This window comes from Triturus cristatus, chromosome 5_2, assembly GCF_964204655.1.
Source record: "Triturus cristatus chromosome 5_2, aTriCri1.1, whole genome shotgun sequence".
In the NCBI taxonomy this organism is placed as follows: domain Eukaryota; kingdom Metazoa; phylum Chordata; class Amphibia; order Caudata; family Salamandridae; genus Triturus; species Triturus cristatus.
The window spans coordinates 553,298,902-554,186,134 of record NC_140588.1 but is presented as its reverse complement, the minus strand read 5'-3'; the positions used below and the strand labels follow the sequence as shown (position 1 = coordinate 554,186,134).

Here is an 887,233-nt window from a genome sequence, read left to right as displayed (position 1 = left end):
ACAGCTCTGGTCGGCATTCTATTTTCCTCTAACTTGTTATAACAGTATTTACAAATACGCTGATCTTCACCCAATTCAAAACAATTTTCTAGAAATATATATGTGGCAAAATCCTTCCACTTATAATTATCTTCATTTTCACTCTTTCTGTAGAGATCAACATTCCTAGTTTGTTTTCTATAATGAGTTCTGCGGCAACAAATACAAGTAAAATTTGGTCTTTCATTAGAGACTATTGCAAATTTTGTTATGTGATCATTAAATGTGTTACTTACAGAGGGTTCTACATTCTCTTCCACTTCTTCCTCATTTACTGTGTCCTTCTCTGCACTGTTTTGTTCAGGACCAAAGTAACAAAACTGAATTTCATCAACAACCTTCTCTACATCTGATACCGTTCCTCGGAACAGAGCCCTATTCAATTCATTTAACTTTATTGCTGGACTTTTGGCAAAATACAACCGTCTCACAAACTTTCTCATTTCAGTATGATGAACAGCCAGCATCCTAAAATGATGGAAAACACTATTGCACACTTTTCTAGATAGACAAGCAAGAGAATGACCCTGCAAACCAGTATTCTCTCTCACTCTGCATGGATCCAGACTTTGAAGCACCTTAATCTTTTGTTTTACACTTTTTTTACTATATTCTCTTAGAAACTCTCGAAATCTGTCAATAGATTCCTGACGCACAGTGCAAATACTACTACAATTCCAAGTGTACACTGGGGCTTTAGGACGTCTCCCCATTGCCTCATCTGCCATCACTTGTACCTCATCTCTTGGAACCATTATCTCCTTCTCCATTATGCAACCATTTTTTACTTCGTATGAACGACCTCTGGTGTCAACTGCATGCAGCAAACTATTACTTTGAAAATAGCTTTCTTCATTAAAAAAAGGTTCACTACTTGAACTATGCATCCACTTGCCTAAAAACACTTTACAAAAGTTTGTTCTGTTCACTACTCTTTTCCTTTTGCTATGTGATTTCAGTACATTAACCATTTTGTCTAATGTACGCATCCTATTCAAAATTAATATGAATAGTTTCCTTTTTAATTCTAATGCTTTTGCTGCAATGGCTTCAATTTCTTTTTTTCTCTTGTAATATTTAGCCTTTTGCTTATATTTCTTTATATCCTTTATCAAATTGGACATAACTCTTCTCTGAAACATTTTTCTACGTATCTCTTTAAATGCTGTTTTTCTGTTTATGTTAAACTTTTCAATTGCAGAAGGTATATTTGCATTAACTAAATTCTCAATTTTTTGCTGTTCTCTATGTTTTGTTAAATTTTTCCGAGAACAGACATTTTGTACATTTTTCTTTGTTTTAAATATTTTGTTTAGGAATTGTTTTTTTTGCTTACCAGAAGATTTTTTCTTTTTCCCAACATCAGCATCTTCTACTAACTTTGGTCCTCCAGTTGTCTTCAAATATAGTTTTTTTTTTAGCGTTTTTTGAACTCGAGATTTTGTAGGCATCTTAAATTTTGTTCACTGTTCTTCAGCAATACCTGAAAAAAACTAAAAAAAAAATCTGTTATTGTATTTAAATATATTACTACATTTCTTTTCACAATAGTCACAAAACGAAATTTCTTTGCCAATTTGAATGCACACAAACTGCTCTTTTTTTTGGGCAAGTGAAAATCTCTTTTACAAACTGTCACATTATGAAACCACTTTTCAGATTTTTTAAAAAGCCCATGTCCACAGTGCTACACTCCACCAAGGGCAACCAGCCTTAGTGATGCTGAATGTATTTGCATTACAGACTTAAACCTGAAAACCCCACTGGCTTGTAAATACTGTGCATGACAATACACGGCAAGGACATGGGTGTGTGCTAAGCCTCTGCTTCTTCCCCCAATAATTCGCTCCCCCTTTCCATCTAATGCAACTGTGAAATCACCAGAGCAAGACGCAATAAATCTCTGCCTATAATTCTTCTATGCACACAGAGTCATGTTTTCACATTAGTCCCAAAACGAAATTTCTTTGCCAATTTGAAAGCACACTTACTGCTCTTTTTTTTTCGGGCCAAGTGAAAATCTCTTTTTACAATTTGAAATCACTTTTACAGATTGACACATTATGAAACCACTATTTTTGATTTATTTAATTGCACGTGTCCAAGCTGTTTTTTCAGACCACCACCATGTGTATTCTCTGTGACTGCCTACACTCCAGCAAGGGCAACCAGCCTTAGTGATGCTGAATGTATTTGCATTACAGACTTAAACCTGAAAACCCCACTGGCTTGTAAATACTGTGCATGACTATACACGGCAAGGACATGGGTGTGTGCTAAGCCTCTGCTTCTTCCCCCAAAAATTCGCTCCCCCTTTCCATCTAATGCAACTGTGAAATCACCAGAGCAAGACGCAATAAATCTCTGCCTATAATTCTTCTATGCACACAGAGTCATGTTTTCACATTAGTGCCAAAACAAAATTTCTTTGCCAATTTCAAAGCACACTTACTGCTCTTTTTTTTTCGGGCCAAGTGAAAATCTCTTTTTACAATTTGAAATCACTTTTACAGACTGACACATTATGAAACCACTATTTTTGATTTATTTAATTGGACGTGTCCAAGCTGTTTTTTTTTCAGACCAACACCATGTGCATTCTCTGTGACTGCCTACACTCCACCAAGGGCAACCAGCCTTAGTGATGCTGAATGTATTTGCATTACAGACTTAAACCTGAAAACCCCACTGGCTTGTAAATACTGTGCATGACTACACACGGCAAGGACATGGGTGTGTGCTAAGCCTCTGCTTCTTCCCCCAATAATTCGCTCCCCCTTTCCATCTAATGCAACTGTGAAATCACCAGAGCAAGACGCAATAAATCTCTGCCTATAATTCTTCTATGCACACAGAGTCATGTTTTCACATTAGTCCCACAACGAAATTTCTTTGCCAATTTGAAAGCACACTTACTGCTCTTTTTTTTTTCGGGCCAAGTGAAAATCTCTTTTTACAATTTGAAATCACTTTTACAGACTGACACATTATGAAACCACTATTTTTGATTTATTTAATTGCACGTGTCCAAGCTGTTTTTTTTTCAGACCACCACCATGTGCATTCTCTGTGACTGCCTACACTCCACCAAGGGCAACCAGCCTTAGTGATGCTGAATGTATTTGCATTACAGACTTAAACCTGAAAACCCCACTGGCTTGTAAATACTGTGCATGACTATACACGGCAAGGACATGGGTGTGTGCTAAGCCTCTGCTTCTTCCCCCAAAAATTCGCTCCCCCTTTCCATCTAATGCAACTGTGAAATCACCAGAGCAAGACGCAATAAATCTCTGCCTATAATTCTTCTATGCACACAGAGTCATGTTTTCACATTAGTGCCAAAACGAAATTTCTTTGCCATTTTTAAAGCACACTTACTGCTCTTTTTTTTTTCGGGGCAAGTGAAAATCACTTTTTACAATTGGAAATCACTTTTACAGACTGACACATTATGAAACCACTATTTTTGATTTATTTAATTGGACGTGTCCAAGCTGTTTTTTTTTCAGACCAACACCATGTGCATTCTCTGTGACTGCCTACACTCCAGCAAGGGCAACCAGCCTTAGTGATGCTGAATGTATTTGCATTACAGACTTAAACCTGAAAACCCCACTGGCTTCTAAATACTGTGCATGACTATACACGGCAAGCACATGGGTGTGTGCTAAGACTCTGCTTCTTCCCCCAAAAATTCGCTCCCCCTTTCCATCTAATGCAACTGTGAAATCACCAGAGCAAGACGCAATAAATCTCTGCCTATAATTCTTCTATGCACACAGAGTCATGTTTTCACATTAGTGCCAAAACGAAATTTCTTTGCCAATTTGAAAGCACACTTACTGCTCTTTTTTTTTCGGGCCAAGTGAAAATCTCTTTTTACAATTTGAAATCACTTTTACAGACTGACACATTATGAAACCACTATTTTTGATTTATTTAATTGCACGTGTCCAAGCTGTTTTTTTTTCAGACCACCACCATGTGCATTCTCTGTGACTGCCTACACTCCACCAAGGGCAACCAGCCTTAGTGATGCTGAATGTATTTGCATTACAGACTGAAACCTGAAAACCCCACTCGCTTGTAAATACTGTGCATGACTATACACGGCAAGGACATGGGTGTGTGCTAAGCCTCTGCTTCTTCCCCCAAAAATTCGCTCCCCCTTTCCATCTAATGCAACTGTGAAATCACCAGAGCAAGACGCAATAAATCTCTGCCTATAATTCTTCTATGCACACAGAGTCATGTTTTCACATTAGTGCCAAAACGAAATTTCTTTGCCAATTTGAAAGCACACTTACTGCTCTTTTTTTTTTTCGGGGCAAGTGTAAATCACTTTTACACACTGACACATTATGAAACCACCATGTGTAACTACAACAAAAACAATTCCCATTTCTATTATTCATTTCTTAAGTTACCACATACATCCCCTCTCAAACTGTAAACTCACCTTTAAAATTAGTTAGTTGTGAAAGAAATGTGACACTCAAACAGCAGATTATCAGAGCCAGGATCTCTGTTCTGTTCACCTCTCTCCTCTCAGCAGAACCAGATAATGGCAAACTTTCCCTCTATTTTTCCACACATATACATGTAAGTTTCAAATCTCAGTGCTTCCCCCTTTTTTTCACATGTATTCACACATTTCTATTGGTTGAAAACCAACCCTTTTCCAAAAGTACCCTGCCCCCAACTTGACTTCTGCCTAGTACCCTTCCCCCAACTTGACTTCTGCCTGCTACCATAGCAACAGCTCATGGAACACTGCTGTGTGCAGTTAGGTCAGAAGTTCGACACACAATGTTTCAATTCCACAGAGCAAGAGTGCTTGACTTTTCAAACCTTACAGCAAATCCATAGTACTGTTCTTTGGTTACACATTTTTTTGTACCAATACAAAACATGCTTCTATTAATTTTCACATACAGCCTAGTTTTTATTCTAGAATGGTATGAAACAGCCAATCAGTTCTTTTTGTTTTAAAAAAATATGTATGCCTCCATTTCCAAACTGTCTTTCTTTTCTTATTGCCATTCTACTGAAAGACACCTCCTGAGTGCATCCAGTTCTCCTTTGAAGATGTTCACAGTGTGGATTGTAGGGCACAGCTATGTCTTCTGGAGTGAAAAGTTTGCAGAGAAAACAGATATGGTGAGAGACCTTGCTTTGCCAAATGTAGACATTAAATGGATTGGTCAGAGAGGGTTAAAGTGGCACCAATTGATGCCATTGGTGAAATCCTTCATTCAAATCCAACACCCTGACCTCATAATAGTGCACTGTGGTGGCAATGACCTAGGCACTTTGACTGGGGTAGGTCTGGAAATGCTTATGAAGGACACCTTTGCACAACTGTTTACACTTTTCCCTAAAACTGCCTTTGTGTTTTCCAACATATGCCAAAGGCAAAAATGGAACTGATCCAATCATTTCTGTCCACAGATTGACAAAGCAAGAAAGCACGTCAACAAATCTGTTTCTGCTTTCCTCCGTGACTATGGTATGGGTGCCATTTACCACAACAACTTGCGTTATGACATGCAAGACATTTATAGAGGAGATGGTGTGCACTTCAATGATGAAGGGAACAGAGTCTTCCTCTTGAACCTTAGACTCTGCATCGGTACTTACTTGTAGGTACCACTAAAAAAATGACTTCATAAACACAACAGCTCTTTTTAGAGCTCCCTAATTTCTAAACTCTTAAATCTGCTTTTCATTTATCTTTTTTTTTTTTTTTTTACCGTACGCTTACCGTAAGCTTACCGTACGCGTACCCCGTGATTTTTTTTTAAATCAATAAATGTTTTTTTTGTACTTTTCTGTCCTTCTTTGACCCCCTTACAAATGTTAGGGGGTCTGTAACTCTCCTCATTGCCCCCTTTCCTTGTTTTCACTCTTTTTTTTCAGAGTGAAATACACAAAATGGCGGCCGCCGCTTCCTGGTTTCGACCGATTCGAATGTTTACTAAGATCTAAGAGCCAATCAGAATCGCGCTCGCGCACGCCGCCGTACGCTTACCGTAAGCGTACGGTAAGCGTACCGTAAGCGGGCTCAGATATATATATTGATTTAAAGGCTATTTTCTCAGAATCTACTGAACAGATTTACACCAAACCTACAAAAGGCACTTCCTTGACCTGAGGACTACCTCTCTGCCAAATTTCAAGTAATTCTGTTCAGCCGTTCGGGCTGTAGCTCGTTCTAAAGGTCCTATGGAAAAATGCATGGGAAAAACGCGTTTTGGGACCCCCCTTTTATCTCAGCCCCCGCTTGACGAATCCCCCCGAGACTTTCAGGGTAGGAGCGGAGCGTAGCGCCCCACCTATTTTGAGAAATTCGCGAGGATTCGTCGACCGGCGCCAAAGTTATTCAAAATAGAATGTTGAGGTTTTCCTATGGAAACGTGGTCCTAACTATAACTACCTACTGGCGACCGCCAGTAGGTAATATGTCTCTGTATATTTATAGGAACATATAAACATATAGATTATAAAAATAAATATAATTAGTGGAGGTGAAAATCATGAACAGTTGTTGCCTCTCAGCATTTGAAACATGAGTTTCTACTTCTTTCTCTTTTATATGTCCTGAAATTGAGATAGTCACTTTTTACTCATTATTGATCCAACAATACAGTTGATGTATACAAAGCATATCATATGATTTGTGAATAAAGTTCAAAAATGACAATTTGATCAGTACCTGTCATGCCTCCGACCAAAAGCTTATATTTTACGATTGGAGATCAACTGTTGTAAATCAGCATGAAAAACATTTTCTTTTCACGATTTCCATACTAATATAAAACAACATTTTTACTAGCTGAATGAGATCATCATTTGGGTTCCTCTATGTTTGATTGAAGAAAACTTCTCATTCAAAATGTGCTATTTTCGCCTTATCAATAGCGGGAAAGCTTAAAAAAGTGAGGCTGTGAATCACCCGTCTGAAATGCGTTTGAGAAAATCAGGATATGATTTTATAATGGCTAACTACTTTGTGAAGAAATTTGATGTCAAAGTATTGTAAAGTTTGTATTGATGTAAGTTGTTCAAGCTGATGGACATTTTGAAAGCATTCAATAATTGACTCTTTCAACCTACTGGTGTTGGATTTGAGCTATCAATGAACAAAGATGAAGAAATGGAAAAGCTCAAGAGTAATAAAAAAAGTCCCTCCAAGGTTTCAAATCGGATCATTGGATGCAAAGTCCAAATTGCCAACCATTGCTCTATCGAGCCACCCATGCAGGAGACAGAGACATTGCTTCAGTAGTCTGGAAATGTAGACTGTTTTATTATGCTACAGGCAAAGATGAACATTGTGATATAACTTTTATATTCAGATAAACATTTGAATATTTAACACTTTTATAGAGAATATAGCTGAAAAGAATCAAATCACATTAAATCTCTATCCACTATGACCATTCAAATGAGATATCTTTTTATCAATATAAGAGAAGGACATCACTGATGCGCTCTCTTTTGTCTCAATGGAAAAGGCACTCTTGTGTGAGAGGGTTCCATGGTGTAATGGTTAGCACTCTGGACTCTGAATCCAGCGATCCGAGTTCAAATCTCGGTGGGACCTACTACAATTATGAGATTCACTGTTTAACTCATTTTTTAGAATTTGGTCTAGAAAAAACCTAATATCAATGTTTTATACTGATGCGTATGAACGCATAAGTATGTATAGATGCATACATAGCTTTATCCATCTAGATAGCTGCTAGACAATATGAACATATCAATTATTCATAAACTTAAATATTGAAGCTGAACCTAGAAACTGTTCTTTCACATCCACATTGTAAACATGAGTTTATTTTCCTTTCTCATCTATATGGCCAGTAATGAGATAGTTCATTTTTGCTGATTTCTTAGCTGACAACATGCTGGACTTACACAGTGCATTTCATTGTGAATTTCTTTGAAAGTGAATTTCAGATTCACACCTTTGACATGTCTTTCAAAAGATTCAACTTTATTGGTTGTGGATTTACTGTTGAAAATCAGTGTGTAAAATCTTTGTACGTCTGAATTTCAAGATTATTATTCAAACTGCACATCTTCGGTCCCCGTAATACAAAGTTTGACTCCTCAAGTTTTGTTTTAATGAATGCTTTGCAATTAAAAAGTTCCTTGTTCCCCTTATCAATAACAGTAAGATTTTAAAAAGTAATGTCGTGCATCAGGCCCCTGTGATGAGTTTGAGAAACCAGAGTGAGTTTGTAAAATCTCTCATTATTTTGAGCCATTTAGTTTCCAGGTATTGTAAAAATTCTATTATTTGCTCACATCTAGTAAACTTTTAGAGTATAATCAATAAATTAATTTTTCACCCTACCGGTATTAGATATGTGATATTAATGAATACACTTGAAAGAAAATGATTTGGTCAAGAGTCATAAAATGGACCCACCGAGATTTGAACTCGGATCATTGGATTCAAAGTCCAAAGTGCTAACCATTACACCATGGAACCTCCCATGTGAAAGGAGTGCAAACTGCTGCAGCAATGTGGAAATGTCAAAGTTTTTAATATTCTACTGTCAAAGAGAAACTGAATTGGATTGCTTTCCTATTCTGGTAAACTTTTGCATATTGAACTATGTTGGGGAAGGATGTTGCCCAAAAGACTCAAATAACGTTATAACTCTGTTGAACAGTGGTTTTTATGTGAGATAATATTTTTCAATGAAAGATAAGTTGCCCCCTGAGGCAAATCTCTTCTGTCAAAATGGAAAGCTCACCCTGGTACGGGAGGGTGGATGGTGTCGTGGTTAGCACTCTGGACTCTGAAAACAGGGATCTGAGTACAAATTTCAGTGGGACTTATCTGAACATTACAATTTTCTTTTCCATTCAGTTCTTAGAAGTTTTATTTGGAACAATATCACATTTACTTATAAACATGTAAAAATCAACCTGTACATATGTATCTCTGTATATATAGCTATATGTCTCTGTATATTTATAGGAACATATAAACATATAGATTATAAAAATAAATATAATTAGTGGAGGTGAAAATCATGAACAGTTGTTGCCTCTCAGCATTTGAAACATGAGTTTCTACTTCTTTCTCTTTTATATGTCCTGAAATTGAGATAGTCACTTTTTACTCATTATTGATCCAACAATACAGTTGATGTATACAAAGCATATCATATGATTTGTGAATAAAGTTCAAAAATGAGAATTTGATCAGTACCTGTCATGCCTCCGACCAAAAGCTTATATTTTACGATTGGAGATCAACTGTTGTAAATCAGCATGAAAAACATTTTCTTTTCACGATTTCCATACTAATATAAAACAACATTTTTACTAGCTGAATGAGATCATCATTTGGGTTCCTCTATGTTTGATTGAAGAAAACTTCTCATTCAAAATGTGCTATTTTCGCCTTATCAATAGCGGGAAAGCTTAAAAAAGTGAGGCTGTGAATCACCCGTCTGAAATGCGTTTGAGAAAATCAGGATATGATTTTATAATGGCTAACTACTTTGTGAAGAAATTTGATGTCAAAGTATTGTAAAGTTTGTATTGATGTAAGTTGTTCAAGCTGATGGACATTTTGAAAGCATTCAATAATTGACTCTTTCAACCTACTGGTGTTGGATTTGAGCTATCAATGAACAAAGATGAAGAAATGGAAAAGCTCAAGAGTAATAAAAAAAGTCCCTCCAAGGTTTCAAATCGGATCATTGGATGCAAAGTCCAAATTGCCAACCATTGCTCTATCGAGCCACCCATGCAGGAGACAGAGACATTGCTTCAGTAGTCTGGAAATGTAGACTGTTTTATTATGCTACAGGCAAAGATGAACATTGTGATATAACTTTTATATTCAGATAAACATTTGAATATTTAACACTTTTATAGAGAATATAGCTGAAAAGAATCAAATCACATTAAATCTATATCCACTATGACCATTCAAATGAGATATCTTTTTATCAATATAAGAGAAGGACATCACTGATGCGCTCTCTTTTGTCTCAATGGAAAAGGCACTGTTGTGTGAGAGGGTTCCATGGTGTAATGGTTAGCACTCTGGACTCTGAATCCAGCGATCCGAGTTCAAATCTCGGTGGGACCTACTACAATTATGAGATTCACTGTTTAACTCATTTTTTAGGATTTGGTCTAGAAAAAACCTAATATCAATGTTTTATACTGATGCGTATGAACGCATAAGTATGTATAGATGCATACATAGCTTTATCCATCTAGATAGCTGTTAGACAATATGAACATATCAATTATTCATAAACATAAATATTGAAGCTGAACCTAGAAACTGTTCTTTCACATCCACATTGTAAACATGAGTTTATTTTCCTTTCTCATCTATATGGCCAGTAATGAGATAGTTCATTTTTGCTGATTTCTTAGCTGACAACATGCTGGACTTACACAGTGCATTTCATTGTGAATTTCTTTGAAAGTGAATTTCAGATTCACACCTTTGACATGTCTTTCAAAAGATTCAACTTTATTGGTTGTGGATTTACTGTTGAAAATCAGTGTGTAAAATCTTTGTACGTCTGAATTTCAAGATTATTATTCAAACTGCACATCTTCGGTCCCCGTAATACAAAGTTTGACTCCTCAAGTTTTGTTTTAATGAATGCTTTGCAATTAAAAAGTTCCTTGTTCCCCTTATCAATAACAGTAAGATTTTAAAAAGTAATGTCGTGCATCAGGCCCCTGTGATGAGTTTGAGAAACCAGAGTGAGTTTGTAAAATCTCTCATTATTTTGAGCCATTTAGTTTCCAGGTATTGTAAAAATTCTATTATTTGCTCACATCTAGTAAACTTTTAGAGTATAATCAATAAATTAATTTTTCACCCTAACGGTATTAGATATGTGATATTAATGAATACACTTGAAAGAAAATGATTTGGTCAAGAGTCATAAAATGGTCCCACCGAGATTTGAACTCGGATCATTGGATTCAAAGTCCAAAGTGCTAACCATTACACCATGGAACCTCCCATGTGAAAGGAGTGCAAACTGCTGCAGCAATGTGGAAATGTCAAAGTTTTTAATATTCTACTGTCAAAGAGAAACTGAATTGGATTGCTTTCCTATTCTGGTAAACTTTTGCATATTGAACTATGTTGGGGAAGGATGTTGCCCAAAAGACTCAAATAACGTTATAACTCTGTTGAACAGTGGTTTTTATGTGAGATAATATTTTTCAATGAAAGATAAGTTGCCCCCTGAGGCAAATCTCTTCTGTCAAAATGGAAAGCTCACCCTGGTACGGGAGGGTGGATGGTGTCGTGGTTAGCACTCTGGACTCTGAAAACAGGGATCTGAGTACAAATTTCAGTGGGACTTATCTGAACATTACAATTTTCTTTTCCATTCAGTTCTTAGAAGTTTTATTTGGAACAATATCACATTTACTTATAAACATGTAAAAATCAACCTGTACATATGTATCTCTGTATATATAGCTATATGTCTCTGTATATTTATAGGAACATATAAACATATAGATTATAAAAATAAATATAATTAGTGGAGGTGAAAATCATGAACAGTTGTTGCCTCTCAGCATTTGAAACATGAGTTTCTACTTCTTTCTCTTTTATATGTCCTGAAATTGAGATAGTCACTTTTTACTCATTATTGATCCAACAATACAGTTGATGTATACAAAGCATATCATATGATTTGTGAATAAAGTTCAAAAATGAGAATTTGATCAGTACCTGTCATGCCTCCGACCAAAAGCTTATATTTTACGATTGGAGATCAACTGTTGTAAATCAGCATGAAAAACATTTTCTTTTCACGATTTCCATACTAATATAAAACAACATTTTTACTAGCTGAATGAGATCATCATTTGGGTTCCTCTATGTTTGATTGAAGAAAACTTCTTATTCAAAATGTGCTATTTTCGCCTTATCAATAGCGGGAAAGCTTAAAAAAGTGAGGCTGTGAATCACCCGTCTGAAATGCGTTTGAGAAAATCAGGATATGATTTTATAATGGCTAACTACTTTGTGAAGAAATTTGATGTCAAAGTATTGTAAAGTTTGTATTGATGTAAGTTGTTCAAGCTGATGGACATTTTGAAAGCATTCAATAATTGACTCTTTCAACCTACTGGTGTTGGATTTGAGCTATCAATGAACAAAGATGAAGAAATGGAAAAGCTCAAGAGTAATGAAAAAAGTCCCTCCAAGGTTTCAAATCGGATCATTGGATGCAAAGTCCAAATTGCCAACCATTGCTCTATCGAGCCACCCATGCAGGAGACAGAGACATTGCTTCAGTAGTCTGGAAATGTAGACTGTTTTATTATGCTACAGGCAAAGATGAACATTGTGATATAACTTTTATATTCAGATAAACATTTGAATATTTAACACTTTTATAGAGAATATAGCTGAAAAGAATCAAATCACATTAAATCTATATCCACTATGACCATTCAAATGAGATATCTTTTTATCAATATAAGAGAAGGACATCACTGATGCGCTCTCTTTTGTCTCAATGGAAAAGGCACTCTTGTGTGAGAGGGTTCCATGGTGTAATGGTTAGCACTCTGGACTCTGAATCCAGCGATCCGAGTTCAAATCTCGGTGGGACCTACTACAATTATGAGATTCACTGTTTAACTCATTTTTTAGGATTTGGTCTAGAAAAAACCTAATATCAATGTTTTATACTGATGCGTATGAACGCATAAGTATGTATAGATGCATACATAGCTTTATCCATCTAGATAGCTGTTAGACAATATGAACATATCAATTATTCATAAACATAAATATTGAAGCTGAACCTAGAAACTGTTCTTTCACATCCACATTGTAAACATGAGTTTATTTTCCTTTCTCATCTATATGGCCAGTAATGAGATAGTTCATTTTTGCTGATTTCTTAGCTGACAACATGCTGGACTTACACAGTGCATTTCATTGTGAATTTCTTTGAAAGTGAATTTCAGATTCACACCTTTGACATGTCTTTCAAAAGATTCAACTTTATTGGTTGTGGATTTACTGTTGAAAATCAGTGTGTAAAATCTTTGTACGTCTGAATTTCAAGATTATTATTCAAACTGCACATCTTCGGTCCCCGTAATACAAAGTTTGACTCCTCAAGTTTTGTTTTAATGAATGCTTTGCAATTAAAAAGTTCCTTGTTCCCCTTATCAATAACAGTAAGATTTTAAAAAGTAATGTCGTGCATCAGGCCCCTGTGATGAGTTTGAGAAACCAGAGTGAGTTTGTAAAATCTCTCATTATTTTGAGCCATTTAGTTTCCAGGTATTGTAAAAATTCTATTATTTGCTCAAATCTAGTAAACTTTTAGAGTATAATCAATAAATTAATTTTTCACCCTACCGGTATTAGATATGTGATATTAATGAATACACTTGAAAGAAAATGATTTGGTCAAGAGTCATAAAATGGTCCCACCGAGATTTGAACTCGGATCATTGGATTCAAAGTCCAAAGTGCTAACCATTACACCATGGAACCTCCCATGTGAAAGGAGTGCAAACTGCTGCAGCAATGTGGAAATGTCAAAGTTTTTAATATTCTACTGTCAAAGAGAAACTGAATTGGATTGCTTTCCTATTCTGGTAAACTTTTGCATATTGAACTATGTTGGGGAAGGATGTTGCCCAAAAGACTCAAATAACGTTATAACTCTGTTGAACAGTGGTTTTTATGTGAGATAATATTTTTCAATGAAAGATAAGTTGCCCCCTGAGGCAAATCTCTTCTGTCAAAATGGAAAGCTCACCCTGGTACGGGAGGGTGGATGGTGTCGTGGTTAGCACTCTGGACTCTGAAAACAGGGATCTGAGTACAAATTTCAGTGGGACTTATCTGAACATTACAATTTTCTTTTCCATTCAGTTCTTAGAAGTTTTATTTGGAACAATATCACATTTACTTATAAACATGTAAAAATCAACCTGTACATATGTATCTCTGTATATATAGCTATATGTCTCTGTATATTTATAGGAACATATAAACATATAGATTATAAAAATAAATATAATTAGTGGAGGTGAAAATCATGAACAGTTGTTGCCTCTCAGCATTTGAAACATGAGTTTCTACTTCTTTCTCTTTTATATGTCCTGAAATTGAGATAGTCACTTTTTACTCATTATTGATCCAACAATACAGTTGATGTATACAAAGCATATCATATGATTTGTGAATAAAGTTCAAAAATGAGAATTTGATCAGTACCTGTCATGCCTCCGACCAAAAGCTTATATTTTACGATTGGAGATCAACTGTTGTAAATCAGCATGAAAAACATTTTCTTTTCACGATTTCCATACTAATATAAAACAACATTTTTACTAGCTGAATGAGATCATCATTTGGGTTCCTCTATGTTTGATTGAAGAAAACTTCTCATTCAAAATGTGCTATTTTCGCCTTATCAATAGCGGGAAAGCTTAAAAAAGTGAGGCTGTGAATCACCCGTCTGAAATGCGTTTGAGAAAATCAGGATATGATTTTATAATGGCTAACTACTTTGTGAAGAAATTTGATGTCAAAGTATTGTAAAGTTTGTATTGATGTAAGTTGTTCAAGCTGATGGACATTTTGAAAGCATTCAATAATTGTCTCTTTCAACCTACTGGTGTTGGATTTGAGCTATCAATGAACAAAGATGAAGAAATGGAAAAGCTCAAGAGTAATGAAAAAAGTCCCTCCAAGGTTTCAAATCGGATCATTGGATGCAAAGTCCAAATTGCCAACCATTGCTCTATCGAGCCACCCATGCAGGAGACAGAGACATTGCTTCAGTAGTCTGGAAATGTAGACTGTTTTATTATGCTACAGGCAAAGATGAACATTGTGATATAACTTTTATATTCAGATAAACATTTGAATATTTAACACTTTTATAGAGAATATAGCTGAAAAGAATCAAATCACATTAAATCTATATCCACTATGACCATTCAAATGAGATATCTTTTTATCAATATAAGAGAAGGACATCACTGATGCGCTCTCTTTTGTCTCAATGGAAAAGGCACTCTTGTGTGAGAGGGTTCCATGGTGTAATGGTTAGCACTCTGGACTCTGAATCCAGCGATCCGAGTTCAAATCTCGGTGGGACCTACTACAATTATGAGATTCACTGTTTAACTCATTTTTTAGGATTTGGTCTAGAAAAAACCTAATATCAATGTTTTATACTGATGCGTATGAACGCATAAGTATGTATAGATGCATACATAGCTTTATCCATCTAGATAGCTGTTAGACAATATGAACATATCAATTATTCATAAACATAAATATTGAAGCTGAACCTAGAAACTGTTCTTTCACATCCACATTGTAAACATGAGTTTATTTTCCTTTCTCATCTATATGGCCAGTAATGAGATAGTTCATTTTTGCTGATTTCTTAGCTGACAACATGCTGGACTTACACAGTGCATTTCATTGTGAATTTCTTTGAAAGTGAATTTCAGATTCACACCTTTGACATGTCTTTCAAAAGATTCAACTTTATTGGTTGTGGATTTACTGTTGAAAATCAGTGTGTAAAATCTTTGTACGTCTGAATTTCAAGATTATTATTCAAACTGCACATCTTCGGTCCCCGTAATACAAAGTTTGACTCCTCAAGTTTTGTTTTAATGAATGCTTTGCAATTAAAAAGTTCCTTGTTCCCCTTATCAATAACAGTAAGATTTTAAAAAGTAATGTCGTGCATCAGGCCCCTGTGATGAGTTTGAGAAACCAGAGTGAGTTTGTAAAATCTCTCATTATTTTGAGCCATTTAGTTTCCAGGTATTGTAAAAATTCTATTATTTGCTCAAATCTAGTAAACTTTTAGAGTATAATCAATAAATTAATTTTTCACCCTACCGGTATTAGATATGTGATATTAATGAATACACTTGAAAGAAAATGATTTGGTCAAGAGTCATAAAATGGTCCCACCGAGATTTGAACTCGGATCATTGGATTCAAAGTCCAAAGTGCTAACCATTACACCATGGAACCTCCCATGTGAAAGGAGTGCAAACTGCTGCAGCAATGTGGAAATGTCAAAGTTTTTAATATTCTACTGTCAAAGAGAAACTGAATTGGATTGCTTTCCTATTCTGGTAAACTTTTGCATATTGAACTATGTTGGGGAAGGATGTTGCCCAAAAGACTCAAATAACGTTATAACTCTGTTGAACAGTGGTTTTTATGTGAGATAATATTTTTCAATGAAAGATAAGTTGCCCCCTGAGGCAAATCTCTTCTGTCAAAATGGAAAGCTCACCCTGGTACGGGAGGGTGGATGGTGTCGTGGTTAGCACTCTGGACTCTGAAAACAGGGATCTGAGTACAAATTTCAGTGGGACTTATCTGAACATTACAATTTTCTTTTCCATTCAGTTCTTAGAAGTTTTATTTGGAACAATATCACATTTACTTATAAACATGTAAAAATCAACCTGTACATATGTATCTCTGTATATATAGCTATATGTCTCTGTATATTTATAGGAACATATAAACATATAGATTATAAAAATAAATATAATTAGTGGAGGTGAAAATCATGAACAGTTGTTGCCTCTCAGCATTTGAAACATGAGTTTCTACTTCTTTCTCTTTTATATGTCCTGAAATTGAGATAGTCACTTTTTACTCATTATTGATCCAACAATACAGTTGATGTATACAAAGCATATCATATGATTTGTGAATAAAGTTCAAAAATGAGAATTTGATCAGTACCTGTCATGCCTCCGACCAAAAGCTTATATTTTACGATTGGAGATCAACTGTTGTAAATCAGCATGAAAAACATTTTCTTTTCACGATTTCCATACTAATATAAAACAACATTTTTACTAGCTGAATGAGATCATCATTTGGGTTCCTCTATGTTTGATTGAAGAAAACTCCTCATTCAAAATGTGCTATTTTCGCCTTATCAATAGCGGGAAAGCTTAAAAAAGTGAGGCTGTGAATCACCCGTCTGAAATGCGTTTGAGAAAATCAGGATATGATTTTATAATGGCTAACTACTTTGTGAAGAAATTTGATGTCAAAGTATTGTAAAGTTTGTATTGATGTAAGTTGTTCAAGCTGATGGGCATTTTGAAAGCATTTAATAATTGACTCTTTCAACCTACTGGTGTTGGATTTGAGCTATCAATGAACAAAGATGAAGAAATGGAAAAGCTCAAGAGTAATAAAAAAAGTCCCTCCAAGGTTTCAAATCGGATCATTGGATGCAAAGTCCAAATTGCCAACCATTGCTCTATCGAGCCACCCATGCAGGAGACAGAGACATTGCTTCAGTAGTCTGGAAATGTAGACTGTTTTATTATGCTACAGGCAAAGATGAACATTGTGATATAACTTTTATATTCAGATAAACATTTGAATATTTAACACTTTTATAGAGAATATAGCTGAAAAGAATCAAATCACATTAAATCTATATCCACTATGACCATTCAAATGAGATATCTTTTTATCAATATAAGAGAAGGACATCACTGATGCGCTCTCTTTTGTCTCAATGGAAAAGGCACTCTTGTGTGAGAGGGTTCCATGGTGTAATGGTTAGCACTCTGGACTCTGAATCCAGCGATCCGAGTTCAAATCTCGGTGGGACCTACTACAATTATGAGATTCACTGTTTAACTCATTTTTTAGGATTTGGTCTAGAAAAAACCTAATATCAATGTTTTATACTGATGCGTATGAACGCATAAGTATGTATAGATGCATACATAGCTTTATCCATCTAGATAGCTGTTAGACAATATGAACATATCAATTATTCATAAACATAAATATTGAAGCTGAACCTAGAAACTGTTCTTTCACATCCACATTGTAAACATGAGTTTATTTTCCTTTCTCATCTATATGGCCAGTAATGAGATAGTTCATTTTTGCTGATTTCTTAGCTGACAACATGCTGGACTTACACAGTGCATTTCATTGTGAATTTCTTTGAAAGTGAATTTCAGATTCACACCTTTGACATGTCTTTCAAAAGATTCAACTTTATTGGTTGTGGATTTACTGTTGAAAATCAGTGTGTAAAATCTTTGTACGTCTGAATTTCAAGATTATTATTCAAACTGCACATCTTCGGTCCCCGTAATACAAAGTTTGACTCCTCAAGTTTTGTTTTAATGAATGCTTTGCAATTAAAAAGTTCCTTGTTCCCCTTATCAATAACAGTAAGATTTTAAAAAGTAATGTCGTGCATCAGGCCCCTGTGATGAGTTTGAGAAACCAGAGTGAGTTTGTAAAATCTCTCATTATTTTGAGCCATTTAGTTTCCAGGTATTGTAAAAATTCTATTATTTGCTCAAATCTAGTAAACTTTTAGAGTATAATCAATAAATTAATTTTTCACCCTACCGGTATTAGATATGTGATATTAATGAATACACTTGAAAGAAAATGATTTGGTCAAGAGTCATAAAATGGTCCCACCGAGATTTGAACTCGGATCATTGGATTCAAAGTCCAAAGTGCTAACCATTACACCATGGAACCTCCCATGTGAAAGGAGTGCAAACTGCTGCAGCAATGTGGAAATGTCAAAGTTTTTAATATTCTACTGTCAAAGAGAAACTGAATTGGATTGCTTTCCTATTCTGGTAAACTTTTGCATATTGAACTATGTTGGGGAAGGATGTTGCCCAAAAGACTCAAATAACGTTATAACTCTGTTGAACAGTGGTTTTTATGTGAGATAATATTTTTCAATGAAAGATAAGTTGCCCCCTGAGGCAAATCTCTTCTGTCAAAATGGAAAGCTCACCCTGGTACGGGAGGGTGGATGGTGTCGTGGTTAGCACTCTGGACTCTGAAAACAGGGATCTGAGTACAAATTTCAGTGGGACTTATCTGAACATTACAATTTTCTTTTCCATTCAGTTCTTAGAAGTTTTATTTGGAACAATATCACATTTACTTATAAACATGTAAAAATCAACCTGTACATATGTATCTCTGTATATATAGCTATATGTCTCTGTATATTTATAGGAACATATAAACATATAGATTATAAAAATAAATATAATTAGTGGAGGTGAAAATCATGAACAGTTGTTGCCTCTCAGCATTTGAAACATGAGTTTCTACTTCTTTCTCTTTTATATGTCCTGAAATTGAGATAGTCACTTTTTACTCAGTATTGATCCAACAATACAGTTGATGTATACAAAGCATATCATATGATTTGTGAATAAAGTTCAAAAATGAGAATTTGATCAGTACCTGTCATGCCTCCGACCAAAAGCTTATATTTTACGATTGGAGATCAACTGTTGTAAATCAGCATGAAAAACATTTTCTTTTCACGATTTCCATACTAATATAAAACAACATTTTTACTAGCTGAATGAGATCATCATTTGGGTTCCTCTATGTTTGATTGAAGAAAACTCCTCATTCAAAATGTGCTATTTTCGCCTTATCAATAGCGGGAAAGCTTAAAAAAGTGAGGCTGTGAATCACCCGTCTGAAATGCGTTTGAGAAAATCAGGATATGATTTTATAATGGCTAACTACTTTGTGAAGAAATTTGATGTCAAAGTATTGTAAACTTTGTATTGATGTAAGTTGTTCAAGCTGATGGACATTTTGAAAGCATTCAATAATTGACTCTTTCAACCTACTGGTGTTGGATTTGAGCTATCAATGAACAAAGATGAAGAAATGGAAAAGCTCAAGAGTAATAAAAAAAGTCCCTCCAAGGTTTCAAATCGGATCATTGGATGCAAAGTCCAAATTGCCAACCATTGCTCTATCGAGCCACCCATGCAGGAGACAGAGACATTGCTTCAGTAGTCTGGAAATGTAGACTGTTTTATTATGCTACAGGCAAAGATGAACATTGTGATATAACTTTTATATTCAGATAAACATTTGAATATTTAACACTTTTATAGAGAATATAGCTGAAAAGAATCAAATCACATTAAATCTATATCCACTATGACCATTCAAATGAGATATCTTTTTATCAATATAAGAGAAGGACATCACTGATGCGCTCTCTTTTGTCTCAATGGAAAAGGCACTCTTGTGTGAGAGGGTTCCATGGTGTAATGGTTAGCACTCTGGACTCTGAATCCAGCGATCCGAGTTCAAATCTCGGTGGGACCTACTACAATTATGAGATTCACTGTTTAACTCATTTTTTAGGATTTGGTCTAGAAAAAACCTAATATCAATGTTTTATACTGATGCGTATGAACGCATAAGTATGTATAGATGCATACATAGCTTTATCCATCTAGATAGCTGTTAGACAATATGAACATATCAATTATTCATAAACATAAATATTGAAGCTGAACCTAGAAACTGTTCTTTCACATCCACATTGTAAACATGAGTTTATTTTCCTTTCTCATCTATATGGCCAGTAATGAGATAGTTCATTTTTGCTGATTTCTTAGCTGACAACATGCTGGACTTACACAGTGCATTTCATTGTGAATTTCTTTGAAAGTGAATTTCAGATTCACACCTTTGACATGTCTTTCAAAAGATTCAACTTTATTGGTTGTGGATTTACTGTTGAAAATCAGTGTGTAAAATCTTTGTACGTCTGAATTTCAAGATTATTATTCAAACTGCACATCTTCGGTCCCCTTAATACAAAGTTTGACTCCTCAAGTTTTGTTTTAATGAATGCTTTGCAATTAAAAAGTTCCTTGTTCCCCTTATCAATAACAGTAAGATTTTAAAAAGTAATGTCGTGCATCAGGCCCCTGTGATGAGTTTGAGAAACCAGAGTGAGTTTGTAAAATCTCTCATTATTTTGAGCCATTTAGTTTCCAGGTATTGTAAAAATTCTATTATTTGCTCACATCTAGTAAACTTTTAGAGTATAATCAATAAATTAATTTTTCACCCTACCGGTATTAGATATGTGATATTAATGAATACACTTGAAAGAAAATGATTTGGTCAAGAGTCATAAAATGGTCCCACCGAGATTTGAACTCGGATCATTGGATTCAAAGTCCAAAGTGCTAACCATTAAGAATTGGAACCTCCCATGTGAAAGGAGTGCAAACTGCTGCAGCAATGTGGAAATGTCAAAGTTTTTAATATTCTACTGTCAAAGAGAAACTGAATTGGATTGCTTTCCTATTCTGGTAAACTTTTGCATATTGAACTATGTTGGGGAAGGATGTTGCCCAAAAGACTCAAATAACGTTATAACTCTGTTGAACAGTGGTTTTTATGTGAGATAATATTTTTCAATGAAAGATAAGTTGCCCCCTGAGGCAAATCTCTTCTGTCAAAATGGAAAGCTCACCCTGGTACGGGAGGGTGGATGGTGTCGTGGTTAGCACTCTGGACTCTGAAAACAGGGATCTGAGTACAAATTTCAGTGGGACTTATCTGAACATTACAATTTTCTTTTCCATTCAGTTCTTAGAAGTTTTATTTGGAACAATATCACATTTACTTATAAACATGTAAAAATCAACCTGTACATATGTATCTCTGTATATATAGCTATATGTCTCTGTATATTTATAGGAACATATAAACATATAGATTATAAAAATAAATATAATTAGTGGAGGTGAAAATCATGAACAGTTGTTGCCTCTCAGCATTTGAAACATGAGTTTCTACTTCTTTCTCTTTTATATGTCCTGAAATTGAGATAGTCACTTTTTACTCAGTATTGATCCAACAATACAGTTGATGTATACAAAGCATATCATATGATTTGTGAATAAAGTTCAAAAATGAGAATTTGATCAGTACCTGTCATGCCTCCGACCAAAAGCTTATATTTTACGATTGGAGATCAACTGTTGTAAATCAGCATGAAAAACATTTTCTTTTCACGATTTCCATACTAATATAAAACAACATTTTTACTAGCTGAATGAGATCATCATTTGGGTTCCTCTATGTTTGATTGAAGAAAACTCCTCATTCAAAATGTGCTATTTTCGCCTTATCAATAGCGGGAAAGCTTAAAAAAGTGAGGCTGTGAATCACCCGTCTGAAATGCGTTTGAGAAAATCAGGATATGATTTTATAATGGCTAACTACTTTGTGAAGAAATTTGATGTCAAAGTATTGTAAACTTTGTATTGATGTAAGTTGTTCAAGCTGATGGACATTTTGAAAGCATTCAATAATTGACTCTTTCAACCTACTGGTGTTGGATTTGAGCTATCAATGAACAAAGATGAAGAAATGGAAAAGCTCAAGAGTAATAAAAAAAGTCCCTCCAAGGTTTCAAATCGGATCATTGGATGCAAAGTCCAAATTGCCAACCATTGCTCTATCGAGCCACCCATGCAGGAGACAGAGACATTGCTTCAGTAGTCTGGAAATGTAGACTGTTTTATTATGCTACAGGCAAAGATGAACATTGTGATATAACTTTTATATTCAGATAAACATTTGAATATTTAACACTTTTATAGAGAATATAGCTGAAAAGAATCAAATCACATTAAATCTATATCCACTATGACCATTCAAATGAGATATCTTTTTATCAATATAAGAGAAGGACATCACTGATGCGCTCTCTTTTGTCTCAATGGAAAAGGCACTCTTGTGTGAGAGGGTTCCATGGTGTAATGGTTAGCACTCTGGACTCTGAATCCAGCGATCCGAGTTCAAATCTCGGTGGGACCTACTACAATTATGAGATTCACTGTTTAACTCATTTTTTAGGATTTGGTCTAGAAAAAACCTAATATCAATGTTTTATACTGATGCGTATGAACGCATAAGTATGTATAGATGCATACATAGCTTTATCCATCTAGATAGCTGTTAGACAATATGAACATATCAATTATTCATAAACATAAATATTGAAGCTGAACCTAGAAACTGTTCTTTCACATCCACATTGTAAACATGAGTTTATTTTCCTTTCTCATCTATATGGCCAGTAATGAGATAGTTCATTTTTGCTGATTTCTTAGCTGACAACATGCTGGACTTACACAGTGCATTTCATTGTGAATTTCTTTGAAAGTGAATTTCAGATTCACACCTTTGACATGTCTTTCAAAAGATTCAACTTTATTGGTTGTGGATTTACTGTTGAAAATCAGTGTGTAAAATCTTTGTACGTCTGAATTTCAAGATTATTATTCAAACTGCACATCTTCGGTCCCCTTAATACAAAGTTTGACTCCTCAAGTTTTGTTTTAATGAATGCTTTGCAATTAAAAAGTTCCTTGTTCCCCTTATCAATAACAGTAAGATTTTAAAAAGTAATGTCGTGCATCAGGCCCCTGTGATGAGTTTGAGAAACCAGAGTGAGTTTGTAAAATCTCTCATTATTTTGAGCCATTTAGTTTCCAGGTATTGTAAAAATTCTATTATTTGCTCACATCTAGTAAACTTTTAGAGTATAATCAATAAATTAATTTTTCACCCTACCGGTATTAGATATGTGATATTAATGAATACACTTGAAAGAAAATGATTTGGTCAAGAGTCATAAAATGGTCCCACCGAGATTTGAACTCGGATCATTGGATTCAAAGTCCAAAGTGCTAACCATTACACCATGGAACCTCCCATGTGAAAGGAGTGCAAACTGCTGCAGCAATGTGGAAATGTCAAAGTTTTTAATATTCTACTGTCAAAGAGAAACTGAATTGGATTGCTTTCCTATTCTGGTAAACTTTTGCATATTGAACTATGTTGGGGAAGGATGTTGCCCAAAAGACTCAAATAACGTTATAACTCTGTTGAACAGTGGTTTTTATGTGAGATAATATTTTTCAATGAAAGATAAGTTGCCCCCTGAGGCAAATCTCTTCTGTCAAAATGGAAAGCTCACCCTGGTACGGGAGGGTGGATGGTGTCGTGGTTAGCACTCTGGACTCTGAAAACAGGGATCTGAGTACAAATTTCAGTGGGACTTATCTGAACATTACAATTTTCTTTTCCATTCAGTTCTTAGAAGTTTTATTTGGAACAATATCACATTTACTTATAAACATGTAAAAATCAACCTGTACATATGTATCTCTGTATATATAGCTATATGTCTCTGTATATTTATAGGAACATATAAACATATAGATTATAAAAATAAATATAATTAGTGGAGGTGAAAATCATGAACAGTTGTTGCCTCTCAGCATTTGAAACATGAGTTTCTACTTCTTTCTCTTTTATATGTCCTGAAATTGAGATAGTCACTTTTTACTCATTATTGATCCAACAATACAGTTGATGTATACAAAGCATATCATATGATTTGTGAATAAAGTTCAAAAATGAGAATTTGATCAGTACCTGTCATGCCTCCGACCAAAAGCTTATATTTTACGATTGGAGATCAACTGTTGTAAATCAGCATGAAAAACATTTTCTTTTCACGATTTCCATACTAATATAAAACAACATTTTTACTAGCTGAATGAGATCATCATTTGGGTTCCTCTATGTTTGATTGAAGAAAACTCCTCATTCAAAATGTGCTATTTTCGCCTTATCAATAGCGGGAAAGCTTAAAAAAGTGAGGCTGTGAATCACCCGTCTGAAATGCGTTTGAGAAAATCAGGATATGATTTTATAATGGCTAACTACTTTGTGAAGAAATTTGATGTCAAAGTATTGTAAAGTTTGTATTGATGTAAGTTGTTCAAGCTGATGGGCATTTTGAAAGCATTTAATAATTGACTCTTTCAACCTACTGGTGTTGGATTTGAGCTATCAATGAACAAAGATGAAGAAATGGAAAAGCTCAAGAGTAATAAAAAAAGTCCCTCCAAGGTTTCAAATCGGATCATTGGATGCAAAGTCCAAATTGCCAACCATTGCTCTATCGAGCCACCCATGCAGGAGACAGAGACATTGCTTCAGTAGTCTGGAAATGTAGACTGTTTTATTATGCTACAGGCAAAGATGAACATTGTGATATAACTTTTATATTCAAATAAACATTTGAATATTTAACACTTTTATAGAGAATATAGCTGAAAAGAATCAAATCACATTAAATCTATATCCACTATGACCATTCAAATGAGATATCTTTTTATCAATATAAGAGAAGGACATCACTGATGCGCTCTCTTTTGTCTCAATGGAAAAGGCACTCTTGTGTGAGAGGGTTCCATGGTGTAATGGTTAGCACTCTGGACTCTGAATCCAGCGATCCGAGTTCAAATCTCGGTGGGACCTACTACAATTATGAGATTCACTGTTTAACTCATTTTTTAGGATTTGGTCTAGAAAAAACCTAATATCAATGTTTTATACTGATGCGTATGAACGCATAAGTATGTATAGATGCATACATAGCTTTATCCATCTAGATAGCTGTTAGACAATATGAACATATCAATTATTCATAAACATAAATATTGAAGCTGAACCTAGAAACTGTTCTTTCACATCCACATTGTAAACATGAGTTTATTTTCCTTTCTCATCTATATGGCCAGTAATGAGATAGTTCATTTTTGCTGATTTCTTAGCTGACAACATGCTGGACTTACACAGTGCATTTCATTGTGAATTTCTTTGAAAGTGAATTTCAGATTCACACCTTTGACATGTCTTTCAAAAGATTCAACTTTATTGGTTGTGGATTTACTGTTGAAAATCAGTGTGTAAAATCTTTGTACGTCTGAATTTCAAGATTATTATTCAAACTGCACATCTTCGGTCCCCGTAATACAAAGTTTGACTCCTCAAGTTTTGTTTTAATGAATGCTTTGCAATTAAAAAGTTCCTTGTTCCCCTTATCAATAACAGTAAGATTTTAAAAAGTAATGTCGTGCATCAGGCCCCTGTGATGAGTTTGAGAAACCAGAGTGAGTTTGTAAAATCTCTCATTATTTTGAGCCATTTAGTTTCCAGGTATTGTAAAAATTCTATTATTTGCTCACATCTAGTAAACTTTTAGAGTATAATCAATAAATTAATTTTTCACCCTACCGGTATTAGATATGTGATATTAATGAATACACTTGAAAGAAAATGATTTGGTCAAGAGTCATAAAATGGACCCACCGAGATTTGAACTCGGATCATTGGATTCAAAGTCCAAAGTGCTAACCATTACACCATGGAACCTCCCATGTGAAAGGAGTGCAAACTGCTGCAGCAATGTGGAAATGTCAAAGTTTTTAATATTCTACTGTCAAAGAGAAACTGAATTGGATTGCTTTCCTATTCTGGTAAACTTTTGCATATTGAACTATGTTGGGGAAGGATGTTGCCCAAAAGACTCAAATAACGTTATAACTCTGTTGAACAGTGGTTTTTATGTGAGATAATATTTTTCAATGAAAGATAAGTTGCCCCCTGAGGCAAATCTCTTCTGTCAAAATGGAAAGCTCACCCTGGTACGGGAGGGTGGATGGTGTCGTGGTTAGCACTCTGGACTCTGAAAACAGGGATCTGAGTACAAATTTCAGTGGGACTTATCTGAACATTACAATTTTCTTTTCCATTCAGTTCTTAGAAGTTTTATTTGGAACAATATCACATTTACTTATAAACATGTAAAAATCAACCTGTACATATGTATCTCTGTATATATAGCTATATGTCTCTGTATATTTATAGGAACATATAAACATATAGATTATAAAAATAAATATAATTAGTGGAGGTGAAAATCATGAACAGTTGTTGCCTCTCAGCATTTGAAACATGAGTTTCTACTTCTTTCTCTTTTATATGTCCTGAAATTGAGATAGTCACTTTTTACTCAGTATTGATCCAACAATACAGTTGATGTATACAAAGCATATCATATGATTTGTGAATAAAGTTCAAAAATGAGAATTTGATCAGTACCTGTCATGCCTCCGACCAAAAGCTTATATTTTACGATTGGAGATCAACTGTTGTAAATCAGCATGAAAAACATTTTCTTTTCACGATTTCCATACTAATATAAAACAACATTTTTACTAGCTGAATGAGATCATCATTTGGGTTCCTCTATGTTTGATTGAAGAAAACTCCTCATTCAAAATGTGCTATTTTCGCCTTATCAATAGCGGGAAAGCTTAAAAAAGTGAGGCTGTGAATCACCCGTCTGAAATGCGTTTGAGAAAATCAGGATATGATTTTATAATGGCTAACTACTTTGTGAAGAAATTTGATGTCAAAGTATTGTAAAGTTTGTATTGATGTAAGTTGTTCAAGCTGATGGGCATTTTGAAAGCATTTAATAATTGACTCTTTCAACCTACTGGTGTTGGATTTGAGCTATCAATGAACAAAGATGAAGAAATGGAAAAGCTCAAGAGTAATAAAAAAAGTCCCTCCAAGGTTTCAAATCGGATCATTGGATGCAAAGTCCAAATTGCCAACCATTGCTCTATCGAGCCACCCATGCAGGAGACAGAGACATTGCTTCAGTAGTCTGGAAATGTAGACTGTTTTATTATGCTACAGGCAAAGATGAACATTGTGATATAACTTTTATATTCAGATAAACATTTGAATATTTAACACTTTTATAGAGAATATAGCTGAAAAGAATCAAATCACATTAAATCTATATCCACTATGACCATTCAAATGAGATATCTTTTTATCAATATAAGAGAAGGACATCACTGATGCGCTCTCTTTTGTCTCAATGGAAAAGGCACTCTTGTGTGAGAGGGTTCCATGGTGTAATGGTTAGCACTCTGGACTCTGAATCCAGCGATCCGAGTTCAAATCTCGGTGGGACCTACTACAATTATGAGATTCACTGTTTAACTCATTTTTTAGGATTTGGTCTAGAAAAAACCTAATATCAATGTTTTATACTGATGCGTATGAACGCATAAGTATGTATAGATGCATACATAGCTTTATCCATCTAGATAGCTGTTAGACAATATGAACATATCAATTATTCATAAACATAAATATTGAAGCTGAACCTAGAAACTGTTCTTTCACATCCACATTGTAAACATGAGTTTATTTTCCTTTCTCATCTATATGGCCAGTAATGAGATAGTTCATTTTTGCTGATTTCTTAGCTGACAACATGCTGGACTTACACAGTGCATTTCATTGTGAATTTCTTTGAAAGTGAATTTCAGATTCACACCTTTGACATGTCTTTCAAAAGATTCAACTTTATTGGTTGTGGATTTACTGTTGAAAATCAGTGTGTAAAATCTTTGTACGTCTGAATTTCAAGATTATTATTCAAACTGCACATCTTCGGTCCCCGTAATACAAAGTTTGACTCCTCAAGTTTTGTTTTAATGAATGCTTTGCAATTAAAAAGTTCCTTGTTCCCCTTATCAATAACAGTAAGATTTTAAAAAGTAATGTCGTGCATCAGGCCCCTGTGATGAGTTTGAGAAACCAGAGTGAGTTTGTAAAATCTCTCATTATTTTGAGCCATTTAGTTTCCAGGTATTGTAAAAATTCTATTATTTGCTCACATCTAGTAAACTTTTAGAGTATAATCAATAAATTAATTTTTCACCCTACCGGTATTAGATATGTGATATTAATGAATACACTTGAAAGAAAATGATTTGGTCAAGAGTCATAAAATGGACCCACCGAGATTTGAACTCGGATCATTGGATTCAAAGTCCAAAGTGCTAACCATTACACCATGGAACCTCCCATGTGAAAGGAGTGCAAACTGCTGCAGCAATGTGGAAATGTCAAAGTTTTTAATATTCTACTGTCAAAGAGAAACTGAATTGGATTGCTTTCCTATTCTGGTAAACTTTTGCATATTGAACTATGTTGGGGAAGGATGTTGCCCAAAAGACTCAAATAACGTTATAACTCTGTTGAACAGTGGTTTTTATGTGAGATAATATTTTTCAATGAAAGATAAGTTGCCCCCTGAGGCAAATCTCTTCTGTCAAAATGGAAAGCTCACCCTGGTACGGGAGGGTGGATGGTGTCGTGGTTAGCACTCTGGACTCTGAAAACAGGGATCTGAGTACAAATTTCAGTGGGACTTATCTGAACATTACAATTTTCTTTTCCATTCAGTTCTTAGAAGTTTTATTTGGAACAATATCACATTTACTTATAAACATGTAAAAATCAACCTGTACATATGTATCTCTGTATATATAGCTATATGTCTCTGTATATTTATAGGAACATATAAACATATAGATTATAAAAATAAATATAATTAGTGGAGGTGAAAATCATGAACAGTTGTTGCCTCTCAGCATTTGAAACATGAGTTTCTACTTCTTTCTCTTTTATATGTCCTGAAATTGAGATAGTCACTTTTTACTCATTATTGATCCAACAATACAGTTGATGTATACAAAGCATATCATATGATTTGTGAATAAAGTTCAAAAATGAGAATTTGATCAGTACCTGTCATGCCTCCGACCAAAAGCTTATATTTTACGATTGGAGATCAACTGTTGTAAATCAGCATGAAAAACATTTTCTTTTCACGATTTCCATACTAATATAAAACAACATTTTTACTAGCTGAATGAGATCATCATTTGGGTTCCTCTATGTTTGATTGAAGAAAACTTCTCATTCAAAATGTGCTATTTTCGCCTTATCAATAGCGGGAAAGCTTAAAAAAGTGAGGCTGTGAATCACCCGTCTGAAATGCGTTTGAGAAAATCAGGATATGATTTTATAATGGCTAACTACTTTGTGAAGAAATTTGATGTCAAAGTATTGTAAAGTTTGTATTGATGTAAGTTGTTCAAGCTGATGGACATTTTGAAAGCATTCAATAATTGACTCTTTCAACCTACTGGTGTTGGATTTGAGCTATCAATGAACAAAGATGAAGAAATGGAAAAGCTCAAGAGTAATAAAAAAAGTCCCTCCAAGGTTTCAAATCGGATCATTGGATGCAAAGTCCAAATTGCCAACCATTGCTCTATCGAGCCACCCATGCAGGAGACAGAGACATTGCTTCAGTAGTCTGGAAATGTAGACTGTTTTATTATGCTACAGGCAAAGATGAACATTGTGATATAACTTTTATATTCAGATAAACATTTGAATATTTAACACTTTTATAGAGAATATAGCTGAAAAGAATCAAATCACATTAAATCTATATCCACTATGACCATTCAAATGAGATATCTTTTTATCAATATAAGAGAAGGACATCACTGATGCGCTCTCTTTTGTCTCAATGGAAAAGGCACTCTTGTGTGAGAGGGTTCCATGGTGTAATGGTTAGCACTCTGGACTCTGAATCCAGCGATCCAAGTTCAAATCTCGGTGGGACCTACTACAATTATGAGATTCACTGTTTAACTCATTTTTTAGGATTTGGTCTAGAAAAAACCTAATATCAATGTTTTATACTGATGCGTATGAACGCATAAGTATGTATAGATGCATACATAGCTTTATCCATCTAGATAGCTGTTAGACAATATGAACATATCAATTATTCATAAACATAAATATTGAAGCTGAACCTAGAAACTGTTCTTTCAGATCCACATTGTAAACATGAGTTTATTTTCCTTTCTCATCTATATGGCCAGTAATGAGATAGTTCATTTTTGCTGATTTCTTAGCTGACAACATGCTGGACTTACACAGTGCATTTCATTGTGAATTTCTTTGAAAGTGAATTTCAGATTCACACCTTTGACATGTCTTTCAAAAGATTCAACTTTATTGGTTGTGGATTTACTGTTGAAAATCAGTGTGTAAAATCTTTGTACGTCTGAATTTCAAGATTATTATTCAAACTGCACATCTTCGGTCCCCGTAATACAAAGTTTGACTCCTCAAGTTTTGTTTTAATGAATGCTTTGCAATTAAAAAGTTCCTTGTTCCCCTTATCAATAACAGTAAGATTTTAAAAAGTAATGTCGTGCATCAGGCCCCTGTGATGAGTTTGAGAAACCAGAGTGAGTTTGTAAAATCTCTCATTATTTTGAGCCATTTAGTTTCCAGGTATTGTAAAAATTCTATTATTTGCTCACATCTAGTAAACTTTTAGAGTATAATCAATAAATTAATTTTTCACCCTACCGGTATTAGATATGTGATATTAATGAATACACTTGAAAGAAAATGATTTGGTCAAGAGTCATAAAATGGACCCACCGAGATTTGAACTCGGATCATTGGATTCAAAGTCCAAAGTGCTAACCATTACACCATGGAACCTCCCATGTGAAAGGAGTGCAAACTGCTGCAGCAATGTGGAAATGTCAAAGTTTTTAATATTCTACTGTCAAAGAGAAACTGAATTGGATTGCTTTCCTATTCTGGTAAACTTTTGCATATTGAACTATGTTGGGGAAGGATGTTGCCCAAAAGACTCAAATAACGTTATAACTCTGTTGAACAGTGGTTTTTATGTGAGATAATATTTTTCAATGAAAGATAAGTTGCCCCCTGAGGCAAATCTCTTCTGTCAAAATGGAAAGCTCACCCTGGTACGGGAGGGTGGATGGTGTCGTGGTTAGCACTCTGGACTCTGAAAACAGGGATCTGAGTACAAATTTCAGTGGGACTTATCTGAACATTACAATTTTCTTTTCCATTCAGTTCTTAGAAGTTTTATTTGGAACAATATCACATTTACTTATAAACATGTAAAAATCAACCTGTACATATGTATCTCTGTATATATAGCTATATGTCTCTGTATATTTATAGGAACATATAAACATATAGATTATAAAAATAAATATAATTAGTGGAGGTGAAAATCATGAACAGTTGTTGCCTCTCAGCATTTGAAACATGAGTTTCTACTTCTTTCTCTTTTATATGTCCTGAAATTGAGATAGTCACTTTTTACTCATTATTGATCCAACAATACAGTTGATGTATACAAAGCATATCATATGATTTGTGAATAAAGTTCAAAAATGAGAATTTGATCAGTACCTGTCATGCCTCCGACCAAAAGCTTATATTTTACGATTGGAGATCAACTGTTGTAAATCAGCATGAAAAACATTTTCTTTTCACGATTTCCATACTAATATAAAACAACATTTTTACTAGCTGAATGAGATCATCATTTGGGTTCCTCTATGTTTGATTGAAGAAAACTTCTCATTCAAAATGTGCTATTTTCGCCTTATCAATAGCGGGAAAGCTTAAAAAAGTGAGGCTGTGAATCACCCGTCTGAAATGCGTTTGAGAAAATCAGGATATGATTTTATAATGGCTAACTACTTTGTGAAGAAATTTGATGTCAAAGTATTGTAAAGTTTGTATTGATGTAAGTTGTTCAAGCTGATGGACATTTTGAAAGCATTCAATAATTGACTCTTTCAACCTACTGGTGTTGGATTTGAGCTATCAATGAACAAAGATGAAGAAATGGAAAAGCTCAAGAGTAATAAAAAAAGTCCCTCCAAGGTTTCAAATCGGATCATTGGATGCAAAGTCCAAATTGCCAACCATTGCTCTATCGAGCCACCCATGCAGGAGACAGAGACATTGCTTCAGTAGTCTGGAAATGTAGACTGTTTTATTATGCTACAGGCAAAGATGAACATTGTGATATAACTTTTATATTCAGATAAACATTTGAATATTTAACACTTTTATAGAGAATATAGCTGAAAAGAATCAAATCACATTAAATCTATATCCACTATGACCATTCAAATGAGATATCTTTTTATCAATATAAGAGAAGGACATCACTGATGCGCTCTCTTTTGTCTCAATGGAAAAGGCACTCTTGTGTGAGAGGGTTCCATGGTGTAATGGTTAGCACTCTGGACTCTGAATCCAGCGATCCGAGTTCAAATCTCGGTGGGACCTACTACAATTATGAGATTCACTGTTTAACTCATTTTTTAGGATTTGGTCTAGAAAAAACCTAATATCAATGTTTTATACTGATGCGTATGAACGCATAAGTATGTATAGATGCATACATAGCTTTATCCATCTAGATAGCTGTTAGACAATATGAACATATCAATTATTCATAAACATAAATATTGAAGCTGAACCTAGAAACTGTTCTTTCAGATCCACATTGTAAACATGAGTTTATTTTCCTTTCTCATCTATATGGCCAGTAATGAGATAGTTCATTTTTGCTGATTTCTTAGCTGACAACATGCTGGACTTACACAGTGCATTTCATTGTGAATTTCTTTGAAAGTGAATTTCAGATTCACACCTTTGACATGTCTTTCAAAAGATTCAACTTTATTGGTTGTGGATTTACTGTTGAAAATCAGTGTGTAAAATCTTTGTACGTCTGAATTTCAAGATTATTATTCAAACTGCACATCTTCGGTCCCCGTAATACAAAGTTTGACTCCTCAAGTTTTGTTTTAATGAATGCTTTGCAATTAAAAAGTTCCTTGTTCCCCTTATCAATAACAGTAAGATTTTAAAAAGTAATGTCGTGCATCAGGCCCCTGTGATGAGTTTGAGAAACCAGAGTGAGTTTGTAAAATCTCTCATTATTTTGAGCCATTTAGTTTCCAGGTATTGTAAAAATTCTATTATTTGCTCACATCTAGTAAACTTTTAGAGTATAATCAATAAATTAATTTTTCACCCTACCGGTATTAGATATGTGATATTAATGAATACACTTGAAAGAAAATGATTTGGTCAAGAGTCATAAAATGGACCCACCGAGATTTGAACTCGGATCATTGGATTCAAAGTCCAAAGTGCTAACCATTACACCATGGAACCTCCCATGTGAAAGGAGTGCAAACTGCTGCAGCAATGTGGAAATGTCAAAGTTTTTAATATTCTACTGTCAAAGAGAAACTGAATTGGATTGCTTTCCTATTCTGGTAAACTTTTGCATATTGAACTATGTTGGGGAAGGATGTTGCCCAAAAGACTCAAATAACGTTATAACTCTGTTGAACAGTGGTTTTTATGTGAGATAATATTTTTCAATGAAAGATAAGTTGCCCCCTGAGGCAAATCTCTTCTGTCAAAATGGAAAGCTCACCCTGGTACGGGAGGGTGGATGGTGTCGTGGTTAGCACTCTGGACTCTGAAAACAGGGATCTGAGTACAAATTTCAGTGGGACTTATCTGAACATTACAATTTTCTTTTCCATTCAGTTCTTAGAAGTTTTATTTGGAACAATATCACATTTACTTATAAACATGTAAAAATCAACCTGTACATATGTATCTCTGTATATATAGCTATATGTCTCTGTATATTTATAGGAACATATAAACATATAGATTATAAAAATAAATATAATTAGTGGAGGTGAAAATCATGAACAGTTGTTGCCTCTCAGCATTTGAAACATGAGTTTCTACTTCTTTCTCTTTTATATGTCCTGAAATTGAGATAGTCACTTTTTACTCATTATTGATCCAACAATACAGTTGATGTATACAAAGCATATCATATGATTTGTGAATAAAGTTCAAAAATGAGAATTTGATCAGTACCTGTCATGCCTCCGACCAAAAGCTTATATTTTACGATTGGAGATCAACTGTTGTAAATCAGCATGAAAAACATTTTCTTTTCACGATTTCCATACTAATATAAAACAACATTTTTACTAGCTGAATGAGATCATCATTTGGGTTCCTCTATGTTTGATTGAAGAAAACTTCTCATTCAAAATGTGCTATTTTCGCCTTATCAATAGCGGGAAAGCTTAAAAAAGTGAGGCTGTGAATCACCCGTCTGAAATGCGTTTGAGAAAATCAGGATATGATTTTATAATGGCTAACTACTTTGTGAAGAAATTTGATGTCAAAGTATTGTAAAGTTTGTATTGATGTAAGTTGTTCAAGCTGATGGACATTTTGAAAGCATTCAATAATTGACTCTTTCAACCTACTGGTGTTGGATTTGAGCTATCAATGAACAAAGATGAAGAAATGGAAAAGCTCAAGAGTAATAAAAAAAGTCCCTCCAAGGTTTCAAATCGGATCATTGGATGCAAAGTCCAAATTGCCAACCATTGCTCTATCGAGCCACCCATGCAGGAGACAGAGACATTGCTTCAGTAGTCTGGAAATGTAGACTGTTTTATTATGCTACAGGCAAAGATGAACATTGTGATATAACTTTTATATTCAGATAAACATTTGAATATTTAACACTTTTATAGAGAATATAGCTGAAAAGAATCAAATCACATTAAATCTATATCCACTATGACCATTCAAATGAGATATCTTTTTATCAATATAAGAGAAGGACATCACTGATGCGCTCTCTTTTGTCTCAATGGAAAAGGCACTCTTGTGTGAGAGGGTTCCATGGTGTAATGGTTAGCACTCTGGACTCTGAATCCAGCGATCCGAGTTCAAATCTCGGTGGGACCTACTACAATTATGAGATTCACTGTTTAACTCATTTTTTAGGATTTGGTCTAGAAAAAACCTAATATCAATGTTTTATACTGATGCGTATGAACGCATAAGTATGTATAGATGCATACATAGCTTTATCCATCTAGATAGCTGTTAGACAATATGAACATATCAATTATTCATAAACATAAATATTGAAGCTGAACCTAGAAACTGTTCTTTCACATCCACATTGTAAACATGAGTTTATTTTCCTTTCTCATCTATATGGCCAGTAATGAGATAGTTCATTTTTGCTGATTTCTTAGCTGACAACATGCTGGACTTACACAGTGCATTTCATTGTGAATTTCTTTGAAAGTGAATTTCAGATTCACACCTTTGACATGTCTTTCAAAAGATTCAACTTTATTGGTTGTGGATTTACTGTTGAAAATCAGTGTGTAAAATCTTTGTACGTCTGAATTTCAAGATTATTATTCAAACTGCACATCTTCGGTCCCCGTAATACAAAGTTTGACTCCTCAAGTTTTGTTTTAATGAATGCTTTGCAATTAAAAAGTTCCTTGTTCCCCTTATCAATAACAGTAAGATTTTAAAAAGTAATGTCGTGCATCAGGCCCCTGTGATGAGTTTGAGAAACCAGAGTGAGTTTGTAAAATCTCTCATTATTTTGAGCCATTTAGTTTCCAGGTATTGTAAAAATTCTATTATTTGCTCACATCTAGTAAACTTTTAGAGTATAATCAATAAATTAATTTTTCACCCTACCGGTATTAGATATGTGATATTAATGAATACACTTGAAAGAAAATGATTTGGTCAAGAGTCATAAAATGGACCCACCGAGATTTGAACTCGGATCATTGGATTCAAAGTCCAAAGTGCTAACCATTACACCATGGAACCTCCCATGTGAAAGGAGTGCAAACTGCTGCAGCAATGTGGAAATGTCAAAGTTTTTAATATTCTACTGTCAAAGAGAAACTGAATTGGATTGCTTTCCTATTCTGGTAAACTTTTGCATATTGAACTATGTTGGGGAAGGATGTTGCCCAAAAGACTCAAATAACGTTATAACTCTGTTGAACAGTGGTTTTTATGTGAGATAATATTTTTCAATGAAAGATAAGTTGCCCCCTGAGGCAAATCTCTTCTGTCAAAATGGAAAGCTCACCCTGGTACGGGAGGGTGGATGGTGTCGTGGTTAGCACTCTGGACTCTGAAAACAGGGATCTGAGTACAAATTTCAGTGGGACTTATCTGAACATTACAATTTTCTTTTCCATTCAGTTCTTAGAAGTTTTATTTGGAACAATATCACATTTACTTATAAACATGTAAAAATCAACCTGTACATATGTATCTCTGTATATATAGCTATATGTCTCTGTATATTTATAGGAACATATAAACATATAGATTATAAAAATAAATATAATTAGTGGAGGTGAAAATCATGAACAGTTGTTGCCTCTCAGCATTTGAAACATGAGTTTCTACTTCTTTCTCTTTTATATGTCCTGAAATTGAGATAGTCACTTTTTACTCATTATTGATCCAACAATACAGTTGATGTATACAAAGCATATCATATGATTTGTGAATAAAGTTCAAAAATGAGAATTTGATCAGTACCTGTCATGCCTCCGACCAAAAGCTTATATTTTACGATTGGAGATCAACTGTTGTAAATCAGCATGAAAAACATTTTCTTTTCACGATTTCCATACTAATATAAAACAACATTTTTACTAGCTGAATGAGATCATCATTTGGGTTCCTCTATGTTTGATTGAAGAAAACTTCTCATTCAAAATGTGCTATTTTCGCCTTATCAATAGCGGGAAAGCTTAAAAAAGTGAGGCTGTGAATCACCCGTCTGAAATGCGTTTGAGAAAATCAGGATATGATTTTATAATGGCTAACTACTTTGTGAAGAAATTTGATGTCAAAGTATTGTAAAGTTTGTATTGATGTAAGTTGTTCAAGCTGATGGACATTTTGAAAGCATTCAATAATTGACTCTTTCAACCTACTGGTGTTGGATTTGAGCTATCAATGAACAAAGATGAAGAAATGGAAAAGCTCAAGAGTAATAAAAAAAGTCCCTCCAAGGTTTCAAATCGGATCATTGGATGCAAAGTCCAAATTGCCAACCATTGCTCTATCGAGCCACCCATGCAGGAGACAGAGACATTGCTTCAGTAGTCTGGAAATGTAGACTGTTTTATTATGCTACAGGCAAAGATGAACATTGTGATATAACTTTTATATTCAGATAAACATTTGAATATTTAACACTTTTATAGAGAATATAGCTGAAAAGAATCAAATCACATTAAATCTATATCCACTATGACCATTCAAATGAGATATCTTTTTATCAATATAAGAGAAGGACATCACTGATGCGCTCTCTTTTGTCTCAATGGAAAAGGCACTCTTGTGTGAGAGGGTTCCATGGTGTAATGGTTAGCACTCTGGACTCTGAATCCAGCGATCCGAGTTCAAATCTCGGTGGGACCTACTACAATTATGAGATTCACTGTTTAACTCATTTTTTAGGATTTGGTCTAGAAAAAACCTAATATCAATGTTTTATACTGATGCGTATGAACGCATAAGTATGTATAGATGCATACATAGCTTTATCCATCTAGATAGCTGTTAGACAATATGAACATATCAATTATTCATAAACATAAATATTGAAGCTGAACCTAGAAACTGTTCTTTCACATCCACATTGTAAACATGAGTTTATTTTCCTTTCTCATCTATATGGCCAGTAATGAGATAGTTCATTTTTGCTGATTTCTTAGCTGACAACATGCTGGACTTACACAGTGCATTTCATTGTGAATTTCTTTGAAAGTGAATTTCAGATTCACACCTTTGACATGTCTTTCAAAAGATTCAACTTTATTGGTTGTGGATTTACTGTTGAAAATCAGTGTGTAAAATCTTTGTACGTCTGAATTTCAAGATTATTATTCAAACTGCACATCTTCGGTCCCCGTAATACAAGTTTGACTCCTCAAGTTTTGTTTTAATGAATGCTTTGCAATTAAAAAGTTCCTTGTTCCCCTTATCAATAACAGTAAGATTTTAAAAAGTAATGTCGTGCATCAGGCCCCTGTGATGAGTTTGAGAAACCAGAGTGAGTTTGTAAAATCTCTCATTATTTTGAGCCATTTAGTTTCCAGGTATTGTAAAAATTCTATTATTTGCTCACATCTAGTAAACTTTTAGAGTATAATCAATAAATTAATTTTTCACCCTACCGGTATTAGATATGTGATATTAATGAATACACTTGAAAGAAAATGATTTGGTCAAGAGTCATAAAATGGTCCCACCGAGATTTGAACTCGGATCATTGGATTCAAAGTCCAAAGTGCTAACCATTACACCATGGAACCTCCCATGTGAAAGGAGTGCAAACTGCTGCAGCAATGTGGAAATGTCAAAGTTTTTAATATTCTACTGTCAAAGAGAAACTGAATTGGATTGCTTTCCTATTCTGGTAAACTTTTGCATATTGAACTATGTTGGGGAAGGATGTTGCCCAAAAGACTCAAATAACGTTATAACTCTGTTGAACAGTGGTTTTTATGTGAGATAATATTTTTCAATGAAAGATAAGTTGCCCCCTGAGGCAAATCTCTTCTGTCAAAATGGAAAGCTCACCCTGGTACGGGAGGGTGGATGGTGTCGTGGTTAGCACTCTGGACTCTGAAAACAGGGATCTGAGTACAAATTTCAGTGGGACTTATCTGAACATTACAATTTTCTTTTCCATTCAGTTCTTAGAAGTTTTATTTGGAACAATATCACATTTACTTATAAACATGTAAAAATCAACCTGTACATATGTATCTCTGTATATATAGCTATATGTCTCTGTATATTTATAGGAACATATAAACATATAGATTATAAAAATAAATATAATTAGTGGAGGTGAAAATCATGAACAGTTGTTGCCTCTCAGCATTTGAAACATGAGTTTCTACTTCTTTCTCTTTTATATGTCCTGAAATTGAGATAGTCACTTTTTACTCATTATTGATCCAACAATACAGTTGATGTATACAAAGCATATCATATGATTTGTGAATAAAGTTCAAAAATGAGAATTTGATCAGTACCTGTCATGCCTCCGACCAAAAGCTTATATTTTACGATTGGAGATCAACTGTTGTAAATCAGCATGAAAAACATTTTCTTTTCACGATTTCCATACTAATATAAAACAACATTTTTACTAGCTGAATGAGATCATCATTTGGGTTCCTCTATGTTTGATTGAAGAAAACTTCTCATTCAAAATGTGCTATTTTCGCCTTATCAATAGCGGGAAAGCTTAAAAAAGTGAGGCTGTGAATCACCCGTCTGAAATGCGTTTGAGAAAATCAGGATATGATTTTATAATGGCTAACTACTTTGTGAAGAAATTTGATGTCAAAGTATTGTAAAGTTTGTATTGATGTAAGTTGTTCAAGCTGATGGACATTTTGAAAGCATTCAATAATTGACTCTTTCAACCTACTGGTGTTGGATTTGAGCTATCAATGAACAAAGATGAAGAAATGGAAAAGCTCAAGAGTAATAAAAAAAGTCCCTCCAAGGTTTCAAATCGGATCATTGGATGCAAAGTCCAAATTGCCAACCATTGCTCTATCGAGCCACCCATGCAGGAGACAGAGACATTGCTTCAGTAGTCTGGAAATGTAGACTGTTTTATTATGCTACAGGCAAAGATGAACATTGTGATATAACTTTTATATTCAGATAAACATTTGAATATTTAACACTTTTATAGAGAATATAGCTGAAAAGAATCAAATCACATTAAATCTATATCCACTATGACCATTCAAATGAGATATCTTTTTATCAATATAAGAGAAGGACATCACTGATGCGCTCTCTTTTGTCTCAATGGAAAAGGCACTCTTGTGTGAGAGGGTTCCATGGTGTAATGGTTAGCACTCTGGACTCTGAATCCAGCGATCCGAGTTCAAATCTCGGTGGGACCTACTACAATTATGAGATTCACTGTTTAACTCATTTTTTAGGATTTGGTCTAGAAAAAACCTAATATCAATGTTTTATACTGATGCGTATGAACGCATAAGTATGTATAGATGCATACATAGCTTTATCCATCTAGATAGCTGTTAGACAATATGAACATATCAATTATTCATAAACATAAATATTGAAGCTGAACCTAGAAACTGTTCTTTCACATCCACATTGTAAACATGAGTTTATTTTCCTTTCTCATCTATATGGCCAGTAATGAGATAGTTCATTTTTGCTGATTTCTTAGCTGACAACATGCTGGACTTACACAGTGCATTTCATTGTGAATTTCTTTGAAAGTGAATTTCAGATTCACACCTTTGACATGTCTTTCAAAAGATTCAACTTTATTGGTTGTGGATTTACTGTTGAAAATCAGTGTGTAAAATCTTTGTACGTCTGAATTTCAAGATTATTATTCAAACTGCACATCTTCGGTCCCCGTAATACAAAGTTTGACTCCTCAAGTTTTGTTTTAATGAATGCTTTGCAATTAAAAAGTTCCTTGTTCCCCTTATCAATAACAGTAAGATTTTAAAAAGTAATGTCGTGCATCAGGCCCCTGTGATGAGTTTGAGAAACCAGAGTGAGTTTGTAAAATCTCTCATTATTTTGAGCCATTTAGTTTCCAGGTATTGTAAAAATTCTATTATTTGCTCACATCTAGTAAACTTTTAGAGTATAATCAATAAATTAATTTTTCACCCTACCGGTATTAGATATGTGATATTAATGAATACACTTGAAAGAAAATGATTTGGTCAAGAGTCATAAAATGGACCCACCGAGATTTGAACTCGGATCATTGGATTCAAAGTCCAAAGTGCTAACCATTACACCATGGAACCTCCCATGTGAAAGGAGTGCAAACTGCTGCAGCAATGTGGAAATGTCAAAGTTTTTAATATTCTACTGTCAAAGAGAAACTGAATTGGATTGCTTTCCTATTCTGGTAAACTTTTGCATATTGAACTATGTTGGGGAAGGATGTTGCCCAAAAGACTCAAATAACGTTATAACTCTGTTGAACAGTGGTTTTTATGTGAGATAATATTTTTCAATGAAAGATAAGTTGGCCCCTGAGGCAAATCTCTTCTGTCAAAATGGAAAGCTCACCCTGGTACGGGAGGGTGGATGGTGTCGTGGTTAGCACTCTGGACTCTGAAAACAGGGATCTGAGTACAAATTTCAGTGGGACTTATCTGAACATTACAATTTTCTTTTCCATTCAGTTCTTAGAAGTTTTATTTGGAACAATATCACATTTACTTATAAACATGTAAAAATCAACCTGTACATATGTATCTCTGTATATATAGCTATATGTCTCTGTATATTTATAGGAACATATAAACATATAGATTATAAAAATAAATATAATTAGTGGAGGTGAAAATCATGAACAGTTGTTGCCTCTCAGCATTTGAAACATGAGTTTCTACTTCTTTCTCTTTTATATGTCCTGAAATTGAGATAGTCACTTTTTACTCATTATTGATCCAACAATACAGTTGATGTATACAAAGCATATCATATGATTTGTGAATAAAGTTCAAAAATGAGAATTTGATCAGTACCTGTCATGCCTCCGACCAAAAGCTTATATTTTACGATTGGAGATCAACTGTTGTAAATCAGCATGAAAAACATTTTCTTTTCACGATTTCCATACTAATATAAAACAACATTTTTACTAGCTGAATGAGATCATCATTTGGGTTCCTCTATGTTTGATTGAAGAAAACTTCTCATTCAAAATGTGCTATTTTCGCCTTATCAATAGCGGGAAAGCTTAAAAAAGTGAGGCTGTGAATCACCCGTCTGAAATGCGTTTGAGAAAATCAGGATATGATTTTATAATGGCTAACTACTTTGTGAAGAAATTTGATGTCAAAGTATTGTAAAGTTTGTATTGATGTAAGTTGTTCAAGCTGATGGACATTTTGAAAGCATTCAATAATTGACTCTTTCAACCTACTGGTGTTGGATTTGAGCTATCAATGAACAAAGATGAAGAAATGGAAAAGCTCAAGAGTAATAAAAAAAGTCCCTCCAAGGTTTCAAATCGGATCATTGGATGCAAAGTCCAAATTGCCAACCATTGCTCTATCGAGCCACCCATGCAGGAGACAGAGACATTGCTTCAGTAGTCTGGAAATGTAGACTGTTTTATTATGCTACAGGCAAAGATGAACATTGTGATATAACTTTTATATTCAGATAAACATTTGAATATTTAACACTTTTATAGAGAATATAGCTGAAAAGAATCAAATCACATTAAATCTATATCCACTATGACCATTCAAATGAGATATCTTTTTATCAATATAAGAGAAGGACATCACTGATGCGCTCTCTTTTGTCTCAATGGAAAAGGCACTCTTGTGTGAGAGGGTTCCATGGTGTAATGGTTAGCACTCTGGACTCTGAATCCAGCGATCCGAGTTCAAATCTCGGTGGGACCTACTACAATTATGAGATTCACTGTTTAACTCATTTTTTAGGATTTGGTCTAGAAAAAACCTAATATCAATGTTTTATACTGATGCGTATGAACGCATAAGTATGTATAGATGCATACATAGCTTTATCCATCTAGATAGCTGTTAGACAATATGAACATATCAATTATTCATAAACATAAATATTGAAGCTGAACCTAGAAACTGTTCTTTCAGATCCACATTGTAAACATGAGTTTATTTTCCTTTCTCATCTATATGGCCAGTAATGAGATAGTTCATTTTTGCTGATTTCTTAGCTGACAACATGCTGGACTTACACAGTGCATTTCATTGTGAATTTCTTTGAAAGTGAATTTCAGATTCACACCTTTGACATGTCTTTCAAAAGATTCAACTTTATTGGTTGTGGATTTACTGTTGAAAATCAGTGTGTAAAATCTTTGTACGTCTGAATTTCAAGATTATTATTCAAACTGCACATCTTCGGTCCCCGTAATACAAAGTTTGACTCCTCAAGTTTTGTTTTAATGAATGCTTTGCAATTAAAAAGTTCCTTGTTCCCCTTATCAATAACAGTAAGATTTTAAAAAGTAATGTCGTGCATCAGGCCCCTGTGATGAGTTTGAGAAACCAGAGTGAGTTTGTAAAATCTCTCATTATTTTGAGCCATTTAGTTTCCAGGTATTGTAAAAATTCTATTATTTGCTCACATCTAGTAAACTTTTAGAGTATAATCAATAAATTAATTTTTCACCCTACCGGTATTAGATATGTGATATTAATGAATACACTTGAAAGAAAATGATTTGGTCAAGAGTCATAAAATGGACCCACCGAGATTTGAACTCGGATCATTGGATTCAAAGTCCAAAGTGCTAACCATTACACCATGGAACCTCCCATGTGAAAGGAGTGCAAACTGCTGCAGCAATGTGGAAATGTCAAAGTTTTTAATATTCTACTGTCAAAGAGAAACTGAATTGGATTGCTTTCCTATTCTGGTAAACTTTTGCATATTGAACTATGTTGGGGAAGGATGTTGCCCAAAAGACTCAAATAACGTTATAACTCTGTTGAACAGTGGTTTTTATGTGAGATAATATTTTTCAATGAAAGATAAGTTGCCCCCTGAGGCAAATCTCTTCTGTCAAAATGGAAAGCTCACCCTGGTACGGGAGGGTGGATGGTGTCGTGGTTGGCACTCTGGACTCTGAAAACAGGGATCTGAGTACAAATTTCAGTGGGACTTATCTGAACATTACAATTTTCTTTTCCATTCAGTTCTTAGAAGTTTTATTTGGAACAATATCACATTTACTTATAAACATGTAAAAATCAACCTGTACATATGTATCTCTGTATATATAGCTATATGTCTCTGTATATTTATAGGAACATATAAACATATAGATTATAAAAATAAATATAATTAGTGGAGGTGAAAATCATGAACAGTTGTTGCCTCTCAGCATTTGAAACATGAGTTTCTACTTCTTTCTCTTTTATATGTCCTGAAATTGAGATAGTCACTTTTTACTCATTATTGATCCAACAATACAGTTGATGTATACAAAGCATATCATATGATTTGTGAATAAAGTTCAAAAATGAGAATTTGATCAGTACCTGTCATGCCTCCGACCAAAAGCTTATATTTTACGATTGGAGATCAACTGTTGTAAATCAGCATGAAAAACATTTTCTTTTCACGATTTCCATACTAATATAAAACAACATTTTTACTAGCTGAATGAGATCATCATTTGGGTTCCTCTATGTTTGATTGAAGAAAACTTCTCATTCAAAATGTGCTATTTTCGCCTTATCAATAGCGGGAAAGCTTAAAAAAGTGAGGCTGTGAATCACCCGTCTGAAATGCGTTTGAGAAAATCAGGATATGATTTTATAATGGCTAACTACTTTGTGAAGAAATTTGATGTCAAAGTATTGTAAAGTTTGTATTGATGTAAGTTGTTCAAGCTGATGGACATTTTGAAAGCATTCAATAATTGACTCTTTCAACCTACTGGTGTTGGATTTGAGCTATCAATGAACAAAGATGAAGAAATGAAAAAGCTCAAGAGTAATAAAAAAAGTCCCTCCAAGGTTTCAAATCGGATCATTGGATGCAAAGTCCAAATTGCCAACCATTGCTCTATCGAGCCACCCATGCAGGAGACAGAGACATTGCTTCAGTAGTCTGGAAATGTAGACTGTTTTATTATGCTACAGGCAAAGATGAACATTGTGATATAACTTTTATATTCAGATAAACATTTGAATATTTAACACTTTTATAGAGAATATAGCTGAAAAGAATCAAATCACATTAAATCTATATCCACTATGACCATTCAAATGAGATATCTTTTTATCAATATAAGAGAAGGACATCACTGATGCGCTCTCTTTTGTCTCAATGGAAAAGGCACTCTTGTGTGAGAGGGTTCCATGGTGTAATGGTTAGCACTCTGGACTCTGAATCCAGCGATCCGAGTTCAAATCTCGGTGGGACCTACTACAATTATGAGATTCACTGTTTAACTCATTTTTTAGGATTTGGTCTAGAAAAAACCTAATATCAATGTTTTATTCTGATGCGTATGAACGCATAAGTATGTATAGATGCATACATAGCTTTATCCATCTAGATAGCTGTTAGACAATATGAACATATCAATTATTCATAAACATAAATATTGAAGCTGAACCTAGAAACTGTTCTTTCAGATCCACATTGTAAACATGAGTTTATTTTCCTTTCTCATCTATATGGCCAGTAATGAGATAGTTCATTTTTGCTGATTTCTTAGCTGACAACATGCTGGACTTACACAGTGCATTTCATTGTGAATTTCTTTGAAAGTGAATTTCAGATTCACACCTTTGACATGTCTTTCAAAAGATTCAACTTTATTGGTTGTGGATTTACTGTTGAAAATCAGTGTGTAAAATCTTTGTACGTCTGAATTTCAAGATTATTATTCAAACTGCACATCTTCGGTCCCCGTAATACAAAGTTTGACTCCTCAAGTTTTGTTTTAATGAATGCTTTGCAATTAAAAAGTTCCTTGTTCCCCTTATCAATAACAGTAAGATTTTAAAAAGTAATGTCGTGCATCAGGCCCCTGTGATGAGTTTGAGAAACCAGAGTGAGTTTGTAAAATCTCTCATTATTTTGAGCCATTTAGTTTCCAGGTATTGTAAAAATTCTATTATTTGCTCACATCTAGTAAACTTTTAGAGTATAATCAATAAATTAATTTTTCACCCTACCGGTATTAGATATGTGATATTAATGAATACACTTGAAAGAAAATGATTTGGTCAAGAGTCATAAAATGGACCCACCGAGATTTGAACTCGGATCATTGGATTCAAAGTCCAAAGTGCTAACCATTACACCATGGAACCTCCCATGTGAAAGGAGTGCAAACTGCTGCAGCAATGTGGAAATGTCAAAGTTTTTAATATTCTACTGTCAAAGAGAAACTGAATTGGATTGCTTTCCTATTCTGGTAAACTTTTGCATATTGAACTATGTTGGGGAAGGATGTTGCCCAAAAGACTCAAATAACGTTATAACTCTGTTGAACAGTGGTTTTTATGTGAGATAATATTTTTCAATGAAAGATAAGTTGCCCCCTGAGGCAAATCTCTTCTGTCAAAATGGAAAGCTCACCCTGGTACGGGAGGGTGGATGGTGTCGTGGTTAGCACTCTGGACTCTGAAAACAGGGATCTGAGTACAAATTTCAGTGGGACTTATCTGAACATTACAATTTTCTTTTCCATTCAGTTCTTAGAAGTTTTATTTGGAACAATATCACATTTACTTATAAACATGTAAAAATCAACCTGTACATATGTATCTCTGTATATATAGCTATATGTCTCTGAATATTTATAGGAACATATAAACATATAGATTATAAAAATAAATATAATTAGTGGAGGTGAAAATCATGAACAGTTGTTGCCTCTCAGCATTTGAAACATGAGTTTCTACTTCTTTCTCTTTTATATGTCCTGAAATTGAGATAGTCACTTTTTACTCATTATTGATCCAACAATACAGTTGATGTATACAAAGCATATCATATGATTTGTGAATAAAGTTCAAAAATGAGAATTTGATCAGTACCTGTCATGCCTCCGACCAAAAGCTTATATTTTACGATTGGAGATCAACTGTTGTAAATCAGCATGAAAAACATTTTCTTTTCACGATTTCCATACTAATATAAAACAACATTTTTACTAGCTGAATGAGATCATCATTTGGGTTCCTCTATGTTTGATTGAAGAAAACTTCTCATTCAAAATGTGCTATTTTCGCCTTATCAATAGCGGGAAAGCTTAAAAAAGTGAGGCTGTGAATCACCCGTCTGAAATGCGTTTGAGAAAATCAGGATATGATTTTATAATGGCTAACTACTTTGTGAAGAAATTTGATGTCAAAGTATTGTAAAGTTTGTATTGATGTAAGTTGTTCAAGCTGATGGACATTTTGAAAGCATTCAATAATTGACTCTTTCAACCTACTGGTGTTGGATTTGAGCTATCAATGAACAAAGATGAAGAAATGGAAAAGCTCAAGAGTAATAAAAAAAGTCCCTCCAAGGTTTCAAATCGGATCATTGGATGCAAAGTCCAAATTGCCAACCATTGCTCTATCGAGCCACCCATGCAGGAGACAGAGACATTGCTTCAGTAGTCTGGAAATGTAGACTGTTTTATTATGCTACAGGCAAAGATGAACATTGTGATATAACTTTTATATTCAGATAAACATTTGAATATTTAACACTTTTATAGAGAATATAGCTGAAAAGAATCAAATCACATTAAATCTCTATCCACTATGACCATTCAAATGAGATATCTTTTTATCAATATAAGAGAAGGACATCACTGATGCGCTCTCTTTTGTCTCAATGGAAAAGACACTCTTGTGTGAGAGGGTTCCATGGTGTAATGGTTAGCACTAGGCCTGGGCGGAAAATTTCGTTCCGTTCGCGGAATTTGCGGAATTTGGGTAATTTCGCGTTCCGCGGAGAACGCGAAATTGCCCAAAAATCTGCGTTCCGCGACTTCGCGAAATTTTTTGCTTGTTCGCGTTCTCAATATGCGTGTTCGCGAGATATTTCACCCCGAGCACGCAAACAGCGATCGCGAACAGGAAAAAAGTATCGCGAACAAGTAATTCCGCGTGTTCGCGGAATTTCTGCTTGTTCGCGTAGATTTTTTACCGTTTCGCGAAGATTTGCGTAACGCGATTACGCAAATTCCGCCCACCCCTAGTTAGCACTCTGGACTCTGAATCCAGCGATCCGAGTTCAAATCTCGGTGGGACCTACTACAATTATGAGATTCACTGTTTAACTCATTTTTTAGAATTTGGTCTAGAAAAAACCTAATATCAATGTTTTATACTGATGCGTATGAACGCATAAGTATGTATAGATGCATACATAGCTTTATCCATCTAGATAGCTGTTAGACAATATGAACATATCAATTATTCATAAACATAAATATTGAAGCTGAACCTAGAAACTGTTCTTTCACATCCACATTGTAAACATGAGTTTATTTTCCTTTCTCATCTATATGGCCAGTAATGAGATAGTTCATTTTTGCTGATTTCTTAGCTGACAACATGCTGGACTTACACAGTGCATTTCATTGTGAATTTCTTTGAAAGTGAATTTCAGATTCACACCTTTGACATGTCTTTCAAAAGATTCAACTTTATTGGTTGTGGATTTACTGTTGAAAATCAGTGTGTAAAATCTTTGTACGTCTGAATTTCAAGATTATTATTCAAACTGCACATCTTCGGTCCCCGTAATACAAAGTTTGACTCCTCAAGTTTTGTTTTAATGAATGCTTTGCAATTAAAAAGTTCCTTGTTCCCCTTATCAATAACAGTAAGATTTTATAAAGTAATGTCGTGCATCAGGCCCCTGTGATGAGTTTGAGAAACCAGAGTGAGTTTGTAAAATCTCTCAATATTTTGAGCCATTTAGTTTCCAGGTATTGTAAAAATTCTATTATTTGCTCATATCTAGTAAACTTTTAGAGTATAATCAATAAATTAATTTTTCACCCTACCGGTATTAGATATGTGATATTAATGAATACACTTGAAAGAAAATGATTTGGTCAAGAGTCATAAAATGGTCCCACCGAGATTTGAACTCGGATCATTGGATTCAAAGTCCAAAGTGCTAACCATTACACCATGGAACCTCCCATGTGAAAGGAGTGCAAACTGCTGCAGCAATGTGGAAATGTCAAAGTTTTTAATATTCTACTGTCAAAGAGAAACTGAATTGGATTGCTTTCCTATTCTGGTAAACTTTTGCATATTGAACTATGTTGGGGAAGGATGTTGCCCAAAAGACTCAAATAACGTTATAACTCTGTTGAACAGTGGTTTTTATGTGAGATAATATTTTTCAATGAAAGATAAGTTGCCCCCTGAGGCAAATCTCTTCTGTCAAAATGGAAAGCTCACCCTGGTACGGGAGGGTGGATGGTGTCGTGGTTAGCACTCTGGACTCTGAAAACAGGGATCTGAGTACAAATTTCAGTGGGACTTATCTGAACATTACAATTTTCTTTTCCATTCAGTTCTTAGAAGTTTTATTTGGAACAATATCACATTTACTTATAAACATGTAAAAATCAACCTGTACATATGTATCTCTGTATATATAGCTATATGTCTCTGTATATTTATAGGAACATATAAACATATAGATTATAAAAATAAATATAATTAGTGGAGGTGAAAATCATGAACAGTTGTTGCCTCTCAGCATTTGAAACATGAGTTTCTACTTCTTTCTCTTTTATATGTCCTGAAATTGAGATAGTCACTTTTTACTCATTATTGATCCAACAATACAGTTGATGTATACAAAGCATATCATATGATTTGTGAATAAAGTTCAAAAATGAGAATTTGATCAGTACCTGTCATGCCTCCGACCAAAAGCTAATATTTTACGATTGGAGATCAACTGTTGTAAATCAGCATGAAAAACATTTTCTTTTCACGATTTCCATACTAATATAAAACAACATTTTTACTAGCTGAATGAGATCATCATTTGGGTTCCTCTATGTTTGATTGAAGAAAACTTCTCATTCAAAATGTGCTATTTTCGCCTTATCAATAGCGGGAAAGCTTAAAAAAGTGAGGCTGTGAATCACCCGTCTGAAATGCGTTTGAGAAAATCAGGATATGATTTTATAATGGCTAACTACTTTGTGAAGAAATTTGATGTCAAAGTATTGTAAAGTTTGTATTGATGTAAGTTGTTCAAGCTGATGGACATTTTGAAAGCATTCAATAATTGACTCTTTCAACCTACTGGTGTTGGATTTGAGCTATCAATGAACAAAGATGAAGAAATGGAAAAGCTCAAGAGTAATAAAAAAAGTCCCTCCAAGGTTTCAAATCGGATCATTGGATGCAAAGTCCAAATTGCCAACCATTGCTCTATCGAGCCACCCATGCAGGAGACAGAGACATTGCTTCAGTAGTCTGGAAATGTAGACTGTTTTATTATGCTACAGGCAAAGATGAACATTGTGATATAACTTTTATATTCAGATAAACATTTGAATATTTAACACTTTTATAGAGAATATAGCTGAAAAGAATCAAATCACATTAAATCTATATCCACTATGACCATTCAAATGAGATATCTTTTTATCAATATAAGAGAAGGACATCACTGATGCGCTCTCTTTTGTCTCAATGGAAAAGGCACTCTTGTGTGAGAGGGTTCCATGGTGTAATGGTTAGCACTCTGGACTCTGAATCCAGCGATCCGAGTTCAAATCTCGGTGGGACCTACTACAATTATGAGATTCACTGTTTAACTCATTTTTTAGGATTTGGTCTAGAAAAAACCTAATATCAATGTTTTATACTGATGCGTATGAACGCATAAGTATGTATAGATGCATACATAGCTTTATCCATCTAGATAGCTGTTAGACAATATGAACATATCAATTATTCATAAACATAAATATTGAAGCTGAACCTAGAAACTGTTCTTTCAGATCCACATTGTAAACATGAGTTTATTTTCCTTTCTCATCTATATGGCCAGTAATGAGATAGTTCATTTTTGCTGATTTCTTAGCTGACAACATGCTGGACTTACACAGTGCATTTCATTGTGAATTTCTTTGAAAGTGAATTTCAGATTCACACCTTTGACATGTCTTTCAAAAGATTCAACTTTATTGGTTGTGGATTTACTGTTGAAAATCAGTGTGTAAAATCTTTGTACGTCTGAATTTCAAGATTATTATTCAAACTGCACATCTTCGGTCCCCGTAATACAAAGTTTGACTCCTCAAGTTTTGTTTTAATGAATGCTTTGCAATTAAAAAGTTCCTTGTTCCCCTTATCAATAACAGTAAGATTTTAAAAAGTAATGTCGTGCATCAAGCCCCTGTGATGAGTTTGAGAAACCAGAGTGAGTTTGTAAAATCTCTCATTATTTTGAGCCATTTAGTTTCCAGGTATTGTAAAAATTCTATTATTTGCTCACATCTAGTAAACTTTTAGAGTATAATCAATAAATTAATTTTTCACCCTACCGGTTAGGGGTGGGCGGAATTTGCGGAATTAACCTTCGCAAATTATCGCGAGAATGTTTAAAATTATCGCAAACAAGCAGAAATATCGCGAAGATGCGGAAGTTTTTTTCCGGCACGTTCGCGAGATTTTCTGCATGGTTGCGGGTCGCCAACTTACCCATGTGGTTGCTTGCGGGCGCGGCCATCTTGTTTTGAGTTGTTCTCGCGGTGCATGATCGCGAGAAGAAAGACGTGATCGCGCGACGCATGACGTCACTGCGGGCGCGAACTGTCGCGAGACAGCGCAAATGGCTAAAAACAATACAACATCTCATGGAGAACGCGACCGGATCAAAAAAACTTGTCAGCGAACGCAGGGATTCAGGTAAGGCGATCGCGCGCGCGCGAGAATGTATCATTTTACAGCGCGAGCAAGAAACAAATTATCGCCAAGCTGCGGAAACCGGAATTTTTGACATTTTCGCGCTCTCCGCGGAACGCAAAAATGTCAAATTATCGCAATTTCCGCGAACGGAACGAAATTTTTGCCCAGGCCTACTACCGGTATTAGACATGTGATATTAATGAATACACTTGAAAGAAAATGATTTGGTCAAGAGTCATAAAATGGTCCCACCGAGATTTGAACTCGGATCATTGGATTCAAAGTCCAAAGTGCTAACCATTACACCATGGAACCTCCCATGTGAAAGGAGTGCAAACTGCTGCAGCAATGTGGAAATGTCAAAGTTTTTAATATTCTACTGTCAAAGAGAAACTGAATTGGATTGCTTTCCTATTCTGGTAAACTTTTGCATATTGAACTATGTTGGGGAAGGATGTTGCCCAAAAGAATCAAATAACGTTATAACTCTGTTGAACAGTGGTTTTTATGTGAGATAATATTTTTCAATGAAAGATAAGTTGCCCCCTGAGGCAAATCTCTTCTGTCAAAATGGAAAGCTCACCCTGGTACGGGAGGGTGGATGGTGTCGTGGTTAGCACTCTGGACTCTGAAAACAGGGATCTGAGTACAAATTTCAGTGGGACTTATCTGAACATTACAATTTTCTTTTCCATTCAGTTCTTAGAAGTTTTATTTGGAACAATATCACATTTACTTATAAACATGTAAAAATCAACCTGTACATATGTATCTCTGTATATATAGCTATATGTCTCTGAATATTTATAGGAACATATAAACATATAGATTATAAAAATAAATATAATTAGTGGAGGTGAAAATCATGAACAGTTGTTGCCTCTCAGCATTTGAAACATGAGTTTCTACTTCTTTCTCTTTTATATGTCCTGAAATTGAGATAGTCACTTTTTACTCATTATTGATCCAACAATACAGTTGATGTATACAAAGCATATCATATGATTTGTGAATAAAGTTCAAAAATGAGAATTTGATCAGTACCTGTCATGCCTCCGACCAAAAGCTTATATTTTACGATTGGAGATCAACTGTTGTAAATCAGCATGAAAAACATTTTCTTTTCACGATTTCCATACTAATATAAAACAACATTTTTACTAGCTGAATGAGATCATCATTTGGGTTCCTCTATGTTTGATTGAAGAAAACTTCTCATTCAAAATGTGCTATTTTCGCCTTATCAATAGCGGGAAAGCTTAAAAAAGTGAGGCTGTGAATCACCCGTCTGAAATGCGTTTGAGAAAATCAGGATATGATTTTATAATGGCTAACTACTTTGTGAAGAAATTTGATGTCAAAGTATTGTAAAGTTTGTATTGATGTAAGTTGTTCAAGCTGATGGACATTTTGAAAGCATTCAATAATTGACTCTTTCAACCTACTGGTGTTGGATTTGAGCTATCAATGAACAAAGATGAAGAAATGGAAAAGCTCAAGAGTAATAAAAAAAGTCCCTCCAAGGTTTCAAATCGGATCATTGGATGCAAAGTCCAAATTGCCAACCATTGCTCTATCGAGCCACCCATGCAGGAGACAGAGACATTGCTTCAGTAGTCTGGAAATGTAGACTGTTTTATTATGCTACAGGCAAAGATGAACATTGTGATATAACTTTTATATTCAGATAAACATTTGAATATTTAACACTTTTATAGAGAATATAGCTGAAAAGAATCAAATCACATTAAATCTATATCCACTATGACCATTCAAATGAGATATCTTTTTATCAATATAAGAGAAGGACATCACTGATGCGCTCTCTTTTGTCTCAATGGAAAAGGCACTCTTGTGTGAGAGGGTTCCATGGTGTAATGGTTAGCACTCTGGACTCTGAATCCAGCGATCCATGTTCAAATCTCGGTGGGACCTACTACAATTATGAGATTCACTGTTTAACTCATTTTTTAGGATTTGGTCTAGAAAAAACCTAATATCAATGTTTTATACTGATGCGTATGAACGCATAAGTATGTATAGATGCATACATAGCTTTATCCATCTAGATAGCTGTTAGACAATATGAACATATCAATTATTCATAAACATAAATATTGAAGCTGAACCTAGAAACTGTTCTTTCACATCCACATTGTAAACATGAGTTTATTTTCCTTTCTCATCTATATGGCCAGTAATGAGATAGTTCATTTTTGCTGATTTCTTAGCTGACAACATGCTGGACTTACACAGTGCATTTCATTGTGAATTTCTTTGAAAGTGAATTTCAGATTCACACCTTTGACATGTCTTTCAAAAGATTCAACTTTATTGGTTGTGGATTTACTGTTGAAAATCAGTGTGTAAAATCTTTGTACGTCTGAATTTCAAGATTATTATTCAAACTGCACATCTTCGGTCCCCGTAATACAAAGTTTGACTCCTCAAGTTTTGATTTAATGAATGCTTTGCAATTAAAAAGTTCCTTGTTCCCCTTATCAATAACAGTAAGATTTTAAAAAGTAATGTCGTGCATCAAGCCCCTGTGATGAGTTTGAGAAACCAGAGTGAGTTTGTAAAATCTCTCATTATTTTGAGCCATTTAGTTTCCAGGTATTGTAAAAATTCTATTATTTGCTCAAATCTAGTAAACTTTTAGAGTATAATCAATAAATTAATTTTTCACCCTACCGGTATTAGATATGTGATATTAATGAATACACTTGAAAGAAAATGATTTGGTCAAGAGTCATAAAATGGTCCCACCGAGATTTGAACTCGGATCATTGGATTCAAAGTCCAAAGTGCTAACCATTACACCATGGAACCTCCCATGTGAAAGGAGTGCAAACTGCTGCAGCAATGTGGAAATGTCAAAGTTTTTAATATTCTACTGTCAAAGAGAAACTGAATTGGATTGCTTTCCTATTCTGGTAAACTTTTGCATATTGAACTATGTTGGGGAAGGATGTTGCCCAAAAGACTCAAATAACGTTATAACTCTGTTGAACAGTGGTTTTTATGTGAGATAATATTTTTCAATGAAAGATAAGTTGCCCCCTGAGGCAAATCTCTTCTGTCAAAATGGAAAGCTCACCCTGGTACGGGAGGGTGGATGGTGTCGTGGTTAGCACTCTGGACTCTGAAAACAGGGATCTGAGTACAAATTTCAGTGGGACTTATCTGAACATTACAATTTTCTTTTCCATTCAGTTCTTAGAAGTTTTATTTGGAACAATATCACATTTACTTATAAACATGTAAAAATCAACCTGTACATATGTATCTCTGTATATATAGCTATATGTCTCTGAATATTTATAGGAACATATAAACATATAGATTATAAAAATAAATATAATTAGTGGAGGTGAAAATCATGAACAGTTGTTGCCTCTCAGCATTTGAAACATGAGTTTCTACTTCTTTCTCTTTTATATGTCCTGAAATTGAGATAGTCACTTTTTACTCATTATTGATCCAACAATACAGTTGATGTATACAAAGCATATCATATGATTTGTGAATAAAGTTCAAAAATGAGAATTTGATCAGTACCTGTCATGCCTCCGACCAAAAGCTTATATTTTACGATTGGAGATCAACTGTTGTAAATCAGCATGAAAAACATTTTCTTTTCACGATTTCCATACTAATATAAAACAACATTTTTACTAGCTGAATGAGATCATCATTTGGGTTCCTCTATGTTTGATTGAAGAAAACTTCTCATTCAAAATGTGCTATTTTCGCCTTATCAATAGCGGGAAAGCTTAAAAAAGTGAGGCTGTGAATCACCCGTCTGAAATGCGTTTGAGAAAATCAGGATATGATTTTATAATGGCTAACTACTTTGTGAAGAAATTTGATGTCAAAGTATTGTAAAGTTTGTATTGATGTAAGTTGTTCAAGCTGATGGACATTTTGAAAGCATTCAATAATTGACTCTTTCAACCTACTGGTGTTGGATTTGAGCTATCAATGAACAAAGATGAAGAAATGGAAAAGCTCAAGAGTAATAAAAAAAGTCCCTCCAAGGTTTCAAATCGGATCATTGGATGCAAAGTCCAAATTGCCAACCATTGCTCTATCGAGCCACCCATGCAGGAGACAGAGACATTGCTTCAGTAGTCTGGAAATGTAGACTGTTTTATTATGCTACAGGCAAAGATGAACATTGTGATATAACTTTTATATTCAGATAAACATTTGAATATTTAACACTTTTATAGAGAATATAGCTGAAAAGAATCAAATCACATTAAATCTCTATCCACTATGACCATTCAAATGAGATATCTTTTTATCAATATAAGAGAAGGACATCACTGATGCGCTCTCTTTTGTCTCAATGGAAAAGACACTCTTGTGTGAGAGGGTTCCATGGTGTAATGGTTAGCACTAGGCCTGGGCGGAAAATTTCGTTCCGTTCGCGGAATTTGCGGAATTTGGGTAATTTCGCGTTCCGCGGAGAACGCGAAATTGCCCAAAAATCTGCGTTCCGCGACTTCGCGAAATTTTTTGCTTGTTCGCGTTCTCAATATGCGTGTTCGCGAGATATTTCACCCCGAGCACGCAAACAGCGATCGCGAACAGGAAAAAAGTATCGCGAACAAGTAATTCCGCGTGTTCGCGGAATTTCTGCTTGTTCGCGTAGATTTTTTACCGTTTCGCGAAGATTTGCGTAACGCGATTACGCAAATTCCGCCCACCCCTAGTTAGCACTCTGGACTCTGAATCCAGCGATCCGAGTTCAAATCTCGGTGGGACCTACTACAATTATGAGATTCACTGTTTAACTCATTTTTTAGAATTTGGTCTAGAAAAAACCTAATATCAATGTTTTATACTGATGCGTATGAACGCATAAGTATGTATAGATGCATACATAGCTTTATCCATCTAGATAGCTGTTAGACAATATGAACATATCAATTATTCATAAACATAAATATTGAAGCTGAACCTAGAAACTGTTCTTTCACATCCACATTGTAAACATGAGTTTATTTTCCTTTCTCATCTATATGGCCAGTAATGAGATAGTTCATTTTTGCTGATTTCTTAGCTGACAACATGCTGGACTTACACAGTGCATTTCATTGTGAATTTCTTTGAAAGTGAATTTCAGATTCACACCTTTGACATGTCTTTCAAAAGATTCAACTTTATTGGTTGTGGATTTACTGTTGAAAATCAGTGTGTAAAATCTTTGTACGTCTGAATTTCAAGATTATTATTCAAACTGCACATCTTCGGTCCCCGTAATACAAAGTTTGACTCCTCAAGTTTTGTTTTAATGAATGCTTTGCAATTAAAAAGTTCCTTGTTCCCCTTATCAATAACAGTAAGATTTTATAAAGTAATGTCGTGCATCAGGCCCCTGTGATGAGTTTGAGAAACCAGAGTGAGTTTGTAAAATCTCTCAATATTTTGAGCCATTTAGTTTCCAGGTATTGTAAAAATTCTATTATTTGCTCATATCTAGTAAACTTTTAGAGTATAATCAATAAATTAATTTTTCACCCTACCGGTATTAGATATGTGATATTAATGAATACACTTGAAAGAAAATGATTTGGTCAAGAGTCATAAAATGGTCCCACCGAGATTTGAACTCGGATCATTGGATTCAAAGTCCAAAGTGCTAACCATTACACCATGGAACCTCCCATGTGAAAGGAGTGCAAACTGCTGCAGCAATGTGGAAATGTCAAAGTTTTTAATATTCTACTGTCAAAGAGAAACTGAATTGGATTGCTTTCCTATTCTGGTAAACTTTTGCATATTGAACTATGTTGGGGAAGGATGTTGCCCAAAAGACTCAAATAACGTTATAACTCTGTTGAACAGTGGTTTTTATGTGAGATAATATTTTTCAATGAAAGATAAGTTGCCCCCTGAGGCAAATCTCTTCTGTCAAAATGGAAAGCTCACCCTGGTACGGGAGGGTGGATGGTGTCGTGGTTAGCACTCTGGACTCTGAAAACAGGGATCTGAGTACAAATTTCAGTGGGACTTATCTGAACATTACAATTTTCTTTTCCATTCAGTTCTTAGAAGTTTTATTTGGAACAATATCACATTTACTTATAAACATGTAAAAATCAACCTGTACATATGTATCTCTGTATATATAGCTATATGTCTCTGTATATTTATAGGAACATATAAACATATAGATTATAAAAATAAATATAATTAGTGGAGGTGAAAATCATGAACAGTTGTTGCCTCTCAGCATTTGAAACATGAGTTTCTACTTCTTTCTCTTTTATATGTCCTGAAATTGAGATAGTCACTTTTTACTCATTATTGATCCAACAATACAGTTGATGTATACAAAGCATATCATATGATTTGTGAATAAAGTTCAAAAATGAGAATTTGATCAGTACCTGTCATGCCTCCGACCAAAAGCTAATATTTTACGATTGGAGATCAACTGTTGTAAATCAGCATGAAAAACATTTTCTTTTCACGATTTCCATACTAATATAAAACAACATTTTTACTAGCTGAATGAGATCATCATTTGGGTTCCTCTATGTTTGATTGAAGAAAACTTCTCATTCAAAATGTGCTATTTTCGCCTTATCAATAGCGGGAAAGCTTAAAAAAGTGAGGCTGTGAATCACCCGTCTGAAATGCGTTTGAGAAAATCAGGATATGATTTTATAATGGCTAACTACTTTGTGAAGAAATTTGATGTCAAAGTATTGTAAAGTTTGTATTGATGTAAGTTGTTCAAGCTGATGGACATTTTGAAAGCATTCAATAATTGACTCTTTCAACCTACTGGTGTTGGATTTGAGCTATCAATGAACAAAGATGAAGAAATGGAAAAGCTCAAGAGTAATAAAAAAAGTCCCTCCAAGGTTTCAAATCGGATCATTGGATGCAAAGTCCAAATTGCCAACCATTGCTCTATCGAGCCACCCATGCAGGAGACAGAGACATTGCTTCAGTAGTCTGGAAATGTAGACTGTTTTATTATGCTACAGGCAAAGATGAACATTGTGATATAACTTTTATATTCAGATAAACATTTGAATATTTAACACTTTTATAGAGAATATAGCTGAAAAGAATCAAATCACATTAAATCTATATCCACTATGACCATTCAAATGAGATATCTTTTTATCAATATAAGAGAAGGACATCACTGATGCGCTCTCTTTTGTCTCAATGGAAAAGGCACTCTTGTGTGAGAGGGTTCCATGGTGTAATGGTTAGCACTCTGGACTCTGAATCCAGCGATCCAAGTTCAAATCTCGGTGGGACCTACTACAATTATGAGATTCACTGTTTAACTCATTTTTTAGAATTTGGTCTAGAAAAAACCTAATATCAATGTTTTATACTGATGCGTATGAACGCATAAGTATGTATAGATGCATACATAGCTTTATCCATCTAGATAGCTGTTAGACAATATGAACATATCAATTATTCATAAACATAAATATTGAAGCTGAACCTAGAAACTGTTCTTTCACATCCACATTGTAAACATGAGTTTATTTTCCTTTCTCATCTATATGGCCAGTAATGAGATAGTTCATTTTTGCTGATTTCTTAGCTGACAACATGCTGGACTTACACAGTGCATTTCATTGTGAATTTCTTTGAAAGTGAATTTCAGATTCACACCTTTGACATGTCTTTCAAAAGATTCAACTTTATTGGTTGTGGATTTACTGTTGAAAATCAGTGTGTAAAATCTTTGTACGTCTGAATTTCAAGATTATTATTCAAACTGCACATCTTCGGTCCCCGTAATACAAAGTTTGACTCCTCAAGTTTTGTTTTAATGAATGCTTTGCAATTAAAAAGTTCCTTGTTCCCCTTATCAATAACAGTAAGATTTTAAAAAGTAATGTCGTGCATCAAGCCCCTGTGATGAGTTTGAGAAACCAGAGTGAGTTTGTAAAATCTCTCATTATTTTGAGCCATTTAGTTTCCAGGTATTGTAAAAATTCTATTATTTGCTCACATCTAGTAAACTTTTAGAGTATAATCAATAAATTAATTTTTCACCCTACCGGTTAGGGGTGGGCGGAATTTGCGGAATTAACCTTCGCAAATTATCGCGAGAATGTTTAAAATTATCGCAAACAAGCAGAAATATCGCGAAGATGCGGAAGTTTTTTTCCGGCACGTTCGCGAGATTTTCTGCATGGTTGCGGGTCGCCAACTTACCCATGTGGTTGCTTGCGGGCGCGGCCATCTTGTTTTGAGTTGTTCTCGCGGTGCATGATCGCGAGAAGAAAGACGTGATCGCGCGACGCATGACGTCACTGCGGGCGCGAACTGTCGCGAGACAGCGCAAATGGCTAAAAACAATACAACATCTCATGGAGAACGCGACCGGATCAAGAAAACTTGTCAGCGAACGCAGGGATTCAGGTAAGGCGATCGCGCGCGCGCGAGAATGTATCATTTTACAGCGCGAGCAAGAAACAAATTATCGCCAAGCTGCGGAAACCGGAATTTTTGACATTTTCGCGCTCTCCGCGGAACGCAAAAATGTCAAATTATCGCAATTTCCGCGAACGGAACGAAATTTTTGCCCAGGCCTACTACCGGTATTAGACATGTGATATTAATGAATACACTTGAAAGAAAATGATTTGGTCAAGAGTCATAAAATGGTCCCACCGAGATTTGAACTCGGATCATTGGATTCAAAGTCCAAAGTGCTAACCATTACACCATGGAACCTCCCATGTGAAAGGAGTGCAAACTGCTGCAGCAATGTGGAAATGTCAAAGTTTTTAATATTCTACTGTCAAAGAGAAACTGAATTGGATTGCTTTCCTATTCTGGTAAACTTTTGCATATTGAACTATGTTGGGGAAGGATGTTGCCCAAAAGACTCAAATAACGTTATAACTCTGTTGAACAGTGGTTTTTATGTGAGATAATATTTTTCAATGAAAGATAAGTTGCCCCCTGAGGCAAATCTCTTCTGTCAAAATGGAAAGCTCACCCTGGTACGGGAGGGTGGATGGTGTCGTGGTTAGCACTCTGGACTCTGAAAACAGGGATCTGAGTACAAATTTCAGTAGGACTTATCTGAACATTACAATTTTCTTTTCCATTCAGTTCTTAGAAGTTTTATTTGGAACAATATCACATTTACTTATAAACATGTAAAAATCAACCTGTACATATGTATCTCTGTATATATAGCTATATGTCTCTGTATATTTATAGGAACATATAAACATATAGATTATAAAAATAAATATAATTAGTGGAGGTGAAAATCATGAACAGTTGTTGCCTCTCAGCATTTGAAACATGAGTTTCTACTTCTTTCTCTTTTATATGTCCTGAAATTGAGATAGTCACTTTTTACTCATTATTGATCCAACAATACAGTTGATGTATACAAAGCATATCATATGATTTGTGAATAAAGTTCAAAAATGAGAATTTGATCAGTACCTGTCATGCCTCCGACCAAAAGCTTATATTTTACGATTGGAGATCAACTGTTGTAAATCAGCATGAAAAACATTTTCTTTTCACGATTTCCATACTAATATAAAACAACATTTTTACTAGCTGAATGAGATCATCATTTGGGTTCCTCTATGTTTGATTGAAGAAAACTTCTCATTCAAAATGTGCTATTTTCGCCTTATCAATAGCGGGAAAGCTTAAAAAAGTGAGGCTGTGAATCACCCGTCTGAAATGCGTTTGAGAAAATCAGGATATGATTTTATAATGGCTAACTACTTTGTGAAGAAATTTGATGTCAAAGTATTGTAAAGTTTGTATTGATGTAAGTTGTTCAAGCTGATGGACATTTTGAAAGCATTCAATAATTGACTCTTTCAACCTACTGGTGTTGGATTTGAGCTATCAATGAACAAAGATGAAGAAATGGAAAAGCTCAAGAGTAATAAAAAAAGTCCCTCCAAGGTTTCAAATCGGATCATTGGATGCAAAGTCCAAATTGCCAACCATTGCTCTATCGAGCCACCCATGCAGGAGACAGAGACATTGCTTCAGTAGTCTGGAAATGTAGACTGTTTTATTATGCTACAGGCAAAGATGAACATTGTGATATAACTTTTATATTCAGATAAACATTTGAATATTTAACACTTTTATAGAGAATATAGCTGAAAAGAATCAAATCACATTAAATCTATATCCACTATGACCATTCAAATGAGATATCTTTTTATCAATATAAGAGAAGGACATCACTGATGCGCTCTCTTTTGTCTCAATGGAAAAGGCACTCTTGTGTGAGAGGGTTCCATGGTGTAATGGTTAGCACTCTGGACTCTGAATCCAGCGATCCGAGTTCAAATCTCGGTGGGACCTACTACAATTATGAGATTCACTGTTTAACTCATTTTTTAGGATTTGGTCTAGAAAAAACCTAATATCAATGTTTTATACTGATGCGTATGAACGCATAAGTATGTATAGATGCATACATAGCTTTATCCATCTAGATAGCTGTTAGACAATATGAACATATCAATTATTCATAAACATAAATATTGAAGCTGAACCTAGAAACTGTTCTTTCACATCCACATTGTAAACATGAGTTTATTTTCCTTTCTCATCTATATGGCCAGTAATGAGATAGTTCATTTTTGCTGATTTCTTAGCTGACAACATGCTGGACTTACACAGTGCATTTCATTGTGAATTTCTTTGAAAGTGAATTTCAGATTCACACCTTTGACATGTCTTTCAAAAGATTCAACTTTATTGGTTGTGGATTTACTGTTGAAAATCAGTGTGTAAAATCTTTGTACGTCTGAATTTCAAGATTATTATTCAAACTGCACATCTTCGGTCCCCGTAATACAAAGTTTGACTCCTCAAGTTTTGTTTTAATGAATGCTTTGCAATTAAAAAGTTCCTTGTTCCCCTTATCAATAACAGTAAGATTTTAAAAAGTAATGTCGTGCATCAAGCCCCTGTGATGAGTTTGAGAAACCAGAGTGAGTTTGTAAAATCTCTCATTATTTTGAGCCATTTAGTTTCCAGGTATTGTAAAAATTCTATTATTTGCTCAAATCTAGTAAACTTTTAGAGTATAATCAATAAATTAATTTTTCACCCTACCGGTATTAGATATGTGATATTAATGAATACACTTGAAAGAAAATGATTTGGTCAAGAGTCATAAAATGGTCCCACCGAGATTTGAACTCGGATCATTGGATTCAAAGTCCAAAGTGCTAACCATTACACCATGGAACCTCCCATGTGAAAGGAGTGCAAACTGCTGCAGCAATGTGGAAATGTCAAAGTTTTTAATATTCTACTGTCAAAGAGAAACTGAATTGGATTGCTTTCCTATTCTGGTAAACTTTTGCATATTGAACTATGTTGGGGAAGGATGTTGCCCAAAAGACTCAAATAACGTTATAACTCTGTTGAACAGTGGTTTTTATGTGAGATAATATTTTTCAATGAAAGATAAGTTGCCCCCTGAGGCAAATCTCTTCTGTCAAAATGGAAAGCTCACCCTGGTACGGGAGGGTGGATGGTGTCGTGGTTAGCACTCTGGACTCTGAAAACAGGGATCTGAGTACAAATTTCAGTGGGACTTATCTGAACATTACAATTTTCTTTTCCATTCAGTTCTTAGAAGTTTTATTTGGAACAATATCACATTTACTTATAAACATGTAAAAATCAACCTGTACATATGTATCTCTGTATATATAGCTATATGTCTCTGAATATTTATAGGAACATATAAACATATAGATTATAAAAATAAATATAATTAGTGGAGGTGAAAATCATGAACAGTTGTTGCCTCTCAGCATTTGAAACATGAGTTTCTACTTCTTTCTCTTTTATATGTCCTGAAATTGAGATAGTCACTTTTTACTCATTATTGATCCAACAATACAGTTGATGTATACAAAGCATATCATATGATTTGTGAATAAAGTTCAAAAATGAGAATTTGATCAGTACCTGTCATGCCTCCGACCAAAAGCTTATATTTTACGATTGGAGATCAACTGTTGTAAATCAGCATGAAAAACATTTTCTTTTCACGATTTCCATACTAATATAAAACAACATTTTTACTAGCTGAATGAGATCATCATTTGGGTTCCTCTATGTTTGATTGAAGAAAACTTCTCATTCAAAATGTGCTATTTTCGCCTTATCAATAGCGGGAAAGCTTAAAAAAGTGAGGCTGTGAATCACCCGTCTGAAATGCGTTTGAGAAAATCAGGATATGATTTTATAATGGCTAACTACTTTGTGAAGAAATTTGATGTCAAAGTATTGTAAAGTTTGTATTGATGTAAGTTGTTCAAGCTGATGGACATTTTGAAAGCATTCAATAATTGACTCTTTCAACCTACTGGTGTTGGATTTGAGCTATCAATGAACAAAGATGAAGAAATGGAAAAGCTCAAGAGTAATAAAAAAAGTCCCTCCAAGGTTTCAAATCGGATCATTGGATGCAAAGTCCAAATTGCCAACCATTGCTCTATCGAGCCACCCATGCAGGAGACAGAGACATTGCTTCAGTAGTCTGGAAATGTAGACTGTTTTATTATGCTACAGGCAAAGATGAACATTGTGATATAACTTTTATATTCAGATAAACATTTGAATATTTAACACTTTTATAGAGAATATAGCTGAAAAGAATCAAATCACATTAAATCTCTATCCACTATGACCATTCAAATGAGATATCTTTTTATCAATATAAGAGAAGGACATCACTGATGCGCTCTCTTTTGTCTCAATGGAAAAGACACTCTTGTGTGAGAGGGTTCCATGGTGTAATGGTTAGCACTAGGCCTGGGCGGAAAATTTCGTTCCGTTCGCGGAATTTGCGGAATTTGGGTAATTTCGCGTTCCGCGGAGAACGCGAAATTGCCCAAAAATCTGCGTTCCGCGACTTCGCGAAATTTTTTGCTTGTTCGCGTTCTCAATATGCGTGTTCGCGAGATATTTCACCCCGAGCACGCAAACAGCGATCGCGAACAGGAAAAAAGTATCGCGAACAAGTAATTCCGCGTGTTCGCGGAATTTCTGCTTGTTCGCGTAGATTTTTTACCGTTTCGCGAAGATTTGCGTAACGCGATTACGCAAATTCCGCCCACCCCTAGTTAGCACTCTGGACTCTGAATCCAGCGATCCGAGTTCAAATCTCGGTGGGACCTACTACAATTATGAGATTCACTGTTTAACTCATTTTTTAGAATTTGGTCTAGAAAAAACCTAATATCAATGTTTTATACTGATGCGTATGAACGCATAAGTATGTATAGATGCATACATAGCTTTATCCATCTAGATAGCTGTTAGACAATATGAACATATCAATTATTCATAAACATAAATATTGAAGCTGAACCTAGAAACTGTTCTTTCACATCCACATTGTAAACATGAGTTTATTTTCCTTTCTCATCTATATGGCCAGTAATGAGATAGTTCATTTTTGCTGATTTCTTAGCTGACAACATGCTGGACTTACACAGTGCATTTCATTGTGAATTTCTTTGAAAGTGAATTTCAGATTCACACCTTTGACATGTCTTTCAAAAGATTCAACTTTATTGGTTGTGGATTTACTGTTGAAAATCAGTGTGTAAAATCTTTGTACGTCTGAATTTCAAGATTATTATTCAAACTGCACATCTTCGGTCCCCGTAATACAAAGTTTGACTCCTCAAGTTTTGTTTTAATGAATGCTTTGCAATTAAAAAGTTCCTTGTTCCCCTTATCAATAACAGTAAGATTTTATAAAGTAATGTCGTGCATCAGGCCCCTGTGATGAGTTTGAGAAACCAGAGTGAGTTTGTAAAATCTCTCAATATTTTGAGCCATTTAGTTTCCAGGTATTGTAAAAATTCTATTATTTGCTCATATCTAGTAAACTTTTAGAGTATAATCAATAAATTAATTTTTCACCCTACCGGTATTAGATATGTGATATTAATGAATACACTTGAAAGAAAATGATTTGGTCAAGAGTCATAAAATGGTCCCACCGAGATTTGAACTCGGATCATTGGATTCAAAGTCCAAAGTGCTAACCATTACACCATGGAACCTCCCATGTGAAAGGAGTGCAAACTGCTGCAGCAATGTGGAAATGTCAAAGTTTTTAATATTCTACTGTCAAAGAGAAACTGAATTGGATTGCTTTCCTATTCTGGTAAACTTTTGCATATTGAACTATGTTGGGGAAGGATGTTGCCCAAAAGACTCAAATAACGTTATAACTCTGTTGAACAGTGGTTTTTATGTGAGATAATATTTTTCAATGAAAGATAAGTTGCCCCCTGAGGCAAATCTCTTCTGTCAAAATGGAAAGCTCACCCTGGTACGGGAGGGTGGATGGTGTCGTGGTTAGCACTCTGGACTCTGAAAACAGGGATCTGAGTACAAATTTCAGTGGGACTTATCTGAACATTACAATTTTCTTTTCCATTCAGTTCTTAGAAGTTTTATTTGGAACAATATCACATTTACTTATAAACATGTAAAAATCAACCTGTACATATGTATCTCTGTATATATAGCTATATGTCTCTGTATATTTATAGGAACATATAAACATATAGATTATAAAAATAAATATAATTAGTGGAGGTGAAAATCATGAACAGTTGTTGCCTCTCAGCATTTGAAACATGAGTTTCTACTTCTTTCTCTTTTATATGTCCTGAAATTGAGATAGTCACTTTTTACTCATTATTGATCCAACAATACAGTTGATGTATACAAAGCATATCATATGATTTGTGAATAAAGTTCAAAAATGAGAATTTGATCAGTACCTGTCATGCCTCCGACCAAAAGCTAATATTTTACGATTGGAGATCAACTGTTGTAAATCAGCATGAAAAACATTTTCTTTTCACGATTTCCATACTAATATAAAACAACATTTTTACTAGCTGAATGAGATCATCATTTGGGTTCCTCTATGTTTGATTGAAGAAAACTTCTCATTCAAAATGTGCTATTTTCGCCTTATCAATAGCGGGAAAGCTTAAAAAAGTGAGGCTGTGAATCACCCGTCTGAAATGCGTTTGAGAAAATCAGGATATGATTTTATAATGGCTAACTACTTTGTGAAGAAATTTGATGTCAAAGTATTGTAAAGTTTGTATTGATGTAAGTTGTTCAAGCTGATGGACATTTTGAAAGCATTCAATAATTGACTCTTTCAACCTACTGGTGTTGGATTTGAGCTATCAATGAACAAAGATGAAGAAATGGAAAAGCTCAAGAGTAATAAAAAAAGTCCCTCCAAGGTTTCAAATCGGATCATTGGATGCAAAGTCCAAATTGCCAACCATTGCTCTATCGAGCCACCCATGCAGGAGACAGAGACATTGCTTCAGTAGTCTGGAAATGTAGACTGTTTTATTATGCTACAGGCAAAGATGAACATTGTGATATAACTTTTATATTCAGATAAACATTTGAATATTTAACACTTTTATAGAGAATATAGCTGAAAAGAATCAAATCACATTAAATCTATATCCACTATGACCATTCAAATGAGATATCTTTTTATCAATATAAGAGAAGGACATCACTGATGCGCTCTCTTTTGTCTCAATGGAAAAGGCACTCTTGTGTGAGAGGGTTCCATGGTGTAATGGTTAGCACTCTGGACTCTGAATCCAGCGATCCAAGTTCAAATCTCGGTGGGACCTACTACAATTATGAGATTCACTGTTTAACTCATTTTTTAGAATTTGGTCTAGAAAAAACCTAATATCAATGTTTTATACTGATGCGTATGAACGCATAAGTATGTATAGATGCATACATAGCTTTATCCATCTAGATAGCTGTTAGACAATATAAACATATCAATTATTCATAAACATAAATATTGAAGCTGAACCTAGAAACTGTTCTTTCACATCCACATTGTAAACATGAGTTTATTTTCCTTTCTCATCTATATGGCCAGTAATGAGATAGTTCATTTTTGCTGATTTCTTAGCTGACAACATGCTGGACTTACACAGTGCATTTCATTGTGAATTTCTTTGAAAGTGAATTTCAGATTCACACCTTTGACATGTCTTTCAAAAGATTCAACTTTATTGGTTGTGGATTTACTGTTGAAAATCAGTGTGTAAAATCTTTGTACGTCTGAATTTCAAGATTATTATTCAAACTGCACATCTTCGGTCCCCGTAATACAAAGTTTGACTCCTCAAGTTTTGTTTTAATGAATGCTTTGCAATTAAAAAGTTCCTTGTTCCCCTTATCAATAACAGTAAGATTTTAAAAAGTAATGTCGTGCATCAAGCCCCTGTGATGAGTTTGAGAAACCAGAGTGAGTTTGTAAAATCTCTCATTATTTTGAGCCATTTAGTTTCCAGGTATTGTAAAAATTCTATTATTTGCTCACATCTAGTAAACTTTTAGAGTATAATCAATAAATTAATTTTTCACCCTACCGGTTAGGGGTGGGCGGAATTTGCGGAATTAACCTTCGCAAATTATCGCGAGAATGTTTAAAATTATCGCAAACAAGCAGAAATATCGCGAAGATGCGGAAGTTTTTTTCCGGCACGTTCGCGAGATTTTCTGCATGGTTGCGGGTCGCCAACTTACCCATGTGGTTGCTTGCGGGCGCGGCCATCTTGTTTTGAGTTGTTCTCGCGGTGCATGATCGCGAGAAGAAAGACGTGATCGCGCGACGCATGACGTCACTGCGGGCGCGAACTGTCGCGAGACAGCGCAAATGGCTAAAAACAATACAACATCTCATGGAGAACGCGACCGGATCAAAAAAACTTGTCAGCGAACGCAGGGATTCAGGTAAGGCGATCGCGCGCGCGCGAGAATGTATCATTTTACAGCGCGAGCAAGAAACAAATTATCGCCAAGCTGCGGAAACCGGAATTTTTGACATTTTCGCGCTCTCCGCGGAACGCAAAAATGTCAAATTATCGCAATTTCCGCGAACGGAACGAAATTTTTGCCCAGGCCTACTACCGGTATTAGACATGTGATATTAATGAATACACTTGAAAGAAAATGATTTGGTCAAGAGTCATAAAATGGTCCCACCGAGATTTGAACTCGGATCATTGGATTCAAAGTCCAAAGTGCTAACCATTACACCATGGAACCTCCCATGTGAAAGGAGTGCAAACTGCTGCAGCAATGTGGAAATGTCAAAGTTTTTAATATTCTACTGTCAAAGAGAAACTGAATTGGATTGCTTTCCTATTCTGGTAAACTTTTGCATATTGAACTATGTTGGGGAAGGATGTTGCCCAAAAGAATCAAATAACGTTATAACTCTGTTGAACAGTGGTTTTTATGTGAGATAATATTTTTCAATGAAAGATAAGTTGCCCCCTGAGGCAAATCTCTTCTGTCAAAATGGAAAGCTCACCCTGGTACGGGAGGGTGGATGGTGTCGTGGTTAGCACTCTGGACTCTGAAAACAGGGATCTGAGTACAAATTTCAGTGGGACTTATCTGAACATTACAATTTTCTTTTCCATTCAGTTCTTAGAAGTTTTATTTGGAACAATATCACATTTACTTATAAACATGTAAAAATCAACCTGTACATATGTATCTCTGTATATATAGCTATATGTCTCTGAATATTTATAGGAACATATAAACATATAGATTATAAAAATAAATATAATTAGTGGAGGTGAAAATCATGAACAGTTGTTGCCTCTCAGCATTTGAAACATGAGTTTCTACTTCTTTCTCTTTTATATGTCCTGAAATTGAGATAGTCACTTTTTACTCATTATTGATCCAACAATACAGTTGATGTATACAAAGCATATCATATGATTTGTGAATAAAGTTCAAAAATGAGAATTTGATCAGTACCTGTCATGCCTCCGACCAAAAGCTTATATTTTACGATTGGAGATCAACTGTTGTAAATCAGCATGAAAAACATTTTCTTTTCACGATTTCCATACTAATATAAAACAACATTTTTACTAGCTGAATGAGATCATCATTTGGGTTCCTCTATGTTTGATTGAAGAAAACTTCTCATTCAAAATGTGCTATTTTCGCCTTATCAATAGCGGGAAAGCTTAAAAAAGTGAGGCTGTGAATCACCCGTCTGAAATGCGTTTGAGAAAATCAGGATATGATTTTATAATGGCTAACTACTTTGTGAAGAAATTTGATGTCAAAGTATTGTAAAGTTTGTATTGATGTAAGTTGTTCAAGCTGATGGACATTTTGAAAGCATTCAATAATTGACTCTTTCAACCTACTGGTGTTGGATTTGAGCTATCAATGAACAAAGATGAAGAAATGGAAAAGCTCAAGAGTAATAAAAAAAGTCCCTCCAAGGTTTCAAATCGGATCATTGGATGCAAAGTCCAAATTGCCAACCATTGCTCTATCGAGCCACCCATGCAGGAGACAGAGACATTGCTTCAGTAGTCTGGAAATGTAGACTGTTTTATTATGCTACAGGCAAAGATGAACATTGTGATATAACTTTTATATTCAGATAAACATTTGAATATTTAACACTTTTATAGAGAATATAGCTGAAAAGAATCAAATCACATTAAATCTATATCCACTATGACCATTCAAATGAGATATCTTTTTATCAATATAAGAGAAGGACATCACTGATGCGCTCTCTTTTGTCTCAATGGAAAAGGCACTCTTGTGTGAGAGGGTTCCATGGTGTAATGGTTAGCACTCTGGACTCTGAATCCAGCGATCCGAGTTCAAATCTCGGTGGGACCTACTACAATTATGAGATTCACTGTTTAACTCATTTTTTAGGATTTGGTCTAGAAAAAACCTAATATCAATGTTTTATACTGATGCGTATGAACGCATAAGTATGTATAGATGCATACATAGCTTTATCCATCTAGATAGCTGTTAGACAATATGAACATATCAATTATTCATAAACATAAATATTGAAGCTGAACCTAGAAACTGTTCTTTCAGATCCACATTGTAAACATGAGTTTATTTTCCTTTCTCATCTATATGGCCAGTAATGAGATAGTTCATTTTTGCTGATTTCTTAGCTGACAACATGCTGGACTTACACAGTGCATTTCATTGTGAATTTCTTTGAAAGTGAATTTCAGATTCACACCTTTGACATGTCTTTCAAAAGATTCAACTTTATTGGTTGTGGATTTACTGTTGAAAATCAGTGTGTAAAATCTTTGTACGTCTGAATTTCAAGATTATTATTCAAACTGCACATCTTCGGTCCCCGTAATACAAAGTTTGACTCCTCAAGTTTTGTTTTAATGAATGCTTTGCAATTAAAAAGTTCCTTGTTCCCCTTATCAATAACAGTAAGATTTTAAAAAGTAATGTCGTGCATCAGGCCCCTGTGATGAGTTTGAGAAACCAGAGTGAGTTTGTAAAATCTCTCATTATTTTGAGCCATTTAGTTTCCAGGTATTGTAAAAATTCTATTATTTGCTCACATCTAGTAAACTTTTAGAGTATAATCAATAAATTAATTTTTCACCCTACCGGTATTAGATATGTGATACTAATGAATACACTTGAAAGAAAATGATTTGGTCAAGAGTCATAAAATGGTCCCACCGAGATTTGAACTCGGATCATTGGATTCAAAGTCCAAAGTGCTAACCATTACACCATGGAACCTCCCATGTGAAAGGAGTGCAAACTGCTGCAGCAATGTGGAAATGTCAAAGTTTTTAATATTCTACTGTCAAAGAGAAACTGAATTGGATTGCTTTCCTATTCTGGTAAACTTTTGCATATTGAACTATGTTGGGGAAGGATGTTGCCCAAAAGACTCAAATAACGTTATAACTCTGTTGAACAGTGGTTTTTATGAGATAATATTTTTCAATGAAAGATAAGTTGCCCCCTGAGGAAAATCTCTTCTGTCAAAATGGAAAGCTCATCCTGGTACGGGAGGGTGGATGGTGTCGTGGTTAGCACTCTGGACTCTGAAAACAGGGATCTGAGTACAAATTTCAGTGGGACTTATCTGAACATTACAATTTTCTTTTCCATTCAGTTCTTAGAAGTTTTATTTGGAACAATATCACATTTACTTATAAACATGTAAAAATCAACCTGTACATATGTATCTCTGTATATATAGCTATATGTCTCTGTATATTTATAGGAACATATAAACATATAGATTATAAAAATAAATATAATTAGTGGAGGTGAAAATCATGAACAGTTGTTGCCTCTCAGCATTTGAAACATGAGTTTCTACTTCTTTCTCTTTTATATGTCCTGAAATTGAGATAGTCACTTTTTACTCATTATTGATCCAACAATACAGTTGATGTATAGAAAGCATATCATATGATTTGTGAATAAAGTTCAAAAATGAGAATTTGATCAGTACCTGTCATGCCTCCGACCAAAAGCTTATATTTTACGATTGGAGATCAACTGTTGTAAATCAGCATGAAAAACATTTTCTTTTCACGATTTCCATACTAATATAAAACAACATTTTTACTAGCTGAATGAGATCATCATTTGGGTTCCTCTATGTTTGATTGAAGAAAACTTCTCATTCAAAATGTGCTATTTTCGCCTTATCAATAGCGGGAAAGCTTAAAAAAGTGAGGCTGTGAATCACCCGTCTGAAATGCGTTTGAGAAAATCAGGATATGATTTTATAATGGCTAACTACTTTGTGAAGAAATTTGATGTCAAAGTATTGTAAAGTTTGTATTGATGTAAGTTGTTCAAGCTGATGGACATTTTGAAAGCATTCAATAATTGACTCTTTCAACCTACTGGTGTTGGATTTGAGCTATCAATGAACAAAGATGAAGAAATGGAAAAGCTCAAGAGTAATAAAAAAAGTCCCTCCAAGGTTTCAAATCGGATCATTGGATGCAAAGTCCAAATTGCCAACCATTGCTCTATCGAGCCACCCATGCAGGAGACAGAGACATTGCTTCAGTAGTCTGGAAATGTAGACTGTTTTATTATGCTACAGGCAAAGATGAACATTGTGATATAACTTTTATATTCAGATAAACATTTGAATATTTAACACTTTTATAGAGAATATAGCTGAAAAGAATCAAATCACATTAAATCTATATCCACTATGACCATTCAAATGAGATATCTTTTTATCAATATAAGAGAAGGACATCACTGATGCGCTCTCTTTTGTCTCAATGGAAAAGGCACTCTTGTGTGAGAGGGTTCCATGGTGTAATGGTTAGCACTCTGGACTCTGAATCCAGCGATCCGAGTTCAAATCTCGGTGGGACCTACTACAATTATGAGATTCACTGTTTAACTCATTTTTTAGGATTTGGTCTAGAAAAAACCTAATATCAATGTTTTATACTGATGCGTATGAACGCATAAGTATGTATAGATGCATACATAGCTTTATCCATCTAGATAGCTGTTAGACAATATGAACATATCAATTATTCATAAACATAAATATTGAAGCTGAACCTAGAAACTGTTCTTTCAGATCCACATTGTAAACATGAGTTTATTTTCCTTTCTCATCTATATGGCCAGTAATGAGATAGTTCATTTTTGCTGATTTCTTAGCTGACAACATGCTGGACTTACACAGTGCATTTCATTGTGAATTTCTTTGAAAGTGAATTTCAGATTCACACCTTTGACATGTCTTTCAAAAGATTCAACTTTATTGGTTGTGGATTTACTGTTGAAAATCAGTGTGTAAAATCTTTGTACGTCTGAATTTCAAGATTATTATTCAAACTGCACATCTTCGGTCCCCGTAATACAAAGTTTGACTCCTCAAGTTTTGTTTTAATGAATGCTTTGCAATTAAAAAGTTCCTTGTTCCCCTTATCAATAACAGTAAGATTTTAAAAAGTAATGTCGTGCATCAGGCCCCTGTGATGAGTTTGAGAAACCAGAGTGAGTTTGTAAAATCTCTCATTATTTTGAGCCATTTAGTTTCCAGGTATTGTAAAAATTCTATTATTTGCTCACATCTAGTAAACTTTTAGAGTATAATCAATAAATTAATTTTTCACCCTACCGGTATTAGATATGTGATACTAATGAATACACTTGAAAGAAAATGATTTGGTCAAGAGTCATAAAATGGTCCCACCGAGATTTGAACTCGGATCATTGGATTCAAAGTCCAAAGTGCTAACCATTACACCATGGAACCTCCCATGTGAAAGGAGTGCAAACTGCTGCAGCAATGTGGAAATGTCAAAGTTTTTAATATTCTACTGTCAAAGAGAAACTGAATTGGATTGCTTTCCTATTCTGGTAAACTTTTGCATATTGAACTATGTTGGGGAAGGATGTTGCCCAAAAGACTCAAATAACGTTATAACTCTGTTGAACAGTGGTTTTTATGAGATAATATTTTTCAATGAAAGATAAGTTGCCCCCTGAGGAAAATCTCTTCTGTCAAAATGGAAAGCTCATCCTGGTACGGGAGGGTGGATGGTGTCGTGGTTAGCACTCTGGACTCTGAAAACAGGGATCTGAGTACAAATTTCAGTGGGACTTATCTGAACATTACAATTTTCTTTTCCATTCAGTTCTTAGAAGTTTTATTTGGAACAATATCACATTTACTTATAAACATGTAAAAATCAACCTGTACATATGTATCTCTGTATATATAGCTATATGTCTCTGTATATTTATAGGAACATATAAACATATAGATTATAAAAATAAATATAATTAGTGGAGGTGAAAATCATGAACAGTTGTTGCCTCTCAGCATTTGAAACATGAGTTTCTACTTCTTTCTCTTTTATATGTCCTGAAATTGAGATAGTCACTTTTTACTCATTATTGATCCAACAATACAGTTGATGTATACAAAGCATATCATATGATTTGTGAATAAAGTTCAAAAATGAGAATTTGATCAGTACCTGTCATGCCTCCGACCAAAAGCTTATATTTTACGATTGGAGATCAACTGTTGTAAATCAGCATGAAAAACATTTTCTTTTCACGATTTCCATACTAATATAAAACAACATTTTTACTAGCTGAATGAGATCATCATTTGGGTTCCTCTATGTTTGATTGAAGAAAACTTCTCATTCAAAATGTGCTATTTTCGCCTTATCAATAGCGGGAAAGCTTAAAAAAGTGAGGCTGTGAATCACCCGTCTGAAATGCGTTTGAGAAAATCAGGATATGATTTTATAATGGCTAACTACTTTGTGAAGAAATTTGATGTCAAAGTATTGTAAAGTTTGTATTGATGTAAGTTGTTCAAGCTGATGGACATTTTGAAAGCATTCAATAATTGACTCTTTCAACCTACTGGTGTTGGATTTGAGCTATCAATGAACAAAGATGAAGAAATGGAAAAGCTCAAGAGTAATAAAAAAAGTCCCTCCAAGGTTTCAAATCGGATCATTGGATGCAAAGTCCAAATTGCCAACCATTGCTCTATCGAGCCACCCATGCAGGAGACAGAGACATTGCTTCAGTAGTCTGGAAATGTAGACTGTTTTATTATGCTACAGGCAAAGATGAACATTGTGATATAACTTTTATATTCAGATAAACATTTGAATATTTAACACTTTTATAGAGAATATAGCTGAAAAGAATCAAATCACATTAAATCTATATCCACTATGACCATTCAAATGAGATATCTTTTTATCAATATAAGAGAAGGACATCACTGATGCGCTCTCTTTTGTCTCAATGGAAAAGGCACTCTTGTGTGAGAGGGTTCCATGGTGTAATGGTTAGCACTCTGGACTCTGAATCCAGCGATCCGAGTTCAAATCTCGGTGGGACCTACTACAATTATGAGATTCACTGTTTAACTCATTTTTTAGGATTTGGTCTAGAAAAAACCTAATATCAATGTTTTATACTGATGCGTATGAACGCATAAGTATGTATAGATGCATACATAGCTTTATCCATCTAGATAGCTGTTAGACAATATGAACATATCAATTATTCATAAACATAAATATTGAAGCTGAACCTAGAAACTGTTCTTTCACATCCACATTGTAAACATGAGTTTATTTTCCTTTCTCATCTATATGGCCAGTAATGAGATAGTTCATTTTTGCTGATTTCTTAGCTGACAACATGCTGGACTTACACAGTGCATTTCATTGTGAATTTCTTTGAAAGTGAATTTCAGATTCACACCTTTGACATGTCTTTCAAAAGATTCAACTTTATTGGTTGTGGATTTACTGTTGAAAATCAGTGTGTAAAATCTTTGTACGTCTGAATTTCAAGATTATTATTCAAACTGCACATCTTCGGTCCCCGTAATACAAAGTTTGACTCCTCAAGTTTTGTTTTAATGAATGCTTTGCAATTAAAAAGTTCCTTGTTCCCCTTATCAATAACAGTAAGATTTTAAAAAGTAATGTCGTGCATCAAGCCCCTGTGATGAGTTTGAGAAACCAGAGTGAGTTTGTAAAATCTCTCATTATTTTGAGCCATTTAGTTTCCAGGTATTGTAAAAATTCTATTATTTGCTCAAATCTAGTAAACTTTTAGAGTATAATCAATAAATTAATTTTTCACCCTACCGGTATTAGATATGTGATATTAATGAATACACTTGAAAGAAAATGATTTGGTCAAGAGTCATAAAATGGTCCCACCGAGATTTGAACTCGGATCATTGGATTCAAAGTCCAAAGTGCTAACCATTACACCATGGAACCTCCCATGTGAAAGGAGTGCAAACTGCTGCAGCAATGTGGAAATGTCAAAGTTTTTAATATTCTACTGTCAAAGAGAAACTGAATTGGATTGCTTTCCTATTCTGGTAAACTTTTGCATATTGAACTATGTTGGGGAAGGATGTTGCCCAAAAGACTCAAATAACGTTATAACTCTGTTGAACAGTGGTTTTTATGTGAGATAATATTTTTCAATGAAAGATAAGTTGCCCCCTGAGGCAAATCTCTTCTGTCAAAATGGAAAGCTCACCCTGGTACGGGAGGGTGGATGGTGTCGTGGTTAGCACTCTGGACTCTGAAAACAGGGATCTGAGTACAAATTTCAGTGGGACTTATCTGAACATTACAATTTTCTTTTCCATTCAGTTCTTAGAAGTTTTATTTGGAACAATATCACATTTACTTATAAACATGTAAAAATCAACCTGTACATATGTATCTCTGTATATATAGCTATATGTCTCTGAATATTTATAGGAACATATAAACATATAGATTATAAAAATAAATATAATTAGTGGAGGTGAAAATCATGAACAGTTGTTGCCTCTCAGCATTTGAAACATGAGTTTCTACTTCTTTCTCTTTTATATGTCCTGAAATTGAGATAGTCACTTTTTACTCATTATTGATCCAACAATACAGTTGATGTATACAAAGCATATCATATGATTTGTGAATAAAGTTCAAAAATGAGAATTTGATCAGTACCTGTCATGCCTCCGACCAAAAGCTTATATTTTACGATTGGAGATCAACTGTTGTAAATCAGCATGAAAAACATTTTCTTTTCACGATTTCCATACTAATATAAAACAACATTTTTACTAGCTGAATGAGATCATCATTTGGGTTCCTCTATGTTTGATTGAAGAAAACTTCTCATTCAAAATGTGCTATTTTCGCCTTATCAATAGCGGGAAAGCTTAAAAAAGTGAGGCTGTGAATCACCCGTCTGAAATGCGTTTGAGAAAATCAGGATATGATTTTATAATGGCTAACTACTTTGTGAAGAAATTTGATGTCAAAGTATTGTAAAGTTTGTATTGATGTAAGTTGTTCAAGCTGATGGACATTTTGAAAGCATTCAATAATTGACTCTTTCAACCTACTGGTGTTGGATTTGAGCTATCAATGAACAAAGATGAAGAAATGGAAAAGCTCAAGAGTAATAAAAAAAGTCCCTCCAAGGTTTCAAATCGGATCATTGGATGCAAAGTCCAAATTGCCAACCATTGCTCTATCGAGCCACCCATGCAGGAGACAGAGACATTGCTTCAGTAGTCTGGAAATGTAGACTGTTTTATTATGCTACAGGCAAAGATGAACATTGTGATATAACTTTTATATTCAGATAAACATTTGAATATTTAACACTTTTATAGAGAATATAGCTGAAAAGAATCAAATCACATTAAATCTATATCCACTATGACCATTCAAATGAGATATCTTTTTATCAATATAAGAGAAGGACATCACTGATGCGCTCTCTTTTGTCTCAATGGAAAAGGCACTCTTGTGTGAGAGGGTTCCATGGTGTAATGGTTAGCACTCTGGACTCTGAATCCAGCGATCCGAGTTCAAATCTCGGTGGGACCTACTACAATTATGAGATTCACTGTTTAACTCATTTTTTAGGATTTGGTCTAGAAAAAACCTAATATCAATGTTTTATACTGATGCGTATGAACGCATAAGTATGTATAGATGCATACATAGCTTTATCCATCTAGATAGCTGTTAGACAATATGAACATATCAATTATTCATAAACATAAATATTGAAGCTGAACCTAGAAACTGTTCTTTCACATCCACATTGTAAACATGAGTTTATTTTCCTTTCTCATCTATATGGCCAGTAATGAGATAGTTCATTTTTGCTGATTTCTTAGCTGACAACATGCTGGACTTACACAGTGCATTTCATTGTGAATTTCTTTGAAAGTGAATTTCAGATTCACACCTTTGACATGTCTTTCAAAAGATTCAACTTTATTGGTTGTGGATTTACTGTTGAAAATCAGTGTGTAAAATCTTTGTACGTCTGAATTTCAAGATTATTATTCAAACTGCACATCTTCGGTCCCCGTAATACAAAGTTTGACTCCTCAAGTTTTGTTTTAATGAATGCTTTGCAATTAAAAAGTTCCTTGTTCCCCTTATCAATAACAGTAAGATTTTAAAAAGTAATGTCGTGCATCAGGCCCCTGTGATGAGTTTGAGAAACCAGAGTGAGTTTGTAAAATCTCTCATTATTTTGAGCCATTTAGTTTCCAGGTATTGTAAAAATTCTATTATTTGCTCACATCTAGTAAACTTTTAGAGTATAATCAATAAATTAATTTTTCACCCTACCGGTATTAGATATGTGATATTAATGAATACACTTGAAAGAAAATGATTTGGTCAAGAGTCATAAAATGGTCCCACCGAGATTTGAACTCGGATCATTGGATTCAAAGTCCAAAGTGCTAACCATTACACCATGGAACCTCCCATGTGAAAGGAGTGCAAACTGCTGCAGCAATGTGGAAATGTCAAAGTTTTTAATATTCTACTGTCAAAGAGAAACTGAATTGGATTGCTTTCCTATTCTGGTAAACTTTTGCATATTGAACTATGTTGGGGAAGGATGTTGCCCAAAAGACTCAAATAACGTTATAACTCTGTTGAACAGTGGTTTTTATGTGAGATAATATTTTTCAATGAAAGATAAGTTGCCCCCTGAGGCAAATCTCTTCTGTCAAAATGGAAAGCTCATCCTGGTACGGGAGGGTGGATGGTGTCGTGGTTAGCACTCTGGACTCTGAAAACAGGGATCTGAGTACAAATTTCAGTGGGACTTATCTGAACATTACAATTTTCTTTTCCATTCAGTTCTTAGAAGTTTTATTTGGAACAATATCACATTTACTTATAAACATGTAAAAATCAACCTGTACATATGTATCTCTGTATATATAGCTATATGTCTCTGTATATTTATAGGAACATATAAACATATAGATTATAAAAATAAATATAATTAGTGGAGGTGAAAATCATGAACAGTTGTTGCCTCTCAGCATTTGAAACATGAGTTTCTACTTCTTTCTCTTTTATATGTCCTGAAATTGAGATAGTCACTTTTTACTCATTATTGATCCAACAATACAGTTGATGTATACAAAGCATATCATATGATTTGTGAATAAAGTTCAAAAATGAGAATTTGATCAGTACCTGTCATGCCTCCGACCAAAAGCTTATATTTTACGATTGGAGATCAACTGTTGTAAATCAGCATGAAAAACATTTTCTTTTCACGATTTCCATACTAATATAAAACAACATTTTTACTAGCTGAATGAGATCATCATTTGGGTTCCTCTATGTTTGATTGAAGAAAACTTCTCATTCAAAATGTGCTATTTTCGCCTTATCAATAGCGGGAAAGCTTAAAAAAGTGAGGCTGTGAATCACCCGTCTGAAATGCGTTTGAGAAAATCAGGATATGATTTTATAATGGCTAACTACTTTGTGAAGAAATTTGATGTCAAAGTATTGTAAAGTTTGTATTGATGTAAGTTGTTCAAGCTGATGGACATTTTGAAAGCATTCAATAATTGACTCTTTCAACCTACTGGTGTTGGATTTGAGCTATCAATGAACAAAGATGAAGAAATGGAAAAGCTCAAGAGTAATAAAAAAAGTCCCTCCAAGGTTTCAAATCGGATCATTGGATGCAAAGTCCAAATTGCCAACCATTGCTCTATCGAGCCACCCATGCAGGAGACAGAGACATTGCTTCAGTAGTCTGGAAATGTAGACTGTTTTATTATGCTACAGGCAAAGATGAACATTGTGATATAACTTTTATATTCAGATAAACATTTGAATATTTAACACTTTTATAGAGAATATAGCTGAAAAGAATCAAATCACATTAAATCTATATCCACTATGACCATTCAAATGAGATATCTTTTTATCAATATAAGAGAAGGACATCACTGATGCGCTCTCTTTTGTCTCAATGGAAAAGGCACTCTTGTGTGAGAGGGTTCCATGGTGTAATGGTTAGCACTCTGGACTCTGAATCCAGCGATCCGAGTTCAAATCTCGGTGGGACCTACTACAATTATGAGATTCACTGTTTAACTCATTTTTTAGGATTTGGTCTAGAAAAAACCTAATATCAATGTTTTATACTGATGCGTATGAACGCATAAGTATGTATAGATGCATACATAGCTTTATCCATCTAGATAGCTGTTAGACAATATGAACATATCAATTATTCATAAACATAAATATTGAAGCTGAACCTAGAAACTGTTCTTTCAGATCCACATTGTAAACATGAGTTTATTTTCCTTTCTCATCTATATGGCCAGTAATGAGATAGTTCATTTTTGCTGATTTCTTAGCTGACAACATGCTGGACTTACACAGTGCATTTCATTGTGAATTTCTTTGAAAGTGAATTTCAGATTCACACCTTTGACATGTCTTTCAAAAGATTCAACTTTATTGGTTGTGGATTTACTGTTGAAAATCAGTGTGTAAAATCTTTGTACGTCTGAATTTCAAGATTATTATTCAAACTGCACATCTTCGGTCCCCGTAATACAAAGTTTGACTCCTCAAGTTTTGTTTTAATGAATGCTTTGCAATTAAAAAGTTCCTTGTTCCCCTTATCAATAACAGTAAGATTTTAAAAAGTAATGTCGTGCATCAGGCCCCTGTGATGAGTTTGAGAAACCAGAGTGAGTTTGTAAAATCTCTCATTATTTTGAGCCATTTAGTTTCCAGGTATTGTAAAAATTCTATTATTTGCTCACATCTAGTAAACTTTTAGAGTATAATCAATAAATTAATTTTTCACCCTACCGGTATTAGATATGTGATATTAATGAATACACTTGAAAGAAAATGATTTGGTCAAGAGTCATAAAATGGTCCCACCGAGATTTGAACTCGGATCATTGGATTCAAAGTCCAAAGTGCTAACCATTACACCATGGAACCTCCCATGTGAAAGGAGTGCAAACTGCTGCAGCAATGTGGAAATGTCAAAGTTTTTAATATTCTACTGTCAAAGAGAAACTGAATTGGATTGCTTTCCTATTCTGGTAAACTTTTGCATATTGAACTATGTTGGGGAAGGATGTTGCCCAAAAGACTCAAATAACGTTATAACTCTGTTGAACAGTGGTTTTTATGAGATAATATTTTTCAATGAAAGATAAGTTGCCCCCTGAGGAAAATCTCTTCTGTCAAAATGGAAAGCTCATCCTGGTACGGGAGGGTGGATGGTGTCGTGGTTAGCACTCTGGACTCTGAAAACAGGGATCTGAGTACAAATTTCAGTGGGACTTATCTGAACATTACAATTTTCTTTTCCATTCAGTTCTTAGAAGTTTTATTTGGAACAATATCACATTTACTTATAAACATGTAAAAATCAACCTGTACATATGTATCTCTGTATATATAGCTATATGTCTCTGTATATTTATAGGAACATATAAACATATAGATTATAAAAATAAATATAATTAGTGGAGGTGAAAATCATGAACAGTTGTTGCCTCTCAGCATTTGAAACATGAGTTTCTACTTCTTTCTCTTTTATATGTCCTGAAATTGAGATAGTCACTTTTTACTCATTATTGATCCAACAATACAGTTGATGTATACAAAGCATATCATATGATTTGTGAATAAAGTTCAAAAATGAGAATTTGATCAGTACCTGTCATGCCTCCGACCAAAAGCTTATATTTTACGATTGGAGATCAACTGTTGTAAATCAGCATGAAAAACATTTTCTTTTCACGATTTCCATACTAATATAAAACAACATTTTTACTAGCTGAATGAGATCATCATTTGGGTTCCTCTATGTTTGATTGAAGAAAACTTCTCATTCAAAATGTGCTATTTTCGCCTTATCAATAGCGGGAAAGCTTAAAAAAGTGAGGCTGTGAATCACCCGTCTGAAATGCGTTTGAGAAAATCAGGATATGATTTTATAATGGCTAACTACTTTGTGAAGAAATTTGATGTCAAAGTATTGTAAAGTTTGTATTGATGTAAGTTGTTCAAGCTGATGGACATTTTGAAAGCATTCAATAATTGACTCTTTCAACCTACTGGTGTTGGATTTGAGCTATCAATGAACAAAGATGAAGAAATGGAAAAGCTCAAGAGTAATAAAAAAAGTCCCTCCAAGGTTTCAAATCGGATCATTGGATGCAAAGTCCAAATTGCCAACCATTGCTCTATCGAGCCACCCATGCAGGAGACAGAGACATTGCTTCAGTAGTCTGGAAATGTAGACTGTTTTATTATGCTACAGGCAAAGATGAACATTGTGATATAACTTTTATATTCAGATAAACATTTGAATATTTAACACTTTTATAGAGAATATAGCTGAAAAGAATCAAATCACATTAAATCTATATCCACTATGACCATTCAAATGAGATATCTTTTTATCAATATAAGAGAAGGACATCACTGATGCGCTCTCTTTTGTCTCAATGGAAAAGGCACTCTTGTGTGAGAGGGTTCCATGGTGTAATGGTTAGCACTCTGGACTCTGAATCAAGCGATCCGAGTTCAAATCTCGGTGGGACCTACTACAATTATGAGATTCACTGTTTAACTCATTTTTTAGGATTTGGTCTAGAAAAAACCTAATATCAATGTTTTATACTGATGCGTATGAACGCATAAGTATGTATAGATGCATACATAGCTTTATCCATCTAGATAGCTGTTAGACAATATGAACATATCAATTATTCATAAACATAAATATTGAAGCTGAACCTAGGAACTGTTCTTTCACATCCACATTGTAAACATGAGTTTATTTTCCTTTCTCATCTATATGGCCAGTAATGAGATAGTTCATTTTTGCTGATTTCTTAGCTGACAACATGCTGGACTTACACAGTGCATTTCATTGTGAATTTCTTTGAAAGTGAATTTCAGATTCACACCTTTGACATGTCTTTCAAAAGATTCAACTTTATTGGTTGTGGATTTACTGTTGAAAATCAGTGTGTAAAATCTTTGTACGTCTGAATTTCAAGATTATTATTCAAACTGCACATCTTCGGTCCCCGTAATACAAAGTTTGACTCCTCAAGTTTTGTTTTAATGAATGCTTTGCAATTAAAAAGTTCCTTGTTCCCCTTATCAATAACAGTAAGATTTTAAAAAGTAATGTCGTGCATCAAGCCCCTGTGATGAGTTTGAGAAACCAGAGTGAGTTTGTAAAATCTCTCATTATTTTGAGCCATTTAGTTTCCAGGTATTGTAAAAATTGTATTATTTGCTCAAATCTAGTAAACTTTTAGAGTATAATCAATAAATTAATTTTTCACCCTACCGGTATTAGATATGTGATATTAATGAATACACTTGAAAGAAAATGATTTGGTCAAGAGTCATAAAATGGTCCCACCGAGATTTGAACTCGGATCATTGGATTCAAAGTCCAAAGTGCTAACCATTACACCATGGAACCTCCCATGTGAAAGGAGTGCAAACTGCTGCAGCAATGTGGAAATGTCAAAGTTTTTAATATTCTACTGTCAAAGAGAAACTGAATTGGATTGCTTTCCTATTCTGGTAAACTTTTGCATATTGAACTATGTTGGGGAAGGATGTTGCCCAAAAGACTCAAATAACGTTATAACTCTGTTGAACAGTGGTTTTTATGTGAGATAATATTTTTCAATGAAAGATAAGTTGCCCCCTGAGGCAAATCTCTTCTGTCAAAATGGAAAGCTCACCCTGGTACGGGAGGGTGGATGGTGTCGTGGTTAGCACTCTGGACTCTGAAAACAGGGATCTGAGTACAAATTTCAGTGGGACTTATCTGAACATTACAATTTTCTTTTCCATTCAGTTCTTAGAAGTTTTATTTGGAACAATATCACATTTACTTATAAACATGTAAAAATCAACCTGTACATATGTATCTCTGTATATATAGCTATATGTCTCTGAATATTTATAGGAACATATAAACATATAGATTATAAAAATAAATATAATTAGTGGAGGTGAAAATCATGAACAGTTGTTGCCTCTCAGCATTTGAAACATGAGTTTCTACTTCTTTCTCTTTTATATGTCCTGAAATTGAGATAGTCACTTTTTACTCATTATTGATCCAACAATACAGTTGATGTATACAAAGCATATCATATGATTTGTGAATAAAGTTCAAAAATGAGAATTTGATCAGTACCTGTCATGCCTCCGACCAAAAGCTTATATTTTACGATTGGAGATCAACTGTTGTAAATCAGCATGAAAAACATTTTCTTTTCACGATTTCCATACTAATATAAAACAACATTTTTACTAGCTGAATGAGATCATCATTTGGGTTCCTCTATGTTTGATTGAAGAAAACTTCTCATTCAAAATGTGCTATTTTCGCCTTATCAATAGCGGGAAAGCTTAAAAAAGTGAGGCTGTGAATCACCCGTCTGAAATGCGTTTGAGAAAATCAGGATATGATTTTATAATGGCTAACTACTTTGTGAAGAAATTTGATGTCAAAGTATTGTAAAGTTTGTATTGATGTAAGTTGTTCAAGCTGATGGACATTTTGAAAGCATTCAATAATTGACTCTTTCAACCTACTGGTGTTGGATTTGAGCTATCAATGAACAAAGATGAAGAAATGGAAAAGCTCAAGAGTAATAAAAAAAGTCCCTCCAAGGTTTCAAATCGGATCATTGGATGCAAAGTCCAAATTGCCAACCATTGCTCTATCGAGCCACCCATGCAGGAGACAGAGACATTGCTTCAGTAGTCTGGAAATGTAGACTGTTTTATTATGCTACAGGCAAAGATGAACATTGTGATATAACTTTTATATTCAGATAAACATTTGAATATTTAACACTTTTATAGAGAATATAGCTGAAAAGAATCAAATCACATTAAATCTCTATCCACTATGACCATTCAAATGAGATATCTTTTTATCAATATAAGAGAAGGACATCACTGATGCGCTCTCTTTTGTCTCAATGGAAAAGACACTCTTGTGTGAGAGGGTTCCATGGTGTAATGGTTAGCACTAGGCCTGGGCGGAAAATTTCGTTCCGTTCGCGGAATTTGCGGAATTTGGGTAATTTCGCGTTCCGCGGAGAACGCGAAATTGCCCAAAAATCTGCGTTCCGCGACTTCGCGAAATTTTTTGCTTGTTCGCGTTCTCAATATGCGTGTTCGCGAGATATTTCACCCCGAGCACGCAAACAGCGATCGCGAACAGGAAAAAAGTATCGCGAACAAGTAATTCCGCGTGTTCGCGGAATTTCTGCTTGTTCGCGGAGATTTTTTACCGTTTCGCGAAGATTTGCGTAACGCGATTACGCAAATTCCGCCCACCCCTAGTTAGCACTCTGGACTCTGAATCCAGCGATCCGAGTTCAAATCTCGGTGGGACCTACTACAATTATGAGATTCACTGTTTAACTCATTTTTTAGAATTTGGTCTAGAAAAAACCTAATATCAATGTTTTATACTGATGCGTATGAACGCATAAGTATGTATAGATGCATACATAGCTTTATCCATCTAGATAGCTGTTAGACAATATGAACATATCAATTATTCATAAACATAAATATTGAAGCTGAACCTAGAAACTGTTCTTTCACATCCACATTGTAAACATGAGTTTATTTTCCTTTCTCATCTATATGGCCAGTAATGAGATAGTTCATTTTTGCTGATTTCTTAGCTGACAACATGCTGGACTTACACAGTGCATTTCATTGTGAATTTCTTTGAAAGTGAATTTCAGATTCACACCTTTGACATGTCTTTCAAAAGATTCAACTTTATTGGTTGTGGATTTACTGTTGAAAATCAGTGTGTAAAATCTTTGTACGTCTGAATTTCAAGATTATTATTCAAACTGCACATCTTCGGTCCCCGTAATACAAAGTTTGACTCCTCAAGTTTTGTTTTAATGAATGCTTTGCAATTAAAAAGTTCCTTGTTCCCCTTATCAATAACAGTAAGATTTTATAAAGTAATGTCGTGCATCAGGCCCCTGTGATGAGTTTGAGAAACCAGAGTGAGTTTGTAAAATCTCTCAATATTTTGAGCCATTTAGTTTCCAGGTATTGTAAAAATTCTATTATTTGCTCATATCTAGTAAACTTTTAGAGTATAATCAATAAATTAATTTTTCACCCTACCGGTATTAGATATGTGATATTAATGAATACACTTGAAAGAAAATGATTTGGTCAAGAGTCATAAAATGGTCCCACCGAGATTTGAACTCGGATCATTGGATTCAAAGTCCAAAGTGCTAACCATTACACCATGGAACCTCCCATGTGAAAGGAGTGCAAACTGCTGCAGCAATGTGGAAATGTCAAAGTTTTTAATATTCTACTGTCAAAGAGAAACTGAATTGGATTGCTTTCCTATTCTGGTAAACTTTTGCATATTGAACTATGTTGGGGAAGGATGTTGCCCAAAAGACTCAAATAACGTTATAACTCTGTTGAACAGTGGTTTTTATGTGAGATAATATTTTTCAATGAAAGATAAGTTGCCCCCTGAGGCAAATCTCTTCTGTCAAAATGGAAAGCTCACCCTGGTACGGGAGGGTGGATGGTGTCGTGGTTAGCACTCTGGACTCTGAAAACAGGGATCTGAGTACAAATTTCAGTGGGACTTATCTGAACATTACAATTTTCTTTTCCATTCAGTTCTTAGAAGTTTTATTTGGAACAATATCACATTTACTTATAAACATGTAAAAATCAACCTGTACATATGTATCTCTGTATATATAGCTATATGTCTCTGTATATTTATAGGAACATATAAACATATAGATTATAAAAATAAATATAATTAGTGGAGGTGAAAATCATGAACAGTTGTTGCCTCTCAGCATTTGAAACATGAGTTTCTACTTCTTTCTCTTTTATATGTCCTGAAATTGAGATAGTCACTTTTTACTCATTATTGATCCAACAATACAGTTGATGTATACAAAGCATATCATATGATTTGTGAATAAAGTTCAAAAATGAGAATTTGATCAGTACCTGTCATGCCTCCGACCAAAAGCTAATATTTTACGATTGGAGATCAACTGTTGTAAATCAGCATGAAAAACATTTTCTTTTCACGATTTCCATACTAATATAAAACAACATTTTTACTAGCTGAATGAGATCATCATTTGGGTTCCTCTATGTTTGATTGAAGAAAACTTCTCATTCAAAATGTGCTATTTTCGCCTTATCAATAGCGGGAAAGCTTAAAAAAGTGAGGCTGTGAATCACCCGTCTGAAATGCGTTTGAGAAAATCAGGATATGATTTTATAATGGCTAACTACTTTGTGAAGAAATTTGATGTCAAAGTATTGTAAAGTTTGTATTGATGTAAGTTGTTCAAGCTGATGGACATTTTGAAAGCATTCAATAATTGACTCTTTCAACCTACTGGTGTTGGATTTGAGCTATCAATGAACAAAGATGAAGAAATGGAAAAGCTCAAGAGTAATAAAAAAAGTCCCTCCAAGGTTTCAAATCGGATCATTGGATGCAAAGTCCAAATTGCCAACCATTGCTCTATCGAGCCACCCATGCAGGAGACAGAGACATTGCTTCAGTAGTCTGGAAATGTAGACTGTTTTATTATGCTACAGGCAAAGATGAACATTGTGATATAACTTTTATATTCAGATAAACATTTGAATATTTAACACTTTTATAGAGAATATAGCTGAAAAGAATCAAATCACATTAAATCTATATCCACTATGACCATTCAAATGAGATATCTTTTTATCAATATAAGAGAAGGACATCACTGATGCGCTCTCTTTTGTCTCAATGGAAAAGGCACTCTTGTGTGAGAGGGTTCCATGGTGTAATGGTTAGCACTCTGGACTCTGAATCCAGCGATCCAAGTTCAAATCTCGGTGGGACCTACTACAATTATGAGATTCACTGTTTAACTCATTTTTTAGAATTTGGTCTAGAAAAAACCTAATATCAATGTTTTATACTGATGCGTATGAACGCATAAGTATGTATAGATGCATACATAGCTTTATCCATCTAGATAGCTGTTAGACAATATGAACATATCAATTATTCATAAACATAAATATTGAAGCTGAACCTAGAAACTGTTCTTTCACATCCACATTGTAAACATGAGTTTATTTTCCTTTCTCATCTATATGGCCAGTAATGAGATAGTTCATTTTTGCTGATTTCTTAGCTGACAACATGCTGGACTTACACAGTGCATTTCATTGTGAATTTCTTTGAAAGTGAATTTCAGATTCACACCTTTGACATGTCTTTCAAAAGATTCAACTTTATTGGTTGTGGATTTACTGTTGAAAATCAGTGTGTAAAATCTTTGTACGTCTGAATTTAAAGATTATTATTCAAACTGCACATCTTCGGTCCCCGTAATACAAAGTTTGACTCCTCAAGTTTTGTTTTAATGAATGCTTTGCAATTAAAAAGTTCCTTGTTCCCCTTATCAATAACAGTAAGATTTTAAAAAGTAATGTCGTGCATCAAGCCCCTGTGATGAGTTTGAGAAACCAGAGTGAGTTTGTAAAATCTCTCATTATTTTGAGCCATTTAGTTTCCAGGTATTGTAAAAATTCTATTATTTGCTCACATCTAGTAAACTTTTAGAGTATAATCAATAAATTAATTTTTCACCCTACCGGTTAGGGGTGGGCGGAATTTGCGGAATTAACCTTCGCAAATTATCGCGAGAATGTTTAAAATTATCGCAAACAAGCAGAAATATCGCGAAGATGCGGAAGTTTTTTTCCGGCACGTTCGCGAGATTTTCTGCATGGTTGCGGGTCGCCAACTTACCCATGTGGTTGCTTGCGGGCGCGGCCATCTTGTTTTGAGTTGTTCTCGCGGTGCATGATCGCGAGAAGAAAGACGTGATCGCGCGACGCATGACGTCACTGCGGGCGCGAACTGTCGCGAGACAGCGCAAATGGCTAAAAACAATACAACATCTCATGGAGAACGCGACCGGATCAAGAAAACTTGTCAGCGAACGCAGGGATTCAGGTAAGGCGATCGCGCGCGCGCGAGAATGTATCATTTTACAGCGCGAGCAAGAAACAAATTATCGCCAAGCTGCGGAAACCGGAATTTTTGACATTTTCGCGCTCTCCGCGGAACGCAAAAATGTCAAATTATCGCAATTTCCGCGAACGGAACGAAATTTTTGCCTAGGCCTACTACCGGTATTAGACATGTGATATTAATGAATACACTTGAAAGAAAATGATTTGGTCAAGAGTCATAAAATGGTCCCACCGAGATTTGAACTCGGATCATTGGATTCAAAGTCCAAAGTGCTAACCATTACACCATGGAACCTCCCATGTGAAAGGAGTGCAAACTGCTGCAGCAATGTGGAAATGTCAAAGTTTTTAATATTCTACTGTCAAAGAGAAACTGAATTGGATTGCTTTCCTATTCTGGTAAACTTTTGCATATTGAACTATGTTGGGGAAGGATGTTGCCCAAAAGACTCAAATAACGTTATAACTCTGTTGAACAGTGGTTTTTATGTGAGATAATATTTTTCAATGAAAGATAAGTTGCCCCCTGAGGCAAATCTCTTCTGTCAAAATGGAAAGCTCACCCTGGTACGGGAGGGTGGATGGTGTCGTGGTTAGCACTCTGGACTCTGAAAACAGGGATCTGAGTACAAATTTCAGTGGGACTTATCTGAACATTACAATTTTCTTTTCCATTCAGTTCTTAGAAGTTTTATTTGGAACAATATCACATTTACTTATAAACATGTAAAAATCAACCTGTACATATGTATCTCTGTATATATAGCTATATGTCTCTGAATATTTATAGGAACATATAAACATATAGATTATAAAAATAAATATAATTAGTGGAGGTGAAAATCATGAACAGTTGTTGCCTCTCAGCATTTGAAACATGAGTTTCTACTTCTTTCTCTTTTATATGTCCTGAAATTGAGATAGTCACTTTTTACTCATTATTGATCCAACAATACAGTTGATGTATACAAAGCATATCATATGATTTGTGAATAAAGTTCAAAAATGAGAATTTGATCAGTACCTGTCATGCCTCCGACCAAAAGCTTATATTTTACGATTGGAGATCAACTGTTGTAAATCAGCATGAAAAACATTTTCTTTTCACGATTTCCATACTAATATAAAACAACATTTTTACTAGCTGAATGAGATCATCATTTGGGTTCCTCTATGTTTGATTGAAGAAAACTTCTCATTCAAAATGTGCTATTTTCGCCTTATCAATAGCGGGAAAGCTTAAAAAAGTGAGGCTGTGAATCACCCGTCTGAAATGCGTTTGAGAAAATCAGGATATGATTTTATAATGGCTAACTACTTTGTGAAGAAATTTGATGTCAAAGTATTGTAAAGTTTGTATTGATGTAAGTTGTTCAAGCTGATGGACATTTTGAAAGCATTCAATAATTGACTCTTTCAACCTACTGGTGTTGGATTTGAGCTATCAATGAACAAAGATGAAGAAATGGAAAAGCTCAAGAGTAATAAAAAAAGTCCCTCCAAGGTTTCAAATCGGATCATTGGATGCAAAGTCCAAATTGCCAACCATTGCTCTATCGAGCCACCCATGCAGGAGACAGAGACATTGCTTCAGTAGTCTGGAAATGTAGACTGTTTTATTATGCTACAGGCAAAGATGAACATTGTGATATAACTTTTATATTCAGATAAACATTTGAATATTTAACACTTTTATAGAGAATATAGCTGAAAAGAATCAAATCACATTAAATCTCTATCCACTATGACCATTCAAATGAGATATCTTTTTATCAATATAAGAGAAGGACATCACTGATGCGCTCTCTTTTGTCTCAATGGAAAAGACACTCTTGTGTGAGAGGGTTCCATGGTGTAATGGTTAGCACTAGGCCTGGGCGGAAAATTTCGTTCCGTTCGCGGAATTTGCGGAATTTGGGTAATTTCGCGTTCCGCGGAGAACGCAAAATTGCCCAAAAATCTGCGTTCCGCGACTTCGCGAAATTTTTTGCTTGTTCGCGTTCTCAATATGCGTGTTCGCGAGATATTTCACCCCGAGCACGCAAACAGCGATCGCGAACAGGAAAAAAGTATCGCGAACAAGTAATTCCGCGTGTTCGCGGAATTTCTGCTTGTTCGCGGAGATTTTTTACCGTTTCGCGAAGATTTGCGTAACGCGATTACGCAAATTCCGCCCACCCCTAGTTAGCACTCTGGACTCTGAATCCAGCGATCCGAGTTCAAATCTCGGTGGGACCTACTACAATTATGAGATTCACTGTTTAACTCATTTTTTAGAATTTGGTCTAGAAAAAACCTAATATCAATGTTTTATACTGATGCGTATGAACGCATAAGTATGTATAGATGCATACATAGCTTTATCCATCTAGATAGCTGTTAGACAATATGAACATATCAATTATTCATAAACATAAATATTGAAGCTGAACCTAGAAACTGTTCTTTCACATCCACATTGTAAACATGAGTTTATTTTCCTTTCTCATCTATATGGCCAGTAATGAGATAGTTCATTTTTGCTGATTTCTTAGCTGACAACATGCTGGACTTACACAGTGCATTTCATTGTGAATTTCTTTGAAAGTGAATTTCAGATTCACACCTTTGACATGTCTTTCAAAAGATTCAACTTTATTGGTTGTGGATTTACTGTTGAAAATCAGTGTGTAAAATCTTTGTACGTCTGAATTTCAAGATTATTATTCAAACTGCACATCTTCGGTCCCCGTAATACAAAGTTTGACTCCTCAAGTTTTGTTTTAATGAATGCTTTGCAATTAAAAAGTTCCTTGTTCCCCTTATCAATAACAGTAAGATTTTATAAAGTAATGTCGTGCATCAGGCCCCTGTGATGAGTTTGAGAAACCAGAGTGAGTTTGTAAAATCTCTCAATATTTTGAGCCATTTAGTTTCCAGGTATTGTAAAAATTCTATTATTTGCTCATATCTAGTAAACTTTTAGAGTATAATCAATAAATTAATTTTTCACCCTACCGGTATTAGATATGTGATATTAATGAATACACTTGAAAGAAAATGATTTGGTCAAGAGTCATAAAATGGTCCCACCGAGATTTGAACTCGGATCATTGGATTCAAAGTCCAAAGTGCTAACCATTACACCATGGAACCTCCCATGTGAAAGGAGTGCAAACTGCTGCAGCAATGTGGAAATGTCAAAGTTTTTAATATTCTACTGTCAAAGAGAAACTGAATTGGATTGCTTTCCTATTCTGGTAAACTTTTGCATATTGAACTATGTTGGGGAAGGATGTTGCCCAAAAGACTCAAATAACGTTATAACTCTGTTGAACAGTGGTTTTTATGTGAGATAATATTTTTCAATGAAAGATAAGTTGCCCCCTGAGGCAAATCTCTTCTGTCAAAATGGAAAGCTCACCCTGGTACGGGAGGGTGGATGGTGTCGTGGTTAGCACTCTGGACTCTGAAAACAGGGATCTGAGTACAAATTTCAGTGGGACTTATCTGAACATTACAATTTTCTTTTCCATTCAGTTCTTAGAAGTTTTATTTGGAACAATATCACATTTACTTATAAACATGTAAAAATCAACCTGTACATATGTATCTCTGTATATATAGCTATATGTCTCTGTATATTTATAGGAACATATAAACATATAGATTATAAAAATAAATATAATTAGTGGAGGTGAAAATCATGAACAGTTGTTGCCTCTCAGCATTTGAAACATGAGTTTCTACTTCTTTCTCTTTTATATGTCCTGAAATTGAGATAGTCACTTTTTACTCATTATTGATCCAACAATACAGTTGATGTATACAAAGCATATCATATGATTTGTGAATAAAGTTCAAAAATGAGAATTTGATCAGTACCTGTCATGCCTCCGACCAAAAGCTAATATTTTACGATTGGAGATCAACTGTTGTAAATCAGCATGAAAAACATTTTCTTTTCACGATTTCCATACTAATATAAAACAACATTTTTACTAGCTGAATGAGATCATCATTTGGGTTCCTCTATGTTTGATTGAAGAAAACTTCTCATTCAAAATGTGCTATTTTCGCCTTATCAATAGCGGGAAAGCTTAAAAAAGTGAGGCTGTGAATCACCCGTCTGAAATGCGTTTGAGAAAATCAGGATATGATTTTATAATGGCTAACTACTTTGTGAAGAAATTTGATGTCAAAGTATTGTAAAGTTTGTATTGATGTAAGTTGTTCAAGCTGATGGACATTTTGAAAGCATTCAATAATTGACTCTTTCAACCTACTGGTGTTGGATTTGAGCTATCAATGAACAAAGATGAAGAAATGGAAAAGCTCAAGAGTAATAAAAAAAGTCCCTCCAAGGTTTCAAATCGGATCATTGGATGCAAAGTCCAAATTGCCAACCATTGCTCTATCGAGCCACCCATGCAGGAGACAGAGACATTGCTTCAGTAGTCTGGAAATGTAGACTGTTTTATTATGCTACAGGCAAAGATGAACATTGTGATATAACTTTTATATTCAGATAAACATTTGAATATTTAACACTTTTATAGAGAATATAGCTGAAAAGAATCAAATCACATTAAATCTATATCCACTATGACCATTCAAATGAGATATCTTTTTATCAATATAAGAGAAGGACATCACTGATGCGCTCTCTTTTGTCTCAATGGAAAAGGCACTCTTGTGTGAGAGGGTTCCATGGTGTAATGGTTAGCACTCTGGACTCTGAATCCAGCGATCCAAGTTCAAATCTCGGTGGGACCTACTACAATTATGAGATTCACTGTTTAACTCATTTTTTAGAATTTGGTCTAGAAAAAACCTAATATCAATGTTTTATACTGATGCGTATGAACGCATAAGTATGTATAGATGCATACATAGCTTTATCCATCTAGATAGCTGTTAGACAATATGAACATATCAATTATTCATAAACATAAATATTGAAGCTGAACCTAGAAACTGTTCTTTCACATCCACATTGTAAACATGAGTTTATTTTCCTTTCTCATCTATATGGCCAGTAATGAGATAGTTCATTTTTGCTGATTTCTTAGCTGACAACATGCTGGACTTACACAGTGCATTTCATTGTGAATTTCTTTGAAAGTGAATTTCAGATTCACACCTTTGACATGTCTTTCAAAAGATTCAACTTTATTGGTTGTGGATTTACTGTTGAAAATCAGTGTGTAAAATCTTTGTACGTCTGAATTTCAAGATTATTATTCAAACTGCACATCTTCGGTCCCCGTAATACAAAGTTTGACTCCTCAAGTTTTGTTTTAATGAATGCTTTGCAATTAAAAAGTTCCTTGTTCCCCTTATCAATAACAGTAAGATTTTAAAAAGTAATGTCGTGCATCAAGCCCCTGTGATGAGTTTGAGAAACCAGAGTGAGTTTGTAAAATCTCTCATTATTTTGAGCCATTTAGTTTCCAGGTATTGTAAAAATTCTATTATTTGCTCACATCTAGTAAACTTTTAGAGTATAATCAATAAATTAATTTTTCACCCTACCGGTTAGGGGTGGGCGGAATTTGCGGAATTAACCTTCGCAAATTATCGCGAGAATGTTTAAAATTATCGCAAACAAGCAGAAATATCGCGAAGATGCGGAAGTTTTTTTCCGGCACGTTCGCGAGATTTTCTGCATGGTTGCGGGTCACCAACTTACCCATGTGGTTGCTTGCGGGCGCGGCCATCTTGTTTTGAGTTGTTCTCGCGGTGCATGATCGCGAGAAGAAAGACGTGATCGCGCGACGCATGACGTCACTGCGGGCGCGAACTGTCGCGAGACAGCGCAAATGGCTAAAAACAATACAACATCTCATGGAGAACGCGACCGGATCAAGAAAACTTGTCAGCGAACGCAGGGATTCAGGTAAGGCGATCGCGCGCGCGCGAGAATGTATCATTTTACAGCGCGAGCAAGAAACAAATTATCGCCAAGCTGCGGAAACCGGAATTTTTGACATTTTCGCGCTCTCCGCGGAACGCAAAAATGTCAAATTATCGCAATTTCCGCGAACGGAACGAAATTTTTGCCCAGGCCTACTACCGGTATTAGACATGTGATATTAATGAATACACTTGAAAGAAAATGATTTGGTCAAGAGTCATAAAATGGTCCCACCGAGATTTGAACTCGGATCATTGGATTCAAAGTCCAAAGTGCTAACCATTACACCATGGAACCTCCCATGTGAAAGGAGTGCAAACTGCTGCAGCAATGTGGAAATGTCAAAGTTTTTAATATTCTACTGTCAAAGAGAAACTGAATTGGATTGCTTTCCTATTCTGGTAAACTTTTGCATATTGAACTATGTTGGGGAAGGATGTTGCCCAAAAGAATCAAATAACGTTATAACTCTGTTGAACAGTGGTTTTTATGTGAGATAATATTTTTCAATGAAAGATAAGTTGCCCCCTGAGGCAAATCTCTTCTGTCAAAATGGAAAGCTCACCCTGGTACGGGAGGGTGGATGGTGTCGTGGTTAGCACTCTGGACTCTGAAAACAGGGATCTGAGTACAAATTTCAGTGGGACTTATCTGAACATTACAATTTTCTTTTCCATTCAGTTCTTAGAAGTTTTATTTGGAACAATATCACATTTACTTATAAACATGTAAAAATCAACCTGTACATATGTATCTCTGTATATATAGCTATATGTCTCTGAATATTTATAGGAACATATAAACATATAGATTATAAAAATAAATATAATTAGTGGAGGTGAAAATCATGAACAGTTGTTGCCTCTCAGCATTTGAAACATGAGTTTCTACTTCTTTCTCTTTTATATGTCCTGAAATTGAGATAGTCACTTTTTACTCATTATTGATCCAACAATACAGTTGATGTATACAAAGCATATCATATGATTTGTGAATAAAGTTCAAAAATGAGAATTTGATCAGTACCTGTCATGCCTCCGACCAAAAGCTTATATTTTACGATTGGAGATCAACTGTTGTAAATCAGCATGAAAAACATTTTCTTTTCACGATTTCCATACTAATATAAAACAACATTTTTACTAGCTGAATGAGATCATCATTTGGGTTCCTCTATGTTTGATTGAAGAAAACTTCTCATTCAAAATGTGCTATTTTCGCCTTATCAATAGCGGGAAAGCTTAAAAAAGTGAGGCTGTGAATCACCCGTCTGAAATGCGTTTGAGAAAATCAGGATATGATTTTATAATGGCTAACTACTTTGTGAAGAAATTTGATGTCAAAGTATTGTAAAGTTTGTATTGATGTAAGTTGTTCAAGCTGATGGACATTTTGAAAGCATTCAATAATTGACTCTTTCAACCTACTGGTGTTGGATTTGAGCTATCAATGAACAAAGATGAAGAAATGGAAAAGCTCAAGAGTAATAAAAAAAGTCCCTCCAAGGTTTCAAATCGGATCATTGGATGCAAAGTCCAAATTGCCAACCATTGCTCTATCGAGCCACCCATGCAGGAGACAGAGACATTGCTTCAGTAGTCTGGAAATGTCGACTGTTTTATTATGCTACAGGCAAAGATGAACATTGTGATATAACTTTTATATTCAGATAAACATTTGAATATTTAACACTTTTATAGAGAATATAGCTGAAAAGAATCAAATCACATTAAATCTCTATCCACTATGACCATTCAAATGAGATATCTTTTTATCAATATAAGAGAAGGACATCACTGATGCGCTCTCTTTTGTCTCAATGGAAAAGACACTCTTGTGTGAGAGGGTTCCATGGTGTAATGGTTAGCACTCTGGACTCTGAATCCAGCGATCCGAGTTCAAATCTCGGTGGGACCTACTACAATTATGAGATTCACTGTTTAACTCATTTTTTAGAATTTGGTCTAGAAAAAACCTAATATCAATGTTTTATACTGATGCGTATGAACGCATAAGTATGTATAGATGCATACATAGCTTTATCCATCTAGATAGCTGTTAGACAATATGAACATATCAATTATTCATAAACATAAATATTGAAGCTGAACCTAGAAACTGTTCTTTCACATCCACATTGTAAACATGAGTTTATTTTCCTTTCTCATCTATATGGCCAGTAATGAGATAGTTCATTTTTGCTGATTTCTTAGCTGACAACATGCTGGACTTACACAGTGCATTTCATTGTGAATTTCTTTGAAAGTGAATTTCAGATTCACACCTTTGACATGTCTTTCAAAAGATTCAACTTTATTGGTTGTGGATTTACTGTTGAAAATCAGTGTGTAAAATCTTTGTACGTCTGAATTTCAAGATTATTATTCAAACTGCACATCTTCGGTCCCCGTAATACAAAATTTAACTCCTCAAGTTTTGTTTTAATGAATGCTTTGCAATTAAAAAGTTCCTTGTTCCCCTTATCAATAACAGTAAGATTTTAAAAGGTAATGTCGTGCATCAAGCCCCTGTGATGAGTTTGAGAAACCAGAGTGAGTTTGTAAAATCTCTCATTATTTTGAGCCATTTAGTTTCCAGGTATTGTAAAAATTCTATTATTTGCTCACATCTAGTAAACTTTTAGAGTATAATCAATAAATTAATTTTTCACCCTACCGGTATTAGATATGTGATATTAATGAATACACTTGAAAGAAAATGATTTGGTCAAGAGTCATAAAATGGTCCCACCGAGATTTGAACTCGGATCATTGGATTCAAAGTCCAAAGTGCTAACCATTACACCATGGAACCTCCCATGTGAAAGGAGTGCAAACTGCTGCAGCAATGTGGAAATGTCAAAGTTTTTAATATTCTACTGTCAAAGAGAAACTGAATTGGATTGCTTTCCTATTCTGGTAAACTTTTGCATATTGAACTATGTTGGGGAAGGATGTTGCCCAAAAGACTCAAATAACGTTATAACTCTGTTGAACAGTGGTTTTTATGTGAGATAATATTTTTCAATGAAAGATAAGTTGCCCCCTGAGGCAAATCTCTTCTGTCAAAATGGAAAGCTCACCCTGGTACGGGAGGGTGGATGGTGTCGTGGTTAGCACTCTGGACTCTGAAAACAGGGATCTGAGTACAAATTTCAGTGGGACTTATCTGAACATTACAATTTTCTTTTCCATTCAGTTCTTAGAAGTTTTATTTGGAACAATATCACATTTACTTATAAACATGTAAAAATCAACCTGTACATATGTATCTCTGTATATATAGCTATATGTCTCTGAATATTTATAGGAACATATAAACATATAGATTATAAAAATAAATATAATTAGTGGAGGTGAAAATCATGAACAGTTGTTGCCTCTCAGCATTTGAAACATGAGTTTCTACTTCTTTCTCTTTTATATGTCCTGAAATTGAGATAGTCACTTTTTACTCATTATTGATCCAACAATACAGTTGATGTATACAAAGCATATCATATGATTTGTGAATAAAGTTCAAAAATGAGAATTTGATCAGTACCTGTCATGCCTCCGACCAAAAGCTTATATTTTACGATTGGAGATCAACTGTTGTAAATCAGCATGAAAAACATTTTCTTTTCACGATTTCCATACTAATATAAAACAACATTTTTACTAGCTGAATGAGATCATCATTTGGGTTCCTCTATGTTTGATTGAAGAAAACTTCTCATTCAAAATGTGCTATTTTCGCCTTATCAATAGCGGGAAAGCTTAAAAAAGTGAGGCTGTGAATCACCCGTCTGAAATGCGTTTGAGAAAATCAGGATATGATTTTATAATGGCTAACTACTTTGTGAAGAAATTTGATGTCAAAGTATTGTAAAGTTTGTATTGATGTAAGTTGTTCAAGCTGATGGACATTTTGAAAGCATTCAATAATTGACTCTTTCAACCTACTGGTGTTGGATTTGAGCTATCAATGAACAAAGATGAAGAAATGGAAAAGCTCAAGAGTAATAAAAAAAGTCCCTCCAAGGTTTCAAATCGGATCATTGGATGCAAAGTCCAAATTGCCAACCATTGCTCTATCGAGCCACCCATGCAGGAGACAAAGACATTGCTTCAGTAGTCTGGAAATGTAGACTGTTTTATTATGCTACAGGCAAAGATGAACATTGTGATATAACTTTTATATTCAGATAAACATTTGAATATTTAACACTTTTATAGAGAATATAGCTGAAAAGAATCAAATCACATTAAATCTCTATCCACTATGACCATTCAAATGAGATATCTTTTTATCAATATAAGAGAAGGACATCACTGATGCGCTCTCTTTTGTCTCAATGGAAAAGACACTCTTGTGTGAGAGGGTTCCATGGTGTAATGGTTAGCACTCTGGACTCTGAATCCAGCGATCCGAGTTCAAATCTCAGTGGGACCTACTACAATTATGAGATTCACTGTTTAACTCATTTTTTAGAATTTGGTCTAGAAAAAACCTAATATCAATGTTTTATACTGATGCGTATGAACGCATAAGTATGTATAGATGCATACATAGCTTTATCCATCTAGATAGCTGTTAGACAATATGAACATATCAATTATTCATAAACATAAATATTGAAGCTGAACCTAGAAACTGTTCTTTCACATCCACATTGTAAACATGAGTTTATTTTCCTTTCTCATCTATATGGCCAGTAATGAGATAGTTCATTTTTGCTGATTTCTTAGCTGACAACATGCTGGACTTACACAGTGCATTTCATTGTGAATTTCTTTGAAAGTGAATTTCAGATTCACACCTTTGACATGTCTTTCAAAAGATTCAACTTTATTGGTTGTGGATTTACTGTTGAAAATCAGTGTGTAAAATCTTTGTACGTCTGAATTTCAAGATTATTATTCAAACTGCACATCTTCGGTCCCCGTAATACAAAGTTTGACTCCTCAAGTTTTGTTTCAATGAATGCTTTGCAATTAAAAAGTTCCTTGTTCCCCTTATCAATAACAGTAAGATTTTAAAAAGTAATGTCGTGCATCAAGCCCCTGTGATGAGTTTGAGAAACCAGAGTGAGTTTGTAAAATCTCTCATTATTTTGAGCCATTTAGTTTCCAGGTATTGTAAAAATTCTATTATTTGCTCACATCTAGTAAACTTTTAGAGTATAATCAATAAATTAATTTTTCACCCTACCGGTTAGGGGTGGGCGGAATTTGCGGAATTAACCTTCGCAAATTATCGCGAGAATGTTTAAAATTATCGCAAACAAGCAGAAATATCGCGAAGATGCGGAAGTTTTTTTCCGGCACGTTCGCGAGATTTTCTGCATGGTTGCGGGTCACCAACTTACCCATGTGGTTGCTTGCGGGCGCGGCCATCTTGTTTTGAGTTGTTCTCGCGGTGCATGATCGCGAGAAGAAAGACGTGATCGCGCGACGCATGACGTCACTGCGGGCGCGAACTGTCGCGAGACAGCGCAAATGGCTAAAAACAATACAACATCTCATGGAGAACGCGACCGGATCAAGAAAACTTGTCAGCGAACGCAGGGATTCAGGTAAGGCGATCGCGCGCGCGCGAGAATGTATCATTTTACAGCGCGAGCAAGAAACAAATTATCGCCAAGCTGCGGAAACCGGAATTTTTGACATTTTCGCGCTCTCCGCGGAACGCAAAAATGTCAAATTATCGCAATTTCCGCGAACGGAACGAAATTTTTGCCCAGGCCTACTACCGGTATTAGACATGTGATATTAATGAATACACTTGAAAGAAAATGATTTGGTCAAGAGTCATAAAATGGTCCCACCGAGATTTGAACTCGGATCATTGGATTCAAAGTCCAAAGTGCTAACCATTACACCATGGAACCTCCCATGTGAAAGGAGTGCAAACTGCTGCAGCAATGTGGAAATGTCAAAGTTTTTAATATTCTACTGTCAAAGAGAAACTGAATTGGATTGCTTTCCTATTCTGGTAAACTTTTGCATATTGAACTATGTTGGGGAAGGATGTTGCCCAAAAGAATCAAATAACGTTATAACTCTGTTGAACAGTGGTTTTTATGTGAGATAATATTTTTCAATGAAAGATAAGTTGCCCCCTGAGGCAAATCTCTTCTGTCAAAATGGAAAGCTCACCCTGGTACGGGAGGGTGGATGGTGTCGTGGTTAGCACTCTGGACTCTGAAAACAGGGATCTGAGTACAAATTTCAGTGGGACTTATCTGAACATTACAATTTTCTTTTCCATTCAGTTCTTAGAAGTTTTATTTGGAACAATATCACATTTACTTATAAACATGTAAAAATCAACCTGTACATATGTATCTCTGTATATATAGCTATATGTCTCTGAATATTTATAGGAACATATAAACATATAGATTATAAAAATAAATATAATTAGTGGAGGTGAAAATCATGAACAGTTGTTGCCTCTCAGCATTTGAAACATGAGTTTCTACTTCTTTCTCTTTTATATGTCCTGAAATTGAGATAGTCACTTTTTACTCATTATTGATCCAACAATACAGTTGATGTATACAAAGCATATCATATGATTTGTGAATAAAGTTCAAAAATGAGAATTTGATCAGTACCTGTCATGCCTCCGACCAAAAGCTTATATTTTACGATTGGAGATCAACTGTTGTAAATCAGCATGAAAAACATTTTCTTTTCACGATTTCCATACTAATATAAAACAACATTTTTACTAGCTGAATGAGATCATCATTTGGGTTCCTCTATGTTTGATTGAAGAAAACTTCTCATTCAAAATGTGCTATTTTCGCCTTATCAATAGCGGGAAAGCTTAAAAAAGTGAGGCTGTGAATCACCCGTCTGAAATGCGTTTGAGAAAATCAGGATATGATTTTATAATGGCTAACTACTTTGTGAAGAAATTTGATGTCAAAGTATTGTAAAGTTTGTATTGATGTAAGTTGTTCAAGCTGATGGACATTTTGAAAGCATTCAATAATTGACTCTTTCAACCTACTGGTGTTGGATTTGAGCTATCAATGAACAAAGATGAAGAAATGGAAAAGCTCAAGAGTAATAAAAAAAGTCCCTCCAAGGTTTCAAATCGGATCATTGGATGCAAAGTCCAAATTGCCAACCATTGCTCTATCGAGCCACCCATGCAGGAGACAGAGACATTGCTTCAGTAGTCTGGAAATGTCGACTGTTTTATTATGCTACAGGCAAAGATGAACATTGTGATATAACTTTTATATTCAGATAAACATTTGAATATTTAACACTTTTATAGAGAATATAGCTGAAAAGAATCAAATCACATTAAATCTCTATCCACTATGACCATTCAAATGAGATATCTTTTTATCAATATAAGAGAAGGACATCACTGATGCGCTCTCTTTTGTCTCAATGGAAAAGACACTCTTGTGTGAGAGGGTTCCATGGTGTAATGGTTAGCACTCTGGACTCTGAATCCAGCGATCCGAGTTCAAATCTCGGTGGGACCTACTACAATTATGAGATTCACTGTTTAACTCATTTTTTAGAATTTGGTCTAGAAAAAACCTAATATCAATGTTTTATACTGATGCGTATGAACGCATAAGTATGTATAGATGCATACATAGCTTTATCCATCTAGATAGCTGTTAGACAATATGAACATATCAATTATTCATAAACATAAATATTGAAGCTGAACCTAGAAACTGTTCTTTCACATCCACATTGTAAACATGAGTTTATTTTCCTTTCTCATCTATATGGCCAGTAATGAGATAGTTCATTTTTGCTGATTTCTTAGCTGACAACATGCTGGACTTACACAGTGCATTTCATTGTGAATTTCTTTGAAAGTGAATTTCAGATTCACACCTTTGACATGTGTTTCAAAAGATTCAACTTTATTGGTTGTGGATTTACTGTTGAAAATCAGTGTGTAAAATCTTTGTACGTCTGAATTTCAAGATTATTATTCAAACTGCACATCTTCGGTCCCCGTAATACAAAATTTAACTCCTCAAGTTTTGTTTTAATGAATGCTTTGCAATTAAAAAGTTCCTTGTTCCCCTTATCAATAACAGTAAGATTTTAAAAGGTAATGTCGTGCATCAAGCCCCTGTGATGAGTTTGAGAAACCAGAGTGAGTTTGTAAAATCTCTCATTATTTTGAGCCATTTAGTTTCCAGGTATTGTAAAAATTCTATTATTTGCTCACATCTAGTAAACTTTTAGAGTATAATCAATAAATTAATTTTTCACCCTACCGGTATTAGATATGTGATATTAATGAATACACTTGAAAGAAAATGATTTGGTCAAGAGTCATAAAATGGTCCCACCGAGATTTGAACTCGGATCATTGGATTCAAAGTCCAAAGTGCTAACCATTACACCATGGAACCTCCCATGTGAAAGGAGTGCAAACTGCTGCAGCAATGTGGAAATGTCAAAGTTTTTAATATTCTACTGTCAAAGAGAAACTGAATTGGATTGCTTTCCTATTCTGGTAAACTTTTGCATATTGAACTATGTTGGGGAAGGATGTTGCCCAAAAGACTCAAATAACGTTATAACTCTGTTGAACAGTGGTTTTTATGTGAGATAATATTTTTCAATGAAAGATAAGTTGCCCCCTGAGGCAAATCTCTTCTGTCAAAATGGAAAGCTCACCCTGGTACGGGAGGGTGGATGGTGTCGTGGTTAGCACTCTGGACTCTGAAAACAGGGATCTGAGTACAAATTTCAGTGGGACTTATCTGAACATTACAATTTTCTTTTCCATTCAGTTCTTAGAAGTTTTATTTGGAACAATATCACATTTACTTATAAACATGTAAAAATCAACCTGTACATATGTATCTCTGTATATATAGCTATATGTCTCTGAATATTTATAGGAACATATAAACATATAGATTATAAAAATAAATATAATTAGTGGAGGTGAAAATCATGAACAGTTGTTGCCTCTCAGCATTTGAAACATGAGTTTCTACTTCTTTCTCTTTTATATGTCCTGAAATTGAGATAGTCACTTTTTACTCATTATTGATCCAACAATACAGTTGATGTATACAAAGCATATCATATGATTTGTGAATAAAGTTCAAAAATGAGAATTTGATCAGTACCTGTCATGCCTCCGACCAAAAGCTTATATTTTACGATTGGAGATCAACTGTTGTAAATCAGCATGAAAAACATTTTCTTTTCACGATTTCCATACTAATATAAAACAACATTTTTACTAGCTGAATGAGATCATCATTTGGGTTCCTCTATGTTTGATTGAAGAAAACTTCTCATTCAAAATGTGCTATTTTCGCCTTATCAATAGCGGGAAAGCTTAAAAAAGTGAGGCTGTGAATCACCCGTCTGAAATGCGTTTGAGAAAATCAGGATATGATTTTATAATGGCTAACTACTTTGTGAAGAAATTTGATGTCAAAGTATTGTAAAGTTTGTATTGATGTAAGTTGTTCAAGCTGATGGACATTTTGAAAGCATTCAATAATTGACTCTTTCAACCTACTGGTGTTGGATTTGAGCTATCAATGAACAAAGATGAAGAAATGGAAAAGCTCAAGAGTAATAAAAAAAGTCCCTCCAAGGTTTCAAATCGGATCATTGGATGCAAAGTCCAAATTGCCAACCATTGCTCTATCGAGCCACCCATGCAGGAGACAAAGACATTGCTTCAGTAGTCTGGAAATGTAGACTGTTTTATTATGCTACAGGCAAAGATGAACATTGTGATATAACTTTTATATTCAGATAAACATTTGAATATTTAACACTTTTATAGAGAATATAGCTGAAAAGAATCAAATCACATTAAATCTCTATCCACTATGACCATTCAAATGAGATATCTTTTTATCAATATAAGAGAAGGACATCACTGATGCGCTCTCTTTTGTCTCAATGGAAAAGACACTCTTGTGTGAGAGGGTTCCATGGTGTAATGGTTAGCACTCTGGACTCTGAATCCAGCGATCCGAGTTCAAATCTCAGTGGGACCTACTACAATTATGAGATTCACTGTTTAACTCATTTTTTAGAATTTGGTCTAGAAAAAACCTAATATCAATGTTTTATACTGATGCGTATGAACGCATAAGTATGTATAGATGCATACATAGCTTTATCCATCTAGATAGCTGTTAGACAATATGAACATATCAATTATTCATAAACATAAATATTGAAGCTGAACCTAGAAACTGTTCTTTCACATCCACATTGTAAACATGAGTTTATTTTCCTTTCTCATCTATATGGCCAGTAATGAGATAGTTCATTTTTGCTGATTTCTTAGCTGACAACATGCTGGACTTACACAGTGCATTTCATTGTGAATTTCTTTGAAAGTGAATTTCAGATTCACACCTTTGACATGTCTTTCAAAAGATTCAACTTTATTGGTTGTGGATTTACTGTTGAAAATCAGTGTGTAAAATCTTTGTACGTCTGAATTTCAAGATTATTATTCAAACTGCACATCTTCGGTCCCCGTAATACAAAGTTTAACTCCTCAAGTTTTGTTTTAATGAATGCTTTGCAATTAAAAAGTTCCTTGTTCCCCTTATCAATAACAGTAAGATTTTAAAAGGTAATGTCGTGCATCAAGCCCCTGTGATGAGTTTGAGAAACCAGAGTGAGTTTGTAAAATCTCTCATTATTTTGAGCCATTTAGTTTCCAGGTATTGTAAAAATTCTATTATTTGCTCACATCTAGTAAACTTTTAGAGTATAATCAATAAATTAATTTTTCACCCTACCGGTATTAGATATGTGATATTAATGAATACACTTGAAAGAAAATGATTTGGTCAAGAGTCATAAAATGGTCCCACCGAGATTTGAACTCGGATCATTGGATTCAAAGTCCAAAGTGCTAACCATTACACCATGGAACCTCCCATGTGAAAGGAGTGCAAACTGCTGCAGCAATGTGGAAATGTCAAAGTTTTTAATATTCTACTGTCAAAGAGAAACTGAATTGGATTGCTTTCCTATTCTGGTAAACTTTTGCATATTGAACTATGTTGGGGAAGGATGTTGCCCAAAAGACTCAAATAACGTTATAACTCTGTTGAACAGTGGTTTTTATGTGAGATAATATTTTTCAATGAAAGATAAGTTGCCCCCTGAGGCAAATCTCTTCTGTCAAAATGGAAAGCTCACCCTGGTACGGGAGGGTGGATGGTGTCGTGGTTAGCACTCTGGACTCTGAAAACAGGGATCTGAGTACAAATTTCAGTGGGACTTATCTGAACATTACAATTTTCTTTTCCATTCAGTTCTTAGAAGTTTTATTTGGAACAATATCACATTTACTTATAAACATGTAAAAATCAACCTGTACATATGTATCTCTGTATATATAGCTATATGTCTCTGAATATTTATAGGAACATATAAACATATAGATTATAAAAATAAATATAATTAGTGGAGGTGAAAATCATGAACAGTTGTTGCCTCTCAGCATTTGAAACATGAGTTTCTACTTCTTTCTCTTTTATATGTCCTGAAATTGAGATAGTCACTTTTTACTCATTATTGATCCAACAATACAGTTGATGTATACAAAGCATATCATATGATTTGTGAATAAAGTTCAAAAATGAGAATTTGATCAGTACCTGTCATGCCTCCGACCAAAAGCTTATATTTTACGATTGGAGATCAACTGTTGTAAATCAGCATGAAAAACATTTTCTTTTCACGATTTCCATACTAATATAAAACAACATTTTTACTAGCTGAATGAGATCATCATTTGGGTTCCTCTATGTTTGATTGAAGAAAACTTCTCATTCAAAATGTGCTATTTTCGCCTTATCAATAGCGGGAAAGCTTAAAAAAGTGAGGCTGTGAATCACCCGTCTGAAATGCGTTTGAGAAAATCAGGATATGATTTTATAATGGCTAACTACTTTGTGAAGAAATTTGATGTCAAAGTATTGTAAAGTTTGTATTGATGTAAGTTGTTCAAGCTGATGGACATTTTGAAAGCATTCAATAATTGACTCTTTCAACCTACTGGTGTTGGATTTGAGCTATCAATGAACAAAGATGAAGAAATGGAAAAGCTCAAGAGTAATAAAAAAAGTCCCTCCAAGGTTTCAAATCGGATCATTGGATGCAAAGTCCAAATTGCCAACCATTGCTCTATCGAGCCACCCATGCAGGAGACAAAGACATTGCTTCAGTAGTCTGGAAATGTAGACTGTTTTATTATGCTACAGGCAAAGATGAACATTGTGATATAACTTTTATATTCAGATAAACATTTGAATATTTAACACTTTTATAGAGAATATAGCTGAAAAGAATCAAATCACATTAAATCTCTATCCACTATGACCATTCAAATGAGATATCTTTTTATCAATATAAGAGAAGGACATCACTGATGCGCTCTCTTTTGTCTCAATGGAAAAGACACTCTTGTGTGAGAGGGTTCCATGGTGTAATGGTTAGCACTCTGGACTCTGAATCCAGCGATCCGAGTTCAAATCTCAGTGGGACCTACTACAATTATGAGATTCACTGTTTAACTCATTTTTTAGAATTTGGTCTAGAAAAAACCTAATATCAATGTTTTATACTGATGCGTATGAACGCATAAGTATGTATAGATGCATACATAGCTTTATCCATCTAGATAGCTGTTAGACAATATGAACATATCAATTATTCATAAACATAAATATTGAAGCTGAACCTAGAAACTGTTCTTTCACATCCACATTGTAAACATGAGTTTATTTTCCTTTCTCATCTATATGGCCAGTAATGAGATAGTTCATTTTTGCTGATTTCTTAGCTGACAACATGCTGGACTTACACAGTGCATTTCATTGTGAATTTCTTTGAAAGTGAATTTCAGATTCACACCTTTGACATGTCTTTCAAAAGATTCAACTTTATTGGTTGTGGATTTACTGTTGAAAATCAGTGTGTAAAATCTTTGTACGTCTGAATTTCAAGATTATTATTCAAACTGCACATCTTCGGTCCCCGTAATACAAAGTTTAACTCCTCAAGTTTTGTTTTAATGAATGCTTTGCAATTAAAAAGTTCCTTGTTCCCCTTATCAATAACAGTAAGATTTTAAAAGGTAATGTCGTGCATCAAGCCCCTGTGATGAGTTTGAGAAACCAGAGTGAGTTTGTAAAATCTCTCATTATTTTGAGCCATTTAGTTTCCAGGTATTGTAAAAATTCTATTATTTGCTCACATCTAGTAAACTTTTAGAGTATAATCAATAAATTAATTTTTCACCCTACCGGTATTAGATATGTGATATTAATGAATACACTTGAAAGAAAATGATTTGGTCAAGAGTCATAAAATGGTCCCACCGAGATTTGAACTCGGATCATTGGATTCAAAGTCCAAAGTGCTAACCATTACACCATGGAACCTCCCATGTGAAAGGAGTGCAAACTGCTGCAGCAATGTGGAAATGTCAAAGTTTTTAATATTCTACTGTCAAAGAGAAACTGAATTGGATTGCTTTCCTATTCTGGTAAACTTTTGCATATTGAACTATGTTGGGGAAGGATGTTGCCCAAAAGACTCAAATAACGTTATAACTCTGTTGAACAGTGGTTTTTATGTGAGATAATATTTTTCAATGAAAGATAAGTTGCCCCCTGAGGCAAATCTCTTCTGTCAAAATGGAAAGCTCACCCTGGTACGGGAGGGTGGATGGTGTCGTGGTTAGCACTCTGGACTCTGAAAACAGGGATCTGAGTACAAATTTCAGTGGGACTTATCTGAACATTACAATTTTCTTTTCCATTCAGTTCTTAGAAGTTTTATTTGGAACAATATCACATTTACTTATAAACATGTAAAAATCAACCTGTACATATGTATCTCTGTATATATAGCTATATGTCTCTGAATATTTATAGGAACATATAAACATATAGATTATAAAAATAAATATAATTAGTGGAGGTGAAAATCATGAACAGTTGTTGCCTCTCAGCATTTGAAACATGAGTTTCTACTTCTTTCTCTTTTATATGTCCTGAAATTGAGATAGTCACTTTTTACTCATTATTGATCCAACAATACAGTTGATGTATACAAAGCATATCATATGATTTGTGAATAAAGTTCAAAAATGAGAATTTGATCAGTACCTGTCATGCCTCCGACCAAAAGCTTATATTTTACGATTGGAGATCAACTGTTGTAAATCAGCATGAAAAACATTTTCTTTTCACGATTTCCATACTAATATAAAACAACATTTTTACTAGCTGAATGAGATCATCATTTGGGTTCCTCTATGTTTGATTGAAGAAAACTTCTCATTCAAAATGTGCTATTTTCGCCTTATCAATAGCGGGAAAGCTTAAAAAAGTGAGGTTGTGAATCACCCGTCTGAAATGCGTTTGAGAAAATCAGGATATGATTTTATAATGGCTAACTACTTTGTGAAGAAATTTGATGTCAAAGTATTGTAAAGTTTGTATTGATGTAAGTTGTTCAAGCTGATGGACATTTTGAAAGCATTCAATAATTGACTCTTTCAACCTACTGGTGTTGGATTTGAGCTATCAATGAACAAAGATGAAGAAATGGAAAAGCTCAAGAGTAATAAAAAAAGTCCCTCCAAGGTTTCAAATCGGATCATTGGATGCAAAGTCCAAATTGCCAACCATTGCTCTATCGAGCCACCCATGCAGGAGACAGAGACATTGCTTCAGTAGTCTGGAAATGTAGACTGTTTTATTATGCTACAGGCAAAGATGAACATTGTGATATAACTTTTATATTCAGATAAACATTTGAATATTTAACACTTTTATAGAGAATATAGCTGAAAAGAATCAAATCACATTAAATCTCTATCCACTATGACCATTCAAATGAGATATCTTTTTATCAATATAAGAGAAGGACATCACTGATGCGCTCTCTTTTGTCTCAATGGAAAAGACACTCTTGTGTGAGAGGGTTCCATGGTGTAATGGTTAGCACTCTGGACTCTGAATCCAGCGATCCGAGTTCAAATCTCAGTGGGACCTACTACAATTATGAGATTCACTGTTTAACTCATTTTTTAGAATTTGGTCTAGAAAAAACCTAATATCAATGTTTTATACTGATGCGTATGAACGCATAAGTATGTATAGATGCATACATAGCTTTATCCATCTAGATAGCTGTTAGACAATATGAACATATCAATTATTCATAAACATAAATATTGAAGCTGAACCTAGAAACTGTTCTTTCACATCCACATTGTAAACATGAGTTTATTTTCCTTTCTCATCTATATGGCCAGTAATGAGATAGTTCATTTTTGCTGATTTCTTAGCTGACAACATGCTGGACTTACACAGTGCATTTCATTGTGAATTTCTTTGAAAGTGAATTTCAGATTCACACCTTTGACATGTCTTTCAAAAGATTCAACTTTATTGGTTGTGGATTTACTGTTGAAAATCAGTGTGTAAAATCTTTGTACGTCTGAATTTCAAGATTATTATTCAAACTGCACATCTTCGGTCCCCGTAATACAAAGTTTAACTCCTCAAGTTTTGTTTTAATGAATGCTTTGCAATTAAAAAGTTCCTTGTTCCCCTTATCAATAACAGTAAGATTTTAAAAGGTAATGTCGTGCATCAAGCCCCTGTGATGAGTTTGAGAAACCAGAGTGAGTTTGTAAAATCTCTCATTATTTTGAGCCATTTAGTTTCCAGGTATTGTAAAAATTCTATTATTTGCTCACATCTAGTAAACTTTTAGAGTATAATCAATAAATTAATTTTTCACCCTACCGGTATTAGATATGTGATATTAATGAATACACTTGAAAGAAAATGATTTGGTCAAGAGTCATAAAATGGTCCCACCGAGATTTGAACTCGGATCATTGGATTCAAAGTCCAAAGTGCTAACCATTACACCATGGAACCTCCCATGTGAAAGGAGTGCAAACTGCTGCAGCAATGTGGAAATGTCAAAGTTTTTAATATTCTACTGTCAAAGAGAAACTGAATTGGATTGCTTTCCTATTCTGGTAAACTTTTGCATATTGAACTATGTTGGGGAAGGATGTTGCCCAAAAGACTCAAATAACGTTATAACTCTGTTGAACAGTGGTTTTTATGTGAGATAATATTTTTCAATGAAAGATAAGTTGCCCCCTGAGGCAAATCTCTTCTGTCAAAATGGAAAGCTCACCCTGGTACGGGAGGGTGGATGGTGTCGTGGTTAGCACTCTGGACTCTGAAAACAGGGATCTGAGTACAAATTTCAGTGGGACTTATCTGAACATTACAATTTTCTTTTCCATTCAGTTCTTAGAAGTTTTATTTGGAACAATATCACATTTACTTATAAACATGTAAAAATCAACCTGTACATATGTATCTCTGTATATATAGCTATATGTCTCTGAATATTTATAGGAACATATAAACATATAGATTATAAAAATAAATATAATTAGTGGAGGTGAAAATCATGAACAGTTGTTGCCTCTCAGCATTTGAAACATGAGTTTCTACTTCTTTCTCTTTTATATGTCCTGAAATTGAGATAGTCACTTTTTACTCATTATTGATCCAACAATACAGTTGATGTATACAAAGCATATCATATGATTTGTGAATAAAGTTCAAAAATGAGAATTTGATCAGTACCTGTCATGCCTCCGACCAAAAGCTTATATTTTGCGATTGGAGATCAACTGTTGTAAATCAGCATGAAAAACATTTTCTTTTCACGATTTCCATACTAATATAAAACAACATTTTTACTAGCTGAATGAGATCATCATTTGGGTTCCTCTATGTTTGATTGAAGAAAACTTCTCATTCAAAATGTGCTATTTTCGCCTTATCAATAGCGGGAAAGCTTAAAAAAGTGAGGCTGTGAATCACCCGTCTGAAATGCGTTTGAGAAAATCAGGATATGATTTTATAATGGCTAACTACTTTGTGAAGAAATTTGATGTCAAAGTATTGTAAAGTTTGTATTGATGTAAGTTGTTCAAGCTGATGGACATTTTGAAAGCATTCAATAATTGACTCTTTCAACCTACTGGTGTTGGATTTGAGCTATCAATGAACAAAGATGAAGAAATGGAAAAGCTCAAGAGTAATAAAAAAAGTCCCTCCAAGGTTTCAAATCGGATCATTGGATGCAAAGTCCAAATTGCCAACCATTGCTCTATCGAGCCACCCATGCAGGAGACAAAGACATTGCTTCAGTAGTCTGGAAATGTAGACTGTTTTATTATGCTACAGGCAAAGATGAACATTGTGATATAACTTTTATATTCAGATAACATTTGAATATTTAACACTTTTATAGAGAATATAGCTGAAAAGAATCAAATCACATTAAATCTCTATCCACTATGACCATTCAAATGAGATATCTTTTTATCAATATAAGAGAAGGACATCACTGATGCGCTCTCTTTTGTCTCAATGGAAAAGACACTCTTGTGTGAGAGGGTTCCATGGTGTAATGGTTAGCACTCTGGACTCTGAATCCAGCGATCCGAGTTCAAATCTCAGTGGGACCTACTACAATTATGAGATTCACTGTTTAACTCATTTTTTAGAATTTGGTCTAGAAAAAACCTAATATCAATGTTTTATACTGATGCGTATGAACGCATAAGTATGTATAGATGCATACATAGCTTTATCCATCTAGATAGCTGTTAGACAATATGAACATATCAATTATTCATAAACATAAATATTGAAGCTGAACCTAGAAACTGTTCTTTCACATCCACATTGTAAACATGAGTTTATTTTCCTTTCTCATCTATATGGCCAGTAATGAGATAGTTCATTTTTGCTGATTTCTTAGCTGACAACATGCTGGACTTACACAGTGCATTTCATTGTGAATTTCTTTGAAAGTGAATTTCAGATTCACACCTTTGACATGTCTTTCAAAAGATTCAACTTTATTGGTTGTGGATTTACTGTTGAAAATCAGTGTGTAAAATCTTTGTACGTCTGAATTTCAAGATTATTATTCAAACTGCACATCTTCGGTCCCCGTAATACAAAGTTTAACTCCTCAAGTTTTGTTTTAATGAATGCTTTGCAATTAAAAAGTTCCTTGTTCCCCTTATCAATAACAGTAAGATTTTAAAAGGTAATGTCGTGCATCAAGCCCCTGTGATGAGTTTGAGAAACCAGAGTGAGTTTGTAAAATCTCTCATTATTTTGAGCCATTTAGTTTCCAGGTATTGTAAAAATTCTATTATTTGCTCAAATCTAGTAAACTTTTAGAGTATAATCAATAAATTAATTTTTCACCCTACCGGTATTAGATATGTGATATTAATGAATACACTTGAAAGAAAATGATTTGGTCAAGAGTCATAAAATGGTCCCACCGAGATTTGAACTCGGATCATTGGATTCAAAGTCCAAAGTGCTAACCATTACACCATGGAACCTCCCATGTGAAAGGAGTGCAAACTGCTGCAGCAATGTGGAAATGTCAAAGTTTTTAATATTCTACTGTCAAAGAGAAACTGAATTGGATTGCTTTCCTATTCTGGTAAACTTTTGCATATTGAACTATGTTGGGGAAGGATGTTGCCCAAAAGACTCAAATAACGTTATAACTCTGTTGAACAGTGGTTTTTATGTGAGATAATATTTTTCAATGAAAGATAAGTTGCCCCCTGAGGCAAATCTCTTCTGTCAAAATGGAAAGCTCACCCTGGTACGGGAGGGTGGATGGTGTCGTGGTTAGCACTCTGGACTCTGAAAACAGGGATCTGAGTACAAATTTCAGTGGGACTTATCTGAACATTACAATTTTCTTTTCCATTCAGTTCTTAGAAGTTTTATTTGGAACAATATCACATTTACTTATAAACATGTAAAAATCAACCTGTACATATGTATCTCTGTATATATAGCTATATGTCTCTGAATATTTATAGGAACATATAAACATATAGATTATAAAAATAAATATAATTAGTGGAGGTGAAAATCATGAACAGTTGTTGCCTCTCAGCATTTGAAACATGAGTTTCTACTTCTTTCTCTTTTATATGTCCTGAAATTGAGATAGTCACTTTTTACTCATTATTGATCCAACAATACAGTTGATGTATACAAAGCATATCATATGATTTGTGAATAAAGTTCAAAAATGAGAATTTGATCAGTACCTGTCATGCCTCCGACCAAAAGCTTATATTTTACGATTGGAGATCAACTGTTGTAAATCAGCATGAAAAACATTTTCTTTTCACGATTTCCATACTAATATAAAACAACATTTTTACTAGCTGAATGAGATCATCATTTGGGTTCCTCTATGTTTGATTGAAGAAAACTTCTCATTCAAAATGTGCTATTTTCGCCTTATCAATAGCGGGAAAGCTTAAAAAAGTGAGGCTGTGAATCACCCGTCTGAAATGCGTTTGAGAAAATCAGGATATGATTTTATAATGGCTAACTACTTTGTGAAGAAATTTGATGTCAAAGTATTGTAAAGTTTGTATTGATGTAAGTTGTTCAAGCTGATGGACATTTTGAAAGCATTCAATAATTGACTCTTTCAACCTACTGGTGTTGGATTTGAGCTATCAATGAACAAAGATGAAGAAATGGAAAAGCTCAAGAGTAATAAAAAAAGTCCCTCCAAGGTTTCAAATCGGATCATTGGATGCAAAGTCCAAATTGCCAACCATTGCTCTATCGAGCCACCCATGCAGGAGACAGAGACATTGCTTCAGTAGTCTGGAAATGTAGACTGTTTTATTATGCTAGAGGCAAAGATGAACATTGTGATATAACTTTTATATTCAGATAAACATTTGAATATTTAACACTTTTATAGAGAATATAGCTGAAAAGAATCAAATCACATTAAATCTCTATCCACTATGACCATTCAAATGAGATATCTTTTTATCAATATAAGAGAAGGACATCACTGATGCGCTCTCTTTTGTCTCAATGGAAAAGACACTCTTGTGTGAGAGGGTTCCATGGTGTAATGGTTAGCACTCTGGACTCTGAATCCAGCGATCCGAGTTCAAATCTCGGTGGGACCTACTACAATTATGAGATTCACTGTTTAACTCATTTTTTAGAATTTGGTCTAGAAAAAACCTAATATCAATGTTTTATACTGATGCGTATGAACGCATAAGTATGTATAGATGCATACATAGCTTTATCCATCTAGATAGCTGTTAGACAATATGAACATATCAATTATTCATAAACATAAATATTGAAGCTGAACCTAGAAACTGTTCTTTCACATCCACATTGTAAACATGAGTTTATTTTCCTTTCTCATCTATATGGCCAGTAATGAGATAGTTCATTTTTGCTGATTTCTTAGCTGACAACATGCTGGACTTACACAGTGCATTTCATTGTGAATTTCTTTGAAAGTGAATTTCAGATTCACACCTTTGACATGTCTTTCAAAAGATTCAACTTTATTGGTTGTGGATTTACTGTTGAAAATCAGTGTGTAAAATCTTTGTACGTCTGAATTTCAAGATTATTATTCAAACTGCACATCTTCGGTCCCCGTAATACAAAATTTAACTCCTCAAGTTTTGTTTTAATGAATGCTTTGCAATTAAAAAGTTCCTTGTTCCCCTTATCAATAACAGTAAGATTTTAAAAGGTAATGTCGTGCATCAAGCCCCTGTGATGAGTTTGAGAAACCAGAGTGAGTTTGTAAAATCTCTCATTATTTTGAGCCATTTAGTTTCCAGGTATTGTAAAAATTCTATTATTTGCTCACATCTAGTAAACTTTTAGAGTATAATCAATAAATTAATTTTTCACCCTACCGGTATTAGATATGTGATATTAATGAATACACTTGAAAGAAAATGATTTGGTCAAGAGTCATAAAATGGTCCCACCGAGATTTGAACTCGGATCATTGGATTCAAAGTCCAAAGTGCTAACCATTACACCATGGAACCTCCCATGTGAAAGGAGTGCAAACTGCTGCAGCAATGTGGAAATGTCAAAGTTTTTAATATTCTACTGTCAAAGAGAAACTGAATTGGATTGCTTTCCTATTCTGGTAAACTTTTGCATATTGAACTATGTTGGGGAAGGATGTTGCCCAAAAGACTCAAATAACGTTATAACTCTGTTGAACAGTGGTTTTTATGTGAGATAATATTTTTCAATGAAAGATAAGTTGCCCCCTGAGGCAAATCTCTTCTGTCAAAATGGAAAGCTCACCCTGGTACGGGAGGGTGGATGGTGTCGTGGTTAGCACTCTGGACTCTGAAAACAGGGATCTGAGTACAAATTTCAGTGGGACTTATCTGAACATTACAATTTTCTTTTCCATTCAGTTCTTAGAAGTTTTATTTGGAACAATATCACATTTACTTATAAACATGTAAAAATCAACCTGTACATATGTATCTCTGTATATATAGCTATATGTCTCTGAATATTTATAGGAACATATAAACATATAGATTATAAAAATAAATATAATTAGTGGAGGTGAAAATCATGAACAGTTGTTGCCTCTCAGCATTTGAAACATGAGTTTCTACTTCTTTCTCTTTTATATGTCCTGAAATTGAGATAGTCACTTTTTACTCATTATTGATCCAACAATACAGTTGATGTATACAAAGCATATCATATGATTTGTGAATAAAGTTCAAAAATGAGAATTTGATCAGTACCTGTCATGCCTCCGACCAAAAGCTTATATTTTACGATTGGAGATCAACTGTTGTAAATCAGCATGAAAAACATTTTCTTTTCACGATTTCCATACTAATATAAAACAACATTTTTACTAGCTGAATGAGATCATCATTTGGGTTCCTCTATGTTTGATTGAAGAAAACTTCTCATTCAAAATGTGCTATTTTCGCCTTATCAATAGCGGGAAAGCTTAAAAAAGTGAGGCTGTGAATCACCCGTCTGAAATGCGTTTGAGAAAATCAGGATATGATTTTATAATGGCTAACTACTTTGTGAAGAAATTTGATGTCAAAGTATTGTAAAGTTTGTATTGATGTAAGTTGTTCAAGCTGATGGACATTTTGAAAGCATTCAATAATTGACTCTTTCAACCTACTGGTGTTGGATTTGAGCTATCAATGAACAAAGATGAAGAAATGGAAAAGCTCAAGAGTAATAAAAAAAGTCCCTCCAAGGTTTCAAATCGGATCATTGGATGCAAAGTCCAAATTGCCAACCATTGCTCTATCGAGCCACCCATGCAGGAGACAGAGACATTGCTTCAGTAGTCTGGAAATGTCGACTGTTTTATTATGCTACAGGCAAAGATGAACATTGTGATATAACTTTTATATTCAGATAAACATTTGAATATTTAACACTTTTATAGAGAATATAGCTGAAAAGAATCAAATCACATTAAATCTCTATCCACTATGACCATTCAAATGAGATATCTTTTTATCAATATAAGAGAAGGACATCACTGATGCGCTCTCTTTTGTCTCAATGGAAAAGACACTCTTGTGTGAGAGGGTTCCATGGTGTAATGGTTAGCACTCTGGACTCTGAATCCAGCGATCCGAGTTCAAATCTCGGTGGGACCTACTACAATTATGAGATTCACTGTTTAACTCATTTTTTAGAATTTGGTCTAGAAAAAACCTAATATCAATGTTTTATACTGATGCGTATGAACGCATAAGTATGTATAGATGCATACATAGCTTTATCCATCTAGATAGCTGTTAGACAATATGAACATATCAATTATTCATAAACATAAATATTGAAGCTGAACCTAGAAACTGTTCTTTCACATCCACATTGTAAACATGAGTTTATTTTCCTTTCTCATCTATATGGCCAGTAATGAGATAGTTCATTTTTGCTGATTTCTTAGCTGACAACATGCTGGACTTACACAGTGCATTTCATTGTGAATTTCTTTGAAAGTGAATTTCAGATTCACACCTTTGACATGTCTTTCAAAAGATTCAACTTTATTGGTTGTGGATTTACTGTTGAAAATCAGTGTGTAAAATCTTTGTACGTCTGAATTTCAAGATTATTATTCAAACTGCACATCTTCGGTCCCCGTAATACAAAATTTAACTCCTCAAGTTTTGTTTTAATGAATGCTTTGCAATTAAAAAGTTCCTTGTTCCCCTTATCAATAACAGTAAGATTTTAAAAGGTAATGTCGTGCATCAAGCCCCTGTGATGAGTTTGAGAAACCAGAGTGAGTTTGTAAAATCTCTCATTATTTTGAGCCATTTAGTTTCCAGGTATTGTAAAAATTCTATTATTTGCTCACATCTAGTAAACTTTTAGAGTATAATCAATAAATTAATTTTTCACCCTACCGGTATTAGATATGTGATATTAATGAATACACTTGAAAGAAAATGATTTGGTCAAGAGTCATAAAATGGTCCCACCGAGATTTGAACTCGGATCATTGGATTCAAAGTCCAAAGTGCTAACCATTACACCATGGAACCTCCCATGTGAAAGGAGTGCAAACTGCTGCAGCAATGTGGAAATGTCAAAGTTTTTAATATTCTACTGTCAAAGAGAAACTGAATTGGATTGCTTTCCTATTCTGGTAAACTTTTGCATATTGAACTATGTTGGGGAAGGATGTTGCCCAAAAGACTCAAATAACGTTATAACTCTGTTGAACAGTGGTTTTTATGTGAGATAATATTTTTCAATGAAAGATAAGTTGCCCCCTGAGGCAAATCTCTTCTGTCAAAATGGAAAGCTCACCCTGGTACGGGAGGGTGGATGGTGTCGTGGTTAGCACTCTGGACTCTGAAAACAGGGATCTGAGTACAAATTTCAGTGGGACTTATCTGAACATTACAATTTTCTTTTCCATTCAGTTCTTAGAAGTTTTATTTGGAACAATATCACATTTACTTATAAACATGTAAAAATCAACCTGTACATATGTATCTCTGTATATATAGCTATATGTCTCTGAATATTTATAGGAACATATAAACATATAGATTATAAAAATAAATATAATTAGTGGAGGTGAAAATCATGAACAGTTGTTGCCTCTCAGCATTTGAAACATGAGTTTCTACTTCTTTCTCTTTTATATGTCCTGAAATTGAGATAGTCACTTTTTACTCATTATTGATCCAACAATACAGTTGATGTATACAAAGCATATCATATGATTTGTGAATAAAGTTCAAAAATGAGAATTTGATCAGTACCTGTCATGCCTCCGACCAAAAGCTTATATTTTACGATTGGAGATCAACTGTTGTAAATCAGCATGAAAAACATTTTCTTTTCACGATTTCCATACTAATATAAAACAACATTTTTACTAGCTGAATGAGATCATCATTTGGGTTCCTCTATGTTTGATTGAAGAAAACTTCTCATTCAAAATGTGCTATTTTCGCCTTATCAATAGCGGGAAAGCTTAAAAAAGTGAGGCTGTGAATCACCCGTCTGAAATGCGTTTGAGAAAATCAGGACATGATTTTATAATGGCTAACTACTTTGTGAAGAAATTTGATGTCAAAGTATTGTAAAGTTTGTATTGATGTAAGTTGTTCAAGCTGATGGACATTTTGAAAGCATTCAATAATTGACTCTTTCAACCTACTGGTGTTGGATTTGAGCTATCAATGAACAAAGATGAAGAAATGGAAAAGCTCAAGAGTAATAAAAAAAGTCCCTCCAAGGTTTCAAATCGGATCATTGGATGCAAAGTCCAAATTGCCAACCATTGCTCTATCGAGCCACCCATGCAGGAGACAGAGACATTGCTTCAGTAGTCTGGAAATGTCGACTGTTTTATTATGCTACAGGCAAAGATGAACATTGTGATATAACTTTTATATTCAGATAAACATTTGAATATTTAACACTTTTATAGAGAATATAGCTGAAAAGAATCAAATCACATTAAATCTCTATCCACTATGACCATTCAAATGAGATATCTTTTTATCAATATAAGAGAAGGACATCACTGATGCGCTCTCTTTTGTCTCAATGGAAAAGACACTCTTGTGTGAGAGGGTTCCATGGTGTAATGGTTAGCACTCTGGACTCTGAATCCAGCGATCCGAGTTCAAATCTCGGTGGGACCTACTACAATTATGAGATTCACTGTTTAACTCATTTTTTAGAATTTGGTCTAGAAAAAACCTAATATCAATGTTTTATACTGATGCGTATGAACGCATAAGTATGTATAGATGCATACATAGCTTTATCCATCTAGATAGCTGTTAGACAATATGAACATATCAATTATTCATAAACATAAATATTGAAGCTGAACCTAGAAACTGTTCTTTCACATCCACATTGTAAACATGAGTTTATTTTCCTTTCTCATCTATATGGCCAGTAATGAGATAGTTCATTTTTGCTGATTTCTTAGCTGACAACATGCTGGACTTACACAGTGCATTTCATTGTGAATTTCTTTGAAAGTGAATTTCAGATTCACACCTTTGACATGTCTTTCAAAAGATTCAACTTTATTGGTTGTGGATTTACTGTTGAAAATCAGTGTGTAAAATCTTTGTACGTCTGAATTTCAAGATTATTATTCAAACTGCACATCTTCGGTCCCCGTAATACAAAATTTAACTCCTCAAGTTTTGTTTTAATGAATGCTTTGCAATTAAAAAGTTCCTTGTTCCCCTTATCAATAACAGTAAGATTTTAAAAGGTAATGTCGTGCATCAAGCCCCTGTGATGAGTTTGAGAAACCAGAGTGAGTTTGTAAAATCTCTCATTATTTTGAGCCATTTAGTTTCCAGGTATTGTAAAAATTCTATTATTTGCTCACATCTAGTAAACTTTTAGAGTATAATCAATAAATTAATTTTTCACCCTACCGGTATTAGATATGTGATATTAATGAATACACTTGAAAGAAAATGATTTGGTCAAGAGTCATAAAATGGTCCCACCGAGATTTGAACTCGGATCATTGGATTCAAAGTCCAAAGTGCTAACCATTACACCATGGAACCTCCCATGTGAAAGGAGTGCAAACTGCTGCAGCAATGTGGAAATGTCAAAGTTTTTAATATTCTACTGTCAAAGAGAAACTGAATTGGATTGCTTTCCTATTCTGGTAAACTTTTGCATATTGAACTATGTTGGGGAAGGATGTTGCCCAAAAGACTCAAATAACGTTATAACTCTGTTGAACAGTGGTTTTTATGTGAGATAATATTTTTCAATGAAAGATAAGTTGCCCCCTGAGGCAAATCTCTTCTGTCAAAATGGAAAGCTCACCCTGGTACGGGAGGGTGGATGGTGTCGTGGTTAGCACTCTGGACTCTGAAAACAGGGATCTGAGTACAAATTTCAGTGGGACTTATCTGAACATTACAATTTTCTTTTCCATTCAGTTCTTAGAAGTTTTATTTGGAACAATATCACATTTACTTATAAACATGTAAAAATCAACCTGTACATATGTATCTCTGTATATATAGCTATATGTCTCTGTATATTTATAGGAACATATAAACATATAGATTATAAAAATAAATATAATTAGTGGAGGTGAAAATCATGAACAGTTGTTGCCTCTCAGCATTTGAAACATGAGTTTCTACTTCTTTCTCTTTTATATGTCCTGAAATTGAGATAGTCACTTTTTACTCATTATTGATCCAACAATACAGTTGATGTATACAAAGCATATCATATGATTTGTGAATAAAGTTCAAAAATGAGAATTTGATCAGTACCTGTCATGCCTCCGACCAAAAGCTTATATTTTACGATTGGAGATCAACTGTTGTAAATCAGCATGAAAAACATTTTCTTTTCACGATTTCCATACTAATATAAAACAACATTTTTACTAGCTGAATGAGATCATCATTTGGGTTCCTCTATGTTTGATTGAAGAAAACTTCTCATTCAAAATGTGCTATTTTCGCCTTATCAATAGCGGGAAAGCTTAAAAAAGTGAGGCTGTGAATCACCCGTCTGAAATGCGTTTGAGAAAATCAGGACATGATTTTATAATGGCTAACTACTTTGTGAAGAAATTTGATGTCAAAGTATTGTAAAGTTTGTATTGATGTAAGTTGTTCAAGCTGATGGACATTTTGAAAGCATTCAATAATTGACTCTTTCAACCTACTGGTGTTGGATTTGAGCTATCAATGAACAAAAATGAAGAAATGGAAAAGCTCAAGAGTAATAAAAAAAGTCCCTCCAAGGTTTCAAATCGGATCATTGGATGCAAAGTCCAAATTGCCAACCATTGCTCTATCGAGCCACCCATGCAGGAGACAGAGACATTGCTTCAGTAGTCTGGAAATGTAGACTGTTTTATTATGCTACAGGCAAAGATGAACATTGTGATATAACTTTTATATTCAGATAAACATTTGAATATTTAACACTTTTATAGAGAATATAGCTGAAAAGAATCAAATCACATTAAATCTATATCCACTATGACCATTCAAATGAGATATCTTTTTATCAATATAAGAGAAGGACATCACTGATGCGCTCTCTTTTGTCTCAATGGAAAAGGCACTCTTGTGTGAGAGGGTTCCATGGTGTAATGGTTAGCACTCTGGACTCTGAATCCAGCGATCCAAGTTCAAATCTCGGTGGGACCTACTACAATTATGAGATTCACTGTTTAACTCATTTTTTAGAATTTGGTCTAGAAAAAACCTAATATCAATGTTTTATACTGATGCGTATGAACGCATAAGTATGTATAGATGCATACATAGCTTTATCCATCTAGATAGCTGTTAGACAATATGAACATATCAATTATTCATAAACATAAATATTGAAGCTGAACCTAGAAACTGTTCTTTCACATCCACATTGTAAACATGAGTTTATTTTCCTTTCTCATCTATATGGCCAGTAATGAGATAGTTCATTTTTGCTGATTTCTTAGCTGACAACATGCTGGACTTACACAGTGCATTTCATTGTGAATTTCTTTGAAAGTGAATTTCAGATTCACACCTTTGACATGTCTTTCAAAAGATTCAACTTTATTGGTTGTGGATTTACTGTTGAAAATCAGTGTGTAAAATCTTTGTACGTCTGAATTTCAAGATTATTATTCAAACTGCACATCTTCGGTCCCCGTAATACAAAGTTTGACTCCTCAAGTTTTGTTTTAATGAATGCTTTGCAATTAAAAAGTTCCTTGTTCCCCTTATCAATAACAGTAAGATTTTAAAAAGTAATGTCGTGCATCAAGCCCCTGTGATGAGTTTGAGAAACCAGAGTGAGTTTGTAAAATCTCTCATTATTTTGAGCCATTTAGTTTCCAGGTATTGTAAAAATTCTATTATTTGCTCAGATCTAGTAAACTTTTAGAGTATAATCAATAAATTAATTTTTCACCCTACCGGTATTAGATATGTGATATTAATGAATACACTTGAAAGAAAATGATTTGGTCAAGAGTCATAAAATGGTCCCACCGAGATTTGAACTCGGATCATTGGATTCAAAGTCCAAAGTGCTAACCATTACACCATGGAACCTCCCATGTGAAAGGAGTGCAAACTGCTGCAGCAATGTGGAAATGTCAAAGTTTTTAATATTCTACTGTCAAAGAGAAACTGAATTGGATTGCTTTCCTATTCTGGTAAACTTTTGCATATTGAACTATGTTGGGGAAGGATGTTGCCCAAAAGACTCAAATAACGTTATAACTCTGTTGAACAGTGGTTTTTATGTGAGATAATATTTTTCAATGAAAGATAAGTTGCCCCCTGAGGCAAATCTCTTCTGTCAAAATGGAAAGCTCACCCTGGTACGGGAGGGTGGATGGTGTCGTGGTTAGCACTCTGGACTCTGAAAACAGGGATCTGAGTACAAATTTCAGTGGGACTTATCTGAACATTACAATTTTCTTTTCCATTCAGTTCTTAGAAGTTTTATTTGGAACAATATCACATTTACTTATAAACATGTAAAAATCAACCTGTACATATGTATCTCTGTATATATAGCTATATGTCTCTGTATATTTATAGGAACATATAAACATATAGATTATAAAAATAAATATAATTAGTGGAGGTGAAAATCATGAACAGTTGTTGCCTCTCAGCATTTGAAACATGAGTTTCTACTTCTTTCTCTTTTATATGTCCTGAAATTGAGATAGTCACTTTTTACTCATTATTGATCCAACAATACAGTTGATGTATACAAAGCATATCATATGATTTGTGAATAAAGTTCAAAAATGAGAATTTGATCAGTACCTGTCATGCCTCCGACCAAAAGCTTATATTTTACGATTGGAGATCAACTGTTGTAAATCAGCATGAAAAACATTTTCTTTTCACGATTTCCATACTAATATAAAACAACATTTTTACTAGCTGAATGAGATCATCATTTGGGTTCCTCTATGTTTGATTGAAGAAAACTTCTCATTCAAAATGTGCTATTTTCGCCTTATCAATAGCGGGAAAGCTTAAAAAAGTGAGGCTGTGAATCACCCGTCTGAAATGCGTTTGAGAAAATCAGGATATGATTTTATAATGGCTAACTACTTTGTGAAGAAATTTGATGTCAAAGTATTGTAAAGTTTGTATTGATGTAAGTTGTTCAAGCTGATGGACATTTTGAAAGCATTCAATAATTGACTCTTTCAACCTACTGGTGTTGGATTTGAGCTATCAATGAACAAAGATGAAGAAATGGAAAAGCTCAAGAGTAATAAAAAAAGTCCCTCCAAGGTTTCAAATCGGATCATTGGATGCAAAGTCCAAATTGCCAACCATTGCTCTATCGAGCCACCCATGCAGGAGACAGAGACATTGCTTCAGTAGTCTGGAAATGTAGACTGTTTTATTATGCTACAGGCAAAGATGAACATTGTGATATAACTTTTATATTCAGATAAACATTTGAATATTTAACACTTTTATAGAGAATATAGCTGAAAAGAATCAAATCACATTAAATCTCTATCCACTATGACCATTCAAATGAGATATCTTTTTATCAATATAAGAGAAGGACATCACTGATGCGCTCTCTTTTGTCTCAATGGAAAAGACACTCTTGTGTGAGAGGGTTCCATGGTGTAATGGTTAGCACTCTGGACTCTGAATCCAGCGCTCCGAGTTCAAATCTCGGTGGGACCTACTACAATTATGAGATTCACTGTTTAACTCATTTTTTAGAATTTGGTCTAGAAAAAACCTAATATCAATGTTTTATACTGATGCGTATGAACGCATAAGTATGTATAGATGCATACATAGCTTTATCCATCTAGATAGCTGTTAGACAATATGAACATATCAATTATTCATAAACATAAATATTGAAGCTGAACCTAGAAACTGTTCTTTCACATCCACATTGTAAACATGAGTTTATTTTCCTTTCTCATCTATATGGCCAGTAATGAGATAGTTCATTTTTGCTGATTTCTTAGCTGACAACATGCTGGACTTACACAGTGCATTTCATTGTGAATTTCTTTGAAAGTGAATTTCAGATTCACACCTTTGACATGTCTTTCAAAAGATTCAACTTTATTGGTTGTGGATTTACTGTTGAAAATCAGTGTGTAAAATCTTTGTACGTCTGAATTTCAAGATTATTATTCAAACTGCACATCTTCGGTCCCCGTAATACAAAGTTTGACTCCTCAAGTTTTGTTTTAATGAATGCTTTGCAATTAAAAAGTTCCTTGTTCCCCTTATCAATAACAGTAAGATTTTAAAAAGTAATGTCGTGCATCAAGCCCCTGTGATGAGTTTGAGAAACCAGAGTGAGTTTGTAAAATCTCTCATTATTTTGAGCCATTTAGTTTCCAGGTATTGTAAAAATTCTATTATTTGCTCAGATCTAGTAAACTTTTAGAGTATAATCAATAAATTAATTTTTCACCCTACCGGTATTAGATATGTGATATTAATGAATACACTTGAAAGAAAATGATTTGGTCAAGAGTCATAAAATGGTCCCACCGAGATTTGAACTCGGATCATTGGATTCAAAGTCCAAAGTGCTAACCATTACACCATGGAACCTCCCATGTGAAAGGAGTGCAAACTGCTGCAGCAATGTGGAAATGTCAAAGTTTTTAATATTCTACTGTCAAAGAGAAACTGAATTGGATTGCTTTCCTATTCTGGTAAACTTTTGCATATTGAACTATGTTGGGGAAGGATGTTGCCCAAAAGACTCAAATAACGTTATAACTCTGTTGAACAGTGGTTTTTATGTGAGATAATATTTTTCAATGAAAGATAAGTTGCCCCCTGAGGCAAATCTCTTCTGTCAAAATGGAAAGCTCACCCTGGTACGGGAGGGTGGATGGTGTCGTGGTTAGCACTCTGGACTCTGAAAACAGGGATCTGAGTACAAATTTCAGTGGGACTTATCTGAACATTACAATTTTCTTTTCCATTCAGTTCTTAGAAGTTTTATTTGGAACAATATCACATTTACTTATAAACATGTAAAAATCAACCTGTACATATGTATCTCTGTATATATAGCTATATGTCTCTGTATATTTATAGGAACATATAAACATATAGATTATAAAAATAAATATAATTAGTGGAGGTGAAAATCATGAACAGTTGTTGCCTCTCAGCATTTGAAACATGAGTTTCTACTTCTTTCTCTTTTATATGTCCTGAAATTGAGATAGTCACTTTTTACTCATTATTGATCCAACAATACAGTTGATGTATACAAAGCATATCATATGATTTGTGAATAAAGTTCAAAAATGAGAATTTGATCAGTACCTGTCATGCCTCCGACCAAAAGCTTATATTTTACGATTGGAGATCAACTGTTGTAAATCAGCATGAAAAACATTTTCTTTTCACGATTTCCATACTAATATAAAACAACATTTTTACTAGCTGAATGAGATCATCATTTGGGTTCCTCTATGTTTGATTGAAGAAAACTTCTCATTCAAAATGTGCTATTTTCGCCTTATCAATAGCGGGAAAGCTTAAAAAAGTGAGGCTGTGAATCACCCGTCTGAAATGCGTTTGAGAAAATCAGGATATGATTTTATAATGGCTAACTACTTTGTGAAGAAATTTGATGTCAAAGTATTGTAAAGTTTGTATTGATGTAAGTTGTTCAAGCTGATGGACATTTTGAAAGCATTCAATAATTGACTCTTTCAACCTACTGGTGTTGGATTTGAGCTATCAATGAACAAAGATGAAGAAATGGAAAAGCTCAAGAGTAATAAAAAAAGTCCCTCCAAGGTTTCAAATCGGATCATTGGATGCAAAGTCCAAATTGCCAACCATTGCTCTATCGAGCCACCCATGCAGGAGACAGAGACATTGCTTCAGTAGTCTGGAAATGTAGACTGTTTTATTATGCTACAGGCAAAGATGAACATTGTGATATAACTTTTATATTCAGATAAACATTTGAATATTTAACACTTTTATAGAGAATATAGCTGAAAAGAATCAAATCACATTAAATCTCTATCCACTATGACCATTCAAATGAGATATCTTTTTATCAATATAAGAGAAGGACATCACTGATGCGCTCTCTTTTGTCTCAATGGAAAAGACACTCTTGTGTGAGAGGGTTCCATGGTGTAATGGTTAGCACTCTGGACTCTGAATCCAGCGCTCCGAGTTCAAATCTCGGTGGGACCTACTACAATTATGAGATTCACTGTTTAACTCATTTTTTAGAATTTGGTCTAGAAAAAACCTAATATCAATGTTTTATACTGATGCGTATGAACGCATAAGTATGTATAGATGCATACATAGCTTTATCCATCTAGATAGCTGTTAGACAATATGAACATATCAATTATTCATAAACATAAATATTGAAGCTGAACCTAGAAACTGTTCTTTCACATCCACATTGTAAACATGAGTTTATTTTCCTTTCTCATCTATATGGCCAGTAATGAGATAGTTCATTTTTGCTGATTTCTTAGCTGACAACATGCTGGACTTACACAGTGCATTTCATTGTGAATTTCTTTGAAAGTGAATTTCAGATTCACACCTTTGACATGTCTTTCAAAAGATTCAACTTTATTGGTTGTGGATTTACTGTTGAAAATCAGTGTGTAAAATCTTTGTACGTCTGAATTTCAAGATTATTATTCAAACTGCACATCTTCGGTCCCCGTAATACAAAGTTTGACTCCTCAAGTTTTGTTTTAATGAATGCTTTGCAATTAAAAAGTTCCTTGTTCCCCTTATCAATAACAGTAAGATTTTAAAAAGTAATGTCGTGCATCAAGCCCCTGTGATGAGTTTGAGAAACCAGAGTGAGTTTGTAAAATCTCTCATTATTTTGAGCCATTTAGTTTCCAGGTATTGTAAAAATTCTATTATTTGCTCACATCTAGTAAACTTTTAGAGTATAATCAATAAATTAATTTTTCACCCTACCGGTATTAGATATGTGATATTAATGAATACACTTGAAAGAAAATGATTTGGTCAAGAGTCATAAAATGGTCCCACCGAGATTTGAACTCGGATCATTGGATTCAAAGTCCAAAGTGCTAACCATTACACCATGGAACCTCCCATGTGAAAGGAGTGCAAACTGCTGCAGCAATGTGGAAATGTCAAAGTTTTTAATATTCTACTGTCAAAGAGAAACTGAATTGGATTGCTTTCCTATTCTGGTAAACTTTTGCATATTGAACTATGTTGGGGAAGGATGTTGCCCAAAAGACTCAAATAACGTTATAACTCTGTTGAACAGTGGTTTTTATGTGAGATAATATTTTTCAATGAAAGATAAGTTGCCCCCTGAGGCAAATCTCTTCTGTCAAAATGGAAAGCTCACCCTGGTACGGGAGGGTGGATGGTGTCGTGGTTAGCACTCTGGACTCTGAAAACAGGGATCTGAGTACAAATTTCAGTGGGACTTATCTGAACATTACAATTTTCTTTTCCATTCAGTTCTTAGAAGTTTTATTTGGAACAATATCACATTTACTTATAAACATGTAAAAATCAACCTGTACATATGTATCTCTGTATATATAGCTATATGTCTCTGTATATTTATAGGAACATATAAACATATAGATTATAAAAATAAATATAATTAGTGGAGGTGAAAATCATGAACAGTTGTTGCCTCTCAGCATTTGAAACATGAGTTTCTACTTCTTTCTCTTTTATATGTCCTGAAATTGAGATAGTCACTTTTTACTCATTATTGATCCAACAATACAGTTGATGTATACAAAGCATATCATATGATTTGTGAATAAAGTTCAAAAATGAGAATTTGATCAGTACCTGTCATGCCTCCGACCAAAAGCTTATATTTTACGATTGGAGATCAACTGTTGTAAATCAGCATGAAAAACATTTTCTTTTCACGATTTCCATACTAATATAAAACAACATTTTTACTAGCTGAATGAGATCATCATTTGGGTTCCTCTATGTTTGATTGAAGAAAACTTCTCATTCAAAATGTGCTATTTTCGCCTTATCAATAGCGGGAAAGCTTAAAAAAGTGAGGCTGTGAATCACCCGTCTGAAATGCGTTTGAGAAAATCAGGATATGATTTTATAATGGCTAACTACTTTGTGAAGAAATTTGATGTCAAAGTATTGTAAAGTTTGTATTGATGTAAGTTGTTCAAGCTGATGGACATTTTGAAAGCATTCAATAATTGACTCTTTCAACCTACTGGTGTTGGATTTGAGCTATCAATGAACAAAGATGAAGAAATGGAAAAGCTCAAGAGTAATAAAAAAAGTCCCTCCAAGGTTTCAAATCGGATCATTGGATGCAAAGTCCAAATTGCCAACCATTGCTCTATCGAGCCACCCATGCAGGAGACAGAGACATTGCTTCAGTAGTCTGGAAATGTAGACTGTTTTATTATGCTACAGGCAAAGATGAACATTGTGATATAACTTTTATATTCAGATAAACATTTGAATATTTAACACTTTTATAGAGAATATAGCTGAAAAGAATCAAATCACATTAAATCTCTATCCACTATGACCATTCAAATGAGATATCTTTTTATCAATATAAGAGAAGGACATCACTGATGCGCTCTCTTTTGTCTCAATGGAAAAGACACTCTTGTGTGAGAGGGTTCCATGGTGTAATGGTTAGCACTCTGGACTCTGAATCCAGCGCTCCGAGTTCAAATCTCGGTGGGACCTACTACAATTATGAGATTCACTGTTTAACTCATTTTTTAGAATTTGGTCTAGAAAAAACCTAATATCAATGTTTTATACTGATGCGTATGAACGCATAAGTATGTATAGATGCATACATAGCTTTATCCATCTAGATAGCTGTTAGACAATATGAACATATCAATTATTCATAAACATAAATATTGAAGCTGAACCTAGAAACTGTTCTTTCACATCCACATTGTAAACATGAGTTTATTTTCCTTTCTCATCTATATGGCCAGTAATGAGATAGTTCATTTTTGCTGATTTCTTAGCTGACAACATGCTGGACTTACACAGTGCATTTCATTGTGAATTTCTTTGAAAGTGAATTTCAGATTCACACCTTTGACATGTCTTTCAAAAGATTCAACTTTATTGGTTGTGGATTTACTGTTGAAAATCAGTGTGTAAAATCTTTGTACGTCTGAATTTCAAGATTATTATTCAAACTGCACATCTTCGGTCCCCGTAATACAAAGTTTGACTCCTCAAGTTTTGTTTTAATGAATGCTTTGCAATTAAAAAGTTCCTTGTTCCCCTTATCAATAACAGTAAGATTTTAAAAAGTAATGTCGTGCATCAAGCCCCTGTGATGAGTTTGAGAAACCAGAGTGAGTTTGTAAAATCTCTCATTATTTTGAGCCATTTAGTTTCCAGGTATTGTAAAAATTCTATTATTTGCTCACATCTAGTAAACTTTTAGAGTATAATCAATAAATTAATTTTTCACCCTACCGGTATTAGATATGTGATATTAATGAATACACTTGAAAGAAAATGATTTGGTCAAGAGTCATAAAATGGTCCCACCGAGATTTGAACTCGGATCATTGGATTCAAAGTCCAAAGTGCTAACCATTACACCATGGAACCTCCCATGTGAAAGGAGTGCAAACTGCTGCAGCAATGTGGAAATGTCAAAGTTTTTAATATTCTACTGTCAAAGAGAAACTGAATTGGATTGCTTTCCTATTCTGGTAAACTTTTGCATATTGAACTATGTTGGGGAAGGATGTTGCCCAAAAGACTCAAATAACGTTATAACTCTGTTGAACAGTGGTTTTTATGTGAGATAATATTTTTCAATGAAAGATAAGTTGCCCCCTGAGGCAAATCTCTTCTGTCAAAATGGAAAGCTCACCCTGGTACGGGAGGGTGGATGGTGTCGTGGTTAGCACTCTGGACTCTGAAAACAGGGATCTGAGTACAAATTTCAGTGGGACTTATCTGAACATTACAATTTTCTTTTCCATTCAGTTCTTAGAAGTTTTATTTGGAACAATATCACATTTACTTATAAACATGTAAAAATCAACCTGTACATATGTATCTCTGTATATATAGCTATATGTCTCTGTATATTTATAGGAACATATAAACATATAGATTATAAAAATAAATATAATTAGTGGAGGTGAAAATCATGAACAGTTGTTGCCTCTCAGCATTTGAAACATGAGTTTCTACTTCTTTCTCTTTTATATGTCCTGAAATTGAGATAGTCACTTTTTACTCATTATTGATCCAACAATACAGTTGATGTATACAAAGCATATCATATGATTTGTGAATAAAGTTCAAAAATGAGAATTTGATCAGTACCTGTCATGCCTCCGACCAAAAGCTTATATTTTACGATTGGAGATCAACTGTTGTAAATCAGCATGAAAAACATTTTCTTTTCACGATTTCCATACTAATATAAAACAACATTTTTACTAGCTGAATGAGATCATCATTTGGGTTCCTCTATGTTTGATTGAAGAAAACTTCTCATTCAAAATGTGCTATTTTCGCCTTATCAATAGCGGGAAAGCTTAAAAAAGTGAGGCTGTGAATCACCCGTCTGAAATGCGTTTGAGAAAATCAGGATATGATTTTATAATGGCTAACTACTTTGTGAAGAAATTTGATGTCAAAGTATTGTAAAGTTTGTATTGATGTAAGTTGTTCAAGCTGATGGACATTTTGAAAGCATTCAGTAATTGACTCTTTCAACCTACTGGTGTTGGATTTGAGCTATCAATGAACAAAGATGAAGAAATGGAAAAGCTCAAGAGTAATAAAAAAAGTCCCTCCAAGGTTTCAAATCGGATCATTGGATGCAAAGTCCAAATTGCCAACCATTGCTCTATCGAGCCACCCATGCAGGAGACAGAGACATTGCTTCAGTAGTCTGGAAATGTAGACTGTTTTATTATGCTACAGGCAAAGATGAACATTGTGATATAACTTTTATATTCAGATAAACATTTGAATATTTAACACTTTTATAGAGAATATAGCTGAAAAGAATCAAATCACATTAAATCTATATCCACTATGACCATTCAAATGAGATATCTTTTTATCAATATAAGAGAAGGACATCACTGATGCGCTCTCTTTTGTCTCAATGGAAAAGGCACTCTTGTGTGAGAGGGTTCCATGGTGTAATGGTTAGCACTCTGGACTCTGAATCCAGCGCTCCGAGTTCAAATCTCGGTGGGACCTACTACAATTATGAGATTCACTGTTTAACTCATTTTTTAGAATTTGGTCTAGAAAAAACCTAATATCAATGTTTTATACTGATGCGTATGAACGCATAAGTATGTATAGATGCATACATAGCTTTATCCATCTAGATAGCTGTTAGACAATATGAACATATCAATTATTCATAAACATAAATATTGAAGCTGAACCTAGAAACTGTTCTTTCACATCCACATTGTAAACATGAGTTTATTTTCCTTTCTCATCTATATGGCCAGTAATGAGATAGTTCATTTTTGCTGATTTCTTAGCTGACAACATGCTGGACTTACACAGTGCATTTCATTGTGAATTTCTTTGAAAGTGAATTTCAGATTCACACCTTTGACATGTCTTTCAAAAGATTCAACTTTATTGGTTGTGGATTTACTGTTGAAAATCAGTGTGTAAAATCTTTGTACGTCTGAATTTCAAGATTATTATTCAAACTGCACATCTTCGGTCCCCGTAATACAAAGTTTGACTCCTCAAGTTTTGTTTTAATGAATGCTTTGCAATTAAAAAGTTCCTTGTTCCCCTTATCAATAACAGTAAGATTTTAAAAAGTAATGTCGTGCATCAAGCCCCTGTGATGAGTTTGAGAAACCAGAGTGAGTTTGTAAAATCTCTCATTATTTTGAGCCATTTAGTTTCCAGGTATTGTAAAAATTCTATTATTTGCTCACATCTAGTAAACTTTTAGAGTATAATCAATAAATTAATTTTTCACCCTACCGGTATTAGATATGTGATATTAATGAATACACTTGAAAGAAAATGATTTGGTCAAGAGTCATAAAATGGTCCCACCGAGATTTGAACTCGGATCATTGGATTCAAAGTCCAAAGTGCTAACCATTACACCATGGAACCTCCCATGTGAAAGGAGTGCAAACTGCTGCAGCAATGTGGAAATGTCAAAGTTTTTAATATTCTACTGTCAAAGAGAAACTGAATTGGATTGCTTTCCTATTCTGGTAAACTTTTGCATATTGAACTATGTTGGGGAAGGATGTTGCCCAAAAGACTCAAATAACGTTATAACTCTGTTGAACAGTGGTTTTTATGTGAGATAATATTTTTCAATGAAAGATAAGTTGCCCCCTGAGGCAAATCTCTTCTGTCAAAATGGAAAGCTCACCCTGGTACGGGAGGGTGGATGGTGTCGTGGTTAGCACTCTGGACTCTGAAAACAGGGATCTGAGTACAAATTTCAGTGGGACTTATCTGAACATTACAATTTTCTTTTCCATTCAGTTCTTAGAAGTTTTATTTGGAACAATATCACATTTACTTATAAACATGTAAAAATCAACCTGTACATATGTATCTCTGTATATATAGCTATATGTCTCTGTATATTTATAGGAACATATAAACATATAGATTATAAAAATAAATATAATTAGTGGAGGTGAAAATCATGAACAGTTGTTGCCTCTCAGCATTTGAAACATGAGTTTCTACTTCTTTCTCTTTTATATGTCCTGAAATTGAGATAGTCACTTTTTACTCATTATTGATCCAACAATACAGTTGATGTATACAAAGCATATCATATGATTTGTGAATAAAGTTCAAAAATGAGAATTTGATCAGTACCTGTCATGCCTCCGACCAAAAGCTTATATTTTACGATTGGAGATCAACTGTTGTAAATCAGCATGAAAAACATTTTCTTTTCACGATTTCCATACTAATATAAAACAACATTTTTACTAGCTGAATGAGATCATCATTTGGGTTCCTCTATGTTTGATTGAAGAAAACTTCTCATTCAAAATGTGCTATTTTCGCCTTATCAATAGCGGGAAAGCTTAAAAAAGTGAGGCTGTGAATCACCCGTCTGAAATGCGTTTGAGAAAATCAGGATATGATTTTATAATGGCTAACTACTTTGTGAAGAAATTTGATGTCAAAGTATTGTAAAGTTTGTATTGATGTAAGTTGTTCAAGCTGATGGACATTTTGAAAGCATTCAGTAATTGACTCTTTCAACCTACTGGTGTTGGATTTGAGCTATCAATGAACAAAGATGAAGAAATGGAAAAGCTCAAGAGTAATAAAAAAAGTCCCTCCAAGGTTTCAAATCGGATCATTGGATGCAAAGTCCAAATTGCCAACCATTGCTCTATCGAGCCACCCATGCAGGAGACAGAGACATTGCTTCAGTAGTCTGGAAATGTAGACTGTTTTATTATGCTACAGGCAAAGATGAACATTGTGATATAACTTTTATATTCAGATAAACATTTGAATATTTAACACTTTTATAGAGAATATAGCTGAAAAGAATCAAATCACATTAAATCTATATCCACTATGACCATTCAAATGAGATATCTTTTTATCAATATAAGAGAAGGACATCACTGATGCGCTCTCTTTTGTCTCAATGGAAAAGGCACTCTTGTGTGAGAGGGTTCCATGGTGTAATGGTTAGCACTCTGGACTCTGAATCCAGCGATCCGAGTTCAAATCTCCGTGGGACCTACTACAATTATGAGATTCACTGTTTAACTCATTTTTTAGAATTTGGTCTAGAAAAAACCTAATATCAATGTTTTATACTGATGCGTATGAACGCATAAGTATGTATAGATGCATACATAGCTTTATCCATCTAGATAGCTGTTAGACAATATGAACATATCAATTATTCATAAACATAAATATTGAAGCTGAACCTAGAAACTGTTCTTTCACATCCACATTGTAAACATGAGTTTATTTTCCTTTCTCATCTATATGGCCAGTAATGAGATAGTTCATTTTTGCTGATTTCTTAGCTGACAACATGCTGGACTTACACAGTGCATTTCATTGTGAATTTCTTTGAAAGTGAATTTCAGATTCACACCTTTGACATGTCTTTCAAAAGATTCAACTTTATTGGTTGTGGATTTACTGTTGAAAATCAGTGTGTAAAATCTTTGTACGTCTGAATTTCAAGATTATTATTCAAACTGCACATCTTCGGTCCCCGTAATACAAAGTTTGACTCCTCAAGTTTTGTTTTAATGAATGCTTTGCAATTAAAAAGTTCCTTGTTCCCCTTATCAATAACAGTAAGATTTTAAAAAGTAATGTCGTGCATCAAGCCCCTGTGATGAGTTTGAGAAACCAGAGTGAGTTTGTAAAATCTCTCATTATTTTGAGCCATTTAGTTTCCAGGTATTGTAAAAATTCTATTATTTGCTCACATCTAGTAAACTTTTAGAGTATAATCAATAAATTAATTTTTCACCCTACCGGTATTAGATATGTGATATTAATGAATACACTTGAAAGAAAATGATTTGGTCAAGAGTCATAAAATGGTCCCACCGAGATTTGAACTCGGATCATTGGATTCAAAGTCCAAAGTGCTAACCATTACACCATGGAACCTCCCATGTGAAAGGAGTGCAAACTGCTGCAGCAATGTGGAAATGTCAAAGTTTTTAATATTCTACTGTCAAAGAGAAACTGAATTGGATTGCTTTCCTATTCTGGTAAACTTTTGCATATTGAACTATGTTGGGGAAGGATGTTGCCCAAAAGACTCAAATAACGTTATAACTCTGTTGAACAGTGGTTTTTATGTGAGATAATATTTTTCAATGAAAGATAAGTTGCCCCCTGAGGCAAATCTCTTCTGTCAAAATGGAAAGCTCACCCTGGTACGGGAGGGTGGATGGTGTCGTGGTTAGCACTCTGGACTCTGAAAACAGGGATCTGAGTACAAATTTCAGTGGGACTTATCTGAACATTACAATTTTCTTTTCCATTCAGTTCTTAGAAGTTTTATTTGGAACAATATCACATTTACTTATAAACATGTAAAAATCAACCTGTACATATGTATCTCTGTATATATAGCTATATGTCTCTGTATATTTATAGGAACATATAAACATATAGATTATAAAAATAAATATAATTAGTGGAGGTGAAAATCATGAACAGTTGTTGCCTCTCAGCATTTGAAACATGAGTTTCTACTTCTTTCTCTTTTATATGTCCTGAAATTGAGATAGTCACTTTTTACTCATTATTGATCCAACAATACAGTTGATGTATACAAAGCATATCATATGATTTGTGAATAAAGTTCAAAAATGAGAATTTGATCAGTACCTGTCATGCCTCCGACCAAAAGCTTATATTTTACGATTGGAGATCAACTGTTGTAAATCAGCATGAAAAACATTTTCTTTTCACGATTTCCATACTAATATAAAACAACATTTTTACTAGCTGAATGAGATCATCATTTGGGTTCCTCTATGTTTGATTGAAGAAAACTTCTCATTCAAAATGTGCTATTTTCGCCTTATCAATAGCGGGAAAGCTTAAAAAAGTGAGGCTGTGAATCACCCGTCTGAAATGCGTTTGAGAAAATCAGGATATGATTTTATAATGGCTAACTACTTTGTGAAGAAATTTGATGTCAAAGTATTGTAAAGTTTGTATTGATGTAAGTTGTTCAAGCTGATGGACATTTTGAAAGCATTCAGTAATTGACTCTTTCAACCTACTGGTGTTGGATTTGAGCTATCAATGAACAAAGATGAAGAAATGGAAAAGCTCAAGAGTAATAAAAAAAGTCCCTCCAAGGTTTCAAATCGGATCATTGGATGCAAAGTCCAAATTGCCAACCATTGCTCTATCGAGCCACCCATGCAGGAGACAGAGACATTGCTTCAGTAGTCTGGAAATGTAGACTGTTTTATTATGCTACAGGCAAAGATGAACATTGTGATATAACTTTTATATTCAGATAAACATTTGAATATTTAACACTTTTATAGAGAATATAGCTGAAAAGAATCAAATCACATTAAATCTATATCCACTATGACCATTCAAATGAGATATCTTTTTATCAATATAAGAGAAGGACATCACTGATGCGCTCTCTTTTGTCTCAATGGAAAAGGCACTCTTGTGTGAGAGGGTTCCATGGTGTAATGGTTAGCACTCTGGACTCTGAATCCAGCGATCCGAGTTCAAATCTCCGTGGGACCTACTACAATTATGAGATTCACTGTTTAACTCATTTTTTAGAATTTGGTCTAGAAAAAACCTAATATCAATGTTTTATACTGATGCGTATGAACGCATAAGTATGTATAGATGCATACATAGCTTTATCCATCTAGATAGCTGTTAGACAATATGAACATATCAATTATTCATAAACATAAATATTGAAGCTGAACCTAGAAACTGTTCTTTCACATCCACATTGTAAACATGAGTTTATTTTCCTTTCTCATCTATATGGCCAGTAATGAGATAGTTCATTTTTGCTGATTTCTTAGCTGACAACATGCTGGACTTACACAGTGCATTTCATTGTGAATTTCTTTGAAAGTGAATTTCAGATTCACACCTTTGACATGTCTTTCAAAAGATTCAACTTTATTGGTTGTGGATTTACTGTTGAAAATCAGTGTGTAAAATCTTTGTACGTCTGAATTTCAAGATTATTATTCAAACTGCACATCTTCGGTCCCCGTAATACAAAGTTTGACTCCTCAAGTTTTGTTTTAATGAATGCTTTGCAATTAAAAAGTTCCTTGTTCCCCTTATCAATAACAGTAAGATTTTAAAAAGTAATGTCGTGCATCAAGCCCCTGTGATGAGTTTGAGAAACCAGAGTGAGTTTGTAAAATCTCTCATTATTTTGAGCCATTTAGTTTCCAGGTATTGTAAAAATTCTATTATTTGCTCACATCTAGTAAACTTTTAGAGTATAATCAATAAATTAATTTTTCACCCTACCGGTATTAGATATGTGATATTAATGAATACACTTGAAAGAAAATGATTTGGTCAAGAGTCATAAAATGGTCCCACCGAGATTTGAACTCGGATCATTGGATTCAAAGTCCAAAGTGCTAACCATTACACCATGGAACCTCCCATGTGAAAGGAGTGCAAACTGCTGCAGCAATGTGGAAATGTCAAAGTTTTTAATATTCTACTGTCAAAGAGAAACTGAATTGGATTGCTTTCCTATTCTGGTAAACTTTTGCATATTGAACTATGTTGGGGAAGGATGTTGCCCAAAAGACTCAAATAACGTTATAACTCTGTTGAACAGTGGTTTTTATGTGAGATAATATTTTTCAATGAAAGATAAGTTGCCCCCTGAGGCAAATCTCTTCTGTCAAAATGGAAAGCTCACCCTGGTACGGGAGGGTGGATGGTGTCGTGGTTAGCACTCTGGACTCTGAAAACAGGGATCTGAGTACAAATTTCAGTGGGACTTATCTGAACATTACAATTTTCTTTTCCATTCAGTTCTTAGAAGTTTTATTTGGAACAATATCACATTTACTTATAAACATGTAAAAATCAACCTGTACATATGTATCTCTGTATATATAGCTATATGTCTCTGAATATTTATAGGAACATATAAACATATAGATTATAAAAATAAATATAATTAGTGGAGGTGAAAATCATGAACAGTTGTTGCCTCTCAGCATTTGAAACATGAGTTTCTACTTCTTTCTCTTTTATATGTCCTGAAATTGAGATAGTCACTTTTTACTCATTATTGATCCAACAATACAGTTGATGTATACAAAGCATATCATATGATTTGTGAATAAAGTTCAAAAATGAGAATTTGATCAGTACCTGTCATGCCTCCGACCAAAAGCTTATATTTTACGATTGGAGATCAACTGTTGTAAATCAGCATGAAAAACATTTTCTTTTCACGATTTCCATACTAATATAAAACAACATTTTTACTAGCTGAATGAGATCATCATTTGGGTTCCTCTATGTTTGATTGAAGAAAACTTCTCATTCAAAATGTGCTATTTTCGCCTTATCAATAGCGGGAAAGCTTAAAAAAGTGAGGCTGTGAATCACCCGTCTGAAATGCGTTTGAGAAAATCAGGATATGATTTTATAATGGCTAACTACTTTGTGAAGAAATTTGATGTCAAAGTATTGTAAAGTTTGTATTGATGTAAGTTGTTCAAGCTGATGGACATTTTGAAAGCATTCAATAATTGACTCTTTCAACCTACTGGTGTTGGATTTGAGCTATCAATGAACAAAGATGAAGAAATGGAAAAGCTCAAGAGTAATAAAAAAAGTCCCTCCAAGGTTTCAAATCGGATCATTGGATGCAAAGTCCAAATTGCCAACCATTGCTCTATCGAGCCACCCATGCAGGAGACAGAGACATTGCTTCAGTAGTCTGGAAATGTAGACTGTTTTATTATGCTACAGGCAAAGATGAACATTGTGATATAACTTTTATATTCAGATAAACATTTGAATATTTAACACTTTTATAGAGAATATAGCTGAAAAGAATCAAATCACATTAAATCTCTATCCACTATGACCATTCAAATGAGATATCTTTTTATCAATATAAGAGAAGGACATCACTGATGCGCTCTCTTTTGTATCAATGGAAAAGACACTCTTGTGTGAGAGGGTTCCATGGTGTAATGGTTAGCACTCTGAATCCAGCGATCCGAGTTCAAATCTCAGTGGGACCTACTACAATTATGAGATTCACTGTTTAACTCATTTTTTAGAATTTGGTCTAGAAAAAACCTAATATCAATGTTTTATACTGATGCGTATGAACGCATAAGTATGTATAGATGCATACATAGCTTTATCCATCTAGATAGCTGTTAGACAATATGAACATATCAATTATTCATAAACATAAATATTGAAGCTGAACCTAGAAACTGTTCTTTCACATCCACATTGTAAACATGAGTTTATTTTCCTTTCTCATCTATATGGCCAGTAATGAGATAGTTCATTTTTGCTGATTTCTTAGCTGACAACATGCTGGACTTACACAGTGCATTTCATTGTGAATTTCTTTGAAAGTGAATTTCAGATTCACACCTTTGACATGTCTTTCAAAAGATTCAACTTTATTGGTTGTGGATTTACTGTTGAAAATCAGTGTGTAAAATCTTTGTACGTCTGAATTTCAAGATTATTATTCAAACTGCACATCTTCGGTCCCCGTAATACAAAGTTTAACTCCTCAAGTTTTGTTTTAATGAATGCTTTGCAATTAAAAAGTTCCTTGTTCCCCTTATCAATAACAGTAAGATTTTAAAAGGTAATGTCGTGCATCAAGCCCCTGTGATGAGTTTGAGAAACCAGAGTGAGTTTGTAAAATCTCTCATTATTTTGAGCCATTTAGTTTCCAGGTATTGTAAAAATTCTATTATTTGCTCACATCTAGTAAACTTTTAGAGTATAATCAATAAATTAATTTTTCACCCTACCGGTATTAGATATGTGATATTAATGAATACACTTGAAAGAAAATGATTTGGTCAAGAGTCATAAAATGGTCCCACCGAGATTTGAACTCGGATCATTGGATTCAAAGTCCAAAGTGCTAACCATTACACCATGGAACCTCCCATGTGAAAGGAGTGCAAACTGCTGCAGCAATGTGGAAATGTCAAAGTTTTTAATATTCTACTGTCAAAGAGAAACTGAATTGGATTGCTTTCCTATTCTGGTAAACTTTTGCATATTGAACTATGTTGGGGAAGGATGTTGCCCAAAAGACTCAAATAACGTTATAACTCTGTTGAACAGTGGTTTTTATGTGAGATAATATTTTTCAATGAAAGATAAGTTGCCCCCTGAGGCAAATCTCTTCTGTCAAAATGGAAAGCTCACCCTGGTACGGGAGGGTGGATGGTGTCGTGGTTAGCACTCTGGACTCTGAAAACAGGGATCTGAGTACAAATTTCAGTGGGACTTATCTGAACATTACAATTTTCTTTTCCATTCAGTTCTTAGAAGTTTTATTTGGAACAATATCACATTTACTTATAAACATGTAAAAATCAACCTGTACATATGTATCTCTGTATATATAGCTATATGTCTCTGAATATTTATAGGAACATATAAACATATAGATTATAAAAATAAATATAATTAGTGGAGGTGAAAATCATGAACAGTTGTTGCCTCTCAGCATTTGAAACATGAGTTTCTACTTCTTTCTCTTTTATATGTCCTGAAATTGAGATAGTCACTTTTTACTCATTATTGATCCAACAATACAGTTGATGTATACAAAGCATATCATATGATTTGTGAATAAAGTTCAAAAATGAGAATTTGATCAGTACCTGTCATGCCTCCGACCAAAAGCTTATATTTTACGATTGGAGATCAACTGTTGTAAATCAGCATGAAAAACATTTTCTTTTCACGATTTCCATACTAATATAAAACAACATTTTTACTAGCTGAATGAGATCATCATTTGGGTTCCTCTATGTTTGATTGAAGAAAACTTCTCATTCAAAATGTGCTATTTTCGCCTTATCAATAGCGGGAAAGCTTAAAAAAGTGAGGCTGTGAATCACCCGTCTGAAATGCGTTTGAGAAAATCAGGATATGATTTTATAATGGCTAACTACTTTGTGAAGAAATTTGATGTCAAAGTATTGTAAAGTTTGTATTGATGTAAGTTGTTCAAGCTGATGGACATTTTGAAAGCATTCAATAATTGACTCTTTCAACCTACTGGTGTTGGATTTGAGCTATCAATGAACAAAGATGAAGAAATGGAAAAGCTCAAGAGTAATAAAAAAAGTCCCTCCAAGGTTTCAAATCGGATCATTGGATGCAAAGTCCAAATTGCCAACCATTGCTCTATCGAGCCACCCATGCAGGAGACAGAGACATTGCTTCAGTAGTCTGGAAATGTAGACTGTTTTATTATGCTACAGGCAAAGATGAACATTGTGATATAACTTTTATATTCAGATAAACATTTGAATATTTAACACTTTTATAGAGAATATAGCTGAAAAGAATCAAATCACATTAAATCTCTATCCACTATGACCATTCAAATGAGATATCTTTTTATCAATATAAGAGAAGGACATCACTGATGCGCTCTCTTTTGTCTCAATGGAAAAGACACTCTTGTGTGAGAGGGTTCCATGGTGTAATGGTTAGCACTCTGAATCCAGCGATCCGAGTTCAAATCTCAGTGGGACCTACTACAATTATGAGATTCACTGTTTAACTCATTTTTTAGAATTTGGTCTAGAAAAAACCTAATATCAATGTTTTATACTGATGCGTATGAACGCATAAGTATGTATAGATGCATACATAGCTTTATCCATCTAGATAGCTGTTAGACAATATGAACATATCAATTATTCATAAACATAAATATTGAAGCTGAACCTAGAAACTGTTCTTTCACATCCACATTGTAAACATGAGTTTATTTTCCTTTCTCATCTATATGGCCAGTAATGAGATAGTTCATTTTTGCTGATTTCTTAGCTGACAACATGCTGGACTTACACAGTGCATTTCATTGTGAATTTCTTTGAAAGTGAATTTCAGATTCACACCTTTGACATGTCTTTCAAAAGATTCAACTTTATTGGTTGTGGATTTACTGTTGAAAATCAGTGTGTAAAATCTTTGTACGTCTGAATTTCAAGATTATTATTCAAACTGCACATCTTCGGTCCCCGTAATACAAAGTTTAACTCCTCAAGTTTTGTTTTAATGAATGCTTTGCAATTAAAAAGTTCCTTGTTCCCCTTATCAATAACAGTAAGATTTTAAAAGGTAATGTCGTGCATCAAGCCCCTGTGATGAGTTTGAGAAACCAGAGTGAGTTTGTAAAATCTCTCATTATTTTGAGCCATTTAGTTTCCAGGTATTGTAAAAATTCTATTATTTGCTCACATCTAGTAAACTTTTAGAGTATAATCAATAAATTAATTTTTCACCCTACCGGTATTAGATATGTGATATTAATGAATACACTTGAAAGAAAATGATTTGGTCAAGAGTCATAAAATGGTCCCACCGAGATTTGAACTCGGATCATTGGATTCAAAGTCCAAAGTGCTAACCATTACACCATGGAACCTCCCATGTGAAAGGAGTGCAAACTGCTGCAGCAATGTGGAAATGTCAAAGTTTTTAATATTCTACTGTCAAAGAGAAACTGAATTGGATTGCTTTCCTATTCTGGTAAACTTTTGCATATTGAACTATGTTGGGGAAGGATGTTGCCCAAAAGACTCAAATAACGTTATAACTCTGTTGAACAGTGGTTTTTATGTGAGATAATATTTTTCAATGAAAGATAAGTTGCCCCCTGAGGCAAATCTCTTCTGTCAAAATGGAAAGCTCACCCTGGTACGGGAGGGTGGATGGTGTCGTGGTTAGCACTCTGGACTCTGAAAACAGGGATCTGAGTACAAATTTCAGTGGGACTTATCTGAACATTACAATTTTCTTTTCCATTCAGTTCTTAGAAGTTTTATTTGGAACAATATCACATTTACTTATAAACATGTAAAAATCAACCTGTACATATGTATCTCTGTATATATAGCTATATGTCTCTGTATATTTATAGGAACATATAAACATATAGATTATAAAAATAAATATAATTAGTGGAGGTGAAAATCATGAACAGTTGTTGCCTCTCAGCATTTGAAACATGAGTTTCTACTTCTTTCTCTTTTATATGTCCTGAAATTGAGATAGTCACTTTTTACTCATTATTGATCCAACAATACAGTTGATGTATACAAAGCATATCATATGATTTGTGAATAAAGTTCAAAAATGAGAATTTGATCAGTACCTGTCATGCCTCCGACCAAAAGCTTATATTTTACGATTGGAGATCAACTGTTGTAAATCAGCATGAAAAACATTTTCTTTTCACGATTTCCATACTAATATAAAACAACATTTTTACTAGCTGAATGAGATCATCATTTGGGTTCCTCTATGTTTGATTGAAGAAAACTTCTCATTCAAAATGTGCTATTTTCGCCTTATCAATAGCGGGAAAGCTTAAAAAAGTGAGGCTGTGAATCACCCGTCTGAAATGCGTTTGAGAAAATCAGGATATGATTTTATAATGGCTAACTACTTTGTGAAGAAATTTGATGTCAAAGTATTGTAAAGTTTGTATTGATGTAAGTTGTTCAAGCTGATGGACATTTTGAAAGCATTCAATAATTGACTCTTTCAACCTACTGGTGTTGGATTTGAGCTATCAATGAACAAAGATGAAGAAATGGAAAAGCTCAAGAGTAATAAAAAAAGTCCCTCCAAGGTTTCAAATCGGATCATTGGATGCAAAGTCCAAATTGCCAACCATTGCTCTATCGAGCCACCCATGCAGGAGACAGAGACATTGCTTCAGTAGTCTGGAAATGTAGACTGTTTTATTATGCTACAGGCAAAGATGAACATTGTGATATAACTTTTATATTCAGATAAACATTTGAATATTTAACACTTTTATAGAGAATATAGCTGAAAAGAATCAAATCACATTAAATCTATATCCACTATGACCATTCAAATGAGATATCTTTTTATCAATATAAGAGAAGGACATCACTGATGCGCTCTCTTTTGTCTCAATGGAAAAGGCACTCTTGTGTGAGAGGGTTCCATGGTGTAATGGTTAGCACTCTGGACTCTGAATCCAGCGATCCGAGTTCAAATCTCGGTGGGACCTACTACAATTATGAGATTCACTGTTTAACTCATTTTTTAGAATTTGGTCTAGAAAAAACCTAATATCAATGTTTTATACTGATGCGTATGAACGCATAAGTATGTATAGATGCATACATAGCTTTATCCATCTAGATAGCTGTTAGACAATATGAACATATCAATTATTCATAAACATAAATATTGAAGCTGAACCTAGAAACTGTTCTTTCACATCCACATTGTAAACATGAGTTTATTTTCCTTTCTCATCTATATGGCCAGTAATGAGATAGTTCATTTTTGCTGATTTCTTAGCTGACAACATGCTGGACTTACACAGTGCATTTCATTGTGAATTTCTTTGAAAGTGAATTTCAGATTCACACCTTTGACATGTCTTTCAAAAGATTCAACTTTATTGGTTGTGGATTTACTGTTGAAAATCAGTGTGTAAAATCTTTGTACGTCTGAATTTCAAGATTATTATTCAAACTGCACATCTTCGGTCCCCGTAATACAAAGTTTGACTCCTCAAGTTTTGTTTTAATGAATGCTTTGCAATTAAAAAGTTCCTTGTTCCCCTTATCAATAACAGTAAGATTTTAAAAAGTAATGTCGTGCATCAAGCCCCTGTGATGAGTTTGAGAAACCAGAGTGAGTTTGTAAAATCTCTCATTATTTTGAGCCATTTAGTTTCCAGGTATTGTAAAAATTCTATTATTTGCTCACATCTAGTAAACTTTTAGAGTATAATCAATAAATTAATTTTTCACCCTACCGGTATTAGATATGTGATATTAATGAATACACTTGAAAGAAAATGATTTGGTCAAGAGTCATAAAATGGTCCCACCGAGATTTGAACTCGGATCATTGGATTCAAAGTCCAAAGTGCTAACCATTACACCATGGAACCTCCCATGTGAAAGGAGTGCAAACTGCTGCAGCAATGTGGAAATGTCAAAGTTTTTAATATTCTACTGTCAAAGAGAAACTGAATTGGATTGCTTTCCTATTCTGGTAAACTTTTGCATATTGAACTATGTTGGGGAAGGATGTTGCCCAAAAGACTCAAATAACGTTATAACTCTGTTGAACAGTGGTTTTTATGTGAGATAATATTTTTCAATGAAAGATAAGTTGCCCCCTGAGGCAAATCTCTTCTGTCAAAATGGAAAGCTCACCCTGGTACGGGAGGGTGGATGGTGTCGTGGTTAGCACTCTGGACTCTGAAAACAGGGATCTGAGTACAAATTTCAGTGGGACTTATCTGAACATTACAATTTTCTTTTCCATTCAGTTCTTAGAAGTTTTATTTGGAACAATATCACATTTACTTATAAACATGTAAAAATCAACCTGTACATATGTATCTCTGTATATATAGCTATATGTCTCTGTATATTTATAGGAACATATAAACATATAGATTATAAAAATAAATATAATTAGTGGAGGTGAAAATCATGAACAGTTGTTGCCTCTCAGCATTTGAAACATGAGTTTCTACTTCTTTCTCTTTTATATGTCCTGAAATTGAGATAGTCACTTTTTACTCATTATTGATCCAACAATACAGTTGATGTATACAAAGCATATCATATGATTTGTGAATAAAGTTCAAAAATGAGAATTTGATCAGTACCTGTCATGCCTCCGACCAAAAGCTTATATTTTACGATTGGAGATCAACTGTTGTAAATCAGCATGAAAAACATTTTCTTTTCACGATTTCCATACTAATATAAAACAACATTTTTACTAGCTGAATGAGATCATCATTTGGGTTCCTCTATGTTTGATTGAAGAAAACTTCTCATTCAAAATGTGCTATTTTCGCCTTATCAATAGCGGGAAAGCTTAAAAAAGTGAGGCTGTGAATCACCCGTCTGAAATGCGTTTGAGAAAATCAGGATATGATTTTATAATGGCTAACTACTTTGTGAAGAAATTTGATGTCAAAGTATTGTAAAGTTTGTATTGATGTAAGTTGTTCAAGCTGATGGACATTTTGAAAGCATTCAATAATTGACTCTTTCAACCTACTGGTGTTGGATTTGAGCTATCAATGAACAAAGATGAAGAAATGGAAAAGCTCAAGAGTAATAAAAAAAGTCCCTCCAAGGTTTCAAATCGGATCATTGGATGCAAAGTCCAAATTGCCAACCATTGCTCTATCGAGCCACCCATGCAGGAGACAGAGACATTGCTTCAGTAGTCTGGAAATGTAGACTGTTTTATTATGCTACAGGCAAAGATGAACATTGTGATATAACTTTTATATTCAGATAAACATTTGAATATTTAACACTTTTATAGAGAATATAGCTGAAAAGAATCAAATCACATTAAATCTCTATCCACTATGACCATTCAAATGAGATATCTTTTTATCAATATAAGAGAAGGACATCACTGATGCGCTCTCTTTTGTCTCAATGGAAAAGGCACTCTTGTGTGAGAGGGTTCCATGGTGTAATGGTTAGCACTCTGGACTCTGAATCCAGCGATCCGAGTTCAAATCTCAGTGGGACCTACTACAATTATGAGATTCACTGTTTAACTCATTTTTTAGAATTTGGTCTAGAAAAAACCTAATATCAATGTTTTATACTGATGCGTATGAACGCATAAGTATGTATAGATGCATACATAGCTTTATCCATCTAGATAGCTGTTAGACAATATGAACATATCAATTATTCATAAACATAAATATTGAAGCTGAACCTAGAAACTGTTCTTTCACATCCACATTGTAAACATGAGTTTATTTTCCTTTCTCATCTATATGGCCAGTAATGAGATAGTTCATTTTTGCTGATTTCTCAGCTGACAACATGCTGGACTTACACAGTGCATTTCATTGTGAATTTCTTTGAAAGTGAATTTCAGATTCACACCTTTGACATGTCTTTCAAAAGATTCAACTTTATTGGTTGTGGATTTACTGTTGAAAATCAGTGTGTAAAATCTTTGTACGTCTGAATTTCAAGATTATTATTCAAACTGCACATCTTCGGTCCCCGTAATACAAAGTTTGACTCCTCAAGTTTTGTTTTAATGAATGCTTTGCAATTAAAAAGTTCCTTGTTCCCCTTATCAATAACAGTAAGATTTTAAAAAGTAATGTCGTGCATCAAGCCCCTGTGATGAGTTTGAGAAACCAGAGTGAGTTTGTAAAATCTCTCATTATTTTGAGCCATTTAGTTTCCAGGTATTGTAAAAATTCTATTATTTGCTCACATCTAGTAAACTTTTAGAGTATAATCAATAAATTAATTTTTCACCCTACCGGTATTAGATATGTGATATTAATGAATACACTTGAAAGAAAATGATTTGGTCAAGAGTCATAAAATGGTCCCACCGAGATTTGAACTCGGATCATTGGATTCAAAGTCCAAAGTGCTAACCATTACACCATGGAACCTCCCATGTGAAAGGAGTGCAAACTGCTGCAGCAATGTGGAAATGTCAAAGTTTTTAATATTCTACTGTCAAAGAGAAACTGAATTGGATTGCTTTCCTATTCTGGTAAACTTTTGCATATTGAACTATGTTGGGGAAGGATGTTGCCCAAAAGACTCAAATAACGTTATAACTCTGTTGAACAGTGGTTTTTATGTGAGATAATATTTTTCAATGAAAGATAAGTTGCCCCCTGAGGCAAATCTCTTCTGTCAAAATGGAAAGCTCACCCTGGTACGGGAGGGTGGATGGTGTCGTGGTTAGCACTCTGGACTCTGAAAACAGGGATCTGAGTACAAATTTCAGTGGGACTTATCTGAACATTACAATTTTCTTTTCCATTCAGTTCTTAGAAGTTTTATTTGGAACAATATCACATTTACTTATAAACATGTAAAAATCAACCTGTACATATGTATCTCTGTATATATAGCTATATGTCTCTGTATATTTATAGGAACATATAAACATATAGATTATAAAAATAAATATAATTAGTGGAGGTGAAAATCATGAACAGTTGTTGCCTCTCAGCATTTGAAACATGAGTTTCTACTTCTTTCTCTTTTATATGTCCTGAAATTGAGATAGTCACTTTTTACTCATTATTGATCCAACAATACAGTTGATGTATACAAAGCATATCATATGATTTGTGAATAAAGTTCAAAAATGAGAATTTGATCAGTACCTGTCATGCCTCCGACCAAAAGCTTAAATTTTACGATTGGAGATCAACTGTTGTAAATCAGCATGAAAAACATTTTCTTTTCACGATTTCCATACTAATATAAAACAACATTTTTACTAGCTGAATGAGATCATCATTTGGGTTCCTCTATGTTTGATTGAAGAAAACTTCTCATTCAAAATGTGCTATTTTCGCCTTATCAATAGCGGGAAAGCTTAAAAAAGTGAGGCTGTGAATCACCCGTCTGAAATGCGTTTGAGAAAATCAGGATATGATTTTATAATGGCTAACTACTTTGTGAAGAAATTTGATGTCAAAGTATTGTAAAGTTTGTATTGATGTAAGTTGTTCAAGCTGATGGACATTTTGAAAGCATTCAATAATTGACTCTTTCAACCTACTGGTGTTGGATTTGAGCTATCAATGAACAAAGATGAAGAAATGGAAAAGCTCAAGAGTAATAAAAAAAGTCCCTCCAAGGTTTCAAATCGGATCATTGGATGCAAAGTCCAAATTGCCAACCATTGCTCTATCGAGCCACCCATGCAGGAGACAGAGACATTGCTTCAGTAGTCTGGAAATGTAGACTGTTTTATTATGCTACAGGCAAAGATGAACATTGTGATATAACTTTTATATTCAGATAAACATTTGAATATTTAACACTTTTATAGAGAATATAGCTGAAAAGAATCAAATCACATTAAATCTATATCCACTATGACCATTCAAATGAGATATCTTTTTATCAATATAAGAGAAGGACATCACTGATGCGCTCTCTTTTGTCTCAATGGAAAAGGCACTCTTGTGTGAGAGGGTTCCATGGTGTAATGGTTAGCACTCTGGACTCTGAATCCAGCGATCCGAGTTCAAATCTCGGTGGGACCTACTACAATTATGAGATTCACTGTTTAACTCATTTTTTAGAATTTGGTCTAGAAAAAACCTAATATCAATGTTTTATACTGATGCGTATGAACGCATAAGTATGTATAGATGCATACATAGCTTTATCCATCTAGATAGCTGTTAGACAATATGAACATATCAATTATTCATAAACATAAATATTGAAGCTGAACCTAGAAACTGTTCTTTCACATCCACATTGTAAACATGAGTTTATTTTCCTTTCTCATCTATATGGCCAGTAATGAGATAGTTCATTTTTGCTGATTTCTTAGCTGACAACATGCTGGACTTACACAGTGCATTTCATTGTGAATTTCTTTGAAAGTGAATTTCAGATTCACACCTTTGACATGTCTTTCAAAAGATTCAACTTTATTGGTTGTGGATTTACTGTTGAAAATCAGTGTGTAAAATCTTTGTACGTCTGAATTTCAAGATTATTATTCAAACTGCACATCTTCGGTCCCCGTAATACAAAGTTTGACTCCTCAAGTTTTGTTTTAATGAATGCTTTGCAATTAAAAAGTTCCTTGTTCCCCTTATCAATAACAGTAAGATTTTAAAAAGTAATGTCGTGCATCAAGCCCCTGTGATGAGTTTGAGAAACCAGAGTGAGTTTGTAAAATCTCTCATTATTTTGAGCCATTTAGTTTCCAGGTATTGTAAAAATTCTATTATTTGCTCACATCTAGTAAACTTTTAGAGTATAATCAATAAATTAATTTTTCACCCTACCGGTATTAGATATGTGATATTAATGAATGCACTTGAAAGAAAATGATTTGGTCAAGAGTCATAAAATGGTCCCACCGAGATTTGAACTCGGATCATTGGATTCAAAGTCCAAAGTGCTAACCATTACACCATGGAACCTCCCATGTGAAAGGAGTGCAAACTGCTGCAGCAATGTGGAAATGTCAAAGTTTTTAATATTCTACTGTCAAAGAGAAACTGAATTGGATTGCTTTCCTATTCTGGTAAACTTTTGCATATTGAACTATGTTGGGGAAGGATGTTGCCCAAAAGACTCAAATAACGTTATAACTCTGTTGAACAGTGGTTTTTATGTGAGATAATATTTTTCAATGAAAGATAAGTTGCCCCCTGAGGCAAATCTCTTCTGTCAAAATGGAAAGCTCACCCTGGTACGGGAGGGTGGATGGTGTCGTGGTTAGCACTCTGGACTCTGAAAACAGGGATCTGAGTACAAATTTCAGTGGGACTTATCTGAACATTACAATTTTCTTTTCCATTCAGTTCTTAGAAGTTTTATTTGGAACAATATCACATTTACTTATAAACATGTAAAAATCAACCTGTACATATGTATCTCTGTATATATAGCTATATGTCTCTGTATATTTATAGGAACATATAAACATATAGATTATAAAAATAAATATAATTAGTGGAGGTGAAAATCATGAACAGTTGTTGCCTCTCAGCATTTGAAACATGAGTTTCTACTTCTTTCTCTTTTATATGTCCTGAAATTGAGATAGTCACTTTTTACTCATTATTGATCCAACAATACAGTTGATGTATACAAAGCATATCATATGATTTGTGAATAAAGTTCAAAAATGAGAATTTGATCAGTACCTGTCATGCCTCCGACCAAAAGCTTATATTTTACGATTGGAGATCAACTGTTGTAAATCAGCATGAAAAACATTTTCTTTTCACGATTTCCATACTAATATAAAACAACATTTTTACTAGCTGAATGAGATCATCATTTGGGTTCCTCTATGTTTGATTGAAGAAAACTTCTCATTCAAAATGTGCTATTTTCGCCTTATCAATAGCGGGAAAGCTTAAAAAAGTGAGGCTGTGAATCACCCGTCTGAAATGCGTTTGAGAAAATCAGGATATGATTTTATAATGGCTAACTACTTTGTGAAGAAATTTGATGTCAAAGTATTGTAAAGTTTGTATTGATGTAAGTTGTTCAAGCTGATGGACATTTTGAAAGCATTCAATAATTGACTCTTTCAACCTACTGGTGTTGGATTTGAGCTATCAATGAACAAAGATGAAGAAATGGAAAAGCTCAAGAGTAATAAAAAAAGTCCCTCCAAGGTTTCAAATCGGATCATTGGATGCAAAGTCCAAATTGCCAACCATTGCTCTATCGAGCCACCCATGCAGGAGACAGAGACATTGCTTCAGTAGTCTGGAAATGTAGACTGTTTTATTATGCTACAGGCAAAGATGAACATTGTGATATAACTTTTATATTCAGATAAACATTTGAATATTTAACACTTTTATAGAGAATATAGCTGAAAAGAATCAAATCACATTAAATCTATATCCACTATGACCATTCAAATGAGATATCTTTTTATCAATATAAGAGAAGGACATCACTGATGCGCTCTCTTTTGTCTCAATGGAAAAGGCACTCTTGTGTGAGAGGGTTCCATGGTGTAATGGTTAGCACTCTGGACTCTGAATCCAGCGATCCGAGTTCAAATCTCGGTGGGACCTACTACAATTATGAGATTCACTGTTTAACTCATTTTTTAGAATTTGGTCTAGAAAAAACCTAATATCAATGTTTTATACTGATGCGTATGAACGCATAAGTATGTATAGATGCATACATAGCTTTATCCATCTAGATAGCTGTTAGACAATATGAACATATCAATTATTCATAAACATAAATATTGAAGCTGAACCTAGAAACTGTTCTTTCACATCCACATTGTAAACATGAGTTTATTTTCCTTTCTCATCTATATGGCCAGTAATGAGATAGTTCATTTTTGCTGATTTCTTAGCTGACGACATGCTGGACTTACACAGTGCATTTCATTGTGAATTTCTTTGAAAGTGAATTTCAGATTCACACCTTTGACATGTCTTTCAAAAGATTCAACTTTATTGGTTGTGGATTTACTGTTGAAAATCAGTGTGTAAAATCTTTGTACGTCTGAATTTCAAGATTATTATTCAAACTGCACATCTTCGGTCCCCGTAATACAAAGTTTGACTCCTCAAGTTTTGTTTTAATGAATGCTTTGCAATTAAAAAGTTCCTTGTTCCCCTTATCAATAACAGTAAGATTTTAAAAAGTAATGTCGTGCATCAAGCCCCTGTGATGAGTTTGAGAAACCAGAGTGAGTTTGTAAAATCTCTCATTATTTTGAGCCATTTAGTTTCCAGGTATTGTAAAAATTCTATTATTTGCTCACATCTAGTAAACTTTTAGAGTATAATCAATAAATTAATTTTTCACCCTACCGGTGTTAGAGTCGGGGATCTCTGGTTGGCGCAAGGTTGCCCTTGTGTCAAGCAGGAACCCTCTCCTCCACGTCAGGGCGCAGGATAACCCCTCGCGAATGACCCTTGCTCACCCTCTAGGTGCGTGGCGTGAGCAGCCAAGGCGATTCCTCAGGCGTTGTTGGTTAGGCACTTACAATCGTACACACAGTAAATACATCAATCCCCCCAGAAACGGACACCAGACTTGGATATATATAAAAATACGATTCTTTATGTCAAAATAAGGTATATATATCTCAACAGACTTATCACAAGACCAATAACGTTTTCGCTAGGCCACCAGGTTATACAGCAGGCAAATGATCTTGTTTGTAGCTTCAAATGGATGGTTCGTAGTCTCTTTACTTGTAGTTCCAGTACTCACAGAGATCGGTTCCTGCGAACGGGGAAATAAGGCGTTGCGGGCCCCGAGCCCGATACTGGAACTTCCTTAGTGATGTGGAGAGTCGGCACAGGTCGGTGCGACTCTCGGCTTGGGAAGTGTTCTTGGGTCCTCAATCAGCAGGTGTGGGCACGTAGGCAGGCGCGGCCAGCGACCCTTTAGCACGGCGGTGCAGGAGGGTCTCCACAGCGGAGGCGGCGCGGCCTGAGATGTCCGGGGATAGCGAAGCGGGGTCGCAGGGCACGGTCAGTGCAGCTGGATGACCCGGCGTAGATCACAGTCGTCGGACGGCTTCCGGCGGGAGGGGTGATAGCGCGGTCAGCGCGCTCCAGTAGCAGGCGGTGACAGGGATGCAGGCGGCCTGGCCCGGGGACAGAGAGCGGCTCGGGACGGAGCGGGGCTCTCACGGGTTTGAGGCAGGCGAGCTTCTGAGTGTCACGGCCCTAGGAGGGGCGATGAGGGGCGCAGTCTCTTTTCCAGCGGGATGCACACACGGCTCGAATTGGAGGACGAGCAAGAAGCACAAAGAACCCACTGTTCCTGGGGTTCAGTTCAGGGGGCAAGCTCAGATCAAGCCCTTGGAGAGTGTTCAAGCACAAAGTAGCAAAGTCTTTTCAGTAAGTCTCTTCCTCTCCTCTCTCAGCAAGGCAAGCAGCAGGCCAGCTCCTCCGGCGTCTTCTTCTCCTTCTAGTCGGGCAGAGGTTCTTTGTGGTAAACAGGATTCTGATTTCTGAGGAGCCAGGCTCCTACTTTTATACACCAATTCTTTTGTTCTTTAGCGCCAGGGGGCCTAGGCCTGGCTCAGTCCAGTTCTGGAGCACTTTGTTATGGTGACTCTGCTCTTTCCTTTCAGCAGCAGGGCAGAGACATCAGCCGCCCCACAGGGGGTGGCGCCGGCTTTGTGGTGGCAGAGCACAGGTCTATTCAAGAGTCAAGGTGTACTCCTCCCACCCATCCAGGTGTAATCTCTCTACCCACCACCTGGCAGCCAACCTGTCTCTGGGGATCCCCCCACCCTGCTCCTTACTGTTGCCAGGCAGAACACATACACACAGCAGAGGCGGACTGAGATGGTCAGGTCAGTAAATACTAACTTTCTAAAAGTAGTATTTACAAACCCAGGATATTAAAATAAACTTGACTACAAGAAGTATTTTATCATCCTGAGTTCAGGCATACTAAACTTGACACTTCTACCATGCTCTCTGAGTCCACTGGGGTCACAGCGTTGGCGGGATCCCGGCAGCCCATTCTGGCCTATGGAGAGCAGGTAGCCTTCAATAGTGAAAAATGACAAGGGCTGTAATTCACTACTAAGACATGCCACACACACCAGGGCATGTCTTACCTTATGCCTACAATGCACCCTGCCCTTGGGCCTACCAGAGGGGTGGCTAATATGTAGGTAAGGGAAGGTTTAGGGACTGGCAAGTGGGGGCACTTGCGCAGTCAGCGCGACGGTCCGGGACCGCGCACAGGGTCTGCGGTGGCAGACCCTAGACACACTTTACAAGGCCGCTTCCGTGGGTGGCGCAACCAGCGCTGCAAGCCCACCAGCAGCATTGGCATTCACAAGCCCTGGCACCCCTGGTGCACTTTACTGGGGACTGACAGTGAATCCAATAAACCAATCAGGAACATCAATTACAGGTACACTTTACCTAGGGAGCACTTGCACTGCGGCACGGATTAGCCGTGGCGCAGTGCCCTGAGCGGACAACACCAGCAAAACAGTCGAGGCACACCATCAAAAAGTGGAAGGGAAACTCACGCCAAGGTGCCAGGTCTAACACGTGTCCCCTCCAGCTGAAATGTGGGGAGAACTACCCTTGCCCAGGGGGTTCCTCGTCACTAAGGCGGAAATACCTGGACAGACCGTCAGCGTTGGCGTGATCTGTACCAGGACGGTGTTCCACCGTAAAGTCCATACCCTGTAGGGAGATGGACCACCTCAACAGCTTCGGGTTTTCACCCCTCATTTGCATCAACCATCTGAGGGGCCTGTGGTCCGTCTGAACCCGGAAGTGAGACCCAAACAAGTAGGGTCTTAGCTTCTTCAGCGCCCAGACCACAGCAAACGCTTCTCGCTCAATTGCACTCCACCTACTTTCCCGTGGAAGTAACCTCCTACTGATGAAGGCTACGGGTTGGTCCCAGCCCTCCTCAGTCATCTGTGAGAGAACAGCCCCTACACCATGCTCTGAAGCGTCTGTCTGGACTAGGAATTCCTTGGAGAAGTCAGGGGCCAAGAGCACGGGCGCCGTGCACATGGCAGTCTTCAGGGTGTCGAAAGCTTTCTGACAGGTGTCAGTCCAAATCACGTTCCTGGGCTGCTTCTTCGAAGTCAGCTCTGTCAAGGGGGCAACGATCGTTCCATAGCCCTTGACAAACCTCCTGTAGTACCCAGTGAGCCCCAGGAAGGCCCTCACTGCGGTCTGCGTCTTGGGGGGTTCCCAAGCCAGGATGGTCTCAATTTTGGGTTGCAAGGGTGCCACCTTGCCACTCCCCACTTGGTGTCCCAAGTACACCACGGAACCCTGCCCGATCTGGCACTTGCTTGCCTTGATCGTGAGGCCTGCTCGGCGCAGCGCCATCAACACTTCCCAGAGGTGGCGCAGGTGTTCAGGCCAGGTGGCACTGAACACTGCGATGTCATCCAGGTAGGCGGCACTGAACGCATCCAGCCCAACCAGTACCTGGTTGACCAACCTCTGAAAGGTGGCAGGGGCATTCTTCATCCCAAATGGCATGACTCGGAACTGGAAGTGCCCATCTGGTGTAGAGAATGCTGACCTCTCTTTGGCCCCATCGGTCAAGGCGATCTGCCAGTACCCAGACGTTAAATCAAACGTACTGAGGAACCGGGCAGCCCCCAGCCGATCTATGAGCTCATCAGCTCTGGGGATGGGGTGCGCGTCAGTCTTCGTGACTGAATTGAGTCCTCTGTAGTCCACACAGAACCGGAGTTCAGGTGTGGCTCCCGGCGCAGCAGCCTTTGGGACCAAGACCACGGGGCTGGACCAAGGACTGCTGGAGGACTCAATCACCCCTAGCGCAAGCATTTTGGAGACCTCCTCCTTAATGCAAGCTCTGACCCTGTCAGTTACCCTGTAAGCCTTGTGCTTCACAGGTAAGCTGTCTCCTGTGTCCACATCATGGACGCACCAATCTGTGACACCAGGAACCAGGGAGAATCGGTCGGAAAATTGTCCCAGCAAGTGGCGGCAGTCTTCCTGTTGTTCGGGCGTCAGGGTGGGTGAGAGGTTAACTCCATCCACTGACCCATCTTTCTCAGAGGCCACTAAGAGGTCAGGAAGAGGCTCGGTCTCCTCTTCCATTCCATCATCAGTGGCCAGCAGCATGCCCACTTCGGTCCTCTCTAAGTGGGGCTTAAGGCGGTTAACATGTAGGACCCTTAAAGGGTTCCTGGGAGTCTGCATGTCCACCAAGTAGGTGATAGGACTTTTGCGCTCCACAACCTCAAATGGACCTGTCCACTTATCCTGAAGTGCACAAGGCTCCACTGGGGCCAAGACCCACACCTTTTGTCCAGGTTGAAGCTCTACCAGAGTGGCATTCCGGTCGTACCACCGCTTCATCTCCTCCTGGCTGGCTTCCAGATTTGCCTCAGCAAGTTGCCTGAAACGCCGAGTCTGGTTTCGGAAGGCCAGCATGTAACTATATACATTCTGGGGAGGTTTCCTGGGAGATTGCTCCCAGCCTTCCTTTACCAAACTCAGAGGTCCTCTTACCGGGTGACCATACAGAAGCTCAAAGGGGCTGAATCCTAGAGACTTCTGTGGCACCTCTCGGTAAGCGAAGAGCAGGCATGGCAAGAGGACGTCCCACTTACGCCTCATCGGACCGTCCCGGCCCATGATCATGCCTTTGAGGGTTCGGTTGAATCTCTCAACCAACCCATTTCCTTGGGGATGGGAAGGAGTGGTGAACTTGTACGTTACCCCACACTCCTTCCACAGGGATTTCATATATGTGGATATGAAATTGGTCCCCCTGTCGCTCACCACCTCTAGAGGGAATCCCACTCGGGAGAAAATTCCCATCAGTGCCCGTCCCACCACGGGGGCCGTCACTGTCCTCAGAGGGATGGCTTCAGGGTACCGGGTGGCATGGTCCACCAAGACCAGGATGAACCTGTTGCCCAGGGCTGTCTTGGGGTCCAGAGGCCCCACAATGTCAATACCCACTCGTTGGAATGGCGTACCGACCACAGGGAAAGGTTGCAGAGGAGCCTTGTGCTTCCCTCCGCTCTTACCACTTGCCTGGCAAGTCTGACAGGTTCTGCAGTAGGAATCTGAATTCTTATGCATTTGGGGCCAGTAAAAGTGGGTGACAAGCCTGTCATAGGTCTTGTCCATCCCCAAATGTCCTGCTAACGGCACATCATGAGCCAGCCCCAGTAGGAAGGTTCTGAACTTCTGGGGTACCACCAGCACACGGGCTGACCCAGGTTCAGCAGCCTTAGGCTCGGAATACAGGAGGTCACTCTCCCAGTACACGTAGTGTGTTTTGGCCTGAACACCGTTGGCCTGGTCTGCAGCCTGTTGCCGCATACCAATGAGAGAAGGGCATTCTTTCTGCTCCCTGCAGAATTCCTCCCTGGAGGGACCTCCTTCTTGCTGCCAATGGGTCAGCTCAGGCAGATCTCCCAGTTCGGCAATCTGTTCCCCGGTAGGCTCCAGAGCATCCCCCTCAGGGTCTACTTCCTCCTGGGCCGTGGGAACTTCGGGGGCCGGTTTCCCGCGCCTCCTGCGCCTTCTCCCTAAGGCCGGTTCCTGGACCTCTCCCTCAGGCTCCAGGACCCTCTCAACACCCCTACTGGCTGCCATGGACCGGGTGGTCACGCACGCCCAGTCGGGTAGACCCACCATCCTCAGATGCGTGGTCTTCTCCACCTTTTCCCAAGGGGAGCTCTCCAGGTCGTTCCCTAGCAGACAGTCTACAGGCATGTCAGTTCTCACAGCGACTTGTAGAGTACCAGAGACCTCCCCCCACTCAAAGGGAACTTGAGCCATTGGACAACGACTCTCTACGTTGTCAGCATTGACAACCCTACAGTAGGCATTGGGTACAATTTGCTCTTGAGACACCAGGTGTTGCCTCACCGAGGTCACGCTGGCTCCTGTATCTCTAAGAGCCTCAACCTTCTTTCCATTGATGGTCACCACTTGCCCATATTTCTTAGTGTTAGAGGGCAGGTAGGTTACAGGGACCATCTCACTGTCTCCTAGCGAGACTAGGGTCATCTGCCCGGGACCCCCACCCTCCTGGACTGCTACTTCCTCCCCAAAGTTAACACTAGCTACTTGCCGGGGTGGAGCACCAGTGGGTGCGGTCTTACCAAACAGGCGACACTTCGGATCAGAGGCAATGTGACCCGGGTCACCACACTTGTAACAATTGAAGGGCCCCTTTGGAACAGGTCTACCTGTCGGGGCCCCGTTCTGCTGCGGGGGTGGGGGAGGCTGAGAACCCTTCTGCTGGTTCCCTTGGGAATTACTTTGGGGGCCTTTTTGGAACCCCTTCTGTTTACCCTTGTCCCCCCCACTCTTCTGCTGGGGACCCTGCCCACCTTTGGCGGAGTCTCCCACTTGACCCTTGTGGACCCTGGTGCTGAGCCAGCGGTCCGCCTCCTCAGCAAGCTTCCTCGGGTTGGACAGCTTGCTATCGATCAGGTGCTGGCGTAGCTCAGGAAAACATTGACTGGACAAGTGCTCCCATGCAATTAAATCAAGCAGCCCTTGATAATCATTCACTTTGCTACCCTTCACCCAACCATCCAGCGCTCTGCAGAAAAAGGTCACATATTCCACATACGTACTCTCAGGGATCTTCTTGGTCTCCCTGAACCTCTGTCTATATAGCTCAGGAGTTAACCCATACCTGGTCATTAAAGCTTCCTTCATATGGGGGTATGAGGTTTGGACTTCTAAGGGCAAATCTAACAGTGTGTCCCGCCCTTCAGCAAGGAACCTTCCCCACAACCCCGCTCCCCAGTCTTTCTCAGGGACCCGGTGTGAGGACATGGCCACCTCGTAGGCCCTAAACCACTGCCCTATGTCATCCTTTCTGAAATACTCCTTTACTACATCTTTGGGGATGTACACCTTGGACTCTACCTGCGCTGGTGGAGTGCTGCCACCAGAAGGAGCGGTGTCCAAACTTTTCGCCTTCAGCTCCAACTCCTTCAATCTGATATCGTGATCCATTTGGCGTTGTTGTGCCTCCAGGGCCAACTTCTGCTTTTCCATTTCCATTTGTCCTGCCAACTTTGCCATCTCCATTGCATGCGCCCTGTCTGCTGCCCTGTCTGCCAGCTCCTCTGGCGACCGGACTCTGCTGGGCTCCTCAAGGTTGTCGGGTGGAACGATGTCCCCCGCATTCCGTGGGTCTCGTGACTCCCTCCAGGCTCTTAGCGCCTTGGCGTACTGGGTTCTCCTCTTGAATCCAGCATGGGGAACTCGGAATTTTACACTGTAGCCTTTCAATTGCTCCATCGTGTAGCCTTCCAGTCTCTCCCAATCTACCTCATCTATTCCAGAAATCACAGAGAGTGCTCTTCCAGCGGAGTGCGAGCCAGGCATGGTTGCAGTAATGGCAGATGTCTCAACAAAGTTCAGAAAATGAAAACCTGTGGCTGCGTTACTTGGTCTGCTCTCACTATCTGGTGATTAATAATTCACTGTATGCAAATTACAAGTGCAAATCCGAAATCCCAACCGCTGCCAACAATGTTAGAGTCGGGGATCTCTGGTTGGCGCAAGGTTGCCCTTGTGTCAAGCAGGAACCCTCTCCTCCACGTCAGGGCGCAGGATAACCCCTCGCGAATGACCCTTGCTCACCCTCTAGGTGCGTGGCGTGAGCAGCCAAGGCGATTCCTCAGGCGTTGTTGGTTAGGCACTTACAATCGTACACACAGTAAATACATCAATCCCCCCAGAAACGGACACCAGACTTGGATATATATAAAAATACGATTCTTTATGTCAAAATAAGGTATATATATCTCAACAGACTTATCACAAGACCAATAACGTTTTCGCTAGGCCACCAGGTTATACAGCAGGCAAATGATCTTGTTTGTAGCTTCAAATGGATGGTTCGTAGTCTCTTTACTTGTAGTTCCAGTACTCACAGAGATCGGTTCCTGCGAACGGGGAAATAAGGCGTTGCGGGCCCCGAGCCCGATACTGGAACTTCCTTAGTGATGTGGAGAGTCGGCACAGGTCGGTGCGACTCTCGGCTTGGGAAGTGTTCTTGGGTCCTCAATCAGCAGGTGTGGGCACGTAGGCAGGCGCGGCCAGCGACCCTTTAGCACGGCGGTGCAGGAGGGTCTCCACAGCGGAGGCGGCGCGGCCTGAGATGTCCGGGGATAGCGAAGCGGGGTCGCAGGGCACGGTCAGTGCAGCTGGATGACCCGGCGTAGATCACAGTCGTCGGACGGCTTCCGGTGGGAGGGGTGATAGCGCGGTCAGCGCGCTCCAGTAGCAGGCGGTGACAGGGATGCAGGCGGCCTGGCCCGGGGACAGAGAGCGGCTCGGGACGGAGCGGGGCTCTCACGGGTTTGAGGCAGGCGAGCTTCTGAGTGTCACGGCCCTAGGAGGGGCGATGAGGGGCGCAGTCTCTTTTCCAGCGGGATGCACACACGGCTCGAATTGGAGGACGAGCAAGAAGCACAAAGAACCCACTGTTCCTGGGGTTCAGTTCAGGGGGCAAGCTCAGATCAAGCCCTTGGAGAGTGTTCAAGCACAAAGTAGCAAAGTCTTTTCAGTAAGTCTCTTCCTCTCCTCTCTCAGCAAGGCAAGCAGCAGGCCAGCTCCTCCGGCGTCTTCTTCTCCTTCTAGTCGGGCAGAGGTTCTTTGTGGTAAACAGGATTCTGATTTCTGAGGAGCCAGGCTCCTACTTTTATACACCAATTCTTTTGTTCTTTAGCGCCAGGGGGCCTAGGCCTGGCTCAGTCCAGTTCTGGAGCACTTTGTTATGGTGACTCTGCTCTTTCCTTTCAGCAGCAGGGCAGAGACATCAGCTGCCCCACAGGGGGTGGCGCCGGCTTTGTGGTGGCAGAGCACAGGTCTATTCAAGAGTCAAGGTGTACTCCTCCCACCCATCCAGGTGTAATCTCTCTACCCACCACCTGGCAGCCAACCTGTCTCTGGGGATCCCCCCACCCTGCTCCTTACTGTTGCCAGGCAGAACACATACACACAGCAGAGGCGGACTGAGATGGTCAGGTCAGTAAATACTAACTTTCTAAAAGTAGTATTTACAAACCCAGGATATTAAAATAAACTTGACTACAAGAAGTATTTTATCATCCTGAGTTCAGGCATACTAAACTTGACACTTCTACCATGCTCTCTGAGTCCACTGGGGTCACAGCGTTGGCGGGATCCCGGCAGCCCATTCTGGCCTATGGAGAGCAGGTAGCCTTCAATAGTGAAAAATGACAAGGGCTGTAATTCACTACTAAGACATGCCACACACACCAGGGCATGTCTTACCTTATGCCTACAATGCACCCTGCCCTTGGGCCTACCAGAGGGGTGGCTAATATGTAGGTAAGGGAAGGTTTAGGGACTGGCAAGTGGGGGCACTTGCGCAGTCAGCGCGACGGTCCGGGACCGCGCACAGGGTCTGCGGTGGCAGACCCTAGACACACTTTACAAGGCCGCTTCCGTGGGTGGCGCAACCAGCGCTGCAAGCCCACCAGCAGCATTGGCATTCACAAGCCCTGGCACCCCTGGTGCACTTTACTGGGGACTGACAGTGAATCCAATAAACCAATCAGGAACATCAATTACAGGTACACTTTACCTAGGGAGCACTTGCACTGCGGCACGGATTAGCCGTGGCGCAGTGCCCTGAGCGGACAACACCAGCAAAACAGTCGAGGCACACCATCAAAAAGTGGAAGGGAAACTCACGCCAAGGTGCCAGGTCTAACAACCGGTATTAGATATGTGATATTAATGAATACACTTGAAAGAAAATGATTTGGTCAAGAGTCATAAAATGGTCCCACCGAGATTTGAACTCGGATCATTGGATTCAAAGTCCAAAGTGCTAACCATTACACCATGGAACCTCCCATGTGAAAGGAGTGCAAACTGCTGCAGCAATGTGGAAATGTCAAAGTTTTTAATATTCTACTGTCAAAGAGAAACTGAATTGGATTGCTTTCCTATTCTGGTAAACTTTTGCATATTGAACTATGTTGGGGAAGGATGTTGCCCAAAAGACTCAAATAACGTTATAACTCTGTTGAACAGTGGTTTTTATGTGAGATAATATTTTTCAATGAAAGATAAGTTGCCCCCTGAGGCAAATCTCTTCTGTCGAAATGGAAAGCTCACCCTGGTACGGGAGGGTGGATGGTGTCGTGGTTAGCACTCTGGACTCTGAAAACAGGGATCTGAGTACAAATTTCAGTGGGACTTATCTGAACATTACAATTTTCTTTTCCATTCAGTTCTTAGAAGTTTTATTTGGAACAATATCACATTTACTTATAAACATGTAAAAATCAACCTGTACATATGTATCTCTGTATATATAGCTATATGTCTCTGAATATTTATAGGAACATATAAACATATAGATTATAAAAATAAATATAATTAGTGGAGGTGAAAATCATGAACAGTTGTTGCCTCTCAGCATTTGAAACATGAGTTTCTACTTCTTTCTCTTTTATATGTCCTGAAATTGAGATAGTCACTTTTTACTCATTATTGATCCAACAATACAGTTGATGTATACAAAGCATATCATATGATTTGTGAATAAAGTTCAAAAATGAGAATTTGATCAGTACCTGTCATGCCTCCGACCAAAAGCTTATATTTTACGATTGGAGATCAACTGTTGTAAATCAGCATGAAAAACATTTTCTTTTCACGATTTCCATACTAATATAAAACAACATTTTTACTAGCTGAATGAGATCATCATTTGGGTTCCTCTATGTTTGATTGAAGAAAACTTCTCATTCAAAATGTGCTATTTTCGCCTTATCAATAGCGGGAAAGCTTAAAAAAGTGAGGCTGTGAATCACCCGTCTGAAATGCGTTTGAGAAAATCAGGATATGATTTTATAATGGCTAACTACTTTGTGAAGAAATTTGATGTCAAAGTATTGTAAAGTTTGTATTGATGTAAGTTGTTCAAGCTGATGGACATTTTGAAAGCATTCAATAATTGACTCTTTCAACCTACTGGTGTTGGATTTGAGCTATCAATGAACAAAGATGAAGAAATGGAAAAGCTCAAGAGTAATAAAAAAAGTCCCTCCAAGGTTTCAAATCGGATCATTGGATGCAAAGTCCAAATTGCCAACCATTGCTCTATCGAGCCACCCATGCAGGAGACAGAGACATTGCTTCAGTAGTCTGGAAATGTAGACTGTTTTATTATGCTAGAGGCAAAGATGAACATTGTGATATAACTTTTATATTCAGATAAACATTTGAATATTTAACACTTTTATAGAGAATATAGCTGAAAAGAATCAAATCACATTAAATCTCTATCCACTATGACCATTCAAATGAGATATCTTTTTATCAATATAAGAGAAGGACATCACTGATGCGCTCTCTTTTGTCTCAATGGAAAAGACACTCTTGTGTGAGAGGGTTCCATGGTGTAATGGTTAGCACTCTGGACTCTGAATCCAGCGATCCGAGTTCAAATCTCGGTGGGACCTACTACAATTATGAGATTCACTGTTTAACTCATTTTTTAGAATTTGGTCTAGAAAAAACCTAATATCAATGTTTTATACTGATGCGTATGAACGCATAAGTATGTATAGATGCATACATAGCTTTATCCATCTAGATAGCTGTTAGACAATATGAACATATCAATTATTCATAAACATAAATATTGAAGCTGAACCTAGAAACTGTTCTTTCACATCCACATTGTAAACATGAGTTTATTTTCCTTTCTCATCTATATGGCCAGTAATGAGATAGTTCATTTTTGCTGATTTCTTAGCTGACAACATGCTGGACTTACACAGTGCATTTCATTGTGAATTTCTTTGAAAGTGAATTTCAGATTCACACCTTTGACATGTCTTTCAAAAGATTCAACTTTATTGGTTGTGGATTTACTGTTGAAAATCAGTGTGTAAAATCTTTGTACGTCTGAATTTCAAGATTATTATTCAAACTGCACATCTTCGGTCCCCGTAATACAAAGTTTGACTCCTCAAGTTTTGTTTTAATGAATGCTTTGCAATTAAAAAGTTCCTTGTTCCCCTTATCAATAACAGTAAGATTTTAAAAAGTAATGTCGTGCATCAAGCCCCTGTGATGAGTTTGAGAAACCAGAGTGAGTTTGTAAAATCTCTCATTATTTTGAGCCATTTAGTTTCCAGGTATTGTAAAAATTCTATTATTTGCTCACATCTAGTAAACTTTTAGAGTATAATCAATAAATTAATTTTTCACCCTACCGGTATTAGATATGTGATATTAATGAATACACTTGAAAGAAAATGATTTGGTCAAGAGTCATAAAATGGTCCCACCGAGATTTGAACTCGGATCATTGGATTCAAAGTCCAAAGTGCTAACCATTACACCATGGAACCTCCCATGTGAAAGGAGTGCAAACTGCTGCAGCAATGTGGAAATGTCAAAGTTTTTAATATTCTACTGTCAAAGAGAAACTGAATTGGATTGCTTTCCTATTCTGGTAAACTTTTGCATATTGAACTATGTTGGGGAAGGATGTTGCCCAAAAGACTCAAATAACGTTATAACTCTGTTGAACAGTGGTTTTTATGTGAGATAATATTTTTCAATGAAAGATAAGTTGCCCCCTGAGGCAAATCTCTTCTGTCAAAATGGAAAGCTCACCCTGGTACGGGAGGGTGGATGGTGTCGTGGTTAGCACTCTGGACTCTGAAAACAGGGATCTGAGTACAAATTTCAGTGGGACTTATCTGAACATTACAATTTTCTTTTCCATTCAGTTCTTAGAAGTTTTATTTGGAACAATATCACATTTACTTATAAACATGTAAAAATCAACCTGTACATATGTATCTCTGTATATATAGCTATATGTCTCTGTATATTTATAGGAACATATAAACATATAGATTATAAAAATAAATATAATTAGTGGAGGTGAAAATCATGAACAGTTGTTGCCTCTCAGCATTTGAAACATGAGTTTCTACTTCTTTCTCTTTTATATGTCCTGAAATTGAGATAGTCACTTTTTACTCATTATTGATCCAACAATACAGTTGATGTATACAAAGCATATCATATGATTTGTGAATAAAGTTCAAAAATGAGAATTTGATCAGTACCTGTCATGCCTCCGACCAAAAGCTTATATTTTACGATTGGAGATCAACTGTTGTAAATCAGCATGAAAAACATTTTCTTTTCACGATTTCCATACTAATATAAAACAACATTTTTACTAGCTGAATGAGATCATCATTTGGGTTCCTCTATGTTTGATTGAAGAAAACTTCTCATTCAAAATGTGCTATTTTCGCCTTATCAATAGCGGGAAAGCTTAAAAAAGTGAGGCTGTGAATCACCCGTCTGAAATGCGTTTGAGAAAATCAGGATATGATTTTATAATGGCTAACTACTTTGTGAAGAAATTTGATGTCAAAGTATTGTAAAGTTTGTATTGATGTAAGTTGTTCAAGCTGATGGACATTTTGAAAGCATTCAATAATTGACTCTTTCAACCTACTGGTGTTGGATTTGAGCTATCAATGAACAAAGATGAAGAAATGGAAAAGCTCAAGAGTAATAAAAAAAGTCCCTCCAAGGTTTCAAATCGGATCATTGGATGCAAAGTCCAAATTGCCAACCATTGCTCTATCGAGCCACCCATGCAGGAGACAGAGACATTGCTTCAGTAGTCTGGAAATGTAGACTGTTTTATTATGCTACAGGCAAAGATGAACATTGTGATATAACTTTTATATTCAGATAAACATTTGAATATTTAACACTTTTATAGAGAATATAGCTGAAAAGAATCAAATCACATTAAATCTATATCCACTATGACCATTCAAATGAGATATCTTTTTATCAATATAAGAGAAGGACATCACTGATGCGCTCTCTTTTGTCTCAATGGAAAAGGCACTCTTGTGTGAGAGGGTTCCATGGTGTAATGGTTAGCACTCTGGACTCTGAATCCAGCGATCCGAGTTCAAATCTCGGTGGGACCTACTACAATTATGAGATTCACTGTTTAACTCATTTTTTAGAATTTGGTCTAGAAAAAACCTAATATCAATGTTTTATACTGATGCGTATGAACGCATAAGTATGTATAGATGCATACATAGCTTTATCCATCTAGATAGCTGTTAGACAATATGAACATATCAATTATTCATAAACATAAATATTGAAGCTGAACCTAGAAACTGTTCTTTCACATCCACATTGTAAACATGAGTTTATTTTCCTTTCTCATCTATATGGCCAGTAATGAGATAGTTCATTTTTGCTGATTTCTTAGCTGACGACATGCTGGACTTACACAGTGCATTTCATTGTGAATTTCTTTGAAAGTGAATTTCAGATTCACACCTTTGACATGTCTTTCAAAAGATTCAACTTTATTGGTTGTGGATTTACTGTTGAAAATCAGTGTGTAAAATCTTTGTACGTCTGAATTTCAAGATTATTATTCAAACTGCACATCTTCGGTCCCCGTAATACAAAGTTTGACTCCTCAAGTTTTGTTTTAATGAATGCTTTGCAATTAAAAAGTTCCTTGTTCCCCTTATCAATAACAGTAAGATTTTAAAAAGTAATGTCGTGCATCAAGCCCCTGTGATGAGTTTGAGAAACCAGAGTGAGTTTGTAAAATCTCTCATTATTTTGAGCCATTTAGTTTCCAGGTATTGTAAAAATTCTATTATTTGCTCACATCTAGTAAACTTTTAGAGTATAATCAATAAATTAATTTTTCACCCTACCGGTATTAGATATGTGATATTAATGAATACACTTGAAAGAAAATGATTTGGTCAAGAGTCATAAAATGGTCCCACCGAGATTTGAACTCGGATCATTGGATTCAAAGTCCAAAGTGCTAACCATTACACCATGGAACCTCCCATGTGAAAGGAGTGCAAACTGCTGCAGCAATGTGGAAATGTCAAAGTTTTTAATATTCTACTGTCAAAGAGAAACTGAATTGGATTGCTTTCCTATTCTGGTAAACTTTTGCATATTGAACTATGTTGGGGAAGGATGTTGCCCAAAAGACTCAAATAACGTTATAACTCTGTTGAACAGTGGTTTTTATGTGAGATAATATTTTTCAATGAAAGATAAGTTGCCCCCTGAGGCAAATCTCTTCTGTCGAAATGGAAAGCTCACCCTGGTACGGGAGGGTGGATGGTGTCGTGGTTAGCACTCTGGACTCTGAAAACAGGGATCTGAGTACAAATTTCAGTGGGACTTATCTGAACATTACAATTTTCTTTTCCATTCAGTTCTTAGAAGTTTTATTTGGAACAATATCACATTTACTTATAAACATGTAAAAATCAACCTGTACATATGTATCTCTGTATATATAGCTATATGTCTCTGAATATTTATAGGAACATATAAACATATAGATTATAAAAATAAATATAATTAGTGGAGGTGAAAATCATGAACAGTTGTTGCCTCTCAGCATTTGAAACATGAGTTTCTACTTCTTTCTCTTTTATATGTCCTGAAATTGAGATAGTCACTTTTTACTCATTATTGATCCAACAATACAGTTGATGTATACAAAGCATATCATATGATTTGTGAATAAAGTTCAAAAATGAGAATTTGATCAGTACCTGTCATGCCTCCGACCAAAAGCTTATATTTTACGATTGGAGATCAACTGTTGTAAATCAGCATGAAAAACATTTTCTTTTCACGATTTCCATACTAATATAAAACAACATTTTTACTAGCTGAATGAGATCATCATTTGGGTTCCTCTATGTTTGATTGAAGAAAACTTCTCATTCAAAATGTGCTATTTTCGCCTTATCAATAGCGGGAAAGCTTAAAAAAGTGAGGCTGTGAATCACCCGTCTGAAATGCGTTTGAGAAAATCAGGATATGATTTTATAATGGCTAACTACTTTGTGAAGAAATTTGATGTCAAAGTATTGTAAAGTTTGTATTGATGTAAGTTGTTCAAGCTGATGGACATTTTGAAAGCATTCAATAATTGACTCTTTCAACCTACTGGTGTTGGATTTGAGCTATCAATGAACAAAGATGAAGAAATGGAAAAGCTCAAGAGTAATAAAAAAAGTCCCTCCAAGGTTTCAAATCGGATCATTGGATGCAAAGTCCAAATTGCCAACCATTGCTCTATCGAGCCACCCATGCAGGAGACAGAGACATTGCTTCAGTAGTCTGGAAATGTAGACTGTTTTATTATGCTAGAGGCAAAGATGAACATTGTGATATAACTTTTATATTCAGATAAACATTTGAATATTTAACACTTTTATAGAGAATATAGCTGAAAAGAATCAAATCACATTAAATCTCTATCCACTATGACCATTCAAATGAGATATCTTTTTATCAATATAAGAGAAGGACATCACTGATGCGCTCTCTTTTGTCTCAATGGAAAAGACACTCTTGTGTGAGAGGGTTCCATGGTGTAATGGTTAGCACTCTGGACTCTGAATCCAGCGATCCGAGTTCAAATCTCGGTGGGACCTACTACAATTATGAGATTCACTGTTTAACTCATTTTTTAGAATTTGGTCTAGAAAAAACCTAATATCAATGTTTTATACTGATGCGTATGAACGCATAAGTATGTATAGATGCATACATAGCTTTATCCATCTAGATAGCTGTTAGACAATATGAACATATCAATTATTCATAAACATAAATATTGAAGCTGAACCTAGAAACTGTTCTTTCACATCCACATTGTAAACATGAGTTTATTTTCCTTTCTCATCTATATGGCCAGTAATGAGATAGTTCATTTTTGCTGATTTCTTAGCTGACAACATGCTGGACTTACACAGTGCATTTCATTGTGAATTTCTTTGAAAGTGAATTTCAGATTCACACCTTTGACATGTCTTTCAAAAGATTCAACTTTATTGGTTGTGGATTTACTGTTGAAAATCAGTGTGTAAAATCTTTGTCGTCTGAATTTCAAGATTATTATTCAAACTGCACATCTTCGGTCCCCGTAATACAAAGTTTGACTCCTCAAGTTTTGTTTTAATGAATGCTTTGCAATTAAAAAGTTCCTTGTTCCCCTTATCAATAACAGTAAGATTTTAAAAAGTAATGTCGTGCATCAAGCCCCTGTGATGAGTTTGAGAAACCAGAGTGAGTTTGTAAAATCTCTCATTATTTTGAGCCATTTAGTTTCCAGGTATTGTAAAAATTCTATTATTTGCTCACATCTAGTAAACTTTTAGAGTATAATCAATAAATTAATTTTTCACCCTACCGGTATTAGATATGTGATATTAATGAATACACTTGAAAGAAAATGATTTGGTCAAGAGTCATAAAATGGTCCCACCGAGATTTGAACTCGGATCATTGGATTCAAAGTCCAAAGTGCTAACCATTACACCATGGAACCTCCCATGTGAAAGGAGTGCAAACTGCTGCAGCAATGTGGAAATGTCAAAGTTTTTAATATTCTACTGTCAAAGAGAAACTGAATTGGATTGCTTTCCTATTCTGGTAAACTTTTGCATATTGAACTATGTTGGGGAAGGATGTTGCCCAAAAGACTCAAATAACGTTATAACTCTGTTGAACAGTGGTTTTTATGTGAGATAATATTTTTCAATGAAAGATAAGTTGCCCCCTGAGGCAAATCTCTTCTGTCAAAATGGAAAGCTCACCCTGGTACGGGAGGGTGGATGGTGTCGTGGTTAGCACTCTGGACTCTGAAAACAGGGATCTGAGTACAAATTTCAGTGGGACTTATCTGAACATTACAATTTTCTTTTCCATTCAGTTCTTAGAAGTTTTATTTAGAACAATATCACATTTACTTATAAACATGTAAAAATCAACCTGTACATATGTATCTCTGTATATATAGCTATATGTCTCTGAATATTTATAGGAACATATAAACATATAGATTATAAAAATAAATATAATTAGTGGAGGTGAAAATCATGAACAGTTGTTGCCTCTCAGCATTTGAAACATGAGTTTCTACTTCTTTCTCTTTTATATGTCCTGAAATTGAGATAGTCACTTTTTACTCATTATTGATCCAACAATACAGTTGATGTATACAAAGCATATCATATGATTTGTGAATAAAGTTCAAAAATGAGAATTTGATCAGTACCTGTCATGCCTCCGACCAAAAGCTTATATTTTACGATTGGAGATCAACTGTTGTAAATCAGCATGAAAAACATTTTCTTTTCACGATTTCCATACTAATATAAAACAACATTTTTACTAGCTGAATGAGATCATCATTTGGGTTCCTCTATGTTTGATTGAAGAAAACTTCTCATTCAAAATGTGCTATTTTCGCCTTATCAATAGCGGGAAAGCTTAAAAAAGTGAGGCTGTGAATCACCCGTCTGAAATGCGTTTGAGAAAATCAGGATATGATTTTATAATGGCTAACTACTTTGTGAAGAAATTTGATGTCAAAGTATTGTAAAGTTTGTATTGATGTAAGTTGTTCAAGCTGATGGACATTTTGAAAGCATTCAATAATTGACTCTTTCAACCTACTGGTGTTGGATTTGAGCTATCAATGAACAAAGATGAAGAAATGGAAAAGCTCAAGAGTAATAAAAAAAGTCCCTCCAAGGTTTCAAATCGGATCATTGGATGCAAAGTCCAAATTGCCAACCATTGCTCTATCGAGCCACCCATGCAGGAGACAGAGACATTGCTTCAGTAGTCTGGAAATGTAGACTGTTTTATTATGCTACAGGCAAAGATGAACATTGTGATATAACTTTTATATTCAGATAAACATTTGAATATTTAACACTTTTATAGAGAATATAGCTGAAAAGAATCAAATCACATTAAATCTCTATCCACTATGACCATTCAAATGAGATATCTTTTTATCAATATAAGAGAAGGACATCACTGATGCGCTCTCTTTTGTCTCAATGGAAAAGACACTCTTGTGTGAGAGGGTTCCATGGTGTAATGGTTAGCACTCTGGACTCTGAATCCAGCGATCCGAGTTCAAATCTCGGTGGGACCTACTACAATTATGAGATTCACTGTTTAACTCATTTTTTAGAATTTGGTCTAGAAAAAACCTAATATCAATGTTTTATACTGATGCGTATGAACGCATAAGTATGTATAGATGCATACATAGCTTTATCCATCTAGATAGCTGTTAGACAATATGAACATATCAATTATTCATAAACATAAATATTGAAGCTGAACCTAGAAACTGTTCTTTCACATCCACATTGTAAACATGAGTTTATTTTCCTTTCTCATCTATATGGCCAGTAATGAGATAGTTCATTTTTGCTGATTTCTTAGCTGACAACATGCTGGACTTACACAGTGCATTTCATTGTGAATTTCTTTGAAAGTGAATTTCAGATTCACACCTTTGACATGTCTTTCAAAAGATTCAACTTTATTGGTTGTGGATTTACTGTTGAAAATCAGTGTGTAAAATCTTTGTACGTCTGAATTTCAAGATTATTATTCAAACTGCACATCTTCGGTCCCCGTAATACAAAGTTTGACTCCTTAAGTTTTGTTTTAATGAATGCTTTGCAATTAAAAAGTTCCTTGTTCCCCTTATCAATAACAGTAAGATTTTAAAAAGTAATGTCGTGCATCAAGCCCCTGTGATGAGTTTGAGAAACCAGAGTGAGTTTGTAAAATCTCTCATTATTTTGAGCCATTTAGTTTCCAGGTATTGTAAAAATTCTATTATTTGCTCACATCTAGTAAACTTTTAGAGTATAATCAATAAATTAATTTTTCACCCTACCGGTATTAGATATGTGATATTAATGAATACACTTGAAAGAAAATGATTTGGTCAAGAGTCATAAAATGGTCCCACCGAGATTTGAACTCGGATCATTGGATTCAAAGTCCAAAGTGCTAACCATTACACCATGGAACCTCCCATGTGAAAGGAGTGCAAACTGCTGCAGCAATGTGGAAATGTCAAAGTTTTTAATATTCTACTGTCAAAGAGAAACTGAATTGGATTGCTTTCCTATTCTGGTAAACTTTTGCATATTGAACTATGTTGGGGAAGGATGTTGCCCAAAAGACTCAAATAACGTTATAACTCTGTTGAACAGTGGTTTTTATGTGAGATAATATTTTTCAATGAAAGATAAGTTGCCCCCTGAGGCAAATCTCTTCTGTCAAAATGGAAAGCTCACCCTGGTACGGGAGGGTGGATGGTGTCGTGGTTAGCACTCTGGACTCTGAAAACAGGGATCTGAGTACAAATTTCAGTGGGACTTATCTGAACATTACAATTTTCTTTTCCATTCAGTTCTTAGAAGTTTTATTTGGAACAATATCACATTTACTTATAAACATGTAAAAATCAACCTGTACATATGTATCTCTGTATATATAGCTATATGTCTCTGAATATTTATAGGAACATATAAACATATAGATTATAAAAATAAATATAATTAGTGGAGGTGAAAATCATGAACAGTTGTTGCCTCTCAGCATTTGAAACATGAGTTTCTACTTCTTTCTCTTTTATATGTCCTGAAATTGAGATAGTCACTTTTTACTCATTATTGATCCAACAATACAGTTGATGTATACAAAGCATATCATATGATTTGTGAATAAAGTTCAAAAATGAGAATTTGATCAGTACCTGTCATGCCTCCGACCAAAAGCTTATATTTTACGATTGGAGATCAACTGTTGTAAATCAGCATGAAAAACATTTTCTTTTCACGATTTCCATACTAATATAAAACAACATTTTTACTAGCTGAATGAGATCATCATTTGGGTTCCTCTATGTTTGATTGAAGAAAACTTCTCATTCAAAATGTGCTATTTTCGCCTTATCAATAGCGGGAAAGCTTAAAAAAGTGAGGCTGTGAATCACCCGTCTGAAATGCGTTTGAGAAAATCAGGATATGATTTTATAATGGCTAACTACTTTGTGAAGAAATTTGATGTCAAAGTATTGTAAAGTTTGTATTGATGTAAGTTGTTCAAGCTGATGGACATTTTGAAAGCATTCAATAATTGACTCTTTCAACCTACTGGTGTTGGATTTGAGCTATCAATGAACAAAGATGAAGAAATGGAAAAGCTCAAGAGTAATAAAAAAAGTCCCTCCAAGGTTTCAAATCGGATCATTGGATGCAAAGTCAAAATTGCCAACCATTGCTCTATCGAGCCACCCATGCAGGAGACAGAGACATTGCTTCAGTAGTCTGGAAATGTAGACTGTTTTATTATGCTACAGGCAAAGATGAACATTGTGATATAACTTTTATATTCAGATAAACATTTGAATATTTAACACTTTTATAGAGAATATAGCTGAAAAGAATCAAATCACATTAAATCTCTATCCACTATGACCATTCAAATGAGATATCTTTTTATCAATATAAGAGAAGGACATCACTGATGCGCTCTCTTTTGTCTCAATGGAAAAGACACTCTTGTGTGAGAGGGTTCCATGGTGTAATGGTTAGCACTCTGGACTCTGAATCCAGCGATCCGAGTTCAAATCTCGGTGGGACCTACTACAATTATGAGATTCACTGTTTAACTCATTTTTTAGAATTTGGTCTAGAAAAAACCTAATATCAATGTTTTATACTGATGCGTATGAACGCATAAGTATGTATAGATGCATACATAGCTTTATCCATCTAGATAGCTGTTAGACAATATGAACATATCAATTATTCATAAACATAAATATTGAAGCTGAACCTAGAAACTGTTCTTTCACATCCACATTGTAAACATGAGTTTATTTTCCTTTCTCATCTATATGGCCAGTAATGAGATAGTTCATTTTTGCTGATTTCTTAGCTGACAACATGCTGGACTTACACAGTGCATTTCATTGTGAATTTCTTTGAAAGTGAATTTCAGATTCACACCTTTGACATGTCTTTCAAAAGATTCAACTTTATTGGTTGTGGATTTACTGTTGAAAATCAGTGTGTAAAATCTTTGTACGTCTGAATTTCAAGATTATTATTCAAACTGCACATCTTCGGTCCCCGTAATACAAAGTTTGACTCCTCAAGTTTTGTTTTAATGAATGCTTTGCAATTAAAAAGTTCCTTGTTCCCCTTATCAATAACAGTAAGATTTTAAAAAGTAATGTTGTGCATCAAGCCCCTGTGATGAGTTTGAGAAACCAGAGTGAGTTTGTAAAATCTCTCATTATTTTGAGCCATTTAGTTTCCAGGTATTGTAAAAATTCTATTATTTGCTCACATCTAGTAAACTTTTAGAGTATAATCAATAAATTAATTTTTCACCCTACCGGTATTAGATATGTGATATTAATGAATACACTTGAAAGAAAATGATTTGGTCAAGAGTCATAAAATGGTCCCACCGAGATTTGAACTCGGATCATTGGATTCAAAGTCCAAAGTGCTAACCATTACACCATGGAACCTCCCATGTGAAAGGAGTGCAAACTGCTGCAGCAATGTGGAAATGTCAAAGTTTTTAATATTCTACTGTCAAAGAGAAACTGAATTGGATTGCTTTCCTATTCTGGTAAACTTTTGCATATTGAACTATGTTGGGGAAGGATGTTGCCCAAAAGACTCAAATAACGTTATAACTCTGTTGAACAGTGGTTTTTATGTGAGATAATATTTTTCAATGAAAGATAAGTTGCCCCCTGAGGCAAATCTCTTCTGTCAAAATGGAAAGCTCACCCTGGTACGGGAGGGTGGATGGTGTCGTGGTTAGCACTCTGGACTCTGAAAACAGGGATCTGAGTACAAATTTCAGTGGGACTTATCTGAACATTACAATTTTCTTTTCCATTCAGTTCTTAGAAGTTTTATTTGGAACAATATCACATTTACTTATAAACATGTAAAAATCAACCTGTACATATGTATCTCTGTATATATAGCTATATGTCTCTGAATATTTATAGGAACATATAAACATATAGATTATAAAAATAAATATAATTAGTGGAGGTGAAAATCATGAACAGTTGTTGCCTCTCAGCATTTGAAACATGAGTTTCTACTTCTTTCTCTTTTATATGTCCTGAAATTGAGATAGTCACTTTTTACTCATTATTGATCCAACAATACAGTTGATGTATACAAAGCATATCTTATGATTTGTGAATAAAGTTCAAAAATGAGAATTTGATCAGTACCTGTCATGCCTCCGACCAAAAGCTTATATTTTACGATTGGAGATCAACTGTTGTAAATCAGCCTGAAAAACATTTTCTTTTCACGATTTCCATACTAATATAAAACAACATTTTTACTAGCTGAATGAGATCATCATTTGGGTTCCTCTATGTTTGATTGAAGAAAACTTCTCATTCAAAATGTGCTATTTTCGCCTTATCAATAGCGGGAAAGCTTAAAAAAGTGAGGCTGTGAATCACCCGTCTGAAATGCGTTTGAGAAAATCAGGATATGATTTTATAATGGCTAACTACTTTGTGAAGAAATTTGATGTCAAAGTATTGTAAAGTTTGTATTGATGTAAGTTGTTCAAGCTGATGGACATTTTGAAAGCATTCAATAATTGACTCTTTCAACCTACTGGTGTTGGATTTGAGCTATCAATGAACAAAGATGAAGAAATGGAAAAGCTCAAGAGTAATAAAAAAAGTCCCTCCAAGGTTTCAAATCGGATCATTGGATGCAAAGTCCAAATTGCCAACCATTGCTCTATCGAGCCACCCATGCAGGAGACAGAGACATTGCTTCAGTAGTCTGGAAATGTAGACTGTTTTATTATGCTACAGGCAAAGATGAACATTGTGATATAACTTTTATATTCAGATAAACATTTGAATATTTAACACTTTTATAGAGAATATAGCTGAAAAGAATCAAATCACATTAAATCTCTATCCACTATGACCATTCAAATGAGATATCTTTTTATCAATATAAGAGAAGGACATCACTGATGCGCTCTCTTTTGTCTCAATGGAAAAGACACTCTTGTGTGAGAGGGTTCCATGGTGTAATGGTTAGCACTCTGGACTCTGAATCCAGCGATCCGAGTTCAAATCTCGGTGGGACCTACTACAATTATGAGATTCACTGTTTAACTCATTTTTTAGAATTTGGTCTAGAAAAAACCTAATATCAATGTTTTATACTGATGCGTATGAACGCATAAGTATGTATAGATGCATACATAGCTTTATCCATCTAGATAGCTGTTAGACAATATGAACATATCAATTATTCATAAACATAAATATTGAAGCTGAACCTAGAAACTGTTCTTTCACATCCACATTGTAAACATGAGTTTATTTTCCTTTCTCATCTATATGGCCAGTAATGAGATAGTTCATTTTTGCTGATTTCTTAGCTGACAACATGCTGGACTTACACAGTGCATTTCATTGTGAATTTCTTTGAAAGTGAATTTCAGATTCACACCTTTGACATGTCTTTCAAAAGATTCAACTTTATTGGTTGTGGATTTACTGTTGAAAATCAGTGTGTAAAATCTTTGTACGTCTGAATTTCAAGATTATTATTCAAACTGCACATCTTCGGTCCCCGTAATACAAAGTTTGACTCCTCAAGTTTTGTTTTAATGAATGCTTTGCAATTAAAAAGTTCCTTGTTCCCCTTATCAATAACAGTAAGATTTTAAAAAGTAATGTCGTGCATCAAGCCCCTGTGATGAGTTTGAGAAACCAGAGTGAGTTTGTAAAATCTCTCATTATTTTGAGCCATTTAGTTTCCAGGTATTGTAAAAATTCTATTATTTGCTCACATCTAGTAAACTTTTAGAGTATAATCAATAAATTAATTTTTCACCCTACCGGTATTAGATATGTGATATTAATGAATACACTTGAAAGAAAATGATTTGGTCAAGAGTCATAAAATGGTCCCACCGAGATTTGAACTCGGATCATTGGATTCAAAGTCCAAAGTGCTAACCATTACACCATGGAACCTCCCATGTGAAAGGAGTGCAAACTGCTGCAGCAATGTGGAAATGTCAAAGTTTTTAATATTCTACTGTCAAAGAGAAACTGAATTGGATTGCTTTCCTATTCTGGTAAACTTTTGCATATTGAACTATGTTGGGGAAGGATGTTGCCCAAAAGACTCAAATAACGTTATAACTCTGTTGAACAGTGGTTTTTATGTGAGATAATATTTTTCAATGAAAGATAAGTTGCCCCCTGAGGCAAATCTCTTCTGTCAAAATGGAAAGCTCACCCTGGTACGGGAGGGTGGATGGTGTCGTGGTTAGCACTCTGGACTCTGAAAACAGGGATCTGAGTACAAATTTCAGTGGGACTTATCTGAACATTACAATTTTCTTTTCCATTCAGTTCTTAGAAGTTTTATTTGGAACAATATCACATTTACTTATAAACATGTAAAAATCAACCTGTACATATGTATCTCTGTATATATAGCTATATGTCTCTGTATATTTATAGGAACATATAAACATATAGATTATAAAAATAAATATAATTAGTGGAGGTGAAAATCATGAACAGTTGTTGCCTCTCAGCATTTGAAACATGAGTTTCTACTTCTTTCTCTTTTATATGTCCTGAAATTGAGATAGTCACTTTTTACTCATTATTGATCCAACAATAAAGTTGATGTATACAAAGCATATCATATGATTTGTGAATAGAGTTCAAAAATGAGAATTTGATCAGTACCTGTCATGCCTCCGACCAAAAGCTTATATTTTACGATTGGAGATCAACTGTTGTAAATCAGCATGAAAAACATTTTCTTTTCACGATTTCCATACTAATATAAAACAACATTTTTACTAGCTGAATGAGATCATCATTTGGGTTCCTCTATGTTTGATTGAAGAAAACTTCTCATTCAAAATGTGCTATTTTCGCCTTATCAATAGCGGGAAAGCTTAAAAAAGTGAGGCTGTGAATCACCCGTCTGAAATGCGTTTGAGAAAATCAGGATATGATTTTATAATGGCTAACTACTTTGTGAAGAAATTTGATGTCAAAGTATTGTAAAGTTTGTATTGATGTAAGTTGTTCAGGCTGATGGACATTTTGAAAGCATTCAATAATTGACTCTTTCAACCTACTGGTGTTGGATTTGAGCTATCAATGAACAAAGATGAAGAAATGGAAAAGCTCAAGAGTAATAAAAAAAGTCCCTCCAAGGTTTCAAATCGGATCATTGGATGCAAAGTCCAAATTGCCAACCATTGCTCTATCGAGCCACCCATGCAGGAGACAGAGACATTGCTTCAGTAGTCTGGAAATGTAGACTGTTTTATTATGCTACAGGCAAAGATGAACATTGTGATATAACTTTTATATTCAGATAAACATTTGAATATTTAATACTTTTATAGAGAATATAGCTGAAAAGAATCAAATCACATTAAATCTCTATCCACTATGACCATTCAGATGAGATATCTTTTTATCAATATAAGAGAAGGACATCACTGATGCGCTCTCTTTTGTCTCAATGGAAAAGGCACTCTTGTGTGAGAGGGTTCCATGGTGTAATGGTTAGCACTCTGGACTCTGAATCCAGCAATCCGAGTTCAAATCTCGGTGGGACCTACTACAATTATGAGATTCACTGTTTAACTCATTTTTTAGAATTTGGTCTAGAAAAAACCTAATATCAATGTTTTATACTGATGCGTATGAACGCATAAGTATGTATAGATGCATACATAGCTTTATCCATCTAGATAGCTGTTAGACAATATGAACATATCAATTATTCATAAACATAAATATTGAAGCTGAACCTAGAAACTGTTCTTTCACATCCACATTGTAAACATGAGTTTATTTTCCTTTCTCATCTATATGGCCAGTAATGAGATAGTTCATTTTTGCTGATTTCTTAGCTGACAACATGCTGGACTTATACAGTGCATTTCATTGTGAATTTCTTTGAAAGTGAATTTCAGATTCACACCTTTGACATGTCTTTCAAAAGATTCAACTTTATTGGTTGTGGATTTACTGTTGAAAATCAGTGTGTAAAATCTTTGTACGTCTGAATTTCAAGATTATTATTCAAACTGCACATCTTCGGTCCCCGTAATACAAAGTTTGACTCCTCAAGTTTTGTTTTAATGAATGCTTTGCAATTAAAAAGTTCCTTGTTCCCCTTATCAATAACAGTAAGATTTTAAAAAGTAATGTCGTGCATCAAGCCCCTGTGATGAGTTTGAGAAACCAGAGTGAGTTTGTAAAATCTCTCATTATTTTGAGCCATTTAGTTTCCAGGTATTGTAAAAATTCTATTATTTGCTCACATCTAGTAAACTTTTAGAGTATAATCAATAAATTATTTTTTCACCCTACCGGTATTAGATATGTGATATTAATGAATACACTTGAAAGAAAATGATTTGGTCAAGAGTCATAAAATGGTCCCACCGAGATTTGAACTCGGATCATTGGATTCAAAGTGCAAAGTGCTAACCATTACACCATGGAACCTCCCATGTGAAAGGAGTGCAAACTGCTGCAGCAATGTGGAAATGTCAAAGTTTTTAATATTCTACTGTCAAAGAGAAACTGAATTGGATTGCTTTCCTATTCTGGTAAACTTTTGCATATTGAACTATGTTGGGGAAGGATGTTGCCCAAAAGACTCAAATAACGTTATAACTCTGTTGAACAGTGGTTTTTATGTGAGATAATATTTTTCAATGAAAGATAAGTTGCCCCCTGAGGCAAATCTCTTCTGTCAAAATGGAAAGCTCACCCTGGTACGGGAGGGTGGATGGTGTCGTGGTTAGCACTCTGGACTCTGAAAACAGGGATCTGAGTACAAATTTCAGTGGGACTTATCTGAACATTACAATTTTCTTTTCCATTCAGTTCTTAGAAGTTTTATTTGGAACAATATCACATTTACTTATAAACATGTAAAAATCAACCTGTACATATGTATCTCTGTATATATAGCTATATGTCTCTGTATATTTATAGGAACATATAAACATATAGATTATAAAAATAAATATAATTAGTGGAGGTGAAAATCATGAACAGTTGTTGCCTCTCAGCATTTGAAACATGAGTTTCTACTTCTTTCTCTTTTATATGTCCTGAAATTGAGATAGTCACTTTTTACTCATTATTGATCCAACAATACAGTTGATGTATACAAAGCATATCATATGATTTGTGAATAAAGTTCAAAAATGAGAATTTGATCAGTACCTGTCATGCCTCCGACCAAAAGCTTATATTTTACGATTGGAGATCAACTGTTGTAAATCAGCATGAAAAACATTTTCTTTTCACGATTTCCATACTAATATAAAACAACATTTTTACTAGCTGAATGAGATCATCATTTGGGTTCCTCTATGTTTGATTGAAGAAAACTTCTCATTCAAAATGTGCTATTTTCGCCTTATCAATAGCGGGAAAGCTTAAAAAAGTGAGGCTGTGAATCACCCGTCTGAAATGCGTTTGAGAAAATCAGGATATGATTTTATAATGGCTAACTACTTTGTGAAGAAATTTGATGTCAAAGTATTGTAAAGTTTGTATTGATGTAAGTTGTTCAAGCTGATGGACATTTTGAAAGCATTCAATAATTGACTCTTTCAACCTACTGGTGTTGGATTTGAGCTATCAATGAACAAAGATGAAGAAATGGAAAAGCTCAAGAGTAATACAAAAAGTCCCTCCAAGGTTTCAAATCGGATCATTGGATGCAAAGTCCAAATTGCCAACCATTGCTCTATCGAGCCACCCATGCAGGAGACAGAGACATTGCTTCAGTAGTCTGGAAATGTAGACTGTTTTATTATGCTACAGGCAAAGATGAACATTGTGATATAACTTTTATATTCAGATAAACATTTGAATATTTAACACTTTTATAGAGAATATAGCTGAAAAGAATCAAATCACATAAAATCTCTATCCACTATGACCATTCAAATGAGATATCTTTTTATCAATATAAGAGAAGGACATCACTGATGCGCTCTCTTTTGTATCAATGGAAAAGGCACTCTTGTGTGAGAGGGTTCCATGGTGTAATGGTTAGCACTCTGGACTCTGAATCCAGCGATCCGAGTTCAAATCTCGGTGGGACCTACTCCAATTATGAGATTCACTGTTTAACTCATTTTTTAGAATTTGGTCTAGAAAAAACCTAATATCAATGTTTTATACTGATGCGTATGAACGCATAAGTATGTATAGATGCATACATAGCTTTATCCATCTAGATAGCTGTTAGACAATATGAACATATCAATTATTCATAAACATAAATATTGAAGCTGAACCTAGAAACTGTTCTTTCACATCCACATTGTAAACATGAGTTTATTTTCCTTTCTCATCTATATGGCCAGTAATGAGATAGTTCATTTTTGCTGATTTCTTAGCTGACAACATGCTGGACTTACACAGTACATTTCATTGTGAATTTCTTTGAAAGTGAATTTCAGATTCACACCTTTGACATGTCTTTCAAAAGATTCAACTTTATTGGTTGTGGATTTACTGTTGAAAATCAGTGTGTAAAATCTTTGTACGTCTGAATTTCAAGATTATTATTCAAACTGCACATCTTCGGTCCCCGTAATACAAAGTTTGACTCCTCAAGTTTTGTTTTAATGAATGCTTTGCAATTAAAAAGTTCCTTGTTCCCCTTATCAATAACAGTAAGATTTTTTTTTTTTTATTTTTTTATTTTTTTTTTTTAAATTTTTATTGAACAATAATTCGATTACAAGCACGGGCCTACAACCACCAGGGCCGGCCGCTAAATACAGAATGAAATATACATTTATCAAAACTGCAGTCGGTTCCCGGGGGTCGGCCCCGTAGTGAGTCCGGATAGTTCTAGAGGCACAGGAGACTTGGATCCAAAAAACACAGAAAACTAAAAGAAAAACAAAAGGCGAGGCATAAAGACAAACGGCGCAGGTCAGGCTTCCTCCGGGGAACTCCAGGTCAGACCATTAAGCAGCACACGAAAGGAAGGAGTACCGGGAGGCTGGGGGCGGGGGAGGGGGCCAAGGGAACTGAACGTCCATATGTAGTCATTCCGAAAGGTGCCAGGAACCGTCAAGGGTCAGGGGGACATGGCGATATCGGTGTCCACCAGGGGGGGCGTACAGATACCCCCGCGATATGCATTCCATTGCCCCCAGATTCTGCCCCATGTCCCCGGCCTACCACGGGCAACATACACAGTCTTCTCCCTGAACATACACCAGTCCATATTCTCCTTCCATACTGACACGGTGGGCGGCCGCTGGGCACCCCAAAGCTGCGCTATATCTCTCTTGGCAATCATGTTCCCCAGGGCCGCCCACCGAGTCTGAGCCGCGCTATAATCATTGGGCTCCCACACATTCAGGACACAGCGACGCACCTCCGGCAGCAGCACAACCCCAGTGACCTGTCCCATAACCGTATGTACCCGGCGCCAGTAGTCCGCCACCTCGCAGCACTCCCACAGGATATGGAGAAAGGTGGCACTGAGCCCACAACCCCGCTTACAGAGCCCATCGTCGGAATATCCCATCGAGACCAAGCGAGGACCTGTTACATACACCCGGTGAAGAATCTTAAGCTGTACCAACCGGAGACGGGCTGGAATGGCGACCTCTTTGGGGGACGACAGTGCAGACTGCCAGTCCTCGTCGTCCAATTCCACCCCATCCCCTGTCCAAGCCTCCCGAAGGCGCACCAAGAGGTCAGCCCGATGATTAATCAGTTTCTTATAAATTAAAGAAATAGTGCTGTCCGGGACATGTCCGTCAAGTATGCGGTCCTCGAGGGGCGAGGAAACCGGGATCGTGGTCCCCTCTCCAAAGACCGAGAGCAGGGCGTGTCGAACCTGGGCATAGCGGAAGAACTCCCTATCCGTAAGCTCATATTCGGCCTGAAGAGCCGCGAAAGTCTTAACCGCGCCCTTATGCCACAGGTCTCCCACTTTGCTGATACCAATCGTGTCCCACTGGTCAAACCCCTTCGTAGTCCAGAGGCTCCCCAGGCGGTCGGAGGCAAACAAAGGAGTAGCACATGTCAGTCGCTCACCCCAGCCCGTGGCCGCAGTGGCGGCCCTCCAGGTCCGCACAGCAATCTTAGTAGGACCCGTAAGGGTCCGGCCAGCCGAGCGGGAGTACAGCGCCCTGTTATAGTCCCCGCCGGGAAGCAGGAACTTGTCCATCTCGTACGCCGGGTTCAGGCCAGGCGCATACGTGGCATGGTTGATGGCCGAAAGCTGCGCGGCCCAATAATACCTGCGAATGTCGGGAAGCGCGATGCCCCCGTCATACCAGGGGAGAGTAAGCTTAGCAAGAGCAATACGCGCCCGCCCGTCCCACACCAGTCTCCTCTGCAGGCTCTCTACCTCCCGAAAGTAGGCCACTGGGATGACGTCGAAGGAATTCTGGAGTGCATAGAGGAACCTGGGAAGGGACATCATTTTGAACAGTGCGGCCCGACCCAGCGGGGACAGGGGCAGCCTGCACCACCGGGCCGTATCCTCTCGCAATCGCCGAAGCGGACGCAGGAGATTCAGCTCATAGCGAGCCACCGGGTCCAGCGAAACGTGTATCCCCAGATACTTAAAGCCGCTCAGTGATACCTGGATCGGAAGCCGAGGCGGTAGGAGTGGAGGACCACCGGAGATCGGATAGACGCAGGATTTAGACCAATTGATCGTGAGACCGGAATTATTCCCAAAGGAAGTCAGAACGTCAAAGAGGACGTTGAGCGACTGCCGCGGTGAGGTGAGATATAGGAGAATATCGTCCGCATACAGCGAAACCCGATCTTCAAAGCCCGGGGCCCACCGGATCCCTCGAAGCGAGGGCTCCCAGCGGAGCCAAGCCGCGAGTGGCTCCAGGGCGAGCGCGAAGAGCAAAGGGGACAACGGGCATCCCTGCCTCGTGCCCCTGCCGAGGGCAAAGGGCCGAGAGACCCGCCCGTTCACCACCACCTGAGCCATGGGTCCCGTGTACAGAAGCTTCACCCAGCCAATAAATCCTTCCCCAAAGCCAAATTTAGCCAAGACAGCCCAGAGGAATGGCCACTCGATGGTGTCAAAAGCCATCGTGGCATCCAAAGAAACCAGCACGGCCGGTTCGGAGAGGAGCTCCGCCCTGGCGAGGGCGCCATGAAGACGCCGCAAGTTAAGAGCGGTGTTACGATGCGGGATGAATCCGCATTGGTCCGGATGAATCAGATCGCACACGACGCTCAACAGACGATTGGCAAGAACTTTTGCCAGGATCTTAGGCTCCGCATTTAGCAGTGAAATAGGCCGGTAAGAAGTACAGCGATCTCGCGGCTTGTCCTCCTTGGGGATAACGACTATCGTGGCCAAACGCTGATCGGCCGGGAGGGAACCCGCCGCCAGAGACTCACGGAACATGCGACTGAGGAAGGGCGCAAGCTTGTCAGGGCGCAATTTATATAGCTCAATGGGCAGACCGTTGGGACCCATAGCCTTGCCCGAGCGAAGGGAGCGGATCGCGGTCGCTATTTCATCCACCGACAAGGGGGCGTCCAGCCGCTCACGGTCCTCAACAGACAGGCAGGGCAAGGCGATATCCCTCAGTAGAAGGCGAGAGTCGTCCTCATCCCTGTCAGTCACTGGGGAGTACACAGCCCGGAGGTGGTCGGCAAAACATTCCACAATCTCGTCAGGCTCCGTCACACACACACCATCCGCAGCACGCAACTCCGGGACCACACGATTCACTCTCTCCTTCCTGTCCAGCCACGCGATCAACTTTCCCGCCTTGTCCCCGGCATCGTACAGTCGACCCTGCTGCTCCCTATACATAGTTTTGGCCGCGTCAGTGACCAGGGACCTATATTCAAACTGTTTCAGGCTGAGGGCATGGAGCCCGTCCGGAGTAACATTCGCCTCCAAGGCCGACTCCAGCCCCAAGATGTCAGTCTCCAGCCTCACCACTGCCTCACTCTTGACCCTCTTAGCCACCACTATCTGGGAAAGGGCGTGTCCGCGGATCACGGTTTTAAAGGCTTCCCACAGGGACATTGCAGAAGACACCGACCCCTCGTTATCCAGGAAGTATTGGTCCATAGCCTTAACCAGGCTGTCACGAGTCGTAGGGTCTCGCAGGTACCATGGGTTAATGGGAGCGATCCGCCCTGCAGACCGCGGCCCGGTGTCAAAAACAAGCCACAGCGGAGAATGGTCGGAGATACCCCGCGCCAGGTGCCTGACCTCTTGAATCCGACCAGTCTGCGCCGCGGGCATAAGGAAGTAGTCTAACCTAGAGAGACTCCCATGGGCCCCCGAGTGAAAGGTGAATTGGCATTGGGTCGGATGCATTAATCTCCAACTATCCACCAGGCCGAAGGTCTCCAGCATCCCACCCAGCCATGCCTGGGCAGCGGGGAGGGTCCTTGGTGGGTGACGATCCAGTTCACCCGAAACCACAGAATTAAAGTCCCCGCCCATGAGCAGGAGGCTGTCCGGAAGGTCAAGCAGCATTCGACCCAAGTCAGTGAAGGTGGAGTTCTGGAGGCCCGGGGGGACGTAAACTGAAACCAGGGCAAGGGGCTGCCCCTCCCACCTCCCAATCAAACACACATAGCGCCCTCTGTCATCCGAGACCATCTTAGTGATCTCCACCGGAAGTGAGGTTCGCAGCAGAATGCCCACCCCCCTGGAACCAGTTGTGAAACCAGAATGGGCCACGAGGCGGTATCCCCCCCTGTTCATTGCATGACAAACATTGCCAACCAGATGCGTCTCCTGGAGAAACACCACATCAGGAGTCAAACGACGCAAATATTGCAGTACTACACCCCGCTTGATACGGTCCCCCAACCCATTAACGTTCCATGACATAAGCCTCAACCCATCCCCCCCCATCCCCCCCAATAGATCAAGGGTCCCCCAGCCTGCAGCACAGTTCCCAAATGTGGACAAAAATCAGTACCTCGCCCTGTAAACAAAAAACACACAGCAAAACAAACCCTCCTCCCCCCCATCCCCACCCCAGGACCAACTCCCCCCACCCTGCACCCCTGCGGGCCAAAAAACCCCCCCAACTTGCAGTGTGCCTGTCGCCCCACTAACCCCATTCTACGAAAAGAACCCAGAGGAGGTAAGGGACCCGTCCCCGCCCGCCCCCCTCACTGGTCCTGGTAAAACACAATATGCAAATGAAATAAGACCCGACTGTACAGTGCAAAAAGGCAAAATCAAGGACCAAAAGTCATTCTAAAGGGGACCCATCACCAGCGGTGCCCGCAGAGGGTCCGGGACGGCCACCTCCGTCCGGCAGAGAGTCCAGCCAGTCACTTACAGCCACAGGAGAGTCAAAAAAGGCTGTCCGATCCCCATGTTCCACTCGGAGTTTTGCAGGGTAGAGCATCGAATACTTTAGGCCCAGCTCACGGAGACGACGCTTCACCCCTTGGAATCCCATCCGTTGTTTCTGGACCAGTTGCGTGAAGTCCGGGTAAAAATTGATGGTCGAGTTCTCATGACGAACCGGGCCGTGGGTCCGTGAGGCCTGCAGAATAGCGTCGCGGTCCCTGTAGTAGAACAGTTTGGCCACGATAGGCCTCGGGGGGGCCCCCGGCCGTGGCCGACCGCCCGAAACTCGGTGGGCCCGCTCCACGGCAAAGAACTTACTTAGGCCAGCCGAGGACAACTGTTTCAGGATAAGTTCCTCGACCACAAGGTCAACCGGGCGGCCGTCAGAGGACTCCGGTACACCTACGACGCGGATGTTGTTGCGTCGGGCCCGTCCCTCGAAGTCCTCAAGCCGCCGGGCCATATGGTCGTTAACCACCCTGATGTCTCCAAGCGCGGCCCGCAGATCCGACACCTCCGCACCGAGGGTAGAGGTCCGTGCGTCGAGAGCCTGGACCTTCTCGTTAGTTTTGGAGAGGTCGGCCCGGATCAGGGTGACATCGATCGCGACAGTGTCAATCTTACGGGCCAGGGCCTCATATTGCGTCGCGATGGTTTCCCTGATGCCATCAATGGCGCCCATAATGTCCTGCAAGGATAGTTCCGTAGTGGCGGTCGCGCCTCCTTCCGCAGTATCCGAGGGGAGGCCAGCAGCGCCAGAGGGCCCCCTGCCCTGGGTGTAGCGGTCCATGTTATTGCTCTGGACTGCCCCCCCGCGGAGGGAAGCCTTGGTCTTGCGGCCCTCGGGACCCCCTTTGCCCCCCATGTGAACACGGTCACCCGAGGGGACCTCCAATCAAGAGGTGTAAGGCACCAGCAAGACGACCACAAAATGTCGGTATAGGGGGTCCGAGGCGATAGGCGCTCTAGTGGCAGATGAAAGAAAACCTCATGCAGAGGCCCAGGAAGCACCTTTCCACCCCGAGCGCACCTCCCTGCCGGTCTCCTGAAGTGCAAAACCGAAACCGAAAGTGGTGGATCGGCAGCTGGCACCGCGCTGAAGCCGCTGTTGTTCAATTGCAGCCCGGTCCCTCGGGTCACCTTCACCCCGGTCACCTCCGTCGGGTGGGTCCCAAAAGTTCCGACGACGACAACTCAGGATTCCCAGGTCCGATTTGAGTTTTGAAAAGAGATATACGCTCAGCTGGTCTTTATCTCTCAGATTCCATAAGCCACGTCAGGATATTCTCAGGATAAATTCCGAGGAGCAGAGAGGGTCCGGGGAGCCCTGTGCTCACGCGACCATCTTGGATGCGCGCTAGGCTCCTCCCCAACAGTAAGATTTTAAAAAGTAATGTCGTGCATCAAGCCCCTGTGATGAGTTTGAGAAACCAGACTGAGTTTGTAAAATCTCTCATTATTTTGAGCCATTTAGTTTCCAGGTATTGTAAAAATTCTATTATTTGCTCACATCTAGTAAACTTTTAGAGTATAATCAATAAATTATTTTTTCACCCTACCGGTATTAGATATGTGATATTAATGAATACACTTGAAAGAAAATGATTTGGTCAAGAGTCATAAAAAGGTCCCACCGAGATTTGAACTCGGATCATTGGATTCAAAGTCCAAAGTGCTAACCATTACACCATGGAACCTCCCATGTGAAAGGAGTGCAAACTGCTGCAGCAATGTGGAAATGTCAAAGTTTTTAATATTCTACTGTCAAAGAGAAACTGAATTGGATTGCTTTCCTATTCTGGTAAACTTTTGCATATTGAACTATGTTGGGGAAGGATGTTGCCCAAAAGACTCAAATAACGTTATAACTCTGTTGAACAGTGGTTTTTATGTGAGATAATATTTTTCAATGAAAGATAAGTTGCCCCCTGAGGCAAATCTCTTCTGTCAAAATGGAAAGCTCACCCTGGTACGGGAGGGTGGATGGTGTCGTGGTTAGCACTCTGGACTCTGAAAACAGGGATCTGAGTACAAATTTCAGTGGGACTTATCTGAACATTACAATTTTCTTTTCCATTCAGTTCTTAGAAGTTTTATTTGGAACAATATCACATTTACTTATAAACATGTAAAAATCAACCTGTACATATGTATCTCTGTATATATAGCTATATGTCTCTGTATATTTATAGGAACATATAAACATATAGATTATAAAAATAAATATAATTAGTGGAGGTGAAAATCATGAACAGTTGTTGCCTCTCAGCATTTGAAACATGAGTTTCTACTTCTTTCTCTTTTATATGTCCTGAAATTGAGATAGTCACTTTTTACTCATTATTGATCCAACAATACAGTTGATGTATACAAAGCATATCATATGATTTGTGAATAAAGTTCAAAAATGAGAATTTGATCAGTACCTGTCATGCCTCCGACCAAAAGCTTATATTTTACGATTGGAGATCAACTGTTGTAAATCAGCATGAAAAACATTTTCTTTTCACGATTTCCATACTAATATAAAACAACATTTTTACTAGCTGAATGAGATCATCATTTGGGTTCCTCTATGTTTGATTGAAGAAAACTTCTCATTCAAAATGTGCTATTTTCGCCTTATCAATAGCGGGAAAGCTTAAAAAAGTGAGGCTGTGAATCACCCGTCTGAAATGCGTTTGAGAAAATCAGGATATGATTTTATAATGGCTAACTACTTTGTGAAGAAATTTGATGTCAAAGTATTGTAAAGTTTGTATTGATGTAAGTTGTTCAAGCTGATGGACATTTTGAAAGCATTCAATAATTGACTCTTTCAACCTACTGGTGTTGGATTTGAGCTATCAATGAACAAAGATGAAGAAATGGAAAAGCTCAAGAGTAATAAAAAAAGTCCCTCCAAGGTTTCAAATCGGATCATTGGATGCAAAGTCCAAATTGCCAACCATTGCTCTATCGAGCCACCCATGCAGGAGACAGAGACATTGCTTCAGTAGTCTGGAAATGTAGACTGTTTTATTATGCTACAGGCAAAGATGAACATTGTGATATAACTTTTATATTCAGATAAACATTTGAATATTTAACACTTTTATAGAGAATATAGCTGAAAAGAATCAAATCACATTAAATCTCTATCCACTATGACCATTCAAATGAGATATCTTTTTATCAATATAAGAGAAGGACATCACTGATGCGCTCTCTTTTGTCTCAATGGAAAAGGCACTCTTGTGTGAGAGGGTTCCATGGTGTAATGGTTAGCACTCTGGACTCTGAATCCAGCGATCCGAGTTCAAATCTCGGTGGGACCTACTACAATTATGAGATTCACTGTTTAACTCATTTTTTAGAATTTGGTCTAGAAAAAACCTAATATCAATGTTTTATACTGATGCGTATGAACGCATAAGTATGTATAGATGCATACATAGCTTTATCCATCTAGATAGCTGCTAGACAATATGAACATATCAATTATTCATAAACATAAATATTGAAGCTGAACCTAGAAACTGTTCTTTCACATCCACATTGTAAACATGAGTTTATTTTCCTTTCTCATCTATATGGCCAGTAATGAGATAGTTCATTTTTGCTGATTTCTTAGCTGACAACATGCTGGACTTACACAGTGCATTTCATTGTGAATTTCTTTGAAAGTGAATTTCAGATTCACACCTTTGACATGTCTTTCAAAAGATTCAACTTTATTGGTTGTGGATTTACTGTTGAAAATCAGTGTGTAAAATCTTTGTACGTCTGAATTTCAAGATTATTATTCAAACTGCACATCTTCGGTCCCCGTAATACAAAGTTTGACTCCTCAAGTTTTGTTTTAATGAATGCTTTGCAATTAAAAAGTTCCTTGTTCCCCTTATCAATAACAGTAAGATTTTAAAAAGTAATGTCGTGCATCAAGCCCCTGTGATGAGTTTGAGAAACCAGAGTGAGTTTGTAAAATCTCTCATTATTTTGAGCCATTTAGTTTCCAGGTATTGTAAAAATTCTATTATTTGCTCACATCTAGTAAACTTTTAGAGTATAATCAATAAATTAATTTTTCACCCTACCGGTATTAGATATGTGATATTAATGAATACACTTGAAAGAAAATGATTTGGTCAAGAGTCATAAAATGGTCCCACCGAGATTTGAACTCGGATCATTGGATTCAAAGTCCAAAGTGCTAACCATTACACCATGGAACCTCCCATGTGAAAGGAGTGCAAACTGCTGCAGCAATGTGGAAATGTCAAAGTTTTTAACATTCTACTGTCAAAGAGAAACTGAATTGGATTGCTTTCCTATTCTGGTAAACTTTTGCATATTGAACTATGTTGGGGAAGGATGTTGCCCAAAAGACTCAAATAACGTTATAACTCTGTTGAACAGTGGTTTTTATGTGAGATAATATTTTTCAATGAAAGATAAGTTGCCCCCTGAGGCAAATCTCTTCTGTCAAAATGGAAAGCTCACCCTGGTACGGGAGGGTGGATGGTGTCGTGGTTAGCACTCTGGACTCTGAAAACAGGGATCTGAGTACAAATTTCAGTGGGACTTATCTGAACATTACAATTTTCTTTTCCATTCAGTTCTTAGAAGTTTTATTTGGAACAATATCACATTTACTTATAAACATGTAAAAATCAACCTGTACATATGTATCTCTGTATATATAGCTATATGTCTCTGTATATTTATAGGAACATATAAACATATAGATTATAAAAATAAATATAATTAGTGGAGGTGAAAATCATGAACAGTTGTTGCCTCTCAGCATTTGAAACATGAGTTTCTACTTCTTTCTCTTTTATATGTCCTGAAATTGAGATAGTCACTTTTTACTCATTATTGATCCAACAATACAGTTGATGTATACAAAGCATATCATATGATTTGTGAATAAAGTTCAAAAATGAGAATTTGATCAGTACCTGTCATGCCTCCGACCAAAAGCTTACATTTTACGATTGGAGATCAACTGTTGTAAATCAGCATGAAAAACATTTTCTTTTCACGATTTCCATACTAATATAAAACAACATTTTTACTAGCTGAATGAGATCATCATTTGGGTTCCTCTATGTTTGATTGAAGAAAACTTCTCATTCAAAATGTGCTATTTTCGCCTTATCAATAGCGGGAAAGCTTAAAAAAGTGAGGCTGTGAATCACCCGTCTGAAATGCGTTTGAGAAAATCAGGATATGATTTTATAATGGCTAACTACTTTGTGAAGAAATTTGATGTCAAAGTATTGTAAAGTTTGTATTGATGTAAGTTGTTCAAGCTGATGGACATTTTGAAAGCATTCAATAATTGACTCTTTCAACCTACTGGTGTTGGATTTGAGCTATCAATGAACAAAGATGAAGAAATGGAAAAGATCAAGAGTAATAAAAAAAGTCCCTCCAAGGTTTCAAATCGGATCATTGGATGCAAAGTCCAAATTGCCAACCATTGCTCTATCGAGCCACCCTTGCAGGAGACAGAGACATTGCTTCAGTAGTCTGGAAATGTAGACTGTTTTATTATGCTACAGGCAAAGATGAACATTGTGATATAACTTTTATATTCAGATAAACATTTGAATATTTAACACTTTTATAGAGAATATAGCTGAAAAGAATCAAATCACATTAAATCTCTATCCACTATGACCATTCAAATGAGATATCTTTTTATCAATATAAGAGAAGGACATCACTGATGCGCTCTCTTTTGTCTCAATGGAAAAGGCACTCTTGTGTGAGAGGGTTCCATGGTGTAATGGGTAGCACTCTGGACTCTGAATCCAGCGATCCGAGTTCAAATCTCGGTGGGACCTACTACAATTATGAGATTCACTGTTTAACTCATTTTTTAGAATTTGGTCTAGAAAAAACCTAATATCAATGTTTTATACTGATGCGTATGAACGCATAAGTATGTATAGATGCATACATAGCTTTATCCATCTAGATAGCTGTTAGACAATATGAACATATCAATTATTCATAAACATAAATATTGAAGCTGAACCTAGAAACTGTTCTTTCACATCCACATTGTAAACATGAGTTTATTTTCCTTTCTCATCTCTATGGCCAGTAATGAGATAGTTCATTTTTGCTGATTTCTTAGCTGACAACATGCTGGACTTACACAGTGCATTTCATTGTGAATTTCTTTAAAAGTGAATTTCAGATTCACACCTTTGACATGTCTTTCAAAAGATTCAACTTTATTGGTTGTGGATTTACTGTTGAAAATCAGTGTGTAAAATCTTTGTACGTCTGAATTTCAAGATTATTATTCAAACTGCACATCTTCGGTCCCCGTAATACAAAGTTTGACTCCTCAAGTTTTGTTTTAATGAATGCTTTGCAATTAAAAAGTTCCTTGTTCCCCTTATCAATAACAGTAAGATTTTAAAAAGTAATGTCGTGCATCAAGCCCCTGTGATGAGTTTGAGAAACCAGAGTGAGTTTGTAAAATCTCTCATTATTTTGAGCCATTTAGTTTCCAGGTATTGTAAAAATTCTATTATTTGCTCACATCTAGTAAACTTTTAGAGTATAATCAATAAATTAATTTTTCACCCTACCGGTATTAGATATGTGATATTAATGAATACACTTGAAAGAAAATGATTTGGTCAAGAGTCATAAAATGGTCCCACCGAGATTTGAACTCGGATCATTGGATTCAAAGTCCAAAGTGCTAACCATTACACCATGGAACCTCCCATGTGAAAGGAGTGCAAACTGCTGCAGCAATGTGGAAATGTCAAAGTTTTTAACATTCTACTGTCAAAGAGAAACTGAATTGGATTGCTTTCCTATTCTGGTAAACTTTTGCATATTGAACTATGTTGGGGAAGGATGTTGCCCAAAAGACTCAAATAACGTTATAACTCTGTTGAACAGTGGTTTTTATGTGAGATAATATTTTTCAATGAAAGATAAGTTGCCCCCTGAGGCAAATCTCTTCTGTCAAAATGGAAAGCTCACCCTGGTACGGGAGGGTGGATGGTGTCGTGGTTAGCACTCTGGACTCTGAAAACAGGGATCTGAGTACAAATTTCAGTGGGACTTATCTGAACATTACAATTTTCTTTTCCATTCAGTTCTTAGAAGTTTTATTTGGAACAATATCACATTTACTTATAAACATGTAAAAATCAACCTGTACATATGTATCTCTGTATATATAGCTATATGTCTCTGTATATTTATAGGAACATATAAACATATAGATTATAAAAATAAATATAATTAGTGGAGGTGAAAATCATGAACAGTTGTTGCCTCTCAGCATTTGAAACATGAGTTTCTACTTCTTTCTCTTTTATATGTCCTGAAATTGAGATAGTCACTTTTTACTCATTATTGATCCAACAATACAGTTGATGTATACAAAGCATATCATATGATTTGTGAATAAAGTTCAAAAATGAGAATTTGATCAGTACCTGTCATGCCTCCGACCAAAAGCTTACATTTTACGATTGGAGATCAACTGTTGTAAATCAGCATGAAAAACATTTTCTTTTCACGATTTCCATACTAATATAAAACAACATTTTTACTAGCTGAATGAGATCATCATTTGGGTTCCTCTATGTTTGATTGAAGAAAACTTCTCATTCAAAATGTGCTATTTTCGCCTTATCAATAGCGGGAAAGCTTAAAAAAGTGAGGCTGTGAATCACCCGTCTGAAATGCGTTTGAGAAAATCAGGATATGATTTTATAATGGCTAACTACTTTGTGAAGAAATTTGATGTCAAAGTATTGTAAAGTTTGTATTGATGTAAGTTGTTCAAGCTGATGGACATTTTGAAAGCATTCAATAATTGACTCTTTCAACCTACTGGTGTTGGATTTGAGCTATCAATGAACAAAGATGAAGAAATGGAAAAGATCAAGAGTAATAAAAAAAGTCCCTCCAAGGTTTCAAATCGGATCATTGGATGCAAAGTCCAAATTGCCAACCATTGCTCTATCGAGCCACCCTTGCAGGAGACAGAGACATTGCTTCAGTAGTCTGGAAATGTAGACTGTTTTATTATGCTACAGGCAAAGATGAACATTGTGATATAACTTTTATATTCAGATAAACATTTGAATATTTAACACTTTTATAGAGAATATAGCTGAAAAGAATCAAATCACATTAAATCTCTATCCACTATGACCATTCAAATGAGATATCTTTTTATCAATATAAGAGAAGGACATCACTGATGCGCTCTCTTTTGTCTCAATGGAAAAGGCACTCTTGTGTGAGAGGGTTCCATGGTGTAATGGGTAGCACTCTGGACTCTGAATCCAGCGATCCGAGTTCAAATCTCGGTGGGACCTACTACAATTATGAGATTCACTGTTTAACTCATTTTTTAGAATTTGGTCTAGAAAAAACCTAATATCAATGTTTTATACTGATGCGTATGAACGCATAAGTATGTATAGATGCATACATAGCTTTATCCATCTAGATAGCTGTTAGACAATATGAACATATCAATTATTCATAAACATAAATATTGAAGCTGAACCTAGAAACTGTTCTTTCACATCCACATTGTAAACATGAGTTTATTTTCCTTTCTCATCTATATGGCCAGTAATGAGATAGTTCATTTTTGCTGATTTCTTAGCTGACAACATGCTGGACTTACACAGTGCATTTCATTGTGAATTTCTTTAAAAGTGAATTTCAGATTCACACCTTTGACATGTCTTTCAAAAGATTCAACTTTATTGGTTGTGGATTTACTGTTGAAAATCAGTGTGTAAAATCTTTGTACGTCTGAATTTCAAGATTATTATTCAAACTGCACATCTTCGGTCCCCGTAATACAAAGTTTGACTCCTCAAGTTTTGTTTTAATGAATGCTTTGCAATTAAAAAGTTCCTTGTTCCCCTTATCAATAACAGTAAGATTTTAAAAAGTAATGTCGTGCATCAAGCCCCTGTGATGAGTTTGAGAAACCAGACTGAGTTTGTAAAATCTCTCATTATTTTGAGCCATTTAGTTTCCAGGTATTGTAAAAATTCTATTATTTGCTCACATCTAGTAAACTTTTAGAGTATAATCAATAAATTAATTTTTCACCCTACCGGTATTAGATATGTGATATTAATGAATACACTTGAAAGAAAATGATTTGGTCAAGAGTCATAAAATGGTCCCACCTAGATTTGAACTCGGATCATTGGATTCAAAGTCCAAAGTGCTAACCATTACACCATGGAACCTCCCATGTGAAAGGAGTGCAAACTGCTGCAGCAATGTGGAAATGTCAAAGTTTTTAATATTCTACTGTCAAAGAGAAACTGAATTGGATTGCTTTCCTATTCTGGTAAACTTTTGCATATTGAACTATGTTGGGGAAGGATGTTGCCCAAAAGACTCAAATAACGTTATAACTCTGTTGAACAGTGGTTTTTATGTGAGATAATATTTTTCAATGAAAGATAAGTTGCCCCCTGAGGCAAATCTCTTCTGCAAAATGGAAAGCTCACCCTGGTACGGGAGGGTGGATGGTGTCGTGGTTAGCACTCTGGACTCTGAAAACAGGGATCTGAGTACAAATTTCAGTGGGACTTATCTGAACATTACAATTTTCTTTTCCATTCAGTTCTTAGAAGTTTTATTTGGAACAATATCACATTTACTTATAAACATGTAAAAATCAACCTGTACATATGTATCTCTGTATATATAGCTATATGTCTCTGTATATTTATAGGAACATATAAACATATAGATTATAAAAATAAATATAATTAGTGGAGGTGAAAATCATGAACAGTTGTTGCCTCTCAGCATTTGAAACATGAGTTTCTACTTCTTTCTCTTTTATATGTCCTGAAATTGAGATAGTCACTTTTTACTCATTATTGATCCAACAATACAGTTGATGTATACAAAGCATATTATATGATTTGTGAATAAAGTTCAAAAATGAGAATTTGATCAGTACCTGTCATGCCTCCGACCAAAAGCTTACATTTTACGATTGGAGATCAACTGTTGTAAATCAGCATGAAAAACATTTTCTTTTCACGATTTCCATACTAATATAAAACAACATTTTTACTAGCTGAATGAGATCATCATTTGGGTTCCTCTATGTTTGATTGAAGAAAACTTCTCATTCAAAATGTGCTATTTTCGCCTTATCAATAGCGGGAAAGCTTAAAAAAGTGAGGCTGTGAATCACCCGTCTGAAATGCGTTTGAGAAAATCAGGATATGATTTTATAATGGCTAACTACTTTGTGAAGAAATTTGATGTCAAAGTATTGTAAAGTTTGTATTGATGTAAGTTGTTCAAGCTGATGGACATTTTGAAAGCATTCAATAATTGACTCTTTCAACCTACTGGTGTTGGATTTGAGCTATCAATGAACAAAGATGAAGAAATGGAAAAGATCAAGAGTAATAAAAAAAGTCCCTCCAAGGTTTCAAATCGGATCATTGGATGCAAAGTCCAAATTGCCAACCATTGCTCTATCGAGCCACCCTTGCAGGAGACAGAGACATTGCTTCAGTAGTCTGGAAATGTAGACTGTTTTATTATGCTACAGGCAAAGATGAACATTGTGATATAACTTTTATATTCAGATAAACATTTGAATATTTAACACTTTTATAGAGAATATAGCTGAAAAGAATCAAATCACATTAAATCTCTATCCACTATGACCATTCAAATGAGATATCTTTTTATCAATATAAGAGAAGGACATCACTGATGCGCTCTCTTTTGTCTCAATGGAAAAGGCACTCTTGTGTGAGAGGGTTCCATGGTGTAATGGGTAGCACTCTGGACTCTGAATCCAGCGATCCGAGTTCAAATCTCGGTGGGACCTACTACAATTATGAGATTCACTGTTTAACTCATTTTTTAGAATTTGGTCTAGAAAAAACCTAATATCAATGTTTTATACTGATGCGTATGAACGCATAAGTATGTATAGATGCATACATAGCTTTATCCATCTAGATAGCTGTTAGACAATATGAACATATCAATTATTCATAAACATAAATATTGAAGCTGAACCTAGAAACTGTTCTTTCACATCCACATTGTAAACATGAGTTTATTTTCCTTTCTCATCTATATGGCCAGTAATGAGATAGTTCATTTTTGCTGATTTCTTAGCTGACAACATGCTGGACTTACACAGTGCATTTCATTGTGAATTTCTTTAAAAGTGAATTTCAGATTCACACCTTTGACATGTCTTTCAAAAGATTCAACTTTATTGGTTGTGGATTTACTGTTGAAAATCAGTGTGTAAAATCTTTGTACGTCTGAATTTCAAGATTATTATTCAAACTGCACATCTTCGGTCCCCGTAATACAAAGTTTGACTCCTCAAGTTTTGTTTTAATGAATGCTTTGCAATTAAAAAGTTCCTTGTTCCCCTTATCAATAACAGTAAGATTTTAAAAAGTAATGTCGTGCATCAAGCCCCTGTGATGAGTTTGAGAAACCAGACTGAGTTTGTAAAATCTCTCATTATTTTGAGCCATTTAGTTTCCAGGTATTGTAAAAATTCTATTATTTGCTCACATCTAGTAAACTTTTAGAGTATAATCAATAAATTAATTTTTCACCCTACCGGTATTAGATATGTGATATTAATGAATACACTTGAAAGAAAATGATTTGGTCAAGAGTCATAAAATGGTCCCACCGAGATTTGAACTCGGATCATTGGATTCAAAGTCCAAAGTGCTAACCATTACACCATGGAACCTCCCATGTGAAAGGAGTGCAAACTGCTGCAGCAATGTGGAAATGTCAAAGTTTTTAATATTCTACTGTCAAAGAGAAACTGAATTGGATTGCTTTCCTATTCTGGTAAACTTTTGCATATTGAACTATGTTGGGGAAGGATGTTGCCCAAAAGACTCAAATAACGTTATAACTCTGTTGAACAGTGGTTTTTATGTGAGATAATATTTTTCAATGAAAGATAAGTTGCCCCCTGAGGCAAATCTCTTCTGCAAAATGGAAAGCTCACCCTGGTACGGGAGGGTGGATGGTGTCGTGGTTAGCACTCTGGACTCTGAAAACAGGGATCTGAGTACAAATTTCAGTGGGACTTATCTGAACATTACAATTTTCTTTTCCATTCAGTTCTTAGAAGTTTTATTTGGAACAATATCACATTTACTTATAAACATGTAAAAATCAACCTGTACATATGTATCTCTGTATATATAGCTATATGTCTCTGTATATTTATAGGAACATATAAACATATAGATTATAAAAATAAATATAATTAGTGGAGGTGAAAATCATGAACAGTTGTTGCCTCTCAGCATTTGAAACATGAGTTTCTACTTCTTTCTCTTTTATATGTCCTGAAATTGAGATAGTCACTTTTTACTCATTATTGATCCAACAATACAGTTGATGTATACAAAGCATATCATATGATTTGTGAATAAAGTTCAAAAATGAGAATTTGATCAGTACCTGTCATGCCTCCGACCAAAAGCTTATATTTTACGATTGGAGATCAACTGTTGTAAATCAGCATGAAAAACATTTTCTTTTCACGATTTCCATACTAATATAAAACAACATTTTTACTAGCTGAATGAGATCATCATTTAGGTTCCTCTATGTTTGATTGAAGAAAACTTCTCATTCAAAATGTGCTATTTTCGCCTTATCAATAGCGGGAAAGCTTAAAAAAGTGAGGCTGTGAATCACCCGTCTGAAATGCGTTTGAGAAAATCAGGATATGATTTTATAATGGCTAACTACTTTGTGAAGAAATTTGATGTCAAAGTATTGTAAAGTTTGTATTGATGTAAGTTGTTCAAGCTGATGGACATTTTGAAAGCATTCAATAATTGACTCTTTCAACCTACTGGTGTTGGATTTGAGCTATCAATGAACAAAGATGAAGAAATGGAAAAGCTCAAGAGTAATAAAAAAAGTCCCTCCAAGGTTTCAAATCGGATCATTGGATGCAAAGTCCAAATTGCCAACCATTGCTCTATCGAGCCACCCATGCAGGAGACAGAGACATTGCTTCAGTAGTCTGGAAATGTAGACTGTTTTATTATGCTACAGGCAAAGATGAACATTGTGATATAACTTTTATATTCAGATAAACATTTGAATATTTAACACTTTTATAGAGAATATAGCTGAAAAGAATCAAATCACATTAAATCTCTATCCACTATGACCATTCAAATGAGATATCTTTTTATCAATATAAGAGAAGGACATCACTGATGCGCTCTCTTTTGTCTCAATGGAAAAGGCACTCTTGTGTGAGAGGGTTCCATGGTGTAATGGTTAGCACTCTGGACTCTGAATCCAGCGATCCGAGTTCAAATCTCGGTGGGACCTACTACAATTATGAGATTCACTGTTTAACTCATTTTTTAGAATTTGGTCTAGAAAAAACCTAATATCAATGTTTTATACTGATGCGTATGAACGCATAAGTATGTATAGATGCATACATAGCTTTATCCATCTAGATAGCTGCTAGACAATATGAACTTATCAATTATTCATAAACATAAATATTGAAGCTGAACCTAGAAACTGTTCTTTCACATCCACATTGTAAACATGAGTTTATTTTCCTTTCTCATCTATATGGCCAGTAATGAGATAGTTCATTTTTGCTGATTTCTTAGCTGACAACATGCTGGACTTACACAGTGCATTTCATTGTGAATTTCTTTGAAAGTGAATTTCAGATTCACACCTTTGACATGTCTTTCAAAAGATTCAACTTTATTGGTTGTGGATTTACTGTTGAAAATCAGTGTGTAAAATCTTTGTACGTCTGAATTTCAAGATTATTATTCAAACTGCACATCTTCGGTCCCCGTAATACAAAGTTTGACTCCTCAAGTTTTGTTTTAATGAATGCTTTGCAATTAAAAAGTTCCTTGTTCCCCTTATCAATAACAGTAAGATTTTAAAAAGTAATGTCGTGCATCAAGCCCCTGTGATGAGTTTGAGAAACCAGAGTGAGTTTGTAAAATCTCTCATTATTTTGAGCCATTTAGTTTCCAGGTATTGTAAAAATTCTATTATTTGCTCACATCTAGTAAACTTTTAGAGTATAATCAATAAATTAATTTTTCACCCTACCGGTATTAGATATGTGATATTAATGAATACACTTGAAAGAAAATGATTTGGTCAAGAGTCATAAAATGGTCCCACCAAGATTTGAACTCGGATCATTGGATTCAAAGTCCAAAGTGCTAACCATTACACCATGGAACCTCCCATGTGAAAGGAGTGCAAACTGCTGCAGCAATGTGGAAATGTCAAAGTTTTTAACATTCTACTGTCAAAGAGAAACTGAATTGGATTGCTTTCCTATTCTGGTAAACTTTTGCATATTGAACTATGTTGGGGAAGGATGTTGCCCAAAAGACTCAAATAACGTTATAACTCTGTTGAACAGTGGTTTTTATGTGAGATAATATTTTTCAATGAAAGATAAGTTGCCCCCTGAGGCAAATCTCTTCTGTCAAAATGGAAAGCTCACCCTGGTACGGGAGGGTGGATGGTGTCGTGGTTAGCACTCTGGACTCTGAAAACAGGGATCTGAGTACAAATTTCAGTGGGACTTATCTGAACATTACAATTTTCTTTTCCATTCAGTTCTTAGAAGTTTTATTTGGAACAATATCACATTTACTTATAAACATGTAAAAATCAACCTGTACATATGTATCTCTGTATATATAGCTATATGTCTCTGTATATTTATAGGAACATATAAACATATAGATTATAAAAATAAATATAATTAGTGGAGGTGAAAATCATGAACAGTTGTTTCCTCTCAGCATTTGAAACATGAGTTTCTACTTCTTTCTCTTTTATATGTCCTGAAATTGAGATAGTCACTTTTTACTCATTATTGATCCAACAATACAGTTGATGTATACAAAGCATATCATATGATTTGTGAATAAAGTTCAAAAATGAGAATTTGATCAGTACCTGTCATGCCTCCGACCAAAAGCTTACATTTTACGATTGGAGATCAACTGTTGTAAATCAGCATGAAAAACATTTTCTTTTCACGATTTCCATACTAATATAAAACAACATTTTTACTAGCTGAATGAGATCATCATTTGGGTTCCTCTATGTTTGATTGAAGAAAACTTCTCATTCAAAATGTGCTATTTTCGCCTTATCAATAGCGGGAAAGCTTAAAAAAGTGAGGCTGTGAATCACCCGTCTGAAATGCGTTTGAGAAAATCAGGATATGATTTTATAATGGCTAACTACTTTGTGAAGAAATTTGATGTCAAAGTATTGTAAAGTTTGTATTGATGTAAGTTGTTCAAGCTGATGGACATTTTGAAAGCATTCAATAATTGACTCTTTCAACCTACTGGTGTTGGATTTGAGCTATCAATGAACAAAGATGAAGAAATGGAAAAGATCAAGAGTAATAAAAAAAGTCCCTCCAAGGTTTCAAATCGGATCATTGGATGCAAAGTCCAAATTGCCAACCATTGCTCTATCGAGCCACCCTTGCAGGAGACAGAGACATTGCTTCAGTAGTCTGGAAATGTAGACTGTTTTATTATGCTACAGGCAAAGATGAACATTGTGATATAACTTTTATATTCAGATAAACATTTGAATATTTAACACTTTTATAGAGAATATAGCTGAAAAGAATCAAATCACATTAAATCTCTATCCACTATGACCATTCAAATGAGATATCTTTTTATCAATATAAGAGAAGGACATCACTGATGCGCTCTCTTTTGTCTCAATGGAAAAGGCACTCTTGTGTGAGAGGGTTCCATGGTGTAATGGGTAGCACTCTGGACTCTGAATCCAGCGATCCGAGTTCAAATCTCGGTGGGACCTACTACAATTATGAGATTCACTGTTTAACTCATTTTTTAGAATTTGGTCTAGAAAAAACCTAATATCAATGTTTTATACTGATGCGTATGAACGCATAAGTATGTATAGATGCATACATAGCTTTATCCATCTAGATAGCTGTTAGACAATATGAACATATCAATTATTCATAAACATAAATATTGAAGCTGAACCTAGAAACTGTTCTTTCACATCCACATTGTAAACATGAGTTTATTTTCCTTTCTCATCTATATGGCCAGTAATGAGATAGTTCATTTTTGCTGATTTCTTAGCTGACAACATGCTGGACTTACACAGTGCATTTCATTGTGAATTTCTTTAAAAGTGAATTTCAGATTCACACCTTTGACATGTCTTTCAAAAGATTCAACTTTATTGGTTGTGGATTTACTGTTGAAAATCAGTGTGTAAAATCTGTGTACGTCTGAATTTCAAGATTATTATTCAAACTGCACATCTTCGGTCCCCGTAATACAAAGTTTGACTCCTCAAGTTTTGTTTTAATGAATGCTTTGCAATTAAAAAGTTCCTTGTTCCCCTTATCAATAACAGTAAGATTTTAAAAAGTAATGTCGTGCATCAAGCCCCTGGGATGAGTTTGAGAAACCAGACTGAGTTTGTAAAATCTCTCATTATTTTGAGCCATTTAGTTTCCAGGTATTGTAAAAATTCTATTATTTGCTCACATCTAGTAAACTTTTAGAGTATAATCAATAAATTAATTTTTCACCCTACCGGTATTAGATATGTGATATTAATGAATACACTTGAAAGAAAATGATTTGGTCAAGAGTCATAAAATGGTCCCACCGAGATTTGAACTCGGATCATTGGATTCAAAGTCCAAAGTGCTAACCATTACACCATGGAACCTCCCATGTGAAAGGAGTGCAAACTGCTGCAGCAATGTGGAAATGTCAAAGTTTTTAATATTCTACTGTCAAAGAGAAACTGAATTGGATTGCTTTCCTATTCTGGTAAACTTTTGCATATTGAACTATGTTGGGGAAGGATGTTGCCCAAAAGACTCAAATAACGTTATAACTCTGTTGAACAGTGGTTTTTATGTGAGATAATATTTTTCAATGAAAGATAAGTTGCCCCCTGAGGCAAATCTCTTCTGCAAAATGGAAAGCTCACCCTGGTACGGGAGGGTGGATGGTGTCGTGGTTAGCACTCTGGACTCTGAAAACAGGGATCTGAGTACAAATTTCAGTGGGACTTATCTGAACATTACAATTTTCTTTTCCATTCAGTTCTTAGAAGTTTTATTTGGAACAATATCACATTTACTTATAAACATGTAAAAATCAACCTGTACATATGTATCTCTGTATATATAGCTATATGTCTCTGTATATTTATAGGAACATATAAACATATAGATTATAAAAATAAATATAATTAGTGGAGGTGAAAATCATGAACAGTTGTTGCCTCTCAGCATTTGAAACATGAGTTTCTACTTCTTTCTCTTTTATATGTCCTGAAATTGAGATAGTCACTTTTTACTCATTATTGATCCAACAATACAGTTGATGTATACAAAGCATATCATATGATTTGTGAATAAAGTTCAAAAATGAGAATTTGATCAGTACCTGTCATGCCTCCGACCAAAAGCTTACATTTTACGATTGGAGATCAACTGTTGTAAATCAGCATGAAAAACATTTTCTTTTCACGATTTCCATACTAATATAAAACAACATTTTTACTAGCTGAATGAGATCATCATTTGGGTTCCTCTATGTTTGATTGAAGAAAACTTCTCATTCAAAATGTGCTATTTTCGCCTTATCAATAGCGGGAAAGCTTAAAAAAGTGAGGCTGTGAATCACCCGTCTGAAATGCGTTTGAGAAAATCAGGATATGATTTTATAATGGCTAACTACTTTGTGAAGAAATTTGATGTCAAAGTATTGTAAAGTTTGTATTGATGTAAGTTGTTCAAGCTGATGGACATTTTGAAAGCATTCAATAATTGACTCTTTCAACCTACTGGTGTTGGATTTGAGCTATCAATGAACAAAGATGAAGAAATGGAAAAGATCAAGAGTAATAAAAAAAGTCCCTCCAAGGTTTCAAATCGGATCATTGGATGCAAAGTCCAAATTGCCAACCATTGCTCTATCGAGCCACCCTTGCAGGAGACAGAGACATTGCTTCAGTAGTCTGGAAATGTAGACTGTTTTATTATGCTACAGGCAAAGATGAACATTGTGATATAACTTTTATATTCAGATAAACATTTGAATATTTAACACTTTTATAGAGAATATAGCTGAAAAGAATCAAATCACATTAAATCTCTATCCACTATGACCATTCAAATGAGATATCTTTTTATCAATATAAGAGAAGGACATCACTGATGCGCTCTCTTTTGTCTCAATGGAAAAGGCACTCTTGTGTGAGAGGGTTCCATGGTGTAATGGGTAGCACTCTGGACTCTGAATCCAGCGATCCGAGTTCAAATCTCGGTGGGACCTACTACAATTATGAGATTCACTGTTTAACTCATTTTTTAGAATTTGGTCTAGAAAAAACCTAATATCAATGTTTTATACTGATGCGTATGAACGCATAAGTATGTATAGATGCATACATAGCTTTATCCATCTAGATAGCTGTTAGACAATATGAACATATCAATTATTCATAAACATAAATATTGAAGCTGAACCTAGAAACTGTTCTTTCACATCCACATTGTAAACATGAGTTTATTTTCCTTTCTCATCTATATGGCCAGTAATGAGATAGTTCATTTTTGCTGATTTCTTAGCTGACAACATGCTGGACTTACACAGTGCATTTCATTGTGAATTTCTTTAAAAGTGAATTTCAGATTCACACCTTTGACATGTCTTTCAAAAGATTCAACTTTATTGGTTGTGGATTTACTGTTGAAAATCAGTGTGTAAAATCTTTGTACGTCTGAATTTCAAGATTATTATTCAAACTGCACATCTTCGGTCCCCGTAATACAAAGTTTGACTCCTCAAGTTTTGTTTTAATGAATGCTTTGCAATTAAAAAGTTCCTTGTTCCCCTTATCAATAACAGTAAGATTTTAAAAAGTAATGTCGTGCATCAAGCCCCTGGGATGAGTTTGAGAAACCAGACTGAGTTTGTAAAATCTCTCATTATTTTGAGCCATTTAGTTTCCAGGTATTGTAAAAATTCTATTATTTGCTCACATCTAGTAAACTTTTAGAGTATAATCAATAAATTAATTTTTCACCCTACCGGTATTAGATATGTGATATTAATGAATACACTTGAAAGAAAATGATTTGGTCAAGAGTCATAAAATGGTCCCACCGAGATTTGAACTCGGATCATTGGATTCAAAGTCCAAAGTGCTAACCATTACACCATGGAACCTCCCATGTGAAAGGAGTGCAAACTGCTGCAGCAATGTGGAAATGTCAAAGTTTTTAACATTCTACTGTCAAAGAGAAACTGAATTGGATTGCTTTCCTATTCTGGTAAACTTTTGCATATTGAACTATGTTGGGGAAGGATGTTGCCCAAAAGACTCAAATAACGTTATAACTCTGTTGAACAGTGGTTTTTATGTGAGATAATATTTTTCAATGAAAGATAAGTTGCCCCCTGAGGCAAATCTCTTCTGTCAAAATGGAAAGCTCACCCTGGTACGGGAGGGTGGATGGTGTCGTGGTTAGCACTCTGGACTCTGAAAACAGGGATCTGAGTACAAATTTCAGTGGGACTTATCTGAACATTACAATTTTCTTTTCCATTCAGTTCTTAGAAGTTTTATTTGGAACAATATCACATTTACTTATAAACATGTAAAAATGAACCTGTACATATGTATCTCTGTATATATAGCTATATGTCTCTGTATATTTATAGGAACATATAAACATATAGATTATAAAAATAAATATAATTAGTGGAGGTGAAAATCATGAACAGTTGTTGCCTCTCAGCATTTGAAACATGAGTTTCTACTTATTTCTCTTTTATATGTCCTGAAATTGAGATAGTCACTTTTTACTCATTATTGATCCAACAATACAGTTGATGTATACAAAGCATATCATATGATTTGTGAATAAAGTTCAAAAATGAGAATTTGATCAGTACCTGTCATGCCTCCGACCAAAAGCTTACATTTTACGATTGGAGATCAACTGTTGTAAATCAGCATGAAAAACATTTTCTTTTCACGATTTCCATACTAATATAAAACAACATTTTTACTAGCTGAATGAGATCATCATTTGGGTTCCTCTATGTTTGATTGAAGAAAACTTCTCATTCAAAATGTGCTATTTTCGCCTTATCAATAGCGGGAAAGCTTAAAAAAGTGAGGCTGTGAATCACCCGTCTGAAATGCGTTTGAGAAAATCAGGATATGATTTTATAATGGCTAACTACTTTGTGAAGAAATTTGATGTCAAAGTATTGTAAAGTTTGTATTGATGTAAGTTGTTCAAGCTGATGGACATTTTGAAAGCATTCAATAATTGACTCTTTCAACCTACTGGTGTTGGATTTGAGCTATCAATGAACAAAGATGAAGAAATGGAAAAGATCAAGAGTAATAAAAAAAGTCCCTCCAAGGTTTCAAATCGGATCATTGGATGCAAAGTCCAAATTGCCAACCATTGCTCTATCGAGCCACCCTTGCAGGAGACAGAGACATTGCTTCAGTAGTCTGGAAATGTAGACTGTTTTATTATGCTACAGGCAAAGATGAACATTGTGATATAACTTTTATATTCAGATAAACATTTGAATATTTAACACTTTTATAGAGAATATAGCTGAAAAGAATCAAATCACATTAAATCTCTATCCACTATGACCATTCAAATGAGATATCTTTTTATCAATATAAGAGAAGGACATCACTGATGCGCTCTCTTTTGTCTCAATGGAAAAGGCACTCTTGTGTGAGAGGGTTCCATGGTGTAATGGGTAGCACTCTGGACTCTGAATCCAGCGATCCGAGTTCAAATCTCGGTGGGACCTACTACAATTATGAGATTCACTGTTTAACTCATTTTTTAGAATTTGGTCTAGAAAAAACCTAATATCAATGTTTTATACTGATGCGTATGAACGCATAAGTATGTATAGATGCATACATAGCTTTATCCATCTAGATAGCTGTTAGACAATATGAACATATCAATTATTCATAAACATAAATATTGAAGCTGAACCTAGAAACTGTTCTTTCACATCCACATTGTAAACATGAGTTTATTTTCCTTTCTCATCTATATGGCCAGTAATGAGATAGTTCATTTTTGCTGATTTCTTAGCTGACAACATGCTGGACTTACACAGTGCATTTCATTGTGAATTTCTTTAAAAGTGAATTTCAGATTCACACCTTTGACATGTCTTTCAAAAGATTCAACTTTATTGGTTGTGGATTTACTGTTGAAAATCAGTGTGTAAAATCTTTGTACGTCTGAATTTCAAGATTATTATTCAAACTGCACATCTTCGGTCCCCGTAATACAAAGTTTGACTCCTCAAGTTTTGTTTTAATGAATGCTTTGCAATTAAAAAGTTCCTTGTTCCCCTTATCAATAACAGTAAGATTTTAAAAAGTAATGTCGTGCATCAAGCCCCTGGGATGAGTTTGAGAAACCAGACTGAGTTTGTAAAATCTCTCATTATTTTGAGCCATTTAGTTTCCAGGTATTGTAAAAATTCTATTATTTGCTCACATCTAGTAAACTTTTAGAGTATAATCAATAAATTAATTTTTCACCCTACCGGTATTAGATATGTGATATTAATGAATACACTTGAAAGAAAATGATTTGGTCAAGAGTCATAAAATGGTCCCACCGAGATTTGAACTCGGATCATTGGATTCAAAGTCCAAAGTGCTAACCATTACACCATGGAACCTCCCATGTGAAAGGAGTGCAAACTGCTGCAGCAATGTGGAAATGTCAAAGTTTTTAATATTCTACTGTCAAAGAGAAACTGAATTGGATTGCTTTCCTATTCTGGTAAACTTTTGCATATTGAACTATGTTGGGGAAGGATGTTGCCCAAAAGACTCAAATAACGTTATAACTCTGTTGAACAGTGGTTTTTATGTGAGATAATATTTTTCAATGAAAGATAAGTTGCCCCCTGAGGCAAATCTCTTCTGCAAAATGGAAAGCTCACCCTGGTACGGGAGGGTGGATGGTGTCGTGGTTAGCACTCTGGACTCTGAAAACAGGGATCTGAGTACAAATTTCAGTGGGACTTATCTGAACATTACAATTTTCTTTTCCATTCAGTTCTTAGAAGTTTTATTTGGAACAATATCACATTTACTTATAAACATGTAAAAATCAACCTGTACATATGTATCTCTGTATATATAGCTATATGTCTCTGTATATTTATAGGAACATATAAACATATAGATTATAAAAATAAATATAATTAGTGGAGGTGAAAATCATGAACAGTTGTTGCCTCTCAGCATTTGAAACATGAGTTTCTACTTCTTTCTCTTTTATATGTCCTGAAATTGAGATAGTCACTTTTTACTCATTATTGATCCAACAATACAGTTGATGTATACAAAGCATATCATATGATTTGTGAATAAAGTTCAAAAATGAGAATTTGATCAGTACCTGTCATGCCTCCGACCAAAAGCTTATATTTTACGATTGGAGATCAACTGTTGTAAATCAGCATGAAAAACATTTTCTTTTCACGATTTCCATACTAATATAAAACAACATTTTTACTAGCTGAATGAGATCATCATTTGGGTTCCTCTATGTTTGATTGAAGAAAACTTCTCATTCAAAATGTGCTATTTTCGCCTTATCAATAGCGGGAAAGCTTAAAAAAGTGAGGCTGTGAATCACCCGTCTGAAATGCGTTTGAGAAAATCAGGATATGATTTTATAATGGCTAACTACTTTGTGAAGAAATTTGATGTCAAAGTATTGTAAAGTTTGTATTGATGTAAGTTGTTCAAGCTGATGGACATTTTGAAAGCATTCAATAATTGACTCTTTCAACCTACTGGTGTTGGATTTGAGCTATCAATGAACAAAGATGAAGAAATGGAAAAGATCAAGAGTAATAAAAAAAGTCCCTCCAAGGTTTCAAATCGGATCATTGGATGCAAAGTCCAAATTGCCAACCATTGCTCTATCGAGCCACCCTTGCAGGAGACAGAGACATTGCTTCAGTAGTCTGGAAATGTAGACTGTTTTATTATGCTACAGGCAAAGATGAACATTGTGATATAACTTTTATATTCAGATAAACATTTGAATATTTAACACTTTTATAGAGAATATAGCTGAAAAGAATCAAATCACATTAAATCTCTATCCACTATGACCATTCAAATGAGATATCTTTTTATCAATATAAGAGAAGGACATCACTGATGCGCTCTCTTTTGTCTCAATGGAAAAGGCACTCTTGTGTGAGAGGGTTCCATGGTGTAATGGGTAGCACTCTGGACTCTGAATCCAGCGATCCGAGTTCAAATCTCGGTGGGACCTACTACAATTATGAGATTCACTGTTTAACTCATTTTTTAGAATTTGGTCTAGAAAAAACCTAATATCAATGTTTTATACTGATGCGTATGAACGCATAAGTATGTATAGATGCATACATAGCTTTATCCATCTAGATAGCTGTTAGACAATATGAACATATCAATTATTCATAAACATAAATATTGAAGCTGAACCTAGAAACTGTTCTTTCACATCCACATTGTAAACATGAGTTTATTTTCCTTTCTCATCTATATGGCCAGTAATGAGATAGTTCATTTTTGCTGATTTCTTAGCTGACAACATGCTGGACTTACACAGTGCATTTCATTGTGAATTTCTTTAAAAGTGAATTTCAGATTCACACCTTTGACATGTCTTTCAAAAGATTCAACTTTATTGGTTGTGGATTTACTGTTGAAAATCAGTGTGTAAAATCTTTGTACGTCTGAATTTCAAGATTATTATTCAAACTGCACATCTTCGGTCCCCGTAATACAAAGTTTGACTCCTCAAGTTTTGTTTTAATGAATGCTTTGCAATTAAAAAGTTCCTTGTTCCCCTTATCAATAACAGTAAGATTTTAAAAAGTAATGTCGTGCATCAAGCCCCTGGGATGAGTTTGAGAAACCAGACTGAGTTTGTAAAATCTCTCATTATTTTGAGCCATTTAGTTTCCAGGTATTGTAAAAATTCTATTATTTGCTCACATCTAGTAAACTTTTAGAGTATAATCAATAAATTAATTTTTCACCCTACCGGTATTAGATATGTGATATTAATGAATACACTTGAAAGAAAATGATTTGGTCAAGAGTCATAAAATGGTCCCACCGAGATTTGAACTCGGATCATTGGATTCAAAGTCCAAAGTGCTAACCATTACACCATGGAACCTCCCATGTGAAAGGAGTGCAAACTGCTGCAGCAATGTGGAAATGTCAAAGTTTTTAACATTCTACTGTCAAAGAGAAACTGAATTGGATTGCTTTCCTATTCTGGTAAACTTTTGCATATTGAACTATGTTGGGGAAGGATGTTGCCCAAAAGACTCAAATAACGTTATAACTCTGTTGAACAGTGGTTTTTATGTGAGATAATATTTTTCAATGAAAGATAAGTTGCCCCCTGAGGCAAATCTCTTCTGTCAAAATGGAAAGCTCACCCTGGTACGGGAGGGTGGATGGTGTCGTGGTTAGCACTCTGGACTCTGAAAACAGGGATCTGAGTACAAATTTCAGTGGGACTTATCTGAACATTACAATTTTCTTTTCCATTCAGTTCTTAGAAGTTTTATTTGGAACAATATCACATTTACTTATAAACATGTAAAAATGAACCTGTACATATGTATCTCTGTATATATAGCTATATGTCTCTGTATATTTATAGGAACATATAAACATATAGATTATAAAAATAAATATAATTAGTGGAGGTGAAAATCATGAACAGTTGTTGCCTCTCAGCATTTGAAACATGAGTTTCTACTTCTTTCTCTTTTATATGTCCTGAAATTGAGATAGTCACTTTTTACTCATTATTGATCCAACAATACAGTTGATGTATACAAAGCATATCATATGATTTGTGAATAAAGTTCAAAAATGAGAATTTGATCAGTACCTGTCATGCCTCCGACCAAAAGCTTATATTTTACGATTGGAGATCAACTGTTGTAAATCAGCATGAAAAACATTTTCTTTTCACGATTTCCATACTAATATAAAACAACATTTTTACTAGCTGAATGAGATCATCATTTGGGTTCCTCTATGTTTGATTGAAGAAAACTTCTCATTCAAAATGTGCTATTTTCGCCTTATCAATAGCGGGAAAGCTTAAAAAAGTGAGGCTGTGAATCACCCGTCTGAAATGCGTTTGAGAAAATCAGGATATGATTTTATAATGGCTAACTACTTTGTGAAGAAATTTGATGTCAAAGTATTGTAAAGTTTGTATTGATGTAAGTTGTTCAAGCTGATGGACATTTTGAAAGCATTCAATAATTGACTCTTTCAACCTACTGGTGTTGGATTTGAGCTATCAATGAACAAAGATGAAGAAATGGAAAAGCTCAAGAGTAATAAAAAAAGTCCCTCCAAGGTTTCAAATCGGATCATTGGATGCAAAGTCCAAATTGCCAACCATTGCTCTATCGATCCACCCATGCAGGAGACAGAGACATTGCTTCAGTAGTCTGGAAATGTAGACTGTTTTATTATGCTACAGGCAAAGATGAACATTGTGATATAACTTTTATATTCAGATAAACATTTGAATATTTAACACTTTTATAGAGAATATAGCTGAAAAGAATCAAATCACATTAAATCTCTATCCACTATGACCATTCAAATGAGATATCTTTTTATCAATATAAGAGAAGGACATCACTGATGCGCTCTCTTTTGTCTCAATGGAAAAGGCACTCTTGTGTGAGAGGGTTCCATGGTGTAATGGTTAGCACTCTGGACTCTGAATCCAGCGATCCGAGTTCAAATCTCGGTGGGACCTACTACAATTATGAGATTCACTGTTTAACTCATTTTTTAGAATTTGGTCTAGAAAAAACCTAATATCAATGTTTTATACTGATGCGTATGAACGCATAAGTATGTATAGATGCATACATAGCTTTATCCATCTAGATAGCTGTTAGACAATATGAACATATCAATTATTCATAAACATAAATATTGATGCTGAACCTAGAAACTGTTCTTTCACATCCACATTGTAAACATGAGTTTATTTTCCTTTCTCATCTATATGGCCAGTAATGAGATAGTTCATTTTTGCTGATTTCTTAGCTGACAACATGCTGGACTTACACAGTGCATTTCATTGTGAATTTCTTTGAAAGTGAATTTCAGATTCACACCTTTGACATGTCTTTCAAAAGATTCAACTTTATTGGTTGTGGATTTACTGTTGAAAATCAGTGTGTAAAATCTTTGTACGTCTGAATTTCAAGATTATTATTCAAACTGCACATCTTCGGTCCCCGTAATACAAAGTTTGACTCCTCAAGTTTTGTTTTAATGAATGCTTTGCAATTAAAAAGTTCCTTGTTCCCCTTATCAATAACAGTAAGATTTTAAAAAGTAATGTCGTGCATCAAGCCCCTGTGATGAGTTTGAGAAACCAGAGTGAGTTTGTAAAATCTCTCATTATTTTGAGCCATTTAGTTTCCAGGTATTGTAAAAATTCTATTATTTGCTCACATCTAGTAAACTTTTAGAGTATAATCAATAAATTAATGTTTCACCCTACCGGTATTAGATATGTGATATTAATGAATACACTTGAAAGAAAATGATTTGGTCAAGAGTCATAAAATGGTCCCACCGAGATTTGAACTCGGATCATTGGATTCAAAGTCCAAAGTGCTAACCATTACACCATGGAACCTCCCATGTGAAAGGAGTGCAAACTGCTGCAGCAATGTGGAAATGTCAAAGTTTTTAACATTCTACTGTCAAAGAGAAACTGAATTGGATTGCTTTCCTATTCTGGTAAACTTTTGCATATTGAACTATGTTGGGGAAGGATGTTGCCCAAAAGACTCAAATAACGTTATAACTCTGTTGAACAGTGGTTTTTATGTGAGATAATATTTTTCAATGAAAGATAAGTTGCCCCCTGAGGCAAATCTCTTCTGCAAAATGGAAAGCTCACCCTGGTACGGGAGGGTGGATGGTGTCGTGGTTAGCACTCTGGACTCTGAAAACAGGGATCTGAGTACAAATTTCAGTGGGACTTATCTGAACATTACAATTTTCTTTTCCATTCAGTTCTTAGAAGTTTTATTTGGAACAATATCACATTTACTTATAAACATGTAAAAATCAACCTGTACATATGTATCTCTGTATATATAGCTATATGTCTCTGTATATTTATAGGAACATATAAACATATAGATTATAAAAATAAATATAATTAGTGGAGGTGAAAATCATGAACAGTTGTTGCCTCTCAGCATTTGAAACATGAGTTTCTACTTCTTTCTCTTTTATATGTCCTGAAATTGAGATAGTCACTTTTTACTCATTATTGATCCAACAATACAGTTGATGTATACAAAGCATATCATATGATTTGTGAATAAAGTTCAAAAATGAGAATTTGATCAGTACCTGTCATGCCTCCGACCAAAAGCTTATATTTTACGATTGGAGATCAACTGTTGTAAATCAGCATGAAAAACATTTTCTTTTCACGATTTCCATACTAATATAAAACAACATTTTTACTAGCTGAATGAGATCATCATTTGGGTTCCTCTATGTTTGATTGAAGAAAACTTCTCATTCAAAATGTGCTATTTTCGCCTTATCAATAGCGGGAAAGCTTAAAAAAGTGAGGCTGTGAATCACCCGTCTGAAATGCGTTTGAGAAAATCAGGATATGATTTTATAATGGCTAACTACTTTGTGAAGAAATTTGATGTCAAAGTATTGTAAAGTTTGTATTGATGTAAGTTGTTCAAGCTGATGGACATTTTGAAAGCATTCAATAATTGACTCTTTCAACCTACTGGTGTTGGATTTGAGCTATCAATGAACAAAGATGAAGAAATGGAAAAGATCAAGAGTAATAAAAAAAGTCCCTCCAAGGTTTCAAATCGGATCATTGGATGCAAAGTCCAAATTGCCAACCATTGCTCTATCGAGCCACCCTTGCAGGAGACAGAGACATTGCTTCAGTAGTCTGGAAATGTAGACTGTTTTATTATGCTACAGGCAAAGATGAACATTGTGATATAACTTTTATATTCAGATAAACATTTGAATATTTAACACTTTTATAGAGAATATAGCTGAAAAGAATCAAATCACATTAAATCTCTATCCACTATGACCATTCAAATGAGATATCTTTTTATCAATATAAGAGAAGGACATCACTGATGCGCTCTCTTTTGTCTCAATGGAAAAGGCACTCTTGTGTGAGAGGGTTCCATGGTGTAATGGGTAGCACTCTGGACTCTGAATCCAGCGATCCGAGTTCAAATCTCGGTGGGACCTACTACAATTATGAGATTCACTGTTTAACTCATTTTTTAGAATTTGGTCTAGAAAAAACCTAATATCAATGTTTTATACTGATGCGTATGAACGCATAAGTATGTATAGATGCATACATAGCTTTATCCATCTAGATAGCTGTTAGACAATATGAACATATCAATTATTCATAAACATAAATATTGAAGCTGAACCTAGAAACTGTTCTTTCACATCCACATTGTAAACATGAGTTTATTTTCCTTTCTCATCTATATGGCCAGTAATGAGATAGTTCATTTTTGCTGATTTCTTAGCTGACAACATGCTGGACTTACACAGTGCATTTCATTGTGAATTTCTTTAAAAGTGAATTTCAGATTCACACCTTTGACATGTCTTTCAAAAGATTCAACTTTATTGGTTGTGGATTTACTGTTGAAAATCAGTGTGTAAAATCTTTGTACGTCTGAATTTCAAGATTATTATTCAAACTGCACATCTTCGGTCCCCGTAATACAAAGTTTGACTCCTCAAGTTTTGTTTTAATGAATGCTTTGCAATTAAAAAGTTCCTTGTTCCCCTTATCAATAACAGTAAGATTTTAAAAAGTAATGTCGTGCATCAAGCCCCTGGGATGAGTTTGAGAAACCAGACTGAGTTTGTAAAATCTCTCATTATTTTGAGCCATTTAGTTTCCAGGTATTGTAAAAATTCTATTATTTGCTCACATCTAGTAAACTTTTAGAGTATAATCAATAAATTAATTTTTCACCCTACCGGTATTAGATATGTGATATTAATGAATACACTTGAAAGAAAATGATTTGGTCAAGAGTCATAAAATGGTCCCACCGAGATTTGAACTCGGATCATTGGATTCAAAGTCCAAAGTGCTAACCATTACACCATGGAACCTCCCATGTGAAAGGAGTGCAAACTGCTGCAGCAATGTGGAAATGTCAAAGTTTTTAACATTCTACTGTCAAAGAGAAACTGAATTGGATTGCTTTCCTATTCTGGTAAACTTTTGCATATTGAACTATGTTGGGGAAGGATGTTGCCCAAAAGACTCAAATAACGTTATAACTCTGTTGAACAGTGGTTTTTATGTGAGATAATATTTTTCAATGAAAGATAAGTTGCCCCCTGAGGCAAATCTCTTCTGTCAAAATGGAAAGCTCACCCTGGTACGGGAGGGTGGATGGTGTCGTGGTTAGCACTCTGGACTCTGAAAACAGGGATCTGAGTACAAATTTCAGTGGGACTTATCTGAACATTACAATTTTCTTTTCCATTCAGTTCTTAGAAGTTTTATTTGGAACAATATCACATTTACTTATAAACATGTAAAAATGAACCTGTACATATGTATCTCTGTATATATAGCTATATGTCTCTGTATATTTATAGGAACATATAAACATATAGATTATAAAAATAAATATAATTAGTGGAGGTGAAAATCATGAACAGTTGTTGCCTCTCAGCATTTGAAACATGAGTTTCTACTTCTTTCTCTTTTATATGTCCTGAAATTGAGATAGTCACTTTTTACTCATTATTGATCCAACAATACAGTTGATGTATACAAAGCATATCATATGATTTGTGAATAAAGTTCAAAAATGAGAATTTGATCAGTACCTGTCATGCCTCCGACCAAAAGCTTATATTTTACGATTGGAGATCAACTGTTGTAAATCAGCATGAAAAACATTTTCTTTTCACGATTTCCATACTAATATAAAACAACATTTTTACTAGCTGAATGAGATCATCATTTGGGTTCCTCTATGTTTGATTGAAGAAAACTTCTCATTCAAAATGTGCTATTTTCGCCTTATCAATAGCGGGAAAGCTTAAAAAAGTGAGGCTGTGAATCACCCGTCTGAAATGCGTTTGAGAAAATCAGGATATGATTTTATAATGGCTAACTACTTTGTGAAGAAATTTGATGTCAAAGTATTGTAAAGTTTGTATTGATGTAAGTTGTTCAAGCTGATGGACATTTTGAAAGCATTCAATAATTGACTCTTTCAACCTACTGGTGTTGGATTTGAGCTATCAATGAACAAAGATGAAGAAATGGAAAAGATCAAGAGTAATAAAAAAAGTCCCTCCAAGGTTTCAAATCGGATCATTGGATGCAAAGTCCAAATTGCCAACCATTGCTCTATCGAGCCACCCTTGCAGGAGACAGAGACATTGCTTCAGTAGTCTGGAAATGTAGACTGTTTTATTATGCTACAGGCAAAGATGAACATTGTGATATAACTTTTATATTCAGATAAACATTTGAATATTTAACACTTTTATAGAGAATATAGCTGAAAAGAATCAAATCACATTAAATCTCTATCCACTATGACCATTCAAATGAGATATCTTTTTATCAATATAAGAGAAGGACATCACTGATGAGCTCTCTTTTGTCTCAATGGAAAAGGCACTCTTGTGTGAGAGGGTTCCATGGTGTAATGGGTAGCACTCTGGACTCTGAATCCAGCGATCCGAGTTCAAATCTCGGTGGGACCTACTACAATTATGAGATTCACTGTTTAACTCATTTTTTAGAATTTGGTCTAGAAAAAACCTAATATCAATGTTTTATACTGATGCGTATGAACGCATAAGTATGTATAGATGCATACATAGCTTTATCCATCTAGATAGCTGTTAGACAATATGAACATATCAATTATTCATAAACATAAATATTGAAGCTGAACCTAGAAACTGTTCTTTCACATCCACATTGTAAACATGAGTTTATTTTCCTTTCTCATCTATATGGCCAGTAATGAGATAGTTCATTTTTGCTGATTTCTTAGCTGACAACATGCTGGACTTACACAGTGCATTTCATTGTGAATTTCTTTAAAAGTGAATTTCAGATTCACACCTTTGACATGTCTTTCAAAAGATTCAACTTTATTGGTTGTGGATTTACTGTTGAAAATCAGTGTGTAAAATCTTTGTACGTCTGAATTTCAAGATTATTATTCAAACTGCACATCTTCGGTCCCCGTAATACAAAGTTTGACTCCTCAAGTTTTGTTTTAATGAATGCTTTGCAATTAAAAAGTTCCTTGTTCCCCTTATCAATAACAGTAAGATTTTAAAAAGTAATGTCGTGCATCAAGCCCCTGGGATGAGTTTGAGAAACCAGACTGAGTTTGTAAAATCTCTCATTATTTTGAGCCATTTAGTTTCCAGGTATTGTAAAAATTCTATTATTTGCTCACATCTAGTAAACTTTTAGAGTATAATCAATAAATTAATTTTTCACCCTACCGGTATTAGATATGTGATATTAATGAATACACTTGAAAGAAAATGATTTGGTCAAGAGTCATAAAATGGTCCCACCGAGATTTGAACTCGGATCATTGGATTCAAAGTCCAAAGTGCTAACCATTACACCATGGAACCTCCCATGTGAAAGGAGTGCAAACTGCTGCAGCAATGTGGAAATGTCAAAGTTTTTAACATTCTACTGTCAAAGAGAAACTGAATTGGATTGCTTTCCTATTCTGGTAAACTTTTGCATATTGAACTATGTTGGGGAAGGATGTTGCCCAAAAGACTCAAATAACGTTATAACTCTGTTGAACAGTGGTTTTTATGTGAGATAATATTTTTCAATGAAAGATAAGTTGCCCCCTGAGGCAAATCTCTTCTGTCAAAATGGAAAGCTCACCCTGGTACGGGAGGGTGGATGGTGTCGTGGTTAGCACTCTGGACTCTGAAAACAGGGATCTGAGTACAAATTTCAGTGGGACTTATCTGAACATTACAATTTTCTTTTCCATTCAGTTCTTAGAAGTTTTATTTGGAACAATATCACATTTACTTATAAACATGTAAAAATGAACCTGTACATATGTATCTCTGTATATATAGCTATATGTCTCTGTATATTTATAGGAACATATAAACATATAGATTATAAAAATAAATATAATTAGTGGAGGTGAAAATCATGAACAGTTGTTGCCTCTCAGCATTTGAAACATGAGTTTCTACTTCTTTCTCTTTTATATGTCCTGAAATTGAGATAGTCACTTTTTACTCATTATTGATCCAACAATACAGTTGATGTATACAAAGCATATCATATGATTTGTGAATAAAGTTCAAAAATGAGAATTTGATCAGTACCTGTCATGCCTCCGACCAAAAGCTTATATTTTACGATTGGAGATCAACTGTTGTAAATCAGCATGAAAAACATTTTCTTTTCACGATTTCCATACTAATATAAAACAACATTTTTACTAGCTGAATGAGATCATCATTTGGGTTCCTCTATGTTTGATTGAAGAAAACTTCTAATTCAAAATGTGCTATTTTCGCCTTATCAATAGCGGGAAAGCTTAAAAAAGTGAGGCTGTGAATCACCCGTCTGAAATGCGTTTGAGAAAATCAGGATATGATTTTATAATGGCTAACTACTTTGTGAAGAAATTTGATGTCAAAGTATTGTAAAGTTTGTATTGATGTAAGTTGTTCAAGCTGATGGACATTTTGAAAGCATTCAATAATTGACTCTTTCAACCTACTGGTGTTGGATTTGAGCTATCAATGAACAAAGATAAAGAAATGGAAAAGCTCAAGAGTAATAAAAAAAGTCCCTCCAAGGTTTCAAATCGGATCATTGGATGCAAAGTCCAAATTGCCAACCATTGCTCTATCGAGCCACCCATGCAGGAGACAGAGACATTGCTTCAGTAGTCTGGAAATGTAGACTGTTTTATTATGCTACAGGCAAAGATGAACATTGTGATATAACTTTTATATTCAGATAAACATTTGAAGATTTAACACTTTTATAGAGAATATAGCTGAAAAGAATCAAATCACATTAAATCTCTATCCACTATGACCATTCAAATGAGATATCTTTTTATCAATATAAGAGAAGGACATCACTGATGCGCTCTCTTTTGTCTCAATGGAAAAGGCACTCTTGTGTGAGAGGGTTCCATGGTGTAATGGTTAGCACTCTGGACTCTGAATCCAGCGATCCGAGTTCAAATCTCGGTGGGACCTACTACAATTATGAGATTCACTGTTTAACTCATTTTTTAGAATTTGGTCTAGAAAAAACCTAATATCAATGTTTTATACTGATGCGTATGAACGCATAAGTATGTATAGATGCATACATAGCTTTATCCATCTAGATAGCTGCTAGACAATATGAACATATCAATTATTCATAAACATAAATATTGAAGCTGAACCTAGAAACTGTTCTTTCACATCCACATTGTAAACATGAGTTTATTTTCCTTTCTCATCTATATGGCCAGTAATGAGATAGTTCATTTTTGCTGATTTCTTAGCTGACAACATGCTGGACTTACACAGTGCATTTCATTGTGAATTTCTTTGAAATTGAATTTCAGATTCACACCTTTGACATGTCTTTCAAAAGATTCAACTTTATTGGTTGTGGATTTACTGTTGAAAATCAGTGTGTAAAATCTTTGTACGTCTGAATTTCAAGATTATTATTCAAACTGCACATCTTCGGTCCCCGTAATACAAAGTTTGACTCCTCAAGTTTTGTTTTAATGAATGCTTTGCAATTAAAAAGTTCCTTGTTCCCCTTATCAATAACAGTAAGATTTTAAAAAGTAATGTCGTGCATCAAGCCCCTGTGATGAGTTTGAGAGACCAGAGTGAGTTTGTAAAATCTCTCATTATTTTGAGCCATTTAGTTTCCAGGTATTGTAAAAATTCTATTATTTGCTCACATCTAGTAAACTTTTAGAGTATAATCAATAAATTAATTTTTCACCCTACCGGTATTAGATATGTGATATTAATGAATACACTTGAAAGAAAATGATTTGGTCAAGAGTCATAAAATGGTCCCACCGAGATTTGAACTCGGATCATTGGATTCAAAGTCCAAAGTGCTAACCATTACACCATGGAACCTCCCATGTGAAAGGAGTGCAAACTGCTGCAGCAATGTGGAAATGTCAAAGTTTTTAACATTCTACTGTCAAAGAGAAACTGAATTGGATTGCTTTCCTATTCTGGTAAACTTTTGCATATTGAACTATGTTGGGGAAGGATGTTGCCCAAAAGACTCAAATAACGTTATAACTCTGTTGAACAGTGGTTTTTATGTGAGATAATATTTTTCAATGAAAGATAAGTTGCCCCCTGAGGCAAATCTCTTCTGTCAAAATGGAAAGCTCACCCTGGTACGGGAGGGTGGATGGTGTCGTGGTTAGCACTCTGGACTCTGAAAACAGGGATCTGAGTACAAATTTCAGTGGGACTTATCTGAACATTACAATTTTCTTTTCCATTCAGTTCTTAGAAGTTTTATTTGGAACAATATCACATTTACTTATAAACATGTAAAAATCAACCTGTACATATGTATCTCTGTATATATAGCTATATGTCTCTGTATATTTATAGGAACATATAAACATATAGATTATAAAAATAAATATAATTAGTGGAGGTGAAAATCATGAACAGTTGTTGCCTCTCAGCATTTGAAACATGAGTTTCTACTTCTTTCTCTTTTATATGTCCTGAAATTGAGATAGTCACTTTTTACTCATTATTGATCCAACAATACAGTTGATGTATACAAAGCATATCATATGATTTGTGAATAAAGTTCAAAAATGAGAATTTGATCAGTACCTGTCATGCCTCCGACCAAAAGCTTATATTTTACGATTGGAGATCAACTGTTGTAAATCAGCATGAAAAACATTTTCTTTTCACGATTTCCATACTAATATAAAACAACATTTTTACTAGCTGAATGAGATCATCATTTGGGTTCCTCTATGTTTGATTGAAGAAAACTTCTCATTCAAAATGTGCTATTTTCGCCTTATCAATAGCGGGAAAGCTTAAAAAAGTGAGGCTGTGAATCACCCGTCTGAAATGCGTTTGAGAAAATCAGGATATGATTTTATAATGGCTAACTACTTTGTGAAGAAATTTGATGTCAAAGTATTGTAAAGTTTGTATTGATGTAAGTTGTTCAAGCTGATGGACATTTTGAAAGCATTCAATAATTGACTCTTTCAACCTACTGGTGTTGGATTTGAGCTATCAATGAACAAAGATGAAGAAATGGAAAAGCTCAAGAGTAATAAAAAAAGTCCCTCCAAGGTTTCAAATCGGATCATTGGATGCAAAGTCCAAATTGCCAACCATTGCTCTATCGATCCACCCATGCAGGAGACAGAGACATTGCTTCAGTAGTCTGGAAATGTAGACTGTTTTATTATGCTACAGGCAAAGATGAACATTGTGATATAACTTTTATATTCAGATAAACATTTGAATATTTAACACTTTTATAGAGAATATAGCTGAAAAGAATCAAATCACATTAAATCTCTATCCACTATGACCATTCAAATGAGATATCTTTTTATCAATATAAGAGAAGGACATCACTGATGCGCTCTCTTTTGTCTCAATGGAAAAGGCACTCTTGTGTGAGAGGGTTCCATGGTGTAATGGTTAGCACTCTGGACTCTGAATCCAGCGATCCGAGTTCAAATCTCGGTGGGACCTACTACAATTATGAGATTCACTGTTTAACTCATTTTTTAGAATTTGGTCTAGAAAAAACCTAATATCAATGTTTTATACTGATGCGTATGAACGCATAAGTATGTATAGATGCATACATAGCTTTATCCATCTAGATAGCTGTTAGACAATATGAACATATCAATTATTCATAAACATAAATATTGATGCTGAACCTAGAAACTGTTCTTTCACATCCACATTGTAAACATGAGTTTATTTTCCTTTCTCATCTATATGGCCAGTAATGAGATAGTTCATTTTTGCTGATTTCTTAGCTGACAACATGCTGGACTTACACAGTGCATTTCATTGTGAATTTCTTTGAAAGTGAATTTCAGATTCACACCTTTGACATGTCTTTCAAAAGATTCAACTTTATTGGTTGTGGATTTACTGTTGAAAATCAGTGTGTAAAATCTTTGTACGTCTGAATTTCAAGATTATTATTCAAACTGCACATCTTCGGTCCCCGTAATACAAAGTTTGACTCCTCAAGTTTTGTTTTAATGAATGCTTTGCAATTAAAAAGTTCCTTGTTCCCCTTATCAATAACAGTAAGATTTTAAAAAGTAATGTCGTGCATCAAGCCCCTGTGATGAGTTTGAGAAACCAGAGTGAGTTTGTAAAATCTCTCATTATTTTGAGCCATTTAGTTTCCAGGTATTGTAAAAATTCTATTATTTGCTCACATCTAGTAAACTTTTAGAGTATAATCAATAAATTAATGTTTCACCCTACCGGTATTAGATATGTGATATTAATGAATACACTTGAAAGAAAATGATTTGGTCAAGAGTCATAAAATGGTCCCACCGAGATTTGAACTCGGATCATTGGATTCAAAGTCCAAAGTGCTAACCATTACACCATGGAACCTCCCATGTGAAAGGAGTGCAAACTGCTGCAGCAATGTGGAAATGTCAAAGTTTTTAACATTCTACTGTCAAAGAGAAACTGAATTGGATTGCTTTCCTATTCTGGTAAACTTTTGCATATTGAACTATGTTGGGGAAGGATGTTGCCCAAAAGACTCAAATAACGTTATAACTCTGTTGAACAGTGGTTTTTATGTGAGATAATATTTTTCAATGAAAGATAAGTTGCCCCCTGAGGCAAATCTCTTCTGTCAAAATGGAAAGCTCACCCTGGTACGGGAGGGTGGATGGTGTCGTGGTTAGCACTCTGGACTCTGAAAACAGGGATCTGAGTACAAATTTCAGTGGGACTTATCTGAACATTACAATTTTCTTTTCCATTCAGTTCTTAGAAGTTTTATTTGGAACAATATCACATTTACTTATAAACATGTAAAAATCAACCTGTACATATGTATCTCTGTATATATAGCTATATGTCTCTGTATATTTATAGGAACATATAAACATATAGATTATAAAAATAAATATAATTAGTGGAGGTGAAAATCATGAACAGTTGTTGCCTCTCAGCATTTGAAACATGAGTTTCTACTTCTTTCTCTTTTATATGTCCTGAAATTGAGATAGTCACTTTTTACTCATTATTGATCCAACAATACAGTTGATGTATACAAAGCATATCATATGATTTGTGAATAAAGTTCAAAAATGAGAATTTGATCAGTACCTGTCATGCCTCCGACCAAAAGCTTATATTTTACGATTGGAGATCAACTGTTGTAAATCAGCATGAAAAACATTTTCTTTTCACGATTTCCATACTAATATAAAACAACATTTTTACTAGCTGAATGAGATCATCATTTGGGTTCCTCTATGTTTGATTGAAGAAAACTTCTCATTCAAAATGTGCTATTTTCGCCTTATCAATAGCGGGAAAGCTTAAAAAAGTGAGGCTGTGAATCACCCGTCTGAAATGCGTTTGAGAAAATCAGGATATGATTTTATAATGGCTAACTACTTTGTGAAGAAATTTGATGTCAAAGTATTGTAAAGTTTGTATTGATGTAAGTTGTTCAAGCTGATGGACATTTTGAAAGCATTCAATAATTGACTCTTTCAACCTACTGGTGTTGGATTTGAGCTATCAATGAACAAAGATGAAGAAATGGAAAAGCTCAAGAGTAATAAAAAAAGTCCCTCCAAGGTTTCAAATCGGATCATTTGATGCAAAGTCCAAATTGCCAACCATTGCTCTATCGAGCCACCCATGCAGGAGACAGAGACATTGCTTCAGTAGTCTGGAAATGTAGACTGTTTTATTATGCTACAGGCAAAGATGAACATTGTGATATAACTTTTATATTCAGATAAACATTTGAATATTTAACACTTTTATAGAGAATATAGCTGAAAAGAATCAAATCACATTAAATCTCTATCCACTATGACCATTCAAATGAGATATCTTTTTATCAATATAAGAGAAGGACATCACTGATGCGCTCTCTTTTGTCTCAATGGAAAAGGCACTCTTGTGTGAGAGGGTTCCATGGTGTAATGGTTAGCACTCTGGACTCTGAATCCAGCGATCCGAGTTCAAATCTCGGTGGGACCTACTACAATTATGAGATTCACTGTTTAACTCATTTTTTAGAATTTGGTCTAGAAACAACCTAATATCAATGTTTTATACTGATGCGTATGAACGCATAAGTATGTATAGATGCATACATAGCTTTATCCATCTAGATAGCTGCTAGACAATATGAACATATCAATTATTCATAAACATAAATATTGAAGCTGAACCTAGAAACTGTTCTTTCACATCCACATTGTAAACATGAGTTTATTTTCCTTTCTCATCTATATGGCCAGTAATGAGATAGTTCATTTTTGCTGATTTCTTAGCTGACAACATGCTGGACTTACACAGTGCATTTCATTGTGAATTTCTTTGAAAGTGAATTTCAGATTCACACCTTTGACATGTCTTTCAAAAGATTCAACTTTATTGGTTGTGGATTTACTGCTGAAAATCAGTGTGTAAAATCTTTGTACGTCTGAATTTCAAGATTATTATTCAAACTGCACATCTTCGGTCCCCGTAATACAAAGTTTGACTCCTCAAGTTTTGTTTTAATGAATGCTTTGCAATTAAAAAGTTCCTTGTTCCCCTTATTAATAACAGTAAGATTTTAAAAAGTAATGTCGTGCATCAAGCCCCTGTGATGAGTTTGAGAAACCAGAGTGAGTTTGTAAAATCTCTCATTATTTTGAGCCATTTAGTTTCCAGGTATTGTAAAAATTCTATTATTTGCTCACATCTAGTAAACTTTTAGAGTATAATCAATAAATTAATTTTTCACCCTACCGGTATTAGATATGTGATATTAATGAATACACTTGAAAGAAAATGATTTGGTCAAGAGTCATAAAATGGTCCCACCGAGATTTGAACTCGGATCATTGGATTCAAAGTCCAAAGTGCTAACCATTACACCATGGAACCTCCCATGTGAAAGGAGTGCAAACTGCTGCAGCAATGTGGAAATGTCAAAGTTTTTAACATTCTACTGTCAAAGAGAAACTGAATTGGATTGCTTTCCTATTCTGGTAAACTTTTGCATATTGAACTATGTTGGGGAAGGATGTTGCCCAAAAGACTCAAATAACGTTATAACTCTGTTGAACAGTGGTTTTTATGTGAGATAATATTTTTCAATGAAAGATAAGTTGCCCCCTGAGGCAAATCTCTTCTGTCAAAATGGAAAGCTCACCCTGGTACGGGAGGGTGGATGGTGTCGTGGTTAGCACTCTGGACTCTGAAAACAGGGATCTGAGTACAAATTTCAGTGGGACTTATCTGAACATTACAATTTTCTTTTCCATTCAGTTCTTAGAAGTTTTATTTGGAACAATATCACATTTACTTATAAACATGTAAAAATCAACCTGTACATATGTATCTCTGTATATATAGCTATATGTCTCTGTATATTTATAGGAACATATAAACATATAGATTATAAAAATAAATATAATTAGTGGAGGTGAAAATCATGAACAGTTGTTGCCTCTCAGCATTTGAAACATGAGTTTCTACTTCTTTCTCTTTTATATGTCCTGAAATTGAGATAGTCACTTTTAACTCATTATTGATCCAACAATACAGTTGATGTATACAAAGCATATCATATGATTTGTGAATAAAGTTCAAAAATGAGAATTTGATCAGTACCTGTCATGCCTCCGACCAAAAGCTTATATTTTACGATTGGAGATCAACTGTTGTAAATCAGCATGAAAAACATTTTCTTTTCACGATTTCCATACTAATATAAAACAACATTTTTACTAGCTGAATGAGATCATCATTTGGGTTCCTCTATGTTTGATTGAAGAAAACTTCTCATTCAAAATGTGCTATTTTCGCCTTATCAATAGCGGGAAAGCTTAAAAAAGTGAGGCTGTGAATCACCCGTCTGAAATGCGTTTGAGAAAATCAGGATATGATTTTATAATGGCTAACTACTTTGTGAAGAAATTTGATGTCAAAGTATTGTAAAGTTTGTATTGATGTAAGTTGTTCAAGCTGATGGACATTTTGAAAGCATTCAATAATTGACTCTTTCAACCTACTGGTGTTGGATTTGAGCTATCAATGAACAAAGATGAAGAAATGGAAAAGCTCAAGAGTAATAAAAAAAGTCCCTCCAAGGTTTCAAATCGGATCATTGGATGCAAAGTCCAAATTGCCAACCATTGCTCTATCGAGCCACCCATGCAGGAGACAGAGACATTGCTTCAGTAGTCTGGAAATGTAGACTGTTTTATTATGCTACAGGCAAAGATGAACATTGTGATATAACTTTTATATTCAGATAAACATTTGAATATTTAACACTTTTATAGAGAATATAGCTGAAAAGAATCAAATCACATTAAATCTCTATCCACTATGACCATTCAAATGAGATATCTTTTTATCAATATAAGAGAAGGACATCACTGATGCGCTCTCTTTTGTCTCAATGGAAAAGGCACTCTTGTGTGAGAGGGTTCCATGGTGTAATGGTTAGCACTCTGGACTCTGAATCCAGCGATCCGAGTTCAAATCTCGGTGGGACCTACTACAATTATGAGATTCACTGTTTAACTCATTTTTTAGAATTTGGTCTAGAAAAAACCTAATATCAATGTTTTATACTGATGCGTATGAACGCATAAGTATGTATAGATGCATACATAGCTTTATCCATCTAGATAGCTGCTAGACAATATGAACATATCAATTATTCATAAACATAAATATTGAAGCTGAACCTAGAAACTGTTCTTTCACATCCACATTGTAAACATGAGTTTATTTTCCTTTCTCATCTATATGGCCAGTAATGAGATAGTTCATTTTTGCTGATTTCTTAGCTGACAACATGCTGGACTTACACAGTGCATTTCATTGTGAATTTCTTTGAAAGTGAATTTCAGATTCACACCTTTGACATGTCTTTCAAAAGATTCAACTTTATTGGTTGTGGATTTACTGTTGAAAATCAGTGTGTAAAATCTTTGTACGTCTGAATTTCAAGATTATTATTCAAACTGCACATCTTCGGTCCCCGTAATACAAAGTTTGACTCCTCAAGTTTTGTTTTAATGAATGCTTTGCAATTAAAAAGTTCCTTGTTCCCCTTATCAATAACAGTAAGATTTTAAAAAGTAATGTTGTGCATCAAGCCCCTGTGATGAGTTTGAGAAACCAGAGTGAGTTTGTAAAATCTCTCATTATTTTGAGCCATTTAGTTTCCAGGTATTGTAAAAATTCTATTATTTGCTCACATCTAGTAAACTTTTAGAGTATAATCAATAAATAAATTTTTCACCCTACCGGTATTAGATATGTGATATTAATGAATACACTTGAAAGAAAATGATTTGGTCAAGAGTCATAAAATGGTCCCACCGAGATTTGAACTCGGATCATTGGATTCAAAGTCCAAAGTGCTAACCATTACACCATGGAACCTCCCATGTGAAAGGAGTGCAAACTGCTGCAGCAATGTGGAAATGTCAAAGTTTTTAACATTCTACTGTCAAAGAGAAACTGAATTGGATTGCTTTCCTATTCTGGTAAACTTTTGCATATTGAACTATGTTGGGGAAGGATGTTGCCCAAAAGACTCAAATAACGTTATAACTCTGTTGAACAGTGGTTTTTATGTGAGATAATATTTTTCAATGAAAGATAAGTTGCCCCCTGAGGCAAATCTCTTCTGTCAAAATGGAAAGCTCACCCTGGTACGGGAGGGTGGATGGTGTCGTGGTTAGCACTCTGGACTCTGAAAACAGGGATCTGAGTACAAATTTCAGTGGGACTTATCTGAACATTACAATTTTCTTTTCCATTCAGTTCTTAGAAGTTTTATTTGGAACAATATCACATTTACTTATAAACATGTAAAAATCAACCTGTACATATGTATCTCTGTATATATAGCTATATGTCTCTGTATATTTATAGGAACATATAAACATATAGATTATAAAAATAAATATAATTAGTGGAGGTGAAAATCATGAACAGTTGTTGCCTCTCAGCATTTGAAACATGAGTTTCTACTTCTTTCTCTTTTATATGTCCTGAAATTGAGATAGTCACTTTTTACTCATTATTGATCCAACAATACAGTTGATGTATACAAAGCATATCATATGATTTGTGAATAAAGTTCAAAAATGAGAATTTGATCAGTACCTGTCATGCCTCCGACCAAAAGCTTATATTTTACGATTGGAGATCAACTGTTGTAAATCAGCATGAAAAACATTTTCTTTTCACGATTTCCATACTAATATAAAACAACATTTTTACTAGCTGAATGAGATCATCATTTGGGTTCCTCTATGTTTGATTGAAGAAAACTTCTCATTCAAAATGTGCTATTTTCGCCTTATCAATAGCGGGAAAGCTTAAAAAAGTGAGGCTGTGAATCACCCGTCTGAAATGCGTTTGAGAAAATCAGGATATGATTTTATAATGGCTAACTACTTTGTGAAGAAATTTGATGTCAAAGTATTGTAAAGTTTGTATTGATGTAAGTTGTTCAAGCTGATGGACATTTTGAAAGCATTCAATAATTGACTCTTTCAACCTACTGGTGTTGGATTTGAGCTATCAATGAACAAAGATGAAGAAATGGAAAAGCTCAAGAGTAATAAAAAAAGTCCCTCCAAGGTTTCAAATCGGATCATTGGATGCAAAGTCCAAATTGCCAACCATTGCTCTATCGAGCCACCCATGCAGGAGACAGAGACATTGCTTCAGTAGTCTGGAAATGTAGACTGTTTTATTATGCTACAGGCAAAGATGAACATTGTGATATAACTTTTATATTCAGATAAACATTTGAATATTTAACACTTTTATAGAGAATATAGCTGAAAAGAATCAAATCACATTAAATCTCTATCCACTATGACCATTCAAATGAGATATCTTTTTATCAATATAAGAGAAGGACATCACTGATGCGCTCTCTTTTGTCTCAATGGAAAAGGCACTCTTGTGTGAGAGGGTTCCATGGTGTAATGGTTAGCACTCTGGACTCTGAATCCAGCGATCCGAGTTCAAATCTCGGTGGGACCTACTACAATTATGAGATTCACTGTTTAACTCAATTTTTAGAATTTGGTCTAGAAAAAACCTAATATCAATGTTTTATACTGATGCGTATGAACGCATAAGTATGTATAGATGCATACATAGCTTTATCCATCTAGATAGCTGCTAGACAATATGAACATATCAATTATTCATAAACATAAATATTGAAGCTGAACCTAGAAACTGTTCTTTCACATCCACATTGTAAACATGAGTTTATTTTCCTTTCTCATCTATATGGCCAGTAATGAGATAGTTCATTTTTGCTGATTTCTTAGCTGACAACATGCTGGACTTACACAGTGCATTTCATTGTGAATTTCTTTGAAAGTGAATTTCAGATTCACACCTTTGACATGTCTTTCAAAAGATTCAACTTTATTGGTTGTGGATTTACTGTTGAAAATCAGTGTGTAAAATCTTTGTACGTCTGAATTTCAAGATTATTATTCAAACTGCACATCTTCGGTCCCCGTAATACAAAGTTTGACTCCTCAAGTTTTGTTTTAATGAATGCTTTGCAATTAAAAAGTTCCTTGTTCCCCTTATCAATAACAGTAAGATTTTAAAAAGTAATGTTGTGCATCAAGCCCCTGTGATGAGTTTGAGAAACCAGAGTGAGTTTGTAAAATCTCTCATTATTTTGAGCCATTTAGTTTCCAGGTATTGTAAAAATTCTATTATTTGCTCACATCTAGTAAACTTTTAGAGTATAATCAATAAATAAATGTTTCACCCTACCGGTATTAGATATGTGATATTAATGAATACACTTGAAAGAAAATGATTTGGTCAAGAGTCATAAAATGGTCCCACCGAGATTTGAACTCGGATCATTGGATTCAAAGTCCAAAGTGCTAACCATTACACCATGGAACCTCCCATGTGAAAGGAGTGCAAACTGCTGCAGCAATGTGGAAATGTCAAAGTTTTTAACATTCTACTGTCAAAGAGAAACTGAATTGGATTGCTTTCCTATTCTGGTAAACTTTTGCATATTGAACTATGTTGGGGAAGGATGTTGCCCAAAAGACTCAAATAACGTTATAACTCTGTTGAACAGTGGTTTTTATGTGAGATAATATTTTTCAATGAAAGATAAGTTGCCCCCTGAGGCAAATCTCTTCTGTCAAAATGGAAAGCTCACCCTGGTACGGGAGGGTGGATGGTGTCGTGGTTAGCACTCTGGACTCTGAAAACAGGGATCTGAGTACAAATTTCAGTGGGACTTATCTGAACATTACAATTTTCTTTTCCATTCAGTTCTTAGAAGTTTTATTTGGAACAATATCACATTTACTTATAAACATGTAAAAATCAACCTGTACATATGTATCTCTGTATATATAGCTATATGTCTCTGTATATTTATAGGAACATATAAACATATAGATTATAAAAATAAATATAATTAGTGGAGGTGAAAATCATGAACAGTTGTTGCCTCTCAGCATTTGAAACATGAGTTTCTACTTCTTTCTCTTTTATATGTCCTGAAATTGAGATAGTCACTTTTAACTCATTATTGATCCAACAATACAGTTGATGTATACAAAGCATATCATATGATTTGTGAATAAAGTTCAAAAATGAGAATTTGATCAGTACCTGTCATGCCTCCGACCAAAAGCTTATATTTTACGATTGGAGATCAACTGTTGTAAATCAGCATGAAAAACATTTTCTTTTCACGATTTCCATACTAATATAAAACAACATTTTTACTAGCTGAATGAGATCATCATTTGGGTTCCTCTATGTTTGATTGAAGAAAACTTCTCATTCAAAATGTGCTATTTTCGCCTTATCAATAGCGGGAAAGCTTAAAAAAGTGAGGCTGTGAATCACCCGTCTGAAATGCGTTTGAGAAAATCAGGATATGATTTTATAATGGCTAACTACTTTGTGAAGAAATTTGATGTCAAAGTATTGTAAAGTTTGTATTGATGTAAGTTGTTCAAGCTGATGGACATTTTGAAAGCATTCAATAATTGACTCTTTCAACCTACTGGTGTTGGATTTGAGCTATCAATGAACAAAGATGAAGAAATGGAAAAGCTCAAGAGTAATAAAAAAAGTCCCTCCAAGGTTTCAAATCGGATCATTGGATGCAAAGTCCAAATTGCCAACCATTGCTCTATCGAGCCACCCATGCAGGAGACAGAGACATTGCTTCAGTAGTCTGGAAATGTAGACTGTTTTATTATGCTACAGGCAAAGATGAACATTGTGATATAACTTTTATATTCAGATAAACATTTGAATATTTAACACTTTTATAGAGAATATAGCTGAAAAGAATCAAATCACATTAAATCTCTATCCACTATGACCATTCAAATGAGATATCTTTTTATCAATATAAGAGAAGGACATCACTGATGCGCTCTCTTTTGTCTCAATGGAAAAGGCACTCTTGTGTGAGAGGGTTCCATGGTGTAATGGTTAGCACTCTGGACTCTGAATCCAGCGATCCGAGTTCAAATCTCGGTGGGACCTACTACAATTATGAGATTCACTGTTTAACTCATTTTTTAGAATTTGGTCTAGAAAAAACCTAATATCAATGTTTTATACTGATGCGTATGAACGCATAAGTATGTATAGATGCATACATAGCTTTATCCATCTAGATAGCTGCTAGACAATATGAACATATCAATTATTCATAAACATAAATATTGAAGCTGAACCTAGAAACTGTTCTTTCACATCCACATTGTAAACATGAGTTTATTTTCCTTTCTCATCTATATGGCCAGTAATGAGATAGTTCATTTTTGCTGATTTCTTAGCTGACAACATGCTGGACTTACACAGTGCATTTCATTGTGAATTTCTTTGAAAGTGAATTTCAGATTCACACCTTTGACATGTCTTTCAAAAGATTCAACTTTATTGGTTGTGGATTTACTGTTGAAAATCAGTGTGTAAAATCTTTGTACGTCTGAATTTCAAGATTATTATTCAAACTGCACATCTTCGGTCCCCGTAATACAAAGTTTGACTCCTCAAGTTTTGTTTTAATGAATGCTTTGCAATTAAAAAGTTCCTTGTTCCCCTTATCAATAACAGTAAGATTTTAAAAAGTAATGTTGTGCATCAAGCCCCTGTGATGAGTTTGAGAAACCAGAGTGAGTTTGTAAAATCTCTCATTATTTTGAGCCATTTAGTTTCCAGGTATTGTAAAAATTCTATTATTTGCTCACATCTAGTAAACTTTTAGAGTATAATCAATAAATAAATTTTTCACCCTACCGGTATTAGATATGTGATATTAATGAATACACTTGAAAGAAAATGATTTGGTCAAGAGTCATAAAATGGTCCCACCGAGATTTGAACTCGGATCATTGGATTCAAAGTCCAAAGTGCTAACCATTACACCATGGAACCTCCCATGTGAAAGGAGTGCAAACTGCTGCAGCAATGTGGAAATGTCAAAGTTTTTAACATTCTACTGTCAAAGAGAAACTGAATTGGATTGCTTTCCTATTCTGGTAAACTTTTGCATATTGAACTATGTTGGGGAAGGATGTTGCCCAAAAGACTCAAATAACGTTATAACTCTGTTGAACAGTGGTTTTTATGTGAGATAATATTTTTCAATGAAAGATAAGTTGCCCCCTGAGGCAAATCTCTTCTGTCAAAATGGAAAGCTCACCCTGGTACGGGAGGGTGGATGGTGTCGTGGTTAGCACTCTGGACTCTGAAAACAGGGATCTGAGTACAAATTTCAGTGGGACTTATCTGAACATTACAATTTTCTTTTCCATTCAGTTCTTAGAAGTTTTATTTGGAACAATATCACATTTACTTATAAACATGTAAAAATCAACCTGTACATATGTATCTCTGTATATATAGCTATATGTCTCTGTATATTTATAGGAACATATAAACATATAGATTATAAAAATAAATATAATTAGTGGAGGTGAAAATCATGAACAGTTGTTGCCTCTCAGCATTTGAAACATGAGTTTCTACTTCTTTCTCTTTTATATGTCCTGAAATTGAGATAGTCACTTTTTACTCATTATTGATCCAACAATACAGTTGATGTATACAAAGCATATCATATGATTTGTGAATAAAGTTCAAAAATGAGAATTTGATCAGTACCTGTCATGCCTCCGACCAAAAGCTTATATTTTACGATTGGAGATCAACTGTTGTAAATCAGCATGAAAAACATTTTCTTTTCACGATTTCCATACTAATATAAAACAACATTTTTACTAGCTGAATGAGATCATCATTTGGGTTCCTCTATGTTTGATTGAAGAAAACTTCTCATTCAAAATGTGCTATTTTCGCCTTATCAATAGCGGGAAAGCTTAAAAAAGTGAGGCTGTGAATCACCCGTCTGAAATGCGTTTGAGAAAATCAGGATATGATTTTATAATGGCTAACTACTTTGTGAAGAAATTTGATGTCAAAGTATTGTAAAGTTTGTATTGATGTAAGTTGTTCAAGCTGATGGACATTTTGAAAGCATTCAATAATTGACTCTTTCAACCTACTGGTGTTGGATTTGAGCTATCAATGAACAAAGATGAAGAAATGGAAAAGCTCAAGAGTAATAAAAAAAGTCCCTCCAAGGTTTCAAATCGGATCATTGGATGCAAAGTCCAAATTGCCAACCATTGCTCTATCGAGCCACCCATGCAGGAGACAGAGACATTGCTTCAGTAGTCTGGAAATGTAGACTGTTTTATTATGCTACAGGCAAAGATGAACATTGTGATATAACTTTTATATTCAGATAAACATTTGAATATTTAACACTTTTATAGAGAATATAGCTGAAAAGAATCAAATCACATTAAATCTCTATCCACTATGACCATTCAAATGAGATATCTTTTTATCAATATAAGAGAAGGACATCACTGATGCGCTCTCTTTTGTCTCAATGGAAAAGGCACTCTTGTGTGAGAGGGTTCCATGGTGTAATGGTTAGCACTCTGGACTCTGAATCCAGCGATCCGAGTTCAAATCTCGGTGGGACCTACTACAATTATGAGATTCACTGTTTAACTCAATTTTTAGAATTTGGTCTAGAAAAAACCTAATATCAATGTTTTATACTGATGCGTATGAACGCATAAGTATGTATAGATGCATACATAGCTTTATCCATCTAGATAGCTGCTAGACAATATGAACATATCAATTATTCATAAACATAAATATTGAAGCTGAACCTAGAAACTGTTCTTTCACATCCACATTGTAAACATGAGTTTATTTTCCTTTCTCATCTATATGGCCAGTAATGAGATAGTTCATTTTTGCTGATTTCTTAGCTGACAACATGCTGGACTTACACAGTGCATTTCATTGTGAATTTCTTTGAAAGTGAATTTCAGATTCACACCTTTGACATGTCTTTCAAAAGATTCAACTTTATTGGTTGTGGATTTACTGTTGAAAATCAGTGTGTAAAATCTTTGTACGTCTGAATTTCAAGATTATTATTCAAACTGCACATCTTCGGTCCCCGTAATACAAAGTTTGACTCCTCAAGTTTTGTTTTAATGAATGCTTTGCAATTAAAAAGTTCCTTGTTCCCCTTATCAATAACAGTAAGATTTTAAAAAGTAATGTTGTGCATCAAGCCCCTGTGATGAGTTTGAGAAACCAGAGTGAGTTTGTAAAATCTCTCATTATTTTGAGCCATTTAGTTTCCAGGTATTGTAAAAATTCTATTATTTGCTCACATCTAGTAAACTTTTAGAGTATAATCAATAAATAAATGTTTCACCCTACCGGTATTAGATATGTGATATTAATGAATACACTTGAAAGAAAATGATTTGGTCAAGAGTCATAAAATGGTCCCACCGAGATTTGAACTCGGATCATTGGATTCAAAGTCCAAAGTGCTAACCATTACACCATGGAACCTCCCATGTGAAAGGAGTGCAAACTGCTGCAGCAATGTGGAAATGTCAAAGTTTTTAACATTCTACTGTCAAAGAGAAACTGAATTGGATTGCTTTCCTATTCTGGTAAACTTTTGCATATTGAACTATGTTGGGGAAGGATGTTGCCCAAAAGACTCAAATAACGTTATAACTCTGTTGAACAGTGGTTTTTATGTGAGATAATATTTTTCAATGAAAGATAAGTTGCCCCCTGAGGCAAATCTCTTCTGTCAAAATGGAAAGCTCACCCTGGTACGGGAGGGTGGATGGTGTCGTGGTTAGCACTCTGGACTCTGAAAACAGGGATCTGAGTACAAATTTCAGTGGGACTTATCTGAACATTACAATTTTCTTTTCCATTCAGTTCTTAGAAGTTTTATTTGGAACAATATCACATTTACTTATAAACATGTAAAAATCAACCTGTACATATGTATCTCTGTATATATAGCTATATGTCTCTGTATATTTATAGGAACATATAAACATATAGATTATAAAAATAAATATAATTAGTGGAGGTGAAAATCATGAACAGTTGTTGCCTCTCAGCATTTGAAACATGAGTTTCTACTTCTTTCTCTTTTATATGTCCTGAAATTGAGATAGTCACTTTTTACTCATTATTGATCCAACAATACAGTTGATGTATACAAAGCATATCATATGATTTGTGAATAAAGTTCAAAAATGAGAATTTGATCAGTACCTGTCATGCCTCCGACCAAAAGCTTATATTTTACGATTGGAGATCAACTGTTGTAAATCAGCATGAAAAACATTTTCTTTTCACGATTTCCATACTAATATAAAACAACATTTTTACTAGCTGAATGAGATCATCATTTGGGTTCCTCTATGTTTGATTGAAGAAAACTTCTCATTCAAAATGTGCTATTTTCGCCTTATCAATAGCGGGAAAGCTTAAAAAAGTGAGGCTGTGAATCACCCGTCTGAAATGCGTTTGAGAAAATCAGGATATGATTTTATAATGGCTAACTACTTTGTGAAGAAATTTGATGTCAAAGTATTGTAAAGTTTGTATTGATGTAAGTTGTTCAAGCTGATGGACATTTTGAAAGCATTCAATAATTGACTCTTTCAACCTACTGGTGTTGGATTTGAGCTATCAATGAACAAAGATGAAGAAATGGAAAAGCTCAAGAGTAATAAAAAAAGTCCCTCCAAGGTTTCAAATCGGATCATTGGATGCAAAGTCCAAATTGCCAACCATTGCTCTATCGAGCCACCCATGCAGGAGACAGAGACATTGCTTCAGTAGTCTGGAAATGTAGACTGTTTTATTATGCTACAGGCAAAGATGAACATTGTGATATAACTTTTATATTCAGATAAACATTTGAATATTTAACACTTTTATAGAGAATATAGCTGAAAAGAATCAAATCACATTAAATCTCTATCCACTATGACCATTCAAATGAGATATCTTTTTATCAATATAAGAGAAGGACATCACTGATGCGCTCTCTTTTGTCTCAATGGAAAAGGCACTCTTGTGTGAGAGGGTTCCATGGTGTAATGGTTAGCACTCTGGACTCTGAATCCAGCGATCCGAGTTCAAATCTCGGTGGGACCTACTACAATTATGAGATTCACTGTTTAACTCATTTTTTAGAATTTGGTCTAGAAAAAACCTAATATCAATGTTTTATACTGATGCGTATGAACGCATAAGTATGTATAGATGCATACATAGCTTTATCCATCTAGATAGCTGCTAGACAATATGAACATATCAATTATTCATAAACATAAATATTGAAGCTGAACCTAGAAACTGTTCTTTCACATCCACATTGTAAACATGAGTTTATTTTCCTTTCTCATCTATATGGCCAGTAATGAGATAGTTCATTTTTGCTGATTTCTTAGCTGACAACATGCTGGACTTACACAGTGCATTTCATTGTGAATTTCTTTGAAAGTGAATTTCAGATTCACACCTTTGACATGTCTTTCAAAAGATTCAACTTTATTGGTTGTGGATTTACTGTTGAAAATCAGTGTGTAAAATCTTTGTACGTCTGAATTTCAAGATTATTATTCAAACTGCACATCTTCGGTCCCCGTAATACAAAGTTTGACTCCTCAAGTTTTGTTTTAATGAATGCTTTGCAATTAAAAAGTTCCTTGTTCCCCTTATCAATAACAGTAAGATTTTAAAAAGTAATGTTGTGCATCAAGCCCCTGTGATGAGTTTGAGAAACCAGAGTGAGTTTGTAAAATCTCTCATTATTTTGAGCCATTTAGTTTCCAGGTATTGTAAAAATTCTATTATTTGCTCACATCTAGTAAACTTTTAGAGTATAATCAATAAATACATTTTTCACCCTACCGGTATTAGATATGTGATATTAATGAATACACTTGAAAGAAAATGATTTGGTCAAGAGTCATAAAATGGTCCCACCGAGCTTTGAACTCGGATCATTGGATTCAAAGTCCAAAGTGCTAACCATTACACCATGGAACCTCCCATGTGAAAGGAGTGCAAACTGCTGCAGCAATGTGGAAATGTCAAAGTTTTTAACATTCTACTGTCAAAGAGAAACTGAATTGGATTGCTTTCCTATTCTGGTAAACTTTTGCATATTGAACTATGTTGGGGAAGGATGTTGCCCAAAAGACTCAAATAACGTTATAACTCTGTTGAACAGTGGTTTTTATGTGAGATAATATTTTTCAATGAAAGATAAGTTGCCCCCTGAGGCAAATCTCTTCTGTCAAAATTGAAAGCTCACCCTGGTACGGGAGGGTGGATGGTGTCGTGGTTAGCACTCTGGACTCTGAAAACAGGGATCTGAGTACAAATTTCAGTGGGACTTATCTGAACATTACAATTTTCTTTTCCATTCAGTTCTTAGAAGTTTTATTTGGAACAATATCACATTTACTTATAAACATGTAAAAATCAACCTGTACATATGTATCTCTGTATATATAGCTATATGTCTCTGTATATTTATAGGAACATATAAACATATAGATTATAAAAATAAATATAATTAGTGGAGGTGAAAATCATGAACAGTTGTTGCCTCTCAGCATTTGAAACATGAGTTTCTACTTCTTTCTCTTTTATATGTCCTGAAATTGAGATAGTCACTTTTTACTCATTATTGATCCAACAATACAGTTGATGTATACAAAGCATATCATATGATTTGTGAATAAAGTTCAAAAATGAGAATTTGATCAGTACCTGTCATGCCTCCGACCAAAAGCTTATATTTTACGATTGGAGATCAACTGTTGTAAATCAGCATGAAAAACATTTTCTTTTCACGATTTCCATACTAATATAAAACAACATTTTTACTAGCTGAATGAGATCATCATTTGGGTTCCTCTATGTTTGATTGAAGAAAACTTCTCATTCAAAATGTGCTATTTTCGCCTTATCAATAGCGGGAAAGCTTAAAAAAGTGAGGCTGTGAATCACCCGTCTGAAATGCGTTTGAGAAAATCAGGATATGATTTTATAATGGCTAACTACTTTGTGAAGAAATTTGATGTCAAAGTATTGTAAAGTTTGTATTGATGTAAGTTGTTCAAGCTGATGGACATTTTGAAAGCATTCAATAATTGACTCTTTCAACCTACTGGTGTTGGATTTGAGCTATCAATGAACAAAGATGAAGAAATGGAAAAGCTCAAGAGTAATAAAAAAAGTCCCTCCAAGGTTTCAAATCGGATCATTGGATGCAAAGTCCAAATTGCCAACCATTGCTCTATCGAGCCACCCATGCAGGAGACAGAGACATTGCTTCAGTAGTCTGGAAATGTAGACTGTTTTATTATGCTACAGGCAAAGATGAACATTGTGATATAACTTTTATATTCAGATAAACATTTGAATATTTAACACTTTTATAGAGAATATAGCTGAAAAGAATCAAATCACATTAAATCTCTATCCACTATGACCATTCAAATGAGATATCTTTTTATCAATATAAGAGAAGGACATCACTGATGCGCTCTCTTTTGTCTCAATGGAAAAGGCACTCTTGTGTGAGAGGGTTCCATGGTGTAATGGTTAGCACTCTGGACTCTGAATCCAGCGATCCGAGTTCAAATCTCGGTGGGACCTACTACAATTATGAGATTCACTGTTTAACTCATTTTTTAGAATTTGGTCTAGAAAAAACCTAATATCAATGTTTTATACTGATGCGTATGAACGCATAAGTATGTATAGATGCATACATAGCTTTATCCATCTAGATAGCTGCTAGACAATATGAACATATCAATTATTCATAAACATAAATATTGAAGCTGAACCTAGAAACTGTTCTTTCACATCCACATTGTAAACATGAGTTTATTTTCCTTTCTCATCTATATGGCCAGTAATGAGATAGTTCATTTTTGCTGATTTCTTAGCTGACAACATGCTGGACTTACACAGTGCATTTCATTGTGAATTTCTTTGAAAGTGAATTTCAGATTCACACCTTTGACATGTCTTTCAAAAGATTCAACTTTATTGGTTGTGGATTTACTGTTGAAAATCAGTGTGTAAAATCTTTGTACGTCTGAATTTCAAGATTATTATTCAAACTGCACATCTTCGGTCCCCGTAATACAAAGTTTGACTCCTCAAGTTTTGTTTTAATGAATGCTTTGCAATTAAAAAGTTCCTTGTTCCCCTTATCAATAACAGTAAGATTTTAAAAAGTAATGTTGTGCATCAAGCCCCTGTGATGAGTTTGAGAAACCAGAGTGAGTTTGTAAAATCTCTCATTATTTTGAGCCATTTAGTTTCCAGGTATTGTAAAAATTCTATTATTTGCTCACATCTAGTAAACTTTTAGAGTATAATCAATAAATAAATTTTTCACCCTACCGGTATTAGATATGTGATATTAATGAATACACTTGAAAGAAAATGATTTGGTCAAGAGTCATAAAATGGTCCCACCGAGATTTGAACTCGGATCATTGGATTCAAAGTCCAAAGTGCTAACCATTACACCATGGAACCTCCCATGTGAAAGGAGTGCAAACTGCTGCAGCAATGTGGAAATGTCAAAGTTTTTAACATTCTACTGTCAAAGAGAAACTGAATTGGATTGCTTTCCTATTCTGGTAAACTTTTGCATATTGAACTATGTTGGGGAAGGATGTTGCCCAAAAGACTCAAATAACGTTATAACTCTGTTGAACAGTGGTTTTTATGTGAGATAATATTTTTCAATGAAAGATAAGTTGCCCCCTGAGGCAAATCTCTTCTGTCAAAATGGAAAGCTCACCCTGGTACGGGAGGGTGGATGGTGTCGTGGTTAGCACTCTGGACTCTGAAAACAGGGATCTGAGTACAAATTTCAGTGGGACTTATCTGAACATTACAATTTTCTTTTCCATTCAGTTCTTAGAAGTTTTATTTGGAACAATATCACATTTACTTATAAACATGTAAAAATCAACCTGTACATATGTATCTCTGTATATATAGCTATATGTCTCTGTATATTTATAGGAACATATAAACATATAGATTATAAAAATAAATATAATTAGTGGAGGTGAAAATCATGAACAGTTGTTGCCTCTCAGCATTTGAAACATGAGTTTCTACTTCTTTCTCTTTTATATGTCCTGAAATTGAGATAGTCACTTTTTACTCATTATTGATCCAACAATACAGTTGATGTATACAAAGCATATCATATGATTTGTGAATAAAGTTCAAAAATGAGAATTTGATCAGTACCTGTCATGCCTCCGACCAAAAGCTTATATTTTACGATTGGAGATCAACTGTTGTAAATCAGCATGAAAAACATTTTCTTTTCACGATTTCCATACTAATATAAAACAACATTTTTACTAGCTGAATGAGATCATCATTTGGGTTCCTCTATGTTTGATTGAAGAAAACTTCTCATTCAAAATGTGCTATTTTCGCCTTATCAATAGCGGGAAAGCTTAAAAAAGTGAGGCTGTGAATCACCCGTCTGAAATGCGTTTGAGAAAATCAGGATATGATTTTATAATGGCTAACTACTTTGTGAAGAAATTTGATGTCAAAGTATTGTAAAGTTTGTATTGATGTAAGTTGTTCAAGCTGATGGACATTTTGAAAGCATTCAATAATTGACTCTTTCAACCTACTGGTGTTGGATTTGAGCTATCAATGAACAAAGATGAAGAAATGGAAAAGCTCAAGAGTAATAAAAAAAGTCCCTCCAAGGTTTCAAATCGGATCATTGGATGCAAAGTCCAAATTGCCAACCATTGCTCTATCGAGCCACCCATGCAGGAGACAGAGACATTGCTTCAGTAGTCTGGAAATGTAGACTGTTTTATTATGCTACAGGCAAAGATGAACATTGTGATATAACTTTTATATTCAGATAAACATTTGAATATTTAACACTTTTATAGAGAATATAGCTGAAAAGAATCAAATCACATTAAATCTCTATCCACTATGACCATTCAAATGAGATATCTTTTTATCAATATAAGAGAAGGACATCACTGATGCGCTCTCTTTTGTCTCAATGGAAAAGGCACTCTTGTGTGAGAGGGTTCCATGGTGTAATGGTTAGCACTCTGGACTCTGAATCCAGCGATCCGAGTTCAAATCTCGGTGGGACCTACTACAATTATGAGATTCACTGTTTAACTCAATTTTTAGAATTTGGTCTAGAAAAAACCTAATATCAATGTTTTATACTGATGCGTATGAACGCATAAGTATGTATAGATGCATACATAGCTTTATCCATCTAGATAGCTGCTAGACAATATGAACATATCAATTATTCATAAACATAAATATTGAAGCTGAACCTAGAAACTGTTCTTTCACATCCACATTGTAAACATGAGTTTATTTTCCTTTCTCATCTATATGGCCAGTAATGAGATAGTTCATTTTTGCTGATTTCTTAGCTGACAACATGCTGGACTTACACAGTGCATTTCATTGTGAATTTCTTTGAAAGTGAATTTCAGATTCACACCTTTGACATGTCTTTCAAAAGATTCAACTTTATTGGTTGTGGATTTACTGTTGAAAATCAGTGTGTAAAATCTTTGTACGTCTGAATTTCAAGATTATTATTCAAACTGCACATCTTCGGTCCCCGTAATACAAAGTTTGACTCCTCAAGTTTTGTTTTAATGAATGCTTTGCAATTAAAAAGTTCCTTGTTCCCCTTATCAATAACAGTAAGATTTTAAAAAGTAATGTTGTGCATCAAGCCCCTGTGATGAGTTTGAGAAACCAGAGTGAGTTTGTAAAATCTCTCATTATTTTGAGCCATTTAGTTTCCAGGTATTGTAAAAATTCTATTATTTGCTCACATCTAGTAAACTTTTAGAGTATAATCAATAAATAAATTTTTCACCCTACCGGTATTAGATATGTGATATTAATGAATACACTTGAAAGAAAATGATTTGGTCAAGAGTCATAAAATGGTCCCACCGAGATTTGAACTCGGATCATTGGATTCAAAGTCCAAAGTGCTAACCATTACACCATGGAACCTCCCATGTGAAAGGAGTGCAAACTGCTGCAGCAATGTGGAAATGTCAAAGTTTTTAACATTCTACTGTCAAAGAGAAACTGAATTGGATTGCTTTCCTATTCTGGTAAACTTTTGCATATTGAACTATGTTGGGGAAGGATGTTGCCCAAAAGACTCAAATAACGTTATAACTCTGTTGAACAGTGGTTTTTATGTGAGATAATATTTTTCAATGAAAGATAAGTTGCCCCCTGAGGCAAATCTCTTCTGTCAAAATGGAAAGCTCACCCTGGTACGGGAGGGTGGATGGTGTCGTGGTTAGCACTCTGGACTCTGAAAACAGGGATCTGAGTACAAATTTCAGTGGGACTTATCTGAACATTACAATTTTCTTTTCCATTCAGTTCTTAGAAGTTTTATTTGGAACAATATCACATTTACTTATAAACATGTAAAAATCAACCTGTACATATGTATCTCTGTATATATAGCTATATGTCTCTGTATATTTATAGGAACATATAAACATATAGATTATAAAAATAAATATAATTAGTGGAGGTGAAAATCATGAACAGTTGTTGCCTCTCAGCATTTGAAACATGAGTTTCTACTTCTTTCTCTTTTATATGTCCTGAAATTGAGATAGTCACTTTTTACTCATTATTGATCCAACAATACAGTTGATGTATACAAAGCATATCATATGATTTGTGAATAAAGTTCAAAAATGAGAATTTGATCAGTACCTGTCATGCCTCCGACCAAAAGCTTATATTTTACGATTGGAGATCAACTGTTGTAAATCAGCATGAAAAACATTTTCTTTTCACGATTTCCATACTAATATAAAACAACATTTTTACTAGCTGAATGAGATCATCATTTGGGTTCCTCTATGTTTGATTGAAGAAAACTTCTCATTCAAAATGTGCTATTTTCGCCTTATCAATAGCGGGAAAGCTTAAAAAAGTGAGGCTGTGAATCACCCGTCTGAAATGCGTTTGAGAAAATCAGGATATGATTTTATAATGGCTAACTACTTTGTGAAGAAATTTGATGTCAAAGTATTGTAAAGTTTGTATTGATGTAAGTTGTTCAAGCTGATGGACATTTTGAAAGCATTCAATAATTGACTCTTTCAACCTACTGGTGTTGGATTTGAGCTATCAATGAACAAAGATGAAGAAATGGAAAAGCTCAAGAGTAATAAAAAAAGTCCCTCCAAGGTTTCAAATCGGATCATTGGATGCAAAGTCCAAATTGCCAACCATTGCTCTATCGATCCACCCATGCAGGAGACAGAGACATTGCTTCAGTAGTCTGGAAATGTAGACTGTTTTATTATGCTACAGGCAAAGATGAACATTGTGATATAACTTTTATATTCAGATAAACATTTGAATATTTAACACTTTTATAGAGAATATAGCTGAAAAGAATCAAATCACATTAAATCTCTATCCACTATGACCATTCAAATGAGATATCTTTTTATCAATATAAGAGAAGGACATCACTGATGCGCTCTCTTTTGTCTCAATGGAAAAGGCACTCTTGTGTGAGAGGGTTCCATGGTGTAATGGTTAGCACTCTGGACTCTGAATCCAGCGATCCGAGTTCAAATCTCGGTGGGACCTACTACAATTATGAGATTCACTGTTTAACTCATTTTTTAGAATTTGGTCTAGAAACAACCTAATATCAATGTTTTATACTGATGCGTATGAACGCATAAGTATGTATAGATGCATACATAGCTTTATCCATCTAGATAGCTGCTAGACAATATGAACATATCAATTATTCATAAACATAAATATTGAAGCTGAACCTAGAAACTGTTCTTTCACATCCACATTGTAAACATGAGTTTATTTTCCTTTCTCATCTATATGGCCAGTAATGAGATAGTTCATTTTTGCTGATTTCTTAGCTGACAACATGCTGGACTTACACAGTGCATTTCATTGTGAATTTCTTTGAAAGTGAATTTCAGATTCACACCTTTGACATGTCTTTCAAAAGATTCAACTTTATTGGTTGTGGATTTACTGTTGAAAATCAGTGTGTAAAATCTTTGTACGTCTGAATTTCAAGATTATTATTCAAACTGCACATCTTCGGTCCCCGTAATACAAAGTTTGACTCCTCAAGTTTTGTTTTAATGAATGCTTTGCAATTAAAAAGTTCCTTGTTCCCCTTATCAATAACAGTAAGATTTTAAAAAGTAATGTCGTGCATCAAGCCCCTGTGATGAGTTTGAGAAACCAGAGTGAGTTTGTAAAATCTCTCATTATTTTGAGCCATTTAGTTTCCAGGTATTGTAAAAATTCTATTATTTGCTCACATCTAGTAAACTTTTAGAGTATAATCAATAAATTAATTTTTCACCCTACCGGTATTAGATATGTGATATTAATGAATACACTTGAAAGAAAATGATTTGGTCAAGAGTCATAAAATGGTCCCACCGAGATTTGAACTCGGATCATTGGATTCAAAGTCCAAAGTGCTAACCATTACACCATGGAACCTCCCATGTGAAAGGAGTGCAAACTGCTGCAGCAATGTGGAAATGTCAAAGTTTTTAACATTCTACTGTCAAAGAGAAACTGAATTGGATTGCTTTCCTATTCTGGTAAACTTTTGCATATTGAACTATGTTGGGGAAGGATGTTGCCCAAAAGACTCAAATAACGTTATAACTCTGTTGAACAGTGGTTTTTATGTGAGATAATATTTTTCAATGAAAGATAAGTTGCCCCCTGAGGCAAATCTCTTCTGTCAAAATGGAAAGCTCACCCTGGTACGGGAGGGTGGATGGTGTCGTGGTTAGCACTCTGGACTCTGAAAACAGGGATCTGAGTACAAATTTCAGTGGGACTTATCTGAACATTACAATTTTCTTTTCCATTCAGTTCTTAGAAGTTTTATTTGGAACAATATCACATTTACTTATAAACATGTAAAAATCAACCTGTACATATGTATCTCTGTATATATAGCTATATGTCTCTGTATATTTATAGGAACATATAAACATATAGATTATAAAAATAAATATAATTAGTGGAGGTGAAAATCATGAACAGTTGTTGCCTCTCAGCATTTGAAACATGAGTTTCTACTTCTTTCTCTTTTATATGTCCTGAAATTGAGATAGTCACTTTTTACTCATTATTGATCCAACAATACAGTTGATGTATACAAAGCATATCATATGATTTGTGAATAAAGTTCAAAAATGAGAATTTGATCAGTACCTGTCATGCCTCCGACCAAAAGCTTATATTTTACGATTGGAGATCAACTGTTGTAAATCAGCATGAAAAACATTTTCTTTTCACGATTTCCATACTAATATAAAACAACATTTTTACTAGCTGAATGAGATCATCATTTGGGTTCCTCTATGTTTGATTGAAGAAAACTTCTCATTCAAAATGTGCTATTTTCGCCTTATCAATAGCGGGAAAGCTTAAAAAAGTGAGGCTGTGAATCACCCGTCTGAAATGCGTTTGAGAAAATCAGGATATGATTTTATAATGGCTAACTATTTTGTGAAGAAATTTGATGTCAAAGTATTGTAAAGTTTGTATTGATGTAAGTTGTTCAAGCTGATGGACATTTTGAAAGCATTCAATAATTGACTCTTTCAACCTACTGGTGTTGGATTTGAGCTATCAATGAACAAAGATGAAGAAATGGAAAAGCTCAAGAGTAATAAAAAAAGTCCCTCCAAGGTTTCAAATCGGATCATTGGATGCAAAGTCCAAATTGCCAACCATTGCTCTATCGAGCCACCCTTGCAGGAGACAGAGACATTGCTTCAGTAGTCTGGAAATGTAGACTGTTTTATTATGCTACAGGCAAAGATGAACATTGTGATATAACTTTTATATTCAGATAAACATTTGAATATTTAACACTTTTATTGAGAATATAGCTGAAAAGAATCAAATCACATTAAATCTCTATCCACTATGACCATTCAAATGAGATATCTTTTTATCAATATAAGAGAAGGACATCACTGATGCGCTCTCTTTTGTCTCAATGGAAAAGGCACTCTTGTGTGAGAGGGTTCCATGGTGTAATGGTTAGCACTCTGGACTCTGAATCCAGCGATCCGAGTTCAAATCTCGGTGGGACCTACTACAATTATGAGATTCACTGTTTAACTCATTTTTTAGAATTTGGTCTAGAAAAAACCTAATATCAATGTTTTATACTGATGCGTATGAACGCATAAGTATGTATAGATGCATACATAGCTTTATCCATCTAGATAGCTGTTAGACAATATGAACATATCAATTATTCATAAACATAAATATTGAAGCTGAACCTAGAAACTGTTCTTTCACATCCACATTGTAAACATGAGTTTATTTTCCTTTCTCATCTATATGGCCAGTAATGAGATAGTTCATTTTTGCTGATTTCTTAGCTGACAACATGCTGGACTTACACAGTGCATTTCATTGTGAATTTCTTTGAAAGTGAATTTCAGATTCACACCTTTGACATGTCTTTCAAAAGATTCAACTTTATTGGTTGTGGATTTACTGTTGAAAATCAGTGTGTAAAATCTTTGTACGTCTGAATTTCAAGATTATTATTCAAACTGCACATCTTCGGTCCCCGTAATACAAAGTTTGACTCCTCAAGTTTTGTTTTAATGAATGCTTTGCAATTAAAAAGTTCCTTGTTCCCCTTATCAATAACAGTAAGATTTTAAAAAGTAATGTCGTGCATCAAGCCCCTGTGATGAGTTTGAGAAACCAGACTGAGTTTGTAAAATCTCTCATTATTTTGAGCCATTTAGTTTCCAGGTATTGTAAAAATTCTATTATTTGCTCACATCTAGTAAACTTTTAGAGTATAATCAATAAATTAATTTTTCACCCTACCGGTATTAGATATGTGATATTAATGAATACACTTGAAAGAAAATGATTTGGTCAAGAGTCATAAAATGGTCCCACCGAGATTTGAACTCGGATCATTGGATTCAAAGTCCAAAGTGCTAACCATTACACCATGGAACCTCCCATGTGAAAGGAGTGCAAACTGCTGCAGCAATGTGGAAATGTCAAAGTTTTTAACATTCTACTGTCAAAGAGAAACTGAATTGGATTGCTTTACTATTCTGGTAAACTTTTGCATATTGAACTATGTTGGGGAAGGATGTTGCCCAAAAGACTCAAATAACGTTATAACTCTGTTGAACAGTGGTTTTTATGTGAGATAATATTTTTCAATGAAAGATAAGTTGCCCCCTGAGGCAAATCTCTTCTGTCAAAATGGAAAGCTCACCCTGGTACGGGAGGGTGGATGGTGTCGTGGTTAGCACTCTGGACTCTGAAAACAGGGATCTGAGTACAAATTTCAGTGGGACTTATCTGAACATTACAATTTTCTTTTCCATTCAGTTCTTAGAAGTTTTATTTGGAACAATATCACATTTACTTATAAACATGTAAAAATCAACCTGTACATATGTATCTCTGTATATATAGCTATATGTCTCTGTATATTTATAGGAACATATAAACATATAGATTATAAAAATAAATATAATTAGTGGAGGTGAAAATCATGAACAGTTGTTGCCTCTCAGCATTTGAAACATGAGTTTCTACTTCTTTCTCTTTTATATGTCCTGAAATTGAGATAGTCACTTTTTACTCATTATTGATCCAACAATACAGTTGATGTATACAAAGCATATCATATGATTTGTGAATAAAGTTCAAAAATGAGAATTTGATCAGTACCTGTCATGCCTCCGACCAAAAGCTTATATTTTACGATTGGAGATCAACTGTTGTAAATCAGCATGAAAAACATTTTCTTTTCACGATTTCCATACTAATATAAAACAACATTTTTACTAGCTGAATGAGATCATCATTTGGGTTCCTCTATGTTTGATTGAAGAAAACTTCTCATTCAAAATGTGCTATTTTCGCCTTATCAATAGCGGGAAAGCTTAAAAAAGTGAGGCTGTGAATCACCCGTCTGAAATGCGTTTGAGAAAATCAGGATATGATTTTATAATGGCTAACTACTTTGTGAAGAAATTTGATGTCAAAGTATTGTAAAGTTTGTATTGATGTAAGTTGTTCAAGCTGATGGACATTTTGAAAGCATTCAATAATTGACTCTTTCAACCTACTGGTGTTGGATTTGAGCTATCAATGAACAAAGATGAAGAAATGGAAAAGCTCAAGAGTAATAAAAAAAGTCCCTCCAAGGTTTCAAATCGGATCATTGGATGCAAAGTCCAAATTGCCAACCATTGCTCTATCGAGCCACCCATGCAGGAGACAGAGACATTGCTTCAGTAGTCTGGAAATGTAGACTGTTTTATTATGCTACAGGCAAAGATGAACATTGTGATATAACTTTTATATTCAGATAAACATTTGAATATTTAACACTTTTATAGAGAATATAGCTGAAAAGAATCAAATCACATTAAATCTCTATCCACTATGACCATTCAAATGAGATATCTTTTTATCAATATAAGAGAAGGACATCACTGATGCGCTCTCTTTTGTCTCAATGGAAAAGGCACTCTTGTGTGAGAGGGTTCCATGGTGTAATGGTTAGCACTCTGGACTCTGAATCCAGCGATCCGAGTTCAAATCTCGGTGGGACCTACTACAATTATGAGATTCACTGTTTAACTCATTTTTTAGAATTTGGTCTAGAAACAACCTAATATCAATGTTTTATACTGATGCGTATGAACGCATAAGTATGTATAGATGCATACATAGCTTTATCCATCTAGATAGCTGCTAGACAATATGAACATATCAATTATTCATAAACATAAATATTGAAGCTGAACCTAGAAACTGTTCTTTCACATCCACATTGTAAACATGAGTTTATTTTCCTTTCTCATCTATATGGCCAGTAATGAGATAGTTCATTTTTGCTGATTTCTTAGCTGACAACATGCTGGACTTACACAGTGCATTTCATTGTGAATTTCTTTGAAAGTGAATTTCAGATTCACACCTTTGACATGTCTTTCAAAAGATTCAACTTTATTGGTTGTGGATTTACTGTTGAAAATCAGTGTGTAAAATCTTTGTACGTCTGAATTTCAAGATTATTATTCAAACTGCACATCTTCGGTCCCCGTAATACAAAGTTTGACTCCTCAAGTTTTGTTTTAATGAATGCTTTGCAATTAAAAAGTTCCTTGTTCCCCTTATCAATAACAGTAAGATTTTAAAAAGTAATGTCGTGCATCAAGCCCCTGTGATGAGTTTGAGAAACCAGAGTGAGTTTGTAAAAACTCTCATTATTTTGAGCCATTTAGTTTCCAGGTATTGTAAAAATTCTATTATTTGCTCACATCTAGTAAACTTTTAGAGTATAATCAATAAATTAATTTTTCACCCTACCGGTATTAGATATGTGATATTAATGAATACACTTGAAAGAAAATGATTTGGTCAAGAGTCATAAAATGGTCCCACCGAGATTTGAACTCGGATCATTGGATTCAAAGTCCAAAGTGCTAACCATTACACCATGGAACCTCCCATGTGAAAGGAGTGCAAACTGCTGCAGCAATGTGGAAATGTCAAAGTTTTTAACATTCTACTGTCAAAGAGAAACTGAATTGGATTGCTTTCCTATTCTGGTAAACTTTTGCATATTGAACTATGTTGGGGAAGGATGTTGCCCAAAAGACTCAAATAACGTTATAACTCTGTTGAACAGTGGTTTTTATGTGAGATAATATTTTTCAATGAAAGATAAGTTGCCCCCTGAGGCAAATCTCTTCTGTCAAAATGGAAAGCTCACCCTGGTACGGGAGGGTGGATGGTGTCGTGGTTAGCACTCTGGACTCTGAAAACAGGGATCTGAGTACAAATTTCAGTGGGACTTATCTGAACATTACAATTTTCTTTTCCATTCAGTTCTTAGAAGTTTTATTTGGAACAATATCACATTTACTTATAAACATGTAAAAATCAACCTGTACATATGTATCTCTGTATATATAGCTATATGTCTCTGTATATTTATAGGAACATATAAACATATAGATTATAAAAATAAATATAATTAGTGGAGGTGAAAATCATGAACAGTTGTTGCCTCTCAGCATTTGAAACATGAGTTTCTACTTCTTTCTCTTTTATATGTCCTGAAATTGAGATAGTCACTTTTTACTCATTATTGATCCAACAATACAGTTGATGTATACAAAGCATATCATATGATTTGTGAATAAAGTTCAAAAATGAGAATTTGATCAGTACCTGTCATGCCTCCGACCAAAAGCTTATATTTTACGATTGGAGATCAACTGTTGTAAATCAGCATGAAAAACATTTTCTTTTCACGATTTCCATACTAATATAAAACAACATTTTTACTAGCTGAATGAGATCATCATTTGGGTTCCTCTATGTTTGATTGAAGAAAACTTCTCATTCAAAATGTGCTATTTTCGCCTTATCAATAGCGGGAAAGCTTAAAAAAGTGAGGCTGTGAATCACCCGTCTGAAATGCGTTTGAGAAAATCAGGATATGATTTTATAATGGCTAACTACTTTGTGAAGAAATTTGATGTCAAAGTATTGTAAAGTTTGTATTGATGTAAGTTGTTCAAGCTGATGGACATTTTGAAAGCATTCAATAATTGACTCTTTCAACCTACTGGTGTTGGATTTGAGCTATCAATGAACAAAGATGAAGAAATGGAAAAGCTCAAGAGTAATAAAAAAAGTCCCTCCAAGGTTTCAAATCGGATCATTGGATGCAAAGTCCAAATTGCCAACCATTGCTCTATCGAGCCACCCTTGCAGGAGACAGAGACATTGCTTCAGTAGTCTGGAAATGTAGACTGTTTTATTATGCTACAGGCAAAGATGAACATTGTGATATAACTTTTATATTCAGATAAACATTTGAATATTTAACACTTTTATAGAGAATATAGCTGAAAAGAATCAAATCACATTAAATCTCTATCCACTATGACCATTCAAATGAGATATCTTTTTATCAATATAAGAGAAGGACATCACTGATGCGCTCTCTTTTGTCTCAATGGAAAAGGCACTCTTGTGTGAGAGGGTTCCATGGTGTAATGGTTAGCACTCTGGACTCTGAATCCAGCGATCCGAGTTCAAATCTCGGTGGGACCTACTACAATTATGAGATTCACTGTTTAACTCATTTTTTAGAATTTGGTCTAGAAAAAACCTAATATCAATGTTTTATACTGATGCGTATGAACGCATAAGTATGTATAGATGCATACATAGCTTTATCCATCTAGATAGCTGCTAGACAATATGAACATATCAATTATTCATAAACATAAATATTGAAGCTGAACCTAGAAACTGTTCTTTCACATCCACATTGTAAACATGAGTTTATTTTCCTTTCTCATCTATATGGCCAGTAATGAGATAGTTCATTTTTGCTGATTTCTTAGCTGACAACATGCTGGACTTACACAGTGCATTTCATTGTGAATTTCTTTGAAAGTGAATTTCAGATTCACACCTTTGACATGTCTTTCAAAAGATTCAACTTTATTGGTTGTGGATTTACTGTTGAAAATCAGTGTGTAAAATCTTTGTACGTCTGAATTTCAAGATTATTATTCAAACTGCACATCTTCGGTCCCCGTAATACAAAGTTTGACTCCTCAAGTTTTGTTTTAATGAATGCTTTGCAATTAAAAAGTTCCTTGTTCCCCTTATCAATAACAGTAAGATTTTAAAAAGTAATGTCGTGCATCAAGCCCCTGTGATGAGTTTGAGAAACCAGAGTGAGTTTGTAAAAACTCTCATTATTTTGAGCCATTTAGTTTCCAGGTATTGTAAAAATTCTATTATTTGCTCACATCTAGTAAACTTTTAGAGTATAATCAATAAATTAATTTTTCACCCTACCGGTATTAGATATGTGATATTAATGAATACACTTGAAAGAAAATGATTTGGTCAAGAGTCATAAAATGGTCCCACCGAGATTTGAACTCGGATCATTGGATTCAAAGTCCAAAGTGCTAACCATTACACCATGGAACCTCCCATGTGAAAGGAGTGCAAACTGCTGCAGCAATGTGGAAATGTCAAAGTTTTTAACATTCTACTGTCAAAGAGAAACTGAATTGGATTGCTTTCCTATTCTGGTAAACTTTTGCATATTGAACTATGTTGGGGAAGGATGTTGCCCAAAAGACTCAAATAACGTTATAACTCTGTTGAACAGTGGTTTTTATGTGAGATAATATTTTTCAATGAAAGATAAGTTGCCCCCTGAGGCAAATCTCTTCTGTCAAAATGGAAAGCTCACCCTGGTACGGGAGGGTGGATGGTGTCGTGGTTAGCACTCTGGACTCTGAAAACAGGGATCTGAGTACAAATTTCAGTGGGACTTATCTGAACATTACAATTTTCTTTTCCATTCAGTTCTTAGAAGTTTTATTTGGAACAATATCACATTTACTTATAAACATGTAAAAATCAACCTGTACATATGTATCTCTGTATATATAGCTATATGTCTCTGTATATTTATAGGAACATATAAACATATAGATTATAAAAATAAATATAATTAGTGGAGGTGAAAATCATGAACAGTTGTTGCCTCTCAGCATTTGAAACATGAGTTTCTACTTCTTTCTCTTTTATATGTCCTGAAATTGAGATAGTCACTTTTTACTCATTATTGATCCAACAATACAGTTGATGTATACAAAGCATATCATATGATTTGTGAATAAAGTTCAAAAATGAGAATTTGATCAGTACCTGTCATGCCTCCGACCAAAAGCTTATATTTTACGATTGGAGATCAACTGTTGTAAATCAGCATGAAAAACATTTTCTTTTCACGATTTCCATACTAATATAAAACAACATTTTTACTAGCTGAATGAGATCATCATTTGGGTTCCTCTATGTTTGATTGAAGAAAACTTCTCATTCAAAATGTGCTATTTTCGCCTTATCAATAGCGGGAAAGCTTAAAAAAGTGAGGCTGTGAATCACCCGTCTGAAATGCGTTTGAGAAAATCAGGATATGATTTTATAATGGCTAACTACTTTGTGAAGAAATTTGATGTCAAAGTATTGTAAAGTTTGTATTGATGTAAGTTGTTCAAGCTGATGGACATTTTGAAAGCATTCAATAATTGACTCTTTCAACCTACTGGTGTTGGATTTGAGCTATCAATGAACAAAGATGAAGAAATGGAAAAGCTCAAGAGTAATAAAAAAAGTCCCTCCAAGGTTTCAAATCGGATCATTGGATGCAAAGTCCAAATTGCCAACCATTGCTCTATCGAGCCACCCTTGCAGGAGACAGAGACATTGCTTCAGTAGTCTGGAAATGTAGACTGTTTTATTATGCTACAGGCAAAGATGAACATTGTGATATAACTTTTATATTCAGATAAACATTTGAATATTTAACACTTTTATAGAGAATATAGCTGAAAAGAATCAAATCACATTAAATCTCTATCCACTATGACCATTCAAATGAGATATCTTTTTATCAATATAAGAGAAGGACATCACTGATGCGCTCTCTTTTGTCTCAATGGAAAAGGCACTCTTGTGTGAGAGGGTTCCATGGTGTAATGGTTAGCACTCTGGACTCTGAATCCAGCGATCCGAGTTCAAATCTCGGTGGGACCTACTACAATTATGAGATTCACTGTTTAACTCATTTTTTAGAATTTGGTCTAGAAAAAACCTAATATCAATGTTTTATACTGATGCGTATGAACGCATAAGTATGTATAGATGCATACATAGCTTTATCCATCTAGATAGCTGCTAGACAATATGAACATATCAATTATTCATAAACATAAATATTGAAGCTGAACCTAGAAACTGTTCTTTCACATCCACATTGTAAACATGAGTTTATTTTCCTTTCTCATCTATATGGCCAGTAATGAGATAGTTCATTTTTGCTGATTTCTTAGCTGACAACATGCTGGACTTACACAGTGCATTTCATTGTGAATTTCTTTGAAAGTGAATTTCAGATTCACACCTTTGACATGTCTTTCAAAAGATTCAACTTTATTGGTTGTGGATTTACTGTTGAAAATCAGTGTGTAAAATCTTTGTACGTCTGAATTTCAAGATTATTATTCAAACTGCACATCTTCGGTCCCCGTAATACAAAGTTTGACTCCTCAAGTTTTGTTTTAATGAATGCTTTGCAATTAAAAAGTTCCTTGTTCCCCTTATCAATAACAGTAAGATTTTAAAAAGTAATGTCGTGCATCAAGCCCCTGTGATGAGTTTGAGAAACTAGAGTGAGTTTGTAAAATCTCTCATTATTTTGAGCCATTTAGTTTCCAGGTATTGTAAAAATTCTATTATTTGCTCACATCTAGTAAACTTTTAGAGTATAATCAATAAATTAATTTTTCACCCTACCGGTATTAGATATGTGATATTAATGAATACACTTGAAAGAAAATGATTTGGTCAAGAGTCATAAAATGGTCCCACCGAGATTTGAACTCGGATCATTGGATTCAAAGTCCAAAGTGCTAACCATTACACCATGGAACCTCCCATGTGAAAGGAGTGCAAACTGCTGCAGCAATGTGGAAATGTCAAAGTTTTTAACATTCTACTGTCAAAGAGAAACTGAATTGGATTGCTTTCCTATTCTGGTAAACTTTTGCATATTGAACTATGTTGGGGAAGGATGTTGCCCAAAAGACTCAAATAACGTTATAACTCTGTTGAACAGTGGTTTTTATGTGAGATAATATTTTTCAATGAAAGATAAGTTGCCCCCTGAGGCAAATCTCTTCTGTCAAAATGGAAAGCTCACCCTGGTACGGGAGGGTGGATGGTGTCGTGGTTAGCACTCTGGACTCTGAAAACAGGGATCTGAGTACAAATTTCAGTGGGACTTATCTGAACATTACAATTTTCTTTTCCATTCAGTTCTTAGAAGTTTTATTTGGAACAATATCACATTTACTTATAAACATGTAAAAATCAACCTGTACATATGTATCTCTGTATATATAGCTATATGTCTCTGTATATTTATAGGAACATATAAACATATAGATTATAAAAATAAATATAATTAGTGGAGGTGAAAATCATGAACAGTTGTTGCCTCTCAGCATTTGAAACATGAGTTTCTACTTCTTTCTCTTTTATATGTCCTGAAATTGAGATAGTCACTTTTTACTCATTATTGATCCAACAATACAGTTGATGTATACAAAGCATATCATATGATTTGTGAATAAAGTTCAAAAATGAGAATTTGATCAGTACCTGTCATGCCTCCGACCAAAAGCTTATATTTTACGATTGGAGATCAACTGTTGTAAATCAGCATGAAAAACATTTTCTTTTCACGATTTCCATACTAATATAAAACAACATTTTTACTAGCTGAATGAGATCATCATTTGGGTTCCTCTATGTTTGATTGAAGAAAACTTCTCATTCAAAATGTGCTATTTTCGCCTTATCAATAGCGGGAAAGCTTAAAAAAGTGAGGCTGTGAATCACCCGTCTGAAATGCGTTTGAGAAAATCAGGATATGATTTTATAATGGCTAACTACTTTGTGAAGAAATTTGATGTCAAAGTATTGTAAAGTTTGTATTGATGTAAGTTGTTCAAGCTGATGGACATTTTGAAAGCATTCAATAATTGACTCTTTCAACCTACTGGTGTTGGATTTGAGCTATCAATGAACAAAGATGAAGAAATGGAAAAGCTCAAGAGTAATAAAAAAAGTCCCTCCAAGGTTTCAAATCGGATCATTGGATGCAAAGTCCAAATTGCCAACCATTGCTCTATCGAGCCACCCATGCAGGAGACAGAGACATTGCTTCAGTAGTCTGGAAATGTAGACTGTTTTATTATGCTACAGGCAAAGATGAACATTGTGATATAACTTTTATATTCAGATAAACATTTGAATATTTAACACTTTTATAGAGAATATAGCTGAAAAGAATCAAATCACATTAAATCTCTATCCACTATGACCATTCAAATGAGATATCTTTTTATCAATATAAGAGAAGGACATCACTGATGCGCTCTCTTTTGTCTCAATGGAAAAGGCACTCTTGTGTGAGAGGGTTCCATGGTGTAATGGTTAGCACTCTGGACTCTGAATCCAGCGATCCGAGTTCAAATCTCGGTGGGACCTACTACAATTATGAGATTCACTGTTTAACTCATTTTTTAGAATTTGGTCTAGAAAAAACCTAATATCAATGTTTTATACTGATGCGTATGAACGCATAAGTATGTATAGATGCATACATAGCTTTATCCATCTAGATAGCTGCTAGACAATATGAACATATCAATTATTCATAAACATAAATATTGAAGCTGAACCTAGAAACTGTTCTTTCACATCCACATTGTAAACATGAGTTTATTTTCCTTTCTCATCTATATGGCCAGTAATGAGATAGTTCATTTTTGCTGATTTCTTAGCTGACAACATGCTGGACTTACACAGTGCATTTCATTGTGAATTTCTTTGAAAGTGAATTTCAGATTCACACCTTTGACATGTCTTTCAAAAGATTCAACTTTATTGGTTGTGGATTTACTGTTGAAAATCAGTGTGTAAAATCTTTGTACGTCTGAATTTCAAGATTATTATTCAAACTGCACATCTTCGGTCCCCGTAATACAAAGTTTGACTCCTCAAGTTTTGTTTTAATGAATGCTTTGCAATTAAAAAGTTCCTTGTTCCCCTTATCAATAACAGTAAGATTTTAAAAAGTAATGTCGTGCATCAAGCCCCTGTGATGAGTTTGAGAAACTAGAGTGAGTTTGTAAAATCTCTCATTATTTTGAGCCATTTAGTTTCCAGGTATTGTAAAAATTCTATTATTTGCTCACATCTAGTAAACTTTTAGAGTATAATCAATAAATTAATTTTTCACCCTACCGGTATTAGATATGTGATATTAATGAATACACTTGAAAGAAAATGATTTGGTCAAGAGTCATAAAATGGTCCCACCGAGATTTGAACTCGGATCATTGGATTCAAAGTCCAAAGTGCTAACCATTACACCATGGAACCTCCCATGTGAAAGGAGTGCAAACTGCTGCAGCAATGTGGAAATGTCAAAGTTTTTAACATTCTACTGTCAAAGAGAAACTGAATTGGATTGCTTTCCTATTCTGGTAAACTTTTGCATATTGAACTATGTTGGGGAAGGATGTTGCCCAAAAGACTCAAATAACGTTATAACTCTGTTGAACAGTGGTTTTTATGTGAGATAATATTTTTCAATGAAAGATAAGTTGCCCCCTGAGGCAAATCTCTTCTGTCAAAATGGAAAGCTCACCCTGGTACGGGAGGGTGGATGGTGTCGTGGTTAGCACTCTGGACTCTGAAAACAGGGATCTGAGTACAAATTTCAGTGGGACTTATCTGAACATTACAATTTTCTTTTCCATTCAGTTCTTAGAAGTTTTATTTGGAACAATATCACATTTACTTATAAACATGTAAAAATCAACCTGTACATATGTATCTCTGTATATATAGCTATATGTCTCTGTATATTTATAGGAACATATAAACATATAGATTATAAAAATAAATATAATTAGTGGAGGTGAAAATCATGAACAGTTGTTGACTCTCAGCATTTGAAACATGAGTTTCTACTTCTTTCTCTTTTATATGTCCTGAAATTGAGATAGTCACTTTTTACTCATTATTGATCCAACAATACAGTTGATGTATACAAAGCATATCATATGATTTGTGAATAAAGTTCAAAAATGAGAATTTGATCAGTACCTGTCATGCCTCCGACCAAAAGCTTATATTTTACGATTGGAGATCAACTGTTGTAAATCAGCATGAAAAACATTTTCTTTTCACGATTTCCATACTAATATAAAACAACATTTTTACTAGCTGAATGAGATCATCATTTGGGTTCCTCTATGTTTGATTGAAGAAAACTTCTCATTCAAAATGTGCTATTTTCGCCTTATCAATAGCGGGAAAGCTTAAAAAAGTGAGGCTGTGAATCACCCGTCTGAAATGCGTTTGAGAAAATCAGGATATGATTTTATAATGGCTAACTACTTTGTGAAGAAATTTGATGTCAAAGTATTGTAAAGTTTGTATTGATGTAAGTTGTTCAAGCTGATGGACATTTTGAAAGCATTCAATAATTGACTCTTTCAACCTACTGGTGTTGGATTTGAGCTATCAATGAACAAAGATGAAGAAATGGAAAAGCTCAAGAGTAATAAAAAAAGTCCCTCCAAGGTTTCAAATCGGATCATTGGATGCAAAGTCCAAATTGCCAACCATTGCTCTATCGAGCCACCCATGCAGGAGACAGAGACATTGCTTCAGTAGTCTGGAAATGTAGACTGTTTTATTATGCTACAGGCAAAGATGAACATTGTGATATAACTTTTATATTCAGATAAACATTTGAATATTTAACACTTTTATAGAGAATATAGCTGAAAAGAATCAAATCACATTAAATCTCTATCCACTATGACCATTCAAATGAGATATCTTTTTATCAATATAAGAGAAGGACATCACTGATGCGCTCTCTTTTGTCTCAATGGAAAAGGCACTCTTGTGTGAGAGGGTTCCATGGTGTAATGGTTAGCACTCTGGACTCTGAATCCAGCGATCCGAGTTCAAATCTCGGTGGGACCTACTACAATTATGAGATTCACTGTTTAACTCATTTTTTAGAATTTGGTCTAGAAAAAACCTAATATCAATGTTTTATACTGATGCGTATGAACGCATAAGTATGTATAGATGCATACATAGCTTTATCCATCTAGATAGCTGCTAGACAATATGAACATATCAATTATTCATAAACATAAATATTGAAGCTGAACCTAGAAACTGTTCTTTCACATCCACATTGTAAACATGAGTTTATTTTCCTTTCTCATCTATATGGCCAGTAATGAGATTGTTCATTTTTGCTGATTTCTTAGCTGACAACATGCTGGACTTACACAGTGCATTTCATTGTGAATTTCTTTGAAAGTGAATTTCAGATTCACACCTTTGACATGTCTTTCAAAAGATTCAACTTTATTGGTTGTGGATTTACTGTTGAAAATCAGTGTGTAAAATCTTTGTACGTCTGAATTTCAAGATTATTATTCAAACTGCACATCTTCGGTCCCCGTAATACAAAGTTTGACTCCTCAAGTTTTGTTTTAATGAATGCTTTGCAATTAAAAAGTTCCTTGTTCCCCTTATCAATAACAGTAAGATTTTAAAAAGTAATGTCGTGCATCAAGCCCCTGTGATGAGTTTGAGAAACCAGAGTGAGTTTGTAAAATCTCTCATTATTTTGAGCCATTTAGTTTCCAGGTATTGTAAAAATTCTATTATTTGCTCACATCTAGTAAACTTTTAGAGTATAATCAATAAATTAATTTTTCACCCTACCGGTATTAGATATGTGATATTAATGAATACACTTGAAAGAAAATGATTTGGTCAAGAGTCATAAAATGGTCCCACCGAGATTTGAACTCGGATCATTGGATTCAAAGTCCAAAGTGCTAACCATTACACCATGGAACCTCCCATGTGAAAGGAGTGCAAACTGCTGCAGCAATGTGGAAATGTCAAAGTTTTTAACATTCTACTGTCAAAGAGAAACTGAATTGGATTGCTTTCCTATTCTGGTAAACTTTTGCATATTGAACTATGTTGGGGAAGGATGTTGCCCAAAAGACTCAAATAACGTTATAACTCTGTTGAACAGTGGTTTTTATGTGAGATAATATTTTTCAATGAAAGATAAGTTGCCCCCTGAGGCAAATCTCTTCTGTCAAAATGGAAAGCTCACCCTGGTACGGGAGGGTGGATGGTGTCGTGGTTAGCACTCTGGACTCTGAAAACAGGGATCTGAGTACAAATTTCAGTGGGACTTATCTGAACATTACAATTTTCTTTTCCATTCAGTTCTTAGAAGTTTTATTTGGAACAATATCACATTTACTTATAAACATGTAAAAATCAACCTGTACATATGTATCTCTGTATATATAGCTATATGTCTCTGTATATTTATAGGAACATATAAACATATAGATTATAAAAATAAATATAATTAGTGGAGGTGAAAATCATGAACAGTTGTTGCCTCTCAGCATTTGAAACATGAGTTTCTACTTCTTTCTCTTTTATATGTCCTGAAATTGAGATAGTCACTTTTTACTCATTATTGATCCAACAATACAGTTGATGTATACAAAGCATATCATATGATTTGTGAATAAAGTTCAAAAATGAGAATTTGATCAGTACCTGTCATGCCTCCGACCAAAAGCTTATATTTTACGATTGGAGATCAACTGTTGTAAATCAGCATGAAAAACATTTTCTTTTCACGATTTCCATACTAATATAAAACAACATTTTTACTAGCTGAATGAGATCATCATTTGGGTTCCTCTATGTTTGATTGAAGAAAACTTCTCATTCAAAATGTGCTATTTTCGCCTTATCAATAGCGGGAAAGCTTAAAAAAGTGAGGCTGTGAATCACCCGTCTGAAATGCGTTTGAGAAAATCAGGATATGATTTTATAATGGCTAACTATTTTGTGAAGAAATTTGATGTCAAAGTATTGTAAAGTTTGTATTGATGTAAGTTGTTCAAGCTGATGGACATTTTGAAAGCATTCAATAATTGACTCTTTCAACCTACTGGTGTTGGATTTGAGCTATCAATGAACAAAGATGAAGAAATGGAAAAGCTCAAGAGTAATAAAAAAAGTCCCTCCAAGGTTTCAAATCGGATCATTGGATGCAAAGTCCAAATTGCCAACCATTGCTCTATCGAGCCACCCTTGCAGGAGACAGAGACATTGCTTCAGTAGTCTGGAAATGTAGACTGTTTTATTATGCTACAGGCAAAGATGAACATTGTGATATAACTTTTATATTCAGATAAACATTTGAATATTTAACACTTTTATAGAGAATATAGCTGAAAAGAATCAAATCACATTAAATCTCTATCCACTATGACCATTCAAATGAGATATCTTTTTATCAATATAAGAGAAGGACATCACTGATGCGCTCTCTTTTGTCTCAATGGAAAAGGCACTCTTGTGTGAGAGGGTTCCATGGTGTAATGGTTAGCACTCTGGACTCTGAATCCAGCGATCCGAGTTCAAATCTCGGTGGGACCTACTACAATTATGAGATTCACTGTTTAACTCATTTTTTAGAATTTGGTCTAGAAAAAACCTAATATCAATGTTTTATACTGATGCGTATGAACGCATAAGTATGTATAGATGCATACATAGCTTTATCCATCTAGATAGCTGTTAGACAATATGAACATATCAATTATTCATAAACATAAATATTGAAGCTGAACCTAGAAACTGTTCTTTCACATCCACATTGTAAACATGAGTTTATTTTCCTTTCTCATCTATATGGCCAGTAATGAGATAGTTCATTTTTGCTGATTTCTTAGCTGACAACATGCTGGACTTACACAGTGCATTTCATTGTGAATTTCTTTGAAAGTGAATTTCAGATTCACACCTTTGACATGTCTTTCAAAAGATTCAACTTTATTGGTTGTGGATTTACTGTTGAAAATCAGTGTGTAAAATCTTTGTACGTCTGAATTTCAAGATTATTATTCAAACTGCACATCTTCGGTCCCCGTAATACAAAGTTTGACTCCTCAAGTTTTGTTTTAATGAATGCTTTGCAATTAAAAAGTTCCTTGTTCCCCTTATCAATAACAGTAAGATTTTAAAAAGTAATGTCGTGCATCAAGCCCCTGTGATGAGTTTGAGAAACCAGACTGAGTTTGTAAAATCTCTCATTATTTTGAGCCATTTAGTTTCCAGGTATTGTAAAAATTCTATTATTTGCTCACATCTAGTAAACTTTTAGAGTATAATCAATAAATTAATTTTTCACCCTACCGGTATTAGATATGTGATATTAATGAATACACTTGAAAGAAAATGATTTGGTCAAGAGTCATAAAATGGTCCCACCGAGATTTGAACTCGGATCATTGGATTCAAAGTCCAAAGTGCTAACCATTACACCATGGAACCTCCCATGTGAAAGGAGTGCAAACTGCTGCAGCAATGTGGAAATGTCAAAGTTTTTAACATTCTACTGTCAAAGAGAAACTGAATTGGATTGCTTTCCTATTCTGGTAAACTTTTGCATATTGAACTATGTTGGGGAAGGATGTTGCCCAAAAGACTCAAATAACGTTATAACTCTGTTGAACAGTGGTTTTTATGTGAGATAATATTTTTCAATGAAAGATAAGTTGCCCCCTGAGGCAAATCTCTTCTGTCAAAATGGAAAGCTCACCCTGGTACGGGAGGGTGGATGGTGTCGTGGTTAGCACTCTGGACTCTGAAAACAGGGATCTGAGTACAAATTTCAGTGGGACTTATCTGAACATTACAATTTTCTTTTCCATTCAGTTCTTAGAAGTTTTATTTGGAACAATATCACATTTACTTATAAACATGTAAAAATCAACCTGTACATATGTATCTCTGTATATATAGCTATATGTCTCTGTATATTTATAGGAACATATAAACATATAGATTATAAAAATAAATATAATTAGTGGAGGTGAAAATCATGAACAGTTGTTGCCTCTCAGCATTTGAAACATGAGTTTCTACTTCTTTCTCTTTTATATGTCCTGAAATTGAGATAGTCACTTTTTACTCATTATTGATCCAACAATACAGTTGATGTTTACAAAGCATATCATATGATTTGTGAATAAAGTTCAAAAATGAGAATTTGATCAGTACCTGTCATGCCTCCGACCAAAAGCTTATATTTTACGATTGGAGATCAACTGTTGTAAATCAGCATGAAAAACATTTTCTTTTCACGATTTCCATACTAATATAAAACAACATTTTTACTAGCTGAATGAGATCATCATTTGGGTTCCTCTATGTTTGATTGAAGAAAACTTCTCATTCAAAATGTGCTATTTTCGCCTTATCAATAGCGGGAAAGCTTAAAAAAGTGAGGCTGTGAATCACCCGTCTGAAATGCGTTTGAGAAAATCAGGATATGATTTTATAATGGCTAACTACTTTGTGAAGAAATTTGATGTCAAAGTATTGTAAAGTTTGTATTGATGTAAGTTGTTCAAGCTGATGGACATTTTGAAAGCATTCAATAATTGACTCTTTCAACCTACTGGTGTTGGATTTGAGCTATCAATGAACAAAGATGAAGAAATGGAAAAGCTCAAGAGTAATAAAAAAAGTCCCTCCAAGGTTTCAAATCGGATCATTGGATGCAAAGTCCAAATTGCCAACCATTGCTCTATCGAGCCACCCATGCAGGAGACAGAGACATTGCTTCAGTAGTCTGGAAATGTAGACTGTTTTATTATGCTACAGGCAAAGATGAACATTGTGATATAACTTTTATATTCAGATAAACATTTGAATATTTAACACTTTTATAGAGAATATAGCTGAAAAGAATCAAATCACATTAAATCTCTATCCACTATGACCATTCAAATGAGATATCTTTTTATCAATATAAGAGAAGGACATCACTGATGCGCTCTCTTTTGTCTCAATGGAAAAGGCACTCTTGTGTGAGAGGGTTCCATGGTGTAATGGTTAGCACTCTGGACTCTGAATCCAGCGATCCGAGTTCAAATCTCGGTGGGACCTACTACAATTATGAGATTCACTGTTTAACTCATTTTTTAGAATTTGGTCTAGAAACAACCTAATATCAATGTTTTATACTGATGCGTATGAACGCATAAGTATGTATAGATGCATACATAGCTTTATCCATCTAGATAGCTGCTAGACAATATGAACATATCAATTATTCATAAACATAAATATTGAAGCTGAACCTAGAAACTGTTCTTTCACATCCACATTGTAAACATGAGTTTATTTTCCTTTCTCATCTATATGGCCAGTAATGAGATAGTTCATTTTTGCTGATTTCTTAGCTGACAACATGCTGGACTTACACAGTGCATTTCATTGTGAATTTCTTTGAAAGTGAATTTCAGATTCACACCTTTGACATGTCTTTCAAAAGATTCAACTTTATTGGTTGTGGATTTACTGTTGAAAATCAGTGTGTAAAATCTTTGTACGTCTGAATTTCAAGATTATTATTCAAACTGCACATCTTCGGTCCCCGTAATACAAAGTTTGACTCCTCAAGTTTTGTTTTAATGAATGCTTTGCAATTAAAAAGTTCCTTGTTCCCCTTATCAATAACAGTAAGATTTTAAAAAGTAATGTCGTGCATCAAGCCCCTGTGATGAGTTTGAGAAACCAGAGTGAGTTTGTAAAATCTCTCATTATTTTGAGCCATTTAGTTTCCAGGTATTGTAAAAATTCTATTATTTGCTCACATCTAGTAAACTTTTAGAGTATAATCAATAAATTAATTTTTCACCCTACCGGTATTAGATATGTGATATTAATGAATACACTTGAAAGAAAATGATTTGGTCAAGAGTCATAAAATGGTCCCACCGAGATTTGAACTCGGATCATTGGATTCAAAGTCCAAAGTGCTAACCATTACACCATGGAACCTCCCATGTGAAAGGAGTGCAAACTGCTGCAGCAATGTGGAAATGTCAAAGTTTTTAACATTCTACTGTCAAAGAGAAACTGAATTGGATTGCTTTCCTATTCTGGTAAACTTTTGCATATTGAACTATGTTGGGGAAGGATGTTGCCCAAAAGACTCAAATAACGTTATAACTCTGTTGAACAGTGGTTTTTATGTGAGATAATATTTTTCAATGAAAGATAAGTTGCCCCCTGAGGCAAATCTCTTCTGTCAAAATGGAAAGCTCACCCTGGTACGGGAGGGTGGATGGTGTCGTGGTTAGCACTCTGGACTCTGAAAACAGGGATCTGAGTACAAATTTCAGTGGGACTTATCTGAACATTACAATCTTCTTTTCCATTCAGTTCTTAGAAGTTTTATTTGGAACAATATCACATTTACTTATAAACATGTAAAAATCAACCTGTACATATGTATCTCTGTATATATAGCTATATGTCTCTGTATATTTATAGGAACATATAAACATATAGATTATAAAAATAAATATAATTAGTGGAGGTGAAAATCATGAACAGTTGTTGCCTCTCAGCATTTGAAACATGAGTTTCTACTTCTTTCTCTTTTATATGTCCTGAAATTGAGATAGTCACTTTTTACTCATTATTGATCCAACAATACAGTTGATGTATACAAAGCATATCATATGATTTGTGAATAAAGTTCAAAAATGAGAATTTGATCAGTACCTGTCATGCCTCCGACCAAAAGCTTATATTTTACGATTGGAGATCAACTGTTGTAAATCAGCATGAAAAACATTTTCTTTTCACGATTTCCATACTAATATAAAACAACATTTTTACTAGCTGAATGAGATCATCATTTGGGTTCCTCTATGTTTGATTGAAGAAAACTTCTCATTCAAAATGTGCTATTTTCGCCTTATCAATAGCGGGAAAGCTTAAAAAAGTGAGGCTGTGAATCACCCGTCTGAAATGCGTTTGAGAAAATCAGGATATGATTTTATAATGGCTAACTACTTTGTGAAGAAATTTGATGTCAAAGTATTGTAAAGTTTGTATTGATGTAAGTTGTTCAAGCTGATGGACATTTTGAAAGCATTCAATAATTGACTCTTTCAACCTACTGGTGTTGGATTTGAGCTATCAATGAACAAAGATGAAGAAATGGAAAAGCTCAAGAGTAATAAAAAAAGTCCCTCCAAGGTTTCAAATCGGATCATTGGATGCAAAGTCCAAATTGCCAACCATTGCTCTATCGAGCCACCCTTGCAGGAGACAGAGACATTGCTTCAGTAGTCTGGAAATGTAGACTGTTTTATTATGCTACAGGCAAAGATGAACATTGTGATATAACTTTTATATTCAGATAAACATTTGAATATTTAACACTTTTATAGAGAATATAGCTGAAAAGAATCAAATCACATTAAATCTCTATCCACTATGACCATTCAAATGAGATATCTTTTTATCAATATAAGAGAAGGACATCACTGATGCGCTCTCTTTTGTCTCAATGGAAAAGGCACTCTTGTGTGAGAGGGTTCCATGGTGTAATGGTTAGCACTCTGGACTCTGAATCCAGCGATCCGAGTTCAAATCTCGGTGGGACCTACTACAATTATGAGATTCACTGTTTAACTCATTTTTTAGAATTTGGTCTAGAAAAAACCTAATATCAATGTTTTATACTGATGCGTATGAACGCATAAGTATGTATAGATGCATACATAGCTTTATCCATCTAGATAGCTGCTAGACAATATGAACATATCAATTATTCATAAACATAAATATTGAAGCTGAACCTAGAAACTGTTCTTTCACATCCACATTGTAAACATGAGTTTATTTTCCTTTCTCATCTATATGGCCAGTAATGAGATAGTTCATTTTTGCTGATTTCTTAGCTGACAACATGCTGGACTTACACAGTGCATTTCATTGTGAATTTCTTTGAAAGTGAATTTCAGATTCACACCTTTGACATGTCTTTCAAAAGATTCAACTTTATTGGTTGTGGATTTACTGTTGAAAATCAGTGTGTAAAATCTTTGTACGTCTGAATTTCAAGATTATTATTCAAACTGCACATCTTCGGTCCCCGTAATACAAAGTTTGACTCCTCAAGTTTTGTTTTAATGAATGCTTTGCAATTAAAAAGTTCCTTGTTCCCCTTATCAATAACAGTAAGATTTTAAAAAGTAATGTCGTGCATCAAGCCCCTGTGATGAGTTTGAGAAACCAGAGTGAGTTTGTAAAATCTCTCATTATTTTGAGCCATTTAGTTTCCAGGTATTGTAAAAATTCTATTATTTGCTCACATCTAGTAAACTTTTAGAGTATAATCAATAAATTAATTTTTCACCCTACCGGTATTAGATATGTGATATTAATGAATACACTTGAAAGAAAATGATTTGGTCAAGAGTCATAAAATGGTCCCACCGAGATTTGAACTCGGATCATTGGATTCAAAGTCCAAAGTGCTAACCATTACACCATGGAACCTCCCATGTGAAAGGAGTGCAAACTGCTGCAGCAATGTGGAAATGTCAAAGTTTTTAACATTCTACTGTCAAAGAGAAACTGAATTGGATTGCTTTCCTATTCTGGTAAACTTTTGCATATTGAACTATGTTGGGGAAGGATGTTGCCCAAAAGACTCAAATAACGTTATAACTCTGTTGAACAGTGGTTTTTATGTGAGATAATATTTTTCAATGAAAGATAAGTTGCCCCCTGAGGCAAATCTCTTCTGTCAAAATGGAAAGCTCACCCTGGTACGGGAGGGTGGATGGTGTCGTGGTTAGCACTCTGGACTCTGAAAACAGGGATCTGAGTACAAATTTCAGTGGGACTTATCTGAACATTACAATTTTCTTTTCCATTCAGTTCTTAGAAGTTTTATTTGGAACAATATCACATTTACTTATAAACATGTAAAAATCAACCTGTACATATGTATCTCTGTATATATAGCTATATGTCTCTGTATATTTATAGGAACATATAAACATATAGATTATAAAAATAAATATAATTAGTGGAGGTGAAAATCATGAACAGTTGTTGCCTCTCAGCATTTGAAACATGAGTTTCTACTTCTTTCTCTTTTATATGTCCTGAAATTGAGATAGTCACTTTTTACTCATTATTGATCCAACAATACAGTTGATGTATACAAAGCATATCATATGATTTGTGAATAAAGTTCAAAAATGAGAATTTGATCAGTACCTGTCATGCCTCCGACCAAAAGCTTATATTTTACGATTGGAGATCAACTGTTGTAAATCAGCATGAAAAACATTTTCTTTTCACGATTTCCATACTAATATAAAACAACATTTTTACTAGCTGAATGAGATCATCATTTGGGTTCCTCTATGTTTGATTGAAGAAAACTTCTCATTCAAAATGTGCTATTTTCGCCTTATCAATAGCGGGAAAGCTTAAAAAAGTGAGGCTGTGAATCACCCGTCTGAAATGCGTTTGAGAAAATCAGGATATGATTTTATAATGGCTAACTACTTTGTGAAGAAATTTGATGTCAAAGTATTGTAAAGTTTGTATTGATGTAAGTTGTTCAAGCTGATGGACATTTTGAAAGCATTCAATAATTGACTCTTTCAACCTACTGGTGTTGGATTTGAGCTATCAATGAACAAAGATGAAGAAATGGAAAAGCTCAAGAGTAATAAAAAAAGTCCCTCCAAGGTTTCAAATCGGATCATTGGATGCAAAGTCCAAATTGCCAACCATTGCTCTATCGAGCCACCCTTGCAGGAGACAGAGACATTGCTTCAGTAGTCTGGAAATGTAGACTGTTTTATTATGCTACAGGCAAAGATGAACATTGTGATATAACTTTTATATTCAGATAAACATTTGAATATTTAACACTTTTATAGAGAATATAGCTGAAAAGAATCAAATCACATTAAATCTCTATCCACTATGACCATTCAAATGAGATATCTTTTTATCAATATAAGAGAAGGACATCACTGATGCGCTCTCTTTTGTCTCAATGGAAAAGGCACTCTTGTGTGAGAGGGTTCCATGGTGTAATGGTTAGCACTCTGGACTCTGAATCCAGCGATCCGAGTTCAAATCTTGGTGGGACCTACTACAATTATGAGATTCACTGTTTAACTCATTTTTTAGAATTTGGTCTAGAAAAAACCTAATATCAATGTTTTATACTGATGCGTATGAACGCATAAGTATGTATAGATGCATACATAGCTTTATCCATCTAGATAGCTGTTAGACAATATGAACATATCAATTATTCATAAACATAAATATTGAAGCTGAACCTAGAAACTGTTCTTTCACATCCACATTGTAAACATGAGTTTATTTTCCTTTCTCATCTATATGGCCAGTAATGAGATAGTTCATTTTTGCTGATTTCTTAGCTGACAACATGCTGGACTTACACAGTGCATTTCATTGTGAATTTCTTTGAAAGTGAATTTCAGATTCACACCTTTGACATGTCTTTCAAAAGATTCAACTTTATTGGTTGTGGATTTACTGTTGAAAATCCGTGTGTAAAATCTTTGTACGTCTGAATTTCAAGATTATTATTCAAACTGCACATCTTCGGTCCCCGTAATACAAAGTTTGACTCCTCAAGGTTTGTTTTAATGAATGCTTTGCAATTAAAAAGTTCCTTGTTCCCCTTATCAATAACAGTAAGATTTTAAAAAGTAATGTCGTGCATCAAGCCCCTGTGATGAGTTTGAGAAACCAGAGTGAGTTTGTAAAATCTCTCATTATTTTGAGCCATTTAGTTTCCAGGTATTGTAAAAATTCTATTATTTGCTCACATCTAGTAAACTTTTAGAGTATAATCAATAAATTAATTTTTCACCCTACCGGTATTAGATATGTGATATTAATGAATACACTTGAAAGAAAATGATTTGGTCAAGAGTCATAAAATGGTCCCACCGAGATTTGAACTCGGATCATTGGATTCAAAGTCCAAAGTGCTAACCATTACACCATGGAACCTCCCATGTGAAAGGAGTGCAAACTGCTGCAGCAATGTGGAAATGTCAAAGTTTTTAACATTCTACTGTCAAAGAGAAACTGAATTGGATTGCTTTCCTATTCTGGTAAACTTTTGCATATTGAACTATGTTGGGGAAGGATGTTGCCCAAAAGACTCAAATAACGTTATAACTCTGTTGAACAGTGGTTTTTATGTGAGATAATATTTTTCAATGAAAGATAAGTTGCCCCCTGAGGCAAATCTCTTCTGTCAAAATGGAAAGCTCACCCTGGTACGGGAGGGTGGATGGTGTCGTGGTTAGCACTCTGGACTCTGAAAACAGGGATCTGAGTACAAATTTCAGTGGGACTTATCTGAACATTACAATTTTCTTTTCCATTCAGTTCTTAGAAGTTTTATTTGGAACAATATCACATTTACTTATAAACATGTAAAAATCAACCTGTACATATGTATCTCTGTATATATAGCTATATGTCTCTGTATATTTATAGGAACATATAAACATATAGATTATAAAAATAAATATAATTAGTGGAGGTGAAAATCATGAACAGTTGTTGCCTCTCAGCATTTGAAACATGAGTTTCTACTTCTTTCTCTTTTATATGTCCTGAAATTGAGATAGTCACTTTTTACTCATTATTGATCCAACAATACAGTTGATGTATACAAAGCATATCATATGATTTGTGAATAAAGTTCAAAAATGAGAATTTGATCAGTACCTGTCATGCCTCCGACCAAAAGCTTATATTTTACGATTGGAGATCAACTGTTGTAAATCAGCATGAAAAACATTTTCTTTTCACGATTTCCATACTAATATAAAACAACATTTTTACTAGCTGAATGAGATCATCATTTGGGTTCCTCTATGTTTGATTGAAGAAAACTTCTCATTCAAAATGTGCTATTTTCGCCTTATCAATAGCGGGAAAGCTTAAAAAAGTGAGGCTGTGAATCACCCGTCTGAAATGCGTTTGAGAAAATCAGGATATGATTTTATAATGGCTAACTACTTTGTGAAGAAATTTGATGTCAAAGTATTGTAAAGTTTGTATTGATGTAAGTTGTTCAAGCTGATGGACATTTTGAAAGCATTCAATAATTGACTCTTTCAACCTACTGGTGTTGGATTTGAGCTATCAATGAACAAAGATGAAGAAATGGAAAAGCTCAAGAGTAATAAAAAAAGTCCCTCCAAGGTTTCAAATCGGATCATTGGATGCAAAGTCCAAATTGCCAACCATTGCTCTATCGAGCCACCCATGCAGGAGACAGAGACATTGCTTCAGTAGTCTGGAAATGTAGACTGTTTTATTATGCTACAGGCAAAGATGAACATTGTGATATAACTTTTATATTCAGATAAACATTTGAATATTTAACACTTTTATAGAGAATATAGCTGAAAAGAATCAAATCACATTAAATCTCTATCCACTATGACCATTCAAATGAGATATCTTTTTATCAATATAAGAGAAGGACATCACTGATGCGCTCTCTTTTGTCTCAATGGAAAAGGCACTCTTGTGTGAGAGGGTTCCATGGTGTAATGGTTAGCACTCTGGACTCTGAATCCAGCGATCCGAGTTCAAATCTCGGTGGGACCTACTACAATTATGAGATTCACTGTTTAACTCATTTTTTAGAATTTGGTCTAGAAAAAACCTAATATCAATGTTTTATACTGATGCGTATGAACGCATAAGTATGTATAGATGCATACATAGCTTTATCCATCTAGATAGCTGCTAGACAATATGAACATATCAATTATTCATAAACATAAATATTGAAGCTGAACCTAGAAACTGTTCTTTCACATCCACATTGTAAACATGAGTTTATTTTCCTTTCTCATCTATATGGCCAGTAATGAGATAGTTCATTTTTGCTGATTTCTTAGCTGACAACATGCTGGACTTACACAGTGCATTTCATTGTGAATTTCTTTGAAAGTGAATTTCAGATTCACACCTTTGACATGTCTTTCAAAAGATTCAACTTTATTGGTTGTGGATTTACTGTTGAAAATCAGTGTGTAAAATCTTTGTACGTCTGAATTTCAAGATTATTATTCAAACTGCACATCTTCGGTCCCCGTAATACAAAGTTTGACTCCTCAAGTTTTGTTTTAATGAATGCTTTGCAATTAAAAAGTTCCTTGTTCCCCTTATCAATAACAGTAAGATTTTAAAAAGTAATGTCGTGCATCAAGCCCCTGTGATGAGTTTGAGAAACCAGACTGAGTTTGTAAAATCTCTCATTATTTTGAGCCATTTAGTTTCCAGGTATTGTAAAAATTCTATTATTTGCTCACATCTAGTAAACTTTTAGAGTATAATCAATAAATTAATTTTTCACCCTACCGGTATTAGATATGTGATATTAATGAATACACTTGAAAGAAAATGATTTGGTCAAGAGTCATAAAATGGTCCCACCGAGATTTGAACTCGGATCATTGGATTCAAAGTCCAAAGTGCTAACCATTACACCATGGAACCTCCCATGTGAAAGGAGTGCAAACTGCTGCAGCAATGTGGAAATGTCAAAGTTTTTAACATTCTACTGTCAAAGAGAAACTGAATTGGATTGCTTTCCTATTCTGGTAAACTTTTGCATATTGAACTATGTTGGGGAAGGATGTTGCCCAAAAGACTCAAATAACGTTATAACTCTGTTGAACAGTGGTTTTTATGTGAGATAATATTTTTCAATGAAAGATAAGTTGCCCCCTGAGGCAAATCTCTTCTGTCAAAATGGAAAGCTCACCCTGGTACGGGAGGGTGGATGGTGTCGTGGTTAGCACTCTGGACTCTGAAAACAGGGATCTGAGTACAAATTTCAGTGGGAATTATCTGAACATTACAATTTTCTTTTCCATTCAGTTCTTAGAAGTTTTATTTGGAACAATATCACATTTACTTATAAACATGTAAAAATCAACCTGTACATATGTATCTCTGTATATATAGCTATATGTCTCTGTATATTTATAGGAACATATAAACATATAGATTATAAAAATAAATATAATTAGTGGAGGTGAAAATCATGAACAGTTGTTGCCTCTCAGCATTTGAAACATGAGTTTCTACTTCTTTCTCTTTTATATGTCTTGAAATTGAGATAGTCACTTTTTACTCATTATTGATCCAACAATACAGTTGATGTATACAAAGCATATCATATGATTTGTGAATAAAGTTCAAAAATGAGAATTTGATCAGTACCTGTCATGCCTCCGACCAAAAGCTTATATTTTACGATTGGAGATCAACTGTTGTAAATCAGCATGAAAAACATTTTCTTTTCACGATTTCCATACTAATATAAAACAACATTTTTACTAGCTGAATGAGATCATCATTTGGGTTCCTCTATGTTTGATTGAAGAAAACTTCTCATTCAAAATGTGCTATTTTCGCCTTATCAATAGCGGGAAAGCTTAAAAAAGTGAGGCTGTGAATCACCCGTCTGAAATGCGTTTGAGAAAATCAGGATATGATTTTATAATGGCTAACTACTTTGTGAAGAAATTTGATGTCAAAGTATTGTAAAGTTTGTATTGATGTAAGTTGTTCAAGCTGATGGACATTTTGAAAGCATTCAATAATTGACTCTTTCAACCTACTGGTGTTGGATTTGAGCTATCAATGAACAAAGATGAAGAAATGGAAAAGCTCAAGAGTAATAAAAAAAGTCCCTCCAAGGTTTCAAATCGGATCATTGGATGCAAAGTCCAAATTGCCAACCATTGCTCTATCGAGCCACCCATGCAGGAGACAGAGACATTGCTTCAGTAGTCTGGAAATGTAGACTGTTTTATTATGCTACAGGCAAAGATGAACATTGTGATATAACTTTTATATTCAGATAAACATTTGAATATTTAACACTTTTATAGAGAATATAGCTGAAAAGAATCAAATCACATTAAATCTCTATCCACTATGACCATTCAAATGAGATATCTTTTTATCAATATAAGAGAAGGACATCACTGATGCGCTCTCTTTTGTCTCAATGGAAAAGGCACTCTTGTGTGAGAGGGTTCCATGGTGTAATGGTTAGCACTCTGGACTCTGAATCCAGCGATCCGAGTTCAAATCTCGGTGGGACCTACTACAATTATGAGATTCACTGTTTAACTCATTTTTTAGAATTTGGTCTAGAAAAAACCTAATATCAATGTTTTATACTGATGCGTATGAACGCATAAGTATGTATAGATGCATACATAGCTTTATCCATCTAGATAGCTGCTAGACAATATGAACATATCAATTATTCATAAACATAAATATTGAAGCTGAACCTAGAAACTGTTCTTTCACATCCACATTGTAAACATGAGTTTATTTTCCTTTCTCATCTATATGGCCAGTAATGAGATAGTTCATTTTTGCTGATTTCTTAGCTGACAACATGCTGGACTTACACAGTGCATTTCATTGTGAATTTCTTTGAAAGTGAATTTCAGATTCACACCTTTGACATGTCTTTCAAAAGATTCAACTTTATTGGTTGTGGATTTACTGTTGAAAATCAGTGTGTAAAATCTTTGTACGTCTGAATTTCAAGATTATTATTCAAACTGCACATCTTCGGTCCCCGTAATACAAAGTTTGACTCCTCAAGTTTTGTTTTAATGAATGCTTTGCAATTAAAAAGTTCCTTGTTCCCCTTATCAATAACAGTAAGATTTTAAAAAGTAATGTTGTGCATCAAGCCCCTGTGATGAGTTTGAGAAACCAGAGTGAGTTTGTAAAATCTCTCATTATTTTGAGCCATTTAGTTTCCAGGTATTGTAAAAATTCTATTATTTGCTCACATCTAGTAAACTTTTAGAGTATAATCAATAAATAAATTTTTCACCCTACCGGTATTAGATATGTGATATTAATGAATACACTTGAAAGAAAATGATTTGGTCAAGAGTCATAAAATGGTCCCACCGAGATTTGAACTCGGATCATTGGATTCAAAGTCCAAAGTGCTAACCATTACACCATGGAACCTCCCATGTGAAAGGAGTGCAAACTGCTGCAGCAATGTGGAAATGTCAAAGTTTTTAACATTCTACTGTCAAAGAGAAACTGAATTGGATTGCTTTCCTATTCTGGTAAACTTTTGCATATTGAACTATGTTGGGGAAGGATGTTGCCCAAAAGACTCAAATAACGTTATAACTCTGTTGAACAGTGGTTTTTATGTGAGATAATATTTTTCAATGAAAGATAAGTTGCCCCCTGAGGCAAATCTCTTCTGTCAAAATGGAAAGCTCACCCTGGTACGGGAGGGTGGATGGTGTCGTGGTTAGCACTCTGGACTCTGAAAACAGGGATCTGAGTACAAATTTCAGTGGGACTTATCTGAACATTACAATTTTCTTTTCCATTCAGTTCTTAGAAGTTTTATTTGGAACAATATCACATTTACTTATAAACATGTAAAAATGAACCTGTACATATGTATCTCTGTATATATAGCTATATGTCTCTGTATATTTATAGGAACATATAAACATATAGATTATAAAAATAAATATAATTAGTGGAGGTGAAAATCATGAACAGTTGTTGCCTCTCAGCATTTGAAACATGAGTTTCTACTTCTTTCTCTTTTATATGTCCTGAAATTGAGATAGTCACTTTTTACTCATTATTGATCCAACAATACAGTTGATGTATACAAAGCATATCATATGATTTGTGAATAAAGTTCAAAAATGAGAATTTGATCAGTACCTGTCATGCCTCCGACCAAAAGCTTATATTTTACGATTGGAGATCAACTGTTGTAAATCAGCATGAAAAACATTTTCTTTTCACGATTTCCATACTAATATAAAACAACATTTTTACTAGCTGAATGAGATCATCATTTGGGTTCCTCTATGTTTGATTGAAGAAAACTTCTCATTCAAAATGTGCTATTTTCGCCTTATCAATAGCGGGAAAGCTTAAAAAAGTGAGGCTGTGAATCACCCGTCTGAAATGCGTTTGAGAAAATCAGGATATGATTTTATAATGGCTAACTACTTTGTGAAGAAATTTGATGTCAAAGTATTGTAAAGTTTGTATTGATGTAAGTTGTTCAAGCTGATGGACATTTTGAAAGCATTCAATAATTGACTCTTTCAACCTACTGGTGTTGGATTTGAGCTATCAATGAACAAAGATGAAGAAATGGAAAAGCTCAAGAGTAATAAAAAAAGTCCCTCCAAGGTTTCAAATCGGATTATTGGATGCAAAGTCCAAATTGCCAACCATTGCTCTATCGATCCACCCATGCAGGAGACAGAGACATTGCTTCAGTAGTCTGGAAATGTAGACTGTTTTATTATGCTACAGGCAAAGATGAACATTGTGATATAACTTTTATATTCAGATAAACATTTGAATATTTAACACTTTTATAGAGAATATAGCTGAAAAGAATCAAATCACATTAAATCTCTATCCACTATGACCATTCAAATGAGATATCTTTTTATCAATATAAGAGAAGGACATCACTGATGCGCTCTCTTTTGTCTCAATGGAAAAGGCACTCTTGTGTGAGAGGGTTCCATGGTGTAATGGTTAGCACTCTGGACTCTGAATCCAGCGATCCGAGTTCAAATCTCGGTGGGACCTACTACAATTATGAGATTCACTGTTTAACTCATTTTTTAGAATTTGGTCTAGAAAAAACCTAATATCAATGTTTTATACTGATGCGTATGAACGCATAAGTATGTATAGATGCATACATAGCTTTATCCATCTAGATAGCTGCTAGACAATATGAACATATCAATTATTCATAAACATAAATATTGAAGCTGAACCTAGAAACTGTTCTTTCACATCCACATTGTAAACATGAGTTTATTTTCCTTTCTCATCTATATGGCCAGTAATGAGATAGTTCATTTTTGCTGATTTCTTAGCTGACAACATGCTGGACTTACACAGTGCATTTCATTGTGAATTTCTTTGAAAGTGAATTTCAGATTCACACCTTTGACATGTCTTTCAAAAGATTCAACTTTATTGGTTGTGGATTTACTGTTGAAAATCAGTGTGTAAAATCTTTGTACGTCTGAATTTCAAGATTATTATTCAAACTGCACATCTTCGGTCCCCGTAATACAAAGTTTGACTCCTCAAGTTTTGTTTTAATGAATGCTTTGCAATTAAAAAGTTCCTTGTTCCCCTTATCAATAACAGTAAGATTTTAAAAAGTAATGTCGTGCATCAAGCCCCTGTGATGAGTTTGAGAGACCAGAGTGAGTTTGTAAAATCTCTCATTATTTTGAGCCATTTAGTTTCCAGGTATTGTAAAAATTCTATTATTTGCTCACATCTAGTAAACTTTTAGAGTATAATCAATAAATTAATTTTTCACCCTACCGGTATTAGATATGTGATATTAATGAATACACTTGAAAGAAAATGATTTGGTCAAGAGTCATAAAATGGTCCCACCGAGATTTGAACTCGGATCATTGGATTCAAAGTCCAAAGTGCTAACCATTACACCATGGAACCTCCCATGTGAAAGCAGTGCAAACTGCTGCAGCAATGTGGAAATGTCAAAGTTTTTAACATTCTACTGTCAAAGAGAAACTGAATTGGATTGCTTTCCTATTCTGGTAAACTTTTGCATATTGAACTATGTTGGGGAAGGATGTTGCCCAAAAGACTCAAATAACGTTATAACTCTGTTGAACAGTGGTTTTTATGTGAGATAATATTTTTCAATGAAAGATAAGTTGCCCCCTGAGGCAAATCTCTTCTGTCAAAATGGAAAGCTCACCCTGGTACGGGAGGGTGGATGGTGTCGTGGTTAGCACTCTGGACTCTGAAAACAGGGATCTGAGTACAAATTTCAGTGGGACTTATCTGAACATTACAATTTTCTTTTCCATTCAGTTCTTAGAAGTTTTATTTGGAACAATATCACATTTACTTATAAACATGTAAAAATGAACCTGTACATATGTATCTCTGTATATATAGCTATATGTCTCTGTATATTTATAGGAACATATAAACATATAGATTATAAAAATAAATATAATTAGTGGAGGTGAAAATCATGAACAGTTGTTGCCTCTCAGCATTTGAAACATGAGTTTCTACTTCTTTCTCTTTTATATGTCCTGAAATTGAGATAGTCACTTTTTACTCATTATTGATCCAACAATACAGTTGATGTATACAAAGCATATCATATGATTTGTGAATAAAGTTCAAAAATGAGAATTTGATCAGTACCTGTCATGCCTCCGACCAAAAGCTTATATTTTACGATTGGAGATCAACTGTTGTAAATCAGCATGAAAAACATTTTCTTTTCACGATTCCCATACTAATATAAAACAACATTTTTACTAGCTGAATGAGATCATCATTTGGGTTCCTCTATGTTTGATTGAAGAAAACTTCTCATTCAAAATGTGCTATTTTCGCCTTATCAATAGCGGGAAAGCTTAAAAAAGTGAGGCTGTGAATCACCCGTCGGAAATGCGTTTGAGAAAATCAGGATATGATTTTATAATGGCTAACTACTTTGTGAAGAAATTTGATGTCAAAGTATTGTAAAGTTTGTATTGATGTAAGTTGTTCAAGCTGATGGACATTTTGAAAGCATTCAATAATTGACTCTTTCAACCTACTGGTGTTGGATTTGAGCTATCAATGAACAAAGATGAAGAAATGGAAAAGCTCAAGAGTAATAAAAAAAGTCCCTCCAAGGTTTCAAATCGGATTATTGGATGCAAAGTCCAAATTGCCAACCATTGCTCTATCGATCCACCCATGCAGGAGACAGAGACATTGCTTCAGTAGTCTGGAAATGTAGACTGTTTTATTATGCTACAGGCAAAGATGAACATTGTGATATAACTTTTATATTCAGATAAACATTTGAATATTTAACACTTTTATAGAGAATATAGCTGAAAAGAATCAAATCACATTAAATCTCTATCCACTATGACCATTCAAATGAGATATCTTTTTATCAATATAAGAGAAGGACATCACTGATGCGCTCTCTTTTGTCTCAATGGAAAAGGCACTCTTGTGTGAGAGGGTTCCATGGTGTAATGGTTAGCACTCTGGACTCTGAATCCAGCGATCCGAGTTCAAATCTCGGTGGGACCTACTACAATTATGAGATTCACTGTTTAACTCATTTTTTAGAATTTGGTCTAGAAAAAACCTAATATCAATGTTTTATACTGATGCGTATGAACGCATAAGTATGTATAGATGCATACATAGCTTTATCCATCTAGATAGCTGCTAGACAATATGAACATATCAATTATTCATAAACATAAATATTGAAGCTGAACCTAGAAACTGTTCTTTCACATCCACATTGTAAACATGAGTTTATTTTCCTTTCTCATCTATATGGCCAGTAATGAGATAGTTCATTTTTGCTGATTTCTTAGCTGACAACATGCTGGACTTACACAGTGCATTTCATTGTGAATTTCTTTGAAAGTGAATTTCAGATTCACACCTTTGACATGTCTTTCAAAAGATTCAACTTTATTGGTTGTGGATTTACTGTTGAAAATCAGTGTGTAAAATCTTTGTACGTCTGAATTTCAAGATTATTATTCAAACTGCACATCTTCGGTCCCCGTAATACAAAGTTTGACTCCTCAAGTTTTGTTTTAATGAATGCTTTGCAATTAAAAAGTTCCTTGTTCCCCTTATCAATAACAGTAAGATTTTAAAAAGTAATGTTGTGCATCAAGCCCCTGTGATGAGTTTGAGAAACCAGAGTGAGTTTGTAAAATCTCTCATTATTTTGAGCCATTTAGTTTCCAGGTATTGTAAAAATTCTATTATTTGCTCACATCTAGTAAACTTTTAGAGTATAATCAATAAATAAATTTTTCACCCTACCGGTATTAGATATGTGATATTAATGAATACACTTGAAAGAAAATGATTTGGTCAAGAGTCATAAAATGGTCCCACCGAGATTTGAACTCGGATCATTGGATTCAAAGTCCAAAGTGCTAACCATTACACCATGGAACCTCCCATGTGAAAGGAGTGCAAACTGCTGCAGCAATGTGGAAATGTCAAAGTTTTTAACATTCTACTGTCAAAGAGAAACTGAATTGGATTGCTTTCCTATTCTGGTAAACTTTTGCATATTGAACTATGTTGGGGAAGGATGTTGCCCAAAAGACTCAAATAACGTTATAACTCTGTTGAACAGTGGTTTTTATGTGAGATAATATTTTTCAATGAAAGATAAGTTGCCCCCTGAGGCAAATCTCTTCTGTCAAAATGGAAAGCTCACCCTGGTACGGGAGGGTGGATGGTGTCGTGGTTAGCACTCTGGACTCTGAAAACAGGGATCTGAGTACAAATTTCAGTGGGACTTATCTGAACATTACAATTTTCTTTTCCATTCAGTTCTTAGAAGTTTTATTTGGAACAATATCACATTTACTTATAAACATGTAAAAATGAACCTGTACATATGTATCTCTGTATATATAGCTATATGTCTCTGTATATTTATAGGAACATATAAACATATAGATTATAAAAATAAATATAATTAGTGGAGGTGAAAATCATGAACAGTTGTAGCCTCTCAGCATTTGAAACATGAGTTTCTACTTCTTTCTCTTTTATATGTCCTGAAATTGAGATAGTCACTTTTTACTCATTATTGATCCAACAATACAGTTGATGTATACAAAGCATATCATATGATTTGTGAATAAAGTTCAAAAATGAGAATTTGATCAGTACCTGTCATGCCTCCGACCAAAAGCTTATATTTTACGATTGGAGATCAACTGTTGTAAATCAGCATGAAAAACATTTTCTTTTCACGATTTCCATACTAATATAAAACAACATTTTTACTAGCTGAATGAGATCATCATTTGGGTTCCTCTATGTTTGATTGAAGAAAACTTCTCATTCAAAATGTGCTATTTTCGCCTTATCAATAGCGGGAAAGCTTAAAAAAGTGAGGCTGTGAATCACCCGTCTGAAATGCGTTTGAGAAAATCAGGATATGATTTTATAATGGCTAACTACTTTGTGAAGAAATTTGATGTCAAAGTATTGTAAAGTTTGTATTGATGTAAGTTGTTCAAGCTGATGGACATTTTGAAAGCATTCAATAATTGACTCTTTCAACCTACTGGTGTTGGATTTGAGCTATCAATGAACAAAGATGAAGAAATGGAAAAGCTCAAGAGTAATAAAAAAAGTCCCTCCAAGGTTTCAAATCGGATCATTGGATGCAAAGTCCAAATTGCCAACCATTGCTCTATCGAGCCACCCATGCAGGAGACAGAGACATTGCTTCAGTAGTCTGGAAATGTAGACTGTTTTATTATGCTACAGGCAAAGATGAACATTGTGATATAACTTTTATATTCAGATAAACATTTGAATATTTAACACTTTTATAGAGAATATAGCTGAAAAGAATCAAATCACATTAAATCTCTATCCACTATGACCATTCAAATGAGATATCTTTTTATCAATATAAGAGAAGGACATCACTGATGCGCTCTCTTTTGTCTCAATGGAAAAGGCACTCTTGTGTGAGAGGGTTCCATGGTGTAATGGTTAGCACTCTGGACTCTGAATCCAGCGATCCGAGTTCAAATCTCGGTGGGACCTACTACAATTATGAGATTCACTGTTTAACTCATTTTTTAGAATTTGGTCTAGAAAAAACCTAATATCAATGTTTTATACTGATGCGTATGAACGCATAAGTATGTATAGATGCATACATAGCTTTATCCATCTAGATAGCTGCTAGACAATATGAACATATCAATTATTCATAAACATAAATATTGAAGCTGAACCTAGAAACTGTTCTTTCACATCCACATTGTAAACATGAGTTTATTTTCCTTTCTCATCTATATGGCCAGTAATGAGATAGTTCATTTTTGCTGATTTCTTAGCTGACAACATGCTGGACTTACACAGTGCATTTCATTGTGAATTTCTTTGAAAGTGAATTTCAGATTCACACCTTTGACATGTCTTTCAAAAGATTCAACTTTATTGGTTGTGGATTTACTGTTGAAAATCAGTGTGTAAAATCTTTGTACGTCTGAATTTCAAGATTATTATTCAAACTGCACATCTTCGGTCCCCGTAATACAAAGTTTGACTCCTCAAGTTTTGTTTTAATGAATGCTTTGCAATTAAAAAGTTCCTTGTTCCCCTTATCAATAACAGTAAGATTTTAAAAAGTAATGTCGTGCATCAAGCCCCTGTGATGAGTTTGAGAGACCAGAGTGAGTTTGTAAAATCTCTCATTATTTTGAGCCATTTAGTTTCCAGGTATTGTAAAAATTCTATTATTTGCTCACATCTAGTAAACTTTTAGAGTATAATCAATAAATTAATTTTTCACCCTACCGGTATTAGATATGTGATATTAATGAATACACTTGAAAGAAAATGATTTGGTCAAGAGTCATAAAATGGTCCCACCGAGATTTGAACTCGGATCATTGGATTCAAAGTCCAAAGTGCTAACCATTACACCATGGAACCTCCCATGTGAAAGCAGTGCAAACTGCTGCAGCAATGTGGAAATGTCAAAGTTTTTAACATTCTACTGTCAAAGAGAAACTGAATTGGATTGCTTTCCTATTCTGGTAAACTTTTGCATATTGAACTATGTTGGGGAAGGATGTTGCCCAAAAGACTCAAATAACGTTATAACTCTGTTGAACAGTGGTTTTTATGTGAGATAATATTTTTCAATGAAAGATAAGTTGCCCCTGAGGCAAATCTCTTCTGTCAAAATGGAAAGCTCACCCTGGTACGGGAGGGTGGATGGTGTCGTGGTTAGCACTCTGGACTCTGAAAACAGGGATCTGAGTACAAATTTCAGTGGGACTTATCTGAACATTACAATTTTCTTTTCCATTCAGTTCTTAGAAGTTTTATTTGGAACAATATCACATTTACTTATAAACATGTAAAAATGAACCTGTACATATGTATCTCTGTATATATAGCTATATGTCTCTGTATATTTATAGGAACATATAAACATATAGATTATAAAAATAAATATAATTAGTGGAGGTGAAAATCATGAACAGTTGTTGCCTCTCAGCATTTGAAACATGAGTTTCTACTTCTTTCTCTTTTATATGTCCTGAAATTGAGATAGTCACTTTTTACTCATTATTGATCCAACAATACAGTTGATGTATACAAAGCATATCATATGATTTGTGAATAAAGTTCAAAAATGAGAATTTGATCAGTACCTGTCATGCCTCCGACCAAAAGCTTATATTTTACGATTGGAGATCAACTGTTGTAAATCAGCATGAAAAACATTTTCTTTTCACGATTCCCATACTAATATAAAACAACATTTTTACTAGCTGAATGAGATCATCATTTGGGTTCCTCTATGTTTGATTGAAGAAAACTTCTCATTCAAAATGTGCTATTTTCGCCTTATCAATAGCGGGAAAGCTTAAAAAAGTGAGGCTGTGAATCACCCGTCTGAAATGCGTTTGAGAAAATCAGGATATGATTTTATAATGGCTAACTACTTTGTGAAGAAATTTGATGTCAAAGTATTGTAAAGTTTGTATTGATGTAAGTTGTTCAAGCTGATGGACATTTTGAAAGCATTCAATAATTGACTCTTTCAACCTACTGGTGTTGGATTTGAGCTATCAATGAACAAAGATGAAGAAATGGAAAAGCTCAAGAGTAATAAAAAAAGTCCCTCCAAGGTTTCAAATCGGATTATTGGATGCAAAGTCCAAATTGCCAACCATTGCTCTATCGATCCACCCATGCAGGAGACAGAGACATTGCTTCAGTAGTCTGGAAATGTAGACTGTTTTATTATGCTACAGGCAAAGATGAACATTGTGATATAACTTTTATATTCAGATAAACATTTGAATATTTAACACTTTTATAGAGAATATAGCTGAAAAGAATCAAATCACATTAAATCTCTATCCACTATGACCATTCAAATGAGATATCTTTTTATCAATATAAGAGAAGGACATCACTGATGCGCTCTCTTTTGTCTCAATGGAAAAGGCACTCTTGTGTGAGAGGGTTCCATGGTGTAATGGTTAGCACTCTGGACTCTGAATCCAGCGATCCGAGTTCAAATCTCGGTGGGACCTACTACAATTATGAGATTCACTGTTTAACTCATTTTTTAGAATTTGGTCTAGAAAAAACCTAATATCAATGTTTTATACTGATGCGTATGAACGCATAAGTATGTATAGATGCATACATAGCTTTATCCATCTAGATAGCTGCTAGACAATATGAACATATCAATTATTCATAAACATAAATATTGAAGCTGAACCTAGAAACTGTTCTTTCACATCCACATTGTAAACATGAGTTTATTTTCCTTTCTCATCTATATGGCCAGTAATGAGATAGTTCATTTTTGCTGATTTCTTAGCTGACAACATGCTGGACTTACACAGTGCATTTCATTGTGAATTTCTTTGAAAGTGAATTTCAGATTCACACCTTTGACATGTCTTTCAAAAGATTCAACTTTATTGGTTGTGGATTTACTGTTGAAAATCAGTGTGTAAAATCTTTGTACGTCTGAATTTCAAGATTATTATTCAAACTGCACATCTTCGGTCCCCGTAATACAAAGTTTGACTCCTCAAGTTTTGTTTTAATGAATGCTTTGCAATTAAAAAGTTCCTTGTTCCCCTTATCAATAACAGTAAGATTTTAAAAAGTAATGTTGTGCATCAAGCCCCTGTGATGAGTTTGAGAAACCAGAGTGAGTTTGTAAAATCTCTCATTATTTTGAGCCATTTAGTTTCCAGGTATTGTAAAAATTCTATTATTTGCTCACATCTAGTAAACTTTTAGAGTATAATCAATAAATAAATTTTTCACCCTACCGGTATTAGATATGTGATATTAATGAATACACTTGAAAGAAAATGATTTGGTCAAGAGTCATAAAATGGTCCCACCGAGATTTGAACTCGGATCATTGGATTCAAAGTCCAAAGTGCTAACCATTACACCATGGAACCTCCCATGTGAAAGGAGTGCAAACTGCTGCAGCAATGTGGAAATGTCAAAGTTTTTAACATTCTACTGTCAAAGAGAAACTGAATTGGATTGCTTTCCTATTCTGGTAAACTTTTGCATATTGAACTATGTTGGGGAAGGATGTTGCCCAAAAGACTCAAATAACGTTATAACTCTGTTGAACAGTGGTTTTTATGTGAGATAATATTTTTCAATGAAAGATAAGTTGCCCCCTGAGGCAAATCTCTTCTGTCAAAATGGAAAGCTCACCCTGGTACGGGAGGGTGGATGGTGTCGTGGTTAGCACTCTGGACTCTGAAAACAGGGATCTGAGTACAAATTTCAGTGGGACTTATCTGAACATTACAATTTTCTTTTCCATTCAGTTCTTAGAAGTTTTATTTGGAACAATATCACATTTACTTATAAACATGTAAAAATGAACCTGTACATATGTATCTCTGTATATATAGCTATATGTCTCTGTATATTTATAGGAACATATAAACATATAGATTATAAAAATAAATATAATTAGTGGAGGTGAAAATCATGAACAGTTGTTGCCTCTCAGCATTTGAAACATGAGTTTCTACTTCTTTCTCTTTTATATGTCCTGAAATTGAGATAGTCACTTTTTACTCATTATTGATCCAACAATACAGTTGATGTATACAAAGCATATCATATGATTTGTGAATAAAGTTCAAAAATGAGAATTTGATCAGTACCTGTCATGCCTCCGACCAAAAGCTTATATTTTACGATTGGAGATCAACTGTTGTAAATCAGCATGAAAAACATTTTCTTTTCACGATTTCCATACTAATATAAAACAACATTTTTACTAGCTGAATGAGATCATCATTTGGGTTCCTCTATGTTTGATTGAAGAAAACTTCTCATTCAAAATGTGCTATTTTCGCCTTATCAATAGCGGGAAAGCTTAAAAAAGTGAGGCTGTGAATCACCCGTCTGAAATGCGTTTGAGAAAATCAGGATATGATTTTATAATGGCTAACTACTTTGTGAAGAAATTTGATGTCAAAGTATTGTAAAGTTTGTATTGATGTAAGTTGTTCAAGCTGATGGACATTTTGAAAGCATTCAATAATTGACTCTTTCAACCTACTGGTGTTGGATTTGAGCTATCAATGAACAAAGATGAAGAAATGGAAAAGCTCAAGAGTAATAAAAAAAGTCCCTCCAAGGTTTCAAATCGGATCATTGGATGCAAAGTCCAAATTGCCAACCATTGCTCTATCGAGCCACCCATGCAGGAGACAGAGACATTGCTTCAGTAGTCTGGAAATGTAGACTGTTTTATTATGCTACAGGCAAAGATGAACATTGTGATATAACTTTTATATTCAGATAAACATTTGAATATTTAACACTTTTATAGAGAATATAGCTGAAAAGAATCAAATCACATTAAATCTCTATCCACTATGACCATTCAAATGAGATATCTTTTTATCAATATAAGAGAAGGACATCACTGATGCGCTCTCTTTTGTCTCAATGGAAAAGGCACTCTTGTGTGAGAGGGTTCCATGGTGTAATGGTTAGCACTCTGGACTCTGAATCCAGCGATCCGAGTTCAAATCTCGGTGGGACCTACTACAATTATGAGATTCACTGTTTAACTCATTTTTTAGAATTTGGTCTAGAAAAAACCTAATATCAATGTTTTATACTGATGCGTATGAACGCATAAGTATGTATAGATGCATACATAGCTTTATCCATCTAGATAGCTGTTAGACAATATGAACATATCAATTATTCATAAACATAAATATTGATGCTGAACCTAGAAACTGTTCTTTCACATCCACATTGTAAACATGAGTTTATTTTCCTTTCTCATCTATATGGCCAGTAATGAGATAGTTCATTTTTGCTGATTTCTTAGCTGACAACATGCTGGACTTACACAGTGCATTTCATTGTGAATTTCTTTGAAAGTGAATTTCAGATTCACACCTTTGACATGTCTTTCAAAAGATTCAACTTTATTGGTTGTGGATTTACTGTTGAAAATCAGTGTGTAAAATCTTTGTACGTCTGAATTTCAAGATTATTATTCAAACTGCACATCTTCGGTCCCCGTAATACAAAGTTTGACTCCTCAAGTTTTGTTTTAATGAATGCTTTGCAATTAAAAAGTTCCTTGTTCCCCTTATCAATAACAGTAAGATTTTAAAAAGTAATGTCGTGCATCAAGCCCCTGTGATGAGTTTGAGAAACCAGAGTGAGTTTGTAAAATCTCTCATTATTTTGAGCCATTTAGTTTCCAGGTATTGTAAAAATTCTATTATTTGCTCACATCTAGTAAACTTTTAGAGTATAATCAATAAATTAATGTTTCACCCTACCGGTATTAGATATGTGATATTAATGAATACACTTGAAAGAAAATGATTTGGTCAAGAGTCATAAAATGGTCCCACCGAGATTTGAACTCGGATCATTGGATTCAAAGTCCAAAGTGCTAACCATTACACCATGGAACCTCCCATGTGAAAGGAGTGCAAACTGCTGCAGCAATGTGGAAATGTCAAAGTTTTTAATATTCTACTGTCAAAGAGAAACTGAATTGGATTGCTTTCCTATTCTGGTAAACTTTTGCATATTGAACTATGTTGGGGAAGGATGTTGCCCAAAAGACTCAAATAACGTTATAACTCTGTTGAACAGTGGTTTTTATGTGAGATAATATTTTTCAATGAAAGATAAGTTGCCCCCTGAGGCAAATCTCTTCTGTCAAAATGGAAAGCTCACCCTGGTACGGGAGGGTGGATGGTGTCGTGGTTAGCACTCTGGACTCTGAAAACAGGGATCTGAGTACAAATTTCAGTGGGACTTATCTGAACATTACAATTTTCTTTTCCATTCAGTTCTTAGAAGTTTTATTTGGATCCATATCACATTTACTTATAAACATGTAAAAATCAACCTGTACATATGTATCTCTGTATATATAGCTATATGTCTCTGTATATTTATAGGAACATATAAACATATAGATTATAAAAATAAATATAATTAGTGGAGGTGAAAATCATGAACAGTTGTTGCCTCTCAGCATTTGAAACATGAGTTTCTACTTCTTTCTCTTTTATATGTCCTGAAATTGAGATAGTCACTTTTTACTCATTATTGATCCAACAATACAGTTGATGTATACAAAGCATATCATATGATTTGTGAATAAAGTTCAAAAATGAGAATTTGATCAGTACCTGTCATGCCTCCGACCAAAAGCTTATATTTTACGATTGGAGATCAACTGTTGTAAATCAGCATGAAAAACATTTTCTTTTCACGATTTCCATACTAATATAAAACAACATTTTTACTAGCTGAATGAGATCATCATTTGGGTTCCTCTATGTTTGATTGAAGAAAACTTCTCATTCAAAATGTGCTATTTTCGCCTTATCAATAGCGGGAAAGCTTAAAAAAGTGAGGCTGTGAATCACCCGTCTGAAATGCGTTTGAGAAAATCAGGATATGATTTTATAATGGCTAACTACTTTGTGAAGAAATTTGATGTCAAAGTATTGTAAAGTTTGTATTGATGTAAGTTGTTCAAGCTGATGGACATTTTGAAAGCATTCAATAATTGACTCTTTCAACCTACTGGTGTTGGATTTGAGCTATCAATGAACAAAGATGAAGAAATGGAAAAGCTCAAGAGTAATAAAAAAAGTCCCTCCAAGGTTTCAAATCGGATCATTGGATGCAAAGTCCAAATTGCCAACCATTGCTCTATCGAGCCACCCATGCAGGAGACAGAGACATTGCTTCAGTAGTCTGGAAATGTAGACTGTTTTATTATGCTACAGGCAAAGATGAACATTGTGATATAACTTTTATATTCAGATAAACATTTGAATATTTAACACTTTTATAGAGAATATAGCTGAAAAGAATCAAATCACATTAAATCTCTATCCACTATGACCATTCAAATGAGATATCTTTTTATCAATATAAGAGAAGGACATCACTGATGCGCTCTCTTTTGTCTCAATGGAAAAGGCACTCTTGTGTGAGAGGGTTCCATGGTGTAATGGTTAGCACTCTGGACTCTGAATCCAGTGATCCGAGTTCAAATCTCGGTGGGACCTACTACAATTAAGAGATTCACTGTTTAACTCATTTTTTAGAATTTGGTCTAGAAAAAACCTAATATCAATGTTTTATACTGATGCGTATGAACGCATAAGTATGTATAGATGCATACATAGCTTTATCCATCTAGATAGCTGCTAGACAATATGAACATATCAATTATTCATAAACATAAATATTGAAGCTGAACCTAGAAACTGTTCTTTCACATCCACATTGTAAACATGAGTTTATTTTCCTTTCTCATCTATATGGCCAGTAATGAGATAGTTCATTTTTGCTGATTTCTTAGCTGACAACATGCTGGACTTACACAGTGCATTTCATTGTGAATTTCTTTGAAAGTGAATTTCAGATTCACACCTTTGACATGTCTTTCAAAAGATTCAACTTTATTGGTTGTGGATTTACTGTTGAAAATCAGTGTGTAAAATCTTTGTACGTCTGAATTTCAAGATTATTATTCAAACTGCACATCTTCGGTCCCCGTAATACAAAGTTTGACTCCTCAAGTTTTGTTTTAATGAATGCTTTGCAATTAAAAAGTTCCTTGTTCCCCTTATCAATAACAGTAAGATTTTAAAAAGTAATGTTGTGCATCAAGCCCCTGTGATGAGTTTGAGAAACCAGAGTGAGTTTGTAAAATCTCTCATTATTTTGAGCCATTTAGTTTCCAGGTATTGTAAAAATTCTATTATTTGCTCACATCTAGTAAACTTTTAGAGTATAATCAATAAATAAATTTTTCACCCTACCGGTATTAGATATGTGATATTAATGAATACACTTGAAAGAAAATGATTTGGTCAAGAGTCATAAAATGGTCCCACCGAGATTTGAACTCGGATCATTGGATTCAAAGTCCAAAGTGCTAACCATTACACCATGGAATCTCCCATGTGAAAGGAGTGCAAACTGCTGCAGCAATGTGGAAATGTCAAAGTTTTTAATATTCTACTGTCAAAGAGAAACTAAATTGGATTGCTTTCCTATTCTGGTAAACTTTTGCATATTGAACTATGTTGGGGAAGGATGTTGCCCAAAAGACTCCAATAACGTTATAACTCTGTTGAACAGTGGTTTTTATGCGAGATAATATTTTTCAATGAAAGATAAGTTGCCCCCTGAGGCAAATCTCTTCTGTCAAAATGGAAAGCTCACCCTGGTACGGGAGGGTGGATGGTGTCGTGGTTAGCACTCTGGACTCTGAAAACAGGGATCTGAGTACAAATTTCAGTGGGACTTATCTGAACATTACAATTTTCTTTTCCATTCAGTTCTTAGAAGTTTTATTTGGAACAATATCACATTTACTTATAAACATGTAAAAATCAACCTGTACATATGTATCTCTGTATATATAGCTATATGTCTCTGTATATTTATAGGAACATATAAACATATAGATTATAAAAATAAATATAATTAGTGGAGGTGAAAATCATGAACAGTTGTTGCCTCTCAGCATTTGAAACATGAGTTTCTACTTCTTTCTCTTTTATATGTCCTGAAATTGAGATAGTCACTTTTTACTCATTATTGATCCAACAATACAGTTGATGTATACAAAGCATATCATATGATTTGTGAATAAAGTTCAAAAATGAGAATTTGATCAGTACCTGTCATGCCTCCGACCAAAAGCTTATATTTTACGATTGGAGATCAACTGTTGTAAATCAGCATGAAAAACATTTTCTTTTCACGATTTCCATACTAATATAAAACAACATTTTTACTAGCTGAATGACATCATCATTTGGGTTCCTCTATGTTTGATTGAAGAAAACTTCTCATTCAAAATGTGCTATTTTCGCCTTATCAATAGTGGGAAAGCTTAAAAAAGTGAGGCTGTGAATCACCCGTCTGAAATGCGTTTGAGAAAATCAGGATATGATTTTATAATGGCTAACTACTTTGTAAAGAAATTTGATGTCAAAGTATTGTAAAGTTTGTATTGATGTAAGTTGTTCAAGCTGATGGACATTTTGAAAGCATTCAATAATTGACTCTTTCAACCTACTGGTGTTGGATTTGAGCTATCAATGAACAAAGATGAAGAAATGGAAAAGATCAAGAGTAATAAAAAAAGTCCCTCCAAGGTTTCAAATCGGATCATTGGATGCAAAGTCCAAATTGCCAACCATTGCTCTATCGAGCCACCCATGCAGGAGACAGAGACATTGCTTCAGTAGTCTGGAAATGTAGACTGTTTTATTATGCTACAGGCAAAGATGAACATTGTGATATAACTTTTATATTCAGATAAACATTTGAATATTTAACACTTTTATAGAGAATATAGCTGAAAAGAATCAAATCACATTAAATCTCTATCCACTATGACCATTCAAATGAGATATCTTTTTATCAATATAAGAGAAGGACATCACTGATGCGCTCTCTTTTGTCTCAATGGAAAAGGCACTCTTGTGTGAGAGGGTTCCATGGTGTAATGGTTAGCACTCTGGACTCTGAATCCAGCGATCCGAGTTCAAATCTGGGTGGGACCTACTACAATTATGAGATTCACTGTTTAACTCATTTTTTAGAATTTGGTCTAGAAAAAACCTAATATCAATGTTTTATACTGATGCGTATGAACGCATAAGTATGTATAGATGCATACATAGCTTTATCCATCTAGATAGCTGTTAGACAATATGAACATATCAATTATTCATAAACATAAATATTGAAGCTGAACCTAGAAACTGTTCTTTCACATCCACATTGTAAACATGAGTTTATTTTCCTTTCTCATCTATATGGCCAGTAATGAGATAGTTAATTTTTGCTGATTTCTTAGCTGACAACATGCTGGACTTACACAGTGCATTTCATTGTGAATTTCTTTGAAAGTGAATTTCAGATTCACACCTTTGACATGTCTTTCAAAAGATTCAACTTTATTGGTTGTGGATTTACTGTTGAAAATCAGTGTGTAAAATCTTTGTACGTCTGAATTTCAAGATTATTATTCAAACTGCACATCTTCGGTCCCCGTAATACAAAGTTTGACTCCTCAAGTTTTGTTTTAATGAATGCTTTGCAATTAAAAAGTTCCTTGTTCCCCTTATCAATAACAGTAAGATTTTAAAAAGTAATGTCGTGCATCAAGCCCCTGTGATGAGTTTGAGAAACCAGATTGAGTTTGTAAAATCTCTCATTATTTTGAGCCATTTAGTTTCCAGGTATTGTAAAAATTCTATTATTTGCTCACATCTAGTAAACTTTTAGAGTATAATCAATAAATTAATTTTTCACCCTACCGGTATTAGATATGTGATATTAATGAATACACTTGAAAGAAAATGATTTGGTCAAGAGTCATAAAATGGTCCCACCGAGATTTGAACTCGGATCATTGGATTCAAAGTCCAAAGTGCTAACCATTACACCATGGAATCTCCCATGTGAAAGGAGTGCAAACTGCTGCAGCAATGTGGAAATGTCAAAGTTTTTAATATTCTACTGTCAAAGAGAAACTAAATTGGATTGCTTTCCTATTCTGGTAAACTTTTGCATATTGAACTATGTTGGGGAAGGATGTTGCCCAAAAGACTCCAATAACGTTATAACTCTGTTGAACAGTGGTTTTTATGCGAGATAATATTTTTCAATGAAAGATAAGTTGCCCCCTGAGGCAAATCTCTTCTGTCAAAATGGAAAGCTCACCCTGGTACGGGAGGGTGGATGGTGTCGTGGTTAGCACTCTGGACTCTGAAAACAGGGATCTGAGTACAAATTTCAGTGGGACTTATCTGAACATTACAATTTTCTTTTCCATTCAGTTCTTAGAAGTTTTATTTGGAACAATATCACATTTACTTATAAACATGTAAAAATCAACCTGTACATATGTATCTCTGTATATATAGCTATATGTCTCTGTATATTTATAGGAACATATAAACATATAGATTATAAAAATAAATATAATTAGTGGAGGTGAAAATCATGAACAGTTGTTGCCTCTCAGCATTTGAAACATGAGTTTCTACTTCTTTCTCTTTTATATGTCCTGAAATTGAGATAGTCACTTTTTACTCATTATTGATCCAACAATACAGTTGATGTATACAAAGCATATCATATGATTTGTGAATAAAGTTCAAAAATGAGAATTTGATCAGTACCTGTCATGCCTCCGACCAAAAGCTTATATTTTACGATTGGAGATCAACTGTTGTAAATCAGCATGAAAAACATTTTCTTTTCACGATTTCCATACTAATATAAAACAACATTTTTACTAGCTGAATGACATCATCATTTGGGTTCCTCTATGTTTGATTGAAGAAAACTTCTCATTCAAAATGTGCTATTTTCGCCTTATCAATAGTGGGAAAGCTTAAAAAAGTGAGGCTGTGAATCACCCGTCTGAAATGCGTTTGAGAAAATCAGGATATGATTTTATAATGGCTAACTACTTTGTAAAGAAATTTGATGTCAAAGTATTGTAAAGTTTGTATTGATGTAAGTTGTTCAAGCTGATGGACATTTTGAAAGCATTCAATAATTGACTCTTTCAACCTACTGGTGTTGGATTTGAGCTATCAATGAACAAAGATGAAGAAATGGAAAAGATCAAGAGTAATAAAAAAAGTCCCTCCAAGGTTTCAAATCGGATCATTGGATGCAAAGTCCAAATTGCCAACCATTGCTCTATCGAGCCACCCATGCAGGAGACAGAGACATTGCTTCAGTAGTCTGGAAATGTAGACTGTTTTATTATGCTACAGGCAAAGATGAACATTGTGATATAACTTTTATATTCAGATAAACATTTGAATATTTAACACTTTTATAGAGAATATAGCTGAAAAGAATCAAATCACATTAAATCTCTATCCACTATGACCATTCAAATGAGATATCTTTTTATCAATATAAGAGAAGGACATCACTGATGCGCTCTCTTTTGTCTCAATGGAAAAGGCACTCTTGTGTGAGAGGGTTCCATGGTGTAATGGTTAGCACTCTGGACTCTGAATCCAGCGATCCGAGTTCAAATCTCGGTGGGACCTACTACAATTATGAGATTCACTGTTTAACTCATTTTTTAGAATTTGGTCTAGAAAAAACCTAATATCAATGTTTTATACTGATGCGTATGAACGCATAAGTATGTATAGATGCATACATAGCTTTATCCATCTAGATAGCTGTTAGACAATATGAACATATCAATTATTCATAAACATAAATATTGAAGCTGAACCTAGAAACTGTTCTTTCACATCCACATTGTAAACATGAGTTTATTTTCCTTTCTCATCTATATGGCCAGTAATGAGATAGTTAATTTTTGCTGATTTCTTAGCTGACAACATGCTGGACTTACACAGTGCATTTCATTGTGAATTTCTTTGAAAGTGAATTTCAGATTCACACCTTTGACATGTCTTTCAAAAGATTCAACTTTATTGGTTGTGGATTTACTGTTGAAAATCAGTGTGTAAAATCTTTGTACGTCTGAATTTCAAGATTATTATTCAAACTGCACATCTTCGGTCCCCGTAATACAAAGTTTGACTCCTCAAGTTTTGTTTTAATGAATGCTTTGCAATTAAAAAGTTCCTTGTTCCCCTTATCAATAACAGTAAGATTTTAAAAAGTAATGTCGTGCATCAAGCCCCTGTGATGAGTTTGAGAAACCAGAGTGAGTTTGTAAAATCTCTCATTATTTTGAGCCATTTAGTTTCCAGGTATTGTAAAAATTCTATTATTTGCTCACATCTAGTAAACTTTTAGAGTATAATCAATAAATTAATTTTTCACCCTACCGGTATTAGATATGTGATATTAATGAATACACTTGAAAGAAAATGATTTGGTCAAGAGTCATAAAATGGTCCCACCGAGATTTGAACTCGGATCATTGGATTCAAAGTCCAAAGTGCTAACCATTACACCATGGAATCTCCCATGTGAAAGGAGTGCAAACTGCTGCAGCAATGTGGAAATGTCAAAGTTTTTAATATTCTACTGTCAAAGAGAAACTAAATTGGATTGCTTTCCTATTCTGGTAAACTTTTGCATATTGAACTATGTTGGGGAAGGATGTTGCCCAAAAGACTCCAATAACGTTATAACTCTGTTGAACAGTGGTTTTTATGCGAGATAATATTTTTCAATGAAAGATAAGTTGCCCCCTGAGGCAAATCTCTTCTGTCAAAATGGAAAGCTCACCCTGGTACGGGAGGGTGGATGGTGTCGTGGTTAGCACTCTGGACTCTGAAAACAGGGATCTGAGTACAAATTTCAGTGGGACTTATCTGAACATTACAATTTTCTTTTCCATTCAGTTCTTAGAAGTTTTATTTGGAACAATATCACATTTACTTATAAACATGTAAAAATCAACCTGTACATATGTATCTCTGTATATATAGCTATATGTCTCTGTATATTTATAGGAACATATAAACATATAGATTATAAAAATAAATATAATTAGTGGAGGTGAAAATCATGAACAGTTGTTGCCTCTCAGCATTTGAAACATGAGTTTCTACTTCTTTCTCTTTTATATGTCCTGAAATTGAGATAGTCACTTTTTACTCATTATTGATCCAACAATACAGTTGATGTATACAAAGCATATCATATGATTTGTGAATAAAGTTCAAAAATGAGAATTTGATCAGTACCTGTCATGCCTCCGACCAAAAGCTTATATTTTACGATTGGAGATCAACTGTTGTAAATCAGCATGAAAAACATTTTCTTTTCACGATTTCCATACTAATATAAAACAACATTTTTACTAGCTGAATGACATCATCATTTGGGTTCCTCTATGTTTGATTGAAGAAAACTTCTCATTCAAAATGTGCTATTTTCGCCTTATCAATAGTGGGAAAGCTTAAAAAAGTGAGGCTGTGAATCACCCGTCTGAAATGCGTTTGAGAAAATCAGGATATGATTTTATAATGGCTAACTACTTTGTAAAGAAATTTGATGTCAAAGTATTGTAAAGTTTGTATTGATGTAAGTTGTTCAAGCTGATGGACATTTTGAAAGCATTCAATAATTGACTCTTTCAACCTACTGGTGTTGGATTTGAGCTATCAATGAACAAAGATGAAGAAATGGAAAAGATCAAGAGTAATAAAAAAAGTCCCTCCAAGGTTTCAAATCGGATCATTGGATGCAAAGTCCAAATTGCCAACCATTGCTCTATCGAGCCACCCATGCAGGAGACAGAGACATTGCTTCAGTAGTCTGGAAATGTAGACTGTTTTATTATGCTACAGGCAAAGATGAACATTGTGATATAACTTTTATATTCAGATAAACATTTGAATATTTAACACTTTTATAGAGAATATAGCTGAAAAGAATCAAATCACATTAAATCTCTATCCACTATGACCATTCAAATGAGATATCTTTTTATCAATATAAGAGAAGGACATCACTGATGCGCTCTCTTTTGTCTCAATGGAAAAGGCACTCTTGTGTGAGAGGGTTCCATGGTGTAATGGTTAGCACTCTGGACTCTGAATCCAGCGATCCGAGTTCAAATCTCGGTGGGACCTACTACAATTATGAGATTCACTGTTTAACTCATTTTTTAGAATTTGGTCTAGAAAAAACCTAATATCAATGTTTTATACTGATGCGTATGAACGCATAAGTATGTATAGATGCATACATAGCTTTATCCATCTAGATAGCTGTTAGACAATATGAACATATCAATTATTCATAAACATAAATATTGAAGCTGAACCTAGAAACTGTTCTTTCACATCCACATTGTAAACATGAGTTTATTTTCCTTTCTCATCTATATGGCCAGTAATGAGATAGTTAATTTTTGCTGATTTCTTAGCTGACAACATGCTGGACTTACACAGTGCATTTCATTGTGAATTTCTTTGAAAGTGAATTTCAGATTCACACCTTTGACATGTCTTTCAAAAGATTCAACTTTATTGGTTGTGGAATTACTGTTGAAAATCAGTGTGTAAAATCTTTGTACGTCTGAATTTCAAGATTATTATTCAAACTGCACATCTTCGGTCCCCGTAATACAAAGTTTGACTCCTCAAGTTTTGTTTTAATGAATGCTTTGCAATTAAAAAGTTCCTTGTTCCCCTTATCAATAACAGTAAGATTTTAAAAAGTAATGTCGTGCATCAAGCCCCTGTGATGAGTTTGAGAAACCAGAGTGAGTTTGTAAAATCTCTCATTATTTTGAGCCATTTAGTTTCCAGGTATTGTAAAAATTCTATTATTTGCTCACATCTAGTAAACTTTTAGAGTATAATCAATAAATTAATTTTTCACCCTACCGGTATTAGATATGTGATATTAATGAATACACTTGAAAGAAAATGATTTGGTCAAGAGTCATAAAATGGTCCCACCGAGATTTGAACTCGGATCATTGGATTCAAAGTCCAAAGTGCTAACCATTACACCATGGAATCTCCCATGTGAAAGGAGTGCAAACTGCTGCAGCAATGTGGAAATGTCAAAGTTTTTAATATTCTACTGTCAAAGAGAAACTAAATTGGATTGCTTTCCTATTCTGGTAAACTTTTGCATATTGAACTATGTTGGGGAAGGATGTTGCCCAAAAGACTCCAATAACGTTATAACTCTGTTGAACAGTGGTTTTTATGCGAGATAATATTTTTCAATGAAAGATAAGTTGCCCCCTGAGGCAAATCTCTTCTGTCAAAATGGAAAGCTCACCCTGGTACGGGAGGGTGGATGGTGTCGTGGTTAGCACTCTGGACTCTGAAAACAGGGATCTGAGTACAAATTTCAGTGGGACTTATCTGAACATTACAATTTTCTTTTCCATTCAGTTCTTAGAAGTTTTATTTGGAACAATATCACATTTACTTATAAACATGTAAAAATCAACCTGTACATATGTATCTCTGTATATATAGCTATATGTCTCTGTATATTTATAGGAACATATAAACATATAGATTATAAAAATAAATATAATTAGTGGAGGTGAAAATCATGAACAGTTGTTGCCTCTCAGCATTTGAAACATGAGTTTCTACTTCTTTCTCTTTTATATGTCCTGAAATTGAGATAGTCACTTTTTACTCATTATTGATCCAACAATACAGTTGATGTATACAAAGCATATCATATGATTTGTGAATAAAGTTCAAAAATGAGAATTTGATCAGTACCTGTCATGCCTCCGACCAAAAGCTTATATTTTACGATTGGAGATCAACTGTTGTAAATCAGCATGAAAAACATTTTCTTTTCATGATTTCCATACTAATATAAAACAACATTTTTACTAGCTGAATGAGATCATCATTTGGGTTCCTCTATGTTTGATTGAAGAAAACTTCTCATTCAAAATGTGCTATTTTCGCCTTATCAATAGTGGGAAAGCTTAAAAAAGTGAGGCTGTGAATCACCCGTCTGAAATGCGTTTGAGAAAATCAGGATATGATTTTATAATGGCTAACTACTTTGTAAAGAAATTTGATGTCAAAGTATTGTAAAGTTTGTATTGATGTAAGTTGTTCAAGCTGATGGACATTTTGAAAGCATTCAATAATTGACTCTTTCAACCTACTGGTGTTGGATTTGAGCTATCAATGAACAAAGATGAAGAAATGGAAAAGATCAAGAGTAATAAAAAAAGTCCCTCCAAGGTTTCAAATCGGATCATTGGATGCAAAGTCCAAATTGCCAACCATTGCTCTATCGAGCCACCCATGCAGGAGACAGAGACATTGCTTCAGTAGTCTGGAAATGTAGACTGTTTTATTATGCTACAGGCAAAGATGAACATTGTGATATAACTTTTATATTCAGATAAACATTTGAATATTTAACACTTTTATAGAGAATATAGCTGAAAAGAATCAAATCACATTAAATCTCTATCCACTATGACCATTCAAATGAGATATCTTTTTATCAATATAAGAGAAGGACATCACTGATGCGCTCTCTTTTGTCTCAATGGAAAAGGCACTCTTGTGTGAGAGGGTCCCATGGTGTAATGGTTAGCACTCTGGACTCTGAATCCAGCGATCCGAGTTCAAATCTCGGTGGGACCTACTATAATTATGAGATTCACTGTTTAACTCATTTTTTAGAATTTGGTCTAGAAAAAACCTAATATCAATGTTTTATACTGATGCGTATGAACGCAGAAGTATGTATAGATGCATACATAGCTTTATCCATCTAGATAGCTGTTAGACAATATGAACATATCAATTATTCATAAACATAAATATTGAAGCTGAACCTAGAAACTGTTCTTTCACATCCACATTGTAAACATGAGTTTATTTTCCTTTCTCATCTATATGGCCAGTAATGAGATAGTTCATTTTTGCTGATTTCTTAGCTGACAACATGCTGGACTTACACAGTGCATTTCATTGTGAATTTCTTTGAAAGTGAATTTCAGATTCACACCTTTGACATGTCTTTCAAAAGATTCAACTTTATTGGTTGTGGATTTACTGTTGAAAATCAGTGTGTAAAATCTTTGTACGTCTGAATTTCAAGATTATTATTCAAACTGCACATCTTCGGTCCCCGTAATACAAAGTTTGACTCCTCAAGTTTTGTTTTAATGAATGCTTTGCAATTAAAAAGTTCCTTGTTCCCCTTATCAATAACAGTAAGATTTTAAAAAGTAATGTCGTGCATCAAGCCCCTGTGATGAGTTTGAGAAACCAGAGTGAGTTTGTAAAATCTCTCATTATTTTGAGCCATTTAGTTTCCAGGTATTGTAAAAATTCTAATATTTGCTCACATCTAGTAAACTTTTAGAGTATAATCAATAAATTAATTTTTCACCCTACCGGTATTAGATATGTGATATTAATGAATACACTTGAAAGAAAATGATTTGGTCAAGAGTCATAAAATGGTCCCACCGAGATTTGAACTCGGATCATTGGATTCAAAGTCCAAAGTGCTAACCATTACACCATGGAATCTCCCATGTGAAAGGAGTGCAAACTGCTGCAGCAATGTGGAAATGTCAAAGTTTTTAATATTCTACTGTCAAAGAGAAACTAAATTGGATTGCTTTCCTATTCTGGTAAACTTTTGCATATTGAACTATGTTGGGGAAGGATGTTGCCCAAAAGACTCCAATAACGTTATAACTCTGTTGAACAGTGGTTTTTATGCGAGATAATATTTTTCAATGAAAGATAAGTTGCCCCCTGAGGCAAATCTCTTCTGTCAAAATGGAAAGCTCACCCTGGTACGGGAGGGTGGATGGTGTCGTGGTTAGCACTCTGGACTCTGAAAACAGGGATCTGAGTACAAATTTCAGTGGGACTTATCTGAACATTACAATTTTCTTTTCCATTCAGTTCTTAGAAGTTTTATTTGGAACAATATCACATTTACTTATAAACATGTAAAAATCAACCTGTACATATGTATCTCTGTATATATAGCTATATGTCTCTGTATATTTATAGGAACATATAAACATATAGATTATAAAAATAAATATAATTAGTGGAGGTGAAAATCATGAACAGTTGTTGCCTCTCAGCATTTGAAACATGAGTTTCTACTTCTTTCTCTTTTATATGTCCTGAAATTGAGATAGTCACTTTTTACTCATTATTGATCCAACAATACAGTTGATGTATACAAAGCATATCATATGATTTGTGAATAAAGTTCAAAAATGAGAATTTGATCAGTACCTGTCATGCCTCCGACCAAAAGCTTATATTTTACGATTGGAGATCAACTGTTGTAAATCAGCATGAAAAACATTTTCTTTTCACGATTTCCATACTAATATAAAACAACATTTTTACTAGCTGAATGACATCATCATTTGGGTTCCTCTATGTTTGATTGAAGAAAACTTCTCATTCAAAATGTGCTATTTTCGCCTTATCAATAGTGGGAAAGCTTAAAAAAGTGAGGCTGTGAATCACCCGTCTGAAATGCGTTTGAGAAAATCAGGATATGATTTTATAATGGCTAACTACTTTGTAAAGAAATTTGATGTCAAAGTATTGTAAAGTTTGTATTGATGTAAGTTGTTCAAGCTGATGGACATTTTGAAAGCATTCAATAATTGACTCTTTCAACCTACTGGTGTTGGATTTGAGCTATCAATGAACAAAGATGAAGAAATGGAAAAGATCAAGAGTAATAAAAAAAGTCCCTCCAAGGTTTCAAATCGGATCATTGGATGCAAAGTCCAAATTGCCAACCATTGCTCTATCGAGCCACCCATGCAGGAGACAGAGACATTGCTTCAGTAGTCTGGAAATGTAGACTGTTTTATTATGCTACAGGCAAAGATGAACATTGTGATATAACTTTTATATTCAGATAAACATTTGAATATTTAACACTTTTATAGAGAATATAGCTGAAAAGAATCAAATCACATTAAATCTCTATCCACTATGACCATTCAAATGAGATATCTTTTTATCAATATAAGAGAAGGACATCACTGATGCGCTCTCTTTTGTCTCAATGGAAAAGGCACTCTTGTGTGAGAGGGTTCCATGGTGTAATGGTTAGCACTCTGGACTCTGAATCCAGCGATCCGAGTTCAAATCTCGGTGGGACCTACTACAATTATGAGATTCACTGTTTAACTCATTTTTTAGAATTTGGTCTAGAAAAAACCTAATATCAATGTTTTATACTGATGCGTATGAACGCATAAGTATGTATAGATGCATACATAGCTTTATCCATCTAGATAGCTGTTAGACAATATGAACATATCAATTATTCATAAACATAAATATTGAAGCTGAACCTAGAAACTGTTCTTTCACATCCACATTGTAAACATGAGTTTATTTTCCTTTCTCATCTATATGGCCAGTAATGAGATAGTTAATTTTTGCTGATTTCTTAGCTGACAACATGCTGGACTTACACAGTGCATTTCATTGTGAATTTCTTTGAAAGTGAATTTCAGATTCACACCTTTGACATGTCTTTCAAAAGATTCAACTTTATTGGTTGTGGAATTACTGTTGAAAATCAGTGTGTAAAATCTTTGTACGTCTGAATTTCAAGATTATTATTCAAACTGCACATCTTCGGTCCCCGTAATACAAAGTTTGACTCCTCAAGTTTTGTTTTAATGAATGCTTTGCAATTAAAAAGTTCCTTGTTCCCCTTATCAATAACAGTAAGATTTTAAAAAGTAATGTCGTGCATCAAGCCCCTGTGATGAGTTTGAGAAACCAGAGTGAGTTTGTAAAATCTCTCATTATTTTGAGCCATTTAGTTTCCAGGTATTGTAAAAATTCTATTATTTGCTCACATCTAGTAAACTTTTAGAGTATAATCAATAAATTAATTTTTCACCCTACCGGTATTAGATATGTGATATTAATGAATACACTTGAAAGAAAATGATTTGGTCAAGAGTCATAAAATGGTCCCACCGAGATTTGAACTCGGATCATTGGATTCAAAGTCCAAAGTGCTAACCATTACACCATGGAATCTCCCATGTGAAAGGAGTGCAAACTGCTGCAGCAATGTGGAAATGTCAAAGTTTTTAATATTCTACTGTCAAAGAGAAACTAAATTGGATTGCTTTCCTATTCTGGTAAACTTTTGCATATTGAACTATGTTGGGGAAGGATGTTGCCCAAAAGACTCCAATAACGTTATAACTCTGTTGAACAGTGGTTTTTATGCGAGATAATATTTTTCAATGAAAGATAAGTTGCCCCCTGAGGCAAATCTCTTCTGTCAAAATGGAAAGCTCACCCTGGTACGGGAGGGTGGATGGTGTCGTGGTTAGCACTCTGGACTCTGAAAACAGGGATCTGAGTACAAATTTCAGTGGGACTTATCTGAACATTACAATTTTCTTTTCCATTCAGTTCTTAGAAGTTTTATTTGGAACAATATCACATTTACTTATAAACATGTAAAAATCAACCTGTACATATGTATCTCTGTATATATAGCTATATGTCTCTGTATATTTATAGGAACATATAAACATATAGATTATAAAAATAAATATAATTAGTGGAGGTGAAAATCATGAACAGTTGTTGCCTCTCAGCATTTGAAACATGAGTTTCTACTTCTTTCTCTTTTATATGTCCTGAAATTGAGATAGTCACTTTTTACTCATTATTGATCCAACAATACAGTTGATGTATACAAAGCATATCATATGATTTGTGAATAAAGTTCAAAAATGAGAATTTGATCAGTACCTGTCATGCCTCCGACCAAAAGCTTATATTTTACGATTGGAGATCAACTGTTGTAAATCAGCATGAAAAACATTTTCTTTTCATGATTTCCATACTAATATAAAACAACATTTTTACTAGCTGAATGAGATCATCATTTGGGTTCCTCTATGTTTGATTGAAGAAAACTTCTCATTCAAAATGTGCTATTTTCGCCTTATCAATAGTGGGAAAGCTTAAAAAAGTGAGGCTGTGAATCACCCGTCTGAAATGCGTTTGAGAAAATCAGGATATGATTTTATAATGGCTAACTACTTTGTAAAGAAATTTGATGTCAAAGTATTGTAAAGTTTGTATTGATGTAAGTTGTTCAAGCTGATGGACATTTTGAAAGCATTCAATAATTGACTCTTTCAACCTACTGGTGTTGGATTTGAGCTATCAATGAACAAAGATGAAGAAATGGAAAAGATCAAGAGTAATAAAAAAAGTCCCTCCAAGGTTTCAAATCGGATCATTGGATGCAAAGTCCAAATTGCCAACCATTGCTCTATCGAGCCACCCATGCAGGAGACAGAGACATTGCTTCAGTAGTCTGGAAATGTAGACTGTTTTATTATGCTACAGGCAAAGATGAACATTGTGATATAACTTTTATATTCAGATAAACATTTGAATATTTAACACTTTTATAGAGAATATAGCTGAAAAGAATCAAATCACATTAAATCTCTATCCACTATGACCATTCAAATGAGATATCTTTTTATCAATATAAGAGAAGGACATCACTGATGCGCTCTCTTTTGTCTCAATGGAAAAGGCACTCTTGTGTGAGAGGGTCCCATGGTGTAATGGTTAGCACTCTGGACTCTGAATCCAGCGATCCGAGTTCAAATCTCGGTGGGACCTACTATAATTATGAGATTCACTGTTTAACTCATTTTTTAGAATTTGGTCTAGAAAAAACCTAATATCAATGTTTTATACTGATGCGTATGAACGCAGAAGTATGTATAGATGCATACATAGCTTTATCCATCTAGATAGCTGTTAGACAATATGAACATATCAATTATTCATAAACATAAATATTGAAGCTGAACCTAGAAACTGTTCTTTCACATCCACATTGTAAACATGAGTTTATTTTCCTTTCTCATCTATATGGCCAGTAATGAGATAGTTCATTTTTGCTGATTTCTTAGCTGACAACATGCTGGACTTACACAGTGCATTTCATTGTGAATTTCTTTGAAAGTGAATTTCAGATTCCCACCTTTGACATGTCTTTCAAAAGATTCAACTTTATTGGTTGTGGATTTACTGTTGAAAATCAGTGTGTAAAATCTTTGTACGTCTGAATTTCAAGATTATTATTCAAACTGCACATCTTCGGTCCCCGTAATACAAAGTTTGACTCCTCAAGTTTTGTTTTAATGAATGCTTTGCAATTAAAAAGTTCCTTGTTCCCCTTATCAATAACAGTAAGATTTTAAAAAGTAATGTCGTGCATCAAGCCCCTGTGATGAGTTTGAGAAACCAGAGTGAGTTTGTAAAATCTCTCATTATTTTGAGCCATTTAGTTTCCAGGTATTGTAAAAATTCTATTATTTGCTCACATCTAGTAAACTTTTAGAGTATAATCAATAAATTAATTTTTCACCCTACCGGTATTAGATATGTGATATAAATGAATACACTTGAAAGAAAATGATTTGGTCAAGAGTCATAAAATGGTCCCACCGAGATTTGAACTCGGATCATTGGATTCAAAGTCCAAAGTGCTAACCATTACACCATGGAACCTCCCATGTGAAAGGAGTGCAAACTGCTGCAGCAATGTGGAAATGTCAAAGTTTTTAATATTCTACTGTCAAAGAGAAACTAAATTGGATTGCTTTCCTATTCTGGTAAACTTTTGCATATTGAACTATGTTGGGGAAGGATGTTGCCCAAAAGACTCCAATAACGTTATAACTCTGTTGAACAGTGGTTTTTATGTGAGATAATATTTTTCAATGAAAGATAAGTTGCCCCCTGAGGCAAATCTCTTCTGTCAAAATGGAAAGCTCACCCTGGTACGGGAGGGTGGATGGTGTCGTGGTTAGCACTCTGGACTCTGAAAACAGGGATCTGAGTACAAATTTCAGTGGGACTTATCTGAACATTACAATTTTCTTTTCCATTCAGTGCTTAGAAGTTTTATTTGGAACAATATCACATTTACTTATAAACATGTAAAAATCAACCTGTACATATGTATCTCTGTATATATAGCTATATGTCTCTGTATATTTATAGGAACATATAAACATATAGATTATAAAAATAAATATAATTAGTGGAGGTGAAAATCATGAACAGTTGTTGCCTCTCAGCATTTGAAACATGAGTTTCTACTTCTTTCTCTTTTATATGTCCTGAAATTGAGATAGTCACTTTTTACTCATTATTGATCCAACAATACAGTTGATGTATACAAAGCATATCATATGATTTGTGAATAAAGTTCAAAAATGAGAATTTGATCAGTACCTGTCATGCCTCCGACCAAAAGCTTATATTTTACGATTGAGATCAACTGTTGTAAATCAGCATGAAAAACATTTTCTTTTCACGATTTCCATACTAATATAAAACAACATTTTTACTAGCTGAATGAGATCATCATTTGGGTTCCTCTATGTTTGATTGAAGAAAACTTCTCATTCAAAATGTGCTATTTTCGCCTTATCAATAGTGGGAAAGCTTAAAAAAGTGAGGCTGTGAATCACCCGTCTGAAATGCGTTTGAGAAAATCAGGATATGATTTTATAATGGCTAACTACTTTGTGAAGAAATTTGATGTCAAAGTATTGTAAAGTTTGTATTGATGTAAGTTGTTCAAGCTGATGGACATTTTGAAAGCATTCAATAATTGACTCTTTCAACCTACTGGTGTTGGATTTGAGCTATCAATGAACAAAGATGAAGAAATGGAAAAGATCAAGAGTAATAAAAAAAGTCCCTCCAAGGTTTCAAATCGGATCATTGGATGCAAAGTCCAAATTGCCAACCATTGCTCTATCGAGCCACCCATGCAGGAGACAGAGACATTGCTTCAGTAGTCTGGAAATGTAGACTGTTTTATTATGCTACAGGCAAAGATGAACATTGTGATATAACTTTTATATTCAGATAAACATTTGAATATTTAACACTTTTATAGAGAATATAGCTGAAAAGAATCAAATCACATTAAATCTCTATCCACTATGACCATTCAAATGAGATATCTTTTTATCAATATAAGAGAAGGACATCACTGATGCGCTCTCTTTTGTCTCAATGGAAAAGGCACTCTTGTGTGAGAGGGTTCCATGGTGTAATGGTTAGCACTCTGGACTCTGAATCCAGCGATCTGAGTTCAAATCTCGGTGGGACCTACTACAATTATGAGATTCACTGTTTAACTCATTTTTTAGAATTTGGTCTAGAAAAAACCTAATATCAATGTTTTATACTGATGCGTATGAACGCATAAGTATGTATAGATGCATACATAGCTTTATCCATCTAGATAGCTGTTAGACAATATGAACATATCAATTATTCATAAACATAAATATTGAAGCTGAACCTAGAAACTGTTCTTTCACATCCACATTGTAAACATGAGTTTATTTTCCTTTCTCATCTATATGGCCAGTAATGAGATAGTTCATTTTTGCTGATTTCTTAGCTGACAACATGCTGGACTTACACAGTGCATTTCATTGTGAATTTCTTTGAAAGTGAATTTCAGATTCACACCTTTGACATGTCTTTCAAAAGATTCAACTTTATTGGTTGTGGATTTACTGTTGAAAATCAGTGTGTAAAATCTTTGTACGTCTGAATTTCAAGATTATTATTCAAACTGCACATCTTCGGTCCCCGTAATACAAAGTTTGACTCCTCAAGTTTTGTTTTAATGAATGCTTTGCAATTAAAAAGTTCCTTGTTCCCCTTATCAATAACAGTAAGATTTTAAAAAGTAATGTCGTGCATCAAGCCCCTGTGATGAGTTTGAGAAACCAGAGTGAGTTTGTAAAATCTCTCATTATTTTGAGCCATTTAGTTTCCAGGTATTGTAAAAATTCTATTATTTGCTCACATCTAGTAAACTTTTAGAGTATAATCAATAAATTAATTTTTCACCCTACCGGTATTAGATATGTGATATTAATGAATACACTTGAAAGAAAATGATTTGGTCAAGAGTCATAAAATGGTCCCACCGAGATTTGAACTCGGATCATTGGATTCAAAGTCCAAAGTGCTAACCATTACACCATGGAACCTCCCATGTGAAAGGAGTGCAAACTGCTGCAGCAATGTGGAAATGTCAAAGTTTTTAACATTCTACTGTCAAAGAGAAACTGAATTGGATTGCTTTCCTATTCTGGTAAACTTTTGCATATTGAACTATGTTGGGGAAGGATGTTGCCCAAAAGACTCACATAACGTTATAACTCTGTTGAACAGTGGTTTTTATGTGAGATAATATTTTTCAATGAAAGATAAGTTGCCCCCTGAGGCAAATCTCTTCTGTCAAAATGGAAAGCTCACCCTGGTACGGGAGGGTGGATGGTGTCGTGGTTAGCACTCTGGACTCTGAAAACAGGGATCTGAGTACAAATTTCAGTGGGACTTATCTGAACATTACAATTTTCTTTTCCATTCAGTTCTTAGAAGTTTTATTTGGAACAATATCACATTTACTTATAAACATGTAAAAATCAACCTGTACATATGTATCTCTGTATATATAGCTATATGTCTCTGTATATTTATAGGAACATATAAACATATAGATTATAAAAATAAATATAATTAGTGGAGGTGAAAATCATGAACAGTTGTTGCCTCTCAGCATTTGAAACATGAGTTTCTACTTCTTTCTCTTTTATATGTCCTGAAATTGAGATAGTCACTTTTTACTCATTATTGATCCAACAATACAGTTGATGTATACAAAGCATATCATATGATTTGTGAATGAAGTTCAAAAATGAGAATTTGATCAGTACCTGTCATGCCTCCGACCAAAAGCTTATATTTTACTATTGGAGATCAACTGTTGTAAATCAGCATGAAAAACATTTTCTTTTCACGATTTCCATACTAATATAAAACAACATTTTTACTAGCTGAATGAGATCATCATTTGGGTTCCTCTATGTCTGATTGAAGAAAACTTCTCATTCAAAATGTGCTATTTTCGCCTTATCAATAGCGGGAAAGATTAAAAAAGTGATGCTGTGAATCACCCGTCTGAAATGCGTTTGAGAAAATCAGGATATGATTTTATAATGGCTAACTACTTTGTGAAGAAATTTGATGTCAAAGTATTGTAAAGTTTGTATTGATGTAACTTGTTCAAGCTGATGGACATTTTGAAAGCATTCAATAATTGACTCTTTCAACCTACTGGTGTTGGATTTGAGCTATCAATGAACAAAGATGAAGAAATGGAAAAGCTCAAGAGTAATAAAAAAAGTCCCTCCAAGGTTTCAAATCGGATCATTCGATGCAAAGTCCAAATTGCCAACCATTGCTCTATCGAGCCACCCATGCAGGAGACAGAGACATTGCTTCAGTAGTCTGGAAATGTAGACTGTTTTATTATGCTACAGGCAAAGATGAACATTGTGATATAACTTTTATATTCAGATAAACATTTGAATATTTAACACTTTTATAGAGAATATAGCTGAAAAGAATCAAATCACATTAAAGCTCTATCCACTATGACCATTCAAATGAGATATCTTTTTATCAATATAAGAGAAGGACATCACTGATGCGCTCTCTTTTGTCTCAATGGAAAAGGCACTCTTGTGTGAGAGGGTTCCATGGTGTAATGGTTAGCACTCTGGACTCTGAATCCAGCGATCCGAGTTCAAATCTCGGTGGGACCTACTACAATTATGAGATTCACTGTTTAACTCATTTTTTAGAATTTGGTCTAGAAAAAACATAATATCAATGTTTTATACTGATGCGTATGAACGCATAAGTATGTATAGATGCATACATAGCTTTATCCATCTAGATAGCTGCTAGACAATATGAACATATCAATTATTCATAAACATAAATATTGAAGCTGAACCTAGAAACTGTTCTTTCACATCCACATTGTAAACATGAGTTTATTTTCCTTTCTCATCTATATGGCCAGTAATGAGATAGTTCATTTTTGCTGATTTCTTAGCTGACAACATGCTGGACTTACACAGTGCATTTCATTGTGAATTTCTTTGAAAGTGAATTTCAGATTCACACCTTTGACATGTCTTTCAAAAGATTCAACTTTATTGGTTGTGGATTTACTGTTGAAAATCAGTGTGTAAAATCTTTGTACGTCTGAATTTCAAGGTTATTATTCAAACTGCACATCTTCGGTCCCCGTAATACAAAGTTTGACTCCTCAAGTTTTGTTTTAATGAATGCTTTGCAATTAAAAAGTTCCTTGTTCCCCTTATCAATAACAGTAAGATTTTAAAAAGTAATGTCGTGCATCAAGCCCCTGTGATGAGTTTGAGAAACCAGAGTGAGTTTGTAAAATCTCTCATTATTTTGAGCCATTTAGTTTCCAGGTATTGTAAAAATTCTATTATTTGCTCACATCTAGTAAACTTTTAGAGTATAATCAATAAATTAATTTTTCACCCTACCGGTATTAGATATGTGATATTAATGAATACACTTGAAAGAAAATGATTTGGTCAAGAGTCATAAAATGGTCCCACCGAGATTTGAACTCGGATCATTGGATTCAAAGTCCAAAGTGCTAACCATTACACCATGGAACCTCCCATGTGAAAGGAGTGCAAACTGCTGCAGCAATGTGGAAATGTCAAAGTTTTTAACATTCTACTGTCAAAGAGAAACTGAATTGGATTGCTTTCCTATTCTGGTAAACTTTTGCATATTGAACTATGTTGGGGAAGGATGTTGCCCAAAAGACTCACATAACGTTATAACTCTGTTGAACAGTGGTTTTTATGTGAGATAATATTTTTCAATGAAAGATAAGTTGCCCCCTGAGGCAAATCTCTTCTGTCAAAATGGAAAGCTCACCCTGGTACGGGAGGGTGGATGGTGTCGTGGTTAGCACTCTGGACTCTGAAAACAGGGATCTGAGTACAAATTTCAGTGGGACTTATCTGAACATTACAATTTTCTTTTCCATTCAGTTCTTAGAAGTTTTATTTGGAACAATATCACATTTACTTATAAACATGTAAAAATCAACCTGTACATATGTATCTCTGTATATATAGCTATATGTCTCTGTATATTTATAGGAACATATAAACATATAGATTATAAAAATAAATATAATTAGTGGAGGTGAAAATCATGAACAGTTGTTGCCTCTCAGCATTTGAAACATGAGTTTCTACTTCTTTCTCTTTTATATGTCCTGAAATTGAGATAGTCACTTTTTACTCATTATTGATCCAACAATACAGTTGATGTATACAAAGCATATCATATGATTTGTGAATAAAGTTCAAAAATGAGAATTTGATCAGTACCTGTCATGCCTCCGACCAAAAGCTTATATTTTACGATTGGAGATCAACTGTTGTAAATCAGCATGAAAAACATTTTCTTTTCACGATTTCCATACTAATATAAAACAACATTTTTACTAGCTGAATGACATCATCATTTGGGTTCCTCTATGTTTGATTGAAGAAAACTTCTCATTCAAAATGTGCTATTTTCGCCTTATCAATAGTGGGAAAGCTTAAAAAAGTGAGGCTGTGAATCACCCGTCTGAAATGCGTTTGAGAAAATCAGGATATGATTTTATAATGGCTAACTACTTTGTAAAGAAATTTGATGTCAAAGTATTGTAAAGTTTGTATTGATGTAAGTTGTTCAAGCTGATGGACATTTTGAAAGCATTCAATAATTGACTCTTTCAACCTACTGGTGTTGGATTTGAGCTATCAATGAACAAAGATGAAGAAATGGAAAAGATCAAGAGTAATAAAAAAAGTCCCTCCAAGGTTTCAAATCGGATCATTGGATGCAAAGTCCAAATTGCCAACCATTGCTCTATCGAGCCACCCATGCAGGAGACAGAGACATTGCTTCAGTAGTCTGGAAATGTAGACTGTTTTATTATGCTACAGGCAAAGATGAACATTGTGATATAACTTTTATATTCAGATAAACATTTGAATATTTAACACTTTTATAGAGAATATAGCTGAAAAGAATCAAATCACATTAAATCTCTATCCACTATGACCATTCAAATGAGATATCTTTTTATCAATATAAGAGAAGGACATCACTGATGCGCTCTCTTTTGTCTCAATGGAAAAGGCACTCTTGTGTGAGAGGGTTCCATGGTGTAATGGTTAGCACTCTGGACTCTGAATCCAGCGATCCGAGTTCAAATCTCGGTGGGACCTACTACAATTATGAGATTCACTGTTTAACTCATTTTTTAGAATTTGGTCTAGAAAAAACCTAATATCAATGTTTTATACTGATGCGTATGAACGCATAAGTATGTATAGATGCATACATAGCTTTATCCATCTAGATAGCTGTTAGACAATATGAACATATCAATTATTCATAAACATAAATATTGAAGCTGAACCTAGAAACTGTTCTTTCACATCCACATTGTAAACATGAGTTTATTTTCCTTTCTCATCTATATGGCCAGTAATGAGATAGTTAATTTTTGCTGATTTCTTAGCTGACAACATGCTGGACTTACACAGTGCATTTCATTGTGAATTTCTTTGAAAGTGAATTTCAGATTCACACCTTTGACATGTCTTTCAAAAGATTCAACTTTATTGGTTGTGGAATTACTGTTGAAAATCAGTGTGTAAAATCTTTGTACGTCTGAATTTCAAGATTATTATTCAAACTGCACATCTTCGGTCCCCGTAATACAAAGTTTGACTCCTCAAGTTTTGTTTTAATGAATGCTTTGCAATTAAAAAGTTCCTTGTTCCCCTTATCAATAACAGTAAGATTTTAAAAAGTAATGTCGTGCATCAAGCCCCTGTGATGAGTTTGAGAAACCAGAGTGAGTTTGTAAAATCTCTCATTATTTTGAGCCATTTAGTTTCCAGGTATTGTAAAAATTCTATTATTTGCTCACATCTAGTAAACTTTTAGAGTATAATCAATAAATTAATTTTTCACCCTACCGGTATTAGATATGTGATATTAATGAATACACTTGAAAGAAAATGATTTGGTCAAGAGTCATAAAATGGTCCCACCGAGATTTGAACTCGGATCATTGGATTCAAAGTCCAAAGTGCTAACCATTACACCATGGAATCTCCCATGTGAAAGGAGTGCAAACTGCTGCAGCAATGTGGAAATGTCAAAGTTTTTAATATTCTACTGTCAAAGAGAAACTAAATTGGATTGCTTTCCTATTCTGGTAAACTTTTGCATATTGAACTATGTTGGGGAAGGATGTTGCCCAAAAGACTCCAATAACGTTATAACTCTGTTGAACAGTGGTTTTTATGCGAGATAATATTTTTCAATGAAAGATAAGTTGCCCCCTGAGGCAAATCTCTTCTGTCAAAATGGAAAGCTCACCCTGGTACGGGAGGGTGGATGGTGTCGTGGTTAGCACTCTGGACTCTGAAAACAGGGATCTGAGTACAAATTTCAGTGGGACTTATCTGAACATTACAATTTTCTTTTCCATTCAGTTCTTAGAAGTTTTATTTGGAACAATATCACATTTACTTATAAACATGTAAAAATCAACCTGTACATATGTATCTCTGTATATATAGCTATATGTCTCTGTATATTTATAGGAACATATAAACATATAGATTATAAAAATAAATATAATTAGTGGAGGTGAAAATCATGAACAGTTGTTGCCTCTCAGCATTTGAAACATGAGTTTCTACTTCTTTCTCTTTTATATGTCCTGAAATTGAGATAGTCACTTTTTACTCATTATTGATCCAACAATACAGTTGATGTATACAAAGCATATCATATGATTTGTGAATAAAGTTCAAAAATGAGAATTTGATCAGTACCTGTCATGCCTCCGACCAAAAGCTTATATTTTACGATTGGAGATCAACTGTTGTAAATCAGCATGAAAAACATTTTCTTTTCATGATTTCCATACTAATATAAAACAACATTTTTACTAGCTGAATGAGATCATCATTTGGGTTCCTCTATGTTTGATTGAAGAAAACTTCTCATTCAAAATGTGCTATTTTCGCCTTATCAATAGTGGGAAAGCTTAAAAAAGTGAGGCTGTGAATCACCCGTCTGAAATGCGTTTGAGAAAATCAGGATATGATTTTATAATGGCTAACTACTTTGTAAAGAAATTTGATGTCAAAGTATTGTAAAGTTTGTATTGATGTAAGTTGTTCAAGCTGATGGACATTTTGAAAGCATTCAATAATTGACTCTTTCAACCTACTGGTGTTGGATTTGAGCTATCAATGAACAAAGATGAAGAAATGGAAAAGATCAAGAGTAATAAAAAAAGTCCCTCCAAGGTTTCAAATCGGATCATTGGATGCAAAGTCCAAATTGCCAACCATTGCTCTATCGAGCCACCCATGCAGGAGACAGAGACATTGCTTCAGTAGTCTGGAAATGTAGACTGTTTTATTATGCTACAGGCAAAGATGAACATTGTGATATAACTTTTATATTCAGATAAACATTTGAATATTTAACACTTTTATAGAGAATATAGCTGAAAAGAATCAAATCACATTAAATCTCTATCCACTATGACCATTCAAATGAGATATCTTTTTATCAATATAAGAGAAGGACATCACTGATGCGCTCTCTTTTGTCTCAATGGAAAAGGCACTCTTGTGTGAGAGGGTCCCATGGTGTAATGGTTAGCACTCTGGACTCTGAATCCAGCGATCCGAGTTCAAATCTCGGTGGGACCTACTATAATTATGAGATTCACTGTTTAACTCATTTTTTAGAATTTGGTCTAGAAAAAACCTAATATCAATGTTTTATACTGATGCGTATGAACGCAGAAGTATGTATAGATGCATACATAGCTTTATCCATCTAGATAGCTGTTAGACAATATGAACATATCAATTATTCATAAACATAAATATTGAAGCTGAACCTAGAAACTGTTCTTTCACATCCACATTGTAAACATGAGTTTATTTTCCTTTCTCATCTATATGGCCAGTAATGAGATAGTTCATTTTTGCTGATTTCTTAGCTGACAACATGCTGGACTTACACAGTGCATTTCATTGTGAATTTCTTTGAAAGTGAATTTCAGATTCACACCTTTGACATGTCTTTCAAAAGATTCAACTTTATTGGTTGTGGATTTACTGTTGAAAATCAGTGTGTAAAATCTTTGTACGTCTGAATTTCAAGATTATTATTCAAACTGCACATCTTCGGTCCCCGTAATACAAAGTTTGACTCCTCAAGTTTTGTTTTAATGAATGCTTTGCAATTAAAAAGTTCCTTGTTCCCCTTATCAATAACAGTAAGATTTTAAAAAGTAATGTCGTGCATCAAGCCCCTGTGATGAGTTTGAGAAACCAGAGTGAGTTTGTAAAATCTCTCATTATTTTGAGCCATTTAGTTTCCAGGTATTGTAAAAATTCTAATATTTGCTCACATCTAGTAAACTTTTAGAGTATAATCAATAAGTTAATTTTTCACCCTACCGGTATTAGATATGTGATATTAATGAATACACTTGAAAGAAAATGATTTGGTCAAGAGTCATAAAATGGTCCCACCGAGATTTGAACTCGGATCATTGGATTCAAAGTCCAAAGTGCTAACCATTACACCATGGAATCTCCCATGTGAAAGGAGTGCAAACTGCTGCAGCAATGTGGAAATGTCAAAGTTTTTAATATTCTACTGTCAAAGAGAAACTAAATTGGATTGCTTTCCTATTCTGGTAAACTTTTGCATATTGAACTATGTTGGGGAAGGATGTTGCCCAAAAGACTCCAATAACGTTATAACTCTGTTGAACAGTGGTTTTTATGCGAGATAATATTTTTCAATGAAAGATAAGTTGCCCCCTGAGGCAAATCTCTTCTGTCAAAATGGAAAGCTCACCCTGGTACGGGAGGGTGGATGGTGTCGTGGTTAGCACTCTGGACTCTGAAAACAGGGATCTGAGTACAAATTTCAGTGGGACTTATCTGAACATTACAATTTTCTTTTCCATTCAGTTCTTAGAAGTTTTATTTGGAACAATATCACATTTACTTATAAACATGTAAAAATCAACCTGTACATATGTATCTCTGTATATATAGCTATATGTCTCTGTATATTTATAGGAACATATAAACATATAGATTATAAAAATAAATATAATTAGTGGAGGTGAAAATCATGAACAGTTGTTGCCTCTCAGCATTTGAAACATGAGTTTCTACTTCTTTCTCTTTTATATGTCCTGAAATTGAGATAGTCACTTTTTACTCATTATTGATCCAACAATACAGTTGATGTATACAAAGCATATCATATGATTTGTGAATAAAGTTCAAAAATGAGAATTTGATCAGTACCTGTCATGCCTCCGACCAAAAGCTTATATTTTACGATTGGAGATCAACTGTTGTAAATCAGCATGAAAAACATTTTCTTTTCACGATTTCCATACTAATATAAAACAACATTTTTACTAGCTGAATGACATCATCATTTGGGTTCCTCTATGTTTGATTGAAGAAAACTTCTCATTCAAAATGTGCTATTTTCGCCTTATCAATAGTGGGAAAGCTTAAAAAAGTGAGGCTGTGAATCACCCGTCTGAAATGCGTTTGAGAAAATCAGGATATGATTTTATAATGGCTAACTACTTTGTAAAGAAATTTGATGTCAAAGTATTGTAAAGTTTGTATTGATGTAAGTTGTTCAAGCTGATGGACATTTTGAAAGCATTCAATAATTGACTCTTTCAACCTACTGGTGTTGGATTTGAGCTATCAATGAACAAAGATGAAGAAATGGAAAAGATCAAGAGTAATAAAAAAAGTCCCTCCAAGGTTTCAAATCGGATCATTGGATGCAAAGTCCAAATTGCCAACCATTGCTCTATCGAGCCACCCATGCAGGAGACAGAGACATTGCTTCAGTAGTCTGGAAATGTAGACTGTTTTATTATGCTACAGGCAAAGATGAACATTGTGATATAACTTTTATATTCAGATAAACATTTGAATATTTAACACTTTTATAGAGAATATAGCTGAAAAGAATCAAATCACATTAAATCTCTATCCACTATGACCATTCAAATGAGATATCTTTTTATCAATATAAGAGAAGGACATCACTGATGCGCTCTCTTTTGTCTCAATGGAAAAGGCACTCTTGTGTGAGAGGGTTCCATGGTGTAATGGTTAGCACTCTGGACTCTGAATCCAGCGATCCGAGTTCAAATCTCGGTGGGACCTACTACAATTATGAGATTCACTGTTTAACTCATTTTTTAGAATTTGGTCTAGAAAAAACCTAATATCAATGTTTTATACTGATGCGTATGAACGCATAAGTATGTATAGATGCATACATAGCTTTATCCATCTAGATAGCTGTTAGACAATATGAACATATCAATTATTCATAAACATAAATATTGAAGCTGAACCTAGAAACTGTTCTTTCACATCCACATTGTAAACATGAGTTTATTTTCCTTTCTCATCTATATGGCCAGTAATGAGATAGTTCATTTTTGCTGATTTCTTAGCTGACAACATGCTGGACTTACACAGTGCATTTCATTGTGAATTTCTTTGAAAGTGAATTTCAGATTCACACCTTTGACATGTCTTTCAAAAGATTCAACTTTATTGGTTGTGGAATTACTGTTGAAAATCAGTGTGTAAAATCTTTGTACGTCTGAATTTCAAGATTATTATTCAAACTGCACATCTTCGGTCCCCGTAATACAAAGTTTGACTCCTCAAGTTTTGTTTTAATGAATGCTTTGCAATTAAAAAGTTCCTTGTTCCCCTTATCAATAACAGTAAGATTTTAAAAAGTAATGTCGTGCATCAAGCCCCTGTGATGAGTTTGAGAAACCAGAGTGAGTTTGTAAAATCTCTCATTATTTTGAGCCATTTAGTTTCCAGGTATTGTAAAAATTCTATTATTTGCTCACATCTAGTAAACTTTTAGAGTATAATCAATAAATTAATTTTTCACCCTACCGGTATTAGATATGTGATATTAATGAATACACTTGAAAGAAAATGATTTGGTCAAGAGTCATAAAATGGTCCCACCGAGATTTGAACTCGGATCATTGGATTCAAAGTCCAAAGTGCTAACCATTACACCATGGAATCTCCCATGTGAAAGGAGTGCAAACTGCTGCAGCAATGTGGAAATGTCAAAGTTTTTAATATTCTACTGTCAAAGAGAAACTAAATTGGATTGCTTTCCTATTCTGGTAAACTTTTGCATATTGAACTATGTTGGGGAAGGATGTTGCCCAAAAGACTCCAATAACGTTATAACTCTGTTGAACAGTGGTTTTTATGCGAGATAATATTTTTCAATGAAAGATAAGTTGCCCCCTGAGGCAAATCTCTTCTGTCAAAATGGAAAGCTCACCCTGGTACGGGAGGGTGGATGGTGTCGTGGTTAGCACTCTGGACTCTGAAAACAGGGATCTGAGTACAAATTTCAGTGGGACTTATCTGAACATTACAATTTTCTTTTCCATTCAGTTCTTAGAAGTTTTATTTGGAACAATATCACATTTACTTATAAACATGTAAAAATCAACCTGTACATATGTATCTCTGTATATATAGCTATATGTCTCTGTATATTTATAGGAACATATAAACATATAGATTATAAAAATAAATATAATTAGTGGAGGTGAAAATCATGAACAGTTGTTGCCTCTCAGCATTTGAAACATGAGTTTCTACTTCTTTCTCTTTTATATGTCCTGAAATTGAGATAGTCACTTTTTACTCATTATTGATCCAACAATACAGTTGATGTATACAAAGCATATCATATGATTTGTGAATAAAGTTCAAAAATGAGAATTTGATCAGTACCTGTCATGCCTCCGACCAAAAGCTTATATTTTACGATTGGAGATCAACTGTTGTAAATCAGCATGAAAAACATTTTCTTTTCATGATTTCCATACTAATATAAAACAACATTTTTACTAGCTGAATGAGATCATCATTTGGGTTCCTCTATGTTTGATTGAAGAAAACTTCTCATTCAAAATGTGCTATTTTCGCCTTATCAATAGTGGGAAAGCTTAAAAAAGTGAGGCTGTGAATCACCCGTCTGAAATGCGTTTGAGAAAATCAGGATATGATTTTATAATGGCTAACTACTTTGTAAAGAAATTTGATGTCAAAGTATTGTAAAGTTTGTATTGATGTAAGTTGTTCAAGCTGATGGACATTTTGAAAGCATTCAATAATTGACTCTTTCAACCTACTGGTGTTGGATTTGAGCTATCAATGAACAAAGATGAAGAAATGGAAAAGATCAAGAGTAATAAAAAAAGTCCCTCCAAGGTTTCAAATCGGATCATTGGATGCAAAGTCCAAATTGCCAACCATTGCTCTATCGAGCCACCCATGCAGGAGACAGAGACATTGCTTCAGTAGTCTGGAAATGTAGACTGTTTTATTATGCTACAGGCAAAGATGAACATTGTGATATAACTTTTATATTCAGATAAACATTTGAATATTTAACACTTTTATAGAGAATATAGCTGAAAAGAATCAAATCACATTAAATCTCTATCCACTATGACCATTCAAATGAGATATCTTTTTATCAATATAAGAGAAGGACATCACTGATGCGCTCTCTTTTGTCTCAATGGAAAAGGCACTCTTGTGTGAGAGGGTCCCATGGTGTAATGGTTAGCACTCTGGACTCTGAATCCAGCGATCCGAGTTCAAATCTCGGTGGGACCTACTATAATTATGAGATTCACTGTTTAACTCATTTTTTAGAATTTGGTCTAGAAAAAACCTAATATCAATGTTTTATACTGATGCGTATGAACGCAGAAGTATGTATAGATGCATACATAGCTTTATCCATCTAGATAGCTGTTAGACAATATGAACATATCAATTATTCATAAACATAAATATTGAAGCTGAACCTAGAAACTGTTCTTTCACATCCACATTGTAAACATGAGTTTATTTTCCTTTCTCATCTATATGGCCAGTAATGAGATAGTTCATTTTTGCTGATTTCTTAGCTGACAACATGCTGGACTTACACAGTGCATTTCATTGTGAATTTCTTTGAAAGTGAATTTCAGATTCCCACCTTTGACATGTCTTTCAAAAGATTCAACTTTATTGGTTGTGGATTTACTGTTGAAAATCAGTGTGTAAAATCTTTGTACGTCTGAATTTCAAGATTATTATTCAAACTGCACATCTTCGGTCCCCGTAATACAAAGTTTGACTCCTCAAGTTTTGTTTTAATGAATGCTTTGCAATTAAAAAGTTCCTTGTTCCCCTTATCAATAACAGTAAGATTTTAAAAAGTAATGTCGTGCATCAAGCCCCTGTGATGAGTTTGAGAAACCAGAGTGAGTTTGTAAAATCTCTCATTATTTTGAGCCATTTAGTTTCCAGGTATTGTAAAAATTCTATTATTTGCTCACATCTAGTAAACTTTTAGAGTATAATCAATAAATTAATTTTTCACCCTACCGGTATTAGATATGTGATATAAATGAATACACTTGAAAGAAAATGATTTGGTCAAGAGTCATAAAATGGTCCCACCGAGATTTGAACTCGGATCATTGGATTCAAAGTCCAAAGTGCTAACCATTACACCATGGAACCTCCCATGTGAAAGGAGTGCAAACTGCTGCAGCAATGTGGAAATGTCAAAGTTTTTAATATTCTACTGTCAAAGAGAAACTAAATTGGATTGCTTTCCTATTCTGGTAAACTTTTGCATATTGAACTATGTTGGGGAAGGATGTTGCCCAAAAGACTCCAATAACGTTATAACTCTGTTGAACAGTGGTTTTTATGTGAGATAATATTTTTCAATGAAAGATAAGTTGCCCCCTGAGGCAAATCTCTTCTGTCAAAATGGAAAGCTCACCCTGGTACGGGAGGGTGGATGGTGTCGTGGTTAGCACTCTGGACTCTGAAAACAGGGATCTGAGTACAAATTTCAGTGGGACTTATCTGAACATTACAATTTTCTTTTCCATTCAGTGCTTAGAAGTTTTATTTGGAACAATATCACATTTACTTATAAACATGTAAAAATCAACCTGTACATATGTATCTCTGTATATATAGCTATATGTCTCTGTATATTTATAGGAACATATAAACATATAGATTATAAAAATAAATATAATTAGTGGAGGTGAAAATCATGAACAGTTGTTGCCTCTCAGCATTTGAAACATGAGTTTCTACTTCTTTCTCTTTTATATGTCCTGAAATTGAGATAGTCACTTTTTACTCATTATTGATCCAACAATACAGTTGATGTATACAAAGCATATCATATGATTTGTGAATAAAGTTCAAAAATGAGAATTTGATCAGTACCTGTCATGCCTCCGACCAAAAGCTTATATTTTACGATTGAGATCAACTGTTGTAAATCAGCATGAAAAACATTTTCTTTTCACGATTTCCATACTAATATAAAACAACATTTTTACTAGCTGAATGAGATCATCATTTGGGTTCCTCTATGTTTGATTGAAGAAAACTTCTCATTCAAAATGTGCTATTTTCGCCTTATCAATAGTGGGAAAGCTTAAAAAAGTGAGGCTGTGAATCACCCGTCTGAAATGCGTTTGAGAAAATCAGGATATGATTTTATAATGGCTAACTACTTTGTGAAGAAATTTGATGTCAAAGTATTGTAAAGTTTGTATTGATGTAAGTTGTTCAAGCTGATGGACATTTTGAAAGCATTCAATAATTGACTCTTTCAACCTACTGGTGTTGGATTTGAGCTATCAATGAACAAAGATGAAGAAATGGAAAAGATCAAGAGTAATAAAAAAAGTCCCTCCAAGGTTTCAAATCGGATCATTGGATGCAAAGTCCAAATTGCCAACCATTGCTCTATCGAGCCACCCATGCAGGAGACAGAGACATTGCTTCAGTAGTCTGGAAATGTAGACTGTTTTATTATGCTACAGGCAAAGATGAACATTGTGATATAACTTTTATATTCAGATAAACATTTGAATATTTAACACTTTTATAGAGAATATAGCTGAAAAGAATCAAATCACATTAAATCTCTATCCACTATGACCATTCAAATGAGATATCTTTTTATCAATATAAGAGAAGGACATCACTGATGCGCTCTCTTTTGTCTCAATGGAAAAGGCACTCTTGTGTGAGAGGGTCCCATGGTGTAATGGTTAGCACTCTGGACTCTGAATCCAGCGATCCGAGTTCAAATCTCGGTGGGACCTACTATAATTATGAGATTCACTGTTTAACTCATTTTTTAGAATTTGGTCTAGAAAAAACCTAATATCAATGTTTTATACTGATGCGTATGAACGCAGAAGTATGTATAGATGCATACATAGCTTTATCCATCTAGATAGCTGTTAGACAATATGAACATATCAATTATTCATAAACATAAATATTGAAGCTGAACCTAGAAACTGTTCTTTCACATCCACATTGTAAACATGAGTTTATTTTCCTTTCTCATCTATATGGCCAGTAATGAGATAGTTCATTTTTGCTGATTTCTTAGCTGACAACATGCTGGACTTACACAGTGCATTTCATTGTGAATTTCTTTGAAAGTGAATTTCAGATTCACACCTTTGACATGTCTTTCAAAAGATTCAACTTTATTGGTTGTGGATTTACTGTTGAAAATCAGTGTGTAAAATCTTTGTACGTCTGAATTTCAAGATTATTATTCAAACTGCACATCTTCGGTCCCCGTAATACAAAGTTTGACTCCTCAAGTTTTGTTTTAATGAATGCTTTGCAATTAAAAAGTTCCTTGTTCCCCTTATCAATAACAGTAAGATTTTAAAAAGTAATGTCGTGCATCAAGCCCCTGTGATGAGTTTGAGAAACCAGAGTGAGTTTGTAAAATCTCTCATTATTTTGAGCCATTTAGTTTCCAGGTATTGTAAAAATTCTAATATTTGCTCACATCTAGTAAACTTTTAGAGTATAATCAATAAATTAATTTTTCACCCTACCGGTATTAGATATGTGATATTAATGAATACACTTGAAAGAAAATGATTTGGTCAAGAGTCATAAAATGGTCCCACCGAGATTTGAACTCGGATCATTGGATTCAAAGTCCAAAGTGCTAACCATTACACCATGGAATCTCCCATGTGAAAGGAGTGCAAACTGCTGCAGCAATGTGGAAATGTCAAAGTTTTTAATATTCTACTGTCAAAGAGAAACTAAATTGGATTGCTTTCCTATTCTGGTAAACTTTTGCATATTGAACTATGTTGGGGAAGGATGTTGCCCAAAAGACTCCAATAACGTTATAACTCTGTTGAACAGTGGTTTTTATGCGAGATAATATTTTTCAATGAAAGATAAGTTGCCCCCTGAGGCAAATCTCTTCTGTCAAAATGGAAAGCTCACCCTGGTACGGGAGGGTGGATGGTGTCGTGGTTAGCACTCTGGACTCTGAAAACAGGGATCTGAGTACAAATTTCAGTGGGACTTATCTGAACATTACAATTTTCTTTTCCATTCAGTTCTTAGAAGTTTTATTTGGAACAATATCACATTTACTTATAAACATGTAAAAATCAACCTGTACATATGTATCTCTGTATATATAGCTATATGTCTCTGTATATTTATAGGAACATATAAACATATAGATTATAAAAATAAATATAATTAGTGGAGGTGAAAATCATGAACAGTTGTTGCCTCTCAGCATTTGAAACATGAGTTTCTACTTCTTTCTCTTTTATATGTCCTGAAATTGAGATAGTCACTTTTTACTCATTATTGATCCAACAATACAGTTGATGTATACAAAGCATATCATATGATTTGTGAATAAAGTTCAAAAATGAGAATTTGATCAGTACCTGTCATGCCTCCGACCAAAAGCTTATATTTTACGATTGGAGATCAACTGTTGTAAATCAGCATGAAAAACATTTTCTTTTCACGATTTCCATACTAATATAAAACAACATTTTTACTAGCTGAATGACATCATCATTTGGGTTCCTCTATGTTTGATTGAAGAAAACTTCTCATTCAAAATGTGCTATTTTCGCCTTATCAATAGTGGGAAAGCTTAAAAAAGTGAGGCTGTGAATCACCCGTCTGAAATGCGTTTGAGAAAATCAGGATATGATTTTATAATGGCTAACTACTTTGTAAAGAAATTTGATGTCAAAGTATTGTAAAGTTTGTATTGATGTAAGTTGTTCAAGCTGATGGACATTTTGAAAGCATTCAATAATTGACTCTTTCAACCTACTGGTGTTGGATTTGAGCTATCAATGAACAAAGATGAAGAAATGGAAAAGATCAAGAGTAATAAAAAAAGTCCCTCCAAGGTTTCAAATCGGATCATTGGATGCAAAGTCCAAATTGCCAACCATTGCTCTATCGAGCCACCCATGCAGGAGACAGAGACATTGCTTCAGTAGTCTGGAAATGTAGACTGTTTTATTATGCTACAGGCAAAGATGAACATTGTGATATAACTTTTATATTCAGATAAACATTTGAATATTTAACACTTTTATAGAGAATATAGCTGAAAAGAATCAAATCACATTAAATCTCTATCCACTATGACCATTCAAATGAGATATCTTTTTATCAATATAAGAGAAGGACATCACTGATGCGCTCTCTTTTGTCTCAATGGAAAAGGCACTCTTGTGTGAGAGGGTTCCATGGTGTAATGGTTAGCACTCTGGACTCTGAATCCAGCGATCCGAGTTCAAATCTCGGTGGGACCTACTACAATTATGAGATTCACTGTTTAACTCATTTTTTAGAATTTGGTCTAGAAAAAACCTAATATCAATGTTTTATACTGATGCGTATGAACGCATAAGTATGTATAGATGCATACATAGCTTTATCCATCTAGATAGCTGTTAGACAATATGAACATATCAATTATTCATAAACATAAATATTGAAGCTGAACCTAGAAACTGTTCTTTCACATCCACATTGTAAACATGAGTTTATTTTCCTTTCTCATCTATATGGCCAGTAATGAGATAGTTCATTTTTGCTGATTTCTTAGCTGACAACATGCTGGACTTACACAGTGCATTTCATTGTGAATTTCTTTGAAAGTGAATTTCAGATTCACACCTTTGACATGTCTTTCAAAAGATTCAACTTTATTGGTTGTGGAATTACTGTTGAAAATCAGTGTGTAAAATCTTTGTACGTCTGAATTTCAAGATTATTATTCAAACTGCACATCTTCGGTCCCCGTAATACAAAGTTTGACTCCTCAAGTTTTGTTTTAATGAATGCTTTGCAATTAAAAAGTTCCTTGTTCCCCTTATCAATAACAGTAAGATTTTAAAAAGTAATGTCGTGCATCAAGCCCCTGTGATGAGTTTGAGAAACCAGAGTGAGTTTGTAAAATCTCTCATTATTTTGAGCCATTTAGTTTCCAGGTATTGTAAAAATTCTATTATTTGCTCACATCTAGTAAACTTTTAGAGTATAATCAATAAATTAATTTTTCACCCTACCGGTATTAGATATGTGATATTAATGAATACACTTGAAAGAAAATGATTTGGTCAAGAGTCATAAAATGGTCCCACCGAGATTTGAACTCGGATCATTGGATTCAAAGTCCAAAGTGCTAACCATTACACCATGGAATCTCCCATGTGAAAGGAGTGCAAACTGCTGCAGCAATGTGGAAATGTCAAAGTTTTTAATATTCTACTGTCAAAGAGAAACTAAATTGGATTGCTTTCCTATTCTGGTAAACTTTTGCATATTGAACTATGTTGGGGAAGGATGTTGCCCAAAAGACTCCAATAACGTTATAACTCTGTTGAACAGTGGTTTTTATGCGAGATAATATTTTTCAATGAAAGATAAGTTGCCCCCTGAGGCAAATCTCTTCTGTCAAAATGGAAAGCTCACCCTGGTACGGGAGGGTGGATGGTGTCGTGGTTAGCACTCTGGACTCTGAAAACAGGGATCTGAGTACAAATTTCAGTGGGACTTATCTGAACATTACAATTTTCTTTTCCATTCAGTTCTTAGAAGTTTTATTTGGAACAATATCACATTTACTTATAAACATGTAAAAATCAACCTGTACATATGTATCTCTGTATATATAGCTATATGTCTCTGTATATTTATAGGAACATATAAACATATAGATTATAAAAATAAATATAATTAGTGGAGGTGAAAATCATGAACAGTTGTTGCCTCTCAGCATTTGAAACATGAGTTTCTACTTCTTTCTCTTTTATATGTCCTGAAATTGAGATAGTCACTTTTTACTCATTATTGATCCAACAATACAGTTGATGTATACAAAGCATATCATATGATTTGTGAATAAAGTTCAAAAATGAGAATTTGATCAGTACCTGTCATGCCTCCGACCAAAAGCTTATATTTTACGATTGGAGATCAACTGTTGTAAATCAGCATGAAAAACATTTTCTTTTCATGATTTCCATACTAATATAAAACAACATTTTTACTAGCTGAATGAGATCATCATTTGGGTTCCTCTATGTTTGATTGAAGAAAACTTCTCATTCAAAATGTGCTATTTTCGCCTTATCAATAGTGGGAAAGCTTAAAAAAGTGAGGCTGTGAATCACCCGTCTGAAATGCGTTTGAGAAAATCAGGATATGATTTTATAATGGCTAACTACTTTGTAAAGAAATTTGATGTCAAAGTATTGTAAAGTTTGTATTGATGTAAGTTGTTCAAGCTGATGGACATTTTGAAAGCATTCAATAATTGACTCTTTCAACCTACTGGTGTTGGATTTGAGCTATCAATGAACAAAGATGAAGAAATGGAAAAGATCAAGAGTAATAAAAAAAGTCCCTCCAAGGTTTCAAATCGGATCATTGGATGCAAAGTCCAAATTGCCAACCATTGCTCTATCGAGCCACCCATGCAGGAGACAGAGACATTGCTTCAGTAGTCTGGAAATGTAGACTGTTTTATTATGCTACAGGCAAAGATGAACATTGTGATATAACTTTTATATTCAGATAAACATTTGAATATTTAACACTTTTATAGAGAATATAGCTGAAAAGAATCAAATCACATTAAATCTCTATCCACTATGACCATTCAAATGAGATATCTTTTTATCAATATAAGAGAAGGACATCACTGATGCGCTCTCTTTTGTCTCAATGGAAAAGGCACTCTTGTGTGAGAGGGTCCCATGGTGTAATGGTTAGCACTCTGGACTCTGAATCCAGCGATCCGAGTTCAAATCTCGGTGGGACCTACTATAATTATGAGATTCACTGTTTAACTCATTTTTTAGAATTTGGTCTAGAAAAAACCTAATATCAATGTTTTATACTGATGCGTATGAACGCAGAAGTATGTATAGATGCATACATAGCTTTATCCATCTAGATAGCTGTTAGACAATATGAACATATCAATTATTCATAAACATAAATATTGAAGCTGAACCTAGAAACTGTTCTTTCACATCCACATTGTAAACATGAGTTTATTTTCCTTTCTCATCTATATGGCCAGTAATGAGATAGTTCATTTTTGCTGATTTCTTAGCTGACAACATGCTGGACTTACACAGTGCATTTCATTGTGAATTTCTTTGAAAGTGAATTTCAGATTCCCACCTTTGACATGTCTTTCAAAAGATTCAACTTTATTGGTTGTGGATTTACTGTTGAAAATCAGTGTGTAAAATCTTTGTACGTCTGAATTTCAAGATTATTATTCAAACTGCACATCTTCGGTCCCCGTAATACAAAGTTTGACTCCTCAAGTTTTGTTTTAATGAATGCTTTGCAATTAAAAAGTTCCTTGTTCCCCTTATCAATAACAGTAAGATTTTAAAAAGTAATGTCGTGCATCAAGCCCCTGTGATGAGTTTGAGAAACCAGAGTGAGTTTGTAAAATCTCTCATTATTTTGAGCCATTTAGTTTCCAGGTATTGTAAAAATTCTATTATTTGCTCACATCTAGTAAACTTTTAGAGTATAATCAATAAATTAATTTTTCACCCTACCGGTATTAGATATGTGATATAAATGAATACACTTGAAAGAAAATGATTTGGTCAAGAGTCATAAAATGGTCCCACCGAGATTTGAACTCGGATCATTGGATTCAAAGTCCAAAGTGCTAACCATTACACCATGGAACCTCCCATGTGAAAGGAGTGCAAACTGCTGCAGCAATGTGGAAATGTCAAAGTTTTTAATATTCTACTGTCAAAGAGAAACTAAATTGGATTGCTTTCCTATTCTGGTAAACTTTTGCATATTGAACTATGTTGGGGAAGGATGTTGCCCAAAAGACTCCAATAACGTTATAACTCTGTTGAACAGTGGTTTTTATGTGAGATAATATTTTTCAATGAAAGATAAGTTGCCCCCTGAGGCAAATCTCTTCTGTCAAAATGGAAAGCTCACCCTGGTACGGGAGGGTGGATGGTGTCGTGGTTAGCACTCTGGACTCTGAAAACAGGGATCTGAGTACAAATTTCAGTGGGACTTATCTGAACATTACAATTTTCTTTTCCATTCAGTGCTTAGAAGTTTTATTTGGAACAATATCACATTTACTTATAAACATGTAAAAATCAACCTGTACATATGTATCTCTGTATATATAGCTATATGTCTCTGTATATTTATAGGAACATATAAACATATAGATTATAAAAATAAATATAATTAGTGGAGGTGAAAATCATGAACAGTTGTTGCCTCTCAGCATTTGAAACATGAGTTTCTACTTCTTTCTCTTTTATATGTCCTGAAATTGAGATAGTCACTTTTTACTCATTATTGATCCAACAATACAGTTGATGTATACAAAGCATATCATATGATTTGTGAATAAAGTTCAAAAATGAGAATTTGATCAGTACCTGTCATGCCTCCGACCAAAAGCTTATATTTTACGATTGAGATCAACTGTTGTAAATCAGCATGAAAAACATTTTCTTTTCACGATTTCCATACTAATATAAAACAACATTTTTACTAGCTGAATGAGATCATCATTTGGGTTCCTCTATGTTTGATTGAAGAAAACTTCTCATTCAAAATGTGCTATTTTCGCCTTATCAATAGTGGGAAAGCTTAAAAAAGTGAGGCTGTGAATCACCCGTCTGAAATGCGTTTGAGAAAATCAGGATATGATTTTATAATGGCTAACTACTTTGTGAAGAAATTTGATGTCAAAGTATTGTAAAGTTTGTATTGATGTAAGTTGTTCAAGCTGATGGACATTTTGAAAGCATTCAATAATTGACTCTTTCAACCTACTGGTGTTGGATTTGAGCTATCAATGAACAAAGATGAAGAAATGGAAAAGATCAAGAGTAATAAAAAAAGTCCCTCCAAGGTTTCAAATCGGATCATTGGATGCAAAGTCCAAATTGCCAACCATTGCTCTATCGAGCCACCCATGCAGGAGACAGAGACATTGCTTCAGTAGTCTGGAAATGTAGACTGTTTTATTATGCTACAGGCAAAGATGAACATTGTGATATAACTTTTATATTCAGATAAACATTTGAATATTTAACACTTTTATAGAGAATATAGCTGAAAAGAATCAAATCACATTAAATCTCTATCCACTATGACCATTCAAATGAGATATCTTTTTATCAATATAAGAGAAGGACATCACTGATGCGCTCTCTTTTGTCTCAATGGAAAAGGCACTCTTGTGTGAGAGGGTTCCATGGTGTAATGGTTAGCACTCTGGACTCTGAATCCAGCGATCTGAGTTCAAATCTCGGTGGGACCTACTACAATTATGAGATTCACTGTTTAACTCATTTTTTAGAATTTGGTCTAGAAAAAACCTAATATCAATGTTTTATACTGATGCGTATGAACGCATAAGTATGTATAGATGCATACATAGCTTTATCCATCTAGATAGCTGTTAGACAATATGAACATATCAATTATTCATAAACATAAATATTGAAGCTGAACCTAGAAACTGTTCTTTCACATCCACATTGTAAACATGAGTTTATTTTCCTTTCTCATCTATATGGCCAGTAATGAGATAGTTCATTTTTGCTGATTTCTTAGCTGACAACATGCTGGACTTACACAGTGCATTTCATTGTGAATTTCTTTGAAAGTGAATTTCAGATTCACACCTTTGACATGTCTTTCAAAAGATTCAACTTTATTGGTTGTGGATTTACTGTTGAAAATCAGTGTGTAAAATCTTTGTACGTCTGAATTTCAAGATTATTATTCAAACTGCACATCTTCGGTCCCCGTAATACAAAGTTTGACTCCTCAAGTTTTGTTTTAATGAATGCTTTGCAATTAAAAAGTTCCTTGTTCCCCTTATCAATAACAGTAAGATTTTAAAAAGTAATGTCGTGCATCAAGCCCCTGTGATGAGTTTGAGAAACCAGAGTGAGTTTGTAAAATCTCTCATTATTTTGAGCCATTTAGTTTCCAGGTATTGTAAAAATTCTATTATTTGCTCACATCTAGTAAACTTTTAGAGTATAATCAATAAATTAATTTTTCACCCTACCGGTATTAGATATGTGATATTAATGAATACACTTGAAAGAAAATGATTTGGTCAAGAGTCATAAAATGGTCCCACCGAGATTTGAACTCGGATCATTGGATTCAAAGTCCAAAGTGCTAACCATTACACCATGGAACCTCCCATGTGAAAGGAGTGCAAACTGCTGCAGCAATGTGGAAATGTCAAAGTTTTTAACATTCTACTGTCAAAGAGAAACTGAATTGGATTGCTTTCCTATTCTGGTAAACTTTTGCATATTGAACTATGTTGGGGAAGGATGTTGCCCAAAAGACTCACATAACGTTATAACTCTGTTGAACAGTGGTTTTTATGTGAGATAATATTTTTCAATGAAAGATAAGTTGCCCCCTGAGGCAAATCTCTTCTGTCAAAATGGAAAGCTCACCCTGGTACGGGAGGGTGGATGGTGTCGTGGTTAGCACTCTGGACTCTGAAAACAGGGATCTGAGTACAAATTTCAGTGGGACTTATCTGAACATTACAATTTTCTTTTCCATTCAGTTCTTAGAAGTTTTATTTGGAACAATATCACATTTACTTATAAACATGTAAAAATCAACCTGTACATATGTATCTCTGTATATATAGCTATATGTCTCTGTATATTTATAGGAACATATAAACATATAGATTATAAAAATAAATATAATTAGTGGAGGTGAAAATCATGAACAGTTGTTGCCTCTCAGCATTTGAAACATGAGTTTCTACTTCTTTCTCTTTTATATGTCCTGAAATTGAGATAGTCACTTTTTACTCATTATTGATCCAACAATACAGTTGATGTATACAAAGCATATCATATGATTTGTGAATGAAGTTCAAAAATGAGAATTTGATCAGTACCTGTCATGCCTCCGACCAAAAGCTTATATTTTACTATTGGAGATCAACTGTTGTAAATCAGCATGAAAAACATTTTCTTTTCACGATTTCCATACTAATATAAAACAACATTTTTACTAGCTGAATGAGATCATCATTTGGGTTCCTCTATGTCTGATTGAAGAAAACTTCTCATTCAAAATGTGCTATTTTCGCCTTATCAATAGCGGGAAAGATTAAAAAAGTGATGCTGTGAATCACCCGTCTGAAATGCGTTTGAGAAAATCAGGATATGATTTTATAATGGCTAACTACTTTGTGAAGAAATTTGATGTCAAAGTATTGTAAAGTTTGTATTGATGTAACTTGTTCAAGCTGATGGACATTTTGAAAGCATTCAATAATTGACTCTTTCAACCTACTGGTGTTGGATTTGAGCTATCAATGAACAAAGATGAAGAAATGGAAAAGCTCAAGAGTAATAAAAAAAGTCCCTCCAAGGTTTCAAATCGGATCATTCGATGCAAAGTCCAAATTGCCAACCATTGCTCTATCGAGCCACCCATGCAGGAGACAGAGACATTGCTTCAGTAGTCTGGAAATGTAGACTGTTTTATTATGCTACAGGCAAAGATGAACATTGTGATATAACTTTTATATTCAGATAAACATTTGAATATTTAACACTTTTATAGAGAATATAGCTGAAAAGAATCAAATCACATTAAAGCTCTATCCACTATGACCATTCAAATGAGATATCTTTTTATCAATATAAGAGAAGGACATCACTGATGCGCTCTCTTTTGTCTCAATGGAAAAGGCACTCTTGTGTGAGAGGGTTCCATGGTGTAATGGTTAGCACTCTGGACTCTGAATCCAGCGATCCGAGTTCAAATCTCGGTGGGACCTACTACAATTATGAGATTCACTGTTTAACTCATTTTTTAGAATTTGGTCTAGAAAAAACATAATATCAATGTTTTATACTGATGCGTATGAACGCATAAGTATGTATAGATGCATACATAGCTTTATCCATCTAGATAGCTGCTAGACAATATGAACATATCAATTATTCATAAACATAAATATTGAAGCTGAACCTAGAAACTGTTCTTTCACATCCACATTGTAAACATGAGTTTATTTTCCTTTCTCATCTATATGGCCAGTAATGAGATAGTTCATTTTTGCTGATTTCTTAGCTGACAACATGCTGGACTTACACAGTGCATTTCATTGTGAATTTCTTTGAAAGTGAATTTCAGATTCACACCTTTGACATGTCTTTCAAAAGATTCAACTTTATTGGTTGTGGATTTACTGTTGAAAATCAGTGTGTAAAATCTTTGTACGTCTGAATTTCAAGATTATTATTCAAACTGCACATCTTCGGTCCCCGTAATACAAAGTTTGACTCCTCAAGTTTTGTTTTAATGAATGCTTTGCAATTAAAAAGTTCCTTGTTCCCCTTATCAATAACAGTAAGATTTTAAAAAGTAATGTCGTGCATCAAGCCCCTGTGATGAGTTTGAGAAACCAGAGTGAGTTTGTAAAATCTCTCATTATTTTGAGCCATTTAGTTTCCAGGTATTGTAAAAATTCTATTATTTGCTCACATCTAGTAAACTTTTAGAGTATAATCAATAAATTAATTTTTCACCCTACCGGTATTAGATATGTGATATTAATGAATACACTTGAAAGAAAATGATTTGGTCAAGAGTCATAAAATGGTCCCACCGAGATTTGAACTCGGATCATTGGATTCAAAGTCCAAAGTGCTAACCATTACACCATGGAACCTCCCATGTGAAAGGAGTGCAAACTGCTGCAGCAATGTGGAAATGTCAAAGTTTTTAACATTCTACTGTCAAAGAGAAACTGAATTGGATTGCTTTCCTATTCTGGTAAACTTTTGCATATTGAACTATGTTGGGGAAGGATGTTGCCCAAAAGACTCACATAACGTTATAACTCTGTTGAACAGTGGTTTTTATGTGAGATAATATTTTTCAATGAAAGATAAGTTGCCCCCTGAGGCAAATCTCTTCTGTCAAAATGGAAAGCTCACCCTGGTACGGGAGGGTGGATGGTGTCGTGGTTAGCACTCTGGACTCTGAAAACAGGGATCTGAGTACAAATTTCAGTGGGACTTATCTGAACATTACAATTTTCTTTTCCATTCAGTTCTTAGAAGTTTTATTTGGAACAATATCACATTTACTTATAAACATGTAAAAATCAACCTGTACATATGTATCTCTGTATATATAGCTATATGTCTCTGTATATTTATAGGAACATATAAACATATAGATTATAAAAATAAATATAATTAGTGGAGGTGAAAATCATGAACAGTTGTTGCCTCTCAGCATTTGAAACATGAGTTTCTACTTCTTTCTCTTTTATATGTCCTGAAATTGAGATAGTCACTTTTTACTCATTATTGATCCAACAATACAGTTGATGTATACAAAGCATATCATATGATTTGTGAATAAAGTTCAAAAATGACAATTTGATCAGTACCTGTCATGCCTCCGACCAAAAGCTTATATTTTACGATTGGAGATCAACTGTTGTAAATCAGCATGAAAAACATTTTCTTTTCACGATTTCCATACTAATATAAAACAACATTTTTACTAGCTGAATGAGATCATCATTTGGGTTCCTCTATGTTTGATTGAAGAAAACTTCTCATTCAAAATGTGCTATTTTCGCCTTATCAATAGTGGGAAAGCTTAAAAAAGTGAGGCTGTGAATCACCCGTCTGAAATGCGTTTGAGAAAATCAGGATATGATTTTATAATGGCTAACTACTTTGTGAAGAAATTTGATGTCAAAGTATTGTAAAGTTTGTATTGATGTAAGTTGTTCAAGCTGATGGACATTTTGAAAGCATTCAATAATTGACTCTTTCAACCTACTGGTGTTGGATTTGAGCTATCAATGAACAAAGATGAAGAAATGGAAAAGCTCAAGAGTAATAAAAAAAGTCCCTCCAAGGTTTCAAATCGGATCAGTGGATGCAAAGTCCAAATTGCCAACCATTGCTCTATCGAGCCACCCATGCAGGAGACAGAGACATTGCTTCAGTAGTCTGGAAATGTAGACTGTTTTATTATGCTACAGGCAAAGATGAACATTGTGATATAACTTTTATATTCAGATAAACATTTGAATATTTAACACTTTTATAGAGAATATAGCTGAAAAGAATCAAATCACATTAAATCTCTATCCACTATGACCATTCAAATGAGATATCTTTTTATCAATATAAGAGAAGGACATCACTGATGCGCTCTCTTTTGTCTCAATGGAAAAGGCACTCTTGTGTGAGAGGGTTCCATGGTGTAATGGTTAGCACTCTGGACTCTGAATCCAGCGATCCGAGTTCAAATCTCGGTGGGACCTACTACAATTATGAGATTCACTGTTTAACTCATTTTTTAGAATTTGGTCTAGAAAAAACCTAATATCAATGTTTTATACTGATGCGTATGAACGCATAAGTATGTATAGATGCATACATAGCTTTATCCATCTAGATAGCTGTTAGACAATATGAACATATCAATTATTCATAAACATAAATATTGAAGCTGAACCTAGAAACTGTTCTTTCACATCCACATTGTAAACATGAGTTTATTTTCCTTTCTCATCTATATGGCCAGTAATGAGATAGTTCATTTTTGCTGATTTCTTAGCTGACAACATGCTGGACTTACACAGTGCATTTCATTGTGAATTTCTTTGAAAGTGAATTTCAGATTCACACCTTTGACATGTCTTTCAAAAGATTCAACTTTATTGGTTGTGGATTTACTGTTGAAAATCAGTGTGTAAAATCTTTGTACGTCTGAATTTCAAGATTATTATTCAAACTGCACATCTTCGGTCCCCGTAATACAAAGTTTGACTCCTCAAGTTTTGTTTTAATGAATGCTTTGCAATTAAAAAGTTCCTTGTTCCCCTTATCAATAACAGTAAGATTTTAAAAAGTAATGTCGTGCATCAAGCCCCTGTGATGAGTTTGAGAAACCAGAGTGAGTTTGTAAAATCTCTCATTATTTTGAGCCATTTAGTTTCCAGGTATTGTAAAAATTCTATTATTTGCTCACATCTAGTAAACTTTTAGAGTATAATCAATAAATTAATTTTTCACCCTACCGGTATTAGATATGTGATATTAATGAATACACTTAAAAGAAAATGATTTGGTCAAGAGTCATAAAATGGTCCCACCGAGATTTGAACTCGGATCATTGGATTCAAAGTCCAAAGTGCTAACCATTACACCATGGAACCTCCCATGTGAAAGGAGTGCAAACTGCTGCAGCAATGTGGAAATGTCAAAGTTTTTAACATTCTACTGTCAAAGAGAAACTGAATTGGATTGCTTTCCTATTCTGGTAAACTTTTGCATATTGAACTATGTTGGGGAAGGATGTTGCCCAAAAGACTCACATAACGTTATAACTCTGTTGAACAGTGGTTTTTATGTGAGATAATATTTTTCAATGAAAGATAAGTTGCCCCCTGAGGCAAATCTCTTCTGTCAAAATGGAAAGCTCACCCTGGTACGGGAGGGTGGATGGTGTCGTGGTTAGCACTCTGGACTCTGAAAACAGGGATCTGAGTACAAATTTCAGTGGGACTTATCTGAACATTACAATTTTCTTTTCCATTCAGTTCTTAGAAGTTTTATTTGGAACAATATCACATTTACTTATAAACATGTAAAAATCAACCTGTACATATGTATCTCTGTATATATAGCTATATGTCTCTGTATATTTATAGGAACATATAAACATATAGATTATAAAAATAAATATAATTAGTGGAGGTGAAAATCATGAACAGTTGTTGCCTCTCAGCATTTGAAACATGAGTTTCTACTTCTTTCTCTTTTATATGTCCTGAAATTGAGATAGTCACTTTTTACTCATTATTGATCCAACAATACAGTTGATGTATACAAAGCATATCATATGATTTGTGAATAAAGTTCAAAAATGAGAATTTGATCAGTACCTGTCATGCCTCCGACCAAAAGCTTATATTTTACGATTGGAGATCAACTGTTGTAAATCAGCATGAAAAACATTTTCTTTTCACGATTTCCATACTAATATAAAACAACATTTTTACTAGCTGAATGAGATCATCATTTGGGTTCCTCTATGTTTGATTGAAGAAAACTTCTCATTCAAAATGTTCTATTTTCGCCTTATCAATAGCGGGAAAGCTTAAAAAAGTGAGGCTGTGAATCACCCGTCTGAAATGCGTTTGAGAAAATCAGGATATGATTTTATAATGGCTAACTACTTTGTGAAGAAATTTGATGTCAAAGTATTGTAAAGTTTGTATTGATGTAAGTTGTTCAAGCTGATGGACATTTTGAAAGCATTCAATAATTGACTCTTTCAACCTACTGGTGTTGGATTTGAGCTATCAATGAACAAAGATGAAGAAATGGAAAAGCTCAAGAGTAATAAAAAAAGTCCCTCCAAGGTTTCAAATCGGATCATTGGATGCAAAGTCCAAATTGCCAACCATTGCTCTATCGAGCCACCCATGCAGGAGACAGAGACATTGCTTCAGTAGTCTGGAAATGTAGACTGTTTTATTATGCTACAGGCAAAGATGAACATTGTGATATAACTTTTATATTCAGATAAACATTTGAATATTTAACACTTTTATAGAGAATATAGCTGAAAAGAATCAAATCACATTAAATCTCTATCCACTATGACCATTCAAATGAGATATCTTTTTATCAATATAAGAGAAGGACATCACTGATGCGCTCTCTTTTGTCTCAATGGAAAAGGCACTCTTGTGTGAGAGGGTTCCATGGTGTAATGGTTAGCACTCTGGACTCTGAATCCAGCGATCCGAGTTCAAATCTCGGTGGGACCTACTACAATTATGAGATTCACTGTTTAACTCATTTTTTAGAATTTGGTCTAGAAAAAACCTAATATCAATGTTTTATACTGATGCGTATGAACGCATAAGTATGTATAGATGCATACATAGCTTTATCCATCTAGATAGCTGCTAGACAATATGAACATATCAATTATTCATAAACATAAATATTGAAGCTGAACCTAGAAACTGTTCTTTCACATCCACATTGTAAACATGAGTTTATTTTCCTTTCTCATCTATATGGCCAGTAATGAGATAGTTCATTTTTGCTGATTTCTTAGCTGACAACATGCTGGACTTACACAGTGCATTTCATTGTGAATTTCTTTGAAAGTGAATTTCAGATTCACACCTTTGACATGTCTTTCAAAAGATTCAACTTTATTGGTTGTGGATTTACTGTTGAAAATCAGTGTGTAAAATCTTTGTACGTCTGAATTTCAAGATTATTATTCAAACTGCACATCTTCGGTCCCCGTAATACAAAGTTTGACTCCTCAAGTTTTGTTTTAATGAATGCTTTGCAATTAAAAAGTTCCTTGTTCCCCTTATCAATAACAGTAAGATTTTAAAAAGTAAGGTCGTGCATCAAGCCCCTGTGATGAGTTTGAGAAACCAGAGTGAGTTTGTAAAATCTCTCATTATTTTGAGCCATTTAGTTTCCAGGTATTGTAAAAATTCTATTATTTGCTCACATCTAGTAAACTTTTAGAGTATAATCAATAAATTAATTTTTCACCCTACCGGTATTAGATATGTGATATTAATGAATACACTTGAAAGAAAATGATTTGGTCAAGAGTCATAAAATGGTCCCACCGAGATTTGAACTCGGATCATTGGATTCAAAGTCCAAAGTGCTAACCATTACACCATGGAACCTCCCATGTGAAAGGAGTGCAAACTGCTGCAGCAATGTGGAAATGTCAAAGTTTTTAACATTCTACTGTCAAAGAGAAACTGAATTGGATTGCTTTCCTATTCTGGTAAACTTTTGCATATTGAACTATGTTGGGGAAGGATGTTGCCCAAAAGACTCACATAACGTTATAACTCTGTTGAACAGTGGTTTTTATGTGAGATAATATTTTTCAATGAAAGATAAGTTGCCCCCTGAGGCAAATCTCTTCTGTCAAAATGGAAAGCTCACCCTGGTACGGGAGGGTGGATGGTGTCGTGGTTAGCACTCTGGACTCTGAAAACAGGGATCTGAGTACAAATTTCAGTGGGACTTATCTGAACATTACAATTTTCTTTTCCATTCAGTTCTTAGAAGTTTTATTTGGAACAATATCACATTTACTTATAAACATGTAAAAATCAACCTGTACATATGTATCTCTGTATATATAGCTATATGTCTCTGTATATTTATAGGAACATATAAACATATAGATTATAAAAATAAATATAATTAGTGGAGGTGAAAATCATGAACAGTTGTTGCCTCTCAGCATTTGAAACATGAGTTTCTACTTCTTTCTCTTTTATATGTCCTGAAATTGAGATAGTCACTTTTTACTCATTATTGATCCAACAATACAGTTGATGTATACAAAGCATATCATATGATTTGTGAATAAAGTTCAAAAATGACAATTTGATCAGTACCTGTCATGCCTCCGACCAAAAGCTTATATTTTACGATTGGAGATCAACTGTTGTAAATCAGCATGAAAAACATTTTCTTTTCACGATTTCCATACTAATATAAAACAACATTTTTACTAGCTGAATGAGATCATCATTTGGGTTCCTCTATGTTTGATTGAAGAAAACTTCTCATTCAAAATGTTCTATTTTCGCCTTATCAATAGCGGGAAAGCTTAAAAAAGTGAGGCTGTGAATCACCCGTCTGAAATGCGTTTGAGAAAATCAGGATATGATTTTATAATGGCTAACTACTTTGTGAAGAAATTTGATGTCAAAGTATTGTAAAGTTTGTATTGATGTAAGTTGTTCAAGCTGATGGACATTTTGAAAGCATTCAATAATTGACTCTTTCAACCTACTGGTGTTGGATTTGAGCTATCAATGAACAAAGATGAAGAAATGGAAAAGCTCAAGAGTAATAAAAAAAGTCCCTCCAAGGTTTCAAATCGGATCATTGGATGCAAAGTCCAAATTGCCAACCATTGCTCTATCGAGCCACCCATGCAGGAGACAGAGACATTGCTTCAGTAGTCTGGAAATGTAGACTGTTTTATTATGCTACAGGCAAAGATGAACATTGTGATATAACTTTTATATTCAGATAAACATTTGAATATTTAACACTTTTATAGAGAATATAGCTGAAAAGAATCAAATCACATTAAATCTCTATCCACTATGACCATTCAAATGAGATATCTTTTTATCAATATAAGAGAAGGACATCACTGATGCGCTCTCTTTTGTCTCAATGGAAAAGGCACTCTTGTGTGAGAGGGTTCCATGGTGTAATGGTTAGCACTCTGGACTCTGAATCCAGCGATCCGAGTTCAAATCTCGGTGGGACCTACTACAATTATGAGATTCACTGTTTAACTCATTTTTTAGAATTTGGTCTAGAAAAAACCTAATATCAATGTTTTATACTGATGCGTATGAACGCATAAGTATGTATAGATGCATACATAGCTTTATCCATCTAGATAGCTGCTAGACAATATGAACATATCAATTATTCATAAACATAAATATTGAAGCTGAACCTAGAAACTGTTCTTTCACATCCACATTGTAAACATGAGTTTATTTTCCTTTCTCATCTATATGGCCAGTAATGAGATAGTTCATTTTTGCTGATTTCTTAGCTGACAACATGCTGGACTTACACAGTGCATTTCATTGTGAATTTCTTTGAAAGTGAATTTCAGATTCACACCTTTGACATGTCTTTCAAAAGATTCAACTTTATTGGTTGTGGATTTACTGTTGAAAATCAGTGTGTAAAATCTTTGTACGTCTGAATTTCAAGATTATTATTCAAACTGCACATCTTCGGTCCCCGTAATACAAAGTTTGACTCCTCAAGTTTTGTTTTAATGAATGCTTTGCAATTAAAAAGTTCCTTGTTCCCCTTATCAATAACAGTAAGATTTTAAAAAGTAAGGTCGTGCATCAAGCCCCTGTGATGAGTTTGAGAAACCAGAGTGAGTTTGTAAAATCTCTCATTATTTTGAGCCATTTAGTTTCCAGGTATTGTAAAAATTCTATTATTTGCTCACATCTAGTAAACTTTTAGAGTATAATCAATAAATTAATTTTTCACCCTACCGGTATTAGATATGTGATATTAATGAATACACTTGAAAGAAAATGATTTGGTCAAGAGTCATAAAATGGTCCCACCGAGATTTGAACTCGGATCATTGGATTCAAAGTCCAAAGTGCTAACCATTACACCATGGAACCTCCCATGTGAAAGGAGTGCAAACTGCTGCAGCAATGTGGAAATGTCAAAGTTTTTAACATTCTACTGTCAAAGAGAAACTGAATTGGATTGCTTTCCTATTCTGGTAAACTTTTGCATATTGAACTATGTTGGGGAAGGATGTTGCCCAAAAGACTCACATAACGTTATAACTCTGTTGAACAGTGGTTTTTATGTGAGATAATATTTTTCAATGAAAGATAAGTTGCCCCCTGAGGCAAATCTCTTCTGTCAAAATGGAAAGCTCACCCTGGTACGGGAGGGTGGATGGTGTCGTGGTTAGCACTCTGGACTCTGAAAACAGGGATCTGAGTACAAATTTCAGTGGGACTTATCTGAACATTACAATTTTCTTTTCCATTCAGTTCTTAGAAGTTTTATTTGGAACAATATCACATTTACTTATAAACATGTAAAAATCAACCTGTACATATGTATCTCTGTATATATAGCTATATGTCTCTGTATATTTATAGGAACATATAAACATATAGATTATAAAAATAAATATAATTAGTGGAGGTGAAAATCATGAACAGTTGTTGCCTCTCAGCATTTGAAACATGAGTTTCTACTTCTTTCTCTTTTATATGTCCTGAAATTGAGATAGTCACTTTTTACTCATTATTGATCCAACAATACAGTTGATGTATACAAAGCATATCATATGATTTGTGAATAAAGTTCAAAAATGACAATTTGATCAGTACCTGTCATGCCTCCGACCAAAAGCTTATATTTTACGATTGGAGATCAACTGTTGTAAATCAGCATGAAAAACATTTTCTTTTCACGATTTCCATACTAATATAAAACAACATTTTTACTAGCTGAATGAGATCATCATTTGGGTTCCTCTATGTTTGATTGAAGAAAACTTCTCATTCAAAATGTTCTATTTTCGCCTTATCAATAGCGGGAAAGCTTAAAAAAGTGAGGCTGTGAATCACCCGTCTGAAATGCGTTTGAGAAAATCAGGATATGATTTTATAATGGCTAACTACTTTGTGAAGAAATTTGATGTCAAAGTATTGTAAAGTTTGTATTGATGTAAGTTGTTCAAGCTGATGGACATTTTGAAAGCATTCAATAATTGACTCTTTCAACCTACTGGTGTTGGATTTGAGCTATCAATGAACAAAGATGAAGAAATGGAAAAGCTCAAGAGTAATAAAAAAAGTCCCTCCAAGGTTTCAAATCGGATCATTGGATGCAAAGTCCAAATTGCCAACCATTGCTCTATCGAGCCACCCTTGCAGGAGACAGAGACATTGCTTCAGTAGTCTGGAAATGTAGACTGTTTTATTATGCTACAGGCAAAGATGAACATTGTGATATAACTTTTATATTCAGATAAACATTTGAATATTTAACACTTTTATAGAGAATATAGCTGAAAAGAATCAAATCACATTAAATCTCTATCCACTATGACCATTCAAATGAGATATCTTTTTATCAATATAAGAGAAGGACATCACTGATGCGCTCTCTTTTGTCTCAATGGAAAAGGCACTTTTGTGTGAGAGGGTTCCATGGTGTAATGGTTAGCACTCTGGACTCTGAATCCAGCGATCCGAGTTCAAATCTCGGTGGGACCTACTACAATTATGAGATTCACTGTTTAACTCATTTTTTAGAATTTGGTCTAGAAAAAACCTAATATCAATGTTTTATACTGATGCGTATGAACGCATAAGTATGTATAGATGCATACATAGCTTTATCCATCTAGATAGCTGCTAGACAATATGAACATATCAATTATTCATAAACATAAATATTGAAGCTGAACCTAGAAACTGTTCTTTCACATCCACATTGTAAACATGAGTTTATTTTCCTTTCTCATCTATATGGCCAGTAATGAGATAGTTCATTTTTGCTGATTTCTTAGCTGACAACATGCTGGACTTACACAGTGCATTTCATTGTGAATTTCTTTGAAAGTGAATTTCAGATTCACACCTTTGACATGTCTTTCAAAAGATTCAACTTTATTGGTTGTGGATTTACTGTTGAAAATCAGTGTGTAAAATCTTTGTACGTCTGAATTTCAAGATTATTATTCAAACTGCACATCTTCGGTCCCCGTAATACAAAGTTTGACTCCTCAAGTTTTGTTTTAATGAATGCTTTGCAATTAAAAAGTTCCTTGTTCCCCTTATCAATAACAGTAAGATTTTAAAAAGTAATGTCGTGCATCAAGCCCCTGTGATGAGTTTGAGAAACCAGAGTGAGTTTGTAAAATCTCTCATTATTTTGAGCCATTTAGTTTCCAGGTATTGTAAAAATTCTATTATTTGCTCACATCTAGTAAACTTTTAGAGTATAATCAATAAATTAATTTTTCACCCTACCGGTATTAGATATGTGATATTAATGAATACACTTGAAAGAAAATGATTTGGTCAAGAGTCATAAAATGGTCCCACCGAGATTTGAACTCGGACCATTGGATTCAAAGTCCAAAGTGCTAACCATTACACCATGGAACCTCCCATGTGAAAGGAGTGCAAACTGCTGCAGCAATGTGGAAATGTCAAAGTTTTTAACATTCTACTGTCAAAGAGAAACTGAATTGGATTGCTTTCCTATTCTGGTAAACTTTTGCATATTGAACTATGTTGGGGAAGGATGTTGCCCAAAAGACTCACATAACGTTATAACTCTGTTGAACAGTGGTTTTTATGTGAGATAATATTTTTCAATGAAAGATAAGTTGCCCCCTGAGGCAAATCTCTTCTGTCAAAATGGAAAGCTCACCCTGGTACGGGAGGGTGGATGGTGTCGTGGTTAGCACTCTGGACTCTGAAAACAGGGATCTGAGTACAAATTTCAGTGGGACTTATCTGAACATTACAATTTTCTTTTCCATTCAGTTCTTAGAAGTTTTATTTGGAACAATATCACATTTACTTATAAACATGTAAAAATCAACCTGTACATATGTATCTCTGTATATATAGCTATATGTCTCTGTATATTTATAGGAACATATAAACATATAGATTATAAAAATAAATATAATTAGTGGAGGTGAAAATCATGAACAGTTGTTGCCTCTCAGCATTTGAAACATGAGTTTCTACTTCTTTCTCTTTTATATGTCCTGAAATTGAGATAGTCACTTTTTACTCATTATTGATCCAACAATACAGTTGATGTATACAAAGCATATCATATGATTTGTGAATAAAGTTCAAAAATGAGAATTTGATCAGTACCTGTCATGCCTCCGACCAAAAGCTTATATTTTACGATTGGAGATCAACTGTTGTAAATCAGCATGAAAAACATTTTCTTTTCACGATTTCCATACTAATATAAAACAACATTTTTACTAGCTGAATGAGATCATCATTTGGGTTCCTCTATGTTTGATTGAAGAAAACTTCTCATTCAAAATGTTCTATTTTCGCCTTATCAATAGCGGGAAAGCTTAAAAAAGTGAGGCTGTGAATCACCCGTCTGAAATGCGTTTGAGAAAATCAGGATATGATTTTATAATGGCTAACTACTTTGTGAAGAAATTTGATGTCAAAGTATTGTAAAGTTTGTATTGATGTAAGTTGTTCAAGCTGATGGACATTTTGAAAGCATTCAATAATTGACTCTTTCAACCTACTGGTGTTGGATTTGAGCTATCAATGAACAAAGATGAAGAAATGGAAAAGCTCAAGAGTAATAAAAAAAGTCCCTCCAAGGTTTCAAATCGGATCATTGGATGCAAAGTCCAAATTGCCAACCATTGCTCTATCGAGCCACCCATGCAGGAGACAGAGACATTGCTTCAGTAGTCTGGAAATGTAGACTGTTTTATTATGCTACAGGCAAAGATGAACATTGTGATATAACTTTTATATTCAGATAAACATTTGAATATTTAACACTTTTATAGAGAATATAGCTGAAAAGAATCAAATCACATTAAATCTCTATCCACTATGACCATTCAAATGAGATATCTTTTTATCAATATAAGAGAAGGACATCACTGATGCGCTCTCTTTTGTCTCAATGGAAAAGGCACTCTTGTGTGAGAGGGTTCCATGGTGTAATGGTTAGCACTCTGGACTCTGAATCCAGGGATCCGAGTTCAAATCTCGGTGGGACCTACTACAATTATGAGATTCACTGTTTAACTCATTTTTTAGAATTTGGTCTAGAAAAAACCTAATATCAATGTTTTATACTGATGCGTATGAACGCATAAGTATGTATAGATGCATACATAGCTTTATCCATCTAGATAGCTGCTAGACAATATGAACATATCAATTATTCATAAACATAAATATTGAAGCTGAACCTAGAAACTGTTCTTTCACATCCACATTGTAAACATGAGTTTATTTTCCTTTCTCATCTATATGGCCAGTAATGAGATAGTTCATTTTTGCTGATTTCTTAGCTGACAACATGCTGGACTTACACAGTGCATTTCATTGTGAATTTCTTTGAAAGTGAATTTCAGATTCACACCTTTGACATGTCTTTCAAAAGATTCAACTTTATTGGTTGTGGATTTACTGTTGAAAATCAGTGTGTAAAATCTTTGTACGTCTGAATTTCAAGATTATTATTCAAACTGCACATCTTCGGTCCCCGTAATACAAAGTTTGACTCCTCAAGTTTTGTTTTAATGAATGCTTTGCAATTAAAAAGTTCCTTGTTCCCCTTATCAATAACAGTAAGATTTTAAAAAGTAATGTCGTGCATCAAGCCCCTGTGATGAGTTTGAGAAACCAGAGTGAGTTTGTAAAATCTCTCATTATTTTGAGCCATTTAGTTTCCAGGTATTGTAAAAATTCTATTATTTGCTCACATCTAGTAAACTTTTAGAGTATAATCAATAAATTAATTTTTCACCCTACCGGTATTAGATATGTGATATTAATGAATACACTTGAAAGAAAATGATTTGGTCAAGAGTCATAAAATGGTCCCACCGAGATTTGAACTCGGATCATTGGATTCAAAGTCCAAAGTGCTAACCATTACACCATGGAACCTCCCATGTGAAAGGAGTGCAAACTGCTGCAGCAATGTGGAAATGTCAAAGTTTTTAACATTCTACTGTCAAAGAGAAACTGAATTGGATTGCTTTCCTATTCTGGTAAACTTTTGCATATTGAACTATGTTGGGGAAGGATGTTGCCCAAAAGACTCACATAACGTTATAACTCTGTTGAACAGTGGTTTTTATGTGAGATAATATTTTTCAATGAAAGATAAGTTGCCCCCTGAGGCAAATCTCTTCTGTCAAAATGGAAAGCTCACCCTGGTACGGGAGGGTGGATGGTGTCGTGGTTAGCACTCTGGACTCTGAAAACAGGGATCTGAGTACAAATTTCAGTGGGACTTATCTGAACATTACAATTTTCTTTTCCATTCAGTTCTTAGAAGTTTTATTTGGAACAATATCACATTTACTTATAAACATGTAAAAATCAACCTGTACATATGTATCTCTGTATATATAGCTATATGTCTCTGTATATTTATAGGAACATATAAACATATAGATTATAAAAATAAATATAATTAGTGGAGGTGAAAATCATGAACAGTTGTTGCCTCTCAGCATTTGAAACATGAGTTTCTACTTCTTTCTCTTTTATATGTCCTGAAATTGAGATAGTCACTTTTTACTCATTATTGATCCAACAATACAGTTGATGTATACAAAGCATATCATATGATTTGTGAATAAAGTTCAAAAATGAGAATTTGATCAGTACCTGTCATGCCTCCGACCAAAAGCTTATATTTTACGATTGGAGATCAACTGTTGTAAATCAGCATGAAAAACATTTTCTTTTCACGATTTCCATACTAATATAAAACAACATTTTTACTAGCTGAATGAGATCATCATTTGGGTTCCTCTATGTTTGATTGAAGAAAACTTCTCATTCAAAATGTTCTATTTTCGCCTTATCAATAGCGGGAAAGCTTAAAAAAGTGAGGCTGTGAATCACCCGTCTGAAATGCGTTTGAGAAAATCAGGATATGATTTTATAATGGCTAACTACTTTGTGAAGAAATTTGATGTCAAAGTATTGTAAAGTTTGTATTGATGTAAGTTGTTCAAGCTGATGGACATTTTGAAAGCATTCAATAATTGACTCTTTCAACCTACTGGTGTTGGATTTGAGCTATCAATGAACAAAGATGAAGAAATGGAAAAGCTCAAGAGTAATAAAAAAAGTCCCTCCAAGGTTTCAAATCGGATCAGTGGATGCAAAGTCCAAATTGCCAACCATTGCTCTATCGAGCCACCCATGCAGGAGACAGAGACATTGCTTCAGTAGTCTGGAAATGTAGACTGTTTTATTATGCTACAGGCAAAGATGAACATTGTGATATAACTTTTATATTCAGATAAACATTTGAATATTTAACACTTTTATAGAGAATATAGCTGAAAAGAATCAAATCACATTAAATCTCTATCCACTATGACCATTCAAATGAGATATCTTTTTATCAATATAAGAGAAGGACATCACTGATGCGCTCTCTTTTGTCTCAATGGAAAAGGCACTCTTGTGTGAGAGGGTTCCATGGTGTAATGGTTAGCACTCTGGACTCTGAATCCAGCGATCCGAGTTCAAATCTCGGTGGGACCTACTACAATTATGAGATTCACTGTTTAACTCATTTTTTAGAATTTGGTCTAGAAAAAACCTAATATCAATGTTTTATACTGATGCGTATGAACGCATAAGTATGTATAGATGCATACATAGCTTTATCCATCTAGATAGCTGCTAGACAATATGAACATATCAATTATTCATAAACATAAATATTGAAGCTGAACCTAGAAACTGTTCTTTCACATCCACATTGTAAACATGAGTTTATTTTCCTTTCTCATCTATATGGCCAGTAATGAGATAGTTCATTTTTGCTGATTTCTTAGCTGACAACATGCTGGACTTACACAGTGCATTTCATTGTGAATTTCTTTGAAAGTGAATTTCAGATTCACACCTTTGACATGTCTTTCAAAAGATTCAACTTTATTGGTTGTGGATTTACTGTTGAAAATCAGTGTGTAAAATCTTTGTACGTCTGAATTTCAAGATTATTATTCAAACTGCACATCTTCGGTCCCCGTAATACAAAGTTTGACTCCTCAAGTTTTGTTTTAATGAATGCTTTGCAATTAAAAAGTTCCTTGTTCCCCTTATCAATAACAGTAAGATTTTAAAAAGTAATGTCGTGCATCAAGCCCCTGTGATGAGTTTGAGAAACCAGAGTGAGTTTGTAAAATCTCTCATTATTTTGAGCCATTTAGTTTCCAGGTATTGTAAAAATTCTATTATTTGCTCACATCTAGTAAACTTTTAGAGTATAATCAATAAATTAATTTTTCACCCTACCGGTATTAGATATGTGATATTAATGAATACACTTGAAAGAAAATGATTTGGTCAAGAGTCATAAAATGGTCCCACCGAGATTTGAACTCGGATCATTGGATTCAAAGTCCAAAGTGCTAACCATTACACCATGGAACCTCCCATGTGAAAGGAGTGCAAACTGCTGCAGCAATGTGGAAATGTCAAAGTTTTTAACATTCTACTGTCAAAGAGAAACTGAATTGGATTGCTTTCCTATTCTGGTAAACTTTTGCATATTGAACTATGTTGGGGAAGGATGTTGCCCAAAAGACTCACATAACGTTATAACTCTGTTGAACAGTGGTTTTTATGTGAGATAATATTTTTCAATGAAAGATAAGTTGCCCCCTGAGGCAAATCTCTTCTGTCAAAATGGAAAGCTCACCCTGGTACGGGAGGGTGGATGGTGTCGTGGTTAGCACTCTGGACTCTGAAAACAGGGATCTGAGTACAAATTTCAGTGGGACTTATCTGAACAGTACAATTTTCTTTTCCATTCAGTTCTTAGAAGTTTTATTTGGAACAATATCACATTTACTTATAAACATGTAAAAATCAACCTGTACATATGTATCTCTGTATATATAGCTATATGTCTCTGTATATTTATAGGAACATATAAACATATAGATTATAAAAATAAATATAATTAGTGGAGGTGAAAATCATGAACAGTTGTTGCCTCTCAGCATTTGAAACATGAGTTTCTACTTCTTTCTCTTTTATATGTCCTGAAATTGAGATAGTCACTTTTTACTCATTATTGATCCAACAATACAGTTGATGTATACAAAGCATATCATATGATTTGTGAATAAAGTTCAAAAATGAGAATTTGATCAGTACCTGTCATGCCTCCGACCAAAAGCTTATATTTTACGATTGGAGATCAACTGTTGTAAATCAGCATGAAAAACATTTTCTTTTCACGATTTCCATACTAATATAAAACAACATTTTTACTAGCTGAATGAGATCATCATTTGGGTTCCTCTATGTTTGATTGAAGAAAACTTCTCATTCAAAATGTTCTATTTTCGCCTTATCAATAGCGGGAAAGCTTAAAAAAGTGAGGCTGTGAATCACCCGTCTGAAATGCGTTTGAGAAAATCAGGATATGATTTTATAATGGCTAACTACTTTGTGAAGAAATTTGATGTCAAAGTATTGTAAAGTTTGTATTGATGTAAGTTGTTCAAGCTGATGGACATTTTGAAAGCATTCAATAATTGACTCTTTCAACCTACTGGTGTTGGATTTGAGCTATCAATGAACAAAGATGAAGAAATGGAAAAGCTCAAGAGTAATAAAAAAAGTCCCTCCAAGGTTTCAAATCGGATCAGTGGATGCAAAGTCCAAATTGCCAACCATTGCTCTATCGAGCCACCCATGCAGGAGACAGAGACATTGCTTCAGTAGTCTGGAAATGTAGACTGTTTTATTATGCTACAGGCAAAGATGAACATTGTGATATAACTTTTATATTCAGATAAACATTTGAATATTTAACACTTTTATAGAGAATATAGCTGAAAAGAATCAAATCACATTAAATCTCTATCCACTATGACCATTCAAATGAGATATCTTTTTATCAATATAAGAGAAGGACATCACTGATGCGCTCTCTTTTGTCTCAATGGAAAAGGCACTCTTGTGTGAGAGGGTTCCATGGTGTAATGGTTAGCACTCTGGACTCTGAATCCAGCGATCCGAGTTCAAATCTCGGTGGGACCTACTACAATTATGAGATTCACTGTTTAACTCATTTTTTAGAATTTGGTCTAGAAAAAACCTAATATCAATGTTTTATACTGATGCGTATGAACGCATAAGTATGTATAGATGCATACATAGCTTTATCCATCTAGATAGCTGCTAGACAATATGAACATATCAATTATTCATAAACATAAATATTGAAGCTGAACCTAGAAACTGTTCTTTCACATCCACATTGTAAACATGAGTTTATTTTCCTTTCTCATCTATATGGCCAGTAATGAGATAGTTCATTTTTGCTGATTTCTTAGCTGACAACATGCTGGACTTACACAGTGCATTTCATTGTGAATTTCTTTGAAAGTGAATTTCAGATTCACACCTTTGACATGTCTTTCAAAAGATTCAACTTTATTGGTTGTGGATTTACTGTTGAAAATCAGTGTGTAAAATCTTTGTACGTCTGAATTTCAAGATTATTATTCAAACTGCACATCTTCGGTCCCCGTAATACAAAGTTTGACTCCTCAAGTTTTGTTTTAATGAATGCTTTGCAATTAAAAAGTTCCTTGTTCCCCTTATCAATAACAGTAAGATTTTAAAAAGTAATGTCGTGCATCAAGCCCCTGTGATGAGTTTGAGAAACCAGAGTGAGTTTGTAAAATCTCTCATTATTTTGAGCCATTTAGTTTCCAGGTATTGTAAAAATTCTATTATTTGCTCACATCTAGTAAACTTTTAGAGTATAATCAATAAATTAATTTTTCACCCTACCGGTATTAGATATGTGATATTAATGAATACACTTGAAAGAAAATGATTTGGTCAAGAGTCATAAAATGGTCCCACCGAGATTTGAACTCGGATCATTGGATTCAAAGTCCAAAGTGCTAACCATTACACCATGGAACCTCCCATGTGAAAGGAGTGCAAACTGCTGCAGCAATGTGGAAATGTCAAAGTTTTTAACATTCTACTGTCAAAGAGAAACTGAATTGGATTGCTTTCCTATTCTGGTAAACTTTTGCATATTGAACTATGTTGGGGAAGGATGTTGCCCAAAAGACTCACATAACGTTATAACTCTGTTGAACAGTGGTTTTTATGTGAGATAATATTTTTCAATGAAAGATAAGTTGCCCCCTGAGGCAAATCTCTTCTGTCAAAATGGAAAGCTCACCCTGGTACGGGAGGGTGGATGGTGTCGTGGTTAGCACTCTGGACTCTGAAAACAGGGATCTGAGTACAAATTTCAGTGGGACTTATCTGAACATTACAATTTTCTTTTCCATTCAGTTCTTAGAAGTTTTATTTGGAACAATATCACATTTACTTATAAACATGTAAAAATCAACCTGTACATATGTATCTCTGTATATATAGCTATATGTCTCTGTATATTTATAGGAACATATAAACATATAGATTATAAAAATAAATATAATTAGTGGAGGTGAAAATCATGAACAGTTGTTGCCTCTCAGCATTTGAAACATGAGTTTCTACTTCTTTCTCTTTTATATGTCCTGAAATTGAGATAGTCACTTTTTACTCATTATTGATCCAACAATACAGTTGATGTATACAAAGCATATCATATGATTTGTGAATAAAGTTCAAAAATGAGAATTTGATCAGTACCTGTCATGCCTCCGACCAAAAGCTTATATTTTACGATTGGAGATCAACTGTTGTAAATCAGCATGAAAAACATTTTCTTTTCACGATTTCCATACTAATATAAAACAACATTTTTACTAGCTGAATGAGATCATCATTTGGGTTCCTCTATGTTTGATTGAAGAAAACTTCTCATTCAAAATGTTCTATTTTCGCCTTATCAATAGCGGGAAAGCTTAAAAAAGTGAGGCTGTGAATCACCCGTCTGAAATGCGTTTGAGAAAATCAGGATATGATTTTATAATGGCTAACTACTTTGTGAAGAAATTTGATGTCAAAGTATTGTAAAGTTTGTATTGATGTAAGTTGTTCAAGCTGATGGACATTTTGAAAGCATTCAATAATTGACTCTTTCAACCTACTGGTGTTGGATTTGAGCTATCAATGAACAAAGATGAAGAAATGGAAAAGCTCAAGAGTAATAAAAAAAGTCCCTCCAAGGTTTCAAATCGGATCAGTGGATGCAAAGTCCAAATTGCCAACCATTGCTCTATCGAGCCACCCATGCAGGAGACAGAGACATTGCTTCAGTAGTCTGGAAATGTAGACTGTTTTATTATGCTACAGGCAAAGATGAACATTGTGATATAACTTTTATATTCAGATAAACATTTGAATATTTAACACTTTTATAGAGAATATAGCTGAAAAGAATCAAATCACATTAAATCTCTATCCACTATGACCATTCAAATGAGATATCTTTTTATCAATATAAGAGAAGGACATCACTGATGCGCTCTCTTTTGTCTCAATGGAAAAGGCACTCTTGTGTGAGAGGGTTCCATGGTGTAATGGTTAGCACTCTGGACTCTGAATCCAGCGATCCGAGTTCAAATCTCGGTGGGACCTACTACAATTATGAGATTCACTGTTTAACTCATTTTTTAGAATTTGGTCTAGAAAAAACCTAATATCAATGTTTTATACTGATGCGTATGAACGCATAAGTATGTATAGATGCATACATAGCTTTATCCATCTAGATAGCTGCTAGACAATATGAACATATCAATTATTCATAAACATAAATATTGAAGCTGAACCTAGAAACTGTTCTTTCACATCCACATTGTAAACATGAGTTTATTTTCCTTTCTCATCTATATGGCCAGTAATGAGATAGTTCATTTTTGCTGATTTCTTAGCTGACAACATGCTGGACTTACACAGTGCATTTCATTGTGAATTTCTTTGAAAGTGAATTTCAGATTCACACCTTTGACATGTCTTTCAAAAGATTCAACTTTATTGGTTGTGGATTTACTGTTGAAAATCAGTGTGTAAAATCTTTGTACGTCTGAATTTCAAGATTATTATTCAAACTGCACATCTTCGGTCCCCGTAATACAAAGTTTGACTCCTCAAGTTTTGTTTTAATGAATGCTTTGCAATTAAAAAGTTCCTTGTTCCCCTTATCAATAACAGTAAGATTTTAAAAAGTAATGTCGTGCATCAAGCCCCTGTGATGAGTTTGAGAAACCAGAGTGAGTTTGTAAAATCTCTCATTATTTTGAGCCATTTAGTTTCCAGGTATTGTAAAAATTCTATTATTTGCTCACATCTAGTAAACTTTTAGAGTATAATCAATAAATTAATTTTTCACCCTACCGGTATTAGATATGTGATATTAATGAATACACTTGAAAGAAAATGATTTGGTCAAGAGTCATAAAATGGTCCCACCGAGATTTGAACTCGGACCATTGGATTCAAAGTCCAAAGTGCTAACCATTACACCATGGAACCTCCCATGTGAAAGGAGTGCAAACTGCTGCAGCAATGTGGAAATGTCAAAGTTTTTAACATTCTACTGTCAAAGAGAAACTGAATTGGATTGCTTTCCTATTCTGGTAAACTTTTGCATATTGAACTATGTTGGGGAAGGATGTTGCCCAAAAGACTCACATAACGTTATAACTCTGTTGAACAGTGGTTTTTATGTGAGATAATATTTTTCAATGAAAGATAAGTTGCCCCCTGAGGCAAATCTCTTCTGTCAAAATGGAAAGCTCACCCTGGTACGGGAGGGTGGATGGTGTCGTGGTTAGCACTCTGGACTCTGAAAACAGGGATCTGAGTACAAATTTCAGTGGGACTTATCTGAACATTACAATTTTCTTTTCCATTCAGTTCTTAGAAGTTTTATTTGGAACAATATCACATTTACTTATAAACATGTAAAAATCAACCTGTACATATGTATCTCTGTATATATAGCTATATGTCTCTGTATATTTATAGGAACATATAAACATATAGATTATAAAAATAAATATAATTAGTGGAGGTGAAAATCATGAACAGTTGTTGCCTCTCAGCATTTGAAACATGAGTTTCTACTTCTTTCTCTTTTATATGTCCTGAAATTGAGATAGTCACTTTTTACTCATTATTGATCCAACAATACAGTTGATGTATACAAAGCATATCATATGATTTGTGAATAAAGTTCAAAAATGAGAATTTGATCAGTACCTGTCATGCCTCCGACCAAAAGCTTATATTTTACGATTGGAGATCAACTGTTGTAAATCAGCATGAAAAACATTTTCTTTTCACGATTTCCATACTAATATAAAACAACATTTTTACTAGCTGAATGAGATCATCATTTGGGTTCCTCTATGTTTGATTGAAGAAAACTTCTCATTCAAAATGTTCTATTTTCGCCTTATCAATAGCGGGAAAGCTTAAAAAAGTGAGGCTGTGAATCACCCGTCTGAAATGCGTTTGAGAAAATCAGGATATGATTTTATAATGGCTAACTACTTTGTGAAGAAATTTGATGTCAAAGTATTGTAAAGTTTGTATTGATGTAAGTTGTTCAAGCTGATGGACATTTTGAAAGCATTCAATAATTGACTCTTTCAACCTACTGGTGTTGGATTTGAGCTATCAATGAACAAAGATGAAGAAATGGAAAAGCTCAAGAGTAATAAAAAAAGTCCCTCCAAGGTTTCAAATCGGATCAGTGGATGCAAAGTCCAAATTGCCAACCATTGCTCTATCGAGCCACCCATGCAGGAGACAGAGACATTGCTTCAGTAGTCTGGAAATGTAGACTGTTTTATTATGCTACAGGCAAAGATGAACATTGTGATATAACTTTTATATTCAGATAAACATTTGAATATTTAACACTTTTATAGAGAATATAGCTGAAAAGAATCAAATCACATTAAATCTCTATCCACTATGACCATTCAAATGAGATATCTTTTTATCAATATAAGAGAAGGACATCACTGATGCGCTCTCTTTTGTCTCAATGGAAAAGGCACTCTTGTGTGAGAGGGTTCCATGGTGTAATGGTTAGCACTCTGGACTCTGAATCCAGCGATCCGAGTTCAAATCTCGGTGGGACCTACTACAATTATGAGATTCACTGTTTAACTCATTTTTTAGAATTTGGTCTAGAAAAAACCTAATATCAATGTTTTATACTGATGCGTATGAACGCATAAGTATGTATAGATGCATACATAGCTTTATCCATCTAGATAGCTGCTAGACAATATGAACATATCAATTATTCATAAACATAAATATTGAAGCTGAACCTAGAAACTGTTCTTTCACATCCACATTGTAAACATGAGTTTATTTTCCTTTCTCATCTATATGGCCAGTAATGAGATAGTTCATTTTTGCTGATTTCTTAGCTGACAACATGCTGGACTTACACAGTGCATTTCATTGTGAATTTCTTTGAAAGTGAATTTCAGATTCACACCTTTGACATGTCTTTCAAAAGATTCAACTTTATTGGTTGTGGATTTACTGTTGAAAATCAGTGTGTAAAATCTTTGTACGTCTGAATTTCAAGATTATTATTCAAACTGCACATCTTCGGTCCCCGTAATACAAAGTTTGACTCCTCAAGTTTTGTTTTAATGAATGCTTTGCAATTAAAAAGTTCCTTGTTCCCCTTATCAATAACAGTAAGATTTTAAAAAGTAATGTCGTGCATCAAGCCCCTGTGATGAGTTTGAGAAACCAGAGTGAGTTTGTAAAATCTCTCATTATTTTGAGCCATTTAGTTTCCAGGTATTGTAAAAATTCTATTATTTGCTCACATCTAGTAAACTTTTAGAGTATAATCAATAAATTAATTTTTCACCCTACCGGTATTAGATATGTGATATTAATGAATACACTTGAAAGAAAATGATTTGGTCAAGAGTCATAAAATGGTCCCACCGAGATTTGAACTCGGATCATTGGATTCAAAGTCCAAAGTGCTAACCATTACACCATGGAACCTCCCATGTGAAAGGAGTGCAAACTGCTGCAGCAATGTGGAAATGTCAAAGTTTTTAACATTCTACTGTCAAAGAGAAACTGAATTGGATTGCTTTCCTATTCTGGTAAACTTTTGCATATTGAACTATGTTGGGGAAGGATGTTGCCCAAAAGACTCACATAACGTTATAACTCTGTTGAACAGTGGTTTTTATGTGAGATAATATTTTTCAATGAAAGATAAGTTGCCCCCTGAGGCAAATCTCTTCTGTCAAAATGGAAAGCTCACCCTGGTACGGGAGGGTGGATGGTGTCGTGGTTAGCACTCTGGACTCTGAAAACAGGGATCTGAGTACAAATTTCAGTGGGACTTATCTGAACATTACAATTTTCTTTTCCATTCAGTTCTTAGAAGTTTTATTTGGAACAATATCACATTTACTTATAAACATGTAAAAATCAACCTGTACATATGTATCTCTGTATATATAGCTATATGTCTCTGTATATTTATAGGAACATATAAACATATAGATTATAAAAATAAATATAATTAGTGGAGGTGAAAATCATGAACAGTTGTTGCCTCTCAGCATTTGAAACATGAGTTTCTACTTCTTTCTCTTTTATATGTCCTGAAATTGAGATAGTCACTTTTTACTCATTATTGATCCAACAATACAGTTGATGTATACAAAGCATATCATATGATTTGTGAATAAAGTTCAAAAATGAGAATTTGATCAGTACCTGTCATGCCTCCGACCAAAAGCTTATATTTTACGATTGGAGATCAACTGTTGTAAATCAGCATGAAAAACATTTTCTTTTCACGATTTCCATACTAATATAAAACAACATTTTTACTAGCTGAATGAGATCATCATTTGGGTTCCTCTATGTTTGATTGAAGAAAACTTCTCATTCAAAATGTTCTATTTTCGCCTTATCAATAGCGGGAAAGCTTAAAAAAGTGAGGCTGTGAATCACCCGTCTGAAATGCGTTTGAGAAAATCAGGATATGATTTTATAATGGCTAACTACTTTGTGAAGAAATTTGATGTCAAAGTATTGTAAAGTTTGTATTGATGTAAGTTGTTCAAGCTGATGGACATTTTGAAAGCATTCAATAATTGACTCTTTCAACCTACTGGTGTTGGATTTGAGCTATCAATGAACAAAGATGAAGAAATGGAAAAGCTCAAGAGTAATAAAAAAAGTCCCTCCAAGGTTTCAAATCGGATCATTGGATGCAAAGTCCAAATTGCCAACCATTGCTCTATCGAGCCACCCATGCAGGAGACAGAGACATTGCTTCAGTAGTCTGGAAATGTAGACTGTTTTATTATGCTACAGGCAAAGATGAACATTGTGATATAACTTTTATATTCAGATAAACATTTGAATATTTAACACTTTTATAGAGAATATAGCTGAAAAGAATCAAATCACATTAAATCTCTATCCACTATGACCATTCAAATGAGATATCTTTTTATCAATATAAGAGAAGGACATCACTGATGCGCTCTCTTTTGTCTCAATGGAAAAGGCACTCTTGTGTGAGAGGGTTCCATGGTGTAATGGTTAGCACTCTGGACTCTGAATCCAGCGATCCGAGTTCAAATCTCGGTGGGACCTACTACAATTATGAGATTCACTGTTTAACTCATTTTTTAGAATTTGGTCTAGAAAAAACCTAATATCAATGTTTTATACTGATGCGTATGAACGCATAAGTATGTATAGATGCATACATAGCTTTATCCATCTAGATAGCTGCTAGACAATATGAACATATCAATTATTCATAAACATAAATATTGAAGCTGAACCTAGAAACTGTTCTTTCACATCCACATTGTAAACATGAGTTTATTTTCCTTTCTCATCTATATGGCCAGTAATGAGATAGTTCATTTTTGCTGATTTCTTAGCTGACAACATGCTGGACTTACACAGTGCATTTCATTGTGAATTTCTTTGAAAGTGAATTTCAGATTCACACCTTTGACATGTCTTTCAAAAGATTCAACTTTATTGGTTGTGGATTTACTGTTGAAAATCAGTGTGTAAAATCTTTGTACGTCTGAATTTCAAGATTATTATTCAAACTGCACATCTTCGGTCCCCGTAATACAAAGTTTGACTCCTCAAGTTTTGTTTTAATGAATGCTTTGCAATTAAAAAGTTCCTTGTTCCCCTTATCAATAACAGTAAGATTTTAAAAAGTAATGTCGTGCATCAAGCCCCTGTGATGAGTTTGAGAAACCAGAGTGAGTTTGTAAAATCTCTCATTATTTTGAGCCATTTAGTTTCCAGGTATTGTAAAAATTCTATTATTTGCTCACATCTAGTAAACTTTTAGAGTATAATCAATAAATTAATTTTTCACCCTACCGGTATTAGATATGTGATATTAATGAATACACTTGAAAGAAAATGATTTGGTCAAGAGTCATAAAATGGTCCCACCGAGATTTGAACTCGGATCATTGGATTCAAAGTGCAAAGTGCTAACCATTACACCATGGAACCTCCCATGTGAAAGGAGTGCAAACTGCTGCAGCAATGTGGAAATGTCAAAGTTTTTAACATTCTACTGTCAAAGAGAAACTGAATTGGATTGCTTTCCTATTCTGGTAAACTTTTGCATATTGAACTATGTTGGGGAAGGATGTTGCCCAAAAGACTCACATAACGTTATAACTCTGTTGAACAGTGGTTTTTATGTGAGATAATATTTTTCAATGAAAGATAAGTTGCCCCCTGAGGCAAATCTCTTCTGTCAAAATGGAAAGCTCACCCTGGTACGGGAGGGTGGATGGTGTCGTGGTTAGCACTCTGGACTCTGAAAACAGGGATCTGAGTACAAATTTCAGTGGGACTTATCTGAACATTACAATTTTCTTTTCCATTCAGTTCTTAGAAGTTTTATTTGGAACAATATCACATTTACTTATAAACATGTAAAAATCAACCTGTACATATGTATCTCTGTATATATAGCTATATGTCTCTGTATATTTATAGGAACATATAAACATATAGATTATAAAAATAAATATAATTAGTGGAGGTGAAAATCATGAACAGTTGTTGCCTCTCAGCATTTGAAACATGAGTTTCTACTTCTTTCTCTTTTATATGTCCTGAAATTGAGATAGTCACTTTTTACTCATTATTGATCCAACAATACAGTTGATGTATACAAAGCATATCATATGATTTGTGAATAAAGTTCAAAAATGAGAATTTGATCAGTACCTGTCATGCCTCCGACCAAAAGCTTATATTTTACGATTGGAGATCAACTGTTGTAAATCAGCATGAAAAACATTTTCTTTTCACGATTTCCATACTAATATAAAACAACATTTTTACTAGCTGAATGAGATCATCATTTGGGTTCCTCTATGTTTGATTGAAGAAAACTTCTCATTCAAAATGTTCTATTTTCGCCTTATCAATAGCGGGAAAGCTTAAAAAAGTGAGGCTGTGAATCACCCGTCTGAAATGCGTTTGAGAAAATCAGGATATGATTTTATAATGGCTAACTACTTTGTGAAGAAATTTGATGTCAAAGTATTGTAAAGTTTGTATTGATGTAAGTTGTTCAAGCTGATGGACATTTTGAAAGCATTCAATAATTGACTCTTTCAACCTACTGGTGTTGGATTTGAGCTATCAATGAACAAAGATGAAGAAATGGAAAAGCTCAAGAGTAATAAAAAAAGTCCCTCCAAGGTTTCAAATCGGATCATTGGATGCAAAGTCCAAATTGCCAACCATTGCTCTATCGAGCCACCCATGCAGGAGACAGAGACATTGCTTCAGTAGTCTGGAAATGTAGACTGTTTTATTATGCTACAGGCAAAGATGAACATTGTGATATAACTTTTATATTCAGATAAACATTTGAATATTTAACACTTTTATAGAGAATATAGCTGAAAAGAATCAAATCACATTAAATCTCTATCCACTATGACCATTCAAATGAGATATCTTTTTATCAATATAAGAGAAGGACATCACTGATGCGCTCTCTTTTGTCTCAATGGAAAAGGCACTCTTGTGTGAGAGGGTTCCATGGTGTAATGGTTAGCACTCTGGACTCTGAATCCAGCGATCCGAGTTCAAATCTCGGTGGGACCTACTACAATTATGAGATTCACTGTTTAACTCATTTTTTAGAATTTGGTCTAGAAAAAACCTAATATCAATGTTTTATACTGATGTGTATGAACGCATAAGTATGTATAGATGCATACATAGCTTTATCCATCTAGATAGCTGCTAGACAATATGAACATATCAATTATTCATAAACATAAATATTGAAGCTGAACCTAGAAACTGTTCTTTCACATCCACATTGTAAACATGAGTTTATTTTCCTTTCTCATCTATATGGCCAGTAATGAGATAGTTCATTTTTGCTGATTTCTTAGCTGACAACATGCTGGACTTACACAGTGCATTTCATTGTGAATTTCTTTGAAAGTGAATTTCAGATTCACACCTTTGACATGTCTTTCAAAAGATTCAACTTTATTGGTTGTGGATTTACTGTTGAAAATCAGTGTGTAAAATCTTTGTACGTCTGAATTTCAAGATTATTATTCAAACTGCACATCTTCGGTCCCCGTAATACAAAGTTTGACTCCTCAAGTTTTGTTTTAATGAATGCTTTGCAATTAAAAAGTTCCTTGTTCCCCTTATCAATAACAGTAAGATTTTAAAAAGTAATGTCGTGCATCAAGCCCCTGTGATGAGTTTGAGAAACCAGAGTGAGTTTGTAAAATCTCTCATTATTTTGAGCCATTTAGTTTCCAGGTATTGTAAAAATTCTATTATTTGCTCACATCTAGTAAACTTTTAGAGTATAATCAATAAATTAATTTTTCACCCTACCGGTATTAGATATGTGATATTAATGAATACACTTGAAAGAAAATGATTTGGTCAAGAGTCATAAAATGGTCCCACCGAGATTTGAACTCGGATCATTGGATTCAAAGTCCAAAGTGCTAACCATTACACCATGGAACCTCCCATGTGAAAGGAGTGCAAACTGCTGCAGCAATGTGGAAATGTCAAAGTTTTTAACATTCTACTGTCAAAGAGAAACTGAATTGGATTGCTTTCCTATTCTGGTAAACTTTTGCATATTGAACTATGTTGGGGAAGGATGTTGCCCAAAAGACTCACATAACGTTATAACTCTGTTGAACAGTGGTTTTTATGTGAGATAATATTTTTCAATGAAAGATAAGTTGCCCCCTGAGGCAAATCTCTTCTGTCAAAATGGAAAGCTCACCCTGGTACGGGAGGGTGGATGGTGTCGTGGTTAGCACTCTGGACTCTGAAAACAGGGATCTGAGTACAAATTTCAGTGGGACTTATCTGAACATTACAATTTTCTTTTCCATTCAGTTCTTAGAAGTTTTATTTGGAACAATATCACATTTACTTATAAACATGTAAAAATCAACCTGTACATATGTATCTCTGTATATATAGCTATATGTCTCTGTATATTTATAGGAACATATAAACATATAGATTATAAAAATAAATATAATTAGTGGAGGTGAAAATCATGAACAGTTGTTGCCTCTCAGCATTTGAAACATGAGTTTCTACTTCTTTCTCTTTTATATGTCCTGAAATTGAGATAGTCACTTTTTACTCATTATTGATCCAACAATACAGTTGATGTATACAAAGCATATCATATGATTTGTGAATAAAGTTCAAAAATGAGAATTTGATCAGTACCTGTCATGCCTCCGACCAAAAGCTTATATTTTACGATTGGAGATCAACTGTTGTAAATCAGCATGAAAAACATTTTCTTTTCACGATTTCCATACTAATATAAAACAACATTTTTACTAGCTGAATGAGATCATCATTTGGGTTCCTCTATGTTTGATTGAAGAAAACTTCTCATTCAAAATGTTCTATTTTCGCCTTATCAATAGCGGGAAAGCTTAAAAAAGTGAGGCTGTGAATCACCCGTCTGAAATGCGTTTGAGAAAATCAGGATATGATTTTATAATGGCTAACTACTTTGTGAAGAAATTTGATGTCAAAGTATTGTAAAGTTTGTATTGATGTAAGTTGTTCAAGCTGATGGACATTTTGAAAGCATTCAATAATTGACTCTTTCAACCTACTGGTGTTGGATTTGAGCTATCAATGAACAAAGATGAAGAAATGGAAAAGCTCAAGAGTAATAAAAAAAGTCCCTCCAAGGTTTCAAATCGGATCATTGGATGCAAAGTCCAAATTGCCAACCATTGCTCTATCGAGCCACCCATGCAGGAGACAGAGACATTGCTTCAGTAGTCTGGAAATGTAGACTGTTTTATTATGCTACAGGCAAAGATGAACATTGTGATATAACTTTTATATTCAGATAAACATTTGAATATTTAACACTTTTATAGAGAATATAGCTGAAAAGAATCAAATCACATTAAATCTCTATCCACTATGACCATTCAAATGAGATATCTTTTTATCAATATAAGAGAAGGACATCACTGATGCGCTCTCTTTTGTCTCAATGGAAAAGGCACTCTTGTGTGAGAGGGTTCCATGGTGTAATGGTTAGCACTCTGGACTCTGAATCCAGCGATCCGAGTTCAAATCTCGGTGGGACCTACTACAATTATGAGATTCACTGTTTAACTCATTTTTTAGAATTTGGTCTAGAAAAAACCTAATATCAATGTTTTATACTGATGCGTATGAACGCATAAGTATGTATAGATGCATACATAGCTTTATCCATCTAGATAGCTGCTAGACAATATGAACATATCAATTATTCATAAACATAAATATTGAAGCTGAACCTAGAAACTGTTCTTTCACATCCACATTGTAAACATGAGTTTATTTTCCTTTCTCATCTATATGGCCAGTAATGAGATAGTTCATTTTTGCTGATTTCTTAGCTGACAACATGCTGGACTTACACAGTGCATTTCATTGTGAATTTCTTTGAAAGTGAATTTCAGATTCACACCTTTGACATGTCTTTCAAAAGATTCAACTTTATTGGTTGTGGATTTACTGTTGAAAATCAGTGTGTAAAATCTTTGTACGTCTGAATTTCAAGATTATTATTCAAACTGCACATCTTCGGTCCCCGTAATACAAAGTTTGACTCCTCAAGTTTTGTTTTAATGAATGCTTTGCAATTAAAAAGTTCCTTGTTCCCCTTATCAATAACAGTAAGATTTTAAAAAGTAATGTCGTGCATCAAGCCCCTGTGATGAGTTTGAGAAACCAGAGTGAGTTTGTAAAATCTCTCATTATTTTGAGCCATTTAGTTTCCAGGTATTGTAAAAATTCTATTATTTGCTCACATCTAGTAAACTTTTAGAGTATAATCAATAAATTAATTTTTCACCCTACCGGTATTAGATATGTGATATTAATGAATACACTTGAAAGAAAATGATTTGGTCAAGAGTCATAAAATGGTCCCACCCAGATTTGAACTCGGATCATTGGATTCAAAGTCCAAAGTGCTAACCATTACACCATGGAACCTCCCATGTGAAAGGAGTGCAAACTGCTGCAGCAATGTGGAAATGTCAAAGTTTTTAACATTCTACTGTCAAAGAGAAACTGAATTGGATTGCTTTCCTATTCTGGTAAACTTTTGCATATTGAACTATGTTGGGGAAGGATGTTGCCCAAAAGACTCACATAACGTTATAACTCTGTTGAACAGTGGTTTTTATGTGAGATAATATTTTTCAATGAAAGATAAGTTGCCCCCTGAGGCAAATCTCTTCTGTCAAAATGGAAAGCTCACCCTGGTACGGGAGGGTGGATGGTGTCGTGGTTAGCACTCTGGACTCTGAAAACAGGGATCTGAGTACAAATTTCAGTGGGACTTATCTGAACATTACAATTTTCTTTTCCATTCAGTTCTTAGAAGTTTTATTTGGAACAATATCACATTTACTTATAAACATGTAAAAATCAACCTGTACATATGTATCTCTGTATATATAGCTATATGTCTCTGTATATTTATAGGAACATATAAACATATAGATTATAAAAATAAATATAATTAGTGGAGGTGAAAATCATGAACAGTTGTTGCCTCTCAGCATTTGAAACATGAGTTTCTACTTCTTTCTCTTTTATATGTCCTGAAATTGAGATAGTCACTTTTTACTCATTATTGATCCAACAATACAGTTGATGTATACAAAGCATATCATATGATTTGTGAATAAAGTTCAAAAATGAGAATTTGATCAGTACCTGTCATGCCTCCGACCAAAAGCTTATATTTTACGATTGGAGATCAACTGTTGTAAATCAGCATGAAAAACATTTTCTTTTCACGATTTCCATACTAATATAAAACAACATTTTTACTAGCTGAATGAGATCATCATTTGGGTTCCTCTATGTTTGATTGAAGAAAACTTCTCATTCAAAATGTTCTATTTTCGCCTTATCAATAGCGGGAAAGCTTAAAAAAGTGAGGCTGTGAATCACCCGTCTGAAATGCGTTTGAGAAAATCAGGATATGATTTTATAATGGCTAACTACTTTGTGAAGAAATTTGATGTCAAAGTATTGTAAAGTTTGTATTGATGTAAGTTGTTCAAGCTGATGGACATTTTGAAAGCATTCAATAATTGACTCTTTCAACCTACTGGTGTTGGATTTGAGCTATCAATGAACAAAGATGAAGAAATGGAAAAGCTCAAGAGTAATAAAAAAAGTCCCTCCAAGGTTTCAAATCGGATCATTGGATGCAAAGTCCAAATTGCCAACCATTGCTCTATCGAGCCACCCATGCAGGAGACAGAGACATTGCTTCAGTAGTCTGGAAATGTAGACTGTTTTATTATGCTACAGGCAAAGATGAACATTGTGATATAACTTTTATATTCAGATAAACATTTGAATATTTAACACTTTTATAGAGAATATAGCTGAAAAGAATCAAATCACATTAAATCTCTATCCACTATGACCATTCAAATGAGATATCTTTTTATCAATATAAGAGAAGGACATCACTGATGCGCTCTCTTTTGTCTCAATGGAAAAGGCACTCTTGTGTGAGAGGGTTCCATGGTGTAATGGTTAGCACTCTGGACTCTGAATCCAGCGATCCGAGTTCAAATCTCGGTGGGACCTACTACAATTATGAGATTCACTGTTTAACTCATTTTTTAGAATTTGGTCTAGAAAAAACCTAATATCAATGTTTTATACTGATGCGTATGAACGCATAAGTATGTATAGATGCATACATAGCTTTATCCATCTAGATAGCTGCTAGACAATATGAACATATCAATTATTCATAAACATAAATATTGAAGCTGAACCTAGAAACTGTTCTTTCACATCCACATTGTAAACATGAGTTTATTTTCCTTTCTCATCTATATGGCCAGTAATGAGATAGTTCATTTTTGCTGATTTCTTAGCTGACAACATGCTGGACTTACACAGTGCATTTCATTGTGAATTTCTTTGAAAGTGAATTTCAGATTCACACCTTTGACATGTCTTTCAAAAGATTCAACTTTATTGGTTGTGGATTTACTGTTGAAAATCAGTGTGTAAAATCTTTGTACGTCTGAATTTCAAGATTATTATTCAAACTGCACATCTTCGGTCCCCGTAATACAAAGTTTGACTCCTCAAGTTTTGTTTTAATGAATGCTTTGCAATTAAAAAGTTCCTTGTTCCCCTTATCAATAACAGTAAGATTTTAAAAAGTAATGTCGTGCATCAAGCCCCTGTGATGAGTTTGAGAAACCAGAGTGAGTTTGTAAAATCTCTCATTATTTTGAGCCATTTAGTTTCCAGGTATTGTAAAAATTCTATTATTTGCTCACATCTAGTAAACTTTTAGAGTATAATCAATAAATTAATTTTTCACCCTACCGGTATTAGATATGTGATATTAATGAATACACTTGAAAGAAAATGATTTGGTCAAGAGTCATAAAATGGTCCCACCGAGATTTGAACTCGGATCATTGGATTCAAAGTGCAAAGTGCTAACCATTACACCATGGAACCTCCCATGTGAAAGGAGTGCAAACTGCTGCAGCAATGTGGAAATGTCAAAGTTTTTAACATTCTACTGTCAAAGAGAAACTGAATTGGATTGCTTTCCTATTCTGGTAAACTTTTGCATATTGAACTATGTTGGGGAAGGATGTTGCCCAAAAGACTCACATAACGTTATAACTCTGTTGAACAGTGGTTTTTATGTGAGATAATATTTTTCAATGAAAGATAAGTTGCCCCCTGAGGCAAATCTTTTCTGTCAAAATGGAAAGCTCACCCTGGTACGGGAGGGTGGATGGTGTCGTGGTTAGCACTCTGGACTCTGAAAACAGGGATCTGAGTACAAATTTCAGTGGGACTTATCTGAACATTACAATTTTCTTTTCCATTCAGTTCTTAGAAGTTTTATTTGGAACAATATCACATTTACTTATAAACATGTAAAAATCAACCTGTACATATGTATCTCTGTATATATAGCTATATGTCTCTGTATATTTATAGGAACATATAAACATATAGATTATAAAAATAAATATAATTAGTGGAGGTGAAAATCATGAACAGTTGTTGCCTCTCAGCATTTGAAACATGAGTTTCTACTTCTTTCTCTTTTATATGTCCTGAAATTGAGATAGTCACTTTTTACTCATTATTGATCCAACAATACAGTTGATGTATACAAAGCATATCATATGATTTGTGAATAAAGTTCAAAAATGAGAATTTGATCAGTACCTGTCATGCCTCCGACCAAAAGCTTATATTTTACGATTGGAGATCAACTGTTGTAAATCAGCATGAAAAACATTTTCTTTTCACGATTTCCATACTAATATAAAACAACATTTTTACTAGCTGAATGAGATCATCATTTGGGTTCCTCTATGTTTGATTGAAGAAAACTTCTCATTCAAAATGTTCTATTTTCGCCTTATCAATAGCGGGAAAGCTTAAAAAAGTGAGGCTGTGAATCACCCGTCTGAAATGCGTTTGAGAAAATCAGGATATGATTTTATAATGGCTAACTACTTTGTGAAGAAATTTGATGTCAAAGTATTGTAAAGTTTGTATTGATGTAAGTTGTTCAAGCTGATGGACATTTTGAAAGCATTCAATAATTGACTCTTTCAACCTACTGGTGTTGGATTTGAGCTATCAATGAACAAAGATGAAGAAATGGAAAAGCTCAAGAGTAATAAAAAAAGTCCCTCCAAGGTTTCAAATCGGATCATTGGATGCAAAGTCCAAATTGCCAACCATTGCTCTATCGAGCCACCCATGCAGGAGACAGAGACATTGCTTCAGTAGTCTGGAAATGTAGACTGTTTTATTATGCTACAGGCAAAGATGAACATTGTGATATAACTTTTATATTCAGATAAACATTTGAATATTTAACACTTTTATAGAGAATATAGCTGAAAAGAATCAAATCACATTAAATCTCTATCCACTATGACCATTCAAATGAGATATCTTTTTATCAATATAAGAGAAGGACATCACTGATGCGCTCTCTTTTGTCTCAATGGAAAAGGCACTCTTGTGTGAGAGGGTTCCATGGTGTAATGGTTAGCACTCTGGACTCTGAATCCAGCGATCCGAGTTCAAATCTCGGTGGGACCTACTACAATTATGAGATTCACTGTTTAACTCATTTTTTAGAATTTGGTCTAGAAAAAACCTAATATCAATGTTTTATACTGATGTGTATGAACGCATAAGTATGTATAGATGCATACATAGCTTTATCCATCTAGATAGCTGCTAGACAATATGAACATATCAATTATTCATAAACATAAATATTGAAGCTGAACCTAGAAACTGTTCTTTCACATCCACATTGTAAACATGAGTTTATTTTCCTTTCTCATCTATATGGCCAGTAATGAGATAGTTCATTTTTGCTGATTTCTTAGCTGACAACATGCTGGACTTACACAGTGCATTTCATTGTGAATTTCTTTGAAAGTGAATTTCAGATTCACACCTTTGACATGTCTTTCAAAAGATTCAACTTTATTGGTTGTGGATTTACTGTTGAAAATCAGTGTGTAAAATCTTTGTACGTCTGAATTTCAAGATTATTATTCAAACTGCACATCTTCGGTCCCCGTAATACAAAGTTTGACTCCTCAAGTTTTGTTTTAATGAATGCTTTGCAATTAAAAAGTTCCTTGTTCCCCTTATCAATAACAGTAAGATTTTAAAAAGTAATGTCGTGCATCAAGCCCCTGTGATGAGTTTGAGAAACCAGAGTGAGTTTGTAAAATCTCTCATTATTTTGAGCCATTTAGTTTCCAGGTATTGTAAAAATTCTATTATTTGCTCACATCTAGTAAACTTTTAGAGTATAATCAATAAATTAATTTTTCACCCTACCGGTATTAGATATGTGATATTAATGAATACACTTGAAAGAAAATGATTTGGTCAAGAGTCATAAAATGGTCCCACCGAGATTTGAACTCGGATCATTGGATTCAAAGTCCAAAGTGCTAACCATTACACCATGGAACCTCCCATGTGAAAGGAGTGCAAACTGCTGCAGCAATGTGGAAATGTCAAAGTTTTTAACATTCTACTGTCAAAGAGAAACTGAATTGGATTGCTTTCCTATTCTGGTAAACTTTTGCATATTGAACTATGTTGGGGAAGGATGTTGCCCAAAAGACTCACATAACGTTATAACTCTGTTGAACAGTGGTTTTTATGTGAGATAATATTTTTCAATGAAAGATAAGTTGCCCCCTGAGGCAAATCTCTTCTGTCAAAATGGAAAGCTCACCCTGGTACGGGAGGGTGGATGGTGTCGTGGTTAGCACTCTGGACTCTGAAAACAGGGATCTGAGTACAAATTTCAGTGGGACTTATCTGAACATTACAATTTTCTTTTCCATTCAGTTCTTAGAAGTTTTATTTGGAACAATATCACATTTACTTATAAACATGTAAAAATCAACCTGTACATATGTATCTCTGTATATATAGCTATATGTCTCTGTATATTTATAGGAACATATAAACATATAGATTATAAAAATAAATATAATTAGTGGAGGTGAAAATCATGAACAGTTGTTGCCTCTCAGCATTTGAAACATGAGTTTCTACTTCTTTCTCTTTTATATGTCCTGAAATTGAGATAGTCACTTTTTACTCATTATTGATCCAACAATACAGTTGATGTATACAAAGCATATCATATGATTTGTGAATAAAGTTCAAAAATGACAATTTGATCAGTACCTGTCATGCCTCCGACCAAAAGCTTATATTTTACGATTGGAGATCAACTGTTGTAAATCAGCATGAAAAACATTTTCTTTTCACGATTTCCATACTAATATAAAACAACATTTTTACTAGCTGAATGAGATCATCATTTGGGTTCCTCTATGTTTGATTGAAGAAAACTTCTCATTCAAAATGTTCTATTTTCGCCTTATCAATAGCGGGAAAGCTTAAAAAAGTGAGGCTGTGAATCACCCGTCTGAAATGCGTTTGAGAAAATCAGGATATGATTTTATAATGGCTAACTACTTTGTGAAGAAATTTGATGTCAAAGTATTGTAAAGTTTGTATTGATGTAAGTTGTTCAAGCTGATGGACATTTTGAAAGCATTCAATAATTGACTCTTTCAACCTACTGGTGTTGGATTTGAGCTATCAATGAACAAAGATGAAGAAATGGAAAAGCTCAAGAGTAATAAAAAAAGTCCCTCCAAGGTTTCAAATCGGATCAGTGGATGCAAAGTCCAAATTGCCAACCATTGCTCTATCGAGCCACCCATGCAGGAGACAGAGACATTGCTTCAGTAGTCTGGAAATGTAGACTGTTTTATTATGCTACAGGCAAAGATGAACATTGTGATATAACTTTTATATTCAGATAAACATTTGAATATTTAACACTTTTATAGAGAATATAGCTGAAAAGAATCAAATCACATTAAATCTCTATCCACTATGACCATTCAAATGAGATATCTTTTTATCAATATAAGAGAAGGACATCACTGATGCGCTCTCTTTTGTCTCAATGGAAAAGGCACTCTTGTGTGAGAGGGTTCCATGGTGTAATGGTTAGCACTCTGGACTCTGAATCCAGCGATCCGAGTTCAAATCTCGGTGGGACCTACTACAATTATGAGATTCACTGTTTAACTCATTTTTTAGAATTTGGTCTAGAAAAAACCTAATATCAATGTTTTATACTGATGCGTATGAACGCATAAGTATGTATAGATGCATACATAGCTTTATCCATCTAGATAGCTGCTAGACAATATGAACATATCAATTATTCATAAACATAAATATTGAAGCTGAACCTAGAAACTGTTCTTTCACATCCACATTGTAAACATGAGTTTATTTTCCTTTCTCATCTATATGGCCAGTAATGAGATAGTTCATTTTTGCTGATTTCTTAGCTGACAACATGCTGGACTTACACAGTGCATTTCATTGTGAATTTCTTTGAAAGTGAATTTCAGATTCACACCTTTGACATGTCTTTCAAAAGATTCAACTTTATTGGTTGTGGATTTACTGTTGAAAATCAGTGTGTAAAATCTTTGTACGTCTGAATTTCAAGATTATTATTCAAACTGCACATCTTCGGTCCCCGTAATACAAAGTTTGACTCCTCAAGTTTTGTTTTAATGAATGCTTTGCAATTAAAAAGTTCCTTGTTCCCCTTATCAATAACAGTAAGATTTTAAAAAGTAATGTCGTGCATCAAGCCCCTGTGATGAGTTTGAGAAACCAGAGTGAGTTTGTAAAATCTCTCATTATTTTGAGCCATTTAGTTTCCAGGTATTGTAAAAATTCTATTATTTGCTCACATCTAGTAAACTTTTAGAGTATAATCAATAAATTAATTTTTCACCCTACCGGTATTAGATATGTGATATTAATGAATACACTTGAAAGAAAATGATTTGGTCAAGAGTCATAAAATGGTCCCACCCAGATTTGAACTCGGATCATTGGATTCAAAGTCCAAAGTGCTAACCATTACACCATGGAACCTCCCATGTGAAAGGAGTGCAAACTGCTGCAGCAATGTGGAAATGTCAAAGTTTTTAACATTCTACTGTCAAAGAGAAACTGAATTGGATTGCTTTCCTATTCTGGTAAACTTTTGCATATTGAACTATGTTGGGGAAGGATGTTGCCCAAAAGACTCACATAACGTTATAACTCTGTTGAACAGTGGTTTTTATGTGAGATAATATTTTTCAATGAAAGATAAGTTGCCCCCTGAGGCAAATCTCTTCTGTCAAAATGGAAAGCTCACCCTGGTACGGGAGGGTGGATGGTGTCGTGGTTAGCACTCTGGACTCTGAAAACAGGGATCTGAGTACAAATTTCAGTGGGACTTATCTGAACATTACAATTTTCTTTTCCATTCAGTTCTTAGAAGTTTTATTTGGAACAATATCACATTTACTTATAAACATGTAAAAATCAACCTGTACATATGTATCTCTGTATATATAGCTATATGTCTCTGTATATTTATAGGAACATATAAACATATAGATTATAAAAATAAATATAATTAGTGGAGGTGAAAATCATGAACAGTTGTTGCCTCTCAGCATTTGAAACATGAGTTTCTACTTCTTTCTCTTTTATATGTCCTGAAATTGAGATAGTCACTTTTTACTCATTATTGATCCAACAATACAGTTGATGTATACAAAGCATATCATATGATTTGTGAATAAAGTTCAAAAATGAGAATTTGATCAGTACCTGTCATGCCTCCGACCAAAAGCTTATATTTTACGATTGGAGATCAACTGTTGTAAATCAGCATGAAAAACATTTTCTTTTCACGATTTCCATACTAATATAAAACAACATTTTTACTAGCTGAATGAGATCATCATTTGGGTTCCTCTATGTTTGATTGAAGAAAACTTCTCATTCAAAATGTTCTATTTTCGCCTTATCAATAGCGGGAAAGCTTAAAAAAGTGAGGCTGTGAATCACCCGTCTGAAATGCGTTTGAGAAAATCAGGATATGATTTTATAATGGCTAACTACTTTGTGAAGAAATTTGATGTCAAAGTATTGTAAAGTTTGTATTGATGTAAGTTGTTCAAGCTGATGGACATTTTGAAAGCATTCAATAATTGACTCTTTCAACCTACTGGTGTTGGATTTGAGCTATCAATGAACAAAGATGAAGAAATGGAAAAGCTCAAGAGTAATAAAAAAAGTCCCTCCAAGGTTTCAAATCGGATCATTGGATGCAAAGTCCAAATTGCCAACCATTGCTCTATCGAGCCACCCATGCAGGAGACAGAGACATTGCTTCAGTAGTCTGGAAATGTAGACTGTTTTATTATGCTACAGGCAAAGATGAACATTGTGATATAACTTTTATATTCAGATAAACATTTGAATATTTAACACTTTTATAGAGAATATAGCTGAAAAGAATCAAATCACATTAAATCTCTATCCACTATGACCATTCAAATGAGATATCTTTTTATCAATATAAGAGAAGGACATCACTGATGCGCTCTCTTTTGTCTCAATGGAAAAGGCACTCTTGTGTGAGAGGGTTCCATGGTGTAATGGTTAGCACTCTGGACTCTGAATCCAGCGATCCGAGTTCAAATCTCGGTGGGACCTACTACAATTATGAGATTCACTGTTTAACTCATTTTTTAGAATTTGGTCTAGAAAAAACCTAATATCAATGTTTTATACTGATGCGTATGAACGCATAAGTATGTATAGATGCATACATAGCTTTATCCATCTAGATAGCTGCTAGACAATATGAACATATCAATTATTCATAAACATAAATATTGAAGCTGAACCTAGAAACTGTTCTTTCACATCCACATTGTAAACATGAGTTTATTTTCCTTTCTCATCTATATGGCCAGTAATGAGATAGTTCATTTTTGCTGATTTCTTAGCTGACAACATGCTGGACTTACACAGTGCATTTCATTGTGAATTTCTTTGAAAGTGAATTTCAGATTCACACCTTTGACATGTCTTTCAAAAGATTCAACTTTATTGGTTGTGGATTTACTGTTGAAAATCAGTGTGTAAAATCTTTGTACGTCTGAATTTCAAGATTATTATTCAAACTGCACATCTTCGGTCCCCGTAATACAAAGTTTGACTCCTCAAGTTTTGTTTTAATGAATGCTTTGCAATTAAAAAGTTCCTTGTTCCCCTTATCAATAACAGTAAGATATTAAAAAGTAATGTCGTGCATCAAGCCCCTGTGATGAGTTTGAGAAACCAGAGTGAGTTTGTAAAATCTCTCATTATTTTGAGCCATTTAGTTTCCAGGTATTGTAAAAATTCTATTATTTGCTCACATCTAGTAAACTTTTAGAGTATAATCAATAAATTAATTTTTCACCCTACCGGTATTAGATATGTGATATTAATGAATACACTTGAAAGAAAATGATTTGGTCAAGAGTCATAAAATGGTCCCACCGAGATTTGAACTCGGATCATTGGATTCAAAGTCCAAAGTGCTAACCATTACACCATGGAACCTCCCATGTGAAAGGAGTGCAAACTGCTGCAGCAATGTGGAAATGTCAAAGTTTTTAACATTCTACTGTCAAAGAGAAACTGAATTGGATTGCTTTCCTATTCTGGTAAACTTTTGCATATTGAACTATGTTGGGGAAGGATGTTGCCCAAAAGACTCACATAACGTTATAACTCTGTTGAACAGTGGTTTTTATGTGAGATAATATTTTTCAATGAAAGATAAGTTGCCCCCTGAGGCAAATCTCTTCTGTCAAAATGGAAAGCTCACCCTGGTACGGGAGGGTGGATGGTGTCGTGGTTAGCACTCTGGACTCTGAAAACAGGGATCTGAGTACAAATTTCAGTGGGACTTATCTGAACATTACAATTTTCTTTTCCATTCAGTTCTTAGAAGTTTTATTTGGAACAATATCACATTTACTTATAAACATGTAAAAATCAACCTGTACATATGTATCTCTGTATATATAGCTATATGTCTCTGTATATTTATAGGAACATATAAACATATAGATTATAAAAATAAATATAATTAGTGGAGGTGAAAATCATGAACAGTTGTTGCCTCTCAGCATTTGAAACATGAGTTTCTACTTCTTTCTCTTTTATATGTCCTGAAATTGAGATAGTCACTTTTTACTCATTATTGATCCAACAATACAGTTGATGTATACAAAGCATATCATATGATTTGTGAATAAAGTTCAAAAATGAGAATTTGATCAGTACCTGTCATGCCTCCGACCAAAAGCTTATATTTTACGATTGGAGATCAACTGTTGTAAATCAGCATGAAAAACATTTTCTTTTCACGATTTCCATACTAATATAAAACAACATTTTTACTAGCTGAATGAGATCATCATTTGGGTTCCTCTATGTTTGATTGAAGAAAACTTCTCATTCAAAATGTTCTATTTTCGCCTTATCAATAGCGGGAAAGCTTAAAAAAGTGAGGCTGTGAATCACCCGTCTGAAATGCGTTTGAGAAAATCAGGATATGATTTTATAATGGCTAACTACTTTGTGAAGAAATTTGATGTCAAAGTATTGTAAAGTTTGTATTGATGTAAGTTGTTCAAGCTGATGGACATTTTGAAAGCATTCAATAATTGACTCTTTCAACCTACTGGTGTTGGATTTGAGCTATCAATGAACAAAGATGAAGAAATGGAAAAGCTCAAGAGTAATAAAAAAAGTCCCTCCAAGGTTTCAAATCGGATCAGTGGATGCAAAGTCCAAATTGCCAACCATTGCTCTATCGAGCCACCCATGCAGGAGACAGAGACATTGCTTCAGTAGTCTGGAAATGTAGACTGTTTTATTATGCTACAGGCAAAGATGAACATTGTGATATAACTTTTATATTCAGATAAACATTTGAATATTTAACACTTTTATAGAGAATATAGCTGAAAAGAATCAAATCACATTAAATCTCTATCCACTATGACCATTCAAATGAGATATCTTTTTATCAATATAAGAGAAGGACATCACTGATGCGCTCTCTTTTGTCTCAATGGAAAAGGCACTCTTGTGTGAGAGGGTTCCATGGTGTAATGGTTAGCACTCTGGACTCTGAATCCAGCGATCCGAGTTCAAATCTCGGTGGGACCTACTACAATTATGAGATTCACTGTTTAACTCATTTTTTAGAATTTGGTCTAGAAAAAACCTAATATCAATGTTTTATACTGATGCGTATGAACGCATAGGTATGTATAGATGCATACATAGCTTTATCCATCTAGATAGCTGCTAGACAATATGAACATATCAATTATTCATAAACATAAATATTGAAGCTGAACCTAGAAACTGTTCTTTCACATCCACATTGTAAACATGAGTTTATTTTCCTTTCTCATCTATATGGCCAGTAATGAGATAGTTCATTTTTGCTGATTTCTTAGCTGACAACATGCTGGACTTACACAGTGCATTTCATTGTGAATTTCTTTGAAAGTGAATTTCAGATTCACACCTTTGACATGTCTTTCAAAAGATTCAACTTTATTGGTTGTGGATTTACTGTTGAAAATCAGTGTGTAAAATCTTTGTACGTCTGAATTTCAAGATTATTATTCAAACTGCACATCTTCGGTCCCCGTAATACAAAGTTTGACTCCTCAAGTTTTGTTTTAATGAATGCTTTGCAATTAAAAAGTTCCTTGTTCCCCTTATCAATAACAGTAAGATTTTAAAAAGTAATGTCGTGCATCAAGCCCCTGTGATGAGTTTGAGAAACCAGAGTGAGTTTGTAAAATCTCTCATTATTTTGAGCCATTTAGTTTCCAGGTATTGTAAAAATTCTATTATTTGCTCACATCTAGTAAACTTTTAGAGTATAATCAATAAATTAATTTTTCACCCTACCGGTATTAGATATGTGATATTAATGAATACACTTGAAAGAAAATGATTTGGTCAAGAGTCATAAAATGGTCCCACCGAGATTTGAACTCGGATCATTGGATTCAAAGTCCAAAGTGCTAACCATTACACCATGGAACCTCCCATGTGAAAGGAGTGCAAACTGCTGCAGCAATGTGGAAATGTCAAAGTTTTTAACATTCTACTGTCAAAGAGAAACTGAATTGGATTGCTTTCCTATTCTGGTAAACTTTTGCATATTGAACTATGTTGGGGAAGGATGTTGCCCAAAAGACTCACATAACGTTATAACTCTGTTGAACAGTGGTTTTTATGTGAGATAATATTTTTCAATGAAAGATAAGTTGCCCCCTGAGGCAAATCTCTTCTGTCAAAATGGAAAGCTCACCCTGGTACGGGAGGGTGGATGGTGTCGTGGTTAGCACTCTGGACTCTGAAAACAGGGATCTGAGTACAAATTTCAGTGGGACTTATCTGAACATTACAATTTTCTTTTCCATTCAGTTCTTAGAAGTTTTATTTGGAACAATATCACATTTACTTATAAACATGTAAAAATCAACCTGTACATATGTATCTCTGTATATATAGCTATATGTCTCTGTATATTTATAGGAACATATAAACATATAGATTATAAAAATAAATATAATTAGTGGAGGTGAAAATCATGAACAGTTGTTGCCTCTCAGCATTTGAAACATGAGTTTCTACTTCTTTCTCTTTTATATGTCCTGAAATTGAGATAGTCACTTTTTACTCATTATTGATCCAACAATACAGTTGATGTATACAAAGCATATCATATGATTTGTGAATAAAGTTCAAAAATGAGAATTTGATCAGTACCTGTCATGCCTCCGACCAAAAGCTTATATTTTACGATTGGAGATCAACTGTTGTAAATCAGCATGAAAAACATTTTCTTTTCACGATTTCCATACTAATATAAAACAACATTTTTACTAGCTGAATGAGATCATCATTTGGGTTCCTCTATGTTTGATTGAAGAAAACTTCTCATTCAAAATGTTCTATTTTCGCCTTATCAATAGCGGGAAAGCTTAAAAAAGTGAGGCTGTGAATCACCCGTCTGAAATGCGTTTGAGAAAATCAGGATATGATTTTATAATGGCTAACTACTTTGTGAAGAAATTTGATGTCAAAGTATTGTAAAGTTTGTATTGATGTAAGTTGTTCAAGCTGATGGACATTTTGAAAGCATTCAATAATTGACTCTTTCAACCTACTGGTGTTGGATTTGAGCTATCAATGAACAAAGATGAAGAAATGGAAAAGCTCAAGAGTAATAAAAAAAGTCCCTCCAAGGTTTCAAATCGGATCAGTGGATGCAAAGTCCAAATTGCCAACCATTGCTCTATCGAGCCACCCATGCAGGAGACAGAGACATTGCTTCAGTAGTCTGGAAATGTAGACTGTTTTATTATGCTACAGGCAAAGATGAACATTGTGATATAACTTTTATATTCAGATAAACATTTGAATATTTAACACTTTTATAGAGAATATAGCTGAAAAGAATCAAATCACATTAAATCTCTATCCACTATGACCATTCAAATGAGATATCTTTTTATCAATATAAGAGAAGGACATCACTGATGCGCTCTCTTTTGTCTCAATGGAAAAGGCACTCTTGTGTGAGAGGGTTCCATGGTGTAATGGTTAGCACTCTGGACTCTGAATCCAGCGATCCGAGTTCAAATCTCGGTGGGACCTACTACAATTATGAGATTCACTGTTTAACTCATTTTTTAGAATTTGGTCTAGAAAAAACCTAATATCAATGTTTTATACTGATGCGTATGAACGCATAAGTATGTATAGATGCATACATAGCTTTATCCATCTAGATAGCTGCTAGACAATATGAACATATCAATTATTCATAAACATAAATATTGAAGCTGAACCTAGAAACTGTTCTTTCACATCCACATTGTAAACATGAGTTTATTTTCCTTTCTCATCTATATGGCCAGTAATGAGATAGTTCATTTTTGCTGATTTCTTAGCTGACAACATGCTGGACTTACACAGTGCATTTCATTGTGAATTTCTTTGAAAGTGAATTTCAGATTCACACCTTTGACATGTCTTTCAAAAGATTCAACTTTATTGGTTGTGGATTTACTGTTGAAAATCAGTGTGTAAAATCTTTGTACGTCTGAATTTCAAGATTATTATTCAAACTGCACATCTTCGGTCCCCGTAATACAAAGTTTGACTCCTCAAGTTTTGTTTTAATGAATGCTTTGCAATTAAAAAGTTCCTTGTTCCCCTTATCAATAACAGTAAGATTTTAAAAAGTAATGTCGTGCATCAAGCCCCTGTGATGAGTTTGAGAAACCAGAGTGAGTTTGTAAAATCTCTCATTATTTTGAGCCATTTAGTTTCCAGGTATTGTAAAAATTCTATTATTTGCTCACATCTAGTAAACTTTTAGAGTATAATCAATAAATTAATTTTTCACCCTACCGGTATTAGATATGTGATATTAATGAATACACTTGAAAGAAAATGATTTGGTCAAGAGTCATAAAATGGTCCCACCGAGATTTGAACTCGGATCATTGGATTCAAAGTCCAAAGTGCTAACCATTACACCATGGAACCTCCCATGTGAAAGGAGTGCAAACTGCTGCAGCAATGTGGAAATGTCAAAGTTTTTAACATTCTACTGTCAAAGAGAAACTGAATTGGATTGCTTTCCTATTCTGGTAAACTTTTGCATATTGAACTATGTTGGGGAAGGATGTTGCCCAAAAGACTCACATAACGTTATAACTCTGTTGAACAGTGGTTTTTATGTGAGATAATATTTTTCAATGAAAGATAAGTTGCCCCCTGAGGCAAATCTCTTCTGTCAAAATGGAAAGCTCACCCTGGTACGGGAGGGTGGATGGTGTCGTGGTTAGCACTCTGGACTCTGAAAACAGGGATCTGAGTACAAATTTCAGTGGGACCTATCTGAACATTACAATTTTCTTTTCCATTCAGTTCTTAGAAGTTTTATTTGGAACAATATCACATTTACTTATAAACATGTAAAAATCAACCTGTACATATGTATCTCTGTATATATAGCTATATGTCTCTGTATATTTATAGGAACATATAAACATATAGATTATAAAAATAAATATAATTAGTGGAGGTGAAAATCATGAACAGTTGTTGCCTCTCAGCATTTGAAACATGAGTTTCTACTTCTTTCTCTTTTATATGTCCTGAAATTGAGATAGTCACTTTTTACTCATTATTGATCCAACAATACAGTTGATGTATACAAAGCATATCATATGATTTGTGAATAAAGTTCAAAAATGAGAATTTGATCAGTACCTGTCATGCCTCCGACCAAAAGCTTATATTTTACGATTGGAGATCAACTGTTGTAAATCAGCATGAAAAACATTTTCTTTTCACGATTTCCATACTAATATAAAACAACATTTTTACTAGCTGAATGAGATCATCATTTGGGTTCCTCTATGTTTGATTGAAGAAAACTTCTCATTCAAAATGTGCTATTTTCGCCTTATCAATAGCGGGAAAGCTTAAAAAAGTGAGGCTGTGAATCACCCGTCTGAAATGCGTTTGAGAAAATCAGGATATGATTTTATAATGGCTAACTACTTTGTGAAGAAATTTGATGTCAAAGTATTGTAAAGTTTGTATTGATGTAAGTTGTTCAAGCTGATGGACATTTTGAAAGCATTCAATAATTGACTCTTTCAACCTACTGGTGTTGGATTTGAGCTATCAATGAACAAAGATGAAGAAATGGAAAAGCTCAAGAGTAATAAAAAAAGTCCCTCCAAGGTTTCAAATCGGATCATTGGATGCAAAGTCCAAATTGCCAACCATTGCTCTATCGAGCCACCCTTGCAGGAGACAGAGACATTGCTTCAGTAGTCTGGAAATGTAGACTGTTTTATTATGCTACAGGCAAAGATGAACATTGTGATATAACTTTTATATTCAGATAAACATTTGAATATTTAACACTTTTATAGAGAATATAGCTGAAAAGAATCAAATCACATTAAATCTCTATCCACTATGACCATTCAAATGAGATATCTTTTTATCAATATAAGAGAAGGACATCACTGATGCGCTCTCTTTTGTCTCAATGGAAAAGGCACTCTTGTGTGAGAGGGTTCCATGGTGTAATGGTTAGCACTCTGGACTCTGAATCCAGCGATCCGAGTTCAAATCTCGGTGGGACCTACTACAATTATGAGATTCACTGTTTAACTCATTTTTTAGAATTTGGTCTAGAAAAAACCTAATATCAATGTTTTATACTGATGCGTATGAACGCATAAGTATGTATAGATGCATACATAGCTTTATCCATCTAGATAGCTGTTAGACAATATGAACATATCAATTATTCATAAACATAAATATTGAAGCTGAACCTAGAAACTGTTCTTTCACATCCACATTGTAAACATGAGTTTATTTTCCTTTCTCATCTATATGGCCAGTAATGAGATAGTTCATTTTTGCTGATTTCTTAGCTGACAACATGCTGGACTTACACAGTGCATTTCATTGTGAATTTCTTTGAAAGTGAATTTCAGATTCACACCTTTGACATGTCTTTCAAAAGATTCAACTTTATTGGTTGTGGATTTACTGTTGAAAATCAGTGTGTAAAATCTTTGTACATCTGAATTTCAAGATTATTATTCAAACTGCACATCTTCGGTCCCCGTAATACAAAGTTTGACTCCTCAAGTTTTGTTTTAATGAATGCTTTGCAATTAAAAAGTTCCTTGTTCCCCTTATCAATAACAGTAAGATTTTAAAAAGTAATGTCGTGCATCAAGCCCCTGTGATGAGTTTGAGAAACCAGAGTGAGTTTGTAAAATCTCTCATTATTTTGAGCCATTTAGTTTCCAGGTATTGTAAAAATTCTATTATTTGCTCACATCTAGTAAACTTTTAGAGTATAATCAATAAATTAATTTTTCACCCTACCGGTATTAGATATGTGATATTAATGAATACACTTGAAAGAAAATGATTTGGTCAAGAGTCATAAAATGGTCCCACCGAGATTTGAACTCGGATCATTGGATTCAAAGTCCAAAGTGCTAACCATTACACCATGGAACCTCCAATGTGAAAGGAGTGCAAACTGCTGCAGCAATGTGGAAATGTCAAAGTTTTTAATATTCTACTGTCAAAGAGAAACTGAATTGGATTGCTTTCCTATTCTGGTAAACTTTTGCATATTGAACTATGTTGGGGAAGGATGTTGCCCAAAAGACTCAAATAACGTTATAACTCTGTTGAACAGTGGTTTTTATGTGAGATAATATTTTTCAATGAAAGATAAGTTGCCCCCTGAGGCAAATCTCTTCTGTCAAAATGGAAAGCTCACCCTGGTACGGGAGGGTGGATGGTGTCGTGGTTAGCACTCTGGACTCTGAAAACAGGGATCTGAGTACAAATTTCAGTGGGACTTATCTGAACATTACAATTTTCTTTTCCATTCAGTTCTTAGAAGTTTTATTTGGAACAATATCACATTTACTTATAAACATGTAAAAATCAACCTGTACATATGTATCTCTGTATATATAGCTATATGTCTCTGTATATTTATAGGAACATATAAACATATAGATTATAAAAATAAATATAATTAGTGGAGGTGAAAATCATGAACAGTTGTTGCCTCTCAGCATTTGAAACATGAGTTTCTACTTCTTTCTCTTTTATATGTCCTGAAATTGAGATAGTCACTTTTTACTCATTATTGATCCAACAATACAGTTGATGTATACAAAGCATATCATATGATTTGTGAATAAAGTTCAAAAATGAGAATTTGATCAGTACCTGTCATGCCTCCGACCAAAAGCTTATATTTTACGATTGGAGATCAACTGTTGTAAATCAGCATGAAAAACATTTTCTTTTCACGATTTCCATACTAATATAAAACAACATTTTTACTAGCTGAATGAGATCATCATTTGGGTTCCTCTATGTTTGATTGAAGAAAACTTCTCATTCAAAATGTGCTATTTTCGCCTTATCAATAGCGGGAAAGCTTAAAAAAGTGAGGCTGTGAATCACCCGTCTGAAATGCGTTTGAGAAAATCAGGATATGATTTTATAATGGCTAACTACTTTGTGAAGAAATTTGATGTCAAAGTATTGTAAAGTTTGTATTGATGTAAGTTGTTCAAGCTGATGGACATTTTGAAAGCATTCAATAATTGACTCTTTCAACCTACTGGTGTTGGATTTGAGCTATCAATGAACAAAGATGAAGAAATGGAAAAGCTCAAGAGTAATAAAAAAAGTCCCTCCAAGGTTTCAAATCGGATCATTGGATGCAAAGTCCAAATTGCCAACCATTGCTCTATCGAGCCACCCATGCAGGAGACAGAGACATTGCTTCAGTAGTCTGGAAATGTAGACTGTTTTATTATGCTACAGGCAAAGATGAACATTGTGATATAACTTTTATATTCAGATAAACATTTGAATATTTAACACTTTTATAGAGAATATAGCTGAAAAGAATCAAATCACATTAAATCTCTATCCACTATGACCATTCAAATGAGATATCTTTTTATCAATATAAGAGAAGGACATCACTGATGCGCTCTCTTTTGTCTCAATGGAAAAGGCACTCTTGTGTGAGAGGGTTCCATGGTGTAATGGTTAGCACTCTGGACTCTGAATCCAGCGATCCGAGATCAGATCTCGGTGGGACCTACTACAATTATGAGATTCATTGTTTAACTCATTTTTTAGAATTTGGTCTAGAAAAAACCTAATATCAATGTTTTATACTGATGCGTATGAACGCATAAGTATGTATAGATGCATACATAGCTTTATCAATCTAGATAGCTGTTAGACAATATGAACATATCAATTATTCATTAACATAAATATTGAAGCTGAACCTAGAAACTGTTCTTTCACATCCACATTGTAAACATGAGTTTATTTTCCTTTTTCATCTATATGGCCAGTAATGAGATAGTTCATTTTTGCTGATTTCTTAGCTGACAACATGCTGGACTTACACAGTGCATTTCATTGTGAATTTCTTTGAAAGTGAATTTCAGATTCACACCTTTGACATGTCTTTCAAAAGATTCAACTTTATTGGTTGTGGATTTACTGTTGAAAATCAGTGTGTAAAATCTTTGTACGTCTGAATTTCAAGATTATTATTCAAACTGCACATCTTCGGTCCCCGTAATACAAAGTTTGACTCCTCAAGTTTTGTTTTAATGAATGCTTTGCAATTAAAAAGTTCCTTGTTCCCCTTATCAATAACAGTAAGATTTTAAAAAGTAATGTCGTGCATCAAGCCCCTGTGATGAGTTTGAGAAACCAGAGTGAGTTTGTAAAATCTCTCATTATTTTGTACCATTTAGTTTCCAGGTATTGTAAAAATTCTATTATTTGCTCACATCTAGTAAACTTTTAGAGTGTAATCAATAAATTAATTTTTCACCCTACCGGTATTAGATATGTGATATTAATGAATACACTTGAAAGAAAATGATTTGGTCAAGAGTCATAAAATGGTCCCACCGAGATTTGAACTCGGATCATTGGATTCAAAGTCCAAAGTGCTAACCATTACACCATGGAACCTCCCATGTGAAAGGAGTGCAAACTGCTGCAGCAATGTGGAAATGTCAAAGTTTTTAATATTCTACTGTCAAAGAGAAACTGAATTGGATTGCTTTCCTATTCTGGTAAACTTTTGCATATTGAACTATGTTGGGGAAGGATGTTGCCCAAAAGACTCAAATAACGTTATAACTCTGTTGAACAGTGGTATTTATGTGAGATAATATTTTTCAATGAAAGATAAGTTGCCCCCTGAGGCAAATCTCTTCTGTCAAAATGGAAAGCTCACCCTGGTACGGGAGGGTGGATGGTGTCGTGGTTAGCACCCTGGACTCTGAAAACAGGGATCTGAGTACAAATTTCAGTGGGACTTATCTGAACATTACAATTTTCTTTTCCATTCAGTTCTTAGAAGTTTTATTTGGAACAATATCACATTTACTTATAAACATGTAAAAATCAACCTGTACATATGTATCTCTGTATATATAGCTATATGTCTCTGTATATTTATAGGAACATATAAACATATAGATTATAAAAATAAATATAATTAGTGGAGGTGAAAATCATGAACAGTTGTTGCCTCTCAGCATTTGAAACATGAGTTTCTACTTCTTTCTCTTTTATATGTCCTGAAATTGAGATAGTCAATTTTTACTCATTATTGATCCAACAATACAGTTGATGTATACAAAGCATATCATATGATTTGTGAATAAAGTTCAAAAATGAGAATTTGATCAGTACCTGTCATGCCTCCGAACAAAAGCTTATATTTTACGATTGGAGATCAACTGTTGTAAATCAGCATGAAAAACATTTTCTTTTCACGATTTCCATACTAATATAAAACAACATTTTTACTAGCTGAATGAGATCATCATTTGGGTTCCTCTATGTTTGATTGAAGAAAACTTCTCATTCAAAATGTGCTATTTTCGCCTTATCAATAGCGGGAAAGCTTAAAAAAGTGAGGCTGTGAATCACCCGTCTGAAATGCGTTTGAGAAAATCAGGATATGATTTTATAATGGCTAACTACTTTGTGAAGAAATTTGATGTCAAAGTATTGTAAAGTTTGTATTGATGTAAGTTGTTCAAGCTGATGGACATTTTGAAAGCATTCAATAATTGACTCTTACAACCTACTGGTGTTGGATTTGAGCTATCAATGAACAAAGATGAAGAAATGGAAAAGCTCAAGAGTAATAAAAAAAGTCCCTCCAAGGTTTCAAATCGGATCATTGGATGCAAAGTCCAAATTGCCAACCATTGCTCTATCGAGCCACCCATGCAGGAGACAGAGACATTGCTTCAGTAGTCTGGAAATGTAGACTGTTTTATTATGCTACAGGCAAAGATGAACATTGTGATATAACTTTTATATTCAGATAAACATTTGAATATTTAACACTTTTATAGAGAATATAGCTGAAAAGAATCAAATCACATTAAATCTCTATCCACTATGACCATTCAAATGAGATATCTTTTTATCAATATAAGAGAAGGACATCACTGATGCGCTCTCTTTTGTCTCAATGGAAAAGGCACTCTTGTGTGAGAGGGTTCCATGGTGTAATGGTTAGCACTCTGGACTCTGAATCCAGCGATCCGAGATCAAATCTCGGTGGGACCTACTACAATTATGAGATTCACTGTTTAACTCATTTTTTAGAATTTGGTCTAGAAAAAACCTAATATCAATGTTTTATACTGATGCGTATGAACGCATAAGTATGTATAGATGCATACATAGCTTTATCCATCTAGATAGCTGTTAGACAATATGAACATATCAATTATTCATTAACATAAATATTGAAGCTGAACCTAGAAACTGTTCTTTCACATCCACATTGTAAACATGAGTTTATTTTCCTTTCTCATCTATATGGCCAGTAATGAGATAGTTCATTTTTGCTGATTTCTTAGCTGACAACATGCTGGACTTACACAGTGCATTTCATTGTGAATTTCTTTGAAAGTGAATTTCAGATTCACACCTTTGACATGTCTTTCAAAAGATTCAACTTTATTGGTTGTGGATTTACTGTTGAAAATCAGTGTGTAAAATCTTTGTACGTCTGAATTTCAAGATTATTATTCAAACTGCACATCTTCGGTCCCCGTAATACAAAGTTTGACTCCTCAAGTTTTGTTTTAATGAATGCTTTGCAATTAAAAAGTTCCTTGTTCCCCTTATCAATAACAGTAAGATTTTAAAAAGTAATGTCGTGCATCAAGCCCCTGTGATGAGTTTGAGAAACCAGAGTGAGTTTGTAAAATCTCTCATTATTTTGTACCATTTAGTTTCCAGGTATTGTAAAAATTCTATTATTTGCTCACATCTAGTAAACTTTTAGAGTGTAATCAATAAATTAATTTTTCACCCTACCGGTATTAGATATGTGATATTAATGAATACACTTGAAAGAAAATGATTTGGTCAAGAGTCATAAAATGGTCCCACCGAGATTTGAACTCGGATCATTGGATTCAAAGTCCAAAGTGCTAACCATTACACCATGGAACCTCCCATGTGAAAGGAGTGCAAACTGCTGCAGCAATGTGGAAATGTCAAAGTTTTTAATATTCTACTGTCAAAGAGAAACTGAATTGGATTGCTTTCCTATTCTGGTAAACTTTTGCATATTGAACTATGTTGGGGAAGGATGTTGCCCAAAAGACTCAAATAACGTTATAACTCTGTTGAACAGTGGTATTTATGTGAGATAATATTTTTCAATGAAAGATAAGTTGCCCCCTGAGGCAAATCTCTTCTGTCAAAATGGAAAGCTCACCCTGGTACGGGAGGGTGGATGGTGTCGTGGTTAGCACCCTGGACTCTGAAAACAGGGATCTGAGTACAAATTTCAGTGGGACTTATCTGAACATTACAATTTTCTTTTCCATTCAGTTCTTAGAAGTTTTATTTGGAACAATATCACATTTACTTATAAACATGTAAAAATCAACCTGTACATATGTATCTCTGTATATATAGCTATATGTCTCTGTATATTTATAGGAACATATAAACATATAGATTATAAAAATAAATATAATTAGTGGAGGTGAAAATCATGAACAGTTGTTGCCTCTCAGCATTTGAAACATGAGTTTCTACTTCTTTCTCTTTTATATGTCCTGAAATTGAGATAGTCAATTTTTACTCATTATTGATCCAACAATACAGTTGATGTATACAAAGCATATCATATGATTTGTGAATAAAGTTCAAAAATGAGAATTTGATCAGTACCTGTCATGCCTCCGAACAAAAGCTTATATTTTACGATTGGAGATCAACTGTTGTAAATCAGCATGAAAAACATTTTCTTTTCACGATTTCCATACTAATATAAAACAACATTTTTACTAGCTGAATGAGATCATCATTTGGGTTCCTCTATGTTTGATTGAAGAAAACTTCTCATTCAAAATGTGCTATTTTCGCCTTATCAATAGCGGGAAAGCTTAAAAAAGTGAGGCTGTGAATCACCCGTCTGAAATGCGTTTGAGAAAATCAGGATATGATTTTATAATGGCTAACTACTTTGTGAAGAAATTTGATGTCAAAGTATTGTAAAGTTTGTATTGATGTAAGTTGTTCAAGCTGATGGACATTTTGAAAGCATTCAATAATTGACTCTTTCAACCTACTGGTGTTGGATTTGAGCTATCAATGAACAAAGATGAAGAAATGGAAAAGCTCAAGAGTAATAAAAAAAGTCCCTCCAAGGTTTCAAATCGGATCATTGGATGCAAAGTCCAAACTGCCAACCATTGCTCTATCGAGCCACCCATGCAGGAGACAGAGACATTGCTTCAGTAGTCTGGAAATGTAGACTGTTTTATTATGCTACAGGCAAAGATGAACATTGTGATATAACTTTTATATTCAGATAAACATTTGAATATTTAACACTTTTATAGAGAATATAGCTGAAAAGAATCAAATCACATTAAATCTCTATCCACTATGACCATTCAAATGAGATAACTTTTTATCAATATAAGAGAAGGACATCACTGATGCGCTCTCTTTTGTCTCAATGGAAAAGGCACTCTTGTGTGAGAGGGTTCCATGGTGTAATGGTTAGCACTCTGGACTCTGAATCCAGCGATCCGAGATCAAATCTCGGTGGGACCTACTACAATTATGAGATTCACTGTTTAACTCATTTTTTAGAATTTGGTCTAGAAAAAACCTAATATCAATGTTTTATACTGATGCTTATGAACGCATAAGTATGTATAGATGCATACATAGCTTTATCCATCTAGATAGCTGTTAGACAATATGAACATATCAATTATTCATTAACATAAATATTGAAGCTGAACCTAGAAACTGTTCTTTCACATCCACATTGTAAACATGAGTTTATTTTCCTTTCTCATCTATATGGCCAGTAATGAGATAATTCATTTTTGCTGATTTCTTAGCTGACAACATGCTGGACTTACACAGTGCATTTCATTGTGAATTTCTTTGAAAGTGAATTTCAGATTCACACCTTTGACATGTCTTTCAAAAGATTCAACTTTATTGGTTGTGGATTTACTGTTGAAAATCAGTGTGTAAAATCTTTGTACGTCTGAATTTCAAGATTATTATTCAAACTGCACATCTTCGGTCCCCGTAATACAAAGTTTGACTCCTCAAGTTTTGTTTTAATGAATGCTTTGCAATTAAAAAGTTCCTTGTTCCCCTTATCAATAACAGTAAGATTTTAAAAAGTAATGTCGTGCATCAAGCCCCTGTGATGAGTTTGAGAAACCAGAGTGAGTTTGTAAAATCTCTCATTATTTTGTACCATTTAGTTTCCAGGTATTGTAAAAATTCTATTATTTGCTCACATCTAGTAAACTTTTAGAGTATAATCAATAAATTAATTTTTCACCCTACCGGTATTAGATATGTGATATTAATGAATACACTTGAAAGAAAATGATTTGGTCAAGAGTCATAAAATGGTCCCACCGAGATTTGAACTCGGATCATTGGATTCAAAGTCCAAAGTGCTAACCATTACACCATGGAACCTCCCATGTGAAAGGAGTGCAAACTGCTGCAGCAATGTGGAAATGTCAAAGTTTTTAATATTCTACTGTCAAAGAGAAACTGAATTGGATTGCTTTCCTATTCTGGTAAACTTTTGCATATTGAACTATGTTGGGGAAGGATGTTGCCCAAAAGACTCAAATAACGTTATAACTCTGTTGAACAGTGGTATTTATGTGAGATAATATTTTTCAATGAAAGATAAGTTGCCCCCTGAGGCAAATCTCTTCTGTCAAAATGGAAAGCTCACCCTGGTACGGGAGGGTGGATGGTGTCGTGGTTAGCACCCTGGACTCTGAAAACAGGGATCTGAGTACAAATTTCAGTGGGACTTATCTGAACATTACAATTTTCTTTTCCATTCAGTTCTTAGAAGTTTTATTTGGAACAATATCACATTTACTTATAAACATGTAAAAATCAACCTGTACATATGTATCTCTGTATATATAGCTATATGTCTCTGTATATTTATAGGAACATATAAACATATAGATTATAAAAATAAATATAATTAGTGGAGGTGAAAATCATGAACAGTTGTTGCCTCTCAGCATTTGAAACATGAGTTTCTACTTCTTTCTCTTTTATATGTCCTGAAATTGAGATAGTCAATTTTTACTCATTATTGATCCAACAATACAGTTGATGTATACAAAGCATATCATATGATTTGTGAATAAAGTTCAAAAATGAGAATTTGATCAGTACCTGTCATGCCTCCGAACAAAAGCTTATATTTTACGATTGGAGATCAACTGTTGTAAATCAGCATGAAAAACATTTTCTTTTCACGATTTCCATACTAATATAAAACAACATTTTTACTAGCTGAATGAGATCATCATTTGGGTTCCTCTATGTTTGATTGAAGAAAACTTCTCATTCAAAATGTGCTATTTTCGCCTTATCAATAGCGGGAAAGCTTAAAAAAGTGAGGCTGTGAATCACCCGTCTGAAATGCGTTTGAGAAAATCAGGATATGATTTTATAATGGCTAACTACTTTGTGAAGAAATTTGATGTCAAAGTATTGTAAAGTTTGTATTGATGTAAGTTGTTCAAGCTGATGGACATTTTGAAAGCATTCAATAATTGACTCTTTCAACCTACTGGTGTTGGATTTGAGCTATCAATGAACAAAGATGAAGAAATGGAAAAGCTCAAGAGTAATAAAAAAAGTCCCTCCAAGGTTTCAAATCGGATCATTGGATGCAAAGTCCAAATTGCCAACCATTGCTCTATCGAGCCACCCATGCAGGAGACAGAGACATTGCTTCAGTAGTCTGGAAATGTAGACTGTTTTATTATGCTACAGGCAAAGATGAACATTGTGATATAACTTTTATATTCAGATAAACATTTGAATATTTAACACTTTTATAGAGAATATAGCTGAAAAGAATCAAATCACATTAAATCTCTATCCACTATGACCATTCAAATGAGATATCTTTTTATCAATATAAGAGAAGGACATCACTGATGCGCTCTCTTTTGTCTCAATGGAAAAGGCACTCTTGTGTGAGAGGGTTCCATGGTGTAATGGTTAGCACTCTGGACTCTGAATCCAGCGATCCGAGATCAAATCTCGGTGGGACCTACTACAATTATGAGATTCACTGTTTAACTCATTTTTTAGAATTTGGTCTAGAAAAAACCTAATATCAATGTTTTATACTGATGCGTATGAACGCATAAGTATGTATAGATGCATACATAGCTTTATCCATCTAGATAGCTGTTAGACAATATGAACATATCAATTATTCATTAACATAAATATTGAAGCTGAACCTAGAAACTGTTCTTTCACATCCACATTGTAAACATGAGTTTATTTTCCTTTCTCATCTATATGGCCAGTAATGAGATAGTTCATTTTTGCTGATTTCTTAGCTGACAACATGCTGGACTTACACAGTGCATTTCATTGTGAATTTCTTTGAAAGTGAATTTCAGATTCACACCTTTGACATGTCTTTCAAAAGATTCAACTTTATTGGTTGTGGATTTACTGTTGAAAATCAGTGTGTAAAATCTTTGTACGTCTGAATTTCAAGATTATTATTCAAACTGCACATCTTCGGTCCCCGTAATACAAAGTTTGACTCCTCAAGTTTTGTTTTAATGAATGCTTTGCAATTAAAAAGTTCCTTGTTCCCCTTATCAATAACAGTAAGATTTTAAAAAGTAATGTCGTGCATCAAGCCCCTGTGATGAGTTTGAGAAACCAGAGTGAGTTTGTAAAATCTCTCATTATTTTGTACCATTTAGTTTCCAGGTATTGTAAAAATTCTATTATTTGCTCACATCTAGTAAACTTTTAGAGTGTAATCAATAAATTAATTTTTCACCCTACCGGTATTAGATATGTGATATTAATGAATACACTTGAAAGAAAATGATTTGGTCAAGAGTCATAAAATGGTCCCACCGAGATTTGAACTCGGATCATTGGATTCAAAGTCCAAAGTGCTAACCATTACACCATGGAACCTCCCATGTGAAAGGAGTGCAAACTGCTGCAGCAATGTGGAAATGTCAAAGTTTTTAATATTCTACTGTCAAAGAGAAACTGAATTGGATTGCTTTCCTATTCTGGTAAACTTTTGCATATTGAACTATGTTGGGGAAGGATGTTGCCCAAAAGACTCAAATAACGTTATAACTCTGTTGAACAGTGGTATTTATGTGAGATAATATTTTTCAATGAAAGATAAGTTGCCCCCTGAGGCAAATCTCTTCTGTCAAAATGGAAAGCTCACCCTGGTACGGGAGGGTGGATGGTGTCGTGGTTAGCACCCTGGACTCTGAAAACAGGGATCTGAGTACAAATTTCAGTGGGACTTATCTGAACATTACAATTTTCTTTTCCATTCAGTTCTTAGAAGTTTTATTTGGAACAATATCACATTTACTTATAAACATGTAAAAATCAACCTGTACATATGTATCTCTGTATATATAGCTATATGTCTCTGTATATTTATAGGAACATATAAACATATAGATTATAAAAATAAATATAATTAGTGGAGGTGAAAATCATGAACAGTTGTTGCCTCTCAGCATTTGAAACATGAGTTTCTACTTCTTTCTCTTTTATATGTCCTGAAATTGAGATAGTCAATTTTTACTCATTATTGATCCAACAATACAGTTGATGTATACAAAGCATATCATATGATTTGTGAATAAAGTTCAAAAATGAGAATTTGATCAGTACCTGTCATGCCTCCGAACAAAAGCTTATATTTTACGATTGGAGATCAACTGTTGTAAATCAGCATGAAAAACATTTTCTTTTCACGATTTCCATACTAATATAAAACAACATTTTTACTAGCTGAATGAGATCATCATTTGGGTTCCTCTATGTTTGATTGAAGAAAACTTCTCATTCAAAATGTGCTATTTTCGCCTTATCAATAGCGGGAAAGCTTAAAAAAGTGAGGCTGTGAATCACCCGTCTGAAATGCGTTTGAGAAAATCAGGATATGATTTTATAATGGCTAACTACTTTGTGAAGAAATTTGATGTCAAAGTATTGTAAAGTTTGTATTGATGTAAGTTGTTCAAGCTGATGGACATTTTGAAAGCATTCAATAATTGACTCTTTCAACCTACTGGTGTTGGATTTGAGCTATCAATGAACAAAGATGAAGAAATGGAAAAGCTCAAGAGTAATAAAAAAAGTCCCTCCAAGGTTTCAAATCGGATCATTGGATGCAAAGTCCAAATTGCCAACCATTGCTCTATCGAGCCACCCATGCAGGAGACAGAGACATTGCTTCAGTAGTCTGGAAATGTAGACTGTTTTATTATGCTACAGGCAAAGATGAACATTGTGATATAACTTTTATATTCAGATAAACATTTGAATATTTAACACTTTTATAGAGAATATAGCTGAAAAGAATCAAATCACATTAAATCTCTATCCACTATGACCATTCAAATGAGATAACTTTTTATCAATATAAGAGAAGGACATCACTGATGCGCTCTCTTTTGTCTCAATGGAAAAGGCACTCTTGTGTGAGAGGGTTCCATGGTGTAATGGTTAGCACTCTGGACTCTGAATCCAGCGATCCGAGATCAAATCTCGGTGGGACCTACTACAATTATGAGATTCACTGTTTAACTCATTTTTTAGAATTTGGTCTAGAAAAAACCTAATATCAATGTTTTATACTGATGCTTATGAACGCATAAGTATGTATAGATGCATACATAGCTTTATCCATCTAGATAGCTGTTAGACAATATGAACATATCAATTATTCATTAACATAAATATTGAAGCTGAACCTAGAAACTGTTCTTTCACATCCACATTGTAAACATGAGTTTATTTTCCTTTCTCATCTATATGGCCAGTAATGAGATAATTCATTTTTGCTGATTTCTTAGCTGACAACATGCTGGACTTACACAGTGCATTTCATTGTGAATTTCTTTGAAAGTGAATTTCAGATTCACACCTTTGACATGTCTTTCAAAAGATTCAACTTTATTGGTTGTGGATTTACTGTTGAAAATCAGTGTGTAAAATCTTTGTACGTCTGAATTTCAAGATTATTATTCAAACTGCACATCTTCGGTCCCCGTAATACAAAGTTTGACTCCTCAAGTTTTGTTTTAATGAATGCTTTGCAATTAAAAAGTTCCTTGTTCCCCTTATCAATAACAGTAAGATTTTAAAAAGTAATGTCGTGCATCAAGCCCCTGTGATGAGTTTGAGAAACCAGAGTGAGTTTGTAAAATCTCTCATTATTTTGTACCATTTAGTTTCCAGGTATTGTAAAAATTCTATTATTTGCTCACATCTAGTAAACTTTTAGAGTATAATCAATAAATTAATTTTTCACCCTACCGGTATTAGATATGTGATATTAATGAATACACTTGAAAGAAAATGATTTGGTCAAGAGTCATAAAATGGTCCCACCGAGATTTGAACTCGGATCATTGGATTCAAAGTCCAAAGTGCTAACCATTACACCATGGAACCTCCCATGTGAAAGGAGTGCAAACTGCTGCAGCAATGTGGAAATGTCAAAGTTTTTAATATTCTACTGTCAAAGAGAAACTGAATTGGATTGCTTTCCTATTCTGGTAAACTTTTGCATATTGAACTATGTTGGGGAAGGATGTTGCCCAAAAGACTCAAATAACGTTATAACTCTGTTGAACAGCGGTATTTATGTGAGATAATATTTTTCAATGAAAGATAAGTTGCCCCCTGAGGCAAATCTCTTCTGTCAAAATGGAAAGCTCACCCTGGTACGGGAGGGTGGATGGTGTCGTGGTTAGCACTCTGGACTCTGAAAACAGGGATCTGAGTACAAATTTCAGTGGGACTTATCTGAACATTACAATTTTCTTTTCCATTCAGTTCTTAGAAGTTTTATTTGGAACAATATCACATTTACTTATAAACATGTAAAAATCAACCTGTACATATGTATCTCTGTATATATAGCTATATGTCTCTGTATATTTATAGGAACATATAAACATATAGATTATAAAAATAAATATAATTAGTGGAGGTGAAAATCATGAACAGTTGTTGCCTCTCAGCATTTGAAACATGAGTTTCTACTTCTTTCTCTTTTATATGTCCTGAAATTGAGATAGTCACTTTTTACTCATTATTGATCCAACAATACAGTTGATGTATACAAAGCATATCATATGATTTGTGAATAAAGTTCAAAAATGAGAATTTGATCAGTACCTGTCATGCCTCCGACCAAAAGCTTATATTTTACGATTGGAGATCAACTGTTGTAAATCAGCATGAAAAACATTTTCTTTTCACGATTTCCATACTAATATAAAACAACATTTTTACTAGCTGAATGAGATCATCATTTGGGTTCCTCTATGTTTGATTGAAGAAAACTTCTCATTCAAAATGTGCTATTTTCGCCTTATCAATAGCGGGAAAGCTTAAAAAAGTGAGGCTGTGAATCACCCGTCTGAAATGCGTTTGAGAAAATCAGGATATGATTTTATAATGGCTAACTACTTTGTGAAGAAATTTGATGTCAAAGTATTGTAAAGTTTGTATTGATGTAAGTTGTTCAAGCTGATGGACATTTTGAAAGCATTCAATAATTGACTCTTTCAACCTACTGGTGTTGGATTTGAGCTATCAATGAACAAAGATGAAGAAATGGAAAAGCTCAAGAGTAATAAAAAAAGTCCCTCCAAGGTTTCAAATCGGATCATTGGATGCAAAGTCCAAATTGCCAACCATTGCTCTATCGAGCCACCCATGCAGGAGACAGAGACATTGCTTCAGTAGTCTGGAAATGTAGACTGTTTTATTATGCTACAGGCAAAGATGAACATTGTGATATAACTTTTATATTCAGATAAACATTTGAATATTTAACACTTTTATAGAGAATATAGCTGAAAAGAATCAAATCACATTAAATCTCTATCCACTATGACCATTCAAATGAGATATCTTTTTATCAATATAAGAGAAGGACATCACTGATGCGCTCTCTTTTGTCTCAATGGAAAAGGCACTCTTGTGTGAGAGGGTTCCATGGTGTAATGGTTAGCACTCTGGACTCTGAATCCAGCGATCCGAGATCAAATCTCGGTGGGACCTACTACAATTATGAGATTCACTGTTTAACTCATTTTTTAGAATTTGGTCTAGAAAAAACCTAATATCAATGTTTTATACTGATGCGTATGAACGCATAAGTATGTATAGATGCATACATAGCTTTATCCATCTAGATAGCTGTTAGACAATATGAACATATCAATTATTCATTAACATAAATATTGAAGCTGAACCTAGAAACTGTTCTTTCACATCCACATTGTAAACATGAGTTTATTTTCCTTTCTCATCTATATGGCCAGTAATGAGATAGTTCATTTTTGCTGATTTCTTAGCTGACAACATGCTGGACTTACACAGTGCATTTCATTGTGAATTTCTTTGAAAGTGAATTTCAGATTCACACCTTTGACATGTCTTTCAAAAGATTCAACTTTATTGGTTGTGGATTTACTGTTGAAAATCAGTGTGTAAAATCTTTGTACATCTGAATTTCAAGATTATTATTCAAACTGCACATCTTCGGTCCCCGTAATACAAAGTTTGACTCCTCAAGTTTTGTTTTAATGAATGCTTTGCAATTAAAAAGTTCCTTGTTCCCCTTATCAATAACAGTAAGATTTTAAAAAGTAATGTCGTGCATCAAGCCCCTGTGATGAGTTTGAGAAACCAGAGTGAGTTTGTAAAATCTCTCATTATTTTGTACCATTTAGTTTCCAGGTATTGTAAAAATTCTATTATTTGCTCACATCTAGTAAACTTTTAGAGTATAATCAATAAATTAATTTTTCACCCTACCGGTATTAGATATGTGATATTAATGAATACACTTGAAAGAAAATGATTTGGTCAAGAGTCATAAAATGGTCCCACCGAGATTTGAACTCGGATCATTGGATTCAAAGTCCAAAGTGCTAACCATTACACCATGGAACCTCCCATGTGAAAGGAGTGCAAACTGCTGCAGCAATGTGGAAATGTCAAAGTTTTTAATATTCTACTGTCAAAGAGAAACTGAATTGGATTGCTTTCCTATTCTGGTAAACTTTTGCATATTGAACTATGTTGGGGAAGGATGTTGCCCAAAAGACTCAAATAACGTTATAACTCTGTTGAACAGTGGTTTTTATGTGAGATAATATTTTTCAATGAAAGATAAGTTGCCCCCTGAGGCAAATCTCTTCTGTCAAAATGGAAAGCTCACCCTGGTACGGGAGGGTGGATGGTGTCGTGGTTAGCACTCTGGACTCTGAAAACAGGGATCTGAGTACAAATTTCAGTGGGACTTATCTGAACATTACAATTTTCTTTTCCATTCAGTTCTTAGAAGTTTTATTTGGAACAATATCACATTTACTTATAAACATGTAAAAATCAACCTGTACATATGTATCTCTGTATATATAGCTATATGTCTCTGTATATTTATAGGAACATATAAACATATAGATTATAAAAATAAATATAATTAGTGGAGGTGAAAATCATGAACAGTTGTTGCCTCTCAGCATTTGAAACATGAGTTTCTACTTCTTTCTCTTTTATATGTCCTGAAATTGAGATAGTCACTTTTTACTCAGTATTGATCCAACAATACAGTTGATGTATACAAAGCATATCATATGATTTGTGAATGAAGTTCAAAAATGAGAATTTGATCAGTACCTGTCATGCCTCCGACCAAAAGCTTATATTTTACGATTGGAGATCAACTGTTGTAAATCAGCATGAAAAACATTTTCTTTTCACGATTTCCATACTAATATAAAACAACATTTTTACTAGCTGAATGAGATCATCATTTGGGTTCCTCTATGTTTGATTGAAGAAAACTTCTCATTCAAAATGTGCTATTTTCGCCTTATCAATAGCGGGAAAGCTTAAAAAAGTGAGGCTGTGAATCACCCGTCTGAAATGCGTTTGAGAAAATCAGGATATGATTTTATAATGGCTAACTACTTTGTGAAGAAATTTGATGTCAAAGTATTGTAAAGTTTGTATTGATGTAAGTTGTTCAAGCTGATGGACATTTTGAAAGCATTCAATAATTGACTCTTTCAACCTACTGGTGTTGGATTTGAGCTATCAATGAACAAAGATGAAGAAATGGAAAAGCTCAAGAGTAATAAAAAAAGTCCCTCCAAGGTTTCAAATCGGATCATTGGATGCAAAGTCCAAATTGCCAACCATTGCTCTATCGAGCCACCCATGCAGGAGACAGAGACATTGCTTCAGTAGTCTGGAAATGTAGACTGTTTTATTATGCTACAGGCAAAGATGAACATTGTGATATAACTTTTATATTCAGATAAACATTTGAATATTTAACACTTTTATAGAGAATATAGCTGAAAAGAATCAAATCACATTAAATCTCTATCCACTATGACCATTCAAATGAGATATCTTTTTATCAATATAAGAGAAGGACATCACTGATGCGCTCTCTTTTGTCTCAATGGAAAAGGCACTCTTGTGTGAGAGGGTTCCATGGTGTAATGGTTAGCACTCTGGACTCTGAATCCAGCGATCCGAGATCAAATCTCGGTGGGACCTACTACAATTATGAGATTCACTGTTTAACTCATTTTTTAGAATTTGGTCTAGAAAAAACCTAATATCAATGTTTTATACTGATGCCTATGAACGCATAAGTATGTATAGATGCATACATAGCTTTATCCATCTAGATAGCTGTTAGACAATATGAACATATCAATTATTCATTAACATAAATATTGAAGCTGAACCTAGAAACTGTTCTTTCACATCCACATTGTAAACATGAGTTTATTTTCCTTTCTCATCTATATGGCCAGTAATGAGATAGTTAATTTTTGCTGATTTCTTAGCTGACAACATGCTGGACTTACACAGTGCATTTCATTGTGAATTTCTTTGAAAGTGAATTTCAGATTCACACCTTTGACATGTCTTTCAAAAGATTCAACTTTATTGGTTGTGGATTTACTGTTGAAAATCAGTGTGTAAAATCTTTGTACGTCTGAATTTCAAGATTATTATTCAAACTGCACATCTTCGGTCCCCGTAATACAAAGTTTGACTCCTCAAGTTTTGTTTTAATGAATGCTTTGCAATTAAAAAGTTCCTTGTTCCCCTTATCAATAACAGTAAGATTTTAAAAAGTAATGTCGTGCATCAAGCCCCTGTGATGAGTTTGAGAAACCAGAGTGAGTTTGTAAAATCTCTCATTATTTTGTACCATTTAGTTTCCAGGTATTGTAAAAATTCTATTATTTGCTCACATCTAGTAAACTTTTAGAGTATAATCAATAAATTAATTTTTCACCCTACCGGTATTAGATATGTGATATTAATGAATACACTTGAAAGAAAATGATTTGGTCAAGAGTCATAAAATGGTCCCACCGAGATTTGAACTCGGATCATTGGATTCAAAGTCCAAAGTGCTAACCATTACACCATGGAACCTCCCATGTGAAAGGAGTGCAAACTGCTGCAGCAATGTGGAAATGTCAAAGTTTTTAATATTCTACTGTCAAAGAGAAACTGAATTGGATTGCTTTCCTATTCTGGTAAACTTTTGCATATTGAACTATGTTGGGGAAGGATGTTGCCCAAAAGACTCAAATAACGTTATAACTCTGTTGAACAGCGGTATTTATGTGAGATAATATTTTTCAATGAAAGATAAGTTGCCCCCTGAGGCAAATCTCTTCTGTCAAAATGGAAAGCTCACCCTGGTACGGGAGGGTGGATGGTGTCGTGGTTAGCACTCTGGACTCTGAAAACAGGGATCTGAGTACAAATTTCAGTGGGACTTATCTGAACATTACAATTTTCTTTTCCATTCAGTTCTTAGAAGTTTTATTTGGAACAATATCACATTTACTTATAAACATGTAAAAATCAACCTGTACATATGTATCTCTGTATATATAGCTATATGTCTCTGTATATTTATAGGAACATATAAACATATAGATTATAAAAATAAATATAATTAGTGGAGGTGAAAATCATGAACAGTTGTTGCCTCTCAGCATTTGAAACATGAGTTTCTACTTCTTTCTCTTTTATATGTCCTGAAATTGAGATAGTCACTTTTTACTCATTATTGATCCAACAATACAGTTGATGTATACAAAGCATATCATATGATTTGTGAATAAAGTTCAAAAATGAGAATTTGATCAGTACCTGTCATGCCTCCGACCAAAAGCTAATATTTTACGATTGGAGATCAACTGTTGTAAATCAGCATGAAAAACATTTTCTTTTCACGATTTCCATACTAATATAAAACAACATTTTTACTAGCTGAATGAGATCATCATTTGGGTTCCTCTATGTTTGATTGAAGAAAACTTCTCATTCAAAATGTGCTATTTTCGCCTTATCAATAGCGGGAAAGCTTAAAAAAGTGAGGCTGTGAATCACCCGTCTGAAATGCGTTTGAGAAAATCAGGATATGATTTTATAATGGCTAACTACTTTGTGAAGAAATTTGATGTCAAAGTATTGTAAAGTTTGTATTGATGTAAGTTGTTCAAGCTGATGGACATTTTGAAAGCATTCAATAATTGACTCTTACAACCTACTGGTGTTGGATTTGAGCTATCAATGAACAAAGATGAAGAAATGGAAAAGCTCAAGAGTAATAAAAAAAGTCCCTCCAAGGTTTCAAATCGGATCATTGGATGCAAAGTCCAAATTGCCAACCATTGCTCTATCGAGCCACCCATGCAGGAGACAGAGACATTGCTTCAGTAGTCTGGAAATGTAGACTGTTTTATTATGCTACAGGCAAAGATGAACATTGTGATATAACTTTTATATTCAGATAAACATTTGAATATTTAACACTTTTATAGAGAATATAGCTGAAAAGAATCAAATCACATTAAATCTCTATCCACTATGACCATTCAAATGAGATATCTTTTTATCAATATAAGAGAAGGACATCACTGATGCGCTCTCTTTTGTCTCAATGGAAAAGGCACTCTTGTGTGAGAGGGTTCCATGGTGTAATGGTTAGCACTCTGGACTCTGAATCCAGCGATCCGAGATCAAATCTCGGTGGGACCTACTACAATTATGAGATTCACTGTTTAACTCATTTTTTAGAATTTGGTCTAGAAAAAACCTAATATCAATGTTTTATACTGATGCGTATGAACGCATAAGTATGTATAGATGCATACATAGCTTTATCCATCTAGATAGCTGTTAGACAATATGAACATATCAATTATTCATTAACATAAATATTGAAGCTGAACCTAGAAACTGTTCTTTCACATCCACATTGTAAACATGAGTTTATTTTCCTTTCTCATCTATATGGCCAGTAATGAGATAGTTCATTTTTGCTGATTTCTTAGCTGACAACATGCTGGACTTACACAGTGCATTTCATTGTGAATTTCTTTGAAAGTGAATTTCAGATTCACACCTTTGACATGTCTTTCAAAAGATTCAACTTTATTGGTTGTGGATTTACTGTTGAAAATCAGTGTGTAAAATCTTTGTACGTCTGAATTTCAAGATTATTATTCAAACTGCACATCTTCGGTCCCCGTAATACAAAGTTTGACTCCTCAAGTTTTGTTTTAATGAATGCTTTGCAATTAAAAAGTTCCTTGTTCCCCTTATCAATAACAGTAAGATTTTAAAAAGTAATGTCGTGCATCAAGCCCCTGTGATGAGTTTGAGAAACCAGAGTGAGTTTGTAAAATCTCTCATTATTTTGTACCATTTAGTTTCCAGGTATTGTAAAAATTCTATTATTTGCTCACATCTAGTAAACTTTTAGAGTGTAATCAATAAATTAATTTTTCACCCTACCGGTATTAGATATGTGATATTAATGAATACACTTGAAAGAAAATGATTTGGTCAAGAGTCATAAAATGGTCCCACCGAGATTTGAACTCGGATCATTGGATTCAAAGTCCAAAGTGCTAACCATTACACCATGGAACCTCCCATGTGAAAGGAGTGCAAACTGCTGCAGCAATGTGGAAATGTCAAAGTTTTTAATATTCTACTGTCAAAGAGAAACTGAATTGGATTGCTTTCCTATTCTGGTAAACTTTTGCATATTGAACTATGTTGGGGAAGGATGTTGCCCAAAAGACTCAAATAACGTTATAACTCTGTTGAACAGTGGTATTTATGTGAGATAATATTTTTCAATGAAAGATAAGTTGCCCCCTGAGGCAAATCTCTTCTGTCAAAATGGAAAGCTCACCCTGGTACGGGAGGGTGGATGGTGTCGTGGTTAGCACCCTGGACTCTGAAAACAGGGATCTGAGTACAAATTTCAGTGGGACTTATCTGAACATTACAATTTTCTTTTCCATTCAGTTCTTAGAAGTTTTATTTGGAACAATATCACATTTACTTATAAACATGTAAAAATCAACCTGTACATATGTATCTCTGTATATATAGCTATATGTCTCTGTATATTTATAGGAACATATAAACATATAGATTATAAAAATAAATATAATTAGTGGAGGTGAAAATCATGAACAGTTGTTGCCTCTCAGCATTTGAAACATGAGTTTCTACTTCTTTCTCTTTTATATGTCCTGAAATTGAGATAGTCAATTTTTACTCATTATTGATCCAACAATACAGTTGATGTATACAAAGCATATCATATGATTTGTGAATAAAGTTCAAAAATGAGAATTTGATCAGTACCTGTCATGCCTCCGAACAAAAGCTTATATTTTACGATTGGAGATCAACTGTTGTAAATCAGCATGAAAAACATTTTCTTTTCACGATTTCCATACTAATATAAAACAACATTTTTACTAGCTGAATGAGATCATCATTTGGGTTCCTCTATGTTTGATTGAAGAAAACTTCTCATTCAAAATGTGCTATTTTCGCCTTATCAATAGCGGGAAAGCTTAAAAAAGTGAGGCTGTGAATCACCCGTCTGAAATGCGTTTGAGAAAATCAGGATATGATTTTATAATGGCTAACTACTTTGTGAAGAAATTTGATGTCAAAGTATTGTAAAGTTTGTATTGATGTAAGTTGTTCAAGCTGATGGACATTTTGAAAGCATTCAATAATTGACTCTTTCAACCTACTGGTGTTGGATTTGAGCTATCAATGAACAAAGATGAAGAAATGGAAAAGCTCAAGAGTAATAAAAAAAGTCCCTCCAAGGTTTCAAATCGGATCATTGGATGCAAAGTCCAAATTGCCAACCATTGCTCTATCGAGCCACCCATGCAGGAGACAGAGACATTGCTTCAGTAGTCTGGAAATGTAGACTGTTTTATTATGCTACAGGCAAAGATGAACATTGTGATATAACTTTTATATTCAGATAAACATTTGAATATTTAACACTTTTATAGAGAATATAGCTGAAAAGAATCAAATCACATTAAATCTCTATCCACTATGACCATTCAAATGAGATAACTTTTTATCAATATAAGAGAAGGACATCACTGATGCGCTCTCTTTTGTCTCAATGGAAAAGGCACTCTTGTGTGAGAGGGTTCCATGGTGTAATGGTTAGCACTCTGGACTCTGAATCCAGCGATCCGAGATCAAATCTCGGTGGGACCTACTACAATTATGAGATTCACTGTTTAACTCATTTTTTAGAATTTGGTCTAGAAAAAACCTAATATCAATGTTTTATACTGATGCTTATGAACGCATAAGTATGTATAGATGCATACATAGCTTTATCCATCTAGATAGCTGTTAGACAATATGAACATATCAATTATTCATTAACATAAATATTGAAGCTGAACCTAGAAACTGTTCTTTCACATCCACATTGTAAACATGAGTTTATTTTCCTTTCTCATCTATATGGCCAGTAATGAGATAATTCATTTTTGCTGATTTCTTAGCTGACAACATGCTGGACTTACACAGTGCATTTCATTGTGAATTTCTTTGAAAGTGAATTTCAGATTCACACCTTTGACATGTCTTTCAAAAGATTCAACTTTATTGGTTGTGGATTTACTGTTGAAAATCAGTGTGTAAAATCTTTGTACGTCTGAATTTCAAGATTATTATTCAAACTGCACATCTTCGGTCCCCGTAATACAAAGTTTGACTCCTCAAGTTTTGTTTTAATGAATGCTTTGCAATTAAAAAGTTCCTTGTTCCCCTTATCAATAACAGTAAGATTTTAAAAAGTAATGTCGTGCATCAAGCCCCTGTGATGAGTTTGAGAAACCAGAGTGAGTTTGTAAAATCTCTCATTATTTTGTACCATTTAGTTTCCAGGTATTGTAAAAATTCTATTATTTGCTCACATCTAGTAAACTTTTAGAGTATAATCAATAAATTAATTTTTCACCCTACCGGTATTAGATATGTGATATTAATGAATACACTTGAAAGAAAATGATTTGGTCAAGAGTCATAAAATGGTCCCACCGAGATTTGAACTCGGATCATTGGATTCAAAGTCCAAAGTGCTAACCATTACACCATGGAACCTCCCATGTGAAAGGAGTGCAAACTGCTGCAGCAATGTGGAAATGTCAAAGTTTTTAATATTCTACTGTCAAAGAGAAACTGAATTGGATTGCTTTCCTATTCTGGTAAACTTTTGCATATTGAACTATGTTGGGGAAGGATGTTGCCCAAAAGACTCAAATAACGTTATAACTCTGTTGAACAGCGGTATTTATGTGAGATAATATTTTTCAATGAAAGATAAGTTGCCCCCTGAGGCAAATCTCTTCTGTCAAAATGGAAAGCTCACCCTGGTACGGGAGGGTGGATGGTGTCGTGGTTAGCACTCTGGACTCTGAAAACAGGGATCTGAGTACAAATTTCAGTGGGACTTATCTGAACATTACAATTTTCTTTTCCATTCAGTTCTTAGAAGTTTTATTTGGAACAATATCACATTTACTTATAAACATGTAAAAATCAACCTGTACATATGTATCTCTGTATATATAGCTATATGTCTCTGTATATTTATAGGAACATATAAACATATAGATTATAAAAATAAATATAATTAGTGGAGGTGAAAATCATGAACAGTTGTTGCCTCTCAGCATTTGAAACATGAGTTTCTACTTCTTTCTCTTTTATATGTCCTGAAATTGAGATAGTCACTTTTTACTCATTATTGATCCAACAATACAGTTGATGTATACAAAGCATATCATATGATTTGTGAATAAAGTTCAAAAATGAGAATTTGATCAGTACCTGTCATGCCTCCGACCAAAAGCTTATATTTTACGATTGGAGATCAACTGTTGTAAATCAGCATGAAAAACATTTTCTTTTCACGATTTCCATACTAATATAAAACAACATTTTTACTAGCTGAATGAGATCATCATTTGGGTTCCTCTATGTTTGATTGAAGAAAACTTCTCATTCAAAATGTGCTATTTTCGCCTTATCAATAGCGGGAAAGCTTAAAAAAGTGAGGCTGTGAATCACCCGTCTGAAATGCGTTTGAGAAAATCAGGATATGATTTTATAATGGCTAACTACTTTGTGAAGAAATTTGATGTCAAAGTATTGTAAAGTTTGTATTGATGTAAGTTGTTCAAGCTGATGGACATTTTGAAAGCATTCAATAATTGACTCTTTCAACCTACTGGTGTTGGATTTGAGCTATCAATGAACAAAGATGAAGAAATGGAAAAGCTCAAGAGTAATAAAAAAAGTCCCTCCAAGGTTTCAAATCGGATCATTGGATGCAAAGTCCAAATTGCCAACCATTGCTCTATCGAGCCACCCATGCAGGAGACAGAGACATTGCTTCAGTAGTCTGGAAATGTAGACTGTTTTATTATGCTACAGGCAAAGATGAACATTGTGATATAACTTTTATATTCAGATAAACATTTGAATATTTAACACTTTTATAGAGAATATAGCTGAAAAGAATCAAATCACATTAAATCTCTATCCACTATGACCATTCAAATGAGATATCTTTTTATCAATATAAGAGAAGGACATCACTGATGCGCTCTCTTTTGTCTCAATGGAAAAGGCACTCTTGTGTGAGAGGGTTCCATGGTGTAATGGTTAGCACTCTGGACTCTGAATCCAGCGATCCGAGATCAAATCTCGGTGGGACCTACTACAATTATGAGATTCACTGTTTAACTCATTTTTTAGAATTTGGTCTAGAAAAAACCTAATATCAATGTTTTATACTGATGCGTATGAACGCATAAGTATGTATAGATGCATACATAGCTTTATCCATCTAGATAGCTGTTAGACAATATGAACATATCAATTATTCATTAACATAAATATTGAAGCTGAACCTAGAAACTGTTCTTTCACATCCACATTGTAAACATGAGTTTATTTTCCTTTCTCATCTATATGGCCAGTAATGAGATAGTTCATTTTTGCTGATTTCTTAGCTGACAACATGCTGGACTTACACAGTGCATTTCATTGTGAATTTCTTTGAAAGTGAATTTCAGATTCACACCTTTGACATGTCTTTCAAAAGATTCAACTTTATTGGTTGTGGATTTACTGTTGAAAATCAGTGTGTAAAATCTTTGTACGTCTGAATTTCAAGATTATTATTCAAACTGCACATCTTCGGTCCCCGTAATACAAAGTTTGACTCCTCAAGTTTTGTTTTAATGAATGCTTTGCAATTAAAAAGTTCCTTGTTCCCCTTATCAATAACAGTAAGATTTTAAAAAGTAATGTCGTGCATCAAGCCCCTGTGATGAGTTTGAGAAACCAGAGTGAGTTTGTAAAATCTCTCATTATTTTGTACCATTTAGTTTCCAGGTATTGTAAAAATTCTATTATTTGCTCACATCTAGTAAACTTTTAGAGTATAATCAATAAATTAATTTTTCACCCTACCGGTATTAGATATGTGATATTAATGAATACACTTGAAAGAAAATGATTTGGTCAAGAGTCATAAAATGGTCCCACCGAGATTTGAACTCGGATCATTGGATTCAAAGTCCAAAGTGCTAACCATTACACCATGGAACCTCCCATGTGAAAGGAGTGCAAACTGCTGCAGCAATGTGGAAATGTCAAAGTTTTTAATATTCTACTGTCAAAGAGAAACTGAATTGGATTGCTTTCCTATTCTGGTAAACTTTTGCATATTGAACTATGTTGGGGAAGGATGTTGCCCAAAAGACTCAAATAACGTTATAACTCTGTTGAACAGTGGTTTTTATGTGAGATAATATTTTTCAATGAAAGATAAGTTGCCCCCTGAGGCAAATCTCTTCTGTCAAAATGGAAAGCTCACCCTGGTACGGGAGGGTGGATGGTGTCGTGGTTAGCACTCTGGACTCTGAAAACAGGGATCTGAGTACAAATTTCAGTGGGACTTATCTGAACATTACAATTTTCTTTTCCATTCAGTTCTTAGAAGTTTTATTTGGAACAATATCACATTTACTTATAAACATGTAAAAATCAACCTGTACATATGTATCTCTGTATATATAGCTATATGTCTCTGTATATTTATAGGAACATATAAACATATAGATTATAAAAATAAATATAATTAGTGGAGGTGAAAATCATGAACAGTTGTTGCCTCTCAGCATTTGAAACATGAGTTTCTACTTCTTTCTCTTTTATATGTCCTGAAATTGAGATAGTCACTTTTTACTCAGTATTGATCCAACAATACAGTTGATGTATACAAAGCATATCATATGATTTGTGAATGAAGTTCAAAAATGAGAATTTGATCAGTACCTGTCATGCCTCCGACCAAAAGCTTATATTTTACGATTGGAGATCAACTGTTGTAAATCAGCATGAAAAACATTTTCTTTTCACGATTTCCATACTAATATAAAACAACATTTTTACTAGCTGAATGAGATCATCATTTGGGTTCCTCTATGTTTGATTGAAGAAAACTTCTCATTCAAAATGTGCTATTTTCGCCTTATCAATAGCGGGAAAGCTTAAAAAAGTGAGGCTGTGAATCACCCGTCTGAAATGCGTTTGAGAAAATCAGGATATGATTTTATAATGGCTAACTACTTTGTGAAGAAATTTGATGTCAAAGTATTGTAAAGTTTGTATTGATGTAAGTTGTTCTAGCTGATGGACATTTTGAAAGCATTCAATAATTGACTCTTTCAACCTACTGGTGTTGGATTTGAGCTATCAATGAACAAAGATGAAGAAATGGAAAAGCTCAAGAGTAATAAAAAAAGTCCCTCCAAGGTTTCAAATCGGATCATTGGATGCAAAGTCCAAATTGCCAACCATTGCTCTATCGAGCCACCCATGCAGGAGACAGAGACATTGCTTCAGTAGTCTGGAAATGTAGACTGTTTTATTATGCTACAGGCAAAGATGAACATTGTGATATAACTTTTATATTCAGATAAACATTTGAATATTTAACACTTTTATAGAGAATATAGCTGAAAAGAATCAAATCACATTAAATCTCTATCCACTATGACCATTCAAATGAGATATCTTTTTATCAATATAAGAGAAGGACATCACTGATGCGCTCTCTTTTGTCTCAATGGAAAAGGCACTCTTGTGTGAGAGGGTTCCATGGTGTAATGGTTAGCACTCTGGACTCTGAATCCAGCGATCCGAGATCAAATCTCGGTGGGACCTACTACAATTATGAGATTCACTGTTTAACTCATTTTTTAGAATTTGGTCTAGAAAAAACCTAATATCAATGTTTTATACTGATGCGTATGAACGCATAAGTATGTATAGATGCATACATAGCTTTATCCATCTAGATAGCTGTTAGACAATATGAACATATCAATTATTCATTAACATAAATATTGAAGCTGAACCTAGAAACTGTTCTTTCACATCCACATTGTAAACATGAGTTTATTTTCCTTTCTCATCTATATGGCCAGTAATGAGATAGTTAATTTTTGCTGATTTCTTAGCTGACAACATGCTGGACTTACACAGTGCATTTCATTGTGAATTTCTTTGAAAGTGAATTTCAGATTCACACCTTTGACATGTCTTTCAAAAGATTCAACTTTATTGGTTGTGGATTTACTGTTGAAAATCAGTGTGTAAAATCTTTGTACGTCTGAATTTCAAGATTATTATTCAAACTGCACATCTTCGGTCCCCGTAATACAAAGTTTGACTCCTCAAGTTTTGTTTTAATGAATGCTTTGCAATTAAAAAGTTCCTTGTTCCCCTTATCAATAACAGTAAGATTTTAAAAAGTAATGTCGTGCATCAAGCCGCTGTGATGAGTTTGAGAAACCAGAGTGAGTTTGTAAAATCTCTCATTATTTTGTACCATTTAGTTTCCAGGTATTGTAAAAATTCTATTATTTGCTCACATCTAGTAAACTTTTAGAGTATAATCAATAAATTAATTTTTCACCCTACCGGTATTAGATATGTGATATTAATGAATACACTTGAAAGAAAATGATTTGGTCAAGAGTCATAAAATGGTCCCACCGAGATTTGAACTCGGATCATTGGATTCAAAGTCCAAAGTGCTAACCATTACACCATGGAACCTCCCATGTGAAAGGAGTGCAAACTGCTGCAGCAATGTGGAAATGTCAAAGTTTTTAATATTCTACTGTCAAAGAGAAACTGAATTGGATTGCTTTCCTATTCTGGTAAACTTTTGCATATTGAACTATGTTGGGGAAGGATGTTGCCCAAAAGACTCAAATAACGTTATAACTCTGTTGAACAGCGGTATTTATGTGAGATAATATTTTTCAATGAAAGATAAGTTGCCCCCTGAGGCAAATCTCTTCTGTCAAAATGGAAAGCTCACCCTGGTACGGGAGGGTGGATGGTGTCGTGGTTAGCACTCTGGACTCTGAAAACAGGGATCTGAGTACAAATTTCAGTGGGACTTATCTGAACATTACAATTTTCTTTTCCATTCAGTTCTTAGAAGTTTTATTTGGAACAATATCACATTTACTTATAAACATGTAAAAATCAACCTGTACATATGTATCTCTGTATATATAGCTATATGTCTCTGTATATTTATAGGAACATATAAACATATAGATTATAAAAATAAATATAATTAGTGGAGGTGAAAATCATGAACAGTTGTTGCCTCTCAGCATTTGAAACATGAGTTTCTACTTCTTTCTCTTTTATATGTCCTGAAATTGAGATAGTCACTTTTTACTCAGTATTGATCCAACAATACAGTTGATGTATACAAAGCATATCATATGATTTGTGAATGAAGTTCAAAAATGAGAATTTGATCAGTACCTGTCATGCCTCCGACCAAAAGCTTATATTTTACGATTGGAGATCAACTGTTGTAAATCAGCATGAAAAACATTTTCTTTTCACGATTTCCATACTAATATAAAACAACATTTTTACTAGCTGAATGAGATCATCATTTGGGTTCCTCTATGTTTGATTGAAGAAAACTTCTCATTCAAAATGTGCTATTTTCGCCTTATCAATAGCGGGAAAGCTTAAAAAAGTGAGGCTGTGAATCACCCGTCTGAAATGCGTTTGAGAAAATCAGGATATGATTTTATAATGGCTAACTACTTTGTGAAGAAATTTGATGTCAAAGTATTGTAAAGTTTGTATTGATGTAAGTTGTTCAAGCTGATGGACATTTTGAAAGCATTCAATAATTGACTCTTTCAACCTACTGGTGTTGGATTTGAGCTATCAATGAACAAAGATGAAGAAATGGAAAAGCTCAAGAGTAATAAAAAAAGTCCCTCCAAGGTTTCAAATCGGATCATTGGATGCAAAGTCCAAATTGCCAACCATTGCTCTATCGAGCCACCCATGCAGGAGACAGAGACATTGCTTCAGTAGTCTGGAAATGTAGACTGTTTTATTATGCTACAGGCAAAGATGAACATTGTGATATAACTTTTATATTCAGATAAACATTTGAATATTTAACACTTTTATAGAGAATATAGCTGAAAAGAATCAAATCACATTAAATCTCTATCCACTATGACCATTCAAATGAGATATCTTTTTATCAATATAAGAGAAGGACATCACTGATGCGCTCTCTTTTGTCTCAATGGAAAAGGCACTCTTGTGTGAGAGGGTTCCATGGTGTAATGGTTAGCACTCTGGACTCTGAATCCAGCGATCCGAGATCAAATCTCGGTGGGACCTACTACAATTATGAGATTCACTGTTTAACTCATTTTTTAGAATTTGGTCTAGAAAAAACCTAATATCAATGTTTTATACTGATGCGTATGAACGCATAAGTATGTATAGATGCATACATAGCTTTATCCATCTAGATAGCTGTTAGACAATATGAACATATCAATTATTCATTAACATAAATATTGAAGCTGAACCTAGAAACTGTTCTTTCACATCCACATTGTAAACATGAGTTTATTTTCCTTTCTCATCTATATGGCCAGTAATGAGATAGTTAATTTTTGCTGATTTCTTAGCTGACAACATGCTGGACTTACACAGTGCATTTCATTGTGAATTTCTTTGAAAGTGAATTTCAGATTCACACCTTTGACATGTCTTTCAAAAGATTCAACTTTATTGGTTGTGGATTTACTGTTGAAAATCAGTGTGTAAAATCTTTGTACGTCTGAATTTCAAGATTATTATTCAAACTGCACATCTTCGGTCCCCGTAATACAAAGTTTGACTCCTCAAGTTTTGTTTTAATGAATGCTTTGCAATTAAAAAGTTCCTTGTTCCCCTTATCAATAACAGTAAGATTTTAAAAAGTAATGTCGTGCATCAAGCCGCTGTGATGAGTTTGAGAAACCAGAGTGAGTTTGTAAAATCTCTCATTATTTTGTACCATTTAGTTTCCAGGTATTGTAAAAATTCTATTATTTGCTCACATCTAGTAAACTTTTAGAGTATAATCAATAAATTAATTTTTCACCCTACCGGTATTAGATATGTGATATTAATGAATACACTTGAAAGAAAATGATTTGGTCAAGAGTCATAAAATGGTCCCACCGAGATTTGAACTCGGATCATTGGATTCAAAGTCCAAAGTGCTAACCATTACACCATGGAACCTCCCATGTGAAAGGAGTGCAAACTGCTGCAGCAATGTGGAAATGTCAAAGTTTTTAATATTCTACTGTCAAAGAGAAACTGAATTGGATTGCTTTCCTATTCTGGTAAACTTTTGCATATTGAACTATGTTGGGGAAGGATGTTGCCCAAAAGACTCAAATAACGTTATAACTCTGTTGAACAGCGGTATTTATGTGAGATAATATTTTTCAATGAAAGATAAGTTGCCCCCTGAGGCAAATCTCTTCTGTCAAAATGGAAAGCTCACCCTGGTACGGGAGGGTGGATGGTGTCGTGGTTAGCACTCTGGACTCTGAAAACAGGGATCTGAGTACAAATTTCAGTGGGACTTATCTGAACATTACAATTTTCTTTTCCATTCAGTTCTTAGAAGTTTTATTTGGAACAATATCACATTTACTTATAAACATGTAAAAATCAACCTGTACATATGTATCTCTGTATATATAGCTATATGTCTCTGTATATTTATAGGAACATATAAACATATAGATTATAAAAATAAATATAATTAGTGGAGGTGAAAATCATGAACAGTTGTTGCCTCTCAGCATTTGAAACATGAGTTTCTACTTCTTTCTCTTTTATATGTCCTGAAATTGAGATAGTCACTTTTTACTCATTATTGATCCAACAATACAGTTGATGTATACAAAGCATATCATATGATTTGTGAATAAAGTTCAAAAATGAGAATTTGATCAGTACCTGTCATGCCTCCGACCAAAAGCTTATATTTTACGATTGGAGATCAACTGTTGTAAATCAGCATGAAAAACATTTTCTTTTCACGATTTCCATACTAATATAAAACAACATTTTTACTAGCTGAATGAGATCATCATTTGGGTTCCTCTATGTTTGATTGAAGAAAACTTCTCATTCAAAATGTGCTATTTTCGCCTTATCAATAGCGGGAAAGCTTAAAAAAGTGAGGCTGTGAATCACCCGTCTGAAATGCGTTTGAGAAAATCAGGATATGATTTTATAATGGCTAACTACTTTGTGAAGAAATTTGATGTCAAAGTATTGTAAAGTTTGTATTGATGTAAGTTGTTCAAGCTGATGGACATTTTGAAAGCATTCAATAATTGACTCTTACAACCTACTGGTGTTGGATTTGAGCTATCAATGAACAAAGATGAAGAAATGGAAAAGCTCAAGAGTAATAAAAAAAGTCCCTCCAAGGTTTCAAATCGGATCATTGGATGCAAAGTCCAAATTGCCAACCATTGCTCTATCGAGCCACCCATGCAGGAGACAGAGACATTGCTTCAGTAGTCTGGAAATGTAGACTGTTTTATTATGCTACAGGCAAAGATGAACATTGTGATATAACTTTTATATTCAGATAAACATTTGAATATTTAACACTTTTATAGAGAATATAGCTGAAAAGAATCAAATCACATTAAATCTCTATCCACTATGACCATTCAAATGAGATATCTTTTTATCAATATAAGAGAAGGACATCACTGATGCGCTCTCTTTTGTCTCAATGGAAAAGGCACTCTTGTGTGAGAGGGTTCCATGGTGTAATGGTTAGCACTCTGGACTCTGAATCCAGCGATCCGAGATCAAATCTCGGTGGGACCTACTACAATTATGAGATTCACTGTTTAACTCATTTTTTAGAATTTGGTCTAGAAAAAACCTAATATCAATGTTTTATACTGATGCGTATGAACGCATAAGTATGTATAGATGCATACATAGCTTTATCCATCTAGATAGCTGTTAGACAATATGAACATATCAATTATTCATTAACATAAATATTGAAGCTGAACCTAGAAACTGTTCTTTCACATCCACATTGTAAACATGAGTTTATTTTCCTTTCTCATCTATATGGCCAGTAATGAGATAGTTCATTTTTGCTGATTTCTTAGCTGACAACATGCTGGACTTACACAGTGCATTTCATTGTGAATTTCTTTGAAAGTGAATTTCAGATTCACACCTTTGACATGTCTTTCAAAAGATTCAACTTTATTGGTTGTGGATTTACTGTTGAAAATCAGTGTGTAAAATCTTTGTACGTCTGAATTTCAAGATTATTATTCAAACTGCACATCTTCGGTCCCCGTAATACAAAGTTTGACTCCTCAAGTTTTGTTTTAATGAATGCTTTGCAATTAAAAAGTTCCTTGTTCCCCTTATCAATAACAGTAAGATTTTAAAAAGTAATGTCGTGCATCAAGCCCCTGTGATGAGTTTGAGAAACCAGAGTGAGTTTGTAAAATCTCTCATTATTTTGTACCATTTAGTTTCCAGGTATTGTAAAAATTCTATTATTTGCTCACATCTAGTAAACTTTTAGAGTATAATCAATAAATTAATTTTTCACCCTACCGGTATTAGATATGTGATATTAATGAATACACTTGAAAGAAAATGATTTGGTCAAGAGTCATAAAATGGTCCCACCGAGATTTGAACTCGGATCATTGGATTCAAAGTCCAAAGTGCTAACCATTACACCATGGAACCTCCCATGTGAAAGGAGTGCAAACTGCTGCAGCAATGTGGAAATGTCAAAGTTTTTAATATTCTACTGTCAAAGAGAAACTGAATTGGATTGCTTTCCTATTCTGGTAAACTTTTGCATATTGAACTATGTTGGGGAAGGATGTTGCCCAAAAGACTCAAATAACGTTATAACTCTGTTGAACAGTGGTTTTTATGTGAGATAATATTTTTCAATGAAAGATAAGTTGCCCCCTGAGGCAAATCTCTTCTGTCAAAATGGAAAGCTCACCCTGGTACGGGAGGGTGGATGGTGTCGTGGTTAGCACTCTGGACTCTGAAAACAGGGATCTGAGTACAAATTTCAGTGGGACTTATCTGAACATTACAATTTTCTTTTCCATTCAGTTCTTAGAAGTTTTATTTGGAACAATATCACATTTACTTATAAACATGTAAAAATCAACCTGTACATATGTATCTCTGTATATATAGCTATATGTCTCTGTATATTTATAGGAACATATAAACATATAGATTATAAAAATAAATATAATTAGTGGAGGTGAAAATCATGAACAGTTGTTGCCTCTCAGCATTTGAAACATGAGTTTCTACTTCTTTCTCTTTTATATGTCCTGAAATTGAGATAGTCACTTTTTACTCATTATTGATCCAACAATACAGTTGATGTATACAAAGCATATCATATGATTTGTGAATAAAGTTCAAAAATGAGAATTTGATCAGTACCTGTCATGCCTCCGACCAAAAGCTTATATTTTACGATTGGAGATCAACTGTTGTAAATCAGCATGAAAAACATTTTCTTTTCACGATTTCCATACTAATATAAAACAACATTTTTACTAGCTGAATGAGATCATCATTTGGGTTCCTCTATGTTTGATTGAAGAAAACTTCTCATTCAAAATGTGCTATTTTCGCCTTATCAATAGCGGGAAAGCTTAAAAAAGTGAGGCTGTGAATCACCCGTCTGAAATGCGTTTGAGAAAATCAGGATATGATTTTATAATGGCTAACTACTTTGTGAAGAAATTTGATGTCAAAGTATTGTAAAGTTTGTATTGATGTAAGTTGTTCAAGCTGATGGACATTTTGAAAGCATTCAATAATTGACTCTTTCAACCTACTGGTGTTGGATTTGAGCTATCAATGAACAAAGATGAAGAAATGGAAAAGCTCAAGAGTAATAAAAAAAGTCCCTCCAAGGTTTCAAATCGGATCATTGGATGCAAAGTCCAAATTGCCAACCATTGCTCTATCGAGCCACCCATGCAGGAGACAGAGACATTGCTTCAGTAGTCTGGAAATGTAGACTGTTTTATTATGCTACAGGCAAAGATGAACATTGTGATATAACTTTTATATTCAGATAAACATTTGAATATTTAACACTTTTATAGAGAATATAGCTGAAAAGAATCAAATCACATTAAATCTCTATCCACTATGACCATTCAAATGAGATATCTTTTTATCAATATAAGAGAAGGACATCACTGATGCGCTCTCTTTTGTCTCAATGGAAAAGGCACTCTTGTGTGAGAGGGTTCCATGGTGTAATGGTTAGCACTCTGGACTCTGAATCCAGCGATCCGAGATCAAATCTCGGTGGGACCTACTACAATTATGAGATTCACTGTTTAACTCATTTTTTAGAATTTGGTCTAGAAAAAACCTAATATCAATGTTTTATACTGATGCGTATGAACGCATAAGTATGTATAGATGCATACATAGCTTTATCCATCTAGATAGCTGTTAGACAATATGAACATATCAATTATTCATTAACATAAATATTGAAGCTGAACCTAGAAACTGTTCTTTCACATCCACATTGTAAACATGAGTTTATTTTCCTTTCTCATCTATATGGCCAGTAATGAGATAGTTAATTTTTGCTGATTTCTTAGCTGACAACATGCTGGACTTACACAGTGCATTTCATTGTGAATTTCTTTGAAAGTGAATTTCAGATTCACACCTTTGACATGTCTTTCAAAAGATTCAACTTTATTGGTTGTGGATTTACTGTTGAAAATCAGTGTGTAAAATCTTTGTACGTCTGAATTTCAAGATTATTATTCAAACTGCACATCTTCGGTCCCCGTAATACAAAGTTTGACTCCTCAAGTTTTGTTTTAATGAATGCTTTGCAATTAAAAAGTTCCTTGTTCCCCTTATCAATAACAGTAAGATTTTAAAAAGTAATGTCGTGCATCAAGCCCCTGTGATGAGTTTGAGAAACCAGAGTGAGTTTGTAAAATCTCTCATTATTTTGTACCATTTAGTTTCCAGGTATTGTAAAAATTCTATTATTTGCTCACATCTAGTAAACTTTTAGAGTATAATCAATAAATTAATTTTTCACCCTACCGGTATTAGATATGTGATATTAATGAATACACTTGAAAGAAAATGATTTGGTCAAGAGTCATAAAATGGTCCCACCGAGATTTGAACTCGGATCATTGGATTCAAAGTCCAAAGTGCTAACCATTACACCATGGAACCTCCCATGTGAAAGGAGTGCAAACTGCTGCAGCAATGTGGAAATGTCAAAGTTTTTAATATTCTACTGTCAAAGAGAAACTGAATTGGATTGCTTTCCTATTCTGGTAAACTTTTGCATATTGAACTATGTTGGGGAAGGATGTTGCCCAAAAGACTCAAATAACGTTATAACTCTGTTGAACAGCGGTATTTATGTGAGATAATATTTTTCAATGAAAGATAAGTTGCCCCCTGAGGCAAATCTCTTCTGTCAAAATGGAAAGCTCACCCTGGTACGGGAGGGTGGATGGTGTCGTGGTTAGCACTCTGGACTCTGAAAACAGGGATCTGAGTACAAATTTCAGTGGGACTTATCTGAACATTACAATTTTCTTTTCCATTCAGTTCTTAGAAGTTTTATTTGGAACAATATCACATTTACTTATAAACATGTAAAAATCAACCTGTACATATGTATCTCTGTATATATAGCTATATGTCTCTGTATATTTATAGGAACATATAAACATATAGATTATAAAAATAAATATAATTAGTGGAGGTGAAAATCATGAACAGTTGTTGCCTCTCAGCATTTGAAACATGAGTTTCTACTTCTTTCTCTTTTATATGTCCTGAAATTGAGATAGTCACTTTTTACTCATTATTGATCCAACAATACAGTTGATGTATACAAAGCATATCATATGATTTGTGAATAAAGTTCAAAAATGAGAATTTGATCAGTACCTGTCATGCCTCCGACCAAAAGCTTATATTTTACGATTGGAGATCAACTGTTGTAAATCAGCATGAAAAACATTTTCTTTTCACGATTTCCATACTAATATAAAACAACATTTTTACTAGCTGAATGAGATCATCATTTGGGTTCCTCTATGTTTGATTGAAGAAAACTTCTCATTCAAAATGTGCTATTTTCGCCTTATCAATAGCGGGAAAGCTTAAAAAAGTGAGGCTGTGAATCACCCGTCTGAAATGCGTTTGAGAAAATCAGGATATGATTTTATAATGGCTAACTACTTTGTGAAGAAATTTGATGTCAAAGTATTGTAAAGTTTGTATTGATGTAAGTTGTTCAAGCTGATGGACATTTTGAAAGCATTCAATAATTGACTCTTTCAACCTACTGGTGTTGGATTTGAGCTATCAATGAACAAAGATGAAGAAATGGAAAAGCTCAAGAGTAATAAAAAAAGTCCCTCCAAGGTTTCAAATCGGATCATTGGATGCAAAGTCCAAATTGCCAACCATTGCTCTATCGAGCCACCCATGCAGGAGACAGAGACATTGCTTCAGTAGTCTGGAAATGTAGACTGTTTTATTATGCTACAGGCAAAGATGAACATTGTGATATAACTTTTATATTCAGATAAACATTTGAATATTTAACACTTTTATAGAGAATATAGCTGAAAAGAATCAAATCACATTAAATCTCTATCCACTATGACCATTCAAATGAGATATCTTTTTATCAATATAAGAGAAGGACATCACTGATGCGCTCTCTTTTGTCTCAATGGAAAAGGCACTCTTGTGTGAGAGGGTTCCATGGTGTAATGGTTAGCACTCTGGACTCTGAATCCAGCGATCCGAGATCAAATCTCGGTGGGACCTACTACAATTATGAGATTCACTGTTTAACTCATTTTTTAGAATTTGGTCTAGAAAAAACCTAATATCAATGTTTTATACTGATGCGTATGAACGCATAAGTATGTATAGATGCATACATAGCTTTATCCATCTAGATAGCTGTTAGACAATATGAACATATCAATTATTCATTAACATAAATATTGAAGCTGAACCTAGAAACTGTTCTTTCACATCCACATTGTAAACATGAGTTTATTTTCCTTTCTCATCTATATGGCCAGTAATGAGATAGTTAATTTTTGCTGATTTCTTAGCTGACAACATGCTGGACTTACACAGTGCATTTCATTGTGAATTTCTTTGAAAGTGAATTTCAGATTCACACCTTTGACATGTCTTTCAAAAGATTCAACTTTATTGGTTGTGGATTTACTGTTGAAAATCAGTGTGTAAAATCTTTGTACGTCTGAATTTCAAGATTATTATTCAAACTGCACATCTTCGGTCCCCGTAATACAAAGTTTGACTCCTCAAGTTTTGTTTTAATGAATGCTTTGCAATTAAAAAGTTCCTTGTTCCCCTTATCAATAACAGTAAGATTTTAAAAAGTAATGTCGTGCATCAAGCCCCTGTGATGAGTTTGAGAAACCAGAGTGAGTTTGTAAAATCTCTCATTATTTTGTACCATTTAGTTTCCAGGTATTGTAAAAATTCTATTATTTGCTCACATCTAGTAAACTTTTAGAGTATAATCAATAAATTAATTTTTCACCCTACCGGTATTAGATATGTGATATTAATGAATACACTTGAAAGAAAATGATTTGGTCAAGAGTCATAAAATGGTCCCACCGAGATTTGAACTCGGATCATTGGATTCAAAGTCCAAAGTGCTAACCATTACACCATGGAACCTCCCATGTGAAAGGAGTGCAAACTGCTGCAGCAATGTGGAAATGTCAAAGTTTTTAATATTCTACTGTCAAAGAGAAACTGAATTGGATTGCTTTCCTATTCTGGTAAACTTTTGCATATTGAACTATGTTGGGGAAGGATGTTGCCCAAAAGACTCAAATAACGTTATAACTCTGTTGAACAGCGGTATTTATGTGAGATAATATTTTTCAATGAAAGATAAGTTGCCCCCTGAGGCAAATCTCTTCTGTCAAAATGGAAAGCTCACCCTGGTACGGGAGGGTGGATGGTGTCGTGGTTAGCACTCTGGACTCTGAAAACAGGGATCTGAGTACAAATTTCAGTGGGACTTATCTGAACATTACAATTTTCTTTTCCATTCAGTTCTTAGAAGTTTTATTTGGAACAATATCACATTTACTTATAAACATGTAAAAATCAACCTGTACATATGTATCTCTGTATATATAGCTATATGTCTCTGTATATTTATAGGAACATATAAACATATAGATTATAAAAATAAATATAATTAGTGGAGGTGAAAATCATGAACAGTTGTTGCCTCTCAGCATTTGAAACATGAGTTTCTACTTCTTTCTCTTTTATATGTCCTGAAATTGAGATAGTCACTTTTTACTCATTATTGATCCAACAATACAGTTGATGTATACAAAGCATATCATATGATTTGTGAATAAAGTTCAAAAATGAGAATTTGATCAGTACCTGTCATGCCTCCGACCAAAAGCTTATATTTTACGATTGGAGATCAACTGTTGTAAATCAGCATGAAAAACATTTTCTTTTCACGATTTCCATACTAATATAAAACAACATTTTTACTAGCTGAATGAGATCATCATTTGGGTTCCTCTATGTTTGATTGAAGAAAACTTCTCATTCAAAATGTGCTATTTTCGCCTTATCAATAGCGGGAAAGCTTAAAAAAGTGAGGCTGTGAATCACCCGTCTGAAATGCGTTTGAGAAAATCAGGATATGATTTTATAATGGCTAACTACTTTGTGAAGAAATTTGATGTCAAAGTATTGTAAAGTTTGTATTGATGTAAGTTGTTCAAGCTGATGGACATTTTGAAAGCATTCAATAATTGACTCTTTCAACCTACTGGTGTTGGATTTGAGCTATCAATGAACAAAGATGAAGAAATGGAAAAGCTCAAGAGTAATAAAAAAAGTCCCTCCAAGGTTTCAAATCGGATCATTGGATGCAAAGTCCAAATTGCCAACCATTGCTCTATCGAGCCACCCATGCAGGAGACAGAGACATTGCTTCAGTAGTCTGGAAATGTAGACTGTTTTATTATGCTACAGGCAAAGATGAACATTGTGATATAACTTTTATATTCAGATAAACATTTGAATATTTAACACTTTTATAGAGAATATAGCTGAAAAGAATCAAATCACATTAAATCTCTATCCACTATGACCATTTAAATGAGATATCTTTTTATCAATATAAGAGAAGGACATCACTGATGCGCTCTCTTTTGTCTCAATGGAAAAGGCACTCTTGTGTGAGAGGGTTCCATGGTGTAATGGTTAGCACTCTGGACTCTGAATCCAGCGATCCGAGATCAAATCTCGGTGGGACCTACTACAATTATGAGATTCACTGTTTAACTCATTTTTTAGAATTTGGTCTAGAAAAAACCTAATATCAATGTTTTATACTGATGCGTATGAACGCATAAGTATGTATAGATGCATACATAGCTTTATCCATCTAGATAGCTGTTAGACAATATGAACATATCAATTATTCATTAACATAAATATTGAAGCTGAACCTAGAAACTGTTCTTTCACATCCACATTGTAAACATGAGTTTATTTTCCTTTCTCATCTATATGGCCAGTAATGAGATAGTTCATTTTTGCTGATTTCTTAGCTGACAACATGCTGGACTTACACAGTGCATTTCATTGTGAATTTCTTTGAAAGTGAATTTCAGATTCACACCTTTGACATGTCTTTCAAAAGATTCAACTTTATTGGTTGGGGATTTACTGTTGAAAATCAGTGTGTAAAATCTTTGTACGTCTGAATTTCAAGATTATTATTCAAACTGCACATCTTCGGTCCCCGTAATACAAAGTTTGACTCCTCAAGTTTTGTTTTAATGAATGCTTTGCAATTAAAAAGTTCCTTGTTCCCCTTATTAATAACAGTAAGATTTTAAAAAGTAATGTCGTGCATCAAGCCCCTGTGATGAGTTTGAGAAACCAGAGTGAGTTTGTAAAATCTCTCATTATTTTGTACCATTTAGTTTCCAGGTATTGTAAAAATTCTATTATTTGCTCACATCTAGTAAACTTTTAGAGTATAATCAATAAATTAATTTTTCACCCTACCGGTATTAGATATGTGATATTAATGAATACACTTGAAAGAAAATGATTTGGTCAAGAGTCATAAAATGGTCCCACCGAGATTTGAACTCGGATCATTGGATTCAAAGTCCAAAGTGCTAACCATTACACCATGGAACCTCCCATGTGAAAGGAGTGCAAACTGCTGCAGCAATGTGGAAATGTCAAAGTTTTTAATATTCTACTGTCAAAGAGAAACTGAATTGGATTGCTTTCCTATTCTGGTAAACTTTTGCATATTGAACTATGTTGGGGAAGGATGTTGCCCAAAAGACTCAAATAACGTTATAACTCTGTTGAACAGTGGTTTTTATGTGAGATAATATTTTTCAATGAAAGATAAGTTGCCCCCTGAGGCAAATCTCTTCTGTCAAAATGGAAAGCTCACCCTGGTACGGGAGGGTGGATGGTGTCGTGGTTAGCACTCTGGACTCTGAAAACAGGGATCTGAGTACAAATATCAGTGGGACTTATCTGAACATTACAATTTTCTTTTCCATTCAGTTCTTAGAAGTTTTATTTGGAACAATATCACATTTACTTATAAACATGTAAAAATCAACCTGTACATATGTATCTCTGTATATATAGCTATATGTCTCTGTATATTTATAGGAACATATAAACATATAGATTATAAAAATAAATATAATTAGTGGAGGTGAAAATCATGAACAGTTGTTGCCTCTCAGCATTTGAAACATGAGTTTCTACTTCTTTCTCTTTTATATGTCCTGAAATTGAGATAGTCACTTTTTACTCATTATTGATCCAACAATACAGTTGATGTATACAAAGCATATCATATGATTTGTGAATAAAGTTCAAAAATGAGAATTTGATCAGTACCTGTCATGCCTCCGACCAAAAGCTTATATTTTACGATTGGAGATCAACTGTTGTAAATCAGCATGAAAAACATTTTCTTTTCACGATTTCCATACTAATATAAAACAACATTTTTACTAGCTGAATGAGATCATCATTTGGGTTCCTCTATGTTTGATTGAAGAAAACTTCTCATTCAAAATGTGCTATTTTCGCCTTATCAATAGCGGGAAAGCTTAAAAAAGTGAGGCTGTGAATCACCCGTCTGAAATGCGTTTGAGAAAATCAGGATATGATTTTATAATGGCTAACTACTTTGTGAAGAAATTTGATGTCAAAGTATTGTAAAGTTTGTATTGATGTAAGTTGTTCAAGCTGATGGACATTTTGAAAGCATTCAATAATTGACTCTTTCAACCTACTGGTGTTGGATTTGAGCTATCAATGAACAAAGATGAAGAAATGGAAAAGCTCAAGAGTAATAAAAAAAGTCCCTCCAAGGTTTCAAATCGGATCATTGGATGCAAAGTCCAAATTGCCAACCATTGCTCTATCGAGCCACCCATGCAGGAGACAGAGACATTGCTTCAGTAGTCTGGAAATGTAGACTGTTTTATTATGCTACAGGCAAAGATGAACATTGTGATATAACTTTTATATTCAGATAAACATTTGAATATTTAACACTTTTATAGAGAATATAGCTGAAAAGAATCAAATCACATTAAATCTCTATCCACTATGACCATTCAAATGAGATATCTTTTTATCAATATAAGAGAAGGACATCACTGATGCGCTCTCTTTTGTCTCAATGGAAAAGGCACTCTTGTGTGAGAGGGTTCCATGGTGTAATGGTTAGCACTCTGGACTCTGAATCCAGCGATCCGAGATCAAATCTCGGTGGGACCTACTACAATTATGAGATTCACTGTTTAACTCATTTTTTAGAATTTGGTCTAGAAAAAAACTAATATCAATGTTTTATACTGATGCGTATGAACGCATAAGTATGTATAGATGCATACATAGCTTTATCCATCTAGATAGCTGTTAGACAATATGAACATATCAATTATTCATTAACATAAATATTGAAGCTGAACCTAGAAACTGTTCTTTCACATCCACATTGTAAACATGAGTTTATTTTCCTTTCTCATCTATATGGCCAGTAATGAGATAGTTCATTTTTGCTGATTTCTTAGCTGACAACATGCTGGACTTACACAGTGCATTTCATTGTGAATTTCTTTGAAAGTGAATTTCAGATTCACACCTTTGACATGTCTTTCAAAAGATTCAACTTTATTGGTTGTGGATTTACTGTTGAAAATCAGTGTGTAAAATCTTTGTACGTCTGAATTTCAAGATTATTATTCAAACTGCACATCTTCGGTCCCCGTAATACAAAGTTTGACTCCTCAAGTTTTGTTTTAATGTATGCTTTGCAATTAAAAAGTTCCTTGTTCCCCTTATCAATAACAGTAAGATTTTAAAAAGTAATGTCATGCATCAAGCCCCTGTGATGAGTTTGAGAAACCAGAGTGAGTTTGTAAAATCTCTCATTATTTTGTACCATTTAGTTTCCAGGTATTGTAAAAATTCTATTATTTGCTCACATCTAGTAAACTTTTAGAGTATAATCAATAAATTAATTTTTCACCCTACCGGTATTAGATATGTGATATTAATGAATACACTTGAAAGAAAATGATTTGGTCAAGAGTCATAAAATGGTCCCACCGAGATTTGAACTCGGATCATTGGATTCAAAGTCCAAAGTGCTAACCATTACACCATGGAACCTCCCATGTGAAAGGAGTGCAAACTGCTGCAGCAATGTGGAAATGTCAAAGTTTTTAATATTCTACTGTCAAAGAGAAACTGAATTGGATTGCTTTCCTATTCTGGTAAACTTTTGCATATTGAACTATGTTGGGGAAGGATGTTGCCCAAAAGACTCAAATAACGTTATAACTCTGTTGAACAGCGGTATTTATGTGAGATAATATTTTTCAATGAAAGATAAGTTGCCCCCTGAGGCAAATCTCTTCTGTCAAAATGGAAAGCTCACCCTGGTACGGGAGGGTGGATGGTGTCGTGGTTAGCACTCTGGACTCTGAAAACAGGGATCTGAGTACAAATATCAGTGGGACTTATCTGAACATTACAATTTTCTTTTCCATTCAGTTCTTAGAAGTTTTATTTGGAACAATATCACATTTACTTATAAACATGTAAAAATCAACCTGTACATATGTATCTCTGTATATATAGCTATATGTCTCTGTATATTTATAGGAACATATAAACATATAGATTATAAAAATAAATATAATTAGTGGAGGTGAAAATCATGAACAGTTGTTGCCTCTCAGCATTTGAAACATGAGTTTCTACTTCTTTCTCTTTTATATGTCCTGAAATTGAGATAGTCACTTTTTACTCATTATTGATCCAACAATACAGTTGATGTATACAAAGCATATCATATGATTTGTGAATAAAGTTCAAAAATGAGAATTTGATCAGTACCTGTCATGCCTCCGACCAAAAGCTTATATTTTACGATTGGAGATCAACTGTTGTAAATCAGCATGAAAAACATTTTCTTTTCACGATTTCCATACTAATATAAAACAACATTTTTACTAGCTGAATGAGATCATCATTTGGGTTCCTCTATGTTTGATTGAAGAAAACTTCTCATTCAAAATGTGCTATTTTCGCCTTATCAATAGCGGGAAAGCTTAAAAAAGTGAGGCTGTGAATCACCCGTCTGAAATGCGTTTGAGAAAATCAGGATATGATTTTATAATGGCTAACTACTTTGTGAAGAAATTTGATGTCAAAGTATTGTAAAGTTTGTATTGATGTAAGTTGTTCAAGCTGATGGACATTTTGAAAGCATTCAATAATTGACTCTTTCAACCTACTGGTGTTGGATTTGAGCTATCAATGAACAAAGATGAAGAAATGGAAAAGCTCAAGAGTAATAAAAAAAGTCCCTCCAAGGTTTCAAATCGGATCATTGGATGCAAAGTCCAAATTGCCAACCATTGCTCTATCGAGCCACCCATGCAGGAGACAGAGACATTGCTTCAGTAGTCTGGAAATGTAGACTGTTTTATTATGCTACAGGCAAAGATGAACATTGTGATATAACTTTTATATTCAGATAAACATTTGAATATTTAACACTTTTATAGAGAATATAGCTGAAAAGAATCAAATCACATTAAATCTCTATCCACTATGACCATTCAAATGAGATATCTTTTTATCAATATAAGAGAAGGACATCACTGATGCGCTCTCTTTTGTCTCAATGGAAAAGGCACTCTTGTGTGAGAGGGTTCCATGGTGTAATGGTTAGCACTCTGGACTCTGAATCCAGCCATCCGAGATCAAATCTCGGTGGGACCTACTACAATTATGAGATTCACTGTTTAACTCATTTTTTAGAATTTGGTCTAGAAAAAACCTAATATCAATGTTTTATACTGATGCGTATGAACGCATAAGTATGTATAGATGCATACATAGCTTTATCCATCTAGATAGCTGTTAGACAATATGAACATATCAATTATTCATTAACATAAATATTGAAGCTGAACATAGAAACTGTTCTTTCACATCCACATTGTAAACATGAGTTTATTTTCCTTTCTCATCTATATGGCCAGTAATGAGATAGTTCATTTTTGCTGATTTCTTAGCTGACAACATGCTGGACTTACACAGTGCATTTCATTGTGAATTTCTTTGAAAGTGAATTTCAGATGCACACCTTTGACATGTCTTTCAAAAGATTCAACTTTATTGGTTGTGGATTTACTGTTGAAAATCAGTGTGTAAAATCTTTGTACGTCTGAATTTCAAGATTATTATTCAAACTGCACATCTTCGGTCCCCGTAATACAAAGTTTGACTCCTCAAGTTTTGTTTTAATGAATGCTTTGCAATTAAAAAGTTCCTTGTTCCCCTTATCAATAACAGTAAGATTTTAAAAAGTAATGTCGTGCATCAAGCCCCTGTGATGAGTTTGAGAAACCAGAGTGAGTTTGTAAAATCTCTCATTATTTTGTACCATTTAGTTTCCAGGTATTGTAAAAATTCTATTATTTGCTCACATCTAGTAAACTTTTAGAGTATAATCAATAAATTAATTTTTCACCCTACCGGTATTAGATATGTGATATTAATGAATACACTTGAAAGAAAATGATTTGGTCAAGAGTCATAAAATGGTCCCACCGAGATTTGAACTCGGATCATTGGATTCAAAGTCCAAAGTGCTAACCATTACACCATGGAACCTCCCATGTGAAAGGAGTGCAAACTGCTGCAGCAATGTGGAAATGTCAAAGTTTTTAATATTCTACTGTCAAAGAGAAACTGAATTGGATTGCTTTCCTATTCTGGTAAACTTTTGCATATTGAACTATGTTGGGGAAGGATGTTGCCCAAAAGACTCAAATAACGTTATAACTCTGTTGAACAGCGGTATTTATGTGAGATAATATTTTTCAATGAAAGATAAGTTGCCCCCTGAGGCAAATCTCTTCTGTCAAAATGGAAAGCTCACCCTGGTACGGGAGGGTGGATGGTGTCGTGGTTAGCACTCTGGACTCTGAAAACAGGGATCTGAGTACAAATTTCAGTGGGACTTATCTGAACATTACAATTTTCTTTTCCATTCAGTTCTTAGAAGTTTTATTTGGAACAATATCACATTTACTTATAAACATGTAAAAATCAACCTGTACATATGTATCTCTGTATATATAGCTATATGTCTCTGTATATTTATAGGAACATATAAACATATAGATTATAAAAATAAATATAATTAGTGGAGGTGAAAATCATGAACAGTTGTTGCCTCTCAGCATTTGAAACATGAGTTTCTACTTCTTTCTCTTTTATATGTCCTGAAATTGAGATAGTCACTTTTTACTCATTATTGATCCAACAATACAGTTGATGTATACAAAGCATATCATATGATTTGTGAATAAAGTTCAAAAATGAGAATTTGATCAGTACCTGTCATGCCTCCGACCAAAAGCTTATATTTTACGATTGGAGATCAACTGTTGTAAATCAGCATGAAAAACATTTTCTTTTCACGATTTCCATACTAATATTAAACAACATTTTTACTAGCTGAATGAGATCATCATTTGGGTTCCTCTATGTTTGATTGAAGAAAACTTCTCATTCAAAATGTGCTATTTTCGCCTTATCAATAGCGGGAAAGCTTAAAAAAGTGAGGCTGTGAATCACCCGTCTGAAATGCGTTTGAGAAAATCAGGATATGATTTTATAATGGCTAACTACTTTGTGAAGAAATTTGATGTCAAAGTATTGTAAAGTTTGTATTGATGTAAGTTGTTCAAGCTGATGGACATTTTGAAAGCATTCAATAATTGACTCTTTCAACCTACTGGTGTTGGATTTGAGCTATCAATGAACAAAGATGAAGAAATGGAAAAGCTCAAGAGTAATAAAAAAAGTCCCTCCAAGGTTTCAAATCGGATCATTGGATGCAAAGTCCAAATTGCCAACCATTGCTCTATCGAGCCACCCATGCAGGAGACAGAGACATTGCTTCAGTAGTCTGGAAATGTAGACTGTTTTATTATGCTACAGGCAAAGATGAACATTGTGATATAACTTTTATATTCAGATAAACATTTGAATATTTAACACTTTTATAGAGAATATAGCTGAAAAGAATCAAATCACATTAAATCTCTATCCACTATGACCATTCAAATGAGATATCTTTTTATCAATATAAGAGAAGGACATCACTGATGCGCTCTCTTTTGTCTCAATGGAAAAGGCACTCTTGTGTGAGAGGGTTCCATGGTGTAATGGTTAGCACTCTGGACTCTGAATCCAGCGATCCGAGATCAAATCTCGGTGGGACCTACTACAATTATGAGATTCACTGTTTAACTCATTTTTTAGAATTTGGTCTAGAAAAAACCTAATATCAATGTTTTATACTGATGCGTATGAACGCATAAGTATGTATAGATGCATACATAGCTTTATCCATCTAGATAGCTGTTAGACAATATGAACATATCAATTATTCATTAACATAAATATTGAAGCTGAACCTAGAAACTGTTCTTTCACATCCACATTGTAAACATGAGTTTATTTTCCTTTCTCATCTATATGGCCAGTAATGAGATAGTTCATTTTTGCTGATTTCTTAGCTGACAACATGCTGGACTTACACAGTGCATTTCATTGTGAATTTCTTTGAAAGTGAATTTCAGATGCACACCTTTGACATGTCTTTCAAAAGATTCAACTTTATTGGTTGTGGATTTACTGTTGAAAATCAGTGTGTAAAATCTTTGTACGTCTGAATTTCAAGATTATTATTCAAACTGCACATCTTCGGTCCCCGTAATACAAAGTTTGACTCCTCAAGTTTTGTTTTAATGTATGCTTTGCAATTAAAAAGTTCCTTGTTCCCCTTATCAATAACAGTAGGATTTTAAAAAGTAATGTCGTGCATCAAGCCCCTGTGATGAGTTTGAGAAACCAGAGTGAGTTTGTAAAATCTCTCATTATTTTGTACCATTTAGTTTCCAGGTATTGTAAAAATTCTATTATTTGCTCACATCTAGTAAACTTTTAGAGTATAATCAATAAATTAATTTTTCACCCTACCGGTATTAGATATGTGATATTAATGAATACACTTGAAAGAAAATGATTTGGTCAAGAGTCATAAAATGGTCCCACCGAGATTTGAACTCGGATCATTGGATTCAAAGTCCAAAGTGCTAACCATTACACCATGGAACCTCCCATGTGAAAGGAGTGCAAACTGCTGCAGCAATGTGGAAATGTCAAAGTTTTTAATATTCTACTGTCAAAGAGAAACTGAATTGGATTGCTTTCCTATTCTGGTAAACTTTTGCATATTGAACTATGTTGGGGAAGGATGTTGCCCAAAAGACTCAAATAACGTTATAACTCTGTTGAACAGCGGTATTTATGTGAGATAATATTTTTCAATGAAAGATAAGTTGCCCCCTGAGGCAAATCTCTTCTGTCAAAATGGAAAGCTCACCCTGGTACGGGAGGGTGGATGGTGTCGTGGTTAGCACTCTGGACTCTGAAAACAGGGATCTGAGTACAAATTTCAGTGGGACTTATCTGAACATTACAATTTTCTTTTCCATTCAGTTCTTAGAAGTTTTATTTGGAACAATATCACATTTACTTATAAACATGTAAAAATCAACCTGTACATATGTATCTCTGTATATATAGCTATATGTCTCTGTATATTTATAGGAACATATAAACATATAGATTATAAAAATAAATATAATTAGTGGAGGTGAAAATCATGAACAGTTGTTGCCTCTCAGCATTTGAAACATGAGTTTCTACTTCTTTCTCTTTTATATGTCCTGAAATTGAGATAGTCACTTTTTACTCATTATTGATCCAACAATACAGTTGATGTATACAAAGCATATCATATGATTTGTGAATAAAGTTCAAAAATGAGAATTTGATCAGTACCTGTCATGCCTCCGACCAAAATCTTATATTTTACGATTGGAGATCAACTGTTGTAAATCAGCATGAAAAACATTTTCTTTTCACGATTTCCATACTAATATAAAACAACATTTTTACTAGCTGAATGAGATCATCATTTGGGTTCCTCTATGTTTGATTGAAGAAAACTTCTCATTCAAAATGTGCTATTTTCGCCTTATCAATAGCGGGAAAGCTTAAAAAAGTGAGGCTGTGAATCACCCGTCTGAAATGCGTTTGAGAAAATCAGGATATGATTTTATAATGGCTAACTACTTTGTGAAGAAATTTGATGTCAAAGTATTGTAAAGTTTGTATTGATGTAAGTTGTTCAAGCTGATGGACATTTTGAAAGCATTCAATAATTGACTCTTTCAACCTACTGGTGTTGGATTTGAGCTATCAATGAACAAAGATGAAGAAATGGAAAAGCTCAAGAGTAATAAAAAAAGTCCCTCCAAGGTTTCAAATCGGATCATTGGATGCAAAGTCCAAATTGCCAACCATTGCTCTATCGAGCCACCCATGCAGGAGACAGAGACATTGCTTCAGTAGTCTGGAAATGTAGACTGTTTTATTATGCTACAGGCAAAGATGAACATTGTGATATAACTTTTATATTCAGATAAACATTTGAATATTTAACACTTTTATAGAGAATATAGCTGAAAAGAATCAAATCACATTAAATCTCTATCCACTATGACCATTCAAATGAGATATCTTTTTATCAATATAAGAGAAGGACATCACTGATGCGCTCTCCTTTGTCTCAATGGAAAAGGCACTCTTGTGTGAGAGGGTTCCATGGTGTAATGGTTAGCACTCTGGACTCTGAATCCAGCCATCCGAGATCAAATCTCGGTGGGACCTACTACAATTATGAGATTCACTGTTTAACTCATTTTTTAAAATTTGGTCTAGAAAAAACCTAATATCAATGTTTTATACTGATGCGTATGAACGCATAAGTATGTATAGATGCATACATAGCTTTATCCATCTAGATAGCTGTTAGACAATATGAACATATCAATTATTCATTAACATAAATATTGAAGCTGAACCTAGAAACTGTTCTTTCACATCCACATTGTAAACATGAGTTTATTTTCCTTTCTCATCTATATGGCCAGTAATGAGATAGTTCATTTTTGCTGATTTCTTAGCTGACAACATGCTGGACTTACACAGTGCATTTCATTGTGAATTTCTTTGAAAGTGAATTTCAGATGCACACCTTTGACATGTCTTTCAAAAGATTCAACTTTATTGATTGTGGATTTACTGTTGAAAATCAGTGTGTAAAATCTTTGTACGTCTGAATTTCAAGATTATTATTCAAACTGCACATCTTCGGTCCCCGTAATACAAAGTTTGACTCCTCAAGTTTTGTTTTAATGAATGCTTTGCAATTAAAAAGTTCCTTGTTCCCCTTATCAATAACAGTAAGATTTTAAAAAGTAATGTCGTGCATCAAGCCCCTGTGATGAGTTTGAGAAACCAGAGTGAGTTTGTAAAATCTCTCATTATTTTGTACCATTTAGTTTCCAGGTATTGTAAAAATTCTATTATTTGCTCACATCTAGTAAACTTTTAGAGTATAATCAATAAATTAATTTTTCACCCTACCGGTATTAGATATGTGATATTAATGAATACACTTGAAAGAAAATGATTTGGTCAAGAGTCATAAAATGGTCCCACCGAGATTTGAACTCGGATCATTGGATTCAAAGTCCAAAGTGCTAACCATTACACCATGGAACCTCCCATGTGAAAGGAGTGCAAACTGCTGCAGCAATGTGGAAATGTCAAAGTTTTTAATATTCTACTGTCAAAGAGAAACTGAATTGGATTGCTTTCCTATTCTGGTAAACTTTTGCATATTGAACTATGTTGGGGAAGGATGTTGCCCAAAAGACTCAAATAACGTTATAACTCTGTTGAACAGCGGTATTTATGTGAGATAATATTTTTCAATGAAAGATAAGTTGCCCCCTGAGGCAAATCTCTTCTGTCAAAATGGAAAGCTCACCCTGGTACGGGAGGGTGGATGGTGTCGTGGTTAGCACTCTGGACTCTGAAAACAGGGATCTGAGTACAAATTTCAGTGGGACTTATCTGAACATTACAATTTTCTTTTCCATTCAGTTCTTAGAAGTTTTATTTGGAACAATATCACATTTACTTATAAACATGTAAAAATCAACCTGTACATATGTATCTCTGTATATATAGCTATATGTCTCTGTATATTTATAGGAACATATAAACATATAGATTATAAAAATAAATATAATTAGTGGAGGTGAAAATCATGAACAGTTGTTGCCTCTCAGCATTTGAAACATGAGTTTCTACTTCTTTCTCTTTTATATGTCCTGAAATTGAGATAGTCACTTTTTACTCATTATTGATCCAACAATACAGTTGATGTATACAAAGCATATCATATGATTTGTGAATGAAGTTCAAAAATGAGAATTTGATCAGTACCTGTCATGCCTCCGACCAAAAGCTTATATTTTACTATTGGAGATCAACTGTTGTAAATCAGCATGAAAAACATTTTCTTTTCACGATTTCCATACTAATATAAAACAACATTTTTACTAGCTGAATGAGATCATCATTTGGGTTCCTCTATGTTTGATTGAAGAAAACTTCTCATTCAAAATGTGCTATTTTCGCCTTATCAATAGCGGGAAAGCTTAAAAAAGTGAGGCTGTTAATCACCCGTCTGAAATGCGTTTGAGAAAATCAGGATATGATTTTATAATGGCTAACTACTTTGTGAAGAAATTTGATGTCAAAGTATTGTAAAGTTTGTATTGATGTAAGTTGTTCAAGCTGATGGACATTTTGAAAGCATTCAATAATTGACTCTTTCAACCTACTGGTGTTGGATTTGAGCTATCAATGAACAAAGATGAAGAAATGGAAAAGCTCAAGAGTAATAAAAAAAGTCCCTCCAAGGTTTCAAATCGGATCATTGGATGCAAAGTCCAAATTGCCAACCATTGCTCTATCGAGCCACCCTTGCAGGAGACAGAGACATTGCTTCAGTAGTCTGGAAATGTAGACTGTTTTATTATGCTACAGGCAAAGATGAACATTGTGATATAACTTTTATATTCAGATAAACATTTGAATATTTAACACTTTTATAGAGAATATAGCTGAAAAGAATCAAATCACATTAAATCTCTATCCACTATGACCATTCAAATGAGATATCTTTTTATCAATATAAGAGAAGGACATCACTGATGCGCTCTCTTTTGTCTCAATGGAAAAGGCACTCTTGTGTGAGAGGGTTCCATGGTGTAATGGTTAGCACTCTGGACTCTGAATCCAGCGATCCGAGTTCAAATCTCGGTGGGACCTACTACAATTATGAGATTCACTGTTTAACTCATTTTTTAGAATTTGGTCTAGAAAAAACCTAATATCAATGTTTTATACTGATGCGTATGAACGCATAAGTATGCATAGATGCATACATAGCTTTATCCATCTAGATAGCTGTTAGACAATATGAACATATCAATTATTCATAAACATAAATATTGAAGCTGAACCTAGAAACTGTTCTTTCACATCCACATTGTAAACATGAGTTTATTTTCCTTTCTCATCTATATGGCCAGTAATGAGATAGTTCATTTTTGCTGATTTCTTAGCTGACAACATGCTGGACTTACACAGTGCATTTCATTGTGAATTTCTTTGAAAGTGAATTTCAGATTCACACCTTTGACATGTCTTTCAAAAGATTCAACTTTATTGGTTGTGGATTTACTGTTGAAAATCAGTGTGTAAAATCTTTGTACGTCTGAATTTCAAGATTATTATTCAAACTGCACATCTTCGGTCCCCGTAATACAAAGTTTGACTCCTCAAGTTTTGTTTTAATGAATGCTTTGCAATTAAAAAGTTCCTTGTTCCCCTTATCAATAACAGTAAGATTTTAAAAAGTAATGTCGTGCATCAAGCCCCTGTGATGAGTTTGAGAAACCAGAGTGAGTTTGTAAAATCTCTCATTATTTTGTGCCATTTAGTTTCCAGGTATTGTAAAAATTCTATTATTTGCTCACATCTAGTAAACTTTTAGAGTATAATCAATAAATTAATTTTTCACCCTACCGGTATTAGATATGTGATATTAATGAATACACTTGAAAGAAAATGATTTGGTCAAGAGTCATAAAATGGTCCCACCGAGATTTGAACTCGGATCATTGGATTCAAAGTCCAAAGTGCTAACCATTACACCATGGAACCTCCCATGTGAAAGGAGTGCAAACTGCTGCAGCAATGTGGAAATGTCAAAGTTTTTAATATTCTACTGTCAAAGAGAAACTGAATTGGATTGCTTTCCTATTCTGGTAAACTTTTGCATATTGAACTATGTTGGGGAAGGATGTTGCCCAAAAGACTCAAATAACGTTATAACTCTGTTGAACAGCGGTATTTATGTGAGATAATATTTTTCAATGAAAGATAAGTTGCCCCCTGAGGCAAATCTCTTCTGTCAAAATGGAAAGCTCACCCTGGTACGGGAGGGTGGATGGTGTCGTGGTTAGCACTCTGGACTCTGAAAACAGGGATCTGAGTACAAATTTCAGTGGGACTTATCTGAACATTACAATTTTCTTTTCCATTCAGTTCTTAGAAGTTTTATTTGGAACAATATCACATTTACTTATAAACATGTAAAAATCAACCTGTACATATGTATCTCTGTATATATAGCTATATGTCTCTGTATATTTATAGGAACATATAAACATATAGATTATAAAAATAAATATAATTAGTGGAGGTGAAAATCATGAACAGTTGTTGCCTCTCAGCATTTGAAACATGAGTTTCTACTTCTTTCTCTTTTATATGTCCTGAAATTGAGATAGTCACTTTTTACTCATTATTGATCCAACAATACAGTTGATGTATACAAAGCATATCATATGATTTGTGAATAAAGTTCAAAAATGAGAATTTGATCAGTACCTGTCATGCCTCCGACCAAAATCTTATATTTTACGATTGGAGATCAACTGTTGTAAATCAGCATGAAAAACATTTTCTTTTCACGATTTCCATACTAATATAAAACAACATTTTTACTAGCTGAATGAGATCATCATTTGGGTTCCTCTATGTTTGATTGAAGAAAACTTCTCATTCAAAATGTGCTATTTTCGCCTTATCAATAGCGGGAAAGCTTAAAAAAGTGAGGCTGTGAATCACCCGTCTGAAATGCGTTTGAGAAAATCAGGATATGATTTTATAATGGCTAACTACTTTGTGAAGAAATTTGATGTCAAAGTATTGTAAAGTTTGTATTGATGTAAGTTGTTCAAGCTGATGGACATTTTGAAAGCATTCAATAATTGACTCTTTCAACCTACTGGTGTTGGATTTGAGCTATCAATGAACAAAGATGAAGAAATGGAAAAGCTCAAGAGTAATAAAAAAAGTCCCTCCAAGGTTTCAAATCCGATCATTGGATGCAAAGTCCAAATTGCCAACCATTGCTCTATCGAGCCACCCATGCAGGAGACAGAGACATTGCTTCAGTAGTCTGGAAATGTAGACTGTTTTATTATGCTACAGGCAAAGATGAACATTGTGATATAACTTTTATATTCAGATAAACATTTGAATATTTAACACTTTTATAGAGAATATAGCTGAAAAGAATCAAATCACATTAAATCTCTATCCACTATGACCATTCAAATGAGATATCTTTTTATCAATATAAGAGAAGGACATCACTGATGCGCTCTCTTTTGTCTCAATGGAAAAGGCACTCTTGTGTGAGAGGGTTCCATGGTGTAATGGTTAGCACTCTGGACTCTGAATCCAGCCATCCGAGATCAAATCTCGGTGGGACCTACTACAATTATGAGATTCACTGTTTAACTCATTTTTTAGAATTTGGTCTAGAAAAAACCTAATATCAATGTTTTATACTGATGCGTATGAACGCATAAGTATGTATAGATGCATACATAGCTTTATCCAACTAGATAGCTGTTAGACAATATGAACATATCAATTATTCATTAACATAAATATTGAAGCTGAACCTAGAAACTGTTCTTTCACATCCACATTGTAAACATGAGTTTATTTTCCTTTCTCATCTATATGGCCAGTAATGAGATAGTTCATTTTTGCTGATTTCTTAGCTGACAACATGCTGGACTTACACAGTGCATTTCATTGTGAATTTCTTTGAAAGTGAATTTCAGATGCACACCTTTGACATGTCTTTCAAAAGATTCAACTTTATTGGTTGTGGATTTACTGTTGAAAATCAGTGTGTAAAATCTTTGTACGTCTGAATTTCAAGATTATTATTCAAACTGCACATCTTCGGTCCCCGTAATACAAAGTTTGACTCCTCAAGTTTTGTTTTAATGAATGCTTTGCAATTAAAAAGTTCCTTGTTCCCCTTATCAATAACAGTAAGATTTTAAAAAGTAATGTCGTGCATCAAGCCCCTGTGATGAGTTTGAGAAACCAGAGTGAGTTTGTAAAATCTCTCATTATTTTGTACCATTTAGTTTCCAGGTATTGTAAAAATTCTATTATTTGCTCACATCTAGTAAACTTTTAGAGTATAATCAATAAATTAATTTTTCACCCTACCGGTATTAGATATGTGATATTAATGAATACACTTGAAAGAAAATGATTTGGTCAAGAGTCATAAAATGGTCCCACCGAGATTTGAACTCGGATCATTGGATTCAAAGTCCAAAGTGCTAACCATTACACCATGGAACCTCCCATGTGAAAGGAGTGCAAACTGCTGCAGCAATGTGGAAATGTCAAAGTTTTTAATATTCTACTGTCAAAGAGAAACTGAATTGGATTGCTTTCCTATTCTGGTAAACTTTTGCATATTGAACTATGTTGGGGAAGGATGTTGCCCAAAAGACTCAAATAACGTTATAACTCTGTTGAACAGCGGTATTTATGTGAGATAATATTTTTCAATGAAAGATAAGTTGCCCCCTGAGGCAAATCTCTTCTGTCAAAATGGAAAGCTCACCCTGGTACGGGAGGGTGGATGGTGTCGTGGTTAGCACTCTGGACTCTGAAAACAGGGATCTGAGTACAAATTTCAGTGGGACTTATCTGAACATTACAATTTTCTTTTCCATTCAGTTCTTAGAAGTTTTATTTGGAACAATATCACATTTACTTATAAACATGTAAAAATCAACCTGTACATATGTATCTCTGTATATATAGCTATATGTCTCTGTATATTTATAGGAACATATAAACATATAGATTATAAAAATAAATATAATTAGTGGAGGTGAAAATCATGAACAGTTGTTGCCTCTCAGCATTTGAAACATGAGTTTCTACTTCTTTCTCTTTTATATGTCCTGAAATTGAGATAGTCACTTTTTACTCATTATTGATCCAACAATACAGTTGATGTATACAAAGCATATCATATGATTTGTGAATAAAGTTCAAAAATGAGAATTTGATCAGTACCTGTCATGCCTCCGACCAAAATCTTATATTTTACGATTGGAGATCAACTGTTGTAAATCAGCATGAAAAACATTTTCTTTTCACGATTTCCATACTAATATAAAACAACATTTTTACTAGCTGAATGAGATCATCATTTGGGTTCCTCTATGTTTGATTGAAGAAAACTTCTCATTCAAAATGTGCTATTTTCGCCTTATCAATAGCGGGAAAGCTTAAAAAAGTGAGGCTGTGAATCACCCGTCTGAAATGCGTTTGAGAAAATCAGGATATGATTTTATAATGGCTAACTACTTTGTGAAGAAATTTGATGTCAAAGTATTGTAAAGTTTGTATTGATGTAAGTTGTTCAAGCTGATGGACATTTTGAAAGCATTCAATAATTGACTCTTTCAACCTACTGGTGTTGGATTTGAGCTATCAATGAACAAAGATGAAGAAATGGAAAAGCTCAAGAGTAATAAAAAAAGTCCCTCCAAGGTTTCAAATCCGATCATTGGATGCAAAGTCCAAATTGCCAACCATTGCTCTATCGAGCCACCCATGCAGGAGACAGAGACATTGCTTCAGTAGTCTGGAAATGTAGACTGTTTTATTATGCTACAGGCAAAGATGAACATTGTGATATAACTTTTATATTCAGATAAACATTTGAATATTTAACACTTTTATAGAGAATATAGCTGAAAAGAATCAAATCACATTAAATCTCTATCCACTATGACCATTCAAATGAGATATCTTTTTATCAATATAAGAGAAGGACATCACTGATGCGCTCTCTTTTGTCTCAATGGAAAAGGCACTCTTGTGTGAGAGGGTTCCATGGTGTAATGGTTAGCACTCTGGACTCTGAATCCAGCCATCCGAGATCAAATCTCGGTGGGACCTACTACAATTATGAGATTCACTGTTTAACTCATTTTTTAGAATTTGGTCTAGAAAAAACCTAATATCAATGTTTTATACTGATGCGTATGAACGCATAAGTATGTATAGATGCATACATAGCTTTATCCATCTAGATAGCTGTTAGACAATATGAACATATCAATTATTCATTAACATAAATATTGAAGCTGAACCTAGAAACTGTTCTTTCACATCCACATTGTAAACATGAGTTTATTTTCCTTTCTCATCTATATGGCCAGTAATGAGATAGTTCATTTTTGCTGATTTCTTAGCTGACAACATGCTGGACTTACACAGTGCATTTCATTGTGAATTTCTTTGAAAGTGAATTTCAGATGCACACCTTTGACATGTCTTTCAAAAGATTCAACTTTATTGGTTGTGGATTTACTGTTGAAAATCAGTGTGTAAAATCTTTGTACGTCTGAATTTCAAGATTATTATTCAAACTGCACATCTTCGGTCCCCGTAATACAAAGTTTGACTCCTCAAGTTTTGTTTTAATGAATGCTTTGCAATTAAAAAGTTCCTTGTTCCCCTTATCAATAACAGTAAGATTTTAAAAAGTAATGTCGTGCATCAAGCCCCTGTGATGAGTTTGAGAAACCAGAGTGAGTTTGTAAAATCTCTCATTATTTTGTACCATTTAGTTTCCAGGTATTGTAAAAATTCTATTATTTGCTCACATCTAGTAAACTTTTAGAGTATAATCAATAAATTAATTTTTCACCCTACCGGTATTAGATATGTGATATTAATGAATACACTTGAAAGAAAATGATTTGGTCAAGAGTCATAAAATGGTCCCACCGAGATTTGAACTCGGATCATTGGATTCAAAGTCCAAAGTGCTAACCATTACACCATGGAACCTCCCATGTGAAAGGAGTGCAAACTGCTGCAGCAATGTGGAAATGTCAAAGTTTTTAATATTCTACTGTCAAAGAGAAACTGAATTGGATTGCTTTCCTATTCTGGTAAACTTTTGCATATTGAACTATGTTGGGGAAGGATGTTGCCCAAAAGACTCAAATAACGTTATAACTCTGTTGAACAGCGGTATTTATGTGAGATAATATTTTTCAATGAAAGATAAGTTGCCCCCTGAGGCAAATCTCTTCTGTCAAAATGGAAAGCTCACCCTGGTACGGGAGGGTGGATGGTGTCGTGGTTAGCACTCTGGACTCTGAAAACAGGGATCTGAGTACAAATTTCAGTGGGACTTATCTGAACATTACAATTTTCTTTTCCATTCAGTTCTTAGAAGTTTTATTTGGAACAATATCACATTTACTTATAAACATGTAAAAATCAACCTGTACATATGTATCTCTGTATATATAGCTATATGTCTCTGTATATTTATAGGAACATATAAACATATAGATTATAAAAATAAATATAATTAGTGGAGGTGAAAATCATGAACAGTTGTTGCCTCTCAGCATTTGAAACATGAGTTTCTACTTCTTTCTCTTTTATATGTCCTGAAATTGAGATAGTCACTTTTTACTCATTATTGATCCAACAATACAGTTGATGTATACAAAGCATATCATATGATTTGTGAATAAAGTTCAAAAATGAGAATTTGATCAGTACCTGTCATGCCTCCGACCAAAAGCTTATATTTTACGATTGGAGATCAACTGTTGTAAATCAGCATGAAAAACATTTTCTTTTCACGATTTCCATACTAATATTAAACAACATTTTTACTAGCTGAATGAGATCATCATTTGGGTTCCTCTATGTTTGATTGAAGAAAACTTCTCATTCAAAATGTGCTATTTTCGCCTTATCAATAGCGGGAAAGCTTAAAAAAGTGAGGCTGTGAATCACCCGTCTGAAATGCGTTTGAGAAAATCAGGATATGATTTTATAATGGCTAACTACTTTGTGAAGAAATTTGATGTCAAAGTATTGTAAAGTTTGTATTGATGTAAGTTGTTCAAGCTGATGGACATTTTGAAAGCATTCAATAATTGACTCTTTCAACCTACTGGTGTTGGATTTGAGCTATCAATGAACAAAGATGAAGAAATGGAAAAGCTCAAGAGTAATAAAAAAAGTCCCTCCAAGGTTTCAAATCGGATCATTGGATGCAAAGTCCAAATTGCCAACCATTGCTCTATCGAGCCACCCATGCAGGAGACAGAGACATTGCTTCAGTAGTCTGGAAATGTAGACTGTTTTATTATGCTACAGGCAAAGATGAACATTGTGATATAACTTTTATATTCAGATAAACATTTGAATATTTAACACTTTTATAGAGAATATAGCTGAAAAGAATCAAATCACATTAAATCTCTATCCACTATGACCATTCAAATGAGATATCTTTTTATCAATATAAGAGAAGGACATCACTGATGCGCTCTCTTTTGTCTCAATGGAAAAGGCACTCTTGTGTGAGAGGGTTCCATGGTGTAATGGTTAGCACTCTGGACTCTGAATCCAGCGATCCGAGATCAAATCTCGGTGGGACCTACTACAATTATGAGATTCACTGTTTAACTCATTTTTTAGAATTTGGTCTAGAAAAAACCTAATATCAATGTTTTATACTGATGCGTATGAACGCATAAGTATGTATAGATGCATACATAGCTTTATCCATCTAGATAGCTGTTAGACAATATGAACATATCAATTATTCATTAACATAAATATTGAAGCTGAACCTAGAAACTGTTCTTTCACATCCACATTGTAAACATGAGTTTATTTTCCTTTCTCATCTATATGGCCAGTAATGAGATAGTTCATTTTTGCTGATTTCTTAGCTGACAACATGCTGGACTTACACAGTGCATTTCATTGTGAATTTCTTTGAAAGTGAATTTCAGATGCACACCTTTGACATGTCTTTCAAAAGATTCAACTTTATTGGTTGTGGATTTACTGTTGAAAATCAGTGTGTAAAATCTTTGTACGTCTGAATTTCAAGATTATTATTCAAACTGCACATCTTCGGTCCCCGTAATACAAAGTTTGACTCCTCAAGTTTTGTTTTAATGTATGCTTTGCAATTAAAAAGTTCCTTGTTCCCCTTATCAATAACAGTAGGATTTTAAAAAGTAATGTCGTGCATCAAGCCCCTGTGATGAGTTTGAGAAACCAGAGTGAGTTTGTAAAATCTCTCATTATTTTGTACCATTTAGTTTCCAGGTATTGTAAAAATTCTATTATTTGCTCACATCTAGTAAACTTTTAGAGTATAATCAATAAATTAATTTTTCACCCTACCGGTATTAGATATGTGATATTAATGAATACACTTGAAAGAAAATGATTTGGTCAAGAGTCATAAAATGGTCCCACCGAGATTTGAACTCGGATCATTGGATTCAAAGTCCTAACCATTACACCATGGAACCTCCCATGTGAAAGGAGTGCAAACTGCTGCAGCAATGTGGAAATGTCAAAGTTTTTAATATTCTACTGTCAAAGAGAAACTGAATTGGATTGCTTTCCTATTCTGGTAAACTTTTGCATATTGAACTATGTTGGGGAAGGATGTTGCCCAAAAGACTCAAATAACGTTATAACTCTGTTGAACAGCGGTATTTATGTGAGATAATATTTTTCAATGAAAGATAAGTTGCCCCCTGAGGCAAATCTCTTCTGTCAAAATGGAAAGCTCACCCTGGTACGGGAGGGTGGATGGTGTCGTGGTTAGCACTCTGGACTCTGAAAACAGGGATCTGAGTACAAATTTCAGTGGGACTTATCTGAACATTACAATTTTCTTTTCCATTCAGTTCTTAGAAGTTTTATTTGGAACAATATCACATTTACTTATAAACATGTAAAAATCAACCTGTACATATGTATCTCTGTATATATAGCTATATGTCTCTGTATATTTATAGGAACATATAAACATATAGATTATAAAAATAAATATAATTAGTGGAGGTGAAAATCATGAACAGTTGTTGCCTCTCAGCATTTGAAACATGAGTTTCTACTTCTTTCTCTTTTATATGTCCTGAAATTGAGATAGTCACTTTTTACTCATTATTGATCCAACAATACAGTTGATGTATACAAAGCATATCATATGATTTGTGAATAAAGTTCAAAAATGAGAATTTGATCAGTACCTGTCATGCCTCCGACCAAAATCTTATATTTTACGATTGGAGATCAACTGTTGTAAATCAGCATGAAAAACATTTTCTTTTCACGATTTCCATACTAATATAAAACAACATTTTTACTAGCTGAATGAGATCATCATTTGGGTTCCTCTATGTTTGATTGAAGAAAACTTCTCATTCAAAATGTGCTATTTTCGCCTTATCAATAGCGGGAAAGCTTAAAAAAGTGAGGCTGTGAATCACCCGTCTGAAATGCGTTTGAGAAAATCAGGATATGATTTTATAATGGCTAACTACTTTGTGAAGAAATTTGATGTCAAAGTATTGTAAAGTTTGTATTGATGTAAGTTGTTCAAGCTGATGGACATTTTGAAAGCATTCAATAATTGACTCTTTCAACCTACTGGTGTTGGATTTGAGCTATCAATGAACAAAGATGAAGAAATGGAAAAGCTCAAGAGTAATAAAAAAAGTCCCTCCAAGGTTTCAAATCGGATCATTGGATGCAAAGTCCAAATTGCCAACCATTGCTCTATCGAGCCACCCATGCAGGAGACAGAGACATTGCTTCAGTAGTCTGGAAATGTAGACTGTTTTATTATGCTACAGGCAAAGATGAACATTGTGATATAACTTTTATATTCAGATAAACATTTGAATATTTAACACTTTTATAGAGAATATAGCTGAAAAGAATCAAATCACATTAAATCTCTATCCACTATGACCATTCAAATGAGATATCTTTTTATCAATATAAGAGAAGGACATCACTGATGCGCTCTCTTTTGTCTCAATGGAAAAGGCACTCTTGTGTGAGAGGGTTCCATGGTGTAATGGTTAGCACTCTGGACTCTGAATCCAGCCATCCGAGATCAAATCTCGGTGGGACCTACTACAATTATGAGATTCACTGTTTAACTCATTTTTTAGAATTTGGTCTAGAAAAAACCTAATATCAATGTTTTATACTGATGCGTATGAACGCATAAGTATGTATAGATGCATACATAGCTTTATCCATCTAGATAGCTGTTAGACAATATGAACATATCAATTATTCATTAACATAAATATTGAAGCTGAACCTAGAAACTGTTCTTTCACATCCACATTGTAAACATGAGTTTATTTTCCTTTCTCATCTATATGGCCAGTAATGAGATAGTTCATTTTTGCTGATTTCTTAGCTGACAACATGCTGGACTTACACAGTGCATTTCATTGTGAATTTCTTTGAAAGTGAATTTCAGATGCACACCTTTGACATGTCTTTCAAAAGATTCAACTTTATTGGTTGTGGATTTACTGTTGAAAATCAGTGTGTAAAATCTTTGTACGTCTGAATTTCAAGATTATTATTCAAACTGCACATCTTCGGTCCCCGTAATACAAAGTTTGACTCCTCAAGTTTTGTTTTAATGTATGCTTTGCAATTAAAAAGTTCCTTGTTCCCCTTATCAATAACAGTAGGATTTTAAAAAGTAATGTCGTGCATCAAGCCCCTGTGATGAGTTTGAGAAACCAGAGTGAGTTTGGAAAATCTCTCATTATTTTGTACCATTTAGTTTCCAGGTATTGTAAAAATTCTATTATTTGCTCACATCTAGTAAACTTTTAGAGTATAATCAATAAATTAATTTTTCACCCTACCGGTATTAGATATGTGATATTAATGAATACACTTGAAAGAAAATGATTTGGTCAAGAGTCATAAAATGGTCCCACCGAGATTTGAACTCGGATCATTGGATTCAAAGTCCAAAGTGCTAACCATTACACCATGGAACCTCCCATGTGAAAGGAGTGCAAACTGCTGCAGCAATGTGGAAATGTCAAAGTTTTTAATATTCTACTGTCAAAGAGAAACTGAATTGGATTGCTTTCCTATTCTGGTAAACTTTTGCATATTGAACTATGTTGGGGAAGGATGTTGCCCAAAAGACTCAAATAACGTTATAACTCTGTTGAACAGCGGTATTTATGTGAGATAATATTTTTCAATGAAAGATAAGTTGCCCCCTGAGGCAAATCTCTTCTGTCAAAATGGAAAGCTCACCCTGGTACGGGAGGGTGGATGGTGTCGTGGTTAGCACTAGGCCTGGGCGGTAAATTCCGTTCCGCTCGCGGAATTTGCGGAATTTGCGTAATTTCGCGTTCCGCGGAGAACGCGAAATTGCTCAAAAGGCTGCTTTCCGCGATTTCGCGAAATTTTTGCTTGTTCGCGTTCTCAATATGCGTGTTCGCGAGATATTTCTCCCCGAGCACGCAAACAGCAATTGTGAACAGGGAAAAACATCGCGAACAAGCAATTCCGCGTGTTCGCGGAATTTCTGCGTGTTCGCGGAGATTTTTTACCGTTTCGCGGAGATTTGCGAAACGCAATTACGCAAATTACGCCCACCCCTAGTTAGCACTCTGGACTCTGAAAACAGGGATCTGAGTACAAATTTCAGTGGGACTTATCTGAACATTACAATTTTCTTTTCCATTCAGTTCTTAGAAGTTTTATTTGGAACAATATCACATTTACTTATAAACATGTAAAAATCAACCTGTACATATGTATCTCTGTATATATAGCTATATGTCTCTGTATATTTATAGGAACATATAAACATATAGATTATAAAAATAAATATAATTAGTGGAGGTGAAAATCATGAACAGTTGTTGCCTCTCAGCATTTGAAACATGAGTTTCTACTTCTTTCTCTTTTATATGTCCTGAAATTGAGATAGTCACTTTTTACTCATTATTGATCCAACAATACAGTTGATGTATACAAAGCATATCATATGATTTGTGAATAAAGTTCAAAAATGAGAATTTGATCAGTACCTGTCATGCCTCCGACCAAAATCTTATATTTTACGATTGGAGATCAACTGTTGTAAATCAGCATGAAAAACATTTTCTTTTCACGATTTCCATACTGATATAAAACAACATTTTTACTAGCTGAATGAGATCATCATTTGGGTTCCTCTATGTTTGATTGAAGAAAACTTCTCATTCAAAATGTGCTATTTTCGCCTTATCAATAGCGGGAAAGCTTAAAAAAGTGAGGCTGTGAATCACCCGTCTGAAATGCGTTTGAGAAAATCAGGATATGATTTTATAATGGCTAACTACTTTGTGAAGAAATTTGATGTCAAAGTATTGTAAAGTTTGTATTGATGTAAGTTGTTCAAGCTGATGGACATTTTGAAAGCATTCAATAATTGACTCTTTCAACCTACTGGTGTTGGATTTGAGCTATCAATGAACAAAGATGAAGAAATGGAAAAGCTCAAGAGTAATAAAAAAAGTCCCTCCAAGGTTTCAAATCGGATCATTGGATGCAAAGTCCAAATTGCCAACCATTGCTCTATCGAGCCACCCATGCAGGAGACAGAGACATTGCTTCAGTAGTCTGGAAATGTAGACTGTTTTATTATGCTACAGGCAAAGATGAACATTGTGATATAACTTTTATATTCAGATAAACATTTGAATATTTAACACTTTTATAGAGAATATAGCTGAAAAGAATCAAATCACATTAAATCTCTATCCACTATGACCATTCAAATGAGATATCTTTTTATCAATATAAGAGAAGGACATCACTGATGCGCTCTCTTTTGTCTCAATGGAAAAGGCACTCTTGTGTGAGAGGGTTCCATGGTGTAATGGTTAGCACTCTGGACTCTGAATCCAGCCATCCGAGATCAAATCTCGGTGGGACCTACTACAATTATGAGATTCACTGTTTAACTCATTTTTTAGAATTTGGTCTAGAAAAAAACTAATATCAATGTTTTATACTGATGCGTATGAACGCATAAGTATGTATAGATGCATACATAGCTTTATCCATCTAGATAGCTGTTAGACAATATGAACATATCAATTATTCATTAACATAAATATTGAAGCTGAACCTAGAAACTGTTCTTTCACATCCACATTGTAAACATGAGTTTATTTTCCTTTCTCATCTATATGGCCAGTAATGAGATAGTTCATTTTTGCTGATTTCTTAGCTGACAACATGCTGGACTTACACAGTGCATTTCATTGTGAATTTCTTTGAAAGTGAATTTCAGATGCACACCTTTGACATGTCTTTCAAAAGATTCAACTTTATTGGTTGTGGATTTACTGTTGAAAATCAGTGTGTAAAATCTTTGTACGTCTGAATTTCAAGATTATTATTCAAACTGCACATCTTCGGTCCCCGTAATACAAAGTTTGACTCCTCAAGTTTTGTTTTAATGAATGCTTTGCAATTAAAAAGTTCCTTGTTCCCCTTATCAATAACAGTAAGATTTTAAAAAGTAATGTCGTGCATCAAGCCCCTGTGATGAGTTTGAGAAACCAGAGTGAGTTTGTAAAATCTCTCATTATTTTGTACCATTTAGTTTCCAGGTATTGTAAAAATTCTATTATTTGCTCACATCTAGTAAACTTTTAGAGTATAATCAATAAATTAATTTTTCACCCTACCGGTATTAGATATGTGATATTAATGAATACACTTGAAAGAAAATGATTTGGTCAAGAGTCATAAAATGGTCCCACCGAGATTTGAACTCGGATCATTGGATTCAAAGTCCAAAGTGCTAACCATTACACCATGGAACCTCCCATGTGAAAGGAGTGCAAACTGCTGCAGCAATGTGGAAATGTCAAAGTTTTTAATATTCTACTGTCAAAGAGAAACTGAATTGGATTGCTTTCCTATTCTGGTAAACTTTTGCATATTGAACTATGTTGGGGAAGGATGTTGCCCAAAAGACTCAAATAACGTTATAACTCTGTTGAACAGCGGTATTTATGTGAGATAATATTTTTCAATGAAAGATAAGTTGCCCCCTGAGGCAAATCTCTTCTGTCAAAATGGAAAGCTCACCCTGGTACGGGAGGGTGGATGGTGTCGTGGTTAGCACTCTGGACTCTGAAAACAGGGATCTGAGTACAAATTTCAGTGGGACTTATCTGAACATTACAATTTTCTTTTCCATTCAGTTCTTAGAAGTTTTATTTGGAACAATATCACATTTACTTATAAACATGTAAAAATCAACCTGTACATATGTATCTCTGTATATATAGCTATATGTCTCTGTATATTTATAGGAACATATAAACATATAGATTATAAAAATAAATATAATTAGTGGAGGTGAAAATCATGAACAGTTGTTGCCTCTCAGCATTTGAAACATGAGTTTCTACTTCTTTCTCTTTTATATGTCCTGAAATTGAGATAGTCACTTTTTACTCATTATTGATCCAACAATACAGTTGATGTATACAAAGCATATCATATGATTTGTGAATAAAGTTCAAAAATGAGAATTTGATCAGTACCTGTCATGCCTCCGACCAAAATCTTATATTTTACGATTGGAGATCAACTGTTGTAAATCAGCATGAAAAACATTTTCTTTTCACGATTTCCATACTGATATAAAACAACATTTTTACTAGCTGAATGAGATCATCATTTGGGTTCCTCTATGTTTGATTGAAGAAAACTTCTCATTCAAAATGTGCTATTTTCGCCTTATCAATAGCGGGAAAGCTTAAAAAAGTGAGGCTGTGAATCACCCGTCTGAAATGCGTTTGAGAAAATCAGGATATGATTTTATAATGGCTAACTACTTTGTGAAGAAATTTGATGTCAAAGTATTGTAAAGTTTGTATTGATGTAAGTTGTTCAAGCTGATGGACATTTTGAAAGCATTCAATAATTGACTCTTTCAACCTACTGGTGTTGGATTTGAGCTATCAATGAACAAAGATGAAGAAATGGAAAAGCTCAAGAGTAATAAAAAAAGTCCCTCCAAGGTTTCAAATCGGATCATTGGATGCAAAGTCCAAATTGCCAACCATTGCTCTATCGAGCCACCCATGCAGGAGACAGAGACATTGCTTCAGTAGTCTGGAAATGTAGACTGTTTTATTATGCTACAGGCAAAGATGAACATTGTGATATAACTTTTATATTCAGATAAACATTTGAATATTTAACACTTTTATAGAGAATATAGCTGAAAAGAATCAAATCACATTAAATCTCTATCCACTATGACCATTCAAATGAGATATCTTTTTATCAATATAAGAGAAGGACATCACTGATGCGCTCTCTTTTGTCTCAATGGAAAAGGCACTCTTGTGTGAGAGGGTTCCATGGTGTAATGGTTAGCACTCTGGACTCTGAATCCAGCCATCCGAGATCAAATCTCGGTGGGACCTACTACAATTATGAGATTCACTGTTTAACTCATTTTTTAGAATTTGGTCTAGAAAAAACCTAATATCAATGTTTTATACTGATGCGTATGAACGCATAAGTATGTATAGATGCATACATAGCTTTATCCATCTAGATAGCTGTTAGACAATATGAACATATCAATTATTCATTAACATAAATATTGAAGCTGAACCTAGAAACTGTTCTTTCACATCCACATTGTAAACATGAGTTTATTTTCCTTTCTCATCTATATGGCCAGTAATGAGATAGTTCATTTTTGCTGATTTCTTAGCTGACAACATGCTGGACTTACACAGTGCATTTCATTGTGAATTTCTTTGAAAGTGAATTTCAGATGCACACCTTTGACATGTCTTTCAAAAGATTCAACTTTATTGGTTGTGGATTTACTGTTGAAAATCAGTGTGTAAAATCTTTGTACGTCTGAATTTCAAGATTATTATTCAAACTGCACATCTTCGGTCCCCGTAATACAAAGTTTGACTCCTCAAGTTTTGTTTTAATGAATGCTTTGCAATTAAAAAGTTCCTTGTTCCCCTTATCAATAACAGTAAGATTTTAAAAAGTAATGTCGTGCATCAAGCCCCTGTGATGAGTTTGAGAAACCAGAGTGAGTTTGTAAAATCTCTCATTATTTTGTACCATTTAGTTTCCAGGTATTGTAAAAATTCTATTATTTGCTCACATCTAGTAAACTTTTAGAGTATAATCAATAAATTAATTTTTCACCCTACCGGTATTAGATATGTGATATTAATGAATACACTTGAAAGAAAATGATTTGGTCAAGAGTCATAAAATGGTCCCACCGAGATTTGAACTCGGATCATTGGATTCAAAGTCCAAAGTGCTAACCATTACACCATGGAACCTCCCATGTGAAAGGAGTGCAAACTGCTGCAGCAATGTGGAAATGTCAACGTTTTTAATATTCTACTGTCAAAGAGAAACTGAATTGGATTGCTTTCCTATTCTGGTAAACTTTTGCATATTGAACTATGTTGGGGAAGGATGTTGCCCAAAAGACTCAAATAACGTTATAACTCTGTTGAACAGCGGTATTTATGTGAGATAATATTTTTCAATGAAAGATAAGTTGCCCCCTGAGGCAAATCTCTTCTGTCAAAATGGAAAGCTCACCCTGGTACGGGAGGGTGGATGGTGTCGTGGTTAGCACTCTGGACTCTGAAAACAGGGATCTGAGTACAAATTTCAGTGGGACTTATCTGAACATTACAATTTTCTTTTCCATTCAGTTCTTAGAAGTTTTATTTGGAACAATATCACATTTACTTATAAACATGTAAAAATCAACCTGTACATATGTATCTCTGTATATATAGCTATATGTCTCTGTATATTTATAGGAACATATAAACATATAGATTATAAAAATAAATATAATTAGTGGAGGTGAAAATCATGAACAGTTGTTGCCTCTCAGCATTTGAAACATGAGTTTCTACTTCTTTCTCTTTTATATGTCCTGAAATTGAGATAGTCACTTTTTACTCATTATTGATCCAACAATACAGTTGATGTATACAAAGCATATCATATGATTTGTGAATAAAGTTCAAAAATGAGAATTTGATCAGTACCTATCATGCCTCCGACCAAAATCTTATATTTTACGATTGGAGATCAACTGTTGTAAATCAGCATGAAAAACATTTTCTTTTCACGATTTCCATACTGATATAAAACAACATTTTTACTAGCTGAATGAGATCATCATTTGGGTTCCTCTATGTTTGATTGAAGAAAACTTCTCATTCAAAATGTGCTATTTTCGCCTTATCAATAGCGGGAAAGCTTAAAAAAGTGAGGCTGTGAATCACCCGTCTGAAATGCGTTTGAGAAAATCAGGATATGATTTTATAATGGCTAACTACTTTGTGAAGAAATTTGATGTCAAAGTATTGTAAAGTTTGTATTGATGTAAGTTGTTCAAGCTGATGGACATTTTGAAAGCATTCAATAATTGACTCTTTCAACCTACTGGTGTTGGATTTGAGCTATCAATGAACAAAGATGAAGAAATGGAAAAGCTCAAGAGTAATAAAAAAAGTCCCTCCAAGGTTTCAAATCGGATCATTGGATGCAAAGTCCAAATTGCCAACCATTGCTCTATCGAGCCACCCATGCAGGAGACAGAGACATTGCTTCAGTAGTCTGGAAATGTAGACTGTTTTATTATGCTACAGGCAAAGATGAACATTGTGATATAACTTTTATATTCAGATAAACATTTGAATATTTAACACTTTTATAGAGAATATAGCTGAAAAGAATCAAATCACATTAAATCTCTATCCACTATGACCATTCAAATGAGATATCTTTTTATCAATATAAGAGAAGGACATCACTGATGCGCTCTCTTTTGTCTCAATGGAAAAGGCACTCTTGTGTGAGAGGGTTCCATGGTGTAATGGTTAGCACTCTGGACTCTGAATCCAGCCATCCGAGATCAAATCTCGGTGGGACCTACTACAATTATGAGATTCACTGTTTAACTCATTTTTTAGAATTTGGTCTAGAAAAAACCTAATATCAATGTTTTATACTGATGCGTATGAACGCATAAGTATGTATAGATGCATACATAGCTTTATCCATCTAGATAGCTGTTAGACAATATGAACATATCAATTATTCATTAACATAAATATTGAAGCTGAACCTAGAAACTGTTCTTTCACATCCACATTGTAAACATGAGTTTATTTTCCTTTCTCATCTATATGGCCAGTAATGAGATAGTTCATTTTTGCTGATTTCTTAGCTGACAACATGCTGGACTTACACAGTGCATTTCATTGTGAATTTCTTTGAAAGTGAATTTCAGATGCACACCTTTGACATGTCTTTCAAAAGATTCAACTTTATTGGTTGTGGATTTACTGTTGAAAATCAGTGTGTAAAATCTTTGTACGTCTGAATTTCAAGATTATTATTCAAACTGCACATCTTCGGTCCCCGTAATACAAAGTTTGACTCCTCAAGTTTTGTTTTAATGAATGCTTTGCAATTAAAAAGTTCCTTGTTCCCCTTATCAATAACAGTAAGATTTTAAAAAGTAATGTCGTGCATCAAGCCCCTGTGATGAGTTTGAGAAACCAGAGTGAGTTTGTAAAATCTCTCATTATTTTGTACCATTTAGTTTCCAGGTATTGTAAAAATTCTATTATTTGCTCACATCTAGTAAACTTTTAGAGTATAATCAATAAATTAATTTTTCACCCTACCGGTATTAGATATGTGATATTAATGAATACACTTGAAAGAAAATGATTTGGTCAAGAGTCATAAAATGGTCCCACCGAGATTTGAACTCGGATCATTGGATTCAAAGTCCAAAGTGCTAACCATTACACCATGGAACCTCCCATGTGAAAGGAGTGCAAACTGCTGCAGCAATGTGGAAATGTCAACGTTTTTAATATTCTACTGTCAAAGAGAAACTGAATTGGATTGCTTTCCTATTCTGGTAAACTTTTGCATATTGAACTATGTTGGGGAAGGATGTTGCCCAAAAGACTCAAATAACGTTATAACTCTGTTGAACAGCGGTATTTATGTGAGATAATATTTTTCAATGAAAGATAAGTTGCCCCCTGAGGCAAATCTCTTCTGTCAAAATGGAAAGCTCACCCTGGTACGGGAGGGTGGATGGTGTCGTGGTTAGCACTCTGGACTCTGAAAACAGGGATCTGAGTACAAATTTCAGTGGGACTTATCTGAACATTACAATTTTCTTTTCCATTCAGTTCTTAGAAGTTTTATTTGGAACAATATCACATTTACTTATAAACATGTAAAAATCAACCTGTACATATGTATCTCTGTATATATAGCTATATGTCTCTGTATATTTATAGGAACATATAAACATATAGATTATAAAAATAAATATAATTAGTGGAGGTGAAAATCATGAACAGTTGTTGCCTCTCAGCATTTGAAACATGAGTTTCTACTTCTTTCTCTTTTATATGTCCTGAAATTGAGATAGTCACTTTTTACTCATTATTGATCCAACAATACAGTTGATGTATACAAAGCATATCTTATGATTTGTGAATAAAGTTCAAAAATGAGAATTTGATCAGTACCTGTCATGCCTCCGACCAAAATCTTATATTTTACGATTGGAGATCAACTGTTGTAAATCAGCATGAAAAACATTTTCTTTTCACGATTTCCATACTAATATAAAACAACATTTTTACTAGCTGAATGAGATCATCATTTGGGTTCCTCTATGTTTGATTGAAGAAAACTTCTCATTCAAAATGTGCTATTTTCGCCTTATCAATAGCGGGAAAGCTTAAAAAAGTGAGGCTGTGAATCACCCGTCTGAAATGCGTTTGAGAAAATCAGGATATGATTTTATAATGGCTAACTACTTTGTGAAGAAATTTGATGTCAAAGTATTGTAAAGTTTGTATTGATGTAAGTTGTTCAAGCTGATGGACATTTTGAAAGCATTCAATAATTGACTCTTTCAACCTACTGGTGTTGGATTTGAGCTATCAATGAACAAAGATGAAGAAATGGAAAAGCTCAAGAGTAATAAAAAAAGTCCCTCCAAGGTTTCAAATCGGATCATTGGATGCAAAGTCCAAATTGCCAACCATTGCTCTATCGAGCCACCCTTGCAGGAGACAGAGACATTGCTTCAGTAGTCTGGAAATGTAGACTGTTTTATTATGCTACAGGCAACGATGAACATTGTGATATAACTTTTATATTCAGATAAACATTTGAATATTTAACACTTTTATAGAGAATATAGCTGAAAAGAATCAAAGCACATTAAATCTCTATCCACTATGACCATTCAAATGAGATATCTTTTTATCAATATAAGAGAAGGACATCACTGATGCGCTCTCTTTTGTCTCAATGGAAAAGGCACTCTTGTGTGAGAGGGTTCCATGGTGTAATGGTTAGCACTCTGGACTCTGAATCCAGCGATCCGAGTTCAAATCTCGGTGGGACCTACTACAATTATGAGATTCACTGTTTAACTCATTTTTTAGAATTTGGTCTAGAAAAAACCTAATATCAATGTTTTATACTGATGCGTATGAACGCATAAGTATGTATAGATGCATACATAGCTTTATCCATCTAGATAGCTGTTAGACAATATGAACATATCAATTATTCATAAACATAAATATTGAAGCTGAACCTAGAAACTGTTCTTTCACATCCACATTGTAAACATGAGTTTATTTTCCTTTCTCATCTATATGGCCAGTAATGAGATAGTTCATTTTTGCTGATTTCTTAGCTGACAACATGCTGGACTTACACAGTGCATTTCATTGTGAATTTCTTTGAAAGTGAATTTCAGATTCACACCTTTGACATGTCTTTCAAAAGATTCAACTTTATTGGTTGTGGATTTACTGTTGAAAATCAGTGTGTAAAATCTTTGTACGTCTGAATTTCAAGATTATTATTCAAACTGCACATCTTCGGTACCCGTAATACAAAGTTTGACTCCTCAAGTTTTGTTTTAATGAATGCTTTGCAATTAAAAAGTTCCTTGTTCCCCTTATCAATAACAGTAAGATTTTAAAAAGTAATGTCGTGCATCAAGCCCCTGTGATGAGTTTGAGAAACCAGAGTGAGTTTGTAAAATCTCTCATTATTTTGAGCCATTTAGTTTCCAGGTATTGTAAAAATTCTATTATTTGCTCACATCTAGTAAACTTTTAGAGTATAATCAATAAATTAATTTTTCACCCTACCGGTATTAGATATGTGATATTAATGAATACACTTGAAAGAAAATGATTTGGTCAAGAGTCATAAAATGGTCCCACCGAGATTTGAACTCGGATCATTGGATTCAAAGTCCAAAGTGCTAACCATTACACCATGGAACCTCCCATGTGAAAGGAGTGCAAACTGCTGCAGCAATGTGGAAATGTCAAAGTTTTTAATATTCTACTGTCAAAGAGAAACTGAATTGGATTGCTTTCCTATTCTGGTAAACTTTTGCATATTGAACTATGTTGGGGAAGGATGTTGCCCAAAAGACTCAAATAACGTTATAACTCTGTTGAACAGCGGTATTTATGTGAGATAATATTTTTCAATGAAAGATAAGTTGCCCCCTGAGGCAAATCTCTTCTGTCAAAATGGAAAGCTCACCCTGGTACGGGAGGGTGGATGGTGTCGTGGTTAGCACTCTGGACTCTGAAAACAGGGATCTGAGTACAAATTTCAGTGGGACTTATCTGAACATTACAATTTTCTTTTCCATTCAGTTCTTAGAAGTTTTATTTGGAACAATATCACATTTACTTATAAACATGTAAAAATCAACCTGTACATATGTATCTCTGTATATATAGCTATATGTCTCTGTATATTTATAGGAACATATAAACATATAGATTATAAAAATAAATATAATTAGTGGAGGTGAAAATCATGAACAGTTGTTGCCTCTCAGCATTTGAAACATGAGTTTCTACTTCTTTCTCTTTTATATGTCCTGAAATTGAGATAGTCACTTTTTACTCATTATTGATCCAACAATACAGTTGATGTATACAAAGCATATCATATGATTTGTGAATAAAGTTCAAAAATGAGAATTTGATCAGTACCTGTCATGCCTCCGACCAAAAGCTTATATTTTACGATTGGAGATCAACTGTTGTAAATCAGCATGAAAAACATTTTCTTTTCACGATTTCCATACTAATATAAAACAACATTTTTACTAGCTGAATGAGATCATCATTTGGGTTCCTCTATGTTTGATTGAAGAAAACTTCTCATTCAAAATGTGCTATTTTCGCCTTATCAATAGCGGGAAAGCTTAAAAAAGTGAGGCTGTGAATCACCCGTCTGAAATGCGTTTGAGAAAATCAGGATATGATTTTATAATGGCTAACTACTTTGTGAAGAAATTTGATGTCAAAGTATTGTAAAGTTTGTATTGATGTAAGTTGTTCAAGCTGATGGACATTTTGAAAGCATTCAATAATTGACTCTTTCAACCTACTGGTGTTGGATTTGAGCTATCAATGAACAAAGATGAAGAAATGGAAAAGCTCAAGAGTAATAAAAAAAGTCCCTCCAAGGTTTCAAATCGGATCATTGGATGCAAAGTCCAAATTGCCAACCATTGCTCTATCGAGCCACCCATGCAGGAGACAGAGACATTGCTTCAGTAGTCTGGAAATGTAGACTGTTTTATTATGCTACAGGCAAAGATGAACATTGTGATATAACTTTTATATTCAGATAAACATTTGAATATTTAACACTTTTATAGAGAATATAGCTGAAAAGAATCAAATCACATTAAATCTCTATCCACTATGACCATTCAAATGAGATATCTTTTTATCAATATAAGAGAAGGACATCACTGATGCGCTCTCTTTTGTCTCAATGGAAAAGGCACTCTTGTGTGAGAGGGTTCCATGGTGTAATGGTTAGCACTCTGGACTCTGAATCCAGCGATCCGAGATCAAATCTCGGTGGGACCTACTACAATTATGAGATTCACTGTTTAACTCATTTTTTAGAATTTGTTCTAGAAAAAACCTAATATCAATGTTTTATACTGATGCGTATGAACGCATAAGTATGTATAGATGCATACATAGCTTTATCCATCTAGATAGCTGTTAGACAATATGAACATATCAATTATTCATTAACATAAATATTGAAGCTGAACCTAGAAACTGTTCTTTCACATCCACATTGTAAACATGAGTTTATTTTCCTTTCTCATCTATATGGCCAGTAATGAGATAGTTCATTTTTGCTGATTTCTTAGCTGACAACATGCTGGACTTACACAGTGCATTTCATTGTGAATTTCTTTGAAAGTGAATTTCAGATGCACACCTTTGACATGTCTTTCAAAAGATTCAACTTTATTGGTTGTGGATTTACTGTTGAAAATCAGTGTGTAAAATCTTTGTACGTCTGAATTTCAAGATTATTATTCAAACTGCACATCTTCGGTCCCCGTAATACAAAGTTTGACTCCTCAAGTTTTGTTTTAATGAATGCTTTGCAATTAAAAAGTTCCTTGTTCCCCTTATCAATAACAGTAAGATTTTAAAAAGTAATGTCGTGCATCAAGCCCCTGTGATGAGTTTGAGAAACCAGAGTGAGTTTGTAAAATCTCTCATTATTTTGTACCATTTAGTTTCCAGGTATTGTAAAAATTCTATTATTTGCTCACATCTAGTAAACTTTTAGAGTATAATCAATAAATTAATTTTTCACCCTACCGGTATTAGATATGTGATATTAATGAATACACTTGAAAGAAAATGATTTGGTCAAGAGTCATAAAATGGTCCCACCGAGATTTGAACTCGGATCATTGGATTCAAAGTCCAAAGTGCTAACCATTACACCATGGAACCTCCCATGTGAAAGGAGTGCAAACTGCTGCAGCAATGTGGAAATGTCAAAGTTTTTAATATTCTACTGTCAAAGAGAAACTGAATTGGATTGCTTTCCTATTCTGGTAAACTTTTGCATATTGAACTATGTTGGGGAAGGATGTTGCCCAAAAGACTCAAATAACGTTATAACTCTGTTGAACAGCGGTATTTATGTGAGATAATATTTTTCAATGAAAGATAAGTTGCCCCCTGAGGCAAATCTCTTCTGTCAAAATGGAAAGCTCACCCTGGTACGGGAGGGTGGATGGTGTCGTGGTTAGCACTCTGGACTCTGAAAACAGGGATCTGAGTACAAATTTCAGTGGGACTTATCTGAACATTACAATTTTCTTTTCCATTCAGTTCTTAGAAGTTTTATTTGGAACAATATCACATTTACTTATAAACATGTAAAAATCAACCTGTACATATGTATCTCTGTATATATAGCTATATGTCTCTGTATATTTATAGGAACATATAAACATATAGATTATAAAAATAAATATAATTAGTGGAGGTGAAAATCATGAACAGTTGTTGCCTCTCAGCATTTGAAACATGAGTTTCTACTTCTTTCTCTTTTATATGTCCTGAAATTGAGATAGTCACTTTTTACTCATTATTGATCCAACAATACAGTTGATGTATACAAAGCATATCATATGATTTGTGAATAAAGTTCAAAAATGAGAATTTGATCAGTACCTGTCATGCCTCCGACCAAAAGCTTATATTTTACGATTGGAGATCAACTGTTGTAAATCAGCATGAAAAACATTTTCTTTTCACGATTTCCATACTAATATAAAACAACATTTTTACTAGCTGAATGAGATCATCATTTGGGTTCCTCTATGTTTGATTGAAGAAAACTTCTCATTCAAAATGTGCTATTTTCGCCTTATCAATAGCGGGAAAGCTTAAAAAAGTGAGGCTGTGAATCACCCGTCTGAAATGCGTTTGAGAAAATCAGGATATGATTTTATAATGGCTAACTACTTTGTGTAGAAATTTGATGTCAAAGTATTGTAAAGTTTGTATTGATGTAAGTTGTTCAAGCTGATGGACATTTTGAAAGCATTCAATAATTGACTCTTTCAACCTACTGGTGTTGGATTTGAGCTATCAATGAACAAAGATGAAGAAATGGAAAAGCTCAAGAGTAATAAAAAAAGTCCCTCCAAGGTTTCAAATCGGATCATTGGATGCAAAGTCCAAATTGCCAACCATTGCTCTATCGAGCCACCCATGCAGGAGACAGAGACATTGCTTCAGTAGTCTGGAAATGTAGACTGTTTTATTATGCTACAGGCAAAGATGAACATTGTGATATAACTTTTATATTCAGATAAACATTTGAATATTTAACACTTTTATAGAGAATATAGCTGAAAAGAATCAAATCACATTAAATCTCTATCCACTATGACCATTCAAATGAGATATCTTTTTATCAATATAAGAGAAGGACATCACTGATGCGCTCTCTTTTGTCTCAATGGAAAAGGCACTCTTGTGTGAGAGGGTTCCATGGTGTAATGGTTAGCACTCTGGACTCTGAATCCAGCGATCCGAGATCAAATCTCGGTGGGACCTACTACAATTATGAGATTCACTGTTTAACTCATTTTTTAGAATTTGTTCTAGAAAAAACCTAATATCAATGTTTTATACTGATGCGTATGAACGCATAAGTATGTATAGATGCATACATAGCTTTATCCATCTAGATAGCTGTTAGACAATATGAACATATCAATTATTCATTAACATAAATATTGAAGCTGAACCTAGAAACTGTTCTTTCACATCCACATTGTAAACATGAGTTTATTTTCCTTTCTCATCTATATGGCCAGTAATGAGATAGTTCATTTTTGCTGATTTCTTAGCTGACAACATGCTGGACTTACACAGTGCATTTCATTGTGAATTTCTTTGAAAGTGAATTTCAGATGCACACCTTTGACATGTCTTTCAAAAGATTCAACTTTATTGGTTGTGGATTTACTGTTGAAAATCAGTGTGTAAAATCTTTGTACGTCTGAATTTCAAGATTATTATTCAAACTGCACATCTTCGGTCCCCGTAATACAAAGTTTGACTCCTCAAGTTTTGTTTTAATGAATGCTTTGCAATTAAAAAGTTCCTTGTTCCCCTTATCAATAACAGTAAGATTTTAAAAAGTAATGTCGTGCATCAAGCCCCTGTGATGAGTTTGAGAAACCAGAGTGAGTTTGTAAAATCTCTCATTATTTTGTACCATTTAGTTTCCAGGTATTGTAAAAATTCTATTATTTGCTCACATCTAGTAAACTTTTAGAGTATAATCAATAAATTAATTTTTCACCCTACCGGTATTAGATATGTGATATTAATGAATACACTTGAAAGAAAATGATTTGGTCAAGAGTCATAAAATGGTCCCACCGAGATTTGAACTCGGATCATTGGATTCAAAGTCCAAAGTGCTAACCATTACACCATGGAACCTCCCATGTGAAAGGAGTGCAAACTGCTGCAGCAATGTGGAAATGTCAAAGTTTTTAATATTCTACTGTCAAAGAGAAACTGAATTGGATTGCTTTCCTATTCTGGTAAACTTTTGCATATTGAACTATGTTGGGGAAGGATGTTGCCCAAAAGACTCAAATAACGTTATAACTCTGTTGAACAGCGGTATTTATGTGAGATAATATTTTTCAATGAAAGATAAGTTGCCCCCTGAGGCAAATCTCTTCTGTCAAAATGGAAAGCTCACCCTGGTACGGGAGGGTGGATGGTGTCGTGGTTAGCACTCTGGACTCTGAAAACAGGGATCTGAGTACAAATTTCAGTGGGACTTATCTGAACATTACAATTTTCTTTTCCATTCAGTTCTTAGAAGTTTTATTTGGAACAATATCACATTTACTTATAAACATGTAAAAATCAACCTGTACATATGTATCTCTGTATATATAGCTATATGTCTCTGTATATTTATAGGAACATATAAACATATAGATTATAAAAATAAATATAATTAGTGGAGGTGAAAATCATGAACAGTTGTTGCCTCTCAGCATTTGAAACATGAGTTTCTACTTCTTTCTCTTTTATATGTCCTGAAATTGAGATAGTCACTTTTTACTCATTATTGATCCAACAATACAGTTGATGTATACAAAGCATATCATATGATTTGTGAATAAAGTTCAAAAATGAGAATTTGATCAGTACCTGTCATGCCTCCGACCAAAATCTTATATTTTACGATTGGAGATCAACTGTTGTAAATCAGCATGAAAAACATTTTCTTTTCACGATTTCCATACTAATATAAAACAACATTTTTACTAGCTGAATGAGATCATCATTTGGGTTCCTCTATGTTTGATTGAAGAAAACTTCTCATTCAAAATGTGCTATTTTCGCCTTATCAATAGCGGGAAAGCTTAAAAAAGTGAGGCTGTGAATCACCCGTCTGAAATGCGTTTGAGAAAATCAGGATATGATTTTATAATGGCTAACTACTTTGTGAAGAAATTTGATGTCAAAGTATTGTAAAGTTTGTATTGATGTAAGTTGTTCAAGCTGATGGACATTTTGAAAGCATTCAATAATTGACTCTTTCAACCTACTGGTGTTGGATTTGAGCTATCAATGAACAAAGATGAAGAAATGGAAAAGCTCAAGAGTGATAAAAAAAGTCCCTCCAAGGTTTCAAATCGGATCATTGGATGCAAAGTCCAAATTGCCAACCATTGCTCTATCGAGCCACCCATGCAGGAGACAGAGACATTGCTTCAGTAGTCTGGAAATGTAGACTGTTTTATTATGCTACAGGCAAAGATGAACATTGTGATATAACTTTTATATTCAGATAAACATTTGAATATTTAACACTTTTATAGAGAATATAGCTGAAAAGAATCAAATCACATTAAATCTCTATCCACTATGACCATTCAAATGAGATATCTTTTTATCAATATAAGAGAAGGACATCACTGATGCGCTCTCTTTTGTCTCAATGGAAAAGGCACTCTTGTGTGAGAGGGTTCCATGGTGTAATGGTTAGCACTCTGGACTCTGAATCCAGCCATCCGAGATCAAATCTCGGTGGGACCTACTACAATTATGAGATTCACTGTTTAACTCATTTTTTAGAATTTGGTCTAGAAAAAACCTAATATCAATGTTTTATACTGATGCGTATGAACGCATAAGTATGTATAGATGCATACATAGCTTTATCCATCTAGATAGCTGTTAGACAATATGAACATATCAATTATTCATTAACATAAATATTGAAGCTGAACCTAGAAACTGTTCTTTCACATCCACATTGTAACCATGAGTTTATTTTCCTTTCTCATCTATATGGCCAGTAATGAGATAGTTCATTTTTGCTGATTTCTTAGCTGACAACATGCTGGACTTACACAGTGCATTTCATTGTGAATTTCTTTGAAAGTGAATTTCAGATGCACACCTTTGACATGTCTTTCAAAAGATTCAACTTTATTGGTTGTGGATTTACTGTTGAAAATCAGTGTGTAAAATCTTTGTACGTCTGAATTTCAAGATTATTATTCAAACTGCACATCTTCGGTCCCCGTAATACAAAGTTTGACTCCTCAAGTTTTGTTTTAATGAATGCTTTGCAATTAAAAAGTTCCTTGTTCCCCTTATCAATAACAGTAAGATTTTAAAAAGTAATGTCGTGCATCAAGCCCCTGTGATGAGTTTGAGAAACCAGAGTGAGTTTGTAAAATCTCTCATTATTTTGTACCATTTAGTTTCCAGGTATTGTAAAAATTCTATTATTTGCTCACATCTAGTAAACTTTTAGAGTATAATCAATAAATTAATTTTTCACCCTACCGGTATTAGATATGTGATATTAATGAATACACTTGAAAGAAAATGATTTGGTCAAGAGTCATAAAATGGTCCCACCGAGATTTGAACTCGGATCATTGGATTCAAAGTCCAAAGTGCTAACCATTACACCATGGAACCTCCCATGTGAAAGGAGTGCAAACTGCTGCAGCAATGTGGAAATGTCAAAGTTTTTAATATTCTACTGTCAAAGAGAAACTGAATTGGATTGCTTTCCTATTCTGGTAAACTTTTGCATATTGAACTATGTTGGGGAAGGATGTTGCCCAAAAGACTCAAATAACGTTATAACTCTGTTGAACAGCGGTATTTATGTGAGATAATATTTTTCAATGAAAGATAAGTTGCCCCCTGAGGCAAATCTCTTCTGTCAAAATGGAAAGCTCACCCTGGTACGGGAGGGTGGATGGTGTCGTGGTTAGCACTCTGGACTCTGAAAACAGGGATCTGAGTACAAATTTCAGTGGGACTTATCTGAACATTACAATTTTCTTTTCCATTCAGTTCTTAGAAGTTTTATTTGGAACAATATCACATTTACTTATAAACATGTAAAAATCAACCTGTACATATGTATCTCTGTATATATAGCTATATGTCTCTGTATATTTATAGGAACATATAAACATATAGATTATAAAAATAAATATAATTAGTGGAGGTGAAAATCATGAACAGTTGTTGCCTCTCAGCATTTGAAACATGAGTTTCTACTTCTTTCTCTTTTATATGTCCTGAAATTGAGATAGTCACTTTTTACTCATTATTGATCCAACAATACAGTTGATGTATACAAAGCATATCATATGATTTGTGAATAAAGTTCAAAAATGAGAATTTGATCAGTACCTGTCATGCCTCCGACCAAAATCTTATATTTTACGATTGGAGATCAACTGTTGTAAATCAGCATGAAAAACATTTTCTTTTCACGATTTCCATACTAATATAAAACAACATTTTTACTAGCTGAATGAGATCATCATTTGGGTTCCTCTATGTTTGATTGAAGAAAACTTCTCATTCAAAATGTGCTATTTTCGCCTTATCAATAGCGGGAAAGCTTAAAAAAGTGAGGCTGTGAATCACCCGTCTGAAATGCGTTTGAGAAAATCAGGATATGATTTTATAATGGCTAACTACTTTGTGAAGAAATTTGATGTCAAAGTATTGTAAAGTTTGTATTGATGTAAGTTGTTCAAGCTGATGGACATTTTGAAAGCATTCAATAATTGACTCTTTCAACCTACTGGTGTTGGATTTGAGCTATCAATGAACAAAGATGAAGAAATGGAAAAGCTCAAGAGTGATAAAAAAAGTCCCTCCAAGGTTTCAAATCGGATCATTGGATGCAAAGTCCAAATTGCCAACCATTGCTCTATCGAGCCACCCATGCAGGAGACAGAGACATTGCTTCAGTAGTCTGGAAATGTAGACTGTTTTATTATGCTACAGGCAAAGATGAACATTGTGATATAACTTTTATATTCAGATAAACATTTGAATATTTAACACTTTTATAGAGAATATAGCTGAAAAGAATCAAATCACATTAAATCTCTATCCACTATGACCATTCAAATGAGATATCTTTTTATCAATATAAGAGAAGGACATCACTGATGCGCTCTCTTTTGTCTCAATGGAAAAGGCACTCTTGTGTGAGAGGGTTCCATGGTGTAATGGTTAGCACTCTGGACTCTGAATCCAGCCATCCGAGATCAAATCTCGGTGGGACCTACTACAATTATGAGATTCACTGTTTAACTCATTTTTTAGAATTTGGTCTAGAAAAAACCTAATATCAATGTTTTATACTGATGCGTATGAACGCATAAGTATGTATAGATGCATACATAGCTTTATCCATCTAGATAGCTGTTAGACAATATGAACATATCAATTATTCATTAACATAAATATTGAAGCTGAACCTAGAAACTGTTCTTTCACATCCACATTGTAACCATGAGTTTATTTTCCTTTCTCATCTATATGGCCAGTAATGAGATAGTTCATTTTTGCTGATTTCTTAGCTGACAACATGCTGGACTTACACAGTGCATTTCATTGTGAATTTCTTTGAAAGTGAATTTCAGATGCACACCTTTGACATGTCTTTCAAAAGATTCAACTTTATTGGTTGTGGATTTACTGTTGAAAATCAGTGTGTAAAATCTTTGTACGTCTGAATTTCAAGATTATTATTCAAACTGCACATCTTCGGTCCCCGTAATACAAAGTTTGACTCCTCAAGTTTTGTTTTAATGAATGCTTTGCAATTAAAAAGTTCCTTGTTCCCCTTATCAATAACAGTAAGATTTTAAAAAGTAATGTCGTGCATCAAGCCCCTGTGATGAGTTTGAGAAACCAGAGTGAGTTTGTAAAATCTCTCATTATTTTGTACCATTTAGTTTCCAGGTATTGTAAAAATTCTATTATTTGCTCACATCTAGTAAACTTTTAGAGTATAATCAATAAATTAATTTTTCACCCTACCGGTATTAGATATGTGATATTAATGAATACACTTGAAAGAAAATGATTTGGTCAAGAGTCATAAAATGGTCCCACCGAGATTTGAACTCGGATCATTGGATTCAAAGTCCAAAGTGCTAACCATTACACCATGGAACCTCCCATGTGAAAGGAGTGCAAACTGCTGCAGCAATGTGGAAATGTCAAAGATTTTAATATTCTACTGTCAAAGAGAAACTGAATTGGATTGCTTTCCTATTCTGGTAAACTTTTGCATATTGAACTATGTTGGGGAAGGATGTTGCCCAAAAGACTCAAATAACGTTATAACTCTGTTGAACAGCGGTATTTATGTGAGATAATATTTTTCAATGAAAGATAAGTTGCCCCCTGAGGCAAATCTCTTCTGTCAAAATGGAAAGCTCACCCTGGTACGGGAGGGTGGATGGTGTCGTGGTTAGCACTCTGGACTCTGAAAACAGGGATCTGAGTACAAATTTCAGTGGGACTTATCTGAACATTACAATTTTCTTTTCCATTCAGTTCTTAGAAGTTTTATTTGGAACAATATCACATTTACTTATAAACATGTAAAAATCAACCTGTACATATGTATCTCTGTATATATAGCTATATGTCTCTGTATATTTATAGGAACATATAAACATATAGATTATAAAAATAAATATAATTAGTGGAGGTGAAAATCATGAACAGTTGTTGCCTCTCAGCATTTGAAACATGAGTTTCTACTTCTTTCTCTTTTATATGTCCTGAAATTGAGATAGTCACTTTTTACTCATTATTGATCCAACAATACAGTTGATGTATACAAAGCATATCATATGATTTGTGAATAAAGTTCAAAAATGAGAATTTGATCAGTACCTGTCATGCCTCCGACCAAAATCTTATATTTTACGATTGGAGATCAACTGTTGTAAATCAGCATGAAAAACATTTTCTTTTCACGATTTCCATACTAATATAAAACAACATTTTTACTAGCTGAATGAGATCATCATTTGGGTTCCTCTATGTTTGATTGAAGAAAACTTCTCATTCAAAATGTGCTATTTTCGCCTTATCAATAGCGGGAAAGCTTAAAAAAGTGAGGCTGTGAATCACCCGTCTGAAATGCGTTTGAGAAAATCAGGATATGATTTTATAATGGCTAACTACTTTGTGAAGAAATTTGATGTCAAAGTATTGTAAAGTTTGTATTGATGTAAGTTGTTCAAGCTGATGGACATTTTGAAAGCATTCAATAATTGACTCTTTCAACCTACTGGTGTTGGATTTGAGCTATCAATGAACAAAGATGAAGAAATGGAAAAGCTCAAGAGTAATAAAAAAAGTCCCTCCAAGGTTTCAAATCGGATCATTGGATGCAAAGTCCAAATTGCCAACCATTGCTCTATCGAGCCACCCATGCAGGAGACAGAGACATTGCTTCAGTAGTCTGGAAATGTAGACTGTTTTATTATGCTACAGGCAAAGATGAACATTGTGATATAACTTTTATATTCAGATAAACATTTGAATATTTAACACTTTTATAGAGAATATAGCTGAAAAGAATCAAATCACATTAAATCTCTATCCACTATGACCATTCAAATGAGATATCTTTTTATCAATATAAGAGAAGGACATCACTGATGCGCTCTCTTTTGTCTCAATGGAAAAGGCACTCTTGTGTGAGAGGGTTCCATGGTGTAATGGTTAGCACTCTGGACTCTGAATACAGCCATCCGAGATCAAATCTCGGTGGGACCTACTACAATTATGAGATTCACTGTTTAACTCATTTTTTAGAATTTGGTCTAGAAAAAACCTAATATCAATGTTTTATACTGATGCGTATGAACGCATAAGTATGTATAGATGCATACATAGCTTTATCCATCTAGATAGCTGTTAGACAATATGAACATATCAATTATTCATTAACATAAATATTGAAGCTGAACCTAGAAACTGTTCTTTCACATCCACATTGTAAACATGAGTTTATTTTCCTTTCTCATCTATATGGCCAGTAATGAGATAGTTCATTTTTGCTGATTTCTTAGCTGACAACATGCTGGACTTACACAGTGCATTTCATTGTGAATTTCTTTGAAAGTGAATTTCAGATGCACACCTTTGACATGTCTTTCAAAAGATTCAACTTTATTGGTTGTGGATTTACTGTTGAAAATCAGTGTGTAAAATCTTTGTACGTCTGAATTTCAAGATTATTATTCAAACTGCACATCTTCGGTCCCCGTAATACAAAGTTTGACTCCTCAAGTTTTGTTTTAATGAATGCTTTGCAATTAAAAAGTTCCTTGTTCCCCTTATCAATAACAGTAAGATTTTAAAAAGTAATGTCGTGCATCAAGCCCCTGTGATGAGTTTGAGAAACCAGAGTGAGTTTGTAAAATCTCTCATTATTTTGTACCATTTAGTTTCCAGGTATTGTAAAAATTCTATTATTTGCTCACATCTAGTAAACTTTTAGAGTATAATCAATAAATTAATTTTTCACCCTACCGGTATTAGATATGTGATATTAATGAATACACTTGAAAGAAAATGATTTGGTCAAGAGTCATAAAATGGTCCCACCGAGATTTGAACTCGGATCATTGGATTCAAAGTCCAAAGTGCTAACCATTACACCATGGAACCTCCCATGTGAAAGGAGTGCAAACTGCTGCAGCAATGTGGAAATGTCAAAGTTTTTAATATTCTACTGTCAAAGAGAAACTGAATTGGATTGCTTTCCTATTCTGGTAAACTTTTGCATATTGAACTATGTTGGGGAAGGATGTTGCCCAAAAGACTCAAATAACGTTATAACTCTGTTGAACAGCGGTATTTATGTGAGATAATATTTTTCAATGAAAGATAAGTTGCCCCCTGAGGCAAATCTCTTCTGTCAAAATGGAAAGCTCACCCTGGTACGGGAGGGTGGATGGTGTCGTGGTTAGCACTCTGGACTCTGAAAACAGGGATCTGAGTACAAATTTCAGTGGGACTTATCTGAACATTACAATTTTCTTTTCCATTCAGTTCTTAGAAGTTTTATTTGGAACAATATCACATTTACTTATAAACATGTAAAAATCAACCTGTACATATGTATCTCTGTATATATAGCTATATGTCTCTGTATATTTATAGGAACATATAAACATATAGATTATAAAAATAAATATAATTAGTGGAGGTGAAAATCATGAACAGTTGTTGCCTCTCAGCATTTGAAACATGAGTTTCTACTTCTTTCTCTTTTATATGTCCTGAAATTGAGATAGTCACTTTTTACTCATTATTGATCCAACAATACAGTTGATGTATACAAAGCATATCATATGATTTGTGAATGAAGTTCAAAAATGAGAATTTGATCAGTACCTGTCATGCCTCCGACCAAAAGCTTATATTTTACGATTGGAGATCAACTGTTGTAAATCAGCATGAAAAACATTTTCTTTTCACGATTTCCATACTAATATAAAACAACATTTTTACTAGCTGAATGAGATCATCATTTGGGTTCCTCTATGTTTGATTGAAGAAAACTTCTCATTCAAAATGTGCTATTTTCGCCTTATCAATAGCGGGAAAGCTTAAAAAAGTGATGCTGTGAATCACCCGTCTGAAATGCGTTTGAGAAAATCAGGATATGATTTTATAATGGCTAACTACTTTGTGAAGAAATTTGATGTCAAAGTATTGTAAAGTTTGTATTGATGTAAGTTGTTCAAGCTGATGGACATTTTGAAAGCATTCAATAATTGACTCTTTCAACCTACTGGTGTTGGATTTGAGCTATCAATGAACAAAGATGAAGAAATGGAAAAGCTCAAGAGTAATAAAAAAAGTCCCTCCAAGGTTTCAAATCGGATCATTGGATGCAAAGTCCAAATTGCCAACCATTGCTCTATCGAGCCACCCATGCAGGAGACAGAGACATTGCTTCAGTAGTCTGGAAATGTAGACTGTTTTATTATGCTACAGGCAAAGATGAACATTGTGATATAACTTTTATATTCAGATAAACATTTGAATATTTAACACTTTTATAGAGAATATAGCTGAAAAGAATCAAATCACATTAAATCTCTATCCACTATGACCATTCAAATGAGATATCTTTTTATCAATATAAGAGAAGGACATCACTGATGCGCTCTCTTTTGTCTCAATGGAAAAGGCACTCTTGTGTGAGAGGGTTCCATGGTGTAATAATTAGCACTCTGGACTCTGAATCCAGCGATCCGAGTTCAAATCTCGGTGGGACCTACTACAATTATGAGATTCACTGTTTAACTCATTTTTTAGAATTTGGTCTAGAAAAAACCTAATATCAATGTTTTATACTGATGCGTATGAACGCATAAGTATGTATAGAGGCATACATAGCTTTATCCATCTAGATAGCTGTTAGACAATATGAACATATCAATTATTCATAAACATAAATATTGAAGCTGAACCTAGAAACTGTTCTTTCACATCCACATTGTAAACATGAGTTTATTTTCCTTTCTCATCTATATGGCCAGTAATGAGATAGTTCATTTTTGCTGATTTCTTAGCTGACAACATGCTGGACTTACACAGTGCATTTCATTGTGAATTTCTTTGAAAGTGAATTTCAGATTCACACCTTTGACATGTCTTTCAAAAGATTCAACTTTATTGGTTGTGGATTTACTGTTGAAAATCAGTGTGTAAAATCTTTGTACGTCTGAATTTCAAGATTATTATTCAAACTGCACATCTTCGGTCCCCGTAATACAAAGTTTGACTCCTCAAGTTTTGTTTTAATGAATGCTTTGCAATTTTAAAAGTTCCTTGTTCCCCTTATCAATAACAGTAAGATTTTAAAAAGTAATGTCGTGCATCAAGCCCCTGTGATGAGTTTGAGAAACCAGAGTGAGTTTGTAAAATCTCTCATTATTTTGTACCATTTAGTTTCCAGGTATTGTAAAAATTCTATTATTTGCTCACATCTAGTAAACTTTTAGAGTATAATCAATAAATTAATTTTTCACCCTACCGGTATTAGATATGTGATATTAATGAATACACTTGAAAGAAAATGATTTGGTCAAGAGTCATAAAATGGTCCCACCGAGATTTGAACTCGGATCATTGGATTCAAAGTCCAAAGTGCTAACCATTACACCATGGAACCTCCCATGTGAAAGGAGTGCAAACTGCTGCAGCAATGTGGAAATGTCAAAGTTTTTAATATTCTACTGTCAAAGAGAAACTGAATTGGATTGCTTTCCTATTCTGGTAAACTTTTGCATATTGAACTATGTTGGGGAAGGATGTTGCCCAAAAGACTCAAATAACGTTATAACTCTGTTGAACAGCGGTATTTATGTGAGATAATATTTTTCAATGAAAGATAAGTTGCCCCCTGAGGCAAATCTCTTCTGTCAAAATGGAAAGCTCACCCTGGTACGGGAGGGTGGATGGTGTCGTGGTTAGCACTCTGGACTCTAAAACAGGGATCTGAGTACAAATTTCAGTGGGACTTATCTGAACATTACAATTTTCTTTTCCATTCAGTTCTTAGAAGTTTTATTTGGAACAATATCACATTTACTTATAAACATGTAAAAATCAACCTGTACATATGTATCTCTGTATATATAGCTATATGTCTCTGTATATTTATAGGAACATATAAACATATAGATTATAAAAATAAATATAATTAGTGGAGGTGAAAATCATGAACAGTTGTTGCCTCTCAGCATTTGAAACATGAGTTTCTACTTCTTTCTCTTTTATATGTCCTGAAATTGAGATAGTCACTTTTTACTCATTATTGATCCAACAATACAGTTGATGTATACAAAGCATATCATATGATTTGTGAATGAAGTTCAAAAATGAGAATTTGATCAGTACCTGTCATGCCTCCGACCAAAAGCTTATATTTTACGATTGGAGATCAACTGTTGTAAATCAGCATGAAAAACATTTTCTTTTCACGATTTCCATACTAATATAAAACAACATTTTTACTAGCTGAATGAGATCATCATTTGGGTTCCTCTATGTTTGATTGAAGAAAACTTCTCATTCAAAATGTGCTATTTTCGCCTTATCAATAGCGGGAAAGCTTAAAAAAGTGATGCTGTGAATCACCCGTCTGAAATGCGTTTGAGAAAATCAGGATATGATTTTATAATGGCTAACTACTTTGTGAAGAAATTTGATGTCAAAGTATTGTAAAGTTTGTATTGATGTAACTTGTTCAAGCTGATGGACATTTTGAAAGCATTCAATAATTGACTCTTTCAACCTACTGGTGTTGGATTTGAGCTATCAATGAACAAAGATGAAGAAATGGAAAAGCTCAAGAGTAATAAAAAAAGTCCCTCCAAGGTTTCAAATCGGATCATTGGATGCAAAGTCCAAATTGCCAACCATTGCTCTATCGAGCCACCCTTGCAGGAGACAGAGACATTGCTTCAGTAGTCTGGAAATGTAGACTGTTTTATTATGCTACAGGCAAAGATGAACATTGTGATATAACTTTTATATTCAGATAAACATTTGAATATTTAACACTTTTATAGAGAATATAGCTGAAAAGAATCAAATCACATTAAATCTCTATCCACTATGACCATTCAAATGAGATATCTTTTTATCAATATAAGAGAAGGACATCACTGATGCGCTCTCTTTTGTCTCAATGGAAAAGACACTCTTGTGTGAGAGGGTTCCATGGTGTAATGGTTAGCACTCTGGACTCTGAATCCAGCGATCCGAGTTCAAATCTCGGTGGGACCTACTACAATTATGAGATTCACTGTTTAACTCATTTTTTAGGATTTGGTCTAGAAAAAACCTAATATCAATGTTTTATACTGATGCGTATGAACGCATAAGTATGTATAGATGCATACATAGCTTTATCCATCTAGATAGCTGTTAGACAATATGAACATATCAATTATTCATAAACATAAATATTGAAGCTGAACCTAGAAACTGTTCTTTCACATCCACATTGTAAACATGAGTTTATTTTCCTTTCTCATCTATATGGCCAGTAATGAGATAGTTCATTTTTGCTGATTTCTTAGCTGACAACATGCTGGACTTACACAGTGCATTTCATTGTGAATTTCTTTGAAAGTGAATTTCAGATTCACACCTTTGACATGTCTTTCAAAAGATTCAACTTTATTGGTTGTGGATTTACTGTTGAAAATCAGTGTGTAAAATCTTTGTACGTCTGAATTTCAAGATTATTATTCAAACTGCACATCTTCGGTCCCCGTAATACAAAGTTTGACTCCTCAAGTTTTGTTTTAATGAATGCTTTGCAATTAAAAAGTTCCTTGTTCCCCTTATCAATAACAGTAAGATTTTAAAAAGTAATGTCGTGCATCAAGCCCCTGTGATGAGTTTGAGAAACCAGAGTGAGTTTGTAAAATCTCTCATTATTTTGAGCCATTTAGTTTCCAGGTATTGTAAAAATTCTATTATTTGCTCACATCTAGTAAACTTTTAGAGTATAATCAATAAATTAATTTTTCACCCTACCGGTATTAGATATGTGATATTAATGAATACACTTGAAAGAAAATGATTTGGTCAAGAGTCATAAAATGGTCCCACCGAGATTTGAACTCGGATCATTGGATTCAAAGTCCAAAGTGCTAACCATTACACCATGGAACCTCCCATGTGAAAGGAGTGCAAACTGCTGCAGCAATGTGGAAATGTCAAAGTTTTTAATATTCTACTGTCAAAGAGAAACTAAATTGGATTGCTTTCCTATTCTGGTAAACTTTTGCATATTGAACTATGTTGGGGAAGGATGTTGCCCAAAAGACTCAAATAACGTTATAACTCTGTTGAACAGTGGTTTTTATGTGAGATAATATTTTTCAATGAAAGATAAGTTGCCCCCTGAGGCAAATCTCTTCTGTCAAAATGGAAAGCTCACCCTGGTACGGGAGGGTGGATGGTGTCGTGGTTAGCACTCTGGACTCTGAAAACAGGGATCTGAGTACAAATTTCAGTGGGACTTATCTGAACATTACAATTTTCTTTTCCATTCAGTTCTTAGAAGTTTTATTTGGAACAATATCACATTTACTTATAAACATGTAAAAATCAACCTGTACATATGTATCTCTGTATATATAGCTATATGTCTCTGTATATTTATAGGAACATATAAACATATAGATTATAAAAATAAATATAATTAGTGGAGGTGAAAATCATGAACAGTTGTTGCCTCTCAGCATTTGAAACATGAGTTTCTACTTCTTTCTCTTTTATATGTCCTGAAATTGAGATAGTCACTTTTTACTCATTATTGATCCAACAAAACAGTTGATGTATACAAAGCATATCATATGATTTGTGAATGAAGTTCAAAAATGAGAATTTGATCAGTACCTGTCATGCCTCCGACCAAAAGCTTATATTTTACGATTGGAGATCAACTGTTGTAAATCAGCATGAAAAACATTTTCTTTTCACGATTTCCATACTAATATAAAACAACATTTTTACTAGCTGAATGAGATCATCATTTGGGTTCCTCTATGTTTGATTGAAGAAAACTTCTCATTCAAAATGTGCTATTTTCGCCTTATCAATAGCGGGAAAGCTTAAAAAAGTGAGGCTGTGAATCACCCGTCTGAAATGCGTTTGAGAAAATCAGGATATGATTTTATAATGGCTAACTACTTTGTGAAGAAATTTGATGTCAAAGTATTGTAAAGTTTGTATTGATGTAAGTTGTTCAAGCTGATGGACATTTTGAAAGCATTCAATAATTGACTCTTTCAACCTACTGGTGTTGGATTTGAGCTATCAATGAACAAAGATGAAGAAATGGAAAAGCTCAAGAGTAATAAAAAAAGTCCCTCCAAGGTTTCAAATCGGATCATTGGATGCAAAGTCCAAATTGCCAGCCATTGCTCTATCGAGCCACCCATGCAGGAGACAGAGACATTGCTTCAGTAGTCTGGAAATGTAGACTGTTTTATTATGCTACAGGCAAAGATGAACATTGTGATATAACTTTTATATTCAGATAAACATTTGAATATTTAACACTTTTATAGAGAATATAGCTGAAAAGAATCAAATCACATTAAATCTCTATCCACTATGACCATTCAAATGAGATATCTTTTTATCAATATAAGAGAAGGACATCACTGATGCGCTCTCTTTTGTCTCAATGGAAAAGGCACTCTTGTGTGAGAGGGTTCCATGGTGTAATGGTTAGCACTCGGGACTCGGAATCCAGCGATCCGAGTTCAAATCTCGGTGGGACCTACTACAATTATGAGATTCACTGTTTAACTCATTTTTTAGAATTTGGTCTAGAAAAAACCTAATATTACCGGGACTTAATTTGATACAGAAAAATAATAAATATAGCTCAGTAAAATAAGAGGCAAAATCCGTGATATTAGAGGTTCGGAATGGGCTTTATTCCAATGGACGATTTTGAAATCGTGGACTCCAGGTTCCATCACCATAGATCAAGAAATAATATGGCGTCTAGGCCATGTTTATGATACATGAAGTACCCTGGAGTGTCCCTAGGAGGAATGGGAACAGCTTCTTCGAGTACCCCTTTTCTAGTTGTGATCTGTCTTAGTTTCGAAAAGAGCGGCATATTGAGAACTGATCTGATACTTGGTCTTGAACAAACTTAATACAATAAACACAATAATGAACAGTCATTCACACCACAATATGCAGAATGTTTTAACACATTTAACATTTAACGTTTTAAATGAGCAACAATGATGATGACGATCTAAGAAAACTTAATCACAAAACATAATCCTCGGCATTAACTGAATTATTCTGAATTTATATACTTGATATACTAGATATACTGCTAAACAGTACAGATACACTGCTAAAACAGTGCAGACCGGATTTGTGTACCCAAACCCGTCTGGACCGGCACAACTTATGTGCACGCCAGAACGCCTCCCCAGTAATGGTACTCACCGGGTAGCTCGGAACGGAAGGCCTCGGAACGGAACTGAACTGAACTGGACTCGACTCGAAAACTTCGGACACTTCGGAACATCGGAAACCTCGGAACTTCGGAACTTCGGAACTTGGTGGGCCTCTGTATACCTCGGATCTTGCTCTCTCAGCTAGGCTCTGGTCGGGATACTTCGCACTTCTCACCGCCTCGTCTGGGTGTTGATCGCAGCCTCAGTCGCCCCCGCTTGACCGGAGGGAGATACAGGAAATCCTGCTGGTACGCGTTGTTGTCCGTCCAGCTGTGGCAGGAGACCGGGCCTGCAACGCACCGCCGGCGCGTGAGATGAGAAAGTGTCCCTGTTCGGGCGCCATTCATGTGGTTAATAATTTAATTACCGGGACTTAATTTGATACAGAAAAATAATAAATATAGCTCAGTAAAATAAGAGGCAAAATCCGTGATATTAGAGGTTCGGAATGGGCTTTATTCCAATGGACGATTTTGAAATCGTGGACTCCAGGTTCCATCACCACGGGGGTTCAGGAAGTGAAGTACATACTTTATTGATAAGTAATCACTTTTATACAATAGGCATTACAGTGAAGCAAATGCAGGAGGCGTAACAATTGATAGTAGAGATAAAACATACATGCGTAGCAAAAGTGGGCGTAACTGGGTGTAACTAAAGAACGTCATCAGGTATGATGTCATAATAGGGTGGTTCCATGAAAGAATTTCGCAATGTCAGTAGAAATACTTGGCAGAAATGCGCGCGTAGCAGCATGACGTATGATTGACGTGCGACTAGGGGGTGAAGGGGATTTGACATTTAACTCTACATGTGGCGACAGATGTCTGGAGGGTCAAGTCAACCTAATCCCAAATCATATCTAACATCCTATGTTTAAAGAACTATGTTATCCAAAAAGAGAGGTCTCTTAGAGTAGAATCTTATTCTATACTGACTATACTGACTGTTAGTGCGTGTACAAGCGTCTAAGTGTCTACACTAGATGCGAGGGCAGAAGTCTTCCATGATAATAGGGCTATGAATTACTTGCATAAAGACAGAGAAGCCGGGCCTTTGCTCGGTAGCTGGAAGAATGTTTACTTAAACTACTAGACAGGAATGCATTGGGCAGGGAGCGGAGCAGATAATTTCGAAGGTGAAATTCAGCTTTTGGCAGGCAACAAGCTGATGTCAGGCACCGTGAGCCGCGCAGGGAATGAGACAAAGTTCACGGTCACAGATGCAGGCTCAGACTGGAGCTCTCAAAGGCAGAAGGCAGGAAAAGCTTGATGGCAGAATCAGGGCCTACTTGCCTGGACTGTAAAATGGCATAAGTGAACCATATAAAGCCGGTGGCCTTTCGTACTTAGGAATGGAATATCCGGCCCATTCATGGCGGATCTAAAAGAGGGCATGTTGGCGGTGGACACACATGTGTTTGCGTCTTCATAACTGGAACTGGAGGGAACATACATGTATTTATGATTCATACATGAAACCGTTGGGGTCCAAGATAGGGGACATAACTGATCGGAAAAATCCATATTTCCACATTCCCTCCTTGTCCCCTACTTGCCCGTCAAGAGATATCAATCTTCATCAATCCATTGATCTGTTCATATAGCATCATTTGTTCTTCTTTTTTCTTCTGGGACGAACGAAATCTTGGTGGTGGAATACACGATGTGGCACACAGACCACAGATCGCTGGTCCACATTGTAGACATAGACAACAACTGAATAGTATGAGAAAGCCAATACCTAGGAAGGATAGGACCTTCCATCCAAAGGTAGATAATACACTCCAAAACCAACCGGACCAAGTCCAGGTGCCTGGATTCTGGTGTATCTGGCTTACAATCTTATTAAGGCGAGTTATGGCTTTATATACAGATGGTGAATTTTCTGGTATGAAAATGCAACAGCTTGATCCGATGACCCTACAAGCTCCGCCCCTATCGGCCAGGATGACGTCAAGGACAAGACGATTTTGAAGCACAACAATCCGCATAGCAGACTGTTCTTCTGTTAAATTGCCTAAGGCAGAAATAGTTTCGTTTACTACTGCTTCAAGGGTTCTAGTTAATCTACGTATCAGCTTACTATTAGTAACGGTACCTATATAGGGAAAGAGACCTTTATTGAAATCTGTGTATTTTTCCCATGCTGTTTCAGTGTAATCGACTATTGGGAGATCTCTCCTTTCTCTATTGTGTACTAAATGAGTATTTCTGTGATAATCAGGAGGAGCTAGAAAAACAGGTGGCAAAAGGAATCCGATGTAGCAGGTACCATCCCAATCTAGAGGCAGACGTATATATGCCGTCTGACCACATATAAAATAGGAATGGCGGGAAGCTCTAAATGTCGACTTGCCTTGATCACTAAATTCTATTACAGTGGTGCATCTACTATGGCCCATATGTATGGAACTATTCTTTCTTACACATAATTCACCTTTTACTGGAAATACTGACATGGCGGGCAAAATTGGAGTAGCTTCGGATTCGACATTCAAGATCAAGAGATTAAGCGTAAAATTACCTAATCCATATACTTCATTTTCTAGATCAGTTCCTGTTCTTTTGGGAAGTCCCGCCTTGTTGGGGTGGCAGACTTTAAGTAAAACTAAGTTCAGATTTCCCCATACCCCGTTGTCTTGATAAACTGCGGAGTTCGAATCTAGGGAATTGATTAAACTAAACCATGCTCCACAGGAGCCGTTGTGTGTGAACGGGTATGGAAAGAGAGGTAGAATTCCTTTATAATTCTGATAGGGAGGGAGTCGGCCACATATCCAACAATTTGTAGCATTGCTAACCTGATGGGAATTATGTAACATACTAATAAAAGTGTTATTGCGCAGCGCGAATCTATATGACAATTCATGCGGAGGTAATTCACTAAAAGAATGTTCAGCAGTAACATTATAAACATGTCTAGAAATAGGATAATATATGTGTAACAATATACTTGTAGTGATTATTAAAAGGCTTAAGAAAAACAGAATTAATAACGTCACTGTGCAATGACTACGCAGTGATTTACAGTACGCATGTCGTTTCAGCTTTATCCTTTTGTTTCTTTCTCTGTACAGGTCTAAGGGATACATGTCAGAGACAAATTCGACCGCTTCACCTTGGAGAGGACTTAAACAATCAAATTGCCTGACTGGTTAGACCTGAGTTTTAGTTTATATAGTTCACGACTATTCAATTCAACCAAAGGAAGTTTAGAGTCACTCGGGGAAGACACGCAAGGTGTGTCGTTTACATCTGATGGTAGTCCATGAAATTTCTTGATATGACTTGAATGTATCCAGCCTTTTCGACCCTCGATCTTCACGGCTGTCCTCGTCGTTAATAATACAAGCTGAGGCGACCTCCACCTAGGATCCAGCTGAGACCTCCGATCAAAGTTCCTCACTAAGACCAAATCTCCTGGAATTACGTCATGGGGTTTCACCTCAGTGTTGTCGGGAAAAGCTGCAGCTACCAGTGAACGACAAGATTGTAGTGCAGACATCAAGGAAGCCAAGTAATCTGTCAGCATATTACAGTCAATATCAGTTATTTTGCGTGGTATAGGCGTCCCCCACATATTTGGTGGTCTGCCAAAGATCACCTCATACGGGGATAGCCCTGTTCGAGAGTGTGCTACCATTCTCATGTAAAAGAGTGCAACGGGTAAAGCTACTACCCAGTCGACACCTTTCTCTCTACAAATTTTGGACAACCTAATTTTCAGGGTCTGATTATGTCTTTCCACGAGACCTGCTGCCTCGGGGTGTCGGACACAGTGAAACTTCCACTGATAACCTAACAAAAGTGAAACGTGTTTCATTAGTTCGGATGAGAACGGCTGGCCGTTATCTGAGTAGACAACACGTGGTAAACCGTACCGTGGGAAGAATTCTCGAACTAACTGTTTGGCAGTAGTCGGGGCAGTGTAATCTGAAACCGGGTATGCCTCTGTCCAACGGGAAAGAGCACAGACAACTACGAGAACATATTTGAATCCTCGACATCGTTCCATCTGGATATAATCCATCTGGAGGACTTCAAAAGGGTGATCAGGAGGCTGAAATCCACCCTGTTCTACGGGAATGCTTTTTCCTGGGTTAAACTGACAACAGATCATACAGGTACGGACTTTTTGTTTAGCCGCTGCTCGTAAATGTTTGTTGAACCAAATGTGTTGGATGCTGTCTAGCATAGCTTTTTCTCCTAGATGTGCTGGACTATGTACAGTGTTAATAACGACTTGGACCATTGAATCAGGAAGGAACCACACAGATATTTCCTTTGTCATCCATCCTTGATCCGTTTGGATCCCTCCTAATTCAGTCCATTTCTTTATTTCGTCTGGAGTAGCATGTGTCTGTATGTCAATTACGTCAAGAGCGGGATCCTTAACCATCATGCCATGTGTTGGTGTCGGGACTATTGTCTTTGTCATGTCGGATGTTTGAGTTTGAGCAGTCTGTTTAGCTGTTCTGTCAGCTAGATCATTGCCTTGAGAAATGATATCAGTAACTTTCGTATGAGCTTTACATTTCATAATTGATATTGCAGTGGGTAGATGTATTGCATCTAATAAGGCATGAATGAGGGGTCCGTGCTGAATGTGGGCACCGTGAGAAGTTAAATAACCTCTCTCTCGCCACAGCACGCCGAAGTCATGTACAACTCCAAATGCATAACGTGAATCAGTGTATATGTTGACTTTTTTATTTGTGGCTTGAATACAGGCTTGTGTCAGAGCGATGAGCTCTGCTGCTTGAGCGGACAAGGTATTTATACAATTTGTTTCAATGATTTCAGCGTCTGTTGTGACTGCATAAGCGGCCACTAACTCTCCTGTACCTGTTCTCATACATGAACCATCTACATACAACGTCAGGTCTGGGTCTGATAATGGAACGTCTGTCAAATCCTGTCTGGGTTTCGTCGTGATAGTGATAACTTCAATACAATCATGTGCAAGTGGGTCTGTTCCGTTTACTGGTAACAGTGTGGCAGGATTCAATGTACTACAACGTCTGATTTCTATATGTGGCTGAAACAATGTTAATTCGTAACCGGTGAGTCGTGCTATAGTCAAGTGTTGTGTTTGTGTGCGGTTCAAAAGAACCTCTACTGCATGTGGTACTTGTACTGTCAATGGATGTCCTAATACTATGGCATCGCTTTGTCTGATTGCTAAAGCTGTTGCTGCCACTGATTTTAGGCATGCAGGCAAAGCCTGAGCTACGGTATCTAATGTACTAGAAAAATAAGCACATGGTTTGTGTGATCCTGCTTGTTCCTGTGTGAGTACTGACAAGGCAGTACCTTCGCGTTCTGTAACAAAGAGTGTAAACTGTTTATTGTAACATGGTGTTGCTAGGACAGGTGCTTGACATAAAGCTTTCTTTAAACTTTCAAAAACGTGTGTATGTTCCTGAGTCCAAGGGAGGACAGTCGATGTGGCTGCCTCCTGTGTTGTCAATTGAATGAGTGGTTTTGCTAGAAATGCAGACTGAGGGATCCACTGCCTACAATAATGAAGTGAGGCCTATGAAAGCCCGCACCTCCTTTTGTGTCTTGGGTATTGGCATATTTGCAATTAGCTGGATGCGATCTGGTGTAAGCTGCCTTCCCTCCTTCTACAGCGAGTGACCAAGGTAAACAACTCGCTGGACACAGAATTGCAGCTTAGAAGGGGACACCTTGTGCCCTTTTTCGGCCAAAAATTGTAATACCGTCAGTGATGCTTTCTCACATTCAGGTTCGTTTCTAGCGGTGATCAGCAGATCATCGACATATTGAAGTAGGGCAGTGTTGACTGGCATGTGGATACTGTCGAGTTCTCGTTTCAGTGCTTGGCTATAGATGCTGGGGCTTTCTGTAAATCCTTGAGGTGCGCGTGTGAATTTAAAGCTACGTCCATTTAAACTAAATCCGAACAAGTATTGGCTTTCCGGATCTATTGGGACGCTGAAAAAAGCATTCTTGAGATCAATTACAGTAAAGAATGTTGCTCCGGAATCAATAGCTGTCAGTAATGACGAGATATCTGGGACCACAGGGAATTTTGGCACTATGCATTTGTTCAATTCGCGCAGATCAATAACCAATCGATATACTGGCGGGGCCTTTGGATCTGTTCGTTTAAGAATCGGAATTATCGGGGAATTACATACATTGGAGTCTGTTTCCACAACCACTCCTTGGGCAATGAGCTCGTCAATGATTTGTAGTAAAGCCACTACAGCATCTGGTGGTAACTTGTATTGTCGCATTCGTGGTAGTACCACTCCTGCCTTTAGTGTAACTCGATATGGTGTAATATTCATGCAACCCACATCAGTAGGGCCTTGTGCCCATAAATGTGTAGGTAAAGTCTGCAGTCGGGGATCCATGTCTCGAGACACATAGTGACCTTTGAAATCACGTAAAAACAATCTTACTCCTTCCGGAGAACAACATATTATAGCTCCTAGAGCTTTCAGGGTTTTTATACCTAACAAGTTTTCTGGACATGATTCAGTAAGCAATAAATCTGTAGTTCGGGTCAAGGGTCCTATCGTAAGTGGAAGAGGCTGTGATACTTCATTAACAATAGGTTTTCCTGAAAAACCAAGGGAAATATTCTGTGAGCCTGAGAGGGGTGCCCCTGGAACTTCACTACGTTTTATAGTTGTTCGACTTGCCCCTGTATCAAGTAAAAATTTTCTATCTTGGCCTAATAGTTCACTATGTACATAAGGTCCTTCTTGGTCTACCGGGACCTCGATAAGGGGTAAGTCAACTTCCCTCTCTAGGCTGGTTCATGCGTATCGTTGATAATCAGGATAGTCATACTGTGCGGTCTGGTACAGCTGTCGTGTCGTGGTTTGTGTGGCAGCAACAGGCAGCGCTGGTGCAGCTGGCACAAACTGTATAGACTGTTGTGGAGCTGGCATGGACTGGGCATGCTGCGGTGCTCCTTGTTCATTCTGATCCTGTCTAGGTGGCCGTGGTCTTTCTTGTGTTTTACCTGTGGCGATATTACGCTTCAAGACTGGGCAATCGTGTATGTAATGACCTGGTTGTTTACAATAGTTGCATGTCCCTTTTACAGGTCCTGCTGAATCACCGGACTGTGTCGTACCCTTTTTATGACCTTCTGCTGGAACTGTCTGGGAGACTAGCATTTTCATTTTTGTGTCTTTCATGCGTTTCTGTTCATGTTCTTGTTCCTCTCTAATTCTATTGTAATGGTACTGTAACATTTGTAACATTTGTGATGGGGTATTACCTTGCCAAGTACTCTCGAATTTTAATACTGTATTCTTCACCTGGGGTAAGGAATTTTCAACTAATTTTGTCACAAACAGATGTGGGTATGACTCGCTACTTGCTTTTATACCACTATTTATACCAAAACATTTTTCGAATCGGGCATAGAAATCACTAGTGTCTTCATCTTGCTTTTGTTTACAGGCTGAGATTGCACCCCAGTCTTCCTTTTTCGTGGTTAATAAACGTGGCAGTACCTGTACTAGTAAACCTGGTAGTGCTTTAGTTTTATCCCCAAGCCCCGAACCTGGACCTCGGGCCCTTTCTTCATTTTCTAATGCTGTCCAGTCTATCTTTTGGTCTCCCACCTCCCACTCTTTTTCCTTGAGTTTTTCATAAATGCCAGCAGGCATTAATACCTTTAATATTGTCATAATGTCGGGATAGGTATACTCTCCCATGAGTAACATGTCTTTAATTTCTCGGTGAAAACCAGCTGGGTCTTTGTCATGACTGGGTACCACTTTCTTCATTTCTAACAATTCTATTTTCGATATGGGCGTATATACATATACACGTTTAAACTGATTGTCCTCGCCCTTTATTGGGTGTACTTCTCGTAAGGGATTCTGTCTGTCCATGTAATACGTCGTTCTTTCCTTGATGGGCAGTGAGACATGTTCTGGGCATACAAAAAGGATGTACTGCTTTCTTGATTCTAGTATTTCTCTAATTAACTTAGTACCTGAACCTCTCCATCTATTCGTGAGTAATTCAGTCAATATATCAGGTAACGGACCAGGATCGGAATGTTGACTTTTATAAAGTATAAGAAGTTGTTGAATCATATAAATCCCAGATAAACGCTGTTCATCTGGGGTGAGGTTCAAAAATGTGTGTGCTACTGTATCATCACCATATTTTCCGGGACTGTCAACCCAATGAACGGCTGACCTGGCTAATTCTTGTTCATCCATAGAATCGAGTAAATGGTAACCCCTTCGTTCTCGGAGTAATTTGTCAGCGGCTTGGAACGAATGCTCGGGGGACCTTAGATTTATTATAGGTGTATGGAAATTCCTGTTATTATCTGGACATATCGGACGTATCGGGTCAGTGAAACATCTAGTACTATTACAAGATCTTCCTCTACCTACATAGGCTATGGTTTCTGACTGTCCTGTGGGCAGTCCTGATCCTTCCTCCTCCTCATTTTGTTCAAACTGGTCTACCGCTAATCTCTCTTCGTATAGGCGTTCTATTTCTTTACGGATCTTTCGGCACATGGCTATTATACATTTTTGCCTATCATGTCTCCCTTCTGATATATTCTGGCTCCATCTGGTAAGGGTTTGCATTATTTCCGGATCTACCCCCGGTCGGTCTTGATTTCTGATTACACAATTTATGAGGAAACGTAACAGTTCCCCCTGTATCTCCACTTTCTGGTATTCCATAGCTCTGTTAATACATTCAGAATCTCGCCCTGTTTGGACAAAATGATATATATTATCTAGATGCATATTCATTCCTGGTAGCTTTCCTAAATACACCGCAGCTCGTCTGATACGTAATGATGCCAGGATCATTTCGTCCTCTTTTCCGGGCACAGGGTCATATCTACAATCTACAAGAAGTTCCTTAAGTGTACGGGAATTTATGAGTTTGGGGGTACGTGGATGTGCTGATTCTTGAAAAGTAAGTTTATTTATTCTGGGTGGCGTAGAAAAGATGTTGGTAGCACCTCCGGTAGCCCCGTCTGGGGTATCGGGCGTGAAAGGATTCGTTGAACGCGATACAGCAACTATAGGTGTGGACACAGCTGTAGAAGCAGCTGTAGGAACAGATGTGGAAACAGATGTGCTTGCCGGAACTTGTGTCAGGATTTGATGCTGTAGGGATACAGATACAGGGTCTTGGCGTTGAACCTCCCCGGCAGACGGTCTATGTGGGGCGGGGTTAGCATACTCGGGAGCTGCTTCATCTAAATATGAGGAAAGAAAAACATCTTCTGCTGTTCTAGGATGCCCCTTAGGATGCATTTTTATTGGGAACAATGGGGGTGGCAAGTCTTTTGGTATCTCCGGGGTAGCCTTAGGTAATCCCTCGGCCAGAAGGGGATACATACCATTCATAAGGGCATTTCTTTGTCTGTCTACTTGTTCTGATTTCACTCGTGTACCTTCTTCAATTAATAGATTTTCTCGGACTTTATTTGAATTTTCCTTACTCTTCTCTTCCTGTCTACGTGCTTTTTCTGTACGTCTATACGATTCTTTACGCCATAATTCAATGGCGTCTTTCTGTGATTGTCTAGCTTTCCTTTTCCATAATTCTTCCTCTACTTTCACGATGCAATCTGCATCCCAGGTCCCAGCTGCGGGCCACCTCTGACTTTCTGGTAATTCCTTAGTGTAGTCTACCCATAGATCAAGAAATAATATGGCGTCTAGGCCATGTTTATGATACATGAAGTACCCTGGAGTGTCCCTAGGAGGAATGGGAACAGCTTCTTCGAGTACCCCTTTTCTAGTTGTGATCTGTCTTAGTTTCGAAAAGAGCGGCATATTGAGAACTGATCTGATACTTGGTCTTGAACAAACTTAATACAATAAACACAATAATGAACAGTCATTCACACCACAATATGCAGAATGTTTTAACACATTTAACATTTAACGTTTTAAATGAGCAACAATGATGATGACGATCTAAGAAAACTTAATCACAAAACATAATCCTCGGCATTAACTGAATTATTCTGAATTTATATACTTGATATACTAGATATACTGCTAAACAGTACAGATACACTGCTAAAACAGTGCAGACCGGATTTGTGTACCCAAACCCGTCTGGACCGGCACAACTTATGTGCACGCCAGAACGCCTCCCCAGTAATGGTACTCACCGGGTAGCTCGGAACGGAAGGCCTCGGAACGGAACTGAACTGAACTGGACTCGACTCGAAAACTTCGGACACTTCGGAACATCGGAAACCTCGGAACTTCGGAACTTCGGAACTTGGTGGGCCTCTGTATACCTCGGATCTTGCTCTCTCAGCTAGGCTCTGGTCGGGATACTTCGCACTTCTCACCGCCTCGTCTGGGTGTTGATCGCAGCCTCAGTCGCCCCCGCTTGACCGGAGGGAGATACAGGAAATCCTGCTGGTACGCGTTGTTGTCCGTCCAGCTGTGGCAGGAGACCGGGCCTGCAACGCACCGCCGGCGCGTGAGATGAGAAAGTGTCCCTGTTCGGGCGCCATTCATGTGGTTAATAATTTAATTACCGGGACTTAATTTGATACAGAAAAATAATAAATATAGCTCAGTAAAATAAGAGGCAAAATCCGTGATATTAGAGGTTCGGAATGGGCTTTATTCCAATGGACGATTTTGAAATCGTGGACTCCAGGTTCCATCACCACGGGGGTTCAGGAAGTGAAGTACATACTTTATTGATAAGTAATCACTTTTATACAATAGGCATTACAGTGAAGCAAATGCAGGAGGCGTAACAATTGATAGTAGAGATAAAACATACATGCGTAGCAAAAGTGGGCGTAACTGGGTGTAACTAAAGAACGTCATCAGGTATGATGTCATAATAGGGTGGTTCCATGAAAGAATTTCGCAATGTCAGTAGAAATACTTGGCAGAAATGCGCGCGTAGCAGCATGACGTATGATTGACGTGCGACTAGGGGGTGAAGGGGATTTGACATTTAACTCTACATGTGGCGACAGATGTCTGGAGGGTCAAGTCAACCTAATCCCAAATCATATCTAACATCCTATGTTTAAAGAACTATGTTATCCAAAAAGAGAGGTCTCTTAGAGTAGAATCTTATTCTATACTGACTATACTGACTGTTAGTGCGTGTACAAGCGTCTAAGTGTCTACACTAGATGCGAGGGCAGAAGTCTTCCATGATAATAGGGCTATGAATTACTTGCATAAAGACAGAGAAGCCGGGCCTTTGCTCGGTAGCTGGAAGAATGTTTACTTAAACTACTAGACAGGAATGCATTGGGCAGGGAGCGGAGCAGATAATTTCGAAGGTGAAATTCAGCTTTTGGCAGGCAACAAGCTGATGTCAGGCACCGTGAGCCGCGCAGGGAATGAGACAAAGTTCACGGTCACAGATGCAGGCTCAGACTGGAGCTCTCAAAGGCAGAAGGCAGGAAAAGCTTGATGGCAGAATCAGGGCCTACTTGCCTGGACTGTAAAATGGCATAAGTGAACCATATAAAGCCGGTGGCCTTTCGTACTTAGGAATGGAATATCCGGCCCATTCATGGCGGATCTAAAAGAGGGCATGTTGGCGGTGGACACACATGTGTTTGCGTCTTCATAACTGGAACTGGAGGGAACATACATGTATTTATGATTCATACATGAAACCGTTGGGGTCCAAGATAGGGGACATAACTGATCGGAAAAATCCATATTTCCACAGTATGAACGCATAAGTATGTATAGATGCATACATAGCTTTATCCATCTAGATAGCTGTTAGACAATATGAACATATCAATTATTCATAAACATAAATATTGAAGCTGAACCTAGAAACTGTTCTTTCACATCCACATTGTAAACATGAGTTTATTTTCCTTTCTCATCTATATGGCCAGTAATGAGATAGTTCATTTTTGCTGATTTCTTAGCTGACAACATGCTGGACTTACACAGTGTATTTCATTGTGAATTTCTTTGAAAGTGAATTTCAGATTCACACCTTTGACATGTCTTTCAAAAGATTCAACTTTATTGGTTGTGGATTTACTGTTGAAAATCAGTGTGTAAAATCTTTGTACGTCTGAATTTCAAGATTATTATTCAAACTGCACATCTTCGGTCCCCGTAATACAAAGTTTGATTCCTCAAGTTTTGTTTTAATGAATGCTTTGCAATTAAAAAGTTCCTTGTTCCCCTTATCAATAACAGTAAGATTTTAAAAAGTAATGTCGTGCATCAAGCCCCTGTGATGAGTTTGAGAAACCAGAGTGAGTTTGTAAAATCTCTCATTATTTTGAGCCATTTAGTTTCCAGGTATTGTAAAAATTCTATTATTTGCTCACATCTATTAAACTTTTAGAGTATAATCAATAAATTAATTTTTCACCCTACCGGTATTAGATATGTGATATTAATGAATACACTTGAAAAAAAATGATTTGGTCAAGAGTCATAAAATGGTCCCACCGAGATTTGAACTCGGATCATTGGATTCAAAGTCCAAAGTGCTAACCATTACACCATGGAACCTCCCATGTGAAAGGAGTGCAAACTGCTGCAGCAATGTGGAAATGTCAAAGTTTTTAATATTCTACTGTCAAAGAGAAACTGAATTGGATTGCTTTCCTATTCTGGTAAACTTTTGCATATTGAACTATGTTGGGGAAGGATGTTGCCCAAAAGACTCAAATAACGTTATAACTCTGTTGAACAGTGGTTTTTATGTGAGATAATATTTTTCAATGAAAGATAAGTTGCCCCCTGAGGCAAATCTCTTCTGTCAAAATGGAAAGCTCACCCTGGTACGGGAGGGTGGATGGTGTCGTGGTTAGCACTCTGGACTCTGAAAACAGGGATCTGAGTACAAATTTCAGTGGGACTTATCTGAACATTACAATTTTCTTTTCCATTCAGTTCTTACAAGTTTTATTTGGAACAATATCACATTTACTTATAAACATGTAAAAATCAACCTGTACATATGTATCTCTGTATATATAGCTATATGTCTCTGTATATTTATAGGAACATATAAACATATAGATTATAAAAATAAATATAATTAGTGGAGGTGAAAATCATGAACAGTTGTTGCCTCTCAGCATTTGAAACATGAGTTTCTACTTCTTTCTCTTTTATATGTCCTGAAATTGAGATAGTCACTTTTTACTCATTATTGATCCAACAATACAGTTGATGTATACAAAGCATATCATTTGATTTGTGAATAAAGTTCAAAAATGAGAATTTGATCAGTACCTGTCATGCCTCCGACCAAAAGCTTATATTTTACGATTGGAGATCAACTGTTGTAAATCAGCATGAAAAACATTTTCTTTTCACGATTTCCATACTAATATAAAACAACATTTTTACTAGCTGAATGGGATCATCATTTGGGTTCCTCTATGTTTGATTGAAGAAAACTTCTCATTCAAAATGTGCTATTTTCGCCTTATCAATAGCGGGAAAGCTTAAAAAAGTGAGGCTGTGAATCACCCGTCTGAAATGCGTTTGAGAAAATCAGGATATGATTTTATAATGGCTAACTACTTTGTGAAGAAATTTGATGTCAAAGTATTGTAAAGTTTGTATTGATGTAAGTTGTTCAAGCTGATGGACATTTTGAAAGCATTCAATAATTGACTCTTTCAACCTACTAGTGTTGGATTTGAGCTATCAATGAACAAAGATGAAGAAATGGAAAAGCTCAAGAGTAATAAAAAAAGTCCCTCCAAGGTTTCAAATCGGATCATTGGATGCAAAGTCCAAATTGCCAACCATTGCTCTATCGAGCCACCCATGCAGAAGACAGAGACATTGCTTCAGTAGTCTGGAAATGTAGACTGTTTTATTATGCTACAGGCAAAGATGAACATTGTGATATAACTTTTATATTCAGATAAACATTTGAATATTTAACACTTTTATAGAGAATATAGCTGAAAAGAATCAAATCACATTAAATCTCTATCCACTATGACCATTCAAATGAGATATCTTTTTATCAATATAAGAGAAGGACATCACTGATGCGCTCTCTTTTGTCTCAATGGAAAAGGCACTCTTGTGTGAGAGGGTTCCATGGTGTAATGGTTAGCACTCTGGACTCTGAATCCAGCGATCCGAGTTCAAATCTCGGTGGGACCTACTACAATTATGAGATTCACTGTTTAACTCATTTTTTAGAATTTGGTCTAGAAAAAACCTAATATCAATGTTTTATACTGATGCGTATGAACGCATAAGTATGTATAGATGCATACATAGCTTTATCCATCTAGATAGCTGTTAGACAATATGAACATATCAATTATTCATAAACATAAATATTGAAGCTGAACCTAGAAACTGTTCTTTCACATCCACATTGTATACATGAGTTTATTTTCCTTTCTCATCTATATGGCCAGTAATGAGATAGTTCATTTTTGCTGATTTCTTAGCTGACAACATGCTGGACTTACACAGTGCATTTCATTGTGAATTTCTTTGAAAGTGAATTTCAGATTCACACCTTTGACATGTCTTTCAAAAGATTCAACTTTATTGGTTGTGGATTTACTGTTGAAAATCAGTGTGTAAAATCTTTGTACGTCTGAATTTCAAGATTATTATTCAAACTGCACATCTTCGGTCCCCGTAATACAAAGTTTGACTCCTCAAGTTTTGTTTTAATGAATGCTTTGCAATTAAAAAGTTCCTTGTTCCCCTTATCAATAACAGTAAGATTTTAAAAAGTAATGTCGTGCATCAGGCCCCTGTGATGAGTTTGAGAAACCAGAGTGAGTTTGTAAAATCTCTCATTAGTTTGAGCCATTTAGTTTCCAGGTATTGTAAAAATTCTATTATTTGCTCACATCTAGTAAACTTTTAGAGTATAATCAATAAATTAATTTTTCACCCTACCGGTATTAGATATGTGATATTAATGAATACACTTGAAAGAAAATGATTTGGTCAAGAGTCATAAAATGGTCCCACCGAGATTTGAACTCGGATCATTGGATTCAAAGTCCAAAGTGCTAACCATTACACCATGGAACCACCCATGTGAAAGGAGTGCAAACTGCTGCAGCAATGTGGAAATGTCAAAGTTTTTAATATTCTACTGTCAAAGAGAAACTGAATTGGATTGCTTTCCTATTCTGGTAAACTTTTGCAATTGCAAAACGGAGGTCGTTATACTTGGCCCGAAAGGAACCTCACTCCCCCTGGATAGTTGGCCAGCCTGTCTAGGTCCTCTCCCTGACCCAAAAATAGAGGTGAAAAGCTTGGGAGTATGGATCGACTCCGATCTCTCATTTATTCCGCAAGCAAAGAAGGTAGCAGGGACCTGCTTCGGTCTTCTAAAATCTTTGAGGAAAGTCCTACCCCTTCTTCCCCCTAAACCCCAAAAACTGCTAATCCAAGGTCTCATAATATCGAGACTAGATTACAGTAACGTGATTTATCTGGGCGCTCCCGAAGCGACCCTTAATAAATTGCAGAGAATTCAGAACACTGCTGCCCGGATCATCACAAACACCCCGGCCAGATCATCTGCTAAACCCGCTCTCAAACTCCTCCATTGGCTCCCCATAAGGGAGAGAGTCAAATTTAAGGCCCTGTGCCTGGTCCACAAAACGTTGCATAACCAAGGCCCCCCAATCCTCAGCAATTTTGTCACCCCTTACACTACCACTAGATCCCTCCGTTCTAACGCAGAAAACCTCATCAATACCCCGAGATTCAGGAAGGCCCGATCAGGAGGAAGACGCTTCTCGGTACAAGCTGCCCGTCTTTGGAATTCACTCCCCCATGACTTACGTCTTGAACCACAATATCTGCGCTTCAGGAAGCTGCTAAAAACACATCTCTTTCCCTAGCTTCCATGCCCCCCCTCTGTTTTGATCTCCCACCCTTCATCTCTTTTGCTCTTAGCTCCCGGGCCTCAGATTTGTTGAATTAGGGTTTTTAGCGCTGGGATACCTCCGGGTGACTATGCGCTTTATAAAAATAAATAATAATAATAATAATAATAATATTGAACTATGTTGGGGAAGGATGTTGCCCAAAAGACTCAAATAACGTTTTAACTCTGTTGAACAGTGGTTTTTATGTGAGATAATATTTTTCAATGAAAGATAAGTTGCCCCCTGAGGCAAATCTCTTCTGTCAAAATGGAAAGCTCACCCTGGTACGGGAGGGTGGATGGTGTCGTGGTTAGCACTCTGGACTCTGAAAACAGGGATCTGAGTACAAATTTCAGTGGGACTTATCTGAACATTACAATTTTCTTTTCCATTCAGTTCTTATAAGTTTTATTTGGAACAAATCACATTTACTTATAAACATGTAAAAATCAACCTGTACATATGTATCTCTGTATATATAGCTATATGTCTCTGTATATTTATAGGAACATATAAACATATAGATTATAAAAATAAATATAATTAGTGGAGGTGAAAATCATGAACAGTTGTTGCCTCTCAGCATTTGAAACATGAGTTTCTACTTCTTTCTCTTTTATATGTCCTGAAATTGAGATAGTCACTTTTTACTCATTATTGATCCAACAATACAGTTGATGTATACAAAGCATATCATATGATTTGTGAATGAAGTTCAAAAATGAGAATTTGATCAGTACCTGTCATGCCTCCGACCAAAAGCTTATATTTTACGATTGGAGATCAACTGTTGTAAATCAGCATGAAAAACATTTTCTTTTCACGATTTCCATACTAATATAAAACAACATTTTTACTAGCTGAATGAGATCATCATTTGGGTTCCTCTATGTTTGATTGAAGAAAACTTCTCATTCAAAATGTGCTATTTTCGCCTTATCAATAGCGGGAAAGCTTCAAAAAGTGATGCTGTGAATCACCCGTCTGAAATGCGTTTGAGAAAATCAGGATATGATTTTATAATGGCTAACTACTTTGTGAAGAAATTTGATGTCAAAGTATTGTAAAGTTTGTATTGATGTAACTTGTTCAAGCTGATGGACATTTTGAAAGCATTCAATAATTGACTCTTTCAACCTACTGGTGTTGGATTTGAGCTATCAATGAACAAAGATGAAGAAATGGAAAAGCTCAAGAGTAATAAAAAAAGTCCCTCCAAAGTTTCAAATCGGATCATTGGATGCAAAGTCCAAATTGCCAACCATTGCTCTATCGAGCCACCCATGCAGAAGACAGAGACATTGCTTCAGTAGTCTGGAAATGTAGACTGTTTTATTATGCTACAGGCAAAGATGAACATTGTGATATAACTTTTATATTCAGATAAACATTTGAATATTTAACACTTTTATAGAGAATATAGCTGAAAAGAATCAAATCACATTAAATCTCTATCCACTATGACCATTCAAATGAGATATCTTTTTATCAATATAAGAGAAGGACATCACTGATGCGCTCTCTTTTGTCTCAATGGAAAAGGCACTCTTGTGTGAGAGGGTTCCATGGTGTAATGGTTAGCACTCTGGACTCTGAATCCAGCGATCCGAGTTCAAATCTCGGTGGGACCTACTACAATTATGAGATTCACTGTTTAACTCATTTTTTAGAATTTGGTCTAGAAAAAACCTAATATCAATGTTTTATACTGATGCGTATGAACGCATAAGTATGTATAGATGCATACATAGCTTTATCCATCTAGATAGCTGTTAGACAATATGAACATATCAATTATTCATAAACATAAATATTGAAGCTGAACCTAGAAACTGTTCTTTCACATCCACATTGTATACATGAGTTTATTTTCCTTTCTCATCTATATGGCCAGTAATGAGATAGTTCATTTTTGCTGATTTCTTAGCTGACAACATGCTGGACTTACACAGTGCATTTCATTGTGAATTTCTTTGAAAGTGAATTTCAGATTCACACCTTTGACATGTCTTTCAAAAGATTCAACTTTATTGGTTGTGGATTTACTGTTGAAAATCAGTGTGTAAAATCTTTGTACGTCTGAATTTCAAGATTATTATTCAAACTGCACATCTTCGGTCCCCGTAATACAAAGTTTGACTCCTCAAGTTTTGTTTTAATGAATGCTTTGCAATTAAAAAGTTCCTTGTTCCCCTTATCAATAACAGTAAGATTTTAAAAAGTAATGTCGTGCATCAGGCCCCTGTGATGAGTTTGAGAAACCAGAGTGAGTTTGTAAAATCTCTCATTAGTTTGAGCCATTTAGTTTCCAGGTATTGTAAAAATTCTATTATTTGCTCACATCTAGTAAACTTTTAGAGTATAATCAATAAATTAATTTTTCACCCTACCGGTATTAGATATGTGATATTAATGAATACACTTGAAAGAAAATGATTTGGTCAAGAGTCATAAAATGGTCCCACCGAGATTTGAACTCGGATCATTGGATTCAAAGTCCAAAGTGCTAACCATTACACCATGGAACCTCCCATGTGAAAGGAGTGCAAACTGCTGCAGCAATGTGGAAATGTCAAAGTTTTTAATATTCTACTGTCAAAGAGAAACTGAATTGGATTGCTTTCCTATTCTGGTAAACTTTTGCAATTGCAAAACGGAGGTCCTTATACTTGGCCCGAAAGGAACCTCACTCCCCCTGGATAGTTGGCCAGCCTGTCTAGGTCCTCTCCCTGACCCAAAAATAGAGGTGAAAAGCTTGGGAGTATGGATCGACTCCGATCTCTCATTTATTCCGCAAGCAAAGAAGGTAGCAGGGACCTGCTTCGGTCTTCTAAAATCTTTGAGGAAAGTCCTACCCCTTCTTCCCCCTAAACCCCAAAAACTGCTAATCCAAGGTCTCATAATATCGAGACTAGATTACAGTAACGTGATTTATCTGGGCGCTCCCGAAGCGACCCTTAATAAATTGCAGAGAATTCAGAACACTGCTGCCCGGATCATCACAAACACCCCGGCCAGATCATCTGCTAAACCCGCTCTCAAACTCCTCCATTGGCTCCCCATAAGGGAGAGAGTCAAATTTAAGGCCCTGTGCCTGGTCCACAAAACGTTGCATAACCAAGGCCCCCCAATCCTCAGCAATTTTGTCACCCCTTACACTACCACTAGATCCCTCCGTTCTAACGCAGAAAACCTCATCAATACCCCGAGATTCAGGAAGGCCCGATCAGGAGGAAGACGCTTCTCGGTACAAGCTGCCCGTCTTTGGAATTCACTCCCCCATGACTTACGTCTTGAACCACAATATCTGCGCTTCAGGAAGCTGCTAAAAACACATCTCTTTCCCTAGCTTCCATGCCCCCCCTCTGTTTTGATCTCCCACCCTTCCTCTCTTTTGCTCTTAGCTCCCGGGCCTCAGATTTGTTGAATTAGGGTTTTTAGCGCTGGGATACCTCCGGGTGACTATGCGCTTTATAAAAATAAATAATAATAATAATAATAATAATATTGAACTATGTTGGGGAAGGATGTTGCCCAAAAGACTCAAATAACGTTTTAACTCTGTTGAACAGTGGTTTTTATGTGAGATAATATTTTTCAATGAAAGATAAGTTGCCCCCTGAGGCAAATCTCTTCTGTCAAAATGGAAAGCTCACCCTGGTACGGGAGGGTGGATGGTGTCGTGGTTAGCACTCTGGACTCTGAAAACAGGGATCTGAGTACAAATTTCAGTGGGACTTATCTGAACATTACAATTTTCTTTTCCATTCAGTTCTTATAAGTTTTATTTGGAACAAATCACATTTACTTATAAACATGTAAAAATCAACCTGTACATATGTATCTCTGTATATATAGCTATATGTCTCTGTATATTTATAGGAACATATAAACATATAGATTATAAAAATAAATATAATTAGTGGAGGTGAAAATCATGAACAGTTGTTGCCTCTCAGCATTTGAAACATGAGTTTCTACTTCTTTCTCTTTTATATGTCCTGAAATTGAGATAGTCACTTTTTACTCATTATTGATCCAACAATACAGTTGATGTATACAAAGCATATCATATGATTTGTGAATGAAGTTCAAAAATGAGAATTTGATCAGTACCTGTCATGCCTCCGACCAAAAGCTTATATTTTACTATTGGAGATCAACTGTTGTAAATCAGCATGAAAAACATTTTCTTTTCACGATTTCCATACTAATATAAAACAACATTTTTACTAGCTGAATGAGATCATCATTTGGGTTCCTCTATGTCTGATTGAAGAAAACTTCTCATTCAAAATGTGCTATTTTCGCCTTATCAATAGCGGGAAAGCTTAAAAAAGTGATGCTGTGAATCACCCGTCTGAAATGCGTTTGAGAAAATCAGGATATGATTTTATAATGGCTAACTACTTTGTGAAGAAATTTGATGTCAAAGTATTGTAAAGTTTGTATTGATGTAACTTGTTCAAGCTGATGGACATTTTGAAAGCATTCAATAATTGACTCTTTCAACCTACTGGTGTTGGATTTGAGCTATCAATGAACAAAGATGAAGAAATGGAAAAGCTCAAGAGTAATAAAAAAAGTCCCTCCAAGGTTTCAAATCGGATCATTGGATGCAAAGTCCAAATTGCCAACCATTGCTCTATCGAGCCACCCATGCAGGAGACAGAGACATTGCTTCAGTAGTCTGGAAATGTAGACTGTTTTATTATGCTACAGGCAAAGATGAACATTGTGATATAACTTTTATATTCAGATAAACATTTGAATATTTAACACTTTTATAGAGAATATAGCTGAAAAGAATCAAATCACATTAAATCTCTATCCACTATGACCATTCAAATGAGATATCTTTTTATCAATATAAGAGAAGGACATCACTGATGCGCTCTCTTTTGTCTCAATGGAAAAGGCACTCTTGTGTGAGAGGGTTCCATGGTGTAATGGTTAGCACACTGGACTCTGAATCCAGCGATCCGAGTTCAAATCTCGGTGGGACCTACTACAATTATGAGATTCACTGTTTAACTCATTTTTTAGAATTTGGTCTAGAAAAAACCTAATATCAATGTTTTATACTGATGCGTATGAACGCATAAGTATGTATAGATGCATACATAGCTTTATCCATCTAGATAGCTGTTAGACAATATGAACATATCAATTATTCATAAACATATATATTGAAGCTGAACCTAGAAACTGTTCTTTCACATCCACATTGTAAACATGAGTTTATTTTCCTTTCTCATCTATATGGCCAGTAATGAGATAGTTCATTTTTGCTGATTTCTTAGCTGACAACATGCTGGACTTACACAGTGCATTTCATTGTGAATTTCTTTGAAAGTGAATTTCAGATTCACACCTTTGACATGTCTTTCAAAAGATTCAACTTTATTGGTTGTGGATTTACTGTTGAAAATCAGTGTGTAAAATCTTTGTACGTCTGAATTTCAAGATTATTATTCAAACTGCACATCTTCGGTCCCCGTAATACAAAGTTTGACTCCTCAAGTTTTGTTTTAATGAATGCTTTGCAATTAAAAAGTTCCTTGTTCCCCTTATCAATAACAGTAAGATTTTAAAAAGTAATGTTGTGCATCAGGCCCCTGTGATGAGTTTGAGAAACCAGAGTGAGTTTGTAAAATCTCTCATTATTTTGAGCCATTTAGTTTCCAGGTATTGTAAAAATTCTATTATTTGCTCACATCTAGTAAACTTTTAGAGTATAATCAATAAATTAATTTTTCACCCTACCGGTATTAGATATGTGATATTAATGAATACACTTGAAAGAAAATGATTTGGTCAAGAGTCATAAAATGGTCCCACCGAGATTTGAACTCGGATCATTGGATTCAAAGTCCAAAGTGCTAACCATTACACCATGGAACCTCCCATGTGAAAGGAGTGCAAACTGCTGCAGCAATGTGGAAATGTCAAAGTTTTTAATATTCTACTGTCAAAGAGAAACTGAATTGGATTGCTTTCCTATTCTGGTAAACTTTTGCATATTGAACTATGTTGGGGAAGGATGTTGCCCAAAAGACTCAAATAACGTTATAACTCTGTTGAACAGTGGTTTTTATGTGAGATAATATTTTTCAATGAAAGATAAGTTGCCCCCTGAGGCAAATCTCTTCTGTCAAAATGGAAAGCTCACCCTGGTACGGGAGGGTGGATGGTGTCGTGGTTAGCACTCTGGACTCTGAAAACAGGGATCTGAGTACAAATTTCAGTGGGACTTATCTGAACATTACAATTTTCTTTTCCATTCAGTTCTTAAAAGTTTTATTTGGAACAACATCACATTTACTTATAAACATGTAAAAATCAACCTGTACATATGTATCTCTGTATATATAGCTATATGTCTCTGTATATTTATAGGAACATATAAACATATAGATTATAAAAATAAATATAATTATTGGAGGTGAAAATCATGAACAGTTGTTGCCTCTCAGCATTTGAAACATGAGTTTCTACTTCTTTCTCTTTTATATGTCCTGAAATTGAGATAGTCACTTTTTACTCATTATTGATCCAACAATACAGTTGATGTATACAAAGCATATCATATGATTTGTGAATGAAGTTCAAAAATGAGAATTTGATCAGTACCTGTCATGCCTCCGACCAAAAGCTTATATTTTACGATTGGAGATCAACTGTTGTAAATCAGCATGAAAAACATTTTCTTTTCACGATTTCCATACTAATATAAAACAACATTTTTACTAGCTGAATGAGATCATCATTTGGGTTCCTCTATGTTTGATTGAAGAAAACTTCTCATTCAAAATGTGCTATTTTCGCCTTATCAATAGCGGGAAAGCTTAAAAAAGTGATGCTGTGAATCACCCGTCTGAAATGCGTTTGAGAAAATCAGGATATGATTTTATAATGGCTAACTACTTTGTGAAGAAATTTGATGTCAAAGTATTGTAAAGTTTGTATTGATGTAACTTGTTCAAGCTGATGGACATTTTGAAAGCATTCAATAATTGACTCTTTCAACCTACTGGTGTTGGATTTGAGCTATCAATGAACAAAGATGAAGAAATGGAAAAGCTCAAGAGTAATAAAAAAAGTCCCTCCAAGGTTTCAAATCGGATCATTGGATGCAAAGTCCAAATTGCCAACCATTGCTCTATCGAGCCACCCATGCAGGAGACAGAGACATTGCTTCAGTAGTCTGGAAATGTAGACTGTTTTATTATGCTACAGGCAAAGATGAACAGTGTGATATAACTTTTATATTCAGATAAACATTTGAATATTTAACACTTTTATAGAGAATATAGCTGAAAAGAATCAAATCACATTAAATCTCTATCCACTATGACCATTCAAATGAGATATCTTTTTATCAATATAAGAGAAGGACATCACTGATGCGCTCTCTTTTGTCTCAATGGAAAAGGCACTCTTGTGTGAGAGGGTTCCATGGTGTAATGGTTAGCACTCTGGACTCTGAATCCAGCGATCCGAGTTCAAATCTCGGTGAGGCCTACTACAATTATGAGATTCACTGTTTAACTCATTTTTTAGAATTTGGTCTAGAAAAAACCTAATATCAATGTTTTATACTGATGCGTATGAACGCATAAGTATGTATAGATGCATACATAGCTTTATCCATCTAGATAGCTGTTAGACAATATGAACATATCAATTATTCATAAACATAAATATTGAAGCTGAACCTAGAAACTGTTCTTTCACATCCACATTGTAAACATGAGTTTATTTTCCTTTCTCATCTATATGGCCAGTAATGAGATAGTTCATTTTTGCTGATTTCTTAGCTGACAACATGCTGGACTTACACAGTGCATTTCATTGTGAATTTCTTTGAAAGTGAATTTCAGATTCACACCTTTGACATGTCTTTCAAAAGATTCAACTTTATTGGTTGTGGATTTACTGTTGAAAATCAGTGTGTAAAATCTTTGTACGTCTGAATTTCAAGATTATTATTCAAACTGCACATCTTCGGTCCCCGTAATACAAAGTTTGACTCCTCAAGTTTTGTTTTAATGAATGCTTTGCAATTAAAAAGTTCCTTGTTCCCCTTATCAATAACAGTAAGATTTTAAAAAGTAATGTCGTGCATCAGGCCCCTGTGATGAGTTTGAGAAACCAGAGTGAGTTTGTAAAATCTCTCATTAGTTTGAGCCATTTAGTTTCCAGGTATTGTAAAAATTCTATTATTTGCTCACATCTAGTAAACTTTTAGAGTATAATCAATAAATAAATTTTTCACCCTACCGGTATTAGATATGTGATATTAATGAATACACTTGAAAGAAAATGATTTGGTCAAGAGTCATAAAATGGTCCCACCGAGATTTGAACTCGGATCATTGGATTCAAAGTCCAAAGTGCTAACCATTACACCATGGAACCTCCCATGTGAAAGGAGTGCAAACTGCTGCAGCAATGTGGAAATGTCAAAGTTTTTAATATTCTACTGTCAAAGAGAAACTGAATTGGATTGCTTTCCTATTCTGGTAAACTTTTGCAATTGCAAAACGGAGGTCCTTATACTTGGCCCGAAAGGAACCTCACTCCCCCTGGATAGTTGGCCAGCCTGTCTAGGTCCTCTCCCTGACCCAAAAATAGAGGTGAAAAGCTTGGGAGTATGGATCGACTCCGATCTCTCATTTATTCCGCAAGCAAAGAAGGTAGCAGGGACCTGCTTCGGTCTTCTAAAATCTTTGAGGAAAGTCCTACCCCTTCTTCCCCCTAAACCCCAAAAACTGCTAATCCAAGGTCTCATAATATCGAGACTAGATTACAGTAACGTGATTTATCTGGGCGCTCCCGAAGCGACCCTTAATAAATTGCAGAGAATTCATAACACTGCTGCCCGGATCATCACAAACACCCCGGCCAGATCATCTGCTAAACCCGCTCTCAAACTCCTCCATTGGCTCCCCATAAGGGAGAGAGTCAAATTTAAGGCCCTGTGCCTGGTCCACAAAACGTTGCATAACCAAGGCCCCCCAATACTCAGCAATTTTGTCACCCCTTACACTACCACTAGATCCCTCCGTTCTAACGCAGAAAACCTCATCAATACCCCGAGATTCAGGAAGGCCCGATCAGGAGGAAGACGCTTCTCGGTACAAGCTGCCCGTCTTTGGAATTCACTCCCCCATGACTTACGTCTTGAACCACAATATCTGCGCTTCAGGAAGCTGCTAAAAACACATCTCTTTCCCTAGCTTCCATGCCCCCCCTCTGTTTTGATCTCCCACCCTTCCTCTCTTTTGCTCTTAGCTCCCGGGCCTCAGATTTGTTGAATTAGGGTTTTTAGCGCTGGGATACCTCCGGGTGACTATGCGCTTTATAAAAATAAATAATAATAATATTAATAATATTATTGAACTATGTTGGGGAAGGATGTTGCCCAAAAGACTCTAATAACGTTATAACTCTGTTGAACAGTGGTTTTTATGTGAGATAATATTTTTCAATGAAAGATAAGTTGCCCCCTGAGGCAAATCTCTTCTGTCAAAATGGAAAGCTCACCCTGGTACGGGAGGGTGGATGGTGTCGTGGTTAGCACTCTGGACTCTGAAAACAGGGATCTGAGTACAAATTTCAGTGGGACTTATCTGAACATTACAATTTTCTTTTCCATTCAGTTCTTAAAAGTTTTATTTGGAACAACATCACATTTACTTATAAACATGTAAAAATCAACCTGTACATATGTATCTCTGTATATATAGCTATATGTCTCTGTATATTTATAGGAACATATAAACATATAGATTATAAAAATAAATATAATTAGTGGAGGTGAAAATCATGAACAGTTGTTGCCTCTCAGCATTTGAAACATGAGTTTCTACTTCTTTCTCTTTTATATGTCCTGAAATTGAGATAGTCACTTTTTACTCATTATTGATCCAACAATACAGTTGATGTATACAAAGCATATCATATGATTTGTGAATGAAGTTCAAAAATGAGAATTTGATCAGTACCTGTCATGCCTCCTACCAAAAGCTTATATTTTACTATTGGAGATCAACTGTTGTAAATCAGCATGAAAAACATTTTCTTTTCACGATTTCCATACTAATATAAAACAACATTTTTACTAGCTGAATGAGATCATCATTTGGGTTCCTCTATGTCTGATTGAAGAAAACTTCTCATTCAAAATGTGCTATTTTCGCCTTATCAATAGCGGGAAAGATTAAAAAAGTGATGCTGTGAATCACCCGTCTGAAATGCGTTTGAGAAAATCAGGATATGATTTTATAATGGCTAACTACTTTGTGAAGAAATTTGATGTCAAAGTATTGTAAAGTTTGTATTGATGTAACTTGTTCAAGCTGATGGACATTTTGAAAGCATTCAATAATTGACTCTTTCAACCTACTGGTGTTGGATTTGAGCTATCAATGAACAAAGATGAAGAAATGGAAAAGCTCAAGAGTAATAAAAAAAGTCCCTCCAAGGTTTCAAATCGGATCATTGGATGCAAAGTCCAAATTGCCAACCATTGCTCTATCGAGCCACCCATGCAGGAGACAGAGACATTGCTTCAGTAGTCTGGAAATGTAGACTGTTTTATTATGCTACAGGCAAAGATGAACATTGTGATATAACTTTTATATTCAGATAAACATTTGAATATTTAACACTTTTATAGAGAATATAGCTGAAAAGAATCAAATCACATTAAATCTCTATCCACTATGACCATTCAAATGCGATATCTTTTTATCAATATAAGAGAAGGACATCACTGATGCGCTCTCTTTTGTCTCAATGGAAAAGGCACTCTTGTGTGAGAGGGTTCCATGGTGTAATGGTTAGCACACTGGACTCTGAATCCAGCGATCCGAGTTCAAATCTCGGTGGGACCTACTACAATTATGAGATTCACTGTTTAACTCATTTTTTAGAATTTGGTCTAGAAAAAACCTAATATCAATGTTTTATACTGATGCATATGAACGCATAAGTATGTATAGATGCATACATAGCTTTATCCATCTAGATAGCTGTTAGACAATATGAACATATCAATTATTCATAAACATAAATATTGAAGCTGAACCTAGAAACTGTTCTTTCACATCCACATTGTAAACATGAGTTTATTTTCCTTTCTCATCTATATGGCCAGTAATGAGATAGTTCATTTTTGCTGATTTCTTAGCTGACAACATGCTGGACTTACACAGTGCATTTCATTGTGAATTTCTTTGAAAGTGAATTTCAGATTCACACCTTTGACATGTCTTTCAAAAGATTCAACTTTATTGGTTGTGGATTTACTGTTGAAAATCAGTGTGTAAAATCTTTGTACGTCTGAATTTCAAGATTATTATTCAAACTGCACATCTTCGGTCCCCGTAATACAAAGTTTGACTCCTCAAGTTTTGTTTTAATGAATGCTTTGCAATTAAAAAGTTCCTTGTTCCCCTTATCAATAACAGTAAGATTTTAAAAAGTAATGTCGTGCATCAGGCCCCTGTGATGAGTTTGAGAAACCAGAGTGAGTTTGTAAAATCTCTCATTAGTTTGAGCCATTTAGTTTCCAGGTATTGTAAAAATTCTATTATTTGCTCACATCTAGTAAACTTTTAGAGTATAATCAATAAATTAATTTTTCACCCTACCGGTATTAGATATGTGATATTAATGAATACACTTGAAAGAAAATGATTTGGTCAAGAGTCATAAAATGGTCCCACCGAGATTTGAACTCGGATCATTGGATTCAAAGTCCAAAGTGCTAACCATTACACCATGGAACCTCCCATGTGAAAGGAGTGCAAACTGCTGCAGCAATGTGGAAATGTCAACGTTTTTAATATTCTACTGTCAAAGAGAAACTGAATTGGATTGCTTTCCTATTCTGGTAAACTTTTGCATATTGAACTATGTTGGGGAAGGATGTTGCCCAAAAGACTCAAATAACGTTATAACTCTGTTGAACCGTGGTTTTTATGTGAGATAATATTTTTCAATGAAAGATAAGTTGCCCCCTGAGGCAAATCTCTTCTGTCAAAATGGAAAGCTCACCCTGGTACGGGAGGGTGGATGGTGTCGTGGTTAGCACTCTGGACTCTGAAAACAGGGATCTGAGTACCAATTTCAGTGGGACTTATCTGAACATTACAATTTTCTTTTCCATTCAGTTCTTAAAAGTTTTATTTGGAACAACATCACATTTACTTATAAACATGTAAAAATCAACCTGTACATATGTATCTCTGTATATATAGCTATATGTCTCTGTATATTTATAGGAACATATAAACATATAGATTATAAAAATAAATATAATTAGTGGAGGTGAAAATCATGAACAGTTGTTGCCTCTCAGCATTTGAAACATGAGTTTCTACTTCTTTCTCTTTTATATGTCCTGAAATTGAGATAGTCACTTTTTACTCATTATTGATCCAACAATACAGTTGATGTATACAAAGCATATCATATGATTTGTGAATGAAGTTCAAAAATGAGAATTTGATCAGTACCTGTCATGCCTCCGACCAAAAGCTTATATTTTACTATTGGAGATCAACTGTTGTAAATCAGCATGAAAAACATTTTCTTTTCACGATTTCCATACTAATATAAAACAACATTTTTACTAGCTGAATGAGATCATCATTTGGGTTCCTCTATGTCTGATTGAAGAAAACTTCTCATTCAAAATGTGCTATTTTCGCCTTATCAATAGCGGGAAAGATTAAAAAAGTGATGCTGTGAATCACCCGTCTGAAATGCGTTTGAGAAAATCAGGATATGATTTTATAATGGCTAACTACTTTGTGAAGAAATTTGACGTCAAATTATTGTAAAGTTTGTATTGATGTAGCTTGTTCAAGCTGATGGACATTTTGAAAGCATTTAATAATTGACTCTTTCAACCTACTGGTGTTGGATTTGAGCTATCAATGAACAAAGATGAAGAAATGGAAAAGCTCAAGAGTAATAAAAAAAGTCCCTCCAAGGTTTCAAATCGGATCATTGGATGCAAAGTCCAAATTGCCAACCATTGCTCTATCGAGCCACCCATGCAGGAGACAGAGACATTGCTTCAGTAGTCTGGAAATGTAGACTGTTTTATTATGCTACAGGCAAAGATGAACATTGTGATATAACTTTTATATTCAGATAAACATTTGAATATTTAACACTTTTATAGAGAATATAGCTGAAAAGAATCAAATCACATTAAATCTCTATCCACTATGACCATTCAAATGAGATATCTTTTTATCAATATAAGAGAAGGACATCACTGATGCGCTCTCTTTTGTCTCAATGGAAAAGGCACTCTTGTGTGAGAGGGTTCCATGGTGTAATGGTTAGCACACTGGACTCTGAATCCAGCGATCCGAGTTCAAATCTCGGTGGGACCTACTACAATTATGAGATTCACTGTTTAACTCATTTTTTAGAATTTGGTCTAGAAAAAACCTAATATCAATGTTTTATACTGATGCGTATGAACGCATAAGTATGTATAGATGCATACATAGCTTTATCCATCTAGATAGCTGTTAGACAATATGAACATATCAATTATTCATAAACATAAATATTGAAGCTGAACCTAGAAACTGTTCTTTCACATCCACATTGTAAACATGAGTTTATTTTCCTTTCTCATCTATATGGCCAGTAATGAGATAGTTCATTTTTGCTGATTTCTTAGCTGACAACATGCTGGACTTACACAGTGCATTTCATTGTGAATTTCTTTGAAAGTGAATTTCAGATTCACACCTTTGACATGTCTTTCAAAAGATTCAACTTTATTGGTTGTGGATTTACTGTTGAAAATCAGTGTGTAAAATCTTTGTACGTCTGAATTTCAAGATTATTATTCAAACTGCACATCTTCGGTCCCCGTAATACAAAGTTTGACTCCTCAAGTTTTGTTTTAATGAATGCTTTGCAATTAAAAAGTTCCTTGTTCCCCTTATCAATAACAGTAAGATTTTAAAAAGTAATGTCGTGCATCAGGCCCCTGTGATGAGTTTGAGAAACCAGAGTGAGTTTGTAAAATCTCTCATTATTTTGAGCCATTTAGTTTCCAGGTATTGTAAAAATTCTATTATTTGCTCACATCTAGTAAACTTTTAGAGTATAATCAATACATTAATTTTTCACCCTACCGGTATTAGATATGTGATATTAATGAATACACTTGAAAGAAAATGATTTGGTCAAGAGTCATAAAATGGTCCCACCGAGATTTGAACTCGGATCATTGGATTCAAAGTCCAAAGTGCTAACCATTACACCATGGAACCTCCCATGTGAAAGGAGTGCAAACTGCTGCAGCAATGTGGAAATGTCAAAGTTTTTAATATTCTACTGTCAAAGAGAAACTGAATTGGATTGCTTTCCTATTCTGGTAAACTTTTGCATATTGAACTATGTTGGGGAAGGATGTTGCCCAAAAGACTCAAATAACGTTATAACTCTGTTGAACAGTGGTTTTTATGTGAGATAATATTTTTCAATGAAAGATAAGTTGCCCCCTGAGGCAAATCTCTTCTGTCAAAATGGAAAGCTCACCCTGGTACGGGAGGGTGGATGGTGTCGTGGTTAGCACTCTGGACTCTGAAAACAGGGATCTGAGTACAAATTTCAGTGGGACTTATCTGAACATTACAATTTTCTTTTCCATTCAGTTCTTAAAAGTTTTATTTGGAACAACATCACATTTACTTATAAACATGTAAAAATCAACCTGTACATATGTATCTCTGTATATATAGCTATATGTCTCTGTATATTTATAGGAACATATAAACATATAGATTATAAAAATAAATATAATTAGTGGAGGTGAAAATCATGAACAGTTGTTGCCTCTCAGCATTTGAAACATGAGTTTCTACTTCTTTCTCTTTTATATGTCCTGAAATTGAGATAGTCACTTTTTACTCATTATTGATCCAACAATACAGTTGATGTATACAAAGCATATCATATGATTTGTGAATGAAGTTCAAAAATGAGAATTTGATCAGTACCTGTCATGCCTCCGACCAAAAGCTTATATTTTACTATTGGAGATCAACTGTTGTAAATCAGCATGAAAAACATTTTCTTTTCACGATTTCCATACTAATATAAAACAACATTTTTACTAGCTGAATGAGATCATCATTTGGGTTCCTCTATGTCTGATTGAAGAAAACTTCTCATTCAAAATGTGCTATTTTCGCCTTATCAATAGCGGGAAAGATTAAAAAAGTGATGCTGTGAATCACCCGTCTGAAATGCGTTTGAGAAAATCAGGATATGATTTTATAATGGCTAACTACTTTGTGAAGAAATTTGATGTCAAAGTATTGTAAAGTTTGTATTGATGTAACTTGTTCAAGCTGATGGACATTTTGAAAGCATTCAATAATTGACTCTTTCAACCTTCTGGTGTTGGATTTGAGCTATCAATGAACAAAGATGAAGAAATGGAAAAGCTCAAGAGTAATAAAAAAAGTCCCTCCAAGGTTTCAAATCGGATCATTGGATGCAAAGTCCAAATTGCCAACCATTGCTCTATCGAGCCACCCATGCAGGAGACAGAGACATTGCTTCAGTAGTCTGGAAATGTAGACTGTTTTATTATGCTACAGGCAAAGATGAACATTGTGATATAACTTTTATATTCAGATAAACATTTGAATATTTAACACTTTTATAGAGAATATAGCTGAAAAGAATCAAATCACATTAAATCTCTATCCACTATGACCATTCAAATGCGATATCTTTTTATCAATATAAGAGAAGGACATCACTGATGCGCTCTCTTTTGTCTCAATGGAAAAGGCACTCTTGTGTGAGAGGGTTCCATGGTGTAATGGTTAGCACACTGGACTCTGAATCCAGCGATCCGAGTTCAAATCTCGGTGGGACCTACTACAATTATGAGATTCACTGTTTAACTCATTTTTTAGAATTTGGTCTAGAAAAAACCTAATATCAATGTTTTATACTGATGCGTATGAACGCATAAGTATGTATAGATGCATACATAGCTTTATCCATCTAGATAGCTGTTAGACAATATGAACATATCAATTATTCATAAACATAAATATTGAAGCTGAACCTAGAAACTGTTCTTTCACATCCACATTGTAAACATGAGTTTATTTTCCTTTCTCATCTATATGGCCAGTAATGAGATAGTTCATTTTTGCTGATTTCTTAGCTGACAACATGCTGGACTTACACAGTGCATTTCATTGTGAATTTCTTTGAAAGTGAATTTCAGATTCACACCTTTGACATGTCTTTCAAAAGATTCAACTTTATTGGTTGTGGATTTACTGTTGAAAATCAGTGTGTAAAATCTTTGTACGTCTGAATTTCAAGATTATTATTCAAACTGCACATCTTCGGTCCCCGTAATACAAAGTTTGACTCCTCAAGTTTTGTTTTAATGAATGCTTTGCAATTAAAAAGTTCCTTGTTCCCCTTATCAATAACAGTAAGATTTTAAAAAGTAATGTCGTGCATCAGGCCCCTGTGATGAGTTTGAGAAACCAGAGTGAGTTTGTAAAATCTCTCATTATTTTGAGCCATTTAGTTTCCAGGTATTGTAAAAATTCTATTATTTGCTCACATCTAGTAAACTTTTAGAGTATAATCAATACATTAATTTTTCACCCTACCGGTATTAGATATGTGATATTAATGAATACACTTGAAAGAAAATGATTTGGTCAAGAGTCATAAAATGGTCCCACCGAGATTTGAACTTGGATCATTGGATTCAAAGTCCAAAGTGCTAACCATTACACCATGGAACCTCCCATGTGAAAGGAGTGCAAACTGCTGCAGCAATGTGGAAATGTCAAAGTTTTTAATATTCTACTGTCAAAGAGAAACTGAATTGGATTGCTTTCCTATTCTGGTAAACTTTTGCATATTGAACTATGTTGGGGAAGGATGTTGCCCAAAAGACTCAAATAACGTTATAACTCTGTTGAACAGTGGTTTTTATGTGAGATAATATTTTTCAATGAAAGATAAGTTGCCCCCTGAGGCAAATCTCTTCTGTCAAAATGGAAAGCTCACCCTGGTACGGGAGGGTGGATGGTGTCGTGGTTAGCACTCTGGACTCTGAAAACAGGGATCTGAGTACAAATTTCAGTGGGACTTATCTGAACATTACAATTTTCTTTTCCATTCAGTTCTTAAAAGTTTTATTTGGAACAACATCACATTTACTTATAAACATGTAAAAATCAACCTGTACATATGTATCTCTGTATATATAGCTATATGTCTCTGTATATTTATAGGAACATATAAACATATAGATTATAAAAATAAATATAATTAGTGGAGGTGAAAATCATGAACAGTTGTTGCCTCTCAGCATTTGAAACATGAGTTTCTACTTCTTTCTCTTTTATATGTCCTGAAATTGAGATAGTCACTTTTTACTCATTATTGATCCAACAATACAGTTGATGTATACAAAGCATATCATATGATTTGTGAATGAAGTTCAAAAATGAGAATTTGATCAGTACCTGTCATGCCTCCGACCAAAAGCTTATATTTTACTATTGGAGATCAACTGTTGTAAATCAGCATGAAAAACATTTTCTTTTCACGATTTCCATACTAATATAAAACAACATTTTTACTAGCTGAATGAGATCATCATTTGGGTTCCTCTATGTCTGATTGAAGAAAACTTCTCATTCAAAATGTGCTATTTTCGCCTTATCAATAGCGGGAAAGATTAAAAAAGTGATGCTGTGAATCACCCGTCTGAAATGCGTTTGAGAAAATCAGGATATGATTTTATAATGGCTAACTACTTTGTGAAGAAATTTGATGTCAAAGTATTGTAAAGTTTGTATTGATGTAACTTGTTCAAGCTGATGGACATTTTGAAAGCATTCAATAATTGACTCTTTCAACCTACTGGTGTTGGATTTGAGCTATCAATGAACAAAGATGAAGAAATGGAAAAGCTCAAGAGTAATAAAAAAAGTCCCTCCAAGGTTTCAAATCGGATCATTGGATGCAAAGTCCAAATTGCCAACCATTGCTCTATCGAGCCACCCATGCAGGAGACAGAGACATTGCTTCAGTAGTCTGGAAATGTAGACTGTTTTATTATGCTACAGGCAAAGATGAACATTGTGATATAACTTTTATATTCAGATAAACATTTGAATATTTAACACTTTTATAGAGAATATAGCTGAAAAGAATCAAATCACATTAAATCTCTATCCACTATGACCATTCAAATGCGATATCTTTTTATCAATATAAGAGAAGGACATCACTGATGCGCTCTCTTTTGTCTCAATGGAAAAGGCACTCTTGTGTGAGAGGGTTCCATGGTGTAATGGTTAGCACACTGGACTCTGAATCCAGCGATCCGAGTTCAAATCTCGGTGGGACCTACTACAATTATGATATTCACTGTTTAACTCATTTTTTAGAATTTGGTCTAGAAAAAACCTAATATCAATGTTTTATACTGATGCGTATGAACGCATAAGTATGTATAGATGCATACATAGCTTTATCCATCTAGATAGCTGTTAGACAATATGAACATATCAATTATTCATAAACATAAATATTGAAGCTGAACCTAGAAACTGTTCTTTCACATCCACATTGTAAACATGAGTTTATTTTCCTTTCTCATCTATATGGCCAGTAATGAGATAGTTCATTTTTGCTGATTTCTTAGCTGACAACATGCTGGACTTACACAGTGCATTTCATTGTGAATTTCTTTGAAAGTGAATTTCAGATTCACACCTTTGACATGTCTTTCAAAAGATTCAACTTTATTGGTTGTGGATTTACTGTTGAAAATCAGTGTGTAAAATCTTTGTACGTCTGAATTTCAAGATTATTATTCAAACTGCACATCTTCGGTCCCCGTAATACAAAGTTTGACTCCTCAAGTTTTGTTTTAATGAATGCTTTGCAATTAAAAAGTTCCTTGTTCCCCTTATCAATAACAGTAAGATTTTAAAAAGTAATGTCGTGCATCAGGCCCCTGTGATGAGTTTGAGAAACCAGAGTGAGTTTGTAAAATCTCTCATTAGTTTGAGCCATTTAGTTTCCAGGTATTGTAAAAATTCTATTATTTGCTCACATCTAGTAAACTTTTAGAGTATAATCAATAAATTAATTTTTCACCCTACCGGTATTAGATATGTGATATTAATGAATACACTTGAAAGAAAATGATTTGGTCAAGAGTCATAAAATGGTCCCACCGAGATTTGAACTCGGATCATTGGATTCAAAGTCCAAAGTGCTAACCATTACACCATGGAACCTCCCATGTGAAAGGAGTGCAAACTGCTGCAGCAATGTGGAAATGTCAACGTTTTTAATATTCTACTGTCAAAGAGAAACTGAATTGGATTGCTTTCCTATTCTGGTAAACTTTTGCATATTGAACTATGTTGGGGAAGGATGTTGCCCAAAAGACTCAAATAACGTTATAACTCTGTTGAACAGTGGTTTTTATGTGAGATAATATTTTTCAATGAAAGATAAGTTGCCCCCTGAGGCAAATCTCTTCTGTCAAAATGGAAAGCTCACCCTGGTACAGGAGGGTGGATGGTGTCGTGGTTAGCACTCTGGACTCTGAAAACAGGGATCTGAGTACAAATTTCAGTGGGACTTATCTGAACATTACAATTTTCTTTTCCATTCAGTTCTTAAAAGTTTTATTTGGAACAACATCACATTTACTTATAAACATGTAAAAATCAACCTGTACATATGTATCTCTGTATATATAGCTATATGTCTTGTGGTAAATAAAATATACCAGACTGAATTTCATACAGGATCTTAAATAAAGTAAAATAGCTCAAAATAACAAGAGGCAGAATCCGTGGTATAAGAGGTTTTCTAATGGGCTTTATTCCATTCAAAATGGCCGACTCGAGTCGCGGCCTTCAGGTTCCGTCACCACGAGGGTTCAGGAAGTGAAGTACAATAATTCATTGACAGACATGTATTTTTATAATAAGTGCATTACAATGAAACGAATGTAAAAGGCGTAACATTTGATAAGAAAAATGACGTGACAGTGACATAATCGAAACTAGGCGTAACAAGGAATAAAAGAAACATGATTGGTTTGCATTATCAGACATAGGTGGATCTATAAGATAATACTTGGCATAGATGCGCGCGCAGCAGCATGACGTGTAATTGACGTGCAACTAGGGGGTGAAGGGGACTTGACATTTAGCTCTACATGTGGAGACGAGAAGTCTGGGGGGTCAAGTCAACCTAATCCCAAATCATATCTACCATCCTATGTTTGGAGAACTATGTTATCCACAAGGAAGGACTTTCGGACAGAATCTATTCTATACTAACTGTGTGTGCGTGTACAAGCGTCTAAGTGTCTATATGAGATGCGAGGGGCAGAAAACTTTCCATGGCAGCAGGACTATGAATCACTTGCAGGAGGACGGAAAGGCTGAGTCCTTGCTTGTGAGCTAAAGGAAATGTTTACCTAAATCACTTGACAGGAATGCATCGGCTGAAGAGCAAAATAGATAATTCGAAGGTGAAATACAGCTTCTTGGCAGGCATGCGAAAACTGGCCGAGGCAGGCACCGTTAGCTGCACAGGGAGTAGGACAAAGTTCATGGATACAGATGCGAGCTCAAGCTGAAGCTGTCAAAGACAGAGAGCAGGGAAAGGCTTTGAGGACAGAATCGGGCCTACTTGCCTGAACTGTAAAAATGGAGTAACTTAGCCATATAAAGTCGGTGGCCTTTCATACCTAGGAATCGAATATCCAGCCCATCAATGGCGGATCTGACAGAGAACATGTCGACGGTAGACACACATATGTTTGCGTCTTAGAAACTGGAACTGGAGGGAACATACATGTACTTGTAACATGCATATAGAACCGTTGGGGTCCAAGATAGGGGACATAACTGATCAGGAAAATCCACATTTCCACATTCCCTCCTTGTCCCCTTCTTGCCCTTCAAGAGACATCAATCTTCATCATTCCATCGATTTGCTCATGGAGCATCATTTCTTCTTCCTTCTTCTTCCGGCATTCTGAACGAGACCTTGGTGGTGGAATACACGATGTGGCACACAGACCACAAATCGCTGGTCCACATTGTAGACATAGACAGCAACTGAATAGTATGAGAAGGCCAATACCTAGGAAGGATAGAACTCTCCATCCCCAGGCTGATATCACACTCCAAAACCACCCGGACCACGTCCAAGTGCCTGGATTCTCGTGTATCTGGCTTACAATCTTATGAAGGCGTGTTATAGCTTTATATACAGATGGCGAATTTTCTGGTATGAATATGCAGCAGCTGGATCCGATGACCCTGCAAGCTCCGCCCCTATCGGCCAGGATGACGTCAAGGACAAGACGATTCTGGAGAACAACAATTCTCATCACTGATTGTTCCTCTGTCAGATTGCCTAGGGCGGCTATAGTCTCGTTTACTACAGCTTCAAGAGTCTTGGTGAGTCTGCGTATCAGCTTACTATTTGATATAGTACCTATATAGGGAAAGATACCTTTATTGAAATCTACATATTTGTCCCATGCTGTCTCAGTATAATCGACAACTGGGAGATCTCTTCGCTCTCTATTGTGTACTAAATGAACATTTCGATAATAATCAGGGGGAGCTAGGAAAACAGGTGGCAAAAGGAATGCTATGTAACAGGTACCATCCCAATCTAGAGGCAGGCGCATATATGCCGTCTGGCCACATATGAAGTAAGAATGGCGAGAAGCTCTAAATGAAGATTTACCTTGATCACTATATTCTACTATAGTAACGCATTGGCTATGGCCCATATGTATGGAACCAACTTTTCTCACACATAATTCACCCTTAACTGGAAATACTGACATAGTGGGCAGAATTAGTTCAACTTCGGATTTGACATTCAAAATCATAAGATTAGGCGTAAAATTACCTAATTTATACACTTCATTTTCTAAATCAGTTCCTGTTCTACTGGGGTGACCCTCCTTATTGGGGTGACAGACTTTGAATAAAACTATATTCAGATTTCCCCATATCCAGTGTTGTTGATAAACTGCTGTGTCTGGGTCTATGGAATTTAATAAACTAAACCATGCTCCACAGGAGCCATTGTGTGTGAACGGATGTGGAAAGAAAGGCAGAACTCCTTTGTTATTCTGATAGGGAGGAAGTCGGCCACACACCCAACAATTGGTGGCATTACTAGTCTGATGGGAATGATGTAACATACTAATGAATGTGTTATTACGCAGCGCAAGTCTATAGGACAACTCATGTGGGGGTAGGTCACTAAAAGAATGTTCATCAGTTATATTGAAAGCAAGTTTAGAAACAGGATAATACATATGCAACAATATACTTGCAGTAACTATTAAAAAACTCAAGAAAAACAAAATTAATAAAGTCACAATACAGTGGCTACGCAGTGATTTACAATAAGCATGTCGTTTCATTATGATTCTGGACTCTACATGATTCAGACCTAAGGGATACATGTCGGGACAGATTCAACCGCTTCACCTTGGAGAGGACTTAAACAATCAAATCGTCCGACAGTTTAGATCTGGACCTGAGTTTCTGTTTATAGAGTTCGGTGCTACTGGCCTCAGCCAAAGGTAGCTTTGAGTCAATGGGGGAAGACACACGGGAAGTACTGTCTGTGTCAGGAGGAAGTCCATTAAATTTTTTTATATGGGTGGAATGCACCCATCCTTTTCTTCCTTCGATCTTCACAGCTGTTCTGGTCGTCAGCAGGACCAACTTAGGAAGCCTCCACCTTGGCTCCAGTTGGGTTTTCCGATCAAAATTCCTGACGAGAACATAATCACATTACATCATGAGGTTTCACCTCGGTGTTGTCGGGAAAAGCTGCGACTACCTGTGAACGACAAGATTGTAGTGCAGACATCAAGGAAGCCAGGTAATCTGTCAGCATATTACAGTCAACATCAGTTATTTTACGGGGTATAGGCGTCCCCCACATATTCGGTGGCCTACCAAAGATCACCTCATAAGGCGATAGCCCTGTTCGAGAGTGTGCTACCATCCTCATGTAGAATAGCGCAACTGGTAAGGCTACTATCCAGTCCACACCTTTTTCCTGACATATTTTAGACAATCTGATTTTTAAAAGTTGATTATGTCGTTCCACGAGTCCTGCTGCCTCGGGGTGTCGGACACAGTGGAATTTCCACTGATATCCCAACAAAAGTGAGACATATTTCATTAATTCGGATGAGAAAGGCTGACCGTTATCTGAATATACCACACGTGGTAAACCGTACCGTGGGAAGAATTCTCGAACTAGCTGCTTGGCAGTAGTTGAGGCAGTGTAATCTGATACGGGATACGCCTCTGTCCAACGGGAGAGAGCGCAGACAACTACGAGAACATATTTGAATCCTCGACAACGTTCCATCTGAATATAATCCATCTGGAGGACTTCAAAAGGATGGTCAGGAGGCTGAAATCCACCCTGCTCTACGGAAACACTCTTTCCTGGATTAAACTGACAACATATCATACAGGTACGAACTTTTTGTTTAGCTGCTGCTCGTAAATGTTTATTGAACCAAATGTGCTGAATGCTGTCTAGCATAGCCTTCTCTCCTAAATGTGCTGGACTGTGAACTGTAGCTATAATGACTTGAACCATGGAATCAGGGAGAAACCATACAGATTTCTCCTTCGTCATCCATCCTTGATCTGTCTGGATCCCTCCTAGTTCAGTCCACTTCTTTATTTCTTCTGCTGTGGCATGTGTCTGTATGTCAATTACGTCAAGTGCGGGATCCTTAAATGTCATACACTGTGTTGGTGTCTGAACTATTGGCTTTGTCATGTCTAATGTGCGATTCTGAGCAGTCTGTTTAGCTGTTTTGTCAGCTAAATCATTGCCTTGAGAAATGGTATCAGTAACCTTCGTGTGTGCTTTACATTTCATAATCGATATAGCAGTGGGTAGATGTATTGCGTCTAACAAAGCATGAATGAGGGGTCCGTGCTGAATGTGGGCACCATGGGAGGTTAAATAACCTCTCTCTCGCCACAGCACGCCGAAGTCGTGTACAACTCCGAATGCATAACGTGAGTCAGTGTATACATTAACTTTCTTATTTGTGGCTTGAATACAGGCTTGTGTTAGAGCAATAAGTTCTGCTGCTTGGGCTGACAAAGTATCTATACAATTTGTTTCAATAACTTCAGTGTCTGTTGTGACTGCATACGCGGCCACTAAATCTCCTGTACTTGTTCTCATGCACGATCCGTCTACATACAACGTCAGGTCTGGATCTAACAATGGAACGTCTGTCAAGTCTTGTCTAGGTTTCGTCTTTATTTCAATGATTTCAATACAATCATGAGCTAGTGGGTCTGTTCCAATTACAGGTAATAGTGTAGCAGGATTCAATGTATTACACCGTCGGATCTCTATGTGTGGTTGAAACAATGTCAGTTCATAACCGGTAAGTCTTGCTATGGTCAAGTGTTGTGTTTGTGTTCGGTTCACAAGAACCTCTACTGCATGTGGTACTTGTACTGTCAATGGGTGTCCTAATACTATGGCATCGCTTTGTCTGATTGCTAAAGCTGTCGCTGCCACTGATTTCAGGCATGCAGGCAAAGCCTGAGCTACGGGATCTAATGTACTGGAAAAATAAGCACATGGCTTGCGTGATCCTGCTTGATCCTGAGTGAGTACTGACAAGGCAGTACCTTCGCGTTCTGTAACAAAAAGTGTAAAATGTTTGCTATAACATGGCGTTGCTAAAACAGGTGCTTGACATAAAGCTTTCTTTAAGCTTTCAAAAGCTTGTGTATGTTCCTGAGTCCAAGGGAGAACAGTCGATGTGGCTGCCTCCTGTGTGGTTAACTGAATGAGTGGTTTTGCTAGAAAAGCGTACTGAGGGATCCACTGCCTACAATATGAAGTGAGGCCTATGAAAGCCCGCACCTCCTTCTGTGTCTGGGGTATTGACATGTTAGCAATTAACTGAATGCGATCTGGTGTAAGCTGCCTTCCCTCCTTGGACAGCGAGTGACCAAGATAAATAACTCGCTGAACACAGAATTGCAGCTTAGAAGGGGACACCTTGTGCCCCTTGTCGGCTAGGAAATGTAAAACTGTCAGAGAAGCCTTTTCACATTCTGGCTCGCTTCTTGCGGTGATCAGCAGATCATCGACATATTGAAGCAGTGCAGTATTGACTGGCATGTGGATACTGTCAAGTTCTCGTTTCAGTGCTTGGCTGTAGATGCTGGGGCTTTCTGTAAATCCTTGGGGAGCGCGTGAGAATTTAAAGCTGCGCCCATTTAAACTGAATCCGAACAAGTATTGGCTTTCCGGATCTATTGGGACGCTGAAAAAGGCATTCTTGAGATCGATTACAGTAAAGAATGTTGCTTCGGAATCAATTGCTGTCAACAATGATGATATATCAGGGACCACAGGGAATTGTGGTACAATACACTTGTTTAGTTCACGCAAATCAATAACCAATCGGTATACTGGTGCGGCAGTAGGGTCAGTTCGTTTAAGAATCGGAATTATCGGTGAATTACATATATTGGAGTCTGTTTCTATAACTACTCCCTGGGCAATCAGCTCATCAATGATTTTCAGCAAAGCCACTACAGCATCATGCGGTAACTTGTATTGTCGCATTCGTGGTAGTACCACTCCTGCTTTCAATGTAACTCGATAGGGTGTAATGTTCATGCAGCCAACATCCGTAGGGCCTTGTGCCCATAGATGTACTGGTAAAGTCTGTAGTCGGGGATCCATGTCTCTAGACACATAGTGACCTTTAAAATCACGCAAAAACAACCTTACTCCTTCCGGAGAACAACATATTATGGCTCCTAGTGCTTTCAGAGTTTTAATTCCTAACAGATTTTCTGGGCATGATTTAGTAAGCAATAAATCTGTAGTTCGTGTCAAAGGTCCTATCGTAAGTGGTAGAGGCTGTGATACTTCATTAACAATAGGTTTTCCCGAAAAACCAAGGGAAACATTTTGAGAGCCTGAGAGGGGTGCCCCTGGAACTTCACTACGTTTTATAGTTGTTCGACTTGCCCCTGTATCGAGTAAGAATTTTCTATCTTGACCTAATAATTCACTATGTACATAAGGTCCTTCTTGATCTACAGGAATCTCGATAAGCGGTAAGTCGACTTCCCTCTCTAGGCTGGTTCATGCGTAGCGCTGATATTCAGGGTATTCATACTGTGCAGTCTGATACATTTGTCGTGTTGTGGTTTGTGTGGCAGTAGCAGGCAACGGTGGTGCAGCTGGCACAAACTGTATGGGTTGCTGTGAGGCTGGCATGGACTGTTGCTGAACTGGCATGGACTGTCCATGCTGCATAGCTCCTTGTTCATTCTGATCTTGTCTAACTAATCGTGGTCTCTCTTTTGCAATACCTGTAGCTATATTACGTTTCAGGACTGGACAATCATGTACATAATGGCCTAGTTGTTTACAGTAATTGCAGGTTCCTTTTACAGGAACTGCAGAATCACCAGAATGTGTCACACCCTTTTTGTGACCATCTGCTGGTACTGTCTGAGAAACTAGCATTTTCATTTTTGTATCCTTCATGCGTCTATGCTCGTGTTCTTGTTCATCCCTAATTCTATTGTGATGATACTGTAACATTTGTAGCATTTGCGACGGAGTGTTACTTTGCCAGGTACTCTCGAATTTCAATATTCTATTCTTCACTGGAGGCAATGCATTTTCCACCAATTTTGTCACAAATAAATGTGGATATGAGTCACTACTTGCTTTTATACCACTATTTATACCAAAACATTTTTCAAATCGAGCATAATAATCGCTTGTGTCTTCATCTTGCTTTTGTTTGCAGGCTGTGATTGCACCCCAATCTTCCTTTTTTGTAGTTAATAAACGTGGCAGTACCTGTACTAGTAAACCTGGTAACAGTTTAACTTTATCCCCGAGCCCCGAACCTGCAGTTCGGCTCCTTTCTTCCTCTGCTAATGCTGTCCAGTCTATCTTTTGGTCTCCTACTTCCCACTCTTTTTCTTTCAGTTTTTCATAAATGCCAGCAGGCAAAAGCACCTTTAATATCGTCATAATATCAGGAAAGGTGTACTCTCCCATCAGTAACATGTCTTTAATTTCTCGGTGGAAACCCGCTGGGTCTTTGTCATGACTAGGTACTACTTTCTTCATTTCTAATAATTCCATTTTTGATATGGGTGTGTAAACAAATACACGGTGAAACTCATTGTCTTCGCCTTTTATTGGGTGCACTTCTCGTAAAGGATTTTGTCTATCCATATAGTACGGCGTTCTTTCTCTGTGGGGCAGCGAGAGAGAATCCGGACTTACAAAAAGGACATACTGTTTACGTGACACTAATATCTCTTTAATTAGCTTGTTACTAGAACCTCTCCATCTGTTTGTGAGTAGTTCCGTTAATATATCAGGTAAAGGACCAGGGTCAGCATGTTGGCACTTATATAATATGAGGAGTTGCTGAATCATATAGATTCCAGCTAAGCGTTGTTCATCTGTACTGAGATTGAGAAACGTGTGTGCTACGGTCTCATCACCGTATTTTTCAGGACTGTCAATCCAGTGAACGGCTGATCTGGCTAATTCTTGCTCATCCATGGAATCGAGGAGGTGGTAACCCCTTCGTTCTCGTAGTATCTTATCTGCGGCTTGAAACGAATGTTCAGGAGACTTCAGATTTATTACAGGCGTCGGATACGTTCTGCTGTTTTTTGGGCATACAGAATGTATTGGATCAGGAAAACATCTAGTATTTTCACAGGATCTTCCTCTGCCTACATAGGCTATGGTCTCTGACTGTCTTGCGGAATTCCCTGATTCGGACACTTCATCTTGCTCAAACTCGTCTGTTCCCAATCTTTCTTCATGAATACGCTCTATTTCTTTACGGATTTTTCGGCACATGGCTATTATACAATTTTGCTTATCGTGTCTCCCTTCTGATATATTCTGACTCCATCTTGTAAGAATAAGCATTGTATTCGGGTCTACCCCCGGACGATCTTGATTTCTGATCATACAGTTTATGAGGAAACGTAACAGTTCCCCCTGTATCTCTACTTTCTGGAATTCCATAGCTCTGTTAATACATCCTGGATCTCGTCCTGTTTGAACAAAATGATATATGTTGTCTAGATGCGTAGTCATCCCTGGTAACCTCGCTAAATACTCTGCGGCTCGCCTGATACGTAGTGATGCCAGGACCATTTCGTCCTCTTTACCAACCACCGGGTCATATCTACAATTTACAAGGAGTTCTTTAAGCGTACGTTCACTTACGAATTTAGGTGTACGTGAATGCGCTGACTCTTGAAAAACAAGTTTATTGATTCTAGGTGGTGTAAAAGTACTGCTAGCACCTCCCGTGGCCCTATCTGGGGCGTCGGGTGTGAATGGGTTCGTTGAACGTGACACAGCAACTATGGGTGTCGATACCTCTGTAGAGTCGACTGCGGAGACAGATGCGGAAACAGATGTGCTTGCCGACGCTTGTGTCGGAACTTGCTGTTGCACGGGGACAGATACCTGATCCTGACGTTGAACCCCTCCGCCAGACGGTCTATGTGGTGCGGCGTTAGCATACTCGGGAGCTGCGTCATCTAGATATGAGGAAAGAAAAACATCTTCTGCGGTTCTGGGAAGCCCCTTTGGATGTACCTTAATTGGAAATAATGGGGGTGGCAAGTCTTTTGGTATCTCTGGAGCAGCCTTAGGTAATCCTTCGGCTAATAGGGGATACATACCATTCATAAGAGCATTTCTTTGTCTATTTACTTGTTCTGATCTCACTCGGATACCTTCCTCAATTAATAGATTTTCTTGAACTTTATTTGAACTTTCTTTACTCCTCTCTTCTTGTCTACGTGCTTTTTCTGTTCGTCTATGAGATTCTTTACGCCATAACTCAACAGCGTCTTTCTGTGACTGTCTGACCTTTCTTTTCCATAACTCTTCCTCCACTTTCATGATGCACTCTGCATCCCAGGTTCCCGCTATGGGCCACCTTTGACTTTCCGGTAATCCCTTGGTATAATCTACCCATAGATCAAGAAATAATATGGCATCTAAGCCATGTTTATGGTACATAAAATGCCCTGGAGTGTCCCTAGGAGGAATAGGAACTGCTTCTTCAAGCACCCCTTTTCTGGTAGTAATCTGTCTTAACTTCGAGAAGAGCGGCATATTTACAACTGATCTGATACTTACTCTTGAATTTTCTTAATACGAAAAACACAATAAATGAACAGTGAACAATGAACAGTCATTCATACCACAATATGCAAGACATTTCTGAATACTTTAAACATTAAACATTAAACATTATAACAATGATCGACAATGATGACAGTCTGCCTAACTAATCACCACGCTGAATTCTTGACAATAACTGAATACTTCGGAATACTTGATATACTGCTAAACAGTACATATACACTGCTAAACAGTGCAGACCGGATTTGTGTACCCAAATCCGTCTTGACCGGCACAACCTATGTGCGCGTCAACACGCCTCCCCGGCGATGGTACTCACCGAGTAGCTCCTTGAAACGGAAGGCCTCAGAGAATGGACAGGACTCGACGACTGCGGACATCGGACCCTCTCGACATCGGGATTTCGGAAAACCTGGTGGGCCTCTGTATACCTCGGATCTTGCTCTCTCAGCTAGGCTCTGGTCGGGATACTTCGCACTTCTCACCGCCTCGTCTGGGTTGATCGCAGCCTCAGTCGCCCCCGCTTGACCAGAGGGAGCTTACAGGAAATCCTGCTGGTACGCGTTTATGGTCCGTCCAGCTGTGGCAGGAGACCGGGCCTGCAACGCACCGCCGGCGCGTGAGATGAGAAAGTGTCCCTGTTCGGGCGCCATTCTGTGGTAAATAAAATATACCGGACTGAATTTCATACGGGATCTTAAATAAAGTAAAATAGCTCAAAATAACAAGAGGCAGAATCCGTGGTATAAGAGGTTTTCTAATGGGCTTTATTCCATTCAAAATGGCCGACTCGAGTCGCGGCCTTCAGGTTCCGTCACCACGAGGGTTCAGGAAGTGAAGTACAATAATTCATTGACAGACATGTATTTTTATAATAAGTGCATTACAATGAAACGAATGTAAAAGGCGTAACATTTGATAAGAAAAATGACGTGACAGTGACATAATCGAAACTAGGCGTAACAAGGAATAAAAGAAACATGATTGGTTTGCATTATCAGACATAGGTGGATCTATAAGATAATACTTGGCATAGATGCGCGCGCAGCAGCATGACGTGTAATTGACGTGCAACTAGGGGGTGAAGGGGACTTGACATTTAGCTCTACATGTGGAGACGAGAAGTCTGGGGGGTCAAGTCAACCTAATCCCAAATCATATCTACCATCCTATGTTTGGAGAACTATGTTATCCACAAGGAAGGACTTTCGGACAGAATCTATTCTATACTAACTGTGTGTGCGTGTACAAGCGTCTAAGTGTCTATATGAGATGCGAGGGGCAGAAAACTTTCCATGGCAGCAGGACTATGAATCACTTGCAGGAGGACGGAAAGGCTGAGTCCTTGCTTGTGAGCTAAAGGAAATGTTTACCTAAATCACTTGACAGGAATGCATCGGCTGAAGAGCAAAATAGATAATTCGAAGGTGAAATACAGCTTCTTGGCAGGCATGCGAAAACTGGCCGAGGCAGGCACCGTTAGCTGCACAGGGAGTAGGACAAAGTTCATGGATACAGATGCGAGCTCAAGCTGAAGCTGTCAAAGACAGAGAGCAGGGAAAGGCTTTGAGGACAGAATCGGGCCTACTTGCCTGAACTGTAAAAATGGAGTAACTTAGCCATATAAAGTCGGTGGCCTTTCATACCTAGGAATCGAATATCCAGCCCATCAATGGCGGATCTGACAGAGAACATGTCGACGGTAGACACACATATGTTTGCGTCTTAGAAACTGGAACTGGAGGGAACATACATGTACTTGTAACATGCATATAGAACCGTTGGGGTCCAAGATAGGGGACATAACTGATCAGGAAAATCCACATTTCCACAGTCTCTGTATATTTATAGGAACATATAAACATATAGATTATAAAAATAAATATAATTAGTGGAGGTGAAAATCATGAACAGTTGTTGCCTCTCAGCATTTGAAACATGAGTTTCTACTTCTTTCTCTTTTATATGTCCTGAAATTGAGATAGTCACTTTTTACTCATTATTGATCCAACAATACAGTTGATGTATACAAAGCATATCATATGATTTGTGAATGAAGTTCAAAAATGAGAATTTGATCAGTACCTGTCATGCCTCCGACCAAAAGCTTATATTTTACTATTGGAGATCAACTGTTGTAAATCAGCATGAAAAACATTTTCTTTTCACGATTTCCATACTAATATAAAACAACATTTTTACTAGCTGAATGAGATCATCATTTGGGTTCCTCTATGTCTGATTGAAGAAAACTTCTCATTCAAAATGTGCTATTTTCGCCTTATCAATAGCGGGAAAGATTAAAAAAGTGATGCTGTGAATCACCCGTCTGAAATGCGTTTGAGAAAATCAGGATATGATTTTATAATGGCTAACTACTTTGTGAAGAAATTTGACGTCAAATTATTGTAAAGTTTGTATTGATGTAGCTTGTTCAAGCTGATGGACATTTTGAAAGCATTTAATAATTGACTCTTTCAACCTACTGGTGTTGGATTTGAGCTATCAATGAACAAAGATGAAGAAATGGAAAAGCTCAAGAGTAATAAAAAAAGTCCCTCCAAGGTTTCAAATCGGATCATTGGATGCAAAGTCCAAATTGCCAACCATTGCTCTATCGAGCCACCCATGCAGGAGACAGAGACATTGCTTCAGTAGTCTGGAAATGTAGACTGTTTTATTATGCTACAGGCAAAGATGAACATTGTGATATAACTTTTATATTCAGATAAACATTTGAATATTTAACACTTTTATAGAGAATATAGCTGAAAAGAATCAAATCACATTAAATCTCTATCCACTATGACCATTCAAATGAGATATCTTTTTATCAATATAAGAGAAGGACATCACTGATGCGCTCTCTTTTGTCTCAATGGAAAAGGCACTCTTGTGTGAGAGGGTTCCATGGTGTAATGGTTAGCACACTGGACTCTGAATCCAGCGATCCGAGTTCAAATCTCGGTGGGACCTACTACAATTATGAGATTCACTGTTTAACTCATTTTTTAGAATTTGGTCTAGAAAAAACCTAATATCAATGTTTTATACTGATGCGTATGAACGCATAAGTATGTATAGATGCATACATAGCTTTATCCATCTAGATAGCTGTTAGACAATATGAACATATCAATTATTCATAAACATAAATATTGAAGCTGAACCTAGAAACTGTTCTTTCACATCCACATTGTAAACATGAGTTTATTTTCCTTTCTCATCTATATGGCCAGTAATGAGATAGTTCATTTTTGCTGATTTCTTAGCTGACAACATGCTGGACTTACACAGTGCATTTCATTGTGAATTTCTTTGAAAGTGAATTTCAGATTCACACCTTTGACATGTCTTTCAAAAGATTCAACTTTATTGGTTGTGGATTTACTGTTGAAAATCAGTGTGTAAAATCTTTGTACGTCTGAATTTCAAGATTATTATTCAAACTGCACATCTTCGGTCCCCGTAATACAAAGTTTGACTCCTCAAGTTTTGTTTTAATGAATGCTTTGCAATTAAAAAGTTCCTTGTTCCCCTTATCAATAACAGTAAGATTTTAAAAAGTAATGTCGTGCATCAGGCCCCTGTGATGAGTTTGAGAAACCAGAGTGAGTTTGTAAAATCTCTCATTATTTTGAGCCATTTAGTTTCCAGGTATTGTAAAAATTCTATTATTTGCTCACATCTAGTAAACTTTTAGAGTATAATCAATACATTAATTTTTCACCCTACCGGTATTAGATATGTGATATTAATGAATACACTTGAAAGAAAATGATTTGGTCAAGAGTCATAAAATGGTCCCACCGAGATTTGAACTCGGATCATTGGATTCAAAGTCCAAAGTGCTAACCATTACACCATGGAACCTCCCATGTGAAAGGAGTGCAAACTGCTGCAGCAATGTGGAAATGTCAAAGTTTTTAATATTCTACTGTCAAAGAGAAACTGAATTGGATTGCTTTCCTATTCTGGTAAACTTTTGCATATTGAACTATGTTGGGGAAGGATGTTGCCCAAAAGACTCAAATAACGTTATAACTCTGTTGAACAGTGGTTTTTATGTGAGATAATATTTTTCAATGAAAGATAAGTTGCCCCCTGAGGCAAATCTCTTCTGTCAAAATGGAAAGCTCACCCTGGTACGGGAGGGTGGATGGTGTCGTGGTTAGCACTCTGGACTCTGAAAACAGGGATCTGAGTACAAATTTCAGTGGGACTTATCTGAACATTACAATTTTCTTTTCCATTCAGTTCTTAAAAGTTTTATTTGGAACAACATCACATTTACTTATAAACATGTAAAAATCAACCTGTACATATGTATCTCTGTATATATAGCTATATGTCTCTGTATATTTATAGGAACATATAAACATATAGATTATAAAAATAAATATAATTAGTGGAGGTGAAAATCATGAACAGTTGTTGCCTCTCAGCATTTGAAACATGAGTTTCTACTTCTTTCTCTTTTATATGTCCTGAAATTGAGATAGTCACTTTTTACTCATTATTGATCCAACAATACAGTTGATGTATACAAAGCATATCATATGATTTGTGAATGAAGTTCAAAAATGAGAATTTGATCAGTACCTGTCATGCCTCCGACCAAAAGCTTATATTTTACTATTGGAGATCAACTGTTGTAAATCAGCATGAAAAACATTTTCTTTTCACGATTTCCATACTAATATAAAACAACATTTTTACTAGCTGAATGAGATCATCATTTGGGTTCCTCTATGTCTGATTGAAGAAAACTTCTCATTCAAAATGTGCTATTTTCGCCTTATCAATAGCGGGAAAGATTAAAAAAGTGATGCTGTGAATCACCCGTCTGAAATGCGTTTGAGAAAATCAGGATATGATTTTATAATGGCTAACTACTTTGTGAAGAAATTTGATGTCAAAGTATTGTAAAGTTTGTATTGATGTAACTTGTTCAAGCTGATGGACATTTTGAAAGCATTCAATAATTGACTCTTTCAACCTACTGGTGTTGGATTTGAGCTATCAGTGAACAAAGATGAAGAAATGGAAAAGCTCAAGAGTAATAAAAAAAGTCCCTCCAAGGTTTCAAATCGGATCATTGGATGCAAAGTCCAAATTGCCAACCATTGCTCTATCGAGCCACCCATGCAGGAGACAGAGACATTGCTTCAGTAGTCTGGAAATGTAGACTGTTTTATTATGCTACAGGCAAAGATGAACATTGTGATATAACTTTTATATTCAGATAAACATTTGAATATTTAACACTTTTATAGAGAATATAGCTGAAAAGAATCAAATCACATTAAATCTCTATCCACTATGACCATTCAAATGCGATATCTTTTTATCAATATAAGAGAAGGACATCACTGATGCGCTCTCTTTTGTCTCAATGGAAAAGGCACTCTTGTGTGAGAGGGTTCCATGGTGTAATGGTTAGCACACTGGACTCTGAATCCAGCGATCCGAGTTCAAATCTCGGTGGGACCTACTACAATTATGAGATTCACTGTTTAACTCATTTTTTAGAATTTGGTCTAGAAAAAACCTAATATCAATGTTTTATACTGATGCGTATGAACGCATAAGTATGTATAGATGCATACATAGCTTTATCCATCTAGATAGCTGTTAGACAATATGAACATATCAATTATTCATAAACATAAATATTGAAGCTGAACCTAGAAACTGTTCTTTCACATCCACATTGTAAACATGAGTTTATTTTCCTTTCTCATCTATATGGCCAGTAATGAGATAGTTCATTTTTGCTGATTTCTTAGCTGACAACATGCTGGACTTACACAGTGCATTTCATTGTGAATTTCTTTGAAAGTGAATTTCAGATTCACACCTTTGACATGTCTTTCAAAAGATTCAACTTTATTGGTTGTGGATTTACTGTTGAAAATCAGTGTGTAAAATCTTTGTACGTCTGAATTTCAAGATTATTATTCAAACTGCACATCTTCGGTCCCCGTAATACAAAGTTTGACTCCTCAAGTTTTGTTTTAATGAATGCTTTGCAATTAAAAAGTTCCTTGTTCCCCTTATCAATAACAGTAAGATTTTAAAAAGTAATGTCGTGCATCAGGCCCCTGTGATGAGTTTGAGAAACCAGAGTGAGTTTGTAAAATCTCTCATTAGTTTGAGCCATTTAGTTTCCAGGTATTGTAAAAATTCTATTATTTGCTCACATCTAGTAAACTTTTAGAGTATAATCAATAAATTAATTTTTCACCCTACCGGTATTAGATATGTGATATTAATGAATACACTTGAAAGAAAATGATTTGGTCAAGAGTCATAAAATGGTCCCACCGAGATTTGAACTCGGATCATTGGATTCAAAGTCCAAAGTGCTAACCATTACACCATGGAACCTCCCATGTGAAAGGAGTGCAAACTGCTGCAGCAATGTGGAAATGTCAACGTTTTTAATATTCTACTGTCAAAGAGAAACTGAATTGGATTGCTTTCCTATTCTGGTAAACTTTTGCATATTGAACTATGTTGGGGAAGGATGTTGCCCAAAAGACTCAAATAACGTTATAACTCTGTTGAACAGTGGTTTTTATGTGAGATAATATTTTTCAATGAAAGATAAGTTGCCCCCTGAGGCAAATCTCTTCTGTCAAAATGGAAAGCTCACCCTGGTACAGGAGGGTGGATGGTGTCGTGGTTAGCACTCTGGACTCTGAAAACAGGGATCTGAGTACAAATTTCAGTGGGACTTATCTGAACATTACAATTTTCTTTTCCATTCAGTTCTTAAAAGTTTTATTTGGAACAACATCACATTTACTTATAAACATGTAAAAATCAACCTGTACATATGTATCTCTGTATATATAGCTATATGTCTCTGTATATTTATAGGAACATATAAACATATAGATTATAAAAATAAATATAATTAGTGGAGGTGAAAATCATGAACAGTTGTTGCCTCTCAGCATTTGAAACATGAGTTTCTACTTCTTTCTCTTTTATATGTCCTGAAATTGAGATAGTCACTTTTTACTCATTATTGATCCAACAATACAGTTGATGTATACAAAGCATATCATATGATTTGTGAATGAAGTTCAAAAATGAGAATTTGATCAGTACCTGTCATGCCTCCGACCAAAAGCTTATATTTTACTATTGGAGATCAACTGTTGTAAATCAGCATGAAAAACATTTTCTTTTCACGATTTCCATACTAATATAAAACAACATTTTTACTAGCTGAATGAGATCATCATTTGGGTTCCTCTATGTCTGATTGAAGAAAACTTCTCATTCAAAATGTGCTATTTTCGCCTTATCAATAGCGGGAAAGATTAAAAAAGTGATGCTGTGAATCACCCGTCTGAAATGCGTTTGAGAAAATCAGGATATGATTTTATAATGGCTAACTACTTTGTGAAGAAATTTGATGTCAAAGTATTGTAAAGTTTGTATTGATGTAACTTGTTCAAGCTGATGGACATTTTGAAAGCATTCAATAATTGACTCTTTCAACCTACTGGTGTTGGATTTGAGCTATCAGTGAACAAAGATGAAGAAATGGAAAAGCTCAAGAGTAATAAAAAAAGTCCCTCCAAGGTTTCAAATCGGATCATTGGATGCAAAGTCCAAATTGCCAACCATTGCTCTATCGAGCCACCCATGCAGGAGACAGAGACATTGCTTCAGTAGTCTGGAAATGTAGACTGTTTTATTATGCTACAGGCAAAGATGAACATTGTGATATAACTTTTATATTCAGATAAACATTTGAATATTTAACACTTTTATAGAGAATATAGCTGAAAAGAATCAAATCACATTAAATCTCTATCCACTATGACCATTCAAATGCGATATCTTTTTATCAATATAAGAGAAGGACATCACTGATGCGCTCTCTTTTGTCTCAATGGAAAAGGCACTCTTGTGTGAGAGGGTTCCATGGTGTAATGGTTAGCACACTGGACTCTGAATCCAGCGATCCGAGTTCAAATCTCGGTGGGACCTACTACAATTATGAGATTCACTGTTTAACTCATTTTTTAGAATTTGGTCTAGAAAAAACCTAATATCAATGTTTTATACTGATGCGTATGAACGCATAAGTATGTATAGATGCATACATAGCTTTATCCATCTAGATAGCTGTTAGACAATATGAACATATCAATTATTCATAAACATAAATATTGAAGCTGAACCTAGAAACTGTTCTTTCACATCCACATTGTAAACATGAGTTTATTTTCCTTTCTCATCTATATGGCCAGTAATGAGATAGTTCATTTTTGCTGATTTCTTAGCTGACAACATGCTGGACTTACACAGTGCATTTCATTGTGAATTTCTTTGAAAGTGAATTTCAGATTCACACCTTTGACATGTCTTTCAAAAGATTCAACTTTATTGGTTGTGGATTTACTGTTGAAAATCAGTGTGTAAAATCTTTGTACGTCTGAATTTCAAGATTATTATTCAAACTGCACATCTTCGGTCCCCGTAATACAAAGTTTGACTCCTCAAGTTTTGTTTTAATGAATGCTTTGCAATTAAAAAGTTCCTTGTTCCCCTTATCAATAACAGTAAGATTTTAAAAAGTAATGTCGTGCATCAGGCCCCTGTGATGAGTTTGAGAAACCAGAGTGAGTTTGTAAAATCTCTCATTAGTTTGAGCCATTTAGTTTCCAGGTATTGTAAAAATTCTATTATTTGCTCACATCTAGTAAACTTTTAGAGTATAATCAATAAATTAATTTTTCACCCTACCGGTATTAGATATGTGATATTAATGAATACACTTGAAAGAAAATGATTTGGTCAAGAGTCATAAAATGGTCCCACCGAGATTTGAACTCGGATCATTGGATTCAAAGTCCAAAGTGCTAACCATTACACCATGGAACCTCCCATGTGAAAGGAGTGCAAACTGCTGCAGCAATGTGGAAATGTCAACGTTTTTAATATTCTACTGTCAAAGAGAAACTGAATTGGATTGCTTTCCTATTCTGGTAAACTTTTGCATATTGAACTATGTTGGGGAAGGATGTTGCCCAAAAGACTCAAATAACGTTATAACTCTGTTGAACAGTGGTTTTTATGTGAGATAATATTTTTCAATGAAAGATAAGTTGCCCCCTGAGGCAAATCTCTTCTGTCAAAATGGAAAGCTCACCCTGGTACAGGAGGGTGGATGGTGTCGTGGTTAGCACTCTGGACTCTGAAAACAGGGATCTGAGTACAAATTTCAGTGGGACTTATCTGAACATTACAATTTTCTTTTCCATTCAGTTCTTAAAAGTTTTATTTGGAACAACATCACATTTACTTATAAACATGTAAAAATCAACCTGTACATATGTATCTCTGTATATATAGCTATATGTCTCTGTATATTTATAGGAACATATAAACATATAGATTATAAAAATAAATATAATTAGTGGAGGTGAAAATCATGAACAGTTGTTGCCTCTCAGCATTTGAAACATGAGTTTCTACTTCTTTCTCTTTTATATGTCCTGAAATTGAGATAGTCACTTTTTACTCATTATTGATCCAACAATACAGTTGATGTATACAAAGCATATCATATGATTTGTGAATGAAGTTCAAAAATGAGAATTTGATCAGTACCTGTCATGCCTCCGACCAAAAGCTTATATTTTACTATTGGAGATCAACTGTTGTAAATCAGCATGAAAAACATTTTCTTTTCACGATTTCCATACTAATATAAAACAACATTTTTACTAGCTGAATGAGATCATCATTTGGGTTCCTCGATGTCTGATTGAAGAAAACTTCTCATTCAAAATGTGCTATTTTCGCCTTATCAATAGCGGGAAAGATTAAAAAAGTGATGCTGTGAATCACCCGTCTGAAATGCGTTTGAGAAAATCAGGATATGATTTTATAATGGCTAACTACTTTGTGAAGAAATTTGATGTCAAAGTATTGTAAAGTTTGTATTGATGTAACTTGTTCAAGCTGATGGACATTTTGAAAGCATTCAATAATTGACTCTTTCAACCTACTGGTGTTGGATTTGAGCTATCAATGAACAAAGATGAAGAAATGGAAAAGCTCAAGAGTAATAAAAAAAGTCCCTCCAAGGTTTCAAATCGGATCATTGGATGCAAAGTCCAAATTGCCAACCATTGCTCTATCGAGCCACCCATGCAGGAGACAGAGACATTGCTTCAGTAGTCTGGAAATGTAGACTGTTTTATTATGCTACAGGCAAAGATGAACATTGTGATATAACTTTTATATTCAGATAAACATTTGAATATTTAACACTTTTATAGAGAATATAGCTGAAAAGAATCAAATCACATTAAATCTCTATCCACTATGACCATTCAAATGCGATATCTTTTTATCAATATAAGAGAAGGACATCACTGATGCGCTCTCTTTTGTCTCAATGGAAAAGGCACTCTTGTGTGAGAGGGTTCCATGGTGTAATGGTTAGCACACTGGACTCTGAATCCAGCGATCCGAGTTCAAATCTCGGTGGGACCTACTACAATTATGAGATTCACTGTTTAACTCATTTTTTAGAATTTGGTCTAGAAAAAACCTAATATCAATGTTTTATACTGATGCGTATGAACGCATAAGTATGTATAGATGCATACATAGCTTTATCCATCTAGATAGCTGTTAGACAATATGAACATATCAATTATTCATAAACATAAATATTGAAGCTGAACCTAGAAACTGTTCTTTCACATCCACATTGTAAACATGAGTTTATTTTCCTTTCTCATCTATATGGCCAGTAATGAGATAGTTCATTTTTGCTGATTTCTTAGCTGACAACATGCTGGACTTACACAGTGCATTTCATTGTGAATTTCTTTGAAAGTGAATTTCAGATTCACACCTTTGACATGTCTTTCAAAAGATTCAACTTTATTGGTTGTGGATTTACTGTTGAAAATCAGTGTGTAAAATCTTTGTACGTCTGAATTTCAAGATTATTATTCAAACTGCACATCTTCGGTCCCCGTAATACAAAGTTTGACTCCTCAAGTTTTGTTTTAATGAATGCTTTGCAATTAAAAAGTTCCTTGTTCCCCTTATCAATAACAGTAAGATTTTAAAAAGTAATGTCGTGCATCAGGCCCCTGTGATGAGTTTGAGAAACCAGAGTGAGTTTGTAAAATCTCTCATTAGTTTGAGCCATTTAGTTTCCAGGTATTGTAAAAATTCTATTATTTGCTCACATCTAGTAAACTTTTAGAGTATAATCAATAAATTAATTTTTCACCCTACCGGTATTAGATATGTGATATTAATGAATACACTTGAAAGAAAATGATTTGGTCAAGAGTCATAAAATGGTCCCACCGAGATTTGAACTCGGATCATTGGATTCAAAGTCCAAAGTGCTAACCATTACACCATGGAACCTCCCATGTGAAAGGAGTGCAAACTGCTGCAGCAATGTGGAAATGTCAACGTTTTTAATATTCTACTGTCAAAGAGAAACTGAATTGGATTGCTTTCCTATTCTGGTAAACTTTTGCATATTGAACTATGTTGGGGAAGGATGTTGCCCAAAAGACTCAAATAACGTTATAACTCTGTTGAACAGTGGTTTTTATGTGAGATAATATTTTTCAATGAAAGATAAGTTGCCCCCTGAGGCAAATCTCTTCTGTCAAAATGGAAAGCTCACCCTGGTACAGGAGGGTGGATGGTGTCGTGGTTAGCACTCTGGACTCTGAAAACAGGGATCTGAGTACAAATTTCAGTGGGACTTATCTGAACATTACAATTTTCTTTTCCATTCAGTTCTTAAAAGTTTTATTTGGAACAACATCACATTTACTTATAAACATGTAAAAATCAACCTGTACATATGTATCTCTGTATATATAGCTATATGTCTCTGTATATTTATAGGAACATATAAACATATAGATTATAAAAATAAATATAATTAGTGGAGGTGAAAATCATGAACAGTTGTTGCCTCTCAGCATTTGAAACATGAGTTTCTACTTCTTTCTCTTTTATATGTCCTGAAATTGAGATAGTCACTTTTTACTCATTATTGATCCAACAATACAGTTGATGTATACAAAGCATATCATATGATTTGTGAATGAAGTTCAAAAATGAGAATTTGATCAGTACCTGTCATGCCTCCGACCAAAAGCTTATATTTTACTATTGGAGATCCAACTGTTGTAAATCAGCATGAAAAACATTTTCTTTTCACGATTTCCATACTAATATAAAACAACATTTTTACTAGCTGAATGAGATCATCATTTGGGTTCCTCTATGTCTGATTGAAGAAAACTTCTCATTCAAAATGTGCTATTTTCGCCTTATCAATAGCGGGAAAGATTAAAAAAGTGATGCTGTGAATCACCCGTCTGAAATGCGTTTGAGAAAATCAGGATATGATTTTATAATGGCTAACTACTTTGTGAAGAAATTTGATGTCAAAGTATTGTAAAGTTTGTATTGATGTAACTTGTTCAAGCTGATGGACATTTTGAAAGCATTCAATAATTGACTCTTTCAACCTACTGGTGTTGGATTTGAGCTATCAATGAACAAAGATGAAGAAATGGAAAAGCTCAAGAGTAATAAAAAAAGTCCCTCCAAGGTTTCAAATCGGATCATTCGATGCAAAGTCCAAATTGCCAACCATTGCTCTATCGAGCCACCCATGCAGGAGACAGAGACATTGCTTCAGTAGTCTGGAAATGTAGACTGTTTTATTATGCTACAGGCAAAGATGAACATTGTGATATAACTTTTATATTCAGATAAACATTTGAATATTTAACACTTTTATAGAGAATATAGCTGAAAAGAATCAAATCACATTAAATCTCTATCCACTATGACCATTCAAATGCGATATCTTTTTATCAATATAAGAGAAGGACATCACTGATGCGCTCTCTTTTGTCTCAATGGAAAAGGCACTCTTGTGTGAGAGGGTTCCATGGTGTAATGGTTAGCACACTGGACTCTGAATCCAGCGATCCGAGTTCAAATCTCGGTGGGACCTACTACAATTATGAGATTCACTGTTTAACTCATTTTTTAGAATTTGGTCTAGAAAAAACCTAATATCAATGTTTTATACTGATGCGTATGAACGCATAAGTATGTATAGATGCATACATAGCTTTATCCATCTAGATAGCTGTTAGACAATATGAACATATCAATTATTCATAAACATAAATATTGAAGCTGAACCTAGAAACTGTTCTTTCACATCCACATTGTAAACATGAGTTTATTTTCCTTTCTCATCTATATGGCCAGTAATGAGATAGTTCATTTTTGCTGATTTCTTAGCTGACAACATGCTGGACTTACACAGTGCATTTCATTGTGAATTTCTTTGAAAGTGAATTTCAGATTCACACCTTTGACATGTCTTTCAAAAGATTCAACTTTATTGGTTGTGGATTTACTGTTGAAAATCAGTGTGTAAAATCTTTGTACGTCTGAATTTCAAGATTATTATTCAAACTGCACATCTTCGGTCCCCGTAATACAAAGTTTGACTCCTCAAGTTTTGTTTTAATGAATGCTTTGCAATTAAAAAGTTCCTTGTTCCCCTTATCAATAACAGTAAGATTTTAAAAAGTAATGTCGTGCATCAGGCCCCTGTGATGAGTTTGAGAAACCAGAGTGAGTTTGTAAAATCTCTCATTAGTTTGAGCCATTTAGTTTCCAGGTATTGTAAAAATTCTATTATTTGCTCACATCTAGTAAACTTTTAGAGTATAATCAATAAATTAATTTTTCACCCTACCGGTATTAGATATGTGATATTAATGAATACACTTGAAAGAAAATGATTTGGTCAAGAGTCATAAAATGGTCCCACCGAGATTTGAACTCGGATCATTGGATTCAAAGTCCAAAGTGCTAACCATTACACCATGGAACCTCCCATGTGAAAGGAGTGCAAACTGCTGCAGCAATGTGGAAATGTCAACGTTTTTAATATTCTACTGTCAAAGAGAAACTGAATTGGATTGCTTTCCTATTCTGGTAAACTTTTGCATATTGAACTATGTTGGGGAAGGATGTTGCCCAAAAGACTCAAATAACGTTTTAACTCTGTTGAACAGTGGTTTTTATGTGAGATAATATTTTTCAATGAAAGATAAGTTGCCCCCTGAGGCAAATCTCTTCTGTCAAAATGGAAAGCTCACCCTGGTACGGGAGGGTGGATGGTGTCGTGGTTAGCACTCTGGACTCTGAAAACAGGGATCTGAGTACAAATTTCAGTGGGACTTATCTGAACATTACAATTTTCTTTTCCATTCAGTTCTTATAAGTTTTATTTGGAACAAATCACATTTACTTATAAACATGTAAAAATCAACCTGTACATATGTATCTCTGTATATATAGCTATATGTCTCTGTATATTTATAGGAACATATAAACATATAGATTATAAAAATAAATATAATTAGTGGAGGTGAAAATCATGAACAGTTGTTGCCTCTCAGCATTTGAAACATGAGTTTCTACTTCTTTCTCTTTTATATGTCCTGAAATTGAGATAGTCACTTTTTACTCATTATTGATCCAACAATACAGTTGATGTATACAAAGCATATCATATGATTTGTGAATGAAGTTCAAAAATGAGAATTTGATCAGTACCTGTCATGCCTCCGACCAAAAGCTTATATTTTACTATTGGAGATCAACTGTTGTAAATCAGCATGAAAAACATTTTCTTTTCACGATTTCCATACTAATATAAAACAACATTTTTACTAGCTGAATGAGATCATCATTTGGGTTCCTCTATGTCTGATTGAAGAAAACTTCTCATTCAAAATGTGCTATTTTCGCCTTATCAATAGCGGGAAAGCTTAAAAAAGTGATGCTGTGAATCACCCGTCTGAAATGCGTTTGAGAAAATCAGGATATGATTTTATAATGGCTAACTACTTTGTGAAGAAATTTGATGTCAAAGTATTGTAAAGTTTGTATTGATGTAACTTGTTCAAGCTGATGGACATTTTGAAAGCATTCAATAATTGACTCTTTCAACCTACTGGTGTTGGATTTGAGCTATCAATGAACAAAGATGAAGAAATGGAAAAGCTCAAGAGTAATAAAAAAAGTCCCTCCAAGGTTTCAAATCGGATCATTGGATGCAAAGTCCAAATTGCCAACCATTGCTCTATCGAGCCACCCATGCAGGAGACAGAGACATTGCTTCAGTAGTCTGGAAATGTAGACTGTTTTATTATGCTACAGGCAAAGATGAACATTGTGATATAACTTTTATATTCAGATAAACATTTGAATATTTAACACTTTTATAGAGAATATAGCTGAAAAGAATCAAATCACATTAAATCTCTATCCACTATGACCATTCAAATGAGATATCTTTTTATCAATATAAGAGAAGGACATCACTGATGCGCTCTCTTTTGTCTCAATGGAAAAGGCACTCTTGTGTGAGAGGGTTCCATGGTGTAATGGTTAGCACACTGGACTCTGAATCCAGCGATCCGAGTTCAAATCTCGGTGGGACCTACTACAATTATGAGATTCACTGTTTAACTCATTTTTTAGAATTTGGTCTAGAAAAAACCTAATATCAATGTTTTATACTGATGCGTATGAACGCATAAGTATGTATAGATGCATACATAGCTTTATCCATCTAGATAGCTGTTAGACAATATGAACATATCAATTATTCATAAACATATATATTGAAGCTGAACCTAGAAACTGTTCTTTCACATCCACATTGTAAACATGAGTTTATTTTCCTTTCTCATCTATATGGCCAGTAATGAGATAGTTCATTTTTGCTGATTTCTTAGCTGACAACATGCTGGACTTACACAGTGCATTTCATTGTGAATTTCTTTGAAAGTGAATTTCAGATTCACACCTTTGACATGTCTTTCAAAAGATTCAACTTTATTGGTTGTGGATTTACTGTTGAAAATCAGTGTGTAAAATCTTTGTACGTCTGAATTTCAAGATTATTATTCAAACTGCACATCTTCGGTCCCCGTAATACAAAGTTTGACTCCTCAAGTTTTGTTTTAATGAATGCTTTGCAATTGAAAAGTTCCTTGTTCCCCTTATCAATAACAGTAAGATTTTAAAAAGTAATGTTGTGCATCAGGCCCCTGTGATGAGTTTGAGAAACCAGAGTGAGTTTGTAAAATCTCTCATTATTTTGAGCCATTTAGTTTCCAGGTATTGTAAAAATTCTATTATTTGCTCACATCTAGTAAACTTTTAGAGTATAATCAATAAATTAATTTTTCACCCTACCGGTATTAGATATGTGATATTAATGAATACACTTGAAAGAAAATGATTTGGTCAAGAGTCATAAAATGGTCCCACCGAGATTTGAACTCGGATCATTGGATTCAAAGTCCAAAGTGCTAACCATTACACCATGGAACCTCCCATGTGAAAGGAGTGCAAACTGCTGCAGCAATGTGGAAATGTCAAAGTTTTTAATATTCTACTGTCAAAGAGAAACTGAATTGGATTGCTTTCCTATTCTGGTAAACTTTTGCATATTGAACTATGTTGGGGAAGGATGTTGCCCAAAAGACTCAAATAACGTTATAACTCTGTTGAACAGTGGTTTTTATGTGAGATAATATTTTTCAATGAAAGATAAGTTGCCCCCTGAGGCAAATCTCTTCTGTCAAAATGGAAAGCTCACCCTGGTACGGGAGGGTGGATGGTGTCGTGGTTAGCACTCTGGACTCTGAAAACAGGGATCTGAGTACAAATTTCAGTGGGACTTATCTGAACATTACAATTTTCTTTTCCATTCAGTTCTTAAAAGTTTTATTTGGAACAACATCACATTTACTTATAAACATGTAAAAATCAACCTGTACATATGTATCTCTGTATATATAGCTATATGTCTCTGTATATTTATAGGAACATATAAACATATAGATTATAAAAATAAATATAATTATTGGAGGTGAAAATCATGAACAGTTGTTGCCTCTCAGCATTTGAAACATGAGTTTCTACTTCTTTCTCTTTTATATGTCCTGAAATTGAGATAGTCACTTTTTACTCATTATTGATCCAACAATACAGTTGATGTATACAAAGCATATCATATGATTTGTGAATGAAGTTCAAAAATGAGAATTTGATCAGTACCTGTCATGCCTCCGACCAAAAGCTTATATTTTACGATTGGAGATCAACTGTTGTAAATCAGCATGAAAAACATTTTCTTTTCACGATTTCCATACTAATATAAAACAACATTTTTACTAGCTGAATGAGATCATCATTTGGGTTCCTCTATGTTTGATTGAAGAAAACTTCTCATTCAAAATGTGCTATTTTCGCCTTATCAATAGCGGGAAAGCTTAAAAAAGTGATGCTGTGAATCACCCGTCTGAAATGCGTTTGAGAAAATCAGGATATGATTTTATAATGGCTAACTACTTTGTGAAGAAATTTGATGTCAAAGTATTGTAAAGTTTGTATTGATGTAACTTGTTCAAGCTGATGGACATTTTGAAAGCATTCAATAATTGACTCTTTCAACCTACTGGTGTTGGATTTGAGCTATCAATGAACAAAGATGAAGAAATGGAAAAGCTCAAGAGTAATAAAAAAAGTCCCTCCAAGGTTTCAAATCGGATCATTGGATGCAAAGTCCAAATTGCCAACCATTGCTCTATCGAGCCACCCATGCAGGAGACAGAGACATTGCTTCAGTAGTCTGGAAATGTAGACTGTTTTATTATGCTACAGGCAAAGATGAACATTGTGATATAACTTTTATATTCAGATAAACATTTGAATATTTAACACTTTTATAGAGAATATAGCTGAAAAGAATCAAATCACATTAAATCTCTATCCACTATGACCATTCAAATGAGATATCTTTTTATCAATATAAGAGAAGGACATCACTGATGCGCTCTCTTTTGTCTCAATGGAAAAGGCACTCTTGTGTGAGAGGGTTCCATGGTGTAATGGTTAGCACTCTGGACTCTGAATCCAGCGATCCGAGTTCAAATCTCGGTGGGACCTACTACAATTATGAGATTCACTGTTTAACTCATTTTTTAGAATTTGGTCTAGAAAAAACCTAATATCAATGTTTTATACTGATGCGTATGAACGCATAAGTATGTATAGATGCATACATAGCTTTATCCATCTAGATAGCTGTTAGACAATATGAACATATCAATTATTCATAAACATAAATATTGAAGCTGAACCTAGAAACTGTTCTTTCACATCCACATTGTAAACATGAGTTTATTTTCCTTTCTCATCTATATGGCCAGTAATGAGATAGTTCATTTTTGCTGATTTCTTAGCTGACAACATGCTGGACTTACACAGTGCATTTCATTGTGAATTTCTTTGAAAGTGAATTTCAGATTCACACCTTTGACATGTCTTTCAAAAGATTCAACTTTATTGGTTGTGGATTTACTGTTGAAAATCAGTGTGTAAAATCTTTGTACGTCTGAATTTCAAGATTATTATTCAAACTGCACATCTTCGGTCCCCGTAATACAAAGTTTGACTCCTCACGTTTTGTTTTAATGAATGCTTTGCAATTAAAAAGTTCCTTGTTCCCCTTATCAATAACAGTAAGATTTTAAAAAGTAATGTCGTGCATCAGGCCCCTGTGATGAGTTTGAGAAACCAGAGTGAGTTTGTAAAATCTCTCATTAGTTTGAGCCATTTAGTTTCCAGGTATTGTAAAAATTCTATTATTTGCTCACATCTAGTAAACTTTTAGAGTATAATCAATAAATAAATTTTTCACCCTACCGGTATTAGATATGTGATATTAATGAATACACTTGAAAGAAAATGATTTGGTCAAGAGTCATAAAATGGTCCCACCGAGATTTGAACTCGGATCATTGGATTCAAAGTCCAAAGTGCTAACCATTACACCATGGAACCTCCCATGTGAAAGGAGTGCAAACTGCTGCAGCAATGTGGAAATGTCAAAGTTTTTAATATTCTACTGTCAAAGAGAAACTGAATTGGATTGCTTTCCTATTCTGGTAAACTTTTGCAATTGCAAAACGGAGGTCCTTATACTTGGCCCGAAAGGAACCTCACTCCCCCTGGATAGTTGGCCAGCCTGTCTAGGTCCTCTCCCTGACCCAAAAATAGAGGTGAAAAGCTTGGGAGTATGGATCGACTCCGATCTCTCATTTATTCCGCAAGCAAAGAAGGTAGCAGGGACCTGCTTCGGTCTTCTAAAATCTTTGAGGAAAGTCCTACCCCTTCTTCCCCCTAAACCCCAAAAACTGCTAATCCAAGGTCTCATAATATCGAGACTAGATTACAGTAACGTGATTTATCTGGGCGCTCCCGAAGCGACCCTTAATAAATTGCAGAGAATTCAGAACACTGCTGCCCGGATCATCACAAACACCCCGGCCAGATCATCTGCTAAACCCGCTCTCAAACTCCTCCATTGGCTCCCCATAAGGGAGAGAGTCAAATTTAAGGCCCTGTGCCTGGTCCACAAAACGTTGCATAACCAAGGCCCCCCAATACTCAGCAATTTTGTCACCCCTTACACTACCACTAGATCCCTCCGTTCTAACGCAGAAAACCTCATCAATACCCCGAGATTCAGGAAGGCCCGATCAGGAGGAAGACGCTTCTCGGTACAAGCTGCCCGTCTTTGGAATTCACTCCCCCATGACTTACGTCTTGAACCACACTATCTGCGCTTCAGGAAGCTGCTAAAAACACATCTCTTTCCCTAGCTTCCATGCCCCCCCTCTGTTTTGATCTCCCACCCTTCCTCTCTTTTGCTCTTAGCTCCCGGGCCTCAGATTTGTTGAATTAGGGTTTTTAGCGCTGGGATACCTCCGGGTGACTATGCGCTTTATAAAAATAAATAATAATAATATTAATAATATTATTGAACTATGTTGGGGAAGGATGTTGCCCAAAAGACTCTAATAACGTTATAACTCTGTTGAACAGTGGTTTTTATGTGAGATAATATTTTTCAATGAAAGATAAGTTGCCCCCTGAGGCAAATCTCTTCTGTCAAAATGGAAAGCTCACCCTGGTACGGGAGGGTGGATGGTGTCGTGGTTAGCACTCTGGACTCTGAAAACAGGGATCTGAGTACAAATTTCAGTGGGACTTATCTGAACATTACAATTTTCTTTTCCATTCAGTTCTTAAAAGTTTTATTTGGAACAACATCACATTTACTTATAAACATGTAAAAATCAACCTGTACATATGTATCTCTGTATATATAGCTATATGTCTCTGTATATTTATAGGAACATATAAACATATAGATTATAAAAATAAATATAATTAGTGGAGGTGAAAATCATGAACAGTTGTTGCCTCTCAGCATTTGAAACATGAGTTTCTACTTCTTTCTCTTTTATATGTCCTGAAATTGAGATAGTCACTTTTTACTCATTATTGATCCAACAATACAGTTGATGTATACAAAGCATATCATATGATTTGTGAATGAAGTTCAAAAATGAGAATTTGATCAGTACCTGTCATGCCTCCTACCAAAAGCTTATATTTTACTATTGGAGATCAACTGCTGTAAATCAGCATGAAAAACATTTTCTTTTCACGATTTCCATACTAATATAAAACAACATTTTTACTAGCTGAATGAGATCATCATTTGGGTTCCTCTATGTCTGATTGAAGAAAACTTCTCATTCAAAATGTGCTATTTTCGCCTTATCAATAGCGGGAAAGATTAAAAAAGTGATGCTGTGAATCACCCGTCTGAAATGCGTTTGAGAAAATCAGGATATGATTTTATAATGGCTAACTACTTTGTGAAGAAATTTGATGTCAAAGTATTGTAAAGTTTGTATTGATGTAACTTGTTCAAGCTGATGGACATTTTGAAAGCATTCAATAATTGACTCTTTCAACCTACTGGTGTTGGATTTGAGCTATCAATGAACAAAGATGAAGAAATGGAAAAGCTCAAGAGTAATAAAAAAAGTCCCTCCAAGGTTTCAAATCGGATCATTGGATGCAAAGTCCAAATTGCCAACCATTGCTCTATCGAGCCACCCATGCAGGAGACAGAGACATTGCTTCAGTAGTCTGGAAATGTAGACTGTTTTATTATGCTACAGGCAAAGATGAACATTGTGATATAACTTTTATATTCAGATAAACATTTGAATATTTAACACTTTTATAGAGAATATAGCTGAAAAGAATCAAATCACATTAAATCTCTATCCACTATGACCATTCAAATGCGATATCTTTTTATCAATATAAGAGAAGGACATCACTGATGCGCTCTCTTTTGTCTCAATGGAAAAGGCACTCTTGTGTGAGAGGGTTCCATGGTGTAATGGTTAGCACACTGGACTCTGAATCCAGCGATCCGAGTTCAAATCTCGGTGGGACCTACTACAATTATGAGATTCACTGTTTAACTCATTTTTTAGAATTTGGTCTAGAAAAAACCTAATATCAATGTTTTATACTGATGCGTATGAACGCATAAGTATGTATAGATGCATACATAGCTTTATCCATCTAGATAGCTGTTAGACAATATGAACATATCAATTATTCATAAACATAAATATTGAAGCTGAACCTAGAAACTGTTCTTTCACATCCACATTGTAAACATGAGTTTATTTTCCTTTCTCATCTATATGGCCAGTAATGAGATAGTTCATTTTTGCTGATTTCTTAGCTGACAACATGCTGGACTTACACAGTGCATTTCATTGTGAATTTCTTTGAAAGTGAATTTCAGATTCACACCTTTGACATGTCTTTCAAAAGATTCAACTTTATTGGTTGTGGATTTACTGTTGAAAATCAGTGTGTAAAATCTTTGTACGTCTGAATTTCAAGATTATTATTCAAACTGCACATCTTCGGTCCCCGTAATACAAAGTTTGACTCCTCAAGTTTTGTTTTAATGAATGCTTTGCAATTAAAAAGTTCCTTGTTCCCCTTATCAATAACAGTAAGATTTTAAAAAGTAATGTCGTGCATCAGGCCCCTGTGATGAGTTTGAGAAACCAGAGTGAGTTTGTAAAATCTCTCATTAGTTTGAGCCATTTAGTTTCCAGGTATTGTAAAAATTCTATTATTTGCTCACATCTAGTAAACTTTTAGAGTATAATCAATAAATTAATTTTTCACCCTACCGGTATTAGATATGTGATATTAATGAATACACTTGAAAGAAAATGATTTGGTCAAGAGTCATAAAATGGTCCCACCGAGATTTGAACTCGGATCATTGGATTCAAAGTCCAAAGTGCTAACCATTACACCATGGAACCTCCCATGTGAAAGGAGTGCAAACTGCTGCAGCAATGTGGAAATGTCAACGTTTTTAATATTCTACTGTCAAAGAGAAACTGAATTGGATTGCTTTCCTATTCTGGTAAACTTTTGCATATTGAACTATGTTGGGGAAGGATGTTGCCCAAAAGACTCAAATAACGTTATAACTCTGTTGAACAGTGGTTTTTATGTGAGATAATATTTTTCAATGAAAGATAAGTTGCCCCCTGAGGCAAATCTCTTCTGTCAAAATGGAAAGCTCACCCTGGTACGGGAGGGTGGATGGTGTCGTGGTTAGCACTCTGGACTCTGAAAACAGGGATCTGAGTACAAATTTCAGTGGGACTTATCTGAACATTACAATTTTCTTTTCCATTCAGTTCTTAAAAGTTTTATTTGGAACAACATCACATTTACTTATAAACATGTAAAAATCAACCTGTACATATGTATCTCTGTATATATAGCTATATGTCTCTGTATATTTATAGGAACATATAAACATATAGATTATAAAAATAAATATAATTAGTGGAGGTGAAAATCATGAACAGTTGTTGCCTCTCAGCATTTGAAACATGAGTTTCTACTTCTTTCTCTTTTATATGTCCTGAAATTGAGATAGTCACTTTTTACTCATTATTGATCCAACAATACAGTTGATGTATACAAAGCATATCATATGATTTGTGAATGAAGTTCAAAAATGAGAATTTGATCAGTACCTGTCATGCCTCCTACCAAAAGCTTATATTTTACTATTGGAGATCAACTGCTGTAAATCAGCATGAAAAACATTTTCTTTTCACGATTTCCATACTAATATAAAACAACATTTTTACTAGCTGAATGAGATCATCATTTGGGTTCCTCTATGTCTGATTGAAGAAAACTTCTCATTCAAAATGTGCTATTTTCGCCTTATCAATAGCGGGAAAGATTAAAAAAGTGATGCTGTGAATCACCCGTCTGAAATGCGTTTGAGAAAATCAGGATATGATTTTATAATGGCTAACTACTTTGTGAAGAAATTTGATGTCAAAGTATTGTAAAGTTTGTATTGATGTAACTTGTTCAAGCTGATGGACATTTTGAAAGCATTCAATAATTGACTCTTTCAACCTACTGGTGTTGGATTTGAGCTATCAATGAACAAAGATGAAGAAATGGAAAAGCTCAAGAGTAATAAAAAAAGTCCCTCCAAGGTTTCAAATCGGATCATTGGATGCAAAGTCCAAATTGCCAACCATTGCTCTATCGAGCCACCCATGCAGGAGACAGAGACATTGCTTCAGTAGTCTGGAAATGTAGACTGTTTTATTATGCTACAGGCAAAGATGAACATTGTGATATAACTTTTATATTCAGATAAACATTTGAATATTTAACACTTTTATAGAGAATATAGCTGAAAAGAATCAAATCACATTAAATCTCTATCCACTATGACCATTCAAATGCGATATCTTTTTATCAATATAAGAGAAGGACATCACTGATGCGCTCTCTTTTGTCTCAATGGAAAAGGCACTCTTGTGTGAGAGGGTTCCATGGTGTAATGGTTAGCACACTGGACTCTGAATCCAGCGATCCGAGTTCAAATCTCGGTGGGACCTACTACAATTATGAGATTCACTGTTTAACTCATTTTTTAGAATTTGGTCTAGAAAAAACCTAATATCAATGTTTTATACTGATGCGTATGAACGCATAAGTATGTATAGATGCATACATAGCTTTATCCATCTAGATAGCTGTTAGACAATATGAACATATCAATTATTCATAAACATAAATATTGAAGCTGAACCTAGAAACTGTTCTTTCACATCCACATTGTAAACATGAGTTTATTTTCCTTTCTCATCTATATGGCCAGTAATGAGATAGTTCATTTTTGCTGATTTCTTAGCTGACAACATGCTGGACTTACACAGTGCATTTCATTGTGAATTTCTTTGAAAGTGAATTTCAGATTCACACCTTTGACATGTCTTTCAAAAGATTCAACTTTATTGGTTGTGGATTTACTGTTGAAAATCAGTGTGTAAAATCTTTGTACGTCTGAATTTCAAGATTATTATTCAAACTGCACATCTTCGGTCCCCGTAATACAAAGTTTGACTCCTCAAGTTTTGTTTTAATGAATGCTTTGCAATTAAAAAGTTCCTTGTTCCCCTTATCAATAACAGTAAGATTTTAAAAAGTAATGTCGTGCATCAGGCCCCTGTGATGAGTTTGAGAAACCAGAGTGAGTTTGTAAAATCTCTCATTAGTTTGAGCCATTTAGTTTCCAGGTATTGTAAAAATTCTATTATTTGCTCACATCTAGTAAACTTTTAGAGTATAATCAATAAATTAATGTTTCACCCTACCGGTATTAGATATGTGATATTAATGAATACACTTGAAAGAAAATGATTTGGTCAAGAGTCATAAAATGGTCCCACCGAGATTTGAACTCGGATCATTGGATTCAAAGTCCAAAGTGCTAACCATTACACCATGGAACCTCCCATGTGAAAGGAGTGCAAACTGCTGCAGCAATGTGGAAATGTCAACGTTTTTAATATTCTACTGTCAAAGAGAAACTGAATTGGATTGCTTTCCTATTCTGGTAAACTTTTGCATATTGAACTATGTTGGGGAAGGATGTTGCCCAAAAGACTCAAATAACGTTATAACTCTGTTGAACAGTGGTTTTTATGTGAGATAATATTTTTCAATGAAAGATAAGTTGCCCCCTGAGGCAAATCTCTTCTGTCAAAATGGAAAGCTCACCCTGGTACGGGAGGGTGGATGGTGTCGTGGTTAGCACTCTGGACTCTGAAAACAGGGATCTGAGTACAAATTTCAGTGGGACTTATCTGAACATTACAATTTTCTTTTCCATTCAGTTCTTAAAAGTTTTATTTGGAACAACATCACATTTACTTATAAACATGTAAAAATCAACCTGTACATATGTATCTCTGTATATATAGCTATATGTCTCTGTATATTTATAGGAACATATAAACATATAGATTATAAAAATAAATATAATTAGTGGAGGTGAAAATCATGAACAGTTGTTGCCTCTCAGCATTTGAAACATGAGTTTCTACTTCTTTCTCTTTTATATGTCCTGAAATTGAGATAGTCACTTTTTACTCATTATTGATCCAACAATACAGTTGATGTATACAAAGCATATCATATGATTTGTGAATGAAGTTCAAAAATGAGAATTTGATCAGTACCTGTCATGCCTCCGACCAAAAGCTTATATTTTACTATTGGAGATCAACTGTTGTAAATCAGCATGAAAAACATTTTCTTTTCACGATTTCCATACTAATATAAAACAACATTTTTACTAGCTGAATGAGATCATCATTTGGGTTCCTCTATGTCTGATTGAAGAAAACTTCTCATTCAAAATGTGCTATTTTCGCCTTATCAATAGCGGGAAAGATTAAAAAAGTGATGCTGTGAATCACCCGTCTGAAATGCGTTTGAGAAAATCAGGATATGATTTTATAATGGCTAACTACTTTGTGAAGAAATTTGACGTCAAATTATTGTAAAGTTTGTATTGATGTAACTTGTTCAAGCTGATGGACATTTTGAAAGCATTTAATAATTGACTCTTTCAACCTACTGGTGTTGGATTTGAGCTATCAATGAACAAAGATGAAGAAATGGAAAAGCTCAAGAGTAATAAAAAAAGTCCCTCCAAGGTTTCAAATCGGATCATTGGATGCAAAGTCCAAATTGCCAACCATTGCTCTATCGAGCCACCCATGCAGGAGACAGAGACATTGCTTCAGTAGTCTGGAAATGTAGACTGTTTTATTATGCTACAGGCAAAGATGAACATTGTGATATAACTTTTATATTCAGATAAACATTTGAATATTTAACACGTTTATAGAGAATATAGCTGAAAAGAATCAAATCACATTAAATCTCTATCCACTATGACCATTCAAATGCGATATCTTTTTATCAATATAAGAGAAGGACATCACTGATGCGCTCTCTTTTGTCTCAATGGAAAAGGCACTCTTGTGTGAGAGGGTTCCATGGTGTAATGGTTAGCACACTGGACTCTGAATCCAGCGATCCGAGTTCAAATCTCGGTGGGACCTACTACAATTATGAGATTCACTGTTTAACTCATTTTTTAGAATTTGGTCTAGAAAAAACCTAATATCAATGTTTTATACTGATGCGTATGAACGCATAAGTATGTATAGATGCATACATAGCTTTATCCATCTAGATAGCTGTTAGACAATATGAACATATCAATTATTCATAAACATACATATTGAAGCTGAACCTAGAAACTGTTCTTTCACATCCACATTGTAAACATGAGTTTATTTTCCTTTCTCATCTATATGGCCAGTAATGAGATAGTTCATTTTTGCTGATTTCTTAGCTGACAACATGCTGGACTTACACAGTGCATTTCATTGTGAATTTCTTCGAAAGTGAATTTCAGATTCACACCTTTGACATGTCTTTCAAAAGATTCAACTTTATTGGTTGTGGATTTACTGTTGAAAATCAGTGTGTAAAATCTTTGTACGTCTGAATTTCAAGATTATTATTCAAACTGCACATCTTCGGTCCCCGTAATACAAAGTTTGACTCCTCAAGTTTTGTTTTAATGAATGCTTTGCAATTAAAAAGTTCCTTGTTCCCCTTATCAATAACAGTAAGATTTTAAAAAGTAATGTCGTGCATCAGGCCCCTGTGATGAGTTTGAGAAACCAGAGTGAGTTTGTAAAATCTCTCATTATTTTGAGCCATTTAGTTTCCAGGTATTGTAAAAATTCTATTATTTGCTCACATCTAGTAAACTTTTAGAGTATAATCAATACATTAATTTTTCACCCTACCGGTATTAGATATGTGATATTAATGAATACACTTGAAAGAAAATGATTTGGTCAAGAGTCATAAAATGGTCCCACCGAGATTTGAACTCGGATCATTGGATTCAAAGTCCAAAGTGCTAACCATTACACCATGGAACCTCCCATGTGAAAGGAGTGCAAACTGCTGCAGCAATGTGGAAATGTCAAAGTTTTTAATATTCTACTGTCAAAGAGAAACTGAATTGGATTGCTTTCCTATTCTGGTAAACTTTTGCATATTGAACTATGTTGGGGAAGGATGTTGCCCAAAAGACTCAAATAACGTTATAACTCTGTTGAACAGTGGTTTTTATGTGAGATAATATTTTTCAATGAAAGATAAGTTGCCCCCTGAGGCAAATCTCTTCTGTCAAAATGGAAAGCTCACCCTGGTACGGGAGGGTGGATGGTGTCGTGGTTAGCACTCTGGACTCTGAAAACAGGGATCTGAGTACAAATTTCAGTGGGACTTATCTGAACATTACAATTTTCTTTTCCATTCAGTTCTTAAAAGTTTTATTTGGAACAACATCACATTTACTTATAAACATGTAAAAATCAACCTGTACATATGTATCTCTGTATATATAGCTATATGTCTCTGTATATTTATAGGAACATATAAACATATAGATTATAAAAATAAATATAATTAGTGGAGGTGAAAATCATGAACAGTTGTTGCCTCTCAGCATTTGAAACATGAGTTTCTACTTCTTTCTCTTTTATATGTCCTGAAATTGAGATAGTCACTTTTTACTCATTATTGATCCAACAATACAGTTGATGTATACAAAGCATATCATATGATTTGTGAATGAAGTTCAAAAATGAGAATTTGATCAGTACCTGTCATGCCTCCGACCAAAAGCTTATATTTTACTATTGGAGATCAACTGTTGTAAATCAGCATGAAAAACATTTTCTTTTCACGATTTCCATACTAATATAAAACAACATTTTTACTAGCTGAATGAGATCATCATTTGGGTTCCTCTATGTCTGATTGAAGAAAACTTCTCATTCAAAATGTGCTATTTTCGCCTTATCAATAGCGGGAAAGATTAAAAAAGTGATGCTGTGAATCACCCGTCTGAAATGCGTTTGAGAAAATCAGGATATGATTTTATAATGGCTAACTACTTTGTGAAGAAATTTGATGTCAAAGTATTGTAAAGTTTGTATTGATGTAACTTGTTCAAGCTGATGGACATTTTGAAAGCATTCAATAATTGACTCTTTCAACCTACTGGTGTTGGATTTGAGCTATCAATGAACAAAGATGAAGAAATGGAAAAGCTCAAGAGTAATAAAAAAAGTCCCTCCAAGGTTTCAAATCGGATCATTTTAATGCAAAGTCCAAATTGCCAACCATTGCTCTATCGAGCCACCCATGCAGGAGACAGAGACATTGCTTCAGTAGTCTGGAAATGTAGACTGTTTTATTATGCTACAGGCAAAGATGAACATTGTGATATAACTTTTATATTCAGATAAACATTTGAATATTTAACACTTTTATAGAGAATATAGCTGAAAAGAATCAAATCACATTAAATCTCTATCCACTATGACCATTCAAATGCGATATCTTTTTATCAATATAAGAGAAGGACATCACTGATGCGCTCTCTTTTGTCTGAATGGAAAAGGCACTCTTGTGTGAGAGGGTTCCATGGTGTAATGGTTAGCACACTGGACTCTGAATCCAGCGATCCGAGTTCAAATCTCGGTGGGACCTACTACAATTATGAGATTCACTGTTTAACTCATTTTTTAGAATTTGGTCTAGAAAAAACCTAATATCAATGTTTTATACTGATGCGTATGAACGCATAAGTATGTATAGATGCATACATAGCTTTATCCATCTAGATAGCTGTTAGACAATATGAACATATCAATTATTCATAAACATAAATATTGAAGCTGAACCTAGAAACTGTTCTTTCACATCCACATTGTAAACATGAGTTTATTTTCCTTTCTCATCTATATGGCCAGTAATGAGATAGTTCATTTTTGCTGATTTCTTAGCTGACAACATGCTGGACTTACACAGTGCATTTCATTGTGAATTTCTTTGAAAGTGAATTTCAGATTCACACCTTTGACATGTCTTTCAAAAGATTCAACTTTATTGGTTGTGGATTTACTGTTGAAAATCAGTGTGTAAAATCTTTGTACGTCTGAATTTCAAGATTATTATTCAAACTGCACATCTTCGGTCCCCGTAATACAAAGTTTGACTCCTCAAGTTTTGTTTTAATGAATGCTTTGCAATTAAAAAGTTCCTTGTTCCCCTTATCAATAACAGTAAGATTTTAAAAAGTAATGTCGTGCATCAGGCCCCTGTGATGAGTTTGAGAAACCAGAGTGAGTTTGTAAAATCTCTCATTAGTTTGAGCCATTTAGTTTCCAGGTATTGTAAAAATTCTATTATTTGCTCACATCTAGTAAACTTTTAGAGTATAATCAATAAATTAATTTTTCACCCTACCGGTATTAGATATGTGATATTAATGAATACACTTGAAAGAAAATGATTTGGTCAAGAGTCATAAAATGGTCCCACCGAGATTTGAACTCGGATCATTGGATTCAAAGTCCAAAGTGCTAACCATTACACCATGGAACCTCCCATGTGAAAGGAGTGCAAACTGCTGCAGCAATGTGGAAATGTCAAAGTTTTTAATATTCTACTGTCAAAGAGAAACTGAATTGGATTGCTTTCCTATTCTGGTAAACTTTTGCATATTGAACTATGTTGGGGAAGGATGTTGCCCAAAAGACTCAAATAACGTTATAACTCTGTTGAACAGTGGTTTTTATGTGAGATAATATTTTTCAATGAAAGATAAGTTGCCCCCTGAGGCAAATCTCTTCTGTCAAAATGGAAAGCTCACCCTGGTACGGGAGGGTGGATGGTGTCGTGGTTAGCACTCTGGACTCTGAAAACAGGGATCTGAGTACAAATTTCAGTGGGACTTATCTGAACATTACAATTTTCTTTTCCATTCAGTTCTTAAAAGTTTTATTTGGAACAACATCACATTTACTTATAAACATGTAAAAATCAACCTGTACATATGTATCTCTGTATATATAGCTATATGTCTCTGTATATTTATAGGAACATATAAACATATAGATTATAAAAATAAATATAATTAGTGGAGGTGAAAATCATGAACAGTTGTTGCCTCTCAGCATTTGAAACATGAGTTTCTACTTCTTTCTCTTTTATATGTCCTGAAATTGAGATAGTCACTTTTTACTCATTATTGATCCAACAATACAGTTGATGTATACAAAGCATATCATATGATTTGTGAATGAAGTTCAAAAATGAGAATTTGATCAGTACCTGTCATGCCTCCGACCAAAAGCTTATATTTTACTATTGGAGATCAACTGTTGTAAATCAGCATGAAAAACATTTTCTTTTCACGATTTCCATACTAATATAAAACAACATTTTTACTAGCTGAATGAGATCATCATTTGGGTTCCTCTATGTCTGATTGAAGAAAACTTCTCATTCAAAATGTGCTATTTTCGCCTTATCAATAGCGGGAAAGATTAAAAAAGTGATGCTGTGAATCACCCGTCTGAAATGCGTTTGAGAAAATCAGGATATGATTTTATAATGGCTAACTACTTTGTGAAGAAATTTGATGTCAAAGTATTGTAAAGTTTGTATTGATGTAACTTGTTCAAGCTGATGGACATTTTGAAAGCATTCAATAATTGACTCTTTCAACCTACTGGTGTTGGATTTGAGCTATCAATGAACAAAGATGAAGAAATGGAAAAGCTCAAGAGTAATAAAAAAAGTCCCTCCAAGGTTTCAAATCGGATCATTTTAATGCAAAGTCCAAATTGCCAACCATTGCTCTATCGAGCCACCCATGCAGGAGACAGAGACATTGCTTCAGTAGTCTGGAAATGTAGACTGTTTTATTATGCTACAGGCAAAGATGAACATTGTGATATAACTTTTATATTCAGATAAACATTTGAATATTTAACACTTTTATAGAGAATATAGCTGAAAAGAATCAAATCACATTAAATCTCTATCCACTATGACCATTCAAATGCGATATCTTTTTATCAATATAAGAGAAGGACATCACTGATGCGCTCTCTTTTGTCTGAATGGAAAAGGCACTCTTGTGTGAGAGGGTTCCATGGTGTAATGGTTAGCACACTGGACTCTGAATCCAGCGATCCGAGTTCAAATCTCGGTGGGACCTACTACAATTATGAGATTCACTGTTTAACTCATTTTTTAGAATTTGGTCTAGAAAAAACCTAATATCAATGTTTTATACTGATGCGTATGAACGCATAAGTATGTATAGATGCATACATAGCTTTATCCATCTAGATAGCTGTTAGACAATATGAACATATCAATTATTCATAAACATAAATATTGAAGCTGAACCTAGAAACTGTTCTTTCACATCCACATTGTAAACATGAGTTTATTTTCCTTTCTCATCTATATGGCCAGTAATGAGATAGTTCATTTTTGCTGATTTCTTAGCTGACAACATGCTGGACTTACACAGTGCATTTCATTGTGAATTTCTTTGAAAGTGAATTTCAGATTCACACCTTTGACATGTCTTTCAAAAGATTCAACTTTATTGGTTGTGGATTTACTGTTGAAAATCAGTGTGTAAAATCTTTGTACGTCTGAATTTCAAGATTATTATTCAAACTGCACATCTTCGGTCCCCGTAATACAAAGTTTGACTCCTCAAGTTTTGTTTTAATGAATGCTTTGCAATTAAAAAGTTCCTTGTTCCCCTTATCAATAACAGTAAGATTTTAAAAAGTAATGTCGTGCATCAGGCCCCTGTGATGAGTTTGAGAAACCAGAGTGAGTTTGTAAAATCTCTCATTAGTTTGAGCCATTTAGTTTCCAGGTATTGTAAAAATTCTATTATTTGCTCACATCTAGTAAACTTTTAGAGTATAATCAATAAATTAATTTTTCACCCTACCGGTATTAGATATGTGATATTAATGAATACACTTGAAAGAAAATGATTTGGTCAAGAGTCATAAAATGGTCCCACCGAGATTTGAACTCGGATCATTGGATTCAAAGTCCAAAGTGCTAACCATTACACCATGGAACCTCCCATGTGAAAGGAGTGCAAACTGCTGCAGCAATGTGGAAATGTCAACGTTTTTAATATTCTACTGTCAAAGAGAAACTGAATTGGATTGCTTTCCTATTCTGGTAAACTTTTGCATATTGAACTATGTTGGGGAAGGATGTTGCCCAAAAGACTCAAATAACGTTATAACTCTGTTGAACAGTGGTTTTTATGTGAGATAATATTTTTCAATGAAAGATAAGTTGCCCCCTGAGGCAAATCTCTTCTGTCAAAATGGAAAGCTCACCCTGGTACAGGAGGGTGGATGGTGTCGTGGTTAGCACTCTGGACTCTGAAAACAGGGATCTGAGTACAAATTTCAGTGGGACTTATCTGAACATTACAATTTTCTTTTCCATTCAGTTCTTAAAAGTTTTATTTGGAACAACATCACATTTACTTATAAACATGTAAAAATCAACCTGTACATATGTATCTCTGTATATATAGCTATATGTCTCTGTATATTTATAGGAACATATAAACATATAGATTATAAAAATAAATATAATTAGTGGAGGTGAAAATCATGAACAGTTGTTGCCTCTCAGCATTTGAAACATGAGTTTCTACTTCTTTCTCTTTTATATGTCCTGAAATTGAGATAGTCACTTTTTACTCATTATTGATCCAACAATACAGTTGATGTATACAAAGCATATCATATGATTTGTGAATGAAGTTCAAAAATGAGAATTTGATCAGTACCTGTCATGCCTCCGACCAAAAGCTTATATTTTACTATTGGAGATCAACTGTTGTAAATCAGCATGAAAAACATTTTCTTTTCACGATTTCCATACTAATATAAAACAACATTTTTACTAGCTGAATGAGATCATCATTTGGGATCCTCTATGTCTGATTGAAGAAAACTTCTCATTCAAAATGTGCTATTTTCGCCTTATCAATAGCGGGAAAGATTAAAAAAGTGATGCTGTGAATCACCCGTCTGAAATGCGTTTGAGAAAATCAGGATATGATTTTATAATGGCTAACTACTTTGTGAAGAAATTTGATGTCAAAGTATTGTAAAGTTTGTATTGATGTAACTTGTTCAAGCTGATGGACATTTTGAAAGCATTCAATAATTGACTCTTTCAACCTACTGGTGTTGGATTTGAGCTATCAATGAACAAAGATGAAGAAATGGAAAAGCTCAAGAGTAATAAAAAAAGTCCCTCCAAGGTTTCAAATCGGATCATTGGATGCAAAGTCCAAATTGCCAACCATTGCTCTATCGAGCCACCCATGCAGGAGACAGAGACATTGCTTCAGTAGTCTGGAAATGTAGACTGTTTTATTATGCTACAGGCAAAGATGAACATTGTGATATAACTTTTATATTCAGATAAACATTTGAATATTTAACACTTTTATAGAGAATATAGCTGAAAAGAATCAAATCACATTAAATCTCTATCCACTATGACCATTCAAATGCGATATCTTTTTATCAATATAAGAGAAGGACATCACTGATGCGCTCTCTTTTGTCTCAATGGAAAAGGCACTCTTGTGTGAGAGGGTTCCATGGTGTAATGGTTAGCACACTGGACTCTGAATCCAGCGATCCGAGTTCAAATCTCGGTGGGACCTACTACAATTATGAGATTCACTGTTTAACTCATTTTTTAGAATTTGGTCTAGAAAAAACCTAATATCAATGTTTTATACTGATGCGTATGAACGCATAAGTATGTATAGATGCATACATAGCTTTATCCATCTAGATAGCTGTTAGACAATATGAACATATCAATTATTCATAAACATAAATATTGAAGCTGAACCTAGAAACTGTTCTTTCACATCCACATTGTAAACATGAGTTTATTTTCCTTTCTCATCTATATGGCCAGTAATGAGATAGTTCATTTTTGCTGATTTCTTAGCTGACAACATGCTGGACTTACACAGTGCATTTCATTGTGAATTTCTTTGAAAGTGAATTTCAGATTCACACCTTTGACATGTCTTTCAAAAGATTCAACTTTATTGGTTGTGGATTTACTGTTGAAAATCAGTGTGTAAAATCTTTGTACGTCTGAATTTCAAGATTATTATTCAAACTGCACATCTTCGGTCCCCGTAATACAAAGTTTGACTCCTCAAGTTTTGTTTTAATGAATGCTTTGCAATTAAAAAGTTCCTTGTTCCCCTTATCAATAACATTAAGATTTTAAAAAGTAATGTCGTGCATCAGGCCCCTGTGATGAGTTTGAGAAACCAGAGTGAGTTTGTAAAATCTCTCATTAGTTTGAGCCATTTAGTTTCCAGGTATTGTAAAAATTCTATTATTTGCTCACATCTAGTAAACTTTTAGAGTATAATCAATAAATTAATTTTTCACCCTACCGGTATTAGATATGTGATATTAATGAATACACTTGAAAGAAAATGATTTGGTCAAGAGTCATAAAATGGTCCCACCGAGATTTGAACTCGGATCATTGGATTCAAAGTCCAAAGTGCTAACCATTACACCATGGAACCTCCCATGTGAAAGGAGTGCAAACTGCTGCAGCAATGTGGAAATGTCAACGTTTTTAATATTCTACTGTCAAAGAGAAACTGAATTGGATTGCTTTCCTATTCTGGTAAACTTTTGCATATTGAACTATGTTGGGGAAGGATGTTGCCCAAAAGACTCAAATAACGTTATAACTCTGTTGAACAGTGGTTTTTATGTGAGATAATATTTTTCAATGAAAGATAAGTTGCCCCCTGAGGCAAATCTCTTCTGTCAAAATGGAAAGCTCACCCTGGTACAGGAGGGTGGATGGTGTCGTGGTTAGCACTCTGGACTCTGAAAACAGGGATCTGAGTACAAATTTCAGTGGGACTTATCTGAACATTACAATTTTCTTTTCCATTCAGTTCTTAAAAGTTTTATTTGGAACAACATCACATTTACTTATAAACATGTAAAAATCAACCTGTACATATGTATCTCTGTATATATAGCTATATGTCTCTGTATATTTATAGGAACATATAAACATATAGATTATAAAAATAAATATAATTAGTGGAGGTGAAAATCATGAACAGTTGTTGCCTCTCAGCATTTGAAACATGAGTTTCTACTTCTTTCTCTTTTATATGTCCTGAAATTGAGATAGTCACTTTTTACTCATTATTGATCCAACAATACAGTTGATGTATACAAAGCATATCATATGATTTGTGAATGAAGTTCAAAAATGAGAATTTGATCAGTACCTGTCATGCCTCCGACCAAAAGCTTATATTTTACTATTGGAGATCAACTGTTGTAAATCAGCATGAAAAACATTTTCTTTTCACGATTTCCATACTAATATAAAACAACATTTTTACTAGCTGAATGAGATCATCATTTGGGTTCCTCTATGTCTGATTGAAGAAAACTTCTCATTCAAAATGTGCTATTTTCGCCTTATCAATAGCGGGAAAGATTAAAAAAGTGATGCTGTGAATCACCCGTCTGAAATGCGTTTGAGAAAATCAGGATATGATTTTATAATGGCTAACTACTTTGTGAAGAAATTTGATGTCAAAGTATTGTAAAGTTTGTATTGATGTAACTTGTTCAAGCTGATGGACATTTTGAAAGCATTCAATAATTGACTCTTTCAACCTACTGGTGTTGGATTTGAGCTATCAATGAACAAAGATGAAGAAATGGAAAAGCTCAAGAGTAATAAAAAAAGTCCCTCCAAGGTTTCAAATCGGATCATTCGATGCAAAGTCCAAATTGCCAACCATTGCTCTATCGAGCCACCCATGCAGGAGACAGAGACATTGCTTCAGTAGTCTGGAAATGTAGACTGTTTTATTATGCTACAGGCAAAGATGAACATTGTGATATAACTTTTATATTCAGATAAACATTTGAATATTTAACACTTTTATAGAGAATATAGCTGAAAAGAATCAAATCACATTAAATCTCTATCCACTATGACCATTCAAATGCGATATCTTTTTATCAATATAAGAGAAGGACATCACTGATGCGCTCTCTTTTGTCTCAATGGAAAAGGCACTCCTGTGTGAGAGGGTTCCATGGTGTAATGGTTAGTACACTGGACTCTGAATCCAGCGATCCGAGTTCAAATCTCGGTGGGACCTACTACAATTATGAGATTCACTGTTTAACTCATTTTTTAGAATTTGGTCTAGAAAAAACCTAATATCAATGTTTTATACTGATGCGTATGAACGCATAAGTATGTATAGATGCATACATAGCTTTATCCATCTAGATAGCTGTTAGACAATATGAACATATCAATTATTCATAAACATAAATATTGAAGCTGAACCTAGAAACTGTTCTTTCACATCCACATTGTAAACATGAGTTTATTTTCCTTTCTCATCTATATGGCCAGTAATGAGATAGTTCATTTTTGCTGATTTCTTAGCTGACAACATGCTGGACTTACACAGTGCATTTCATTGTGAATTTCTTTGAAAGTGAATTTCAGATTCACACCTTTGACATGTCTTTCAAAAGATTCAACTTTATTGGTTGTGGATTTACTGTTGAAAATCAGTGTGTAAAATCTTTGTACGTCTGAATTTCAAGATTATTATTCAAACTGCACATCTTCGGTCCCCGTAATACAAAGTTTGACTCCTCAAGTTTTGTTTTAATGAATGCTTTGCAATTAAAAAGTTCCTTGTTCCCCTTATCAATAACAGTAAGATTTTAAAAAGTAATGTCGTGCATCAGGCCCCTGTGATGAGTTTGAGAAACCAGAGTGAGTTTGTAAAATCTCTCATTAGTTTGAGCCATTTAGTTTCCAGGTATTGTAAAAATTCTATTATTTGCTCACATCTAGTAAACTTTTAGAGTATAATCAATAAATTAATTTTTCACCCTACCGGTATTAGATATGTGATATTAATGAATACACTTGAAAGAAAATGATTTGGTCAAGAGTCATAAAATGGTCCCACCGAGATTTGAACTCGGATCATTGGATTCAAAGTCCAAAGTGCTAACCATTACACCATGGAACCTCCCATGTGAAAGGAGTGCAAACTGCTGCAGCAATGTGGAAATGTCAACGTTTTTAATATTCTACTGTCAAAGAGAAACTGAATTGGATTGCTTTCCTATTCTGGTAAACTTTTGCATATTGAACTATGTTGGGGAAGGATGTTGCCCAAAAGACTCAAATAACGTTATAACTCTGTTGAACAGTGGTTTTTATGTGAGATAATATTTTTCAATGAAAGATAAGTTGCCCCCTGAGGCAAATCTCTTCTGTCAAAATGGAAAGCTCACCCTGGTACAGGAGGGTGGATGGTGTCGTGGTTAGCACTCTGGACTCTGAAAACAGGGATCTGAGTACAAATTTCAGTGGGACTTATCTGAACATTACAATTTTCTTTTCCATTCAGTTCTTAAAAGTTTTATTTGGAACAACATCACATTTACTTATAAACATGTAAAAATCAACCTGTACATATGTATCTCTGTATATATAGCTATATGTCTCTGTATATTTATAGGAACATATAAACATATAGATTATAAAAATAAATATAATTAGTGGAGGTGAAAATCATGAACAGTTGTTGCCTCTCAGCATTTGAAACATGAGTTTCTACTTCTTTCTCTTTTATATGTCCTGAAATTGAGATAGTCACTTTTTACTCATTATTGATCCAACAATACAGTTGATGTATACAAAGCATATCATATGATTTGTGAATGAAGTTCAAAAATGAGAATTTGATCAGTACCTGTCATGCCTCCGACCAAAAGCTTATATTTTACTATTGGAGATCAACTGTTGTAAATCAGCATGAAAAACATTTTCTTTTCACGATTTCCATACTAATATAAAACAACATTTTTACTAGCTGAATGAGATCATCATTTGGGTTCCTCTATGTCTGATTGAAGAAAACTTCTCATTCAAAATGTGCTATTTTCGCCTTATCAATAGCGGGAAAGATTAAAAAAGTGATGCTGTGAATCACCCGTCTGAAATGTGTTTGAGAAAATCAGGATATGATTTTATAATGGCTAACTACTTTGTGAAGAAATTTGACGTCAAATTATTGTAAAGTTTGTATTGATGTAACTTGTTCAAGCTGATGGACATTTTGAAAGCATTTAATAATTGACTCTTTCAACCTACTGGTGTTGGATTTGAGCTATCAATGAACAAAGATGAAGAAATGGAAAAGCTCAAGAGTAATAAAAAAAGTCCCTCCAAGGTTTCAAATCGGATCATTGGATGCAAAGTCCAAATTGCCAACCATTGCTCTATCGAGCCACCCATGCAGGAGACAGAGACATTGCTTCAGTAGTCTGGAAATGTAGACTGTTTTATTATGCTACAGGCAAAGATGAACATTGTGATATAACTTTTATATTCAGATAAACATTTGAATATTTAACACTTTTATAGAGAATATAGCTGAAAAGAATCAAATCACATTAAATCTCTATCCACTATGACCATTCAAATGAGATATCTTTTTATCAATATAAGAGAAGGACATCACTGATGCGCTCTCTTTTGTCTCAATGGAAAAGGCACTCTTGTGTGAGAGGGTTCCATGGTGTAATGGTTAGCACACTGGACTCTGAATCCAGCGATCCGAGTTCAAATCTCGGTGGGACCTACTACAATTATGAGATTCACTGTTTAACTCATTTTTTAGAATTTGGTCTAGAAAAAACCTAATATCAATGTTTTATACTGATGCGTATGAACGCATAAGTATGTATAGATGCAAACATAGCTTTATCCATCTAGATAGCTGTTAGACAATATGAACATATCAATTATTCATAAACATAAATATTGAAGCTGAACCTAGAAACTGTTCTTTCACATCCACATTGTAAACATGAGTTTATTTTCCTTTCTCATCTATATGGCCAGTAATGAGATAGTTCATTTTTGCTGATTTCTTAGCTGACAACATGCTGGACTTACACAGTGCATTTCATTGTGAATTTCTTTGAAAGTGAATTTCAGATTCACACCTTTGACATGTCTTTCAAAAGATTCAACTTTATTGGTTGTGGATTTACTGTTGAAAATCAGTGTGTAAAATCTTTGTACGTCTGAATTTCAAGATTATTATTCAAACTGCACATCTTCGGTCCCCGTAATACAAAGTTTGACTCCTCAAGTTTTGTTTTAATGAATGCTTTGCAATTAAAAAGTTCCTTGTTCCCCTTATCAATAACAGTAAGATTTTAAAAAGTAATGTCGTGCATCAGGCCCCTGTGATGAGTTTGAGAAACCAGAGTGAGTTTGTAAAATCTCTCATTATTTTGAGCCATTTAGTTTCCAGGTATTGTAAAAATTCTATTATTTGCTCACATCTAGTAAACTTTTAGAGTATAATCAATACATTAATTTTTCACCCTACCGGTATTAGATATGTGATATTAATGAATACACTTGAAAGAAAATGATTTGGTCAAGAGTCATAAAATGGTCCCACCGAGATTTGAACTCGGATCATTGGATTCAAAGTCCAAAGTGCTAACCATTACACCATGGAACCTCCCATGTGAAAGGAGTGCAAACTGCTGCAGCAATGTGGAAATGTCAAAGTTTTTAATATTCTACTGTCAAAGAGAAACTGAATTGGATTGCTTTCCTATTCTGGTAAACTTTTGCATATTGAACTATGTTGGGGAAGGATGTTGCCCAAAAGACTCAAATAACGTTATAACTCTGTTGAACAGTGGTTTTTATGTGAGATAATATTTTTCAATGAAAGATAAGTTGCCCCCTGAGGCAAATCTCTTCTGTCAAAATGGAAAGCTCACCCTGGTACGGGAGGGTGGATGGTGTCGTGGTTAGCACTCTGGACTCTGAAAACAGGGATCTGAGTACAAATTTCAGTGGGACTTATCTGAACATTACAATTTTCTTTTCCATTCAGTTCTTAAAAGTTTTATTTGGAACAACATCACATTTACTTATAAACATGTAAAAATCAACCTGTACATATGTATCTCTGTATATATAGCTATATGTCTCTGTATATTTATAGGAACATATAAACATATAGATTATAAAAATAAATATAATTAGTGGAGGTGAAAATCATGAACAGTTGTTGCCTCTCAGCATTTGAAACATGAGTTTCTACTTCTTTCTCTTTTATATGTCCTGAAATTGAGATAGTCACTTTTTACTCATTATTGATCCAACAATACAGTTGATGTATACAAAGCATATCATATGATTTGTGAATGAAGTTCAAAAATGAGAATTTGATCAGTACCTGTCATGCCTCCGACCAAAAGCTTATATTTTACTATTGGAGATCAACTGTTGTAAATCAGCATGAAAAACATTTTCTTTTCACGATTTCCATACTAATATAAAACAACATTTTTACTAGCTGAATGAGATCATCATTTGGGTTCCTCTATGTCTGATTGAAGAAAACTTCTCATTCAAAATGTGCTATTTTCGCCTTATCAATAGCGGGAAAGATTAAAAAAGTGATGCTGTGAATCACCCGTCTGAAATGTGTTTGAGAAAATCAGGATATGATTTTATAATGGCTAACTACTTTGTGAAGAAATTTGACGTCAAATTATTGTAAAGTTTGTATTGATGTAACTTGTTCAAGCTGATGGACATTTTGAAAGCATTTAATAATTGACTCTTTCAACCTACTGGTGTTGGATTTGAGCTATCAATGAACAAAGATGAAGAAATGGAAAAGCTCAAGAGTAATAAAAAAAGTCCCTCCAAGGTTTCAAATCGGATCATTGGATGCAAAGTCCAAATTGCCAACCATTGCTCTATCGAGCCACCCATGCAGGAGACAGAGACATTGCTTCAGTAGTCTGGAAATGTAGACTGTTTTATTATGCTACAGGCAAAGATGAACATTGTGATATAACTTTTATATTCAGATAAACATTTGAATATTTAACACTTTTATAGAGAATATAGCTGAAAAGAATCAAATCACATTAAATCTCTATCCACTATGACCATTCAAATGAGATATCTTTTTATCAATATAAGAGAAGGACATCACTGATGCGCTCTCTTTTGTCTCAATGGAAAAGGCACTCTTGTGTGAGAGGGTTCCATGGTGTAATGGTTAGCACACTGGACTCTGAATCCAGCGATCCGAGTTCAAATCTCGGTGGGACCTACTACAATTATGAGATTCACTGTTTAACTCATTTTTTAGAATTTGGTCTAGAAAAAACCTAATATCAATGTTTTATACTGATGCGTATGAACGCATAAGTATGTATAGATGCAAACATAGCTTTATCCATCTAGATAGCTGTTAGACAATATGAACATATCAATTATTCATAAACATAAATATTGAAGCTGAACCTAGAAACTGTTCTTTCACATCCACATTGTAAACATGAGTTTATTTTCCTTTCTCATCTATATGGCCAGTAATGAGATAGTTCATTTTTGCTGATTTCTTAGCTGACAACATGCTGGACTTACACAGTGCATTTCATTGTGAATTTCTTTGAAAGTGAATTTCAGATTCACACCTTTGACATGTCTTTCAAAAGATTCAACTTTATTGGTTGTGGATTTACTGTTGAAAATCAGTGTGTAAAATCTTTGTACGTCTGAATTTCAAGATTATTATTCAAACTGCACATCTTCGGTCCCCGTAATACAAAGTTTGACTCCTCAAGTTTTGTTTTAATGAATGCTTTGCAATTAAAAAGTTCCTTGTTCCCCTTATCAATAACAGTAAGATTTTAAAAAGTAATGTCGTGCATCAGGCCCCTGTGATGAGTTTGAGAAACCAGAGTGAGTTTGTAAAATCTCTCATTATTTTGAGCCATTTAGTTTCCAGGTATTGTAAAAATTCTATTATTTGCTCACATCTAGTAAACTTTTAGAGTATAATCAATACATTAATTTTTCACCCTACCGGTATTAGATATGTGATATTAATGAATACACTTGAAAGAAAATGATTTGGTCAAGAGTCATAAAATGGTCCCACCGAGATTTGAACTCGGATCATTGGATTCAAAGTCCAAAGTGCTAACCATTACACCATGGAACCTCCCATGTGAAAGGAGTGCAAACTGCTGCAGCAATGTGGAAATGTCAAAGTTTTTAATATTCTACTGTCAAAGAGAAACTGAATTGGATTGCTTTCCTATTCTGGTAAACTTTTGCATATTGAACTATGTTGGGGAAGGATGTTGCCCAAAAGACTCAAATAACGTTATAACTCTGTTGAACAGTGGTTTTTATGTGAGATAATATTTTTCAATGAAAGATAAGTTGCCCCCTGAGGCAAATCTCTTCTGTCAAAATGGAAAGCTCACCCTGGTACGGGAGGGTGGATGGTGTCGTGGTTAGCACTCTGGACTCTGAAAACAGGGATCTGAGTACAAATTTCAGTGGGACTTATCTGAACATTACAATTTTCTTTTCCATTCAGTTCTTAAAAGTTTTATTTGGAACAACATCACATTTACTTATAAACATGTAAAAATCAACCTGTACATATGTATCTCTGTATATATAGCTATATGTCTCTGTATATTTATAGGAACATATAAACATATAGATTATAAAAATAAATATAATTAGTGGAGGTGAAAATCATGAACAGTTGTTGCCTCTCAGCATTTGAAACATGAGTTTCTACTTCTTTCTCTTTTATATGTCCTGAAATTGAGATAGTCACTTTTTACTCATTATTGATCCAACAATACAGTTGATGTATACAAAGCATATCATATGATTTGTGAATGAAGTTCAAAAATGAGAATTTGATCAGTACCTGTCATGCCTCCGACCAAAAGCTTATATTTTACTATTGGAGATCAACTGTTGTAAATCAGCATGAAAAACATTTTCTTTTCACGATTTCCATACTAATATAAAACAACATTTTTACTAGCTGAATGAGATCATCATTTGGGTTCCTCTATGTCTGATTGAAGAAAACTTCTCATTCAAAATGTGCTATTTTCGCCTTATCAATAGCGGGAAAGATTAAAAAAGTGATGCTGTGAATCACCCGTCTGAAATGTGTTTGAGAAAATCAGGATATGATTTTATAATGGCTAACTACTTTGTGAAGAAATTTGACGTCAAATTATTGTAAAGTTTGTATTGATGTAACTTGTTCAAGCTGATGGACATTTTGAAAGCATTTAATAATTGACTCTTTCAACCTACTGGTGTTGGATTTGAGCTATCAATGAACAAAGATGAAGAAATGGAAAAGCTCAAGAGTAATAAAAAAAGTCCCTCCAAGGTTTCAAATCGGATCATTGGATGCAAAGTCCAAATTGCCAACCATTGCTCTATCGAGCCACCCATGCAGGAGACAGAGACATTGCTTCAGTAGTCTGGAAATGTAGACTGTTTTATTATGCTACAGGCAAAGATGAACATTGTGATATAACTTTTATATTCAGATAAACATTTGAATATTTAACACTTTTATAGAGAATATAGCTGAAAAGAATCAAATCACATTAAATCTCTATCCACTATGACCATTCAAATGAGATATCTTTTTATCAATATAAGAGAAGGACATCACTGATGCGCTCTCTTTTGTCTCAATGGAAAAGGCACTCTTGTGTGAGAGGGTTCCATGGTGTAATGGTTAGCACACTGGACTCTGAATCCAGCGATCCGAGTTCAAATCTCGGTGGGACCTACTACAATTATGAGATTCACTGTTTAACTCATTTTTTAGAATTTGGTCTAGAAAAAACCTAATATCAATGTTTTATACTGATGCGTATGAACGCATAAGTATGTATAGATGCAAACATAGCTTTATCCATCTAGATAGCTGTTAGACAATATGAACATATCAATTATTCATAAACATAAATATTGAAGCTGAACCTAGAAACTGTTCTTTCACATCCACATTGTAAACATGAGTTTATTTTCCTTTCTCATCTATATGGCCAGTAATGAGATAGTTCATTTTTGCTGATTTCTTAGCTGACAACATGCTGGACTTACACAGTGCATTTCATTGTGAATTTCTTTGAAAGTGAATTTCAGATTCACACCTTTGACATGTCTTTCAAAAGATTCAACTTTATTGGTTGTGGATTTACTGTTGAAAATCAGTGTGTAAAATCTTTGTACGTCTGAATTTCAAGATTATTATTCAAACTGCACATCTTCGGTCCCCGTAATACAAAGTTTGACTCCTCAAGTTTTGTTTTAATGAATGCTTTGCAATTAAAAAGTTCCTTGTTCCCCTTATCAATAACAGTAAGATTTTAAAAAGTAATGTCGTGCATCAGGCCGCTGTGATGAGTTTGAGAAACCAGAGTGAGTTTGTAAAATCTCTCATTATTTTGAGCCATTTAGTTTCCAGGTATTGTAAAAATTCTATTATTTGCTCACATCTAGTAAACTTTTAGAGTATAATCAATACATTAATTTTTCACCCTACCGGTATTAGATATGTGATATTAATGAATACACTTGAAAGAAAATGATTTGGTCAAGAGTCATAAAATGGTCCCACCGAGATTTGAACTCGGATCATTGGATTCAAAGTCCAAAGTGCTAACCATTACACCATGGAACCTCCCATGTGAAAGGAGTGCAAACTGCTGCAGCAATGTGGAAATGTCAAAGTTTTTAATATTCTACTGTCAAAGAGAAACTGAATTGGATTGCTTTCCTATTCTGGTAAACTTTTGCATATTGAACTATGTTGGGGAAGGATGTTGCCCAAAAGACTCAAATAACGTTATAACTCTGTTGAACAGTGGTTTTTATGTGAGATAATATTTTTCAATGAAAGATAAGTTGCCCCCTGAGGCAAATCTCTTCTGTCAAAATGGAAAGCTCACCCTGGTACGGGAGGGTGGATGGTGTCGTGGTTAGCACTCTGGACTCTGAAAACAGGGATCTGAGTACAAATTTCAGTGGGACTTATCTGAACATTACAATTTTCTTTTCCATTCAGTTCTTAAAAGTTTTATTTGGAACAACATCACATTTACTTATAAACATGTAAAAATCAACCTGTACATATGTATCTCTGTATATATAGCTATATGTCTCTGTATATTTATAGGAACATATAAACATATAGATTATAAAAATAAATATAATTAGTGGAGGTGAAAATCATGAACAGTTGTTGCCTCTCAGCATTTGAAACATGAGTTTCTACTTCTTTCTCTTTTATATGTCCTGAAATTGAGATAGTCACTTTTTACTCATTATTGATCCAACAATACAGTTGATGTATACAAAGCATATCATATGATTTGTGAATGAAGTTCAAAAATGAGAATTTGATCAGTACCTGTCATGCCTCCGACCAAAAGCTTATATTTTACTATTGGAGATCAACTGTTGTAAATCAGCATGAAAAACATTTTCTTTTCACGATTTCCATACTAATATAAAACAACATTTTTACTAGCTGAATGAGATCATCATTTGGGTTCCTCTATGTCTGATTGAAGAAAACTTCTCATTCAAAATGTGCTATTTTCGCCTTATCAATAGCGGGAAAGATTAAAAAAGTGATGCTGTGAATCACCCGTCTGAAATGTGTTTGAGAAAATCAGGATATGATTTTATAATGGCTAACTACTTTGTGAAGAAATTTGACGTCAAATTATTGTAAAGTTTGTATTGATGTAACTTGTTCAAGCTGATGGACATTTTGAAAGCATTTAATAATTGACTCTTTCAACCTACTGGTGTTGGATTTGAGCTATCAATGAACAAAGATGAAGAAATGGAAAAGCTCAAGAGTAATAAAAAAAGTCCCTCCAAGGTTTCAAATCGGATCATTGGATGCAAAGTCCAAATTGCCAACCATTGCTCTATCGAGCCACCCATGCAGGAGACAGAGACATTGCTTCAGTAGTCTGGAAATGTAGACTGTTTTATTATGCTACAGGCAAAGATGAACATTGTGATATAACTTTTATATTCAGATAAACATTTGAATATTTAACACTTTTATAGAGAATATAGCTGAAAAGAATCAAATCACATTAAATCTCTATCCACTATGACCATTCAAATGAGATATCTTTTTATCAATATAAGAGAAGGACATCACTGATGCGCTCTCTTTTGTCTCAATGGAAAAGGCACTCTTGTGTGAGAGGGTTCCATGGTGTAATGGTTAGCACACTGGACTCTGAATCCAGCGATCCGAGTTCAAATCTCGGTGGGACCTACTACAATTATGAGATTCACTGTTTAACTCATTTTTTAGAATTTGGTCTAGAAAAAACCTAATATCAATGTTTTATACTGATGCGTATGAACGCATAAGTATGTATAGATGCAAACATAGCTTTATCCATCTAGATAGCTGTTAGACAATATGAACATATCAATTATTCATAAACATAAATATTGAAGCTGAACCTAGAAACTGTTCTTTCACATCCACATTGTAAACATGAGTTTATTTTCCTTTCTCATCTATATGGCCAGTAATGAGATAGTTCATTTTTGCTGATTTCTTAGCTGACAACATGCTGGACTTACACAGTGCATTTCATTGTGAATTTCTTTGAAAGTGAATTTCAGATTCACACCTTTGACATGTCTTTCAAAAGATTCAACTTTATTGGTTGTGGATTTACTGTTGAAAATCAGTGTGTAAAATCTTTGTACGTCTGAATTTCAAGATTATTATTCAAACTGCACATCTTCGGTCCCCGTAATACAAAGTTTGACTCCTCAAGTTTTGTTTTAATGAATGCTTTGCAATTAAAAAGTTCCTTGTTCCCCTTATCAATAACAGTAAGATTTTAAAAAGTAATGTCGTGCATCAGGCCCCTGTGATGAGTTTGAGAAACCAGAGTGAGTTTGTAAAATCTCTCATTATTTTGAGCCATTTAGTTTCCAGGTATTGTAAAAATTCTATTATTTGCTCACATCTAGTAAACTTTTAGAGTATAATCAATACATTAATTTTTCACCCTACCGGTATTAGATATGTGATATTAATGAATACACTTGAAAGAAAATGATTTGGTCAAGAGTCATAAAATGGTCCCACCGAGATTTGAACTCGGATCATTGGATTCAAAGTCCAAAGTGCTAACCATTACACCATGGAACCTCCCATGTGAAAGGAGTGCAAACTGCTGCAGCAATGTGGAAATGTCAAAGTTTTTAATATTCTACTGTCAAAGAGAAACTGAATTGGATTGCTTTCCTATTCTGGTAAACTTTTGCATATTGAACTATGTTGGGGAAGGATGTTGCCCAAAAGACTCAAATAACGTTATAACTCTGTTGAACAGTGGTTTTTATGTGAGATAATATTTTTCAATGAAAGATAAGTTGCCCCCTGAGGCAAATCTCTTCTGTCAAAATGGAAAGCTCACCCTGGTACGGGAGGGTGGATGGTGTCGTGGTTAGCACTCTGGACTCTGAAAACAGGGATCTGAGTACAAATTTCAGTGGGACTTATCTGAACATTACAATTTTCTTTTCCATTCAGTTCTTAAAAGTTTTATTTGGAACAACATCACATTTACTTATAAACATGTAAAAATCAACCTGTACATATGTATCTCTGTATATATAGCTATATGTCTCTGTATATTTATAGGAACATATAAACATATAGATTATAAAAATAAATATAATTAGTGGAGGTGAAAATCATGAACAGTTGTTGCCTCTCAGCATTTGAAACATGAGTTTCTACTTCTTTCTCTTTTATATGTCCTGAAATTGAGATAGTCACTTTTTACTCATTATTGATCCAACAATACAGTTGATGTATACAAAGCATATCATATGATTTGTGAATGAAGTTCAAAAATGAGAATTTGATCAGTACCTGTCATGCCTCCGACCAAAAGCTTATATTTTACTATTGGAGATCAACTGTTGTAAATCAGCATGAAAAACATTTTCTTTTCACGATTTCCATACTAATATAAAACAACATTTTTACTAGCTGAATGAGATCATCATTTGGGTTCCTCTATGTCTGATTGAAGAAAACTTCTCATTCAAAATGTGCTATTTTCGCCTTATCAATAGCGGGAAAGATTAAAAAAGTGATGCTGTGAATCACCCGTCTGAAATGTGTTTGAGAAAATCAGGATATGATTTTATAATGGCTAACTACTTTGTGAAGAAATTTGACGTCAAATTATTGTAAAGTTTGTATTGATGTAACTTGTTCAAGCTGATGGACATTTTGAAAGCATTTAATAATTGACTCTTTCAACCTACTGGTGTTGGATTTGAGCTATCAATGAACAAAGATGAAGAAATGGAAAAGCTCAAGAGTAATAAAAAAAGTCCCTCCAAGGTTTCAAATCGGATCATTGGATGCAAAGTCCAAATTGCCAACCATTGCTCTATCGAGCCACCCATGCAGGAGACAGAGACATTGCTTCAGTAGTCTGGAAATGTAGACTGTTTTATTATGCTACAGGCAAAGATGAACATTGTGATATAACTTTTATATTCAGATAAACATTTGAATATTTAACACTTTTATAGAGAATATAGCTGAAAAGAATCAAATCACATTAAATCTCTATCCACTATGACCATTCAAATGAGATATCTTTTTATCAATATAAGAGAAGGACATCACTGATGCGCTCTCTTTTGTCTCAATGGAAAAGGCACTCTTGTGTGAGAGGGTTCCATGGTGTAATGGTTAGCACACTGGACTCTGAATCCAGCGATCCGAGTTCAAATCTCGGTGGGACCTACTACAATTATGAGATTCACTGTTTAACTCATTTTTTAGAATTTGGTCTAGAAAAAACCTAATATCAATGTTTTATACTGATGCGTATGAACGCATAAGTATGTATAGATGCAAACATAGCTTTATCCATCTAGATAGCTGTTAGACAATATGAACATATCAATTATTCATAAACATAAATATTGAAGCTGAACCTAGAAACTGTTCTTTCACATCCACATTGTAAACATGAGTTTATTTTCCTTTCTCATCTATATGGCCAGTAATGAGATAGTTCATTTTTGCTGATTTCTTAGCTGACAACATGCTGGACTTACACAGTGCATTTCATTGTGAATTTCTTTGAAAGTGAATTTCAGATTCACACCTTTGACATGTCTTTCAAAAGATTCAACTTTATTGGTTGTGGATTTACTGTTGAAAATCAGTGTGTAAAATCTTTGTACGTCTGAATTTCAAGATTATTATTCAAACTGCACATCTTCGGTCCCCGTAATACAAAGTTTGACTCCTCAAGTTTTGTTTTAATGAATGCTTTGCAATTAAAAAGTTCCTTGTTCCCCTTATCAATAACAGTAAGATTTTAAAAAGTAATGTCGTGCATCAGGCCCCTGTGATGAGTTTGAGAAACCAGAGTGAGTTTGTAAAATCTCTCATTATTTTGAGCCATTTAGTTTCCAGGTATTGTAAAAATTCTATTATTTGCTCACATCTAGTAAACTTTTAGAGTATAATCAATACATTAATTTTTCACCCTACCGGTATTAGATATGTGATATTAATGAATACACTTGAAAGAAAATGATTTGGTCAAGAGTCATAAAATGGTCCCACCGAGATTTGAACTCGGATCATTGGATTCAAAGTCCAAAGTGCTAACCATTACACCATGGAACCTCCCATGTGAAAGGAGTGCAAACTGCTGCAGCAATGTGGAAATGTCAACGTTTTTAATATTCTACTGTCAAAGAGAAACTGAATTGGATTGCTTTCCTATTCTGGTAAACTTTTGCATATTGAACTATGTTGGGGAAGGATGTTGCCCAAAAGACTCAAATAACGTTATAACTCTGTTGAACAGTGGTTTTTATGTGAGATAATATTTTTCAATGAAAGATAAGTTGCCCCCTGAGGCAAATCTCTTCTGTCAAAATGGAAAGCTCACCCTGGTACGGGAGGGTGGATGGTGTCGTGGTTAGCACTCTGGACTCTGAAAACAGGGATCTGAGTACAAATTTCAGTGGGACTTATCTGAACATTACAATTTTCTTTTCCATTCAGTTCTTAAAAGTTTTATTTGGAACAACATCACATTTACTTATAAACATGTAAAAATCAACCTGTACATATGTATCTCTGTATATATAGCTATATGTCTCTGTATATTTATAGGAACATATAAACATATAGATTATAAAAATAAATATAATTAGTGGAGGTGAAAATCATGAACAGTTGTTGCCTCTCAGCATTTGAAACATGAGTTTCTACTTCTTTCTCTTTTATATGTCCTGAAATTGAGATAGTCACTTTTTACTCATTATAGATCCAACAATACAGTTGATGTATACAAAGCATATCATATGATTTGTGAATGAAGTTCAAAAATGAGAATTTGATCAGTACCTGTCATGCCTCCGACCAAAAGCTTATATTTTACTATTGGAGATCAACTGTTGTAAATCAGCATGAAAAACATTTTCTTTTCACGATTTCCATACTAATATAAAACAACATTTTTACTAGCTGAATGAGATCATCATTTGGGTTCCTCTATGTCTGATTGAAGAAAACTTCTCATTCAAAATGTGCTATTTTCGCCTTATCAATAGCGGGAAAGATTAAAAAAGTGATGCTGTGAATCACCCGTCTGAAATGCGTTTGAGAAAATCAGGATATGATTTTATAATGGCTAACTACTTTGTGAAGAAATTTGACGTCAAATTATTGTAAAGTTTGTATTGATGTAACTTGTTCAAGCTGATGGACATTTTGAAAGCATTCAATAATTGACTCTTTCAACCTACTGGTGTTGGATTTGAGCTATCAATGAACAAAGATGAAGAAATGGAAAAGCTCAAAAGTAATAAAAAAAGTCCCTCCAAGGTTTAAAATCGGATCATTGGATGCAAAGTCCAAATTGCCAACCATTGCTCTATCGAGCCACCCATGCAGGAGACAGAGACATTGCTTCAGTAGTCTGGAAATGTAGACTGTTTTATTATGCTACAGGCAAAGATGAACATTGTGATATAACTTTTATATTCAGATAAACATTTGAATATTTAACACTTTTATAGAGAATATAGCTGAAAAGAATCAAATCACATTAAATCTCTATCCACTATGACCATTCAAATGCGATATCTTTTTATCAATATAAGAGAAGGACATCACTGATGCGCTCTCTTTTGTCTCAATGGAAAAGGCACTCTTGTGTGAGAGGGTTCCATGGTGTAATGGTTAGCACACTGGACTCTGAATCCAGCGATCCGAGTTCAAATCTCGGTGGGACCTACTACAATTATGAGATTCACTGTTTAACTCATTTTTTAGAATTTGGTCTAGAAAAAACCTAATATCAATGTTTTATACTGATGCGTATGAACGCATAAGTATGTATAGATGCATACATAGCTTTATCCATCTAGATAGCTGTTAGACAATATGAACATATCAATTATTCATAAACATAAATATTGAAGCTGAACCTAGAAACTGTTCTTTCACATCCACATTGTAAACATGAGTTTATTTTCCTTTCTCATCTATATGGCCAGTAATGAGATAGTTCATTTTTGCTGATTTCTTAGCTGACAACATGATGGACTTACACAGTGCATTTCATTGTGAATTTCTTTGAAAGTGAATTTCAGATTCACACCTTTGACATGTCTTTCAAAAGATTCAACTTTATTGGTTGTGGATTTACTGTTGAAAATCAGTGTGTAAAATCTTTGTACGTCTGAATTTCAAGATTATTATTCAAACTGCACATCTTCGGTCCCCGTAATACAAAGTTTGACTCCTCAAGTTTTGTTTTAATGAATGCTTTGCAATTAAAAAGTTCCTTGTTCCCCTTATCAATAACAGTAAGATTTTAAAAAGTAATGTCGTGCATCAGGCCCCTGTGATGAGTTTGAGAAACCAGAGTGAGTTTGTAAAATCTCTCATTAGTTTGAGCCATTTAGTTTCCAGGTATTGTAAAAATTCTATTATTTGCTCACATCTAGTAAACTTTTAGAGTATAATCAATAAATTAATTTTTCACCCTACCGGTATTAGATATGTGATATTAATGAATACACTTGAAAGAAAATGATTTGGTCAAGAGTCATAAAATGGTCCCACCGAGATTTGAACTCGGATCATTGGATTCAAAGTCCAAAGTGCTAACCATTACACCATGGAACCTCCCATGTGAAAGGAGTGCAAACTGCTGCAGCAATGTGGAAATGTCAACGTTTTTAATATTCTACTGTCAAAGAGAAACTGAATTGGATTGCTTTCCTATTCTGGTAAACTTTTGCATATTGAACTATGTTGGGGAAGGATGTTGCCCAAAAGACTCAAATAACGTTATAACTCTGTTGAACAGTGGTTTTTATGTGAGATAATATTTTTCAATGAAAGATAAGTTGCCCCCTGAGGCAAATCTCTTCTGTCAAAATGGAAAGCTCACCCTGGTACAGGAGGGTGGATGGTGTCGTGGTTAGCACTCTGGACTCTGAAAACAGGGATCTGAGTACAAATTTCAGTGGGACTTATCTGAACATTACAATTTTCTTTTCCATTCAGTTCTTAAAAGTTTTATTTGGAACAACATCACATTTACTTATAAACATGTAAAAATCAACCTGTACATATGTATCTCTGTATATATAGCTATATGTCTCTGTATATTTATAGGAACATATAAACATATAGATTATAAAAATAAATATAATTAGTGGAGGTGAAAATCATGAACAGTTGTTGCCTCTCAGCATTTGAAACATGAGTTTCTACTTCTTTCTCTTTTATATGTCCTGAAATTGAGATAGTCACTTTTTACTCATTATTGATCCAACAATACAGTTGATGTATACAAAGCATATCATATGATTTGTGAATGAAGTTCAAAAATGAGAATTTGATCAGTACCTGTCATGCCTCCGACCAAAAGCTTATATTTTACTATTGGAGATCAACTGTTGTAAATCAGCATGAAAAACATTTTCTTTTCACGATTTCCATACTAATATAAAACAACATTTTTACTAGCTGAATGAGATCATCATTTGGGTTCCTCTATGTCTGATTGAAGAAAACTTCTCATTCAAAATGTGCTATTTTCGCCTTATCAATAGCGGGAAAGATTAAAAAAGTGATGCTGTGAATCACCCGTCTGAAATGCGTTTGAGAAAATCAGGATATGATTTTATAATGGCTAACTACTTTGTGAAGAAATTTGATGTCAAAGTATTGTAAAGTTTGTATTGATGTAACTTGTTCAAGCTGATGGACATTTTGAAAGCATTCAATAATTGACTCTTTCAACCTACTGGTGTTGGATTTGAGCTATCAATGAACAAAGATGAAGAAATGGAAAAGCTCAAGAGTAATAAAAAAAGTCCCTCCAAGGTTTCAAATCGGATCATTCGATGCAAAGTCCAAATTGCCAACCATTGCTCTATCGAGCCACCCATGCAGGAGACAGAGACATTGCTTCAGTAGTCTGGAAATGTAGACTGTTTTATTATGCTACAGGCAAAGATGAACATTGTGATATAACTTTTATATTCAGATAAACATTTGAATATTTAACACTTTTATAGAGAATATAGCTGAAAAGAATCAAATCACATTAAATCTCTATCCACTATGACCATTCAAATGCGATATCTTTTTATCAATATAAGAGAAGGACATCACTGATGCGCTCTCTTTTGTCTCAATGGAAAAGGCACTCTTGTGTGAGAGGGTTCCATGGTGTAATGGTTAGCACACTGGACTCTGAATCCAGCGATCCGAGTTCAAATCTCGGTGGGACCTACTACAATTATGAGATTCACTGTTTAACTCATTTTTTAGAATTTGGTCTAGAAAAAACCTAATATCAATGTTTTATACTGATGCGTATGAACGCATAAGTATGTATAGATGCATACATAGCTTTATCCATCTAGATAGCTGTTAGACAATATGAACATATCAATTATTCATAAACATAAATATTGAAGCTGAACCTAGAAACTGTTCTTTCACATCCACATTGTAAACATGAGTTTATTTTCCTTTCTCATCTATATGGCCAGTAATGAGATAGTTCATTTTTGCTGATTTCTTAGCTGACAACATGATGGACTTACACAGTGCATTTCATTGTGAATTTCTTTGAAAGTGAATTTCAGATTCACACCTTTGACATGTCTTTCAAAAGATTCAACTTTATTGGTTGTGGATTTACTGTTGAAAATCAGTGTGTAAAATCTTTGTACGTCTGAATTTCAAGATTATTATTCAAACTGCACATCTTCGGTCCCCGTAATACAAAGTTTGACTCCTCAAGTTTTGTTTTAATGAATGCTTTGCAATTAAAAAGTTCCTTGTTCCCCTTATCAATAACAGTAAGATTTTAAAAAGTAATGTCGTGCATCAGGCCCCTGTGATGAGTTTGAGAAACCAGAGTGAGTTTGTAAAATCTCTCATTAGTTTGAGCCATTTAGTTTCCAGGTATTGTAAAAATTCTATTATTTGCTCACATCTAGTAAACTTTTAGAGTATAATCAATAAATTAATTTTTCACCCTACCGGTATTAGATATGTGATATTAATGAATACACTTGAAAGAAAATGATTTGGTCAAGAGTCATAAAATGGTCCCACCGAGATTTGAACTCGGATCATTGGATTCAAAGTCCAAAGTGCTAACCATTACACCATGGAACCTCCCATGTGAAAGGAGTGCAAACTGCTGCAGCAATGTGGAAATGTCAACGTTTTTAATATTCTACTGTCAAAGAGAAACTGAATTGGATTGCTTTCCTATTCTGGTAAACTTTTGCATATTGAACTATGTTGGGGAAGGATGTTGCCCAAAAGACTCAAATAACGTTATAACTCTGTTGAACAGTGGTTTTTATGTGAGATAATATTTTTCAATGAAAGATAAGTTGCCCCCTGAGGCAAATCTCTTCTGTCAAAATGGAAAGCTCACCCTGGTACGGGAGGGTGGATGGTGTCATGGTTAGCACTCTGGACTCTGAAAACAGGGATCTGAGTACAAATTTCAGTGGGACTTATCTGAACATTACAATTTTCTTTTCCATTCAGTTCTTAAAAGTTTTATTTGGAACAACATCACATTTACTTATAAACATGTAAAAATCAACCTGTACATATGTATCTCTGTATATATAGCTATATGTCTCTGTATATTTATAGGAACATATAAACATATAGATTATAAAAATAAATATAATTAGTGGAGGTGAAAATCATGAACAGTTGTTGCCTCTCAGCATTTGAAACATGAGTTTCTACTTCTTTCTCTTTTATATGTCCTGAAATTGAGATAGTCACTTTTTACTCATTATTGATCCAACAATACAGTTGATGTATACAAAGCATATCATATGATTTGTGAATGAAGTTCAAAAATGAGAATTTGATCAGTACCTGTCATGCCTCCGACCAAAAGCTTATATTTTACTATTGGAGATCAACTGTTGTAAATCAGCATGAAAAACATTTTCTTTTCACGATTTCCATACTAATATAAAACAACATTTTTACTAGCTGAATGAGATCATCATTTGGGTTCCTCTATGTCTGATTGAAGAAAACTTCTCATTCAAAATGTGCTATTTTCGCCTTATCAATAGCGGGAAAGATTAAAAAAGTGATGCTGTGAATCACCCGTCTGAAATGTGTTTGAGAAAATCAGGATATGATTTTATAATGGCTAACTACTTTGTGAAGAAATTTGACGTCAAATTATTGTAAAGTTTGTATTGATGTAACTTGTTCAAGCTGATGGACATTTTGAAAGCATTTAATAATTGACTCTTTCAACCTACTGGTGTTGGATTTGAGCTATCAATGAACAAAGATGAAGAAATGGAAAAGCTCAAGAGTAATAAAAAAAGTCCCTCCAAGGTTTCAAATCGGATCATTGGATGCAAAGTCCAAATTGCCAACCATTGCTCTATCGAGCCACCCATGCAGGAGACAGAGACATTGCTTCAGTAGTCTGGAAATGTAGACTGTTTTATTATGCTACAGGCAAAGATGAACATTGTGATATAACTTTTATATTCAGATAAACATTTGAATATTTAACACTTTTATAGAGAATATAGCTGAAAAGAATCAAATCACATTAAATCTCTATCCACTATGACCATTCAAATGAGATATCTTTTTATCAATATAAGAGAAGGACATCACTGATGCGCTCTCTTTTGTCTCAATGGAAAAGGCACTCTTGTGTGAGAGGGTTCCATGGTGTAATGGTTAGCACACTGGACTCTGAATCCAGCGATCCGAGTTCAAATCTCGGTGGGACCTACTACAATTATGAGATTCACTGTTTAACTCATTTTTTAGAATTTGGTCTAGAAAAAACCTAATATCAATGTTTTATACTGATGCGTATGAACGCATAAGTATGTATAGATGCAAACATAGCTTTATCCATCTAGATAGCTGTTAGACAATATGAACATATCAATTATTCATAAACATAAATATTGAAGCTGAACCTAGAAACTGTTCTTTCACATCCACATTGTAAACATGAGTTTATTTTCCTTTCTCATCTATATGGCCAGTAATGAGATAGTTCATTTTTGCTGATTTCTTAGCTGACAACATGCTGGACTTACACAGTGCATTTCATTGTGAATTTCTTTGAAAGTGAATTTCAGATTCACACCTTTGACATGTCTTTCAAAAGATTCAACTTTATTGGTTGTGGATTTACTGTTGAAAATCAGTGTGTAAAATCTTTGTACGTCTGAATTTCAAGATTATTATTCAAACTGCACATCTTCGGTCCCCGTAATACAAAGTTTGACTCCTCAAGTTTTGTTTTAATGAATGCTTTGCAATTAAAAAGTTCCTTGTTCCCCTTATCAATAACAGTAAGATTTTAAAAAGTAATGTCGTGCATCAGGCCCCTGTGATGAGTTTGAGAAACCAGAGTGAGTTTGTAAAATCTCTCATTATTTTGAGCCATTTAGTTTCCAGGTATTGTAAAAATTCTATTATTTGCTCACATCTAGTAAACTTTTAGAGTATAATCAATACATTAATTTTTCACCCTACCGGTATTAGATATGTGATATTAATGAATACACTTGAAAGAAAATGATTTGGTCAAGAGTCATAAAATGGTCCCACCAAGATTTGAACTCGGATCATTGGATTCAAAGTCCAAAGTGCTAACCATTACACCATGGAACCTCCCATGTGAAAGGAGTGCAAACTGCTGCAGCAATGTGGAAATGTCAAAGTTTTTAATATTCTACTGTCAAAGAGAAACTGAATTGGATTGCTTTCCTATTCTGGTAAACTTTTGCATATTGAACTATGTTGGGGAAGGATGTTGCCCAAAAGACTCAAATAACGTTATAACTCTGTTGAACAGTGGTTTTTATGTGAGATAATATTTTTCAATGAAAGATAAGTTGCCCCCTGAGGCAAATCTCTTCTGTCAAAATGGAAAGCTCACCCTGGTACGGGAGGGTGGATGGTGTCGTGGTTAGCACTCTGGACTCTGAAAACAGGGATCTGAGTACAAATTTCAGTGGGACTTATCTGAACATTACAATTTTCTTTTCCATTCAGTTCTTAAAAGTTTTATTTGGAACAACATCACATTTACTTATAAACATGTAAAAATCAACCTGTACATATGTATCTCTGTATATATAGCTATATGTCTCTGTATATTTATAGGAACATATAAACATATAGATTATAAAAATAAATATAATTAGTGGAGGTGAAAATCATGAACAGTTGTTGCCTCTCAGCATTTGAAACATGAGTTTCTACTTCTTTCTCTTTTATATGTCCTGAAATTGAGATAGTCACTTTTTACTCATTATTGATCCAACAATACAGTTGATGAATACAAAGCATATCATATGATTTGTGAATGAAGTTCAAAAATGAGAATTTGATCAGTACCTGTCATGCCTCCGACCAAAAGCTTATATTTTACTATTGGAGATCAACTGTTGTAAATCAGCATGAAAAACATTTTCTTTTCACGATTTCCATACTAATATAAAACAACATTTTTACTAGCTGAATGAGATCATCATTTGGGTTCCTCTATGTCTGATTGAAGAAAACTTCTCATTCAAAATGTGCTATTTTCGCCTTATCAATAGCGGGAAAGATTAAAAAAGTGATGCTGTGAATCACCCGTCTGAAATGTGTTTGAGAAAATCAGGATATGATTTTATAATGGCTAACTACTTTGTGAAGAAATTTGACGTCAAATTATTGTAAAGTTTGTATTGATGTAACTTGTTCAAGCTGATGGACATTTTGAAAGCATTTAATAATTGACTCTTTCAACCTACTGGTGTTGGATTTGAGCTATCAATGAACAAAGATGAAGAAATGGAAAAGCTCAAGAGTAATAAAAAAAGTCCCTCCAAGGTTTCAAATCGGATCATTGGATGCAAAGTCCAAATTGCCAACCATTGCTCTATCGAGCCACCCATGCAGGAGACAGAGACATTGCTTCAGTAGTCTGGAAATGTAGACTGTTTTATTATGCTACAGGCAAAGATGAACATTGTGATATAACTTTTATATTCAGATAAACATTTGAATATTTAACACTTTTATAGAGAATATAGCTGAAAAGAATCAAATCACATTAAATCTCTATCCACTATGACCATTCAAATGAGATATCTTTTTATCAATATAAGAGAAGGACATCACTGATGCGCTCTCTTTTGTCTCAATGGAAAAGGCACTCTTGTGTGAGAGGGTTCCATGGTGTAATGGTTAGCACACTGGACTCTGAATCCAGCGATCCGAGTTCAAATCTCGGTGGGACCTACTACAATTATGAGATTCACTGTTTAACTCATTTTTTAGAATTTGGTCTAGAAAAAACCTAATATCAATGTTTTATACTGATGCGTATGAACGCATAAGTATGTATAGATGCAAACATAGCTTTATCCATCTAGATAGCTGTTAGACAATATGAACATATCAATTATTCATAAACATAAATATTGAAGCTGAACCTAGAAACTGTTCTTTCACATCCACATTGTAAACATGAGTTTATTTTCCTTTCTCATCTATATGGCCAGTAATGAGATAGTTCATTTTTGCTGATTTCTTAGCTGACAACATGCTGGACTTACACAGTGCATTTCATTGTGAATTTCTTTGAAAGTGAATTTCAGATTCACACCTTTGACATGTCTTTCAAAAGATTCAACTTTATTGGTTGTGGATTTACTGTTGAAAATCAGTGTGTAAAATCTTTGTACGTCTGAATTTCAAGATTATTATTCAAACTGCACATCTTCGGTCCCCGTAATACAAAGTTTGACTCCTCAAGTTTTGTTTTAATGAATGCTTTGCAATTAAAAAGTTCCTTGTTCCCCTTATCAATAACAGTAAGATTTTAAAAAGTAATGTCGTGCATCAGGCCCCTGTGATGAGTTTGAGAAACCAGAGTGAGTTTGTAAAATCTCTCATTATTTTGAGCCATTTAGTTTCCAGGTATTGTAAAAATTCTATTATTTGCTCACATCTAGTAAACTTTTAGAGTATAATCAATACATTAATTTTTCACCCTACCGGTATTAGATATGTGATATTAATGAATACACTTGAAAGAAAATGATTTGGTCAAGAGTCATAAAATGGTCCCACCGAGATTTGAACTCGGATCATTGGATTCAAAGTCCAAAGTGCTAACCATTACACCATGGAACCTCCCATGTGAAAGGAGTGCAAACTGCTGCAGCAATGTGGAAATGTCAAAGTTTTTAATATTCTACTGTCAAAGAGAAACTGAATTGGATTGCTTTCCTATTCTGGTAAACTTTTGCATATTGAACTATGTTGGGGAAGGATGTTGCCCAAAAGACTCAAATAACGTTATAACTCTGTTGAACAGTGGTTTTTATGTGAGATAATATTTTTCAATGAAAGATAAGTTGCCCCCTGAGGCAAATCTCTTCTGTCAAAATGGAAAGCTCACCCTGGTACGGGAGGGTGGATGGTGTCGTGGTTAGCACTCTGGACTCTGAAAACAGGGATCTGAGTACAAATTTCAGTGGGACTTATCTGAACATTACAATTTTCTTTTCCATTCAGTTCTTAAAAGTTTTATTTGGAACAACATCACATTTACTTATAAACATGTAAAAATCAACCTGTACATATGTATCTCTGTATATATAGCTATATGTCTCTGTATATTTATAGGAACATATAAACATATAGATTATAAAAATAAATATAATTAGTGGAGGTGAAAATCATGAACAGTTGTTGCCTCTCAGCATTTGAAACATGAGTTTCTACTTCTTTCTCTTTTATATGTCCTGAAATTGAGATAGTCACTTTTTACTCATTATTGATCCAACAATACAGTTGATGTATACAAAGCATATCATATGATTTGTGAATGAAGTTCAAAAATGAGAATTTGATCAGTACCTGTCATGCCTCCGACCAAAAGCTTATATTTTACTATTGGAGATCAACTGTTGTAAATCAGCATGAAAAACATTTTCTTTTCACGATTTCCATACTAATATAAAACAACATTTTTACTAGCTGAATGAGATCATCATTTGGGTTCCTCTATGTCTGATTGAAGAAAACTTCTCATTCAAAATGTGCTATTTTCGCCTTATCAATAGCGGGAAAGATTAAAAAAGTGATGCTGTGAATCACCCGTCTGAAATGCGTTTGAGAAAATCAGGATATGATTTTATAATGGCTAACTACTTTGTGAAGAAATTTGATGTCAAAGTATTGTAAAGTTTGTATTGATGTAACTTGTTCAAGCTGATGGACATTTTGAAAGCATTCAATAATTGACTCTTTCAACCTACTGGTGTTGGATTTGAGCTATCAATGAACAAAGATGAAGAAATGGAAAAGCTCAAGAGTAATAAAAAAAAGTCCCTCCAAGGTTTCAAATCGGATCATTGGATGCAAAGTCCAAATTGCCAACCATTGCTCTATCGAGCCACCCATGCAGGAGACAGAGACATTGCTTCAGTAGTCTGGAAATGTAGACTGTTTTATTATGCTACAGGCAAAGATGAACATTGTGATATAACTTTTATATTCAGATAAACATTTGAATATTTAACACTTTTATAGAGAATATAGCTGAAAAGAATCAAATCACATTAAATCTCTATCCACTATGACCATTCAAATGCGATATCTTTTTATCAATATAAGAGAAGGACATCACTGATGCGCTCTCTTTTGTCTCAATGGAAAAGGCACTCTTGTGTGAGAGGGTTCCATGGTGTAATGGTTAGCACACTGGACTCTGAATCCAGCGATCCGAGTTCAAATCTCGGTGGGACCTACTACAATTATGAGATTCACTGTTTAACTCATTTTTTAGAATTTGGTCTAGAAAAAACCTAATATCAATGTTTTATACTGATGCGTATGAACGCATAAGTATGTATAGATGCATACATAGCTTTATCCATCTAGATAGCTGTTAGACAATATGAACATATCAATTATTCATAAACATAAATATTGAAGCTGAACCTAGAAACTGTTCTTTCACATCCACATTGTAAACATGAGTTTATTTTCCTTTCTCATCTATATGGCCAGTAATGAGATAGTTCATTTTTGCTGATTTCTTAGCTGACAACATGCTGGACTTACACAGTGCATTTCATTGTGAATTTCTTTGAAAGTGAATTTCAGATTCACACCTTTGACATGTCTTTCAAAAGATTGAACTTTATTGGTTGTGGATTTACTGTTGAAAATCAGTGTGTAAAATCTTTGTACGTCTGAATTTCAAGATTATTATTCAAACTGCACATCTTCGGTCCCCGTAATACAAAGTTTGACTCCTCAAGTTTTGTTTTAATGAATGCTTTGCAATTAAAAAGTTCCTTGTTCCCCTTATCAATAACAGTAAGATTTTAAAAAGTAATGTCGTGCATCAGGCCCCTGTGATGAGTTTGAGAAACCAGAGTGAGTTTGTAAAATCTCTCATTAGTTTGAGCCATTTAGTTTCCAGGTATTGTAAAAATTCTATTATTTGCTCACATCTAGTAAACTTTTAGAGTATAATCAATAAATTAATTTTTCACCCTACCGGTATTAGATATGTGATATTAATGAATACACTTGAAAGAAAATGATTTGGTCAAGAGTCATAAAATGGTCCCACCGAGATTTGAACTCGGATCATTGGATTCAAAGTCCAAAGTGCTAACCATTACACCATGGAACCTCCCATGTGAAAGGAGTGCAAACTGCTGCAGCAATGTGGAAATGTCAACGTTTTTAATATTCTACTGTCAAAGAGAAACTGAATTGGATTGCTTTCCTATTCTGGTAAACTTTTGCATATTGAACTATGTTGGGGAAGGATGTTGCCCAAAAGACTCAAATAACGTTATAACTCTGTTGAACAGTGGTTTTTATGTGAGATAATATTTTTCAATGAAAGATAAGTTGCCCCCTGAGGCAAATCTCTTCTGTCAAAATGGAAAGCTCACCCTGGTACGGGAGGGTGGATGGTGTCGTGGTTAGCACTCTGGACTCTGAAAACAGGGATCTGAGTACAAATTTCAGTGGGACTTATCTGAACATTACAATTTTCTTTTCCATTCAGTTCTTAAAAGTTTTATTTGGAACAACATCACATTTACTTATAAACATGTAAAAATCAACCTGTACATATGTATCTCTGTATATATAGCTATATGTCTCTGTATATTTATAGGAACATATAAACATATAGATTATAAAAATAAATATAATTAGTGGAGGTGAAAATCATGAACAGTTGTTGCCTCTCAGCATTTGAAACATGAGTTTCTACTTCTTTCTCTTTTATATGTCCTGAAATTGAGATAGTCACTTTTTACTCATTATTGATCCAACAATACAGTTGATGTATACAAAGCATATCATATGATTTGTGAATGAAGTTCAAAAATGAGAATTTGATCAGTACCTGTCATGCCTCCGACCAAAAGCTTATATTTTACTATTGGAGATCAACTGTTGTAAATCAGCATGAAAAACATTTTCTTTTCACGATTTCCATACTAATATAAAACAACATTTTTACTAGCTGAATGAGATCATCATTTGGGTTCCTCTATGTCTGATTGAAGAAAACTTCTCATTCAAAATGTGCTATTTTCGCCTTATCAATAGCGGGAAAGATTAAAAAAGTGATGCTGTGAATCACCCGTCTGAAATGTGTTTGAGAAAATCAGGATATGATTTTATAATGGCTAACTACTTTGTGAAGAAATTTGACGTCAAATTATTGTAAAGTTTGTATTGATGTAACTTGTTCAAGCTGATGGACATTTTGAAAGCATTTAATAATTGACTCTTTCAACCTACTGGTGTTGGATTTGAGCTATCAATGAACAAAGATGAAGAAATGGAAAAGCTCAAGAGTAATAAAAAAAGTCCCTCCAAGGTTTCAAATCGGATCATTGGATGCAAAGTCCAAATTGCCAACCATTGCTCTATCGAGCCACCCATGCAGGAGACAGAGACATTGCTTCAGTAGTCTGGAAATGTAGACTGTTTTATTATGCTACAGGCAAAGATGAACATTGTGATATAACTTTTATATTCAGATAAACATTTGAATATTTAACACTTTTATAGAGAATATAGCTGAAAAGAATCAAATCACATTAAATCTCTATCCACTATGACCATTCAAATGAGATATCTTTTTATCAATATAAGAGAAGGACATCACTGATGCGCTCTCTTTTGTCTCAATGGAAAAGGCACTCTTGTGTGAGAGGGTTCCATGGTGTAATGGTTAGCACACTGGACTCTGAATCCAGCGATCCGAGTTCAAATCTCGGTGGGACCTACTACAATTATGAGATTCACTGTTTAACTCATTTTTTAGAATTTGGTCTAGAAAAAACCTAATATCAATGTTTTATACTGATGCGTATGAACGCCTAAGTATGTATAGATGCAAACATAGCTTTATCCATCTAGATAGCTGTTAGACAATATGAACATATCAATTATTCATAAACATAAATATTGAAGCTGAACCTAGAAACTGTTCTTTCACATCCACATTGTAAACATGAGTTTATTTTCCTTTCTCATCTATATGGCCAGTAATGAGATAGTTCATTTTTGCTGATTTCTTAGCTGACAACATGCTGGACTTACACAGTGCATTTCATTGTGAATTTCTTTGAAAGTGAATTTCAGATTCACACCTTTGACATGTCTTTCAAAAGATTCAACTTTATTGGTTGTGGATTTACTGTTGAAAATCAGTGTGTAAAATCTTTGTACGTCTGAATTTCAAGATTATTATTCAAACTGCACATCTTCGGTCCCCGTAATACAAAGTTTGACTCCTCAAGTTTTGTTTTAATGAATGCTTTGCAATTAAAAAGTTCCTTGTTCCCCTTATCAATAACAGTAAGATTTTAAAAAGTAATGTCGTGCATCAGGCCCCTGTGATGAGTTTGAGAAACCAGAGTGAGTTTGTAAAATCTCTCATTATTTTGAGCCATTTAGTTTCCAGGTATTGTAAAAATTCTATTATTTGCTCACATCTAGTAAACTTTTAGAGTATAATCAATACATTAATTTTTCACCCTACCGGTATTAGATATGTGATATTAATGAATACACTTGAAAGAAAATGATTTGGTCAAGAGTCATAAAATGGTCCCACCGAGATTTGAACTCGGATCATTGGATTCAAAGTCCAAAGTGCTAACCATTACACCATGGAACCTCCCATGTGAAAGGAGTGCAAACTGCTGCAGCAATGTGGAAATGTCAAAGTTTTTAATATTCTACTGTCAAAGAGAAACTGAATTGGATTGCTTTCCTATTCTGGTAAACTTTTGCATATTGAACTATGTTGGGGAAGGATGTTGCCCAAAAGACTCAAATAACGTTATAACTCTGTTGAACAGTGGTTTTTATGTGAGATAATATTTTTCAATGAAAGATAAGTTGCCCCCTGAGGCAAATCTCTTCTGTCAAAATGGAAAGCTCACCCTGGTACGGGAGGGTGGATGGTGTCGTGGTTAGCACTCTGGACTCTGAAAACAGGGATCTGAGTACAAATTTCAGTGGGACTTATCTGAACATTACAATTTTCTTTTCCATTCAGTTCTTAAAAGTTTTATTTGGAACAACATCACATTTACTTATAAACATGTAAAAATCAACCTGTACATATGTATCTCTGTATATATAGCTATATGTCTCTGTATATTTATAGGAACATATAAACATATAGATTATAAAAATAAATATAATTAGTGGAGGTGAAAATCATGAACAGTTGTTGCCTCTCAGCATTTGAAACATGAGTTTCTACTTCTTTCTCTTTTATATGTCCTGAAATTGAGATAGTCACTTTTTACTCATTATTGATCCAACAATACAGTTGATGTATACAAAGCATATCATATGATTTGTGAATGAAGTTCAAAAATGAGAATTTGATCAGTACCTGTCATGCCTCCGACCAAAAGCTTATATTTTACTATTGGAGATCAACTGTTGTAAATCAGCATGAAAAACATTTTCTTTTCACGATTTCCATACTAATATAAAACAACATTTTTACTAGCTGAATGAGATCATCATTTGGGTTCCTCTATGTCTGATTGAAGAAAACTTCTCATTCAAAATGTGCTATTTTCGCCTTATCAATAGCGGGAAAGATTAAAAAAGTGATGCTGTGAATCACCCGTCTGAAATGCGTTTGAGAAAATCAGGATATGATTTTATAATGGCTAACTACTTTGTGAAGAAATTTGATGTCAAAGTATTGTAAAGTTTGTATTGATGTAACTTGTTCAAGCTGATGGACATTTTGAAAGCATTCAATAATTGACTCTTTCAACCTACTGGTGTTGGATTTGAGCTATCAATGAACAAAGATGAAGAAATGGAAAAGCTCAAGAGTAATAAAAAAAAGTCCCTCCAAGGTTTCAAATCGGATCATTGGATGCAAAGTCCAAATTGCCAACCATTGCTCTATCGAGCCACCCATGCAGGAGACAGAGACATTGCTTCAGTAGTCTGGAAATGTAGACTGTTTTATTATGCTACAGGCAAAGATGAACATTGTGATATAACTTTTATATTCAGATAAACATTTGAATATTTAACACTTTTATAGAGAATATAGCTGAAAAGAATCAAATCACATTAAATCTCTATCCACTATGACCATTCAAATGCGATATCTTTTTATCAATATAAGAGAAGGACATCACTGATGCGCTCTCTTTTGTCTCAATGGAAAAGGCACTCTTGTGTGAGAGGGTTCCATGGTGTAATGGTTAGCACACTGGACTCTGAATCCAGCGATCCGAGTTCAAATCTCGGTGGGACCTACTACAATTATGAGATTCACTGTTTAACTCATTTTTTAGAATTTGGTCTAGAAAAAACCTAATATCAATGTTTTATACTGATGCGTATGAACGCATAAGTATGTATAGATGCATACATAGCTTTATCCATCTAGATAGCTGTTAGACAATATGAACATATCAATTATTCATAAACATAAATATTGAAGCTGAACCTAGAAACTGTTCTTTCACATCCACATTGTAAACATGAGTTTATTTTCCTTTCTCATCTATATGGCCAGTAATGAGATAGTTCATTTTTGCTGATTTCTTAGCTGACAACATGCTGGACTTACACAGTGCATTTCATTGTGAATTTCTTTGAAAGTGAATTTCAGATTCACACCTTTGACATGTCTTTCAAAAGATTGAACTTTATTGGTTGTGGATTTACTGTTGAAAATCAGTGTGTAAAATCTTTGTACGTCTGAATTTCAAGATTATTATTCAAACTGCACATCTTCGGTCCCCGTAATACAAAGTTTGACTCCTCAAGTTTTGTTTTAATGAATGCTTTGCAATTAAAAAGTTCCTTGTTCCCCTTATCAATAACAGTAAGATTTTAAAAAGTAATGTCGTGCATCAGGCCCCTGTGATGAGTTTGAGAAACCAGAGTGAGTTTGTAAAATCTCTCATTAGTTTGAGCCATTTAGTTTCCAGGTATTGTAAAAATTCTATTATTTGCTCACATCTAGTAAACTTTTAGAGTATAATCAATAAATTAATTTTTCACCCTACCGGTATTAGATATGTGATATTAATGAATACACTTGAAAGAAAATGATTTGGTCAAGAGTCATAAAATGGTCCCACCGAGATTTGAACTCGGATCATTGGATTCAAAGTCCAAAGTGCTAACCATTACACCATGGAACCTCCCATGTGAAAGGAGTGCAAACTGCTGCAGCAATGTGGAAATGTCAACGTTTTTAATATTCTACTGTCAAAGAGAAACTGAATTGGATTGCTTTCCTATTCTGGTAAACTTTTGCATATTGAACTATGTTGGGGAAGGATGTTGCCCAAAAGACTCAAATAACGTTATAACTCTGTTGAACAGTGGTTTTTATGTGAGATAATATTTTTCAATGAAAGATAAGTTGCCCCCTGAGGCAAATCTCTTCTGTCAAAATGGAAAGCTCACCCTGGTACGGGAGGGTGGATGGTGTCGTGGTTAGCACTCTGGACTCTGAAAACAGGGATCTGAGTACAAATTTCAGTGGGACTTATCTGAACATTACAATTTTCTTTTCCATTCAGTTCTTAAAAGTTTTATTTGGAACAACATCACATTTACTTATAAACATGTAAAAATCAACCTGTACATATGTATCTCTGTATATATAGCTATATGTCTCTGTATATTTATAGGAACATATAAACATATAGATTATAAAAATAAATATAATTAGTGGAGGTGAAAATCATGAACAGTTGTTGCCTCTCAGCATTTGAAACATGAGTTTCTACTTCTTTCTCTTTTATATGTCCTGAAATTGAGATAGTCACTTTTTACTCATTATTGATCCAACAATACAGTTGATGTATACAAAGCATATCATATGATTTGTGAATGAAGTTCAAAAATCAGAATTTGATCAGTACCTGTCATGCCTCCGACCAAAAGCTTATATTTTACTATTGGAGATCAACTGTTGTAAATCAGCATGAAAAACATTTTCTTTTCACGATTTCCATACTAATATAAAACAACATTTTTACTAGCTGAATGAGATCATCATTTGGGTTCCTCTATGTCTGATTGAAGAAAACTTCTCATTCAAAATGTGCTATTTTCGCCTTATCAATAGCGGGAAAGATTAAAAAAGTGATGCTGTGAATCACCCGTCTGAAATGTGTTTGAGAAAATCAGGATATGATTTTATAATGGCTAACTACTTTGTGAAGAAATTTGACGTCAAATTATTGTAAAGTTTGTATTGATGTAACTTGTTCAAGCTGATGGACATTTTGAAAGCATTTAATAATTGACTCTTTCAACCTACTGGTGTTGGATTTGAGCTATCAATGAACAAAGATGAAGAAATGGAAAAGCTCAAGAGTAATAAAAAAAGTCCCTCCAAGGTTTCAAATCGGATCATTGGATGCAAAGTCCAAATTGCCAACCATTGCTCTATCGAGCCACCCATGCAGGAGACAGAGACATTGCTTCAGTAGTCTGGAAATGTAGACTGTTTTATTATGCTACAGGCAAAGATGAACATTGTGATATAACTTTTATATTCAGATAAACATTTGAATATTTAACACTTTTATAGAGAATATAGCTGAAAAGAATCAAATCACATTAAATCTCTATCCACTATGACCATTCAAATGAGATATCTTTTTATCAATATAAGAGAAGGACATCACTGATGCGCTCTCTTTTGTCTCAATGGAAAAGGCACTCTTGTGTGAGAGGGTTCCATGGTGTAATGGTTAGCACACTGGACTCTGAATCCAGCGATCCGAGTTCAAATCTCGGTGGGACCTACTACAATTATGAGATTCACTGTTTAACTCATTTTTTAGAATTTGGTCTAGAAAAAACCTAATATCAATGTTTTATACTGATGCGTATGAACGCATAAGTATGTATAGATGCAAACATAGCTTTATCCATCTAGATAGCTGTTAGACAATATGAACATATCAATTATTCATAAACATAAATATTGAAGCTGAACCTAGAAACTGTTCTTTCACATCCACATTGTAAACATGAGTTTATTTTCCTTTCTCATCTATATGGCCAGTAATGAGATAGTTCATTTTTGCTGATTTCTTAGCTGACAACATGCTGGACTTACACAGTGCATTTCATTGTGAATTTCTTTGAAAGTGAATTTCAGATTCACACCTTTGACATGTCTTTCAAAAGATTCAACTTTATTGGTTGTGGATTTACTGTTGAAAATCAGTGTGTAAAATCTTTGTACGTCTGAATTTCAAGATTATTATTCAAACTGCACATCTTCGGTCCCCGTAATACAAAGTTTGACTCCTCAAGTTTTGTTTTAATGAATGCTTTGCAATTAAAAAGTTCCTTGTTCCCCTTATCAATAACAGTAAGATTTTAAAAAGTAATGTCGTGCATCAGGCCCCTGTGATGAGTTTGAGAAACCAGAGTGAGTTTGTAAAATCTCTCATTATTTTGAGCCATTTAGTTTCCAGGTATTGTAAAAATTCTATTATTTGCTCACATCTAGTAAACTTTTAGAGTATAATCAATACATTAATTTTTCACCCTACCGGTATTAGATATGTGATATTAATGAATACACTTGAAAGAAAATGATTTGGTCAAGAGTCATAAAATGGTCCCACCGAGATTTGAACTCGGATCATTGGATTCAAAGTCCAAAGTGCTAACCATTACACCATGGAACCTCCCATGTGAAAGGAGTGCAAACTGCTGCAGCAATGTGGAAATGTCAAAGTTTTTAATATTCTACTGTCAAAGAGAAACTGAATTGGATTGCTTTCCTATTCTGGTAAACTTTTGCATATTGAACTATGTTGGGGAAGGATGTTGCCCAAAAGACTCAAATAACGTTATAACTCTGTTGAACAGTGGTTTTTATGTGAGATAATATTTTTCAATGAAAGATAAGTTGCCCCCTGAGGCAAATCTCTTCTGTCAAAATGGAAAGCTCACCCTGGTACGGGAGGGTGGATGGTGTCGTGGTTAGCACTCTGGACTCTGAAAACAGGGATCTGAGTACAAATTTCAGTGGGACTTATCTGAACATTACAATTTTCTTTTCCATTCAGTTCTTAAAAGTTTTATTTGGAACAACATCACATTTACTTATAAACATGTAAAAATCAACCTGTACATATGTATCTCTGTATATATAGCTATATGTCTCTGTATATTTATAGGAACATATAAACATATAGATTATAAAAATAAATATAATTAGTGGAGGTGAAAATCATGAACAGTTGTTGCCTCTCAGCATTTGAAACATGAGTTTCTACTTCTTTCTCTTTTATATGTCCTGAAATTGAGATAGTCACTTTTTACTCATTATTGATCCAACAATACAGTTGATGTATACAAAGCATATCATATGATTTGTGAATGAAGTTCAAAAATGAGAATTTGATCAGTACCTGTCATGCCTCCGACCAAAAGCTTATATTTTACTATTGGAGATCAACTGTTGTAAATCAGCATGAAAAACATTTTCTTTTCACGATTTCCATACTAATATAAAACAACATTTTTACTAGCTGAATGAGATCATCATTTGGGTTCCTCTATGTCTGATTGAAGAAAACTTCTCATTCAAAATGTGCTATTTTCGCCTTATCAATAGCGGGAAAGATTAAAAAAGTGATGCTGTGAATCACCCGTCTGAAATGCGTTTGAGAAAATCAGGATATGATTTTATAATGGCTAACTACTTTGTGAAGAAATTTGATGTCAAAGTATTGTAAAGTTTGTATTGATGTAACTTGTTCAAGCTGATGGACATTTTGAAAGCATTCAATAATTGACTCTTTCAACCTACTGGTGTTGGATTTGAGCTATCAATGAACAAAGATGAAGAAATGGAAAAGCTCAAGAGTAATAAAAAAAAGTCCCTCCAAGGTTTCAAATCGGATCATTGGATGCAAAGTCCAAATTGCCAACCATTGCTCTATCGAGCCACCCATGCAGGAGACAGAGACATTGCTTCAGTAGTCTGGAAATGTAGACTGTTTTATTATGCTACAGGCAAAGATGAACATTGTGATATAACTTTTATATTCAGATAAACATTTGAATATTTAACACTTTTATAGAGAATATAGCTGAAAAGAATCAAATCACATTAAATCTCTATCCACTATGACCATTCAAATGCGATATCTTTTTATCAATATAAGAGAAGGACATCACTGATGCGCTCTCTTTTGTCTCAATGGAAAAGGCACTCTTGTGTGAGAGGGTTCCATGGTGTAATGGTTAGCACACTGGACTCTGAATCCAGCGATCCGAGTTCAAATCTCGGTGGGACCTACTACAATTATGAGATTCACTGTTTAACTCATTTTTTAGAATTTGGTCTAGAAAAAACCTAATATCAATGTTTTATACTGATGCGTATGAACGCATAAGTATGTATAGATGCATACATAGCTTTATCCATCTAGATAGCTGTTAGACAATATGAACATATCAATTATTCATAAACATAAATATTGAAGCTGAACCTAGAAACTGTTCTTTCACATCCACATTGTAAACATGAGTTTATTTTCCTTTCTCATCTATATGGCCAGTAATGAGATAGTTCATTTTTGCTGATTTCTTAGCTGACAACATGCTGGACTTACACAGTGCATTTCATTGTGAATTTCTTTGAAAGTGAATTTCAGATTCACACCTTTGACATGTCTTTCAAAAGATTGAACTTTATTGGTTGTGGATTTACTGTTGAAAATCAGTGTGTAAAATCTTTGTACGTCTGAATTTCAAGATTATTATTCAAACTGCACATCTTCGGTCCCCGTAATACAAAGTTTGACTCCTCAAGTTTTGTTTTAATGAATGCTTTGCAATTAAAAAGTTCCTTGTTCCCCTTATCAATAACAGTAAGATTTTAAAAAGTAATGTCGTGCATCAGGCCCCTGTGATGAGTTTGAGAAACCAGAGTGAGTTTGTAAAATCTCTCATTAGTTTGAGCCATTTAGTTTCCAGGTATTGTAAAAATTCTATTATTTGCTCACATCTAGTAAACTTTTAGAGTATAATCAATAAATTAATTTTTCACCCTACCGGTATTAGATATGTGATATTAATGAATACACTTGAAAGAAAATGATTTGGTCAAGAGTCATAAAATGGTCCCACCGAGATTTGAACTCGGATCATTGGATTCAAAGTCCAAAGTGCTAACCATTACACCATGGAACCTCCCATGTGAAAGGAGTGCAAACTGCTGCAGCAATGTGGAAATGTCAACGTTTTTAATATTCTACTGTCAAAGAGAAACTGAATTGGATTGCTTTCCTATTCTGGTAAACTTTTGCATATTGAACTATGTTGGGGAAGGATGTTGCCCAAAAGACTCAAATAACGTTATAACTCTGTTGAACAGTGGTTTTTATGTGAGATAATATTTTTCAATGAAAGATAAGTTGCCCCCTGAGGCAAATCTCTTCTGTCAAAATGGAAAGCTCACCCTGGTACGGGAGGGTGGATGGTGTCGTGGTTAGCACTCTGGACTCTGAAAACAGGGATCTGAGTACAAATTTCAGTGGGACTTATCTGAACATTACAATTTTCTTTTCCATTCAGTTCTTAAAAGTTTTATTTGGAACAACATCACATTTACTTATAAACATGTAAAAATCAACCTGTACATATGTATCTCTGTATATATAGCTATATGTCTCTGTATATTTATAGGAACATATAAACATATAGATTATAAAAATAAATATAATTAGTGGAGGTGAAAATCATGAACAGTTGTTGCCTCTCAGCATTTGAAACATGAGTTTCTACTTCTTTCTCTTTTATATGTCCTGAAATTGAGATAGTCACTTTTTACTCATTATAGATCCAACAATACAGTTGATGTATACAAAGCATATCATATGATTTGTGAATGAAGTTCAAAAATGAGAATTTGATCAGTACCTGTCATGCCTCCGACCAAAAGCTTATATTTTACTATTGGAGATCAACTGTTGTAAATCAGCATGAAAAACATTTTCTTTTCACGATTTCCATACTAATATAAAACAACATTTTTACTAGCTGAATGAGATCATCATTTGGGTTCCTCTATGTCTGATTGAAGAAAACTTCTCATTCAAAATGTGCTATTTTCGCCTTATCAATAGCGGGAAAGATTAAAAAAGTGATGCTGTGAATCACCCGTCTGAAATGCGTTTGAGAAAATCAGGATATGATTTTATAATGGCTAACTACTTTGTGAAGAAATTTGACGTCAAATTATTGTAAAGTTTGTATTGATGTAACTTGTTCAAGCTGATGGACATTTTGAAAGCATTCAATAATTGACTCTTTCAACCTACTGGTGTTGGATTTGAGCTATCAATGAACAAAGATGAAGAAATGGAAAAGCTCAAAAGTAATAAAAAAAGTCCCTCCAAGGTTTAAAATCGGATCATTGGATGCAAAGTCCAAATTGCCAACCATTGCTCTATCGAGCCACCCATGCAGGAGACAGAGACATTGCTTCGGTAGTCTGGAAATGTAGACTGTTTTATTATGCTACAGGCAAAGATGAACATTGTGATATAACTTTTATATTCAGATAAACATTTGAATATTTAACACTTTTATAGAGAATATAGCTGAAAAGAATCAAATCACATTAAATCTCTATCCACTATGACCATTCAAATGCGATATCTTTTTATCAATATAAGAGAAGGACATCACTGATGCGCTCTCTTTTGTCTCAATGGAAAAGGCACTCTTGTGTGAGAGGGTTCCATGGTGTAATGGTTAGCACACTGGACTCTGAATCCAGCGATCCGAGTTCAAATCTCGGTGGGACCTACTACAATTATGAGATTCACTGTTTAACTCATTTTTTAGAATTTGGTCTAGAAAAAACCTAATATCAATGTTTTATACTGATGCGTATGAACGCATAAGTATGTATAGATGCATACATAGCTTTATCCATCTAGATAGCTGTTAGACAATATGAACATATCAATTATTCATAAACATAAATATTGAAGCTGAACCTAGAAACTGTTCTTTCACATCCACATTGTAAACATGAGTTTATTTTCCTTTCTCATCTATATGGCCAGTAATGAGATAGTTCATTTTTGCTGATTTCTTAGCTGACAACATGATGGACTTACACAGTGCATTTCATTGTGAATTTCTTTGAAAGTGAATTTCAGATTCACACCTTTGACATGTCTTTCAAAAGATTCAACTTTATTGGTTGTGGATTTACTGTTGAAAATCAGTGTGTAAAATCTTTGTACGTCTGAATTTCAAGATTATTATTCAAACTGCACATCTTCGGTCCCCGTAATACAAAGTTTGACTCCTCAAGTTTTGTTTTAATGAATGCTTTGCAATTAAAAAGTTCCTTGTTCCCCTTATCAATAACAGTAAGATTTTAAAAAGTAATGTCGTGCATCAGGCCCCTGTGATGAGTTTGAGAAACCAGAGTGAGTTTGTAAAATCTCTCATTAGTTTGAGCCATTTAGTTTCCAGGTATTGTAAAAATTCTATTATTTGCTCACATCTAGTAAACTTTTAGAGTATAATCAATAAATTAATTTTTCACCCTACCGGTATTAGATATGTGATATTAATGAATACACTTGAAAGAAAATGATTTGGTCAAGAGTCATAAAATGGTCCCACCGAGATTTGAACTCGGATCATTGGATTCAAAGTCCAAAGTGCTAACCATTACACCATGGAACCTCCCATGTGAAAGGAGTGCAAACTGCTGCAGCAATGTGGAAATGTCAACGTTTTTAATATTCTACTGTCAAAGAGAAACTGAATTGGATTGCTTTCCTATTCTGGTAAACTTTTGCATATTGAACTATGTTGGGGAAGGATGTTGCCCAAAAGACTCAAATAACGTTATAACTCTGTTGAACAGTGGTTTTTATGTGAGATAATATTTTTCAATGAAAGATAAGTTGCCCCCTGAGGCAAATCTCTTCTGTCAAAATGGAAAGCTCACCCTGGTACAGGAGGGTGGATGGTGTCGTGGTTAGCACTCTGGACTCTGAAAACAGGGATCTGAGTACAAATTTCAGTGGGACTTATCTGAACATTACAATTTTCTTTTCCATTCAGTTCTTAAAAGTTTTATTTGGAACAACATCACATTTACTTATAAACATGTAAAAATCAACCTGTACATATGTATCTCTGTATATATAGCTATATGTCTCTGTATATTTATAGGAACATATAAACATATAGATTATAAAAATAAATATAATTAGTGGAGGTGAAAATCATGAACAGTTGTTGCCTCTCAGCATTTGAAACATGAGTTTCTACTTCTTTCTCTTTTATATGTCCTGAAATTGAGATAGTCACTTTTTACTCATTATTGATCCAACAATACAGTTGATGTATACAAAGCATATCATATGATTTGTGAATGAAGTTCAAAAATGAGAATTTGATCAGTACCTGTCATGCCTCCGACCAAAAGCTTATATTTTACTATTGGAGATCAACTGTTGTAAATCAGCATGAAAAACATTTTCTTTTCACGATTTCCATACTAATATAAAACAACATTTTTACTAGCTGAATGAGATCATCATTTGGGTTCCTCTATGTCTGATTGAAGAAAACTTCTCATTCAAAATGTGCTATTTTCGCCTTATCAATAGCGGGAAAGATTAAAAAAGTGATGCTGTGAATCACCCGTCTGAAATGTGTTTGAGAAAATCAGGATATGATTTTATAATGGCTAACTACTTTGTGAAGAAATTTGACGTCAAATTATTGTAAAGTTTGTATTGATGTAACTTGTTCAAGCTGATGGACATTTTGAAAGCATTTAATAATTGACTCTTTCAACCTACTGGTGTTGGATTTGAGCTATCAATGAACAAAGATGAAGAAATGGAAAAGCTCAAGAGTAATAAAAAAAGTCCCTCCAAGGTTTCAAATCGGATCATTGGATGCAAAGTCCAAATTGCCAACCATTGCTCTATCGAGCCACCCATGCAGGAGACAGAGACATTGCTTCAGTAGTCTGGAAATGTAGACTGTTTTATTATGCTACAGGCAAAGATGAACATTGTGATATAACTTTTATATTCAGATAAACATTTGAATATTTAACACTTTTATAGAGAATATAGCTGAAAAGAATCAAATCACATTAAATCTCTATCCACTATGACCATTCAAATGAGATATCTTTTTATCAATATAAGAGAAGGACATCACTGATGCGCTCTCTTTTGTCTCAATGGAAAAGGCACTCTTGTGTGAGAGGGTTCCATGGTGTAATGGTTAGCACACTGGACTCTGAATCCAGCGATCCGAGTTCAAATCTCGGTGGGACCTACTACAATTATGAGATTCACTGTTTAACTCATTTTTTAGAATTTGGTCTAGAAAAAACCTAATATCAATGTTTTATACTGATGCGTATGAACGCATAAGTATGTATAGATGCAAACATAGCTTTATCCATCTAGATAGCTGTTAGACAATATGAACATATCAATTATTCATAAACATAAATATTGAAGCTGAACCTAGAAACTGTTCTTTCACATCCACATTGTAAACATGAGTTTATTTTCCTTTCTCATCTATATGGCCAGTAATGAGATAGTTCATTTTTGCTGATTTCTTAGCTGACAACATGCTGGACTTACACAGTGCATTTCATTGTGAATTTCTTTGAAAGTGAATTTCAGATTCACACCTTTGACATGTCTTTCAAAAGATTCAACTTTATTGGTTGTGGATTTACTGTTGAAAATCAGTGTGTAAAATCTTTGTACGTCTGAATTTCAAGATTATTATTCAAACTGCACATCTTCGGTCCCCGTAATACAAAGTTTGACTCCTCAAGTTTTGTTTTAATGAATGCTTTGCAATTAAAAAGTTCCTTGTTCCCCTTATCAATAACAGTAAGATTTTAAAAAGTAATGTCGTGCATCAGGCCCCTGTGATGAGTTTGAGAAACCAGAGTGAGTTTGTAAAATCTCTCATTATTTTGAGCCATTTAGTTTCCAGGTATTGTAAAAATTCTATTATTTGCTCACATCTAGTAAACTTTTAGAGTATAATCAATACATTAATTTTTCACCCTACCGGTATTAGATATGTGATATTAATGAATACACTTGAAAGAAAATGATTTGGTCAAGAGTCATAAAATGGTCCCACCGAGATTTGAACTCGGATCATTGGATTCAAAGTCCAAAGTGCTAACCATTACACCATGGAACCTCCCATGTGAAAGGAGTGCAAACTGCTGCAGCAATGTGGAAATGTCAAAGTTTTTAATATTCTACTGTCAAAGAGAAACTGAATTGGATTGCTTTCCTATTCTGGTAAACTTTTGCATATTGAACTATGTTGGGGAAGGATGTTGCCCAAAAGACTCAAATAACGTTATAACTCTGTTGAACAGTGGTTTTTATGTGAGATAATATTTTTCAATGAAAGATAAGTTGCCCCCTGAGGCAAATCTCTTCTGTCAAAATGGAAAGCTCACCCTGGTACGGGAGGGTGGATGGTGTCGTGGTTAGCACTCTGGACTCTGAAAACAGGGATCTGAGTACAAATTTCAGTGGGACTTATCTGAACATTACAATTTTCTTTTCCATTCAGTTCTTAAAAGTTTTATTTGGAACAACATCACATTTACTTATAAACATGTAAAAATCAACCTGTACATATGTATCTCTGTATATATAGCTATATGTCTCTGTATATTTATAGGAACATATAAACATATAGATTATAAAAATAAATATAATTAGTGGAGGTGAAAATCATGAACAGTTGTTGCCTCTCAGCATTTGAAACATGAGTTTCTACTTCTTTCTCTTTTATATGTCCTGAAATTGAGATAGTCACTTTTTACTCATTATTGATCCAACAATACAGTTGATGTATACAAAGCATATCATATGATTTGTGAATGAAGTTCAAAAATGAGAATTTGATCAGTACCTGTCATGCCTCCGACCAAAAGCTTATATTTTACTATTGGAGATCAACTGTTGTAAATCAGCATGAAAAACATTTTCTTTTCACGATTTCCATACTAATATAAAACAACATTTTTACTAGCTGAATGAGATCATCATTTGGGTTCCTCTATGTCTGATTGAAGAAAACTTCTCATTCAAAATGTGCTATTTTCGCCTTATCAATAGCGGGAAAGATTAAAAAAGTGATGCTGTGAATCACCCGTCTGAAATGCGTTTGAGAAAATCAGGATATGATTTTATAATGGCTAACTACTTTGTGAAGAAATTTGATGTCAAAGTATTGTAAAGTTTGTATTGATGTAACTTGTTCAAGCTGATGGACATTTTGAAAGCATTCAATAATTGACTCTTTCAACCTACTGGTGTTGGATTTGAGCTATCAATGAACAAAGATGAAGAAATGGAAAAGCTCAAGAGTAATAAAAAAAAGTCCCTCCAAGGTTTCAAATCGGATCATTGGATGCAAAGTCCAAATTGCCAACCATTGCTCTATCGAGCCACCCATGCAGGAGACAGAGACATTGCTTCAGTAGTCTGGAAATGTAGACTGTTTTATTATGCTACAGGCAAAGATGAACATTGTGATATAACTTTTATATTCAGATAAACATTTGAATATTTAACACTTTTATAGAGAATATAGCTGAAAAGAATCAAATCACATTAAATCTCTATCCACTATGACCATTCAAATGCGATATCTTTTTATCAATATAAGAGAAGGACATCACTGATGCGCTCTCTTTTGTCTCAATGGAAAAGGCACTCTTGTGTGAGAGGGTTCCATGGTGTAATGGTTAGCACACTGGACTCTGAATCCAGCGATCCGAGTTCAAATCTCGGTGGGACCTACTACAATTATGAGATTCACTGTTTAACTCATTTTTTAGAATTTGGTCTAGAAAAAACCTAATATCAATGTTTTATACTGATGCGTATGAACGCATAAGTATGTATAGATGCATACATAGCTTTATCCATCTAGATAGCTGTTAGACAATATGAACATATCAATTATTCATAAACATAAATATTGAAGCTGAACCTAGAAACTGTTCTTTCACATCCACATTGTAAACATGAGTTTATTTTCCTTTCTCATCTATATGGCCAGTAATGAGATAGTTCATTTTTGCTGATTTCTTAGCTGACAACATGCTGGACTTACACAGTGCATTTCATTGTGAATTTCTTTGAAAGTGAATTTCAGATTCACACCTTTGACATGTCTTTCAAAAGATTGAACTTTATTGGTTGTGGATTTACTGTTGAAAATCAGTGTGTAAAATCTTTGTACGTCTGAATTTCAAGATTATTATTCAAACTGCACATCTTCGGTCCCCGTAATACAAAGTTTGACTCCTCAAGTTTTGTTTTAATGAATGCTTTGCAATTAAAAAGTTCCTTGTTCCCCTTATCAATAACAGTAAGATTTTAAAAAGTAATGTCGTGCATCAGGCCCCTGTGATGAGTTTGAGAAACCAGAGTGAGTTTGTAAAATCTCTCATTAGTTTGAGCCATTTAGTTTCCAGGTATTGTAAAAATTCTATTATTTGCTCACATCTAGTAAACTTTTAGAGTATAATCAATAAATTAATTTTTCACCCTACCGGTATTAGATATGTGATATTAATGAATACACTTGAAAGAAAATGATTTGGTCAAGAGTCATAAAATGGTCCCACCGAGATTTGAACTCGGATCATTGGATTCAAAGTCCAAAGTGCTAACCATTACACCATGGAACCTCCCATGTGAAAGGAGTGCAAACTGCTGCAGCAATGTGGAAATGTCAACGTTTTTAATATTCTACTGTCAAAGAGAAACTGAATTGGATTGCTTTCCTATTCTGGTAAACTTTTGCATATTGAACTATGTTGGGGAAGGATGTTGCCCAAAAGACTCAAATAACGTTATAACTCTGTTGAACAGTGGTTTTTATGTGAGATAATATTTTTCAATGAAAGATAAGTTGCCCCCTGAGGCAAATCTCTTCTGTCAAAATGGAAAGCTCACCCTGGTACGGGAGGGTGGATGGTGTCGTGGTTAGCACTCTGGACTCTGAAAACAGGGATCTGAGTACAAATTTCAGTGGGACTTATCTGAACATTACAATTTTCTTTTCCATTCAGTTCTTAAAAGTTTTATTTGGAACAACATCACATTTACTTATAAACATGTAAAAATCAACCTGTACATATGTATCTCTGTATATATAGCTATATGTCTCTGTATATTTATAGGAACATATAAACATATAGATTATAAAAATAAATATAATTAGTGGAGGTGAAAATCATGAACAGTTGTTGCCTCTCAGCATTTGAAACATGAGTTTCTACTTCTTTCTCTTTTATATGTCCTGAAATTGAGATAGTCACTTTTTACTCATTATTGATCCAACAATACAGTTGATGTATACAAAGCATATCATATGATTTGTGAATGAAGTTCAAAAATGAGAATTTGATCAGTACCTGTCATGCCTCCGACCAAAAGCTTATATTTTACTATTGGAGATCAACTGTTGTAAATCAGCATGAAAAACATTTTCTTTTCACGATTTCCATACTAATATAAAACAACATTTTTACTAGCTGAATGAGATCATCATTTGGGTTCCTCTATGTCTGATTGAAGAAAACTTCTCATTCAAAATGTGCTATTTTCGCCTTATCAATAGCGGGAAAGATTAAAAAAGTGATGCTGTGAATCACCCGTCTGAAATGCGTTTGAGAAAATCAGGATATGATTTTATAATGGCTAACTACTTTGTGAAGAAATTTGACGTCAAAGTATTGTAAAGTTTGTATTGATGTAACTTGTTCAAGCTGATGGACATTTTGAAAGCATTCAATAATTGACTCTTTCAACCTACTGGTGTTGGATTTGAGCTATCAATGAACAAAGATGAAGAAATGGAAAAGCTCAAGAGTAATAAAAAAAGTCCCTCCAAGGTTTCAAATCGGATCATTGGATGCAAAGTCCAAATTGCCAACCATTGCTCTATCGAGCCACCCATGCAGGAGACAGAGACATTGCTTCAGTAGTCTGGAAATGTAGACTGTTTTATTATGCTACAGGCAAAGATGAACATTGTGATATAACTTTTATATTCAGATAAACATTTGAATATTTAACACTTTTATAGAGAATATAGCTGAAAAGAATCAAATCACATTAAATCTCTATCCACTATGACCATTCAAATGAGATATCTTTTTATCAATATAAGAGAAGGACATCACTGATGCGCTCTCTTTTGTCTCAATGGAAAAGGCACTCTTGTGTGAGAGTGTTCCATGGTGTAATGGTTAGCACACTGGACTCTGAATCCAGCGATCCGAGTTCAAATCTCGGTGGGACCTACTACAATTATGAGATTCACTGTTTAACTCATTTTTTAGAATTTGGTCTAGAAAAAACCTAATATCAATGTTTTATACTGATGCGTATGAACGCATAAGTATGTATAGATGCATACATAGCTTTATCCATCTAGATAGCTGTTAGACAATATGAACATATCAATTATTCATAAACATAAATATTGAAGCTGAACCTAGAAACTGTTCTTTCACATCCACATTGTAAACATGAGTTTATTTTCCTTTCTCATCTATATGGCCAGTAATGAGATAGTTCATTTTTGCTGATTTCTTAGCTGACAACATGCTGGACTTACACAGTGCATTTCATTGTGAATTTCTTTGAAAGTGAATTTCAGATTCACACCTTTGACATGTCTTTCAAAAGATTCAACTTTATTGGTTGTGGATTTACTGTTGAAAATCAGTGTGTAAAATCTTTGTACGTCTGAATTTCAAGATTATTATTCAAACTGCACATCTTCGGTCCCCGTAATACAAAGTTTGACTCCTCAAGTTTTGTTTTAATGAATGCTTTGCAATTAAAAAGTTCCTTGTTCCCCTTATCAATAACAGTAAGATTTTAAAAAGTAATGTCGTGCATCAGGCCCCTGTGATGAGTTTGAGAAACCAGAGTGAGTTTGTAAAATCTCTCATTAGTTTGAGCCATTTAGTTTCCAGGTATTGTAAAATTCTATTATTTGCTCACATCTAGTAAACTTTTAGAGTATAATCAATAAATTAATTTTTCACCCTACCGGTATTAGATATGTGATATTAATGAATACACTTGAAAGAAAATGATTTGGTCAAGAGTCATAAAATGGTCCCACCGAGATTTGAACTCGGATCATTGGATTCAAAGTCCAAAGTGCTAACCATTACACCATGGAACCTCCCATGTGAAAGGAGTGCAAACTGCTGCAGCAATGTGGAAATGTCAACGTTTTTAATATTCTACTGTCAAAGAGAAACTGAATTGGATTGCTTTCCTATTCTGGTAAACTTTTGCATATTGAACTATGTTGGGGAAGGATGTTGCCCAAAAGACTCAAATAACGTTATAACTCTGTTGAACAGTGGTTTTTATGTGAGATAATATTTTTCAATGAAAGATAAGTTGCCCCCTGAGGCAAATCTCTTCTGTCAAAATGGAAAGCTCACCCTGGTACGGGAGGGTGGATGGTGTCGTGGTTAGCACTCTGGACTCTGAAAACAGGGATCTGAGTACAAATTTCAGTGGGACTTATCTGAACATTACAATTTTCTTTTCCATTCAGTTCTTAAAAGTTTTATTTGGAACAACATCACATTTACTTATAAACATGTAAAAATCAACCTGTACATATGTATCTCTGTATATATAGCTATATGTCTCTGTATATTTATAGGAACATATAAACATATAGATTATAAAAATAAATATAATTAGTGGAGGTGAAAATCATGAACAGTTGTTGCCTCTCAGCATTTGAAACATGAGTTTCTACTTCTTTCTCTTTTATATGTCCTGAAATTGAGATAGTCACTTTTTACTCATTATTGATCCAACAATACAGTTGATGTATACAAAGCATATCATATGATTTGTGAATGAAGTTCAAAAATGAGAATTTGATCAGTACCTGTCATGCCTCCGACCAAAAGCTTATATTTTACTATTGGAGATCAACTGTTGTAAATCAGCATGAAAAACATTTTCTTTTCACGATTTCCATACTAATATAAAACAACATTTTTACTAGCTGAATGAGATCATCATTTGGGTTCCTCTATGTCTGATTGAAGAAAACTTCTCATTCAAAATGTGCTATTTTCGCCTTATCAATAGCGGGAAAGATTAAAAAAGTGATGCTGTGAATCACCCGTCTGAAATGCGTTTGAGAAAATCAGGATATGATTTTATAATGGCTAACTACTTTGTGAAGAAATTTGACGTCAAAGTATTGTAAAGTTTGTATTGATGTAACTTGTTCAAGCTGATGGACATTTTGAAAGCATTCAATAATTGACTCTTTCAACCTACTGGTGTTGGATTTGAGCTATCAATGAACAAAGATGAAGAAATGGAAAAGCTCAAGAGTAATAAAAAAAGTCCCTCCAAGGTTTCAAATCGGATCATTGGATGCAAAGTCCAAATTGCCAACCATTGCTCTATCGAGCCACCCATGCAGGAGACAGAGACATTGCTTCAGTAGTCTGGAAAAGTAGACTGTTTTATTATGCTACAGGCAAAGATGAACATTGTGATATAACTTTTATATTCAGATAAACATTTGAATATTTAACACTTTTATAGAGAATATAGCTGAAAAGAATCAAATCACATTAAATCTCTATCCACTATGACCATTCAAATGAGATATCTTTTTATCAATATAAGAGAAGGACATCACTGATGCGCTCTCTTTTGTCTCAATGGAAAAGGCACTCTTGTGTGAGAGTGTTCCATGGTGTAATGGTTAGCACACTGGACTCTGAATCCAGCGATCCGAGTTCAAATCTCGGTGGGACCTACTACAATTATGAGATTCACTGTTTAACTCATTTTTTAGAATTTGGTCTAGAAAAAACCTAATATCAATGTTTTATACTGATGCGTATGAACGCATAAGTATGTATAGATGCATACATAGCTTTATCCATCTAGATAGCTGTTAGACAATATGAACATATCAATTATTCATAAACATAAATATTGAAGCTGAACCTAGAAACTGTTCTTTCACATCCACATTGTAAACATGAGTTTATTTTCCTTTCTCATCTATATGGCCAGTAATGAGATAGTTCATTTTTGCTGATTTCTTAGCTGACAACATGCTGGACTTACACAGTGCATTTCATTGTGAATTTCTTTGAAAGTGAATTTCAGATTCACACCTTTGACATGTCTTTCAAAAGATTCAACTTTATTGGTTGTGGATTTACTGTTGAAAATCAGTGTGTAAAATCTTTGTACGTCTGAATTTCAAGATTATTATTCAAACTGCACATCTTCGGTCCCCGTAATACAAAGTTTGACTCCTCAAGTTTTGTTTTAATGAATGCTTTGCAATTAAAAAGTTCCTTGTTCCCCTTATCAATAACAGTAAGATTTTAAAAAGTAATGTCGTGCATCAGGCCCCTGTGATGAGTTTGAGAAACCAGAGTGAGTTTGTAAAATCTCTCATTAGTTTGAGCCATTTAGTTTCCAGGTATTGTAAAATTCTATTATTTGCTCACATCTAGTAAACTTTTAGAGTATAATCAATAAATTAATTTTTCACCCTACCGGTATTAGATATGTGATATTAATGAATACACTTGAAAGAAAATGATTTGGTCAAGAGTCATAAAATGGTCCCACCGAGATTTGAACTCGGATCATTGGATTCAAAGTCCAAAGTGCTAACCATTACACCATGGAACCTCCCATGTGAAAGGAGTGCAAACTGCTGCAGCAATGTGGAAATGTCAACGTTTTTAATATTCTACTGTCAAAGAGAAACTGAATTGGATTGCTTTCCTATTCTGGTAAACTTTTGCATATTGAACTATGTTGGGGAAGGATGTTGCCCAAAAGACTCAAATAACATTATAACTCTGTTGAACAGTGGTTTTTATGTGAGATAATATTTTTCAATGAAAGATAAGTTGCCCCCTGAGGCAAATCTCTTCTGTCAAAATGGAAAGCTCACCCTGGTACGGGAGGGTGGATGGTGTCGTGGTTAGCACTCTGGACTCTGAAAACAGGGATCTGAGTACAAATTTCAGTGGGACTTATCTGAACATTACAATTTTCTTTTCCATTCAGTTCTTAAAAGTTTTATTTGGAACAACATCACATTTACTTATAAACATGTAAAAATCAACCTGTACATATGTATCTCTGTATATATAGCTATATGTCTCTGTATATTTATAGGAACATATAAACATATAGATTATAAAAATAAATATAATTAGTGGAGGTGAAAATCATGAACAGTTGTTGCCTCTCAGCATTTGAAACATGAGTTTCTACTTCTTTCTCTTTTATATGTCCTGAAATTGAGATAGTCACTTTTTACTCATTATTGATCCAACAATACAGTTGATGTATACAAAGCATATCATATGATTTGTGAATGAAGTTCAAAAATGAGAATTTGATCAGTACCTGTCATGCCTCCGACCAAAAGCTTATATTTTACTATTGGAGATCAACTGTTGTAAATCAGCATGAAAAACATTTTCTTTTCACGATTTCCATACTAATATAAAACAACATTTTTACTAGCTGAATGAGATCATCATTTGGGTTCCTCTATGTCTGATTGAAGAAAACTTCTCATTCAAAATGTGCTATTTTCGCCTTATCAATAGCGGGAAAGATTAAAAAAGTGATGCTGTGAATCACCCGTCTGAAATGCGTTTGAGAAAATCAGGATATGATTTTATAATGGCTAACTACTTTGTGAAGAAATTTGACGTCAAAGTATTGTAAAGTTTGTATTGATGTAACTTGTTCAAGCTGATGGACATTTTGAAAGCATTCAATAATTGACTCTTTCAACCTACTGGTGTTGGATTTGAGCTATCAATGAACAAAGATGAAGAAATGGAAAAGCTCAAGAGTAATAAAAAAAGTCCCTCCAAGGTTTCAAATCGGATCATTGGATGCAAAGTCCAAATTGCCAACCATTGCTCTATCGAGCCACCCATGCAGGAGACAGAGACATTGCTTCAGTAGTCTGGAAATGTAGACTGTTTTATTATGCTACAGGCAAAGATGAACATTGTGATATAACTTTTATATTCAGATAAACATTTGAATATTTAACACTTTTATAGAGAATATAGCTGAAAAGAATCAAATCACATTAAATCTCTATCCACTATGACCATTCAAATGAGATATCTTTTTATCAATATAAGAGAAGGACATCACTGATGCGCTCTCTTTTGTCTCAATGGAAAAGGCACTCTTGTGTGAGAGTGTTCCATGGTGTAATGGTTAGCACACTGGACTCTGAATCCAGCGATCCGAGTTCAAATCTCGGTGGGACCTACTACAATTATGAGATTCACTGTTTAACTCATTTTTTAGAATTTGGTCTAGAAAAAACCTAATATCAATGTTTTATACTGATGCGTATGAACGCATAAGTATGTATAGATGCATACATAGCTTTATCCATCTAGATAGCTGTTAGACAATATGAACATATCAATTATTCATAAACATAAATATTGAAGCTGAACCTAGAAACTGTTCTTTCACATCCACATTGTAAACATGAGTTTATTTTCCTTTCTCATCTATATGGCCAGTAATGAGATAGTTCATTTTTGCTGATTTCTTAGCTGACAACATGCTGGACTTACACAGTGCATTTCATTGTGAATTTCTTTGAAAGTGAATTTCAGATTCACACCTTTGACATGTCTTTCAAAAGATTCAACTTTATTGGTTGTGGATTTACTGTTGAAAATCAGTGTGTAAAATCTTTGTACGTCTGAATTTCAAGATTATTATTCAAACTGCACATCTTCGGTCCCCGTAATACAAAGTTTGACTCCTCAAGTTTTGTTTTAATGAATGCTTTGCAATTAAAAAGTTCCTTGTTCCCCTTATCAATAACAGTAAGATTTTAAAAAGTAATGTCGTGCATCAGGCCCCTGTGATGAGTTTGAGAAACCAGAGTGAGTTTGTAAAATCTCTCATTAGTTTGAGCCATTTAGTTTCCAGGTATTGTAAAATTCTATTATTTGCTCACATCTAGTAAACTTTTAGAGTATAATCAATACATTAATTTTTCACCCTACCGGTATTAGATATGTGATATTAATGAATACACTTGAAAGAAAATGATTTGGTCAAGAGTCATAAAATGGTCCCACCGAGATTTGAACTCGGATCATTGGATTCAAAGTCCAAAGTGCTAACCATTACACCATGGAACCTCCCATGTGAAAGGAGTGCAAACTGCTGCAGCAATGTGGAAATGTCAACGTTTTTAATATTCTACTGTCAAAGAGAAACTGAATTGGATTGCTTTCCTATTCTGGTAAACTTTTGCATATTGAACTATGTTGGGGAAGGATGTTGCCCAAAAGACTCAAATAACGTTATAACTCTGTTGAACAGTGGTTTTTATGTGAGATAATATTTTTCAATGAAAGATAAGTTGCCCCCTGAGGCAAATCTCTTCTGTCAAAATGGAAAGCTCACCCTGGTACGGGAGGGTGGATGGTGTCGTGGTTAGCACTCTGGACTCTGAAAACAGGGATCTGAGTACAAATTTCAGTGGGACTTATCTGAACATTACAATTTTCTTTTCCATTCAGTTCTTAAAAGTTTTATTTGGAACAACATCACATTTACTTATAAACATGTAAAAATCAACCTGTACATATGTATCTCTGTATATATAGCTATATGTCTCTGTATATTTATAGGAACATATAAACATATAGATTATAAAAATAAATATAATTAGTGGAGGTGAAAATCATGAACAGTTGTTGCCTCTCAGCATTTGAAACATGAGTTTCTACTTCTTTCTCTTTTATATGTCCTGAAATTGAGATAGTCACTTTTTACTCATTATTGATCCAACAATACAGTTGATGTATACAAAGCATATCATATGATTTGTGAATGAAGTTCAAAAATGAGAATTTGATCAGTACCTGTCATGCCTCCGACCAAAAGCTTATATTTTACTATTGGAGATCAACTGTTGTAAATCAGCATGAAAAACATTTTCTTTTCACGATTTCCATACTAATATAAAACAACATTTTTACTAGCTGAATGAGATCATCATTTGGGTTCCTCTATGTCTGATTGAAGAAAACTTCTCATTCAAAATGTGCTATTTTCGCCTTATCAATAGCGGGAAAGATTAAAAAAGTGATGCTGTGAATCACCCGTCTGAAATGCGTTTGAGAAAATCAGGATATGATTTTATAATGGCTAACTACTTTGTGAAGAAATTTGACGTCAAAGTATTGTAAAGTTTGTATTGATGTAACTTGTTCAAGCTGATGGACATTTTGAAAGCATTCAATAATTGACTCTTTCAACCTACTGGTGTTGGATTTGAGCTATCAATGAACAAAGATGAAGAAATGGAAAAGCTCAAGAGTAATAAAAAAAGTCCCTCCAAGGTTTCAAATCGGATCATTGGATGCAAAGTCCAAATTGCCAACCATTGCTCTATCGAGCCACCCATGCAGGAGACAGAGACATTGCTTCAGTAGTCTGGAAATGTAGACTGTTTTATTATGCTACAGGCAAAGATGAACATTGTGATATAACTTTTATATTCAGATAAACATTTGAATATTTAACACTTTTATAGAGAATATAGCTGAAAAGAATCAAATCACATTAAATCTCTATCCACTATGACCATTCAAATGAGATATCTTTTTATCAATATAAGAGAAGGACATCACTGATGCGCTCTCTTTTGTCTCAATGGAAAAGGCACTCTTGTGTGAGAGTGTTCCATGGTGTAATGGTTAGCACACTGGACTCTGAATCCAGCGATCCGAGTTCAAATCTCGGTGGGACCTACTACAATTATGAGATTCACTGTTTAACTCATTTTTTAGAATTTGGTCTAGAAAAAACCTAATATCAATGTTTTATACTGATGCGTATGAACGCATAAGTATGTATAGATGCATACATAGCTTTATCCATCTAGATAGCTGTTAGACAATATGAACATATCAATTATTCATAAACATAAATATTGAAGCTGAACCTAGAAACTGTTCTTTCACATCCACATTGTAAACATGAGTTTATTTTCCTTTCTCATCTATATGGCCAGTAATGAGATAGTTCATTTTTGCTGATTTCTTAGCTGACAACATGCTGGACTTACACAGTGCATTTCATTGTGAATTTCTTTGAAAGTGAATTTCAGATTCACACCTTTGACATGTCTTTCAAAAGATTCAACTTTATTGGTTGTGGATTTACTGTTGAAAATCAGTGTGTAAAATCTTTGTACGTCTGAATTTCAAGATTATTATTCAAACTGCACATCTTCGGTCCCCGTAATACAAAGTTTGACTCCTCAAGTTTTGTTTTAATGAATGCTTTGCAATTAAAAAGTTCCTTGTTCCCCTTATCAATAACAGTAAGATTTTAAAAAGTAATGTCGTGCATCAGGCCCCTGTGATGAGTTTGAGAAACCAGAGTGAGTTTGTAAAATCTCTCATTATTTTGAGCCATTTAGTTTCCAGGTATTGTAAAAATTCTATTATTTGCTCACATCTAGTAAACTTTTAGAGTATAATCAATAAATTAATTTTTCACCCTACCGGTATTAGATATGTGATATTAATGAATACACTTGAAAGAAAATGATTTGGTCAAGAGTCATAAAATGGTCCCACCGAGATTTGAACTCGGATCATTGGATTCAAAGTCCAAAGTGCTAACCATTACACCATGGAACCTCCCATGTGAAAGGAGTGCAAACTGCTGCAGCAATGTGGAAATGTCAAAGTTTTTAATATTCTACTGTCAAAGAGAAACTGAATTGGATTGCTTTCCTATTCTGGTAAACTTTTGCATATTGAACTATGTTGGGGAAGGATGTTGCCCAAAAGACTCAAATAACGTTATAACTCTGTTGAACAGTGGTTTTTATGTGAGATAATATTTTTCAATGAAAGATAAGTTGCCCCCTGAGGCAAATCTCTTCTGTCAAAATGGAAAGCTCACCCTGGTACGGGAGGGTGGATGGTGTCGTGGTTAGCACTCTGGACTCTGAAAACAGGGATCTGAGTACAAATTTCAGTGGGACTTATCTGAACATTACAATTTTCTTTTCCATTCAGTTCTTAAAAGTTTTATTTGGAACAACATCACATTTACTTATAAACATGTAAAAATCAACCTGTACATATGTATCTCTGAATATATAGCTATATGTCTCTGTATATTTATAGGAACATATAAACATATAGATTATAAAAATAAATATAATTAGTGGAGGTGAAAATCATGAACAGTTGTTGCCTCTCAGCATTTGAAACATGAGTTTCTACTTCTTTCTCTTTTATATGTCCTGAAATTGAGATAGTCACTTTTTACTCATTATTGATCCAACAATACAGTTGATGTATACAAAGCATATCGTATGATTTGTGAATAAAGTTCAAAAATGAGAATTTGATCAGTACCTGTGATGCCTCCGACCAAAAGCTTATATTTTACGATTGGAGATCAACTGTTGTAAATCAGCATGAAAAACATTTTCTTTTCACGATTTCCATACTAATATAAAACAACATTTTTACTAGCTGAATGAGATCATCATTTGGGTTCCTCTATGTCTGATTGAAGAAAACTTCTCATTCAAAATGTGCTATTTTCGCCTTATCAATAGCGGGAAAGATTAAAAAAGTGATGCTGTGAATCACCCGTCTGAAATGCGTTTGAGAAAATCAGGATATGATTTTATAATGGCTAACTACTTTGTGAAGAAATTTGATGTCAAAGTATTGTAAAGTTTGTATTGATGTAACTTGTTCAAGCTGATGGACATTTTGAAAGCATTCAATAATTGACTCTTTCAACCTACTGGTGTTGGATTTGAGCTATCAATGAACAAAGATGAAGAAATGGAAAAGCTCAAGAGTAATAAAAAAAGTCCCTCCAAGGTTTCAAATCGGATCATTGGATGCAAAGTCCAAATTGCCAACCATTGCTCTATCGAGCCACCCATGCAGGAGACAGAGACATTGCTTCAGTAGTCTGGAAATGTAGACTGTTTTATTATGCTACAGGCAAAGATGAACATTGTGATATAACTTTTATATTCAGATAAACATTTGAATATTTAACACTTTTATAGAGAATATAGCTGAAAAGAATCAAATCACATTAAATCTCTATCCACTATGACCATTCAAATGCGATATCTTTTTATCAATATAAGAGAAGGACATCACTGATGCGCTCTCTTTTGTCTCAATGGAAAAGGCACTCTTGTGTGAGAGGGTTCCATGGTGTAATGGTTAGCACACTGGACTCTGAATCCAGCGATCCGAGTTCAAATCTCGGTGGGACCTACTACAATTATGAGATTCACTGTTTAACTCATTTTTTAGAATTTGGTCTAGAAAAAACCTAATATCAATGTTTTATACTGATGCGTATGAACGCATAAGTATGTATAGATGCATACATAGCTTTATCCATCTAGATAGCTGTTAGACAATATGAACATATCAATTATTCATAAACATAAATATTGAAGCTGAACCTAGAAACTGTTCTTTCACATCCACATTGTAAACATGAGTTTATTTTCCTTTCTCATCTATATGGCCAGTAATGAGATAGTTCATTTTTGCTGATTTCTTAGCTGACAACATGCTGGACTTACACAGTGCATTTCATTGTGAATTTCTTTGAAAGTGAATTTCAGATTCACACCTTTGACATGTCTTTCAAAAGATTCAACTTTATTGGTTGTGGATTTACTGTTGAAAATCAGTGTGTAAAATCTTTGTACGTCTGAATTTCAAGATTATTATTCAAACTGCACATCTTCGGTCCCCGTAATACAAAGTTTGACTCCTCAAGTTTTGTTTTAATGAATGCTTTGCAATTAAAAAGTTCCTTGTTCCCCTTATCAATAACAGTAAGATTTTAAAAAGTAATGTCGTGCATCAGGCCCCTGTGATGAGTTTGAGAAACCAGAGTGAGTTTGTAAAATCTCTCATTATTTTGAGCCATTTAGTTTCCAGGTATTGTAAAAATTCTATTATTTGCTCACATCTAGTAAACTTTTAGAGTATAATCAATAAATTAATTTTTCACCCTACCGGTATTAGATATGTGATATTAATGAATACACTTGAAAGAAAATGATTTGGTCAAGAGTCATAAAATGGTCCCACCGAGATTTGAACTCGGATCATTGGATTCAAAGTCCAAAGTGCTAACCATTACACCATGGAACCTCCCATGTGAAAGGAGTGCAAACTGCTGCAGCAATGTGGAAATGTCAAAGTTTTTAATATTCTACTGTCAAAGAGAAACTGAATTGGATTGCTTTCCTATTCTGGTAAACTTTTGCATATTGAACTATGTTGGGGAAGGATGTTGCCCAAAAGACTCAAATAACGTTATAACTCTGTTGAACAGTGGTTTTTATGTGAGATAATATTTTTCAATGAAAGATAAGTTGCCCCCTGAGGCAAATCTCTTCTGTCAAAATGGAAAGCTCACCCTGGTACGGGAGGGTGGATGGTGTCGTGGTTAGCACTCTGGACTCTGAAAACAGGGATCTGAGTACAAATTTCAGTGGGACTTATCTGAACATTACAATTTTCTTTTCCATTCAGTTCTTAGAAGTTTTATTTGGAACAATATCACATTTACTTATAAACATGTAAAAATCAACCTGTACATATGTATCTCTGTATATATAGCTATATGTCTCTGTATATTTATAGGAACATATAAACATATAGATTATAAAAATAAATATAATTAGTGGAGGTGAAAATCATGAACAGTTGTTGCCTCTCAGCATTTGAAACATGAGTTTCTACTTCTTTCTCTTTTATATGTCCTGAAATTGAGATAGTCACTTTTTACTCATTATTGATCCAACAATACAGTTGATGTATACAAAGCATATCATATGATTTGTGAATAAAGTTCAAAAATGAGAATTTGATCAGTACCTGTCATGCCTCCGACCAAAAGCTTATATTTTACGATTGGAGATCAACTGTTGTAAATCAGCATGAAAAACATTTTCTTTTCACGATTTCCATACTAATATAAAACAACATTTTTACTAGCTGAATGAGATCATCATTTGGGTTCCTCTATGTTTGATTGAAGAAAACTTCTCATTCAAAATGTGCTATTTTCGCCTTATCAATAGCGGGAAAGATTAAAAAAGTGATGCTGTGAATCACCCGTCTGAAATGCGTTTGAGAAAATCAGGATATGATTTTATAATGGCTAACTACTTTGTGAAGAAATTTGATGTCAAAGTATTGTAAAGTTTGTATTGATGTAACTTGTTCAAGCTGATGGACATTTTGAAAGCATTCAATAATTGACTCTTTCAACCTACTGGTGTTGGATTTGAGCTATCAATGAACAAAGATGAAGAAATGGAAAAGCTCAAGAGTAATAAAAAAAGTCCCTCCAAGGTTTCAAATCGGATCATTGGATGCAAAGTCCAAATTGCCAACCATTGCTCTATCGAGCCACCCATGCAGGAGACAGAGACATTGCTTCAGTAGTCTGGAAATGTAGACTGTTTTATTATGCTACAGGCAAAGATGAACATTGTGATATAACTTTTATATTCAGATAAACATTTGAATATTTAACACTTTTATAGAGAATATAGCTGAAAAGAATCAAATCACATTAAATCTCTATCCACTATGACCATTCAAATGAGATATCTTTTTATCAATATAAGAGAAGGACATCACTGATGCGCTCTCTTTTGTCTCAATGGAAAAGGCACTCTTGTGTGAGAGGGTTCCATGGTGTAATGGTTAGCACACTGGACTCTGAATCCAGCGATCCGAGTTCAAATCTCGGTGGGACCTACTACAATTATGAGATTCACTGTTTAACTCATTTTTTAGAATTTGGTCTAGAAAAAACCTAATATCAATGTTTTATACTGATGCGTATGAACGCATAAGTATGTATAGATGCATACATAGCTTTATCCATCTAGATAGCTGTTAGACAATATGAACATATCAATTATTCATAAACATAAATATTGAAGCTGAACCTAGAAACTGTTCTTTCACATCCACATTGTAAACATGAGTTTATTTTCCTTTCTCATCTATATGGCCAGTAATGAGATAGTTCATTTTTGCTGATTTCTTAGCTGACAACATGCTGGACTTACACAGTGCATTTCATTGTGAATTTCTTTGAAAGTGAATTTCAGATTCACACCTTTGACATGTCTTTCAAAAGATTCAACTTTATTGGTTGTGGATTTACTGTTGAAAATCAGTGTGTAAAATCTTTGTACGTCTGAATTTCAAGATTATTATTCAAACTGCACATCTTCGGTCCCCGTAATACAAAGTTTGACTCCTCAAGTTTTGTTTTAATGAATGCTTTGCAATTAAAAAGTTCCTTGTTCCCCTTATCAATAACAGTAAGATTTTAAAAAGTAATGTCGTGCATCAGGCCCCTGTGATGAGTTTGAGAAACCAGAGTGAGTTTGTAAAATCTCTCATTATTTTGAGCCATTTAGTTTCCAGGTATTGTAAAAATTCTATTATTTGCTCACATCTAGTAAACTTTTAGAGTATAATCAATAAATTAATTTTTCACCCTACCGGTATTAGATATGTGATATTAATGAATACACTTGAAAGAAAATGATTTGGTCAAGAGTCATAAAATGGTCCCACCGAGATTTGAACTCGGATGATTGGATTCAAAGTCCAAAGTGCTAACCATTACACCATGGAACCTCCCATGGGAAAGGAGTGCAAACTGCTGCAGCAATGTGGAAATGTCAAAGTTTTTAATATTCTACTGTCAAAGAGAAACTGAATTGGATTGCTTTCCTATTCTGGTAAACTTTTGCATATTGAACTATGTTGGGGAAGGATGTTGCCCAAAAGACTCAAATAACGTTATAACTCTGTTGAACAGTGGTTTTTATGTGAGATAATATTTTTCAATGAAAGATAAGTTGCCCTCTGAGGCAAATCTCTTCTGTCAAAATGGAAAGCTCACCCTGGTACGGGAGGGTGGATGGTGTCGTGGTTAGCACTCTGGACTCTGAAAACAGGGATCTGAGTACAAATTTCAGTGGGACTTATCTGAACATTACAATTTTCTTTTCCATTCAGTTCTTAAAAGTTTTATTTGGAACAACATCACATTTACTTATAAACATGTAAAAATCAACCTGTACATATGTATCTCTGTATATATAGCTATATGTCTCTGTATATTTATAGGAACATATAAACATATAGATTATAAAAATAAATATAATTAGTGGAGGTGAAAATCATGAACAGTTGTTGCCTCTCAGCATTTGAAACATGAGTTTCTACTTCTTTCTCTTTTATATGTCCTGAAATTGAGATAGTCACTTTTTACTCATTATTGATCCAAAAATACAGTTGATGTATACAAAGCATATCGTATGATTTGTGAATAAAGTTCAAAAATGAGAATTTGATCAGTACCTGTGATGCCTCCGACCAAAAGCTTATATTTTACGATTGGAGATCAACTGTTGTAAATCAGCATGAAAAACATTTTCTTTTCACGATTTCCATACTAATATAAAACAACATTTTTACTAGCTGAATGAGATCATCATTTGGGTTCCTCTATGTCTGATTGAAGAAAACTTCTCATTCAAAATGTGCTATTTTCGCCTTATCAATAGCGGGAAAGATTAAAAAAGTGATGCTGTGAATCACCCGTCTGAAATGCGTTTGAGAAAATCAGGATATGATTTTATAATGGCTAACTACTTTGTGAAGAAATTTGATGTCAAAGTATTGTAAAGTTTGTATTGATGTAACTTGTTCAAGCTGATGGACATTTTGAAAGCATTCAATAATTGACTCTTTCAACCTACTGGTGTTGGATTTGAGCTATCAATGAACAAAGATGAAGAAATGGAAAAGCTCAAGAGTAATAAAAAAAGTCCCTCCAAGGTTTCAAATCGGATCATTGGATGCAAAGTCCAAATTGCCAACCATTGCTCTATCGAGCCACCCATGCAGGAGACAGAGACATTGCTTCAGTAGTCTGGAAATGTAGACTGTTTTATTATGCTACAGGCAAAGATGAACATTGTGATATAACTTTTATATTCAGATAAACATTTGAATATTTAACACTTTTATAGAGAATATAGCTGAAAAGAATCAAATCACATTAAATCTCTATCCACTATGACCATTCAAATGAGATATCTTTTTATCAATATAAGAGAAGGACATCACTGATGCGCTCTCTTTTGTCTCAATGGAAAAGGCACTCTTGTGTGAGAGGGTTCCATGGTGTAATGGTTAGCACACTGGACTCTGAATCCAGCGATCCGAGTTCAAATCTCGGTGGGACCTACTACAATTATGAGATTCACTGTTTAACTCATTTTTTAGAATTTGGTCTAGAAAAAACCTAATATCAATGTTTTATACTGATGCGTATGAACGCATAAGTATGTATAGATGCATACATAGCTTTATCCATCTAGATAGCTGTTAGACAATATGAACATATCAATTATTCATAAACATAAATATTGAAGCTGAACCTAGAAACTGTTCTTTCACATCCACATTGTAAACATGAGTTTATTTTCCTTTCTCATCTATATGGCCAGTAATGAGATAGTTCATTTTTGCTGATTTCTTAGCTGACAACATGCTGGACTTACACAGTGCATTTCATTGTGAATTTCTTTGAAAGTGAATTTCAGATTCACACCTTTGACATGTCTTTCAAAAGATTCAACTTTATTGGTTGTGGATTTACTGTTGAAAATCAGTGTGTAAAATCTTTGTACGTCTGAATTTCAAGATTATTATTCAAACTGCACATCTTCGGTCCCCGTAATACAAAGTTTGACTCCTCAAGTTTTGTTTTAATGAATGCTTTGCAATTAAAAAGTTCCTTGTTCCCCTTATCAATAACAGTAAGATTTTAAAAAGTAATGTCGTGCATCAGGCCCCTGTGATGAGTTTGAGAAACCAGAGTGAGTTTGTAAAATCTCTCATTATTTTGAGCCATTTAGTTTCCAGGTATTGTAAAAATTCTATTATTTGCTCACATCTAGTAAACTTTTAGAGTATAATCAATAAATTAATTTTTCACCCTACCGGTATTAGATATGTGATATTAATGAATACACTTGAAAGAAAATGATTTGGTCAAGAGTCATAAAATGGTCCCACCGAGATTTGAACTCGGATGATTGGATTCAAAGTCCAAAGTGCTAACCATTACACCATGGAACCTCCCATGGGAAAGGAGTGCAAACTGCTGCAGCAATGTGGAAATGTCAAAGTTTTTAATATTCTACTGTCAAAGAGAAACTGAATTGGATTGCTTTCCTATTCTGGTAAACTTTTGCATATTGAACTATGTTGGGGAAGGATGTTGCCCAAAAGACTCAAATAACGTTATAACTCTGTTGAACAGTGGTTTTTATGTGAGATAATATTTTTCAATGAAAGATAAGTTGCCCCCTGAGGCAAATCTCTTCTGTCAAAATGGAAAGCTCACCCTGGTACGGGAGGGTGGATGGTGTCATGGTTAGCACTCTGGACTCTGAAAACAGGGATCTGAGTACAAATTTCAGTGGGACTTATCTGAACATTACAATTTTCTTTTCCATTCAGTTCTTAAAAGTTTTATTTGGAACAACATCACATTTACTTATAAACATGTAAAAATCAACCTGTACATATGTATCTCTGTATATATAGCTATATGTCTCTGTATATTTATAGGAACATATAAACATATAGATTATAAAAATAAATATAATTAGTGGAGGTGAAAATCATGAACAGTTGTTGCCTCTCAGCATTTGAAACATGAGTTTCTACTTCTTTCTCTTTTATATGTCCTGAAATTGAGATAGTCACTTTTTACTCATTATTGATCCAACAATACAGTTGATGTATACAAAGCATATCATATGATTTGTGAATAAAGTTCAAAAATGAGAATTTGATCAGTACCTGTCATGCCTCCGACCAAAAGCTTATATTTTACGATTGGAGATCAACTGTTGTAAATCAGCATGAAAAACATTTTCTTTTCACGATTTCCATACTAATATAAAACAACATTTTTACTAGCTGAATGAGATCATCATTTGGGTTCCTCTATGTCTGATTGAAGAAAACTTCTCATTCAAAATGTGCTATTTTCGCCTTATCAATAGCGGGAAAGATTAAAAAAGTGATGCTGTGAATCACCCGTCTGAAATGCGTTTGAGAAAATCAGGATATGATTTTATAATGGCTAACTACTTTGTGAAGAAATTTGATGTCAAAGTATTGTAAAGTTTGTATTGATGTAACTTGTTCAAGCTGATGGACATTTTGAAAGCATTCAATAATTGACTCTTTCAACCTACTGGTGTTGGATTTGAGCTATCAATGAACAAAGATGAAGAAATGGAAAAGCTCAAGAGTAATAAAAAAAGTCCCTCCAAGGTTTCAAATCGGATCATTGGATGCAAAGTCCAAATTGCCAACCATTGCTCTATCGAGCCACCCATGCAGGAGACAGAGACATTGCTTCAGTAGTCTGGAAATGTAGACTGTTTTATTATGCTACAGGCAAAGATGAACATTGTGATATAACTTTTATATTCAGATAAACATTTGAATATTTAACACTTTTATAGAGAATATAGCTGAAAAGAATCAAATCACATTAAATCTCTATCCACTATGACCATTCAAATGCGATATCTTTTTATCAATATAAGAGAAGGACATCACTGATGCGCTCTCTTTTGTCTCAATGGAAAAGGCACTCTTGTGTGAGAGGGTTCCATGGTGTAATGGTTAGCACACTGGACTCTGAATCCAGCGATCCGAGTTCAAATCTCGGTGGGACCTACTACAATTATGAGATTCACTGTTTAACTCATTTTTTAGAATTTGGTCTAGAAAAAACCTAATATCAATGTTTAATACTGATGCGTATGAACGCATAAGTATGTATAGATTCATACATAGCTTTATCCATCTAGATAGCTGTTAGACAATATGAACATATCAATTATTCATAAACATAAATATTGAAGCTGAACCTAGAAACTGTTCTTTCACATCCACATTGTAAACATGAGTTTATTTTCCTTTCTCATCTATATGGCCAGTAATGAGATAGTTCATTTTTGCTGATTTCTTAGCTGACAACATGCTGGACTTACACAGTGCATTTCATTGTGAATTTCTTTGAAAGTGAATTTCAGATTCACACCTTTGACATGTCTTTCAAAAGATTCAACTTTATTGGTTGTGGATTTACTGTTGAAAATCAGTGTGTAAAATCTTTGTACGTCTGAATTTCAAGATTATTATTCAAACTGCACATCTTCGGTCCCCGTAATACAAAGTTTGACTCCTCAAGTTTTGTTTTAATGAATGCTTTGCAATTAAAAAGTTCCTTGTTCCCCTTATCAATAACAGTAAGATTTTAAAAAGTAATGTCGTGCATCAGGCCCCTGTGATGAGTTTGAGAAACCAGAGTGAGTTTGTAAAATCTCTTATTAGTTTGAGCCATTTAGTTTCCAGGTATTGTAAAAATTCTATTATTTGCTCACATCTAGTAAACTTTTAGAGTATAATCAATAAATTAATTTTTCACCCTACCGGTATTAGATATGTGATATTAATGAATACACTTGAAAGAAAATGATTTGGTCAAGAGTCATAAAATGGTCCCACCGAGATTTGAACTCGGATCATTGGATTCAAAGTCCAAAGTGCTAACCATTACACCATGGAACCTCCCATGTGAAAGGAGTGCAAACTGCTGCAGCAATGTGGAAATGTCAAAGTTTTTAATATTCTACTGTCAAAGAGAAACTGAATTGGATTGCTTTCCTATTCTGGTAAACTTTTGCATATTGAACTATGTTGGGGAAGGATGTTGCCCAAAAGACTCAAATAACGTTATAACTCTGTTGAACAGTGGTTTTTATGTGAGATAATATTTTTCAATGAAAGATAAGTTGCCCCCTGAGGCAAATCTCTTCTGTCAAAATGGAAAGCTCACCCTGGTACGGGAGGGTGGATGGTGTCATGGTTAGCACTCTGGACTCTGAAAACAGGGATCTGAGTACAAATTTCAGTGGGACTTATCTGAACATTACAATTTTCTTTTCCATTCAGTTCTTAAAAGTTTTATTTGGAACAACATCACATTTACTTATAAACATGTAAAAATCAACCTGTACATATGTATCTCTGTATATATAGCTATATGTCTCTGTATATTTATAGGAACATATAAACATATAGATTATAAAAATAAATATAATTAGTGGAGGTGAAAATCATGAACAGTTGTTGCCTCTCAGCATTTGAAACATGAGTTTCTACTTCTTTCTCTTTTATATGTCCTGAAATTGAGATAGTCACTTTTTACTCATTATTGATCCAACAATACAGTTGATGTATACAAAGCATATCATATGATTTCTGAATGAAGTTCAAAAATGAGAATTTGATCAGTACCTGTCATGCCTCCGACCAAAAGCTTATATTTTACGATTGGAGATCAACTGTTGTAAATCAGCATGAAAAACATTTTCTTTTCACGATTTCCATACTAATATAAAACAACATTTTTACTAGCTGAATGAGATCATCATTTGGGTTCCTCTATGTCTGATTGAAGAAAACTTCTCATTCAAAATGTGCTATTTTCGCCTTATCAATAGCGGGAAAGATTAAAAAAGTGATGCTGTGAATCACCCGTCTGAAATGCGTTTGAGAAAATCAGGATATGATTTTATAATGGCTAACTACTTTGTGAAGAAATTTGATGTCAAAGTATTGTAAAGTTTGTATTGATGTAACTTGTTCAAGCTGATGGACATTTTGAAAGCATTCAATAATTGACTCTTTCAACCTACTGGTGTTGGATTTGAGCTATCAATGAACAAAGATGAAGAAATGGAAAAGCTCAAGAGTAATAAAAAAAGTCCCTCCAAGGTTTCAAATCGGATCATTGGATGCAAAGTCCAAATTGCCAACCATTGCTCTATCGAGCCACCCATGCAGGAGACAGAGACATTGCTTCAGTAGTCTGGAAATGTAGACTGTTTTATTATGCTACAGGCAAAGATGAACATTGTGATATAACTTTTATATTCAGATAAACATTTGAATATTTAACACTTTTATAGAGAATATAGCTGAAAAGAATCAAATCACATTAAATCTCTATCCACTATGACCATTCAAATGCGATATCTTTTTATCAATATAAGAGAAGGACATCACTGATGCGCTCTCTTTTGTCTCAATGGAAAAGGCACTCTTGTGTGAGAGGGTTCCATGGTGTAATGGTTAGCACACTGGACTCTGAATCCAGCGATCCGAGTTCAAATCTCGGTGGGACCTACTACAATTATGAGATTCACTGTTTAACTCATTTTTTAGAATTTGGTCTAGAAAAAACCTAATATCAATGTTTAATACTGATGCGTATGAACGCATAAGTATGTATAGATTCATACATAGCTTTATCCATCTAGATAGCTGTTAGACAATATGAACATATCAATTATTCATAAACATAAATATTGAAGCTGAACCTAGAAACTGTTCTTTCACATCCACATTGTAAACATGAGTTTATTTTCCTTTCTCATCTATATGGCCAGTAATGAGATAGTTCATTTTTGCTGATTTCTTAGCTGACAACATGCTGGACTTACACAGTGCATTTCATTGTGAATTTCTTTGAAAGTGAATTTCAGATTCACACCTTTGACATGTCTTTCAAAAGATTCAACTTTATTGGTTGTGGATTTACTGTTGAAAATCAGTGTGTAAAATCTTTGTACGTCTGAATTTCAAGATTATTATTCAAACTGCACATCTTCGGTCCCCGTAATACAAAGTTTGACTCCTCAAGTTTTGTTTTAATGAATGCTTTGCAATTAAAAAGTTCCTTGTTCCCCTTATCAATAACAGTAAGATTTTAAAAAGTAATGTCGTGCATCAGGCCCCTGTGATGAGTTTGAGAAACCAGAGTGAGTTTGTAAAATCTCTCATTAGTTTGAGCCATTTAGTTTCCAGGTATTGTAAAAATTCTATTATTTGCTCACATCTAGTAAACTTTTAGAGTATAATCAATAAATTCATTTTTCACCCTACCGGTATTAGATATGTGATATTAATGAATACACTTGAAAGAAAATGATTTGGTCAAGAGTCATAAAATGGTCCCACCGAGATTTGAACTCGGATCATTGGATTCAAAGTCCAAAGTGCTAACCATTACACCATGGAACCTCCCATGTGAAAGGAGTGCAAACTGCTGCAGCAATGTGGAAATGTCAAAGTTTTTAATATTCTACTGTCAAAGAGAAACTGAATTGGATTGCTTTCCTATTCTGGTAAACTTTTGCATATTGAACTATGTTGGGGAAGGATGTTGCCCAAAAGACTCAAATAACGTTATAACTCTGTTGAACAGTGGTTTTTATGTGAGATAATATTTTTCAATGAAAGATAAGTTGCCCCCTGAGGCAAATCTCTTCTGTCAAAATGGAAAGCTCACCCTGGTACGGGAGGGTGGATGGTGTCATGGTTAGCACTCTGGACTCTGAAAACAGGGATCTGAGTACAAATTTCAGTGGGACTTATCTGAACATTACAATTTTCTTTTCCATTCAGTTCTTAAAAGTTTTATTTGGAACAACATCACATTTACTTATAAACATGTAAAAATCAACCTGTACATATGTATCTCTGTATATATAGCTATATGTCTCTGTATATTTATAGGAACATATAAACATATAGATTATAAAAATAAATATAATTAGTGGAGGTGAAAATCATGAACAGTTGTTGCCTCTCAGCATTTGAAACATGAGTTTCTACTTCTTTCTCTTTTATATGTCCTGAAATTGAGATAGTCACTTTTTACTCATTATTGATCCAACAATACAGTTGATGTATACAAAGCATATCATATGATTTGTGAATGAAGTTCAAAAATGAGAATTTGATCAGTACCTGTCATGCCTCCGACCAAAAGCTTATATTTTACTATTGGAGATCAACTGTTGTAAATCAGCATGAAAAACATTTTCTTTTCACGATTTCCATACTAATATAAAACAACATTTTTACTAGCTGAATGAGATCATCATTTGGGTTCCTCTATGTCTGATTGAAGAAAACTTCTCATTCAAAATGTGCTATTTTCGCCTTATCAATAGCGGGAAAGATTAAAAAAGTGATGCTGTGAATCACCCGTCTGAAATGCGTTTGAGAAAATCAGGATATGATTTTATAATGGCTAACTACTTTGTGAAGAAATTTGATGTCAAAGTATTGTAAAGTTTGTATTGATGTAACTTGTTCAAGCTGATGGACATTTTGAAAGCATTCAATAATTGACTCTTTCAACCTACTGGTGTTGGATTTGAGCTATCAATGAACAAAGATGAAGAAATGGAAAAGCTCAAGAGTAATAAAAAAAGTCCCTCCAAGGTTTCAAATCGGATCATTGGATGCAAAGTCCAAATTGCCAACCATTGCTCTATCGAGCCACCCATGCAGGAGACAGAGACATTGCTTCAGTAGTCTGGAAATGTAGACTGTTTTATTATGCTACAGGCAAAGATGAACATTGTGATATAACTTTTATATTCAGATAAACATTTGAATATTTAACACTTTTATAGAGAATATAGCTGAAAAGAATCAAATCACATTAAATCTCTATCCACTATGACCATTCAAATGCGATATCTTTTTATTAATATAAGAGAAGGACATCACTGATGCGCTCTCTTTTGTCTCAATGGAAAAGGCACTCTTGTGTGAGAGGGTTCCATGGTGTAATGGTTAGCACACTGGACTCTGAATCCAGCGATCCGAGTTCAAATCTCGGTGGGACCTACTACAATTATGAGATTCACTGTTTAACTCATTTTTTAGAATTTGGTCTAGAAAAAACCTAATATCAATGTTTTATACTGATGCGTATGAACGCATAAGTATGTATAGATGCATACATAGCTTTATCCATCTAGATAGCTGTTAGACAATATGAACATATCAATTATTCATAAACATAAATATTGAAGCTGAACCTAGAAACTGTTCTTTCACATCCACATTGTAAACATGAGTTTATTTTCCTTTCTCATCTATATGGCCAGTAATGAGATAGTTCATTTTTGCTGATTTCTTAGCTGACAACATGCTGGACTTACACAGTGCATTTCATTGTGAATTTCTTTGAAAGTGAATTTCAGATTCACACCTTTGACATGTCTTTCAAAAGATTCAACTTTATTGGTTGTGGATTTACTGTTGAAAATCAGTGTGTAAAATCTTTGTACGTCTGAATTTCAAGATTATTATTCAAACTGCACATCTTCGGTCCCCGTAATACAAAGTTTGACTCCTCAAGTTTTGTTTTAATGAATGCTTTGCAATTAAAAAGTTCCTTGTTCCCCTTATCAATAACAGTAAGATTTTAAAAAGTAATGTCGTGCATCAGGCCCCTGTGATGAGTTTGAGAAACCAGAGTGAGTTTGTAAAATCTCTCATTAGTTTGAGCCATTTAGTTTCCAGGTATTGTAAAAATTCTATTATTTGCTCACATCTAGTAAACTTTTAGAGTATAATCAATAAATTCATTTTTCACCCTACCGGTATTAGATATGTGATATTAATGAATACACTTGAAAGAAAATGATTTGGTCAAGAGTCATAAAATGGTCCCACCGAGATTTGAACTCGGATCATTGGATTCAAAGTCCAAAGTGCTAACCATTACACCATGGAACCTCCCATGTGAAAGGAGTGCAAACTGCTGCAGCAATGTGGAAATGTCAAAGTTTTTAATATTCTACTGTCAAAGAGAAACTGAATTGGATTGCTTTCCTATTCTGGTAAACTTTTGCATATTGAACTATGTTGGGGAAGGATGTTGCCCAAAAGACTCAAATAACGTTATAACTCTGTTGAACAGTGGTTTTTATGTGAGATAATATTTTTCAATGAAAGATAAGTTGCCCCCTGAGGCAAATCTCTTCTGTCAAAATGGAAAGCTCACCCTGGTACGGGAGGGTGGATGGTGTCATGGTTAGCACTCTGGACTCTGAAAACAGGGATCTGAGTACAAATTTCAGTGGGACTTATCTGAACATTACAATTTTCTTTTCCATTCAGTTCTTAGAAGTTTTATTTGGAACAACATCACATTTACTTATAAACATGTAAAAATCAACCTGTACATATGTATCTCTGTATATATAGCTATATGTCTCTGTATATTTATAGGAACATATAAACATATAGATTATAAAAATAAATATAATTAGTGGAGGTGAAAATCATGAACAGTTGTTGCCTCTCAGCATTTGAAACATGAGTTTCTACTTCTTTCTCTTTTATATGTCCTGAAATTGAGATAGTCACTTTTTACTCATTATTGATCCAACAATACAGTTGATGTATACAAAGCATATCATATGATTTGTGAATAAAGTTCAAAAATGAGAATTTGATCAGTACCTGTCATGCCTCCGACCAAAAGCTTATATTTTACTATTGGAGATCAACTGTTGTAAATCAGCATGAAAAACATTTTCTTTTCACGATTTCCATACTAATATAAAACAACATTTTTACTAGCTGAATGAGATCATCATTTGGGTTCCTCTATGTCTGATTGAAGAAAACTTCTCATTCAAAATGTGCTATTTTCGCCTTATCAATAGCGGGAAAGATTAAAAAAGTGATGCTGTGAATCACCCGTCTGAAATGCGTTTGAGAAAATCAGGATATGATTTTATAATGGCTAACTACTTTGTGAAGAAATTTGATGTCAAAGTATTGTAAAGTTTGTATTGATGTAACTTGTTCAAGCTGATGGACATTTTGAAAGCATTCAATAATTGACTCTTTCAACCTACTGGTGTTGGATTTGAGCTATCAATGAACAAAGATGAAGAAATGGAAAAGCTCAAGAGTAATAAAAAAAGTCCCTCCAAGGTTTCAAATCGGATCATTGGATGCAAAGTCCAAATTGCCAACCATTGCTCTATCGAGCCACCCATGCAGGAGACAGAGACATTGCTTCAGTAGTCTGGAAATGTAGACTGTTTTATTATGCTACAGGCAAAGATGAACATTGTGATATAACTTTTATATTCAGATAAACATTTGAATATTTAACACTTTTATAGAGAATATAGCTGAAAAGAATCAAATCACATTAAATCTCTATCCACTATGACCATTCAAATGCGATATCTTTTTATTAATATAAGAGAAGGACATCACTGATGCGCTCTCTTTTGTCTCAATGGAAAAGGCACTCTTGTGTGAGAGGGTTCCATGGTGTAATGGTTAGCACACTGGACTCTGAATCCAGCGATCCGAGTTCAAATCTCGGTGGGACCTACTACAATTATGAGATTCACTGTTTAACTCATTTTTTAGAATTTGGTCTAGAAAAAACCTAATATCAATGTTTTATACTGATGCGTATGAACGCATAAGTATGTATAGATGCATACATAGCTTTATCCATCTAGATAGCTGTTAGGCAATATGAACATATCAATTATTCATAAACATAAATATTGAAGCTGAACCTAGAAACTGTTCTTTCACATCCACATTGTAAACATGAGTTTATTTTCCTTTCTCATCTATATGGCCAGTAATGAGATAGTTCATTTTTGCTGATTTCTTAGCTGACAACATGCTGGACTTACACAGTGCATTTCATTGTGAATTTCTTTGAAAGTGAATTTCAGATTCACACCTTTGACATGTCTTTCAAAAGATTCAACTTTATTGGTTGTGGATTTACTGTTGAAAATCAGTGTGTAAAATCTTTGTACGTCTGAATTTCAAGATTATTATTCAAACTGCACATCTTCGGTCCCCGTAATACAAAGTTTGACTCCTCAAGTTTTGTTTTAATGAATGCTTTGCAATTAAAAAGTTCCTTGTTCCCCTTATCAATAACAGTAAGATTTTAAAAAGTAATGTCGTGCATCAGGCCCCTGTGATGAGTTTGAGAAACCAGAGTGAGTTTGTAAAATCTCTCATTAGTTTGAGCCATTTAGTTTCCAGGTATTGTAAAAATTCTATTATTTGCTCACATCTAGTAAACTTTTAGAGTATAATCAATAAATTAATTTTTCACCCTACCGGTATTAGATATGTGATATTAATGAATACACTTGAAAGAAAATGATTTGGTCAAGAGTCATAAAATGGTCCCACCGAGATTTGAACTCGGATCATTGGATTCAAAGTCCAAAGTGCTAACCATTACACCATGGAACCTCCCATGTGAAAGGAGTGCAAACTGCTGCAGCAATGTGGAAATGTCAAAGTTTTTAATATTCTACTGTCAAAGAGAAACTGAATTGGATTGCTTTCCTATTCTGGTAAACTTTTGCATATTGAACTATGTTGGGGAAGGATGTTGCCCAAAAGACTCAAATAACGTTATAACTCTGTTGAACAGTGGTTTTTATGTGAGATAATATTTTTCAATGAAAGATAAGTTGCCCCCTGAGGCAAATCTCTTCTGTCAAAATGGAAAGCTCACCCTGGTACGGGAGGGTGGATGGTGTCATGGTTAGCACTCTGGACTCTGAAAACAGGGATCTGAGTACAAATTTCAGTGGGACTTATCTGAACATTACAATTTTCTTTTCCATTCAGTTCTTAGAAGTTTTATTTGGAACAACATCACATTTACTTATAAACATGTAAAAATCAACCTGTACATATGTATCTCTGTATATATAGCTATATGTCTCTGTATATTTATAGGAACATATAAACATATAGATTATAAAAATAAATATAATTAGTGGAGGTGAAAATCATGAACAGTTGTTGCCTCTCAGCATTTGAAACATGAGTTTCTACTTCTTTCTCTTTTATATGTCCTGAAATTGAGATAGTCACTTTTTACTCATTATTGATCCAACAATACAGTTGATGTATACAAAGCATATCATATGATTTGTGAATAAAGTTCAAAAATGAGAATTTGATCAGTACCTGTCATGCCTCCGACCAAAAGCTTATATTTTACTATTGGAGATCAACTGTTGTAAATCAGCATGAAAAACATTTTCTTTTCACGATTTCCATACTAATATAAAACAACATTTTTACTAGCTGAATGAGATCATCATTTGGGTTCCTCTATGTCTGATTGAAGAAAACTTCTCATTCAAAATGTGCTATTTTCGCCTTATCAATAGCGGGAAAGATTAAAAAAGTGATGCTGTGAATCACCCGTCTGAAATGCGTTTGAGAAAATCAGGATATGATTTTATAATGGCTAACTACTTTGTGAAGAAATTTGATGTCAAAGTATTGTAAAGTTTGTATTGATGTAACTTGTTCAAGCTGATGGACATTTTGAAAGCATTCAATAATTGACTCTTTCAACCTACTGGTGTTGGATTTGAGCTATCAATGAACAAAGATGAAGAAATGGAAAAGCTCAAGAGTAATAAAAAAAGTCCCTCCAAGGTTTCAAATCGGATCATTGGATGCAAAGTCCAAATTGCCAACCATTGCTCTATCGAGCCACCCATGCAGGAGACAGAGACATTGCTTCAGTAGTCTGGAAATGTAGACTGTTTTATTATGCTACAGGCAAAGATGAACATTGTGATATAACTTTTATATTCAGATAAACATTTGAATATTTAACACTTTTATAGAGAATATAGCTGAAAAGAATCAAATCACATTAAATCTCTATCCACTATGACCATTCAAATGCGATATCTTTTTATTAATATAAGAGAAGGACATCACTGATGCGCTCTCTTTTGTCTCAATGGAAAAGGCACTCTTGTGTGAGAGGGTTCCATGGTGTAATGGTTAGCACACTGGACTCTGAATCCAGCGATCCGAGTTCAAATCTCGGTGGGACCTACTACAATTATGAGATTCACTGTTTAACTCATTTTTTAGAATTTGGTCTAGAAAAAACCTAATATCAATGTTTTATACTGATGCGTATGAACGCATAAGTATGTATAGATGCATACATAGCTTTATCCATCTAGATAGCTGTTAGGCAATATGAACATATCAATTATTCATAAACATAAATATTGAAGCTGAACCTAGAAACTGTTCTTTCACATCCACATTGTAAACATGAGTTTATTTTCCTTTCTCATCTATATGGCCAGTAATGAGATAGTTCATTTTTGCTGATTTCTTAGCTGACAACATGCTGGACTTACACAGTGCATTTCATTGTGAATTTCTTTGAAAGTGAATTTCAGATTCACACCTTTGACATGTCTTTCAAAAGATTCAACTTTATTGGTTGTGGATTTACTGTTGAAAATCAGTGTGTAAAATCTTTGTACGTCTGAATTTCAAGATTATTATTCAAACTGCACATCTTCGGTCCCCGTAATACAAAGTTTGACTCCTCAAGTTTTGTTTTAATGAATGCTTTGCAATTAAAAAGTTCCTTGTTCCCCTTATCAATAACAGTAAGATTTTAAAAAGTAATGTCGTGCATCAGGCCCCTGTGATGAGTTTGAGAAACCAGAGTGAGTTTGTAAAATCTCTCATTAGTTTGAGCCATTTAGTTTCCAGGTATTGTAAAAATTCTATTATTTGCTCACATCTAGTAAACTTTTAGAGTATAATCAATAAATTAATTTTTCACCCTACCGGTATTAGATATGTGATATTAATGAATACACTTGAAAGAAAATGATTTGGTCAAGAGTCATAAAATGGTCCCACCGAGATTTGAACTCGGATCATTGGATTCAAAGTCCAAAGTGCTAACCATTACACCATGGAACCTCCCATGTGAAAGGAGTGCAAACTGCTGCAGCAATGTGGAAATGTCAAAGTTTTTAATATTCTACTGTCAAAGAGAAACTGAATTGGATTGCTTTCCTATTCTGGTAAACTTTTGCATATTGAACTATGTTGGGGAAGGATGTTGCCCAAAAGACTCAAATAACGTTATAACTCTGTTGAACAGTGGTTTTTATGTGAGATAATATTTTTCAATGAAAGATAAGTTGCCCCCTGAGGCAAATCTCTTCTGTCAAAATGGAAAGCTCACCCTGGTACGGGAGGGTGGATGGTGTCATGGTTAGCACTCTGGACTCTGAAAACAGGGATCTGAGTACAAATTTCAGTGGGACTTATCTGAACATTACAATTTTCTTTTCCATTCAGTTCTTAAAAGTTTTATTTGGAACAACATCACATTTACTTATAAACATGTAAAAATCAACCTGTACATATGTATCTCTGTATATATAGCTATATGTCTCTGTATATTTATAGGAACATATAAACATATAGATTATAAAAATAAATATAATTAGTGGAGGTGAAAATCATGAACAGTTGTTGCCTCTCAGCATTTGAAACATGAGTTTCTACTTCTTTCTCTTTTATATGTCCTGAAATTGAGATAGTCACTTTTTACTCATTATTGATCCAACAATACAGTTGATGTATACAAAGCATATCATATGATTTGTGAATGAAGTTCAAAAATGAGAATTTGATCAGTACCTGTCATGCCTCCGACCAAAAGCTTATATTTTACTATTGGAGATCAACTGTTGTAAATCAGCATGAAAAACATTTTCTTTTCACGATTTCCATACTAATATAAAACAACATTTTTACTAGCTGAATGAGATCATCATTTGGGTTCCTCTATGTCTGATTGAAGAAAACTTCTCATTCAAAATGTGCTATTTTCGCCTTATCAATAGCGGGAAAGATTAAAAAAGTGATGCTGTGAATCACCCGTCTGAAATGCGTTTGAGAAAATCAGGATATGATTTTATAATGGCTAACTACTTTGTGAAGAAATTTGATGTCAAAGTATTGTAAAGTTTGTATTGATGTAACTTGTTCAAGCTGATGGACATTTTGAAAGCATTCAATAATTGACTCTTTCAACCTACTGGTGTTGGATTTGAGCTATCAATGAACAAAGATGAAGAAATGGAAAAGCTCAAGAGTAATAAAAAAAGTCCCTCCAAGGTTTCAAATCGGATCATTGGATGCAAAGTCCAAATTGCCAACCATTGCTCTATCGAGCCACCCATGCAGGAGACAGAGACATTGCTTCAGTAGTCTGGAAATGTAGACTGTTTTATTATGCTACAGGCAAAGATGAACATTGTGATATAACTTTTATATTCAGATAAACATTTGAATATTTAACACTTTTATAGAGAATATAACTGAAAAGAATCAAATCACATTAAATCTCTATCCACTATGACCATTCAAATGCGATATCTTTTTATTAATATAAGAGAAGGACATCACTGATGCGCTCTCTTTTGTCTCAATGGAAAAGGCACTCTTGTGTGAGAGGGTTCCATGGTGTAATGGTTAGCACACTGGACTCTGAATCCAGCGATCCGAGTTCAAATCTCGGTGGGACCTACTACAATTATGAGATTCACTGTTTAACTCATTTTTTAGAATTTGGTCTAGAAAAAACCTAATATCAATGTTTTATACTGATGCGTATGAACGCATAAGTATGTATAGATGCATACATAGCTTTATCCATCTAGATAGCTGTTAGGCAATATGAACATATCAATTATTCATAAACATAAATATTGAAGCTGAACCTAGAAACTGTTCTTTCACATCCACATTGTAAACATGAGTTTATTTTCCTTTCTCATCTATATGGCCAGTAATGAGATAGTTCATTTTTGCTGATTTCTTAGCTGACAACATGCTGGACTTACACAGTGCATTTCATTGTGAATTTCTTTGAAAGTGAATTTCAGATTCACACCTTTGACATGTCTTTCAAAAGATTCAACTTTATTGGTTGTGGATTTACTGTTGAAAATCAGTGTGTAAAATCTTTGTACGTCTGAATTTCAAGATTATTATTCAAACTGCACATCTTCGGTCCCCGTAATACAAAGTTTGACTCCTCAAGTTTTGTTTTAATGAATGCTTTGCAATTAAAAAGTTCCTTGTTCCCCTTATCAATAACAGTAAGATTTTAAAAAGTAATGTCGTGCATCAGGCCCCTGTGATGAGTTTGAGAAACCAGAGTGAGTTTGTAAAATCTCTCATTAGTTTGAGCCATTTAGTTTCCAGGTATTGTAAAAATTCTATTATTTGCTCACATCTAGTAAACTTTTAGAGTATAATCAATAAATTAATTTTTCACCCTACCGGTATTAGATATGTGATATTAATGAATACACTTGAAAGAAAATGATTTGGTCAAGAGTCATAAAATGGTCCCACCGAGATTTGAACTCGGATCATTGGATTCAAAGTCCAAAGTGCTAACCATTACACCATGGAACCTCCCATGTGAAAGGAGTGCAAACTGCTGCAGCAATGTGGAAATGTCAAAGTTTTTAATATTCTACTGTCAAAGAGAAACTGAATTGGATTGCTTTCCTATTCTGGTAAACTTTTGCATATTGAACTATGTTGGGGAAGGATGTTGCCCAAAAGACTCAAATAACGTTATAACTCTGTTGAACAGTGGTTTTTATGTGAGATAATATTTTTCAATGAAAGATAAGTTGCCCCCTGAGGCAAATCTCTTCTGTCAAAATGGAAAGCTCACCCTGGTACGGGAGGGTGGATGGTGTCATGGTTAGCACTCTGGACTCTGAAAACAGGGATCTGAGTACAAATTTCAGTGGGACTTATCTGAACATTACAATTTTCTTTTCCATTCAGTTCTTAAAAGTTTTATTTGGAACAACATCACATTTACTTATAAACATGTAAAAATCAACCTGTACATATGTATCTCTGTATATATAGCTATATGTCTCTGTATATTTATAGGAACATATAAACATATAGATTATAAAAATAAATATAATTAGTGGAGGTGAAAATCATGAACAGTTGTTGCCTCTCAGCATTTGAAACATGAGTTTCTACTTCTTTCTCTTTTATATGTCCTGAAATTGAGATAGTCACTTTTTACTCATTATTGATCCAACAATACAGTTGATGTATACAAAGCATATCATATGATTTGTGAATAAAGTTCAAAAATGAGAATTTGATCAGTACCTGTCATGCCTCCGACCAAAAGCTTATATTTTACTATTGGAGATCAACTGTTGTAAATCAGCATGAAAAACATTTTCTTTTCACGATTTCCATACTAATATAAAACAACATTTTTACTAGCTGAATGAGATCATCATTTGGGTTCCTCTATGTCTGATTGAAGAAAACTTCTCATTCAAAATGTGCTATTTTCGCCTTATCAATAGCGGGAAAGATTAAAAAAGTGATGCTGTGAATCACCCGTCTGAAATGCGTTTGAGAAAATCAGGATATGATTTTATAATGGCTAACTACTTTGTGAAGAAATTTGATGTCAAAGTATTGTAAAGTTTGTATTGATGTAACTTGTTCAAGCTGATGGACATTTTGAAAGCATTCAATAATTGACTCTTTCAACCTACTGGTGTTGGATTTGAGCTATCAATGAACAAAGATGAAGAAATGGAAAAGCTCAAGAGTAATAAAAAAAGTCCCTCCAAGGTTTCAAATCGGATCATTGGATGCAAAGTCCAAATTGCCAACCATTGCTCTATCGAGCCACCCATGCAGGAGACAGAGACATTGCTTCAGTAGTCTGGAAATGTAGACTGTTTTATTATGCTACAGGCAAAGATGAACATTGTGATATAACTTTTATATTCAGATAAACATTTGAATATTTAACACTTTTATAGAGAATATAGCTGAAAAGAATCAAATCACATTAAATCTCTATCCACTATGACCATTCAAATGCGATATCTTTTTATTAATATAAGAGAAGGACATCACTGATGCGCTCTCTTTTGTCTCAATGGAAAAGGCACTCTTGTGTGAGAGGGTTCCATGGTGTAATGGTTAGCACACTGGACTCTGAATCCAGCGATCCGAGTTCAAATCTCGGTGGGACCTACTACAATTATGAGATTCACTGTTTAACTCATTTTTTAGAATTTGGTCTAGAAAAAACCTAATATCAATGTTTTATACTGATGCGTATGAACGCATAAGTATGTATAGATGCATACATAGCTTTATCCATCTAGATAGCTGTTAGACAATATGAACATATCAATTATTCATAAACATAAATATTGAAGCTGAACCTAGAAACTGTTCTTTCACATCCACATTGTAAACATGAGTTTATTTTCCTTTCTCATCTATATGGCCAGTAATGAGATAGTTCATTTTTGCTGATTTCTTAGCTGACAACATGCTGGACTTACACAGTGCATTTCATTGTGAATTTCTTTGAAAGTGAATTTCAGATTCACACCTTTGACATGTCTTTCAAAAGATTCAACTTTATTGGTTGTGGATTTACTGTTGAAAATCAGTGTGTAAAATCTTTGTACGTCTGAATTTCAAGATTATTATTCAAACTGCACATCTTCGGTCCCCGTAATACAAAGTTTGACTCCTCAAGTTTTGTTTTAATGAATGCTTTGCAATTAAAAAGTTCCTTGTTCCCCTTATCAATAACAGTAAGATTTTAAAAAGTAATGTCGTGCATCAGGCCCCTGTGATGAGTTTGAGAAACCAGAGTGAGTTTGTAAAATCTCTCATTAGTTTGAGCCATTTAGTTTCCAGGTATTGTAAAAATTCTATTATTTGCTCACATCTAGTAAACTTTTAGAGTATAATCAATAAATTAATTTTTCACCCTACCGGTATTAGATATGTGATATTAATGAATACACTTGAAAGAAAATGATTTGGTCAAGAGTCATAAAATGGTCCCACCGAGATTTGAACTCGGATCATTGGATTCAAAGTCCAAAGTGCTAACCATTACACCATGGAACCTCCCATGTGAAAGGAGTGCAAACTGCTGCAGCAATGTGGAAATGTCAAAGTTTTTAATATTCTACTGTCAAAGAGAAACTGAATTGGATTGCTTTCCTATTCTGGTAAACTTTTGCATATTGAACTATGTTGGGGAAGGATGTTGCCCAAAAGACTCAAATAACGTTATAACTCTGTTGAACAGTGGTTTTTATGTGAGATAATATTTTTCAATGAAAGATAAGTTGCCCCCTGAGGCAAATCTCTTCTGTCAAAATGGAAAGCTCACCCTGGTACGGGAGGGTGGATGGTGTCATGGTTAGCACTCTGGACTCTGAAAACAGGGATCTGAGTACAAATTTCAGTTGGACTTATCTGAACATTACAATTTTCTTTTCCATTCAGTTCTTAAAAGTTTTATTTGGAACAACATCACATTTACTTATAAACATGTAAAAATCAACCTGTACATATGTATCTCTGTATATATAGCTATATGTCTCTGTATATTTATAGGAACATATAAACATATAGATTATAAAAATAAATATAATTAGTGGAGGTGAAAATCATGAACAGTTGTTGCCTCTCAGCATTTGAAACATGAGTTTCTACTTCTTTCTCTTTTATATGTCCTGAAATTGAGATAGTCACTTTTTACTCATTATTGATCCAACAATACAGTTGATGTATACAAAGCATATCATATGATTTCTGAATGAAGTTCAAAAATGAAAATTTGATCAGTACCTGTCATGCCTCCGACCAAAAGCTTATATTTTACGATTGGAGATCAACTGTTGTAAATCAGCATGAAAAACATTTTCTTTTCACGATTTCCATACTAATATAAAACAACATTTTTACTAGCTGAATGAGATCATCATTTGGGTTCCTCTATGTCTGATTGAAGAAAACTTCTCATTCAAAATGTGCTATTTTCGCCTTATCAATAGCGGGAAAGATTAAAAAAGTGATGCTGTGAATCACCCGTCTGAAATGCGTTTGAGAAAATCAGGATATGATTTTATAATGGCTAACTACTTTGTGAAGAAATTTGATGTCAAAGTATTGTAAAGTTTGTATTGATGTAACTTGTTCAAGCTGATGGACATTTTGAAAGCATTCAATAATTGACTCTTTCAACCTACTGGTGTTGGATTTGAGCTATCAATGAACAAAGATGAAGAAATGGAAAAGCTCAAGAGTAATAAAAAAAGTCCCTCCAAGGTTTCAAATCGGATCATTGGATGCAAAGTCCAAATTGCCAACCATTGCTCTATCGAGCCACCCATGCAGGAGACAGAGACATTGCTTCAGTAGTCTGGAAATGTAGACTGTTTTATTATGCTACAGGCAAAGATGAACATTGTGATATAACTTTTATATTCAGATAAACATTTGAATATTTAACACTTTTATAGAGAATATAGCTGAAAAGAATCAAATCACATTAAATCTCTATCCACTATGACCATTCAAATGCGATATCTTTTTATCAATATAAGAGAAGGACATCACTGATGCGCTCTCTTTTGTCTCAATGGAAAAGGCACTCTTGTGTGAGAGGGTTCCATGGTGTAATGGTTAGCACACTGGACTCTGAATCCAGCGATCCGAGTTCAAATCTCGGTGGGACCTACTACAATTATGAGATTCACTGTTTAACTCATTTTTTAGAATTTGGTCTAGAAAAAACCTAATATCAATGTTTTATACTGATGCGTATGAACGCATAAGTATGTATAGATGCATACATAGCTTTATCCATCTAGATAGCTGTTAGACAATATGAACATATCAATTATTCATAAACATAAATATTGAAGCTGAACCTAGAAACTGTTCTTTCACATCCACATTGTAAACATGAGTTTATTTTCCTTTCTCATCTATATGGCCAGTAATGAGATAGTTCATTTTTGCTGATTTCTTAGCTGACAACATGCTGGACTTACACAGTGCATTTCATTGTGAATTTCTTTGAAAGTGAATTTCAGATTCACACCTTTGACATGTCTTTCAAAAGATTCAACTTTATTGGTTGTGGATTTACTGTTGAAAATCAGTGTGTAAAATCTTTGTACGTCTGAATTTCAAGATTATTATTCAAACTGCACATCTTCGGTCCCCGTAATACAAAGTTTGACTCCTCAAGTTTTGTTTTAATGAATGCTTTGCAATTAAAAAGTTCCTTGTTCCCCTTATCAATAACAGTAAGATTTTAAAAAGTAATGTCGTGCATCAGGCCCCTGTGATGAGTTTGAGAAACCAGAGTGAGTTTGTAAAATCTCTCATTAGTTTGAGCCATTTAGTTTCCAGGTATTGTAAAAATTCTATTATTTGCTCACATCTAGTAAACTTTTAGAGTATAATCAATAAATTAATTTTTCACCCTACCGGTATTAGATATGTGATATTAATGAATACACTTGAAAGAAAATGATTTGGTCAAGAGTCATAAAATGGTCCCACCGAGATTTGAACTCGGATCATTGGATTCAATGTCCAAAGTGCAAACCATTACACCATGGAACCTCCCATGTGAAAGGAGTGCAAACTGCTGCAGCAATGTGGAAATGTCAAAGTTTTTAATATTCTACTGTCAAAGAGAAACTGAATTGGATTGCTTTCCTATTCTGGTAAACTTTTGCATATTGAACTATGTTGGGGAAGGATGTTGCCCAAAAGACTCAAATAACGTTATAACTCTGTTGAACAGTGGTTTTTATGTGAGATAATATTTTTCAATGAAAGATAAGTTGCCCCCTGAGGCAAATCTCTTCTGTCAAAATGGAAAGCTCACCCTGGTACGGGAGGGTGGATGGTGTCATGGTTAGCACTCTGGACTCTGAAAACAGGGATCTGAGTACAAATTTCAGTGGGACTTATCTGAACATTACAATTTTCTTTTCCATTCAGTTCTTAAAAGTTTTATTTGGAACAACATCACATTTACTTATAAACATGTAAAAATCAACCTGTACATATGTATCTCTGTATATATAGCTATATGTCTCTGTATATTTATAGGAACATATAAACATATAGATTATAAAAATAAATATAATTAGTGGAGGTGAAAATCATGAACAGTTGTTGCCTCTCAGCATTTGAAACATGAGTTTCTACTTCTTTCTCTTTTATATGTCCTGAAATTGAGATAGTCACTTTTTACTCATTATTGATCCAACAATACAGTTGATGTATACAAAGCATATCATATGATTTCTGAATGAAGTTCAAAAATGAGAATTTGATCAGTACCTGTCATGCCTCCGACCAAAAGCTTATATTTTACGATTGGAGATCAACTGTTGTAAATCAGCATGAAAAACATTTTCTTTTCACGATTTCCATACTAATATAAAACAACATTTTTACTAGCTGAATGAGATCATCATTTGGGTTCCTCTATGTCTGATTGAAGAAAACTTCTCATTCAAAATGTGCTATTTTCGCCTTATCAATAGCGGGAAAGATTAAAAAAGTGATGCTGTGAATCACCCGTCTGAAATGCGTTTGAGAAAATCAGGATATGATTTTATAATGGCTAACTACTTTGTGAAGAAATTTGATGTCAAAGTATTGTAAAGTTTGTATTGATGTAACTTGTTCAAGCTGATGGACATTTTGAAAGCATTCAATAATTGACTCTTTCAACCTACTGGTGTTGGATTTGAGCTATCAATGAACAAAGATGAAGAAATGGAAAAGCTCAAGAGTAATAAAAAAAGTCCCTCCAAGGTTTCAAATCGGATCATTGGATGCAAAGTCCAAATTGCCAACCATTGCTCTATCGAGCCACCCATGCAGGAGACAGAGACATTGCTTCAGTAGTCTGGAAATGTAGACTGTTTTATTATGCTACAGGCAAAGATGAACATTGTGATATAACTTTTATATTCAGATAAACATTTGAATATTTAACACTTTTATAGAGAATATAGCTGAAAAGAATCAAATCACATTAAATCTCTATCCACTATGACCATTCAAATGCGATATCTTTTTATCAATATAAGAGAAGGACATCACTGATGCGCTCTCTTTTGTCTCAATGGAAAAGGCACTCTTGTGTGAGAGGGTTACATGGTGTAATGGTTAGCACACTGGACTCTGAATCCAGCGATCCGCGTTCAAATCTCGGTGGGACCTACTACAATTATGAGATTCACTGTTTAACTCATTTTTTAGAATTTGGTATAGAAAAAACCTAATATCAATGTTTTATACTGATGCGTATGAACGCATAAGTATGTATAGATGCATACATAGCTTTATCCATCTAGATAGCTGTTAGACAATATGAACATATCAATTATTCATAAACATAAATATTGAAGCTGAACCTAGAAACTGTTCTTTCACATCCACATTGTAAACATGAGTTTATTTTCCTTTCTCATCTATATGGCCAGTAATGAGATAGTTCATTTTTGCTGATTTCTTAGCTGACAACATGCTGGACTTACACAGTGCATTTCATTGTGAATTTCTTTGAAAGTGAATTTCAGATTCACACCTTTGACATGTCTTTCAAAAGATTCAACTTTATTGGTTGTGGATTTACTGTTGAAAATCAGTGTGTAAAATCTTTGTACGTCTGAATTTCAAGATTATTATTCAAACTGCACATCTTCGGTCCCCGTAATACAAAGTTTGACTCCTCAAGTTTTGTTTTAATGAATGCTTTGCAATTAAAAAGTTCCTTGTTCCCCTTATCAATAACAGTAAGATTTTAAAAAGTAATGTCGTGCATCAGGCCCCTGTGATGAGTTTGAGAAACCAGAGTGAGTTTGTAAAATCTCTCATTAGTTTGAGCCATTTAGTTTCCAGGTATTGTAAAAATTCTATTATTTGCTCACATCTAGTAAACTTTTAGAGTATAATCAATACATTAATTGTTCACCCTACCGGTATTAGATATGTGATATTAATGAATACACTTGAAAGAAAATGATTTGGTCAAGAGTCATAAAATGGTCCCACCGAGATTTGAACTCGGATCATTGGATTCAAAGTCCAAAGTGCTAACCATTACACCATGGAACCTCCCATGTGAAAGGAGTGCAAACTGCTGCAGCAATGTGGAAATGTCAAAGTTTTTAATATTCTACAGTCAAAGAGAAACTGAATTGGATTGCTTTCCTATTCTGGTAAACTTTTGCATATTGAACTATGTTGGGGAAGGATGTTGCCCAAAAGACTCAAATAACGTTATAACTCTGTTGAACAGTGGTTTTTATGTGAGATAATATTTTTCAATGAAAGATAAGTTGCCCCCTGAGGCAAATCTCTTCTGTCAAAATGGAAAGCTCACCCTGGTACGGGAGGGTGGATGGTGTCATGGTTAGCACTCTGGACTCTGAAAACAGGGATCTGAGTACAAATTTCAGTGGGACTTATCTGAACATTACAATTTTCTTTTCCATTCAGTTCTTAAAAGTTTTATTTGGAACAACATCACATTTACTTATAAACATGTAAAAATCAACCTGTACATATGTATCTCTGTATATATAGCTATATGTCTCTGTATATTTATAGGAACATATAAACATATAGATTATAAAAATAAATATAATTAGTGGAGGTGAAAATCATGAACAGTTGTTGCCTCTCAGCATTTGAAACATGAGTTTCTACTTCTTTCTCTTTTATATGTCCTGAAATTGAGATAGTCACTTTTTACTCATTATTGATCCAACAATACAGTTGATGTATACAAAGCATATCATATGATTTCTGAATGAAGTTCAAAAATGAAAATTTGATCAGTACCTGTCATGCCTCCGACCAAAAGCTTATATTTTACGATTGGAGATCAACTGTTGTAAATCAGCATGAAAAACATTTTCTTTTCACGATTTCCATACTAATATAAAACAACATTTTTACTAGCTGAATGAGATCATCATTTGGGTTCCTCTATGTCTGATTGAAGAAAACTTCTCATTCAAAATGTGCTATTTTCGCCTTATCAATAGCGGGAAAGATTAAAAAAGTGATGCTGTGAATCACCCGTCTGAAATGCGTTTGAGAAAATCAGGATATGATTTTATAATGGCTAACTACTTTGTGAAGAAATTTGATGTCAAAGTATTGTAAAGTTTGTATTGATGTAACTTGTTCAAGCTGATGGACATTTTGAAAGCATTCAATAATTGACTCTTTCAACCTACTGGTGTTGGATTTGAGCTATCAATGAACAAAGATGAAGAAATGGAAAAGCTCAAGAGTAATAAAAAAAGTCCCTCCAAGGTTTCAAATCGGATCATTGGATGCAAAGTCCAAATTGCCAACCATTGCTCTATCGAGCCACCCATGCAGGAGACAGAGACATTGCTTCAGTAGTCTGGAAATGTAGACTGTTTTATTATGCTACAGGCAAAGATGAACATTGTGATATAACTTTTATATTCAGATAAACATTTGAATATTTAACACTTTTATAGAGAATATAGCTGAAAAGAATCAAATCACATTAAATCTCTATCCACTATGACCATTCAAATGCGATATCTTTTTATCAATATAAGAGAAGGACATCACTGATGCGCTCTCTTTTGTCTCAATGGAAAAGGCACTCTTGTGTGAGAGGGTTCCATGGTGTAATGGTTAGCACACTGGACTCTGAATCCAGCGATCCGAGTTCAAATCTCGGTGGGACCTACTACAATTATGAGATTCACTGTTTAACTCATTTTTTAGAATTTGGTCTAGAAAAAACCTAATATCAATGTTTTATACTGATGCGTATGAACGCATAAGTATGTATAGATGCATACATAGCTTTATCCATCTAGATAGCTGTTAGACAATATGAACATATCAATTATTCATAAACATAAATATTGAAGCTGAACCTAGAAACTGTTCTTTCACATCCACATTGTAAACATGAGTTTATTTTCCTTTCTCATCTATATGGCCAGTAATGAGATAGTTCATTTTTGCTGATTTCTTAGCTGACAACATGCTGGACTTACACAGTGCATTTCATTGTGAATTTCTTTGAAAGTGAATTTCAGATTCACACCTTTGACATGTCTTTCAAAAGATTCAACTTTATTGGTTGTGGATTTACTGTTGAAAATCAGTGTGTAAAATCTTTGTACGTCTGAATTTCAAGATTATTATTCAAACTGCACATCTTCGGTCCCCGTAATACAAAGTTTGACTCCTCAAGTTTTGTTTTAATGAATGCTTTGCAATTAAAAAGTTCCTTGTTCCCCTTATCAATAACAGTAAGATTTTAAAAAGTAATGTCGTGCATCAGGCCCCTGTGATGAGTTTGAGAAACCAGAGTGAGTTTGTAAAATCTCTCATTAGTTTGAGCCATTTAGTTTCCAGGTATTGTAAAAATTCTATTATTTGCTCACATCTAGTAAACTTTTAGAGTATAATCAATAAATTAATTTTTCACCCTACCGGTATTAGATATGTGATATTAATGAATACACTTGAAAGAAAATGATTTGGTCAAGAGTCATAAAATGGTCCCACCGAGATTTGAACTCGGATCATTGGATTCAAAGTCCAAAGTGCTAACCATTACACCATGGAACCTCCCATGTGAAAGGAGTGCAAACTGCTGCAGCAATGTGGAAATGTCAAAGTTTTTAATATTCTACTGTCAAAGAGAAACTGAATTGGATTGCTTTCCTATTCTGGTAAACTTTTGCATATTGAACTATGTTGGGGAAGGATGTTGCCCAAAAGACTCAAATAACGTTATAACTCTGTTGAACAGTGGTTTTTATGTGAGATAATATTTTTCAATGAAAGATAAGTTGCCCCCTGAGGCAAATCTCTTCTGTCAAAATGGAAAGCTCACCCTGGTACGGGAGGGTGGATGGTGTCATGGTTAGCACTCTGGACTCTGAAAACAGGGATCTGAGTACAAATTTCAGTGGGACTTATCTGAACATTACAATTTTCTTTTCCATTCAGTTCTTAAAAGTTTTATTTGGAACAACATCACATTTACTTATAAACATGTAAAAATCAACCTGTACATATGTATCTCTGTATATATAGCTATATGTCTCTGTATATTTATAGGAACATATAAACATATAGATTATAAAAATAAATATAATTAGTGGAGGTGAAAATCATGAACAGTTGTTGCCTCTCAGCATTTGAAACATGAGTTTCTACTTCTTTCTCTTTTATATGTCCTGAAATTGAGATAGTCACTTTTTACTCATTATTGATCCAACAATACAGTTGATGTATACAAAGCATATCATATGATTTCTGAATGAAGTTCAAAAATGAGAATTTGATCAGTACCTGTCATGCCTCCGACCAAAAGCTTATATTTTACGATTGGAGATCAACTGTTGTAAATCAGCATGAAAAACATTTTCTTTTCACGATTTCCATACTAATATAAAACAACATTTTTACTAGCTGAATGAGATCATCATTTGGGTTCCTCTATGTCTGATTGAAGAAAACTTCTCATTCAAAATGTGCTATTTTCGCCTTATCAATAGCGGGAAAGATTAAAAAAGTGATGCTGTGAATCACCCGTCTGAAATGCGTTTGAGAAAATCAGGATATGATTTTATAATGGCTAACTACTTTGTGAAGAAATTTGATGTCAAAGTATTGTAAAGTTTGTATTGATGTAACTTGTTCAAGCTGATGGACATTTTGAAAGCATTCAATAATTGACTCTTTCAACCTACTGGTGTTGGATTTGAGCTATCAATGAACAAAGATGAAGAAATGGAAAAGCTCAAGAGTAATAAAAAAAGTCCCTCCAAGGTTTCAAATCGGATCATTGGATGCAAAGTCCAAATTGCCAACCATTGCTCTATCGAGCCACCCATGCAGGAGACAGAGACATTGCTTCAGTAGTCTGGAAATGTAGACTGTTTTATTATGCTACAGGCAAAGATGAACATTGTGATATAACTTTTATATTCAGATAAACATTTGAATATTTAACACTTTTATAGAGAATATAGCTGAAAAGAATCAAATCACATTAAATCTCTATCCACTATGACCATTCAAATGCGATATCTTTTTATCAATATAAGAGAAGGACATCACTGATGCGCTCTCTTTTGTCTCAATGGAAAAGGCACTCTTGTGTGAGAGGGTTACATGGTGTAATGGTTAGCACACTGGACTCTGAATCCAGCGATCCGCGTTCAAATCTCGGTGGGACCTACTACAATTATGAGATTCACTGTTTAACTCATTTTTTAGAATTTGGTCTAGAAAAAACCTAATATCAATGTTTTATACTGATGCGTATGAACGCATAAGTATGTATAGATGCATACATAGCTTTATCCATCTAGATAGCTGTTAGACAATATGAACATATCAATTATTCATAAACATAAATATTGAAGCTGAACCTAGAAACTGTTCTTTCACATCCACATTGTAAACATGAGTTTATTTTCCTTTCTCATCTATATGGCCAGTAATGAGATAGTTCATTTTTGCTGATTTCTTAGCTGACAACATGCTGGACTTACACAGTGCATTTCATTGTGAATTTCTTTGAAAGTGAATTTCAGATTCACACCTTTGACATGTCTTTCAAAAGATTCAACTTTATTGGTTGTGGATTTACTGTTGAAAATCAGTGTGTAAAATCTTTGTACGTCTGAATTTCAAGATTATTATTCAAACTGCACATCTTCGGTCCCCGTAATACAAAGTTTGACTCCTCAAGTTTTGTTTTAATGAATGCTTTGCAATTAAAAAGTTCCTTGTTCCCCTTATCAATAACAGTAAGATTTTAAAAAGTAATGTCGTGCATCAGGCCCCTGTGATGAGTTTGAGAAACCAGAGTGAGTTTGTAAAATCTCTCATTAGTTTGAGCCATTTAGTTTCCAGGTATTGTAAAAATTCTATTATTTGCTCACATCTAGTAAACTTTTAGAGTATAATCAATACATTAATTTTTCACCCTACCGGTATTAGATATGTGATATTAATGAATACACTTGAAAGAAAATGATTTGGTCAAGAGTCATAAAATGGTCCCACCGAGATTTGAACTCGGATCATTGGATTCAAAGTCCAAAGTGCTAACCATTACACCATGGAACCTCCCATGTGAAAGGAGTGCAAACTGCTGCAGCAATGTGGAAATGTCAAAGTTTTTAATATTCTACTGTCAAAGAGAAACTGAATTGGATTGCTTTCCTATTCTGGTAAACTTTTGCATATTGAACTATGTTGGGGAAGGATGTTGCCCAAAAGACTCAAATAACGTTATAACTCTGTTGAACAGTGGTTTTTATGTGAGATAATATTTTTCAATGAAAGATAAGTTGCCCCCTGAGGCAAATCTCTTCTGTCAAAATGGAAAGCTCACCCTGGTACGGGAGGGTGGATGGTGTCATGGTTAGCACTCTGGACTCTGAAAACAGGGATCTGAGTACAAATTTCAGTGGGACTTATCTGAACATTACAATTTTCTTTTCCATTCAGTTCTTAAAAGTTTTATTTGGAACAACATCACATTTACTTATAAACATGTAAAAATCAACCTGTACATATGTATCTCTGTATATATAGCTATATGTCTCTGTATATTTATAGGAACATATAAACATATAGATTATAAAAATAAATATAATTAGTGGAGGTGAAAATCATGAACAGTTGTTGCCTCTCAGCATTTGAAACATGAGTTTCTACTTCTTTCTCTTTTATATGTCCTGAAATTGAGATAGTCACTTTTTACTCATTATTGATCCAACAATACAGTTGATGTATACAAAGCATATCATATGATTTCTGAATGAAGTTCAAAAATGAGAATTTGATCAGTACCTGTCATGCCTCCGACCAAAAGCTTATATTTTACGATTGGAGATCAACTGTTGTAAATCAGCATGAAAAACATTTTCTTTTCACGATTTCCATACTAATATAAAACAACATTTTTACTAGCTGAATGAGATCATCATTTGGGTTCCTCTATGTCTGATTGAAGAAAACTTCTCATTCAAAATGTGCTATTTTCGCCTTATCAATAGCGGGAAAGATTAAAAAAGTGATGCTGTGAATCACCCGTCTGAAATGCGTTTGAGAAAATCAGGATATGATTTTATAATGGCTAACTACTTTGTGAAGAAATTTGATGTCAAAGTATTGTAAAGTTTGTATTGATGTAACTTGTTCAAGCTGATGGACATTTTGAAAGCATTCAATAATTGACTCTTTCAACCTACTGGTGTTGGATTTGAGCTATCAATGAACAAAGATGAAGAAATGGAAAAGCTCAAGAGTAATAAAAAAAGTCCCTCCAAGGTTTCAAATCGGATCATTGGATGCAAAGTCCAAATTGCCAACCATTGCTCTATCGAGCCACCCATGCAGGAGACAGAGACATTGCTTCAGTAGTCTGGAAATGTAGACTGTTTTATTATGCTACAGGCAAAGATGAACATTGTGATATAACTTTTATATTCAGATAAACATTTGAATATTTAACACTTTTATAGAGAATATAGCTGAAAAGAATCAAATCACATTAAATCTCTATCCACTATGACCATTCAAATGCGATATCTTTTTATCAATATAAGAGAAGGACATCACTGATGCGCTCTCTTTTGTCTCAATGGAAAAGGCACTCTTGTGTGAGAGGGTTACATGGTGTAATGGTTAGCACACTGGACTCTGAATCCAGCGATCCGCGTTCAAATCTCGGTGGGACCTACTACAATTATGAGATTCACTGTTTAACTCATTTTTTAGAATTTGGTCTAGAAAAAACCTAATATCAATGTTTTATACTGATGCGTATGAACGCATAAGTATGTATAGATGCATACATAGCTTTATCCATCTAGTTTTGTTTTAATGAATGCTTTGCAATTAAAAAGTTCCTTGTTCCCCTTATCAATAACAGTAAGATTTTAAAAAGTAATGTCGTGCATCAGGCCCCTGTGATGAGTTTGAGAAACCAGAGTGAGTTTGTAAAATCTCTCATTAGTTTGAGCCATTTAGTTTCCAGGTATTGTAAAAATTCTATTATTTGCTCACATCTAGTAAACTTTTAGAGTATAATCAATAAATTAATTTTTCACCCTACCGGTATTAGATATGTGATATTAATGAATACACTTGAAAGAAAATGATTTGGTCAAGAGTCATAAAATGGTCCCACCGAGATTTGAACTCGGATCATTGGATTCAAAGTCCAAAGTGCTAACCATTACACCATGGAACCTCCCATGTGAAAGGAGTGCAAACTGCTGCAGCAATGTGGAAATGTCAAAGTTTTTAATATTCTACTGTCAAAGAGAAACTGAATTGGATTGCTTTCCTATTCTGGTAAACTTTTGCATATTGAACTATGTTGGGGAAGGATGTTGCCCAAAAGACTCAAATAACGTTATAACTCTGTTGAACAGTGGTTTTTATGTGAGATAATATTTTTCAATGAAAGATAAGTTGCCCCCTGAGGCAAATCTCTTCTGTCAAAATGGAAAGCTCACCCTGGTACGGGAGGGTGGATGGTGTCATGGTTAGCACTCTGGACTCTGAAAACAGGGATCTGAGTACAAATTTCAGTGGGACTTATCTGAACATTACAATTTTCTTTTCCATTCAGTTCTTAAAAGTTTTATTTGGAACAACATCACATTTACTTATAAACATGTAAAAATCAACCTGTACATATGTATCTCTGTATATATAGCTATATGTCTCTGTATATTTATAGGAACATATAAACATATAGATTATAAAAATAAATATAATTAGTGGAGGTGAAAATCATGAACAGTTGTTGCCTCTCAGCATTTGAAACATGAGTTTCTACTTCTTTCTCTTTTATATGTCCTGAAATTGAGATAGTCACTTTTTACTCATTATTGATCCAACAATACAGTTGATGTATACAAAGCATATCATATGATTTCTGAATGAAGTTCAAAAATGAGAATTTGATCAGTACCTGTCATGCCTCCGACCAAAAGCTTATATTTTACGATTGGAGATCAACTGTTGTAAATCAGCATGAAAAACATTTTCTTTTCACGATTTCCATACTAATATAAAACAACATTTTTACTAGCTGAATGAGATCATCATTTGGGTTCCTCTATGTCTGATTGAAGAAAACTTCTCATTCAAAATGTGCTATTTTCGCCTTATCAATAGCGGGAAAGATTAAAAAAGTGATGCTGTGAATCACCCGTCTGAAATGCGTTTGAGAAAATCAGGATATGATTTTATAATGGCTAACTACTTTGTGAAGAAATTTGATGTCAAAGTATTGTAAAGTTTGTATTGATGTAACTTGTTCAAGCTGATGGACATTTTGAAAGCATTCAATAATTGACTCTTTCAACCTACTGGTGTTGGATTTGAGCTATCAATGAACAAAGATGAAGAAATGGAAAAGCTCAAGAGTAATAAAAAAAGTCCCTCCAAGGTTTCAAATCGGATCATTGGATGCAAAGTCCAAATTGCCAACCATTGCTCTATCGAGCCACCCATGCAGGAGACAGAGACATTGCTTCAGTAGTCTGGAAATGTAGACTGTTTTATTATGCTACAGGCAAAGATGAACATTGTGATATAACTTTTATATTCAGATAAACATTTGAATATTTAACACTTTTATAGAGAATATAGCTGAAAAGAATCAAATCACATTAAATCTCTATCCACTATGACCATTCAAATGCGATATCTTTTTATCAATATAAGAGAAGGACATCACTGATGCGCTCTCTTTTGTCTCAATGGAAAAGGCACTCTTGTGTGAGAGGGTTACATGGTGTAATGGTTAGCACACTGGACTCTGAATCCAGCGATCCGCGTTCAAATCTCGGTGGGACCTACTACAATTATGAGATTCACTGTTTAACTCATTTTTTAGAATTTGGTCTAGAAAAAACCTAATATCAATGTTTTATACTGATGCGTATGAACGCATAAGTATGTATAGATGCATACATAGCTTTATCCATCTAGTTTTGTTTTAATGAATGCTTTGCAATTAAAAAGTTCCTTGTTCCCCTTATCAATAACAGTAAGATTTTAAAAAGTAATGTCGTGCATCAGGCCCCTGTGATGAGTTTGAGAAACCAGAGTGAGTTTGTAAAATCTCTCATTAGTTTGAGCCATTTAGTTTCCAGGTATTGTAAAAATTCTATTATTTGCTCACATCTAGTAAACTTTTAGAGTATAATCAATAAATTAATTTTTCACCCTACCGGTATTAGATATGTGATATTAATGAATACACTTGAAAGAAAATGATTTGGTCAAGAGTCATAAAATGGTCCCACCGAGATTTGAACTCGGATCATTGGATTCAAAGTCCAAAGTGCTAACCATTACACCATGGAACCTCCCATGTGAAAGGAGTGCAAACTGCTGCAGCAATGTCAAAGTTTTTAATATTCTACTGTCAAAGAGAAACTGAATTGGATTGCTTTCCTATTCTGGTAAACTTTTGCATATTGAACTATGTTGGGGAAGGATGTTGCCCAAAAGACTCAAATAACGTTATAACTCTGTTGAACAGTGGTTTTTATGTGAGATAATATTTTTCAATGAAAGATAAGTTGCCCCCTGAGGCAAATCTCTTCTGTCAAAATGGAAAGCTCACCCTGGTACGGGAGGGTGGATGGTGTCATGGTTAGCACTCTGGACTCTGAAAACAGGGATCTGAGTACAAATTTCAGTGGGACTTATCTGAACATTACAATTTTCTTTTCCATTCAGTTCTTAAAAGTTTTATTTGGAACAACATCACATTTACTTATAAACATGTAAAAATCAACCTGTACATATGTATCTCTGTATATATAGCTATATGTCTCTGTATATTTATAGGAACATATAAACATATAGATTATAAAAATAAATATAATTAGTGGAGGTGAAAATCATGAACAGTTGTTGCCTCTCAGCATTTGAAACATGAGTTTCTACTTCTTTCTCTTTTATATGTCCTGAAATTGAGATAGTCACTTTTTACTCATTATTGATCCAACAATACAGTTGATGTATACAAAGCATATCATATGATTTCTGAATGAAGTTCAAAAATGAAAATTTGATCAGTACCTGTCATGCCTCCGACCAAAAGCTTATATTTTACGATTGGAGATCAACTGTTGTAAATCAGCATGAAAAACATTTTCTTTTCACGATTTCCATACTAATATAAAACAACATTTTTACTAGCTGAATGAGATCATCATTTGGGTTCCTCTATGTCTGATTGAAGAAAACTTCTCATTCAAAATGTGCTATTTTCGCCTTATCAATAGCGGGAAAGATTAAAAAAGTGATGCTGTGAATCACCCGTCTGAAATGCGTTTGAGAAAATCAGGATATGATTTTATAATGGCTAACTACTTTGTGAAGAAATTTGATGTCAAAGTATTGTAAAGTTTGTATTGATGTAACTTGTTCAAGCTGATGGACATTTTGAAAGCATTCAATAATTGACTCTTTCAACCTACTGGTGTTGGATTTGAGCTATCAATGAACAAAGATGAAGAAATGGAAAAGCTCAAGAGTAATAAAAAAAGTCCCTCCAAGGTTTCAAATCGGATCATTGGATGCAAAGTCCAAATTGCCAACCATTGCTCTATCGAGCCACCCATGCAGGAGACAGAGACATTGCTTCAGTAGTCTGGAAATGTAGACTGTTTTATTATGCTACAGGCAAAGATGAACATTGTGATATAACTTTTATATTCAGATAAACATTTGAATATTTAACACTTTTATAGAGAATATAGCTGAAAAGAATCAAATCACATTAAATCTCTATCCACTATGACCATTCAAATGCGATATCTTTTTATCAATATAAGAGAAGGACATCACTGATGCGCTCTCTTTTGTCTCAATGGAAAAGGCACTCTTGTGTGAGAGGGTTCCATGGTGTAATGGTTAGCACACTGGACTCTGAATCCAGCGATCCGAGTTCAAATCTCGGTGGGACCTACTACAATTATGAGATTCACTGTTTAACTCATTTTTTAGAATTTGGTCTAGAAAAAACCTAATATCAATGTTTTATACTGATGCGTATGAACGCATAAGTATGTATAGATGCATACATAGCTTTATCCATCTAGATAGCTGTTAGACAATATGAACATATCAATTATTCATAAACATAAATATTGAAGCTGAACCTAGAAACTGTTCTTTCACATCCACATTGTAAACATGAGTTTATTTTCCTTTCTCATCTATATGGCCAGTAATGAGATAGTTCATTTTTGCTGATTTCTTAGCTGACAACATGCTGGACTTACACAGTGCATTTCATTGTGAATTTCTTTGAAAGTGAATTTCAGATTCACACCTTTGACATGTCTTTCAAAAGATTCAACTTTATTGGTTGTGGATTTACTGTTGAAAATCAGTGTGTAAAATCTTTGTACGTCTGAATTTCAAGATTATTATTCAAACTGCACATCTTCGGTCCCCGTAATACAAAGTTTGACTCCTCAAGTTTTGTTTTAATGAATGCTTTGCAATTAAAAAGTTCCTTGTTCCCCTTATCAATAACAGTAAGATTTTAAAAAGTAATGTCGTGCATCAGGCCCCTGTGATGAGTTTGAGAAACCAGAGTGAGTTTGTAAAATCTCTCATTAGTTTGAGCCATTTAGTTTCCAGGTATTGTAAAAATTCTATTATTTGCTCACATCTAGTAAACTTTTAGAGTATAATCAATAAATTAATTTTTCACCCTACCGGTATTAGATATGTGATATTAATGAATACACTTGAAAGAAAATGATTTGGTCAAGAGTCATAAAATGGTCCCACCGAGATTTGAACTCGGATGATTGGATTCAAAGTCCAAAGTGCTAACCATTACACCATGGAACCTCCCATGGGAAAGGAGTGCAAACTGCTGCAGCAATGTGGAAATGTCAAAGTTTTTAATATTCTACTGTCAAAGAGAAACTGAATTGGATTGCTTTCCTATTCTGGTAAACTTTTGCATATTGAACTATGTTGGGGAAGGATGTTGCCCAAAAGACTCAAATAACGTTATAACTCTGTTGAACAGTGGTTTTTATGTGAGATAATATTTTTCAATGAAAGATAAGTTGCCCTCTGAGGCAAATCTCTTCTGTCAAAATGGAAAGCTCACCCTGGTACGGGAGGGTGGATGGTGTCGTGGTTAGCACTCTGGACTCTGAAAACAGGGATCTGAGTACAAATTTCAGTGGGACTTATCTGAACATTACAATTTTCTTTTCCATTCAGTTCTTAAAAGTTTTATTTGGAACAACATCACATTTACTTATAAACATGTAAAAATCAACCTGTACATATGTATCTCTGTATATATAGCTATATGTCTCTGTATATTTATAGGAACATATAAACATATAGATTATAAAAATAAATATAATTAGTGGAGGTGAAAATCATGAACAGTTGTTGCCTCTCAGCATTTGAAACATGAGTTTCTACTTCTTTCTCTTTTATATGTCCTGAAATTGAGATAGTCACTTTTTACTCATTATTGATCCAAAAATACAGTTGATGTATACAAAGCATATCGTATGATTTGTGAATAAAGTTCAAAAATGAGAATTTGATCAGTACCTGTGATGCCTCCGACCAAAAGCTTATATTTTACGATTGGAGATCAACTGTTGTAAATCAGCATGAAAAACATTTTCTTTTCACGATTTCCATACTAATATAAAACAACATTTTTACTAGCTGAATGAGATCATCATTTGGGTTCCTCTATGTCTGATTGAAGAAAACTTCTCATTCAAAATGTGCTATTTTCGCCTTATCAATAGCGGGAAAGATTAAAAAAGTGATGCTGTGAATCACCCGTCTGAAATGCGTTTGAGAAAATCAGGATATGATTTTATAATGGCTAACTACTTTGTGAAGAAATTTGATGTCAAAGTATTGTAAAGTTTGTATTGATGTAACTTGTTCAAGCTGATGGACATTTTGAAAGCATTCAATAATTGACTCTTTCAACCTACTGGTGTTGGATTTGAGCTATCAATGAACAAAGATGAAGAAATGGAAAAGCTCAAGAGTAATAAAAAAAGTCCCTCCAAGGTTTCAAATCGGATCATTGGATGCAAAGTCCAAATTGCCAACCATTGCTCTATCGAGCCACCCATGCAGGAGACAGAGACATTGCTTCAGTAGTCTGGAAATGTAGACTGTTTTATTATGCTACAGGCAAAGATGAACATTGTGATATAACTTTTATATTCAGATAAACATTTGAATATTTAACACTTTTATAGAGAATATAGCTGAAAAGAATCAAATCACATTAAATCTCTATCCACTATGACCATTCAAATGAGATATCTTTTTATCAATATAAGAGAAGGACATCACTGATGCGCTCTCTTTTGTCTCAATGGAAAAGGCACTCTTGTGTGAGAGGGTTCCATGGTGTAATGGTTAGCACACTGGACTCTGAATCCAGCGATCCGAGTTCAAATCTCGGTGGGACCTACTACAATTATGAGATTCACTGTTTAACTCATTTTTTAGAATTTGGTCTAGAAAAAACCTAATATCAATGTTTTATACTGATGCGTATGAACGCATAAGTATGTATAGATGCATACATAGCTTTATCCATCTAGATAGCTGTTAGACAATATGAACATATCAATTATTCATAAACATAAATATTGAAGCTGAACCTAGAAACTGTTCTTTCACATCCACATTGTAAACATGAGTTTATTTTCCTTTCTCATCTATATGGCCAGTAATGAGATAGTTCATTTTTGCTGATTTCTTAGCTGACAACATGCTGGACTTACACAGTGCATTTCATTGTGAATTTCTTTGAAAGTGAATTTCAGATTCACACCTTTGACATGTCTTTCAAAAGATTCAACTTTATTGGTTGTGGATTTACTGTTGAAAATCAGTGTGTAAAATCTTTGTACGTCTGAATTTCAAGATTATTATTCAAACTGCACATCTTCGGTCCCCGTAATACAAAGTTTGACTCCTCAAGTTTTGTTTTAATGAATGCTTTGCAATTAAAAAGTTCCTTGTTCCCCTTATCAATAACAGTAAGATTTTAAAAAGTAATGTCGTGCATCAGGCCCCTGTGATGAGTTTGAGAAACCAGAGTGAGTTTGTAAAATCTCTCATTATTTTGAGCCATTTAGTTTCCAGGTATTGTAAAAATTCTATTATTTGCTCACATCTAGTAAACTTTTAGAGTATAATCAATAAATTAATTTTTCACCCTACCGGTATTAGATATGTGATATTAATGAATACACTTGAAAGAAAATGATTTGGTCAAGAGTCATAAAATGGTCCCACCGAGATTTGAACTCGGATGATTGGATTCAAAGTCCAAAGTGCTAACCATTACACCATGGAACCTCCCATGGGAAAGGAGTGCAAACTGCTGCAGCAATGTGGAAATGTCAAAGTTTTTAATATTCTACTGTCAAAGAGAAACTGAATTGGATTGCTTTCCTATTCTGGTAAACTTTTGCATATTGAACTATGTTGGGGAAGGATGTTGCCCAAAAGACTCAAATAACGTTATAACTCTGTTGAACAGTGGTTTTTATGTGAGATAATATTTTTCAATGAAAGATAAGTTGCCCCCTGAGGCAAATCTCTTCTGTCAAAATGGAAAGCTCACCCTGGTACGGGAGGGTGGATGGTGTCATGGTTAGCACTCTGGACTCTGAAAACAGGGATCTGAGTACAAATTTCAGTGGGACTTATCTGAACATTACAATTTTCTTTTCCATTCAGTTCTTAAAAGTTTTATTTGGAACAACATCACATTTACTTATAAACATGTAAAAATCAACCTGTACATATGTATCTCTGTATATATAGCTATATGTCTCTGTATATTTATAGGAACATATAAACATATAGATTATAAAAATAAATATAATTAGTGGAGGTGAAAATCATGAACAGTTGTTGCCTCTCAGCATTTGAAACATGAGTTTCTACTTCTTTCTCTTTTATATGTCCTGAAATTGAGATAGTCACTTTTTACTCATTATTGATCCAACAATACAGTTGATGTATACAAAGCATATCATATGATTTGTGAATAAAGTTCAAAAATGAGAATTTGATCAGTACCTGTCATGCCTCCGACCAAAAGCTTATATTTTACGATTGGAGATCAACTGTTGTAAATCAGCATGAAAAACATTTTCTTTTCACGATTTCCATACTAATATAAAACAACATTTTTACTAGCTGAATGAGATCATCATTTGGGTTCCTCTATGTCTGATTGAAGAAAACTTCTCATTCAAAATGTGCTATTTTCGCCTTATCAATAGCGGGAAAGATTAAAAAAGTGATGCTGTGAATCACCCGTCTGAAATGCGTTTGAGAAAATCAGGATATGATTTTATAATGGCTAACTACTTTGTGAAGAAATTTGATGTCAAAGTATTGTAAAGTTTGTATTGATGTAACTTGTTCAAGCTGATGGACATTTTGAAAGCATTCAATAATTGACTCTTTCAACCTACTGGTGTTGGATTTGAGCTATCAATGAACAAAGATGAAGAAATGGAAAAGCTCAAGAGTAATAAAAAAAGTCCCTCCAAGGTTTCAAATCGGATCATTGGATGCAAAGTCCAAATTGCCAACCATTGCTCTATCGAGCCACCCATGCAGGAGACAGAGACATTGCTTCAGTAGTCTGGAAATGTAGACTGTTTTATTATGCTACAGGCAAAGATGAACATTGTGATATAACTTTTATATTCAGATAAACATTTGAATATTTAACACTTTTATAGAGAATATAGCTGAAAAGAATCAAATCACATTAAATCTCTATCCACTATGACCATTCAAATGCGATATCTTTTTATCAATATAAGAGAAGGACATCACTGATGCGCTCTCTTTTGTCTCAATGGAAAAGGCACTCTTGTGTGAGAGGGTTCCATGGTGTAATGGTTAGCACACTGGACTCTGAATCCAGCGATCCGAGTTCAAATCTCGGTGGGACCTACTACAATTATGAGATTCACTGTTTAACTCATTTTTTAGAATTTGGTCTAGAAAAAACCTAATATCAATGTTTAATACTGATGCGTATGAACGCATAAGTATGTATAGATTCATACATAGCTTTATCCATCTAGATAGCTGTTAGACAATATGAACATATCAATTATTCATAAACATAAATATTGAAGCTGAACCTAGAAACTGTTCTTTCACATCCACATTGTAAACATGAGTTTATTTTCCTTTCTCATCTATATGGCCAGTAATGAGATAGTTCATTTTTGCTGATTTCTTAGCTGACAACATGCTGGACTTACACAGTGCATTTCATTGTGAATTTCTTTGAAAGTGAATTTCAGATTCACACCTTTGACATGTCTTTCAAAAGATTCAACTTTATTGGTTGTGGATTTACTGTTGAAAATCAGTGTGTAAAATCTTTGTACGTCTGAATTTCAAGATTATTATTCAAACTGCACATCTTCGGTCCCCGTAATACAAAGTTTGACTCCTCAAGTTTTGTTTTAATGAATGCTTTGCAATTAAAAAGTTCCTTGTTCCCCTTATCAATAACAGTAAGATTTTAAAAAGTAATGTCGTGCATCAGGCCCCTGTGATGAGTTTGAGAAACCAGAGTGAGTTTGTAAAATCTCTTATTAGTTTGAGCCATTTAGTTTCCAGGTATTGTAAAAATTCTATTATTTGCTCACATCTAGTAAACTTTTAGAGTATAATCAATAAATTAATTTTTCACCCTACCGGTATTAGATATGTGATATTAATGAATACACTTGAAAGAAAATGATTTGGTCAAGAGTCATAAAATGGTCCCACCGAGATTTGAACTCGGATCATTGGATTCAAAGTCCAAAGTGCTAACCATTACACCATGGAACCTCCCATGTGAAAGGAGTGCAAACTGCTGCAGCAATGTGGAAATGTCAAAGTTTTTAATATTCTACTGTCAAAGAGAAACTGAATTGGATTGCTTTCCTATTCTGGTAAACTTTTGCATATTGAACTATGTTGGGGAAGGATGTTGCCCAAAAGACTCAAATAACGTTATAACTCTGTTGAACAGTGGTTTTTATGTGAGATAATATTTTTCAATGAAAGATAAGTTGCCCCCTGAGGCAAATCTCTTCTGTCAAAATGGAAAGCTCACCCTGGTACGGGAGGGTGGATGGTGTCATGGTTAGCACTCTGGACTCTGAAAACAGGGATCTGAGTACAAATTTCAGTGGGACTTATCTGAACATTACAATTTTCTTTTCCATTCAGTTCTTAAAAGTTTTATTTGGAACAACATCACATTTACTTATAAACATGTAAAAATCAACCTGTACATATGTATCTCTGTATATATAGCTATATGTCTCTGTATATTTATAGGAACATATAAACATATAGATTATAAAAATAAATATAATTAGTGGAGGTGAAAATCATGAACAGTTGTTGCCTCTCAGCATTTGAAACATGAGTTTCTACTTCTTTCTCTTTTATATGTCCTGAAATTGAGATAGTCACTTTTTACTCATTATTGATCCAACAATACAGTTGATGTATACAAAGCATATCATATGATTTCTGAATGAAGTTCAAAAATGAGAATTTGATCAGTACCTGTCATGCCTCCGACCAAAAGCTTATATTTTACGATTGGAGATCAACTGTTGTAAATCAGCATGAAAAACATTTTCTTTTCACGATTTCCATACTAATATAAAACAACATTTTTACTAGCTGAATGAGATCATCATTTGGGTTCCTCTATGTCTGATTGAAGAAAACTTCTCATTCAAAATGTGCTATTTTCGCCTTATCAATAGCGGGAAAGATTAAAAAAGTGATGCTGTGAATCACCCGTCTGAAATGCGTTTGAGAAAATCAGGATATGATTTTATAATGGCTAACTACTTTGTGAAGAAATTTGATGTCAAAGTATTGTAAAGTTTGTATTGATGTAACTTGTTCAAGCTGATGGACATTTTGAAAGCATTCAATAATTGACTCTTTCAACCTACTGGTGTTGGATTTGAGCTATCAATGAACAAAGATGAAGAAATGGAAAAGCTCAAGAGTAATAAAAAAAGTCCCTCCAAGGTTTCAAATCGGATCATTGGATGCAAAGTCCAAATTGCCAACCATTGCTCTATCGAGCCACCCATGCAGGAGACAGAGACATTGCTTCAGTAGTCTGGAAATGTAGACTGTTTTATTATGCTACAGGCAAAGATGAACATTGTGATATAACTTTTATATTCAGATAAACATTTGAATATTTAACACTTTTATAGAGAATATAGCTGAAAAGAATCAAATCACATTAAATCTCTATCCACTATGACCATTCAAATGCGATATCTTTTTATCAATATAAGAGAAGGACATCACTGATGCGCTCTCTTTTGTCTCAATGGAAAAGGCACTCTTGTGTGAGAGGGTTACATGGTGTAATGGTTAGCACACTGGACTCTGAATCCAGCGATCCGCGTTCAAATCTCGGTGGGACCTACTACAATTATGAGATTCACTGTTTAACTCATTTTTTAGAATTTGGTCTAGAAAAAACCTAATATCAATGTTTTATACTGATGCGTATGAACGCATAAGTATGTATAGATGCATACATAGCTTTATCCATCTAGTTTTGTTTTAATGAATGCTTTGCAATTAAAAAGTTCCTTGTTCCCCTTATCAATAACAGTAAGATTTTAAAAAGTAATGTCGTGCATCAGGCCCCTGTGATGAGTTTGAGAAACCAGAGTGAGTTTGTAAAATCTCTCATTAGTTTGAGCCATTTAGTTTCCAGGTATTGTAAAAATTCTATTATTTGCTCACATCTAGTAAACTTTTAGAGTATAATCAATAAATTAATTTTTCACCCTACCGGTATTAGATATGTGATATTAATGAATACACTTGAAAGAAAATGATTTGGTCAAGAGTCATAAAATGGTCCCACCGAGATTTGAACTCGGATCATTGGATTCAAAGTCCAAAGTGCTAACCATTACACCATGGAACCTCCCATGTGAAAGGAGTGCAAACTGCTGCAGCAATGTCAAAGTTTTTAATATTCTACTGTCAAAGAGAAACTGAATTGGATTGCTTTCCTATTCTGGTAAACTTTTGCATATTGAACTATGTTGGGGAAGGATGTTGCCCAAAAGACTCAAATAACGTTATAACTCTGTTGAACAGTGGTTTTTATGTGAGATAATATTTTTCAATGAAAGATAAGTTGCCCCCTGAGGCAAATCTCTTCTGTCAAAATGGAAAGCTCACCCTGGTACGGGAGGGTGGATGGTGTCATGGTTAGCACTCTGGACTCTGAAAACAGGGATCTGAGTACAAATTTCAGTGGGACTTATCTGAACATTACAATTTTCTTTTCCATTCAGTTCTTAAAAGTTTTATTTGGAACAACATCACATTTACTTATAAACATGTAAAAATCAACCTGTACATATGTATCTCTGTATATATAGCTATATGTCTCTGTATATTTATAGGAACATATAAACATATAGATTATAAAAATAAATATAATTAGTGGAGGTGAAAATCATGAACAGTTGTTGCCTCTCAGCATTTGAAACATGAGTTTCTACTTCTTTCTCTTTTATATGTCCTGAAATTGAGATAGTCACTTTTTACTCATTATTGATCCAACAATACAGTTGATGTATACAAAGCATATCATATGATTTCTGAATGAAGTTCAAAAATGAAAATTTGATCAGTACCTGTCATGCCTCCGACCAAAAGCTTATATTTTACGATTGGAGATCAACTGTTGTAAATCAGCATGAAAAACATTTTCTTTTCACGATTTCCATACTAATATAAAACAACATTTTTACTAGCTGAATGAGATCATCATTTGGGTTCCTCTATGTCTGATTGAAGAAAACTTCTCATTCAAAATGTGCTATTTTCGCCTTATCAATAGCGGGAAAGATTAAAAAAGTGATGCTGTGAATCACCCGTCTGAAATGCGTTTGAGAAAATCAGGATATGATTTTATAATGGCTAACTACTTTGTGAAGAAATTTGATGTCAAAGTATTGTAAAGTTTGTATTGATGTAACTTGTTCAAGCTGATGGACATTTTGAAAGCATTCAATAATTGACTCTTTCAACCTACTGGTGTTGGATTTGAGCTATCAATGAACAAAGATGAAGAAATGGAAAAGCTCAAGAGTAATAAAAAAAGTCCCTCCAAGGTTTCAAATCGGATCATTGGATGCAAAGTCCAAATTGCCAACCATTGCTCTATCGAGCCACCCATGCAGGAGACAGAGACATTGCTTCAGTAGTCTGGAAATGTAGACTGTTTTATTATGCTACAGGCAAAGATGAACATTGTGATATAACTTTTATATTCAGATAAACATTTGAATATTTAACACTTTTATAGAGAATATAGCTGAAAAGAATCAAATCACATTAAATCTCTATCCACTATGACCATTCAAATGCGATATCTTTTTATCAATATAAGAGAAGGACATCACTGATGCGCTCTCTTTTGTCTCAATGGAAAAGGCACTCTTGTGTGAGAGGGTTCCATGGTGTAATGGTTAGCACACTGGACTCTGAATCCAGCGATCCGAGTTCAAATCTCGGTGGGACCTACTACAATTATGAGATTCACTGTTTAACTCATTTTTTAGAATTTGGTCTAGAAAAAACCTAATATCAATGTTTTATACTGATGCGTATGAACGCATAAGTATGTATAGATGCATACATAGCTTTATCCATCTAGATAGCTGTTAGACAATATGAACATATCAATTATTCATAAACATAAATATTGAAGCTGAACCTAGAAACTGTTCTTTCACATCCACATTGTAAACATGAGTTTATTTTCCTTTCTCATCTATATGGCCAGTAATGAGATAGTTCATTTTTGCTGATTTCTTAGCTGACAACATGCTGGACTTACACAGTGCATTTCATTGTGAATTTCTTTGAAAGTGAATTTCAGATTCACACCTTTGACATGTCTTTCAAAAGATTCAACTTTATTGGTTGTGGATTTACTGTTGAAAATCAGTGTGTAAAATCTTTGTACGTCTGAATTTCAAGATTATTATTCAAACTGCACATCTTCGGTCCCCGTAATACAAAGTTTGACTCCTCAAGTTTTGTTTTAATGAATGCTTTGCAATTAAAAAGTTCCTTGTTCCCCTTATCAATAACAGTAAGATTTTAAAAAGTAATGTCGTGCATCAGGCCCCTGTGATGAGTTTGAGAAACCAGAGTGAGTTTGTAAAATCTCTCATTAGTTTGAGCCATTTAGTTTCCAGGTATTGTAAAAATTCTATTATTTGCTCACATCTAGTAAACTTTTAGAGTATAATCAATAAATTAATTTTTCACCCTACCGGTATTAGATATGTGATATTAATGAATACACTTGAAAGAAAATGATTTGGTCAAGAGTCATAAAATGGTCCCACCGAGATTTGAACTCGGATCATTGGATTCAAAGTCCAAAGTGCTAACCATTACACCATGGAACCTCCCATGTGAAAGGAGTGCAAACTGCTGCAGCAATGTGGAAATGTCAAAGTTTTTAATATTCTACTGTCAAAGAGAAACTGAATTGGATTGCTTTCCTATTCTGGTAAACTTTTGCATATTGAACTATGTTGGGGAAGGATGTTGCCCAAAAGACTCAAATAACGTTATAACTCTGTTGAACAGTGGTTTTTATGTGAGATAATATTTTTCAATGAAAGATAAGTTGCCCCCTGAGGCAAATCTCTTCTGTCAAAATGGAAAGCTCACCCTGGTACGGGAGGGTGGATGGTGTCATGGTTAGCACTCTGGACTCTGAAAACAGGGATCTGAGTACAAATTTCAGTGGGACTTATCTGAACATTACAATTTTCTTTTCCATTCAGTTCTTAAAAGTTTTATTTGGAACAACATCACATTTACTTATAAACATGTAAAAATCAACCTGTACATATGTATCTCTGTATATATAGCTATATGTCTCTGTATATTTATAGGAACATATAAACATATAGATTATAAAAATAAATATAATTAGTGGAGGTGAAAATCATGAACAGTTGTTGCCTCTCAGCATTTGAAACATGAGTTTCTACTTCTTTCTCTTTTATATGTCCTGAAATTGAGATAGTCACTTTTTACTCATTATTGATCCAACAATACAGTTGATGTATACAAAGCATATCATATGATTTCTGAATGAAGTTCAAAAATGAGAATTTGATCAGTACCTGTCATGCCTCCGACCAAAAGCTTATATTTTACGATTGGAGATCAACTGTTGTAAATCAGCATGAAAAACATTTTCTTTTCACGATTTCCATACTAATATAAAACAACATTTTTACTAGCTGAATGAGATCATCATTTGGGTTCCTCTATGTCTGATTGAAGAAAACTTCTCATTCAAAATGTGCTATTTTCGCCTTATCAATAGCGGGAAAGATTAAAAAAGTGATGCTGTGAATCACCCGTCTGAAATGCGTTTGAGAAAATCAGGATATGCTTTTATAATGGCTAACTACTTTGTGAAGAAATTTGATGTCAAAGTATTGTAAAGTTTGTATTGATGTAACTTGTTCAAGCTGATGGACATTTTGAAAGCATTCAATAATTGACTCTTTCAAACTACTGGTGTTGGATTTGAGCTATCAATGAACAAAGATGAAGAAATGGAAAAGCTCAAGAGTAATAAAAAAAGTCCCTCCAAGGTTTCAAATCGGATCATTGGATGCAAAGTCCAAATTGCCAACCATTGCTCTATCGAGCCACCCATGCAGGAGACAGAGACATTGCTTCAGTAGTCTGGAAATGTAGACTGTTTTATTATGCTACAGGCAAAGATGAACATTGTGATATAACTTTTATATTCAGATAAACATTTGAATATTTAACACTTTTATAGAGAATATAGCTGAAAAGAATCAAATCACATTAAATCTCTATCCACTATGACCATTCAAATGCGATATCTTTTTATCAATATAAGAGAAGGACATCACTGATGCGCTCTCTTTTGTCTCAATGGAAAAGGCACTCTTGTGTGAGAGGGTTCCATGGTGTAATGGTTAGCACACTGGACTCTGAATCCAGCGATCCGCGTTCAAATCTCGGTGGGACCTACTACAATTATGAGATTCACTGTTTAACTCATTTTTTAGAATTTGGTCTAGAAAAAACCTAATATCAATGTTTTATACTGATGCGTATGAACGCATAAGTATGTATAGATGCATACATAGCTTTATCCATCTAGATAGCTGTTAGACAATATGAACATATCAATTATTCATAAACATAAATATTGAAGCTGAACCTAGAAACTGTTCTTTCACATCCACATTGTAAACATGAGTTTATTTTCCTTTCTCATCTATATGGCCAGTAATGAGATAGTTCATTTTTGCTGATTTCTTAGCTGACAACATGCTGGACTTACACAGTGCATTTCATTGTGAATTTCTTTGAAAGTGAATTTCAGATTCACACCTTTGACATGTCTTTCAAAAGATTCAACTTTATTGGTTGTGGATTTACTGTTGAAAATCAGTGTGTAAAATCTTTGTACGTCTGAATTTCAAGATTATTATTCAAACTGCACATCTTCGGTCCCCGTAATACAAAGTTTGACTCCTCAAGTTTTGTTTTAATGAATGCTTTGCAATTAAAAAGTTCCTTGTTCCCCTTATCAATAACAGTAAGATTTTAAAAAGTAATGTCGTGCATCAGGCCCCTGTGATGAGTTTGAGAAACCAGAGTGAGTTTGTAAAATCTCTCATTAGTTTGAGCCATTTAGTTTCCAGGTATTGTAAAAATTCTATTATTTGCTCACATCTAGTAAACTTTTAGAGTATAATCAATACATTAATTTTTCACCCTACCGGTATTAGATATGTGATATTAATGAATACACTTGAAAGAAAATGATTTGGTCAAGAGTCATAAAATGGTCCCACCGAGATTTGAACTCGGATCATTGGATTCAAAGTCCAAAGTGCTAACCATTACACCATGGAACCTCCCATGTGAAAGGAGTGCAAACTGCTGCAGCAATGTGGAAATGTCAAAGTTTTTAATATTCTACTGTCAAAGAGAAACTGAATTGGATTGCTTTCCTATTCTGGTAAACTTTTGCATATTGAACTATGTTGGGGAAGGATGTTGCCCAAAAGACTCAAATAACATTATAACTCTGTTGAACAGTGGTTTTTATGTGAGATAATATTTTTCAATGAAAGATAAGTTGCCCCCTGAGGCAAATCTCTTCTGTCAAAATGGAAAGCTCACCCTGGTACGGGAGGGTGGATGGTGTCGTGGTTAGCACTCTGGACTCTGAAAACAGGGATCTGAGTACAAATTTCAGTGGGACTTATCTGAACATTACAATTTTCTTTTCCATTCAGTTCTTAAAAGTTTTATTTGGAACAACATCACATTTACTTATAAACATGTAAAAATCAACCTGTACATATGTATCTCTGTATATATAGCTATATGTCTCTGTATATTTATAGGAACATATAAACATATAGATTATAAAAATAAATATAATTAGTGGAGGTGAAAATCATGAACAGTTGTTGCCTCTCAGCATTTGAAACATGAGTTTCTACTTCTTTCTCTTTTATATGTCCTGAAATTGAGATAGTCACTTTTTACTCATTATTGATCCAACAATACAGTTGATGTATACAAAGCATATCATATGATTTCTGAATGAAGTTCAAAAATGAGAATTTGATCAGTACCTGTCATGCCTCCGACCAAAAGCTTATATTTTACGATTGGAGATCAACTGTTGTAAATCAGCATGAAAAACATTTTCTTTTCACGATTTCCATACTAATATAAAACAACATTTTTACTAGCTGAATGAGATCATCATTTGGGTTCCTCTATGTCTGATTGAAGAAAACTTCTCATTCAAAATGTGCTATTTTCGCCTTATCAATAGCGGGAAAGATTAAAAAAGTGATGCTGTGAATCACCCGTCTGAAATGCGTTTGAGAAAATCAGGATATGCTTTTATAATGGCTAACTACTTTGTGAAGAAATTTGATGTCAAAGTATTGTAAAGTTTGTATTGATGTAACTTGTTCAAGCTGATGGACATTTTGAAAGCATTCAATAATTGACTCTTTCAACCTACTGGTGTTGGATTTGAGCTATCAATGAACAAAGATGAAGAAATGGAAAAGCTCAAGAGTAATAAAAAAAGTCCCTCCAAGGTTTCAAATCGGATCATTGGATGCAAAGTCCAAATTGCCAACCATTGCTCTATCGAGCCACCCATGCAGGAGACAGAGACATTGCTTCAGTAGTCTGGAAATGTAGACTGTTTTATTATGCTACAGGCAAAGATGAACATTGTGATATAACTTTTATATTCAGATAAACATTTGAATATTTAACACTTTTATAGAGAATATAGCTGAAAAGAATCAAATCACATTAAATCTCTATCCACTATGACCATTCAAATGCGATATCTTTTTATCAATATAAGAGAAGGACATCACTGATGCGCTCTCTTTTGTCTCAATGGAAAAGGCACTCTTGTGTGAGAGGGTTCCATGGTGTAATGGTTAGCACACTGGACTCTGAATCCAGCGATCCGCGTTCAAATCTCGGTGGGACCTACTACAATTATGAGATTCACTGTTTAACTCATTTTTTAGAATTTGGTCTAGAAAAAACCTAATATCAATGTTTTATACTGATGCGTATGAACGCATAAGTATGTATAGATGCATACATAGCTTTATCCATCTAGATAGCTGTTAGACAATATGAACATATCAATTATTCATAAACATAAATATTGAAGCTGAACCTAGAAACTGTTCTTTCACATCCACATTGTAAACATGAGTTTATTTTCCTTTCTCATCTATATGGCCAGTAATGAGATAGTTCATTTTTGCTGATTTCTTAGCTGACAACATGCTGGACTTACACAGTGCATTTCATTGTGAATTTCTTTGAAAGTGAATTTCAGATTCACACCTTTGACATGTCTTTCAAAAGATTCAACTTTATTGGTTGTGGATTTACTGTTGAAAATCAGTGTGTAAAATCTTTGTACGTCTGAATTTCAAGATTATTATTCAAACTGCACATCTTCGGTCCCCGTAATACAAAGTTTGACTCCTCAAGTTTTGTTTTAATGAATGCTTTGCAATTAAAAAGTTCCTTGTTCCCCTTATCAATAACAGTAAGATTTTAAAAAGTAATGTCGTGCATCAGGCCCCTGTGATGAGTTTGAGAAACCAGAGTGAGTTTGTAAAATCTCTCATTAGTTTGAGCCATTTAGTTTCCAGGTATTGTAAAAATTCTATTATTTGCTCACATCTAGTAAACTTTTAGAGTATATTCAATACATTAATTTTTCACCCTACCGGTATTAGATATGTGATATTAATGAATACACTTGAAAGAAAATGATTTGGTCAAGAGTCATAAAATGGTCCCACCGAGATTTGAACTCGGATCATTGGATTTAAAGTCCAAAGTGCTAACCATTACACCATGGAACCTCCCATGTGAAAGGAGTGCAAACTGCTGCAGCAATGTGGAAATGTCAAAGTTTTTAATATTCTACTGTCAAAGAGAAACTGAATTGGATTGCTTTCCTATTCTGGTAAACTTTTGCATATTGAACTATGTTGGGGAAGGATGTTGCCCAAAAGACTCAAATAACGTTATAACTCTGTTGAACAGTGGTTTTTATGTGAGATAATATTTTTCAATGAAAGATAAGTTGCCCCCTGAGGCAAATCTCTTCTGTCAAAATGGAAAGCTCACCCTGGTACGGGAGGGTGGATGGTGTCGTGGTTAGCACTCTGGACTCTGAAAACAGGGATCTGAGTACAAATTTCAGTGGGACTTATCTGAACATTACAATTTTCTTTTCCATTCAGTTCTTAAAAGTTTTATTTGGAACAACATCACATTTACTTATAAACATGTAAAAATCAACCTGTACATATGTATCTCTGTATATATAGCTATATGTCTCTGTATATTTATAGGAACATATAAACATATAGATTATAAAAATAAATATAATTAGTGGAGGTGAAAATCATGAACAGTTGTTGCCTCTCAGCATTTGAAACATGAGTTTCTACTTCTTTCTCTTTTATATGTCCTGAAATTGAGATAGTCACTTTTTACTCATTATTGATCCAACAATACAGTTGATGTATACAAAGCATATCATATGATTTGTGAATGAAGTTCAAAAATGAGAATTTGATCAGTACCTGTCATGCCTCCGACCAAAAGCTTATATTTTACGATTGGAGATCAACTGTTGTAAATCAGCATGAAAAACATTTTCTTTTCACGATTTCCATACTAATATAAAACAACATTTTTACTAGCTGAATGAGATCATCATTTGGGTTCCTCTATGTTTGATTGAAGAAAACTTCTCATTCAAAATGTGCTATTTTCGCCTTATCAATAGCGGGAAAGATTAAAAAAGTGATGCTGTGAATCACCCGTCTGAAATGCGTTTGAGAAAATCAGGATATGATTTTATAATGGCTAACTACTTTGTGAAGAAATTTGATGTCAAAGTATTGTAAAGTTTGTATTGATGTAACTTGTTCAAGCTGATGGACATTTTGAAAGCATTCAATAATTGACTCTTTCAACCTACTGGTGTTGGATTTGAGCTATCAATGAACAAAGATGAAGAAATGGAAAAGCTCAAGAGTAATAAAAAAAGTCCCTCCAAGGTTTCAAATCGGATCATTGGATGCAAAGTCCAAATTGCCAACCATTGCTCTATCGAGCCACCCATGCAGGAGACAGAGACATTGCTTCAGTAGTCTGGAAATGTAGACTGTTTTATTATGCTACAGGCAAAGATGAACATTGTGATATAACTTTTATATTCAGATAAACATTTGAATATTTAACACTTTTATAGAGAATATAGCTGAAAAGAATCAAATCACATTAAATCTCTATCCACTATGACCATTCAAATGAGATATCTTTTTATCAATATAAGAGAAGGACATCACTGATGCGCTCTCTTTTGTCTCAATGGAAAAGGCACTCTTGTGTGAGAGGGTTCCATGGTGTAATGGTTAGCACACTGGAATCTGAATCCAGCGATCCGAGTTCAAATCTCGGTGGGACCTACTACAATTATGAGATTTACTGTTTAACTCATTTTTTAGAATTTGGTCTAGAAAAAACCTAATATCAATGTTTTATACTGATGCGTATGAACGCATAAGTATGTATAGATGCATACATAGCTTTATCCATCTAGATAGCTGTTAGACAATATGAACATATCAATTATTCATAAACATAAATATTGAAGCTGAACCTAGAAACTGTTCTTTCACATCCACATTGTAAACATGAGTTTATTTTCCTTTCTCATCTATATGGCCAGTAATGAGATAGTTCATTTTTGCTGATTTCTTAGCTGACAACATGCTGGACTTACACAGTGCATTTCATTGTGAATTTCTTTGAAAGTGAATTTCAGATTCACACCTTTGACATGTCTTTCAAAAGATTCAACTTTATTGGTTGTGGATTTACTGTTGAAAATCAGTGTGTAAAATCTTTGTACGTCTGAATTTCAAGATTTTTATTCAAACTGCACATCTTCGGTCCCCGTAATACAAAGTTTGACTCCTCAAGTTTTGTTTTAATGAATGCTTTGCAATTAAAAAGTTCCTTGTTCCCCTTATCAATAACAGTAAGATTTTAAAAAGTAATGTCGTGCATCAGGCCCCTGTGATGAGTTTGAGAAACCAGAGAGAGTTTGTAAAATCTCTCATTAGTTTGAGCCATTTAGTTTCCAGGTATTGTAAAAATTCTATTATTTGCTCACATCTAGTAAACTTTTAGAGTATAATCAATACATTAATTTTTCACCCTACCGGTATTAGATATGTGATATTAATGAATACACTTGAAAGAAAATGATTTGGTCAAGAGTCATAAAATGGTCCCACCGAGATTTGAACTCGGATCATTGGATTCAAAGTCCAAAGTGCTAACCATTACACCATGGAACCTCCCATGTGAAAGGAGTGCAAACTGCTGCAGCAATGTGGAAATGTCAAAGTTTTTAATATTCTACTGTCAAAGAGAAACTGAATTGGATTGCTTTCCTATTCTGGTAAACTTTTGCATATTGAACTATGTTGGGGAAGGATGTTGCCCAAAAGACTCAAATAACGTTATAACTCTGTTGAACAGTGGTTTTTATGTGAGATAATATTTTTCAATGAAAGATAAGTTGCCCCCTGAGGCAAATCTCTTCTGTCAAAATGGAAAGCTCACCCTGGTACGGGAGGGTGGATGGTGTCGTGGTTAGCACTCTGGACTCTGAAAACAGGGATCTGAGTACAAATTTCAGTGGGACTTATCTGAACATTACAATTTTCTTTTCCATTCAGTTCTTAAAAGTTTTATTTGGAACAACATCACATTTACTTATAAACATGTAAAAATCAACCTGTACATATGTATCTCTGTATATATAGCTATATGTCTCTGTATATTTATAGGAACATATAAACATATAGATTATAAAAATAAATATAATTAGTGGAGGTGAAAATCATGAACAGTTGTTGCCTCTCAGCATTTGAAACATGAGTTTCTACTTCTTTCTCTTTTATATGTCCTGAAATTGAGATAGTCACTTTTTACTCATTATTGATCCAACAATACAGTTGATGTATACAAAGCATATCATATGATTTCTGAATGAAGTTCAAAAATGAGAATTTGATCAGTACCTGTCATGCCTCCGACCAAAAGCTTATATTTTACGATTGGAGATCAACTGTTGTAAATCAGCATGAAAAACATTTTCTTTTCACGATTTCCATACTAATATAAAACAACATTTTTACTAGCTGAATGAGATCATCATTTGGGTTCCTCTATGTCTGATTGAAGAAAACTTCTCATTCAAAATGTGCTATTTTCGCCTTATCAATAGCGGGAAAGATTAAAAAAGTGATGCTGTGAATCACCCGTCTGAAATGCGTTTGAGAAAATCAGGATATGCTTTTATAATGGATACCTACTTTGTGAAGAAATTTGATGTCAAAGTATTGTAAAGTTTGTATTGATGTAACTTGTTCAAGCTGATGGACATTTTGAAAGCATTCAATAATTGACTCTTTCAACCTACTGGTGTTGGATTTGAGCTATCAATGAACAAAGATGAAGAAATGGAAAAGCTCAAGAGTAATAAAAAAAGTCCCTCCAAGGTTTCAAATCGGATCATTGGATGCAAAGTCCAAATTGCCAACCATTGCTCTATCGAGCCACCCATGCAGGAGACAGAGACATTGCTTCAGTAGTCTGGAAATGTAGACTGTTTTATTATGCTACAGGCAAAGATGAACATTGTGATATAACTTTTATATTCAGATAAACATTTGAATATTTAACACTTTTATAGAGAATATAGCTGAAAAGAATCAAATCACATTAAATCTCTATCCACTATGACCATTCAAATGCGATATCTTTTTATCAATATAAGAGAAGGACATCACTGATGCGCTCTCTTTTGTCTCAATGGAAAAGGCACTCTTGTGTGAGAGGGTTCCATGGTGTAATGGTTAGCACACTGGACTCTGAATCCAGCGATCCGCGTTCAAATCTCGGTGGGACCTACTACAATTATGAGATTCACTGTTTAACTCATTTTTTAGAATTTGGTCTAGAAAAAACCTAATATCAATGTTTTATACTGATGCGTATGAACGCATAAGTATGTATAGATGCATACATAGCTTTATCCATCTAGATAGCTGTTAGACAATATGAACATATCAATTATTCATAAACATAAATATTGAAGCTGAACCTAGAAACTGTTCTTTCACATCCACATTGTAAACATGAGTTTATTTTCCTTTCTCATCTATATGGCCAGTAATGAGATAGTTCATTTTTGCTGATTTCTTAGCTGACAACATGCTGGACTTACACAGTGCATTTCATTGTGAATTTCTTTGAAAGTGAATTTCAGATTCACACCTTTGACATGTCTTTCAAAAGATTCAACTTTATTGGTTGTGGATTTACTGTTGAAAATCAGTGTGTAAAATCTTTGTACGTCTGAATTTCAAGATTATTATTCAAACTGCACATCTTCGGTCCCCGTAATACAAAGTTTGACTCCTCAAGTTTTGTTTTAATGAATGCTTTGCAATTAAAAAGTTCCTTGTTCCCCTTATCAATAACAGTAAGATTTTAAAAAGTAATGTCGTGCATCAGGCCCCTGTGATTAGTTTGAGAAACCAGAGTGAGTTTGTAAAATCTCTCATTAGTTTGAGCCATTTAGTTTCCAGGTATTGTAAAAATTCTATTATTTGCTCACATCTAGTAAACTTTTAGAGTATAATCAATACATTAATTTTTCACCCTACCGGTATTAGATATGTGATATTAATGAATACACTTGAAAGAAAATGATTTGGTCAAGAGTCATAAAATGGTCCCACCGAGATTTGAACTCGGATCATTGGATTCAAAGTCCAAAGTGCTAACCATTACACCATGGAACCTCCCATGTGAAAGGAGTGCAAACTGCTGCAGCAATGTGGAAATGTCAAAGTTTTTAATATTCTACTGTCAAAGAGAAACTGAATTGGATTGCTTTCCTATTCTGGTAAACTTTTGCATATTGAACTATGTTGGGGAAGGATGTTGCCCAAAAGACTCAAATAACGTTATAACTCTGTTGAACAGTGGTTTTTATGTGAGATAATATTTTTCAATGAAAGATAAGTTGCCCCCTGAGGCAAATCTCTTCTGTCAAAATGGAAAGCTCACCCTGGTACGGGAGGGTGGATGGTGTCGTGGTTAGCACTCTGGACTCTGAAAACAGGGATCTGAGTACAAATTTCAGTGGGACTTATCTGAACATTACAATTTTCTTTTCCATTCAGTTCTTAAAAGTTTTATTTGGAACAACATCACATTTACTTATAAACATGTAAAAATCAACCTGTACATATGTATCTCTGTATATATAGCTATATGTCTCTGTATATTTATAGGAACATATAAACATATAGATTATAAAAATAAATATAATTAGTGGAGGTGAAAATCATGAACAGTTGTTGCCTCTCAGCATTTGAAACATGAGTTTCTACTTCTTTCTCTTTTATATGTCCTGAAATTGAGATAGTCACTTTTTACTCATTATTGATCCAACAATACAGTTGATGTATACAAAGCATATCATATGATTTGTGAATGAAGTTCAAAAATGAGAATTTGATCAGTACCTGTCATGCCTCCGACCAAAAGCTTATATTTTACTATTGGAGATCAACTGTTGTAAATCAGCATGAAAAACATTTTCTTTTCACGATTTCCATACTAATATAAAACAACATTTTTACTAGCTGAATGAGATCATCATTTGGGTTCCTCTATGTCTGATTGAAGAAAACTTCTCATTCAAAATGTGCTATTTTCGCCTTATCAATAGCGGGAAAGATTAAAAAAGTGATGCTGTGAATCACCCGTCTGAAATGCGTTTGAGAAAATCAGGATATGATTTTATAATGGCTAACTACTTTGTGAAGAAATTTGATGTCAAAGTATTGTAAAGTTTGTATTGATGTAACTTGTTCAAGCTGATGGACATTTTGAAAGCATTCAATAATTGACTCTTTCAACCTACTGGTGTTGGATTTGAGCTATCAATGAACAAAGATGAAGAAATGGAAAAGCTCAAGAGTAATAAAAAAAGTCCCTCCAAGGTTTCAAATCGGATCATTGGATGCAAAGTCCAAATTGCCAACCATTGCTCTATCGAGCCACCCATGCAGGAGACAGAGACATTGCTTCAGTAGTCTGGAAATGTAGACTGTTTTATTATGCTACAGGCAAAGATGAACATTGTGATATAACTTTTATATTCAGATAAACATTTGAATATTTAACACTTTTATAGAGAATATAGCTGAAAAGAATCAAATCACATTAAATCTCTATCCACTATGACCATTCAAATGAGATATCTTTTTATCAATATAAGAGAAGGACATCACTGATGCGCTCTCTTTTGTCTCAATGGAAAAGGCACTCTTGTGTGAGAGGGTTCCATGGTGTAATGGTTAGCACACTGGACTCTGAATCCAGCGATCCGAGTTCAAATCTCGGTGGGACCTACTACAATTATGAGATTCACTGTTTAACTCATTTTTTAGAATTTGGTCTAGAAAAAACCTAATATCAATGTTTTATACTGATGCGTATGAACGCATAAGTATGTATAGATGCATACATAGCTTTATCCATCTAGATAGCTGTTAGACAATATGAACATATCAATTATTCATAAACATAAATATTGAAGCTGAACCTAGAAACTGTTCTTTCACATCCACATTGTAAACATGAGTTTATTTTCCTTTCTCATCTATATGGCCAGTAATGAGATAGTTCAGTTTTGCTGATTTCTTAGCTGACAACATGCTGGACTTACACAGTGCATTTCATTGTGAATGTCTTTAAAAGTGAATTTCAGATTCACACCTTTGACATGTCTTTCAAAAGATTCAACTTTATTGGTTGTGGATTTACTGTTGAAAATCAGTGTGTAAAATCTTTGTACGTCTGAATTTCAAGATTATTATTCAAACTGCACATCTTCGGTCCCCGTAATACAAAGTTTGACTCCTCAAGTTTTGTTTTAATGAATGCTTTGCAATTAAAAAGTTCCTTGTTCCCCTTATCAATAACAGTAAGATTTTAAAAAGTAATATCGTGCATCAGGCCCCTGTGATGAGTTTGAGAAACCAGAGTGAGTTTGTAAAATCTCTCATTATTTTGAGCCATTTAGTTTCCAGGTATTGTAAAAATTCTATTATTTGCTCACATCTAGTAAACTTTTATAGTATATTCAATACATTAATTTTTCACCCTACCGGTATTAGATATGTGATATTAATGAATACACTTGAAAGAAAATGATTTGGTCAAGAGTCATAAAATGGTCCCACCGAGATTTGAACTCGGATCATTGGATTCAAAGTCCAAAGTGCTAACCATTACACCATGGAACCTCCCATGTGAAAGGAGTGCAAACTGCTGCAGCAATGTGGAAATGTCAAAGTTTTTAATATTCTACTGTCAAAGAGAAACTGAATTGGATTGCTTTCCTATTCTGGTAAACTTTTGCATATTGAACTACGTTGGGGAAGGATGTTGCCCAAAAGACTCAAATAACGTTATAACTCTGTTGAACAGTGGTTTTTATGTGAGATAATATTTTTCAATGAAAGATAAGTTGCCCCCTGAGGCAAATCTCTTCTGTCAAAATGGAAAGCTCACCCTGGTACGGGAGGGTGGATGGTGTCGTGGTTAGCACTCTGGACTCTGAAAACAGGGATCTGAGTACAAATTTCAGTGGGACTTATCTGAACATTACAATTTTCTTTTCCATTCAGTTCTTAAAAGTTTTATTTGGAACAACATCACATTTACTTATAAACATGTAAAAATCAACCTGTACATATGTATCTCTGTATATATAGCTATATGTCTCTGAATATTTATAGGAACATATAAACATATAGATTATAAAAATAAATATAATTAGTGGAGGTGAAAATCATGAACAGTTGTTGCCTCTCAGCATTTGAAACATGAGTTTCTACTTCTTTCTCTTTTATATGTCCTGAAATTGAGATAGTCACTTTTTACTCATTATTGATCCAACAATACAGTTGATGTATACAAAGCATATCATATGATTTGTGAATGAAGTTCAAAAATGAGAATTTGATCAGTACCTGTCATGCCTCCGACCAAAAGCTTATATTTTACTATTGGAGATCAACTGTTGTAAATCAGCATGAAAAACATTTTCTTTTCACGATTTCCATACTAATATAAAACAACATTTTTACTAGCTGAATGAGATCATCATTTGGGTTCCTCTATGTCTGATTGAAGAAAACTTCTCATTCAAAATGTGCTATTTTCGCCTTATCAATAGCGGGAAAGATTAAAAAAGTGATGCTGTGAATCACCCGTCTGAAATGCGTTTGAGAAAATCAGGATATGATTTTATAATGGCTAACTACTTTGTGAAGAAATTTGATGTCAAAGTATTGTAAAGTTTGTATTGATGTAACTTGTTCAAGCTGATGGACATTTTGAAAGCATTCAATAATTGACTCTTTCAACCTACTGGTGTTGGATTTGAGCTATCAATGAACAAAGATGAAGAAATGGAAAAGCTCAAGAGTAATAAAAAAAGTCCCTCCAAGGTTTCAAATCGGATCATTGGATGCAAAGTCCAAATTGCCAACCATTGCTCTATCGAGCCACCCATGCAGGAGACAGAGACATTGCTTCAGTAGTCTGGAAATGTAGACTGTTTTATTATGCTACAGGCAAAGATGAACATTGTGATATAACTTTTATATTCAGATAAACATTTGAATATTTAACACTTTTATAGAGAATATAGCTGAAAAGAATCAAATCACATTAAATCTCTATCCACTATGACCATTCAAATGCGATATCTTTTTATCAATATAAGAGAAGGACATCACTGATGCGCTTTCTTTTGTCTCAATGGAAAAGGCACTCTTGTGTGAGAGGGTTACATGGTGTAATGGTTAGCACACTGGACTCTGAATCCAGCGATCCACGTTCAAATCTCGGTGGGACCTACTACAATTATGAGATTCACTGTTTAACTCATTTTTTAGAATTTGGTCTAGAAAAAACCTAATATCAATGTTTTATACTGATGCGTATGAACGCATAAGTATGTATAGATGCATACATAGCTTTATCCATCTAGATAGCTGTTAGACAATATGAACATATCAATTATTCATAAACATAAATATTGAAGCTGAACCTAGAAACTGTTCTTTCACATCCACATTGTAAACATGAGTTTATTTTCCTTTCTCATCTATATGGCCAGTAATGAGATAGTTCATTTTTGCTGATTTCTTAGCTGACAACATGCTGGACTTACACAGTGCATTTCATTGTGAATTTCTTTGAAAGTGAATTTCAGATTCACACCTTTGACATGTCTTTCAAAAGATTCAACTTTATTGGTTGTGGATTTACTGTTGAAAATCAGTGTGTAAAATCTTTGTACGTCTGAATTTCAAGATTATTATTCAAACTGCACATCTTCGGTCCCCGTAATACAAAGTTTGACTCCTCAAGTTTTGTTTTAATGAATGCTTTGCAATTAAAAAGTTCCTTGTTCCCCTTATCAATAACAGTAAGATTTTAAAAAGTAATGTCGTGCATCAGGCCCCTGTGATGAGTTTGAGAAACCAGAGTGAGTTTGTAAAATCTCTCATTATTTTGAGCCATTTAGTTTCCAGGTATTGTAAAAATTCTATTATTTGCTCACATCTAGTAAACTTTTAGAGTATAATCAATACATTAATTTTTCACCCTACCGGTATTAGATATGTGATATTAATGAATACACTTGAAAGAAAATGATTTGGTCAAGAGTCATAAAATGGTCCCACCGAGATTTGAACTCGGATCATTGGATTCAAAGTCCAAAGTGCTAACCATTACGCCATGGAACCTCCCATGTGAAAGGAGTGCAAACTGCTGCAGCAATGTGGAAATGTCAAAGTTTTTAATATTCTACTGTCAAAGAGAAACTGAATTGGATTGCTTTCCTATTCTGGTAAACTTTTGCATATTGAACTACGTTGGGGAAGGATGTTGCCCAAAAGACTCAAATAACGTTATAACTCTGTTGAACAGTGGTTTTTATGTGAGATAATATTTTTCAATGAAAGATAAGTTGCCCCCTGAGGCAAATCTCTTCTGTCAAAATGGAAAGCTCACCCTGGTACGGGAGGGTGGATGGTGTCGTGGTTAGCACTCTGGACTCTGAAAACAGGGATCTGAGTACAAATTTCAGTGGGACTTATCTGAACATTACAATTTTCTTTTCCATTCAGTTCTTAAAAGTTTTATTTGGAACAACATCACATTTACTTATAAACATGTAAAAATCAACCTGTACATATGTATCTCTGTATATATAGCTATATGTCTCTGAATATTTATAGGAACATATAAACATATAGATTATAAAAATAAATATAATTAGTGGAGGTGAAAATCATGAACAGTTGTTGCCTCTCAGCATTTGAAACATGAGTTTCTACTTCTTTCTCTTTTATATGTCCTGAAATTGAGATAGTCACTTTTTACTCATTATTGATCCAACAATACAGTTGATGTATACAAAGCATATCATATGATTTGTGAATGAAGTTCAAAAATGAGAATTTGATCAGTACCTGTCATGCCTCCGACCAAAAGCTTATATTTTACGATTGGAGATCAACTGTTGTAAATCAGCATGAAAAACATTTTCTTTTCACGATTTCCATACTAATATAAAACAACATTTTTACTAGCTGAATGAGATCATCATTTGGGTTCCTCTATGTCTGATTGAAGAAAACTTCTCATTCAAAATGTGCTATTTTCGCCTTATCAATAGCGGGAAAGATTAAAAAAGTGATGCTGTGAATCACCCGTCTGAAATGCGTTTGAGAAAATCAGGATATGATTTTATAATGGCTAACTACTTTGTGAAGAAATTTGATGTCAAAGTATTGTAAAGTTTGTATTGATGTAACTTGTTCAAGCTGATGGACATTTTGAAAGCATTCAATAATTGACTCTTTCAACCTACTGGTGTTGGATTTGAGCTATCAATGAACAAAGATGAAGAAATGGAAAAGCTCAAGAGTAATAAAAAAAGTCCCTCCAAGGTTTCAAATCGGATCATTGGATGCAAAGTCCAAATTGCCAACCATTGCTCTATCGAGCCACCCATGCAGGAGACAGAGACATTGCTTCAGTAGTCTGGAAATGTAGACTGTTTTATTATGCTACAGGCAAAGATGAACATTGTGATATAACTTTTATATTCAGATAAACATTTGAATATTTAACACTTTTATAGAGAATATAGCTGAAAAGAATCAAATCACATTAAATCTCTATCCACTATGACCATTCAAATGCGATATCTTTTTATCAATATAAGAGAAGGACATCACTGATGCGCTCTCTTTTGTCTCAATGGAAAAGGCACTCTTGTGTGAGAGGGTTACATGGTGTAATGGTTAGCACACTGGACTCTGAATCCAGCGATCCGCGTTCAAATCTCGGTGGGACCTACTACAATTATGAGATTCACTGTTTAACTCATTTTTTAGAATTTGGTCTAGAAAAAACCTAATATCAATGTTTTATACTGATGCGTATGAACGCATAAGTATGTATAGATGCATACATAGCTTTATCCATCTAGATAGCTGTTAGACAATATGAACATATCAATTATTCATAAACATAAATATTGAAGCTGAACCTAGAAACTGTTCTTTCACATCCACATTGTAAACATGAGTTTATTTTCCTTTCTCATCTATATGGCCAGTAATGAGATAGTTCATTTTTGCTGATTTCTTAGCTGACAACATGCTGGACTTACACAGTGCATTTCATTGTGAATTTCTTTGAAAGTGAATTTCAGATTCACACCTTTGACATGTCTTTCAAAAGATTCAACTTTATTGGTTGTGGATTTACTGTTGAAAATCAGTGTGTAAAATCTTTGTACGTCTGAATTTCAAGATTATTATTCAAACTGCACATCTTCGGTCCCCGTAATACAAAGTTTGACTCCTCAAGTTTTGTTTTAATGAATGCTTTGCAATTAAAAAGTTCCTTGTTCCCCTTATCAATAACAGTAAGATTTTAAAAAGTAATGTCGTGCATCAGGCCCCTGTGATGAGTTTGAGAAACCAGAGTGAGTTTGTAAAATCTCTCATTAGTTTGAGCCATTTAGTTTCCAGGTATTGTAAAAATTCTATTATTTGCTCACATCTAGTAAACTTTTAGAGTATAATCAATACATTAATTTTTCACCCTACCGGTATTAGATATGTGATATTAATGAATACACTTGAAAGAAAATGATTTGGTCAAGAGTCATAAAATGGTCCCACCGAGATTTGAACTCGGATCATTGGATTCAAAGTCCAAAGTGCTAACCATTACACCATGGAACCTCCCATGTGAAAGGAGTGCAAACTGCTGCAGCAATGTGGAAATGTCAAAGTTTTTAATATTCTACTGTCAAAGAGAAACTGAATTGGATTGCTTTCCTATTCTGGTAAACTTTTGCATATTGAACTATGTTGGGGAAGGATGTTGCCCAAAAGACTCAAATAACGTTATAACTCTGTTGAACAGTGGTTTTTATGTGAGATAATATTTTTCAATGAAAGATAAGTTGCCCCCTGAGGCAAATCTCTTCTGTCAAAATGGAAAGCTCACCCTGGTACGGGAGGGTGGATGGTGTCGTGGTTAGCACTCTGGACTCTGAAAACAGGGATCTGAGTACAAATTTCAGTGGGACTTATCTGAACATTACAATTTTCTTTTCCATTCAGTTCTTAAAAGTTTTATTTGGAACAACATCACATTTACTTATAAACATGTAAAAATCAACCTGTACATATGTATCTCTGTATATATAGCTATATGTCTCTGTATATTTATAGGAACATATAAACATATAGATTATAAAAATAAATATAATTAGTGGAGGTGAAAATCATGAACAGTTGTTGCCTCTCAGCATTTGAAACATGAGTTTCTACTTCTTTCTCTTTTATATGTCCTGAAATTGAGATAGTCACTTTTTACTCATTATTGATCCAACAATACAGTTGATGTATACAAAGCATATCATATGATTTCTGAATGAAGTTCAAAAATGAGAATTTGATCAGTACCTGTCATGCCTCCGACCAAAAGCTTATATTTTACGATTGGAGATCAACTGTTGTAAATCAGCATGAAAAACATTTTCTTTTCACGATTTCCATACTAATATAAAACAACATTTTTACTAGCTGAATGAGATCATCATTTGGGTTCCTCTATGTCTGATTGAAGAAAACTTCTCATTCAAAATGTGCTATTTTCGCCTTATCAATAGCGGGAAAGATTAAAAAAGTGATGCTGTGAATCACCCGTCTGAAATGCGTTTGAGAAAATCAGGATATGCTTTTATAATGGATACCTACTTTGTGAAGAAATTTGATGTCAAAGTATTGTAAAGTTTGTATTGATGTAACTTGTTCAAGCTGATGGACATTTTGAAAGCATTCAATAATTGACTCTTTCAACCTACTGGTGTTGGATTTGAGCTATCAATGAACAAAGATGAAGAAATGGAAAAGCTCAAGAGTAATAAAAAAAGTCCCTCCAAGGTTTCAAATCGGATCATTGGATGCAAAGTCCAAATTGCCAACCATTGCTCTATCGAGCCACCCATGCAGGAGACAGAGACATTGCTTCAGTAGTCTGGAAATGTAGACTGTTTTATTATGCTACAGGCAAAGATGAACATTGTGATATAACTTTTATATTCAGATAAACATTTGAATATTTAACACTTTTATAGAGAATATAGCTGAAAAGAATCAAATCACATTAAATCTCTATCCACTATGACCATTCAAATGCGATATCTTTTTATCAATATAAGAGAAGGACATCACTGATGCGCTCTCTTTTGTCTCAATGGAAAAGGCACTCTTGTGTGAGAGGGTTCCATGGTGTAATGGTTAGCACACTGGACTCTGAATCCAGCGATCCGCGTTCAAATCTCGGTGGGACCTACTACAATTATGAGATTCACTGTTTAACTCATTTTTTAGAATTTGGTCTAGAAAAAACCTAATATCAATGTTTTATACTGATGCGTATGAACGCATAAGTATGTATAGATGCATACATAGCTTTATCCATCTAGATAGCTGTTAGACAATATGAACATATCAATTATTCATAAACATAAATATTGAAGCTGAACCTAGAAACTGTTCTTTCACATCCACATTGTAAACATGAGTTTATTTTCCTTTCTCATCTATATGGCCAGTAATGAGATAGTTCATTTTTGCTGATTTCTTAGCTGACAACATGCTGGACTTACACAGTGCATTTCATTGTGAATTTCTTTGAAAGTGAATTTCAGATTCACACCTTTGACATGTCTTTCAAAAGATTCAACTTTATTGGTTGTGGATTTACTGTTGAAAATCAGTGTGTAAAATCTTTGTACGTCTGAATTTCAAGATTATTATTCAAACTGCACATCTTCGGTCCCCGTAATACAAAGTTTGACTCCTCAAGTTTTGTTTTAATGAATGCTTTGCAATTAAAAAGTTCCTTGTTCCCCTTATCAATAACAGTAAGATTTTAAAAAGTAATGTCGTGCATCAGGCCCCTGTGATTAGTTTGAGAAACCAGAGTGAGTTTGTAAAATCTCTCATTAGTTTGAGCCATTTAGTTTCCAGGTATTGTAAAAATTCTATTATTTGCTCACATCTAGTAAACTTTTAGAGTATAATCAATACATTAATTTTTCACCCTACCGGTATTAGATATGTGATATTAATGAATACACTTGAAAGAAAATGATTTGGTCAAGAGTCATAAAATGGTCCCACCGAGATTTGAACTCGGATCATTGGATTCAAAGTCCAAAGTGCTAACCATTACACCATGGAACCTCCCATGTGAAAGGAGTGCAAACTGCTGCAGCAATGTGGAAATGTCAAAGTTTTTAATATTCTACTGTCAAAGAGAAACTGAATTGGATTGCTTTCCTATTCTGGTAAACTTTTGCATATTGAACTATGTTGGGGAAGGATGTTGCCCAAAAGACTCAAATAACGTTATAACTCTGTTGAACAGTGGTTTTTATGTGAGATAATATTTTTCAATGAAAGATAAGTTGCCCCCTGAGGCAAATCTCTTCTGTCAAAATGGAAAGCTCACCCTGGTACGGGAGGGTGGATGGTGTCGTGGTTAGCACTCTGGACTCTGAAAACAGGGATCTGAGTACAAATTTCAGTGGGACTTATCTGAACATTACAATTTTCTTTTCCATTCAGTTCTTAAAAGTTTTATTTGGAACAACATCACATTTACTTATAAACATGTAAAAATCAACCTGTACATATGTATCTCTGTATATATAGCTATATGTCTCTGTATATTTATAGGAACATATAAACATATAGATTATAAAAATAAATATAATTAGTGGAGGTGAAAATCATGAACAGTTGTTGCCTCTCAGCATTTGAAACATGAGTTTCTACTTCTTTCTCTTTTATATGTCCTGAAATTGAGATAGTCACTTTTTACTCATTATTGATCCAACAATACAGTTGATGTATACAAAGCATATCATATGATTTGTGAATGAAGTTCAAAAATGAGAATTTGATCAGTACCTGTCATGCCTCCGACCAAAAGCTTATATTTTACTATTGGAGATCAACTGTTGTAAATCAGCATGAAAAACATTTTCTTTTCACGATTTCCATACTAATATAAAACAACATTTTTACTAGCTGAATGAGATCATCATTTGGGTTCCTCTATGTCTGATTGAAGAAAACTTCTCATTCAAAATGTGCTATTTTCGCCTTATCAATAGCGGGAAAGATTAAAAAAGTGATGCTGTGAATCACCCGTCTGAAATGCGTTTGAGAAAATCAGGATATGATTTTATAATGGCTAACTACTTTGTGAAGAAATTTGATGTCAAAGTATTGTAAAGTTTGTATTGATGTAACTTGTTCAAGCTGATGGACATTTTGAAAGCATTCAATAATTGACTCTTTCAACCTACTGGTGTTGGATTTGAGCTATCAATGAACAAAGATGAAGAAATGGAAAAGCTCAAGAGTAATAAAAAAAGTCCCTCCAAGGTTTCAAATCGGATCATTGGATGCAAAGTCCAAATTGCCAACCATTGCTCTATCGAGCCACCCATGCAGGAGACAGAGACATTGCTTCAGTAGTCTGGAAATGTAGACTGTTTTATTATGCTACAGGCAAAGATGAACATTGTGATATAACTTTTATATTCAGATAAACATTTGAATATTTAACACTTTTATAGAGAATATAGCTGAAAAGAATCAAATCACATTAAATCTCTATCCACTATGACCATTCAAATGAGATATCTTTTTATCAATATAAGAGAAGGACATCACTGATGCGCTCTCTTTTGTCTCAATGGAAAAGGCACTCTTGTGTGAGAGGGTTCCATGGTGTAATGGTTAGCACACTGGACTCTGAATCCAGCGATCCGAGTTCAAATCTCGGTGGGACCTACTACAATTATGAGATTCACTGTTTAACTCATTTTTTAGAATTTGGTCTAGAAAAAACCTAATATCAATGTTTTATACTGATGCGTATGAACGCATAAGTATGTATAGATGCATACATAGCTTTATCCATCTAGATAGCTGTTAGACAATATGAACATATCAATTATTCATAAACATAAATATTGAAGCTGAACCTAGAAACTGTTCTTTCACATCCACATTGTAAACATGAGTTTATTTTCCTTTCTCATCTATATGGCCAGTAATGAGATAGTTCAGTTTTGCTGATTTCTTAGCTGACAACATGCTGGACTTACACAGTGCATTTCATTGTGAATGTCTTTAAAAGTGAATTTCAGATTCACACCTTTGACATGTCTTTCAAAAGATTCAACTTTATTGGTTGTGGATTTACTGTTGAAAATCAGTGTGTAAAATCTTTGTACGTCTGAATTTCAAGATTATTATTCAAACTGCACATCTTCGGTCCCCGTAATACAAAGTTTGACTCCTCAAGTTTTGTTTTAATGAATGCTTTGCAATTAAAAAGTTCCTTGTTCCCCTTATCAATAACAGTAAGATTTTAAAAAGTAATATCGTGCATCAGGCCCCTGTGATGAGTTTGAGAAACCAGAGTGAGTTTGTAAAATCTCTCATTATTTTGAGCCATTTAGTTTCCAGGTATTGTAAAAATTCTATTATTTGCTCACATCTAGTAAACTTTTAGAGTATAATCAATACATTAATTTTTCACCCTACCGGTATTAGATATGTGATATTAATGAATACACTTGAAAGAAAATGATTTGGTCAAGAGTCATAAAATGGTCCCACCGAGATTTGAACTCGGATCATTGGATTCAAAGTCCAAAGTGCTAACCATTACACCATGGAACCTCCCATGTGAAAGGAGTGCAAACTGCTGCAGCAATGTGGAAATGTCAAAGTTTTTAATATTCTACTGTCAAAGAGAAACTGAATTGGATTGCTTTCCTATTCTGGTAAACTTTTGCATATTGAACTACGTTGGGGAAGGATGTTGCCCAAAAGACTCAAATAACGTTATAACTCTGTTGAACAGTGGTTTTTATGTGAGATAATATTTTTCAATGAAAGATAAGTTGCCCCCTGAGGCAAATCTCTTCTGTCAAAATGGAAAGCTCACCCTGGTACGGGAGGGTGGATGGTGTCGTGGTTAGCACTCTGGACTCTGAAAACAGGGATCTGAGTACAAATTTCAGTGGGACTTATCTGAACATTACAATTTTCTTTTCCATTCAGTTCTTAAAAGTTTTATTTGGAACAACATCACATTTACTTATAAACATGTAAAAATCAACCTGTACATATGTATCTCTGTATATATAGCTATATGTCTCTGAATATTTATAGGAACATATAAACATATAGATTATAAAAATAAATATAATTAGTGGAGGTGAAAATCATGAACAGTTGTTGCCTCTCAGCATTTGAAACATGAGTTTCTACTTCTTTCTCTTTTATATGTCCTGAAATTGAGATAGTCACTTTTTACTCATTATTGATCCAACAATACAGTTGATGTATACAAAGCATATCATATGATTTGTGAATGAAGTTCAAAAATGAGAATTTGATCAGTACCTGTCATGCCTCCGACCAAAAGCTTATATTTTACTATTGGAGATCAACTGTTGTAAATCAGCATGAAAAACATTTTCTTTTCACGATTTCCATACTAATATAAAACAACATTTTTACTAGCTGAATGAGATCATCATTTGGGTTCCTCTATGTCTGATTGAAGAAAACTTCTCATTCAAAATGTGCTATTTTCGCCTTATCAATAGCGGGAAAGATTAAAAAAGTGATGCTGTGAATCACCCGTCTGAAATGCGTTTGAGAAAATCAGGATATGATTTTATAATGGCTAACTACTTTGTGAAGAAATTTGATGTCAAAGTATTGTAAAGTTTGTATTGATGTAACTTGTTCAAGCTGATGGACATTTTGAAAGCATTCAATAATTGACTCTTTCAACCTACTGGTGTTGGATTTGAGCTATCAATGAACAAAGATGAAGAAATGGAAAAGCTCAAGAGTAATAAAAAAAGTCCCTCCAAGGTTTCAAATCGGATCATTGGATGCAAAGTCCAAATTGCCAACCATTGCTCTATCGAGCCACCCATGCAGGAGACAGAGACATTGCTTCAGTAGTCTGGAAATGTAGACTGTTTTATTATGCTACAGGCAAAGATGAACATTGTGATATAACTTTTATATTCAGATAAACATTTGAATATTTAACACTTTTATAGAGAATATAGCTGAAAAGAATCAAATCACATTAAATCTCTATCCACTATGACCATTCAAATGAGATATCTTTTTATCAATATAAGAGAAGGACATCACTGATGCGCTCTCTTTTGTCTCAATGGAAAAGGCACTCTTGTGTGAGAGGGTTCCATGGTGTAATGGTTAGCACACTGGACTCTGAATCCAGCGATCCGAGTTCAAATCTCGGTGGGACCTACTACAATTATGAGATTCACTGTTTAACTCATTTTTTAGAATTTGGTCTAGAAAAAACCTAATATCAATGTTTTATACTGATGCGTATGAACGCATAAGTATGTATAGATGCATACATAGCTTTATCCATCTAGATAGCTGTTAGACAATATGAACATATCAATTATTCATAAACATAAATATTGAAGCTGAACCTAGAAACTGTTCTTTCACATCCACATTGTAAACATGAGTTTATTTTCCTTTCTCATCTATATGGCCAGTAATGAGATAGTTCAGTTTTGCTGATTTCTTAGCTGACAACATGCTGGACTTACACAGTGCATTTCATTGTGAATGTCTTTAAAAGTGAATTTCAGATTCACACCTTTGACATGTCTTTCAAAAGATTCAACTTTATTGGTTGTGGATTTACTGTTGAAAATCAGTGTGTAAAATCTTTGTACGTCTGAATTTCAAGATTATTATTCAAACTGCACATCTTCGGTCCCCGTAATACAAAGTTTGACTCCTCAAGTTTTGTTTTAATGAATGCTTTGCAATTAAAAAGTTCCTTGTTCCCCTTATCAATAACAGTAAGATTTTAAAAAGTAATATCGTGCATCAGGCCCCTGTGATGAGTTTGAGAAACCAGAGTGAGTTTGTAAAATCTCTCATTATTTTGAGCCATTTAGTTTCCAGGTATTGTAAAAATTCTATTATTTGCTCACATCTAGTAAACTTTTAGAGTATAATCAATACATTAATTTTTCACCCTACCGGTATTAGATATGTGATATTAATGAATACACTTGAAAGAAAATGATTTGGTCAAGAGTCATAAAATGGTCCCACCGAGATTTGAACTCGGATCATTGGATTCAAAGTCCAAAGTGCTAACCATTACACCATGGAACCTCCCATGTGAAAGGAGTGCAAACTGCTGCAGCAATGTGGAAATGTCAAAGTTTTTAATATTCTACTGTCAAAGAGAAACTGAATTGGATTGCTTTCCTATTCTGGTAAACTTTTGCATATTGAACTATGTTGGGGAAGGATGTTGCCCAAAAGACTCAAATAACGTTATAACTCTGTTGAACAGTGGTTTTTATGTGAGATAATATTTTTCAATGAAAGATAAGTTGCCCCCTGAGGCAAATCTCTTCTGTCAAAATGGAAAGCTCACCCTGGTACGGGAGGGTGGATGGTGTCGTGGTTAGCACTCTGGACTCTGAAAACAGGGATCTGAGTACAAATTTCAGTGGGACTTATCTGAACATTACAATTTTCTTTTCCATTCAGTTCTTAAAAGTTTTATTTGGAACAACATCACATTTACTTATAAACATGTAAAAATCAACCTGTACATATGTATCTCTGTATATATAGCTATATGTCTCTGTATATTTATAGGAACATATAAACATATAGATTATAAAAATAAATATAATTAGTGGAGGTGAAAATCATGAACAGTTGTTGCCTCTCAGCATTTGAAACATGAGTTTCTACTTCTTTCTCTTTTATATGTCCTGAAATTGAGATAGTCACTTTTTACTCATTATTGATCCAACAATACAGTTGATGTATACAAAGCATATCATATGATTTGTGAATGAAGTTCAAAAATGAGAATTTGATCAGTACCTGTCATGCCTCCGACCAAAAGCTTATATTTTACTATTGGAGATCAACTGTTGTAAATCAGCATGAAAAACATTTTCTTTTCACGATTTCCATACTAATATAAAACAACATTTTTACTAGCTGAATGAGATCATCATTTGGGTTCCTCTATGTCTGATTGAAGAAAACTTCTCATTCAAAATGTGCTATTTTCGCCTTATCAATAGCGGGAAAGATTAAAAAAGTGATGCTGTGAATCACCCGTCTGAAATGCGTTTGAGAAAATCAGGATATGATTTTATAATGGCTAACTACTTTGTGAAGAAATTTGACGTCAAAGTATTGTAAAGTTTGTATTGATGTAACTTGTTCAAGCTGATGGACATTTTGAAAGCATTCAATAATTGACTCTTTCAACCTACTGGTGTTGGATTTGAGCTATCAATGAACAAAGATGAAGAAATGGAAAAGCTCAAGAGTAATAAAAAAAGTCCCTCCAAGGTTTCAAATCGGATCATTGGATGCAAAGTCCAAATTGCCAACCATTGCTCTATCGAGCCACCCATGCAGGAGACAGAGACATTGCTTCAGTAGTCTGGAAATGTAGACTGTTTTATTATGCTACAGGCAAAGATGAACATTGTGATATAACTTTTATATTCAGATAAACATTTGAATATTTAACACTTTTATAGAGAATATAGCTGAAAAGAATCAAATCACATTAAATCTCTATCCACTATGACCATTCAAATGCGATATCTTTTTATCAATATAAGAGAAGGACATCACTGATGCGCTCTCTTTTGTCTCAATGGAAAAGGCACTCTTGTGTGAGAGGGTTACATGGTGTAATGGTTAGCACACTGGACTCTGAATCCAGCGATCCGCGTTCAAATCTCGGTGGGACCTACTACAATTATGAGATTCACTGTTTAACTCATTTTTTAGAATTTGGTCTAGAAAAAACCTAATATCAATGTTTTATACTGATGCGTATGAACGCATAAGTATGTATAGATGCATACATAGCTTTATCCATCTAGATAGCTGTTAGACAATATGAACATATCAATTATTCATAAACATAAATATTGAAGCTGAACCTAGAAACTGTTCTTTCACATCCACATTGTAAACATGAGTTTATTTTCCTTTCTCATCTATATGGCCAGTAATGAGATAGTTCATTTTTGCTGATTTCTTAGCTGACAACATGCTGGACTTACACAGTGCATTTCATTGTGAATTTCTTTGAAAGTGAATTTCAGATTCACACCTTTGACATGTCTTTCAAAAGATTCAACTTTATTGGTTGTGGATTTACTGTTGAAAATCAGTGTGTAAAATCTTTGTACGTCTGAATTTCAAGATTATTATTCAAACTGCACATCTTCGGTCCCCGTAATACAAAGTTTGACTCCTCAAGTTTTGTTTTAATGAATGCTTTGCAATTAAAAAGTTCCTTGTTCCCCTTATCAATAACAGTAAGATTTTAAAAAGTAATGTCGTGCATCAGGCCCCTGTGATGAGTTTGAGAAACCAGAGTGAGTTTGTAAAATCTCTCATTAGTTTGAGCCATTTAGTTTCCAGGTATTGTAAAAATTCTATTATTTGCTCACATCTAGTAAACTTTTAGAGTATAATCAATACATTAATTTTTCACCCTACCGGTATTAGATATGTGATATTAATGAATACACTTGAAAGAAAATGATTTGGTCAAGAGTCATAAAATGGTCCCACCGAGATTTGAACTCGGATCATTGGATTCAAAGTCCAAAGTGCTAACCATTACACCATGGAACCTCCCATGTGAAAGGAGTGCAAACTGCTGCAGCAATGTGGAAATGTCAAAGTTTTTAATATTCTACTGTCAAAGAGAAACTGAATTGGATTGCTTTCCTATTCTGGTAAACTTTTGCATATTGAACTATGTTGGGGAAGGATGTTGCCCAAAAGACTCAAATAACGTTATAACTCTGTTGAACAGTGGTTTTTATGTGAGATAATATTTTTCAATGAAAGATAAGTTGCCCCCTGAGGCAAATCTCTTCTGTCAAAATGGAAAGCTCACCCTGGTACGGGAGGGTGGATGGTGTCGTGGTTAGCACTCTGGACTCTGAAAACAGGGATCTGAGTACAAATTTCAGTGGGACTTATCTGAACATTACAATTTTCTTTTCCATTCAGTTCTTAAAAGTTTTATTTGGAACAACATCACATTTACTTATAAACATGTAAAAATCAACCTGTACATATGTATCTCTGTATATATAGCTATATGTCTCTGTATATTTATAGGAACATATAAACATATAGATTATAAAAATAAATATAATTAGTGGAGGTGAAAATCATGAACAGTTGTTGCCTCTCAGCATTTGAAACATGAGTTTCTACTTCTTTCTCTTTTATATGTCCTGAAATTGAGATAGTCACTTTTTACTCATTATTGATCCAACAATACAGTTGATGTATACAAAGCATATCATATGATTTGTGAATGAAGTTCAAAAATGAGAATTTGATCAGTACCTGTCATGCCTCCGACCAAAAGCTTATATTTTACGATTGGAGATCAACTGTTGTAAATCAGCATGAAAAACATTTTCTTTTCACGATTTCCATACTAATATAAAACAACATTTTTACTAGCTGAATGAGATCATCATTTGGGTTCCTCTATGTCTGATTGAAGAAAACTTCTCATTCAAAATGTGCTATTTTCGCCTTATCAATAGCGGGAAAGATTAAAAAAGTGATGCTGTGAATCACCCGTCTGAAATGCGTTTGAGAAAATCAGGATATGATTTTATAATGGCTAACTACTTTGTGAAGAAATTTGACGTCAAAGTATTGTAAAGTTTGTATTGATGTAACTTGTTCAAGCTGATGGACATTTTGAAAGCATTCAATAATTGACTCTTTCAACCTACTGGTGTTGGATTTGAGCTATCAATGAACAAAGATGAAGAAATGGAAAAGCTCAAGAGTAATAAAAAAAGTCCCTCCAAGGTTTCAAATCGGATCATTGGATGCAAAGTCCAAATTGCCAACCATTGCTCTATCGAGCCACCCATGCAGGAGACAGAGACATTGCTTCAGTAGTCTGGAAATGTAGACTGTTTTATTATGCTACAGGCAAAGATGAACATTGTGATATAACTTTTATATTCAGATAAACATTTGAATATTTAACACTTTTATAGAGAATATAGCTGAAAAGAATCAAATCACATTAAATCTCTATCCACTATGACCATTCAAATGCGATATCTTTTTATCAATATAAGAGAAGGACATCACTGATGCGCTCTCTTTTGTCTCAATGGAAAAGGCACTCTTGTGTGAGAGGGTTACATGGTGTAATGGTTAGCACACTGGACTCTGAATCCAGCGATCCGCGTTCAAATCTCGGTGGGACCTACTACAATTATGAGATTCACTGTTTAACTCATTTTTTAGAATTTGGTCTAGAAAAAACCTAATATCAATGTTTTATACTGATGCGTATGAACGCATAAGTATGTATAGATGCATACATAGCTTTATCCATCTAGATAGCTGTTAGACAATATGAACATATCAATTATTCATAAACATAAATATTGAAGCTGAACCTAGAAACTGTTCTTTCACATCCACATTGTAAACATGAGTTTATTTTCCTTTCTCATCTATATGGCCAGTAATGAGATAGTTCATTTTTGCTGATTTCTTAGCTGACAACATGCTGGACTTACACAGTGCATTTCATTGTGAATTTCTTTGAAAGTGAATTTCAGATTCACACCTTTGACATGTCTTTCAAAAGATTCAACTTTATTGGTTGTGGATTTACTGTTGAAAATCAGTGTGTAAAATCTTTGTACGTCTGAATTTCAAGATTATTATTCAAACTGCACATCTTCGGTCCCCGTAATACAAAGTTTGACTCCTCAAGTTTTGTTTTAATGAATGCTTTGCAATTAAAAAGTTCCTTGTTCCCCTTATCAATAACAGTAAGATTTTAAAAAGTAATGTCGTGCATCAGGCCCCTGTGATGAGTTTGAGAAACCAGAGTGAGTTTGTAAAATCTCTCATTAGTTTGAGCCATTTAGTTTCCAGGTATTGTAAAAATTCTATTATTTGCTCACATCTAGTAAACTTTTAGAGTATAATCAATACATTAATTTTTCACCCTACCGGTATTAGATATGTGATATTAATGAATACACTTGAAAGAAAATGATTTGGTCAAGAGTCATAAAATGGTCCCACCGAGATTTGAACTCGGATCATTGGATTCAAAGTCCAAAGTGCTAACCATTACACCATGGAACCTCCCATGTGAAAGGAGTGCAAACTGCTGCAGCAATGTGGAAATGTCAAAGTTTTTAATATTCTACTGTCAAAGAGAAACTGAATTGGATTGCTTTCCTATTCTGGTAAACTTTTGCATATTGAACTATGTTGGGGAAGGATGTTGCCCAAAAGACTCAAATAACGTTATAACTCTGTTGAACAGTGGTTTTTATGTGAGATAATATTTTTCAATGAAAGATAAGTTGCCCCCTGAGGCAAATCTCTTCTGTCAAAATGGAAAGCTCACCCTGGTACGGGAGGGTGGATGGTGTCGTGGTTAGCACTCTGGACTCTGAAAACAGGGATCTGAGTACAAATTTCAGTGGGACTTATCTGAACATTACAATTTTCTTTTCCATTCAGTTCTTAAAAGTTTTATTTGGAACAACATCACATTTACTTATAAACATGTAAAAATCAACCTGTACATATGTATCTCTGTATATATAGCTATATGTCTCTGTATATTTATAGGAACATATAAACATATAGATTATAAAAATAAATATAATTAGTGGAGGTGAAAATCATGAACAGTTGTTGCCTCTCAGCATTTGAAACATGAGTTTCTACTTCTTTCTCTTTTATATGTCCTGAAATTGAGATAGTCACTTTTTACTCATTATTGATCCAACAATACAGTTGATGTATACAAAGCATATCATATGATTTCTGAATGAAGTTCAAAAATGAGAATTTGATCGGTACCTGTCATGCCTCCGACCAAAAGCTTATATTTTACGATTGGAGATCAACTGTTGTAAATCAGCATGAAAAACATTTTCTTTTCACGATTTCCATACTAATATAAAACAACATTTTTACTAGCTGAATGAGATCATCATTTGGGTTCCTCTATGTCTGATTGAAGAAAACTTCTCATTCAAAATGTGCTATTTTCGCCTTATCAATAGCGGGAAAGATTAAAAAAGTGATGCTGTGAATCACCCGTCTGAAATGCGTTTGAGAAAATCAGGATATGCTTTTATAATGGCTAACTACTTTGTGAAGAAATTTGATGTCAAAGTATTGTAAAGTTTGTATTGATGTAACTTGTTCAAGCTGATGGACATTTTGAAAGCATTCAATAATTGACTCTTTCAACCTACTGGTGTTGGATTTGAGCTATCAATGAACAAAGATGAAGAAATGGAAAAGCTCAAGAGTAATAAAAAAAGTCCCTCCAAGGTTTCAAATCGGATCATTGGATGCAAAGTCCAAATTGCCAACCATTGCTCTATCGAGCCACCCATGCAGGAGACAGAGACATTGCTTCAGTAGTCTGGAAATGTAGACTGTTTTATTATGCTACAGGCAAAGATGAACATTGTGATATAACTTTTATATTCAGATAAACATTTGAATATTTAACACTTTTATAGAGAATATAGCTGAAAAGAATCAAATCACATTAAATCTCTATCCACTATGACCATTCAAATGCGATATCTTTTTATCAATATAAGAGAAGGACATCACTGATGCGCTCTCTTTTGTCTCAATGGAAAAGGCACTCTTGTGTGAGAGGGTTCCATGGTGTAATGGTTAGCACACTGGACTCTGAATCCAGCGATCCGCGTTCAAATCTCGGTGGGACCTACTACAATTATGAGATTCACTGTTTAACTCATTTTTTAGAATTTGGTCTAGAAAAAACCTAATATCAATGTTTTATACTGATGCGTATGAACGCATAAGTATGTATAGATGCATACATAGCTTTATCCATCTAGATAGCTGTTAGACAATATGAACATATCAATTATTCATAAACATAAATATTGAAGCTGAACCTAGAAACTGTTCTTTCACATCCACATTGTAAACATGAGTTTATTTTCCTTTCTCATCTATATGGCCAGTAATGAGATAGTTCATTTTTGCTGATTTCTTAGCTGACAACATGCTGGACTTACACAGTGCATTTCATTGTGAATTTCTTTGAAAGTGAATTTCAGATTCACACCTTTGACATGTCTTTCAAAAGATTCAACTTTATTGGTTGTGGATTTACTGTTGAAAATCAGTGTGTAAAATCTTTGTACGTCTGAATTTCAAGATTATTATTCAAACTGCACATCTTCGGTCCCCGTAATACAAAGTTTGACTCCTCAAGTTTTGTTTTAATGAATGCTTTGCAATTAAAAAGTTCCTTGTTCCCCTTATCAATAACAGTAAGATTTTAAAAAGTAATGTCGTGCATCAGGCCCCTGTGATGAGTTTGAGAAACCAGAGTGAGTTTGTAAAATCTCTCATTAGTTTGAGCCATTTAGTTTCCAGGTATTGTAAAAATTCTATTATTTGCTCACATCTAGTAAACTTTTAGAGTATAATCAATACATTAATTTTTCACCCTACCGGTATTAGATATGTGATATTAATGAATACACTTGAAAGAAAATGATTTGGTCAAGAGTCATAAAATGGTCCCACCGAGATTTGAACTCGGATCATTGGATTCAAAGTCCAAAGTGCTAACCATTACACCATGGAACCTCCCATGTGAAAGGAGTGCAAACTGCTGCAGCAATGTGGAAATGTCAAAGTTTTTAATATTCTACTGTCAAAGAGAAACTGAATTGGATTGCTTTCCTATTCTGGTAAACTTTTGCATATTGAACTATGTTGGGGAAGGATGTTGCCCAAAAGACTCAAATAACGTTATAACTCTGTTGAACAGTGGTTTTTATGTGAGATAATATTTTTCAATGAAAGATAAGTTGCCCCCTGAGGCAAATCTCTTCTGTCAAAATGGAAAGCTCACCCTGGTACGGGAGGGTGGATGGTGTCGTGGTTAGCACTCTGGACTCTGAAAACAGGGATCTGAGTACAAATTTCAGTGGGACTTATCTGAACATTACAATTTTCTTTTCCATTCAGTTCTTAAAAGTTTTATTTGGAACAACATCACATTTACTTATAAACATGTAAAAATCAACCTGTACATATGTATCTCTGTATATATAGCTATATGTCTCTGTATATTTATAGGAACATATAAACATATAGATTATAAAAATAAATATAATTAGTGGAGGTGAAAATCATGAACAGTTGTTGCCTCTCAGCATTTGAAACATGAGTTTCTACTTCTTTCTCTTTTATATGTCCTGAAATTGAGATAGTCACTTTTTACTCATTATTGATCCAACAATACAGTTGATGTATACAAAGCATATCATATGATTTGTGAATGAAGTTCAAAAATGAGAATTTGATCGGTACCTGTCATGCCTCCGACCAAAAGCTTATATTTTACGATTGGAGATCAACTGTTGTAAATCAGCATGAAAAACATTTTCTTTTCACGATTTCCATACTAATATAAAACAACATTTTTACTAGCTGAATGAGATCATCATTTGGGTTCCTCTATGTTTGATTGAAGAAAACTTCTCATTCAAAATGTGCTATTTTCGCCTTATCAATAGCGGGAAAGATTAAAAAAGTGATGCTGTGAATCACCCGTCTGAAATGCGTTTGAGAAAATCAGGATATGATTTTATAATGGCTAACTACTTTGTGAAGAAATTTGATGTCAAAGTATTGTAAAGTTTGTATTGATGTAACTTGTTCAAGCTGATGGACATTTTGAAAGCATTCAATAATTGACTCTTTCAACCTACTGGTGTTGGATTTGAGCTATCAATGAACAAAGATGAAGAAATGGAAAAGCTCAAGAGTAATAAAAAAAGTCCCTCCAAGGTTTCAAATCAGATCATTGGATGCAAAGTCCAAATTGCCAACCATTGCTCTATCGAGCCACCCATGCAGGAGACAGAGACATTGCTTCAGTAGTCTGGAAATGTAGACTGTTTTATTATGCTACAGGCAAAGATGAACATTGTGATATAACTTTTATATTCAGATAAACATTTGAATATTTAACACTTTTATAGAGAATATAGCTGAAAAGAATCAAATCACATTAAATCTCTATCCACTATGACCATTCAAATGAGATATCTTTTTATCAATATAAGAGAAGGACATCACTGATGCGCTCTCTTTTGTCTCAATGGAAAAGGCACTCTTGTGTGAGAGGGTTCCATGGTGTAATGGTTAGCACACTGGAATCTGAATCCAGCGATCCGAGTTCAAATCTCGGTGGGACCTACTACAATTATGAGATTTACTGTTTAACTCATTTTTTAGAATTTGGTCTAGAAAAAACCTAATATCAATGTTTTATACTGATGCGTATGAACGCATAAGTATGTATAGATGCATACATAGCTTTATCCATCTAGATAGCTGTTAGACAATATGAACATATCAATTATTCATAAACATAAATATTGAAGCTGAACCTAGAAACTGTTCTTTCACATCCACATTGTAAACATGAGTTTATTTTCCTTTCTCATCTATATGGCCAGTAATGAGATAGTTCATTTTTGCTGATTTCTTAGCTGACAACATGCTGGACTTACACAGTGCATTTCATTGTGAATTTCTTTGAAAGTGAATTTCAGATTCACACCTTTGACATGTCTTTCAAAAGATTCAACTTTATTGGTTGTGGATTTACTGTTGAAAATCAGTGTGTAAAATCTTTGTACGTCTGAATTTCAAGATTATTATTCAAACTGCACATCTTCGGTCCCCGTAATACAAAGTTTGACTCCTCAAGTTTTGTTTTAATGAATGCTTTGCAATTAAAAAGTTCCTTGTTCCCCTTATCAATAACAGTAAGATTTTAAAAAGTAATGTCGTGCATCAGGCCCCTGTGATGAGTTTGAGAAACCAGAGTGAGTTTGTAAAATCTCTCATTAGTTTGAGCCATTTAGTTTCCAGGTATTGTAAAAATTCTATTATTTGCTCACATCTAGTAAACTTTTAGAGTATAATCAATACATTAATTTTTCACCCTACCGGTATTAGATATGTGATATTAATGAATACACTTGAAAGAAAATGATTTGGTCAAGAGTCATAAAATGGTCCCACCGAGATTTGAACTCGGATCATTGGATTCAAAGTCCAAAGTGCTAACCATTACACCATGGAACCTCCCATGTGAAAGGAGTGCAAACTGCTGCAGCAATGTGGAAATGTCAAAGTTTTTAATATTCTACTGTCAAAGAGAAACTGAATTGGATTGCTTTCCTATTCTGGTAAACTTTTGCATATTGAACTATGTTGGGGAAGGATGTTGCCCAAAAGACTCAAATAACGTTATAACTCTGTTGAACAGTGGTTTTTATGTGAGATAATATTTTTCAATGAAAGATAAGTTGCCCCCTGAGGCAAATCTCTTCTGTCAAAATGGAAAGCTCACCCTGGTACGGGAGGGTGGATGGTGTCGTGGTTAGCACTCTGGACTCTGAAAACAGGGATCTGAGTACAAATTTCAGTGGGACTTATCTGAACATTACAATTTTCTTTTCCATTCAGTTCTTAAAAGTTTTATTTGGAACAACATCACATTTACTTATAAACATGTAAAAATCAACCTGTACATATGTATCTCTGTATATATAGCTATATGTCTCTGTATATTTATAGGAACATATAAACATATAGATTATAAAAATAAATATAATTAGTGGAGGTGAAAATCATGAACAGTTGTTGCCTCTCAGCATTTGAAACATGAGTTTCTACTTCTTTCTCTTTTATATGTCCTGAAATTGAGATAGTCACTTTTTACTCATTATTGATCCAACAATACAGTTGATGTATACAAAGCATATCATATGATTTCTGAATGAAGTTCAAAAATGAGAATTTGATCAGTACCTGTCATGCCTCCGACCAAAAGCTTATATTTTACGATTGGAGATCAACTGTTGTAAATCAGCATGAAAAACATTTTCTTTTCACGATTTCCATACTAATATAAAACAACATTTTTACTAGCTGAATGAGATCATCATTTGGGTTCCTCTATGTCTGATTGAAGAAAACTTCTCATTCAAAATGTGCTATTTTCGCCTTATCAATAGCGGGAAAGATTAAAAAAGTGATGCTGTGAATCACCCGTCTGAAATGCGTTTGAGAAAATCAGGATATGATTTTATAATGGCTAACTACTTTGTGAAGAAATTTGATGTCAAAGTATTGTAAAGTTTGTATTGATGTAACTTGTTCAAGCTGATGGACATTTTGAAAGCATTCAATAATTGACTCTTTCAACCTACTGGTGTTGGATTTGAGCTATCAATGAACAAAGATGAAGAAATGGAAAAGCTCAAGAGTAATAAAAAAAGTCCCTCCAAGGTTTCAAATCGGATCATTGGATGCAAAGTCCAAATTGCCAACCATTGCTCTATCGAGCCACCCATGCAGGAGACAGAGACATTGCTTCAGTAGTCTGGAAATGTAGACTGTTTTATTATGCTACAGGCAAAGATGAACATTGTGATATAACTTTTATATTCAGATAAACATTTGAATATTTAACACTTTTATAGAGAATATAGCTGAAAAGAATCAAATCACATTAAATCTCTATCCACTATGACCATTCAAATGAGATATCTTTTTATCAATATAAGAGAAGGACATCACTGATGCGCTCTCTTTTGTCTCAATGGAAAAGGCACTCTTGTGTGAGAGGGTTCCATGGTGTAATGGTTAGCACACTGGAATCTGAATCCAGCGATCCGAGTTCAAATCTCGGTGGGACCTACTACAATTATGAGATTTACTGTTTAACTCATTTTTTAGAATTTGGTCTAGAAAAAACCTAATATCAATGTTTTATACTGATGCGTATGAACGCATAAGTATGTATAGATGCATACATAGCTTTATCCATCTAGATAGCTGTTAGACAATATGAACATATCAATTATTCATAAACATAAATATTGAAGCTGAACCTAGAAACTGTTCTTTCACATCCACATTGTAAACATGAGTTTATTTTCCTTTCTCATCTATATGGCCAGTAATGAGATAGTTCATTTTTGCTGATTTCTTAGCTGACAACATGCTGGACTTACACAGTGCATTTCATTGTGAATTTCTTTGAAAGTGAATTTCAGATTCACACCTTTGACATGTCTTTCAAAAGATTCAACTTTATTGGTTGTGGATTTACTGTTGAAAATCAGTGTGTAAAATCTTTGTACGTCTGAATTTCAAGATTATTATTCAAACTGCACATCTTCGGTCCCCGTAATACAAAGTTTGACTCCTCAAGTTTTGTTTTAATGAATGCTTTGCAATTAAAAAGTTCCTTGTTCCCCTTATCAATAACAGTAAGATTTTAAAAAGTAATGTCGTGCATCAGGCCCCTGTGATGAGTTTGAGAAACCAGAGTGAGTTTGTAAAATCTCTCATTAGTTTGAGCCATTTAGTTTCCAGGTATTGTAAAAATTCTATTATTTGCTCACATCTAGTAAACTTTTAGAGTATAATCAATACATTAATTTTTCACCCTACCGGTATTAGATATGTGATATTAATGAATACACTTGAAAGAAAATGATTTGGTCAAGAGTCATAAAATGGTCCCACCGAGATTTGAACTCGGATCATTGGATTCAAAGTCCAAAGTGCTAACCATTACACCATGGAACCTCCCATGTGAAAGGAGTGCAAACTGCTGCAGCAATGTGGAAATGTCAAAGTTTTTAATATTCTACTGTCAAAGAGAAACTGAATTGGATTGCTTTCCTATTCTGGTAAACTTTTGCATATTGAACTATGTTGGGGAAGGATGTTGCCCAAAAGACTCAAATAACGTTATAACTCTGTTGAACAGTGGTTTTTATGTGAGATAATATTTTTCAATGAAAGATAAGTTGCCCCCTGAGGCAAATCTCTTCTGTCAAAATGGAAAGCTCACCCTGGTACGGGAGGGTGGATGGTGTCGTGGTTAGCACTCTGGACTCTGAAAACAGGGATCTGAGTACAAATTTCAGTGGGACTTATCTGAACATTACAATTTTCTTTTCCATTCAGTTCTTAAAAGTTTTATTTGGAACAACATCACATTTACTTATAAACATGTAAAAATCAACCTGTACATATGTATCTCTGTATATATAGCTATATGTCTCTGTATATTTATAGGAACATATAAACATATAGATTATAAAAATAAATATAATTAGTGGAGGTGAAAATCATGAACAGTTGTTGCCTCTCAGCATTTGAAACATGAGTTTCTACTTCTTTCTCTTTTATATGTCCTGAAATTGAGATAGTCACTTTTTACTCATTATTGATCCAACAATACAGTTGATGTATACAAAGCATATCATATGATTTCTGAATGAAGTTCAAAAATGAGAATTTGATCAGTACCTGTCATGCCTCCGACCAAAAGCTTATATTTTACGATTGGAGATCAACTGTTGTAAATCAGCATGAAAAACATTTTCTTTTCACGATTTCCATACTAATATAAAACAACATTTTTACTAGCTGAATGAGATCATCATTTGGGTTCCTCTATGTCTGATTGAAGAAAACTTCTCATTCAAAATGTGCTATTTTCGCCTTATCAATAGCGGGAAAGATTAAAAAAGTGATGCTGTGAATCACCCGTCTGAAATGCGTTTGAGAAAATCAGGATATGCTTTTATAATGGATAACTACTTTGTGAAGAAATTTGATGTCAAAGTATTGTAAAGTTTGTATTGATGTAACTTGTTCAAGCTGATGGACATTTTGAAAGCATTCAATAATTGACTCTTTCAACCTACTGGTGTTGGATTTGAGCTATCAATGAACAAAGATGAAGAAATGGAAAAGCTCAAGAGTAATAAAAAAAGTCCCTCCAAGGTTTCAAATCGGATCATTGGATGCAAAGTCCAAATTGCCAACCATTGCTCTATCGAGCCACCCATGCAGGAGACAGAGACATTGCTTCAGTAGTCTGGAAATGTAGACTGTTTTATTATGCTACAGGCAAAGATGAACATTGTGATATAACTTTTATATTCAGATAAACATTTGAATATTTAACACTTTTATAGAGAATATAGCTGAAAAGAATCAAATCACATTAAATCTCTATCCACTATGACCATTCAAATGCGATATCTTTTTATCAATATAAGAGAAGGACATCACTGATGCGCTCTCTTTTGTCTCAATGGAAAAGGCACTCTTGTGTGAGAGGGTTCCATGGTGTAATGGTTAGCACACTGGACTCTGAATCCAGCGATCCGCGTTCAAATCTAGGTGGGACCTACTACAATTATGAGATTCACTGTTTAACTCATTTTTTAGAATTTGGTCTAGAAAAAACCTAATATCAATGTTTTATACTGATGCGTATGAACGCATAAGTATGTATAGATGCATACATAGCTTTATCCATCTAGATAGCTGTTAGACAATATGAACATATCAATTATTCATAAACATAAATATTGAAGCTGAACCTAGAAACTGTTCTTTCACATCCACATTGTAAACATGAGTTTATTTTCCTTTCTCATCTATATGGCCAGTAATGAGATAGTTCATTTTTGCTGATTTCTTAGCTGACAACATGCTGGACTTACACAGTGCATTTCATTGTGAATTTCTTTGAAAGTGAATTTCAGATTCACACCTTTGACATGTCTTTCAAAAGATTCAACTTTATTGGTTGTGGATTTACTGTTGAAAATCAGTGTGTAAAATCTTTGTACGTCTGAATTTCAAGATTATTATTCAAACTGCACATCTTCGGTCCCCGTAATACAAAGTTTGACTCCTCAAGTTTTGTTTTAATGAATGCTTTGCAATTAAAAAGTTCCTTGTTCCCCTTATCAATAACAGTAAGATTTTAAAAAGTAATGTCGTGCATCAGGCCCCTGTGATGAGTTTGAGAAACCAGAGTGAGTTTGTAAAATCTCTCATTAGTTTGAGCCATTTAGTTTCCAGGTATTGTAAAAATTCTATTATTTGCTCACATCTAGTAAACTTTTAGAGTATAATCAATACATTAATTTTTCACCCTACCGGTATTAGATATGTGATATTAATGAATACACTTGAAAGAAAATGATTTGGTCAAGAGTCATAAAATGGTCCCACCGAGATTTGAACTCGGATCATTGGATTCAAAGTCCAAAGTGCTAACCATTACACCATGGAACCTCCCATGTGAAAGGAGTGCAAACTGCTGCAGCAATGTGGAAATGTCAAAGTTTTTAATATTCTACTGTCAAAGAGAAACTGAATTGGATTGCTTTCCTATTCTGGTAAACTTTTGCATATTGAACTATGTTGGGGAAGGATGTTGCCCAAAAGACTCAAATAACGTTATAACTCTGTTGAACAGTGGTTTTTATGTGAGATAATATTTTTCAATGAAAGATAAGTTGCCCCCTGAGGCAAATCTCTTCTGTCAAAATGGAAAGCTCACCCTGGTACGGGAGGGTGGATGGTGTCGTGGTTAGCACTCTGGACTCTGAAAACAGGGATCTGAGTACAAATTTCAGTGGGACTTATCTGAACATTACAATTTTCTTTTCCATTCAGTTCTTAAAAGTTTTATTTGGAACAACATCACATTTACTTATAAACATGTAAAAATCAACCTGTACATATGTATCTCTGTATATATAGCTATATGTCTCTGTATATTTATAGGAACATATAAACATATAGATTATAAAAATAAATATAATTAGTGGAGGTGAAAATCATGAACAGTTGTTGCCTCTCAGCATTTGAAACATGAGTTTCTACTTCTTTCTCTTTTATATGTCCTGAAATTGAGATAGTCACTTTTTACTCATTATTGATCCAACAATACAGTTGATGTATACAAAGCATATCATATGATTTCTGAATGAAGTTCAAAAATGAGAATTTGATCAGTACCTGTCATGCCTCCGACCAAAAGCTTATATTTTACGATTGGAGATCAACTGTTGTAAATCAGCATGAAAAACATTTTCTTTTCACGATTTCCATACTAATATAAAACAACATTTTTACTAGCTGAATGAGATCATCATTTGGGTTCCTCTATGTCTGATTGAAGAAAACTTCTCATTCAAAATGTGCTATTTTCGCCTTATCAATAGCGGGAAAGATTAAAAAAGTGATGCTGTGAATCACCCGTCTGAAATGCGTTTGAGAAAATCAGGATATGCTTTTATAATGGATAACTACTTTGTGAAGAAATTTGATGTCAAAGTATTGTAAAGTTTGTATTGATGTAACTTGTTCAAGCTGATGGACATTTTGAAAGCATTCAATAATTGACTCTTTCAACCTACTGGTGTTGGATTTGAGCTATCAATGAACAAAGATGAAGAAATGGAAAAGCTCAAGAGTAATAAAAAAAGTCCCTCCAAGGTTTCAAATCGGATCATTGGATGCAAAGTCCAAATTGCCAACCATTGCTCTATTGAGCCACCCATGCAGGAGACAGAGACATTGCTTCAGTAGTCTGGAAATGTAGACTGTTTTATTATGCTACAGGCAAAGATGAACATTGTGATATAACTTTTATATTCAGATAAACATTTGAATATTTAACACTTTTATAGAGAATATAGCTGAAAAGAATCAAATCACATTAAATCTCTATCCACTATGACCATTCAAATGCGATATCTTTTTATCAATATAAGAGAAGGACATCACTGATGCGCTCTCTTTTGTCTCAATGGAAAAGGCACTCTTGTGTGAGAGGGTTCCATGGTGTAATGGTTAGCACACTGGACTCTGAATCCAGCGATCCGCGTTCAAATCTCGGTGGGACCTACTACAATTATGAGATTCACTGTTTAACTCATTTTTTAGAATTTGGTCTAGAAAAAACCTAATATCAATGTTTTATACTGATGCGTATGAACGCATAAGTATGTATAGATGCATACATAGCTTTATCCATCTAGATAGCTGTTAGACAATATGAACATATCAATTATTCATAAACATAAATATTGAAGCTGAACCTAGAAACTGTTCTTTCACATCCACATTGTAAACATGAGTTTATTTTCCTTTCTCATCTATATGGCCAGTAATGAGATAGTTCATTTTTGCTGATTTCTTAGCTGACAACATGCTGGACTTACACAGTGCATTTCATTGTGAATTTCTTTGAAAGTGAATTTCAGATTCACACCTTTGACATGTCTTTCAAAAGATTCAACTTTATTGGTTGTGGATTTACTGTTGAAAATCAGTGTGTAAAATCTTTGTACGTCTGAATTTCAAGATTATTATTCAAACTGCACATCTTCGGTCCCCGTAATACAAAGTTTGACTCCTCAAGTTTTGTTTTAATGAATGCTTTGCAATTAAAAAGTTCCTTGTTCCCCTTATCAATAACAGTAAGATTTTAAAAAGTAATGTCGTGCATTAGGCCCCTGTGATGAGTTTGAGAAACCAGAGTGAGTTTGTAAAATCTCTCATTAGTTTGAGCCATTTAGTTTCCAGGTATTGTAAAAATTCTATTATTTGCTCACATCTAGTAAACTTTTAGAGTATAATCAATACATTAATTTTTCACCCTACCGGTATTAGATATGTGATATTAATGAATACACTTGAAAGAAAATGATTTGGTCAAGAGTCATAAAATGGTCCCACCGAGATTTGAACTCGGATCATTGGATTCAAAGTCCAAAGTGCTAACCATTACACCATGGAACCTCCCATGTGAAAGGAGTGCAAACTGCTGCAGCAATGTGGAAATGTCAAAGTTTTTAATATTCTACTGTCAAAGAGAAACTGAATTGGATTGCTTTCCTATTCTGGTAAACTTTTGCATATTGAACTATGTTGGGGAAGGATGTTGCCCAAAAGACTCAAATAACGTTATAACTCTGTTGAACAGTGGTTTTTATGTGAGATAATATTTTTCAATGAAAGATAAGTTGCCCCCTGAGGCAAATCTCTTCTGTCAAAATGGAAAGCTCACCCTGGTACGGGAGGGTGGATGGTGTCGTGGTTAGCACTCTGGACTCTGAAAACAGGGATCTGAGTACAAATTTCAGTGGGACTTATCTGAACATTACAATTTTCTTTTCCATTCAGTTCTTAAAAGTTTTATTTGGAACAACATCACATTTACTTATAAACATGTAAAAATCAACCTGTACATATGTATCTCTGTATATATAGCTATATGTCTCTGAATATTTATAGGAACATATAAACATATAGATTATAAAAATAAATATAATTAGTGGAGGTGAAAATCATGAACAGTTGTTGCCTCTCAGCATTTGAAACATGAGTTTCTACTTCTTTCTCTTTTATATGTCCTGAAATTGAGATAGTCACTTTTTACTCATTATTGATCCAACAATACAGTTGATGTATACAAAGCATATCATATGATTTGTGAATGAAGTTCAAAAATGAGAATTTGATCAGTACCTGTCATGCCTCCGACCAAAAGCTTATATTTTACTATTGGAGATCAACTGTTGTAAATCAGCATGAAAAACATTTTCTTTTCACGATTTCCATACTAATATAAAACAACATTTTTACTAGCTGAATGAGATCATCATTTGGGTTCCTCTATGTCTGATTGAAGAAAACTTCTCATTCAAAATGTGCTATTTTCGCCTTATCAATAGCGGGAAAGATTAAAAAAGTGATGCTGTGAATCACCCGTCTGAAATGCGTTTGAGAAAATCAGGATATGATTTTATAATGGCTAACTACTTTGTGAAGAAATTTGATGTCAAAGTATTGTAAAGTTTGTATTGATGTAACTTGTTCAAGCTGATGGACATTTTGAAAGCATTCAATAATTGACTCTTTCAACCTACTGGTGTTGGATTTGAGCTATCAATGAACAAAGATGAAGAAATGGAAAAGCTCAAGAGTAATAAAAAAAGTCCCTCCAAGGTTTCAAATCGGATCATTGGATGCAAAGTCCAAATTGCCAACCATTGCTCTATCGAGCCACCCATGCAGGAGACAGAGACATTGCTTCAGTAGTCTGGAAATGTAGACTGTTTTATTATGCTACAGGCAAAGATGAACATTGTGATATAACTTTTATATTCAGATAAACATTTGAATATTTAACACTTTTATAGAGAATATAGCTGAAAAGAATCAAATCACATTAAATCTCTATCCACTATGACCATTCAAATGAGATATCTTTTTATCAATATATGAGAAGGACATCACTGATGCGCTCTCTTTTGTCTCAATGGAAAAGGCACTCTTGTGTGAGAGGGTTCCATGGTGTAATGGTTAGCACACTGGAATCTGAATCCAGCGATCCGAGTTCAAATCTCGGTGGGACCTACTACAATTATGAGATTCACTGTTTAACTCATTTTTTAGAATTTGGTCTAGAAAAAACCTAATATCAATGTTTTATACTGATGCGTATGAACGCATAAGTATGTATAGATGCATACATAGCTTTATCCATCTAGATAGCTGTTAGACAATATGAACATATCAATTATTCATAAACATAAATATTGAAGCTGAACCTAGAAACTGTTCTTTCACATCCACATTGTAAACATGAGTTTATTTTCCTTTCTCATCTATATGGCCAGTAATGAGATAGTTCATTTTTGCTGATTTCTTAGCTGACAACATGCTGGACTTACACAGTGCATTTCATTGTGAATTTCTTTGAAAGTGAATTTCAGATTCACACCTTTGACATGTCTTTCAAAAGATTCAACTTTATTGGTTGTGGATTTACTGTTGAAAATCAGTGTGTAAAATCTTTGTACGTCTGAATTTCAAGATTATTATTCAAACTGCACATCTTCGGTCCCCGTAATACAAAGTTTGACTCCTCAAGTTTTGTTTTAATGAATGCTTTGCAATTAAAAAGTTCCTTGTTCCCCTTATCAATAACAGTAAGATTTTAAAAAGTAATGTCGTGCATCAGGCCCATGTGATGAGTTTGAGAAACCAGAGTGAGTTTGTAAAATCTCTCATTAGTTTGAGCCATTTAGTTTCCAGGTATTGTAAAAATTCTATTATTTGCTCACATCTAGTAAACTTTTAGAGTATAATCAATACATTAATTTTTCACCCTACCGGTATTAGATATGTGATATTAATGAATACACTTGAAAGAAAATGATTTGGTCAAGAGTCATAAAATGGTCCCACCGAGATTTGAACTCGGATCATTGGATTCAAAGTCCAAAGTGCTAACCATTACACCATGGAACCTCCCATGTGAAAGGAGTGCAAACTGCTGCAGCAATGTGGAAATGTCAAAGTTTTTAATATTCTACTGTCAAAGAGAAACTGAATTGGATTGCTTTCCTATTCTGGTAAACTTTTGCATATTGAACTATGTTGGGGAAGGATGTTGCCCAAAAGACTCAAATAACGTTATAACTCTGTTGAACAGTGGTTTTTATGTGAGATAATATTTTTCAATGAAAGATAAGTTGCCCCCTGAGGCAAATCTCTTCTGTCAAAATGGAAAGCTCACCCTGGTACGGGAGGGTGGATGGTGTCGTGGTTAGCACTCTGGACTCTGAAAACAGGGATCTGAGTACAAATTTCAGTGGGACTTATCTGAACATTACAATTTTCTTTTCCATTCAGTTCTTAAAAGTTTTATTTGGAACAACATCACATTTACTTATAAACATGTAAAAATCAACCTGTACATATGTATCTCTGTATATATAGCTATATGTCTCTGTATATTTATAGGAACATATAAACATATAGATTATAAAAATAAATATAATTAGTGGAGGTGAAAATCATGAACAGTTGTTGCCTCTCAGCATTTGAAACATGAGTTTCTACTTCTTTCTCTTTTATATGTCCTGAAATTGAGATAGTCACTTTTTACTCATTATTGATCCAACAATACAGTTGATGTATACAAAGCATATCATATGATTTGTGAATGAAGTTCAAAAATGAGAATTTGATCAGTACCTGTCATGCCTCCGACCAAAAGCTTATATTTTACTATTGGAGATCAACTGTTGTAAATCAGCATGAAAAACATTTTCTTTTCACGATTTCCATACTAATATAAAACAACATTTTTACTAGCTGAATGAGATCATCATTTGGGTTCCTCTATGTCTGATTGAAGAAAACTTCTCATTCAAAATGTGCTATTTTCGCCTTATCAATAGCGGGAAAGATTAAAAAAGTGATGCTGTGAATCACCCGTCTGAAATGCGTTTGAGAAAATCAGGATATGATTTTATAATGGCTAACTACTTTGTGAAGAAATTTGATGTCAAAGTATTGTAAAGTTTGTATTGATGTAACTTGTTCAAGCTGATGGACATTTTGAAAGCATTCAATAATTGACTCTTTCAACCTACTGGTGTTGGATTTGAGCTATCAATGAACAAAGATGAAGAAATGGAAAAGCTCAAGAGTAATAAAAAAAGTCCCTCCAAGGTTTCAAATCGGATCATTGGATGCAAAGTCCAAATTGCCAACCATTGCTCTATCGAGCCACCCATGCAGGAGACAGAGACATTGCTTCAGTAGTCTGGAAATGTAGACTGTTTTATTATGCTACAGGCAAAGATGAACATTGTGATATAACTTTTATATTCAGATAAACATTTGAATATTTAACACTTTTATAGAGAATATAGCTGAAAAGAATCAAATCACATTAAATCTCTATCCACTATGACCATTCAAATGAGATATCTTTTTATCAATATATGAGAAGGACATCACTGATGCGCTCTCTTTTGTCTCAATGGAAAAGGCACTCTTGTGTGAGAGGGTTCCATGGTGTAATGGTTAGCACACTGGAATCTGAATCCAGCGATCCGAGTTCAAATCTCGGTGGGACCTACTACAATTATGAGATTCACTGTTTAACTCATTTTTTAGAATTTGGTCTAGAAAAAACCTAATATCAATGTTTTATACTGATGCGTATGAACGCATAAGTATGTATAGATGCATACATAGCTTTATCCATCTAGATAGCTGTTAGACAATATGAACATATCAATTATTCATAAACATAAATATTGAAGCTGAACCTAGAAACTGTTCTTTCACATCCACATTGTAAACATGAGTTTATTTTCCTTTCTCATCTATATGGCCAGTAATGAGATAGTTCATTTTTGCTGATTTCTTAGCTGACAACATGCTGGACTTACACAGTGCATTTCATTGTGAATTTCTTTGAAAGTGAATTTCAGATTCACACCTTTGACATGTCTTTCAAAAGATTCAACTTTATTGGTTGTGGATTTACTGTTGAAAATCAGTGTGTAAAATCTTTGTACGTCTGAATTTCAAGATTATTATTCAAACTGCACATCTTCGGTCCCCGTAATACAAAGTTTGACTCCTCAAGTTTTGTTTTAATGAATGCTTTGCAATTAAAAAGTTCCTTGTTCCCCTTATCAATAACAGTAAGATTTTAAAAAGTAATGTCGTGCATCAGGCCCATGTGATGAGTTTGAGAAACCAGAGTGAGTTTGTAAAATCTCTCATTAGTTTGAGCCATTTAGTTTCCAGGTATTGTAAAAATTCTATTATTTGCTCACATCTAGTAAACTTTTAGAGTATAATCAATACATTAATTTTTCACCCTACCGGTATTAGATATGTGATATTAATGAATACACTTGAAAGAAAATGATTTGGTCAAGAGTCATAAAATGGTCCCACCGAGATTTGAACTCGGATCATTGGATTCAAAGTCCAAAGTGCTAACCATTACACCATGGAACCTCCCATGTGAAAGGAGTGCAAACTGCTGCAGCAATGTGGAAATGTCAAAGTTTTTAATATTCTACTGTCAAAGAGAAACTGAATTGGATTGCTTTCCTATTCTGGTAAACTTTTGCATATTGAACTATGTTGGGGAAGGATGTTGCCCAAAAGACTCAAATAACGTTATAACTCTGTTGAACAGTGGTTTTTATGTGAGATAATATTTTTCAATGAAAGATAAGTTGCCCCCTGAGGCAAATCTCTTCTGTCAAAATGGAAAGCTCACCCTGGTACGGGAGGGTGGATGGTGTCGTGGTTAGCACTCTGGACTCTGAAAACAGGGATCTGAGTACAAATTTCAGTGGGACTTATCTGAACATTACAATTTTCTTTTCCATTCAGTTCTTAAAAGTTTTATTTGGAACAACATCACATTTACTTATAAACATGTAAAAATCAACCTGTACATATGTATCTCTGTATATATAGCTATATGTCTCTGTATATTTATAGGAACATATAAACATATAGATTATAAAAATAAATATAATTAGTGGAGGTGAAAATCATGAACAGTTGTTGCCTCTCAGCATTTGAAACATGAGTTTCTACTTCTTTCTCTTTTATATGTCCTGAAATTGAGATAGTCACTTTTTACTCATTATTGATCCAACAATACAGTTGATGTATACAAAGCATATCATATGATTTCTGAATGAAGTTCAAAAATGAGAATTTGATCAGTACCTGTCATGCCTCCGACCAAAAGCTTATATTTTACGATTGGAGATCAACTGTTGTAAATCAGCATGAAAAACATTTTCTTTTCACGATTTCCATACTAATATAAAACAACATTTTTACTAGCTGAATGAGATCATCATTTGGGTTCCTCTATGTCTGATTGAAGAAAACTTCTCATTCAAAATGTGCTATTTTCGCCTTATCAATAGCGGGAAAGATTAAAAAAGTGATGCTGTGAATCACCCGTCTGAAATGCGTTTGAGAAAATCAGGATATGCTTTTATAATGGATAACTACTTTGTGAAGAAATTTGATGTCAAAGTATTGTAAAGTTTGTATTGATGTAACTTGTTCAAGCTGATGGACATTTTGAAAGCATTCAATAATTGACTCTTTCAACCTACTGGTGTTGGATTTGAGCTATCAATGAACAAAGATGAAGAAATGGAAAAGCTCAAGAGTAATAAAAAAAGTCCCTCCAAGGTTTCAAATCGGATCATTGGATGCAAAGTCCAAATTGCCAACCATTGCTCTATCGAGCCACCCATGCAGGAGACAGAGACATTGCTTCAGTAGTCTGGAAATGTAGACTGTTTTATTATGCTACAGGCAAAGATGAACATTGTGATATAACTTTTATATTCAGATAAACATTTGAATATTTAACACTTTTATAGAGAATATAGCTGAAAAGAATCAAATCACATTAAATCTCTATCCACTATGACCATTCAAATGCGATATCTTTTTATCAATATAAGAGAAGGACATCACTGATGCGCTCTCTTTTGTCTCAATGGAAAAGGCACTCTTGTGTGAGAGGGTTCCATGGTGTAATGGTTAGCACACTGGACTCTGAATCCAGCGATCCGCGTTCAAATCTCGGTGGGACCTACTACAATTATGAGATTCACTGTTTAACTCATTTTTTAGAATTTGGTCTAGAAAAAACCTAATATCAATGTTTTATACTGATGCGTATGAACGCATAAGTATGTATAGATGCATACATAGCTTTATCCATCTAGATAGCTGTTAGACAATATGAACATATCAATTATTCATAAACATAAATATTGAAGCTGAACCTAGAAACTGTTCTTTCACATCCACATTGTAAACATGAGTTTATTTTCCTTTCTCATCTATATGGCCAGTAATGAGATAGTTCATTTTTGCTGATTTCTTAGCTGACAACATGCTGGACTTACACAGTGCATTTCATTGTGAATTTCTTTGAAAGTGAATTTCAGATTCACACCTTTGACATGTCTTTCAAAAGATTCAACTTTATTGGTTGTGGATTTACTGTTGAAAATCAGTGTGTAAAATCTTTGTACGTCTGAATTTCAAGATTATTATTCAAACTGCACATCTTCGGTCCCCGTAATACAAAGTTTGACTCCTCAAGTTTTGTTTTAATGAATGCTTTGCAATTAAAAAGTTCCTTGTTCCCCTTATCAATAACAGTAAGATTTTAAAAAGTAATGTCGTGCATCAGGCCCATGTGATGAGTTTGAGAAACCAGAGTGAGTTTGTAAAATCTCTCATTAGTTTGAGCCATTTAGTTTCCAGGTATTGTAAAAATTCTATTATTTGCTCACATCTAGTAAACTTTTAGAGTATAATCAATACATTAATTTTTCACCCTACCGGTATTAGATATGTGATATTAATGAATACACTTGAAAGAAAATGATTTGGTCAAGAGTCATAAAATGGTCCCACCGAGATTTGAACTCGGATCATTGGATTCAAAGTCCAAAGTGCTAACCATTACACCATGGAACCTCCCATGTGAAAGGAGTGCAAACTGCTGCAGCAATGTGGAAATGTCAAAGTTTTTAATATTCTACTGTCAAAGAGAAACTGAATTGGATTGCTTTCCTATTCTGGTAAACTTTTGCATATTGAACTATGTTGGGGAAGGATGTTGCCCAAAAGACTCAAATAACGTTATAACTCTGTTGAACAGTGGTTTTTATGTGAGATAATATTTTTCAATGAAAGATAAGTTGCCCCCTGAGGCAAATCTCTTCTGTCAAAATGGAAAGCTCACCCTGGTACGGGAGGGTGGATGGTGTCGTGGTTAGCACTCTGGACTCTGAAAACAGGGATCTGAGTACAAATTTCAGTGGGACTTATCTGAACATTACAATTTTCTTTTCCATTCAGTTCTTAAAAGTTTTATTTGGAACAACATCACATTTACTTATAAACATGTAAAAATCAACCTGTACATATGTATCTCTGTATATATAGCTATATGTCTCTGTATATTTATAGGAACATATAAACATATAGATTATAAAAATAAATATAATTAGTGGAGGTGAAAATCATGAACAGTTGTTGCCTCTCAGCATTTGAAACATGAGTTTCTACTTCTTTCTCTTTTATATGTCCTGAAATTGAGATAGTCACTTTTTACTCATTATTGATCCAACAATACAGTTGATGTATACAAAGCATATCATATGATTTGTGAATGAAGTTCAAAAATGAGAATTTGATCAGTACCTGTCATGCCTCCGACCAAAAGCTTATATTTTACTATTGGAGATCAACTGTTGTAAATCAGCATGAAAAACATTTTCTTTTCACGATTTCCATACTAATATAAAACAACATTTTTACTAGCTGAATGAGATCATCATTTGGGTTCCTCTATGTCTGATTGAAGAAAACTTCTCATTCAAAATGTGCTATTTTCGCCTTATCAATAGCGGGAAAGATTAAAAAAGTGATGCTGTGAATCACCCGTCTGAAATGCGTTTGAGAAAATCAGGATATGCTTTTATAATGGATAACTACTTTGTGAAGAAATTTGATGTCAAAGTATTGTAAAGTTTGTATTGATGTAACTTGTTCAAGCTGATGGACATTTTGAAAGCATTCAATAATTGACTCTTTCAACCTACTGGTGTTGGATTTGAGCTATCAATGAACAAAGATGAAGAAATGGAAAAGCTCAAGAGTAATAAAAAAAGTCCCTCCAAGGTTTCAAATCGGATCATTGGATGCAAAGTCCAAATTGCCAACCATTGCTCTATCGAGCCACCCATGCAGGAGACAGAGACATTGCTTCAGTAGTCTGGAAATGTAGACTGTTTTATTATGCTACAGGCAAAGATGAACATTGTGATATAACTTTTATATTCAGATAAACATTTGAATATTTAACACTTTTATAGAGAATATAGCTGAAAAGAATCAAATCACATTAAATCTCTATCCACTATGACCATTCAAATGCGATATCTTTTTATCAATATAAGAGAAGGACATCACTGATGCGCTCTCTTTTGTCTCAATGGAAAAGGCACTCTTGTGTGAGAGGGTTCCATGGTGTAATGGTTAGCACACTGGACTCTGAATCCAGCGATCCGCGTTCAAATCTCGGTGGGACCTACTACAATTATGAGATTCACTGTTTAACTCATTTTTTAGAATTTGGTCTAGAAAAAACCTAATATCAATGTTTTATACTGATGCGTATGAACGCATAAGTATGTATAGATGCATACATAGCTTTATCCATCTAGATAGCTGTTAGACAATATGAACATATCAATTATTCATAAACATAAATATTGAAGCTGAACCTAGAAACTGTTCTTTCACATCCACATTGTAAACATGAGTTTATTTTCCTTTCTCATCTATATGGCCAGTAATGAGATAGTTCATTTTTGCTGATTTCTTAGCTGACAACATGCTGGACTTACACAGTGCATTTCATTGTGAATTTCTTTGAAAGTGAATTTCAGATTCACACCTTTGACATGTCTTTCAAAAGATTCAACTTTATTGGTTGTGGATTTACTGTTGAAAATCAGTGTGTAAAATCTTTGTACGTCTGAATTTCAAGATTATTATTCAAACTGCACATCTTCGGTCCCCGTAATACAAAGTTTGACTCCTCAAGTTTTGTTTTAATGAATGCTTTGCAATTAAAAAGTTCCTTGTTCCCCTTATCAATAACAGTAAGATTTTAAAAAGTAATGTCGTGCATCAGGCCCATGTGATGAGTTTGAGAAACCAGAGTGAGTTTGTAAAATCTCTCATTAGTTTGAGCCATTTAGTTTCCAGGTATTGTAAAAATTCTATTATTTGCTCACATCTAGTAAACTTTTAGAGTATAATCAATACATTAATTTTTCACCCTACCGGTATTAGATATGTGATATTAATGAATACACTTGAAAGAAAATGATTTGGTCAAGAGTCATAAAATGGTCCCACCGAGATTTGAACTCGGATCATTGGATTCAAAGTCCAAAGTGCTAACCATTACACCATGGAACCTCCCATGTGAAAGGAGTGCAAACTGCTGCAGCAATGTGGAAATGTCAAAGTTTTTAATATTCTACTGTCAAAGAGAAACTGAATTGGATTGCTTTCCTATTCTGGTAAACTTTTGCATATTGAACTATGTTGGGGAAGGATGTTGCCCAAAAGACTCAAATAACGTTATAACTCTGTTGAACAGTGGTTTTTATGTGAGATAATATTTTTCAATGAAAGATAAGTTGCCCCCTGAGGCAAATCTCTTCTGTCAAAATGGAAAGCTCACCCTGGTACGGGAGGGTGGATGGTGTCGTGGTTAGCACTCTGGACTCTGAAAACAGGGATCTGAGTACAAATTTCAGTGGGACTTATCTGAACATTACAATTTTCTTTTCCATTCAGTTCTTAAAAGTTTTATTTGGAACAACATCACATTTACTTATAAACATGTAAAAATCAACCTGTACATATGTATCTCTGTATATATAGCTATATGTCTCTGTATATTTATAGGAACATATAAACATATAGATTATAAAAATAAATATAATTAGTGGAGGTGAAAATCATGAACAGTTGTTGCCTCTCAGCATTTGAAACATGAGTTTCTACTTCTTTCTCTTTTATATGTCCTGAAATTGAGATAGTCACTTTTTACTCATTATTGATCCAACAATACAGTTGATGTATACAAAGCATATCATATGATTTGTGAATGAAGTTCAAAAATGAGAATTTGATCAGTACCTGTCATGCCTCCGACCAAAAGCTTATATTTTACTATTGGAGATCAACTGTTGTAAATCAGCATGAAAAACATTTTCTTTTCACGATTTCCATACTAATATAAAACAACATTTTTACTAGCTGAATGAGATCATCATTTGGGTTCCTCTATGTCTGATTGAAGAAAACTTCTCATTCAAAATGTGCTATTTTCGCCTTATCAATAGCGGGAAAGATTAAAAAAGTGATGCTGTGAATCACCCGTCTGAAATGCGTTTGAGAAAATCAGGATATGATTTTATAATGGCTAACTACTTTGTGAAGAAATTTGATGTCAAAGTATTGTAAAGTTTGTATTGATGTAACTTGTTCAAGCTGATGGACATTTTGAAAGCATTCAATAATTGACTCTTTCAACCTACTGGTGTTGGATTTGAGCTATCAATGAACAAAGATGAAGAAATGGAAAAGCTCAAGAGTAATAAAAAAAGTCCCTCCAAGGTTTCAAATCGGATCATTGGATGCAAAGTCCAAATTGCCAACCATTGCTCTATCGAGCCACCCATGCAGGAGACAGAGACATTGCTTCAGTAGTCTGGAAATGTAGACTGTTTTATTATGCTACAGGCAAAGATGAACATTGTGATATAACTTTTATATTCAGATAAACATTTGAATATTTAACACTTTTATAGAGAATATAGCTGAAAAGAATCAAATCACATTAAATCTCTATCCACTATGACCATTCAAATGAGATATCTTTTTATCAATATATGAGAAGGACATCACTGATGCGCTCTCTTTTGTCTCAATGGAAAAGGCACTCTTGTGTGAGAGGGTTCCATGGTGTAATGGTTAGCACACTGGAATCTGAATCCAGCGATCCGAGTTCAAATCTCGGTGGGACCTACTACAATTATGAGATTCACTGTTTAACTCATTTTTTAGAATTTGGTCTAGAAAAAACCTAATATCAATGTTTTATACTGATGCGTATGAACGCATAAGTATGTATAGATGCATACATAGCTTTATCCATCTAGATAGCTGTTAGACAATATGAACATATCAATTATTCATAAACATAAATATTGAAGCTGAACCTAGAAACTGTTCTTTCACATCCACATTGTAAACATGAGTTTATTTTCCTTTCTCATCTATATGGCCAGTAATGAGATAGTTCATTTTTGCTGATTTCTTAGCTGACAACATGCTGGACTTACACAGTGCATTTCATTGTGAATTTCTTTGAAAGTGAATTTCAGATTCACACCTTTGACATGTCTTTCAAAAGATTCAACTTTATTGGTTGTGGATTTACTGTTGAAAATCAGTGTGTAAAATCTTTGTACGTCTGAATTTCAAGATTATTATTCAAACTGCACATCTTCGGTCCCCGTAATACAAAGTTTGACTCCTCAAGTTTTGTTTTAATGAATGCTTTGCAATTAAAAAGTTCCTTGTTCCCCTTATCAATAACAGTAAGATTTTAAAAAGTAATGTCGTGCATCAGGCCCATGTGATGAGTTTGAGAAACCAGAGTGAGTTTGTAAAATCTCTCATTAGTTTGAGCCATTTAGTTTCCAGGTATTGTAAAAATTCTATTATTTGCTCACATCTAGTAAACTTTTAGAGTATAATCAATACATTAATTTTTCACCCTACCGGTATTAGATATGTGATATTAATGAATACACTTGAAAGAAAATGATTTGGTCAAGAGTCATAAAATGGTCCCACCGAGATTTGAACTCGGATCATTGGATTCAAAGTCCAAAGTGCTAACCATTACACCATGGAACCTCCCATGTGAAAGGAGTGCAAACTGCTGCAGCAATGTGGAAATGTCAAAGTTTTTAATATTCTACTGTCAAAGAGAAACTGAATTGGATTGCTTTCCTATTCTGGTAAACTTTTGCATATTGAACTATGTTGGGGAAGGATGTTGCCCAAAAGACTCAAATAACGTTATAACTCTGTTGAACAGTGGTTTTTATGTGAGATAATATTTTTCAATGAAAGATAAGTTGCCCCCTGAGGCAAATCTCTTCTGTCAAAATGGAAAGCTCACCCTGGTACGGGAGGGTGGATGGTGTCGTGGTTAGCACTCTGGACTCTGAAAACAGGGATCTGAGTACAAATTTCAGTGGGACTTATCTGAACATTACAATTTTCTTTTCCATTCAGTTCTTAAAAGTTTTATTTGGAACAACATCACATTTACTTATAAACATGTAAAAATCAACCTGTACATATGTATCTCTGTATATATAGCTATATGTCTCTGTATATTTATAGGAACATATAAACATATAGATTATAAAAATAAATATAATTAGTGGAGGTGAAAATCATGAACAGTTGTTGCCTCTCAGCATTTGAAACATGAGTTTCTACTTCTTTCTCTTTTATATGTCCTGAAATTGAGATAGTCACTTTTTACTCATTATTGATCCAACAATACAGTTGATGTATACAAAGCATATCATATGATTTGTGAATGAAGTTCAAAAATGAGAATTTGATCAGTACCTGTCATGCCTCCGACCAAAAGCTTATATTTTACTATTGGAGATCAACTGTTGTAAATCAGCATGAAAAACATTTTCTTTTCACGATTTCCATACTAATATAAAACAACATTTTTACTAGCTGAATGAGATCATCATTTGGGTTCCTCTATGTCTGATTGAAGAAAACTTCTCATTCAAAATGTGCTATTTTCGCCTTATCAATAGCGGGAAAGATTAAAAAAGTGATGCTGTGAATCACCCGTCTGAAATGCGTTTGAGAAAATCAGGATATGCTTTTATAATGGCTAACTACTTTGTGAAGAAATTTGATGTCAAAGTATTGTAAAGTTTGTATTGATGTAACTTGTTCAAGCTGATGGACATTTTGAAAGCATTCAATAATTGACTCTTTCAACCTACTGGTGTTGGATTTGAGCTATCAATGAACAAAGATGAAGAAATGGAAAAGCTCAAGAGTAATAAAAAAAGTCCCTCCAAGGTTTCAAATCGGATCATTGGATGCAAAGTCCAAATTGCCAACCATTGCTCTATTGAGCCACCCATGCAGGAGACAGAGACATTGCTTCAGTAGTCTGGAAATGTAGAGTGTTTTATTATGCTACAGGCAAAGATGAACATTGTGATATAACTTTTATATTCAGATAAACATTTGAATATTTAACACTTTTATAGAGAATATAGCTGAAAAGAATCAAATCACATTAAATCTCTATCCACTATGACCATTCAAATGAGATATCTTTTTATCAATATATGAGAAGGACATCACTGATGCGCTCTCTTTTGTCTCAATGGAAAAGGCACTCTTGTGTGAGAGGGTTCCATGGTGTAATGGTTAGCACACTGGAATCTGAATCCAGCGATCCGAGTTCAAATCTCGGTGGGACCTACTACAATTATGAGATTCACTGTTTAACTCATTTTTTAGAATTTGGTCTAGAAAAAACCTAATATCAATGTTTTATACTGATGCGTATGAACGCATAAGTATGTATAGATGCATACATAGCTTTATCCATCTAGATAGCTGTTAGACAATATGAACATATCAATTATTCATAAACATAAATATTGAAGCTGAACCTAGAAACTGTTCTTTCACATCCACATTGTAAACATGAGTTTATTTTCCTTTCTCATCTATATGGCCAGTAATGAGATAGTTCATTTTTGCTGATTTCTTAGCTGACAACATGCTGGACTTACACAGTGCATTTCATTGTGAATTTCTTTGAAAGTGAATTTCAGATTCACACCTTTGACATGTCTTTCAAAAGATTCAACTTTATTGGTTGTGGATTTACTGTTGAAAATCAGTGTGTAAAATCTTTGTACGTCTGAATTTCAAGATTATTATTCAAACTGCACATCTTCGGTCCCCGTAATACAAAGTTTGACTCCTCAAGTTTTGTTTTAATGAATGCTTTGCAATTAAAAAGTTCCTTGTTCCCCTTATCAATAACAGTAAGATTTTAAAAAGTAATGTCGTGCATCAGGCCCATGTGATGAGTTTGAGAAACCAGAGTGAGTTTGTAAAATCTCTCATTAGTTTGAGCCATTTAGTTTCCAGGTATTGTAAAAATTCTATTATTTGCTCACATCTAGTAAACTTTTAGAGTATAATCAATACATTAATTTTTCACCCTACCGGTATTAGATATGTGATATTAATGAATACACTTGAAAGAAAATGATTTGGTCAAGAGTCATAAAATGGTCCCACCGAGATTTGAACTCGGATCATTGGATTCAAAGTCCAAAGTGCTAACCATTACACCATGGAACCTCCCATGTGAAAGGAGTGCAAACTGCTGCAGCAATGTGGAAATGTCAAAGTTTTTAATATTCTACTGTCAAAGAGAAACTGAATTGGATTGCTTTCCTATTCTGGTAAACTTTTGCATATTGAACTATGTTGGGGAAGGATGTTGCCCAAAAGACTCAAATAACGTTATAACTCTGTTGAACAGTGGTTTTTATGTGAGATAATATTTTTCAATGAAAGATAAGTTGCCCCCTGAGGCAAATCTCTTCTGTCAAAATGGAAAGCTCACCCTGGTACGGGAGGGTGGATGGTGTCGTGGTTAGCACTCTGGACTCTGAAAACAGGGATCTGAGTACAAATTTCAGTGGGACTTATCTGAACATTACAATTTTCTTTTCCATTCAGTTCTTAAAAGTTTTATTTGGAACAACATCACATTTACTTATAAACATGTAAAAATCAACCTGTACATATGTATCTCTGTATATATAGCTATATGTCTCTGTATATTTATAGGAACATATAAACATATAGATTATAAAAATAAATATAATTAGTGGAGGTGAAAATCATGAACAGTTGTTGCCTCTCAGCATTTGAAACATGAGTTTCTACTTCTTTCTCTTTTATATGTCCTGAAATTGAGATAGTCACTTTTTACTCATTATTGATCCAACAATACAGTTGATGTATACAAAGCATATCATATGATTTGTGAATGAAGTTCAAAAATGAGAATTTGATCAGTACCTGTCATGCCTCCGACCAAAAGCTTATATTTTACTATTGGAGATCAACTGTTGTAAATCAGCATGAAAAACATTTTCTTTTCACGATTTCCATACTAATATAAAACAACATTTTTACTAGCTGAATGAGATCATCATTTGGGTTCCTCTATGTCTGATTGAAGAAAACTTCTCATTCAAAATGTGCTATTTTCGCCTTATCAATAGCGGGAAAGATTAAAAAAGTGATGCTGTGAATCACCCGTCTGAAATGCGTTTGAGAAAATCAGGATATGATTTTATAATGGCTAACTACTTTGTGAAGAAATTTGATGTCAAAGTATTGTAAAGTTTGTATTGATGTAACTTGTTCAAGCTGATGGACATTTTGAAAGCATTCAATAATTGACTCTTTCAACCTACTGGTGTTGGATTTGAGCTATCAATGAACAAAGATGAAGAAATGGAAAAGCTCAAGAGTAATAAAAAAAGTCCCTCCAAGGTTTCAAATCGGATCATTGGATGCAAAGTCCAAATTGCCAACCATTGCTCTATCGAGCCACCCATGCAGGAGACAGAGACATTGCTTCAGTAGTCTGGAAATGTAGACTGTTTTATTATGCTACAGGCAAAGATGAACATTGTGATATAACTTTTATATTCAGATAAACATTTGAATATTTAACACTTTTATAGAGAATATAGCTGAAAAGAATCAAATCACATTAAATCTCTATCCACTATGACCATTCAAATGAGATATCTTTTTATCAATATATGAGAAGGACATCACTGATGCGCTCTCTTTTGTCTCAATGGAAAAGGCACTCTTGTGTGAGAGGGTTCCATGGTGTAATGGTTAGCACACTGGAATCTGAATCCAGCGATCCGAGTTCAAATCTCGGTGGGACCTACTACAATTATGAGATTCACTGTTTAACTCATTTTTTAGAATTTGGTCTAGAAAAAACCTAATATCAATGTTTTATACTGATGCGTATGAACGCATAAGTATGTATAGATGCATACATAGCTTTATCCATCTAGATAGCTGTTAGACAATATGAACATATCAATTATTCATAAACATAAATATTGAAGCTGAACCTAGAAACTGTTCTTTCACATCCACATTGTAAACATGAGTTTATTTTCCTTTCTCATCTATATGGCCAGTAATGAGATAGTTCATTTTTGCTGATTTCTTAGCTGACAACATGCTGGACTTACACAGTGCATTTCATTGTGAATTTCTTTGAAAGTGAATTTCAGATTCACACCTTTGACATGTCTTTCAAAAGATTCAACTTTATTGGTTGTGGATTTACTGTTGAAAATCAGTGTGTAAAATCTTTGTACGTCTGAATTTCAAGATTATTATTCAAACTGCACATCTTCGGTCCCCGTAATACAAAGTTTGACTCCTCAAGTTTTGTTTTAATGAATGCTTTGCAATTAAAAAGTTCCTTGTTCCCCTTATCAATAACAGTAAGATTTTAAAAAGTAATGTCGTGCATCAGGCCCATGTGATGAGTTTGAGAAACCAGAGTGAGTTTGTAAAATCTCTCATTAGTTTGAGCCATTTAGTTTCCAGGTATTGTAAAAATTCTATTATTTGCTCACATCTAGTAAACTTTTAGAGTATAATCAATACATTAATTTTTCACCCTACCGGTATTAGATATGTGATATTAATGAATACACTTGAAAGAAAATGATTTGGTCAAGAGTCATAAAATGGTCCCACCGAGATTTGAACTCGGATCATTGGATTCAAAGTCCAAAGTGCTAACCATTACACCATGGAACCTCCCATGTGAAAGGAGTGCAAACTGCTGCAGCAATGTGGAAATGTCAAAGTTTTTAATATTCTACTGTCAAAGAGAAACTGAATTGGATTGCTTTCCTATTCTGGTAAACTTTTGCATATTGAACTATGTTGGGGAAGGATGTTGCCCAAAAGACTCAAATAACGTTATAACTCTGTTGAACAGTGGTTTTTATGTGAGATAATATTTTTCAATGAAAGATAAGTTGCCCCCTGAGGCAAATCTCTTCTGTCAAAATGGAAAGCTCACCCTGGTACGGGAGGGTGGATGGTGTCGTGGTTAGCACTCTGGACTCTGAAAACAGGGATCTGAGTACAAATTTCAGTGGGACTTATCTGAACATTACAATTTTCTTTTCCATTCAGTTCTTAAAAGTTTTATTTGGAACAACATCACATTTACTTATAAACATGTAAAAATCAACCTGTACATATGTATCTCTGTATATATAGCTATATGTCTCTGTATATTTATAGGAACATATAAACATATAGATTATAAAAATAAATATAATTAGTGGAGGTGAAAATCATGAACAGTTGTTGCCTCTCAGCATTTGAAACATGAGTTTCTACTTCTTTCTCTTTTATATGTCCTGAAATTGAGATAGTCACTTTTTACTCATTATTGATCCAACAATACAGTTGATGTATACAAAGCATATCATATGATTTCTGAATGAAGTTCAAAAATGAGAATTTGATCAGTACCTGTCATGCCTCCGACCAAAAGCTTATATTTTACGATTGGAGATCAACTGTTGTAAATCAGCATGAAAAACATTTTCTTTTCACGATTTCCATACTAATATAAAACAACATTTTTACTAGCTGAATGAGATCATCATTTGGGTTCCTCTATGTCTGATTGAAGAAAACTTCTCATTCAAAATGTGCTATTTTCGCCTTATCAATAGCGGGAAAGATTAAAAAAGTGATGCTGTGAATCACCCGTCTGAAATGCGTTTGAGAAAATCAGGATATGCTTTTATAATGGATAACTACTTTGTGAAGAAATTTGATGTCAAAGTATTGTAAAGTTTGTATTGATGTAACTTGTTCAAGCTGATGGACATTTTGAAAGCATTCAATAATTGACTCTTTCAACCTACTGGTGTTGGATTTGAGCTATCAATGAACAAAGATGAAGAAATGGAAAAGCTCAAGAGTAATAAAAAAAGTCCCTCCAAGGTTTCAAATCGGATCATTGGATGCAAAGTCCAAATTGCCAACCATTGCTCTATCGAGCCACCCATGCAGGAGACAGAGACATTGCTTCAGTAGTCTGGAAATGTAGACTGTTTTATTATGCTACAGGCAAAGATGAACATTGTGATATAACTTTTATATTCAGATAAACATTTGAATATTTAACACTTTTATAGAGAATATAGCTGAAAAGAATCAAATCACATTAAATCTCTATCCACTATGACCATTCAAATGCGATATCTTTTTATCAATATAAGAGAAGGACATCACTGATGCGCTCTCTTTTGTCTCAATGGAAAAGGCACTCTTGTGTGAGAGGGTTCCATGGTGTAATGGTTAGCACACTGGACTCTGAATCCAGCGATCCGCGTTCAAATCTCGGTGGGACCTACTACAATTATGAGATTCACTGTTTAACTCATTTTTTAGAATTTGGTCTAGAAAAAACCTAATATCAATGTTTTATACTGATGCGTATGAACGCATAAGTATGTATAGATGCATACATAGCTTTATCCATCTAGATAGCTGTTAGACAATATGAACATATCAATTATTCATAAACATAAATATTGAAGCTGAACCTAGAAACTGTTCTTTCACATCCACATTGTAAACATGAGTTTATTTTCCTTTCTCATCTATATGGCCAGTAATGAGATAGTTCATTTTTGCTGATTTCTTAGCTGACAACATGCTGGACTTACACAGTGCATTTCATTGTGAATTTCTTTGAAAGTGAATTTCAGATTCACACCTTTGACATGTCTTTCAAAAGATTCAACTTTATTGGTTGTGGATTTACTGTTGAAAATCAGTGTGTAAAATCTTTGTACGTCTGAATTTCAAGATTATTATTCAAACTGCACATCTTCGGTCCCCGTAATACAAAGTTTGACTCCTCAAGTTTTGTTTTAATGAATGCTTTGCAATTAAAAAGTTCCTTGTTCCCCTTATCAATAACAGTAAGATTTTAAAAAGTAATGTCGTGCATCAAGCCCCTGTGATGAGTTTGAGAAACCAGAGTGAGTTTGTAAAATCTCTCATTATTTTGAGCCATTTAGTTTCCAGGTATTGTAAAAATTCTATTATTTGCTCACATCTAGTAAACTTTTAGAGTATAATCAATAAATTAATTTTTCACCCTACCGGTATTAGATATGTGATATTAATGAATACACTTGAAAGAAAATGATTTGGTCAAGAGTCATAAAATGGTCCCACCGAGATTTGAACTCGGATCATTGGATTCAAAGTCCAAAGTGCTAACCATTACACCATGGAACCTCCCATGTGAAAGGAGTGCAAACTGCTGCAGCAATGTGGAAATGTCAAAGTTTTTAATATTCTACTGTCAAAGAGAAACTGAATTGGATTGCTTTCCTATTCTGGTAAACTTTTGCATATTGAACTATGTTGGGGAAGGATGTTGCCCAAAAGACTCAAATAACGTTATAACTCTGTTGAACAGTGGTTTTTATGTGAGATAATATTTTTCAATGAAAGATAAGTTGCCCCCTGAGGCAAATCTCTTCTGTCAAAATGGAAAGCTCACCCTGGTACGGGAGGGTGGATGGTGTCGTGGTTAGCACTCTGGACTCTGAAAACAGGGATCTGAGTACAAATTTCAGTGGGACTTATCTGAACATTACAATTTTCTTTTCCATTCAGTTCTTAAAAGTTTTATTTGGAACAACATCACATTTACTTATAAACATGTAAAAATCAACCTGTACATATGTATCTCTGTATATATAGCTATATGTCTCTGTATATTTATAGGAACATATAAACATATAGATTATAAAAATAAATATAATTAGTGGAGGTGAAAATCATGAACAGTTGTTGCCTCTCAGCATTTGAAACATGAGTTTCTACTTCTTTCTCTTTTATATGTCCTGAAATTGAGATAGTCACTTTTTACTCATTATTGATCCAACAATACAGTTGATGTATACAAAGCATATCATATGATTTGTGAATGAAGTTCAAAAATGAGAATTTGATCAGTACCTGTCATGCCTCCGACCAAAAGCTTATATTTTACTATTGGAGATCAACTGTTGTAAATCAGCATGAAAAACATTTTCTTTTCACGATTTCCATACTAATATAAAACAACATTTTTACTAGCTGAATGAGATCATCATTTGGGTTCCTCTATGTCTGATTGAAGAAAACTTCTCATTCAAAATGTGCTATTTTCGCCTTATCAATAGCGGGAAAGATTAAAAAAGTGATGCTGTGAATCACCCGTCTGAAATGCGTTTGAGAAAATCAGGATATGATTTTATAATGGCTAACTACTTTGTGAAGAAATTTGATGTCAAAGTATTGTAAAGTTTGTATTGATGTAACTTGTTCAAGCTGATGGACATTTTGAAAGCATTCAATAATTGACTCTTTCAACCTACTGGTGTTGGATTTGAGCTATCAATGAACAAAGATGAAGAAATGGAAAAGCTCAAGAGTAATAAAAAAAGTCCCTCCAAGGTTTCAAATCGGATCATTGGATGCAAAGTCCAAATTGCCAACCATTGCTCTATCGAGCCACCCATGCAGGAGACAGAGACATTGCTTCAGTAGTCTGGAAATGTAGACTGTTTTATTATGCTACAGGCAAAGATGAACATTGTGATATAACTTTTATATTCAGATAAACATTTGAATATTTAACACTTTTATAGAGAATATAGCTGAAAAGAATCAAATCACATTAAATCTCTATCCACTATGACCATTCAAATGAGATATCTTTTTATCAATATAAGAGAAGGACATCACTGATGCGCTCTCTTTTGTCTCAATGGAAAAGGCACTCTTGTGTGAGAGGGTTCCATGGTGTAATGGTTAGCACACTGGACTCTGAATCCAGCGATCCGAGTTCAAATCTCGGTGGGACCTACTACAATTATGAGATTCACTGTTTAACTCATTTTTTAGAATTTGGTCTAGAAAAAACCTAATATCAATGTTTTATACTGATGCGTATGAACGCATAAGTATGTATAGATGCATACATAGCTTTATCCATCTAGATAGCTGTTAGACAATATGAACATATCAATTATTCATAAACATAAATATTGAAGCTGAACCTAGAAACTGTTCTTTCACATCCACATTGTAAACATGAGTTTATTTTCCTTTCTCATCTATATGGCCAGTAATGAGATAGTTCAGTTTTGCTGATTTCTTAGCTGACAACATGCTGGACTTACACAGTGCATTTCATTGTGAATGTCTTTAAAAGTGAATTTCAGATTCACACCTTTGACATGTCTTTCAAAAGATTCAACTTTATTGGTTGTGGATTTACTGTTGAAAATCAGTGTGTAAAATCTTTGTACGTCTGAATTTCAAGATTATTATTCAAACTGCACATCTTCGGTCCCCGTAATACAAAGTTTGACTCCTCAAGTTTTGTTTTAATGAATGCTTTGCAATTAAAAAGTTCCTTGTTCCCCTTATCAATAACAGTAAGATTTTAAAAAGTAATATCGTGCATCAGGCCCCTGTGATGAGTTTGAGAAACCAGAGTGAGTTTGTAAAATCTCTCATTATTTTGAGCCATTTAGTTTCCAGGTATTGTAAAAATTCTATTATTTGCTCACATCTAGTAAACTTTTAGAGTATAATCAATACATTAATTTTTCACCCTACCGGTATTAGATATGTGATATTAATGAATACACTTGAAAGAAAATGATTTGGTCAAGAGTCATAAAATGGTCCCACCGAGATTTGAACTCGGATCATTGGATTCAAAGTCCAAAGTGCTAACCATTACACCATGGAACCTCCCATGTGAAAGGAGTGCAAACTGCTGCAGCAATGTGGAAATGTCAAAGTTTTTAATATTCTACTGTCAAAGAGAAACTAAATTGGATTGCTTTCCTATTCTGGTAAACTTTTGCATATTGAACTATGTTGGGGAAGGATGTTGCCCAAAAGACTCAAATAACGTTATAACTCTGTTGAACAGTGGTTTTTATGTGAGATAATATTTTTCAATGAAAGATAAGTTGCCCCCTGAGGCAAATCTCTTCTGTCAAAATGGAAAGCTCACCCTGGTACGGGAGGGTGGATGGTGTCGTGGTTAGCACTCTGGACTCTGAAAACAGGGATCTGAGTACAAATTTCAGTGGGACTTATCTGAACATTACAATTTTCTTTTCCATTCAGTTCTTAAAAGTTTTATTTGGAACAACATCACATTTACTTATAAACATGTAAAAATCAACCTGTACATATGTATCTCTGTATATATAGCTATATGTCTCTGAATATTTATAGGAACATATAAACATATAGATTATAAAAATAAATATAATTAGTGGAGGTGAAAATCATGAACAGTTGTTGCCTCTCAGCATTTGAAACATGAGTTTCTACTTCTTTCTCTTTTATATGTCCTGAAATTGAGATAGTCACTTTTTACTCATTATTGATCCAACAATACAGTTGATGTATACAAAGCATATCATATGATTTGTGAATGAAGTTCAAAAATGAGAATTTGATCAGTACCTGTCATGCCTCCGACCAAAAGCTTATATTTTACTATTGGAGATCAACTGTTGTAAATCAGCATGAAAAACATTTTCTTTTCACGATTTCCATACTAATATAAAACAACATTTTTACTAGCTGAATGAGATCATCATTTGGGTTCCTCTATGTCTGATTGAAGAAAACTTCTCATTCAAAATGTGCTATTTTCGCCTTATCAATAGCGGGAAAGATTAAAAAAGTGATGCTGTGAATCACCCGTCTGAAATGCGTTTGAGAAAATCAGGATATGATTTTATAATGGCTAACTACTTTGTGAAGAAATTTGATGTCAAAGTATTGTAAAGTTTGTATTGATGTAACTTGTTCAAGCTGATGGACATTTTGAAAGCATTCAATAATTGACTCTTTCAACCTACTGGTGTTGGATTTGAGCTATCAATGAACAAAGATGAAGAAATGGAAAAGCTCAAGAGTAATAAAAAAAGTCCCTCCAAGGTTTCAAATCGGATCATTGGATGCAAAGTCCAAATTGCCAACCATTGCTCTATCGAGCCACCCATGCAGGAGACAGAGACATTGCTTCAGTAGTCTGGAAATGTAGACTGTTTTATTATGCTACAGGCAAAGATGAACATTGTGATATAACTTTTATATTCAGATAAACATTTGAATATTTAACACTTTTATAGAGAATATAGCTGAAAAGAATCAAATCACATTAAATCTCTATCCACTATGACCATTCAAATGAGATATCTTTTTATCAATATATGAGAAGGACATCACTGATGCGCTCTCTTTTGTCTCAATGGAAAAGGCACTCTTGTGTGAGAGGGTTCCATGGTGTAATGGTTAGCACACTGGAATCTGAATCCAGCGATCCGAGTTCAAATCTCGGTGGGACCTACTACAATTATGAGATTCACTGTTTAACTCATTTTTTAGAATTTGGTCTAGAAAAAACCTAATATCAATGTTTTATACTGATGCGTATGAACGCATAAGTATGTATAGATGCATACATAGCTTTATCCATCTAGATAGCTGTTAGACAATATGAACATATCAATTATTCATAAACATAAATATTGAAGCTGAACCTAGAAACTGTTCTTTCACATCCACATTGTAAACATGAGTTTATTTTCCTTTCTCATCTATATGGCCAGTAATGAGATAGTTCATTTTTGCTGATTTCTTAGCTGACAACATGCTGGACTTACACAGTGCATTTCATTGTGAATTTCTTTGAAAGTGAATTTCAGATTCACACCTTTGACATGTCTTTCAAAAGATTCAACTTTATTGGTTGTGGATTTACTGTTGAAAATCAGTGTGTAAAATCTTTGTACGTCTGAATTTCAAGATTATTATTCAAACTGCACATCTTCGGTCCCCGTAATACAAAGTTTGACTCCTCAAGTTTTGTTTTAATGAATGCTTTGCAATTAAAAAGTTCCTTGTTCCCCTTATCAATAACAGTAAGATTTTAAAAAGTAATGTCGTGCATCAGGCCCCTGTGATGAGTTTGAGAAACCAGAGTGAGTTTGTAAAATCTCTCATTAGTTTGAGCCATTTAGTTTCCAGGTATTGTAAAAATTCTATTATTTGCTCACATCTAGTAAACTTTTAGAGTATAATCAATACATTAATTTTTCACCCTACCGGTATTAGATATGTGATATTAATGAATACACTTGAAAGAAAATGATTTGGTCAAGAGTCATAAAATGGTCCCACCGAGATTTGAACTCGGATCATTGGATTCAAAGTCCAAAGTGCTAACCATTACACCATGGAACCTCCCATGTGAAAGGAGTGCAAACTGCTGCAGCAATGTGGAAATGTCAAAGTTTTTAATATTCTACTGTCAAAGAGAAACTGAATTGGATTGCTTTCCTATTCTGGTAAACTTTTGCATATTGAACTATGTTGGGGAAGGATGTTGCCCAAAAGACTCAAATAACGTTATAACTCTGTTGAACAGTGGTTTTTATGTGAGATAATATTTTTCAATGAAAGATAAGTTGCCCCCTGAGGCAAATCTCTTCTGTCAAAATGGAAAGCTCACCCTGGTACGGGAGGGTGGATGGTGTCGTGGTTAGCACTCTGGACTCTGAAAACAGGGATCTGAGTACGAATTTCAGTGGGACTTATCTGAACATTACAATTTTCTTTTCCATTCAGTTCTTAAAAGTTTTATTTGGAACAACATCACATTTACTTATAAACATGTAAAAATCAACCTGTACATATGTATCTCTGTATATATAGCTATATGTCTCTGTATATTTATAGGAACATATAAACATATAGATTATAAAAATAAATATAATTAGTGGAGGTGAAAATCATGAACAGTTGTTGCCTCTCAGCATTTGAAACATGAGTTTCTATTTCTTTCTCTTTTATATGTCCTGAAATTGAGATAGTCACTTTTTACTCATTATTGATCCAACAATACAGTTGATGTATACAAAGCATATCATATGATTTGTGAATGAAGTTCAAAAATGAGAATTTGATCAGTACCTGTCATGCCTCCGACCAAAAGCTTATATTTTACGATTGGAGATCAACTGTTGTAAATCAGCATGAAAAACATTTTCTTTTCACGATTTCCATACTAATATAAAACAACATTTTTACTAGCTGAATGAGATCATCATTTGGGTTCCTCTATGTTTGATTGAAGAAAACTTCTCATTCAAAATGTGCTATTTTCGCCTTATCAATAGCGGGAAAGCTTAAAAAAGTGATGCTGTGAATCACCCGTCTGAAATGCGTTTGAGAAAATCAGGATATGATTTTATAATGGCTAACTACTTTGTGAAGAAATTTGATGTCAAAGTATTGTAAAGTTTGTATTGATGTAACTTGTTCAAGCTGATGGACATTTTGAAAGCATTCAATAATTGACTCTTTCAACCTACTGGTGTTGGATTTGAGCTATCAATGAACAAAGATGAAGAAATGGAAAAGCTCAAGAGTAATAAAAAAAGTCCCTCCAAGGTTTCAAATCGGATCATTGGATGCAAAGTCCAAATTGCCAACCATTGCTCTATCGAGCCACCCATGCAGGAGACAGAGACATTGCTTCAGTAGTCTGGAAATGTAGACTGTTTTATTATGCTACAGGCAAAGGTGAACATTGTGATATAACTTTTATATTCAGATAAACATTTGAATATTTAACACTTTTATAGAGAATATAGCTGAAAAGAATCAAATCACATTAAATCTCTATCCACTATGACCATTCAAATGAGATATCTTTTTATCAATATAAGAGAAGGACATCACTGATGCGCTCTCTTTTGTCTCAATGGAAAAGGCACTCTTGTGTGAGAGGGTTCCATGGTGTAATGGTTAGCACACTGGACTCTGAATCCAGCGATCCGAGTTCAAATCTCGGTGGGACCTACTACAATTATGAGATTCACTGTTTAACTCATTTTTTAGAATTTGGTCTAGAAAAAACCTAATATCAATGTTTTATACTGATGCGTATGAACGCATAAGTATGTATAGATGCATACATAGCTTTATCCATCTAGATAGCTGTTAGACAATATGAACATATCAATTATTCATAAACATAAATATTGAAGCTGAACCTAGAAACTGTTCTTTCACATCCACATTGTAAACATGAGTTTATTTTCCTTTCTCATCTATATGGCCAGTAATGAGATAGTTCATTTTTGCTGATTTCTTAGCTGACAACATGCTGGACTTACACAGTGCATTTCATTGTGAATTTCTTTGAAAGTGAATTTCAGATTCACACCTTTGACATGTCTTTCAAAAGATTCAACTTTATTGGTTGTGGATTTACTGTTGAAAATCAGTGTGTAAAATCTTTGTACGTCTGAATTTCAAGATTATTATTCAAACTGCACATCTTCGGTCCCCGTAATACAAAGTTTGACTCCTCAAGTTTTGTTTTAATGAATGCTTTGCAATTAAAAAGTTCCTTGTTCCCCTTATCAATAACAGTAAGATTTTAAAAAGTAATGTCGTGCATCAGGCCCCTGTGATGAGTTTGAGAAACCAGAGTGAGTTTGTAAAATCTCTCATTAGTTTGAGCCATTTAGTTTCCAGGTATTGTAAAAATTCTATTATTTGCTCACATCTAGTAAACTTTTAGAGTATAATCAATACATTAATTTTTCACCCTACCGGTATTAGATATGTGATATTAATGAATACACTTGAAAGAAAATGATTTGGTCAAGAGTCATAAAATGGTCCCACCGAGATTTGAACTCGGATCATTGGATTCAAAGTCCAAAGTGCTAACCATTACACCATGGAACCTCCCATGTGAAAGGAGTGCAAACTGCTGCAGCAATGTGGAAATGTCAAAGTTTTTAATATTCTACTGTCAAAGAGAAACTGAATTGGATTGCTTTCCTATTCTGGTAAACTTTTGCATATTGAACTATGTTGGGGAAGGATGTTGCCCAAAAGACTCAAATAACGTTATAACTCTGTTGAACAGTGGTTTTTATGTGAGATAATATTTTTCAATGAAAGATAAGTTGCCCCCTGAGGCAAATCTCTTCTGTCAAAATGGAAAGCTCACCCTGGTACGGGAGGGTGGATGGTGTCGTGGTTAGCACTCTGGACTCTGAAAACAGGGATCTGAGTACAAATTTCAGTGGGACTTATCTGAACATTACAATTTTCTTTTCCATTCAGTTCTTAAAAGTTTTATTTGGAACAACATCACATTTACTTATAAACATGTAAAAATCAACCTGTACATATGTATCTCTGTATATATAGCTATATGTCTCTGAATATTTATAGGAACATATAAACATATAGATTATAAAAATAAATATAATTAGTGGAGGTGAAAATCATGAACAGTTGTTGCCTCTCAGCATTTGAAACATGAGTTTCTACTTCTTTCTCTTTTATATGTCCTGAAATTGAGATAGTCACTTTTTACTCATTATTGATCCAACAATACAGTTGATGTATACAAAGCATATCATATGATTTGTGAATGAAGTTCAAAAATGAGAATTTGATCAGTACCTGTCATGCCTCCGACCAAAAGCTTATATTTTACTATTGGAGATCAACTGTTGTAAATCAGCATGAAAAACATTTTCTTTTCACGATTTCCATACTAATATAAAACAACATTTTTACTAGCTGAATGAGATCATCATTTGGGTTCCTCTATGTCTGATTGAAGAAAACTTCTCATTCAAAATGTGCTATTTTCGCCTTATCAATAGCGGGAAAGATTAAAAAAGTGATGCTGTGAATCACCCGTCTGAAATGCGTTTGAGAAAATCAGGATATGATTTTATAATGGCTAACTACTTTGTGAAGAAATTTGATGTCAAAGTATTGTAAAGTTTGTATTGATGTAAGTTGTTCAAGCTGATGGACATTTTGAAAGCATTCAATAATTGACTCTTTCAACCTACTGGTGTTGGATTTGAGCTATCAATGAACAAAGATGAAGAAATGGAAAAGCTCAAGAGTAATAAAAAAAGTCCCTCCAAGGTTTCAAATCGGATCATTGGATGCAAAGTCCAAATTGCCAACCATTGCTCTATCGAGCCACCCATGCAGGAGACAGAGACATTGCTTCAGTAGTCTGGAAATGTAGACTGTTTTATTATGCTACAGGCAAAGATGAACATTGTGATATAACTTTTATATTCAGATAAACATTTGAATATTTAACACTTTTATAGAGAATATAGCTGAAAAGAATCAAATCACATTAAATCTCTATCCACTATGACCATTCAAATGAGATATCTTTTTATCAATATAAGAGAAGGACATCACTGATGCGCTCTCTTTTGTCTCAATGGAAAAGGCACTCTTGTGTGAGAGGGTTCCATGGTGTAATGGTTAGCACACTGGACTCTGAATCCAGCGATCCGAGTTCAAATCTCGGTGGGACCTACTACAATTATGAGATTCACTGTTTAACTCATTTTTTAGAATTTGGTCTAGAAAAAACCTAATATCAATGTTTTATACTGATGCGTATGAACGCATAAGTATGTATAGATGCATACATAGCTTTATCCATCTAGATAGCTGTTAGACAATATGAACATATCAATTATTCATAAACATAAATATTGAAGCTGAACCTAGAAACTGTTCTTTCACATCCACATTGTAAACATGAGTTTATTTTCCTTTCTCATCTATATGGCCAGTAATGAGATAGTTCAGTTTTGCTGATTTCTTAGCTGACAACATGCTGGACTTACACAGTGCATTTCATTGTGAATGTCTTTAAAAGTGAATTTCAGATTCACACCTTTGACATGTCTTTCAAAAGATTCAACTTTATTGGTTGTGGATTTACTGTTGAAAATCAGTGTGTAAAATCTTTGTACGTCTGAATTTCAAGATTATTATTCAAACTGCACATCTTCGGTCCCCGTAATACAAAGTTTGACTCCTCAAGTTTTGTTTTAATGAATGCTTTGCAATTAAAAAGTTCCTTGTTCCCCTTATCAATAACAGTAAGATTTTAAAAAGTAATATCGTGCATCAGGCCCCTGTGATGAGTTTGAGAAACCAGAGTGAGTTTGTAAAATCTCTCATTATTTTGAGCCATTTAGTTTCCAGGTATTGTAAAAATTCTATTATTTGCTCACATCTAGTAAACTTTTAGAGTATAATCAATACATTAATTTTTTACCCTACCGGTATTAGATATGTGATATTAATGAATACACTTGAAAGAAAATGATTTGGTCAAGAGTCATAAAATGGTCCCACCGAGATTTGAACTCGGATCATTGGATTCAAAGTCCAAAGTGCTAACCATTACACCATGGAACCTCCCATGTGAAAGGAGTGCAAACTGCTGCAGCAATGTGGAAATGTCAAAGTTTTTAATATTCTACTGTCAAAGAGAAACTGAATTGGATTGCTTTCCTATTCTGGTAAACTTTTGCATATTGAACTATGTTGGGGAAGGATGTTGCCCAAAAGACTCAAATAACGTTATAACTCTGTTGAACAGTGGTTTTTATGTGAGATAATATTTTTCAATGAAAGATAAGTTGCCCCCTGAGGCAAATCTCTTCTGTCAAAATGGAAAGCTCACCCTGGTACGGGAGGGTGGATGGTGTCGTGGTTAGCACTCTGGACTCTGAAAACAGGGATCTGAGTACAAATTTCAGTGGGACTTATCTGAACATTACAATTTTCTTTTCCATTCAGTTCTTAAAAGTTTTATTTGGAACAACATCACATTTACTTATAAACATGTAAAAATCAACCTGTACATATGTATCTCTGTATATATAGCTATATGTCTCTGTATATTTATAGGAACATATAAACATATAGATTATAAAAATAAATATAATTAGTGGAGGTGAAAATCATGAACAGTTGTTGCCTCTCAGCATTTGAAACATGAGTTTCTACTTCTTTCTCTTTTATATGTCCTGAAATTGAGATAGTCACTTTTTACTCATTATTGATCCAACAATACAGTTGATGTATACAAAGCATATCATATGATTTGTGAATGAAGTTCAAAAATGATAATTTGATCAGTACCTGTCATGCCTCCGACCAAAAGCTTATATTTTACTATTGGAGATCAACTGTTGTAAATCAGCATGAAAAACATTTTCTTTTCACGATTTCCATACTAATATAAAACAACATTTTTACTAGCTGAATGAGATCATCATTTGGGTTCCTCTATGTCTGATTGAAGAAAACTTCTCATTCAAAATGTGCTATTTTCGCCTTATCAATAGCGGGAAAGATTAAAAAAGTGATGCTGTGAATCACCCGTCTGAAATGCGTTTGAGAAAATCAGGATATGATTTTATAATGGCTAACTACTTTGTGAAGAAATTTGATGTCAAAGTATTGTAAAGTTTGTATTGATGTAAGTTGTTCAAGCTGATGGACATTTTGAAAGCATTCAATAATTGACTCTTTCAACCTACTGGTGTTGGATTTGAGCTATCAATGAACAAAGATGAAGAAATGGAAAAGCTCAAGAGTAATAAAAAAAGTCCCTCCAAGGTTTCAAATCGGATCATTGGATGCAAAGTCCAAATTGCCAACCATTGCTCTATCGAGCCACCCATGCAGGAGACAGAGACATTGCTTCAGTAGTCTGGAAATGTAGACTGTTTTATTATGCTACAGGCAAAGATGAACATTGTGATATAACTTTTATATTCAGATAAACATTTGAATATTTAACACTTTTATAGAGAATATAGCTGAAAAGAATCAAATCACATTAAATCTCTATCCACTATGACCATTCAAATGAGATATCTTTTTATCAATATAAGAGAAGGACATCACTGATGCGCTCTCTTTTGTCTCAATGGAAAAGGCACTCTTGTGTGAGAGGGTTCCATGGTGTAATGGTTAGCACACTGGACTCTGAATCCAGCGATCCGAGTTCAAATCTCGGTGGGACCTACTACAATTATGAGATTCACTGTTTAACTCATTTTTTAGAATTTGGTCTAGAAAAAACCTAATATCAATGTTTTATACTGATGCGTATGAACGCATAAGTATGTATAGATGCATACATAGCTTTATCCATCTAGATAGCTGTTAGACAATATGAACATATCAATTATTCATAAACATAAATATTGAAGCTGAACCTAGAAACTGTTCTTTCACATCCACATTGTAAACATGAGTTTATTTTCCTTTCTCATCTATATGGCCAGTAATGAGATAGTTCAGTTTTGCTGATTTCTTAGCTGACAACATGCTGGACTTACACAGTGCATTTCATTGTGAATGTCTTTAAAAGTGAATTTCAGATTCACACCTTTGACATGTCTTTCAAAAGATTCAACTTTATTGGTTGTGGATTTACTGTTGAAAATCAGTGTGTAAAATCTTTGTACGTCTGAATTTCAAGATTATTATTCAAACTGCACATCTTCGGTCCCCGTAATACAAAGTTTGACTCCTCAAGTTTTGTTTTAATGAATGCTTTGCAATTAAAAAGTTCCTTGTTCCCCTTATCAATAACAGTAAGATTTTAAAAAGTAATATCGTGCATCAGGCCCCTGTGATGAGTTTGAGAAACCAGAGTGAGTTTGTAAAATCTCTCATTATTTTGAGCCATTTAGTTTCCAGGTATTGTAAAAATTCTATTATTTGCTCACATCTAGTAAACTTTTAGAGTATAATCAATACATTAATTTTTTACCCTACCGGTATTAGATATGTGATATTAATGAATACACTTGAAAGAAAATGATTTGGTCAAGAGTCATAAAATGGTCCCACCGAGATTTGAACTCGGATCATTGGATTCAAAGTCCAAAGTGCTAACCATTACACCATGGAACCTCCCATGTGAAAGGAGTGCAAACTGCTGCAGCAATGTGGAAATGTCAAAGTTTTTAATATTCTACTGTCAAAGAGAAACTGAATTGGATTGCTTTCCTATTCTGGTAAACTTTTGCATATTGAACTATGTTGGGGAAGGATGTTGCCCAAAAGACTCAAATAACGTTATAACTCTGTTGAACAGTGGTTTTTATGTGAGATAATATTTTTCAATGAAAGATAAGTTGCCCCCTGAGGCAAATCTCTTCTGTCAAAATGGAAAGCTCACCCTGGTACGGGAGGGTGGATGGTGTCGTGGTTAGCACTCTGGACTCTGAAAACAGGGATCTGAGTACAAATTTCAGTGGGACTTATCTGAACATTACAATTTTCTTTTCCATTCAGTTCTTAAAAGTTTTATTTGGAACAACATCACATTTACTTATAAACATGTAAAAATCAACCTGTACATATGTATCTCTGTATATATAGCTATATGTCTCTGTATATTTATAGGAACATATAAACATATAGATTATAAAAATAAATATAATTAGTGGAGGTGAAAATCATGAACAGTTGTTGCCTCTCAGCATTTGAAACATGAGTTTCTACTTCTTTCTCTTTTATATGTCCTGAAATTGAGATAGTCACTTTTTACTCATTATTGATCCAACAATACAGTTGATGTATACAAAGCATATCATATGATTTGTGAATGAAGTTCAAAAATGAGAATTTGATCAGTACCTGTCATGCCTCCGACCAAAAGCTTATATTTTACTATTGGAGATCAACTGTTGTAAATCAGCATGAAAAACATTTTCTTTTCACGATTTCCATACTAATATAAAACAACATTTTTACTAGCTGAATGAGATCATCATTTGGGTTCCTCTATGTCTGATTGAAGAAAACTTCTCATTCAAAATGTGCTATTTTCGCCTTATCAATAGCGGGAAAGATTAAAAAAGTGATGCTGTGAATCACCCGTCTGAAATGCGTTTGAGAAAATCAGGATATGATTTTATAATGGCTAACTACTTTGTGAAGAAATTTGATGTCAAAGTATTGTAAAGTTTGTATTGATGTAACTTGTTCAAGCTGATGGACATTTTGAAAGCATTCAATAATTGACTCTTTCAACCTACTGGTGTTGGATTTGAGCTATCAATGAACAAAGATGAAGAAATGGAAAAGCTCAAGAGTAATAAAAAAAGTCCCTCCAAGGTTTCAAATCGGATCATTGGATGCAAAGTCCAAATTTCCAACCATTGCTCTATCGAGCCACCCATGCAGGAGACAGAGACATTGCTTCAGTAGTCTGGAAATGTAGACTGTTTTATTATGCTACAGGCAAAGATGAACATTGTGATATAACTTTTATATTCAGATAAACATTTGAATATTTAACACTTTTATAGAGAATATAGCTGAAAAGAATCAAATCACATTAAATCTCTATCCACTATGACCATTCAAATGAGATATCTTTTTATCAATATAAGAGAAGGACATCACTGATGCGCTCTCTTTTGTCTCAATGGAAAAGGCACTCTTGTGTGAGAGGGTTCCATGGTGTAATGGTTAGCACACTGGACTCTGAATCCAGCGATCCGAGTTCAAATCTCGGTGGGACCTACTACAATTATGAGATTCACTGTTTAACTCATTTTTTAGAATTTGGTCTAGAAAAAACCTAATATCAATGTTTTATACTGATGCGTATGAACGCATAAGTATGTATAGATGCATACATAGCTTTATCCATCTAGATAGCTGTTAGACAATATGAACATATCAATTATTCATAAACATAAATATTGAAGCTGAACCTAGAAACTGTTCTTTCACATCCACATTGTAAACATGAGTTTATTTTCCTTTCTCATCTATATGGCCAGTAATGAGATAGTTCATTTTTGCTGATTTCTTAGCTGACAACATGCTGGACTTACACAGTGCATTTCATTGTGAATTGCTTTGAAAGTGAATTTCAGATTCACACCTTTGACATGTCTTTCAAAAGATTCAACTTTATTGGTTGTGGATTTACTGTTGAAAATCAATGTGTAAAATCTTTGTACGTCTGAATTTCAAGATTATTATTCAAACTGCACATCTTCGGTCCCCGTAATACAAAGTTTGACTCCTCAAGTTTTGTTTTAATGAATGCTTTGCAATTAAAAAGTTCCTTGTTCCCCTTATCAATAACAGTAAGATTTTAAAAAGTAATGTCGTGCATCAGGCCCCTGTGATGAGTTTGAGAAACCAGAGTGAGTTTGTAAAATCTCTCATTATTTTGAGCCATTTAGTTTCCAGGTATTGTAAAAATTCTATTATTTGCTCACATCTAGTAAATTTTTAGAGTATAATCAATACATTAATTTTTCACCCTACCGGTATTAGATATGTGATATTAATGAATACACTTGAAAGAAAATGATTTGGTCAAGAGTCATAAAATGGTCCCACCGAGATTTGAACTCGGATCATTGGATTCAAAGTCCAAAGTGCTAACCATTACACCATGGAACCTCCCATGTGAAAGGAGTGCAAACTGCTGCAGCAATGTGGAAATGTCAACGTTTTTAATATTCTACTGTCAAAGAGAAACTGAATTGGATTGCTTTCCTATTCTGATAAACTTTTGCATATTGAACTATGTTGGGGAAGGATGTTGCCCAAAAGACTCAAATAACGTTATAACTCTGTTGAACAGTGGTTTTTATGTGAGATAATATTTTTCAATGAAAGATAAGTTGCCCCCTGAGGCAAATCTCTTCTGTCAAAATGGAAAGCTCACCCTGGTACGGGAGGGTGGATGGTGTCGTGGTTAGCACTCTGGACTCTGAAAACAGGGATCTGAGTACAAATTTCAGTGGGACTTATCTGAACATTACAATTTTCTTTTCCATTCAGTTCTTAAAAGTTTTATTTGGAACAACATCACATTTACTTATAAACATGTAAAAATCAACCTGTACATATGTATCTCTGTATATATAGCTATATGTCTCTGTATATTTATAGGAACATATAAACATATAGATTATAAAAATAAATATAATTAGTGGAGGTGAAAATCATGAACAGTTGTTGCCTCTCAGCATTTGAAACATGAGTTTCTACTTCTTTCTCTTTTATATGTCCTGAAATTGAGATAGTCACTTTTTACTCATTATTGATCCAACAATACAGTTGATGTATACAAAGCATATCATATGATTTCTGAATGAAGTTCAAAAATGAGAATTTGATCAGTACCTGTCATGCCTCCGACCAAAAGCTTATATTTTACGATTGGAGATCAACTGTTGTAAATCAGCATGAAAAACATTTTCTTTTCACGATTTCCATACTAATATAAAACAACATTTTTACTAGCTGAATGAGATCATCATTTGGGTTCCTCTATGTTTGATTGAAGAAAACTTCTCATTCAAAATGTGCTATTTTCGCCTTATCAATAGCGGGAAAGCTTAAAAAAGTGATGCTGTGAATCACCCGTCTGAAATGCGTTTGAGAAAATCAGGATATGATTTTATAATGGCTAACTACTTTGTGAAGAAATTTGATGTCAAAGTATTGTAAAGTTTGTATTGATGTAACTTGTTCAAGCTGATGGACATTTTGAAAGCATTCAATAATTGACTCTTTCAACCTACTGGTGTTGGATTTGAGCTATCAATGAACAAAGATGAAGAAATGGAAAAGCTCAAGAGTAATAAAAAAAGTCCCTCCAAGGTTTCAAATCGGATCATTGGATGCAAAGTCCAAATTGCCAACCATTGCTCTATCGAGCCACCCATGCAGGAGACAGAGACATTGCTTCAGTAGTCTGGAAATGTAGACTGTTTTATTATGCTACAGGCAAAGATGAACATTGTGATATAACTTTTATATTCAGATAAACATTTGAATATTTAACACTTTTATAGAGAATATAGCTGAAAAGAATCAAATCACATTAAATCTCTATCCACTATGACCATTCAAATGAGATATCTTTTTATCAATATAAGAGAAGGACATCACTGATGCGCTCTCTTTTGTCTCAATGGAAAAGGCACTCTTGTGTGAGAGGGTTCCATGGTGTAATGGTTAGCACACTGGACTCTGAATCCAGCGATCCGAGTTCAAATCTCGGTGGGACCTACTACAATTATGAGATTCACTGTTTAACTCATTTTTTAGAATTTGGTCTAGAAAAAACCTAATATCAATGTTTTATACTGATGCGTATGAACGCATAAGTATGTATAGATGCATACATAGCTTTATCCATCTAGATAGCTGTTAGACAATATGAACATATCAATTATTCATAAACATAAATATTGAAGCTGAACCTAGAAACTGTTCTTTCACATCCACATTGTAAACATGAGTTTATTTTCCTTTCTCATCTATATGGCCAGTAATGAGATAGTTCATTTTTGCTGATTTCTTAGCTGACAACATGCTGGACTTACACAGTGCATTTCATTGTGAATTTCTTTGAAAGTGAATTTCAGATTCACACCTATGACATGTCTTTCAAAAGATTCAACTTTATTGGTTGTGGATTTACTGTTGAAAATCAGTGTGTAAAATCTTTGTACGTCTGAATTTCAAGATTATTATTCAAACTGCACATCTTCGGTCCCCGTAATACAAAGTTTGACTCCTCAAGTTTTGTTTTAATGAATGCTTTGCAATTAAAAAGTTCCTTGTTCCCCTTATCAATAACAGTAAGATTTTAAAAAGTAATGTCGTGCATCAGGCCCCTGTGATGAGTTTGAGAAACCAGAGTGAGTTTGTAAAATCTCTCATTATTTTGAGCCATTTAGTTTCCAGGTATTGTAAAAATTCTATTATTTGCTCACATCTAGTAAATTTTTAGAGTATAATCAATACATTAATTTTTCACCCTACCGGTATTAGATATGTGATATTAATGAATACACTTGAAAGAAAATGATTTGGTCAAGAGTCATAAAATGGTCCCACCGAGATTTGAACTCGGATCATTGGATTCAAAGTCCAAAGTGCTAACCATTACACCATGGAACCTCCCATGTGAAAGGAGTGCAAACTGCTGCAGCAATGTGGAAATGTCAACGTTTTTAATATTCTACTGTCAAAGAGAAACTGAATTGGATTGCTTTCCTATTCTGATAAACTTTTGCATATTGAACTATGTTGGGGAAGGATGTTGCCCAAAAGACTCAAATAACGTTATAACTCTGTTGAACAGTGGTTTTTATGTGAGATACTATTTTTCAATGAAAGATAAGTTGCCCCCTGAGGCAAATCTCTTCTGTCAAAATGGAAAGCTCACCCTGGTACGGGAGGGTGGATGGTGTCGTGGTTAGCACTCTGGACTCTGAAAACAGGGATCTGAGTACAAATTTCAGTGGGACTTATCTGAACATTACAATTTTCTTTTCCATTCAGTTCTTAAAAGTTTTATTTGGAACAACATCACATTTACTTATAAACATGTAAAAATCAACCTGTACATATGTATCTCTGTATATATAGCTATATGTCTCTGTATATTTATAGGAACATATAAACATATAGATTATAAAAATAAATATAATTAGTGGAGGTGAAAATCATGAACAGTTGTTGCCTCTCAGCATTTGAAACATGAGTTTCTACTTCTTTCTCTTTTATATGTCCTGAAATTGAGATAGTCACTTTTTACTCATTATTGATCCAACAATACAGTTGATGTATACAAAGCATATCATATGATTTCTGAATGAAGTTCAAAAATGAGAATTTGATCAGTACCTGTCATGCCTCCGACCAAAAGCTTATATTTTACGATTGGAGATCAACTGTTGTAAATCAGCATGAAAAACATTTTCTTTTCACGATTTCCATACTAATATAAAACAACATTTTTACTAGCTGAATGAGATCATCATTTGGGTTCCTCTATGTTTGATTGAAGAAAACTTCTCATTCAAAATGTGCTATTTTCGCCTTATCAATAGCGGGAAAGCTTAAAAAAGTGATGCTGTGAATCACCCGTCTGAAATGCGTTTGAGAAAATCAGGATATGATTTTATAATGGCTAACTACTTTGTGAAGAAATTTGATGTCAAAGTATTGTAAAGTTTGTATTGATGTAACTTGTTCAAGCTGATGGACATTTTGAAAGCATTCAATAATTGACTCTTTCAACCTACTGGTGTTGGATTTGAGCTATCAATGAACAAAGATGAAGAAATGGAAAAGCTCAAGAGTAATAAAAAAAGTCCCTCCAAGGTTTCAAATCGGATCATTGGATGCAAAGTCCAAATTGCCAACCATTGCTCTATCGAGCCACCCATGCAGGAGACAGAGACATTGCTTCAGTAGTCTGGAAATGTAGACTGTTTTATTATGCTACAGGCAAAGATGAACATTGTGATATAACTTTTATATTCAGATAAACATTTGAATATTTAACACTTTTATAGAGAATATAGCTGAAAAGAATCAAATCACATTAAATCTCTTTCCACTATGACCATTCAAATGAGATATCTTTTTATCAATATAAGAGAAGGACATCACTGATGCGCTCTCTTTTGTCTCAATGGAAAAGGCACTCTTGTGTGAGAGGGTTCCATGGTGTAATGGTTAGCACACTGGACTCTGAATCCAGCGATCCGAGTTCAAATCTCGGTGGGACCTACTACAATTATGAGATTCACTGTTTAACTCATTTTTTAGAATTTGGTCTAGAAAAAACCTAATATCAATGTTTTATACTGATGCGTATGAACGCATAAGTATGTATAGATGCATACATAGCTTTATCCATCTAGATAGCTGTTAGACAATATGAACATATCAATTATTCATAAACATAAATATTGAAGCTGAACCTAGAAACTGTTCTTTCACATCCACATTGTAAACATGAGTTTATTTTCCTTTCTCATCTATATGGCCAGTAATGAGATAGTTCATTTTTGCTGATTTCTTAGCTGACAACATGCTGGACTTACACAGTGCATTTCATTGTGAATTTCTTTGAAAGTGAATTTCAGATTCACACCTTTGACATGTCTTTCAAAAGATTCAACTTTATTGGTTGTGGATTTACTGTTGAAAATCAGTGTGTAAAATCTTTGTACGTCTGAATTTCAAGATTATTATTATTCAAACTGCACATCTTCGGTCCCCGTAATACAAAGTTTGACTCCTCAAGTTTTGTTTTAATGAATGCTTTGCAATTAAAAAGTTCCTTGTTCCCCTTATCAATAACAGTAAGATTTTAAAAAGTAATGTCGTGCATCAGGCCCCTGTGATGAGTTTGAGAAACCAGAGTGAGTTTGTAAAATCTCTCATTAGTTTGAGCCATTTAGTTTCCAGGTATTGTAAAAATTCTATAATTTGCTCACATCTAGTAAACTTTTAGAGTATAATCAATAAATTAATTTTTCACCCTACCGGTATTAGATATGTGATATTAATGAATACACTTGAAAGAAAATGATTTGGTCAAGAGTCATAAAATGGTCCCACCGAGATTTGAACTCGGATCATTGGATTCAAAGTCCAAAGTGCTAACCATTACACCATGGAACCTCCCATGTGAAAGGAGCGCAAACTGCTGCAGCAATGTGGAAATGTCAAAGTTTTTAATATTCTACTGTCAAAGAGAAACTGAATTGGATTGCTTTCCTATTCTGGTAAACTTTTGCATATTGAACTATGTTGGGGAAGGATGTTGCCCAAAAGACTCAAATAACGTTATAACTCTGTTGAACAGTGGTTTTTATGTGAGATAATATTTTTCAATGAAAGATAAGTTGCCCCCTGAGGCAAATCTCTTCTGTCAAAATGGAAAGCTCACCCTGGTACGGGAGGGTGGATGGTGTCATGGTTAGCACACTGGACTCTGAAAACAGGGATCTGAGTACAAATTTCAGTGGGACTTATCTGAACATTACAATTTTCTTTTCCATTCAGTTCTTAAAAGTTTTATTTGGAACAACATCACATTTACTTATAAACATGTAAAAATCAACCTGTACATATGTATCTCTGTATATATAGCTATATGTCTCTGTATATTTATAGGAACATATAAACATATAGATTATAAAAATAAATATAATTAGTGGAGGTGAAAATCATGAACAGTTGTTGCCTCTCAGCATTTGAAACATGAGTTTCTACTTCTTTCTATTTTATATGTCCTGAAATTGAGATAGTCACTTTTTACTCATTATTGATCCAACAATACAGTTGATGTATACAAAGCATATCATATGATTTGTGAATAAAGTTCAAAAATGAGAATTTGATCAGTACCTGTCATGCCTCCGACCAAAAGCTTATATTTTACGATTGGAGATCAACTGTTGTAAATCAGCATGAAAAACATTTTCTTTTCACGATTTCCATACTAATATAAAACAACATTTTTACTAGCTGAATGAGATCATCATTTGGGTTCCTCTATGTTTGATTGAAGAAAACTTCTCATTCAAAATGTGCTATTTTCTAGGGGTGGGCGGAATTTGCGGAATTAACCTTCGCAAATTATCGCGAGAATGTTTAAAATTATCGCAAACAAGCAGAAATATCGCAAAGATGCGGAAGTTTTTTTCCGGCATGTTCGCGAGATTTTCTGCATGGTTGCGGGTCGCCAACTTACCCATTTGGTTGCTTGCGGGCGCGGCCATCTTGTTTTGAGTTGTTCTCGCGGTGCATGATCGCGAGAAGAAAGACGTGATCGCGCGACGCATGACGTCACTGCGGGCGCGAACTGTCGCGAGACAGCGCAAATGGCTAAAAACAATACAACATCTCATGGAGAACGCGACCGGATCAAGAAAACTTGTCGGCGAACGCAGGGATTCAGGTAAGGCGATCGCGCGCGCGCGAGAATGTATCATTTTACAGCGCGAGCAAGAAACAAATTATCGCCAAGCTGCGGAAACCGGAATTTTTGACATTTTCGCGCTCTCCGCGGAACGCAAAAATGTCAAATTATCGCAATTTCCGCGAACGGAACAAAATTTTGGCCCAGGCCTACTATTTTCGCCTTATCAATAGAGGGAAAGCTTAAAAAAGTGATGCTGTGAATCACCCGTCTGAAATGCGTTTGAGAAAATCAGGATATGATTTTATAATGGCTAACTACTTTGTGAAGAAATTTGATGTCAAAGTATTGTAAAGTTTGTATTGATGTAACTTGTTCAAGCTGATGGACATTTTGAAAGCATTCAATAATTGACTCTTTCAACCTACTGGTGTTGGATTTGAGCTATCAATGAACAAAGATGAAGAAATGGAAAAGCTCAAGAGTAATAAAAAAAGTCCCTCCAAGGTTTCAAATCGGATCATTGGATGCAAAGTCCAAATTGCCAACCATTGCTCTATCGAGCCACCCATGCAGGAGACAGAGACATTGCTTCAGTAGTCTGGAAATGTAGACTGTTTTATTATGCTACAGGCAAAGATGAACATTGTGATATAACTTTTATATTCAGATAAACATTTGAATATTTAACACTTTTATAGAGAATATAGCTGAAAAGAATCAAATCACATTAAATCTCTATCCACTATGACCATTCAAATGAGATATCTTTTTATCAATATAAGAGAAGGACATCACTGATGCGCTCTCTTTTGTCTCAATGGAAAAGGCACTCTTGTGTGAGAGGGTTCCATGGTGTAATGGTTAGCACACTGGACTCTGAATCCAGCGATCCGAGTTCAAATCTCGGTGGGACCTACTACAATTATGAGATTCACTGTTTAACTCATTTTTTAGAATTTGGTCTAGAAAAAACCTAATATCAATGTTTTATACTGATGCGTATGAACGCATAAGTATGTATAGATGCATACATAGCTTTATCCATCTAGATAGCTGTTAGACAATATGAACATATCAATTATTCATAAACATAAATATTGAAGCTGAACCTAGAAACTGTTCTTTCACATCCACATTGTAAACATGAGTTTATTTTCCTTTCTCATCTATATGGCCAGTAATGAGATAGTTCATTTTTGCTGATTTCTTAGCTGACAACATGCTGGACTTACACAGTGCATTTCATTGTGAATTTCTTTGAAAGTGAATTTCAGATTCACACCTATGACATGTCTTTCAAAAGATTCAACTTTATTGGTTGTGGATTTACTGTTGAAAATCAGTGTGTAAAATCTTTGTACGTCTGAATTTCAAGATTATTATTCAAACTGCACATCTTCGGTCCCCGTAATACAAAGTTTGACTCCTCAAGTTTTGTTTTAATGAATGCTTTGCAATTAAAAAGTTCCTTGTTCCCCTTATCAATAACAGTAAGATTTTAAAAAGTAATGTCGTGCATCAGGCCCCTGTGATGAGTTTGAGAAACCAGAGTGAGTTTGTAAAATCTCTCATTATTTTGAGCCATTTAGTTTCCAGGTATTGTAAAAATTCTATTATTTGCTCACATCTAGTAAATTTTTAGAGTATAATCAATACATTAATTTTTCACCCTACCGGTATTAGATATGTGATATTAATGAATACACTTGAAAGAAAATGATTTGGTCAAGAGTCATAAAATGGTCCCACCGAGATTTGAACTCGGATCATTGGATTCAAAGTCCAAAGTGCTAACCATTACACCATGGAACCTCCCATGTGAAAGGAGTGCAAACTGCTGCAGCAATGTGGAAATGTCAACGTTTTTAATATTCTACTGTCAAAGAGAAACTGAATTGGATTGCTTTCCTATTCTGATAAACTTTTGCATATTGAACTATGTTGGGGAAGGATGTTGCCCAAAAGACTCAAATAACGTTATAACTCTGTTGAACAGTGGTTTTTATGTGAGATACTATTTTTCAATGAAAGATAAGTTGCCCCCTGAGGCAAATCTCTTCTGTCAAAATGGAAAGCTCACCCTGGTACGGGAGGGTGGATGGTGTCGTGGTTAGCACTCTGGACTCTGAAAACAGGGATCTGAGTACAAATTTCAGTGGGACTTATCTGAACATTACAATTTTCTTTTCCATTCAGTTCTTAAAAGTTTTATTTGGAACAACATCACATTTACTTATAAACATGTAAAAATCAACCTGTACATATGTATCTCTGTATATATAGCTATATGTCTCTGTATATTTATAGGAACATATAAACATATAGATTATAAAAATAAATATAATTAGTGGAGGTGAAAATCATGAACAGTTGTTGCCTCTCAGCATTTGAAACATGAGTTTCTACTTCTTTCTCTTTTATATGTCCTGAAATTGAGATAGTCACTTTTTACTCATTATTGATCCAACAATACAGTTGATGTATACAAAGCATATCATATGATTTCTGAATGAAGTTCAAAAATGAGAATTTGATCAGTACCTGTCATGCCTCCGACCAAAAGCTTATATTTTACGATTGGAGATCAACTGTTGTAAATCAGCATGAAAAACATTTTCTTTTCACGATTTCCATACTAATATAAAACAACATTTTTACTAGCTGAATGAGATCATCATTTGGGTTCCTCTATGTTTGATTGAAGAAAACTTCTCATTCAAAATGTGCTATTTTCGCCTTATCAATAGCGGGAAAGCTTAAAAAAGTGATGCTGTGAATCACCCGTCTGAAATGCGTTTGAGAAAATCAGGATATGATTTTATAATGGCTAACTACTTTGTGAAGAAATTTGATGTCAAAGTATTGTAAAGTTTGTATTGATGTAACTTGTTCAAGCTGATGGACATTTTGAAAGCATTCAATAATTGACTCTTTCAACCTACTGGTGTTGGATTTGAGCTATCAATGAACAAAGATGAAGAAATGGAAAAGCTCAAGAGTAATAAAAAAAGTCCCTCCAAGGTTTCAAATCGGATCATTGGATGCAAAGTCCAAATTGCCAACCATTGCTCTATCGAGCCACCCATGCAGGAGACAGAGACATTGCTTCAGTAGTCTGGAAATGTAGACTGTTTTATTATGCTACAGGCAAAGATGAACATTGTGATATAACTTTTATATTCAGATAAACATTTGAATATTTAACACTTTTATAGAGAATATAGCTGAAAAGAATCAAATCACATTAAATCTCTTTCCACTATGACCATTCAAATGAGATATCTTTTTATCAATATAAGAGAAGGACATCACTGATGCGCTCTCTTTTGTCTCAATGGAAAAGGCACTCTTGTGTGAGAGGGTTCCATGGTGTAATGGTTAGCACACTGGACTCTGAATCCAGCGATCCGAGTTCAAATCTCGGTGGGACCTACTACAATTATGAGATTCACTGTTTAACTCATTTTTTAGAATTTGGTCTAGAAAAAACCTAATATCAATGTTTTATACTGATGCGTATGAACGCATAAGTATGTATAGATGCATACATAGCTTTATCCATCTAGATAGCTGTTAGACAATATGAACATATCAATTATTCATAAACATAAATATTGAAGCTGAACCTAGAAACTGTTCTTTCACATCCACATTGTAAACATGAGTTTATTTTCCTTTCTCATCTATATGGCCAGTAATGAGATAGTTCATTTTTGCTGATTTCTTAGCTGACAACATGCTGGACTTACACAGTGCATTTCATTGTGAATTTCTTTGAAAGTGAATTTCAGATTCACACCTTTGACATGTCTTTCAAAAGATTCAACTTTATTGGTTGTGGATTTACTGTTGAAAATCAGTGTGTAAAATCTTTGTACGTCTGAATTTCAAGATTATTATTATTCAAACTGCACATCTTCGGTCCCCGTAATACAAAGTTTGACTCCTCAAGTTTTGTTTTAATGAATGCTTTGCAATTAAAAAGTTCCTTGTTCCCCTTATCAATAACAGTAAGATTTTAAAAAGTAATGTCGTGCATCAGGCCCCTGTGATGAGTTTGAGAAACCAGAGTGAGTTTGTAAAATCTCTCATTAGTTTGAGCCATTTAGTTTCCAGGTATTGTAAAAATTCTATAATTTGCTCACATCTAGTAAACTTTTAGAGTATAATCAATAAATTAATTTTTCACCCTACCGGTATTAGATATGTGATATTAATGAATACACTTGAAAGAAAATGATTTGGTCAAGAGTCATAAAATGGTCCCACCGAGATTTGAACTCGGATCATTGGATTCAAAGTCCAAAGTGCTAACCATTACACCATGGAACCTCCCATGTGAAAGGAGCGCAAACTGCTGCAGCAATGTGGAAATGTCAAAGTTTTTAATATTCTACTGTCAAAGAGAAACTGAATTGGATTGCTTTCCTATTCTGGTAAACTTTTGCATATTGAACTATGTTGGGGAAGGATGTTGCCCAAAAGACTCAAATAACGTTATAACTCTGTTGAACAGTGGTTTTTATGTGAGATAATATTTTTCAATGAAAGATAAGTTGCCCCCTGAGGCAAATCTCTTCTGTCAAAATGGAAAGCTCACCCTGGTACGGGAGGGTGGATGGTGTCATGGTTAGCACACTGGACTCTGAAAACAGGGATCTGAGTACAAATTTCAGTGGGACTTATCTGAACATTACAATTTTCTTTTCCATTCAGTTCTTAAAAGTTTTATTTGGAACAACATCACATTTACTTATAAACATGTAAAAATCAACCTGTACATATGTATCTCTGTATATATAGCTATATGTCTCTGTATATTTATAGGAACATATAAACATATAGATTATAAAAATAAATATAATTAGTGGAGGTGAAAATCATGAACAGTTGTTGCCTCTCAGCATTTGAAACATGAGTTTCTACTTCTTTCTATTTTATATGTCCTGAAATTGAGATAGTCACTTTTTACTCATTATTGATCCAACAATACAGTTGATGTATACAAAGCATATCATATGATTTGTGAATAAAGTTCAAAAATGAGAATTTGATCAGTACCTGTCATGCCTCCGACCAAAAGCTTATATTTTACGATTGGAGATCAACTGTTGTAAATCAGCATGAAAAACATTTTCTTTTCACGATTTCCATACTAATATAAAACAACATTTTTACTAGCTGAATGAGATCATCATTTGGGTTCCTCTATGTTTGATTGAAGAAAACTTCTCATTCAAAATGTGCTATTTTCTAGGGGTGGGCGGAATTTGCGGAATTAACCTTCGCAAATTATCGCGAGAATGTTTAAAATTATCGCAAACAAGCAGAAATATCGCAAAGATGCGGAAGTTTTTTTCCGGCATGTTCGCGAGATTTTCTGCATGGTTGCGGGTCGCCAACTTACCCATTTGGTTGCTTGCGGGCGCGGCCATCTTGTTTTGAGTTGTTCTCGCGGTGCATGATCGCGAGAAGAAAGACGTGATCGCGCGACGCATGACGTCACTGCGGGCGCGAACTGTCGCGAGACAGCGCAAATGGCTAAAAACAATACAACATCTCATGGAGAACGCGACCGGATCAAGAAAACTTGTCGGCGAACGCAGGGATTCAGGTAAGGCGATCGCGCGCGCGCGAGAATGTATCATTTTACAGCGCGAGCAAGAAACAAATTATCGCCAAGCTGCGGAAACCGGAATTTTTGACATTTTCGCGCTCTCCGCGGAACGCAAAAATGTCAAATTATCGCAATTTCCGCGAACGGAACAAAATTTTGGCCCAGGCCTACTATTTTCGCCTTATCAATAGAGGGAAAGCTTAAAAAAGTGATGCTGTGAATCACCCGTCTGAAATGCGTTTGAGAAAATCAGGATATGATTTTATAATGGCTAACTACTTTGTGAAGAAATTTGATGTCAAAGTATTGTAAAGTTTGTATTGATGTAACTTGTTCAAGCTGATGGACATTTTGAAAGCATTCAATAATTGACTCTTTCAACCTACTGGTGTTGGATTTGAGCTATCAATGAACAAAGATGAAGAAATGGAAAAGCTCAAGAGTAATAAAAAAAGTCCCTCCAAGGTTTCAAATCGGATCATTGGATGCAAAGTCCAAATTGCCAACCATTGCTCTATCGAGCCACCCATGCAGGAGACAGAGACATTGCTTCAGTAGTCTGGAAATGTAGACTGTTTTATTATGCTACAGGCAAAGATGAACATTGTGATATAACTTTTATATTCAGATAAACATTTGAATATTTAACACTTTTATAGAGAATATAGCTGAAAAGAATCAAATCACATTAAATCTCTATCCACTATGACCATTCAAATGAGATATCTTTTTATCAATATAAGAGAAGGACATCACTGATGCGCTCTCTTTTGTCTCAATGGAAAAGGCACTCTTGTGTGAGAGGGTTCCATGGTGTAATGGTTAGCACACTGGACTCTGAATCCAGCGATCCGAGTTCAAATCTCGGTGGGACCTACTACAATTATGAGATTCACTGTTTAACTCATTTTTTAGAATTTGGTCTAGAAAAAACCTAATATCAATGTTTTATACTGATGCGTATGAACGCATAAGTATGTATAGATGCATACATAGCTTTATCCATCTAGATAGCTGTTAGACAATATGAACATATCAATTATTCATAAACATAAATATTGAAGCTGAACCTAGAAACTGTTCTTTCACATCCACATTGTAAACATGAGTTTATTTTCCTTTCTCATCTATATGGCCAGTAATGAGATAGTTCATTTTTGCTGATTTCTTAGCTGACAACATGCTGGACTTACACAGTGCATTTCATTGTGAATTTCTTTGAAAGTGAATTTCAGATTCACACCTTTGACATGTCTTTCAAAAGATTCAACTTTATTGGTTGTGGATTTACTGTTGAAAATCAATGTGTAAAATCTTTGTACGTCTGAATTTCAAGATTATTATTCAAACTGCACATCTTCGGTCCCCGTAATACAAAGTTTGACTCCTCAAGTTTTGTTTTAATGAATGCTTTGCAATTAAAAAGTTCCTTGTTCCCCTTATCAATAACAGTAAGATTTTAAAAAGTAATGTCGTGCATCAGGCCCCTGTGATGAGTTTGAGAAACCAGAGTGAGTTTGTAAAATCTCTCATTATTTTGAGCCATTTAGTTTCCAGGTATTGTAAAAATTCTATTATTTGCTCACATCTAGTAAATTTTTAGAGTATAATCAATACATTAATTTTTCACCCTACCGGTATTAGATATGTGATATTAATGAATACACTTGAAAGAAAATGATTTGCTCAAGAGTCATAAAATGGTCCCACCGAGATTTGAACTCGGATCATTGGATTCAAAGTCCAAAGTGCTAACCATTACACCATGGAACCTCCCATGTGAAAGGAGTGCAAACTGCTGCAGCAATGTGGAAATGTCAACGTTTTTAATATTCTACTGTCAAAGAGAAACTGAATTGGATTGCTTTCCTATTCTGGTAAACTTTTGCATATTGAACTATGTTGGGGAAGGATGTTGCCCAAAAGACTCAAATAACGTTATAACTCTGTTGAACAGTGGTTTTTATGTGAGATAATATTTTTCAATGAAAGATAAGTTGCCCCCTGAGGCAAATCTCTTCTGTCAAAATGGAAAGCTCACCCTGGTACGGGAGGGTGGATGGTGTCGTGGTTAGCACTCTGGACTCTGAAAACAGGGATCTGAGTACAAATTTCAGTGGGACTTATCTGAACATTACAATTTTCTTTTCCATTCAGTTCTTAAAAGTTTTATTTGGAACAACATCACATTTACTTATAAACATGTAAAAATCAACCTGTACATATGTATCTCTGTATATATAGCTATATGTCTCTGTATATTTATAGGAACATATAAACATATAGATTATAAAAATAAATATAATTAGTGGAGGTGAAAATCATGAACAGTTGTTGCCTCTCAGCATTTGAAACATGAGTTTCTACTTCTTTCTCTTTTATATGTCCTGAAATTGAGATAGTCACTTTTTACTCATTATTGATCCAACAATACAGTTGATGTATACAAAGCATATCATATGATTTCTGAATGAAGTTCAAAAATGAGAATTTGATCAGTACCTGTCATGCCTCCGACCAAAAGCTTATATTTTACGATTGGAGATCAACTGTTGTAAATCAGCATGAAAAACATTTTCTTTTCACGATTTCCATACTAATATAAAACAACATTTTTACTAGCTGAATGAGATCATCATTTGGGTTCCTCTATGTTTGATTGAAGAAAACTTCTCATTCAAAATGTGCTATTTTCGCCTTATCAATAGCGGGAAAGCTTAAAAAAGTGATGCTGTGAATCACCCGTCTGAAATGCGTTTGAGAAAATCAGGATATGATTTTATAATGGCTAACTACTTTGTGAAGAAATTTGATGTCAAAGTATTGTAAAGTTTGTATTGATGTAACTTGTTCAAGCTGATGGACATTTTGAAAGCATTCAATAATTGACTCTTTCAACCTACTGGTGTTGGATTTGAGCTATCAATGAACAAAGATGAAGAAATGGAAAAGCTCAAGAGTAATAAAAAAAGTCCCTCCAAGGTTTCAAATCGGATCATTGGATGCAAAGTCCAAATTGCCAACCATTGCTCTATCGAGCCACCCATGCAGGAGACAGAGACATTGCTTCAGTAGTCTGGAAATGTAGACTGTTTTATTATGCTACAGGCAAAGATGAACATTGTGATATAACTTTTATATTCAGATAAACATTTGAATATTTAACACTTTTATAGAGAATATAGCTGAAAAGAATCAAATCACAATAAATCTCTATCCACTATGACCATTCAAATGAGATATCTTTTTATCAATATAAGAGAAGGACATCACTGATGCGCTCTCTTTTGTCTCAATGGAAAAGGCACTCTTGTGTGAGAGGGTTCCATGGTGTAATGGTTAGCACACTGGACTCTGAATCCAGCGATCCGAGTTCAAATCTCGGTGGGACCTACTACAATTATGAGATTCACTGTATAACTCATTTTTTAGAATTTGGTCTAGAAAAAACCTAATATCAATGTTTTATACTGATGCGTATGAACGCATAAGTATGTATAGATGCATACATAGCTTTATCCATCTAGATAGCTGTTAGACAATATGAACATATCAATTATTCATAAACATAAATATTGAAGCTGAACCTAGAAACTGTTCTTTCACATCCACATTGTAAACATGAGTTTATTTTCCTTTCTCATCTATATGGCCAGTAATGAGATAGTCGATTTTTGCTGATTTCTTAGCTGACAACATGCTGGACTTACACAGTGCATTTCATTGTGAATTTCTTTGAAAGTGAATTTCAGATTCACACCTTTGACATGTCTTTCAAAAGATTCAACTTTATTGGTTGTGGATTTACTGTTGAAAATCAATGTGTAAAATCTTTGTACGTCTGAATTTCAAGATTATTATTCAAACTGCACATCTTCGGTCCCCGTAATACAAAGTTTGACTCCTCAAGTTTTGTTTTAATGAATGCTTTGCAATTAAAAAGTTCCTTGTTCCCCTTATCAATAACAGTAAGATTTTAAAAAGTAATGTCGTGCATCAGGCCCCTGTGATGAGTTTGAGAAACCAGAGTGAGTTTGTAAAATCTCTCATTATTTTGAGCCATTTAGTTTCCAGGTATTGTAAAAATTCTATTATTTGCTCACATCTAGTAAATTTTTAGAGTATAATCAATACATTAATTTTTCACCCTACCGGTATTAGATATGTGATATTAATGAATACACTTGAAAGAAAATGATTTGCTCAAGAGTCATAAAATGGTCCCACCGAGATTTGAACTCGGATCATTGGATTCAAAGTCCAAAGTGCTAACCATTACACCATGGAACCTCCCATGTGAAAGGAGTGCAAACTGCTGCAGCAATGTGGAAATGTCAACGTTTTTAATATTCTACTGTCAAAGAGAAACTGAATTGGATTGCTTTCCTATTCTGGTAAACTTTTGCATATTGAACTATGTTGGGGAAGGATGTTGCCCAAAAGACTCAAATAACGTTATAACTCTGTTGAACAGTGGTTTTTATGTGAGATAATATTTTTCAATGAAAGATAAGTTGCCCCCTGAGGCAAATCTCTTCTGTCAAAATGGAAAGCTCACCCTGGTACGGGAGGGTGGATGGTGTCGTGGTTAGCACTCTGGACTCTGAAAACAGGGATCTGAGTACAAATTTCAGTGGGACTTATCTGAACATTACAATTTTCTTTTCCATTCAGTTCTTAAAAGTTTTATTTGGAACAACATCACATTTACTTATAAACATGTAAAAATCAACCTGTACATATGTATCTCTGTATATATAGCTATATGTCTCTGTATATTTATAGGAACATATAAACATATAGATTATAAAAATAAATATAATTAGTGGAGGTGAAAATCATGAACAGTTGTTGCCTCTCAGCATTTGAAACATGAGTTTCTACTTCTTTCTCTTTTATATGTCCTGAAATTGAGATAGTCACTTTTTACTCATTATTGATCCAACAATACAGTTGATGTATACAAAGCATATCATATGATTTCTGAATGAAGTTCAAAAATGAGAATTTGATCAGTACCTGTCATGCCTCCGACCAAAAGCTTATATTTTACGATTGGAGATCAACTGTTGTAAATCAGCATGAAAAACATTTTCTTTTCACGATTTCCATACTAATATAAAACAACATTTTTACTAGCTGAATGAGATCATCATTTGGGTTCCTCTATGTTTGATTGAAGAAAACTTCTCATTCAAAATGTGCTATTTTCGCCTTATCAATAGTGGGAAAGCTTAAAAAAGTGATGCTGTGAATCACCCGTCTGAAATGCGTTTGAGAAAATCAGGATATGATTTTATAATGGCTAACTACTTTGTGAAGAAATTTGATGTCAAAGTATTGTAAAGTTTGTATTGATGTAACTTGTTCAAGCTGATGGACATTTTGAAAGCATTCAATAATTGACTCTTTCAACCTACTGGTGTTGGATTTGAGCTATCAATGAACAAAGATGAAGAAATGGAAAAGCTCAAGAGTAATAAAAAAAGTCCCTCCAAGGTTTCAAATCGGATCATTGGATGCAAAGTCCAAATTGCCAACCATTGCTCTATCGAGCCACCCATGCAGGAGACAGAGACATTGCTTCAGTAGTCTGGAAATGTAGACTGTTTTATTATGCTACAGGCAAAGATGAACATTGTGATATAACTTTTATATTCAGATAAACATTTGAATATTTAACACTTTTATAGAGAATATAGCTGAAAAGAATCAAATCACATTAAATCTCTATCCACTATGACCATTCAAATGAGATATCTTTTTATCAATATAAGAGAAGGACATCACTGATGCGCTCTCTTTTGTCTCAATGGAAAAGGCACTCTTGTGTGAGAGGGTTCCATGGTGTAATGGTTAGCACACTGGACTCTGAATCCAGCGATCCGAGTTCAAATCTCGGTGGGACCTACTACAATTATGAGATTCACTGTTTAACTCATTTTTTAGAATTTGGTCTAGAAAAAACCTAATATCAATGTTTTATACTGATGCGTATGAACGCATAAGTATGTATAGATGCATACATAGCTTTATCCATCTAGATAGCTGTTAGACAATATGAACATATCAATTATTCATAAACATAAATATTGAAGCTGAACCTAGAAACTGTTCTTTCACATCCACATTGTAAACATGAGTTTATTTTCCTTTCTCATCTATATGGCCAGTAATGAGATAGTTCATTTTTGCTGATTTCTTAGCTGACAACATGCTGGACTTACACAGTGCATTTCATTGTGAATTGCTTTGAAAGTGAATTTCAGATTCACACCTTTGACATGTCTTTCAAAAGATTCAACTTTATTGGTTGTGGATTTACTGTTGAAAATCAATGTGTAAAATCTTTGTACGTCTGAATTTCAAGATTATTATTCAAACTGCACATCTTCGGTCCCCGTAATACAAAGTTTGACTCCTCAAGTTTTGTTTTAATGAATGCTTTGCAATTAAAAAGTTCCTTGTTCCCCTTATCAATAACAGTAAGATTTTAAAAAGTAATGTCGTGCATCAGGCCCCTGTGATGAGTTTGAGAAACCAGAGTGAGTTTGTAAAATCTCTCATTATTTTGAGCCATTTAGTTTCCAGGTATTGTAAAAATTCTATTATTTGCTCACATCTAGTAAATTTTTAGAGTATAATCAATACATTAATTTTTCACCCTACCGGTATTAGATATGTGATATTAATGAATACACTTGAAAGAAAATGATTTGGTCAAGAGTCATAAAATGGTCCCACCGAGATTTGAACTCGGATCATTGGATTCAAAGTCCAAAGTGCTAACCATTACACCATGGAACCTCCCATGTGAAAGGAGTGCAAACTGCTGCAGCAATGTGGAAATGTCAACGTTTTTAATATTCTACTGTCAAAGAGAAACTGAATTGGATTGCTTTCCTATTCTGGTAAACTTTTGCATATTGAACTATGTTGGGGAAGGATGTTGCCCAAAAGACTCAAATAACGTTATAACTCTGTTGAACAGTGGTTTTTATGTGAGATAATATTTTTCAATGAAAGATAAGTTGCCCCCTGAGGCAAATCTCTTCTGTCAAAATGGAAAGCTCACCCTGGTACGGGAGGGTGGATGGTGTCGTGGTTAGCACTCTGGACTCTGAAAACAGGGATCTGAGTACAAATTTCAGTGGGACTTATCTGAACATTACAATTTTCTTTTCCATTCAGTTCTTAAAAGTTTTATTTGGAACAACATCACATTTACTTATAAACATGTAAAAATCAACCTGTACATATGTATCTCTGTATATATAGCTATATGTCTCTGTATATTTATAGGAACATATAAACATATAGATTATAAAAATAAATATAATTAGTGGAGGTGAAAATCATGAACAGTTGTTGCCTCTCAGCATTTGAAACATGAGTTTCTACTTCTTTCTCTTTTATATGTCCTGAAATTGAGATAGTCACTTTTTACTCATTATTGATCCAACAATACAGTTGATGTATACAAAGCATATCATATGATTTCTGAATGAAGTTCAAAAATGAGAATTTGATCAGTACCTGTCATGCCTCCGACCAAAAGCTTATATTTTACGATTGGAGATCAACTGTTGTAAATCAGCATGAAAAACATTTTCTTTTCACGATTTCCATACTAATATAAAACAACATTTTTACTAGCTGAATGAGATCATCATTTGGGTTCCTCTATGTTTGATTGAAGAAAACTTCTCATTCAAAATGTGCTATTTTCGCCTTATCAATAGCGGGAAAGCTTAAAAAAGTGATGCTGTGAATCACCCGTCTGAAATGCGTTTGAGAAAATCAGGATATGATTTTATAATGGCTAACTACTTTGTGAAGAAATTTGATGTCAAAGTATTGTAAAGTTTGTATTGATGTAACTTGTTCAAGCTGATGGACATTTTGAAAGCATTCAATAATTGACTCTTTCAACCTACTGGTGTTGGATTTGAGCTATCAATGAACAAAGATGAAGAAATGGAAAAGCTCAAGAGTAATAAAAAAAGTCCCTCCAAGGTTTCAAATCGGATCATTGGATGCAAAGTCCAAATTGCCAACCATTGCTCTATCGAGCCACCCATGCAGGAGACAGAGACATTGCTTCAGTAGTCTGGAAATGTAGACTGTTTTATTATGCTACAGGCAAAGATGAACATTGTGATATAACTTTTATATTCAGATAAACATTTGAATATTTAACACTTTTATAGAGAATATAGCTGAAAAGAATCAAATCACAATAAATCTCTATCCACTATGACCATTCAAATGAGATATCTTTTTATCAATATAAGAGAAGGACATCACTGATGCGCTCTCTTTTGTCTCAATGGAAAAGGCACTCTTGTGTGAGAGGGTTCCATGGTGTAATGGTTAGCACACTGGACTCTGAATCCAGCGATCCGAGTTCAAATCTCGGTGGGACCTACTACAATTATGAGATTCACTGTTTAACTCATTTTTTAGAATTTGGTCTAGAAAAAACCTAATATCAATGTTTTATACTGATGCGTATGAACGCATAAGTATGTATAGATGCATACATAGCTTTATCCATCTAGATAGCTGTTAGACAATATGAACATATCAATTATTCATAAACATAAATATTGAAGCTGAACCTAGAAACTGTTCTTTCACATCCACATTGTAAACATGAGTTTATTTTCCTTTCTCATCTATATGGCCAGTAATGAGATAGTTCATTTTTGCTGATTTCTTAGCTGACAACATGCTGGACTTACACAGTGCATTTCATTGTGAATTTCTTTGAAAGTGAATTTCAGATTCACACCTTTGACATGTCTTTCAAAAGATTCAACTTTATTGGTTGTGGATTTACTGTTGAAAATCAATGTGTAAAATCTTTGTACGTCTGAATTTCAAGATTATTATTCAAACTGCACATCTTCGGTCCCCGTAATACAAAGTTTGACTCCTCAAGTTTTGTTTTAATGAATGCTTTGCAATTAAAAAGTTCCTTGTTCCCCTTATCAATAACAGTAAGATTTTAAAAAGTAATGTCGTGCATCAGGCCCCTGTGATGAGTTTGAGAAACCAGAGTGAGTTTGTAAAATCTCTCATTATTTTGAGCCATTTAGTTTCCAGGTATTGTAAAAATTCTATTATTTGCTCACATCTAGTAAATTTTTAGAGTATAATCAATACATTAATTTTTCACCCTACCGGTATTAGATATGTGATATTCATGAATACACTTGAAAGAAAATGATTTGCTCAAGAGTCATAAAATGGTCCCACCGAGATTTGAACTCGGATCATTGGATTCAAAGTCCAAAGTGCTAACCATTACACCATGGAACCTCCCATGTGAAAGGAGTGCAAACTGCTGCAGCAATGTGGAAATGTCAACGTTTTTAATATTCTACTGTCAAAGAGAAACTGAATTGGATTGCTTTCCTATTCTGGTAAACTTTTGCATATTGAACTATGTTGGGGAAGGATGTTGCCCAAAAGACTCAAATAACGTTATAACTCTGTTGAACAGTGGTTTTTATGTGAGATAATATTTTTCAATGAAAGATAAGTTGCCCCCTGAGGCAAATCTCTTCTGTCAAAATGGAAAGCTCACCCTGGTACGGGAGGGTGGATGGTGTCGTGGTTAGCACTCTGGACTCTGAAAACAGGGATCTGAGTACAAATTTCAGTGGGACTTATCTGAACATTACAATTTTATTTTCCATTCAGTTCTTAAAAGTTTTATTTGGAACAACATCACATTTACTTATAAACATGTAAAAATCAACCTGTACATATGTATCTCTGTATATATAGCTATATGTCTCTGTATATTTATAGGAACATATAAACATATAGATTATAAAAATAAATATAATTAGTGGAGGTGAAAATCATGAACAGTTGTTGCCTCTCAGCATTTGAAACATGAGTTTCTACTTCTTTCTCTTTTATATGTCCTGAAATTGAGATAGTCACTTTTTACTCATTATTGATCCAACAATACAGTTGATGTATACAAAGCATATCATATGATTTCTGAATGAAGTTCAAAAATGAGAATTTGATCAGTACCTGTCATGCCTCCGACCAAAAGCTTATATTTTACGATTGGAGATCAACTGTTGTAAATCAGCATGAAAACTATTTTCTTTTCACGATTTCCATACTAATATAAAACAACATTTTTACTAGCTGAATGAGATCATCATTTGGGTTCCTCTATGTTTGATTGAAGAAAACTTCTCATTCAAAATGTGCTATTTTCGCCTTATCAATAGTGGGAAAGCTTAAAAAAGTGATGCTGTGAATCACCCGTCTGAAATGCGTTTGAGAAAATCAGGATATGATTTTATAATGGCTAACTACTTTGTGAAGAAATTTGATGTCAAAGTATTGTAAAGTTTGTATTGATGTAACTTGTTCAAGCTGATGGACATTTTGAAAGCATTCAATAATTGACTCTTTCAACCTACTGGTGTTGGATTTGAGCTATCAATGAACAAAGATGAAGAAATGGAAAAGCTCAAGAGTAATAAAAAAAGTCCCTCCAAGGTTTCAAATCGGATCATTGGATGCAAAGTCCAAATTGCCAACCATTGCTCTATCGAGCCACCCATGCAGGAGACAGAGACATTGCTTCAGTAGTCTGGAAATGTAGACTGTTTTATTATGCTACAGGCAAAGATGAACATTGTGATATAACTTTTATATTCAGATAAACATTTGAATATTTAACACTTTTATAGAGAATATAGCTGAAAAGAATCAAATCACATTAAATCTCTATCCACTATGACCATTCAAATGAGATATCTTTTTATCAATATAAGAGAAGGACATCACTGATGCGCTCTCTTTTGTCTCAATGGAAAAGGCACTCTTGTGTGAGAGGGTTCCATGGTGTAATGGTTAGCACTCTGGACTCTGAATCCAGCGATCCGAGTTCAAATCTCGGTGGGACCTACTACAATTATGAGATTCACTGTTTAACTCATTTTTTAGAATTTGGTCTAGAAAAAACCTAATATCAATGTTTTATACTGATGCGTATGAACGCATAAGTATGTATAGATGCATACATAGCTTTATCCATCTAGATAGCTGTTAGACAATATGAACATATCAATTATTCATAAACATAAATATTGAAGCTGAACCTAGAAACTGTTCTTTCACATCCACATTGTAAACATGAGTTTATTTTCCTTTCTCATCTATATGGCCAGTAATGAGATAGTTCATTTTTGCTGATTTCTTAGCTGACAACATGCTGGACTTACACAGTGCATTTCATTGTGAATTTCTTTGAAAGTGAATTTCAGATTCACACCTTTGACATTTCTTTCAAAAGATTCAACTTTATTGGTTGTGGATTTACTGTTGAAAATCAGTGTGTAAAATCTTTGTACGTCTGAATTTCAAGATTATTATTCAAACTGCACATCTTCGGTCCCCGTAATACAAAGTTTGACTCCTCAAGTTTTGTTTTAATGAATGCTTTGCAATTAAAAAGTTCCTTGTTCCCCTTATCAATAACAGTAAGATTTTAAAAAGTAATGTCGTGCATCAGGCCCCTGTGATGAGTTTGAGAAACCAGAGTGAGTTTGTAAAATCTCTCATTATTTTGAGCCATTTAGTTTCCAGGTATTGTAAAAATTCTATTATTTGCTCACATCTAGTAAACTTTTAGAGTATAATCAAAAAATTAATTTTTCACCCTACCGGTATTAGATATGTGATATTAATGAATACACTTGAAAGAAAATGATTTGGTCAAGAGTCATAAAATGGTCCCACCGAGATTTGAACTCGGATCATTGGATTCAAAGTCCAAAGTGCTAACCATTACACCATGGAACCTCCCATGTGAAAGGAGTGCAAACTGCTGCAGCAATGTGGAAATGTCAAAGTTTTTAATATTCTACTGTCAAAGAGAAACTGAATTGGATTGCTTTCCTATTCTGGTAAACTTTTGCATATTGAACTATGTTGGGGAAGGATGTTGCCCAAAAGACTCAAATAACGTTATAACTCTGTTGAACAGTGGTTTTTATGTGAGATAATATTTTTCAATGAAAGATAAGTTGCCCCCTGAGGCAAATCTCTTCTGTCAAAATGGAAAGCTCACCCTGGTACGGGAGGGTGGATGGTGTCGTGGTTAGCACTCTGGACTCTGAAAACAGGGATCTGAGTACAAATTTCAGTGGGACTTATCTGAACATTACAATTTTCTTTTCCATTCAGTTCTTAAAAGTTTTATGTGGAACAACATCACATTTACTTATAAACATGTAAAAATCAACCTGTACATATGTATCTCTGTATATATAGCTATATGTCTCTGTATATTTATAGGAACATATAAACATATAGATTATAAAAATAAATATAATTAGTGGAGGTGAAAATCATGAACAGTTGTTGCCTCTCAGCATTTGAAACATGAGTTTCTACTTCTTTCTCTTTTATATGTCCTGAAATTGAGATAGTCACTTTTTACTCATTATTGATCCAACAATACAGTTGATGTATACAAAGCATATCATATGATTTGTGAATGAAGTTCAAAAATGAGAATTTGATCAGTACCTGTCATGCCTCCGACCAAAAGCTTATATTTTACGATTGGAGATCAACTGTTGTAAATCAGCATGAAAAACATTTTCTTTTCACGATTTCCATACTAATATAAAACAACATTTTTACTAGCTGAATGAGATCATCATTTGGGTTCCTCTATGTTTGATTGAAGAAAACTTCTCATTCAAAATGTGCTATTTTCGCCTTATCAATAGTGGGAAAGCTTAAAAAAGTGATGCTGTGAATCACCCGTCTGAAATGCGTTTGAGAAAATCAGGATATGATTTTATAATGGCTAACTACTTTGTGAAGAAATTTGATGTCAAAGTATTGTAAAGTTTGTATTGATGTAACTTGTTCAAGCTGATGGACATTTTGAAAGCATTCAATAATTGACTCTTTCAACCTACTGGTGTTGGATTTGAGCTATCAATGAACAAAGATGAAGAAATGGAAAAGCTCAAGAGTAATAAAAAAAGTCCCTCCAAGGTTTCAAATCGGATCATTGGATGCAAAGTCCAAATTGCCAACCATTGCTCTATCGAGCCACCCATGCAGGAGACAGAGACATTGCTTCAGTAGTCTGGAAATGTAGACTGTTTTATTATGCTACAGGCAAAGATGAACATTGTGATATAACTTTTATATTCAGATAAACATTTGAATATTTAACACTTTTATAGAGAATATAGCTGAAAAGAATCAAATCACATTAAATCTCTATCCACTATGACCATTCAAATGAGATATCTTTTTATCAATATAAGAGAAGGACATCACTGATGCGCTCTCTTTTGTCTCAATGGAAAAGGCACTCTTGTGTGAGAGGGTTCCATGGTGTAATGGTTAGCACACTGGACTCTGAATCCAGCGATCCGAGTTCAAATCTCGGTGGGACCTACTACAATTATGAGATTCACTGTTTAACTCATTTTTTAGAATTTGGTCTAGAAAAAACCTAATATCAATGTTTTATACTGATGCGTATGAACGCATAAGTATGTATAGATGCATACATAGCTTTATCCATCTAGATAGCTGTTAGACAATATGAACATATCAATTATTCATAAACATAAATATTGAAGCTGAACCTAGAAACTGTTCTTTCACATCCACATTGTAAACATGAGTTTATTTTCCTTTCTCATCTATATGGCCAGTAATGAGATAGTTCATTTTTGCTGATTTCTTAGCTGACAACATGCTGGACTTACACAGTGCATTTCATTGTGAATTGCTTTGAAAGTGAATTTCAGATTCACACCTTTGACATGTCTTTCAAAAGATTCAACTTTATTGGTTGTGGATTTACTGTTGAAAATCAATGTGTAAAATCTTTGTACGTCTGAATTTCAAGATTATTATTCAAACTGCACATCTTCGGTCCCCGTAATACAAAGTTTGACTCCTCAAGTTTTGTTTTAATGAATGCTTTGCAATTAAAAAGTTCCTTGTTCCCCTTATCAATAACAGTAAGATTTTAAAAAGTAATGTCGTGCATCAGGCCCCTGTGATGAGTTTGAGAAACCAGAGTGAGTTTGTAAAATCTCTCATTATTTTGAGCCATTTAGTTTCCAGGTATTGTAAAAATTCTATTATTTGCTCACATCTAGTAAATTTTTAGAGTATAATCAATACATTAATTTTTCACCCTACCGGTATTAGATATGTGATATTAATGAATACACTTGAAAGAAAATGATTTGGTCAAGAGTCATAAAATGGTCCCACCGAGATTTGAACTCGGATCATTGGATTCAAAGTCCAAAGTGCTAACCATTACTAGGGGTGGGCGGAATTTGCGGAATTAACCTTCGCAAATTATCGCGAGAATGTTTAAAATTATCGCAAACAAGCAGAAATATCGCGAAGATGCGGAAGTTTTTTTCCGGCATGTTCGCGCGATTTTCTGCATGGTTGCGGGTCGCCAACTTACCCATGTGGCTGCTTGCGGGCGCGGCCATCTTGTTTTGAGTTGTTCTCGCGGTGCATGATCGCGAGAAGAAAGACGTGATCGCGCGACGCATGACGTCACTGCGGGCGCGAACTGTCGCGAGACAGCGCAAATGGCTAAAAACAATACAACATCTCATGGAGAACGCGACCGGATCAAGAAAACTTGTCGGCGAACGCAGGGATTCAGGTAAGGCGATCGCGCGCGCGCGAGAATGTATCATTTTACAGCGCGAGCAAGAAACAAATTATCGCCAAGCTGCGGAAACCGGAATTTTTGACATTTTCGCGCTCTCCGCGGAACGCAAAAATGTCAAATTATCGCAATTTCCGCGAACGGAACGAAATTTTTGCCCAGGCCTAACCATTACACCATGGAACCTCCCATGTGAAAGGAGTGCAAACTGCTGCAGCAATGTGGAAATGTCAACGTTTTTAATATTCTACTGTCAAAGAGAAACTGAATTGGATTGCTTTCCTATTCTGGTAAACTTTTGCATATTGAACTATGTTGGGGAAGGATGTTGCCCAAAAGACTCAAATAACGTTATAACTCTGTTGAACAGTGGTTTTTATGTGAGATAATATTTTTCAATGAAAGATAAGTTGCCCCCTGAGGCAAATCTCTTCTGTCAAAATGGAAAGCTCACCCTGGTACGGGAGGGTGGATGGTGTCGTGGTTAGCACTCTGGACTCTGAAAACAGGGATCTGAGTACAAATTTCAGTGGGACTTATCTGAACATTACAATTTTCTTTTCCATTCAGTTCTTAAAAGTTTTATTTGGAACAACATCACATTTACTTATAAACATGTAAAAATCAACCTGTACATATGTATCTCTGTATATATAGCTATATGTCTCTGTATATTTATAGGAACATATAAACATATAGATTATAAAAATAAATATAATTAGTGGAGGTGAAAATCATGAACAGTTGTTGCCTCTCAGCATTTGAAACATGAGTTTCTACTTCTTTCTCTTTTATATGTCCTGAAATTGAGATAGTCACTTTTTACTCATTATTGATCCAACAATACAGTTGATGTATACAAAGCATATCATATGATTTCTGAATGAAGTTCAAAAATGAGAATTTGATCAGTACCTGTCATGCCTCCGACCAAAAGCTTATATTTTACGATTGGAGATCAACTGTTGTAAATCAGCATGAAAAACATTTTCTTTTCACGATTTCCATACTAATATAAAACAACATTTTTACTAGCTGAATGAGATCATCATTTGGGTTCCTCTATGTTTGATTGAAGAAAACTTCTCATTCAAAATGTGCTATTTTCGCCTTATCAATAGCGGGAAAGCTTAAAAAAGTGATGCTGTGAATCACCCGTCTGAAATGCGTTTGAGAAAATCAGGATATGATTTTATAATGGCTAACTACTTTGTGAAGAAATTTGATGTCAAAGTATTGTAAAGTTTGTATTGATGTAACTTGTTCAAGCTGATGGACATTTTGAAAGCATTCAATAATTGACTCTTTCAACCTACTGGTGTTGGATTTGAGCTATCAATGAACAAAGATGAAGAAATGGAAAAGCTCAAGAGTAATAAAAAAAGTCCCTCCAAGGTTTCAAATCGGATCATTGGATGCAAAGTCCAAATTGCCAACCATTGCTCTATCGAGCCACCCATGCAGGAGACAGAGACATTGCTTCAGTAGTCTGGAAATGTAGACTGTTTTATTATGCTACAGGCAAAGATGAACATTGTGATATAACTTTTATATTCAGATAAACATTTGAATATTTAACACTTTTATAGAGAATATAGCTGAAAAGAATCAAATCACAATAAATCTCTATCCACTATGACCATTCAAATGAGATATCTTTTTATCAATATAAGAGAAGGACATCACTGATGCGCTCTCTTTTGTCTCAATGGAAAAGGCACTCTTGTGTGAGAGGGTTCCATGGTGTAATGGTTAGCACACTGGACTCTGAATCCAGCGATCCGAGTTCAAATCTCGGTGGGACCTACTACAATTATGAGATTCACTGTTTAACTCATTTTTTAGAATTTGGTCTAGAAAAAACCTAATATCAATGTTTTATACTGATGCGTATGAACGCATAAGTATGTATAGATGCATACATAGCTTTATCCATCTAGATAGCTGTTAGACAATATGAACATATCAATTATTCATAAACATAAATATTGAAGCTGAACCTAGAAACTGTTCTTTCACATCCACATTGTAAACATGAGTTTATTTTCCTTTCTCATCTATATGGCCAGTAATGAGATAGTTCATTTTTGCTGATTTCTTAGCTGACAACATGCTGGACTTACACAGTGCATTTCATTGTGAATTTCTTTGAAAGTGAATTTCAGATTCACACCTTTGACATGTCTTTCAAAAGATTCAACTTTATTGGTTGTGGATTTACTGTTGAAAATCAATGTGTAAAATCTTTGTACGTCTGAATTTCAAGATTATTATTCAAACTGCACATCTTCGGTCCCCGTAATACAAAGTTTGACTCCTCAAGTTTTGTTTTAATGAATGCTTTGCAATTAAAAAGTTCCTTGTTCCCCTTATCAATAACAGTAAGATTTTAAAAAGTAATGTCGTGCATCAGGCCCCTGTGATGAGTTTGAGAAACCAGAGTGAGTTTGTAAAATCTCTCATTATTTTGAGCCATTTAGTTTCCAGGTATTGTAAAAATTCTATTATTTGCTCACATCTAGTAAATTTTTAGAGTATAATCAATACATTAATTTTTCACCCTACCGGTATTAGATATGTGATATTAATGAATACACTTGAAAGAAAATGATTTGCTCAAGAGTCATAAAATGGTCCCACCGAGATTTGAACTCGGATCATTGGATTCAAAGTCCAAAGTGCTAACCATTACACCATGGAACCTCCCATGTGAAAGGAGTGCAAACTGCTGCAGCAATGTGGAAATGTCAACGTTTTTAATATTCTACTGTCAAAGAGAAACTGAATTGGATTGCTTTCCTATTCTGGTAAACTTTTGCATATTGAACTATGTTGGGGAAGGATGTTGCCCAAAAGACTCAAATAACGTTATAACTCTGTTGAACAGTGGTTTTTATGTGAGATAATATTTTTCAATGAAAGATAAGTTGCCCCCTGAGGCAAATCTCTTCTGTCAAAATGGAAAGCTCACCCTGGTACGGGAGGGTGGATGGTGTCGTGGTTAGCACTCTGGACTCTGAAAACAGGGATCTGAGTACAAATTTCAGTGGGACTTATCTGAACATTACAATTTTCTTTTCCATTCAGTTCTTAAAAGTTTTATTTGGAACAACATCACATTTACTTATAAACATGTAAAAATCAACCTGTACATATGTATCTCTGTATATATAGCTATATGTCTCTGTATATTTATAGGAACATATAAACATATAGATTATAAAAATAAATATAATTAGTGGAGGTGAAAATCATGAACAGTTGTTGCCTCTCAGCATTTGAAACATGAGTTTCTACTTCTTTCTCTTTTATATGTCCTGAAATTGAGATAGTCACTTTTTACTCATTATTGATCCAACAATACAGTTGATGTATACAAAGCATATCATATGATTTCTGAATGAAGTTCAAAAATGAGAATTTGATCAGTACCTGTCATGCCTCCGACCAAAAGCTTATATTTTACGATTGGAGATCAACTGTTGTAAATCAGCATGAAAAACATTTTCTTTTCACGATTTCCATACTAATATAAAACAACATTTTTACTAGCTGAATGAGATCATCATTTGGGTTCCTCTATGTTTGATTGAAGAAAACTTCTCATTCAAAATGTGCTATTTTCGCCTTATCAATAGCGGGAAAGCTTAAAAAAGTGATGCTGTGAATCACCCGTCTGAAATGCGTTTGAGAAAATCAGGATATGATTTTATAATGGCTAACTACTTTGTGAAGAAATTTGATGTCAAAGTATTGTAAAGTTTGTATTGATGTAACTTGTTCAAGCTGATGGACATTTTGAAAGCATTCAATAATTGACTCTTTCAACCTACTGGTGTTGGATTTGAGCTATCAATGAACAAAGATGAAGAAATGGAAAAGCTCAAGAGTAATAAAAAAAGTCCCTCCAAGGTTTCAAATCGGATCATTGGATGCAAAGTCCAAATTGCCAACCATTGCTCTATCGAGCCACCCATGCAGGAGACAGAGACATTGCTTCAGTAGTCTGGAAATGTAGACTGTTTTATTATGCTACAGGCAAAGATGAACATTGTGATATAACTTTTATATTCAGATAAACATTTGAATATTTAACACTTTTATAGAGAATATAGCTGAAAAGAATCAAATCACAATAAATCTCTATCCACTATGACCATTCAAATGAGATATCTTTTTATCAATATAAGAGAAGGACATCACTGATGCGCTCTCTTTTGTCTCAATGGAAAAGGCACTCTTGTGTGAGAGGGTTCCATGGTGTAATGGTTAGCACACTGGTCTCTGAATCCAGCGATCCGAGTTCAAATCTCGGTGGGACCTACTACAATTATGAGATTCACTGTTTAACTCATTTTTTAGAATTTGGTCTAGAAAAAACCTAATATCAATGTTTTATACTGATGCGTATGAACGCATAAGTATGTATAGATGCATACATAGCTTTATCCATCTAGATAGCTGTTAGACAATATGAACATATCAATTATTCATAAACATAAATATTGAAGCTGAACCTAGCAACTGTTCTTTCACATCCACATTGTAAACATGAGTTTATTTTCCTTTCTCATCTATATGGCCAGTAATGAGATAGTTCATTTTTGCTGATTTCTTAGCTGACAACATGCTGGACTTACACAGTGCATTTCATTGTGAATTTCTTTGAAAGTGAATTTCAGATTCACACCTTTGACATGTCTTTCAAAAGATTCAACTTTATTGGTTGTGGATTTACTGTTGAAAATCAATGTGTAAAATCTTTGTACGTCTGAATTTCAAGATTATTATTCAAACTGCACATCTTCGGTCCCCGTAATACAAAGTTTGACTCCTCAAGTTTTGTTTTAATGAATGCTTTGCAATTAAAAAGTTCCTTGTTCCCCTTATCAATAACAGTAAGATTTTAAAAAGTAATGTCGTGCATCAGGCCCCTGTGATGAGTTTGAGAAACCAGAGTGAGTTTGTAAAATCTCTCATTATTTTGAGCCATTTAGTTTCCAGGTATTGTAAAAATTCTATTATTTGCTCACATCTAGTAAATTTTTAGAGTATTATCAATACATTAATTTTTCACCCTACCGGTATTAGATATGTGATATTAATGAATACACTTGAAAGAAAATGATTTGGTCAAGAGTCATAAAATGGTCCCACCGAGATTTGAATTCGGATCATTGGATTCAAAGTCCAAAGTGCTAACCATTACACCATGGAACCTCCCATGTGAAAGGAGTGCAAACTGCTGCAGCAATGTGGAAATGTCAACGTTTTTAATATTCTACTGTCAAAGAGAAACTGAATTGGATTGCTTTCCTATTCTGGTAAACTTTTGCATATTGAACTATGTTGGGGAAGGATGTTGCCCAAAAGACTCAAATAACGTTATAACTCTGTTGAACAGTGGTTTTTATGTGAGATAATATTTTTCAATGAAAGATAAGTTGCCCCCTGAGGCAAATCTCTTCTGTCAAAATGGAAAGCTCACCCTGGTACGGGAGGGTGGATGGTGTCGTGGTTAGCACTCTGGACTCTGAAAACAGGGATCTGAGTACAAATTTCAGTGGGACTTATCTGAACATTACAATTTTCTTTTCCATTCAGTTCTTAAAAGTTTTATTTGGAACAACATCACATTTACTTATAAACATGTAAAAATCAACCTGTACATATGTATCTCTGTATATATAGCTTTATGTCTCTGTATATTTATAGGAACATATAAACATATAGATTATAAAAATAAATATAATTAGTGGAGGTGAAAATCATGAACAGTTGTTGCCTCTCAGCATTTGAAACATGAGTTTCTACTTCTTTCTCTTTTATATGTCCTGAAATTGAGATAGTCACTTTTTACTCATTATTGATCCAACAATACAGTTGATGTATACAAAGCATATCATATGATTTCTGAATGAAGTTCAAAAATGAGAATTTGATCAGTACCTGTCATGCCTCCGACCAAAAGCTTATATTTTACGATTGGAGATCAACTGTTGTAAATCAGCATGAAAAACATTTTCTTTTCACGATTTCCATACTAATATAAAACAACATTTTTACTAGCTGAATGAGATCATCATTTGGGTTCCTCTATGTTTGATTGAAGAAAACTTCTCATTCAAAATGTGCTATTTTCGCCTTATCAATAGTGGGAAAGCTTAAAAAAGTGATGCTGTGAATCACCCGTCTGAAATGCGTTTGAGAAAATCAGGATATTATTTTATAATGGCTAACTACTTTGTGAAGAAATTTGATGTCAAAGTATTGTAAAGTTTGTATTGATGTAACTTGTTCAAGCTGATGGACATTTTGAAAGCATTCAATAATTGACTCTTTCAACCTACTGGTGTTGGATTTGAGCTATCAATGAACAAAGATGAAGAAATGGAAAAGCTCAAGAGTAATAAAAAAAGTCCCTCCAAGGTTTCAAATCGGATCATTGGATGCAAAGTCCAAATTGCCAACCATTGCTCTATCGAGCCACCCATGCAGGAGACAGAGACATTGCTTCAGTAGTCTGGAAATGTAGACTGTTTTATTATGCTACAGGCAAAGATGAACATTGTGATATAACTTTTATATTCAGATAAACATTTGAATATTTAACACTTTTATAGAGAATATAGCTGAAAAGAATCAAATCACATTAAATCTCTATCCACTATGACCATTCAAATGAGATATCTTTTTATCAATATAAGAGAAGGACATCACTGATGCGCTCTCTTTTGTCTCAATGGAAAAGGCACTCTTGTGTGAGAGGGTTCCATGGTGTAATGGTTAGCACTCTGGACTCTGAATCCAGCGATCCGAGTTCAAATCTCGGTGGGACCTACTACAATTATGAGATTCACTGTTTAACTCATTTTTTAGAATTTGGTCTAGAAAAAACCTAATATCAATGTTTTATACTGATGCGTATGAACGCATAAGTATGTATAGATGCATACATAGCTTTATCCATCTAGATAGCTGTTAGACAATATGAACATATCAATTATTCATAAACATAAATATTGAAGCTGAACCTAGAAACTGTTCTTTCACATCCACATTGTAAACATGAGTTTATTTTCCTTTCTCATCTATATGGCCAGTAATGAGATAGTTCATTTTTGCTGATTTCTTAGCTGACAACATGCTGGACTTACACAGTGCATTTCATTGTGAATTTCTTTGAAAGTGAATTTCAGATTCACACCTTTGACATTTCTTTCAAAAGATTCAACTTTATTGGTTGTGGATTTACTGTTGAAAATCAGTGTGTAAAATCTTTGTACGTCTGAATTTCAAGATTATTATTCAAACTGCACATCTTCGGTCCCCGTAATACAAAGTTTGACTCCTCAAGTTTTGTTTTAATGAATGCTTTGCAATTAAAAAGTTCCTTGTTCCCCTTATCAATAACAGTAAGATTTTAAAAAGTAATGTCGTGCATCAGGCCCCTGTGATGAGTTTGAGAAACCAGAGTGAGTTTGTAAAATCTCTCATTATTTTGAGCCATTTAGTTTCCAGTTATTGTAAAAATTCTATTATTTGCTCACATCTAGTAAACTTTTAGAGTATAATCAAAAAATTAATTTTTCACCCTACCGGTATTAGATATGTGATATTAATGAATACACTTGAAAGAAAATGATTTGGTCAAGAGTCATAAAATGGTCCCACCGAGATTTGAACTCGGATCATTGGATTCAAAGTCCAAAGTGCTAACCATTACACCATGGAACCTCCCATGTGAAAGGAGTGCAAACTGCTGCAGCAATGTGGAAATGTCAAAGTTTTTAATATTCTACTGTCAAAGAGAAACTGAATTGGATTGCTTTCCTATTCTGGTAAACTTTTGCATATTGAACTATGTTGGGGAAGGATGTTGCCCAAAAGACTCAAATAACGTTATAACTCTGTTGAACAGTGGTTTTTATGTGAGATAATATTTTTCAATGAAAGATAAGTTGCCCCCTGAGGCAAATCTCTTCTGTCAAAATGGAAAGCTCACCCTGGTACGGGAGGGTGGATGGTGTCGTGGTTAGCACTCTGGACTCTGAAAACAGGGATCTGAGTACAAATTTCAGTGGGACTTATCTGAACATTACAATTTTCTTTTCCATTCAGTTCTTAAAAGTTTTATGTGGAACAACATCACATTTACTTATAAACATGTAAAAATCAACCTGTACATATGTATCTCTGTATATATAGCTATATGTCTCTGTATATTTATAGGAACATATAAACATATAGATTATAAAAATAAATATAATTAGTGGAGGTGAAAATCATGAACAGTTGTTGCCTCTCAGCATTTGAAACATGAGTTTCTACTTCTTTCTCTTTTATATGTCCTGAAATTGAGATAGTCACTTTTTACTCATTATTGATCCAACAATACAGTTGATGTATACAAAGCATATCATATGATTTGTGAATGAAGTTCAAAAATGAGAATTTGATCAGTACCTGTCATGCCTCCGACCAAAAGCTTATATTTTACGATTGGAGATCAACTGTTGTAAATCAGCATGAAAAACATTTTCTTTTCACGATTTCCATACTAATATAAAACAACATTTTTACTAGCTGAATGAGATCATCATTTGGGTTCCTCTATGTTTGATTGAAGAAAACTTCTCATTCAAAATGTGCTATTTTCGCCTTATCAATAGTGGGAAAGCTTAAAAAAGTGATGCTGTGAATCACCCGTCTGAAATGCGTTTGAGAAAATCAGGATATGATTTTATAATGGCTAACTACTTTGTGAAGAAATTTGATGTCAAAGTATTGTAAAGTTTGTATTGATGTAACTTGTTCAAGCTGATGGACATTTTGAAAGCATTCAATAATTGACTCTTTCAACCTACTGGTGTTGGATTTGAGCTATCAATGAACAAAGATGAAGAAATGGAAAAGCTCAAGAGTAATAAAAAAAGTCCCTCCAAGGTTTCAAATCGGATCATTGGATGCAAAGTCCAAATTGCCAACCATTGCTCTATCGAGCCACCCATGCAGGAGACAGAGACATTGCTTCAGTAGTCTGGAAATGTAGACTGTTTTATTATGCTACAGGCAAAGATGAACATTGTGATATAACTTTTATATTCAGATAAACATTTGAATATTTAACACTTTTATAGAGAATATAGCTGAAAAGAATCAAATCACATTAAATCTCTATCCACTATGACCATTCAAACGAGATATCTTTTTATCAATATAAGAGAAGGACATCACTGATGCGCTCTCTTTTGTCTCAATGGAAAAGGCACTCTTGTGTGAGAGGGTTCCATGGTGTAATGGTTAGCACACTGGACTCTGAATCCAGCGATCCGAGTTCAAATCTCGGTGGGACCTACTACAATTATGAGATTCACTGTTTAACTCATTTTTTAGAATTTGGTCTAGAAAAAACCTAATGTCAATGTTTTATACTGATGCGTATGAACGCATAAGTATGTATAGATGCATACATAGCTTTATCCATCTAGATAGCTGTTAGACAATATGAACATATCAATTATTCATAAACATAAATATTGAAGCTGAACCTAGAAACTGTTCTTTCACATCCACATTGTAAACATGAGTTTATTTTCCTTTCTCATCTATATGGCCAGTAATGAGATAGTTCATTTTTGCTGATTTCTTAGCTGACAACATGCTGGACTTACACAGTGCATTTCATTGTGAATTTCTTTGAAAGTGAATTTCAGATTCACACCTTTGACATGTCTTTCAAAAGATTCAACTTTATTGGTTGTGGATTTACTGTTGAAAATCAGTGTGTAAAATCTTTGTACGTCTGAATTTCAAGATTATTATTCAAACTGCACATCTTCGGTCCCCGTAATACAAAGTTTGACTCCTCAAGTTTTGTTTTAATGAATGCTTTGCAATTAAAAAGTTCCTTGTTCCCCTTATCAATAACAGTAAGATTTTAAAAAGTAATGTCGTGCATCAGGCCCCTGTGATGAGTTTGAGAAACCAGAGTGAGTTTGTAAAATCTCTCATTAGTTTGAGCCATTTAGTTTCCAGGTATTGTAAAAATTCTATAATTTGCTCACATCTAGTAAACTTTTAGAGTATAATCAATAAATTAATTTTTCACCCTACCGGTATTAGATATGTGATATTAATGAATACACTTGAAAGAAAATGATTTGGTCAAGAGTCATAAAATGGTCACACCGAGATTTGAACTCGGATCATTGGATTCAAAGTCCAAAGTGCTAACCATTACACCATGGAACCTCCCATGTGAAAGGAGTGCAAACTGCTGCAGCAATGTGGAAATGTCAAAGTTTTTAATATTCTACTGTCAAAGAGAAACTGAATTGGATTGCTTTCCTATTCTGGTAAACTTTTGCATATTGAACTATGTTGGGGAAGGATGTTGCCCAAAAGACTCAAATAACGTTATAACTCTGTTGAACAGTGGTTTTTATGTGAGATAATATTTTTCAATGAAAGATAAGTTGCCCCCTGAGGCAAATCTCTTCTGTCAAAATGGAAAGCTCACCCTGGTACGGGAGGGTGGATGGTGTCGTGGTTAGCACTCTGGACTCTGAAAACAGGGATCTGAGTACAAATTTCAGTGGGACTTATCTGAACATTACAATTTTCTTTTCCATTCAGTTCTTAAAAGTTTTATTTGGAACAACATCACATTTACTTATAAACATGTAAAAATCAACCTGTACATATGTATCTCTGTATATATAGCTATATGTCTCTGTATATTTATAGGAACATATAAACATATAGATTATAAAAATAAATATAATTAGTGGAGGTGAAAATCATGAACAGTTGTTGCCTCTCAGCATTTGAAACATGAGTTTCTACTTCTTTCTCTTTTATATGTCCTGAAATTGAGATAGTCACTTTTTACTCAGTATTGATCCAACAATACAGTTGATGTATACAAAGCATATCATATGATTTGTGAATGAAGTTCAAAAATGAGAATTTGATCAGTACCTGTCATGCCTCCGACCAAAAGCTTATATTTTACGATTGGAGATCAACTGTTGTAAATCAGCATGAAAAACATTTTCTTTTCACGATTTCCATACTAATATAAAACAACATTTTTACTAGTTGAATGAGATCATCATTTGGGTTCCTCTATGTTTGATTGAAGAAAACTTCTCATTCAAAATGTGCTATTTTCGCCTTATCAATAGCGGGAAAGCATAAAAAAGTGATGCTGTGAATCACCCGTCTGAAATGCGTTTGAGAAAATCAGGATATGATTTTATAATGGCTAACTACTTTGTGAAGAAATTTGATGTCAAAGTATTGTAAAGTTTGTATTGATGTAACTTGTTCAAGCTGATGGACATTTTGAAAGCATTCAATAATTGACTCTTTCAACCTACTGGTGTTGGATTTGAGCTATCAATGAACAAAGATGAAGAAATGGAAAAGCTCAAGAGTAATAAAAAAAGTCCCTCCAAGGTTTCAAATCGGATCATTGGATGCAAAGTCCAAATTGCCAACCATTGCTCTATCGAGCCACCCATGCAGGAGACAGAGACATTGCTTCAGTAGTCTGGAAATGTAGACTGTTTTATTATGCTACAGGCAAAGATGAACATTGTGATATAACTTTTATATTCAGATAAACATTTGAATATTTAACACTTTTATAGAGAATATAGCTGAAAAGAATCAAATCACATTAAATCTCTATCCACTATGACCATTCAAATGAGATATCTTTTTATCAATATAAGAGAAGGACATCACTGATGCGCTCTCTTTTGTCTCAATGGAAAAGGCACTCTTGTGTGAGAGGGTTCCATGGTGTAATGGTTAGCACACTGGACTCTGAATCCAGCGATCCAAGTTCAAATCTCGGTGGGACCTACTACAATTATGAGATTCACTGTTTAACTCATTTTTTAGAATTTGGTCTAGAAAAAACCTAATATCAATGTTTTATACTGATGCGTATGAACGCATAAGTATGTATAGATGCATACATAGCTTTATCCATCTAGATAGCTGTTAGACAATATGAACATATCAATTATTCATAAACATAAATATTGAAGCTGAACCTAGAAACTGTTCTTTCACATCCACATTGTAAACATGAGTTTATTTTCCTTTCTCATCTATATGGCCAGTAATGAGATAGTTCATTTTTGCTGATTTCTTAGCTGACAACATGCTGGACTTACACAGTGCATTTCATTGTGAATTTCTTTGAAAGTGAATTTCAGATTCACACCTTTGACATTTCTTTCAAAAGATTCAACTTTATTGGTTGTGGATTTACTGTTGAAAATCAGTGTGTAAAATCTTTGTACGTCTGAATTTCAAGATTATTATTCAAACTGCACATCTTCGGTCCCCGTAATACAAAGTTTGACTCCTCAAGTTTTGTTTTAATGAATGCTTTGCAATTAAAAAGTTCCTTGTTCCCCTTATCAATAACAGTAAGATTTTAAAAAGTAATGTCGTGCATCAGGCCCCTGTGATGAGTTTGAGAAACCAGAGTGAGTTTGTAAAATCTCTCATTAGTTTGAGCCATTTAGTTTCCAGGTATTGTAAAAATTCTATAATTTGCTCACATCTAGTAAACTTTTAGAGTATAATCAATAAATTAATTTTTCACCCTACCGGTATTAGATATGTGATATTAATGAATACACTTGAAAGAAAATGATTTGGTCAAGAGTCATAAAATGGTCCCACCGAGATTTGAACTCGGATCATTGGATTCAAAGTCCAAAGTGCTAACCATTACACCATGGAACCTCCCATGGGAAAGGAGTGCAAACTGCTGCAGCAATGTGGAAATGTCAAAGTTTTTAATATTCTACAGTCAAAGAGAAACTGAATTGGATTGCTTTCCTATTCTGGTAAACTTTTGCATATTGAACTATGTTGGGGAAGGATGTTGCCCAAAAGACTCAAATAACGTTATAACTCTGTTGAACAGTGGTTTTTATGTGAGATAATATTTTTCAATGAAAGATAAGTTGCCCCCTGAGGCAAATCTCTTCTGTCAAAATGGAAAGCTCACCCTGGTACGGGAGGGTGGATGGTGTCGTGGTTAGCACTCTGGACTCTGAAAACAGGGATCTGAGTACAAATTTCAGTGGGACTTATCTGAACATTACAATTTTCTTTTCCATTCAGTTCTTAAAAGTTTTATTTGGAACAACATCACATTTACTTATAAACATGTAAAAATCAACCTGTACATATGTATCTCTGTATATATAGCTATATGTCTCTGTATATTTATAGGAACATATAAACATATAGATTATAAAAATAAATATAATTAGTGGAGGTGAAAATCATGAACAGTTGTTGCCTCTCAGCATTTGAAACATGAGTTTCTACTTCTTTCTCTTTTATATGTCCTGAAATTGAGATAGTCAATTTTTACTCATTATTGATCCAACAATACAGTTGATGTATACAAAGCATATCATATTATTTGTGAATGAAGTTCAAAAATGAGAATTTGATCAGTACCTGTCATGCCTCCGACCAAAAGCTTATATTTTACGATTGGAGATCAACTGTTGTAAATCAGCATGAAAAACATTTTCTTTTCACGATTTCCATACTAATATAAAACAACATTTTTACTAGCTGAATGAGATCATCATTTGGGTTCCTCTATGTTTGATTGAAGAAAACTTCTCATTCAAAATGTGCTATTTTCGCCTTATCAATAGTGGGAAAGCTTAAAAAAGTGATGCTGTGAATCACCCGTCTGAAATGCGTTTGAGAAAATCAGGATATGATTTTATAATGGCTAACTACTTTGTGAAGAAATTTGATGTCAAAGTATTGTAAAGTTTGTATTGATGTAACTTGTTCAAGCTGATGGACATTTTGAAAGCATTCAATAATTGACTCTTTCAACCTACTGGTGTTGGATTTGAGCTATCAATGAACAAAGATGAAGAAATGGAAAAGCTCAAGAGTAATAAAAAAAGTCCCTCCAAGGTTTCAAATCGGATCATTGGATGCAAAGTCCAAATTGCCAACCATTGCTCTATCGAGCCACCCATGCAGGAGACAGAGACATTGCTTCAGTAGTCTGGAAATGTAGACTGTTTTATTATGCTACAGGCAAAGATGAACATTGTGATATAACTTTTATATTCAGATAAACATTTGAATATTTAACACTTTTATAGAGAATATAGCTGAAAAGAATCAAATCACATTAAATCTCTATCCACTATGACCATTCAAACGAGATATCTTTTTATCAATATAAGAGAAGGACATCACTGATGCGCTCTCTTTTGTCTCAATGGAAAAGGCACTCTTGTGTGAGAGGGTTCCATGGTGTAATGGTTAGCACTCTGGACTCTGAATCCAGCGATCCGAGTTCAAATCTCGGTGGGACCTACTACAATTATGATATTCACTGTTTAACTCATTTTTTAGAATTTGGTCTAGAAAAAACCTAATATCAATGTTTTATACTGATGCGTATGAACGCATAAGTATGTATAGATGCATACATAGCTTTATCCATCTAGATAGCTGTTAGACAATATGAACATATCAATTATTCATAAACATAAATATTGAAGCTGAACCTAGAAACTGTTCTTTCACATCCACATTGTAAACATGAGTTTATTTTCCTTTCTCATCTATATGGCCAGTAATGAGATAGTTCATTTTTGCTGATTTCTTAACTGACAACATGCTGGACTTACACAGTGCATTTCATTGTGAATTTCTTTGAAAGTGAATTTCAGATTCACACCTTTGACATGTCTTTCAAAAGATTCAACTTTATTGGTTGTGGAATTACTGTTGAAAATCAGTGTGTAAAATCTTTGTACGTCTGAATTTCAAGATTATTATTCAAACTGCACATCTTCGGTCACCGTAATACAAAGTTTGGCTCCTCAAGTTTTGTTTTAATGAATGCTTTGCAATTAAAAAGTTCCTTGTTCCCCTTATCAATAACAGTAAGATTTTAAAAAGTAATGTCGTGCATCAGGCCCCTGTGATGAGTTTGAGGAACCAGAGTGAGTTTGTAAAATCTCTCATTATTTTGAGCCATTTAGTTTCCAGGTATTGTAAAAATTCTATTATTTGCTCACATCTAGTAAACTTTTAGAGTATAATCAATAAATTAATTTTTCACCCTACCGGTATTAGATATGTGATATTAATGAATACACTTGAAAGAAAATGATTTGGTCAAGAGTCATAAAATGGTCCCACCGAGATTTGAACTCTGATCATTGGATTCAAAGTCCAAAGTGCTAACCATTACACCATGGAACCTCCCATGGGAAAGGAGTGCAAACTGCTGCAGCAATGTGGAAATGTCAAAGTTTTTAATATTCTACAGTCAAAGAGAAACTGAATTGGATTGCTTTCCTATTCTGGTAAACTTTTGCATATTGAACTATGTTGGGGAAGGATGTTGCCCAAAAGACTCAAATAACGTTATAACTCTGTTGAACAGTGGTTTTTATGTGAGATAATATTTTTCAATGAAAGATAAGTTGCCCCCTGAGGCAAATCTCTTCTGTCAAAATGGAAAGCTCACCCTGGTACGGGAGGGTGGATGGTGTCGTGGTTAGCACTCTGGACTCTGAAAACAGGGATCTGAGTACAAATTTCAGTGGGACTTATCTGAACATTACAATTTTCTTTTCCATTCAGTTCTTAAAAGTTTTATTTGGAACAACATCACATTTACTTATAAACATGTAAAAATCAACCTGTACATATGTATCTCTGTATATATAGCTATATGTCTCTGTATATTTATAGGAACATATAAACATATAGATTATAAAAATAAATATAATTAGTGGAGGTGAAAATCATGAACAGTTGTTGCCTCTCAGCATTTGAAACATGAGTTTCTACTTCTTTCTCTTTTATATGTCCTGAAATTGAGATAGTCAATTTTTACTCATTATTGATCCAACAATACAGTTGATGTATACAAAGCATATCATATTATTTGTGAATGAAGTTCAAAAATGAGAATTTGATCAGTACCTGTCATGCCTCCGACCAAAAGCTTATATTTTACGATTGGAGATCAACTGTTGTAAATCAGCATGAAAAACATTTTCTTTTCACGATTTCCATACTAATATAAAACAACATTTTTACTAGCTGAATGAGATCATCATTTGGGTTCCTCTATGTTTGATTGAAGAAAACTTCTCATTCAAAATGTGCTATTTTCGCCTTATCAATAGTGGGAAAGCTTAAAAAAGTGATGCTGTGAATCACCCGTCTGAAATGCGTTTGAGAAAATCAGGATATGATTTTATAATGGCTAACTACTTTGTGAAGAAATTTGATGTCAAAGTATTGTAAAGTTTGTATTGATGTAACTTGTTCAAGCTGATGGACATTTTGAAAGCATTCAATAATTGACTCTTTCAACCTACTGGTGTTGGATTTGAGCTATCAATGAACAAAGATGAAGAAATGGAAAAGCTCAAGAGTAATAAAAAAAGTCCCTCCAAGGTTTCAAATCGGATCATTGGATGCAAAGTCCAAATTGCCAACCATTGCTCTATCGAGCCACCCATGCAGGAGACAGAGACATTGCTTCAGTAGTCTGGAAATGTAGACTGTTTTATTATGCTACAGGCAAAGATGAACATTGTGATATAACTTTTATATTCAGATAAACATTTGAATATTTAACACTTTTATAGAGAATATAGCTGAAAAGAATCAAATCACATTAAATCTCTATCCACTATGACCATTCAAACGAGATATCTTTTTATCAATATAAGAGAAGGACATCACTGATGCGCTCTCTTTTGTCTCAATGGAAAAGGCACTCTTGTGTGAGAGGGTTCCATGGTGTAATGGTTAGCACTCTGGACTCTGAATCCAGCGATCCGAGTTCAAATCTCGGTGGGACCTACTACAATTATGATATTCACTGTTTAACTCATTTTTTAGAATTTGGTCTAGAAAAAACCTAATATCAATGTTTTATACTGATGCGTATGAACGCATAAGTATGTATAGATGCATACATAGCTTTATCCATCTAGATAGCTGTTAGACAATATGAACATATCAATTATTCATAAACATAAATATTGAAGCTGAACCTAGAAACTGTTCTTTCACATCCACATTGTAAACATGAGTTTATTTTCCTTTCTCATCTATATGGCCAGTAATGAGATAGTTCATTTTTGCTGATTTCTTAGCTGACAACATGCTGGACTTACACAGTGCATTTCATTGTGAATTTCTTTGAAAGTGAATTTCAGATTCACACCTTTGACATGTCTTTCAAAAGATTCAACTTTATTGGTTGTGGATTTACTGTTGAAAATCAGTGTGTAAAATCTTTGTACGTCTGAATTTCAAGATTATTATTCAAACTGCACATCTTCGGTCCCCGTAATACAAAGTTTGACTCCTCAAGTTTTGTTTTAATGAATGCTTTGCAATTAAAAAGTTCCTTGTTCCCCTTATCAATAACAGTAAGATTTTAAAAAGTAATGTCGTGCATCAGGCCCCTGTGATGAGTTTGAGAAACCAGAGTGAGTTTGTAAAATCTCTCATTAGTTTGAGCCATTTAGTTTCCAGGTATTGTAAAAATTCTATAATTTGCTCACATCTAGTAAACTTTTAGAGTATAATCAATAAATTAATTTTTCACCCTACCGGTATTAGATATGTGATATTAATGAATACACTTGAAAGAAAATGATTTGGTCAAGAGTCATAAAATGGTCCCACCGAGATTTGAACTCGGATCATTGGATTCAAAGTCCAAAGTGCTAACCATTACACCATGGAACCTCCCATGGGAAAGGAGTGCAAACTGCTGCAGCAATGTGGAAATGTCAAAGTTTTTAATATTCTACTGTCAAAGAGAAACTGAATTGGATTGCTTTCCTATTCTGGTAAACTTTTGCATATTGAACTATGTTGGGGAAGGATGTTGCCCAAAAGACTCAAATAACGTTATAACTCTGTTGAACAGTGGTTTTTATGTGAGATAATATTTTTCAATGAAAGATAAGTTGCCCCCTGAGGCAAATCTCTTCTGTCAAAATGGAAAGCTCACCCTGGTACGGGAGGGTGGATGGTGTCGTGGTTAGCACTCTGGACTCTGAAAACAGGGATCTGAGTACAAATTTCAGTGGGACTTATCTGAACATTACAATTTTCTTTTCCATTCAGTTCTTAAAAGTTTTATTTGGAACAACATCACATTTACTTATAAACATGTAAAAATCAACCTGTACATATGTATCTCTGTATATATAGCTATATGTCTCTGTATATTTATAGGAACATATAAACATATAGATTATAAAAATAAATATAATTAGTGGAGGTGAAAATCATGAACAGTTGTTGCCTCTCAGCATTTGAAACATGAGTTTCTACTTCTTTCTCTTTTATATGTCCTGAAATTGAGATAGTCACTTTTTACTCATTATTGATCCAACAATACAGTTGATGTATACAAAGCATATCATATGATTTCTGAATGAAGTTCAAAAATGAGAATTTGATCAGTACCTGTCATGCCTCCGACCAAAAGCTTATATTTTACGATTGGAGATCAACTGTTGTAAATCAGCATGAAAAACATTTTCTTTTCACGATTTCCATACTAATATAAAACAACATTTTACTAGCTGAATGAGATCATCATTTGGGTTCCTCTATGTTTGATTGAAGAAAACTTCTCATTCAAAATGTGCTATTTTCGCCTTATCAATAGCGGGAAAGCTTAAAAAAGTGATGCTGTGAATAACCCGTCTGAAATGCGTTTGAGAAAATCAGGATATGATTTTATAATGGCTAACTACTTTGTGAAGAAATTTGATGTCAAAGTATTGTAAAGTTTGTATTGATGTAACTTGTTCAAGCTGATGGACATTTTGAAAGCATTCAATAATTGACTCTTTCAACCTACTGGTGTTGGATTTGAGCTATCAATGAACAAAGATGAAGAAATGGAAAAGCTCAAGAGTAATAAAAAAAGTCCCTCCAAGGTTTCAAATCGGATCATTGGATGCAAAGTCCAAATTGCCAACCATTGCTCTATCGAGCCACCCATGCAGGAGACAGAGACATTGCTTCAGTAGTCTGGAAATGTAGACTGTTTTATTATGCTACAGGCAAAGATGAACATTGTGATATAACTTTTATATTCAGATAAACATTTGAATATTTAACACTTTTATAGAGAATATAGCTGAAAAGAATCAAATCACATTAAATCTCTATCCACTATGACCATTCAAATGAGATATCTTTTTATCAATATAAGAGAAGGACATCACTGATGCGCTCTCTTTTGTCTCAATGGAAAAGGCACTCTTGTGTGAGAGGGTTCCATGGTGTAATGGTTAGCACACTGGACTCTGAATCCAGCGATCCAAGTTCAAATCTCGGTGGGACCTACTACAATTATGAGATTCAATGTTTAACTCATTTTTTAGAATTTGGTCTAGAAAAAACCTAATATCAATGTTTTATACTGATGCGTATGAACGCATAAGTATGTATAGATGCATACATAGCTTTATCCATCTAGATAGCTGTTAGACAATATGAACATATCAATTATTCATAAACATAAATATTGAAGCTGAACCTAGAAACTGTTCTTTCACATCCACATTGTAAACATGAGTTTATTTTCCTTTCTCATCTATATGGCCAGTAATGAGATAGTTCATTTTTGCTGATTTCTTAGCTGACAACATGCTGGACTTACACAGTGCATTTCATTGTGAATTTCTTTGAAAGTGAATTTCAGATTCACACCTTTGACATTTCTTTCAAAAGATTCAACTTTATTGGTTGTGGATTTACTGTTGAAAATCAGTGTGTAAAATCTTTGTACGTCTGAATTTCAGGATTATTATTCAAACTGCACATCTTCGGTCCCCGTAATACAAAGTTTGACTCCTCAAGTTTTGTTTTAATGAATGCTTTGCAATTAAAAAGTTCCTTGTTCCCCTTATCAATAACAGTAAGATTTTAAAAAGTAATGTCGTGCATCAGGCCCCTGTGATGAGTTTGAGAAACCAGAGTGAGTTTGTAAAATCTCTCATTAGTTTGAGCCATTTAGTTTCCAGGTATTGTAAAAATTCTATTATTTGCTCACATCTAGTAAACTTTTAGAGTATAATTAATAAATTAATTTTTCACCCTACCGGTATTAGATATGTGATATTAATGAATACACTTGAAAGAAAATGATTTGGTCAAGAGTCATAAAATGGTCCCACCGAGATTTGAACTCGGATCTTTGGATTCAAAGTCCAAAGTGCTAACCATTACTCCATGGAACCTCCCATGTGAAAGGAGTGCAAACTGCTGCAGCAATGTGGAAATGTCAACGTTTTTAATATTCTACTGTCAAAGAGAAACTGAATTGGATTGCTTTCCTATTCTGGTAAACTTTTGCATATTGAACTATGTTGGGGAAGGATGTTGCCCAAAAGACTCAAATAACGTTATAACTCTGTTGAACAGTGGTTTTTATGTGAGATAATATTTTTCAATGAAAGATAAGTTGCCCCCTGAGGCAAATCTCTTCTGTCAAAATGGAAAGCTCACCCTGGTACGGGAGGATGGATGGTGTCGTGGTTAGCACTCTGGACTATGAAAACAGGGATCTGAGTACAAATTTCAGTGGGACTTATCTGAACATTACAATTTTCTTTTCCATTCAGTTCTTAAAAGTTTTATTTGGAACAACATCACATTTACTTATAAACATGTAAAAATCAACCTGTACATATGTATCTCTGTATATATAGCTATATGTCTCTGTATATTTATAGGAACATACAAACATATAGATTATAAAAATAAATATAATTAGTGGAGGTGAAAATCATGAACAGTTGTTGCCTCTCAGCATTTGAAACATGAGTTTCTACTTCTTTCTCTTTTATATGTCCTGAAATTGAGATAGTCACTTTTTACTCATTATTGATCCAACAATACAGTTGATGTATACAAAGCATATCATATGATTTGTGAATGAAGTTCAAAAATGAGAATTTGATCAGTACCTGTCATGCCTCCGACCAAAAGCTTATATTTTACGATTGGAGATCAACTGTTGTAAATCAGCATGAAAAACATTTTCTTTTCACGATTTCCATACTAATATAAAACAACATTTTTACTAGCTGAATGAGATCATCATTTGGGTTCCTCTATGTTTGATTGAAGAAAACTTCTCATTCAAAATGTGCTATTTTCGCCTTATCAATATTGGGAAAGCTTAAAAAAGTGATGCTGTGAATCACCCGTCTGAAATGCGTTTGAGAAAATCAGGATATGATTTTATAATGGCTAACTACTTTGTGAAGAAATTTGATGTCAAAGTATTGTAAAGTTTGTATTGATGTAACTTGTTCAAGCTGATGGACATTTTGAAAGCATTCAATAATTGACTCTTTCAACCTACTGGTGTTGGATTTGAGCTATCAATGAACAAAGATGAAGAAATGGAAAAGCTCAAGAGTAATAAAAAAAGTCCCTCCAAGGTTTCAAATCGGATCATTGGATGCAAAGTCCAAATTGCCAACCATTGCTCTATCGAGCCACCCATGCAGGAGACAGAGACATTGCTTCAGTAGTCTGGAAATGTAGACTGTTTTATTATGCTACAGGCAAAGATGAACATTGTGATATAACTTTTATATTCAGATAAACATTTGAATATTTAACACTTTTATAGAGAATATAGCTGAAAAGAATCAAATCACATTAAATCTCTATCCACTATGACCATTCAAATGAGATATCTTTTTATCAATATAAGAGAAGGACATCACTGATGCGCTCTCTTTTGTCTCAATGGAAAAGGCACTCTTGTGTGAGAGGGTTCCATGGTGTAATGGTTAGCACTCTGGACTCTGAATCCAGCGATCCGAGTTCAAATCTCGGTGGGACCTACTACAATTATGAGATTCACTGTTTAACTCATTTTTTAGAATTTGGTCTAGAAAAAACCTAATATCAATGTTTTATACTGATGCGTATGAACGCATAAGTATGTATAGATGCATACATAGCTTTATCCATCTAGATAGCTGTTAGACAATATGAACATATCAATTATTCATAAACATAAATATTGAAGCTGAACCTAGAAACTGTTCTTTCACATCCACATTGTAAACATGAGTTTATTTTCCTTTCTCATCTATATGGCCAGTAATGAGATAGTTCATTTTTGCTGATTTCTTAGCTGACAACATGCTGGACTTACACAGTGCATTTCATTGTGAATTTCTTTGAAAGTGAATTTCAGATTCACACCTTTGACATTTCTTTCAAAAGATTCAACTTTATTGGTTGTGGATTTACTGTTGAAAATCAGTGTGTAAAATCTTTGTACGTCTGAATTTCAAGATTATTATTCAAACTGCACATCTTCGGTCCCCGTAATACAAAGTTTGACTCCTCAAGTTTTGTTTTAATGAATGCTTTGCAATTAAAAAGTTCCTTGTTCCCCTTATCAATAACAGTAAGATTTTAAAAAGTAATGTCGTGCATCAGGCCCCTGTGATGAGTTTGAGAAACCAGAGTGAGTTTGTAAAATCTCTCATTATTTTGAGCCATTTAGTTTCCAGGTATTGTAAAAATTCTATTATTTGCTCACATCTAGTAAACTTTTAGAGTATAATCAATAAATTAATTTTTCACCCTACCGGTATTAGATATGTGATATTAATGAATACACTTGAAAGAAAATAATTTGGTCAAGAGTCATAAAATGGTCCCACCGAGATTTGAACTCGGATCATTGGATTCAAAGTCCAAAGTGCTAACCATTACACCATGGAACCTCCCATGTGAAAGGAGTGCAAACTGCTGCAGCAATGTGGAAATGTCAAAGTTTTTAATATTCTACTGTCAAAGAGAAACTGAATTGGATTGCTTTCCTATTCTGGTAAACTTTTGCATATTGAACTATGTTGGGGAAGGATGTTGCCCAAAAGACTCAAATAACGTTATAACTCTGTTGAACAGTGGTTTTTATGTGAGATAATATTTTTCAATGAAAGATAAGTTGCCCCCTGAGGCAAATCTCTTCTGTCAAAATGGAAAGCTCACCCTGGTACGGGAGGGTGGATGGTGTCGTGGTTAGCACTCTGGACTCTGAAAACAGGGATCTGAGTACAAATTTCAGTGGGACTTATCTGAACATTACAATTTTCTTTTCCATTCAGTTCTTAAAAGTTTTATTTGGAACAACATCACATTTACTTATAAACATGTAAAAATCAACCTGTACATATGTATCTCTGTATATATAGCTATATGTCTCTGTATATTTATAGGAACATATAAACATATCGATTATAAAAATAAATATAATTAGTGGAGGTGAAAATCATGAACAGTTGTTGCCTCTCAGCATTTGAAACATGAGTTTCTACTTCTTTCTCTTTTATATGTCCTGAAATTGAGATAGTCACTTTTTACTCATTATTGATCCAACAATACAGTTGATGTATACAAAGCATATCATATGATTTGTGAATGAAGTTCAAAAATGAGAATTTGATCAGTACCTGTCATGCCTCCGACCAAAAGCTTATATTTTACGATTGGAGATCAACTGTTGTAAATCAGCATGAAAAACATTTTCTTTTCACGATTTCCATACTAATATAAAACAACATTTTTACTAGCTGAATGAGATCATCATTTGGGTTCCTCTATGTTTGATTGAAGAAAACTTCTCATTCAAAATGTGCTATTTTCGCCTTATCAATAGTGGGAAAGCTTAAAAAAGTGATGCTGTGAATCACCCGTCTGAAATGCGTTTGAGAAAATCAGGATATGATTTTATAATGGCTAACTACTTTGTGAAGAAATTTGATGTCAAAGTATTGTAAAGTTTGTATTGATGTAACTTGTTCAAGCTGATGGACATTTTGAAAGCATTCAATAATTGACTCTTTCAACCTACTGGTGTTGGATTTGAGCTATCAATGAACAAAGATGAAGAAATGGAAAAGCTCAAGAGTAATAAAAAAAGTCCCTCCAAGGTTTCAAATCGGATCATTGGATGCAAAGTCCAAATTGCCAACCATTGCTCTATCGAGCCACCCATGCAGGAGACAGAGACATTGCTTCAGTAGTCTGGAAATGTAGACTGTTTTATTATGCTACAGGCAAAGATGAACATTGTGATATAACTTTTATATTCAGATAAACATTTGAATATTTAACACTTTTATAGAGAATATAGCTGAAAAGAATCAAATCACATTAAATCTCTATCCACTATGACCATTCAAATGAGATATCTTTTTATCAATATAAGAGAAGGACATCACTGATGCGCTCTCTTTTGTCTCAATGGAAAAGGCACTCTTGTGTGAGAGGGTTCCATGGTGTAATGGTTAGCACTCTGGACTCTGAATCCAGCGATCCGAGTTCAAATCTCGGTGGGACCTACTACAATTATGAGATTCACTGTTTAACTCATTTTTTAGAATTTGGTCTAGAAAAAACCTAATATCAATGTTTTATACTGATGCGTATGAACGCATAAGTATGTATAGATGCATACATAGCTTTATCCATCTAGATAGCTGTTAGACAATATGAACATATCAATTATTCATAAACATAAATATTGAAGCTGAACCTAGAAACTGTTCTTTCACATCCACATTGTAAACATGAGTTTATTTTCCTTTCTCATCTATATGGCCAGTAATGAGATAGTTCATTTTTGCTGATTTCTTAGCTGACAACATGCTGGACTTACACAGTGCATTTCATTGTGAATTTCTTTGAAAGTGAATTTCAGATTCACACCTTTAACATGTCTTTCAAAAGATTCAACTTTATTGGTTGTGGATTTACTGTTGAAAATCAGTGTGTAAAATCTTTGTACGTCTGAATTTCAAGATTATTATTCAAACTGCACATCTTCGGTCCCCGTAATACAAAGTTTGACTCCTCAAGTTTTGTTTTAATGAATGCTTTGCAATTAAAAAGTTCCTTGTTCCCCTTATCAATAACAGTAAGATTTTAAAAAGTAATGTCGTGCATCAGGCCCCTGTGATGAGTTTGAGAAACCAGAGTGAGTTTGTAAAATCTCTCATTAGTTTGAGCCATTTAGTTTCCAGGTATTGTAAAAATTCTATTATTTGCTCACATCTAGTAAACTTTTAGAGTATAATCAATAAATTAATTTTTCACCCTACCGGTATTAGATATGTGATATTAATGAATACACTTGAAAGAAAATGATTTGGTCAAGAGTCATAAAATGGTCCCACCGAGATTTGAACTCGGATCTTTGGATTCAAAGTCCAAAGTGCTAACCATTACTCCATGGAACCTCCCATGTGAAAGGAGTGCAAACTGCTGCAGCAATGTGGAAATGTCAAAGTTTTTAATATTCTACTGTCAAAGAGAAACTGAATTGGATTGCTTTCCTATTCTGGTAAACTTTTGCATATTGAACTATGTTGGGGAAGGATGTTGCCCAAAAGACTCAAATAACGTTATAACTCTGTTGAACAGTGGTTTTTATTAGGCCTGGGCAAAAATTTCGTTCCGTTCGCGGAAATTGCGATAATTTGACATTTTTGCGTTCCGCGGAGAGCGCGAAAATGTCAAAAATTCCGGTTTCCGCAGCTTGGCGATAATTTGTTTCTTGCTCGCGCTGTAAAATGATACATTCTCGCGCGCGCGCGATCGCCTTACCTGAATCCCTGCGTTCGCTGACAAGTTTTCTTGATCCGGTCGCGTTCTCCATGAGATGTTGTATTGTTTTTAGCCATTTGCGCTGTCTCGCGACAGTTCGCGCCCGCAGTGACGTCATGCGTCGCGCGATCACGTCTTTCTTCTCGCGATCATGCACCGCGAGAACAACTCAAAACAAGATGGCCGCGCCCGCAAGCAACCACATGGGTAAGTTGGCGACCCGCAACCATGCAGAAAATCTCGCGAACATGCCGGAAAAAAACTTCCGCATCTTTGCGATATTTCTGCTTGTTTGCGATAATTTTAAACATTCTCGCGATAATTTGCGAAGGTTAATTCCGCAAATTCCGCCCACCCCTAGTTTTTATGTGAGATAATATTTTTCAATGAAAGATAAGTTGCCCCCTGAGGCAAATCTCTTCTGTCAAAATGGAAAGCTCACCCTGGTACGGGAGGATGGATGGTGTCGTGGTTAGCACTCTGGACTATGAAAACAGGGATCTGAGTACAAATTTCAGTGGGACTTATCTGAACATTACAATTTTCTTTTCCATTCAGTTCTTAAAAGTTTTATTTGGAACAACATCACATTTACTTATAAACATGTAAAAATCAACCTGTACATATGTATCTCTGTATATATAGCTATATGTCTCTGTATATTTATAGGAACATATAAACATATAGATTATAAAAATAAATATAATTAGTGGAGGTGAAAATCATGAACAGTTGTTGCCTCTCAGCATTTGAAACATGAGTTTCTACTTCTTTCTCTTTTATATGTCCTGAAATTGAGATAGTCACTTTTTACTCATTATTGATCCAACAATACAGTTGATGTATACAAAGCATATCATATGATTTGTGAATGAAGTTCAAAAATGAGAATTTGATCAGTACCTGTCATGCCTCCGACCAAAAGCTTATATTTTACGATTGGAGATCAACTGTTGTAAATCAGCATGAAAAACATTTTCTTTTCACGATTTCCATACTAATATAAAACAACATTTTTACTAGCTGAATGAGATCATCATTTGGGTTCCTCTATGTTTGATTGAAGAAAACTTCTCATTCAAAATGTGCTATTTTCGCCTTATCAATAGTGGGAAAGCTTAAAAAAGTGATGCTGTGAATCACCCGTCTGAAATGCGTTTGAGAAAATCAGGATATGATTTTATAATGGCTAACTACTTTGTGAAGAAATTTGATGTCAAAGTATTGTAAAGTTTGTATTGATGTAACTTGTTCAAGCTGATGGACATTTTGAAAGCATTCAATAATTGACTCTTTCAACCTACTGGTGTTGGATTTGAGCTATCAATGAACAAAGATGAAGAAATGGAAAAGCTCAAGAGTAATAAAAAAAGTCCCTCCAAGGTTTCAAATCGGATCATTGGATGCAAAGTCCAAATTGCCAACCATTGCTCTATCGAGCCACCCATGCAGGAGACAGAGACATTGCTTCAGTAGTCTGGAAATGTAGACTGTTTTATTATGCTACAGGCAAAGATGAACATTGTGATATAACTTTTATATTCAGATAAACATTTGAATATTTAACACTTTTATAGAGAATATAGCTGAAAAGAATCAAATCACATTAAATCTCTATCCACTATGACCATTCAAATGAGATATCTTTTTATCAATATAAGAGAAGGACATCACTGATGCGCTCTCTTTTGTCTCAATGGAAAAGGCACTCTTGTGTGAGAGGGTTCCATGGTGTAATGGTTAGCACTCTGGACTCTGAATCCAGCGATCCGAGTTCAAATCTCGGTGGGACCTACTACAATTATGAGATTCACTGTTTAACTCATTTTTTAGAATTTGGTCTAGAAAAAACCTAATATCAATGTTTTATACTGATGCGTATGAACGCATAAGTATGTATAGATGCATACATAGCTTTATCCATCTAGATAGCTGTTAGACAATATGAACATATCAATTATTCATAAACATAAATATTGAAGCTGAACCTAGAAACTGTTCTTTCACATCCACATTGTAAACATGAGTTTATTTTCCTTTCTCATCTATATGGCCAGTAATGAGATAGTTCATTTTTGCTGATTTCTTAGCTGACAACATGCTGGACTTACACAGTGCATTTCATTGTGAATTTCTTTGAAAGTGAATTTCAGATTCACACCTTTGACATTTCTTTCAAAAGATTCAACTTTATTGGTTGTGGATTTACTGTTGAAAATCAGTGTGTAAAATCTTTGTACGTCTGAATTTCAAGATTATTATTCAAACTGCACATCTTCGGTCCCCGTAATACAAAGTTTGACTCCTCAAGTTTTGTTTTAATGAATGCTTTGCAATTAAAAAGTTCCTTGTTCCCCTTATCAATAACAGTAAGATTTTAAAAAGTAATGTCGTGCATCAGGCCCCTGTGATGAGTTTGAGAAACCAGAGTGAGTTTGTAAAATCTCTCATTATTTTGAGCCATTTAGTTTCCAGGTATTGTAAAAATTCTATTATTTGCTCACATCTAGTAAACTTTTAGAGTATAATCAATAAATTAATTTTTCACCCTACCGGTATTAGATATGTGATATTAATGAATACACTTGAAAGAAAATAATTTGGTCAAGAGTCATAAAATGGTCCCACCGAGATTTGAACTCGGATCATTGGATTCAAAGTCCAAAGTGCTAACCATTACACCATGGAACCTCCCATGTGAAAGGAGTGCAAACTGCTGCAGCAATGTGGAAATGTCAAAGTTTTTAATATTCTACTGTCAAAGAGAAACTGAATTGGATTGCTTTCCTATTCTGGTAAACTTTTGCATATTGAACTATGTTGGGGAAGGATGTTGCCCAAAAGACTCAAATAACGTTATAACTCTGTTGAACAGTGGTTTTTATTAGGCCTGGGCAAAAATTTCGTTCCGTTCGCGGAAATTGCGATAATTTGACATTTTTGCGTTCCGCGGAGAGCGCGAAAATGTCAAAAATTCCGGTTTCCGCAGCTTGGCGATAATTTGTTTCTTGCTCGCGCTGTAAAATGATACATTCTCGCGCGCGCGCGATCGCCTTACCTGAATCCCTGCGTTCGCTGACAAGTTTTCTTGATCCGGTCACGTTCTCCATGAGATGTTGTATTGTTTTTAGCCATTTGCGCTGTCTCGCGACAGTTCGCGCCCGCAGTGACGTCATGCGTCGCGCGATCACGTCTTTCTTCTCGCGATCATGCACCGCGAGAACAACTCAAAACAAGATGGCCGCGCCCGCAAGCAACCACATGGGTAAGTTGGCGACCCGCAACCATGCAGAAAATCTCGCGAACATGCCGGAAAAAAACTTCCGCATCTTTGCGATATTTCTGCTTGTTTGCGATAATTTTAAACATTCTCGCGATAATTTGCGAAGGTTAATTCCGCAAATTCCGCCCACCCCTAGTTTTTATGTGAGATAATATTTTTCAATGAAAGATAAGTTGCCCCCTGAGGCAAATCTCTTCTGTCAAAATGGAAAGCTCACCCTGGTACGGGAGGATGGATGGTGTCGTGGTTAGCACTCTGGACTATGAAAACAGGGATCTGAGTACAAATTTCAGTGGGACTTATCTGAACATTACAATTTTCTTTTCCATTCAGTTCTTAAAAGTTTTATTTGGAACAACATCACATTTACTTATAAACATGTAAAAATCAACCTGTACATATGTATCTCTGTATATATAGCTATATGTCTCTGTATATTTATAGGAACATATAAACATATAGATTATAAAAATAAATATAATTAGTGGAGGTGAAAATCATGAACAGTTGTTGCCTCTCAGCATTTGAAACATGAGTTTCTACTTCTTTCTCTTTTATATGTCCTGAAATTGAGATAGTCACTTTTTACTCATTATTGATCCAACAATACAGTTGATGTATACAAAGCATATCATATGATTTGTGAATGAAGTTCAAAAATGAGAATTTGATCAGTACCTGTCATGCCTCCGACCAAAAGCTTATATTTTACGATTGGAGATCAACTGTTGTAAATCAGCATGAAAAACATTTTCTTTTCACGATTTCCATACTAATATAAAACAACATTTTTACTAGCTGAATGAGATCATCATTTGGGTTCCTCTATGTTTGATTGAAGAAAACTTCTCATTCAAAATGTGCTATTTTCGCCTTATCAATAGTGGGAAAGCTTAAAAAAGTGATGCTGTGAATCACCCGTCTGAAATGCGTTTGAGAAAATCAGGATATGATTTTATAATGGCTAACTACTTTGTGAAGAAATTTGATGTCAAAGTATTGTAAAGTTTGTATTGATGTAACTTGTTCAAGCTGATGGACATTTTGAAAGCATTCAATAATTGACTCTTTCAACCTACTGGTGTTGGATTTGAGCTATCAATGAACAAAGATGAAGAAATGGAAAAGCTCAAGAGTAATAAAAAAAGTCCCTCCAAGGTTTCAAATCGGATCATTGGATGCAAAGTCCAAATTGCCAACCATTGCTCTATCGAGCCACCCATGCAGGAGACAGAGACATTGCTTCAGTAGTCTGGAAATGTAGACTGTTTTATTATGCTACAGGCAAAGATGAACATTGTGATATAACTTTTATATTCAGATAAACATTTGAATATTTAACACTTTTATAGAGAATATAGCTGAAAAGAATCAAATCACATTAAATCTCTATCCACTATGACCATTCAAATGAGATATCTTTTTATCAATATAAGAGAAGGACATCACTGATGCGCTCTCTTTTGTCTCAATGGAAAAGGCACTCTTGTGTGAGAGGGTTCCATGGTGTAATGGTTAGCACTCTGGACTCTGAATCCAGCGATCCGAGTTCAAATCTCGGTGGGACCTACTACAATTATGAGATTCACTGTTTAACTCATTTTTTAGAATTTGGTCTAGAAAAAACCTAATATCAATGTTTTATACTGATGCGTATGAACGCATAAGTATGTATAGATGCATACATAGCTTTATCCATCTAGATAGCTGTTAGACAATATGAACATATCAATTATTCATAAACATAAATATTGAAGCTGAACCTAGAAACTGTTCTTTCACATCCACATTGTAAACATGAGTTTATTTTCCTTTCTCATCTATATGGCCAGTAATGAGATAGTTCATTTTTGCTGATTTCTTAGCTGACAACATGCTGGACTTACACAGTGCATTTCATTGTGAATTTCTTTGAAAGTGAATTTCAGATTCACACCTTTAACATGTCTTTCAAAAGATTCAACTTTATTGGTTGTGGATTTACTGTTGAAAATCAGTGTGTAAAATCTTTGTACGTCTGAATTTCAAGATTATTATTCAAACTGCACATCTTCGGTCCCCGTAATACAAAGTTTGACTCCTCAAGTTTTGTTTTAATGAATGCTTTGCAATTAAAAAGTTCCTTGTTCCCCTTATCAATAACAGTAAGATTTTAAAAAGTAATGTCGTGCATCAGGCCCCTGTGATGAGTTTGAGAAACCAGAGTGAGTTTGTAAAATCTCTCATTAGTTTGAGCCATTTAGTTTCCAGGTATTGTAAAAATTCTATTATTTGCTCACATCTAGTAAACTTTTAGAGTATAATCAATAAATTAATTTTTCACCCTACCGGTATTAGATATGTGATATTAATGAATACACTTGAAAGAAAATGATTTGGTCAAGAGTCATAAAATGGTCCCACCGAGATTTGAACTCGGATCTTTGGATTCAAAGTCCAAAGTGCTAACCATTACTCCATGGAACCTCCCATGTGAAAGGAGTGCAAACTGCTGCAGCAATGTGGAAATGTCAAAGTTTTTAATATTCTACTGTCAAAGAGAAACTGAATTGGATTGCTTTCCTATTCTGGTAAACTTTTGCATATTGAACTATGTTGGGGAAGGATGTTGCCCAAAAGACTCAAATAACGTTATAACTCTGTTGAACAGTGGTTTTTATTAGGCCTGGGCAAAAATTTCGTTCCGTTCGCGGAAATTGCGATAATTTGACATTTTTGCGTTCCGCGGAGAGCGCGAAAATGTCAAAAATTCCGGTTTCCGCAGCTTGGCGATAATTTGTTTCTTGCTCGCGCTGTAAAATGATACATTCTCGCGCGCGCGCGATCGCCTTACCTGAATCCCTGCGTTCGCTGACAAGTTTTCTTGATCCGGTCGCGTTCTCCATGAGATGTTGTATTGTTTTTAGCCATTTGCGCTGTCTCGCGACAGTTCGCGCCCGCAGTGACGTCATGCGTCGCGCGATCACGTCTTTCTTCTCGCGATCATGCACCGCGAGAACAACTCAAAACAAGATGGCCGCGCCCGCAAGCAACCACATGGGTAAGTTGGCGACCCGCAACCATGCAGAAAATCTCGCGAACATGCCGGAAAAAAACTTCCGCATCTTTGCGATATTTCTGCTTGTTTGCGATAATTTTAAACATTCTCGCGATAATTTGCGAAGGTTAATTCCGCAAATTCCGCCCACCCCTAGTTTTTATGTGAGATAATATTTTTCAATGAAAGATAAGTTGCCCCCTGAGGCAAATCTCTTCTGTCAAAATGGAAAGCTCACCCTGGTACGGGAGGATGGATGGTGTCGTGGTTAGCACTCTGGACTATGAAAACAGGGATCTGAGTACAAATTTCAGTGGGACTTATCTGAACATTACAATTTTCTTTTCCATTCAGTTCTTAAAAGTTTTATTTGGAACAACATCACATTTACTTATAAACATGTAAAAATCAACCTGTACATATGTAGCTCTGTATATATAGCTATATGTCTCTGTATATTTATAGGAACATATAAACATATCGATTATAAAAATAAATATAATTAGTGGAGGTGAAAATCATGAACAGTTGTTGCCTCTCAGCATTTGAAACATGAGTTTCTACTTCTTTCTCTTTTATATGTCCTGAAATTGAGAGTCACTTTTTACTCATTATTGATCCAACAATACAGTTGATGTATACAAAGCATATCATATGATTTGTGAATGAAGTTCAAAAATGAGAATTTGATCAGTACCTGTCATGCCTCCGACCAAAAGCTTATATTTTACGATTGGAGATCAACTGTTGTAAATCAGCATGAAAAACATTTTCTTTTCACGATTTCCATACTAATATAAAACAACATTTTTACTAGCTGAATGAGATCATCATTTGGGTTCCTCTATGTTTGATTGAAGAAAACTTCTCATTCAAAATGTGCTATTTTCGCCTTATCAATAGTGGGAAAGCTTAAAAAAGTGATGCTGTGAATCACCCGTCTGAAATGCGTTTGAGAAAATCAGGATATGATTTTATAATGGCTAACTACTTTGTGAAGAAATTTGATGTCAAAGTATTGTAAAGTTTGTATTGATGTAACTTGTTCAAGCTGATGGACATTTTGAAAGCATTCAATAATTGACTCTTTCAACCTACTGGTGTTGGATTTGAGCTATCAATGAACAAAGATGAAGAAATGGAAAAGCTCAAGAGTAATAAAAAAAGTCCCTCCAAGGTTTCAAATCGGATCATTGGATGCAAAGTCCAAATTGCCAACCATTGCTCTATCGAGCCACCCATGCAGGAGACAGAGACATTGCTTCAGTAGTCTGGAAATGTAGACTGTTTTATTATGCTACAGGCAAAGATGAACATTGTGATATAACTTTTATATTCAGATAAACATTTGAATATTTAACACTTTTATAGAGAATATAGCTGAAAAGAATCAAATCACATTAAATCTCTATCCACTATGACCATTCAAATGAGATATCTTTTTATCAATATAAGAGAAGGACATCACTGATGCGCTCTCTTTTGTCTCAATGGAAAAGGCACTCTTGTGTGAGAGGGTTCCATGGTGTAATGGTTAGCACTCTGGACTCTGAATCCAGCGATCCGAGTTCAAATCTCGGTGGGACCTACAACAATTATGAGATTCACTGTTTAACTCATTTTTTAGAATTTGGTCTAGAAAAAACCTAATATCAATGTTTTATACTGATGCGTATGAACGCATAAGTATGTATAGATGCATACATAGCTTTATCCATCTAGATAGCTGTTAGACAATATGAACATATCAATTATTCATAAACATAAATATTGAAGCTGAACCTAGAAACTGTTCTTTCACATCCACATTGTAAACATGAGTTTATTTTCCTTTCTCATCTATATGGCCAGTAATGAGATAGTTCATTTTTGCTGATTTCTTAGCTGACAACATGCTGGACTTACACAGTGCATTTCATTGTGAATTTCTTTGAAAGTGAATTTCAGATTCACACCTTTAACATGTCTTTCAAAAGATTCAACTTTATTGGTTGTGGATTTACTGTTGAAAATCAGTGTGTAAAATCTTTGTACGTCTGAATTTCAAGATTATTATTCAAACTGCACATCTTCGGTCCCCGTAATACAAAGTTTGACTCCTCAAGTTTTGTTTTAATGAATGCTTTGCAATTAAAAAGTTCCTTGTTCCCCTTATCAATAACAGTAAGATTTTAAAAAGTAATGTCGTGCATCAGGCCCCTGTGATGAGTTTGAGAAACCAGAGTGAGTTTGTAAAATCTCTCATTAGTTTGAGCCATTTAGTTTCCAGGTATTGTAAAAATTCTATTATTTGCTCACATCTAGTAAACTTTTAGAGTATAATCAATAAATTAATTTTTCACCCTACCGGTATTAGATATGTGATATTAATGAATACACTTGAAAGAAAATGATTTGGTCAAGAGTCATAAAATGGTCCCACCGAGATTTGAACTCGGATCTTTGGATTCAAAGTCCAAAGTGCTAACCATTACTCCATGGAACCTCCCATGTGAAAGGAGTGCAAACTGCTGCAGCAATGTGGAAATGTCAAAGTTTTTAATATTCTACTGTCAAAGAGAAACTGAATTGGATTGCTTTCCTATTCTGGTAAACTTTTGCATATTGAACTATGTTGGGGAAGGATGTTGCCCAAAAGACTCAAATAACGTTATAACTCTGTTGAACAGTGGTTTTTATTAGGCCTGGGCAAAAATTTCGTTCCGTTCGCGGAAATTGCGATAATTTGACATTTTTGCGTTCCGCGGAGAGCGCGAAAATGTCAAAAATTCCGGTTTCCGCAGCTTGGCGATAATTTGTTTCTTGCTCGCGCTGTAAAATGATACATTCTCGCGCGCGCGCGATCGCCTTACCTGAATCCCTGCGTTCGCCGACAAGTTTTCTTGATCCGGTCGCGTTCTCCATGAGATGTTGTATTGTTTTTAGCCATTTGCGCTGTCTCGCGACAGTTCGCGCCCGCAGTGACGTCATGCGTCGCGCGATCACGTCTTTCTTCTCGCGATCATGCACCGCGAGAACAACTCAAAACAAGATGGCCGCGCCCGCAAGCAACCACATGGGTAAGTTGGCGACCCGCAACCATGCAGAAAATCTCGCGAACATGCCGGAAAAAAACTTCCGCATCTTTGCGATATTTCTGCTTGTTTGCGATAATTTTAAACATTCTCGCGATAATTTGCGAAGGTTAATTCCGCAAATTCCGCCCACCCCTAGTTTTTATGTGAGATAATATTTTTCAATGAAAGATAAGTTGCCCCCGAGGCAAATCTCTTCTGTCAAAATGGAAAGCTCACCCTGGTACGGGAGGATGGATGGTGTCGTGGTTAGCACTCTGGACTATGAAAACAGGGATCTGAGTACAAATTTCAGTGGGACTTATCTGAACATTACAATTTTCTTTTCCATTCAGTTCTTAAAAGTTTTATTTGGAACAACATCACATTTACTTATAAACATGTAAAAATCAACCTGTACATATGTATCTCTGTATATATAGCTATATGTCTCTGTATATTTATAGGAACATATAAACATATAGATTATAAAAATAAATATAATTAGTGGAGGTGAAAATCATGAACAGTTGTTGCCTCTCAGCATTTGAAACATGAGTTTCTACTTCTTTCTCTTTTATATGTCCTGAAATTGAGATAGTCACTTTTTACTCATTATTGATCCAACAATACAGTTGATGTATACAAAGCATATCATATGATTTCTGAATGAAGTTCAAAAATGAGAATTTGATCAGTACCTGTCATGCCTCCGACCAAAAGCTTATATTTTACGATTGGAGATCAACTGTTGTAAATCAGCATGAAAAACATTTTCTTTTCACGATTTCCATACTAATATAAAACAACATTTTTACTAGCTGAATGAGATCATCATTTGGGTTCCTCTATGTTTGATTGAAGAAAACTTCTCATTCAAAATGTGCTATTTTCGCCTTATCAATAGTGGGAAAGCTTAAAAAAGTGATGCTGTGAATCACCCGTCTGAAATTCGTTTGAGAAAATCAGGATATGATTTTATAATGGCTAACTACTTTGTGAAGAAATTTGATGTCAAAGTATTGTAAAGTTTGTATTGATGTAACTTGTTCAAGCTGATGGACATTTTGAAAGCATTCAATAATTGACTCTTTCAACCTACTGGTGTTGGATTTGAGCTATCAATGAACAAAGATGAAGAAATGGAAAAGCTCAAGAGTAATAAAAAAAGTCCCTCCAAGGTTTCAAATCGGATCATTGGATGCAAAGTCCAAATTGCCAACCATTGCTCTATCGAGCCACCCATGCAGGAGACAGAGACATTGCTTCAGTAGTCTGGAAATGTAGACTGTTTTATTATGCTACAGGCAAAGATGAACATTGTGATATAACTTTTATATTCAGATAAACATTTGAATATTTAACACTTTTATAGAGAATATAGCTGAAAAGAATCAAATCACATTAAATCTCTATCCACTATGACCATTCAAATGAGATATCTTTTTATCAATATAAGAGAAGGACATCACTGATGCGCTCTCTTTTGTCTCAATGGAAAAGGCACTCTTGTGTGAGAGGGTTCCATGGTGTAATGGTTAGCACTCTGGACTCTGAATCCAGCGATCCGAGTTCAAATCTCGGTGGGACCTACTACAATTATGAGATTCACTGTTTAACTCATTTTTTAGAATTTGGTCTAGAAAAAACCTAATATCAATGTTTTATACTGATGCGTATGAACGCATAAGTATGTATAGATGCATACATAGCTTTATCCATCTAGATAGCTGTTAGACAATATGAACATATCAATTATTCATAAACATAAATATTGAAGCTGAACCTAGAAACTGTTCTTTCACATCCACATTGTAAACATGAGTTTATTTTCCTTTCTCATCTATATGGCCAGTAATGAGATAGTTCATTTTTGCTGATTTCTTAGCTGACAACATGCTGGACTTACACAGTGCATTTCATTGTGAATTTCTTTGAAAGTGAATTTCAGATTCACACCTTTAACATGTCTTTCAAAAGATTCAACTTTATTGGTTGTGGATTTACTGTTGAAAATCAGTGTGTAAAATCTTTGTACGTCTGAATTTCAAGATTATTATTCAAACTGCACATCTTCGGTCCCCGTAATACAAAGTTTGACTCCTCAAGTTTTGTTTTAATGAATGCTTTGCAATTAAAAAGTTCCTTGTTCCCCTTATCAATAACAGTAAGATTTTAAAAAGTAATGTCGTGCATCAGGCCCCTGTGATGAGTTTGAGAAACCAGAGTGAGTTTGTAAAATCTCTCATTAGTTTGAGCCATTTAGTTTCCAGGTATTGTAAAAATTCTATTATTTGCTCACATCTAGTAAACTTTTAGAGTATAATCAATAAATTAATTTTTCACCCTACCGGTATTAGATATGTGATATTAATGAATACACTTGAAAGAAAATGATTTGGTCAAGAGTCATAAAATGGTCCCACCGAGATTTGAACTCGGATCTTTGGATTCAAAGTCCAAAGTGCTAACCATTACTCCATGGAACCTCCCATGTGAAAGGAGTGCAAACTGCTGCAGCAATGTGGAAATGTCAAAGTTTTTAATATTCTACTGTCAAAGAGAAACTGAATTGGATTGCTTTCCTATTCTGGTAAACTTTTGCATATTGAACTATGTTGGGGAAGGATGTTGCCCAAAAGACTCAAATAACGTTATAACTCTGTTGAACAGTGGTTTTTATGTGAGATAATATTTTTCAATGAAAGATAAGTTGCCCCCTGAGGCAAATCTCTTCTGTCAAAATGGAAAGCTCACCCTGGTACGGGAGGGTGGATGGTGTCGTGGTTAGCACTCTGGACTCTGAAAACAGGGATCTGAGTACAAATTTCAGTGGGACTTATCTGAACATTACAATTTTCTTTTCCATTCAGTTCTTAAAAGTTTTATTTGGAACAACATCACATTTACTTATAAACATGTAAAAATCAACCTGTACATATGTATCTCTGTATATATAGCTATATGTCTCTGTATATTTATAGGAACATATAAACATATAGATTATAAAAATAAATATAATTAGTGGAGGTGAAAATCATGAACAGTTGTTGCCTCTCAGCATTTGAAACATGAGTTTCTACTTCTTTCTCTTTTATATGTCCTGAAATTGAGATAGTCACTTTTTACTCATTATTGATCCAACAATACAGTTGATGTATACAAAGCATATCATATGATTTCTGAATGAAGTTCAAAAATGAGAATTTGATCAGTACCTGTCATGCCTCCGACCAAAAGCTTATATTTTACGATTGGAGATCAACTGTTGTAAATCAGCATGAAAAACATTTTCTTTTCACGATTTCCATACTAATATAAAACAACATTTTTACTAGCTGAATGAGATCATCATTTGGGTTCCTCTATGTTTGATTGAAGAAAACTTCTCATTCAAAATGTGCTATTTTCGCCTTATCAATAGCGGGAAAGCTTAAAAAAGTGATGCTGTGAATCACCCGTCTGAAATGCGTTTGAGAAAATCAGGATATGATTTTATAATGGCTAACTACTTTGTGAAGAAATTTGATGTCAAAGTATTGTAAAGTTTGTATTGATGTAACTTGTTCAAGCTGATGGACATTTTGAAAGCATTCAATAATTGACTCTTTCAACCTACTGGTGTTGGATTTGAGCTATCAATGAACAAAGATGAAGAAATGGAAAAGCTCAAGAGTAATAAAAAAAGTCCCTCCAAGGTTTCAAATCGGATCATTGGATGCAAAGTCCAAATTGCCAACCATTGCTCTATCGAGCCACCCATGCAGGAGACAGAGACATTGCTTCAGTAGTCTGGAAATGTAGACTGTTTTATTATGCTACAGGCAAAGATGAACATTGTGATATAACTTTTATATTCAGATAAACATTTGAATATTTAACACTTTTATAGAGAATATAGCTGAAAAGAATCAAATCACATTAAATCTCTATCCACTATGACCATTCAAATGAGATATCTTTTTATCAATATAAGAGAAGGACATCACTGATGCGCTCTCTTTTGTCTCAATGGAAAAGGCACTCTTGTGTGAGAGGGTTCCATGGTGTAATGGTTAGCACTGTGGACTCTGAATCCAGCGATCTGAGTTCAAATCTCGGTGGGACCTACTACAATTATGAGATTCACTGTTTAACTCATTTTTTAGAATTTGGTCTAGAAAAAACCTAATATCAATGTTTTATACTGATGCGTATGAACGCATAAGTATGTATAGATGCATACATAGCTTTATCCATCTAGATAGCTGTTAGACAATATGAACATATCAATTATTCATAAACATAAATATTGAAGCTGAACCTAGAAACTGTTCTTTCACATCCACATTGTAAACATGAGTTTATTTTCCTTTCTCATCTATATGGCCAGTAATGAGATAGTTCATTTTTGCTGATTTCTTAGCTGACAACATGCTGGACTTACACAGTGCATTTCATTGTGAATTTCTTTGAAAGTGAATTTCAGATTCACACCTTTAACATGTCTTTCAAAAGATTCAACTTTATTGGTTGTGGATTTACTGTTGAAAATCAGTGTGTAAAATCTTTGTACGTCTGAATTTCAAGATTATTATTCAAACTGCACATCTTCGGTCCCCGTAATACAAAGTTTGACTCCTCAAGTTTTGTTTTAATGAATGCTTTGCAATTAAAAAGTTCCTTGTTCCCCTTATCAATAACAGTAAGATTTTAAAAAGTAATGTCGTGCATCAGGCCCCTGTGATGAGTTTGAGAAACCAGAGTGAGTTTGTAAAATCTCTCATTAGTTTGAGCCATTTAGTTTCCAGGTATTGTAAAAATTCTATTATTTGCTCACATCTAGTAAACTTTTAGAGTATAATCAATAAATTAATTTTTCACCCTACCGGTATTAGATATGTGATATTAATGAATACACTTGAAAGAAAATGATTTGGTCAAGAGTCATAAAATGGTCCTACCGAGATTTGAACTCGGATCTTTGGATTCAAAGTCCAAAGTGCTAACCATTACACCATGGAACCTCCCATGTGAAAGGATTGCAAACTGCTGCAGCAATGTGGAAATGTCAAAGTTTTTAATATTCTACTGTCAAAGAGAAACTGAATTGGATTGCTTTCCTATTCTGGTAAACTTTTGCATATTGAACTATGTTGGGGAAGGATGTTGCCCAAAAGACTCAAATAACGTTATAACTCTGTTGAACAGTGGTTTTTATGTGAGATAATATTTTTCAATGAAGGATAAGTTGCCCCCTGAGGCAAATCTCTTCTGTCAAAATGGAAAGCTCACCCTGGTACGGGAGGGTGGATGGTGTCGTGGTTAGCACTCTGGACTCTGAAAACAGGGATCTGAGTACAAATTTCAGTGGGACTTATCTGAACATTACAATTTTCTTTTCCATTCAGTTCTTAAAAGTTTTATTTGGAACAACATCACATTTACTTATAAACATGTAAAAATCAACCTGTACATATGTATCTCTGTATATATAGCTATATGTCTCTGTATATTTATAGGAACATATAAACATATAGATTATAAAAATAAATATAATTAGTGGAGGTGAAAATCATGAACAGTTGTTGCCTCTCAGCATTTGAAACATGAGTTTCTACTTCTTTCTCTTTTATATGTCCTGAAATTGAGATAGTCACTTTTTACTCATTATTGATCCAACAATACAGTTGATGTATACAAAGCATATCATATGATTTCTGAATGAAGTTCAAAAATGAGAATTTGATCAGTACCTGTCATGCCTCCGACCAAAAGCTTATATTTTACGATTGGAGATCAACTGTTGTAAATCAGCATGAAAAACATTTTCTTTTCACGATTTCCATACTAATATAAAACAACATTTTTACTAGCTGAATGAGATCATCATTTGGGTTCCTCTATGTTTGATTGAAGAAAACTTCTCATTCAAAATGTGCTATTTTCGCCTTATCAATAGCGGGAAAGCTTAAAAAAGTGATGCTGTGAATCACCCGTCTGAAATGCGTTTGAGAAAATCAGGATATGATTTTATAATGGCTAACTACTTTGTGAAGAAATTTGATGTCAAAGTATTGTAAAGTTTGTATTGATGTAACTTGTTCAAGCTGATGGACATTTTGAAAGCATTCAATAATTGACTCTTTCAACCTACTGGTGTTGGATTTGAGCTATCAATGAACAAAGATGAAGAAATGGAAAAGCTCAAGAGTAATAAAAAAAGTCCCTCCAAGGTTTCAAATCGGATCATTGGATGCAAAGTCCAAATTGCCAACCATTGCTCTATCGAGCCACCCATGCAGGAGACAGAGACATTGCTTCAGTAGTCTGGAAATGTAGACTGTTTTATTATGCTACAGGCAAAGATGAACATTGTGATATAACTTTTATATTCAGATAAACATTTGAATATTTAACACTTTTATAGAGAATATAGCTGAAAAGAATCAAATCACATTAAATCTCTATCCACTATGACCATTCAAATGAGATATCTTTTTATCAATATAAGAGAAGGACATCACTGATGCGCTCTCTTTTGTCTCAATGGAAAAGGCACTCTTGTGTGAGAGGGTTCCATGGTGTAATGGTTAGCACTCTGGACTCTGAATCCAGCGATCTGAGTTCAAATCTCGGTGGGACCTACTACAATTATGAGATTCACTGTTTAACTCATTTTTTAGAATTTGGTCTAGAAAAAACCTAATATCAATGTTTTATACTGATGCGTATGAACGCATAAGTATGTATAGATGCATACATAGCTTTATCCATCTAGATAGCTGTTAGACAATATGAACATATCAATTATTCATAAACATAAATATTGAAGCTGAACCTGGAAACTGTTCTTTCACATCCACATTGTAAACATGAGTTTATTTTCCTTTCTCATCTATATGGCCAGTAATGAGATAGTTCATTTTTGCTGATTTCTTAGCTGACAACATGCTGGACTTACACAGTGCATTTCATTGTGAATTTCTTTGAAAGTGAATTTCAGATTCACACCTTTAACATGTCTTTCAAAAGATTCAACTTTATTGGTTGTGGATTTACTGTTGAAAATCAGTGTGTAAAATCTTTGTACGTCTGAATTTCAAGATTATTATTCAAACTGCACATCTTCGGTCCCCGTAATACAAAGTTTGACTCCTCAAGTTTTGTTTTAATGAATGCTTTGCAATTAAAAAGTTCCTTGTTCCCCTTATCAATAACAGTAAGATTTTAAAAAGTAATGTCGTGCATCAGGCCCCTGTGATGAGTTTGAGAAACCAGAGTGAGTTTGTAAAATCTCTCATTAGTTTGAGCCATTTAGTTTCCAGGTATTGTAAAAATTCTATTATTTGCTCACATCTAGTAAACTTTTAGAGTATAATCAATAAATTAATTTTTCACCCTACCGGTATTAGATATGTGATATTAATGAATACACTTGAAAGAAAATGATTTGGTCAAGAGTCATAAAATGGTCCTACCGAGATTTGAACTCGGATCTTTGGATTCAAAGTCCAAAGTGCTAACCATTACACCATGGAACCTCCCATGTGAAAGGAGTGCAAACTGCTGCAGCAATGTGGAAATGTCAAAGTTTTTAATATTCTACTGTCAAAGAGAAACTGAATTGGATTGCTTTCCTATTCTGGTAAACTTTTGCATATTGAACTATGTTGGGGAAGGATGTTGCCCAAAAGACTCAAATAACGTTATAACTCTGTTGAACAGTGGTTTTTATGTGAGATAATATTTTTCAATGAAAGATAAGTTGCCCCCTGAGGCAAATCTCTTCTGTCAAAATGGAAAGCTCACCCTGGTACGGGAGGGTGGATGGTGTCGTGGTTAGCACTCTGGACTCTGAAAACAGGGATCTGAGTACAAATTTCAGTGGGACTTATCTGAACATTACAATTTTCTTTTCCATTCAGTTCTTAAAAGTTTTATTTGGAACAACATCACATTTACTTATAAACATGTAAAAATCAACCTGTACATATGTATCTCTGTATATATAGCTATATGTCTCTGTATATTTATAGGAACATATAAACATATAGATTATAAAAATAAATATAATTAGTGGAGGTGAAAATCATGAACAGTTGTTGCCTCTCAGCATTTGAAACATGAGTTTCTACTTCTTTCTCTTTTATATGTCCTGAAATTGAGATAGTCACTTTTTACTCATTATTGATCCAACAATACAGTTGATGTATACAAAGCATATCATATGATTTCTGAATGAAGTTCAAAAATGAGAATTTGATCAGTACCTGTCATGCCTCCGACCAAAAGCTTATATTTTACGATTGGAGATCAACTGTTGTAAATCAGCATGAAAAACATTTTCTTTTCACGATTTCCATACTAATATAAAACAACATTTTTACTAGCTGAATGAGATCATCATTTGGGTTCCTCTATGTTTGATTGAAGAAAACTTCTCATTCAAAATGTGCTATTTTCGCCTTATCAATAGCGGGAAAGCTTAAAAAAGTGATGCTGTGAATCACCCGTCTGAAATGCGTTTGAGAAAATCAGGATATGATTTTATAATGGCTAACTACTTTGTGAAGAAATTTGATGTCAAAGTATTGTAAAGTTTGTATTGATGTAACTTGTTCAAGCTGATGGACATTTTGAAAGCATTCAATAATTGACTCTTTCAACCTACTGGTGTTGGATTTGAGCTATCAATGAACAAAGATGAAGAAATGGAAAAGCTCAAGAGTAATAAAAAAAGTCCCTCCAAGGTTTCAAATCGGATCATTGGATGCAAAGTCCAAATTGCCAACCATTGCTCTATCGAGCCACCCATGCAGGAGACAGAGACATTGCTTCAGTAGTCTGGAAATGTAGACTGTTTTATTATGCTACAGGCAAAGATGAACATTGTGATATAACTTTTATATTCAGATAAACATTTGAATATTTAACACTTTTATAGAGAATATAGCTGAAAAGAATCAAATCACATTAAATCTCTATCCACTATGACCATTCAAATGAGATATCTTTTTATCAATATAAGAGAAGGACATCACTGATGCGCTCTCTTTTGTCTCAATGGAAAAGGCACTCTTGTGTGAGAGGGTTCCATGGTGTAATGGTTAGCACTCTGGACTCTGAATCCAGCGATCTGAGTTCAAATCTCGGTGGGACCTACTACAATTATGAGATTCACTGTTTAACTCATTTTTTAGAATTTGGTCTAGAAAAAACCTAATATCAATGTTTTATACTGATGCGTATGAACGCATAAGTATGTATAGATGCATACATAGCTTTATCCATCTAGATAGCTGTTAGACAATATGAACATATCAATTATTCATAAACATAAATATTGAAGCTGAACCTAGAAACTGTTCTTTCACATCCACATTGTAAACATGAGTTTATTTTCCTTTCTCATCTATATGGCCAGTAATGAGATAGTTCATTTTTGCTGATTTCTTAGCTGACAACATGCTGGACTTACACAGTGCATTTCATTGTGAATTTCTTTGAAAGTGAATTTCAGATTCACACCTTTAACATGTCTTTCAAAAGATTCAACTTTATTGGTTGTGGATTTACTGTTGAAAATCAGTGTGTAAAATCTTTGTACGTCTGAATTTCAAGATTATTATTCAAACTGCACATCTTCGGTCCCCGTAATACAAAGTTTGACTCCTCAAGTTTTGTTTTAATGAATGCTTTGCAATTAAAAAGTTCCTTGTTCCCCTTATCAATAACAGTAAGATTTTAAAAAGTAATGTCGTGCATCAGGCCCCTGTGATGAGTTTGAGAAACCAGAGTGAGTTTGTAAAATCTCTCATTAGTTTGAGCCATTTAGTTTCCAGGTATTGTAAAAATTCTATTATTTGCTCACATCTAGTAAACTTTTAGAGTATAATCAATAAATTAATTTTTCACCCTACCGGTATTAGATATGTGATATTAATGAATACACTTGAAAGAAAATGATTTGGTCAAGAGTCATAAAATGGTCCTACCGAGATTTGAACTCGGATCTTTGGATTCAAAGTCCAAAGTGCTAACCATTACACCATGGAACCTCCCATGTGAAAGGAGTGCAAACTGCTGCAGCAATGTGGAAATGTCAAAGTTTTTAATATTCTACTGTCAAAGAGAAACTGAATTGGATTGCTTTCCTATTCTGGTAAACTTTTGCATATTGAACTATGTTGGGGAAGGATGTTGCCCAAAAGACTCAAATAACGTTATAACTCTGTTGAACAGTGGTTTTTATGTGAGATAATATTTTTCAATGAAAGATAAGTTGCCCCCTGAGGCAAATCTCTTCTGTCAAAATGGAAAGCTCACCCTGGTACGGGAGGGTGGATGGTGTCGTGGTTAGCACTCTGGACTCTGAAAACAGGGATCTGAGTACAAATTTCAGTGGGACTTATCTGAACATTACAATTTTCTTTTCCATTCAGTTCTTAAAAGTTTTATTTGGAACAACATCACATTTACTTATAAACATGTAAAAATCAACCTGTACATATGTATCTCTGTATATATAGCTATATGTCTCTGTATATTTATAGGAACATATAAACATATAGATTATAAAAATAAATATAATTAGTGGAGGTGAAAATCATGAACAGTTGTTGCCTCTCAGCATTTGAAACATGAGTTTCTACTTCTTTCTCTTTTATATGTCCTGAAATTGAGATAGTCACTTTTTACTCATTATTGATCCAACAATACAGTTGATGTATACAAAGCATATCATATGATTTCTGAATGAAGTTCAAAAATGAGAATTTGATCAGTACCTGTCATGCCTCCGACCAAAAGCTTATATTTTACGATTGGAGATCAACTGTTGTAAATCAGCATGAAAAACATTTTCTTTTCACGATTTCCATACTAATATAAAACAACATTTTTACTAGCTGAATGAGATCATCATTTGGGTTCCTCTATGTTTGATTGAAGAAAACTTCTCATTCAAAATGTGCTATTTTCGCCTTATCAATAGCGGGAAAGCTTAAAAAAGTGATGCTGTGAATCACCCGTCTGAAATGCGTTTGAGAAAATCAGGATATGATTTTATAATGGCTAACTACTTTGTGAAGAAATTTGATGTCAAAGTATTGTAAAGTTTGTATTGATGTAACTTGTTCAAGCTGATGGACATTTTGAAAGCATTCAATAATTGACTCTTTCAACCTACTGGTGTTGGATTTGAGCTATCAATGAACAAAGATGAAGAAATGGAAAAGCTCAAGAGTAATAAAAAAAGTCCCTCCAAGGTTTCAAATCGGATCATTGGATGCAAAGTCCAAATTGCCAACCATTGCTCTATCGAGCCACCCATGCAGGAGACAGAGACATTGCTTCAGTAGTCTGGAAATGTAGACTGTTTTATTATGCTACAGGCAAAGATGAACATTGTGATATAACTTTTATATTCAGATAAACATTTGAATATTTAACACTTTTATAGAGAATATAGCTGAAAAGAATCAAATCACATTAAATCTCTATCCACTATGACCATTCAAATGAGATATCTTTTTATCAATATAAGAGAAGGACATCACTGATGCGCTCTCTTTTGTCTCAATGGAAAAGGCACTCTTGTGTGAGAGGGTTCCATGGTGTAATGGTTAGCACTCTGGACTCTGAATCCAGCGATCTGAGTTCAAATCTCGGTGGGACCTACTACAATTATGAGATTCACTGTTTAACTCATTTTTTAGAATTTGGTCTAGAAAAAACCTAATATCAATGTTTTATACTGATGCGTATGAACGCATAAGTATGTATAGATGCATACATAGCTTTATCCATCTAGATAGCTGTTAGACAATATGAACATATCAATTATTCATAAACATAAATATTGAAGCTGAACCTAGAAACTGTTCTTTCACATCCACATTGTAAACATGAGTTTATTTTCCTTTCTCATCTATATGGCCAGTAATGAGATAGTTCATTTTTGCTGATTTCTTAGCTGACAACATGCTGGACTTACACAGTGCATTTCATTGTGAATTTCTTTGAAAGTGAATTTCAGATTCACACCTTTAACATGTCTTTCAAAAGATTCAACTTTATTGGTTGTGGATTTACTGTTGAAAATCAGTGTGTAAAATCTTTGTACGTCTGAATTTCAAGATTATTATTCAAACTGCACATCTTCGGTCCCCGTAATACAAAGTTTGACTCCTCAAGTTTTGTTTTAATGAATGCTTTGCAATTAAAAAGTTCCTTGTTCCCCTTATCAATAACAGTAAGATTTTAAAAAGTAATGTCGTGCATCAGGCCCCTGTGATGAGTTTGAGAAACCAGAGTGAGTTTGTAAAATCTCTCATTAGTTTGAGCCATTTAGTTTCCAGGTATTGTAAAAATTCTATTATTTGCTCACATCTAGTAAACTTTTAGAGTATAATCAATAAATTAATTTTTCACCCTACCGGTATTAGATATGTGATATTAATGAATACACTTGAAAGAAAATGATTTGGTCAAGAGTCATAAAATGGTCCTACCGAGATTTGAACTCGGATCTTTGGATTCAAAGTCCAAAGTGCTAACCATTACACCATGGAACCTCCCATGTGAAAGGAGTGCAAACTGCTGCAGCAATGTGGAAATGTCAAAGTTTTTAATATTCTACTGTCAAAGAGAAACTGAATTGGATTGCTTTCCTATTCTGGTAAACTTTTGCATATTGAACTATGTTGGGGAAGGATGTTGCCCAAAAGACTCAAATAACGTTATAACTCTGTTGAACAGTGGTTTTTATGTGAGATAATATTTTTCAATGAAAGATAAGTTGCCCCCTGAGGCAAATCTCTTCTGTCAAAATGGAAAGCTCACCCTGGTACGGGAGGGTGGATGGTGTCGTGGTTAGCACTCTGGACTCTGAAAACAGGGATCTGAGTACAAATTTCAGTGGGACTTATCTGAACATTACAATTTTCTTTTCCATTCAGTTCTTAAAAGTTTTATTTGGAACAACATCACATTTACTTATAAACATGTAAAAATCAACCTGTACATATGTATCTCTGTATATATAGCTATATGTCTCTGTATATTTATAGGAACATATAAACATATAGATTATAAAAATAAATATAATTAGTGGAGGTGAAAATCATGAACAGTTGTTGCCTCTCAGCATTTGAAACATGAGTTTCTACTTCTTTCTCTTTTATATGTCCTGAAATTGAGATAGTCACTTTTTACTCATTATTGATCCAACAATACAGTTGATGTATACAAAGCATATCATATGATTTCTGAATGAAGTTCAAAAATGAGAATTTGATCAGTACCTGTCATGCCTCCGACCAAAAGCTTATATTTTACGATTGGAGATCAACTGTTGTAAATCAGCATGAAAAACATTTTCTTTTCACGATTTCCATACTAATATAAAACAACATTTTTACTAGCTGAATGAGATCATAATTTGGGTTCCTCTATGTTTGATTGAAGAAAACTTCTCATTCAAAATGTGCTATTTTCGCCTTATCAATAGCGGGAAAGCTTAAAAAAGTGATGCTGTGAATCACCCGTCTGAAATGCGTTTGAGAAAATCAGGATATGATTTTATAATGGCTAACTACTTTGTGAAGAAATTTGATGTCAAAGTATTGTAAAGTTTGTATTGATGTAACTTTTTCAAGCTGATGGACATTTTGAAAGCATTCAATAATTGACTCTTTCAACCTACTGGTGTTGGATTTGAGCTATCAATGAACAAAGATGAAGAAATGGAAAAGCTCAAGAGTAATAAAAAAAGTCCCTCCAAGGTTTCAAATCGGATCATTGGATGCAAAGTCCAAATTGCCAACCATTGCTCTATCGAGCCACCCATGCAGGAGACAGAGACATTGCTTCAGTAGTCTGGAAATGTAGACTGTTTTATTATGCTACAGGCAAAGATGAACATTGTGATATAACTTTTATATTCAGATAAACATTTGAATATTTAACACTTTTATAGAGAATATAGCTGAAAAGAATCAAATCACATTAAATCTCTATCCACTATGACCATTCAAATGAGATATCTTTTTATCAATATAAGAGAAGGACATCACTGATGCGCTCTCTTTTGTCTCAATGGAAAAGGCACTCTTGTGTGAGAGGGTTCCATGGTGTAATGGTTAGCACTGTGGACTCTGAATCCAGCGATCTGAGTTCAAATCTCGGTGGGACCTACTACAATTATGAGATTCACTGTTTAACTCATTTTTTAGAATTTGGTCTAGAAAAAACCTAATATCAATGTTTTATACTGATGCGTATGAACGCATAAGTATGTATAGATGCATACATAGCTTTATCCATCTAGATAGCTGTTAGACAATATGAACATATCAATTATTCATAAACATAAATATTGAAGCTGAACCTAGAAACTGTTCTTTCACATCCACATTGTAAACATGAGTTTATTTTCCTTTCTCATCTATATGGCCAGTAATGAGATAGTTCATTTTTGCTGATTTCTTAGCTGACAACATGCTGGACTTACACAGTGCATTTCATTGTGAATTTCTTTGAAAGTGAATTTCAGATTCACACCTTTAACATGTCTTTCAAAAGATTCAACTTTATTGGTTGTGGATTTACTGTTGAAAATCAGTGTGTAAAATCTTTGTACGTCTGAATTTCAAGATTATTATTCAAACTGCACATCTTCGGTCCCCGTAATACAAAGTTTGACTCCTCAAGTTTTGTTTTAATGAATGCTTTGCAATTAAAAAGTTCCTTGTTCCCCTTATCAATAACAGTAAGATTTTAAAAAGTAATGTCGTGCATCAGGCCCCTGTGATGAGTTTGAGAAACCAGAGTGAGATTGTAAAATCTCTCATTAGTTTGAGCCATTTAGTTTCCAGGTATTGTAAAAATTCTATTATTTGCTCACATCTAGTAAACTTTTAGAGTATAATCAATAAATTAATTTTTCACCCTACCGGTATTAGATATGTGATATTAATGAATACACTTGAAAGAAAATGATTTGGTCAAGAGTCATAAAATGGTCCTACCAAGATTTGAACTCGGATCTTTGGATTCAAAGTCCAAAGTGCTAACCATTACACCATGGAACCTCCCATGTGAAAGGATTGCAAACTGCTGCAGCAATGTGGAAATGTCAAAGTTTTTAATATTCTACTGTCAAAGAGAAACTGAATTGGATTGCTTTCCTATTCTGGTAAACTTTTGCATATTGAACTATGTTGGGGAAGGATGTTGCCCAAAAGACTCAAATAACGTTATAACTCTGTTGAACAGTGGTTTTTATGTGAGATAATATTTTTCAATGAAGGATAAGTTGCCCCCTGAGGCAAATCTCTTCTGTCAAAATGGAAAGCTCACCCTGGTACGGGAGGGTGGATGGTGTCGTGGTTAGCACTCTGGACTCTGAAAACAGGGATCTGAGTACAAATTTCAGTGGGACTTATCTGAACATTACAATTTTCTTTTCCATTCAGTTCTTAAAAGTTTTATTTGGAACAACATCACATTTACTTATAAACATGTAAAAATCAACCTGTACATATGTATCTCTGTATATATAGCTATATGTCTCTGTATATTTATAGGAACATATAAACATATAGATTATAAAAATAAATATAATTAGTGGAGGTGAAAATCATGAACAGTTGTTGCCTCTCAGCATTTGAAACATGAGTTTCTACTTCTTTCTCTTTTATATGTCCTGAAATTGAGATAGTCACTTTTTACTCATTATTGATCCAACAATACAGTTGATGTATACAAAGCATATCATATGATTTCTGAATGAAGTTCAAAAATGAGAATTTGATCAGTACCTGTCATGCCTCCGACCAAAAGCTTATATTTTACGATTGGAGATCAACTGTTGTAAATCAGCATGAAAAACATTTTCTTTTCACGATTTCCATACTAATATAAAACAACATTTTTACTAGCTGAATGAGATCATCATTTGGGTTCCTCTATGTTTGATTGAAGAAAACTTCTCATTCAAAATGTGCTATTTTCGCCTTATCAATAGCGGGAAAGCTTAAAAAAGTGATGCTGTGAATCACCCGTCTGAAATGCGTTTGAGAAAATCAGGATATGATTTTATAATGGCTAACTACTTTGTGAAGAAATTTGATGTCAAAGTATTGTAAAGTTTGTATTGATGTAACTTGTTCAAGCTGATGGACATTTTGAAAGCATTCAATAATTGACTCTTTCAACCTACTGGTGTTGGATTTGAGCTATCAATGAACAAAGATGAAGAAATGGAAAAGCTCAAGAGTAATAAAAAAAGTCCCTCCAAGGTTTCAAATCGGATCATTGGATGCAAAGTCCAAATTGCCAACCATTGCTCTATCGAGCCACCCATGCAGGAGACAGAGACATTGCTTCAGTAGTCTGGAAATGTAGACTGTTTTATTATGCTACAGGCAAAGATGAACATTGTGATATAACTTTTATATTCAGATAAACATTTGAATATTTAACACTTTTATAGAGAATATAGCTGAAAAGAATCAAATCACATTAAATCTCTATCCACTATGACCATTCAAATGAGATATCTTTTTATCAATATAAGAGAAGGACATCACTGATGCGCTCTCTTTTGTCTCAATGGAAAAGGCACTCTTGTGTGAGAGGGTTCCATGGTGTAATGGTTAGCACTCTGGACTCTGAATCCAGCGATCTGAGTTCAAATCTCGGTGGGACCTACTACAATTATGAGATTCACTGTTTAACTCATTTTTTAGAATTTGGTCTAGAAAAAACCTAATATCAATGTTTTATACTGATGCGTATGAACGCATAAGTATGTATAGATGCATACATAGCTTTATCCATCTAGATAGCTGTTAGACAATATGAACATATCAATTATTCATAAACATAAATATTGAAGCTGAACCTAGAAACTGTTCTTTCACATCCACATTGTAAACATGAGTTTATTTTCCTTTCTCATCTATATGGCCAGTAATGAGATAGTTCATTTTTGCTGATTTCTTAGCTGACAACATGCTGGACTTACACAGTGCATTTCATTGTGAATTTCTTTGAAAGTGAATTTCAGATTCACACCTTTAACATGTCTTTCAAAAGATTCAACTTTATTGGTTGTGGATTTACTGTTGAAAATCAGTGTGTAAAATCTTTGTACGTCTGAATTTCAAGATTATTATTCAAACTGCACATCTTCGGTCCCCGTAATACAAAGTTTGACTCCTCAAGTTTTGTTTTAATGAATGCTTTGCAATTAAAAAGTTCCTTGTTCCCCTTATCAATAACAGTAAGATTTTAAAAAGTAATGTCGTGCATCAGGCCCCTGTGATGAGTTTGAGAAACCAGAGTGAGTTTGTAAAATCTCTCATTAGTTTGAGCCATTTAGTTTCCAGGTATTGTAAAAATTCTATTATTTGCTCACATCTAGTAAACTTTTAGAGTATAATCAATAAATTAATTTTTCACCCTACCGGTATTAGATATGTGATATTAATGAATACACTTGAAAGAAAATGATTTGGTCAAGAGTCATAAAATGGTCCTACCGAGATTTGAACTCGGATCTTTGGATTCAAAGTCCAAAGTGCTAACCATTACACCATGGAACCTCCCATGTGAAAGGAGTGCAAACTGCTGCAGCAATGTGGAAATGTCAAAGTTTTTAATATTCTACTGTCAAAGAGAAACTGAATTGGATTGCTTTCCTATTCTGGTAAACTTTTGCATATTGAACTATGTTGGGGAAGGATGTTGCCCAAAAGACTCAAATAACGTTATAACTCTGTTGAACAGTGGTTTTTATGTGAGATAATATTTTTCAATGAAAGATAAGTTGCCCCCTGAGGCAAATCTCTTCTGTCAAAATGGAAAGCTCACCCTGGTACGGGAGGGTGGATGGTGTCGTGGTTAGCACTCTGGACTCTGAAAACAGGGATCTGAGTACAAATTTCAGTGGGACTTATCTGAACATTACAATTTTCTTTTCCATTCAGTTCTTAAAAGTTTTATTTGGAACAACATCACATTTACTTATAAACATGTAAAAATCAACCTGTACATATGTATCTCTGTATATATAGCTATATGTCTCTGTATATTTATAGGAACATATAAACATATAGATTATAAAAATAAATATAATTAGTGGAGGTGAAAATCATGAACAGTTGTTGCCTCTCAGCATTTGAAACATGAGTTTCTACTTCTTTCTCTTTTATATGTCCTGAAATTGAGATAGTCACTTTTTACTCATTATTGATCCAACAATACAGTTGATGTATACAAAGCATATCATATGATTTCTGAATGAAGTTCAAAAATGAGAATTTGATCAGTACCTGTCATGCCTCCGACCAAAAGCTTATATTTTACGATTGGAGATCAACTGTTGTAAATCAGCATGAAAAACATTTTCTTTTCACGATTTCCATACTAATATAAAACAACATTTTTACTAGCTGAATGAGATCATCATTTGGGTTCCTCTATGTTTGATTGAAGAAAACTTCTCATTCAAAATGTGCTATTTTCGCCTTATCAATAGCGGGAAAGCTTAAAAAAGTGATGCTGTGAATCACCCGTCTGAAATGCGTTTGAGAAAATCAGGATATGATTTTATAATGGCTAACTACTTTGTGAAGAAATTTGATGTCAAAGTATTGTAAAGTTTGTATTGATGTAACTTGTTCAAGCTGATGGACATTTTGAAAGCATTCAATAATTGACTCTTTCAACCTACTGGTGTTGGATTTGAGCTATCAATGAACAAAGATGAAGAAATGGAAAAGCTCAAGAGTAATAAAAAAAGTCCCTCCAAGGTTTCAAATCGGATCATTGGATGCAAAGTCCAAATTGCCAACCATTGCTCTATCGAGCCACCCATGCAGGAGACAGAGACATTGCTTCAGTAGTCTGGAAATGTAGACTGTTTTATTATGCTACAGGCAAAGATGAACATTGTGATATAACTTTTATATTCAGATAAACATTTGAATATTTAACACTTTTATAGAGAATATAGCTGAAAAGAATCAAATCACATTAAATCTCTATCCACTATGACCATTCAAATGAGATATCTTTTTATCAATATAAGAGAAGGACATCACTGATGCGCTCTCTTTTGTCTCAATGGAAAAGGCACTCTTGTGTGAGAGGGTTCCATGGTGTAATGGTTAGCACTCTGGACTCTGAATCCAGCGATCTGAGTTCAAATCTCGGTGGGACCTACTACAATTATGAGATTCACTGTTTAACTCATTTTTTAGAATTTGGTCTAGAAAAAACCTAATATCAATGTTTTATACTGATGCGTATGAACGCATAAGTATGTATAGATGCATACATAGCTTTATCCATCTAGATAGCTGTTAGACAATATGAACATATCAATTATTCATAAACATAAATATTGAAGCTGAACCTAGAAACTGTTCTTTCACATCCACATTGTAAACATGAGTTTATTTTCCTTTCTCATCTATATGGCCAGTAATGAGATAGTTCATTTTTGCTGATTTCTTAGCTGACAACATGCTGGACTTACACAGTGCATTTCATTGTGAATTTCTTTGAAAGTGAATTTCAGATTCACACCTTTAACATGTCTTTCAAAAGATTCAACTTTATTGGTTGTGGATTTACTGTTGAAAATCAGTGTGTAAAATCTTTGTACGTCTGAATTTCAAGATTATTATTCAAACTGCACATCTTCGGTCCCCGTAATACAAAGTTTGACTCCTCAAGTTTTGTTTTAATGAATGCTTTGCAATTAAAAAGTTCCTTGTTCCCCTTATCAATAACAGTAAGATTTTAAAAAGTAATGTCGTGCATCAGGCCCCTGTGATGAGTTTGAGAAACCAGAGTGAGTTTGTAAAATCTCTCATTAGTTTGAGCCATTTAGTTTCCAGGTATTGTAAAAATTCTATTATTTGCTCACATCTAGTAAACTTTTAGAGTATAATCAATAAATTAATTTTTCACCCTACCGGTATTAGATATGTGATATTAATGAATACACTTGAAAGAAAATGATTTGGTCAAGAGTCATAAAATGGTCCTACCGAGATTTGAACTCGGATCTTTGGATTCAAAGTCCAAAGTGCTAACCATTACACCATGGAACCTCCCATGTGAAAGGAGTGCAAACTGCTGCAGCAATGTGGAAATGTCAAAGTTTTTAATATTCTACTGTCAAAGAGAAACTGAATTGGATTGCTTTCCTATTCTGGTAAACTTTTGCATATTGAACTATGTTGGGGAAGGATGTTGCCCAAAAGACTCAAATAACGTTATAACTCTGTTGAACAGTGGTTTTTATGTGAGATAATATTTTTCAATGAAAGATAAGTTGCCCCCTGAGGCAAATCTCTTCTGTCAAAATGGAAAGCTCACCCTGGTACGGGAGGGTGGATGGTGTCGTGGTTAGCACTCTGGACTCTGAAAACAGGGATCTGAGTACAAATTTCAGTGGGACTTATCTGAACATTACAATTTTCTTTTCCATTCAGTTCTTAAAAGTTTTATTTGGAACAACATCACATTTACTTATAAACATGTAAAAATCAACCTGTACATATGTATCTCTGTATATATAGCTATATGTCTCTGTATATTTATAGGAACATATAAACATATAGATTATAAAAATAAATATAATTAGTGGAGGTGAAAATCATGAACAGTTGTTGCCTCTCAGCATTTGAAACATGAGTTTCTACTTCTTTCTCTTTTATATGTCCTGAAATTGAGATAGTCACTTTTTACTCATTATTGATCCAACAATACAGTTGATGTATACAAAGCATATCATATGATTTCTGAATGAAGTTCAAAAATGAGAATTTGATCAGTACCTGTCATGCCTCCGACCAAAAGCTTATATTTTACGATTGGAGATCAACTGTTGTAAATCAGCATGAAAAACATTTTCTTTTCACGATTTCCATACTAATATAAAACAACATTTTTACTAGCTGAATGAGATCATAATTTGGGTTCCTCTATGTTTGATTGAAGAAAACTTCTCATTCAAAATGTGCTATTTTCGCCTTATCAATAGCGGGAAAGCTTAAAAAAGTGATGCTGTGAATCACCCGTCTGAAATGCGTTTGAGAAAATCAGGATATGATTTTATAATGGCTAACTACTTTGTGAAGAAATTTGATGTCAAAGTATTGTAAAGTTTGTATTGATGTAACTTGTTCAAGCTGATGGACATTTTGAAAGCATTCAATAATTGACTCTTTCAACCTACTGGTGTTGGATTTGAGCTATCAATGAACAAAGATGAAGAAATGGAAAAGCTCAAGAGTAATAAAAAAAGTCCCTCCAAGGTTTCAAATCGGATCATTGGATGCAAAGTCCAAATTGCCAACCATTGCTCTATCGAGCCACCCATGCAGGAGACAGAGACATTGCTTCAGTAGTCTGGAAATGTAGACTGTTTTATTATGCTACAGGCAAAGATGAACATTGTGATATAACTTTTATATTCAGATAAACATTTGAATATTTAACACTTTTATAGAGAATATAGCTGAAAAGAATCAAATCACATTAAATCTCTATCCACTATGACCATTCAAATGAGATATCTTTTTATCAATATAAGAGAAGGACATCACTGATGCGCTCTCTTTTGTCTCAATGGAAAAGGCACTCTTGTGTGAGAGGGTTCCATGGTGTAATGGTTAGCACTGTGGACTCTGAATCCAGCGATCTGAGTTCAAATCTCGGTGGGACCTACTACAATTATGAGATTCACTGTTTAACTCATTTTTTAGAATTTGGTCTAGAAAAAACCTAATATCAATGTTTTATACTGATGCGTATGAACGCATAAGTATGTATAGATGCATACATAGCTTTATCCATCTAGATAGCTGTTAGACAATATGAACATATCAATTATTCATAAACATAAATATTGAAGCTGAACCTAGAAACTGTTCTTTCACATCCACATTGTAAACATGAGTTTATTTTCCTTTCTCATCTATATGGCCAGTAATGAGATAGTTCATTTTTGCTGATTTCTTAGCTGACAACATGCTGGACTTACACAGTGCATTTCATTGTGAATTTCTTTGAAAGTGAATTTCAGATTCACACCTTTAACATGTCTTTCAAAAGATTCAACTTTATTGGTTGTGGATTTACTGTTGAAAATCAGTGTGTAAAATCTTTGTACGTCTGAATTTCAAGATTATTATTCAAACTGCACATCTTCGGTCCCCGTAATACAAAGTTTGACTCCTCAAGTTTTGTTTTAATGAATGCTTTGCAATTAAAAAGTTCCTTGTTCCCCTTATCAATAACAGTAAGATTTTAAAAAGTAATGTCGTGCATCAGGCCCCTGTGATGAGTTTGAGAAACCAGAGTGAGTTTGTAAAATCTCTCATTAGTTTGAGCCATTTAGTTTCCAGGTATTGTAAAAATTCTATTATTTGCTCACATCTAGTAAACTTTTAGAGTATAATCAATAAATTAATTTTTCACCCTACCGGTATTAGATATGTGATATTAATGAATACACTTGAAAGAAAATGATTTGGTCAAGAGTCATAAAATGGTCCTACCGAGATTTGAACTCGGATCTTTGGATTCAAAGTCCAAAGTGCTAACCATTACACCATGGAACCTCCCATGTGAAAGGATTGCAAACTGCTGCAGCAATGTGGAAATGTCAAAGTTTTTAATATTCTACTGTCAAAGAGAAACTGAATTGGATTGCTTTCCTATTCTGGTAAACTTTTGCATATTGAACTATGTTGGGGAAGGATGTTGCCCAAAAGACTCAAATAACGTTATAACTCTGTTGAACAGTGGTTTTTATGTGAGATAATATTTTTCAATGAAGGATAAGTTGCCCCCTGAGGCAAATCTCTTCTGTCAAAATGGAAAGCTCACCCTGGTACGGGAGGGTGGATGGTGTCGTGGTTAGCACTCTGGACTCTGAAAACAGGGATCTGAGTACAAATTTCAGTGGGACTTATCTGAACATTACAATTTTCTTTTCCATTCAGTTCTTAAAAGTTTTATTTGGAACAACATCACATTTACTTATAAACATGTAAAAATCAACCTGTACATATGTATCTCTGTATATATAGCTATATGTCTCTGTATATTTATAGGAACATATAAACATATAGATTATAAAAATAAATATAATTAGTGGAGGTGAAAATCATGAACAGTTGTTGCCTCTCAGCATTTGAAACATGAGTTTCTACTTCTTTCTCTTTTATATGTCCTGAAATTGAGATAGTCACTTTTTACTCATTATTGATCCAACAATACAGTTGATGTATACAAAGCATATCATATGATTTCTGAATGAAGTTCAAAAATGAGAATTTGATCAGTACCTGTCATGCCTCCGACCAAAAGCTTATATTTTACGATTGGAGATCAACTGTTGTAAATCAGCATGAAAAACATTTTCTTTTCACGATTTCCATACTAATATAAAACAACATTTTTACTAGCTGAATGAGATCATCATTTGGGTTCCTCTATGTTTGATTGAAGAAAACTTCTCATTCAAAATGTGCTATTTTCGCCTTATCAATAGCGGGAAAGCTTAAAAAAGTGATGCTGTGAATCACCCGTCTGAAATGCGTTTGAGAAAATCAGGATATGATTTTATAATGGCTAACTACTTTGTGAAGAAATTTGATGTCAAAGTATTGTAAAGTTTGTATTGATGTAACTTGTTCAAGCTGATGGACATTTTGAAAGCATTCAATAATTGACTCTTTCAACCTACTGGTGTTGGATTTGAGCTATCAATGAACAAAGATGAAGAAATGGAAAAGCTCAAGAGTAATAAAAAAAGTCCCTCCAAGGTTTCAAATCGGATCATTGGATGCAAAGTCCAAATTGCCAACCATTGCTCTATCGAGCCACCCATGCAGGAGACAGAGACATTGCTTCAGTAGTCTGGAAATGTAGACTGTTTTATTATGCTACAGGCAAAGATGAACATTGTGATATAACTTTTATATTCAGATAAACATTTGAATATTTAACACTTTTATAGAGAATATAGCTGAAAAGAATCAAATCACATTAAATCTCTATCCACTATGACCATTCAAATGAGATATCTTTTTATCAATATAAGAGAAGGACATCACTGATGCGCTCTCTTTTGTCTCAATGGAAAAGGCACTCTTGTGTGAGAGGGTTCCATGGTGTAATGGTTAGCACTCTGGACTCTGAATCCAGCGATCTGAGTTCAAATCTCGGTGGGACCTACTACAATTATGAGATTCACTGTTTAACTCATTTTTTAGAATTTGGTCTAGAAAAAACCTAATATCAATGTTTTATACTGATGCGTATGAACGCATAAGTATGTATAGATGCATACATAGCTTTATCCATCTAGATAGCTGTTAGACAATATGAACATATCAATTATTCATAAACATAAATATTGAAGCTGAACCTAGAAACTGTTCTTTCACATCCACATTGTAAACATGAGTTTATTTTCCTTTCTCATCTATATGGCCAGTAATGAGATAGTTCATTTTTGCTGATTTCTTAGCTGACAACATGCTGGACTTACACAGTGCATTTCATTGTGAATTTCTTTGAAAGTGAATTTCAGATTCACACCTTTAACATGTCTTTCAAAAGATTCAACTTTATTGGTTGTGGATTTACTGTTGAAAATCAGTGTGTAAAATCTTTGTACGTCTGAATTTCAAGATTATTATTCAAACTGCACATCTTCGGTCCCCGTAATACAAAGTTTGACTCCTCAAGTTTTGTTTTAATGAATGCTTTGCAATTAAAAAGTTCCTTGTTCCCCTTATCAATAACAGTAAGATTTTAAAAAGTAATGTCGTGCATCAGGCCCCTGTGATGAGTTTGAGAAACCAGAGTGAGTTTGTAAAATCTCTCATTAGTTTGAGCCATTTAGTTTCCAGGTATTGTAAAAATTCTATTATTTGCTCACATCTAGTAAACTTTTAGAGTATAATCAATAAATTAATTGTTCACCCTACCGGTATTAGATATGTGATATTAATGAATACACTTGAAAGAAAATGATTTGGTCAAGAGTCATAAAATGGTCCCACCGAGATTTGAACTCGGATCTTTGGATTCAAAGTCCAAAGTGCTAACCATTACTCCATGGAACCTCCCATGTGAAAGGAGTGCAAACTGCTGCAGCAATGTGGAAATGTCAAAGTTTTTAATATTCTACTGTCAAAGAGAAACTGAATTGGATTGCTTTCCTATTCTGGTAAACTTTTGCATATTGAACTATGTTGGGGAAGGATGTTGCCCAAAAGACTCAAATAACGTTATAACTCTATTGAACAGTGGTTTTTATGTGAGATAATATTTTTCAATGAAAGATAAGTTGCCCCCTGAGGCAAATCTCTTCTGTCAAAATGGAAAGCTCACCCTGGTACGGGAGGATGGATGGTGTCGTGGTTAGCACTCTGGACTATGAAAACAGGGATCTGAGTACAAATTTCAGTGGGACTTATCTGAACATTACAATTTTCTTTTCCATTCAGTTCTTAAAAGTTTTATTTGGAACAACATCACATTTACTTATAAACATGTAAAAATCAACCTGTACATATGTATCTCTGTATATATAGCTATATGTCTCTGTATATTTATAGGAACATATAAACATATAGATTATAAAAATAAATATAATTAGTGGAGGTGAAAATCATGAACAGTTGTTGCCTCTCAGCATTTGAAACATGAGTTTCTACTTCTTTCTCTTTTATATGTCCTGAAATTGAGATAGTCACTTTTTACTCATTATTGATCCAACAATACAGTTGATGTATACAAAGCATATCATATGATTTCTGAATGAAGTTCAAAAATGAGAATTTGATCAGTACCTGTCATGCCTCCGACCAAAAGCTTATATTTTACGATTGGAGATCAACTGTTGTAAATCAGCATGAAAAACATTTTCTTTTCACGATTTCCATACTAATATAAAACAACATTTTTACTAGCTGAATGAGATCATCATTTGGGTTCCTCTATGTTTGATTGAAGAAAACTTCTCATTCAAAATGTGCTATTTTCGCCTTATCAATAGCGGGAAAGCTTAAAAAAGTGATGCTGTGAATCACCCGTCTGAAATGCGTTTGAGAAAATCAGGATATGATTTTATAATGGCTAACTACTTTGTGAAGAAATTTGATGTCAAAGTATTGTAAAGTTTGTATTGATGTAACTTGTTCAAGCTGATGGACATTTTGAAAGCATTCAATAATTGACTCTTTCAACCTACTGGTGTTGGATTTGAGCTATCAATGAACAAAGATGAAGAAATGGAAAAGCTCAAGAGTAATAAAAAAAGTCCCTCCAAGGTTTCAAATCGGATCATTGGATGCAAAGTCCAAATTGCCAACCATTGCTCTATCGAGCCACCCATGCAGGAGACAGAGACATTGCTTCAGTAGTCTGGAAATGTAGACTGTTTTATTATGCTACAGGCAAAGATGAACATTGTGATATAACTTTTATATTCAGATAAACATTTGAATATTTAACACTTTTATAGAGAATATAGCTGAAAAGAATCAAATCACATTAAATCTCTATCCACTATGACCATTCAAATGAGATATCTTTTTATCAATATAAGAGAAGGACATCACTGATGCGCTCTCTTTTGTTTTAATGGAAAAGGCACTCTTGTGTGAGAGGGTTCCATGGTGTAATGGTTAGCACTCTGGACTCTGAATCCAGCGATCCGAGTTCAAATCTCGGTGGGACCTACTACAATTATGAGATTCACTGTTTAACTCATTTTTTAGAATTTGGTCTAGAAAAAACCTAATATCAATGTTTTATACTGATGCGTATGAACGCATAAGTATGTATAGATGCATACATAGCTTTATCCATCTAGATAGCTGTTAGACAATATAAACATATCAATTATTCATAAACATAAATATTGAAGCTGAACCTAGAAACTGTTCTTTCACATCCACATTGTAAACATGAGTTTATTTTCCTTTCTCATCTATATGGCCAGTAATGAGATAGTTCATTTTTGCTGATTTCTTAGCTGACAACATGCTGGACTTACACAGTGAATTTCATTGTGAATTTCTTTGAAAGTGAATTTCAGATTCACACCTTTAACATGTCTTTCAAAAGATTCAACTTTATTGGTTGTGGATTTACTGTTGAAAATCAGTGTGTAAAATCTTTGTATGTCTGAATTTCAAGATTATTATTCAAACTGCACATCTTCGGTCCCCGTAATACAAAGTTTGACTCCTCAAGTTTTGTTTTAATGAATGCTTTGCAATTAAAAAGTTCCTTGTTCCCCTTATCAATAACAGTAAGATTTTAAAAAGTAATGTCGTGCATCAGGCCCCTGTGATGAGTTTGAGAAACCAGAGTGAGTTTGTAAAATCTCTCATTAGTTTGAGCCATTTAGTTTCCAGGTATTGTAAAAATTCTATTATTTGCTCACATCTAGTAAACTTTTAGAGTATAATCAATAAATTAATTGTTCACCCTACCGGTATTAGATATGTGATATTAATGAATACACTTGAAAGAAAATGATTTGGTCAAGAGTCATAAAATGGTCCTACCGAGATTTGAACTCGGATCTTTGGATTCAAAGTCCAAAGTGCTAACCATTACACCATGGAACCTCCCATGTGAAAGGAGTGCAAACTGCTGCAGCAATGTGGAAATGTCAAAGTTTTTAATATTCTACTGTCAAAGAGAAACTGAATTGGATTGCTTTCCTATTCTGGTAAACTTTTGCATATTGAACTATGTTGGGGAAGGATGTTGCCCAAAAGACTCAAATAACGTTATAACTCTGTTGAACAGTGGTTTTTATGTGAGATAATATTTTTCAATGAAAGATAAGTTGCCCCCTGAGGCAAATCTCTTCTGTCAAAATGGAAAGCTCACCCTGGTACGGGAGGGTGGATGGTGTCGTGGTTAGCACTCTGGACTCTGAAAACAGGGATCTGAGTACAAATTTCAGTGGGACTTATCTGAACATTACAATTTTCTTTTCCATTCAGTTCTTAAAAGTTTTATTTGGAACAACATCACATTTACTTATAAACATGTAAAAATCAACCTGTACATATGTATCTCTGTATATATAGCTATATGTCTCTGTATATTTATAGGAACATATAAACATATAGATTATAAAAATAAATATAATTAGTGGAGGTGAAAATCATGAACAGTTGTTGCCTCTCAGCATTTGAAACATGAGTTTCTACTTCTTTCTCTTTTATATGTCCTGAAATTGAGATAGTCACTTTTTACTCATTATTGATCCAACAATACAGTTGATGTATACAAAGCATATCATATGATTTCTGAATGAAGTTCAAAAATGAGAATTTGATCAGTACCTGTCATGCCTCCGACCAAAAGCTTATATTTTACGATTGGAGATCAACTGTTGTAAATCAGCATGAAAAACATTTTCTTTTCACGATTTCCATACTAATATAAAACAACATTTTTACTAGCTGAATGAGATCATAATTTGGGTTCCTCTATGTTTGATTGAAGAAAACTTCTCATTCAAAATGTGCTATTTTCGCCTTATCAATAGCGGGAAAGCTTAAAAAAGTGATGCTGTGAATCACCCGTCTGAAATGCGTTTGAGAAAATCAGGATATGATTTTATAATGGCTAACTACTTTGTGAAGAAATTTGATGTCAAAGTATTGTAAAGTTTGTATTGATGTAACTTGTTCAAGCTGATGGACATTTTGAAAGCATTCAATAATTGACTCTTTCAACCTACTGGTGTTGGATTTGAGCTATCAATGAACAAAGATGAAGAAATGGAAAAGCTCAAGAGTAATAAAAAAAGTCCCTCCAAGGTTTCAAATCGGATCATTGGATGCAAAGTCCAAATTGCCAACCATTGCTCTATCGAGCCACCCATGCAGGAGACAGAGACATTGCTTCAGTAGTCTGGAAATGTAGACTGTTTTATTATGCTACAGGCAAAGATGAACATTGTGATATAACTTTTATATTCAGATAAACATTTGAATATTTAACACTTTTATAGAGAATATAGCTGAAAAGAATCAAATCACATTAAATCTCTATCCACTATGACCATTCAAATGAGATATCTTTTTATCAATATAAGAGAAGGACATCACTGATGCGCTCTCTTTTGTCTCAATGGAAAAGGCACTCTTGTGTGAGAGGGTTCCATGGTGTAATGGTTAGCACTGTGGACTCTGAATCCAGCGATCTGAGTTCAAATCTCGGTGGGACCTACTACAATTATGAGATTCACTGTTTAACTCATTTTTTAGAATTTGGTCTAGAAAAAACCTAATATCAATGTTTTATACTGATGCGTATGAACGCATAAGTATGTATAGATGCATACATAGCTTTATCCATCTAGATAGCTGTTAGACAATATGAACATATCAATTATTCATAAACATAAATATTGAAGCTGAACCTAGAAACTGTTCTTTCACATCCACATTGTAAACATGAGTTTATTTTCCTTTCTCATCTATATGGCCAGTAATGAGATAGTTCATTTTTGCTGATTTCTTAGCTGACAACATGCTGGACTTACACAGTGCATTTCATTGTGAATTTCTTTGAAAGTGAATTTCAGATTCACACCTTTAACATGTCTTTCAAAAGATTCAACTTTATTGGTTGTGGATTTACTGTTGAAAATCAGTGTGTAAAATCTTTGTACGTCTGAATTTCAAGATTATTATTCAAACTGCACATCTTCGGTCCCCGTAATACAAAGTTTGACTCCTCAAGTTTTGTTTTAATGAATGCTTTGCAATTAAAAAGTTCCTTGTTCCCCTTATCAATAACAGTAAGATTTTAAAAAGTAATGTCGTGCATCAGGCCCCTGTGATGAGTTTGAGAAACCAGAGTGAGTTTGTAAAATCTCTCATTAGTTTGAGCCATTTAGTTTCCAGGTATTGTAAAAATTCTATTATTTGCTCACATCTAGTAAACTTTTAGAGTATAATCAATAAATTAATTTTTCACCCTACCGGTATTAGATATGTGATATTAATGAATACACTTGAAAGAAAATGATTTGGTCAAGAGTCATAAAATGGTCCTACCGAGATTTGAACTCGGATCTTTGGATTCAAAGTCCAAAGTGCTAACCATTACACCATGGAACCTCCCATGTGAAAGGATTGCAAACTGCTGCAGCAATGTGGAAATGTCAAAGTTTTTAATATTCTACTGTCAAAGAGAAACTGAATTGGATTGCTTTCCTATTCTGGTAAACTTTTGCATATTGAACTATGTTGGGGAAGGATGTTGCCCAAAAGACTCAAATAACGTTATAACTCTGTTGAACAGTGGTTTTTATGTGAGATAATATTTTTCAATGAAGGATAAGTTGCCCCCTGAGGCAAATCTCTTCTGTCAAAATGGAAAGCTCACCCTGGTACGGGAGGGTGGATGGTGTCGTGGTTAGCACTCTGGACTCTGAAAACAGGGATCTGAGTACAAATTTCAGTGGGACTTATCTGAACATTACAATTTTCTTTTCCATTCAGTTCTTAAAAGTTTTATTTGGAACAACATCACATTTACTTATAAACATGTAAAAATCAACCTGTACATATGTATCTCTGTATATATAGCTATATGTCTCTGTATATTTATAGGAACATATAAACATATAGATTATAAAAATAAATATAATTAGTGGAGGTGAAAATCATGAACAGTTGTTGCCTCTCAGCATTTGAAACATGAGTTTCTACTTCTTTCTCTTTTATATGTCCTGAAATTGAGATAGTCACTTTTTACTCATTATTGATCCAACAATACAGTTGATGTATACAAAGCATATCATATGATTTCTGAATGAAGTTCAAAAATGAGAATTTGATCAGTACCTGTCATGCCTCCGACCAAAAGCTTATATTTTACGATTGGAGATCAACTGTTGTAAATCAGCATGAAAAACATTTTCTTTTCACGATTTCCATACTAATATAAAACAACATTTTTACTAGCTGAATGAGATCATCATTTGGGTTCCTCTATGTTTGATTGAAGAAAACTTCTCATTCAAAATGTGCTATTTTCGCCTTATCAATAGCGGGAAAGCTTAAAAAAGTGATGCTGTGAATCACCCGTCTGAAATGCGTTTGAGAAAATCAGGATATGATTTTATAATGGCTAACTACTTTGTGAAGAAATTTGATGTCAAAGTATTGTAAAGTTTGTATTGATGTAACTTGTTCAAGCTGATGGACATTTTGAAAGCATTCAATAATTGACTCTTTCAACCTACTGGTGTTGGATTTGAGCTATCAATGAACAAAGATGAAGAAATGGAAAAGCTCAAGAGTAATAAAAAAAGTCCCTCCAAGGTTTCAAATCGGATCATTGGATGCAAAGTCCAAATTGCCAACCATTGCTCTATCGAGCCACCCATGCAGGAGACAGAGACATTGCTTCAGTAGTCTGGAAATGTAGACTGTTTTATTATGCTACAGGCAAAGATGAACATTGTGATATAACTTTTATATTCAGATAAACATTTGAATATTTAACACTTTTATAGAGAATATAGCTGAAAAGAATCAAATCACATTAAATCTCTATCCACTATGACCATTCAAATGAGATATCTTTTTATCAATATAAGAGAAGGACATCACTGATGCGCTCTCTTTTGTCTCAATGGAAAAGGCACTCTTGTGTGAGAGGGTTCCATGGTGTAATGGTTAGCACTCTGGACTCTGAATCCAGCGATCTGAGTTCAAATCTCGGTGGGACCTACTACAATTATGAGATTCACTGTTTAACTCATTTTTTAGAATTTGGTCTAGAAAAAACCTAATATCAATGTTTTATACTGATGCGTATGAACGCATAAGTATGTATAGATGCATACATAGCTTTATCCATCTAGATAGCTGTTAGACAATATGAACATATCAATTATTCATAAACATAAATATTGAAGCTGAACCTAGAAACTGTTCTTTCACATCCACATTGTAAACATGAGTTTATTTTCCTTTCTCATCTATATGGCCAGTAATGAGATAGTTCATTTTTGCTGATTTCTTAGCTGACAACATGCTGGACTTACACAGTGCATTTCATTGTGAATTTCTTTGAAAGTGAATTTCAGATTCACACCTTTAACATGTCTTTCAAAAGATTCAACTTTATTGGTTGTGGATTTACTGTTGAAAATCAGTGTGTAAAATCTTTGTACGTCTGAATTTCAAGATTATTATTCAAACTGCACATCTTCGGTCCCCGTAATACAAAGTTTGACTCCTCAAGTTTTGTTTTAATGAATGCTTTGCAATTAAAAAGTTCCTTGTTCCCCTTATCAATAACAGTAAGATTTTAAAAAGTAATGTCGTGCATCAGGCCCCTGTGATGAGTTTGAGAAACCAGAGTGAGTTTGTAAAATCTCTCATTAGTTTGAGCCATTTAGTTTCCAGGTATTGTAAAAATTCTATTATTTGCTCACATCTAGTAAACTTTTAGAGTATAATCAATAAATTAATTGTTCACCCTACCGGTATTAGATATGTGATATTAATGAATACACTTGAAAGAAAATGATTTGGTCAAGAGTCATAAAATGGTCCCACCGAGATTTGAACTCGGATCTTTGGATTCAAAGTCCAAAGTGCTAACCATTACTCCATGGAACCTCCCATGTGAAAGGAGTGCAAACTGCTGCAGCAATGTGGAAATGTCAAAGTTTTTAATATTCTACTGTCAAAGAGAAACTGAATTGGATTGCTTTCCTATTCTGGTAAACTTTTGCATATTGAACTATGTTGGGGAAGGATGTTGCCCAAAAGACTCAAATAACGTTATAACTCTATTGAACAGTGGTTTTTATGTGAGATAATATTTTTCAATGAAAGATAAGTTGCCCCCTGAGGCAAATCTCTTCTGTCAAAATGGAAAGCTCACCCTGGTACGGGAGGATGGATGGTGTCGTGGTTAGCACTCTGGACTATGAAAACAGGGATCTGAGTACAAATTTCAGTGGGACTTATCTGAACATTACAATTTTCTTTTCCATTCAGTTCTTAAAAGTTTTATTTGGAACAACATCACATTTACTTATAAACATGTAAAAATCAACCTGTACATATGTATCTCTGTATATATAGCTATATGTCTCTGTATATTTATAGGAACATATAAACATATCGATTATAAAAATAAATATAATTAGTGGAGGTGAAAATCATGAACAGTTGTTGCCTCTCAGCATTTGAAACATGAGTTTCTACTTCTTTCTCTTTTATATGTCCTGAAATTGAGATAGTCACTTTTTACTCATTATTGATCCAACAATACAGTTGATGTATACAAAGCATATCATATGATTTCTGAATGAAGTTCAAAAATGAGAATTTGATCAGTACCTGTCATGCCTCCGACCAAAAGCTTATATTTTACGATTGGAGATCAACTGTTGTAAATCAGCATGAAAAACATTTTCTTTTCACGATTTCCATACTAATATAAAACAACATTTTTACTAGCTGAATGAGATCATCATTTGGGTTCCTCTATGTTTGATTGAAGAAAACTTCTCATTCAAAATGTGCTATTTTCGCCTTATCAATAGCGGGAAAGCTTAAAAAAGTGATGCTGTGAATCACCCGTCTGAAATGCGTTTGAGAAAATCAGGATATGATTTTATAATGGCTAACTACTTTGTGAAGAAATTTGATGTCAAAGTATTGTAAAGTTTGTATTGATGTAACTTGTTCAAGCTGATGGACATTTTGAAAGCATTCAATAATTGACTCTTTCAACCTACTGGTGTTTGATTTGAGCTATCAATGAACAAAGATGAAGAAATGGAAAAGCTCAAGAGTAATAAAAAAAGTCCCTCCAAGGTTTCAAATCGGATCATTGGATGCAAAGTCCAAATTGCCAACCATTGCTCTATCGAGCCACCCATGCAGGAGACAGAGACATTGCTTCAGTAGTCTGGAAATGTAGACTGTTTTATTATGCTACAGGCAAAGATGAACATTGTGATATAACTTTTATATTCAGATAAACATTTGAATATTTAACACTTTTATAGAGAATATAGCTGAAAAGAATCAAATCACATTAAATCTCTATCCACTATGACCATTCAAATGAGATATCTTTTTATCAATATAAGAGAAGGACATCACTGATGCGCTCTCTTTTGTCTCAATGGAAAAGGCACTCTTGTGTGAGAGGGTTCCATGGTGTAATGGTTAGCACTCTGGACTCTGAATCCAGCGATCTGAGTTCAAATCTCGGTGGGACCTACTACAATTATGAGATTCACTGTTTAACTCATTTTTTAGAATTTGGTCTAGAAAAAACCTAATATCAATGTTTTATACTGATGCGTATGAACGCATAAGTATGTATAGATGCATACATAGCTTTATCCATCTAGATAGCTGTTAGACAATATGAACATATCAATTATTCATAAACATAAATATTGAAGCTGAACCTAGAAACTGTTCTTTCACATCCACATTGTAAACATGAGTTTATTTTCCTTTCTCATCTATATGGCCAGTAATGAGATAGTTCATTTTTGCTGATTTCTTAGCTGACAACATGCTGGACTTACACAGTGCATTTCATTGTGAATTTCTTTGAAAGTGAATTTCAGATTCACACCTTTAACATGTCTTTCAAAAGATTCAACTTTATTGGTTGTGGATTTACTGTTGAAAATCAGTGTGTAAAATCTTTGTACGTCTGAATTTCAAGATTATTATTCAAACTGCACATCTTCGGTCCCCGTAATACAAAGTTTGACTCCTCAAGTTTTGTTTTAATGAATGCTTTGCAATTAAAAAGTTCCTTGTTCCCCTTATCAATAACAGTAAGATTTTAAAAAGTAATGTCGTGCATCAGGCCCCTGTGATGAGTTTGAGAAACCAGAGTGAGTTTGTAAAATCTCTCATTAGTTTGAGCCATTTAGTTTCCAGGTATTGTAAAAATTCTATTATTTGCTCACATCTAGTAAACTTTTAGAGTATAATCAATAAATTAATTGTTCACCCTACCGGTATTAGATATGTGATATTAATGAATACACTTGAAAGAAAATGATTTGGTCAAGAGTCATAAAATGGTCCCACCGAGATTTGAACTCGGATCTTTGGATTCAAAGTCCAAAGTGCTAACCATTACTCCATGGAACCTCCCATGTGAAAGGAGTGCAAACTGCTGCAGCAATGTGGAAATGTCAAAGTTTTTAATATTCTACTGTCAAAGAGAAACTGAATTGGATTGCTTTCCTATTCTGGTAAACTTTTGCATATTGAACTATGTTGGGGAAGGATGTTGCCCAAAAGACTCAAATAACGTTATAACTCTATTGAACAGTGGTTTTTATGTGAGATAATATTTTTCAATGAAAGATAAGTTGCCCCCTGAGGCAAATCTCTTCTGTCAAAATGGAAAGCTCACCCTGGTACGGGAGGATGGATGGTGTCGTGGTTAGCACTCTGGACTATGAAAACAGGGATCTGAGTACAAATTTCAGTGGGACTTATCTGAACATTACAATTTTCTTTTCCATTCAGTTCTTAAAAGTTTTATTTGGAACAACATCACATTTACTTATAAACATGTAAAAATCAACCTGTACATATGTATCTCTGTATATATAGCTATATGTCTCTGTATATTTATAGGAACATATAAACATATAGATTATAAAAATAAATATAATTAGTGGAGGTGAAAATCATGAACAGTTGTTGCCTCTCAGCATTTGAAACATGAGTTTCTACTTCTTTCTCTTTTATATGTCCTGAAATTGAGATAGTCACTTTTTACTCATTATTGATCCAACAATACAGTTGATGTATACAAAGCATATCATATGATTTCTGAATGAAGTTCAAAAATGAGAATTTGATCAGTACCTGTCATGCCTCCGACCAAAAGCTTATATTTTACGATTGGAGATCAACTGTTGTAAATCAGCATGAAAAACATTTTCTTTTCACGATTTCCATACTAATATAAAACAACATTTTTACTAGCTGAATGAGATCATCATTTGGGTTCCTCTATGTTTGATTGAAGAAAACTTCTCATTCAAAATGTGCTATTTTCGCCTTATCAATAGCGGGAAAGCTTAAAAAAGTGATGCTGTGAATCACCCGTCTGAAATGCGTTTGAGAAAATCAGGATATGATTTTATAATGGCTAACTACTTTGTGAAGAAATTTGATGTCAAAGTATTGTAAAGTTTGTATTGATGTAACTTGTTCAAGCTGATGGACATTTTGAAAGCATTCAATAATTGACTCTTTCAACCTACTGGTGTTGGATTTGAGCTATCAATGAACAAAGATGAAGAAATGGAAAAGCTCAAGAGTAATAAAAAAAGTCCCTCCAAGGTTTCAAATCGGATCATTGGATGCAAAGTCCAAATTGCCAACCATTGCTCTATCGAGCCACCCATGCAGGAGACAGAGACATTGCTTCAGTAGTCTGGAAATGTAGACTGTTTTATTATGCTACAGGCAAAGATGAACATTGTGATATAACTTTTATATTCAGATAAACATTTGAATATTTAACACTTTTATAGAGAATATAGCTGAAAAGAATCAAATCACATTAAATCTCTATCCACTATGACCATTCAAATGAGATATCTTTTTATCAATATAAGAGAAGGACATCACTGATGCGCTCTCTTTTGTTTTAATGGAAAAGGCACTCTTGTGTGAGAGGGTTCCATGGTGTAATGGTTAGCACTCTGGACTCTGAATCCAGCGATCCGAGTTCAAATCTCGGTGGGACCTACTACAATTATGAGATTCACTGTTTAACTCATTTTTTAGAATTTGGTCTAGAAAAAACCTAATATCAATGTTTTATACTGATGCGTATGAACGCATAAGTATGTATAGATGCATACATAGCTTTATCCATCTAGATAGCTGTTAGACAATATAAACATATCAATTATTCATAAACATAAATATTGAAGCTGAACCTAGAAACTGTTCTTTCACATCCACATTGTAAACATGAGTTTATTTTCCTTTCTCATCTATATGGCCAGTAATGAGATAGTTCATTTTTGCTGATTTCTTAGCTGACAACATGCTGGACTTACACAGTGAATTTCATTGTGAATTTCTTTGAAAGTGAATTTCAGATTCACACCTTTAACATGTCTTTCAAAAGATTCAACTTTATTGGTTGTGGATTTACTGTTGAAAATCAGTGTGTAAAATCTTTGTATGTCTGAATTTCAAGATTATTATTCAAACTGCACATCTTCGGTCCCCGTAATACAAAGTTTGACTCCTCAAGTTTTGTTTTAATGAATGCTTTGCAATTAAAAAGTTCCTTGTTCCCCTTATCAATAACAGTAAGATTTTAAAAAGTAATGTCGTGCATCAGGCCCCTGTGATGAGTTTGAGAAACCAGAGTGAGTTTGTAAAATCTCTCATTAGTTTGAGCCATTTAGTTTCCAGGTATTGTAAAAATTCTATTATTTGCTCACATCTAGTAAACTTTTAGAGTATAATCAATAAATTAATGTTTCACCCTACCGGTATTAGATATGTGATATTAATGAATACACTTGAAAGAAAATGATTTGGTCAAGAGTCATAAAATGGTCCTACCGAGATTTGAACTCGGATCTTTGGATTCAAAGTCCAAAGTGCTAACCATTACACCATGGAACCTCCCATGTGAAAGGAGTGCAAACTGCTGCAGCAATGTGGAAATGTCAAAGTTTTTAATATTCTACTGTCAAAGAGAAACTGAATTGGATTGCTTTCCTATTCTGGTAAACTTTTGCATATTGAACTATGTTGGGGAAGGATGTTGCCCAAAAGACTCAAATAACGTTATAACTCTGTTGAACAGTGGTTTTTATGTGAGATAATATTTTTCAATGAAAGATAAGTTGCCCCCTGAGGCAAATCTCTTCTGTCAAAATGGAAAGCTCACCCTGGTACGGGAGGGTGGATGGTGTCGTGGTTAGCACTCTGGACTCTGAAAACAGGGATCTGAGTACAAATTTCAGTGGGACTTATCTGAACATTACAATTTTCTTTTCCATTCAGTTCTTAAAAGTTTTATTTGGAACAACATCACATTTACTTATAAACATGTAAAAATCAACCTGTACATATGTATCTCTGTATATATAGCTATATGTCTCTGTATATTTATAGGAACATATAAACATATAGATTATAAAAATAAATATAATTAGTGGAGGTGAAAATCATGAACAGTTGTTGCCTCTCAGCATTTGAAACATGAGTTTCTACTTCTTTCTCTTTTATATGTCCTGAAATTGAGATAGTCACTTTTTACTCATTATTGATCCAACAATACAGTTGATGTATACAAAGCATATCATATGATTTCTGAATGAAGTTCAAAAATGAGAATTTGATCAGTACCTGTCATGCCTCCGACCAAAAGCTTATATTTTACGATTGGAGATCAACTGTTGTAAATCAGCATGAAAAACATTTTCTTTTCACGATTTCCATACTAATATAAAACAACATTTTTACTAGCTGAATGAGATCATCATTTGGGTTCCTCTATGTTTGATTGAAGAAAACTTCTCATTCAAAATGTGCTATTTTCGCCTTATCAATAGCGGGAAAGCTTAAAAAAGTGATGCTGTGAATCACCCGTCTGAAATGCGTTTGAGAAAATCAGGATATGATTTTATAATGGCTAACTACTTTGTGAAGAAATTTGATGTCAAAGTATTGTAAAGTTTGTATTGATGTAACTTGTTCAAGCTGATGGACATTTTGAAAGCATTCAATAATTGACTCTTTCAACCTACTGGTGTTGGATTTGAGCTATCAATGAACAAAGATGAAGAAATGGAAAAGCTCAAGAGTAATAAAAAAAGTCCCTCCAAGGTTTCAAATCGGATCATTGGATGCAAAGTCCAAATTGCCAACCATTGCTCTATCGAGCCACCCATGCAGGAGACAGAGACATTGCTTCAGTAGTCTGGAAATGTAGACTGTTTTATTATGCTACAGGCAAAGATGAAAATTGTGATATAACTTTTATATTCAGATAAACATTTGAATATTTAACACTTTTATAGAGAATATAGCTGAAAAGAATCAAATCACATTAAATCTCTATCCACTATGACCATTCAAATGAGATATCTTTTTATCAATATAAGAGAAGGACATCACTGATGTGCTCTCTTTTGTCTCAATGGAAAAGGCACTCTTGTGTGAGAGGGTTCCATGGTGTAATGGTTAGCACTCTGGACTCTGAATCCAGCGATCTGAGTTCAAATCTCGGTGGGACCTACTACAATTATGAGATTCACTGTTTAACTCATTTTTTAGAATTTGGTCTAGAAAAAACCTAATATCAATGTTTTATACTGATGCGTATGAACGCATAAGTATGTATAGATGCATACATAGCTTTATCCATCTAGATAGCTGTTAGACAATATGAACATATCAATTATTCATAAACATAAATATTGAAGCTGAACCTAGAAACTGTTCTTTCACATCCACATTGTAAACATGAGTTTATTTTCCTTTCTCATCTATATGGCCAGTAATGAGATAGTTCATTTTTGCTGATTTCTTAGCTGACAACATGCTGGACTTACACAGTGCATTTCATTGTGAATTTCTTTGAAAGTGAATTTCAGATTCACACCTTTAACATGTCTTTCAAAAGATTCAACTTTATTGGTTGTGGATTTACTGTTGAAAATCAGTGTGTAAAATCTTTGTACGTCTGAATTTCAAGATTATTATTCAAACTGCACATCTTCGGTCCCCGTAATACAAAGTTTGACTCCTCAAGTTTTGTTTTAATGAATGCTTTGCAATTAAAAAGTTCCTTGTTCCCCTTATCAATAACAGTAAGATTTTAAAAAGTAATGTCGTGCATCAGGCCCCTGTGATGAGTTTGAGAAACCAGAGTGAGTTTGTAAAATCTCTCATTAGTTTGAGCCATTTAGTTTCCAGGTATTGTAAAAATTCTATTATTTGCTCACATCTAGTAAACTTTTAGAGTATAATCAATAAATTAATTGTTCACCCTACCGGTATTAGATATGTGATATTAATGAATACACTTGAAAGAAAATGATTTGGTCAAGAGTCATAAAATGGTCCCACCGAGATTTGAACTCGGATCTTTGGATTCAAAGTCCAAAGTGCTAACCATTACTCCATGGAACCTCCCATGTGAAAGGAGTGCAAACTGCTGCAGCAATGTGGAAATGTCAAAGTTTTTAATATTCTACTGTCAAAGAGAAACTGAATTGGATTGCTTTCCTATTCTGGTAAACTTTTGCATATTGAACTATGTTGGGGAAGGATGTTGCCCAAAAGACTCAAATAACGTTATAACTCTATTGAACAGTGGTTTTTATGTGAGATAATATTTTTCAATGAAAGATAAGTTGCCCCCTGAGGCAAATCTCTTCTGTCAAAATGGAAAGCTCACCCTGGTACGGGAGGATGGATGGTGTCGTGGTTAGCACTCTGGACTATGAAAACAGGGATCTGAGTACAAATTTCAGTGGGACTTATCTGAACATTACAATTTTCTTTTCCATTCAGTTCTTAAAAGTTTTATTTGGAACAACATCACATTTACTTATAAACATGTAAAAATCAACCTGTACATATGTATCTCTGTATATATAGCTATATGTCTCTGTATATTTATAGGAACATATAAACATATAGATTATAAAAATAAATATAATTAGTGGAGGTGAAAATCATGAACAGTTGTTGCCTCTCAGCATTTGAAACATGAGTTTCTACTTCTTTCTCTTTTATATGTCCTGAAATTGAGATAGTCACTTTTTACTCATTATTGATCCAACAATACAGTTGATGTATACAAAGCATATCATATGATTTCTGAATGAAGTTCAAAAATGAGAATTTGATCAGTACCTGTCATGCCTCCGACCAAAAGCTTATATTTTACGATTGGAGATCAACTGTTGTAAATCAGCATGAAAAACATTTTCTTTTCACGATTTCCATACTAATATAAAACAACATTTTTACTAGCTGAATGAGATCATCATTTGGGTTCCTCTATGTTTGATTGAAGAAAACTTCTCATTCAAAATGTGCTATTTTCGCCTTATCAATAGCGGGAAAGCTTAAAAAAGTGATGCTGTGAATCACCCGTCTGAAATGCGTTTGAGAAAATCAGGATATGATTTTATAATGGCTAACTACTTTGTGAAGAAATTTGATGTCAAAGTATTGTAAAGTTTGTATTGATGTAACTTGTTCAAGCTGATGGACATTTTGAAAGCATTCAATAATTGACTCTTTCAACCTACTGGTGTTGGATTTGAGCTATCAATGAACAAAGATGAAGAAATGGAAAAGCTCAAGAGTAATAAAAAAAGTCCCTCCAAGGTTTCAAATCGGATCATTGGATGCAAAGTCCAAATTGCCAACCATTGCTCTATCGAGCCACCCATGCAGGAGACAGAGACATTGCTTCAGTAGTCTGGAAATGTAGACTGTTTTATTATGCTACAGGCAAAGATGAACATTGTGATATAACTTTTATATTCAGATAAACATTTGAATATTTAACACTTTTATAGAGAATATAGCTGAAAAGAATCAAATCACATTAAATCTCTATCCACTATGACCATTCAAATGAGATATCTTTTTATCAATATAAGAGAAGGACATCACTGATGCGCTCTCTTTTGTCTCAATGGAAAAGGCACTCTTGTGTGAGAGGGTTCCATGGTGTAATGGTTAGCACTCTGGACTCTGAATCCAGCGATCCGAGTTCAAATCTCGGTGGGACCTACTACAATTATGAGATTCACTGTTTAACTCATTTTTTAGAATTTGGTCTAGAAAAAACCTAATATCAATGTTTTATACTGATGCGTATGAACGCATAAGTATGTATAGATGCATACATAGCTTTATCCATCTAGATAGCTGTTAGACAATATAAACATATCAATTATTCATAAACATAAATATTGAAGCTGAACCTAGAAACTGTTCTTTCACATCCACATTGTAAACATGAGTTTATTTTCCTTTCTCATCTATATGGCCAGTAATGAGATAGTTCATTTTTGCTGATTTCTTAGCTGACAACATGCTGGACTTACACAGTGCATTTCATTGTGAATTTCTTTGAAAGTGAATTTCAGATTCACACCTTTAACATGTCTTTCAAAAGATTCAACTTTATTGGTTGTGGATTTACTGTTGAAAATCAGTGTGTAAAATCTTTGTATGTCTGAATTTCAAGATTATTATTCAAACTGCACATCTTCGGTCCCCGTAATACAAAGTTTGACTCCTCAAGTTTTGTTTTAATGAATGCTTTGCAATTAAAAAGTTCCTTGTTCCCCTTATCAATAACAGTAAGATTTTAAAAAGTAATGTCGTGCATCAGGCCCCTGTGATGAGTTTGAGAAACCAGAGTGAGTTTGTAAAATCTCTCATTAGTTTGAGCCATTTAGTTTCCAGGTATTGTAAAAATTCTATTATTTGCTCACATCTAGTAAACTTTTAGAGTATAATCAATAAATTAATTGTTCACCCTACCGGTATTAGATATGTGATATTAATGAATACACTTGAAAGAAAATGATTTGGTCAAGAGTCATAAAATGGTCCTACCGAGATTTGAACTCGGATCTTTGGATTCAAAGTCCAAAGTGCTAACCATTACACCATGGAACCTCCCATGTGAAAGGAGTGCAAACTGCTGCAGCAATGTGGAAATGTCAAAGTTTTTAATATTCTACTGTCAAAGAGAAACTGAATTGGATTGCTTTCCTATTCTGGTAAACTTTTGCATATTGAACTATGTTGGGGAAGGATGTTGCCCAAAAGACTCAAATAACGTTATAACTCTGTTGAACAGTGGTTTTTATGTGAGATAATATTTTTCAATGAAAGATAAGTTGCCCCCTGTGGCAAATCTCTTCTGTCAAAATGGAAAGCTCACCCTGGTACGGGAGGGTGGATGGTGTCGTGGTTAGCACTCTGGACTCTGAAAACAGGGATCTGAGTACAAATTTCAGTGGGACTTATCTGAACATTACAATTTTCTTTTCCATTCAGTTCTTAAAAGTTTTATTTGGAACAACATCACATTTACTTATAAACATGTAAAAATCAACCTGTACATATGTATCTCTGTATATATAGCTATATGTCTCTGTATATTTATAGGAACATATAAACATATAGATTATAAAAATAAATATAATTAGTGGAGGTGAAAATCATGAACGGTTGTTGCCTCTCAGCATTTGAAACATGAGTTTCTACTTCTTTCTCTTTTATATGTCCTGAAATTGAGATAGTCACTTTTTACTCATTATTGATCCAACAATACAGTTGATGTATACAAAGCATATCATATGATTTCTGAATGAAGTTCAAAAATGAGAATTTGATCAGTACCTGTCATGCCTCCGACCAAAAGCTTATATTTTACGATTGGAGATCAACTGTTGTAAATCAGCATGAAAAACATTTTCTTTTCACGATTTCCATACTAATATAAAACAACATTTTTACTAGCTGAATGAGATCATCATTTGGGTTCCTCTATGTTTGATTGAAGAAAACTTCTCATTCAAAATGTGCTATTTTCGCCTTATCAATAGCGGGAAAGCTTAAAAAAGTGATGCTGTGAATCACCCGTCTGAAATGCGTTTGAGAAAATCAGGATATGATTTTATAATGGCTAACTACTTTGTGAAGAAATTTGATGTCAAAGTATTGTAAAGTTTGTATTGATGTAACTTGTTCAAGCTGATGGACATTTTGAAAGCATTCAATAATTGACTCTTTCAACCTACTGGTGTTGGATTTGAGCTATCAATGAACAAAGATGAAGAAATGGAAAAGCTCAAGAGTAATAAAAAAAGTCCCTCCAAGGTTTCAAATCGGATCATTGGATGCAAAGTCCAAATTGCCAACCATTGCTCTATCGAGCCACCCATGCAGGAGACAGAGACATTGCTTCAGTAGTCTGGAAATGTAGACTGTTTTATTATGCTACAGGCAAAGATGAACATTGTGATATAACTTTTATATTCAGATAAACATTTGAATATTTAACACTTTTATAGAGAATATAGCTGAAAATAATCAAATCACATTAAATCTCTATCCACTATGACCATTCAAATGAGATATCTTTTTATCAATATAAGAGAAGGACATCACTGATGCGCTCTCTTTTGTCTCAATGGAAAAGGCACTCTTGTGTGAGAGGGTTCCATGGTGTAATGGTTAGCACTCTGGACTCTGAATCCAGCGATCTGAGTTCAAATCTCGGTGGGACCTACTACAATTATGAGATTCACTGTTTAACTCATTTTTTAGAATTTGGTCTAGAAAAAACCTAATATCAATGTTTTATACTGATGCGTATGAACGCATAAGTATGTATAGATGCATACATAGCTTTATCCATCTAGATAGCTGTTAGACAATATAAACATATCAATTATTCATAAACATAAATATTGAAGCTGAACCTAGAAACTGTTCTTTCACATCCACATTGTAAACATGAGTTTATTTTCCTTTCTCATCTATATGGCCAGTAATGAGATAGTTCATTTTTGCTGATTTCTTAGCTGACAACATGCTGGACTTACACAGTGCATTTCATTGTGAATTTCTTTGAAAGTGAATTTCAGATTCACACCTTTAACATGTCTTTCAAAAGATTCAACTTTATTGGTTGTGGATTTACTGTTGAAAATCAGTGTGTAAAATCTTTGTACGTCTGAATTCCAAGATTATTATTCAAACTGCACATCTTCGGTCCCCGTAATACAAAGTTTGACTCCTCAAGTTTTGTTTTAATGAATGCTTTGCAATTAAAAAGTTCCTTGTTCCCCTTATCAATAACAGTAAGATTTTAAAAAGTAATGTCGTGCATCAGGCCCCTGTGATGAGTTTGAGAAACCAGAGTGAGTTTGTAAAATCTCTCATTAGTTTGAGCCATTTAGTTTCCAGGTATTGTAAAAATTCTATTATTTGCTCACATCTAGTAAACTTTTAGAGTATAATCAATAAATTAATTTTTCACCCTACCGGTATTAGATATGTGATATTAATGAATACACTTGAAAGAAAATGATTTGGTCAAGAGTCATAAAATGGTCCCACCGCGATTTGAACTCGGATCATTGGATTCAAAGTCCAAAGTGCTAACCATTACACCATGGAACCTCCCATGTGAAAGGAGTGCAAACTGCTGCAGCAATGTGGAAATGTCAAAGTTTTTAATATTCTACTGTCAAAGAGAAACTGAATTGGATTGCTTTCCTATTCTGGTAAACTTTTGCATATTGAACTATGTTGGGGAAGGATGTTGCCCAAAAGACTCAAATAACGTTATAACTCTATTGAACAGTGGTTTTTATGTGAGATAATATTTTTCAATGAAAGATAAGTTGCCCCCTGAGGCAAATCTCTTCTGTCAAAATGGAAAGCTCACCCTGGTACGGGAGGATGGATGGTGTCGTGGTTAGCACTCTGGACTCTGAAAACAGGGATCTGAGTACAAATTTCAGTGGGACTTATCTGAACATTACAATTTTCTTTTCCATTCAGTTCTTAAAAGTTTTATTTGGAACAACATCACATTTACTTATAAACATGTAAAAATCAACCTGTACATATGTATCTCTGTATATATAGCTATATGTCTCTGTATATTTATAGGAACATATAAACATATAGATTATAAAAATAAATATAATTAGTGGAGGTGAAAATCATGAACAGTTGTTGCCTCTCAGCATTTGAAACATGAGTTTCTACTTCTTTCTCTTTTATATGTCCTGAAATTGAGATAGTCACTTTTTACTCATTATTGATCCAACAATACAGTTGATGTATACAAAGCATATCATATGATTTCTGAATGAAGTTCAAAAATGAGAATTTGATCAGTACCTGTCATGCCTCCGACCAAAAGCTTATATTTTACGATTGGAGATCAACTGTTGTAAATCAGCATGAAAAACATTTTCTTTTCACGATTTCCATACTAATATAAAACAACATTTTTACTAGCTGAATGAGATCATCATTTGGGTTCCTCTATGTCTGATTGAAGAAAACTTCTCATTCAAAATGTGCTATTTTCGCCTTATCAATAGCGGGAAAGATTAAAAAAGTGATGCTGTGAATCACCCGTCTGAAATGCGTTTGAGAAAATCAGGATATGATTTTATAATGGCTAACTACTTTGTGAAGAAATTTGATGTCAAAGTATTGTAAAGTTTGTATTGATGTAACTTGTTCAAGCTGATGGACATTTTGAAAGCATTCAATAATTGACTCTTTCAACCTACTGGTGTTGGATTTGAGCTATCAATGAACAAAGATGAAGAAATGGAAAAGCTCAAGAGTAATAAAAAAAGTCCCTCCAAGGTTTCAAATCGGATCATTGGATGCAAAGTCCAAATTGCCAACCATTGCTCTATCGAGCCACCCATGCAGGAGACAGAGACATTGCTTCAGTAGTCTGGAAATGTAGACTGTTTTATTATGCTACAGGCAAAGATGAACATTGTGATATAACTTTTATATTCAGATAAACATTTGAATATTTAACACTTTTATAGAGAATATAGCTGAAAAGAATCAAATCACATTAAATCTCTATCCACTATGACCATTCAAATGAGATATCTTTTTATCAATATAAGAGAAGGACATCACTGAAAAGTGCACTCTTGTGTGAGAGGGTTCCATGGTGTAATGGTTAGCACTCTGGACTCTGAATCCAGCGATCTGAGTTCAAATCTCGGTGGGACCTACTACAATTATGAGATTCACTGTTTAACTCATTTTTTAGAATTTGGTCTAGAAAAAACCTAATATCAATGTTTTATACTGATGCGTAATAACGCATAAGTATGTATAGATGCATACATAGCTTTATCCATCTAGATAGCTGTTAGACAATATGAACATATCAATTATTCATAAACATAAATATTGAAGCTGAACCTAGAAACTGTTCTTTCACATCCACATTGTAAACATGAGTTTATTTTCCTTTCTCATCTATATGGCCAGTAATGAGATAGTTCATTTTTGCTGATTTCTTAGCTGACAACATGCTGGACTTACACAGTGCATTTCATTGTGAATTTCTTTGAAAGTGAATTTCAGATTCACACCTTTGACATGTCTTTCAAAAGATTCAACTTTATTGGTTGTGGATTTACTGTTGAAAATCAGTGTGTAAAATCTTTGTACGTCTGAATTTCAAGATTATTATTCAAACTGCACATCTTCGGTCCCCGTAATACAAAGTTTGACTCCTCAAGTTTTGTTTTAATGAATGCTTTGCAATTAAAAAGTTCCTTGTTCCCCTTATCAATAACAGTAAGATTTTGAAAAGTAATGTCGTGCATCAGGCCCCTGTGATGAGTTTGAGAAACCAGAGTGAGTTTGTAAAATCTCTCATTATTTTGAGCCATTTAGTTTCCAGGTATTGTAAAAATTCTATTATTTGCTCACATCTAGTAAACTTTTAGAGTATAATCAATAAATTAATTGTTCACCCTACCGGTATTAGATATGTGATATTAATGAATACACTTGAAAGAAAATGATTTGGTCAAGAGTCATAAAATGGTCCCACCGCGATTTGAACTCGGATCATTGGATTCAAAGTCCAAAGTGCTAACCATTACACCATGGAACCTCCCATGTGAAAGGAGTGCAAACTGCTGCAGCAATGTGGAAATGTCAAAGTTTTTAATATTCTACTGTCAAAGAGAAACTGAATTGGATTGCTTTCCTATTCTGGTAAACTTTTGCATATTGAACTATGTTGGGGAAGGATGTTGCCCAAAAGACTCAAATAACGTTATAACTCTGTTGAACAGTGGTTTTTATGTGAGATAATATTTTTCAATGAAAGATAAGTTGCCCCCTGAGGCAAATCTCTTCTGTCAAAATGGAAAGCTCACCCTGGTACGGGAGGGTGGATGGTGTCGTGGTTAGCACTCTGGACTCTGAAAACAGGGATCTGAGTACAAATTTCAGTGGGACTTATCTGAACATTACAATTTTCTTTTCCATTCAGTTCTTAAAAGTTTTATTTGGAACAACATCACATTTACTTATAAACATGTAAAAATCAACCTGTACATATGTATCTCTGTATATATAGCTATATGTCTCTGTATATTTATAGGAACATATAAACATATAGATTATAAAAATAAATATAATTAGTGGAGGTGAAAATCATGAACAGTTGTTGCCTCTCAGCATTTGAAACATGAGTTTCTACTTCTTTCTCTTTTATATGTCCTGAAATTGAGATAGTCACTTTTTACTCATTATTGATCCAACAATACAGTTGATGTATACAAAGCATATCATATGATTTCTGAATGAAGTTCAAAAATGAGAATTTGATCAGTACCTGTCATGCCTCCGACCAAAAGCTTATATTTTACGATTGGAGATCAACTGTTGTAAATCAGCAAGAAAAACATTTTCTTTTCACGATTTCCATACTAATATAAAACAACATTTTTACTAGCTGAATGAGATCATCATTTGGGTTCCTCTATGTTTGATTGAAGAAAACTTCTCATTCAAAATGTGCTATTTTCGCCTTATCAATAGCGGGAAAGCTTAAAAATGTGATGCTGTGAATCACCCGTCTGAAATGCGTTTGAGAAAATCAGGATATGATTTTATAATGGCTAACTACTTTGTGAAGAAATTTGATGTCAAAGTATTGTAAAGTTTGTATTGATGTAACTTGTTCAAGCTGATGGACATTTTGAAAGCATTCAATAATTGACTCTTTCAACCTACTGGTGTTGGATTTGAGCTATCAATGAACAAAGATGAAGAAATGGAAAAGCTCAAGAGTAATAAAAAAAGTCCCTCCAAGGTTTCAAATCGGATCATTGGATGCAAAGTCCAAATTGCCAACCATTGCTCTATCGAGCCACCCATGCAGGAGACAGAGACATTGCTTCAGTAGTCTGGAAATGTAGACTGTTTTATTATGCTACAGGCAAAGATGAACATTGTGATATAACTTTTATATTCAGATAAACATTTGAATATTTAACACTTTTATAGAGAATATAGCTGAAAAGAATCAAATCACATTAAATCTCTATCCACTATGACCATTCAAATGAGATATCTTTTTATCAATATAAGAGAAGGACATCACTGATGCGCTCTCTTTTGTCTCAATGGAAAAGGCACTCTTGTGTGAGAGGGTTCCAAGGTGTAATGGTTAGCACTCTGGACTCTGAATCCAGCGATCCGAGTTCAAATCTCGGTGGGACCTACTACAATTATGAGATTCACTGTTTAACTCATTTTTTAGAATTTGGTCTAGAAAAAACCTAATATCAATGTTTTATACTGATGCGTATGAACGCATAAGTATGTATAGATGCATACATAGCTTTATCCATCTAGATAGCTGTTAGACAATATGAACATATCAATTATTCATAAACATAAATATTGAAGCTGAACCTAGAAACTGTTCTTTCACATCCACATTGTAAACATGAGTTTATTTTCCTTTCTCATCTATATGGCCAGTAATGAGATAGTTCATTTTTGCTGATTTCTTATCTGACAACATGCTGGACTTACACAGTGCATTTCATTGTGAATTTCTTTGAAAGTGAATTTCAGATTCACACCTTTGACATGTCTTTCAAAAGATTCAACTTTATTGGTTGTGGATTTACTGTTGAAAATCAGTGTGTAAAATCTTTGTACGTCTGAATTTCAAGATTATTATTCAAAATGCACATCTTCGGTCCCCGTAATACAAAGTTTGACTCCTCAAGTTTTGTTTTAATGAATGCTTTGCAATTAAAAAGTTCCTTGTTCCCCTTATCAATAACAGTAAGATTTTGAAAAGTAATGTCGTGCATCAGGCCCCTGTGATGAGTTTGAGAAACCAGAGTGAGTTTGTAAAATCTCTCATTATTTTGAGCCATTTAGTTTCCAGGTATTGTAAAAATTCTATTATTTGCTCACATCTAGTAAACTTTTAGAGTATAATCAATAAATTAATTGTTCACCCTACCGGTATTAGATATGTGATATTAATGAATACACTTGAAAGAAAATGATTTGGTCAAGAGTCATAAAATGGTCCCACCGCGATTTGAACTCGAATCATTGGATTCAAAGTCCAAAGTGCTAACCATTACACCATGGAACCTCCCATGTGAAAGGAGTGCAAACTGCTGCAGCAATGTGGAAATGTCAAAGTTTTTAATATTCTACTGTCAAAGAGAAACTGAATTGGATTGCTTTCCTATTCTGGTAAACTTTTGCATATTGAACTATGTTGGGGAAGGATGTTGCCCAAAAGACTCAAATAACGTTATAACTCTGTTGAACAGTGGTTTTTATGTGAGATAATATTTTTCAATGAAAGATAAGTTGCCCCCTGAGGCAAATCTCTTCTGTCAAAATGGAAAGCTCACCCTGGTACGGGAGGGTGGATGGTGTCGTGGTTAGCACTCTGGACTCTGAAAACAGGGATCTGAGTACAAATTTCAGTGGGACTTATCTGAACATTACAATTTTCTTTTCCATTCAGTTCTTAAAAGTTTTATTTGGAACAACATCACATTTACTTATAAACATGTAAAAATCAACCTGTACATATGTATCTCTGTATATATAGCTATATGTCTCTGTATATTTATAGGAACATATAAACATATAGATTATAAAAATAAATATAATTAGTGGAGGTGAAAATCATGAACAGTTGTTGCCTCTCAGCATTTGAAACATGAGTTTCTACTTCTTTCTCTTTTATATGTCCTGAAATTGAGATAGTCACTTTTTACTCATTATTGATCCAACAATACAGTTGATGTATACAAAGCATATCATATGATTTCTGAATGAAGTTCAAAAATGAGAATTTGATCAGTACCTGTCATGCCTCCGACCAAAAGCTTATATTTTACGATTGGAGATCAACTGTTGTAAATCAGCATGAAAAACATTTTCTTTTCACGATTTCCATACTAATATAAAACAACATTTTTACTAGCTGAATGAGATCATCATTTGGGTTCCTCTATGTTTGATTGAAGAAAACTTCTCATTCAAAATGTGCTATTTTCGCCTTATCAATAGCGGGAAAGCTTAAAAAAGTGATGCTGTGAATCACCCGTCTGAAATGCGTTTGAGAAAATCAGGATATGATTTTATAATGGCTAACTACTTTGTGAAGAAATTTGATGTCAAAGTATTGTAAAGTTTGTATTGATGTAACTTGTTCAAGCTGATGGACATTTTGAAAGCATTCAATAATTGACTCTTTCAACCTACTGGTGTTGGATTTGAGCTATCAATGAACAAAGATGAAGAAATGGAAAAGCTCAAGAGTAATAAAAAAAGTCCCTCCAAGGTTTCAAATCGGATCATTGGATGCAAAGTCCAAATTGCCAACCATTGCTCTATCGAGCCACCCATGCAGGAGACAGAGACATTGCTTCAGTAGTCTGGAAATGTAGACTGTTTTATTATGCTACAGGCAAAGATGAACATTGTGATATAACTTTTATATTCAGATAAACATTTGAATATTTAACACTTTTATAGAGAATATAGCTGAAAAGAATCAAATCACATTAAATCTCTATCCACTATGACCATTCAAATGAGATATCTTTTTATCAATATAAGAGAAGGACATCACTGATGCGCTCTCTTTTGTCTCAATGGAAAAGGCACTCTTGTGTGAGAGGGTTCCATGGTGTAATGGTTAGCACTCTGGACTCTGAATCCAGCGATCCGAGTTCAAATCTCGGTGGGACCTACTACAATTATGAGATTCACTGTTTAACTCATTTTTTAGAATTTGGTCTAGAAAAAACCTAATATCAATGTTTTATACTGATGCGTATGAACGCATAAGTATGTATAGATGCATACATAGCTTTATCCATCTAGATAGCTGTTAGACAATATGAACATATCAATTATTCATAAACATAAATATTGAAGCTGAACCTAGAAACTGTTCTTTCACATCCACATTGTAAACATGAGTTTATTTTCCTTTCTCATCTATATGGCCAGTAATGAGATAGTTCATTTTTGCTGATTTCTTAGCTGACAACATGCTGGACTTACACAGTGCATTTCATTGTGAATTTCTTTGAAAGTGAATTTCAGATTCACACCTTTGACATGTCTTTCAAAAGATTCAACTTTATTGGTTGTGGATTTACTGTTGAAAATCAGTGTGTAAAATCTTTGTACGTCTGAATTTCAAGATTATTATTCAAAATGCACATCTTCGGTCCCCGTAATACAAAGTTTGACTCCTCAAGTTTTGTTTTAATGAATGCTTTGCAATTAAAAAGTTCCTTGTTCCCCTTATCAATAACAGTAAGATTTTGAAAAGTAATGTCGTGCATCAGGCCCCTGTGATGAGTTTGAGAAACCAGAGTGAGTTTGTAAAATCTCTCATTATTTTGAGCCATTTAGTTTCCAGGTATTGTAAAAATTCTATTATTTGCTCACATCTAGTAAACTTTTAGAGTATAATCAATAAATTAATTGTTCACCCTACCGGTATTAGATATGTGATATTAATGAATACACTTGAAAGAAAATGATTTGGTCAAGAGTCATAAAATGGTCCCACCGCGATTTGAACTCGGATCATTGGATTCAAAGTCCAAAGTGCTAACCATTACACCATGGAACCTCCCATGTGAAAGGAGTGCAAACTGCTGCAGCAATGTGGAAATGTCAAAGTTTTTAATATTCTACTGTCAAAGAGAAACTGAATTGGATTGCTTTCCTATTCTGGTAAACTTTTGCATATTGAACTATGTTGGGGAAGGATGTTGCCCAAAAGACTCAAATAACGTTATAACTCTGTTGAACAGTGGTTTTTATGTGAGATAATATTTTTCAATGAAAGATAAGTTGCCCCCTGAGGCAAATCTCTTCTGTCAAAATGGAAAGCTCACCCTGGTACGGGAGGGTGGATGGTGTCGTGGTTAGCACTCTGGACTCTGAAAACAGGGATCTGAGTACAAATTTCAGTGGGACTTATCTGAACATTACAATTTTCTTTTCCATTCAGTTCTTAAAAGTTTTATTTGGAACAACATCACATTTACTTATAAACATGTAAAAATCAACCTGTACATATGTATCTCTGTATATATAGCTATATGTCTCTGTATATTTATAGGAACATATAAACATATAGATTATAAAAATAAATATAATTAGTGGAGGTGAAAATCATGAACAGTTGTTGCCTCTCAGCATTTGAAACATGAGTTTCTACTTCTTTCTCTTTTATATGTCCTGAAATTGAGATAGTCACTTTTTACTCATTATTGATCCAACAATACAGTTGATGTATACAAAGCATATCATATGATTTCTGAATGAAGTTCAAAAATGAGAATTTGATCAGTACCTGTCATGCCTCCGACCAAAAGCTTATATTTTACGATTGGAGATCAACTGTTGTAAATCAGCATGAAAAACATTTTCTTTTCACGATTTCCATACTAATATAAAACAACATTTTTACTAGCTGAATGAGATCATCATTTGGGTTCCTCTATGTTTGATTGAAGAAAACTTCTCATTCAAAATGTGCTATTTTCGCCTTATCAATAGCGGGAAAGCTTAAAAAAGTGATGCTGTGAATCACCCGTCTGAAATGCGTTTGAGAAAATCAGGATATGATTTTATAATGGCTAACTACTTTGTGAAGAAATTTGATGTCAAAGTATTGTAAAGTTTGTATTGATGTAACTTGTTCAAGCTGATGGACATTTTGAAAGCATTCAATAATTGACTCTTTCAACCTACTGGTGTTGGATTTGAGCTATCAATGAACAAAGATGAAGAAATGGAAAAGCTCAAGAGTAATAAAAAAAGTCCCTCCAAGGTTTCAAATCGGATCATTGGATGCAAAGTCCAAATTGCCAACCATTGCTCTATCGAGCCACCCATGCAGGAGACAGAGACATTGCTTCAGTAGTCTGGAAATGTAGACTGTTTTATTATGCTACAGGCAAAGATGAACATTGTGATATAACTTTTATATTCAGATAAACATTTGAATATTTAACACTTTTATAGAGAATATAGCTGAAAATAATCAAATCACATTAAATCTCTATCCACTATGACCATTCAAATGAGATATCTTTTTATCAATATAAGAGAAGGACATCACTGATGCGCTCTCTTTTGTCTCAATGGAAAAGGCACTCTTGTGTGAGAGGGTTCCATGGTGTAATGGTTAGCACTCTGGACTCTGAATCCAGCGATCTGAGTTCAAATCTCGGTGGGACCTACTACAATTATGAGATTCACTGTTTAACTCATTTTTTAGAATTTGGTCTAGAAAAAACCTAATATCAATGTTTTATACTGATGCGTATGAACGCATAAGTATGTATAGATGCATACATAGCTTTATCCATCTAGATAGCTGTTAGACAATATAAACATATCAATTATTCATAAACATAAATATTGAAGCTGAACCTAGAAACTGTTCTTTCACATCCACATTGTAAACATGAGTTTATTTTCCTTTCTCATCTATATGGCCAGTAATGAGATAGTTCATTTTTGCTGATTTCTTAGCTGACAACATGCTGGACTTACACAGTGCATTTCATTGTGAATTTCTTTGAAAGTGAATTTCAGATTCACACCTTTAACATGTCTTTCAAAAGATTCAACTTTATTGGTTGTGGATTTACTGTTGAAAATCAGTGTGTAAAATCTTTGTACGTCTGAATTCCAAGATTATTATTCAAACTGCACATCTTCGGTCCCCGTAATACAAAGTTTGACTCCTCAAGTTTTGTTTTAATGAATGCTTTGCAATTAAAAAGTTCCTTGTTCCCCTTATCAATAACAGTAAGATTTTAAAAAGTAATGTCGTGCATCAGGCCCCTGTGATGAGTTTGAGAAACCAGAGTGAGTTTGTAAAATCTCTCATTAGTTTGAGCCATTTAGTTTCCAGGTATTGTAAAAATTCTATTATTTGCTCACATCTAGTAAACTTTTAGAGTATAATCAATAAATTAATTTTTCACCCTACCGGTATTAGATATGTGATATTAATGAATACACTTGAAAGAAAATGATTTGGTCAAGAGTCATAAAATGGTCCCACCGCGATTTGAACTCGGATCATTGGATTCAAAGTCCAAAGTGCTAACCATTACACCATGGAACCTCCCATGTGAAAGGAGTGCAAACTGCTGCAGCAATGTGGAAATGTCAAAGTTTTTAATATTCTACTGTCAAAGAGAAACTGAATTGGATTGCTTTCCTATTCTGGTAAACTTTTGCATATTGAACTATGTTGGGGAAGGATGTTGCCCAAAAGACTCAAATAACGTTATAACTCTATTGAACAGTGGTTTTTATGTGAGATAATATTTTTCAATGAAAGATAAGTTGCCCCCTGAGGCAAATCTCTTCTGTCAAAATGGAAAGCTCACCCTGGTACGGGAGGATGGATGGTGTCGTGGTTAGCACTCTGGACTCTGAAAACAGGGATCTGAGTACAAATTTCAGTGGGACTTATCTGAACATTACAATTTTCTTTTCCATTCAGTTCTTAAAAGTTTTATTTGGAACAACATCACATTTACTTATAAACATGTAAAAATCAACCTGTACATATGTATCTCTGTATATATAGCTATATGTCTCTGTATATTTATAGGAACATATAAACATATAGATTATAAAAATAAATATAATTAGTGGAGGTGAAAATCATGAACAGTTGTTGCCTCTCAGCATTTGAAACATGAGTTTCTACTTCTTTCTCTTTTATATGTCCTGAAATTGAGATAGTCACTTTTTACTCATTATTGATCCAACAATACAGTTGATGTATACAAAGCATATCATATGATTTGTGAATAAAGTTCAAAAATGAGAATTTGATCAGTACCTGTCATGCCTCCGACCAAAAGCTTATATTTTACGATTGGAGATCAACTGTTGTAAATCAGCATGAAAAACATTTTCTTTTCACGATTTCCATACTAATATAAAACAACATTTTTTCTAGCTGAATGAGATCATCATTTGGGTTCCTCTATGTTTGATTGAAGAAAACTTCTCATTCAAAATGTGCTATTTTCGCCTTATCAATAGCGGGAAAGCTTAAAAAAGTGATGCTGTGAATCACCCGTCTGAAATGCGTTTGAGAAAATCAGGATATGATTTTATAATGGCTAACTACTTTGTGAAGAAATTTGATGTCAAAGTATTGTAAAGTTTGTATTGATGTAACTTGTTCAAGCTGATGGACATTTTGAAAGCATTCAATAATTGACTCTTTCAACCTACTGGTGTTGGATTTGAGCTATCAATGAACAAAGATGAAGAAATGGAAAAGCTCAAGAGTAATAAAAAAAGTCCCTCCAAGGTTTCAAATCGGATCATTGGATGCAAAGTCCAAATTGCCAACCATTGCTCTATCGAGCCACCCATGCAGGAGACAGAGACATTGCTTCAGTAGTCTGGAAATGTAGACTGTTTTATTATGCTACAGGCAAAGATGAACATTGTGATATAACTTTTATATTCAGATAAACATTTGAATATTTAACACTTTTATAGAGAATATAGCTGAAAAGAATCAAATCACATTAAATCTCTATCCACTATGACCATTCAAATGAGATATCTTTTTATCAATATAAGAGAAGGACATCACTGATGCGCTCTCTTTTGTCTCAATGGAAAAGGCACTCTTGTGTGAGAGGGTTCCAAGGTGTAATGGTTAGCACTCTGGACTCTGAATCCAGCGATCCGAGTTCAAATCTCGGTGGGACCTACTACAATTATGAGATTCACTGTTTAACTCATTTTTTAGAATTTGGTCTAGAAAAAACCTAATATCAATGTTTTATACTGATGCGTATGAACGCATAAGTATGTATAGATGCATACATAGCTTTATCCATCTAGATAGCTGTTAGACAATATGAACATATCAATTATTCATAAACATAAATATTGAAGCTGAACCTAGAAACTGTTCTTTCACATCCACATTGTAAACATGAGTTTATTTTCCTTTCTCATCTATATGGCCAGTAATGAGATAGTTCATTTTTGCTGATTTCTTATCTGACAACATGCTGGACTTACACAGTGCATTTCATTGTGAATTTCTTTGAAAGTGAATTTCAGATTCACACCTTTGACATGTCTTTCAAAAGATTCAACTTTATTGGTTGTGGATTTACTGTTGAAAATCAGTGTGTAAAATCTTTGTACGTCTGAATTTCAAGATTATTATTCAAAATGCACATCTTCGGTCCCCGTAATACAAAGTTTGACTCCTCAAGTTTTGTTTTAATGAATGCTTTGCAATTAAAAAGTTCCTTGTTCCCCTTATCAATAACAGTAAGATTTTGAAAAGTAATGTCGTGCATCAGGCCCCTGTGATGAGTTTGAGAAACCAGAGTGAGTTTGTAAAATCTCTCATTATTTTGAGCCATTTAGTTTCCAGGTATTGTAAAAATTCTATTATTTGCTCACATCTAGTAAACTTTTAGAGTATAATCAATAAATTAATTGTTCACCCTACCGGTATTAGATATGTGATATTAATGAATACACTTGAAAGAAAATGATTTGGTCAAGAGTCATAAAATGGTCCCACCGCGATTTGAACTCGGATCATTGGATTCAAAGTCCAAAGTGCTAACCATTACACCATGGAACCTCCCATGTGAAAGGAGTGCAAACTGCTGCAGCAATGTGGAAATGTCAAAGTTTTTAATATTCTACTGTCAAAGAGAAACTGAATTGGATTGCTTTCCTATTCTGGTAAACTTTTGCATATTGAACTATGTTGGGGAAGGATGTTGCCCAAAAGACTCAAATAACGTTATAACTCTGTTGAACAGTGGTTTTTATGTGAGATAATATTTTTCAATGAAAGATAAGTTGCCCCCTGAGGCAAATCTCTTCTGTCAAAATGGAAAGCTCACCCTGGTACGGGAGGGTGGATGGTGTCGTGGTTAGCACTCTGGACTCTGAAAACAGGGATCTGAGTACAAATTTCAGTGGGACTTATCTGAACATTACAATTTTCTTTTCCATTCAGTTCTTAAAAGTTTTATTTGGAACAACATCACATTTACTTATAAACATGTAAAAATCAACCTGTACATATGTATCTCTGTATATATAGCTATATGTCTCTGTATATTTATAGGAACATATAAACATATAGATTATAAAAATAAATATAATTAGTGGAGGTGAAAATCATGAACAGTTGTTGCCTCTCAGCATTTGAAACATGAGTTTCTACTTCTTTCTCTTTTATATGTCCTGAAATTGAGATAGTCACTTTTTACTCATTATTGATCCAACAATACAGTTGATGTATACAAAGCATATCATATGATTTCTGAATGAAGTTCAAAAATGAGAATTTGATCAGTACCTGTCATGCCTCCGACCAAAAGCTTATATTTTACGATTGGAGATCAACTGTTGTAAATCAGCATGAAAAACATTTTCTTTTCACGATTTCCATACTAATATAAAACAACATTTTTACTAGCTGAATGAGATCATCATTTGGGTTCCTCTATGTTTGATTGAAGAAAACTTCTCATTCAAAATGTGCTATTTTCGCCTTATCAATAGCGGGAAAGCTTAAAAAAGTGATGCTGTGAATCACCCGTCTGAAATGCGTTTGAGAAAATCAGGATATGATTTTATAATGGCTAACTACTTTGTGAAGAAATTTGATGTCAAAGTATTGTAAAGTTTGTATTGATGTAACTTGTTCAAGCTGATGGACATTTTGAAAGCATTCAATAATTGACTCTTTCAACCTACTGGTGTTGGATTTGAGCTATCAATGAACAAAGATGAAGAAATGGAAAAGCTCAAGAGTAATAAAAAAAGTCCCTCCAAGGTTTCAAATCGGATCATTGGATGCAAAGTCCAAATTGCCAACCATTGCTCTATCGAGCCACCCATGCAGGAGACAGAGACATTGCTTCAGTAGTCTGGAAATGTAGACTGTTTTATTATGCTACAGGCAAAGATGAACATTGTGATATAACTTTTATATTCAGATAAACATTTGAATATTTAACACTTTTATAGAGAATATAGCTGAAAAGAATCAAATCACATTAAATCTCTATCCACTATGACCATTCAAATGAGATATCTTTTTATCAATATAAGAGAAGGACATCACTGATGCGCTCTCTTTTGTCTCAATGGAAAAGGCACTCTTGTGTGAGAGGGTTCCATGGTGTAATGGTTAGCACTCTGGACTCTGAATCCAGCGATCCGAGTTCAAATCTCGGTGGGACCTACTACAATTATGAGATTCACTGTTTAACTCATTTTTTAGAATTTGGTCTAGAAAAAACCTAATATCAATGTTTTATACTGATGCGTATGAACGCATAAGTATGTATAGATGCATACATAGCTTTATCCATCTAGATAGCTGTTAGACAATATGAACATATCAATTATTCATAAACATAAATATTGAAGCTGAACCTAGAAACTGTTCTTTCACATCCACATTGTAAACATGAGTTTATTTTCCTTTCTCATCTATATGGCCAGTAATGAGATAGTTCATTTTTGCTGATTTCTTAGCTGACAACATGCTGGACTTACACAGTGCATTTCATTGTGAATTTCTTTGAAAGTGAATTTCAGATTCACACCTTTGACATGTCTTTCAAAAGATTCAACTTTATTGGTTGTGGATTTACTGTTGAAAATCAGTGTGTAAAATCTTTGTACGTCTGAATTTCAAGATTATTATTCAAAATGCACATCTTCGGTCCCCGTAATACAAAGTTTGACTCCTCAAGTTTTGTTTTAATGAATGCTTTGCAATTAAAAAGTTCCTTGTTCCCCTTATCAATAACAGTAAGATTTTGAAAAGTAATGTCGTGCATCAGGCCCCTGTGATGAGTTTGAGAAACCAGAGTGAGTTTGTAAAATCTCTCATTATTTTGAGCCATTTAGTTTCCAGGTATTGTAAAAATTCTATTATTTGCTCACATCTAGTAAACTTTTAGAGTATAATCAATAAATTAATTGTTCACCCTACCGGTATTAGATATGTGATATTAATGAATACACTTGAAAGAAAATGATTTGGTCAAGAGTCATAAAATGGTCCCACCGCGATTTGAACTCGGATCATTGGATTCAAAGTCCAAAGTGCTAACCATTACACCATGGAACCTCCCATGTGAAAGGAGTGCAAACTGCTGCAGCAATGTGGAAATGTCAAAGTTTTTAATATTCTACTGTCAAAGAGAAACTGAATTGGATTGCTTTCCTATTCTGGTAAACTTTTGCATATTGAACTATGTTGGGGAAGGATGTTGCCCAAAAGACTCAAATAACGTTATAACTCTGTTGAACAGTGGTTTTTATGTGAGATAATATTTTTCAATGAAAGATAAGTTGCCCCCTGAGGCAAATCTCTTCTGTCAAAATGGAAAGCTCACCCTGGTACGGGAGGGTGGATGGTGTCGTGGTTAGCACTCTGGACTCTGAAAACAGGGATCTGAGTACAAATTTCAGTGGGACTTATCTGAACATTACAATTTTCTTTTCCATTCAGTTCTTAAAAGTTTTATTTGGAACAACATCACATTTACTTATAAACATGTAAAAATCAACCTGTACATATGTATCTCTGTATATATAGCTATATGTCTCTGTATATTTATAGGAACATATAAACATATAGATTATAAAAATAAATATAATTAGTGGAGGTGAAAATCATGAACAGTTGTTGCCTCTCAGCATTTGAAACATGAGTTTCTACTTCTTTCTCTTTTATATGTCCTGAAATTGAGATAGTCACTTTTTACTCATTATTGATCCAACAATACAGTTGATGTATACAAAGCATATCATATGATTTCTGAATGAAGTTCAAAAATGAGAATTTGATCAGTACCTGTCATGCCTCCGACCAAAAGCTTATATTTTACGATTGGAGATCAACTGTTGTAAATCAGCATGAAAAACATTTTCTTTTCACGATTTCCATACTAATATAAAACAACATTTTTACTAGCTGAATGAGATCATCATTTGGGTTCCTCTATGTTTGATTGAAGAAAACTTCTCATTCAAAATGTGCTATTTTCGCCTTATCAATAGCGGGAAAGCTTAAAAAAGTGATGCTGTGAATCACCCGTCTGAAATGCGTTTGAGAAAATCAGGATATGATTTTATAATGGCTAACTACTTTGTGAAGAAATTTGATGTCAAAGTATTGTAAAGTTTGTATTGATGTAACTTGTTCAAGCTGATGGACATTTTGAAAGCATTCAATAATTGACTCTTTCAACCTACTGGTGTTGGATTTGAGCTATCAATGAACAAAGATGAAGAAATGGAAAAGCTCAAGAGTAATAAAAAAAGTCCCTCCAAGGTTTCAAATCGGATCATTGGATGCAAAGTCCAAATTGCCAACCATTGCTCTATCGAGCCACCCATGCAGGAGACAGAGACATTGCTTCAGTAGTCTGGAAATGTAGACTGTTTTATTATGCTACAGGCAAAGATGAACATTGTGATATAACTTTTATATTCAGATAAACATTTGAATATTTAACACTTTTATAGAGAATATAGCTGAAAATAATCAAATCACATTAAATCTCTATCCACTATGACCATTCAAATGAGATATCTTTTTATCAATATAAGAGAAGGACATCACTGATGCGCTCTCTTTTGTCTCAATGGAAAAGGCACTCTTGTGTGAGAGGGTTCCATGGTGTAATGGTTAGCACTCTGGACTCTGAATCCAGCGATCTGAGTTCAAATCTCGGTGGGACCTACTACAATTATGAGATTCACTGTTTAACTCATTTTTTAGAATTTGGTCTAGAAAAAACCTAATATCAATGTTTTATACTGATGCGTATGAACGCATAAGTATGTATAGATGCATACATAGCTTTATCCATCTAGATAGCTGTTAGACAATATAAACATATCAATTATTCATAAACATAAATATTGAAGCTGAACCTAGAAACTGTTCTTTCACATCCACATTGTAAACATGAGTTTATTTTCCTTTCTCATCTATATGGCCAGTAATGAGATAGTTCATTTTTGCTGATTTCTTAGCTGACAACATGCTGGACTTACACAGTGCATTTCATTGTGAATTTCTTTGAAAGTGAATTTCAGATTCACACCTTTAACATGTCTTTCAAAAGATTCAACTTTATTGGTTGTGGATTTACTGTTGAAAATCAGTGTGTAAAATCTTTGTACGTCTGAATTCCAAGATTATTATTCAAACTGCACATCTTCGGTCCCCGTAATACAAAGTTTGACTCCTCAAGTTTTGTTTTAATGAATGCTTTGCAATTAAAAAGTTCCTTGTTCCCCTTATCAATAACAGTAAGATTTTAAAAAGTAATGTCGTGCATCAGGCCCCTGTGATGAGTTTGAGAAACCAGAGTGAGTTTGTAAAATCTCTCATTAGTTTGAGCCATTTAGTTTCCAGGTATTGTAAAAATTCTATTATTTGCTCACATCTAGTAAACTTTTAGAGTATAATCAATAAATTAATTTTTCACCCTACCGGTATTAGATATGTGATATTAATGAATACACTTGAAAGAAAATGATTTGGTCAAGAGTCATAAAATGGTCCCACCGCGATTTGAACTCGGATCATTGGATTCAAAGTCCAAAGTGCTAACCATTACACCATGGAACCTCCCATGTGAAAGGAGTGCAAACTGCTGCAGCAATGTGGAAATGTCAAAGTTTTTAATATTCTACTGTCAAAGAGAAACTGAATTGGATTGCTTTCCTATTCTGGTAAACTTTTGCATATTGAACTATGTTGGGGAAGGATGTTGCCCAAAAGACTCAAATAACGTTATAACTCTATTGAACAGTGGTTTTTATGTGAGATAATATTTTTCAATGAAAGATAAGTTGCCCCCTGAGGCAAATCTCTTCTGTCAAAATGGAAAGCTCACCCTGGTACGGGAGGATGGATGGTGTCGTGGTTAGCACTCTGGACTCTGAAAACAGGGATCTGAGTACAAATTTCAGTGGGACTTATCTGAACATTACAATTTTCTTTTCCATTCAGTTCTTAAAAGTTTTATTTGGAACAACATCACATTTACTTATAAACATGTAAAAATCAACCTGTACATATGTATCTCTGTATATATAGCTATATGTCTCTGTATATTTATAGGAACATATAAACATATAGATTATAAAAATAAATATAATTAGTGGAGGTGAAAATCATGAACAGTTGTTGCCTCTCAGCATTTGAAACATGAGTTTCTACTTCTTTCTCTTTTATATGTCCTGAAATTGAGATAGTCACTTTTTACTCATTATTGATCCAACAATACAGTTGATGTATACAAAGCATATCATATGATTTGTGAATAAAGTTCAAAAATGAGAATTTGATCAGTACCTGTCATGCCTCCGACCAAAAGCTTATATTTTACGATTGGAGATCAACTGTTGTAAATCAGCATGAAAAACATTTTCTTTTCACGATTTCCATACTAATATAAAACAACATTTTTTCTAGCTGAATGAGATCATCATTTGGGTTCCTCTATGTTTGATTGAAGAAAACTTCTCATTCAAAATGTGCTATTTTCGCCTTATCAATAGCGGGAAAGCTTAAAAAAGTGATGCTGTGAATCACCCGTCTGAAATGCGTTTGAGAAAATCAGGATATGATTTTATAATGGCTAACTACTTTGTGAAGAAATTTGATGTCAAAGTATTGTAAAGTTTGTATTGATGTAACTTGTTCAAGCTGATGGACATTTTGAAAGCATTCAATAATTGACTCTTTCAACCTACTGGTGTTGGATTTGAGCTATCAATGAACAAAGATGAAGAAATGGAAAAGCTCAAGAGTAATAAAAAAAGTCCCTCCAAGGTTTCAAATCGGATCATTGGATGCAAAGTCCAAATTGCCAACCATTGCTCTATCGAGCCACCCATGCAGGAGACAGAGACATTGCTTCAGTAGTCTGGAAATGTAGACTGTTTTATTATGCTACAGGCAAAGATGAACATTGTGATATAACTTTTATATTCAGATAAACATTTGAATATTTAACACTTTTATAGAGAATATAGCTGAAAAGAATCAAATCACATTAAATCTCTATCCACTATGACCATTCAAATGAGATATCTTTTTATCAATATAAGAGAAGGACATCACTGAAAAGTGCACTCTTGTGTGAGAGGGTTCCATGGTGTAATGGTTAGCACTCTGGACTCTGAATCCAGCGATCTGAGTTCAAATCTCGGTGGGACCTACTACAATTATGAGATTCACTGTTTAACTCATTTTTTAGAATTTGGTCTAGAAAAAACCTAATATCAATGTTTTATACTGATGCGTAATAACGCATAAGTATGTATAGATGCATACATAGCTTTATCCATCTAGATAGCTGTTAGACAATATGAACATATCAATTATTCATAAACATAAATATTGAAGCTGAACCTAGAAACTGTTCTTTCACATCCACATTGTAAACATGAGTTTATTTTCCTTTCTCATCTATATGGCCAGTAATGAGATAGTTCATTTTTGCTGATTTCTTAGCTGACAACATGCTGGACTTACACAGTGCATTTCATTGTGAATTTCTTTGAAAGTGAATTTCAGATTCACACCTTTGACATGTCTTTCAAAAGATTCAACTTTATTGGTTGTGGATTTACTGTTGAAAATCAGTGTGTAAAATCTTTGTACGTCTGAATTTCAAGATTATTATTCAAACTGCACATCTTCGGTCCCCGTAATACAAAGTTTGACTCCTCAAGTTTTGTTTTAATGAATGCTTTGCAATTAAAAAGTTCCTTGTTCCCCTTATCAATAACAGTAAGATTTTGAAAAGTAATGTCGTGCATCAGGCCCCTGTGATGAGTTTGAGAAACCAGAGTGAGTTTGTAAAATCTCTCATTATTTTGAGCCATTTAGTTTCCAGGTATTGTAAAAATTCTATTATTTGCTCACATCTAGTAAACTTTTAGAGTATAATCAATAAATTAATTGTTCACCCTACCGGTATTAGATATGTGATATTAATGAATACACTTGAAAGAAAATGATTTGGTCAAGAGTCATAAAATGGTCCCACCGCGATTTGAACTCGGATCATTGGATTCAAAGTCCAAAGTGCTAACCATTACACCATGGAACCTCCCATGTGAAAGGAGTGCAAACTGCTGCAGCAATGTGGAAATGTCAAAGTTTTTAATATTCTACTGTCAAAGAGAAACTGAATTGGATTGCTTTCCTATTCTGGTAAACTTTTGCATATTGAACTATGTTGGGGAAGGATGTTGCCCAAAAGACTCAAATAACGTTATAACTCTGTTGAACAGTGGTTTTTATGTGAGATAATATTTTTCAATGAAAGATAAGTTGCCCCCTGAGGCAAATCTCTTCTGTCAAAATGGAAAGCTCACCCTGGTACGGGAGGGTGGATGGTGTCGTGGTTAGCACTCTGGACTCTGAAAACAGGGATCTGAGTACAAATTTCAGTGGGACTTATCTGAACATTACAATTTTCTTTTCCATTCAGTTCTTAAAAGTTTTATTTGGAACAACATCACATTTACTTATAAACATGTAAAAATCAACCTGTACATATGTATCTCTGTATATATAGCTATATGTCTCTGTATATTTATAGGAACATATAAACATATAGATTATAAAAATAAATATAATTAGTGGAGGTGAAAATCATGAACAGTTGTTGCCTCTCAGCATTTGAAACATGAGTTTCTACTTCTTTCTCTTTTATATGTCCTGAAATTGAGATAGTCACTTTTTACTCATTATTGATCCAACAATACAGTTGATGTATACAAAGCATATCATATGATTTCTGAATGAAGTTCAAAAATGAGAATTTGATCAGTACCTGTCATGCCTCCGACCAAAAGCTTATATTTTACGATTGGAGATCAACTGTTGTAAATCAGCAAGAAAAACATTTTCTTTTCACGATTTCCATACTAATATAAAACAACATTTTTACTAGCTGAATGAGATCATCATTTGGGTTCCTCTATGTTTGATTGAAGAAAACTTCTCATTCAAAATGTGCTATTTTCGCCTTATCAATAGCGGGAAAGCTTAAAAATGTGATGCTGTGAATCACCCGTCTGAAATGCGTTTGAGAAAATCAGGATATGATTTTATAATGGCTAACTACTTTGTGAAGAAATTTGATGTCAAAGTATTGTAAAGTTTGTATTGATGTAACTTGTTCAAGCTGATGGACATTTTGAAAGCATTCAATAATTGACTCTTTCAACCTACTGGTGTTGGATTTGAGCTATCAATGAACAAAGATGAAGAAATGGAAAAGCTCAAGAGTAATAAAAAAAGTCCCTCCAAGGTTTCAAATCGGATCATTGGATGCAAAGTCCAAATTGCCAACCATTGCTCTATCGAGCCACCCATGCAGGAGACAGAGACATTGCTTCAGTAGTCTGGAAATGTAGACTGTTTTATTATGCTACAGGCAAAGATGAACATTGTGATATAACTTTTATATTCAGATAAACATTTGAATATTTAACACTTTTATAGAGAATATAGCTGAAAAGAATCAAATCACATTAAATCTCTATCCACTATGACCATTCAAATGAGATATCTTTTTATCAATATAAGAGAAGGACATCACTGATGCGCTCTCTTTTGTCTCAATGGAAAAGGCACTCTTGTGTGAGAGGGTTCCAAGGTGTAATGGTTAGCACTCTGGACTCTGAATCCAGCGATCCGAGTTCAAATCTCGGTGGGACCTACTACAATTATGAGATTCACTGTTTAACTCATTTTTTAGAATTTGGTCTAGAAAAAACCTAATATCAATGTTTTATACTGATGCGTATGAACGCATAAGTATGTATAGATGCATACATAGCTTTATCCATCTAGATAGCTGTTAGACAATATGAACATATCAATTATTCATAAACATAAATATTGAAGCTGAACCTAGAAACTGTTCTTTCACATCCACATTGTAAACATGAGTTTATTTTCCTTTCTCATCTATATGGCCAGTAATGAGATAGTTCATTTTTGCTGATTTCTTATCTGACAACATGCTGGACTTACACAGTGCATTTCATTGTGAATTTCTTTGAAAGTGAATTTCAGATTCACACCTTTGACATGTCTTTCAAAAGATTCAACTTTATTGGTTGTGGATTTACTGTTGAAAATCAGTGTGTAAAATCTTTGTACGTCTGAATTTCAAGATTATTATTCAAAATGCACATCTTCGGTCCCCGTAATACAAAGTTTGACTCCTCAAGTTTTGTTTTAATGAATGCTTTGCAATTAAAAAGTTCCTTGTTCCCCTTATCAATAACAGTAAGATTTTGAAAAGTAATGTCGTGCATCAGGCCCCTGTGATGAGTTTGAGAAACCAGAGTGAGTTTGTAAAATCTCTCATTATTTTGAGCCATTTAGTTTCCAGGTATTGTAAAAATTCTATTATTTGCTCACATCTAGTAAACTTTTAGAGTATAATCAATAAATTAATTGTTCACCCTACCGGTATTAGATATGTGATATTAATGAATACACTTGAAAGAAAATGATTTGGTCAAGAGTCATAAAATGGTCCCACCGCGATTTGAACTCGGATCATTGGATTCAAAGTCCAAAGTGCTAACCATTACACCATGGAACCTCCCATGTGAAAGGAGTGCAAACTGCTGCAGCAATGTGGAAATGTCAAAGTTTTTAATATTCTACTGTCAAAGAGAAACTGAATTGGATTGCTTTCCTATTCTGGTAAACTTTTGCATATTGAACTATGTTGGGGAAGGATGTTGCCCAAAAGACTCAAATAACGTTATAACTCTGTTGAACAGTGGTTTTTATGTGAGATAATATTTTTCAATGAAAGATAAGTTGCCCCCTGAGGCAAATCTCTTCTGTCAAAATGGAAAGCTCACCCTGGTACGGGAGGGTGGATGGTGTCGTGGTTAGCACTCTGGACTCTGAAAACAGGGATCTGAGTACAAATTTCAGTGGGACTTATCTGAACATTACAATTTTCTTTTCCATTCAGTTCTTAAAAGTTTTATTTGGAACAACATCACATTTACTTATAAACATGTAAAAATCAACCTGTACATATGTATCTCTGTATATATAGCTATATGTCTCTGTATATTTATAGGAACATATAAACATATAGATTATAAAAATAAATATAATTAGTGGAGGTGAAAATCATGAACAGTTGTTGCCTCTCAGCATTTGAAACATGAGTTTCTACTTCTTTCTCTTTTATATGTCCTGAAATTGAGATAGTCACTTTTTACTCATTATTGATCCAACAATACAGTTGATGTATACAAAGCATATCATATGATTTCTGAATGAAGTTCAAAAATGAGAATTTGATCAGTACCTGTCATGCCTCCGACCAAAAGCTTATATTTTACGATTGGAGATCAACTGTTGTAAATCAGCATGAAAAACATTTTCTTTTCACGATTTCCATACTAATATAAAACAACATTTTTACTAGCTGAATGAGATCATCATTTGGGTTCCTCTATGTTTGATTGAAGAAAACTTCTCATTCAAAATGTGCTATTTTCGCCTTATCAATAGCGGGAAAGCTTAAAAAAGTGATGCTGTGAATCACCCGTCTGAAATGCGTTTGAGAAAATCAGGATATGATTTTATAATGGCTAACTACTTTGTGAAGAAATTTGATGTCAAAGTATTGTAAAGTTTGTATTGATGTAACTTGTTCAAGCTGATGGACATTTTGAAAGCATTCAATAATTGACTCTTTCAACCTACTGGTGTTGGATTTGAGCTATCAATGAACAAAGATGAAGAAATGGAAAAGCTCAAGAGTAATAAAAAAAGTCCCTCCAAGGTTTCAAATCGGATCATTGGATGCAAAGTCCAAATTGCCAACCATTGCTCTATCGAGCCACCCATGCAGGAGACAGAGACATTGCTTCAGTAGTCTGGAAATGTAGACTGTTTTATTATGCTACAGGCAAAGATGAACATTGTGATATAACTTTTATATTCAGATAAACATTTGAATATTTAACACTTTTATAGAGAATATAGCTGAAAAGAATCAAATCACATTAAATCTCTATCCACTATGACCATTCAAATGAGATATCTTTTTATCAATATAAGAGAAGGACATCACTGATGCGCTCTCTTTTGTCTCAATGGAAAAGGCACTCTTGTGTGAGAGGGTTCCATGGTGTAATGGTTAGCACTCTGGACTCTGAATCCAGCGATCCGAGTTCAAATCTCGGTGGGACCTACTACAATTATGAGATTCACTGTTTAACTCATTTTTTAGAATTTGGTCTAGAAAAAACCTAATATCAATGTTTTATACTGATGCGTATGAACGCATAAGTATGTATAGATGCATACATAGCTTTATCCATCTAGATAGCTGTTAGACAATATGAACATATCAATTATTCATAAACATAAATATTGAAGCTGAACCTAGAAACTGTTCTTTCACATCCACATTGTAAACATGAGTTTATTTTCCTTTCTCATCTATATGGCCAGTAATGAGATAGTTCATTTTTGCTGATTTCTTAGCTGACAACATGCTGGACTTACACAGTGCATTTCATTGTGAATTTCTTTGAAAGTGAATTTCAGATTCACACCTTTGACATGTCTTTCAAAAGATTCAACTTTATTGGTTGTGGATTTACTGTTGAAAATCAGTGTGTAAAATCTTTGTACGTCTGAATTTCAAGATTATTATTCAAAATGCACATCTTCGGTCCCCGTAATACAAAGTTTGACTCCTCAAGTTTTGTTTTAATGAATGCTTTGCAATTAAAAAGTTCCTTGTTCCCCTTATCAATAACAGTAAGATTTTGAAAAGTAATGTCGTGCATCAGGCCCCTGTGATGAGTTTGAGAAACCAGAGTGAGTTTGTAAAATCTCTCATTATTTTGAGCCATTTAGTTTCCAGGTATTGTAAAAATTCTATTATTTGCTCACATCTAGTAAACTTTTAGAGTATAATCAATAAATTAATTGTTCACCCTACCGGTATTAGATATGTGATATTAATGAATACACTTGAAAGAAAATGATTTGGTCAAGAGTCATAAAATGGTCCCACCGCGATTTGAACTCGGATCATTGGATTCAAAGTCCAAAGTGCTAACCATTACACCATGGAACCTCCCATGTGAAAGGAGTGCAAACTGCTGCAGCAATGTGGAAATGTCAAAGTTTTTAATATTCTACTGTCAAAGAGAAACTGAATTGGATTGCTTTCCTATTCTGGTAAACTTTTGCATATTGAACTATGTTGGGGAAGGATGTTGCCCAAAAGACTCAAATAACGTTATAACTCTGTTGAACAGTGGTTTTTATGTGAGATAATATTTTTCAATGAAAGATAAGTTGCCCCCTGAGGCAAATCTCTTCTGTCAAAATGGAAAGCTCACCCTGGTACGGGAGGGTGGATGGTGTCGTGGTTAGCACTCTGGACTCTGAAAACAGGGATCTGAGTACAAATTTCAGTGGGACTTATCTGAACATTACAATTTTCTTTTCCATTCAGTTCTTAAAAGTTTTATTTGGAACAACATCACATTTACTTATAAACATGTAAAAATCAACCTGTACATATGTATCTCTGTATATATAGCTATATGTCTCTGTATATTTATAGGAACATATAAACATATAGATTATAAAAATAAATATAATTAGTGGAGGTGAAAATCATGAACAGTTGTTGCCTCTCAGCATTTGAAACATGAGTTTCTACTTCTTTCTCTTTTATATGTCCTGAAATTGAGATAGTCACTTTTTACTCATTATTGATCCAACAATACAGTTGATGTATACAAAGCATATCATATGATTTCTGAATGAAGTTCAAAAATGAGAATTTGATCAGTACCTGTCATGCCTCCGACCAAAAGCTTATATTTTACGATTGGAGATCAACTGTTGTAAATCAGCATGAAAAACATTTTCTTTTCACGATTTCCATACTAATATAAAACAACATTTTTACTAGCTGAATGAGATCATCATTTGGGTTCCTCTATGTTTGATTGAAGAAAACTTCTCATTCAAAATGTGCTATTTTCGCCTTATCAATAGCGGGAAAGCTTAAAAAAGTGATGCTGTGAATCACCCGTCTGAAATGCGTTTGAGAAAATCAGGATATGATTTTATAATGGCTAACTACTTTGTGAAGAAATTTGATGTCAAAGTATTGTAAAGTTTGTATTGATGTAACTTGTTCAAGCTGATGGACATTTTGAAAGCATTCAATAATTGACTCTTTCAACCTACTGGTGTTGGATTTGAGCTATCAATGAACAAAGATGAAGAAATGGAAAAGCTCAAGAGTAATAAAAAAAGTCCCTCCAAGGTTTCAAATCGGATCATTGGATGCAAAGTCCAAATTGCCAACCATTGCTCTATCGAGCCACCCATGCAGGAGACAGAGACATTGCTTCAGTAGTCTGGAAATGTAGACTGTTTTATTATGCTACAGGCAAAGATGAACATTGTGATATAACTTTTATATTCAGATAAACATTTGAATATTTAACACTTTTATAGAGAATATAGCTGAAAAGAATCAAATCACATTAAATCTCTATCCACTATGACCATTCAAATGAGATATCTTTTTATCAATATAAGAGAAGGACATCACTGATGCGCTCTCTTTTGTCTCAATGGAAAAGGCACTCTTGTGTGAGAGGGTTCCATGGTGTAATGGTTAGCACTCTGGACTCTGAATCCAGCGATCCGAGTTCAAATCTCGGTGGGACCTACTACAATTATGAGATTCACTGTTTAACTCATTTTTTAGAATTTGGTCTAGAAAAAACCTAATATCAATGTTTTATACTGATGCGTATGAACGCATAAGTATGTATAGATGCATACATAGCTTTATCCATCTAGATAGCTGTTAGACAATATGAACATATCAATTATTCATAAACATAAATATTGAAGCTGAACCTAGAAACTGTTCTTTCACATCCACATTGTAAACATGAGTTTATTTTCCTTTCTCATCTATATGGCCAGTAATGAGATAGTTCATTTTTGCTGATTTCTTAGCTGACAACATGCTGGACTTACACAGTGCATTTCATTGTGAATTTCTTTGAAAGTGAATTTCAGATTCACACCTTTGACATGTCTTTCAAAAGATTCAACTTTATTGGTTGTGGATTTACTGTTGAAAATCAGTGTGTAAAATCTTTGTACGTCTGAATTTCAAGATTATTATTCAAAATGCACATCTTCGGTCCCCGTAATACAAAGTTTGACTCCTCAAGTTTTGTTTTAATGAATGCTTTGCAATTAAAAAGTTCCTTGTTCCCCTTATCAATAACAGTAAGATTTTGAAAAGTAATGTCGTGCATCAGGCCCCTGTGATGAGTTTGAGAAACCAGAGTGAGTTTGTAAAATCTCTCATTATTTTGAGCCATTTAGTTTCCAGGTATTGTAAAAATTCTATTATTTGCTCACATCTAGTAAACTTTTAGAGTATAATCAATAAATTAATTGTTCACCCTACCGGTATTAGATATGTGATATTAATGAATACACTTGAAAGAAAATGATTTGGTCAAGAGTCATAAAATGGTCCCACCGCGATTTGAACTCGGATCATTGGATTCAAAGTCCAAAGTGCTAACCATTACACCATGGAACCTCCCATGTGAAAGGAGTGCAAACTGCTGCAGCAATGTGGAAATGTCAAAGTTTTTAATATTCTACTGTCAAAGAGAAACTGAATTGGATTGCTTTCCTATTCTGGTAAACTTTTGCATATTGAACTATGTTGGGGAAGGATGTTGCCCAAAAGACTCAAATAACGTTATAACTCTGTTGAACAGTGGTTTTTATGTGAGATAATATTTTTCAATGAAAGATAAGTTGCCCCCTGAGGCAAATCTCTTCTGTCAAAATGGAAAGCTCACCCTGGTACGGGAGGGTGGATGGTGTCGTGGTTAGCACTCTGGACTCTGAAAACAGGGATCTGAGTACAAATTTCAGTGGGACTTATCTGAACATTACAATTTTCTTTTCCATTCAGTTCTTAAAAGTTTTATTTGGAACAACATCACATTTACTTATAAACATGTAAAAATCAACCTGTACATATGTATCTCTGTATATATAGCTATATGTCTCTGTATATTTATAGGAACATATAAACATATAGATTATAAAAATAAATATAATTAGTGGAGGTGAAAATCATGAACAGTTGTTGCCTCTCAGCATTTGAAACATGAGTTTCTACTTCTTTCTCTTTTATATGTCCTGAAATTGAGATAGTCACTTTTTACTCATTATTGATCCAACAATACAGTTGATGTATACAAAGCATATCATATGATTTCTGAATGAAGTTCAAAAATGAGAATTTGATCAGTACCTGTCATGCCTCCGACCAAAAGCTTATATTTTACGATTGGAGATCAACTGTTGTAAATCAGCATGAAAAACATTTTCTTTTCACGATTTCCATACTAATATAAAACAACATTTTTACTAGCTGAATGAGATCATCATTTGGGTTCCTCTATGTTTGATTGAAGAAAACTTCTCATTCAAAATGTGCTATTTTCGCCTTATCAATAGCGGGAAAGCTTAAAAAAGTGATGCTGTGAATCACCCGTCTGAAATGCCTTTGAGAAAATCAGGATATGATTTTATAATGGCTAACTACTTTGTGAAGAAATTTGATGTCAAAGTATTGTAAAGTTTGTATTGATGTAACTTGTTCAAGCTGATGGACATTTTGAAAGCATTCAATAATTGACTCTTTCAACCTACTGGTGTTGGATTTGAGCTATCAATGAACAAAGATGAAGAAATGGAAAAGCTCAAGAGTAATAAAAAAAGTCCCTCCAAGGTTTCAAATCGGATCATTGGATGCAAAGTCCAAATTGCCAACCATTGCTCTATCGAGCCACCCATGCAGGAGACAGAGACATTGCTTCAGTAGTCTGGAAATGTAGACTGTTTTATTATGCTACAGGCAAAGATGAACATTGTGATATAACTTTTATATTCAGATAAACATTTGAATATTTAACACTTTTATAGAGAATATAGCTGAAAAGAATCAAATCACATTAAATCTCTATCCACTATGACCATTCAAATGAGATATCTTTTTATCAATATAAGAGAAGGACATCACTGATGCGCTCTCTTTTGTCTCAATGGAAAAGGCACTCTTGTGTGAGAGGGTTCCATGGTGTAATGGTTAGCACTCTGGACTCTGAATCCAGCGATCTGAGTTCAAATCTCGGTGGGACCTACTACAATTATGAGATTCACTGTTTAACTCATTTTTTAGAATTTGGTCTAGAAAAAACCTAATATCAATGTTTTATACTGATGCGTATGAACGCATAAGTATGTATAGATGCATACATAGCTTTATCCATCTAGATAGCTGTTAGACAATATGAACATATCAATTATTCATAAACATAAATATTGAAGCTGAACCTAGAAACTGTTCTTTCACATCCACATTGTAAACATGAGTTTATTTTCCTTTCTCATCTATATGGCCAGTAATGAGATCGTTCATTTTTGCTGATTTCTTAGCTGACAACATGCTGGACTTACACAGTGCATTTCATTGTGAATTTCTTTGAAAGTGAATTTCAGATTCACACCTTTGACATGTCTTTCAAAAGATTCAACTTTATTGGTTGTGGATTTACTGTTGAAAATCAGTGTGTAAAATCTTTGTACGTCTGAATTTCAAGATTATTATTCAAAATGCACATCTTCGGTCCCCGTAATACAAAGTTTGACTCCTCAAGTTTTGTTTTAATGAATGCTTTGCAATTAAAAAGTTCCTTGTTCCCCTTATCAATAACAGTAAGATTTTGAAAAGTAATGTCGTGCATCAGGCCCCTGTGATGAGTTTGAGAAACCAGAGTGAGTTTGTAAAATCTCTCATTATTTTGAGCCATTTAGTTTCCAGGTATTGTAAAAATTCTATTATTTGCTCACATCTAGTAAACTTTTAGAGTATAATCAATAAATTAATTGTTCACCCTACCGGTATTAGATATGTGATATTAATGAATACACTTGAAAGAAAATGATTTGGTCAAGAGTCATAAAATGGTCCCACCGCGATTTGAACTCGGATCATTGGATTCAAAGTCCAAAGTGCTAACATTACACCATGGAACCTCCCATGTGAAAGGAGTGCAAACTGCTGCAGCAATGTGGAAATGTCAAAGTTTTTAATATTCTACTGTCAAAGAGAAACTGAATTGGATTGCTTTCCTATTCTGGTAAACTTTTGCATATTGAACTATGTTGGGGAAGGATGTTGCCCAAAAGACTCAAATAACGTTATAACTCTGTTGAACAGTGGTTTTTATGTGAGATAATATTTTTCAATGAAAGATAAGTTGCCCCCTGAGGCAAATCTCTTCTGTCAAAATGGAAAGCTCACCCTGGTACGGGAGGGTGGATGGTGTCGTGGTTAGCACTCTGGACTCTGAAAACAGGGATCTGAGTACAAATTTCAGTGGGACTTATCTGAACATTACAATTTTCTTTTCCATTCAGTTCTTAAAAGTTTTATTTGGAACAACATCACATTTACTTATAAACATGTAAAAATCAACCTGTACATATGTATCTCTGTATATATAGCTATATGTCTCTGTATATTTATAGGAACATATAAACATATAGATTATAAAAATAAATATAATTAGTGGAGGTGAAAATCATGAACAGTTGTTGCCTCTCAGCATTTGAAACATGAGTTTCTACTTCTTTCTCTTTTATATGTCCTGAAATTGAGATAGTCACTTTTTACTCATTATTGATCCAACAATACAGTTGATGTATACAAAGCATATCATATGATTTCTGAATGAAGTTCAAAAATGAGAATTTGATCAGTACCTGTCATGCCTCCGACCAAAAGCTTATATTTTACGATTGGAGATCAACTGTTGTAAATCAGCATGAAAAACATTTTCTTTTCACGATTTCCATACTAATATAAAACAACATTTTTACTAGCTGAATGAGATCATCATTTGGGTTCCTCTATGTTTGATTGAAGAAAACTTCTCATTCAAAATGTGCTATTTTCGCCTTATCAATAGCGGGAAAGCTTAAAAAAGTGATGCTGTGAATCACCCGTCTGAAATGCGTTTGAGAAAATCAGGATATGATTTTATAATGGCTAACTACTTTGTGAAGAAATTTGATGTCAAAGTATTGTAAAGTTTGTATTGATGTAACTTGTTCAAGCTGATGGACATTTTGAAAGCATTCAATAATTGACTCTTTCAACCTACTGGTGTTGGATTTGAGCTATCAATGAACAAAGATGAAGAAATGGAAAAGCTCAAGAGTAATAAAAAAAGTCCCTCCAAGGTTTCAAATCGGATCATTGGATGCAAAGTCCAAATTGCCAACCATTGCTCTATCGAGCCACCCATGCAGGAGACAGAGACATTGCTTCAGTAGTCTGGAAATGTAGACTGTTTTATTATGCTACAGGCAAAGATGAACATTGTGATATAACTTTTATATTCAGATAAACATTTGAATATTTAACACTTTTATAGAGAATATAGCTGAAAAGAATCAAATCACATTAAATCTCTATCCACTATGACCATTCAAATGAGATATCTTTTTATCAATATAAGAGAAGGACATCACTGATGCGCTCTCTTTTGTCTCAATGGAAAAGGCACTCTTGTGTGAGAGGGTTCCATGGTGTAATGGTTAGCACTCTGGACTCTGAATCCAGCGATCTGAGTTCAAATCTCGGTGGGACCTACTACAATTATGAGATTCACTGTTTAACTCATTTTTTAGAATTTGGTCTAGAAAAAACCTAATATCAATGTTTTATACTGATGCGTATGAACGCATAAGTATGTATAGATGCATACATAGCTTTATCCATCTAGATAGCTGTTAGACAATATGAACATATCAATTATTCATAAACATAAATATTGAAGCTGAACCTAGAAACTGTTCTTTCACATCCACATTGTAAACATGAGTTTATTTTCCTTTCTCATCTATATGGCCAGTAATGAGATAGTTCATTTTTGCTGATTTCTTAGCTGACAACATGCTGGACTTACACAGTGCATTTCATTGTGAATTTCTTTGAAAGTGAATTTCAGATTCACACCTTTGACATGTCTTTCAAAAGATTCAACTTTATTGGTTGTGGATTTACTGTTGAAAATCAGTGTGTAAAATCTTTGTACGTCTGAATTTCAAGATTATTATTCAAAATGCACATCTTCGGTCCCCGTAATACAAAGTTTGACTCCTCAAGTTTTGTTTTAATGAATGCTTTGCAATTAAAAAGTTCCTTGTTCCCCTTATCAATAACAGTAAGATTTTGAAAAGTAATGTCGTGCATCAGGCCCCTGTGATGAGTTTGAGAAACCAGAGTGAGTTTGTAAAATCTCTCATTATTTTGAGCCATTTAGTTTCCAGGTATTGTAAAAATTCTATTATTTGCTCACATCTAGTAAACTTTTAGAGTATAATCAATAAATTAATTGTTCACCCTACCGGTATTAGATATGTGATATTAATGAATACACTTGAAAGAAAATGATTTGGTCAAGAGTCATAAAATGGTCCCACCGCGATTTGAACTCGGATCATTGGATTCAAAGTCCAAAGTGCTAACATTACACCATGGAACCTCCCATGTGAAAGGAGTGCAAACTGCTGCAGCAATGTGGAAATGTCAAAGTTTTTAATATTCTACTGTCAAAGAGAAACTGAATTGGATTGCTTTCCTATTCTGGTAAACTTTTGCATATTGAACTATGTTGGGGAAGGATGTTGCCCAAAAGACTCAAATAACGTTATAACTCTGTTGAACAGTGGTTTTTATGTGAGATAATATTTTTCAATGAAAGATAAGTTGCCCCCTGAGGCAAATCTCTTCTGTCAAAATGGAAAGCTCACCCTGGTACGGGAGGGTGGATGGTGTCGTGGTTAGCACTCTGGACTCTGAAAACAGGGATCTGAGTACAAATTTCAGTGGGACTTATCTGAACATTACAATTTTCTTTTCCATTCAGTTCTTAAAAGTTTTATTTGGAACAACATCACATTTACTTATAAACATGTAAAAATCAACCTGTACATATGTATCTCTGTATATATAGCTATATGTCTCTGTATATTTATAGGAACATATAAACATATAGATTATAAAAATAAATATAATTAGTGGAGGTGAAAATCATGAACAGTTGTTGCCTCTCAGCATTTGAAACATGAGTTTCTACTTCTTTCTCTTTTATATGTCCTGAAATTGAGATAGTCACTTTTTACTCATTATTGATCCAACAATACAGTTGATGTATACAAAGCATATCATATGATTTGTGAATGAAGTTCAAAAATGAGAATTTGATCAGTACCTGTCATGCCTCCGACCAAAAGCTTATATTTTACGATTGGAGATCAACTGTTGTAAATCAGCATGAAAAACATTTTCTTTTCACGATTTCCATACTAATATAAAACAACATTTTTACTAGCTGAATGAGATCATCATTTGGGTTCCTCTATGTTTGATTGAAGAAAACTTCTCATTCAAAATGTGCTATTTTTGCCTTATCAATAGCGGGAACGCTTAAAAAAGTCATGCTGTGAATCACCCGTCTGAAATGCGTTTGAGAAAATCAGGATATGATTTTATAATGGCTAACTACTTTGTGAAGAAATTTGATGTCAAAGTATTGTAAAGTTTGTATTGATGTAACTTGTTCAAGCTGATGGACATTTTGAAAGCATTCAATAATTGACTCTTTCAACCTACTGGTGTTGAATTTGAGCTATCAATGAACAAAGATGAAGAAATGGAAAAGCTCAAGAGTAATAAAAAAAGTCCCTCCAAGGTTTCAAATCGGATCATTGGATGCAAAGTCCAAATTGCCAACCATTGCTCTATCGAGCCACCCATGCAGGAGACAGAGACATTGCTTCAGTAGTCTGGAAATGTAGACTGTTTTATTATGCTACAGGCAAAGATGAACATTGTGATATAACTTTTATATTCAGATAAACATTTGAATATTTAACACTTTTATAGAGAATATAGCTGAAAAGAATCAAATCACATTAAATCTCTATCCACTATGACCATTCAAATGAGATATCTTTTTATCAATATAAGAGAAGGACATCACTGATGCGCTCTCTTTTGTCTCAATGGAAAAGGCACTCTTGTGTGAGAGGGTTCCATGGTGTAATGGTTAGCACTCTGGACTCTGAATCCAGCGATCTGAGTTCAAATCTCGGTGGGACCTACTACAATTATGAGATTCACTGTTTAACTCATTTTTTAGAATTTGGTCTAGAAAAAACCTAATATCAATGTTTTATACTGATGCGTATGAACGCATAAGTATGTATAGATGCATACATAGCTTTATCCATCTAGATAGCTGTTAGACAATATGAACATATCAATTATTCATAAACATAAATATTGAAGCTGAACCTAGAAACTGTTCTTTCACATCCACATTGTAAACATGAGTTTATTTTCCTTTCTCATCTATATGGCCAGTAATGAGATAGTTCATTTTTGCTGATTTCTTAGCTGACAACATGCTGGACTTACACAGTGCATTTCATTGTGAATTTCTTTGAAAGTGAATTTCAGATTCACACCTTTGACATGTCTTTCAAAAGATTCAACTTTATTGGTTGTGGATTTACTGTTGAAAATCAGTGTGTAAAATCTTTGTACGTCTGAATTTCAAGATTATTATTCAAAATGCACATCTTCGGTCCCCGTAATACAAAGTTTGACTCCTCAAGTTTTGTTTTAATGAATGCTTTGCAATTAAAAAGTTCCTTGTTCCCCTTATCAATAACAGTAAGATTTTGAAAAGTAATGTCGTGCATCAGGCCCCTGTGATGAGTTTGAGAAACCAGAGTGAGTTTGTAAAATCTCTCATTATTTTGAGCCATTTAGTTTCCAGGTATTGTAAAAATTCTATTATTTGCTCACATCTAGTAAACTTTTAGAGTATAATCAATAAATTAATTGTTCACCCTACCGGTATTAGATATGTGATATTAATGAATACACTTGAAAGAAAATGATTTGGTCAAGAGTCATAAAATGGTCCCACCGCGATTTGAACTCGGATCATTGGATTCAAAGTCCAAAGTGCTAACCATTACACCATGGAACCTCCAATGTGAAAGGAGTGCAAACTGCTGCAGCAATGTGGAAATGTCAAAGTTTTTAATATTCTACTGTCAAAGAGAAACTGAATTGGATTGCTTTCCTATTCTGGTAAACTTTTGCATATTGAACTATGTTGGGGAAGGATGTTGCCCAAAAGACTCAAATAACGTTATAACTCTGTTGAACAGTGGTTTTTATGTGAGATAATATTTTTCAATGAAAGATAAGTTGCCCCCTGAGGCAAATCTCTTCTGTCAAAATGGAAAGCTCACCCTGGTACGGGAGGGTGGATGGTGTCGTGGTTAGCACTCTGGACTCTGAAAACAGGGATCTGAGTACAAATTTCAGTGGGACTTATCTGAACATTACAATTTTCTTTTCCATTCAGTTCTTAAAAGTTTTATTTGGAACAACATCACATTTACTTATAAACATGTAAAAATCAACCTGTACATATGTATCTCTGTATATATAGCTATATGTCTCTGTATATTTATAGGAACATATAAACATATAGATTATAAAAATAAATATAATTAGTGGAGGTGAAAATCATGAACAGTTGTTGCCTCTCAGCATTTGAAACATGAGTTTCTACTTCTTTCTCTTTTATATGTCCTGAAATTGAGATAGTCACTTTTTACTCATTATTGATCCAACAATACAGTTGATGTATACAAAGCATATCATATGATTTGTGAATGAAGTTCAAAAATGAGAATTTGATCAGTACCTGTCATGCCTCCGACCAAAAGCTTATATTTTACGATTGGAGATCAACTGTTGTAAATCAGCATGAAAAACATTTTCTTTTCACGATTTCCATACTAATATAAAACAACATTTTTACTAGCTGAATGAGATCATCATTTGGGTTCCTCTATGTTTGATTGAAGAAAACTTCTCATTCAAAATGTGCTATTTTTGCCTTATCAATAGCGGGAACGCTTAAAAAAGTCATGCTGTGAATCACCCGTCTGAAATGCGTTTGAGAAAATCAGGATATGATTTTATAATGGCTAACTACTTTGTGAAGAAATTTGATGTCAAAGTATTGTAAAGTTTGTATTGATGTAACTTGTTCAAGCTGATGGACATTTTGAAAGCATTCAATAATTGACTCTTTCAACCTACTGGTGTTGAATTTGAGCTATCAATGAACAAAGATGAAGAAATGGAAAAGCTCAAGAGTAATAAAAAAAGTCCCTCCAAGGTTTCAAATCGGATCATTGGATGCAAAGTCCAAATTGCCAACCATTGCTCTATCGAGCCACCCATGCAGGAGACAGAGACATTGCTTCAGTAGTCTGGAAATGAAGACTGTTTTATTATGCTACAGGCAAAGATGAACATTGTGATATAACTTTTATATTCAGATAAACATTTGAATATTTAACACTTTTATAGAGAATATAGCTGAAAAGAATCAAATCACATTAAATCTCTATCCACTATGACCATTCAAATGAGATATCTTTTTATCAATATAAGAGAAGGACATCACTGATGCGCTCTCTTTTGTCTCAATGGAAAAGGCACTCTTGTGTGAGAGGGTTCCATGGTGTAATGGTTAGCACTCTGGACTCTGAATCCAGCGATCTGAGTTCAAATCTCGGTGGGACCTACTACAATTATGAGATTCACTGTTTAACTCATTTTTTAGAATTTGGTCTAGAAAAAACCTAATATCAATGTTTTATACTGATGCGTATGAACGCATAAGTATGTATAGATGCATACATAGCTTTATCCATCTAGATAGCTGTTAGACAATATGAACATATCAATTATTCATAAACATAAATATTGAAGCTGAACCTAGAAACTGTTCTTTCACATCCACATTGTAAACATGAGTTTATTTTCCTTTCTCATCTATATGGCCAGTAATGAGATAGTTCATTTTTGCTGATTTCTTAGCTGACAACATGCTGGACTTACACAGTGCATTTCATTGTGAATTTCTTTGAAAGTGAATTTCAGATTCACACCTTTGACATGTCTTTCAAAAGATTCAACTTTATTGGTTGTGGATTTACTGTTGAAAATCAGTGTGTAAAATCTTTGTACGTCTGAATTTCAAGATTATTATTCAAAATGCACATCTTCGGTCCCCGTAACACAAAGTTTGACTCCTCAAGTTTTGTTTTAATGAATGCTTTGCAATTAAAAAGTTCCTTGTTCCCCTTATCAATAACAGTAAGATTTTGAAAAGTAATGTCGTGCATCAGGCCCCTGTGATGAGTTTGAGAAACCAGAGTGAGTTTGTAAAATCTCTCATTATTTTGAGCCATTTAGTTTCCAGGTATTGTAAAAATTCTATTATTTGCTCACATCTAGTAAACTTTTAGAGTATAATCAATAAATTAATTGTTCACCCTACCGGTATTAGATATGTGATATTAATGAATACACTTGAAAGAAAATGATTTGGTCAAGAGTCATAAAATGGTCCCACCGCGATTTGAACTCGGATCATTGGATTCAAAGTCCAAAGTGCTAACCATTACACCATGGAACCTCCCATGTGAAAGGAGTGCAAACTGCTGCAGCAATGTGGAAATGTCAAAGTTTTTAATATTCTACTGTCAAAGAGAAACTGAATTGGATTGCTTTCCTATTCTGGTAAACTTTTGCATATTGAACTATGTTGGGGAAGGATGTTGCCCAAAAGACTCAAATAACGTTATAACTCTGTTGAACAGTGGTTTTTATGTGAGATAATATTTTTCAATGAAAGATAAGTTGCCCCCTGAGGCAAATCTCTTCTGTCAAAATGGAAAGCTCACCCTGGTACGGGAGGGTGGATGGTGTCGTGGTTAGCACTCTGGACTCTGAAAACAGGGATCTGAGTACAAATTTCAGTGGGACTTATCTGAACATT

The 887,233-nt window shown here is 34.5% G+C and overlaps 504 non-coding genes across 504 annotated transcripts; 242 read left to right on the top strand and 262 right to left on the bottom strand.

The window, feature by feature from the left end:
* Window positions 1-7,576: 7,576 nt before the first annotated feature.
* TRNAQ-CUG (transfer RNA glutamine (anticodon CUG)) lies at window positions 7,577-7,648 on the top strand. Its single transcript has one exon. It is a non-coding gene; the product is annotated as a tRNA-Gln (tRNA).
* An 825-nt stretch (window positions 7,649-8,473) lies between these two features.
* TRNAQ-UUG (transfer RNA glutamine (anticodon UUG)) lies at window positions 8,474-8,545 on the bottom strand. The gene has a single exon. It is a non-coding gene; the product is annotated as a tRNA-Gln (tRNA).
* Window positions 8,546-10,093: 1,548 nt separating this feature from the next.
* TRNAQ-CUG (transfer RNA glutamine (anticodon CUG)) lies at window positions 10,094-10,165 on the top strand. The gene has a single exon. It is a non-coding gene; the product is annotated as a tRNA-Gln (tRNA).
* An 825-nt stretch (window positions 10,166-10,990) lies between these two features.
* TRNAQ-UUG (transfer RNA glutamine (anticodon UUG)) lies at window positions 10,991-11,062 on the bottom strand. Its single transcript has one exon. It is a non-coding gene; the product is annotated as a tRNA-Gln (tRNA).
* A 1,548-nt stretch (window positions 11,063-12,610) lies between these two features.
* On the top strand, window positions 12,611-12,682 carry TRNAQ-CUG (transfer RNA glutamine (anticodon CUG)). The gene has a single exon. It is a non-coding gene; the product is annotated as a tRNA-Gln (tRNA).
* An 825-nt stretch (window positions 12,683-13,507) lies between these two features.
* Window positions 13,508-13,579, bottom strand: TRNAQ-UUG (transfer RNA glutamine (anticodon UUG)). Its single transcript has one exon. It is a non-coding gene; the product is annotated as a tRNA-Gln (tRNA).
* Window positions 13,580-15,127: 1,548 nt separating this feature from the next.
* On the top strand, window positions 15,128-15,199 carry TRNAQ-CUG (transfer RNA glutamine (anticodon CUG)). The gene has a single exon. It is a non-coding gene; the product is annotated as a tRNA-Gln (tRNA).
* An 825-nt stretch (window positions 15,200-16,024) lies between these two features.
* Window positions 16,025-16,096, bottom strand: TRNAQ-UUG (transfer RNA glutamine (anticodon UUG)). The gene has a single exon. It is a non-coding gene; the product is annotated as a tRNA-Gln (tRNA).
* Window positions 16,097-17,644: 1,548 nt separating this feature from the next.
* Window positions 17,645-17,716, top strand: TRNAQ-CUG (transfer RNA glutamine (anticodon CUG)). The gene has a single exon. It is a non-coding gene; the product is annotated as a tRNA-Gln (tRNA).
* An 825-nt stretch (window positions 17,717-18,541) lies between these two features.
* On the bottom strand, window positions 18,542-18,613 carry TRNAQ-UUG (transfer RNA glutamine (anticodon UUG)). The gene has a single exon. It is a non-coding gene; the product is annotated as a tRNA-Gln (tRNA).
* A 1,548-nt stretch (window positions 18,614-20,161) lies between these two features.
* Window positions 20,162-20,233, top strand: TRNAQ-CUG (transfer RNA glutamine (anticodon CUG)). Its single transcript has one exon. It is a non-coding gene; the product is annotated as a tRNA-Gln (tRNA).
* Window positions 20,234-22,678: 2,445 nt separating this feature from the next.
* TRNAQ-CUG (transfer RNA glutamine (anticodon CUG)) lies at window positions 22,679-22,750 on the top strand. The gene has a single exon. It is a non-coding gene; the product is annotated as a tRNA-Gln (tRNA).
* An 825-nt stretch (window positions 22,751-23,575) lies between these two features.
* TRNAQ-UUG (transfer RNA glutamine (anticodon UUG)) lies at window positions 23,576-23,647 on the bottom strand. The gene has a single exon. It is a non-coding gene; the product is annotated as a tRNA-Gln (tRNA).
* Window positions 23,648-25,195: 1,548 nt separating this feature from the next.
* Window positions 25,196-25,267, top strand: TRNAQ-CUG (transfer RNA glutamine (anticodon CUG)). The gene has a single exon. It is a non-coding gene; the product is annotated as a tRNA-Gln (tRNA).
* An 825-nt stretch (window positions 25,268-26,092) lies between these two features.
* On the bottom strand, window positions 26,093-26,164 carry TRNAQ-UUG (transfer RNA glutamine (anticodon UUG)). Its single transcript has one exon. It is a non-coding gene; the product is annotated as a tRNA-Gln (tRNA).
* A 1,548-nt stretch (window positions 26,165-27,712) lies between these two features.
* Window positions 27,713-27,784, top strand: TRNAQ-CUG (transfer RNA glutamine (anticodon CUG)). The gene has a single exon. It is a non-coding gene; the product is annotated as a tRNA-Gln (tRNA).
* Window positions 27,785-28,609: 825 nt separating this feature from the next.
* Window positions 28,610-28,681, bottom strand: TRNAQ-UUG (transfer RNA glutamine (anticodon UUG)). Its single transcript has one exon. It is a non-coding gene; the product is annotated as a tRNA-Gln (tRNA).
* Window positions 28,682-31,126: 2,445 nt separating this feature from the next.
* On the bottom strand, window positions 31,127-31,198 carry TRNAQ-UUG (transfer RNA glutamine (anticodon UUG)). Its single transcript has one exon. It is a non-coding gene; the product is annotated as a tRNA-Gln (tRNA).
* Window positions 31,199-32,746: 1,548 nt separating this feature from the next.
* TRNAQ-CUG (transfer RNA glutamine (anticodon CUG)) lies at window positions 32,747-32,818 on the top strand. Its single transcript has one exon. It is a non-coding gene; the product is annotated as a tRNA-Gln (tRNA).
* Window positions 32,819-33,643: 825 nt separating this feature from the next.
* On the bottom strand, window positions 33,644-33,715 carry TRNAQ-UUG (transfer RNA glutamine (anticodon UUG)). Its single transcript has one exon. It is a non-coding gene; the product is annotated as a tRNA-Gln (tRNA).
* A 1,548-nt stretch (window positions 33,716-35,263) lies between these two features.
* Window positions 35,264-35,335, top strand: TRNAQ-CUG (transfer RNA glutamine (anticodon CUG)). Its single transcript has one exon. It is a non-coding gene; the product is annotated as a tRNA-Gln (tRNA).
* An 825-nt stretch (window positions 35,336-36,160) lies between these two features.
* On the bottom strand, window positions 36,161-36,232 carry TRNAQ-UUG (transfer RNA glutamine (anticodon UUG)). Its single transcript has one exon. It is a non-coding gene; the product is annotated as a tRNA-Gln (tRNA).
* Window positions 36,233-37,780: 1,548 nt separating this feature from the next.
* TRNAQ-CUG (transfer RNA glutamine (anticodon CUG)) lies at window positions 37,781-37,852 on the top strand. The gene has a single exon. It is a non-coding gene; the product is annotated as a tRNA-Gln (tRNA).
* Window positions 37,853-38,676: 824 nt separating this feature from the next.
* Window positions 38,677-38,748, bottom strand: TRNAQ-UUG (transfer RNA glutamine (anticodon UUG)). The gene has a single exon. It is a non-coding gene; the product is annotated as a tRNA-Gln (tRNA).
* Window positions 38,749-40,296: 1,548 nt separating this feature from the next.
* TRNAQ-CUG (transfer RNA glutamine (anticodon CUG)) lies at window positions 40,297-40,368 on the top strand. The gene has a single exon. It is a non-coding gene; the product is annotated as a tRNA-Gln (tRNA).
* An 825-nt stretch (window positions 40,369-41,193) lies between these two features.
* On the bottom strand, window positions 41,194-41,265 carry TRNAQ-UUG (transfer RNA glutamine (anticodon UUG)). The gene has a single exon. It is a non-coding gene; the product is annotated as a tRNA-Gln (tRNA).
* Window positions 41,266-42,813: 1,548 nt separating this feature from the next.
* On the top strand, window positions 42,814-42,885 carry TRNAQ-CUG (transfer RNA glutamine (anticodon CUG)). Its single transcript has one exon. It is a non-coding gene; the product is annotated as a tRNA-Gln (tRNA).
* Window positions 42,886-43,710: 825 nt separating this feature from the next.
* Window positions 43,711-43,782, bottom strand: TRNAQ-UUG (transfer RNA glutamine (anticodon UUG)). The gene has a single exon. It is a non-coding gene; the product is annotated as a tRNA-Gln (tRNA).
* Window positions 43,783-45,330: 1,548 nt separating this feature from the next.
* On the top strand, window positions 45,331-45,402 carry TRNAQ-CUG (transfer RNA glutamine (anticodon CUG)). Its single transcript has one exon. It is a non-coding gene; the product is annotated as a tRNA-Gln (tRNA).
* Window positions 45,403-46,227: 825 nt separating this feature from the next.
* TRNAQ-UUG (transfer RNA glutamine (anticodon UUG)) lies at window positions 46,228-46,299 on the bottom strand. The gene has a single exon. It is a non-coding gene; the product is annotated as a tRNA-Gln (tRNA).
* A 2,768-nt stretch (window positions 46,300-49,067) lies between these two features.
* TRNAQ-UUG (transfer RNA glutamine (anticodon UUG)) lies at window positions 49,068-49,139 on the bottom strand. The gene has a single exon. It is a non-coding gene; the product is annotated as a tRNA-Gln (tRNA).
* Window positions 49,140-50,687: 1,548 nt separating this feature from the next.
* Window positions 50,688-50,759, top strand: TRNAQ-CUG (transfer RNA glutamine (anticodon CUG)). The gene has a single exon. It is a non-coding gene; the product is annotated as a tRNA-Gln (tRNA).
* A 1,366-nt stretch (window positions 50,760-52,125) lies between these two features.
* On the bottom strand, window positions 52,126-52,197 carry TRNAQ-UUG (transfer RNA glutamine (anticodon UUG)). The gene has a single exon. It is a non-coding gene; the product is annotated as a tRNA-Gln (tRNA).
* Window positions 52,198-54,642: 2,445 nt separating this feature from the next.
* Window positions 54,643-54,714, bottom strand: TRNAQ-UUG (transfer RNA glutamine (anticodon UUG)). Its single transcript has one exon. It is a non-coding gene; the product is annotated as a tRNA-Gln (tRNA).
* Window positions 54,715-57,482: 2,768 nt separating this feature from the next.
* Window positions 57,483-57,554, bottom strand: TRNAQ-UUG (transfer RNA glutamine (anticodon UUG)). The gene has a single exon. It is a non-coding gene; the product is annotated as a tRNA-Gln (tRNA).
* Window positions 57,555-60,540: 2,986 nt separating this feature from the next.
* TRNAQ-UUG (transfer RNA glutamine (anticodon UUG)) lies at window positions 60,541-60,612 on the bottom strand. The gene has a single exon. It is a non-coding gene; the product is annotated as a tRNA-Gln (tRNA).
* A 1,548-nt stretch (window positions 60,613-62,160) lies between these two features.
* TRNAQ-CUG (transfer RNA glutamine (anticodon CUG)) lies at window positions 62,161-62,232 on the top strand. The gene has a single exon. It is a non-coding gene; the product is annotated as a tRNA-Gln (tRNA).
* Window positions 62,233-63,057: 825 nt separating this feature from the next.
* TRNAQ-UUG (transfer RNA glutamine (anticodon UUG)) lies at window positions 63,058-63,129 on the bottom strand. Its single transcript has one exon. It is a non-coding gene; the product is annotated as a tRNA-Gln (tRNA).
* A 2,768-nt stretch (window positions 63,130-65,897) lies between these two features.
* TRNAQ-UUG (transfer RNA glutamine (anticodon UUG)) lies at window positions 65,898-65,969 on the bottom strand. Its single transcript has one exon. It is a non-coding gene; the product is annotated as a tRNA-Gln (tRNA).
* Window positions 65,970-68,955: 2,986 nt separating this feature from the next.
* On the bottom strand, window positions 68,956-69,027 carry TRNAQ-UUG (transfer RNA glutamine (anticodon UUG)). The gene has a single exon. It is a non-coding gene; the product is annotated as a tRNA-Gln (tRNA).
* A 1,548-nt stretch (window positions 69,028-70,575) lies between these two features.
* On the top strand, window positions 70,576-70,647 carry TRNAQ-CUG (transfer RNA glutamine (anticodon CUG)). The gene has a single exon. It is a non-coding gene; the product is annotated as a tRNA-Gln (tRNA).
* Window positions 70,648-71,472: 825 nt separating this feature from the next.
* On the bottom strand, window positions 71,473-71,544 carry TRNAQ-UUG (transfer RNA glutamine (anticodon UUG)). The gene has a single exon. It is a non-coding gene; the product is annotated as a tRNA-Gln (tRNA).
* Window positions 71,545-73,090: 1,546 nt separating this feature from the next.
* On the top strand, window positions 73,091-73,162 carry TRNAQ-CUG (transfer RNA glutamine (anticodon CUG)). Its single transcript has one exon. It is a non-coding gene; the product is annotated as a tRNA-Gln (tRNA).
* Window positions 73,163-73,987: 825 nt separating this feature from the next.
* TRNAQ-UUG (transfer RNA glutamine (anticodon UUG)) lies at window positions 73,988-74,059 on the bottom strand. Its single transcript has one exon. It is a non-coding gene; the product is annotated as a tRNA-Gln (tRNA).
* A 1,546-nt stretch (window positions 74,060-75,605) lies between these two features.
* TRNAQ-CUG (transfer RNA glutamine (anticodon CUG)) lies at window positions 75,606-75,677 on the top strand. Its single transcript has one exon. It is a non-coding gene; the product is annotated as a tRNA-Gln (tRNA).
* Window positions 75,678-76,502: 825 nt separating this feature from the next.
* Window positions 76,503-76,574, bottom strand: TRNAQ-UUG (transfer RNA glutamine (anticodon UUG)). Its single transcript has one exon. It is a non-coding gene; the product is annotated as a tRNA-Gln (tRNA).
* A 1,548-nt stretch (window positions 76,575-78,122) lies between these two features.
* TRNAQ-CUG (transfer RNA glutamine (anticodon CUG)) lies at window positions 78,123-78,194 on the top strand. The gene has a single exon. It is a non-coding gene; the product is annotated as a tRNA-Gln (tRNA).
* An 825-nt stretch (window positions 78,195-79,019) lies between these two features.
* Window positions 79,020-79,091, bottom strand: TRNAQ-UUG (transfer RNA glutamine (anticodon UUG)). The gene has a single exon. It is a non-coding gene; the product is annotated as a tRNA-Gln (tRNA).
* A 1,548-nt stretch (window positions 79,092-80,639) lies between these two features.
* Window positions 80,640-80,711, top strand: TRNAQ-CUG (transfer RNA glutamine (anticodon CUG)). Its single transcript has one exon. It is a non-coding gene; the product is annotated as a tRNA-Gln (tRNA).
* Window positions 80,712-81,536: 825 nt separating this feature from the next.
* TRNAQ-UUG (transfer RNA glutamine (anticodon UUG)) lies at window positions 81,537-81,608 on the bottom strand. The gene has a single exon. It is a non-coding gene; the product is annotated as a tRNA-Gln (tRNA).
* Window positions 81,609-84,051: 2,443 nt separating this feature from the next.
* Window positions 84,052-84,123, bottom strand: TRNAQ-UUG (transfer RNA glutamine (anticodon UUG)). The gene has a single exon. It is a non-coding gene; the product is annotated as a tRNA-Gln (tRNA).
* A 2,768-nt stretch (window positions 84,124-86,891) lies between these two features.
* On the bottom strand, window positions 86,892-86,963 carry TRNAQ-UUG (transfer RNA glutamine (anticodon UUG)). Its single transcript has one exon. It is a non-coding gene; the product is annotated as a tRNA-Gln (tRNA).
* Window positions 86,964-89,949: 2,986 nt separating this feature from the next.
* TRNAQ-UUG (transfer RNA glutamine (anticodon UUG)) lies at window positions 89,950-90,021 on the bottom strand. The gene has a single exon. It is a non-coding gene; the product is annotated as a tRNA-Gln (tRNA).
* A 2,768-nt stretch (window positions 90,022-92,789) lies between these two features.
* Window positions 92,790-92,861, bottom strand: TRNAQ-UUG (transfer RNA glutamine (anticodon UUG)). The gene has a single exon. It is a non-coding gene; the product is annotated as a tRNA-Gln (tRNA).
* A 2,986-nt stretch (window positions 92,862-95,847) lies between these two features.
* TRNAQ-UUG (transfer RNA glutamine (anticodon UUG)) lies at window positions 95,848-95,919 on the bottom strand. The gene has a single exon. It is a non-coding gene; the product is annotated as a tRNA-Gln (tRNA).
* Window positions 95,920-97,467: 1,548 nt separating this feature from the next.
* On the top strand, window positions 97,468-97,539 carry TRNAQ-CUG (transfer RNA glutamine (anticodon CUG)). The gene has a single exon. It is a non-coding gene; the product is annotated as a tRNA-Gln (tRNA).
* An 825-nt stretch (window positions 97,540-98,364) lies between these two features.
* Window positions 98,365-98,436, bottom strand: TRNAQ-UUG (transfer RNA glutamine (anticodon UUG)). The gene has a single exon. It is a non-coding gene; the product is annotated as a tRNA-Gln (tRNA).
* Window positions 98,437-101,422: 2,986 nt separating this feature from the next.
* On the bottom strand, window positions 101,423-101,494 carry TRNAQ-UUG (transfer RNA glutamine (anticodon UUG)). The gene has a single exon. It is a non-coding gene; the product is annotated as a tRNA-Gln (tRNA).
* A 1,548-nt stretch (window positions 101,495-103,042) lies between these two features.
* TRNAQ-CUG (transfer RNA glutamine (anticodon CUG)) lies at window positions 103,043-103,114 on the top strand. The gene has a single exon. It is a non-coding gene; the product is annotated as a tRNA-Gln (tRNA).
* Window positions 103,115-103,939: 825 nt separating this feature from the next.
* Window positions 103,940-104,011, bottom strand: TRNAQ-UUG (transfer RNA glutamine (anticodon UUG)). The gene has a single exon. It is a non-coding gene; the product is annotated as a tRNA-Gln (tRNA).
* A 2,445-nt stretch (window positions 104,012-106,456) lies between these two features.
* Window positions 106,457-106,528, bottom strand: TRNAQ-UUG (transfer RNA glutamine (anticodon UUG)). The gene has a single exon. It is a non-coding gene; the product is annotated as a tRNA-Gln (tRNA).
* A 2,445-nt stretch (window positions 106,529-108,973) lies between these two features.
* On the bottom strand, window positions 108,974-109,045 carry TRNAQ-UUG (transfer RNA glutamine (anticodon UUG)). Its single transcript has one exon. It is a non-coding gene; the product is annotated as a tRNA-Gln (tRNA).
* A 2,445-nt stretch (window positions 109,046-111,490) lies between these two features.
* Window positions 111,491-111,562, bottom strand: TRNAQ-UUG (transfer RNA glutamine (anticodon UUG)). Its single transcript has one exon. It is a non-coding gene; the product is annotated as a tRNA-Gln (tRNA).
* A 2,444-nt stretch (window positions 111,563-114,006) lies between these two features.
* On the bottom strand, window positions 114,007-114,078 carry TRNAQ-UUG (transfer RNA glutamine (anticodon UUG)). The gene has a single exon. It is a non-coding gene; the product is annotated as a tRNA-Gln (tRNA).
* A 1,548-nt stretch (window positions 114,079-115,626) lies between these two features.
* Window positions 115,627-115,698, top strand: TRNAQ-CUG (transfer RNA glutamine (anticodon CUG)). The gene has a single exon. It is a non-coding gene; the product is annotated as a tRNA-Gln (tRNA).
* An 825-nt stretch (window positions 115,699-116,523) lies between these two features.
* Window positions 116,524-116,595, bottom strand: TRNAQ-UUG (transfer RNA glutamine (anticodon UUG)). Its single transcript has one exon. It is a non-coding gene; the product is annotated as a tRNA-Gln (tRNA).
* Window positions 116,596-118,143: 1,548 nt separating this feature from the next.
* TRNAQ-CUG (transfer RNA glutamine (anticodon CUG)) lies at window positions 118,144-118,215 on the top strand. Its single transcript has one exon. It is a non-coding gene; the product is annotated as a tRNA-Gln (tRNA).
* An 825-nt stretch (window positions 118,216-119,040) lies between these two features.
* Window positions 119,041-119,112, bottom strand: TRNAQ-UUG (transfer RNA glutamine (anticodon UUG)). The gene has a single exon. It is a non-coding gene; the product is annotated as a tRNA-Gln (tRNA).
* Window positions 119,113-120,660: 1,548 nt separating this feature from the next.
* Window positions 120,661-120,732, top strand: TRNAQ-CUG (transfer RNA glutamine (anticodon CUG)). The gene has a single exon. It is a non-coding gene; the product is annotated as a tRNA-Gln (tRNA).
* Window positions 120,733-121,557: 825 nt separating this feature from the next.
* Window positions 121,558-121,629, bottom strand: TRNAQ-UUG (transfer RNA glutamine (anticodon UUG)). Its single transcript has one exon. It is a non-coding gene; the product is annotated as a tRNA-Gln (tRNA).
* Window positions 121,630-124,074: 2,445 nt separating this feature from the next.
* Window positions 124,075-124,146, bottom strand: TRNAQ-UUG (transfer RNA glutamine (anticodon UUG)). Its single transcript has one exon. It is a non-coding gene; the product is annotated as a tRNA-Gln (tRNA).
* A 1,548-nt stretch (window positions 124,147-125,694) lies between these two features.
* TRNAQ-CUG (transfer RNA glutamine (anticodon CUG)) lies at window positions 125,695-125,766 on the top strand. Its single transcript has one exon. It is a non-coding gene; the product is annotated as a tRNA-Gln (tRNA).
* An 825-nt stretch (window positions 125,767-126,591) lies between these two features.
* On the bottom strand, window positions 126,592-126,663 carry TRNAQ-UUG (transfer RNA glutamine (anticodon UUG)). The gene has a single exon. It is a non-coding gene; the product is annotated as a tRNA-Gln (tRNA).
* A 1,548-nt stretch (window positions 126,664-128,211) lies between these two features.
* Window positions 128,212-128,283, top strand: TRNAQ-CUG (transfer RNA glutamine (anticodon CUG)). Its single transcript has one exon. It is a non-coding gene; the product is annotated as a tRNA-Gln (tRNA).
* An 825-nt stretch (window positions 128,284-129,108) lies between these two features.
* On the bottom strand, window positions 129,109-129,180 carry TRNAQ-UUG (transfer RNA glutamine (anticodon UUG)). The gene has a single exon. It is a non-coding gene; the product is annotated as a tRNA-Gln (tRNA).
* A 1,548-nt stretch (window positions 129,181-130,728) lies between these two features.
* Window positions 130,729-130,800, top strand: TRNAQ-CUG (transfer RNA glutamine (anticodon CUG)). Its single transcript has one exon. It is a non-coding gene; the product is annotated as a tRNA-Gln (tRNA).
* An 825-nt stretch (window positions 130,801-131,625) lies between these two features.
* TRNAQ-UUG (transfer RNA glutamine (anticodon UUG)) lies at window positions 131,626-131,697 on the bottom strand. Its single transcript has one exon. It is a non-coding gene; the product is annotated as a tRNA-Gln (tRNA).
* A 1,548-nt stretch (window positions 131,698-133,245) lies between these two features.
* Window positions 133,246-133,317, top strand: TRNAQ-CUG (transfer RNA glutamine (anticodon CUG)). The gene has a single exon. It is a non-coding gene; the product is annotated as a tRNA-Gln (tRNA).
* Window positions 133,318-134,142: 825 nt separating this feature from the next.
* TRNAQ-UUG (transfer RNA glutamine (anticodon UUG)) lies at window positions 134,143-134,214 on the bottom strand. Its single transcript has one exon. It is a non-coding gene; the product is annotated as a tRNA-Gln (tRNA).
* A 2,445-nt stretch (window positions 134,215-136,659) lies between these two features.
* Window positions 136,660-136,731, bottom strand: TRNAQ-UUG (transfer RNA glutamine (anticodon UUG)). The gene has a single exon. It is a non-coding gene; the product is annotated as a tRNA-Gln (tRNA).
* A 2,445-nt stretch (window positions 136,732-139,176) lies between these two features.
* Window positions 139,177-139,248, bottom strand: TRNAQ-UUG (transfer RNA glutamine (anticodon UUG)). Its single transcript has one exon. It is a non-coding gene; the product is annotated as a tRNA-Gln (tRNA).
* A 2,438-nt stretch (window positions 139,249-141,686) lies between these two features.
* TRNAQ-UUG (transfer RNA glutamine (anticodon UUG)) lies at window positions 141,687-141,758 on the bottom strand. The gene has a single exon. It is a non-coding gene; the product is annotated as a tRNA-Gln (tRNA).
* Window positions 141,759-144,196: 2,438 nt separating this feature from the next.
* Window positions 144,197-144,268, bottom strand: TRNAQ-UUG (transfer RNA glutamine (anticodon UUG)). Its single transcript has one exon. It is a non-coding gene; the product is annotated as a tRNA-Gln (tRNA).
* Window positions 144,269-145,816: 1,548 nt separating this feature from the next.
* Window positions 145,817-145,888, top strand: TRNAQ-CUG (transfer RNA glutamine (anticodon CUG)). The gene has a single exon. It is a non-coding gene; the product is annotated as a tRNA-Gln (tRNA).
* An 825-nt stretch (window positions 145,889-146,713) lies between these two features.
* On the bottom strand, window positions 146,714-146,785 carry TRNAQ-UUG (transfer RNA glutamine (anticodon UUG)). The gene has a single exon. It is a non-coding gene; the product is annotated as a tRNA-Gln (tRNA).
* A 2,445-nt stretch (window positions 146,786-149,230) lies between these two features.
* On the bottom strand, window positions 149,231-149,302 carry TRNAQ-UUG (transfer RNA glutamine (anticodon UUG)). Its single transcript has one exon. It is a non-coding gene; the product is annotated as a tRNA-Gln (tRNA).
* A 1,548-nt stretch (window positions 149,303-150,850) lies between these two features.
* Window positions 150,851-150,922, top strand: TRNAQ-CUG (transfer RNA glutamine (anticodon CUG)). The gene has a single exon. It is a non-coding gene; the product is annotated as a tRNA-Gln (tRNA).
* An 825-nt stretch (window positions 150,923-151,747) lies between these two features.
* On the bottom strand, window positions 151,748-151,819 carry TRNAQ-UUG (transfer RNA glutamine (anticodon UUG)). Its single transcript has one exon. It is a non-coding gene; the product is annotated as a tRNA-Gln (tRNA).
* A 1,548-nt stretch (window positions 151,820-153,367) lies between these two features.
* TRNAQ-CUG (transfer RNA glutamine (anticodon CUG)) lies at window positions 153,368-153,439 on the top strand. Its single transcript has one exon. It is a non-coding gene; the product is annotated as a tRNA-Gln (tRNA).
* A 10,217-nt stretch (window positions 153,440-163,656) lies between these two features.
* Window positions 163,657-163,728, bottom strand: TRNAQ-UUG (transfer RNA glutamine (anticodon UUG)). Its single transcript has one exon. It is a non-coding gene; the product is annotated as a tRNA-Gln (tRNA).
* Window positions 163,729-165,276: 1,548 nt separating this feature from the next.
* Window positions 165,277-165,348, top strand: TRNAQ-CUG (transfer RNA glutamine (anticodon CUG)). The gene has a single exon. It is a non-coding gene; the product is annotated as a tRNA-Gln (tRNA).
* An 825-nt stretch (window positions 165,349-166,173) lies between these two features.
* TRNAQ-UUG (transfer RNA glutamine (anticodon UUG)) lies at window positions 166,174-166,245 on the bottom strand. The gene has a single exon. It is a non-coding gene; the product is annotated as a tRNA-Gln (tRNA).
* A 1,548-nt stretch (window positions 166,246-167,793) lies between these two features.
* Window positions 167,794-167,865, top strand: TRNAQ-CUG (transfer RNA glutamine (anticodon CUG)). Its single transcript has one exon. It is a non-coding gene; the product is annotated as a tRNA-Gln (tRNA).
* Window positions 167,866-168,690: 825 nt separating this feature from the next.
* TRNAQ-UUG (transfer RNA glutamine (anticodon UUG)) lies at window positions 168,691-168,762 on the bottom strand. Its single transcript has one exon. It is a non-coding gene; the product is annotated as a tRNA-Gln (tRNA).
* A 1,548-nt stretch (window positions 168,763-170,310) lies between these two features.
* On the top strand, window positions 170,311-170,382 carry TRNAQ-CUG (transfer RNA glutamine (anticodon CUG)). Its single transcript has one exon. It is a non-coding gene; the product is annotated as a tRNA-Gln (tRNA).
* Window positions 170,383-171,206: 824 nt separating this feature from the next.
* On the bottom strand, window positions 171,207-171,278 carry TRNAQ-UUG (transfer RNA glutamine (anticodon UUG)). The gene has a single exon. It is a non-coding gene; the product is annotated as a tRNA-Gln (tRNA).
* A 1,548-nt stretch (window positions 171,279-172,826) lies between these two features.
* On the top strand, window positions 172,827-172,898 carry TRNAQ-CUG (transfer RNA glutamine (anticodon CUG)). The gene has a single exon. It is a non-coding gene; the product is annotated as a tRNA-Gln (tRNA).
* An 825-nt stretch (window positions 172,899-173,723) lies between these two features.
* On the bottom strand, window positions 173,724-173,795 carry TRNAQ-UUG (transfer RNA glutamine (anticodon UUG)). The gene has a single exon. It is a non-coding gene; the product is annotated as a tRNA-Gln (tRNA).
* A 1,548-nt stretch (window positions 173,796-175,343) lies between these two features.
* TRNAQ-CUG (transfer RNA glutamine (anticodon CUG)) lies at window positions 175,344-175,415 on the top strand. The gene has a single exon. It is a non-coding gene; the product is annotated as a tRNA-Gln (tRNA).
* Window positions 175,416-176,240: 825 nt separating this feature from the next.
* On the bottom strand, window positions 176,241-176,312 carry TRNAQ-UUG (transfer RNA glutamine (anticodon UUG)). Its single transcript has one exon. It is a non-coding gene; the product is annotated as a tRNA-Gln (tRNA).
* A 1,548-nt stretch (window positions 176,313-177,860) lies between these two features.
* On the top strand, window positions 177,861-177,932 carry TRNAQ-CUG (transfer RNA glutamine (anticodon CUG)). Its single transcript has one exon. It is a non-coding gene; the product is annotated as a tRNA-Gln (tRNA).
* An 825-nt stretch (window positions 177,933-178,757) lies between these two features.
* On the bottom strand, window positions 178,758-178,829 carry TRNAQ-UUG (transfer RNA glutamine (anticodon UUG)). Its single transcript has one exon. It is a non-coding gene; the product is annotated as a tRNA-Gln (tRNA).
* A 1,548-nt stretch (window positions 178,830-180,377) lies between these two features.
* TRNAQ-CUG (transfer RNA glutamine (anticodon CUG)) lies at window positions 180,378-180,449 on the top strand. The gene has a single exon. It is a non-coding gene; the product is annotated as a tRNA-Gln (tRNA).
* A 2,445-nt stretch (window positions 180,450-182,894) lies between these two features.
* TRNAQ-CUG (transfer RNA glutamine (anticodon CUG)) lies at window positions 182,895-182,966 on the top strand. Its single transcript has one exon. It is a non-coding gene; the product is annotated as a tRNA-Gln (tRNA).
* Window positions 182,967-189,818: 6,852 nt separating this feature from the next.
* TRNAQ-UUG (transfer RNA glutamine (anticodon UUG)) lies at window positions 189,819-189,890 on the bottom strand. Its single transcript has one exon. It is a non-coding gene; the product is annotated as a tRNA-Gln (tRNA).
* Window positions 189,891-191,438: 1,548 nt separating this feature from the next.
* TRNAQ-CUG (transfer RNA glutamine (anticodon CUG)) lies at window positions 191,439-191,510 on the top strand. The gene has a single exon. It is a non-coding gene; the product is annotated as a tRNA-Gln (tRNA).
* Window positions 191,511-192,335: 825 nt separating this feature from the next.
* Window positions 192,336-192,407, bottom strand: TRNAQ-UUG (transfer RNA glutamine (anticodon UUG)). Its single transcript has one exon. It is a non-coding gene; the product is annotated as a tRNA-Gln (tRNA).
* Window positions 192,408-193,955: 1,548 nt separating this feature from the next.
* Window positions 193,956-194,027, top strand: TRNAQ-CUG (transfer RNA glutamine (anticodon CUG)). The gene has a single exon. It is a non-coding gene; the product is annotated as a tRNA-Gln (tRNA).
* An 825-nt stretch (window positions 194,028-194,852) lies between these two features.
* TRNAQ-UUG (transfer RNA glutamine (anticodon UUG)) lies at window positions 194,853-194,924 on the bottom strand. Its single transcript has one exon. It is a non-coding gene; the product is annotated as a tRNA-Gln (tRNA).
* A 1,548-nt stretch (window positions 194,925-196,472) lies between these two features.
* On the top strand, window positions 196,473-196,544 carry TRNAQ-CUG (transfer RNA glutamine (anticodon CUG)). The gene has a single exon. It is a non-coding gene; the product is annotated as a tRNA-Gln (tRNA).
* Window positions 196,545-198,988: 2,444 nt separating this feature from the next.
* Window positions 198,989-199,060, top strand: TRNAQ-CUG (transfer RNA glutamine (anticodon CUG)). Its single transcript has one exon. It is a non-coding gene; the product is annotated as a tRNA-Gln (tRNA).
* An 825-nt stretch (window positions 199,061-199,885) lies between these two features.
* Window positions 199,886-199,957, bottom strand: TRNAQ-UUG (transfer RNA glutamine (anticodon UUG)). Its single transcript has one exon. It is a non-coding gene; the product is annotated as a tRNA-Gln (tRNA).
* A 1,547-nt stretch (window positions 199,958-201,504) lies between these two features.
* On the top strand, window positions 201,505-201,576 carry TRNAQ-CUG (transfer RNA glutamine (anticodon CUG)). The gene has a single exon. It is a non-coding gene; the product is annotated as a tRNA-Gln (tRNA).
* A 2,445-nt stretch (window positions 201,577-204,021) lies between these two features.
* On the top strand, window positions 204,022-204,093 carry TRNAQ-CUG (transfer RNA glutamine (anticodon CUG)). Its single transcript has one exon. It is a non-coding gene; the product is annotated as a tRNA-Gln (tRNA).
* Window positions 204,094-204,918: 825 nt separating this feature from the next.
* TRNAQ-UUG (transfer RNA glutamine (anticodon UUG)) lies at window positions 204,919-204,990 on the bottom strand. The gene has a single exon. It is a non-coding gene; the product is annotated as a tRNA-Gln (tRNA).
* Window positions 204,991-206,537: 1,547 nt separating this feature from the next.
* Window positions 206,538-206,609, top strand: TRNAQ-CUG (transfer RNA glutamine (anticodon CUG)). Its single transcript has one exon. It is a non-coding gene; the product is annotated as a tRNA-Gln (tRNA).
* Window positions 206,610-207,434: 825 nt separating this feature from the next.
* TRNAQ-UUG (transfer RNA glutamine (anticodon UUG)) lies at window positions 207,435-207,506 on the bottom strand. The gene has a single exon. It is a non-coding gene; the product is annotated as a tRNA-Gln (tRNA).
* Window positions 207,507-209,054: 1,548 nt separating this feature from the next.
* On the top strand, window positions 209,055-209,126 carry TRNAQ-CUG (transfer RNA glutamine (anticodon CUG)). Its single transcript has one exon. It is a non-coding gene; the product is annotated as a tRNA-Gln (tRNA).
* An 825-nt stretch (window positions 209,127-209,951) lies between these two features.
* On the bottom strand, window positions 209,952-210,023 carry TRNAQ-UUG (transfer RNA glutamine (anticodon UUG)). The gene has a single exon. It is a non-coding gene; the product is annotated as a tRNA-Gln (tRNA).
* Window positions 210,024-211,570: 1,547 nt separating this feature from the next.
* On the top strand, window positions 211,571-211,642 carry TRNAQ-CUG (transfer RNA glutamine (anticodon CUG)). Its single transcript has one exon. It is a non-coding gene; the product is annotated as a tRNA-Gln (tRNA).
* Window positions 211,643-212,467: 825 nt separating this feature from the next.
* On the bottom strand, window positions 212,468-212,539 carry TRNAQ-UUG (transfer RNA glutamine (anticodon UUG)). Its single transcript has one exon. It is a non-coding gene; the product is annotated as a tRNA-Gln (tRNA).
* A 1,548-nt stretch (window positions 212,540-214,087) lies between these two features.
* Window positions 214,088-214,159, top strand: TRNAQ-CUG (transfer RNA glutamine (anticodon CUG)). Its single transcript has one exon. It is a non-coding gene; the product is annotated as a tRNA-Gln (tRNA).
* An 825-nt stretch (window positions 214,160-214,984) lies between these two features.
* Window positions 214,985-215,056, bottom strand: TRNAQ-UUG (transfer RNA glutamine (anticodon UUG)). The gene has a single exon. It is a non-coding gene; the product is annotated as a tRNA-Gln (tRNA).
* A 1,547-nt stretch (window positions 215,057-216,603) lies between these two features.
* Window positions 216,604-216,675, top strand: TRNAQ-CUG (transfer RNA glutamine (anticodon CUG)). The gene has a single exon. It is a non-coding gene; the product is annotated as a tRNA-Gln (tRNA).
* Window positions 216,676-217,500: 825 nt separating this feature from the next.
* TRNAQ-UUG (transfer RNA glutamine (anticodon UUG)) lies at window positions 217,501-217,572 on the bottom strand. The gene has a single exon. It is a non-coding gene; the product is annotated as a tRNA-Gln (tRNA).
* Window positions 217,573-219,120: 1,548 nt separating this feature from the next.
* On the top strand, window positions 219,121-219,192 carry TRNAQ-CUG (transfer RNA glutamine (anticodon CUG)). Its single transcript has one exon. It is a non-coding gene; the product is annotated as a tRNA-Gln (tRNA).
* An 825-nt stretch (window positions 219,193-220,017) lies between these two features.
* TRNAQ-UUG (transfer RNA glutamine (anticodon UUG)) lies at window positions 220,018-220,089 on the bottom strand. The gene has a single exon. It is a non-coding gene; the product is annotated as a tRNA-Gln (tRNA).
* Window positions 220,090-221,637: 1,548 nt separating this feature from the next.
* Window positions 221,638-221,709, top strand: TRNAQ-CUG (transfer RNA glutamine (anticodon CUG)). The gene has a single exon. It is a non-coding gene; the product is annotated as a tRNA-Gln (tRNA).
* An 825-nt stretch (window positions 221,710-222,534) lies between these two features.
* Window positions 222,535-222,606, bottom strand: TRNAQ-UUG (transfer RNA glutamine (anticodon UUG)). The gene has a single exon. It is a non-coding gene; the product is annotated as a tRNA-Gln (tRNA).
* Window positions 222,607-224,154: 1,548 nt separating this feature from the next.
* On the top strand, window positions 224,155-224,226 carry TRNAQ-CUG (transfer RNA glutamine (anticodon CUG)). The gene has a single exon. It is a non-coding gene; the product is annotated as a tRNA-Gln (tRNA).
* Window positions 224,227-225,051: 825 nt separating this feature from the next.
* Window positions 225,052-225,123, bottom strand: TRNAQ-UUG (transfer RNA glutamine (anticodon UUG)). The gene has a single exon. It is a non-coding gene; the product is annotated as a tRNA-Gln (tRNA).
* Window positions 225,124-226,671: 1,548 nt separating this feature from the next.
* TRNAQ-CUG (transfer RNA glutamine (anticodon CUG)) lies at window positions 226,672-226,743 on the top strand. The gene has a single exon. It is a non-coding gene; the product is annotated as a tRNA-Gln (tRNA).
* An 825-nt stretch (window positions 226,744-227,568) lies between these two features.
* Window positions 227,569-227,640, bottom strand: TRNAQ-UUG (transfer RNA glutamine (anticodon UUG)). The gene has a single exon. It is a non-coding gene; the product is annotated as a tRNA-Gln (tRNA).
* Window positions 227,641-229,188: 1,548 nt separating this feature from the next.
* TRNAQ-CUG (transfer RNA glutamine (anticodon CUG)) lies at window positions 229,189-229,260 on the top strand. The gene has a single exon. It is a non-coding gene; the product is annotated as a tRNA-Gln (tRNA).
* Window positions 229,261-230,085: 825 nt separating this feature from the next.
* Window positions 230,086-230,157, bottom strand: TRNAQ-UUG (transfer RNA glutamine (anticodon UUG)). Its single transcript has one exon. It is a non-coding gene; the product is annotated as a tRNA-Gln (tRNA).
* A 1,548-nt stretch (window positions 230,158-231,705) lies between these two features.
* Window positions 231,706-231,777, top strand: TRNAQ-CUG (transfer RNA glutamine (anticodon CUG)). Its single transcript has one exon. It is a non-coding gene; the product is annotated as a tRNA-Gln (tRNA).
* Window positions 231,778-232,602: 825 nt separating this feature from the next.
* TRNAQ-UUG (transfer RNA glutamine (anticodon UUG)) lies at window positions 232,603-232,674 on the bottom strand. Its single transcript has one exon. It is a non-coding gene; the product is annotated as a tRNA-Gln (tRNA).
* Window positions 232,675-234,222: 1,548 nt separating this feature from the next.
* On the top strand, window positions 234,223-234,294 carry TRNAQ-CUG (transfer RNA glutamine (anticodon CUG)). Its single transcript has one exon. It is a non-coding gene; the product is annotated as a tRNA-Gln (tRNA).
* An 825-nt stretch (window positions 234,295-235,119) lies between these two features.
* On the bottom strand, window positions 235,120-235,191 carry TRNAQ-UUG (transfer RNA glutamine (anticodon UUG)). The gene has a single exon. It is a non-coding gene; the product is annotated as a tRNA-Gln (tRNA).
* Window positions 235,192-236,739: 1,548 nt separating this feature from the next.
* Window positions 236,740-236,811, top strand: TRNAQ-CUG (transfer RNA glutamine (anticodon CUG)). Its single transcript has one exon. It is a non-coding gene; the product is annotated as a tRNA-Gln (tRNA).
* Window positions 236,812-237,636: 825 nt separating this feature from the next.
* TRNAQ-UUG (transfer RNA glutamine (anticodon UUG)) lies at window positions 237,637-237,708 on the bottom strand. The gene has a single exon. It is a non-coding gene; the product is annotated as a tRNA-Gln (tRNA).
* Window positions 237,709-239,256: 1,548 nt separating this feature from the next.
* On the top strand, window positions 239,257-239,328 carry TRNAQ-CUG (transfer RNA glutamine (anticodon CUG)). The gene has a single exon. It is a non-coding gene; the product is annotated as a tRNA-Gln (tRNA).
* Window positions 239,329-241,773: 2,445 nt separating this feature from the next.
* TRNAQ-CUG (transfer RNA glutamine (anticodon CUG)) lies at window positions 241,774-241,845 on the top strand. Its single transcript has one exon. It is a non-coding gene; the product is annotated as a tRNA-Gln (tRNA).
* Window positions 241,846-242,670: 825 nt separating this feature from the next.
* TRNAQ-UUG (transfer RNA glutamine (anticodon UUG)) lies at window positions 242,671-242,742 on the bottom strand. Its single transcript has one exon. It is a non-coding gene; the product is annotated as a tRNA-Gln (tRNA).
* A 1,548-nt stretch (window positions 242,743-244,290) lies between these two features.
* On the top strand, window positions 244,291-244,362 carry TRNAQ-CUG (transfer RNA glutamine (anticodon CUG)). The gene has a single exon. It is a non-coding gene; the product is annotated as a tRNA-Gln (tRNA).
* An 825-nt stretch (window positions 244,363-245,187) lies between these two features.
* TRNAQ-UUG (transfer RNA glutamine (anticodon UUG)) lies at window positions 245,188-245,259 on the bottom strand. The gene has a single exon. It is a non-coding gene; the product is annotated as a tRNA-Gln (tRNA).
* A 1,548-nt stretch (window positions 245,260-246,807) lies between these two features.
* Window positions 246,808-246,879, top strand: TRNAQ-CUG (transfer RNA glutamine (anticodon CUG)). Its single transcript has one exon. It is a non-coding gene; the product is annotated as a tRNA-Gln (tRNA).
* An 825-nt stretch (window positions 246,880-247,704) lies between these two features.
* TRNAQ-UUG (transfer RNA glutamine (anticodon UUG)) lies at window positions 247,705-247,776 on the bottom strand. The gene has a single exon. It is a non-coding gene; the product is annotated as a tRNA-Gln (tRNA).
* A 1,548-nt stretch (window positions 247,777-249,324) lies between these two features.
* TRNAQ-CUG (transfer RNA glutamine (anticodon CUG)) lies at window positions 249,325-249,396 on the top strand. The gene has a single exon. It is a non-coding gene; the product is annotated as a tRNA-Gln (tRNA).
* Window positions 249,397-250,221: 825 nt separating this feature from the next.
* Window positions 250,222-250,293, bottom strand: TRNAQ-UUG (transfer RNA glutamine (anticodon UUG)). Its single transcript has one exon. It is a non-coding gene; the product is annotated as a tRNA-Gln (tRNA).
* A 1,548-nt stretch (window positions 250,294-251,841) lies between these two features.
* Window positions 251,842-251,913, top strand: TRNAQ-CUG (transfer RNA glutamine (anticodon CUG)). Its single transcript has one exon. It is a non-coding gene; the product is annotated as a tRNA-Gln (tRNA).
* Window positions 251,914-252,738: 825 nt separating this feature from the next.
* On the bottom strand, window positions 252,739-252,810 carry TRNAQ-UUG (transfer RNA glutamine (anticodon UUG)). Its single transcript has one exon. It is a non-coding gene; the product is annotated as a tRNA-Gln (tRNA).
* A 1,548-nt stretch (window positions 252,811-254,358) lies between these two features.
* TRNAQ-CUG (transfer RNA glutamine (anticodon CUG)) lies at window positions 254,359-254,430 on the top strand. The gene has a single exon. It is a non-coding gene; the product is annotated as a tRNA-Gln (tRNA).
* Window positions 254,431-255,255: 825 nt separating this feature from the next.
* TRNAQ-UUG (transfer RNA glutamine (anticodon UUG)) lies at window positions 255,256-255,327 on the bottom strand. Its single transcript has one exon. It is a non-coding gene; the product is annotated as a tRNA-Gln (tRNA).
* A 1,548-nt stretch (window positions 255,328-256,875) lies between these two features.
* Window positions 256,876-256,947, top strand: TRNAQ-CUG (transfer RNA glutamine (anticodon CUG)). The gene has a single exon. It is a non-coding gene; the product is annotated as a tRNA-Gln (tRNA).
* An 825-nt stretch (window positions 256,948-257,772) lies between these two features.
* On the bottom strand, window positions 257,773-257,844 carry TRNAQ-UUG (transfer RNA glutamine (anticodon UUG)). Its single transcript has one exon. It is a non-coding gene; the product is annotated as a tRNA-Gln (tRNA).
* A 1,548-nt stretch (window positions 257,845-259,392) lies between these two features.
* TRNAQ-CUG (transfer RNA glutamine (anticodon CUG)) lies at window positions 259,393-259,464 on the top strand. Its single transcript has one exon. It is a non-coding gene; the product is annotated as a tRNA-Gln (tRNA).
* Window positions 259,465-260,289: 825 nt separating this feature from the next.
* Window positions 260,290-260,361, bottom strand: TRNAQ-UUG (transfer RNA glutamine (anticodon UUG)). Its single transcript has one exon. It is a non-coding gene; the product is annotated as a tRNA-Gln (tRNA).
* A 1,548-nt stretch (window positions 260,362-261,909) lies between these two features.
* Window positions 261,910-261,981, top strand: TRNAQ-CUG (transfer RNA glutamine (anticodon CUG)). Its single transcript has one exon. It is a non-coding gene; the product is annotated as a tRNA-Gln (tRNA).
* Window positions 261,982-262,806: 825 nt separating this feature from the next.
* TRNAQ-UUG (transfer RNA glutamine (anticodon UUG)) lies at window positions 262,807-262,878 on the bottom strand. Its single transcript has one exon. It is a non-coding gene; the product is annotated as a tRNA-Gln (tRNA).
* A 1,548-nt stretch (window positions 262,879-264,426) lies between these two features.
* Window positions 264,427-264,498, top strand: TRNAQ-CUG (transfer RNA glutamine (anticodon CUG)). The gene has a single exon. It is a non-coding gene; the product is annotated as a tRNA-Gln (tRNA).
* Window positions 264,499-265,323: 825 nt separating this feature from the next.
* Window positions 265,324-265,395, bottom strand: TRNAQ-UUG (transfer RNA glutamine (anticodon UUG)). Its single transcript has one exon. It is a non-coding gene; the product is annotated as a tRNA-Gln (tRNA).
* Window positions 265,396-266,943: 1,548 nt separating this feature from the next.
* Window positions 266,944-267,015, top strand: TRNAQ-CUG (transfer RNA glutamine (anticodon CUG)). Its single transcript has one exon. It is a non-coding gene; the product is annotated as a tRNA-Gln (tRNA).
* Window positions 267,016-267,840: 825 nt separating this feature from the next.
* On the bottom strand, window positions 267,841-267,912 carry TRNAQ-UUG (transfer RNA glutamine (anticodon UUG)). Its single transcript has one exon. It is a non-coding gene; the product is annotated as a tRNA-Gln (tRNA).
* A 1,548-nt stretch (window positions 267,913-269,460) lies between these two features.
* Window positions 269,461-269,532, top strand: TRNAQ-CUG (transfer RNA glutamine (anticodon CUG)). The gene has a single exon. It is a non-coding gene; the product is annotated as a tRNA-Gln (tRNA).
* An 825-nt stretch (window positions 269,533-270,357) lies between these two features.
* Window positions 270,358-270,429, bottom strand: TRNAQ-UUG (transfer RNA glutamine (anticodon UUG)). The gene has a single exon. It is a non-coding gene; the product is annotated as a tRNA-Gln (tRNA).
* Window positions 270,430-272,874: 2,445 nt separating this feature from the next.
* TRNAQ-UUG (transfer RNA glutamine (anticodon UUG)) lies at window positions 272,875-272,946 on the bottom strand. The gene has a single exon. It is a non-coding gene; the product is annotated as a tRNA-Gln (tRNA).
* A 1,548-nt stretch (window positions 272,947-274,494) lies between these two features.
* On the top strand, window positions 274,495-274,566 carry TRNAQ-CUG (transfer RNA glutamine (anticodon CUG)). Its single transcript has one exon. It is a non-coding gene; the product is annotated as a tRNA-Gln (tRNA).
* Window positions 274,567-275,391: 825 nt separating this feature from the next.
* TRNAQ-UUG (transfer RNA glutamine (anticodon UUG)) lies at window positions 275,392-275,463 on the bottom strand. Its single transcript has one exon. It is a non-coding gene; the product is annotated as a tRNA-Gln (tRNA).
* A 1,548-nt stretch (window positions 275,464-277,011) lies between these two features.
* Window positions 277,012-277,083, top strand: TRNAQ-CUG (transfer RNA glutamine (anticodon CUG)). The gene has a single exon. It is a non-coding gene; the product is annotated as a tRNA-Gln (tRNA).
* An 825-nt stretch (window positions 277,084-277,908) lies between these two features.
* Window positions 277,909-277,980, bottom strand: TRNAQ-UUG (transfer RNA glutamine (anticodon UUG)). Its single transcript has one exon. It is a non-coding gene; the product is annotated as a tRNA-Gln (tRNA).
* Window positions 277,981-279,528: 1,548 nt separating this feature from the next.
* Window positions 279,529-279,600, top strand: TRNAQ-CUG (transfer RNA glutamine (anticodon CUG)). The gene has a single exon. It is a non-coding gene; the product is annotated as a tRNA-Gln (tRNA).
* Window positions 279,601-280,425: 825 nt separating this feature from the next.
* On the bottom strand, window positions 280,426-280,497 carry TRNAQ-UUG (transfer RNA glutamine (anticodon UUG)). The gene has a single exon. It is a non-coding gene; the product is annotated as a tRNA-Gln (tRNA).
* A 1,548-nt stretch (window positions 280,498-282,045) lies between these two features.
* TRNAQ-CUG (transfer RNA glutamine (anticodon CUG)) lies at window positions 282,046-282,117 on the top strand. The gene has a single exon. It is a non-coding gene; the product is annotated as a tRNA-Gln (tRNA).
* Window positions 282,118-282,942: 825 nt separating this feature from the next.
* On the bottom strand, window positions 282,943-283,014 carry TRNAQ-UUG (transfer RNA glutamine (anticodon UUG)). Its single transcript has one exon. It is a non-coding gene; the product is annotated as a tRNA-Gln (tRNA).
* Window positions 283,015-284,562: 1,548 nt separating this feature from the next.
* TRNAQ-CUG (transfer RNA glutamine (anticodon CUG)) lies at window positions 284,563-284,634 on the top strand. The gene has a single exon. It is a non-coding gene; the product is annotated as a tRNA-Gln (tRNA).
* Window positions 284,635-285,459: 825 nt separating this feature from the next.
* TRNAQ-UUG (transfer RNA glutamine (anticodon UUG)) lies at window positions 285,460-285,531 on the bottom strand. The gene has a single exon. It is a non-coding gene; the product is annotated as a tRNA-Gln (tRNA).
* Window positions 285,532-287,078: 1,547 nt separating this feature from the next.
* TRNAQ-CUG (transfer RNA glutamine (anticodon CUG)) lies at window positions 287,079-287,150 on the top strand. Its single transcript has one exon. It is a non-coding gene; the product is annotated as a tRNA-Gln (tRNA).
* Window positions 287,151-287,975: 825 nt separating this feature from the next.
* On the bottom strand, window positions 287,976-288,047 carry TRNAQ-UUG (transfer RNA glutamine (anticodon UUG)). The gene has a single exon. It is a non-coding gene; the product is annotated as a tRNA-Gln (tRNA).
* A 1,548-nt stretch (window positions 288,048-289,595) lies between these two features.
* TRNAQ-CUG (transfer RNA glutamine (anticodon CUG)) lies at window positions 289,596-289,667 on the top strand. Its single transcript has one exon. It is a non-coding gene; the product is annotated as a tRNA-Gln (tRNA).
* Window positions 289,668-290,492: 825 nt separating this feature from the next.
* TRNAQ-UUG (transfer RNA glutamine (anticodon UUG)) lies at window positions 290,493-290,564 on the bottom strand. The gene has a single exon. It is a non-coding gene; the product is annotated as a tRNA-Gln (tRNA).
* A 1,548-nt stretch (window positions 290,565-292,112) lies between these two features.
* On the top strand, window positions 292,113-292,184 carry TRNAQ-CUG (transfer RNA glutamine (anticodon CUG)). Its single transcript has one exon. It is a non-coding gene; the product is annotated as a tRNA-Gln (tRNA).
* Window positions 292,185-297,146: 4,962 nt separating this feature from the next.
* TRNAQ-CUG (transfer RNA glutamine (anticodon CUG)) lies at window positions 297,147-297,218 on the top strand. Its single transcript has one exon. It is a non-coding gene; the product is annotated as a tRNA-Gln (tRNA).
* Window positions 297,219-299,663: 2,445 nt separating this feature from the next.
* TRNAQ-CUG (transfer RNA glutamine (anticodon CUG)) lies at window positions 299,664-299,735 on the top strand. Its single transcript has one exon. It is a non-coding gene; the product is annotated as a tRNA-Gln (tRNA).
* A 2,445-nt stretch (window positions 299,736-302,180) lies between these two features.
* Window positions 302,181-302,252, top strand: TRNAQ-CUG (transfer RNA glutamine (anticodon CUG)). The gene has a single exon. It is a non-coding gene; the product is annotated as a tRNA-Gln (tRNA).
* Window positions 302,253-304,697: 2,445 nt separating this feature from the next.
* Window positions 304,698-304,769, top strand: TRNAQ-CUG (transfer RNA glutamine (anticodon CUG)). The gene has a single exon. It is a non-coding gene; the product is annotated as a tRNA-Gln (tRNA).
* Window positions 304,770-307,214: 2,445 nt separating this feature from the next.
* TRNAQ-CUG (transfer RNA glutamine (anticodon CUG)) lies at window positions 307,215-307,286 on the top strand. The gene has a single exon. It is a non-coding gene; the product is annotated as a tRNA-Gln (tRNA).
* An 825-nt stretch (window positions 307,287-308,111) lies between these two features.
* TRNAQ-UUG (transfer RNA glutamine (anticodon UUG)) lies at window positions 308,112-308,183 on the bottom strand. The gene has a single exon. It is a non-coding gene; the product is annotated as a tRNA-Gln (tRNA).
* Window positions 308,184-309,730: 1,547 nt separating this feature from the next.
* TRNAQ-CUG (transfer RNA glutamine (anticodon CUG)) lies at window positions 309,731-309,802 on the top strand. Its single transcript has one exon. It is a non-coding gene; the product is annotated as a tRNA-Gln (tRNA).
* Window positions 309,803-310,627: 825 nt separating this feature from the next.
* TRNAQ-UUG (transfer RNA glutamine (anticodon UUG)) lies at window positions 310,628-310,699 on the bottom strand. Its single transcript has one exon. It is a non-coding gene; the product is annotated as a tRNA-Gln (tRNA).
* Window positions 310,700-312,247: 1,548 nt separating this feature from the next.
* On the top strand, window positions 312,248-312,319 carry TRNAQ-CUG (transfer RNA glutamine (anticodon CUG)). Its single transcript has one exon. It is a non-coding gene; the product is annotated as a tRNA-Gln (tRNA).
* An 825-nt stretch (window positions 312,320-313,144) lies between these two features.
* On the bottom strand, window positions 313,145-313,216 carry TRNAQ-UUG (transfer RNA glutamine (anticodon UUG)). Its single transcript has one exon. It is a non-coding gene; the product is annotated as a tRNA-Gln (tRNA).
* A 1,548-nt stretch (window positions 313,217-314,764) lies between these two features.
* TRNAQ-CUG (transfer RNA glutamine (anticodon CUG)) lies at window positions 314,765-314,836 on the top strand. Its single transcript has one exon. It is a non-coding gene; the product is annotated as a tRNA-Gln (tRNA).
* A 2,445-nt stretch (window positions 314,837-317,281) lies between these two features.
* On the top strand, window positions 317,282-317,353 carry TRNAQ-CUG (transfer RNA glutamine (anticodon CUG)). The gene has a single exon. It is a non-coding gene; the product is annotated as a tRNA-Gln (tRNA).
* A 2,445-nt stretch (window positions 317,354-319,798) lies between these two features.
* Window positions 319,799-319,870, top strand: TRNAQ-CUG (transfer RNA glutamine (anticodon CUG)). The gene has a single exon. It is a non-coding gene; the product is annotated as a tRNA-Gln (tRNA).
* Window positions 319,871-322,315: 2,445 nt separating this feature from the next.
* On the top strand, window positions 322,316-322,387 carry TRNAQ-CUG (transfer RNA glutamine (anticodon CUG)). Its single transcript has one exon. It is a non-coding gene; the product is annotated as a tRNA-Gln (tRNA).
* Window positions 322,388-323,212: 825 nt separating this feature from the next.
* TRNAQ-UUG (transfer RNA glutamine (anticodon UUG)) lies at window positions 323,213-323,284 on the bottom strand. Its single transcript has one exon. It is a non-coding gene; the product is annotated as a tRNA-Gln (tRNA).
* A 1,547-nt stretch (window positions 323,285-324,831) lies between these two features.
* On the top strand, window positions 324,832-324,903 carry TRNAQ-CUG (transfer RNA glutamine (anticodon CUG)). Its single transcript has one exon. It is a non-coding gene; the product is annotated as a tRNA-Gln (tRNA).
* A 2,445-nt stretch (window positions 324,904-327,348) lies between these two features.
* TRNAQ-CUG (transfer RNA glutamine (anticodon CUG)) lies at window positions 327,349-327,420 on the top strand. The gene has a single exon. It is a non-coding gene; the product is annotated as a tRNA-Gln (tRNA).
* A 2,445-nt stretch (window positions 327,421-329,865) lies between these two features.
* On the top strand, window positions 329,866-329,937 carry TRNAQ-CUG (transfer RNA glutamine (anticodon CUG)). The gene has a single exon. It is a non-coding gene; the product is annotated as a tRNA-Gln (tRNA).
* An 825-nt stretch (window positions 329,938-330,762) lies between these two features.
* TRNAQ-UUG (transfer RNA glutamine (anticodon UUG)) lies at window positions 330,763-330,834 on the bottom strand. The gene has a single exon. It is a non-coding gene; the product is annotated as a tRNA-Gln (tRNA).
* Window positions 330,835-332,381: 1,547 nt separating this feature from the next.
* On the top strand, window positions 332,382-332,453 carry TRNAQ-CUG (transfer RNA glutamine (anticodon CUG)). Its single transcript has one exon. It is a non-coding gene; the product is annotated as a tRNA-Gln (tRNA).
* Window positions 332,454-333,278: 825 nt separating this feature from the next.
* On the bottom strand, window positions 333,279-333,350 carry TRNAQ-UUG (transfer RNA glutamine (anticodon UUG)). Its single transcript has one exon. It is a non-coding gene; the product is annotated as a tRNA-Gln (tRNA).
* A 1,548-nt stretch (window positions 333,351-334,898) lies between these two features.
* On the top strand, window positions 334,899-334,970 carry TRNAQ-CUG (transfer RNA glutamine (anticodon CUG)). Its single transcript has one exon. It is a non-coding gene; the product is annotated as a tRNA-Gln (tRNA).
* An 825-nt stretch (window positions 334,971-335,795) lies between these two features.
* On the bottom strand, window positions 335,796-335,867 carry TRNAQ-UUG (transfer RNA glutamine (anticodon UUG)). Its single transcript has one exon. It is a non-coding gene; the product is annotated as a tRNA-Gln (tRNA).
* A 1,548-nt stretch (window positions 335,868-337,415) lies between these two features.
* On the top strand, window positions 337,416-337,487 carry TRNAQ-CUG (transfer RNA glutamine (anticodon CUG)). The gene has a single exon. It is a non-coding gene; the product is annotated as a tRNA-Gln (tRNA).
* An 825-nt stretch (window positions 337,488-338,312) lies between these two features.
* Window positions 338,313-338,384, bottom strand: TRNAQ-UUG (transfer RNA glutamine (anticodon UUG)). Its single transcript has one exon. It is a non-coding gene; the product is annotated as a tRNA-Gln (tRNA).
* A 1,548-nt stretch (window positions 338,385-339,932) lies between these two features.
* TRNAQ-CUG (transfer RNA glutamine (anticodon CUG)) lies at window positions 339,933-340,004 on the top strand. The gene has a single exon. It is a non-coding gene; the product is annotated as a tRNA-Gln (tRNA).
* An 825-nt stretch (window positions 340,005-340,829) lies between these two features.
* TRNAQ-UUG (transfer RNA glutamine (anticodon UUG)) lies at window positions 340,830-340,901 on the bottom strand. The gene has a single exon. It is a non-coding gene; the product is annotated as a tRNA-Gln (tRNA).
* Window positions 340,902-342,449: 1,548 nt separating this feature from the next.
* TRNAQ-CUG (transfer RNA glutamine (anticodon CUG)) lies at window positions 342,450-342,521 on the top strand. The gene has a single exon. It is a non-coding gene; the product is annotated as a tRNA-Gln (tRNA).
* An 825-nt stretch (window positions 342,522-343,346) lies between these two features.
* TRNAQ-UUG (transfer RNA glutamine (anticodon UUG)) lies at window positions 343,347-343,418 on the bottom strand. Its single transcript has one exon. It is a non-coding gene; the product is annotated as a tRNA-Gln (tRNA).
* Window positions 343,419-344,966: 1,548 nt separating this feature from the next.
* TRNAQ-CUG (transfer RNA glutamine (anticodon CUG)) lies at window positions 344,967-345,038 on the top strand. Its single transcript has one exon. It is a non-coding gene; the product is annotated as a tRNA-Gln (tRNA).
* Window positions 345,039-345,863: 825 nt separating this feature from the next.
* TRNAQ-UUG (transfer RNA glutamine (anticodon UUG)) lies at window positions 345,864-345,935 on the bottom strand. The gene has a single exon. It is a non-coding gene; the product is annotated as a tRNA-Gln (tRNA).
* Window positions 345,936-347,483: 1,548 nt separating this feature from the next.
* Window positions 347,484-347,555, top strand: TRNAQ-CUG (transfer RNA glutamine (anticodon CUG)). Its single transcript has one exon. It is a non-coding gene; the product is annotated as a tRNA-Gln (tRNA).
* An 825-nt stretch (window positions 347,556-348,380) lies between these two features.
* On the bottom strand, window positions 348,381-348,452 carry TRNAQ-UUG (transfer RNA glutamine (anticodon UUG)). The gene has a single exon. It is a non-coding gene; the product is annotated as a tRNA-Gln (tRNA).
* A 1,548-nt stretch (window positions 348,453-350,000) lies between these two features.
* TRNAQ-CUG (transfer RNA glutamine (anticodon CUG)) lies at window positions 350,001-350,072 on the top strand. Its single transcript has one exon. It is a non-coding gene; the product is annotated as a tRNA-Gln (tRNA).
* An 825-nt stretch (window positions 350,073-350,897) lies between these two features.
* Window positions 350,898-350,969, bottom strand: TRNAQ-UUG (transfer RNA glutamine (anticodon UUG)). Its single transcript has one exon. It is a non-coding gene; the product is annotated as a tRNA-Gln (tRNA).
* A 1,548-nt stretch (window positions 350,970-352,517) lies between these two features.
* Window positions 352,518-352,589, top strand: TRNAQ-CUG (transfer RNA glutamine (anticodon CUG)). The gene has a single exon. It is a non-coding gene; the product is annotated as a tRNA-Gln (tRNA).
* An 825-nt stretch (window positions 352,590-353,414) lies between these two features.
* Window positions 353,415-353,486, bottom strand: TRNAQ-UUG (transfer RNA glutamine (anticodon UUG)). The gene has a single exon. It is a non-coding gene; the product is annotated as a tRNA-Gln (tRNA).
* Window positions 353,487-355,034: 1,548 nt separating this feature from the next.
* On the top strand, window positions 355,035-355,106 carry TRNAQ-CUG (transfer RNA glutamine (anticodon CUG)). The gene has a single exon. It is a non-coding gene; the product is annotated as a tRNA-Gln (tRNA).
* Window positions 355,107-355,931: 825 nt separating this feature from the next.
* Window positions 355,932-356,003, bottom strand: TRNAQ-UUG (transfer RNA glutamine (anticodon UUG)). Its single transcript has one exon. It is a non-coding gene; the product is annotated as a tRNA-Gln (tRNA).
* A 1,548-nt stretch (window positions 356,004-357,551) lies between these two features.
* Window positions 357,552-357,623, top strand: TRNAQ-CUG (transfer RNA glutamine (anticodon CUG)). The gene has a single exon. It is a non-coding gene; the product is annotated as a tRNA-Gln (tRNA).
* An 825-nt stretch (window positions 357,624-358,448) lies between these two features.
* Window positions 358,449-358,520, bottom strand: TRNAQ-UUG (transfer RNA glutamine (anticodon UUG)). Its single transcript has one exon. It is a non-coding gene; the product is annotated as a tRNA-Gln (tRNA).
* A 1,548-nt stretch (window positions 358,521-360,068) lies between these two features.
* Window positions 360,069-360,140, top strand: TRNAQ-CUG (transfer RNA glutamine (anticodon CUG)). The gene has a single exon. It is a non-coding gene; the product is annotated as a tRNA-Gln (tRNA).
* A 2,445-nt stretch (window positions 360,141-362,585) lies between these two features.
* Window positions 362,586-362,657, top strand: TRNAQ-CUG (transfer RNA glutamine (anticodon CUG)). The gene has a single exon. It is a non-coding gene; the product is annotated as a tRNA-Gln (tRNA).
* Window positions 362,658-363,482: 825 nt separating this feature from the next.
* TRNAQ-UUG (transfer RNA glutamine (anticodon UUG)) lies at window positions 363,483-363,554 on the bottom strand. Its single transcript has one exon. It is a non-coding gene; the product is annotated as a tRNA-Gln (tRNA).
* Window positions 363,555-365,102: 1,548 nt separating this feature from the next.
* On the top strand, window positions 365,103-365,174 carry TRNAQ-CUG (transfer RNA glutamine (anticodon CUG)). Its single transcript has one exon. It is a non-coding gene; the product is annotated as a tRNA-Gln (tRNA).
* Window positions 365,175-367,619: 2,445 nt separating this feature from the next.
* On the top strand, window positions 367,620-367,691 carry TRNAQ-CUG (transfer RNA glutamine (anticodon CUG)). The gene has a single exon. It is a non-coding gene; the product is annotated as a tRNA-Gln (tRNA).
* Window positions 367,692-370,136: 2,445 nt separating this feature from the next.
* On the top strand, window positions 370,137-370,208 carry TRNAQ-CUG (transfer RNA glutamine (anticodon CUG)). Its single transcript has one exon. It is a non-coding gene; the product is annotated as a tRNA-Gln (tRNA).
* Window positions 370,209-371,033: 825 nt separating this feature from the next.
* On the bottom strand, window positions 371,034-371,105 carry TRNAQ-UUG (transfer RNA glutamine (anticodon UUG)). Its single transcript has one exon. It is a non-coding gene; the product is annotated as a tRNA-Gln (tRNA).
* Window positions 371,106-372,653: 1,548 nt separating this feature from the next.
* Window positions 372,654-372,725, top strand: TRNAQ-CUG (transfer RNA glutamine (anticodon CUG)). The gene has a single exon. It is a non-coding gene; the product is annotated as a tRNA-Gln (tRNA).
* A 2,445-nt stretch (window positions 372,726-375,170) lies between these two features.
* TRNAQ-CUG (transfer RNA glutamine (anticodon CUG)) lies at window positions 375,171-375,242 on the top strand. Its single transcript has one exon. It is a non-coding gene; the product is annotated as a tRNA-Gln (tRNA).
* An 825-nt stretch (window positions 375,243-376,067) lies between these two features.
* TRNAQ-UUG (transfer RNA glutamine (anticodon UUG)) lies at window positions 376,068-376,139 on the bottom strand. Its single transcript has one exon. It is a non-coding gene; the product is annotated as a tRNA-Gln (tRNA).
* A 1,548-nt stretch (window positions 376,140-377,687) lies between these two features.
* TRNAQ-CUG (transfer RNA glutamine (anticodon CUG)) lies at window positions 377,688-377,759 on the top strand. Its single transcript has one exon. It is a non-coding gene; the product is annotated as a tRNA-Gln (tRNA).
* Window positions 377,760-378,584: 825 nt separating this feature from the next.
* Window positions 378,585-378,656, bottom strand: TRNAQ-UUG (transfer RNA glutamine (anticodon UUG)). Its single transcript has one exon. It is a non-coding gene; the product is annotated as a tRNA-Gln (tRNA).
* Window positions 378,657-380,204: 1,548 nt separating this feature from the next.
* TRNAQ-CUG (transfer RNA glutamine (anticodon CUG)) lies at window positions 380,205-380,276 on the top strand. The gene has a single exon. It is a non-coding gene; the product is annotated as a tRNA-Gln (tRNA).
* An 825-nt stretch (window positions 380,277-381,101) lies between these two features.
* Window positions 381,102-381,173, bottom strand: TRNAQ-UUG (transfer RNA glutamine (anticodon UUG)). Its single transcript has one exon. It is a non-coding gene; the product is annotated as a tRNA-Gln (tRNA).
* Window positions 381,174-382,721: 1,548 nt separating this feature from the next.
* Window positions 382,722-382,793, top strand: TRNAQ-CUG (transfer RNA glutamine (anticodon CUG)). Its single transcript has one exon. It is a non-coding gene; the product is annotated as a tRNA-Gln (tRNA).
* An 825-nt stretch (window positions 382,794-383,618) lies between these two features.
* On the bottom strand, window positions 383,619-383,690 carry TRNAQ-UUG (transfer RNA glutamine (anticodon UUG)). Its single transcript has one exon. It is a non-coding gene; the product is annotated as a tRNA-Gln (tRNA).
* Window positions 383,691-386,135: 2,445 nt separating this feature from the next.
* Window positions 386,136-386,207, bottom strand: TRNAQ-UUG (transfer RNA glutamine (anticodon UUG)). Its single transcript has one exon. It is a non-coding gene; the product is annotated as a tRNA-Gln (tRNA).
* Window positions 386,208-388,652: 2,445 nt separating this feature from the next.
* TRNAQ-UUG (transfer RNA glutamine (anticodon UUG)) lies at window positions 388,653-388,724 on the bottom strand. Its single transcript has one exon. It is a non-coding gene; the product is annotated as a tRNA-Gln (tRNA).
* Window positions 388,725-391,169: 2,445 nt separating this feature from the next.
* On the bottom strand, window positions 391,170-391,241 carry TRNAQ-UUG (transfer RNA glutamine (anticodon UUG)). Its single transcript has one exon. It is a non-coding gene; the product is annotated as a tRNA-Gln (tRNA).
* A 2,445-nt stretch (window positions 391,242-393,686) lies between these two features.
* TRNAQ-UUG (transfer RNA glutamine (anticodon UUG)) lies at window positions 393,687-393,758 on the bottom strand. Its single transcript has one exon. It is a non-coding gene; the product is annotated as a tRNA-Gln (tRNA).
* Window positions 393,759-396,203: 2,445 nt separating this feature from the next.
* TRNAQ-UUG (transfer RNA glutamine (anticodon UUG)) lies at window positions 396,204-396,275 on the bottom strand. Its single transcript has one exon. It is a non-coding gene; the product is annotated as a tRNA-Gln (tRNA).
* Window positions 396,276-398,720: 2,445 nt separating this feature from the next.
* On the bottom strand, window positions 398,721-398,792 carry TRNAQ-UUG (transfer RNA glutamine (anticodon UUG)). The gene has a single exon. It is a non-coding gene; the product is annotated as a tRNA-Gln (tRNA).
* A 2,445-nt stretch (window positions 398,793-401,237) lies between these two features.
* On the bottom strand, window positions 401,238-401,309 carry TRNAQ-UUG (transfer RNA glutamine (anticodon UUG)). The gene has a single exon. It is a non-coding gene; the product is annotated as a tRNA-Gln (tRNA).
* A 1,548-nt stretch (window positions 401,310-402,857) lies between these two features.
* TRNAQ-CUG (transfer RNA glutamine (anticodon CUG)) lies at window positions 402,858-402,929 on the top strand. Its single transcript has one exon. It is a non-coding gene; the product is annotated as a tRNA-Gln (tRNA).
* An 825-nt stretch (window positions 402,930-403,754) lies between these two features.
* On the bottom strand, window positions 403,755-403,826 carry TRNAQ-UUG (transfer RNA glutamine (anticodon UUG)). Its single transcript has one exon. It is a non-coding gene; the product is annotated as a tRNA-Gln (tRNA).
* Window positions 403,827-405,374: 1,548 nt separating this feature from the next.
* TRNAQ-CUG (transfer RNA glutamine (anticodon CUG)) lies at window positions 405,375-405,446 on the top strand. The gene has a single exon. It is a non-coding gene; the product is annotated as a tRNA-Gln (tRNA).
* Window positions 405,447-406,271: 825 nt separating this feature from the next.
* Window positions 406,272-406,343, bottom strand: TRNAQ-UUG (transfer RNA glutamine (anticodon UUG)). Its single transcript has one exon. It is a non-coding gene; the product is annotated as a tRNA-Gln (tRNA).
* A 1,548-nt stretch (window positions 406,344-407,891) lies between these two features.
* On the top strand, window positions 407,892-407,963 carry TRNAQ-CUG (transfer RNA glutamine (anticodon CUG)). Its single transcript has one exon. It is a non-coding gene; the product is annotated as a tRNA-Gln (tRNA).
* An 825-nt stretch (window positions 407,964-408,788) lies between these two features.
* Window positions 408,789-408,860, bottom strand: TRNAQ-UUG (transfer RNA glutamine (anticodon UUG)). Its single transcript has one exon. It is a non-coding gene; the product is annotated as a tRNA-Gln (tRNA).
* Window positions 408,861-410,408: 1,548 nt separating this feature from the next.
* Window positions 410,409-410,480, top strand: TRNAQ-CUG (transfer RNA glutamine (anticodon CUG)). Its single transcript has one exon. It is a non-coding gene; the product is annotated as a tRNA-Gln (tRNA).
* Window positions 410,481-411,305: 825 nt separating this feature from the next.
* TRNAQ-UUG (transfer RNA glutamine (anticodon UUG)) lies at window positions 411,306-411,377 on the bottom strand. Its single transcript has one exon. It is a non-coding gene; the product is annotated as a tRNA-Gln (tRNA).
* A 1,548-nt stretch (window positions 411,378-412,925) lies between these two features.
* TRNAQ-CUG (transfer RNA glutamine (anticodon CUG)) lies at window positions 412,926-412,997 on the top strand. Its single transcript has one exon. It is a non-coding gene; the product is annotated as a tRNA-Gln (tRNA).
* Window positions 412,998-413,822: 825 nt separating this feature from the next.
* TRNAQ-UUG (transfer RNA glutamine (anticodon UUG)) lies at window positions 413,823-413,894 on the bottom strand. The gene has a single exon. It is a non-coding gene; the product is annotated as a tRNA-Gln (tRNA).
* A 1,548-nt stretch (window positions 413,895-415,442) lies between these two features.
* On the top strand, window positions 415,443-415,514 carry TRNAQ-CUG (transfer RNA glutamine (anticodon CUG)). Its single transcript has one exon. It is a non-coding gene; the product is annotated as a tRNA-Gln (tRNA).
* Window positions 415,515-416,339: 825 nt separating this feature from the next.
* Window positions 416,340-416,411, bottom strand: TRNAQ-UUG (transfer RNA glutamine (anticodon UUG)). Its single transcript has one exon. It is a non-coding gene; the product is annotated as a tRNA-Gln (tRNA).
* A 1,548-nt stretch (window positions 416,412-417,959) lies between these two features.
* On the top strand, window positions 417,960-418,031 carry TRNAQ-CUG (transfer RNA glutamine (anticodon CUG)). The gene has a single exon. It is a non-coding gene; the product is annotated as a tRNA-Gln (tRNA).
* An 825-nt stretch (window positions 418,032-418,856) lies between these two features.
* On the bottom strand, window positions 418,857-418,928 carry TRNAQ-UUG (transfer RNA glutamine (anticodon UUG)). The gene has a single exon. It is a non-coding gene; the product is annotated as a tRNA-Gln (tRNA).
* A 1,548-nt stretch (window positions 418,929-420,476) lies between these two features.
* Window positions 420,477-420,548, top strand: TRNAQ-CUG (transfer RNA glutamine (anticodon CUG)). Its single transcript has one exon. It is a non-coding gene; the product is annotated as a tRNA-Gln (tRNA).
* Window positions 420,549-421,373: 825 nt separating this feature from the next.
* TRNAQ-UUG (transfer RNA glutamine (anticodon UUG)) lies at window positions 421,374-421,445 on the bottom strand. Its single transcript has one exon. It is a non-coding gene; the product is annotated as a tRNA-Gln (tRNA).
* Window positions 421,446-422,993: 1,548 nt separating this feature from the next.
* Window positions 422,994-423,065, top strand: TRNAQ-CUG (transfer RNA glutamine (anticodon CUG)). The gene has a single exon. It is a non-coding gene; the product is annotated as a tRNA-Gln (tRNA).
* An 825-nt stretch (window positions 423,066-423,890) lies between these two features.
* On the bottom strand, window positions 423,891-423,962 carry TRNAQ-UUG (transfer RNA glutamine (anticodon UUG)). The gene has a single exon. It is a non-coding gene; the product is annotated as a tRNA-Gln (tRNA).
* Window positions 423,963-425,510: 1,548 nt separating this feature from the next.
* Window positions 425,511-425,582, top strand: TRNAQ-CUG (transfer RNA glutamine (anticodon CUG)). Its single transcript has one exon. It is a non-coding gene; the product is annotated as a tRNA-Gln (tRNA).
* Window positions 425,583-426,407: 825 nt separating this feature from the next.
* On the bottom strand, window positions 426,408-426,479 carry TRNAQ-UUG (transfer RNA glutamine (anticodon UUG)). Its single transcript has one exon. It is a non-coding gene; the product is annotated as a tRNA-Gln (tRNA).
* A 2,445-nt stretch (window positions 426,480-428,924) lies between these two features.
* TRNAQ-UUG (transfer RNA glutamine (anticodon UUG)) lies at window positions 428,925-428,996 on the bottom strand. Its single transcript has one exon. It is a non-coding gene; the product is annotated as a tRNA-Gln (tRNA).
* A 1,548-nt stretch (window positions 428,997-430,544) lies between these two features.
* Window positions 430,545-430,616, top strand: TRNAQ-CUG (transfer RNA glutamine (anticodon CUG)). Its single transcript has one exon. It is a non-coding gene; the product is annotated as a tRNA-Gln (tRNA).
* Window positions 430,617-431,441: 825 nt separating this feature from the next.
* Window positions 431,442-431,513, bottom strand: TRNAQ-UUG (transfer RNA glutamine (anticodon UUG)). Its single transcript has one exon. It is a non-coding gene; the product is annotated as a tRNA-Gln (tRNA).
* A 2,445-nt stretch (window positions 431,514-433,958) lies between these two features.
* Window positions 433,959-434,030, bottom strand: TRNAQ-UUG (transfer RNA glutamine (anticodon UUG)). Its single transcript has one exon. It is a non-coding gene; the product is annotated as a tRNA-Gln (tRNA).
* A 1,548-nt stretch (window positions 434,031-435,578) lies between these two features.
* TRNAQ-CUG (transfer RNA glutamine (anticodon CUG)) lies at window positions 435,579-435,650 on the top strand. The gene has a single exon. It is a non-coding gene; the product is annotated as a tRNA-Gln (tRNA).
* Window positions 435,651-436,475: 825 nt separating this feature from the next.
* TRNAQ-UUG (transfer RNA glutamine (anticodon UUG)) lies at window positions 436,476-436,547 on the bottom strand. Its single transcript has one exon. It is a non-coding gene; the product is annotated as a tRNA-Gln (tRNA).
* A 2,445-nt stretch (window positions 436,548-438,992) lies between these two features.
* TRNAQ-UUG (transfer RNA glutamine (anticodon UUG)) lies at window positions 438,993-439,064 on the bottom strand. The gene has a single exon. It is a non-coding gene; the product is annotated as a tRNA-Gln (tRNA).
* A 2,445-nt stretch (window positions 439,065-441,509) lies between these two features.
* On the bottom strand, window positions 441,510-441,581 carry TRNAQ-UUG (transfer RNA glutamine (anticodon UUG)). The gene has a single exon. It is a non-coding gene; the product is annotated as a tRNA-Gln (tRNA).
* A 1,548-nt stretch (window positions 441,582-443,129) lies between these two features.
* Window positions 443,130-443,201, top strand: TRNAQ-CUG (transfer RNA glutamine (anticodon CUG)). The gene has a single exon. It is a non-coding gene; the product is annotated as a tRNA-Gln (tRNA).
* A 3,335-nt stretch (window positions 443,202-446,536) lies between these two features.
* Window positions 446,537-446,608, bottom strand: TRNAQ-UUG (transfer RNA glutamine (anticodon UUG)). Its single transcript has one exon. It is a non-coding gene; the product is annotated as a tRNA-Gln (tRNA).
* A 2,766-nt stretch (window positions 446,609-449,374) lies between these two features.
* TRNAQ-UUG (transfer RNA glutamine (anticodon UUG)) lies at window positions 449,375-449,446 on the bottom strand. Its single transcript has one exon. It is a non-coding gene; the product is annotated as a tRNA-Gln (tRNA).
* Window positions 449,447-451,891: 2,445 nt separating this feature from the next.
* Window positions 451,892-451,963, bottom strand: TRNAQ-UUG (transfer RNA glutamine (anticodon UUG)). Its single transcript has one exon. It is a non-coding gene; the product is annotated as a tRNA-Gln (tRNA).
* A 2,445-nt stretch (window positions 451,964-454,408) lies between these two features.
* Window positions 454,409-454,480, bottom strand: TRNAQ-UUG (transfer RNA glutamine (anticodon UUG)). Its single transcript has one exon. It is a non-coding gene; the product is annotated as a tRNA-Gln (tRNA).
* Window positions 454,481-456,028: 1,548 nt separating this feature from the next.
* Window positions 456,029-456,100, top strand: TRNAQ-CUG (transfer RNA glutamine (anticodon CUG)). Its single transcript has one exon. It is a non-coding gene; the product is annotated as a tRNA-Gln (tRNA).
* An 825-nt stretch (window positions 456,101-456,925) lies between these two features.
* Window positions 456,926-456,997, bottom strand: TRNAQ-UUG (transfer RNA glutamine (anticodon UUG)). The gene has a single exon. It is a non-coding gene; the product is annotated as a tRNA-Gln (tRNA).
* A 1,548-nt stretch (window positions 456,998-458,545) lies between these two features.
* TRNAQ-CUG (transfer RNA glutamine (anticodon CUG)) lies at window positions 458,546-458,617 on the top strand. The gene has a single exon. It is a non-coding gene; the product is annotated as a tRNA-Gln (tRNA).
* Window positions 458,618-459,442: 825 nt separating this feature from the next.
* TRNAQ-UUG (transfer RNA glutamine (anticodon UUG)) lies at window positions 459,443-459,514 on the bottom strand. The gene has a single exon. It is a non-coding gene; the product is annotated as a tRNA-Gln (tRNA).
* A 1,548-nt stretch (window positions 459,515-461,062) lies between these two features.
* TRNAQ-CUG (transfer RNA glutamine (anticodon CUG)) lies at window positions 461,063-461,134 on the top strand. The gene has a single exon. It is a non-coding gene; the product is annotated as a tRNA-Gln (tRNA).
* Window positions 461,135-461,959: 825 nt separating this feature from the next.
* TRNAQ-UUG (transfer RNA glutamine (anticodon UUG)) lies at window positions 461,960-462,031 on the bottom strand. The gene has a single exon. It is a non-coding gene; the product is annotated as a tRNA-Gln (tRNA).
* Window positions 462,032-464,476: 2,445 nt separating this feature from the next.
* On the bottom strand, window positions 464,477-464,548 carry TRNAQ-UUG (transfer RNA glutamine (anticodon UUG)). The gene has a single exon. It is a non-coding gene; the product is annotated as a tRNA-Gln (tRNA).
* Window positions 464,549-466,993: 2,445 nt separating this feature from the next.
* On the bottom strand, window positions 466,994-467,065 carry TRNAQ-UUG (transfer RNA glutamine (anticodon UUG)). The gene has a single exon. It is a non-coding gene; the product is annotated as a tRNA-Gln (tRNA).
* Window positions 467,066-469,510: 2,445 nt separating this feature from the next.
* Window positions 469,511-469,582, bottom strand: TRNAQ-UUG (transfer RNA glutamine (anticodon UUG)). Its single transcript has one exon. It is a non-coding gene; the product is annotated as a tRNA-Gln (tRNA).
* Window positions 469,583-472,028: 2,446 nt separating this feature from the next.
* On the bottom strand, window positions 472,029-472,100 carry TRNAQ-UUG (transfer RNA glutamine (anticodon UUG)). The gene has a single exon. It is a non-coding gene; the product is annotated as a tRNA-Gln (tRNA).
* A 1,547-nt stretch (window positions 472,101-473,647) lies between these two features.
* Window positions 473,648-473,719, top strand: TRNAQ-CUG (transfer RNA glutamine (anticodon CUG)). Its single transcript has one exon. It is a non-coding gene; the product is annotated as a tRNA-Gln (tRNA).
* Window positions 473,720-474,544: 825 nt separating this feature from the next.
* TRNAQ-UUG (transfer RNA glutamine (anticodon UUG)) lies at window positions 474,545-474,616 on the bottom strand. Its single transcript has one exon. It is a non-coding gene; the product is annotated as a tRNA-Gln (tRNA).
* Window positions 474,617-489,379: 14,763 nt separating this feature from the next.
* Window positions 489,380-489,451, bottom strand: TRNAQ-UUG (transfer RNA glutamine (anticodon UUG)). Its single transcript has one exon. It is a non-coding gene; the product is annotated as a tRNA-Gln (tRNA).
* A 1,548-nt stretch (window positions 489,452-490,999) lies between these two features.
* Window positions 491,000-491,071, top strand: TRNAQ-CUG (transfer RNA glutamine (anticodon CUG)). Its single transcript has one exon. It is a non-coding gene; the product is annotated as a tRNA-Gln (tRNA).
* Window positions 491,072-491,896: 825 nt separating this feature from the next.
* TRNAQ-UUG (transfer RNA glutamine (anticodon UUG)) lies at window positions 491,897-491,968 on the bottom strand. Its single transcript has one exon. It is a non-coding gene; the product is annotated as a tRNA-Gln (tRNA).
* A 2,407-nt stretch (window positions 491,969-494,375) lies between these two features.
* TRNAQ-CUG (transfer RNA glutamine (anticodon CUG)) lies at window positions 494,376-494,447 on the top strand. Its single transcript has one exon. It is a non-coding gene; the product is annotated as a tRNA-Gln (tRNA).
* Window positions 494,448-495,272: 825 nt separating this feature from the next.
* On the bottom strand, window positions 495,273-495,344 carry TRNAQ-UUG (transfer RNA glutamine (anticodon UUG)). Its single transcript has one exon. It is a non-coding gene; the product is annotated as a tRNA-Gln (tRNA).
* Window positions 495,345-497,751: 2,407 nt separating this feature from the next.
* Window positions 497,752-497,823, top strand: TRNAQ-CUG (transfer RNA glutamine (anticodon CUG)). Its single transcript has one exon. It is a non-coding gene; the product is annotated as a tRNA-Gln (tRNA).
* An 825-nt stretch (window positions 497,824-498,648) lies between these two features.
* On the bottom strand, window positions 498,649-498,720 carry TRNAQ-UUG (transfer RNA glutamine (anticodon UUG)). Its single transcript has one exon. It is a non-coding gene; the product is annotated as a tRNA-Gln (tRNA).
* A 2,445-nt stretch (window positions 498,721-501,165) lies between these two features.
* On the bottom strand, window positions 501,166-501,237 carry TRNAQ-UUG (transfer RNA glutamine (anticodon UUG)). Its single transcript has one exon. It is a non-coding gene; the product is annotated as a tRNA-Gln (tRNA).
* Window positions 501,238-503,645: 2,408 nt separating this feature from the next.
* On the top strand, window positions 503,646-503,717 carry TRNAQ-CUG (transfer RNA glutamine (anticodon CUG)). The gene has a single exon. It is a non-coding gene; the product is annotated as a tRNA-Gln (tRNA).
* Window positions 503,718-504,542: 825 nt separating this feature from the next.
* On the bottom strand, window positions 504,543-504,614 carry TRNAQ-UUG (transfer RNA glutamine (anticodon UUG)). The gene has a single exon. It is a non-coding gene; the product is annotated as a tRNA-Gln (tRNA).
* Window positions 504,615-506,162: 1,548 nt separating this feature from the next.
* Window positions 506,163-506,234, top strand: TRNAQ-CUG (transfer RNA glutamine (anticodon CUG)). Its single transcript has one exon. It is a non-coding gene; the product is annotated as a tRNA-Gln (tRNA).
* Window positions 506,235-507,059: 825 nt separating this feature from the next.
* TRNAQ-UUG (transfer RNA glutamine (anticodon UUG)) lies at window positions 507,060-507,131 on the bottom strand. The gene has a single exon. It is a non-coding gene; the product is annotated as a tRNA-Gln (tRNA).
* A 1,548-nt stretch (window positions 507,132-508,679) lies between these two features.
* Window positions 508,680-508,751, top strand: TRNAQ-CUG (transfer RNA glutamine (anticodon CUG)). Its single transcript has one exon. It is a non-coding gene; the product is annotated as a tRNA-Gln (tRNA).
* A 2,445-nt stretch (window positions 508,752-511,196) lies between these two features.
* Window positions 511,197-511,268, top strand: TRNAQ-CUG (transfer RNA glutamine (anticodon CUG)). Its single transcript has one exon. It is a non-coding gene; the product is annotated as a tRNA-Gln (tRNA).
* Window positions 511,269-512,093: 825 nt separating this feature from the next.
* TRNAQ-UUG (transfer RNA glutamine (anticodon UUG)) lies at window positions 512,094-512,165 on the bottom strand. The gene has a single exon. It is a non-coding gene; the product is annotated as a tRNA-Gln (tRNA).
* A 12,883-nt stretch (window positions 512,166-525,048) lies between these two features.
* TRNAQ-CUG (transfer RNA glutamine (anticodon CUG)) lies at window positions 525,049-525,120 on the top strand. The gene has a single exon. It is a non-coding gene; the product is annotated as a tRNA-Gln (tRNA).
* An 825-nt stretch (window positions 525,121-525,945) lies between these two features.
* TRNAQ-UUG (transfer RNA glutamine (anticodon UUG)) lies at window positions 525,946-526,017 on the bottom strand. Its single transcript has one exon. It is a non-coding gene; the product is annotated as a tRNA-Gln (tRNA).
* A 1,548-nt stretch (window positions 526,018-527,565) lies between these two features.
* TRNAQ-CUG (transfer RNA glutamine (anticodon CUG)) lies at window positions 527,566-527,637 on the top strand. The gene has a single exon. It is a non-coding gene; the product is annotated as a tRNA-Gln (tRNA).
* An 825-nt stretch (window positions 527,638-528,462) lies between these two features.
* On the bottom strand, window positions 528,463-528,534 carry TRNAQ-UUG (transfer RNA glutamine (anticodon UUG)). The gene has a single exon. It is a non-coding gene; the product is annotated as a tRNA-Gln (tRNA).
* Window positions 528,535-530,082: 1,548 nt separating this feature from the next.
* On the top strand, window positions 530,083-530,154 carry TRNAQ-CUG (transfer RNA glutamine (anticodon CUG)). Its single transcript has one exon. It is a non-coding gene; the product is annotated as a tRNA-Gln (tRNA).
* Window positions 530,155-530,979: 825 nt separating this feature from the next.
* TRNAQ-UUG (transfer RNA glutamine (anticodon UUG)) lies at window positions 530,980-531,051 on the bottom strand. Its single transcript has one exon. It is a non-coding gene; the product is annotated as a tRNA-Gln (tRNA).
* A 1,548-nt stretch (window positions 531,052-532,599) lies between these two features.
* On the top strand, window positions 532,600-532,671 carry TRNAQ-CUG (transfer RNA glutamine (anticodon CUG)). The gene has a single exon. It is a non-coding gene; the product is annotated as a tRNA-Gln (tRNA).
* An 825-nt stretch (window positions 532,672-533,496) lies between these two features.
* Window positions 533,497-533,568, bottom strand: TRNAQ-UUG (transfer RNA glutamine (anticodon UUG)). The gene has a single exon. It is a non-coding gene; the product is annotated as a tRNA-Gln (tRNA).
* Window positions 533,569-535,117: 1,549 nt separating this feature from the next.
* Window positions 535,118-535,189, top strand: TRNAQ-CUG (transfer RNA glutamine (anticodon CUG)). The gene has a single exon. It is a non-coding gene; the product is annotated as a tRNA-Gln (tRNA).
* Window positions 535,190-536,014: 825 nt separating this feature from the next.
* TRNAQ-UUG (transfer RNA glutamine (anticodon UUG)) lies at window positions 536,015-536,086 on the bottom strand. Its single transcript has one exon. It is a non-coding gene; the product is annotated as a tRNA-Gln (tRNA).
* Window positions 536,087-537,633: 1,547 nt separating this feature from the next.
* On the top strand, window positions 537,634-537,705 carry TRNAQ-CUG (transfer RNA glutamine (anticodon CUG)). Its single transcript has one exon. It is a non-coding gene; the product is annotated as a tRNA-Gln (tRNA).
* Window positions 537,706-538,530: 825 nt separating this feature from the next.
* TRNAQ-UUG (transfer RNA glutamine (anticodon UUG)) lies at window positions 538,531-538,602 on the bottom strand. The gene has a single exon. It is a non-coding gene; the product is annotated as a tRNA-Gln (tRNA).
* A 1,548-nt stretch (window positions 538,603-540,150) lies between these two features.
* On the top strand, window positions 540,151-540,222 carry TRNAQ-CUG (transfer RNA glutamine (anticodon CUG)). The gene has a single exon. It is a non-coding gene; the product is annotated as a tRNA-Gln (tRNA).
* An 825-nt stretch (window positions 540,223-541,047) lies between these two features.
* On the bottom strand, window positions 541,048-541,119 carry TRNAQ-UUG (transfer RNA glutamine (anticodon UUG)). Its single transcript has one exon. It is a non-coding gene; the product is annotated as a tRNA-Gln (tRNA).
* A 2,408-nt stretch (window positions 541,120-543,527) lies between these two features.
* On the top strand, window positions 543,528-543,599 carry TRNAQ-CUG (transfer RNA glutamine (anticodon CUG)). Its single transcript has one exon. It is a non-coding gene; the product is annotated as a tRNA-Gln (tRNA).
* An 825-nt stretch (window positions 543,600-544,424) lies between these two features.
* On the bottom strand, window positions 544,425-544,496 carry TRNAQ-UUG (transfer RNA glutamine (anticodon UUG)). The gene has a single exon. It is a non-coding gene; the product is annotated as a tRNA-Gln (tRNA).
* A 1,548-nt stretch (window positions 544,497-546,044) lies between these two features.
* Window positions 546,045-546,116, top strand: TRNAQ-CUG (transfer RNA glutamine (anticodon CUG)). Its single transcript has one exon. It is a non-coding gene; the product is annotated as a tRNA-Gln (tRNA).
* Window positions 546,117-546,941: 825 nt separating this feature from the next.
* Window positions 546,942-547,013, bottom strand: TRNAQ-UUG (transfer RNA glutamine (anticodon UUG)). Its single transcript has one exon. It is a non-coding gene; the product is annotated as a tRNA-Gln (tRNA).
* A 1,548-nt stretch (window positions 547,014-548,561) lies between these two features.
* TRNAQ-CUG (transfer RNA glutamine (anticodon CUG)) lies at window positions 548,562-548,633 on the top strand. The gene has a single exon. It is a non-coding gene; the product is annotated as a tRNA-Gln (tRNA).
* Window positions 548,634-549,458: 825 nt separating this feature from the next.
* TRNAQ-UUG (transfer RNA glutamine (anticodon UUG)) lies at window positions 549,459-549,530 on the bottom strand. The gene has a single exon. It is a non-coding gene; the product is annotated as a tRNA-Gln (tRNA).
* Window positions 549,531-551,079: 1,549 nt separating this feature from the next.
* Window positions 551,080-551,151, top strand: TRNAQ-CUG (transfer RNA glutamine (anticodon CUG)). The gene has a single exon. It is a non-coding gene; the product is annotated as a tRNA-Gln (tRNA).
* An 825-nt stretch (window positions 551,152-551,976) lies between these two features.
* TRNAQ-UUG (transfer RNA glutamine (anticodon UUG)) lies at window positions 551,977-552,048 on the bottom strand. Its single transcript has one exon. It is a non-coding gene; the product is annotated as a tRNA-Gln (tRNA).
* Window positions 552,049-553,597: 1,549 nt separating this feature from the next.
* On the top strand, window positions 553,598-553,669 carry TRNAQ-CUG (transfer RNA glutamine (anticodon CUG)). The gene has a single exon. It is a non-coding gene; the product is annotated as a tRNA-Gln (tRNA).
* Window positions 553,670-554,494: 825 nt separating this feature from the next.
* Window positions 554,495-554,566, bottom strand: TRNAQ-UUG (transfer RNA glutamine (anticodon UUG)). Its single transcript has one exon. It is a non-coding gene; the product is annotated as a tRNA-Gln (tRNA).
* A 1,548-nt stretch (window positions 554,567-556,114) lies between these two features.
* TRNAQ-CUG (transfer RNA glutamine (anticodon CUG)) lies at window positions 556,115-556,186 on the top strand. The gene has a single exon. It is a non-coding gene; the product is annotated as a tRNA-Gln (tRNA).
* Window positions 556,187-557,011: 825 nt separating this feature from the next.
* On the bottom strand, window positions 557,012-557,083 carry TRNAQ-UUG (transfer RNA glutamine (anticodon UUG)). The gene has a single exon. It is a non-coding gene; the product is annotated as a tRNA-Gln (tRNA).
* A 2,445-nt stretch (window positions 557,084-559,528) lies between these two features.
* TRNAQ-UUG (transfer RNA glutamine (anticodon UUG)) lies at window positions 559,529-559,600 on the bottom strand. Its single transcript has one exon. It is a non-coding gene; the product is annotated as a tRNA-Gln (tRNA).
* A 1,548-nt stretch (window positions 559,601-561,148) lies between these two features.
* TRNAQ-CUG (transfer RNA glutamine (anticodon CUG)) lies at window positions 561,149-561,220 on the top strand. Its single transcript has one exon. It is a non-coding gene; the product is annotated as a tRNA-Gln (tRNA).
* An 825-nt stretch (window positions 561,221-562,045) lies between these two features.
* Window positions 562,046-562,117, bottom strand: TRNAQ-UUG (transfer RNA glutamine (anticodon UUG)). The gene has a single exon. It is a non-coding gene; the product is annotated as a tRNA-Gln (tRNA).
* A 1,548-nt stretch (window positions 562,118-563,665) lies between these two features.
* On the top strand, window positions 563,666-563,737 carry TRNAQ-CUG (transfer RNA glutamine (anticodon CUG)). The gene has a single exon. It is a non-coding gene; the product is annotated as a tRNA-Gln (tRNA).
* Window positions 563,738-564,562: 825 nt separating this feature from the next.
* TRNAQ-UUG (transfer RNA glutamine (anticodon UUG)) lies at window positions 564,563-564,634 on the bottom strand. Its single transcript has one exon. It is a non-coding gene; the product is annotated as a tRNA-Gln (tRNA).
* A 1,548-nt stretch (window positions 564,635-566,182) lies between these two features.
* TRNAQ-CUG (transfer RNA glutamine (anticodon CUG)) lies at window positions 566,183-566,254 on the top strand. The gene has a single exon. It is a non-coding gene; the product is annotated as a tRNA-Gln (tRNA).
* An 825-nt stretch (window positions 566,255-567,079) lies between these two features.
* TRNAQ-UUG (transfer RNA glutamine (anticodon UUG)) lies at window positions 567,080-567,151 on the bottom strand. Its single transcript has one exon. It is a non-coding gene; the product is annotated as a tRNA-Gln (tRNA).
* Window positions 567,152-568,699: 1,548 nt separating this feature from the next.
* TRNAQ-CUG (transfer RNA glutamine (anticodon CUG)) lies at window positions 568,700-568,771 on the top strand. Its single transcript has one exon. It is a non-coding gene; the product is annotated as a tRNA-Gln (tRNA).
* Window positions 568,772-569,596: 825 nt separating this feature from the next.
* On the bottom strand, window positions 569,597-569,668 carry TRNAQ-UUG (transfer RNA glutamine (anticodon UUG)). Its single transcript has one exon. It is a non-coding gene; the product is annotated as a tRNA-Gln (tRNA).
* Window positions 569,669-571,216: 1,548 nt separating this feature from the next.
* On the top strand, window positions 571,217-571,288 carry TRNAQ-CUG (transfer RNA glutamine (anticodon CUG)). Its single transcript has one exon. It is a non-coding gene; the product is annotated as a tRNA-Gln (tRNA).
* Window positions 571,289-572,113: 825 nt separating this feature from the next.
* Window positions 572,114-572,185, bottom strand: TRNAQ-UUG (transfer RNA glutamine (anticodon UUG)). The gene has a single exon. It is a non-coding gene; the product is annotated as a tRNA-Gln (tRNA).
* A 1,548-nt stretch (window positions 572,186-573,733) lies between these two features.
* TRNAQ-CUG (transfer RNA glutamine (anticodon CUG)) lies at window positions 573,734-573,805 on the top strand. The gene has a single exon. It is a non-coding gene; the product is annotated as a tRNA-Gln (tRNA).
* Window positions 573,806-574,630: 825 nt separating this feature from the next.
* Window positions 574,631-574,702, bottom strand: TRNAQ-UUG (transfer RNA glutamine (anticodon UUG)). The gene has a single exon. It is a non-coding gene; the product is annotated as a tRNA-Gln (tRNA).
* A 1,548-nt stretch (window positions 574,703-576,250) lies between these two features.
* Window positions 576,251-576,322, top strand: TRNAQ-CUG (transfer RNA glutamine (anticodon CUG)). The gene has a single exon. It is a non-coding gene; the product is annotated as a tRNA-Gln (tRNA).
* An 825-nt stretch (window positions 576,323-577,147) lies between these two features.
* Window positions 577,148-577,219, bottom strand: TRNAQ-UUG (transfer RNA glutamine (anticodon UUG)). Its single transcript has one exon. It is a non-coding gene; the product is annotated as a tRNA-Gln (tRNA).
* Window positions 577,220-578,767: 1,548 nt separating this feature from the next.
* TRNAQ-CUG (transfer RNA glutamine (anticodon CUG)) lies at window positions 578,768-578,839 on the top strand. The gene has a single exon. It is a non-coding gene; the product is annotated as a tRNA-Gln (tRNA).
* Window positions 578,840-581,284: 2,445 nt separating this feature from the next.
* TRNAQ-CUG (transfer RNA glutamine (anticodon CUG)) lies at window positions 581,285-581,356 on the top strand. The gene has a single exon. It is a non-coding gene; the product is annotated as a tRNA-Gln (tRNA).
* An 825-nt stretch (window positions 581,357-582,181) lies between these two features.
* On the bottom strand, window positions 582,182-582,253 carry TRNAQ-UUG (transfer RNA glutamine (anticodon UUG)). Its single transcript has one exon. It is a non-coding gene; the product is annotated as a tRNA-Gln (tRNA).
* Window positions 582,254-583,802: 1,549 nt separating this feature from the next.
* On the top strand, window positions 583,803-583,874 carry TRNAQ-CUG (transfer RNA glutamine (anticodon CUG)). Its single transcript has one exon. It is a non-coding gene; the product is annotated as a tRNA-Gln (tRNA).
* An 825-nt stretch (window positions 583,875-584,699) lies between these two features.
* On the bottom strand, window positions 584,700-584,771 carry TRNAQ-UUG (transfer RNA glutamine (anticodon UUG)). The gene has a single exon. It is a non-coding gene; the product is annotated as a tRNA-Gln (tRNA).
* A 1,548-nt stretch (window positions 584,772-586,319) lies between these two features.
* TRNAQ-CUG (transfer RNA glutamine (anticodon CUG)) lies at window positions 586,320-586,391 on the top strand. The gene has a single exon. It is a non-coding gene; the product is annotated as a tRNA-Gln (tRNA).
* An 825-nt stretch (window positions 586,392-587,216) lies between these two features.
* On the bottom strand, window positions 587,217-587,288 carry TRNAQ-UUG (transfer RNA glutamine (anticodon UUG)). The gene has a single exon. It is a non-coding gene; the product is annotated as a tRNA-Gln (tRNA).
* A 1,549-nt stretch (window positions 587,289-588,837) lies between these two features.
* On the top strand, window positions 588,838-588,909 carry TRNAQ-CUG (transfer RNA glutamine (anticodon CUG)). Its single transcript has one exon. It is a non-coding gene; the product is annotated as a tRNA-Gln (tRNA).
* An 825-nt stretch (window positions 588,910-589,734) lies between these two features.
* TRNAQ-UUG (transfer RNA glutamine (anticodon UUG)) lies at window positions 589,735-589,806 on the bottom strand. The gene has a single exon. It is a non-coding gene; the product is annotated as a tRNA-Gln (tRNA).
* Window positions 589,807-591,354: 1,548 nt separating this feature from the next.
* On the top strand, window positions 591,355-591,426 carry TRNAQ-CUG (transfer RNA glutamine (anticodon CUG)). Its single transcript has one exon. It is a non-coding gene; the product is annotated as a tRNA-Gln (tRNA).
* An 825-nt stretch (window positions 591,427-592,251) lies between these two features.
* Window positions 592,252-592,323, bottom strand: TRNAQ-UUG (transfer RNA glutamine (anticodon UUG)). The gene has a single exon. It is a non-coding gene; the product is annotated as a tRNA-Gln (tRNA).
* Window positions 592,324-593,872: 1,549 nt separating this feature from the next.
* Window positions 593,873-593,944, top strand: TRNAQ-CUG (transfer RNA glutamine (anticodon CUG)). Its single transcript has one exon. It is a non-coding gene; the product is annotated as a tRNA-Gln (tRNA).
* Window positions 593,945-594,769: 825 nt separating this feature from the next.
* TRNAQ-UUG (transfer RNA glutamine (anticodon UUG)) lies at window positions 594,770-594,841 on the bottom strand. Its single transcript has one exon. It is a non-coding gene; the product is annotated as a tRNA-Gln (tRNA).
* A 1,548-nt stretch (window positions 594,842-596,389) lies between these two features.
* Window positions 596,390-596,461, top strand: TRNAQ-CUG (transfer RNA glutamine (anticodon CUG)). Its single transcript has one exon. It is a non-coding gene; the product is annotated as a tRNA-Gln (tRNA).
* An 825-nt stretch (window positions 596,462-597,286) lies between these two features.
* On the bottom strand, window positions 597,287-597,358 carry TRNAQ-UUG (transfer RNA glutamine (anticodon UUG)). Its single transcript has one exon. It is a non-coding gene; the product is annotated as a tRNA-Gln (tRNA).
* A 1,548-nt stretch (window positions 597,359-598,906) lies between these two features.
* On the top strand, window positions 598,907-598,978 carry TRNAQ-CUG (transfer RNA glutamine (anticodon CUG)). The gene has a single exon. It is a non-coding gene; the product is annotated as a tRNA-Gln (tRNA).
* Window positions 598,979-599,803: 825 nt separating this feature from the next.
* Window positions 599,804-599,875, bottom strand: TRNAQ-UUG (transfer RNA glutamine (anticodon UUG)). The gene has a single exon. It is a non-coding gene; the product is annotated as a tRNA-Gln (tRNA).
* Window positions 599,876-601,424: 1,549 nt separating this feature from the next.
* TRNAQ-CUG (transfer RNA glutamine (anticodon CUG)) lies at window positions 601,425-601,496 on the top strand. The gene has a single exon. It is a non-coding gene; the product is annotated as a tRNA-Gln (tRNA).
* Window positions 601,497-602,321: 825 nt separating this feature from the next.
* Window positions 602,322-602,393, bottom strand: TRNAQ-UUG (transfer RNA glutamine (anticodon UUG)). The gene has a single exon. It is a non-coding gene; the product is annotated as a tRNA-Gln (tRNA).
* A 2,444-nt stretch (window positions 602,394-604,837) lies between these two features.
* TRNAQ-UUG (transfer RNA glutamine (anticodon UUG)) lies at window positions 604,838-604,909 on the bottom strand. The gene has a single exon. It is a non-coding gene; the product is annotated as a tRNA-Gln (tRNA).
* A 2,444-nt stretch (window positions 604,910-607,353) lies between these two features.
* TRNAQ-UUG (transfer RNA glutamine (anticodon UUG)) lies at window positions 607,354-607,425 on the bottom strand. Its single transcript has one exon. It is a non-coding gene; the product is annotated as a tRNA-Gln (tRNA).
* Window positions 607,426-609,869: 2,444 nt separating this feature from the next.
* Window positions 609,870-609,941, bottom strand: TRNAQ-UUG (transfer RNA glutamine (anticodon UUG)). Its single transcript has one exon. It is a non-coding gene; the product is annotated as a tRNA-Gln (tRNA).
* Window positions 609,942-612,386: 2,445 nt separating this feature from the next.
* Window positions 612,387-612,458, bottom strand: TRNAQ-UUG (transfer RNA glutamine (anticodon UUG)). The gene has a single exon. It is a non-coding gene; the product is annotated as a tRNA-Gln (tRNA).
* A 1,548-nt stretch (window positions 612,459-614,006) lies between these two features.
* Window positions 614,007-614,078, top strand: TRNAQ-CUG (transfer RNA glutamine (anticodon CUG)). Its single transcript has one exon. It is a non-coding gene; the product is annotated as a tRNA-Gln (tRNA).
* An 825-nt stretch (window positions 614,079-614,903) lies between these two features.
* On the bottom strand, window positions 614,904-614,975 carry TRNAQ-UUG (transfer RNA glutamine (anticodon UUG)). Its single transcript has one exon. It is a non-coding gene; the product is annotated as a tRNA-Gln (tRNA).
* A 1,548-nt stretch (window positions 614,976-616,523) lies between these two features.
* On the top strand, window positions 616,524-616,595 carry TRNAQ-CUG (transfer RNA glutamine (anticodon CUG)). Its single transcript has one exon. It is a non-coding gene; the product is annotated as a tRNA-Gln (tRNA).
* An 825-nt stretch (window positions 616,596-617,420) lies between these two features.
* On the bottom strand, window positions 617,421-617,492 carry TRNAQ-UUG (transfer RNA glutamine (anticodon UUG)). Its single transcript has one exon. It is a non-coding gene; the product is annotated as a tRNA-Gln (tRNA).
* A 1,548-nt stretch (window positions 617,493-619,040) lies between these two features.
* On the top strand, window positions 619,041-619,112 carry TRNAQ-CUG (transfer RNA glutamine (anticodon CUG)). Its single transcript has one exon. It is a non-coding gene; the product is annotated as a tRNA-Gln (tRNA).
* An 825-nt stretch (window positions 619,113-619,937) lies between these two features.
* TRNAQ-UUG (transfer RNA glutamine (anticodon UUG)) lies at window positions 619,938-620,009 on the bottom strand. The gene has a single exon. It is a non-coding gene; the product is annotated as a tRNA-Gln (tRNA).
* A 1,548-nt stretch (window positions 620,010-621,557) lies between these two features.
* Window positions 621,558-621,629, top strand: TRNAQ-CUG (transfer RNA glutamine (anticodon CUG)). Its single transcript has one exon. It is a non-coding gene; the product is annotated as a tRNA-Gln (tRNA).
* An 825-nt stretch (window positions 621,630-622,454) lies between these two features.
* On the bottom strand, window positions 622,455-622,526 carry TRNAQ-UUG (transfer RNA glutamine (anticodon UUG)). Its single transcript has one exon. It is a non-coding gene; the product is annotated as a tRNA-Gln (tRNA).
* A 1,548-nt stretch (window positions 622,527-624,074) lies between these two features.
* On the top strand, window positions 624,075-624,146 carry TRNAQ-CUG (transfer RNA glutamine (anticodon CUG)). Its single transcript has one exon. It is a non-coding gene; the product is annotated as a tRNA-Gln (tRNA).
* Window positions 624,147-624,971: 825 nt separating this feature from the next.
* Window positions 624,972-625,043, bottom strand: TRNAQ-UUG (transfer RNA glutamine (anticodon UUG)). Its single transcript has one exon. It is a non-coding gene; the product is annotated as a tRNA-Gln (tRNA).
* A 1,548-nt stretch (window positions 625,044-626,591) lies between these two features.
* On the top strand, window positions 626,592-626,663 carry TRNAQ-CUG (transfer RNA glutamine (anticodon CUG)). The gene has a single exon. It is a non-coding gene; the product is annotated as a tRNA-Gln (tRNA).
* Window positions 626,664-627,488: 825 nt separating this feature from the next.
* TRNAQ-UUG (transfer RNA glutamine (anticodon UUG)) lies at window positions 627,489-627,560 on the bottom strand. The gene has a single exon. It is a non-coding gene; the product is annotated as a tRNA-Gln (tRNA).
* A 1,548-nt stretch (window positions 627,561-629,108) lies between these two features.
* On the top strand, window positions 629,109-629,180 carry TRNAQ-CUG (transfer RNA glutamine (anticodon CUG)). The gene has a single exon. It is a non-coding gene; the product is annotated as a tRNA-Gln (tRNA).
* An 825-nt stretch (window positions 629,181-630,005) lies between these two features.
* Window positions 630,006-630,077, bottom strand: TRNAQ-UUG (transfer RNA glutamine (anticodon UUG)). The gene has a single exon. It is a non-coding gene; the product is annotated as a tRNA-Gln (tRNA).
* Window positions 630,078-631,625: 1,548 nt separating this feature from the next.
* Window positions 631,626-631,697, top strand: TRNAQ-CUG (transfer RNA glutamine (anticodon CUG)). The gene has a single exon. It is a non-coding gene; the product is annotated as a tRNA-Gln (tRNA).
* Window positions 631,698-632,522: 825 nt separating this feature from the next.
* Window positions 632,523-632,594, bottom strand: TRNAQ-UUG (transfer RNA glutamine (anticodon UUG)). The gene has a single exon. It is a non-coding gene; the product is annotated as a tRNA-Gln (tRNA).
* A 1,548-nt stretch (window positions 632,595-634,142) lies between these two features.
* On the top strand, window positions 634,143-634,214 carry TRNAQ-CUG (transfer RNA glutamine (anticodon CUG)). The gene has a single exon. It is a non-coding gene; the product is annotated as a tRNA-Gln (tRNA).
* Window positions 634,215-635,039: 825 nt separating this feature from the next.
* TRNAQ-UUG (transfer RNA glutamine (anticodon UUG)) lies at window positions 635,040-635,111 on the bottom strand. Its single transcript has one exon. It is a non-coding gene; the product is annotated as a tRNA-Gln (tRNA).
* A 1,548-nt stretch (window positions 635,112-636,659) lies between these two features.
* Window positions 636,660-636,731, top strand: TRNAQ-CUG (transfer RNA glutamine (anticodon CUG)). The gene has a single exon. It is a non-coding gene; the product is annotated as a tRNA-Gln (tRNA).
* Window positions 636,732-637,556: 825 nt separating this feature from the next.
* TRNAQ-UUG (transfer RNA glutamine (anticodon UUG)) lies at window positions 637,557-637,628 on the bottom strand. Its single transcript has one exon. It is a non-coding gene; the product is annotated as a tRNA-Gln (tRNA).
* Window positions 637,629-639,176: 1,548 nt separating this feature from the next.
* Window positions 639,177-639,248, top strand: TRNAQ-CUG (transfer RNA glutamine (anticodon CUG)). Its single transcript has one exon. It is a non-coding gene; the product is annotated as a tRNA-Gln (tRNA).
* Window positions 639,249-642,590: 3,342 nt separating this feature from the next.
* TRNAQ-UUG (transfer RNA glutamine (anticodon UUG)) lies at window positions 642,591-642,662 on the bottom strand. The gene has a single exon. It is a non-coding gene; the product is annotated as a tRNA-Gln (tRNA).
* Window positions 642,663-644,210: 1,548 nt separating this feature from the next.
* Window positions 644,211-644,282, top strand: TRNAQ-CUG (transfer RNA glutamine (anticodon CUG)). The gene has a single exon. It is a non-coding gene; the product is annotated as a tRNA-Gln (tRNA).
* Window positions 644,283-645,107: 825 nt separating this feature from the next.
* On the bottom strand, window positions 645,108-645,179 carry TRNAQ-UUG (transfer RNA glutamine (anticodon UUG)). The gene has a single exon. It is a non-coding gene; the product is annotated as a tRNA-Gln (tRNA).
* A 2,445-nt stretch (window positions 645,180-647,624) lies between these two features.
* Window positions 647,625-647,696, bottom strand: TRNAQ-UUG (transfer RNA glutamine (anticodon UUG)). The gene has a single exon. It is a non-coding gene; the product is annotated as a tRNA-Gln (tRNA).
* A 2,062-nt stretch (window positions 647,697-649,758) lies between these two features.
* Window positions 649,759-649,830, bottom strand: TRNAQ-UUG (transfer RNA glutamine (anticodon UUG)). The gene has a single exon. It is a non-coding gene; the product is annotated as a tRNA-Gln (tRNA).
* Window positions 649,831-651,892: 2,062 nt separating this feature from the next.
* On the bottom strand, window positions 651,893-651,964 carry TRNAQ-UUG (transfer RNA glutamine (anticodon UUG)). The gene has a single exon. It is a non-coding gene; the product is annotated as a tRNA-Gln (tRNA).
* A 1,540-nt stretch (window positions 651,965-653,504) lies between these two features.
* TRNAQ-CUG (transfer RNA glutamine (anticodon CUG)) lies at window positions 653,505-653,576 on the top strand. The gene has a single exon. It is a non-coding gene; the product is annotated as a tRNA-Gln (tRNA).
* A 2,445-nt stretch (window positions 653,577-656,021) lies between these two features.
* On the top strand, window positions 656,022-656,093 carry TRNAQ-CUG (transfer RNA glutamine (anticodon CUG)). The gene has a single exon. It is a non-coding gene; the product is annotated as a tRNA-Gln (tRNA).
* A 2,445-nt stretch (window positions 656,094-658,538) lies between these two features.
* Window positions 658,539-658,610, top strand: TRNAQ-CUG (transfer RNA glutamine (anticodon CUG)). The gene has a single exon. It is a non-coding gene; the product is annotated as a tRNA-Gln (tRNA).
* An 825-nt stretch (window positions 658,611-659,435) lies between these two features.
* TRNAQ-UUG (transfer RNA glutamine (anticodon UUG)) lies at window positions 659,436-659,507 on the bottom strand. The gene has a single exon. It is a non-coding gene; the product is annotated as a tRNA-Gln (tRNA).
* Window positions 659,508-661,569: 2,062 nt separating this feature from the next.
* On the bottom strand, window positions 661,570-661,641 carry TRNAQ-UUG (transfer RNA glutamine (anticodon UUG)). Its single transcript has one exon. It is a non-coding gene; the product is annotated as a tRNA-Gln (tRNA).
* A 1,540-nt stretch (window positions 661,642-663,181) lies between these two features.
* TRNAQ-CUG (transfer RNA glutamine (anticodon CUG)) lies at window positions 663,182-663,253 on the top strand. Its single transcript has one exon. It is a non-coding gene; the product is annotated as a tRNA-Gln (tRNA).
* An 825-nt stretch (window positions 663,254-664,078) lies between these two features.
* TRNAQ-UUG (transfer RNA glutamine (anticodon UUG)) lies at window positions 664,079-664,150 on the bottom strand. The gene has a single exon. It is a non-coding gene; the product is annotated as a tRNA-Gln (tRNA).
* A 2,445-nt stretch (window positions 664,151-666,595) lies between these two features.
* On the bottom strand, window positions 666,596-666,667 carry TRNAQ-UUG (transfer RNA glutamine (anticodon UUG)). The gene has a single exon. It is a non-coding gene; the product is annotated as a tRNA-Gln (tRNA).
* A 4,962-nt stretch (window positions 666,668-671,629) lies between these two features.
* On the bottom strand, window positions 671,630-671,701 carry TRNAQ-UUG (transfer RNA glutamine (anticodon UUG)). The gene has a single exon. It is a non-coding gene; the product is annotated as a tRNA-Gln (tRNA).
* A 2,445-nt stretch (window positions 671,702-674,146) lies between these two features.
* Window positions 674,147-674,218, bottom strand: TRNAQ-UUG (transfer RNA glutamine (anticodon UUG)). Its single transcript has one exon. It is a non-coding gene; the product is annotated as a tRNA-Gln (tRNA).
* A 1,548-nt stretch (window positions 674,219-675,766) lies between these two features.
* Window positions 675,767-675,838, top strand: TRNAQ-CUG (transfer RNA glutamine (anticodon CUG)). The gene has a single exon. It is a non-coding gene; the product is annotated as a tRNA-Gln (tRNA).
* Window positions 675,839-676,663: 825 nt separating this feature from the next.
* On the bottom strand, window positions 676,664-676,735 carry TRNAQ-UUG (transfer RNA glutamine (anticodon UUG)). Its single transcript has one exon. It is a non-coding gene; the product is annotated as a tRNA-Gln (tRNA).
* A 2,445-nt stretch (window positions 676,736-679,180) lies between these two features.
* On the bottom strand, window positions 679,181-679,252 carry TRNAQ-UUG (transfer RNA glutamine (anticodon UUG)). The gene has a single exon. It is a non-coding gene; the product is annotated as a tRNA-Gln (tRNA).
* Window positions 679,253-681,697: 2,445 nt separating this feature from the next.
* TRNAQ-UUG (transfer RNA glutamine (anticodon UUG)) lies at window positions 681,698-681,769 on the bottom strand. The gene has a single exon. It is a non-coding gene; the product is annotated as a tRNA-Gln (tRNA).
* Window positions 681,770-684,214: 2,445 nt separating this feature from the next.
* TRNAQ-UUG (transfer RNA glutamine (anticodon UUG)) lies at window positions 684,215-684,286 on the bottom strand. Its single transcript has one exon. It is a non-coding gene; the product is annotated as a tRNA-Gln (tRNA).
* Window positions 684,287-685,834: 1,548 nt separating this feature from the next.
* Window positions 685,835-685,906, top strand: TRNAQ-CUG (transfer RNA glutamine (anticodon CUG)). The gene has a single exon. It is a non-coding gene; the product is annotated as a tRNA-Gln (tRNA).
* An 825-nt stretch (window positions 685,907-686,731) lies between these two features.
* Window positions 686,732-686,803, bottom strand: TRNAQ-UUG (transfer RNA glutamine (anticodon UUG)). Its single transcript has one exon. It is a non-coding gene; the product is annotated as a tRNA-Gln (tRNA).
* A 1,548-nt stretch (window positions 686,804-688,351) lies between these two features.
* On the top strand, window positions 688,352-688,423 carry TRNAQ-CUG (transfer RNA glutamine (anticodon CUG)). Its single transcript has one exon. It is a non-coding gene; the product is annotated as a tRNA-Gln (tRNA).
* Window positions 688,424-689,248: 825 nt separating this feature from the next.
* On the bottom strand, window positions 689,249-689,320 carry TRNAQ-UUG (transfer RNA glutamine (anticodon UUG)). The gene has a single exon. It is a non-coding gene; the product is annotated as a tRNA-Gln (tRNA).
* Window positions 689,321-691,765: 2,445 nt separating this feature from the next.
* Window positions 691,766-691,837, bottom strand: TRNAQ-UUG (transfer RNA glutamine (anticodon UUG)). Its single transcript has one exon. It is a non-coding gene; the product is annotated as a tRNA-Gln (tRNA).
* A 2,445-nt stretch (window positions 691,838-694,282) lies between these two features.
* On the bottom strand, window positions 694,283-694,354 carry TRNAQ-UUG (transfer RNA glutamine (anticodon UUG)). Its single transcript has one exon. It is a non-coding gene; the product is annotated as a tRNA-Gln (tRNA).
* A 2,445-nt stretch (window positions 694,355-696,799) lies between these two features.
* On the bottom strand, window positions 696,800-696,871 carry TRNAQ-UUG (transfer RNA glutamine (anticodon UUG)). Its single transcript has one exon. It is a non-coding gene; the product is annotated as a tRNA-Gln (tRNA).
* A 2,445-nt stretch (window positions 696,872-699,316) lies between these two features.
* TRNAQ-UUG (transfer RNA glutamine (anticodon UUG)) lies at window positions 699,317-699,388 on the bottom strand. Its single transcript has one exon. It is a non-coding gene; the product is annotated as a tRNA-Gln (tRNA).
* Window positions 699,389-701,833: 2,445 nt separating this feature from the next.
* Window positions 701,834-701,905, bottom strand: TRNAQ-UUG (transfer RNA glutamine (anticodon UUG)). The gene has a single exon. It is a non-coding gene; the product is annotated as a tRNA-Gln (tRNA).
* Window positions 701,906-704,350: 2,445 nt separating this feature from the next.
* Window positions 704,351-704,422, bottom strand: TRNAQ-UUG (transfer RNA glutamine (anticodon UUG)). Its single transcript has one exon. It is a non-coding gene; the product is annotated as a tRNA-Gln (tRNA).
* Window positions 704,423-706,867: 2,445 nt separating this feature from the next.
* Window positions 706,868-706,939, bottom strand: TRNAQ-UUG (transfer RNA glutamine (anticodon UUG)). The gene has a single exon. It is a non-coding gene; the product is annotated as a tRNA-Gln (tRNA).
* Window positions 706,940-709,384: 2,445 nt separating this feature from the next.
* On the bottom strand, window positions 709,385-709,456 carry TRNAQ-UUG (transfer RNA glutamine (anticodon UUG)). The gene has a single exon. It is a non-coding gene; the product is annotated as a tRNA-Gln (tRNA).
* Window positions 709,457-711,901: 2,445 nt separating this feature from the next.
* TRNAQ-UUG (transfer RNA glutamine (anticodon UUG)) lies at window positions 711,902-711,973 on the bottom strand. Its single transcript has one exon. It is a non-coding gene; the product is annotated as a tRNA-Gln (tRNA).
* A 2,445-nt stretch (window positions 711,974-714,418) lies between these two features.
* Window positions 714,419-714,490, bottom strand: TRNAQ-UUG (transfer RNA glutamine (anticodon UUG)). The gene has a single exon. It is a non-coding gene; the product is annotated as a tRNA-Gln (tRNA).
* Window positions 714,491-716,935: 2,445 nt separating this feature from the next.
* On the bottom strand, window positions 716,936-717,007 carry TRNAQ-UUG (transfer RNA glutamine (anticodon UUG)). Its single transcript has one exon. It is a non-coding gene; the product is annotated as a tRNA-Gln (tRNA).
* A 2,445-nt stretch (window positions 717,008-719,452) lies between these two features.
* On the bottom strand, window positions 719,453-719,524 carry TRNAQ-UUG (transfer RNA glutamine (anticodon UUG)). The gene has a single exon. It is a non-coding gene; the product is annotated as a tRNA-Gln (tRNA).
* Window positions 719,525-721,969: 2,445 nt separating this feature from the next.
* TRNAQ-UUG (transfer RNA glutamine (anticodon UUG)) lies at window positions 721,970-722,041 on the bottom strand. The gene has a single exon. It is a non-coding gene; the product is annotated as a tRNA-Gln (tRNA).
* A 2,445-nt stretch (window positions 722,042-724,486) lies between these two features.
* TRNAQ-UUG (transfer RNA glutamine (anticodon UUG)) lies at window positions 724,487-724,558 on the bottom strand. The gene has a single exon. It is a non-coding gene; the product is annotated as a tRNA-Gln (tRNA).
* A 2,445-nt stretch (window positions 724,559-727,003) lies between these two features.
* TRNAQ-UUG (transfer RNA glutamine (anticodon UUG)) lies at window positions 727,004-727,075 on the bottom strand. The gene has a single exon. It is a non-coding gene; the product is annotated as a tRNA-Gln (tRNA).
* Window positions 727,076-728,623: 1,548 nt separating this feature from the next.
* On the top strand, window positions 728,624-728,695 carry TRNAQ-CUG (transfer RNA glutamine (anticodon CUG)). Its single transcript has one exon. It is a non-coding gene; the product is annotated as a tRNA-Gln (tRNA).
* An 825-nt stretch (window positions 728,696-729,520) lies between these two features.
* On the bottom strand, window positions 729,521-729,592 carry TRNAQ-UUG (transfer RNA glutamine (anticodon UUG)). Its single transcript has one exon. It is a non-coding gene; the product is annotated as a tRNA-Gln (tRNA).
* Window positions 729,593-732,037: 2,445 nt separating this feature from the next.
* On the bottom strand, window positions 732,038-732,109 carry TRNAQ-UUG (transfer RNA glutamine (anticodon UUG)). Its single transcript has one exon. It is a non-coding gene; the product is annotated as a tRNA-Gln (tRNA).
* A 1,548-nt stretch (window positions 732,110-733,657) lies between these two features.
* Window positions 733,658-733,729, top strand: TRNAQ-CUG (transfer RNA glutamine (anticodon CUG)). Its single transcript has one exon. It is a non-coding gene; the product is annotated as a tRNA-Gln (tRNA).
* An 825-nt stretch (window positions 733,730-734,554) lies between these two features.
* TRNAQ-UUG (transfer RNA glutamine (anticodon UUG)) lies at window positions 734,555-734,626 on the bottom strand. The gene has a single exon. It is a non-coding gene; the product is annotated as a tRNA-Gln (tRNA).
* A 1,548-nt stretch (window positions 734,627-736,174) lies between these two features.
* Window positions 736,175-736,246, top strand: TRNAQ-CUG (transfer RNA glutamine (anticodon CUG)). The gene has a single exon. It is a non-coding gene; the product is annotated as a tRNA-Gln (tRNA).
* Window positions 736,247-737,071: 825 nt separating this feature from the next.
* Window positions 737,072-737,143, bottom strand: TRNAQ-UUG (transfer RNA glutamine (anticodon UUG)). The gene has a single exon. It is a non-coding gene; the product is annotated as a tRNA-Gln (tRNA).
* Window positions 737,144-738,691: 1,548 nt separating this feature from the next.
* On the top strand, window positions 738,692-738,763 carry TRNAQ-CUG (transfer RNA glutamine (anticodon CUG)). The gene has a single exon. It is a non-coding gene; the product is annotated as a tRNA-Gln (tRNA).
* An 825-nt stretch (window positions 738,764-739,588) lies between these two features.
* On the bottom strand, window positions 739,589-739,660 carry TRNAQ-UUG (transfer RNA glutamine (anticodon UUG)). The gene has a single exon. It is a non-coding gene; the product is annotated as a tRNA-Gln (tRNA).
* Window positions 739,661-741,208: 1,548 nt separating this feature from the next.
* On the top strand, window positions 741,209-741,280 carry TRNAQ-CUG (transfer RNA glutamine (anticodon CUG)). The gene has a single exon. It is a non-coding gene; the product is annotated as a tRNA-Gln (tRNA).
* Window positions 741,281-742,105: 825 nt separating this feature from the next.
* On the bottom strand, window positions 742,106-742,177 carry TRNAQ-UUG (transfer RNA glutamine (anticodon UUG)). Its single transcript has one exon. It is a non-coding gene; the product is annotated as a tRNA-Gln (tRNA).
* A 1,548-nt stretch (window positions 742,178-743,725) lies between these two features.
* TRNAQ-CUG (transfer RNA glutamine (anticodon CUG)) lies at window positions 743,726-743,797 on the top strand. The gene has a single exon. It is a non-coding gene; the product is annotated as a tRNA-Gln (tRNA).
* Window positions 743,798-744,622: 825 nt separating this feature from the next.
* On the bottom strand, window positions 744,623-744,694 carry TRNAQ-UUG (transfer RNA glutamine (anticodon UUG)). The gene has a single exon. It is a non-coding gene; the product is annotated as a tRNA-Gln (tRNA).
* A 1,548-nt stretch (window positions 744,695-746,242) lies between these two features.
* TRNAQ-CUG (transfer RNA glutamine (anticodon CUG)) lies at window positions 746,243-746,314 on the top strand. The gene has a single exon. It is a non-coding gene; the product is annotated as a tRNA-Gln (tRNA).
* An 828-nt stretch (window positions 746,315-747,142) lies between these two features.
* TRNAQ-UUG (transfer RNA glutamine (anticodon UUG)) lies at window positions 747,143-747,214 on the bottom strand. Its single transcript has one exon. It is a non-coding gene; the product is annotated as a tRNA-Gln (tRNA).
* Window positions 747,215-749,303: 2,089 nt separating this feature from the next.
* On the top strand, window positions 749,304-749,375 carry TRNAQ-CUG (transfer RNA glutamine (anticodon CUG)). The gene has a single exon. It is a non-coding gene; the product is annotated as a tRNA-Gln (tRNA).
* An 825-nt stretch (window positions 749,376-750,200) lies between these two features.
* On the bottom strand, window positions 750,201-750,272 carry TRNAQ-UUG (transfer RNA glutamine (anticodon UUG)). The gene has a single exon. It is a non-coding gene; the product is annotated as a tRNA-Gln (tRNA).
* A 1,548-nt stretch (window positions 750,273-751,820) lies between these two features.
* TRNAQ-CUG (transfer RNA glutamine (anticodon CUG)) lies at window positions 751,821-751,892 on the top strand. Its single transcript has one exon. It is a non-coding gene; the product is annotated as a tRNA-Gln (tRNA).
* Window positions 751,893-752,720: 828 nt separating this feature from the next.
* Window positions 752,721-752,792, bottom strand: TRNAQ-UUG (transfer RNA glutamine (anticodon UUG)). The gene has a single exon. It is a non-coding gene; the product is annotated as a tRNA-Gln (tRNA).
* Window positions 752,793-754,881: 2,089 nt separating this feature from the next.
* On the top strand, window positions 754,882-754,953 carry TRNAQ-CUG (transfer RNA glutamine (anticodon CUG)). The gene has a single exon. It is a non-coding gene; the product is annotated as a tRNA-Gln (tRNA).
* Window positions 754,954-755,778: 825 nt separating this feature from the next.
* On the bottom strand, window positions 755,779-755,850 carry TRNAQ-UUG (transfer RNA glutamine (anticodon UUG)). Its single transcript has one exon. It is a non-coding gene; the product is annotated as a tRNA-Gln (tRNA).
* Window positions 755,851-757,398: 1,548 nt separating this feature from the next.
* Window positions 757,399-757,470, top strand: TRNAQ-CUG (transfer RNA glutamine (anticodon CUG)). The gene has a single exon. It is a non-coding gene; the product is annotated as a tRNA-Gln (tRNA).
* An 825-nt stretch (window positions 757,471-758,295) lies between these two features.
* Window positions 758,296-758,367, bottom strand: TRNAQ-UUG (transfer RNA glutamine (anticodon UUG)). Its single transcript has one exon. It is a non-coding gene; the product is annotated as a tRNA-Gln (tRNA).
* Window positions 758,368-759,915: 1,548 nt separating this feature from the next.
* On the top strand, window positions 759,916-759,987 carry TRNAQ-CUG (transfer RNA glutamine (anticodon CUG)). The gene has a single exon. It is a non-coding gene; the product is annotated as a tRNA-Gln (tRNA).
* An 825-nt stretch (window positions 759,988-760,812) lies between these two features.
* Window positions 760,813-760,884, bottom strand: TRNAQ-UUG (transfer RNA glutamine (anticodon UUG)). The gene has a single exon. It is a non-coding gene; the product is annotated as a tRNA-Gln (tRNA).
* A 1,548-nt stretch (window positions 760,885-762,432) lies between these two features.
* Window positions 762,433-762,504, top strand: TRNAQ-CUG (transfer RNA glutamine (anticodon CUG)). The gene has a single exon. It is a non-coding gene; the product is annotated as a tRNA-Gln (tRNA).
* An 825-nt stretch (window positions 762,505-763,329) lies between these two features.
* On the bottom strand, window positions 763,330-763,401 carry TRNAQ-UUG (transfer RNA glutamine (anticodon UUG)). The gene has a single exon. It is a non-coding gene; the product is annotated as a tRNA-Gln (tRNA).
* A 1,548-nt stretch (window positions 763,402-764,949) lies between these two features.
* TRNAQ-CUG (transfer RNA glutamine (anticodon CUG)) lies at window positions 764,950-765,021 on the top strand. Its single transcript has one exon. It is a non-coding gene; the product is annotated as a tRNA-Gln (tRNA).
* An 825-nt stretch (window positions 765,022-765,846) lies between these two features.
* TRNAQ-UUG (transfer RNA glutamine (anticodon UUG)) lies at window positions 765,847-765,918 on the bottom strand. The gene has a single exon. It is a non-coding gene; the product is annotated as a tRNA-Gln (tRNA).
* A 1,548-nt stretch (window positions 765,919-767,466) lies between these two features.
* On the top strand, window positions 767,467-767,538 carry TRNAQ-CUG (transfer RNA glutamine (anticodon CUG)). Its single transcript has one exon. It is a non-coding gene; the product is annotated as a tRNA-Gln (tRNA).
* A 2,986-nt stretch (window positions 767,539-770,524) lies between these two features.
* TRNAQ-CUG (transfer RNA glutamine (anticodon CUG)) lies at window positions 770,525-770,596 on the top strand. Its single transcript has one exon. It is a non-coding gene; the product is annotated as a tRNA-Gln (tRNA).
* An 825-nt stretch (window positions 770,597-771,421) lies between these two features.
* TRNAQ-UUG (transfer RNA glutamine (anticodon UUG)) lies at window positions 771,422-771,493 on the bottom strand. The gene has a single exon. It is a non-coding gene; the product is annotated as a tRNA-Gln (tRNA).
* A 1,548-nt stretch (window positions 771,494-773,041) lies between these two features.
* Window positions 773,042-773,113, top strand: TRNAQ-CUG (transfer RNA glutamine (anticodon CUG)). The gene has a single exon. It is a non-coding gene; the product is annotated as a tRNA-Gln (tRNA).
* Window positions 773,114-775,558: 2,445 nt separating this feature from the next.
* On the top strand, window positions 775,559-775,630 carry TRNAQ-CUG (transfer RNA glutamine (anticodon CUG)). Its single transcript has one exon. It is a non-coding gene; the product is annotated as a tRNA-Gln (tRNA).
* Window positions 775,631-776,455: 825 nt separating this feature from the next.
* On the bottom strand, window positions 776,456-776,527 carry TRNAQ-UUG (transfer RNA glutamine (anticodon UUG)). The gene has a single exon. It is a non-coding gene; the product is annotated as a tRNA-Gln (tRNA).
* Window positions 776,528-778,075: 1,548 nt separating this feature from the next.
* On the top strand, window positions 778,076-778,147 carry TRNAQ-CUG (transfer RNA glutamine (anticodon CUG)). The gene has a single exon. It is a non-coding gene; the product is annotated as a tRNA-Gln (tRNA).
* A 3,342-nt stretch (window positions 778,148-781,489) lies between these two features.
* On the bottom strand, window positions 781,490-781,561 carry TRNAQ-UUG (transfer RNA glutamine (anticodon UUG)). The gene has a single exon. It is a non-coding gene; the product is annotated as a tRNA-Gln (tRNA).
* Window positions 781,562-783,109: 1,548 nt separating this feature from the next.
* On the top strand, window positions 783,110-783,181 carry TRNAQ-CUG (transfer RNA glutamine (anticodon CUG)). The gene has a single exon. It is a non-coding gene; the product is annotated as a tRNA-Gln (tRNA).
* A 2,445-nt stretch (window positions 783,182-785,626) lies between these two features.
* On the top strand, window positions 785,627-785,698 carry TRNAQ-CUG (transfer RNA glutamine (anticodon CUG)). The gene has a single exon. It is a non-coding gene; the product is annotated as a tRNA-Gln (tRNA).
* Window positions 785,699-786,523: 825 nt separating this feature from the next.
* Window positions 786,524-786,595, bottom strand: TRNAQ-UUG (transfer RNA glutamine (anticodon UUG)). The gene has a single exon. It is a non-coding gene; the product is annotated as a tRNA-Gln (tRNA).
* Window positions 786,596-790,659: 4,064 nt separating this feature from the next.
* TRNAQ-CUG (transfer RNA glutamine (anticodon CUG)) lies at window positions 790,660-790,731 on the top strand. The gene has a single exon. It is a non-coding gene; the product is annotated as a tRNA-Gln (tRNA).
* Window positions 790,732-791,556: 825 nt separating this feature from the next.
* TRNAQ-UUG (transfer RNA glutamine (anticodon UUG)) lies at window positions 791,557-791,628 on the bottom strand. The gene has a single exon. It is a non-coding gene; the product is annotated as a tRNA-Gln (tRNA).
* Window positions 791,629-793,176: 1,548 nt separating this feature from the next.
* On the top strand, window positions 793,177-793,248 carry TRNAQ-CUG (transfer RNA glutamine (anticodon CUG)). The gene has a single exon. It is a non-coding gene; the product is annotated as a tRNA-Gln (tRNA).
* A 2,986-nt stretch (window positions 793,249-796,234) lies between these two features.
* TRNAQ-CUG (transfer RNA glutamine (anticodon CUG)) lies at window positions 796,235-796,306 on the top strand. Its single transcript has one exon. It is a non-coding gene; the product is annotated as a tRNA-Gln (tRNA).
* An 825-nt stretch (window positions 796,307-797,131) lies between these two features.
* On the bottom strand, window positions 797,132-797,203 carry TRNAQ-UUG (transfer RNA glutamine (anticodon UUG)). The gene has a single exon. It is a non-coding gene; the product is annotated as a tRNA-Gln (tRNA).
* Window positions 797,204-799,292: 2,089 nt separating this feature from the next.
* TRNAQ-CUG (transfer RNA glutamine (anticodon CUG)) lies at window positions 799,293-799,364 on the top strand. Its single transcript has one exon. It is a non-coding gene; the product is annotated as a tRNA-Gln (tRNA).
* Window positions 799,365-802,348: 2,984 nt separating this feature from the next.
* TRNAQ-CUG (transfer RNA glutamine (anticodon CUG)) lies at window positions 802,349-802,420 on the top strand. Its single transcript has one exon. It is a non-coding gene; the product is annotated as a tRNA-Gln (tRNA).
* A 2,985-nt stretch (window positions 802,421-805,405) lies between these two features.
* Window positions 805,406-805,477, top strand: TRNAQ-CUG (transfer RNA glutamine (anticodon CUG)). Its single transcript has one exon. It is a non-coding gene; the product is annotated as a tRNA-Gln (tRNA).
* Window positions 805,478-810,439: 4,962 nt separating this feature from the next.
* TRNAQ-CUG (transfer RNA glutamine (anticodon CUG)) lies at window positions 810,440-810,511 on the top strand. The gene has a single exon. It is a non-coding gene; the product is annotated as a tRNA-Gln (tRNA).
* Window positions 810,512-812,956: 2,445 nt separating this feature from the next.
* On the top strand, window positions 812,957-813,028 carry TRNAQ-CUG (transfer RNA glutamine (anticodon CUG)). Its single transcript has one exon. It is a non-coding gene; the product is annotated as a tRNA-Gln (tRNA).
* Window positions 813,029-815,473: 2,445 nt separating this feature from the next.
* TRNAQ-CUG (transfer RNA glutamine (anticodon CUG)) lies at window positions 815,474-815,545 on the top strand. The gene has a single exon. It is a non-coding gene; the product is annotated as a tRNA-Gln (tRNA).
* A 4,962-nt stretch (window positions 815,546-820,507) lies between these two features.
* On the top strand, window positions 820,508-820,579 carry TRNAQ-CUG (transfer RNA glutamine (anticodon CUG)). Its single transcript has one exon. It is a non-coding gene; the product is annotated as a tRNA-Gln (tRNA).
* Window positions 820,580-823,024: 2,445 nt separating this feature from the next.
* Window positions 823,025-823,096, top strand: TRNAQ-CUG (transfer RNA glutamine (anticodon CUG)). The gene has a single exon. It is a non-coding gene; the product is annotated as a tRNA-Gln (tRNA).
* Window positions 823,097-828,058: 4,962 nt separating this feature from the next.
* TRNAQ-CUG (transfer RNA glutamine (anticodon CUG)) lies at window positions 828,059-828,130 on the top strand. Its single transcript has one exon. It is a non-coding gene; the product is annotated as a tRNA-Gln (tRNA).
* A 2,445-nt stretch (window positions 828,131-830,575) lies between these two features.
* On the top strand, window positions 830,576-830,647 carry TRNAQ-CUG (transfer RNA glutamine (anticodon CUG)). The gene has a single exon. It is a non-coding gene; the product is annotated as a tRNA-Gln (tRNA).
* A 4,962-nt stretch (window positions 830,648-835,609) lies between these two features.
* Window positions 835,610-835,681, top strand: TRNAQ-CUG (transfer RNA glutamine (anticodon CUG)). Its single transcript has one exon. It is a non-coding gene; the product is annotated as a tRNA-Gln (tRNA).
* Window positions 835,682-838,126: 2,445 nt separating this feature from the next.
* On the top strand, window positions 838,127-838,198 carry TRNAQ-CUG (transfer RNA glutamine (anticodon CUG)). Its single transcript has one exon. It is a non-coding gene; the product is annotated as a tRNA-Gln (tRNA).
* A 2,445-nt stretch (window positions 838,199-840,643) lies between these two features.
* Window positions 840,644-840,715, top strand: TRNAQ-CUG (transfer RNA glutamine (anticodon CUG)). The gene has a single exon. It is a non-coding gene; the product is annotated as a tRNA-Gln (tRNA).
* A 2,445-nt stretch (window positions 840,716-843,160) lies between these two features.
* TRNAQ-CUG (transfer RNA glutamine (anticodon CUG)) lies at window positions 843,161-843,232 on the top strand. Its single transcript has one exon. It is a non-coding gene; the product is annotated as a tRNA-Gln (tRNA).
* Window positions 843,233-845,677: 2,445 nt separating this feature from the next.
* Window positions 845,678-845,749, top strand: TRNAQ-CUG (transfer RNA glutamine (anticodon CUG)). Its single transcript has one exon. It is a non-coding gene; the product is annotated as a tRNA-Gln (tRNA).
* A 2,445-nt stretch (window positions 845,750-848,194) lies between these two features.
* Window positions 848,195-848,266, top strand: TRNAQ-CUG (transfer RNA glutamine (anticodon CUG)). Its single transcript has one exon. It is a non-coding gene; the product is annotated as a tRNA-Gln (tRNA).
* Window positions 848,267-850,688: 2,422 nt separating this feature from the next.
* Window positions 850,689-850,760, top strand: TRNAQ-CUG (transfer RNA glutamine (anticodon CUG)). The gene has a single exon. It is a non-coding gene; the product is annotated as a tRNA-Gln (tRNA).
* Window positions 850,761-855,722: 4,962 nt separating this feature from the next.
* TRNAQ-CUG (transfer RNA glutamine (anticodon CUG)) lies at window positions 855,723-855,794 on the top strand. The gene has a single exon. It is a non-coding gene; the product is annotated as a tRNA-Gln (tRNA).
* A 2,445-nt stretch (window positions 855,795-858,239) lies between these two features.
* On the top strand, window positions 858,240-858,311 carry TRNAQ-CUG (transfer RNA glutamine (anticodon CUG)). Its single transcript has one exon. It is a non-coding gene; the product is annotated as a tRNA-Gln (tRNA).
* Window positions 858,312-863,273: 4,962 nt separating this feature from the next.
* On the top strand, window positions 863,274-863,345 carry TRNAQ-CUG (transfer RNA glutamine (anticodon CUG)). Its single transcript has one exon. It is a non-coding gene; the product is annotated as a tRNA-Gln (tRNA).
* A 2,445-nt stretch (window positions 863,346-865,790) lies between these two features.
* TRNAQ-CUG (transfer RNA glutamine (anticodon CUG)) lies at window positions 865,791-865,862 on the top strand. Its single transcript has one exon. It is a non-coding gene; the product is annotated as a tRNA-Gln (tRNA).
* A 2,422-nt stretch (window positions 865,863-868,284) lies between these two features.
* TRNAQ-CUG (transfer RNA glutamine (anticodon CUG)) lies at window positions 868,285-868,356 on the top strand. Its single transcript has one exon. It is a non-coding gene; the product is annotated as a tRNA-Gln (tRNA).
* Window positions 868,357-873,318: 4,962 nt separating this feature from the next.
* On the top strand, window positions 873,319-873,390 carry TRNAQ-CUG (transfer RNA glutamine (anticodon CUG)). Its single transcript has one exon. It is a non-coding gene; the product is annotated as a tRNA-Gln (tRNA).
* Window positions 873,391-875,835: 2,445 nt separating this feature from the next.
* TRNAQ-CUG (transfer RNA glutamine (anticodon CUG)) lies at window positions 875,836-875,907 on the top strand. The gene has a single exon. It is a non-coding gene; the product is annotated as a tRNA-Gln (tRNA).
* Window positions 875,908-878,352: 2,445 nt separating this feature from the next.
* On the top strand, window positions 878,353-878,424 carry TRNAQ-CUG (transfer RNA glutamine (anticodon CUG)). Its single transcript has one exon. It is a non-coding gene; the product is annotated as a tRNA-Gln (tRNA).
* A 2,444-nt stretch (window positions 878,425-880,868) lies between these two features.
* On the top strand, window positions 880,869-880,940 carry TRNAQ-CUG (transfer RNA glutamine (anticodon CUG)). The gene has a single exon. It is a non-coding gene; the product is annotated as a tRNA-Gln (tRNA).
* A 2,444-nt stretch (window positions 880,941-883,384) lies between these two features.
* On the top strand, window positions 883,385-883,456 carry TRNAQ-CUG (transfer RNA glutamine (anticodon CUG)). Its single transcript has one exon. It is a non-coding gene; the product is annotated as a tRNA-Gln (tRNA).
* A 2,445-nt stretch (window positions 883,457-885,901) lies between these two features.
* TRNAQ-CUG (transfer RNA glutamine (anticodon CUG)) lies at window positions 885,902-885,973 on the top strand. Its single transcript has one exon. It is a non-coding gene; the product is annotated as a tRNA-Gln (tRNA).
* The last annotated feature ends 1,260 nt before the right edge of the window (window positions 885,974-887,233 follow it).